Source organism: Prionailurus viverrinus, chromosome B2 (genome assembly GCF_022837055.1).
Source record: "Prionailurus viverrinus isolate Anna chromosome B2, UM_Priviv_1.0, whole genome shotgun sequence".
Taxonomy (NCBI): Eukaryota; Metazoa; Chordata; class Mammalia; order Carnivora; family Felidae; genus Prionailurus; species Prionailurus viverrinus.
Genome location: NC_062565.1, coordinates 46,759,479 through 47,912,911, shown reverse-complemented (window position 1 = coordinate 47,912,911; position 1,153,433 = coordinate 46,759,479). Strand labels below are relative to the sequence as shown.

Sequence of the window (1,153,433 nt, the reverse complement as noted above, 5' to 3'; positions counted from 1 at the left end):
ATCAGAGTGGAGTTGGCCCAGTTGGTCTGGCCTCAGTGTAACAGCTCTGCTTTTCACTAGATGGTGCTGCTATCCTACTGGGGTGGATTGTTGTGGTGCTCATAGGTGTGTATGTGCATGTGCAGGAGCGGTGAAAATGGTGCCACCCAGCTACCCGGTCTGTTCTCCTGGATCAGCAATCATGCACCCATCCTCTGTCTTCAGCTTTCGTCCACTCCCCGCTTTTTCACTCTTCATGACCAGGCCCCAAGCAGTACTTCTCTCCCAAGTTTTATCTCAGATGCGGCCATTTTCCCTGGCCCCTTACCTCTGAAGGACTGTGGCTTTGACGTGTTCCACACCTCTATGGGAGGGTCTCACCAAGCTATGGACAAATGAGCAATGGCTGAATGCTGGCTGCACCCAGGAACGCTTGCTGGACCCTGCTGCTGCCAGAGCCCTGAGACTGTGGCCAGTTGCCAGCCTGTCCCAGAAAAAGTTCGTGAGACAGTGTAGCAGCAGCGTTTCAGGGATTATGGAAAATCACAACACACATCTGTTACCAGCCTTCACCCTTAATGACCTTGTTCCAGCACCAGCGAATGTGGCCGCCTTCCAGGGTCTGCTGGGACCAGGTGGCTTCAACAGTCTCTACCAAATGTCCTTCCAGCAGTGGAACCACTCTTCCCCATGTGGCCTGGGAACCTTCCAGACCCCACTCTACTCCTGGGGATTCACCTTTCCCACCAGAGCACCACCAGGTATCCAGCTGCAAAGTTGCAGCCTTTGTGCTCCCCTTGTTTACAGTCTTAATGGAATTTAGATCCTCTCCTTTCTTTTTCTCCTTTCTCCCTTTTTAGTTTAGTCCCTGCGGCTGTTTCCTATTTTCCACTTTCTCTCCAGCTGCTTTTGGGGAGGGGTGATTTCCCCATATTCTACCCCCCTCCCCAGTCTCCATCCTCTCTCCGCCTGCAAAAGCAGTTCCCTACCCTCAGCAGCATCTCGCTACCCAAATTCACCTCTCTGTGCCACGTACCTGCTGAATTCTGTGGTTCGGGTTGTGCAGATTGTTGTGTTAATCCTCCAATCAGTGTGTAGGATGGTTTAGTGTTGGTCTGGCTCCATAATTATTTTATATAATAGTGTAGATCAGGAAAATTGAGATACTTTTCTTCAAAATTGACCTACAAATGTTTGAAGAGTGAGAAATTGCTCCAGCCCACCCAATTCACATGTTGTTATATTGAATATGTAACTTTGGCATATTGTGTATGTACACCTCAAACAAAATAATGTCCTATGCACTTCGAAAAACAGACTTTTTTCAATTTTTTAAATTTAAATTTCAGTTTTTATTTTCAGATGATAATTAGAAGTTAAAGCAGAAGTGGTGAGCCCACCACACTTCAGTTTTGAAGAATTTGTCTCCAGGAGGAGAAGATATCTGTTGTGAAACTTAGGATGTCTGAATAATCTGACCTGTAGATAAAAACATAAGTTATGCTTTCCCCGAATTTTAATCATTTTCGCTGTTTACTTCTTTAGGAAGGATGAAATGGAATTTTGTTTAGCATTCTAAAATAAAATGTATATAGGTATATATGCATTTACATATACATACTTACATATAAACATATATAGATACATACAGGCCTATATAGATAACACAGACATTATTATAATATACATATACAGACAGCCATTATTATATATAATATGTAAGCCAAATGCAACCAAAATACTCTTTTCCTTTTTCATTGCAATTTATGCTTTTTTCTTGTTTGTATTCTTTGTCCAGGATTCTGCATGTTTATTGATTTGTTGGAATTGTTTATATACTCTGTATATTGACTCTTTGAAAAATCTCTTTGTTTCTGTGATTGTTTTGTTTTGTCTTGCTTTTTAAAATTTTGTTTAGAGTATCGTTTAGTGTGTGAATGTTTCTGATTATAACGTAATCAAATTTAGCCCTTTTTTCTTCATGGTTTGTGCTTTGGTGCCTTGGCTAAGAAATAATTTTCTAACATGGAGTCATAACGTTCTTTTCCATTTTGTTCTAAATATTTTGCAGTTTTGATTGTTTACACTTAAGTGTTTAATTCCTGTGATCTTTATCTCTGGGGAATCCAGTTTTATTTGGACTTATTCCATGTACACAACCAATTTTCCTAGTAACATTCTTTGAATAGTACACGTTGTCTATTGATTTGCCATACAACCCACATCATACACCAGTTCACATAACTTCAGGGCTGTAGGCTGCTACCATTTAAATTCTGTTCCATAATGACAACTTAGGTTTTGGTGCTTATCTATGGTTTAATTTTGTAATTGAACTCAAATAACCAGAAGTTACATTACAAGAAGTATGTGAAGTGTTTACCATAGAGCACAGTAATATGCATTGAGTACTTATTTCTTATCTATATTTCTAACTATAACATTTTCCTTTTGTACAAAATAGATTTTTTCCCTTTTTTACAATACCCTCCAAATTGCTTAAAATTGCTTTAGTGTTTGTTGTTGTTGTTGTTGGAATTGCCCCCTTTTTTTTGATGAGAAATTATATTCTTTATTATTAGGATATATAACAAATTATATACAAATAAATATGAACTATAGATTCTCACATAATACTTTTTTCTCAACCTATCTTGGACTAAGATAGTTTTACCGTATTAAAATCTTTTTTAGTGCGTTTTTAATACATCTTCTGTAGAACTTTATGAAAGTTCTTGGTATGTTATATGCCATTTAGAGATTCATAACGCTTTTATCTTTACTGTGATGATATAACTGTAACATAGAGCTCTTTTCCTCATTTAATACTTTTTAGGCTGAATTATACTCGGTCAGATATCAAGTTGCTATCCCTGCTTTCTTTTTTGTTTTTCCTGTTACTCTTGTTTCCATTCTTTGATTTTTGTGTCAGAAAACATGTTTTCAGGTGGTACTTTTGCATAGGATATAAAGTTTAATTTTGCTGTCAGTGTATCTGAAATTGTATTTTTAGGTAGGTGAGTTATGCCTATAAACATTTAGCAATTAGACATTCACTATGTCATCCACATTTAAAAATTTTTGTCTTTCAGTATTAGAAAAACTTGTTATTTTGGTTCTAATGTTTACCTTTATGTGAATATCTCTGCCTCCATTTTCCTTAGGAATATATGGGGCCTTTTATGAACAAATAGAATATCACGTGGTAGCTTTTCCTTCTCTTTCTTTCTCTGTCTTCCACCATTTCCATCATTTAATTTTGGTCAATCATATTATCTTTCTTAATGTTTATATTCTTATTCTTTTTTTTTCTTTTTTTCCAATATATGAAGTTTATTGTCAAATTGGTTTCCATACAACACCCGGTGCTCATCCCAAAAGGTGCCCTCCTCAATACCCATCACCCACCCTCCCTTCCCTCCCACCCCCCATCAACCCTCAGATTGTTTTCAGTTTTTAAGAGTCTCTTATGCTTTGGCTCTCTTCCACTCTACCCTCTTTTTTTTTTCCTTCCCCTCCCCCATGGGTTCCTGTTAAGTTTCTCAGGATCCACATATGGTATCTGTCTTTCTCTGTATGGCTTATTTCACTTAGCACAACACTCTCCAGTTCCATCCATGTTGCTACAAAGGGCCATATTTCATTCTTTCTCATTGCCACGTAGTACTCCATTGTGTATATAAACCACAATTTCTTTATCCATTCATCAGTTGATGGACATTTAAGCTCTTTCCATAATTTGGCTATTGTTGAGAGTGCTGCTATAAACATTGGGGTACAAGTGCCCCTATGCATCAGTACTCCTGTATCCCTTGGGTAAATTCCTAGCAGTGCTGTTGCTGGGTCATAGGGTAGGTCTATTTTTAATTTTTTGAGGAACCTCCACACTGTTTTCCAGAGTGGCTGCACCAATTTGCATTCCCACCAACAGTGCAAGAGGGTTCCCGTTTCTCCACATCCTCTCCAGCATCTATAGTCTCCTGATTTGTTCATTTTGGCCACTTTGACTGGCGTGAGGTGATATCTGAGTGTGGTTTTGATTTGTATTTCCCTGATGAGGAGCGATGCTGAACATCTTTTCATGTGCTTGTTGGCCATCCAGATGTCTTCTTTAGAGAAGTGTCTATTCATGTTTTCTGCCCATTTCTTCACTGGGTTATTTGTTTTTCGGGTGTGGAGTTTGGTGAGCTCTTTATAGATTTTGGATACTAGCCCTTTGTCCGATATGTCATTTGCAACTATCTTTTCCCATTCCGTTGGTTGCCTTTTAGTTTTGTTGGTTGTTTCCTTTGCTGTGCAGAAGCTTTTTATCTTCATAAGGTCCCAGTAGTTCATTTTTGCTTTTAATTCCCTTGCCTTTGGGGATGTGTCAAGTAAGAAATTGCTACAGCTGAGGTCAGAGAGGTCTTTTCCTGCTTTTTCCTCTAGGGTTTTGATGGTTTCCTGTCTCACATTCAGGTCCTTTATCCATTTTGAGTTTATTTTTGTGAATGGTGTGAGAAAGTGGTCTAGTTTCAATCTTCTGCATGTTGCTGTCCAGTTCTCCCAGCACCGTTTGTTAAAGAGACTGTCTTTTTTCCATTGGATATTCTTTCCCGCTTTGTCAAAGATGAGTTGGCCATATGTTTGTGGGTCTAGTTCTGGAGTTTCTATTCTATTCCATTGGTCTATGTGTCTGTTTTTGTGCCATGGAATTGCCCCTTTACTGGAGTGTCTAGTTGTCTTTCTAACTCCATGGTGAACAATATTTGAAATTTAATTAGACTTTTAGGGTTCTCATAATAACATTGACACTTGCTGCTAGCTGTGTGACTTTGAACACATTCTTCAAGAAACCTGTTTTCTCATTGTTGAATTGGAATAAAACGTGTTGCATAGATTTGATGTGATGAGAAAATGAGTAAATAATTATAAATAATTTATAACGGGGCATGGAAAATTTTGATGACTACATTTTAGCTTTTCTAAAATTTGTGTTTTTATCTTACTTCCCGTATCTTCCAACTTCCTGCACATTCTACCTACTGATAGATTTTGTGAATCCTTGTCTCTGAAATTGCCTGACTTCTTAAAGTGTGTAGCACCTTGAGTTATCCTTGAATTCTGACCTGCTCAGTTTTTGTGGGGAGGGGGTGTTGATGAGTAGAGAGTGTGTATATAGCCCTCCCCTCATTTTTTAGCACATTTTTTGTTATATTTTCAAGCTCTTCATATATACATTTATATATAATAATAGTTGTTATTATAATATCCTTTTTTTGTCAGAGTTTTTATTTCTTTTGGCTTCTGTTCTCCTGCCCATCCTGAGACTTTCTTTCTTTATTTTGAGGGGGTGGAGTCACATGTTTCCAGACTCCATCTCATCTTCTTTCTTCTTTTACTCTCTTATTTTCCTGGAATATGTTTTCCAGTAATGTCTTTTGTTTGTTTGTTTGTTTTGAGAGACAGAGAGAGCTTGCATAAGTTGGGGAGAGAGAGAATTTTAAGCAGTCTCCATGCTCAGCGTGAATCCCACGTGGAGCTCTATCCCACGCCCATTATTAGATCATGACCTGAACAGAAATCAAGAGTCATATGCTTAACTGACTGAGCCACCCAGGTGCCCCTCAAGTAATGTCTTAAGAACAGATGCATAGGGAGGCAAAATAGCTGAGGCTGTCTGGGTCCACAAATGTCTTTTTTCCTTCTTTCTCCCTTGAGAAATAGTTGTATCAGTCGGGACAGATTAACTCATTCTGTCGTAACATGCAACACCAATCAGTGTCCTAAAACAACATGCTCTTGCTGATTTATTCTTACTGATGCTACATGTCTGTCATGGCTGTGTTTGCTGTTGTCACTCAGGACAAGACTGCTGGAGTTGTCACAATCACAAGCTTGGCCAGTTGCTAAACCCAAAGGAAAAAAAAGGAGGTCATTTGATGTCTTCATGAGAAATTAAGTGTGTGGTTCTAACTCCTTTCTTTTCTGTCAATGACACACTGGCCTGAGCTGGTTACATCCTCCACCTCACTAAAGGGAAGACAGAAAGTGAAATTCTAATATGTCCATAGAAAGTGGAAAGTCTGAAATATCTCTTGATTGGCATTAATGGATTTCACCATAAATTGCTTCATTTTCTTTCGCTATTTCTATGAGTTAAGTAGTAGGCTTTTTGGATTGAGTCTCTATGTATTTCTCTGTTTATATATTTGTTTAAGTTATACACTTATAAATAAACTTCTTACTGGGCTCCTGAACATCTAATAGTTATTTTACATATCCAAAACAAAACTCATGATTTCCACCAGCAAAAATTTCTCTTAACATCATTGGTATCAATTTTACTTCATTACTTAATTTGCAAAATAAGGATTACTCATTGTTATTGTCTCCCTTTTCTTGACATCCCACAACTGATCCAAGTAATCTCTATATTTAAAATGCCTTTATCATTTATCCAATTACATCATACTAATCTCCTTACTAACCCCCTAGTACTAGTTACCATCATTTTCATCAATATTACTGTAATAGCCACATAATTGGTTTTAATACTTCAGCTATTGCATATCTACTGTCAACTCTATATACACAGGCTTCTTTTTTTTTTAATGTTTACTCACTTATCTTGAGAGAGAGAGAGAGAGAGAGAGCACAAGTTGGGGAGAGGCAGAGAGAATGAGAGAGAGAGAATCCCAGGCAGGCTCCTTGCTGTCAGCACAGAGCCTGACTTGGGACTTGATCTCATGAACTGTGAGATCATGACCTGAACCAAGGGTCTGACACCCAACCAACTGAGCCACCAGGGAACCTTATCTTTAAATAGAAACCAAGCCATGGGTCTTCTATGTTCAGGATGCTCCAGTGGTTTCCCATCACACTAGTAAGAAAGTACAAAGTCCTTCCAGTAGTTTAAAGGGCCCTTTCCTTCCTCTCTGTCATCCTCTCCTATCATTCTCTCCTTAGTTCACTGTGTTCTAGACTTTCTTGTTGGGTTAGCCATATATCACATTTATTCTCTTCTTGGGAGTTTGAATGTGATTACGGATTGAAAACCATTTTCCCCAGACTTCACATGCCTTATTACTTTCCTTTATTCTGCTTTATATATATATTAGTTCACAGAAAGACCTTCTTTGACTAAACTTTCCAATTGTTCTCTGCCCTTTACCTATGTGCTTTGGTTTCCTTCACAGAACTTATTACTTCTTGACATCATATTATACATGAATCATCTGTTTCTCTGTTTGCAAATTGAATTTTAAGGTCTGTGTGGACATTGTTATGGTTTGTGTAGTTCTCTGCATTATCCATACCAGCACAAAGTACGTACCCAGTAAATATTGAATAAATAGATGAATGCATAAATGAATGAAATATGGGTGATTCCTTTAACTGTATTTCAACCTTCAATTAGAAATTTTTTTAAATTTGTTTTTAAAAATATCTCCTGGCTTTTCTTTGTGAGCTGATTGTGAATTTAACATGGCACAGTGTTGTACATTTATTAATGAAATATATTTCTAATCATCTTTTAGGATGATAATTGAGATTATTTTAACATTACAATTGGGATTACTTTTGTTCAGAATCAGTTTTTTTTTAATTACTTGTTTTTCTTCAAAATGTGACAATTTTTCTTGAATATCTGATAACTCTTAATTGTTCATTTAATTGTTCACCCATTATTTCCTCTATTCAAGACCCCTATTAAGTTGGGTAGAATTTTCCTGGGATGGCAAGAAAGACCAAAGCAAGAAATAAAGTCAGAATATTTCCACATACCTTGGAGTTCAAAACAATCTTAAACACTATCACAATCCTAAATAGCTATAAGTTTGATCTTATCCCTATCCTTTAGTTTCCAGTAATGACTTTCAGGTAAAAGAGGTGAGGTGGCATATTCTCACTTACTATATTATGACGACCATATTGAGAGGTATAACTGTATACCAAAGGCGTTACCAGGTGTGCAGGTACATTGTAGTAGTTGTTGTTCTTGTTAGTTGATTGGCCTCTTGATTTTTTTAAATTAAGAATTATTGAGGTAGACATATACATAATGAAATGTACCCATTTAAAATGCATACTTTTTAGTTTTGACCAATGTATACACCTATGTAAGTACCACCACAATCAATATTTGATTGTACAATGAATAAGATATTTCCATCACTATCAAAAGTTCCCTCATACCTCCTTGCAGTTAGTCCCTGACTTCTGGTCCCAGGTTATCAGAGTTCTGCTTTCTACCAGTGATTCATTTTTTCCTATTCAAAAGTTCAATATAAATGGAATTATACAGTACATAGATTTTTTGTCTGACTTCTTTTCCTCAGCGTAATGTTTTTGAAATTCATCCAAGTGGTTGAGTACATCAGCAGTTCATTGCTTTTTATTGCTGAGCAGGATTCCATTATAAGGATGTATCATAATTTGTTAATCCATTTCCTTACTGATGAATATTTTACATATGTCCAGTCTAGGGCTATTATGAAAAAAGACGTTATACACGTTTGTGAGCAAGTCTTTGTGCCAAGACATATTTTTATTTCAGGGTGAACATATATAAGTGAAATTGTTAGATTATATGGTCACTGTATGTTTACCTTTGTAAGAAACTTTTCAAAAGCTATTATACCATTCCCTATTTTTTTTTTATGAAATTTATTGACAAATTGGTTTCCATACAACACCCAGTGCTCATCCCAAAAGGTGTTGGCTTATTTCACTTAGCACAACACTCTCCAGTTCCATCCACATTGCTACAAAAGGCCATATTTCATTTTTTCTCATTGCTACGTAGAATTCCATTGTGTATATAAACCACAATTTCTTTATCCATTCATCAGTTGATGGACATTTAGGCTCTTTCCATAATTTGGCTATTGTTGAGAGTGCTGCTATGAACATTGGGGTACAAGTGCCCCTATGCATCAGTACTCCTGTATCCCTTGGATAAATTCCTAACAGTGCTATTGCTGGGTCATAGGGTAGGTCTATTTTTAATTTTCTGAGGAACCTCCACACTGCTTTCCAGAGTGGCTGCACCAATTTGCATTCCCACCAACAGTGCAAGAAGGTTCCCGTTTCTCCACATCCTCTCCAGCATCTATAGTCTCCTGATTTGTTCATTTTGGCCACTCTGACTGGCGTGAGGTGATACCTGAGTGTGGTTTTGATTTGTATTTCCCTGATAAGGAGCGACGCTGAACATCTTTTCATGTGCCTGTTGGCCATCCGGATGTCTTCTTTAGAGAAGTGTCTATTCATGTTTTCTGCCCATTTCTTCACTGGGTTATTTGTTTTTCGGGTGTGGAGTTTGGTGAGCTCTTTATAGATTTTGGATACTAGCCCTTTGTCTGATACGTCATTTGCAACTATCTTTTCCCATTCCGTTGGTTGCCTTTTAGTTTTGTTGGTTGTTTCCTTTGCTGTGCAGAAGCTTTTTATCTTCATAAGGTCCCAGTAATTCACTTTTGCTTTTAATTCCCTTGCCTTTGGGGATGTGTCGAGTAAGAGATTGCTACGGCTCAGGTCAGAGAGGTCTTTTCCTGCTTTCTCCTCTAAGGTTTTGATGGTTTCCTGTCTCACATTTAGGTCCTTTATCCATTTTGAGTTTATTTTTGTGAATGGTGTGAGAAAGTGGTCTAGTGTCAACCTTCTGCATGTTGCTGTCCAGTTCTCCCAGCACCGTTTGTTAAAGAGGCTGTCTTTTTTCCATTGGATGTTCTTTCCTGCTTTGTCAAAGATGAGTTGGCCATACGTTTGTGGGTCTAGTTCTGGGGTTTCTATTCTATTCCATTGGTCTATGTGTCTGTTTTTGTGCCATACCATTCCCTATTTTTATGAGACATCCTGTTGCTACACATCTTCATAAATACTTGATAATGTCCATTCTCTTTAGTTTTTTTTAAAATTTTTGTTATGTTTATTTTTTTGAGAGAGAGAGACAAAACATGTGCAGGGGAGGGGCAGAGAGAGACACACACACACAGAATCTGAAGCAGGCTCCAGGCTCTGAGTTGTCAGCACAGAGCCTGACACAGGGCTCGAACTCACGGACCATGAGATCATAATCTGAGCTGAAGTCTGATGTTTACCTGACCGAGCCACCCAGGTACCCTATCTCTTTATTTTTTTTTTTAATTTAATATAATATATTGTCAAGTTGGCTAACATACAGAGTATACAGAGTGCTCTTAGCTTTGGGAGTAGATTCCCATGATTCATCACTTACAATGCACTTACAGTGCTCATCCCAATAATTACCCTCCTCAATGCCCATCACCCATTTTTCCCATCGCCCCCCCACCCCCCGCCGCCTTGGCTGTGTCATGATACTTCACTGTGGTTTAATTTGCTTATGCCTGATTGCTAGTGATGTTGACCATCAATTCACATACTTATTTGTCATTTCTACATCATTTCTGTGAAATACCTGTTTGTTCAAATATTTTGACCATTTAAAATAAATTGGGTTATTCATCTTATTTTTGAATATAGGAATTCTTTATTCTGAATACCAGTATTTTGACTGATACACATATTGATAATATTTCTCCCATTCTCTGGTTTGTTCATTTTCTTAATGGTGTCTTTGAAGTACAGAAGATTTTAATTCTAATGAAGTGAAATATGTTATTTTTTACATTATGGTTTGTGCTTTGTAAGATGTGTTGTATATAAGATAACTCCACTCAATACAATTTTATGAATATTTCCCCCTGTATTTTATTCTAAAAGTTTCGTATTTTTAGCTTTAACCTGTAGCTCTAGGATTGATTTTGAATTAGTTTTTGTGTATGGTGTGAGATAAAATCAAGATTATTATTTTTTCCCAAACAGACAGTCTGATTTTCTAGCTTCATTTGTTAGAAAAGATTTTCTCTTCATTATATACATTGGCATGTGTGTTGAAAACAATTGACTTTTATGTATGAGTTTATTTCTGGACTCTACTGTCTTTTCTGCACTATATATATATATATATATATATATATATATATATATATGTCTATCAAGACGCCAATCAAGTAAGGCTTCAAGTAAGGCTTGAAATTTGACAGTGAAAATTCTAATTTTGTTCTTGTTTTTCAAAATGGTTTTGGATATTCTAAGTCTTTTGTATTTTTCTAAGTAATTTTATAACCCCTTTAACAATTTCTATGAGAGTATACTAGGTGTTTTGATAGGGATTGTATTGAAACTCTAGATCAACTTGAAGAATTGCATTCTTAATAACATTTCTAGACTATGAACATGTATTTTCTATATATTTACGTCTTAATTTTTTCTTTCAACAATCTTTTCTAATTGTTAGTCTAGAAGTTTTGCGGACTTTGTTTTTGTAAATTCATTCCTAAGTATTTTAAGCTTTTGACATTATTGGAAGTATTTTTATTTAATTTTACAATTATGTATTTCTAATATAATACAAGTATAATTGATTTTTATATATTGGCCTTGCATCATGTGCTTGTTGCTAAATTCACTCATTAAACCAAGTAGATTTTTGGAGAGTCCTTAGAATTTTATACAATCTGCCAAAAATGACATTTTAATCCTTCTTTCCAATATATATGCCTTTTATTTATTTTCATTTCTTATTGTGCTGTCTAGGGACTCCAATAAAATATTTAATATGAGTGGCAAGAAGGGATATCTTTGCCTTTGTTTTCCAGTCTTGGTGTGGGATATCATATTGATTTTCACCATTTGGCCAATCTTTAAGTCTTTTGTAAATACTGTTTAACAGATTAAGGATGTCCCTTCACAATACTAGTATACTGAGAGTTTCAACAGTTGATGTTAAATCTTATCAAATTATTATTCTGTATCTATTGAGATCATTATAGGGTTTTGTTATTTTAGTTAACATATTAATTATTTTTTGTAATTTTAATATGACCTTGCACTCCTGTCATGAAGAGTCATGGCTATGTGTATAACTTTTTGTCTATATTGCTGGATTAGATTTGCCAATACTAAGGATGGTTGCATATATTGCATATATTCTTTAATAGCTATGTGTTTTCTCCTTGTGTTGGTTTTTGTTACATGTGTCTTTCAAGAAATATTTCCATTTTATTGACATTGATGAATATAGTCTTGTATTTAATTATTTAATACATTTTTCATTGGAAAATAAACCACAGATTAAGGAAGATACAGATCAGATAAAAATATGATCTGATGAATTATTCTAAGGTAAACACCCTATAAAATCATCAGATAAAGTAATAGAACCTTATAATCTACCCCAGAAGACCAGTTCCTATGCCCCATAGTATTTACTGTGAAATTTTAAAAGAAGCGTTATCATCCAAATTTGCCTCCCCATTCACTATAATCTTGCTCATTTCTTTTTAAATTTGATGTCTTTTAATTATCTTTTCATTCTAGGTTTCCTATCCAGCCCTTTATTTAATTTGCTCTTTGTCCTTTAGTGTTTTCCCACAATCTGGATTTTGCTGATTATGCACCCATTGTACAGTTTAACTTGTTTGCTTGCTTTTGCATTTTAAATAAAGTGGCTATGGGTTCTAGAAACTGGATCACGCTCAGCTTCATGGTTTTTGGTACAACTATTGATGGTATTTGGCAAAAAATGTAGGAGTGACATGGGGTCTGGTTTTCTATCCTTTTATGATGTTAGCAACCATTGATGCCTAATGCCTCTATCTATTCATTAGGGATTAAAAATGATGATATTCTAATTCTGTTATTTATTTTTCCTTCATTAGTGGGAATATTTTACAAAGTCTTATCCTCAGCTACTATGTGATTAGTTATATGTTAGACTATGTTATAGTTAAGATAGGAAAGGGAAAATTGGCACTTGATTATTTCTCATTTTCTAGACATCAAGAGAACAAACTGGTTCCTTATTATCCTCCAGAAGTGACTGATTTTTAAAATATTAATATGATCATGGATATAATGGATCCTAATCCATTGTAATTTTTATCATATTGCCAATAAGCTCAAAATTCCCCATATTTGGTGGGAGCCTTTTTAAGTTGATCCCTGAGTTCTCTAAGAGTCACCCAAAGTGTCCTTACCATCTGCTAGAATAAAATGTTCCAAGCTTAATATATACATTTGTTTCTCACCCCAGAAATCAACCTTTTCTCCAAGAAGCTCTTTTTAGTTCATGTTGATACTTCCAATCCAAGTTTTTTTTCAACTTCTTCCCTACTGCATCCCCCCTCCTTTTTCTTCCCCTACTGCATCTTCTTTCTTCCACCCTAAACTCTTGGTTCTCAAAGATATTTTGCGAAATGATATTTTACTGAAATAATAATTCAGAAGTTTTTAACGTGTAGGAAATAATTTTAACATGACATTCGACATTTTTCCACAATATTTATTATTTTTCTGATTTTTTTCATGCTGTGTTTAACAGGGCTTATATTATTTCATTGGATTTATCTTTAATTTTTTTAAGTGTTAAATATTGCCTATACTGTATATATCAGCATATTATTACTCATGTTTTAAGCTGGAGTTCTTGGAAATGTAGGAAATCTACCTGAATCTCAGTTGATCATGATCTGAGCCGAAGCTGCATGCTTCACCAAAGAAGCCACCCAGGTGTCCCTGTCACTTTCTCTTAAATTCTGTTTATCATGTATCTTTTTTTTCATTCATTTTGAATTTAATTTTTTTCACTATTTCCCTTTATGTGTTACATTTATTAGCTGTTGCATTTATTAGCTCATGTGTTCTTTATGGTTTATTCTTAATTACTGAGATAACTCTCTTTGGCTCTTATTCTTACATTAGTTCCATGCTCTCATTTTTAAAACTTTCTAATCCAACTCATGCCATTTTTTAATAATTATTATTATTTGCTTCGTCTCTTTTAGGTTGTTTTGAAATAGCATTTGTCCTCTTGTAAGCAAGTCTTTCTGGTGTGATTTTGTTTCCTATGGGACTGTTCTGCTTCTATCTCTTCTTTTATTTAAAAATAAATATGCATGGAATTTGATCTTAATCAGTTCCTGTTGCTTATTTTTAGATAACATTAATTTTAAACATTTTTTAAATATTAGTTTTTAAAATGAGGCAGGGGGAGGAAAACTTTTCCACCTTCACAGGACTCCATCTCCATTGTTTATTTTCTGGCTCTGTTCCCTTCCACCACTTTGATCTTGGCCATCCCCTTCCTTCTCTCTCATTCGTTTTGATTCCACTTCCAAAAGTTCCTCCTCACTGTAAGACTCTGTTCTAGAAGAACCCTGGTTAGTGAGCTTGAAGAGCTCAGAGGGTTAGACCTTTCCAGTCCCTTTTGTTCTCACAAAGGACAGTTTGCACTCACCCTCTGTAGGAGAGAGCAAATCCTACTTAGTTCCAGCTGTTGTTCTCTAGTTGACTAAGCGACCTTTCAATCAATACCTGCGGACTATTTTGTGGTTCTCTTATCTTCAGGTCGTGAATTGTTGCCCCATTACTTCCTTCTTCACGTACAGAGATGCTATATTATGTGGCTGATGGTAGTTTAACTTCACCATTTTAATTTTATTTTAAATATTGTCCTTTTGTGTTTTGGCCTTTTATATCTGCTATGTCAGGTTTCTGTGTGTATTTGGTGAGAATGAAAGACTATGCTGCCACACTACTATCTTCCTGAATCTCTTTAAAAAAATAAGTTCTATCCCCTCTGATTTTATCCCTCTTCTATTTTCAGGCCGCTTAAAAATCTTCCTCTGATATGCTATAGGATGGAGCTAGTTACATTGTGTGTCCTTCATGCTTTTGCACATTGCTTACCTCATTACAAAATCATCAATGTGAGGAATGTCTGCATACTGGGTGACCAGGAAGATATTGATACAGTTAGTAGAACTGAAATTCAGGTAGATTTCCTACATTTCCAAGGAGTCCAGCTTAAAGTTCTTTTTTGGTCCCAAGGTAAACACTCTCTGATCTTGCCAATTTCATCCACTGTGTCTTCTAAATTCACTAACCCAACACATTTTAGACCAACCAAATAAACATAATTATTTGTTTCTTTCAATTCAGTGTTCTTTTCCTCCTCATCAGTTTTATGGGATGTTTGGAAGGTATACAGAGACAATAAATGTGACTGCACAAACCACCATCGTGCCATCTTGCATTGAAAGCCACTGGTTTGTTTTTTGTATTATGTAAACATATTTTCAGTCATACATGTAAAACATGAGTAATAATATGCTGATATTTTACTGAAGTAATAATTCAGAGTTTTTTAAAGTGTAGCAAATAATTTTAACATAGCATTTTACATTTTTCCACAAAATTTATTATTTATCTGATTTTTTTCATGCTGTGTTTAACAGGGCTCATATTATTTCATTGGGTTTATCTTTAATTTTTTTAATGTTAAATATTGCCTATGCTATATATATTGGTCTTAGTATCTGGAAAAAGGTACATCTTATATATAGTGTGCTTTTCATAGAAAACACTGTGTTAAGGATGCATTTTTTTGAAATGAAAAACGAGGTACGTATTTTTATTAGCAAATATGGCAGATTAGGGAATTGGAAGAATATCATGTAGGCAACAAATAAGTAGAAACACGTTGTGAAATCTCTCTCCCACTTCACATCTTCCCTATTGTCTTTGACTCCAGTTCCTTTTTGTTCTTCTGTGTCTCCGTGACTTTGCCTTCGCATTCCCATTCCCATTTCCATTTATACCCTCATCTGCAAATACTGATGGAAAGTTCCGGTGTCCCTGCTGTTGTGACTGACACCACCCTGAATCTCTGTCGCATACCTGGAAGTTTGGCAGTGTGAGGGTCATTGGTAGGAGGTTTTTGTCTAAGTGGAACAATCATATTTTGAGTTGCATGGTGTGTGAGTCCCAATTAAATGTAGATATTGGATAGTTGCTCTACAGCACAAAAACAAGTGTGGTGTTGTGTAAGCATCTGTTTCTCTTATTGTTCCCATGCTACAAAATACATTTGTTTCTCCAAAGTGGATTAGCCAGTCTAGACATCCTATAAAATGTCAATGCAAGTATGGATCTTTCGCACACTGGTCTCAGGAGATGAGAGCTTGTCTGCAATGCTGTTCTTTCACAGTCAGATCAATACAGTCACATTTTTTTTCTTTTTCTTATTTATTTATTTATTTATTCTTTTTTTTTTTTTGCACTTCACCAACAGAAAATATCAGAACACCGAATTTCTTTTTGTTTCCTAAGCAGGAAGTAACATATGACCAGAACTCAACGGGAAAAAAGTGAGCTGATAAATAAATACCCAGAACTTGGGAAGAAAGTTATTTTTTTTATTACCCACTAAGCCACGATAAGGGTTATTATCATGAGATAATCATTCCTCTGGAGCAATACAAGACAGGGGACACAGCTGACTGCTATCATGCCCATGGGATGTGATTAGCTCATGATAACAGCATCCCCTGGACTCATTGCTATTATGAAATGTCTATTTCCCCCCCATTTTCTATATATAAATAAATGATTTTGGCGGACAGATTCAATTCCCACAAACTGCAAGTTTGCATTAAAATGCTTCAGCTGTGAGATTCACAGATATTAATCTACCCTTTTGGAATGTTGAACAGTCAATCAGAATCCTTCTTCGTCTCAAGCTGTTTTATGATATTATTACAATGTATTTTGCGACGGAATGGCGGGTAAAGCAAGTTTCAGAGAAATAGGCTTGTTTGGGCTCGATTTAGTTGCTTGAGGGAAACCTCTACATAAAATGACTCTGCCTGCTCACTAAGGCATCCTAACTTTCTCATTATTTTTTTTTTCCTGCCTGACTCAATTTCTGTGCTGCGTTTTAGAAGTCTGAAGTTTATTCCTCTAACTAGATTAATAAAAGCAGATTTCTCATTTCATATTTCAGAATTGACAAGGGAAAATACTGCCCTGGTAGTAGAGTGAAATCAGAAAATACTAGTTCTGAATTTTGAATTTTAAAATTATAAGAAAAAAGATTGATTTGGGATTTAGGAATGAATAGGAAGCCTTTGGTTTACTAATAGAGCAATAGGTATGTTTTATTATTTAAGTGAAGTTTGTAAAAATTATATAGTAAGCTAATACAAATTAAAAAGTCAATGTCACCCATTAAGCTAAAGAATTTTGAAGAATAATATTACTGGAGTGGAACCATCTACATGGTTCACACATATGAAAAGTAGAAACACAAATAAAATTATAGAATCGTAAAACAAAATTTTCTCTCTATTTTTTAGAAAAGGGTTTGCGGGGCGCCTGGGTGGTGCAGTCGGTTAAGCGTCCGACTTCAGCCAGGTCACGATCTCACGGTCCGTGAGTTCGAGCCCCGCGTCGGGCTCTGGGCTGATGGCTCAGAGCCTGGAGCCTGTTTCCGATTCTGTGTCTCCCTCTCTCTCTGCCCCTCCCCCGTTCATGCTCTGTCTCTCTCTGTCCCAAAAATAAAAATAAACGTTGAAAAAAATATATATATATAAAAAAAAAGAAAAAGGTTTGCAACACACGTGTCAATAATATTAGGCAGAATTATTTGGTATAAATGACATAAGTATATAATCTAAGCAAAAAGTAAGAGAGAAAAAGTAACACCTTCCTTTTATCTAAATATATTTTATTACTTGGGGCAGACAGTCTCTTTTGCATTCAGTGCCTTCATTGTTGTGACTTGTTGAGACCAAGCAGGGAGTCATCATTTAATTAGTAGTATCTTTAATTAAGAATTACAAAATCTTCTGCTTATCCCCCTTCTTTCTACCAATGTTGACTTTGTGGTGTTAATGGCCCAAGAAACTTGCTTCATACTTTATTAATCCAGAAGAAGAAAGTAGTCATGCACTAACTTATACAGAGGACCTGATGATAAATAAAATCAATGATGTTTCTAAGAACACTAAAAAAAAAGAACATCTGATGAAAATGCAAATTTGGTTATCAACTTTGGAATTATAAGGTAGATAGAAATGAATAGTGTTATTCTATGATTTTAAACTATAAGTGTTATTGATTTTAAGGAGTTTTTAGGAGTTATTAGGTAGTATCCAAGTTATACTTGGATTTCTCCTTTTATTAAAAAGTCTTGGAATGAAATTCTGATGTATGTCATTCTGAAAAAGGGATTCCCCATTGCGATGGTCAGTTTTATGTGTGAGCTTGAATAAACTATAGCATCCAGTTATTCAAACAGTGTTGCAGTAAAGGTATTGTAAATGTGATTAACTTTTATAATCAGTTGACTTTATATAGAGATTATCCTTGATAATTTGAGTCAGCCTGACCCAATCAGTTGAAAGGCTTTAAGAACAGAACTGAGATTTCCCTAAGGAAAAGAAATTCTGCCTGTGGACTACAGTGTCTGCCCATAAACAAGAGGCTCCAGCTCCCCCTTCTTGACAGCATGCCCTATGAATTTTGAACTTGCCTAACTTGTCCCACAATGATGTAGGCCAATTTCTTGCAAAAAAAAAATCTCTGTACATATACAGATATATAATACTGGTTCTGTTTGCTGGTGGAACCCTGGCTGATACACTTGTAAAAATGGAGCTCATGGATCTTATCTAGTACAGCATATACTCTCTGTTTTGACTGATGTCATAAAACAGCATGAGGAAGGAATGAATCTGGTTCCGGATTAGAAAATAAAGGTATAAGATAAACCCAAATTTAAATAGAAGTTAAAATTGTAAGTGAGTATCATACAAAGATGATTTTATCAGAAATCTAATACCAGAATGCATTTTTATTAGAAAAAAACTAGAAGAACAAAAATCCTCTATACATATATGTGGAACTATTAAGAACTTTTCAAACTAAACACATCTACATAGCACTGTGTTTCATTTCTGTGTATTAGGTAGTGAACTAGACTCTGTGGACATATCTGTTTTCAAGGAATTCAGAAAAAATAGACATAAAATATATCATTTTTAAATGGTGTGATAGCCACTACACTAAGTGTATTAATGAAATTTAGTTTTGCACAAGGGTCAGATTAATTAACTTTCTATGAGTGATAAGAAAGAGCACAAGACTGAAGATGTCACTGATAGTTTGGTAAAAAGGAGAAAATTAAGCTGGGACATGAAATATAAAAAGTGGAGAGGACTGAAGGTATTCTTTAACAAAAGGAATAGTTATAATGTTTAATGAATGAACAGTATAGTATGTTACAGAAATTATACAGAGTTGGCATTACTGTAATATGGTGGCAAAGAAGATTGTAGCCAGATAGCTGGATTGTCAAAGCCTTGCTTGATAGGCTGGAGCTTGTGTTTTTATTTTGTAGTCAACAAGGAGCTGTGAAAAGCTTAGAGCTGGAGATCAGTTAAAACTTTCAACATCTGACTGAAAAAAACAGGTTGTCCTGGAGGAATCTGAGACAGAAGCTGGGAAAATAATTTGAGTACCATTGAGAAATCCTGGGGAAAATCACAAGGGTTTGCAGTAGTAATAGAAGTGAAGAGGAGAGGAAGCAATCTAGTTACATGTAAGATGTGGGATGGATCAGGCTTGCTGACAGATTGAAATGGTAGATGAAGAAGCAAAAGAATCAAATCTTAAATTTCTGGGTAGAGTAATTGGACATATCATGTGGGTATTTACCAGAAGGATCTTAAGGGAAGGAGCGGGTTCTAAGGGAAAATGGTGGATGATAACTAAAGCACCAAAAAGCCTAGATTAAGCAGTAAAGGAATGTCAGGCACAGTCTTCCAAGTAATCTATGAAATAAGAAATATTGGCTCTCCTACTTTACAGATATGGAGAATTTCAACTGAGATTTCAAAGGATAAGGTACTTTGTAAGAGATCACACAGCTGGTAACTAGGAGCTAGGATGTGAATTTGAGGTGACTAAGTTGGATAGATAAATCTAGAAGAAACGTTCATCAATAGGGACATAAGTGTAGCCTCTTGTAGTTGAAGCTATCCTAGTTAATGAGATGTAGGATCTAAATTATTACCAATGACCAAGTCACTTTTTAATTGGTGAGCCCTTTTAAAACTGAAAATATTAGAACCAAACATTGTTTAGGTCTTTGTGGAACTTCAAAAATACTTCAAAAAAATGTTATAATTTAAGGAGCACATTAAGTCCAGGGTTTATATAGTTTTGTCTATTAATCTTTTTTACAGTATCATTTGGGCTCTGGGTACTCCATTTCACCACAAGAGAGAGCTGTCTCCCCACGCCACCGATCAATGTTCAGGACACCAGTTAGATGCCCTACAATTCAACCCAATTCTAACACCGTCTACCCTAATATAGCATCAGAGTCCATGGGTAAATGCTTGGTTCTTCAAGACCACCCTCCATTCCAGAAGCCAGTTGCAGGCTGGGTCTGTGCTTCTGACTGACTAGTTCTAAATCAGAGTTTCCAAAGAACCCCCTCTTTGGCTTTGATAAAGTTGCAACAGAGGCTCGCAGAACTCACGAAGGCTGTTTACTTACTGAATTACTGGTTTATTATAAAAGAATATAAGTAGGGAACAGCCAGATGGAAAAGATACACAGGGCAAGATATGGGGAAGGGAGTGGAGCTTCCATCCTCCTCCCCAAGTCTGCCACTCTCCCAGCACCTCTACGTGTTCTAGAACCCAGAAACTCTCCAAACCCTGTGAAGGCTTTATTACACAGGCATGATTGATTAAATTACTGGCCAGTGGCAATTGAATTCAATCTTTACTCTCAACTCCCTCCCCAGAGATGGAGTGGGATTGAAATCCCCAACCCTCCAAACATACTGGCTTGGCTCCCATCCTTAGGTGCCTTTAGAAGTATTACCTCATTGACCTAACAAAAGATACCTTTGTTTCTGTCATCACTCAGGAAATTCCAAGAATTTCAGGAGCTCTGTGCCAGAAATGGGAACAAAGGCCAAATATATATATTTAAAAAAAATTTTTTTTAACCTTTATTTATTTTTGAGACAGAGAGAGAGCATGAATGGGGGAGGGTCAGAGAGAGGGAGACACAGAATCTGAAACAGGCTCCAGGCTCTGAGCCATCAGCACAGAGCCCAACGCGGGGCTCAAACTCACGGACCGTGAGATCATGACCTGAAGTCGGACGCTTAACTGACTGAGCCACCCAGGTGCCCCATATATATTTCCTTTATAAATTACAAGATCACAAGAGCCTTGACTCAGTGTGGTTGTGTAGCATTGAGTGGGGTGTTACAAAGGATGTTTGAATAATACAGTTTCATTTTTCAATGATGTATTTGTTAAATTGCTAGATGATTATTCAATGATAATTTTGGTTACTCAGTTTTCTTTTCCACCTTTCTTTTTCATCTTTGAAGCTATATTGGGAGTTGTGCAAAATGATTTTTGTGCCTTATGATCAAAGATCATAGAGACCACATCAAAACAGTGAGGTGAAAAGGCTGGTTAAAATAGTTGGGCAATAGAAGAGATGTTAAATGCCATCTCCTTACCCTATAAAATAGGAATTGGCTTCTTCTTTTGTTTTTCTTTTGAAGACTTGGATTGGAGGAGATTTCAGAGCATGTGAAGGTTTGTGAAAGGAAAGGAATATATGGAAATCTAGGTTCCATGTAAAGTGTTTGATAATATACAACAGGAGCCGAAAGCATACTATAATCATAGTTCTAGAATAAATTCTAGAGATCCTTCAGTCCTACTCCCTGACTTGAGTAATGTCAGATACTAACAAATGAAGAGTTAATAGGCACAGAGTCTGTTTTTAAAAATCTGTAAGGGAAATTATTGAACAATGTTTTCATGTTGTCTTGCGTGTGCTTTGACTGTAAATTTTTACAGGTTGTCTAAAATGTTCTGATGGTGTGTGTGTCAGGGGTAGAACCAAATGTGAGCATGAACACATCAGTATTTATGCCTAGATGGACAAATATAACATGGTAATTACGGCAAAACTGTCCAATAGTATGTGTGGGCTTTGAAAGTCAATAACATGTAGACAAAGCTGATAAACAGAAAACATTCATCCACGATGCAGCCACATAGCAGACAGCTGAGAACTAGAAAAGGTAAATACTTCATCAGCTACCTTCTTTTTTTGTAATTAAATTTTCTGTGTTGTTAAATTAGTCCTTCCCCTTCCAGAGCTGCTAATGAAAAATTGAACTAGACAGATCAAATGTTACATCTAACAGTATGTTGAAACTGTCTTCTAATGACAAGAACAAGCACTTATTTTCAACAAGCAAGCACTAATTCAACATAAAAATATTTCTGCTTCCCATCTTAAATTCTGATCATCAATATTAGAAAGTTGAGGTTAGAAAATGACCCTGGAAAATCTGAATGAGTTTGAATTGGATGTTTTTATTTTTCCTGTGTAGATATGGCAATCACCCTGAAAATGTATCAGTGTAATTATCCTGAGAAAAGAATAGGATGAATATAATAAGAATTTATTACTATGCTAAAAATAAATTTATCATGCACTCCTTTTACTTTTGATCTCTTTTCCTCCTTATTTCACAGAATGTGCCCAAGCAAATTTTTACCTTGCACTATCTCTATAAAATAAAAAATCCCCATTAGTAAGATTGAGAAACAATGCATTTTGTCGCAGTCTTCTCACTTTTGGAGATTCAGAATGCATATTAGCATATTTAAAAACTAAGTCATTCTATAAAAAGAAAAATGGATTAATTTCATTTAATTCAGGGTTTCCTAAACTTAGCTGAGTACAGAATACCATACCCATCTTCCTTTACTACCAACAGCAACCTCATCATCACAATTAATACCAGCAAATTGATATTTCTAAAAATCTCTTTGGCAAAATCTAGTGTTAGACTTGATTGCAGGTGAAATTAGAGTAGGGGGTCAGCATTCTTTCTCTTTGAAGGGCCAGAGAGTAAATATTTTAGGATTTGTCAACCATGCATGGTCAGTGTTGCATATTCTTCTTTATCTTTTTATAATACTTTAAAAAAGTAAAATATATTTTAGGCTTGAAGATCATACAAAAGAAGGAAACTAATCATGTTTGGCCCGTGAGCCATTGTTTCCTGACCCGTGAATTAGAGGATACAAATTTTTCTAAAAGATGACTAAGTAGTTCAGTTAATAAAGAATCAAAACACATGTGAGCAGGTGACAAATGGAATCTTAACCCAATGGTCATAAATATTGACGCATGGAATAGTAGGCATAAACACCAAATGCTTTTATTTCATCATTGTGGGATTAATAACTAAGTGTAGATATACACTGAAATAAAAATTATGAAAAGTACGTTGATTAGAGGTATCTGAATTTCAAACATAAATTTTTAAGAAGACTTTATTTGTATGTCCTATAATTCTTAAGCCCTTTATAGTATTTTCTCTCCTCTTTGAGTGAAGACAAAGGTATATACAAGTTCTTCCCATTCTTATGGTTAATATATAAGGAAATTATGAGTTAATATGCAATTTGGTATAACTTCTTAGAGCAAATTAGGAACAAAGAAAGTTTTTCTTTCTAAGTCCAAGTTCATAATTCCTAATTGTGAGTGGAACAACATTTAAGAAAAATAAATATTAAGTATGTTTAAAGGGAAAACTGAGGGATGTCTGGGTATCTCAGTCAGGTAAGTGTCCAACTCTTGATTCAGCTCAGGTCTTGATCTCAGGATTATGAGTTCAAACCCTGCATTGGGCTCCACACTGGACATGGAGCCTACATAAAATAAATAAATAAATAAATAAAGGCACAATTGAGCGCTGAGAAAACTGTGTACTAAAGGATGCCCATTTTTATGCATTTGTTAATTCACAAAGCAAGTTTTTAAATGTACTATATTTAAATTTTTTGATATATTTATAATAATAAAGTTTGTAGAAAAATCTAAACTTCCAATTATTAGAGACTTTCACGACTAAAATTAAGCTGTAAATTATTTTTTACATGGAATGTATATATGATAAAAGATAAGTAGAAAAAAATTATAGAAAAGGTTTTATACCCTATGTAGATATGTATTTATACATATACGTGTATGTATAAATATATATATGAACTATATATATACATATGTATGTAGTTGATGTATTCCTATGCCAATTATATGAAAAGATTTGAAAGGAAATGCAAAAGTGGTTAACTTTAGCTTGTGGTATCATTTTTTAAATAAATTCTCTATTTTTCACATATTTTATACAACATATATACTTATTCCTTTTATAAAAGCAGTACATGCTAGTGCTTTTAGATTGCTTGTTTTTAAGATCTATTCTCTCAAAGAGCCTATGTGCATTATATTTTGCATCCAGAGGGTCCCCAAAATAGACTGGATGTAAAGAAGAAATTGCAATCCATTATTTGAAAACTGTATTGCAAAATATCCAGGTGAAATGAAGCATTTCCAGCAATACTGAGTAGTGAGTTGCTCTTTCATTCTTCAGATGATGGTGTGGCCCTGTGCATTTCATGTGTGTTGAGATCATGAAGTTGGCAGAGTGAGGTGTTAAACAGGCCCTCGTTTTATGACTACAGTAATTCATACCTCCCTGGGCTTGGGCAGATGGGGATGCCTTTGTTAATTTAACCAAATATCTCTATTAAATTAATTCTTCCTCCTTTTGTGGCTCAAGCAGATAGCTTCATTGAGCTACCCGTGATGCAGCCTGGATCCCCATCCTCCAGCACACTGAGAGATGTCAGCCAGTTAGGCATGGATAAGCCTGTGGAAGATGCTCTACCATTCTTTCTGATGTCCTTGCTTTAGGACTGGCAGTGACTGGCCTGAATTTCATCTGCCATCTGACTGCCTGATTACCTTCAGCTTCTTCCTGTTAAGTATAGCTTACTTCGAAATGAAGGTGTTCAACATCGCTGTTAAACAGAAAAGAGTTTTTGTTTTGTTTTGGGTTGTTTTTTTTAAACCACACAGTTTATTTTTCTTCCGAGGGTTTAAAACTCAGCAATCCTGTGGAGCAGAATGTGGCCCTCTGTGGATAGCTCAGGTTTTTATGCCTGAAGGACTCCCCGACTCTACACCTGTCTTGACAGATTGGGGCCCTGGAACAATATCGCTTAGTCACACACTAACCAGCAGGGGGAAAGTCTGTGCCTTTTATTAAAGCCTACCTACTGGCTTAGTATTTGGAATTCAGTTCTACCTATAAATCAACATCAGAGCATACAACCCAGCGTGTTCAAGAGCTTTGTTTAAACATCAAAGGAAGAACACAGACAAGCACTATGATAGAAATATAACTAATCACTTGCAAATACATCTTTCCTGTCAGTAGGAGCTTAACCTTTCTGTTTAATGTGACTGGGAAAAAGTACACTTATTTTCATTCTATCTGTTTTCTTTAAAGGGATATAGGATTTTGCTATATAAAAAGATTATATTTGTTCTTAATGTAACAGAGCGTAAGCATTTCAGAAGTGTTCAGTTGAAGGGAGCAAGAAACTTAATTCTGTGGAAATGTAAAGCTGTTTTCCAACTAATGAAGGACAAATTACTCTCACGAATCTATCCCTGCTAGGAAACACTTGTGATCAAGTGGCATTAGGAAAAAAAAGTAAAACAATAAAAAAAACAAGATACATTTTAAAAATGGGGAGGAATAGATCTTTGTTTGTTTGTTGACTGGCAGTGAATGCAATTTGATGCTTTGTGGTACATTGATTGGGATCAATTTACTTCATCCTCTGCTCCTGGCTTTATCCGTTCATGAGGGGCCTAGGAAGGATTTATGTGAGGTGCTCAGAAAATCCTAGAATCTATAAACCATTCCTTTAATTTGAATGCTACAGATTACGGATGAAAGTTTGGTCACCTGCGTGGATCAGTAGGATTACAGACATCAAAGTAAGTAAAAATAAAAAAAGACAAGCAGAGAAACAACAAACAAAAAGAACTCCATCATTGAAACTTGAAGACAGTGTCGAGAGGGTTGGAAGGTTTGGCTGGAGATACAGCATTCCAGAATGGAAGAGCTTTGCTCCAGTGCTGTCATTGTTTCTAAATCTGGGATAAATCAGGGAGGCACAATGTCTCAGAGTCAGCATCTCCAAAAGGGGAATCTTGTATTCCTTGGCATTTGATATACATGTACAGTCTTGGTAATCTTGATTTTCAAATGCTTTTGTGTAATACAAATGTTTTCAGGGAGGTTGAAGCAGTGAGAGCTTTCTGTGATTTACTGGCATTTTTGTTTGTAAAGTTCTTATATATGTATGCGTATAGGTGTGGCTCTGTTTGTATAGATGAGAGACTGCCTATCCGAGGGATAGGCATTTAGGACTGATGTTAAATTCACAGTGATGTGAAAAGAGCAGAAATGTTGAGTTTCACTCAAAGCTAAGAAAGAATCCTGGACCCATAGCTATATGTTGTAAAAACTTGGGAAATATTAATACTTACTTTAGGGTTGTTATGAAAATTAAACAGACTCTCAAATAGAGTTCAACTGCATTTTTAATCAGTTGGCCTATAAATGGCCTATAAATCATAGCCATTATTAATAGTACTAGCATTATCATCATTATTGAAGAACAACATAAGGTTGATGCTTTTATTGCCATATATCTGGATGATGAAAAAGAAAATTACCAGATAGTAAGGGGCAGAACCATTTTCTTTTTTCTGATATTGAAAGGCAGAGTTTTAAGAAGCATAGTCACTGGTCAGACAAGTTTAATCTTCCACCTATGCCTGAGGTCTGGAACCACCCTTCCACTGTGCTGTAGTTTCAAACAGACCAACTATAATAAATAGAGCATGGAGATGGTCTCTCCTCACTCCCTCCCTCCACCCCCATGTTATTATACCTTAGAAAATGTACTCCGTGTGGAGACTTGGCCACTATATGTGGGTGAATTCACATATATCAAGGTTAATAGCCACTTTCCACTGTCAAATGCTAATCCATATTGCCAATGAATCTTCATTAGAATAAAATGTAGCTGTTGTGCCCATTTAAGTAAAGCATTTCCAACAGCATCACAGAATTATCGTACTATTAAAATGCTAATGCACAGTGTTTTGAGAGATTGTAAGATCCTTGAGGGCAAGAATTTGTTCTATCCTTAGGTTATGTACTGCACAGGGGAGAGTGGAACACTTAATGATTTTGTTCTTAACAGCAAGCTAATTCTTTTTGTTCCAAGAAAAATTTAAAAGTTGAAAATAACTTCCCGAGGCATCCTTCTCAGAAGGAGAAAATGGATTGGCAATTTCCAGAAATCAGGTCTGTAGGATCTTAAGACCATTAGAAAGTTCTGTGACATTTAGTTCAGAGTTTCTCAAGAAAATGGAAAATGGACAAGTCTCAGAGAGATGTGTGTCTGGAGAGGAAGGGAGGCAAGTCCCTTGCTAAATTCTCTTATCCACGACAAACTTCTTCTCGCTTAATTTCCTGAGAACTCCTTCTCTTTCCATGTCTCCTCCTTTTAGATTTGGGTCCACTACTTTAGTACCCAGGCTTATTTCACGCGTAGGTATAGGTATAGAATAGATAGATTAAAGACATTGCTCACGAGTAACAGTAGAGTGTTTAGGATGGGCAGTGGTGGATATACTATAATCAAATGTGCATTCGTAATAGCTATTCTAATGGACTAGGTATTGGCTCAGTACAGGTAAGGGCCAGGGTAGGGTAGATGATTGAGGGTTCAGATAGAGTTTGAGAAAAACAGGTGAACCTTATCAAGTACTAAAAAATAATAATAATAACAATAACTAAGATTCCTTCATTTCCACTCAATATATAACAAGATGAAAAAAAAGCACTAAATGAGATATTCTGATTCAGACGCTAAGAAGAAACTATGTTTCCCTGGGTATTTTTCTTCTGCTCAGATTCTGTTTGTTAAACGTTTGTATATTTAAAATACGTGTTAAAATATTTTGTAAAAAAGATGTCCTAGTCGATCTATTAACGGCCTTTGAGTGTGCACAGAAAATGCCTTTTTTTAAACCTCATTTTCCTCAGTAGATATTTCTTTCACCATTGGCTTTGTGTGCAATAGTGCTAAGCTCCTGTGGTGACTCAATCATTTCGTACAACACACAGACCACATGTTACCTACCAGATCAGGAGCTCCTTTTGGGTGTCACTGTGTTACAGGAATAAGTTGAAGCAATGTGGTAGTGAACCAGAATGCTCAAATCACACTTACACATAGAGTCTAGTCTTCCGCCTCCTGAAAGATTTGTTACATTTGAGTAATAGATGTTGGGAAGCCTTCTTCTTCTCCCTCTTTCTTAAGTCCCACAATGTGCTCATCCCGATATGGGCCATGTTGCTGTTTCAGGCCTATGTTACCTTGGCAAAAGCTAAATTACTTAAAAGAAACAGACTAAAAGGCTGCCCTGATGCCTGCTTCGCCCAAGCAGAAGAATCTACAAATAAATTCACTCACATGTGGTAATGGATCCTATATAATATACTTTTTTTTTAGAATTGTTTAATGTTTTTATTCATTTTTGAGAGAGACAGAGACAGAGACAGAGAGAAAGTGCAAGCCGGAGAAAGGCAGAGAGAGAGGGAGACACAGAATCTGAAGCAAGCTCCAGGCTCTGAGCTGTCAGCACAGAGCCTGATGCAGGGCTCAAACTCATGAACTGTGTGATATCATGACCTGAGCCAAAGTTGAACACTTAATCGACTGAGACACCCAGGCGCCCTAGATCCTGTATAATATTCTTAAGCCAGTGCCCGTTGCTGTCCTGGGAGGGAGATAAGTCATGGGAAATTATCTTTAAGAATCTTATGCTAGTGGGGTTTGCATGTGTGGGTTCTTCCACACACAGCGGTTCACAGTGGCACTGTCAGTGTCTCCTCAGCCGGTAGTCAGGAAGTGGGAACTCTATGAGGGATTTCTCACCCTCTCAAAAATGCACACTGAACTCTGGTGGAGGTTGAAATAGTTCTTTTGTAAGTGGATGCTACCTGATTTCCACTTTTCTCTTTTTGTTCATTCTCTACATTCTACCTCTGTTAGCCTATCTTCAAGTTTCCAGTATCTGATGCCTCCAATCCTCTCCCCTTATAGAACTCCAGACATCCTAATATGAGAAAGCAGTCCTGGCCCTTGGCCTGTCCTCCAGTGTTGTAAAACTTCGTGCCTTGGAAAGCTAATGGTAGTTCTCCTTTATTCATGTTTTTCTGGCCTTGAAATGTGGGTAAGAGATTCTTGTCCTAAGAATGACAGCAAGAATTATTCTAGTTCAATTGACCAAATGTGAAGATCATAGCCAGTTTCCTCCTAAGCTGCCCATAAGCCAGCGCACCTGTACAGAGTGAATATTATTTTTTACTGGGACAATATAGTCTAATATTATTTGAAGGACATATTTTGTTTTTTATATTTTGTAAATCATTAATCTGAATTTATTGTACTAAGGAGATATGAGCTGTTCTAAAACCTATTTTACCATGATAGGTATCATGTTACCAGCAACCAGCTCTGCCTGAGTCATCTGAGGCAGATGATTCCATGCCTAAGTATATCTTTGTGTTTTCCAGATCTGCCCTGTAATGTAAGCAGGGACATTCATGTACATACAAACTCCTCTTCAAGTTGGCTTATGCGAAAGTGCAGCAGAAGCCATTTGAGAGGTGTGAGAAAGACCCTCCATAATCATGTGTGTAACTCCTGCCATATACCCTCTTTCCTGTACTATGTCACTGAGGTAATGTGTGACTTGAGTCACCATCAGCTGAAGCCCTCGGGAACTATTTCCCAGTTGGCTAGACTGTGGAAAAAAAAGTGTTTGATAGTCACATATGGGACCTTGAAGCACCAGTGCAAGCTTTTCCTCCTGACCAATGATAAGCATGGAACTATTGAAGATTGCTGAGACTTCCCTTTAGCATCTGTTCTTGCTGGGCTCCTTGAATTGAATATTTAGGACTTTTTTTTTCCCCAAGGCATTGCTGCCTTGCCTAGACACCCTTTCTTAGGTCCCAGCTGTTGTAAGTTTCTTGATCTCTTATTCTAGCAAGTCTATGTGTTAATCATCAGGATTCCAAGGAACTAGGGTACATGACAAAGATTTCTATTGAACAGTAATAGATATTTGAGGTTACATAATCAGTGAACTATTCATTACTTTGAAGTTTCATCGTTTCTTAACTATTTCCTATAGTAATTGTTATATGAGGTTTCCACAGAATGTTGACTTCCATAAGGAACAACTTGTTTTTATTTTTAAAGTTTATTTATTTATTTTGACAGAGAGAGAGAGAGAGAGAGAGAGAGAGAGAGAATGCCTGTCTGCCTGGGGCGGGGGGTGGGCAGAGAGAGAGGGAGAGAGAGAGAATCCCAAGCAGGCTTCGTTCTGTCAGTGCAGAGCCTCACCTGGGACTCAATCCTACCAACTGTTAGATCATGACCTGAGTAGAAATCAAGAGCTGGATGCTTAACTAACTGAGCAACCCAGGTACTCCAAGAATTATTTGAACTTAATCATCTACACAGCCCACAAAACTGGTCTATTAATAGTTTAACCCAGGGCTAGCTACTCTAGATCACACTGATATACAACTCACAGAAATCAGAAAGAATCTCTAACCTTTTCTCTTTAAGGAGTTAGGAAGTTTATTCCATTTTATCTGGAGGACAAATCAATCCAATTAAAGAATGGGAAGTAGAAAAAAAGGTGTCATATTGTTTAAATATAGGAGGCATTCCTTCTTTCTCTACCTACTGGGGACATGAGCCAATGGAAAGTAGAGTCTGAATGTCACTGTGTGTTAGTTGTAACTCTACCATTTAATCGGTTCTGTTACTCCAGTTAAACCACACTATTTCATGGTGCCTAGTTTTCTCCTTTGGAGTGAGGATGGCAGAAGTCTACATTTAATGATAAGCAGAAAATTGTGAAATTTTTACAAAAGTTGCATGTGCTTTTGAACTAGATCTCTGGTTCCTGAAGTCTGAGGTTCTTACCAGGATTAAAAAATAAATCCAACTTTTTGGAGAAGAATCATATCTGTTTTATAGAATATTAAATTTCAAAAGTGAAGTACATGAGCTATGTTAGCAGCAGGTGATGCATGTCTATTGTCATAGGTCTGCAAGTGGCTCGTTAGGCAGAATACTTGCTGGAGGTGAGTAGATTGAAGAGCTAAAGTTGAACACACATGTGGATAACAAACCTGCTCAAGCCATCCTTTTCTTAGTTGACCCTTATAAGTTTGGTTCTTTTTAGATTATTGCTTATGTAACTAGTCCATCCCTATTCCAACAGCAATTTTAACTGATAGCTAATTTAATAATATATTAATCTTTCCTATTTAAAAACTTGTTAGCAAATAGTATATAGTTGATACCAATATTTGGTAATATAGTCCTCACAGCCTAAATATTAAAATTGTTTCATGAGACACTGTCATGAAACCATTTTGTTCACCACAGTTGAGAATTTTCATCTGTCATTTGGACAGACCCATCCTGAAAAGTACATCTCTCAGGGCACCTGGGTGGCTCATTTGGTGAGCGTATGACTCTTGATTTCGGCTCAGGCCATGATCTCATGGTTCAAGAGAATGAGCATCACGTCGGGCTCTGCACTGACAGCATGGAGCCTGCTTGGGATTCTCTCTTTCTCTGTGTCCCTCCCCAACTCATGCTGTCTCTGTCTCAAAATAAATAAATAAAATTTAAAAAAAGGCTTAAAAAAAGTATCTCTCTCAAGATGTTTTATCTAGGAGATGTAAAAGGGCCTGTGAGTTTTTCAAGGGCTAATGAAAGTATCAAAGACATAGGAATATAGCTCTGTTTCCCAAATATAAATAGAAATTGCAAAATTATAATTAATTATATTAAGTGGTTTCCAAATGTAGTATTATACCAACTAGTCAACTACAACTCAACTCATACCATTATACATACATACACATGTGTTTATCCATTGTGGAAAGTAAGTACATTTTAATATCTGATGTGGACCTCTATTAGTAAGAGGGTTTAGGGAAAAGGAAGATCTTAGAATGTTCCTATCTATAAAATCTCATTTATTGAGGGGAGAAGATCTTGTTTAATGAGAAGAGGTCACATCTGTTTAGCTTTTCTACCTTCTAATGCTGTTCAATAAAGAACTATTTTAAATTTTAAAGTTTTCTTTATTGATTCGACTTTACCTTTTCATCACCAGAGCAAGCCCAGCCTGGCACAGAACCCCATCCCATCAGTAGTAGATGCTCCTGCTGTCTAATTACGTTGCGGACATTCAAGTTTGCAGACTGTCACATCTTGAAGCATATTCCTTGTCTTCTTCCATTTCTTTTTTAAAAAAGTATTAAACAAAATGCATCTCCTCCTAGTGGCAGCACAAGGGAAATCACACACTCATGGTATTCTACTACTGTGACAGAATGTCATTTCAATTGCCTTATTAACCATATGAAAAAATATATCACAACAGTGAGAAAACTTCTCAGTTATCTATATCTTCCCCCTTAGGCTATTGTCATGAGCCACTGGCATACTAAGGAGAGTGTACTAATTCAGTTGTCAGCTGCCTCACCTATTAAAAAAGGGGGAAAATACCAGCAACAAAATTGAAACCCATAATAAGGGTGCTGAAGAGGTCTGCATAGCTCGGTCCACTTGTAGTCCTGAATTAAACCCTCCTCATAAATGTGCCATTTGAACTGTCAACGAGCATGCTGCTGTCACCCACATCTGGCTCGGTAATGAAGCATTGAGAGTGTTGTGAAAGCAGCTTCCCCTGGCTGCATTTGGGGAACATGAGTCTGGACACTCATGCTTGAAGTTTTCAAGTAGTGTGTAAATATCATTTACCTCATGTTCTTTTTATAAGAATGAGGAACTCATGAGAAAAGTATGAAAGTGTACAGGTCTGGAATTCAGATCAGGGATCTTAGGAAAGCCAAAAAACAACAGATTTTATGAGACCTGAATCAGCATGACAAGTAGAAAATTTAAATTTGGTAGGTTTTGACCAGATTTCTGGAGATGTACTGAATTTGTAAAAAGTGATTTCTGAAAGCCCTTGCTGTATCACTCTAGGAATACTCTAAGTTCATTAGATAATGTCCACTCTAAGTATACATTGGCTTTATAAATCACTGACTGTGGAGGAAGAGGTATGACAGCTGATGTCCTAAGTATACATCAGATCTACTTTTTCACAAACTATTAAAGCCACACTCTGTATATAATACAAATGACTCTTAAGCCTTAGTGATACATATTGGAGCAATATTTTATATGATAAAACACAAGGCTTCTAAAAGAAGAACGTTCTATAATTCATAGTACTGCTTTAACTCACACAATGACAACGAGGTTGAGTATGAATCAATATGGCTTATCTTTTTCAAAAGAGTAAAATATTTCCTAGAGTGAGTGTTTCTCATGTGCAGTCATATACCTGGTTGGTAAGTATCAGCAGATAATTTGAACCCAGGACTAACTCAAGAATCCTTTGGCTTACCTCTGTACCACATTGGAGAGAAAGTCAGCATAAGAAGTTTTGACCTTGAATCCATGTAAAGAATCAGAGACTGACAAATGCATTTATTACATATATAACTTAAAATCTATTATATATTATTAAATTACTCATATTAATTATAGGATATTGGGAATAAAATCTTTACTTTTAGGAATTTTCCATTGCAACTGTATATATTATCAATGATATGTATTTGTTACCATTTATTTATTTTTTAATTTAACAGAGATTCTTAAATGCTGCTAACCAAGAAAACATGCCAAAGCTCTTTAAAAACTTCTATAAGATCTCTAAAACTCATTTTATGTTTTCTTCTTTTCTTTTCTTTTCCCTTTCTTTCTTTCTTTCAGAGAAAGCAATGGGCACATGCAAATGCAGGAGAGGGGCAGAAGGAGAAAGAGAGAGAATCCCAAGCCAGCTCCACACTCAGTGCAGAGCCCAATGTGGGGCTTTATCCCACAGCCCCAGGATCATGACCTGCGCTGAAATCAAGAGTCACACACCCAACCAACTGAGCCACTCAGGTATCCCTAAAATTCATTTTCTTAATAAATATGGGGAAAATATCATTGAGTGATTCAAAAGTATGCACTGGAGAACACAAAATGTACAATATTTCATCCTGCAGAGTTTCCTGTGGAGAGTTTTACCTTTGAGTTTGTCTCTAGGGCTTTGGCCTTTGCCACAAGCCATGCCACTACTTCATAAGGTATTCTGTGTCTGTCCCATTGCTGTTTTACATGGTCTCTCTGTTCTTAAGTTTAAGAAGGAAAAACAAAAGGATGTGATTGGTCCAGGTTGTCAGAAGTCAAGGTAAGGGACCCTGGAAAGCCTACAGACTGAGTGTCCTTGGGTCAAATACACATCTCTCATCCAGTCAACTGTAACAAGGGGAAGGGCTTATGGATGGGCAGATTCCTTCAAAATGGGGTATGGGTTGACTAGAACATGAAACACTATGAAGGGTTTTATCAGCCATGAAAAGAATCTTCATATTAATTCTTTGGTGGAAATGAGACACTGAACCCTTTATCATGTCAGCATATCACAATTATATCTTAGGAATACTCACTACAGAGCAAGTCCTGGCATACAGTCCTCATGGAGAAAATTATTTTTGCCAGAATCTTATCTCTAGGGATATCAGTAGATAAAATAATTTTTCAGTAGATATGAGAATTTGAAATGTGGAACAGTTAAACCATGCTGTTTGGGGTCCTATAGACCTAGATTTGACTACTTTACCTGCTACTAGGATGGGTGATTTTCCTAAGTGCTCAATACCTCAGTTTTCTCATCCTTAAAATTGCAAAACATAGCCTTTCATAAGGTTTTTGTGAGGATTTATAAAAATATTTAAAGTAATGCTTGTGAAGTACTTATTACTTTTCAGAAAGGCCTTAGAAAATAGAGTTTATGGGGCATTCTAATTCTTCTACCTTCAGAAAAATAATAATTATAATAATTATTATAAATTTCAATCATATAATTGATTTCAACTTTAAATATTCATGATAATTCTTTAAGGAATCAAGATTAGATACTGTTTAATTCCACATTTGCCATTATTTACTGATCTAGAGCAAGTTCTCTCTGAGTCTTAGTTTCTTTGTCTATAAAGTAGTGATAAAAGAGATTATCTTTAAAAAAGATTTTTTAAGTTTATTTATTTATTTTGAGAGAGACAGAGAGAATACAGAGAGAGAGAGGGAGAATCCCAAGCAGGTTCCATGTGGTCAATGCGCAGAGCCTGACATGGGGCTTGAACCCATGAAACTGTGAGATCATGACCTCAGCCAAAATCAAGAGTCAGGTGTTTAACCAACTGAGCCACCTAGACACACCTAAAAGAGATTATCTTTAAAGAATATTGTGAAAGTAAAGATAAAGTATGGGAAACATCTAATATTCTAATAAGCACAAAGCACTTAAGAAGACCCTCCCAGCACATAGGCTAGTTAATCTTGGGTCTCTCTGGAAAAGTTTCTTAATTCCATCTCCCAGATCCATTACCAGTCCTTTATTCTGCATTCTATTCTTGCTCTCCCAGAAAGTTCATAATGGCTTTCTCTGGAGCTCTGGATAAAGGGAGAAGGTGTGAATGTGTGTGTGTATGTGTGTGTGTGTGTGTGTGTGTGTGTGTGTGAGAGAGAGAGAGAGAGAGAGAGAGAGAGTAAGAGGTGATCAGTTCTCACAGATGATTCAGTCTCCTGAGTGGATAGCCTCAGTATCACTGCTTGCCACCTTGGGGCTTGTAACAAGAATCATTGCTTGACTTCCCTTTCAGGCAGAGGAAGGGGCATGCTCTTGTCAAGATCTTGCACTCTCTTATGCTTTATCTAGAGTTTAATGTGCTGAGGTTTGGACACGTTAATAATTAAGGTATTGAGATGATTAAAAAAAGGAATATAATTCATATGGAAAGAGCAAACTTGGAGCTTGTTGGTGAGGTAGGGGGTTATTAGGTTAAGAAAGTAAGAAAAGAGATAGTGATTTTAGATATGGGGCTTTAGAAGAAGTGGCTTCTGTTGCAATAGGGTTTTATGTCCTCACCCTGTGGACATGTTGCCACTTCACATTCTGTAGTTTAATAGCTCAGGTTATAGGATCATGTCTCATTGGTACTTCTGTTTGCTCAGTTTTGGATGCTTTACCCAGCGCTGGAACAACTGTTTTGTTTCCACTCCTTAGGTACACTTTCATTTCAGATCTACTGTCTGACATGATGCTCTACTCCTACATTCCATTCATTTTGGGAAATGTTATAGTTTCCATGGCCTCCAGCCACCTTCCTACTCATAGGAAGACTATGAGTCTTCCTCATAGTGAAGGCTTCCTACACATAGTCTTACGCAGCTGATCCTGAAACTTCCTGATCCTATATTCCCATATTGTGTCTGTGATACATAGTTGCCTAAGAAATCAATACTAGTATTATCTAACCCATCATATTATCATTTGAATTGGTAGCCAGTCTAAGCCAAAGCTTCTCAAGGTGTGATCCATTGACTGACCAGCAGCGTTAGCATCCCCTAAGAAAGTTGAATCAGAAACTTGGGGTGGGACACAGCAACCTGTATTTTAATAGGATCTCTAGGTGATTCTGATACACCCTACAACTGGATTTTAATTGGTTTAGGTTATGTATTAAGAGGCAGTCACTCTGTAGCATGAGTTGAAAGATCTATCTGCTGGCTTTGACGCCTTCCTTTTTAGAACTCACTCATTTTAGTTCTTTTTGCTCTGCTAAAGGCTTGCTTTTGCCTGGCAAAATTCAGTCATCTTTGGAAAGAATAATAGATTAAGCTGACAATAATTTATAATTTTGTATGAATTTGTTTATATTATCTTTTTCTCACAACAGCTTTGATAGTAGCTAATTTGAAAAACATCACTTAGACAGTGGATAATTTAAAACAGCCATGCCTTTCTTTCCCCCAATAATTCTATACATTTCTCAATGCTCATCAAGATAAGTGAACTCTGCAGTCACATGTCTTTTTGTTTCAATGTGATTTGTCCTATCATTGGCTTTTGAAGCTCAATATCTTAAAATTTAGAAACATAACTCATGGAATATTGCATTATAATAACTTTAAATTTATTTGAATTTACTTATATTGATTTTTATGTGAAGACACCATGTAATTGTACTTACTAAAGTCTCCACTACACAGAAGCACTAGTTACAGTTTAGGAAAACAGAAACCACTGATATTATTTCTGAGAGATTTTATCAGATCAAAATAACCAAAAGATACAACTAACTTTCACTAAAGTTGTGTTGATATTTGAGCTCCTCCATTTAGGTTGCCTGACAGTCCATATCGTGGAAATGTTTTGGAGGAAAGCATATAGGAAGACCAAGTATTGGGTAGGTATTAACATAAATCTTTCAGAAATTAAACCAAGAGTTCTACTTGCTAAGGTATCAGAAGGCAGAAGGCTGGAGTGTAAGTAATCAGCTCTGCCAACTGGGCGATGATGGTCTTGATAGCAACAGTTAGTTCTCTGGACCTTAGACCTAAAATAAAGAGTTGGACTAGATGATCTCAAAATGCTTTTCTATGTCAAATAATTCTATGCGTAAGTATCATTTAATCTTAGAACAAGTTGAAAATAACTTATGTAGAGGAAATCTAAGCCTCCACACAGTTAGATAACTTTCCCAAGGTAATATATTTAGAAAATAGCACAACTGGGATTCACACCAGGTGTTTGATCACAGAGATAGCCCGTTTAACTGATTTGTGACTTAAGCTTGCGTTTTTCTTTTCATATTTGAATAAGCGTATTGTTGACTGTACAAAAATTTTTGTGTAACACTAGCCACATTTTGTGGGCCTGGCTTGACAAGCTGAGAGGATTCCACAACTTATAAAATTATTTTACCATTTGTTTATCAGGAACACTTGAATAAACAAACAGGATGCATGTCTGGTGGATCCCAGATAGTAGTGTAGGTTTATAATGGTGCCTCCCATGACCCTAGTGCCCTCACTGACGAATACTGAAACTGACTTCTGCCATGGGTGAGTTACTGTCAGTGCCGCCTTCCTTCATGCTATAAGTTTCTACCTCTAGAAACTTAATATGGCTTCCATTTATTTAGCCTTTCATACAATGGTCTATGCTTTACTCCTCTGCTTCAAAACTCTGCTCAGATTCAGCTTCAGGCATGACTCTCATGTCATCATTCAAGTTAACAGAAATGATTTGCAGTTATTGTTCCTTATATTGTATACTGCTTTTTATTTTTTATTTTTAAGTATTTACATAAGTTTATTTATTTATTTACTTAAGCAATCACATGCTCCTCTGACTGAGCCAGCTAGGTGCCCCTTATATTTTACATGTACACATAATCAAGGATTTATTTTTTTAGTGTCCTATCTATCTATCTATCTATCTATATTTCTCTTGCTATCTTTAAAAATGTCTTGTTGAATAACTCTTTAGATAATTTGCTAAGGCATGAACTCACCAATATTGGAGAATGATTCATTTTACCAACCCTCTGTAAAGCCCAGTTGAGTTTTCCTTCCAAAGCTTAAAAGTATTATACATCAGCTGTTGAATTTTGTGTCTGGAATCTGGACTTTAAATAAAGCAATCAGCCTTTTTTTTTTTTTTTTTTTTTTAGCAATCAGCCTTTTAAGCTAAGACTTTACGTGACTGTTTGGGGAAGAAGAAGCATTAGAACATGATTTTTTCTTATTTAATTACCTTTGGTATTTTTATTTTCTCATTTTTCTGTATAATTTTCCAACATGGGCTCTTGACCCAGTGGCTTTTTGCATGACTGATAAATTTTTGCATAAGTAGCCTGTATCAGTTACTTGGTTCTCCTACCAATGACCTAGAAGTAGAAGGAAGCTGCTTTGGGATACACACACATTTGTACACACACGTTTATGTATACACACACACACACACACAATGCCTCCATTTGTCTCCTTTCATCTAGTGAAGTGGATTATGGCTTCTTACAGAACATTACAAGGCACTAAAACTTAAAGGCCACATTTCCTTTTGATTGAATGACTGCTTTAAGCCTAGCCTGCATAGAATCCAAGAACTTATTTTTCTGATATGCACAGATAAGGCCTAAGACTTCTTCTCACATTAATGAAAGTAGAGAGAACTTGGGAAATGGATGGTAACTTCCTAATTGGAAAATTTGACCTAAAAATAAAAGTCATTCATATTTCCTTTCTCCTAATGTCTCTGTTGTGTAACTCCATTTTGAGGGGGGAGAACTTTCAAACTTTGTTTTTCTTCCAACACACAACTTAATACAATGAGATGATTCCATCAGAAAGAAATAAAAAACATTACTATTGCTCTTTAGAAATGGGAGTAATCTTAGGACAAAGTGATAGAAATCTGTCTGGTTTTCAACAGTATGCTAAGTTTTACAAATTTATAAATATTATATTCTTATCATTATATTAAAAGGAAATTATATAGACATGTCTTTGAGTTACATGTGTATATCATAGTTGGTTTTCTCCCTGAGCTGGACTGGATGAAATTAGGATACAGCTGACACGGGTGGGTAGGTACAAAGTTGGGAAGAATGACATGAAATTTGCCAGTTCATCAGTCAGCCCTTTTTTAATTTCTGAGAGTGAGGAAATTTTAGGAGAAAAGTCAGTTGCCTGTTGTCTGCTGGAATACAACTCTAGCGACATTTTCCATAACTTTTTATTCAGTGTGTAATGATAATGAGACCCATGTAGAAAAGTGCTTCCTTATTAGTACCAGTTCCCTGTGCTCTACTCTATGTTATTGACTGTGCACCCAACTCTGCCTGGGAACCTCTGTTCACACAGCTAGTAAGTGGTACAACCAAGTTTTAAGTCTGGAATCAGAGCTCATATTCTTTGTCACTGGTTAATTCCCATCAGGGTTAAGTGATTCGCACAGATTGTACAGCTAAGGGCAGAGAAAGATAAAGCCAATCAATAGGGTGACTATATTTTACATTTTGGGCAAATCTCAATTTAAATTATTGTCCTTGAAAAATTATTAATACTCTCCCTTTCCACTCTCAAAATTGAGCCAGTTTCAACACAATTGTATTTTAATTTGGCATAACAATTTAAATTACAAATCTACTTCGCCCATACTTTTTTTGAAACCAAATTTGTTTGATCCAATGAAGTTTATTTAGTTAGCTAGTTATGTTTTTTTTTTCTGTGCTCAGCCCATGTCCAAAAGAATTTAACCTACAGATTAGTGAACCTCCTTCTATGGCACTGCACTCATGTTAAAACAAACAAAAAAGCTATTTCCCATATAAAAGATAAAGAACGGACCCTAGCATAGAAGACAGTAATGCACTCTTTGAAAGTGCATGGTCAAATTATAAATAGTTTGGGGCTAGATAAAACAGGGGAGAGGCAGACACATTTTTAGACATGTCACAACATTTACAGTGATTTTAGGTGAAAAGAGCAGTAAATTCCAATAGACTGAGAAAATTTGCAGCACAGCCTGCCTAGGGAAAAAAAAATCTGTCTTCCACCAAGATCTTGAAAACTTCTGTTGTAAAAGACATCTTGAAATGTGAAGATGCTGTATATTTTCTTCAGAGTCCTGCATGGGCCTGTTGTTACTTTAAGATTTTCAAAGAAGTGATTAATACTTGGGTGGATCCCAGATGGTAAGTAGTTCGGGACCTTCAATAACTCTAGTGCCCTCACTGATGAATACTGAAACTGACTTCTGCCATGGGTAAGTTACTGTCAGTGCTGCCTTCCTTCATGCTCTCCTCTAGAAGTTTCTACCTCTAGAATATGTCTGCCATTTTATTTAACTTTTCATAAAATGGTTTATGCTTTAATACTCTCCTTCAAAACCCTGCTCAGATTCAGCTTCAGGGATGGCTCTCATGTCTTTGTATGATTCTGGAGAAATTTCAATGTAGTGGTGCCAGAGATAGATACAGAAAACAGGACTGGCCAGAGACACAAAGAACCAAAGGTTTAATTTACTGGGATTCTTCTCCACTATTTCATAGCTCCAGTACATGTGTGTGTGTGTGTGTGTGTGTGTGTGTGTGTGTGTGTACGTTCAGGCACTCAAGTACACACCTGAAATCTACACAGATGTATACACCCATGCACACCAAACACACATTCACATACACAGAGCTTTTTAGCTACCATATCCACGAGGGATGCCTGCACCAGCACTATTGAAGGTGATTTTCATCTATTACTGGAAGTTTTGTGTTTTCCAGCTCACCCTTCTTTAATCTTAGGGCCTAACATGGCAACAGAACTATGATGATGGAAAGAAAGAATTTGTTTTCTATATTTTCTATTTACTTTACTGGCTGACACTAATGTGTTCCTAGTGAGTTGGAAGTTTGATGAATGCTTGTCTGCATCTTTGGAGGGGCCTGGAATGGCCAGAGTTCCTGAAGAAGTTGTCCCCTCCTTGAGCTGCCCTGTTCATAAAGCCCTGCTCACAAAACAACATTATACTCTCTATGTGCTATCACTTAAGGAAAGTTGGGAAGCTCTTCTTGGACTAACACTTTAGTAACCCTAATGATGGTGATTTCAAAGGCACAGTGTTTGGTGAAGAAATCTAGGACTCTTGGAATCTTAAATTCATTCAAACTGGCTCTGTACAGCAGTAGTCTTCTCTAGGCATCCTGGAATATTCTTTCCCCACTCCCAGGTACTTGTGCACAGAGTTGACCCTCTACCCTTAAAACCATACTCAAACATGGCAAGCATTTTAGGATTTTAGATTTTTACCTATTAATAAAGTAATAGCAATTTGTTATTTTATATTTTATTTATTTACTTTTTTATAGATTTTATCACAGTTTACAAAAAAATATCATGTATTTACTCATTTAAGTACTTCCAAGGAGACTTTCCTGAAATCCTCTCAGAAAATTTGTCATGCATTATATTTTCTAATAAAACAGGGAACTGCATTTAAAGCACGGCCAGGGAAGACAGATTATATGACCTGGAAGAATGTGTTGTTTTCTACAATCATGGAGTCAGATCACACCAATCATATTTGGACCTTTTCCCAATGCAAAGCAATATGATCACTCAACCTATGAAGTCACAGAGTTGGCCCTCGAAAAATAAATATTAATTGAATAAATTCACGTTGGGTACTTCAATAAGATAAGAAAGCAAAAGTGTGTCCTTTCTTCTTAGCAACTTTCTTGTTCATGGAATAAAGAGAATTTGCTCAGTGGATTTTGTGCAAGATGTTCTCTGCTGCCTGGTGCAAACTGGAGCAGGGAGAGAATTCAGGAGGAAAATAATAGGGTCTTGACTTGGATTTAATTTTTTTCACCTCTTCCCAGAGAGAACATCATCCCAGGAGGAAAAAGGAATAATCAGACCAAGTGCTTTGAACATACCAACAGCTTAATGAATGTAAAACTAATAGATTCTCAGCTATGGGAGAGAGCATCAGAGGTCATCTGTTTTTATCCCTGCTTCCCTGCAGGACTGTACTGAAACTTATTCCTAAAAGCCAGGATAGATGCTAAATTCTCAGCCAAAAATGTGGAATGAGCACTACAGAATTGCTACACCCAGATTCCTGTTAAACTCATTTTTATTCTTGTGCTAAAACCTCAAATTAATAACAGAAAAAGATAAGACCAATTGACTACATTTAAACATGGAGATTTTATTTTCTTGAACATGAACAAAATAGAAATATGCTTTCTGAGTAGACCCAGTGTTTGTTTGTTTCAAGAACACTTATCATCTTTGATATAAAAGACTTTCATAGCCTCCAACAGTAACAGTTACCAGGGTTTCATATGTGCAATAATAATTCTGTATGTTTTAATTAAATTCTCCTGATCCATTTTGAACACATTTCCTTTCCTTCATGTGGAGTGATCATTTTCTACATCATTTATTCTTTTCCATGAGAATTTCTACCCAATATCCTCTTTTATGCTATAAAATTATAACTTCTTACGGTTTAATTTTGTATCTATCAAGTCACAGGATTATTCTCAATTGCATTTGTAGTTTTTAACAATCTATGTTTGAAATGAAAACTTTTCTTGTATGTCAAAGAAGAGTATCAGGTGGGTCCGTAATTCAAAATAAATCTTCCTTTGGTACTAGCACCTTGACCACAAGACTCCCGATTAATCTTTGTCCTGTTGGAGATGAGGAAACTAAGGTTTATGGAGGTAAAGGTCATGCATGACATTAACCATGGAGACACAAACAGAAGATTTATTTCTGAATTCCACCACTGTTTATCTCACGGAGTAGCACTGCCTTTAAATTCTCCATGCATCATTGTGCCTTTTTAATTTTAACAATGTGTATTTATTATCTCATCAAAATTAAATTAAATTAAACAAACCTCAATATTTAGCTCTAAGATGTCAAAATCAAAATAAGTTTCAAAAGTCGTAGCAACAGTGCACAACAATGAAATACTTGGCTCTCTTTACGTTACAAGCGAATGTCATCCTGAATGTTTCTTTCCTCTCGGTGACATAGGACATTTATATAATTTCTGCAGCATTACAATAGAATTACTCCTCCGAGAAATCCCATACTGTGAGAATGTATTGGAGTAATTGAGCTGGCAGATGGCCTTAATATACGAAATATATTGATACAACAACCACTTACTTTCCTGACCGATGAAGCTGATATAAGAAGGAGCAGAACAGAGGATAAATGAGGGGAAAACATTCAGCCTGCTTGGACCCATGCTGTGAGAGTTGGTGTCAAAATAATACAACCTACTTCATTCACTTTGATTAATTTTTTCCTCTGGTGGCATTATTTGAGTCTCATCGCATTGTTCAAGACTTTATTCCACTAGGTTTAGTTATTTTCCATCCTTGTCGATGTGAAGTAGCAAGACCCACATGTTCATTCTCACTGTGAGCAAAGCACCTGCAAGCCTGGTTTTCACAAGTCTGTAGGTCCATAGTTTCTCATCCATCTGCAAGCCCCATCTCACCAGATCTGTCTCACTTGGCTTACTGCCTGCAAGTCCGTCACGCAGTGCCTGACACATGTGGGTGTTTAATGAATAGATGTTAAGTGAACCAATGCCACGTGTATTCATAAGGTTCACCAACTGTGAACCAATGCCACCTACTAGAGTGACTCCTCATGTACGACCTTTGTAAATATGAGTTACTGTCTCACTTAAGCAGGTCAGTGGAATATCTTATTGTCTTCTAGAAATTGTCCTTTGTTTATAAAGGCCAGGCCTTCTCCAAAGCCAGGATGCCACATATCTATAACCTGCTTAACCTTAGTTAACTGATCTCTTTTGGAGAAATTGTTACTTTCAGCAAACACTTCTGGAAAGGAGTGAAATGAGAGCAAAGTGTAGGTTTCAAAGAGCGAAGTATTCGGACTTAAATTGCAGCTTGCAGACTACTTAGCTGTGTGACCACAGGGAAGTTATTTAACCCCTCTAAAGCTCAGTTCCCTCCTTTGTAGTAAGAACTGGCTTTCAGACTATATTAAGCATGGCGTAAGTTCTAGGAGGCAGCATAGTGCCGGAAGCTTAGGAGGCCTCACTCAAAGGCAACTATTATTGTTCCTAAAATTCACATGGCACACGGTAGTGTAAATCTGCTTATCTAGGGAAAAGTATTAAAACTTTTATAATAACTCTCTTTTATTTACATTGAAAGTGTATGAAAATAAATCCCTGCTAGGCTGAACTACAGGATGAAACATTCAGTTTAAGTACACAAATCAGAAGAACAGACGTTAACAGTCAGGGTTACAATATAAAATGCAAGGTTGAAGTCTCCTTAATGCTTCTCCTAATTCTCTGGGGGGGGGGGCAGTTTAGGATTATTTAGCAAGTCCTGAAGATTGATAGATTAAGAAGTTTTGGGACTTTAGAGGAACAGTGTAAGCAGCCCCAATAGATACCAATCTGTCTGGCTTCTCCTTGGCCCCTTCACACAGTCTCAGGATATCAGCCATTGAAGGCCACAAATTATAGTGATGCCAGACAAGATTTGAAGAGAAGCGATTCCTGTTGCAAATGCTGGAAAGAAATTTTAAAACAGTTGTTCCACTATGATTTGATTGACAGAGATTTGGTTTTTATTGGTTTTGTTTTGGTTTTGTTTTCAATCTCAATTATTTGTTCATCCTTAACAAAGATTACTTGGCACCTTACACATGAAGATGTCAAAATCAATGCTGGGAATAAAATGAAAACATTACCATCATGCAGTTTATAGCATAATGAGTCAGAAAGGAGATTTATAATCAAGATTGTTTAATAAGATACGATGGGTGCATTAGGTTAATAAATACATGTCATATTCTCTTTAATTTGGCGCATATGTTTTACAGGGGAGAGGATTTTAATGTGGTCAAAATGTAGCCTTTGCTCTTTGTATAGAGCAGTAAGCCAATTAGAGTGACATATTGTGACTTGGATTTGCAATTCACAATATACCTGTTTACAACTCTGCTCTTTTACGTTTTTTTCTGAGATTGTAATGAATTTTCTAAATTCCTTTCATATTGATAAATTGTTTTCTCCCAGGATCAGTGGAGAGGTCCACGCAGAAGTACATTGGAGATTTTTAAATGATTTTCCAAGTAGGAGAAAATGAAAGGTGGAAAAGCTTTTACACACTGAGAAATCCTGAGTGGATCATTTGTAGCGGTGGTGGTAATAATAGTTGCAATAACTAATGTTTACAGAGCTCTTTCTATTCCATTGATTACAGCAATATGTGTAAATGGATGTCCTCTTAATTCTCCTATGAGTTCAGGCTTACTAATTTCATTTCTACTTTGCTAGTGGAGTGATTGATGTTTAGACAGATTAGGTAATTTTTCCACAGCCCTGTAGTTGGTGGAGGCGGCCATCAGACTATAGACCTAAAGCTCTTGAATCTCTGACTTTGCCTCACAATGAGGATCCACAGGGCCTCTCCCTTGGCATGAGGTAGCCTCTTACCCTCCCAGTGTGGATCAGACAGCTTCAGTCAGCAGGGAAGTTGGACCACTTTTGTGGCACCAGGACTGTTAATAACAACAAAAATGCAAGACCCCCATCAGTGCCTCTCCTCCAACTAAGATTTAACAATGTGTCAGGGTTTTTGTATTACATGAATTTTCTTCTTTTTAAATTTTTTTAAATGTTTATCTTTATTTTTTGAGACAGAAAGAGATAGAGCATGAGCAGGGGAGAGGCAGAGAGAGAAGGAGACACAGAATTGGAAGCAAGCTCCAGGCTCTGAGCTGTCAGCACAGAGCCCGATCTGGGGCTCGAACTCATCAACTGCGAGATCATGACCTGAGCCGAAGTCAGATGCTCAACTGACTGAGCCACCCAGGCGCCCCTGATTTTTCTTTTTTCTTTTTTTTTAGAGTGTATTTATTTATTTTTGAGGAAGAGAGGGAGAGAGGGAGGAAGAGAGGGAGAGGCAGAGAGAGAAAGGGAGAGAGAGAATCCCAAGCTGGCTCAACAGTGTCACCTCAAAGCCTGACAGGGGCTCAAACTCACAAACCATGAGATCACGACCTGAGCCAAAATCAAGAGTCGAACTCAACCAACTACCCACCCAGGTGCCCTAAATTTTCTAATTTGATTTTCACATCAACTCAATATCATTACCCTCATTTTTAGAAGAGAAAAATCCAGTGTTAGAGGTTCAATAACAGGCCCATGTACCAGGGTTCAGATACGGGAACATTTGCTCAGGACCTGTGTTCTCATTCACTGAACTAAACTGCAGCCTTCAACAGACAGTTGAAAACTATTGTCTCCAAATAACAGCTCGGTTTCCCCACTCACAAAACTGAACTCAGAATAAGCAGAGAGAAGCTCATCCTCACTTTGCTATTTGGTAAGCCTACTGCAGTGTCCTGTTGGCCTAGAAGAACTGTGTTCTATCTCCCATTCTCTTTCTTGTAACTTTACTTGAAAATTTGGAATCTCCTTTTAGAATTAAGTAACTTTCCTTCCACTGATAACTTTTCTCCTTTTCCATCTATCCCCATGTTCTTGTGTACACACAGACAACATATGAACTGATGTTTTTGCTATCCGGTTGTTTATTCCTTTTTATTTTCACTGCATATTTAAAATTAGTTTCTAGAATTTTCTCTTCTATTACTAAAAACAAAACAAAACAAATTGATCTGTGATATTTAGGTATCCAGGAAAACTTTAGGCAATATTTTCTGGAAGGGAATTTTAAATACTATTTTGGTATTTCTACATTAAAGCAATAGAGATGTTTAAACAAAGAAAATATAGTATTTATTCATAATAGTTATTTCTTCTGTATGGAAATATCTTTTAAATTCTAGAATTCAGAGAACACTTCATTAAAAAGTTATCATGGTTCACACATCTTAGTGAATAGCAGATGTTGACAATGAATTTTAATCTTTTTTATGTTTATTGCAGATACATTTAATCACACTGGAAAAGTGAAAATAATCCATAGCGAGGTCTAAAATGAGAATTTTAAAAGAAGATTCTTCTAGATAGTGAAGAAAAGGGAGTGAATGTAGCAGTTTTTCATTGTGACAATAGTGCCACCTAATGTTTGATCTAAGGCCCTAAAATAAACTAAAAATTGAATTTAAATGTTGGCCCTGAATCCTAACTCTCTGTTCATACACAAGATAAAAATTTGACAATTTAAATGTGAGTAAAGTCAAATAAATTAATTTTTTGTTTAAATATGAAAAATACATCATTCTAATTCTTCTAATCATTGCAGTATGGAAAAAATAGTAGTTTTCTACTTACCATAACAAAGAACAACAGGTTTATTTATCCCAAATAGAAGCTCAAAACTGCATCTCTATTATGATTATTTATTAAAAGTAAAATTTAAGTCAATTTATCTGTAGTAAAATTATATCATTATTAATAGCAATGTAAGGGATGATATCTCTTAGTGAAACATACGAGTGTAATTTTGTATTTTATTTTTAAAATGCTTTTTTGTATGGTTATCAAGATGCATTTTCACAGAAGAGATGTTAATAAATATCCAATAATGGCAGGTAATTATTTATAGTAACTTTTCTGGGTGCTGGTTCAGGCATTTAAGATGACTAGAATTATTTTTTCCTTTAGTGGGTTAAACTCACCAAAGTTCTTATTCTTACTAATATGTCAGAGTAGCACAAATATAAACATCAGGCTAACCATTATTCAAATTGTCAAAAGTCTAGAGCAATAGGATTGAAATAAATCCTATTATTTGATTAAATAAACCTGTAAATCTATCCTATGCTTTTTTTTTTGATATTTCTAAAATAATTTTAAAATAGACTGTTATAAAAACATATTTAAGTGGTCCCAATTAGGTACTTATGCAAACATTTAAAGTTCATTAATACAGTTGTTACATAGGTTTGGCTACTTTACTTTGGAAAGGATCTGAAACTCACATTCAAATGATTTAGGATTTTGGTTTCTGAACACTCCTAATGATCTACTAATATTAACTAAGTTCTCCCTTCCTCATTATTTATCGAGCCAGCTCTATACCTTCCCATGAGCAAGAGCAGGGCATTATCTGTCTGCCCTTCTTTGTTAGTTCCCTACTTCCTTGAGGATGAATTTCCCTGAGATGGGAGGAAAAGAAGGTCGTGACGAATTCTAGGCTCTTTTTCCTTTTCTTTGCACATAGTCCATGTTCAACAGTGTTTGCTTGCATCCCATTCCTTGATTAACTAAATGTAACCTTATTTAGCAGAGATTTCATCTTCCAAGTTTTCTGGGTAATGAATTGGATATCATTTCATCTTGACCCCAACACTTCACAACCTTGTTTCTTTTTTACATAATTTGATGTCAGTTTTATGCTTGGTTTAGGACCAGAGAAACTGGTACGTAGAGCATATTCACTAGGGAGTTTGTGGCAGATTCTGTTAATTAATTAACCCAATATATTAACAACCTCGTTAATGACCACACCCTTCCAGGGGCCAATGAAAAGTGTGGAGAAGCATACCAGGTGTCAGGAATGCCTTTTAGAAAGCTTTGCCTTTAAGGGGTGCTTGGGTGGCTCAGTCGGCTGGGCTTCTGACTTTGGCTCAGGTCATGATCTCATGGTCTGTGAGGTTGGGCTCTGTGCTGACAGCTCAGAGCCTGGAGCCTGCTTCTGATTCTGTGTCTCCCTCTCTCTCTGCCCCTCCCCCGCTCATGCTCTGTCTCTGTCGAAAATAAATAATAAAAAAGGGAAGCTTTGGCTTCTTTTTAAAAAGGACAGAATTACTGGCTTCACCCTTCCCTTTTTGTCTTTCTTCTTCCCTTGAACGTGCACTTGATGCCCATAGCTTTAGTAGCCATTTTATATCTGTTACAGAAAGATCAAGATTTTTTTTTTTTTAATGCTGGCCTTGTTATCGCTGAGTTAGTGAGTTAACTCCAACTTCCACCATTTTCAGACTTTTTCTTAAATGGAGCAAAAAAATATGTAAACGACTATTCTCTGCATTTTGTAATACTTGTAGCCAAAAGCCGTCCTGAATGGTCTAGAAATAGAAGTGCAGATTACAGTAATTGAGCCTATAAGCACAGTGCCCTGCATAAGTGCCAGGAATGAAATCACTGACTGGTCAATGGTGTAAAGAACTGACATCAAGAAAGACACAAGATCGCCAAGAATTGATCAGTTAATCAACATTTGAATGACAGTTTCATAGTGGACCATGATTAATACTATAAGGCACAACTGATATAGGATAGAGTCCCTGCATAAAAGAACCCCAAATCATATGAAAAAATAAATGACTAACATTATAAAATATCTGCAGTGTGTCAAATAGATGGACAATTAGAGACATGCTTGTAAATATGGACGTTACTAGCTGTATAGAAACTAGATAGAGAAATTACATTCTAGGTGGAGGAGAAAGTATGTGAGAAAGACCAGCTGACCCTACAAGGTGTGGTTTGTACTGGTTGTCAAGGAGTTATCATGGGGCTAGGCTCATGCAAAAGCCTCAGGCTCTCAGTCTTACGCTCACTTGGTTCTAGGCAAGTGATTTGATTCCTTTTATTGAGGGAGATGATGAGCAATAGAAAGAGTGAAATGAATCATTAGAGGAAAAGATGACATTGGTAAATTGGGCAAACGACGTCTAAACCCTTTGGGTCAAAACACAAGAAATTCTTCAAGACTGAAGACTTCAGAAAATAAAACCAAACTCGTAGATTCAGAGGACAGAATGGTAGTTGCCAGAGGCAGGTGGTTGAAGGATTGGGGAAATGGGTGAAGTGCGTCAAAAGGTACAAACTTCTGGTTCTAAAATAAAAAAGTCTTGGGGGTGTAATATACACATGGTGACTGTAGTCAACAATACTGCATTGTCTATTTGAAAGTTGCCAGGAGAGTAGATATTAAAAATTCTCACCACAAGGAAAAAATTATACCTAAGCATGGAGCCTAGACTTATGGTGGGAACCATTTCATAATATATAACAGTATCAAATCATGGTGGTGTACATTTGAAATAACAAATATAATGTTACATGTCAATTATGCCTCCATAAAAGAGGGATTTCAAAAAATATAGTCAATACTAGTTTGAAGGCAGGTGTGAAATTGTGTAATTGATTCCATAAGCTGAAATCCTCACTCTGGCCAAACAGTAATCATTGGGCATGGACGACTAGGACAATCAAGCACTCGTAAGTGAAAACTGATTGTAGAGGGTACCATGTTGTCCAGGTCTGTCTGTGAGTGAATAGATGAACATGCACTTCAGCTCAGCAACATTTGGATTAACCCTGATATTTGGAGATTTTTGTTTAAACTGCTAAGTATTTGAATTTCTATATTTATTCATTCTTTTATTTTTTCGACCAATATTTATCGAGTGATTATTCTGTGCCAGGAGCAGTAGAGGCAGTGGGAATACCAGAAGCTTTTATTCTTCCTTTACTATTTGACATTGAGATACACAGAACTGCTGGATTATAAATAATGTTTTAGATACACTAATGTTTACGATGCAATGCATAATCAGAAGTGTATCGTACATCATTAGCTAAGGAGGTTATTTTAATGCTTGCAAAAGGCAGAGAGAAACACTTCCTGCAATTTGTAGTCAATAACTTAAGTTACCCCAGAAAGAGGTAAAAAAATCATTTCTCCTCATATTTTCTTATGTACATAAAGGTCCCATTAATTATAATTCTTATCCACATGGGATTTTATTTTCAATGTTTTTTATTTTTATTTTTTTAAGAGGAAGAGAGAGAATGCAAACAAGGGAAGGGCAGAGAGAGAGGGAGACACAGAATCTGAAGCAGGCTCCAGGCTCTGAGCTGTCAGCACAGAGCCCAACCTGGGACTCAAACCCACAAACTGTGAGATCATGACCTGAGCCAAAGTCAGACGTTCAACTGACTCAACTCTTTGGAGTAAGAGAGATGATAAACAAAGCAAATAACTAAGGTAGATGGTATTTTATATACTGGTAAATGTTATGGAGAAAAATAAATCCTGGAAGTGGGTAGGGAGTGTACAAAGGTTTGCAATTTTCAGGAGTAGTTGGTGTAGGCCTCACTTAACAGGTGTATTTGAGGAAATACCCGGAGAACACCTGGAGAGCAGACACCTAAGAAGAGAGCTCACTTGATGTCAAAATCACATGGGACATTGAAGAGTCTGAAGCAGAGGAGAAATCTGATAAAAGTGGTATTCTGGATGCTGATTTGAAAACCGACTGAAGCAGGGCAAGGGAAGATGCAGGGAGACCAGTGAGAAGGTTCTTACAATATTCCTGGAGAGAGATGATGGCGTCTTGGAGCATGGTCACAGGAGAGAAGGTGGTGATAGGTGGTAGGCTTCTAGATACATTGAGAACACACAGCCAGTGGGATACACAGCCAGTAGCATATACTAATGGACTGGTTTATGTAAGATGTGAGAGAAATGATTCTAAGCATTTGGTATAAGCAACTGGAAGGATGGAGTTCCCACTGCCATTAACTGAGATGTGGAAGACTGCATAGAATGAGGTTAAGGAAGGGGATCCGGAGCTCACTGTGGGCATATTACGTTTAAGATGCTTATTATCAGTGACGCGCCTGCGTGGCTCAGTTGGTTAAGTGTCCAACTTCAGCTCAGGTCATGATCTCACAGTTCGTGGGTTCATGCCCCACAATAGGCTCCACACTGATAGTATGGAGCCTGCTTGGGATTCTCTCTCTCTCTCCCTCTCTCTGTCCCTCCCTCACTCACATTTTCTCTCTCTCAAAAATAAATTAATGAACTTAAAAAAAATGCTTGTTATCAGTCTCAATGGAGATGTCAAGTACCACCCTGTACATAGAAGTCAGAGTGCAGGGAGAGATTAAAGGTGTTTTTATAAATTTAAGAATATATAAATAATATCTAAAGTCACTAGACAACAAGAAATCACCAAGGTTAGTAAGTGAGGATAGAGAAAAGGGCCAAGGACTGTGCCCCGCCACACTCCACAGTTAAGAGATCAGGGACATAGGAAGGACTAACAAAGGCACGTAGGGCTCCTAGAAAAGGCTAAGCTGCTCCATACTACCAGTCTGGCCAAGGCAGAAGGACAACCACATTGTTTATTTGACAAAAAAATCACATTTTATGGCAAGTGAAAGTGTCTCCCATAGTCAATTTCCAGCCTGATAATGTTTTTGTTCTGTTCAATGAAAGAAATAGTAGAATATTTGCTGCAACTTGGCCAAAAAAAAATGATTTTAACCTGTGATGAACCAAAATCATTAAAAAAAAAAAATCTCCAGTTGACAGGATATTGGTTTTCAGATCATGGGAATTAAATCTGATTCACATCGAAAGTGTTCTCTTGAAACATTTGGATTATATTAAGAGAGGCAAATCAATCAGGGTTTGACTTTTACTAAGTTTTGTTTTTGTTTTTCAGAAGAATGCTGCAGTATAACAACCATGCACAGAGCATCTTACTTATTAGGCTGATTAGGAAAATGAACACAGTACACCATTTTATGATGATTTCCTGAGAGCATGAGCTATATGCTCTAGCTTGCCTCCTTGCCACATAAACACTTAGAAAAATAGCTATTTTCGCTCATGGATCTTGTTGCTTATGAACAAGTAAAATATTGTTTTGTGCTCTGGCTGTCATTAAATGGTTGACAGATTTGGGAATGGGATGTAACAAGATGTCCATAGTTATCCAAGGCAAGTTCTTTCTCTTGTACAAAATCCACCAGTCATCCTGTGGATACTTATCAAACTGTGTACCTGGTAAAACAAACTGGTGAGTAAATGGCACAAGCCCCCAACTTGTATAATTGGACCAGATTTGCTACACGCATTTTAAAAAGCCAGGTCACTTTATAAAACATGGCACCAATTTTTTTTCTCCACACATAGGAAAAAAAAAGAAAAAAATATTCTCGAAAACTATTTCTTCTAACCTCTGGAAAGCTTACCCTGATTCAGGGAGGTAACCTACTAAAGTATTAAGAACAACTTACTACTTTCTCTATCACATGTCATTTCAAGTAGGAGCCGAAAATGACAAAATGAAATTCCACGTGGAGAAAAAGCAAACTTGCACATTTGCCATGTAGACAGTTGAGAAGAAAAATCAAATGCAGAAAGTGATATTGTCAAAGAACTTTGTAACAGGACGGTGGACAGTTTATGAAATGACATTGCAATCAGTTAGACGTGGTATTGAGTCTGAAAAGACCAGTGTTATTTGGAAATGCAGATAGAGAGCCATCAGGCTATGGAGCAGGAAGATGGTAGCTTCCCCCTGTAATGGAGAAATTCCACTTTCAGAATCCCGTTTGCGCATAGACATCTCATTTTCAAAACAGCGGAGACAAATTAGGAAGCAGTCAGGAGACATATAATACCATGATTAAAAGACTGATGAGCAGGGATCCTGGAATAGTCAAGCAATTAAGCCTGAATGTAAAAATCTGACTAAGCAACAGCACAGTACGTGTGTAACTGCTACAAATGCAGAAACAGCTGAAGAAAGATTTTTATTGGAAATGGGACAATATTAGAAGATCAATTTCTTTTTCTTCCAAGTGGCGGTGCTACTGTGCAATTGTCTCTCCAGAGAAATGGAACGTGTGGCATTTGATTCAACTGAGGATTATCCTGACCAGGAAGCCAGCTCTTGCCACAGCGCCAGAAAAAAAAGACCATTATTAGTTCTGAGATCATCAAAATTTTGGGGAGATGGGTAGTAGTGTGCAGCACAAACTGGAAGCTAAAAGCGTGAAAATAATTAATAGCAATAAATAATAATAATACAGTCCTATGTATGCACCAAGTAGAGTTTTAAATACTTTATATAATATTAACTTATTTAATCCTTATACATTTTTAGGTGCCACACTTAATATCATCCTTTTCGTGTAGATGAGGAAACTGAGGCACAGTGAGTTATAGGTGTTGAAGGTGGGTTTAGGCAAATGTGCTGCTTCTGCAGCCAGAGTACTTTACCTCTAAGCTATGAAGCTGCTCCATAAACCTACATTCTTCTCATTTGAAGGACTTAATCCCCTCTTCCTTTGCTCCATACAGTTAAGTCATTGCCCTGAAGTTCTTGGAGGACTATTATATTCCTTTTCCATAGCGTAAATCCCACAAAAGACAGAACTGGCAGGTGCAACATCGGGACATGACTCAGATTCACAAGGAGCCTCCCCTTGTGAGGCTGCAACTAACTTAAGTCAGCTAGGCATGCATTCGTTTTAAATCATTAAGAGTAAAGCTTATAAGTTAGTTGTATATAAATTAATTATGCAGAAAGATTAGTGTGGTTAAAACTTTAATGTCAGGCGCACCTTGATGGCTCAGTTGGTTAAGCATCCAATTCTTGGTTTTGGTTCAGGTCATGATCTCATGCTTCATGGGTTTGAGCCCCACATTGGGCTCTGTGCTGGAAGTGCACAGCCTGCTTGGGATTCTCTCTCTCTCTCCCTCTCTTTACCCCTCCCCCACAGGCACTGTCTCTGTCTCTCCCAAAACAAATAAATAAACTTAAAAAAATTTAATGTCAAAACTAATTGTGATTCCTTACTGTTCTACATTTTGGGCAAATTACTCAATTTCTCATCTATAATTTGAGGGTGGTGATGCTTATCTGGCTAGATGACTGTAAAGGTTTCAGTATAAATTAAAATAACTTATTATTATGCCCAACACGTAGTAGGTTCCCTAGCAATATATCTATTAGTATTCAGTAGGATAAGCTTAAACTTATGCAAGCATAAAGGAACCAGAGCTCTTTGATTAGCCAAAGAGTCCTCAACATAGCAGGCAGGGAGCTGTGATTTAGTAACCAGAGACCAAGCCTGTATAGAGTCTGCAGTGGGAAGAGTGCAGAAAGATCGGTAGATATTGAAGGTCTGAAATTGGAATAGGGTCAGGAACACGGCTAGGGTTGTGCCCAGAATGCTGAATTAGGGCCAAGTTGTTGTTGTTGTTGTTGTTGTTATTGTTTTGTGTTTTGTTTTTGGCTAGCAAGCATATACTTTCAATATGGCAACTCTTAGGTTGTCTAAACAGTACTACTCTTGAACTATCACACTCTTTTTTTTAATTTTTAAAATGTTTATTTATTTTTGAGAGAAGGAGATACAGACAGACTGTGAGTAAGGGAGGAGCAGAGAGAGAGAGGGAGACACAGAATCCAAAGCAAGATTCAGGCTTTGAGCTGTCAACACAGAGCCCGACACGGGGCTTGAATTCACAAACTGTGAGATCATGACCTGAGCTGAAGTTGGACACTCAACCGACTGAGCCACCCAGGCGCCCCTATTGCACTCTTAAAGGATTTTGTTTCATCGATAGTTGTTTCCCTTATTTAGATGGGGCCCACATTCCATTATCTTCATCTTAGGGTTCTTGGTATAGCATACAGTCAAAACACAGGACATAGACTGCTGCAGACCAAGGTTTTAATACTTACTACATTATATAGTTGAGGAGGTTATTGAACCATTGTGTGGCAAAAAACAAGACTCAAAATAGCTGCCTCAAAAAGGTGCTGAGAAGACTAAACAAAATAATGTAGAGAGCTACATGTGACTTTAGAAGAACAAACACATTTAAAGTTCTTTAATTCCTCCCTGGATTATTATTGCACTACCAAAAGGGGTGTGGGCTTTAAAGAAAAAGGAGAGCGCTGAGAAATATTTTAAACTTAAAAATCCTAAAAACATAAACATGAAGTGGTTATTTTAGTTTATCTCAAGACCATTTGTGTATTTTAATTGAGAACCCTTTCTTCCATCTCTTGGTGGTCTCTCTTTGTCTACTCCTCCTAAACTGCTTTTATGCACTCCTAATGGAGGGAGGAAAGATCTAGGTCCCCCTGCTATCTTTTAAGTTTGTTCAGGTCTCCAAAGAAGTATCGTATTCAGAACTGATCCCTCAAATGTTTAGAGGTGGGGCTTACCCTAACTCATTCTTGTCTACCCAGTGATACAGATAAAATCCTCTTTTCTCCTTTTCTTGCATCATGAATTTCTCTTTACTTTATTATTTCCAGCAGTAATTTTTCCTTTCTTAAAAAGACACATGACTCTTTTGATCTAATATTCTCTACCACCTGTTTATTTCTCCTCTACCCTTTACAGGGAAACATCTGCAAAAAATTTATCTTCGATTTCTCTCTTCAATTCCCTCCAGCCAGACTTTGTTCCCCCCCAAACTCTGCTGACATTGGTCTTATCAAGGTCACCAATGACCTCCATGTAGTGAAATTCAATGACCAATTTTAAAGCTTATCTTACCAGATGCAGCAACAGCACTTGACAAAAATAATCATTCCTCATCCCTGAAATACTCTTTTCAGTGGGCACTTTCTTCTCCTAATTTTTCTTCAAACTCATGGAACACTGCTTCTCATCTTAGTTCTTTATTGTACCACCTTTTAAGTATTCAATTGCATTTGGCTTACTCTTTGGCCTTCTATTCTCTATCTGTACTAATCTGTTGGTTATTTCATCCAGTTTCGTGACTTTAAATACTATCAATATGTTTATGACTCAGTTTATATCTTCACCCTAGAACTCATTCCTGAAGAACAGTTTCATGGGTGTAACTGTCTCTTGATAGTTCTTCCTCATGGCCTAATATGCATCTCAAACTAACAAGTTAGGAATGAATTACTGATCTTCTCTTCATCGCCAACAATTTCTCTCCCAGTTTTCCCTTCAGCAAATGGAATTTTTTTTTTCGAGTTGTTCAAGCCAAACACATTGAAGCCTATTTTTTCTCTTTTCTTTCCATTAAATCTCATATTTTAATCCATCATTAAATCCTGCCATCTCTACCTTCAACATATATGCATTCATTCACTTATTAGGATTTAATCACTCACTATCATGTTTACCTCAGTCAAGCCACCAACATTTCTTACCTATGTTACTATACTATCCATTTCTTACCTAAGTTTCTAAGTTACTATTTTGTCTTTCTGTTGTTGTCTTTACTCCCTTTAGCCAATTCCCAGCACTGTCGCTAGAATGATCCCTTAAATGGTGAGTGAAATCAAGCCTTTCTTCTCTCAGTATCCTCTACTGGCTCCCTGTTTAACTCAGTAAAAGCAAAAGTTCACATTAGCCTTCAAAGCTCTCCCTACCTCTCATCATTTACTCTCCCTCTCTTATTCTACTCTATCCCCAGTGAGCAATGTGAAATTTCAGCCGTACTTGTATCTCAGTGCCTTGGCTAATGCTGCTATTCTCACTACCTGAAACATTCTTCCATCAGATATCTGCAATGTACATTTTTTTAGGTCATTCAGAAGTGTTATCTTTTATCCAGCTTTACAAGAATACTCTTCCTAAAATTGTTCCTAAACCTTCCTTCCCTCCATCCCTGCCAGCTTCCCTCCCTCTATTTCTTCCTTTCCTCCTTAATATGGAAGTTATTGAATCATGTTTTATGTCAAGAGAAGGGTACAGTTGATTGGGGAAATTGGATTGAATCTTGAAGAGGTTCAAGGGCATGCGACCCAAAGCACAGGTAGTGAGCTGAGGCCTAAGAGAGGATTGTTACCCATCACAGGGAAAAAAGGGATAGGAGGCATAGGATCAAGCATGTTAGGCTAATGACTTCTGTCTATGCTATGAAATGATAGTATTTATCAGGTTACCTCACGTTCAGAGTTGCTACGGTGATTTTTCAAGCTCAATCATGGTAAAGACTTTCCTCACGTTCAGAGTTGCTACGGTGATTTTTCAAGCTCAATCATGGTAAAGAGAAATCTGGAAAAGGGATGGAGAAAAAAGGAAAGGGGTAGATAGACCTATTTTGTTCTGACCAGAAATTGGATGATGGAATTTAAATGATTAAAATGAAAATCAGATGACCTCCTTCCTTCCTTGTCATCCAGCTCTTCTACACACACACTGCTTATCATTTGACAAAGTTTTATCATGCCTAGGTAAGGTGTAAATATTTTAAATCCAGTAAAGAGGAAAAAGTACTCCATTGCAGTGGATATAAAACTCTTGAGACTAACCTGCAGTAGAAAAGGATGTTTTCTTAATGCAATTGTGTGTAGGTTTGGGTTTCCCTGTTTTTGTTTGTTTGTTTGTTTGTTTGTTTTTTATCATGTGAAGCTTGCCCCACTGTTACCTGATGCTTTACAAGTGGGTTTTCTTTCAGATCCATCTCACTGGCTCCTACAGGAATAATAGTCCAGACCACATTCATCCATCATAGAACAAAACTAACAATTCTTACTATATTGGCTACCTTGCCTTTATTACCCCAGATAATGCGCAGTGGATAATAATTGCAACAAGGACTATTTGCTTCTGTGTGTATTTCATACCATGCCAGGCACTTTATAGACTTTTATTGTTTCTTACCCTTTTAACAACCTTAGGAGATGCCTGTTATGATTCTCACTTTACAGAAAAATTAATTAAGGCTTAACAGATTGTTGAAGAATGAGGAAGAGATGGAAGAGGAAGAAGAAGAGGAGCAGAAGAGAAAGAAGTCAGGAAGAAGTGACTTCCTGGAGACCACCCAGCTGGGATTCCAACTCAGGTTTTAACAGCTTTAGCTCTGAAGCCTCTGCTCTTTGTAGAAGTACATGCATAATGAAAACAGGAAGAATCCTCTAGCTTGGGACTGCTGGACAATGCTGTGAGTTTCTCACTTTCAGTAGGGGGCTAAGGGGAAGAAACTTCTGAAAAGGACGCTGAAGGGGCAGCCACGCATAGAGCAACCTCTTTTATAGCAACTCACTCTGGATCCCCCACTTGCTATAAAGAAGTCATTCACATCAACATGGTTTTCAAAACAAGCTATTGACTTAATGTCATGTTGTCTAAAATCATTGCCTTGACTTCTGTCATCAGAGCCCACATAAAGGATATTTCTTAGTTCATGCTTGGAACCAGAATTCTTTTAAGGTGGTTTAGATTTGAATCGCTCAGTATTTGAAAAACTTGTCTCCTAGAGCCTTTCCTTAAATATAATATAGTCACAAACATCTGCTTTTGTTTTTTTGATTTTCTTTCTCTCTGTAAAAACTAAAGAAAACATTCTTTAGATCTAGGAATAGTTGTCCTTTTAGAGAAAAAGACATAGAAATTTGACACTTTGTGGATTAAGGTTGAAAGCATTGTAAAATAGCTTAAAAATAGACAGTCTCTTTTTTCTCTGAGAAACACCTGCATGTCAACAGAATTTTTCATTTGGTTTTTGTATGTGGTAAAGTTCAGAGCTACACCCATTCAAAAATACTGAAAATGATTTTAACCAAATTTCAAAGATCACTCACCAACTAGTGAATAAAATGTAACTCTCATCTCTGCACATACACATTCTCCTTCTATTTATTGTACTAATGCAACAAATATTTACTTAACACCTGCTGTGAGCTATTCATAGATGACATACATACATATACACATGGATATAGAAATGAGTTAAGTACTACCAGTGTACAGCATTTCAAAGTCTAGTGGAGAAGGCCAACAACCAAGGTCAATCTCAGGCTGCCTGGGGCACAGAGGATTGACACCTAGTCTTGCCTAGTCTTGTGAAGAACGGAAAGCTGAGGGTAAGAAAGAATTAAGAACAACTTCCCTAGGTAGTGAAGGTCAGAGCTAAGTTTTAAATGATGAAGGATTTAGCCAGGCATTTGAGGGTAAAAAAGTCTTCCAAATAAAGATAACATCAAATTTAAAAGCATAACTTAAGGTAAGGAGGATGGACTCTGGAACTAGACTCCCTCGGTTTGAATTTTTTATTTGTTAGCTGTGTGACTTTGGGTAAGTTCTATACCATTCTGGACCCATTTTTTTTTTCAACCATAAAATAGGGATAATAATGATACCTACTGTAAATGGTTATTGTGAGAATAAAATACTATGTGTAAAGGACTTAGAGCAGTGCCCAGCATGTATTAAGCACCATATGATTATTTACTTATGTGATATGAGTGTGAGTGGTCCATTAGGTGCATTCGGATTACTGTAAACAGCTGTGTATGACCTGGAGGAGTGTATTGTGAGGTTGGCTGGAATTAATCCAATCTAGAAAGAGATGAAAAGTCAGAGATTTGCATTTGTTTGTTATTTTAGAGTTTTACCTTTTTTCTTCCAATCTTTATAAAATTGATCAAATGAAAAAAGGTATTACAGGCCAAAAATATGCAATTTTTTCCCTCGGAAAGCTCCATGACTTATTTCCAGGAGAGACGCCATTATTTAAAGAAAACACTGGTTCGCTGACATCCTGTGTTGTCATGCTATATTTCAAGGGCTACACACATAATTTAGGAGATAAAAGGGTATCTTTCTAGTTGAAAATAGTTTCTACGCAGGAATACAAAGTTCACGTTGTGTGTTTGCTCTTTCTGTAAAGCCTAATAATTCTGCCTCAAGTGTTGCTTCCTGACGTGAGCTGAGAACCGGATAATCCAAGGGAAACATATGTTTGGAGAATTATCATGGTCTCTTCTTATTCCTTTTTAGCCCAATCTAAAATGACGCATTCTTCCCAACTTTTTCACATTAGACCAATTTTGTTAAAGGAAGTGTTCCCAAATGGTGTGCCGATTGTCATTGCTGCATTCACTGCCCTGCCAGTCCATCCCATTATTCCTTCCAGTCAATGTGCTTTTCTAAAGTAGAGGGTCCATCTGGAGGGGCAGATGAGGATTCTGGGATTCAGTAGAACTAGCAGAACTACACTGACATTTTCAATAAGCCTTATTCTCCTTTTATGACTGAGGACTGAAGTTCAAGTTTTGCCTTAGGAATGAAAACAAGGATAATGAAATGAAACGTATTTTCCTGAACTTAAAATTGAACACATCCCAAAGAAGACTACTTAGTCTCTTATAATGGCAAGTAGGCAAAATTTTCCCTTCTGCCATTAGTAAATCAAAACAGAGAGTTAAGATTTTATAAAATTTCTAAGTGAAACTTAATTTTTCTCAGCTAGTTCATAGTGTACTTCCTACATAAGCATGAGAGACCAAAATATGGCTCATTTGTGCTAGAATCCATATGTGGCATGATATAAAGATGATGTACAAAGAACCTAGCAGGTTTGAATCCAAAATTTGGCTCCATACTTATTCGCTATGTTACTGGATAAATTATGTAATTTCTCTAAGTATTGTTTCTTCATCTGTGAAATTGAGCTAAAAGTACTTGCCTTTTAGAGTTGTTAGAATTATGTATAAAGACATGTGAAAGTAACGAGCATATTATCTGATATCTATCACATATTCAAGTGCTGTTATTTAGTCTGCAACTAAGTATTATATTGATGAGGATGAAGTAGACATAATAAAACCATTATTAGTTCCCATCTTTCTCTCATATAGGAATATATCACTCTAATAAATGGATCGTTCATATCTTGAAAAGTTAATGTAGTATGCTACAACTACTACAGTTACTAATGTTATAATGAAATAATGATAAGTATATTATTTACCAGTTATAGTTCTTTTGCCTTCTAGGTGCATAAAAAGTTTGCAATTTTTGCTACTCTTGTGGTTTAATGGGACGGAGTGTCTTGTTTCTGGCCAGTGAGTTGTGAACAAGGGTGATTTGCTTTTTTTCTGGGATGAGGTATATAAATGTTAACTTAAGACCCTTCAAAGCTCTCTTCCTTCTGGTGCATCAACCACCAATTTTCAAGATGGTGGCTGCTCTATTCAAGATGGTAGCCAGGGTCCATGAACAACTCTGATGAGTAGAGTTTCTCTGCCAGTAGAACTATAGCATGAGTGAGAAATAACCTGTTTTATTACAATGCTTAAAGTATTGGGGATGATTGTGACATAGTTTAATATAGCCTATCCCAACTGATGAAATTATAACAATAATAACATTTATGGAATGTTTCTTAAGTGTCAGACACTTTATTGATGCTTCTTTTTTTTTTAATTTTTTTTTCAACGTTTATTTATTTTTGGGACAGAGAGAGAGACAGAGCATGAACGGGGGAGGGGCAGAGAGAGAGGGAGACACAGAATCAGAAACAGGCTCCAGGCTCTGAGCCATCAGCCCAGAGCCCGACGCGGGGCTCGAACTCACGGGCCGCAAGATCGTGACCTGGCTGAAGTCGGACGCTTAACCGACTGCGCCACCCAGGCGCCCCTTTATTGATGCTTCTAATCCCCTCAATAATCCTATGATGTTTGTTGATTATTGTCATCATTCCACTTAAAAATTTTTTTTTAAATGTTTATTTTTAAGAGAGAGACAAAGCGCGAGCAAGGGAGGGGCAGAGAAAGAGGGAGACCCGTGAAAAGGAAGCAGACTCCAGGCTTTGAGCTGTCAGCACAGAGCCCAACACGGGGCTTGAATCCACAAACTATGAGATCATGACCTGAGCCCAAGTCTGTCACTTAACCGACTGAGTCACCTAGGCAGACCATCATCATTTTACTTTTATAGGTGAGGAAACAGATACAGACAGAAACTAAGTAGCTTGATGAAAATTTATAGGTGGCAGAGCTAGGATTTGAACTCAGATATTTCAGTTCTGGAATCTGTGCTCTGAACCACTGAGCTTTATATCCTCTTGTCAACTTCCGGAGATGATTTACTTACAATAATAGCATGGTTTGACGAAGAGCTTAATAAATGTCCGTATTCCCATTTCTGGTAAGATTTGACTTCAAGGCCAGTGCACTTTGTACTTTATTAAGAGGAAAAGAGCCAAGAGCTTCTAAGGAAATGAATTGCTTTTTCAAAGCCAAGAATTATAGATGTCAATTTAAATTTCCATAGTTTTGTGAATTCCATAAATTAAAAAGGGCATTTTCTACCTGAAGATTTTACAAGTTTGGTTATGCATGTGATTCTCCAGCCCCTTTGAAAGATGTAGTTACCCCATTTGACACTATCTTTCTCACTGATTGTGTAATTCCTGAGTTTCATTGTATTTTCTTATAAACCAGTTTGACTGATGTTCTGCAGCTCTATTTTTTTACCTAGTCTCTGCTTTCTGCTATTGGTGGTGGGCTCCTCTTTGTTTTCTGTTGTTGAGGGCAGGGAGGGGCCTCTCCCCTGTGCTGATGTCCTTAGGAGGCCACTCTGAGTTTCCCTTCCCCACAGCCTCAGGCTGGCTCTCGCATAATAATAGACAGTGCTGGTAGCCGCCACAGGACCTGGGGAAAAACATTCCAATTCTCCTGTCAACTGTGTCTGAATTTCTTTTTTAAAACAGAAATCTCTGACAGATCTCACCATGGACCTCTGATTAGCTAGATGACATGTAGATAAGATTTCAGGACCTACTACAGGGAACGGAATCCCGGGGTCTGTCACCAGTCTACTTTTCCTGCTGCAACTTCTTCATTTGGATGTGTCAAGAGGGCAAATCTCTAACAAAGGAACTCCAGCGAGAGCAACTGCAAAGCCCACCACAAGGCAGAAGACACGGTCGGAAATAGATGTGATAATGACAACAGCAGAGGTAAAGCTGCAGCCTGAAAGCCCGCACTGCCCACCAAGACATCATAGAATCAGTACTCCAGATAGCGATGGGGAGGGGAGGGGAAATCCCTCCTCCCTCAAACCCCCACTGGCTCTCTGGTCCAGATACTTGTTTCCAGATTAGTGAAAACATTTTCTGATTTTCCACAGAGAGCCGGGCATTTTCACAGTCACTTTCCACATACCTTTTAAATGTACCAGTCATGACGTTATTGCTTATATATTATTTAAATCTTTCCAGATGTCATTAGACGTTCCTGCTTATTACCACCTGAGAGATGAGAGAAATAAAGCATAAGCATTATTTTCTTCTTCTATTGCTTGCTGAGGTTGAAACTCACATTTAAGTATTTCAGATGAGCAGAAGCCTCCGTATACAAAAAGAAAGCAGTTTTTCTCTTCGTCTATTGCTTGCTGAGGTCAAGACTCACATAGAAGTATTTCAGATGAGCTGAAGCCTATGTCCAGCTTTCTTACTAGACATTCCCTTCAAGGGTTTCCTTCATGCCTCCCTGCCCACTTTTGCTTCTCTCATCGTAACAGAAAGTTATTACGCAAGATTGTGATAAACTGGCTGTTTTATACCTTTGCAAAGGACAGATGAAAAGGAGATAGATTTTAATTATAACTAAATTTAGATGAGGTGGAAGGAAATCAGGATGAATTTCCTATTTATATGAAATGAGAATGAGCTAACAGGGGAGATTATAAAGGTTACTTGACTTGGTTTCATAGAATTGAAGACTTTGAAGATTGCAAAATCTTCTAGTCAAGTGTCCTATTTGTCCAGATAAGGAAACTGAGGTCAGACAGTTTAAATAGCTGGGTAATTAACTACCAAAGAGTGGAATAACACGTGAACTTTGTAGTCAGGATGTCCTGGTTCAAAAATGGGCTTATGCTACTAATTTAAGCTAACATCCCGAGCTGCTTTTTTCATCTAAAAAGTCTTCACAATAGTATTTACCTCCCAGAGTTTTCCAGAGAATTGAATACCATTGGTTATGAAAAACCTCTAAAAATAGTGATTTCACTAGATACTTAATAGAGTCCCTCTATCAAATTCAGATTATGTTTTTATGATGCAACATTGCCTCTTTTTCTTGTAGAACAGAAACTCCTGTCCTCTGGGCAGTGACCTCTTTTGACTCAAAGATGACATTCTTTTTAATCAAGGAATCAAGTTTTCATTGCAAAAATTAGCCCAGATTGTCCTGAGCATGAACATACTCTTACTGTAGACTCTTGTTGAGATGTAAGAAATCCATTGACAGACTTCATTCCAAACTTAAGGCTCCTTTTTATCCTTTTAACTTCAGTCCATTAACAAGGGAGGAAGAAGTAAGAACAAGAAATTAATGTCCCTTCCATTTCCCCACTGATGTCTAGTGAGAAGGGCAGAAGCAGGTTTTTTAGGAGCTGAATCTTCAATAACAACTTTGGAGCCTGTTTTAAGAGGAAGAATATAAAATTAGAAATACAATATTAAATATCAAAACTATGTAGAATAAGAAAAAAAGGCAAAAAATTATTCATATCAATCGCTCCTTCCATTCACAGTGCAGCTCTACCCATAGGTCCTGTCCCCATGCTTTAATAAAAACATATTTTTGCATGGGGCGGGGTGTGGGGGGAAGCTGACTAATACAACAAATACAAAAATACTGACAAATTCAATTTGTATGATTTTCTTCAAAAAATGTATGTGTTTATAATTAATTGCATGTTTTACATTTCTGAGAATATTCCTGTTGTTTTGACCAGGCTCCAGTGAGAACCAATGTGTCTAGAATGTGCACCTCCTTCAGTACCTGTATACTTCCAGTACTCATTGCTATAAGACATCTTCACATAGTGATCTGACCTTGGGCCTTGCCCCTTCGTACCAGCATGATGAATCAGGAGAGCAGACTATTCTTGGAACCATTCCTCCACCAGAACAGTAAGCAATAACTTACCTAGAAATTGAAGAGAATACAAGCCAGTAAATATCCCCTCTAACAACCTACTATATTCTCAGCTTAGTTTCAGTGTGGCTGAATTGCAAAAATGGCTCTACACAGTGCCATCAGATATGAGAGGACATATGATCAACAGGAAAGAGACAAATAAAGACTCCATGTGGTCAAAATGTCTTAGTTTTGCAAACTTTACAAACACTTGTAGGTACATTTCTAGGGACCCTCTTAGAGCCTTCGGAGGGGCTTATACAAGTGGATCCCCTAAAGCTAAAACTTAATTAGCTTCCTGATATTTTGCAGGAGTAGAAAGGAAGAAGAGATGAGTGAAAGAAAAGTAGGGAGATGAAGGAAGAAGAAAAGATATTGTTTTGAGATAATTTCTGTGTACATCTGTCTTAAAAAGGAGATAGGTAAGTGGTATTTCATAATCTTCCTACAGTACCATATTCCCACATTGATAAATGAATATATTTAGAATTTAAGCACAATGTTGTTTTTTAAATTTATTTTCATTTATTTATTTAATATGAAATTGATTGTCAAATTGGTTTCCATACAACTCCCAGTGCTCATGCCAACAGGTGCCCTCCTCAATGCCCATCACCCACTTTCCCCCCTCCCCCCCATCAACCCTCAGTTTATTCTCAGTTTTTAAGAGTCTCTTATCATTTGCCTCCTTACCTGTCTGTAACTTTTTTTTTTCCCTTTCCCCTCCTCCATGGTCTTCTGTTAACTTTCTCAGGATCCACTTTAAGAGCGAAAACATATGGTATCTGCCTTTGTATGACTTATTTCACTTAGCATAACACTCTCCAGTTCCATCCACGTTGCTACAAAAGGCCATACTTCATTCTTTCTCATTGTCAAGTAGTATTCCACTGTATATATAAACCATAACTTCTTTATCCATTCATCAGTTCATGGACATTTGGGCTCTTTCCATAATTTGGCTATTGTTGAAAGTGCTGCTATAAACATTGGGGTACAAGTGCCCCTATGCATCAGCACTCCTGTATCCCTTAGGTAAATTTCTAGCAGATGCACAATGTTTTTGTAAAAAAAATACTGGAAATTATTTATTTAAATAAGATATTTTCCTATAAAAGTAATTACCAAGGCATAATATATTTTTACTCTAACAGTGATACCTGAACAATGGTACCATTCAAATATTTTTTTTTTGGGGGGGGGCAGGCATCTCAATAGTTCTTTTTTTTTTTTTTTATGAAATTTATTGACAAATTGGTTTCCACAAAAATAAACTCAAAATGGATAAAGGACCTATATGTGAGACAGGAAACCATCAAAACCTTAGAGGAGAAAGCAGGAAAAGATCTCTCTGACTGACCTCAGCCGTAGCAATCTCTTACTCGACACGTCCCCAAAGGCAAGGGAATTAAAAGCAAAAGTGAATTACTGGGACCTTATGAAGATAAAAAGCTTCTGCACAGCAAAGGAAACAACCAACAAAACTAAAAGGCAACCAACGGAATGGGAAAAGCCATTCAAATATTTTCAAAACTCCTTTGAAATTGTTTCCAATTATATAGTGAACTACACAAAAAATTAGGGTTGTTACTTTATTACACCCTATTTTTTAGCCTCAAAATGTTTAACAAACCTTTATTTAAACCCCTTTAATACATAACACTTTTTTTATATGAAATTTATTGACAAATTGGTTTCCATACAACACCCAGTGCTCATCCCAAAAGATGCCCTCCTCAATACCCATCACCCACCCTCTCCTCCCTCCCACCCCCCATCAACCCTCATTTTGTTCTCAGTTTTTAACAGTCTCTTATGCTTTGGCTCTCTCCCACTCTAACCTCTTTTTTTTTTTTTCCTTCCCCTCCCCCCTGGGTTCCTGTTAAGTTTCTCAGGATCCACATAAGAGTGAAACCATATGGTATCTGTCTTTCTCTGTATGGCTTATTTCACTTAGCATCACACTCTCCAGTTCCATCCACGTTGCTACAAAAGTCCATATTTCATTTTTTCTCATTGCCACGTAGAATTCCATTGTGTATATAAACCACAATTTCTTTATCCATTCATCAGTTGATGGACATTTAGGCTCTTTCCATAATTTGGCTATTGTTGAGAGTGCTGCTATAGATGCTGGAGAGGATGTGGAGAAACGGGAACTCTCTTGCACTGTTGGTGGGAATGCAAATTGGTGCAGCCGCTCTGGAAAGCAGTGTGGAGGTTCCTCAGAAAATTAAAAATAGACCTACCCTATGACCCAGCAATAGCACTGCTAGGAATTTATCCAAGGGATACAGGAGTACTGATGCATAGGGCCACTTGTACCCCAATGTTCATAACAGCACTCTCTACATAACACTTTTTAAAAGTCTTTTTATTATCAAATATACAGCTAATAAATCTGTAAATATTACATATTATAAAAATATAGTATAAAAATAACATATATAAAATATCATATATATATATATATATATATATATATCATCTATTTAAAGATGAACCCTCTTTTAACCAGCATTTGGATTGAGCAATAATAATTTTCCAGCCACCCATAAGACCCTCTCTGCCCCCAATCATAATTACAATCTATGCCTTTCTCCCTAAATTAAACTACTTCTTGGGGCACCTGGATGGCTCAGTTGGTTAGACTAGGCATCCAACTATAGCTTAGGTCATGATCTCATAGTTGGTGGGTTCGAGCCCTGTGTTGGACTCTGTGCTGACAGCTCAGAGCCTGGAGCCTGCTTCAGATTCTGTCTCTCTCTGCCCCTTCCCTGCTCACACTCTGTCTCTGTCTCTCAAAAATAAATTAAAATGTTAAAAAAAATTTTTTTAAATAAGCTACTTCTTAACTTTAAAAATTTCACTATCTTTACCTCCTTATATATTTATTATTCAAAATATGCATATTTTGATACTTTCTCTGGACACTATGATTTAGTTTTGCCGATTTTTGAAACTTGATATATTTTTTAGCATTCTTGAAGCTACTGATTATCCCTCCCTCCCTTCATTTTGTTTATAATTTATCTGTTGTAGAACCCAGGATATTTGATCTGTAGAGTTTCCCATAACCTGCATTTTGCCAATTGCCTATACTTGAGGTGCAAACAGTATATCCTCTGTCGTCTGTATTTTCTGCAGATTGGATTCCAGAGTTTTGATCAGATTCAGGCTCAATCCCTTTGGCAAGACCATTCATGTAGTGTGTTCTTTTATCAGAAAGGATACGTTACCTGATTTTCTCTCTTTGTGATGTTTGCAAATATTGATGTTCATGACCTACATCTATTAATCACTGAGGTTGTGAAATGTTGTTATTTTGATTCTGCCATTTCTTTTCCTGTGGTTTTCATGTATTAGTTTAACCTCATTAATAAAGAAATACTACCCTTGATTTATTAATTGATTACCCAATGGTATAATTCCTATTGAAAAGAGAGGATAAATACTTGATTCCTTAACTGGATTTACCAATTCTCTAGAAAATGAATTTGTTTCCGTATGAACTCCTGCAAGTGACCATTTTTAAAAATAGTATCATTATGAATTTATGGACTTAAACATATTGTATAGATTGCAATCCATTGCAGTGATTGTTCTCATTGAAGTTCAAATTTTCCCATATTTGGCCAGTAGAAGCCTCTTCAAATTGGATGTTGAGTTCTTCTGATGTGACCTTACACTCTTTGAAGATTCTTTGCTATCTAGTATGATAGTTTTTTCTAGGTGCTACTCATATATTTCTCACATCAAATCTGGAATCAGCTATATAACCATGAGCCCATGTTTCTTTTAGCGGGAAATGGTACCTTGATGCTCAGAGTTCCCTGCAGTTGGGTTGACTATTATTTCTAGACCTTTTCAATAGAAAGAAGCTGGACATGTTTAAAGATAAAATATATCATATTTTCATATTGATACTTTCAGTTCAAATTCAAAATTTCTTTTATTTTGTACCAAAAAATCCTGGTTTTTGGCAGCATCTGGGTGGCTCAGTCAGTTAATTGCCCAACTGTTGATTTTGACTTGGGTCATGATCCCATGATCCATAAGAACAAGCCTCATGTAGACTCTATGCTGATGTTGTGCAACCTGTTTGGGATTCTCTCTCCTTCTCTTTTTGCCCCTCCCCCACTTGCACATGTACATGTGCTCTCTCCCTTTCTCAAAGTAAACAAAGTTAAAAAAAAAAAAGAATCCTGGTTTTCAAGGACATAGGATAAGAATATCACATAATTATCTATTTCCTTTATTTCACATTATATATGCTGCAACATATTAATAACAATAGTAATATTATCATCTAATACAACTACTGAAAATAGTCATGTGTGTGTTATTGTATATGCCCTCCTCATTTTTCCCATGTTTATACTTATACCATGTCTTTATTATCAGAGAATATGGCTACTACATAATATTTTCCTTCATTTTTAAATCCTCATTGAGTCTCAGTTTTGTAAGATACGTATTGAATGTTCACCCCTAGTCCTTATATCAGTATCTATTTCTGTTGGTTTTCTAAAGCTTGTTCTCTAATACAGACTTAGGAACATGGATATAATTGTCTGAGTCCTTACATATTAATAGTTTGTGACTTTTATGCTTCAAAGTCAGATTTGTTGGATATAAATTTCTTTGTGCATTTTCTTTCCTAAAATGTATTACTCTGTTTTCTTCTGACATAAAGCACGGGCGTCCAAAACTTTGATAATCTAGGTTTTCTTTCTTTATTAGTTGTTTTACATTTTATCAAGCAGCCAAAGAATTTTTTGCTTTCTTTAAAATTCAATAATTTTATCAGAATAGGTCTTGGTGTTGATCATCCTGGCATGACATTTTGGAGAATGTAGTGTTCTCCTTCCTTCTTTTCTTTTCTTTCTTTCTTTCTTTCTTTCTTTCTTTCTTTCTTTCTTTCTTTCTTTCTCTTCTGAAACATTTCTTAGACTGTATGTCCTAATACTGGCTCTGTTATTTGCTTTGGTGTTCTTCTTAACACATTCTCATTACTCGTATGTTGGATGTTATTTGTCTATGTTCAATATGGATCCCTCCCCTTTTTTTCAAAAATGTTTTCTTTGTTCATTTCTTTATGATTTAGGAAAATTTTCTCTTTTTTATCTTATATTTTCTTAAGTCATTATTGGTTATATTTAGTCATTCTTGTGATTCTTCTTAGTCTTTTTAAATGATTTTTTTTTTAATTTATAGTTTTTCCTAAGTTTGGTCACCTCATTATTGAATGTTTCTAACTCTGATTTATTTCGTCATTTTATGTATGTATGGGTATGGACTTTTTATGCACTCTTATTGTTTATAGAAAAGCTATCCTGCTTTTTATCAGTATTTTTTATGTCTTGAAATAGTTAAGTAAGCAATTAAATCAAATACTTTTTTGTTGCTCACACTTTTTTTTCTTTTCTTTTTTTTTTTTTTTAATTAGGAGAAGCTGGGCTTCAGGAAAACTTTTCTAACCTTACAGAGCTCTCTTTTCTTTTGTTTTAATGTAATTAAAAAAAAAAAAATATATATATATATGGCCAAAGGCTTTTTGAGGTATTCTGACACTGTTTCTTCCTCCCCACCCCTCCCTCCACCTCTTATCCAGACCTTCCCATTCCTTAAGCTTTATTAATCCAGCCAGTTTCTATGACGCTCAGTAGTTGCTCTTCCACGCAGGACTCTGACATGGATGTTTCAGTTTTAGAACTCATAGGGGCCATTCCACTCCAGCCACCTTTTGATCTTCTTTCCATAGGCTCCAAGCATTCACCCACTATTGGAGAAGGCAAAACCTCTACCAGTTTCAGATAATATTATTTTTTTTATTTATTTTGATAGTGAGCATGAGTCGGGGAGGGACAGAGAGAGAGAGGGAGAGAAAGAATATCAAACAGGCTCCCTGTTGTCAGTGCAGAGCCTGACGCAGGGCTTGGCCTTGGGAACCTGTGAGATCATGACCTGCACTGTAACCAAGAGTTGGTTGCTTCACCGACTGAGCCACCCAGGTGCCCCAGATGCTATTCTTATAGTGGTCCACCATACTATTTAGCAAATATCTATTGTCCATTTTGAGAGTCTCTTTACTTAATATTATCAGAAACCTATTCCTTCCCTCTGCTTCTTTCAGCACAGGTATTGATATAGATCTTGTAGCCGTTGGTGGTTTCTCTCTATGTTCTTATATTTTGGGGTTTCTTGTATTTTATCCTTGCTACCTTTGGTTTCCTTATAAATATTGTCTTGTGCTTTTGATTTTGCTAACTAGTTCTCTGTTTTTATGTGGTGATCAGTGGAGTTAAAACAATTGTTTTTGCTACCTGCTACCATTTTCTGGAACCTATAATACTTAATTTTTTTTTTGTAAATGCTTTTTGCTTGATATCATACTTAAAATATTGAAAAGTAACTGGAACATCAGTAGCATTTTTTATTATAAATTGCCTAAATAAGACCTTTGAAGGAGACAAACATCATTTGAATCCCCAAGTTCTGATGGATATATTTTAATAATGAGGAAACATTTCATTTTCCACAGATTTTTTAAATTTTATTTGTTTATTTATTTTGAGAGAGGGAGAAAGTCAGGGGAGAGGCAGAGAGAGAGAGAGAGAGAGAGAGAGAGAGAGAGATTGAGAATCCCAAGCAGGTTCTGTGCTGTCGGCGCTCAAACCCATGAACTATGAGATCATGACCTGAGCCAAAATCAAAAGCGGATGCTCAACTGCCTGAGCCATCCAGGCGCTACCATTTTAATAGTCTTATATGCCGACCATGTTGGTTATAATTAGGGTTGTATATTAAACAAATCCTGAGATGGAGCCATTGTTTATACCGTAGTCTCTGTGAATGAAACCCTTGGAGACAATTTGAAGAATTGTGACTTTCACATAGATTATGATATGTATGTTTTTCCCTGGACTTGTAAACTACTTCATCTCTGCTTAAATGAAGAAAGAACAATAAAAAGACTATAGCAATTTTTTAAGCAGAGAACTCCCAATATTTTGCCTACATGATCAAACTTGATTCTTAATAATACTATTTTGAGAATATATATATATATATATATATATATATATATGGCTTTTTAAAAATTGCTTTATTTATATGTAGTATGTGAGAGAGTATCCTTGGATTTCTATAGATGCAACTAACTGTGACAGACTTACTCTTGGGGATTCTGTCCCTTTGCTGATACCCTGGGAATCTGAGAGGAAATAATCTCTTACTTTGAAGTATACTCACAGACAATGCTGTGATCAGTGGGCTTGTGGTAATTGCATGAGTGAATTACTTTGGCCTCTTGAAAGATGACACTTTTATTAGGTTATGGTGTTAAAAACAAGCCCCAATATCAACTACCACAAATACACAGACAAAATTATCGATCTCTCTTCTGGCTGTGTTCATGAGTTCATATTTAACTTAAGATTTGCCTATGAAACTGTTTTCCTGACAAGGAGTCATTTATTGCCGTGGCATCTTTTCACTTGATTATTAAGATTCCTTTTTGCCGTTCTCCCTTGAGCTTTAATTACAGCATTGCAGCATGTTCAAAACATGCTGCCAGATTTCTTACTTGTACAGGAGACAGAACACATATTTCACATCCCCTGCACGTCCTTTATCCCTCTTATTGATTTCCTAGGCAATTCTGTATTGATTTTATCTTCATATTTCAATGCCTTCTTGGTCTTTTTCCTTCTTATTTTTCTGAGCTCTTAGAACTCTGGATTTCTCCTTGTTCAGTCAGGTCATCCAATTAGGATTCATGTGTGATCCTCTTTTGCCACTCTGAGGACTCTCTGTGATCCAGGCTGTAACCCAAATATTCTTATCAGAATGACTTTTATCTCATACCCAAACTGTCTGACTAAGCTCTGGTACCCTCACTCCTGTTTGTCTAAAAGTGTGAAAAGAAATTGTAGCAAGATCCTTCCTGCCCCGAAGTATCACTCTGGCCTCCTGAGTTCAAACCACTTCCTGCCATCTGTGTTACTTCTTGGCTTGCCATTGGTGCCATGGCTTTGTCCTTGGAGGTTTTTTGTTTTTGTTGTTTTCCCCCAACGAAGCACCTGCAGTCATGCTAGCAACCAGGAAAAGATACAAGGCTTCTTATTACTCTCAGTTCTTATAAAGCATTATTGTAGCTTAAGAGTTGTGATTAGCCTAACCCCTCAAGGTGGAATGAATAAGACAGCTGTGGAATGAGTAAGACAGATACCATGATAGTTTTTATCAGGGGAGGCCAGTGCCTAATTTGTGTACTGGAGTGGATAAAACACTTTGAAATAAAGGAGAACAGCAAATACCACCTGTTTTGCAGTGTATGGCCTTCTTTTGAGAGAATTTTACAAGCGGCCTTACTCTAGAAATTCTATCACCAAATGCTGTAATTCACGGTTCATAGACACTTGCAATTGGGGGAGAAAATTAAATATGCCCTAGTCTTTAATGCCAATATATATGGCATCATACTCTGAAATACTTTGCTTCTCTCATTGTTTACAGATTTTTTATTACACTCTGAAATCCACAAAGGCAAATAAATGAAACTGAGATTAATTCTTCCTTTAATTACAATTTTTTTCAGGTCTTATTTAAATTTACCACATTTGTGCTCTACCTATCTGCCTACAGATATTTAGTTCTGTGTGAGCCCTATGTGCAGAGATATCAAGTTCATTACTGTGACTACAATAGCATTGAGATTGGCAATAGCAAGTGATTTTAATCAATGAAATGCTATACTCGTCTATTTACTTGTTACAATTTACCAATATCCACATAATGTTGTTTTTCCCCAGTATTAGCTGGTAAAGATAGGAAGATCATTATGTAACTCCCCAATTATATTCTAGGCAATGTTCTTTGATTTTAAAGAATAGAAAACTAAAACATTAGGTCTATTAGTTCAATTAACTAGGATGAGTTTCTATAACTGAAATAGTTATTGAATAAATGGAACTCATTGGATGCAATTGGAATACAGCCTTACCTTTTCCCCTGTTCAAATCCATTCTGTGAGTTGAAGTCTTCCCCTTCTCTATCAGTGTATAATATATTCTATCAGTGCCTTACCCAGATTTCCTAACCTGTCACCTTCCCTTGGCAGGTCACCACCAATGAGTGAAGGTGAGACTGACCCCATGAGGCAGTTTGTACTTCAGATCTTCTCTGTAGGACAAAATTAATACTGAAATTAATCTCCAGCTGAGTTCACTCTCTTGCTTACCTTTCTCTTTCTCTCCTACCCTGCTGACTTCAGTCTGAGAGAACTCATTCCAAAATATCACTTAGACAAGAATGCCACTTTAGAATCTGCTTTTAGGGAACCTGACCAAAGACATTCCAGATAAAATTTTGTGCAGAGCCCATAGCTTATTTATTCCCTTGTAGAAAAAGAGATGCTCGGTTAACTATTCTTCCTAAGAATAGTTTCATTTCGGTAACTAAAAAGTTTAGTCCTGACTAAAAGCCAAAACTTTGAACTTCTCCTTTCATCCATCTTGGGCCTGGAGGCCACTTTGGGGGTGGATGGGTTTTCTGCCTTCTCTCCTTTACTCTGTGTGCTTGTGCTTCTCCGTCCCTGCCGGGTAGTTGTCGACCCTTGTTAGGCCTTCTGATGCCTCCAGGCTTAAAGCCTGGTAGAGAGAAGAGATAGGGACAGGAAAAGTCTTAGCTGATTAGGATTTCATTTCTCATTGCTTCTTTTGGACTATTGTGGGTGTTTAGAATTGATTTCGGTATCTATCTCTTGTATCCTTTTGCATCCTTAAGAACTTTTTGACAACTGGTAAGGATTCCCTCAGCTACCTGCTTATAATTCCGCCTTTAAGCCCTGGACATTGACACCACTCAGCCTCTTTCTCTTGGGGTTCCAACACCACATCAGGCAGATTCTTGGGATGGATCTCTCTTCAAATGACTCTACACCTAAACCTAAGTATTATACCTCAGCACAGTTTACACAGTGGGCCCTAGCAGCCTTGAGTAGGAAACCAACTATCTGCCATTTGAGCCTTCTTTATTGACCAACTAGAAGGCAGCTCCACTTGCTGCCTTTCATCTTTAGCATTTTTAGATTAACTCTGACACCAATTGGCTGTGTTTATCAGACTCCAGTAGGACACAGATCCAGCTTTTCTGGTAAGGTCCTTAAAGGCTCATTTCACTAGACTTGAGCTAAGGAGGAGGCACATCCTATCCCCACTCCATTTAGAGAGAACTTTCATTACACTGATAATTGTCTCAAAATATGTTCTCTTCAACTTTAACACACCCAAGGTGTGTGAGGTGCTAAGCACTGGGGGAAAAAAAAGGTTTTGAATCCCTCTCTAAAAGTCCAGTGTTTTTCCCTTAGCTCTGGATTGTGGAACTGATTTGCACCTATTGTCCTTAGGTCCCATAAAAACTACCAAAAGCAATCCCATTTATATATAATTTGCAAAGGATAATTTGTAATATAACTAATATCTATGATCAAAGAGCAAGCAAAGTTTAGCTAGCACTAAAGAGACTGGAAGTGGGGACTCTGGAATTTGGGAACTGATATATCTCGATCCCTTTTACTCTCTCTGTATTGTGTCATATTTCTTCTTGTCTTCTTATGACTACTTCTTATTCCCATATTTAATTTTTAATTTATGCCCTCCATGATTTCAGCTTGAATGTGGCATTTTCTTAACATCACCTCTACTCAAATCCTTCCATTAAATCACTTTTCATCTTTTTCAGGTCTTTCCGTTTGAATTGCTGAGAATCTGATTGGTCAATGAAAATTCAATGGAATGGTTTGATAGTGTCATCTATTCCCTGATTTAGTCACCTGTTTCTAGCTACTTCTGGGGAAATGAAGGCAATATGGCTATATAAAAATGACTCCTGAAGGATGCCCCTTTTGTAAGGACTGTAGATGTAGACAATCATCATAGACAGAAAACATATCCATACATATATCTTAAAACCTATCTACAAGTGTCATTTCCAAACTTTTCCTACCTTCTAAGTTTGGGCTTTACCACTCTGTATAGTTTCCTCAGGCTGTGTCATAAATCTGTTTCTTCACTTATGATATTTACTCTGACTATAAACTCTATGAACTTACTTTAGTCCTTTGACTAAGTCTGAGTCATTCTTCATGAGACCAAACGTCATCTCTCTCACAAAATCTGTCCCAAACCTTCATAAATGGCTCTCACTCTGAGTTCTTAAAGTACCTTAAAGATGCCCCTATCTTTTTTTTTATTTTTAATGTTTATTTATTTAGTTTGAGAGGGAGAGGGAGAGAGAGAGAGAGACTGAGAGGAGAGCACGTGCCAGTGGGGGAGGAGCGGGGGAGGAGAAGAGAGAGAGAGAGAGAGAGAGAGAGAGAGAGAGAGAGAGAGAGAATCCTAGGCAGGATCTACCTTCAGCATGGGCTTGATCCCACAGTCATGATATCATGTCCTGGGCTGAAATCAAGAGTCAGCCGCTTAAACAACTGAACCACCCACGCATCCCAACGATCCTATCTTATCAACATCCAGTACTGCTGTTATTTCGATTTTACGTATTTAAAAAGTTGCTTTTCACAATAGACTCTCTGTGGACGTTTTTCTCGTTGGAGCTTCAAACTCTAAGAGTGAGTGAAGAGAACGAGAAATAGAGGCAGTGTTATTTTACATCGTGAATTCAGAGAAGGCATCTCTGGGAGTGGATAAGTAAAGGAAAAAAAAAAACAAACACTGCAAGAGGTGAGCTAGGAGCATATCTGGAGAAAAAGTATTCCAGGCCAAAAGAAAGGCTAGTACAAAGACTTTGAAACAAGAACAGCAAGAAGACCTGCATGGTCAGAATGGAGCTATGCTATACCAGCAAAGCATCATGAGCTCACGTTAGCTCTTTTAGCAACTGCATCACAACATGCTCTCAAAGAAAGCTCCCTTTAGGCTGGAGATGGTTGTACTCTGGTGCTCATTTAGAAGATGCACTCACATTTTTCATATGAACTCATATTTCTTCTGGGCATTCTGAAAGTTTGTATTTATCAATACATGCGTCTTTTGTTATTGGGTGCAATTTTTTGTCATAAAGTACAATAATATAGTTTATAAAATATCTTGCTTCATTTTTTAGAGCTCCTTGACTTTTCATTAAAGCCAATTTTGAAAGAGAGTCCACACAGTAGCAGAATTACAAAGATCTAGGAAAAATCATGGGTTTGAGCATTAAGTACTTTGATTCCTAAGTTAAAATTTTGTTGAGTTTCTGGTTTTGTATTTTACTATTTACCAATTTATTGTCTTGCCTCATAAGCATTTTGAAGAAAAGTATGAATATTAAAAAGGATTATGTTATATAAATATCATTCTACCAGCAGCCTACTCAATCTACTTCAGTAGATCTCAAATAAGAGTCAACATATCCCTGAGGTCCAATGGATAGGTCCTAGGAAGTACAGGTAATTTATTTAAATTTCCATATTTTGTGGTGTTTTCTGAATGATCATCTCAAAAACTTTTGTGTAAGCATATTTTGGGCAGGTCAACTGCACCTTCATAATTTGCTACTGCCAAGTAATTTCAGTGTCTATATGTACATTTGTGTTTATTATCATAAAAGGGAAAAGAATACTTTTTCAATGACCTCTAACTAATGAGAAAGGACAGGATAGAATGAGCTTAATAAACAAGCAATACATTTATGACAAGTTGAGGGTGCAATGATGTACAAAATAAGAACCGTTTTTGTTAAGTAAAATAGAGAAAGTGGTGACAGAATTACATCATCCTACAGAGTTTGGGGTATGATCTTGCACAATAGCTGAGCAGGCAATAATTTATTTACAGGCAATGACTTCTTCAGACATGTTTTTTATTTTTAAATTCATTTGCTTTTAACATCTAAATTTCTTTGACTTTTAGAGTCATACCATAATGAATTAATTCCAGTTTTAGGCTTATAGTATTTAATGGATAAAATGGTTTGTATTAAAATTGGAAAGCTCTGAGAATTAGTTATTTTAAAAGTGGGTAAGGTTTTATTCAAGTTTGATAAATACTGCATAGTGTGATATACTCATTATGTGGAAATGAAGTGATTTGTAGCAAAAAAAAAAAGAGAGAAGGAGATATAAAGGTATTTTAGACATTCTGAACAAAAGTGACACTTTATGAAAATAAATTCAGAGTCTCCCATGTTGTTATAGAAGTTAACACTGCAGAGTCACCTGAAAGTAATTTCAAACAACACCAACAATGATGAGGCAAATTGATCACTCCGAGACATCACATATTTGGGGCGAATGCTCACACTTTCAAATTAAAGCATTGTGGAAAGTGAATGAACTATTCTATGTTTCTTGTAGTCCATGCTTTTAATAGGTTGTTTACTCACTTAGAAAAGTTAAGCATATTTAATAATTTTATTTTTTAAAGGTTCAAAATTACAGTTTGGTTCTTAGTAGTAAAGAAGAAAAATAGAAAACTTTTTGATAGAATTCTATCAATGTAAGTATTCTTTAATGTTCCTATCTTTCAGACTCCAATTTGAAGGCAGATGAGAAAAAGGGAGGGACAAAAAAAAATGAGGGAGCTTGAATAGAACAGAAAGAAGACTTTGTGATACTAACAATACCTCCCAGCTTTCACTTTTCCTGAAGTTGAAGTATTTATTTAATGGTCTAACTTTCCCTACAATCTCTGGGAAACTTTAATCTCTTATGGAAGAGTGGTTAAGAGTCAATGGCTGTTGAGCCCAAACAATGGCTACCATGCTGCTCTGAATAAGGCAGTTTAGAGGATCTGTCCAGAAATACGGCGGCATTTATCTGCTCTGACCCAGAACTCTGGTAGTGAAAAGAAGCCAAAGCAATGTGTGAGGATGCATGTATCTGGGGAGCGAATGTCAAGTTATTTTAGAAAGAATTCCCCAAGGTTAATTTGAATTTTCATGGTATGTTATTATCCTTTCCAGTAATTGCTGATAGTTAAGTTATTGAACACTGAGGCCATGCGTGGATGACAGTTGAAATCTTAGTAGTGAAAAAAACTATCCAGAAACTAACTAGATTTTGAGAGAGAAAAAAGGAGAACTAGAAACAAACTAGAAAGAGTTAAACTATATGATAAAAAATATGGAATAAAACACAAGATAGGAACATACACACAAAAAATTGAGGGACATGAAGAAATATGAATTCATAGGTACAATCTAAGAGAAATAAAGTAAAGTGATTTAGATAACTAGATTGTATGTGAATGAAAATCATTGTTTTTTTGACATGAGCTGCAATATCATCAAGAAGTCAGAGCAAGCATGTATTTACAACTGAAGCTTCTTTAAATTAGCCATCAAATAGATCATTATTAAATAGATATTATGGTTTTAAATATTAAAGAATTTTCTAGATGTTTACATAACACATTATCAAGTCCCCAGTGAGCTCCAAAATTGCAATCTAAGTTCTAGTATGCATAACTAGAATTTTGATCCATCATTTTTCTTCATGATCACTGTACCATTTATTGCCATTTAGAATTTATTTTTTGGCTCATACACAGATTTTTAAATTTAAGTGCAATTTTCCATAAGAGGATTTAATCTATATTCCCAGGTGTACTTAGTAGACATTCCCAGCATTTAAGAATTTTATTTCAGCATATCTGCAAAAGCAAAACACAGATGGAGTATAAATCCCCCAAACCATTCCCTCCCATCAAAGCTTATTGTAATGTCTTTGGCATTTCAAGGACAAGGCACAATAAAGCAAGTGATTAAGTAGGTAAATCTTTATTTAGTTCTATTATCCTCTTCCTCTTCTTTCCTGGAATGTACTCTTTATTTTTTATTCCAATTCGAGTAATAATCACATTTTAATTCTTCATCTTCCACTAAACAGCCTGGGTGCCCTACCCTCAGTTGTGCTGACTGGCTTTCACCCTGCATTGATTAAGAGTTCCCAGAGATAACAGTGTGTGAGGGCGCATGAATAATCTCCTTCCTTCTCAAGTCAATTCTTGTGCATCTCTGCAGTCTGGCAATAACACCCACAACTTGGGTAGTGAGGGGCTAGCTGTGAACTCTGAAATAGCATATGTATGACCTTCTGTTGAAAAAATAAAAATAGAAAAATTAATATTAATATAATAATTTTTTTTCCCAAGGAAAACAAAATACTGAAACATTTTGCATTCCTGCTCCGACTCTTCCTTGGTGATGGAGTACTATGCTTAACAGTCAAACTGGTCAATTACTAGCAAATTTAGAACCTAAATCTAATAAAAGTAAAAACATTATCATTGTTAAAAAAAAAAAAAAAAAAGGTGTTTTGATCCTAACCAACAGAGCTGGCTGTAGTTAAACCTTCATCTCTATAAATCCTTGGTCACAGTTTAGGTTAGTCACCATCACTGTAATTGAACCAGTCCCCATACTGGTCTGTCTTCTGCTTTTTTTTTTTTTTTTTTTTTTTTAAACTTTCTAGCTTTGCTACATGTTGCTCTTAGAGTTATCCTACTTCGCAAATCCAATCACGTCATAGTGAGGCTCATAGATGACTTCCCATTACCTACAGAAGAAAGTGGATACTTACTAGCCTCACCAGAAAGTGTCTCCTTTCTTGTTTCCAGCCTGATTTTCCAAGATTATTTCCCAACATACTCATCCTTCTACAAGCCTCCCACCCGATCTTGCACTTGCAGCCTTCACTCTATGCTCTAGGTACACATGATAATTTGCCACCATCATTCTTACCTATCCAGGCTCATGCTGTTTCTCTTACCTTAAGTGATCTCTTTCCTATCTCAGTCAGTGTAAATGTGTAGTCACTTGACAAGGCCTAACACAGATGAAGCCTCTTCTTAATTTCTCAGGGAAATCAATGAACTTTATTTCTTAGAATATTATACTGTGTGTATCAAGTATTGTATTAAGGTTATTTCTGTCTTTTTTCAATAGATTTTGAGATCCCAAGAGGGAAAGACTGTATTGTATTCTCTTATTTCTCTCCCTTAATTTGGTTTATGAACAGGATTGGTGTCCATTTTCCCCCTATCTATTAGCTTGTACCTATACAGATTATTTTTCTTGTAAATAATAAGATATATTATTTATTGTGTATTGATGACATGATGGTTAACACAATTAAATAATGTCGATATCCATACACAAAGGTATACAACACTACTCCTTCTTTAATCATAGGTTTTCTCTAGAAACGCTCACATTAAATTTAGAAACTATTGTTATGCTAATAATTGAATTATTATTTTTAATATTAGGAAGTCAGGCACAGTAGAAAGAGTACAAGCTTTGAAATCAGAAAGGTCTCAGTTCAAATTTTATTTTGCCATGTACTAGATACTACACCAAAGGAAAGTTACTTAACTTCTTCAAAGTCACATATGCAAATGAGAATTAAAATATTTACTTTCAGGGCACCTGGGTGGCTCAGTCAGTTAAGCAACCGACTCTTGATTTCTCCTCAGGTCATGATCTCACAGACTGTGAGTTCGAGCCCCACATTGGGTTCTGCGCTGACAGTGCAGAGCCTGCTTGGGATTCTTTCTCTACCTCTCTCTCTGCCCCTTCCCTACTCTCTCCCTCCCTCAATGAATACATAAATAAACTAAAAAATATAGTGAACAAATATTTACCTTTCAAGGATGTTTTGAACAATTGGATAGATAAAATTGAGTTGAACGATAAGAAATTTCCAATATTTTACTGTCTTTATGTACAGACACAGAGTAGTTTTGCTGTGGAAAACAGTATATATGGTTCTCTGTGGGATAGAAGACCAGTCAATGGTCAGACTTACCTAGATGATATATTATGATGTAGTTACTATAATATTACAGTGCTTATGATGTGATATGATGCCTAGGACAAGCATTGCTCTGCCCATCATTTCTCATCCAGTCTTGTTATAATCAAGGCACATACTTTAACTTGGCTTAGGTTTGCACAAGAAATACAATAAAACTACCTGGCCCAGTCACAACTTGAGCACACGGAAGTAACCAATTGAGCAGTTAACTGGATAGGTATGAGAACTAAGGCTGCAAAGCATGAAATTCAGTCACTATTATTGAGCCTCTACTGTGAGTTGGTATTTTTGGTGCAGGAATAAAAAGATAAGTGAGATGCAGTTCCTGCCTTTAAAATGCTTACAGTTAGCTGTTACAGTGCATAGACGGTGATATGCTTGAAAAGAGATTTAAGAAAAAGACCATCAGAATGCAGGGAGAAAGGGGAAGATTTGTTTTTTTACTTTGTTTGTTTGTTTGTTTTTTACTGTTGGGATCTACATACCAATTTAGTCTTTTGGAAAGCTATGTTTTTTTCTGTATATGTCTTAATATTGTGGATTTTTAAATTCACACCATTTTTTAAATTAAACCATTCATTTTAATGGGATTCTGAACAGTTTATGAGCATGGCATAACAAAGAATCATTGCTGATTTCTTCTTCCCACAGGATCTCTGCCCCTTCAGTGCTTACTTTTCTCTCCTTTCTCGCTCAGTAATAATATATACTATATATGCAATTAATATACAGTATATTCACATATATGAATATGAATATTCATATATTCATGTATATGAATAAACTGCCATACTACATTCCAAATCAGGTAAGATGGGCAGATCTTAAGTAACATGTTGGCTTCTGGAAAGTACTCCAAACCCAGTAAGTAAAGGAGGCCAAATATTTAACCACTGTGTTGTGACTGGTGGTTTGCAAGGTCCTTTGGATGTTTACGGAATTAGAAAAGTGTATGAGGTGCTGAAAAGCAATTCCACATAAATAACATTATTACTTAATGACATGGTTTTTAACATTTAGTGTTTAACCCTACACAACATTATTTCTTGATAACATAGTTTAAAAGATGTTCAAGGTCAATTGTTATTTTACTTGTAAAAATTGCTTATAAACATGGAACAAAAAATCCAGTTTTCTATAAGATTAGAAAGATGTATTCCACAGATATCATTGAAGGTGCATTTCTATAAACCATCTGGAAAAAAACCCCGGGAAAATAACTTTAACATTCACATCTTCAGTTATTTTTACCTAAGTTTTTCTTTCCTTTACTTTTTACTTAGTATAAAATGCACTGAAGAGAAAATTGATTATTTTCGAACTGTGTCTCAAATCATTATTTGCATAGCTCTACCTGAGAGGCAGACCTACAATAGTTATGTGCTATCAAAATATTCTGTTTTAAATCTGCCAAAGTTTATCTATAATCATTCAATTACAAATACAGATACACTGAAGAAAAACGTTTTTTAAGAAACTTGTCTATATTCTTCTCTTTGCTATTTATGTTCAAATTCCAGCCACTCAAATTGCAAATGAGTTTCATATAAGCACAATGTTAACAATGAGCTCCATGAAGTTTTCCTACATTTTCAAGGCACAACCCTACAAGTCTTATGGAGGCATCTTTTTGTTTTGATGACAACACACTTTATCTTTTATTTACAAATATATCTCTTTCTCCTACAGTGATACAATAGGTCTCCTAGGATTTTCGGTGCTCACTTCACTTTAATAAATATTTCTCTTCAGATTTCTCCTTAAACAGAAATTCTCTCAATACAGAGTTTAGACACAAAAGAAGTTTTCCACAGTGAGGGGACTTGTTATTTTGAAATCTGTCTATAATACATTGTTACTCAATTTTCAATTCTAATTATTTTTCAAAAGAGACAGAACTTCTCCTAGAGCTTGAGAAAATATGGTGCATTAATATTGTGTCATAAGTAAGAGAATCAAAAAGTGAAATAAATATCAGTAGAAAGTATGAATGGCTGAGGTAAGCTGAGGACATGGGAGAAAATCCCCAGCCAAACTCTGAGCATGAGTGTCCAACCAAATAAGCAAATGTTTCAAAGCTTTTCTTATTTGAATACCTATTTTATTGGGGCACTTTATATTTTAGCATTTCCCTCTTTACAATAGCAAATTAGAAGGGAGCACAAATGTTGAATCATGAACGTGAATTTTGATTCGATAAAGGCTTCCACTGTTGAGGGGAAATGTTTCTTTAAAAAAATTATAAAATCTCTTCAAGAAGATTTCTGTTTCTCTTGGTACTTGGTGTCTACAGGTAAAATCTTTAAGCTTCTAAATAAAAACCAACATGCATTTATTCCTCTCTGATTTGGGATGTAGGTGATGGCACTGTCACTCCTGCCCTGAACTTCTATTTAAACTTTCTAAGTATGTGTAAGTAGAATACTTTTTAGAATGCTTATAAGTATCAGACGCTTATCTTATTGTAACAAGACTACATAAAACAAAAGCAGAGATAATGCCAGCCCAGGCAAAAAAGCAAAATAAGGAAAGATTAATACACATGATAAGACATCCTTAATCATACTTCCTGTATGGATTTTTGACATCAAATGGAGGGGGAGTGATAAACATGAAACTTTGCACCCTATTTGGTTTCAAGTGACTAAAGGAATTTGGACCCACGATTGGTTCCCTATCCACTTTCAGTTTATACATCTATTCCCCACAGTAAGAAAATACGCTTTGCAATTTTGGTTTTGGTTAATGCTCCTTACTAAAATTCAGTTTATAGTGAAATAATTGCCTTCCCTTATTATTTCAAAATGCCAAATGAATCTGAGGTATCATTATGATTTGAAGGAAAATTCTCTTATTTTAAACTACAGATGGAGACATGTCACTCTAATAGCAAATGGTTTGCTTCTGAAAAAGCATAACTGTGTGTATGAATGTGTATGTCTGTGTCTGTATATATACAACATACACATCACAGCGTGCAACGCACAAGAAACATTCATTAAGGTTCCAAATTGGGTAATATGAAGAGTTAATTCCCATTGGTTAGAAGCTATAGAATATCCCGGCCAAACTGGAAGCTTGAGCCTAACAGTTTATTTTATTTTTTTTATCTCCAAATAGCTGAAGTAGCAGACACACAAGCATATATTAGACCTTGAACAAGGATAATAGGCAAATATATGTGTGTAGAAGCTAAAGACGGAGAGGAAGTTTAGGGTTTATGCTTTTAGTTGCTTAAAACCAAACAATGTACATTTCAAAGTTCCAAAGGCATATTTGCACAGACATTCTAATTATTAGTTCACTTTATCTCTGCTGGCTCAACGTGGCTCTCAGCTTTTTAATCACTTCTCTACTGGCACAGCTAATGTGCCTACAAGTTGTCTAGAATTTTAATATTGCTATATTTAGTGACACAAGTTGTGATTAAATTGTGAAAACTTGTTTAATGCAAACCCTGATTGAAAAGAATACATGCTTATTTAAGGAAAATGTACAACTTTGCAAAATTTATATAGCGCTATATATAGTTCCACATTTAACAGCTTTACCAACCTGCAAAAAAGTTGGTTCTTGTAGAAAACTGCCAGGCTATGTAGTCTGAAATCTGGAGTCGTAATACCAGAGAGCTGTCAGTCAGCCATCCATCCATCTAATTGGCTTCTTACCATCTTTCCATCATGTTTTTTTTATAACTGGTCGCCTCTGGCTAAAATGCAAATCATGAGGAAGAGCCGTCTAGAAAAAGCTGCTGCTTTCTTAATTATCTGTCAGAGTATGGACCAGTGGACCCAGGGCCGCACTGTAGAGTTATGCTAAGCAGCAAGGCATCATGGGAATTGGAGTGACAGCTCATTTTCCTCCTGTGTTTTCTGTGTTCGAATGACAATGCAGAAATATGGGTTTTCCCACACTTTCTCTGAACACCTGGGCTATTGCTCAGGGGAGCACAAAGCCAAAACTGTCACATTTCCAGACATGGTCTTATTGCTGTCACTATGACAGGATTGTTGACAAATGCCAGCAGTCATCTCGGCATCTTGGGAAATGTCTGCCATGATTGTGTCAACAGCCTGACAGAAATTGTTAATGTTTAAACTTCTTCCACTGACAGAATCCTGTCTTGCTGACAATATTTGTCATATGAAACTCAATCTTTGTCAAACTTGCTTAAAAATTAACACTTTCTCAATTTCTTTTTTTTCTAGTTTACTGCCTAGCAGTGCAAAATTTTAGCAATAAGATTTCAACAGGGTAATATAACACAGTAATTTAGGTCCACATTCCATCCAAATTCTCCAACCCATTACTAACTTATGACCACCTTGTCCTTTTGACCTTTGATACCAGAATAATTAGGCTATTATATACATATGGGGGTATGGGGAGGTGTGGGTGGGTACGTGGTTTTGTATGTGTGCATGTATACCTTGGGAATCAAACTCGTGAATTATTCAGGATGTACCAGCTACTATTTCTCAGTATAAAATGTGGAAAATCAATTAAATCTTACAGATTTTTTAACACGAATATCAGTTGCACATTTGTAGATGCGCATTAACTAATTTCTTAACTTGAAATTTTAAAAATGTTATTTTATTATTTTAAACTTTGACTTAAAGGAAATAAATCTGACAGGTTAAACAATATCTTTTGCAGTAACTCAGCAAGAAGTTGTTTCTGTTTTTAGTTTATTTTTTTAAACATGATTTTGTCAAATCTGGATACAAGGAATAGATTGAATTTCTTAATTCTAATAAATACGTTGGGAAATATTTATGTATGAAAGATATTGGTTTCTAAAAGGACATGCTTTTTAAAATCCACAGGTGGCTGATTTTTAAAGATATTTTTGATGAGACACAATGCTCAGATTAATAGAAGGCAGTTAAATCATATGTGGCTGTGCTAGAAGTACCCAGTCATCCACAGGATGCTACATTGCTTAGACACGGTGCAGAAAAGAGCAGTTGGTTAGCTGAATACAGTGTCCATCTGTCCCTGACAGAGCAATCCTTGTCAAACTAAGAGTGACAACTTGTTAATAATGACATAACTATTATTAGTTGTATTATTATTAGATAGCATGTCATAACACAGAAATATGGTATACACTTACACCAGTAGGGACATATTAAAATAATTTATTATTAGAATAGCAATATCCTAGGGGCGCCTGGGTGGCGCAGTCGGTTGAGCGTCCGACTTCAGCCAGGTCACGATCTCGCGGTCCGGGAGTTCGAGCCCCGCGTCAGGCTCTGGGCTGATGGCTCAGAGCCTGGAGCCTGTTTCCGATTCTGTGTCTCCCTCTCTCTCTGCCCCTCCCCCCCGTTCATGCTCTGTCTCTCTCTGTCCCAAAAATAAATAAACGTTGAAAAAAAAATTTAAAAAAAAAAAAAAAAAAAAGAATAGCAATATCCTAGAAAAATAGAATGTGCTTAGAAGCACTATTTACCTGCCAAATATGATTTCTAGTAACTCTATAGACAGAGAATGGCCCAGGTACTACCTGATTGGCTGAAATTAGTAGACTTCTTAAGTTGCTTTTTCGTTTTAATACTTTTTTGCTAACAGAGCTTTCTATGCATATTTTTAATGAATAAACTTTATTTGTAGAGAAGTTTTAGGTTCATAAAAAAATTGATCAGAAAGTACAGAGTGTTCTTATGAACCCTCTGTCCACACCAAAGCACAGCCTCCCCCACTATCAATATCCCACACCAGAGTGGTGCGTTTGTTACAGCTGATGAACCTACACTGATACAATATTATTATATTATTTTTCCATATCTTTTTAATCCAAATATCAGCACAAATATCCCCAATATATAATGTGATGCCTTAGACCAGGAATTGGCAAACTTGTGAGGCGATAAAACAAATAGTAAATATTTTAAGTTTTTGTCTAGATCAAAACTATTCAACCTTGTTATTTCAAAAGCGGTTAGTGATACACTCTAAAATATGGGCATGGCACTATTCCAATAAAATTTTATGTAGAAAGGCAAGTAGTTGGCTGGATTTGACCTAGCAGTTCTAGATCGCTGACCATTGGCTCAGTAATTAAATAGACACCGATTTCAAATTCTAGTTCTACTGTACCCTAGGGGTGTGATAGTAAACAAATTTTCACTGTATCATTTTATTATCTCAATTATTCCTCAGAATAACTCTTTAAGAATGTATCAATCTCCTGATATTGCAGGTAAGGGTTGGTAGCTCAAAGAGGTCAAATCATGCCCCCAGAGTTTTCAAGTAATGAGAAACAGATCTGGAATGAGTCTGTTGAATTCCTAGCTCTCTGCTTTTCTAAATTATGATATATTGTCTGTAATTCTCAATTACTTCTGAGAAACATTCTAGGTCATGTTTGGGGATTTAGGGCTCAATGAGAGAAAAAAAAAAGATATGGTTGGGGTGGAAGTATCAATGATTTAGAGGAAAATGTGCTTCTTTACCATCGGAATTGCTTCCTGGGATGACAACACAGGGTTCTCTGCCTTCACTTCCACCTACATTGATCACCTTTTGCAACTGGCCTGGGAAATCAGGGACAGGTTACCAAAAGAGAGGAGGAAATATGGCTCCTAAATAACTGGTAAATATGTAACAGTGATAAATATGTAACTGGTAAATATGCCTCCTAAATAACTGGTAAATATGAAAACAGTGAGTTTTCTAACTCAACAACTCAACAGCATCTATGATAGTTAATTTTATATGTCAGTGTCACTAGACGGCGAGGTGTCCAGATACCCGCTTATGCATTATGTCTTGGTGTCTGTGAGAGTATCTCTGGATGAGATTAACATTCACATCAGTAGACTGAGTAAAGCAGATTGCCCTCACCAATATGAGTGGGCCTCATCTAACCTGTTAAGGGCCTGAATAAGACAAAATGGAGGAAAGGAGAATCTGCTCTCTTTCTGCCTGATTGTGTTTGAGCTGGGACATAGGTCATCTGCACTTGGACTAGAACTCACAATATCAGCCTTCCTGGTTCTCAGGCCTTTGAATGTGGACTGGAACTATACCACGAGCTCTCCTTGGTCTCTAGCTTGCAGATGGTACACTGTGGTACTTCTCAGCCTCCATAATCACATGAGCCAATTCCTTACAGCAAATCTCTTTATATATATAAACATATATAAAATCTCCTATTGGTTCTGTTTCTCTTGAGAAACCTAACACAATAGTATCAGAACTTCTATTCTTAGGGGCGCCTGGGTGGCTCAGTCAGTTGAGCGTCCGACTTCAGCTCAGGTCACGATCTCGCGGTCCGTGAGTTCGAGTCCCATGTCGGGCTCTGGGCTGATGGCTCAGAGCCTGGAGCCTGCTTCCGATTCTGTGTCTCCCTCTCTCTCTGCCCCTCCCCCATTCATACTCTGTCTCTCTCTGTCCCAAAAATAAATAAACGTTAAAAAAAAATTTAAAAAAAAAAGAGCTTCTATCCTTAGTAAATCATGACTAAAGATTCCTCCAGGCTGGGCCAAGTGGACTGACTTAATCTCCAGGGACTGTACACCCAGAATCCTTCTCTGGCTCAGTTGGAAAGTGCAGGATCATTTCCTTTTGAGCACAGACTCAGCCAGACTCTGCAAGAAGTGTTGTATCAAGAACCTACAGCAAAGGGATATATCTGCAGAAGTGGAGGGAGCATCCCCAGATAATGCCCTGCTATTCTACCTTGTTCCTCTTTGACAATTCAATATAATGAAAAACAATTCAAATCCATAAGTGTGATCAGAGCTTCTCCTTTGTTTTAGGTTAAGTGGCATAGAGGACTCAAAGAAACATAAACCCTTGTTGCTGACTACTTAGAGACCATGAAAACACTTTTGAAACAACCTAGGAATAATATGATACAGTGTTTAAAAATCAAGTAAGGAAACATTTTGTTTAGCTTTAGATAGGCATGTTTTTACTATTTATGAAATACCATGGATTCTCTAGATACAGTTATGAGCTAGGTGATGTGGAGAGAAATAATTCTCTCAATCTTTCTCTCCAACTCAAACTTCCCTGGAGCTCAGAAGGCCTTTTAATAGATTTGAGGTTATTTTTGTTGTTGTTGCTGTTGTTGTTATTTTTTTTCATGTTTTATTAATTTATTTTTAGAAAGAGAGAGTGCAAGGGGGGGGCGGGGGGGAGAACGCAAGAATCCTAAGCAAGCTCTGTGCTATCAGCACAGGGCCCCATGTGGGCTGGATCCCATGAATGGTAAGATCCTGACATGAGTTGAAATGAAGAATCAGATGCTTAACTGGACTGAGCCATCCAGGTGCCTGGAGCTAAGTTTTGAAGACCTCTCATTAGCACCTGGGAGGAGTTACCAGTTGAATTGTATCCTTCAAAAAAGATATATTCAAATCCTAATCCCTAGTACCTCAGAATGTGACCTATTTGGACGTAGTGTCATTGCCGTTACAATAGTTAAGACGAGGTCATCTTGGAGTAAAGTGGACCCTTAAACCAATATGACTGGTGTCCTTCCTTACAAGATAAGACACAGGGAAAGCAGCCACATAACAATGGAAGCAAAGAAGGGAAGCAATGCCTCTGAAAACCAAGCAATGCCTCTGAAAACCAAAACTGAAGGAGGTCTAAGGATTGTTGGCAAAAACCAGAAGCTAGAGGAGGCAAGGAAAGATTCTTCCCTTTGCATTTCAGAGGAACCATGATCCCACCAACACTTTGACTTCAGCCTTTTAGCTTCAAGAACTGTAAGATAATAATCTACAAGCTACACTTTTTTTAGTACTTTGTTATGGCAGCCCTAGGAAACTAATAAGGAGGCAGTAAAGTATAGGCATAATAGGCCTAATTTTAAAGCTCCATAAATCTGGATTAAAATCTCAACTCCATCATGTACTGTCATAAGGTTTATTTCCTCATCTGCGTAATCAAAATTCCTCCCAGTAAGAACCATTCTCATACTTACCACGGGAGGATACTACCCACACATAGACAATGCTAATATGTTTACCATACATCCTAAAGTCTTAACTAGCTTAGGCTGGCAGCCAAGGCTACTGTGAGAATTTAAATGAATCCAGCACCCTTCAGAGTGTGCCCATGAGTATCCAAAAAGTCGCAGTGGCCAAAGTGAAGGTGACGAGCACTTTTCCAACTTGCCCATGATTTCCCAAGATAATGAGATATGAAGTTTTTCTGTCTAGAAAACTTTCCTTTTAAGACTGAAAGTTTGGAGTCATTTATATTGTGAATAAGTTGTTTTCCAAATGCAAATCAAGGACATATTTGTGAACTGTAAGTGAACCTAGGGAAACCATGGGACTGAATACCTAAAATTAGGACTAGTAGGTACTTTTGGAGCGCAAGGCACTGCATAAACGAACTTGTGAGCTGGTCTTCATTGGATCACGAAGACACTCAGATTTGTTATCTGTATAGCCTGTAAGTGCCGAAACACTGAAAGAGCCCACTTTGTACAGGCTGGGAAGGCTTTTATTCCAAGGTGATCAATGAGGTTATGTTTCCATAGACTAGCTGCAGAAAAGGCAGAATAATTGTCATGTTCACATCTTCTTTGGTCAATGTGTTTTATCTCTCTTCCACTTTTCAGTTTCTATATAATGCATTAACTAGCAAACCACTTATTTTCAAAATGTGCCTTAATAGTCATCATTTTAATATGTCCACCTGAAGCATAGGCCTATAATAGTTCTGTAGGGATAATGAAAAAACACCTTTTTTATAACAACCTCTGAAAGGAAGATGTTCTGTAAACACAGAATACTGTTTCATGTAGGCAAAGCCAAATTGTGAGGGAAATGGCAGAAATGAGGCCAGGACTGTCCTATGCAAAGTAGACCCTGAACCTTCTCCCAGACCTCCTAGAAAACTCACTTGAATCTATAAAGTAATCTGACATTAGTGCAAAGCAAAGAGGAGAAAAAAATCTGCTTCTTCGGTAAGGACAAAAAGAGGACAGAAAACAAAATTATGTGTAAAGGCTCTGCAAAAGCCAAAATTGGATTTAGGTTCCACCTAAAGTAATGGGCACTGATAGATGCTTTTATGGGCTGTAATTATTTTATAATTAAAAGTATTGCTGAATGCAGGATAACTGTGTGATGCAGCGTTTGGAAAAAAGAATGGAAGGACTGAGTTAATAAGGCGACAAGTGAAGGTTAATAAATTATTATTCCAGTTTTTAGATAATTGGCATCATTTGGGAGTAGGGAAAAAAAGAATGAACCTGGAGAGAGATGAACCAGTGTAGCAGAACACTTTAACAAATGATCCATTTAATACCAATTATCATGCTATTTTGCCATTTCTCCTAGGTTTTGTTAAATATCTTGATATCCTTTGGGAGAATGTGTCATAAAATGACAAAATGAGATTAATTATAATAAATTCCAAACAAAACACTTTTGAAGCCAAGCCTTGCATACTAGGGCTTATTTTAAATAAAATTAACAATTTGTGGTGTAGGTTAGACAGACTTTGGAAAAGCATCACATTTCTGCAGAAGTCCTAGTTCTCTTTTGCTCTTCTGATGTATACTTGACTGAGAATTTAGATGCTTACTTATTTTTAGTATGCAACCTTCCTTATTCCATAAAGGATTTGATTTGGCTTTTTAGAATGCTATTTGTAGGTAATCCCTTTAACCAAGGGTAGTGAAAACATGAACTGTGCTTCTAATATTTTGCTAGTAGCCACCTCTATATTTAAATGCATTATGAAAATCCTACGTCTTGATTTATCTCCCTCCTCATCCCAAACAGGAGCATTTAAACAGTTTAAAATGCAGGGCATCATTGTTGAATCTTTCCTTTCTATTCCTTTTACTTTCAACTAAATTAAGCTAAATTTTCAAGTGAATTGGACCTTAACTTTCTATCCTATAGAGAAGGCCAACTAAAAAGTTTGTGACATGTTTTTATCTGCATACAGGAGGCTGTGGGGATGAAGCATAGGCCAACAATCTTTCTCTACTTCATTTCAAGTAAGAGTGAAGTAAGCAAATATTGTGTTAGCATGACATTGGAAGTTATGAGTAGTTGGCTTAGCCCTCGAATACAACTCCTGCTTGTAAGACTTGGAGGAGATGTTTTTCCCTACTCCCAAATGATGCCAAAGGAAGCCAAAAATCCCATCAACTGCAGAGGTTTGTAAAAATGTATTGCTTTCATTGCCTACACCTGCTCTATTCTGAAGTCTTATAGAATCGAGGTGTCTGCTGAGATTAAGGAGGAAGTTGTTATTCCAGGTAACTGTTCTTGGGGCTCTGGACTTTATGGAGAAAGAGAGCCCTTGTCAATCCCTGTATATACTTCTCTACCCCACTCATTGTATAAATATCCCGGAGCCAGCCTTTTCATTAGAATGTGAAGTTATGTTAATTTTTACTTCATTAGATGAGCTCAACCTCCCCAAGGCTCTGAGTGACTCCATTCACAGGAAAGTGTATTATCAGAAGGTGGGAAGGGCTGGAACTGTGCAGAGTCTGACATATAATAGATATTTAGCAAGTATACTGGAATTATGGAGAAAACGACAGACCCAAAAAGGAAATCTTCAAATCTATTACAATGGATCGCTAGAGAAGTTTCCCTGTTCCATTCAGATGTTTTCTGTCTTAATGTTCATCAGGGAGCTTTTGTTGTTGGTGGCAATGATTTGTTGGAACTGATTTCCTTTCATGAAATGAATGGCTATGGTCTGAATGTCTGTGCCCATCAAAATCAATACATTGAAATCCTAATGCCCAATGTGATATTAGAAGTGGGAACTTGGAAATAGCTTAGGTCGTGAGGATGCAGGCCTCATGAATGGGATTCATGTTCTTATAAAAAAGACCCAGGGAGTTCCCTAGGATACAGTGGGAAATTTGTGAATCTAAAGAGAGTCCTCTTCACCTGACCATTCTGGCCAAGTTCTCATCTTGGACATCTTGCCTCCAAAACTGAGAAATAAATTTCTGTTATTTATAAGCTACCCAGTCTGTGGTACTTTGTCAGAACATCCTGAATGGACTAAGGCAATGATCACAAGTGCCAATGTTTGAGTGCTTTCTCTTTGTCAGGATGATGCTGATGAGGATGGTAATGACAAGGATGACAGAGGCTGGGACAGATTGAAGATTGCATAAATAACTGAGATAATGCATTATATACCATAGATGTGCTAGCCATTCAAGCTGTTAGAAGCATGATCTCTAAGAAGAGAACAATTTGGATGGAAAATGGATGCCCGCCACCCCATCTAGTACAATGTCAATTAACTACTAACTAAATTATAGTGGGATTTTTCCCTTCTTAGGAAAAGAGAGGTAAATCAGAAATCTTCACTGTTTTCTTCAAACATTCAGAATCCCTCCCTTTCAAGCTCTCTATATTGCCATGTCTCAATAACTTCCCAGTGATAGTAGAGAACTATTTATTTCATCACTATAGAGTCCTCCCAATCTAGAAATTTTACAAAGAAAACATGGTTGACTTACGAGTTCCAAGAAGAAATGAAAGCTAATAAAAAGAACAAAGAGAAAAGACAATTAAAACGATGCATGTAGGTAGCTAAGGGTAATGTCCCTTTAAAAGAATGCTTTTCAATTAAGTTTATCAAAACTAGCTTCTCCACTCTGACATGAAGGTTTTGGTATAACTCATGTCAGTCTGGCCACTCTATTACAGGAATGACTTTCAAATGTGTAGCAGATGGTAATCCAAATTGACTGGAAGCTTTTGAAGATATATGTTATGATTAAGCAGACATAGGCCACACAATTCAGAAATTAAGGAATGCCAGGGGTTCTTGAAGAAGAATCTGATGGTAATCTGGAGTGTTAAGATCAGGTGGCAGCATAAGCCAGTTCCAGAACAACGCATGGAATGTGACGGGACGTGTGGTGGGGTGATAGAAGTTGTCACCAAAGCCATATATGAATGGCACTTCCTGACTTCTCATGTTAACCCTGTGACATATTAACATAAATCTAAAATATTGTAACATCTGAGTGTATACTCATGACAGCTCCCAAGTATTCACATACAGGAAGGGCATTTGCAGCTTCTGAGTGTGTGTGTGTGTGCAGTGGGAAGGAGAATGCATGAACTGTACCCACACTCCATCTGGCTACCAAAATGTCCTCATTGTGATCAGGATGTGAATTAATGACAGGCATCAATCACTCAGTTCTTGCAGGGCTTTGACAACAATGGTCTGTTGGTAGTTTTTGTACGTAATTATTATTCCTACAATGAATGTCCTGCAGCATTTGGAAAAAGAAACAGGGTAAGACACTAGGAAATGAAAAGTTTTGGCAATATGCTCCCATGCTATTATTTGAAATGTCAGAACTTTCTCAGTTCTAATCCCTCCATTAGTTCATTCATTTCTTTTCTCCTCTCAATCTCATAGTTAGATTGCTATGAAAAGGTGGCTAGGATCCAACCTCAGGCCTAATGCATAAACATTAGAATAATAATCGCCGACGTTTATTGGAGATGTACTAAGGGTCAAGCACTGGTCTAAGTGCTTTGCAGTTGCTAATTCAGTTGATCTTCACACTAAGCCTATGAATTAAGTACCAATTTATTTATTCCCATTTTACAGATAAGGAAACCAAGGCACAAAGTGGCCTGCGACCAGGTAGCTGCTGGATTCAACTGGATTTAATTTCATTTAACTGCAGAGCTGGATTTAACCAGGTCAGAATGTGTCCTAGACTGAAGTCTTTTGACTGCTATGTTTTCCTGGAACTCCTTCACTATATTTTATCAGCCTGCACTTGCACAGCAGAATCCCTGAAATCGATATTCTTTAGTGTTGTGCCAGGATTTATTGAACTCACAAAAGAGTAACAAAGACACGTGCAGAATTGTGTTTGAGAATAAAGGGGGAACGTGCACAATGGTGTAAAGGCACATGCTAAACTAGGCCTGCTCCCAAATCATCCCCTGCTACTGTGAACACGTCAACAAATCATTTCTCTTGTCTAAACTCCAGTTGTTTTTCAGCTATAAAGTAAAGGAATTGAGTAGATCATTTCTGTGGTCACCAATAACTCTAATATTCATATAAACATAGTATTTTAAAGCAGTGTTCATTATAATATTCTTAATCATTATCTAGGCCATGGCTCTATGGATTTCCTCAGAGATGCCATCTGGAACACTTTATGTAAAGGTATCATCCCCTTCCTTTCAATTTCTACATCAGAACCCTCTTGTTTTCATCATACTGGTCTTTGCTGATGGCAGATAGGTGATTATTTCTTTGTTTTATCATCTCACCCAACAGATTGCATGGTCCAAGAAGGTGAAGACTTGGACTGTTTTATTTACCAATTTAGACTTAATATCAAACGCAGAACTTTGCATATGCTTGCTTGACCGCATTTATTTAGTTATGCCATGGAAGGAATTGTGCTATCTTACTGCTTTTTTTATTTTAAATTTTTTATTTTTTAAAGTTTATTTATTTATTTTTAGAGACAGAAAGGGAGAGAGGGAGAGAGAAAATCCCAAGCAGGTTCCACTCTGACAGTGGAGAGCCCAGTGTGGGGCTCAATCCCAGGAACTGTGAAATCATGACTTGAGCCGAAATCAAGTCAGACGCTTAACCAACTGAACTATCCAGGGGCCCGTACTGGGTTTTTTGTTTTTGTTTTTGTTTTCTTTTTAGATGATAAAATTACCAGTCTGTTGTTATTGAAAACCATATCACTTATAAAGAATTGTTACACTTACTAGCTTCATAATAGCTATAGCAAAAGCTAAGCTATTCTTTAAACCTCAAAATTTTCTGCTGTTATATTTTTGAAATATGTGTGAATAGCTTCATACACAAATTTTTCTTCTCTTTGTTTTTGTTTTTGTTTGTTTTTTGTTTTTTTTTTTTCACTCTTTGATACCATTTTCGACTTCTATGACTTTACTGTTCTCTGTGTGGTATATTGCAGAAAAAAAAAAATTACCTTCACAATACTTTGAAGCTCTTCCAAAAGACAAAACCTTGTTTCTTCACTCCTTGAATTTAAGGAGGCTTTAATATTTGTTTTAATCAACAGAAATTAGCAGTAGTGAGATTGTGCCAGTTCTAAACCTAAATTATAAGAGGCTTTGTGACTTCCTTTCTTGGGTTGAAAAAAATGCCACCATGTGAGTAACTATGCTTGCCTACTGGATGATGAAAGACATGTGGCCCAGTCATGCTCATTGCCCCAGCTCATGGCCAGCCAACCACTACATATGTGAGCGAGGACTTCTGGGACTAGCCAGCCCTAGAAAATGTACCAGCTGCCTCTAACCACAAGAACTAACCCAGTCAAGATCAGATAAATTTGTCCAGACCTGTAGGACTGCCCAGCAGAATTGTGAGCTAAATGAGGAATGGTTATTTTCAGTCGCTTGTGTTTTGGAGTAGTTTGTTATGCAGCAAAAACTCACAGAGAAATTCTAGTACAATGCTATTCTGAAAGTTTGCTATCATATTCTGGTCATTTATCACTATCAAAAAGGGGCAAGACCCTACACAATCTTTAATGCTTGAAACTATGTTCTGTAGATTTTCTTTTCTTTGTCAATATCAGAGTTGATGTGAGATTAGTAGGCTGTCTCCAGAACCCGAATCCTTTCCACACTTTCAAATTACATTTTTAATATGTAACGTAATCCAGCTTTTTATAATTATATATCTTATAAAATAAAAATATTTTTTAATAGTTTTTGAAAAAATTCTTTATAATTAAGTTTGATTTTTAAGCGGATTGTTTTTGTGGAATCCTTTTTATATGATTGCAATTGTTTGTTTGCTTGTATTTTCTTTCTTCCGGGCTCTTGTTTCTATTTAGTATACTTGAGGGGACATGAAAAATGACATCTAGGTAACTGAATTATTACTTTATTTGGCATCAGATTCTCTGCACCCAGATTTTGTCAGACTGTTTCCGTTTATATCATTTCACTTCAACCTTCCATGGAGAAAAGTATAGCACAAACTTAATGTTGTTCACCCTTTGGACAAAAAGCCTTACTGACTGGTTTTCTTCTAGCTTACAAGGAATACTTTACAAAGCATTAACTTTAAGACACTAGGAGATAAAAGAGGGAGATGAACAGGCTTAGAGAAACAATAACCAAAATAAATGAAAATGAATGAAAAAATGAATGAATTAATTAATTAATAGTTGTTCAGGTTAGTTCATATTAATTCTGATGTCTTCTCCAGTGCCTGACACTTCTTCTACAGTGGGCATTCGTGCTAAGATGTACCAGTAATGCAATCTGCATTACATAACATTTTAAATGCAGGTCTCAGCAGGCTCCTAGCTTTTCAGATTCTCTGACAGATACTTAGGTTGACATTAGAGTGCCTGATAAACTCAAGAAAGTGACAGGAGCTCTATTAATATCTGGATACAGAATTCATAAGGGAACACAGTAGGTCAGGAAGAGATTTCTGAAGGAAGAAATTTTGTCCAAGAATAGACTCAATCAGAATGATTTGGTCAGAACTGAAGAAACAGTTTGAAAGAAGAACTGAAAAGGTTGGATAGGAAAGACTAGCACAGACATTTTTGAGAAGTTGACTGAAGAAGTAATAAATGAAAATAAATAAACAGATTTTATTTGTAAGTCTTAAGAGAAGAATGTCATTAGGGCAGTAGGGAGAGGGAGATGGATGGAGCCCAGAGAAAATGAGATCATGGGTGATCAGCAACATACAGAGAAGTGAATAATTGTTGGCTGAATATGATTTGGCCAGAGCTGTGTTTAGAACCTGAATGTGTTTCACTTACTGCTAATGATATACAATATTTATTTATTTTTCCTCTCAATTTGCACGTGTTTGTTTGCAATCATCATAGTGGATAATTCCTTTATATAATAAGGCTGTCGTGGCATAAGGTAATAAATATAATTGAATATGGAAAATATAAACTGCTAAAGGAATTTTGCTATAATCATGGCAAAAGTAAGTGTGTATACGGGGACTCTGACCCTAAAAATTCAAGAGCCAGGGCAGATAGCATCCACATAAATGAGGGGGAAAGAAACAAATAATGCAGTGAGACCCCCCCCCCCCCCCCCACGGTGACAAGTCTGTCCAAGTGATCCATTGCCACATTCCTGAGTAGTATTCTGTGCTCTCAGTGAAGGAGGCCCTGCCAGCATGATGGGGGATGTGTTCGTTTACTGAATGTTACATTTTTATGTTGCTGGATTCTTCTCTCTAAGAATGGTCTTCTCTCAAACTGTCCATCATAAACAGACACTAGAGAGATGGATCCTTTTTAAAAAAGAATTAAAATCTGTTTATTGCTCTAGGCATCTTTTACTTTATTGTTTTGCCTCTCTCTTTTGGTGGTTCATATTTACTGGTTTCTCAGTCAAGTCTGTGACTAAAAATGATGAAGCTGGAAAAAAAACCAGGAATCCTGCTAAGTCTGCAGATCGTGTTTTTGATGCTATACTTGATGACAACTTTTTTATTCCAAACTCCTGGGAATGGAGATGCACTTAATGGGACTTGGTGATAACCATGGTATTCATTAGTGTCTTTGACATTGCTCTGAAGTTTATTGTAGGTATTATTTCTATTTTAAGGAAGAGCATATCAGTCACTGACAGACTTAGTGAAGGCCACACAATAGATTAGTTGAGATGAGTGATCCACTCTAATATCAACATTGTGTCTAGGCTCTAGGTTGTTAGATGAGAAGTCTACATTCTCTTGGAGTTCATTAGTAGGCAGTAAAGTGGTGATATTGCAGATTTTAGGCTGTAAGGCCCCTACTTTCTTAAAGCTATCTCCCCAAGTCCAGAGATTCCATACATCCAAAATTAATTCATTGTTGATCTTGAAGTTTAATGGTGAGCTTTATGGAATAACCAATGATAATCTAAAAATTGAATACAGGTGTAATCATATCTGGATGCACAAGCAATTTAAATATACATATATAATATCAGGTATATCAAGTAGAAAAACTATCATTGTGCTCTTGAGATGGCACAGAACAGCATATACATACCGCTTTTGGTAATCTTCATGCCTTTTACTATTACTCTGTTTTTTGGCAAGTTTTATATATGCATCAGATCGCTTATCCTTTCCATCACTTTCCATTATTCCTATAATATATGCTTCCAATCAACCAATACCCTCATAGGTGGTTTTTGCCTTCAAAATATATACAGACTATTTTAGATTCCACATATAAGTAAGGTCATACAATATTTGTTTTTCTGTGCATGACTTTGTAGAACCAGAGAATAGAATAGTAGTTGCCAGGGGCCGAGGGGCAAGAAAAAGGGGAGATGTTGGTCAAAGGGTAGAAACTTTTGGTTATAAGATGAATAAGTTTTGGGGATCTAAAATACAGCATGACAATTATTATTAATAATACTGTATTTATATTTGAAGTTAGCTACGAGAGTAACTGTTAAGTGTTCTCAGCACATATACACAACACAAAGGTAACTCTGTAAGGTGATGCATGTATTAACTTGACTGTGGCAATCTTTCCACAAGGTATACATATATTAAATCATCATATATACACCTTTTAAAAAATCACATCGTACAACCTAAATATATACACATTTTACCAAACATTCCTCAAAAAACCAGGAGATTTTTTAAAAATCCAAAATAGATTAGAAATTCCTTTCTTAAAAGAAAGCTTCAACATTTTTCACCTCTTTGTAGTCTTATTATATATCCCCCTTGTGCTCTGTACATCTATGACTTCTACAAATTCTTCATCTAGTTTCTACTAATGGTTTCTACAAATTCTACAACTTAAATATATACACATTTTATCAAACATGCCTCAAAAAAGCAGGAGAAGATTTTTTAAAAATCCAAAATAGATCTAGAATTTCCTTTCTTGAAAGAAAACTTCAACATTTTCCACTTTTCTGTAGTCTATCCCCCTTGTGCTCTGTGCATGTATGGTTTCTAAAATTTATCTATTTGCATGTGTTATATCTGTTTCATGCATGACAGACTAGCAACGTTGCACAGTAAGTGTTTCATGCCTTTTCTGTGCTCCTTTCCAATATGTCCCTTCCTTCTCTGTCCCCTCTCATTTCTTCTAGGTTTCTCAAAGTAGTAAGGAAACTATTCAATTCAGAAGATCTTATTAAAAGTGCTTTTTAAAGGTCCATCATGTGTTCAAATAAATCACAAACACTTCAAGATCGATTAATCTCATTCATTGCTTCCACATGTTTGTGACATTACAGAATTATTATTTCATTATTTAACTACATTCCCTGTTAAACACAAAGGAAAACAATTCTTATATATTGCTGTATCCCCCAAAACAGCACATTCTGAGACCACAGTTTGAGCTTACCATATTGAGCTTAGCATTGCTGAATGAATGAATGACCAAATCAAAGTGGAATAAAAGGTGTGTTTTTCCTGGTGCACTTAACATACAGTTGTAGTAACACCTTAATTTTTTTTTGAAAAATTTTTAATGTTTATTTATTTTTGAGAGAGAAAGAGACACAGAGCATGAGCAGGGCAGGGGCAGAGAGAGAGAGAGAGAGAGAGGGAGTCACAGAATCTGAAGGAGGCTTTGAGCTGTCAGCACAGAGCCCAATGCAGGGCTTGAACTCAAGAACCGTGAGATCATGACCTGAGCTGAAGTCGGTCGCTTAACTGACTGAACTACCCAGGAACCCCAAGTAACACCTTAATTTACTTCTTAATAAAGTTTTTCTTTGAGACTTTCATCCACAAATTAAAGACATTTTGACCATTTTAGGGTTAGAATCTTTTGTTTTATTATTTGTTTTGGTTTTTTACACAACATACACCAAAGAAACCTTGGGGTTTAGACTAGGCAAAAGGTTGTGAACAGTGACACCTAATGGGATTGATCAACCATGTTGAATTCCAATTATTTCAGGAAATTTGTTGTTGAAAGTAAGGAATCCTTTGATTACAAAAAGAAGACCTGTATTCATCTCTACCTCTCTACCCCCTAAAATATGGTGTCTGTACAACCAGGGGTGTTTTTTTTTTAAATTTTTAAATGTTTATTCATTTTTGAGAGACAGAGAGAAACAGAGCATGAGGGGGGTGGGGAGGGTCAGAGAAGGAGGAAGACACAGAATCTGAAACAGACTCCAGGCTCTGAGCTGTGAGCACAGAGCCCAATCCGGGGCTCAAACTCACAGACCTCCAATCATGACCTGAGCTGAAGTCAGATGCTTAACCAACTGAGCCACCCAGAAGCCCCTGTGCAACCAAGTTTTGATAACTAAATAAATGCATGATAGATACATGTATAAAATACAAATGAGAAATTAAAGTTTCTGAATGATAGGAATTCTTACAGATATTGCTTATCCAGAAGTTATCTTTTTCTTGTTTTTGTTGTTGCTTGTTTCACATAGAAATATAGAGATGGTCTAAAACCTCTTGCTCCTATATATGGAAAATATGCATTTTAATAAATATAATTTTTCCTTTTAAATCTAGGGGAATTTAAATCCTCCTTTTGCTACATTTTAAAAAGAGTCAAAAGACAGTATGCATGTATCTTACTGAGTATTTTTTTAAGTTTATTTCTTTGTTTTGAGAGAGACAGCACATGGGAGGGTCAGAGAAAGAGAGAGAGAGAGAGAGAGAGAGAGAGAGAATCCCAAGCAGGTTCCACACTATCAGCACAGAGCCTGATGTGGGGCTTGAACCCACAAACCGTGAGATCATGACCCAAGCTGAAACTGAGTCGGACGCTTAACCGACTGAGCCACCCAGGTGCCTCTCTTACTGAATACTTTTGAAGGGACTTTCACATTTAAAAGCAAAGTATAGAATACCATAATTCCACCATTTCATTTCCTCAGCTGATGTGTGCAGACCCCTTAAGAATCAACAGAGCCGCGGTCTGTTGTCCAGGGCTCAACAACAACAAAAAAAGAGGTTAGAGTGGGAGAGAGCCAAAGCATAAGAGACTCTTAGAAACTGAGAACAAACTGAGGGTTGATGGGGGGTGAGAGGGAGAGGAGGGTAGGTGATGGGCATTGAAGAGGGCATCTTTTGGGGTGAGCACTGGGTGTTGTATGGAAACCAATTTGACAATAAATTTCATATACATATATATATATATATATATATGTATATAAAAGAATCAACAGAGCTGGTGCAGGCATGACTCCATACCACAAAGGTGTTCAGAGGTTAACATATAGTCCTTTTCCATGAGACTATTATTGAAACCCTAAGAAACATGAGACTCCAATGGGCTGATGTGTAACCTAGTACTTCACTGTGGTTTTTAACTGTCATGAATAGCTTCAAACATAGTTTTAAAAACGTATTTTTATATGTTAATGCTTAATATCAGGTACCTTGCATATAAAGCTGTGTTAAAATTGGATTTTATAATCATATGCAATTGAAAAGTCCACAAATGTATTAAAGCCCTAAATTAAAAGATTACCCTCTAGGTGTTAGTAGGAAGTGTCTTAGACAAGGGAATGTAACCATTATTTTAGTTTGTATTTTCATTGCCAAAGTGGATAGACTAGGCTAATAGCAACCTTCACAGAAGGTTACCCCAGCTTATTGTTATTTAACTTTTCACGATTTCATTTGCAGACTCTAGATAGGTGTGGAATGAACCGATGGGTGGTGCATGTCCACCACAAATTGATCCCCCATATGTGAGCTAATAATTACTTTGTAGTTCTGAGGGTTTGAAACTGAGATGATGACATTTATGGTATTTGTTAGGGATGGAAAAGAGTGACAGAAAGTAGAAACGTGGTGGATGGACGAAGAGTGATGGAAAGGATCCTAAATATAAAAGTTACTAACTCATAGTGCTTCCTAGGTCAGGTGGAATCATTAATCTGCTGTTGTGAAGCAAAAGCTTTTTGGTAATTTCTGGAGCCATTCATTGTGTATGCATTCTAGTGTCTATACCTGCTGTAAACTGACCGTGTGTAGGCGATACAGTACATTTTACCTTGGAGCAAATTTCAACCGTTATGTTGGTAGGAGTTGTACCACAGACAATACAAAATTTTCTTCTGATACTGACCTCAAAATATGGGGGAGAGGTATTTTCAGTTCTCGAGTGGTTTGATTAAACTAAGGTAAAGTTTATTTCCCCTCAAGGCTTTTATAACTTATTGTATACCCTCACATTTGTCTTTCATTATCTTTCCTTCACATTCTGGCCTAACCAGTCATTCCTACTTTAATACAAAATTCCTTTATCTCTTTTTTAATATTAAAACTCAATTTTCCTTCCTTTTTGCTTTTCAGGCAGTTAATTTTTTTTTTCTCTGAGGTATCTAGTGTTCTACTGTAGTGGGATAGATACAGATATAGATATCTATAAACATAATAAAGTTGTATTATTGTCCATCCACAATTACATCCTTCTAGGGAGATGGGAGGAAGGATAGCAAATTCGTGGGTGCTAATGTCTCTCTTGGAGTAAAATCATTGGATAGATTTTTCATCATTATCCTTTTTAATTTTGCCAATGTGGGATATTAGTTCTCTTAATGGTCCTTTTACTTGCAGTATCTATACATTTTCTTATCTCTGGACTCCTAAACTGTAGAGATCAGATGCCCTTTTGGTTGCTTTATTTAAAGGGCCATCAATTGTCTCAATTTTTGGCCAATTTATGTTCCAAGGCTATTTGGAAATGTCTAACCACACATTGAATATTTGCTAAATTGGCAGTTTCACATTTAAATTTTTTTTCTAGTTAAATGAGCTTGAACACATTTACAAAAATGAAGCATGGCATTCTCCTTCTTTCAGCTGTTGAGTCTACCTCAGAACCCTATCTGAATTTTTCATGTAGTATATGTTTCATATTAATGTACGTTACACTTTGAAACTGTATTTAATCTTAAAGAAAGGCTTTTGAAATTGCCTTATGTAGTCTACTTTCTATTTTCTATTATTATTTTTCATAGCTGTGCTATTTAAAATTTCTCTTTTCTACTCTATTGCTTTTAGATATTTCCCCCCATCAACAGGCTAATGATTAATTGAGCTATTTGGTACAGATCTATATTCCAGGATAATAAGTATTTCACAAAATCCCAAATACCATAGCATTTTTTGGTTTATCTTCCTAAAGTTTGGCACTTTAATCATAGCCCTTACTTGTTTCTAAACAAGTATTTTAGTTTAATTTTTATAAGTTTGACTTTTTTTCTAATTGTTTTACAATGTAACTTTTTTGAGAAAATACTGAAAAAACAGCAGTTCATTTAGAAGATCAGGTAGAAAGCTGAATGGAAAGAGAGAAATACAAGTAGGGTAGATTTTATGATTACAAAATCTTTTAGAGAGACTACCTCACAGAGTTACACTTTGTTTTGATTTCTTAACATAGCTATTAAAGAAAGTAACTTTGTTGTTTTGTCTCTTAATTTTCTCAAACTGCTCTCAAACATGCTTATTTATTGATTTGGGCATGTCAGAAATTTCACTTAATGGCCATTTTTATACTAAATCAAAGCTTTTTTTTTTTTTTTTTTTTTTTTTTTTTTTGCTGTTTTTCAAGGAAAGTGCAATAGTTTAGAAAACAGTGCAACTTTATGTAAGAAGTGGAAGTGTTTCCAGGAAGAGTTTGAGAGTTTGACATAAATTCATGACAAACAAATAATGAGAGACTATTAGGCACAGAGTATGTGCTTATGAGCAGCACCTTGAACTTGCCAGCCAAACAAAAGTCTAGGAACAATCAGTGTTTTCTTAAGTTTGTGAGAACTTTAAAAAAAAAAGTTTTTAATTTTAAATACCTAACAAAATCTATATATGTTGACTTAATTTCAAATACCTAACAAACCTATATATGTTGACTGAAAGTGGCATACAGAATATCTACGGCAACACTATTTATAATAGGCATACATTGGAAACAACTCAATTTTTTTCAACAGTAAAATGGGCAAATAAATGATGGCATATTCATACATCTGAGCATGGACATGAACAATCTATTGCTAAACATATCTATATGGCTGAATCTCACAAACATGATGTTGGCTGAAAGATGCTGGACTTCCAAGATTATAAATTGTCAGATATTTCTGGTATAAAATTCAAAATCCACAAAATGAATCTGTGGGAATTGTAGTCAAATAATGGTTACCTTTTATTTAAAATTTTTTTACTGTTATTCATTTTTTGAGAGAGAGAGACAGAGAGAGAGAGAAAGTGGGGGAGGAGCAGAGAGAGAGAGAGAGAGGGAGGGTGAGAAACTGAAGCAAGCTCCAGGCTCTGTGCTGTCAGCCCAGAGCCTGATGCAGGGCTCAAACCCATGAACTGTGAGATCATGACCTGAGCGGAAGTCAGATGCTTAACTGACTGAGCCACCCAGGAGCCCCTTTTCTAAAGGGTGCTAGTTCAATGGATGCACTCATCATGGGGTACACTTTGGATTTTTGAACTTGTCTGTGTTTAATGCTTCAAAAAAGTTAACAACAACAAAGCTTACATATTCAATTTGAGTAAATTGGTTGTGAAATGAGATAGCTCTTTCAAATACTTCCCACATGAATATCTTCTTTTGAGCTTTGTACCTTTTATATTTTATTGTATTTAAAGACAAGCTCATCTTATATTTCTCAAGAGACAATTGTCTTAAAGTAAATTTGTGTTAATACTGTTATAAATAGATAGGTCTGAATGCCTTCCTTCCAGAAATTCTCCCTCACTTCTTTCTCTCCCTCTCTTTCTCTCTTTCTATCCCTGTCCCCCACCCCCTGACAAACAACAGACTGATTACAACATTGCAACATTATTAATATTCAAATTTTAAAAAAGGAAAATAAAATGATTTCCTTAATGGCCCTTATTAATTTTAGTCATTAAATACATATCATGAAATACTTGATACATCATTTCTGAGGAATTAAAATTTGTAACCAATTTTAGAATAATATTTTTGCAGATACAACAAAATAATTTTAATGTCAGGACAAGATATCCTTCCTTAACTCTCAGGTAAAGCCTGGAGGGGGAAAGGTGAGCACTATGTTAAAAATATGGTAGGAGGAGGGGAAGCAGGGGAAGGATGAAGGCGGGTTTAGAATTGACAGAACCTTCTGTGCTTCCAAAATTATTCTAATGCCATTCAATTTTAATTCAGGGTGAAGATTCGGGTCAGTTACTCAGTAATCCAATCTGGCTCTCCCTTCTAGGCTACTATTATTAACTCCTTTATTCAGATGTTATTCAAATGAGCTTCTCTATTAAAAAAAGCAAACTGATGCAGGCAAAACATATTGTTAGTAAATCTTCCCCAGTTTGGCAACACATTAATGATAGATCTGGCATTCTCAGTGTCAAAAACTCTATCGGCATCTGTTACAACAGAATCAAGATAAAGCGAGCTAAATGAAAACAAATGGAGACAGGGAGGGGAAAGTGCTAGAAAATATTTGAAATGTTCTACAGATTCTTTGTCCCTAAAGACTCTCTCACTTTTCATCAAATTAATCGAGAACTTGGTACCATATCATGTAGGTAAGTTCCCCGCTGAAATACAAATGGGTAAACATGTAGTGGTTTGGAAAACTTGGGGGCAGACGGGTGCTGTCAATATTAAGCATCAGAAAAGTGTCTTTAATGGACTCCTATTTCTTTTGTGACTATCTTGACTCCATTTACATTTCTTCCACCAGGCGCGTGTACCTAGATGTCAAGTGCAGTGTCGAACTCAGTACCTGACCCAAGCATTAAACAGAACTATACTTTTACTTCTTCCTACAAAAGTTCATCTTCCCTGTATCCCATTCTAGAAAAATCTCACTCTATAAACTATTGCACTTATCAGACAATATGACCTGACTAAAGTAATTCCTCATTAACAACTCATCCCACTAACGTAATTAGTAATCATGTAGATTAATGGTAATGAACGTGGACTCTGAAGCTAGTGTTCAAATACAGCCACTAACTGTGAGAACTTGAGCAAATTTCTTGACCTCTCTTTCCTCAGTTTTCTCATTTGTAATATGAATGATAAAACACCCATCTAAAGGGCTTTTAAGGGGCTGAATGAATTAAAATATGCAAATTATCTGTCATGGTGTCTAGCACATCGTAAGCACTATTTGATTATTAACTGATTATTGTTACATTATATGTTTTATTTATTTATTTATTTATTTATTGGGAGAGAGAGAGAGAGAGAGAGAGAGAGAGAGACAGGATGAGTGGGGGAGGGATAGAAAGAGGAGAGAGAAAATCCTAAGCACAGTTGTGAGTTGTCAGCACAGAGCCTGATGTGGGGCTCGAACTCCCAAAATGTGAGATCATGAGCTGAGACAAACGACGTTCGAATGCTTAACCAACTGAGCCACTCAGGCACCCCCTGATTCTTATTCATTAACATCCCAAGGGAATTTGCTTTTACGTGGGAAATCTTGGAGATACCAACAATCTAAATCAAAGAAAGGCTTTCTAGGGGCGCCTGGGTGGCGCAGTCGGTTAAACGTCCGACTTCAGCCAGGTCATGATCTCGCGGTCCGTGAGTTCGAGCCCCGCGTCAGGCTCTGGGCTGATGGCTCAGAGCCTGGAGTCTGTTTCCGATTCTGTGTCTCCCTCTCTCTCTGCCCCTCCCCCGTTCATGCTCTGTCTCTCTCTGTCCCAAAAATAAATAAACGTTGAAAAAAAAAAAAAAAAAAAAAAAAAAAGAAAGGCTTTCTAATTGGAAAAATACCAGGCAGCTTATGAAGCACATAGAAAAAAAATGTGGAGAAATATTTTAAGAACGTTCAAAATATGACCTCCCCCTAATGTATGACAAATGTTGGGTTACAGGGAACTGAGGCCCAGAGAGATTAAATTACCTAAGGACACAGAGTTAGTAAAAGGTGGTGATAGAAGTTATGGTGGTAGAGACACAAGATGCAGCACGGGGATCTGGAACACAGAGCTTCTAATTAGAGGGCACAGCCCAAAGAGCTTCAACTAGCCAAACATCTCTATTCTCAGGTTCTCAAATCTACATGTCTTTCTAGATGTCTTCAGCCTCTGGGTAATATATTCACGTGCCTCCAAGACACCTCTGTTTCTGGATCCCAGTGAAAAATCACATAACCTCTGACCAAAATCATCCTCTGTCTTGAATGTCCTACCCTGGTACCCACTCAGTTTTCCAAGCCAAAATATTGGCAACACTAGAATTCTTCTCTCTCCACCTGTATTTTTCTTTAACCCCAGATTTACTACCTTAATTCAGAGGACTATTTTCTTTCACTGAAATGACAGCATTCACATAACTAATGTGCTCAATATCATCCCCATGACCCATTCTTACAAGGTGGTCATTATTATCTCTGGGAAGTGCGAACGATCATGCTAATTACACTCGAAATTCTTCCACGTCCCTCAGTTGCCCATGAGTTCAAGTTCAAATTTCAAAACATAGCTCCCAGGTTTCTGCATGATTTTGTGTAACCTAACTCCCAGCATCCACTCACTTGCATTTCCTGATGCAGCCACACTGAGGTACCTGAAGCTGTCCCAAGAACATATTGCAATCGCTCAGCTCCGTGAATTCACATATGCTGTTCATTCTGCCTGGGATACTTCTTCCATCAGGTGGTGTTCCTCTATATTTAAGGTCTACATAAACAGGTAATTTGAGAAGATATTCCACCTTTTATATAGAATTTGATCATATGTATGTATGTATTCATATATGTTACACCTGACAGTTCACACTCTTTGACTATTTTCAATATTAAATTCAAATTAAAACTTCAAACAACCATATAGAATCACAGAATTATAGTAAGTCAAGTTCTTTTCCTTCATCTCTATAATTACTGTGCTAATGTTGTTTATTTCAAATCTGTTGTTTGTACAGAGGAATATTTTGTGCCACTCAGGCTGGAGACAGTGACTATGTTTGAAATGAACACAGATGATACTCAAGTGTTATTAAATTACTCTTGAAATGAAAACATGGAGCTGAGTTGGAATGTGTTGAGGGCTGGTTGTATAACTGGGATTTCTCCAAATTAATTTTCATGTAGAAATAAAGTGTCTATTAGATTTTTTAACTGACTGATATCTGTAGTAATTGTTTAGAAGGAAGACCAACAAAGAGTTTGGGGGTAATGGCATTTTATCACTGACAGTGTTTAGAATTATTAATGCATGGTGATGATAACAAAAAGATTGACTTTTGTTCATTATTTTGATGCAACCCTTTATTGTCTGCACCTATTATAGACCATTCCCACTGCCATGTACTTGACACTCTTATTTCTATTCCCATCTAATATCTATCTCTCTTCCTGCTTGATATCTTTGCCTAACTAACTTTTAGCTCATTTCTACTACAAGTAACACCTACTCATCCTTTATATCACTACCACTTATGATATTTTTCCCTAGGCTAGATTCCTTGAATTATACCTGAATTAAATGCCTGATATTATAAACTACCAATGTCCAGCATATGCTATATTTACGTTACAGATCATCTTGCTCCTCTTTTTAAGTAAACTCTATCCCCAATGTCAGGCTTGAACTCACTACCCTGATATTAAGAGTCCCATGCTCTACTGACTGAGCCAGCCAGGCATACCCCCATCTTGCTCCTTTTTATTGGACAACTTGCTGGTGTAAATTTTTCATTGCACTATAAGATATGTGAAGGCAGGGACTACACACTGTTTCAGGAATAGTCCGTTCTTAAATAGTTCTTAAGTAAATGAATTTCTTTTCTACTCTTCTGTCAAAAAAGTAGCCCAAATCCTAACAAGTGTGTACTGATTTGCTAGTTTTACTCCAACATAACATCAGGATTTACCTTTTAAATTCTGTGTTTCAAAAAAGGCTACCAAAGTCATGTTATGCCCACCTTTTGTGACTGGGTCATCCAACATGAGGTTGGATCATCATGAGTAAATACTAATCAACATCATGTGTCTGTGCCTGAGGCTCAGCCAAGTATACTGCAGAAGGAAAATGGGGTTGGAAGGAGGGGGTCCCTGCTAACAAAAACCTTTTGATTGTGTTTCCTATTCAATCAGTAACATGTTACCTCCTTTCATCAACTGTTGAAAATTTTTTGTCCCTAAAAGCTTCAAGTAAATCCCTTTTCCTTCAGAAAATATCTCCAGACTTCCTCTCAACACTTATTTTCCCTCTTGAGTACCCTCAAAGTATGATTTGCCCACTTTTTATAAAAGTTCTTATCATATTTTATTAGAATATTTAGGTTTTTTTTTTTAAGTTCATTTATTTATTTTGAGAGAGAAAAAAAAAGCATGAGTGGAGGATGGGCAGAGAGAGGGAAAGAGAATCCCAAGGAGGCTCCCCACTGTCAGCACAGAGCCCAATGTGGGGCTCGAACTCACAAACAATGAGATCATGACCTGAGGTGAAATCAAGAGTCAGACACTTAACTGACTCAGCCACCCAGGCATCCTATTGAAACTTTAGATTTTTTTTTTCAGTGTCTTCCATTGAACCATAATCCCTTTAACAACATGCATGTATTTTTAATTTATGCTTGAATTCTAGTCTTCAAATATAGCAACTACCCATTACGTATATTGAATATATGCCTGTTTAATTTCAAATAGAAGAATTGAGGACCATCCACCTATAATGTTAATTGAAGTGAACCACAGAGGTGACCCCTTCGGAGTGGTCCTTCATCACCATCAGACTTCTCTCTCTCTCATCAAGGCACATCCTTGGAATAGTTTTCTCAAGGCAACACCTCTCTCAATAACTCTACTTTTGTTTGTATAATCTTCTTCCTCCATGCATCCCTATTTCATGCAGGTAACTAGGTAGAACTTGATATATGAGAGCATGAGTACTAGGGAGATGATCCTTGCCAGGTGAGAGACAAGCAACTTCCCAAAATACATTTACCATTTTCTAGATAATATCTCTATATATTGTGCCCCCTCCCTGCCTGTATGACCCATGTTCTTGACTCAGGGAAGACAATATGTTTCCAGTTCTCTAGCATATCCTATAGAATGACAGCCTCCCTAAATTATAGTCTCTCTTATTTTTCTTTCTAACACAACAGTCTCATATAGAGTTCACTTTGAAGTTTTGACCTCAGAATTTACTCCTTGGATAAATAGATCACTAGAAAAAGTTCACATTTCTTCAGAAATTTATGGAAAATTGTTCTCCTTCCTCGCAAGCCATAAAATACTCCTTTTTAGAAAATTTAGCATACCTTGGAGTTAAATTTCATATGAGATTTTTTTCTGCTCTCTGAGTGTGAGAAGGCCCAGAAAGTTGAAATCCCATTGAGAAATAGACAAATGGTTGGTTTTCTGTACATTTGGGAGGTTATAAGTTATCTGGGTTTACATTGTCCATCCCCCAGCAAAGAAAATACATAGTTTCTCACTGATTGGCTGTCATGGATAGCTTTCTATGTCTGCTAAGGACACATCCTAATGGGGTGGGCTTCTTAGACATTTCATTATCCAATACGCAAACTCTAAGAAAGCTCAGATAGACAACATTTATCATTTTAGTTAAGCATGAGAATCCAAGATGGTGTGAAAAACAGTTATAACCATAATGCTTAACATCTATTGCGCATTCCAATTACTACCCTATTGTACATACTTTAGGAACATTCCTCCCATGATGTAAATTGGGAAGTTGAGGCACAGAACTTTTCGAAGTTCATTAGAACTTCGAATGACAGAATGACAGAAATCAGCGAATGACAGAAATCAGATTGAAACCCATATAACTGTACTCCAGCACTTACCTTCTATGCCTCTACTGCTAAAGTGCCCAACATTTCTACCAGTTGGATGTAAATTTCTAAATAGGAAAGACCATATCTTTGCTTCTGTATCTTCATGCAGTGATCAGGCCAGGATATTATTATTCTTAGTTACATTTTTATATATTGAGTGTGAGAATTAATTACAAGTGTGTTGAAGGTAAAAGCGGCCACATATGCTATATGTTACATGGTGCCAGTAGCACTCAACTTTGTTTTTTAAACGTTAGGTTTATTTAAGCTTATTGAAACAAAGTATTTACAGAAGATACTCTTCAGTAATGACAATTTTGGAAAGAACATTGTGTTCAAAATGGGACAGCAGAAAGAGCAACCTAATGATAGCTAACATTTTTCTATTAGTATGAGCCAAGATTGTCATGGATTATTTTATGTAATTATTATAATAACCTTCAAATTGCAGTTGCTACAATTATCCCTAATTTTGTAGGTGGGAAGCAGGAGCTCTGAGTTACTAGGTATCTTGCTAGTTAACAAAGCTGGCAAGTAGTAGAGCCAAGCTGGAATGTAGGCAGTCTGTTGTCATAGCTTGTGTTTTGTTTTGTTTTGTTTTGTTTTCATTAATTGCCATAATACAACACTGAGAAATGGCCTCTCTCTTTTATATTGAATAATTTGGATTTATAAATTCCTCATATCCATGGTATATACCACATAAACTGTACAAAATATGCTTTCTTGTCTCTGTCTCATAGAGACAGGATTCTGGCCTTGGTACTTCATGTGCATATTCTCTGTTGATCACTAGAGGGCAACCGTCATGTGTTTAGGGTGAATTGATTCCAACTAGAAATGCTGACTCTGCAAAATAGGCAACCACTTTTAGTTTTGAAAGGCAAACGTAAAACCAATTTAATTATCCATGAGTTCAACAAATATTTTTATGTGCCACCTTGGTGACAAAGACAGAGGCACTCTACTCTAGGAGTTTACAACACATTTGAAGAGATCTTTGTAGGTATAATAAATCTAAACAAGGAGTGTGGACAGTTAAGATTTCTAAGAAGAAGGTATTATGAGCCAAAGAAATACTATTGCATGATTATAGAGTGTTTTTAAAATTTCAATCTTTGTGTCTACTTACTTGATTCTCACACTCTTCTTTGGGAAGTGTAATTATCTCTACCTCACAGGTGAGAGACCTGATACTTGGAGAAGTGACTTTCCCAGTCATTGGTGCTCTTTAGCATTGGTGAGATGTTCACTTGCTTCTTCAAACCTCCTTTCAAACCATTGTTCTTCTTACCCTCACAGAAACTTAATGTACAACTGGTATAAATTGACCATTTTCATCACCTTGGTGTTTTAGGTAATTGTTCTTTTCTTCACTCTTTCCATCTGTCGAGATATACTTGGTGTATTTTTATTGTTGTTTGCAGAGTTAAAGTCTAAGATGGCTGAATAGATCAACATGTGTGTATGTGTTTTTAAATTTCATTAAAAAAACCTCAGTTCTATGCCTCAGACCTTGTTTGCCAAGTTTCAACAAGGAGAGAATTTTTATGGTCAAATTATAAAACCCTGAAAATAGGACTTTATAATGGAAATGCTGATACAACCGTAACTATAGTATTGCAATTGCATCACTATAAGAAAATTGGTTTAGATAATATACCCTTCTGGAATGAATGCCATTCTAAATGATTGTGCATCTCCATAAATCTAAGCTAACTCAGTAATTCAAAATTACTAAGATTTAAGTTTAGTACCAATAAGCAATAAACTTATGGCTACTGCTATAATAACTGTTGGTCGCTACACCCTTATTTCACAGCAGGTGGTCTGCTCCATGCTGGTTGCAGACTGAATGAAAGCAGACAACATTTTGAAACTAATTCCTGAAGTTGATGGAAGACTCCAGAGCCATTTCAACTGGTGAAATAGTGTTGTGTTTTGTGCATTTTTTTTTGTTTTAAATTAAATGCTCTGAGACACTTGACCTTTCTGGCAAATGAAGGGCAAACACTGCTTTACTCTCATTTCATGTCACAATTATAAGTCTCTAGATATTTAAAATTGTCTTGAGCAGATTGTTTTTGGTTCATAAGCCATTATTTCCCTATTAAAAAGGAAAAATAACTTCTTTGTCATTGAATGGATTTCTTTAAGTCAATAAAGCTGGAAAAAAAAGGACTTTATTTAATCCATCCATGTTTCACTCTGGAGAAGCGTCAAGACATCTTGGTCCCTTATTCCTATCTTCTTCATTTAAACATCACATACTTCATTTAAAATATATGTTCAGGTATAACAACTTAAAATGTCCACTTTTAAATGATGAGGTAGACATCTGGAAACTTCCTTTCCTATTTCATGAACATGGGAAATAAGACATAGTTCCACGCAATCATTGATGGGATTCAGCCCTACTGGTTTTAGAATCTTTTGTTTCTTTCTTTCTTTCTTTCTTTCTTTCTTAATATTGATGAAGCGTTGTTCTGAGTTATTATACAATTTATTAAGAAATCTCTGTTAGTAGCAATTTGGGTGACAGAGTTTGGCCTAGCTTTGTATAATCTGAAGCTCAAAGATCTACTGTTTTCTTTCTTTCTTCTTCTTTTTTAATACTTCTTTACCTGGAACAGAACCTTACACAGAATAGTCACTTAATAAATCCTTTTATCTTTTCCCTACTTTGAAGTAAATGGTGTACACTTAAAGGAAAAAGTGGCATTAAGGATAAAAGAGAGAGAGGAGGTGATTACTGAAGTCAAAATCTGATGGCAGTGATTGAAACTAATAAAGAACATAGGTTAAAACACTAAATGAAGAATAATACTGAATATGAAATCAAAAGAAATGATTTAAGCCCTATGGATTCCCATGAAACAATAACTACAGTGTGAAATAGTTTTGCAGAAACCTCAGTTGAAAATTATGTTCTATTTAGCTAAGATTTTTCACTGCAAATACAAACTATTATATGTATTAATCATTTAATATTTTAATATAAAAATATCATAAATTACATAGTGCCTATATTCTTGGACAGGAAAGCATATTTTTATTTTTTTAATTTGTTGTCAGTTCTTTAAATACAATAATCATAGTGGGTTCTAACATGTGGAACCTTATAGACTTTTGGACTACATATAATTACAAAACATTTTTTAGAAAGTTTCCAAACTGCTGAGTTTTGACAGTTCATTGACTTGCTTATTTATTGTCTTATGAGGTCACACATTTACTCACATTACACTGATATGTACAAAAAGAATATATTTTCTTTATATTTTGCATAATAAACCTTATGAGTACCATTCTCCTGGATGACTGGGCACTCCATTCCCTACCAATCCATTTTGGTAACTCAGCCCCTGACAATAATTTAGAATGCACCTCTAAGGAGATGCTTAGTCTTCCAAAGTAGCACTCATTTCTGCTGCCCAACTCCAAGACTGCATCTGAGTATATGGAGGAGAAAGGAGGTTCATGTGACCATACAATAGCAAAAGGATGGTGTTAGGATTCACAGTTCTATCTTCTGGTCTCCTTAGTTACGTCCCGTGCCCACCTGCTCTATTTGCCCTCCTGGATTTTGCATCTTAATTTTACTACTGTTGAACTGGTGGTTTATTCTTTTCCAACTCATTTGGGACCCAGCGGTCCTCCCCACTTAATAGGACCAACCTTGGTTCTCACTGCCGTTGTAGACCCTCTGATATACAACTGTAATTCCCACCTAATTTCAGGCTCTGGCAGTCCTTGAATCCAAGATCAGTTTGCTCCAAGTGAACCTTTTCTGGCAACATCACAGTCATATCTTGGCTCACATTTGTGGGTTCTTCTCCACGTTCCCAAGTGCATATGGAAAATCCAGTCTCATTCCAGCTGAGATTGGCATGGCAGCTGAGATGCTTGGAGAAAGTTGTATCAGTTTCTTCTTGGCCTAAGTAGCAAATTTGGACAGTTTTTTGTTTTGTTTTCTTTTGCTCTGTTAATGGTTGCCCCCAAGTTGGTACAAAAATAGCCTTAGTGGAGTATCTTCCTTAAACATTGAAGTGGGGATAAAACCATCCCATTGACCCATCTTGCCCATGTTCTCTCTGCCCATGTTGGAAGCTCTGAAGGGAAGTTTGTGCTACAAGCAGCTCTCTCCTAAGTGCTCTTCTTTTGTTCAACTTCCTTCCACATTTTTCTGAAACTAGAATTTGCTTGTCTCTTTTTTTCTTCCCTGGATGAGATACTTCTTTATATTATATTCTCCTTCTTCCTTAGGTGAAAGATGAGTGTACCCATTCCCAGGTGTTGTAATGACAAATGACTGCAAATAAGGAGACTAGGACTTCCTGTTAAAGGAAAAGAATAAAAGGTACTTCCTTTCCTTCTTTATTGTCAGGCTGTCACCTGTAACTTCTTGCAGGATCTAAGTGCCTAGTTCTGTAATTTCACTGGCACATACAGATATGATCATAGTACTTGTTGCCTATCGAAATTCTTTTATACCCATTGGTAAATGGGCACTGTTCTAGTTCTTCACTGTTACCCAGGCTACTATCCTGGGACATCTAGACTTTCCCAGGACTTCGTAATAAAGGAGTAATGCCTAGAATATCAGGGGAACTTCAGAACTCTGCTCCAACATCATGGCTGACATTATTTCTGACTAATCATTGCCTTTGCTGTTCATGCCATATATACAAGGTGAATATCACCCTTGCGTGTTCTTATGTGCAGTTATTCCACTGCTTACGACGTACTGTGAGTGTAAGTGCCAAACAATCAATACAACCTACAAGCTCACTAGAATCCACTTGTCCCACAATGATCTGGTTAAATTCAGTATGAACACTACTTCCATGGTCTGGTGAGACTGAGAACCCTTCTCATGATATGTGAGGTTTCTATGATTGGCATCTCATGCTTCCCCTTGCCTTGGTACTCCCTCTTCTGCATGTCTGCATTTAACGGAGCCTTAAAATGAACTCCTTTCTCTAGATACTCCAAAATCCACTTGCATTTAAATATTGTTTAGGTGTTGCAAATTTAGTAAAGATTTGGAGTCATAGGGAAGATTCACACTGTGGCATGCACAGCCTGCTACCCAGTAGTCTGGCTCTTTATACCTCAGCTCCCCGGAACAACAAATTCTTTCTGCTTTCATAGACACCTCTATTCATATTTGTGCTTAACGAATCACTTTCTAGGGACACCTGGGTGGCTAGGTCAGTTAAACGTCTGACTTTGGCTCAGGTCATGATCTCACTGTTCCTGAGTTTGAGCCCTGCATCGGGCTGTGATGACAGCCCGGAGCCTGGAGCCTGCTTCAGATTCTGTGTCTCCCTCGTTCTGTGCCCCACCCCCACTTGTACTGTGTCTCTCTCTGTCTCTCAAAAATGAATAAGTGCTAAAAAAAATTTAAAAAGGAATCACTTTCTACCCAAATATACATTTCAAAGAACATACTCAATTAAGCAGGGTGTTTGTTCTAGCGAGTTCTTACACTGACTGTTAATATAATTTATACATATTATTATACAAATGTGTTAGAATCGTATACAAGTCATGTATAATAGGTTTCTATAATTTACTATATTTTTGGATGTAGCTGAATTAATTTATTTTAATTAATAAATCATTTTGAATACTCCACAATTTCTTCATTCCCCTCCAATGATACTCTACTATAAATGATATTATTTTAATTATTCTTATACTTGTCTCCTGAAAGTTAACTTCTATTTTCATATACCATATCCAGAAGTTTAGAGAAAAGGCTTCACAGGACTAGAAAATCCTGCTTTAGATGGAGGCTTTGTTGGAATGAGATTTTCAGCTGTCTCCTTTTGGAAGGGAAGGGAATATGTTCTGCATGTGGGACAAAGATTTACATGATTATTTGGTGACTAGGAAAATCAATTTGTGCTTCAGACTGGCTAGCTATTTTAAAACTCACTTTTTCAGGGTGCCTGTGTGGCTCAGTGGGTTGGGCATCTGACTTTGGCTCAGGTCATGATCTCACTGTTTGTGAGTTAGAGTCCTGCATCGGGCTCTGTGCTGACAGTGCAGATTCTGCTTCAGGTTCTGTGTTTCCCTCTCTGTCCCTCCCCTGCTCACACTTTGTCTCTCTCTCTCTCTCCCAAGAATGGATAAACATTAAAAAAATTTAAAAAAACCTCAAAACTCATTTTCTCTTCCTTCTGAGACCATAACTTGACTCCATTTTCCAGCCTATCTTAGAGTTTAGTGGGTACTTGACTGAGGTCTGGTAAAAGGAAGTAATATGTACCATTGTTAGAACTGGTCCATAAAATACTCCCATATGAGGTTCACTTTTTCTCTTTTTTTAAAAATGTTTATTTACTTTGAGAGAGAGAGAACAAGAGAAGGGCAGAGAGAGAGGGAGAGAGTGAATCCCAAGCAGGCTTTACCCTGTCAGAGTAGAGCCCTATGCAGGGCTTGATCCCATGAAGCATGAGATCATGACCTGAGCCAAACTCAACAGTTGATGCTTAACTGACTGAACCACCCAGGCACCTAGATTCCCTTTCTCTTCTTCTTTCCTCAGTCACCTTAAAACCCACATATTAAAGGTACCAGAATCCTGAAATGGAAGAGGACCTGAATCCCTGAATGAGTGCTTGAAAGAGAGACTCCTACAGATCAATGCTACCCATTTTGACATTGGGCAAGAAATAAACTTTTGTGTTTAAGGCATTATATTTTTGGGTTGTTTTGCTTTTGCATTTCACATTTTCTAAATAACATACCTTCTTTCACTCTAAGGTTCCCACTCTTATTTTTTTATGTTTTTGTTTTAATTCCATTTAGTTAATATACATTGTTATATTACTTTTAGGTATACAATATAGTGGTTCAACAATTCCATACATCACCCAGTGCTCATTACAAGGGCACTCCTTAATCCCCATCACCTATCTTACCCCCCACCCCTGGGTAACCATCAGTTTTCTCTCTGTAGTTAAGAGTTTGTCTCTTCATTTCTTTATCTCTTCTTCCTTTCACTCATTTGTTTGTTTCATAAATTCCACACATGAGTAAAATCATATGGTATTTGCCTTTCTCTGACTTATTTTGCTTAGCATTATAGTCCCTCCATGCCATCCATGTCATTGCCAATGGCAAGATTTCATTCTTTTTTATAGCTGAATAATATTCCATTGCTCTTTATCCATTCTTTATCCATTCATCAATTGATGACATCTGTTCTTCATCCATTCATCAATTGATGGACACTTGGGCTGCTTCCATATGCTGGCTATTTTTTTTAAATAATGCTACAATAAACAGAGGGATGCATGTATCTCCTTGAATTAGTACTTTTGTATTCTTTGGGTAAATGTCAAGTAGTACAATTGCTGGATAATAGGATAGTTCTGTTTTTAACTTTTTGAGAAATAAGATTCCCACTCTTTAAAATGTACATAGCAAAAACCATTCTGCAAGGTTGTTATGAGAAACGTACCAAGTGAAAAGTGTCTAGTATAATATTCAGTATAGTGATGCTTGATAAATGCTTGTCCTTTTTATTTTAAGAAGTTTTTGAACATGGAAGAGGCATTAGACTTCTCCCTAGCTAATTCCTCCACTTTCAAGGACAACATTGAGATGTATAAAGGATTATTACGTATTTTCTTAAACATTTTTGTGTTCTGAGGTTCAGAGCTTTCCAGTAGGATTCTGAACATAAAATTGTGGTGTAACTAAAAGGAAAATAGAATTTTCACCAAGACTTTCATCATCCTCCTGAAAGCAGTCTATTAAGTAAGCAAAGAAGAGGCATTGTTTGATAAACATCTTTCTTACAAGTATGGAGTGGCCACTTCCTAACCTTGAACATAGTTAAGAAAAAGAGAAAAGAAAGTGATCATGCTATGACTTTTTCTACTTCCCCTTGAACGTTCTGGGAACTTTACACTGGTGTATAGTGTAAATAAGTGCTTTGCTTTGTGGCCATGAGAGTAGAGGAGTTGCAGCAATGGCTGAAGGAACAGGGGATTCAGATAAACATTAGCTACTTACAAGAAAAATTTTAGCCCTGCTCCATATCTTATTTGCAGCCAAATACTTTTCACTCCTAGCATAAATATAATGGAATCCTTAAGTCAGGAAATGTTTAATGACCAAAAATTTCAGTTCAGTTCTCAAATTTTAGGTTCCTTTTTGCCTTTGTTTCATGATTGCTTTGATTTCTTCACTTTTTTGTCTCACACAATGATAACTTTCATTATTTCTACAATGTGATAAATTCTATCACTAATCTAGTGACTACCACTGCTTAGAATATCACTGGAGCATAGATTTGGATCAAAGCGACAGCAGTTTTAATGGACAATTTACTCAGAAATGGCCATGTGGTTGAGTTGAAATGTTACAGGCTGTTCAGTAAGAACTTTCCATATTTAATTGATTTTGTTATCTGTACTTGATGTTACAGAGTGTTCTCCGGTCTTTAGTCTTAAAGATTTCACCTTATACTCAGCATGAGCATATTTCCAGTTCAGAGATCACAGGAAAGCATTTTCACTTCCAAGATCACCTAAATTATACCTTGTTCTGCTACATCAATTCTGGGCAATGTTTCCTTCACCTTGAACTTATTTCTCACTTGATTACTTTTCCTGTCACTTACCTCACTGTTGCAAAACTTCCTTTTCTTTTCTTCAAATAATGCAATATCTGTTCTAGCCTTTATCCAAGCAGAGTTCTTTCTGCTCCATGTGAAGATTCTGTAACATTATATAAAAGTCATGACTATCTTCTTATTTGAAATTTTTTTCTTGCAAATGCTTAATATACACATCATACTCTTTATAATCTTCTTCCTTGAAAACATTCTCATCTGCATCAAAATCTCAGAATCTGGATCATATTTATTTTTTTCCACTTTTTTCTACCATTGACATAAGAGGCTACCAAAACTTGGCTACCATCTATTCCTTAAGAAGATAATTGAAAAAGACATTCTTGGGTTATAAATCTAAAAACAGACTGGGATATTATTTACATATCAAAGAAGCAGAGAAAGAATTTCTAATTGCAAATTTCCCAAAGCAAGTGATTTAGGAAAACAGGGGTTAGGAGAAAATGTCAGGAAGAAACCTGTCTAAAATTTAGCCATATTGATCAAGAATCTGTGAAGATGGAATTGGTCTCTCAGTTTGGTAGGCCAAAGGTAAATCTGATATGTTCTTTTTTGTCTCTTGGGTAATCTAAATAATGTCCTCAGAGAAGTGTCTGGTGAATTACTGGAATAGAAAGGACGCTTGAAAGATAGTTTCTTCTCAGCAGCCCAGTAATACTCATTTATGAAATGTTCACTATGAACATTTTGCAATTATGCTAAATTCATAAATTTCTTTGGTAAAAACAGATTTCAAAAAGGAAATAGAGTAGATTTGTGAAAAAGATTTGGATGGGCCCCAAAAGGCCTGTATTCTCAAAGTTTTTGAAATGGGTTTTCTATGGAAGCCAAGATTGTTGTAAAATCAAGATCATATACATGATTTCATTTTAAAAAAATCTATAATTTGCAAAGTTTGACAATTGCCCAAAAGTTTCAATTTTGTATCTTACAGATGAGGAAAGAGATGAAAAGAAATAATGATTGACCAAAGTCTGGTGGTTATGGTTACATATTTTGGATAAAACATACCAAGGTAAGAATTCTAGATCTTTGGCTTACTATTTGATTTTGGTCAAGTTATTTACCTTCTCTTAATCTGTAAAATGTAGAAAATAGTATCTATCTTATAAGGTTTTTGTGTATACTGGAGGAGATAACATCTGTAAAGCACAACTCTGACTCATAAACTTTCAAGAAATAGTAATGATTATGAAGGTTTTGGCAATAATCACCATTTATGTGACACAACCTAAATTAGAGATTATGCTTGCCATCTTGATGGGCACAAAGTCTAAGTATTGCAGAGTTAAAAATCATAAGCTCAAATATATTTCCAGGGCTAGGCTCATAAGCACAATAAGATTACAAAACAATTTCCATGTTTTTCATGGATTTAAGAGTAGTTTATAAAACCTAGTAAATCAGCATTAACATTTTTTTTTGCCATTTTTCCCCTTTCCAACTTGGTAAATGTAGGTTCAAAAACAGATATTCTAATTGGCTGCAGCCTTTGAGTAAAGGAATAATCATATTTGATATCTCTTTGGAAAGGAATAGGAGAAAAAAAATCAATGAAATGATCTTCTCTATTCATCTTATCCATAGTTTAGGAGTTCTGATACCAAAAGGATGTTGTCATTGATTTGCTCATGGGTTTGGTGACTCACATTAACAATAATTCTTATTCATAACAAAATTAAATTCTCTATGTTGTTTACTGTAGGCTTTAAGCAGACCCAGATACACAAATTTTACTTAGAAACAGGCTGAAATGTCATCTTTATGGGAATTGATGTGAACATTCTACATCGTTTATTTCTCAGCAAGAAAATGTGTCATGATCAAATTTCAAGTACTAAATTTAAGTTCTTGAAGTGTTTATTCCTATATTATATGGGAAAAAATTGATTGAAGAGGGAATCAATCCTTGAGTAAACATCTTCACCTCAGTGGTTATCAGTGAATCTGTCTAGAATATTTAGACATCCTGAAGTTATTTACTGAATTATCCTGTATTACAGTTCTATGACACTGTGATTAATAATTGTGTTGCTTCTGGAAGGTAGCTTATGCTCACCACTATGCCACCAGTGTAATAATTGTCTTGCTTCTGAATAGCAAACATGAGTAAAGATTATTGAGACACTTATGGCTGATTCCCACATTCCAGGCACTCTTGAAGTGTTGTGAAAGAAGTAATTGATCTCTGCTTTCAGTACCAGTATCTGAGGACTGGAGATAAATCTTTATATAATAGCCTGTAGAAATTTTACAGAGTAGATTAGAAGTTATTTTGATTATAAAAAGTTACAGTCATAGAATTTGGTTTAAAAAATGAAATGCCTATTATTTGTCATAAGATCTATTTTAGGAATGGTTATAAAAATAATCCAAAGTTGGCTAGATAGACTTACAAAATCATTGGTGAGTCTCTACCCTTAATAAGTTATAAAGAATATATGTTACAATACATCACCTAACCTCTTTGGTTTTTAGAGTCTTCATCTATAATATTAAGTGTTTTTTTTACAATGCTTCAAACTCTAAATTATGATTCGGATGTCTCTGAACATTAAGATTCAACATTCTGATATTAAGATTATAAAGTACATATTCAAGGACTAATTAAATTGTTGTAGTATAATTTTAAAATTTGAGGTCTTAAGAATTTATATGTACATCCTTTGTAACTGTAAAATTTGTAAAACTCCCTTTTTTCTTTATTTCTCAATAATTACACCAGGCAGTATAGAATTTTTTACTGGACTCATTTACAATACTGAAATGGAGTAGGGATCATGAATTTTATATATAAAATATAATATAAGCACTAATATTATAGGATTCGTTGTTAGTATAATCATTATCATCAGGCAACGTTTATTCAGAATTCACTAATGAAGATCTCTGTACCTTGACTGAGAAAACATTTGGTTATATTCTTTAACATTCTGCATTAACCATATTTTTGACTTAGTATTAATCTTCTTCTCCTTCACATTATTGCCAATAAACTATTTCAGATTTGTAGGATACTTGAGCCAACTCTACTATTTGGGAATTGGAGACAGAGCATTTCTACTAAGAGTCTGTAAATTTTACTTGTCATTACTGTTTTCAAAACATGAGATTGTTTTTGAATGCAAATATATTATCCCAAAGTATATTTTTAGTTTGAGTTTTCTTTCCTAAGGAAATATCAAATCCTATGTCTCAAATGTGCTAAAATTAGATATGTTATTCCTTAAGGACAGTATTTTTAAGTAAATGTCTTTGCAATGACAAGGGCTGCATAAATTCATTACTATAATATCAAATTAGAAAATGGGGTGACACAGTTCCAGTAACTCAATGATATATGAGTCTACATACAATCAATTTATATACAATCTGTATTTAAGAATTAATGATCTGGATATAAAAAATGTATTTAATATGTAGGTAAGGATTAATATTCTGAATATAGCAAAATATATTTCATATGTAGATTAAGATTAATAGTCTGAATATAGAAAGAAGTGTATTTAATATGTAGGCAAGAATTAATAGTGTGTAGGTAGAAAAACATGTTTGAGGCTGGATAGAATCTTATAAATCTTCTATGTCAGGCTCTTCATCTTGTACATGAAATAGAAAACACAAGTTAAGTAAAGTGATGTCCTTAAAACCACATAATTTACTATGTTAGAACTGAAACTAGATCCTCATCTGACCTTTTCTTTACTGCTTTGTCTGGGACAAATACACATACACACACATACACAAAAGCCTATTGGAATTGTAAAACTTCAGAATAAAGTAAATCAAAAGTTAACTATTCCTACTTTGACTGGTAGGTGAATTATATATCCTGCATTCTATTCAAACACCATTCGATTTTCGCTGATAATTTATTACTAACTTACTTCTGACTGTGTAACAGGAGAATAATATTCTCTTTATTTTTTTTTAGAAATCTCAGTACTCAATGTTTAGTCATTAAGTTTCTTTCTAGCTATAAAAATATCCAAAAAAGATATTATTGACCATCATATCTATAATAATGATAAATTAACTAACATGTATTAAATACTCTTTTAAACATTTTCTGTATATTAGCTCACTATTTCTTCACTAGACATTTGTCTATTTGTAAACAAATCATTCATGCATTTATTTATTTATTCAACATACTCTCAAAGAAATGGGTACTGTAGGCTATTTATTTATTTATTATTTTTTACATTTTTTACATTATTTTTACATTTACATGTACATTTACATTTTTACATTTTTACATTATTTTTTACATTATTTTATTTGTTTTGAGAGACAAGAGAGTGTGAGTGAGTGAGGGGCAGAGAGAGAGAGAGAGACAAACAGAATCCAAAGGAGGTTCCAGGCTCCAAGCACAGAGCTTGACACGGGGCTCAAACCCACGAACCGGGAGATCATGACCTCATCTGACTGAAGTCAGACCTTTACTGACTGAGCCACCCAGGCACCCCTAGACTTTTTATTTTTAAGCGAAGAACAAAGAGATATTAATGAAAGATGAAGACAAAGTGTTATTTTTACAAGCACCTTTTCCTATACTTTCAAATAAAAGAATTTCCTTCACAGTGGACTCACACTAAACTTTTAGAAAACTGTTGCCATTCTGTTGACAAGAAAATTCTTGACCACAAAATATAGATTGAAGTATAAAAAGTAAAATTAAGAGATATATATTTCTTCTAAAATGTTTCCTCATGTGTAATATAGCAAAAATACACAAAGACTGAAATTATTAAGATGTCTTGTGCGTTGTAATATATTAGTAGTTCATTTTTGTTCAGTTGGATCAAAGGTAAATATATTAAGCATGTATTTTATTTTATTTTATTTTATTTTATTTTATTTTATTTTTTAATATATGAAATTTATTGTCAAATTGGTTTCCATACAACACCCAGTGCTCATCCCAAAAGATGCCCTCTTCAATACCCATCATCCACCCTCTCCTACCTTCCACCCCCCATCAACCCTCAGTTTGTTCTCAGTTTTTAAGAGTCTCTTATGCTTTGGCTCTCTCCCACTCTAACCTCTTTTTTTTTCCTTCCCCTCCCCCATGGGTTTCTGTTAAGTTTCTCAGGATCCACATAAGAGTGAAAACATATGGTATCTGTTTTTCTCTGTATGGCTTATTTCACTTAGCATCACACTCTCCAGTTCCATCCACGTTGCTACAAAGGGCCATATTTCATTCTTTCTCATTGCCACGTAGTATTCCATTGTGTATATAAACCACAATTTCTTTTTTTTCAATATATGAAGTTTATTGTCAAATTGGTTTCCATACAACACCCAGTGCTCATCCCAAAAGGTGCTCTCCTCAATATCCATCACCCACCTTCCCCTCCCTCCCACTGCCCATCACAATTTCTTTATCCATTCATCAGTTGATGAACATTTAGGCTCTTTCCATAATTTGGCTATTGTTGAGAGTGCTGCTATAAACATTGGGGTACAAGTGCCCCTATGCATCGGTACTCCTGTATTAAGCACGTATTTTATGCTTACCTTTCTGTCTCCTCACTTCTCTGGTTATATAGTAAGGAATGTCCTGTGCAATGTGTAATTTTGAATCTCTTTCCTAAGTCAAATATCAGTTTATGATGAAGTCATGTTTTGTTTTCTAACCATAATATTTTTTCTAGAAGAACAATTTCTTGGTTATTATTTTTATGGTTGTTTATCTCAGTACATTCAGTGCTACTATGACTAGGAATGAAGTACTGGTTTACTCCTACCCCTTCACATTTTGGATGGCAAGATACCTTGCTACCAGTCAACATTTTTATGGCCCTGATATATCTCTTGTGTAGTCTAAGAATACACATGTATTGAAAGCATTGTCAGGATATTTTTGATAACTGAGGATGGGGTAAAGATGATAGCTTGAAAGAATAAAATAAAAGGGAGTGAGAAAAACCTAAATTTCTGGAAGACTTAGTTTGTGAAGAATTTTTCCATGTTCTGGCCCCCTTATCTGAATTAAGGTTAGGATATCATTTAGAGGGATTCTCTCTCAGATTGCATTGCTGTAAATTACATATGAATTGTTCAGAGTAAATAACATGGGAGAACAAAGGAGGTTACAATAATTTTTATGATAGCTCTCAAACAAGGTTGTCAAAGGATTTGATTGAGCAAGTTCCATAATGGCAGGACCTAGGTTCTGGCCACTATAGTTTCACAAATCCTGATCAGTGTTTGGCATATAGTAGAATACATACAGCAAAAAATAAAATTTTCCAAGATGGTAGTATAGCGTTTTTTTCCATTGGCATGTTGCTTTCTGGTGGTTCTTGGCCTATTTTATTTTGGAAGTGTGCTTTCCATAGCTGGATTTTTTTTTAAGTTTATTTATTTATTTTGAGAGAGAGATAAAATGTGTGTGATAGTGGGGGAGGGGCAGAGAGACAGAATCCCAAGAAGACTCCATGCTCTCAGTGTGGAGCCCCACAATGTGGGGCTCAATCTCAGCAACCGTGAGATCATGACGTGAGCCAATATCAAGAGTTGGGGGCTTAACCTACTGAGCCACCCAGGTGCTCCAGTCATAGCTGGATTTTAATCCCAGCCTTTCTTTTCTTATTTTAGCCAAAAGCAAAGAGTACCATTATTGTGGCTTGGACTTGTGGAAGGTATGCAAGAGAAAACTATGGACAATTTAATAATCACTGGGGCAAAGAATAAATTAGAATTGTTTACTGTAAAACCAAAACTCAGGCTGTATATTAGCTGAGGTGAATTTAAGAAATTAAGATGATGCAGAGCTATGAGTGATTAGATAGATAGATAGATATAGATATAGATATATAGACAGACTTATGCACCCAGAATTCAGTATCTTTCTTAAAGCTTTCTTAAAACTTCCACTAAAGACTACTACTCTGTTCATGAATTTTTATAATTAACAAAGGAAAACAAAATGGAATATACATGCTTGAGCCATTCAGGAATAGCAGTCATTCATACATAAACATCAAATGTCTGCAGTTTAGTTCTCCTTTCAAGACAGAAGACAGGCAGAATTAATTACATGGAAGGTATTGCAGAAAAAATTTTCTATTTGATATGGAATCAGCTATAGGAAGTCGTATTGCCCATAGGTGAATCAAAATATGGAAAAAAGTCTAATTCTGAAAGGCAAGTCTCACTAGAATCTCTCTGCTAAATTAATTCATAAAACAGTTTAGATCTACTTGACCTGGGTCTCTAGACAGAGATGTTCACATATTCTTATGACTGGGACAGTGCTGAAGTAGGAGAATTGACTAGTATATGGAGATTGAATAGAAAAGAAAAACCACTACCTGTTTGGAGTTTTATTTTATTTATAATTTGTTAAACCCAAATGTGAGACAGGGAGCATAAATTGGGAGTAAGAAGTGAAACAAAGTGGGAAAGAAGGACACTTGATATAATTAGTTTTTCCCTAAGAGTCAGGAACTTTGAACAACTTCTTCACAGTACTTTAATTCTTAGGATATTTCTATTTGAGGAGATGAGTTAAAAGAGGGAGGAATGACCTTTGCCCTGTAGCTCACGCTTCCCCAGTCTGTCCTCACCACCACTCTGAGCATCCGTAGTATTCTTCCCCAAACTCTCTTACCGAAGTATCGGTTCCTTAGAGTTCCCAACCAAAAATTCCAGTTTGATAATGTTTAGAAGTTAATTTGAAACATGTTTTATTCAAAATGCTTAGAAATAGCGGTAAAATAATACAATTAAGGCAAAGCATGTGAATTCACCAGTATTCTTGAGTAAGGGATGAGGGGGTTGAAGAATGTACATATTAGTTAACCACCGAAAGAGAGTTGAAATATTCTCTGATTTGCCATATTAACAGAATACATTATTCCCACAGGAAAGTTCGTCATCAGAAACTCCTAGCTATTTTTTCAAATGACACTTAGAAACATTTATGTGGTAGACAATGCTGAGCAATTGAACAGTATTTATTTTAGACAACTTATAATGTATTTTTTCAAAATTCAAGTCTTGCAAATAAAAAGCAAAAGTGGAACTCTCATTTTATTGTTATTGTTTTCATTTAAAAATTTTTTAGAGTTTATTTTAAAGTAATCTCTACACCCACAATGGGGCTTGAACCTACAACCCAATGTTCCAGAGTCTCATGTTGTACTGACTGAGCCATCCAGGAGTCCCAAAAGTGCAACTCTTAGAAGTCAATTAGAATACGTTGGCTGAACATCTATGAAATAGTAGGATTAAACTAGTCCCACCTAGATAAGAAGATGAATGTAATTTCTAGAAGAAATGGTGATCACTGATAAAAAACATGATACCTGTGCTGTGAAGAAGGAAATAATTGAAATTGGCCAATGGAATAAGGGTTGGAAGGGCATTCATGCTGAAGAAACTATATGGAAAAACTTAACCCATGAATAGACATCTGAAACAGAAGTAAACCTTCAAATGAGATACTTTAACTGTAATGACCATTTTTTGGTGAGCTCCCCAATAGAACATTTACACTTAGATTAGTAGAGATGGGAGAATAATCCACTTGCAGCTGACTGGCTAATTAAGTACTTTATGGATTCAAGTAACTATTAAGCTTAAGGGGTTACCTTGTCAAGGCTAAGAACTAGAAAAAGAGATCTCAGAAGGAAGGAATCAGAAGAAAGGGAGTGGATCTGAAATCAAACAGAGAAGCAGAGAAGAAAAGATTTGCTGATTCCCATTTTAGAGAGAATTGAGAGAAAATAGTAGTGTTGGCCTGGCAAATAGATTGCATATGCAGTATATATCTAAGTTTGTATATGCCTACATGAGAAAAATATATTTCAATTTTAAGAGATATCCAATGAGAGTGTAGCAAAATTTTTGGTATGGGACAAAGAGTACATTTCTAACAATCTATTAAAGTAATTAAATGTTTGGGATTGTTAGGATTTTTTAATAAACTAAGTTATAAGGTCACTTCTTCTGTACAGGTAAGCTTTCCATTCTTTCTTTTCTTTCCTTCTAATCTACTCATTTTCTCCAAAAAGGAGTCTCTCACTACTTACTCCTTAGGATTACCCTCCTTAAAATACTGGTAAAGCAGCTTGCTTTAAATACTAGAACTTACATCGCTTTCCTTTTAGAAGTTTTACCAATTATTACAGTAGATAATCAGAGAAAATAATAACATATGTGAAAGTTACCAATATTTTACAATACTGTGCATTTCACATCATTTGTTTAGAGACAGTAAATATCTGATATTTCCTTAGCAACTCTCTGCCTGGAATGTTTGATATACCTCACCATTCAGTTATAACACTCTTTTCCCACTGAACATAGAATTGGCCTTGGAAATCTTTTTAGCTCAGCAGTGTAGATGACCCCTGCCAATTGAATTGACAAAATATACACCTTTTGTACACTTTTACTATCCAAGATGGTGGGTTTCTTTTTTAAGTTTATTTATTTATTTTAAGAAAGAGCGAGCGAGAGAGAGAGAGAGGGAGAGAGAGAGAGGGAGAGAGAGGGGCAAGGGATGAGAGAGTGATAGAGGCAGAATCCTAAGAAGGCTATGCAATGTCAGGTCAGAGCCTGAGGCAGGACTTGAACTCATGAATTGTGATATCATAACCTGAGCTGAAGTCGAGAGTTGGACACTTAACAGACGGAGCCACCCAGGTGCCCCAGTGTGGTTTTTGATAAACATACATGTTGTAGAGTAGCAATAATAATTTGCTTCTCCAAAATTTAAAGAGTGAAATTAGGAAATGAAGAGAAATTGAAACAAGGTAAAATACTTTCTTCAGGTGACTCACACACGACTTAGGTTTCCTTATTAGATCCACAAAACCCCTAATCCAGAAACATTATATGTGATCTTCTATGTTGAACTTTGTGGTATTGGAAGGAAAAACTACACTTAGAACATACATAAAATTGTTTTCATACAACTTTTATGACATTTTACTTATTGATTTGTCATATATTTCTGTGAATGTCTTTTAAAAAATAATTTGAGTTTCTCAAGACAGTGACCAGGTCTTATTATCTGTTTCCTAAATATCTGGAATGACGACAAGGTGATCACAGAAGGGTGATCAATGAATCCAAGCATTCTTAAGCTATCAAGTTGTCTATGATTTAAAATTCTTTATATCTGTAAAACAAAAACAATTTAAATGATATGTACTCTCATTTTTCAGATAAGTGTTGAAAAGAATAGTTTAGTTCTACTTCATGAGGTAGATTATGTAGAATGTGTTTAACGTGTTGGGCATCCAGAGTGAAAGACTGAGACAGTACTCAAAAAAGGGAGTGGTTTCCATATTCTCCATGAGATTAGAAGTGAGTCAAAAATTATCCTGAGTGAGTCAGCAATAATATTTTCATTTTTCTGTTTTTTTCTTCATATTTAACAAATGAGATATCCAAAATAAATTTCTAATTGGCTTCAGTCTTTGGAGGTAACAATATTGCATTTTTGTCCTAACTTTGGAAAGGAATAGAATAGAGAAAATCAGTGAGAGACCTTTCTCTCTGCTCTTTTTCTGGGGTTTATTCATAGGTATTTTGATAACAGAGAAGGTACCCAATAATTTATTTTTAATAAAACTTGAAATTTAGTTGTAGTATCTCAACTAATTATAATTCTCATCCACAATAATCAAATCTATCTTTTTCACAGTTATATTACAGTAACTAGAGCATTAATAGACACATTGATAAGTATTTGATTAATTTCTGTTGAATTCATCTTATGTTGAGACAGTTATAAATGGTCTTCCTCTATGTCAGATGATGGCAAAATTCTCAATTATGTGGTTACCAGCAAGTATTTAACTTTCTAAGTCCTTAATTTTAAATTCATATTTTGAGAGTGAAGAAATTGGGTATGGAAGGAAACACTTCTTGAATAATGTCTATTACTTTGTTCAGGAAGCTTTGCTAAGATTCTAAATATCTATGCATGTTTTGATAGTAAACACCTTTACCGCTATAGAATAAGTATGGCTAATGTTCACTGGGACTCTTTTATACCCATATTCTGAGTGCCTTATTTGGGTGTAATAAGAGAGAATCAGTGGACTGTTGCTCCTAATGTTTGCTTATGGGATCTGAGGAAAAACTTTCAGCTGCTCTTCTCCAATATCTGCTGTAATAAACCATGGAAAACATATGGATGACCTCAGAAATAACTCCAAGCTACACAGAAAGAAATAGAAATGCACTTTGACTTTTTAACATAGGATATGCATTTTTTATTTGAAACTTACTTGAGAGTACACACCTTTCTTAAAGGTACAACTAAGCTAGATAAGGTAATTTTCAAACAAGTCAGTTAATTGTCATTATTTATGTTAAAATTTATTTTAAATAAAAATGTTATGGATTATGAAATCACCTGACAACTCTGGATCTCAGTACTTTTATGTATAGAATTAAATATTCTCAATGGTAATATCAGTCCAAAATTCTGTTTTGGATTTTCATTTGCACTGAGATTCTTGTATTGGGAACACTAAAATGATAAATGTGGTTATATGAAACACATATTCTTGCAATATCTCATGAATAACAGAAGGTTATTTTCAAACTTGGTCACTTAGCAACTTATACCCATAATCTAGAAACTGTTAAAGTTTCTTAGAGACACTGGCCTCAGGAGAAATCAGTAGATAGCATTTTGTGTGTGTGTGGTAATGCACCAGCTTTTTCTATCCACTATCCCTTTGAACATTCAACCAAGCACAGAAATGTTCTTACTCTTAATAAGCCTCAGTAACCAAGACTGTGCAGAAGGATTCTTTATTCCTTATTTCAGCAATACCTGAGTTAAGACAGAAGATCTGTGAACTGTGTTCTCCTAAGAAATCATTTACAATGGAGATCCTTCTTTCTTTCTCTATTTTGTCCTTTGGTATCTTCAGTATACCAGGTAACATAAATGTTATTGCCACAGGGGTTGGCGCTAAGTGGAGTGGGGGGTTGGTGTCAGGATTTTTAAAGTAAATATCATTAACATTATATAATAATTATATTAATACTATCAGCAAAATCATATTATATTTATTTACAGCCCCAGATGGAGAAAATATTTGAATAATTTTTCAAAAACAATTGCCTAGTAAAGGTTATGATTCACTCTGATTACATGAAATTATATATATATTACATACATTATATATATTTATACATATATGTACTACATATCATATATATATATATACATATATGTCTATATAAGCCATTGGAAAAAAATAGCACTACCATGATTTAATCAATCCTCAAAATGTGTTGTTTTTTAATATTCAAATTCTACTAAATTTAATATACGAGTAGATTTGAAAAAAAATTTGAGAATAGAATGAATGTATGGTTGGAAATTATTCATTTCACATTGATAGTATTGATAGCAGAAGGTAAGTGAGGTTACATCGCTTGCTGAAAGTCCAAAGACTAGCTGTGCATCTGCCCTCTTCCATTTAAATTCTTCTTTATTTTGCTAATTTCCTGGGTCACCAAGATATCTGTCATTATTGAGATAAGTGGAGATCACCATAAAGTAAACCTATAGTATTCCCTTCTCTTACTGCTACTCTGCTCTGACACTCAAACAGAAATAATTTTTTAACTGACAATTTCTCACCAAAAGAGAGCTAAACTTCAGTTGATAGCGTAACTCAAGGAATTGGAGTTAATTTAAATAGGAATAATTTTTTCCTTCATCATCTTTGTAAAAATTTATTAGAACATGGTCATTAAAATTCTTTCTATTCCTAGAAATTTTCTGAGATATTCTTTAGAATTACATCAATTTAAATTTGCACTGATGCTTTTTTCTTAATAGTAATGATTTTAATAGCTAGCATCTGTTCTGCCTTTTGCCCTTATTAATTTATTGCTCCTTGCAATAATCATGTGAGATAATGATTAAGTCATTCATTGACTTATTCAATCAATTTTAAAGAAGTATATTCTACAAGCTTATCATCTTTAAAAACCTCTTATAGTATGCAGAACCATGAAATAAAGAGAAATACATTATTGTTCTAATTTTGGAAAATACTCTTTTTGTATGCTTTTAAAGTATTTTTTTTTCTTTTGCAGTGGGCTGTGACCAACCTGTTACCCCTTCTATGCCATTATCAATGATCATATGTACTAAAAGGTTTGAAAAACTATACTCAGAGATACATAATTCTTCCACAATATCTGAAAAGGCAGAATACAGTACAAAGGAAAACAAAGCAGGTAAAATAAAACAAGTAGAATTATAACTTGCACAATTTAATCACTATCTATCAAAAGAAATGGAGGAAATATCTTAAGTATGTTCTCTGTCCTACTCCCCATTTTCCTAGCTCTTCTTGTCTTTAAACTTCTAGTTTTATGAAAGTTGAATTTTATGGTCAGAATGCGAAAGAAGTCTCATTTTAAAGTCACGGGGTCTTATTTTTTATGTAACTCTTTCTAGACAGATGTTCTTATATTTCCAAGAGGAAACATTCTCCAATCATTGCTTCCAGCATCCTAAATATTTTAAAACATGTTGTCGATGCCACTATGCTTGAGTCAGATTGTTGTCTTAATTTCCCTCTATGTGACAGCTGGCAAAATTTCTTTTTATCAGTCACCACTGTTCATTGCCCATAAGGCTGGTATCTTTGGATACACAAAATATATTGTTAGATAGAAAGAGTAATTAAGATATTCTTATTAATTTCAAGGATGGTGTAATTAAGATAACTTGAAAAGGCAATTGAACATGAGAAGTCCAGACTAAGTGTTAGGGATTTATTTAAAAAAGGAATTCTTCTCTATTTTAGTCTTTATCTCAATTATGATTTAGAATATCACTTGGCAAAGTGTCTTCTCAAGTTAGAATGTTATAAACATTGTAGAATGTTGTAGAATGTTATCACACCATGAGAATGATACAAATAAATTTCTATGGGAAGGCAAAGAAGGGGAGTTATCTTTGTAATGGTGTTCAGACGAAGACCTAGTGATGAAGTCATTGGTCAAATTATTTTATACATGGGCCACGTGTTTTGTCTTCTTGTTATGTTTCATTTTGTTTTTGGACACTATGTCATTGCTGAAGCCTGTCACGGTAGGCCTATACCACATATATGTATACATCTATATTTGGAGTAGGTGCTCAGTTAACATTTATTTAATTAATAAATGGATAGAGGGAGAGAAGAAAATCAAGAAATATTTAGAGAGCAGAAAGAGAAAAAAAGGAAGACAAGGATATTTGGAAAACAAGCAAAAAGGACAGAAGTATGTAAGAAATTGCTGATTTGCCTGACCAAATTTGAGGATTCTTCTCCAAAGATGAAGTGACATTAGCTAAGTCAGACTGTACTCAGATTTGTGATATAATATTTAAACTGTATAGAAAAATAACTTGTTCTTTTGTTATTCTATTTGTTGTTACATTTGGTTGTATCCCACTTCACTTCTATTATCTTATAAAGAAAGTAGACGTATCCTTCATTGCAGTTATGTGTATTCAGTAACAGCTGCTGTTTTGAGACACTAAAAAAATAAATAGCACGCCTTTGGCTATCAGATATTGTTAACAATGTGTATAAGGGGAAAAGTCTACATTTATTTAAATGTAAAACAATAAAAAAAATCACACTTATTCACTATGACTGGACATGCATAGGTTTAAATTTTCCCTTGGTTTATAATCTGCAGTTCTGGAGTGCTTACTCCTCAAAGTCAAAATTACCTTGGTTGTCATATAAATTGATTTACCTACACATCTCTATCTCTAAGTGTCTATTTTCACTTCTCTATATATCTATCAATATTTCTCTACCTATACCTGCATTTATATGAACTTAGACAATTACATTATTTTTTAACATGAAAATAATTTAATTTAGATTCATTACAGAGTTACACTAATATACAGAGATAATGTACATTATCTCTGGTCATCTTCATCTCAAACTTAGACTTTAAGACTCACAACCTTCTAAGGTTCTTCTCTCTTAGCTGTAGCACCACTTGATTAACACCTCATGTAAAAAGTTCCCTCAGTTCTTATATATATCAGCTGGGCCAAGCCATAGAATGGAATATTAAAATTACAACATTTAAAACTGGCAAAGTGCTTGTATCTGAAATTTATAAAGAATTCTGATAAATCAAAAGAAAAAGAAAATCCAGTGGAAATATGGGAAAAAAAGACTTAGGTAATTTGTAAAAGTGGATATACAAACCTACTTAAAGTGCTTATTATCCTCATTAGCAATCAGGAAAATGCAAATTTAAACCATGATATTACACCACCACACATTCAAATAATGTTTAAAATTTTTATAGTTAGATAATGCAAAGTATGGTAATGCAAATGCAACAGCAAGAATTTTCATACACTACTGAGCAGAGTGAAACTGATAGGCCCCTTTTGGAAAATGATTTTTAATAAGCTATTATAGATGAAGACATGTGTATTCTATGATCTAGGATTTCCATTGTGAATAATCTACCCAACAGAAGACTGTTGCATGTGCTCCAAGAAAGAATACAGGAATATTAATAGCAAATAATTGATAATTAATGGCAAATAACCTATATGGTCATCAAAATTATAATAGATGAATAAAGAGAATACCATATGGGTAGTATTTCTACTTTATTTAAAATATACATAATATATAAAACACCTATAAAATATTTTACTGGAAAAAAATGGACGAAGGTTTGCTTAATTTTATAATTAAAAGGTCTCTGGGATGAAAGCATGTCTATAAACATCAGTGACAATGACTCACCGATTCTGGCTGATCTTCTAAAATATGTCCAGTAGGGCCTAATTATATTTATCCAGGATGATAGATATGTATTTCTTTGGTAAGGTATTTCATGATCACTATGAAACCTTTAAATGTTAAGAAGGAATTTATTATAATGAGCTAAAACCTGATTCCTTGTTAATCTACACCATTTACTTATAGTTTTGTTTTGGGAGATACAGGGAATAAATGTAAACCTTCACCTGCATTCCAGAACTTCTATAAGTAACAGAGACATTGGATCCTTATCTCATTCCTCATGATTTTTTAAGTTACAAAGTCAAAGCAAATACAGTGCAAAGTGAAAGAGTGAAAAATTTTAAACTTTCTATAGCTTCAGAAACTATAGTAGGGGAGAAAATGAAAAGTAGTACTGAAAAGTTAAGAGACTTGCTGAAATCTTAACTATGTTCATCTCTTTTGTTTATTTATTTTCTGTTCATTATGTTAATCTTCCAAATTGTCTGTTTTTAGGTGAACATCTCCTGGGAGTGAAGGTGGGGTGTAGATCAAAGAATAGTTGGGATATTTAATAAAATTTAAAAAAAACCAGTATATTTTAGTACTTTAGAACCATTGAAGTCAAGTTTCAATGAACAATGAAGTCTTGAGGAGGAAAATTCACAGAACAGAATTAAACATGAATAATTAATGAGACAGAAGATGGAGATTGGCCCACTCATATTCAGTGAGGATAAGCAAGAGAGATAGAAGGTATTAATACATTTCAGGTTCTCCAGATATCCCCTATTGAGTCACTACTTGATCAATTGAAATGTGTAGGGGTGGGACATCTAGTTTAGGAATTGGACACTGGCTGATGTCCTTGGTTTTCTCTGTTATATATAGGGACAAAGATTTCAATGAAAAAACAGGTGAATCCCTCTCCTTTTTCTTCCCTCTGTGGTCAGTGCTTATTTGTGTATCTTCTTTTAAATGTTGACATTTCTTACGTTAATTTTTAACTCCATCCATTTTTGCCTTCTTTCAGCTAGAATTAAAGAGCACTATGATGTTTTTGATCCATGGAAAGCCTGTATAAAGCTTAATGGTCAATGTAAAAATCAATGTGGTGAAAATGAATTTAAGATGTCGTACTGTGCAAGACCTGAAACTCTTTGCTGCTTGAAAAACTGCGACCCTGTCGAGTAATTGAAGAGACTCATTCACAAAAAACACCAACAAAGGGCGCCTGGGTGGCTCAGTCATTGAGCATCAGACTTCAGCTCAGGTCATGATTTCATGGTTGGTTTGTGGGTTCAAGCCCCTCATTGGGCTCTGTGCTGACAGCTCAGCACACTCTTCCCCCACTCACACCTTGTCTCCCTCTGTCTCTCAAAAAATGAATAAAACATTTAAAAAAAAGGCCAACACTAAATCTTCTTATTACTTCATTATCTCTATTACTTCATTCACGGCCTAGTATTTCTGTCCATACATGTCTATAATGAATAAAAAACTAAATAAAATATATTTCAGTCTGGATCATTCATGAACCTTGTGTCTGCTTGGATAAAAGAGAAGAATACAGAGTGGGACTTTTAATTCAGGAATAGAAATAGTAGAGAAGAAAAGTCCATGGTGGGACTACTGTGTTAAATGAGATTTCGGGGGGCAATTCTATATTGAGTGTGGCAAGCATGTTGTAAATGATTGGTGATGTATATAAAGCATTCTTTGAGGAGAGTCAAGAGTGGGGAAAGAGTTGAAAAGATGGAAGGTATGTGTTATCCCTGAATTAGTGAAAATGGTTGTAAAGGATTTGAGTTATTATGGAGTCCTTGTAACTTCTTATATTAATTGTACTTTTCTGTTTATTGACAGATTTCTTATAATAAAAATACCTCAAGTGCTTAACCAGTCCTTTGAGAAGAATACCCCAAAGGGTAGGATAGAGGGGAATGACTTTAAGGAGAAAGTGTAAGATAAGTCCTTGTACCCTGCAGCAGTAATAATCATAAACATAATCATAATCACAGCTATAGTTACTATGTTGTAGTGTTATGGTTACCATTAACTTCTATTTGTTTTGTCTTGTGTTTTTAATATATTCCTTATATCATCAGATGATTTTTATTCTATTCTTATCATGACAGTTATTGGAGTCTTTGTGTGCTTGCTTGTATCTACAAAATAATGGGAAAATGCTTTAATAGAATTATATATATACGATATATATATACATATAATTCTATATATATCATATATGATTAATCATATATATGCACACAATTATGTATATAATTATATATATTTGTGTACACACATATATATAATTTCTATCACACCCAGGGGTTATATGACAAGTATATGTGAATGGGGGCTAAAGGATGGCCTGGCAAGGAATGGGTTAACAGCTGATCATATTGCATTATCTAGCCTGAAATTTTGCTCTTATTCAAACATCTTGAGACATCTACTCTAAAAATAGGTCATGCTCTGCAGAGCCTGCCATGTGCTGACTACTATTCAAAGAATGTTCTTTAGGCTGTGACCTTGGCTGATAGGCTTATTTTATTATGTAACTTGCAACATGTAGACTAACATCACATTAAGGAAAAGGAACTAATCTCTTAACTTTACAGGGTATTTAAGCTACAGCACCATATACGTGGTGTCTCTTTTATGCTGCTATGATGCATACGCATATCATCAGCTTTGGGCTAAACTTACAGCAAAACATATCATGTGTACAGTGGCTGGGGACATTGAAAAATGAATCTGGGTGTGAATCAGTAATGCATGGCATTGTTTGTATGTATACTCCTGTGCTCGCTGATCTGTTTCACACTGGAGTTAAATAAGCCTTCTTGGATCTTATGAGTTTGATGTATGATTCAAATCTTGAATCCCACTTCAGTGGCCCCACAGTATATCAAAATACAATTTGTGTTTCTATTCTAACATATATGGACATTATGAATAAAGCTGCTAAAATTTGTATTTACATATGCATTCATTATTCAGGGGTATCCTAAGAGGTAGGATTGTTTTAACTGAAGTTATTCATATGTTTATCTTTTACTGATGATTGACACAATACTTTTACAAAGTATTTATACTAAAATTATATTCCAGAAGTATTGTATGAAAATTCTAGTTGGTCCCCATTTTTCCAATTTTAGCCATTCTTCTGTATATGTAAGTGCATAGCACTTGGTTGGTTTTCCTTTACTTATTTCTCTCAAATGATGATAAACTTTTTCACATACTCATTAGCCATTAGATATGCTATTTTGTGGATCTTTGGATCTTGGACCCATGTTTTTATTGACTGTATCTCCTTTCCTACTAATTGGTAAGAGTTATTCAACACTAGTTCATGATAAAATGCCATATAGTTGGAATCATATAGTATGTAGGCTTTTCAAATTGGCTTCTTTCATTTAGTAATATGAATTTTAGATTCCTTCTTGTCTTTTCATCACTTGACAGTTTCTTTTTATCTCTGAATAATATTTCATTTGTCTTAATGAACCACAGTTTATGTATTAATTCATTTCCTGAAGGACATTTTGGTTGCTTCCAAGTTTTTGCAGTTATGAATAAGCCTACATAAGCAGGTTTTTCTGTGGACATAAGTTTTCAACTCCTTTGTGTAAATACCAAGGGGCACAATTGCTGGATTATATGATAAGAGTATGTTAACTTTTGTAAGAAACTGCCAAACTGTCTTGAAAGTGGCTGAAATAGCCAAATTATGGAAGCAGTCCAAGTGTCCATCAATTGATGAATGGGTAAAGAAGATATTACTCAGCAGTAAAATAGAATGAAATCTTGCCGTTTGCAACAACATGGATGAAGCTAGAGAGTATTATGTTAAGTGAAATAAGTCAGTCAGAGAAAGGCAAATACTATATTATTTCACTCATATGGGGGAAGGAAGAGAGAGCGAGAAAGAAACCAAGAAACAGACTCTTAACCATAAAGAACAAACTGGTGGTTACTAGAGAGGAGGGGGTGGGAGGATGGGTTAAATAGGTGATGGGGATTAAGGAATGCACTTGTGATGAGCACTGGGTATTGTATGGAAGTGTTGAATCATTATATTGTACATGTGAAACTAATATTATACTATACGTTAACTAACCGGAATTTAAATAAACACTTACCAAAAAAGTGGCTGTACTATTTTACATTACCACCACCAATGAATGAGAGTTCTTACTGATCCACATCCTCATCAATATTTGGTGTTGTCAGTTTTCAGATGTGGGCCATTCTAATAAGTGTGGAATGATATCTCACTTTACTGGACATTTCCCTGAAGACATGAAGTGTAGAACATCTTTTTGTATGCTCATTTGCCATATGTATGTCTTTGATGAAGTGTTTGTTAAGGTCTTTGGCCCATTATTTAATCAGGTTGTTTGCTTATTGTTGAGTTTCAGGAGTTCTTTGTATATTTTGAATAATAGTCCTTTATTAAATGTGTCTTTTGCAAATATATTCTCCCAGTCTATAGTTTGTCTTTTACTCACTTGATGTTATCCTTCACAGTGTAGAATTTTTTTTTTAATTTTAATGAAGTCTAGCTTATTAATTATTTACTTCATGGACCATGCCTTTGGTGTTATATCTAACTAGTCATCACTATGCTCAAGATCATCTAGGTTTTTTTCTTATGTTATCTTCTAGGATGTTTTATAGTTCTGTGCTTTGCATTTAGTTCTATTGTCCATTTTGAGTTAATTTTGTAAAGGTGTCTATTTTTTCGTTGTTTTTGTTTTGTTTTGCACATGGATGTCCACTTGTTCCAGCACCATTTGTTGAAAAGACTGTCTTTGCTTTATGGTATTGCCTTTGTTCTTGTGTCGGAGATGGATTGACTATATTTATGTGCATCTATCAATGGGTTCTCTATGCTGTGCCACTGATTTATTCGTCCACTTTTTCACTAATACCCCACTGTCTTATTTACTATAATTTTAGAGTAAGACATAACTCACATTATGTCATTCCTCCAACTTTGTTCTTCAATATTGTGCTGGCTATTCTGGATTTTTTGCCTTTACATATAAACTTGAGAATCAGTTTGTGGATCTCCACAAAATAACTTCCTGGGATTTTGATGGGGGTGAAATTAAATCTATAGAACAAGTTGGGAAGATATTGCTTTCCTATGAACATGGAATTTCTATTTATTTAGTTCTTTGATTTATTCATCAGAGTTTTGTAGTTTCCCAATACAGATCTTTCACATATTTTGTTAGAATTGTACATAAGTATTTCATGTTTGGAGTGCTAATGTAAATGATATTCTGTTTTTAATTTCAAATTCCACTTATTAATTGTTGATATATAGGAAAGTGACTTTTCTATGTTAATCTTATATTTTGCTACTTGCTGTACTTGATTATTAGTTCAGGAAGGTTTTTTTAAAAGTTTTTAATGTTTATTTTTGAGAGAGAGAGAGAGACAGAGAGAGAGAAAATAAGTTGGGGAGGGGGATAGAGGATCCAAAGTGGGCTCTGTGCTGACAGCAGAGTGCCTGATGCAGGGCTTGAACTCACGAACCATGAGGTCATGACCTGGGCCAAAGTCGGATGTTTAACCAAGTGAGTCACACAGCACCCCCAGAAAGGTATGTTTTTTTCTTTAAGATTTTCTACATAGACTATTGTGTCATTTGCAAACAAAGTTTATTTCTTCCTTCCCAATCTGCCTTTTATTTCCTTTTCTTGTCATTTGCATCAGCTACAATTTCCAGTATGGTGTTGAAAAGGAGTGGTAAAGAGATATCCTTGCCTTCTGGTTGATCTTAGTAGGAAAGCTTTGAGTTTGTTACCATTAAGTATTATGGTAGCTACAGGATTTTGTAGATACTTTTTATCAGGTTGAGAAATCTTCCCTCTATTTGTAGTTTACTGAGAGTTTTTACCATAAATGGATGTTGGATTTTGTCAAATGCTTTTTTTTTGTTTTTGCCTATGCTGATGTGATCAAATGATTTTTTTCTTTTTGGTTTGTTGATGTGATGTGTCATATTAATTGAGTTTTGAATGATGAGCCAGGCTTGCACATATGGGATAAATCCCACTTGGTAATGGTGTGTAATATTTTATATAGTGTTGGATTTGATTCGCAGATATGTTCTTGAGGATTTTTACATATATGTTCATGAGAAATATTGACGTGTAGTTTTCCTTTCTTGTAATATCTTTGTCTGGTTTGGGTGTTCAGGGAATATTTTTTAAGCTGATAATATTTTGCTATGTTAAAACCTACATCAATCATCATATTTTCAGTAGAATACTGAATACTTTCATCCAAGCTAGAAAAATTTTAAGAATGTCACTTTAACAACACTTTATTTATTTATTTTAGATTTTTTATCATTTTTTATTTATGCATTTTAATATAATTAATTGTCAAGTTGGCTGACATACAGAGTATACAGTGTGCCTTGGCTTCAGGAGTAGATTCCCATGATTCATCACTTACATACAACACCCAGTGCTCATCCCAACAAGTGCCCTTTCTCAATGCTCATCACCCATTTTCCCCTCTACCCTGCTGCCTCCCATCATCCTTCAGTTTATTCCCTGTATTTAAGAATCTTTTATGGTTTGGCTCCCTCTCAGTTTGTAACTATTCTTTTTTGTCCTTCCCTTGCCGCATGGTCTTCTGTTAAATTTCTCAAATTCCACATATGAGTGAGAACTTATGATATCTGTCTTTCTCTGACTGACTTATTTCACTTAGCATAGTACACCCTCCAGTTCCATCCACACTTTTGCAAATGGCAAGATTTCATTCTTTCTCATTGCCAAATAGTATTCCATTGTATATATAAACCACATCATCTTCATCCATTCGTCAGTTGATGGACATTTGGGCTTTTCCCATAATTTGGCTATTGTTGATAGCACTGCTATAAACATTGAGGTACATGTGACCCTATGAATCAGCACTCCTGTATGCTTTGGATAAATTCCTAGTGTTGGTATTCCTGGGTTGTAGGGTAATTCTTTTTTTAATTTTTTAAGGAACATCCACAATGTTTTCCAGAGTGGTTGCACCAGTTTGCATTCCCACCAACAGTTCAAGAGGGTTCCCCTTTCTCCACATCTTTGCCAACATCTGTTGTTTCCTGAGTTGTCAATTTTAGCCACTCTGACCAGTGTGAGTTGGTATCTGAATGTGGTTTTGACTTGTATTTCCCTGACAATGAGCAATGTTGAGCACCTTTTCATGTGTCTGTTAACCATCTGGATGTCTTCTTTGGGCAAGTGTCTATTCATGTATTCTGCCCATTTCTTCACTGGATTATTTGTTTTATCAGGTGTTGGGTTTGCTAAGTTCTTTATGGATTTTGGATACTAGCCCTTTATCCGATATGTCATTTGCAAAAATCTTCCCCCATTCTGTTGGTTACCTTTTAGTTTTGTTGATTGTTTCCTTTGCTGTGCAGAAGCTTTTTATCTTGATGAGGTCCCAATAGTCCATTTTTCCTTTTATTTCCCTTACCTTTGGAGATGTGTCAAGTAAGAAGTTGCTGCAGCCAAGGTCAAAGAGGTTGTTGCGCTTTTTCTCCTCTAGGATTTTGATGGTTTCATGTCTCACCTTTAGGTTTTTCATCCATTTTGAGTTTAATTTTTGTGTATGTTATAAGGAGGTGGTCCAGTTTCATTCTCCTGCATGTTGCTGTCCAGTTCTCCTAGCACCATTTGCTGAAGAGACTCTTTTTTCCAATGGATACTCTTCCCTGCTTTGTCAAAGATTAGTTTCCATACATCTGTGGGTCCATTTCTGGGTTCTCTATTCTGTTCTATTGGTCTATGTGTCTATTTTTGTGCCAATACCATACCCTCTTGATGATTCTGGCTTTGTAGCAAAGGGTAAAGTCTGGGATTGTGATGCTTCCAGCTTCGGTTTTCTTTTGCAACATTAGTTTGGCTATTCAAGGTTTTTATGGTTCCATACAAATTTCAGGATTGTTTATTCTATATCAGAGAAGAATGTCGCTGCTATTTTGATCGGGATTGCATTGAATGTGCACATGGCACATTGATGTATCAACATTTTAACAATATTTCTTCTTCCAATCCACGACCATGGAATATTTCTTCCATTTTTTTGTGTCTTCTTCAATTACTTTCATCAGTTTTCTATAGTTTTCAGCATGCAGATCCTTTACCTCTTTGATTAGGTTTATTCCTACGTATTTTATGGTTCTTGGTGCAATTGTAAATGGGATTGATCCCTTGATACCTCTTTCTGTTGCTTCATTATTGGTGTATAGAAATGCAAATGATTTCTGTACTTTGATTTTATATCCCGCAATTTGCTGAATTCCTGTATCAGTTCTAGCAGGTTTTTGGTGAAGTCTTTTGGGGTTTCCATGTAGAGTATCAGGTCATCTGCAAAAAGTGAGAATTTGACTTCTTCTTTGCCAATTTGAATGCCTTTTTTTTCATTTTGTTGTCTGATGAGGCTAGGATTTCCAACACAATGTTAAACAAAAGTGGTGAGAGTGGACATCCCTGTTGTGTTCCTGATCTCAGGGAGAAAGCTCTGTTTTTCCCTATTGAGGATGATACTAGTTGTGGGCCTTTCATATATGGTTTTTATGATGTTATGTTCCTTCTATCCCAACTTTCTTGAGGGTTTTTATTAAGAAAGAATGCTATATTTTGTCAAATGTTTTTTTCTGCCTCTATTAAAAGCATCATATGGTTCTTATCCTTTCTTCTATTAATGTGATGTATCACATTGATTGATTTGTGAATATTGAACCAGCCCTGCAGCCCAGGAATGAATCCCACTTGACCGTGGTGAATAATTCTTTTAATATACTGTTGAATTCTATTTGCTAGCATCTTGTTGAGAATTTTTGCATCCATGTTCATCGGGGATATTGGCCTGTAGTTCTCCTTTATAGTGGGGTCTTTGTCTGGTTTGGGAATCAAGGTAATTCTAACTTCATAAAAATGAGTCCAGAAGCTTCCTTTCCATTTGCATTTTTTGGAACAGCTTGAGAAAAATGGGTATTAACTCTGCTTTAAATGTCTGATAGAATTCCCCTGGGGAGCTATTTGACCCAGGACTGTTATTTGTTGGGACATTTTTGATAACTGATTCAATTTCTTCACTGGTTATGGGTCTCTTCAAATTTTCTATTTCTTCCTGTTTGAGTTTTGGTAGTGTGTGGGTATCTAGGAATTTTTCCATTTCTTCCAGATTGTCCAGTTTGTCGGCATATATATTTTTCATAGTATTCTCTAATAATTGTTTATATTTCTGTAATGTTGGTTGTGTTCTCTCTTTCATTTGTGATTTTATCTATTTGGATTCTCTTTTCTTTTTGAGAAGTCTGGCGAGGGGTTTATCAATTTTGTTTATTCTTTCAAAGTCAGCTCTTAGATTCATTGATCTGGTCCACTACTTTTTCTATATTGTTTATTCTGCTGTAATCTTTATTATTTCTTTTCTTCTGCTGGCTTTGGGTTTCTTTGCTGCTCTGCTTCTAGTTTCTTTAGGTGTGAGGTTAGGTTCTATATTTGGGATTTTTCTGGCTTCTTCAGATAGGCCTGGATTGCAATGTATTTTCCTCTTAGAACTACCTTTACTGAATTCCACAGGGTTTGGACTGTCGTGTTTTCATTTTCATTTGCTTCCATATAATTTTTAAATTTCTTCTTTAATTTCCTGATTGACCCATTCTTTGTTTAGTAGGGTGTTCTTTAACCTCCATGCATTTGGAGCCCTTCCAATTTTTTTCTTGTGGTTTATTTCAAGTTTCACAGTGTTGTGATCAGAAAACATGCATGGTATAATCTCAATCCTTTTATATTTGTTGACGGCTGTTTTGTGTCCCAGTATGTGATCTATTTTGGAGAATGTTCCATGTGAACTCATGAAGAATGTGTATTCTGTTGCTTTTGATGAAAAGTTCTGAATACATCCTTCAAGTCCCTCTGGTCCAGTGTATCATTCAAGGCCATTGTTTCTTTATTGGTTTTCTGCCTAGATGATTTGTCCATTGTTGTAAGTGGAGTATTAAAGTCACCTACAATTACAATATTATCAATAAGTTTGCATATGTTTGTGATTAATTGATTTATATATTTAAGTGTATCACGTTGGGGCATAAACATTTACAACTGTTAGCTCTTCTTGATGGATAGACCCCTTAGTTATGATATAATGCCCCTCTGCATCTCTTGTTACAGTATGTAAAGTCTAGTGTGTCTGACATAAGTATGGCTACTCCAGTTTCTTTTGACTTTCAGTAGCATGATAGATGGTTCTCTGTCCCTTCACCTTCAATATGCAGGTGTCTTCAGGTCTAAAATGTGTCTCTTGTAGACAGCATATAGATGGATCTTGTTGTGTTTTTTTTCCCCATTCTGATACCCTATGTCTTTTGATTGGGACATTTAGTCCATTTACATTCAGAGTCATCATTGAAAGATATGGATTTAGTGTCATTGTGTTATTTGTAGGTTTCACATTTGTGATGGCATCTCTGGTCCTTTGTAGTTTTTGCAACATTCCACTCACAGAATCTCCCTTAGGATCTCCTGCAAGGCTGGTTTAGTGGTTGGGAATTCCTTTAGTTTTTGTTTGGGAAAGCCTTTCTCGCTCCTTCTGTTCTGAATGACAGCCTTGCTGGATAAAGGATTCTTGGCTGCATATTTTTCCTATTCCACACATTGAATATATCCTGCCACTCACTTCTGGCCTGCCAAGTGTCAGTGGACAGGTCTGCTATTAGTCCTATGTGTCTAGCCTTGTAGGTTAAGGCCCATTTGTCCCTAGCTTCTTTCAGAATTTTCTCTTTATCTTTGTATTTTTCCAGTTTCACTATGATATATCATGGTGACGACCTGTTCTATTGATTCTGAAGGGAGTTTCCTGTGCCTCCTGGACTTAGATGTTTGCTTCCTTCCCTAGATTAGGAAAGTTCTCAGCTACAATTTGTTCAAATAAAACTTTTGCCCCTTTCTCTCTCTTCTTCTTCTGGAATTTCTATGATACAGATATTATTATGTTTCATTGAATCCCTTAGTTCTATAATTCTCTCCTCATGGTCTAGTATTTTCTTATCTCTCTTTTTCTTGGCTTCATCATTTTCCATAGTTTTATCTTCCATTTCACTTACTCTTCCCTCTGCTTCCTCCATCCTTGTCATTGCATCTAATTCATTTTGCATCTCATTTACAACATTTCTTAATTCATCATGACTATTTTTTAGGTGCTTGATTTCTGCAGCAATAGATTCTCTGCTGTCTTCTATGCTTTTTTCAAGCCCAGTTATTAGTCTTATGACTATTTTTCTAAAATCTTATTCTGATATGTTGTTTATATCTATTTTAAGCATTTCTATGGCTGTTATTTCTTCCTGGAATTTCTTTTGACAATTCTTCTGTTTCATCATATTGTCTAATTTTCTGCCTTTTATATGTTTTACTAGCTTGTTATGTGTCCTGTACCTACAAGTACTACTATATTAAAAAGAGGTCATACACTATCCAGAGCCTGACATGTCATGCAGTGTTTTTGGAGTGTATTGTGTGCTCTCTGTTGATGTGCCACTGGTTGCTTTATCTCAATACTTGTAGTAGTGGTTAGGACTTTCCACCAGGTATGCTTTGATTTGTTCATTGAAATAACCCCGTGGCCCACCAAACTGTCTCTGTGGGCCCCTGCAAATGTTTCTGTCACTCTGTAGCCCAGATTCCTGGAATTCCAAGTTCTCTGACCTCAATACTGGTGTTTGAGGGATGAGGGAATTTTGGGCTCCCCTACTTCACCATTTGACCCCTCCCTTTTATTTTTAGATTTTTAAAAATTGTTTATTTATTTATTTTTGAAAGACAGAGCACTTACAAGTGGGGGGAGGGGCAGAGAGATTGGAAGAAACAGAATCCAAAAGAGAGAAACTGAAGCAGGCTTCAGGGTCTGAGCTTTCATCACAGAGCCCAATATGGGGCTCAAACTCACAGGCCGAGAGATCATGACCTGAGCTGAAGTCAGATGCTCAACCAACTGAGCCACCCAGGTTGCCCGTAACAACACTTTTGTACGTTATACTGGATCACTTCACCAGTGCTATAAGCTAAGAAGAAGGACAAATACATTAGGAGTGAAGACAAGGAAATAAGCCTGTTATTATCCACACACAACATGATCATATATCTAGAAAATTCAGAAATATCTGCAAACTACTAGAATTGGTAGGTCAGTTTAGCAGGATCACTAAACAAAGTCAGTAAAAAAAAAGTAAATTATATTTCTGTATACCAGAAACACTCTAAAAATAAAATTAAAAAAATATATATATAATATTTAGAGTGCCATTAAATATATAGAAATAACTCTAATGAAAAATGCATCTCATAAATAATAAAAGCTTATTGTAGAAATAGTATATGTAGAAATCTAACACATATATGGACAGAAATTTAAAGGATAAATGAAATAATTATATAACCTGTTCATCTATTGGGAGAATTGTATTGTAAATATTTTTTGTTTTCTTCAAATTAATCTACAGACTCAAAAAAATTACTGTTAAAATTCTAAAAAAACTTTTGCCTACCCCATAAATTGACAATTCTACAATGTGTATGGAAATGCAAAGAACCAAGAAAAGACGAGGTAATCTTGGAAAGAACTAAGTTGGAGACTTATTCTATCAAATGCTAATAAGACTCAAAATATAACAATAAGTAATTAAAAGTATATGAATTGGTGCAAGGACTTACTATTAGAGCTAAATAGAAGTGTAGAAGTAGGTCCACATATTTAGAGTCACTATTTTTAACATAGGTAAGACTGCAGAAAAGTAAGGAAAATTATTTTTTTCAATAAATAATATTTGAATATCACATGGGAAAAACTATCTTGATCCCTAATTCACAACACAAATTCATGAATGTAGTTTCAGGTGAATTACTTATATAAAGTTAATGATAAAATAATAATCACATAATATCTTCATGACCTGGGGTAGCAAATATATTATAAATAACTCTCAAAAATTACTAATAAAAATTAATAAATTGCCCCCTTTCAGTTTAGGAACTTCTAGTCACTGAAATATATTTAGGAAGGGAAAATGCAACCCATACAGTGAGAAAGGATTTTAACATCCATTTACCCAAAAGGAATCATCTGAAATATATAGAAAAAACTCATATACATAAATTTTTTATAATACACAAAACCCAATTTTCAATGGATAAAAACTTGCACGCATAACTCAGAAAGAGGATATTCTGTTGTTCATTAAATTTATAAAAATGTGCTCAACTTCATTAGTGAAGTGCAAATTAACTCCACAACACAATATTTTCACTCTGCACTCCAAAGACTAAATTGGAAAAGATGAGATATAATCAAATATATCCCATATAGTGGGGAGGATGTGAAGCTCTTTGAAATCCTTAAATATTGCCGGATAAAGTATAAATTGTTTCTCCTCTACTTCTAAGGTTATTACTTTATATTTTATACATATATATACATATATATACATATATACACACATACGTATATATACGTATATATACGTATGTGTGTGTATATATATGTATATACATATATATACACATATATGTATATATATATATACACACACATACGTATATATACGTATATATACGTATGTGTATATATATATATATATATATAAAGTTCATCAAAAGTCATGAGCTATAATTCTCATAATGACATTTTTCATAAAATTTTCTTATTAGAACTATGCAAATTGCCAATGGGATCAAAAACTACAATGTGCTATTCACATAATGGAAGACTATACAAAAATGAGAATGAATGGTAAACTTCTATACACATTGTATGGAGGAATTTCACAAACATCATCTTGAGCAAAAGTGAAACCAGAAAAAGTACATGCAAGAACATAACTCCATTCAAAAGTAAAATTATCGTCATCATCATTACCACCACCATGAAAGGCTAGTCTTTGGATTATGTCACTACTCTGTTTGGCTTCTCAATTCTCTATCACCAGTATAACAAATTATGTATTTTAAATTCCCAGATGGAATATTTGGAATAGTTTTGTTTCCTGATTGGAAATAGATAAATTAAACTAAAAATAACTTTAAATAAAAATTTTAAAGTAAATTAAGTAACACTAAATACATGAAATGAAAAAATTTAAAGCTTTCTTGCTTTTAATATCCACACGCATACATATGTTAATGCATACACAAGATATTTTTGTTAGACTTTATATTTCATGAAAATTTACATTTGGAAAATTCTTCCATCAGATTAGTTATGCTTTCTCTAATGAAATATAAATACATATCATGCACTTTCCTAAGAGAAAAGCCTCAGAGAATGTGGGATAATAATGAAAAGAGTCTTAGAAGTATTTTGGCACAATATCCTCCCTCTACAAATAAGGAATCTTAGGAACAGAAAGGTTAAAGAACCCATATCCAACAATAAGTGAAGGATATTAAGATCATAACCTAATACACTTTCTTTACTACCTGCTGTTTCGTGGAATATAAGAGCTGAAAGGGAACATCAACTCCTAAGAACCATAGTTGTCAGAGACAAAGTTGTCTATAGTGACACATTTTTTAAAGCATGGGTAATGCATCCTCAGTTTATTACAAGTTACTTAGTCCTAGAAGTCAGACAAATGAATCTGGAAAGATCTTTGCATTACAATGATCATAATGACCATAACTTCAGGGAAATATGCAATTCCCTAATAAAGAATTCTTAATATGGGATGTTTCTTCTTCTATTAATAATCCTTTAAGTGTGAGTACATGTAGCTTTTATATTTTATTTCATTGTGGATTGTCAGTTGAGGAACCAGGGGTAAATACTAAACTTGTTCTAATAATTCCATGATGCCTCTAGGAATGCTTCCTCTATTCATAATCTCCCCCTGCCACAGATATTACAATAACACTACCATATTCTCCTTATAAGTTTTCCCATTAATTTGGACCTTAGTTGCTCAGATAAAACCAAGACACTATGGTCACACTGTCCAGCTTTCATTGTTGGGCAGTATTGTATATTTGCAAGGTAGATGACTGTGCCTCAGATTTCCAGATTTCCAGCTACTTACTAGCTACTTATTAAGCAATACAGTTATACTCTATGCTTTGTGTGAGAATTAAATCTGACAAGAGCCCCGCATTCATTGTCTTTATAAATAATAATGAATAATGAATAACATTAAATATTAATTAATGTTAATCAATTGGCATTAACTAGTAAACATTAAGTTAACATAACAAAATGACAAAAATTAATAAATAGTAAACATTGACATTAAAAATAAATAATAAAATCATATCAATACTTAATTAGTATTAATAAATTAATATTAATATTTTTGGTGGTGGTGGTAGAGGTACTACTAGTATAAGATGGTTTAGACTTGAAGTCATTAATACATATGATGCCTTCCATGTAGTTGAATGGCAGAATAATGATTAACTACTTGAGTTAAACTAATAAAATAATAAACAAATTTATAATTCTTAGAGCTGATATATTTTTAAAAATTTTTTTTAAATGTTTATCTCTGAGAGAGAGACAGAGACAGAGCTTGAGCGGGGAAGGGGCAGAGAGAGAGGGAGACATAGAATCTAAAACAGGTTCCAGGCTCTGAGCTGTCAGCACAGACCCCTAACTTGGGGCTTGAACTCGGGACTGGGATATAATGATCTGAATTGAAGTCAGACACTTAACTTACTGAGCCACCCAGGTGCCCCTTGGAGCTGATGTTTCTAATTGTATGAGTCAAGTTGGGATAAGTATGGAAAAAGATATTTGGCCACCTCTATAATTCTTCCTTCCATCGCACAGTTGTTACCTTTTACAATTCTAAGTAATGAAGATATAATAAGACAGAATTATAACACACGTGGGATAATTCCCAATAACACACATGGGAAGTGCCTGGCACTGGACAGGGCAGACGGACGGTTTAGAAAGGGAACTAAGGAAGGCCCCGTTTATTAAATGCAAAGCACAGGAGAAAGAAACGAGTGACTTATTTTGGTGTTACCCTACAGTGAAAAGGAAGCATGAATATGAACACACACACCCTGCACAGAGTGGAGAACTACCAGCTCTGCGTGTGTAGATAATCAGCGTATACATGACCCTCTTATGGTTGTCACATTTTTTTACTTATTTGTCAATGAGGAAAAAAGTGAGTTTATTTCAGTGCAGTATGCTGTTGCTTTTCTAGACCAGAGAGGAAAACGTCAGTCTCTAACTTTGGGAAACTCGTATTTCAGTGTAGGAAGCAAACATGAAAATTATGAATATGATATAGATTGCTATTACGTTTTTTTAAACATTTATTACTTATTTAGGTATTATGTGTGTATGTATGTATGTATGTTTCACACATGTGAACATGAGTGTGAGAGGAGCAGAGAGAGTGGGAGAGAGAGAATCCCAAGCAGTCTCCATCCTAAGAGCCTGATGCGGGCCCCACAAGGTGCTGCTCCATGTCACAAATCATGAGCTCGTGAACTGAGCCAAAATCAAGAGTCAGATGCTTAACTGACCAAGCCACCCAGGTGCCCCCATGTAGAGTACTATTGTATATGGTGATAAAAAAATTAGACTAACCCAGTGGTTTGAAGATTTTACCTATTTGTGTCAAATTTATTTTAAAAAATATAGAACTTAAGCAAAAGTTGTAGACTGGTTTACTAATGAATATCTGTATCCCTTTCATCTAGATTCATCTAACCAATTGTTAATATGTTGCTATTTTGGGGTGTGTGTGTGTGTATGTGTGTGTGTGGTATTCTCTTCCTCTGTCTTACAATTATTTGAAGGTAAATTTCAGCTATCATTACAATTTATGAAATATTTTGGCATGTATCCCCTACATACAATGAATGATATTTTCCTTTATGCCACAGCGTCATTACTATACACAGGAAAGTAACATTAATAAACATTATCTAAAATAGTCTATAATCAAAGTATACTAATTTTTAATAATGTCTTTTATATCTATAAGGCTACTGCTCTTTGAAAAATGGGAGAAAATACAAAGAGAAATATAATAGTTGTCGTCTGTAAACATTTCCCCAAACTAAGCACAGTTTTCTGAACTTCTGAAACACAAATCTAAGATTGGAAGTGAGTACTAGACTTTGGAACTGTGGAGAGAAAGCTCACGGCTGCTAGCTTCAAGGCAAAGGAAGTGATAGAGAACTTTGGTGAAGTCCTGTTGTTCTCCTTATGCCTGAACTCAGTTAAATCCACGGGGGAGGACAGAATCATGTCCTCTGGCTCTGCTTGATTTGGCTAGAGGTAACAGATGATAAATTAGATTTCTTTTCTGTCACAAGCCAGCTGGGTCCTTTAAAAGAAAATAAAAGTTATCTCTGAAGTTTTATCTCTTTTTTTATATCTATCCTTTTTTTCAGGTGATTTTACTTCTATGAACTTGCTATTTTCTTCTGAAAGTCTGCACAACAATTTTATTGAGGTAAGAAGAAATACAGACTCTTTTTAAAATATTTTTAATGTTTATTTAATATTGAGAAAGAGAGATAGAGTGCAAGGTGGGGAGGAGCAGAGAGAGGGAGACACAGAATCTGAAGCAGGCTCCAGGCTCTGGGCTGTCAGCACAAAGCCCGAGTCAATGATCAAACTCAAGAACCATGAGATCATGCCTGAGCTTGTCAGATGACCAACCGACTGAGCCATCTAGGTGTCCCATAAGAAGTAATAAAGACTTTTAATAGGGAAAGTGCAAAAATAATTTGGAATACAAATAAATAGAATTCATTTATTGATCTAAAGTTTTTGTTTCCCATTTAACCAGCTAATAGACCGTACTTATTTTTTTTACGATTTTATTATCTGAGATGGTGAAAAAAAATTTTTGATAGGTCCAGAAGGACTGGAAGCCATATTGCTAATGAATAGACCATTTGTTTTCTTCTGTAAGTAGTAAAGAGAATTGAGTCTATGTGGAACCAAACACAGAAGGGAAACAAACAAACAACAACAACAAAAAAAACCCCAGTAGAAGGAGGATAAAAAGGGTGAGAAAAAACACTCTTCACACTATTTATATTTGACATGATAAAATATTTTTAAATCTATTATAGTTTACTTAATTAACTTTATGCTGCTTAAATTTGAATGAGATATTTTTGCATTGCTTTTTCTTAAAATGTAGATTCCATAGGATTTGATCAAGAGTCGCATTTCAGTTAAGAGTTCTAGTTCTTGTGTTAGACACACAAGGACTGATATCCAAATGCTGGTATCTTTACAGGTCACTTAAACTTTGAGACTTTTATTTTTGTAATTTCTAAAAAATTCTCCATGAATTATGAGGATTAATTGAAATAATATCAAAACTTGTTATTATTATTATTATTATTGCCTGATAGACTTTTAACACTTCTTAAAACTGTAGATAGTTTGCTTCTAAATATCATTGGCTGGAACCTCAACAGGTGCAGACCTACTACATATGTGCACTCAAACACATAGGTATTTAATTTCATCATAGTCACACCTAAAAGAGAAGTACAGTTAAGAGGTGTCTTTTAGTCATTCATTTCTTTAAAATTTTTTTTAACATTTATTTATTTATTTTTTTAAATTTTTTTTTCAACGTTTATTTATTTTTGGGACAGAGAGAGACAGAGCACGAACGGGGGGAGGGGCAGAGAGAGAGGGAGACACAGAATCGGAAACAGGCTCCAGGCTCTGAGCCATCAGCCCAGAGCCCGACGCGGGGCTCGAACTCACGGACTGCAAGATCGTGACCTGGCTGAAGTCGGACGCTTAACCAACTGCGCCACCCAGGCGCCCCAGACATTTATTTATTTTTGAGAGACAGAGAGAGACAAAGCATGAGTGGGAGAGGGGCAGAGAGAGAGAGGGAGACACAGAATCTGAAGCAGACTCCAGGCTCTGAGCTGTCAGCACAGAGCCCTATGCGGGGCTCAAACTCACAAGCTGTGAGATGATGACCTGACCTGAAGTTGGGCACTTAACCGACTGAGCCACCCAGGCTTCCCTCAAAGTCATTCATTTCTTAAGTGGCACAATTCAAATGTGCAATGACCTAACACAGATTCTGAAATCTTTTTTTTTTTTTCATTTTGGAAGCATAACATATCAAGATTTGTGATGTGAAATATTTTATTCCCATAAATGATTATGTTTTGAAAAACAGTATTTCAAACTCATGACCTAACTATCCAACTTAGTAAGTTAGAAAGGATCACAGGATAAATCAAGGAAAATAAAATGAAAGAAATAATGAAGATATGAACAGAAACCAATTAAATAAATAGACAAATGCAGTGGAGAGAGGATCAAGAAAGGCAAATAATGTTTTTTTCATAAACCACATTAATAAAATGTATAAGCTCCTAATAATCCTAATCAAGAGAAAAAATATGCCTAAATATTATCCAATATTCTTTGACTCTGTGATTTTCCCATTATACTTAGCAAGAAGGGTAACATTCACTGAGAGACATTTAGCTAAGGTTAATCTTTAATCCCAACTTCTGGATTCTGTTTAGGGTGTTATAAGAAGAAATTAATGAGAAATAATAACTAATGAGGATCAGCTTCTGATTATTTAAGACTTTTTGTTCTGGGGCACCTGACTAGCTCAGTTGGTAAAGCCTACAACTCTTGATCTTGGGGTTGTGAGTTCGAGCCCCACGTTGGGTATAGAGATCACCTAAAAATAAAATCTTAAAAAAGAAGAATTTTTGTTCTACACATGAAATTTGGGATGGGGATGGGGATGCCAAATTCATTTATTGAAAGGAATGGTACAAGGAAATACAAGAGGATGATTTGGGAAAACTTACAAAAAAGAAAAGTTCAGGCAAACAAGTATGTGCTGCCTTGGCAAGATAACACAGTGGCTGTGGGCAAGGCAGCTAAGACTGAACCTTGTTTTCACTATCTCCCCGTGTACGCCTGTCAAAGAGCTTGTCATGTCAGATTCTGCGGCCCCATCTTGTGCAAGTCGGTTACATGGCTACCTAATTACATGATGGGTTTCACCTGTCCTTTCATCTAATCTCAAGGAAGTGGGATCAGTTTTTTCACTGGCCTGTTTTTACAGTTTCATTAGCAACTAATTCACATATTTTTCCAAGGATCATGCATACTCCATCACATTCAGCTCATTTGTTCTTTCTTCATTTTCTGAAGGTTTCTTGAAATCCTGAAGTAAGATTCAGCCATCTCACGGCTCTGGATCATTAGCCCTTTCTTAGTGTGTTCTCTTTCTTCATAATATTGGTTGAGTCACATTATTATAGTCAAAGTAGTAAGACATGGACAGGTAGTTGGGAGGCAGGTAGAACTCCAGGTTAATCTAACAGTTGATGGTGGCCTACATATTCTGCTGTTAGTCGTGCTGTTCATTCATTGTTTTTTTTGTGTGTGCGCCAAATATGGAAAATGTGGACTGGATCAGAAATACCTCTGAGAAAACACAGCAAAAAATTAGAGCCTAGTACTGGACTTAATGAATAAGATTTTTTGTGCCATGATATTAATAATTCTGCTTAGGAGGTATACATAAATGGGTTAGGATGACTTTTTTTAAATTTTTTTTTTTAACGTTTATTTGTTTTTGAGACAGAGGGAGACACAGCATGAATGGGGGAGGGTCAGAGAGAGGGAGACACAGAATCCGAAACAGGCTCCAGGCTCTGAGCTGTCAGTACAGAGCCCGACGCAGGGCTCGAACTCACGGACCGCGAGATCATGACCTGAGCCGAAGTCGGCCGCCCAACCGACTGAGCCACCCAGGCGCCCCATGGATGACTTTTAAAATGTTAGCAAATCTCCAGTCTTATTATCATATACATTTAAAATCGATATACATACAATGAACTGTGACAATTCACTTACTGTGTCCATCTCTGCAATAAAAAAGCTCTGTGGTAAATTCTAGCTCTAAGGTACTAGGTGTCATAATATTAAGAATTTTGAATATTTTGATTTTAGAATGAGAAATGTCTTTGAAGCGTGTGTAAAATATTGATGGGATCACTAAGGTATCACTTTTATCTTGATGTTTTAGTAAGTTAAATCCACTACTAGTGGAATGATAATACCCTTTAGAGTCTTCCCTAAAAAGGAGCATTTTAAGATTAGTACAGATAGATAATATTTTGTATGAAAATAAAATAGACTTTTCCTCACTATAAGCTGTTAGCATATCATGTGACTCTGTTCGACAAAGAATGCAAATGGTCTCAAAACGGATAAGCCTTAGTAGTCAGGTCTACTTTTTGGGAATGCCTACAAATGAAAAGGTTGTTTCCTTATTTCATCAATACCTCTGTTTCTCTCTCTTTCTCTGTGTGTTTTATTCTATGTAATAACTATAGTCATTCATTTCCACAATAAATGTGGAGAGTCACGATAGAGGAGAGAAAGGAAAAACTGAAAATACAGCAATGAAAATAATGTAGAGCTTATAGTTAACCAATACATGATGGTTAGCTTGACATTAATGACATTATTTTTCTTTTTTTTACAGTATCTTAATGGCTACATTTTTTTTCTTGTAGCATTTTGGAGGTAGGAAATTACCTAGGAAAAATTTTATGATGTATTTCTGACTAGACAGATGCCTTTAAATTTTCTTTGTAAGCAAATTTCCTAGCAGGCATTTTCACGGTCTTTCTTCCTGTTCTGAGGTTTATATGGTTGTGTATGAGGGGAATTCCATATGAAGGTAAAATGTATATGTGCCATAGGAGTGATTTAAATAAAATACTATGATGGGTGAAGAGGGCCAAAAGATACAAAGTTCCAATTATAAAATGAATGTCCTGAGAATGTAATGTACAACACTATGATTATAATTAATAATACTGTATTACATATTTGTCAAGTGCTGAGAGAGTAGATCTTAAAAGTAGTCATCACAAGGAAAACTTTTTGTTAACTATGCATGGTAACTAGACTTATTTTAGTGATCATTTCGCAGTATACATAGATATCAAATAATTATGCTGTACACCTTAAACTAGTATCATATTATGTGTCATTATACCTTCACAACAACAACAACAAGAGGGTAAGAGGCAGAAGGACATCTGGATCCACTATAACTATCCTGAGAAGACAAGGTGGGGAGTCTTCCAGGAAAGGGGATAATATATATTAAAGATGGTTTGTATTATGAGGACGTTTTTGGAAAGGCTTTCCAACCCTTACAGTACTCCCATGGAAGAAGGAGGAATGTTTGCTTTAGCTCAGCAAGAGTGAATCTCTGAATGGGTCGCCTGGGTGGCTCAGTCGGTTAAGCGACCAACTCTTGATTTCATCTCAGGTCATGATCTCACAGTTCATGGGATCGAGCCCTGCTTCAGACTCCATGCTGACAGCAAGGAGCCTGCTTGGGATTCTCTCTTTCTCTCTCTCTTTCTACCACTCCCCTTCTCCCATTCTCTCTCTCTCTCTCTCTCTCTCTCTCAATAAATAAAAACTCCAAAAAGAAAAAAAAAAGGGTGAGTATCTGAAGCAAATCTAGTTTGACATGCTGGGACTAATGTCAGGTGGATGTGACCCTACATGCAAATTAAGAATGGCTGGATGAAGGCATATTCCCTGTGGACACTGATACCATCTACTGTACTAGCTTGCTGTGGGCTGAATGTCTGTGTCCCCCCCAAATCCACATGTTGAAACCTAATCCCCAATGCGATGGTATTTGGAGGTAGGGTCTTTGGGTGGTGATTAGGTCAAACAAGGGAACCACTTATGATGGGAAATGTGCCCTTATAAAAGGGGCCCAGCAGAGGTCCCTCTGTGCTTCTGCCATGTGAGCACACAGCCGGATGATGGCCATCTATGACATTGGAGGCAAACCCTTTCCACACACCAAGTCCGCCAGCATCTTGATTTTGTACTTCCCAACCTCTAGAACTGTGAGAAATAAATTTTTGTTGCTTATAAACAATAAACAAACACATACTATTGCTGTCAAAGGAGGGAATAATCACTTTTTTTAATAATCACTTTTTATAAAGTATTCAAGGAAGACATCAGCTATGTCTGCTGCAATCTACTATGCGAAAGACAGATGCAGCATAGACAACATGAAAACAAATGGGTGTGGCTGTGCTCCAAAAACACTTTATTTATGAAAACAGTCAATAGGCAAATTTTGCCTGAAAGCCATTTCCTGACCCCTGATCTAAATCCTCATGGCTCAGGATGCTTCACATGCCATGGCTGGATTACAAATTTCACCTATTCCTATTTTCTAGTTGCCAGAACTAGAAAAAAAAACTGTAGCAATATGGCTATGGATGTGAGTTGCAAAAGACTTAATGATCAGGGTAAAATTATCTTTAATGAACAGGAAAATATTTCTTACCACACTGGATCTGTGACATTTTTTATGATATTATGTAAGTATACTATAACAAACAATGGCTGACAGAATGAAACAAAGAGGTGTATGAAGTTAGAACAGGATCATTCCTAGCATCATTCAAAGGTGAGAACATCTGCTCTTGTATCTTTGTAATGAATAAAGTAATAAAATTTAATATTAAAGCTCAAGCAATGCCGAAAGAAGTGTTTGTCAGAAGGGACATGGTGAATTTTCATTGCAGTCCTCCTTCGATGATGTCATACACGCAAAGAGTTGATGCTACAGTAGTGTAGTTCCAAGAACCAATTTCATCTGCCATGGAGTTAGTGGCTATAAGTAGATCATGGTGAACCCCAGGCAGGCCAAAAATTTGGAGGAAGTATTACTTAAAAACAGTCTTTCAGTAGACCTACCCTCTCACGGTCTCTTCAGAAAACTTTGAAGTTAACAAATGAAAGATTCTAGATTCAAGTGATTTCAGATCCTTTACATTGCAAAAGCAGATGCCCCCGTTACTGATCCAGAACAAATGCAAGGAAATTGAAGAGTATGGAATGTGCAGAACGCTTGTTGTATTGCCTTGCTCCATTGTAATTGTGAATAGATATGTGTGGCAACAATCTATTGAAAAAGCCATTATCATCAAGGGCTCAAACTCATAAGGAACAAGGGTGAGATCACATCTCCAGAAAAGCCACAAAACCTGCTGATGTGATAGCTAAGGGTGAAGGGTATCAGAACGGACCGTAGAGGAGGGAATGAATGAGCACCAGTTGAGACCCAGAGATCAATAATAGTATAAATCCGTAAATATCTTCTATGTTTGCCTTTAAGAGGAAGGATCCAAAGGGATCATGGAGGAGGTGCTCCTCAAACCTAGGTAAAGAAATAAGTTTACATGACATAAATAGCCATGAAATGTGACTGTGATTTATCAAGGGCCCCAGCCGCTAGGCTTTGAGATAAACCTCTGCATTTGTGCTGAGGCAATACTCTTCAGAGGCTGCTCCCAGCCAATGATTGGTTGTAACAAGGTTACTAGAGTAGACACTTTCCTAAGACACACAAGATTCCTCAGATTGCTGATTCTTTGGGCGTAGTCCTCTATGGTTTTGCCACTCCTTTTGTAGTTTGCACTGGAGCCTAAGGATGCATCCAACCAAATTTTTTTTTTTTATCTACGTCACTCAGGATCAGCCTTGCATCCCAGTCTAATGATGTAACCTTTCCTGACTCCCTTCTTTTCCTCGTACTGGTATTTCGTCTACTAAAATCTTAGCACATTTAATTCTGTAGAGGCACATATTTCTTGCACACATGGACTAGCTCTCCACTAGTTTAGGTAAATACTTTAAAAGTTTTATCCTCTTGTCATATGCTGTATTGTAAAATATTTAAGAAATATTTATAATACATATTATCACATACATACAAATGAGAGGCATGTATAAACAGCAATAATTTCTGACAAGTCACACTTCATTGTGTCCTCATAACAGTAAATGCAAATTAATCACATATATTAATGTATCTTACTCAGAGTGGCTATGGCAATACTTAGCATTTCAGTGCAAAGGCTTTGTGGAACTGAAAAAACTAAGCCAAACTACCTACTTTTGGATCAAAATGTATAATCACATAATCACATATGATCCAAATCCAACCAAGAAAAATACATAAACATGAGTTTATTATCCTAATACACAATAAGAAAAGTATTGTCACAACACATGAAAGTTATAACCAATATTTCAACATAAACTTAAAACATTTTAAGAAGGTGATTAAAATTTTAATTTAAAAAGAATAAATAAACATATCAAGCCATTTTTCTTGAATTAGCGCTCTGAGTTTTTCCTAGCCTTTTGTTAATTTTCACAGTTCTGAAAAAGTTAACTCTGACAGTTTTCGGGAGCTTTTTCATTGCTTTTCCTGAGGGGCAGGTTCTCAGAGGTTCTCATCCCACCACTTCGGTTGATGTCATCCTCCACATTAATATTTAAACTCTGGTTTTTCTTCTTAGATGCCATCAGCTTATAACAAATTCCATCTTGGCAAATGGTAATACTCCATAACCATTTGTTGACTAAATGTTGCATGGTGATACATTGAAGTGGTCTTTTTCCTATCAGCTGAGGGTGAATTTTCAGGGGTTTTCTTTTCTTTTCTTTTTTTTCTTTTCCAAAAAGAAAGCATAGCTAAGTCAAGTTCCTTACATTTGATTTGTACTTTATCATTTGAAATATTTTTGGGTAAAGGATAACGAATGTCAGGCAAGTAAGTTAATCTCTTTTGATTTCACCTTTGTCACCTGTAACACAAGAGGATTTGATTATCCCTAAGCAGTCCCCACATTCTTTACTCATCTGTGACATAGATCCTATGACCCTGGGATTCATTTTTCTGATGTTTAATAGAATGAATGAATCTGGTTTCTCTGAGTAACACGTGGCCCCTTCCAGCAGTCTTAGCGTTCCGTGATCTTGTTAGAAATGCAATTGTTAGGCTCCATTCTAGACCTACTAAATCAGAAATGCTGGAGGTGGGGCCCAGCAATTTGTTTTTAACAAGCCCTCTAGGGGATTGTGATGTAGCTAATGTTTAAGAACCATTGTCCTAGAAAATCCCTTGACTCTGGTAGGAGAGGATCAATTAGTGTTCTGTGTTTACAGCATCAGATTCTGGGTATTGTGTAAAACTTCCAGCTTTTCCTCCTGTATATGAAATAATAGATGAGGGCAATATGCAGATTGGATCAGAATATACTTCTAGTTCCATCACAGAATTAAAGACATTAGACATTAGAATTGTAAAATCAAATGATTTATTATAAAACATTCATAAATCGTACTTTAAAACCCGTTATATAGAGTATTCCCCATACTTAGTGAACCCAGAATTTCTTGATCATGTCACATTTAAAAAATTACACATTATATATATAAGTGATGAATCACTAAATTCTACATCTGAAACCAATTTTACCATATATGTTAACTAACTAGAATTTAAATAAAAACTCAAAATAAAAAAATAATTACACATTATATGAATAAAAATAAATCATTTAATCTCCCTGGTTCTCATCTGCAAACAAAAGTGATTTCAATGGAAGCTTATAGGTATAAAATCCTATAGTTTTGACATTCAGTAATTTAATACTAAAAATACTAGAATATTTATCATCATATATAACATATAATAGAGGAATGTATTACTATAACATTTCCACTCTGATGTTTTTAGCAATCCAAACACATTTCCTTTACAAGTCTCTTAAAGTTATGTTTTCATGAGAGTCTGTTTAAGGTAACACAAGCAGGTTTTACTTTTATGAGAAAAATTTAGTAATAATTCTTGTGACCATGTCCTTTGAACATGGCACAATTCAACCAAGCATACAAATGTTCTTGCTATTGATAAGCCTCAGTAGTTAAAACCACTTCCCTGGAGAATCTATAAATAAAAGCATTCTCTGTTTTCTTATTTGGAAACACTTGACTTGAAAAAGATCTGTTGACATATTTTTTTTTTTCCTAAGAAACTCCACCATGAAGATTCATCTCTTTTTCTTTATTCTGCTCTTTTGGGTCACGATTTTACCAGGTAACATGTAAATATTTATGGGCTTATTTATGCTAATTAATTTGCAGAAGCACAAGTTGTTGCTTATTAAAAATATGGTAACAACATAGGGTTTAAAATTTTTTATCCTAAATGCAATGTGGTACTCTGGACTGAACCTGAGAATAGGAAAAAAAAAAAAAGACAATCGTGGGGAAATTAGTAATATGTGAATAAAATTTGCAGTTTAGTTGATAGTATTATACCAATGCTCATTTCTTAGTTTTGATAATGTAGCATGGTTGAGTGAGATGTTTACCATAATGGGAATTTCACCTCTATTATCCTTGCAACTCTTCTGTAAATCTAAATTGATTTCAAAATAAAAAGTTTTAAAAGATTAAGTCAATACCTTAGTCTTATCAGCTTCATTCTGAAACAATTTGTTACTGAAACAATTCTTACTGGAAAAATTGTTCATTAGCATAATCAACTGGTATGGGATAGATGATTCAGTGCTAGACAAAGATCAATTTACCTTTTCCTCCTTTTTAATCTACGCCAGTATACTACTTCCGATTATCAGAAGCCTTTCTTACTATTCTGTTCTTGTCATACAGGCAAATCATGTCTGTTGTTAGCTTTTCTTTATATATTTCTGGTCTCTGCCCTCTGTCTTTGAGTGCTACAGATCACATGAATGTTGAATGTAATACAAATACACGAGCTATATTTTTCATGAGATTTTTTTTCCACCCTCAAAGTCTACTTCCTTACATCAGGTATGTAACAAGATTCTCTCCTCCTGAGTTAACGTGTAAGTATGAATTTTACAGAAATAGAATAATACATTTTGGGAAAGAAGAGATCATTGAGTCTCAAACTTTCTATTTAAATACCTTAAGACGTAGCTCAAGTCTACCTAACTGGCATTAAAATTAGGCTCAAAGTCACTCACTCTTAGGAAAAATATCCCTTTCTTGGTACCTGGCTGATTTCTTAAGGCCCAACAGAAATCATAACAGAGGCCTAAGAGAATAAATTAACTTATTCTTTCATTGTGAATACTATAAAGTCCATCATGACAATCTAAAAATGTATATACTTAATAAACTGATACATTATCATTTAGAGGTTGCAAGTAGATAAAATTCTAAATAGGGGTCAAGCATCAATGAAGTAACAAAGAAATACAGTTAATTGTTCATTTAACTAAGAGAATAACTTCCTTTATTTCCATTCAAAACTTATTAGAAAATGATCTCTGGATTTTCTTTGCCAGCACTAGAAAGGGCGAAAAAGAAATTCTATGCAGATTCATATAGCTTTTAACATGTGATAAATCTTTTTCTTCTTTTAATTTCAAAATAGCTAGCATGATTAGACTGCGATGTCAAGCATTTTTATGTCTTAGGAACTTATTTTTTCTTCCTAACAGCTATATCAGGTGCTCCTACCAATGATTAAAGTCATTTGTGCATTTATCAACAAACTGAAAAGTCATGTGTCCTGTAGACTTAAAGATTCAAAACCAGTTGGGGAGGGGCGCCTGGGTGGCTCAGTTAGTTGTCTTCATCTCCTTATTTTGGCTCAGGTCATGATCTCATGGTCTTGAGCTCAAGCCCCACATCCAGCTCTGTGCTGGGCATGGAGCCTGCTTAAGATTCTCTCTTCCTCTCCCCCTGCCCCTCCCCTACTTGTGTGTACGCACATGTGCACGTGCACATTCTCATTCTTTCTCTCTCCCTCTCTCTCTCTTTCTCAAAGAAAAAAAAAGAGAAAAAAAAACACCAGTTGGGGATACAGTGGGGAAACAGTAGCATAGATTACACCATCAGTGCATCACTGTTATTAACTTTTTGCATATTTTTCTTATATTTTCAAAGTAAAGTCATTGACCTTGTTAATCACACATGTACCAAACTTTTAGAAAACTACCCTTACCAGCAACAACAACAAAAAATTCAAAGTAAAAGAAATATGTCAGGATACATATTTTTCCATACAAATTTAAGGAAGTATGATAGAAAATCTAGACATGTAGAAAATAATAAAACAATAACAATGCTGTCTTTCAACTTATAGCTCACCAACATGTGGGGGTTGAATTAAACTACACGAACTGAATTGTCATATGTGTGACTCTTTTAGAGTTCTTCGGTTGTTCTTATATCTCACCTGCAAAGTGTAAAAATCCTTACTCAAAATTGAGACAGAAAATTTTCATTCTTTTCTCACTCTGACTGTTATAGATGAAGAGATGTCCAGATAAAAGCCATTGTCTATGCAGGGAAATGTCTGTTGAAGTCATTTAGCTTTCCTCTTCATTTATAGAGGTTATAAATGCACCAAATGTCTAGAAATAAAGTATTGTTTCACTCCCAGGTATTGTTTGACTTTACCTGACAAACTGAAAAAAAATATGTTATTGCCAATAATCACTTTTCTTTAAATCTGACATATACTTTGAATGGGATAGTATTGCTTTGTGCGGCAAGAATTGTCATGCTTCCCCTCCCCCCCATTTCCAAGGAAGTTAATGGTAGCCTAAAGGATAAAACAGCAGGTGAGTGAAAATAAAAAGAAATTATGGGTTGAAAAATATTTAGGAAATGCCTTGTCCATTTCTAGCTTATATATTAAATAAAACTTTATATACTATTTAATGAAACTCCCTAGCATGTTAACATGTTAATAGATGCAGTATGAATGATACATACAAAATGCTTTGTGAGAGTCCTGAAAAAAGAGCTTACTTTCCTGAAAGTGATCCACAGACACATCAGAGAGAAGACAGTATGCAAACAATGTATCTGAGGGTGGAGACAGTTATGTTTGGCTTATCACAGCATCACAAGACAGTAATTTTAATCACTGAAAACAGCGTTTTCAATTAGAGGCAACTTTGCCCCCAAGGAGACATTAGGCAATGTCTGGAGACGTTTTCGGTTGTCACAACAGGTATTATTGGCATCTAGTGGGCAGAGGCCAAGGATGCTGCTAAACATTCTTCAGTGAACAGTATAGCATCCCACAGCAAAGAATTGTCCAACTCAAAAGGACAATAGTGTTTAGGGGGAGAAAGCCTGCACTAGGGATTGGCTTAGCGTTTAACAAGGGGTGTACCTAATAGTTGAATGAGTGACTGGAGGCTTGCAAAGGTGAATGTCAGTGACCCAAACACACAGGCCTGGGGAATACTTATATTTTGAGCTGAACGTGACAAGAAAGGAGACAATATTTTTAGAAAGGTGAAATAAGACAAAGAATGAATAAGAGAAGGGGTGAGGTCAGTTTAAGGTGGAATATTGATCAACACCATCAAGTGTGACAGTCCTCTTGTCGAATACAATTCAGGTTTCTGTCACTGGCAAATCATACATGGGTTTGATAATAGTAACTTCTCAGAAACTATAGAATAAATAACGACATTTAGAAGTTAGCATTCAATCTGTGCAATGGAACTATTCTACTGTAAATTGTGTCATATTCTGCATTGCATCAGTTATAGTGAGAAGAGAGCTAATTTTAATAAAATAGCTAGATTTTATATCAGCTCTGTATACCAACAATATAGAATATGTAGCTCTGAGTCCATATATTCACCGAGAAGTATCACTACTTACCACCAACTGTTGGAAATGCAGACAGCATGTCTAGGTAGAAAGGCCTGGCCTTTAAGGGGACTGATTGGAACACTAGACCTAATTATGGTTGAAACTAGTGGCAAACTTTATTTGTTTTCATACCACGAGTTTACAAAAATATTTGAATCTGGCCTTCAGTCAGCCATCTGCAATATTCAGAATTCTCCCACACCAGTTCCCTTTAATCTCACCACATGAGTAAAATGACATGTCTACGAAAAATGCACCAAAACATACGGTTTATGAAAACAAATGGGCCAGCACATATAGTGAAATATAAACTTAAAATATATTTGGCTTGTAAAGAATCTTACAACCTATCAGACCAATATCTCCCAATTCCCCAAGTACCCCCAACTATTTTAACTATAAACTTTAAGTGAAAATCAATTTCTAAATGATACGACAAAACATGTAGTTCAGAGCACTGGTAATATTAAAAATCATGTCATGGCTAACAATGGCCTTACCTCTAGTCATTCCCATTTTTTAAATCAGTGCTGTCATCAGACACGTGTCTAAGTTAAATAATTTCTTTGGGGATGTAAATCCCAAGAGACCCGGGGGAATTGTAGGAATTCGGACGAATTGCTTAAGATTACCTGTCTCTCAAGATTTTAGAAAAGTAAAATAAATCTACAATAGAAGTCACTTGCAGAACTCAAAAAACACAACGTTGTGTCGAAATAATATTTTTGAAAGCAGAAAAGGGGGAATTCAAAGGCAATTGGATAACTGTAGAGGCCAAACCTGAAAGAAGATAAATAATGAGCACTTCTTGGGCTGTTGATTTGGGGAACTATCCTTGAGTTACTTACTGTCCATTCACTTGTAAGGAAGCAAGCTGGCACACCAACTTAGGTCCAAGGCACTTTCTAATTTTCAGGATTTACTTGCATCAAGGGACAGTACATGAGCTTAAACTTTCTTCAGTAAGATTTTCCCTGTCATAAATTAGAAGGGGGACATTTTCTTTTGACCTACACAATAATCTTCTACTTCTTGGACCTTCTCCTTTTAAAATATGGGTGTGTCATAGCTAAGTTACTAATTTCAGTCATTCTTTCCTTCTTACAGCCAGAAAGAAATATCCCCACTATGGTAGCTTGGATTTGAGGAGAGAGTGCAGAAAGGGTAATGGCCGATGTAAACTTGAGTGCCAGGAAAATGAAATTAGGATTGCTTACTGCATGCGACCTGCAACCCATTGCTGCTTGCAGAAGTAAAGCTGACAGAAGACAAGAAAGAGATACACGCTCCAAGAAGAGAGGACCAGTGTTACTAAGTCTTCCCAGAGTATACTTCAAGGCTTGTGTATCTCAAAGAATTAAATAAAATTTAACATTGAGCCACTCCCAAGTGGTTCTATGTCACACATGTACCTGGTGCATTTACACCGCATTTTCTCTTGATCTCTTGGTACCAGAAGTAAGCAGAATTTATTTTATGGGAATTCCCCAAGAACTATCAAAAATTCCAAGTGCTTTGTGTGGGTTGACATAAGTAATGTTGTGAGAAACCCTAGGTCAGAGAAATGGGAGAAACATATTCCTGAAATGGAAGCCTCCAATGGAAATGTGCTGCATTTTCATCATTAAACACTGCTCTATAGATTATCCCATGAACGGATACAAATCCACAGGGCTTGTGAGACTAGGAATTGAGAATGCAGATCCTGCTCATCAGAGAAAGAGCTGAAGTAAGAGAAGGATCAGTATAAGGACAGAAAAGCAGAGGAAATCATAATCAGCTCCAATTTCTGTCCTTACGTATTTAGTGGAGAAAAATGTGTATCAGGAAATAAAAGAGGGAATAAAAATGGAAGGGAAGAATTCCTTGAAGAAGAGCCTATATGTAATTAAGTATTTTGACAAAGAAAGGCAGAAACTATGGCTAACTACTCATTTGGGCTCCGCAGTCCTCAGATAATTGTGTCTGAGGAGACACAAAGCAAAAGAAAGGAGAAGAGTGATCTGCAGTCCTGAGCTTTACTCTGTCGGAGTTCCTCTTGCTACTTCCTCTCAAGGGCCACATTATCTCTCCCACAACACTCGCACCAGTACGTCTGTATCAGACGGTTGCTATTAGAAAATGCACATTCCACTTCTTTTATGAATTTAGGGCTGCAACTTAGTTATTGGTATTAATTCAGAACTATTTTTAAAAACACCATCGATAGCATAACACAGTAATAAAACAGAAGCTTCCCTTCACCAAAAATAAAGCTGAATATATTTTTGTAATTTAACTAAGTAAAATGAAATTTATTGAGTGGATATATGTAAGCCAGACTTGGACGCAGAAGGAGATGAGAAGTTAAAGAATTACAGGCTCATTCTATCTGGATATTTTCCTCCTTCCTTCCTTCCTTCCTTCCTCCCTCCCTCCCTCCCTCCTTTCTTTCTTCTTTCTTTTTTTCTTTCTTTCTTTCTTTTTTTCTTTCTTTCTTTCTTTCTTTCTTTCTTGTTGAAGTATAGTTGACATACAGTATTATATTAGTTTCAGGTGTACAATATAGTGATTTGATAATTCTATATATTACAAAATGCTTGCCACGAATATAGTCACCATCTGTCACCTCTACTGGTTTTTTTTTTATTAATGCTTATTTATGTATTTTTAGAGAGAGAGAGAGGGAGAGCACAAGTGGAGAGGCGCAGAAGGGAAGGAGAGGGAGAATCCCAAGCAGGCTCCACACTGCCAGCACTGAGGCCAATGTGAGGCTCAGTCTCATGAACTGGGAGATCTTGACCTGAGCGGAATGCTTAACCGACCAAGCCACTCAGGAGCCCCTATTGATGTTTTTATTATGGCATCGCATTACATCTTCTAAATGCAGATTTAAGATGCATTATCTATTATGGTAACATAAACAGAGAAATAATTTTTCTCTATTTAGATAAAGTTTTTGGATTTACTTCCATCATAAGGGACTGTTTACTTTTTCATGTTTTATTTTAATAAAAATATGATTTCCTATTATGAAGCAATTACTAAGCATATGTTGGAGTCTCACATGCATTATCTTTCACATATTTTAATAACTTGAAATACACTTTGACTTCTCAAGTGTGTTCCTTTGTAGTATAAATATCTTCAAAGGTATTTTTACAGTATTTATTTGAACAGTGTTTTTCAACCTGAGAACTATTGTTATTTTGATCCAGACAATTCTTTGTTGTCCAGATCTCCTCTTCATTGTATCTTTAGCAATAAGATGTTTCTTAGTATCCCTAGCCTTTACCCACCAGATACCAATAGCTCCCCTTCCCCTAATTGTGACAAAAATGTCTACCTACATTGTCAATATCCCTTCTGGAGGCAAAATCACTCCAGATTAGAAGAACCATCTTATCATTACATACTCATTCTCACAGAAATTTCAAAATTAAAAGTGGAAACAACAACCAAAATCAGTACTGTTTCCAGGTAGCACATTTTCTGTGTCTTATGGAAACTATTTGAAATTTTCATGTTATTACATATGCACTAGAGATGATATGTTAGTGGCCCGGAAAAAACATAGCCCAACTTTTGAATAATGAATATATGTTGAGAAGATTAGTAAAATTAAATTCTTAAAATGAAAGCTCAAGTTACATCTTACCTAACCAGATACAATCATTATATTAAGATCTGTAATGTAGAATCGAGAAGCTTAGTATACTATTAATATGGAACAAATAAGAATTGAGTTTTTATTGGCCATCAAGAAGTGGCAGGCGATAAGAGGTTTCCTGGAAGACACCCAAGATATCTCCGCATATGAACTAGTCTATACTGGTAGACCCTCTATCCTTCAGTGCTTGACAAAGAAAAACAAAACCATCTATATTTCTGAGCTGGTCTTTCCTGCGGTCCAGTGTACATTCAAGCCACCAGACTCTTTTCAGCCCAAGGAACGAATGTGACAAACTTGAAGGAGAAATGTAAACCTATGGGCATCAATTAGGAAATTAATATTTTTACCTACAGAAATCTTTTAACTGTTTGTTGTGCATGATATTGACTAAACATTGTAGAAGCCCTTTTGACAAAGTTCTGCATCCAACTCCCTTAAAAAGAAAGATATGTCACTAATTATTCATGCTGACCTCAGAGTTTGTTAACAACAACAACAACAAAAAATAAAGAATAAAAGGTAAATATTTACACATGGGAAGATTTCTGGAAACTTTCTTGCTCATGCATTTTAATTTTCATTGGGTTAATTGACAATACAGATAGATAATCTTAAATTAAACTGCAGTTGACCTTTGAACAACAGGGGTTTGGAGTACATGGATCCACTTCTATGTGGATTTTTTTAGATAAATACAATATAGTATTACAAAAGTATTTTCTCTTTTTCATAATTTTTTCAATAGCATTTTCTCTAGCTTACTTTATTGTAAGAATGCACCGTATAAAACATATAACCTACATAATATATATTAATTGGCTATTTATATTCTCCATAAGGCTTCTAGTCAACCGTAGGCTATACATAGTTAAATTTTGGGGGAGTCAGAAGTTATATGTGGATTTCCAACTTAGGCGGGCGACAGAAGGTCAATGTTTCTAAGTATTGAGTTGTTTGTGGATCAACTGTGGTTAGATCTAGAACTGGAAGTTTTACATTTTTCTGTCCTTTGGTCCAGAGTGTATTTCCCTTCACTTTTAGTTTTCTTTGAGTCTGGATTAGCAGTGGCCCTGATGAAGGAGGCACCAACAGGTGTTGGGTATTTTTGTTGTAGTCATAGCTCAATACACACCTGAATCAGTTAAAAGCATTCTGTTGGAATGAGGTCTATCACTCTGAAATCCCAGCACAGGATTAGAGAGGAAGATACCATGCATTCATACCCACCCCATTTCAGGATTTATTTCACCTTCATATCCTTGGGCAAGAATGAAATGCAATTCCAAATAGTAATTTATTTATTCAGACACTTGACTAATAATGGCTTGCTTCTTCCCAGGTATGATATTATGGGTTTTGGATTTGAAGATAAAATAAAATTACAGCTCTTGCCTTCTTAAAAAAAAGTTTATTCATTTATTTTGAGAGAGAGAGAGAGAGAGAGAGGGAGAGAGAGAGAGAGAGAGAGAGAGAGAGAGAGAATGGGTGGAGAAAGGGCAGAGAGTGAGGGAGAGAGAGGATCCCAAGCAGGCTTTGTGCTGTCAGCACAGAGCCTGACATGGGGCTTAATCCCAGGAACTATAAGATCATGATTTGAGTGGAAATCAAGAGCCAAATGTTTAACTGACTAGGCCACCAAGGCACCCGTACAGCTCCTGTTTTTAAGAAACTAATAGTTACCAATAACAAACTGAGTTTTAAGTAATTATTCAAACTGATGGAGTTCAAAATGAGTAAGACATGGGATGTGCCCCCAAGAAAAGCAATGTCAATTCATAACACTGACAATACATTAGACACTGCATTCCATGCCCCCCTCTCTCATTTATTTACCAATTCAATGAATATTCTTTGAGAACCTACTATGTATAGCCATAATGTAATATGATTAGGACACATCAACAAACAAAACAGGCACTATTTCCTATCTTTGTGGAGCTCATATTCCAGAAGTGGAGACAAATACAAGCAGCAAACATAATAAATAAGCATTTTATGCTAGAAGATGATAAATCAGAGTTCAGGGACCCCAAAAAATGAAATTTGAAATAGGATTTTTCAGGAGGCTTTATTGAGAAGGTGACATTTAAGTAAAACAAAAAATGACAGAGGCCAAGAAGCATCATGGGGGCACCCACGAGTTTTGGGGGAATGCTAATGAAGGTGGCTGGAGAAAAGCGGGTTGGGAGGAGAGTCCTGGATGAGCTCGTCAGGGAGGAAGTGTGTTGGATGATTACCCAGAGTTTTTTAGGAACTAGAAAGGATACTGTCTTCTAAATTATGAGAGAAATCTAGTGGGCTTTCACCTGAGGAAAAACATGATTTAAATTTTATTTAAAAAAAACCTCTCTGAAACACTTTCGTGAGTTAGGAGATATTAACATAATATAAGTAATACACTATGGTAGCTCACTTCAGGGTGCTAACAATAAAAAACAATGAGTAATGGTAGGGTTCTGGGCAGTTAAAGTCACATTTTATGAGAGATTTTTGCCTTTAAGCTACTTTCTTTTCTTTGCTTTTAAAAAAAAATGTCTACTTATTTATTTTGAGAGAGAGAGAGAGTGGGAGTGGGGAAGAGGCAGAGAGAGAGAGACAGAGAGAGAGAGAGAATCTCAAGCAAGATCCTTGCTATCAGTGCCAAGCCTCATGTGGGCTTGATCTCACAAACCATGGAGCTGAAATCAAGAGTCACTCAACTGACTGGGCTACCCAGTCAGCTACTTTCTAATCTGCTTTATTCCTATCTTCACCAAACTTTTTGAAAACCAGCCTCAACTCATAATCTCCTTTTATCACCTTTTATATACTCTTTTTCCCCAATACATTCACCCATGTCAATTAACTGAAAATCTTCTTGCTAATGTTATCGATGTTTTCCTAAAAGCAAACCCAAAGTCGTATTTTAATTCTTTGTCTTGTGGACTTCTGCCTACTGCTGGAGTTGTTCACTGTTCTGACAATGTTTGACAATTATTTGGCGGTCTCATTTTTTTTATATAAATCCCTTTTTTAAAAAAGTTTAATTATTTATTTTGAGAGAGAGAGAGAGAGAGAGCGAGCAGGAGAAAGAAAGAGAGAGAATCCCAAGCAGGCACCAGAGCCTGACTCAGGGCTTGAATTCACGAACTGTGAGATCATGACCTGAGCCGAAATGAAGAGTTGGACGCTGAATCAACTGAGCCACCCAGGTGCTTCTTGATGGTCTCTTAAATTCAGGGGCCTCTACTGCTGTGTCCCTGAATCCCTTTTCTTCTTATTTTATATGTTTCCCTGAGATTATCTTGTTCAGTGCAATGACTTCTGCTATCAACAAATATTTTTCTTGAATCTCCTTCCCAAATCAAAAGGTTTTTTTATTTATAGTTATGGAACTTATCTGACTGGCCTCCAATTTTTTTTTTAATCCCAGTATGTCCAAAACAGAGCTCGTCTTACTCACAAAGGCTAAAGTCTGTCCTCCTCTTTTTATTTTCTGCTTCATTGATTGTTATTATCAAATGCACAGGATTAAGGGCTAACACTCTCGTTACTGCTCTACTTCCTGGTATTCTTGCCCCAAATCCAAAAGTTACTTCGTTGGGCTGCTTCAAATTCACAAATATCTCCCCCTTTATTTGAAACCCCATGAACTTAATTATCATTCTCATTATTTCTTATTTAGAATATTCTAACAATGTTCACCCGGCCTCTCTGCTACAAAATTTTCTCCAATCCCTTCCTTAAAGGGAAGATGGTGCTTAACATTTCCATAGAGAATATGGAATTCATGAGAATTCTGCTCATCAGAATATTCAACTCATCAGCTGTGGAGGTCTTGCCACCTGTGCCCAGTTTTTCCTTCCCTGCGTTTTCTGAAGTCCATGTCCATATCACTCCAGTCATGCTAAAAGTCACACCATTCTACGTATATCTCACAACATCCACGTTTAGAATACATATATTCTAAGTGCTTCCCCTAATTCCTCAAAAATATGCTATTGGCTTCTCAAGGTGCAACTAAAAGTCACATCTTCCGTGAAATGATTGAACATACACTTGTTTGGAGTCCAACATAACTAACTTTGAAGCCTCTCCCACCCCTTTTACTCCCCGTGAAACTCTGTGCAAAGTTCTTTACTTCAATTGTTCTTATGGGTGAAATGAGAATGATCATACCTATTCCAAGGTGAGTAGAGCATTAAATCAGATAATGCACACAACTTATTTAGTAAAGAGCCTAAAATTTAACGAACGCTTAACAAAGCATAGGTTTTCCTAATGGCTGTGGTGGTAGTAATAGTAAACTATACTTTTGCAGTTTACAGCTTTTAATTTTATGCTTGGAGAAGATTTTTATTAATTCCTTAGGATTGTCTTTACAAGTGATATTGTACCATTTTTATGTCATCATTTCCCAACGAACACTGGTTTACTTTTGGGGGCAAGGAGCTTAATTATTGTATTCATTTTTTTTTTCAACTTTTTTTTTTTTTTTTTTTTTTTGGGACAGAGAGAGACAGAGCATGAACGGGGGAGGGGCAGAGAGAGAGGGAGACACAGAATCGGAAGCAGGCTCCAGGCTCTGAGCCATCAGCCCAGAGCCCGACGCGGGGCTGGAACTCACAGACCGCGAGATCGTGACCTGGCTGAAGTCGGACGCTTAACCGACTGCGCCACCCAGGCGCCCCATATTGTATTCATTTTTTGCATTTGCATCTAGCACGGGGCCGAGTGCGAATAGCTGCCTACTTAAAGGTGTGTGGTATGAATCACGAGAGAAGGTATTTTCTTCATTTAATAGCAAAAGTAAAGAAAATCAGTGAATTAATAAAGGTTTCCTCTGAAACCTGACACAAACTTATAAGCAACTCATAGCAATGACAATAAAACTTATTATACTACTTGTGGGGCTAAAGAATATGTCTATGTCTGTTATCTCATTTGCCACACAACCTTCTGAAGTAGACATTAAATACATTTTACAGTTGAAGAAATTAGTACAAGGGTTAGGGCATTTGCTCAGTTGACATAGGAAATAACGGATGGAGAGATTGTGATAAAGTCCAGAGAGTCTTTCAGTATAGAACACCAATTAAATATCTATATCTGATATCATACTATTCACTCAATCATTTTGTCAGTTATTTACACACTTATTGAGTATGTATGTTTCAATCATTTTACTACATACTGTAATAAATCGGTGAACAAGGTACACAGTGGACCTGACCTAACATAGATTGAAGACTAGAGGTTTTGGGAGCCTGCGTGGCTCAGTCGGTTAAGCATCTTGACTCTTGGTTTCAGCTCAGGTCATAATCTCACAGTTCATGAGCTGGAGCCCCTCATCCGGCTCCCTGCTGGTAGCATGGAGCCTTATTGGGATTCTCTCTCCCTCTCACTCTGCCCCTCCCTCCCTCTCTCTCTCTCTCAAAGTAAATAAATAAAAAGTAAAAAATTAAAAATTAAAAAAAAAAGGACTGTGTTTACACTATACCAGGGGCATGTATGTTAATAACACTGTTTCATCTAGGGTCACTTTAAAATGTAAATCCAAATGGAAAATAAAAACAAGTATGAGAATAAGCTGATTTTTGAAAGTTTATTCATCTTTTAACATTATAAGAGTAGTTTACATATTTTATCTCATTATATTTTTTAAAATTCTATTTAAAAACACCTCAATTTTATGAGGAAATCAAGATCCAGTGGACAAAATCCTTTGCCCAATCTATCACAGCTAATAAATACAGCATATAGGATTGAAATGTACTATCTGATTCTGAAAGAGCATACTGTTTCAAACATATTTTAGAAACTTCTGACTATGGCCTTGCTCCTACCTTGATTTTAACTTGGACCCAGTAAGAGTAGACATCATCCAAAATACCTCTTCCTACTTCTTTTTTTTTTTTAATTTTGTTTATTTATTTTTGAGGAGAGAGGGAGACAGAGCATGAGCAGGGAAGGGGCAGAGTGAGAGGGAATTTGAAACACAGGATTTGAAACAGGCTCCAGGCTCTGGCTGTCAGCAAAGAGCCCAATGCGGGGTTTGAACTCACCAGCCTTTGAGCCGTGAGATCATGACCTGAGCCACCCAGGTGCCTCCTTATTTCTTTTTTTTTCTCTCTTTTTTTTAATGTTTTCCCTTCCTACTTTCTTTCTTTCTTTCTTTCTTTCTTTTTTTTTTTTTTTTTTACAGTTACAGCATCACATCCTCAAACACCAATGTCCAGAGGTCTGTGTCTCATTTTTTTTAATATGAAATTCATTGTCAAATTGGTGAAATAAGTCATACAGAGAAGGACAGACTCCATATGTTTTCACTCCTATGTGGATCCTGAGAAACTTAGCAGAAGACCATGGGGGAGGAGAAGGAAAAAAAATGGTTAGAGAGGGAGGGAGCCAAAACATAAGATACTCCCCTTCCTACTTTCAACTCAGCCTTGCTATTTGCATCATGAAGTAAACAGAGAAGTCATCTGCAGAGAAGTTATTTGCTAGGAGATGGGGAGATATATGACAGATATTTCACCCAGGAGGAAGAACACCCACCCCGCCCCAGAGCATGGGAAAAATAACATTAACAAACTGTGGGGAGGCCATTGAGCTTTTAACCACTGGTTCCCAACAGAGATTTCTCTATCCATGTGTATGCAGGATTTGTTATGGGGCTGGGGTCCACAATAGACGTACACCATATTTGTAGCACTCCACTCTTGCCCAGATTATCAGAAACCTGTCCAAAATATATAGCCCTTATCCATCCTCCAACTAGTGTTTACATATGTCTCTTATCAGGAAAATTAGTCATCATAGACTCATTTCTCCAGTGATATTAAAATGTGCAGAGATATTTATAGATAAAAGAGATGCTATGCATCCTTCCTCCGAACAGTTATTCATTTTTATTTTTATGTGGTTATCAATGAGTTTAAGTCACCTCACATAGCTATGCACTCATGGATAATATTTGTATGGCACTGTACAGTTTATAACATATTACATATCCAATTTTCACAACAACACGATGAGGTTGTGTTATTTTCTTTTATAATGTTCACCTCACAGAGCTGTGACTCTAAAATGACATATTATTTGCAAATAAGTAAGAAGTATGGAAGCAATTTTGTGATGCAAACCTTTTATTTCCAAATCATGCACTTCTATAGGTGTTTTCATGATTTAAAACATTTATATTCTTTAAAATAATAAGAAAGTAAAAACAACAGTAGTATATTTTCATGTTACTAGTGATCACTATAAATCCATATTTCTCTTTTCTGAATTTAACATATCTTAAAAGTCAACATGGATGTTGTGGGTTGACAAGATATTAGGGTCTCAGGAATGTTGATTAGCTTAAAAAGTACCTATCCCAGCAAAAGTTTAAAAAAAAAGTAAAATGCAACCATGCATATGTACTTCTCTACTTTTAGTTATATCAAATATGGGTCTGAAGGAACTTTAGATTTCACCAAAATTTACCGGTGACCAGGGGTTCTGTCATCATAAATTAGCTTCCCATTCCCAAAGGAAATACATATATTCACATGTCAAAACCTTCCTGACAATCTCTTGCACTTTACACGTAACTTCCTTTCCTTTTCTACTAACTTTACTGACAACAATAAAGTTAGTCCATTTGAAGTATTTTCTACATTCGCTATATTTGAGCTTTCTGACTAATTCCCAACCAAATGCTTAGAGAACACTAGGTCCTCAAACACCTGCCCAATGGAAATGAAACACCATTCTGCATTTCATTTTTGTTTTATGCAGACAATTAGGTTCTATGAGTTAACATTATATAATGTTAATCTAAATTCTATTCAGTTTATTCTCTAAATTTTAATAAAATTATTTTGCTTTGTTTTTCCTGACACACACGTGGAAAATTTAATATTCAAAATATATTTGCAATAGCCATGTTTATTATATTCCATCATGCAGATAGGTGGAAAGACTTATCCAAGATAAGTAAATACTATGATAAAATTGGGGGGGGGGCAGAAATAAGCCTGACACACAAGTCTCTTTTTTCTAAAGGCATTAGTTGCAGTACAATAGAATCATTAAGAAAAATAAAATCTTAAGTAACTAAAATATTTGCTTCCATTTACTATAGTTTAATGTGTGAACCCAAAGCTGTGAGTTTGGAATCTCAGGATATCCTTCTTTGCATTGTCTTAGATGACACAGCAAACTAGAAGATTACCATGAGGATTCTCTTTTTACTAAATACTAAATGTATATCAAAACTGTGTTTCTGTGTGCACATCTAATATGGTGTTGTTTCCTCAATAAATTATCAGTAAGTATCTCCATGTCTACTGTATTACAATTATCAGGATATACTGGGTAGGAGATAACAAAGAATCAGAAGAAGTCATAACTGTCACATGTGGTTGACATATTGGCCACAAGAATAAAAATATCATGACACATATTTAAGAAAAATACATATAATTAAGTACTTAGTTATGTTATTCATTCATTATTACTATAGACTGGTGAAAGGGATATATTCATTTGCTCTAATATAACGAAAGAAGATTTCAATTAAGAGTAAGATCTGGAATGGAGAAGAAAGCATTGAACAAATGATACTGTGAAGAGGCAGTCAGAGTAAGCTTAAAAAATTGAAAAAAAAACATGAAAATAAAAACGATAGGGTTTTAAAGAACTACAAACCTCATCTTAATGAAAGCATGAGAGAGCAAATCTGGTGTTAATAAAATAAGAAAAAAAATAGGAAGGTGAGTACTGATATGGGCTGAAATATAAGGACAGTAAGATGTTTGTAGCTCAGTCTCTTTCTGCAACAACTGCCAAATTGTGCTATAACACTACCTGCCATACCAGACTCTCCATCTCCCACATGCATGATCTCATGACCAAAACAGATTTTTTGTCTTCCCTAGGTAACAAGACTCCCAAGTGAAAAATGAGGTTGATGACTTTAGATGTCTTTCTTGATTGCAGCCAGAAGTAACTTTGAGTCAATGTATAGATTTGAAAGATGCAAAAAATTGAAAGGAATATGTAAAACATTTTGTAATGATGATGAGTATGATTACAGATACTGCATTAAATGGAGAAATCAGTGCTGCATATGAACTCTGGAAAACAGAAGTACTATTGAGCATCGAAGTCTGGAACAGAGATTCATCTTACCGACGCGAGAGTGGGTAGAAAGAAAACGTTTGCAACGTTTAATAGAAGTATTCCCTTTTAAATCCTCAGTACCACTGTTTACATAAATAAAAATAATTTAGTTTGTATTCTATTTATTTCCCACTGTCTTTGAATTTCAGATGGATGAATGTATTAATTAAACAGAGGATCAGACTCTAATTGTGCTTATAATCCCATTATGGACATGTTGCCAACCAGATATTCATGCTACTTATCTGAGTTGCTCTGTTTCCTTTCTAAATATATGTATAGGACTTTATTGCCAGTTTTACTATGAAAATCATGGTTATCTTCATAGATGCTTTCTTCCACACCAAAAATCTCCGTATGTAGTTTTAAATCTTTCTTAAAAGCAAATGCATGTTTTCTCTCTTTCAAATGTGAACCCTTCCAATCTTGGCTTACTTACTGATTTTTCATATGCATTTAACCAATTCCTATGAAGTGACAATTTGAGATGACACACTTTAGTAGTAGTTCCCTCAGGAAAACAAAACAAAACAAAACAAAACAAAACAAAACAAAACAGTTCCTTCAGTAGGGCAATGAAATACTATTCATGGCACTGAAGAGGGATAAATATCAAGGTTTTTGAGAACAGCTTCCCTCTTATCCATGCAATCATTTAATCAAATGAAATCCCACAAGGAAGCTCAGTAATAACAATTCTTGTTCCAACAATTTAGGACTATGTTTGGCCAGCTCAGTCAGGTGCTCCTAAAGAATATGTCAGATTGAAGGAATCTTTAATTTTGTTGGAGAAGGAACTGGAATGCCATAAGCAATGTAGAGCTGCAGGGCAGCTCAGTAAGTTGATGAATGAACCTGACCAACTGCTCAGAACACCTATCTCCAAGGTCCAACATGAAATCTAGCAGGATTAGTTTTATCTAAAAGGGTGATGTTAGAGAAGTTTAGGTATCAGAAAATTTCACTTTTCAAAAGCAGAGCCCATGACTTTGCAGCTGATACACACATGGGATAACTTGGGGAGTATCAGGGTGAGCCTAGGAAAGATAAAGACATTGAAAGGAACGACTGTGTGGTAGCAAAGATGAGGGCTCCTCTGGCCACCCTGAAGATCATATTATTTGCCCTAGAGATCCTCACTGAGGAGAGGGCAGCTTTTGTATTTCCAGAAATTGTGCTGCTGTGTGGCATTTAGTGAGAAGGTGGCATTTAGTGTAACAGGAGGTTATTATTGTAACATACACCTTTGTGCTTACAACTGTTTAGGCTACTCTACCCTGACATATTTAAGTTATAATGTATACATATATTCATACATAGTGATACATATTATGACTTTATTTAATCAAGACACAATGGATGTCTGGACTGTTATGTCTAGAAAAATACTATTGTTTTTGTGAAAGTACAGTCTTCTTTCTGACTACTAGCTCTTTGAAGATAACACTAAGAATTGAACTTTTCCCATACTTAGTAAGCCCTGAGAGGTGAGAACTTTCTGTCCCTTCATTTTAACAACATATGATATGAAAAGGAATGTTTTTTATCTTATTTTTTTTATTTTAGAGAGAGAGAGAGCACATGAGTGGGGGAGAGTGGCAGAGGAAGAGAGAGAGAATCTTAAGCAGGCTCCACTCAGCGTGAAGCCTGACATGGCACTCGATCTCATGACCCTGGGATCATGACTTTGTGTGGCAATCAAGAGTGGGATGCTCAACTGACTGAGCCTCCTAAGCAACCTAAGAGGGAAAGTATTTTAATTCTTTTCTGCTAAGAAATTTTCTATGATGCAATGTTTTTTTCTCTTTTTTTTAATAACATTGTTCCATAAGGTCAGAATTCCATGAGGTAATGTAGAAATGTTTATATGAATATTTATACTGCTGAATTGTAGAAATAATTACTTTTTATCTTGAATTATAATACTCTAGACATCAAAGGATCATTAGATTAATACCATAACTATCACTCAGCAACATTTATTTATATTCTACTCTTGCTGGACACTACCTAGTTGGAGAAAATTTTAGATATAATTTTTAGCACCATATACTTCTCCATGGTGATAGCTTACAGATAGAAAAAATTCAATTTACCTGCTCTTTTTCCTTATTATTGCTTTATTATCGGTAGACTAATTTGTACTAATCGGACATTTTCTTCAGCATACTTCAGAAATATCATGTCCACTAGTGACCTGAGTATTATTTGTACTACCCTTCTAAATGTAAGTGAAACTGATTTTGGGAGTACTGAATGTGATACTTTGTAGGAGAGCTACTTCTTAGTAACATTTTTTAATCTAAGAGATATACCTCCAAATTGGTTGTGTTACCAGATATGCCTCTCCTGAATTGTTTAAGTACTGTACATAAATAAAAGTGTTTAAGTAATTTTTACTTGAATTTTTTATTGTGATTCATGATTTATACTTCTTAATATGTGCTCTAATATACCACCACTTCCTTGAAAATTCTCTGGTATACGTTCAAGAAATAGCTGTTAAATGAGTATTTCCGGAGATGCACTGATTTTTCTGTCAAATGATCCTGAATTCTGTCTTTTTTTTTTTTACCAGTAACAATATGTAACTGATTCAAGTTCCTTAGGTAAGTTTTCTCATCACGTTGAATCTCATTTTTCCTAACCTGTAGTGGGGAGGGTTTCCTCTCTAAGCATCCTCTTATGTTCACCTATTTATGACTCTGTGATTTGTTTTTAATGTTATCCTTAATTGTGTCCATAGTTTTGTCTTGTTCAGATTTGTGATTCCATTTAAAAAATAACATCTAAGGAAACAACTACACTTTTTTTCTAAATTATGTAGTTCAGGATAGAAAACCTAGAAATGGACACACAACTATATGGCCAACTACTCTCTGACCAAGCAGGAAAGAATATCCGTTGGATATTCAACAAATAGTGATGGGAAAGCTGGACACTGACATGCAGAAGAATGAAACTGGACCACTTTCTTACATTTTTATACACAAAAATATATTCAAAATGGATGAAATACCTAAAAGTGAGACAGGAAACTATCAAAATCCTAGAGGAACAGTGGCAGTAACCTCCTTGACCTTGGTCATAGTGACTTCTTACTAGACACTTTATCAGAGGCAAGGGAAACAAAAGCAAACATGAATTATTGAGACCTCATCAGGATAAAAGCTTCTGCACAGCAAAGGAAACAACCAATAAAACTAAAAGGCAACTGACAGAATGGGAGAAAATATTTGCAAATGACATGTCTGATAAAGGGTTAGGTTCCAAAATCTATAAAGAACTTATGAAACTCAACACCGCACCCCCCCAAAAAAATACAAATAATCTAGTTAAGAAATGGGCAGAAGACATGAATAAACATTTTTCCAAAGAAGGCATCCAGATGTCTCACAGACACATGTAAAGATGCTCAACATCACTCATCCTCAGGGAAATGCAAATCAAAACCATGATGAGATATCACGTCACACTTGTCAGAATGGCTAAAATTAACAACAGAGGAAACAACAGGTATTGGTGAGGATGCAGAGAAAGAAGAGCCCTCTTGCACTTTTGGTGGAAATGCAAACTGGTGCAACTACTCTGGAAAACAGTATGGAGATTCCTCAAAAAGTTAAAACCAGAACTACCCTATGATCCAGCAACTACACTAGTAGGTGTTGATCCAAAGGATACAAAAATACTGATTTGAAGTGACACATGCACCCTGATATTTATAGTAGTGTTAACAATAGTCAAATTATGGGAAGATCCCAAATGTCTATTGACTGGTGAATGGATAAACTGTGGTACATATACACAATGGAATATTACCTAGCCATCAAAAAGAATGAAATCTTGACATTTGCAACAACATGAATGGAGCTTAAGTGTATTATGCTGAGTGCAATAAGCCAGTCAGAGAAAGACAAATACCATTTGTGGAATTTAAGAAATGAAACAGATAAACAGAGGGCAAAAAAAAGAGAGAGAGAGAGAGAGAGGCAAACCATCAAACAGACAACTATAGGGAAAAAAACTGAGGGTTGCTGGAGGGAGGTGGGTGAGGGATGGGTTAATTGGGTGATGGGCATTAAGGAGGGCACTTGTGATAAACACTGGGTGTTATATGTAAGTGATGAATCACTAAATTCTACACCAGAAACTAGTGTGACACTATGTGTTAACTAACTAGAATTTAAGTAAAAACTTGAAACTGAAATGAATAAACAAATATAAATTATATAGTTCAGGGATTTGGGAGTCTAATCTAAATCTAAGCTAATCTAAAAAGAGTAGCTATGTAATGAAAAGGAGGGATTCAGTGCTCTAAAGGATGCAGCACCAACAACTGTGTGTCATATATACATACATATATATATATACACACACATATAAGAATGGTATAGGGTGCTAAAAAAACACATGCTTTGATCCTCTACCCTCACACACACATACACAGATGTAAATACACAAGCCTGCCTAGATTCAGGTCACATTTTGGCAACTATGAATTTTTTTTAATGTTGTAAAAGAAAACCAATATCTCTTTCTTCCTGATAGCAATTCAGTGGGCATGACTCTCAAAAACTCTACATTTTCATTTCCTCTAGTTGCTGATTTTTCCAAATAATGGCCTAGAGAGACTGCACGGTGATCAAAAGTCCTTCACTGCCACAGAAGGCAAAGCATTTTAGTAACTCTCTACCTTTGGCTGCCAGGCTGGGGCTGGTGTCATGCAGGGTGCTTTCACAGAGATCTCCAAAACCAACCATTATACCTTGCACAGTTTCACCATGGTTCTCTTTGAACTTCTGCTTTACCGCAAAGTATTTCTTCACTGCCATAATGTATATCAGCCTTAGGATACTCACTGGCAATTTGAGCCTAAATTATTTATTACGAGATGCCAATGTTGTAACATATAATAAGAAATTATATTCTTGGGCATATTAATCATTTTTCTTGGCCTGACAAGTTCCCATTTACATGGGAAGCCAAGCTGTAAGGAATGTTCCTTTGATAAGAAAAGTCCAAAGTTAGACCCCTTTTCTTATCTTTTTCGGGAATGTTTCATGTAAAGGTCCTGGCTTTTAAATAGATCGCCTTTCCACATTCATGCTTGAGACTTCACATCATTGGGCAAAATAATACTTCGAATATTAAAAAAGAAAAAAAACCCTCAGAGATTTCTGGTTCTAGTAACAGGGCAGACAGAGAGGGAATTCAGAACCCTTACTGAATAGCCAGAAGTTTTAGACAAAGTGCAATTTTAAAATTGTTACTACTTGTGTTCATCAGAGTGAACTAACTCGATATACCAGACAAAAGAGGAAACCAAAAGCTAGAGTGACAAAGGCCAGAGGTGAGGCAGCCCAATGTAGGGTGGAGGCAGGGAAAGTCCAAGGAACCCAGCAAAGGTCTTGCTTTTTCTACAACTAGGTTGTGAGAGACATGGTCACAGTTCTATGCAAGGCAGAGAATTGGAAAAAAAAACACTGTTTATGATAGTGGCATGAAATGTTATATTTGTCACACTGAGGATGTGTAGGAAATGAAGAATGTATAGACACCCCATTTGGGGAACTTGAAAACTGAGTCATTAAGCTGGTCAGGAGAAGAAGAGCCTAGACTTTAGCCGGAGCAGCAGTGGTAGCAATAGAAGCAGTGGGGAGAGGTGATCCCCTGATCTGAGAAGATGACAGGTACAAAATCACTGAAATAGCAATGACTATCAGGGCCATGAACACACAGCAGAGTAGTAAGTCAACTCACAACGTGGTAAAGATTGATGAGCCACTTCAAAGGAGAACATAATTGGACATCAAACAGAATGCAAAAGCCACAGAAGGACCCTATGGAGGACAGAGGAAACCTGTGGGCTGATGTCCCAAAGTAGAATGTCTATGACTCAGAGACAGGTTATCCAACAAATATCACCCACGTAGTTCCAATTTCCACAAGTAACTACGCTAGCTGGGAAGATAGTTTAAAAAACAAGGACAATTAAGTTTTTTCAATGAAAACTGGAGATTCAGAGATCAAACACTTAAAACCACTACCCAGCAGACTGCCAGGGAATCAATAACAAACTTAACATCCTTGAAAACCACTAAGCTTTGGATGACACAATGAAGGTTCTCTTTAGTTTTTCTGAAGTATGTTGGGGGAGTTTTCCAGCTGTCGTCCTCCTTGGTAAGCCACAGATTTGATAATCTTCTAAGATTCAGTAAACCAAACTGTGAGCCACATGGATGAACTATAAATATGGATACGTCTCTTTTCCCAAACTCTAGAGAGCTTCACATATATATATATATATATATATATATATATATATATATAATCTCATTGTTTCTTGCTTTAAGAAACCACACCTACCATGGGAATTTATTTCTAACATTTTCTTCTTTTTGGCACACATTTCTGCTAAAAATAACAACCAAAAAAAGGGCGTTCTTGAAGTTCTATCCAGGTAACTATATATGAACCAAGTAATAGGGCTGATAAAGAATCCAGGATTAATTCAGAAGGACAGGGCTAAATTTCTGACTGAGAACATTAGGATTGAAAGAGTTGGGAGCTAGCTCTAAGATTATTGTCAAACAGTAATCCTTTAACTTTTAATATCTTTAACCTTCACCTGATATAGAAACTTAAATTTAAATCACTATTTTATTTTCATGGGTAATATCTCTTCTCCACTACCAACTCTTGTTAAAGGTTTTCCTTTGCATATTATAAGAAAAAAATCTGAAGAAATCTGTACCCTTCTCCAATTGATTTTTTTTTCCCCACTCTGAACTGCTACTCACCTCACTGACTGGAGGGAGAGAGTAACTGGAGAATTTCATTTTCCTAAAAACTGTGTAACCAAAGCTCATGTTATATTTCTGCACCTGTTTCAACTTCCACTACAATAAAACATACATTGATGATGGATGAAACAACAATTGTCATTGCACCAGTGTACCTCTCTGCTCTCCCATTATCACTGCACCCTGCGGAGCTCTCTTCACAGGACACCTGTGTGAGAGAGGACCTGAAGCACAACCCTGCTGAGTGAGTGCCTGCTTAGACATGTGCACAAGGGCCTCCTTACTCAGGGTGCTCCACAGACCAAGGGCATTTATAGCATGAGAGAGCTTGTAAGTAATGGAACATCTCTGCCCTGTCCCATATCTGCTGACATAGAATCTACTTTCCCATGAGAACCCAGGGTATTCACATGCACATTTGAGTTCAAGAGACACAATCCTAACAGCACGCTAGAATTGCATCCACCTACCAGTCAAGCTCTATGTTATTCCGCCCCTCTCTCTTCCTCCTTTTTCTTCTCCCTCCCTTTCCTCTGAAGCATTTATTCTCATCTCTCAACTAACCTGCACCTCCATGGTGGAATCTTTGTTTTTTTGGTTTGTTTTTTTTTTCCAGCGTGTTAGATGGCAACATTGTTAGAGGATATCCATGTCCCCTCAACTGCACAGGTATCATGAGATAAAAGGAACACTTTCTGCTCTAAACTCCCACATGGCTCTGTATAACATGTTGTCAGATTGTTCCTTAAGGAAGCACAGGGAGTTCAACCCAAGGCAACCAGAAGCGAGGAGGAGAGGACAGACACTTACCAATGATCAGTGATCTGGCAAGAGGTTAAAATGCCAGGCACAGGCTCTCCTTATCTGTGGCCAGATCTTAGAGGTAGGAATTTCGGCAGGTTCCCAGAGAGGATAACTGAGTAAAATCGTGGGAGGAGTAAAGTACAGGGAGAACAATGGAGAGGCAGCTGATGAGACACTTCATCTGAGCCACCATCTTTTCCCTCACAGACCACTGAAGTAGTCTCCAAACTTACTTCCCTCCCTACCCTCGCTCCTGCTCCCTTCCAAACAGTTCTATGAGCCAAAGTGAACTCATAAATTCTTAAATGGCTTCCATCAAACATATAATAAAATCCACCACTTCACCGCCTAAAAAAGCCAGATGAGACGGATCGCCTCCCACTCCCTGACCTCCCCTGCTACTGGTCACGCCATCCCTCACCAAGCACTAGGTCATCGGCCTGCATTTTCTTCCTCACCCACCTTATGCTGTCAGGAACATCTAACTTCATGTCTCTGCAAGGGACCCCCTTTGTAGGCCACCCTCTCTTCAGGGCAGTAGAATTCATCGTTGATCATTTATTACAGTGTCTCTCTTGATAGTCTCTCTCCCTCCTAACACTCTTAAATTTGAGAAGAGCAATCCAATCTGAAAATTAAGTCCCTGGTTATGGCTGTGACCAGGCTTATCTTGCCTAGTGATTTATCTGTGTCTTGAGTTGTACCAATGAATAGTAAAAACTCAGTAATTTTTTTTAATATACCTTATTGTCAAATTGGCTAACATACAGGGTTTAAAGTGTGTTTGGTTTTTGGAGTAGATTCCCATGGCTCATCACTTACATACAATACCCATCCCAACAAGTGCCCTCCTCAATGCCCAGTGTTCATCCCAACAAGGGCCCTTCTCAATGCCCATCACCCATTTTCCCCTCTCCCTTGCCCTTTCTCCCCATCAACCCTCAGTTTATCCTCTGTATTTAAGAGTCTCTTACAGTTTGCCTCCCTCCCTCTCTGTTTGTAACTATTTTCCCCCTTTCCTTCCCCCACTGTCTTCTGTTAAGTTTCTCCAGATCCACATATGAGTGAAAACATATGATATCTGTCCTTCTCTAACTTATTTCACTCAGCATAATACCTTCCAGTTCCATCCACATTGCTGGAAATGGCATGATTTCATTCTTTCTCATTGCCAAGTAGTATTCCATTGTACATATAAACTACATGTTTATCCATTCATCAGTTGACGGACATTTAGGCTCTTTCCATAATTTGGCTATTGTTGAAAGTGTTGCTATAAACCTTGGGGTACACGTGCCCCTATGCATCAACATTCTTGTATCCCTTGGATAAATTCCTAGTAGTGCTATTGCTGGGTCATAGGGTAGTTCTATTTTTAATTTTTTGAGGAACCTTCACACTATTTTCCAGAGTGGCTGCACCAGTTTGCAGTCCCACCAACAGTGCGAGAGGGTTCCCATTTCCTCACACCCTTGCCAGCATCTGTAGTTTCCTGAGTTGTTAATTTTAGCCACTCTGACCAGTGTGAAGTGGTTTTGATTTGTATTTCCCTGATTATGAGAACTCTGTAACTTCTAAAGTTATTAATAAGTATCTTCTTTGTCAGGTTTGTGCATTATGTCATTTAACATGCAGTAGAAGTCAATAAGTTTGACTTATACTTGATATTAAAACACCATCTTATAGATAAGGAAACTGGATCTCAAAAAAGATCACTTAATAAAAGCATGCTTGAAGTTCAACTCCAGGTTTTGCTAATGTCAGAGAATAGGATCGTTCTACTCTGAAGATCAGTCAGTCTAGTCGAGGGGTCCTGATGAAGGTGATTTGTCAGGGGTATGAATGACCAGAAGTAGAGAACTGTATACCAGAGAAATACTTTATAAATCTTGTTTCTTAATTTCTGAGAGTCTGTGGACCACTTTTCAAGGGATGTGAGCATATGGATGACAGCTTTCTATATTCTTCAGTTTGGTTTCAGCTCCTAAAATGCATTCTTACTGTGTGACCTCATATTAGTTTGCTGGAGCACAGTAAAACATAGAGGGTCAGAGAGAAAAGGGAAGAGGCATTAATTTAGGTCAGATCAAGTACTCATATTTGTCATTTATCCTCACATCACCTATACAGGTGACTATTTTTATTTCCAATACCCCTAATAAAGTTAGACTCAGAATGGAAACACCCCTTTGCACAAGGGCCGCATGGCCAGAAAGTAGTAAAGTGTCATCCACACTGAGGTCTGTCCATAGTATTACACAGCCTCAATAGAGGGTTTGGACATGCCCACTGAAGGGTCTTCATGTTTTCCTGGGCCTGGTGGGGAGAGAACCATGCTTCATTCTGCATTCCAGGAAGGACATAAATAGAGCGAAGGCCATGATGAGACTGATTGTACAAAGGGAAGAGATGATATAGATGAGTTTACTGTGACAAGAGGTGAGTGTGACTAAATCAGGGGTTTGATCAGGGGCACCTAGGTGGCTCAGTCGGTTAAGCGTCCAACTCTTAGTTTTGGCTCAGGTCAGGATTTCACGTTTTCAAGCCCCACATTAGGCTCTGCACTGGCAGCACAGAGCTGCTTGATATTTTCTCTCTCCCTTGTTCTCTGCCCTTCCCCCAGTTGCACTAAACTTAAAAAAAAATTAAGAAATAATAAATCGGTAGCATCAGACCTGCCTAAGCATAGGAAAGGTTTGAGGGGATTCATTTAAAAGTGCAAATTTCTGAACCACACCCCTGAATAACAGAATGAGACTATTCAGGGGTGGTGCCTAAGAATGTGTGTTTTTTTGTTTTGTTTTGTTTTGTTTTGTTTTGTTCTTTGTTTTGTTTTAAATAAGGAGGCCTCGGGGCGCCTGGGTGGCTCTGTCGGTTAAGTGTCCGACTTCAGCTCAGGTCATGATCTCACGGTCCGTGAGTTCGAGCCCTGCAACGGGCTTTGTGCGGACAGCTCAGAGCCTGGAGCCTGCTTCCCGGATTCTGTGTCTCCCTCTCTCTCTGACCCTCCCCTGTTCATGCTATGTCTCTCTCTGTCTCAAAAATAAATAAACTTTAAACAAAAATTTAAAAGAAAATAAATAAGGAGGCCTTTCTAAATATATATTATTTATTTATTTAATGTTTTATTTATTTAATTTTGACAGAGAGAGAGAGATGGGTAAGAGACAGAAAGAGAGGGGGACAGAGGATTGGAAGCAGGCTCTGTGCTGACAGCAGCGAGACTGATGTGGGTCTCACGAACTATGAGATCATGACTTGAGCCAAAGTTGGATGCTTAACCAACTGAGCCACCCAGGTGCCCCTTTTCTTTCTTTTCTTTTATTATTCCAATGATTCTAAAAATTATGATGTTCAGAGAACCACTGATTCAGCTAATTCTTCTGCTTTTCCTGGTCATGAATTCACCATTTATTTTTAGTCAGTCAGTCAATTACCATTTACTAAAGGTTAATAGCTTTAGTTCCATGCTATAAACGGAGACATAAAGAAATTAAAGAAACTCAGTATTGCCTTTTCAGAGATTTGTTCATTCTCAAATTCATTGATTCTAGTGTAGCAGGTAAGAAGACCTTGGGTTCAAGAATCAGACTGCTTTAAAGTCTAATGTCACCAATGGTTAGTTACTAGCACTGTAAAGTCCCTGTTACAGGGACTTTAACAGGATACTAAATGAATGCCTCTAAGCCTCGTTTGCCTCATTGTGCAATGATGATAACACAACTACTTCATAAGGTTGTTGTTGTGTTTAACTGAGATAATAAATGTAAAACGTTCAGGCATTATATTTAGCAAGTGTTCAACACATATTCACTATTACTTATTGGGCATCTATTGAGAAAGAAACCTTTTGTTACATGTAAATCATAAAATAGAAAGTGGAGTTGTAAAGGATACCCTTTGCGTATAGTCTACCAATTTTTCCAGAAACTCTCTCTTGGCTCTCTTTTATACAAGCTGTATGTGGAAGGGTAAATCACAATTAATTTTTAAAGCTTAGGAAGACAGAACATTAGTTTATTTTCCCCTCATCATCTTCCATACCCACAAAAAGGGAAAGAAATGGATAAAAACTCTGTGAGTTGGTCTCTCATCTCTTAGGATTAGAAACTGAACTGTGAGGGTGCCTGGATGGCTCAGTCAGCTAAACATCCAACTTCGGCTCAGGTCATGATCTCACAGTTGGTGGGTTCGAGCCCTGCATCGGACTCTGGGCTGACAGCTCAGAGCCTGGAGCCTGCTTCAGATTCTGTGTCTCTCTCTCTCTCTGCCCCTCCCCTGCTCATACACTCTCTCTGTCTCTCAAAAATAAGCATTAAAAACAATTTTTTAAAAGAAACTGAACTGTGTATTCTGACATTCACTTTCTCAGAAGTGCCATTTTCTAATTTTTTTTAGTTAGATAAATGATAAACATTGCAATTGCTACTATAATTGTATCTCAATCTCCATTCAGCAAGTACATATTAAATGACTCTTCTAGGGGCACCTGGGTGGCTCAGTCGGTTAAGCGTCCGACTTCAGCTCAGGTCACGATCTCGCGGTCCGGGAGTTCGAGCCCTGCGTCGGGCTCTGGGCTGATGGCTCAGAGCCTGGAGCCTGCTTCCGATTCTGTGTCTCCCTCTCTCTCTGCCCCTCCCCCGTTCATGCTCTGTCTCAAAAATAAATAAAACGTTAAAAAAATTTTTTAAAAAATAAATGACTCTTCTATCCTAAACTTCACTGTATAGCTGTCAAAATCCCTACCCTCATGAAATTTACATTCCAGTGGGAAGTAGCAGTTAATAATAATAAGAGCAGTAATAGTAATAATACTCATACCATACTATAGGAGTAAATAATAAAAAAAGCCATTAATGAACCAAGCTAATTTCAAATAAAGGCAAATGAGGAACACCAAAAAAAAATTGGAATAAAGTAAAGGTCACTATTATTAGATTAGACACCAAAAAAGCTTTCAGAATCTCTGATAAGATGACATGAGCAGCAGAGACAAGAATAAGACAAATCAACTGTGATTCTGGGTAAAAGGGTGAAGGACTTGAAAGATGTGATGGAAATGCTTGATAATGAGTCCTGAATATCACATATCAATACATAAAATACACAAGCAAATGCACACACACACACACACACACACACACACACACACATCAAAAATCCTTCTGAAGAAAGAATATTACAGTTGAGTGAGTTTAAAGTAACATGTATTCAGTGAGGAGATAAGTCTTCATCTGAGTAAAATTAGAATTGACACAGAGAAGTGGATCATATGCAAAACATGTGAAATGAATATTAATGACTCTTGAATTTATAACCCATTACTTAAAATTCACTCAGATGTAAGAAGATGAGGCAAATAATAACATGTATCACAGTAGATAATCAATACTCTATTTTCAAAATTAAAATGTAAAACTTTGATCACTACACTAATTTCCTTATAGCAGGATTCTTGCACAGAGAGTCATGACACTGAGGCTTTTCTTTCCAGGAAGCAACTTTATTCCTGCTGGCACTGCTCAGTTGGGTTCGTACCCAAAGAACAGAGCTGAATGCCACGTGGTGTAGTTTTTTATATGTATTTTCTACTTCTTTGTCTCTCATATATGGTAACACACACAAACATGTAGTCTGATTAAGTGGTCTCATGTTATAAGTTCATGAAGGATGTTGTCATGTATGTGCATAGCCAGGGTATCTTGAGGTTTTTTTTTCTTTTTTTCTTTCTTTTTTTTCCCCCTGGGGTGGGGACCCTACCATATCCTTAGTGTGAGATAGCTCACTGATATATAATACCAGAAAGTAATAAGCACATTCTGACAGTTACAGAATGCCATTGGTCTATAATCATTAAATTCAGTGATGGTCTAATAAACACATATTAAGAGGAGGCATCACTAACAATAAGAAATATATTTTCATTAAGCAAGTATTGCTTAAACACCTTAAGCATTGTTTAAGCAATGGTTACTGGATACAGTTTCAGGTTAATATTTCTAAATCATATATATGGTCATTTTTTTTGAAAGATGATTCTTGAGTAATGGGGTAGTACAAAAAAATGTTTGGTGAACTATAAATTTGTTCTCCAGATCAAGACAGAGCATACAAGCCAACAGATACTGGATAACATTATCTCATGAGACCATATATTCTAATAGTTATCTTTAAGGTTGACTTAAAATTTAAAGTTTAAGGCTCTTAACAATAGAGAACAAACTGATGGTTACCAGAGGAGGGGGGGATGGCTATATAGGCAATGGCGATTAAGGAGTGCACTGGTTGTGATGAACACCAGGTGATATATGCAAGTAATGAATCACTACATTGTACACCTGAAACTATTATTACACTGTATGTTAACTAACTGGAATTTGAATAAAAACGTAAAAATGAATAAATAAATAAAATTTATACCACTGCCTTTCACAGCCATTTATGGCTTACTACAGAACAATAGCTGCAAGTTGCACCAGAGTTCTGCATGAGAACTTGTTTTTGACTCATCCTCGGTGAGAATTCATAACAGGCCATGGTCTCCTCTACTCCTTAAAATGTCAAGGGAGACTCAGATTTGGTTGGAAAGATAGTTGCTGGGATGAAAGGAAAGATCAGTTTCTGCTATTCTCCAACGTCTCTCTAGATTCTCCTAAAAATAATCTCCCATGAGTGTTTTCTCTACAAAGTTCCTGCATAATAATAATGGTTTAGAGTGTGGGCTCTAAAAGTAGACCATTTTCAATTTCATTCTGACAGCTTTACTAGTTAGTGGTTGACTTTGGATAAGTTCCTTAAGTCTCTATGTGCCAGTTTCCTTGTATCTGAAAATGGGGCTAAAGATTATTCCTACTTTCTAGGGTTTTCATGAGATTTAAACACACTCTACTTATAAATTACACAGAAAAGTGCCTTGCACATAATAAGCATTTAATAGATGTTTTCAACGTGCAGCAGGATCAGACAGGACAGAGAGGCTAAGCTTCTGGGACTCATGGCTTCTCAATGTATGAACCATCAGTAATTAATACAGGTGGCATAAGAGCTTTTTATAGTGGAAAGATGTAGAAAATGTAGCAGAAGATCCACCCACTGACATCTAAGCAATCTTTTGGTTTTTAGTAATTTAATTCTCCTTGTCCTCATCTGTAAAGAGGTCTTATGATTCTTACCAATTTGAAAATTTCCAAAAGTGCCAATCAATCTGCCCACTGGTGTATAAAATTAAGCTTTGAAGCCATCAGTGAAATGAAATATAGAATTTTGGGGGTTGGTGGCAAAATAATTCATGGTGTCTGGTAGTGAAGAACCAAGAATGGAAATGGCATCATAGTTTTACAATGAAAGAGACCTTAGTGCTGTTGTAGGCTCTTATTTCCTGGAACTTTGTGAAAGCTAAGCCTCAGTGCCAGAGCAACAAATCAAGGCTTTATGCAGAGTGGTAGAAAGTGCCAAGTTTTTATTGCAAACTCCTGTAGGAAAATAGCATTTCATTTTTATTTTCTCTTGACCTGCTCTCTTCTTAACATCATACACTTTTCTAGCATTCTCAACACATAGGCCTTGGCCTGGAAATGCTCCCTTGGTGAGCGCATATCAACATCAAATCCCTAAAGCCTAGCCACATGCTTTTCACCAAGAACCTACAACTTCAAGGGTCCTGATCTGTGGCTTTGAAACATATAGTTATTAGCTTTAATCATCTAACCTTGTAAAAAAAAAAAAGTAAAGACATTTTCTCATCTAAGAATCCAAAATTCTTACTTAAGAGAAAGTATGTTGGAGTTACTCATCTTACCGTTTGGTTCATGTACCTCAGGTCAATTCTCTCCCCCTTAAAAAAAATAAAATAAAATAAAAATAATAAAATAAAAAAATCATAACCCGTCTGTTATCTTCTCTTTTTCTTAATCACTACTTGCAATCCCATTTTTGTCTTTTTCTCCATACTTTGTTTCTGTCTTTCTCCCTAAAAACAATTTTTTTCATTAGTAGAAATCTAGAATCTGGATCTGTCTCAAATAAAGACCTACAACATTTATTTTAAGCAATAAATCAATATGTTCTCTCCTATGCATCTAGTTTGGTTCTACTTCTTTTACTTCCTTGCTAGAATTGAGACAAGAATTATTCAGATTCTTGTCTTTGTTTTGTGTGATTCACATGTCATTAGGTACAATGGCACATTTCAACAAAGAGAGAAAAGAAGACTATCCAATCTATAAGAGTTTGGCTGATGTCCAGCCTGATAGGAGTGGCTTAGACGGATGGAATGGACACAGCTATAATGTATGAGCTAGGTCATCTTCTTATTCATGCCATCACTATGCTAATGTGTTTTCATATTTCATTATTTTTTTATTCTATTTTTCACATCTGTTAGTTCGTTCTGCTTATATACAATAGGCCCTAGTAAATCTCCAGCAGTTTAAAGTGTCGTTTTTTGAGAAAGAAATCTTGCCATTTGCAACTACATGGATGGAACTGGAGGGTTTTAGACTAAGTGAAATTAGTCAGAGAAAGACAAATATCATATGACTTCACTCATATGATTACTTTAATATGCAAAACAGATGAACATAAGGGAAGGGAAGCAAAAATAATACAAAAACGGAGGGGGGACAAAATATGAGACTCTTAAATATGTAGAACAGTGTTGCTGGAGGAGTTATGGGAGGGGGGATGGGCTATGGGTAAGGGGCATTAAGGAATCTACTCCTGAAATCATTGTTACACTATTGTTGTACTAACTTGGATGTAAATTAAAAAAATAAATGAATTATTAAAAAATAGAAAAACACTCACTAATTGAAGATAAATAAATAAATAAATAAATAAATAAATAAGGTGTCTTTTTTGGTGTGTTTAGTAAGAAGATATTAAGAAAATAGATTTTCCATGATGTGTCCATAAATATATAAGCACCTTTTGATAAGAAATGAAGCAGAGAATTAACAAACTAGATTACTTTTAAAACCCAGATTATAGACTATCCTTATAATTTGTTTTTCCCCAATGACAGAGAGAGTTAGAACATAAATCATTAAATTGTAAGGATATATCTTTTTGGATTTTCACATCCAGCCAAAGTATTTATATGTATATGTAAATTATCTTATAAAGCGCATATTTAATTCTTACCTTAAACCTCTAAATATAACTGGTTTTACCAATCCAGGCTTCAAAGAGAGAATCTTGAGGTTCAGTTAGTGAATATTGGTCTCACATCTATAGCTAGTAAACAGAAGAGCCAGGAGCCAGGATTATTTCTGCCTCTAAATCCAGGGCTCTTTGAACTTTTAGCACACTGCTTTCCCTTGTGAATGATGAAGCCCTATGAATAAGTTACTACATGTAAGGAATTATTATTCTTATAGAATCACTATGGTAATTTTTAATGTAATAGTGCTAAAACTATGTTATAGAAATATTTTCTTTTTATAGAAAAATTGCATCCCAGAAACTGTCTGGTGTAGGTCATGTATACAGAGAATAACTTCACATGGTAAACACCCTTTTACTTACTCAGTTATGAGAGTGGAAAAAGTGAGAGCATAGACTCTGGCATCACATTAGCTTGGAGTCGACCTCTGCTTTACCAGCCACTGCGTGTCTGATTTGAAGCACTTACATAACCCCTTTGTGCCTTAACTGGAAAACAAGAAGTTCCTATGTCATAGAATTTGTCATGAAGATTAAGCTACTTACTTAACCTATATAAAATGCTAGAACACTGTATGCCCGGCACATAATAGACACTCAAAAAAGCATGTGACTGAAAATATAGGTAAAGTTGATTATATGCTTTCAAATAAAAAATTTAGGGGCACCTCGGTGACTCAGTCAGTTAAGTAGCCAACTCTTGATTTCAGCTCAGGTCATGATCTCACGGTTGTGAGATCGAGCTCCATGTCAGGTTTTGCACTGACAGCACAAAGCCTGCTTGGGATTTTCTCCCTTCCTGTCTCTCTGCCCCTCCCCTGCTCTCTCTGTCTCTCTCAAACTAAAAAAAAAAAAAAAAAAAAATTAAAAAAAATTAAAATGACTTTCCCCCTACTATTTCTTGTATAACTGAAAATGAGTTCACATTTGGCTCATTGAGGTCATAACAGATCTAAGTCCACTATTCTGTTTGTTGCTATTACACAATACATGAATATGTGCTCAATCTTGAAAGGCAGCATTAATCAGAATGGTAATCACCCTGAGAAGGCTATAAAAACAAGATTTCATCTATCTTTTATCAAAGAATAGCACAACCTCCAGACATTTTGACGTCTGCCTCAACTTCACCGAAGTAACAATATCAACAATGAAGATACTTTGTATTTTCCTGACCTTTGTCTTCACTGTGTCTTGTGGTCCATCAGGTAATATTTGCTAATAGGGAAAAGGAGGGAAGAACAAAATGCTTTTTTATAAATGCTTTACTCTGGCAAGAAAAGAAAAAAAAAGCAAGTAAATTGTTAGGAGATTCCACATGAACTTAAAATGCAATTGACTCTCTTTTGCATGAAAGAAGAAATGAGTGGAACTGACAGTTGAGAGGATAAAGGCAAAAAAAAAAAGAAAGAAAGAAAAGAAAAGAAAAAGAAAAAAAAAAAGAAAAAAGAAAAATTCCCAAGATGTAGAATTAAGAATTAAATCTGTTTGTTATTTTGTTTGATGAGACTATGACTTCTTACACACTTCCTACTGCCTTCTCTTTTTAAATGTAATTTAATGAACTAATACTATAGCTGTTGTCAAAATTAAGCTTTCTACAACTGGTCCAGTAACTTGTGGGGGAGAAGGGATGTTGGAGGTGGATGGCTATTTAGAACACAAAACAGGTAGATTATTTTTTCGACATCCTTTTCACTTTCCTCTTGAGGAAGCATGTGCAGATTAGATATTTAATGATATTCTATTTTTTAAAAGCTAGGCAAAAGAAATATTGTTGGATAAATATTCATATTGTAAAAATGTGTAGAGGATAAAATCTATCTTTTTAATACAGTTGCCTGGACATGATTTTAGAAACCAGATGGTTTCATTCTATACTTGAAACAGCTTTATTTATCTATCCAGTTATCTATGCAAGGGGAGTAAATTTGTATTTATGATCATATATACTTTTTCCTAGTTTCACAGAAAAAAACAAAAGAAGATGTAGACAGAAAAAGAGAATGTTACCTTGTCCGTGGTGCCTGCAAGACTTCATGCAATAGTTGGGAATACATATATAATTACTGCAATACTGAGCCCTGCTGTGTTGTACGGGACTACCAAAAGCCAGTCACTAAACACATCACTACTAGTTCATACAGAGTAAATGATAAGTCCACTATACCACACAAAATTAAATTGTAACACCACTATTAATAAAAATGAACTTTCTTACTTTTTTGAATCTATTTTCACGTGAGTGTCTTTTGGCCTTCTGGATTACACAACTATATCATGGCAGCTGGTAAGTTCAATGTTAGGTTAGTACAAGAGGAATAAAGAGGGGTAGCCTGTTTTTTAAAACTGGCTGAAGTTCTTCTCTACCCACATGACAAATGCCTTGCATCTTTCATACTTCTATTTATCTCTGGCGTGTTTATTTACCCTGTGCAGTAGCCTAGTTATTTCCCATGATCTTTTAGGTGTCAGTCATCAGTCATGATTTATGCTACTTTTTCATAATTTCAGCAAAAATGTGCTTGAGTCTCTACACAAAGTCATAAATGCCTTAACACATAAAAAGACAGTATTAGTAGTATAATTATGAGTAAGAACAATCAAACAAAACTCAATAGGGAGTAAAATGTGATGACAATAAAAGGAAGTTAAAAACATTGTTAAAGCATTTTTTTCTTACTATAAAGTGTTAAAAAAAAGTTTGGAAGAATAAAAAAAATCTCTGAAGAAAACAAAGAAAAACCATTTCTAATTCTAGAGCTAACCTTGTATCATAATTAATTCTGAACATAGGCAGCCATTTCAAGGTCTTCTCTTCTGGTTCTTAAGAATTTTCTCCAACTACTTCATCTTATAATTCAGTATTTAATACTTCTATCCTGTCCCCATCTTCAGTGAACTCATTGTATTTCTGGTTTTCCACTTTCCACACTAATTCTACCATAATATTGAATTAATGTTGACATGACTTTCTTATGAATTGTAAAGATTTCCATAAACAAATACTTGATGTGTAAAATTTAAAGTCTCCACTGAGTGTATTTTTTACCTATAGCTACAGCACATACCTGGAAAAACATAAAAATTTAGGTGAGAATTCTGATTTAAAGAAAATGAAAGAAGTCCAATGAACTTGGGGATTAAGACAAGAGGATAATTCCGAGTTTTCTTACTTGGAGAAACTGCTGAACAATGTGATCATTCATTAGGAAACAGAGCTAAAGACATAGATTTGGAAAGGAACATTTATGACATGTTGAGCTTAGACTTTTTGGCCATATACAGGTGTGAAGTTTGGGAAAGAAAAATGTGCTTCAAATATGATTTCAGGAGCCATTAACTGAAGCAATGAGATAAAATCACCCAAAAGACGATTACAGATTGATAAGAAGCAGAAAAAAAAGCCAAAATCCTAAAGAATAGCATTTAAAGGAACTGCATAAAATCCAATAAACATTAAATTGGATTGGATGGAGTTGGATTCCATAAGAGAGTATGAAGGAGAAGCTAGCCAAAGAGAACTCACTCCCAGCCTTCATATCTTCCCAGATGAGGTCTCAGATAGAGAAGAAAAGAGGTCACACATACCTACTATGCTCTGTGTTAACTTTTGATCCACAGAATCAATGAACATAATAAAATGGTTTCTGTTTTAAACCATAAAGTTTCAGGGTAGCACAGTAATACTAACTGAAGTGTGTATAACTTCTAAACTATAAAAGTTTTTAAAAAAGAAAAAAGAAAAAACACATAATGAAGCATAGGCAAGATTTCTGAAATTATGGGATAGAAAGATTCAGAATTCTTTCCCTTCATAAAGCAGCAAAACAGTGGCAAGAAATCAATTTTTCGAGAGCTATCCAAATTAACCACAGATTTGCAAAAATCCAAGGAGCATTTATTTAAAAAAACAAAAACCAAACCAAAACAAAACGAAACAAAAACCAACACAGGGGCACCTGGGTGGCTCAGTTGGCTAAGCAGCCAACTTCGGCTCAGGTCATGACCTTGCAGTTCTTGGGTTCGAGCCCCGTGTTGGGCTCTGTGCTGACAGCTCAGAGCCTGGAGCCTGCTTCAGATTCTGTGTCTCCTTCTCTCTCTACTCTTCCCCTGCTCATGCTCTGTAACTTTCTGTCTCTTAAACATAAATAAACGTTAAAAAACTTAAAAAGAAACCAAACTAAAACAAAACAAAATAAAACATTCTGAATCTCAATAAAAACAGCTAACTTTGTGGCAGTTAAACTGTCCCATTCATTACTTTCCAACTCTCCTCAGCTCCACAAGTAGCCTTGACAATCTGCAGCCTTCTAATCAACATAGCTGTGAATATATAGAGTATCTACAACTCAATAATAAAAACACTCTAATCCAATTATAAAATGGACAGTGGAGTTGAATAGACATTTCTCCAAAGTATATCCAAAGAGGATATACAAATGTTCAACAGGCATATGGAAAGGTGTTTAACCTTAATAGCCATCAAGGAAATGGAAATCAGCACCACAATGAGCTACCACTTCCCACCCGTTAAAAGAGGTATAATGAACATAAAACACATAAACAAATGTTGGGTATGATATGAAGAAATTGGAACTCTCATACACTGCTAGTGCGGATGTAAATTGGCACAAACACTTGGGAAAATATTCCGCCAGTTCCTGAAACAGTTAAGGCTGGAGTTTACATTTGATTCTGCAATCCTACTCTCAGACATATATGCAAAAGTAATTAAAAATATAATGCAAAAACTTGCACACAAATGTTCATGGCAGCATTATTCATAACAGTCAAAAGGTGAAAACAACCCAAATATTTATAAACTGATAGATAAACTTGTGTAGAAAACCCATACAATGGAATATTATTTTGGCAAAAAATGGAATGAAGTATGAAGTCATGCTACAACATGGTAAAGGTCAGAAGACCTTTCTTGAGAAATATACAACATTCTTTCAGTAACAGTAGAGTATGCAAGACAGAAATTTGGATCTACAAAAAGGAATAAACTGACCATGGAATTTGTACATTTGTGGGTAAATGTAAAATATTCTTTCCCTCAGTATTTAATCTCTATTAAAGATAATTTACTGCTTAAAAGAAAAGTAATAATATATTGTGCAGTTGATGGCATTGCACAAAGAATGAGAATAGCCCACATTATGAATTATGGGCAAGAGAAAATATTAGTATAGAATTGTAAGACTTACATTATAATGAAAGTTAGAGAGCTATATTATAAACCCTGAAGAACAAAAATATATGTAACCAACAGGGTAGATAATATGTAATCATAAAAAATATACAGATAAAGAAAGGGAAAGGGAACAAAGGCAGGGAGAAAAAAATAGAAAACAAAAAAACAAGGTGGCAGTTTTTTGTTTGTTTGCCTTAAAGTTTATTTCTGAGAGGGAAGAGAAGGGAAGAGAGAGAAGGGGAGAAATAGAATCCCTGGCAGTCTCTGTGCTTACAGTAGGGTTGTTTGAGCAGGGTTCATACTCATGAAATGTGAGATCATGACCTGAACTGAAATCAAGAGCTGGACACTCAAGTGACTGAGCCACCCAGGTGCCCCAACAATGTGGCAATTTTAAACACATATTATAATTTCAATAAGTGTGCACATTAAATGTAAATGTGACAATTAAAAGACAGAGAATATAAGACAGGATATTACATTTATTTTTTTCTGCATAACAAATTACTGCAAGAGGTAAAACCTTAAAACCTTTATTATCTCATAGACTCTATGAGTAGGATTCCAGAAACAGCTTAGCATGGTGCTGTTGTCCCAAGATCTTTGTTGAGATTGCACTGAAGCAGATAACTGTAGCTATAGACATCTCAGTACTTCAAGGGGGTCAAAGGATCTGCTTCTAAGCTCACTCATGTGGCTGTTGCCAGGCTTAATTCTTTTTTTTTTAATAATTTTGTTTAATGTTTATTTATTTTTGAGAGAGAGAGACAGAGACAGAGAAAGAGAGAGAGAGTGTGAGTGGGGAAAGTCACAGAGACAGGGAGACAGAATCTGAAGCATGCTCCAGGCTCCAAGATGTTAGCCCAGAGCCTGATGTGGAACTCGAACCATGAGATCATGACCTGAGCCAGAGGTCGGATGCTTAACCAACTGTTCCACCCAGGTGTCCCAGGTTTCATTCTTGAGAGCTATTGAACATAGAGTTTCAGTTTTTCACAAGTTATTAAATAGAGTCATGGATTCGAACCTCATCATCTGGGCCATTCCATAAGGATTATCCCAACATAGCACCCTGCTTCCCCTGTACAAGTGATGAGAGAGAGAGAGAGAGAGAGAGAGAGAAAAATGGAGGGAACGAGAGACAGAGACACTGACATACACAAAGAGATATAGACAAAAAGAGAGCCCAAGATTATAACCAGAGTATTTTTAATGGTTATATTAAAAAATAAGAAATGTTTTAAACCAATGAGTTAAGCTTCCATTTTAAGGATTTAGGAAAATAAAAAAACAATTTTTAAAAAAGAAAGGCAAATTAAAAACAATTTTATAAACTACATACCTCAATAAAACCCTTATTTTTACTCAGCAAAAGGAAGGAAATAATAAAATAAGATCAGTAATTATTTAAATATAAAATGGAAAACCAGTAGGAGAATATGAATAAAAACAAAAGCTAGTTTTTTAAAAAGATAAAAATTGATTTTTAGAAATCTCTAGCCACATCGATAAAAAAAAAGGGACAGAGAAAATGCACAAATGACCAATATCAAGAATGAAGAGGAGAAATCACAGAAGATGTAAAAGATATTAACATAAGAGTAAGAGACTCTAATAAACAACACTATACCAGTATTTTGGTAACTGTTATGGAAAGGAATAATTCCTCAAATGATGTAAACCACCAAGATTCACTTAAGAAAAATTTGCAACTTGAATAATTCTATATCCATTTTTAAAAATGTATATTTACAAAACTTCCCACATACAAAATATCAGATATATATGGCTTCACTGCTGAATTCTTCTAAACATTTAATAATGAAAGTATATACATTATATACTCATTATAAACAAATCATTTTGTATGATAGTATAAGGGAGAACATTTCCCAAATGATGTTAGGAAACCAGCATCACCCATATCAAAACTTGAAGAAAAAAAAAAGAAAGAAATTTCAAGGAAACTACAAATATTCTAAACATAATATTATCAAATAAAATGTAAATTTAGTTTTACGCTAAAAAATAAGTTAGCATAATCCTGTATATTGCAAGAGTAAAAAACAAAATCATTATTTCAAAGGATTCAAACAAATACTTAGAATAAATGTCATAACCATTTATGATAAAAAGTCTTGGCAACCAGAAATAGAAGAGAACATTCCCAACTTGAAAAAGACATCTATGAAACACCTACAGCTATCATCATTCTTATGGTCAAAGATGGGATTGAATGCATTTCCTCTAAAATCAAGGACAAGGTAAAAATAATCACTTTCACCACCTGAATTCCAAGTTGTAAGAGAATCTTAGAAAGTACAACAGGAAAAATAAACAAAGGCATGTAGATTATAAATAAAAACAAACAAACTTATTTTCACTTGACATGAGTCTATATAGTAAATGTCTATACAGTAAATCTAAGGAATCTAAAAATGAAGGTAAACTAATAAGTAATACCTTTGATACAGAAAAATATAAAAATTACATTGCTGTAAACTAGAAATACATACTTGACCTAAAGACACCTGCAGATTGAAAGTAAGGAGATGGAGAACCATTTATCATGCTAATGGATGTCAAAAGAAAGCTGGAGTAGCCATATTTATGTCTACATTTTAAAACAAAGACTGTAACAAATGAGGAAGAAGGGCATTATACCATAATTAAGGAATCAATCCACCAAGAAGATCTAATCACTGTAAATATTTATTCCTTCAATTTGGAGCACCGAAATATATAAATCAATTACTCACAAACATAAAGAAACTCATTAATAAAAATACCATAATAGTAGGGGACTTTAACACCCCACTTATAACAATGGGACAGATCATCTAAACAGAAAATCAACAAGGAAACAAAGGCTTTAAATAACACACTGGACAGGATGAACTTAACAGATATATTCAGAATACTTCATCTTCAAGCAGAAGAATACACATTCTTCTCAAGTGCACATGAAACAATCTCCAGAATAGATCACACACTGGGTCACAAGTCAGCCCTAAACAAGTACAAAAAGATTGATATCATACCATGCATATTTTCAGACCACAACACTATGAAACTTGAAACAAACCACAAGAAAAGTTTGGAAGGACCATATGTATTTGGAGATTAAAGAACATCCTACTAAAAAATGAATGGGTTTTGAACTTGCTTGCACCGTGCAAACACCCAACGCTCTGCTTCTGTGGATCCATCCCTCCAACAGGTCTGCCTCCCTCCCACAGGGGATCACTGATAGCAAAGAGAGCTAAGCCTACCCGTCCTGCCCCTGTGCACCTTGCGGATCCACTAATACACAAATGGCCAGATCCCATCAAAGCAGCACCACAAGCCTGGCAGTGTGCAAGCAGCTCAGACAGGGGCCACACCACTCCACAGTGAGTCCTGCTCCTGGGAGAGGGGAAGATAAGGTACAAACCAGTCTGACTGTGGCCCCAGTGGTGGGCTGGGGGCAGACATCAGGTCTGACTGCAGCCTCGCCCACCAACACAAGTTACTCCGGACAGCACAGGGGAAGTGCCCTGCAGTTTGGAGCCACCACAGGGACTACCCAAGATGATGAAATAGAAGAATTCTCCTCAAAAGGAACTCCAGGCAGTAGTGACAGCTAACGAATTGATCAAAAACGATTTAAGCAACATAATGGAACAAGAATTTAGAATAATAGTCATAAAATTAATCGCTGGGCTTGAAAAAAGCATAGAGGACCTTAGAGAATCTATTGCTACAGAGATCAAGGGACCAAGAAATAGTCATGAGGAGCTAAAAAAAATGCTATAAATGAGGTGCAAAATAAAATGGAGGCAGCCATAGCACAGATTGAAGAGGCAGAGGAGAGAATAGGTGAATTAGAAGATAAAATTATGGAAAAAGAGGAAGCTGAGAAAAAGAGAGATAAAAAAGTCCAGGAGTATGAGGGGAGAATTAGAGAACTAAGTGATGCAATCAAACGGAACAATATCCATATCATAGGAATTCCAGAAGAAGAGAGAGAAAGGGGCTGAAGCTGTACTTGAACAAATCATAGCTGAGAACTTCCCTGATCTGTGGAAGGAAAAAGGCATTGAAATCCAAGAGGCACAGAGAACTCCCTTCAGACGTAACATGAATCTGTTTTCTGTGCGACGTAACACAGTGAAACTGGCAAAATACAAGGATAAAGAGAAAATCCTGAAAGCAGATAGGGATAAACATGCTCTAACATATAAAGGGAGACTGATAAGACTCATGACGGATTGTCTACTGAAACTTGGCAGGCCAGAAAGGAATGGCAGGAAATTCTCAATGTGATGAACAGAAAAAATATGCAGCCGAGAATCCTTTATCCAGCAAGTCTGTCATTCAGAATAGGAGAGATAAAGGTCTTCCCAAACAAACAAAAACTGAAGGAATTCATCACCACTAAACCAGCTCTACAAGAGATCCTAAGGGGAATTCTGTGAGTGAAATGTTGCAAGGACAAAAAGTACCAGAGACATCACTATAAGCATGAAACCTACAGACATCACAATGACTCTAAAATCATATCTTTCAATAATAACACTGAATGTAAATGGACTAAATGCTCCAACCAACAGACATAGGGTATCAGAATGGATACAAAAACAAGACCCATCTATTTGCTGTCTACGAGAGACTCGTTTTAGACCTGAGGATACTTTCAGATTGAAAGTGAGGAGATGGAAAGCTATCTATCATGCTACTGGAGTAGCCATACTTATATCAGACAAACTAGACTTTAAATTAAAGGCTATAACAAGAGATGAAGAAGGGCATTATATAATAATTACAGGGTTTATCCATCAGGAAGTGATAACAATTATAAATGTCTATGCAGCAAATACGGAAGCTCCCAAATATACAAAACAATTAAGCACAAACATAAACAACCTTATTGATAAGAATGTGATAATTGCAGGGGACTTTAATACCCCACTTACAACAATGGATAGATCATCTACACACAGGATCAATAAAGAAACAAGGGTCCTGAATGATACATTGGATCAGATGGACTTGACAGATATATTTAGAACTCTGCATCCCAAAGCAACAGAATATACTTTCTTCTCAAGTGCATATGGAACATTCTCCAAGATAGATCACATACTGGGTCACAAATAGCCCTGCATAAGTATAAAAGAATTTAGATCATACCATACACACTTTCAGACAACAATGCCATGAAACTTGAAATCAACCACAGAAAAAAGTCTGGAAAACCCTCCAAAAGCATGGAGATTAAAGAACACCCTACTAAAGAATGAATGGATCAACCAGGCAATTAGGGAAGAAATTAAAAAATATATGGAAACAAATGAAAATGAAAATGAAAATATAACAATCCAAATGCTTTGAGATGCAGCAAAGGCAGTCCTGAGGAAAATACATTGCAATCAATGAAACAAGAAACAAGAAACAAGAAAAATCCCAAATACAAAATCTAACAGCATACCTAAAGGAAATAGAAGCAGAACAGCAAAGACACCCCAAACCCAGCAGAAGAAGAGATATAATAAAGATCAGAGCAGAAATAAACAACATAGAATCTAAAAAAACAAAAAACAAAAAACAAACTGTAGAGCAGATCAATGAAATCAAGAGTTAGTTTTTTGAAAAAATAAACAAAATTGATAAACCTCTAGCCAGGCTTCTCAAAAAGAAAAGGGAGAGGGCCCAAATAGATAAAATCATGAATGAAAACAGGGTTATTACAACCAATCCCTCAGAAATACAAGCAATTATCAGGGAATACTATGAAAAATTATATGCCAACAAACTGGACAACCTGGAAGAAATGGGCAAATTCCTAAGCACCCACACAGTTCCAAAGCTCAAACAGGAAGAAATAGAAAACTTGAACAGACCCATAACGAGCAAAGAAATTGAATCAGTTATCAAAAATCTTCCAACAAATGAGTCCAGGACCAGATGGCTTCCCTAGGAAATTCTACCGGACATTTAAAGCAGAGATAATACCTATCCATCTCAAGCTGTTCCAAAAAATAGAAGGGAAGGAAAACTTCCAGACTCATTCTATGAAGCCAGCATTACTTTGATTCCCAAATCTGAGAGAGATCCAGCAAAAAAAAAAAAAAAAAAAAAGAGAACTACAGGCCAATATCCCTGATGAATATGGATGCAAAAATTCTCTACAAGATACTAGCAAGTCGAATTCAACACCATATAAAAAGAATTATTCACCATGATCAAGTGGGATTCATTCCTGGGCTGCAGGGCTGGTTCAACATTCGCAAATCAATCAATGTGACACATCACACTAAGAAAAGAAAAGAAAAGAACCATATGATCCTGTCAATTGATGCAGAAAGAGCATTTGACAAAATTCAGCATTCTTTCTTAATAAAAACCCTCGAGAAAGTCGGGATAGAAGGAATACACTTAAACATCATAAAAGCCATTTATGAAAAGCTCACAGCTAATATCATCCTCAATGGGGAAAAATTGAGAGCTTTCCCCCTGAGATTAGGAACACCACAGGGATGTCCACTCTCACTGCTATTGTTTAACATAGTGTTGGAAGTTCTAGCATCATCAATCAGACAACAAAAGGAAATCAAAGGCATCAAAATTGGCAAAGATGAAGTCAAGCTTTCACTTTTTGCAGATGACATATTATACATGGAAAACCTGATAGCCTCCACCAAAAGTCTGCTAGAACTGATACATGAATTCAGCAAAGTCGCAGGATACAAAATTAATGTACAGAAATTAGTTGCATTCTTATATACAAACAATGAAGCAACAGAAAGACAAATAAAGAAACTGATCCCATTCACAACTGCGCCAAGAATCATAAAATACCTAGGAATAAACCTAACCAAAGATGTAAAAGATCTGAATGCTGAAAACTATAGAAAGCTTATGAAGGAAATTGAAGAAGATATAAAGAAATGGAAAAACATTCCATGCTCATGGATTGGAAGAATAAATATTGTCAAAATGTCAATACTACCCACAGCTATCTACACATTCAATGCAATCCCAATCAAAATTGCACCAGCATTTTTCTCGAAGCTAGAACAAGCGATCCTAAAATTTGTATGGAATCACAAAAGACCCCAAATAGCCAAAGTAATGTTGAAAAAGAAAACCAAAGCGGAAGGCAATACAATCCCAGACTTTTGCCTCTTCTACAAAGCTGTAATCATCAAGACAACATGGTATTGGCACAAAAACAGACACATAGACCAATAGAGTAGAATAGAGACTCCAGAATTGGACCCACAAAAGTATGTCCAACTAATCTTTGACAAAGCAGGGAAGAACACCCAATGGAAAAAAGACAGTGTCTTTAACAAATGGTGCTGGGAGACCTGGGCAGCAACATGCAGAAGAATGAAACTAGACCACTTTCTTACACCACTCACAAAAATAAACTCAAAATTGATAAAGGACCTGAATGTGAGACAGGAAACCATTAAAACCCTAGAGGAGAAAGCAAGAAAAACCTCTCTGACCTCACCCACAACAATTTCTTACCTGACACATCTCCAAAGGCAAGGGAATTAAAAGCAAAAATGAACTATTGGGACATCATGAAGATAAAAAGCTTCTGCACTGCAAAGGAAACAATCAACAAAACTAAAAGGCAACCGATGGAATGGGAAAAGATATTTGCAAACGACATATCGAAGGGCTAGTATCCAAAATCTATAAAGAACTCACCAAACTCCACACCTGAAAAACAAATAATCTAGTGAAGAAATGGGCAGAAAACATGAATAGACACTTCTCTAAAGAAGACATCCAGATAGATGGCCAGCCAACAGACACATGAAAAGATGCTCAATGTCACTCTTCATCAGGGAAATACGAATCAAAACTACACTGAAATACCACCTCACACCAGTCAGAGTGGCTAAAATGAACAAATCAGGAGACTATAGTTGCTGGAGAGGATGTGGAGAAATGGGAACCCTCTTGCACTGTTGGTGGGAATGCAAACTGGCACAGAACTCTGGAAAACAGTGTGGAGGTTCCTCAAAAACTGAAAAATATATCTACCCTATGACCCAGTAATAGCACTGCTAGGAATTTACCCAAGGGATACAGGAGTGCTTATGCATAGGGGCACTTGTACCCCAACATTTATAGCAGCACTTTCAACAATAGCCAAATTGGGAAGAGCCAAATGTCCATCAACTGATGAATGGATAAAGAAATTGTGGTTTATATACACAATGGAATACTACTTGGCAATGAGAAAGAATGAAATATGGCCTTTTGTAGTAACCTGGATGGTACTGGAGCGTGTTATGCTAGGTGAAATAAATCTTACAGAGAAAGACAGATACCACATGTTTTCACTCTTATGTAGATCCTGAGAAACTTAATAGAAGACCATGGGGGAGGGGAAGGAAAAAAAAGTTAGAGAGGGAGAGAGCCAAACCATAAGAGACTCTTGAAAACTGAGAATAAACTGAGGGTTGATGGGGGGGGGGGCTGGGAAGGAGGGGTGAGTGGGTGATGGGTATTGAGGAGGGCACCTGTTGGTATGAGCACTGGGTGTTGTATGGAAACCAATTTGACAATAAATTTCATATTAAAAAAAAAAGAATGAATTGGTTAACCAAGATTTTAAAGAGGAAATTAAAAAGTACATGGAAACCAATGAAAATGAAAACACGACAGTCCAAAATCTTTGGGATGCAGCAAAGTGATCATAAGAGGGAAGTATATGGCAATCCAAGCCTTCCTAAAGAAGGAAGAAAGGTCTCAAATACACAAGCTAGGCTTACATCCAAAGGAGCTTGAAATTGAACAGAAAATAAAGTCCCAAAACAACTAAAAAAGGGAAATAATAAACATTAGAGCAGAAATCAATGATAGCAAAAAAGAAAAAAAAGAATGGATCAATGAAACAAGGACAAGGAGCAGGTTCTTTGAAAGAATTAACAAAACTGATAGCCCCTAACCAGAATAATCAAAAAGAGAAAGGAAAGGACCCAAATAAATAAAATCATGAAGGAAATAGTAGAAATCACAACCAACACCACAGAAATACAAAACAATAATAAGAGAATATTATGAACAATTATATGCCAAAAAATTGGGCAATCTGGAAGAAATGGACAAATTCCTAGAAACACATAAACTACCAAAACTGAAACAAGAAGAAATAGAAAATTTGAACAGATCCATAACCAGTAAAGAAATGGAATCAGTAATCAAAATTCTCCCAGCCAACAAGAGTCTAGGGCTAGCTGGCTTCCTAGGGGAATTCTACCAAACATGGAAGAGTTAATATCCGTTCTTTTTAAGCTGTTCCAAAAAAAATAGAAATGGAAGGAAAACTTCCATACTCATTCTATGAGGCCAGCATTACTAGACAAAGAACCCACTAAAAAGGAGAATTACAGACCAGTTTCCCTGATGAACATGGATGCAAAAATCATCAACAAGATAATAGCAAATTGAATCCAAAAATACATTAAATGAATTATTCACCACTATCAAATGGGATGTATTCCTGGGCTGCAGGGGTGGTTCAATATCCGCAAATCAATCAATGTGATACATCACATTAATAAAAGAAAGGATAAGAACCATATGACCCTCTCAATAGAAGCAGGAAAAGCATTTGACAAAATACAGCATCCTTTCTTGATAAAAACACTCAAGAAAGTAAGGATAGAAGGAGTATACCTCAACATCATAAAGGTCATATACAAAAGACTCAACAGCTAATATCACCCTCAATGGGGAAAAACTGACAGCTTGCCTCCTAAATTCCTAACCAAAGAGGTAAAATATCTGTATGCTGAAAACTATAGAAAGCTTATGAATGAAATTGAAGAAGATACAAAGAAATGGAAAAACATTCCATGCTCACAAATTGAAAGAATAAATATTGTTAAAATGTTGACACTTCCCAAAGCAATCTGCACATTCAGTGTAATTCCTATCAAATAACACCAGCATTCTTCACATAGCCAAACAAACAATTCCAACATTTGTATGGAACCACAAAAGACCCTGAATAGCCAAAGTAAGGTTGAAAAAGAAAACCACAACTGGAGGCATCACAATCCCAGACTTTAACCTGCATTACAAAGCCATAATCATTAAGACAGTGTGGTATTGGCACAAAAACAGACACATAGACCAATGGAACAGAATAGAGAACCGAGAAATGGACTGAAAAATGTATGGCCAACTAATCTTTGACAAAGCAGGAAAGAATATCCAATGGAAAAAGACAGTCTTTTTCAGCAAATGGTGTTAGGAAAACTGGACAGCAACACACAGAAGAATGAACCTGGGCTACTTTCTTACACCATATACAAAAATAAACTCAAAATTGATGAAAGACCTAAATGTAAGAAAAGAAACCATCAAAATCCTAGAAGAGAAAACAGGCAACAACCTGTTTGACCTTGGCCACGGCAACTTCCTACTAGACATGTCTCTTGAGCCAAGGGACATAAAAGCAAAAATGAACTATTGGGACCTTATCAAGATAAAAAAAACTTCTGCACTGTAAAGGAAACAATCAACAAAGCTAAAAGGCAACTGACGGAATGGGAGAAGATATTTCCAACTTACGTATCAGATAAAGGGTTAGTATCGAAAATCTATAAAGAACTTATCAAACTCAACACCCAAAAAACAAATGATCTAGTGAAGAAATGGGCAAAAGACATGCATAGACACATTTACAAAGAAGACATCCAGATGGCTAACAGACACACGAAAAGATGCTCAATATCACTCATCATCAGGAAAATACAAATCAAAACCTTAATGAACTACCACCTCACACTTGTCAGAACGGCTAAAAATAACTCAGAAAAGAACAGATATTGGCAAGGATGCAGAAAAAGATGAACATTTTTGCACTGTTGGTGGGAATTCAAACTGGTACGGCCACTCTGGAAAACAGTACGGAGGTTACTCAGAAAATAAACAATAGAGCTAATCTATGACCCAGCAATTATACTACTAGGTATTTATCCAAAGATTACAAAAATGCTGATTTGAAGGGGAATCTTGCACCCCAATGTTTACAGCAGCACTATCAACAGTAGCCAAAATATGGGAAGAGGCCAAATGTCCATTAACTGATGAATGGATAAAGAAGATGTGAGATAAATATAATGGAATATTACTAGGCAATCAAAAAGAATGGAATCTTGCCATTTGCAACAATGTGGATGGAACTAGAATGTATTATGCTAAGTGAACTAAGTCTGTTGGAGAAAGACAACTATATGATTTCCCTCAGGTGGAATTTAAGAAACATAATGGATGAACATAGGGGAAAAGAGGGAAAATTAAGACAAAAACATAGAGAAAAGCAAACCATAAGTGACTATTAACTATAGAGAACAAACTGAGGTTTGCTGGAAGGATGTGGGTGGGAGATAGGCTACATGAGTGATGGTCATTAAAGAGGGCACTTGTTGGGATGAACACTGGGTATCATACGTAAGTGATTAATACAAAATTCTTCTCCTGAAACCATTATTACACTATATATTAATTAACTTGGATTTGAATAATAAAAAAAAACTAACCCAAATATTTTAAGAAAAAAAAGAAAGGATTCAAAAATACTACATATGAAAGTATTCAAAACAAAGAGAGAATATATGCATTACTTCCCTATACACTGACAAATACATTGCTGAGAGGAATTGAAGAAGTAAACAATGAAAGGTGGGAATGCAAACTGGTGCAGCCACTCTGAAAAACAGTATGGAGTTTCTTCAAAAAGTTACAAATAGAACTACCCTACAAGCCAGCAATTATACTACTAGGTATTTAACCAAAGCATACAAAAATATAGATTCTAAAGGATACATGCACCCTGATGTTTATAACCACATTATCAACAATAGCCAATCTGTCCATCAACTGTTGAATGGATAAAGATGTGGAATGTGCATGTGTGTGTATATATGTATATATGTGTGGAATGGAATATTGGAATGGAATATTAGCCAGTCATCAGAAAGAATGAAATCTTGTCATTTGCAATGATTTGAATGGAGCTAGAGTGTATTATGCTAAATGAAATAGGTCAGTCAGAGTAGACAAATACCATATGATTTTACTCATATGTGGAATTTAAGAAACAGTACAGATGAACCTTAGGGTTTGGGAAAAGAAGAAGAGAGGGAGGCAAACCATAAGTGACTCTTGACTATAGAGAACAAACTGAGGATTGCTGGAGGGAGGTTGGTGGGGGGATGGGCTAAATGGGTGATGGGTATTAATGAGGGAATTTTTTATGATGAGCCCTGGGTGTTATATGTAAGTGATGAATCACTAAATTCTACTCCTGAAACTGATATTATATTAGTTAACTAACTAGTTAAATGTTTAAATGAAAACTTTAGAAAAAAGAGAGAAGTAAATAATGAAGAGATACATATTGATCAAGCATTGGAAATGTTAAAATGCCAAATCTCATCATGTGGGACTACAGATTCAATAAAATCCCAACCAAAATACCAGCTGGCTTTTAAAATAGGTATTGACAATCTTACTTAAAAATTTGTGTGAAAATTTACCAGACCAAAAATAACCAGGAATTGAAGATTGAGAACTAAGTTGTAGAGATGACACTACTTGATTTCAAGTTTTACTATAAAGATTCAAAAAGAGAATTTGGTATTGACATAGAGGAGAGAATGAATCAGAATGAATCAGAAAGTAAAATGTTGAAACAAACTCAATGTATGTAATCAACTGATTTTTTACAAAGATGCCAAAGAAATTCATCTGGATTATATCTACTCTAATAAAAAGATTCCTAAATATTGGAGATTCAGTGTCAAACAAGAGAAATACAGTTCTTCCCTAATGGAGTTTTTAGTTTTGTTTAAATAAAACCACGACCAATAAAGAAATCATGTGGAGAAATCTAAGATTTTTAGTATAGGAATTTGTGTCCCAGTAAAAAGGAACTCCCCCCCCCCCCAAGACATTGAGAGTTCTAAGCCCTTCTGCTCACTTTAAAGGAAGCTTTCCAATCTACATCCACAAGGTATCGCATTTCTTCATCCTAGAACTGGTTTTACAACAATATGTAAAAGCTATGGCATGAGTAACTAAGATAACAACACCAAACAGACCTCTAGATACTGAGAAAATAGTTAAATGAAAAAAGAATAACACAAATAAAAAACTCTTTTAAATATATTTGGAGAGGGATTCAAAAAGACCTTACATCAACAAAACAAAAACAGCTTCTATGGCAAAAGAACAGAGAAACAGATAAGGGCACTTACATCTTAAATATGATTGCTAAAAAAAATAGTAACACCAAAGAGTGAAAGATATTTAAATCATAAAATGGCAACATAAGTAGACATGAAAATAAGATAGTAAAGACAAAACTAGAGAGGGATATTTCAGCATTTGACCAAAAGAAATCCCCTAAAGCGAGAAAATAAATATACAAATAAGGAGAGAAAGTGTTCATCAGAGGAAAAAAATATAAAAAGAGAAGAGAACAATTCCTAGATTTGAAGATACAGGCTCACTGGTTCTAGATCTAACTCATAAAAAAACAAGTTCACACCAGGAAATGTGTGACTATAAAATTTGGGTTACAAATTATAAAGAGAATGTCTTAAAAAGTGTCGTGAAAGAACAAAAAAAATCAAACCATTTAAAAGGAGCTAACCTAATTTTGGATTTCTCATCAGGAAGACTGTATAATAGAAGTGGCTAATGACTTCACATGATTTTGAACATAGATTTTACATCCAAATAATCAGATATGAGGGCAGAATAGAAATATTTCCTTGCATGGAAATTCCTGCATTTCCTATCTTTTTTTTTTTAAAGAACATTCCTGGATGGAGAGAAAAAACAAAAGAAGAATACAGGAGATACAAATAACAGTAGATTCAGTGTAGCTAAACAGGTTCAGAAACTCTTAGAACAAAGGCACAGGAAGAGCCTTTCATACTGGGATAAACTTGAGGATGAGGACTGACCATTATTTATATTTTTTATTCACATCTAAAAGAAAACTACAGGAAAAAAAATTTTTCCAAAGTGTCAGAACCAAAAGTTAAACAATGAAAACTATAATACTTGAAAACATTTGAGAAAAAAAATGAGAGAGATAATAATAAAAGAAAACAAGAAGACAAATAGTAAAATAATGGTAATAATTCACTTAATTTTGAAACCAACATTTGTCTTTGGTTAGCACAGTGTTGCCACATCAGGTGCATTAAAAAGGCAATAAAATCCATACTGCTTATTGTAACACAGTATTTCAATATAAAGCTTAAGTGCCTCCATTCAGAATGCAAACATTATCCCAGACAAAGGTAAAAGGCAATGTATAACAACAGGTGAATGAGATGTGCAAAGTAGGGAGGAAGGTTGGAGGAAATGGCAAGGGAACTAATATCATTTTTTTAAATAGAGAAAGTTGAATGTTGTGGCTAACGTTGGTGGGAAAAAAGTGTTTAAATATTTGAAGATAAACTAAAGAACTTTCAAAAATTAATATAACTTTCAAATATTTGAGGAACAGAACAGCACAGGAGTGTAAGTGATCTGAATCCACATTTTTCTTGGGGGAAACCAAAAGATACATTCTGTAGTTGGCAGGCAAGGACAAAGTATTAAGCTGGGTCCTAATTCTTATGTTAATAAGAAGATCTAAAATAAGGAGATTGAATAGGAAATTATTTCTATTCATTACAAGATCTTTTTTTTTTCAATCCTTATTGTGTACCTATATTACTATGATAAAAAAACTTAAAATGAATGGAGACTAATTGCGCTTTTCTAGGAAAAAGCAGAGCTCCCTAAATATTCAAGTTGCATCTGAAAAGAATATAGTGAAAATTAATGACAAAAGTGAGGCCTCCTATCTGTTATTTGGTAAATTAATAGTTTAGGGAAATCAATGGGATAACTGAATATAAGTCAGAATTTGGGATATATGGACATATTGATGATATTGTATACCGAATTAGAGACTAGAATGTATTTTGAAAAGTAAACAGGAGTTTAACCAACATGGTAATGTTCAGTTGTTTTACATCTAAAATGGTAGGTATTTCCCTTAAACCCACTCCATGCATGTCCTTTATGTTGATGTTTAACTGATCACCATCGATACAAGGATGTCATGTGTACAGGCTGCTTCCACATAGAGATTCCTCTCTAAAGATCAATGATCTCAAGTATTCTCAATTTGGGTAATTCTACCCACAGCCCTAGTCAATGGTGCAAAGACAAGTACACCAAATTAAAACAATTTCCGGATAAAGAGTCTTTCTTCCGTTAGAAAACTATAAATAGTAAATGTCTTTTGGCTTTTTGGAAAGCTAGTCTCTAGATTTTGTTACCAAATCTTTCAGCAACTTCTTTCTGCAGAATGAAGATCTTTTACTATTTCCTCCATTTTCTGTGTTATGTGACCTTCATTCTACCAGGTAAAATAGATGTTTGTTTATATGTAACATAGAGCTTACAGCTAAAAATAGAAACACCAGATTATGAAGTAGAAAATGCAGTTTCTTAACAATCTTGTCAATTCAAGAAGTCTCTTGATTATGTTGAATTTCAGTTTACTCATATAGAATAGTGTTATACTAATGTACTCAACTCAATTTGAAAATTAATATGTAGATAAAATGAAATGATTCAGGTAGATCCTTTGGCCTTGATTTCTTTTAGATATTTACATTATTTTTTTAAATATAATTTTAAAAATTTATTTGCAAACTTCAGAAGTGAAGGCTTCATAATAAATTGGACCCAGGGAGGATGAATGATTGAGAATAACAGAATATATCTCTTGTGATATTAATAACAGAATCTACAACTTGATCCAGGCTACAGTCTCAGAATATTCTGGGCAATGAAGCACAGCAGGAATAAAATGTCAAATAAAGGCATAGTACTGCAAAAAAAAAATCCTTGTTGAGTTAGTTAATGCATTAGTAAAGCAATTAAGCAATGGCTTTATTTTTTTAAATGTTTATTTATTTATTTTGAGGGAGAGAGAGAGAGAGACAGCAAGCATGAGTGGGAAAGGGACCGAAAGAGAAGGAGAGAGATAATATCCCAAGCAGCTTTGCACCGTCAGTGCAGAGCCTGACACAGGACTTTAACTCACCAATCATGAGATCCTGACCTGAACTGAAAACAAGAGTCAGCTGCTTAACTGACTGAGCTACCCAGGCACTCCAGCATTGGCTTTATGGATCAATTAAAAATAATTAAAATACGTAGTGCAATAAAGTGCTTCATGGTGATTATATGATTTTCTTGAGAGGTGTATCCTCTGTGGTAATCCAGGCTCTCTAACAACGAAGATGTAAATTGATATGCAGAAGTATTCGTATTTGGACCTAGAAAGTTGGAACTTCAAAAGGTAGAACACGTAACAGAAAGAGAATTTAATTCAAACTTAGAAGATTTATTTTATTTGAAATTTTATTTATTTATTTTGAGAGAGAGAGAGATCTGGGAAGGGGCAGAGACAGGAGAGGGGGAGAAAGAATCCCAAGCAGGCTCCACACTGTCAGCACAGAGCCCGATGAGGGGCTTGAACCCACCAACCAAGGGATCATGACCTGAGCCCAAATCAAGAGTCAGACGCTTAACTGACTGAGCCATCCCGGCACCCCAAACTTAGAAGATTTAGATTTTATTACTAGCTTCCTACTTAATAGCTTGTGAACCTTGCCACTCAGAGAATTTAAGTGATTTACCAAAGTTTTTAACAATAAAACAGAAAATGTAAGCAGAATCAATAACAACCACATTTTTTTAAGAATAAAATGTCTGCTGTAAAATGTACTTGTTAATTGTATGTACCTCAAAAGACTGCAATTAGGATTTAGTGCAATAATGTACCAGTAACTAGTCCTACAAACTAAAAATTAGTCTATCAATTTGGGTACTATTATAATTATTATGGTTGTTACTATTATACTTATTATTAGTAATGAAAGGGGACTGAGGAAGTAAGGACCTCAAATATGATTAGGGAGGATGTTGAGGTGCATGGGGCTAGCATGTCAAGCAATAACCACGTAACAATGAGTGGCTAGTAATCTGAGCACAATGCTGGACACTAAGGAAACAGAAATAAAAGAAAGACTCAGTAATTCTCTAGGCATACTTAAAAATATTGTTGATTAAACTCAGATAAGTCAATAAATTGCTTGATTTAGAAGATTTATATAAGTATGCTTTAAATAGCAAGAATGGTGGGATTATGGCCTAGCAATTGTAGAGGTTTGGGAAAATGTCCTGAATTCTCTGATGAAGAGGTTTGAAATTAGGGATAAGACTCTTGTATTTAGACTCTGGAAGATGAGAGAAAGAAAGGGCAGATAATTAAATACGAGTGTCTAGAATGTGCCAAACCCCATTTCATAACTTCTCATGTAGATATCTAATCTGACCTTCCAGATAACGTTATCAGATACCTCTTATTGCCTCTTTTTAAGAAGAGGAAAATTACATCAGAGGTTTTCAAGGTCACACTTATTATACTATATGTGGTGAGTAGAATATAAATACTGGAGTGCAAGATCCTAGCATATTTGTTCCTTATATTTCATCAGGTTTTCTATAGAAGGCACTGAGGTTAATGTAAAAGCTGAATAGATTATTTGGTGAAAAGCAGTGAGGCCACATGGGAAGATAGCTGGACTTTAGATGTAAAGGGTTCGGATGTACAGGATCTATACCATCAAACTCAACATTTGCTGAGCTTTGCAGAAAGCTTTAAATAATGCAATGAAGACTCTTGGTCTAGGAATATGACCACAAACTTTCCTTTACTTTTTGATCATTCAAACAGATACTAAATTATAACGTCTACTGAAACGGACAGAATGCTATATATTTGGCCCTTGCTAGACTAAAAAATAGGAAAAGTAATACAAGGTATCAGAGCGAGTGGCTTTGAAAGAGTTCATAGAGTAATAGTACCAATTGCACAATGGTGTGGTTTGGCTATTGGCAAAACCTTCAAGTCTCTAAAGAAGCTATAAAAACTGTTCAATCTAAGTGGATACTTTGTGAAGATGTAAGATGAGTGTTTGATCCAAGCAGAGTGATACCATGCTGGAAAGTGAATTACAGAAAATTGATAGAGAACAATGCTGATGATGGTTAAAACAGAATGAACAGTATTTTAAGCAGTGTTTTAGTACAAGAGTAATATAATCCACAGAGATAGTGAAAACAGCGTACTATAGTGATTTATAGAGTGAGTTTGCCATCAAATAGATCAGAGTTTATATTAAGGACCTGAGGCTCCTTTGTGATTGTGGAGAAGCTTTAATTCTTTTAACTGTACAATGGATGGTAAGATAATTAATTTTGTAAGGCTTTGCAAAGATTCAGAGATAATGTAAGAAAAATATTTACCACTTTGAATATCATATTGCAGTATTTCGAGAAATGGGAAAAAAAGAAGTAAAAAACAAAAAAGGGGGAGAGGAAATAGTTGAGGAGAAGAAATACAAGATGGTTTCCCTGTAGAGCCAGTTGTTAAGATGTGTCAAAATGGATCTTGAATGGCAGAAACATGGTGGCCTTGGAAACTTTATGACATATTGCATGGTGAATGGGAAGCTGAGTCTAAAATAGTGGAGGAGAGACATTCACCTGTGTTGAAATGTTTATGAGAAGACAGTATCCGTCCCAGTGCTCTTAGAGTTTATTACAATTATTATTTTTTTTTATTTTAAAAAAGTATTTATTTTTGAGAGAGAGACAGAGAGACAGAATGTAAGCAAGGGAGGGGGAGAGAGAGGGGGAGACACAGAATCTGAAGCAGGCTCCAGGCTCTTAGCTGACAGCACAGAGCCTGGCTTGGGGCTCAAACTCACGTGAAACTGCAAGATCATGACCTGAGCTGAAGTCAGATGCTTAACCAACTGAGCCACCCAGTTGCCCCTAGAGTTTATTAAATTTAAAATCAAGTTGATTTGGTTACTTGAGAATTATGATAAAATGTTGGAAGAAAAGTGGAGCTCGTTAAAATAAATAACCTTCTTCAATTGGCTAGGATTTCACAGATAACTAAATATCTTCCCCACTAATCCAGAAAGATGATGTATGACAAATCCCATGTTAATGCTTCCTTTGTGGCAATGATTAGTTTAATTAATTAATTTACCTTAGTTAAGGTAATTTGCAAATTAGTCATAATTCCTTTCTATATTTTTACCCACCTGACTTAAAGAATTATACTTTCTTGAATAAGCCAAGGAACAAATCAAACACAAATATTAATACATTAGAACATTTATGACTTTCATATGAGGGTACTATTAACTGATATGAAGTCTCTTCAATAGTAGAGATCCAGGCACTAACCATAAGAAAAGATTTAAGTAACTCTTGCCAAACTAACAATATTTGAGGAATACAAAAGAAAACAAGGATTTAATTCTAAGACCTGAATACAGGTGGGTAAGAGATGGGGAACAGAAAGTGATATAAAATACCCACTTACTTAACTTTGAGTTAAGACATCAAAGTCCAGGGAATTGACAAATAATTCAACATAAAGAGGCTAAAATTATTTTATTTAAATTTGTCTAAGGTAAAATTTTTCCTACATTCAGGTGAAGTCTGGAAACCCATTTGTTAAACATATGTACAGTATATTAACAAGTATTTATTACTAATGATTCTTTGTATGTGTACACATATTCATCTTAACAGAATTCCATTTTGTCATTCTGTAGTCAACCTCCAATTTTCACATCTTCAGGTTCCTCTATAATCATAAAATAATTAAGGGTCCTAGAGGCAGCCAAGTCTACCATGAGTATCTAGTTTGAGACAATATCCGGTATGTCAGTTTCCAACTTTTTATTTTAATGTTTATTTATTTTTGACAGAGAGAGAGAGAGACAGAGCACAAGTTGGGGAGGGGCAGAGAGAGGGAGACACAGAATCTGAAGCAGGCTCCAGGCTCTGAGCTGTCAGCACAGAGCCCGATGCAGGGCTAGAACTCACAGATAGCAAGATCATGACCTAAGCCAAAGTCAGACATTCAACTGACTGAGCCACCCAGGAGCCCCAGTTTCCAACTTTTTTTGTAGAGGCCATGGATTAAATATTTAAAATGTTGAAAGCTGGGTTAAGCATGTATTAGTTTTGCAGCAAACGTCGGCAATTTATTTGGTCACTGAAAGCCTGAGGTTGTTTGTTTGTTTGTTTGTTTTTTATTTGAGAGAGAGAGAGAGCAGGGTAAGAGGGGCATGTTCTGGAGCCAGACAGGGTCTCGATCTCATGACCCTGGGATCATGACTTGAGCCTAAATCAAGAGTTGGACGCTCAACCAACTGAGCCATCCAGGTGACCCAAAAGCCTCAGGTTTCGTATCTGAACAGCATCTACCTCAAAGTTTTAGAGTAATTAAATGAGATTACATGTAAAACATATTTAAAAAAATACCTGACACATAGTAGGTTTCAATGAATGAAAACTATTTGTTTTATTATTAGTTTTTGAACCTAAACATATCATATTCCCTTTCAACTCTAGGATGAGAATCATACTACTTTGTCTGCCTGTTTCATGTCCTTTTTATACTGCTTCTGTTCATTTGAATAACCCTTACTAATTTTTTAAGGTCTACTTTTTCATATCACTTTTTTATGATACAACAACCATGACAAAAGCAAACACTTAACCTGTTCACACATTGGACCCAATATATTTCTCTATTATGGTACTTAATTAACCTCTCTCTCTCTCTCTCTTCCTCTCTCTCTCTCTCTCTCTCTCTCTCTTTTCATGCCTGTGTATTTATCTCTTTGCCTCAGTGTTTTGCTTTACCTCCAGAAAGAGCACACTGCCTGGTCTAAAAGTTGTAGTTAACAATGATTTAGCTTCAACTATAGTCTTTTGTTCACCATTAATTAATAACAGTTCTTAATCTGTGAGAAACTATTATGTTCCAAGCACTGTTGTAAACTTTGTTTACATGTTAACTCATCATGTTTCACAAAGACTCTGTGAATGAGGTACCATTGTCTCTATTTTAGAGATGATGCAACTAAGGCTCTTAGAACTTACCCAAAGTTACACAACTAACAAATACCAGCATTCAAATTCAAGCTTAAAGTCCATGGCAACCAGCTCATCTTCACTCCGCAGTTAGAAAGAACTATCCATATGCACCATACAAAGATTTTGAAAAATAAGAATAGTGGTTTGTTTGCTCGACCTGTTGTTACAACACACTATAAAATCATAGTCTGTTTCACATAGCAACTTGATGTTAAAGCACACTATAAAATTATAACAATTTTTTCATATAACCTCTCCTATGTACTGAGGGAGATAGATGGACAAAAAGAAAAAATACCATAAAACAATTGGTTAAAGGCATTACAGAGTAAACTGGTCAATTAAAAGTTACAGTGAAGAGATTGTGTTGAGATCAACCTCTGAAACAGCTCTTCTCCCTAGAAGCATCTATCTATTCTTAAAAAGGCAAGAAAGAAGTTGAAGAGCAGAAATCTGATAGCCTTGTGCTACCTTTGGGGCAAAAATTATAATTCAGTCTGTGAAGGAGGGAGAATTATGGAAATACTGGTATGTTTTGGCTGAGGAACCCAAAAAACTACAAGCTAGGTCTAAGTTAACAGGACGTTAGTCCAACTGTCCAGTCATCCCAGGAACGAATGCCCAGTTTTACATTATCTTAAGTTCCATAAATGGTTTAAGATTACCCAGGAAGGTTGGCTGGTAGCCCTGGAACAATACTAAATGGAACAATAAGTCATTTCTGGAGAAAGATAATATCATTCTAGACCTCAAGCTATTTTCTTGATTATTCATTAAAAATGTATGTGACAGGGTCGCCTGGGTGGCTCAGTTGGTTAAACAGCCAGCTCTTGATTTTGGCTCAGGTCATGATTTCACAGTTCGTGGGTTCGATCTCCATGTCCAACTCTATGCTGACAGGGCAGAGCCTGCTTGGGATTCTCTCTCTCCCTCTCTCTCTGACCTCGCTGCTTGCTCTCTCTCTCTCTCTCTCTCAAAATAAATAAATTTAAAAACAATGTATGTAACAAAATTAATCAGGAAAAAGTGAAAACAGGACTATCCTATCAAAAATCAGTTCTGATGCTTCATCAGCACAAGAGAACAGATGAACAAGGGATCCAGATGATGAAGTTACCAGACCCAGACTTTAAAATAACTGTGTTTTTGTTTAAATAAATAAAAACAAAGTAAAAACTTGGCATAGAAGTGAACACTATAACAAAGAATAAAAATAAAATTCCCGAACTGAGAAATATATAAAGCAAAATGAAATATGTAATGAATGTGTCGAATAGTAGTTTATGCATAATTGGTGAGATATTTAATGATGATGAAAGATGAACCAGAAGAAAATATCCTGAATGAAACAAGAGGTTGAAAATAAGGGGGAAAAAGTGAGGGAGGGAGGGAAAGATGAAGGAAAGTAGGAAGGAAGGCAGGGAGAAAATAAAGAAGGAAGGTTGGAAGGAAGAAAGAAAAAGCATAGTTAACTGCAAAAACAAAAACAAAACCCTAAAACAATAAAGTAAAGCAAAATTTGAAGAAAACAACAGATCACTTTCAAAGAATCGTATGTTAAATTGGAAGCTGACTTCTCAAAAAAGACAACAGGGAAAGAAGTCAAAAGACAATGCAGTGAAATCTTCAGAGTCCTGAAAGAAAATAACTGCAATCTAGAATTCTGTATCAAATGAAAATACTGTTCAGGAGTGAAGGTAACATAAGGTTATTTTCAGTCCAATAAAAACAGATTTCAAAATCAGAACTCGTATATTAAGGGAATTCTTAAAAGCACTATTTGGCCAGAAAGAATGATTTTCTGCATGGAACTTAGAAACACAGAAAAACAAATTTTTTTATAAGACTTTGATAATTTGAAACTTCTAGCATAAAAAGTAAAATAATAATAAAAGATAATATAACTACACATAGTAAATGAGAAGATGGGATTATAAAAAGTAACCAATAAATACAAAAGAAGACAGAAAACATAGCAGAATATATTTTACCCATTATATTGCTATTATAAATATTAATGTGCAGTTAAAAAACAAAAGTGAATCTTTTGAATATAGTGAATATAGTTTTGAATATAGTGAATAGTTTACATGAGAAATATCTAATATATGAAAAAATAGAAATTATAAAAATCTAGGGGCACCTGGGTGGCTCAGTGACTAAGGTCCGACTCTCCATTTTGGCTCAGGTCATGATTTCACAGTTTTGTGAGTTCGAGCCCTGTGTCGAGCTCTGTGCTGGCAGTGCAGAACCTGCTTGCGATTCTCTTTCTCTCCCTTTCTCTTTGACCCTCCCCTGCTCACACTGTCTCTGTCTCCAAAAAAAAAATAAATAAACTTAAAATGATAAAATCTAAAGGATAGGAAAAGATGTAAAAACCCAACAAAAGCATGGTGAAGTAGCTATATTAATATTATATGAAGTAGACAGTAAGAAAAAAGTGCATTCCTAGAGACATTCATGGTAATAAAAGATTCAATTCAACAGGATAATATTGCAACCATAAATTTAATGCAACAAATGACTTTGGCTTGAAATATGTAAGAAAAAAGATAGAAATATAAAAAAAACAGAGAACATTAGAACAATGGGTGATAATAACACACTTTCGTCAGTTACATGAACAAAGGGAAAAATGGGGTCGCCTGGGTGGCTCAGTCTGTTAAGTGTCCAGCTTCAGCTCAGGTCATGATCTCATGGTTCGTGGGTTCCAGCCCTACATCAGGCTCTGTGCTGACAGCTCAGAGCTTGAAGCCTGCTTGGGACTCTGTGTCTCCCTCTCTCTCTCTCCCCCCCCCCCCCCCCCCGCTCATGCTCTGTCTCTCTATGTCTTCAAAAAATGAATGGACATTAAAAAAATTTTTTTAAGAGAAAAGCAACAATATAAATGTAAGAATAAAGAAGATATAAACATGAAGACTAACAAAACTTGACCTAATTCAAATAACAAATATCAATGAGTACTAGAGATATTTTATCTAATGGTAATAAAAATGAGATAACACAAAGCTCATGGAATAAAGCAACAGTAGTGTTTACAGGAAATTTATACCATTATATTCATGTATCTAAAAAGAATTAATTTTAAAAATGTAAATGAAATTTAATTCAAGAAGTTAGAAATAGAAAATCAAATTAAATCCAAAGTTATAAAGATATAATAAGACATCAGCAGACACTAGACACAATCATAAAAGCTAACTTTTGTTTTCGGAAAGACTAGTAAAATTAATAAAGCTTTAAAAATGAATAAGTCATAGGCCTTTACAGCAAGGTGACCGTAGTTAATTATAGTATTGTATATTTGAAAGTTGCTAAGAAAAAAAAGAAAGTTGCTAAGAGAGTAGAACTTAAAAATTCTCTTAAAAAGAAATCAATAAAGCTTTACCAAAACTGAAAGAAAGAGAGGAGGCAAAAATGAACTTTATCAGAGATATTAATGCATTGCTACAGGTAGCAAAATTATATTGTAATGATATTATGGACAACTCTGTGATAATGCATTCAAAAATTTATTTGTAATGGCTAATTTCTGAAGAATACAACAAAATTAATCTGACCAAAAAAAGAAAAAGAAAATATAAATACTTCTAAACTCATTAATGGAATAGAGCCCATAATAATTAAACTTCCTACAAAGAAAATATTTGATACAGATGGCTTCACTGTTGAATTCTACCAAACTTTAAAAAGGAAATGTAACTGATTATACATGAACTATTTCAGAGAATATAAAATGAAGGGATTCTTCTAACTCATTTTGTGAGATACACATTACCTGGTGTAAAACTGATAAGGACATCCTGAGAAAGAAAATTAAAGGCCAAATTCACTCATGAATATGGACACAGAAATCTTTAAAAAAATAACTAGAATCAAAACCCAGCAATATCAGAAAAGTTGCTTGAAATTCATGGATTGCAAGATTAGTGTAGAATTCTAAAATCAATGTCACCACATGAACAGATTACAGGAGAAAATATATGATCAGGTCAATAAATACAGATAATTATACAAAATAATATACAAAAACCACTACATTATAATAAATTTGAAACAACTAATTACATAAAACATAGATGAATCTCTAAAACAAATCTTCAGTAAAGGAATTCAGACATGAAGATGTATATACTGTGCCATTGCATTCACATAAATTTTAAAATCGGCAAACTTAGAAAAAATATTATGTCAAGATAATGGTTTATTTTGAAAATGAAAGAGTAGAATGGAATATGATTGAGAGGGAGCACAAAGTGATGACACCAATGTTCTACTTTCTGATCTGGATGATGTTTACACAAGGGCTTAATTTTCAATAGCACTCTTCATTGAGTATTTGTGTTTGGGCACTGTTCTGCAAGTTTTATTTTACTTTTTTCTTAATTTATATATAAAGAAATAAAATATAATAAATCACATTTTTTCTATATATATCTTGATTAGCTATTTGTTTTTGTTCCAAATATCCACATATGCTTACCAAATAGAATAAATAGTTCAAAATAGGCCTAGAGTTTGTGAGAATTTAGAGTACAGCATCACTAAGAATATCATGAAATCATCTCAAGGCATGAAGAGAATATTTCAAAAAACAATAGGGGATAATTATTAATGATTTAGGAGAAATGAAGTTAACTACATTTCTGATAATTATTATTGATTTAAAGAGAAAATACTATAATAAATAAAATAGAAAAATGAAAAGATTTCATGCAAGAATATCTTACAGTGAAGGTGGAATACTACATTAACTGCTCTGTATATTTCTGTATGTTTAATTGTAAGAGTCTTACATTTTAGGGGTGCCTGGGTGGCGCAGTCGGTTAAGCGTCCGACTTCAGCCAGGTCACGATCTCACGGTCCCTGAGTTCGAGCCCCGCGTCAAGTTCTGGGCTGCTGTTCTCAGAGCCTGGAGCCTGTTTCCGATTCTGTGTCTCCCTCTCTCTCTGCCCCTCCCCCGTTCATGCTCTGTCTCTCTCTTTCCCAAAAATAAATAAACGTTGAAAAAAAAATTAAAAAAAAAACCATTAAGAGTCTTACATTTTAAAAAATGAGCATGCATTGTCTTATAATAAAACTGTTGTTATCTAAAAACACAATTAACAAAATAAACACAACTATAGAAAAAAATTGTTTTGCAAATAATGGGTAAAAATTATTACCCTTAAAATATGAAGAGCTCTTGGTAATTCTTCAAAAAGACAAAACAATTCTTAATGAGTGTATGACTAATAACAGAGAATAAAGTTATGAAGCAAAAATTGATAGAACTAATAAGTGATTATAGTAAGATCATAGGATACAAGGTTAACATATAAAGTCAATTGCTTTCCTATACACAACAATGAGCAAGTGGAATTTGAAATTAAAAACAATACCATTTATTAACACCCCCCAAAATGAAATACTTAGGTATAAGTCTAATAAAATATGTAATGATCTATATGAGGAAAATTATAAAACGATAATAAATGGAATCAAAGAATTAGATGAATAAAGGAAAAAAATCATGTTTATGGATAGGAAGACTCAGCATTTTCAAGACATCAGTTCTTTCCAACTTGAAAGTTTCCAACTTCCCAGTGTAGGTTCATCCTTGCTAAAAAATGTACCCTTCTGGTGAACAATGTTGATAATGGGGAAGATTATGCATATATGGGGGCAGGGACACATAGGAAATCTCTGTACCTTCCTCTCAATTTTGTTATAAATCTAAAACTGCTCTAAAAAATAGTCTTTAAATTTTTTTTAAAAAGAACTCATATGAATTCTTTTTAAAAAAATTATATAACAACATAACAAGAAAAGTATATGAACAATTAAAAAATAAAAAGTGTTCAAAACAAATACCAGTAGCATAAAAACTAAAATTGCAGTGGATACCATTTTATTTGGGGGAAAAATTTACATATATTGTTGGTGTGGATCTAACTCTTCCACAGTTATCTTAAATATGTGTCATGTGAATATTAAAATATGTACTAAAATTTTGCTTCTTATCATAATCCTAAAATATTAAAAATTTAAATATGACCTAATTGAAAAAAATTGGATGAATTGTCATATATTTCCAGGGAATATTATGTTGTTCTAAAAATTTTAAATCTTGTTGAGAAGAATAATATATAACATAAAAATGTAATACAGATTAATTTAAAACATATTTAAGTATTATATATATATATATGGGAATGTATAATATTTTAGTGTTTTCTTATTTTTTGACATTTTCCTAAGTTTGTTGCAATGTACACATAGTACCTCTTTGTAATCAGAAATAATATGTTCTTAAATAAGAGATCAGTAATTTCAGTTACTCTTCTTTTACTGTAGCCACATGTACCTTGGTGGATCCTAATCGGTGCTCACAAAATTTTGGTTACTGTAGAAGACGCTGCTTTAAATATGAAAAGCAAATTGATATATGTCTCTCACCAAGTAAAATTTGCTGCATTGAGAGATTGTTTGAAGAAGACTAATCTTGAAGATGTACCTGTGACCAAAGAAGTTCATACACCAGTGCAGAGAGGTATAGGAATATAATTAGAATTTCTGTAATAAATAAACACATAAGCCAATATTGATATCTTCCTCTCTAGATGTTAATTACATATTCTGTGGAATGAGGTAGGACCTTTCTTATTTTCTCTAAGCTAGAGGTTTATGATAGAGATATATCTGGTGTTAATTTTCTAACATATGGATACAAGTTTTATACAACCACTTTTGATCTGTCACGAGTCACCTAAACTTATACAATTGAGCATTTCCCAACTTAACCATGACCTTAGTAGAAATGTGATTCATGAAAATTAATACCCATAGACTTATCAATTGTCTAAACGTCATCATCATGTTATTGACATTGAGGAACAGAAAACCTAAGCACAAAATGAATGCTTAAGCCACAGTAGACTACGGTGATACTCATTGGCCATTCCTTTCTTCTCTTCAAGTTCTGCTCATTCACAAAGGCATATTCATTGAAAACTATGTAATACTAATACTATTTAACTGCGTTCCAATACAATGTGAACTTTGGCTAGAATCTAGACTTATAAAACCTTAACTGGGCATTTTTGTACTTAGTCCTGAATGGGGTGGGAAAATGCATAAAATCTGTTATTTCATCCACAATGTAATTACTAGACGGCACAAATAGTCTCTGTAATGATAAAAGTTGGGGATAAAAACATGTCAACCCTTTATCAATATTCTACCAAGTTCCCAAACATATTTAGGGGACAACTAGGTAATATAGTGTCTTAAAATGCCTCTTAAAGCATGAATCAACTATCTCTAAAAAGGCAACTAAAATAAAGACAAAGAAATATCCAAATGATTGAGCACGTGGAAGTCTTTGAAAACCATTGCTAGAGCAATCACAGGATAGTGGAAGAGGCAAAAACCTGGTTCAAGAGAGAATGAGAGGATGGAAATTTAAGAGAAAATATAGAAAATTATTTTAAAGAGTTTGGAAATAAATTGAACAAAGGAAAAGAACTGGTAGCTAGAGACCAAAATGGGGTCAGGAGTTGTTTTTTTTTTCTCAATATTTATAATTGGAAAAAAAATTTTCAACAATACAAAAGACTCTAGTGGAGATCAACAAAATGAAGAGACAATGTATAGAATGAGAGAAAACATTTGCAAACCATTTGCAGGGGTTAATATGCAAAATGTTTAAGAAATTATACAGCTCAATTTCAAAAAGCAACTTGATTTAAAAATGGGCAGAAACACTGAATAGATCGTCTCTCAAAGAAGGCATGCAAATGGCCAACAGATACATGAGAACTTGCTCAACATCATTCATCTTCAGGGAAATTCAAATAAAAACCACAATGAGAAATCTATCACCTTACACCCTTTGAAGTGGCTAGTATTAAAAAGGCAAGTGACAACAAGTCCTGCAAAGGGGAAAAGAGAGCCCTGTGCACTGCTAATGGGTATGGAAATTGGTATAGATACCATGAAAAACAATGTAGAGGTTCCCCAAGAAATTAAAAGTAGAACTACCATATGACCCAGCAATTCCACTTCTGGGTCTATATCCACTTCTGGGTCTATATCCAAAGTGAATAAAAATAGGATCTCAAAGAGGTATCTGCACTCCCATGTTCATTGCAACATTATTCACAATAGCTAAGATATAGAAACAACTTATGTATTTATCTATGAATAAAAGGATAAAGAAGATGGATAAAGACTGTGTGTGTGTGTGTCAGACCTTTGCTGGGGGCTGAGGATCCTGTGTGATTCTTATACCATAGCAGGGAGTGAAGGCATTGAACACTAACATGTAGCAGAAGCAGGAAAGCTAGGGACTGAGAAACTGGAGAAGGAAGTTGGTGAATCATGGGGTTCCTATCTGAGTAGGAGATAGAATGGGGACAAAGATAGTCTTTGGGACAAAAGGAGGCCTGAAAGATGAAGAGAAGTGAGCCCAATGTTGTGGCTGCACAAGAGAAAGTGTCAAGGAGAGGGAAAGGCACATTCAGTGCCACAGAGTTGAGGAAGTACACAAGAACCTGAAAATTACAGCAAATCTGGAATAAGAAAAGCAACTGGAAGTGGCTTGAGGCTAGACTGGGAGGACTTGAGGACCGCGAGAAAGAAGCTAGGTGTTCTCTAAAGGGCAATAGGAAACCACGGAGGGCTGATCATGCCATATATATACATGTATATATATGTGTATATATATGTATATATACAATGCAATATTATTCAGCCATGAGGAAGAAGGAAATCTGGACATTTGCAACAACACGGATGGATCTTGAGGGCATTGTGCTAAGTGAGAGAAGTCAGAGAAAGACAAATAATGTATCATCTCACTTGTATGTAGAATCTAAAAAATCCAAACTAATAGAAACAGAATCGTGGTTGTCAGGGGCTAGGAGGTGGGAGAAATGGGAGATGTTTGTCAAAATGTACAAACTTCCAGTCATAAGATGAATAAATTCTGGGTTCCAGTGTACAGTATGGTGACTACAGTTAACAATACTGTATTATATACTTGCAAGTTGCTAAAACAGTAGTAGATACTGAATGGTCTCACCACCAAAAAAAATAAATAAATAAGACAAACAGTAACTATAGATGGATAGAGGTCTAACCTAATCACTTCACAATATATATGTGTATCAAATCATCACATTTTATACCTTCGCTTGTACACTATAATTTTTCAAACATATCTCAGTAAATCTGGGAAAAGAAATATCAAGTTGATGTGAGATGGAAGCAATACTGGCTGAATATGTTCCTGCTACTATTAAGCCTAGATATCTAGATGGCCGGTTCTATGCTTTCACACCTTTTATTTTTCTTTTGATGTTTACTTATTATTTTGAGAGAGAGACAGACAGAGTGTGAGCGGGGGAGGGGCAGAGAGAGGGAGACAGAATCTGAAGCAGGCTCCAGGCTCCAAGCTGCCAGCTTGCTTGGGGCTTGAATCTACAAACCGCAAGATCATGACCTGGGCGGAAGACAGATGTCTAACCGACTGAAACACTCAGGCACCCCTATGCTTTCACATCTTTTATCTTCTTGGTGTCTTGTCAATTCTTCCATGTGCAAAAGAAGGTTTCTTCCATGGTCCCATATCACTGTTTTACCTGTATAGTCTATATAAAAGCTGTACAGTAGAAATATGATATGAGCCACATACACAAGCCATATATGTAGCTAAATTTTCTGGTGATTACATTGGAAAAAAACTAGTGAAATTACTTTTATCCCAATGTATCTAAAATATCTTTAAATTTTTTTAGCGTTTATTTATTTTTGAGATAGAGAGAGACAGAGCATGATTGGGGGAGGGGCAGAGAGAGAGAGAGGGAAACACAGAATCCAAAGCAGCTCCAGGGTCTGAGCTGCCAGCACAGAAACCAATGCGGGGCTCAAACTCATCAACTGCAAGATCATGACCTGAGCCGAAGTCGGAGGCTTAACCGATTGAGCCACCCAGGCGCCCCTAAAATATCTTTAAAGATATAATCAATATAGGGCTCCTGGGTGGCTCAGACAGTTGAGTGTCTGACTCTTCATTTCGGCTTAGGTCATAATGCCAAGGTAGTGGAATCAAGCCCCACGCATGGAGCCTACTTAAGACTCTCTCTCCCTCAGCCGCTCTCTCCCACTTGTGCATTCTCTCTATCCATCTGTGTAAAATAAGCAAACAAACAAATAAAAATAAATAAAAAGATAATAAATATTAAAAATAATGAAATATTTTATGTTCTTTTTTTGTATTAAGAACTCAAAATCCAGTGTGCGTTTTTACACTGATCGCACATTTAAGTTGGAACTAATTACATTTTAAATTCTCCCTGGCCTCATTGTGGGAAGTGGCTACTCTATGGGCAGTGTAGTTCTCAATCTCCTCCCTTGCTGATTTCTACTGAACTTGCTAGGTTGCTTTTTTCATTCATTCACTCAACAAAATTGTTGGACACTAATTGTGTTTTAGAGTGACAGCTCCTTTTGATTTTTCTCAATGGAGTCTTCATAGTGGTGTAACAGAAGGAAGACACAAATGGCTTTGAAAGTGTAGAGATTTCAATTTGCCACTCAAGAGCTGTGCTAAATTGGATAAGCTATTTGGTTTCCAAGGACTTCAGCTTTGTTAGCTGTAAAAATATGAAAAACCATATTCTCTGCCGAGTTCTGTAGAAAGGGGAATTATAAATGTACTACATTCTAAGTTTGTTAAAAAGTCCTCTGCAGATGCTCTGACATGTAACATTGCTCAAAAGTACGAGTCTCCCCTCTGTACTTTTAAACATGAATTTGTATTCACTGTTCAGAACCCCACATAAAAATCCTTCCAGTTTTACATCTGATTTATCTTAGATTGGAAAATTCCTTTATAGCTGAAACCTACAATTCCTTGTCCCACATTCTCTACCAGTATAACCACATTCCTTTAACATCATGTATCGTAGCTGTTACTCTTGATATGATTTTTCAAAGTATTTAGAAAAAAAATTTGTTATATTCAGTTGTATTTTATATGTCATTATTTTCATATTATATGTGATTCATTTGAGATTTCCTAAATCTTTGTGACTTAAAGATCTCCTTTTTGGTTTGTGTGAATTATTTCTTCATATAGTTTGACAGGACATTTTCCTCCATCATTGTTGTAATTTTCCTTCATCATCCAGCACTCTATCCATAGATGTTCTCCAGGATTTAGTTTTGGGTTCTCTGTGCTTTCTTTAGTTCGGTTCATAACCCCCCACCCCCAATCCTACTTCCTCTAATGCTCTCCACGATCTTTTTGTAGCTTCCTTTGGAAAATTTCTACTTGAAAATTCTGCTTTCAATCCAAACTCAAAATATCTTAAAGAATTTTGAGAATATAGGAGAATGAGCAGGAGTCTTTTAGTATTTATCTAATGCCATGCAATCACCCCAAACTTAGTGGCTTAAAAACAAATAATTATCAATTATATCATGTGGATCAGCAGAATCAATCTGCCTGTCAAGAACTTTTGCTTAACCAGAACCTCACATGGGGGACCTAGGATGACTTTTAGGTCTGAAACCCAGAGCTCCCTAAGACATCTGTTCAATACTAGACATTGTGGGGGAACCTGGAGAGTCAAGAGACTGCCTAAAGAAAGAAACAGAACCAGAGCACTCAGGTCCAGCCAGGGTGTAGTGGCCCTCATTCAGATGGCTCTGCCAGCTTTGAATGGTCAGGGGACACAGAGAAATTCTAGGAAGCTACTCCAAAGTACAGACATAGTGAGGCAGTATGCCCTGTATAGCAGGGTCCAGGGAAAGGTCTTTCCTTGATGGAGTATCAGTGGGATACTACATGCTAATGCAATGAAATGTGATAGAAAAAAACTTGTTATCTGTTATGTTTATACCTATCTTCACCATATTTGGTATCACCATTAAATACATTTTCTTATTCTTTCTTTACATTCAGTACAATCACTACTTACTTGCAGGGGAGGATCTGAGATCTTAAGAAAAGCAAGGAGCATCTTTTTGAAACCTGCTTTCCCCTCTCACCCCACATCACTTTTAAACTGCCTAGAAAGACTGGAAACACAAAGTAGTCAAGAGGTAGTCTAAATATCCCCTGGTGCATGTGGTGGACATGTTATGGATACAGAGATATTCATAGAAATTTATAAAAGGCTTCAATTTATCTTGATATGCCCAAGTTCACAAACTACTGGAGATATTACAAATAATTCTCTTTCTACAGACATTCATTTCCTTGTAATGACTTCATAGTTCATCATGGCATGAAACTGTCATGAGTTTATTTTTAATAATTTCCCTAGTTATGCTCAATTATTCCAATTTCTCATTGTTACATTGGACACCTGTGCACATACAATTTCATGCACAATTTTATGCACACTATAAGCAGAAGGAATGGGAAGTTTTGGAATTCATGGGCCAAAGTGTATGTGAATTTTTAATATTTATACACAGCCAGGCTTACCTACCTGTTTTTCCACAATGGGCCCACAACTCATGATTGCTCTTTAAAAAACAACAAAAACAAAAAAGCAGTATGCAATGGTCTACAAATATTCATAATTGTCTTCATTTATATCTTCTTAAATCCTAAGGAGTTAACTTTTTTGGAAATGTTTATCACATTTATATTCTTCTCCTGTGACTTCCTTTTTCATAACCATATCTCAGTTTTCTTTAAATTTTTTTAATGTTTATTTATTTTTGAGAGAGAGAGAGAGAAAGCGTGAGCAGGGGAGGGGCAGAGAGAGAGGGAGACACAGAATCCAAAGCAGGCTCCAGACTCTGAACTGGCACACAGCCCGACATGGGGTTCGAACTCACAAACCGTAGGATCATGACCTGAGCCGAAGTCAGATGCTTAACTGACTGAGCCACCCAGGTGCCCCCCCAATCTCTTAGTTTTCTTTAGTGCTATTCATATTTTTAAAATAATTTTGCAGCTGTTATTTATGTCCATATTTATATCAACCCTTTGGCTATAATATGTGGCAAATATTTTGTCAAAATTTGCTTGTTTTTCATTCATAAAGAAATCATACATTTGTATATGGCTTGATTTTATTAGAGTTTGTGTAGCTAAGTTTTTTCTTGCTTAGAAAGGCCTTCTCTGCAACCAGATTATAAAATGTTTCTATATATATTTTGATATATTTTAAATACATTTATAGGTATATACATACATGTACACACAGAAACAGATATATTTCACATTTGATTATTTTTGCTTTAAGTAAAATAAAGTAAATAAATAATAAGTAAAATAATTGCACTAGAAGTATATAATTTATTTTTTTTCTAATAGTTTGCTAATACCATTTGTGAATATGCCATATTTTCTACATTGATTTGAGATGCTATATTTACTAAACTTTTGAATATATATATGGGCCTATTGATCAATTCGCCTATATTTTTAAGAAACACCATCTTATTTTTATTGCTGTAACTTTATAGTATAAAGTACATCATTCTTTATGCTCCTTTTTAGGTTACTTTATCTTTATAAGATCCCCTTGATCTTATCTGTTCTACTATCAGAAATCAATGCTACAACTCTGATATCACACAGAGTCTCACTTCCCCGGGTTCTTAAAAAATTTCTTCTTTTGAAGAACAAAGAGACTTTGTTATTGCAGTTTTATTCAGCACATTTGATGGACTAGTAATTAAATTATTAGATGAGCACAATGTTTTACATTATGAATACCAGCTTAAGTGATATGTGATCTGATTGCTTAAGATAGTCAATGATCTCTACAGATTTATTCTAGAAATTATAAAATTATTTATTGGAAACCATATTAGCAGGATTATCTATCTTGATGACTTCATCATAATAACATCACATATAGTTTTCTAGTATTTTACATTTACAAGCATTTTTTATCAATGTCTTATGTCATAAGCAATGAAATATATCAGAGCAAAAGAACATTCCTCCTGGGAAGATTTCAAGAAAATTTTGTCACACACATCTTTCATTAAACAGTGTATAAAGTGGTCAAGAGATGGGACTCTGGTATTCAACATCCTCAGTTCAATTCTCCTCTCTACCATTTATTAACTGTACTTAACTGGGAAAATTACATGATCTCCTTATGTCTGAGTTTCCACATCTATCAGTTGGAAATATTTTAACCTACATCCTCATAGAATGCTATAAGGATTTAACGAGTTGATGTGTACAAAGTGTTCAAAACAGAGTACATGGTAAATAATCACAAATGTTAGTCCTTATTATTCAGTGAAAATGGATGTGAAGCCCAGATAGGTGAATTGATCAAAATGTTTCTTAGGAAGTCAGCTGCATATAGAAAAGAACTAAGTTATTCTAACTTCTAGACAAGTACACTTTCCAGATGCAAAAGAGGCTAGGGTCCAGGAAAGGAGACTGAAATAGGGGGAGCTATCGAAAAAGGCAGGGCTTTTAACTTTCAAGCCAGTTTCTCGTTTTTTCTGTTTCTGTAATCCCTAGAGCAACGTGGGTAGCCTTCTTAATAACTAATACGCTGAGAATGAGGAATATGTCCTAAAAACACGAGGCTTGAACGAGCACCAAAACTTTAATAGCATTCTTTGGACTAAAAGTCACATAAGATCTGAAACTATCCACTTTCATTTTGAATAATTATTAAGGCTTTGAATCTACCCTAATAGTAAGGATAGTTCAGAGGACCTGGTTTCATTTTTGCAAATTTGTTGCAAACAGAGACTGGTCTTGGGAATTCAACAGTTTCCTATATCCTATATAATAGCCACTGAATAATCTTGCAGAGTTCCAAGTTCTTTGGTTCAGCAATTAAGCATAAGAAGGTTTATTACATTTTTTATCGTTTATACAGAAACTTCCTTACCCTTTAAGAGTAGATAAATCAAATGCCTTAAATTAGGCATTTTGTTATCACTCCTCTTTAATGGTTCATTGTAACCACATTTCCAATAATCCTATTGCTTCCAGATTTTATAAAAAAAGAACGCTCAAAGCAAAGTAAAGCAAATTTTGGCTTGTATCTTTTGCTAAACATCTCCTTTATATAACCATAACTATAATATCTTCTTAGAGACATCATCCAAATAATGTATTCTCATTAAAATGACTTACTATTTATTAGTGGCGTCATTATATGGCACCTTGCATATTTACACACATTATTTGGCTGTGTGTGTGTGTGTGTGTGTGTGTGTGTGTGTATGTATTCACTATCAAATTCTCTTATAGTTATTGTGTCTCCAAGACCTACATATCATATCATATACAGCAAAGGTTTGTTTTAGTAATGATGAAAAGGGTTTTAATAATGACCATAGACCTCAGGGGAAAAGGGTAAAGTAATAAATTGGTAATTTAGTAAATTTAGTAAAGTAGTAATTTACTTTACATAGCTTTTTAAGAAACAGAAACAGAAAAGCAAAGAGTAAATTCTCATACTTATTCTTTTCAGTTCTCTTGTAGGAAATTCCTGGTGTAGGAATTTCTTAGATAACTAGTTATTAGATAGATAACTAGTTATTCAAAAGTCATAATAATCCGCTGCGAATGTCATAAGCCCTTTACATTCCCAAGCTAAAAGCAAAGCAATGTCCAGCACTTTTGTCCCAGGCACCACTAAACAAGAGTGTTAACTTTTGATGAACAGAAATGAGTAGATTCATATCTCTACAGGGAAAGAAATATAAAAAGATACACTCTCTAGCCGCCTCTTACTGAAAGACTCCAGAGCTATTGATTTGAATGATTCTCTTCAGTCATGAAGATTCCTGTCCTCTTGATTTTATTTTTCCTTCTGGCCCTATTGCCACTAGGTAAAAGAGAAGTGTTAATTGAAGGGGTGAAATATCTTTCTGGAGAGGGAAGTCTTGGTTGATGTCAACTAGAGATAAAGAAGTGACTGCTAAGAGAGTGGTGTGTGATGGTCCTGGGAGTGAATCACAAAGAAAGGACTTGTGATCTTACTAAAAAGTAAGGCTCCTGGTGAGTCATATTATTGTGGGAGACAGTTTAAGGACTTGATCAAATGCTTTGTTCTCAGTGTGAGCTGGCTGTCCAGAAAGCCAAGTTAGATAGGATATTAAATTATAATCATCTGGATCCTTGAGAAATAATGGGATGCTGTGTATAGTATAGTAACAACAGGTTTTCCGCTAACTTACACCAAGTTGCATGGTTTATTTGAGAATTCTCATTTTAAAACATTTTTTGTTTTTAAATGACTTGGAGTCAAAAACAATTTAATGGCTCTATTACCACAGGTCCAATTAGATAACAACTAATATTAATCAGGTGATGAAATGAACATAGCCTTTGGAGTTATTGATACCTGGGGTCAGATTTGGTTTCTGCCACCAAAATGGTTACATGAATCTATCAGTTTGTTTAAACCCCTTCAGCCTCAGTTTCTGCATCTGTGAATTAAGTATAGCAATTAAGCTTCCTCATAGCATTATCATCAGAATTAATAATATATAAATATGCAAAGTACCTAATGTAGACTATGGTATATATTATGTTTTTCTTACATATTATAATTACTTTTACATTGTATTGAAACATCTTAGAAGGAAAGTAGGCTCTTGGTGTCTCATTTTGGGAGAAGAAATTTTTCTCTGACAAGTATTGTAAAAGACAATGGAGGCAACATTTACCCTGTTGGATTTCATGTGTTTAGGTTATGTACCCTCATTTGTAAACCATTGCCCTCATCACCCAGGTTAGATTAGCAGCCAAACGGATGTGTCTTGATATAGATCACTGAAAGAGTTTCTTTGTCACATTTCAGACTACTCAAGATAGGAAAGTTATTTAACAATATAAAAACACACATCCCTTAAAAAATAATTCCACTCAAAAACAAAACAAACCTCTAGAAACTTCTGATTTAGGAGTGGCCTAGACCTTCAATAGATTACTATTTGAACTCCAACTCCATCCCACAGAACACAGATGAAACCAAGTGTTCTAGCAATAAGTCAGTCTAGCTTGGAGGAAATTTAAAAACTCAAATACCTAAGTATTTTGGATAAAAGATTGAAATCATTTGAATTCTCTTATAATTAAAATAAATTTTCTCAGATAAAAATCATGAGGATTATTATTGTATCACAACTTCCTAAACTCAGGACTTAAAACAAGGTTTTAATTTTACTAACACCAAACTAAGATTTTCTTAAAATAGAGAAGACTAGTATATAGGGTGACCGACCACATTTGGATAATAAAATATTACCTCCAGTTATGTTATCTTCATTTACATGTGTCCCACATGTCACTTGCTTTTGAAAAAAAATGTGAAAACCTTCATGACATTTTCAGTATCTTCAGAAACCAAAGAGACTTGCATGTGTGCATGGTTTCATCAAAAAGTTGAAACATTTGCAATTCGTTCTTGTACATAAATATGAATTTTAGATGATGCAATAGCTATTATCTAGTGAGAAGCTATTTGTTGTTTTTGTTACTAGTGGGGAAATGCTAATTTATAATTCCCACTTAAATAATGCCATTCTTTTTCTCATACTGATGCTTGACAGCTGTCATATTCTGTTATTTGTAAATTCCAATTAAGTCGACATACATGTTTCACACCCCTCATATAGTACAGTGTAATTTGAGGATTCATTTTTAAACTGGTGAGATAATGTCTTTTCCCTCTGGCATCAAAGGCAATAAATAACATCTCTCTAGACAATACAAATAAGAAGACATCATTAATTTATACGGTGGAACAGTGATATCACATGGACGCAAATATGGGGAAAAAAATCGATATAATATGGTTTCAACTTTTTCCCCAAAAGCATAATTACCCAAAGTAACAGAGGAAAGTTAATATAACTTCACTGATATCAGAGGGCATAAATATATTGGGTTATCACTACCACCAAGTCTATCATAGTTGGGTCCTATATATGATAGGATTTTAGGGAAAGATGAAGAATAGTGTTCACATACCTTCTCTGCTGATGGCAGATAATTCACCATTATATTTAATGCTTTTACTTTGAGAATTTCCTTCGCTTAGGGACCCATTTTAAAATACAAACATTTCTTGAAAAGGTGAAATATTGTTTTCTGACCATGATTTCAATAGGTTCATTAGTTGGGATATGTTGCGATAGTGCTGGCCTGAGTACTTTATAGAGAAGGGGACTCTGAGTAAAGGAAACATGAGGAGACGCTGGCCAATTTCACACCCTTCACTGCATGTCTAAGGCTGGTTGGAATATGGCACCACTAGTGCTCTCAGCACCCCCTAACTAACCTCAGATCTTTGTGTGTGTTTTCAAAGAATCCTTATCTCAACGTCTTCATTCTCCCCATAAAAAAGAGTCCTAAATATAAAAGCAAAATAGCAATTTAAACATGAGTTGATGAAGCCAAGAATACAGTGTATGTTAACTAACGTGAGTTTAAATAAATAATAATAATTAAAAAAGATACCACACGCATGACATGCGTGCTGGGAAGCATTTGGTAGCTGGATGGGGGTAAACAATAACAACAACAACAACAACAACAACAACAACAACATGAGTTGGTGTTCCCACTGTTTAATCCTAAAGTCAAAAATAATTTACGTGCTTATTTCATTTGAATCAGAGGGGAAAAAAAACAAAAAACAAGTAGGTGGGTAGATAGCCACAGGGATATATGATGTTTGTTCCAAAGCTGTTCTGGATCCAACAATATCTATTTAGAATTCTTATGGAAAACTAAGCTTTAGCCACCAGTGGATCAAGTCAAAAGTTTGGAGCGAGAACTGAATGAAGCAGAATCCACAAAACTGTCATCACCAGAAAAATAGTAAAATAAATGACTCCTTAAATGCCTACTCCAGGGTGAAAACTTAGCATATGCAGACGCTTTAATGATTTTCATGTCAACAATTGATTTATACCAAGTTTGGGTCCCTAAAACATATACAATGACTCAATGGTTTATGTGCCTTTTTCTTCCCCCTTTTAACAGTGAAATGTCCCATGAAAGACACCTATAGTTGCTTTGTCAAGAGAGGCAAATCTAGACAAGAATGCCACGATTTTGAAAAACCAGTTGGTTTCTGCAGAAAACTAAATGCCAAATGTTGTATGTAGAAGTCTGAAATAAAAATCAGCATTCCTGAAAATAAAGCACAGTGGGTGTAAGGATTAGTAATAAATGAAACTGAATTACTAACCACTCTTGTACAGTATGTGTTGCTTTCTTGGTCACATGGCATCATCTGAAGAACTAGTTTTTCTCCTGAAAATCTGACAATAGCGGGAGATATAGGTGTATAGGGTGGTTCTATAGAAATGGGTCATCATTTGTTTTTTTTTAATTTTTCTTGCATTTATTTATTTTTAAGAAACAGAGAGACAGTGCACAAGTGGGGGAAGGGGTGAGAGAGAGAGAGAGAGAGAGAGAGAGAGAGAGAGAATCCAAAGCCAATTCTAGGCTCTGAGCTGTCAGCACAGAGCCCAACAGAGGGCTCGAACCCACCAACTGTGAGATCATGACCTGAGCCAAAGTCAGACACTTAACTGACTGAGCCACCCAGGCGCCCCAAAACAGGTGATCATTTTGGATATCAATTCTCTATTAATTGGTGGAAGAATGCTAAATAACAAAAATAATATTTTCAGGAATCTTCAATTCAAAGACATCCAAGCTGATAGGAACAATTCTACAAATGAGAGAGGAGTTGGAAGAGATCAAAGAAATGGAATAAATAGGACCTCCATCAGGTCATGGATTAAGGGACCTGATTCACTGCAAGCAAAGAGTCCTAGCATCAGCTCAAGCCTTCAATTAAGCCTTTGTTTTCTTAATATGGGATAGGGTTTTATTAATTCCATGGGATGGAAAATGCTTAGAAAGTATAGACACAGGGAAAGGTGATGAAAGACTGTTGAAATGATCCAGGTGTAAGAGAAATAAAGACTTGCTCTAACAGGGGTAGTAGATCAGGCTTGAGACACTCTAGCAAATGTTTAATTTCCAAATTATAGTACAGATATCAAATAAAACAAATACTAATAAGATTGCAAGAGAAACTCTCATGGTGTATTATTAGACTATGTTTGTACTTTTCAGTGTTAACTTAGAAGTACATAAATAAGAATACATCCTCTTTATATTGTGAAAGAAAAAGAGCTTATTGTTCTGCTTCTTTTTGTCTCTTCTAGTTTACCAGGGTACAGCCACAGAATATTTGCTTTTTGTGTGGACTTGGCCAATTTGAGAGCTAACATGATATAAGACAAGTGCTAAAATCTTACTTGAAACCTTGCACAAGTTCTCCATCACCTTTTCTCACAGGAAGAAGGTTCAGACCCCTTAACCAGCCAGGGTATGAACAGACTGAAGTATCTAATGAAGGTATGAATATTATTGTCTTATCCTGGCATATCTTCTCTGTATAAAAAGTGCAACCATGTCTGGAAATAAACATACTTATGAAAAGTAAAAAAAAAAATAGCTTGATAATAAAAGCACAGTTTCTTCTGGTATTCTTCTGATCTTAATTTATTCTCAGTATTTTACTTTATTTTATTTTTTAACTTTAGACATAGAGAAAGGGAGAGCATGAGTGGGGGACAAGGGAAGAGAGAGAGGGAGAGAAAGAGTCCCAAGCAGGCCTCATGTCCAGCATGGAGTCTGACGCAGGGCTCCATCCCAATACTCTGGGATCATGACCTGAGCCAAAATCAAGGGTAGGACACACTGAATTGACTGAGCCACCCAGGTATCCCCATTCTCAGCATTTTAATGAATAAAATTACACAATGAGTGAAACTGCTGTCCCTGTATATATCTGCTAATGACTTAAACATTGAATGAGGAAATAATACTTTCATTTTGTTTCCAAAATGGTGGAAAATAGTGGTTAATAAGCAAGAGGTTCCTCTAAGATTAAGAAATTTAGGTCAGGGGGGAAGGTGGGAGAAGAGTGTATCATAATGATGAGGTCTTTTTTTTTAAGTTTATTTATTTTAAGAGAGAGAAAGAGAAGACGAAGAAGGAGGAGGAGGGGGAGAAGGAGAAGGAGAGAGTGAGCAGTGGAGGGGCAGAGAGAAAGGGGGAGAGAGAATCCCAAGCAGGTTCTGTGCTGTCAGCATGGAGCCCAATGCAGGACTTGATCCCACACACTGTCAGATCATGACCTGAGCCAAAATTAACAGTCAGGCACTTAATTGACTGAGCTACACAGGCACCCTGAAGTCTTCATGTTTTGAAGTTAGATTGCCTGAGTTTTGAGTTCCAGTTTCACTATGTTTTTAGCTATATTATTTGAACAAAAATCATTACCAACTCTCTCAGCCCCAATGTCCTTATCTATAAAATAATAATAGCATCCACTGAATTAAGTTTGACGTGAGGGTTAAATGAGATAATCCAAGTAAAACTCAAAATTATAATGCTTAAAAATAATGGTAATCATTGCAACCTTAATAATTTCAACAATACTATAATTGTTTAATGCTCCAAACTTGCCCTTGCATAAATGGTGTATATGTGCACAGAGATCACATTGTAGCCATCAGAAACCTATCCACATGTAAAAACATAAAAGAGAGAAATGTGGGTGGGTTTGAGAAGTCTCAAGAAACAATTCCTAAGGCAAGAAGACAGCACTGGGACAATTCCACATTTCAGTTTCTGTTTCATTTCTCATCTATGACCTGGGTAAGGGAGGAAGCTTGGGCTAGTACACACTGTTCATATGACCCAGAAGCATGAGACAACCTGACATGGTGATACAAATTCTATGGGTTCTACAGCCAGACCAGGATAACTTAGTGATAAAACTCAAAGGCACACAAAGAATGAAGAAAGATCAGTAAGCCTAAAAGATGAACTACTACACTAGCTATATTTATATTTTCAAATTTTTAAAGTCAAAATGTTTTTGCAAACCGAAGCCTTTAGATAAATATGATAATAATTATAAAGATCATTGAAAGTTTCAAAAATAAGTCTCTTCTTATTTCATATCATTTTATTCCCAAATATAATTAAATTCTTTAGGCCTGATGTGTCACAACAGAAAATACTTCTAAGGTTCCTAGAAGTACATGCTCAGTCCCCTTTTTCCAAATAATCTCTGGAGCAGTCATACTTACAACCACTATTTCAACCACCTGAAATGATTCCCAAATTTATATTTCTAACTCTCATTTTTTTTCTTTAGCTCAAGGCACACATATGCCTATTGGATATCTCTTAGGGAAATTCTATAGATTCCTTAAACTCAACTCTATCAAAATAATTACCTCTTCTCTCTTTCCTTGTCTCCCATCAACTGACTTCTCCTATATTATTTATGATCATTTGTTAACTAAAGGACAGGGCTACTTCTTTACCTTCTCCCTTTGTAAGTACATTTATTCTAGGTCATTAATATTTTGGGAAAATGAGCTTTTAATTCTTGCCCACATAGGCTTGGGCAAGCCCTTACTGTTAGCTTTGCCTGCCCAAAGTTCATGACTTGTTTACTGGGATGTTTGCCTTTCAGGTAGTTCCTACTCAAGTTACAGAAAGGCTCAATAGGAATCAAATCAGTCACTGTGTGCTAGGCACCAGGGGTATAATGATGAATGTAAGGAATAATACAGTTTCATGAGATCTCTAATCATTAAATATGTATTTATTAGTGCAAAACTCTAGGTTCTAAACTTGCCTTGAAGTAAGGGATTATGGGAAGCCTCTATTAAGAAAATGGAATTTAAACTAGGATCTAAGGGGGCACCAGGGTGGCTCAGTCAGTTAAGGATCCAACTTGGGCTCAAGTCATGATCTCATGGTTCATGAGTTTGAGCCACACGTTGGGCTCTGTGCAGACAGCTCAGAGCCTGCTTTTGATTCTGTGTCTCCCCCTTTCTCTGCCCTTCCCCATTCATACTCTGTCTCTCTATCCCTCAAAAAAAAAAAACATTGGGGCACCTGGGTGGCTCAGTCGGTTGAGCATCCGACTTCGGCTCAGGTCATGATCTCACAGTTCGTGGGTTTGGGCCCTGCATCAGGCTCTCTGCTGACTGCTTGCTCAGAGCCTGGAACTGCTTCAAATTCTGTGTCTCCTTCTCTCTCTGACCCTCCCCCGCTCATGCTTTGTCTCACTCTGTTTCTCAAAAAAAAAAATGTAAAAATAAATAAAGAAATACATAAACATTAAAAAATAATTAAAAAAATAAGCATCTGAGACATGAGGAAAAGATAGGGAGGTTGGAGAGGGTAATTGTGGATGTTTCTGGTAAATGTAGCAGGTAAATGTGTAAAGGCAGAAAAGAATGAAGACATAAGTAACAGAGAAACTCAATATGGTTGGAAGGGAAAAGAAGAGTAGTAGAAGAAGTAGCTGAAGGTGGAAGTTTGGGTGAGCCAAACTCATGAATGGTCATGCTAAGTGTATAGGACTTTTTTTTTTTAATTTTTTTAATGTTAACTTATTTTTGAGAGAGAGACAGAGCATGAGCAGGGGAAGGGAAGAGAGAGATGGAGACACAGAATCCAAGTCAGGCTCCAGGCTCCAAGCTATCAGCACAGAGCCAGATGCAGGTCTCGAACTCAAATACCGCAGATCATGACCTGAGCTGAAGTCAGGGGCTTAACCAACTGAGCCACCCAGGCAACCCTAAGTGTATGGGACTTTAAATTAAAAAAATGGAAAGCCAAACAAAAGGGAACTCTGTAACTACTGTATGGAGAATGGAAGATCAAGGATGTGAAACTTCTAGATAAATCAAAAGGCCGTTATAGCAATACCAATGACAAATGATGCTAACTCAGAGAAGATTCTTTCAATGGAGATGAGAACTGAATGAAGTTTGCTGCACATGGATGGCAGAATCTATAGGAGCTGAGGATTGATGTTATGTGTACATTAACAGCCAGTGGTCCAGAAGTAGTCACAGGAAGTATAATAATCTCTCCTACTCTCTACCAGATGAAAGCCTAGCTTGCTCATATCAGGTTTTTAGTGTTGCTCAGCAATCTATTCAGGATTCTAGAAAGCCATGAAGGTATCCGATTGAAAGTTGACTGTCAAACTCAACTCTGTGTGGAAAGTTTATTTAAAGTGACCTTATGGTAAGGTCATGAACACCAATCTTAACCCCAGTCCCAAGAAATAATTTCTAATTTCAGCCTCAGCCTTCTACCCTCACACAATTCCTGCCAGAACTGTTGTTGGTTAGGGTTGGGCCTTCTTTTTGCTCTTTCTTTTTCTTTTTTTAATGTTTATTTTTATTTTGAGAGACAGAGAGAATGCTTGCATGTGAGTGCTATGAGCAGGCGAGCAGTGGAGAGGAAGAGAGAAAGGGAGAGAGAGAATCCCAAGCAGGCTCCATGCAGTGTGGAGCCTGATGTGGGACTTGATCTCCCCACTGCAAGATCAAGTTCACAACCTGAACTGATATCAATAATCAGACTGAATTTAAGAGCCTCTTACAGTTTGCCTCCCTCTCTCTCTGTAACTACTTTTTCCCCTTTTCTTCCCCCATGGTCTTCTGTTAAGTTTCTCAAAATCCACATATGAACACTGGGTGTTGTATGTAAGTGATGAACCACAGGAATCTGCCCCAAAAACCAAGAGCACACTTTACACACTGTATGTTAGCCGATTTGACAATAAATTGTATTTTAAAAAATAAATAAACAAAAATAAAGACCATCAATGTCTAAAAAAAAAAAGATTCAGTCTGAGCCACCAAGCACCCCCTTTTTTGCTGTTTCTAAAATCACCTTATGTAATAAGCCTTGGTAAGTAATAATCAACCCTCATCTATTTCCTAAAATTAAAGTTAAATTATAGTTTTCACATTCTGGAATTTTAGCACAATATTCCTTCCCTTCATGAAAACTTTGGAATCAGACAGACCCTGGATTTATCATACTTTTTAGTTTTTAAGTTTGGACCATAGAGGTCTGTATGCTCTAACTGCCAAGGTGAATTGTCTTAAGCCCCCTTTCTTTTAGTGTCATTTGGCCAATGGTACAGAATTTAACATCTGTCATCCCTGATTAGCTATATTGTAATAGCCTGTTATTTGCTTCTTTTAGCTTGAATAGTTTCCTGCAAAAATATAATCACTTCACAACTTTACCATGCTAACCTTAGGAAAGAAAATTTCTAAAGCCATTCTCATTCTTCAGCATGTAATTATTTCTCACTTCTATAGAACACTTATCCCTGTCAGTTATTCTTCCTAATCTTATTGCCAACCCCTGCCTCTAGTGACATTCATAACTCCAAGACTGAGACTGCTGAGTTATACTTTTAAAACTATCCTTCCTTGGCACAAAAACAGACACATAGACCAATGGAATAGAATAGAAACCCCAGAACTAGACCCACAAACGTATGGCCAACTCATCTTTGACAAAGCAGGAAAGAACATCCAATGGAAAAAAGACAGCCTCTTTCACAAATGGTGCTGGGAGAACTGGACAGCAACATGCAGAAGGTTGAAACTAGACCACTTTCTCACACCATTCACAAAAATAAACTCAAAATGGATAAAGGACCTAAATGTGAGACAGGAAACCATCAAAACCTTAGAGGAGAAAGCAGGAAAAGACCTCTCTGACCTCAGCCGTAGCAATCTCTTACTCGACACATCCCCAAAGGCAAGGGAATTAAAAGCAAAAGTGAATTACTGGGACCTTATGAAGATAAAAAGCTTCTGCACAGCAAAGGAAACAACCAACAAAACTAAAAGGCAACCAACGGAATGGGAAAAGATATTCGCAAATGACATATCGGACAAAGGGCTAGTATCCAAAATCTATAAAGAGCTCACCAAACTCCACACCCGAAAAACAAATAACCCAGTGAAGAAATGGGCAGAAAACATGAATAGACACTTCTCTAAAGAAGACATCCGGATGGCCAACAGGCACATGAAAAGATGTTCAGCGTCGCTCCTTATCAGGGAAATACAAATCAAAACCACACTCAGGTATCACCTCACGCCAGTCAGAGTGGCCAAAATGAACAAATCAGGAGACTATAGATGCTGGCGAGGATGTGGAGAAATGGGAACCCTCTTGCACTGTTGGTGGGAATGCAAACTGGTACAGCCGCTCTGGAAAGCAGTGTGGAGGTTCCTCAGAAAATGAAAAATAGACCTACCCTATGACCCAGCAATAGCACTGCTAGGAATTTACCCAAGGGATACAGGAGTACTGATGCATAGGGCCACTTGTACACCAATGTTCATAGCAGCACTCTCAACAATAGCCAAATTATGGAAAGAGCCTAAATGTCCATCAACTGATGAATGGATAAAGAAATTGTGGTTTATATACACAATGGAATATTACGTGGCAATGAGAAAAAATGAAATATGGCCTTTTGTAGCAACGTGGATGGAACTGGAGAGTGTGATGCTAAGTGAAATAAGCCATACAGAGAAAGACAGATACCATATGGTTTCACTCTTATGTGGATCCTGAGAAACTTAACGGGAACCCATGGGGGAGGGGAAGGAAAAAAAAAAAAGAGGTTAGAATGGGAGACAACCAAAGCATAAGAGACTGTTAAAAACTGAGAACAAACTGAGGGTTGATGGGGGGTGGGAGGGAGGAGAGGGTGGGTGATGGGTATTGAGGAGGGCACCTTTTGGGATGAGCACTGGGTGTTGTATGGAAACCAATTTGTCAATAAATTTCATAAAAAAAAAAAATAGAAAAGAGAAAAAAAATTAAATTAAAAAAACATTTAAAAAAAAGAAAAAAATAAAAAAATAAATAAAACTATCCTTCTTTGTTTTCAGTCTGTAAAATTCCTCATTCTTCAAAACCCATGATGATTATTATGTGCTTCATGAAGTTTTTCCTACTTCTGCATCTTTGGGTTACAAGGTCCAAAACAGATAATAAAATACTTTTAAATCAGTTTTTCCCCCTGGATTAAATAATGCTTATGTTATGGTCTCTATAGTTACAACATGGAAAAATACTTCAAATATGTCTTGCATCCAAAAATTAAAACTTTCTGATTGGGGCATCAAAAATAGTACACCCACATAAGAAATTTTTAAACAGAGGTGCCTGTTAAGCTCAGGCGTCTAAGCAACCAGCTTTGGCTTGGGTCATGATACCATGGGTTGTGAGTTTGAGCCCTGCATCAGGCTCTCTGCTGTTAGCACAGAGCCCACTTCAGATCCTCTGTCCCCTTTTTTCTGCCCCTTGCCCCCACACACATGCATGCAAACACATGCATACTCTCTTTCTCAAAAAAAAAAAAAAGAAATCTTTAAACAAAAGGATTTAATGATTAAAAATTTGTTACATTTTATTGTATCATATACCTGGAACTAATATAATGGTATATGTTAATTACACTTCAATAAAAAATTAAAAAATAATTAAAAATAAAAATGAATAATAAAATACCATGTTCCTAAGCTAAAAAAAATCTTTATGTTTATGGGATCCTTGGCAAATCTTGAGTAACTAGGACTCTGTTATACAAAACTTTAGTAAAACCATATATGTATATATTTATTTTGAAGCAGAGTTATATACTGCTTCCTATGTCCCACCTTAGAAACATGTTCATACATTGTTTTTGACCAGGAATAAAAATTATTTTCAGAGTAATTTCTTTACATGTCTAACTCTGGTACATACTACAAGCTCCTTTGGAATAGAGATCATGTCTAAATAATTTTACTATTCCTCCATATTTTGCTGTTAAGTGGCTGTTAAATAAATTAATAAAACCACTGCAATGTTCATCATAAGACTGTAATCTGAACAAAAAAAAGCATTGTATATACCTGTAACTTTGCTTTATAAATCTCTTTGGTTAGTATACTCCTGATAAGTATGTTAGGCTGTATATTTATATCAAACTTTGAAAAATTGTCTCTGCAAGAGTCTAGTACAGACATGTTTGAGATATATCATCTTTCCCATATTTGGTTTAGGGAAAAGGTTTGTAGGAAAAAGGGTGACACCTCTAGAACATATCTTTTATTCAACTAACAAATTTTATCCATTTTGATAGAAAAGGAGCCATTTTTAATCTATCATTTTAGAATCTCATCTAAAGCCATTCCATGGCTTGACTTTAAGTTCTCAGTCCACCAACATAGGTTAAAAAAAAAAAGTTATAGTTACCAGCTTTCCCATATCCCACCATCACTTATAAACTATAGCTAAGTCCACAGTCGTTGGAATTTCCTCTCTAGACAAGAATTGAGAAAAATCATGATGACTCAATCAAAACATTATTATTTTGCCTCATTATAACGTGGTGTTGTTTGTATTCCAAGAATTGCATCCTCTATACTTCTTTTCCAATCTTTCACTTACTTTTACTTATAAGTGAGGTATGGATTCAATAAAAACAATTAGAGGGGCACCTGGGTAGTTCAGTTGGTTAAGCATCTGACTTCAGCTCATGGTTCGTGAGTTCGAGCCCCACGCTGGGCTCTGTGCTGACAGCGAGGAGCCTGGAGCCTGCCTCAGATTCTCTGTTTCCCTCTTTCTCTGTCCCTCCCTTGCTCATTCCCTCTCTCTCTCTCTCTCTCTCTCTTTCTCTCTCTTTTTCTCTTTCAAAAATAAATAAACAGTAAAAAAATTTAAAACAAAAAACAATTAGAACTTTATTATATCATAGATATGTTTGTGGACATATGACCATTAATTCCTGAATATCACTGGCTCACACCTCTCACTGGCTTTACAAAAAAACTTTAGTACTCACTTCCAAGGCTCCACAGGAGTCTTGGAATGATACAAGACTTACCCATGAAACCAGTACTCTCCTATTCTTCTAAGTCAATCTGTCACTGTTCCTCTTTACATCTTTGTTTCCCATGCTCTCCAAAGATGCTGACCATCAATCATGTCCATCCCCTGCTAGAGGCTTCCTTGAGCCCTCAGGGAACTGAGCCTGCTATCTCTCCTGTGGGGAAGTAATCTGAATCTCTCCCTCTCTCATTCATTTGTACCTTCTCCCCTACACCCTTTCTTGTATGTTGGTCTGAAGTAGTGCTGATTTAGTCCCCAGGTAGCATAGTTGAACATTAGTCTTGAATCAATATATTTTCACAGCAACTTGACCGACTTTTCTCATAGGGTCTTAAAAACAGTCCATCATGCTGACTGGCAAATTAAAGTCACCAAGCCATTCCTTCCTAGTAATATAACAGTAGTCTTACTTAAACCTAAACACAAAGTTGTGTATAAAATTTATCCTAAGAGATATGCCCTCAAGAATATAGTCTACTAGTCCTTCAATTGGCCAAAGTCAAACTTGAAAATTTACCTAGTTGGGACATCCTTCTTTAATACTTCTTAGGAAATAGAGTGGCATATCTATTGTTTAAGAAGGCCTTTTTCCATCTATTCAAGTACCCCTTGAATTTTATCAACTCTGTGCACCCAGGGTTAAAAATCTTTAGGTGATATACACTACTCACCAGAGACTCTCAAAGGATCAACCAATATTCCAAAGAATCTGAGAAGTCCAGGGGCAATGCAGAAGTGCACAGGCTGGTGTTAAATTCAAGCTGTCCAAAGTAGTGGCAAGGAGAAGTGGGGAAATTCATTGAAGGTAATACCAGCCTCAATTTGTGGAATAACTTGAGGCCATCAACAGTGAAACAATTAATAAGTTATGTACACACAATAGAATCCTATACAGCAATGAGAATGATCTTCAAGTACATACAACAATACTGTTTACTATTTACATTGTCTCTTTTGATATGTTTAATGATAAATCTCACAATAATGTTGCATGAAAGAAGTTTGATACAAAGGAATTCATGATATATAAAAAATGTTGATCATATCATCAATAATAAATACTTTAATCATTATCATTAATTAAAATGAATATCTACATCATTAGATCATTGGGTTAAGTAATTAGCATAATATATGCTATACCAGTTATGCAAATTACAAAAGCAGTCAAAGCTGATCTATGTTGTTAGAAATCAGAATAATGGTTATCCCTGGGTCATGGGTAATAATGACTGCCAAAGATATGAGTGGTGCTGATAATTTCTGTTTCTGGTAGTGGTTATACAGGTGTGTTCTATTTGTGAAAACTTAACTATACATTTACTATATATCTACTTTTTATGTATATACTATACTTCAAAAATGTTTTTGAAAGATATAAAATTATACTGAATAAAATGGAAAAGTCCCCTTTCATGAAACATATCTTAAACTCACTCTTCTTTCAAACCAAATTGATACAACATTTTTGCACATCCTTCCAGGCCTTTTTTATATGTATACATATATAAATATGCCTATACCTATATTAAATATACACATATCCATGTGATATGCACATGAGAGTTTGTGCTAGGCTTACAAAAGACAAATGTGCATATCTTTTTTCAATTTTGCAGTCAACAGATTCATGTTGATAGCTTGAAATTGGCCATGGTGGAGTACTTACACCACAGAAAACTAGCAAATGCTACCAACCAGAACTTTTTTTTTTTCTGAAAGCTGGATGATTATTTCTAAATTTGTGTTCTTACCAAGCATGTTGCATCAAAAATAAATCACATACAGATTGAATATATTGCTCCAATGTCTCTTGTTATTCAAAGTTGCCAGAGAAAAGCCAGGTTCAAGCAATCCTTGACATCTGTAGAAAATTCTTTTGCTCACTCTCTCTCTGACATTAAAATTTTCTCTGTATTCTTGGAGCTTGGGAATTTTACCACTATCTGTCTAGGTGATATCAAAATTCTTGTAGAATAATCTCAGGGGTAAGTGCCCTAGTAAGTATTTCTTTAAATTGGACTTCCTAGTGCCCAGAAATTACAACAGGTGACAGCCTACATTAGTTAATTTCTATATCCAGCTTTTCTCCTGAAGGCAAATATATTATAAAAATCTTGAACATCCCTGGGAGAAGAGGCCTTATTTGCCTGGGAGGACTAAAATTATAGAATTGCCAACTTTGAGAAGCGTGAGTATTGCCATAAAAGCAGCAAAGTAGAACAGATTTTAGTCACAGAAACATGGGTTAATATTGTGGCACCCCCACTTATTAACTGTGTATTTAACTTTTACTGAATAATATACTTTCTTTGAGCCTCAGTTTCCTCAATTTAAAAATGCAGAAAAAGTGTGTTCATGCATTTTTGCTTTGTTATTGAGGATTACATAGCATAAATATAAAGAAACAGTGCTTAGCACATAATAAGTACTAAAAATGTTTGCTTCTTCATTAATTTATTCCTTCTTTAATACCCAAAACATTGTCCTACTTTCCACTGAGGCTATAGGTCAAACTGTTCTTCCTTTATTCTGCATAGTCCTACTCACAACTGTTTGGAACTGGGGATATGGGCTACTCTATTGTACAGGAGCACTTTACTCTGCTATTAACATGCCCCTATCAACTAATTGCTCTGTTATCTTAAAAAGGTTAGACCCTGTTTTTGGTATCTCAGCTTCCTCATTTCTCAAATGAGTGGGTTGACTGGATAACCTCTACTATTTTCCAGACCTAAACTTACATGACATTATAAATGAAATTGCCCATCACTCTACGTAAACGCAAAAAGTAAGAGTAGAGGTATGTATGCGGAGAGGTTTTAAGTGAAGTAGGAAGCCTGTTTTCAAAACAAAGTAGGATAGGGGCACTTGAGTGGCTCAGTTGGTTGAGCATCTGACTTCGGCTCAGGTCATGATCTCACAGCTTGTGAGTTCGAGCCCCGTGTCAGGCTCTGTGCTGACAGCTCAGAGCCTGGAGCCTGCTTCGGATTCTGTGTCTCTCTCTCTCTCTGCCCCTAACCCATTTGCATTCTGTCTCTGTCTCTCTCAAAAATAAACATTAAAAAAAGTTTTAAAAACAAAGTAGGATAATCACAAACAAAACAACAGAATGGTTGGACGCAGTGTGGTGGAGATTAGTGTTGAGTGGGGGCAGTTCTGAATGGCCAGAGTAAGAATAATTTAATGAGAGAATATAAGGGTAGATGTGACAATGAGTTTGAACCATAATATAATAACTAGTGGTGAATGAACAAACACATATGATATGCTAAGAGCTATGTACATATCTCACTTAGTCCTCACTATGAATTTGGTTCTATTATTATCTTCCACAAATATGGAAACTAAAACTTAAAGTAATAACTTGACTAAGATAAAACAGTTAATAGATGACAATTCTCGGTTTAAAATCGTTGTTCAGTGTTAAGTTAGGATGTTTGGAGCGTAGAGAAAAGGGGGAAAAGCCAAAAAAGAAAGAGGAATAAGGTAAACCCTTTGAGTTAAGAAACTGCATCTGTAAAGCTCTGTATACTCGAAATACCCAGTAAAATGTGCTCTAGCTCAGGCACTCCAGAAATAGTTGTTAGTTAGCTGTTTTTAACAACACGTACACGCGTGCGTGCACATGCGCGCATGCGCACACACACACACACACACACACACACACAAGCTCAGAAAGAAGAGCCAAATAATGTTTAAATTTATTCATAACTCATGACTCTAATACTAACCACAGAATTCATTCCAGAGATCCAAGTGTTCCAGTATGCTTAGTTCAATGACTGTACAAAATGCATCTTTCATGTTCTTTGGGCTTTGAATAGACTACTCAGGCACAAACTGTTCTTTGTGTGGGGTAATAGTCCGGTTTCACGATCATTAATTTTCCAAACGGTATGTAAGATTAAAAGATAAACAATATCATCCTGTGTTTTTAGTCCATCTTCTATCTGATGCTTGAATTCTTTCTAGCATGTTCCCACCAAGTAGTTACCCAACTTGTTTTTGAATAACCTCAAGACACTACATTTCCAACTTCCCAGAGTAACTGATTCTACTTTTTGATCGCTGACCTAAAAGATCAAAAAACCATCTTCTCCATGATCAGCCTAAATCGCCTTCCCTGTAACATTCATACAAATTTGTACACTTTGAGATCATTTTTAACAAATTTAGTCATCTTCTCATGTCCATCTTTCAAATATCTGAAGATATCTTGATAGTCTCCTTTTGGATTTTGGATTTTTTTGTGAAACATCCCCTTTTTTCTCATATAATGTGGTTTCACATCCTCATACCATTCAGACACTGCTATTTAGAAACTGCTCCAGGATATCTATTGTATACCATTTTCTTTCCTAGAATCAAATGCAAGATTCTAGATAGTGTTTGACTAGTGATTAAACACCTCCCCTGTTTGGAATTAAAAACCTTGAGCAATGCAGGTATTAGGAGCCCTTCCACCCCATGCCCACACCCACACTATGGAACATCTGCATATAATTTTTGACTTCCCTGAAACTTAAACTACTAATAGCCCACTGTTGACTGGAAGCCTCATTGACAACATAACCAGTTGAGTAACACATATTTTTATGTTATATGTATTATATGCTGCATTCTTACAATAAAGTAAGCTGGAGAAAAGAAAATGTTACTAAGAAAATCATAAAGAGAGAATACATTTGTATTACTCTACTGTATTTATCAAGAAAAATCCACATATAAGTGCACCTGCCCACATCAACCCCGTGTTGTTCAAGGGCGGCTATATTTGTATCTATTAATGCAGTCTAACATAATTATTACAATCAAAAACATGTCTCTATAGAGGGATAGCAGACTACTCTTTTACTAGGTTAACACAGCTATCATTTTCTTTCTAATTTTTCTTCTGGACATCACTTAACATACAGAGCACAAAGCTAAAGCAAATGTACCTTTTCTCAAAACTACATGCATCTCAGAAATAAATGTTGCTCATCTATATTTTGTGGATGATTTCCCTAAAATTGCATGTGTATAATATAATATTCATATTACATATAACACATTTGTTATATATGTTTCATTCATAAACACTGTGTGATTACAACATTACAGTGAATGAAGTATATTTTCAAACTTTCCATGTTTTCTAATGTCTCGTTGTTCCGCCTGTTCAGTAAAGCATGTTAATTCAGATCCTTGCCACCTACAATTAACTGGTAGTTGCAACATTATAAAAAGTTCAAAGTGCTTCTGCTCTGCTGCCTGCTTTGGCCAAGGTTATATTACTGAGATATCTTTCTTCTACCAATTTGAGCTTCCTGCCTTTATTACTCCCAACGTTTCCATCTTCCTTTCTGGCTTGTTGATAGTTATCAATATTGCACAAGACAGAGAGAAGTAAAGCTGCCATGGAGCAGAGGGGCTTTGTATATATAGCTGATTTACTTCGGGGAAGACTGGAGGGCAATTCACTTCCCTTGGGTTGGACTTGGTAAAGAACTGGAATGAGCATGTTTGGGAGAGTCATCCCCAATCTATATCAGAGGCTTAACTATGCTTATACATCATGTGTACTATAGTAGACATGTGATCATACATTTTTCAATGATTTTAAAACAGCCTTTCTTTACTTTCTACCTTTTGAATGTCTATGCCAGAATAATTTAGGATACAACCTTTGTAGAAATTACCTTTATCTTGTTCCTTGTGTGTTGTTTGCCATGCTTAACAGTATTATATTTGCCTAGCTCTCTGAATAAGCAAACTTTGTCATGGCTTCAAGGTCACACTGAAATTTAATCAAATTGAAGTATAATTGCAGAAAAAATGAAACAGCATCTGGTATAAGGAATCACAGAAAAGATAAAAGGGAGAACTAGAAAAGTTCAAAAGCTGATTATATGGTCTCGTCCATTTATAAAAGAAAAGGTGACAAAATGCTTAGGGCTCACCTAAGGTAATTTTCTGTGATTTCTCAACTCTTCTACAGAAAATGGAAATGAAACAGAAAAGAAAGGAAAAATAAACTTGACTAAGTCAGGACTTAGGCTTTAAAGAATTTTCTCTCATAACCTTCTGGATAACCAATGGCATGGGGCAGGCCACTTGGCCACTCTGGTTTTCAGTCTTTCCATCTGTGAAATAGTTAAATTGAGTGATCTTGGACAGTTCTTCCAATTCAAAAGTGTGTAATTTTAAGAAGCCAGTTCAGAGCATAATTCTGGAACAACTCTGACTTACGACATTTTAATCTCTGAAGATACTGAGATGTGTATTTCTATGGATCCCTGGCTTGTGTTAGCTCTAGATACTAGTTCATATGCTGGAAGTGACTTTGTCTCTAGAAAACTACTATAAAGGAATGCTTCTTAGAGAAGAAATAATATTAAAATTAAATTGAATTTGCCCTTGCCTTTGGCTTCTTTCCTGTCTTAATTATAGCCATGAGAAGCAGACAAATGAAGGAAGAAGGTTCACAGAGATCTGGGTTTCAACAGTGTTTTGAAGCATCCTGGATATCTGTGTATTCTGTAGAATATTGGCACAGATTTCAGGGGCAGTATGCCATTCTTGTAACCTCATCTGTCCTGGAAAAGTGACTGTATTGCAGATCGTTTTGCTGGCCACCAAGCTGCCAATAGTACCCAAATGTACTCTGGGGAAGTCATTATTATAAACATTTCTTAGAGCTCAAATAAATCTTGTCTAAGTATATTAAGAAGGCACGAGCACTAGCCAAGTGTATCATGGCCATTGTTATACAACAGCAAAAGTATGTAGTGGGATTGCCTTCCATACCATCACGAGTGTATTAATGAATTCTTAGCTCTAAAATTGGTAAATAAACAAGTTACCATAAGAGGTAACATTATTTCTTTGCTTTAGATTCTATACTTGCTTTAGTTAATTTGCCAAAACCTTATATTTATGTCATCTTCATATTTTGCTTGAATGTCTTATAGTTAGAATAGGTATATCTATACACTATACTTCTGGTCTCTCTGATAATGAATATCCATTCTTCTTGCCAAGATTTATTGGTTTTAAGTATTATTCTATCCCAAAATATACTTCACATATCTAGGAAATGTGCCAGAAATAGATGACTAAAATTTAAATGAAAACATTGAGATCAGGCTTAATAAAAGTCTTATTATTTCACTTATGAGTCAAACCTAATTATGGGGGTTTAGATTTATTTTTTGCAAGCACTGTTAGTATTTATACATGTAAAAATAGGGTCTTTTTAAGTAATAACTACTTATTCTCCTAAACAATCAAAATTTTCCAAAATAAACAATAAAGGATTTCACTCACAGATTTATTAAGTTAAAATTATATTGCCTACTCCAGTGGAGTAGTGTTAGGTCATAGACGAATATTCACCTTATCTTTCAAGCGCTTTCTCTGTACTAGCCTCTCAAAAGAAGGCTGATTTCTACATTTGATACTTTAACTGAGATCAACTTCACATCCATATCTGAATTTTCTACTTGAAAATTATTCTTCATTTAACTAATGAATATTGAACTAATTGAGTACTGACCAGGTTCAAAATGCTAAAGTGAAATAAAGATGAAATAAAACACAGAGTGTGTTCTGCTAAAAGTTTCCAAAAAATAAAGCAGAAAAATAAATCAAATATTGATTTTAAAAACAGATAAATGATTTATGGAAAAATGCTACATTTTCCAAAAACAAAACAAACAAACAAACAAAAAACAAAAACAAAAAACCTCCAAAAGACCTGGAAGAATAGCAATAAGTCAAGTGCACTATAATATCCTATTTTTCTTTAGTATCATTATTACAGTTTCCTGTCTCCCAAACCTATATCCAGAAGGTAAGGAGGAGATGTAACATGTTACCCAAGCATATAAGGGACACAGAAATAAGTTTAGAATGACAGTAATACAAAGTAAGTGTGTTATAGGACAGTAAAAATAGGCAGGGGGCAGACTTTGGGAATAATTGGAAAATTTAAAGTATGAGAGTAAAATTCCCTAAATATAATTAAGAAAGACAATTCAGGAGATAAAAAAAAGAAAATAAGTTAACATTAACTCAGGGATCGAATAATATCACCACAGGTACAATGTAAACTATAGAGATTAGAATTTGCAGTAAGTCAACAATATTATGTAAGGTGTTATGAGAAATTTTCCTTGGATTGGAAAATAGGCATTTATGCTGCTCTTCACAGCTTAGACTAGACATAGTTAAACGATGATAAAGAGATTCCATGGAGGGGTGCTGGGTGGCTCAGTCAGTTAAGCATCGGACTTCAGCTCAGGTCATGATCTCGTGGTTGGTGGGTTTGAGCCCCTATTGGACTCTGCTGACAGTTCAGAGCCTGGAGCCTACTTCAGACTCTGTGTCTCCCTCTCTCTGCCTCTCTCCCACTCACACTCTCTCTCTCTCTCAAAATACTATCAAATTTGTTTTTAAAAAAATTAATAAAAAATTCCATGGGATATAGAGTCCATGTGTCTTATCTTATAAATTCAGTTGTATCTATACAGTTGTTTATATATTGTATCTATACAATATAAGACATGCGATAATTGGGAAAAGTAAGAGAGGTCTTCTGGATAGCTTATGGACTTCTGGGTTCATACTTGATATCACAGACACAATGTTACAATGGTATGTTGAATTTATGATAGTTGATTAAGGTTAACGCTCATGATTTGCTCATATTTCTGTGTGCATGTTATACTTGGATAAACTTTTTCTAAAAAAAGAAAATTGAATCATCAGTTTCTTGTCCAGAACCCTCCTTAAAGCTCTCTCTCTTTACATTCAAAGTAAAACCCTACTCCTTAAACTCTTGCCCTATTATTATGACTTCATACCCTACAACTCTCCCCCCTTGTTACCTCATTTCTAGCCATGCTGGCTACTTGCTAATTTCTGAACAAGTCAAACATAATTTGTATTAGTGATTTTTTTTAAATTGTTCCTCTGTATAGAAAGTTTATTTTCAGATGACAGGTGAACACCCCAAATCTTTGCTGATATTTCAGCTTCTCAGTTAGACCTACTTTGACCAGCCTATTTAATATTGCAATCTGTTTCCCACAGCACTCCTAATACCTTTCAATCTTCAAACATAGTATATAATTTACTATTTACTGTATTTATTATTTATTTTATGACTCCTTCCCCTAAAGTAGACACTCCTTGAGAGTAGGGATATTTATCTGTTCTGTTTATTAATATTCTCAAATAAATAGTTTTAATGAATTAAAGTAGAAGAATTTAATGTCTTAAAATTTAAACGATGTGGAAAAAGGTAGGGCACAAAAGCAATCTCAAGAAATCTTAATGAATTACCCACCTTAACTCCCCCTAGATTAATGTAAAAAATAGCTAAATTCTATGAAAGCTTCAAGCAAATATTTTATGCAAACTTTAGAAAGGAGTAAGAGAGCAAAATTTTGTAGAGGTTCAGATGCTAGGTAGCTATGAAAACAATTATCCAGTAAATTCAGAAATGTAAGGATAATGTAACATTAGAAAGTCTATTACTGTAATTTACACCAACAAAACTAAGGAGCATAATCATTCTATTTATTGTCTTCCTAAATGCACACTTGATCACTACAACCACTCCCTTCTTCAATCTTTTTTTGTATAACTTTGGTAGATTGATCTTTGGAAAATTCCAAGTATTGTTTAGTTTCATCTTTCTGAACTAGCATAACATTGCATAATCCCAATTCTTTATTTTTTTAAACAGTTATTTATGTAGAGATAGAGCATGCATATGGAGTAGGGGTGGAGAGTGAGAACGAGAGCAAGAGAGAGAGAGAGAGAGAGAGAGAGAGAATTCCAAGCAGGCTCCGTGCTGTCAACTCAGAGCTGGACACATGGCACAATCCCACAAAACATGAGATCATGACCTGAGCTAAAATCAAGTGTCAGAAGCTTATCTGACTGAACCACACAGGTGCCTCTATTTCTCCTTTTTAGTCTTCACTGACTATGTTCCATGGCCCCTTAACCTCTTCTAAGGATGTTTGTGATCTTCAGAATGTAATGTGTTTAGCATCTCGTTATTTCTCTTTGTTCACATCTTCAACTAGGAACTAGTAACCATTTTCCTTAAGTTCCAGGTCTATTGTCCCTGGGATGTTATGAAGAAAAATACATCCTGACTTAGGATCAGACTAGATAAAAGAGTTGAAAGAAAAGAAAGGATCAAAGTTAGCTCCATGTTTCCCAGCATGGGAGATTGAATAAGTGATGAGACTAAGTACAGCCCTGTGGAAGATCTGAAGGAGAACCTTCTTTGGAAGGAATGTGATGATATCATCTTTAGATAAATTATTCAAATTATAGATTAGAAATGTGAGATAGTTGAGTCTTTGTGTAGTTTTGTAACTGGATATGTGTATCAGGCAAGAAGTTACGGATATGAATAAAATCTGGAAGTCATCTATAATGAGGTAATAAATATATGAAAAAAAGCCATTAGAAATAGAAACTATAGATATTTAGTATTAAGAAGACAAACCATTTTTCTTGAAGCTGGATTTTCCTAGATATATATGTCTTACTCAAGAGGTTAGGAAATACAACTGCTGAAGTCACAGAGTGACAGAGTTAGGAACTGTACAATTAAAATCACATATTTGTGAAAGTTTTGAGTGTGATGAATAGTGTGTGTGTTGTTTTAAGTTATTGTTTTAAAAATAGGAGATGCTGCATTAGGAAAACAGGTAATTACTCTAATCTTTGTGATTGGAAAAATAGAAAACTGAGAATATAATTCGTATCAATTCTCTTCGTTTCTCTCAATTCAATCTTGCTTTTTGTCTTTGGCCTAAACATAATCTAATTTTTTGTCTTTTTGTCTTTGGCCTAAACATAATCTAAATTTTTTTCTTTCTAATATCCACTCTGTTCAGAGGAGAATAAAAAGATCTAAGAATGAATGAATAGCTCACTGATTCTTCCAGCTCACTTTAGTATATTTAGAAATTTATAGACATTTTAACAACGTAAATCACCTGGATTCCTTCCACCTTGAGACCAACTAGTTTATTGCATTTTATTATGTTCCATTGGGCAATGTTCTATACCCTGAAATATTGTTCTAAAGCATTATGCTTAATGACAGAATGAGAAAAATAAATAACACAACGTCATATATATACATATATAGAGAGAATGACATGATGAACTCATCAGTTATGCCATAAACAGTTCAGAGGGACACTCAGAAGGAGGACCAAGGAAAGGAGTCAGTAAAGGGGAAAAAAGACTAGAAGAATGCAGTCATGGATACCAATGCAGTTAATTTTCGAAGAAGCACTACGCATATGAGCAGCAGTTCTGACAGGGAGTTTCAAGAAGAATTAAATGCATTACATTTTTTAAAGATGCCATTAAGATGATAGCTGAGGAGAGAACTTTGAATTTATAGAAAAGGAGTAATTGGCCTTTTGCAAGTAAGAATTAAACCATTGTATTTCAGGATAAAGTGGTATGTCATTCTTTCAGATTAAGTAACTGAGGTCTGAACATATTAAATGATTTATTCAAGTCATACAGTGGGTGGAATAATTGAGACTAGAAATCAGAGCTAACACTAAGTCAAAGATTCCTGTCTTTTCATTTCACTTTCTAAACAGAACAACCAGGTCTCACAATGCATTAAAAAGAATTTTTTTCTATCTGTTAATTTATTGATAAAAACTTCATATACATGGAAATCAAATCACTTTTTGAAATTTCTTTGATATATTAAATACAAAGAAGGAATTATTTTCAAGATGAAATATAGGAATAGATTAGAAAAAAACTTTTTTTTTTACCATAACATTTCTGGATATTACTTTTACTATTGCTTTTACAATAAAATCTCATAAATTTTAAGCTATGTTATTAAAAAAGAACCTGTACATTACAAGAACAAACAACAGGTTTTTCTAATTCTTCATATTTAAAAAATTGATAAATCTCAACCCTATAATTTTCTCCTTCTTTTAAGTCACTTGAGTTTCAGATAAAGAGATTTTACTGAAATTATTTTTATTATTTTAAAAAGATTAAAATCAACACTTTTTCTATAATGCACATAATAAGTCATTTAGGAGATATCTCCTTTTTTATTGTATATATTTTAATAAAAAAGAAAATTGGACTCAAAAAATTAGCAAAGGAGAAATAATTTTGTTTTCTTTCTGATGACAAAAGATTGTCTTTTATGTCCAAAACAGCAACAGATTAAACAGCCTACAGAACTGAATGGACAATCACCTGAAGTCCATTCTGAAAGGTTAGAGCCTAGAGGCATAGGCTGATATTACAAACAAGACTCCAGCTGTGGAGCATTTTGAATGAGAAACTCCTCTTGCCTCTCAGCTGCTACAGGCCTGGCAGAGATGTAGCCAGAGCTCCGTCTGGTGTCATAGGGAAGGCTCACAGCAGCAGCATCGCTGTCCCCTAATCTAGCAGTCTAGGAACCTGTGACTCATATATAAGTGATAACTGGTCTTCAGATCCTGATGACAGTATCTTTACATGTATGCGTATACACGCATGCTCACACACCCTTACACACTTTCTCACTATAGTCAAAAAGACTGCAGCTAAAAATGTATTCAGTGACATGTAAAAATTACAAGAAAAAATATTCTTATTTTTTTATTCCCCTCCCCTCGGTTGAAAACACATTTTTAAATAGAAAAAGCCCTATATGATTCTTATTACAACTTGCTTCAAAATAGCCATATGTCGGGGCGCCTGGGTGGCTCAGTCGTTGAGCGTCCGACTTCGGCTCGGGTCATGATCTCACGGTCTGTGAGTTCGAGCCCCGCGTCAGGCTCTGTGCCGACAGCTCAGAGCCTGGAGCCTGTTTCCGATTCTGTGTCTCCCTCTCTCTCTGCCCCTCCCCCGTTCATGCTCTGTCTCTCTCTGTCTCAAAAAAATAAATAAACGTTAAAAAAATAGTCATATTTCATAGAATGGGGCAAGGGTCCACCCATGTTTGGGCAAATAAGTTTGGTTTTCACCATATCATCTATATTTTGTGATTAAATATAACTTGTAGGCATCATGTCAAACAATATTATATCTGCACTTACAATAGTCCTAGATTGCCCCTTTCAACAAAGGGAAGATACACATTTTTCTATCCCAATTCATTGCCAGTGCAAGCCTGTTACCACTGATGATCAATTTCAACTGCTTGCTTACCATTACTTTCAACTCCTTTGCCCAACCCACCCTGAAAAACTCTAACCTTGGATTGATACAACCCCTGTCGTTTATACCGTGTTGCTCTGTGCTGCCAGAGCACATGCATGATCCCTGATTATCCTCTAGTCAGCATTTAAGTCTCCTATGTTCAGCAACTTTCCTTACAACCCAAAAGGAGACCTCCATACCTTCTGTACTTGTCAGGGCCTCATACTCCTCCCACCACCACTGACGCATCTACCACTTGTAAAGGAAACAAATACAAAGTCAACCAAGCAAGAGCTATCCTAACTATCCTGATCTATCTCTGCCCTCTCAGTACTACCTCCCTACTGTCTCAGACCGTAAAGGGCTTCACCTGTCTCAGCTTAATCTGCTACCTCTAAGAAAAGTCCATGTCCTGGTTTTTCTGTGACACCTCAATCGTTTTCTATTTCTCTCTATTTTGACTTCTTTCCTTCATCCTGTGAACCCATGTAAATTACTCCCATTTTTAAGAAATCTCTCCCTTAATCCTATGTTTTCATTTAAATCCTCTCTTTCTCATATGAATAGAGCATCCTTAAATTTTACCCACATGAGGAATGCATTTCCTTAACTTTCACTTAATTCCTTTCCTGGTACTGCTGTCACTTGGTTCTCTTCCTGGCACTGATTTTGTTGACTCCTTTCCTGAATTTTCTTCCTCTACATATTACTAAAAATTGATGGTTTATAAATCCTTAGTAGGATTTATAGACATAGATCCTTAATAGACAATATAAACGTTCAGTGTCGTGCAGGATATTGTTAAGTAGACTTACTTCTTTATCTCATGGGACCAGTTTTTGAACAGCGATACTAACTATGTCTCAGGAGTGTGCCTCACAGAAAAGAAAGAGGAATTAATTTATTCATCGATCAAAATTTTTGTCTGTAATGTGTCCACTCTCCCACATTTCTGGGTAACACGTTCCTGGGCATTAAGAAGAGTCTGTGGCATTCTATGTCTCTTGTCAGAGAATTTTCTGGGACAGGACATAAAGGGTTGAACTAAAAAAAAAAATCTAGATGTGGGAAAGTGGCACTTTGTTCTTAGTACATATCATGGTGGTAATTAAATGATGTTGTAGTAATGTATTTAACTCCCTCATTAGCTAAGCATTTCTATATACTCTGTGCTTAATTCAGCTCTTTTAACATAGAAGTATCTAAGTACATATTTACTGAGTGAATGAATGAGGTAAATGAAGTAGCATTTGGTATGTATTTAAAAAACTGGTTTGAAAATCTGACAGACATGATTCTGAGTTCTTCCAGCAGTCATATTGTGTGATCTTGGTAAGTTATTGCACTGTTAAGTTTCTCTTTTCTCATAAATATTATGTAGAGAAGACAAAAAGATGACACTCAGACTGCTTTGAGTTTTAAAGGAGACAATGTATGCAAATCTTCTTTTCTGGGATCTGTATAATTGTTTTTAATCCTAATTTGTGTTTTAATTTGTATGATTATGTTGGGCTCGATTTTAATTTTTATTATTATCCAAGAGTAGATGTATGTGTTCCACAAAGATCAAATAGTACTTTAAAGTTTCATTTTTATTTACTTATTTATTTTGAGAGAGTGAGAGAAAGAATCCCAAGCAGGTTCTGTGCTATCAGCTATGCTGTGCTGATAGCACAGAGCCCAACAAAGGGCTCAATCCCACGAACTGTGAGATCATGACCTGAGCCAAAGTCAAGAGTCGTCCACTTAACCAACGGAGCCACCCAAGCACCCGGATCAAATAGTACTTTAGACTTAAAAAGGATAGCAACCCCTGCTCCACCATTCCCCACTTCCGAATTCCATTCCTTAGTACCTTTTCACTATCTAATCTATTTTTGCCTCCCTATTTCTATATAACATGTTTATACTACCACTTCTGATTCAGTTTCAGAGGTTATTTATTAACTTTCTATATTGGATGGGAACTTAGCACTCAAAACATCATTTCACTATCCATAACTTCTATCTCTTCTTATCCTCTCAGAAAGATTACATTATTTTTAAAATTCCTCTCTCCAACATTTACATTAACATGGTTCAATAACATTATCGGATACTGAATAGCATATTGTGATTAATAATATACTGAGAAAAAAACACTGCGATTACATATGCATTCTTTGGGTTTAATTTAGAATATTAACCATTGATATTTGTTTACAAATGTCTTATTTCTCTATTATGAAATCTCAGAGAGAACTACAAAAGTTCCTTCAGTGTATTCTAGCATATGAAATGAGGTGCCAGTCCAATTTCATTTTTTGAAACATCTCTTTTAGATGGTCTATTCTAATTCTCCTCTCCTGATAAACCTAGGAATCCTAGGATTCCTATGTCTTCTTCCTTCCTTTTCTTGTTTATGTATTATTTTTTTTTAATGGTTGATTTTGCTCTCCATTAGCTTCTTGAAAGAGTGAGTGGTAAATAGATGTTTTTTAATTACATGCTGGTAAATGTCCTTTATTTTAGTATCACCCTTGATTTATGGCTTGGATGGGTATAGAATTTTTTACTACGAAACTATTTTCAATCTTTTCTAATATTCTCTCAAGTTCTAAATATTCTAGTCCCTTGTGATTTTATGTACATGGAAAGGGCTAAGAATTTCAGTGCATGAGAATATTGAGCATGTAATTCTTCTGTTCTTAAAAGCCAAACCTAATTGAGTCTTGAGGACTTTTAAAAACTGAAACCAATGGAAAATATGCCATTTAAGATGAATGCCATTTAGTACATTATGTGACTTCACATACTACACATTTTTCAGTTTGTATTTTGGAAAAGAAATTAACCTTACAGAAAACTGCCAGAAGGTTACAATAAGTTCCCAGATGTCCTCCCCTAGATGCACTAATCCTAAACTCTTTGCCACATATGCTTTTCCTCTCTTTCACTTTCTTTTAATAGATATACAATGTATACAGATGTATGTACTTTATTTATTTATTGAATGGATCAGTTGAGAGTAAGTTGCACACCTAAAGATTTTTCACCTCTAATATATCAGCATATATCCTTCTGGAACAAAGACATTATCTTACATAGTCACAGTATGCCTATAAAATTAAATAAATTTAAAATTGATGTGATACTATTGTCAAATATAAAATCCATATTCACGTTTTACCAAATTGCCTCGATAATATCATTACAGCAATGTACCCCAACAAGAACCCACTACAAGACACGCATTGTGTTAGTTCCATATCTCCTTTGTCTCCTTTAATCTGACACCATTCCTAAGCCACTCTCTACCTTTCCTGACATAAATCTTTTTAAAGAATACTTCAAAATCATTTAGGAAGGATGTTATAGTGTATTCCTCAATTTCTGCTGTTCTTTCCTGATGAACATCTAATGTTTGATTCTTTAATTTTTGACAAGAATCCTGCATAAAGTGTCCCTCTTGAAACACCTTGTCAAGAGGCACTTAAATGTCAGTTTTCCCCATTACTGATGTTAACTTCAATCACTTGGTTAAGATGACATCCTCCAGAGTTATCCAGGATAAAGGAACTTTAAAAACAATACCTTCCTTTAGAAACTCAGGATAAATGAGGAAGAGCAACAGGTATAATTCAGATTGTCAGGAACCTAACTTTCAAGATAGTATTTCTTGATTGATTATGAATTCTCATACCAAATATTAAAAACTCATGCTTGGCGTGGAAATAAGATAAGGGAAACTCATTACAGTAAATCTAACGGTATATGTGCCAAACTGCTTAATGTAGAGATTTCTTAAAGAAGTGTGCTCCTTGTGTTGTTAAAAGTTATGTTACAGCTTGTGTAGGCAAAAGGCTTTCATATCAGTATGGTGTCTCCTATTTGTTGCTTAAAAAGCAGGTATGACTTTTTCCTCCATAGCCCTGAGTGACAGACTGTGACTGACAGCTACTCTTAAAAGATGAGCACATATTTCTTTCTTAAGAGTCTCTTTTCAAGGAACTGCCACATAATTTTAATACAATTTAATCAGAAAAGGGCTATCTGGGTTGACTTCATTATACATTCACACATTCAATCATACCAACATCACTTTTCAAATACCATCTCTTACAAATGGATGCTGTTAACTTTCTCAACAGTAAAGGCACGGCATGTGATTTCCACCCATCAGTAGAGACTTAATAAATCACCCAACATATTACAGTTTCACGCCAAGTTAGCACCTTCATCAGGGAATGAAATTAGCAGAGCAAATCCTGGCTAATTGTGAAAGATGCTAATTACCCGCTCACCCTGTAAAATAAGGCATGAGTGATGTGTGGCGAGCCCTGCACAAAGTCATGAACACTTGGAAATGCAACACTTAAATAAAGCCTAAAACTGCTTATGCAGAGAAAAATGGAGACCAGACAGAGAGTAAAAATATACACCCACTGAAGGAAAAAAGAATTTGCAGGGACTTTTAAGATCTCATTTTAGAACTGTAGCAAGACTAGTGGGGACGTGGAGGACTCCAGGGATGCATTATGGAGCCTTTGTTTCCAGGTCCAATGCAAATCCCCCCTCGATCGTTACTGGCACGAGTCCTCACTGGTTAATAACCGTTCACAGCTGGGCTACGGGATAGCTGTGAAAGAAGTGACCTTGGTTCAGCCGCTCCTGGGTGGGGAGGGTCCACCTTACAGACTTGCAAGTGATTAGCTCCCCTGCTGGTGGTCTCTGCAGAGAAGATAGTGGCTGAACAGGCACAGGATGTGAATCCTGAGCAGGCGTTTCAGCGGCTCCCAGCTTCTGCTTGGCTGAGATGAGCTGGTGGAGGTGAGGGGGGAGGTTTAGCCTTGTCATTGTCCATGGGGTACCACATCTCTGGATGGGAAACGCTTTCCCCCAAAGTTGTCATTTTGTTACCTTTCACCAACACAAGGCTCACATTAAGAAGGGAAACATGTCTTTCTGAATAATACTGTGTGTAGGTGTGTGACTTAAAAAAAAAGTGTTACAACATGTACCACCTTTTTCTACTTTCTGGCTCCTCTGAAGATCTGAGCAAGCACTTCAGTACTCCCAAACCCAAATAAACAAAACCAATACTCCTATTTTTCAGTTGTCTGTTAGGCTCCCACACACTCAATTTGCTTATGAAAGACAATTCTCACTTTACATTTAATTACAGTGTTCCTGACTAATGACGTGTGCAAACCACTAAAGCAATTATACAATTTACAGTTGCAAAGGTAACCCACAGAAGGTGATAGGATTGTGGTTAATTTGTGTAATGATGCAAAAGTGATAAATTATTAAATCCCCAAAGAGGCAATATGGAAATTCCCCAAAGTTGAGGTTTGTGACACAATTTCAAACAGCATTATGAGAAAAAAAAAAAGAGAGAGAAAAAAGAAAGAGAAAAGAAAAAGAACAAATTCAATACCCAACTACCAAATCATCTTTTAACAGAAAAAAAATTAATAATAAAAATCTATTTATATCATCACTGATAACACTTCTATATAATTTATTTGGCTACAGAAAAATCATAAAGTAGAAATTTTCTTCCATTTAAAGTTTTCTTTATACTAACCATAAATAACAATGAACTCATGATAAGATAAAGGAAACCACTCACTGCGTCCCGTAGCTACTGTTCCCAGAATGATATACATCTTCTGATACATTTAAGTTCAAGTGCTTTAATACAAATTTCAAGCCTGACTATCTTCTCCCCAGCACAGAAAGAACATCATAAAGATGCTCTAGATAAAAAGTATTCTACATAAGAGATAATCCTATCCATTACTTTGTGTTAAAAATAGTAATTTGAGCCACTTAAGAATATAGTAAAGAATATGACTTATTCTGTTTCATCTGTTTTTCTTTGTCAACAACCTGTTCCCTTAAAAATAAAAAAATAAAGACTTAAAATAATTCCTTTCATAAAGAGTTACTGCCTCAACATTCAAAATATGCCCTACACAAACTCTATATTCCAGAAAAACTGAAACTTCTCTCTAAAATGTCCTGAGTTTTACAAACTGTGTTATATTATTAATGTTTTCACTGCTTTAGGAACACCCTCTCCCCAAATTTTCCACTTGTTGCAATTCTGCTATTCCTTTAAACCTACATCATGAAACAGATTCTGATTCTCCTCCGTTTCAACCACTCCTCAGTAAGACCATTTTGACTTGCTCTGAAACTCCAAGAGAATTTACTTTTAGATTTGAAATCAGATTTGAGTTGTTTCTATTTGTGTCTTCACTTCCTTCTAACAATTCTTTTCTCCTCCCAGAGAAAGAGAGAGAGAGAGAGAGAGAGAGAGAGAGTGGGGGAGGGGCAGAGAGAGAGATAATCTTAAGCAGGCACCACTCTCAGAGTGGAGCCCAACATGGTTCTTGTTCCCAAGACCCTGGGATCATGACCTAAGCTGAAATCAAGATTCAGATGCTCAACCAACCGAGCCACCCAAGTGCCCCAAATAATTCTTAATTTAGAAGCTTAAACCCTGTCAAGACTAACCACAATACCTCATAAAGAGTGGGTACTTTAAAGTTGTAGAACAATCATATCCCTATGTTCTAACTGCAAAGAATGATTCAGCTATTCTTACAGGTGCTATTATGTACCTGTATATAGAAAGAAACCAAGTACGTTAGAATTTAGAGATTAAGGTCATAGAATCATGGATTTCAGGATGAGAAGGTTGTTTCTATTACAGTGACATCATTTTGTAAATGGAAAATGAGGATCAAAGAAAATTGAAAGATTACACAGAAGGTAAATGGCAAGCCCAGGGCTTGAACCTTGAGTCTTTATGTTTAATTCAGAAACATTTCAACCACTCTCAAATAAAAAAAAATTTATATACTACTTTAAAAAGTGACAGGTCCTGGAGACAGAACATATGAACAGAGGTCGATGGTTATGCAATTCTGATTTTCAATGGGTGTGTTCCTGACAAAGTGCTATGCACCCACACACATTCACACACAGACTCAGGCAGACTTGACACACTTCCTGCACAGATGTGTCAATACCGCCAGACCTTAGTATGAAAGACAGGTTTCTATCTTAATGAAGTGGGAGGGATTGCCAGTTCCTGATTATAGTTTAAATGGGAATTTGCATTTTTTTCTATACAAACTCTAAGAAACTTGCTAATTACATTTTTCCCCCAATCCCTATTTGCTAAGGTCAGCGTAAAGTTTAATCTGTCATTCTTCATTTGTTATTCAATATCCTCCTGGAATGAATCTCTTCTCTTTAGGGTCTGTTGCATCTACATGAGATACAGGATACGGCCAGTTCCTCAGCCAGGTTTGTCTAAAGATAAGCAACAGTAAAGACAAGTTTTCAGACACTTTAATAAACCATTTCTTCCCTTCTTTCACTCTGCTATGCTTTAGTCATTTACATACTAAATTCATTGATGAGCTCTAGAAAAATAATAATTTTTGAGGCTATTACAGTGTATCATAAAAACTGATAACATCTGGACTCTCAGTGCTTCAAACAGCATCTCCATCACCTAAAGATATAGAAGGAGAAATATATATCTTTCCACCCCTAATATGCCCAGAAATACAGAAACAAGGAATGTTCATAAGCTCACTTTTCCGTTATGTTAGAAGAATCAATTATCTCAACAATCTAAGTCTTGAGCATCTAAATAGGCTAAGATTCTGAATCAGGCAATGCTCATGCTGTAGGTAAATGGACACCTTTTGAGCAGCAGTGTTATAGGACTTGAGACCAGTGATTATATATGACAACAGTGTATGTGAGCCTTCCTCCAGAATCAGCATATCTTCCTTGTATGCCTTCATGTGCCTTTTAGTGTACTCGCCTGACACTTGTCAGCACATTATACTTATTTCTTCTTTTATTTTGAATGTTCCTCTTTTTAAAAAAATGTTTATTCATTTGTTTTGAAAGGGGGGGGGGATAGAGAGAGAGGGAGAGAGAGAATCCCAAGGAGGTCTGCCCACTTAGCCCAGAGCCTGACACGGGGCTTGATCTCGTGAACCTTGAGATCATGACCTGAGCTGAAATCAAGAGTCAGACACTTAACAAACTGAGCCACCTAGGCACCTGTCTTTTATTCTTTTACGGATACTTAGATACTATAGGGAAGTAATTAATTTAGCTGTGTAGAGTTGAACATGATGATTATTTGTCTTGATATTATCTTTATTCATGTACTAAAAAAGACCTCTAAAGCTAAAGTCAAATATTTTCAAATTGAAAAAATAATCAAATGATTGAAAATGGTTTTCACTGGGATCTGCTCTATATAAAATCTTTTGCCTCGTTGGAAGCCAGCCATTCTTCTAGTTCTAAATTTTATACCACTGTGAGGAGTCTAGCTTCTTGATATCAGAATCTACTATCTAACACTTCTCATACAGGTGTGTGTTTTTTTCTTAATTCCTTGATGTATATATGTTTGGGTGGGAATTTAATTGCTAACTGCTTCAATGATAGTTGGCCTTTTGAGTCCTAATGTCGTATTTACACATCACGTCTATTGAAAAAGTCAATCTCAGTGTCCAACTATATTTTAACAATTCAATGTTTCATAGAAAATAAATACATGAACCAAAAATATTCACTTAGTAGTAAAATATATTATTAAATAAATTAATTTGTATTGGTAACTGTATATCATCATCAGAACACTTTAGTTATATGTATAATATATATGAATTAGACATACAAAAATATATATAGCAAATATTTGAGCATTTACATGTGTCAGAAACTATCCTAAACACTTTTATTTTTTGAGAGCGAGAGAGAAAGAGAGAGACAGAGAGAGACAGAGTGTGAATGGGGGACAGGCAGAGAAAGGAAGAAGATCCATAATCTGAAGCAGGCACCAGGCTCTGAGCTGTCACCACAAAGCCCTATGTGGGGCTTGAACTCATGAACTGCGAGATCATGACTTGAACTGAAGTTGGACGCTTAACCAACTGAACCACCCAGGTGCCCCTGTCTTAAACTTTCTATATGCATTTTCTTGCCAAGTTTCACAGCCATCTATGAGATAGGCAATTATAACCCAGTTTACAGATAAGAAAACTGGAGAGAGGTTAAAGATCTTGCCAGTAATCAACCAGGTAATACCGTGGGTGAAGCCAGGATTAGAAACCTAAGAGCCTAATTCCAAATCCCACATTCTACATACCATAATATATCTCCAATCCCTTGGTTGTTACTTGACAAGCTCAGGTGAATGTCAAATACATTTTGCTATCAGATATAGATCCTAAGGTTTCCAGAATATGTTCAAACCTGCATTATTAGAAATCAAGTCCTGACTAAAACAAATAAAGATTTTTAAAGACCCAATGGGACACAGAGACAGGACATAAGAATGTGTATAAATAATACAAGACTGGATTGTTTATGTACCCAGTGAATAAATATTTAGATAATATTACAGAGAATTGTCTGAAGAAAATTGTCAGCAGTTTTACTTAAATTCTTTCTGTCAGAAATGAATGTGTTGGAACTTTGGACAGGCAGTCCAAACAACATGTGGGTGGCAGGGGGCAAGGTGAGGGTATTGAGAAGCATAAATCCCAAGAGTAAAATAATCAGTCATGAGCACTTATAGTGTGTTTCCATGAAGAAAATCTGCTGGTCAAGCTGGACTGTATAATTTTTAACAATGAAGATATTTGCTCTCTGTTCTTCAAAATACTTCCAGAACACAGTAAGTTTTCAATAAATCATTATTAGTGTGTGATTAACTTCATTAGAATGGCAAAGGATTAAAAATATTCCCTCCAGACAATTTTTTATTTTAAAAATTATTTTTTAATTTAACAGTTTTAATACTCCTTACAATAATTAAAAAAAAAAGAAAAGAAAACAAACTGTACTGTGGGTGTGCTATATTGCAGTTACTACTCAGTATGCCAAATACTCCCCTCGGCAACCCAGAGGGCTGGTACATTCATGGATTCATACTTCCACAGGTGATAGATAGAGCTGCTATTTTGTGTGTGTGTGTGTGTGTGTGTGTGTGTGTGTGTGTATACACACACACACACACATATCTTCCTGGGACATATTATCAGGCCACACAGTTACTATAACATCACAGAAATTGCTTTGATGCTAAAAAAAAAACATTTCCAGAACCTTATTAATTTCATGATTTGTGTTCCTTGTAATAGATTTTGTTAACACATAAGCAAACAAATGATATTTAATCTCCAATCTTAATAAGGAAAACAAATTGTAATACATACCCTCATAATGCTATACAAACTATATCATAACAAATAAAGAATATCAATGACATCCAGAAATAATTTTTATAATTGATTGATTACTGATCATCTTCGTGATGAATCCCTGCCTGCCTTGACAGAATATTGTCAATTCTAATAGAGTGGGTCAGATTTGTTGGTGACATAATTATCCTTTACTTATATGCTTGGGATTTTTTTCTCTTTCAATGCCTATAAACACTGAATACTTGCATAAATTCCAAAGTTATCTGACCTTATATTTTCACTAGGTATCTATGGAAATAATTTATGGCAGAATTGGATATATAATGTGGGTAACTAAGTAGAAAGGTGAATTTCTCCTCTAATCCCCATTAATTGCATTTGCTATCAGAAAGAAATTTAGCTGCAGAAGATACAGCATTGTATCTACCATGCTTTTTTAGCCTGCCTCTGATCCTTCTGTGTCTCACACAAACTAAGAATGTTTTGTATTTGGTTCCTAGAAGATACTGAAAGCCTGTTTCAAATAGACCTACTTGTGATTTCTTGTTCTGACAAGGACCAGAACAACAGCAGTGGTGTCCTTCCCATCATCAGTATCACTGTCAGGGAAAGAAGAGTGCCAGCACCGAGCAGTCTGCTCAGGCCTCTCTTGGCATCAGCAACCGTGGTGCTGACAGCTTCTTGGCTCACTGAACACTTCCAACATACCATGCAATCCAGACCCCGAGGGCCTAAATGGGCTGCACTTAACATTTTTCTTCTTATTTAGCATTAAGTAGAGTCATGTATGCATAAAATGATTTAACAAATGTTCTGTAACCATTTAAGCTATCGCAATAAATACATTCTTTAATGAAAAATGGTCCTCCAATGGTTCTCTTTCAACTGACTTTTTTTTCCTAGAAATATTTTCTAGATGGAATAGTAGTGGCCCAGTTAGCATGGAGGACCCTGCAGGTAATAATGGACAGAGTTAGGCAGAAGGTTAAGAATAATGGCTATTTCAAGTAGATAACTGTTGGGATCTTAGGTATTAGAAAAACCAAATACATGGCCACTTTACTTGACTTTGAAATAAATGCCTGAGATATATGCCGCTCTTTTCTCCTCCTAGCTCTGGTCTTCACAAAGCAGCTCATACCAATGCAGGCTTTCAAAGCACTGATATATTTAAGAGCTGTTAGTCTGGATTGGAGGGAGTTGCTTCACAGACTCAGGAAATCTTGACATCTAATATTATTGCTTTATAATAATATAGACTTGCAGATTCTTGCAGACTTGCAAATTCAAGTCTTTACTGGGTGTGATTCGAAACAAGGGTTGTTTAGTGCATAATAATACTGTGAAGTCCCAGGGTCTTTCATAACAAGATCAGTTCCAGCCATTAAATTTTGGATGAGCTGAAGATTCCTTATACAAGTAAGGGATAATGCATTTGAGTGACTATATTTTTCTTGTTTTTGAGATTACTAATGTGTTCTTTTTCAAATTCCCAACAGTTCTTGATACATATCCAACTGTTTTTGTTTCATAGCCTTCTGTTTATTTTTAGAATGTTAGTCATATTTTTTGAGAAGCTTATTTAGTTTTATTTTAATTCTTTTTTAGATTACTCTTTTATTTATGTTACCTCAGGAGTAATCTCTCATTGGGATCTTTTCCATTAAATTAATTTTTCTTATGACAACCATATTTTGGGAAGAAATTTCTTGGCTGGCTGGTTGTTTTCTCTCCACACTTACTCCTCCATGTTTGTTTGCTCTGCACTTGTTTTCCCAGGACCCCAGAGTTCTCATATGAAAACCAGCTTTTATATTTCTGATTGTGTGTTGTTGTCTTCTGGAAATACAACCAATCCATTTCCAGGGTTAGTATGTCATTTGGCCCACTTTTTGATTGAGGGATCATAACAGCCCTTCCTTGACACTCCAGAAATATTGCTTGTCATAGGCTACCCATCCTAACCAGAGTCAAAGCTATTTCCAGCCTCCATTTGCAAACTCCTGCTCTGTTCCTTCACAGTGGGTGGAAGATTGTTCGAGTTGCTTCTTGTGGGAGTTGAACACAAAGATGCTGCAAATTATTTATGATGTCCTGTAAGCCTGCCTCTTTGAGTTGCTATTTTTTTCATTACATTTCTGCCACTCAAATAAAGTTAATCTGCTTTTGTGCACAAGTAGGTCTTTTAAAATATTTCATCTTTATGTGTGTTTTTAGTATGGGGATTCAGTGCATACTATCTCTAACATGTTTATCAGAAGACCTCCCAAAGGCATTTTTAAAATATATTTTTGAGGTGCCTAGGTGGCTCAGTTGGGTAAGCGTCCTACTCCTGATTTCAGCTCAGGTCCTGAGCTTGTGGTGGTTCATGAATTCAAGCCCCACAAATCAAGGCTGCTTGGGATTCTCTCTCTGACTCTCTCTCTCTGTCTCTCCCATACTCTCACTCTCTTACTCTCTCAAAATAAATAAACTCTCTCTCTCTCTCTCTCATATATATATATATAAAACCTTTATATTATATATATATTTATATATATTATATATATATTATATATTTATATATTATATATAATATATATTATATATATATTATATATATTTATATATTATATATATATTATATATATATAAAACCTTTTATATATATATATATAAAACCTTAGACACTTTTAAAATAAATTAAGTCTGCAACAAAATCCAAATATGAGAAGAAATACAGAATATATTAAGTCTCAAATAAAAGCAGGATACTTATTTGAGCATGAGGTTCTAGATGCAAGTGCGGAGAGACCTAGGAGATCATTTTTAAGATTGATATATACAGTATTTCACAGTTTTAATATATTTAGCCCATGGATACAAAATTTAAAATGTCAAAACATACCTATTGGGATCTATCAATCTATCAATTGATAAATCAATAGATGATTTAAGAGATTCTGAGACTTGAGTATGTAATCCTGGCATGTATAAGTCTTCAACAAAAGGCATGCTCAGATGCTATCAATAAAGTACCATTGACTTTATCTTGTAAAATATCTTACTCTATAAAATATCTTACTCCCTTAAATATCTTTAAGTATCATCAATTAGTATTAGTATTAGTATTTGACACAAAAGGTTGTTTTAAAAATCTAGTATCACATTAAATCACTTTATTGCTTCAGTAAAAAAAAGCTTAAACTGGTAATATGAATATTCAGAATAAGCATAACATAAATCAAATTTCTTACTGATTAAACAATTTAAAATTCCAGAAGTCAGGGGCGCTTGTGTGGCTCAGTCAGTTAAGCATCTGACTTTGCCTCAGGTTATGATCTCTTGGTCCATGAGTTCAAGCCCTGCGTTGGGCTCTATGCTGACAGCTCAGAGCCTGGAGCCTGCTTCAGATTCTGTGTCTCCCTCTCTCTTTGCCCCTCCCTTGCTCTCTCTCTCTCTCTCTCTCTCTCTCTCTCAAAAACAAATAAACATTAAAAAAAATTTAATTGCAGAAGTCAAATGAGGAAATATATATGCTCTTCGGAAATAGGTAGGATAAGGGGCATCTGGATGGCTCAGTCGGTTTAGCATCCAACTTTTGATTCAGGCTCAGATCATGGTCTCACAGTTTTGTGGGTTCAAGTCCTGTGTGGGGCTCTATAGTGACAGCATTGAGTCTGCTTGGGATTCTCTCTCTCTCCCTCTCTCTCTCTGCCCCTCCCCTGCTCATGTTATCTCTGTCTCTCTCAAAATAAATAAATAAACTTAAAAAAAAAACAGGTAGAATGAAGTTTTCTTCCATTGGAAATAATTGATTTCTTATAAGAATTTACATACTAATCTTATCAATCAATGCTGGCAATACTAACTCGTCAATTTTCATTGTGCCCATACTTAAAATTTTTTATGCTAGTTTTCCAATGAAAATATGGCAATATGTTAAAGTAATAAATTTGAACCATCCATTTACTCAGCCAATATATTTGGGGGCATCTACCCTATAAAGCACATAGCTAAGTTCTATGTGGAACACAAAATAAGTCACACTTTTTACGATAGTAATCACCTATTCTTTTTATTTACACAGAATCTTCTTCTTTGAGGGATACTCTATCCCTAGAGAACCTGAACCTGGTATATCAACTTTCAATGAGTAGCACTCTATCAAGATTTATTAAATTAAATAATGAAGATTAATTCTTATAGTATGATCTAAATGGGATGACAAATGTAAAGAACAAAGAATTTAAAAATGTAAGGAAAAAATAGATAGCTTTAGTAAACAAGAAAGCCATGAAAATAATTACATTATATCTGATATTTAAAAAATAATTTTCTGAGGTGTCTAAGTGGCTCAGTCGGCTGAGCATCCAACTCTTGATTTTGGCTCAGGTCATGATTCCCCACATTGTGCTCAGTGCTGAGTGTAGAGCCTGCTTGAGATTCTCTCTCTCTCTCTCTGTCTCTCTCTCTCTCTCTCTCCTTCTGTCTCTCTCCTCTACTCATGCTCTCTCTCTCTCCCTCTAAAATAAAATTTAAAAAAATTAAAAATAACAATAACAATTTTCTTACTCATAATGAACATAAGAAACAGGTTGTTTATGTATATGTGTGTGTACATATATATATATACACATGCGTGCATATATATACATAGTGATAAGACATTGTCTAACATTCGGTAAATTCTTGTGGAATTTAACTGACTACGATTCTGCAGTATTCCATTGTTGGGACTCTCAGCATTTTATTTTAGTACAATCAACCACCGGGTCCTCACTTCTCCCGTTTTCTCTCTCTTTAAATATCTGTGCTCTATCCTTAATAACATCTTTGAAATAGGTATACAACTTAAAGATATACACTTTTAAAAAAAATTTGATCACGTAGTATCCTCCATCACTCCACATTTGTGTAAGGCAGTGTCCTCCCAAGATTGACACTAATAAAGATTTTTTTCCCCAAGTAAGCTCTAAGCTCAATGTGGGGCTTGAACTCACAAATCCGAGATCAAGAGTAGCTTACTATACCAACTGAGCCAGCCAGGCTCCCCATGACAGGGATTTTTTTTTGTCAATATTTCTCCTAGTTGCTCCAAATTGTATCTTTTTCATTATAAGTTTATTTGAAAATGAAACACATTTTTGTAAAGGGGGTTGGTTGAGACTTCTAGCCATGTCTTTCTTAGAGGTTTGTTCTTTTCTTTAAAATACCAAGGTTTACACATCTACATTTAGTTTAACCTCCTTGCTTTCATTATCCCAAACTTTACATATCAGTAAGGCTGGTTTCCACCCTAAGCTGAAAGGTGAGGGTGGATGGTTAGAATTAAAAGAGACCATTGAGTTGCTCAAAGCATTTTATTGGCTACTGAAGGCTATACTACTTTGTGGAGATGTTTTAAGGGAGTGGGGAGGACTGAGACTGAATTCATTCCCAATGAATTGCAAGCATATATCTTTTTATAAACATTTATCTTTCTCAAGAAGCACTCCTAAATACTTTGTATCTCCAAACTGCTATTAATTCATTACCCTGCCATTTCTTTCCCTTTTAGTTGCTATGCTGAAGGAAGAGTTAAAATCACATTCAAATGTGTCACTGGGGTAACCAAATTTCAATAACTGTTTTGGGAAATAATGTGATCTGATGAACACACTAATAGTAAAACCCAAATAAAAAATAATGGAGGCGTTATGTGAAATTTGATGCACAAAATGATGTGCAAAGTTGATGCTCCCATAGTCAATTTGGGCACTGTGAATAACCAATGTCACTACTTAGAGATTAAATATTTTAGGTATTAAGGTGCTTAATAAACTTTCTTTAAAATTAGAGAATAAATCTCATTAGGTGAAAGAAATTCAACATTTTCCAATGAATGAAATTAATCATGCATTTCCAATATTACATGTTTTGAATTCTGTGTCAATCCTTATTTTATTAACTGAAAATCTAGCTCTTTGACTTTAATCAAAATATTGGTATCTAGACTAAAAAACCTAATATTGAGAAAAATGTCCATAAGATAAGACCGATGTCATGCCCCAGAAAGATGCTGGATTAGCATCCTACCTCAAGAATCTCTAGCTATATGTCTTTGGGTAAGTACATATAGGGGTGTTGTTAGAGTTAGAGACAAAAAGACTAGCTGAGCATTTGGCAGTAAAGATACAAAATGATAGACTATATCAAATTCATTATCATTATCTGAAAAATTACTCTAACAATATATGCTATTTCGTTATCCTTTCATTCAAAGTTCAGACACTGAGATACTTTGAATATATATTTTGCTCACAAAACATTTTGCAAAGCTCTTACATGTCCAAGACTAAAGAGTAAACCCTTTACATTGTAGGGTCTTAAATATAAAATATATATATAATATAAAATATAAATATAAAAAATATAAATATATAAAAATATAAAAATATAAAATAGTGGGTCTTCATCTTACCACCTAAGTTCAGACATGGTAAACATACTTTTTGAGTTACCTATAATGAAGAATAAAAAACACATTAGAAAGTTGGTAACTAAGGAAATCCTTCTGAATAGATACGGAAAGTTTATTTGATTACAACAAGAACAGATGTCACATAATTTTTTCTTAGGGCTTTCCTAAAAATAAATCTGCAATGTCATTTTTGGACTGTCTACTCATTAAATATGAGTAGATTAGTTTTAATTCTTTTACTTTATTAAAAATCAAGTATCTATAGCAAATTAATGGATGTTTTTACATGGTGAATTGAATCCATTTTGCTAAGGTAGAAAAATCTCATATTTTAGGAAAATAATTTTAGAATGAGTTCCCCTAAAATAATTGAGCTTCTTATAACCATGCCTATATGTCTGTAAGTGGAAAATAAGTAGAAACAAATTCTAAGTTAACTCATTATGATAATGGCACAGATCCACTAGATGTAAAGGGACCAAATACAATTAAAAGTTTAAGATTCTTCTGTTTAGAATAAACTTCACCTTCATCAAGTCAGATGGTTCCTCTTTGTCTATACATCCTCTGTATTTATTCCTTTGGTTATTTATCTTTAGGATTAGATATATTCATTGGCCTAAGAAGCCTTGATTCCTTATGGGTTAGTGAGGAAAAGAAATTTTAGGGGAATATTTTAGCCTAAGTCAAGGTTAACATGCCTTGGCTTCTATTACTCAAAGGACTGGCAAGTCTAGTTGGGAATATGACCTGCCACTGTGTCATCATCACCTCACATCTGCTAGATGCTGACAATAACCCATTCTGGGGCTAATATCCTGACAAACAGCACTCTCTCATGATTTATTTTTGGCATATCTGCAAGTATTCATGAACACTGCCAGAAAAATAAGTTATTCCTATAGGAATTCCTAGAATGAAAATTAATTATTTCCTTAGTTATGGTTATCATGTACTGATAGAAAGTTATGAAGCAAGAAAATTTGTGGGCAAAATAAGCTCTTAGTGAAATTCATTATATGTTTGTAAAATGTTAACCATAGTTTTATAACATGCTCTTGAAATCATAAGAGCTCAGAATTATAAGCAAGAGGCAAGGAAAACATTCTCATGAATGATTGTGTGTTATGTAGAGTGTTTATAATTGATGTTATAAATAAAAAGTGACTCTGATATTCTTCATTTAGACCCTGCATGAGAAAAGGGGGGGAAGGTCTGCTGGCATTTTGCTAATTATGAGTCATGATATGACTAAAACCTGGTTTGTAGAGATTAAGGAGGCAGACATATCTCCCATCTAACTTGACTGGTTCAATAGCTCATGTTTTAAAACCAGGAATATAAAATCTCACTATGTTATGTGAAAAACAGAGTAATTTAAAATTATCTATAAAAATAAAGATATATAAATTCTTTAAAACATCTGTGATTGGAAGACAATTTAGAAAGTGAGAATACCTAAAAAAACTGAAATACATTATAAGCGATGGAATTATACAGTTTAAAGTGTCAGAAGATTAGGTCAAAATTTTCACTTCCATTTAAATACTCCTTGCAGGGGCGCCTGGGTGGCGCAGTCGGTTAAGCGTCCGACTTCAGCCAGGTCACGATCTCGCGGTCCGTGAGTTCGAGCCCCGCGTCGGGCTCTGGGCTGATGGCTCAGAGCCTGGAGCCTGTTTCCGTTTCTGTGTCTCCCTCTCTCTCTGCCCCTCCCCCGTTCATGCTCTGTCTCTCTCTGTCCCAAAAATAAATAAACGTTTAAAAAAAAAAAAATTAAAAAAAAAATAAATAAATACTCCTTGCAATTGTATGACTGTTGAGGCAGAATTAAGATGTGTATCATGACAATCCTTTCTTGAAATCAAAACATGATTTTTTTGGCTGCATTTCATTGACAGTGGTGCTCACCAAATGGTCCATCTACTTCCCATACTTCTCAGCCTTTGTACCTCTCCTGCCATTAAACTGTGAGCAAAGGTGAAATGAATTACTTCTTTTTTTCTTAAGTTTATTTATTTATTTTGAGAGAGAGTGAGAGAGTATGGGGGGGTGGTGCAGAGAGATAGGGAGAGAGAGAATTTCACACAGGCTCTGTGCTGACAGCTATCCCGGGGGGTCAAACTCTCCAACTGTGAGATCATATACTGAGCAGAAAGCCACCGAGGTGCCCCTGAGTTACTTCCTACCCTAAGAATATAAACATACTGGTAAACAGTGCTCCAACTGTTTCTTCCAAAGCCACAGTGATTCAAGAGTTAACACGTTGCAGATGATAAGCCTAAATTATTGCCTTAGTCATTTATGTGCATGTGTGTTTCATTTAATACTCTCAGGTATAACACAATGGATAGTGTTATATCCATTTCATAAATTAGAAAATTGAGGAATAAAATCTGTTGCCACTGCCATGATGGGCATACTGATTAAGAATATCATCTCTTGACAGAGAAATGTTCAAGTCTTTTCTTAGCCACTTACTTCTTACATGATCTTAGCTAGGCTATTTAATATCTTAGATTCTCAATTCCTTCATCTGAAAAATGGAAATAATTATAGTATTTCCTTGTAGAATTACAAGGAGAATCCAGTGACATTATATGTTAAATTCTTAACATGTTGTAAGCACTTAATAATGGAGAAGTATTTTACTTATATCGTCACAAATCCACAAGCTGTTTGACAACTTTTAATATTTAACTTTTTTTAATGCTTAGGTCAGGACATAGACAAAATCAATTTTTAGATGGGGTATTTTCATATCACAGAGAATCAGATACAATCAAGTTCGCAAGCATGGCACAAAGATATCAATTCCTTACATGAATAGCATTCTTTCTTTGGTTCTTTTCTTTTCTTTCTTTTCTTTCTTTCTTTCTTTCTTTCTTTCATTTTTTTTAATGTGGACAATACACTTTACTACTCTTGTCCTAGGAATGAAACATTGCAGAATTATAAGTTCTGGGTCTCTCAGTAAATTCTTTTAAAAATATTTGGTTTTGGGGCGCCTGGGTGGCGCAGTCGGTTAAGCGTCTGACTTCAGCCAGGTCACGATCTCGCGGTCCGTGAGTTCGAGCCCCGCGTCAGGCTCTGGGCTGATGGCTCAGAGCCTGGAGCCTGCTTCCGATTCTGTGTCTCCCTCTCTCTCTGCCCCTCCCCCGTTCATGCTCTGTCTCTCTCTGTCCCAAAAATAAATAAACGTTGAAAAAAAATAAAAAAAAATATTTGGTTTTTATCCTTTCGTCAATTTTAAAAGAAGTACATTTTGAGGTAGGAAGATGGACACGTGAGAGGAGATCCATTGTCAAGATCCCTCTGTTAGTATTTCAGGGAGTCTTTGAACAATATTTATACCTAAGAACACATGGAATGAATGATAAAGGTGATCTTTCTAAAATGATTATCTATAGCTGCCAATTGCCTAAGTCTTTCAATGTTTTTCATTTACTCAATAATAAGATTCAAACTTTTTAGTATATGATTATTTTGATCTGTCCTCTGTTGATTTTTCAGGCCCATCCCCATCTTGTGTATAGTGAGAGTTTAACTAAACTATATTCAGTTTCTCAAATGACCAAAAGCACTTATCTCCCCAGTCCTTACACTTGGGGAGCTGATGAAAACATCCCTACTGCAGAGCTGGGGATGATTCTTTTCCAGAATGAAAATATGACCCCATTAAGAACACAGTCATTTTCAGTCACAAGCGAAGAAGTTGTTTGGAAGGTAAACCTTCTGATTTTCCAGAAAGAGAGGCCCAAAGGAGACAAGCTGACCTGAGAAATGGAGAAAGGGAAGGAGAAAACGCATTGGAGTTCCTGGATCTAGCCATACACTGTGTCAAAACGATCCTATCTTCTTCCAATATGCAGATGACAAATATATTTCTTGAATTTGCAGCTATACTATGTTTCACACAGATTTTTGTTGTTTTTAATTTTCCCTCAAATATCCTTAAAATGGAGACCCTAAACTTGGTAAGAAGAAAAAACCCTGGAGAAGCTTGCTATTGACCGATTTATACCTTCACTCCTAGAATTTCTAATGTAAATGCTTCAGGAAAGAACACAGGAATTTGCATTTTTAAGCCAATATCCTGTGTGTCTCTTATACATCTGAGTGTTTTCATACCTCAAGGAAAACTAGCTTTAAGAATTAAGAAATTATATGTCTTGGTAGTTCTTGAAAAACATCAACAGTGATGCCTAGTGCATGCAGATATTAGGTCTTCTCATCCCTGCAAGGAGACATGCAATGAATAAATGTTGCATTACTTACTCAGCTTACTGAAAATATGAAATCAATGACTATTCTTATAGAGGTATCTCCTCTGATCGATGATCATTAGTGGTCTTTACCTAACACTCTATACCAATGCACACTAACAAATGATCATTGAAATGAATGACTTCATATTGTGCTAGGTGCAGGACAGCTGTTGCAGAATCTTCGAATGTGAACTTGGACTTCTCGCTGCTGATAGCTGCCGTGGCCCGTGTCATTGCACCATCTGCTCTGCTCTCACGCACCAGCAGCTGCCGTTCTTGCTTTGGCACCATCTGCCTGGCTATCTCGGCGTCCCATCTGTACCACTCCTTGGCACTGCTAAAATTACAACACATTTCCCCTCTACTCCTAAATAGAGGGATTCCTGAGTCATTTCTCCTTTTAGATTCAGGGAAGCCCTTTGTGGAACATGTCGAGGGCTCACATTAAAAACCCCTTTCTTCTCACACTTCAAAATTTCATACTAGTAATGACTTTTTTTTTTAATTTTGGGGGAACTCAGTCTGGTTTGCCACCGCAGAAATGCGGAGCTTCACAAATGCAATTATAACAATACTTGAATGACGATGCCTGTCCTTAAAATCATCATCATCATCATTATCATATAAAATAATTTTAAAAACTCAAAATATTTTACTGTGTATAAAAGAAGAGAACAAACTCTTAGGGACATTTGCAATTTATAGTTATAAACAAATATGGTGACTGTATGCTTATTACATATTTGCTCAACAAACAAATATGCCTATAAATATTGTACTACTCCTATCAGTGGAAAATATGATATTTTTAGAACATGAATTTATAACCCAGTCTGGAAAGCATAAATGTATGTAAATGACTGATATATAAGAAATATAATTGATTAAAATCTTTATTTAGAAGAGCTAACCCCCTCCGGCTCTTCTTCAGTGCCCCTCTTTATCTCTAGAGGCAGATGACCCCCACCTGCTCAAAATGGGAGTTTTATACATGGAGAAATTGAACAAAAAAAATCTTTGGATTTACGGATGCAGAATGAAGCACAGAGCAAGGATAAATTATAAAAAATAAATAAAAAGAAGGCATGTTACATGGTAATCTCTATGTGGTAAATCAGAATTCTAATTCTAATCTTCCTCCCTGCTCCTAGAATGCCAGCAGCCAATTCTGTCCCTTACTTTTTAAATTAAAAGATTATTTTTTCCCTTGGGGTATGTGTGTGTGGGGGGGGCTCCACATTGTGATGTTTAAGGTGTTTAAATATTTTTTAAAGAGAAAATCATTGTTCTTACACAAACGTAATTATGTCAAATCAAAAACCAATCTGGACTTAGTAAGGAAAGATTTTTATTCAAAAAGATTATTATAAGGGAGAAAATGAGACTTTTGCAATAGGGGGAGAGACCAGAACTAAGTCAATTCAATTACACTGAAGCAGAGGGCTGTAGGATTTTTAAGGGCTGGAGTGAACTAGAAGAAAAGTACTGGACAAGATTGGGGGGATGTCATAAACCAACTCTGTTTGCTAATTAGTTTTTTTTTTCAAAGTAAAAATAAACTTCTCACATCTTTATGACAGAAAGTAGTTTTATAACTTGGAGCAAGGCACCCCACCACAATTAAGCTCCTATCTCTCACAGAAATAGGGAGATAGGGGTGTTATCTCTTTGAAATGATTAAAAATAATTCTGGTAAGAAAAGGAATCTTTGTTATCTAGGCACATTATATAGAAGGTAAAGAATAATCTTTCCTAATGGAGAGGAAGGCATTAACCAATAAAACAAAAGAGGAAGCCCGTTGGAACTGAGCAAACTTTGTAAAAGCAATTATCTATATTATTGCTTCTACTCAGATTCAGGTGTGATTGAATAGTTTTGCCTTTCTTTGTATGTTAATTGCTCTATATGCTTTCATATTTTAGAAAAAACTGAAGCTTTAAGGTAAAAGTATTCTATTTCTCCTTGAAAAAAAGAACGTATACACATGTCACTGTTGTTCCTCATATAAACTTCATGAACAATACTATTTATAACTTCTAATCAAAATATCCTAACTTCTACCGTACAGAGAAAAACATGGAAGGTAGGTAAATGAGAATTGTCACACGAAAACATGTTAAGAGATTAACTGAATACATGTAACTGTCAATGTTGAATTTTGTCTGAGCACCATCTTCCTGGAAAACAACAATACAAGAACCACCCCTCCCCACTCTGTGTGTTCTGAGAGGAGGCTAATCACAAAGGACCATCTTGCTTTCACATATTTAGACATAAGACACTTTTCCCCCTTGCTCACAACTCTCATAATACTTATGACTCCTTTGTTTACTTGCCTCTGTAAAACCACAGACTCATCCTTTTCTTTGAGATTTTCCTCATCCTTCTCTCCCTATTGCAATAGAGTGAATAAAATTAACTCTTTAATTTATCTGTGCATTTGCCTGTCACATAGTCATGTACATCCCTTTTATAATAATTTGTTCATGATTTTGGGGGGTAGGAAGACATTTCCTACTCACACAACGAAAATCAATGTTCTTCTTGATTATAGACACACAGACTCAAGTGTATAAATACACATATAGAGCTTACAGCTGCAATTCTGTAACTTCAACCTCGGGTCACAAGTAAACAAACAAAAACTCTCACATTCCTTCACTAGAAAGCATGAAATTATTCATTTATCTGAGCTTGCAAATAGACATATAAATGAAAATGACTAACAAACTGGAGTCTCCATCATGTCCCACCTAGTGGAGACCAGATTTCTATCCTCCATCAACCAAGAACACCAGACAATAAAACTGAATTTTCAATTATTGTTACCACTCACCAATGGGGAATAATTTACTGGTTGTGCATGAATCAGAAACAAAAAAAAAACAAAAACAAAAACAAAAACATCAGAAGAGGGGAGGGAGAAAGCAAAAGTAAAAAGAGAGTCAGAAGCATTAAAATTTCTTTGCAGTTTGGAATTCACTTTGGAAAACAAGAGAAGCCATACCTGGACTTAAGCATCCCATGAGATACCCTTCTCCATCAACACGGTTTACCTGACCCTGACAGGTAAACCCCTGGGTATCTAAAAGATAAGCCACTCTGATGTGTGATTACTCTATGGTCAAGTTTACCAGTGGCTAAGCCCCGCCCTTACATACTGGCTTCCAGTTAGCGTCTGAAGGGTTTCATTCTCCAATATGAGCTGACAGCCGTAGATCAGCAAATATTTTGAGCATAAAAATAAAAGGTACCAACGCCAACAAACAGGGAAAGTAATTATAAAGTAAAAAGAGCCAATTCAGTTTACAGTTTTAAAAAAAATGGTGAAAAATGACTACATGTTATGTAAACATGCTCCTTGTGTTATCTCATCCACCCTTACCAGAAGCAGCTTTGAAATGATTTACTCAACAAACGCAAAGGCAGAGATTTCCAAATGAGGTTTACGAGGTTACAGAGGCAAATGCAAAAAAGAGGTAGGCAGGTCCAAATTTTGAGGGAAGTGATTTTTTAACTAAGAATATAAAATGTTTCATAAAAGCTATGAAGAATCACTGGGGGATCCTGTATAGGATATGATAACGCATAAAGCAGGTTCACAAGTATTGACATTATTGAAGCATAACACATTGTATGTTTGCTTTGTGATTTTCTGATGCTTATCCTGAGCTTAAAATAAGTCACTTATTTTAAATAATGCTTAAAATAAGTCACAATTTGCCTGTAAGTATTTTTTGTAAAAGTTAGAGCCCATCATTTTTGTTTGTTTGTTTTTTTACTTTGAAAACACTCAAGTCATTTTTAACATGGTTTTCCAGCGATGAAGAAATTAGGTAACTAAAAAAAAAAAACCAAAGAAATGTAAAACAGTTATTTTCTTTTCTAAGTATATAAATATAGTGGCTTTAATATAAAATCACATGTTAGAAGGAAGGGCCCATTTGTAAGGGTACTGAATTTTTCTCATGGGAAAATAGGACAGTGTCTGTATATTAGTGCTTTAAAAACTCCTGAGAGAGAGACAGAAACTCAAGACTCTTTCTAGAGAAGTCTTCCAACTGTTCAACTATAATTATTTCTTCTAAGAAAACCAGGCGGAATTCAGGATGGCTTGGTCCAATGGGAATCTAAAACACAACCTCTCTTAATGTACATATAGAAAATATATGTGCTAACCAATTTGGAAAAAAAGCAAAGTCCTGGTTGTAGGATTTCTCAAATTGTTATTATTTTTTTTTCAAAATGGATTCAATTATGCAAGGTTGAGTATCTCAGGATGCTGCTTACATCATTGATCCCTTTGAGGACCAGTCAGGGTGGTTTATGGTCCATTGGAAAGGTAGAGGCACCTGCTTCTTTAGCAGGAATTAAGAGATGAGATGCCATACTTGCCATCTGAAGAATTCTTTAAAGTTGGAATATTTGGGTAACGTGAACCAAGGCTGCCCCTTAATGTTCCATTTCTGAAAGTCACACTTTAAGTTAAAAGTTCTGTTCTGCTGTCTCTCTCTGTCTCAAAAATAAATAAACGTTAAAATAAATAAATAAATAAATAAAAGGGGCGCCTGGGTGGCTCAGTCAGGTTAAGCGGCCGACTTCGGCTCAGGTCATGATCTCGCGGTCCGTGAGTTCAAACCCCGCATCGGGCTCTGTGCTGACAGCTCAGAGCCTGGAGCCTGTTTCAGATTCTGTGTCTCCCTCTCTCTGACCCTCCCCCGTTCATGCTCTGTCTCTCTCTATCTCAAAAATAAATAAACGTTAAAAAAAAATAAATAAAAAGTTCTGTTCTGAAAATCTCCATATATCAACAGATCATAGTATCATGGTATCTTTTTTAAAAAGAAGAGGGGGAAAAAACAGTTCTTCATAGGAGGGGGGTTTTGCTGTTGTCTTTTTGGTATCTTAAATGTCAATGATCACGAAGACTTCTGGCTTCCCTTCATTATAGACTTGCATCGCCAAGTAGGTTATTGCTTTGATTTCAGTGCCCTGAGGCTATGTGAACAATGAAAATTCTTCTCACCCAATTGACTGTAATCTGAAATTTCTTTGATCGTATGAAGTGCCTTCACTTCCCAGGGTATGAAGAATTCATCAGCACCTAAAGCCACTCATCCAAAAAGTGAATCAGAAGAGACTGTAAGTCATCTCCTTGGTTTTCTCTTTCTAGAGTTTGGACAGGCTCCACAGCCCCAGTATCTGTTATGTAACCAAACATGGCTATTGCACATTGCTCAAATGCTTCCTCCACAGTATCTCTGAATGCATGTAATGGGACATCTGCTGTAGGATCCATATACTTGTACTTCCCAAAGACTGGAAGATACTTGGCCTTGATTGTCTTCTATTCTTCCGTCAAATTATAATCTCGAATATCTTCCTCTTCCTGTACCATAATTGCAGCATTGTACACTCTCTTTAGCCCACTATTTTCATCTAGATTCTGGATTTTGAAGATCTAGGTAGTACTGATACTTGTGCTATGTAACCCATATGGAATAGCCTGTCCATTTGTCAGGCTTGGTGAAGGCTGAGGGAAGAGGGGTATCTGGGGAAGTACAGGGAGTAATAAATAATTCTGTAAAGGTCAAACAGCAAGAAGTGAACTAGAAAGGGCTCAGATCAGGGCAGAACTAGAAAGGGCAGAAAAACTGGAAGAATGTTTTTCTTACATTTATATTAAAAATTAAAATTCACTAGTCTTTGAAGTTTATCATTTACGGTTTGAATTTTTCTGGCAGAACACAAAGAAAAAATTCAATACTTCTGAGTGTTTCCCATTTTCTGAAATGAATTGGGTTTATTAAAAAAATAATTTATAGCACTGAGCAGTACTATTTTCCTTAAGAAACAATATATTTTTTTTAGCTCTTATATTATTTGGAGTTGCCAGGTTTATTTTTCAATAACTGCTAAAAATAATAAGATGATCTGTGATTAGTAGTAAAATGTGTACATTAGTTTCTGGTTTGCTAAAGCTCTATCATTGACTAGAAGTTTGTCCCCTCATTCGCTTATTTTTTTCCTAACAGCACAACTTTGGGACTGTGGAGAAATGCTAAAAATTCAACATGGCATATTGTTCAAGTAGAAAATTTGTGGAGCATATATTCCAACTTGTTTATTTTAAAAATAAGAAAACAAAAGTCTATCTTGGCTAATTCAGAGAAAAGTCATAAATAGGTATCTGCTTTGGCTATTGATCTAACAGTCTTTATGTTAGTGGCTCACATGAATGGTTTGGTTCAGAGAAATGAAACTATTTAGAGAAATGAAGTCTGGAGATCAAGTGAGTTGCCAAATTTACATTTTGTCAACTGTGTCTACTAAGCTTTAAAAACAACTTTAAATCTTCCATCTACTATTACTATAATTTCATTACAGATAAAAATGTTAACACCAACAGCACACGTCAGCCATGTTAGAAAAAAGAACACTCTTTTATATATAACATAACTTATTTCTGTGAAGGCCTCAATACATTGTCCTTACTTGTTTCTCATTTTGCTGTTGAGTAGTGTAAATTTCGCACTGAAATATCACAAGTCCGAGCACACACATTTAGGAATCATTTTAAGTGGAGTATTACCTGCATAGAGAAAACAGCTTAGCTAGAGTACATAGAAGTTTCAAGTTCATTGCTTTAGGATGCTCTCAAAATTTCATGGTAATCTACTTCCAGTTCATATACCTCAACATGGATTATCACCCTGTCTTATCGACCTCTTGTGTCACATTCTTCTTTTTGTTCTCATTACTGTATCTATTTCCCGAAGCCATGAAGTCATTGTAATGCAGTCTCCATTCTCAGAGGGCAATTGTTTTGTTCATAACTATGTCTTCATCATTTTCTACAGAATTGGCATTCACACCTGGCACAGAATTAGCATTCAATCAATGTCCATTAAATGAATGAGTGCATCATGTTGGAAGACACCAAATCCTGTTTATGTAATAAATACACCTGTGTCATGTTTACTTATTCATGGTATTTAATCATCATTTGAAACTAAACTTTCCTGTATTTTTCTTCATACCTTTCTTCTTTCAGGTTGTATGACCTCTAATGGATACTAGATTTATAGTAATGATGATGATAAAAATAACTAGTATTTGGTGTTTGAAACTGATCAAGATGCTTCAGACGCATTAGAATAATGTAATCACTAGAGAAACCCAGAGAGGTGGGTATTATGATTACCTGTGTATAGAAATGAGGAAATTAGAGCAAAGGGATGTTAAGTGGCAATTATCCTAGTGAGAAGCAGCCACAGGAATCAAACCCGGGCATCCTCACTCCAGTTTACTTCTCAGCCATTCTATCCTACAGGCTTTCACACCTGTATTTGCTTCTGGTAACCCTTTAATTTCAGATTGAGCTATTGCCTTTAACTCTTCTTCTTCCCAAACTTTTGTTTTTTGGCAGAATTAGGCTCTTCCCCACCTGATTCTTAACACAGCCTTACTGATTTCTGTCACTCACCTGGTAAACTTTGCAATATTCTTCACCAACTCAACTGATAAACATTTGCTTCATGTCCCATTTTAGTTCCCATTCCACGTTAACAAGAGATACATTTGGTATACAGTTTGAGGTACAGTAAAAGAATGGATGTTGTGTATGTTTTAGGCAGAGATGATTTTGTTGTTGGGAACCCAAACTAAAGTATACACAAACTACCTTAAGCGCACACTGGGAATTGATTTGAAGGAGAAAATAATTCTCTTTATAACCCAAGGACAGGAAATATGGCTGGGTATCACAAGGAACTAAAGCTGAGAAATTAAAACACACATATTTGTATAATTGTTTATATATCAAGAACCTTTCCAGAACTTCATTTCAGGTTGAGTTGGCCAAGGTCAGGGGTGTTTATTCCCTCATCTCCCTCTAAGAAAGGTTTTCATGAGTTGTCTGTGTTCCTATACCCAAGGCCACAGCTTCCTATTAAGATAGCCCTTTCCCCATGGCTCTCTTTCTCACTTTCCAGCTTCCTATAACTCCACTTTCCCCTCATGAATTCAGGCTAGATGTGATAAATTTACTTACTATTACTGGTTATTGCATTGTTCATAGTGGTCTCTTTACCCCTCCCCCCCCCACCTCCAGAAATTCTCTTTATTAAACTCTTTTCAAATTACCCTACTTGAGAATGCCTTGTTTCCTGTTGGTCCCCTGACTGATACAAATTAATGATATCTAAATCTCTATAGTAATCTTTTAGAACGATTCAGATGATTTTGGCACTTTGCATTGCTTAGGAATTTTGGGAAGGGGTTATGAGTGCATTTTATATGTCCTTCCTCTGCCATTTATGTTTTAGGCAAAATGTTTAAACACTTTGACTTCTGAGAAAGAAGGGACAGACTTTTATACCTCCAGCTTCCTCCTAATATCTTCCTGAAAACTGGAGGGAAATTACAAACCTTTAAGCTGGAGATAGAAAAACTGGATATAGAGTTAAAAAGGGGATGGGATTAGGGGTTTATAACAGTTACCTCCAAGATGGCTCCAACAATCCTTGCCTCCTGTTTTGTTTTGTTTTGAGATTTATAAAAGATATTTATACACACACACACACACACACACACACCCATACAGACACACACACACACACACACACACACACACACATATTTATGAAGAATTGACTCACACATGATTATGGAAGCTGAGAAGTCTCATAATCTGCCATCTGCAGGCCAGAAATTTGAGAAAGCTGGTGGTGTAATTCCAGTCTAAGTCTATAGACCTAAGGACCAGGAGTCCTGGTCATAAAAGTCCCAGTTTGAGGGCAGGAGAAGACTCATGTCCCAGCTCACCAGTCGCTTGCCTCCTGTTATTTATCTTCTTGTGTGATCTCCTTAACTGAATTAGGGCTAGTTTCTGAGACCAGTAGAATACTATAGTGTATGACTTCCAAATCTATGTCACACAAGTTATGGCAGCCTTTCCCTATAATTCTGAATCCCTTGTTAGAAGTAAATAGCTGCAGTATTTTAAGGACTTTCAAGCATCCCCAGTGGAGAGGCCAATCAGGAGAACAAATAAAGGTTCCCACCAACAAACAAAACCAACTTGTAAGTCTATGAATGAGTCAACTTGGAAGCAGTTAAGTCATCAGAGACATAAATGCCTGCAGCCTGCAGATAATTGCATCTGACTACAATTAATGAGGAACTCTAAACTAAAATTGCTCAGTTAATCTGTTCCCAAATTCCTAACCCCCAGAAATTGTGAGAGGTAGTATGTATTGTTTTAAGTCACTTACCTTTGGGATAATTCATCACAAAAAGCAAAGAACTAAAATAAAGCTGAATAGAACAATGTATACTGACTTTCATTCCAGCTTATGGAAGTCAGGAGGACGGAATATGTGACCCCAAAACGTGCCACTTTGTCATGTGGTTTTGAACTGAAGGCAATTAAGACCCATTAGGCTCAGGAAAACCTTTTCTCTCTCTTAACTGCCTAAAAGAATTTAGATAGGCGATCTATAGCAGGAAGAGAACTATTACCTTAGATAAATTTTTTTATCAGAAAGAGTTATTTGCATGGGCAGGGCAAACATCTGTTTACCAAACATTTGCTTTTGTCATCTTCCTGTGAATTGTCTTCTTTCCCTTTGAAGCCCCAGACTCCTACTCCCTTGTCCAAGGAGCTCAGGAAGGAATATAAAACCTCAATTGCCTATGAGTCTCATATTTTTATGGGGCTCCAGTACATATGAAATTTGTTTTGTTCTTGTTAATATGTCTTATATCAATGTAATTATTAGACCAGCCAAAGATGCTAGAAGGGAAAAAGGGAAAAGTCTTCCACCCCTACAGGAGCTATAAATTATAGAACAAGAAGGGGAAAATTTCAAAGGGCTGTGACATCCAGGAGGTTTATTAGAATAAAATTCAAAAAATTAATTTGACTTTATTCTGTGTGACAAATATTTGGATTTCACAGTGTCTAGAAAATTTTAAATGGGTGGGCCCACGTTTCCAGGCAAGTCTAGAGTCGTTGAGTCCTTGCAACATAAAAGACTGAAGCATAAATACAATTTTCCTGAGTGATGCGAACAAGTGATTTGCCTCAAATGGGTCTTTAGTAGGTAAGAGTTCAACCATGGGGGAAGAGAAGAGAGAGGAGATCGGGGCCAATAGAAAATGGGAGTGAAGTCTTTGAATTGGAATTGTGTGTGTGTGTGTGTGTGTGTGTGTGTGTGTGTGTGTATGTGTGTGTAGTGCAGTCAAAAAAGGCATACATGGAAGATATTATGAGGTTGACTCTTGCCCTCAGGTGTTACATCCATAATGTGTGTATCTGTTCTTGTGCAAGCACCATTTTCAAGTCATGTTTAACACATAGATCCTTGTTTCTTACTTTTCTGCAGTTATATGTTGTTTTTTTAAGAAAATAATTGATTTTTTATAGTTTTTTTAAATGCATATATTTGAATCAACATTATGTGCTTACAAACACATTAGTCTTCATCTATCTCTTGAGGGTTTTCTGGGATAGTTCCAATTAAAAATATTCCATCATGTTGTTATATCATATGTTAGACCAATGTGTCTTGATTTTTTGTTTTAGAAAAAAAGTCACTGCAGATCATTTCTTACTATGCTGAGAAGCTTAAACAGAAAAAGAACAATGTATGAAAATAGGAGAGATGTGAGCAGAAGCAGCCAACTGGCATCCATGTTTGGGGCTCACATGCAAATCAAGTTATTCTTTGCTTTCCAACACTTCCCAAATTCCTTTAAAACCATATTTGAAGCTGGATAGCAACTCTATATGAAGACATCAGTGATATAAATACGGACAGCATTGTGTTGGGTAGAGCAATGCCAGGAATTGACAGGACCAGCAGATAAAACCAAAGCAATTAAGTTTCCATAAACACTTGACTTGGATTGAATCAACAGTCTTCTTTATAAATAACAGTGTAGGAAGACATAAATGACAAATCATACATTCCCAATATATAAACCATGCTGGTTTGATGAAGAAGCAGAATTCTTTTCCAGCTTTCTTTTTACAATGTGGGAGAAAAAAAAAGTGGCTCAGTAATTTGTGAGTTTTACTTCTGAAATCATCCAAAATTTTCTGTCTGCAAAATATTAAAAGATTTATAGATGAGCTCTGGTGTGCTTCCAGCTTAATACAATCTCCCATTGACAACAACAAAAGTATTTGTATGGCTACAGTGAGCGATTTTTGAATGGTTAGTCCTCCTTCCCTACAGACTGTTTCCCAGGGATTCATTATGAACTCTTTGGCAAGACTGGAAAATTTAGTCTCAAAGAGCCTCCAATCTCTGTTATTTTTATTTCATATTCCTTTGCCTCGGCACATAATACAAAATAACTCATGACTATACACTTTTTATCTTACTTTGTCCCCTGAAATATTCCACAAACCTTTCTCAGGAAAGATCTGAGGAAAACTTTATTATTAAGTAATAATGTCTTCTTTCTTCCAGGGAACAAAGCAAATTCCACAGTGGGGGAGGTGGGGGGAAGAAAAAAGAAAAAGATCCTATAATAGGAAAAGATAGGATAAAATTGGCAGAGAGGGAAAGTTAGGACCTGAGGTCCCTGGGAGGAAAAAGATATATTTTGAAACAATTATGGGAATGTCTGACCACAGCAAACTACCCCCCCCCCCCACCAAGGCCTAAGGTCCCTCTTAAGAATGTAACAGACACCACCTACTCCCCCTCAGGTTTCTCTCAGGAATTAACAAAAGACCTGACTAAAAGTAAGTAGACCATAAAATCTATGACTCACAAGGAAAGGCATGGCCATAGACAACCCCTCATACAATGGAAACGAGCCAATCAGGAATGGACAACCCAGCAAGAGTTGTCCAGCCATGAAGGGTAGAACCTGAGAATAAACAAGGGGGAAGGGAAAGAGGAGCTGACAAGAACCTTATAAAACAAAGACCCTTGCCTATAGTCCTTGGGCATTCACTTTCAAATATCTCTCTTGCTAAAGAGAACTTTCATATTATTCTTCTTTTCTGATCTTATACTCTAATAAAATTTTACCAGCTGCTCATTTTGTGTCTACTTCTCCATTCTTCAAAGCACGAGACAACGAATCCCAAGTATTGTGGTAAAAAAAAATCCCGCAACAATACCAGTATGTGATGTAGATAGAGATTTCAATAAAAATGGCCACACACTCATATTTTCAGAATTTTCAGATAACAAATTTTCAGAATAATATTTCAGAATAATTTTCAGAATAATAAAACAAATTTTCAGAATAATAAAACATCTGATTACACTAGTTTCATAGTGGTTTTTCTCCTCTCAAAGATTATTTCTGTCTGTGCCATCCTTCTTTGCTGTTAAAATCCTATTTATTCATCATCATCTAGCTAAGATAAAATCTGGAGTACTTAATATTTTACTATTTAGTATGTCGCATAATAAAATTTAGAACATCCAGACTTTTCAGTTAGTTGTTGCTACGTAACTTCTGGGCAAATTTCTAATAGAATGTTCCCATATTGCATGTGGATTTCCTGTTGGACAAGAAGATCCTGAGGAAAGCGGACTATTTATCTTTTCATTCCCAGAATGTCAAAGTGCCAGGCATTTATAGTGTAGCTGCCATAAATGCACTGAATATACTATTTGCAGGGACTAGACTGCAGACTTCATGAGATTGTGTGGTTTATGTTTGGTTATTCTATGTATCCTCAGTGTCTAAAAGAGGACATGATTCCTAGTAATGCCTCAATAAATATTTATTGAGTGATTGCATGTATGAATGTAATAAAGCTGATAAATTTCTTCCCTTATCTGGGCCATGGGGCTTCTTTCCATTTAAGTATCTGATTGTGGCTTTGTTATCTGATTGTGGCTCCACTGAATTATGCAGCTAATCTTTGCAACTCCTTCAACACGAGGAAGTTTAAGATGGGTGAGGTCCATTGATGACGTTGTCTGGATTCTAAACTAGAAATGCCTCCACAATCATGATTTGCAATCTTCACGGTCTTTAACTTGTTCTGATTATTATACACTCACCCTTTGTCTGCTGTAAATTCTCGGATCTCTTGTAAGCATTTTCTTTGCACTGACTTCCTCATAGAGCAAATCTTCCCTGCAGAGTATTGTTTAAAGCAAGGGCACACCATGTAGCCAAATATCCAGTTCTCATCAGGACACTGAATTTTACAAACTGTACAAACTTGGGTAAGTTATATAATGTCTTTAAGTGTCAGTTTACTTATTTGAAAAGTGAGGTTAATGACAAATGAGTACCTAATTGGATTGTCATGATGTTAAATAAGAGATTATATGCAGTCTTATCTTAACACTATCCGTTATAATCCAGAAGGAAATGCTTATTATTTCCATGCTTTTAATAAGGGGATTAATATACTTAGACATACCATACCAATATAAGGTAATATTACTAATTCAGATCATTCTCATAAACTTCTTGTGGCAGTGCACAAAGACACTATTTTTCATGGAGGGCCAATTACCATCTAGTTACATAGATCTTAAAGAATGAAGGTAGATATCTCGTATTTCAGAAACTATATGACACTGTTGCGAAAATAACCAGGCAGTCATATTCAAAAGGCAGTGGCCTCTGTCTCTTTTGTAATTGAAGGTAGGCTAGTTTCAAATTTTACCAAGGGGAGTAACCAGGCATTTCATGGGTTGCCATAACTCAGGTAAGTATATACCTGAATCTGTTTGTGTTTTCCATTATATGACTTGAATTACTTTGGTTCATATCTATACTTGTACCTATGGTTCTTTGTCTTAATTACTACAGCATTATAATAAATCTTGATATCTGATAGTATAAGTCTTCCAGCTTTGGGATGTTTTCATCAGTGTTGAATCAAGTTTATACAAGAAAATAGCTTAATGACTCATGATTTGGGGATGATTGAAATTTCTTAAATAGGATCTCTCTTTTCCTCTCTCTCTTTTTTTCACTCACACATGCATAGACACACATTAACCATAAAGAGAAAAAATAAACGACATATTTAAATTAAGACCTTTTGTTTAACAAAAGATACCATTAATACTTCAAAAAATAATCCACAGACTAAGAGAAGATATTAGCAACACATACATTTGACAATTACTTCATATATAGGCTGCTTTTAGTCAAACAGGCTTGAGCAATGGAATGTAGAAAGGGCCATAGTGACCAACTGGCTGAATACAAACAGGTCCATCAGGTGACCCATTTCAAAATATCCGTAGGCCCTAACTAACCAATGGGCTACTTACATCTAGGCACAAATAGCAATAAAGGGAAGATTCCATTAGTTTCCCTACTTCCTCATCTTCCCCTTTATTTTTTTTATTTTTTATTTATTTTTTAATTTATTTTATTTTATTTTTTGAGATAGAGACAGAGCACTAGTGGGGGAGGATCAGAGAGAAAGGGATACACAGAATCCGAAGCAGGATCCAGGCTCCGAGCTGTCTGCACAAAGCCTGAGTGGGGGCTCGAATTTAGACTGTGAGATCAGGACCTGAATCAAAGTCTCAGGCTCAACCGTTGGAGTCACCCAGGCACACCACTCATCTTCCCCCTTTAAAAATAGTCCCCTCCCACTATCTCCTTGAAAACAGTCTCTTCTCCACTGTCCTGCCTGCTGCTTCTTTGTGGTGTGTTCCATAAACTATCTCCTTTGTTCTGCCTTGAGTGAATTCTTTAACCTCCAACGCCATTGGCTTCCACCCGCACATCACCCCACATCTGGGGTCCCCATCTAATTAAGAGATACCCCATTTAAACACCATGTTCTTGTTTATATCAAGAACATAGAATTCCTACAAATCAATAATAATAATAATAATAATCATGACAGCCAACCTAATTATAACAGCAGGCAAAAGCTTTGACAGAGACTTTATGAAAGACGGTATCAAAGTGCCTGATAAACATACAAAAATGTGTTCAATATCATTAGCAATTAGACAAATACAAATTTAAAACTGTGATAAATACTACTACAAAACATAATAGATCATTTAAAAAAAAAACTGAGACTACCAAGTATGAGTGAGGATGTAAAGTTGATGGAAGTATAAAAGTATTAACTTCTAGAACTCCTTTGGAAAATTCTTTGATAGTACGTACTAAAAGAAAACATATGTATACCATATAACCCAATAATTTCATTCTTGGGTATATATCTGCCTCCCAAAAAGTGAATACTAATATGCACCAAAAGACCCATGGACAAAATGTTTATATAAGTTTTATTCATAATAGATTTAAACTGAAAATACATGAAACGTTCATTAATAATAGAATGGATAAATAAATTATATTGTCTGCATACAGTACAATACTACACAGCTATTAACAAAAATAAGCTTTGCATGCAACATGAATCAGTCTCATAGACCTATTAAGGGGAAGAGGTTAAATACTAAAAATATATATTCTACCTATATGAATTTTCAAACTAATAAAATTAACCCACAGCTCTGGGAATCAGAACGTTTTTTACTCTTGGGACTTACTGACTGAAAGGGGGAATAAAGGATGCTCTAGATCCAATAATGCTAGAACTACTATACTTATTGATTTGGGTTGTGGTTACACAGGTATGTACATATTTACAAATTTATCAGTCTGTATACTTAAAATTTATGTACTTTACAAAATGTAATTTTTACCTTAGTAATTTTTTTTAATTGACAAATTCACAGAGGCAAAGAAAAAAAGATTGATGATATGTTCCTTTACAGAGCTTATTCTCCCTACGTCTTGGGTTCAGGAAAGGAAGGGCTTCTTTGTGTAAATGCTTTCTGGGAAAGGCAGGGTCTAGCCAAGTTAATATGTGAGAATATATTCCCAAGGGCTTGCTAGAGGGCAGTAATCAATTCTCAGCCTTTTCCTTCTACTAAATATTAACTTGCAAATATCCACATTCTGCTCATTTTCTGCTAGGAAAACTTAAATATAAGAAAAATAATTTAAATAATCAGTATATCAATTTTCTGGTGTTATTATCTAAAAATATTTTAAGAGTTTTGGCTTAAAATTATCTATTGCATATAAAATAATTGTGTTAAGTAGGTTTTGATACTGAAATCAGTGAGGTAATATTTCTGCAGCTTCCATAATAGTTCTGTTCAGAAAAGGTGCACTTCCTTGGGTATGTGTAACTATAATTCCTTGGTTAATATGACCTACTTGGTCCTGAGGTTTGCAGCTATCCAGGCAATGGGGAATCACTTAGACCATTCTGGAGTTTAGCACTGATCCAGGCCTAGCCATCAATCTGACCTAATTCTCTAGTGAATATGCCTCAGTCTGGGTCCCCAGACCCTCTCACCCTGGACTCACTTATTTCTCCACCCCTACAACCGCTACTCGACCTTTGAGTCATGCTCTCCAATTCTAACCTCTATGTCTTCACCTTTGTGTGGGATAACTTTTGCAGGATTCCCTGTTTGCCCAAATCTCTGCCTATTGTCTGCTGTTTCCAACCCTTTAGACTGACCCTTGAACTCTATCTCTGAGGTCTAACCCAGGCCCCAAAATCTGTACTTCATAATAATTCTTGGCTAACAGATATAGTTTCATAATTACCTGGATTCAATCCTTATTAAAAAATGCTTAATATATTACCAATGTCTGATTATTAACCTTTACCTTCATGTTTTGATTCAGTTGCTCCAAGTGCATATTTGACTCTTCAATAAACAAAGGTATCCTCCTTTTTTCCTTGTAGCCTCTGTTCTCTGAAGAATTGAGTGTGCACATTTTACCTATTCATAAATCTCAAGCCAAAACTTGGAGTCCAGGATCTGAGGGTTCTATTTTAGCATTACTCTCCAGTTTAGTTGTCCTTAACTTTGAGTTTGCCCTTAATTTGCCCTTAACTATGCCAAGTAAACTTAGTCAGACAAAAAAGGACAAATACCACATTATTTCACTTTTAGGTCAAATCTAAAAAACAAACCCTAGAGTCATAGACACAGAGAACAGATAAGTGGTTTCCAGGAGGAAGGTGGTGAGGGGCAGGTTGGGAGGGTGAAATGAGTGAAAGGATTAATAAGTACAAATTTCCAGCTATAAAATAAATAATTCCTAGGGAATAAAGCATAGAGAATATACTTAATAATATTGTGTTAACTTGGTAAGATGACAGATGGTAACTAGACTTATTGTAGTGATCATTTTACAATGTATACAACTGTCAAATCACTATGTTGTACACTTGAAACCAATAAAATATTATATGTCAATTATACCTCAATAAGTAAATAAAAGATTTTCAACACAGAGCCACCAAGGAGCTGTAGCTAGTTGTTAATAAATTATACGCTAATGAAAAAAAACCAAAGCTCTTTGAAGGAGCCAAAAATGCTAAAATAACGAAAATCCCCATTGACACTAATTGTCCCGTGATCACTCTCAGGAGTCACAATAGTTATCTTGTGATTGCTTTCAATTCTTGCATGGGTTACAAATCCTGGCTTTAAATCATCACTACACAATATTGTATCAAATTCCTTATGCATCTTATATCATAGAACAATGATTTCTTCACCCATTTATGACAGAAGAAATATATTATATCTGTATGTAAAATATCCAGGTTGTATTTATACATTTACAATAATATGGGTAATGCTGTATGTTTTCAAAGGCCTTTTATCAGAATTAATTAGAAGCCATTTACAAAATATGATATGCTTTTAAACTTGGATTATGAAGCCCATTAAGCAGACTGCAGCATTCTGAAAAAAAAAAAAAGTAATTAAACTCTAAAGAACTGGTTGTGTTACATAGCCGTGATACGCCATCTGTATCTCTGGCATATTGGACTTCATTCTAAACAAAAGGAAGTTGATTTTAACAGAACTTGTGTATTTGCCAGCATCATAGATAATAGGAGAGCCTAGGATAAAATGCTAGTATTTTAACTCCAGGATCAGTATGAGTTTATTGTATCTCAGTATAGTGAATTGACAGATTATGCACGTGTGTGTGTGTGTGTGTGTGTGTGTGTGTGTGTGTATGTGTGTGTCTGCATGGGCATGTGTGTCTGAATTAGCCAATTTTTCACCTGTACAAAAATTAATTCATTTATTAAATATTTATTAAACACTATTATATATCAGGTACACTTAGAAATAAAATTAGATTTATGTCATCTTAAAAAAAATTCCAAAGATTTCAATTGATTTCAATTTTGAAGCACAAATCCAATGGTTACTCATGAAAAAAAACCCTAAAAATGGCTTGGTGCTTATGTTAAAATATACATAAGTAATAATAATAATAATAATAATAATAATAATAATAAACATATAAATTGAAATTCTGGGAAAAATAGGATACAATATTTTATACAAATTATTTGTTTACGAGGAAATCTAAGTACTAAATTTGTATATAAGGAAAAAAATACTTGAAAGACTAAATGTAAATGGCCTCAAAACAAACAAGTTGTTTGACTGGTGTGAATCAGATATTTTTTTTTAATTTCTTAAACCTTTTATAACAGTGTTTTTGTGGTATAATTAAGGTACGTCTTAGTGTGTACTCAAGAAAACATCATAGCAATTAAGATAATGAGCATACACACCACCACCCCAAAATTCTCCTCAGAAAATGCAACAACAGAAGTTATAGACAGCTTCATAATGGGGACCAACTGGAATAATAACACCTCAGTGTGGTGGGTACAAATATTAATGCATAAAATGTATATATATTAATGTATACATATATTAATGTATATATATCAACTTATTATACTGCAGAAACTCTTTTTATTTTATTTTTTCTTCAGTTAACTCAGGGGGAATATGTTTTACTGGATTTTTTAAAGATTATGTAAAAGATTATTTACAGAATTCCCCTCATATCATGTTTGGCAGTGGGTGGGGGAAGATTGAAAGCAATGGCCAATCATTATCATGTGTATAATTCTGCACAAATCATTTAACCTGTTCTTTGAAAGTTTTGTTTAAAATGAGAACTGTTAGCCTTTTCTGCTTTCAACCCAGCAGGACTGATTCAGAAATAAGTTTGGCAGATTATTAAAAGAAGGTGTTAACCAAATTTAATAACGTACATTTGCTAAATTTAATAACCTAGAGTCAACTACCTTATCAAACAGAAATAAAGGAAAGAGTATATTAGCTCTGATTTTCCTGATCATTCTCAGCAGAGTGATCATATACACAGAATATTTGTAAGTCATGCATATAAATTACCAGTATTATGATCACATCTCTTCTCTGTGGGTAATAGACAATTCAAATATAATCCTGTTGTGTTTTTATATCATTTCCCTGTTGCTACTGTAACAAATTATTATAAACTTAGTGTCTCGAGACAATGCAAATTTATTATCTTACAGTTCTAGATGTCAAAAGTCCAAATGGGTCTCACTGGACAGGCTAAATCAAGACTCAAGGAGGAAGCACCAGGGGAGAATCCATTTCCTTGCCTTTTCTTACTTCCAGAGAATGCCCACATTCTTTAGCTCATGGTCTCTTCTTTCTTCAAAGTTAGCAATGGGTGGGTCCAGTCTTTCTCATGATCCATCACTGACATTGATTCCCTCTTCCACATTTAGTACCCTTATGAGCTCACACGGATAGTCCAGGATAATCTCCTTACTTTAAAGTCAGCTGATTAGCAGTTTGGATTCCATCTGCTACCTTAATTCTCTTTTGTCATGTAATGTAACCTATTCAAAGGTTCAGGGGATTAAGACATGAAATCTACCATGCTTCAAATCACAGTTCTGTTCTCCTCTGTTGGTTCCACTGACTAACATATTCAATTTTGTTCTGATCCTACAGGACTCTTTTTGCAGAAAATGCAAATGTACTGCAGAAGTGGTTTGAAAAAAGCTTTATTATAACTCATTATTCTAGGAGTTGACAATAACCTAAATTTATGTTTTCTTTTCAGGGATGACAATGAAACACTTATTGTATTTGGCTGCCACTGCTGGTTTCCTGACTATTTTGAGTGTAAGAGTATGTGAGGATTATATGTTTCATAATTACTTTCCAGGAAAGGATAAGAGCTCCTCCTGTAGAACTCATTTCATTATAGACATTGTTGTGTGGATGCTATGCCCTTTACTCACCTCTGTCTCACCATAGACTCTAGCATGCAAGTACCACTCTTAATTTCATATTGCAGGGAAAAGAACCAAAGCATAGGAAGGTAAAGTCATGTGGCCAATGTCAGAATACTGTCAAGTGGCAGAGCTTGAAAGTAAACCTAACCAGTTTAGCTCCATGGGCTCATGCCAATTTCATTTACAGCCCCTCTGGATGATTAAAAAAGCTGAGAATGTAGAGCATATAGCCAATCCATGCATTTTCTATGACTAAATGGGAAAAAAATTGTTTGGATTTTGTTTAACCCAGAAAAAATAAGTATTTCCATATCCCAATTGAACTATTTGATTTGTGACTATAACAAGCATTAAATATATCAAAATTAAATATAAAATGAAAGGTGTGAACAGCAAGAAGAGAAGTGTGAGGAACTGTAAGCAATGGAGTCAATATATGAGGTCTGCATCCTACTACTTATTAAAGGCAATAACTTCAATATTACAAAATAAAAACAAAACATTCAATGGTATAAGGTATAGGGCCTTAGGATTTTATGATCACCCAATAATATGTATCTCTATATAGCCTCAATGATATTTCAAAAATTACATTTTTTAACATATCCAAAATATTTTTATGATGAGCACACATATGAGTGATTTCTATGATTTCATGGGCTAGCTCAGAGAAGTCAAGATTGGAAGGCATCTAATTTTATAAATGAAAAAAATCTATATACATCAGACTATTGGGGTGCTGATTTGGGTCTTATTATTCACACCTCTTCCACTAAGAGAAACCAGGTAGACCTCTTGTCTAATACTCAATAATGCTCTAGTAAGTTGGAAGTAGAGTCTTAAAGAAGAGTTCTCCTTCCTTCTCTTTGATTATCTTCCCATTTTACTTCCACAGTATGAAGGGGGGATATTCACATTTCAAAGTAAGGAAAACCTAAACATAGCCTCCATCAGAGAGAAAGAAGAAAGGCAGCAAGAACGCTACCTTTGCCTTTAAAGCATAGTCTGGGTTGGTTTAGTCTAGGTCACTAGGTCATTTAGCTCACGTTCTAGGAGACTGCCTGGCTCAGGCTGCCATGTGAAAGAAGGAATCAGTATCAAAGTTAAAAGCCCAGATCAAAAAGCAGGTAAGTAGAACCCTTTCCCGTCAAGGCAACCAGAGCCTAGTCCATTTACTGACCAACAATACAAAGGAAAAATATGAAAGGGTTGAAGGCATTGATAAAACAACATGTATACATTCTATAGAAAGATAATTATTGGAATATTTGCATGTAATTTTACAGAAAATTTGCTCAGAAAACTAAGGCAAAATTAAAAAATTAAGAATTTTTAAAAGTTTATTTATTTATATTGACAGAAAGAGAGAGAGAGCAGGGAAGGGACACAGAGAGAGGGAGAGACAGAATCCCAAGCAAGTTCCATTCAGAGAGTGAGGAGCCTGACTTGGGGCTCAAACTCACAAACTGTGAGATCATGACCTGAGTCAAAATCAAGACTAGGATGCTTAATGGACTGAGCAACCCAGGTGTTCCAAGGCTTAAGAATTTTAAATGAAAAAAAAAACCATAAAACAAATTAAGCCCCAAACACAAATTCATTACATAAAATTTAAACATTAAGCCTAGTTGAAGTAAAAAACAAACTGTTCCTCTTTGTCCAATGAAAATAAACAGTATGATATATTCCCTTTTTAGACTCCAAGTAGAGACCAAATAGACTACCAGGCTTGAATCTTATTTTAAACTCCCCTTCAATGTTAGAGTTTACTGAGATAGTAGGCATCTACTTGGACAAAAATCACTTTTTACTGAGATATAGTTTTCTGTGAGAATCTAGTAGATGTTACACAAAAAGATCTTTGTAGGAAAAGATCTTTGTAGGAAAAGTACAGGAAATCGTGATCAGGTAATAAGGAGATCTGATCTTGTCTGAGGTAATTAGAGACTTCTCTTGGAATGAGGTGGTGGTAGACCTGAGATCTGAAGGGTTCATTGTCATCACCTAGTAGAGCAAGCCAAAAGAGGATACTAACAAAGTGACAGGCTTGGACTAATACTCTGAGGCAGAACAGAAACTGGCACATTACAATAATTAAAAGAAAATCACTGAGACAAAAGCAGATAAAAGTAGGGGAGCATGTCTTAAGTAGAGGCTGAGAAGTCAGCAAGATCTTCATAGACCTTATAAAAGATTTAGTTTTTCTTTCTAAGAAATTGTTGAAAGACTTAACAGGAAAGAGACCCATTGTGTCAGTGTTGTGAAATATTTACTCTGGTAGATTCCTGCAGAATGGATTGTGGAAGACTGGATAGAGGGGTTGGAAGGAGAGTGTAGGGGGGGTTGGTATGTATTTGAAGGCTGGGAGGCCAGTAGGAGGTCAGGCTATAGCCATAGTCAGTCCAGGTGAGGAAAGAGAAATCTGAGAGGTAGGAGAAAAAATGAAGAGAATGTGTTGTCCCTTACATGGAGAGAAAGACTATTTCTATACTGAGAGCTTAGTCAGAGGAGTTAGCAGCCAATAGATCGAGTAGAATGAAGACATTACAAGAATATTGAACTTACAAATTAAGCTTGTTGTGACCTTAATAGGAGCTGTTTCAAAACAAAATATCTCAACTTCAGAACTACTGGCATTTTGTATGGAATAATTTTTTGTCAGGGGAGTCTGTCCTGAAACTTTCAGGATGTTTAGCAAAATCACTGACTTGTATCGACAAAATGGCAGAGTAGTCGCCCCAACCCAGTCATTGACAACCAGAAATTTCTCCAGACATTGTTTAATTCCAGGGAAAGGAAGAGGGGCTTGAGACGGGGTATATTACTCCTACTATAGAACTTTTGTTTTACTGGAATAAGTGGGGGAAGGGTGAATGCAGACTATATTACTGGAGGGGGGGAAATTACAGACAGCCAGTATGGGCAACATTTTCAGAAATTGTGATAGGGAAGGAAAGTAGAAAGTACAGTGATTGAGTGGGGAAGTGGAATAAATGCTAAGTTTTGTTTGTTTAAGTTACCAGCAACATGATTATGAGTAAATGCCAGTGGGAAGGACCAAGACAAAAGAATGGTAGAAGATATACTGGAAAGATAATGAGTAATGTAAAATTTGGGAAAATGTGGAAGAGAATGGGGTAAATAACACTGGGGACAAAGCTTTTGAAAGAATGACTTTTTTTTTCATTTTTTGAGGAACTGTTATACTATTTTCCATAATGGCTCTACCATTTTACATTTCCACCAACAGTGTATCAGGATTCCATTTTCTCCACATCCTTGCAACATTTGAAATCTTGTTTTTTAACAATAGTGCACCTAATAGCTGAGGTGATATCTTATTGTGGTTTTCACCTTTATTTCCCTGATGATCAATGAGGTTAAGTACATTTTCATATACCCTGTTGACCATTTATATGTCTTTTTTGGAAAAATGTCTGTTTAGGTCCTTTGTGTATTTTTTTAATCAGGTTATTTGGTTTTTTTGTGTGTGTGTGGTTTTTTTTGTTTTGTTTTGTTTTGTTTTTTTGCTATTGGGTTATATGAGTTTTTATATATTTTGGATATTAACCCCTTATCAGGTATATAGCTTAAAATATTTTCTCCCATTCATTAAATTGTCTTTTCATTTTGTTGATTGTTAAGGAAACAATTCTTGCTGTGCAGAAGCTTTTTAGTTTGATATAATCCCACTTGTTTATTTTTACTTTTATTGTCTCTGCTTGCCAAGACAAATGTCAAGGAACTTTATACTTATGTTCTCTTCTAGGAGTTTTCTGATTTAAGGTCTTACATTTAAGTCTTTAATCCATTTTGAGTTGGTTTTTATCTATGGTATAAGGATCTAATTTCATTCTTTTGCATGTGGATATCCAGTTTTAAATTTGCCAGGAGGGTAAGTCTTAAGTTACATGTTTTTACAATATACACAAAATAATAACAATAGTTATAATAAAGGGGGCAGGAAGAATCTTTGAGAGGTGATTGTTATGTATGGTCTTTTGTTTTTTTGTTTGTTTGTTTGTTTATGGTCTTGATGGTTTCACAAGTGTATACTTGCCCAAACTCCTTGAATTGTATACATTAAACGTGTATAGCTTTCACATGTCAATTATACCTCAATAAAATAGTTTAAAAACAACAACAACAGCAAACAACAACACCAACAACAAAGTATGACCTGTTCAGTAGTACCACAAAAGGTAAGGGGGAAAGAATGAGAACAGATATAGGCAGATTTGTAGACTGGCCAAGAGAACCTAAAACAGCTATCATCAGATATTGTCTCTTTACTGAGGAAACTAGCACATATCACAATCTGCTGAGAGAAGTAAATGTTACTGAGGTAGAGTGCACAAGTTCTACAATAACATTGTGGAAAAAGACAAAGTGAGTTAACGAGGTAAATTAATAGAATTGATGAGAAAAATTAACGAGCAATTTGAGATTAGAAATCCTGATTTGGGATGACACCAATATCTGTCATTTTGTGGGATATTTTTCTGGCAATGCTCATCTGACTCCATGCAGGCAAAGAAATTTTTGGTCCCATCCAAAGTGGGGGTGTTGCTAAATAATGATGGGCAGGGAAAAGATTCGATATTTTAGCAAGAGAGTTGTTGAAATAAGAGTACATGAATAGAAAAGAAAGAAAATTCAAGAGTGGGGACATGGAGAAAATGATGAGCTAGAAGGCTAGAATATGTTGAAAAGAGTGATTGACCTTGGCAACTTGGAAGAGCAGGAACTGATGAGGCAGGGAAAAATTTGCCCAGGGGATTTGGGAGGTATGGCACTTGGCAGTGATTATGAGATATAGACTGTGATCATCATGGTGGAGACTAAAGACACTTGGAGGAACCATCTAAGAGAGGGAGGATTCAAGGGGCCTGAGATATCAGGTGGCTGGAGTCATCCATGTGAATGCGGCAGTCCTTGAGTTTACTGAAGAAATGGGTGGACAGGATGAATTTGTTTCAGGAGACCCAATTTCTGTGAATGAGAGGAAGTAATAGGGAAACTGTCATAGGAGAGTAAACGGTCAGTGATGAGAGGGTAGAGCAATATGTCATGAGTTTCAGTGGAGCAGAGTTCAGAGGAGCAAGGGAAGTTATGTCTTGGAAATGGTAAAGGGATTCTGGTGGGTTCCCCACCTTTCTGTAGTCTAGACTAGAGCTACCTGGAGTATAAAGGAAAATAGCATCACATGAATGTGTTTTTGAAAATGATGTTCACAGGGGACAGTCTCTAGAGGGGTCCTCCGGATTTCATATTTTTGCCTTTCCCCCATACCATTTTATGTTGGCATAAAGTAAATGACAATAACTACTCTATTTGAATAAGTAATGGTGTTGGATCTCATCCATTCAGAAACTCTGCTGATAGCCCTGTGGTAGCTGAGGAATAAATAGATACTACTCAAATTATACTACCTAGATTTTGCCACTTTTTTTAGTAAAAGGCATGAGTAAATGTGATACATAACATACACACGAATGAAGCTGCTTTTTATAGCAATTAATGCTAACCTAAAATATTTTTTTAATTTTTAAAACATGTTTATTCATTTATTTTGAGAGAGACAGTGTGTGAGTGGGGTAGTAGCAGAGAGAGAGGGAGAGAGAGGATCCCAAACAGGCTCCATGTGGTCAGCACAGAGCCAGACGTAGTCCTCGATTCCACAAACTGTGAGAGGATCATGACCCGAGCTTCAATCAAGAGCCAGATGCTTAATGGACTAAGCCACCCAGGTTCCCCAAATGCTAACACAAAATATTAAGGTCATTTAGTTTTCTTGTTAGTTGAAGGATAAAAGGTAAACAGCTTAAAAGAACAGTCAGGAATTCTAGATTGTAGCTGATTTGCATTCTACTTTATATGTACACATACAGATGTAAACATTAATGCTTTTTTCATTTGCATTAGATAAAAATATAGACTCTGAATTGGAGATAGTAGGGGCTTTGTATTCAATAATGAAACTCTTAGATTAGACACATCCTTAAGATTGTATTCAAGTGCAAGTGGTTTATTTGGGAAACAAGGAAAACACTTACAGTAAATGGGGTGGGGAAGGAGCCAAGGAAGGGAATCAAGATATCTTCCACTGTGATTCATATTGCCTGATAAAAAGTGCTTTAACATGGCCCAAAGTACCAATGATAAACTGGGGGGAAAAAAGAATCACAGAGCATTCAGTGCATTATGCTATAGACTTATAAAATGTCAGATGACATTCAGAAACCCACAGAAATAGCACAGGAGAAATGGAAATTAATCTCCTGAGCTATCGTAAATTTTAAAATGCTGTAGATCGTGATTTATTCAATATAAACCACAAATTCATACTGCTATAGGTCTGCCAGTGATATATAAGACGAATTGCACATGGAAGAAGCGACACTAATTAATAGCTTTCTGGTAACAGGCAAAACCAGCTCCAGTTCCATACAACACACTCCTCACTGAATTGGCAACTGTCCAAGAAGAAATCGTTACTGTACATAACAACCTCAGGAGAGGGGTAATTCCATCAGCCAGCAACATGCTGAAGATGGTAAGATTAATTAAATAGCAGCGACGATGATGTCAGTAGTAGTAATAGTGTTAACTGAGCTTTTACTTAACTTCTATTCACTTTCAATCTACTAAAAGTTTGGTCTTCCCAAAGAAAACTTTGACCTAGCAGCAAAAGAAACAGAGGCATGGAGAAGGTATGTAACTTTCCCCAAACCAGTGATTTTTTGTTTGGTTGGTTTTAAAGTTTATTTATTTATTTTGAGAGAGAGAGAGAGAGCGTGTGTGAGCAGAGCAGGGCAGAGAGAGAAGGGAGATAGAATCCCAATCAGGCTCCACACTGCCAGCATGGAGTGTGGGGCTCGAACTCACAAACCATGAGATCATGATCTGAGCCAAGATTGAGAGCCAGATGCTTAACCAACTGAGCTACCTGGATGCCCTCTCCCAAAATCACAGTTATTAAATGACAGAGCAACAATTCCAACTCAGACAGTCTAACTCCATTCATAATATACCCTGGGACAGTGCTTTATAAACTTGAGCGTGCTAAGAATTACTTGAACAACTTGGTAAAGCACAGATTCCTGGGCCCCACTGTCTGAGATCCCGATTTGGGGAAGTCTGGGGTAGAGACCACTACAAGCTCCCAGCTGAAGCTCATGCTGCCAGCTGGCATTGTCAGCATAGTGAGCTTTAAGTGAGAGAGGCATTTCATAACTGTCTTCACTGGGGAGCAGCCCAGAGGCTAGACACTCACCTGAGAAGCAAGATGCCCAGATTCTAAGTCAGGGGGTGCTGCCAGATAAACAAATATTGACAAATCTATTTCCCAGTTCCCTTGCACCTTAAAAGATAAGACAAATGGTCTTTCCACTATAAACCTGCTGTGTGAGCAGATTAAGTGCTATAAAACAAACAAATTCAGGGCAGTCTCAGATGTACCAGGTGATTAGGCTTGTATTCATTATCTCCCAGAAGTATCCCTCAGGTTTCTGGGCAACTTTATCCCAATTCCTTTAACCCTGGATGGACCAAAGGTACAAGAGTTAGAAATAGTGCAGGCTCTGGAGGGTGATTCTAAAGGACAGCTTTCTCATGAAAATGAAAAAGGGTGGAAAGTAAGTGAATAAAAAAATTATTTTGAAATTTATCTCTTGGTCATCTTAGAATCAAAAGTGTTATTCAAACAAAACAATAAAAATCAGTAGCTATCATAGTCAGTCTTGCATTGTGAGTGATGTAGCTGAAATATATATTGTGCTGACTGTTGACAGGCACTCTTTTAGAACCTTATTACATTAACTCATTTATTTATTTATTTACTTACTTACTTACTTATTTATTTATTTTAAGTTTATTTATTTTGTGAGAGAGAGGGAGAGAGAGAATCCCAGGCAGGCTCCACCTGTCAGCACTGAGCCCCACATGGGGCTCAATCTCACAAACCATGAGATCACGACCTGAGCCAAAAGCAAGAGTCAGACACTTAGCCACCATGCACCCCTACATTAATTCATTTAAATCAATAATTCTGTGATGTAGATTATATTATCATCTCCATTTTGCAGATGATGGATCTGAACCTCAGAGAAATTAGCTAACATCCAAAGTAATAAGTACTGGATAAGTCAGGATTCAGATGCAAATGGTCCAACTCCAGGCACCTGCTCTTAACTATTTGCCTCCCTTAGGACAAACAGGGTTCAAACTTCTTGGTTTCCAGGAAAGCAAACACAGTTAGGAGGTACTAAAGAAAAATTTTAGAGTAAATGGAAAATATAACTTCTGATTTCAGAAACTTTTTTTATTATGAATTAAAGGTAACTACAAAGGAAATAGAGCACAATGTAAGAATAAATATATTCCAGTGTTGAAGTGTAAAGGTATGAAAGATCAAGACAATAAATTAAGTGCACCAGTAAAACTGAATCATATTTTATTTTATTTTTTTAAAGTTTACTTATTTACTTTGAGAGAAGAGAGAGAGAGATGGGGAGGGGCAGACAGAGAAAGAGAATCCCAAGCAGACTCCATACTGCCAGCACAGAGCCCAATGCAGCACTTGAACTCATGAGATTCGAGGTCATGACCTGAGCCAAAATCTAGAATTGGACACTTAATGGACTGAGCCACCCAGTTGCCCCAAACTGAATCATATTTTAAAGGAAATATGGGAGTTGAATTGTTCCCATAAACAATACATAGGACATGGAAAGAAAGGAATTGATAGAGTTACAGCAGGGCTGAAGAGCTGGTCATAACTGCCAGGCAGAGGTTTTCCAAAAAGAAAAGTTTTCATACATAAGGTTAGAGGCTGATTAAATGGAATCAGGTATTAAGGACAGAATTCATAGCTTTGGTGCAATAACCATAAATACACACTTGTGATTTTAATCATGGATACATCACCCAAAAAAGAGTATCTTTTTTTTTCAAGTTTATTTATTTTGAGAAAGAGAGACAAAGAGAGAGAGAGCATGAATAGGAGAGAGGCAGAGGGAGAGGAAGAGAGAGAATTCCAAGCAGGTTCCGTGCTGTCAGCCTGACAAATGGCTTGAACCCATGAACTGTGAGATCATAACCTCAGCCAAAATCCAGAATCAGATACTTGACCAACTGAGCCACCCATGAGTCCCCCCTCCAAAAGGAATATCTTACCACCATTAATCAGAGGTAATATTCTAGAGAGATTCTGCAAAGAGGTCTGAACCACAGATAGTATGTAATGAATGTTTCAGATAGTTATACAAGATAAGCATACTCAGACGGAGATTAGCACACAGGATGTTTATTGGAGAACAATCTCCAGAATGACACCTACCTGTAGAGGTAGAGAGAGAAGCAGCATTGGGCATATAGAAAAGCTGAGTTGTGACATTGTCATGGCAGAGGTTTCAGCTAATTTTTCAGGAAGCTGTACAGCTAGGATGGCCCTTCTGAATTGTCCTAAATTGGAGGGAGGTGGCCTGTCATTTACAATTCCCACATCTACCAGTTGTTGGGTACAAACTACCTCCAGGAAGTGATTTTGCTCCTGGATGAGGACAATTTTTAGAAAGGACAGACAAGAGAGCTGTGAGTGGGCGGGACTCCTTGCAAGGAAATAAGTGCTTCTGTTTAGAAAGCAACCTGCTAGTGCATCACAACATGCACAACAAGCAACTAGTTGTAAATTATCCGGATGATTTCTAGTCCTAATCACTTGGTAGCCTGGTCATAGTAAGCAAGATTACTAGTGCATGCAATGATGATATTCCCACTGCCAGGAGATCCTGGGACTTAATGGGATGTGTTGTGTCATCTCTACTCCCTCAGTTAAAATGTATCCACCAGTAAAATACAACTTTTGTTGCGTGAAACAATCAAAGCCTACAGTTAGGTGTCATACAAAACTTATTCTGAAGAGTAAGTGAATGACCTATGTCTCAGTCTATATTACAAAACAAGGCCTACAACTTTTCTTGATAATGTGTTGCATGAAGATATTGATACAGTCTTTTAAGTGGATGTACACCCTGTGAGGATTAAAGAGTATTAGGGAGAATTTTGCCACAGAGTCCCGTAACTGGTGATATAGACTTCCTGCCTTTCAACTTACTTGGAGATACACCTGACAAAATTCTTCAACTCAGCACAGTTGACACACATTAAGAGTTAAGAACATACACTCTGAAGGTATAATAAGCTGGATCCTACTTTTTTTGGTTCCTTATTGGTTGTGTCATCCTGAGAAATTATGCAACATCTCTGTGCCTCATTTTCCCCATTTGCAAATGGGGATAATAATAGTACTTCTCTTGTGGAGATTCTGTGAGCCAAAAGAAGGGAATATACATACAGAATTGGTAACAGATCCTGGCATGTAGTATTAGCTACTATTTTTTATTATCATTTGTCATTTTAGATGGAGATGTGTGACACTGTACATAGCCATCATTTATTTACCGAGCACACAGTATAAGATTTGTCATATCATAATTGTATTGCATGAATTATTACATTAAAACTTTAGAACAAGCTATTAGGCATTGAGGGTCACATTTTATAGAGGAAGAAACATATTCAACGAGATTAAATAATGTTTCAGAGATAAAACTACTATCAAATAACAGAATGGAGGGGCGCCTGGGTGGCTCAGTCAGTTATTTGTCCAACTTCAGCTCAGGTTATGATTTCACAGTTCATGGGTTCGAGCCCCATTTCAGGTTCTGAGCTGTCAGCATAGGGCCTGCTTCAGATTCTGTGTCTCCCTCTCTCTCCCTGACCCTCCCCTTCTTGCATTCTCTGTCTCTCTCAAAAATAAATAAACTTAAAAAAAAAACAGAATGGAATTCTAACCCTGATCTGTTTTACAGAAAGCATTTACTTAAACTCTTTCATACTTCTGAGAGAGAAATGCTACATCTGAGCATTACTACCAAATTTTGATTTTGTAAATTCAAGGGCTAAAGTAGTAAGTTGAAAGTTTCGTCTTCCTCTTCTAACCAGAACATTTAATAATATTATTTAAATTGTTAGCTTATACAATTGAAGATATTGCTAACCTTGACTTTTTAGAAACAATAAACTAAAATATTATCATGGAAATACCAATAAGACCAAGCACTTCTACTTTACTCTTCCACTGTAGGACTGGAGTGAGGAAGCTGCACAAAATGCCAGAATGTTGTCAACACAGTGTGAATTAAGAGAGAGCAGCGCACCTAGGAGGCGAATTACAAGTAGGTATATGTCTACATGACTCACCTTGGTACTCAGAAGTCTTCGGTGATTGTTAAATAACCTGGCAAGGGTAAGTTAAGTCTTTTGGTATATTATATGGGCCCCATAAATGGCAGTAGATTGTGGCCCACTACACTTTTATTATTATCAATTTTTAAACTTGGATATTTCAGAATTTCAAATTCCAGATTCTGATCATCAGAAACAAGAATCAAAACTCTTAACATTATAGAATAGTTGAGTAATACAGTGATAACTGGATGGAGAGCTGGATAGCTGGAAGTTGTCTATTCTATGTAGTTATTTCAGCTACACACAACAATGCATTAGGGATATCTTTGGCTTTGAAATACTAATACAGATGATAGGTGAGTTATATTCAAGTCTACTGGGCTGTACATGTGAACAAATTTAGGTGCTCAAAAATGAGTCCATCTCAGGACATAAATGTTAGGTGGATCATTGCTTGTTTCCAGAAAAGCCATTAATACTTCCTACACAAGTAGACATTATTAACATTTTTGAGATACTTGCTTGTTACAAAATATTTCAAAGATACTAATGAAACTTCCATATTTACAGGTTATTGGGCATCTTTGCCCAATATTGTTGACCTGTGAATTAGCAATATGAGTCTCAGAGAAAGGTAGATAATTCCTGAATACCATGTTTGGTCAAGAACCCACATCACCAGTGGATGGCTAAATGAGCAAATGTTTGTTTCAGGGTCCTTGCATAATGAATACCTGTGGGTAGCTGTTTGCAAGTCACAGGCCCTGTTACAACACACAGGCTGCTTGGATTGGTTTCACCCTTCTCCATCAGCTTGGAGACTGAAATGTCGAGCTGATTTCCAAGCTTGCACATCATCTCCTACTGTCGACTTCTCACCAAACCTAAGTACCACAAATTCACTCATCAGTGGGAAAGATGATTGCCAGCAGAGATACAGCTGAGTCAGCTTTCTTTTTATAAGACATTGCTTAGATGATAAGAGAAACATTCGTAAAATGGAAGTGAGGAAAGTGTTCTTATATTTTCAGGTTTCATAGAGTATGACACAGACTGTTTTCTCCCTTTCAGATACTTTTTGTGGAGAAAATATGCATTTGACATCTTATGCTATCTCATGGTCAAATGTAATTGAAATCTGGTACAACGAATCTAAATATTTCAAGTATGGGGAATGGACGTCAATGGATAATGGCATAACAATTGAGCATTATACTCAGGTAACCTGCATACTTGCAAATATACACATTGTTTAAATGACTATAAGCATGTGTGGAATATAGGTGACTGAGAAAATCATTCTACCTTTTCCTGCAAACTTACACTTGACCCACTGAGTTCCTGCTATCATTTGGAACACAAGGAAGTGTGATTCCCTCAATAGCTGGCTTGGAGAAGCTGCTTAACTGCTTAGTCTCCGTTTTTATAAATTTGATTTTCTGGAAATTAACAAAATCATAAAACATCACTTATATATTACATTTTTGATATTTGTAAAGAATGAAAATAACAGTACCTTATAATACAGAGAATCCTCTTCTTTCTAGTTTATTTTTATTGTAAAAAATTATATGTATATAATATTATTTATATACACATATATTATGTATACATACATATATGACACATAATAATTATCTATATACGCATATATAATATATGTATATATTTTATAAAATTTGTTATTTTAGTTACTTTTAAATTATGCAGCATTAATGTTCAGTAGCATTAACTGTATTCAAATTCTTATGCAGCAATCACCACTATATATCTTCAGAACTTTTCATCTTCCCAAACTAAAGCTCTGCACCTGTTAAACAACAACTTCCCATTTTCTCTGTGTCCAGCCTTTGGCAATCACCTTTCTACTTTCTGTATCTATGGATTTGATTATTCTAGGTACCTCATATAACTAGAATCATAAAAATTTTGTCCTTTTGTGTCTGCCTTATTTCACTTAGCATTATATTCTCATTTGACATCCATCCATGTTGTAGCATGTGTCAAAATTTTATTCCTTTTTAAGGCTGAATAATATTCCATCATATCTGTTTACCACTGGTTGTTTATCCATTCATCCACTGATGGGTATTTAAGTTGTTTCCAATTTTGGCTGTCGAGTATAAGACTAGTATGAACATTGGAGTTCAAATATTTGTTCATATCCTGCTTTCAACTCTTTTGAGTATGCACCCCTAAGTGGAGTTTCTGGATCATATGGAAATTCTATGTATAATTAATTATTTGAGGAACTGGCATATTGTCTTCCACAATAACTGCATTATTTCACATTCCCAGCAGCAATGAAGTTTCTGGTTTTTCAGATCCACACACTGTATTGGTCTGCTTGGGCTGTCATTACAAATATCACAGGCTGGATGGATTAAACAACAGAAATTATTTTCTCATAATTCTGGAGGCTGGAAGTCTGTGAATTTCTGCAGCATAGTTTGTGAGAGCTCTCTTCCTGTCCTCTTTTCACTATATCCTTGCATGGAGTTTCCTTTCCTTTTCTCTGTTAATGCTTGCAGAGAGAGTGGCGGAGTGGAGAGAGAGAAAGAGAGAAATAAAGAGAGAGTACAAGAACCAGAGCTAGCACTCTAGTGCCTCTAGTGCCTTTTCTTGTAAGGACACAAATCCTATCAGATCATGGTCCCACACTTATGACTTGTAAATTAATTCCTTAGAGATTCCATCTCTAATTAGAGCTGCTGGGTTAAATCAGGTTGTTTGGTTTCTTGTTGTTGAGTTATAAGAGTTCTTTACATATTCTAGGTATCTATCTTTTATCAGGTATAGGATTTGCAAATATTAATTCCTATTACATGGACTGCCTTTTCACTCTGATAATAGTATGCTATAATGAACAAAGATTTTTAATTTTGGTAAAGTCCAATTTATCTACTTTTTCCTTTTCTGTCTGTGCTCTTGGTGTCACATTCAAGAAATCACTGCAAAATTCAATATCATGAAGGTTTTTCTTTGTGTTTCCTTCAAAGAGTTTTTTATGATATTAACTCTTACACTTAGGTATTTGATCCATTTTGAGTTAGTTTTTTATATGGTATAAGGTACTCTCCATTTGCTTGTGTGTGGATATCTAGTTTTTTCCCACTTTTTTGTCCCCCTTGAATGGTCTTGGCACCCTTCTTGAAAATCATTAGAACATACATGTGAAGATCTATATGTGGAATCTCTATTTCAGTTCATAGGTTTATCTGTCTATTGTTATGCCAGTGCCACTGTTTGTAGTAAGGTTTGATATTGGCAAATACAAGACTTCCAGCTTTGTTCTGCTTTTCAAGACTATCTGCCTATTTAAAATCATAGACTTAATCACTTATAGATAACAATGCAGAAATTCTAAGTAAAAGATTAGCAAGTAGAATTCTTATTTTAAGATTGATACCCTTGTACAAAAAGGGTGTGTGCTAGGAATCCAAGAATGTTATAACATTAGACTATGTATTCATATAATTTACCTTATCAACAGAGGATAAAAATAAAATGGTCACCCCGAGAGCTAAAAAATCTGACAAATTTGTGACATCAATTCCTGCCTTCTATTTCTTTCAGATAAAGGTAGACTAGACCCACTATTTACATCATAAGACCTTTAGTTTCATCATACTCAGATAATAATATTTCCTCTTCCAAACACTTAAAAATTTTATTGTTCAATTCCCACTACACACCTATGATGTAGAAAATGGTATTATTATATCCCACTTTAAAAACAAAAAATTTCAAGATATAAATCGAATTGGTAAATACCATACAACCAGAAAGTGGTAGAGATAGAATTTGAACTTGAGTCATTTTGCTTCAAAGGCCAATTCATAACTCTACACTATGCCTTTTCCCTGGTGATTAAGTAAATTTCCTCCTATGCTTTGATTTTTTTAAATCTTTATTTATTTTTGAGAGAGGGAGAGAGAGACAGAGCAGGAGCAGGAGAGGGGCAGAGAGAGAGAGACACACACCCACACAGAATCTGAAGCAGGCTCCAGGCTCTGAGCTGTCAGCACAGGGCTCGACGCGGGGCTCAAACCCACGAACTGTGAGATCATGACCTGAGCTGAAGTCAGACGCTCAACCGACTGAGCCACCAGACACCCCTGATTTTTTACATAACCGCTAAGCAGTCTTCATCATGTTATCTGATTGTCCACATAGATTTGATAAGGGAATGAGCCAGGATTAGGGATGGCCACTAAGTGTGCATATGCATGTTTGTTGTCCAGACACATGGAAATCTTGCTATTTCTATGAATTCCTAATAAGTCATGCTCAAAGAATACTGGAAGCAGACATGTTTATTTTAAGCCATGGGTAACAATATTCATATTTTAATCATTCAGCAAAACATCAAATTATTAATTAAAAACATCTCTCTGTCTTTACAGGTAGTTTGGGCCACTTCTTACCTCATTGGGTGTGGAATCTCATCATGCCCCAAAAGAATGTCAACTCAGTATCTCTATGTTTGTCACTATTGTCATGAGTATGTATTATACAGCTTTGTTTCACATAGCTGTTAGAAATATATCCTCCTTACATAATCCAGTTTCTCAAACATTACAAAAGAAAACACAAATAAATATTTCACTTCAGTTAAGCAGAACTTTAGGGATAAAATGTCATTTAGCCAATACCTAAAATATCACACATGTATTTTTATTTATATCATATTCATTTTAAAGTTTATTTATTTATTTTGAGTGAGAGAGAGAATGTGCACAAGTTGGGGAGGGACCAAAGTCGTGGGAGAGAGAGAGAATCCCAAAAAGCCTGCACTGTCAGGCAGAGACTGATGGGGGGGTTCAAACTCACGAACTATAAGATCATGACCTAAGCTGAAATCAAGAGTCAGATGCTTAACCGACTGAGTCACCCAGATGCCCCTATATCATATTTTTTAAATGAATTTATATCTCATTAGTAGAATGTCCAAAATCAAAGCTATTACCAGTAGCCTTGTTATGTGTTATTGATTAGCATAAGCAAAGAAACAATATTTACTTAAGCAATTCAAGAGTATATTTAGAATGCAAGGGCAGAAATATAGTGGAATATCAAGAGTAAACAAACAAAAATTGAAGTGCTCTCATGGTTAGCTTTTTAGTCTCTCAGTGTATGTCTTTTCTTTAGAAATTAAATTTCCATGTTATCATGGTATGAGTACAATTCCCACAAGAGATAATATGATTGCTTCAGTGAAGAGTAAGTGGACTCCTTTGCCCTATCAACTGTGGTTATAGAGTAAAATCAGTTTCAGACAATGATTGCAGAATCCCATAAGGGCACACTGTATGGCTCCAGTGGTAATTATGAAAAATTAGAGACTGTTCAGAACAGGATATATTCCCCCAATAGTTTACCACAAATATCTGTTTACATGATGTTTAACTGTTATCCCTCATTTTTGTTGCAAAATAAAAGATGTTCAATATAAATCAGTAAAAACTATTTATCTGGTAATATGCTACCATATTCATACTTCAAATGAGGTCTCCAATATCAGTATAGATTCAATAGATATATAATAGCTCTATATGAGTTATTTTGTGGTCTTATCATTTCTTGATTTCAGTAGTTAATATTTGTTATGATTTTATCTATGTAATTAGTTTTGAAGGCAGTAAGATCTCTTTGCATCTACAACACATAAATTGTACTAAATCTTTGCTGGGGCTGGTGGTCTCTAGTGAATTTCTGACAATACACAAAAGTAAAACATACAGAGATGTGGTAGGATAATTTTCTATGGCAAAGATTAGCCCAACTGTCTGACAAAAATCCCTTCTTAAATTAAGTAATAATTTTCTTTTATAAAGTGAAATTTAGGGGTGCTTAGAGGCATGAGACTCTTGATCTCAAGGTCATGAGTTCAAGTACCACATTGGGAATAAAGCTTAGTTAAAAAAAAAAGTAGGAGGAAATAAAGTGAAATTCTAACAATTCAGATATCAAAGGGGGAAATTATCAAATAGAATGCTGAGCATTTATTTTATTTTCCAAGCATATTAAGAATTGGCTATCATCCACATTGTTTTGTTTTTTCTTGTTTTTTTTTTTTTAGATGTCTCCAGGTAAGACTGTCTTCTCTGAATTTCATATTAGCTTAGAACTAGAGACTCTCTCTACTCTCTCTCCCCCAACTCTGTCACTTTAGATTTAGCCATACTGAGGGACTTTCATCTTTTACAATGCTCCCTGTGTTTCTACACAAGCAGCAACATGTATCAAGTTTTTCATGACATCGTGCAAGATGAAGTTAGAACATCTCCAATTAAACTCAAAATTTTCTTAACATCCTCTTTTACATGACTATTCACCAAGTCCTTATGAGTATAAATAAAGAAAAATGGCCTATTATAAGTGATTCTAAAGCTCTCCTGCTTGGTAAGATTTGACTGTTCATAGGCCCCAATCCTGTTAGAACTTGACTGTCCAAATAGGTGTAAATTGTCTGAAAACATTCTTGGGACCCCACAGTTACCTGTTATACATTCAAAAAGATAAATTTTCATCATAGTAAATCTAGAAATTTTAAACCAATCTTAAATCCTATAATCATTATCTAGAAGTGGTTTTCAAAAACTGTTTTCAAAGTTTATTATAAAAAGTAAGTAAACTTTTATATGCATTGTTCAAACATCAATTTAATTACATCAATTTTTTCTTTATTCTGTTTTTAAGGGGCAATGATCTTGCCAAAAGGAATGAACCTTATAATGTGGGAACTCCATGTGAAGACTGTCCAAATGACTGTGAAAATAAACTTTGTAGTAAGTTTTACATTCAGTTTGCTTAATGTAGACTGTTGACCCAGGAGCCATGTGTCCTTAAAATTAAGCATTTGACAATATTGCACTTTTCTATAACTTTTATCTGAACCATCTCACAGGAAAGATCAATATTCCCAAAGATCACTCTCCCAGAGTGACCAAGAACATGACTGATTAACTCTATTGGAATGGAAATTAGAATGTCTAGGCCTAAACTCAAGTTCCCACCCTAAAGTTAATGACCCTAATAGGGGAAACCTGGATAAGATGTAAATAGAAGTATAAATTTTTCTGTGCTCTATAAAAAAGTTTCTGGGTTCTCTCATTTCAGCCTTGGAATTAGACATACTCTTTCAGGATACCAGCACTCTCAGCTTTCTTGCTACTCCATAACTCCCCTACCTGCCTGACCACTTATTAGGGCAGGTAATTTCTTACTGAGTGATCTTTATTCTTCTATGTTCCTACTGACACATCAGAACATATTAGACGATAGTCACACTGTCCCCTTACAATACTTCCTTTTCTTTCTTTTTTTTTTAATTTTTAATGTTTATTTATTTATTTTTTTTAGAAAGAGAGAGAGAGATGGAGCATGAACAGGGAGAGGGGCAGAGACAGGGAGACACAGAATCTGAAGCAGCCTCCAGGCTCTAGCTGTCACCTCAGAGCCCAATGCAGGGCTCAAACTTGTGAACCACGAGATCATGACCTGAGCCGAAGTTGGCCACTTAACCAACTGAGCTACCCAGGTGTTCCTACGTCCTTTTAATTCTTAAATAAACCTTACCTACAACGTGGTATTCACTAAATGGCATCCAATTAGATAGCAAAAGCTCCTTTAGATGGCAAAGTTCCTTTTTCTAGAGCCTTCTGAAAACAATTCCTTAATCCCTTAGAATAATGTTGATAAGAAAATTTTCAATAAGTTCATAGAGAAATAACTAACCCAGAAAAAAAAAATCTTTTAACTTCAGACTTGGAAAGCCAGAAGACTTATTTTCCTACACCTGACCAAGTCATTCTGTTTACTTTCATTAATTTTTTTAAAGTTAATTTATTTATTTTGAGAGAAAGAGAGTGTGTGTGAGCAGGGGAGGGACAGAGAGAAGGTGAGAGAGAGAATCCCAATCAGGCTCTGCACTGTCAGTACAGAGCCTGACATAGGGCTAACACTCATAAACCATGAGATCATGACCTGAGCAGAAACCAAGAGTCAGACGCTTAACCAACTGAGCCACATAGGTGCCCTATTTACTTTTAAAGTAAGGAAAATGGATTCTTTTTATCTTTCTCAAATTCTCTCTCTCTCGATAGATGATAGATAGATAGATAGATAGATAGATAGATAGATAGATATTCTCTTTCTCGTTTTCCTTTATTTTTTCTTCCTTTTGTCTCACTTTCAACTTCACTTTTTACACCACATTTCTGGAAAGAAATGTTGTTTGAGAAAGAAAATATCTACTAATTATCTATGTTTGGTGAATGGGGTACATTTTCTTAATCCAAAATATAAAAGCAATGTCTATAGTGGAAAAAAAATGTCAGAGAAGTAAAATGACAGTAGGAAAGAGAAAGTATTACTTAAGAAGGTTAAATCTATGACATAGAAGATGCATATCTTAAACCCCTTGATCACCTACAGATGCATGAGAAGATATGAAGTATTGAAGAAAGATAGATATCTAAAATTGGGCCACCCTGGAATGAAAACAAGCCTAAAAATATAAAGACCTGGATATGTAGGTATAATCAACTTAGTGTAATTCAAACAAATTTTATAAAAGCAAAATTCATGCTTATAAAATAGGGAAGTTATATAAATTAATATAGTGTATATAACAGTAGTAAAAGCAGTTAGTTCTAAGAGGGAAATTCATAACAATAAATACCTCTATTAACAACAGCTAAAAAAGAGCCCAAAACAACTTTACTGTATTCCTCAATTACAGAAAGAACAAACTAAGCTCAAAGTTAGCAGAAGGAAGAAAATAACAAAAATTAGAGTAGTAATAAATAAAATAGAGACTAAAAAGTCAATGGAAAAGATCAATGAAAGAGCTGTTTTGTTAAAGATAACCCAGAAAAATCTTTAGCTTTAGTCACACAGAAGAAGAAGAAGAAGAAGAAGAAAAAGAAGAAGAAGAAGAAGAAGAAGGAGGAAGGGGAGGAGGGGGAGGAGGAGGAAGGAAAAGAAGAAAATAGAGGACTCAAATAATTAAAAATAGAAATTAAAGAAGAGACATTATAACTGAGACATTATAAATTAAAGAAGAGACATTATAAATTAGAGACATTATAAAGAAGAGACATATACCACACAAACCAAAAAGAACATAAGAATGCTATGCACAACTGTATGGCAACAAATTAAACAACTAATTTGAAGAAATGGATAAATTTCCAGAAACATACAACTTACAAAGACTAAATTATGAATAAATAAACATGACCCCACCAAGACGGAATGACAGAATAATTATATTCTGTGAATATAATTATGTTCTATGAATAAGTAGAAACTGTGAACAAAGTACTAGGAAGAAGATTGAATCAATAATAAAAAACCTCCCAACTTAGAAAAGCTAGAGACCAGATGTCTTTACCAGTGAATTCTACCAAACATTTAAATAACTAATACCAATACTTCTAAAACTCTTCCAAACTCATTTTATGAGGCTACCATTACCATGATACTAATATCAGGAGAGAACACTGCAATACAACAAAAAAAAATTACAGTCCAATATATCTGATGAACATAGATGCAAAAAGAGCAACAAACTTTAGCAAAACAATTGCAACAATACACTGAAAATATCATACACCACAATCAAGTGGAGTTTATTTTATGGATACAAGAATGGCTCACCATCCATAAATCAGACAATGTGATATACCACACCAAAAAATGAAAAATAAAAATCATATAGCCATCTCAATAGATGCAAAAAAAGCATTTGACAAAATTTGAAATTCTTTCATGATAAAAACTCTCAAACTGGGTATACAGGGAACTTACCTCGACATTATAAAGGCCAGATATGACAAGCCCACAAAAAGTATTATATTCAGTGGTGAAAAGTTTTTCCTCTAAGACCATGAATAAGAGAAGAATGAATACTCTTACCACTTTAACTCAACATAGTACTGGAGGTCCTAATCAGAGTAATTTGGCAAGAAAAGAAATACAAATAATTAAAATCAGAAAGCAGAAGTTAAACAGTCTCTATTTGATGACATGACAGTATGTATAGAAAACCAGAAAGACTCCACCAGAAAACTGTTGAAATTAATAAGTGAATTCATTAAAATTGCAGAATACAAAATCAATATACAAAAATCCATTATTTTAAGTACACTACCAACAAACTATCAGAAAAAGAAATTTAAAAAAACAATTGCATCAAAAAGAAAAAAACACCTAAGAATAAATTTAATCACGGAGATGAAAGATCTATATATCAAAAATTTTAAGACATTGATGAAATATACTGAAAAAGGTACAAATAAATAGAAATATATTCCATGTTCATGGATTAGAAGAATTAATATATTTTTTAAATTTCCATACGACCCAAAGCTACCTATAGATTCAGTGCAATTCTTATCAAAATCCCAATGGTATTTTTTAAGTTTATTTATTTATTTTGAGAGAGAGAGAGAATGAGGGAGAAAGAGAGAGAGAGAGCATGCATAAGGGTGGGGCAGAGAGAGAGGGAGAGAGAGAGAATCCCAGGCAGGGTCCTCAACACTGTCAGCACAGAGCTGAATGTGGGGCTCACACCCACGAACTGTGAGATCATGACCTGAACCAAAATGTGTTGCTTAACTGACTGAGCCACCCGGGTGCCCCTTCAATGGTATTTTTCATAGAATTAGAACAAATAATCCTAAAACTTATATGAAACCACAAAAGATTCCAACTAGCCAAAGCAATCTTGAGACAAAAGAATAAAGCTATTGGTATCAAACTCCCTGGTTTCAAACTATATTACAAAGCTACATATAGTAATCGAAACAGCATGGTATTAGTATAAAAACTGACACATAGATCAATGCAACAGAATGGAGAGCCCAGGAATAATCCAACTCATACATGGTTGATTAATTTACAACAAAGAAGCCAAATACATGCAAAGGGAACAGACAGTCTCTTCAATAAATGGTGTTGGGAAAACTAGGCAGTCATAGGCAAAAGAATGGAACAGGACCCATATATTACACTGAACACAAAAATCAACTCAAAATGGATTAAAGATTTGAACATTAAAACTGAAACCATAAAATTCCTAGAAGAAAACATGGGGGCAAACTCCTCAACATCAATCTTGGTGATGATTGTTCAGATTTGACACTGAAAGTGAAAATAACAAAAGCAAAAATAAACAAGTGGGACTGCATCAAACTAAAAAGCTTCTGCAAAACAAGGAAATGCATTAACAAAATGAAAAGATGACCTATTGAATGGGGGAAAAACTTGCAAATCATGTGTCTGATAGGAAGTTAATCTCCAAAATATATAAAGAAATTAGAAAGCTAAATTAAAAAATCCAATTAAAACATTGGCAGAGGAACTAAATTGACATTTTTCCAAAGATGTCCATATGGCCAACAGGTACATGAAAAAGTATTTAACATCACATCATTTCCCCAGGGAAATGTAGGGATATAATGCATACCTGTTAGAATGGCTCTCATAAAAAAGACAAGAGATAATAAATGTTGGCAAGGGTGTGGCAAATAACAAACCGTTCTGTGAAGTTAAACGGAATGTAAATGGGTGTAGTCACTATGGCAAATGGTATGGAGGCTCCTCAAAATATTAAAAGGTATAATTAACATATGATCTAGCAATTCTACTTCTGGATATTTATCTAAAAGAAACCAAAAACATTAACTCAAGAAGATATTTACACCTCTATGTTCTTTGAAGCATTACCTATAATAGCTAAGGCATGGAAACAACCTAAGTGTCCATTGACAGATGAATGGATAGAGAAAATATGGTGTGTGTGTGTATATACATATGTGTGTGTGTGTATATATGTGTACATATATACAGATATATGTATATATGTGTACATATGTATATATGTATGTGTGTGTATGTATATATATATATTCTCTGTATATAGTATAGTATATACTATGTATAGTATACTGTGTATCTGTGTGTGTGTGTGTGTATGTGTGTGTGTATACACTATGTATACTGTTCAGCTATAAAACAGATGGAAGTCTTATCATTTACAACAACAGGGATGGATCTTGAAGGCATATTCTAAGTGAATAAGTCAGATATAGAAAGACAAATACCATATGATCTCACTTACATGTGGAATCTAAAAAACCAAACACACAGATACAGAGAAAAGATTGGTGATTTCCAGAGGCCTTGGACATGCAGGGTGTGGATAATTTCATTTATGTGTTTGAGAATTTTATCTGTTTCTTCAGTGACGGTGAATGTTTGAGATAATACGGTGTAAACATGCTTTGTCCTTCCAGCTAACCCCTGCCTCTACTATGATGAATACAATAACTGTAAGACACAAAAACGTAGTTTTGGATGCAGCCGCCAGTGGGTTCAACAGTTCTGCAAAGCTAGTTGTCTGTGTGACACGGAGATAAAATAATATATTTGCAAGTATAATGTGCTGTTAGAAAATGTCTGCTGGATTACACCTTCTACCTTACTTTGCTTCTGTAGCTTTTGCTGAGTTTCATTTGCTTTTAATTACATGTGAGACCCTAATTTTTACTGAGCACATACAGGCATCAGTAGATTTACATCAATGCCACCCACTCCTGTCCTGATCCAACACTGGTTTAAAGTTCCTTACTACAGAAGTGAAGCGTCCAGCCCAACACCTGCCCCACGTTTAAATCATGTGACCTGTAGTTCTCAGGTTGACAAAATTCAACTCATGGTATAACTGGCCCCTTGACAATAACTTTGTCTTTTTGCTATTAACTCCTTCCCCTGCTACCTCCTCGATGTTTGTCTTTCCTGCCCAACTAACATGCACTGTAATTCTTTATATCTTAACTTTACTTCTATTTTAAATTGATGATTAAAATAATTCACAAAGCAATCAAAGAGTCCAGTCTTATTACTTACAAGACAAATTGCTTAATTGGAAGTGATTTAAATGTTTTATTGTTTGATATCTACATTTGTAAAACAGGGGTGGAATTGTTTTCCTTAATTTAACAAAATACATATTCAGCACTGATTATATACAATATAATACATCTATAGAGGATATTGTCTCCCTTATTTCAAATGCACACATAAATATTAGTGAATCTCAACACTAAAGAAACCTGCTAAAGTGTATGACTACACAGAGATCCCAGCACCTGGTGTTTTGTTTTCAGTTTCAGTTTGTTCTTTTTTCCCCCCATAGATATGATCTTTCTTTCTACAAGTTTATATAAAAGAAAATTCTCTAGGTTTTCATCATTGGTCATATCATGTGTAAGAAAGAGGCAGTAGAAACCAAGTTACTTTGAGGATGAGAATTGTTTGTGTGACCCCCCAATGAACTTCATATGCTAAATATCTATAAGGAAATGTGACACGAATTATAATGCAACTTTTTGAATACTTCCCAACATCACTCCCATGACCAGAGCTTATCAGGAGTGTTTGTGCACACAGCAACACACTTACACATGGAAAGAAATCTCAGGGTAACTTCAGAGTCACTCTCATGATTGGACTCAAAAGCTGGAACACACTGTTCCATTAAAACTGCATGTGTGTGTGTGTATGTGTGTGTATACGCACACACACGTGTGCACATGTAATACTGAGGCATGTCCACAAGATCTGTGAAGCAAAGCTAGTAAAGAGCAGTATTGAGGACAAGTCTGATTAGGTTGTTGGATTCACAGTGGAGAGCAAATGGGCACAAAAGTTGATCTGATTACAGGGAAACCTAAAGAAAAGCCAGACTAATGACTTTTATTTGATGCCATGAGCAAAGACAACACAGCCCTGATTCTCAATTATAAGAGCTCTACGATAAAAATTGGGTTCTATGCAGTTTTGTATGGAGACGTGTATAATAGAACAGTCCAAGATGTGCAGACTGACAACTGGTCCAAATTAGGGGTCACTGTGAATTTTCAAAATGTTCTCAAGGGTTAAGCAGTTTGGACAGCATTTTCATAATCATGTTTTCTCTAATAGGAAAGGGCATCATTGTTCCTTCACTGGTGAGAGCCCAGAGATCCCTGGACAGTTTAGGGATCATATATCCTGAACCATTGAATAATAGTGGGGATGTGGTATGTCTCATATTCTTAGATCAGCCTGTAACTCTCTCCAATTTCCCAGTATATTAAGGAATATTTATAATATGCTGGGAGTACTTAACAAAGAATTAACAAAGATGATAAAGACTATGACAATGGGGGCACCTGGGTGGCTCAGTCGGTTAAGTGCTGACTCTTGATTTTGGCTCAGGTTATGATCTCATGGTTCATGAGTTGGAGCTCCGCATGGGGCTCTGTGCTGACAGCACGGAGCCTGCTTGGATTCTGTCTCTCCCTCTCTCTGCCCCTCCCTGCCTCTCTCTCTCTCTCTCTCTCTCAAAAATAAATAGACAAACTTTAAAAAAAAGACTGTGACAATGATTTTTCTAAATTTTCAAAAAAATATCACTTAAGTTACTTTTATTTTCTATTAAAATTTATAGTTAACTATATTAGATAGTTCAGCACAGAAGCTAGATAAAAAGTCAGCAATCAAAAAAGATGTTCCAATACATAAGCAATTTCTCCACCTATGTTTTTTCTTACTAATTTATACTTTACCTACATTTGTATCTCATTGACTTTGCAATCTTTCCTTTTGAGTTTTTCATCTCAACTATTTTTTTAATTTCCAATATTTCCAAATGGTTATGATTCATAAACATTTGATCATTTACATTTTCATTGTGTATTTTTCTATAATGACATTTGTGTTTATTTCAAATGTGTATTGACTTTTTAATAATTCAGCTTCCTTTGGCAAATGCTCTGTTGTTATCTTTCTCTCACAACATCAGAAGATAACTTTGATATACTGAAAATTTCCCCATATTTGTTAGTTTGGGTAGTTAAGTCTGCAAAGATCAGATAGGGCTTTGTCTTCCATTTTTTCATGGTGTGTTTGGCAGAGTTGGAAAAAGACATTAGTTCTGAGAGGCTTTATTTTACTGTCAATGGTCATCTGCTCCTTACCCTTTATCCCCCCAAATGCACACTTCCCATCCTCAAGATAACATCACTGCAGCTGTATTTTGCAACTTCTGTTCCTGGCTGCAACCCTTTTAATTAAAAAGGACTAGAGGCTGCCAGAACTAAGTATATTTGTGGTTCTAGGTTCTTGGCTCTCCACTCTACCTGCCCCCAGCAGTGTCTTAACACTGAACATTACTCTGTAATTGGCAAAGGGTGAGTAACACATATTTAGAATCTATCTCTAGGACACTCATCATTAGGGAACAAGTTTCTTCTTCCAACTTAAATTTTGCAATTTCCTTTCATTTGGCACCTTGCTGACTATTCTAATCTAAATTCCAGGCATACTGAGTACTTATTTCATCAAATTTCACACCCCTTCCAGCTGCTACCCCAATTAAGCCCTTCCTTTCTCAGTCACTGGCTTGACCTTATCAGGGCATGAGGGAGAGAGAAACAATGTGACTATCCTATACAGCAGCCCATCTCCTCTTCTTGGTCTTTCAACTTCTAGAACTGAGGCCATGTCTTCGTGCCCCCTCAGAAAACAAAAGGATGCAAACATCCTACGGTCCATAAACATTGCATCCATTTTAAAACTGAAAAAAAAAGGACTCTCAAAATTCCTGTGTCTTTTCTGTCATCTCCATGGCTAGATGAGGGACAGAGAATAAGCATGTACTGTTTAGGTCTCTAATTTGTAAGAAACTTGGTGTCACCCAGCCATTTTTTGTAGTATATATATTCTTCAGAGATGTTTCTGATAAGGCTGTTAGAATGAGTTCTCCTTGTCCCCTTCATAATCTGTCTAAAAATTCTCCTTGGTCCTACATAATGCTGTATACATAAAGAAACATATTCTCATTCTTTGTCTTTCCTTTAGCTAGACCTTATCTAGACTACAACTTTCTCATTTTTATTTCTCCCTTGTGGCAATGTTATACTCAACATATTATAATGGGTGAATCCACATTTTATATCACAGTGCAAAAATTATTCAATTGGATGTAATTATTTTTAGGGATCCTGGACTCAATGCTGATGTGGGGTGGGAGGGGTGGGTCCCTCACATACAACACCAAGCAATTCTCAGACTCCATGGTGTTTGACAATTCAACTCAATTCTGATACTATCTACTTGAAGTTAGCATCAGATTCCCTATGTTAAGGGTTCAGTTCTGCAAGACTGTCTCTTTACCTCCAACATCAGATGTCAGAGGCAAGCCCTTGTCTGTTTCTTTTTTCTTTAAGTTTGTTTGTTTGTTTGTTTTGAGAGAGAGAGTGAGAAAGAGAGAAAGAGAATGTGAGCAGGGGAGTGGCAGAAAATCCCAAGCAGCCTCTGTGCTGTCAACACAAAGCCTGACATGGGGCTCAAACCCACAACCCACCAGATCAAGAGCTGAGCCAAAATCAAGAGTCAGACACTTAGCCAACCTAGCCACTCAGGTGCCCCTCTTACGCACGTTTCTGATTTACAAACTACAGATTGGAGATTCCAGTGACCTTCTCCTTACCTTTGATTAATTTGCTAGAGCAGCTCATAGAACTCAGGGAAACAATGTTTCAACAGGCAGATGAAGACATACATAAGGCAAGGTGCCTGACAAAGAAGTTCCTGTTATGGAGTTTGCAGCCTGGGCTCAATGACACTCAAAAATGTCCTGGTTTCCTAAGCCTGGAAGTACTCCAAAAGAGAAAGATTAAAAAGCTTTCCCTTTTGAGTTTTTATGGAGGCTTCATTACAATGTCATGATTGTGGCCATTGGCTTATTCAACCTTCAGTCCTGGTCCCTTCCCTGGAGGTCAGGGCTGGGGGGAGGGTGGGAGGGGTGGGGCGGGCTGCTTTCCAAAGGTCAACATGACAAAAGACACCCTTATCACCCTCAACACTTTTAATATTCCAAGGTTTTTGGGAACTGTGCACCAGAAACAGGGCTGAAGACCAAATATATATTTCTTATAATCTTTATAATAGATTAATACATTCCTTATAATAAATTTTAAATTTTCTTATAATAAAAGATAAACAAATAGTCATTTAATTAGAAAGCATGCTCTACACTATGCAGGCCTTCAGAAGGTAAAGGATATATCTATGATAGTGATGGAAAGGTGTTTTATGAAAACTCAGTGACAGATTGCCTTAGTGACATTTTCCTGTTTCCTATTAGAAGTTGTAAACTTTTCAGTAATAAAAATTTATGTAAGAAGAGAAGATTCCTGGGTGTGTATATTAGAAGGCATTTACACAGGCATGCTTAATTTGATTTCAAGTTGTTTCTTTTTAAGTTTATTTATTTTTTAAAGTAATCTCTACCCCCAACGCGGGGCTCAAACTCCTCACCCCAAGATCAAGAGTTTCAGACTCTACATACTAAGCCAGCCAGGTGCCCCGATTTCAAGTTTTGGTTAAACAATTTGTTACCTTATCTTATAATAATAAAACCAAATTAAAGCTACATTTTGAAAAAACTTAGTGTTCGAAGTATCAGAAAAGTAACTCTTGGGGAGCCTGGGTGGCTCTGTTGGTTAAGCATCCAACTCTTGATTTCGGCTCAGACCATGATCTCCTGGTGCGTAGGTTTAAACCCTGAGTCAGGCTCTTGCACTGATAGTGTGGATGGAACCTGCTTGGGATCCTCCCTCTTCCTCTCTTTCTGCCCCTTCCCCACTTAAGTATGCCCTCTCTCTCTCTCTCTCTCTCTCTCTCTCTCTAACAAAAATAAATAAATAAACCTAAAAATGATAAATAACTGTTACTGTTTGTGGGTTTTTTTAATTTTTAAAAATGTTTATTTATTTTTGAGAGAGAGAGAGAGAAAGAGAAGAGGAAGATACAGAATCTGAAGCAGGCTCCAGGCTCTGAGTCGTCAGCCCAAAACCAGACTCAGGGCTCGAACTCACAGACAAGATCATGACCTTAGCTGAAGTCAGACGTTTAACCAACTGAGCCACCCAGGTGCCCCTGTTACTGTTTATTTGAACTCTATAGATTCTAATCACTATTTTGTTAACATTTTAAGGAAGGAATCACTTTTGAAATATTTCATTGCAACAAAAAATTTTAGACCATATTTTTCTGGCTGTTCATGTTTTTTTGCAGCTTCACTCTGGATCTTTAGGCGACTATGAAATGCAAATGTAATCTCAGCAGCACACCATTTCTCTCATAGGGTTAGGTTGAGCTGGAGATGATTTGTCTTGTTTATTTTTAAATGATTATTATTTGCCTCAATTTAATAAAATTAAAATTCCCATCCAAGTCCTCACATCATGGATTTGTCTTATTCCATGCCTACGTGAGTGAATAACTCATTATAGAGTTTAGTAGGAAATCAGTATTAAAGACCTTAAAAGAATAAATATTTGTGGTTCAGATGGTTTAGTCATTTTATTTTGTCTCTCTATCTGATATCCTTTGTAGTCACTAACAAAACAACAACAATATGTGAAACATAAAAATGTAAAAAAATAAGATATCTTACTCTTTATGTAAGAGTACTATGTTAGAGAAAAAGGTAAATAGGTGAGGGAATCAACAAAATGCTAGGAAGGTACAGCATATACTTTAAAAAGTGTGAATTAAACATCCAGCCACAACTGTTATATCTGATATGTAGCTTTATAAATCTAGTTCTGCTTTAAATAAGTTTTTAAAAATTACACAACTGATTTTTCCTTTAAATTTTTTTATAGTGTTTATTTATTTTTGAGAGAGAAAGAAAGAGACAGAGCATGAGCTGGGGAGCGGCAGAGAGAGAGAGGGAGACACAGAATCCAAAGCAGGCTCCAGGCTTTGAGCTGTCAGTTCAGAGCCCGATGCAGGGCTCGAACCCACAAACTGCGAGATCATGACCTGAGCCAAAGGCAGATGCTTAACTGACTGAGCGACCCCGGTGCCCCTCCTTTTAATAATAAGAACTCATGAAATTTTTTTGCAATGCAAACATTGTAGCTGTGTCTAGTGTCAAAACAGAGTTTACTGTATCATTAAATATTAATATTTAATGAGAGCTTGGTCTACTTTTCATAATTCAGGTGACTAAATTGGGCATTTTGACAATTATAGGCATATGGGTTAATGGTCATCTCAGTACCCAGAATCTCTTCATAGCATAGTGAAACATATATTTCATATTAATTGTCAACAGAAATGTAATTGATACAATAATGCCATGAATTTTCAATCAGTTATTAATAGAACAAATAATAGATTATTTTAATTTCTTGTGTCATATATAAAAGTTGATTTTTCAAACATCACTTTCTGTATTAATAATCTGTATTGATATCTCTCCCTTTGTGTTCAATCACCACTACAGGAAAATAGACTTAGACTACTGCGCAAACAAAATACTATGAAGGTAGATCTTCATTGTAAATACATAAGCCAAAGAAAATACCAGCTGAGTGGCTGAATCCTTGTCTTCCATTACCTCCCTTTCTTTTGATTATTGTAGAAATTCAGCTGATGCTTGAAATCTTTCCAAAAGGAAAAAATATCCATTCAGTGTGGATGAAAATAGAATGAACCTTAGTAAACATATATAAACCACTTCCTGTTTCTGAGGTTAACAGTAATGGGCACCAATTATATACCTCTCATCAATTTCTCTTTAAATCACATATACATATTTTTAAACTGGGATCAGGTATACCTACAGACTATTATGTACTTGTATGTGCAAACACTACTATTTTTAAATTTTTAAAAGCAATCTCAACTAATGCCTTGATATGCAGTGGTTTTTTTTCACATTATTTCTTATAGTTCCATTCTTCACCATTTAAATATTTAATACATTTAGCAAAAAACCCACACAAAACCTTATTACTCAAATAACAAACATTGATTAAGTGGCTATTTTACATTTTTATTGGAAAATTTTTGTTTTATAAAGCAAGGGGAGGGGCATGTGGGTGGCTCAGTCAGTTAAGTGACCAACTCTTGATGTCAGCTAAGTCACGATCTCACAGTCAGGAGGTCTGGCTCTGCACCAGGGCCTGGAGCCTGCTTGAGATTCTCTCTCTCCCTCTCTTTGCCCCTCCCCTGCTCTCTCTCTCTCTCTCTCTCTCTCTCTCAAAATAAATAAACTTTAAAATAAAATAAAGCAAGGGGAAACAAAAGGACCCCACAAATATAGTTAGAAAATTCATCACCTCTCTCTCAAAAATTGATACAACATAAAGACAAATAATCAGAATTGATATGCAGGACTTAATATGATCAACTACTAAACTCATTTGGCATTTATTGAACATCTAACCAAATCAGCAGAAAACATGAAGCCACTTTGATATGCATGAACTTAAGAAGACTGAACTACATTTCCCATGATGATCATTCCTATGAATTTCTGGTCATTTGGGGTCACCAAGGAGATTCTTGTGGCAGATTTCTAGGTGGAAATGAAGCAGAAACCATTTTGTAGCTCTTGGATGTTGTTGATAATCTGCTGAATCAATTTGTTAGAAGTAGCAGGTCAATAGCAACCGCTCCATCTTCTGTTGGATCTTCCTTCAACTTCTACGGTATCTGGGGTGGGTAGGCATAATTAACTCCAAGATGAAGGGCCTCACTTCTGCCAGGTGTCTGTCACCCACCCTCCATCCTGGTGGGTTTTCAGATCATGAAGTTGACTCCAGTCTGATCTCTCTCTCTTTCTCTCTCTCTCTCTCTCTCTCACATCTGTCCTTCCCAACTGCCTTTCCAGTGGCCTTAATCTCCAGCAGGAGATGTGAAGAATAAACCTTACATACTACTTAGTCAGCTCACACATTTGTGTAAGATCAAATTTCTATAACAAATCCATGTGGTGTTCTTTGAATAAACTCTCTCAGGCACAATACACTTTTTTAGTACACACAGGTATTTATCAAGATAGAAGATATTCTGGTCCTATAAGAGAGGTCAATATTTTAAAAGTACTTCAAAGCATACAAAGTGCATTGATCTCTGTCTATAATAGAAAAGTATTATAAATCAGTTACAGATATATCTGGAATATGCTCAAAATTTTGAATACTAAGTAATACACATTTAAATAGATCATGAGCTGAGAATAAATCTAATAGAAAATTAGGAAGCATTTTTTTTTTTTTTTTTTTTTTTTTTGGGACAGAGAGAGACAGAGCATGAACAGGGGAGGGGCAGAGAGAGAGGGAGACACAGAATCGGAAACAGGCTCCAGGCTCTGAGCCATCAGCCCAGAGCCCGATGCGGGGCTCGAACTCACGGACCGCAAGATCGTGACCCAGCTGAAGCCGGACGCTTAACCGACTGCGCCACCCAGGCGCCCCTAGGAAGCATTTTTAATACAATTTAAAAAAAAAACATAAAATTCAAAATTGTGTGAGAGGAATTTAAAGGAGTGTTGAGAGAAAATTTAAATTGCTAAATAACTATGTTAGAGAAGTAAGTTCTTATTATAATTCTGGGTAATCAAGACAGTATAGCAGTTGGACTAAGATACTCAGTGGAAGAGAATAGAATCCTAAAACAGATGCAGGCATAAATTACCAATTTATTTTAAAAGCTGAATATTCAGTGGAGAAAGGAACACTGGGTATTAATAGGCATAAATTTTGAATTTTGCTCCATATATTTAAAATTATACAATTAATTCAACATGGATTCTTGACCAAAGTGTAATGTGTAAAACTGTAAAGTGTATAGAAAAAAAAAACAAGCAAAATATGTGACAATAATAAGGTAAATTTCTTAGAATCGATGCCAAACATATGATTCATAAATGAAAAAGTTGATAATTTGACCTCTTTCAAAACTAGAATTCTTGATTTTGGAAAGGCACAGTTAAGCCACAAAGCACCATTAAAAGATGAGTAGAAATTTGGTTCAAAATTACATATGTGAGGGGCGCCTGGGTGGCGCAGTCGGTTAAGCGTCCGACTTCAACCAGGTCACGATCTCGCGGTCCGTGAGTTCGAGCCCCGCGTCAGGCTCTGGGCTGATGGCTCAGAGCCTGGAGCCTGTTTCCGATTCTGTGTCTCCCTCTCTCTCTGCCCCTCCCCCGTTCATGCTCTGTCTCTCTCTGTCCCAAAAATAAATAAATGTTGAAAAAAAAAATTAAAAAAAAAATTACATATGTGAAACTGGAATTGTATCCATTTTATATAAAAAGTCTGATAACAATCTGAAGACAAAAGCAATTATGATCTTCAAAGTTTTGAACAGACAATTCACAGAAGAGGATATATAATTGGTAAAAAAACAAAAAAACAAAAAAACAAAAAAAACAAACAAAAAAAAAACAAACAGGAAAAGATGTTCTACATCATTCACCAGTAGGGAAATCCAAATTATTATCACAATGAGATACAACTACACATCCATTAGGATGACAAAAATGAACAAGAGCAAGTGTCAGTGAAAATGTGGACCAACTCAATTCATGTTTTACTATGTGAATGTTTAATGGCACAACTACTATCAAAAACAGTTTGGCAGCTGACCATTCCACTGTTATGTATTTAACCAAGAGAAATGAAATCACAGCCCATGCAAAGATGCACACCAATGTCCATAACAATTTTTTTTCTTTTTTCTTTTTTTTAAAGATTTTTTAAACGTTTATTTGATTTTTGAGAGACAGAGAGACAGAGCATGAGCAGGGGAGGGGCAGTCACAGAATCCGAAGCAGGCTCCAGGCTCTGAGCTGTCAGCACAGAGCCTGACGCAGGGCTCGAACCCATAAGCAGTGAGATCATGACCTGGGCCGAAGTTGGACTTTTAACCGACTGAGACACCCAGGCGCCCCACAAATTTTTTTTCTATTAGCCCCAAACTAGAAACTCTTCGACTGTCTATCAAGAAGTGAAGAGGAGCAAGCAAGTGTTCTGGAGGTGTGACTTTCTTTCCATTCAATTGGAGAAAGACTTGAGAAATTACTAGGTTCACAGTACTGTCATTTAAAAGCACAAATAAGGAGAATACATCAGCCTGTGAAAAACCATTATAGAGCTACTGTTTGTGATTAAAATTAGAGATACAATAGAGATGTAGCTATGGCCAGGATATCCATGTGTCTCCCCAAGATTACAACATAGAAAGTGAGTAACACAGTAATATTATCCATATTCAGAATGCTGACTAGAATAAAAATTGACCTATTTACCACTGTAAAATTATGAGATGTAATATAGAAGAGTGGCTTAAATAATTTCTTATTAGAATATCGACAGAAGCAAGAAATGAATATGAAGAGATTTGAAAGCAAAATGCAGTTTTATTAAATTCATGTAGGACTAATTTTCGTAAGTATGTAGACATTTTACAATAAAAAATAATACTCAGAATTCTCTCCCTTCAGGTGTGACTATATGAAATTGAAATGCATGGAAAGAATATATAATCTATAATTATTATATTTCTTAATATCTTTCAATTTTGCTATTTTTTAAATACAGATCTCATCAATTATAAATAAAGATTTTCTGGGTGGCTCAGTCAGGTAAGCAACCAACTCTTGGTTTCGGCTTAGGTCATGATCTCACAGTTGGTGAGATCAGGCCCTATGATTCTCTCTCTCCCTCTCTTCTCTTCCCCTCCCATGCTTGTGCTCTCTCTCAAAAATAAACATACAGGGGCGCCTGGGTGGCGCAGTCGGTTAAGCGTGGGACTTCAGCCAGGTCATGATCTCGCGGTCCGTGAGTTCGAGCCCCGCATCAGGCTCTGGGCTGATGGCTCAGAGCCTGGAGCCTGTTTCCGATTCTGTGTCTCCCTCTCTCTCTGCCCCTCCCCCGATCATGCTCTGTCTCTCTCTGTCCCAAAAAAAATAAATAAACGTTGAAAAATAAACATACATACATACATACATGCATAAATAAATGTTTTCCTACAGTTGAATCACTCAGGAGTAGGTCCAAAGGAAAACAATACTGCTCTGATCAAAAATTTACTCCACTGAAATTTTTATGGAGATGTAGGGAAAAAAGATCATGATACATTTTCTAGTGTCTGCTCTCAAGTCCTTGAGCAGGATATCTAGAACTATGTAAACAATGCTCAGTAATGTTATCTAATTCTCTATGCATATTCTTATCCTTAAACAATGTTTTCTAACGTATTTGTGACAGAAGAAAAAATTATATATTTATTTATAACTCTCAGATCACCACATTTTGTCAAAAATACAGAAAATATATGTTCTCCAAGGAATTCTTTCTGAAATAATTAGAACCCATTTATAAAATAAGGTATACTTTGAGTTACCTGTGGATACTGAGGTCTGTTACAGAAATTGCAAATTCGGAAGAATAACAGTAGCTGTCTTTAGTGAGTTAAATGTGACTTCTACTCTTCTGACATTGAATCTGTCATCAAAAAAAATTCTCATTAACATACCCACAAATTTCAATTTGGGGATGAAAATGAGGAAACCACTGCAAAAGGGTAAAGCAGATTCTTTCATTTCGTGAAGAAAAAAAAAGTTGAAGAACAATTTTTCAGACTGACTCTTGCAGTGTTTTCAGGGGGGAAATATTTTTAATAGAGATCTTTCTCAATGTACTGTGAGGTTATGTTCTGATAATCCTACGTTAAGTTGAAAATAATGTGAGTTGATAACACGCTTAATACACCTACCGAACATCACAGCTTAGTCTAGCCAGCCTAGGCTACATTAGTTACATTAGTCTACAGTTGGGCAAAATCATCTAACACAAGTCCTGTTTTTATAATAAATGCTGTGTTGACTATTTCCTGTAACTTACTGAATACTGCACTGAAAGTGAAAAACAGAATGCTTGGGTACAAAACAGTAGTAAATGTATCATTTGTTTAAACCTTGTGATCCTGTGGCTGACTGGGAACTGTGGCTGCCCAGCATCAAGAGAGAGGGTCACAGGCAATATCGTGAACCCCAGAAAGGTCAAAATTCAGAACTGAAAGTGTGGTAGGGTCCCTTCCCTAAGGAAAGGAAAAAAAAAAAACCTTCAAGGCAACCTGGTTATGCATAAGTACCTGACAACATCCATCAAGAGACCACTTAATCTGACTGCCTGTTTGTGGGTTACCATATATGGGAGACAAAGAAGTAAAAAATGTATAAAAAACCACACCACCACGTGGCATTGGGGGCTCAGTTCTTCGGGGAGGAAGCCAACTGAGTTGTGCTGGCATGAATAAAGATGCTTCCTGGAAAAAAAAGCCTTGGTGTCATGACTCTCTGTGAGAGAATCCTACTACAAAAGTACAGTTTCTACTGAATGCATTTCAGTTTTGTGCCATTTTAAAGTCAAAAACTTGTAAGCTGAGCCATTGTAAATTGGGGACTATCTGTAGTTTTCCTTTAAATTTTTCCTGCCCTCCGGTGGAAATGATGAACAGAAACATTATGTGAACACAAGAAGTCAAAATAGTCTTTTCTAATTAGGTTGAAAGCAAATATTTCCTAACTCCTTTCCAAATTTCTCTTCCATTCGTTTTGCTTGGCTCCAGTCTCATCTAACAGCAGCTTATGTAATCATATTGACAGAAATGTGGTTTCCCCATATGCACCTATTCACCGTGGCAGAGCCAAAGCCTTTTCACTCAAGAATTACCCATGTGCAGGTAAGGAGAACTCATGGATTTTAATCTCACAGAGACCCTAGAATGGCATATGGCAGTGCTTATATGGGCCACATCATTATCTGCTGGTTGGAAATTTCTGTATTGAGAGAATGTTAGGAGATGGAACAAAAGGAACTAACTGACCTTGGTGGGGGGGGGATCTGGGAGGCAAAAGATGCTCTGAGTCGGGGGTGAGTTCTGATGACATCAATCACATAAGGGGCTCTTTGCAAGGGCTAGGAGTTGTCTGACCCTGGCAATTCCTTCACCTTAACCAAGTGTCTTCAGCTTCAGAGTCATTGTTCCCTGGAAACAGAAAAGGTTATATAAAGCATATTTATATATTTTCTATGTTAAAAATGAACTTTGTTCTTCCTCTTTCAGTGCTTGGTTTTGTTTAGTTTTTGATTTGTGAGCATTAGTTTCTGAAAGAAAAGAGTGTACCGATTAATAACAATAAAACAAGCAGAAATAATTTCAATTGCTTTTAAAATTTTTTTACTTGGTAAATGATAGTCATTAAGTTTCATTTTGTGCTCTAGTACTATAACAGACATATAAGTATGTAATTAATTAATTTTGAGCCATTTTGTGCTTTATTCTAAACATGAGAAAGTGGAATTCTAGAAAATTTGTTATTTATCAGTATCACAAATAATAAGAGAACTTAAGTTCAGACCTCCAGTTTTTAAATATTTGGTATTTTTTTTAATTTTTAAAAATGTTTTATTTTTTTATTTTTTTTTTATTACATTTATTTATTTTTGAGACAGAGAGAGACAGAGCATGAATGGGGGAGGGTCAGAGAGAGGGAGACACAGAATCTGAAACAGGCTCCAGGCTCTGAGCTGTCAGCACAGAGCCCAACGCGGGGCTTGAACTCAAGGACCACGAGATCATGACCTGAGCCGAAGTCAGCCGCTTAACCAACTGAGCCACCCAGGCGGCCCTAAAAATGTTTTATTTTTGAGGCAGACAGACACACACAGACACTGTGAGTGGGCAAGGGACAGAGAGAGAGGGAGACACAGAATCTGAAGTGGAATCTGAGCCGACAACTCAGAGCTCAATGTGGGGCTTGAACTCATGAACGGAGAGATCATAGACCAGCGCCGAAGTTGGGCGCTTAGCTGACTGAGCCACCCAGGCATCCCATACTTGCAGTTTTTAAATCTACTAAGGATAAGTATTATTTGTATTATATCACACTGCATTGAGTTAATAGGTTATTTGAGTTATTAGCTTCATTGAATTATCATATATTATATAAATACATACTCATATATATCATATATATTCACTTTGTCTTCTGCATCATAAATGAATAATAATAAGGGAAATGCCAGTCGTTTGAAAAAAACATGATAAAACATTCTATATACATTATATTTTCATTGCATAAATAAACTATTGAGCATATACATAACAAAAATAGACTTGAAGGATATGAATTAACTGTCAACATCAATTGTGTTGGATGCTGAAAATACCAGTTGTCATTAGTGACATTTTACACTTTTTATTAACACCTTTTTCTTAGTTTGTACTTACATATAATAAACTTCACAAATTAAAAAGAACTTTTGAAGAGTTTTGATATATGTGTGTATCAGAAAAACATCATAACCATCAAGATAATCAACATGCTTATCACCTTAAATGTTTTCTTTGTCTTTTGTTTAATCAATTTCTCCCCTTCTGCCATGCCTGAAAAATCACAGATCTGCTTTCTGTCACTGTACATTTATCAACATTTTCTGGATTTATGTAAATGGAATTATATGTGCTTTTATTTATCCTACTTTTTTACTTAAAAAATCAGAATTTATTTCTTGTTGCATACATCAGTAGTTTGATTTTATCATTCCTGACTAGCATTCCATGTACAGATATACTATAGATTTGTTTTTCTTTTTATTCATTCATATATCTATGGATATTTGATCTCTGGCCAGTTTTTGAATATTAAAAGTGATGCTACTGTGAATATTGATGCACAAGAGTTGGGGTTGATCCATGCTTTTATTTCTCATGTGTAAATACAAAGTATGGACGTGTGGAACATATGGTAAGAATAATTTTAACTTGTAATACATTGCCAAATTTAAGAGATTGTACCATTTAAATTCCCATGAACAATAGATGAGAATTCCAGTTGCTCCTTACCCTCACCAGCACTTGATATTGTCAGTCTTTTCAATCATAGCCATTCTAGTGTTTGTGGAGCAGTTTCTCCATGTGCTTTTAACTTGCAAGTTTATGATGTCTAATTATGTTAAACATGTCCCATTTGCTTACTGGCTATTCTACATCTTCTTTGGTGAAATATGTGGTTCAAACATTGTTTGATTTTGTTTGTTTTTGCTTAGCTTCTTACTGTTGACTTTTTAAGAGTTTGTTGCATATTCTAGAAATTAGTATTTGTTTTATGTAATATAACCTCTTTATATTGTTTGCAATAGTTTCTTTTGGTCTATGACTTAAGCTTTTACATTTTTACACTCTTTTAACATTTATTTATTTTTGAGAGAGAGAGACAGAGAGACAGAGAGACAGAATCTGAAGCAGGCTCCAGACTCAGAGCTGTCAGCACAGAGCCCAAAGTGGGGCTTGAACTCACTGACCATGAGATCATGACCTGAGCTGTAGTCGGACACTTAAGCAACTGAGCCACCCAGGTGCTCCAACAATTTTACATTTTTAACAGTGATATTAGAAAACATTTTTACTTTTCACTAAGTCTACTATATTAGATTTTATTTCATAGTTTTCTTCGTATCTTATATTTAGATGTATGATGGTTTTCAAGTTAATTTTCATATGTTTTGTGACATAAGGGATGAGAATGATTTTTTGAAATATGGCTGTATCCAATTGTTTCAACCTCAATTGTTGATAATATTATCCTTGCCCCACTGAATTGCTTTAATACCTGTTTTGAAAATCAATTGACCAAATGTGTGTTCATCTATCACTGTACTCTTTATTCTGATTCATTGTTCTATATGACTATTTTTATTCCAATAGCACAATTTCTTGCTTATACAGCTTTATAGTAAGTCTTGTAATCAGGTAGTATAAGTTCCCCAGCATTGTTCTTTATGTCAAAATTGTCTTGGCCTTATTCAGTGCTTGGGATTTTAATATAAATTTTATTTTTTTTCTGCTTTTAATTTTTTATTATGAATTATTGACAACAAAAAAATAAACAATGTATCAGAAATACACATTCACCCATCACTAATTCTATCAAATCATACCATGTGGTTAATTCTTTAATTTTAAAAATACTCAATTACTGCAATTGTTGAAGTTTTTTCTTCTATAATCCTACAATCCTAAATTTTTTTTGTTTTTTTATTGAAAAATCAAAAGTTTACTCATTTCCCCAAAAAAACACCAATGCTCAGTCAAAAATAGAACTGCTGAATTGCCTCGTGTACTAGAGCCCGTGTTATCATTCTCTTGATTTGTCTGTGTAATTGAGTAAAGTTACATTTTTCTGATTCAGAATTTAGAACTAAAATAATCCTGTGGGCATACAAAAGGGAAGATTCATGAACCAGATGTGTTAATACTACAGCATATCTTACAAAGGAACATACTTCTTGCAGTATATCATGTGAAGAATTGAATCATGCCAACAAAAAATTATCACTTTAGCTCTTAGGTACTCTAATTTGAAAATATAACTTCTTGAAAATATAATCTTTCTTTGAAGATTTTAATGACACCACAGAAAGTGTAAAACAAATTGTTGATATCTGTCGAACATTGCTTTTGCTCCATTCTCTCTTTGCTTCTTTTGTGGGACTCCAACCCAGATTATGCCAGACTCTTTAACCATGTTCAACATTTCTTTTTTTTTTTTTTTTTTTTTTTTCAACGTTTATTTATTTTTGGGACAGAGAGAGACAGAGCATGAACGGGGGAGGGGCAGAGAGAGAGGGAGACACAGAATCGGAAACAGGCTCCAGGCTCCAAGCCATCAGCCCAGAGCCTGACGCGGGGCTCGAACTCACGGACCGCGAGATCGTGACCTGGCTGAAGTCGGACGCTTAACCGACTGTGCCACCCAGGCGCCCCCATGTTCAACATTTCTAACATGTTTTTTATGTTACATTTTTTCAGCATTAGTTTTTAAATTTTAAATTTTAATTTGTGTGTTTTTTTCCTTTTTAAAAAAAATTTTTCATGATTTATATTTGTCTAGAAAACTATTCTTTTTTTTTTAATTTTATTTGTTTTAATTTATATCCAAATTAGCATATAGTGCAACAATGATTTCAGGAGTCAATTCCTTAATGCCCCTTACCCATTTAGCTCATCCCCCTCCCAACAACCTCTCCAGTAACCTTCCATTTGTTCTCCATATTTAAGAGTGTCTTATGGGGGCGCCTGGGTGGCGCAGTCGGTTAAGTGTCCGACTTCAGCCAGGTCACGATCTCGCGGTCCGTGAGTTCGAGCCCCGCATCGGGCTCTGGGCTGATGGCTCAGAGCCTGGAGCCTGTTTCCGATTCTGTGTCTCCCTCTCTCTCTGCCCCTCCCCCATTCATGCTCTATCTCTCTCTGTCCCAAAAATAAATAAACGTTGAAAAAAAAAATTAAAAAAAAAAAAAGAGTGTCTTATGTTTTGTTCCCCTCCCTGTTTTTATATTATTTTTGTTTCCCTTCCCTTATGTTCATCTGTTTTGTTTCCTAAAGTCCTCATATAAATGAAGTCATATGACGTTTGTCTTTTTCTGACTAATTTCGCTTAGCATAATACCCTCCAGTTCCATCCATGTAGTTGCAAATGGCAAGATTTCATTCTTTTTGATTGTCGAGTAATACTCCCTTGTATATATATACCACATCTTCTTTATCCATTCATCCATCGATGGATATTTGGGCTCTTTCCATACTTTGGCTATTGTTCATAGTGCTGCTATGAACATTGGGGTGCATATGTCCCTTAGAAACAACACACCTGTATCCCTTGGATAAATACCTAGTAGTACAACTGCTGGGTCATAGGGTAGTTCTAGTTTTAATTTTTTGAGGAAACTCCATACTGTTTTCCAGAGTGGCTGCACCAGCTTGCATTCCCACCAGCAGTGCAAAAGATAAGATTTTTCTCCGCATCCTCGCCAACATCTGTTGTTGCCTGAGTTGTTGATGTTAGCCATTCTGACAGTGTAAGGTGGTATCTCAGTTTGGTTTTTTTTTTTTAATTTTTTTTTTCAACATTTATTTATTTTTGGGACAGAGAGAGACAGAGCATGAACGGGGGAGGGGCAGAGAGAGAGGGAGACACAGAATCGGAAGCAGGCTCCAGGCTCTGAGCCATCAGCCCAGAGCCTGACGCGGGGCTCGAACTCACGGACCGCGAGATCGTGACCTGGCTGAAGTCGGACGCTTAACCGACTGTGCCACCCAGGCGCCCCTCAGTTTGGTTTTGATTTGTATCTCCCTGATGATGAGTGATGTTGAGCATTTTTTCATATGTCGGTTGGCCATCTGGATGTCTTCTTTGGAGAAGTGTCTATTCATGTCTTTAGCCCATTTCTTCACTGGATTATTTGTTTTTTGGGTGTTGAGTTTGATAAGTTTTTATAGATTTTGGATACTAACCCTTTATCTGATATGTCGTTTGCAAATATCTTCTCCCATTCTGTCAGTTGCCTTTTAGTTTTGCTGATTGTTTCCTTCGCTGCCCAGAAACTTTTTATTTTGATGAGGTCCCAATAGTTCATTTTTGCTTTTGTTTCCCTTGCCTCCTGAGACGTGTTGAGTAAGAAGTTGCTGCGGCCAAGATCAAAGAGGTTTTTGCCTGTTTTCTCCACGTGGATTATGATGGCTTCCTGTCTTACATTTAGGTCTTTCATCCATTTTGAGTTTATTTTTATGTATGGTGTAAGGAAGTGGTCTAGGTTCATTTTCCTGCATGTTGCTGTCCAGTTTTCCCAACACCATTTGCTGAAGGGACTGTCTTTATTCCTTTGGATATTCTTTCCTGCTTTGTCAAAGATTAGTTGGCTATACCTTTGTGGGTCCATTTCTGGGATTTTAATTTTAATATAAACTTTAGAATCAGATTGTCAAATTCTGTAAAAGGAAAAACCTGCTGGATTTTGAGATTTTAATTGGCATTGCATTGAAAATATATTATATATACATTTCAATTTGTATAAATAACTTCTTAAAAATTTTTTACCATCCATGATATCTCCCCTTTATTTAGATTTCCTTATTATCTTAGTAATGTTTTATTGTTACCGCTATTGTTAGAAGGGGGCCATGAGCCAAGAAATATAAACAGCCTGTAAGAGGTTAGAATGGGAGAGAGCCAAAGCATAAGAGACTGTTAAAAACTGAGAACAAACTGAGGGTTGATGGGGGGTGGGAGGGAGGAGAGGGTGGGTGATGGGTATTGAGGAGGGCACCTTTTGGGATGAGCACTGGGTGTTGTATGGAAACCAATTTGTCAATAAATTTCAGAAAAAAAAAAAAATAAAAAAATAAATAAATAAATAAATAAATAAATAAATAAATAAATAAAAAAAATAAACAGCCTGTAGACCAAAAAGACAAAGAATGGATGCTCTCCTAGACTCTGCAAAAAGAATTCTGCTCTGCCAAAACATTTATTTTAGACCCTTAAATCTCTTTTTGAACTTCTGACTTCTAGACCATAATTTGATAAACATTAAAAAAAATTTTTAGACTACTGATTTTGTCATAAATTGTTATAGCAGCATTAGGAAAGCAATGCATATGATGAATTTCATTGATTAATTTTTGTATATTGACAAAAAATTGTATTTTGAGGTTGCACAACAGTATATCATGATATTTTAACCATTATGTATTATGGTATTTGGCATGCTTAAATTATGTTAAAAATATTAATCTATAATTCTGAGAGGTATTGAACTACAGATTTTTTTTTTTAATGAAAACTCTTTGGGAGTGTTTTGTATCAGAACAATTTTGACCTCCTAGAATACGTACCAAAGTCTGTCTTCAGTTATCAGGAAGCTTATATAAAACTAATATCACTGCTTTGGGATCCCAGGTGGCTCAGATGGTTAAGCATCCAACTCTTGATTTCAGCTCAGGTCATGATCTGAGCTGGTGGCTTTGAGCCCTGCGTCGGGCTCTGTACTGACGGTATAGAATCTGCTTGACATTCTCTCTCTCTCTCTCTCTCTCTCTCTCTCTGTCTGCCCCTCCCTTGCTTGCGCTGCTTGCTGTCTCTCTCTCTCTCTCCTGCTCTCTCTCTCTTGGGATATATAAAAATTTTAAAAACATAAATAAATAAATAAATAAATAAATAAATAAATAAATAAATTACACTTCTTCATTAAATGCTAGATTAAATTTAGCATAACTAGTAAAGTCATCTAAGCAGAAGTTCTTACTTGGAATGTTTAAAATTCAAATAAAGTGTTTTTATGGGGTGCCTGGGTGGCTCTGTGATTTAAGCATCTGACTTTGGCTCAGGTCATGATCTCACAGTTCGTGGTTTTGAGCCCTGTGTCGGGCTCAGTGCTGACAGCTTGGAGCCTTGAACTGGCTTCTGTGTGTGTGTCTCTCTCTCTGCCCCTCACCCACTCTAGCTCTGTCTCTCTCAAACATAAATAAAAATTTAAAAATATGTAAAAATAAAGTATTTTTAATATGTTTATGTCTCTTTATTATTTATTCTTGAATGAAATTTAGAAATTAAGTATTTCCAAGAAATGTGTTTGGCTTATCTAGTGATCAAATTTATTGCATACATTTGTTTATATTGTTCTCTGTGTCTTGATATTAAGTGTGTTATGTGTCCCTTTTTAATCTATTTGACAAATTCTTGCCCAGGACTAGCTTTTGTCATTGATTTTTTTCTATTGTTTTTTTAAAAGTTTCTTTTTTTTTTCATTTATTCTGCTCTATTATTCCTTTCCATCTATATGATTGGAATTTAATTTGAGGTTTTGCTTATTGGTTTGCTTATTTGTTTCTTAAAGTGAAAGTAAAGGTCATTTTGATTTGATCTTTTTTCTAAATAGTTAATCAGATACTGTCGATATCTACTTGTATACTTATTTAGTGACATCCACAAATTTTGATATCTCATTTTTTTCCCTTTTAACTCATAATATTTTTTAACTTCCCTCTGATAATTTCTGTAAAATAATTATTGGACTTTTCTGCTCACCACTCAGGATTATTTTTGAAAATAAGCAATTTGTCATATTGTAGAATGGATGTGCTAGCCAATTTTATGACATATTTTCATTAATATGTTAGAAATTCCAACTGTGTCCATTTAAAAAAGGATACAGATTTTCTCTGGTGTAACTGTACTTATTAGAGATTGTAGAATATCTCTACTTCACAAAGAAAAATAAATAGGATCTACAAGATATATTTTAGTTGCCTATGTTTGGCCTTCTTTCCTATGGACTTAGGTGGTCACCTAAGTGGTCATCATATTTTATCCTTCATTTCAGATAATATGATAAATATTCTGTATCCTGGACACTAGGAAAGCTGATTTAAGGAGTCAACTTTATAAAGAAAATTTATAAAGAAATGCATATACTGTGAAAGGGACTTGAAGAAATCAAATATTCATTTCACTTACATAGAGGAGTATTTCAACTATAGACCAGGAACCTTGAATGGACTTAAGTAGGAATTATCCTTCAGGATTCCATTATGATTCCTACCATACTTTTCATGTTTAATTTTTTAAATAGGAAGTTTTTTAAAAAAATGATGTCAATTAAATTCTTAACTAGATGATTAAAGAGAAAATTAGAAATAATAAATGATTTTTTTTCAGGTGAAAAATGCTATTAAAAAAGCATTTCCCTGGGGCACCCGGGTGGCGCAGTCGGTTAAGCGTCCGACTTCAGCCAGGTCACAATCTCCCGGTCCGTGAGTTCGAGCCCCGCATCAGGCTCTGGGCTGATGGCTCAGAGCCTGGAGCCTGTTTCCAATTCTGTGTCTCCCTCTCTCTCTCTGCCCCTCCCCCGTTCATGCTCTGTCTCTCTCTGTCCAAAAAAAAATAAATAAACGGTGAAAAAAAAAAAAAAAGCATTTCCCTAAATACCACTATTATTTTAAAGAATCTGCTGAATATTTTCAAAATATGTTTTTAAAATCCAGGCTTTTTATATTTGCTTCATTATTATTTATTAAAATATTTCACAACTTTTCCTATTTCCTATTGATATATAATATGCATAGAGTCACATTAGACATAATAATTGTAACTCGTTTAGAAAATCCAAGTGAAGTTCTATGAGAAGAGTTGGTGCATAAGGTGATGAGCAATTTCAAAGTGTAACATTTTGCCAAAGTCACAAAAGGGACACATCATATACATTAAAATATTGGTTTAATTGATACATTCATCTGCTGGCATTGAGATGCTGTTCATATGACTAGAAAAATCTTAATTTTGTCATACTTTTAAATAATATAAGAAAGAATGAGCTGCCTCTCAAAAGTATCTCCCGGAGGGATCCTCTGGGTGGCTCAGTCGATTAAGTGTCCAACTTCAGCTCCTGTCATGAACTCATGGTTAGTGGGTTTGAGCCCCACATGGGGCTCTATGCTGACAGCTCAGAGCTTGGAGCCTGCTTGGGATTCTGTGCCTCCCTCTCTCTCTGTCCCTCACCTGCTTGTGCTCTGTCTCTTTGTCTCTCAAAAAAAATAAACATAAAAAAAGTATCTCCCATAGTTATCAAATGCTTTAAATTATGTCCTTTGTCCCAAAAACTGCATATTAAAGCTTTCTCTTGCCCTACAGATCTCCTTTGTGGAAAATACAAATACCCATCAAAATAGTTCAGAAAAGGCTATATGACAAAACATTGATCACAAAATTGAGAATAACTCTAAAATTATTAATTTTCTTTCAGGGTGGCAATAAAATTTTTCTTGTTTTCGCCTGCTGTTGTCTTCCTGCCTGCCTGATGATAAGAATATGTGCAGATCTTACGTTCCATTATTAGTTTCAAGGTAAAAATAAGAGTTAACACTTAAATAGACCTTATTATGCTACAAATACTGTTTGGCATGAGACACACTATTCACCAATTCTCATAAGTGTTCTATCAGCCAACTTCTACTCCTTGTCTTATTCTGCAGTTGAAGGAACCAAGGCAGAGACAGGCTAAGTCATGTATCCAAGGTCACACAACTTTAACAGTCTGGCTCTACAGGCCCATGTCTATTTAATAGAGCTCCTCTGTCTAACACCAAAGTGCTAAGAAACTCAGAAGCTACTTCATTACCAACTGGTCCATGAATTTTCCATGACTAAATGGACAAAAATACATCACTTTTTTCTTCTCTGAGAGGATTAGTATTTATCAGGTAAAAACGGTAGGCTCAAACTCACAAACCATGAGATCATGACCTGAGCTGAAATCAAGAGTTGGATGCTTAACTGACTGAGCCACCCAGGTGCGCCTACAAAACATATTTTTAAGAGAAGCTTCAGTCAGTAGTTTTAATAGAGAAGTGACTGGTATTTATACTTTCAAATGCCAAATAAAAAAGAATAAATTAAAAAGCCGTCAATTCTCTGGATGAAAGAAAATCCACCATGTGTTAGGTTATTGGATAGATTTTGAAGATTTCATCATTCAACTCTTCCCAAAACAGGTGGCTGGTAGAGCTCTCAGCCAATCCCCCAAATCTTACAGTAATTGGAACAGAACCCCTTGATGGTGTTTCTTCCTTCAGAAGAAACAGAAGCCCAGAGGAGGTAAATAACTTCCCCCCAAATTATACAGTAAGTAAAGGACAGAGCATTCATCCCAACTCAGACAGGCTAGCTTCATTTTTTTTAAGTTTATTTATCTATTTTGAGACAGAGAGAGAGAGAGAGAATGCACACATGTATGCAAGCAGGAGAGGTGCAGAGAGAGAGGGAGAGAGAATCCCAATCAGGCTCCATGCTATTAGTGCACAGCCCAACACAGGGCAGCATCTCATGAATGATGAGATCATGACCTGAGATGAAATCAAGAGCCAGATGTTCAACCATGTAAGCCACCCAAGTGCCCCTAGACTAGCTTCAATCTTGACGTACTCTAGAACAGTGCTTCTCAAACTTGAGTGTGCTTTAAAATCACCTGAAGAACTTTGTAAGTCACAGATTCCTGGGCCCCACTCTCTGAGGTCCTGATTCAAGAGATCTGGGATGGAGACCATGCCAGTGTCCCAGCTGATTATAATGCTGCCCGTCAGTATCATCAGTGTAACAAACTTTAAGTTGTAGAGGCACTTCATAGCTGTCTTCATTGGGCAGGTAAATATTGGCAAATCTATATTCCAGTTTCTTTGTATCCCATACAATGGGAGAGAAACTGTCTTTTCACTCTACACCTGCTATGTAAGTGGAATAGATGATATAAAACAAAAACAAACTTAAGGAAGTGCATGTGGTTGATTAGCCTAGCATTTATTATCTCCTCAAAGTATCACTTAGGTTTTTGGGATCCTAAGGCTGCTTCCTTAACCCTAGATTGTCATAGACCAAGAAGATTAGAAATAGTGCAGACTCTAGATGGTGACTCTGAGGGACTGTTTCCTCCCACAAACGACAAAGGGGAGAAAGCAAGTGAATAGAAAAATACTTCACAATTTATTCCTTGGTCATCTTAAAAGCCAATGTGTTATTTAAACCAACAAACAAAATAAAACCCAATAGCGATCACAAGCATTTTTGCATCGTGAGTGTTGTTGCTGACATGCATCTGGTGCTTACTAAGAACCTTATTACAGTCACTCATTTAATTCCTTCAATAATCCTGTAGGGTAGATAATATATTATCTCTGTTTTACAGATTATAAATCTGAACCTCAGAGAAATTTGGTAGTTTATTCAGTCGTTAAGTATTGGAACCCAGACTCCAGCGTAAGTGGGCCAGCTCCAGGGATCCTGCTCTTAACTACTCACTTCTCTTAGGGCAAAAGGGTTTAAACTGTGGGGCTTTCAGATGAATGAATTAGTGTGCTAGGAGGTGCCATACAGTAAAAGAATAAAAGGACGGTATAGTTCAGAAACCTTAACATTGGGGATTAAAGACAAATGCAAAGAAAACATTAGGAAATAATAAAGGAATGAATTTATTTAAGTGGTAAGGTGCAAAGGTAGGAAAGATCAATAAGATGATAGATTAAGTGCACAGTAAAACTGAGTAGCATTGTAAAGGGAAAAAGAGACCTGAGTTCTTCTAGGAATAATGCATGGGCATGGATATAAAGAAGCTGATAGAATTAGCAGCGGATAATTAAAGGAACAGGAGTAGAAATGAAAAGGCAAGCATAACTGCCAGGCAGAGGTTATAAAAAAAAAAGGAAAAAGATCAATACATAGAGTTAGGAGGTGATAAAACAGAACCATCCATTAAGACCAGATTTCATGGTTTACTACAACCATAAATACTCAGTTGTGGGGCGCCTGGGTGGCGCAGTCGGTTAAGCGTCCGACTTCAGCCAGGTCACGATCTCACGGTCCGTGAGTTCGAGCCCCGCGTCAGGCTCTGGGCTGATGGCTCAGAGCCTGGAGCCTGCTTCCGATTCTGTGTCTCCCTCTCTCTCTGCCCCTCCCCCGTTCATGCTCTGTCTCTCTCTGTCCCAAAAATAAATAAAAACGTTGAAAAAAAAATTAAAAAAAAATAAATACTCAATTGTGATTTTAAATATGGTTGTATCACAAAAAGGAGTTTCATACTAACATTAATAGAAGTAATATCAACAGATCTTTTTTAAAGATATGTGAACTGCAAACTATATAATGCATATTATAGGTAATTTGTCCAATAAGATAATCAGACTCTGATAGAGATTAGCATGCATGATATTTATTGGTGGAAGCTCTCCAGTTTTACAACTTCTTGTGGAGCTAGTGAGAGAAGCAAGATTGGGCACGTGAGGAAGATGACTTAGGATGGAGTCAGAGACTTAACAACCCCCACAGGAAGACACACAAAAATATATATAGCTTGCCATTTATAGTTCCCACTTCTACCTGTCTTGAATGTGGATTTCTCAAAGGAAGGGATTACTGTCATGGATAAGGGCAGTTTTAAGAGCGGGCAGACAGTATAGCTGTCTGTGAATACGGCTTCCGTTGGCCAGGGGAATAAGTCTTTCAGCGCAGAGCGGGACCCACCTGGGTAATGTGTCACTCCATGCATGGATGCAGTCACCTTTGAGCTAGCCGGATAAGTTCCAACAAATAATCTACCAAATAAATAAATGCCAAATAAGTGATACCCTGATCATAACGGGCAAGATTTCTTTACTAGTGAGTGAATGAGTATTATTATTGCCAGGAGATCCCATCCCTGGATGGGGTGTGTTCTCGCATCTCTACTTTTCGGTTACATATAACCAAGACAGAAAAACGTCCTTTGTGTGAAACAACTAAAAGCTGCAAAGCCATGATATTGTTCTGCGCCAGGCTATGGAGTTATTAATTCATCTCATGACTTAGAATATTCAGTAACATGAAGGGTAATCCTGGAAATGAGCACAAGATGGCAGCATACACATACGATAGCTACACTTATTTGACACCAAGGAAAATAAGGAATCTCTGTTAGATGAATATCCTGAACTTATTCTAACGAATAGATGGATGACTGGCATGAAAGGTTATAGTAAAAACAACCTGCACACTTTATTGGGAGTATGTTTCAGTCCTTCAAGGGGACATACTCAAAGAGGGGATGAGAGTGTTAGATTATTTGTCCCACATCATCTGATAGAGAAGTTCTACCTTTCATCTTACCTATAGAATAGCTGTTGCTGACACCTACCTGATAACATCTGTGCCTAAGTTTTCTTGTTGGTAGATGGGGATAATAATATCAATACCTCCCTCGCAGAGCTGCTGTGAGGGTAAAGTAAGAGAAAATATATACTGAATCTATAACCGATCCTGGTATGTCATATTAGCTATTAATTTTTATTCTGTGCAATTTTCCAATGAGATGTCTGACACTATACTTGCTTCTAATCTAAGCTGTCATTTACTAACTGCATGTGGCAGAAGGTTTAGCATGTCACAATTGTATTGCATGTAGTACCTCATTAAGTATTTGGAAAATTTGGGGGTGTGAAAATGGGTCACATTTACAGATGCAGAAACTGAGATACAAAGAGACTGAATATTAATGTGTCTGGGGTAAAATTGCTAATAAATGACTACAATGGATTGCTAACCCTCATCTGATTCACTGGAAGCATCTCCTTTGAATCTTTACTGCATCTGAAAGAAAAGCTACATCTGTATGTTACTACCAAATTCCCAAATTTTGATTTTGTGACAATCGCTGATACATGAAATTGAAATGTTGTTCTTCTTCTTCCAGTCAGAATATTTAAGAATCGTGTCATTATTTAAAAGTTTAGCCTGCACAACTGAGCATCCTTTTTGAGTTTGCATTACACCACTTCACTTGTGTCAAAGACCTACATTACTACCCATTTTCACTAAAAGAAATCCAGAGGATTTTCCCTTTACCGAAAAAAAAGACAAAAAGAGAAAATAACATTCAGCATTCATTTTGCATTAACCCTTTATGAGGCAGCTTACACCCCAAGTGGTGAGAGTGGCACCTCCACGCTCCTTCCTGGGAATCACATTCAACAGTTCAGCACCAAGCTGCCATAGCTCTGAATGTTGTCTATGAGCATCTGGGCTTTATCTCCATTTATTTTGTGCATCGGTTAGCAAGATGCACCCTACAGTATCAGAAAATCCTAGGAGAGGTTATTTTTTAGGTCTGGGGATGCTCAATTTTTTTTTCCATATAAATTAATGGTAATGCTTCCTCCCTTTATACCAGTTTGCCTTACAAAAAGTTTCATAGTAACTCTACTTTCAGGTATCAGAAGAAACCTATATTGCTGGCATTGAATTTTTAGGGAAAAAAACTGGAATCTTATGGAAATTTTAATAAGACTGTGTACTTGGTTTTTAATCTTCTACTGTAGAGTGGAGTGCAAATGCACAAAATTCCAGAATGTTGTCTAAGCAGTGTGAACTAAGAACAACACAAAGGAGTGGCAAGCTATAAGTAGGTAGGTGTATGGCGTTTGAGCCAAGTCTTGCTCAAAAATCACCAGCAATTAAGTCACCTGCCAATGATGAAGTCAGCCATCCAGTATTTGCCTTTGCACCCATTCATGACTATGAATGTGACCTAATACACTGTTTCATTGTTTTTTCTTAATTTGGGTATTTAAATCTTATAGATCTTGATCAACACAAAAGAATCTAAAAGAAATGTCTAAAAATGACAGAACGCTTTGAGTAATGCAATGATGACAAGATTGATGACAGATAGATAGTAAATTACCACTCTGTATAGTTTTCTCAGCTGCCCATGATATCACCGTGGGGATTTCTTTTGCTTTGGGAAATGTGTGATATGCAACCATATTAAGCTGCCCATGAGAAAAATTTTCAGGGCTGTAAAATGAGCCCATCTCATGGCAATGTGAAGACTATAAAAGTAGGTATTTACTGCTTAGTTCCAGAAAATCCATTAGCATTTTCTATGTAAGCACTCTTTAATAACTTTTTCAAGAATATTTTATTATAATACAAAATTTACTGATGTAAATTTCACATGTATATGTTATTGGGCACCTTACCCCAATATTGCTGAAGATCAGTTTCCAATAGCCAAATAGAAAACTAAATTGTTTTAGTCACTCACCACAAAAGAATTTTTTAATACTGTATACTTGAGCATACGTCACATGTCAAGTGTTTATTTAAAAATTTTCAAACTTACTATGGTATACAGCACATAGATGGCTTTCCCACTCGCTCATTTACCCACCTTATAAATACACAGCAGAAAAAAATGAGCTCTTACAAAACTTTAGAAAGTAGCATTGTGTGCAGAAGCCAGAAGACTGATGTCTTTATAAGCATCAGGTTGTTAAAACTTCCCATTGGGTAACAATAATAACACATAGCATTATAAAAATTTCACTACTCTAGAATTTCAGCAGAAGCATGATATTCCAAACCTTCTCAGAGCAAAAATGCCTGGAGTCTGGATGAAAATGGAATAAACCTTAATAAACGTATTGAATCCACTTCCTGCTTCTGTGGTTAACAGAAATGGGCACTGCTGAGGGACTTTTCACCAATCTGTATTTTAAAACCATACAAGTGGATATTTAGCTATGTAAATATCCATGTAAGTGACATTAAGTGTATCTACAGAAAATTACATACCTGAATATACAAGCACTACTATAAATTATACGATAACTAAAAGCATATCTGTTGCCTTGATACGTAGTGTTTTATTTTTTTTACACTGTTCTTGGCAGTTCCATCCTTCACTATTTAATATTTGACACATTTACTGAAAAAATAGGTTTTTGACCTATTAGTATTCCTTTCTGAAAGAACAGAATGTACAAATTAATAATAGTAATAATGATAATAATAATAAAATAGAAATAATTTCAGTTGCTTTAAAAAAATATTTGGTAAATGATAGTCATTAAGTTACTTTTTGTCCTTTAGTACTGAAACAGACATAGAAGTATGAAATGAATTAATTTTGAACATTTTGTTCTGTATTCCAAGGATGAGGAAGTTGATTTTTAAAAAATGTATGACTTATCAGTGTCACAGATAATAAGAAAACTCAAGTCAAACCTCTAGCATTTTAAATCCAGGATTAGTGTTATTTTTATTATATCACAACTGCATTGAGTAACATTTATAAATATGTATATGTTTATACACATGTTCATATCTATATGTATTTATACATTTCTAAATATGTATAACACTGTCTAATTTGTTTTATCTCATAGTTGGTGTGCTTTATGTCTAATATTTAGATCTATGATGAATTTCAAGTTAATTTTCATATGCTTTGTGAAATAAGAGATGAGACTGATTTTTTGGTATATGGCTAAGTAACTGTTTTGGCTTCATTTGTTGCAAAGGTTACTTTCCTCCACTGAATTGCCTTGACACCGTTTTGAAAATCAATTGCCCACATATGTGTTCATTTATTAATGGACTCTGTACTTTGATTCATTGATCTACATGACTATTTTTATTCCAGTAGCACTCTTTCTTATTTATATAGCTTTATAATACATCTTAAAGTCGGGTTGTGTAAGTCCTCTAACTTTATCCTTTTATGTCAAAATTATCTTGGTCTTACCCATCCTTTGATTTTCAATATAAATTTCAAAATCAGGTTACCGATTTCTAAAAAAGAAGTACTCTCCTAACTGGGATTATTGTTGGTGTTGCAAAGAAAATCTGTATATACTGGTGCAGTATTGAGTTTTACCATCCATGATATCTCATCTTTATCTAGGTCTACCTCAATATCTCATAGCAACATCTTATGTACAGGTCTTGATTATCTTTTGTTAAATTTATTAATAAGAATGTCATATTTTTATACTATAATACTTAGATTATACAATTTCAATTTCTGATGAGTTGGGGCCAGTACATAGAAATATAAATGTTTGCATATTGATATATATTTGTAACCTGTCTAAAATCACTTATTAATTCTAGTTGCTTTTGTATATTGGTTTTGTAGGATTTTCTGTATAGATGACCATTTTATCTGCCAATAGATGTTTAACATTTACCTTTTCTATGTCTATGCCTTCCCTCCAGTTTTACTGAGATTTAATTGGCATATAACATTGTATGCCTTTAAGGTATATAACATAATTATTTGATATGTGTGTGTTATATATATTTTTTCTTTTCAAATTTTTATTTTAAATCCTAGTTCATTAACATACAGTGTAATATTAGTTTGTTATAGAATTTAGTGATTAATCACTTATATATAATCACCCAGTGCTCATCACAAGCGCCCTCCTTAATATCCATCACCCATTTAACTTATCTTCCCCACCTCCCCTCCAGCAACCCTCAGTTTGTTCTCTAGCTAAGAGTCTGTTTCTTGGTTTGCCTCTATTTTTTTCGCTTCTCTTTGTTCATTTGTTTTGTTTCTAAAATTACACATATTGGTGAAAACATGTTATATACATATTATGTATGTATATATATAATAAATATGTGCATATAATATACATATATACCTATGCATAATATATATTATATGTATAATATACATATTATATGTATATGTATATATGTATAATATACACATTATATGTATAAATACACATATAACAAATATGTATATACTTATACAATATGTTTTTATATGTATACATATGTATTCATACATACATATATGTATTCATATGTAGACAGATATACTATATATAATATATATATTTACTACATAAATTTAGTTAACAACCATCACCTCACATAGTTACAAAGAACCAATCATTTATTTATTTATTTAAAAAAATTTTTTTTTTCAACGTTTATTTATTTTTGGGACAGAGAGAGACAGAGCATGAACGGGGGAGGGACAGAGAGAGAGGGAGACACAGAATTGGAAACAGGCTCCAGGCTCTGAGCCATCAGCCCAGAGCCTGACGCAGGGCTCAAACTCCCTGACCGCGAGACCGTGACCTGGCTGAAGTCGGACGCTTAACCGACTACGCCACCCAGGCGCCCCGAACCAATCATTTATTTAAAAGCACTATTCACAGATTGTCCAGTACATTATGCTTTGGACTAGTGTAATGCCAGGCTGATTCAGAAATTCTCAAAACTAGTACTATAGAAATGAATACTAATATACTGAGAAATCATTAAGAAATACTCCAAATTACTATTTATTAATTTTAAATGATCAATTCAAATTGCCTATAGGTATCCAAATTCTATATTTAATGTGATAAATTCTGTCTGAAAAAAGACTAATTAGCAATATTCCTGTAACAGGAAAAATTGCTAGAAACCTGTATAATACCAACTCACCAATTGTTCAAGCAGAAATTGTTACCCTATGTAACATTGTCAAGAAAGAAATAATTCCATCAGCCAGCAACATGCTGAAGAAAAGATTAACTAAACATCAACAGTGATGCCATAAATATAGTAATATTTTAACTGATTCTTTTTAAGTTTTAAGCACTTTTAATATATGTGGGAAAAAGAACACCACAATGACCACAGGCACATATTTGTTCAGGCTCCAAGGTCTCTGAGAAAACTCGAGATCAGAAGGTCAAAAATAACCTGAAAGGACTTGAGTGAATTGTCCTTGGGAAATGTGGTCTGTTCTTTAGTATGCAGGTAAAGATGTTTTGCTTAAAGGAAGCCAGATGTGTGTGTGTGTGTGTGTGTGTGTGTGTGTGTGTACAGCACAGTGCATTCACTCCCTTCTTTGTCTTTGCTTCTATCGTAAAGATTCTTATCTGAACATAGGTATCTTCAAGACTGCTCTCCTATGCAGGGTACATATGATAGCTGAATCAGATGTACATTGTTGACATGCTTTGCTAAGCTTCTGTTGTTAACCATTGCTGATTTGTTTTTCCTGAAAACGTATATAAGAAGATGTACAATAAACCTCGGTACCTCGGGCTGTTGGCTCTGGGTGTCCTGTGCCTCACTATACTGTCATCTCTTGTTCTCAGTTCCTTTGGCACCCCAGGTCCATGGCCCATTGAGGTAGACAAATATACAAAAAGTTTGCTTTCCATAAATAAGGCTATAATACAGCAGAAGAAATGGAGACACAGAGGTAGTAAACAACATCCCCACAATCATACAGTTATTAAATGACAGAGCGATAATTCCAACTCAGACAGTCTAACTCCATTCATAATATACCCTGGGACAGTGCTTTATAAATTTGAGCATGCTAAGAATTACTTGAACAACTTGGTAAAGCACAGATTCCTGGGCCCCACTGTCTGAGATCCTGATTTGGGGAAGTCTGGGGTAGAGACTACTACAAGCTCCCAGCTGAAGCTCATGGTGCCAGCCAGCATTGTCAGCATAGTGAGCTTTAAGTGAGAGAGGCGTTTCATAACTGTCTTCACTGGGGAGCAGCCCAGAGGCTAGACACTCACCTGAGAAGCAAGATGTCCAGATTCGAAGTCAGGGGGTGCTGCCAGATAAACAAATATTAACAAATCTATTTCCCAGTTCCCTTGCACCTTAAAAGATAAGACAAATGGTCTTTCCACTATAAACCTGCTGTGTGAGCAGATTAAGTGCTATAAAACAAACAAATTCAGGGCAGTCTCAGATGTAGCAGGTGATTAGCCTTGTATTCATTATCTCCCAGAGGTATCCCTCAGGTTTTTAGGCAATCTTATCCTGGTTCCTTTAACCCTGGATGGGCCTAAAGTACAAGGATTAGAAACCATATAGGCTCTGGAGGTGATTATAAAAGACACTTTCTCATGCAAATGACAAGAGGAGGAAGCAGGTGAATGGAAAAATTATTTTGAAATTTATCTCTTGGTCATCTTAGTCTAAAAATTACTGGAACAAAACATTTAAAATCACTAGCTATCATAGGCATCATTGTATTGCAAGTATTGTAGCTAACACACATATGGTGCTTACTACTGACACTCTTCTAGAACCTTATTCCGTTAACTCATTTAATTTCTTCAATAATATTATAGGGTAGATAATATATTTATTTTACAGATTATAAATCTGAACCTCAGAGAATTTAGGTAGTTTATCTGAAATTACAAATCCTGGCACCCAGATACAAATGCAAATGGACCAATTCCCAGCACCTGCTCTTAACTATTTACCTCCTTTAAGACAAATAGGTGCCAAACTCCTTGGTTTCCTGATGAGCAAATGTGAGTAGGAGGAGCTTAACAAGTAAAAGAATGAATGGACAGCATAGCTTCTGATTTTAAAAATCTGAATATTGGGCAATCAAGACAAACAAAGAAAATATTAGAAAATAATAAAGAAATGAATTAATTTAAATGCTAAACTGCAAAGGAATGAGATGGATGAGATGATTCCTCGTGTACTAGTAAAATAGAGAAACATTTCAAAGGGAATATGGAAGCTGAGCTGTCCCCATAAACAAGGCATAGGACGAGGATATGAAGTGATAGAATTACCAGCAGCAAATTTAAGGAACAAGAATAAGATTGAAGAGAAAACACAACTGCCAAGCAGAGATTTTCAAAAGAAGAAAAAAAAATGTCAATACATAGGATTAGGAAACATGAACATAGAACCACCTGGGAAAGCCAGATTTCATGGCTTACTGCAGTAACAATGAATACTTATTTGTAATTTTAATCATGGATGAACCATAAAAAAAGGAGTATCATACCAACATTAATAAGAGGTGATGTCCTAGAGAGCTCCTTCCAAGATGTCTGAACTACAAATACAGATAATGAGTGTTACTATTAGTTTGCCTGATATAATAAGCTAAATTTGACATAGAGATTAGCATGTAGGATGTTTACGGAGGCAAGATCTCCAGATTTACACCTTCCTGTGGAGGTAGGGGGGAAAAAAGCAAGAAATTTATCTTGCCACACAGAGAAGTTGAAATACGATATAGTCGCAACAGAGTCTAAATAATCTCGGGGGAAGCAGTAAAACTCTCTCTACATATAGCTTATTTTATTTATATATACCACATATAGTTTATTTACATATATAATTTATAATATATAATACATATATAGTCTAACTTTACACATATATATTTTTATATGTGTATCTTTATATATATATATATATATATATACACTCTCTCTATATATATATATACATATATATATGTGTGTGTGTGTGTATATATATATACACACACACACACACATACACTCTAACTTTACACATCAAGGAAATAGAGAAGAACAAACTAAGCCCAAAGTTTTCAAAAGGAAGAAAATAATAAAGATTAGGACAGAAGTAAGTGAAATAGCAAGCAAGAAATTAAGAGAAAATATTAATAAAACTAAGAGTTGTTCCTTTGAAAAGTGACAAACCTTTACTTAGACTAATGAGAAAAACAAAGGGCCCAATCAGCAAAATTATAAATGAAAGACGATACCACAGAAATGCCACTGATACCACAGAAATAAAAAATAATGTTAAAAGACTATTGTGAAGAGCTAAATGCCAACAAACTGGACAATCCAGAAGAAATGATAAATTCTTAGAAACATACTACTTATCAAGACTGAATCAGGAAGAAATAGAAAATCTGAATAGACTAATTAGTAGTAAGAAAATTGCATTGGTAAGCAAAATCGTCCAAAAGAGAAAAGCCCCAGGGCAAGATGGATTAGCTGGTGAATTTCACTAAATATTTAAAGAAGAATTAATACTAATCCTTCTCAAATTCTGCCAAAAACAAAAACAAACAGAAAAAAAAGAGGAAGAAACACTCCCAAATTCATTTTAGCAGGCCAACATTACCCTAATCCCAAAGCCAGATGAGGACACTACAAGAAAAGAAACTGCAAGTCAATATCCCTGGTGGATATAGATGCAAAAATGTTCAATGTAATACTAGCAAACCCAATTTAGCAACACATTCAAAGTATCATACATGTGATCAAGTGAGATTCATCCCTGTGATGCAAGAATGATTCAACATATGCAAATTAATAAATATGATACATCATATTAATGGAAAAAGATAAAATATCATATTTCAATAGATGCAGAAAAAGTATTTGACAAAATTCAACATTCTTTCATGATAAAATTCTCAACAAATTAGGTAGAGAAAGAACATACCTCAACAAAATAAAGGTGGTATATGACAAGCCCATAACTAACATCTTAGTCACTGATGAGGTTGGCAGATTTTCTTTACTCTAAGATCAGAAACATCATGAAAAATTATATGCCAACAAACTGGGCAATTTGGAAGAAATGGATAAATTCCTAGAAACTTATAAACTACCAAAACTGAAACAGGAAGAAATAGAATATTTGTAAAGACTCATAACCAGCAAATAAATGGAATCAGTAATCAAAAATCTCCCAACAAACAAAAGTTCTGGGCCAGATGACTTTCCAGGGGAATTCTACCAGACATTTAAAGAAGATTTAATAACTATTTTTTTCGAACTGTTCAAAAAAAAAAAATAGAAATGGAAGAAAGACTTCCAAATTCATTCTACAATGCCAGCATTACCTTGATTCCAAAACCATAGATCCCACAAAAAAGGAGAATTACAGGGAAATATCCCTGGTAAATGGATGCAAAAATTCTCAACAAGATACTAGCCAATCAAATCCAACAGTACATTAAAAGTATTATTCTATTCCTTGTCTATGGGAGTGGTTCTACATCTGCAAATCAATCAGCATGATACAACCCACTGATAAAAGTAAGGATAAGAACCATATGATCCTCTCAATAGATGCAGAAAATGCATTTAGCAAAGCATAGCATCCATTCTTGATAAAAACCCACAACAAAGTAGGGAGAGAGGGAAAATACCTCAATATCATAAAGGCCATATATGAAAGACCCATGGCTAATACCATCCTCAATGGGAAAAACTGAGAGCTCTTCCTCTATGATCAGGAACAAGACAGCAATGTCCACTCTCACCATTACCATTTCACATAGTATTATTGGAAGTCCCAGCCTCAACAATCAGACATCAAAAAGAAATAAAAGGCATCCAAATTGGCAAGGAAGAAATCAAACTTTCACTATTTGCAGACGACATGATACTCTATGTAGAAAACCCAAAAGACTCCACCCAAAAATTGCTAGAACTAATACAATTCAGCAAAGTTGCAGGATATAAAATCAACACGCAGAAATCTGTTGCATTTCTATACACCAATAATGAAGTGGCAGAAAGAGAAATCAAGAAATCGATCCCATTTACATTGCACCAAAACCCATAAAATTCCTAGAAATAAACCTAACCAAAGAGGTAAAAGTTCTGTATTCTGAAAACTATAGAACACTTGTGAAATAAATTGAAGAGGACAGAAGGAAATGAAAAAAACCTTCCATGCTCATGGAATGGAAGAGCAAACATTGTTAAGAGTCTGTGGTCATGGGGCGCCTGGGTGGCGCAGTCAGTTAAGCGTCCGACTTCAGCCAGGTCACGATCTCGCGGTCCGGGAGTTCGAGCCCGCATCAGGTTCTGGGCTGATGGCTCGGAGCCTGGAGCCTGTTTCCGATTCTGTGTCTCCCTCTCTCTCTGCCCCTCCCCCATTCATGCTCTGTCTCTCTCTGTCCCAAAAATAAATAAAAACGTTGAAGAAAAAAAAAATTAAAAAGAAAGAGTCTGTGGTCATGAATAAGGGCAATTTTTAGAGAAAACAGACAGTAGAGCCATCTGTGGTCAGGACTTCCAGCTCATAGAGGAGTAAGTATTTCAGTGCATTAAAGGGACAATGCATTGCAGGATGCATGGATGCAATCATCCCTGAGTTAGCCAGTTAAATTTCAGACCTAAGCACTTGAAAACCTGGTCGTAACAGGCAAGATTTCTTTGCCAGTGAGTGCTTTACTTATTATCATTGCCAGGAGATCCCATACCTAGATTGGGTGTTTCCTGTCAACTATAGTTATTTTAGTTATATAATTTTTATATAAATATGTAACTTTGATATGAAATCATTAAAGCTGCAAAATCATGTTGTTGTTTTTTCTCTGTGCCAGGCTATTAATTCATCTCTGGTGTAGAAAATTCCTCACGTGAGGGATAATTCTAGAAAATGACCACAAGATGGCAGCATATACATATGATAGTTAAACTTTAGCTGCCAAGGAAAATCAAACTCAGACTGATATCCTAAAACCATTCTAAAGAGTAGATAAATTATTCCATAAAAGTGTAACTTACAGTAAACAAACAAAAAACTTCCAACGTTGTTGGCAATATGTTGCAGTCCTTGGAGGAGATATACACAATGAGGGAGGGATGGGAGTGCTGGGGACATTATTTGTCCCACACCTTCTGATAGAGAGGTTTTACCCTCATATCACTTGTAGAATAGCTCCTGCTGACACCCAACTTATCCGTGCTTCAGTTTCCTCATTTGCAATTAGGGACAATAATACTACTGCCTCCCTTGTAGAGAAGCTGTGAGGATAAAGTGAGGGAAAATATATACTGAATCTATAACAGATCCTGCTATTTTGTATAAGCTATTAATATTTATTATTCATAATTTGCAATTGAGCTACCTGACACTATACTTGCTTCTGATCTAAGCTGTCATTTATTAATTGTGCATGTAGTAAAAGATTTAGCATATCACATTTGTATTGCATGGCGTTTTCATTAAATCTTTGGACCAAACTTTGGGTGTGAATAATGGAACACATTTATAGATGCAGAAACTGAGATGCAAAGGGATTAAATAACATGTCTGAGGTAAAACTGCTAATAAATGACTAGGATGGATTTCTAAGCCTGCTCTGACTTATTGGAATCATTTCCGTCAACTCTTTACTATATCTGAACATGATTACCAAAATTTCATTTTGCGATGCATTGGATGATACGTTAAATTGAAATATTTGTCTTCCTCTTCCTACCAAAATATTTAAGAGTAATTTCATTATTTAAATTTAAATTTTTAGTTTACATGGCTCTAAGAATGGGACACGGAGCAGAAACAACATAAAATGCAATACCTGCATGTGTAGATGTAGTCAGTCTAATGCTTGTGAAATAAAATTCACGAAAAAACATTCCTACTATAAAAATAGGGGAAAGTATATAAGTTAAAATTAAAGGATAAAATAAAGAGATAAAACACCTTAGAAAGTAAAGAAAAATATGTTACTTATAAAGGGGGGAAAATTTGACATATTTTCCCAGAATATTACATAGCAGAAGATATTGGAAAAATGATGGTTAACTGATTTAGAAAAAGTGATGTTTGTGTGTTCCTGTCCATGGGAAAGAGCCAGGATAGGAAAACTATTGCAGGGGTGCCTGGGTGGCTCAGTCAATTAAGTGTCCAACTTCGGCTCAGGTCATGATCTCACGCTTCATGAGTTCTTGCCCAATGTTGGGCTCTGTGCTGACAGCTCAGAGCCTGGAGCCTACTTAGGATTCAGCATCTCCCTCTCTGCCTCTCCCCTGATCGCACTCTCTCTCTGTCTCTCTCTCAAAGATAAACATTAAAATAAGTTATAAAAAGAAAAGAAAAAACTGCAATGTTAAAGACATACCGCAGTATATTATTAGTGCCAGACAAGCATAACCGTCTTTTCTTTGACAGTCAGAAACCCACAGGTTAGAATGAGAAAGATTTTACAAGCATATGGTCTACCAACTTAAAATGCATTGAAGGCTTAGGGAATACTCAGGGTTTTGATGTGGAGACAGTGAGTGCTAGAAATATTTGCTCATATTTTAACATTTTAAGATAAATCAATACTTATTTTTATATTTCTTTACTCATTTCATTTCAATATTTGGATACAAGGAGATTTTTTTAATATTTCTTTACTCTTATTTTTATATTTCTTTACTCATTTCAATATTTGGATACAAGGAGATTATGGGCATTACAAAAGTAAGACACATCTCTCTCCCATCCTGTGACATACATAAAACACAGTCAATGAATAGACTACCCATTGGTTGTATTGGATCTATCCATTGATTATATTCGGTTTACCCATTATTGGTTTATCCATATAATGATCTTTTGAGTAATTGTCAAGTGAGTCATCAGGCATAATAGTGTCAGAAGAACATTTATCTTCATCCCTGGGATGCTATAAGTAGGATGGTACTTTGGACCTGACATATTTAATAACTGGAACTCATTATAAATTTTATAAATTTAGAATTTGTTCTTAGAAATTAAGTGCATGTATGATAGGAAATCTTAACTCACCTCTGTACTATCAGGTGCTGTGATTGGTCTTAGCTAACTAACCAAGTTAGCATTTGGTTATGGAAAGTTGCAGCCCAGTTTCATACTGGATGAAAATTGCAGGTGTTGTAAGAGAAAATTCCTACACTATATGATCATTTGCAAATCAAGCTCTTCTCTTCTTTCCAATTGTTTTCAGAAAATTCTGAAACACTGAAGCTGAATGTCAGCTTTAATGATACAGTATAAATATGGACATAGTCTGTTGGAAAAAATTATCTCAAAAATGACAAGATGCCACACACATGCACACACACACACACACATACATGCACACACACACGTCTTCCTTACAATCAAAACCAAGGCTATATTTTTAGCAAACAATATCTAATTATGTTTTTTATGCAGATATTGATGTTACCACATGTGAATAATTTTGATATTTTTAAAAAATTTTTAAAACATGGACATTGTTATCCACTTGGTAATTATTAATTATATAATAATGTTAGTCTCTCAGGTTTCATCCTCCTAATAGGTGACATTTATTTGTGGGAAATAGGGGTGCCTGGGTGGCTCAGTTGGTTAACTGTCTAACTCTTGGTTTTGGCTCAGGCCATGATCTCACAGTCATGAGGTCTAGCTCTGAGTCAGGCTTAAGATTAAGGTTCTCCCTTTACTTCTGCCCCATCCCCACATGCCTAAGCTCTCTCTCTCTCTCTCTCTCTCTCTCTCTTTCAAAAAAAAATTTTTTAATTAAATACATAAATACAATAAAATATTTGTGGGAAATAACCTTTCTTACATAAAACACTCTATAGGGTTAATAGAAACTCCTACATCCCCAGCCTCATTTTGTCCTGAATTCTTTCCTAAAAAATATTTTTTATATTAAAATATTTTCAAAAATACTTTAGATAACATAGGATCTATATCTTCCCCTGAGGGTAAACCAATTTGTCAGAAACAATTTCTATATCAACTGTTTTATTTTCCCACTAATATTTGATACAAATTCTGTTATAAACCAAGTGTCTAAATACACAGTGTTTGTCCCTGAATTTTCTTTTCTGCTGTCTTGGTTTATTTATACCACCCTGTAACTTTTTCTCAATAATGGCTTAATATTTGTCTTAATATCTGATAGAGTAAGTGGCCCTTCTTTTATCTTCTTTTAAAAAATTATCTATTAATGAACTCTTCTGCTTAGTAGTTGAAGTACCATTAGAAAAATAACTGCTACTATGAATTTGAACTCTGGCTTCTAATTACTTTGTTAAAATTTTAATTTAAGGGATCACCTTTGAATCACCTACAAATCAAGAAGTTTTGGAAAACAATTTTCTTTTCCTTTAATTTTTTAATGCTTTTTTTAAATTTAAAAAATTATTTTAATTTTTCAAATTTATTTTTGAGAGAGAGACAAAGTACAAGCAGGGCAGGAGCAGAGAGAGAGGGAGAAACAGAATCTGAAGCAGACTCCAGGCTCTGAGCTGTCAACACAGACCCAGACACAGGGCTAGAACCCATGAGCCGTGAGATCATGACCTGAGCTGAAGTTGGATGCTTAACCAACTGAGCCACCTAGGCTGCCCTGTAACACAATTTTCTTTATTTCAGGAAATGAAACTACATGTTGTACAAGAATTTAGTGTGCAAAGATCTTACAGAAAAATAAAATATTTGTGATCTGGGTGGTTTAGTCATTTCATTTTGTCCCTATATTTATCTGAGGTCCTTTGCATTTATTAAGAAAACAAATTTGGTGCTCAGACACCAGATTTAAAACCTGAAAAAAATAGATATCATCAGTGTAACACTACAAACCATGTGGGGCATTTTCCCGGTCTCTACTTCGCTTTGGGAGGTCATGATCAAGTCATCTGTACTGACAGTGGGGAAATGTGTCCTTGTGGTTAGATGTCTAACAGGTGAGTCACTCACAATCCTCAGGTCAGCTCTGCCACTTTTGACATGTGCTCTTGGGAAAATTGTTTATCCTCTATAAATCCCAGCCATCTCATCTGTAATAGGTGACTGTGAACAGATTGCAGCAGTTTCAATGTGAGAATTAAATGAGATCACATATGTTAAACTGCTGTCAGGATGCCTAGAACATCAAAACTGCTCAATAAATCATGGTTGTGGCTATAACATGTCTTAGAAAAAGAACACAGAAAGAAAAGAACACAGAAGAACTCCACATTTGACAAACAAAAATTAAACAATACTAAATTGTCTTACTATTTAGTATTTTGTTCTAATATTTATGTAAGAGTAGTATGTTACTGAAAAACATAGACAAACATAAAATTTTAGATAGATAAAACAGGTACTTTAAAATGCTTGCATTGTTCATCTATCCACGGTGTTACTGTAGGATTCTACAATAACTTGTTAAAAACTAGTTCCACTTAAATAATCAGGAAAGAGGATTATACCACTATTTTTTTTACCTTTATTAACAATGAGAAAAGCTCACGGAAAATTTTTTTTACAATGCCAACTTAGTAGCTCATGGCTATTTTCCTAATAGAGTTTATGGCTTTGTAAAAGAGAAATGTTAATATTTAATAAGAGATTGATTCATTATGTTCATAAAACAAATGATTAAATTGGCTTATAGGCATACAGACTATTGGGCAACTTAGCGCCCAGACTCTGTGGAGTGCACATTCCTTATCAGTTTTCAACAGAAATGTGAATTGAAGCTAAAATGCACTAAATTTTTAACCACTTACTAATAGGACAGATTATAGATTATTTCCATTTCTTATGTTGTATTTCAAAGTTGATTTTTAGGCTACTTTTAAAAGTTACCCCTCTGTGATACAAATACACCCTATTTTTCAGTAAAAAGAGATATTTATTAAAATAGAATATATTCTGGTTCTTATAAGACATTTCAATGTTTCAAAATGAATTCACAGCACACAACACCCAACCTTTGACTGCAATGGAAATAAATTATAAATCAATTACAGAAATTTATCTGGAACATTCTCAATTGTTTTCTGACACTAAATAACTCACAAATAAATAGCTCACAAAGCCCGAGACAATAATGGAAAATTAAGAAACTCCTGGAACTAAATGAAACTAAAACCAAATATCCAGTAATTTGGTTAAAAATTAAAGCAGTGCTTACAGGGAAGTTCATATTACTAAATGCCTATGTTAGAAAAGAAGGAAGTTCTTATTTTATAATTCTAGGTAACCAAGACAATATGGTATTTTCATCAAGATGAACAGAGCCTAGAACAAACATAGACATAAGTGACCAAGTTATTTTCAACAAAGTCGAAAAACATTCTGTTGGAAAAGAAAAGCCCCTTCAACAAATGTGTTGCAACAGTCTGGTATCCATATGCGTAAAAACTGAACATTGATCTATACGCTGAAATTTATGCAGAAATTAACTCAAAATGGATCCTTGACATAAATGTAACATCTAAAACATCTGGAAGAAACAAAGACATGTGTGAGTTGGTAGGCAGTTTTCTTAGAATCAATGAAAAATAAAGTTCATAAGTGAAAAAAATGATAATTTGGCCTTTTTCAAAATTAGAAACGTGTAATTGATACACTGTTAAGCAACAAAAACAGCATTCAGGGGCTCCAGGGTGGCTCAATCAGTTGAACCTCTTGACTCTTGATCTCGGCTCAGGTCATGATTTCCCCATTTGTGAGACTGAACCCCATGACGGGCTCTACTCTGACAACTCAGAGGCTTCCTGGGATTCTCTCTCTCCCTCTCTTTCTGCCTCTCTCTCAAAATAAATTAATAATAATAATAAACACAATTCTTCAAAATTGCATATGTGATACTGAAATTGTTTCCAAGTTTACATAAAAATTCTGACAACAAAAAGACCTATATGTATGTATATATATACATACATATATATAAATTTGCAAGGTTTTGAACACATGCTTCACTGCAGAAGATACAGACAGGAAATAAACACATGAAAAGATGTTCAACATCATTTATTGTTAGAGAATTCCAAATTAAATGATGAAATAGAACTAAAACCATTAGAACAAAAATTAAGAAGACTAAGTAAAAGAAGGTATAGCAGTTGGAACTTGAACACACTGTTGGTGGAAATGTTAACTGGTACAGCCATATTTGAAAAGAGTTGGCAGCTCCTTAGAAGTAAAAAAATTTACAACTATCAGTCTTGTCCATTCCATTCCTAAGGATTTAACCAAGAAAAAAGAAATCGTATATCCATACAAAGATTTGTACATGAACGTTCATAACAACTTTTTCTTTGATAGTAAAAAAACCAGAAACTATTATAAATACATCAATAAGTGAATAAGAGCCATCCAATGTTCTAGGTAATAAATAATTAGGAGTAAGTTTTCCCTCGGATCAACTGAACAAGGATTTGAAATATTACTAGGTACACATAGCTGTGATTTGGAAGCATGGGTAAGAATACATCAGCTTGCCAAAAAGTAGCTATAGTGTCCCTGTTTGTGATTAAAATTGGAGGTACAATAGAAACGTTGCTGAGACCAAGATTTCCTGGATTAAGGCGTAGAAAGTGAGTGGCGGAAAAGTAAGCATGACAGTGTGTATTCAGAACAATGATTAGAATAAAAATTAACCTACTTAGACCACTGCAAAGTTGTGAGATACCCACCCAAACAGAATGACTTAAATAAATTGTCATTAGAATATTAGCAGAAGCTGGAGTTGAACCTACATAAGCATTATATAGTCATGTTATCTAATTCTCTATGCACACTCATCCTAAAACAATAGCTTTTTAAACAATTGCAAAAAAAATTATATGTGTATGTAAAACTTGCAGATCTCTAGATTCTTCCCAATAATAGAGAAAATACTATATGTCCTCAAAGGAATTCCTTCTGAAATAATTAGAGCTCATTTTTAAGATGTACTTTAAATATATACCTGTGGATTCTTAAATCGCTAGGCAGATTAAACTTTCTAAAAAATAACGCCAATAGCTAACTCTCTATGGAGAGTTGGTGGTGTCTTCCAGCGCTTATGGTCCTATAGTCTAGCTATATTCCATAAAATTCCATATTAACTTACCCACAGATTTCCAATCTGGGAATGTAGTTACACATTGGTATCCTATATAAGAACAGACACAATATACTATCATCTCTATAAAATGATTTTTCCTTTCCCTACATACTCAAATAATTAGAGAGTAATTTCTGGTTGAAACAATATTGTTATCCTTTGGAGCTACTCCTCGAAGTTTTAGTTCTATCAAAAGCTTTTATTTATAATTGATGAGATAAATATTTAAAAATAAGAAAATTGAAAGGTGTCGGGAAATGTAGTTGTGGATATTCTCATATGTTTTATACTCACAAAGTGAACCAATAGAACTCTGACTATCAATTTATTTATTGTTAAATCTCTACAAATCCATGAAACTTAGTTCTGCATGAATTAATAGAATGTGTTTTCCTTCCTTATCAAATCTCTTTGTACTCATTTCTTGCTTAACTTCTGTGCTCTGTCTTCTCTCTGCAATCCCTTGGTATAGAATGTGCTCAGTTCAGGCTTTTCAATTACTCAGATTCATATTTCCTGAGGCAAGGCAGAAATTCATGTGGACTAGATTACTAAAGACTTATACTGCCTGCCCTAGAGAAGCAACTCAGACCTAAGCTGGCCACTGCTGATGTCTGATGCAGTAAGGACAAGAGATGAATACATTTTCCTGGGTTTCCAAAGCTGCATTAATATCCTTGGTGTGGAAAGTTCAAATAAGAGTTGAGGTATTTTTGTGATGAGAGACACAAGACACAATGCAGAGGAAGGCAGGCATGATTGTCGGGTGGACCCCCCCCCCCGGATTTGATTTCCACATATTTTGGGTCCCTCTGAACTGGAATTCCTGGCCACTGTACTGTAAGGACCTGAGATGCAGGAGGGGGTTGGATTTGGAGTCAATAGGTGAGTAAGGGGCTACCCAACTGTAGACCTGGGAGACAATGTGGAGCTCAGAGCAGTGAATTAGCAATGTGGCCCTCTTTGTCCCAGGGGAAAGGCTGATCACTCTTGAATACCGTGCTCCATCAAAACCCATGCCATGAATGAATGGTTAATTGAACAAATGTTTATTTTAAGGTCTTTGCTTTATGAACACCTCTATGTGGTTCCTTTCAAGTCATACCCATAGGCTTCTCTGATTTGCATTCACCCTTCTCCATCAGCTTGAAGTGACAGAGACTCAAATGTTAGTTCATTTGATTTCAGAGTTTGCTCATCATCTGCTACTGTCAATTTCTCACCAAATCTGAGCACCACAAGTTCACTCACCAGTAAGACAATACTGCCAACAGAGATACTGCTGAATCTGCCTCCTTTCATAGGGTGTTTTTTGTATGATCAGTGATGCATTTTTTTAAAGAAAATTTTAATGTTTATTTTTGAGAGAAAGAGAGAGGGTGCACACATGTCCGAGGCTGGGGAGGCCAGAGAAAGAGGGAGACAGAGGATCCAAAGTGGGCTCTGGGCTAACAGCAGAGAGCCCAATGTGGGGCTCAAACTCATGAACCCAAAGGTCATGACCCGAGCCAAAATCAGACACTTAACCCACTGAGCCACCCAGGCACCCTAGTGATGCATTTTAAAAAGTAAAAACAAGGGGTACCTGGGTGGTTCAGTTGGTTAAGCATCTGGCTCTTGACTTCAGCACAGGTCAGGATTCATGGTTCATGGGTTTGAACTCCACATTGGGCTGTGTGCTAACAGTGTGGAGCCTGCTTGGGATTCTCTCCCTCCTTCCCTGTCTCCCCTTCACCTGCTCATGTGCTCTCTCTCTCTCTCTCTCTCTCTCTCTCTCAATAAATAAACTTTTAAAAATAAATAAATAAAAAGTAAAAGCAAGAAAATATCTTGGAACATTATGTACAAATAATTATTATAAATGGGTAACCTGTGTGCTAGAAAATATACACTTTATTTAAGGGATACAAGTATGTGTGACAAAAAGATAGGAACAATAAAAAATCATTCTACAATCCTATTGCACATGTACACTTGGCCCACTGAGTTCTTCTGATAATTTGGAACCCAGGTAAAAGTAATTCCCTCAACATATAGCTTAGAGAAGATAGTTAACCTCTTCAGTTCCTCTCCTTACACATTTGATTTTATAGGAAGTCACAAAACCATAAAGTATCAATCTCATTTGTAAATTGCATTTGTGATATTTCTAATAATAAAAAACAATAGCCTCTACTACTTTTGTAGCACAGAGATCCCCTAAAATATACCACATTTACCTTTTTTTTTAATTCTGTGGCATTAGTGCTGAGAAGCATCACATACATTCACATAATTGTGAATTAAGTGATGTCTCTTTTTTGTTGTTGTTGAAGCCACAGTTGTGCAACACCACCATTCATCTCCAGAAATTCTTAGTCTTCCAAACTCAAACCATACCCATGAAACCATCACTCCTCATTTCCCTCTGCCCCCAGCTCCACATTCTACTTTCTGTATTTACTAGTTTGACTATGTTAAGTACCTCCTATAAATGGAAGCACACAATATTTGTCCTTTTTCAACTTGCTTATTTCACATAGTAAATATCCCCCAATCTGTGTTAATGCATGTTATAGCATGTGTCAGAATATCATTCCTTTTTAAGGCAAAATTCTCTCCCATTGTATGCATAGACCACATTTTGTTGATCCACTGATCTGTCAACAGCCATTTGGCTTATTTTTACCTTTCAGCTATTGCAAATTATGTTCCTAGGAACACAGGTGAGCAAATATCTCTTTGAGTTTCTGCTTCCAATACTGTTATACACAAAATGAAAGTATTGGATTATTAGTAATTTTATTTTCAATATCTGAAGAAACCACCATACTGTTTTTCACAGCAGCTATATAGTTTTACATTCCTACCAAAAGTTCACAAGCATTCCAATTCCAGCACTTCCTCACCAACACCTGTATATTCTGTTTTGTTTTGTTTTGTTTTGTTTTGTTTTGTTTTATAGTAACTTGCTAATGGGTATGAGTTGGCATCATATTATGGTTTTGATCTGTAGTATTGAACACCTTTCATGGGCTTATTGTCCGTTTGTGTGTATTCCCTGGAATAATATCTATTCAAATCCTTAGCCCATTTTTAAAAATTTATTTTTAATTCCAGTATAATTAATGTGCAATGTTATGTTAGTTTCATGTGCAAAATATAGTGATTCAACAATTCTATAAATTACTCAGTGCTCATCAAGATAAGTGTACTTTTAATCCCCTTCACCTATTTCATCCATCCCCTCACCCCCCTCTCCTCTGTTTATCATCTGTTTTCTGTAGAAGAGTCTGTTTTTTGGTTTATCTCTTTTTTCTTGTTGTTCATTTGTTTTTCTTCTTAAATTCCACATATGAGTGAAATCATATGGTATTTGACTTTCTCTGACTTATTAATTTCATTTACTTTGGACCACTTTTTAATAAGATTGTTTTTTTCCCCTTAATTATACTTGTGTTGCAGGAATTCTGTGTTTTGGATACTATCCCCTTCTCAGGTATATGTTTTGCACATAGTTTTCCCCATTCCGTGGGTAGCATTTTCACTCTGCTTACTGTGTCCTTTACTACACAGAAAATTTTAACTTGATGTCATCCAATTGCCCATGCTTTCAGTCTCATGTTCAAGAATCATTACCAAATCTAATGTCATAAAGTGTTTCCCTGTTTTCTTCTAAGAGTTTTACAGTTTTATTACTTACATTTAGGTTTTTAATCCATTTTGAGTTAATTTTTTTAAATGATTATTTTTGAGAGAATGGGAGAGTATGAGCGAGGGAGATGCAGAGAGAGAGGAAGAGAGAGAATCCCAAGCAGGCTCCACACTGTCAGCGCAGAGACAAACAAGGGGCTCAATCTCACCAAACGTGAGATTATGACCTGAGCTGAAATCAAGAGTTGGACGCTTAACCGACTGAGTCACCCATGTGAGTGGTGACTCACAACACTCACATGAGTCACCCATGTGAGTGAGTGCCCCTTGAGTTCAATTTTTATATGGTATAAAGTCAGGGTACAACTTCATTCTTTGTCATTTGGATATTCAGTTTCCCCAGCACCATTTGTTGAAAGCACTGTTTTCCCCATTAAATGGCTTGGGACTCTTTCTGAATATTATTTGACAGTATATGTAAGGGTTTATTTCTGGGCTCTCTATCCTTTCCACTGGTCCACATGCTTGTCATTATGCCAACACTACATGGCATTTATTATGGTATGTCCATTGATTTTTACAAAACAGCCAAGCAGACCTCTTTGTTACCTGATTTTCCACACAGGTTTGACAAGAAAAAGGGAAGGAGTCAGGGTTGATGATAGCCACTCATGTTTCTTAGGGAAAACTCATAAATAAACTTTCTGGTTTCAATAAGAATGAGTCAGGGAAGGTTGACACATGATTCTGATCATCCCTGAATATGTTAGGTAATATGATTGAGAAATTAGTCTCATGCACAGCCATGCACAGCCTCTGTACACAATATCAATATTCAAGTTCCCTTTGAACATTGGCCTCTTCATTACAAAGTAATCAATGCCACTTCTTTTTTTACCTATAGTTTCCCTCTACTCATCACTCATATCCCATAAAAAATGCATGTTGGGATTTTTAAAATAGATAAATCCAAAAGCCAACTTATTTCCAAAGAAAAATAAAAGGACAATAAATAAAAAAAATGGCAATAATCAAGTCACCTTCCTCTGCCAATATTATTTCCTCTGCCTGGTTGCCATCATTTCCAGCTGTGAGTGTGCATAAACAAGTTTAACTAACAATTGTTGGTGAGGATGTGTTGAAATTGGAGCCCTTGAGCCCTGTTGTTGGGAACGTATAATGATGCAGTCACTGTGATAGGCAATATGCCAATTCCTCAAAACATTAAACATAGAACTAGCATATGATTCAGTAAGTCCACTGTCAGGTATTATTCCCAAAAGAATTGAAAACAGAGACTAGACTAGAGATTCACACAATCAAGTTCATAATAGCATCATTTATGATAGCAAAAAGGTGGAAGCAACCCAAGTGTCCATCAATGGATGAATGGATAAGCAAAAGGTGATGTGTACATACAATGGAATATAATTCCACCTTAAAAAGGAAGGAAATTCTGAGCCTTGCTACAACACGGATTAACCTTGAAGACATGCTAAATGATATAAGCCAGTCATATAGGGACAAATACTGTAAGGTTCCACTTAGATGAGTGACCTGGAGAAGTCAAGTTCAACAGACAGAGAGTAGCATGGTGGTTTCCAAGGGCTGGGAAAGAGTGGGATATGGAGAACCATTGTTTAAGGGATAGAGTCTCAATGTGAGAAGATGAAAAAAAATCCTAAAGATGAATGATGGAGGTTACACAACAATGTAAATATACGTAATGCCATTAAACTTCACACTTAAAAATGATTTAAAAAATGGTAAATTTTCTGTTATGTATATTTTTTCACAACAAAGAAAGGAAAAGAAAAAATCTTAATCTAGCTTCTGTCTTCATACAGCAAATTGTGAAGAAATCTTCCCCATTTTTTTTTTTTTGGTTAGAACATCCATTTACTAAATTAACACTGTTCTCAACATAGAAACAACACTTCAGAAAGTTTGTTTTTACAAGTATTTTTTAAATGTTTATTTATTTTTGAGAGAGACAGAGACAGAGTGTGAGCAGAGCAGGGGCGGAGAGAAAGGTAGACAAAATCTGGAGCAGGCTCCAAGCTCTGAGCAAGCTGTCAGCACAAAGCCTGACGCGGGGCTTGAACTCAAAACCGCGAGAACATGACCTGAGCCAAAGTTGGATGCTTAACCAACTGAGCCACCTAGGGGCCCCTGTTTTTACGAATATTTTAAACATTGTATTGCAAACATTACACAATGGTGGATACATCCATTCACTGAAATAACACTATTCTAATGGAGGGGAACATGCAGTACTTATAGTCTTTCCTTCAGCGTTATTGAGGTGTAATTGACATATAGCATTGTGTAAGTGCAAAGTGTACAACATAATGCTTCAATACATGTATATATTGCAAAAATGATTGATACAATATAAGAAGCCTATTTTAAGGTTAGAATTGTAACTTTTCTTTTGATAACTGACTTCATTTAACCCATTACATGTATTCAATACAGATTTAATTAACTCATGTAAATCAGATATACTTACCTACTGTTAAGTCTATCTTGGGGCGCCTGGGTGGTGCAGTCGGTTAAGCATCCGACTTCAGCCAGGTCACGATCTCGCGGTTAGTGAGTTCGAGCCCCGCGTCAGGCTCTGGGCTGATGGCTCAGAGCCTGGAGCCTGTTTCCGATTCTGTGTCTCCCTCTCTCTCTGCCCCTCCCCCATTCATGCTCTGTCTCTCTCTGTCTCAAAAATAAATAAACGTTGAAAAAAAATTAAAAAAAATAAAATAAAATAAAAAGTCTATCTTTAGACCAGTCTTTTTCTATCTTTAAGACCAGTCTATTTTCTCAGTGACCGTGGCTTTTTTGAGACAATGTTGTATAACCACGCTAATTTCTTTCAGTTAGCTCCTGTTCCCTAGCTAATGAAGTCATCAGCTGTCATGAAAAAATACAAGGTCATGAATGAGGTCACATCGTGGTAGAACAAGTCTGCAAATCCACTTGCTATTTTACTGAGATAAAATAACTCATTGTTCACGTACTATATTGTGGAGATAGAGAGATGTTTATTGGATCATATCTTTTACCTTATTTTTCCCCAGTAGCACTTACTGAATTTTGTTTAATTGGTACCTGAAATCCTAATTGATAGTAATCAACAGGGCCTCAGTTTATTAACATCAATGTCATCTACTCCTCTCTTGATACAGCCTGAGCTAACACTGTTGCAACCTTTATTAATGCTAGAGCTAAAGATGGAGTTCAACATAACCTCATCAAATCATGTGAGTTATAGCTGTTAAGGTTGACCTGATTCAATGGATGGCATAACTGAAAACTTTTTAGTCACTTTTCATTTACTTCTCCTCACTTTTTCATTTACTTCTTTTTCAAATCAATCACTGAAGCGATCTACAAAACAGAGTCTCATTACTTAATAATTAAGGCAAATATTACTTAATTGAAAGTGGTTTACATGTATCATATATTCATTGTAACTTCCATAAACATATGAAAAGCAGGAATAAACAACATCGCACGTCCTTAATTTACAAATATTTGTTCAGCAGTGACTACAAAATATAATGCATATAGATGGGAGGTCATCCATTCATGTCAAAGGAATCACAGAAGATATATTAACAATATGACCTAGTATTAAAAATAAATAAGTTCCAAAAGGTACACTAGAAATATAGGACTAGTGCCAGAGCAGCGTAAAATGGATTCTGTTTAGAGACTTGGTGAGAGTACAAGTAGACTACAGGATATTAGGGATGTGACTGGTTCAGGAATGTGCAGCTAATTCACAGCCATTTGGTAAAAAAATATATACATATATTTGTATAGAATCCCACATTTCTATCAAATTTGTATTCATTTTATAAAAATGTGAATGGCATGGTAAATAAATAAAAAGTTCTTTTCACCCTCATCAAAAATTACAATTGACATTTTGTTGATTTTCTCAAAAATATTTGTGTCATGAGTACAGTTGGGATATAACAGAAGAACGGGGTGCTTATGTGCAAGGAAGTGCCTAAGATAGTAATGAAATACTGTATTAGGTATAAAAGATAAGTAATATGCAGCCCCAAGGGGTGCCTGGGTGGCTCTGTTGGCTGAACGTCTGACTTCGGCTAAGGTCATGATCTCCCAGTTGGTGAGTTCGAGCCCTGCATCAGGCTCTGTGCTGACAGCTCAGAGCCTGGAGCCTAGTTTGGATTCTATATCTCCCTCTCTCTCTCTGCCCCTTCCACGCTCATGCTCTGTTTCTCTCTGTCTCTCAATGATAAGTAAACGTTAAAAAAATAAATAAAAATAATAATATGTAGTCCAGGATATTCAGAGGGGAACAATGTCTAATGCTCATGAAGGGCAAGAGACAAATACAATTTGACCTACCACTCAAGGGAGAACTAACAAGTTAGTAGAAAGTCAGGGAATCTCGTGTCCTGGGGGTGCAGCAGAGAGGGTGCTAGAAGACTTCAGGGACCACACACATCCAGTCAGTCAGGGCCATAAATGGATATCAATGCATGTGAGTAGGAGGCTTCGAGGCTGAAGAAAACAAAAGTCAGAACACCTAGTCGCAGGAGTACTGCCAGCTCATAAGACAGTGGAGTGTTTGGTTTGGATAAAGGGATGTAATCTAAGACAAGACTATAAACAAGATAGAAAGGAAGGTCTCATCCAAGGAGAGCCAGACACAATGCTGGTCTATATTTCTCAACAGTAGCTCAACAGAGACTCTCCTTGGCCTAAGTAACAAATAAGAGGGCCAAAATCTTCACAAAGGCTGAGGCTCCACATGCTCTTTGTGGATGGTAAATTGCCCTACAGCCCACACCCTAACCTGAGGCCCCAGTCTCTTGAATCAACACCATCTATTACCAAGAACTTTCCTTAATGGAAAATTCTGCCCCAGAAAAGGAAAACAAAAATGACACAGCCAAACAAAACTCAAAACTAAAAGAGATAATCACAAATTTTAATGCTTCCTATTTCCCCTATGCTTCTCCTGTCCTGTTTCTGAGAATAAGGTCTATCTTGTTATTTTTTTTTTATTATTTAAAAAAAAATTTTTTTAACATTTATTTATTTTTGAGACAGAGAGAGAACATGAACAGGGGAGGGTCAGAGAAAGAGGGAGACACAGAATCTGAACCAGGCTCCAGGCTCTGAGCTGTGAGCACAGAGCCCGACTCGAACCCACAGACCACGAGAACATGACCTGAGACGAAGTTGGACTCTTAACCGAATGAGCCACCCGGGCACCCCAGTCTATCCTGTTATTTAAACTGATTCATCATTGCAGAACATAAAAAAATAATCCCTCACCCAAAAATGTAAACAAATACCACCCAAATTATAAACTTACCCTAAATAAAAGTCAACATCAACTTAAACATCCTACTGTAATATTGTACTACCCTAGGGTATTATAATCTCTTATGACCTATTTACAAAACGTCCTAATTCTGGGTGTTCTGGAAGTATTACACTCATTGTTATTCTCTTCTTGTGGTAGTACAAAGTCTTGAAACACAACAAACTGACCTGCTTTTCTACACGACCACTGATTAATAATTGTCATAAAAGGACTACAACCAAAATTCTCATCCTTTGATTCTCAGATCAGATCATATAAACCTTTTTCCCTCATATCCATACAAATGAATCTAAAACTGGAAACACAAAAAGATTGAAAGTCATAAAAAATAAGACAGAAAAAAGAAACATAAAAAGGAATCTTTGAGTGGAACCACACAAGTACTCCAGACTTTGCTAAAGACAAAAAAAATTCACTTTGGTTTACAAAAGATTCAAGAATTTTCTAAAACATTCAAGCAATAATATGGCAACGCGAAAGAATGAAATTCTGCCATTTGCAACAATGTGGATGGAACTGGAGGGTATTATGCTAAGTGAAATAAGTCAGTCAGAGAAAGACAGACATCATATGTTTTCACTCATATGTGGAACTTGAGAAACTTAACAGAAGATCATGGGGAAAGGGAAGGAGAAAAAGTATTTTCAAACAGAGAGGGAGACAAAAACCATAAGAGACTCTTAAATACAAGAACAAACTGAGGACTGATGGGAGGGGTGTGGGGGAGAGGTGATGGGCATTGAGGAGGGCACTTGTTGGGATGAGCACTGGGTGTTGTAAGGGATGAATCATGGGAATCCACCCCTGAAACCAAGAGCACCTGTATACACTGTATGTTAGCTAAGTTTACAATAAATTATATTTAAAAATAAAAAACAAAAATAAATAAAACCAAAATTTTCACACAAAAAAGAAAATCTTTAGAATATAATTTTTATTTTTAGAAGTTTGTAGTTCACGTCTATGACCATACCATCCTGAACGCATCTGATCTTGTCTGATCTTGGAAGCTAAGCAGAGTCAGGCCTGGTTAGTACTTGGATGGGAGAAATTTGTAGTTCACTAGCAATTTTTAAAAGGAGATTGATTGCTTTATAAAAATAAGTATAATATTACTGAGAGATTAGTCTATTCTGATAATAAAATAATTTGCATTTGCTTATATTAATATAGATAATCTATCACCTCAGCACCCAGAACTCTGTACACACCATAGTTCAATATAGATTTCACATACATCATCAACAGGAAAGTCAAATGAAACTAAACTGAACATGACTTCTTAAATGACTTGTTAATGGACTAAACGATAGATTATATCTTGCGACTTCAAAGTTTTTTTAACATCTCCAAAATTTAATAACCTATATTGAGATCTTCTCCCCACAGGGTTCTTGTTTCTCTAGGAAGATACACTCAGTCAGGCAGTCTTTCATAGACTTCCTGGATTTCTGAGTAGATGGTGTTTTCCAGGGTCTGGGTGGGAGGGTAATGAGGTGGTATTAGTCAAGGGGTACAAAATTTCAGTATACAAAATGAATGAGTCCTAGGATCTACTATACACCATAGAGTTTATAGTTAATATTGTGTTGTATACTTAAAAGTGTGCTAAGAGGATAGATCTTATGTTAAGTGTTCTTATCTCTCACACATGAAATAATAAATACAGAGAGCAGTAAGAAACTTTGGAGCTGATGGATATGCTTATGGCATAGATTATGGTGACAGTTACACAGATATATACTTATCTCTAAATTCATCAGGTTGTATACGTCAAATATGTACAGCTATTTGTATGTCAATCATACCTCCATTAAGTGGTTTTTTAAAAAATAAAAAAAAACTATAAAAAAAAAGACTTGCTGGAGAGGCAGTTAAGGGCTATCTGCACAAATAAAATCTAAAACACCTGGGCAAGAGAAATAGCAAAATATAGAATTGTGTGCACATATGTAAACATAGGTGAAAATTAATTTCAATAAAACAGAAATTTCAGGTTGACCTACATGTGGGGTGATATGGATAAGCATGGTGAAAGCATCAGGGGGGTTTCCCCATATAGGTCTCCTTCACATGCTGGCTAGACTTTTCTCCCATACCAACAACTATTAAGCATGACCCTCACCCCTAAAAAATGCATACTTCCTGGTATGCACTGTCAACCTCTTCTACCACTAATATTATAATGAGAGATCAAGTTTTCAATGTATTGGCTGATCAAGATTGGTCACTTAGGAGTGAATGGTAGTGTTGTCATATCTAATAGATCTAATAGAAGATGTCATCAATTTTATAATACATATTTATTATATGGCCAACAAAAGGAAAAACAATACTGCTGAATGTCTTCAATTCCAGGAGCATCCTGATTTCAGAGAAATTAAATTGTAAGAAAAGCATAATGTATTTAATATGCCTGATATCACTTCAAGTGTTCAAAATATTTCTGGAAGACCATGTCAAAACAATATAATTAAGATACGTGTAAGTAAAAAGATAAAAGTAAAAAAACCTGATTTAATTATGCTGAGATTAAATGATCCCTTAAGTCACGTGTATATTTTTTTTCCTTTGAGTTTCTATTTAAACTAAAGAAGTTTAGCAAGGAAGCCCAATGTAAGATCAACCTATTCCCATAAACAGTGTCTTTTTATAGAGGCAATAAATACGAATAATATAGAAATCAATTTATCATTTATAGCAATAAAAACTCTAAAAACTGTGACCATTATCATTAATCATCATGGGATTACAAATTGAAACGACAATGAGATATCACCTTACACCTGTAAGAATGGCTAAAATCAAAAAGACAAGAAACAACAAGTGTTGGAAAGTATATAGAAAAAAAGGAACCCCTGCAGTGTCAGTGGGAATATAAATTGGTGCAACCACTGTGGAAAACAGTGTGAAGTTTCCTCAAAAAATTGAAAATAGAAATACCATACAATCTAGTAATTCCACAACTGCATATTTACCCAAAGGAAACAAAAACACTAATTTGAAAACATATATGTACCTCTATGTTTATTGCAGCATTATTTACATAGCCAAGATTCAGAAGCAACCTAAGTGTCTATGGATAGATGAATGTTTAAAGAAGATGTGGTACATACATACAACGAAATATTACTCAGCCATAAAAAAGATGAGATCTTGCCATTTATGACAATATGGATGGACCTAGAATGTGTTTTGTTAAGTGAAGAAAGACAGAGATAGATAAATATCACATGATTTCACCTATATGTAGAATTTAAAAAACAAAACAAGTAAACAAACAGATGAAAAGCAGAAATAGAGCCATAAATACAGTGAACAAACTGATGGTTGCCAGAGGGGTTGGGATGGGGAATGAGTAAAATAGATGAAGAGACCTGGGAGGCACAGGCTTCCAGTTATGGAATGAATAAGTCATGGGATTGAAAAGTACAGCATAGAGAATATATATAGTGACTGGTATTGTAGACAGAGGGTAGCTACACCTGTGGTCAGCATAGCATAATGTATACAGTTGTCAAATCACTATGTGATATACCTAAAACTAATATAATATTGTGTATCTTCTATCTTTCAATAAAATTTTTTTCAATAAAAAATAAATTAAAAAAATAAACTACAAACAAACTGTTATAAAAGCTCCCTTGCCCAATACCTAGCCTACAGCTTCCATAAGATTACTGGTAAGGAACACACACAATTTTTTTCAATTAGAAAGATATAACACTGTGATCATTACTTATTTAGAAAATGAGTTTTACTAAGATTTTAAGTCATACTTAGCTTCCCAGATTCATTGCTTTGTTTTAGACTTAAATTGCTCCCTGGCAGAATAAACTTTCCCAGAGCTGTTTTTTTCTCTTTTTTAAAAAAATAGCCACACTGAGATTAACATTCTGATATTTTTTTAATGACTTGAAATACCTTTAACTCTTCTATTTACATTATATGTTAGCTAGAAATAAAAGTTTTTGTAAAAAATCATTTTTTTGTTTATTTTGATAAATGGGATCTCAATAAGAATCTTTTCCCTTGTATTTCATCATCTTTTACCATTCTAGAAACTTAAAAAAATATTTTCTTGGTGTGAATTCAGCATATTAAAATTAAATTTTAATTAAATTTTAAATATTAAAATTCAGTATATTATTTCTAGGATGTTTGTTTCCAGTGTTGGCTATTCTGCATATCATGTTATGTCTTCTTTTAACCTGAGATCTTATGTCCTTATTCTATCATAGGATTTTTTTCCAAATGTTTTATCACCTTCATACATTTTCTCTCCCTTTATGACTTCTCTGTGATGGATACTGTCACTACTGTTAATTTTCCACACCCCTTGGCTTTGTCCTCACTCCTCTTCTTCTTCTTCTTCTTTTCTAGTGCATTATGTCAGTATTCTTCTACAAATGATCTGATCACTAATTCATTCTTTAGTTATATGTATTTCTATTTTATTAAACAGCCCATCCCCTTGAGTTTTGTATTTCAATTTTTTTTGTCTAATATGTTCCAGTGGTAATGCTTCCTACCTGCTTCATCATCCTTCATATTTCCACTCTTTTTATTTCCCTAAGGTTAGTTTCTCATTTATTTTAATCTTGTGTTGAATTCCCATTCGTTTGCCTCCGTAGATACATTGTACTATTTGTTGCCTTTCTCTCATAATGTGGAAACTTCTCAGATATATTGAAAATTTCCCCTTATAAATGCTTTTGCTGCCTTGGTTACTAATGTCTGTGGGGTGAGCCAAATCTCAGGCACTAAGTTCACTTGTGTGTGTGTGTGTGTGTGTGTGTGTGTGTGTGTGTGTTGAAACTGGAAGAAAATATCAATTAAGAGAGTCTCCTATACTGCAGTGGATGATTCCCTGTTCCTTGTTCCTATTTATACCACGGATGTTATCTATACTCTAGGAAATATTATAGTTCATATACTTCAATACATTCTTCTTTCCCAGATTATCAGTTGAGAGATAGAAACTGCCACACCTAAACATAATTGTCCTTGGCTCCACACTTCACCTTGACAAACATTGGCCTTACATTACTCTACAACTGACACACTTAAAAATGTGGGGGGAGGAGAGATATTTAAAAGTAACCTTTAAGGTACTGGTTTCATGCTTCTTGTGCACATTTATTTTTTTTCTTTTTTGTCTTTGTCTTTCTTTCTTTCTTTCTTTCTTTCTTTCTTTCTTTCTTTTTCTTTTTTGCTTGAACCTTTATTTTGCTGAGCTGTGAAACCAAAATTTCAAGACTGTCCAGCACTTATCCTATTAGATAGAATTCACAAGATGTACTCCTTCCAACTACTATTCCAATTAAGTCCATCCTGATTGTACTCACTGGTTTGATGTCAACAGGACACAAGGGAAAGGCGAATAGTGCAACAAAAATCCTCTGCAGAAGCCTAGTCTCTCTCTCTCTCTCTGGGCTTTGGAATTCCAGAAGGCTAATTCTTCTCCACCACCTCTCCCCAAGAAAAGCAGGAATTCAAAAATCTTCAACTCTTATAGGACTCCTGTACGTTTTATAGTTGCTAAAGGAAATCTATCTAATCACTACTGGCATCCCAAGACCAGGAAGGGACACAGAATGAAAATCAACTGCACACATTTCCATCTTGTACAGAGATTAGTGATGTGTGGTCACATTTTGAATGTATATATTCTTCAAAACTATTTCTATTATGATAGGATTTCAAAATCAATTCTCCTTGTCCCCTGAAGTATTCTAATAACTCCCAATTTCTCTAATTCGTGCTGGAGATACAAAAACACATTCTCATTATTTGTCTCTCCTTTGGCTAGAGCTTATGCAGACTACCGTAGTCTCCTTCCTCACCTGTATCTCTTCTCTATGTCAGTATCTTCAACATGTTATAATGGATGAAGCCCCAAGAAATATTACAAGGCAAACATTTTTATTACATTAAAAATCAATCAACTAGATGTAATTTTTTTAATTGCTAAATATGTTTTATATTATGCAAATCACTACAGATTCATCACAACTATGATAAATCAGTAGTCTTAAGAGATAAAAAGCTTTGATGAAAATTCAGTAGATGATTGCTCAAGAAATACCACATGTTTTCATTTTATATTAAAAATTTTGAGACAGCCAGACCAACACTAAACCTTCCTGCACACTTAGAAAGCTGATCTGAGGATTAACACAACAGTCTGCACAACCTGAACCACAGAATTCAGCAGGTACACATTGCTGAGAAGTGAACTGAGGGAGACAGAAGCCACGGAGGGCAGGGAGCCGCTTTTGTGTGTGGAGTTAGGATGGAAACGTGGAAGGGGGTGGGGGGAGAATATGGGAAAAGCTTCCGCCCGAAAGCAGCTAGAGAGAAAGTGGAAGAGTGGAAATAGCTGCAGGGACTGAACTAAAAAGGAGAAAGGAGAGGGTTTAAATTCCATTAAGACTGTAAACAGGGGAGTGCAGAGTCTGAAACTCCGCAACACAATACCTGGTGGTGCTCTGGTGGGAAGGACGAATCCCCAGGAGCAGAGTGGAGTCCAGGGTTCTTCAGGCCACATGGGGAGAGGCGGTCGCCTGCTGGGAGGACACCTGGTAGAGGCTGTGTGGGTCCCCCAAAGGCAAGGCTCCAGTGGACCCGAGAGAACAACCACATTTGCTGGTGCTGGAACAAGGTCATTAAGGGTGAAGCCTGGTGCTAGACGTGTGTTGTGATTTTTTCATAATCCCTGAAACGCTGCTGCTACACTATCTCGTGAACTTTTTCTGGAGCGGGCTGGCACCTGGCTGCAGTCTCTGGGTACCGGTAGCAGCAAGGTCCTGCAAACATTCCTGAGTGCCTCCGGCACCCGGCCATTGTTCTTTGAGACCCTCCTGCAGAGGGGCAGAATGGGTCGAAGCCACAGTCCCTCAGAAGTAAGGGGTCAGGAAAAACAGCTGCATCTGAGACAAAACTCAGGAGGGAGGTGCTGCCTGGGGCTTGGTCACAGACTGTGCAAAAACGGGAAGTGGACGGAAGCTGAAGACAAAGGATGGATGTGCAATTGCTGACTGGGAAGAACAGAGTTCCAAAAATGGAGAACTGGGCGAGAGCTGGGCGACTCCATGGAGCGCTCCAATGGCGAGCTGGGCGACTCCATTGTCACAGCTCCCCCGCATGCGCATACACACCTACAAGCACCACAATCGTCCACCCCAGTAAGCTAAGCAGCGCCACCTAGTGGAGAATGGAGTTATTACACTAAGCCATGCCGAACTGGGCCAACCTCGCACTTCAGGAACACAAGTCTTTCCCCCTGCTTAGTTTATGGACTATAAAATTCTTCATAGTTTGACTTCTAGGGGAAAATGAAGTAATTTCAGTCATATTTCAGTCTGTTCACCAGTCCATCTATTCAATTTTCTTTCTGTTTTTTCCCCATTTTTCTTGTCTCTCCTTTTATTTTTCTGAATACAAAAAGAGAAGAAATTCATTTTTATTTTTAATTATTATTAAAATATTTTTGTTTAATTTTTTTCTACCTTTTTTCTATTTTTTTCTATTTTTTTCTATTTTTACTGTTGTAAAAGTTTTTTCTAATTTTTTTCTATTCTTACTGTTGTGTAAATTTTTTCAATTCTATTTTACTTCCATCATTTCATTTTAGTCTACTTCAGTGTATTCATTTTTTTCAAATTTTCAATCGATTTCCTTGTTTTTAATTTCCCCTTTTTCTCTAATCTATTAAGCCATTTTCAACACCCAGATCAAAACACACAGGATCTAGCATCATTTATTCTATTTTTTGCATATGTGTGTGTTTCTAATTTTTTAATTTATAATTTTTTTAATTTTAATAGTTTTTAATTTTCATTTTTTTACCACATTAATTCCTTTTCTCCCTTCAAAATGATGAAATGAAGGAATTCACCCCAAATAGAAGAGCAGGAAGAAAAGACAGCCAGGGACTTAACCAACACAGATACTAGCAAGATGTCTGAACCAGAATTTAGAATGACAATAATAAGAATACTAGCTGAAGTCAAAAATAGATTAGAATCCCTTTCTGTGGAGATAAAAGAAGTAAAAGCTAGTCAGGATGAAATAAAAAATGCTGTGATTGAACTGCAATTTCAAATGAAGGTCACAGAGGCAAGGATGGATGAGGCAGAACACAGAATCAGTGATATAAAGGACAAATTTATGCAGAAAAATGAAGCAGAAAAAAAGAGGGAGATGAAGGCAAAAGAGCACAATTTAAGAATTAGAGAAATCAGTGACTCATTAAAAAGGAACATCAGAATCTTAGGGGTCCCAGAAGAGGAAGAGAGAGAAATTGGGGTAGAAGTGTTATGTGAGCAAATCATAGTGGAAAACTTTCCTAACCCAGGGAAAGACACAGACATCAAAATCTATGAAGCACAGAGGACTCCCATTTGATTCAACAAAAACCAGCCATCAACAAGGCATATCATAGTCAAATTCACAAAATACTCAGGCAAGGAGAGAATCATGAAAGCAGCAAGGGAAAAACAGTCCCTAACCTACCAGGGAAGACAGATCAGGTTTGCAGCAGATCTACCCATGGAAACTTGGCAGGCCGGAAAAGAATGGCAGGATACATTCACTGTACTGAATCAGAAAAATATACAGCCAAGAATTCTTTATCCAGCAAAGCTGTCCTTCAAAATAGGAGGAGAGATAAAAAGTTTCCCAGACAAATAAAAACTAAAGGAGTTTGTGACCACTAAAAAAGTTTCCCAGACAAATAAAAACTAAAGGAGTTTGTGACCACTAAAATAGACCTGCAAGAAATTTTAAGGGGGACTCTCTGAGGGGAGAAAAAATGAAAATGCACACACACACACACACACACACACACACACACAAAGAAAAAAAGACCAAAAGCAACAAAGACTAGAAAGGACCAGAGAACACCACCAGAAACTCCAACTCTACAAGCAACATAATGGCAATAAATTCATATCTTTCAGTACTCACTCTAAACATCAATGGACTCAATGCTCCAATAAAAAGACATAGGGTAATAGAATGGATAAGAAAACAAGAACCATCTATATGCTGTTTACAAGAGACCCACTTTAGACCTAAAGACACCTTCAGATTGGAAGTAAGGGGATGGAGAACCAGCTATCATGCTAATGATCAACAAAAGAAAGCCAGAGTAGCCATACTTATATCAGACAATCTAGACTTTAAAATAAAGACTGTATCAAGAGATGAAGAAGGACCTTAAACCATAATTAAGGGGTCTATCCACCAAGAAGACCTAAAAATTGTAACCATTTATGTGCCAAATGTGAGATCACCCAAATATGTAAATCAATTAATCACGAATATAAAGAAACTCATTGATAGTAATACCATAATAGTAGGGGACTGCAACACCCCACTCACAGCAATGGACAGATCATCTAATAAAAAAAATCAACAAGGAAACAATGGCTTTGAATGGCACACTGGACCAGATGGACTTAACAGATATATTCAGAACATTTCATCCTAAAGAGCAGAATATAAATTCCTCTCCAGTGCACATGGAACATTCTCCAGAACACCACATACTGGAACACAAATCAGCCCTCAGCAAGTACAAAAAGATCAAGATCATACTGTGCATATTTTCAGACCACAACACTATGAAACTCGAAATCAACCACAAGAAAAAATTTGGAAAGGTAACACATACTTGGAGACTAAAGAACATCCCACTAAAGAATGAATGAGCTAACCAAGAAGTTAAAGAGGAAATTAAAAAGTTCATGGAAGCCAATTAAAATGATAACACGACAACCCAAAACCTCTGGAATGCATGAAATGTCATCATAAGAGGAAAGTATATAGCAATCCAGGCCTTTCTAAAGAAGGAAGAAAGACCTCAAATACACAAACTAACCTTATGCCTTAAAGAACTGGAAAAAGAACAGCAAATAACACCCAAAACCAGTAGAAGACAGGAAATAATAAAGATTAGAGCAGAAATTAATGCTATTAAAACCAAACAAACAGACAAACAAACAAGCAACAACAACAAAAAAAAAAAAACCAGGAGAACAGATTAATGAAACCAGATGCTGGTTCTTTGAAATAATTAACAAAATTGATAAACCAGTAGCCAGTTTGATCAAAAAGAAAAGGAAAGTACCCAAGTAAATAAAATCAAGAATGAAAGAGAGATCACAACCAACACAGCAGAAATAACAATAATAAGAAGAAGAATATTATGAACAATTATACACCAATAAAATGGGCAATCTGGAAGAAATGGACAAATTCCTAGAAACATACACACTACCAAAACTGAAACAGAAAGAAACAGAAAATTTGAACAGACCCATAACCAGTAAGGAAATCGAATTAGTAATCAAAAATCTCCCCCCCACAAGAAAACAAAACAAAACAAAACAAAACAAAACAGGAGTCCAAGGCCAGATGACTTTCCTGAGGAATTCTACCAAACACTTAATGAAGAGTTAACGCCTATTCTCTTGAAGGTTTCCCAAAAATAGAAATGGAAGGAAAACTTCCATACTCTTTCTATGAAGCCATCATTAACTTGATTCCAAAACCAGACAGAGATCCCACTAAAAAGGAGAACTATAGACCAATTTCCTTGATGAACATGGATGCAAAAATCCTCAACAAGATATTAGCTAACCAGATCCAACAATACCTTTAAAAATTATTCACCACAACCAAGTCGGATTTATACCTGGGATGCAGGGCTGGTTCAATATCTGCAAAACAATCAATGTGATTCATCACATCAATGAAAGAAAGGACAAGAACCATATGATCCTCTCAATAGATGCAGAGAAAGCATTTGACAAAATACAGCATCCTTTCTTGATAAAAGCCCTCAAGAAAGTAGGGATGGAAGGACCATACCTCGAGATTATAAAAGCCATATATGAAAGACCAAACGCTAATATCATCCTCAATGGGGAAAAACTGAGAGCTTTCCCCCTAAGGTCAGGAACAAGACAGGGATGTCCACTCTCACCACTGTTATTCAACATAGTATTGGAAGTCTTAGCCTCTGCAATCAGACAACACAAAGAAATAAAAGGCATCCAAATCGGCCAGGAGGAGGTCAAACTTTGACTCTTTGCAGATGACATGATACTCTACATGGAAAACCCAAAATATTCCACCAAAAAACTGCTAGAACTGATTCATGAATTCAGCAAAGTTGCAGGATATAATATCAATGCACAGAAATCGGTTGCATTCTTATACACCAACAATGAAGCAACAGGAGAAATCAAGGAATCAATCCCATTTACAATTGCACCAAAAGCATAAAATACCTAGGAATAAATCTAACCAAAGATGTGAAAAAACTACACTGAAAATTATAGAAAGCTTATGAAAGCAATTGAAGAAGACACAAAGAAATGGAAAAAGATTCCATACTCCTGGGTAGGAAGAACAAATATCATTACAATGTCAATACTACCCAAAGCAATCTACATATTTAATTCAATCCCTATCAAAATGACACCAGCATTCTTCACAGAGCTAGGACAAATAATCCTAAAATTTGCATGGAACCCAAAAAGACCTCAAATAGCCAAAGCAATCTTGAAAAAGAAAAACAAAGCAGCAGGCATCACAATCCCAGACTTCAAGCTATTCTACAAAGCTGTAATCATCAAGACAGTGTGGTACTGGCACAAAAACAGACACTCAGATCAATGGAACAGAATAGAGAACCCAGAAATGGACCCACAAATATATGGCCAACTAATCTTTGACAAAGTAGGAAAGAATATCCAATTGGAATAAAGACAGTCTGTTCAGCAAATGCTGCTGGGAAACTGGACAGTGACATGCAGAAGAATGAACCTCAACCACTTTCTTATACCACACACAAAAATAAACTCAAAATGGATGAAGGACCTAAATGTAAGACAAGAAGCCATCAAAATCCTCAAGGAAAAGCAGGAAAAAACCTTTTTGATCTTGGTTGCAGCAAATTCTTACTCAACACATCTCCAGAAGCAAGGGAAACAAAATCAAAAATGAACTATTGGGACCTCATCAAAATTAAAAGCTTTTGCACAGTGAAAGAAACAATCAACAAAACTAAAAGGCAATGGATAGAATGGGAGAAGATATTTTCAAACAACATATCAGATATCCAAAATCTATAAAGAACTTATCAAACTCAACACCCAAAAAAACAAATAATCCAATGAAATGGGAAAAAGACATGAGTAGACATTTCTCAAAAGAAGACATCCAGATGGCCAATGGACACATGAAAAAATGCTCAACATCACAACTCAGGCAACAACAGATGTTGGTGAGGATGCAGAGAAAGAAGATCTCTTTTGCATTGTTGGTGGGAATTCAAGCTGGTGCAGCCACTCTGGAAAACAGTCTGGAGGTTACTCAAAACATTAAAAATAAAACTACCTTACGACCCAGCAATTGCACTACTAGGTATTTATCCAAGGGTTACAGGTATGCTGTTTTGAAGGGACACGTGCATCCCAATATTTATAGCAGCACTATCAACAGTAACCAAAGTATGTAAAGAGCCCAAATATCCATCGATGGATGAATGGATAAAGAAGATGTGGTGTATATATATACAATGAAGTATTACTTGGCAATCAAAAAAATGAAATCTTTCCATTTGCAACTACGTGGATGCTAAGCAAAATTAGTCAGTCAGAGAAAGACAAACATTATATGATTTCACTCATATGAGGACTTTAAGACACAGAACAGATGAACATAAGGGAAAGGAAGCAAAAATAATATCAAAACATGGAGGGGGACAAAACAGAAGAAACAAATATGGAGAACAAACAGAGGGTTACTGGAGGGGTTGTGGGAGGGCGGATGGGCTAAATGGGTAAGGGGCATTAAGGAATCTACTCCTGAAATCACTGTTGCACTATATGCTAACTAATTTGGTTGTAAATTAAAAAAATAAAAATAAATTTTAAAATTTCGAGCTTTGCACTAATAAAATTTATCTAATAAGTTGAATCTTCTGAATGTGTGTATTTTAAGGCAAAGAAGCAGGTAGTTTGAAATTTGTTTTGGTTATGATGAAATAACTCATTATTTTATTTTAGAATAAAAAATATGCTTAAAGCTAATTATTTTAAGTTTTTGAAATAGCTTTAGAAAAACAACTCCTATGTTATTAATAAGTTAAAAATAACTTGTTATTGTGAATTTAAACTCTCTAGCTTTTAATGTATTTTATTAAAATTTTAATTGAGGTGTTCCTTTGTGCAACATTTTTTAAAAATATAAGTTTCAGAATACAATTTTCTTGTTACATAGGATAACAGCATCTACAGTTTGGACTGTTCAGGGAAAATGAAACAAAATCTAAGTAACACATCAATCCTTTTTTAGAATTATTTTAAACTGGTGATGATTTATCTTATTTATTTAGTATTTACAATGTCTTTATTTATAATGTCTTATTAATCTCATTGTAATTAAAGTTGCTATCTTAGCCCTCACATCAAGAATTTGTCTTATTAAGTGCTTTCCTCTATTGATGATTAAAACAAAAACAAAAACAGAGATCTGTAGGAATTCAGTGTGTGTGAGTTCTAAAAAAATTATCTGTTTGATATTTGGACAACTTGGCCATTTAATTTGGGGCATATTTGTGTGTGTCCTTTGTATGTTCTATTAAAAAAATTAGATTATAAAAACAAAATGCGAAATAGTAAACTTTACCTAATATTTATGTAATAGAATTATGTTAGAAGATAGATGAATAGATGGAGGAACAATAGGATAATATACAAAACAGTAAGAATATCCTTTAAAATCTATGTATTGGCTAATCTGTGCATGATGTAACCATGTGAATTACTTCAAACTAATTCTGCACTCTATACAAAGCTACATTGCATTGCACAGCCCCTACTTAACCTTTTAGAGTGATCCTAAGTGCTCTTGGACCTTTTTTAGAGTGCAAAAATAATGGTTTGCTGCTAGTATCAAAAGGAAATTTACTAATTCATAAATGTTTTTAAAATATTATTTAAAGGGGGATTGCTTTCTTTTTAATTCATAAAAATTAGTGACTAAAGTAATTTGCATGACTAGGTTATTGGTCAGGTCAGCACCAAAAACTCTGCATAACATAGTGGAATAGATAGATAGATAGATAAATAGATAGATAGATAAAGGTAGATATATAGATATATAGATATATTTTTTAATGTTTATTTATTTATTTTGAGAGATAGAGAGATGGAGGGGGAGAGACAGAATAAGAGGGAGAAAGAATCCCAAGGAGGCTCGATGCTGCCAGCACAGAGCCTGACACGGGGCTCCCTCTCAAGCAAGAACCATGGGATCATGACCTGAGCCGAAATCATGAGTCGAATGCTTAACCAACCGAATCACCCAGGTACCCCTATATATTATATATTATGTATTATATATTATATATTATATATTGTATAGTGTATATCATATATTATATATATGAATATTACATATATATTATATATTTATATAAATCATATTTATATATTTGTATAATATATAAATATTACATGTATATTATATATCATATATATATATATATCTTTAAGATACTCACCCTCATTTAAACTTAGGAATAAGCAAATTAACACCAAACAGATATTACACATCAATAACCTGGCAAAAATTAGACATAGTATCAAATGTAGGTGAAAGTCTGAAATGCTAGAAACACATATTTTGCTGCTATGAAAATTCTTATACTTTAATAGATCATTCAAAATTGTTTTTTTGCAGCAATTTTATTCTCTTTTCATATAGCAGCATAAACTGGTACAATCATTTTAGAAAACAGTTTACCATTATTCTACTAAAGTTGAAGATTGGCATACCCTAAAACCCAGCCATTTCATTCATAGGTATGTACCTTAGACTAAAGGACCTAGAGAAATTCATGGACATATACATAATGTTCTTAGCAAGAGTATTAATAATAGCATCAAATTGTAAATAATCCAAACATCCATTAGCAGTAGAGTGAATACATAATTAGTGGTATGTTCACAAAATAGCATCCTATACTGTAATTGCATGAATATAAAGAAAAAGCAACACATAAAAATTATATACACCATAACTTAATTTATATGAATTTCCAAAACAGGCAAAACTAAACTGTATCATTTAAATATGCATAAATAGCTGAGAAAACTAAAGAAAACCAAGGAGAGGATTGTTATGAAAGTAAATTTTATGATTACTTCTGAGTGAAGAGGATAGGTTATGACTGGGAAGGGGTACAAGGGAAGGCTTGTGAGGGTCCAGAAATGAACTTTCTTCAATTGAGTTTGGTTGAACAGTTGTTAAATTTACATCTGCTTGTTAAACTGTGCATGTTTTATATATTTATATTTATCTCAATAATCACACCCACCACATTCCACACTACACACACACACACACACACACACACACGCAGCATATGTTGATCTTGCCATAAAAATTTTAGCTGTTATCTTTGAATAATAATTCCTTTCCCCCATTTTTACACTTTACAAAATTTCATTGAAAAGCAAGTATTACTTTTAATAATGGGAGTAAATATCTTCTCCCAATAACATAATGAACCCTGCAGAAAAATTCTGGCATCTTATGTTTAGTGAATTTCTTTTGTGCAACACAGTATACTATACTCTTCACACACCCTAACTCATTTAAGATTAAAAACAACCCTACAATGTAGTTATTAACAGTCTCTTTACAGAGGCAGGTGTCAATGTGCACATAATTATTAATGTGAGAGCTAATCTTCCCAAGTCTGACTGGAACTTTCCCCACCATTCTATACAAATTCCAATAACGGAGAAAGTTTGTTAACTATCCATCTATTCACCTTCCCCTTATGATATTTTGTAAAATTTTCATCTGATATTTAATTCATTCATTTATTCAACAAATATTTACTTAGTACCTATTACATTCCAGTACAAGATATATGAAGGGGCAGGGAGGGGGAAGGAGCAGGGAATTTTGTTTTTAAAAGATACACAAGGGCACCTGGGTGGCTCAGTCAGTGAAGCATCCGACTTAGGCTCAGGTCATGATCTTGTGGTCTGTGAGTGCAAGCCCCCTGTCAGGATCTGTGATGACAGCTCAGAGCCTGGAGCTTGTTTCAGATTCTGTGTCTCCCTCTCTCTCTGCCCCTCCCCCGCTTGTGATCTGTCTCTCTTGCTCTCAAAAATAAATAAAACATAAAAAAATGAATGAAAATAAAAAATTTAAAAAGATACACAAAAATGAAAAGAAATGGTAAAGTCTAAGCTTACGTTTTAGTGGGGGAGACAGACAAATAATTTCAGATACTAATCAGTCCCATGAAGAAAAAGAAACAATTGGACAGTGATTGGGGATAGTAGAAACATTTGGGCTGAGTTTTGAATGCTAAATAAGCCATGCAAACTAATGGAAGGGGTTCCAGACAGTGGCAGTTATAAACATCAAAGCCCTGAAAGGGGAATGAGCCTTCGTACATTCAATGAATAGAAGTAGAAGTAGAAGGCTATTCTATCTGTAGTACAGTGAGCAAAGAGGACAGAAGGTATATCTTGCAGAGCCAGGTCAGTCCAAGAAAAGAATTTAGAGGGGCGCCTGGGTGGCGCAGTCGGTTAAGCGTCCGACTTCAGCCAGGTCACGATCTCGCGGTCCGGGAGTTCGAGCCCCGCGTCAGGCTCTGGGCTGATGGCTCAGAACCTGGAGCCTGTTTCCGATTCTGTGTCTCCCTCTCTCTCTGCCCCTCCCCCGTTCATGCTCTGTCTCTCTCTGTCCCAAAAATAAATAAAAACGTTGAAAAAAAAATTTAAAAAAAAAAGGATTTAGAGTTCATTTTCGATACAATGGGAAGTTACTGGAGGTTTTTAAGCAAGGGAATGTCACAGTACAGTTTATCTTAAAAACAAACAAACAAACAAACAAACCCGTAGGACCTATGTCAAGAAACGACTTTGGGGGAGAGAGGGTTGAGTTGAGAAACAGCAAAAGTAGAGGTGGGAAGACATTAGTTTTTAGTAAGAAATCTAGGGAGGAGATGAAGAAGCTTAAACTAGAGTGGTAGCAATCAAAATGGAGAGAAGGGTTCAGCTTCCTGGTATTTTCTGCGGATGGATAAGATCAACTGAGTGTATATTTCTTCATTAAACAACTCTTCATTGCATGCTGTAATACATCAGGCCCCATTCTAAGTGCTGGGGACATAGAACTGAACAGGATAGGTAGGATCCCTGAACTCAAGGAGCTTATCTATTACACATTGCAATGGGGGAAACAGACTTTACTAGGTAAATAAAAATATCTTATAATGTCAGCTAATAAGTGTTATGAAAAATAAAGGCAAGAGTGATAGAAGTGGGGTAACATTTTAGATAAATCAAGGAAAGACTTTACATAGCATGTGACACTTAAGCAAAGACTTCAAGTGAAGCACAAGCCACACAAATTTTGGGAGTAAAGGACTCTAGGGGATGGAACAGAAAAAAAAAAAAAAGAACTTGAGGTGGGAATGTCAAAGAGGATTCTTGGGGTTTTGGCTCAAGGAACTGGAGAACTGAATGTAAAATTTACTGGGATGGAAGAAACTAGGGAGGAACAGGTTGGAGGACAGGGACCAAAAGTTAGTTTTTGAGAATTTATTGACTCAATTCTTAGGAGCCTGTATTGGTACAAATTTATTTCTCCTATGGGTATACTGCAGTAATACAATTTACCAGTATACACTAAGTGATAAACTCTAACCATAAAATTTCGTATGTTCTTAGCTTCAGACCAAGATGATTAATTTTATAAATTACAAAGAAAAAGGAATACAGGCCTCAACCTAATACATTAAAAAAATAAATTTTATCAGAAGAACAAAGTCTTAGTAAATCTGATAGCAAACGAACTAGGAATCAGATCCTTTTCTATCATGGTTTCTTACTTCTCCCTCTTTTATTCCCTACCACCTAGAAGCTTGGTCACCAGTAAGTCCACAGAGTTAGCTATTCATTTTTGAAATAGAATTTATTTGTGTAATAAAGAATTAAAATATGGCTGTGAATGTAGAAAATAATATAGAATAAAATTTAAAATGTGCAATAGTAATTTTAGAGTAAAGGTAGTTAAGCACAGTTAAGCACTAGAGTTTTATGCTCAACTTCTACTTAAAAGATCAATCGGTATTTTATATATTATTAACTATAATGGAAAAAATGTACTTACTTGCAATTTTAATTAGCAGTTATAATTCAAAACAGTTTTATTTATATACTGTGTCAGGCCCTTGCAAAAACAAGTACAAATCTTAAAGATACATTTTTTGAAGTTGGCTTCACATAATAGACTGATATATCTACTTTCAAAAAGTCATAAAAATTGCTTTTCTTACTAATCTACCCATATAATTAAATCAACATGGAGGAAACATGTATTTTCTGTATGAAACCAAAATGATGGTTGATATTTTTTTCATTACATTTTTCATTACATCGGTATAAAAGCTGGCAAGCTCATGTATTCCCCAGAGCTTGGTTTCTATCACATGGGTCTTCAGATACCATACACAAAATGAAGAAACATCTAATGAATTCTATCCATCCCTCTCCAAAAGCTTTACTTACAATGAAGATATAGGTATTGTTTATATGAAGAACATACAAAAAGAATTGGAAAATGTTTGGCTAGAAGGAAGACAACTCTTCAGAGACTACTGTTTGCAGTTTGCAGAACAAGATAATTTTCTCTAGGAAGAATAATGTCAATACAGCAGCACTATATTCACCAGAAATCCAATGGATCTCTCATGTGGCAGGAAACCAGGCCTTCTGGCTGCTCACAACATCATTCAGCTTCCCTTTACTCTTCAGGAAGTGTCTCTTAAATGCTAATCCATCACCCTTAGAAAGCTGAAAGTCAACCAAGAACTTCTCAACCATTTGTACCAAATTCACATTGAAAATCAGTTTATTGTTTCTCCTATCAGTTGATACAGTAACCTGACTCATACAACTCTTTTTCTACTGATAGTCTAACTTCTCACAAATTTCTTTCAGGTATTGATAAGTTTTGGCTACATCCAGTTTGGTAAAAAATCATGTCTTTCTTTTAACCAAGTGATTCCAAGGGGTCTGGGGGGATCCTGGGGTGCCAAGTAACTATTTAGAAGCATATGATCAGAACATGTGGATGGGGAAAAACTGATCTCTTGTACCAGTTTATCAATATTATGAAGGGCCAGTGTCCCATAAGAAAAGACCTGTCCATGATTCTTGCTGGGAGCTAGAGTACTTCATATTTTCTTCACTAGAAGCACTGCTTACCACAGAGAAGCTCAAACTGGATTGAATGTGTTTAGAAAATCCACTAGGAGACTTATGTACACCATCTGAAATGACTCAGGGCCTTTTTACCCATTTCTTGAGTGGTTTGTTGTACCATCTACCATTTTTGATGTCTGGGGTAGTAATTCTTACTGATGGATTCTCAACTAGGACTTTATGCAGCCAAGCTGGATAAACAGAATCAATTTTTTCCAAGAGTTGAGGTATGTATTTTTCTTTCTTTCCAATCAGACTATTCCTGACAACCATCACTGGGCTGGTCCCATGGCAACATTGCCGTAAGTACTATTCCATAGGACGAAACATCAATGAGTTCTGCATGAAATCCTTTTCTCTTTAGAAGTTCTGGAGCAATGTAAGGTAAACACATCTTGTTCAATAAACACTCATGATCATTGTGCCAAAACACTGTTGCCAAGCCAAAGTCAGAGATTTTGAGGTAATCCCTTTCATCCAAAAGGATATTTTCTGGCTTAATATCCCTGTGAGTTATCCCAATACCATGCAAATAAACCACCCTGCCATGATTTCATGGAAGAACCTCTGAGCATCTTCTTCAGGCATGCCGATGTCTGGCTCTATGCTGTCAAAAAGTTATCCACCACTACAGTACTCCAATAATAGATACTGAATGTTGCCTTCTCTCCTGTGACAGTAGAATTTCACTACACTCTCATAATTTAACATGCTTTTGATACAGATCGTTTTCTTAACATTTTCTAGACAGTCTATGACATGCTTCATGTCTACAATCCTGACTGCAACTACTCCTTTAATTCTTCTCTTCACAGCAAGTTGAACTTCTCCATAGACACCTTCTCCCAAGTCTGCACCAAGCCCCAGTATTCCACAAAGGGCACTTCCATTACTTCATGGTGGACCATACAGGCCATTCTTTGCCCGCCACCACAAGAATTCCAAATCTGGAATGTATATTCTAAGGTCAACAGAAAGGTAAAGTTAAGCTAAACTCCTCCACATTTTTCAAAAGTTTCTACTAGAGATATTAATGGATTATACCCATAATATGCATCAATTTTTATAGGATTTGTTTAATATCTCCAAAAGTTAATAATCGGTAATGAGATCTCTTCGCCCTAGAGTTCAATCAGCACTATGGGGAAAAGCAGTCATGCTAGCAGCAATTTAAAGACTTGCTAGAAAAATAGAGGATATTTGCATAAGGAAAACCAAGAAAACCTGCCCAAGAAAAGCAGGAAGATGTAAATGTTTGTAAACACACATGAAAACTGGATTTTGTTAAGAAGACATTTCAGATTGACCTATAAGTGGGGTGATATATGCCATCAGGATTTTTAATTTTGGGAGAAAATATCCTCAGGGCTTGATCTCATTACATGAAGGAAAACAGGAGAGACAAAAAGCCCTTGTGATTTAGCTCAATGCAACATACACCACAAGTTGTCCTTACAGAAAGATGCCAATACAGAACAGCATATTTCATCTTTTGGTCTTCAATACCTAAGAGTTACAACTAATATCTATTACTACTCTGAACAATCAGAACCTATTTATCACTTTAATGACTGACGTTTATCAGTTATTTTATTGATCCAGGCAGCCTTTCACAGTAGGAGTTATTCCTGTTACACAGATGACTCATGCAAGAATTGACCCTTTCATGTAATTTTCCAAATGAATGCATACCAACAAATTCAGGTCGCATAATTATAAAAAATTTCCAAAAATAAATCCTGCACTGGTGAAGTGGTTTTGACAGAGAAGGTCATGTTTCATTATGGAGGGAAGTTTAGAAAGTAAATTTGGGAATGGGACAAAGAAATACTGTGTGAGAATGAAGGAACAAAAGTGACAGGCATCCCCTGTGAGTCTCCTACACACTCTGGCTAGACTTTTCTCCTGTAAAAACAACTATTAACTTTGTCTCTAAAAATACAAACTCCTTGCTACGCACTGTTAACATCTTCCACAAATAAAACATGGAAAATTCAAGTGTTTCAAAGTGTAGGTTAATGAAGCATGATAATCTTGGAATGGATATCAATGGCTCGCTAAACCTCATCTAAGACGGACTGTTTTATAAGTCACTAAAAAGAAAACAAAACAAAAAGAAAACAACCATGAAATGCTATCAATGCCAGAACCATACTGGTTTAGAAATAGTTAAATGCTAAAAAAATAAAATGTGTCCAAATATTAAATACAAAGAACTCTGTACTTTCTGACTCAAAATTTCCATTTATTTATATCAGCTATTTATATTTATAATATTTTATTTTCCTTAAAAGCAAATCAACCTAAGACAATGATAGTTCAGTCTTCACCCTGCACTGCTTCCCTCTCTTTCAACCACTCCAGAAATAGGAGTCAAGCTTTCTGTTCCATACTTTTCCAGTGCAATTTTTCTTTGAGTTCCAGTTGTAAATTCATTAGGCCTAAGTAAATAGACTGGATCCGCTTCTTGCTTCTGAAACTTACATTTAAAGAGCACCAACTATATATCTTTCTCATAAAAAGACAAACAACTATATTCAACTATGCAAGTCTTCCATATTTGCCCTTGGGATTTAAGTGTAGTTCTAGAAAATTACATAGCTGCACATACAAGTACTACTGTAAATTCTAAAATGTATTCCAAGCAATTTCAACTTAATTTTTTTTTGACAATACTCTTTTTATGGTCTTGTTCTTCACCATGCAAATATAAATATTTAATGACTTCAGGAGAATTACTAGTAACCAAAATAAACAACATTAAGAAGTTGTTTTGTTTTTTGAATTTTGTAATTTTTCAAATAAACAATAAAATTGAAGAATTTCACAGAAAATGCCTGTATACACACCACCTAGATTTTATCATTGATATTTTACTACATGTTTTATCATGTATCCATCCACTTAGCCATCCTTCTACCCATGCATTACTCCAAGTTACTTTTGATGAATTTCAAAGTATTTTGCAGATTTTTGAGGATTTTTACAAACATATATGTGTAACTCAAACAATTATTAACATATAGAAATGTATTATCATTCCAGAAATTTCCTCATGTCTCCACTAAGTCCCCCTACTTCTACCCCAGAAGTAGTCACTCTTCTAATTTTTTGTTCATTATAATTTTTCTCTTTTATTTCATATAAATGAAATCATGCAATATGCACTCATTTACAGAAGAATTCTTTTAACACCACAATGCTTTTTGAGTTAAAGTCATATTATTGTATTAATGGAGTTTATAAATATTATTTCTCTAAGTAGCATTCCAACTTATGACTATACCTGGAATATTTCACATTTTTTGGCTACTATGAACAAAGCTGCTATGAACATTCCCATACACCCCTTTTTGTCATCATATATTTTCAGTTATCTTGGATAAATATCTAAAATTATAACTGATGGGTCACAGGATTGATGTAGGATTTTTATAAATATCTGCAGATCTTCTTTCAAAATGGTTGTATTCCACTAAGAATGTGAGAATCACTTTCTCCACAATCTCACCAATGTTTGATGCTAATAATTTTTTTGATTTTACCATTATTGTATGTAATAGTTTCTTATTGTGGTTTTAATTTTCATTTTCTTGATGGTTATTGAAATTAAGCACTTTCTCATGTCCTGACCAGATACATATATTACACACACACATACACGCACGCGCGCACACACACACACACACACACACACATCTTATTTGGGAAATGTCTGTTCAAATTTTTGCCTGTTTTTAAAGTTGGGATGTTTGTCTTTTATTTTTAAATTTTAAATGTATTTTATGTATCTTGGATAACACTGTCATTAGATTCATGTTTTATGAGTGTGTTTCTCCCAGTGTATGCTTGCCTATTCATTTTCTTGATGGTGAGTTTGATTTAGAATGTTTCTATTTTTTCCAAATTTTTTATGGCAAAATACATATAATGTAAAATTTACCATCTGAATAATTTTTAAGTGTACAGTTCAAATGATATTAAAATACATCCATCATTGTTGTATGCCCTCCACCACCATCCATCTCCAGAACTCTTTTGTCTTGTAAAACTGAAACTCTGTACTCAGTAAACAATAACTCTCCATGCCTCCCTTCTTTCAGTCTTTGGCAACCACCATTCTACCCTCTGTCTTTCTGATTCTGACTACACTAAGCACCTCATATGAGTGAAACTATAAAATATTTGTCTTTTTATGACTCACTTTTTCACTTGGCAGAAAGTCCTCAAGTTTCATCCATGTTGTAGCTTGTGCAAGAATTTCCTTCCTTTTTATTCCATTATATGTATATAACACATTTTATTAATCCACTTATCTGTCAATGGACATTTAGGTTGCTTCTATATTTTATTTTTTTTTAATTTTTTTTAACGTTTATTCATTTTTGAGACAGAGAGAGACAGAGCATGAACGGGGGAGGGGCAGAGAGAGAGGGAGACACAGAATCAGAAGCAGGCTCCAGGCTCCTAGCCATCAGCCCAGAGCCCAGACGCAGGGCTTGAACTCACGGACCACAAGATCGTGACCTGAGTCGAAGTCAGATGCTTAACCGACTGAGCCACCCAGACACCCCTATATTTTAGCTATTGTGAATAATGCTACTATGAAAATAGATGTACAAATATCTCTTTGAGATGCCACTTTCAATTATCTTGGATAAGTACCCAGAAGAGGAATTACTAGATCATATAGTAATTATATGTTTAATTTTTAGAGGAACCATCATACTATTTTCCACAGCAGGTGTGTCTTTTATATTCCCACCAACAGTGTGTAAAACTTCCACTGACTCTACATTGTTGCCAACACTTCTCCTTCCCAGCCTCTCTCTCTCTTTCTTTCCTCCCTCTGTCCCTTCCTTTCTCCCTCCATCCCCTTCTCTTCTTTTCTCCCTTCCTTCCTTCCTTCCTTCCTTCCTTCCTTCCTCCCTCCTTCCCTCTCTTTCTTTTTCTTTCTTTCTTTCTTTCTTTCTTTCTTTCTTTCTTTCTTTTCTCTTTTCTTTTCTTTTTTCTTTTCTCCATGAGGAGTAGCCCTCTTCATGGGCTCAGGTGCTATCTCACTTTAGTTTTGACTTAATTTTCCTAATGATTAATGATATTGAGCACCTTTTTAGGTGCTTATTAACAAAGTGGCTATTTAAGTCATTTGACTATTTTTATAAAGTTGTTTTTCTGTTGTTGAGTTTTATGAGTTCTATGTATATTCTGGATACTTACCTCTTATTGGATACACAATTTGCGAATACTGTCTATTTTGTGGGTTGCCTCTTTACTATGTTACTGTGTGATGGTGTTTTTTGATGCAAAACTCCTTTAATTTTCATGAAGTCTACTTTATTTTTTTTCTTTTGTTGCCTATGACTTCAGTGTCCTATCCAAGGAATTATTGCCAATGTAATATCATGATGCTTTGCCCTATTTTTTTCCTGTTTTATGGTTTAAAATTTTACATTTAAATCTTTGACTCATTTTGAGATATTTTTTGTATATGGTATTAGATAAGTGTATAACTTGATTCTCCTACAGGTGAATATTCAATTTTCCCAGTACCATTTGTTGAAAAGTCTGTATTTTCCACATTTAATGGTCTTGATACTCTTGTTTAAAAATGACTTGACCATATATGTGAGGATTTATTTCTGGGCTCTTTATTCTAGTACATTGGCCAGTCTTTATTCTAGTCCATTGGCCAGTATGTGTGTTTTTATGCCAATTCCACAGTGTTTAGGCAACTATAGCTTTGTAGTAAATTTGAAAGGAAGTCCAATTCCTGCAGCATCATTCTTTTCCAAAATTGTTCTGGTTGTCTGGGGTCTCTTTCAATCCCATATGAATTTAAGGATAGTTTTTTCCTATTTTTACAAAAATATCATTGAGAACGTGATAGGGATTGCTTTGAATAAAATGTAGATAACTTTGGGTAGCATTGACATTTTAATGATACTAAGATTTGTAATCTAAGAACATATGATATGTTTCCATTTACATTATTTATGTTTCTTAAAATTTTTTTAATGTTTATTCATTTTTGAGAGAGAGAGAGAGAGTTAGCAGGGGAGGGACAGAGAGAGAGAGGGAGACACAGAATCTTAAGCAGGCTCCAGGCTCCGAGCTGTCAGCACAGAGCCCAATGCGGGGCTCAAACCCATGAACCGTGAGATCATGACCTGAGCCGAAGTCAGACGCCCAACTGACTAAGCCACCCAGGTGCCCCTATTTATGTCTTTTTAAATTTCTTTCAGTGATGTTTTTTAAAGGTTTATCTATTTTTGAGAGAGAGAGAGCATGAAAGTGGGGAAGGGCAGAGAGAGAGGGGGACAGAAGATCTGAAGTGGGCTCTGTGCTGACAGCAGCAAGTCTGATTCAGGACTTGAACTCAAGAACCATGAGATCATGACCTGAGCCAAAGTCAGACACTCAAATGACTGAGCCACCTAGGTGCCCCTGATAGTTTTTATTGTACAAGTCTTTTACCTCCTTGGTTAATTCTCAAGTATTTCATTCTTGCTATTATAAATGCTGTTGTTTTGCAATTTCTTTTTCAGATTGTTTATTATTAATGTATGAAAGTGCAACAGATTTTTAAGTGTTGACTCTGTATCCTGCTACTTTTTCTGAATTCATTTGTTCGTTCTAATAGATTTTTTGGTGGAGTAGTGTTTTCTACATACAAAATGACACCATCTGGGGGCACCTGGGTGGCTCAGTCAGTTGAGCATCTGGCTTTGACTCAGATCATGATCTCATGGCTCATGAGTTCAAGCCCCACGTCGGGCTCTGTGCTGACACCTCAGAGCCTGGAACCTGCTTCAGATTCTGTGTCTCCCTCTCTCTCTCTGCCCTCCCCCAACTCCCCCCCCCCTCAAAATACAAACATTTAAAAAAATCTGTAAACAGCGAGCATTATTCTTTGTCCTTTCCTATTTAGATAACTTTTATTTCTTTTTATTGCCTAAATTCTCTAGCTGGAACTTCCAGTGCTATAATAATCTTTGCCTTATTACTGATAATAGAGAGATGTTCCTGAGAAAAGAGAAAATATTCCTGATAATAGAGAGATGTTCTTGATAATAGAGAGATGTTCCTGATAATAGAGAAAAAGCAATCAGTCTTTCATTATGGAGTATGATGTTTGCCATGGATGTTTCACATATTGCTTTTATTATGTCAGGTAGTTCTCCTTCTATTCCTAGTTTGTTGACTGTTTTTATCATGAAAAGGTGATGTATTTTGTCAAATGTTTTTTCTGCATCAACTGAGATGATGTGTTTTCTTTTCCTTGATTCTGCTAATGTGGTGTATTACATTGATTAATATTCATATATTGAAGCATTCTTGCATTCCAGGAATAAATCCCACTTGGCCATGCTGTGTAGTTCTTTTAATATGCTGCTTAATTCTGTTTGCTAGTAGTTGGTTGAGGAGTCTTGCTTCAATGTTCATAAGAGATGTTGATCATCAGGGTTTTTTTTGTTGTTTTTTTCTTAAGTTGCCTATGTCTGGTTTTGATATCAGAGTAATTCTGACACCACAGAATGAGCTAGGATGTTCTTCCTCCTCTTCATTTTTCTTAAAAACTTAAAGAAGAATTGGTGTTTAGTTGCTTGTAAATGTTTGATAGAATTCATCTGTGAAGCCATCAGGTCTAGGGCTTTTCTTTGTAAAGAAATTTTTGATTATTGATTCTAGCAACTTACTAGTTATAAATCTATTCAGATCTTTTATTTCTTCATGATTCTGTCTTGGCAGCATATGTGTTTCTAGGAATTTGTCCATTTAACATAGCATATCTGATTTGTTGATAGGAAATTATTTATAGTACTTCCTTATAATCATTGTTCTTTCTGTAAAATCAATAGTAATGTCTACTTTCATTTCTGATTTTAGTAATTTGGATTTTTTTTCTTAGTCCATTTTTTTTAAGTTTATTCATTTATTTTGGGGGGAAAGGGAAGAGAAAGAGGGAGAGAGAGAATCCCAAGCAGGCTGCACACTGTCAGCACAATGCCTGACATAGGGCTTGAGCCCATGAACTGTGAGATCATGACCTGAGCCGAAATCAAGTCAGACACTTAACTGACTAGCCACCCAAATGCTCCCCCAGTTTTTATCAATTTTTTTTTATTGTTTTTCTATTCTCAACTTCATTTACCTCTGTCCTAATCTTTATTATTTCTTTTCTTCTGCAACATATGAGTTTGTTTTTTTTCTAGTTTCTTAAGTTGTAATCTTAGGTTGTTAATTTGAAATCTTATTATTTAACTTAAGCATTATAGCAAGAAAGTTCCACTTTAGAATTGCATTTTTTGTGTGTTCCATACATTTAATTATATTGTTTTTATTTTCATTCTTCTCTAAGCAATTTCTAATTTCTCTGTGATTTCTTCTTTTTTTAACTGGTTGTTCAAAAGTGTGTTAATGTCCACAAATTTATGAGTTTCCCAGTTTTTCTTTTGTTATTGATTTCTAACTCCATCTAGTTATGACCACAGAAGAACTTTATATATACTTTTTAAATCTATTCAGACTTAATTTGTGGCTTAATATGTGGTCTATCCTGGAAAATGTCCTACTGCACTTGAGAAGAATGTGTACATTCTTGTTGAGTAGGATGTTCTATGTATGTCTTTTAGATATAATTGGTTTATTGGATTGTTTTCTCTTTCCTTACTTATCTTCTATCTGGTTGTTCTATTCATTATTAAGAATGGGTTATTGAAATCTCTAGCTGTTGCTGGGGAACTGTCTATGTCTCCCTTTAATGATACCAGTTTTAGCTTCCTATATTTTGATGGTCTGTTCAATGTGCAATTGCTGATAATTTTTAGATCTTCTTGCTGTATTAAGCCTTTTTAAAAAGTTTTTTAATTTATTTTGACAGAGAAAGAGAGGGCACATGTATTCACATGCATGTGAATGGGAGAGGGGCAAAGAGAGAGAGTGAGAATCCCAAGCAGGCTCTGTGCTGTCAGCTTGGAGCCCAATGCATGCAGGGCTTGAACTCATGAACCATGAGATCATGACCTGAGCCAAAACTAAGAGTTGGAGCTTAACTGACTGAGCCACCCAGGTGCCCCTGTATTAAGCCCCTTTTATTAATATATATTGTCTTTCTTTGTTGTTTTAATCCTTTTGCATTTAAAGTCATTTTTTCCCCTAATTTTAGTATAGCTACTCCTGTTCTTTTTTGGTTACTATTTGCACGGAATATCTTTTTCCATCCTTCCACTTTCGATCAATTTTGCCTTTGGATCTAAGCTGAGTCTTTTGTAGACTGCACACAGTTGGATCATATTTAAAATTTTTTAATGTTTATCCATTTTTGAAAGAGGACAGACAAAAGTGTGAGCAATGCGGGACAGAGAGAGAGGGAGACGCAGAAACCAAAGTAGGCTCCAGGTTCCAAGCTGTCAGCACAGGGACCGAAGTGGGGCTCAAACTCATAAACTGCGGGATCATGATCTGAGCCAAAGTCAGTCAGTCACTTAATCAACTGAGCTACCCAGGTGCCTTTGGATCATATTTTTAAATTCATTCTGCCAATCTCTGTCTTTTAATTAGAGAGTTAAACCCATTTCAAGTTAAGTAAGTACTGATAAGGAGGGACTACTTCTGTCATTTGGCTGTTTTCTATATGCCTTATAACTTGTTTGCCCCTTATTTCCTGCATTACTGATTGTTTTTTTTTTCTTTTGTCTTTATTTAACTTTTGTAGTGAAATTTGGTTTTCATTTACTTTTGTGTATATTCTATAACTATTTTTGTTGGTAGTTAGCAACTGAAGTTATAACAGTCTAATTTAAAATTTATACCAGCGTAACATCAATAACATACAAAAACATTGCCATTTTATAGCTCTGTCTCTACTACTTTCAGTTATCACAAAACATAAACTATTAACTTTTTAAAGTGCACTAGTATCTTATATGATATAGAAAACAAAGTGTATAGAGTTATAAACCATAGTTACAGTAACAGTAGCTATGAGTTTAGTTATGGAACTTAATATAAGGCATTTGTCTTGGATTATCCATGCAAGCCCAACTTAATCAATGAGTTCTAGCCCACTGAATTTTTTTCTGGCTAAAAGTAGAAGAGACATGCAACATAAGTGAAAATCAGAGATTCCAAGAGTAAGAAAGAGAAACAAATTTATCAATGGAAGATTACATTTGTGTATGGTTCTTTTTGTCTTCAGCTTTATCAGTTAGAAACCTTTCTTCCAAAGTTACTTAAATGATCTTTTTTATCCCCAACATTCTTAATGGTATTTGTCATATATTGTAATAGTTTGGCTTATTTGTCAGTCTGCATTCCAACCTGAGATTTCTCAACATCCTGGTCCATTTTATTTTATTTACATTCACTAAAGTTCAGTCTCTATAATATATAATTCTATGGATTTTGACTTGTACTCAATACTGTAGTACTATATAGAAAAGTTTTATCATACTAAAAATCTCAACTAATAATAGTTGACCTCCTCCATCTTCCTTTAAGGCCTGACAACTACTGATATGCTTTCTATCCCTTTGTTTCATCTTTTTTCAAATGTCATGTGAGTGGAATTTTACGAGTTCTACATACTTTTATGTCTGGCTTCTTTAGTTAGTAAAATACATTCAACTTGTATTCAGGATTTTGTGTAAGTAAATAGCATATTCCTTTTATTTGAGAATATTACATTGCATGGATATATCTACAGTTTTATAAATGTCACCAATTGAAAAGCACTCAGTTTTTGGCAATTATGAATGAATGAATGAAGCAAGAAAAGTCACTATCAACTGCAGTGTTTAACTGTTACCTTCTTTGTCTCATGGGATTATCCTAAAGAAGCCACCAAGCATTCTCTCACAGTTGTTTGAGAACAGAATAAGCAAAGTAATAAAAACAAATCATTCCCGCTTACCCTAGAATATACCTAAAGCCAATGGCTAACAACAAGCTAGACTGTTAACGGAAATATGTATCAAGGAAAAACAGAAGCATAATATGTTGTCTTGAATAAATAAGGATTTATAGACCCATCATTTCAACCCATCTCTTTATTTGGTACTGCAGTTTTTATATCTCAATATAATTAAGAGTTGACATGGTCGAGGGTTTTTTCGTTGTTGTTTTGTTTTGTTTTTAAAAGTAAGAGCAAGAGTCAAAAAAGAGATATGGAAAAAGAACCTGCAAGAGCCTTAGCAGGACTATTCTTATTCCAAGGTTTCTTCACTTCCCCAGCTCTCACTGCAAGCCGGCTACCAGTCACTACTCGGGGTTGGTGTTCAGCACTGGCAGTTTGACGCTTTACCGCAACACATTCCAAATCAAGATTGACAGGACCGTTAACCAATTGCAGAGCCAAGTTTCCCTTTCCCTAGTTCAATCACGCCTGCCCTGTGGGGGACTTAGTGATGAAAAGGAAGGGGCGGGCCAAGAGGAAAGCCGTTGGAAAGCATCACCCATCCAGCCTCCCGAGAGCAGTACAGTGGTTTTTCAGCATTGGGATCCAGGTGTCAGTTTCTGTCTTTGTATTATCAAGATGTCTCTTTCTAAGAAGTTAACTTTGGACAAACTGGATGTTAAAGGGAAGCGAGTCATCATGAGAGTAGACTTCAATGTTCCCATGAAGAAGAACCAGATTACAAACAACCAGAGAATCAAAGCTTCCATCCCAAGCATCAAGTACTGCCTAGATAATGGAGCCAGGTCAGTAGTTCTTATGAGTCATTTAGGTCGACCTGATGGTGTTCCCATGCCTGATAAATACTCCTTAGAGCCAGTTGCTGCTGAGCTCAAATCCTTGTTGGGCAAGGATGTTCTGTTTCTAAAGGACTGTGTGGGCCCAGAAGTGGAGAAAGCCTGTGCCAACCCGGCTGCTGGTTCAGTCATCCTACTAGAGAACCTGCGCTTTCATGTGGAGGAAGAAGGAAAAGGCCAAGATCCTTCTGGAAATAAGCTTATAGCTGAACCAGGTAAAATAGAAGCCTTTCGAGCATCACTCTCCAAACTGGGGGATGTATATGTCAATGATGCTTTTGGCACTGCTCACCGGGCCCACAGTTCGATGGTGGGAGTGAATCTTCCCCAGAAGGCATCTGGATTCCTGATGAAAAAGGAGCTAGAGTACTTTGCCAGAGCCTTAGAAAACCCAGAGAGACCCTTTCTGGCTATACTTGGTGGAGCCAAAGTGGCAGACAAAATCCAACTGATCAAAAATATGCTGGACAAGGTCAATGAGATGATAATAGGTGGTGGAATGGCTTATACCTTCCTTAAGGTACTCAACAATATGGAGATTGGTGCATCCCTCTTTGATGAAGAGGGGGCCAAGATTGTCAAAGATATCATGGCTAAAGCTAGTAAGAATGGTGTGAACATTACCTTTCCTACTGACTTTGTCACTGCTGACAAGTTTGAGGAGAATGCTAAGGTTGGCCAAGCCACTGTAAAATCAGGCATACCTGTTGGCTGGATGGGTTTGGACTGTGGTCCTGAGACCAACAAGAAGTATGCTCAAGTTGTGGCCCACGCTAAGGTAATTGTGTGGAATGGACCTGTAGGGGTATTTGAATGGGATGCCTTTGCTAATGGAACAAAAGCCCTCATGGATGAAATTGTGAAGGCCACTTCCAGGGGCTGTATCACCATTATAGGAGGTGGAGACACTGCTACTTGCTGTGCCAAATGGAACACTGAAGATAAAATGAGCCACGTGAGCACTGGAGGAGGTGCTAGTCTGGAACTTCTGGAAGGTAAAATCCTTCCTGGCGTGGAAGCCCTCAGCAACCTATAGTTGACGATATTCCTGTCTACTATTTCCTGTCCATAGGCTTTAATTCAACTTAGTTCTTTACATTTCAACTTGACTTTTGTTGGCTAGCCCCAGATCAAGACCTATGCAATGACTAAGAGATTGGCTATCAGGAACTCTTAACATTAGTACAGCAATGCAACCCAGTTTGGCCATGCATTTGCCTGCTCTCTTCAAGATCTCATTTGAACTTTACCATTGTGATACACAGGAAGGACATAGTCTTGCATTGCATATTAAAGTGAGTTGAATAAACTTACTCTCTCTCTCTCTCTCTCTTTTTTAATTTTACTACATCTTTGTTACTGTGTCACTACTTGAAACATGGAAAACAAGAGAAAACCCAAACTGTTGAAGGTTGGGGTAGAAGCTAACAAACTTTTAAACAATAAAAGAAAAATAAATCAAGAAAAATAATTGTGTTTAAGAATTCATGGGTAACAAAGCTCAGCTAAAAGGAAGTTTCTTAATAAATAAGAAAGAAGAGAAATAAAAGATATTTATTGAATTCAAGAAGTTAAAAAAGGGAAAGAAATGAAACCCAAGAAAGGAATTATGTCTGTATGTGTGGATGCACTATAGTACATATATATGTCTGTGTACTCTCATATGGGATCTACAAATTCAATCCACATTTTAAATAATTGCTTAATATGTAAAGCAGAATTGTTTTAATAAATATGTAATATATATAATTGCTAAATCTTAAAACTAGATTTTTGAGATAAATATATTTATAGTCATGAGAAAAATAAGAATATAAAAAGTCTTCCCTGTTAGAAAATAGAATAAGAAAATACTCAGAAATGTAGAAGAAATTAAAATACTTACTGGAAAATATTTTGCCTAACTCTATATACAAAGAGCTGTCACAAGGCAATACTGTTAAGTTTAGAGTAAAAATGCAGAGTAACTTATCCCAGTTGTAATAGCCTACGGCCCATAGCACCAGGTCAATTCTATAAATTAACTTAATTAAAATAAGCTAAAATTAATTAAATAATTAAACTTTTAATGTTAATATGCCCAAAACTTCAGCATATTCCTGAGGACAATATACATAATGCCATGATAATCCCAGAGAAAATATAGGAGTTAAGATACAGATTTAAAAACAAGTAAAACAAAAACCCAAAATTATAGCAGTTGAAATAAGGTTATACCATATTATTTTCTTTCAAAAAAGTCCAGGGCAAAAAGGTGGACTCTTCTCCATGAGGTCATCTAGGGAACCAATCTAGTGAAACAAATCTCTTACTCTCAATAAGTAAGTTACATTTCTGTGTGTGAGGTGTCAGTCTGCATTTTTACTGCTTGATCTCCAGTCCAAAGGAGAAGTTAGTGAAAGGCAATGTGTTTCTTTTACACACGTGTCCCCCAAAATTCAGGAATTTTTCTTTTATTGGCCATTTTGTGTTCTGCTGGGGTCTATTTTGCAAGAGAGGCCTGGGAATATATTCTCTGTAGCTGGATACCTTGTACTCAACTAAAGATCAACAGATTCTATTACTAAAAGGAAGTGGAGAGGCAATAAATACCAAGGGAAAAGTAAAGGCTCCTGACGGACTTTCACTCTGGCCACCCCAGTATCCATGTATGAGTATCCATGTATCCTTCTTCCTACATAAAGAAAATATCCTTTCTCCAAGAAATATAATAAAATGTCCAGTTACTGCATCCCACTCAAAACTGAGTATCTCTGGGTGATACACAATCTTTTCGATATCCTGTGGGGAGCCCAACAGTCTGATGAACAGAAAAGTGCAGTCATTTATTTCTCTCTCACCTCCAGCACTCATACACACGCAATATACAATGGTGGCGAAGAAATAAGAAAGTGCAATTAAAAACCCTCACCTAAAAAACTCATTGGTTCATTACGATTGGGAAATAAATAGTGCTGGCTCAGAATTTCAAAAGCTCCCACGGCCTGGCAGTAAAAGAACTTCTGTGGTCAGACTGGTTTGCTTCTCTGGGAGGAAGTTTCTTATCCATTGTCCCTTTTTTGGCCCCAAGTTTGATCACCTGGGAAATTTTCCTTGTTTCCTAATCTTCCATGCCATCTTCTAAAGCTGATGTTGGAGAGTTGGGCCACATTAGTCCACCACATGGTTCTCGTAGCTTCCTCTTTGATGCTGTGGTTTTAAGAAATCAAGGATTTCTTCATATCACACAGTTGAAAACCTTTGAAGGCCAGGTTAGTGACTTTTCAACTTAAGAATCAAGATCTCTGTGTGAAAGAAGCTCACCCAAAAATATCTTCTAGTTATGTTTCTTATTCTCCTGACTCTTGCTTTTAATTAATTGGTTGCTTTGCTGGGCTCACTTCCTTTTTCTTCATTTTAAGATTAGTTAACTTGTGGCCCTGCAAAAAAGTAGGCAGTGGGAAGGCAACACCTATCACCTGATATTTGCCTGTGGCCTCCTCATTATTTTTGGCTGAAAACTCCAAATGGGAGACCTTTGAGTAAAACTGACAGTCTTTCTTGTGTTGTTTGTGGGAGTGAGACTGTTAGCTTTTCCAACTCTGAGAGAACTTACTTTCCTGGTGTATTAGCCAATTTGGGTTGCAGGCAACAAAGAAATTGTCCAATATTTCCTGGATATGCTCATTTTGGGGGTTGCAGTATTTTGCTTAAGACAGCATGTAATAACCAAATGTACTGATATTCTGCCTCTTTCTAAACACTTTCTCTGTAGCTTTAAGCTCTACAGGAACATGTTGTGCCTACTACAGTTTTACCAAATGCCACAGCAGAAACATGATCAGCACCTCCCAGCCTTCCATGCCATTTTACTCTCTTCCTTCCACCTGACCTCTACGTGAATATTATGTTGTATGAGGTTTTTTTTAAGGCAGCACCCCACCTAAAGGTAACAATTTCTACATTAGTCTCTGCACTAGTGATTCTCACCCAGAGACAATTTTTCCTTGTAGAGGATATTAGCCAAAGAATGGAAACATTTTTATTAGTCACAACTGGGATGAGAAGAGGAACTATAGGCATCTTGTTGCTGTGGCCAAGGATGCTACTAAACAACCTACAATACAAACACAGCCTTCACAAAAAAGAACAATCTAGCCCAAAATGTCAACACAGAGATTTCTTTCTTTCTCATGTGACATTCCCCAGGGTGATTATGGGTAAGTAGGCACTTCTTGAGCTGATCCAAAGATTCAGGCTAGGAAAATGGCTCTGTTAACACCTGCACCTGGCTTTCATCTCTAGGAGCAGAAAGATCAATTCAATTGTTGACATTTTCCAGCCAACAGGATAGAGAAAGAGGAATCCAGAGTAAGCACCATGTCTTTGAGAAAGAGAACAAGAAGTTCTTTTGGCCTGAACTTAGCAATGTGATCATATCTAGCTCACAGGGAATAAGGGCAGTGCATTCTTTGACTGAGTGATCATGGGCTCAGTTGAAAGTATTACTAAAAAAAAGAATTAAAGGTGAATTTAAAACAACATCAAATGGAAAGACTTATTAAAACTTTAGAAGACACTGAAAGATCTTAAAGATCATGTTTCTGTACATTTAGAGAATAAGCATACTTCATGGAAAAAAATTATGAGGGAAGTAAAATGAGTTAAGAAGGCACTATGAGACTGAAAATAAGCTGGCAAAAGGTAAAGGAGGTGACAAATTTAAGTATTGCTAATACAAAATATTAAATGGTGTTAGAACTTTTACATAAAAGAATTAAAACTGCAAGGGAAAGAATCAGTGCCTTGAATTAGAAGATTGGGGGGAATAAAACAGAATTCAAGCAGACCTAGAAAGTAAGAAATATTTGTGTGTGTGTGTGTGAATATATATACACATACTTACATACCACATACATACATGTATGACATGTATATTTATGAATAATATATAGTATATAGTTGTAATTGAAATTTTATTTATTTCATTTTATTTTTATCTTTTTTTATTTTTTTAAGCTTTTATTCAAATTCCAGATAGTTAACATACAGCGTAATATTAGTTTCAGGTGTACAATATAGTGATTCAACATTTCTGTACATCACTGTTGCTCATCACAAAAAGTGCACTCCTTAATCCCCATCACTTCTTTAACCCAATTTTATACTTACATTTAATAATTATATACATTAAAAATAGTTTTTTACTTTTTAAAACCAATTTTTAAAAATTATTTTTAATGTTTATTTATTTTTTAGAGACAGAGTGTGAGTTAGGAGAGGCAGAGAGAGAGAGGGAGACACAGAATCTGAAACAGGCTCCAGGCTCTGAGCTGTCAGCACAGATCCCAATGCAGGGCTCAAACTCAGGAACCGGGAGATCATGACCTGAGCTGAAGCCAGATGCTCAACTGACTGAGCCACCAATTTTAAAAAGAAACTGAAAATTAAGGTATTAACCACAGGATGGTGGGACTGCTCTGGGTTTTGGGTTCAAACCAAAAGTGTGGGACTTACTTGTTTCCTCCAAGGTTGCAATTTGAATTACTTAACACATGCACTTGGAAGTTACCATTTACTTATTTTCTGTGCATTTTTTTTTTGAGAGAAAAAAGTGCAAGCAGAAAAGAGAAAGGGGGAGAGAGAGAGAGACAGAGAGAGGCAGAGAGAGAGAGAAAAAAAAAATCTTAAGCAGGCTCCACACTCAGTCAGGAGCCCAATGCAGGGCTTGATCCCATGACTGTGACATCATGACCTGAGCCAAAATCAACAGTCAGACACTCAACTGACTGAGCCACCCACGTGTCCCATTTTCTGCGCATTTTTTATTTAAAAATACTGTATTGAAATAGCTTATTTCAAGCAATGTTAGTTAATAAAGCTGTGAAGAAACTTTGTTTTAAAAATTAGGTGCTATATTTCATGGCTTTATGCTTCCATTAACTTTGCTTTTAAGTATTTCATATTTTAGTTGGTTATTAGACATCTCCTAGTGATCGTAGCAAAGCTTGGGTTTCCTAATTCAATGCATGTTAATAATAAGCCAAGAAAGGTGGGGATGTCTGATAAAAATTAAGAGTGAAATATTTGGAAAATGACAAATTAGAAAAGCATTTGAGTTTATATATAAAAGAAAATATTTTAGTTGGTTTATCCTTCCCTTAGAGACTCCAAGATTCCTTTCCTTACTTCGTGGCCTGACAGTAAACAGTGCAACTGTGGGCCTACCTTCTTTGTTTCTTCTCCCTTGAGTGTTGTTTCATAGATTTTGCCTGTTTTTCACTCGTTCAGATGAGATGGTGTATCTACTCCCTGCTATTCCACCTTAATCGGAAGTGAAAGCTGAATCATTTATTTTCAGAGTTTTACACTAATAATCTTTTAAAGATCCAGCTTTTAAATTTGTCATCCTTTCTTTTCTAATTTTGGTAATATTTTTTTTTTTCTTGGTCAGAGTCACTTGCTTTCTTGGGAGGGCATATTTTTTAGAGCACTTTTAGGTTCATAGGAAATTGGAACAGGAAGTACAGAGTGTCCATGTTCCCCTGTCTCCATACACATATACAACCCCCATTATCAATGTTTAGCAACTGCCTGGTACATTTGTTGCAATCAATGAACCTATATTGGCACATTATCTTTTCCAAACTTTATATTTTACATTAGGGTTCATTGTTGGTGTTGTACATTCCAAGGTTTTTGAAAAATGTGTTATGATATGTATCCATCATTATAGTATATCATACTGAATAGTTTCACTGCCCTAAAAATTCTCTGTGCTCTGACTATTCATCCTTCTGTGACCTTAACTTCTGGAACAGTTGACCTTTTTACTATCTCCGTAGGGTTTTTTTTTTAATTTTTAATTTTTTTTAATTTGAGAGAGAGCATGGGCACGAGCAGGGGAGAGGGGTAGAGGGAGAGAGAGAGAGAATCCCAAGAAGTCTCCACACTCAGTGTGGAGCCCAACACAGAGTTCAATCCCACGACCTGGGGATCATGACCTGAGCTGAAATCAAGAGTCCAATACTCAACCTAATGAACCACCCAGATGCCCCCTCTATCTCCATAGTTTTGCCTTTTCCAGAAGGTCATACAGGTAGAATCATGATGTGTTGGCTTCTTTCACTTATGGTATGCATTTAAGTTTCCTCCATATCTTTTCATGGCTTGATAGCTCCTTTCTCTTTAGGATGCATCACAGTTTATTTCTCCATTACCTGCTGAAGCACATCCTAATTGCATCTCAGTTTTGGTAATTATGAACAAAACTGTTATAAGCATCTATGTGCAGATTTTTGTGTGGAAAGACAGACAGGATGTACTGCGTAAAAGGAACTGTGGTAAATAGACCTTCAGTAATACACTGGTAAGGTGTGGGCATAAAGGAATTATTTTATAGTCCTATGATTCAGTGTCAGTCTTTTAGCAACTGTTGTTTTGTTTTCACCCCCTTTGGTGGTACAGGGAAGGTAGAGGGGGCTGGAGTTGGTATGCAACTTACCCTATGTGGAAGGCTAGAACAAGATAAGTTGGGTATTTTCCTTTCCCCAAGTCCGCTAGGCTCTGAAAAATCCCCAGCAAATTACACTCTGGTAAAACAGTTTCTCTTGAAGGCAGGTTTTGTTAAGTAGATCAGAATGCTCTGTCTTATTTTGAAATGGCTAGTTTCTTCCCACCTCAGAAGCCTGAGGGGATTTTTCTCTGATCTTTACTGTGAGGACTTGACAGACTTTCTGCAGTTAAAACACAAAAGTGGGTGTGGGGGACCAAGTAGCTAGGGGCTGAGATGAAGTCTTCATCTCTCAGGCTTATCTACACTGAGCTTCTGTCAACTCCTCAGTTACAGTCCTAATTTACCTATCATGGTGCTGGTTTCTGTGGAGTTCTTTGCTAGTGGATTTCCTCTCTGGTAAATTGTGATTATCTGTATCTATGTGTCTGTCTTCTCTGCAGTTTTGGAGGCAGCAGTTGGTCCTGTGGCTTAACAGCTTTGACAGATCTAAGAGCTTATTTTTCAGATCATTCAGCTTTACTTATATTAGTACACACTGATGACTTTGTAAGGTTCTTCCATGTTGGACAGCAAACTGAAGATTTGGTTTTGTTTTTATTTTTGTTTCAGGCTCAAACATGTTCTTGATTTCTTAACATATTTTATAGATATTATGTTACGGAATCCATTATAATTAGGGCAATGAAATAATAGGTTTTAAGTTGGCTGAAATGATCCATTCTTCAAGCAAAACTCATCCACTAAAAATTTCTTGTATGGGATTGTTTTAGTCAGCAGATAGCTATCCCTCAGTCCAACATATAACTTAGCTTTGGAACCTTTTTTATTTCTACAATGCAAGGCTGGCTTTGCATGTTAAATTTGATATATCACAGGTATTTTCCTTAATGGCAAGGGCTATGAGTTTTCTCATGTGGAAATAAATCACTATATGTCCAAATGTTCATACTGAATATTTAATTAAAACCATAGGCCATTTTTTTTTTTAGTAGGAATCTAAACCACTCAGCTTGTTTTCATTTTCGTTTTGCTTCTTGGTTGCTGTTGTTCTTGGTTTGTTTGTTTTGTTCGTTTTTAGTTTTGATAAACTAATTCATTATTTTGTCTTAGAATAACAAAAGTATGCTTAAATAAAACTGAAAAAGAGACCAAAAGGAAAGTATGTAAAAAGTATGGGTACAACAGGGTTACCAGAGTATTGGCAAACAACTGTGATAGACTTTCACCAATTTTTCTCAAGCAGTTTGAATTTATGACAGTAGTTTTCAAGTGTTCTTCTGGGTTTTTACAAAAGCAGATTGGGGCACAGCGTGAGAAACAGTGGATTTGGCCACTGCTTACAAAATCAATTACATAAAAGCCTAGCGTCACAGTTATGTTTGCAAAGCTAAATAGAACAGCAATCTAAACCCTTTCTTTGGCCTCTTATATTATAGTCAATAAGATTTCCCAAAGGCTATAGTGTAATTTTAAATCACTACATGGAGGGGTACCTGAGTGGCTCAGTCAGTTAAATGTCCAACTTTGGCTCAGGTCATGATCTCGTGCTTCATGAGATCGAAGCCCCCCCACACACACGCTCCCCTCCCTGCCTCTCCTCCCCCCCCCCAGGTCTGGATCAGTGCTGACAGCTCAGAGCCTGCAGCCTGCTTCAGATCCTGTGTCTCCCTCTTTCTCTGCCCCTCCCCCACTCATGCTCTGTCCCTGTCTCTCAAATGTAAATAAACATTTAAAAAATTTAAATCACTACATGGACACACTTTTTTTAATGTTTATTTTTGAGAGACAGAGAGAGCCTGAGTGGAGAAGGAGCAGAGAGAGAGGCAGATACAGAATCCAAAGCAGGCTCCAGGCACAGAGCCTGACGTGGGGCTTGAACCTAGGAACCCTGAGATCATGACTTGAGCTAAAGTCCAACACTCTACTGACTGAGCCACCCAGGCACCCCTACATGGATACACTTGGGAAAAAAAAAATTTTAATTTTAATTTCCACTGTTTCCTTCAAAGGTCATACATGAAGTTCTGATGAGTTGTGTGGGGCCATGGGCAGCTTCAGGAGTGCTTAGATAATCGCATATGTGACTCAGATGGAATGAGAGGCTGAGCCACATTATGGAAGCCGTCTGTCATGCAAGAGGAAATCAAGCCTGAATTCAAGGGACAAAAACAAACACATTGTCTATTAGGAGTAGATGTCACTGGTCTCATTATTTATATGAATACATTACATGTGGAATAACAAATTAAAAGAAAGACAGTTTTTCTCCTAAAGATTGAAACTGTGCACATTAAATGTGTCCTATAAATAATAATCTTGTTCTGAAGGTAGGTTAATTTACTCACACATTCAATCAGTACCAGTTCTTAATGTTATAACAAGATAGTCAATTCCTCTAATATTTCACAGACCTATGAATGAAAGAAAAAAATAAGCAAATGCTTTTATTTCATTATGATAAGTACTACGTAACATAGATGAAGTGTATTGTTTGAGTTGACAAATAATGTGCTGATGACTTGTGACCCTATTCTTTATCGGATAATGTGGGCAATAGGTTTCCAAAAGACCTTATTCAATTTTAATAGAATCACACTTTGCTACTTCATTGTTCTCCATGTGAATTTTCTAATAAAGAAAAACTTCTATCACTGAGGTACTTCTCATACCTTTCATACTATATACACCATACACATTTAACATATTTGGTTTGCCAAAAGTTATAGGTGCATGCTCCACACAAACCCTTTACTCTTGCAGTTTCTGCTCTGAATCTCCAGATTTTTTTTCAATGCAGATAAACTGAGCTTTCAACCCAGAAGGAAACCTGAAGCCGGGCTCAATGTCACAGATGTATGACCTGTGCAGTCAGCCACACAGGGCTCCAGTCTCAGAAGAACTCCATTTTTGCTTTAATGTTCTACCATTTTGTAATTTTTTTAAACCTTATTTACTTATGTTGAGAGAGAGAGAGAGAGAGAGAGAGAGAGAGAGAGAGAGAGAGAATCCCATCAGGCTCTGCACTGGCAGCACAGAGAATGACTTCGGGCTCAAAGTCACAAACCTGAGCCAAAATCAACACTGGAAACTTAACCTACTGAGCCACCCAGGGACCCTGACCATCTGTAATTCCTAATACTTTTGGACATGGAGCCTAACATTTTCATTTTGTACTGAACCCACTGTCCCTCAAAAATCAGGTAGCCAAGCATGCTGAAGATGGCTCTGAGCCCAGAGTTAAGGAGATTAAGAAGCTGAGTCTTCAATGTCTCTCTCTGGATGCTTTCAGGTTTCTCTAATTCTTCAGAATCATACAGAGGCCTTCCTGAAGATGGATTGTAGATTCAAACCTCACAGAATGCTTCAGAAGACACAATCTCCCACCCCGCCAAAACAGATCTTATTTCAAAACAAATCTCTACCCAAATATGACCTCTGAATATGTGTGTGTTTAAATGATGAAGAAAAAAAAAAGATCAGTTTTGGCTTCCATATTGGCTCCACCCCTGCTCTAAAATGTGCTCATGTTGTTCTTAGTTATCTTTACCAATAAAAGAAGAAAAAAGCAATTAAAAAGAACATGATGCCCTTCAACGTTCCCACGATGGGTTACTATAAAATCTCATGACAATTCTTTATTTTTCATGTATTTTACAGATCTGTCCAGAGGTCAGCAGAACAGGTGGTTGATTTAGAATATTTCTGACAGGGGAGGAGCCAAGGTGGAGGAACAGCATGGAAGTTTTTTGTGTGTCTTGTGTCCATGAAATACAGCCAGACCAATACTGAACCATCCTGCCTAGAAAACTGATCTGAGGATTAAGACAACAATCTGCACAACCTGAACCACAGAACTCAGCAGGTACGCAGCATGGAGAGGTGAACGGGGGGAGAGAGAAACGGTGGGGGGGGGGGCAGGAAGCCACTTTTGCATGCGGAGAGAGGACAGAGATGGGGTGGAGGGGAGAGTATGGGAAAAACACCCCCTAAAGCAGCTGGAGAGAAAGTGGAAAAGTGGAAACAGCCTCAGGGACTGAACTAAAAAGGGAGAAAGGAGAAAGGAGAGGGTTTAGATTCCATTAAGACTGTAAACAGGGGGACTACAGAGTCTGAAACTATGCAGCACAATTCCTGGCGGTGCTCTGGTGGGAAGGGCGAATCCCAGCAGCAGAGTGCAGTCTGGGGTTCTTCAGGCCAAATGGGGAGAGGCGGTTCCCCTGCTGGGAGGACACCTGGTAGAGGCCGTGTGGGTCCCCTAAAGGCAAGGCCCCAGTGGACCCAGGAGAACAACCACATTCACTGGTGCTGGAACAAGGTTGTTAAGGGTGAAACCTGGTGCCAGACGTCTAGTGATTTTCCATAATCTCTGAAACACTGCTGCTACACTATCTCGCGAACTTTTTCTGGAGTGGGCTGGCACCCGGCTGCAGTCTCTGGGCACCGGTAACAGCACGGTCCTGCAAACATTCCTGAGTGCGGCCGGCACCCAGCCATTGTTCCGTGAGACCCTCCTGCAGAGGGGCAGAATGGGTCAAAGCCACGGTCCCTCAGAAGTAAGGGGTCAGGAAAAACAGCCGCATCTGAGACAAAACTCAGGAGGGAGGTGCTGCTTGGGGCTTGGTCACAGACTGTGTAAAAGTGGGAAGTGGACGGAAGCTGAAGACACAGGATGGGTGTGCGATTGCTGATCAGGGAGAACAGAGTTCTGATACTAGAGACTGGGGAGCTGGGTAATGCCATTATCACCATTCCCGCGCATGTGCATACACACAAGTGCCACAACAATCCACTCCAGAAAGCTGAGCAGCGCCATCTAGTGGAGAACGGAGCCATTACACTAAGCCCCACCCAACTGGGCCAACCTTGCTCTTCAGGAACAGAAGTCTCTCTGCCTGCTTAGTTTATGAACTATAAAACGCTTCATAGTTTGACCTATAGGGGAAAATGAAGTATTTCAGTCATATTTCAGTCTGTTTGCCAGTACATCTATTCAATTTTCTTTCTTTCTTCTTTTTTCTTTTTTCTCTTTTTCATTTTTGTTCTTTTTCTTGAATACAAAAAGAGAAAAAAATCATTTTTATTTCCAATTTTTATTAAAAATATTTTTATTTAATTTTTTCTACTGTATTTTTTTACTTTTGTGTAAATTTTTTCAAAATCTATTTTACTTCCATCATTTCATTTTAGTCAACTTCAGTGTATTTATTTTTTTCAAATTTTCAAATGATTTCCTTTTTTTTCCTTGCCCCTTTTTTATCTAATGTATCAAGTCCCTTTCAACACCCAGACCAAAACACATGTAGGATCCAGCATCATTTATTCGATTTTGTGTGTGTGTATGTGTTTGTTTTTAATTTTTTAATTTTAATATATTTTTAAGTTTAATTTTTTACCTCATTAATTCCTTTTCTCCCTTAAAAATGATGAAACTAAGTAATTCACCCCAAAAGAAAGAGCAGGAAGAAATGACAGCCAGGGACTTAAAAAAACAGAGATACAAACAAGATGTCTGAACAAGAATTTAGAATCACTATAATAAGAATATTAGCTGGAGTCAAAAATAGATTAAAATTCCTTTCTGCAAAGATAAAAGAAATAAAAGCTAGTCAGGATGAAATAAAAAGTGCTGTAACTGAGCTGCAACTTTGAATGGCTGCCATAGCGGCAAGGATGAATGAGGCAAAATACAGAATCAACGATATATAGGACAAACTTCTGGAGAACAATGAAGCAGAAAAAAAGAGGGAGATGAAGGCAAAAGAGCACAATTTAAGAATTAGAGAAATCAGTGACTCATTAAAAAGGAACATCAGAATCTTAGGGGTCCCAGAAGAGGAAGAGAGAGAAATAGGGGTAGAAGGGTTATGTGAGCAAATCACAGGGGAAAGCTTTCCTAACCTGGGGAAAGGCACAAACATCAAAATCCAGAAAGAACAAAGGACTCCCATTAGATTCAACAAAAACCAACCATCAACAAAGCATATATCATAGTCAAATTCACAAAATACTCAGACAGGGAGAGAATCATGAAAGCAGCAAGGGAAAAACAGTCCCTAACCTACCAGGGAAGACAGATCAGGTTTGCAGCACACCTATCCACAGAAACTTGGCAGGCCAGAAAGGAGTGGCAGGATATATTCAGTGTGCTGAATCAGAAAAATATGCAGCCAAGAACTCTTTATCCAGCAAGGCTGTCACAGAAGGACAGATAAACAGTTTCCCAGACAAACAAAAACTAGAGGAGTTTGTGACCACTAAACCAGACCTGCAAAAAAAAGTTCACAGACCAGGCTCCTTTAGGTTAACAATTTTTTTAACATGGCCTAACATAAGTGTGAGCAAGGAACCTGTGTGCAGGGTTTTTAATATATAATTACCTGAAACTAATGTAAAATTGAGTATCAATTATACTTCAGAAAAGTGTATATATATATTTTTTACAATTTGATAGTATTAACACGTGAGTGTAAATATTCAAGAAATTATAAAACTTTATCTCCACATTGTTCTTTTAATCAAAGATATAAATATAGAACTTTCCACTTTCTCTGTGTTGAAATCATGTCAAACATCCAATCGAGGCACCAATGAATGAGAGCCCACAAAGCTCTTCCACCGAAAAGTGGTAAAAATGGACAAGGGACAAATTCATTGCAAATCAATAATTCACAGCAGGCTTTTAAAAATAAGTGTTCTGTATTTAATTCTAAGATTACTATGTAGATGAGTAGATACAAGTAGGAGGTTTGCTGTATTGTTTTCACCTAGACTTCAATATTTTTTACCAAAATGTTCATCGTTCTTAGAGGACTCACCTGAAACAGCATTGGCAATAGCAAAGAGGATAGAAGAAGGATAGAAGTCACCAAAGTAGGTTTCAAAATTGCTATCTTTCCCATTGCCTCCATTCCACAATATCTCAGAATTCAGGACACTACAACTCAGCCTAAATATCTGCTTCTAACCCCATGGCACACTGTTAACTGAATATGCATATTGCAAGGACAGATGTAAACAGTAACCCAGGGTTTTGATGCCTTAATTAAAGAAGGATTTCCCTGTTACCTAGAATTCAGATTGCCCTTTTACTGAGTCCTTAGAGGTTCTACATCTTGAGGCAACTCACCATTCAAGATGTGCAAGGGATGCTTTGCTTTTGTAAGGGGAAGCACACAATGGTAAATAGAAAATCAGCACAAAGGTTCAGTCAGCATAAAATTAGCAAGAAACTATAGACACATTTCTCAGTAAAATTGTTTTTATGAAAGAGTCCACACATGGCTTTGAAGGATTCCCATAAAACCACCTGGGCCTACATTTCTCTCTAAACTGTTCTTGTAGCCCTGTTACATTTACTGCAGTTGGGAAAACACCATTGTAAATGGTCCAAACTGATCTATGTCTATTTCTCACATGTGATTATATCCACATAGGTATCAATGAATGTTAACAAACCACTTGCTGAGCTTTAAGGATTTAGATGCATAAATGATTATGGAACAGCAGAGAAAAAACTATTTAGCAAACACAGTAGTCTTAGACTTAGTGTTTAGTGAGGAGACTGACAATCCGTAGAATAGTTCCAAGTGGAACTAACTAAAGAGAACATTGTGCTCCTCAAATTATGCTTATAATAAAGCAAAGGATGGGAGAAAGTGCTGTGAGTAGAACTACTGTGAGTAGAACTAGCCTAAAAGCCTAAATCAGAGAAAAAGCATGAGCCTTCTTAGAGGAAAGGCAAAGGTCTCCTGACAAATTAGAATTATTCCCTAAAAACTGACATACACTGTTGCTTCTTAATTTTTTTGGAGTGCTAAAATACCCAAAGTAAATAACTAGCTGTTCCCTAGGAATGTGTCCTGTGGTTTTGAGAACTTTATGATGATTGAGATTTCCTAGAAATCTCACTAGGACTCACTAGAACACTAGAACTAATACAGGCTTAATTACAGGGTTAAGAGGACTAAGAATTTCAAAGCTGAAGGTGAGACTTAGCAGAAAATCTTGCCAACAAGACAGAAAAAAAAAATGAAAGGATGTGATCTAGAGGTTTTATTTTGCAGAAGATATTACGAACAAAAATCCATGCTTACACATTATCCCACTCAGGGAGAGAGGTCAAACTGAGAAGGTGAATCAAACTTCATTAAATATAATGAGATACTACAGACAGAACAAAGATGTCAGTGGGAACAACATAACAAATACCTGGGAAACCTGAATGATATGACTAACAAGGAAAATAGAGCATTTACTTCTATTGTGTCAATATTTGAGTTGTGAACATCCTGGAGGCACCAGGTGGTGTTCCGAAGCTATTCTTGCAGTAGCTTATAATAATATAAGCAATTGCTTCTTAGTTTATATTCTAAACTCTTGATACATGCATATTCATTATACTACATTGACAGTATGTATAAAGTCAGTATTCATTATGCTATAATGACAGTATGTATAATGACATATGTTTAAAGTCATTAATGTTGGTTTTATTTCATTTCATCTCTTAGGTATAGAGATAGCCTGTTTTTCAGCAGCATGATCTTAGTGGAACTAACTGAAAAAACACTGTGTTCCATTCTGCATCAACCACACTGTGTAAATACTGGTACAATGAATGATTCTTTTATAGCACCACAGTATTGCATCTGAAAACAAGGTTTATGTGAAACTAAAAATACCGTTTATACTTCCTTTCCTTCTTTCTGTATTATTTGCATTATATAACCAACGCTGCAATGCACTAGATAGTTTAATGTTAATTCCATAATTTGAACCAATATTTCTGTCTGTAGAAATGTAGCTTACTTAAAGTTATAGGTGTTTGTACCTTTCTTGTTTCTATCGAGACAGAAACAAGATAATCTAGAAAAAAAATGCCAGTAGTTACTTACAAGACATATCAAACTTGGAAAGTCCTAAAATACCTGAAAAATTCATCCAGAGTCACTAAACACATGAGAAATGCCAGAAGAAGATATAAAAGTGTATTTTTTGCAAGAATATGACAAACTATCATATGTTGTCAATAATTAATGATTATGATTCAAAGACTCACAATGCTTCCAGGCAGAAGGACATTCTCAACAAAAAAAAATGAGACTAGGAAATATTTTCCTTATATAGAGAATCAAATCAGGCAATTATTTGTCTAGATCTTTATAAAGAGCCTTTGATTTCATTTATTTCCTCACAGAATTTTCAATAATTAGAAATTACACTTACCTAAAAGCAGAATAATTCATATCATGAAGAAAATCACATCCTGAAGGCAAAAATATCTTAATTTTTCTTTTGTGTTCTACCACTGGTTCTTAAGATACTTTCATTTGGATAAAAGTAAATCATGCAAATAACACCTTTTTTCTGATTTCAAAAATAATGTATATTTTTTAAATGTGTAATGAGTACTGTATACTAATGACATGCTACTAATTAAACAGGTTTTTTTAACTTTTTTTAATGTTTATTTATTTTTGAGAAAGAGAGAGACTGAGGGTGGGGAGGGGCAGAGAAAGGGAGACTTAGAATCCAAAGCAGGCTCTAGGCTCTGAGCTATCAGCGCAAATCTCGACACAAGGCTCGAACTCATGAGCCATGAGATCATGACCTGAGCTGAAGTCGGACATTTAATCGACTGAGCCACCCAGGTGCCCCATTAATTAAACAGTTTTAAGGAAAGCTCAGGGTTTACAAGCAAAATATGAAATGATTTAGTAGACTAACTGTGAATTAGGCATTCCTCGACTAAATGTCTGATTCTACTACCAACACAGGACCAAACTGAACAAGAAAACTGGGAGATATTTATATCTTTGCCCCACACTACTTCTATTTTAAAATGATTAGCTCCTGTCAACTTTTTAATACAACACAGGCAGTCTTGCCAGAGTCAGAGGTCATACTCCATCTTATTTGGATACCATCTTGAGCAATGTGTCGCGCAAATTCTCTCTAGCCTCCTGAATTACTATTTTTTTAAAGTGTCCTGTAGTCCCCAACATCTCTTCAAGAATACGGTGTCCAAGATTATTTTTTAAAGTTTATTTATTTTATTTATTTATTTTGAGAGAAAGAGAGAGCGCATGAGCAGAGGAAGAAGAGAGAGAGGGAGAGAGTGTATCCCAAGTAGGCTCCACGCTTAGTGCAGAGCTCAGGCAGGGCTCAATCTCAGGACCCTGAGATCACCACCTGAGCCAATATCAAGAGTTGGATACTTAACCAAATGAGCCACCCAAGCACCACATAAACACTAGAGACAGAGTGTGCCTGGGTATGTGCTGGGATTTCAAGATAAGAGAAAAAATTATTGTGATTCTTTATCAATTCCATTGGACTTGGGTTGGACTGCACCCCAAAGCAGAGAATTGGTACTGGGGCCCACACAGGTACTAGTCTGTCTTGAGTACTCTTCATAAATGACACTGCAGACTCTATTCCATTCTAGACCCTGAAAGGAGCCTTAGAACTTTTGCTTCAAAGCCCAGTAGCCCCCTGACATTCATATCATAGCACAGAGTTATTTTAACAGCATATTAATAAATAATGCTGAATTCACTTATAAAAGAAATTCTTACTTTTTTAATTTCTTCAGTTTCCCAGCTTTTTGTCTTGCCATGTAATTCCAAATTCATTAAGGTTATTTACCTCTTTCTTTGATCAGTACAGATATATCTGGTTCCTAATTATCCTAAGCCTATTTTTTCTGGTTTCCATCTATACATCTGTTCTTTCATTTCCTGTGCTTCTTGTACAGAATGGCTTATGACGTTCTTATTCTTTTAACTACAAATGTATTCATTAAAAGAGGCTGAGATCATCTGACAATTTCATGAACTCTTCTGGCATAGTCTGGCACCAAAATTTTTGTATTGAAATGTATGTAATTTATTATGAATGACTTTAATTTTATTTTCTTATTACATTATGCATGGGCATTATTAATAACAACCTTTCAAAAAATTGTGTGTAGACATGATTTATGTTTGATCCTATTCTTAGACATGGGCTGGCAGGGTTCCTGCCCCATGGATGTGTCAAATTGGGCCTCAAAGGTGCTCATGTGCTTTGGAGTAACATCCTTGAAAATATCTAAGTATCCCAGAAGTATGGGCCCCACTCCCTGTTACTCCATGTAGACTGCTCCCCAACCCTAATCCCCATACATGGGATCTAGATGCCCCCAAAAGCAACACAATTGAACCTATAGGGTGCCTCAGGCTCCCTGGCAAGTCTTTAGTTCCAGGTGGGCTGTCTGGTAAGTAGATTGCTCTCTTTGGTTAGTGGAGTATTTTTTTTTACAGGATCAAATGGTATTGGGCCAATAGAATGGTATTTATATGCTAACTTTAGGTATGATAAATGGTTAATGAAGAAAAGGGTCCCACAAAAAGAATTTTCTCAGGGCTTCACATACACTAGAGGAAGCTCTGGATATATTATTCCCTAAGTTTTTTTAGAACAGTAAAATAGATGTTAAAAAACATTGCGATAAAAGGGAAGCTCTGGGAACACAGGGTATACATTTCTAGTTATAAATAAGTAATGGAGATGTAATGTACAACAAAGAAACAAACAAACAAAAAGAGAGCATTGAGTCCAATAGGGCTAAGAACCAATGTATCATACTATACGTTACTGAAATTTCCATAGGAAGGCTTTCCTTCTTATTTCTGCAACAGGGAAGGCCAGAGCATGAGGAAGTTTCTAAGTGTAAAGTCTCTAAGGAGAATATAATCACTGCTTTTTGCTTCATACTGGGAATTCTAGCAATTACCTTGCAAATAGAGCCAAGTCATAGAAATGGGCCAAGAGTTCTCTCTACTGGGTACAGCACTGATGTCTTCCAGTACACTCTATTCTCCTGGTTGGGAACCTTTTTATTCCAAATGTAATTGCAAATTAGTGAAATCCATGAGGCAGATATACTTTGAAGCAATGTGAAGAGAGAAAACCAAACATAATTGTAGTAAAACAAATTAGGAAGAGTTACAAAACCCATACTGCATCAAATAGTTCCAAGTGCAGAAAACTTCTTGACTGTGTTCACTGTAAAAGGACAGGAAGAACTGTGTGTTTGTTCATGCTAAGGGGACTGGGTTATAACTCACATGATGGTTAATGTCCTTTCACTGAAATATTATGGTTTTACTTAAGTTCTGATATATTTCAGTAAGAACCTTATTCTTTTGTAACTTAGAGTTGCAAAACAAACCCAGAATCAGTTAGATAAATCCATTCCAGTAATTCCTGTTTAGGACTGACTGGAAACTCAGAAGAAAGGTGCCAAGGATAGAGGCACCTGGGGGGCTTGATCACTTAAGCGTCTGACTCTTGATTTTGGCTCAGGTCATGATCTCGCCTTTCGTGAGTTTGAGCCCCACATTGGGCTCTGCACTAAAGATGTGGAGTCTGTGTGGGATTCTCTCTCTCCCTCTCTCTCTGCCCCTGCTCAGTCTCTCTCTCTCTCTCAAAATAAATAAATAAACTTAAAAAAAAAAGTGCCAAAGATCAAGTCACATTCACCCAAAGGTCTAAAGATGAAAAATAATTGAATATTAAAAATAATTATGGGGTGCCTGGGTGGCTCAGTCGGTTGAGCGTCCGGCTTCAGCTCAGGTCATGATCTCACGGTCTGTGGGTTCGAGCCCCGCGTCGGGCTCTGTGCTGACAGCTCAGAGCCTGGAGCCTACTTCGGATTCTATGTCCCCCCTCTCTCTCTGCCCTCACCCACTCATAGTCTGTCTCTCTCTGTCTCAGAAATATATATATATTCTCAGAAATATATATATATATATATATATATATATATATATATATATACACATAATTAAAGAAGACCCCTCCTTTCATGCAATCAATGATGGAAGTCCTGAAAAATTAACTACAGATAAAATAGTCACATATTTTGTGCTTTTAGTGTTTTCTCCAGAGGAAAAAAAGTGTTTACTAAACATGTAAAATTATGCTAATAACAAAGATGACAGTAACCACATCGGCAGCTTTCATGCCTTAAGCAATGTTCTGAAAAAGCTTTACATATATAAACTAATTGAATTCTCACAACCATTCATGAAATGTATACATAATTAACCCCGGTTTTACAAAGAAAACTAAAGCATAGAGTTAGCACTTGGTGATTCAACCAAGTAGAGGCAATGCCAGAGCTGCACAAAGGGCTGAACACAAGGTTTTCTGCTGTAGGAAAGGTATTTGAATATCTGTGGAAGTGTTTAACTTGTGATAATTGCCATTCACCTAATGTTGCTGATATTTCACCTACAAATCTCACAGTTTAAGTCAGGGGACTCCAACATGTCATGGAAGACAGATCATTAAATTTGGAGATGAGAATATAGTTTCATTTCCAGCTTTTCCTACTGATTACTCTATGATCTTGAGATTTTATTTAACTTTTCCAAGTACCATTCTTTCGAAATGGAGAGAACAACACTTCTCCATCACAGCTGTTCAGAAATTCAAATGATGTATGTGAGGTGCTTTGTGAGCTTCAAAGTGCTACACAAATGTGGAAAATCAATATCTATTTCTGGCCTTCTCATCTCATTCATACATTTCTGCTACTTTCAGCGTCTTTTCATTTTCTCAGATATGTCATTTATAATATCAGATTTGTCCAGTCACTTATCTAACTAATTTGTATTGAGCCTGTATGTGCAGAACACTCTAGGGGAATCAGGAAAGGCCTTTTTAAAAAACTAATATTTGGGCTAACATCTGAAAGATGAGAAAGCTAGTCATGAATCTATGAGGGTATAGGTTCAGGCTAGAGCCACCCAGGCAAAGATTCCAGAAGGCGTAAGGTTTCTAGAGTGGAAATGAGCTTTCATCCAGAAGTGTTGGCAGGGCCATGTGGCTGGAGCATCATCAGGGAGAGGGAATGTGATTTCCATGGGAAGCACAATGTATTAGTAGAAGAGAACCCTTCTGAGTTTGGGGTTAATGGAGGAAAAGTCTAAAAGCAAAACAAAGCAAAACAGATTAGGCAATGAAATGAAAAGGAGCACTGGGTGAATTAAAAGTTGGCTCAGAACTAATCTTGAGAACCATGCATATGAAAGTAGTGTCCTACTCAAATGTTTTCCTAGGCTGAGGGTGGAGATGGAGGCAGTTATCCCTGAAGCAGTAAAATCACATGGATAAAGAATCACGAAGTGATGGAAACCCAACTCAAGACAAAGGGAAATTTAGAAAACTGGAGAACAGCATGTGGTAATTATATCTAAAATCTTGTCCAGCAGGCAGAAGAGAATTTCCCCTACCCCTTGTAAGATGGAAATTTGCCTAGGACAGTATCACTTGAGTAAATAGTGTAATCTGACACCACACAAAGGGAGTAGCACTAATTATTCATATGAATAAACCTGTAATTATAAATTGTTTCCTATTCCAAGACAGGGATCCCAAGGTCGTAAAAACTTTTGTTTGTGCTTAGGATTAAAATGAAATGAACCTAGGTCATTACAATCTTGTGTAACTTGATAGAAATAATAAAATTTTAGCTAGAATTTAGCCTAATCAAGGCTGGATTGCTTTCATTCTGTGAGTATTCGGGAGATAACCAACAACCTGAAAAAGGTAGAAATAATAATACAGGCAGCTGCAATTAATCTATAAGCCTCATATTAAAGGCAGATGAGGCAGGGGCACCTGGGTGGCTCAGTCGGTAAAGTGTCTGACTCTGGTCATGATCTTACAGTTATGAGATGGAGCTCCTCCTCCCACCCCAGATAGGGCTCCACACTAGGGGTGGAGCCTGCTTGAGATTCTCTCTCTCCCTCTTCCTCTGTTCTTTCCCCCTTGCACTCGCTCTCTCTCAAAAAATAAAATAAAATAACATTTTAAAAAGTTAAAAAAAAGGCAGATAAGGTGTTTTCCTGAATGAGAGGCAAGAAATACGGTTTCACATGCAGTCATAAGAATTGGAGTCTATGGAGTCATAGATGATCTTTGAACACCATTGCATTATTGAAAGTAAAATAAAAAGGTCGCATGCCAAAGAGCAAGGAACTGGTGCCAGGTGTAGCAAACCCACATAAATCACTAAATGGATTTCTTTATTCCTTGGACCTTAATTTAGGGGGTGATTAACATTGGACAAAGAGACACTTGCTTAGGGAACAATGAACCAGCAGGCCCAAGCAGCCACTAGTTGACCTTTGAGAGCATATAATGAGCTCAGGGAAAGTACATGCACAGAAAGATTAGTTAATGCCTAACACGGATTTGCATCCTTCTGGAACACAGATGATGACATTGTATGCAGTTGGAAACAAGCCCCAGAGAAGAACAAACTTCCAATTGTTACAAACGCAAGTCTATTGTGAGGAGAGAAAGCTTTAGATTTACTGGTTCCAGTAGTGTGGCTCTTAACTCCTCAAACTGTCTTTCAATGTGTTGGGAGAATTCTCTTCCTTCTCTATTATTCATTTACTAACCAAGTGTTACCATTCTCCACTCACCTATGCCCTCATTTCTCTTCCTGTGCCTTTGCTTTTTTTTTTTTTTTTTGCCTTATTGGGAATGTGAATCACCCTCATCTATCTCCAAGCCACCGTGTCCCTTACTCCTTCAAAGTTGAGCTCCAAATGTATCGCGTTCATGAACACCTGACCGACTAATCTTAACTTTAAAAAATGTATGTATCCCTTCAAATGAGCACTTTATCCTTATTCTTTATTTGTTACATGTCAATATATGTTGACATATACTCCATGCAGGAAAAGTGCTAAGAACTGGTGATAAATATATACAAAAATCCAAGGGTCAAGAATATTACTGTTTAGAAGGGAAATGAACATGTACATAAAAGGCCACATTTAAAAATTACTGAGTTATTGTACAAGAGGTATGTACAAAATAAAATATGAGCATAAGAAACATATTCAAATATACCTTCAGGACCTAAGGAAAACCATCATGAAAAAAATATGATGAATCATGGGAATCTACCCCCAAAACCAAGAACACACTGTTTACACTGTGTGTTAGTTAACTTGACAATAAATTATATTTAAATATATATGTGTATATATATTAATCTTATTTTATTTATTATTTTTTTAGAAGGAGTACAGGAGTGAGTGACGGTCAGAAAGAAAGGGAGAGAGAGAATCCCATGAGGGACAAAGAGAGAGAGAGAGAGAGAAAGAATCCCAAACAGGGATCCATTAGCTCACCCAATGTGGGGCTCAAACTCATGAACCATGAGACCATGACCTGAGCCAAAGTCAGATGCATAACAGTCTGAGCCACCCAGGCACCCTAATAATATATATTAAGTTGAAATACAAACAATAAGTGAGATTTCAGGACGAAGGAAAGTAAGGAAAGCAGATGCACAAGTGTGAAGACATGGGAGGAGATGTGGTTTTTCAGATCAGTAAAGCAGAAGGAGAGACCATGGAGCACATGGTATGGAGGAGCCAAATCATGAAGAACTGCACACTATGGAAAGGAAATTATTCTAAGTGGAACACACAAATGCTTACCTATTAGAGCTCTTTCAAGAAATAGCAGGGGAGCTGGGTCCTGGAGGACACTGCCATGCTAGCCCTAGCCTTGTTTGTCACCAGATTGCGGGAATGTCCCTGTGGGCTGTGAAGGCAGAGGCTGAGGTGGTTCTGCAGCAAGGCAAGAAGCACTTGAGAGGGTAAGAGCAGTGGCAGTTTGATACCTGGTGTTTTTTTTAATTTTTTAAAATGTTTATTTATTTTTGAGAGAGAAAGACCATAAGTGAGAAAGGAGCAGAGAGAGCGAGGGAGACACAATATCCGAAGCAGGCTCCAGGCTCTGAGCTCTCAGCAGAGAGTCCAAAGTGGGGCTCGAACTGGGGATAGGTGAGATTACCACCTGAGCCAAAGTTGGATGCTCAACTGACTGAGCCACCCAGGTGCTACTGCTACCTGGTATTTTTAGGCACTGGTTTGCTCTGGCTAAATAACTATTCTTTTTACCACTGTGTATTTCCTTGTTCAAATCAATATTATTATGGTATGTATTTTATTGCTTATTCTGTTTATTATTATAGTTTAAATCATATAGAAACATTAACAAACTTCAAGCATGATAATACAATGATAATTTATGCATCATTACTCTGGCATCAGCTGGGGAGAAATAATGGAACAACAAAAACATGGAGAACAAGAGCAGTTAAAATCTAGACGATAAATGATGAGGGCTCCATCTAGAACAATGGTGCTGCAAATGTAACAGATGAGTTGGTAGAAGCAATAATTTGAACTGATACTCTGCTGTTCTAATTGGATATGAGTAGGGATAATATGGAGACGACAGTCTAGGATACATTTCAAGACTTTTAGTCTGTCCTGGATTTTATATTCAAAACATGTGCCTTAGTATTCAGCTCTTCCTAGAACAATACTTCTTGGTCTAAGAAGTCCCTGATATACATAGACTAGCCTTAACAATAATTTTAAATAGTGTCCTCTTTCAACTTCAGAGGATCATAAATTAGGTGGTCATTTTAGCCAGCTTTAGAAAACTTTTCAAGTGACCCCACACATGTATGGCTATTAGAAGAGTTTCCCAAATGTAAGAATCACCTAGGAAGCCTATCAAAATGCTGAAATCTGAGCTCCACTTTCAGTAATTCTGATTCTGTATGTTCAGGATGAAATAAAGCAAGACAAAACATAAAACAATACAGAAATCTATAAGCTTTCTTTTTAATCAAGTACCTTTGTTAATTTTGATTATATCATTAGGGATACTATATGAACATGTCCAAATGAATTGTCTACTATCTCTTCTCTTTCTCTCCACAGAAGACAGAACAAATTATACATACAATAGGTGCTCACTAAATCATATATTGCTTCTTTCTTAAAGTTTACTTATTTACTTTGAAAGAGAGAAAGAGAGAGCATGCACACGTGGGGTAGGGGTAGAAAGAGAGAGTGAGAGAGAGAGAATCCCAAGCAGGTTCCAGGCTGTCAGCCCGGAGCCAACATGGGGCTTGACCCCATGAAACAGAGCTCCACCTCACAAACTGTGAGATCATGACCTTGGCCCAAATCAAGAGCTGGACACTTTCCCAACTAAGCCACCCAGGTGTCCCTCATATATTGCTTTTATTGCTCAAGTATATGTGTGTATATTGAGCAAAATAACCTAGAATTGAATAAATAGCCCTGAGTGTCCCTAGTGAAAACTACTATGACCTTACCAACCATATAATGCCACATAGAAAACCTCAAGAACATTGTAATCATTCTCTTCTTATAGCTTGAGAAGATAAATAAGGACAATAGAAAGAATGACAAGATGGGGTGGGGGAAGCTCTAAGAGATGAAGAGATTTAATGGAGAACTTGGGAACTGTAGGCAATTCTACATGCATTTTTTTTTTGACTTGCAGAAATTGGCTAGAAAACAAAATTCTCCTTGGGGAAATATTTGAAGTTATTTTTATGTAATTGTTATAGAAATCCACATGGCTATGATTGTTCATTATTCTGGATGAATAAGCACTACCTGTGCTGACTAAATGGACTGGGACCAGTGGAAATAACACAAGGTGTCTGGTCACCTGAGAACATTCTGAATATGACCACTCTTCCCCAGGAGATGTAATGAAGTGGTATGCATCAGAGTCAAAGGAGCCAGACAGGGAAAAAGCAGAACATAGACTGTCAGCGACTGAAATCACAGAAGAGCCTCTATTGGCACTGATGCAGTCTCAGAGTTTTAAATAAAGTTTGAGAGGCTCCTGAGAGCTATTACTTATTGCAGTCTAAAGCTCTCTATCCTAACTTAGCATTCCACTTAGAATGACTTGGATTTAACTGCATCTGATAAGGCTAAGTAGAGGATAAATGTGGAGCCTTTCAGGCAGAAGTAGCTGAAAGGCCAAACACTGTCATGTTAGGATTCCACCCATTTTAATATAAATAAAAAGGAGGTCGGCGGCAAGATGGCGGCTTAGGAGGACGCTGGGCTCACCGCACGTCCTGCTGATCACTTAGATTCCATCTACATCTGCCTAAATAACCCAGAAAACCGCCAGAGGATTAGCAGAACGGAGTCGCCGGAGCCAAACGCAGACGAGAGGCCCACGGAAGAGGGTAGGAAGGGCGGCGAGGCGGTGCGCGCTCCACGGACTGGTGGGAGGGAGCCGGGGCGGAGGGGCGGCTCGCCGGCCAAGCACAGCCACCGAATCTGGCTTGCAAAAGCGGAGGGGCCTGACGGACTGTGTTCCCACAACAAGCGCGACTTAGCGTCTGGGAGGTCATAAGTTAACAGCTCTGCTCGGAAAGCGGGAAGGCTGGAGGACAAAGGGAGGGAGAGCTGCTGAGCCCCCTGACAACAGAGCTCAGTTTGGTGGGGAACAAAGGCGCTCGCCAGCGCCATCTCCCCCGCCCATCCCCCAGCTGAAATCCCAAAGGGAACTGGTTCCTGCCAGGGAACTTGCTCGCTCCGCGCAAACCCCCAACTCTGCGCTTCTGCGGAGCCAAACCTCCGGCAGCGGATCTGACTCCCTCCCGCTGCCACAGGACCCCTCCTGAAGTGGATCACCTAAGGAGAAGCGATCTAAGCCTGCCCCTCCTGCCCCCGAGCACCTTGCCTACCCACCCCAGCTAATACGCCAGATCCCCAGCATCACAAGCCTGGCACGGTGCAAGTAGCCCAGACGAGCCACACCACCCCACAGTGAATCCCGCCCCTAGGAGAGGGGAAGAGAAGGCACACACCAGTCTGACTGTGGCCCCAGCGGTGGGCTGGGGGCAGACATCAGGTCTGACTGCGGCCCCGCCCACCAACTCCAGTTATACACCACAGCACAGGGGAAGTGCCCTGCAGGTCCTCACCACGCCAGGGACTATCCAAAATGACCAAGCGGAAGAATTCCCCTCAGAAGAATCTCCAGGAAATAACAACAGCTAATGAGCTGATCAAAAAGGACTTAAATAACATAACAGAAAGTGAATTTAGAATAATAGTCATAAAATTAATCGCTGGGCTTGAAAACAGTATACAGGACAGCAGAGAATCTCTTGCTACAGAGATCAAGGGACTAAGGAACAGTCACGAGGAGCTGAAAAACGCTTTAAACGAAATGCATAACAAAATGGAAACCACTACAGCTCGGCTTGAAGAGGCAGAGGAGAGAATAGGTGAACTAGAAGATAAAGTTATGGAAAAAGAGGAAGCTGAGAAAAAGAGAGATAAAAAAATCCAGGAGTATGAGGGGAAAATTAGAGAATTAAGTGATACACTAAAAAGAAATAATATACGCATAATTGGTATCCCAGAGGAGGAAGAGAGAGGGAAAGGTGCTGAAGGGGTACTTGAAGAAATAATAGCTGAGAACTTCCCTGAACTGGGGAAGGAAAAAGGCATTGAAATCCAAGAGGCACAGAGAACTCCCTTCAGACGTAACTTGAATCGATCTTCTGCACGACATATCATAGTGAAACTGGCAAAATACAAGGATAAAGAGAAAATTCTGAAAGCAGCAAGGGGTAAACGTGCCCTCACATATAAAGGGAGACCTATAAGACTCATGACTGATCTCTCTTTTGAAACTTGGCAGGCCAGAAAGAATTGGCACGAGATTTTCAGGGTGCTAGACAGAAAAAATATGCAGCCGAGAATCCTTTATCCAGCAAGTCTGTCATTTAGAATAGAAGGAGAGATAAAGGTCTTCCCAAACAAACAAAAACTGAAGGAATTTGTCACCACTAAACCAGCCCTACAAGAGATCCTAAGGGGGACCCTGTGAGACAAAGTCCCAGAGACATCACTATAAGCATAAAACATACAGACATCACAATGACTCTAAACCCGTATCTTTCTATAATAACACTGAATGTAAATGGATTAAATGCGCCAACCAAAAGACATAGGGTATCAGAATGGATAAAAAAACAAGACCCATCTATTTGCTGTCTACAAGAGACTCATTTTAGACCTGAGGACACCTTTAGATTGAGAGTGAGGGGATGGAGAACTATTTATCATGCGACTGGAAGCCAAAAGAAAGCTGGAGTAGCCATACTTATATCAGACAAACTAGACTTTAAATTAAAGGCTGTAACAAGAGATGAAGAAGGACATTATATAATAGTTACAGGGTCTATCCATCAGGAAGAGCTAACAATTATAAATGTCTATGCACCGAATACCGGAGCCCCCAAATATATAAAACAATTACTCATAAACATAAGCAACCTTATTGATAAGAATGTGGTAATTGCAGGGGACTTTAATACACCACTTACAGAAATGGATAGATCATCTAGACACACGGTCAATAAAGAAACAAGGGCCCTGAATGAGACATTGGATCAGATGGACTTGACAGATATATTTAGAACTCTGCATCCCAAAGCAACAGAATATACTTTCTTCTCGAGTGCACATGGAACATTCTCCAAGATAGATCATATACTGGGTCACAAAACAGCCCTTCATAAGTTTACAAGAATTGAAATTATACCATGCTTACTTTCAGACCACAATGCTATGAAGCTTGAAATCAACCACAGAAAAAAGTCTGGAAAACCTCCAAAAGCATGGAGGTTAAAGAACACCCTACTAACGAATGAGTGGGTCAACCAGGCAATTAGAGAAGAAATTAAAAAATATATGGAAACAAACGAAAATGAAAATACAACAATCCAAACGCTTTGGGACGCAGCAGAGGCAGTCCTGAGAGGAAAATACATTGCAATCCAGGCCTATCTCAAGAAACAAGAAAAATCCCAAATACAAAATCTAACAGCACACCTAAAGGAACTAGAAGCAGAACAGCAAAGGCAGCCTAAGCCCAGCAGAAGAAGAGAAATAATAAAGATCAGGGCAGAAATAAACAATATAGAAACTAAAAAAACTGTAGAGCAGATCAGCGAAACCAAGAGTTGGTTTTTTGAAAAAATAAACAAAATTGACAAACCTCTAGCCAGGCTTCTCAAAAAGAAAAGGGAGATGACCCAAATAGATAAAATCATGAATGAAAATGGAATTATTACAACCAATCCCTCAGAGATACAAACAATTATCAGGGAATACTATGAAAAATTATATGCCAACAAACTGGACAACCTGGAAGAAATGGACAAATTCCTGAACAACCACACTCTTCCAAAACTCAATCAGGAGGAAATAGAAAGCTTGAACAGACCCATAACCAGCGAAGAAATTGAATCGGTTATCAAAAATCTCCCAACAAATAAGAGTCCAGGACCAGATGGCTTCCCAGGGGAGTTCTACCAGACGTTTAAAGCAGAGATAATACCTATCCTTCTCAAGCTATTCCAAGAAATAGAAAGGGAAGGAAAACTTCCAGACTCATTCTATGAAGCCAGTATTACTTTGATTCCTAAACCAGACAGAGACCCAGTAAAAAAAGAGAACTACAGGCCAATATCCCTGATGAATATGGATGCAAAAATTCTCAATAAGGTACTAGCAAATCGAATTCAACGGCATATAAAAAGAATTATTCACCATGATCAAGTGGGATTCATTCCTGGGATGCAGGGCTGGTTCAACATTCGCAAATCAATCAACGTGATACATCACATTAACAAAAAAAAAGAGAAGAACCATATGATCCTGTCAATCGATGCAGAAAAGGCCTTCGACAAAATCCAGCACCCTTTCTTAATAAAAACCCTTGAGAAAGTCGGGATAGAAGGAACATACTTAAAGATCATAAAAGCCATTTATGAAAAGCCCACAGCTAACATCATCCTCAACGGGGAAAAACTGAGAGCTTTTTCCCTGAGATCAGGAACACGACAAGGATGCCCACTCTCACCGCTGCTGTTTAACATAGTGCTGGAAGTTCTAGCATCAGCAATCAGACAACAAAAGGAAATCAAAGGCATCAAAATTGGCAAAGATGAAGTCAAGCTTTCGCTTTTTGCAGATGACATGATATTATACATGGAAAATCCGATAGACTCCACCAAAAGTCTGCTAGAACTGATACAGGAATTCAGCAAAGTTGCAGGATACAAAATCAATGTACAGAAATCAGTTGCATTCTTATACACTAACAATGAAGCAACAGAAAGACAAATAAAGAAACTGATCCCATTCACAATTGCACCAAGAAGCATAAAATACCTAGGAATAAATCTAACCAAAGATGTAAAGGATCTGTATGCTGAAAATTATAGAAAGCTTATGAAGGAAATTGAAGAAGATTTAAAGAAATGGAAAGACATTCCCTGCTCATGGATTGGAAAAATAAATATTGTCAAAATGTCAATACTACCCAAAGCTATCTACACATTCAATGCAATCCCAATCAAAATTGCACCAGCATTCTTCTCAAAACTAGAACAAGCAATCCTAAAATTCATATGGAACCACAAAAGGCCCCGAATAGCCAAAGGAATTTTGAAGAAGAAGACCAAAGCAGGAGGCATCACAATCCCAGACTTTAGCCTCTACTACAAAGCTGTCATCATCAAGACAGCATGGTATTGGCACCAAAACAGACACATAGACCAATGGAATAGAATAGAAACCCCAGAACTAGACCCACAAACGTATGGCCAACTCATCTTTGACAAAGCAGGAAAGAACATCCAATGGAAAAAAGACAGCCTCTTTCACAAATGGTGCTGGGAGAACTGGACAGCAACATGCAGAAGGTTGAAACTAGACCACTTTCTCACACCATTCACAAAAATAAACTCAAAATGGATAAAGGACCTAAATGTGAGACAGGAAACCATCAAAACCTTAGAGGAGAAAGCAGGAAAAGACCTCTCTGACCTCAGCCGTAGCAATCTCTTACTTGACACATCCCCAAAGGCAAGGGAATTAAAAGCAAAAGTGAATTACTGGGACCTTATGAAGATAAAAAGCTTCTGCACAGCCAAGGAAACAACCAACAAAACTAAAAGGCAACCAACGGAATGGGAAAAGATATTCGCAAATGACATATCGGACAAAGGGCTAGTATCCAAAATCTATAAAGAGCTCACCAAACTCCACACCCGAAAAACAAATAACCCAGTGAAGAAATGGGCAGAAAACATGAATAGACACTTCTCTAAAGAAGACATCCGGATGGCCAACAGACACATGAAAAGATGTTCAGCGTCGCTCCTTATCAGGGAAATACAAATCAAAACCACACTCAGGTATCACCTCACGCCAGTCAGAGTGGCCAAAATGAGCAAATCAGGAGACTATAGATGCTGGAGAGGATGTGGAGAAACGGGAACCCTCTTGCACTGTTGGTGGGATTGCAAATTGGTGCAGCCGCTCTGGAAAGCAGTGTGGAGGTTCCTCAGAAAATTAAAAATAGACCTACCCTATGACCCAGCAATAGCACTGCTAGGAATTTATCCAAGGGATACAGGAGCACTGATGCATAGGGCCACTTGTACCCCAATGTTCATAGCAGCACTCTCAACAATAGCCAAATTATGGAAAGAGCCTAAATGTCCATCAACTGATGAATGGATAAAGAAATTGTGGTTTATATACACAATGGAATATTACGTGGCAATGAGAAAAAATGAAATATGGCCTTTCGTAGCAACGTGGATGGAACTGGAGAGTGTGATGCTAAGTGAAATAAGCCATACAGAGAAAGACAGATACCATATGGTTTCACTCTTATGTGGATCCTGAGAAACTTCACAGGAACCCATGGGGGAGGGGAAGGAAAAAAAAAAAAAAAAAGAGGTTAGAATGGGAGAGAGCCAAAGCATAAGAGACTTAAAAACTGAGAACAAACTGAGGGTTGATGGGGGGTGGGAGGGAGGAGAGGGTGGGTGATGGGTATTGAGGAGGGCACCTTTTGGGATGAGCACTGGGTGTTGTATGGAAACCAATTTGTCAATAAATTTCATAAAAAAAAAATAAATAAAAAAAAATTAAAAAAATATATATATAAATAAAAAGACTCACCTGCAGACAAAAGATCACTCCCCCCCATAGGGTTTGCCATTCTACTTTTAGAGAAAAAATTAATTATCTGCAATTTTTATTCCTATGGAATCGTTTCTTACTAGGTAACACTGCTCAGTGGCACCTATCTTTTCTGATTTGAAATCATAATTTTATCAAATACCTACTTTCACACATCTTTTTTCTTAGTGTGATAACCTGTGAAATGAGGAATACTATTCATGGGGAAGTGACTTAACCAGTCAAAATCAAGAAATAAGCATGGATTTAAATCCAAAAATTTGATTCAGTCATCCCTCAATACATCTTTGACATCCATGCTCCACTAGTCTGTCCCCAATAGGATGACGGACAGTTGTGCTCTTTCTTAAGGGAATTTCAAACAAAAGGAATGTCAAGCATCAATAAGTTAATATATTAGATACACAGAAGCCCATTTAGTTTTTCTGAGCACTTCTGAAATCTCACTATCCAAAAAGTTTACTATGAAATTAGGACAATCACAAAAGTCTTTATAAATTATTTGATTACTATGACCTATGAATATTTATTAAATATGACTTCATTCATATGAAGAATTTAAGAGATAAAACAGATGAACATAAGGGAAGGGAAACAAAAATAATATAAAAACAGGGAGGGGGACAAAACAGAAGAGACTCATAAATATGGAGAACAAACTGAGGGTTATGGGAGGGGTTGTGGGAGGGGGGGATGGACTAAATGGGTAAGGGGCATTAAGGAATATACTCTTGAAATCATTGTTTCACTATATGCCAACTAATTTGGATGTAAATTTTAAAAAATAAAAAATAAAATTAAAAAAAACTTTACTGCATTTGTTATCACATATCAGGTATCATCTTAAAAGTTTTATGTTCACTATACAATTTTTAGTCATCAAAGCAAACCTATTAGATGAAGATATACATTTTACAGAAGAGAAAAGCTGAGGCTTGGAGAAGATTTCCTAAACCTGACAGTTTGCAAAGATTATGCTTTCAGCCAGTAAGCTATAGGCAGTTGGTAACTGGGAAGTGAAAGTCATAGAAAGCTGGGCCATGAGAGATCTGCTTCAAGGCAGAGATCCTATTCATCTTTGCAGTAACTAGTTAGTTTTGAGTGATTAGCACAGAAATGACAACAGGCAGCAAGCATACAGTTGTTACTATGTCTAAGATAAGAGGAGAGCTGGTCAGGGAAGGAGGGACTTATTTGACATTGCTGTTTTATTTATTTTATGTTATAGCCAATCTGGTTAGAGTATACTAGGTAAACCCAAGAAGAGAACACTAATTTTAAGAATAAATGTGGGGTACCCGGTTACTCAGTGGGTTGAGCATCTGACTCCTGATTTTGGCTCAGGTGATAATCTCATGGTCTGTGAGATCAAGGCCCATGTCTGGTTCTGTACTGACTATGTGGAGCCTGCTTGGGATTCTTGCTCTCTCTCTCTCTGCCCCTCCCTTGCTTGGGCTCTCTTTCTCAAAATAAATACATAAATCTTAAAAAATTTTAATGAAAAAGAGAAGTAAGAAATGCAACATTCTCTAAACAATATGCAGTGTTTAATAGCAATGGTCACTGAGATACTCAATTACAAGTTCCACTAAAAGTGTTGGAATGCACAAACCAAAAATATGGTGGTCCCAACCCCTGACCCTCTCCTTTTCTTGCCACATGAGTTATTTTATTTAAAAACTCAAAGAAAAAAAAACAGTTGGAATGGAGTTAAAATATAGACATAGGAGCAAATGACTTGCCCTTTTAACATAAAGTTTGGATATGCAAATGAGAAAAAGATGAAAGATACTCACTGATAAAGTTGGGAGGGATGCATCCTAAAGGGCCAACAATGACAATGGTGGATGTAAATACAGAAAAAGACAAACTAATCATGGCAGGTGAGGGAACAAGCGTGGTTGCAAACAACCATTTTAGAAGATTACGGTCAATTTGTCAATCCAATATGTTTATGGTATTTTGTGACCCAAAGTCACAATATGTTTTTACATTTGTTTAACTTAATAATAGGGATGCTAATATTTGACAAGAAAAAACCTTATATATCATGGGGCATTTATGATTATGTAGTCATAACAATGAATATAAAGTTGGAGGACATCTATTTAAGTGTTAATTATGAGTCAAAAATATTTTTCCTTTTTGTGCCATTTTCTATACAATTACTATGGTAATTTCTCACATAACTACCTATACCTTGGTAAATCAAACCACCTTTCAAAAAATTCAAATACAATCCCACAGCTTAAAGTATTAAGGACAGGTTCTCCAGACACAGAGGGAAAAAAAACACATAAAATGGGAGGAAACTAACACTTTAGAAATTCTTACACATGTAATCTCATTTTATCACAATCAAATAAAATAATAATACTATTCCCATTTTGCAATGGGAAAACTTACTGATAGTGAAAACTTACAGGCAGAAAAACAATGTCTCAATATACATTGGCATAGAAATGTAACCTGTCCATCAGATCATAAATCTCAAGCTCTTAACAATATTCTATACCATTAAGTAGAGAGGAGAATGGGCTCTGGGTGCTTCTGGATATGGTGTTGCCCATGAAACACATTCTCCCATAGAAAATGGTTGCACAGAGGACGATTCCAAGGTGACTTTGTCCAAGTGGCTGATTCAGCTTATTGAGAACTCTCATCTCACATACACATAAAATAAAATACATTTAAGGGATTAACTGGACACACGGCAGCTGAGTGTTTAACAGGGTTTTTTTTTTAACTTTACAGTACAATCTACCTTGATTTCTAAGCTCTTTTTTATAAAAAAAAGTTTAGAGTAATATCTAATTATTTGACTTATTAATTAATTGCAATTAAATATTATATCTGTTGAGCAGGCACTATTCAGTTCTAGTATATGTTTACCACATAACTCATAAAGCCAGTACAGACATGAAAGTGAACAGAAAATATTGAATTACCACATTGTGCAATCTACATGCTAACATGAGCACCCAGAAATTCCTTCCAGTGCTATATATGTGATTTATTAGTTTATACTCCCTCATTTATAAAAATTCAGCATTTGGAATCATTACATTTTGGAGGTAGAGAGAACCTGAAATTATTAGTCTAACTCTCTTCATTTTTGAGATATGGAAATAAGCCTGGGACAATTAAATAAAGCCTTCCACAGATGAACATAATCAAATGATGATAATTTAGTATGTAATGTAGATCACTGTTATAATGAATTTTATACAACCAGAAAATAAAAGTTAATACCATAAGAACTTGGAACTTAAAAATACTAATGAGTTATGGGGTCTTTTGTCATTATGTTATATGCTATGTACTTCCATTTATAAATATCACTATTGAATATTTTAACTCTCTATAGTTCACAAAACTAAGCTTAGCTTTACTATTACATAAGTAATCTTGAAAAGCCTCAAGTTGCAAACAGAATAATTTGGTTAAGATTTATCCAAGTATTGGGCACCTGGGTGGCTCAGCCAGTTAAGCATCTGACTCTTGTTTTGGCTCAGGTCATGATCTCTTGTTTCATGGGATGGATCGAGCCCCGTGTCAGACTCTGTGCTGACAGCAAGAATCCAGCCTGGGATTCTCTCTCTCCCTCTCTTGCTGCCCACTCTCTCTCTCAAAAATAAATAACCATTTAAAAAAATGAATTGTGAAAGTATTGACTGTCAAACATGTGGATAAATTATAACAGCAAAATAGCTCCAAAGAATAAATATACAATCGCTAAATCTGAAATAGCAATTTTATTTTGATATCCACATGCACAATTTGAACAATCTTGAGAAGACATCTTGTACACAGGAAGTGTGTCTTTTCTGTCACCAGGAGGATTCCACGGGCAGGAGGCTACTCTGGGTTTAACAGTGGGAACAGATGTGCCGGCTGGGATGATTGACTCCCCATTTTTTGTGTGCCTTTCCCCTTCCCCCTCCAGGCGGGTCAGTCAGGTGTGAACCTGGGCCCTCTTACCTGGCCCAACTATGGCCAGGAGCAATGTGAGCAAAGAATTTTTCAATCCATCATCCAGGGAAATGAGAGAATGCCACCCTCTACAGGGCCCTCCTGTCATCAGTCAGGATCCCAGTGGAGTCCATGAGTCACAGGGAGTTGCCCATTGAAACCACTGTGGGAAGGGGACCTAACAGAGAAGTGTAGACAGAACTCAGAGACAGGTGGCTGTTACAAAAGAAAGCCGTCCCTGGGCCCACATGCCCTGCCATGTGACCTTGGATAAGTCCCATAACTCTGTGTGCCTTGTTTCTCATCTGCAAAATGGGGTAACAGGAGCGCTCACCTTATGTGGTTGTGAAGAGGGCTTAATGAGTCATTCCACACACAAATTTGACTATCGCCAAAATTCTAGCTACATTTTAAACATGAAGAGGACAGTTTCAAAAGTTTGGATTTTAAATGTTTCTAGAGAAGAAAAGGGCAATCCTGTGAATTATACAAAAGTATAACCCTCCCCAAACTAACAGAGCCAAGTGGACAGATTCTCTACTTGGATCTTCCATTAAGAAAGGATCCACTTTTGGAGAAAGGGAGATTGTGAAAAGATTTAGATGATAGATTCCCAAGGCACAGGTCACAATGTACCAAGCCTGGAAGAGAAGGAAACATGGTCAATGACATGCTTTTACCATGTGTCACCCTGAACCAATCTCTTGTTTTAACATTCCAGTAACTCTTGACCTTGTTTTCCCTGAATTTAAAGGCCTACAACTTATTCTAGTATTGAGGTTATAACAAGCAACAAAGTGTAGCAAACATCAGAGCTGACAGTTTATCTCAAATTACTTTGTCAGTCTTGACAGTGAACAAGACTGGACCCAAATAGCAAATGTCTCCATTTGTCCAGTGAGCTGCACATAATACCTGAAACCACCACCTCCCCATCAGGAATGTAGCAGAAAAGGAGAATTTTCTCAAAACCATATGCCTGGATGGGGCTGCACCACTGGGCAGGTATGGCCTGGACACTGAGGAACACTGGTATACACACCTGATCCCAAAGCCCTGCCTTAGCTTTGGCCATCTGAGCCAGAGTACAGGATCTGAGCCATTGCTTGAGATACATTGGCTGGGGTGCGTGGGTGGCTCAGTCAGCTAAGCATCTGACTCTTGGTTTTCAGCTCAGGTCATGATCTCACGATTTGTAAGTTCGAGCCCCACGTTGGGCTCAGTGCTGACAGCCTGGAGCCTGCTTGGGATTCTCCGTCTCCCTATCCCCCGCTCGATCAAAATAAATAAGCTTAAAAAAATTAAAATAAAAAAGATACACTGTCTGATATTCCTTCTGGGTGGGCCCCTCACATCACCACGTACTTTGTCAGGACTTCTAATATTATTTGCTAAGAAGAAATCCAGAACTGGAAAATCAGGAAATCGAGAACGAGGTTTAAAAAATGTTTTGGAGCCAAACCCTCCTGAGGACATGCAGAGAAATGGTGACACCCGCACAACATCTACATACAACACACAGTTACAACTAAACTCATTTTTTAAAAGCAGTAAGTTTATCCAATTAGAATTAGAATGCATTTCATTATCCATGTTAAAGGACTAAAACTTTTCAGACAAAGGAGATAAAATCTTTCTGCCTTAAAATTTTTCAAGTCAGAAAACTACAATACATGTGACAAATTGGTTTAATGTTGACCTAGCTTCATGTTCCAGGGCCAGGCCTGACGGGCATAAATTCGCTTTAGAAGACAGTAAAATGAAGCTGTGTGAGGCACCCCCTCAATCCCTTCCTGCATTCCCTAAATCAAGTTTTCTAGGTCATTCTTTCCATTAGAGAATAGACCAAGTTCTGATATATATCCAATAAACAAATTAAACACTCTAAAATAATTACAGTAAATCCAATATTAACTTTAGATATCCTGTACAAATCAAGTCCTGCCAATAAACTAAAGAATGACCTCCTGGCCCTTCCACTGAACAATGTTAGGTTTACTTGCAGAAATGCATGCATAAGAACATGTATCTACATTCAGTTTATGTAAGCATTTCCCACAGTACTGGACACATCACAGCTCCCAGTAAGCAAATGTGTCAGCTTATGGACTCATCCAGCATCCTGGGAAATATCTGGAAGAAAGGCATTTGCTTTTGCAAATGTTTTTGCATTTCCCAGCTCCATAGAAGAAAAAGCTGTGCATAAGCTCTTCAACCTGCCTACCTCTGGACATATGGAAACACTAAATAACCACCACCCAAGGTCTACAGAGAATTCACTTCTAGGAACTAAACAGGCACTGAGAATAAATGCACACCAAAGGAGACATCTAAGGACATCACCTGAGCTGAAGAAAAGCCATTCAAAAAAAAAAAAAAAAAGCCATGTGGAGAATGACAAGATATTGCCAAAACTTCTGTTAAACAATCAGCAGTGAAATTTGAAACTATTGGTATGACAAATCCTGTTTCAGACCTGTTGACTTAGATTCACTTGCGCAACCGTAATTGGCCCAAAACAGGAAATAAGTGTAATGTATATATACTGCTCTAACCTCTTTTTCTCCACCTTCCTTCTTCCTACAGATAAAGCAGATGTTTCAGCCAGCTCTGAGAATCAGCAGTAAGTAATGTATTTATTTTAAGGTGAACATTTTATGATGCAAATACATTGATGCTTTTTCAGTGGCAAATCATATATTGTAAAAGAATCTATGATTTTTCAAAACTTAATCACTTTTATTGAGAGTAATGGGCTTAATTTTTATACTCTTTCTTAAGCTGAGAAAATACTATGTAGCTCTATTATTCCAAAAGCACTTTTAGCAAATTTAATATTTAAATTAAATTTTACTTTTCATTCTAAAATAGGTAATATAATTTCCATGTTTATGACTTTTGGAAACAATTATACCAGAACTTCCTTTCAAGGAAAAATGAATAAAGAGATATGTGTCACATACTTCCATATTAATAATTTCACTCATATTCACATCTATAGCTATGTCATTGATACAGACTATATTAAAGTAAGGATCAGAAGCTATTGCTAATAATTTTAAATCTATCAAAACAAAATTATAGCACTGACATAGAGATAAAAAAAATATCCTGAATGATTATCAGCATAACATACAATTTCTCTCGTGAAATTCCCTCAAATCAAAAAGAAAACAAAAGACTTATAAGTTTTCTGATCAAAAGTTAATCTACATAAGCAAATATAGTATCTGCTGTGTATATTTTATATAAGAAAGCAGTTTCAACAAAGAACTTTTTCTGGCAAATAAGAAATGGTACCTAATCACAACATTCAAGGAGTTATTTACCCTGCAGAGCTAAGATTTTATTTGCAAAAATATTTTATTAATGTTCTCCTCTATGGCTAAACTGCCATCCAGGGAGTTTAGGAAGGATTTATACTGTTTCCAGAGAAGATCCGGTGTTGCGTCTTTTGTCAATTAAAACCAAAATCTACACCTGCTTCTGTGTGACTCACCTTCTGGAGGAGCATCAAAGGAAATTAAACCGATGACAAGTTGCAAATGCAGGAACTACTCTATAATGATGCGTCGTGAGGTCATTTGGAACCCCTGAATAGAGCTCAGACTTGTAAGAGGAAGAGGCAAATTAGGAGGAAGGGTGTCAGACCTCTAAAGTAATGTCTAAATCAGATAGTGCTAATAATTCCAGTGATGCTGTTTAGTAAATTCAAGTAAGGGAAAGGAAAAAATGTGGAAGAGAAAAAAAAACTTGCTTTTGGGAACTGTCAAGGTGGCTACTGTTATTTAGGTATCTTTGCATATTTCCTAGATGATGATGTCTAGAAGTTTGGCAAACTTTGAACAGTATCATAGGCTGCTTTCTGTAGTGCAGACAAGTGGCTGAGATAAAGAAAGTGACCAGAATGAAGATTAAATGTGACATCTAAAGTTCAAAAAGATTGCATCAAATACTTTCCTGTGCTGTGAATGGTATGCAGATGTGTCTGTACCCACAAAGCACACATTATACATATGTGTGTTGATGCTTTTAATGACATTTTTTTCTGGTCTAAATGTTTGAAACGTTTTCATCCCCTCCTTTCAGGAGCTAGGGCTTTGAGGCCAAACTGTCTGCACTTACCCTCCGGTTCTTTTGCATGCAAGCATATGGCATTTCATTATTAAATCTCTGATCCTGGGACTGAAGATCTGTAAACTAGGGTATTGAGTCATGTAATCTACTATCTAGAGTGTTAGGAGTTTTAACGGGCCCATAAAGAGTGACACAGTGCTTCACACAAAACACAGGTCACCATATAATGGCATGATCATATAGTTCACTTAAGGCAAAGGGATATGGTCTTGAAAACATGCATGTAAAACATTTCATCTATTTATAAATTTAATCCCTCTGTATTTACTTTCATAGGTAATGATTAATAAGGATCTGGTTTTTTTGCTTCTTTAAAATTTTCCCCATATAGCAAGGTAATTTCCCCAAAGTCACATGCTAGATAATCTGTTCTTCCTCTAATGCTTTTCTATGCTACTTTGTTTTGTCTGTCTCTTAAATTTTCTATTCACTTTCATTGGCCCATTTTTCTCTTCCTAATACAACATCCAAATTTTGTCAAAACAAGTTTGGAGCCTATTTTAATAACTAATATGAAAAGATTACCAAATTAATTCTTCTTATTAAAAAGTATATTCAGTTATTCATAGGCCAATTAGAATTTTTACTAGGATTACAAAGAATTTTCATATTAATTTAATTAGGATATTAACTTTATTACATTAACACATACCATAATAGAATGAAAATCTCTTAACTTATGCATATCTTCTTTTGTGTCCTTTACTAGAGTTTAAAAGTAGTCTCCAAACATTTTTTTTTCTAATTCTTGGTTATATGGTAAATAAGCTTTATATTTTTTGTACTATTTTTTTTAAGTTTATTTATTTATTTTGAGGTGAGAGAGAACACGAGCAGGGGAGGGGCAGATAGAGAGTGAGAGAGAGAATTCCAAGCCAGCTCCACACTGTCAGTGAAGAGCCCCATGTGGGACTCGATCTCATGAACTGTGAGGCCATGACCTAAATCAAAGCTGGACACTTAACAGACTGAGCCACCCAGGAGCCCCTATTTTTCGTGCTATGAGTTGTATGTTTCTTTTTAATCTTATTTTCTAGTTGAGTGTTGCTAGTTTATGGCAATGGTATTTTTTATAGGTTGACTATTACATCTTACAAACTTTTCATTATGGTGCATTCTCCAGATAATTGGCCATACCATTTAAAAATAATACTAATATTACCTCTTCCTTTCAAGACTTACAAACATGTACTTTTTTTCTTATGACTTTGATAAGGACCTCTCTAATATGATGTTGAACAATACCAATGACATTAGTCATTCTTTTTTGGTTGTTGTTGGTCTCAATATTAAATGAATGCACCTAGAGTTTCTCCAATAACTACAATATTTGCTAGAGATAGTTAGCAATATTTCCATTACCAAATTAATAATCTCTCGTCTTATTTGTTCTTATTTTTAACTATAACTAGGGGTTGAATTTAATAACATATTTTGCCACATGATTTTTATTTAGTCCATGAATGTGATGAATTTGACCAATATATTTTCTAATTTTGAATTATTCTTTTTATAATTTTGAATTATTCTTACAGTCCTGATATAAAACTTACTTGATCATGGATTTCTTTGAAATTTGTTTTTATTTGAGTATAGTTGATACACAATGTTATATTAGTCTCAGATGTACAACTTAATGATTTGACAAGATTATATATTATGTTTACCTCAAGTATAAGCTACCATGTGTCCCATTACATCACTCTTACGGTATCACTGACTATATTCCTTATGCTTTGCTTTTTATTCCCATGACTTACTCATTCTGTAACAAGAGACCTGTATTTCCCTCTTCCCTTCACCCATTTTGCCCCCTCTGCATCCCTTCCCTTTGGCAACCATCAGTTTGTTCTCTATATTTATAGTTCTGATTTTGCTGTTTGTTTCTTCTTCTTCATCTTCTTCTTTTAAATTCCATTTATGAGTAGACTGTCTCCCTCAGTCTGACTTATTTCACTTAGTATAGTACTGTCTAGATGCATCCATGTTGTCTCAAATGGCACCAGATTTTCTCACTATATCGTTTCTTCCATCATTCCTCCAGAGTTCATGTCAGGGTGATAATACGAAGCCTGCTTATTTTTACAGCCTAACTAGAATAGAAGCCTAAATGCTTACTTTATTCATTCATTCATTCATACATACATACATACATAATTTTATTTTATTTAAAAAAAATTTTTTAATTGTCTTGAGAGAGAGAGAGTGCATGTGTGAATGGGGGAGGGACAGAGAAAGAAGGAGACAGAATCCCAATGCAGGGCTCCAACTCACAAACCGTGAGACTGTGACCTGAGTTGAAGTCAGACACTTAATCTACTGAGCCATCCAATTGACCCTATACATAATTTTAGGGAGAAATAGAATGCCAGTGGGGGAGAGGTGCATAGAAAGAGAGGGCTAGAGAGAGAGAGAGAGAGAGAGAGAGAGAGAGAGAGAGAGAATCCTAAGCAGGCTCCAGGCTCCATGCTCAGCAAGAAGCCTGATACAGGGCTCAATCCCACATGACCTGAGCCAAAATCAAGAGTCAGACGCTCAATCTACTGAGCCACGCAGGCACCCTGAAAAGCTTGCTTGTTAAATCAACCCTTTTATGAATTCTTTTCTTAGGAACTAAACAAATTCTCCCTAGTGTCTAATTTGAAAATCCTTATTTCCATAAAATGGACTTTTAAGGCAAGGTATGGCTATATAATTTTTGTAAGTTTATGTTTTTCATTAATTAGTAAGCAGTGATATCATGTCATTAGAGAAAACAACTTGTTTTTTTCAAGTGAGTATTTCAAACTTAGGGGTGCTCCTAACACCAATGTAAAGAAGAAGCTATATGCTATAATTTAATTGTGTATATAAATTTATGCTTTAAAAAGACACAATTTGCTCCGCTGCATATAGTTAGCAGTAAATCATCAACACTTGGATTTGTAAATCTTTGAATCCCTTTGACTTTTCCCTAGTCACACTCTTGAGAAATTACTGATCTCTTGAAAAGGAAAATTATGAATGGCAGAAGAAAACTGTATAAGAAGAGAGACTTGGTGACTTGCATGTAGCAAAATAACTCTTTTGAGGGCAACGATTTAGAAAGAATCTAAAGTTTGTTCCCAAGGAAATAGTCGAGGAGATATATCATGACGCACATTTAAAAATTCTCTATATGCAAGTGAATAACAAGAAGACTCTATTACTTCCCTAAATTTTTTAAAAATCTTTGCTTACTTTTGAGAGAAAGAGAGAGACAGAGTGTGAGCGGGGGAGAGGCAGGGAGACAGGGAGACACAGATTCTTGAAGCAGGTTCCAGGTTTTAAACTGATAGCATAGAGCCCAAAGCATGGCTGAAACTCACAGATAGTGAAATCATGACCTGAGCCAAAGTCAGAGGCTTAACTGACTGAGCCACCTAGGCAGCCCTCCTAATTCTTTCTAATGTTTTCTGTATGACTCTACCAAATGGAAATGCAAATAAAATGTATCCTATCTGCACGTGCTATTTAGGGAGGCCCCTGGGGGCAAGAGGTGAGGTGGAGCTAAATGCATTGGTCTTACAATATATCTGAATATCTGAATACAAAACATCTGAAATATTTATTTCCAGAGCCTTGCTCTATGCTAGATTCTTCCCTTTCCTTCTCCAAAAGTCCCAAAATGGGTCTAGGCAAAAGACAATAAAACTTTACCTTTCACTTTTGCACACATGGGAAAGTCCAACCAGCTCACACTGCGGGCATTAGAATTATGGGCTCCCCTAACAACATGCTAAGACAGGGCTGGCAAGAATCCTGTCCTTTTTCCTTGACCATGCTCAACAATATCTAGCATGCTATCATGGATAGAATGTGGAATAACTGATTGCCATTGACTTGAAAAAAAAAGGGAGGGTCTGTTTTCCTCTTTTGCTTTCAAATTTTCTAGGAGGCCCACCTGAGGCCATGACAAAGGGATGTTCATGGCCCAAGGACATTAGTGTAAGAGTGAGTCCCCTGGAGACTTTGTAAGTTTCTGCAGCTCCCTCTCTGACCAAATACAGAGTGAACCATCTTTTGCCATAGCTACTCACAATGTAGATATGGGGGGGGAAGTCAAATGTAAAGAAATTGAGAGAAAATAGAATATTAATATAAATCAGAAAAACTGAATAAAATACAAATTGACTGGGTGGGCTTTAAATGTTCCCATCCAGAGACAAGATCGGTGTTTTTGGAGTTAGCCTGTGAGTTTCTTTGGAAAGAAGAACTTAGAAATGTTCACATTCTTGAAGGATATGGTTAAAATTCAGGTTAAGAATTAACATGACCAAAGACATAAAGGGCATATGATCAAAGGACAATGAGGTATAAACAAGGAACCCCTCATAAGGAGAGTTATGAGAAAAAGATTATCTAATGAATAATATACCTACCAGGTTGGATTCCCCAGGTAATGGTAACAAAATCTGAGACACAGGAGGTCAAAAAATACATTTGGGATCAATTCCCTATGAAGGGAGGGAAGGGAAGCAAGATTGCTCCAAGATAGAGGTCAAACTGTGGTGTAGTCTAATCGGAGGCTTCAGCCAATCAATTGAAGTGCCAACAAGCTGAGAGATTTCTGCTGGGTACACCTCCACCTGAGGGCACAGGCATCCTTTACTCTAACATTACTTATCTCCCTATTAACAAGAACCATATGAAGTGATCCTATGTCACTATAGTCCAACTTGAAAAAAATTTTCAGTTTCATATAACTAGTTACAACAGGATTAATGACAATAAACCCCAGACTTCTTAACATCTATAGTGCACCCTTTCCATTATCACAATACCAGGTGCCAACTTTAGGTGTTCAGGTTTGTTCAATAGGGACCAGGTATCTCTGAGAAATGAACAATGTTTTTTTGGACACTAAGTTTATGTATTTGCTTTATACAGAATTTAAGTTAATTTTTCTTTCCATAATCTTTCTTTTCTGTCTTCAAATTTTCATTTTATTCTCCTACCTCTTCCTCTGTTCCACCTAATAATTACAGTATAAACAAAATCAACTTTTTCTTACTTCTGTAAGTGATATTTTAATGGGATAGAAGAGTTTACATTTCCAAAAATCTGTAGGAACACCTGCATAATTTGTACCCCTCATAGAACTCTCTTGCAGGAATATGCTGCTAATTTTGTGATTTTCATTCTAATTCTCTCCCTTCCTGTTCTAATTATTTAAAAAATATTATTAAATAAATACTTCATTAAATAAAAAAATACTTCATTAAAATGCCAACAAACTTCTCCACTATTTTAACAAAGTTACATATCTAAAGCTTATCATAATGAGGCATATTTTCAACATGAGATGCATATCCTAAGAAAATTGATAGATGCATATCCTAAGAAAATTACTTGAGCTCTTTAAGTTTTAGGAGTTTTATTTCATATTTGAGGGACAATAGTAGAGGATTAACTTGTTAATATTGTGTATTTTTTTTTCTAATCTTTTCAAATGTGTTTAGTAATCTACCAGCTATTTAACAGCCAGGAAAAGCTTTATAGTAATGTGCGAATATTTTTTGTCAAGGCAGAAGATTCATTAAATGCTTTCATTCTTATCAGGAACCCCAGGCCTCCAAAAAGTATAATACAGTTTAGTGGGAAATAGATATTAAGGCTAAAAGAAATCTTGGGTTCTGTCCCAGCTACACTCCAACTGGCAATGGTGCTGTTGGGAGGTCACTTACACTTCTGTGCCTCTGTTCTCTTACATGATTGTCATAATGCCTAAACTGTTAGCTACACCAGGTTGCAAAAGAAAAACAACTAATAGGCTTGACAAAGTCAGACACAGTTTCCAAAGAGCTAATAATCTTCTTCTTTTTCTAACTACAGTAATTACAGTAACACAGACTTATTATAGAAAATGCAAAAAAGAATGTCTCACCACGTGAAGATAAACTAATTCTCTTGTATTTCTGTTTGTCATTTGTTCTTTGATAATTATTTTGTGGGAGAAGGGGATGAGATCCTATTTCTGTTACTTCAGGAGAGTAATAATGTAAACATTCCCAAATCTCCCTAATATCAAGATTGTCAATATGACCATGCAATAAAATTTCTTCTCTTACCTTAAAACTACTCCAAAATACCTGTGACATGCTTTTTGTCATAGGTCCATGAGCAAAGCAAGGCTCATTGAGATATGGATGCTGGATGGGAGTCAGAGGTAACCAGATCTCTCAGTGTCTTGCTCACACATGGGCACCTGAATGCAAATCTGTAGCTCCAGAAGATTTCAAATTACCATATTTTATAGACCTTCAAACTCACTCAGAAATAACCTAACCCTCAAATACCAAATATGGGAATGTGTGTGAGACTTCTTGGGCTGCCATAACAAAATACCACAGACTGGGTGGCTTCAGAAATTTGTTTTCTCACAGTTATGGAGGTTCAAAGTCTGAGACCAAGGTGACAGTATAGTCAATTTCTGGTGAGACTTCTCTTCTTGACTTGCAGACAGCCACCTTCTCACTATGTTCTCACATAGAATCTTCTTGTATGTGTGAAGATGAGAGAGAGGAAGGGGGGGTGGGGAGAGGACTCTGGTATCTCTCCCTATATGTACGCTAACCTCATTGGATCAGGGTTCATTCTTATCACCTCATTTAATCTTAACTACTTTCTTAGAAACCCAAATACAAATATAGCCACAATGGCTTCCACATATGAATTTTGGGAGGGCACAAACATTCATCCATAACAGAAGCTAAGAATTTCCCATATACCATTTTTTAACTTTGAAGCATAAGCATTGTTTTTGTTATAACACCATCAGAGACATAACTGTTATGTCTAATATACTCCAACAAGAGAATGTATTCTAATTTATTTGGACATTTTATCTCCCTGCTATTGAGCATCTAGTAAATTGTAAGGTTTTTATCCTTATAAATATTAATGTAATAAAAATGTATGCCTAAAGTTTTTCCAGTATACATTATTATTTCTTCAGGATTCCAAGAAGTTAAATTAGTGAGGCAAAGGATGTGAACCTATTAAGGGCATCAGTACAGATTGTAATTTAATCTTAAAAGTGAGAAATCTACCTTCTGTTTTTAGATACGGAAGGAGAATGTTGCCTTTTTTAGAATTTGAGTCATTGTAATAGTGAAAGGTTTGAATGGGAATGAGTGAGGACACTGGCTACATTGGTGTAGTTGAAAGTATTAAAGAAAAGCACTTCCTTCTCAGTGGATTTACCTAGGGTTCTAGTAATGTCAAATACATGAGCCAGATTCATGGCAGGAAAGAAATGGCACATGATAATTAGTAATTTGAAGAGATCTTAATGAGGGTATATTTATGAAGGATTAAGAAGGATTTAAGGAAACCAGCAAGGACTATTCCAGTGGCATCCCAGTATTGCTAACAGTTGGGAGCTAATACTTCTCCTCAGTAGGCAATGTGAAAAAGCCATTCCTAGAATCCGAAGGGAAGAGCTACATAGACAAGACAGTGGAACTAGGGTAAAAGAGGTAGTATGTAGATGCACTTCATATTTATAGGTGTACTTCAAAGGCTTCAACCGAGTACCTCCTTTTGTTCTTTACATCCTATGAAGGGTTGCTTCTGGGTGAATCCATTATCATTCTATTGGCATCTTGTAACAAATCTTCTCTTGTTATATTATTAATGAACGTGGAATAACTGAGATCATTACATTGTTTTGTTTTGTTTTGTTTTGTTTTCCTATATTCCTCTGAAGTTCATGCACTAAACATTCTAATGCAGGTCTTTGTTCCCTTTGTGGTTTTGTTTTTTTTTTCTTTTTTTCCTCCCCCAGCCATGGCCTTATTCCTGGAGTTGCTGTTCCTGGCTCTTGTGTTGCTTCCATTCTTTCCTGCAAATGGACAGGTACGGTCAAGGTTAAAAATATTTTCAGAACGATTGAAGCAACTCTGAGGAATAGCAAGCTATTAGATCAGTTTGCAAAACTGAAAAGTACTACAGTGTCTGGTACATCACAAAGTACTCATCCGTTGCTCGAGTACTTAACACAGTTAATTTTAAGGCTGTGATGACGAGCTGTAGCCTCTAGCCACGTGAGGGTATTGAACACTAGAAATACAGGTGATCGGGACTGAGATCTGCATAAACACATGGAGAATTCAATACTTAGTAAAAAAAAAAAAGTCAAAGTATTTCATTAATAATTTTAAAATTGATTGCATGATGAAAGCATAATATTTTGAATCTGTTAAATAAATATGTTATTTGATCTGTTTATTTTTTTCCTTTTCAAAGTGGCCACCCAGAAATTAAAATTACGTTTGATACAGGGCACCTGGGTGGGTCAGTCAGTTAAGTGGTTGACTGCGTTTCAGCTCAGGTCATGATCTCATAGTCATGAAATCAAGCCCTGCATCGGGCTCCATCATGGGCGTGAAGCCACTTAAGACTCTCTCTTTCTCTCTCCCTCTGGCCCTCTCCCTCTCTCTTTCTCTCTCTCTCTTAAAAAAATTTTTTGGGTGTGCCTGGGTGGCTCAACCAGTTAAGCATCCAACTCTTGGTTTCAGCTCAGGTCATGATCTCACCACAGTTCATGAGTTCAAGCCCTGCGTTGGTCTCTGAGCTGACAGAGCAGAGCCTGCTTGGGATTTTTTCTCTCCCTCTCTCTCTGCCCCTCCTCTGCTCACTCTCTCTCTCAACATAAACAAACAAACAAAATTTTTTGTATAAGTTTGATACTGTAATTATATTTCTATTGACAGCAATGATCCACAGGTTTAAAAGCTCTCCAAATATCTTTTTTGATTTCCTTTTATTTAATTCATTACAATGTGATTTTCACAGAAAATTAACAATATATTTATATATTATATAATCTCAGATTAGCAAAACTTCTTCACATACTTCATCGCATTTATTTTCATAGTTACTGTATGATAATAATTATACCTATTTTTAAATTTAAAAAAAGAAACTTTACTAGTGATATTAAGTATTTGGATTTTTTTTTCATGGTCTTACAATTAGTACGTAAAGAATAAGATGCTCTAATTATTCCTTTAAATTTTTTTTCATCTTCCTTTTTTTTAATATAATTTATTGTCAAATGTTTATTTATTTAAGAGAGAGAAAGACAGAGTATGAGCAGCCGAGAGGCAGAGAGAGGGAGACACAGAATCTGAAGAAGGCTCCAGGCTCTGAGCTGTCAGCACAGAGCCCAATGCAGGCTCGAGCCTACAAACCGCGAGATCATGACCTGAGCCAAAGTCAGATGTTCAACTGACTGAGCCACCCAGGCACCCCTAAGCTGCTCTAATTATTTCTAATACACTGCTGCCCTTTAAGAATCCTAAGAACAGGATGAATCATTCTCTTAAGTACTTAGCGCATAGGTGCTTATACAATGTGTCTATCTTCTGATCAGAAAAAGTCTGTCACTGCTGTCTGTTTGTGCATTCTTTGTTAACTCTGAGCATACGAGAACAGCTAGGGATCCTCAGATCAAAGAGTTCAGACACTAGGTCAAAACTCACATGGCATTCAGAAATACAGTCATTATATTACCACAATTAATTTTCAGTCTGAAGATAATTTGCTCATCACCTCGGTCTTCAGTCAAAAAGTTTGCTTTCTCCCCAGTCTCTTTCTTAAAGATTTTTTCATGGTCCTTACTGCTCCTCTGTTATCTCTCTGGCCCATCTCCTGGTCTTCATTTTTGAAATTATTTAAAGGAGAGATATTTTGCTCTTTTGTACCACTAACCGTTAGCTAATCAGATTCTCTACATACTTTCTGCCCCTTCTCAAGAATGCTAGAAAACACTAATCATCCTTTATAACCCCAATCCAGACCATCTTTTACAAAGTTTTCCTAGCCTCAATCAAGAATTCACCCTTTGTTTTTTTGTATATCTAGTAGAATCCACCTATCATTTTAGTTACAATGTAACTGAAATATATGGAATTATTTTATTAGTTATGTCATATAGTCTATCAAAATAAACTTTTTAAGGATCAATAGATAGATACCATGTTAGATCTATTTTATGTTCAACACTCTTCATATTTCCTGTTACCTAATAAAAGCTCTCTTGAAACTCATTTAAAAACAACAACGACAAAGACACGTCTTCAGTAGGATTTATATCTATACAAAGCAATATAGGATATGAAGGAGGAAATAATGACTTCTTTCGCAGGGGCCAAATTTTTATGTATTTTGAAATGAAATTCTCTTAAGCAGGTTTTTGAGGGTCAATAGGAAATATCCAAGGATGTTATTTTATGCTTTAGTGTAAAGCAGAGGTTGGTCACTGTTAATATTTCACATGTGCATCCTTTCTAGCTTAGGAGTTAGTAGCTGCGAATGTGCCACATCTGTGGGTACAATGGCATTCACTATTGGTTCCTGCCTTAGGAACATACAAGCAAGCAGGGGAAATGGATGCATAAATAAATAGTGGCGATAAACATGGCTAAACCTAAACTTACATTATTTGGAGGGCTTTGAGGGAACTCATTATTGGGGTAGGAGAGAATAACTTACCCCAGTGTGTCAGGTAAAATCAACAAAGGGCCCTGTCTGTTTAGACTTTGACTTCAAACTCTTGCTCATATTCATACAACAAAACACTCATGTATTAATTTAAGTCATCAATTATCTTAACCTGTGGGAACAACTCACCTACCCTAGGCTAGACACAACCCTACACACACATACACACGTACAATGATAAAATATACCAAAAATCTCAGCAGCTGATATAATACTTTATTCTGTTACTAAAAAGGAACAGAATCAGCAATGGCCCATTAAGTAGATGACTTTGCTCCCTTTAAATGGCCTTGGAAATTTTTTGATGTTGCAAAATTATCTTTTGGGTGGCCCCATGAAATCAGATCATAATAAAGTAGATCATAATACATATCATAACAGGAAGAATGATTTTACTAGAGTATTTTTAAGTACTTTAAATTTTTTTTAACTTTAAAATTTTAAACTTTAAAAAATTTTTAAGTTCATTTATTTTGAGAGAGAGAGAGAGAGACCAGGTGCAAGAGCTTAAGCAGGGGAGGGGTGGAAAGGGAGAGAGAAAGAAAATCTTAAGAAGGCTCTGCGTTGTCATTGCTGAGCCCAAAGATGTAGGGCTTGAAACCACAAACTATGAGATCATGAGCTGAGCTGAAATCAACAGTTGGTGGCTTAACCAACTGAGCCACCTAGTCGCCCCTTACTAGAATATTAATAAACTTTGAATCTGAACATTCTTTCTCCAAATACATTCTAAATACATTATTTCTCTAAATACAGGACATGTCAGGTCAAAATTTCCTTAAAGTCTAGGATGAATCTTGAGCTCCACTCTCATCCCACCTGCTGCAGCCTGATCAAATGTGAATCAAGGTGTCTTAATGTTTCCATTGTGTACCTTTATGGTTATAAAATATTATCACTCATATGGATAGAAGCAGCACATGAAGAGTTCCTTGAAACTAGAAATTGACATCTGTGGCCTCAGAGAATATTCTAATTTGTCATGCTCCGAACTCCATTACCATTCTCAAGGCTTTAAACTGCTTTTTCTTATTTGTCACAGTTTTGGCTCTGGTTCATTGGCAATGCTTAGTAACTACTGTTGGCTTGAACTGAATGCTTCTAAAGTGATCATTGTTCCCTGGAATTAATATTTACTCTTAAATGCAATTTTTTAAAAGTAAAATACAGCAAAATGTTTAACAAGCAAATTCATCTTAGGAAATATGAAATCGCCACATACAGGAAAGGGAGGAGGCCACTGGGCTGGGGCGCCGGTCAGGGAGACTAAGGACAGAATCAACTACATAAGAAATGGAGGAGGGTAGGCACCGAGGAGAGAACCAGAGGCCAAGAGAATGGGGGCTGTGGACCTAGTTAGGGAGAAGGCAGGGCACTGGGGGTTGGACAAAAAAAATCAAAATAGTTTGGCTATGTGGGGTGCCTAGAGTGTCCAACTTTGGTTTAAGTCATGATCTCACAGTTGGTGGGTTCAAGCCCAGTGTAGGGTTCTGTGCTGACAGCTTGGAGCCTGGATCCTGCTTCAGATTCTGTGTCTCCCTCTCTCTCTGCCCCTCCCTGCTCATGCTCTCTCTCTCTCTCTCTCAAAAATAAATAAACATTAAAAAAAAAGTTTATCAAAATAGTTTGGCCATAAATCATAAACACACTCTGTTTCTACAGTGGGGAAAGGGAGAAAGAGTAAAAGGGAGGAGAGGCTGTTATGAGGAGGGGCTATGGGGGTCCTACCGCCCTGCTGTGAACCCCCTCCCCATCCTAACCCCTTCCCTCTATGTCTGTGAATGCATGTGTCTGTGTGGGCCTGTGTGCAGACTTCCCTATTCCCCTCCCCACCCACACCTCACCCCCACCCTAATTGCTGCCACTTAAGTTGCTGCTAGCTGTCATTCAGCTTCACTCCTCTGCCCAACTTCTTCAGAGGGGGAAAGGGGAGGAGTGGGGGGGGAGCAGCCCCCAGACAGCCCTGCCGCCACCCTCCCCCTCCACTTCTACCAGAAGTCCTGGGGAGGGGGGGAGGTGGTAGGAGTCGGGGTCACAGTATTTTGTGACAACCACTCTGTTGGCAAACTTGCGACCCTTCAGGCCCTGCATGGCTTTCTGGCAGTCAAACAGGGAGGTGAACTCCAGGAAAATCCTTCCGCAGCTGGGCACCTCAAAGCTGTCCAAAGGCTGAGGGACCAAATTTAACAAATGTTAAAATGGTAACCATAATTTTATTTCTCTTTAGGATCCATCCTTTGCTGCTTTGTCAACTACTCGAACACAAGTCCAAAAAGAGATTGTAGATAAACACAATGAACTAAGGAGATCAGTCTCTCCACCTGCCAGCAACATGCTAAAGATGGTAAGAGGCAGTGATAAAGGCTAGTGATGTGAAAAGTCACGACAAGAGCAGGGAGCTGGTAACTGACATCTCTTAAGTACCTTGTGCTTACATAATTTTGCTTCTATTTTGCTATTTCATTTGAGCTGTGTTATGGACAGGACAGAAATTAATTTTCCTTTATATGGTTAAATAATTTGTCAAGGGCTATTAGGTTGGGAAGGCAAAATTAGAAGCCAAATCTTCAGACATCAAATGTGAAGCCATTACACTTTTTTGTTCACTGTCTTCCCTAGTCTAAAATAAAGGAGTCCCCTTTCCTTCAAAATCAGTGCCATTAAGAGTAAATAACAGTCCACTTTCCAAGGCATAATCCATAAAAGTTAGATCTCTCCCATTTGAATGCAATGGGCTGTAAGTGGAATTGGGAATAATCTGGGCCAGTTATTACTATTGAAGTATAATTTAAATACTTCAATATATTTGATGAGTATTTAGAGTAGCACTATTACTAAAAATCCTAAGTGTGTTTCCTCTCCTATCATAAATTGTCAGTGTTATTGTATCAGGTATTTCTCTCACTAGACACATCATTTATGAACTTCTTTTCACATGGAAATTGGCACTGGGGCCCATAAACACACACACACACACACACACACACAACTAACAAAAAGATCCTTCATACCAAAGACAATTACATAATATATCTATAGAAGCTTTTAAAATAGTGCAAATCAGTCTACCAATCAGACTATAAAGCATATGCTCTATTGGAGTTGAATCTTTAAGTGCATTTTTTTTCTTGTGACATTTAGGAATGGAGCAGAGAAGCAGCAGCAAATGCCCAAAAATGGGCAAACAAGTGCACTTTAAAACACAGCAATGCAGAAGACCGAAAAACCAGTACGTAAATGAGCAAATATCTGTTAAATAAGTGAACAAATAAAACAATATTAGAAAAATCAAATACAATGGGACATTCAGGGATGCTGAAAAAAGACTTAGTGAATAAATGTTGCTCTTTTTAAAATCAAAGTATCTGTATAGGGAGGGATCATTATAGATACCATTTTGGGCTTGTTGATTGCATTATGCCAAGAATTTCTGAAGCAATACTTCATTTATCACTCTGAACCAGCTCATGAATAAACAGGTCATGAATCATCATTTCTCCAATTTTAGAAATTATAAGATAAGGACAGGGGAGGAATGACTTCCCCAAGACACAATCTGAAGTATCCTTACTGGAGAGTTTCATGCTTTGGGCAGGCTTATTGATCTCTGATCCACTGCCCTTTTTTGTGATATTGTGTAGCTGTTTGGTGTTTTGATATCTCCTCATTTTGTATTCATAAAATATACTGGATTATGTTGAATTTTTCCTGAATTTTGCTGTAAACATACCTAAACTTTTTAAATCATGATTAATATTTTGTGTATGTTGATTCAGTTTTTAGTTTTTGATAGTCAAGTACTTTATATAGACTGTGTACCTGTAATGCATAGAATAATGTCATATGCAAAAATATATATAACTTTCAAGAATTAGAAAAACTATTGGAGAAAACTTCAGTGCATAAACTGTTCATAAAATATTCATTTACATTATTAAGCATGACAGGCAAACCCAGTTGGAAAGTACTGAATAATTACTTGTAACTTCAGTAGAACTACTGTTATTTATATTGCTGATGCCAAAATTATAATGAAATTAGGTAACTACATTCAGTAGAAGCTTAAAACAAATGGTAGTAACATCAAGTTCTGTTAGATTCTTAGTTTCTTTCCTTCCATATTAAAGAAAATTCCCAAGAATATTTTATACTCTCTTTAAGCAGCATGTAAACATTATATTTTAATCCACCAAAATGTAAATATTAAGTGAGGCCTGAAATGATAGGAAAATGTTTCTGGGCTTCAAGGCATTTCATTCTTTTTCTAAATTAATTTTATTACAGCAACAGTGCTTAAGAACACTTAAGCACATGAGACCTACATTCTTGACAAATTTTTAAGTGTACTATACAATGCTGTTGACTTCAGGTACAATGTTGTACAGCAGATAGCTAGAATTTATTCACTTTGCTTACCTGAAATTTATTGATTAGTAAGTTCCCATTTCTCTTTTCCCTCATCCCCAGCCACTACCATTGCACTCTTTGATTCTATGAATTTGACTCTTTTAGATACTTCATATAAATGTATTCATGCTTGTAGTTGTCTATCTGTGACTGCATATTTCACTTAGCATAATGTCCTCAAGGTTCACCCATGTTATCACATGTTGCAAAACGTCTTCCTTTTTTAAAGATGAATGATATTCCATTGTATGTATATATCTCATCTTGTCATCCATTCCTTTGTCCATGGACATTTAGATTGTTTCCAAATATTGGCTATTGTAAATAGTGTTGCAATGAACATGAGTGTGCTAAAATCTCTTCAAGATCCTGATTTCAATTCTTTAATACTCAAGAAGTGGTGTTGCTGGATCATTTTGTAGTTCTACATTCAATTTTTTGAGGAACCTTCATATTGTTTTCCACAGCAACCACACTATTTTTCATTCTCACCAGCAGTGTTCATGATTCCACTTTCTCTACATCCCTACCATTACTTGCTGTCTTTTGTTTTTTTGATAATAGACATCCTGACAGAGATGTAAGGTGATATCTCATGATTTTGATTTACATTTTTGTGATGATTAGTAATGTTGAACACCTTTTCACATACATGTTAGTCATCTGTATGCCTTCTTTGGAGAAAAGTCTGTTCATGTCTTGTGCTCAAAAAAATGGGCAGAAAACATGAAGAGACACTTTTCCAAAGAAGACATACAGATGGCCAACAGACACATGAAAAGATGCTCAACATCACTCATCATCAGAGAAATGCAAGACATCACTTCACACCCATCAGAATAGCTAAAATAAAAAACACAAGAAACAACAAGTGTTGGAGAGGATGTGGGAAAAAGTAAACCCTGTGCACTGTTGGGAATGCAAAGTAGTGCAGCCACTGTGGAAAACAGTATGAAAGTTCTTTGAAAGTTAAAAATAAAACTACTTTGTAATCCAGTAATTGCACTATTGGCTGTTTACCTAAAAACTACAAAACCGCTAATTCAAAGGGATACATACATCCCTATGTTTATAGCAGCATTATTTACAATAGTCAAATTATGAAAGCAGCCCGTGTCCATTGATAGATGAATGTGCAAAGAAAAGAAAAAAAAATATATATATATATATATAATTCAGCCATAAAAAAGGTTTGCCATTTGCAACAACATGGATGGGGCTAAAGAGTATAATGCTAAGCAAAATCAGTCCCAAAGAGACAAATACTATATGATTTCACTCATATGTGGAATTTAAGAAACAAAACAAACAAGTAAAAAGAGAAAAGGAAAAAAGAGAGAGAGAGACAAACTAAGAAAACGATTCTTAACTATAGAGAAAAAACTAATGGTTACCGTGGGGTGGAGATGGGGAATGGGTGAAACAGGGGATAGGGATTAAGGAGGGCACTTGTCTTGATGAGCACAGGGTTATGTATGGACTTGTTGAATCAGTATATTGTGTGCCTGAAACTAATATAACACTATATGTTAACTATATTGGAAAAATAAATTAATTAATTAAAATAAAATAAAATAAATAAAATGCTAAATGAAAAATGATAAAAAAATATACAGAAAACAAAACAAAACAAAAACAAATCTTCTGCCCATTTTTAAATTGGGTTAATTTTTGCTATTGGGTTATATGAGTTCTTTATATACTTTGAAAGTTAACTCCTTATCAGTTATATGCTATGCAAATGTTTTCACTGTTTCCACAGGTTGCTTTTTCACTTTGTTGATTGTTTATTTTATTTTGCAGAGCTTTTTCGTTTTGTGCAGTTCTACTTATTTATTTTAGCTTTTGTTGCTTATATTTTTAGTGTCACATTCAGGAATTCATTGCTAAGATCAATGTCAAAGAGCTTTTTCCCTATATTTTCTTCTAGGAGTTTTACTATTTCAGGTCATATGTTTAAGTCTTTAATCCATTTTGAGGTCATTTTTGTGTGTGGTGTAATTTAGGTGTCCAAAGTTACTCTTCTCCATGTGGCTGTCCAATTTTCTCATCATCACTTCTTGAAGAGAGTGGGGTTTTTTGCCCATTGAGAAGAATTAATATTGTTAAAATATCTATGTTACCCAAAGTCATTTATATACCTGTTGGCTGGTTGTACATATTCCTTGGAGAAATGTCTGCTCAAGTTGACTGTGTTCACAAAAGATCTTTAGTCAGTTCCTCAGGCAGCCCCCATAAAAGATGGAGATTTAGTCATCCCATCCAATTCTTGCTTTCTCATGGAAAGGCTAGGAGCTAGGGTTTTTTATCTGCTCACTCTGTGCTGAACCAAGAGAGTCTATGGCTACTGCCAGCCCAAACCTCTATCTGTTCTCATTTGCCCCAAGGAACTAGATTATGCTAGGTCTAGTTCGCATTCTCAGAGACACAAGTCAGAAGCCAGGCTTTGGGGCAGCCTCTGGAAAGTTTGTGGCATTGGATACCCAGACCAACTCTTCCCCCACCCCTACCCCCCAAGGAGAACCAGGTAGCTGTGGTATTTGTTCGCTTGCTCTTTTCTGAGCTGAAGAGAGGAGCCATGGCATCTACCAATACAAAACACCATCTGTGTTCTCCCTCCAGGGGGGCAACACTGTGCCAAAGCCATCAGAGCTCCAAGACTGGCAAGAGAGATGTTAGCTTTTTGGGAAGCCCTTGGGAAATAGCATTGGACACACCAATCAACTCTTTGCTTCCTCAGGAAAAAGAAGCTGAGAACTAAGATTTTTCATTTGCTTGCTCTGTGCTAAGCCATTGGGAGGAGATGTGATATCTACCAGTCCCAACCACCATCTCCATTTTCCCCCAGATGGCTAGCCTGTGTCTGACAATCAGAGCTCCAAGACTAGCAAGACAGAAGCCAACCATCTGGGAGTTTTCCTTAAGGAAAGGTTGGGGGGCTGGACAAATGAACCAACTCTTTCCTTCCCCTGGGAGAAGCTGAGAGATACAGGATCTCTTCCTGATCATATGGCAGAAACTGTGCTGAGGATAGGCATTCTAGCAAGAAGGTGTCCTAATTTCCCTACAGGCTTCAGTTTGTCTGGGTTCATATTCTCCCAGGGTATAGAAGCCTTGCAATTAGTTTTGGATTTCTCACAAGGGCAATTTGTTTGGGAATTGTTGCTGAATCAGTGTGTTTGTCGGGGGAAGGAGAATCCAGGGCTTCCTACTCCACCATCTTGCTGATGTGACCCTCTGCAAGGCTCTTCTTACCTACTTCTCTGAGGAAGATTTGGTCTGATGACATTCTGATTTATTGATTAAGGGAGGATCCAAAAACTTTGAAAACTGCCATCTCCCCTGATGTCAGTTGCCTCTTAATTGGGACTCTTAAAGACTGCCTGTAGAACATTTTTTCCAAGTTCACACAAAAATCATACCATAAACATTTACTCAGGGTCCAATATATGAAAAATATCTGGCGAAAGTAGGCATGAAGAAGAAAAAAAAGAATAAAAGTTGGTCACTACCCTTTGCATGCTTACAATACAAAGCTGAGACTACAGGAAACATTACACATGTGAAGAATTTTGCATGGAAAAGAATGCATCTCTGACACCCCAAAAGGAGAAGGGTTTTTAAAGCATAAGATCTTCTCAACCTATTCAAAATTTTGCATGTTCGGGTCAGCCTCAATGTGGTAGACAGATTTGTCTTCCATTCAGCTTAATAGTTGGTAAGGACAGAAGCTGTTTTATTACATGTTAAGAGTTGGCAAGCATAGGCACTGTTTGAAAGGCAACATCTTTGTGTTCGTTTAGTTAATTTCTTTTGCCATGGCATGCTTTATTGCTTCATTGTGATCTGGTTCTCCTTAGGTACAAGCTGTGGTGAGAATCTCTATATGTCATCTCACCCTAAGTCATGGTCAGCCCCAATCCAAAACTGGTATGATGAGAAGGACAATTTTATCTATGGTAAGGGAGAAAAGACTGCTGGTGCAGTTGTTGGACATTATACCCAGGTAAGGAAAACAAATTAAAATACTTCTGCCACAAATGTTCTAATATAGAAAGCTTCTCCAAATTATGACCAACCCGTGTTCAATTTGTGTGAGAATGTGAGTAGACCTAGTAGCCTTGGTGTTGGCCAGTACTTCATCTAAAGCTGTCATTTATTCCTTGGCTGGCAGAACTCTTCATAGGGAAGTACACCCTGTATTTTCCCAACATTATAGATGCATAAAGTGAGGAATGTATATGAAAATTCAGTATTTTAAAATGTGTGATTTGCTTCAATAATTGAACTAATTATTTCCACAAGGCAATACCATAATGGTAACTTTTTTTTTTCAGTTTTACAATTGGTACTATTTGTTTTTCAATATTTTCCCTCTTTCATGTACTCTCCTATGTTCCCTTCCGGATTTGTAGGTTGTCTGGTACTCCTCTTACCACGTTGGATGTGGAGTGGCCTATTGTCCCAATCAAGATATTCTGAAATATTACTATGTTTGCCAATATTGTCCTGCGTAAGTATACGCTTTAGAGCTGAATGCCAATAATCCCATCTGCAATTTAATATTTTGAAATTTTTGTATATTGAACAAACTACAATACAAAGAATATTTCAATAAAAAGAAGGAATTGTGTCTTTGGAAATGCCTTTTAAGTTGAGATACATTCAATTTATCAGAGAAGACACCAGGTTTTCAGTTCCAAGTGTAAAATCTGAAACTCTATTTCCCCCAATTACAGAGTGACATCTTTTCTCTCAGTGACCTTTCCCTTGGGCTCACAGCTAATCAATGAGCATGGGTAGTGTGCATTTCTGTGGATTTGATGTCATCGGTTCTCACTAACTTCATACTCTAGGAAGGTGGCAGCTTGATGGTTAAGCAAGGGATGGACTGGGAAACTGGGAATGGCTGATTGTGATTTCAGCTCTTTCTGCTAAAATGTTCCCACCCCTGCTTATCTAAAATGCTACCTATGCTATTACCATCACAGATGATTCATTCATTGGCTCTCAAAGGTTTTTCCAAGAGATCTTTAATGTATTTCAGAGTCCAGGAGAGAAGAACATCCTTAACCCTTGTTTTTCAGAAGTTTGCACAAAATCTCCATAATGAACCATCCTTTAAGGTCCTGACTTGCAGCAGGAAATGTGTTCTTTCATCAAAGATTATGTTTGAACTTACCCAGAATAAATTCTGTGGATATACTGAAGATCTAATCTCAACATATCTGTTAACCTTAATTTCTTTAAATGTTTGAAATTCCTTGCCATCGGGGACAGGGGGACCCCTAAAACCAAGCTATCTTCAGGCTTTATTTTGAGACTGTCGATAACCCAAGTATATGGATCTCCCGTTTGAGAAGTATGACTTCCAATGCCATCTTCCTGCAAGGACCTATGAGGGTTTAGTAGAAAGAATTGAAAAGTTCCTAGGAGAATGCATCTAAAGTCACTGTCTGGCTCTAAGAAAGGAGGATCTGACGCCAGGTATCTGAAATGAGAGTTGGAGTGAATAATGAGGGAAAGCAGGGGTGAGAGAACTTCCAGAACATATTTGTGTCTATTTAACATTTTTCCAGGGGCTCACACACACTAGGGTATATTCTTTGCAGGGGCTGAGATTTAGATGCATGGCCTTGTGTTGTTGGCCTACTTAGAGCAATCGAGATTTTGACTGTCTTGTATTTTCAGATAATAACGGCCAATCGAATAATATTCACCAACGAGGGGTAGACTAGTCACTGTAAGACCAATATACCTTAGCGATTAGTGTTAATAAAACCATTTTTCTAACATTCCCTCTTTTTTAAGTATTAAAATCTTACACACAAAACCTCTAGACATTCAAAAATCTTCCTGTCACCCCTACTCCCAAATACAACACACCAAAAACCACTTGAAAATCATCACCCCCATCTAGAGGCCAAAAGCATCCTGGGCTTTACCTTCTCTAGTTCATATTTAAAAATTATCATATTTTCTTTTTTAAATGTAACATTACATGTAACTTTAAGCATTTTCCCTATGGCAACCCTTTCTTTCCCAGGAACTTGCTGTCTCTCTAAGAAATATGTTTTATCACCAGCCAGCACCTTGGGGTACATTGCTTTAGCAATTGACCACATCTTCTGGGTGAGAAAGAATGTTGCCATGTTGAAATATACTCCAAAAATTTTAGACCCCATTTATCCCATTTCAGTGTCTCAGGCTGGGAGATTATGGTCAAGGAAGTAAGTGAATGTGTGAGTTATTTTCTTACTTTACATTGGTATCTGAGTACATTTTGGGAATTTTAGTTTTTCAGTTATTTGACATGATTAAAAACACTGAATAAATACTCAGGTATTTGTGGTGATAGGTGCCACCCTGGTAGCATAAACTAAACTGAAAAATGAAAAATGTTTGACACTTTGTATTTCAAATTTCAGTGGTAATCATCTTAACAAGATAAATACACCCTACCTAGAAGGAAAGCCTTGTGCCAGCTGCCCTTATGACTGTGACAATGGACTATGCAGTAAGTTCGAAGTCATTAACTTGCTAGTACATCTAATAAAATGGACTGACATTTTTTTTAATAATTAGGAAATTTCAGGCATCTGAATGGCTCTGTCAGTTAAGCATCTGACTCTTGATTTTGGCTCAGGTCATGATCCCAGGTCAAGCCTCATGCCAGGCTGACAGCGTGGATCCTGCTCAGGTTTCTCTCTCTCTCTCTCTCTTTCTCTTTCTCTCTCTGTCTCTCCATCAAAATAAATAAATAAACATGAAAAAAAGAATTAGAAAATCTTCTTATTGTAAACCAACTTAAGCAATTCCCTCATGCAAAAGACAAAAAATATTCAACAGAGGGTGTTTAATCAAAAAATGTACACAAGCCAGTATCTATATTTATTTGTAACTAAAACCCTGTAACCATATATAACCTAAAGAAATATCTACCATCAATGTATATTTGTGCTTATGTTGGACTCATTACCTATTGGCATATATAAAAATGTTTCTGTGAAAATATTCATTGTAATTGAATGTTTTTCCTGTCAAAATTAATGTAATTGTAGCAAAATTTCATTATTGCATTTTAAAAAGAGAAAATATGTACAAACATAAAGGTATGAGATCACAGATATGGTTCAGTCCAGACACCAAGCATTTCTTATACACCAATGAGTTCATTATACTAAATTCATTTTTCCCATAGTACAGTTAGAATCAAGTTTAATTTAATAACCATTTGCACTTGTGTTGTTAGTAATTTTTATATACTTTTAAAATGTCAATCAAATCCTTGTATAGCAATATTAACTCACAGAAGTCTAAAAAACATTTTAGCAAAAAGGACTACATTTAGTGTCTTTTTCTCATTTTCAGTGTTGTTATGAATATAAATACTAAGAGTTGGTATTTTTGTTTGGTTGGGATATGTCATTAAATTATTATGAATAGTATAATGGACCCATTATCTGAGATTTTTACCTTTCAGATGCATTCACCAGACTAAACTGTAGCATTCTCAGTATACTAAACTGTATACATTCTCAATTGTATAGCTCCAATTCAGAATATTGATGATATCAAAGCTATACATCAATTAAATAAAATACTTACACGTCTGATGAATACTATTTGTTAATGGGTTTGGAATTTATCCTGTTAGTAATGAGCAACCAATTGAAAGATTTTTAAACAGAAGAGTGATGAAGTCAGAATTGTGTTTTATCAAGATCTGGCAGTAGTATGGAGAAACAAGTGGATTCAAGCCAGCTTGGAGACTGTTGAAAACATGGGTTCAAAAGCCAAATGGATGTTTTTACTGCATTAGGACAAAATGAATGAAGAGAAATGGACAGTAATGAATGACAGGAAAGAAGTAGAATGGCTACTGTTTGTTACTTGCATTTGTTGAGTGCTGATAAAAAGTAGAGAGCCATGAGTTCATATTGATTCCCAGTATCTGGTTTGAATTATTTAGTAGTTAAGTTTCATTTCTCTGATACTGGGGGTGTTGAGTTGGGAGTTGGGGAGGGACTCCAAAGGAATGCCAAGTTTGCAGGTAAAGTGATGAATTTAGTTTGAGAGTTAATTGAGTTTGTGGCCACTGAGGGACTTCAAAGTGGAAATGTCAGATAATTGTAGTAAAATTCCCTCCCATTTTTATATCCACATCTTCTCATAATCGTTTATTATTCTTGAAAGAAAAACTAGTGGCTCTAGCATCTAGATGGAGCAACAGTGTCTAATATAACTTTTTGCAATGATGGAAATGTTCAATCTTTGCACTGTCCTGTAAAGTAGCCACTAGTCAGATTGGTCATGGAGCACTGGGAATGTAACATGTGTCACTGATAACCTGAAAATGTATTTTCTTAATTTTATTTAATTTTAATTAATTTAAGTTTAAATTTAAACAACCTCATGGCTAAAGGCTACAATTTTGGACAGTGCAATTTTAGAGACTCATTTACTTTTATTTTACTTTGTTTTCTGAGGAAGAAAAGTAGGTCAATTCATCTTAGAAACATTTCAAAAAGCTCAAATTTTAAAAGAAGTGGTGGATTAATGTGTCCCTTGACATCATAGTGTAACGATGCCAACTTGTTTTTTCAATTGTGTTCTCCCCACTTGCATTGAATGTATTGTTTGTGTTGCTGCTATAGAGGAAAATTATAATGAACTAATTTCTTTGTTTTTATTTCAGCCAATGTTTGCAAGTATGAAGATAAGTATCAAAACTGTAATGATTTGAAGAAAACACTAACCTGTGACCATAGTCTTCCCAAGGACAATTGCAAGGCTTCCTGCTATTGTAAAGATAAAATTTATTAAATACCCAATACAGACTGAGGGGGGCTGAGTGGAGAAGGGCCACACTATCTACTTAGATGTGACATTAGCAAAGATATTGTCAGCATGTTGGCTACAAACTTGATTCCAAGTAATAAGGAGTCTTTTTCTCTTGGATCTACTTTTTATTTTACAGAAATTTCTTTCATCAAAGGATTAAAAAGTTACATAATCTATGATTATATTATCTGTTGCTCATGTAAAAATTATGAGCGATAAGGAAATTCTGAGAAGCTATTACAGACAAGAGGAGACTAAGAAAACATGAAAACTAAATGGAACGTGGTCTCTCAGATCAGATTCTGGAACACAAAAAGGTCATTAATGGAAAAAGTGGTGAAATCTGAATAGGGTCTGAATTGTTTTTGATAGTAATGTCTCTTTCTTATTCTTGACAAATGTCCTAGGGTTATACAAGATGATAACATGAGGGGAAACTGAAACTGGGTGAAGAGTATATAGGAATTCTCTGCACTATCTTAGCAAAATGTCTATAAATCTAAAAATACTCCAAAATAAAAAGTGCATTAAAAAAAAAACACTTTTCGTGGCTCCATAATGCTTGGAAAATTCTCCTCTTGATTATCTGGTTATTCTTTCTCAGATACCCCTCCCCCAGTGTCTCTACTCCATTGCTAAATGTTTGATTTTATTTTTTCATGGACCTTCCAGATAATACCAATGATTGGACTGTCAAATTAGACTCATATCCTTATCCAGTGTCAAGATTCACTATTTCAAGGACAGGAATAGTCATGGGGTAAAGGGAAATTAGGGAGAGGTTCAAGATGATCAATGCAGTTCCTGAATGTTATTTAAGTTTTTTTAACACTTATTTATTTTTGAGAGAAATAGAGAATGAGCAGGAAAGAGGTAGGGAAGGAGGAAGACACAGAAGCCAAAGCAGGCTGCAAGCTCTGAGCTGTTAGCACAAAGCCCAACTCAGGGATCGAACTCAAGAACCATGAGATCGTGACCTGAGCCAAAGTCTGATGCTCAACTGACTGAGCCACTCAGGCGCCCCTTGAATGCTATATTTGCAGCACATTCCTTAATATCTACAGTGAAAGTCTTCTTAGTCTACTTTCAAAATCTTTCCATTGACTTCTTAAGTACTTAGGATAACACTCTTAAACTGATCTGCAAGAAGTTGAATGTTTTTTTATACTTTCCCTTTTAACCTCACTTCATTCCTCTCTCCTTTATTTCTTATGCTCTAAGTACAATGATCTTATCAAATTCTTTCAAGCTCCGCAGGATTTTCCATACCTAAGGGCATTTTTATTTGCTATAATCTGCCTGAAAGAGTCATCCTTCTAGTATTTGCTAGAATAACTCCTTCACATTAAATGCCACCTTACCCAAGAGATTCCTTTGAGTATTTAATCTGAAGAACTCCTCCCATTTTCTCTCATAGCTCCTTGTATTTCTTTTACAATAATCATTGCAATGTATAATAATTCATTCCTGTATTCAATAAATATTTATTGAAAAATGTCTCTGGTATTTACTTAGGTACTTTGAAATAGGGTGATTAACAAGAGAGACCAAGTTCCAAACTTCATGGAGTTCAGACTTTCATACAGGAAAGAGGAAGGAAATTATTTGCAAATAAATACTTAAGATATTGGAGGTGGTAAGTGCTATCAACTAAAATGGGCAACAGAATAGAGAATAAAGAGGACAGACTAAGAAAATGTTAATAGGAGAGTCAGGTACATCCTTTCTGAGGATGGATTAGAATCATAACAGAAGTGAGAGAACAATGGATAAGATAATTTGATTGAAACAAAAACAGAATAGTGAGTATAAAGTTGTTAAGGTAGGAATAAAGTTAGCATATTTGAGGAAAGGCAAGAAGACTAGAATGACTGAAGTGGAATGAGCAAGATAAAAGATCATTTTGAAAGCAGGTCAGAGAATTGGGCAGAAACTTAGTCCCATGGTATGCCCTAGGGCACATAAAGAATTAGGATATTGTTGTAAGTGAGATAGCAAGCCATAAGAGTATACTGAAGAAGAGAGTGAGATGATGAGGTACAGACTGTAAGAGAATAAGAGTGGGAGCAAAAACCCAGTTAAGATACTATTGACTAGAAGAGAGATTAAGTTAAACTGCACTAGATTATAGATATACCATGTATACAGTGCATATTGTGCAATTTCAGGATTATTTTTGTTTATGTCATGACAGAAAACAGGAGAACTATTTCCCAACTCAGGCTAGCATTACCTTATGCCAAAGGCAGACAAAGATATCACAAAAGAATAGAAAACTACATACTATTATTTCTCATGAACATAGATACAACATTTAAAAAGGATTATACACCATGAGAAAGTGAAGTTATTGAAGGAATAAAGTGTTATTTAAACATTCATAAATCAATTAATGTCATTTACCATTTTAAAATAAAGGTATCATATATTTAGATATGCAAAAAAGCATAAAAAGATGCAAAAAAATACACTTGACAAAATTCAACACATTTAATGAAAACAATTTTCAGAAAACTGGGAATAGAAGGTATCTTCCTCATCTTAATAAGAAATATTTTAGGGGCGCCTGGGTGGCGCAGTAGGTTAAGCGTCCGACTTCAGCCAGGTCACGATCTCGCGGTCCATGAGTTTGAGCCCCGCGTCGGGCTCTGGGCTGATGGCTCAGAGCCTGGAGCCTGTTTCCGATTCTGTGTCTCCCTCTCTCTCTGCCCCTCCCCCGTTCATGCTCTGTCTCTCTCTGTCCCAAAAATAAAATAAAAAAAAAACGTTGAAAAAAAGAAATATTTTACAAAATCCTCCAGCTAGCCTTATATGTAGTAGTGAACGACTGAATTATTTCTTTATATTATAGGTGAAAACAATATTAAAGTATTTTTTAATCTGGAATCCCCTAACAGTAATAAAGCAAAGCTATCAGTTTGCACCACTTTGTTCACATTGTAAGTGAACTGCCAATGCAGTAAAATAAAGATGAAGAAAATAAAAGCATACAGAGTGGAAAAGGGCACTGGGTAGGTGTCCAGAGACCTAGGTTCCAATCTTGCTCTCCCTGGACTACCTACATGTAACCTTGGGGGAAGATGGCAGAGTAGAAGGACCCTAAGCTCACCTTGTCCCACAGATACAACTAGATAACATTCACATCAGTGTAAATAACCCAGAAAATGATCCAGAGACTGCAGAACAAACCTCACAACTAAAAGTAGGGGGGATGCCACACCAAAACAAGTTAAGAAGGGTGAAGACACGGTTTGGGAGTGAAATGGACCATGGCCATCCACAGTGGGGAGAGAACCAGTGGCATGAAGAAAGGCAAAAAACAGACTTTCATACTGCGGAGCCCACAAACAGTGAAGACAAATTCCTGTAACATTTGCCTTTGAAAGGGGGCTGAATTTTGTGAATTCTTACAGCCAGGATCAAGACTTAAAGCATACAGTTTTAAAAATCAGTGGGCTCTGTCTCTAGGAGAGCCCAGAGGGCAAGAGGAAGGTGAATCCTTGCCCTGAAAGAGCACAACAAACAGCCCATTCAGATACAGCACAGAACCAGCAGTTTAAAAAACGCTGGTGGCAGATGGGAGGGAGACTGATTTGTTCATCTCAGAGTGCAGCCTGGAGAGAGATAAATCATGGGAAGACCCCTTTAGGAACAAAGGACCTGGCAAGTGCCATTTCCTTCTCCTGCCCCCCAGCATAAACAATGGCCACCTGTGGGAAATAAGCACCAACACTCTTACCTAACTTGCTTGCACCAAGCTTGCCCACCCCCTGTATCAGTGGATCCACCCTTCCCAGTCATGCTTGTCTCATTCCTAGCATTGTGTGCCCCCTTCCCCTCCCAGAAGACCACCACAAACTCTGTCAACACCACATCTCCCAACCCTTGTGTTTTGTTGGACCTCAGTTCCTGCAGCAGTGAGGGCAAGTATCATTTCCATGGATGCAGAAAAGGCATTTGACAAAGTACAACATCCATTCATTATAAAAAGCCTCTCCTAAGTAGGTCTAGAGGGAATATACCTCAACATAATAAAGGCCTTCGGGAAAAACTCAGAGATTTTCCCCTTAGGTCAGGAACAAGACAAGGATGTCCATTCTCAATCCTTTTATTCAACATAGTAATGCAAGTCCTAGCCAAAGAAATTAGACAACATAAAGAAATGAAAGGCATCCAAATTGGTAAGGAAGAATTAAAACTCTCACTATTTGTACATGACAGAATACAATATATTTAAAAAAAAAAAGACTCCACCAGAAAACTACTAGAACTGATAGGTCAATTCAAGAAATTCGCTGGATACAAAACCAATGCAAAAATCTGTTGCATTCCTATACACTAATAATGAAGCACCAGAAAATGAAATTAAGAAAACAACCTCATTTATAGTTGCACCAAAAACAATAAAATATTTAGGAATAACGTAAACTAAAAACATAAAAGATCTGTACTCTGAAAACCATAAAACACTGATGAAAGAAATTCAAGAAGACATCAATAAATGGAAAGACATTCCATGCTCATGGGTTCGAAGAACAAATATTATTAAAATGTCTATATTACCCAAAGCAATCCACAGATTTCGTGCAAGCCCTATCAAAATACCAACAGCATTTTTCACAGAGCTAGAACAATGCCCCTAAAATTTGTATGGAACCACAAAAGACCTCAAATAATGAAGCAATCTTGAAAAAGAAAAGCAAAACTGGAGGTATCACAATTTCAGACTTCAAGTTACATTACAAAACTGTAGTAATTAAAACAGTATGGTACTGGCATAAAAATAGACACATTGATCAACAGACTAGAACAGAAAACCCAGCAATAAACCCACAACTGATGGTCAATTAATCTTCAACAAAGGAGGAATGAATACACAATGGGAAAAAGACAGTCTCTTCAACAACAGTTATTGGGAAAACTGGACAGTCACATGAAAAAGTATGAAACTGGACCACTTTCTTTCACCATACACAAAATTATAAAGTCAGAACGGATTAAAGACCCAAATGTGACACCTGAAACCGTAAAAATACTACAAGAGAGCACAGGAGCTCTGACATCAGCTATAGGGACACTTTTCTAGATCTGTCTCCTGAGGCAAAGGAAGTAAAAGCAAAAATAAACTATTGGGACTACATCAAAACAAAAAGCTTCTGAACAATGAAGGAAACAGCAACTAAAAGGCAGCATACAGAATGGGAGAAGACATTTGCAAATGACACATCTGATAAAGGGCTAGTATCCAAAATGTATAAAGAATTGATTATAACTCAACACACCAAAAACAAATAATCCAATTAAAAATGGACAGAAGACATGAACAGACATTTCTCCAAAGAAGACATACCAATGGTCAACAGACACGTGAAAAGATGTTCAACATCACTCATCATCAAGGAAATGCAAATAAAAACTACAGTGAGATATCACTTCACAACTGTCAGAATGGCTAAAATAGAAAACAAAAGAAACAACAAGTGTTGAAGAGGTTTTTTGGGAAAAAAAAAAAAAGGAACCCTTGTGCACTGTTTGTGGGAATGCAAACCCGTGCAGCCATTGTGGAAGACAGTATGGAGGTTTCCAAAAAATTAAAATTATAATTACCATATGACCCAGTAATTTCATTACTGGGTGTTTACCCATAGCATATGAAAACACTAATTAGAAAATATATACGCACCCCTATATTTTTGCACCATTATTTACAATAGCCAAACTATGGAAGCAGCCCAAGTTTCCACTAATAGATGAATGGATAAAGAAGTGATAAACACACACACAAACACACACACACACACACACACACACACACACACCAGAATATTATTCAGCCATAAATAGAATGAAATCTTGTCATTTGCAGCAACAGGGATAGAGCTAGAGAGCTTAATGCTAAGCAAAATAAGTCAGTCAGAGAGAGACAAATAACATACGGTTTCATTCATGTGTGGAATTTAATGAAACAAATGAGCAAAGGGGAAAAAAAGAGAGACAAACCAAGAAATAGACTCTTCAGTATGGAGAACAAACTGATGGTTAGCTGAGGAAAGGTGGGTGTGAAGAATGGGTGAAATAGGTGATTGGGATTAAAGAGTTCACTGACCAAGATGAAAAAATAAATTAAGTGAATAATAATTTTAAAAAAACGAAGAGAAAGGAAAGGTAGAAACTGTCCTTATTTGCAAATTAAAATTATTTTTGTAGAAAACCAAAGGAATCTATAAAATAGCTGTAAGAACTAATAAGCAAGTTTAGCAAGGTCATTTGTTTACAGGGTGGAGGGGGAGGAGAGTATATTACATGTAAAGGAATAAGGTAAGAATTACAGTGGATTTCTCTGCAAAGTTCATGTAAGATGCTACCCCCAGCTCTCAGGCACTTTCAACACTGCTCCTTTGAGCTCAGCACACTGTTAACTTTTGATTTTACTTGAATATTTAGAAGCACTTGTACTATTCCTTTCAATAGTGGAGTTGTACTTTCAAGTGCCTCAAAACCTACAAGGTTTCTTCTGTTCTGAATTTGCCCTCCATACCAAATTCATCATCAACACTGCTCTTTTAATCTCTTCACATCCCAACCATTTGTTCTATTTCTACTGCTCTAAAATTAATATGGGAAAATGTCACCATCTTCTTATTTTTTCTGTCACCAATTTTTCCACTCTGTGAATCACCCCGCACAACGTTATTAGGTACCTTTTTAAAAAAGTTTTTATTTAAATTCCTAATTTACTAAATGTACTAAATTCCTAAATTCCTAAATTTATTTAGTTAACACACAGTGTAATATTAGCTTCATGTGTATAATATAATGATTCAACACTCCCATACATTCATTATACAGTGCTCATCACAAGAAGTGCACTCCTTCATCCCCATCACCTCTTTAACCCAGCCCCCACCTACCTCCCCTTTGGTAACCATCAGTCTATTCCCTGTAGTTGAGAGTCCATTTCTTTGTTTGCCTCTCTTTTTTTTCCCCCTGTGCTCATTTGTGTTTTTTTTCTTAAATTCAATATATGAGTGAAATCATATAGTATTTTTTCCTCTGATTTATTTTGCTTAGCATAATACTCTCTAGCTCCATTCATGTCATTGCAAATGGCAACATTTCTTTCCTTTTTTGTGGTTGAGTAATATTCCATTCTGAAGCTTTTATAAAATAATATTTGATCATAAAATTTCCCAACACTCAATGAAAGTACATCCCACGTTATATAAAGAAGCAAATCTTGTTAGACTTCTACACAAAGTTATGCCAACATTTTCACCAGCCTATCATTCTGACTTATATACACCTTATGATACATTGATTTGTCTGTTTCTGCCCTTCCAAACAAGTGTTCTAAACTTTTTTTTCTAATCCAGCCATGCACATTTTTCAAAGAAGTTCAAGTGTCACTCCACCATCTAATTTTTATCCAGATTGTATCAGCTCAGAATTCCTAATTATTGTAGATATTTCCTATTCCAGCTACTTAGAATTAAACCGGACTACCTGGTAATGTTCATGTGTATGTATTTTTCCTACAGTACTATATGTCTTAGAGGAAAGTGTGCCTTTTTCTCTGAATTCCCTAGGAATCTAGGCCAAGTCAATATATTTATTTTCTCAACAAATATTTATAAATTATTACTCAGGTAACTGGTATCATGCTAGTCTTGACATATAGCAATAATCTATAGAGATACAGTCCATTTTTCAAATACATATTTACTCACAATATCTATCACTACCACACTCAAGTTGCTCTCATTTTGACATCATCAATGGGAACAGGTAATAATTATAGGTATGCTGTCTCCCAGAATGAAAAATAGGATATTCACAGTAAATTATAGACTGTTATAGGATAACAATGAATTGTGTTGTACTAATAAAAAAAACAAATGGACTAAGCAATTATATTTATAAATAAATGAGTAGCAACTATGTGGATATAAGTAATTGAAATGTTAAATTAATAATCTAAGCAAGACACAATGAAAACATGAATATAACAGTAAGAAAGATAGATCCGGGGCTGGATTTTGTAAACATTCAGAAGGGCAAACTGTCAGGAGTTAACTTTGATTGAACGTAACCACAAGAGTAAATCAGGCTAGGATGACTTCTAAATTCTGAAGTTTTTAGTTAGTGGTACTTGAACTAAAAGAACAGTACAAGAGAGTTAAAATAACGTCTGTGCATTGGGCACTTGGAATTTTAACACTGCCAGGGGAAAATGACACCCAGCACTATGAGACATGGCAGTTTGCTATAGTCTCAAAGGTTGGAATGAGAAATTTCAAGCCTCTTCCCAGGGGGTACAGAAAACTAACGTGTGATGCACATCGATCCTTGGTTTATCATCTTTTGACCAAATGTATTCTTGGTGTGATGAATTCATTCATTCCTTTAAATCTTGAAAACAACTAAGCATTGAAGAAAATGCATCTATTACTCATCTGCTATCTGTGAAGACAGACATAAATACATCTTCAACCAAGGCCAGATATGCTTGCTGCACTTGAAGCCACCGGTCTTGGATCAGGAATTCTGGGCATTTTCCTAAGACCTGTTCCTGTTACTCTTGTTGAATTTCTTCACTACAAATCATTTTGGAAGGGAAGAAGGGAAGGAACACTAAGTTTGTTTAACTAAACTAAGTTTGAACACTAGGTTTGTTTATAAGCAAACCTGCAAAAGGTCCTCTTTATGTAACCCTGAATACACTATTGTACCAGACTGGTATTGCACTGAAAACTTAAGGTATCTATGGCCTTTACCAATCTGCTCTTTAAATGCTGACCTGTGTTAATTCAGGAACTCTTGTATGAAAAGGAGCGCCTCCTTTTTCAGTCACCCCTTGCATTTTGAATCTTGATATTATTTCCATCTTCTTCCTAGGGTTCAATTGTGGGAGCAGACATTTCCCTTCCTCAAGGGAAGGTGTGCAAGATTTTTTCCGCGCACCATTGGAGGGGAGGCGGTTGTAGGAATTCAGTAAGCTGACGACTGCGCTGAGGGCACAAAGCCCATGACGTAGCTCCTCGCTCACACCTGCTTGGATGAGTATCTTACTCTCGCTGTCCAAGCAGCGAGCAGCAGCCTCTCTCTGGCTCCGTCCACCCTGCAGGAAGATCTGGGCTCTGGAGCCAGGGTAAGACTTGCAGCAGTCTGGGAAAGGCAATGATCAGGGCCCGGGAGGTAGGGTGAAGACGAGAGAGAAAGATCTGTGGGGTGAGGAGTCTTCTGGTCCTCCGCGCCTCTTCTGGGACTCTGGTGGGCACATCGGCTGATCAGTGCAGATGCACGCAGTTTCGGTTTTGTTGCATATCTCTGATCCACCGAAGACTTTCAACATGCCTCTTGATGTTTATCCAGTTGGAACTCTTTACCTGTCTTAAAAGATGAATCATTCCATTTACATGAAATGCTCTGATTCATAGCTGAAGCCTGAAGTCATTTGTCAATCAGGCCTTTCATGAGGTCAAATTAAGAACTTCAGTTTTTTATTTCTGTTTTGAATGCACTGTTATTAGGAACTATATATTGCAGGCAATTAGAATGATGGCTGTTGACTCTTCTGGACTACATGTCATCTACTGGCTTCCAGGAAAAGACATGAAGACATGTAGGTGTGACCCCAAATCCATGTAGTAAAAGGTTACTCTGCGGGTGACTACTTATAGAAATTATCTTCCAAAGAGTGTATAAGGATTTGGGAATCTGGAAAATATACCGAGATATTCCAAGGAAGTCAGTCAGTCAGTAGTTAATTGAACTTGTTTAAGAAGCCCACTTCTTTGCTACTGTTTGAAGGAAATACCAAGATATCAAAATATAATCTGATCTCAGAAGGATTCTTGATGGGTAAGATCAAATAAATTAAAATTACTAATATTAGTAATACTAAACACAGTTAAACTTTAGGTTTGTGACAGAGATGATTAATACTACTTATTTATGCTTTCCATCTTTATTTTAAATATTGTCTTTTTTCCCCTATTCTAGGATTATGAAACTGAACATCATGCTCTTCCTACAGACACCGTAGAACCATGGCATCCCAGTCTTAAAACACCTGCAAGAAAGGGGACAGTACTTTTCCATTAGTAAGTAGCAAGGGGGAAAATGGCAGCCAACTTTTCAGCTCTGTATGAATGTGGATTTTGCCATTGCTTTCATTGATGCAACAAAGATGATTATAGGTTGGGTAAGTGACGGGGAGGGAACAGGAGAGTGGTAGGGAGGAATATGTGGCATCATAGTCTGTTGAGTTATGGAATTGTGGATCATCTAATATAATCCCATTGAATGATTGAGCTATATAAAATTACCCAGCTAATGTGTATATCTATCAATGAGCTGATGAGGATGCAACAGTCCAGATGTTAGAACATTTTTTTTTAAAGTTACAAGATTCCTAGTAGACCTGGGCCTTGAACATTTGAATCTCCGATGAGATTATGCTGATTTTTTTTCCTATGATACCCAGATGTAAAAACAGATCTTATGACACTTCTAAAATTAGAAATTGAGTCAAACAACATGCATTTATGGAAAGATCTTACAATCTCAGCAAACTATCACACATTGTAAAGGATCATCATAAAAATATTAATAATTTCCATTTACTGAATATTATATTGCAGACACTATGTTAGGTGCTTTATGTATGTTGTGCCACACCCTTTGCAAAGCAAAGCTGTTGATGTGATAGTCCCCATTTTACAGCAGAGAACCTTGACTCTCAGGATTTCTGAGAACTGATGGTTTCTAAAGACTATGTTTAATAAGCCATAGAAAGTTGCTAATTGGGAATTAAAAGCTGAGCCACAGAAGTTCATCTGTAAGGTAGGACCCTGGTTATCTTCACAATGATTAACCAGTCATCAGTGGTTATTATAAAAATACTAGGTCAAAAAAGCAGCATCTAGAAGAGGGGGCGGGGCTGGTTAGGGAAGGAAGGCATGCTGTATTAACTTGTGTTAAAAGCTGTATGGAAACTAAATAATATCAAGAGCAATGCCAGACAACTAGCAATGAAATTTGAATATATGGGTGTGAAAAATTCTGTTTCAGAAATCTATTCATTTAGGTTTACTTGCACAACCAGAATTTGCTAAAATATAAATAGATGTAACATGTATTGTGCTCTAAGGTCCTCTCCACCTCCCTTCTTTCTACAGATAAAGCAAATACTTCATCCTGCTCTGAGAACCAACAGTAAGTGATAACTCATTTATTTTAATGTGAACATTTATGTGTCAGTCATCTTTGTTTTTCCAGTGGTAAAAATAATATATTTAATATGTTTATCTATGATTTTCAAAATATTATGGATAAATTTTTATTAAGAGAATCAAGTTAATTTTACTCTTTACTCATTTTATCAAGTTGAAACTCAAATTAATTCTTTACACTGCAGCTTAAAATAGATAATAGAATTTTCGTGTTTGACTTCGAAACAATTATTCTGGAACCATCTTAACTAGAAGAAATGTAAATATGGCAAATTGCATATATTTTATACTTCCATATTGATAATTTTTGCTATGAACGTGCATTGTTATGTATTAATACAGGTATTGTTAAAATAGGGATGAGTGCCTCCAGTGTGCTACAAAATGATTGCTTTTCTCAGGTGAAAACAATGTTCCTGTCAATGTGCATTGGCTTTGACCTTACTTGGTTGAAGGTTAATTTCTGAAGTTACTTAAGAACTTACCATTGGCATAGATAAATTAGCCTAATCTTCAATTTCTTCATCTGTAAAATATAGTCATACTCAACAAGGTATGATAGTGAAATTAGACATCAAGTTTTGCATTGCACTGTCAATAAATGTTCATTCCTCTCCTTTTTGTGAGCACATTATTGAGGATAAAGGGAATGCAGGGAACAGGTATCAGTTGTCTACTATTTACCCATCAATAAGTCCTGAGAAGTACCACAGATAAATTGTTCAGAGTTTTCTTTCTCTTCAAGAATTTGGGAGTACCAATCTCACATGAAGAACACCAATCAATGTAGCATTCCCTTAGTTTACAAAGTTAGTAATTTATATGACTAACTGCCAGAAGATGAGTGCTTATTTAAGCTTAGTGGGTTTGTTGCTTTGCCTAAAGGACCAAGAATTTTTCTTGACATACTGAGAAAGGACAACATGGGCCACCCAATGTTGAATGCCTTTTAAAAAGTTAGTGAATATATTAAACAACTTTTATACCAAATCATGAGTTCAGCAAATTTGGACAGGCTAGATTTTCAATATATTATTTGTATTTTATTTTTTTATACAGGGAAATTTGAGATATAGACAAGTATAAGGAATAAAATCAAAATAATTTCTAATCTCTCTGCTGGGGAAATAACCATTAATAAATTGTACATTTATTTCTGTATAATAATAATCTTGAAATCTTGATTAAAGTCATATGTCAATAAAAGAACAAACAGTTCTGGTTTTTATAGAACACCAAGAGATGGTGCACATTGAAAATAAACTTTCCCCAAAGATTGGGATTATTAATCAATACAGTATCAATTAACTCTGAAGAAATCTGGTTTTCCATATTTTTAATGGATTTTAATGGAGCAATAGAGCTGAGCAGAAACATGGTGATATATTCCTAACCTTTATAGGTATACTTCAAGAGTGTCAGACAAGTGTTTCAATTTATTTTTTATTGTCCCTATCAGTGACAAAGTTGATTCCACTATGATTTTGCTTGCACCAGATGAAATCTTGTTACATTTCTTATGAATTTGGGAATTACAGTTCCATTAAAATAGCCAAGATCATTACATTGTTTTTTTCCTCATAGTCAGAGGTCTATGTACTACATATTTTAATGCAGAACTTTGCTCTCTTTGATTTACTTTCCAGCAATGGCTGTATTTCCGATAGTGTTGTTTCTGGCTGCTGTGCTGCTTCCATCTTTACCCACAGAAGCAAAGGTAAAGTTAAATTGTAAAATCTTTTTAAAGCTATCCAGGTATCTTTCGGGATGGCTAGGTCCTTTGAGAGTAGAAGGGGCAAGAGTGGACATCACAAAGTACTGATTGGTAGCTCAGATCCCTTAACACAATTATCTAGATGACATTCTAAGGCTGAGCTCTCCAATACAGCAGCCACTAGTCATATGTGGCTAATGAACACAATGTGGCTTGTCCAAAACAAGATATACTGTAAGTATAAAATACACACTAGATTTTAAAGATGTAGTACTGAAAAAGAAGGAGGAGGAGGAGGAGGGGGAGAAAATATATTCAATAACTAACTTAGATATTCAATACTCGATGGAATTATATTTTAGATAATTAAATAATGTATTATGTCTAAGGGCTGTTGTAAGAAATAAATGCAAGCTATGTGGCTTAGAACAACAGAAATTTATTCTGTCACAGTTCTGGAGACCAGAAGCTTAAAATTTAGATGTCGGCAGGGCCACACTCCCTCTGGAGGATCGAGAAGGAAATCTGTTGTCTGTTTTTCTTTTAGCTTCAGGTGGCTTCCACCAGTCACTAGGATTACTAGGCTTGTGGCTATATCACTTACTCTCTACCTTCCCTTCTCCTTTCTGTGTCTCTTATAAGGGTACTTGTCATTCGATTTAGACCCTACTTGAATAATAATAATCTTGAATAATCCAGGATGATTTAATATTGAGATCCTAAACTTAATTATATCTACAAAGACTCTTATCTAGATAAGGTCACATGGACAGAATCTGGGGATTAGGACGTAGACATACAATTTTTGTAGACTTCTAGTCAACTCATTACAAATAAAATTTATTATTTAAAATAATGTGAATACATTAAAAAACCATACACCACAATAAAGTAGCATTTATTTCCAGGATGCAAGTGTGGTTCAATATTTGCAAAACAATCAATGTGAATCATCATGTGATTAAGAGAAAGGATTAAAAATATACAATAATTTCAATAATTCTAAAAAAATACTTGACGAAGTACAACATCCTTTCATGATAAAAAACCTTTGGAAAGTAGGTCTGGAGAGAACACAAGATAATAAAGGCCTTATGTGAAAACTCACAGCAACATCATACTCAATGGTGAAAAAATGAGAGCTTTTCCCCTTAGGTCAGGAATAAGATAAGAATGCCCTCTATCACTTTTTATTCCACATAGTAGTGCAAGTCCTCACCACAGAAATTAGACAACATAAAGAAATGAAAGCCATCCAAACTGGTAAGGAAGAAGTAAAACTCTCACTATTTGCACATGACAGAATACTATATATAGAAAACCTGAAAGACTCCACCAAAAAACTGCTAGAACTGATAGGTCAATTCAGGAAAGTCACAAGATACAAAATCAATATACAGAAATCTGTTGCATTCCTATACATTAATAATGAAGCATCAGAACGTGAAATTGAAAAAACAATCTCATTTACAGTTGCACCAAAAACAATAAAATATTTAGGAATAAACTTAGCCAAAGACATGAAAGACCCATACGCTGAAAACTATAAAATGCTGATGAAAGAAATTCAAGAGGACACTAACAAATGGAAAGACATTCCATGCTCATGGGTTCGAAGAACAAATATTATTAAAATGTCTATATTACCCAAAGCAATCCACAGATTTCGTGCAAGCCCTATCAAAATACCAACAGCATTTTTCACAGAGCTAGAACAATGCCCCTAAAATTTGTATGGAACCACAAAAGACCTCAAATAATGAAGCAATCTTGAAAAAGAAAAGTAAAACTGGAGGTATCACAATTTCAGACTTTAAGTTACATTACAAAGCTGTAGTAATTAAAACAGTATGGTACTGGCATAACAATAGACACATTGATCAACAGAATAGAACAGAAAACCCAGCAATAAGCCCACAACTGATGGTCAATTAATTTTCAACAAAGGAGGAATGAATATACAATGGGAAAAAGATAGTCTCTTCAACAACTGTTGTTGGGAAAACTGGACAGTCACATGAAAAAGTATCAAACTGGACCACTTTCTTTCACCATACACAAAATTATAAACTCAAAATAGATTAAGGACCCAAATGTGACACCTGAAACCATAAAAATACTACAAGAGAGCACAGGAGGTAATGCCTCTGACATCAGCTGTAGGGACACTTTTCTAGATCTGTCTCCTGAGGCAAAGAAAGTAAAAGCAAAAATAAACTATTGGGACTACATCAAAACAAAAAGCTTCTGAACAGTGAAGGAATCAACACAACTAAAAGGCAGCCTAGAGAATGGGAGAAGACATTTGCAAATGACATATCTGATAAAGGGTTAGTATCCAAAATATATAAAGAACTGATACAACTCAACATACCAAAAACAAATAATCCAGGGGCGCCTGGGTTACTCAGTTGGTTAAGCATCTGACTTCAGCTCAGGTCCTGATCTCACTGTCTTTGAGTTTGAGTCCTGTCTCCGGTTCTGTGCTGACAGCTCAGAGCCTGGCGTCTGCTTCAGATTCTGTGTCTCCCTCACTGCCCCTCCCCAACTCACACTCTGTGTCTCTCACACTCAAAAATGAATAAACGTTTAAAAAAAATTTTTTAATAATAATCCAATGAAAATGGACAGAAGAGGAGTGCTTGGGTGGTGCAGTCAGTTAAGTGTCCAACTTCGGCTCAGGGCATGATCTCTCAGTTCCTGGGTTCAAGCCTTGCATCAGGCTCTGTGGTGACAGCTCAAAGCCTGAAGCCTGCTTCTGATCCGCATCTCCTTCTCTCTCTGCCCCTCCCTCATTCATACACAGTTTCTCTCTGTCTCAAAAAATAAACATTAAAAAAATGTTTTTAAATGGACAGAAGACATGAACAGACATGTCTATAAAAAAGACATACCAATGGTCAACAGACACATGAGAAGATGTTCAACATCACTCATCATCAGAGAAATGCAATTCAAGGCTGCAATGAGATACCACTTGACACCAGTCAGAATGGCTAAAATAAAAAAACACAAGAAACAAGTGTTGTAGAGGTTTTTGAGAAAAAGGAACCCTTGTGTACTGTTGGTGTGAATGCAAACTGGTGCAGACACTGTGGAAAACAGTATGGAGGTTTCCAAAAAATTAGAATTACCATGTGACTTTACCGTAATTTCACTACTGGATATTTACCCATAGAATATGAAAACACTAATTAGAAAATATATATGCACCCCTGCATATATCATTATTTACAATAGTCAAACTATGAAAGCAGCCCAAGTGTCCACTGATAAATGAATGGATAAAGAAGATGTGGCATATATATATATATATATATATATATATATATGCGTGTGTGTGTGTGTGTGTATATATATATATATATATATATATATATATATATTCAGCCATAAAGAAAAGAATTAAATTTTACCATTTGCAGTAACAGGGATAGATCTAGGGAGTATAATGCTAAGTGAAATAAGTCAGTCAGAAAAAGACAAATACCATATGATTGTACTCACGTGGAATTTAAGAAACAAAACAAATGAACAAAGGAAAAAAGAGTGAGCAAGCAAGAGAGAGAGAGAGAGAAACCAAGAAACAGACTCGTAACCATACAGAACAGATGGTTACCAAAGGGGAGATGGGTGAGGAAATGAGGAAAATAGGTGATGGGGATTAAAGAGTACACTTATTGGGGCAGTTGGGTGGTTTAATCAGTTAAGCATCTGACACTTGATTTCAGCTCAGGTCATGATCCCAGTGTTTGAGATAAAGCTCCCCTTTGGGCTCAATGCTGACAATGCAAAACTTGCTTCGAATTCTCTCTCTCCCTCTCTCTCCCCTCCCCCTGTTTGCATGTTCTAAATAAATAAATAAATAAATAAACAAACACTTAAAGAGTACATTTATCATGGTGAATAAGATGTAAAAATATATATAAAAGAAATTAATATTACCTGCTTCTTATTTTACTTTTTTTAAATGTGACCACCAAAAAGTTAAAATTACATATTATGCTTGAATTGTTTTTCTAATGGACCCATGGTCTATGATTTAAAAAGTAAATGATAGTCTTCTCCCCACAAGATCTTTTCTTATTTACTTTTTAAAATTCATATCAGTGTGATCTCAAAAAGAAATTAACAATACCATAACCCTAAATTAACACAACTTCATGTATCACCATGTTTAATTTTCATCATTACTGTATGGTAAAAATATACCAATTTTTTACATTAAAAAAAATGTACAACCTCTTGGGGCACCTGGGTGGCTCAGTCGGTTGAGCGTCCAACTTCGGCTCAGGTCATGATCTCATGGTCTGTGAGTTCAAGCCCCACATTGGGCACTGTGCTGTCAGTTCAGAGCCTGGAGTCTGCTTTGGATTCTGTGTCTCCCTCTTTCTCTGCCCCTCCCCACTCGTGCTCTGTCTCTCTCTATCAAAAAATGAATAAACGTTAAAAAAAGTGTTTTAAAATGTACAACCTCTAAAGGTCTTAGTGTTTGTTTTGCTTTGTTATTCATGCTCATAGACTTGGTATGTGAGAGCCCTACTCTTGAACTCAACTCTTACAATTAGAATAAGCTACTTTGAAGATGTGGTGTATATATACAATGGAGTATTACTCAGCAATCAAAAAGAATGAAATCTTGCCATTTGCAACTACGTGGATAGAACTAGAGGGTATTATGCTAAACAAAATTAGTCATAGAAAGACAAATATCATATGACCTCACTCATATGAGGACTTTAAGACACAGAACAGATGAACACAAGGGAAGGGAAGCAAAAATAATATAAAAACAAGGAGGGAGACAAAACATAAGAGATTTAAATATGGAGAACAAACAGAGGGTTACTGGAGGGGTTATGGGAGGGGGGATAGGCTAAATGGGTAAGGGGAATTAAGGAATCTACCCCTGAAATTATTGTTGCACTATATGCTAACTAACTTGGATGTAAATTTAAAAAATAAGATATAATGAGCTACTTTGCTTAAATAATCCCAAGAACAAAATCCATCATCCTTTTCAATGATTAGAGGGTATGTGTCCATATAAAGTGTCTATCTCTTGATCAGAAAATCTCTGAATGTGAGAAGCTCTGGTCGTTGCTGTTTCCCCACCTTTCTTTAACCCTTCTCTTATAAGAGGACATCCAAGGACCACAGAATGCTAGGACTAGAACTCATCAGACCAGAGAATCCTGACGCTGGGTCAAAACTCATTTGGCGTTCCGTAATACAGATTTTAAGATTCCTTTAAACTCCAAGATGAACCTTGAGCTCCACCCTTATCCTATCTGCTGCAGCCTGATCGAATATGAATGAATGTGTCTTAATGTTCCTATTGTGTGCCTTTGTGGTTATAAAATATTATCACTTATATGTCTATAAAAAGCATAGAGAAGGTGAAGAAAACCATATGGGGCAGAAGGTATGTAAAGAATCTTATTAGCAAACATTTAGTGATTCAAAAGAGCAAAATATATCTCTCTTTTAAATAATTTTGTAAATGAAGACCAGGAAATGACCAGAGATATAACAAAGGATTGGGAAGGACCATTAAAGGAGAAAAAGCACATTAAGAGTTCCTTGAAACTAGAAATTGGCGTCTGTGGCCTCAGAGGAGATTTTAAGTTATCATGCCATGAATTTTGTTCTCATTCTTGAAGCTTCAAGTTACTTCTTTTCTATTTGTCATAGCTTTGGCTCAGGTCCATTGGCAATTCTTAACAACTACTATGAGCCTGAACTGAATGCTCTTTAAAGTGATCTTTGTTCCTTTAAATTAACTTAGCCCCCACCATACGCAATTTTAACAAATGTTAAAAAGATAACCTTAATTTTATTTCTCTTTAGGATCCATCCTTTACTGCATTGTTAACCACTCAAACTCAAATACAAAAAGAGATTGTAAATAAACATAATGAATTAAGGAAATCCGTTTCTCCACCTGCCAGCAACATGCTGAAGATGGTAAGAAGCAGTGATAAAGCCTACTGGTATCAATCAGTGGTGGTAAGAGCAGGGAGCTGGTACTGGCATTTCTTAAGAACCTTGTGACTTACAAAGTTTTATGTCTGTTTTGCCATTTAATTTGAACTGCACTATGAGCAAAATAGAAATTAATTTTCCTTTGTAATGGTTAAATGATTTGTCAACGTTATAGGGCTTATTAAGTTGGGAAGGGCAAAAATTAGAAGCCAAATCTTCAGACCTCAAATGTGAAGCCATTTTGTTCACTATCCACTTTAGTCTAAGATAATGGAGTCCCCTTTCCCTCATATATTTTATTTTTTGTAAGTAATCTCTATGCCCATGTGGGGCTCAAACTCAGGACTCCAAGATCAAGAGTCATATGCTCTACCAACTGAGCCAGCCAGGCACTCCCTAGGAGTCCCCTTTCCTTCAAAATCAGTGCCATTTAGGGTAGATAACAACCGCTTTCCAGGGAATAGTCCAAAAAATCTAGATATCTCCCATTTGAATGTAATGGGCTATGGCTGAAATTGGGAACAATCTAGGCCTATTCATTACTAAGGAAATATAATTCAAGACTTCACATGTTGGGTATTTAGAGTAGCCCCATTACTAAAAATCCTATGTGTGGTTCCTGTACAATCATAAATTGCCAGATATTATTTTATTAGATATTTCTCTCAGTAGACACTTCATTTATGAACTTCTTTTCATGTAGAAATTGGCACTGGAGCAGATACACACACACACACACACACACACACACACACACACACACACACCCCTAACAAACAGATCTTCTGATACCACTGACAATTAGATAATATACCTAGAGAAGTTTAAAGTAGTGCAAATCAACCGACCAAGTATGTTATAAAGCATATGCTTCTTTGGAGTTGAATCTCTAAGTATATTTTTTTCTTGTGACATTTAGGAATGGAACAGAGAAACAGCAGCAAATGCCCAAAAATGGGCAAACAAGTGCACTTTAGAACACAGCAATGCAGAAGACCGAAAAACCAGTATGTAAATGAGCAAATATCTGTTAAATAAGTGAACAAATAAAATAATATTGCAAAATATTATGGAACATCAAATAGAATGGAACATTCTGGGCCCTTGTAAGAAGATCTAGTAAATAAATGTTGCTTATACTGCTCTTCTTAAAATCAAAGTATCTGTATAGGGAGACATCCTTATAAGTACCATTTTGTGCTTTTGATTTTTTACATTATGCAAATAATTTCTGAAAGAACACTTCATTTGTTCCTCTCAACCAGCTCATGAGTCAACAGTCAACAGTCATCATTTCTCTAACTTTAAAGATTAGGGACATGGGAGAAATGACCTAAGAGCACATTCTGAAGTTGTATAGCCAGGCTTATTGATTTCTAATCCACTGCCCTTTTTGTGATATTGTGTGTTTGGCATTTTGATATCTCTTCTTTTATATTTATAAAATATACTAAATTGTTATTTTTTTTCCCTGAATTTTACTCTGAAAATACTTAAAGCTTTTAAAATCATGATGAATACTTTGCATATATTGATTAAGTTGTCAAGTTTTGCTAACTACTTAGTATGGACTGTGGGCTTATTTGCATAGATAATATATTATACTCAAAAACTATACAATATCTTATCAAGGGTTATAAAAACTATGAAAGAAAAATACTTTTATGCATAAATCTTACATAAAATAAGTATTTACATTATCAAACATAATACATTTAGGCAACTCAGTTTGAAAGTAATGAATTTTTACCTGTATTTTCATTATAATTATCACTTATATTGTTGATGCTAATCTGTTAAAAATTATGAAGAGAATGATGGTTTTCAGTAGAAGATGAAAACAAATGGTCTTAATGATGCAAATCTACATGGTTAGAGTCTTAGTTTATTTTTTCCTTATTGAAGGTGATAGCCAAGAATATCTTATACTCGCTTTAAGCAGTATGTCTACATACTTTCATACATGAAATATAAGGTCTACCTTATATTTCAAGCTACCAAAATGTAAATATTATTTGAGATCTTGAAAAGATAGAGAAGGGGCACCTGGGTGGCTCAGTCGGTTAAGCATCCGACTTCGGCTCAGGTCATGATCTCACAGTTAGTGAGTTCGACCCCCGCGTCGGGCTCTGTGATGACACCTCAGAGCCTGGAGCCTGCTTCGGATTCTGTGTCTCATTCTCTCTCTGCCCCTCCCCCACTTGTGCTCTGTCTCTCTCTGTCTCTCAAAAATAAGTAAAAATGTAAAAAAAAATGTAAAAAAAAGAAAAGATAGAGAAAATTTCTGGGCAGCAAGACACTTCTTTCTCTCTTTTAATTTTATAATGGTAAGAATACTTAACATGAGACCTACACCTTTAACAAATAGTTAAATGTACTATACAATATTGTTGTCTAGGTAAAATGTTGCATAGAAGAATTTATTCATCTGAAATTATTCATCTTATCTGAAATTTATGCCCATTGATTGGTGACTTCTCATTTCTCCTTTCCCCCATCCCTGGCTACCACCATTCTACTCTTTGATTCTATGAATTTGACTATTTTAGGTACTTCTTGTAAATGGAATCATGTAGTAGTTGTCTGTCTATGACTGGCTCATTTCAGTTAACATTTTCAAGATTCATATATATTGTCTCACCCAAATGTAGAATTTCCTTCCTTTGTAAGGATGAGTGACATCCATTGTATGTATATGTGTCTTTTTGTTCATCCATTCATCTGTCCATGGATTTTAGGTTGTTTCCACATGGTGGCTATTGTGAATGGTGCTGCAATGAACATGAAAATGCTAATATCTCTTTAAGAACCTGATTCCAGTTATTTTGGATAAGTACTCAGAAGTGGTATTACTGGATCATTTGGTAATTCTAGTTTTAATTTTTTGAAGAATGCCTGTACTTTTTTCCATAGCACCTATACCATTTTTATTTCCACCAAAAGTGTACACCATTCCAATTTCTCCACATTCGTCACTCATTGCCCTTTCTCCACCCATCATAAACATCCTTACCGATATAAGGTGATATCTCATTATTTTGATTTGCATTTCCCTGATGATTAGCAACATTGAGCCCCTTTTCATATACCTATTGGTCATTTGTATATCTTTGGAGAATGTCTATTCAAATTGTGGTCAGAAAAGATCCATAGTCAGTTCTTCAGGCAGGCCCCTGAAAACAAAGGATCTTTGGGCATTCCAGCCAACTCTTTCCCTATCCAGGAAGAGGCTAGAAGCTTGCGATTTTTATCTCCTCACTCTATGCTGAACAAGGAGGGAAGCTATGGCAAATCTTTATTCTCATGAGCCCCACATCTTGTTATGTGAGGTCTGTTAACATTCTCAGAGAGGCAAGTCAGAAGTCAGTCCTTTGAGCAGCATCTGGAAAATTTGTGGCCCTGGATGCCCAGACCAACTCTTTCCCACCTTTGGGAGAAACAGGCTCTGTTTCTGAGAAAGGGAGAGGAGGGAGCCATGGCATCTACCAATCCAAACCACCATCTCTATTGTCCCCAGGGGGCAAGACTGTGACTGTGCCAAACCTGTCAGAGCTCCAAGAATACCAAGCCATATGTGAGTTCTTTGGGCAGCCTTGGAGAAATTCAGGCATTAGACACACCAGTCAAGACTTTGTTTCCCAAGGAGGAAACTGAGAACTATAATTTTTCATATGTTTGCTCTGTGCTGAGCCAGGGAGAGGAGATATGGTATCTACCAGCCCCAGACACTATCTCCATTCTCCTCCAGGTGGCTAGCCTGTGCCTGACTACCAGAGCTCCAAGACTAACAAGACAGAAGCCACCCATCTGGGAAGTTTTCTTTGGGAAAGGTTGGGTGGCTGGACACATAAACCAATTCTTTCCTTCCCCTGGGAGAAGCTGGGAGACATGGGATTTCTTCCTGATCATATGGCAGGCACTGTGCTGAGGGTAGGTATTCTAGCAAGAGGGTGCCCCAATTTCCCTTCAGGTTTCAGTGAGTCTGGGCTCATATTTTTCCAGAGTATAGAAGCCTTTCCGTTAGTTTTGGAATTCTCACAAGGGCAATTTGTTTGGGAATTGTTGCTGAATCAGTGTGTTTGTTAGGGGAAGGAGAATCCAGGCTTCCTATCCTGCCATCTTGCTGATGTCACCCTGCAAGGTTTTTCTTACCAAATCTTCTGAGGAAGATTTGGCCTTATGACATTCTGATTCATTGATTAAGGGAGGATCCAAAAACTTTCAAAACTTCCATTCCCCCCTGATGTCAGTTGCCTCTTAACTGGTGCTCTTAAAATCACTTCTAGATCTTTTTATCCAAGTTCACACAAAATCATAATCATAATCATAATCATTTACTCAGAGTCCAGTATATGAAAAATATCTGGTGAGGGTGAACAAGAAGAGGAAAAGAATAAAAGTTGGTCACTGCTTTTTGGAAATTTACAATACAAAGCTGAGAGCATAGAAGATATTACACATGTGAATTTAGCATGAAAAAGAATGCATTTTTGGCAATCCAGAGGATTTTTAAAGCATATGGTCTTCTCAACCTACTCAAAGTTGTACATGTTGAGGCCAGCCTTAGCATGCTAGACAGATCTGTCTTCTATTCAACTTTATAGCTGATAAGGACAGAAGTCCTTTTATTATGTATTAACAGTTAGCAAGTATAGGCACTATGTTTGAAAGGCAACATCCTTGTGTTCATATAGTTGGTTGCTTTTGCCATTGCATACTTTATTGCTTCCTCATGAATGATGTTTCTCTTTAGGTACAAAATGTGGTGAGAATCTCTATATGTCAAGTGACCCTGCTTCCTGGTCAAATGCAATCCAAAACTGGTATGAGGAACGCAATAATTTTGTCTATGGTGTAGGACCTAAGAGTTCCAGTTCAGTTGTTGGACATTACACCCAGGTAAGAGAAACAAATGAAAACACTTTTGCCACAAATGCTCTAATATAGAAAGCATCTTTAAATTATGACCAAGCCCTGGGGCTCCAGGTGGCTCAGTCAGTTAAGTGTCTGACTCTTGATTTCGGTTCAGGTTCATGAGATCGAGCCCCATGTAAGGCTCTGAGCTGACAGCGTGGAGACTGCTTGGGATTCTCTCTCTTCCCTCTGTCTACCCCTTCCCCACTTGTGTGTGTTCTCTCTCTCTCTCTCTCTCTCTCTCTCTCTCTCTCTCTCTTTCAAAATAATTAAATAAATTTTAAATTATGACCAAGTCCAATATTTAATTTGGGTAAGAGCCTGACTAGATAGAATAGCCCTAGCATCAGCTGGCACTTCATCTAGAGCTGTCTTTCTTCCCCATAGTTTGCAAAACTCTTGGTAAGAAAGCATACTCCATGCTTTTTCTAAATTAGGATTGGATAAAATAGTGAATGCATGTTAAAATTTAATATTTTAAAATTTGTGACTTTGTTTAAATAATTGAACTAAATATTTCAATTTTAGTTCAATAATTGAACTAAATAGTTCAAAAAATTGAACTAAATAGTTCAAAAAATTGAACTAAATATAAGGTACTTGGCTATAAACTATAATAGTACCATGTTTTCAGTTTTACATTTGTTATTATTATTTTTTCAATATTTTCTATCTTCTTTAATGTACTCTCCCATATTCCTTTTTGGATTTGTAGCTTGTCTGGTACTCCTCTTTCCACGTTGGATGTGGAATTGCCTATTGTCCCAATCAAGAAAGTTTAAAATACTACTATGTTTGCCAATATTGTCCTGCGTAAGTATATACTTTAGAGTTTAACACAACAATCCTATGTGCAGTTTAATATTTTGAAATTCTTACGGAATAAACAAACTGGGATATAAAACACATTTCAGTAAAGGGAAGGAAGGAATTTTTTTTTCATTTTTTAAAATTCATGCATAGTTGATCCACAATGTCATATTAGTTTTAGGTATATAACATAGTGACAAGTCTATACCTTATGCCGTGCTCACAAGTGTAGCTACCATCAGTCACCATGCTATTACATGCTATTACAATACAATTGACTACAGTCCCTATGCTGTACCTTCTATCCCCATCACTTATTTATTCCATAACTGGAAGTTCATACCTCCCACTCCTCTTTACCCATTTTACCCATCCCCCACCCCCTTATACCTATAGTCTGTTTCTGCTTTTTGCTTATTTGCCTGATTTGTTTTTTAGAATCCACATAGAAGTGAATCATGTGCTATCTGTCTTTCTCTGTCTAACTTATTTCACTTAGCATAATACCCTCTAGGCCTATCCAAAAGGGATAAATCTTTAGAAATGCCTTTTAAGTCGTGATACATTCAATTATCAGAGAAGAGACCACATTCTAAATTCCAAGTGTAAAATCTGAAACTCTCTTTCCTTAATGTGACATCTTTTCTCTCACTGACCTTTCCCTTAGGCTCACAGCTATAATGAGGGAAAGCGTGGGTAGTGTGCATTTCTGTAGATTTGATGTCATTAGTTCTCACTAACTTCATACTCTAGGAAGGTGGCAGCCTGATGGTTAAGCAATGGATGGTAGTGGACTGGGAAACTGGGAATGGCTGATTGTGATTTCAGCTCCTTCTGCTAAAATGTTCCCACCCCTGCTTATCTAAAATGCTGCCTATGTTATTACCATCACAGATGACTCATTCATTGGCTCTCAAAGTGTTTTCAAGATATCTTTAATGTATTTCAGAGTCCAGGAGAGAAGAACATCCTTAATCTTTGTTTTTCAGAAGTTTGCACAAAATCTCCATAATGAACCATTCTTTAAGGTCCTGACTTGCAGCAGGAAATGTGTTCTTTCATCAAAGATTATGTTTGAACTTACCCAGAATAAATTCTGTGGATATACTGAAGATCTAATCTCAGCATATCTGTTAGCCTTAATTTCTTTAAATGTTTGAAATCCCTTGCCACCAGGGACAGGAGACCCCTAAAACCAAGCTTCCTTCAGGTTTTATTTTGAGACTGTCGATAACCCAAGTATATGGATCTCCCGTTTGAGAAGTATGACTTCCAATGCCATCTTCCTGCAAGCACCTATGAGGGTTTAGTAGAAAGAATTGAAAAGTTCTTAGGAGAATGCATCCAAATTCACTGTCTGGCTATAAGAGAGGAGGGTCTGACGCCAGGTATCTGAAGTGAGAGTTGGAGTGAATAATGAGGGAAAGCAGGGGTGAGAGCACTTTCGGAACACGTTTGTGTCTAGTTCACATTTTTCCAGGGGCTCACACACATTCAGATATATCCTGTGTAGGGCCTGAGATTCAAATGCATGGCCTTGTGTCTTTGTCCCACTTGACACTATTGATATTTGGACTCCCTTGTATTTCAAATGAATTAAATGGCCAATAGGTAATGATCACAAGCAAGTTATAAGTTAGTCACTACAATGTGATTACACTCTGGATATTCATGCTTCTCAAAACTTTTTTTTAATTAACGTTCCCTTCCTAGTAAACATAAAAATCTTTCACATACTGCCTCTAGAAATTCACAAACCTTCTTTTCCTTCCCTGTCTGACAAGCACACACACCACTAACTACTTAAATATTACTACTCTCATTCTAAAAGTAAAATGTATATATATGTGTGTCTGTCTGTGTGTGTGTGTGTGTGTGTGTGTGTGTATATATGAAATTTGGTATTTTATTATGTTTCAAATAAAAATGATATTGTAATATTAAATATTCTTTTCCAAACTATAATCCCTATGTCCCAGACGCTCTTTTGTCTCTCTTGGGGGGTATGCTCTATTCCCTAGCACTCACATTGGGTGTACTGTCTTAACAAATTTGACCATGTCTAGTGGGAGATGAAAAGTGTTGCCACATTGAAATATACTCTAAAAACTTTACACTCCCATTAATGTGATTTAGTTGCTCAGATTGAAAAATTATAGTCAAGGACATGGGTCAATATGTGAAGTATTTTCTTAATTTGAATGTTACCTGAATTACTCACTGGGAATTATATTTTTTCAGTTTTGTTAACATACCTAAAAGCATTTAATAGTCATGCATATTTGGTAATTTATACTGCTTTGGGGGAGTATAAACTGTAAAGTGAAGTTATTTGACATTATGTATTTTAAATTCCAGCGGTAACAATGTGAGTAAAAAGAATACCCCTTACCAGCAAGGAACACCTTGTGCCAGTTGCCCTGGTAACTGTGAGGATGGACTATGCAGTAAGTTTGAAGTGATTACCTTGCTATTATAAGAAACAGTTGATGTTTTATTTTATTTTTATGGGTTAAGAAATCTCCTAAAGGAACCAATTTAAATAGTATCCTTATGCAAAAGACAAATACGTTACTTAACAGACTGTGTTTATGTAAATATTTTACACAGTTTATTTAGTAACCTACACATTACTTGCAGTGAAAATATTACCACATGTAAGATAATGAAAGATCTACCATCAATGTGTTTTTGTGACTATGCAAAGCTCATTAATATTAACTATACATATTTCTGGTAAATAGTTCATTTCCTCAAAGTTAGTATCTTTATACCAAAAGTCTTATTTTGAAATGTAAATCTATGGGTGTAAAATCACATTATAGCTCAATCTAGACAGGCAAATGAAATATTATATTTTTGTGTGCTAATGAGTTCATCATGCTGATTTCCTCTTTTTTCTGTAGTATAATTGAAATCACAGTGTTTAACTTAATAATTACTCTCCCTGTGTTTTGATAGTAGTTCACTGCATATTTTTAATGGCAAAATCAAATCTGCATGTAGCACTGACTCATAGACCCACAAAAATATTGTTGCAACAGGAGAGAATTTAAAAATATATATATATGATTTCTAAAGTTGTAATGAAGTAAAAATAGCTGTTAGTTCTTTATAGTTGGGATGCTTGGATTAAAATTATTATGAATAAGAGTTGAATAAATATCATTTGTTGAGATTTTTACCTTTCAAGTACACTCACCTTTAGTTAGCATTCTTACTGACTGAATTATATAGGTATAATTCATAATATTGATTGTATTAAAGCTATAAATCAACTAATGAAGAAAAAAGGGTTACATATTAACAACTCTTCTGAATGCTATTTGCTAAGAAGCATGGAATTTATCCTGTTATCAATAAGCACTCAACTGAAAGGTTTTAAACAGAAGAGTGACAGGGCCAGAACCATGTTTTATAAAGAGCTTCCTAACAATAGAATGTAGAAACAATTGGATGGAAGCCAGCTAGAAAATTGTTGAAAACTATGGGTTAAAAAAAAAAAAGATGTCTTTACTGCATTACTGACAAGATGAATGAGATAATTGGACAGGGTTGGAAAACAAGGAATAGAATAGGCAGGGTTTGTTACCTGTCCTGGTTGAATGCTGGTCTGAAGTAGGAAAGATGAAATTCTGACTGATCCAGTCTCGGCCTAAATTACTGAGTAGTCAGAGAGCCATTTCTCTGAGATTGTGGGAGGGGTACAAGGAGACCATACCCAAGAATTGTCAACCTTGTGAGCAGTATGATGAGTAGCTTGAAATTTGTTGAGTTTGGGGAGGATCCAAGAAATACCAGAAGGAAAGAGTGCATATTATCATTGTTTTGCATCTTTATCTTCCCATAGATATCTGTTTCTCCAGAAAGAAAGCTTTGGAGTCTGAAACAGTGCTATTGAAGAGTATGAAATGAAGGAAATATTCTCTATCAGCATATGTCTTACAAGTAGCCATTAGTCACATATGACCTTTGAACACTTGAAATGTGGCTAGTAAGATTAAGGGACTAACTTTTTTACTTTAGTTTAGAATAATTTAAATTTCAATAGCTACATGTGACTAGTAGCCCCTATATTAGACTGCAGGTGTAGAGAGATTTATTTATATTCATTTTACTCTTTTGGCTAAGGGAGAAAAATAGGCCAATTCATTTAGAAACATGACCAAATTCAAAATAAAAAAGTGTTAGATTGATCAGTGAGCTTGACTAAGGCACCTGATATGTCCCTTAAGAAAGGAAAAGCCCATCATTGTGTAAGTGATGTTGACTTGTTTTGTCCAGTCTCCTACCCATCTCATGCACTTTGTGTGGATTGTTTTGCTGCTACTAAGGAATATGATAATGAAGTAAATAATTTGTTTTTGTCACAGCCAATAGTTGCGAGTATGAAGATCTCCTTAGTAACTGTGATTCCTTGAAGACAACAGCCGGCTGTGGACATGAATTGCTTCAGGAAAAATGCAAGGCTACTTGCCTGTGTGAAAACAAAATTTACTGAGATGCCCAGTGTGCATTGCAAGACTAAGTGAAGAGGGCTGCATCATTTAGTTAATACATATCGCAGGGGATTTTAGGCATGTTAGTTACAAATATGGTTCCACACAGTAATGCATTTTTTTCTCCTGGATCTTTATAGAAATCTCTTTCATACAGTGATTTACAAAAGCAGCATAGTCTATGATGACAACTTCGGACTTTGATAGCAATTTGGTACTTTAAACTTAATGAATTGAATCAAGTTGAGAATTTTTGAAAGTTGTATAATCATAGACTTTTGGTCACTGAAAGGGATCAGAATGGAGAAGTACGTTTCTTGAAACATCATGCAAAAAAAAAAACAAAACTATAACATCACTGTCATTCCTACTACATGAATTTTTACTTGAATAAAGTTTAAATTCAAAGATTGACATGTACCTTTGTCTTATGGCCTCCTCTTTAAACAAAAGTAATCACGTTTTAGAATAAAAAAATGATTCTTGCACAATATTTTTGAGTATTCATAGTTCACCCCAGCTAGACTCAGCCCAGATAAATGATTATACAGTGCAAAATTTCCAAAATATTTGCCTATAAAATTTTAACAAAAGTGGAAATCAGCTCTGTTCTTACTTATTCTTTGATATTTTGATATTCTTACAGGTTTAGTTGATAAGTTAAAAGAAAACATTATCTGAGAACATATACAAAGATAGCTTTCCAAGAAAAAAATATTTCAGAGAGATTTATCATTTATAAGTTTGCATACATTATCATTTAATATTGATGACAAAAACATGGTGAAGTAGACCCATTTTATAGGTGAGAAAATATACACAAGAAATCTAAAAACGGTTAAGGAGGCTGAGGTGCCTGGGTGGCTCAGTTGGTTAAGGCTCTGACTCTTGGTTTTGGCTCAGGTCATGATCTCACAGTTTGTGGTTCAAGCCCCATATCAGGCTCTGCACTGCTAGAGTGGAGCTTCTTAGGATTCTCTCTCTCCCTCCTGCTCTCTTTCTCTCTCTCAAAATAAATAAGTAAACTTTAAAAGAAAGAGTAAGCATTTTATGAAACCTAGTATCCAATCCTGATGAAACTCTCAGGAAAACAAGAAGGGAAGTTTCTCAGCTTGATAAAGAAAAGCTATAAACAAATGTATAGCTAACACTGTATTTAATGGTGAAAGACTGAATTTTTCCCCCTAAGTTCAGAAAATAGGCAAAGATGTCACTCTCATCACTAAGCATTATACTAGTTCTGGACAGTGAATCAGATAAGCCAAAAAAAAACATCTAATTAGAAATGAAGGAGTAAAACTGTCTTATGGATAGAAGCAATGACACACATAATCACCAACTGGGAAATATACCTACATACACAGTTGACCTTTGAAACACAGGGGTTGGGGGACTGATACTCTACACAGTCGAAAATCTGTGTATAACTCTTTTTTTTTCAATTTTTTTTAACGTTTATTTATTTTTGAGACAGAGAGAGACAGAGCATGAACGGGGGGGAGGGTCAGAGAGAGAGGGAGACACAGAATCTGAAACAGGCTCCAGGCTCTGAGCTGTCAGCACAGAGCCTGACGCGGGGCTTGAACTCACGGACTGCGAGATCATGACCTGAGCCGAAGTCGGACGCTTAACCGACTGAGCCACCCAGGCGCCCCAGAAAATCTGTGTATAACTCTTGACTCTCCAAAAACTTAACTACTGATAGCTTACTGTTGAACAGAAGCCTTACTGAGAACATAAATAGCTGATTAACACATTTTTGGTATGTTATATGTATTGTACACTGTGTTCTTACAATAGAGTAAGCTAGAAAAAATATTATTAAAATAATTTCTCTACAGTACTTTACTCTGCAGTACCCTAAATGTATTTATCCAAAAAAATCCATGTATAAATGGACTCATACAGTTCAAACCTATGTTGTTCAAGGGTCAGCTGTATGGGGACAGTGGATTTTTGGCAGTGGTAGAGAGGAAACTCAATGGAGAAAGAAGAGTCTTATCAATAAGTGGTGGTGGGAAAATTGACATCCATATGTTTAAAAAAATGAGTTTGATCCATACTTTGCACTGTATACAAAAATTTATCATAGACCCAAATAAAGAAATTAGAAAATGTTTAGAAGATGTAAGAGAAAATATTTGTGACTTCTGGTTAGGTAAATATTTCTTATATACAAAGTCATCTATAAAAGTAAAAACTGATAAATTGGGCTTCATCAAAATGAAAAAATTATTTTCTTCAAAAACACTCATAAGAGAATAAAAGGACCAGTCATAGGCCATGAGAAATTGTTTACAAATCATCCATCTGAGAAAGGACTTGTATCAGGAATATATGATGACTCTCAAAACTCAGTACTTATGAACACAGGCAACCCAATAAAAATGGGCCAAAGATGTGAACAAACACTTCATCAAAAAACATGTACAGATAGCAAATAAGAATATGAAAAGATGGTCAACATCACCACTCGTTAAAAAATGCAAATTAAAACCACTATGAGAGACCACTACCCAAGTATCAGACCGAATAAAATGAAAAACACTCACTATACAAAGTGCTGGTGAAGTTGTAGGGGACCTGGATCCTTCAAATACTCCTCCTGGGGATATAAAATGGTGCAATTACTTTAGAAAATATGTATTCAGGTTCTTAAAAAGCTATATACCTACCATACGCTCTAGCCTTTCCATTTCTATGTGCCCATGAGAAAAGAAAACATAGATCTCTTCAAGACCTGTCCTTGAGCATCCATAGCAGGTTTACTTGTAATAGCAAAAAGTTAGAAACAATCCAAATGCCCACTAACATGTAAATGGATTAACCAACAACTCGGATGAGTCTCAAAGTAGTCTGAGTGAAAGAAGACATAGAAGTGTACATACTGTGTGATTCTATTTATATGAAACTAGAAAATGCAAACTATAGTGACAAAGCAGATCAGACTTAAAGTTCCTCTTTTATAAAATGACTATAATAATTCTATGTTTCTCATAAGGATATTTGGTAAAAATTTAATGATATAGGTAAGCATTTAAAATGTCATAGTGTTGGGGAGTGTGGGGGGCTCGGTTGGCTAAGTGTCTGACTTAGGTTCAGGTCATGAGCTCATGAGTTCAAGCCCTGATCAGGCTCTGTGGTGACAGCTCAGAGCCTGGAACTTGCTTTCAGATTCTGTCTCCCTCTCTCTCTGCCCCTCCCCCACTCATTCTCTCTTTTTCTTTCTCTCTCATAAATAAACATTAAAAAACATTTTTTAAATAAAATGTCATAGTGTTGGGGTGCCTGGGTGGCTCAGTCAGTTAAGCATCTGACTCTTGGTCTCGGCTCAGGTCATGATCTCATGAGTTTGTGAGATCAAGCCCCATGTTGGGCTCTGGGCTGAGAGCATGAAGCTTGCTTATGATTCTCTCTCTCTCTCTCTCTCTCTCTCTCTCTCTCTGCTACTCCCCTGTTTTCTCTCTCTCTCTCTCTCTCTCTCTCTCTCTCTCAAAATAAATAAAATTAATTAATTAATTAAAATTTTTAAAAAATGTCATAGAATTGGTTGCAGGGTGATGTCAGCAAATGGCAGCATAGGAATTTCTAGCACTTATCCCCCACCCAAAAACATCATTCACAAAAATACCTTCACAAGAGCCAGGGATTCTAGGTGAGGGATACAGCAATTGGGTGAAGCACAGAAACAAGAAAAGATTCACACTCACCTGATCCTTCACCTACCCCAGACCTAAGCAACCCAGTGTGGAATATGGGGAAGTAGAGTGCAGTGAGCACCTGACTTCACCACAGACCTCAGAGCTGGCCTACCTCAGCACCAGACAACTTCCTGCAGCCCTCAGAGGCTCCCTGCAGACTTGCAAATCCAGCCCCCAGCTCACCCCAGTGCTACTGGCTCTAGAGGCCCCAGGTAGATCTCTAATCTACCTTCAGGCAGCTTACTTGGGTCCAAGATCCCAGTGGGCCCTCATGAACCTTGTCTGCTCATCTACCCTGGATTATGTTGGCTTCCACAGCTCCAGGCAGCTCCTGTGGCCCCAGAATCCTGACAGGCTCCTTCAACCTTAAGCAGCTCCCATGTCACCAAACTTCCAGGGTGATCCCATGAATTTAGCCTCCCAGCTTATCCAAGCAGCAGCTTCTCCTGAGGTTGGAGCACCACCCTTGGTACCAGGTTCCCTGTCAGCCTGGCCAACCCAGGCTTCAGGCCTTGTCTTCAGGAAGTTCACATTCTAGTGGGACCTTGCCTCTCTTGTTTTTTTCACAGCTGTATTTCCAGCACTCACCAGAGTGTTTCACACATAGGCCCTCAACAACTGTTTGTACCATAAATAAATTATATCAGTGAATAGGCCAACAAGTCAATCATATATTGTACACTACAAGTGTCATAAAGAATACAAGCAGGAGCATGTAACAAAAAGAGAGAGAGAGAGAAGAGGAGACCTATTTAAATATCATTCTGGGGAGCCTGGGTGGCTCAGCTGGTTAAGCGTCTGACTCGACTTCAGCTCAAGTCATGATCTCATGATTTGGTTCATGTGTTTAAGCCTTGTGTGGGATTCTCTCTCTTGGGATTCTCTTGGGATTCTCTCTCTGTATCTCTCTCTCCATCTTTCCCCTGCTGTCTCTCTCCTTCTCTCTCTCTCTCTCAAAATAAATAAACTTAAAAATAAATAAATAGATAAATAAATAAATAATAAAAATTATCATTTTGTCTTTGGACTCTTAAGAAGCAGTACTAGGCTTCATAACTTCCTATGCAGGATGCGTATACTCCATGCAGACTCTAGCTACCTATATTGTCATCCTACCAGATACTAAAACTGAGATAATTGAGAATGAGGGTGAAAGATGAGCGTTAAATTTTAAGTTTACTTATGAATTTTGTGGAAATTAATGGACTATGTAGGCATATAATGAGAATATTGGAAGTACGAAAATGGATTAAATATGCAAAATATATAAATATATGAAATATTTAATCTGATTTAGTACAGTTATTTAAATGAAAAATTTCCCAAAGGCATAAAACTGAACTCACTGAGTATAATTAAAAAACAAAACAAAAATATTACACTGATGGTTTGGGGATGGGGATGGGGGGATGGGTGAAATAGGTGATGGTGATTAAGGAGTGCACTTGTGATTAGCACTAGGTGTTACATGGTAGTGTTGAATCATGCTACTGCATACCTGAAACTAATATAACACTCTATGTTAACTAACTAGAATTAACATAAAATTTTTAAAAATAATTAAAAAAATTAAACTGTTTTAAGGAACCAATGGCTTTAAATGACACTGGACTGGATGGACTTAACAGATATATTCAGAAAATTTCATTCTAAAGCAGAATACACATTCTCCTCAAGTGCACCTGGAACATTATCCAGAATAGATCACATATGGGGACACAAATCAGCTCTCAACACGGAGAAAAATATCAAGATCATACCGTGCATATTTTCAGAGCATGACACTATGAAACTCGAAATCAACCACAAGAAAAAATTTGGAAAGACATTAAATATTTGGAGAATAAAGAACATCCTACTAAAATAACGAATGGGTTAACCAAGAAGTTAAAGAGGAAATTAAAAAGTACATGGAAGCCAATGAAAGTGACAACACCACAACCCAAAGCCTCTGGGATACAGCAAAGGTGGTCATAAGAGGAAAGTATATAGCAATCCAGGCCTTCCTAAAGAAGGAAGAAAGGTCTCAGATACACAACCTAATGTTACACCTAAGAGAGCTGGAAAAAGAACAGCAAATAAAACCCCAAAACAGAAGAAGGCAGGAAATAATAAATATTAAAGCCGAAATCAATGTTATAAAAAAAAAGCAACATTTGAACAGATCAATGAAACCAGGAACTGGTTCTTTGAAAGATTAACAAAATTGATAACCCCCTAGCCAGTCCGATCAAAAAGAAAAAGAAAAGGACCCAAATAAATAAAATCAAGAATGAAAGAGGAGAGATCACAACCAACACTGCAGAAATACAAGCAATAATAAGACATTATGAGCAATTAGAGGGAAAAAAAGGACAATATGGAAAAAATGGACATATTTTTAGAAACATATAAACTACCAAAACCAAAACAGGAAGAAATAGAAAATTTGAACAGACCCATACCGGTAAAGAAATTGAACTAGTAATCAAAAACCTCCCAAAAATATAAGAGTCTAGGGCCAGATGGCTTTCCAGGGGAATTCTACCAAACATTAAAGAGGAGTTAATACCTCTTCTTTTGAAGCTGTTCCAAAAAAATAGAAATGGAAGGAAAACTTCCAAACTCATTCTATGAGACCGACATTACTTTGATTCCAAAACTCTACAAAGACCCCACTAAAAAGGAGAACTACAGACCAATTTCCCTGATGAACATGGATACAAAAATTCTCAACAAGATAATACCCAACCGGATCCAGCAATACGTTAAAAGAATTATTCACCACGATCAAATGGGATTTATACCCGGGATGCAAGGCTGGTTTAATATCTGTAAATCAATCAATGTGATACATCACATTAATAAAAGGACCAGAACCACATGATCCTCTCAACAGATGCAGAGAAAGCATTTGACAAAATACTTTTTTTTTTCTTGGTGAAAAAAAAAACTCAAGAAAGTAGGGATATAAAAATCATAAGATCATAAAAGATCATAAAAGCCATATATGAAAGACCCACTGGTAATATCATCCTCAACGGGGAAAAACTGAGAGCTTTCCCCCTAAGGTCAGGAACATGACAGGGATGTCCACTCTCTCCAAGTTATTCAACATAATATTGGAAGTCCTAGCCTCGGCAATCAGACAACACAAAGGAATAAAAGACATCCAAATTGGGAAGGAGGAGGTCAAACTTTCACTCCTCACATACAACATGATACTCTATATGGAAAACCCAAAATATTCCACCAAAAAAAAAACCTGCTAGAACTGACCCAGGAATTCAGCAACTTAGCAGGATATAATATCAATGCACAGAAATTGATTGCATTTCTATACACCAACAGTGAAGCAACAGAAAGAAAAATCAAGGAATCGATCCCAGTTACAATTGCACCAAAAACCATAAAATACCTAGGAATAAACCTAACAGAATTGAGAAATCTATACACTGAAAACTATAGACTGCTTATGAAAGAAATTGAAGAAGACACAAAAAAATGGAAAAAGATTCCTTGTTTATGGATTGGAAGAAGACATATTGTTAAAATGTTGATACTAATCAAAGCAATGCACATATTTAATACAATCCCTATAGAGATAACACCAGCATTCTTCACAGAGTTAGAACAAAGAATCCTAAAATTTGTATGGAACTAGAAAGACCCCAAATAGCCAAAGCAAACCTGAAAAAGAAAACCAAAGCTGGAGGCATCACAATCTCAGACTTCAAGATGTATTATAAAGCTGTAATCATCAAGAATAGAAAACCCTGAAATGGACCCACAAATGTATGGCCAAGTAATCTTTGACAAAGCAGGAAAGAATATCCAATGGAATAAAGACAGTCTCTTTAACAAATGGTGTTGGGAAAACTGGACAGCGATGTACAGAAGAATGAACCTGGAGCACTTTCTTACACCATACACAAAAATAAACTCAAAATGTATGAAAGACCTAAATGTAAGACAGGAAGCCATTAAAATCCTCGAGGAGAAAGCAGGCCTCTGATCTTGGCTGCGGCAACTTCTTACTCAACACGTCTCTGGAGGCAAGGGAACAAAAGCAAAAATGAACTACTGGGACATCATTGAAAAAAAAAAAAAGTTTATGCACAGCAAAGGAAACAATCAGCAAAACTAAAAGGCAACTGACAGAATGGAAGAAGATATTTGCAAACGACATATGAGATAAAGGGTTAATATCCAAAATCTATAAAGAACTTACCAAACTCAACACCCAAAAAACAAATAATCCAGTGAAGAAATGGGCAAAAGACATGAATAGACACTTCTCCAAAGAAGACATCCAGATGTCCAGCCAACACATGAAAAGATGCTCAATGTCACTCATCATCAGGGAAACACAAATCAAAACTACAATGAGATACCACCTCACACCTGTCAGAATGGCTAACATTAACAACTCAGGCAACAACAGATGTTGGTGAGGATGTGAAGAAAGGGAAACTCTTATGCACTGTTGGTGGGAATGAAAAATGGTGCAGCCAGTCTGGAAAACAGTATGGAGGTTCCTCAAAAAATTAAAAATAGAACTACCTATGACCCAGTAATTGCACTACTAGGTATTTACCCAAATGATGCAGGTGTGTTGTTTCAAAAGGACACATGCACCCCAATGTTTATAGCAGCACTGTCGACGATAACCAAAGTATGGAAAGAACCCAAATGTCCATCAACTGATGAATGGATAAAGAAGATATGGTATATATATACAATGGAGTATCACTAGGCAATCAAAAAGAAGGAAATCTTGCCATTTGCAACTACGTGGATGGAACTAGAGAGTATTATGCTAAGCAAAATTAGAGAAAGACAAATATCATATGACTTCACTCTATGTGGAATTTAAGATACAAAACAGATGAACATTAGAGAAGGGAAGCAAAATTAATATAAAGACAAGAATAGGACAACATATAAGAGACTCTTAAATATAGAGAACAAACTAAGGATTGCTGGAAGGGTTGTGGGCGGGAGGATGGGCAAAATGGGCAAGGGGCATTGAAGAAGATACTTGTTGGGATGAGCACTGGGTGTTATACATAGGGGATGAATCACTGAAATCATTATTGCACTATATGCTAACTAACTTGGATGTAAATAAAACACACACACACACACACACACACACGTAAAACATACTGGTGATGGGGGCATACTGGTGATACAGGTGGCTCAGTCAGTTAAATACCTGGCTCTTGATTTCGGGTCAGATCATAATCTCACGGTTCATGGGACTGAGCCCTGTGTTAGGCTGTGTGCTGTCAGCTTGAGATTCTCTCTCTCCCTCTCTCTCTCTGCCCCTCCCCCACTAGTTCTCTCTCTCTCTCTCTCTCTCTCTCTCTCTCTCAAAAATAAACATTTATTTTTTTATTTAAAAAAATTTTTTTTAATGTTTATTTATTTTTGAGACAGAGACAGAGCATGAACAGGGGAGGGGCAGAGAGAGAGGGAGACACAGAATCTGAAATGGGCTCCAGGCTCTGAGCTGTCAGCACAGAGCCCGACGCTGGGCTCAAACTCACGGACCGTGAGATCATGACCTGAGCCGAAGTCGGACGCTTAACTGACTGAGCCACCCAGGCGACCCAAAAATAAACATTTAAAAAAAGAGAGAGAGAGATAGCAGTAATGCTTAATAAGTTCTATATTTCTTTTGTTTCCCCTTAGAGTACCAAAGTTAATTAGAAAATATACTACATTCCAAGTGCTATGCTGAATTTTTATATGCATTTTTTGCATTTTATCCTCACAAAAGTCCTTTGTCTACATTTCACAGAAAAGTAAACAGGGATAGGATGGTTAAGTACCTTTTCCAGATATAAACAGCCAGCCAAGGTCAGACCGTGAACTCCACCTGAATATAATAGCCTGATGAAAGCCTAATGCTTTTAAGTATTGCACAATGCTGTTTCCTGATCTACTAAAATTAATTTACACTGGGTGTTAAAATGTATTTACTTGAAAAGAAAATTGTTCTTTATATAAAGTTCTTAGACTGCTTGTTCTATACGCATAAATGTTTTTTTTGACAATGTGACATTTAAGACTTGTAGTTACATAATATTCAGGCATAGAATACCTTCTATAACTTCATAAAATTACATAGTGACTCAATCCTACTGACTTGCATTTCTATTCATTTAAGTACCTGTTCTGTAATTATGAAAAAGGTGACAAGAGATAGACTAGACCTGGAAGCATACTGATAGATGAGGGCATGAGGGAGTACCCTGGAGTGCTGCTTACATAGCTAAATACACATGAAAAAGTTAAATTGGTTATATATCCTTAATATACTGTGCACCATATTGTATATAAGTTGTGCCTTAATTTAAACAGACACAGATGGGGTGCCTGAGTGGCTTAGTCAGTTAAGCGCCAGACTTTGGCTTAGGTCCTGATCTCACCATTTGTGAGTTTGAGCCCCGCATCAGGCTCTGCTGTCAACACAGAGCCTGCTTAGGATCTTCTGTCCCCCTCTCTCTCTGCCCCTCCCCAGTTCACATGTGCTTGTGTCCACTCTCTCTCTCTCTTTCAAAAATAAATAAATATTTTAAAAAATTAAAAAATAAACAGTTTCAGAAAAGAAGGAGAGGGGAGGGGAGGGGAGGGGAAGGGAGGAGAGGAGAAGAAAGGAAAGGAAAGGAAAGGAAAGGAAAGGAAAGGAAAGGAAAGGAAAGGAAAGGAGAAATTGTGATATGACAAGGAGGCACAGGAGGGGAGGTTTGGGTAGAAAATCAGGTGTTGAGTTTGAGGCAAATTACAGGTGGAGGTATCAAGTGACAATCGATTACATGAATCTGGGATTCAGTCTAGAATGGAAATAAAAATTTGGGAATCATCACAGAATAGATGATACTTAAAGTCATGACGCAAAGTCCATCAACTGATGAATGGATAAAGAAAATGTATTATACACACACACACACACACACACACACACACACACACACAATGGAATACCATTCAGCAATCTGCAGCACCATGGATGGAACTAGAGGGTATTATACAAAGCAAAATAAGTCAGAGAAGACAGATACCCTATGATTTCACTTCATATGTGGAATTTGAGAAACTCAACAGATGAACATAGGGGGAGGGAAGGAAAAATAAAATAAAAACAGAGACGGAGGCAAACCATAACAGACTCTTAAATACAGAGAACAAACAGGTTTGACAGATGGAGCTGGGTGGGGGGATGGGCTCAATGGGTGATGGGCATTAAGGAGGACACTTGTTGGAATGAGCACTGGGTGTTGTATGAAGAGATGAATCACTGAGTTCTACTCCTGAAGCCAAGACAACACCACTTTAAGTAAGTTGAATTTAAATTAAAAAAAGAAAATATGTGTTTCAAAAACTAGAAAATATTTATATTTCAAATTAAAACTAATAGAATTAAAAAAATAAAGTCATGATGCAACATTAGATTCCTAGGGAGTGAGTGAAGTAATATGCGAAATCCCAGAATATGCTGAAGCGTGTGAAAATAAGATGTAAAGGTCCACCAAAAGTGTCAAAAACAGAATAATTAGAAAGGATTAAAGAACATAATACAGAGTATAGTGTAAATGAATGCCACAAAGACAGATTACTAATTCCTATTTTATTATTTCTTTTATCAAGGGATGAATCTTTAAACTCTATAGCTCAGTATGCAATTATCTGAAGGAAAGAAAAGAACAATTTAATCTGTGAGGAGAGAGTAACAAATCATCTAATGCTTGGGGGATATTGAAAAGTTTTTCCAAGTAATCATAGTATCACTATAAGTTAGCCTTGAAAAACGCTGAAGAAGAACAATATAAGGTGACTGACATGACAAGTGCAAGGGACAGACAAAAAAAACTTGAAAGCTTGAGACTAACCTGCTGGAAATTCTTATTATTTAAATTTTTTTTCTTTTATATTTTAGCATCTTGAACCATGGTTTCACATATAAAGTAGAGTAATAAACAAACTTGCCTCTAAAAAATGTTTTACAAAACTCAATGTTTCTCTTTTTGATAGTTTATGCATATAAATCAAGATTGATCTCATTTTATAAAACTATGTGTGTGTGCTTACTGTTCATCTAAATGTTCAGTAGAATTTCATTAAATTCTTACTAAAGCATGGGGACTCTTTGCAAATACTATTATGGATATTTGGAAATGGTTGAAAATGCTAATTAGAGGGAAAATATCAAAGTCTAGTTCTCTCTACTTGTTTAGCACAAGATTCTGACCTTGACTGGGTGCTACTAATCAATGTTTCCAGTAACTTCTGTGCAATCAGGCAATTAGGCTGTGCATTGGGTCAGAAATGACCAATCTCTGAGAAATTTATGAATATAATTTTATTTCTTAGTTAAACCAAGTGAACTTAGTTAAACCAAAATAAAACAATTTCAGTTGAAATGTTTGGGAAGTCCCAAAACTCCAGTGAGGGTAACCTAGATTTACTCTCTTAAGATAAGATTGGAATGTAATTATAATTTATTAAATTGCAACTTAATAAGGAAAGACTATATAATTAAACAGGGTAGGTCACTGTAAGGCAGTGGCCCTTAATTAGTCATTCCCGCAACCAGGAGCATCAACTTCACCCGGAAATTGTGAACTGTATTTTGTGAGACTGTCGTAGATATTTCAAGAAGGAGGTATTGCCAAAGAAATCCTTAATGCATTTCCTGTTCTATGCAAAAGAACACTACCTTTATCAAAAATAAAGGAAAGAGTAGTTGACATCTCCACCTCTTTGGTAAACATGGAACATCACTTCTATTTCTGTGAAGAGGAAGGAATAAGAGCCAACTTCCCTTTGAGACATAATAAATACAAGGAAGAAACTTATTTAAAGGAATCATGAAAGTTTAGTTGATTCTGAAGTTCTTCCACTCTCTTTAATACCATGTTTATTATTTAAAATTGTAAGTTGATATATTGGTTGTTTGGTGCATGTACAATTGGAGGAAAAAGTAAAAGTATCTAGATGTTTCGTGTAAAGAAACATACTACAGTATATTTGATGGAATAAGAACATTGAAAGTAAAAAGCAACCATAGGCATTGATATATATCAAGTTATAGTTATAATGTCGTACCTACTGGGTATCCAGCACCATTGTTATATGTCTGGCAAGCAAGTGCTAGTCTTTCATTCAAATATATATATATATATATATATATATATATATATATATAAATTATATTTATATTGAGGATTTACCATTTCACATGTGCTGATTAGTTGCATTGGGAAATCCTGACATCATGGAAAGTATAGATCTCCTTCATCACCTTAAAATAATGCAGGTAGATTTTATATTATTTTCTAAATATAAAGAACTCCATTACTGTAGGTCATTTGATTCAACTTTTTTGTTGGCAACTTGGAGTTATGAGTCAAGGTGCTGACTTGCCAAATTCAGGTTGAACTACAGCTTGCAAGGATAAAGAATAAGCTGAAAGTCAAGAAGAAAGTGAGCAATGAGGTGAAGCCAACTCACTCTACAACAAAGAAAGAAAGAGGAAGGAAAGGGAATGGAGAAAAAAGAAAGAAAGGAAGGAAGGAAGGGAAAGGAAGGGGAAAAAAGAAGGAAGGAAGGGAAAGGAGAGAAGGAAAGAAGAAAATAATAGAAAGCAAAAAGACTTTGATTCTGGTATACTCTTGGGTCACTGAATCAGGGTAAGCAGGAGGTAGCTGAGAAACTAAATTAATTTAAATCTTCTTTGGTGGAATACTGAAGGTGTTAACCCATTCTTCCTACTATGAAGCCATGTGGAGAAATGAGAAGCTAAGAATCTCCAGAGAATCATGACCCGCGCCTGCTCCCATTGTCTGAACTCACACATCATACAATTACTTAACTCTCTGAGCTGCAGTTTTTCTAAGTGTCAATAATTTTTTTGCCCAATTACCTCAGTCTTGTGATATCACAACATAACATTTCTGAACATTTCATGACAGTAAAAAAAAATGTTATGCAAACATTGGGTATCATTATCATTCTGCTCAGACTACATGAGGAGCATTATTTTCTAATGTATAATTCTGAATATGAGCCTTCAGTAAAAGATGACTTAGAGGAAAAGTCCCTGAAAATGATGACTTATAAACTCTTGAAACAACAAGATAAAAAATTGAGGTTCTGAGGATATGATACTATCCTTAAATATCATTAAACCCCATTCCCTGGGCTATTAATTTTTGGTGTGCTAACTTATCAAATCCAATTCACCATATACACTGCTACCAAACCATACTTCCTAGAGCATACTTATGGTTTTAACTTCTGCTTAAAAATCTTCCAACAGATGCTCTTTCCTATAAATTAGAGCATTTGGTTGAAAGGTTATGACCTTCTAAATTGGCTATAAACTCTATTCCCAACCATGTTCATTTCCCATAGTAGGATAATATAACTATTTGCAAGTCCCTAGAAGATTCCATGGTAAGAATAAGTAGAGTTCCCTCTTGCTGTAGTATCCCAAGGCTATTCCAACTCATCTATGATAGGAAGGATGTGATGTTTGATTTTCCTCTTTAAGGCACCAATATCACCAATATATGGAACATAACTTGCATTTACTGCATACCTGCTAAATCCAATATATGTACCTGATAGTCTATAAATTTCAATTCTTATTCATTAGAGTGTATGATCTCAAAATATTTACTTTTAGGCATATCCCTAATTAACTGCATAGATGTATTAGTATTCTTTCATTGAAAAATAAGAAAACTCAATCCAAAATGACATAAACTGTACAGGGCATTTTCTCAAGTGTATGACTAAAAATAAAAACCAAATGTGGGCACACTGCTGGAGCCAAAGTTTTCAATGTCCTTAAGTCACCAGATTCATTTCTCTGCAGTCCTCTCAATTCTGTTCCCCTCCCTGTTTTAGCTTTATCTGCAGGTTATGTTGCAATCCTATTAAAAATCAATCTGTAGTTTTAAACATGGAACTAAAAGCAAGATACTTGTCTCCTCAGTGAATGGCTTTTTACACAGCAACAGGGAATGAATAAAGAAGTGAGATTTAATTGTCACCTCCCAGTTTCCTTAAGCCAAATTTCAAGGAATAAGAATGTCTGTAACTCAAGGAGGGGTAATGAGATGCAGCTTCTTACCACTGCAGGCAGGGCACAGGACTGATGGCAGACAACCATGTAGGTTGGTGAGTGAGAAGCTGGAGCTTCTCTGTCTAGTCAAGGGACAAAAAGAAATTTCACTAGTGGAATGTAACAGCATGTGGCAGGCATGGGACTGGGTGTTCTCTCTGCTACCTCAAACTTCCCAGGAATGATAGTCACGAGGCCATGGGGACCAAGGAACAATGGGGCAATATCAACTAATTACTAATTACATATAGTCACAGCTCTTATAAAGAATGGCTTGGCATTAGCAAAGTAGGCTGTCCATGAACATATGGCCCATCCATTCTTCTAAATTATTTTTAAGAATCACATCACATTTTAAACAACATCTGGTTATCAGTTACAATTGCCAAATTATAATGAGTATGTCAGCCTCTATTCCATTTAAAACCTAGAAATTTCAAATAATGGGGGGCAGGGGGAGATGCATTGGTTGATCAAAGGAAAGGTGTTTCCTACTGAAGCTATACATAATAAGCAAACCAAGAGTCATAAGAAATTTTCTGTTTTTTTTATTTACTTTGCTTTGGACTCCTCATCATTTCATTCACTCAACAAATACTTATTTAGTATTTACTATATGCCAGGCAATGTTATCTGTGCTCAAAATTTATAAAAACATACAAAACTCCTTACCCTTATGTTCTAGAAGAGGGAGACAGGTAATTATGAGTATAAATTAGAAAAATATATATTAGGATTCATAGTAATAGGCTCAGACTTGAGGAAGCAAGGTGGAAACTACTGGAAAATGGGATCAGAGGAGTAAATAGTGGGAAGCAAATCATGTAGGGCCTCCTGGCCTATTGGTAAGCCTCCTTGCTTATTTTCAGAGTGACATGGGAGATGCTGGAAGAGAGATTCTGGAGAAGCTGCCAAAGGGTTTCAACAGAAGAATGGCATAGTTCAATCAATGTTTTAACAAAATTTTTCTACTGCCGTGAGGTTGGACTAGATGTGGACAGTTAGGAAGCTGTAGTAAATATTAAGGACAAGAGATGAAGATGGGTTCTGGGCAATGATGAGGAAGTGTATGATTCTGGATATACTTTGAATGGAAGGTTATCAAAATTTGCTGATGGATCTGATGTGGGAGTAAGAGAGAGAGAGAAAAATCAAGAGTATGAGGTTTGGAACTGAACAATAAGAATTAGGGAATTGTTATTTCACGGGAGGGAGAAGATTCAGGATGATCATATTTCAGTGGAAAGATCAGGAGTCCAATTTTGGATAAGTTGTGCATGCCTTTAGGTAACCAAGTAGAGATGTTGAGTAGGTAGTTGGGAATTTGAATAAGGAGTTCAGGGAAGAGCTCCAGAGTGGGGTATAAAAGTGGGAATCCTCAGCATATAAAAATATATATTTAAAGACATTAGATTTGATGAGATCATGGAGGGAGTGTAAATAGGAAAGAGAAAATGTCTGAAGATAGCCCTAGGATACTAAAACATTAACAGTTCTGAGAGAAAAAGAAATGAAGAGTGGCCTCTGAGGTATGAATTAATTGCACCTCACTAGAAGCCACATGAAAAATAGAATGGTTGAAGGATGAGAGATAAACTGCCAATACATCAAACAAGAGAGAGGACCAACAATTGAGTCATTGATGCCCTTTAAAAAGGCAGTTTTCATGGAGTCCTAGGGGAAAAATTTTGATTAGAGGCAGCTCAACAAAGAACTGAAGAGTGTGATTATAACAGTGGCAACCATAATCATAGATATTCCAACTAAATATCCAGATAACACATCCAAATGAGGGAAAAGTAAGTAATATCTTTACACTGGCATGTAAACATTTATCCTGAGGTTCATATGAATTGAGCTAGCTTAGGTCATATGCTTTTTTCAATCACTGTGGAATAAAGTGGCTTGAGTAGTGTTCTGAATGAGTTTAGTTGAAGCTCTATGTAGCCCCCTCCCTTGTCAGGAACCAGGTGTGAGGTCATATTTATTGGAACCACAAGAGTCCGCCAGTACATATGAGTACTGATGGGAAGAAGGAAAGCAAACATGATGTTAGAAGGTCATCAAAATTCGTTCACCAAACTGATGTCCTTCATAAATCTTAGTCATAACAATACAAGTATAACACAAAACTGGATGGGGATACCTACACCAAAGTGTTTGCTGATGCTTGCATTAAGCACACATCAAAGAAAATGTGTTTTCTTGAGTTCAATCAAATAAAATATATGAACAGAATTAAATTTTTAGCATGAAATATTTTGGACATAAGTATATACAGATGGTTATCAAACTAAAATTGTTCAATTGTTTCTGAATATAAATATTACACCTGTAGAATAACTCTTATAACACTTATTTCTACTAAAAACTAAAGACTGCCCATTAAAAAATTCATAACCTGGAACATGAAAATATACTTTTATTTCATTACCCATATCTTATTAAATGTTCTATATGAAATTTTTTTTAATTTTTTTCAACGTTTATTTATTTTTTTGGGACAGAGAGAGACAGAGCATGAACGGGGGAGGGGCAGAGAGAGAGGGAGACACAGAATCGGAAACAGGCTCCAGGCTCTGAGCCATCAGCCCAGAGCCTGACGCGGGGCTCGAACCCACGGACCGCGAGATCGTGACCTGGCCAAAGTCGGACGCTTAACCGACTGCGCCACCCAGGTGCCCCATGAATTATTTTTCTTTAAAATGCCTGATGAATAGATTGAGTTATAATCCTAGTAAGTAGGTAATTTGGTTAAGTGTATTGATTTCACTTAGTAATGTGTCTCTAGAATATCAAGTCCTCTACCTTTTATATTTATTTAAATTTTAGTTAACATACAGAGCGATATTGGTTTCAGGAGTAGAATTCAGTGATTCATCATTTACATACAACACCCAGTGCTCATCACAAGTGCTCTCCTCAATTCCCATCACCCATCTAGCTCATCTCCCACCCACCTTCCTCCATCAGCCCTCAGTTTGTTCTCTTTCATTATTTTTTAAATTAAAAAAGTCATGAATACAAACTACTTTCTGAACTTATTTTCTTCTGTCTCTTTACTGCATAAACACAAAATTTTCCCAAGTCACTAAGAAAACATGAATATTGCTGTTAGTTTATTTTGCAGAACAAATGAAATCTGTTTGCCTTAATCTTTCCTGTGTCATCCAGGACATTCTGGACTATGAATGAAAAGGAAGAAGACAAAAAGATAGAAGCAGAGGAGGCAAAGAAAAGAGGAGGAAAAGAAGAAGAGGAAGCAGAGGACAAGAAGCAGCAGCCCAGATTAATTTGTATAATCATTATATAAGTAGATGCCTTTCCCATGTTGTCACTGCAAATCCTACCACAGCAATACCTATTTTTATTAAACTTAGCTAAAAAACACAAACAGTGGGCATTTATTACCTTTTTTACCTGAATAAATAAGGCAGTGCATAATAGTCACTAAATGCTTGACCAGACTTCTCAAAAGGGGAGCAAAACCACTGGAAAACTACTCTGTATTGGACACTTTCTTATGTATTTTCTTATTTTAGCCTCACAATCAAACTGGGAAGCAAGCATCTTTTGGTAATCAGAAAAGTAGAAATTAGACAGTTTTAGTACCATGCCTGACTTTGTGTACCTTTTAAGTTGGAACTGGAATTTGATTCCAGTGTCTTTGTTTCAACTCCTTTAATTATTTTTTTTTCCATTAGACGCTTCTCAAATGAGAAGGAAACCATTAGGGCAGGCAATATTTTTCTCTACTCCATGTCTGATTATGACAAGACGTAGCTAGAATAAACAATGCAAAATGCCTGATTTGTGTTTATTTTTAAAAGCAAAAGTTTTCTTCTTATTACAAATTTCTTTTGTACACTGATGCAATCTGATCTAATTTGGTTTCCTAATCCTTACACTGTTTTGCCCAAAGAGGCAACTGAGATAACTCTAAAGCAGCTTGTATTAACTTTCTTAGCTGATAAATTCATATGTATAGTGATATTAATAAATCAGATACTCACTGCATAAATTGCTTACATCTGAATTTCATGGTCTCAAAGGGAATTTTTTTTGTCAAATTTCTCTTTCTCTCTCTCTTTTAAATTTTAGAATGAGTTCTAACATTCAATGAGACTATAGCTTTTTAAAAAATCCATCAAATGGGTAATGTTAACCTAGAGGGAGAAAACAAGTATCGTGGGTCAGGTTTCCTAGAAGGGAAGCCAAAGGGAGGAATTCTGATTCAGGTGATTTGTTGGGGAATGCTCTCAGGAGGAGAGTAAGGAAAACAGGATAGGGGAGAGATAAGCAAGAAATAGGCTTTTACTGGAGACTAACTTCATTCTGACCATACTACAAGCACACTCTAGGCATACATTGCATGTCAAAATTAATCCCATCTTGAAACAAGGGAACTGGCCTTTTTATAGAGGTATCTAGCTCTTAAGTTCCCCTAAATGTTAGAAAGTGCATAACATCCTAGGGCAAGGGCAAGGGCTGTGTTGAAAAGAGGGCTGCTGAGCCATTAACCATGCAGACATAAACCAACATTCAGGACAGCTGAGAGACGTGTGCACCAGCTGGTGAAGAGACTCTGGGCACCATCAGTGTCCATGACTTAAATGGTGCCTTAACAAAGGAGGCTCTTTTCAACCGATACTGGCACAAAAGGAAATAAAGGATATCCCATTGTTTCTGCCCCATTTTATTAGTGATAGTAACTGAGGACACAGCAACAATGACACTTTCATTATTTCTTTGAGTGCTTGTTTTTAATGAGATGGGGGCAATTCATACCACAAGGAATTGCACACATAGATTATCTGGAGCCAGTGTAGAATGACATGGGATTCTCAGTTCACAGGTGGAAGACCATCTTTGCCTGGGGGAAAGAGGAGGTAGGGAAACTTGCCACAAAAACATTCAGATTGGCACTGCTCATACTTCACAGCTGCAGAAAGCAAACTGGAATCTCACTTCCTCTTGTTCTGGGGTAGCAAATCCCTCAGAGGGAATTAATAATCAATAATTCAAAATCAAAATAAACCTATAGATTATCAAAAGCATTTCTCTAACTTGGTAAGAAAATAATAAATATTAGGATAAACTGCAATGATTTATCTTATAACTAAGGAAAATTATAAATGGCATTATTTGCAAGAGCATTTGTAAAAGACCAGGTAAATCCTCAAATTCACCTGAGCCATTTATGCAGGTTAACACATGATATTCCTGGAATTTCTTAGATGTATCTTCTTTTACATGCCTTGATAGAAATGCCCCAGGTTATTGAATAGAAACCGTAACTTGAAAGACAAGTAGAATATCTGATAATTGAAAGATCATTTCAATCTGATAATTAAGTCACCCCAATTCAGGAAGCTATTATTATTTCACCCTAGTCTGATCATACCTGAAGATCTGAGCCAACAAGAAATTAAGAGACACTGAGAGAAAAATACTTATAAAATTCCATCAACATGGAAAAAAGGAAGACAAGAAATGAAAGCAGAATGAAAAGTTAGCATGCTACTGAAGTAACATGAGTGAGTAATAAAGTGTGCACTTTATAAAAGGCCTTCAACAAATGCTGTGTTGGAAATATTTATGTGCTAACAAATCAGTTCATTAATTCCAGTGGGAAGATAATTTATGCAAGAGGTTTATAACACATTTATAACACATATGGACACATAAACACAAGATATAAACAAGACCTAGTCTTTGTTTCACTACAAAGATATTTGTACAAAGATATTAAAGACCAAATTTCCAAAATATTTCTTTTATTAAACAAAACTAATTGCAAGATAGCATTATAATTTAGGGATCCATTAGTTATTATCCATTTTCCAGTTAAAACGTGGTCAGTTTTGTCCAAAGATACCAAAAAAAAAACAGATGAAGCCCAGAGTGCCTACCTGTATTATTCTCAAAAGTTGGGGGCTCTACTGACTGAACCAAAAGGATTCCTACTTTCTGGTTGCTTAGCCTTAATAGCCAGCTTTCTTTAATTGTGTGTTCAAGAAAACTAATTCAGATATGTCAAAAGAACCCCATTTGGGCCATCTGAGATTCAAGTTACCCTTAGGTATATTTTCTCACTGAAGTAAGCCCTTACAAGAACGGGCTCCCTATGTTTTGTACAGGTAGCCTGCGGGAGTTTTCTGTGGGTGGTTGTTAGTTTTCCTGGAGCTGCTCAGCTTTCAAAGTAGGATTCCCTATTTCTTTTAGTTTCAGCTTTGGAATAAGTTTGAATAAAATCTACCGATGGTAAGTGTAGTAGATCAAGAGGGTGCTGTTTGTGAAGGTCACTTCTAAAGGCCTGCGGAACATTCTCTTATGTGTCTGGGTTTGTCCCAGTGAGGTCTAAGACAGGGGGCTCAGAGCAGACGTCTCCTTAACGATAGTAAAGGCCCCTTGCCTTTAGCAGATGAAGTGTTATTTCTATGGTGTTGCTCTGATCTGAAAGGTTTGTGTGTTTGTCCTCTGTGAAAATGTGTTTGCTTCACTCTTGTTTCCTCTTGTTTCCCCAATCTAATCTTTTATGTCTACCCTGGTTCTTAGAATTCACCCAGGGGCTTTTAGAAACCTCTCTTTTGTTCCCAGAAGGGGGCGCTATAGCTCAAGTTGGTGGTTTGTCCTTTGTCCACCAACTATGGCCTGTTTTCTCTTTGGGCTCACTTTACTGGGCTCCTTCTCCCAAGCTCACTCAGGAGCAGGCACAAGGACTCAGCAACGAATGGGGACTAGATAATAGGTGTAGAACTCAGCGCATTGAGGGTGCACTTGGATCTGCTAGGGAGATCTCCAGGGTGTCACTCCAAGACATTCATGGTTCTGCTGACCACAATCTCTTTAACACCATTTGAAATTCTTATCTGTGTCTTGCTGACTGTCCTCCCTATGCCCTCCACCCCAACCCCACACCCCACACCCGACCCGGGCTAGAGCTCCCAACTCCCTACTCCAGGTGTTGGTGGGGAGAAATCGGTTTCTCCAGCCACATCCTGTTTATCTGGGGTAGTGGACTGTCGGGCACCACTTCGTTTTTCCCCTGCGGAAGAGATAGCCTTTGCTGGATAAATCGTCCCCCACACAGTGTTTCCTTGAGGGGCCAAATTCCTATTCCCCCCCTCTCCCTCCACCCTCCAGTCGTGTGCTGGAGTCTCCTAGAGGAGGAAGGCTGGACTTCTGTAGGTTCTCTCTTGGGCCTGAATGCCTGTCCCAGCATAAAAGCCCAGCAGCAGGACGGATCCAGGCAGTTTTGCTGGCTCCTCTGGTTCCACAGCCTTTCCAGAGGTTTGTCTGTGTTTTACCAGCAGCACTGGTAGGTGAAATTCCTCAGTGGACTCTTGGAGTCATTACTAGGTTCTAAAATACCACAAAGTCGCTTGTATTCAGGTATGGATGCCTTCTCCGTTTTTTTTATTTATTTATTTATTTTTATTTTTATTTTAAAAAAAATTTTTAACGTTTATTTATTTTTGAGACAGAGAGAGACAGAGCATAAGGAGGGTCAGAGAGAGAGGGAGACACAGAATCTGAAACAGGATCCAGGCTCTGAGCGGTCAGCACAGAGCCCGACTCAGGTCTAGTACTCACCGACCGCGAGATCATGACCTGAGCCAAAGTCGGATGCTTAACTGTCTGAGCCACCCAGGCGCTCCTTCCCCGTTTTTTTAAAAGGAAGATAAAAAGGGGCGCCTGGGTGGCTCAGGTCATTATCGCAAGATTTGTGGGATGGAGATCAGCTTGTGCTAACAGCGTGGAGCCTGCTGTGGATTCTCTGTCTCCCTCTCCCTCAAAAATAAGTAAAAAATTTTAAAAATAATTAATTAAATTTTAAAAATTTAGAGAAATACAGGAGATAAAAAGAGAATGTCTTACACTGCCCTACTGCTATCACTCCCACATATTCTTCTCTATATTCTTCATAGTATCTTGCTTAGTCTAGTGTTGCTAACAAATTGTTTAAAAATTAGTGAAATGGAATAATAATCACTAGGTGCCTACAATATTGCAAGCACTGGATTTTTTTAATGAATGAACTTACTTAATGATAATGAACTTATTTAATAATAACCCCAACATCTCATGATTATTAATATTATTCCATTTTTCAGATGAGGAAATGGAGGCACAAAAAGGATATATCACTTGCTCAAGTTTTCTCAGCTAGTGAATGGTAAAGGGGGTATGAACAAGGGTGACTGCCTCCAGAGACCACCCCCTAAAATGTGGCTGCCTTCCTAATCTAGATCAATACAATATTGGAGGCAAATTATTTTTTAATGAAAGCATGAGAAATTAACAGTTTTCAGAAAAAAATGTATTACATAAATTTTTACATAAAGCTCATCTTTTCCCTTTTGATTTATATGGGAGATCTTTTCTTTCACTAAGTTATGATAATACATTTCTAGAAAATTATTGGAACATTTTGTTTCAATATGGTGGCATTTTGGTAATAAAAATAAAGTAAAAATTAATTTTCTATGTTCATTAAATCTCATATTAGAAGGTATGATCAAATTAATAATGGAACATAATGTGGGATTTTATAACATGTATTATATAAATCTTAGACTATATAAAGTCAATTTACTAAAAGCTGAGTGATCAGTTTGTGGTTCCATGGAATGCTATTAAGAAAAAAAAATACATAAATCTCTCCTTTAGCTAAATAGTGTTACGCTATCGAGCAAGACCATTGCAGTAAAGCATAACCCTTCCTAACCCATTATTACGAACACTGTTAAACCTAGTTATAAGAAAACAGTAATTATTAACAAAGTTCCTCTTTAAAATTAAATAATGGTACTGTAGTACTGAAGCAGATGATAAGATCTTTTAGGATGTTTGTTTGTTTGTTTGTTTGTTTCCAAATACATTACTACCACCTTGCACAACTCAGAGTAACCAAACAGGAAAAAGAAGCACTTGGTGTTTTCTCTCTCTCTCTCTCTCTCTCTCTCTCTCTATGTATGTATGTATGTATATATATGTATATGTATATATATGTATATGTATATGTATATATATATACATATGTATACACACACACACACACACACACACACATATACTGCTGTGCCAAAGATCAAAATATGTTCATTCCCTTTTGGACATAAAACATATTATTTTTCCCATCTGCTTATCTCAGGTAAAACATTTGCTGAATTTTTTAATAAAAAGAGCTATTCCTTTTACTAAAAGGAAAACCTTTAGTAACCTTTAATTTTATTCTCAACTTTACTACTAGTAGATGGGAGTATAAATTATTAGGATTTTTAAAATTTTCTCAGCATTGCTTTAGTCCAATATGTCTGCCAAATAACTCAAAAGATAGATCATGCATGGAATAGTGTGTTTAGGGGCACCTGGGTAGCTCAGTCAGTTGGTTGAAACCCACTCTTGGTTTCAGCTCAGGTCATGATCTCATGGTTCATGAGTTCAAGACCCGTGTTGGGCTCCACACTGCTGGTGCAGAAGAAGTCTGCTTGAGAGTCTCTGTTTCCCTCTCTCTCTGTTCCTCCCCTTCCCTCTCTCTCTCTCAAAATAAATGAATAAAAAGTTTTTTAAAAAAAGAATAGTTGTTTATATTGGCATAACACTTTTTAATAGGAGTTATAGATAAATTGGAATGCATTCAGAACAAAGCTACTAGGGTAATAAGAATATTCAAAACTACAAAACTACATTGTATGTAAATTGATTGAAGGTGGTTGGCTATCCAACTTTTCAGACAGGAACCCTAACAGGATAATGATAGCCAACTTTACTTGTTAATGGTCACGAAAAATAATTTAAAAAAAATTTAATGGGGGAAAAAAAAAGGTGTTCAAGAGAACAAACTGAGGGTGGATGGGGGAATGAGGGAGAGGGGAAAATGAGTGATGGACACTGAGAAGGGCACTTGTTGGGATGAGCACCGGGTGTTGTCTGTAAGCAATGAACCATGGGAATCTACCCCCAAAAACCAAGAGCACACTTTATGTTAGCCAATTTGACAGTAAATTATATTTTTAAAAAAAGAACTGGTTTTTAAAATAAAACAGAGATTATTATAAAAGTGCCACTTGGCAACTCTTTAGTAACATAATAATAACAGGAGAGAATTATCTGAAATAAAAGTGTAATGAAATGATAATCCATCACTCTGTAGAAGTATTCACTGTTACTACCTTGATGAATAGACTTGCAGACCCATGACTTGCTTTTTTCAGTGGCACATTAAAGATTATTATGACCAAAAGAAGTTTTTAAAAACAAGTGATTGTTTTTAATCCATGTAGAATAAAATTTTATAATTTCTTTTGATTTGAATGTTGTTGATATCCAGGGTCGCATTATTTGCAGGTGTACAACATGGTGAGTCTACTTCTCTGTACATTATGCTGTGCTCACCACAAACAGCATCTGTCACTGTTCAAGGCTATTATAATATCATTGACTATACTCCCTATGTCGTGCCCTTGATTTCCATGACTTACTCATTCCATAAGTGGAAGCTTGTATCTCCCACGCCTCTTCCCTCAGTTTTCGCATCCCTCCCACCCCCCTCCCCCACCACATTTCCCTCTGGCAACCAGCAGTTTGTTCCCTGTATTTATAGGTCTGGTTCTGCTTTTTGCGAAAAACGTTTTAAGTTTTTTACTGTTTATTTATTTTTGAGAGACAGAGACAGAGAACGAGCAGGGGAGGGGCAGACAAAGAGGAAGACACAGAATCTGAAGCAGGCTCCAGGCTCCAAGCTGTCAGCACAGAGCTGACACGGGGTTTGAGCCCAAGAACTGCGATATCGTGACCTGAGCCAAAATCTGATGCTTAACCAACTGAGCTACCCAGGCACCCTGAAAAACAATGTTTTAAACTAGCTTCTTTACAGTTAGAGTTGCTCATCAGTGATATGAATTATTACACGTTAAAGTTTTACTTTTCCTATGGAGAATGGGCTCAGTGGTCCATGAGGTACAAGTGCAAACATTGGCTCTGTTACTAAGTAGTTTTGTGGCCTTCAGTTCACCAATGACTTAACCCAGAGCTCCTTTTTCCTTATCTATAAAGAGGCAGTAGCAATACATTTCTTGCAGGGATTTTCTAAAGAGTAAATATGATAGGCTATGTTAAGTACCTAGCCTACTTCATAGGACATAATAGATTCTCAATGAAAGCAAATTTATTCAATAAAAATTAAGAAATACTCTGTGAGATGCCAGTCCCCAAAATTCTTAGGAACCTTACTACAAACCTGTCTTCTGCTTGCATACCTTTGGTGAACTGTAAAGACAGTGGAACACCATCTCCTTTTTCTATGTATGTTTAAATCCTACCAATCTACCTTGAAATTGTCTTTGTGGTTCCAATCTTCAGAAATCTCTCTCTCCTTTTTCTGAGCTTCCGTGACTCTTGTTGTGTATTCCATTCACATGGCATAACCTGTATTCCTTAGTGTTGTCACTGGTTCTGTCCCTTGAATATTCCATTGCCAGTGGAAATATTGGGAAAGTCATGAAGACTCCACATAAAAGAGGCAAGCCATGTGAAGACTTCCCCCATCATTGTGATAATGGGCTTTGCAATAATTAATATCCATCCTGCATCTTTATGTGGTTATGTCTACCTCACAGAGGATGACAGCCTCAGAATCTGCCCTGATATATGTATTTCCCCCTTCTGCTTCTGAGTCCTTTTTCCTACTTCAGGCATTTTGACGTTGGCAGTGATAACAGAACTCAAAATGAAATGGTAAGTTCAGCTGTCATTTGAGACTGGTGGTGACTAAAATAAGGTAGGCACTGAGGTAGTCGGGCGGAGCAAAGTTAAGCCAAAGTAGAGATGAAGTTTTCCTTTAAGTACTTCTTTTCTATTAGCTCCTTTTTCTCAGGGAGGGGAAAGGCAAATGTATAGAAACGGACTATACAGTCTCAGATAGGGTCAGGCTTCAGAAAAGCCAAGGAATGTATGAAAGAGAAACTGGGTGGTGTTCCCCACCAATGTGGCCACCTCTCCCATCACACACACACATACACACACACACACACACACACACACACACTCACTCACAAACACACTCTACCAACTACATCACTTGATTCTTGCCTCATAGCTGCATTTCATGGGAAGCAGGCACCTGAAAAGAACTTTGAAAAGAAACTTTGGGCTATTTTAAGCACCTATGTTGTAAGTTCCAGCTCTCTTCTATTAAGCCTTAGACACTACATTCACACATAAATATACACACCAGAGTGTCTGCTAGCATAAGATACTATTCCTTTGTATGGTTTGTTGAATGGAGTGTGAGCTAGATTTGGGTACCCTGTTTGCTATGTTTGCCCCTGTGTACAATCCCCTCTGAACACACACTCACACACTACATACTGGGCTAAATAAGTAGCATCTGACATATATTGGGAACCAAGCTTAGTTCTGTTACTGTGAACCTTACTGGAACAGCATAGGGGGATTTATTTTATTTCATAAAGATGTGTGGGTTGTGTGAACTCTGTATCTGCTCTGTCAGTATGCCTATTAAGTGGTTTAGGACTATCACCTTGGGGCTCCTGGGTGGCTTAGTTGATTAAGTGTCTCACTTAGTTTCAGCTCAGGTCATGATGTCATGGTTCATGGGAATGAGCCCTATGTTGGGCTCTGTGCTGTATGGAGCCTGTTTGGGATTCTGTCTCTCTCTCTCTGCCTTTTGTCTCTGCTTGCACGTGCACTCTCACTCAAAAGAAATAAAACATTTAAAAAATTCTAAAACAAAAAAGGCTATTACTTCTTACGTAGGTAGTGAGCTTTGAATAACAGAATATGTAAAAAAATAAATGGGCTTTTCCTAAGACAACATAGTTTTGGATAACTAATATTTTAATTCAAGGAGCAGCATTTTATTTGCCTTTTATTTCATTTTAGCCAATCCCTGCATGCATGCGGGTAAGTATGCAAATTGTGCCCATTTCATCAGAAAACATGGACGTGGTACAGAAGATATGGAGAAAGCCGCATGGCTTCCTGCAAATGCCCTTCAGAAATAAAATAAAACAGCCTTTAATGGTAATGTTTCACCTTTAAAAGTGGTACAAATGACTCCACTGAAAAACAAAGTGACTGTAAAAATTTCGTTGTCTTCTTTTAGATGATCTCACAAGTTTTGAAAAACTCTTCAATTGAGTACACATTCTTTCATCAACTGACTTTGATAAATCTGAATAAAGGAAATCAGGCAATAAAAATAGTAAATTCAGTAACTGTGGATAATTGATTCCCTAACACTATGTATTCACTTTGTTATTTGTGGCTCTTAGATTGTCTCCAATTTTTCACAATTTCAAGCATAGCTATAGTAAATATTTTCACACATGTCCTTGTAAACATGCACCAGCATTCTCTGGGACTATAATTGCTGGGTGAAAGATAATTTGCATTTTCAACTTTACTGGAAATTGCCTAATTACTCTTCCAACTAGCAGAACCAGTTTACCACATTCCCAGCAACAGAGAATAGGATTTCCAGTTTCTCTATATCCTTAAAACACTGGGTTTAATTGCATTTTTAAAAATTTACAAATGATACTCTGTTATAGTTTAAATTTTTATTCCTTTAATTATTAGTAAGGTTGCAAATATTTCCATATGTTCCTTGGCCATTTGGCAATTTCTCCTTAGTATACTGCCTACTGTAATTGTCTATTTATGGTAATGGGGGAGGGCATGATTTTTCTTATTATAGGATTTCCTTATATATTCTCTATAGTAAGTTATGTGCTTTGAAAATACCTTCTCCTTGTTTGTGGCTTACTTTTTCAATGTTTAAATGATGTATTTTGATACAAATAATTTAAATTTTGATACATTCCAATGTGTTGATTTTTTTTTTGCTTTTTTCCTTTTGTGTTACATAAATGCTTTTTCCACTGATTTTATAAGATACCTATTTTCTTTCAAAAATGTTAAAAGTTTAACTTTTCATAAAAGTAGTTATTAGTAGTTTTTTTCACATTTCATGATGATGGCACTGGTGTATTTTTTTGTTTTTTTTGTTTTGTTTTGTTTTGTTTTCAATCACTGAGCAGCCATTCGATGGAGTTTCTTAATCTTAAATTCAACCCTTTAATTCTGGGAAGTTTTAAAAATTAATTTTTTGAAAATTTTCTCTCAATTTTCTGTTCTTTGCTTTTAAAAATATTCAGACTTTGGGCCCCTTGATTGTTTATCTTATTTGCTTTACTTTTTCTTTTATTTGCATTTTCTTTGTTGCCAATGTTGTTTCACTTCCTGCTTTCTTCAACTTTATCTTCTAAAGCGCCTATTGAGTGTTTGAAGATTCTACTCTTTTATTTTTTTTTTAATTTTTAAAATCTTTTTTGTTCTCTCAATATTCTTCTTAATATCTTGTTTTTCCCACCAACCTTACTAAGGTAAAATTGAGACATGAAAATTATATATATAAAGGGTGTACAAATTGGGTTAAGCATCTGACTTCAGCTCAGGTCATGATCTCATGGTTCATGGGTTCTAGTCCGTGTTGGGATCTGTGCTGACAGGTCAGAGCCTGGAGGCTCCTTGAGATTTTGTGTGTGTGCCTCTGTCTCTGCCCCTCAACCCCCACCCTCCCCCCCCCTCCCGCCAACTCTCAAAAATACATAACATTAAAAAAATAAAAGGTGTACAAATTGATGTTTTGATATTCTATACACTGTAAAATAATTGCAATAATCATGCTAATTAACATATTCATCTCACATAGTTACTATTTGTATGTGGTGGGGGGGGCGGTGAGAACACTTAAGATCTACTCTCTTAGAGGTGCCTGGGTAACTCAGTTCCTTAAGCATCTGACGTTGTTTCTGCTTAGGTTTCATGAGTTCAAGCCCCCACATCAGACTCCCCACTGACAGTGCAGAGCCTGCTTGGGATTATCTCTCTCACCCTCTTTCTCTACTCCTCCCTTGCTTATGTTGTCTTTATCTCTCTCAAAATAAAGAAATAAACTTAAAAAATAAAAGAGCTACTCTCTTAGTAAATTTCAGGTATACAATATAGTATTGTTAACTGTATTCACAATGCTGTATATTAGATATATTATGCTATTCATCTTGCATAACTGAAACTTTGTACCCCTTGGCCAACATCTACTCATTTTCCCTTCCCTTCAGCCTCTCACAACCACCATTCTACTGTGCTTCTGTGAGTTTGACTATTTTACAAGTCACATATCAGGGAGATCATGCGATATTTATCTTTCTGTATCTGGCTTATTTCACTGTGAGTAATACCCTTGAAGTTTGCCCATGTTGTCAGAATTTCCTTTTTTAAGACTGAATAATATTCCATTGAGTGTGTGTGTGTGTGTGTGTGTGTGTGTGTGTGTGTGTTTTAATGTTTATTTATTTTTGAGAGAGAGACAGACAGACAGACAGAGAGAGAGAGAGAGAGAGAGACCATGAGTGGGGGAAGGGCAGTGAGAGAGGGAGACAAAGAATCTAAAGCAGACTCTAGGCTCTGAGCTGTCAGCACAGAGCCCGACACAGGGCTTAAACTCACAAACTATGGGATCATGACCTGAGCTGAAGTCGGGTGCTTAGCTGACTGAACCAACCAGGCACCCCTGTGTGTGTGTGTGTGTGTGTGTGTGTGTGTGTGTGTTTATCCATTCATCTGTGGATGGAGATTTAGTAGCCTGTTCTTGTTTCATTATATCTTCTCTCATCTCTCAAAGAATAATAATAAGTTTTATCTTTTTTCTGATCTTTATATTGCCCTTATTACCTCTGAGTTTCTTTTCCATACAAATTTTTAAATTTAAATTTTATTTTAATTCCAATTAATTAGCATACAGTGTTATATTAATTTCAGGTGTACAATATAGTCATTCAACACTTCCATACCTCACTCTGTGATTATGATAAGTATACTCCTTAATCCCCATCACATATTTAACCCATCCCCCATCCCCTCCCCTCTAGCAACCATCAGATTGTTCTCTATAATTAAGAGCCTGTTTCTTGCTTTGTCTCTCTCCCTTATTTTATCCCTTTGCTTGTTTGTTTTGTTTCTTAAATCCCACATATGAATGAAATCATGTTATTTGTCTTTGGCTGACTTACTATTGTTTTAAAAAAAAAAAGTTTATTTATTTTGAGATAGAAAGAGAGAGAAAGAGCACAGGGGAGGAGCAGAGAGAGGGAGAGAGAATCCCAAGTAGCTTCTGCACTGTCAGTTTGACCTTATGAACTATGAGATCTTGTCTTGAGCTGATAGCAAGAGTCAGATGCGCAACTGACTAAGCCCCCCAGGCGCCCCTCCACCTCATTTATTTCACTTAACATTATACTCTCTAGTGGCATACATATTGCAAATGGCAAGATTTCATTTTTTTACAGCTGAATAGTAGTCTATTGTATATACATATCACATCTCCTTTATCCATTCATCAACCAATGTACACTTTGACCTCAAATGGTATTAGAAGATTTCATCCAATCCCCGGTGACTCTGTGAATTCACATGTAAAAATAGGACACTAAAATATGGACCAGAATTTTTGTATAGGCAGGACTTCTTGACAGGAGAGCATCATATTGGGGTAATTTTGCAAGAAGTCAGCTATGTAATTAGAACACTGTTATCCGTTAATTTATATTGATATATTCTTTTTTGCTGCTCAATTTATGGAGAAAGAAATCTTTCAGATCTCTGAGCGTGAAGCACAAGCCACACTCCAGAATTTCAGAGCCTGACTAGAGGAAGGTAGACAAACATTTGGGCATCCATTTAGTCCTTGTGTGTTTTGTACGGCATTTCTCCTTCAGCTATGCTTGGTCTCCCTGAAGCATGAATACTTCTTGGTTTAACCAGTCTGAAAAGTAAAGCTTTGATCTTCTATTAGAGGGAGGAAAAGGTAGTTACCTGGGTGATTAGAAAGGAAGGGGGGATTCCTCTAAATAGAAGACTTTCAACCAATTCTCATTTTTCTATTCCTATCTATACTTGCAATTTCAGAAGTACTTGATGTTACCATTTCCTGAGACTTTCTGGAGCTCTACATCATGAATCAGCTCTTTGGAGTTTCTACACTATTAGTGGTCAATTTTTTTCTGTTCTTCTAAATCATTTGCCTCTTACCCAATGAATGTCCAGATTCCAAAATTTTGATGCTCTCTCCCTTTTATATTGTTACCCAAATATTTGTGGGTTTTGGGAATGGAGTGGAAATAAAAACCTGTATTCAATCCACCACACTAACTCTTCACTCCTTCTTACCAGTAACAATAATCATAGTCCAAATAAATATTGTGTGTATTATTTCTGTATCTACTTTGGAAACATTTTTGAACCATAATACATTTATGTCGTCAGTTGCAGATATTAGAAAATTATAATCAAAATATTCAAAATCTAATAATACATTCTGTTATGTTAACCAAATATCCCCAATAAAATATAGTAAAAGAAAAAACTAAAGCAACATTATTAGTAGTTTATCATTAGGAATAAGGATGGCAATAATAGACAACTGTAAATAACTCAAGACATTTTTGCTAATATACCTATAACTATCTCTCCCTAATATTATAGGAATTACTAATTAAAATGTGGGCATGTGCACTGTAGGAATTTGGCAATATTTACAAGCATTTCATGGCAGCCAATCTTTATAACAGAATATTGAAAGTTCTTTCAGCTTAATTTTAGCTTATGATGTAAATTTTATTAACTCTTAAAAACTTGCTTTACATTGTAGTACCAAGGGAACTTTCACCATACCAAAAAAAAAAAAAAAAAAAAAAGCTCTGTGTAATTATTTGCCATTTATCTTTTATTAATTAAGGAGTGAATCAGACCAAAAGATGGACCTTTGAAATATAACATGGGCAATTTATTCTAATTTGATAATTATTGTCCTGGATATAGCTCCTCAACTAGGAATAGAAAATATGGTATTTAGGTCTTGTTCATCCAACTTCTTTGACACCAACCAATTTTACCATTACAGACATTATAGACACATCATCATTCAGAGGCCCTGACTAGTTGAATCTTTATTGGATCTTTCTAATATGGTAAAGCCTAGGTCAAAAATAAAATTCATTTTGAAATTTAACTAGGAATAGCTTTCTCTAGAGAGCCGAAAGTACAAATACATGGGCTGAATGAGAGTAGCCAAGAGCAATTGCAAGCATCATCTGAATATTGTAATCCCCTGGCTGCTTATAACCTAGGACAATGATATGAGTGAGTTATCCAGACTAACTAGATGGCTGCTGGTTTGAATCAAAAAGTTATTTTGTTCTTCAATCTTGGCTGCACATTGAAATCACCTGGGACTTTTTGAAACTACTGATAATTGACCTCATCTCAGGACAATTAGATTAGAATTTCCAAGGATGGAATTAGGGAGAACAATAATAAGTATAATAAGAGTAACAAAAGTTATAGTAATAGTAATTATTAACACTTATTAAGCACTTATTATGTGGAGGCACTATGGCAAAGTCTTTTTACAAATTACTAATTTAAACAAAAAAACAACCCTATAAGCAGGTATTGCTATGAACCCATTTTATTTTTATTTATTTTTTTTTTGAATTTGTTTTTACATTTATTTATTTTTGAGAAACAGAGTGAAACAAAGCGTGAGCAGGGGAGGGGCAGGGAGAGAGGGAGACACAGAATTGGAAGCAGGCTCCAGGCTCTGAGCCGTCAGCACAGAGCCCAACGCAGGGCTCGAACCCACGAACTGTGAGATCATGACCCAAGCTGAAAGACGCTCAACCGACTGAGCCACCCAGGCGCCCCACTATGAACCCATTTTAAACATGAGGAAACAGGCCAGTAATTTTCACAAGCTAGGTTTAACTAACTCCAGAGCCCATGATCTTAAATACTACAAAAGCCTGCCTCTATTAGCAAGATTAGCAATATTAGTATTGTGAAGATCTCAGAAGCTGGCATATCAACAAGTAAGCTTGGCAATATCACTTGTATATAGAGGGAAGAAAGATTTAAATCAAGAGTGTTGGAGAGGAAAATTTTTTCTTTACCCTTCAAGATTCTTTTAGCCGGTCTAAGAATTAAATTAATGTGAAAGACACATTAACAGGAGAAAAAAAATTTAATTACACCCACACAGAGGCCTGATAAAATTGAGCCCTACAGAAATGACCAAGTCATGCAGCTGTTATACATTTTAGACAAAGAAACATACATCTGTGAAGAATTAACAGAAAAGAAGAAAACTTATGTCTGAGAGCTTCCATTGGTAAGAAATTCTAAACAGAATCTGGGTTGGAGTAGTAAGTTAGCAAAAGTAATGAGGTTTGTGTATGCAGCACTATTGGTCCTGAATTCCCTATGTCTGGAGATGTCTCTTTATCTCCTGGTACAAAGAAGGTACCCTTCACATAAGAGATGTATTTTCTGTCTTTCGGGAAGATAATGAGGAATTTGAGGGCTTCTTGCACTGGCCGTTTCTTAAGTAACTTTAATTAAAAATAATCAATATGCCATTGTGGCATATTTTAGGGCAGCCTACCCAGGCCCCCACAAGGGTCACATAGAAATGAAGAAAAGATAATACTCCTCATTGAACTTCTAACTGCATCCAATTAAGGAGTAACTCCCTCTTTTTCTAGTAGTTTTATGGCAGGAAAGAAATGTATCTTTTTTTTCTTCAATATAAACTTTTGAAAATTATTATATAGTAAAATCCTTTTCCCTCAGCCTTTTTTCTTTTAATCAGAATCTTTATACAAACATATATATATGCACATGCATGCATATATACATGTCATGATTATTCAGTCAATGCAAATACTGACTACTCATTTGAAAAGAAAATATATATAAATTCCTACCTCATCCCACCCCAGTGTAATCAAATTCCAGATGGTCAAAAGAATTAAACTAAATTGAAATCATAAATTTATTGAAAGAAAACATGAAAGAATATTTTAATAATATTGATACAGAGAAAATCCTCCAATTATGTAATAAAACCCAGAAATACAAAGGAATGGAATGATACATTCAATAACACAAACATTAATCACATAACTCAGTAATGAAAAAAATGATGTGAAAAAAAGACAAGGGATGCCTAATAAAATTATGTGACCACCAAAGGGATAATTTCTACAATATGCCTAGACTTGATGCAGAACAACATAATCAAGAAAATCCAAAAAGAAATTGCCTTCATCAGGTAATAACAAAATAAATATAATCACTAATATGTAAAAAGGCCCAGCTTTACACTTACTTGCAGATATAGAGAATGAAAAGTTATCATTTTTCATGTGTTATATTCATGAGGATTTAAAGTTTAATAGCATCCAAAGTCAATGAAAAAAAATCCCTCTTAATAGAACATAAATTAATGCAAATTTGAGGAGAGTAGTTTGGTGATTTTTTAAATGCACAAAATTGCATAAATACAACTTCACTTTGGAGAAATTTTTCAATAGATATATTCATTTATGTGTGTGAAATGTTTGTACAAAATGGTATAATTGCAGTATTGTGTAAAATGGCTTAAAATTTTTTTGAAAACAACCTACATGCTTAAATCTATGTAGAATGAACTGGTTAGGGCACCTGGGTGGCTCAGTGGGTTAAGCTTCCAACTTCAGCTCAAGTCATGATCTCACAGCCCATGGGTTCGAGCCCCACATTGGGCTCTATCCAGATGGCTCAGAGCCTGCTTCGGATTCTGTGTCTCCCTCTCTCTCTGCCCCTCCTCCTCTCACACTCTGTCTCTGTCTCTGTCTGTCTCTCTCTCTGAATAAACATTAAAAATTTTAAATAATAAAAAAAAGAATAAACTGGTTAAAGACCATTATGGTCCATCTACAGCAGGAGCTGAAAAACTTTTTGTAAAGGTCAAGATAGTAAGTATTTTAGGCTTGTGGACCACATTCAACCTCTGTCACATATTTTTTTCTTTAATACAGTATTTGCATAAACTTCGAATCTAGAGAATGGAATATTAGAGCCAGTAAAAATTATTCATGTGTGAAAACAGAAAATTCATGTGAAATATTGTTTGGTGAAACCAAAAAGAACAAAACATCTTTTCTTTATCTAATGGTCTTCTTTCTTATTATACTGAAAAATATTGGACCCAGCTTTGTGTCAGCCTTCACTACAATAGTGAAAATGATTGTGGTTGGATGCCATAAAACTGAAAGATATTCAAGCTTTGCAAATAAAGGGCCTGCAATGGCAAAGAAAACCATAGCAAACTTTCATTCTTCAGCTTTGACATTCCTTCTTGAGATGTCTAAATTTGAATGAGATCTATACATAATCCTTGTGTTTCTAGGTCACAGATTGAAGTAAGACTAAAGTGACTGATGGCCCGTATGAAACCTTTGTGCAAGTAAGAAAGCGGTGCCATTTTTCAAGACACTTTACTTCCATCATAAGATGCAGATTTTTTTTTTTTTTTAATCTGTGGCAGCCTTCAGTAAGTCAAATTTAGAATGACAGGGCTGCATGTAGCATTTGACTTTAAGTCATCAGGCAGAATCACAAGAAAGGTAACCTCTTTCCTTTCCTGTGGGGGTGATTTGTGTGCGTTTCTTGGAAGTCACTAAAGGACTTCAATCTCAATCTCCTTTCCATCCCAGATTTGACCATGACACTCCCACTCATTTGCTTATAGCCAGTGAAGGTAGCTCTTGGTTCCTAGAAAGCCAAAATATGCTTGATCTTACATCTATTATCCAGCAAAGGGAAATTTTTGTAATAGAACGAATGTGAGGATCAAAAAAGAATCCACAGGAAATGTGGCATTTTATCATTAAAGGTTATTAAGCTACATTTTGCCAAACCAACATGACAGCTTTGAATCAGGCTTATTGTGATTTTTCTATTGATTAAATATTGGTAAGTGAATGAAATTAAGAAATGTCTACAGTACAAAATAATTTATAATTGACATCCAATTTCCTTAATTCAAGACATTTATTCCCTTCATATTCATGAAGGTCTGGTATCTGTAAGATTACTGATCACTTCCTTTCTTCTTAAACGTTTGTTACCCCCTTTGCCCTTCAGGCCACCAATCTCTCCTGCTTTTCCTTGTTTATCTCAATTCTCTACTTCAGTTTTATCCTATATATACATTTCCCTACCATTCTATTTTTGCATCTCTTCTCAAAATATATATTGTCCCAGGGCTGTCTTTACCATCTGCATAACCTCAACTAATTGCTTTACGACTCCAAGTTTGTATCCCTCCCTGAAATGCAAGTTTATAACGCTTACTGGACAGTTCCATCTAGATGTTGCATAAGCATCTCTGATTCAAGCCCAATTTCTCCCCTGATCAATACTCCTCTTCATCTGTATTGCTTATCTCAGTGGTTAGCAGTAAGCAAATGAAAATCTTATGTTTACCCTGGTGACCTCTCTCTCATTGCCACTCACCTTCCATATTCGGTTATGCCCATGTTCTGTTGAATGTCCTTATTGTCTTTTTCCATGCCCTTAGTTCCATCCCCAATGACAAATAGTTCAAGCATTCATATTTTCTAATCTAGACTATGAAAATATTAAATAACCACAACCTTTCTTATTTCTCCCCATAATTCTGCTAAAGTGATTTTTCCAAGACATACAACTTATTATATTATTTCTCTGATAAAGCCATTAAAACCTCCTTAAAGGATGCCTGGGAGGCTCAGTCAGTGAAGTATCTGACTTTGGCTCAGGTCATGAGTTTGGCTCTCATTCATGAGTTCGAGCCCCGCATTGGGCTCTGTGCTGACAGCTCAGAGCCTGCAGCCTGCTTCAGATTCTGTGTCTCCGTCTCTTTCTGCCTCTCTCTCTCTCTCTCTCTCTCTCTCTCTCTCTCTCTCAAAAAACTCCTTAAAATGATACAAATATCTGTGATCTGGTCCCTGACTGTCTTCCTAGAATGATATCTCCCATCAGTTTGTGCCAAATCACTGTTATGTGTACACATGCAAATGCAACATTATGATGCTCTTTGTTAAACCACGTGATGATTTTAGTTTCCAAGAACATTATTTTAATCTCTATGCCATTTATATTGTTTATTTTCTGTCTCTTTTACTCACACAAAACTCCCTCCACAAAAGTGAACTCACTTATGAATATTAAATCTTAAATAAAATACCACCAAATTAAAGCAAGGAATGTGTTAAACAGTAACAACAATGAAAAAGGAGGCATTGATACCAAGAGGAAAATAAAGATGGCTTATTATTTTAAAAACAATTAACATCATATAATAGGTCAAAAGAAAAATACAGGTGTAATTCTAAAAGACATATGATAAGATTTAACATTCTTTATTAGCAAATAAATTAGCAAATATATTACTGTTACCTACATATTTCATTACTATTTCACCTACTAACCTGTAACTTAAAAAAGGCAAATATTTTTCATTATCTCTGTGTTTATCTAGTAGATAGCTGTCACTTAATATTTCTGAGATAGCCAATAAGTACATGAGAAGACACCCAACATCATTAATCATCAGGGGAATTCAAATCAAAATCACAATGAGATAGAACCTCACATCTATTAGAATCTATCACCAAAAAGAAAATAAATAACAAGTGTTTTCAAGGATGTGAAAAAAAGGCAACCGTCATGCACTGTTGTTGAGAATGTAAATCGGTGCAGCCATTATGGCAAACAGTATGGAGGTTCCTCAAAAATTAAAAATAGATATACCACCTCTGGGTGTTTATCCAAAGAAAATGAAAACACTAATGAAAAGATATATGCATCCTTATGTTTATTATAGCATTATTTGCAATAGCCAAGGTATTTAAACAACCTAAATGTCCATTGATGAATGAATGGATAAAGAAAATTTGGTAAATATACACAATGGAATAGTATTTAGCCATTAATAAGAAGGAAATCTCACTATTTGCAACAACATGAATGGACTTTGAGGGTATTACACCAAGTGAAATAAGTCAGACAAAAATTACAAATACCATGTTATCTTATTTATATGTAGAATCTAAATTTTTTTTTTTTAATGAACCACAGGTTGGTGGTTGCCTAAGGCAGGGCTAGGGGAGGACACAACTAACTGGTGAAAGGGGTGAAAGGTGCAATTTTTTAGTTGTAAAATGAATAAGTCATGAGGATATAATGCACAGCATAGTTACTATAGCTGATAATACTGTATTGCTTATTTGAAATCAGCTAAGACAGTGGACCTTGAAAGTTTTTACCACAAGAAAAAAAAATGTGTCACTATGTATGGTGACAAACTTACTGTGGTAATCATTTTGCAGCATACAATTATCAAATCACTACATTGTACACCTGAAACAAACAATGGTGTCAGTTACACAATCAATCAATCAACCAATCAATAGTATTTCTGGTGAATAAATACCTAACAAAATGTTAATTGAATTTATGATTCAATTTATTAGAAACAAATATAATTTTAACAAGGCTTGTCACATACTTTTCATATTACACACTAAAATACATTCTAGAGAAAGAATTTAAATGTCATAATTAAAAAACAATAAATGTACACACGATGAATATGTGCCATTAAAATGGGGAAGATGTTAGGGTGCTTGGGTGGCTCAGTCAGTTAAGCATCTAACTCTTGATTTCAGCTCAGGTCATGATTTCATGAGTTTGAACCCTGCATCGGGCTCTGTGCTGACAGTGCAGAGCATGCTTGGGATTCTATCTCTACCTCTATCTCTGCCCCTATCCTACTTGCTCTCTCTCTCAAAATAAATAAATAAACCTAAAAATTTTTTTTTAGTCGGGAAGATGTTTATAAACATAAAGGTAATGGAAGAAGTCATAAAAGAGAGGAATATTATATTTGACCATGTGAAAGCTCAAGATATAATTACTAAAAAAAAAAAAACAAAACAAACAAGAACACAAAAGGAAAAACAAAAAATAAAAAGTATGTAAAACTAAGAAAAAATATTTTCTCTGCAAATACTAAAAAGGTTACATACCTTGCATATATAAATCATTCAAACAAATAATAAAAGCTGGACAAATACTCAAAGATAACAATAGAAAATTCACAAAAGAAGTATTTTAAGACAATAAAATGTGAAAAGTTCAACTGCAATGATCATTGGTTTAATTAATATTTGTTGAAAACCGGCATGTTCCAGACCCGTGATGACAACATTATGTCAGTATTCCACTGCTGTGAAACTGGCATTAAGCAGACCAACAAAAACCTATGTAGTATTCCAAGCGACAATAAGAAACAGAAAGCATTGACTTTTGAAGAGGGAGGGATGGATTGTTATCCAACATGGTGTAAACAGGGTAGACATCCCGAATAAGGTGTGTGCCTGTTATCAATTTCTTGCCTCTCAGCTCTAAGTCCATCATCCTTTGCTCTCCACTGTGCTACTCTACCTCATCCCAATCTGTTCCTTCCTTGGGTGCTCTGCCTCAGACTGAAAACTAGACAGATATTGCTTGTTCTATTACTATTATTTCACATTTATATAGCGTGATATCCTTTATTTATCTCTCATTCTTAAAGCAAATGACAAATCTACTTTTCAAGGATGGAATCTTGCTGTTACTGAGAATATCTTCAATGTTATACTTCAACTCCAAAAACAGAAATGTTCCATACAATAGCAGCAAATACTGTGGTTTTTAAGGTGATTGCACTAATGCAGGTGCACTCATTTACTTATGCTTGCCATAAAATGAAATTACTGCCTGTGACATCTCGTGATTCAAAAAGTTGGAGACTCAAGCCATTTACATGACTTCTGGTGATAACTCTTTTAAGGCTGTCCAAAAGCAAATTAACTGATATATGATGCTATTTACTGAAAGAGAAAAAGAAAAGCAAGGAGAAAAAGAAAAGCAAGAAGAAAAAGAAACATTCTTCACTGTCTTTCATTCATTGCATCAATTATGTACACAAAGCAGCATCTTTATCATTTGGTCTCTCCAGACAAAATACATTTTCTCTCTGTAGTTCATTCCGACCACTTCAAATGTTGCTATCATCAACATCTCTTGCTTCTCTCTATATCTCACATATCTGCTTCTGAATGGGGCAAATCATCAGGCAAAGAAGCCAACCAACTGTGTCATCTCAATGACTCATTGTAGATGCTTTTGAAACATCTTAACTATTTCAAGGCATTAGCATTTCTTCACCTTCCTTGTAATTCTCAGGTCTCTCTCAAGGTCCTATGCATTAGTACAAAAAGCAGCTTAAGATCTTCTAGCTTTCTCTTCTCATTTTATATTCCCAGGACTCCATATCAAAATATCTAAGAGGTCTGGGGCACCTGGGTGACTTAGTTAAGTGTCCTTCTCTTGATCTCAGCTCAGGTCTTGATCTCAGGATTGGTCCTGATTTCCAAGCCTCATGTTGGGCTCTGTGCTGGGCATGAAGCCTACTTAAAAATTACATAAATAAATAAATAAATAAATAAATAAATAAATAAATAAAGTCTATGAAGTCTAAGAAATTAATAAGGATAGACATATTGAATTTTCTCAGCTTATTCTTGTGACCAAACTGTATAGGATGAAGCTGTTTATTGTCCTAACTTTCTGCACAGCAGATGATAAGATCATCACATTGGAACTGGTTGCTTAACATCTTCCAACTATTTTTTTATTGTAAGTATAGGCCTGACGCTTAGGCCTTCCTGAATATTTTCATCTGTACACTCCTTGATGTACTGCCTCAGAGGGAGTGGAGGGGCACTCACTGGCTCTGGTTCACCCATTGTGGAACAGCCTAAACCCCAGCTCTCTGTTTACACTGGTAGGGGCCTTGGCCTCCCTGCCAACATCTGACTCTGGCCTCCTCCTCCAAAAAGAAGCGACTGGTGCTTTTTAAAAATTAAAAAAATTAAAAAATTAAAAATTAAAATTAAAAAAATCCTTTCTTTTACTCACATTCCACTGGTGCTTTTTAAAAATTCCTTTATTTTACTCACATTCCACCTCTAGTCTACAGTAAATCATGTTGGCTTTCCCTGCAAAATCATTCTCAGTTTAATCCATTTTCTTCCATTTCCACTGCTATAAACCTACAAGAAGCCATTATCATCTCACGGCCTGTCACTGAAATAAACCTCTACCTGGTCTCTGCTTTCATCCTTGTCCTCCACTTCCTGATTCATTCTTTATATGGCAGTTGATGAGGGAGTATCCCCCATCCCAACCCTGCCATGGAATATGTGTGATATTCCTCGGACACTCCTGGCTACCCAAGAACAAAGAAAAGGGGTTTAGTTGCTTGCCAGGGTGATGTGGGAAACTTAGGCAAATGAAAAATTAATTCCCTTAGTGCTGATAACCCATTGACAAGTCCTTGAAACCAGCAGAGTGACCTCTCTCTAAAAGCCCAGTTGCCTCAATGAGGACACTTTGCTAGGGGCAAAAGAGAATCTTAGCTTAACATTATCCCAACCTCGAGGATCCTGTAAGTCTACTTCCTTTATCTCAACTACCCCAAGATACAGGCTGGCAATCATACTCCAAGCTTATGGCCCCCTGATATACATCTGAAGGGTCTCATGACTGAGGTTTTATTAAATGGTAATAAACGGCATTTCCCTACCAACAGCTAGCCCCTCAAGGTCCTAGAAACCTTGCTTCTAAAATACCTTAAAGACTTACTCTATCTCTGACCCCCTCCCAATCTGGGGGTTTATAATGAGTTACCTGTCATGACCCCAGTGCAGCTCTTCCTGCCCATGGGTCCTGACCCCGTGCTTTAATGAAAGCACCTTTTTGCACCAAAGACATATTTAAGAATTCTTTCTTGGCTGTCGGCTCCAGACCACCCCACCAGCACCCCAAAACTTCATCTGCAGTTATACCTCAAATTAGTTAATATCATGCTATTCCACTTTCAACAGTCTCTCTTATTTTATAGAATAAATCAAGCCTTTCTTCTTTCCTTCATCTACCATGCTTTCTTCTTCAAACTTAGGTCTGAGCATAATGACCAAACCCAGAATAAAAATATTTTATTGCAACTTAAATCAGTTAGGCATTTTATTCAAATTATAGCAGCATTTTTTTTCATGGAATTCTAAATATCCGAACAATAAAGCTTCATGAGATCAAGAATGAGAGGTAAATTTGAAAAGGCTTGTTAAAAGTGTCAGCCATTAAATTTCTGAATAATCACATTTTATAGTAATCAAATTATTAACTTGGAATTATTTCAATAATTGCAAAGAATTTCAATAATTATTTGAACTTTAAGAAGATACAGTATGTATCAGGGCAGGTAGTGCTGGGAATAGGAAAGTGATATGTGCTCAAGAGTAGACAGTGCATTGTTCCAAAATATCACTTTCTCAGTGTATATTTGCCTTCTTTTTGGCCTTTCCCCTTTTTCTCTTTAGTTCTTTTCCTCATATATTTTTCCTTTTCTTTGTTACTTAATGACAGGATTGTGACAATAGAGTCTCAAGCTTTTGTCACTAAATTTAGTCACTCCTCCAATAGTTAAGGCTTCCTTACTCTGTGCCAAGCACTGCCTGGGAGCAGGGCCCACGTGGTTTATAAGCAGTCTTTTGAATGATGTCAGGCACATACGGACCACCATATTCATCAATTCATTCATGAATTAATTTGATCAGTAATAATTGCTGATTATAGAAGTCTCTTTAAACTTAAAAAATAATTGCTAATTCTGCATTAGTAATTATTATTATTTTTTATTTTAAAGAGATTTCTGTCTACATGAAAGTAGCTTAATAAATCTTGTTGCTATGACCAAGCATCATCTCTTACTGGTTTTTAGTTTACCTGCAGAACTGGAAGTTTCAGATGAAAGTAAGGAATAGCAATTTATGATCACGGGGAATGGGGAACCACCAGGTAGGAGGTTTATAGTCTTAGGGTCAGGGGGCACCACGGGTATACATAGAAAAATGAATGGTGAAAATACAACAATCCAAACGCTTTGGGACGCAGCAAAGGCAGTCCTGAGAGGAAAATACATTGCAATCCAGGCCTATCTCAAGAAACAAGAAAAATCCCAAATACAAAATCTAACAGCACACCTAAAGGAACTAGAAGCAGAACAGCAAAGGCAGCCTAAACCCAGCAGAAGAAAAGAAATAATAAATATCAGAGCAGAAATAAACAATATAGAATCTAAAAAAACTGTAGAGCAGATCAACGAAACCAAGAGTTGGTTTTTTGAAAAAATAAACAAAATTGACAAACCTCTAGCCAGGCTTCTCAAAAAGAAAAGGGAGATGACCCAAACAGATAAAATCATGAATGAAAATGGAATTATTACAACCAGTCCCTCAGAGATACAAGCAATTATCAGGGAATACTATGAAAAAATATATGCCAACAAACTGGACAACCTGGAAGAAATGGACAAATTCCTAAACACCCACACACTTCCAAAACTCAAACAGGAAGAAATAGAAAAGTTGAACAGACCCATAAGCAGTGAAGAAAATGAATCAGTTATCAAATATCTCCCAACAAATAAAAGTCCAGGACCAGATGGCTTCCCAGGGGAACTCTACCACACATTTAAAGCAGAGATAATACCCATCTTTCTCAAGCTGTTCCAAAAAATAGAAAGGGAAGGAAAACTTCCAGACTCATTCTATGAAGCCAGCATTACTTTGATTCCTAAACCAAATAGAGACCCAGCAAAAAAAGAAAACTACAGGCCAATATCCCTGATGAATATGGATGCAAAAATTCTCAATAAGATACTAGCAAATTTAATTCAACAGCCTATAAAAAGAATTATTCACCATGATCAAGTGGGATTCATTCCTGGGATGCAGGGCTGGTTCAACATTCACAAATCAATCAATGTGATACATCGCATTAATAAAAGAAAAGTAAAAACCATATGATCCTGTCAATCGATGCATAAAAAGCATTTGACAAAATTCAGCATCCTTCCTTAATAAAAACCCTCGAGAAAGTCAGGATAGAAGGAACATACTTAAACATCATAAAAGCCATTTATTAAAAGCCCACAGCTAATATAATCCTCAATGGGGGAAAACTGAGAGTTTCCCCCCCGCCCCGCCCCGAGATCAGGAACACGACAGGGATGTCCACTCTCATTGCTGTTGTTTAACATAGTGTTGGAAGTGCTAGATCAGACAACAAAAGGAAATCAAAGGCATCAAAATTGGCAAAGATGAGTCAAGCTTTCATTTTTTTGCAGATGACATGATATTATACATGGAAAACCCGACAGACTCCACCAAAAGTCTGCTAGAACTGATACATGAATTCAGCAAAGTCGCAGGATACAAAATGAACGTACAGAAATCAGTTGCATTCTTATATACTAATAATGAAGCAGCAGAAAGACAAATAAAAACACTGATCCCATTCACAATTGCACCAAGAAGCATAAAATACCTAGGAATAAACCTAACCAAAGGTGTAAAAGATCTGTATGCTAAAAACTATAGAAAGTTTATGAAGGAAATTGAAGAAGATATAAAGAAATGGAAAAACATTCCATGCTCATGGATTGGAAGAATAAATATTGTTAAAATGTCAATACTACCCAAAGCAATCTACACATTCAATGCAATCCCAATCAAAATTGCACCAGCATTCTTCTTGATGCTAGAACAAGCAATCCTAAAATTTGTATGGAACCACAAAAGACCCTGAATAGCCAAAGTAATATTAAAGAAGAAAACCAAAGTGGGAGGCATCACAATCCCAGACTTTAGCCTCTACTACAAAGCTGTCATCATCAAGACAGCATGGTATTGGCACCAAAACAGACACATAGACCAATGGAATAGAATAGAAACCCCAGAACTAGACCCACAAACGTATGGCCAACTCATCTTTGACAAAGCAGGAAAGAACATCCAATGGAAAAAAGACAGCCTCTTTAACAAATGGTGCTGGGAGAACTGGACAGCAACATGCAGAAGGTTGAAACTAGACCACTTTCTCACACCATTCACAAAAATAAACTCAAAATGGATAAAGGACCTAAATGTGAGACAGGAAACCATCAAAACCTTAGAGGAGAAAGCAGGAAAAGACCTCTCTGACCTCAGCCGTAGCAATCTCTTACTCGACACATCCCCAAAGGTAAGGGAATTAAAAGCAAAAGTGAATTACTGGGACCTTATGAAGATAAAAAGCTTCTGCACAGCAAAGGAAACAACCAACAAAACTAAAAGGCAACCAACGGAATGGGAAAAGATATTTGCAAATGACATATCGGACAAAGGGCTAGTATCCAAAATCTATAAAGAGCTCACCAAACTCCACACCCGAAAAACAAATAACCCAGTGAAGAAATGGGCAGAAAACATGAATAGACACTTCTCTAAAGAAGACATCTGGATGGCCAACAGGCACATGAAAAGATGTTCAGCGTCGCTTCTTATCAGGGAAATACAAATCAAAACCACACTCAGGTATCACCTCACGCCAGTCAGAGTGGCCAAAATGAACAAATCAGGAGGATGTGGAGAAACGGGAACCCTCTTGCACTGTTGGTGAGAATGCAAATTGGTGCAGCCGCTCTGGAAAGCAGTGTGGAGGTTCCTCAGAAAATTAAAAATAGACCTACCCTATGACCCAGCAACAGCACTGCTAGGAATTTACCCAAGCGATACAGGAGTACTGATGCATAGGGGCACTTGTACCCCAATGTTCATAGCAGCACTCTCAACAATAGCCAAATTATGGAAAGAGCCTAAATGTCCATCAACTGATGAATGGATAAAGAAATTGTGGTTTATATACACAATGGAATATTACGTGGCAATGAGAAAAAATGAAATATGGCCTTTTGTAGCAACGTGGATGGAACTGGAGAGTGTGATGCTAAGTGAAATAAGCCATACAGAGAAAGACAGATACCATATGGTTTCACTCTTATGTGGATCCTGAGAAACTCAACAGGAACCCATGGGGGAGGGGAAGGAAAAAAAAAAAAAAAAGAGGTTAGAATGGGAGAGAGCCAAAGCATAAGAGACTGTTAAAAACTGAGAACAAACTGAGGGTTGATGGGGGGTGGGAGGGAGGAGAGGGTGGGTGATGGGTATTGAGGAGGGCACCTTTTGGGATGAGCACTGGGTGTTGTATGGAAACCAATTTGTCAATAAATTTCATAAAAAATAAATAAATAAATAAAGCTGACAGTTTATTCACCTAAAAAAAAAAAAATGAATGGCATGCAATTGTTGGGTTAATGCCAATAGGAGAGGCAAAAGAGTGTCAGCTCTCACTCATCCTAGTCCTCCACCTCTCCTTTATTCCCCCAACTATCTATCTTTATCTCGACCTCTATGCAATTCTATGTCTCTCATTTTTCTCTTCCGTCAGCCCAAGGCAAAGCTTGGAATTATTGTCAACTCACCTAGATATCTTCTTGTTTAACATTTATTGTATTGCTTTTTTTTTTTTTAATTTTTAACCTTTATTTATTATTGAGAGACAGAGAGACACAGAGCATGAGCAGGGGAGGGGTAGAGAGAAGGCAAGACACAGAATCTGAGGTAGGCTCCAGGCTCTGAGCTGTCAGCACAGAGCCCCACGCGGGGCTCAAACTCACAAACTGTGCGATCATGACCTGAGCTGAAGGCAGTCGCCTAACCCACTGAGCCACCCAGGTGCCCCTATTTTATTGCTTTTTAACTTCAGGCAATTAACCAAAGAACAATTTACAAAAAAATATAAAGACTATAGAAACAATAGGGCAAATTCCTACTGTCACAATTTTTTTTTCATTCTCTTCTAGGTTTTTTGCACTCGATTTCCCTTTCCTTTCTATAATGTGAATTCTCTCCCTGCAACTTTCTTGTCAAAGCATTACACAAGTGTAAAAATAAACAAATTGTTTAAAGATTACAAGTCTCAACTCCAGATGTACAATTTGGCATCCAGACTGAGGTAAATTCAACCCTGGGAAGCAATCATGTTTTAAACTTCTTTGTATCTCATGTTAGGGAGTTAGGAGTTTATAATCTTTTCTAGAAGGAACCTCAAAAGAAGATGGAGGTCAGGGGTCTCCCAGCTTTGTATAGAACCAAATTATCTTAGCAATATGGAACATAGTGGGGTGCCCGGGTGGCTTAGTAGGTTAAGCATCTGACTCTTGATTTCAGCTCAGGTCATGGGGACTGGGACTCTCAGATCATGGGATTGGGATTTTCTCTCTCTCCTTCTCTCTCTGCCCCTCTCCCACTCCCTCCCTCTCTCTCTCTCTCTCTCTCTCTTTCTCTCTCTCAAAATAAATAAATAAACATTTTTAAAAAGAATAAGGAATATAGGTATGTCACTTAACTCCTCAGTTTTTTCATACTTAAATAAATAGGGTTTGGACTTCATAATTAATATAATAGTCACAGGTTGGGGAAGAAAATTATTCTTATTCCCTCAGCGTTCTTCTAGCTAGTCTGAGAATTGACATGAGACAGATTAACAGCAATAAAGAACAAAATTTAATTATATGTACACAGAGGCCTAATAATGGAATTAAGACCTAAAGAAATGGCCAAGGCATGCAGTTTTGATATATTTTAGACCAAGAAACAATAAATCTGTGAGAAATTGACAGAGCAAAGGTAACTTATGTTGGGAGCTTGGATTGGCAAAAAATCTAAATAGCATTTGAGCTGCAGTAGTAAATTAGTACAAGTACTTGGTTTATCAATACGGGCTTCTCAACTCTGAATTCTCTATCTACGTGATAAGGATGTCTCTTTATCTCTGGTACTGGAATAGTTCCTTTGACATGGAGATTTATCTTCTGCTTTCTGGAGACAAAGGGGCTGTCAGAGTGTTCTTTCTTCTTGTACTGGCTGTTTCTTCAGTATCTTTTAATTCAGAATAATCAATATGCCAAGTGATGCCCTTGGGGGCTGCTCGCCTGTGGCCACTACATACATGATGCTCTCATCATCTACTAAGATGAAAACTGACTCCACGCAGCATTGCCCAGATCAGCCTTAAAAGCAACAGTCAACCCTGGACAACATTATGAAAAGGGAGATATTTATATGTAGTGTTTTGTTTTGTTTTTTAACCAGTACTCTCTGTATCATTTCAGCTGTGTATAAATCTTTCCCTCTAATATCTGACATTTAGGGGTTTTGTATTACAAGGGATAAAACATGAAACCACTTTACAATATAACCTAATATCCTCTATAAAGAAGCCAACAATATTCACTTACACTAACAGTTTTGGTACTATGTTTCCTCTACATTTTACATTTATTTGCATTTTATTTCTTCCTTATCTCCTTTTCTATGTCACTAGACATTAATTGAACCGATGCTATAAGACAGACAGTATGGTATGTGCTGTGAACACGAGGATAAATGAAATGGTTTCTGCCCTAATACTGCTTGTATCCTTTAAGAAAGACAGGGTTGTTATCAGTTAATGATAATAAAATGTGAAGGAAAAACAGAGTTGGGGGTGTGTTTAGAAACATAGAGGGTGGGGGTTACTAACTATCTAGGAATCCTGGAGAGGTTTCACAAAGAACACCACATTTAATACTGAAGGGTATGAGAGACACTGTTTACCAGTCAAAGAAAGATTGTGTTCTAAGGAGTTAAGGAAGCATTGCCATCAGGGATAAATAAAATAGACTTTGATGAGTTTAAAACAAAGTTTTTCTTTAATTTTTTTTTAACGTTTATTTATTTTTGAGACAGAGAGAGACAGAGCATAAACGGGGGAGGGGCAGAGAGAGAGGGAGACACAGAATCGGAAGCAGGCTCCAGGCTCTGAGCCATCAGCCCAGAGCGCGACGCAGGGCTCGAACTCACGGACCGTGAGATCCTGACCTGAGCTGAAGTCAGACGCTTAACCGACTGAGCCACCCGGGCACTCCTAAAACGAAGTTTTTTAAAAAAAAAATTTTTTTTTTCAACGTTTATTTTATTTTTGGGACAGAGAGAGACAGAGCATGAACGGGGGAGGGGCAGAGAGAGAGGGAGACACAGAATCCGAAACAGGCTCCAGGCTCTGAGCCATCAGCCCAGAGCCTGACGCGGGGCTCGAACTCACGGACCGCGAGATCCTGACCTGGCTGAAGTCGGACGCTTAACCGACTGCGCCACCCAGGCGCCCCTAAAACAAAGTTTTTAATACTTGCTGCCAAAGGGACTGCCTGCTGGTCTCCCAACATTATAGGGCCAAATATAAGTTGGATGTATATATCCTTGGTTGAAGAAATCTTAAAAATTTGAAGGTAGAAATTACTATGAGAAATTTGAGGAGTAATCAATCGCTTGGGGCAGTGATTAGGCAGACTAATTAAGGAAAGGACTGATAAAAAAGGCCAGAGTCACTAGGCTCAACCCCTCCCTGGGGACTCAAACTATTTGCACAAGAATAGGTAAAATGGTCGGGGGGTGGAGAAAATACGTTTCCAGGATTCCTTGACCACAGAAGTCCCAGGAACTGTGGTCTCAAAGCCCATTGGGGAAGCCCTGACTAGAACTATAATTAGACTGATTGGTTGATAAGATTATGAAAATAAGAATGTTTAAGCAAGTTTTATATAAGGAAACTGTGTCTCCTTTGCGTGCATGTATTAAGGGAATGGATATTCTGTCATACTGGGGAACAATCCCCTGACCTAGTATGGTAAAACCAAAACTTGTTGAAGTCCTAAAGGAAGACACATTTAGGAATGTAAGGTTTGATGGAATTAAGGTAAATGTTTACAGAAGAATTGACAAGTTTGAACTGGCTTTATGTGAAGTGGTTGTATATCTTCTACCTTATTATATTATGGAGATGGAGACTGTATCTGACTGGAGAATATTTCCCCCATCTAGTAATATAAAACAGAAGACATGTAAATTAGCCCTTCAAATGATGTTTATTGGACATGCTAAATGAAAATGAGTAAGATTACCCAAGCCCACACAGTGTGGAATAATACCTGGAACAAGGGTAGATACAAATTCTCTGTGTGATAGCTTTATATGGAACCTCGACATTAATTTAGAACAAATGCCCATGAGCACCTTCCAGGGATGGCCACTGGGCTTTGAATTAGAGAATTTCCACTTGAGTGGCATTTACTACCTTGCTATCAGGCATTAATGGAAGCTACCCCAATGACTGAAAACGAAAGCAATTTTGAAATCTGAAATAGCCATGTCTAGGATGATGTTGGAGAAACGCTCTAATGGGGATGGCAGTACCCAGAAAAGTTCCATAATAATATGGAAATAGTTTATACGTAATCTTGCTGTGAGGAGAATGCAAGAGAGATACTCGTGGGCAGGAAGCTTCTTTTCTCCAGGATGGACTCTGGAACTGTGTGAGAGGAACTTCTGGATTCTTTTGTTGCTTAGGCAATATCTATAAGAGCTCTGGACTGACTGACCAAGAGCTTCTTTGTTTGTGGCTGGCAGTTCCCAAGTGAATGAACAACAACATCTTGTTTGTAAATCCACCACTCTGATTGAAGAAGGTAAGAAAGGTCAGCTTGGTGTGCTGTTTTCCTAGTGGTGATAGAAGAACTGAACACTGGGAAAAGACCATATGTTTGGGTTTTTACTGACTCATGGGCAGTGGTCAGTGGGATGGCCATATGGCTGGGCAGAGGGGCAATGGAAACCTGGCCTATTAAAGGGATGACCTTATGGAGCATGGCTCTATGGAAATTAGTGGAGTGTGTTAAAGCAGGACATGTGGATGCCCATTAGAAGAACTACTTTCTAGGTTTGGAAAGTGACTGGAATTGACAGCAGATATACAACATGCTCCCCCGAGGCAGCAATGTGGGTCCTTGAAATAAGTGGATATGGGGGTATGGCAGTAGTACAGAAATGGGCTAAATCTAATTAGAGTCCTCTTGCTTCCCTGAGACACCACATGGCAATAAGAACTGTTCTGTCTGCTAACAAGAGAGGCAGAGACTGCAGATGGCTATGTGGCAGATTCCCTTGTGGGAAGGCCCTGATCATAGCTGGCAAATCAGACTGCTATTGGTAGCCTTGAGGGCTACAAATGGATTTTGACAGGAATAGAGACTGGCTCAGCGTTGGGCTTTGCTGACCCAGTGGACAGAAAGAACCAAACAAAAGATATCACACCAGATGTAATGGCCAACTGTCATTTCCTTAGACCAAAGACCACACGTTACAGTCCATGAAATCCAACAATAGACAGAGAGCTATCCTCCACAGAGTGGTAGTTAGAGAATTGGAGTGAGCAATTAAAACACTGCTTGTCTAAAATAAGAGATACCAACAAAGTGCTGGTTTACACACCTTCACAAGTTGTGCGCTCACTAAAAAGTACCCCACCGGATTTGATTTTTTTCTGGTAGATCTGGGGAGGTACGGGTGGGGAAGGATGCTAGTATGACAATGCAAATCTTTCCAAAGCTGGGAGGACTCCAGTATAACAATCATAGTTTTTAAATCTTCTTCCCCACATCACCTCAACATTTTCCCCCACTACCTCATGTATTGGTCACAGGACCAGGGTTGCAACCACAAATGTTGGAAACAGGGATGATTCATTCATAAGAAAGAAATGAGTATGTGGGTTATGTAATGAGGGAAATTCATTATTACATTAACACCTTGGAAGAGGTTCAGAGCAAGAGATGATATTTTCCTTTAACTCGATGATACCAGACACCTGAAAGGGTAAGCCATATTATGACTGAGACCACTTTTGCTTTTGGAACCTGACAAGGTGGAATGAAAGCCTGCAAACCTGAGTGGTCTTGCCCTAGGCATTTCCATAAGATATGATGATGAACTGGAATAGTGATTAATGACTGAATGAGATTCTAGTAATATGCCAGTATCTTTTGGGTTTTATGACTGTTTTTGCTCTAAGGGATCTTTTCTCAAAGACTAGGAGGTGGACTGTGGTATTCTGATTTATAATAAGAAATATGTATTTGATATTCAACCTCTCCCTGGCACAGGTCTGCTCAAACCCTTGGAATTTCCGAAGGGATGAGAGAAATACATGTATCTTGTTGTGTTAATGAGGTGACTTTGGGACTACACCTAAGGATAGGGGCTGCTGCTAATGGAGTTATGTGATTAAAAGGTTGGAACTTTCAGTCTCACACCCAACCTCCAGGAAGGGAGAAGGGTTAGTGAATGGCCATTGCTTTTATCAACCATCCCTATGTAACAAAGCCTCCACGAAACCCCAAAAAGACAGGGTTCAGAGAGCTTCTCAGTTGATGAGCTTGTGGCACTCTCAGAGAGCATGGAAACTCCCTGTCCTTCCCTCATACCTTGCCCTATGCAGCTCTTACATATGACTGTTCCTGAGTTATATCCTTCTATAATAAACCGGCGATCTGATGAATAAAATGTTTCCCTGAATTCTGTGAGCTGTTGTAGCAAATAAATTGAATCTGTGGAGGGAGTCCTTGGAACATTCAATCTACAACTGGTGGTCAGAGAAAGGTGCTAACATGGGCTTGCATTCAGCATTTGAAGTGAAAGGTAATCTTGTGTCACTGAGTCCATAATCTGTGGAATCTGATGCAATCTCCTGTAGATAGGGTCAGAATGGAGTTGAATTGTAGGACACCCAGCTAGTGTTCAAGGATTGCTTATTGGTGTGAAAACCCCACCACCATATTGGAATTGGGTGCAGAACACTTAAACTGCTTAGATGTTGGTCACTTCATTAGATTTTCCCTGAAATATTTCCCCACCCCAACCCTGCCAATCTCTCTCTCTCTCTCTCTCTCTCTCTCTCTCTGTCTGTCTCTCTCTGTCTCTGTGTCTCTCTCTCTCTCTCTCTCTCTCTCTCTCTCTGTCACACACACACACACACACACACACACACACACACACACACACTTGCACACAAACACATCTCTCATTCTTTTAACCCTTACTTACTTGCTATTACTATTATTGCTAAATTATATAATAAAATGTTTTGTTTGTTAATTGTCTTTCCCACCAAAAGTACCATGAGGAGATCATCTCTGTTTTAGTTCACATTACATCCTGAGCACCTTGGCTTATGAGCAGTTTTTGAAAGAATGAATGAGGGAAAGAATGGATGAATAAATTTATTGCATTCAAATCTCCTTCCATGACTTTCTAAAGATCATGGAAAAAGTAGGTTTATATTTGCACAAAACTAATAAAAACAGTTCTCCATTTTGCCTTTAAATTACCTTTATATATGTTCAATAATAAGCCCCAGCTTTAGTAAATATGCACTGAAATACAGGATTTGTACATATACTCCTGTGATAAGATAACTGAAATACAAATGCACAGAAAAGTAGAAGTCTCACTAGCTTTTTTATTATGCATCTTCTCAACCAATAGATCCTAAAGCTACCAGATTATACATAGTTTGGGGAGTATTTTTAATACTAAGGACAGATCCTCACACAAAATGGTGGCAAACAACTAATGATTAATATTTTTAGACACCATATAATGAAGTCATATGAATAAACCATAGGTAGTTAAATTATTGTTCAACTTAGTCACCCTTCCACATGGTTTTTGTCTTTTTATTTTAACCTAAATATAGCTGAAAATGCTAGACTGACCAATTTTTGGTTCAGTTGTTTGTTTCTAACCAAAATAGTCATTGCATCCATATGTGAATGAATGAATGAATAAAAATGGATCCCAGTTTCCATTATGTATTGATACATCAATCCAAAATTAATCCTAGATCTCCAAAGCAGTCTCTTATGTGTTTTGTCAGGACCACTAAAAATGTGTGGAGTAGATAAAATAAAAACTAACGTCTACTAACAAACTACTTTGCACCAATCGCTATAATAGACCACTCTTATTTTATCTGTACAATGTAAGTATCAACTTATTAATGATAAATTGAAGCTCAGAAAATTATCTAACTTGCTTAAGTTGTTCAAAAGTTGTTATTTTAAAAGAGTTCTAATTCCAGAGGTCTTTCCTCTTTATAAGGTTATCATGATTTGTCAGAAGGGAAAATAGTGCACAAACTAGAGAAATGACTTATCCTGAATGACAAGAAGGGTCAGTAATAAAATGAACAGACATTTACTTTTCCCCATTGAGTTTAATTCTTTATCCATATGTGTACAAAAATTTCATACTTAGCTATCTTATATAGGACATAAACTTTGAATAGTTTTTCTAATAGCATTCCCCTATAAATGCAATGACCCACATTTATAAGATGGTTGGGGTTACGTATTCATCCTATGTCACAGGAAAAGTCAAAGGTAACTAGAACTTATAGAATTTAGTTTCATCTTTATATTCTAAAACTGAGAGCTAAGTAGCCCCCTAACAAAGCACATTCTCTCACCATCCTCAGATTCTAGGAAAGAGGAAAGTTAGTATTTGTAGAGCAAGGGAATTTTAATTGAGCATTTTTTTTTTTTAAGGATGGTCCAGCAAGGGACAGAATGGTTGGCTTTACTTGAATATTACTAAAGAGTGTCCCTGGTAATACTAAGCATTACCAAATCAATCTGCCATCATGGTTATAGCCAAAGATAAAAAATACAAAAGTCATCTGAGATGGAAGAGATCAGAAAAAGATCAATTTTTCCTCAATCCCAAAATGTGCAGAGGCATACCTCTCTAATTACCTCACAAGGGACTCAGAACCATTAACCATCTTCCCTTCCAAACACTGCCCCCTCACTCCCTATTCTGCCCTCACCAAACAGGTAGGAACAAAGGGAAAAGACAAGACGTAAGCACAACCTTTGTTCCTATGGCATTATCATTGTAAACAGTATGAGAAGAGAAGATTCTCAACTATGCTTTAAAAAACTTAACAAGTATTTTGAAAAGAATTCAATGTCACTGTAATGCTGTTTTTATTTTACATGCAGTTTCAAATTAGGAATCTCTTCTGCTAAATATAGTTTCATAAGTGGAAAATGATCAGTTCTTACTAACTTTCCAGAGGATCCAAAGGAATTTTATACTGAAATAAAGATAACATGAATAACATCTCTATAGATGATTAGAGCTAATATTGGAATCATAACAAGGAAAATATTAGTCAAATGTTTCATCAAATTTATTGTTTAAATAATTCTAGTGGTAATACATGGAGGTTTAGGGAGGAATATAAATGTTATTTTCTTCAAAAAGAATAAAAATTATTTCCTTCAAATTGTATACTGAATTTATTTTGCTATTTCATTTTTTTCTAGGAAGATTATTTAAAAGACTATTTTTATTTTTATTTTTATTTAATATTTGTTTGCTTATTTATTTATTTATATTTGGGAGAGAGAGAGAGCACATGAGTTGGGGAGAGCAGCAGATGGACAGTGAAAGAGAGAGAGAGAGGGAGAGAGAGAGTCCCAAGCAGGCTCCACGTTCAGTATAGAACCTGAAGTGGGGCTCCATCCACCACCCTGGGATCATGACATGAGCTAAAATCAAGAGTCAGATGCTCAACCAACTGAACCACCCAGGCACTGCAAAGATATATTTATTTTTAAAGGATAAGATTAAGGTCATTAAATATTCAAAATTATAAATAGCTAAGATACTTTTTTTTTAAGTATTCTTTTTTTTTTTTTTTTATTTTGAGAGTGAGAGAGACACTAAGATACTTCTTTGTGGTACACATCAAAATCAAATTTTTAAAAAAATTTTTAATGTTTATTTGAGAGATAGAGAGACAGAGCACGAGTGAGGGAGGGTTTGAGAGACAGGGAGACACAGAATCCCAAGCAAGCCCCAGGCTCTGAGCTGTCAGCACAGAGCCCAATGTGGCTTGAACTCATAAACCATGAGATCATGACCTGAGCCAAAGTCAGATGCTTAACCAACTGAGCCACCCAGGCGCCCTTCAAAATCAAAATTCTTATAGTAAAACACGATTCTGTCAACTAAGCAAATAACCTTGGGAGAAAAACAAAAGCATTAAAAAAAAATAGGCAACATCATAAAACCTTCACAAAGAAGCTGACATATTTTAGAGTTAGTTATAATTTTCTGTTATATTATTTGTGGTAACAAATATACTTTCATGGGTCATGTAGAGTTTTAACAACGAAATTAAAAGATGTTCTTTAAAAACAACTAGATTTCATAAATGTTTTCACATTTGGGACAGTATAATCTGAACACTGAAGGTTTTGATACCACATGGTATAATTTCACATACCATGTTGTGAAATGCACAACACAGTAATTTTATTAAAAATATCTGACTTGTAGAAGTGATGATCCACTCCACTTCAAAATCCCAATATTACAATGCCCCCCAAAACATAGTTATTCTGTTGAGTTCAATTTTTTGTTATACAAACTGTGCTTTTATTTAAAGAGAATTGCAGGGGGAAAAAAATGAAAGCAGAAAGAAAAAGAACATGGGAAAGGAAGAAAAAAAATAGCCAGAACTAAACATTTCTTTTATTGAAATGAAAACATTTTTTAAATGAGTTGCCATGATGATGTGTCACAGATGAACAGTGAACCATGAAACCATCCCAACAGGATCTTAAAATATTCACATTTAAAATGGTGGTACCAGAAATTTTTTTGTTTTTAATTAGGAAAGCCAACCTAGATGCAAAATTCATATTGCAAAATTCTTTTTAATTTTTGATTTCCCTATCCCCTGCACTGCTGGCACTGATGGTTTTTCCTAAGGTGAGACAGTGGTTTGTTGAAAGATTTTGTTTGCTCTGGAAAAAATCTAAACTGAAAGAGCTGAGTGAGAGCAGCAGAGGCTCCCTTGGCATTACCTTGGGTTATAAAGTGAAGGAGACATTAATGCAAGCCCTGAAAGGTGCTGGAAGCAGAGTAGTCATTAATAAAAATTATGTCCAGAAAGTGACAGAAGGTGCTTTATTTTCCAGCCTGAGACAGGAGAATAGTTAAAAGGAAGAGGTGGTGAATTAATTATTTGCAAATGCTAGATGCTATATGTCATGTTAAGTATTTTAACGTTATGTTTGTGATCTCAAGATATCTCATAACCTTCATTAATGTTGAAGTCATAGTGAGAAAATAACTTTTTTATTATTTTTTATGTTTATTGATTTATTCTTGAGAGAGAGAGAGCATGAACAGGGGAGGGGTAGACAGAGAGGGAGAGAGAGAGAGAGAGAGAGAGAGAGAGAGAACAGGGGAGGGGCAGAAAGAGAATCCCAAGCAGGCCCCGTGTTGTCAGTGCAGAGCCCAACGGGGTACTCAAACTCAGGAACTGTGAGATCTTGACATGAGCTGAAGTCAGATGCTTAACTGACTGAGCCACCCAGGCACCCCAGAGGAAATAACTTTTTTAAATTGTGGCAAAATATACATAACATAAAACTTACCACTTTAGTCATTTTTAGGTATACAATTCGGCAGCATTAAATTACATTCACATTGTTGTACAATCAGCACCAGCATCCAGTTCCACAACTTTTTTCAGTTTTTTTTCAAGCTGAAACTTTATAACCATTAAACAATAACTCTCTATTCCTCCTTCTCCCGGCTTTTCCAACCATCATTCTATTTTTTTGTCTTTTATGTATTTGACCACTCAATGTACCTCCTATAAATGGAATCATACAACATCTGTCCTTTTGTGTCTGGCTTATTTCACTCAGCATGTTGTCCTCAAGGTTCATCCATGTTGCAGCATCTATCAGAATTTCATTCTTTTTTAATTTTTTTTTTTCAACGTTTATTTATTTTTGGGACAGAGAGAGACAGAGCATGAACGGGTGAGGGGCAGAGAGAGAGGGAGACACAGAATCGGAAACAGGCTCCAGGCTCTGAGCCATCAGCCCAGAGCCCGACGCGGGGCTCGAACTCACGGACCGCGAGATCGTGACCTGGCTGAAGTCGGACGCTTAACCGACTGCGCCACCCAGGCGCCCCTCATTCTTTTTTAAGGTTATAGTCATTTTGTTTATCCATTCATCCATGAGTGGATATTTGGTTGCTTCTTCTCCCTTCTGGTATTGTGAATAATGCTGCCATGAACATTAATACACAAATATTTGTTCTAGTCTCTGCTTTCAGTTATTTTGGGTTTATACCCAGAAGTAGAATTGATGGATTGTATGATAACAATATATTTATCCTCTTAATTTTCAACTTAAATTGGAGGTAACTGTAGATTTTCCTTGGTTGAGAAAAGATCAGCTCATGAATATCCATTCACTAGTCATAAGTCTCACAAATGTACTTTTAAAATATCAATGAATAGTACAGACAAGACTTCTTTATATGCCAGGTCTGTGCTCACTGTCTGATTTTTACCGGACAGAAATTATTAGGAGCATTTCATTTTTCCACATCACTCTCCTATTTTTTCCCAAATACTTGACTCTCTATTTATTTATTTATTTATTTATTTATTTATAATTTTTGAGATAGAGTGCAAGCAGGGAGGGGCAGAGAGAGAGGGAGAAAGAGAATTCCAGAGCCTGATGTGGGCTCGAATCCACAAACTGTGTGAGATCATGACCTGAGCTGTAATCAAGAGCTGGATGCTTAACCAACTGAGCCACCAAGGCACCCCTTGACTCCTCTTTAATAGCAGCTACAATCCAAAAGAAAATGCTCAAAAAAAAAAAAAAAACCTTTCCATTGTGATGATATTCCATTTACCTACCTAACAGTACAGAAGATGATATAGATCTATTTTTCTGAGACAATACCATCTATCATTCCATTAATGATGATTCAGTTACATTGTAACTGAAGGGGTCTGTCATCAACATACTCATGAACCAATAATGTCTGCAGTTCTCTGTCTAAATATTAAATAATAGCTCCACATGTTTACCTATTTGTATAATAGGTGAATTTTGTTACAGGATTGGAAATTAGATAATGAGTCGGTATACTTCAAGGCACAGAATTTTTCCAAAGTTACAAGTGTCCCGAAGCTAGGTAAGGTACATCAAGGTTTTTAAATATCTTTTATTTGTCTTCAAGATTTAAGTTCTAAGGTCTTTTATCTATTCCATTAATGAGAAATAAAAATTCCTTTTGAGCTAGTTTTCAAAGATTTTAACTGTCTTTTATATCCCTTCTGATCTCTATGACCCAACAATATATTAAAATAATGTTTTTAGTTTCCTTATTAGTGTAAAAATAATGCATAGTAGTTTTAGAAAATTTGGAAAATAGAAAAGTGTAAAGAATCACATTGATAAATTATACACAATTTTAGAGTGCAGAAAAGCTCTCAACGAGCAATAAACCTCCAAAGGGAAAACTCATCTTTATGGGTGAAAAGTTGTTAAAAGGCACAGTGTTTTGGATTAATTGAATGCACTTGAGTCTCTTTGTTTATAGTATATATTTGTAAAGTTCTCATTTCTTCCTGCTGCCTGCCTTTATCCACTGGTGCCCTGATAAAAAGTAGTCATTATAAGCCACGATATTCATTTTTTAATGTTTATTGATTGATTTTGAGAGAAAGAGGGAAAACATGAGTGGGGAAGGGGCAGAGAGAGAGAGAGAGAGAGAGAGAATTCCAAGCAGGCTCTATGCTCAGTGCAAGCCTGATACAGGGGCTTGATCTCATGACTATGAGATCATGACCTGAACCAAAATCAAGAGTCCGTCGCTTAATCGACTGAGCCACCCACGCACTCCTATACACCACAATATTCTTTAAAAACTATCTTTATCATGTATATTCAACATCAAGAAATACATTGCTTAAAATGTCTTTTATTAAAATGGTTGGCTAGTTCATGATGGGCAGTGGCCATAAACTAGAGGCAAGTATCAGAACACCTTCAGTGCAATGACATTCTGTTGGTAAATGGCATCATCTCCATACTAGCAGCATTTACAGATTCACTAATGTGAGAAAGAATCAAATTACAACAGAGCCAAGAATCAAGAAGTCATGGAAAGTTAAGAGTGTCAGACCAAAGTGTCCTAATAAATGGGTCAAGTAGTTAAAGATTAAGTGAGCTAATCTTTAAATCTGGGAACTAAGATAAAAAATAAAATCATATAAGGATATTTAACCTGAGGCTTCCATTTAGTAGATGTAAAATTGGATTTGAATTGGATCAGAGAGAAATACTCTTAGGGTAATGGTATTACATCAGCCAGAAGTCACTGTAAATAGAGAGACTGCCCTAGCCAAAAGCACAATCCAATGCCAGTTTGACAGGGAGTTCCCACAGAAACTCAAACATGAACAGAAATTGCCAAGTTATTACACCCAGACAGAACCAGCTGATTATGCTTTTCTCACATGCAAAATGGTTGAGAAATAAATACTGAATGCAAAAACTCTTTAAAATGTTGATAAGTAGCCACTTAATCTCTTGTTTAGCTTAAAGTGACTTTTTTCCCCCGAGACGTGTGTGTTTATAGATATGCAATCTCATGATTCTGACTGGTAAAAATGTCCTAAATCCACTGACAGGTCCAAAAACCCATCGCAGTTTGGTCAGGGGATCCTAATGTGAATGTGTATTTCCTACACACATTCTTAAATTTATTAAGGAGGAGCAAAATCACATGCTCTAGCTTTTCTTTCAATATGTAAGAAGGCTTCAGTGAATGTTTTGAGTGAATAGTGAGATTAAAGAACAGTACAGAGAAGATATGGAACCATCAAGGTGTTTAGTTGCAAACTACAGAAACTAAATTTTTTCTAAGGAGAAAATGGATTCATTGCAAGAGTACCAAGCAGCTCACAAAATTAACTAATGGCTGGAGACTTAAAGGTCAGGAAACAAGCCCCATCAAAGCAGTTGATTCACAGGCAGAGGACACCTTGGGAACATCCTAGTTATTCTGGTTAGAAAACCACCATTATTGCTGTTCACAAATAGCCTCCAGGGTGTCCCTTCCCATACATTTTGCATAACTGTCCCCAAATTCTCTAAATTCCAGATATGAGGATCCAATTGATGATTCCCAGGCTTAAACTGACAAAGGGGGGTTGGCGAGAATTTGAAATATCCATCCCAACTTGCGTTTCCACAGTGAGAACCAAGGTCTTTAAAAATTCCCTCAAAATAGTCTTGGATGTTCATGGCCAAAAATGACAATAAGAGAAATAGTTATATTTATGTGTCCATATTATGTCCCAGACTTTGTTTTGAGTCTTTCATATGCACTACATTTTGAATCCTCATTATAGCTTTTTTATGTCTCTGTGAAGTAATTATTATCTGCATTTGTTAGAAAACAAAACTGATCATAGAATTTGACTTACCCAAGTTCATATACCGAGTACACATTGTACCTGGGATAAGAAGCCAGGCAGGCTGGATTCAAGGTCTGCATACTAAGAACTAATCTATATTACTACATGCCCCAAAATGCTTTCAAACATCTCCTTTCCCAGCTGGTTGTAATGCCTAAAGTTTCAAAGCATAGTTTTTAACCTTTGGGCTGTAATCTTCTAATAAGAATTTTTAGTGATCCTTTATTAATATATCAAAACATATGGTTCATCTATACTATGAAATATTTCTTAACATCTCAAGAAATAAAGAGGGGGCAGCTGGGTGGTTCAGTTGATTGATCAACTTTGACTCAGGTTCATGAGTTTGAGCCCTATATCGGGCTCATTGCTGTCAGCATAGATCCTACTTTGGATCCTCTGTCACCCTCTCTTTCTTCCCCTCCCCTTCTTGTTCTCTCTCTCTCTCTCTCAAAAATAAATACTTAAAAAAAAAAATAAAGGAGAATACCGTCAGTGGTATTATAATAGTGTTGTATGGTGACAGATGAGAGTTATACTGGTGGTGAACACCACATAACATACAGAGTTGTTGAATCACTAGGTTGTATACCTGAAATGAATGTACTATTGTGTGCCAATTATGCTTCAATTAAAAATAAATTAAAAAATAAAGAGGTAAAACTCATACTTCAAGACATATGGTTTTTTGTTTTCTTTTGTTTTTATGGTTAAATTTTTAATCAAAGAGTATTGGGGTGTTTGGGTGACTCAGTCAGTTGAGCATCCAATGCTTGATTTCAGCTCAAGTCATGATCATAGGGTCGTGGCATTGAGCCCTGTGTGGAGCTGCATGCTGAACATGGAAACTGCTTAAGATTCTCTCTCTCCCCCTCTGCCCCTCTATCCTGCTCTCACTCTCTCTCTCTCTCTCTCTCAAATTAAAGAAAAAAGTATTATATTGTGATGGTGATATTAAGAAAATAAGACTTATGTATATAAAAACATATTTATATGTAAATATAAAAACATTTATATATATAAAGGAGGCCAGAAAGATGAACATGAAACTATTGATATGGGAATGGGGGTGAACGGGTAGATGTTCATTTTTACTTTATGTAGTTCCATGCAGTATGAATTATTTTCAAAAGGGCAAATTTGTTTATAGCTTTTATAATTTAAAAACTAAAATATATAATATAAATATATAATATAAATGTACATACATATATACATATACAATAGTTCATATTTCTATGAAGGGAAGCACTTTTTCTAGGATGTGATAATACATGAGAGACTAGGTAGAAGAGACCCAAGATTGGTTGGTGAGTCAAAGAAAAAGAACAACAGTTTCAGAGTCAGACAGACTTGCATTTTAATTTGGGTCCTGGAATTTTCTAAATGGTATTAGACTTCAGAAGTCATTTTGTTTTTTGGTTTTTCTATTTGTACAATGATAATAAGAAACAAACCTACCTTGCTGGAATGTTTTAAGGATTATAATTAGCATGTGTAAAGAGCCTGGCAGGTATCAGGTGTCAGTAGATGTTAAAAAGGCCACCAAACACTTACTCTAAAGACGCATTAGTGCCTGAAGCTCAGCAAGCTGAGACACGTTGATAAAATGTGGTGGGGAGAGAGACCAAGTTCTGGAAGGGAAAAAAAAAAAAAAGAAAGAAAAAGGCCTGTTGTATTTTTGGGGAAGATCTTCGGTTTCAACTTTATCTTTGAAAAACAGCTTGCTCAAGGCCATGCCTGGTTTCTATGACTTCCCTTTCATTTAAGCTGTATACTCCCTTGGGCCCAACGGCCAGCATACTAATAGGGTGATCTCTCTGGAACCCAGATGCAAATTTCTGTCCCCTGCCTTCCTCCTCTATCTCCTCCTTCTCTTTTGTTCTTTATATTAATTTTGTACAGTGGGATAGCAGCTACCACACTCATTTTATTAATGAATTTAGGGAAACATGTTTGGGATCTAATCCTTTCTTGGCAAGACTGTGGAGAATGAATATATTTAAACATTAAAACTCTTCTCTACCTTAACCAAGTAACGGTGGTTAACATCATCAGTAATAAAACATATCAATATCATGTACTCTCTGATATAATAGGATGAGAAGAGCATTTCCTCTCTGTAGTAGTTAACCCTAAAGTCCATAACCCCAATCTAATCATGAGCAAACATCAGAAAAACCCAAGTTGAAGAGCATCCTACAAAAGAGCTGACCAGTGCTCCTCAAAACCATCAAGGTCAAGCAAGACAAGGAGCAACTGAGAAACTGTCACAGATTGCAGGAGACCGAGAAGCCATGACGACTAAATGCAACATGGATCCTGGATCAAACCCTGGAACAGAAACAGGACAGGACACTAGTGATAATGTCTGGAGTTTAGTTAATATTTTACCAGTGGTCATTTCCTGGTTGTAGTCAGTATACTATGATTATGTTAAATATTAACATTAGAAGAAGCAGGATGAAAGGTAATAAGGAACTCTCTGTTATCTTTGCAAGTCTTTTGTAAACATAAAATCATTCAATATAAATGATTTAAAAATCTTTTCTGATTCCTAATGTTGATAGGATATCACCATTTTGATGACTTTATTATTTAAATAGTATCTTCATTTTTACAATTTATTGTACTTTGATACAGATGTTTCAAATTTTTCTAAGAAAAAAAACCCTGCCCCATACATTTGTCACCTTGATAGCTCTTTAATAACCTAGATTTCTCATCTCTTTATGATTTATAAAGTGCCTTCATATATGCTCTCTCACCTAGTCTTTACAACAGCTGCTTAAGATGGATGAGAATTCCCACTGCCACATTAAGGACGAAAAAAAAAAAATAGTGACAGAGACAGTTTAAGAGATCCATTTTTTTGGTATATGAGTTAGTGACAAAGCCTTGTCAAGAACCTGGATCAGGGCAATTCAATGACACTTAAAAAATTACCTGATAAGCAAAGAATCTTAATAGACATTACTTCAGGTAGTAATTACAAATGGCCAAAAAGACATGAAAATATGTTCAACATTGTTCATCCTGAGGAAAATGCAAAACAAAACCACAATGACATACCGCTTCCTACCTGCTAGATCAAAAAGTCAGATAACAGCAAATGTTGGTGAGGATGTAGAGAAATCAGAACCCTCATACACTGCTGGTAGAAATATCAAATGGGTACAGCCACTTTGGAAAACAGTCTTGAAGTTCCTCAAACTAATCATGGAATTATCATGTGACCTAGAAATGCCACCCCTCAAAGTATACCCCAAAAGAAATGAAAACATGTTTACACCAAAAACTAGTACATGACTGTTCATAGCAGCATTACTCAGAATAGCCATAAGTTGGAAACAATCAAAATCTCTGTCGGTGGAAAAACAGATAAACAAAATATGGGATAGCCATACAATGGAATATGAATTGGTCATGGGAAGGAATGAAGTACTGAAATATGCTGTAGCATAAGTGAACCTTGAAAATATTGTGCTAAGAAAAGAAGCCAGTCACAAAAGTCTTCACACTATGATTCCACTCATATGAAAGTCCAGAATAGGGAAATCAATAGAGACAGAAAGTAGATTGGTGGTTGCTTGGAGCTGGAAACAGAGTGTGGAGATAAAAGAGTGACTGCTAAAAGTGTATGGGATTCTTTTTGAGGTGATAAATTGTTCTAAAATTGACTGTGGTGATGGTTGTTTGGTGAATATACTAAAAACTATTAAATTATACACTTTTCTGGGGGAGGGGGAGAGCACACACACACATGAGAGTGAGCAGGAGAGAGGGAGGGGGCAGAGAGAGAGGGAGAGAGAGAGAACCCCAAGCGGGCTCCACAATCAGCCAGGAGACTGATTCAGGACTGCATCCCACCACACTGGGATCATGACCTGAGCCGAAACCAACAGTCAGACATTTAACCAACTGAGCCACCTAGGCACCCCAAGTTGTACACTTTAAATCAGTGAATTGTGTGGAATATGAATTATATCACAATGAAGCTGTTTAAATAAATTAAAATTTTAAAAAAGGTCAGGCCAGACATAAAAAAATGAATAAAATGGCTGTCTTCTCTTACGAGGTTCAAATCTAGTAGAGGAGAGGAAAGATAATAGCAAATACTCATGTTAAAGCTGTTGCCCTGGGGGCGCCTGGGTGGCGCAGTCGGTTAAGCTTCCGACTTCAGCCAGGTCACGATCTCGCGGTCCGTGAGTTCGAGCCCCACGTCGGGCTCTGGGCTGATGGCTCAGAGCCTGGAGCCTGCTTCCGATTCTGTGTCTCCCTCTCTCTCTGCCCCTCCCCCGTTCATGCTCTGTCTCTCTCTGTCCCAAAAAATAAATAAACGTTGAAAAAAAAAAAAAAAAGCTGTTGCCCTGGACCTAATTCTTAAACCAGGATTTTTTTTTTCCCCCCACATAATATAAGTCATCCAGTTAGGTAGGTCAGGCACTTTTCAAACCAGGGAAGCACTTTACATACTACATGTAAGATCATTTCTTCAGTCTAACACCAGACCAAGAGAACAGTAAAAGGAGACACTAGTCATGCACTTAATGAAAAGCTTATCTCAACAATAATCTTGGAACTTTTACATCTGCATCCCACCTTTGCTATAGGCAAGATCTCTCACTCTGAACATTCGGGAAATGTGAATAGCAAGGAGTGACCCACTCAAAAGGGGGATGTGTTTATAGAATGTCAATGATGGCTCAACACTTTTACGTGATAACAATCAGATTTGAAGATTCTTTGTGCCTGACCATACGTTGATGATGAGATTTGTCCATTTAATATGTGGGGGGAGAGGGGAGGAGTAATTCATGTTAGTGATCCTCAATCTTTCCAGAGAAAAACTACATTAAGTAAACATGTAAACAAATTTAAAAATATGTAATATGGACTGTAAATGTATATACAGCATTCCCCAAAGAATAGAGATGTAGCTTCCATATCTTTTGACTTGGAAAGTACATAAGACCCATTTTTTTCTCAGTCTATGAAGTTTGAAGTTCATGTTGATTTTAATATTCTACAAGAAAGCCACTACATCTTAAGGACAAAGTTTGGGGGCATCTACTGAATAACTATATGCAAATACAAAACATTCTCTGTCATCTAAATCTATCCTGGTTGGGAAAAAGAGTGCTCCAAGTAAGAACTTTGATATCTATCTTAATTTGATAGCACTTTCTAAATTGAAATAAATTGTAGAATAAAATACAATAAGCAAAAAACAGAGCTAAAATAAAAAATCCTTTCTTTGATATTTCAGATGTTTCTTTGATATTTTCAGTACCTTGAGACCAGTGTGAACATAAATTATCTTACATAAAAAAACCAAAATGGAATAGCTGAAAGAAGGGAAATTTAGGATATTTCTCAAACCTTTATTTGGCCTTCTCTGCCTTCTACCTGCTGTGTAACATTGAGCAAGTTGCATAAACTCTATGGGCCTCAAATTTATCATTTCTATAGAGTTTTCTTCTAACCTGGCAAAATTTCATTTACTGTCTTTGCTAGTGATCATCACTTCATAGACTCTCTGGCTATTATATATTATGCAAAGCTGGTCATATGAGGGGGTATGGAATCAAATTGTCTAAGAAGTACATGGTCTCCTAGGAAGATTTTGACTAATATTCCTCTATTTCCTGGGATTCAGAGTTAAGGAGATTTATTGTTATAAACGAAGGTGTCTGTGAGAATTACCAGGAACAAGAAATGATAAGGAGACTCGTGGGGCACCTTGGTGGCTCAGTCAGTTAAGCATCCTCTCGATTTCGTTTCAGGTCATGATCTCACAGTTTGTGAGTTCAAGCCTCGAGTTGGGCTCCTCACTGACAGCTTGGAGACTGTTTGGGATTCTCTCTCTCTCTCTCTCTCTCTCTCTCTCTCTCTCTCTCTTTCTCTCTCTCTCTCTCCTCCCCTGCTTGTACAAGCTCCTTCTCTCCCTCAAAATAAATAAACAAACTTAAAAAAAAAAAAAAGGAAATGATAAGGAGACTCATAAGGTAAAATTACATTGAAGAAAAGGGGAAGTAAGATCTAAGTTAGAACAGACATTTTTAACCTGGGGCCTCAGGAATAGAATTCATGTTCATACATTTGAATAGGGAAAAATGCATTTAACTGATTTTAGTATTTCCATTGTAAATATACAATGTGGTTTTATGATTTTGTGACCAATAGAAATCACAGATAATTTTCTCTCATATTATACTTTTTCTAAATATCTTAAAATGAGTAACAATTAATAACACTCATTACTCTTATTTTTAAATTATATTAGTTAGTAGAAATGCCACTGAATCTGGTTCCTTTGTGCATTATAAAGAAGTGTATACATCAGACTTTTGGATTTTATTATATTTTGATTACATATTTATTATATTTTATTATATTTTGATCAACAAATTTCAGTGTAACTAGTTTCCTTAGTAATTCTATGTATTTTATTTTGTACCTTTAAGAAATATTTTGAGAAGAGATCCAGAGGCTTCAGCAAGCTGTTCAAAGTGTCTATAGCACTAAGACATGTTACGAACCCCTGGCTTAAAAGCCTAAGCTCTTGGACAGCTACTTTGGGTATGCTGGGGCTCACTCCTCTGGTCCTATAACCCAACTCAGTGGTAGTGTTCTAGGAAATAATACTGAACACAGTCATGCAGGCTATGAGAAACCCATAGAGGAGAGCACAGGGCCCCCCAACAATAGCCTTAAAAAGGTGGAAAGAGCCTTTATGGGAATGAGAAGAACTTTTTCTTTATTAGATACCATGTGGTAGCAAAAAATGTTCCAATCTGCACTTGGGAAGAGAAGCTGAACTGACCGTCCCATTAGATGAAAAAAAGCCCATGGTCTCTTTTGGGAAATAAAACATTAGAGAAGCACCACAAGGCAGTCACTGGACTTCATATCAGTGTGGCAGTTGGGTGCCTGAGTAACAATTTAAATATTTTAACTCAGTGGAGAAAGTTATATTTGTGAAATAGAGAAATATATCCAATTGTGGTGGGACCCAATGCAGTGAATAAATAGGCACCTGAGTCAAGAATACAGAAAATGCTGAAAACCTTTTAGCACTTTTGTCTTCCAATGTCCCCCTGTTGTGGATCCACATAAACGGAGAGAGAGACAATTTAAGAGCAGTAGTGGTCCTGTTTCAGTCAGTTTTTGCTAACAAAAATAAGAAAACTCAAATGAAAGTTCTTAATAATAACTGTTATCCCATTTTACATGTATTCAGGAATTAAGATAAAGAAATTATGTCACTTTTCTAAAGCCGCACAGCAAGTTAAGGATCAACCTAGGATGAGGACAGGGCTTACCCATTAAAGAGAGTACTCTCCAGTCATTTACACTAATCCTAATCTCCAGCCTGTTCTCTTTGTGGTTAAACCCTGTCAGGAGAGACTTTTCTAAAAGCTGTTATGACATTTAAGGTCACACTACTTTGGGCCTTGTTTCCATATACGCCTGATCTTTGGTCTTTCCATGTGTCATGGTTTGAGCTCGACCCTCAGTTTTGCTCAAGCCGCAGAGATCCTGATGATGAGCTCTTACTGACTAGAATAATAAGAGCAAATAGCAATAGTGTAGTTTAACTGTTGGGAATTCTATATATCCATAAATGCAGTTTGTTAGGGTAAGGTTGTCCCTATCTCCCTCCCTCACACCACCTGGACTGCCTTCTGAGCTTTCTTCCTTCTTCAAAATTTCTTCTAATTTAATTAACTCAACTGATATTTATGGATTGTCCACTGTGTGCTTGGCACAGTATTGACTCTGGAAAACAAATAATGGGCTAAGGAGACAATAGCTTTTGTCCTCAGGGAGCAACAGGGCCGTGGGGGAGATAGCCATTTTTAAAATGTAATAAAAAAAAACAAACACTACAGAAACATAGCACACACAACCCACTATAAGAAGTGCCATGAAAGAGAAGATCACAATTTAATGAGATCTACTGGTGAGAACCTGGGCTCAAATGGGAGATTGAGGAAAGCTTTGTTGAGAAAGTAACTTTTTATCTGAGAACTGAAGGCTGATAAGTGTGAGGTATGGGGAAAAAATATGTGAAAAGGATGTTCCATTTAGAGCAGTTTGGGCAAAGAGCTCAAAGAAAAAAATAACTATTTTCCCAGATTGTATGTGATTCAGCTTATTTCAGTGCAAAGGTTCAGAAGACGGGCAACCGTTCTGAACTCCTCAATGGCCAATACTCCAATATAGCTACTATATTATCATTTTTAAATAGTTTAAAGCCACATTGCTTTATGGTATTGTTTAGCTCTTCTCACAATTTATACTTTGTTACTTGTTTTTTTACAACCTGGTGTATAGTTTATCAACATAAAGACTTTGCATTAATGATTTGCTTGAGTTCTCATGAATGTTCTTTGGGCCTCTCGAAAACCAGAAATCAAAGTGTGGAATAGACACATGTATTCCCATAGCTAAGTATGTGAACCCACTCCTGCTGTACCAGCCTATAAGGAGCAATGGACATGGCCACTTCCCAAATCTCTGGATCCTAGATTTATAAAATGTCAAAATCACTTAGTCCTAATATCTCATGTTCTCTTGTAGACAAACAGAGCAGAAAAACAAAAACAAAACAAAAAATAAACTTGCTGCTTTCTTTTGTAAACATTTGTTGTGACATACAATTTGGCCTAGCAGTCATTTTGCACTTATATTCTGAATAGAATCTTTTGACAATGGGACTCACCAAAGGAATTTTATTTTACTGCTAGCCCTAAGTTCTCAAAGTTCTCGATACTGCTACAAGAACAATTTCAGGATAGAGTCAAGAACTATCATGGTATTTTTTAATTGCTTGGCATCTTATGCTAATCCTTCTATCTGTATTATTAATAAAGCCTATTTTTTTTAATTTTTAAAAATTTTATTCATTTTTGAGAGACAGAGAGAGACAGAGCATGAGCGGGGGAGGGGCAGAGAGAGGGAAACACAGAATCTGAAACAGGCTCCAGGCTCTGAGCTGTCATCACAGAGCCCGACGCGGGGCTCAAATTCACAAACTGCGAGATCCTGACCTGAGCCAAAGTCCGGCGCTCAACCAACTGAGCCACCCACGTGCCCCAAGCCTATTTGTTTTTTAATGTCTTCATCAATATCGTTTTATGTGCTAGTGTTCTTAGCCCAAGACCAAATAAATTGCTGCCTTATGTATGTTCCCTAATACTTTTATAACCACTATTATATTACCTATATGTTTTTATACAATCATTTGCTTATATTTCTGGAAGTTAATAGACCCATTCTATATTCTTTTAGTTCTATGTCTCCTACAGAGCCTAGCTCAGTGCCTGCCATACAATAAGCACTGAAGAAGTAAATAAGATTCTAGACACTTCTGTGCAATAGATCATTTCCTTCACCTGGCTTCTTCCAATCTACATTGTATGTTATTCAAAATAGCATTCAGAATAATCTGATTACAGAGCATAATTCTCCCCAAGAAGTGGGGGTGTTTTCATCAGTCTTGCCCATTTTTTTTCTTGCAACGTCATTGGAGTGAGTTGAACAGGCAGCCTGATTCCACACAGAGAGCAGTCTTATCAACCTCCCACAGCCTGTGAAGCCCTCAGTGTGCCTCTGTCCTTTTCCACAAACATGAAGCTCAAATTCCCTGTGGTGGCCATCGTCTTGGAGGTTGACATGATTATTTTATTTGGATACTTTGTCGAGTATGAAACGGAGCAGATGAATCTCCAGCAACCCAACACCACCAACTCAACAAAAGTGGACAGATTTCTTGAGTTACATTCTCGTGAGTAGGCAATCTGCTTCTTATTATACATTTTGGGGTTTTTAGAATGTGAACCCATTTGGGGGACTTAGAATGTGAACTCTGAATTCTGTAACCACGTGAGTGCCACATTGGAACACCCTATAGAACTTATGATACTTATGAGTGCTGAGGGTATTATTATAAGTTTGTGCTGAGGTATCTGGTCCATGGCAATGGTCTCTGTAGTTAATGTGTTTGGACAGAATCTGAGACTATTAAAATATCAGCACAAGAAGGCAAAAATTAAAATAATTGGTCAATCTTTTGTGTTAACTATATCTGCTAAATGACATTAATTTCCCCTTAAATTGATCCCTAGTTTTGTAAGGTATAAAAATATCACCCACCACCCCACAAAACAACAACACAACAACAGAGTCAAAAGTAATTTTCAAGGAGAGAGTAGAAACAAAGTGAAGTATTGAGAAGGGAACATGGATTTCATGTGGGGGCCCTAAGGTATAAGAAGTGGTATTATCAATGGTATAGGAAGTAAATGGATGTACTCTGGGTTTTATAATGCTCTAAAAGGAAAGTAATTTGTTCCTTAGCAATGGGAAGAAAGTGTGAGCACCTAAAATATTTTAAAAGCAGAATCCTTCCTCCGGAATGGTAGCTGATGAAAAGAAGGTATATAGTTTCAAGTTTGACAGGGAAGGCTATGAAATAGTTAATATAACATTAATAACTACTGTTAACTGACTGCCTATTATGAGCCAGGCATATTCATTACATCATTAACCAGGCAGGGAGGTGATAATATATCCCTATTATATACATTGTATTTTTTTAATAAGGCACACATAAATTTTTTATTAATTTATTAATGATTAAATTTATTAATTTATTAAATGTTTAAAATAGTAGCAATGCTTATTAAAGTTCTATAGCATATATCTAAGCTTTTTAAAGACCATATGACATTCATTCCCTCATTGCTACATTTTTTGAGGAAGTTTATATAACAGGGAGTATTCTCATGCAGACATCATGACCTACCACTGCTAAATGACTCAGCCATATTACCGCCGGATAAAATATTTTGTGGAATAGCCCTAAAAGCTACATGATTATGGTTATACATACATATTTTTTTGTTCTACATTTTCTACATTTTTCCCTACATTTCAAATTGACTCACACAAAACTTAGGTGACAGCGTAAGTCATTAGAGAGAAGATTATTTAACATTCACTTATTAAGAAGTGTTCAAGTCAGACCCTTGGGGGTACCTGCCTCGTACTGTGTGAATTGCACCAAGTGGGGGGATTCCAGTATGGGGAAGGCTCTGCTTCTGCATGAGGAACTCAACGTGTGTTACAACAGTTCTCAGATGCAGTGTGGCAAAAGTTATGAGTTTTTCACAAATAGGTGAAGCAGAATATTAATTTATATTTTAAGTAAAGTCAATTAGATATGAGTTGATTCATCGCTTGCATCCTGCCATGCTTTTCTGCATAGTGGGGCAATACATGGTGTCACACAGCCCATCCCAAGGCACAGCCACGGAAGTCTGTGGCACATCTGAATATCATGTTTCATGTCCTGAATGACTCCATAGACACTCATTTGAGAAACAAGCTTCACTCTATGATTTTTTGGCCTTCATGGCTCCTGGCAAAGTATTGGTCACACTGCTGAAGCAAATAATTTGACAAGGAGTGAACTTCTACTGTGACTGCTAATCCTTGTTAACATATAGACAGAGCAGAGAAAAGGAGAGTTTAAGGAGAAGGCCCTTTGAGGCCTGTCAACATTTTATTAGAGATTCTGCAGACACACATCTTTAATATCTATGGGACATTAAAGCCATGTCCATGATCGTTTTGTACTCTGTTACATTAAAATCCATTGGTCTCTCTTGCACTTTTTTTTTTGTAATTTTTTTGTTTTTGTTTTGAGAGACAGAGACAGAGCATGAGTGGGGGAGGGGCAGAGAGAGGGAGACACAGAATCTGAAGAAGGCTCCACGCTCTGAGCTGTCAGCACAGAGCCCGAAGAGGGGCTTAAACTCACGAACTCTGAGATCATGACCTGAACTGAAGTCAGACGCTGAACCTTAACCGACTGAGCCCCCCAGGTGCCCCTCTCTTGCACTTTCAGTAGAGCTTTTACCAAGGTGAGATCTTGTTATAGTGTGCATCAATCATTTGAAAAATACTCATTCACAGTTATGCAAATATTCCAAACCTGGACATATTTCATCATATAATAACAGAAGAGGATACTTGTTAATATCACCAACAGTCTCACCAGAAAACCCTTGAGAACTATCAGGAAGCTGATAAGCTCATAGTGGCAGACACAAACTCTGAAATTCTAAATTTTTTTTAAGTCAAAATGTATTCCTGGCAACAAATACTGTCGATTCTTTTCACTGAAAGGACAGCCTCCCCTCATTCATTTTTTAGACGATGTCAATACCTGTCTGAAAAACCATAGTTTATGTCAGTCTTTATTTCAAGTAAAAATAGAGTTCCATAAAAAAAAAATTGCTCATTCAGTTGGTACTCAAACAATAACAAAAGTGCCATTTTTCTGAGATGACCACATGTCTCAGCAGTGCTTTATGTACAATTGCATTTCAGCACACTCTCATACAGAATAGGAAAAGGACACGTAGAAGGAGTTCAGTAGTCAAATTAATAATTTTTGCTGCTTCATAAAAGAATTCCTAATTAAAACCTGCATTTTTGGGGTGCCTGCGTGGCTCAGTCAGTTGAGCATCTGATTCTTGATTTCACCTCAGGTCATGATGCCAGGGTCGGGGTCAAGTCCTCCACCCACCCCCCCCCCCACCCCTGTCAGGCTCCACTGAGTGTATGGCCTGCTTAGGATTCTGTCCCTCTCTTTCCCTCTCCCTCTCTCCCCCTCTTCCCTGCTCCCCTACTTGCACACACTCTCTAGAAAGAAAGAAAGAAAAAGAAAGAAAGAAAGAAAGAAAGAAAGAAAGAAAGAAAGAAAGCTACTTTTTTTCCTGCAAGTGAGTGGTCATTAAGAATACCATGAGGTGGGTGATGGGTATTGAGGAGGGCACCTTTTGGGGTGAGCACTGGGTGTTGTATGGAAACCAATTTGACAATAAGTTTCATATATTGAAAAAAAAAAAAAGAATACCATGAGAAGGGGTGCCTGGGTAGCTCAGTCAGTTAGAGTCTGACTTCAGCTCAGGTCATGATCTCAGAGCTCATGAGTTCAAGCCCCACATCAGGCTCTGTGCTGACAGCTCAGAGCCTGGAGGCTGCTTCAGATTCTGTGTCTCCCTCTCTCTCTGTCCCACTCATGCTCTGTCTCTCTTTGTCTATCAGAAACAAATAAACATCAAAATTTTTTTAAAAAAATAAAAAAGAATCCCACGACAACCAGCACACTTTGATGCCACTGCTTTCACCCAGGCTAAAGTGCCTATAGTTTTACGTATATTTATTTCACCTTCTCTGGAAATATTAGCACACACACACACAAAAAAGCAAATTACACTGTAGAATTATCATGAAAATAGTTTTCACCTCTCAGATTCCCTAAAAGTGTCTCCAAAACCCCCAGATGTCTGCAGATCACGCTTTGGGAACCACTGAAGATATAGGTAAACTGACAAAGGATGTATGCAGCACTAGACATTATTTTATGAATTTCCATACCAGTAATGGATTAAGTACAATGATTTATTTTTAAAAATCTACATTTAAGAATGTGTTTCTATATTTATTCAGATACTATTCAGTTCATTTATTGCCAAAAGATTCAGCAAATCTAGATATGTTATAGGCAAAGAGTAACTAATTTGTGCAGTGCAAATGATTCCTAAAGAATTGCTTGCTGTTACTCTAAGTGTTACCTGGAATTGTTACTATTCCTGAATTAACATACTGTCTGTAGTTTGTAACCTAACAGTAAGATATCAGCCTCCAGTAGAACCCTGTGGGTTGCCTTTTATTGAATAGTTTTTGTGTACTGGAAAGGACTGGAAGCGATGGGCACAAATAAAACCCAAACCCTAGAAGTTAAATACCATTCCCCACTCAGAGGCGCACTGGAGAAATTGTTGGTTCAAGGTCAGGGTGAAGAAAGACAAGGTAAGCCAAGGGTGTAACAGCTAATGGGAGGATGCCAAAAGAACACAGGATCCTGTTTGAAGCAGCACCAACTAGACAAGTTGGGGATAAATAGAGAGTTAAAAATAATAATCAGATGGTAATAGTAACTCATTGAAATAAAGATAAAGGAGCAAATGAACCCATAGAAATATTCCCCAAAGCAGGTAAGGGGAGAAAGAGGAAACTCTTCCTCACAAAAGAATGCCACCTAATTAATACAAAAGGAATAATAGATATAGAAAATTATAATTTTAAAATTAAAAATGTAATAATTGATTCCAGCAAGACTCTTCAAGGAATGCAAGAACCACTACGTAAAGTTACTGGAGAACACACATTTGAAAGAATTGCCCCACAGACTACTTATCCTTTACAGGGCATAAGGTACATTTATGGTGAAGAGATCTGGCAGAACAGTCTTAACCACGTGGTCAAATTTACCATCACCAATAATAGGACAAAATTTATGTGCCACCAGGTGTGGTACAATGGGAAGTACACAGCACTATCTGTAGAATATTCTTCCCAGAATATTTAGTCTGATTCTAATTATGGCGAAACAGTCAAACAAATCCAAATTGTGGGACATTCTATGTAAAAGACAGAACAACACCACCAATAAAAAGCATGTGGGAGAACCGATCAAAAAAAGAAAAATAAAGACACATGACAAACAAACAAACAAAAAAAATGAATGACAGTTGAATGGATAATGAGTTAAAAATCCTATAAAAGAACAATTTGGGTACAGTTGGGGAAATTTGAATATAGATACTGTATTAGATAATATTATTGTATTCATGTCATATTTCTTGGATGTGAGGATGGTGTTATGGTTATTTAGGAAACTCATGCTAAAGAGGTTGGGGCAAAATGTCATCCTACTTTCAAATGGCTTAGGAAAATATATATATATATATATATATATATATATATATATATATATGATGAGAGAGAAAGAGAGAACAAATATAGAAAATAGGAACAACTGATAAATCTAGGTGAATAGTACATAGATGTCCATTGTACTATTTTTCTAAATATTTGAAATATGTGAAATTAAAATATTTGGGAGGTGGGGAGTAAAGATGCCACCCTAAGGATACTTTCTTCTCAGAAAAGATGAGTTCAGAATATAATCCCAGTGGTTCCAAGGACTGGAACTCTAGAAGAGCAAAAAAGTTACATGCCTGGCAAACACCATGCCAGCCCTTAACTGTTAAAAAAACAAAACAAAACAAGAAAGCCACCAGTTCTAATTGACCAGCTGAACAATTTTCACCACTTGATCGAGAAAAACAATTTTTCTGAATAAGGTCCTGATGGTCCCAGTCAGACAAATTCTCAATGGTCCTTACCAGTGATCCATTTATTCCTGCTTATCTGAGGCATTTCCTGAAAAGGTACAGGTGCCAGACTTTCTGCTGGGGTCTGTTAGCCACATCATGATTACTGCCTTCACACTTGGATTCACTTTCTCTTGAAAGAGTGCCTTATTGGCAGTGCTTGCTCAATACTCTATTTGAATAAATGGCATGCGAGCACATAGAATCACAAAACAAACACATAAGCAAAGAAAATAAAATAAGGGAGGTATGCGCCATGTTATAGCTGTGACCAGTAACACTGTGCAGACGATCTGGTTCTTGAAGGGTGTATAGAAGTTTGTCATGTAAAGAAGTGTTGGGTTTGGGATGGAGAGGACATTCGAGGCAACAGCCATATGTAGGAAATAGAAGGAAAGAAGGGGTCTGATTCATTCATTTGGTGCTAGTGGTGGTAGAAAGTGAGTTGGAATCATCGGTTGTATTTTAAACATGTTGAGTTATCAGAGCTTGCAAGATATCCTAACACAAGATAAAGGTGGATGTAAAACAGAACAAAAATATCAGACATTGTCACATTTACTGGGGAGACAAAAATCACACTCTACTGAGAATATGTGATTCAGACAAGTCTTGGCAATTCTTAAAACCTGTTGGAAGACTTTACAAAAGTTCAATCTCCTTTTCTTCTACAGAGAATACTTTATTCCTTTGATGGCCTTCTTACAACATAGAACTAATCTCATGGCCCTCCCTCCAGTCCCCACCCACAAAATCTTAGAGCAGGATAAAAGGTAATACATAATCCTAATTGTTTATAGCTCTTTCTTATCCATACTTTTTATACAGAATCATGATGTCAAGAGTTTTCACAACTTTGTGAGCTCTCTATAGCAACTTAAATAATACATGAGGTTCTTAAGCCCCCTTGTGGCGAAAAGCAAGAATAAGCTTTGAGGGGAAAAAAAAACCATCTGAGCACACAGTTAATATATATGGTCACTTAATACTTCAAAAACCAAACAGGTTCATGTTAGTTGACCATTGCCCATCAACATGTCTTGTAAAGCCCCAATCCCAAAGTTGTCTGGGTATATATGAGATGAGGGTGGTCAGCCAAAACACTGGCATAGGTGAAATAGTCATCAATCTGCCTTATCCAACTAGGACTGCACAGCATTCTTCTCTCTGGTGCAGGCTACCCCAGGAAAAGGCTGTGACCTTGACAAGAATATTTTCCAGAGAGAATTGAGAGCTTAAGACTCTCATGTAGCAGGACTCCCTACATCCAGGGAAATGGAAAAATAAGTTATCCATGTCTAAAGGAGGTATCTGGGCAGCGTATCACAGCATCTCCTACAGCAGACAAACCTGAGTGCCATCGTCTCCCAACCTCAAACACACTGTCTCCTGAGCCTAATGGTAGGACAGAGGTAGAAAGAGCCAAAGGGTAGTAACATGTCTCTGAGAGCCTGGGAGGCCAACACTCTGCCTTCATTATTTTCCTGTTAATCCCTACAGTGCTCAATGCATAGAGGAATTGGTGGAGTCAGGCCTGGATTCAAATTTTAAGCCCACCCTTCAGACGAATTAATTGGATTCTAACATCAGTTTCCTCTGAGATATATTTTTTAGGAATGTCCTCTCTCATGCCTATTTTCACTTAAACCCCTGGCCACAATGATTAATGTTTTCTTTTTGTCTCTCTGTTTTTATATGTTTTCTTTTTGTTTTCTTTAAATGTTTTCTTTTTGTCTCTCTGTTTTTATATTTGTGCCCAATTTGACCTCAGTTTGCTTTGTGTATCTATTAGGTTGAACCACAAGAAATTGCCAATACTTTAATCATTTTCATTGATAATTTTAATGCAAAAATTTCCATTTCATGGGATTCAACCAAATGCATGTCTCGCTAATGAAGCTATCCCTTTCTTGAGGGAAAAGCCTATGTTTCCACTATCTCATATTTGATCATATGTTTTATTTGTTTTTGATCCTATGTTTTATTTATATAGTGCTCTACTGCACACTCCTTCCCACACAGGTTATCTCACAGAGTTCTCTGTGAAACAGGGCCTTTTCAGTATTGCAGATGAAAATACTGAAGCTCAGAGAGAGTAAGTGACTTGCCCAAGGTCACACAATCATGTAATAGAACTGGGGGACCTTAGCTTACATTTCCAAACGCTAAGTAAAGTATTTGCTCCTCGAGAGGATACAGCATTTTTTTTTTTTTTTTGCTTTGGCTTAGAAAGTGCTAACAAAGACATTATCATACTGGACTTCAACAATAATCTGGTACTATTATACAGATTTGATCATTGGAGACTGAAGCTCATTCATTTAGTCATTATTGCCTCTTATCTTATAGGCAGATTTTTATGCCAAATCCTGGAGAGCAAAAGATGAATATGTTCTAATCCCTTCAGTCAAGAAACTCAAAATCTGGTACAGGATATAAACACCTCATCAAGGAACTCTTACAGGGTGATGCATGCCAAATATATGCTAACACAGTGTGGCAAATGTTAAAGTTGAAGTATGTACAGAATGCTGTGTGGAAGAGGAAATATTAGTTTTCCCTGGGAGTACTAGGAAGGTCTGCAAGAGGGGGTGATGTTTGCATTGTTCTGTGCAAAGTTTCCCTCAGGTAGAAAGGAATGGAAAACTCTTCAGGGAGAGGATGAAAGGCACACGGGTATGAGAGCACATAGTATTCCAAGAAAAACTTGAATAGTTACCCAAGGTTTCATGATTGATAAGGAGCCAAGCTGGCACTGAGACCCAGCCTTTGGCTGCCCAGTTAATGCTGTCTCTTTGCAGTGTTTTACGTAAAGGATATAAAATTTAATAAATGGGGTATTTCATGATGTAACATTTTCTTATTTCTCCCTTAATGCAGAATTTTTTTCCGATACTTTTTTTTTTTTTTTTGCAGTGTTCCAAGATGTACATGTTATGATATTTGTTGGGTTTGGCTTCCTCATGATCTTCCTGAAAAATTATGGCTTCAGTAGTGTGGGCATCAATCTACTCATTGCTGCTTTGGGCCTCCAATGGGGCACTTTTATGTGGGGGATCGTGCACAACCATGGACAGAAAATTCACATTGGAATCAAAAAGTGAGCATCCCTTATTTTTCAACCATTGTGTTTTCAGAGCAATTGTTTCTCTGCTTAGTCTCTTGTCAGTAAGCCTCTGAACCAGCTGGCACATTGTCCCCCTTAGACAAGAGAAGAATATTGGGATCCTAGGGTGCGAATCAACACCTTGCTGTACTGAGCAGGGTCATACATTCGTGTCTATATCTTCTCCAGTTTGACTTTAAAGATAAGATAAATCCCCTTTCATAAAAACATTATCCCTTCCATCTCAGCTACAGGGGGCAAAAATCCTCCATTAGCTACTTTTCTATATTTACAATTTGAAAGGTAAACACTGTAGAAAGTAATTCATGTATCAGATTAACAAAAATAAAGGAAAACCTCAGTGAGATCAAGAACAGGTAGGTCAAAATAAAGGAAACATTGTAGCAGCTAGAGAGCATGGAAGATGGAAAGTGAAGTGTGTGAAAGGGTGCCTGGAGGAGTGCCTGATGGGAAGCAGTAGGGGAGCAGGGCTTGCACTCTGGATAAAATGGTGCTATAGTAAATCCCAACTCTCAGTTTTATGTTGGGTGTGCCTTATTCTTCAATGTATTCTTTCCTTTTTTTCCCTTAGCATGATAAATGGAGACCTCAGTACAGCCACAGTCTTGATTTCTTTTGGAGCTGTCCTGGGAAAAATAAGTCCAACCCAAATGCTGGCCATGACAATACTAGAAATTGCTGCCTTTGTTGGCAATGAATACCTGGTTGGTGAGATATTTAAGGTAAGGATTAGAGGATTTATACTTACTAGCTTTGGACATCAGTTCTGGTTACACCTAATGAATGTCCACTCTACATAGGGACAAACATCAGTGAGCATGATAGCACAGCAAGTATAATTACACCCATCACTTATTCAAGTGCCTATCATAAACCAGGAGTCTCATCAACATTGCCTCATTTCACTCTCACCGCCACACTATAACCTGGGTATTATTAGTTGTTACAAATTACAACTAATCATCACAGATACTGAAAAACTGTCCCAAATATGGATTTAAACCCAGATTTTTCTAACTCCACAACTCTATTTATTACATTATATTTCCTATCAATGATCAATTCCTATTTATATTTCAACTACTAGGTGACCTTGCCCTTCCTAAGACTTTTGTTAACGCCTAAATTTTTCCCCTACCTTTAAAAGCTCATTGATTCCCCCTAAGAACAGTCAGTAGAATACTTCTGGGCACTCTCCAGTACTGAACATTTAATTGAACAGCAAATAATTTTTTAAATTTTTATTTAAATTCCAGTTAGGGTGGCTCAGTTGGTTGAGCGTCTGACTCTTGATTTTGACTCAGGTCATGGAATCAGGCCCTGTGTCAGGCGTATGGAACCTGTTTAGGATTCTCTGTCTCTTTTCCTCCCTCTGCTCCCTCCCCTGCTCGTGCTCTCTCTCTCTCTCCCTAAAATAAAAACAACAACAACAACAAAAACCACAAAACAAAACAAAACAAAACAAAACAAAACTCCAGTTGTTTAACATATAGTATAATTTTAGTTCCAGGTATACAATATAGTGATTCAACACTTCTGTACAACACCTGGTGCTCATCAGCAAATGCTCTTCTTAATCCCCATCAGTTATTTAACCCATCCCCCCCCCATCCAACTCCCCTCTCAACAGAAAATATTTTTGACAACTTTCCAGGTGTCATGTGATTGTGATGACAGACAAAACAGTGAAGATCCCTGTCTTTTTTTTTTTCAACGTTTATTTATTTTTGGGACAGAGAGAGACAGAGCATGAACGGGGGAGGGGCAGAGAGAGAGGGAGACACAGAATCGGAAACAGGCTCCAGGCTCTGAGCTATCAGCCCAGAGCCTGACTCGGGGCTCAAACTCACGGACCACGAGATCGTGACCTGGCTGAAGTCGGACGCTTAACCGACTGTGCCACCCAGGCGCCCCAAAGATCCCTGTCTTTATAGGGTTTACAGTCCAGTGAGAGAGACAGACATCAAATAGAAAATCATGCATGACCCACTCACCTATAGGCACATGCATACACATACACACACAGACACACACACACACACACACACACACACACATATACACAAATATTATTATAAATTGCAATACATGCTATGAAAAATAAGTAGAGGGGGCTATGAGACAGCATAACTGGAAGACCTAATTTAGTGGAATCAAGGAAGACCTCTCTGAGGAAGTGACAGTTAAACTGGACCTGAAAGGTACATAGGAGTTTATCAACTATGAAAGTCTTACATAAATTAATAAATGTGTATCATTTTCCTACCTTAATTGTACTTAATAAGTATAATAAGAGCTAAGCAGCAGGTTTGGCACTCTAAACTTTCCCTCTAGGAACATGAGAATGTAGAAAATTTGGTCAAATTCATACAGTGTCCTCAAGAGGGAACTAAATAGATTGCTTCAAGTGAATCTTGGACCTTATCTGGCTTTCATGTCATCATATAACAGAGTGAAAACATATGGGGAAGACTCAGGCTTTTTAAAGCTTCAAGTCTTTGAATTGCAATGAAATGAGCTTTAACTATAATGTCAAATGAATGCAAAAACCTGTTTGTTTGGTTTTTTTTGAAACAAGTGCAGTGCATAGTTACTTCACTAAGAATTCCCTAACCTGGAGAAGTAACCTAAAATGAATGGAGTGTCCACAAAGACCTACCACTTTACAAACATGGTCTCACTAAGTCTCACCATAGCTATATTAGCTGGGTAATATTTCCCACTTTACAGAAGCAGAGATCCAGAGAAATATGGTAATTTGTCTAAAGTCACATCGCAAGGAAGTACCTGACCTAGGATTGAAAGTCAGTTCTGCGTGTCTCCAAAGCCTGTATTTTTTAAAATTTCATTGTCCTGTTTTATCCTCCTTTCATTGACTTATATTTTCTTCTAATTTTTTTAAAATTATTGTTTAACCAATGAAGCAGTCCTTTCATTGACTCTCCTCCCGAAGTGAGACTCAATCTCACCTCTAATAACGTGCATGTTTTGGTCCTCAGGCCTCTGACATCGGAGCATCAATGACCATCCATGCTTTTGGGGCATACTTTGGCTTGGCGGTAGCAGGCATCCTGTATCAACCAAGCTTGAGAAAGGGGCACGAGATGGAGAAGTCTGCGTACCACTCAGATCTGTTTGCCATGATTGGTGAGTAGAGGTGGACTCGCCTGATTCAGTTCCCAAGGCAAACTGCCTCCCTGCGACTGTCTTCCATTTCCAGAATTAATATCCCTTTTTGTGGTTTCCGCAGGAACTCTTTTCCTGTGGATGTTTTGGCCCAGCTTTAATTCAGTCATCGCTGAAACTGGAGAGAAACAGTACATGGCCATCGTAAATACATACTTCTCTCTTGTCGCCTGTGTGCTCACAGCCTATGCATTTTCCAGCCTTGTTGAAAAGAGAGGCAGGCTTGATATGGTAAGGGCAGATTAACCACCATGGAAGTTTCGCTAAGTGATGTTGACGATTGCTCGGATGCGCAGGTCATGTCTGCATCGCTGCTGGGCCGCCGCAGGAAATCACAACACGGGAAACCTTGCAGAATATTTTGAAAAGAACACGCATTTGTTTCTTCATCAAATTTGTGTTGTGGCAAATCAAAAAAACTGTCCTCAAGGAACTGACAATCTATTAGGGAATATAGTCATGCAAAAATCAAAGATTTGAGACATATTTCTTTAGTGATAGAGTTGACTGTCTCCAAGGTCTTAGAAAATTTTCCTTAGAAACAGGACTTGCCAAAAGTAGAAAAAGAGAATGAGGGAGGAGGAGGTTGCAAGTTGATTCTGTTTTCCTAAGCTGCAAATGTCCCTCTCAAAGGAACAACAACTAATGACAAGGTAGGATCCTGAGTAGGACCCTGGAAAAGGAAAAGGACACTAATGGGAATATTGGTGACATTCAAATAAGACTTTTAATAGTACTCTATCAATGCTAATTTCCTGGTTTCATGATTATGTAAGATGTTAACATTAGGGGAAACTGGGTGAGGGATATATGGAAAATGCAGTACTTTTGCAACTATTACATGAGTCTAAAATTACTTCAAAACAAAACATTTTTTAAGATCCTCCCAAGTTGGTCTCTTGAGTTTTTGACCTATGACCTAGAGAAATGTCAGTTAAGGAGTAATCTGCACATCAGCGGCTCTTCTTTTCCAGTCTCAGGGAAGAAAAGGATATGTAATTTCTTCAGGCATAGCTAAGGACATGGATTTCAATGCTGTACAAATTGTTTAATGAAAGAAAATTAAAAACAAAAGAAAAAAAAACCACACACGCACAGCTCAGTCCTGCTCTTTTAAAACACTGATGAACTTTCCTCCTTAGGCAGATCAGTGAGAAGATAATCTTTCTGATGAATTCTGGTAAAAGGAAATTGGTCACTCTTTCCACCATATTTAAAGGTTCTCAGCACGGTGACACGTGTGAAAGCTGTTGTCTTTCATGTACAATGTGCACATTTTGGTGTCTCTATATTCCTTGAGTGTTGGAATATCATGGACTCCGCAAAGCACACAGCAACCACAGACCTCTTTTGGTTCATGATAACCACAGAGGCATCCCCCAAACTGAATAAATAGATATAACACTGCTAGAATAATTGCACTACACTCCCAAGCCTCCCACTACAACCTCTTTTGTTTTTCAAGTCCCTCCCCAAACTTGTCTCACTAACCAGATCACTCAAGCACTACCAAGGAACCCCAGCAAGAAAGGTATCAAACAGCTGCTTGGAAGAAAGGCCTTCTGTAATTACAAAGAACCCTATTTTTAGAAAAGAATCCATAGCCCTTTGAACTGAAGAATGTGCCATGGAGTCCATCCAACCCTGGATACATTCCTTCATTCCTTCTGAAGTCTCCTTCGTTCAGCTCACTCCATTCGTGTTTCTGTGCTCCATGCAGGTTCACATTCAGAACGCAACCCTTGCTGGAGGAGTTGCTGTGGGCACCTGTGCGGACATGAAGATCCACCCGTATGGTTCTATGATCATTGGGAGCATTGCAGGAATTGTCTCTGTGTTTGGGTTCAAGTTCCTGACTGTAAGTATGACAAGTGCTCTTAGTCAGACTTTGATCTGCACCATCATCTTCTGACATCCCACCAATAGAGAAAAGCTGGGAAAATTCCTTTCATCAGCATCTCTCCTTATTTCAGGGTCATTTCCCTTCCTGTCAGAAGTACCACTCACATTTCCGTGTACAATGGTTTCTGCTGTCCTCTGACTTCTTCTGTGTAGCAGGAAAGAATTTGATATCAATTATTTATAAATTAGTGTGAATTGAATGTTAAGTACTTGTGTTACTTTCCTCAGGGCAGTTCCATTCAAGTTTTTGTTGTTGATGATGTTTGTTTGTTTTTGCATAATGAAGGACTCTGTGTCCTTTGAAGGGGATTTTGGATATCAGTAGGTAAGAAGGAGGAAGAGTTGAAATCACTCACTTCAAATCCATCTACTAAAAACTGACATGAGTAGTTTTGCCACCAATGTATTCAGACTCTTTGACTTAAGTGGGATTTAGATATGGATGGCAAACTGGGCTATAGTAACATTTTCCTGCCTTGTCACTGCCTTCAGTTATAAAACTCTGTATGTCTAACAAAATAACAAAACTTCCTCTTTTTACAATTTTAGCCATTTTTTACCACTAAACTGAGGATCCATGATACATGTGGTGTTCATAACCTGCATGGCTTACCTGGTGTGGTAGGAGGCCTCGCAAGCATTGTGGCGATAGCCTTGGGAGCATCTAAGACGTGAGTTAAAGAATGGGTTTTCCTGCACCCTGAGGTTGATGATTTTTTTTTTTTTTTGCTTTTGGTTTTGGTTTTGGTTATCTGTTTATTTTGAGAGAGAGAGTGAGCAGGGGGAGGGCAGAGAGAGAGACAGACAGAGGGAGAGAGAGAATCCCAAGCAGACTCTGTGCTGTCAGTGCAGAGCCTGACTTGGGACTTGATTTCACGAACCATGAGATCATGACCTGAGCCAAAATCAAGAGTCAGACACTTAACTGACTGAGCCACCCAGGTTTTCCAGGTCTGATGTTTTATCTCACTCTTGGAGGAATCTGGTAATGAGACAGCTTTTACTTTACCAATCCAGTCCACAGTTCGTAAGTATTGTCCATACTGAAGCAAAAGAGACACAATTGAGAGAATAGAATTGTAAGGGAAGATGGTCTTAACTTAATGTTATTAACATTGGTTGGTTGGTTGGTTGGTTGTTTTTACTTAACAGTGTTATTTTAAATTGTTCTACCATAGGCAAGTGTCTTCTAGCAAATTTGGCAATTTGATAATCACATAATACAGTAGGCTTGCTCTTTTAGTTGCTCTCACCAAAATGAAGGAGGGGGCATCTGTGATGAGCTGAGCTGCCATTTCATATAATCAACACATAGAAGAATGAATTCACATAATGTAGAAAGCAGTTGGATCTGGAGAATCAGGAAGACTGGCACATGGCTCAGGCTTTGCTATCGACTAATTATGGGGCCTTACAACTCACTCAGCCTCTGTGGTTCTCAATTTCCTCTTCTATAAAATGAGAGAATCATAGTATTTAGTCACTAAGATCTCTTCAACTCTAAACAGACCTAGATTCTTCCCAAAAGGGGCATAGGGTTTAAATGGCTGGAGGAAGAACAATTATCAGTCAAATCCAAGACAGTAAAAGTGATGTCATAAGCCATCAGTTGTCACTTTTAGGCAACAAGATTGGAACAGTTTGATATGAATGTTATCGATGCAAAACAGGTAGGAAGATCACACAGTCCAGATCACTCAGAGATTAAGTAAGGAAGAATCAAAATGCTTGATTTTTAAAGCCAATTGAAAGCATGAAGATAAGGTGAATATGTTTGAAAATGTATCAAAGTGACTCCTGACTAGAGCTGAATAATTTGAAAAGAAAAATTTCTTTAATTTTAACAGATTAAAATTCAACTCTGTTGAGACCAGTAATGACAAATATTTGAAAAATTAGTTTAATCACATTTACTACTCAACAGAAATTTGCTTCTACTTTCATGTGTATAGTTGACCCCTTTCCTCTGTTTGTTTTCTTTTTTTGCCCCTTTTGAAAATTTGGAGAACGACCCCAGAATTATCCATATTTTTTTGCAGCTCTCTCCAGGACCTAACATCTGTGGAGACTAAATGCAAACATATTTTAATGCAAATCAAACACGATAAACACATGAGTCCATGAGCTCAACTCCTAAATGCTCTAGTGTATAAACACTGCAAACACTCTTAAGATGTCGCTCATGATTAGACATAAAGGAATTCTTGAGCATCATGCTTGTACCAGTTCCATGGATGTAATAAAACAAGACTATCTGGCTCTCACAGGCTGGGTCTTGCTGGGTGGCCAAATTTGGGGAAGGTTCCATGGTTGAGAGTCTAGTGCTTCGGTATTCAGGTTTGGCAACCACTTCTCAATGTACTCAGGGGGATTTGGTGGTGGGGGGAGAGGGGAAAGCGGAGGGGTTGGATGATGAGCCTTGGAAGGTCTATTCACGTGGGTGAAATCCACATACATCTTTCCTGGGTGAAATTCACATACATCTCACACACCAGACAAAATATTTTGGCCAAGACCCAAGACTATTTACTCAGATGTTTCTATTCAGAATATTAAAATGCAAATCAGGTTTCTTGGTAAGCATTGAATAAGAAGTAAGTATTCTTAATGTTTATTTACTTTTGAGAGAAAGAGAGAGAGAGAGAGAGAGAGAGAGAGAGACCAAGCATGAGTGAGGTAAGGGCAGAGAGAGAGGGAGACACAGAATCTGAAGCAGGCTCCAGGGTCCATGCTGTCAGCACAGAGCCTGATGTGGGGCTCGAACTCACGAACTGTGAGATTACGACCTGAGCTGAAGTTGGATGCTTAGCCAACTGAGCCACCCAGGTGTCCCAGAAGTAAGTATTCTTAAGGGACATCTGCGAACATTATGGCAGCCTAATTCTAATAATGCTCTTACTGCTTATTTTCCAAGCGCATGTAATCTTGGAAATCTTTTCATCAAAAAATACTTTTTAATACCTTGGAAAAGATTTTGGCAAGTTCTGATAAAATTAACAGGCAGTTTACAAAAGAAAAACATCAAATGAATAAATATTTATTAAATATTCAACCTCACTAGTAATCAAAGAAATGCAAATTAACACAAGTTACTAATTTTTCAGTTACCAAATTGAAAGATTAAATGAATGATGATACTGAATGGTGGCTAAAGTAGAATAATGGGGATTTTAATTATGCATTTTTCTATTTGGAAAAGCCCTTAAGAAGTATATAAATTTTTACTAATAATTTCATTTTACTAATAATTTCATTTCTAATTATTTTAGGGAAATTATTGGACAAATTCATAAGCATTTCATGAGAGGATGTGTTCTCATGGCATTTTTAAAAATATGAAACATTGGAAACAACCCAAGTATCTAAACTATAGAGCGATAATTACAGTACATTTTTACAGTGTAGTACTTGGTAGCAATTGAAATTATGATCCAGGTCTACATTTACTGACATCAAAGGGCACTGAAGATTTAATGGCAAAATCAGTTTTATTTTTTTTTAAGTTTATTTATTTATTTTGAGAGAGAGAGAGCATTCACACACACATGTGAGCAGGGAAGGGGCAGAGTGAGAGGGAGAGAAGAATCCCAAGCAGGCTCACTGCTGTCAGAAGGGAGCCCAATATGGGGCTTGATTCCATGAATTGTGAAATCATGACCTGAGCTGAAATCCAGAGTTGGATACTTAATAGACTGAGCAACCCAAGTGTCCTGGGAAAATCAATATTACAACATGATTGCATTTTGTAAAAATATATGTTTATATTTTACATTTTTATTGTGACTAAGATTTGAGGGAAATTAAATTTTTTTCTTCATTTTCTGGATTAATGGTTTCTCATGTTTTTACAACGGTCTCATATTTTTACATTTTTTTATATAGTAGAAAAAATTTAAACACTTCAAATGAAGAGAAAAAACGAAATTAATGGTTTCTCATGTTTTCACAATGGTCTCATATTTTTACATTTTTTTTTACATAGTAGAAAAAATTTAAACACTTCAAATGAAGAGAAAAAACGAAATCTGAGTTTAGTGCCTTCTGTCCTTTGGATGATGATGAAACACCAAGATACTCTCATTTTCCAAATGTTTACTTTCCCATAAACACTCATTCAGTCCTTCAACAGCTATTTATGAATTGCCTGCTAAGAGTGAGGTACTGTGCTAAAAGGATATTCACACTCCTTGTCCTTTTGTCACTCATATAACAACCTTATGCACTTCAATAGCTTTTTATTACATTCTTCCATTCCCAAAAATTATGAGGTATTTTTTTTACTAATTTTATTTTAAGGTAACTACATCTAAGATGACTTACAGAGGTTTTTTTTTTACTGTATTCAATGAGTTGTCTCTATGATATATGCTAAAATTAACTTTTCTGATTTTATTGATTTTTTTCAAACTTTTCTTTTTTAGTTTATTTATTTTGAGGGAGGGAGGGAGGGAGAAAGAGAGAAAGAGAAGGGGAAGCACAGAGATAGAAGGAAAGAGAGAATCCTAAGCAGGCTCCTTGATGTCAGCACTGAGCCCAATGAGGGATTCCAACTCACCAACCATGAGATCATTACCTGAGCTGAAACCAAGAGTTAGATCTTAACCCACTGAGCCACCCAGGAGCCCCTGATTATTGATTTTTTAAATTTAATTACAATTGTTTCTTTTGGGATGGGTGGGGAAAGATGGAAACTCATGTTGTACATTATTCCATCCTCAGTGCCTAAAAGAGAATGTGGCACAGAGTGAGTACTCAATAAATATTTGTTGAATGAATTGGATTGAGGATCAAAACCTGGTACTATATTTTTAGAAAATATTAAACTCTTTCTAAGTTAGATCTTTTCATCCCTCCTAAAGGGAAAGGTAATTTTTCTTATGTGCTTATAAGGACTTTTTAACATTGCTCAAGAATTTCAAAGAAAATGAAAATAGGAAATAAAAAAAAAATTGTAACAAACATTTGTTTGCTGGTGTAATGCTGCCCTCTGGCCTGAAGATGGCTAGCATCCATTCCCTCAGAAAATGAGATTTGCTAGTTGGTAGCCTGGAAAAACAACATTCTTCTTTTCTTTTGTCTTCCTAGGTCTACCATGGCCATGCAGGCAGCTGCTCTAGGTTCTTCCATCGGAACGGCAGTTGTTGGAGGGCTAATCACAGGTTAAGATGAAAAGAAAACACTCCCATGTACCTCATTCTATCCGCATAATAGATAATAAACATATCGAGTGGTAAATTTGAAAATGTTCTAAACTCTGACAGTAAAGTAATCGTGAATCATATAAGCTCAAGGGCATGATTGTATAACTAGAAATATATATATATATATATATATATATATATATATATATACATTTAAGATTTTGTTTTTTTCAATAATCTTTACACCCAGCCTGGGGCTCAAACTCAATCCTGAGACTCAGAGTCTCTACTGACAGGTAGAGCCAGGCAGGTGCCCCTTATCTCACTATTTTTATTACCTATGCAAATAGGTTTTCCTCTTCAGCATCATAATGTGACTTTTTTTCTCCCTCTTCTCACAGGTTTAATTCTCAAGTTCATTGTCCGTGGACAACCATCTGAGAGGAACTTCTTTGATGATTCTGTTTATTGGGAGGTACTGAACAGTGTTCTTTTTTTTTTTTTTTTTAATTTAAACTTGAGGTAGTTAACACACAGTACAATATTGGTTTCAGAAGCAGAATTCAGTGATTCATCACTTACATACAACACCCAGTGCTCATCACAAGTGCTCTCCTTACTGCCTATCACCCATCTAGCCCATTTCCCACCCACCTTCCTGCAAAACCCTTAGTTTGTTCTTTATCCTTAAGAGTCTTTTATGGTTTGTTTCCTTTTCTTCTCTTCCCCTCTCCCTAACTGCCCTCACCTTCCCATAGTTCCATGCTGCATCAATGGATAGGGCATGTGACCCTTGATCAAGGGGTTGTGAGTCCAAGCTCCACATTGGGCAGAGGTCTCATTTACCAAACAAAGAAGTCAACCAGATTTAATATAACTTAAAAAAAAATGCATGTTGTTTCTTCATTATTTAATTGTGGAAACTGTTTTTAAGAAATCAAGAATTTACCCTCTTAGGAAGACTTACACACACAAGTTTTTATTCCTAAATGTGATGATCCAATGATTGGATAACTGAAGTTTGTTTGTTTTTTTAAATTTTTTTTTACTGTTTATTTATTTTTGAGACAGAGAGAGACAGAGCATGAACGGGGGGAGGGTCAGAGAGACAGGGAGACACAGAATCTGAAACAGGCTCCAGGCTCTGAGCTGTCAGCACAGAGCCCGACACAGGGCTCGAACTCACTGACTGTGAGATCATGACCTGAGCCGAAGTCAGACCCCTAACAGACTGAGCCACCCAGGCGCCCCTGGATAATTGAAGTTTATCCCAACTGTTTAATGAAAACTATGGTGGGGTTTACATTTCTTACTTTTTTCTTTACAAAAGTTGATATTTTGAATAAGATACCAGGAAGATGTGTTTTGGTTTCCACTATTGGTTAAATTGCCTGAAAATCTTTAATAGTAGGATTTTTGAGACTCCCAAAATGCTGCTCTTAGGAAGAATCAACCAAATTTAGATTTTCCTTCTTGATTTCTTCCTCATGGAATTCAGGAATCAAATCTAGGAAAGCTATCTTGCTCCCTGCTACAGTGTTCTAATTAAGGATGTAAGTGATGACTATATTAGTGAACGTTTTGTTCAACAGAAGCCTAAATGTCTGTCTGGCATCCTTTTGATAAAATTGGATAAACTGCCTATTTATAGAGAGAAGTTGAGACAATGTGTCCAGGCACATAAAATCAGAAGTTATGGTCTTTTCCGAAGCAGAAAGGACATGAAGAAAAGACAGAACATAGTTGGCCAATATCCTTTGCTCCTCTGAGAGCAGTAAAAAGCTCCTCATAAAAATAATACGAATCCTAAACAGTGGCATTAGATTCTATACCATATATAAGAGTGGTCAAAAGCAGGTAGAATATGGAAGGTCAAAGAATCTCATGAGAGGTTTTATGAATAACAAAACATCAGCCCCCTTCTATCCTCCAGTGTCTACTGATTACTCCATTCACATTTCCCCCAAATTATTTCCTGCAAAGCTGAAGAGTGATAGATATTTTGATGTCTTCAGTGGGACTTTCAGGGATAACAGGTTTGGGGAAAAGAATGCAGCCAGGGTGAGTGGGATAAATGTTTTTGTTCTTTTATTTTTCCCCAATGCAAACAATTTTTATCCCCAATTCTTTGTAAGCTTGGATAATAATTACAGAATATACCTCTGTTTCAGTACTAACCTCTGAGAGCCCAAAGTGAAAGAAATTAGTGCCCTAACCTTGTTTTCTTTAAATGTCCTCAAGGTCAGCAAACAAGACAATCATCAGCACATGTGACAAACACAACCATCCGGAACCTAAAGACCAAACACCTCCTGTGCCCCAGCTTCCTTTTCCATTATCTAGAATCGTGTTTAAATTTTTTAAAAGGCAGCATCCAACGAGAACATTGAACAGAATGGATAGGTCCTGAGCCCCAAATGTCCACTGTAAAAATTCTTCACACAGATTGGTGCTATCTCTTGATACTCAATGATTGTTTAGTTGGAAGGATGTGGCTTATGAAACAGATGTTCAAATGGATTCTCTTTAGGACTCCCAGACTACTTCTGCCAGTGGGTTGGTATAGGGTGAAATTCCATGTATACTCTTGTATATATTTTTTTCCAATAGAGGTAAATTTACAAAGAAATCAACACACTCTGATTATGTAAGATTCTTAATATGCATACTATGTCTTCAATCCCAAAATTGTAAAACTGAAGCCAATAATATAACATATAATAAATCTATATAAGAAATATGAAAGAAAAGTATGGTGTAAAGCAAGAATATAATTGTTTTGGTGGTGCTTTTTGATTTAAAAATAGTCTAGTTAGTAATGTTATGTCTTTGCTTGAATTCTTGTCCTAAATTCCTTTTGCATGTTTACTATTTGCAACAAGAGCTCAAATGCTATCTGACCAAAGTCTATTTTGTATAAAATTCCAGTAAATTAAATGTTATTTTATTATAAATTAAAACATTGTCTTTGGCTCTCCTTTCTTTGGTGTTTGGAATTCATTTTAGTAACAAGCACACACACACACGCACACACACTCTCCTCATATTTAATCCATATTCAATTCAAATAAATTATTACTATATATTTACTATAAAATAATCAAGTTAATGTCTCACATTATAGGGTAGTTTTTAAAGAACTAAGTTTTAGAAAAGGTAACTTACATAGTCATCTAAAACCATTTTTCTTTATAGGCTTTTTAAGATTTTCCTTTTATTTCTGGAGTCCTGGAATCTTCTCAAAATGTGTCTTAGTATCAGGGAGGAAATAAGCCCCTGGCATAATTAACAAAACCTCAGTTACTAGGTACTAGAACTTAAAACTTACAAGTAACAGTGAATTAATTAATATTTTATTCCACGGGACAAATAGTATAGTTTATTTATAGATCCTAAATATTTTAGGTGACTTTTTCAAAATGTACATCCAAGTCTCTTTCACATGGGTTTTTGAAGTGTGCTTACGATATAAAGTCCCCTATCTCCACTCTTGCTGATCATCACAAGGAATCATCTTCACTACCCAATGTCCAGAGACCCCCTCATTTCCTGCTGATCATAAGGCAAAACTCAGAGGGGAGGAGCCAAGATGGCGGAACAGCATGGACGTTTTTTGTGTGTCTTGAGTCCATGAAATACAGCCAGACCAACACTAAACCATCCTGCACACCTAGAAAACTGATGTGAGGATTAACACAACAATCTGCACAACCTGAACCACAGAATTCAGCAGGTACACGGCGCTGAGAGGCGAACTGGGGGAGAGAGAAGCTGCCGAGGGCAGGGAGCCACTTTTGCATGCGGGGGTGGGGGGGGGGGTGGAGAGGCGGAGAATACGGGAAAATCACCCCCCCCCCCCCCCGCAAAAGCAGCTGGAGAGAAAGTAGAAAAGTGGAAACAGTCTCAGGGACTGAACTAAAAAGGGAAAAAGGAGAAAGGAGAGAGTTTAAATTCCATTAAGACTGTAAACAGGGGGAGTGCAGAGTCTGAAACTCCGCAGCACAATACCTGGTGGTGCTCTGGTGGGAAGGGCGAATCCCAGCAGCAGAGTGCAGTCGGGGGTCTTCAGGCCAAATGGGGAGAGGCGGTTCCCCTGCTGGGAGGACACCTGGTAGAGGCTTTGTGGGTCCCCGAAAGGCAAGGCCCCGGTGGACCCAGGAGAACAACCACATTCACTGGTGCTGGAACAAAGTCGTTAAGGGTGAAACCTGGTGCCAGATATGTGTTGAGATTTTCCATAATCCCTGAAACACTGCTGCTACACTATCTCGCAAACTTTTTCTGGACCCGGCTGAAACCCGGTTGCAGTCTCTGGGCACCGGTAGCAGCACGGTCCTGCAAACATTCCTGAGTGCGGCCGGCACCCAGCCATTGCTCCGTGAGACCCTCCTGCAGAGGGGCAGAATGGGTCAAAGCCGCAGTCCCTCAGAAGTAAGGAGCCGGGAAAAATAGCCGCATCTGAGACAAAACTCGGGAGGGAGGTGCTGCCTGGGGCTTGGTCACAGAATGTGTAAAAGCGGGAAGTGGACAGAAGCCGAAGACAAAGGACGGGTGCATGATTGCTGATCCAGGGGACAAAGTTCCCATACTAGACAACGGGTAGCTGGGTAACACCATTGTCTTACTCCCGCACATGCGCGTATGCACACACAAGCACCACAACCATCCACCCCAGTAAGCTAAGCAGCGCCATCTAGTGGAGAACGGAGCCATTACACTAGCCCAACTAGGCCAACCTTGCTCTTCAGGAACACAAGTCTCTCCACCTGCTTAGTTTATGGACTATAAAGTGCTTCATAGTTTTACTCCCAGGGGAAAATGAAGTAATTTCAGTTGTATTTCAGTCTGTTGGCTGGTCTGTCTATTCACTTGTCTTTTTTTTCTTTTTTATCTTTTTCATTTTGTTTCTTTTCATGAATGCAGAAAGAGAAAAAATTCATTTTTATTTTCAATTTTTATTAAAAATATTTTTCTTTAATTTTTTTCTACTATATTTTTTACTGTTGTGAAAACTTTTTCAAATTCTATTTTACTTCCATCATTTCATTTTAGTCTACTTCAGTGCATTCATTTTTTTCAAATATGAAACGATTTCCTTTTTTTTTCTTGCCCCTTTTTTCTCTAATCTATCAAGCCCCTTTCAACACCCAGACCAAAACACACCTAGGATCTAGCATCATTTATTCGATTTTGTGTGTGTGTGTGTGTTTGTTTCTAATTTATTTATAATTTTTTTATTTTAATATTTTTTAATTTTAATTTTTTTACCGCATTAATTCCTTTTCTCCCTTCAAAATGACAAAATGAAGGAATTCACCCCAAATAGAAGAGTAGGAAGAAACGACATCCAGGGATTTAACCAACACAGATACTATAAAGATGTCTGAAGCAGAATTTAGAATGACAATAATAAGAATACTAGCTGAAGTCGAAAATAGATTAGAATCCATTTCTGTGGAGATAAAAGTAGTAAAAGCTAGTCAGGATGAAATAAAAAATGCTGTGACTGAGCTGCAATTTCAAATGGAGGTCACGGAGGCAAGGATGGATGAGGCAGAACACAGAATCGGTGATACAGAGGACAAACTTGTGGAGAATAATGAAGCAGAAAAAAAGAGGGAGATTAAGGCAAAAGAGCACTATTTAAGAATTAGAGAAATCAGTGACTCATTTAAAAGGAACAACATCAGAACCATAGGAGTCCCAGAAGAGGAAGAGAGAGAAATAGGGGTAGAAGTGTTATGTGAGCAAATCATAGCAGAAAACTTTCCTAACCCAGGGGAAGACACAGACATCAAAATCCAGGAAGCACAGAGGACTCCCATTAGATTCAACAAAAACCAACCACCAACAAGGCATGTCATAGTCAAATTCACAAAATACCGAGGCAAGGAGAGAATCTGAAAGCAGCAAGGGAAAAAAAGTCCCTAACCTACAAGGGAAGACAGATCAGGTTTGCAGCACACCTATCCACAGAAACTTGGCAGGCCAGAAAGGAGTGGCAGGATATATTCAGTGTGCTGAATCAGAAAAATATGCAGCCAAGAGTTCTTTATCCAGCAAGGCTGTCATTCAAAATAGACAGAGAGATGAACAGTTTCCCGGACAAACAAAAACTAAAGGAGTTTGTGACCGCTAAACCAGCCCTGCAAGAAATTTTAAGGGGGACTCTCTGAGGGGAGAAAAGATGAAAACACATGTGCGTGCACACACACACAACACACAAATAAAAAAAAAAAGCAACAAAGACTAGAAAGGACCAGAGAATACCACCAGAAACTCCAACTCTACAAGCAACATAATGGCAATAAATTAATATCTTTCAGTACTCACTCTAAATGTCAATGGACTAAATGCTCCAATCAAAAGACATAGGGTAACAGAATGCATAAGAAAACAAGATGCATCTATATGCTGTTTACAAGAGACTCACTTTAGACCTAAAGACACCTTCAGATTGAAAGTAAGGGGATGGAGAACCAATAAAAGAAAGCCAGAGTAGCCATACTTATATCAGACAATCAGGACTTTAAAATAAAGACTGTATCAAGAGATGCAGAAAGGCATTATATCATAATTAAGGGGTCTATCCACCAATAATACCTAATTGTAAACATTTATGCCCAAATGTGGAAGCACTCAAATATATAAATCAATTAATCACAAACATAAAGAAACTCATTGATAGTAATACCTTAATAGTAGGGGACTGCAACACCCCACTCACAGCAATGGACAGATCATCTAATCAAAAAATCAACAAGGAAAAACAAGGAAACAATGACTTTGAATGACACTGGACCAGATGGACTTAACAGATATATTCAGAACATTTCATCCTAAACCAGCAGAATATACATCCTTCTCCAGTGCACATGGAACGTTCTCCAGAAAACACCACATACTGGGACACAAATCAGCCCTCAACAAGTACATAATGATAGAGATCATACTGTGAATATTTTCAGACCACAATGCTATGAAACTCGAAATCAACTACAAGAAAAAAATTTTTAAAGTAACAAATACTTGGAGACTAAAGAGCATCCCACTAAAGAATAAATGGGCTAAATAAGAAGTTAAAGATGAAATTAAAAAGTTCATGGAAGCCAATTAAAACCATAACACCACAACCCAAAACCTCTGGGATGCAGCAAAGGCATCCATAAGAGGAAAGTATATAGCAAGCCAGGCCTTCCTAAAGAAGGAAGAAAGATCTCAGATATACAACCTAACCTTACACCTTAAGGAGCTGGAAAAAGAACAGCCAATGAAACCCATAACCAGCAGAAGACAGGAAATAATAAAGATTAGAGCAGAGATTAATGCTATTGAAACCAAAAGAACAGTAGAACAGATCAATGAAACCAGAAGCTAGTCCTTTGAAAGAATTAACAAAATTGATAAACCACTAGCCAGTTTGATCAAGAAGAAAAAGGAAAGGACCCAAATAAATAAAATCAAGAATGAAAGAGGAGAGATCACAACCAACACAACAGAAATAAAAACAATAATAAGAGAATATTATGAGCAATTATATGCCAATAGAATGGGTATCTGGAAGAAATGGACAAATTTCTAGAAGCATATACACTACTAAAACTGAAACAGGAAGATAAAGAAAATTTGAACAGACCCATAACCAGTAAGGAAATTGAATTAGTAATCAAAAATCTCCTAAAAAATAAGAGTCCAAGGCCAGATGGCTTTCCAGGGGAATTCTACCAAACATTTAAGGAAGAGTTAACACCTATTCTCTCGAAGCTGTTCCAAAAAATAGAAATGGAAGGAAAACTTCCAAACTCTTACTAGGAAGCCAGCATTACCTTGATTCCAAAACCAGACAGAGACCCCACTAAAAAGGAGAACTATAGACTAATTTCCCTGATGAACATGGATGCAAAAATCCTCAACAAGATACTAGCCTACCAGATCCAACAATACATTAAAAGAATTATTCACCACGACCAAGTGGAATTTATACCTGGGATGCAGGGCTGGTTCAATACCCACAAAACAATCAATGTGATTCACCACATCAATAAAAGAAAGGACAAGAACTGTATGATCCTCTCAATAGATGCAGAGAAAGCATTTGACAAAATACAGCATCATTTCTTGATAAAAAAAAACCCTCAAGAAAATAGGGTTAGAAGAATTATACCTCAAGATCATAAAAGCCATATATGAAAGACCCAACACTAATATCATCCTCAATGGGGAAAAACTGAGAGCTATCCCCCTAAGGTCAGGAACAAGACAGGGATGTCCACTCTTGCCATTGTTATTCAGCATAGTATTGGAAGTCTTAGCCTCTGCAATCAGACAACACAAAGAAATAAAAGGCATCCAAATCGGCCAGGAAGAGGTCAAACTTTTACTCTTCACAGATGATGTGAAACTCTATATGGAAAATCCAAAAGATTCCACCAAAAAACTGCTAGAACTGATTCATGAATTCAGCAAAGTTGCAGGATATAATATCAATGCACAGAAATCGGTTGCATTCCTATACACCAATAATGAAGCAACAAAAGGAGAAATCAAGGAATCAATCCCATTTACAATTGCACCAAAAACCATAAAATACCTAGGAATAAATCTAACCAAAGAGGTGAAAAATATATATTAAAAACTATAGAAAGCTTATGAAGAAATTGAAGAAGACACAAAAAAAAAATGGAAAAAGATTCCATACTCCTGGATAGAAAGAACAAATATTGTTAAAATGTCAATACTACCCCAAGAAATCTACATATTCAATGCAATCCCTATCAAAGTAACACCAGCATTCTTCACAGAGCTAGAACAAATAATCCTAAAATTTGTATGGAACCAGAAAAGACCCTGAATAGCCGAAGCAATCTTGAAAAAGAAAACCAAAGCAGGAGGCATCACAATCCCGGACTTCAAGCTATACTACAAAGCTGTAATCATCAAGACAGTATAGTACTGGCACAATAACAGACACTCAGATCAATGGAACAGAATAGAGAACCCAGAAATGGACCCACAAACGTATGGCCAACTCATCTTTGACAAAGAAGGAAAGAATATCCAATGGAATAAAGGCAGTCTCTTCAGAAAGTGGTGCTGAGAAAACTGGACAGCGACATGCAGAAGAATGAACCTGGACCACTCTCTTACACCATACACAAAAATAAACTCAAAATGGATGAAAGACCTCAATGTAAGACAAGAAGCCATCAAAATCCTTGAGGAGAAAGCAGTCAAAAACCTCTTTGATCTTGGCTGCAGCAACTTCTTACTCAACACGTCTCTGGAGGCAAGGGAAACAAAAGCAAAAATGAACTACTGGGACCTCACCAAAATAAAAAGCTTCTGCACAGTGAAGGAAACAATCAGCAAAACTAAAAGGCAACCAACAGAATGGGAGAAGATATTTGCAAATGACGTATCAGATAAAGGGTTAGTATACAAAATCTATAAAGAAATTATCAAACTCAACACCCAAAAAAAACAAATAATCCAGTGAATAAATGGGCAAAAGACATGCATAGACACTTCTCCAAAGAAGATATCCAGATGGCCAATGGACACATGAAAAAATCCTCAACATAACTCATCATCAGGGAAATACAAATCAAAACCACAATGAGATACCACCTCACACCTGTCAGAATGACTAACATTAACATCTCAGGCAACAACAGAGGTTGGTGAGGATGTGGAGAAAGAGGATCTCTTTTGCATTGCTGGTGGGAATGCAAGCTGGTGCAGCCACTATGGAAAACGGTCTGGAGGTTCCTCAAAAAATTGAAAATAGAATTACCCTATGACCCAGAAATTGCACTACTAGGTATTTATCCAAGGGATACAGGTATGTTGTTTCAAAGGGACACATGCACCCCAATGTTTACAGCAGCACTATCAACAATAGCCGAAGTATGGAAAGAGCCCAGATGTCCATTGATGGATGAATGGATAATGAAGATGTGTGATATATGTGTATACACACACACACACACACACACACACACACACACTATGGAGTATTACTCAGCAATCATAAAGAAAGAAATCTTGTCATTTACAACTACATGGATTGAACTAAAGGGTATTATGCTAAGCGAAATTAGTCAGAGAAAGACAAACATCATATGACTTCACTCATGTGAGGACTTTAATACACAGAACAGATGAACATAAGGGAAGGGAAGCAAAAATAATATAAAAACAGGGAGTGGGACAAAACATAAGAGACTCTTAACAATGGAGAACAAACAGAGGGTTACTGGAGGGGTTGTGGGAGGGGGGATGGGCTAAATGGGTAAGGGGCAATAAGGAAACTACTCCTGAAATCATTGTTGCACTGTATTGCTAACTTATTTGGATGTACATTAAAGAAATAAAATTAATAAAAAAAAATAAGGCAAAACTCAGAGGGTCTTGAGTATACACAAGTATTTTTTTAAGTCTATAATTTTTATGTGCTTAGAAACAGGGTTATGATGGCCACCAGCCCTTAGCTTATGAGCACTTTCTCCTTGCCTTTCTTCAATGATCTTCTTACAACCGGTAGTTTTATTTTAAAATTCTGAGTTCATGGCCTTTTTTTCACAGTAGAATATGTCCTTTTTTATCCATCTTGCCTAGAATTTGGTGAAGCATTTTAATTTGAAGATTTGAGTCTTCTGCTCAGATAAACTTCCTTCTACTACTTAATGTCTTCCTCTTCTCCATCTGTTCTTTTTTTTTTTTTTTTTTTTGTCTAGCACTCCTGTTATTCACACAGAAAGTCCACTGGATGGGGTGCCTGGGTGGGTCAGTTGGTTAAGCATCTGACTGTTGATTTCAGCTCAGGTCATGATCTCATGGTTCAGTGAGATCAAGGCCTGTATTAAGCCCTGCATCGGGCTTCGTACTGACAGCACACAGCCTGCTTAAGAGTCTCTCTCTCCCTCTCTCTCTGCCCCTCCCGTCCTCAAAAGTAAATATTTTTTTTTAAAGTCTATTGGGTCTGTTATCCAAATATATTATCTTGCCCATTTTTATATCATTGGTTTTAACAGAGATTCTGTGCTCTTTCCATTTGTCTGCTGGTTTGTTTGTTTGCAAATCATCATCCATTTTTATAGATGCGGCAAAGGTGTGTGTGTGTGTGTGTGTGGGTGTGTGTGTGTGTGTGTGTGTATGTGCATGCTATGCTTAAATATCCTTAATTGTTCTTACAATTTTGTTTATTGGGAAATGGGGTGCATTTTTGTTCAAGATCAAGTTCAAAGTCTAACTTAGCTCTGTCAATATTTAAATAACATTTTTATACCATTTTGTATCTCTCCCAGAAAAACACTTCAGATATCAAATAATACTATTTATATTAATTGGCTGATTTGTACTAATTGGCTGATTTTTAAGCTCTACCTAGCTGATTGGTTTTAGGAAGTTTTTGTTATTCTTTGTTCTTATCTAAGTCTGAAAGACTGGTCTATAATTTTTAACTGCAATTTCAGGCAGTTTGGGGAAAGCAGAGATATTTTCAGGCTTCCCAAGCCCTTGTTTCCACAGTCTTTAATTGTTTATTGCATAAGATAGGAGAGCTCTGCTGACCTAAGAGAGGACTTCTACAATAGCTTTGTTTTGTTAGAAGCCTCTTATTTTGTGTATCTCTTGATTCTCTTCATTCTATGTTCTGACACCCCTTTGGTTCGCTGTTGATTTTGTTTGTCTATTCCCTGGGGGGTGAAGTTTCAGTTGCTGAGGTACCTTGGGTAGCAACAATCTTGAAAATGAAGGGGAAAACAGCAATCTGGCAAAAATACATCAGAGATTTGCCAGATGGTGAACAGATACTCCCCCTGATTAGAGCCTGAACAAAGCTTCTTTTTTCCTCAGTCTTTTCAGCAGTCAATGCTTGATGTTCTAGACCAGTGTCAGAAGGAACTCAATGCATCTGCTTAGCATTCCTGCACCTCATGGGGGACCAGCGAGACCCACTGTCATCTCAGGAATGCTCAGTCAGGAAGATAAATTCCCTGGGAATTCACAAGTCTCTGCAAACCAGTAGTTCTCAAATCCTTACCCCTTGGGTCTCTGCCAACTGCCTCCAAACTTTCATCCAACACAAAGGAGGGAGATTCTCTATCAGCTTTTTTTTCTCCAAGGTCTTACATCATCCAGTTAAACAGCAGACCTGGTTACTACTCAGCTCAGGACAAGTCCTATAGTTTGGTTAGAGATGTAGGATAAAAGGTGCCTGGCTGGCTGGCTCAGTTGGCAGAGCATTTGACTCTTGATCTCAGGGTCATGAGTTCAAACCTCATGTTAGGCAAGGAGCCTACATTAAAAAAAAAGAGTGGCCCCTGGGTGGCGCTGACTTTGGCTCAGGTCATGATCTCACGGCTCATGAGTTCAAGCCCCATGTTGGGCTCTGTGCTGACATCTCAGCACCTGGAGACTGCTTTGGATTCTGTCTCCCTCACTCTCTGACCTTCCACTGCTCATGCTCTGTCGCTCTGTCTCTCTGTCTCTCTGTGTCTCTGTCTCTCTCAAATATAAATAAACATTTAAAAAGTTTTTAATTTAAAAAAAAAGATGTATGATGAAATCAGGAGGGACACACTCAAGCAACCATCTTCCCACTTAAATAAGGTATAAAGGTGTGATTCCATGTACTTGACAATTTGGTAATGTTACATTTGTCTTTTGAAGATAAAAAGTAAACTCTTAAGAGCTGATACTTCTCATTTTGTTCTTTATAACCCTCATATCTTGAGAAAGCGCATGTTTAAGTGATGTTTGTTCAGTGGATAAATGAATAAATAATTGAATAAATGAACAAATGAGTAAAATCAGTCTCAAAAAAGCAAGGGAATTTTTATTATTTATCCTGTTACTCATTTATTCAATAATAATTTGTGGAGCAATTGTTATGCACCAGATCTATAAATCTGTAAATACAAAGTCATATAAGACAAAGTCCTTGACCTCAAGGGGAAAAAATATCTATCTATTGCCTATCTGTCTATCTATCTATCTATCCATCCATCCATCTATATCAACCAGGAATATAGCTAGTGGATCAGTGATAGACTAAAGTGTGAAGAGAGCTAGAATGGTAGCATACACAGAGTGTCATAAATAAGAGAGAGGAACCTAAATAAAATTCAAGGAAAACTTGCCAGAAAAAAAATGCATTAAAAAAGCATACAATTAGGCAAAGAGTGATTTAAGACTCAACTCTATTGAAATAAAGCCAACACTCTTTCCCCTGGAGAGTACTTTGTTTATGAAATGAAAGATTAGAAGTCTGCTCAATCAATTCTTCTTCTTTTTGAAGATAGAAGTTATTTGTGTGTGTGTGGGGGGGGGTGTTTACATGTATGTGAGTTGGTGGGATAGGTCAGCTGGAGAGAGTAGCAAATGAGGGGAGTTCACAAACTCACGAACTGTCAGATCTCTCTAACCTGTACCTTATTTCCTAAATCACCCACCTCTATCTTGTCTACTCCTAAACCTATGTTCTGTCCATTTGGGGGTCACAGAATCCAGTCTTTTCTAAATAATAACCTTAGCTCTTATCGTGGTCTTATTTCAATGTGTATTCACCAGAAATCTCTCAGAATAATATCTACCCCAGTGTTGTCCAACCAAAATGAGAGCAGCTATGGGAGCCTCCAACCAGTACATCTTGTCCTTGTTAACCAGACATTGACACTTCCTGTAGGAGACCTCATTTGACAATAAGTACTGATCTTCCAGGCCCACTTTTGGACAAAGTCCTTTTTGGGGGAGTGCCCATGGGTAATCCAGGTCTTGAATTTAATTCGTACTTAGTCTTTCACTATTTCAGTATCTTTGGAAAAGTATTTTAGTTTTCTGCATCTCTTTACTCACCTACTAAAAGATATAATACCAACTCTGTGGAGTTATTTTGAGGATGACATTTTGAGGTGACATTTTGACACTTAGGGGCACTTAAGAAAAATTAGAAGAAAGTTAAATCTTCTTAATATTCTTTAAAATTGTTAAGGAATTTACATTAACAGGGGCTTTTCCATAAATTATCCAATTTTGCTTTTGCAATGGCCCTCTGGGTTAGGTATTATCACTGAGGAAGCTGAAATTTTGGCCAAGGGAGCTGAGGTTCAAACATAGATCTTGTAACTTCAAATACTGATTTTTTACAAACAACTCCAAATGCTTCCTCTGAAAATTAAGTCATAAAAGCACAGAGAAATGAATGTTTCATGGTGGAATTTCAAGCATTAGTAAAAAGATTGTGGGAGAGATTTTGGCACCACATCGCCAGCAGCTTACCCCAGCATTGAGTGAATTCCATCAGACGTAGGGAAGAGGGTCTTAGACATGAGCATTCTGCCACAGCTGCCTGAATCATGAAGACTGTGGGAATATTTTAACCTCCAGCATCTAGAATTTGTATATAATCCTCATAAGAACCCATTTATAGCAATAAAAAAAAATCAGAATTTATTATCCTTCAAATTTTGTCCATTTCCTGATTTCCATATATGCATTAGATTAAATGATGTATGATGTGGAAGACACTTTTCTGGTCACGAGGGAAATCAGTACTTACCTTGAAAAGGAGCCATTCTTGCATTCTCTTTTCTATACATGGTATAATTTCAAGAACCAGAGCAATATTGGTCAGTAAAAATAAATAAAACCCAAACAAATGCCTGATCTGTTCCCCTGGTCAAGTTTACATATCTCTGCTCCAAAGCATTGAACTAGGCTGAGACTTGCATCTTGCTTAATTGATTTTTTATGAAAACCCATTGAGTGCCTGCAGGTCATAATCTCACTGTTCGTGAGTTTGAGCCCCGAGTTGGACCAGAGCTGACAGAGTGGAGCCTGCTTGGGATTCTTTCTCTCCATCTCTCTCTGCTTCTTCCCTGTGCTCTCTCTCTCTCTCTCTCTCTCTCTCTCTCTCTCTAAATAAAAAAATAAAGAAAGAAAAAATAATGTAAATTACACACACACACACACACACACACACACACACACACGGGAGCACCTGGCATGATATCCAGCACTCAGGCAGTTAGTTCTGGAGACAAAAGTTTCAAGTCCCATCTTATTTCTGTCTTTCAGTAATTAAAGCTCCCATCTACTCCAAAGAGTTTGTTTGGATATGAAAGTCAATACGTTTTTAAAAAAAAATTTATTCTTGGGGCACCTGGGTTGCTCAGTTGGTTAAGTATCTCACTTTAGCTCAGGTCATGATCTCACAGCTGGTGGGTCCGAGCTCCATGTTGGGCTCTTTGCTGACAATTCAGAGCCTGGAGCCTGCTTAGGATTCTGTGTCTCTGCCTTGCTCTGCCTTGCTCTGCCCCTCCCTGGTGCTCTCTCTCTCTCAAAAATAAATAAACATTTAAAAAATTAAAAATTAAAAAAAAAGATTTATTCTAAAAAGCCTAGCTGATATTTTTGTCAATTTTTCATCAACATAACTCTGAATGTTCGCTTTCTGCACATTTTATTTTATTATCCTCCTGAAATGAAATCTATTAAAGTAGGACCAAATGTCCTCAGAAAATATTTGGATATTTTGCTCTCTACCTCCTTGAAATAAAGAGACTTCTGTAAGTTTTTGAAATATTTTTATTTTGAAACAATCTGAAGCTTTCAGAAAAAGAAGTACAGTACAAAAAACTGTCTTTTCTGGAACCATCTAAGTTTCTGACTTCGTTGTCCCTGTATAGTTCCTATAAACAAATATTCTCTAAACCAAACCACAACCATCAAAACTAGGGAAATAGCTTTGCTAAATTATGACCATTGTCAGCTTGAGCTCCTGTACCAAAATACACCAGGCAGCTTAAACAACAGAAGTTTATTTTCTCACAGTTCTGGAAGCAGGAAAGTCCAAGATCGAAGTGTCAGCCTATCTGGTTCCTGGTGAACATTCTCTTCCTGTATTATAGATGTCTGCCTTCTCTCTGTGTCCTCACATGGCTTTTCCTAGGTGTGGGGAGAGAGAGAGAGAGAGAGAGAGAGAGAGAGAGAGAGATCCCTTTCTCTTCTTTTAGGGTCACCATTCCTATCAGATTAGGACCCTGACTTTTGACCTCATGTAACCTTAACCATCTGCTAAAAGCCCTATCTCCAAATACAGTCACATTGGGGGTTAGGGCTTCAACATATAAATTTGGTGTCAGGGTTCGGGGGATACACATAGCAACTATCAAATCCTGAACCCTCCCCATTCAAGTTTCACCAAATGTCCTAATGATATCCTTTGTAGCAAAAGAATGCAGCTCAGAATCACATTTTGCATTTACTTGTTATTTCTGTCTAATCCCTCTATCTGTAAGAGTTCCTCAGTCTGACTTTCATGACCTTACCGCTTTTGAAAATTATAGGCCATTTTTTTTGTAGAATGCCCCCAATTCGGGTCTGCCTGAGGTTTCCTAATGGCTAGATTCAAGTTATACAACTTTTACAGCAGTATTACAAAAGTGAACTTACATACACTCATTTCATCCCATCAGGTAGAACTTGTTTTTGAGCTTGCTCTATTGCCAATGATCATTTGATCACTGATGAAGGTGGTACCTCTTTCTCCATTTTAAAGTTTCTTGTTCTTACTTCTGTCATTAATATTGTTTTGTAGGAAAACAATGTGATATGCCCCATTCCTCCTCAGTCTTTTAATTTTTATTTATTTATGTCAATAGAGACTCATGAATTCTTATTTTATTCAACTGTTTACATTATAGTTATTACTTGTTGTAATGGTAAAATTGTCCCAGATTTGGCAGGTGGAAGACTACTCAGGCTGGTTCCTATGTCCTTCTGATGTGGTGCTTATCTTGTACTTGTCTGGTTCCAGCTCTTCAACCAGTCTTTTCTCCAAATCCTGGTTCCTTTTAGTGGTACAGAGAGTCCCCAGCTTATGATGGTTTGACTTATGATTTTTCAATTTTATTTTATTTATTAAAAAAATTTTTTTACATTTATTTATTTTTGATAGGCAGAGAGAGACAGATCACAAGTCGGGGAGGGGCATAGAGAGAAGGAGACACAGAATCCGAAGCAGGCTCCGGGCTCTGAGCTGATAGCACAGAGCCCGACATGGGGTTCAAACTCACAAACCGCGAGATCACGACCTAAGCCGAAGCCAGGCGCTCAACCAACTGAGCCACCCAGGCGCCCCTGATTTTTCAATTTTAAATGGTGTGAAAACAATACACAGTCAGTAGAAACCATACTTTGACTTTGGAAATATGATCTTTCTGGAGCTAGTGATACACAGTCTGATCACCTCTCCTCATGCTGGGTAGCTACAGCACAGCTCCCAGTCAGGTGTGGGATCCTGACGGTGAACAACCAGTTATAACCACTCTCCAATTCTGTCCCCATGCAACTATTCTGTTTTTCACTTTCGATACAGAATTCCACAAGTTACAATGAGATATCGAACATTCTATTATAAAATAGGTTTTGTGTTAGATGATTGTGCCCAACGATAAGGCTACTGTATTTTGAGGACATTTTTGTTTGTTTTGGACAGAGAAAAAGCGTAAGGGAGAAAGGGGCAGAGAGAAGAGAGAGAGAGAAGTGGGGCTCACCTGGGCCTTGTGTTTTTACCTGAAGTGGGGCTGGAGCTCACCAGAAGCGGGGCTCATGCCCACCTGAAGTGGGGCTCATGCTCACCTTGATGTGGGACTCAAACTCACCAATTGTGAGATCACAACCTGAGCCAAAGTCAGATGCTTAACAACTGAGCCACCCAGGTGCTCTTGAGCACATTTAAGGCAGGTTAGGCTAAACTGTGATGTTCAGTAGGTTAAGTGTATTAAGTGCCTTTTTTACCCACAATATTTTCAATTTACAGTGGGTTTATTGGAATGTGATCCCAGTGTAACTGAGGAAGATTTGTAGATTCTGAGATCTGAGAACTAAGTGTGCTCTTTGGTATTGGGGTGTTGCCTCTCCAATGTTCTCTCAGTGGTTGGAGATAGAGAATATCTATGTAAGCGTGTGTATGAATGTGTGCATTTGCACTATAAATGTTTCAATATGTATCTGTATCTATATGCAATAAGTTCTGCTTTAACATTTGTTTCATAATGTGATTTTGTTCCAGTACAACTGAAATATTAAGGAACAATTTGAGCATAGCATAAATTTTGTTTGTTTAGACATGATTTCCTTTGCAGGAAATACAAAATGAACACAGAAAACGGCACCCAGTTGAACCAACTGGGTTGTCCATAAAACACATGCATGTTCACACACACACACACACACACACACACACACACACCCCTAACATCTACCATCTGCTTCAACTTACTTCATGTGCTACAGGCCATACTGGTTGCATCTGGTGTTACAACTTTCTGTCTGATTTCAAATGATTCTCCTTTCACTGCTTCACAATAACTCAGAAGCTGTAATCTTTTTCACACCCACTTCCACAAGCAAATTTCTGGTCCTTTTTAAGGACCACATATTCAGTATAGTGTTTCTGTATTTCTTAGCCATTTAACATGTGCAACTGTGCTATCATTTTTACTATGTTCCAGTCTCTTTTTTTTTTTTGAGAGAGAGAGAGTGAGAACGAGAGAGAGAGAGAGAGCACAAGCATGGGAGGGGAAGAGAGAAAGGTGAGAAAGAATCCCAAGCAGGCTCCCACTGTCAGCCAGAGCCCAACATGGGGCTCTATCCCATGATCAGAAAGATCATGACCTGAGCCGAGATCAACAGTTGGACACTTAACCGACTGAGTCAACCAGGTGCCCCTCCAATCTATTTTTTTTAAATATATCACTGATGAAGTATTTGCTCCAACCTTATTGTCCCATAAACTCTGTCTTTTTGTTGTCTGATTTTGTATGACATGAAAATTTTTAGGTATATGCATGTCATACTATAGCAGGATTGACTCTATTCAAGACTGTAAATTCACACAAACATCTCCCATTCCAATCCAACACTCCAGTTTATTCTAACTTTCTTGTCTTCTATTTTGGGAGCCCCTTTCTCTATCAGTGACAAACCTCGTGCCTCTTATCCTTAATATGGGTATTTAATTAATCAGGCCCCAGTACGTAACCAATCTCCCCTCACTAACATTGCCTCACTAACTGTGCAGATGGCCTTATACCCACACTTCATCATCAGGGTTCTCCTTGCATAGATGCCAACTCACCCTTCGTTAGGTTATGACAACCCGCCCTAGACCACTTGTCCATGTGGACAAAATCACTCTCTTCACTTTTCTTGGCTCTTATTCTTCCCCATGAGCAGCCCTCTTACATGGACACCTTTCTTATGTTGTACAGGCTCTCCAGCAATATGTGTTTGTCTGAACTGTTGAGTCACTCTCACAACCAGGTCTGGACATCTACCTTGTTCAGTCCCACCTATAGCTATAGAACTGAATTGTCCATTAAAAGAAGAAATGGAAAGGGGAAGAGGAAGAAAAAGAGTTGAGATTTTTGTCAAAATAAAAAAAAAAAAATAGTGACCTATCACCCTGCAATAATGTCTTCTGGACTTGCATTATAGAATTAGCGCTATTCCATTTTATTAAAGCCTTTTAATCTTACAGAAGGATCCAGGTATTATATCTGTATCAAGCCAGGACAAATTACTGTCATTCTTCTCCCAAAGTTCTAAAATGGAGCAAAATGGAGGAGGAAGTGATTGCAAAATATCACTGTATAATCTGCTGCTTCAATACGTGGTGGATGTTTAGTTTGCTATGCATTAAGGACGTTTTATTTTATCCTTGATTCCAAATGTGAAGTGACTTTTTAGTTCAGAGTGAGTTTTACATGCCCATGATGATGACATGGAACACAGTCTTACAGAGAAAATGTAGAAAATGTTCCAGTTGTAGGGCCAAATGTTGTCTGTAGAGAAAATGCCCAGACCACACAGCAGTGAGCTGTACTATGGTGCTATTGCTTCCAACCTCCACCAAGAAAACGTGTAACCAGCACTCAGTCAATAACAGGGAAGTAAAAATATATATAAATGAATTGATGGAAAGCTCTCCACTTATTCTTTGAATAAATTCATGGAGAAAATTAAAAATATCAGGGCAAGGTATCTTAAAACAACATACAATTATGTGTAAGATGAGACACTTAGGAGCGAGCCACAGAAGTATCTCTAGGATCTGATCTAAGAAGAATCTAGTCCAGCTCAAAACTATTCTGTTAGAAGCACTTTTTAATAATTATAATCACTTCTTTATTAAGCAACAAATGAGAATTTACATCGGATCTCACAATACACCCTTTTGAGTTTATTGGCCATAAGTATGTAAATTATAAATGTTTTACATTATGATTTGTAGATTCAGTCATTCTCAGCAAGTCTTTTAGATATCTTCAAAATGTCCTGAGTAGATCCTTTTCAGATATCATTATATCACACATAATGTTCAGCTAAAACTGCATGTCTCTGGAGTGGGCAAAATCAGGTGCAATGGCCTTCTCATTGTTCTTAATCAATATACAGAAGTTCTCTTTATTGACATTTATTGTACTCAACTCATGGAATTAAGCAAGCTGTCTAGTCTATTACAGTAATCATATTATTCAAATAATTATATGTTACCAGCTTACTTTATAATTGTTTGAATGATCCAATTTTAGCAATTTACCAATATGAAGCCTTTCTAAAACAACCCAGTTCAACATTCACTCATGTTTAAGTGTACTTAAAGTGAGTGGTAATTTCTATGTTGAATTTATTAAAAGGTACAAAGTTTGAGAGTCCTCAAGAATACCCTCAGATTCAATAATTTGTTAAAAAGACTCACAGAATTTCAGAAAAAGCACTTATGCTCACAGTTGCTGTTTATTACAGCAAAAGGATACAGATTGCAATCAGGCTAGAAAAGAATCATATAGAACAGGTCCAGAAAAATTCCAGACATAAGCTTCCAGTTGCCCTCTCCCAGTGGAGACAACTGAACAGAATGGCAATATGAAGTTCTGCCAACCAGGAAGATATCCAAGCCTTCGTCTCCAGAGTTTTTATTTGGGCTTAGTCACATAGACATGATTTGCCACCCATATGGCTGACCTTATTCTCTACCTTTCCAGAGACTGAGCTGTTACCACATGGCCCAAGGCCACACTGTTAGTTAGCATAGACTGCTTAGGTGGCCCAAAGTCCCTAGGTAAACAAATCAAGCAGGACATTCCAAGAGCTTAGAGGTTACCTCCCAGAAGCTGAGAGCAAAGGCCAGATCTTCAGCAATTATATGTTATCAATTTACTTAATACTTCTTTGAATGATGCAATTTTAGTAATTTGTTTATAGGGAAGCTTTCTGAAATTCGTTGCTCATATTATGCACTTATTCATATAAATGTAATCAGTGACAGTGTTAATTTCTATGTTGGATATATTAGGAAGACTATAAAAACAAGTTGTTAAAACAACAACAGAACAAATTGCTTTTGCATTAGGCATAACTAAGACCATAGAGAGTGGCAAGCAAACAACACAAAAATCTAGAAAGACTCTTATTTAGATTCCTTGTCAAGTTCCTTTATGTTAAAGAGCCTGAAGCTGAACATCTTAGACTGTGAATTTTTTGGTTAGTTTATGCCAGGAAATAGATAGGAAGTTTTAATCTGCAGACCCCCCAAAAAGCTCTTGGCCTTACCACAAAAGGTTGGGAAATAAATGTATATGTGTGGATCTTTATTGACTAATTGCTTTTTCTGGTTTCAAAGTTTTTCGATAACATGCCAAACATTAGATAACAGGGATTTGATAGTGTGGAATTTAATCTGAGCCCTGTGCTCCTGTAAAAAGCAAATGTTAAAGGATCCTTACCCTTTTATGTTCCAGAAAACAAGAGCTTACTGAAAACAAAACAAAACAAAACAAAGCAAAAACTACCATCCTCGTAAGACTAGATAAGACTCACAAAGTCCCCTTGTTTACCTATGACAAAACCAGACACAGACCCTCCAAATTCTTTTTTTTTTTTTTGGCCTCATTAAATTATAACCTGAACTACTTACCCACTGATCAATCAGAACAAAATGCTTGTTAGCCAAACTTGGTTAAACTTCTCTTTTACCTGCAGGTTCCTGAACATTGGTCTGCCTCCAGCTTGAGCCAGCATGCCAACCCTCCTGAGAACAGGCTGGCCTCAGAATATTCTGTGAGCTACTATCCCACCATGCCCTCCTCTCATTCCACATGAAAATATTTTCTTTCTCTCCTTCCTTTATTTCTTTCAAACTTTCTTTCTTATTTTTCTTCCTTTTCCTCTTTTATTCATTAAGAGGAATCTCTTCTGAGTCACTTCCCAGTTGTCAGCAAAATGCTGCCTCTCCCTGACCCCATCTCACCCTTTCACACTCTGGGAGTCTCTGGGAGACTCTTCTTGAGGAAGCACCCTTAGGCCTAGCCCAACTCTGAGGCACTGAAACAATGTTTTTGGTATGCTTATGCCTTATCCATTCCCAAATCATTTAAAGTGGTAAATAATACTATTTAGATTGACAGATTTGATTAAAAACCTTAAGCTCTACTCAGACAGCCTATTTCTGAAAGTTTTTGTATTTTGGTTCACATTTTAAACTGAAAGAGTCATTTATTGACTGTAATTACAGGCAGTTTTGTGAAAATGTATCTGTTTTTAGGCTTCACCAGCATTTGTTTCCACCAAAAACATTTAAGCTGTTTATTGTACATCTTGAGATGTTTTCCCTAGACAGGGGAGGATATGATACTGTATTTTAATTTATTTTTTTATTTTTTTTTACATTTATTTATTTTCGAGAGACAGAGAGAGACAGAATCTGAAGCAGGCTCCGGTTCCGAGCTGTCAGCACAGAGCCCGATGTGGAGCTCGAACTCACTAACTGTGAGATCATGACCTAAGCCGAAGTCGGATGCTCAACCGACTGAGCTACCCAGGTGCCCCTGATACTGTACTTTATACTAATCCTTAGATGTAAGGATTTTATCAGAACTAAACAAATACATTCAAGGGCCCTAATTCATTAATCAGGTGGCCATCTTCATGAATAACTGGTTACATTTTTCTATATTTACAGATTGTTGGATAGCCCAAACTCCAATTTTAGTTGATCTCCAAGAAATAATCTTGGAGACATTTGATATTCTGGTGTCCAAAAAATGGTCCACAGAAGTGACTTCCTAAGTGAAATAGTAAGAGAATCATGCTTACAGTTTTGAATGTAGTGAGAGAGGTGGGTGTGTGAATTAATAATAGTACATTTTATAAAGAATCAACCATTTACATAATAACTTTTCATCTATGACTCACCAGAATGGAACAAATTTTGGGGGGTGAAATTGCTCTTATCTTTTAAGTAGGAATTCTGGTAATCTAATGCCCTTTGAATATAGAAAGCATGCCCAATCATTAACAAAGGTAGATAACTGGTCAATAAATCAGATTGTTTTCATATATTTATTTTAATTTTGATAAATCCTCTAGATGAATCAGAGAGTTTAAGTAGCTTGCCACAGAAGACAAAATTAAAAGCAGGATCTGAAATCAAATTTACATCTGCTTGGTGCCAAGGGCCATGCTTGTTTTTTCTCAGTATGCCGTATGTTATGCATCAAGGGCTGTATAATGTGTTCTGACCCTCCTTAGGCCCAGAAATTAAATACCATAGTATAATATTGGGGTACATGGTAAACTCTCAGTAATAATAATAATAAACAATGATATTTCAAGTTATCAAAAGTATCTTCCTTGAGGGATGACCCTCCATTCCCCATCAATTTAAAAGCATGGTAATAACCTATACACTCTTTCTCCTAAAATAAGGGCTTTGGAATCGGGAAAACTTGAATTCTCTCACTTACCAACTATGTGACCTTGGGCTAATCACTTAAATTCTTAAAGCTTCAGTTTCCTCATTTGTAATATTGGAATAATATTAACATCACTGGGATCTATTATTATATACTGTATTGCCTATCACTGTATCAAAATGTGAAAAAATCAGCTACAAGTTATTTTAATTCCAGACACACCCACTTTGATCTGATTGGACTGTCTCTCTTTGTCTCTCCCTCTACTCTTTGTTTTAGAAAAAGAGCCTATTTGACAGTAAAACTGTTAAGTGTGGATGCCATTGAAAAAATGGCTCTGAAACTAATGGTCACTTTCCATGCCCTTTGTTTTGTGCCTGTAGCTGCCCCTTTTAGACTATTCAAAAGTTCAAGACTTGGTTCAAGAAAGTTTTCATTACTGCCTGCCCAGACAGGACTATTTGGAATTGTGTTCCAGGCATCCAAAGCCACACCAAGCAGAGGAGTCAAGTAACTGTGTACAAAACACTTAGTATCATGGCATTAAGCCATCTGGCATAAAGAGTATTGTGAAGCAGCAGCCGTAAGTCCTGATTGCAGCTCTGTTAGGAAAAAGCTGCATGACCCTGACTCAATCTGAACCCTCTGGGTCTCAATTTACTTATTTACAAAATGACAGAATTTGGTACATATAGTCGCTCAGTTCCCCAAATTCTAAGTTACTAGGAATGACTCTCCAAAAATAAAATGTTCAGAAGATTTTTCAATCATTTATTTGCTTATTTATTTATTTATTTATTTTTATTTAAGTTTATTTATTTTGAGAAAGAGAACCTGCATGTGAGCAGGGGAGGGGCAGAGAGAGAGAGAGAGAGAGAGAGAGAATCCCAAGCAGGCTCCATCCTGTCAGCACTGAGCCCAACACAGGACTCCATCCCAGAAACCATGAGATCATGACCTGAGCCAAAACCAAGAGTCAGACATTTAACTGATTGAGCCACCAGTTGCCCTATTCACAAATTTAAATTTTTTTAGTTCCAGGCACTGTTCTAAACATTGTCGATTCCACCGTAGGGGAGGGGGATAAAAATAGAGTCCTCACTTTCAAGAAATTTAAATTCCTTGAAGACAATGAATGATAAACTAAAAAGTAAATATAGAATACGATGGCAACTTGTAGGACACTTGAGGAAATATTGTTATCAAGAAGGCAATATATAAAAAATTGTTCAGTTTAATCTATTAAACTAGTTCCTTACTCACAGTCATTCCAACACAAAAAGGAAAGAGAAATATTTCTTTCTTGAGCAAATCCACTAGAATGGGCTATATCCCAGATGCATGGTTAAAAGTCAATAGCACATGAGGCACCTGGGTGGCTCAGACAGTTGAGCATCCAACTCTTGATTTTGGCTCAGATCATGATGCTCAGATCATTTGGCTCAGGTCATGAGATTGAGCCCTGCATTGGGCTGTGTGCTAAGTGTGGAGCCTGCTTAAGATTCTCTCTCCCCCTCTCTCTAGCTCCCTCTGCCTCTCTCACATGCTCACATGCTCTCTCTCTTTAAAATTAAAAAAAAAAAAATGAAAGTGAGAAAAAATGAGGAATGCCAGCCAGGCAGTGAATTTTAAGTGTATGTTAGGAGCTGTATATCTGTTCATTTTTAACTCAGCACAATTGAACAATTTATGTATTTCTCTTGGTTTAAAAAGATTAAACTAAGGCCCGAAGAGGTGAGTCACTTACTCGGATCTGTACACAGCATTCAAGTTAAAAACCAATTCTCTTTTCATGGCACTGAGACTCCAGTGAAACTTTTTTAGGAGAGTGAAAGAATAAGAACTTAGCATTGTATAAGCACTTTGAAATTCTTGGCATGACACTTATTTGAACAACCACACAGAGATAATGGGGTAACTTAGCAAACAATACAATTCTTTTTCTTGTGAAAGTGTAGATTTCACACTGAGGATTAAACATGTTGTATTTCCCTGAAATTTCAAGAATAATCATTGGTTTACATGAGGAGAAAATCCCTCTCCCAGGCTTTATTGGATAAAACGGATTGACCCGAGAAGTGAAAAGAGAGAAGCGGGAAGGGGCTCAAGTAAAGCAAGCACACCATGTAGGACTAAATTCATTTTAATTATAAAATAGATGGTTGACTATAAGACAGGGCAAATATTATAAGCAATGCCTTCATGTTTTTGATCTGCATTGGAAGTTGCTGATTCTGCCTGGTTGCAATCACAAAGATTTCTATGATTTTGATAATTACCGCTACTTAAAGATAATGAGTCAGTTTGACTCTTCGGTCATACTTCCAATTCTGAGTGTGATTCTTATTTTTATTTTAAATATGAAAATCTTCATGACTAAAGCTTCCAAGCAACATTTTCCTCCAGGACCTGGACCTTTGCCATTTATTGGAAATCTATATATTCTCAATCTGAAGAGGCCATATCAAACCATGCTGGAGGTGAAAAATAAATGTTCATTTCATACCTATTTATAATTTTCTACATCATTCTTACCCTGATAGGTTTATTAGCATGCACATATTTATAACTGGCTCATATATGTGTAATGGAGTAATTAGGATTCAAAGTTAGTCAAGCTACTTTAAATTTAATTTTTAGTTTGTTTTAAATTTGGATATATAAAAATATCCAATATCCAAATATCCAATAGAATAATATTTCTATTATTTCTAATAGTATTTTATCCTGAAATATTTATGATCTGTGTCCTTTATTGCAACCACTTTGACCTACATTTTTCATACTCTATATACATATTCCATATCCTACATATTTCATTATAAAGGAACTGAATCATGATCATAGTCTTACTCTACAAAATTTTAATTTTTATTCAAAACAGAGTGTACAAAAGACACAATCAAGAGTATGGTCTCAACAGTTGAGACCCAGAACTATCTGTCATTAGCTGTGTGGATTTATATAAGAATTTAGTCTCTATTTCTTTGTCTGTAAAATTACAGAGCTAGACCAAGTATTGGATCATATTTCTCTAATTTCCACTTCAAAGATTTTACAGTTCTTGATTGTGGAATAAGATAGATAGGTAGATAGATAGACAGATAGATAGATAGATGATAATAGATAGTAGAAAGGGAGGATGAAGGGATGGAGGGAGGGAGAAAAGAGAGAAGGTAGGAAGAAAGGAAGGAAGGAAGGAGATATAATATTCGTAGTTTTCATTAGTCCATAAATTCCAATTTTTAAGTTCTAAAGGGCAGATGATTGAAATTGAGTTTTGCTATATTATGTAAATTCTAAGTTTGAAAACCAAACTGGGAGATACAATGAAGAGAAAATCATTGCTTTGCCTCCATGTGCAACATCATCATCATCATCATCATCATCATCATCATATCATCTTTTATTTGTATTGTACTTTGTATTTTACAAAGGACTGCAAGGATATCACTTATTCCTTATAACCACCCTCAGAGGAAAGTAGGGATGATATTTTTATCTCAATTTTACAGATATGTGACTCAGAGCAACTGACATATTATTAACTAAAACAATAGGACTTGTTTTTCTGATCTTTTGATGTTATTTTATGGCCCTTTCTCTGATACTCAAAGGTCACATGACAGGTTAATTTCCCAGAAGAATGAGATCTTCTTTCTTTTCTTTTTTTCATGTTTATTTACTTTTGAGAGAGGGACAGAGAGAAAGGGAGACACAGAATCCGAAGCAGGCTCCAGGCTCTGAGCTGCCAGCACAGAGCCCAACGCAGGGCTCAACCCACCAACCATGAGATCATGACCTGAGCTGAAGTTGGATGCTTAACCAACTGAGCCACCCAGGCATCCCAAGATCTTCTTTAAATAAATCCTTCATCTAATTCCATATCCCCAACTCCATTTGTTTCTTAACATTCCTATTTTTGCTTATGTATTAACCAACCTCGTCCCTTTACTATTTATACCTTCATTTTTTCACACTTTGACCTCTGTACTATTGTTCTGTGTTAATTTCATCTATGAAATGTCTTTTCCACATTTCTCCCTAGCCTATGTCTACATTTTTTTCTTAAAATTTACCTTTCTAATTTTTGTTCTTTGCTTGAAACATACCATATCCACTTTATCCACTTTATATATAGTGGTTCACACCTGAGGAACTCTGTCCTCCCAGCCTCAAATTCCTATTTTAATTTTTATTTTCCTATAATAATAATTTTAACTATATCATCTTCCTAAATTATTGAACCCTTCTGAAATTCCTGTTACAATCCTAATGTTATTTTTTAAATCCAGGTGGTTTTTTTTTTTTGTAGACATCATCTGTCACCAAACAACATTATTACAATATTATAGACTATATCCCCTATGCTGTACTTTTCATCTCTGTGATTTATTTATGACTAGAAGTTTGTATCTCTTAATCCCCTTTATCTATTTCATCCATCCCCCAGCTACTTCCCTTCTGGTAATACAATTTTGTTCTCTATATTTAAGAGTCTGTTTCTTGGTTTGCCTCTCTCTCTCTCTCTCTCTCTCTCTCTCTCTCTCTCTCTCTCTCTTTCTCTCTCTCTCTCTTTCTCCCCTTTACTCATTTGTTTTGTTTCTTAAATCCCAGATATAAGTGAAATCATGTGGTATTTGTTTTTCTTTAATTTATTTCACTTAACATAATAACATCTAGGTCCTTCCATGTTATTGCAAATGGCAAGATCTCATTCTTTTTTATGGCTGATTAATATTCCATTGTATAGATATACCACATCTTCCTTATCCTTTGTCTATTGATGGACACTTGGGTTGCTGCCATTTCTTGGCCATTGTAAATAATGCTGCAATAAATATAGGGGTGCATATACCTTTAAATTAGTGTTTCATTTTCTCTGGGTAAATACCCAAATCATAATATATTTCTATTTTTAATTTTTTGAGGAACTGACTTACTGTTTTCCATAGTGACTGCAGCAGTTTACATTCCCACAAACAGTGCACAAAAGTTGCAATTCTAATGTTATTTTCCAAAGTCAAGTTTCCTTAAAAAGCTAGTATTAGAAGCCCTCATCTCATTCTTTGCTTAAACCTCCTTTGGGTTAAGACCACAAGTTCTGTAGCCAACAATCCTGAATGTATATCCTCGAGCATGGGGCCTGCTTGAGATTCTCTGTCTTCCTCTCTCTGCCACTCCCTGCTCTCAAAAATAGATAATCATTTTCTTAAAAAGAATGTAAACAGGGGTGCCTGGGTGGCACAGTCGGTTGAGCGTCCGACTTCAGCCAGGTCACGATCTCGTGGTCCATGAGTTCGAGCCCCGTGTCAGGCTCTGGGCTGATGGCTCGGAGCCTGGAGCCTGTTTCCGATTCTGTGTCTCCCTCTCTCTCTGCCCCTCCCCGGTTCATGCTCTGTCTCTCTCTGTCCCAAAAATAAAATAAAAATGTTGAAAAAAAAATTAAAAAAAAAAAAGAATGTAAACAATAACACTAGTGTTATAAATATACTGAACCATATTTTCACCTAGATAAAGTTGTTGTATCTTGCTCACATGTGCCTTGGCTAAATGCCTTGATGAAATCCAAATATTGTACTTGTATGTCATTCCACTAATTTAATAACCCTTTAGGAGTGCTTGAGTGGCTCAGTCAGTTAAGCGTCCAACTTTCGCTCAGGTTGTAATATCACCATTCGTACATTCCAGCCCTGCATCGGGCTCTGTGCTAAAAGCTCAGAGACTGGAGCCTGCTTCAGATTATGTGTTTCCCTCTCTCTCTTCCCCTCCCCCACTCACTTTCTGTCTCTCTTTCTCTCAAAAATAAACATTTAAAACATTTTTAAAATAACCCTTTAAATCATTAGATTAACTTTTTTAATGGTACTTTAATAACTCTAAAAATGGGAATGGTTTCATCTTTAATTATTTTTAGTAGACTAATATTGGCATCTAGTAAATACTACTAAGCTATTTTAATGTTACAACAACTTTTTGAAAAGGCATTTCTCACACTATTGTTCTCCAAAATCTTGTTCTTTGAGACATTAGTAGATGTTCTATGCAAAAAAAGCAGTGTCAGTGAAGTGAATTTAAGAAATGCTCATATTACAGGCCTCTCTTTTGGTTCATGGTGTGCCTATTAGGATATCAAAGCCTCTGAGAAAAACACCAAAAACCTGTTTAATTTTATTTAATTCAGTTTTCACACTTACTAATCCTTGGAACATTTTTTTCTTGGAATTCCCACTAACATCTCTTAAAATCAACATTGAGTAACAACAGTTCATTCAAGATCCCTGATCTTCAGCTTCCAGGGTCTACCTTCTTTTATTCCTTCTAGAAATTTGGGACACTTTTTGTCTCTGGCTTGTGTCAATCTTTTAATCAAATTCTGGACATTTTTAAAGGTCCATTCAAGTGTCACTTCTTCTTAGAAGGCATGATCACCAATAATTTTGTTCCTCTATAAAATCTTTTCTTGACAGTTTGTCGCGATCAGCCCAGAACTGGTTTAATACTGTGTATGTGTTTTCCTACTCTGATTAATGAATTCCCTTGTAGGCAAAACAGTAATGAATGCTTCTGTTGTTAATGGCATTGTGTCAGTGTTGCTTGGAAAATGGTTTGATTAACAAGGCACTCAATTCCTGAGACTTAACCTTGATTGATGAAAATGTGAAGCTCTTTGGAGGTCCTAGGATTGTGGTAACCGTATCTTCCCTCTTCAACTTCATGTCTTCTTAGATACACTAGATTGTTCAAGAGACCATGAAACAGTATTTGTTAGAGAATTGCCATTTCAAAAATGTACACTTTATAGAACATTCTGAGTACAGAGATGTCACAAGCCTGCTTGGTTAACACATTTGATAATTCTCCAATCACACATTACTGTGTCAAATATCTTACTTATAATGCACAGATTGTGAATCACACCAATAAATAGTTCAGTATATGACTTCAATACATTTTTACAATTTTGGCCATTCATGTTTTACCTATACCACTACTTATACATGGACTATGGGATAAGCCATGAATGAATAAGGAACACTCAGTAGAATTCACTTACAAGAGTGAATTTAAACAAAGGGGAACTATCAAGTACTAAACAAAGTACTAACTAAAACTTTAATATTTACTCTGAGCCATGTAAGTTCACAATAATGCTACAATCCAATTTGTTATACTTGTGAGAGATGAAGTTGCTGTCTTCTAGAATGTAAGGAAAAGAGCCTTGTCAAATAGTTCCCATTTCCAATAGCACAACTGACAACTGTTAATATTATTTCACTTTGTAATAATTTAGGTTCTGTTACTATAAGTACGTATTTACTCTAAGTACTGATTCAGGGGAACACTGGATCAGGCAACTATATGTATTTTAGGGATGCCTTTTATCTTCGGTATTTATTAGGTCATTTGGGTGGTTAGGGGCCCTATAGAGAATTTGATGAAATATATGATAGAGCTTCTCTCAAGCACATGAATGTACTAACAAACCCACCAAATTTAGCAAACAGTGAAGTCCTCCCTAAAGTTTTTAAGGATTACGGAATATTAGAATTACATGTTACTGCTCTATGGGACAGTAAGCCTATTATAAATTACAAAAACAATTATTCTGATCCTGCAAAAAAACAGTGGTAAAGTGAGTGTGCTATGCACAACTAGAATAGTTTGACCTGGAATCACCTAGGAGTTTGCAAGAAAACCTTTGGATTTATAGCTCTGACCATAAAGCCCATATTGTTTTCATGTCTCATCTAACCTCTAAGTAGATGTATGACCACCAGCATTATATACAAAATACTCTGGGTACACAAACTTACTATAAACCATACCAATATTCATCATAAGTTACTTAATTCCAATGAGGAATTTGCATTGTCCAATTCAGTCTGCCAGTTAGTTGAGATAAACTTGAAGTCTAAATGAGGTGCTATTTCTATAATGCTTTCAGAAATGATGGGGCCTTCCCATTATTGCAAGTATTATATATGTATATTTATCTTACTTTGTTGTTTTTTATTCTTTCAGCTTTTCAGTGTGTTTCCACTTTTGGGGTTTCTCCTGAAAAGTCATAAGACAGTACTCAGGAACTGAGATGAATTATTTGCTTTTATAATGATTATAAAAGTGTTATTTCCTAGATTGTCAGCATAAATTTGACAAAAATGACCCAAGAAGTTTCACTGATGGCTCTTTGGTCAGACAGCAGGAGATCATGGTGTTTTGCTCAGGGGTTACCTAGGCCTATTGTGTATTATTTGGTTTAATTAATAGCATCTGGAGGAAAAATATTTCTTTCCAAGAAGAAGGATAGCTGGACTCAATTAAGTTAACCATGGTAGATTTGTACACTCCAAGACATGCTATTTAGTACATTCTGCATTCTCAAATATTTTCCATTGCTTTTTGCATCACTCAAAAAAAAAAAGGACATATACAAGATCCCAAATGTTAGCTTTTAGAATTAGTATAGTATTCCTTTTATTGCAATCTTGAAAATGTGTTTCAGTTGATTAACACAAGAAAGAGTATTTAATGCAGTTTTTTTAAAAAAAGAAAGTGTTGGGCATATTCTAATCACTCAAGTAAAAACTAATTTCCAAGTGGCAAACAGCCTCTCCCATTGTTAGAACTATTTATCATTATTAAATTGGGGACATCGGGGACAGGCTTTATTCAAACACTCTGCACAGCACCCTCATAATAAAAAAATTCCACTGTATCGAGGAAAGAATGCAATTCAATGCATTCCTTTTTTAAGTTCATGTTAGGTTATTCACTATGATCATCCAGTATAAAATTATTTCATCACTAATGATTCCTTTTGCCTTTCAGGAGAAAAGACACATCCATTGCCCATTTCAGTGATGAAAATTTGGCGGCACTTGTTAGTAATCCGTTTGTGGCTAGTACAGAGACCACGGCCTCCACGCTGCACTGGGAGCTTCTGCTCATGATGCGATATACTGAGGTCCAGAGTAAGTCTCCTAAGATTCAGAGCATTGCCTGAAGGAAGGACTCAGAAATCTCTTGGACTGGAAAAGGCAGAATTCTATGGCCACACTGGATACCTTTAATTTATGTCCTTGAGGACAGTGTATACCTTTAGTTTCTTTTTGAAGTAAGAAATTAGATTTCACTTCCTAAGCTTCCTGAGACGGTCTGCAGGTGTCACTCCAGGCCGGTCCCCAGAGGAACCTCGGGAATAGAGCCCTCGAGTGGAAGCAGTGCAGAGAAAAGATGAGTCAGGTAGAACTCGAAGAGCACCTGGGTTTGATTTTCACAAGGAAAGAAACGTGAGAAGATGGTTCCAATATCCCCTCCCACGCCAGACTCAAATCACTCTGCGTTTTATCCAGAAAAGGTCTGTGATGAGATCACCAAGCTTGTAGGGTCAGCCCAGCCTCGAATTGCACATCGAACTCAAATGCCATACACAGAGGTGATCGTTCAGAAGTGCAGAGATTTGCTAATACCCTGTCCACAAGCTTACCTCATGCAACCACCACAAATGTTCTATTTAAAAATTACTACAGTCCCGAGGTAAGGGTTTAAGAAGGGGAAATGAGGGGAGAGGGAAAGGATGTCAAATGCTCAAAATCACAGAAGCACTGAAATGAACTGTCAAAGACAATCTTGGCCTACCTTTCTTCCTTCCCACCCTCCTTTCCCTTTTTCCTCTCTCCCTCCCTCCCTCCCGTCCAACAAAAGGTAACTGAGTGTGTCAGTGTGTAAGTACACAGAATAGGGGGTAATTACTCTGTGCAACTTTATAAGGTATAGTTATTTTTATGTGGTAACTGAAGAAATCGGGGATCAGAAGGCTTAAGCGAGGTGGGTGGGTAAAAAGGGCCAGATCCCAGGAAAGGCGTGCCTCCACTTAGAGCACTGTTTTCACCTCACAGGGCCCCTCCAGCGTCACTTCCCCCCTCACACAGAAACACCCCCCAGACCCTCTGCTTCCCAATCTTACTACTTCCAGATGCATTCTTGTGCTTTCCACTGGCAACCTGAAGAAGTACGCACAGATCTTTGCTAAAAGTACACTGAAGGCAGGGATTGGCATAGGGTCATGGTATGCCCATGGCACTAATTCTTTTCCTTAAAACTAAATCTGCTTGCTGCTTCTGGGCCCATCCCTGCATGAATCCACGGGGGCCACAATGGCTGACATGAGAAAACAAATATAACCAACGTCAAAAAGGAGAAAAAGAGACCACCAAGGAAGCTATAATAATGGCAGGATTTCAGGGTGTCTAACACTCCTACCCATACTACTGGCTGTTAGTCCCTTGGTTTCACTGAGCCCCAGTGGAAATAATTTAGCATAGTTGTTACGAGGAGGAAAAAAATCCACAATGTCCAGGTACATGTAACTATAAATAAAAAACAAAGCAAGAATGTTTTAAAACAAAACACTTTATTTTTAAAAAGTTTTTTAATGTTTATTTATTTTTGAGAGAGAGGGAGAGCATGATCAGGAGAGGTGGAGAGGGAGAGGGAGAGGAAGAGGGAGAGGGAGAGGGAGAGGGAGAGGGAGAGGGAGAGGGAGAGGGAGAGGGAGAGAGACAGAGAGAGAGAGAATCCAAAGAGGGCTCTGAGCTGACAGCAGAGAGCCTGATGTGGGGCTGGAACTCACAAACTGTGAGATTATGACCTGAGCCAAAGTAGGATGCTTAACCAACTGAGCCACCCAGGCACCCCCAAATAAAACACTTTAAAGCAGTTGTTTGCTTTTTGTGACTCAAAAACTATACAGATTCATGTGATAAAACAGCTAACCACAATGATAGTATTCCAAAACTTTCTTAAAGAGGAGGCTATGATTAAGGTGAAGCAGTAAACATTGTCCTTAATTTAGGGACAGGCTTTTCCCCTTATTCTTGTTTTATTTTTAGTTTTCAGAATACCCTTTCCTGTATCACAATTAAACTTCGTTTCTTTGATGGCCCTATGTTGTTTCATAGCCTGTGGCAAGATGTGGAAGGGGGTAGCTGACTTTTAAGAGTTTGTTTTGAGGGGCCTGTTAAGTTTGTTCACTATCACAGTCCCTCGGGGTAATAGAGCAAAACTTCACTGAGCCTCAAACCTGCCAGGAACTGCACCCAGTTTTAAGGCTCACAGTCATCACATGAGGACTATTTAACTCCCTTCCTATAAATTTAGAAACTGGGACATATCAAAAGTTAAATAACATGCCGTTATCACATAGCAAACACAGGACTACATAAGAATTTGTTTCCAGTTCTGAGTCCAAGACTCGTGTCTTGGAGGTACAGAACAAAAACTTGGTTGAGTAAATGAATGTTCCACGCTCCATCTTAAACTCCGCCCACTGCCCCTCCACTTTCCCTCCTCTCCTATCCTTCTAGAACACACTGTTTCTGAAAAATTGCCAGCCGAGACCTTCACGCATCTTTAAAGAGCCACCATTTTAGGAAGGTATTTAATCTCTGTCATTAATAACCCTTCTCTTTCTAGGGCACTGAGGTCATCACTTTGCTGACCTCTGTACTTTGTGATCAAACACAGTGGGAAAAACCCAACACATTTAATCCTGAGCATTTCCTCAGTTCTACTGGAAAGTTTATCAAGAAAGAAGCTTTCATGCACTTCTCAGTGGGTAAGGTCTCCTACTTTGAAACAGGTGGTTTAAAAAAATGTGGAGAGATTCTGCCTTGTCTGAGGATTGTGCTTAGGTTCTGCATTTTTTTTTCCATGTGGCACTAAACATAAGAAAAACGGGAAAGTGGAAAGAGACTTTCCTCCCCAGGCTTTAAATTGGCTGTTAAGACATTAGGCATTGGAATAGTATTTTCTTAAGGAATCCTTGAAGATTCCATGCGGCTGAGGCTAGCATAGAGCCTTGGGAATCTCATGAGAAAGTGTAGCAAGGTGACAATGTGCAACTCACTTCACTCCAACCAGAAAAGCTTTGCTTCAGTATGTGTAAATACCTATGTCTCTCTTAGGATTTCTTGAGTAGGAGAGGGAGGGAGGGGGCTTAGGAAAGGGAAGAGAGAAGAGCTTTCCACAAGAGTACATTTTGGAATCCAAGGAACTAAATGACTTTACTCTATAATTGTCTGGATCCCTAAGAACCTGAAATGAATTCTTCATTCCTGGACAAGAATCTTAGAAAAACTATAAACCATAAGCAGTTTGTCACCGTGTGCCTTTCTACTTAAACAACAGCTTAGCATTCACTCCAGATACCCATTCAGTGATAGGTAAACAGCAGTCACCCAAAGGATAGACTTTCCTTACCTACTGATGACTCAGGGATACAGAGAGAGATAGAGTACAATGCATGCTCCAATTTTTTACACACACACACACACACACACACACACACAGGATGATATACAAGAAAATGTAGTAATGACTCCTGATTTAAATAAAAACATAATATCACATTTGGAAACAGAGTAAACAGAAATGAAAAATAATCTACGTGTTATTCACAGTGTTGTGAGCCCAATTTTTCTTAACGCTTCCCTGCATTATATTTTGGGGGGAAACAAAAGCCATGGAAACAAACAATAATCTCTGGAGGGTTCTTCAGCTACGTACTTCTAATTCTGAACCCTCATTTTATAAGTGGAGAGATGGAGCAATTAGTTTCTCAAACATAAAGGTTTTTTTCCTAGTCTCCTTTATCAGACCTTGGATTTACTGATGTTTATGTTTAGAGAGAAGAAACTGATGTTCAAGTTTAAACAGAAGTTTTACTCCCCTTAAAACCCCCTTTTCTCCATAAACAACAATTACTTTTACACTGACCAACACTGTCTCCAGGTCCTCTGTGGTTTCTCACACACCTGGACCTGGAAGCTTCTTTGGACTATGAGACAAACAGTAATAGTCCAGAATTTGGCAGAGAGGCCCATCTTCAAACAATTTTGCCTCAGGAATTCTAAACATCTCCAGATATACTGTGTGTGTGTGTGTGTGTGTGTGTGTGTGTGTGTGTGTGTGTGTGTTTTCCTGCTTTAGGACAATCTAGTATGGATACTCTTTTTTTATCCTAGACAAACAAATGGAAATATCTGTAGAGTATAATAATCACAAAACTATCACAATAAGAAAACATATCATAAAACCAGTTTTGAGTGCTAAGTCCTCATGTTCCTTTAAGTTGTGGTGAAGTCACTCTTCCCCAGTTCTTTTCTTATCACTTCTTCCTTACTTTATTGAGATAGAGATGTTGCTCTCTGGAGGCCTCATTTGATCTTTGATCACCATCACTCTTAACTAATTTTGCATACAGCATTTCTTTTTAAGATAAACAAGATCATTTGCTATGTTTTCATCGATCTATCCTTAAAAGCAAACGAAAATGATACATACTTTGTCTTGTTGGGCAGCTAGACTCTTAACCTTGAAACTGAATAAGCCTAAATATAGGGTAGATAATTCACACCCTAAGTTGCATTACATACCCATTTAGATGACACAACTCAATCATACTTTTCATTGTGGGCAGGTGCGAAAATCTGATCCCAAAAGCTAGATTAGGTGTTCCTTCCATGGGCTCCCTCAACACCCTATCATAGCTTGTGACACTGTATTAGATTTACCTGTTTCCTTGTTAGGCTCACCTACTGGGCAGGAAGCCTCTTGGGAACAATAGTCTCACAGCCAAGTTTAATTAAATACCTGTATCTTGTTGACATTGCACATGCATTGGTGGATTGAACTGTAAGCTTTTATTCAATAAACATTTTTAGACAGAAGTAGTGTGTATGGCCTTTCACCCCTAAAAATCCTGCCTTGCTACTAGGCACAGTGAAAAAAATACCCCCCACCACCCCATTTGTGGAGTTAATCTGTTTCCTGGAAGTCCTATATAAACCAAAGTACTACTTTACCCTGTGTTGTAAATTATCTACATTGAAATATTTCTCTGAACTTCGAAGTCTTTTGTGACTCAGTATACTTATGAGTTATTTTCCAAATTAAATAAATAAACAACAACAAAAGAAATCTACCTGGCACGTGCGTGGCTCAGTAGGTTAAGCGTCCGACCAGCTCAGGTCATGATCTCACGGTTCATGAGTTCGAGCCCCACGCCGGGCTCTGTGCTGACAGCTCAGAGCCTGGAGCCTGCTTCAGATTCTGTGTCTCCCTCTCTCTCTGTCCCTTCCCCTGCTTATACTCTGTCTCTCTCTCTCAAAAATAAATAAATATTTTTTTAAAAAAAGAGAAATCTAGCTGGACTGTCTACCAACATTTTACTGGCAGGAAAGCAAAGCATCAGGCTTAGGATTTATAGACTCTGGAAGCAGGAACGAAAAGACTTGGTTGGGCCTTCTGAAGGACTAGAAGCAAAAACTTGTAATAATGCTACATCTCAATCAAATATGTCATCTTTTTTCTATAATATAACCACAAACTCATAAAATTTGAGCCAGAAAAAAAGGCACCATTCTCAACACAATACATCTTAATTTATATAAATATTAAGTCTCCTGGTTTTTTTTTCTTTAATAAAAAACTTACCCAGAAGACTTCCTTCTTCAATTTTAACTGACTCCACTTTTCAGATAACTTGACATTTTCCCAAATAAGTCATGTTCCAAAAGCAACCAAGTCTCTGTTCTTAAAATGCTTCAGCATGACCTACTGTCTACTTATCCTTTGGCCTCAGGCCTTATATTCCCTAACTCATGCTCTATGTTCTGGTCAAAGTTTTTTCAGCCCTGAAATATATCAAAACCCCTTCCACATCTCACCCCATCTTTTCCTGGCTGACTTCTCACCCTTTGCATAGGAGCTGAGATACAAAGCTCTCACACAAAGGAGTCGTCCTCCCTGGCCTTTCAAATCACATTGGGTACCTTTATTATCTGTTCTCATGACACACTTGGCTTTACCTGCTGTAGCATTTTTCACATTGAAATGTTAATGTTTATTTAGCTGCCCGTCTCCCTCTTGGGAGCTCATAAGGTAGGTAGCATATGTAGTTAATTTTGTATTTCCAGGGCTTAGGCAGAGTCCATGAGGCTCAGAAGAGGTTAAGCAACTAATTCACACATTCTAAAGTAGAAGAAATCACACATGGACAGCTTTTGTCTTTGTCCAGATTGTTTCAGATTTTTGTGCTCATATATCTTATAACCTTCCACCATGTCCATCTCTCCAGGTGTCCGGATGTGCGTTGGTGAGTCACTGGCCAAGATGGAGCTTTTCCTGTTCTTCACCAGCCTCATGCAGAAGTTCGCCGTCCATCCATCCCCTAAGGTCTCCCATCTAGACCTGGACCTAACCCCGGACATTGGCTTTACCACTCAACTCATGCCTCACAAGATATATGTTCTGCTCTGAGCCTAGGCTCTTCAATACAAGACGCAGCCCTAGTTCTTGATGTACCAGCTTCCCTTTTCTGCATTTTGCCAGCCATGATATTCTGCCAAGCACTTCAGCTTTATTTAAATCATCAGCCACATTATCACAGAAGGTTCTGAGTTCCTGTGCTAATCAATGTAGTGGAAACCACCTTACTGCCATTCTCTAAGACAGAACATTGGCACCTAGAACCTTCACTTCCTGCTCTAAGGTCTTTCAAGTCAAATCTGTCCTTTTCTTCCAGGGCATAGGACACATCTAAGTATCACCAATCAACCGTTTTAATTGGTTTGCGCAGGAAAACAACATAATGCTTTGTTCTAGAATGCCCAAGAACACCTTCAAAATTGCAAGGAAGAAAATTAAACTTAAAAATTTTTTTTTTAATATTTATTTATTTTTGAGAGAGACAGAGCATGAGCAGTGCACGGGCAGAGAGAGAGGGAGACACAAAATCTGAAGCAGGCTCTAGGCTCTGAGCTGTCAGGCACAGAGCCTGACGCAGGGCTTGAATTCACAAGCTGTGAGATCATGGCCTGAGCCGAAGTCAGACATTTAACCAACTGAGCCACCCAGGGGCCCTAAGAAAATTCAACTTTTGAGTGAGGAGCACACTAACCATAAGACATTGGCTTCATTCTGTGAATAACCAAAAAGGGAGGATTAACAGCAGATAATTGCTTACGAGTACTGCCAGCTTGCTGAGCTCAGAAAGCGAATTCTCCTGCTCTGACATAACTGGAACTTGCAGACCCCACTCCCCTGTGTTCAGTGCTCTGAAGTCCCAGTGAAGGCACATGCAAGCAACACGGCTGCAGAATAACAAAATCATCGTCAGTTCCCGAGACACAAAAAGCATCTTCAGTTTTTATGAAGTCAAATGTATGTCCCCATCATCAACATAAATGGTTCTCCCCTGCTCTTACCTGATCCCTGTCAGAGAAAAACTGGCACTGGATAAAGTTATGCCATGAAGCAAGACTTTAAGGCTACTGCAATAGAGAAAAGATGCCAGAACTTAGTCTGAACTCAACTCTGCTGAAACAAGGCGGGGAAGAGTTTTGAAGTGTCCTGGTGAGCTAGTAGAAGAGCACAGGTGATGTTTAGTGTGGAGGCTGATCAACGGCATGTGTCCCCTATTCTGACTTACTTTATAACTTGCACATTTTTTCTCTAGGATTAGGCCATGAGTGTTTGCTAACTAACAGCATCCGATGAAGCCAGGCTTCTACCCTCCCAGGGGGACTGGAGACAGGGGTGCTGTCTTCCTTGATAACTGCATTTCAAAGAGATGGGTTCCAGGTCCTTGAGAAAGACATCCTTGGGTTGTAAATGTGGCAGGAGGTTCTTTTTTTTTTTTTAATAATTACAACTCAAAGAGAGCAGAGAAAGAATTGATAAGTGAAAGTTTTCTAAAGTAAATGCCCTAAGAAAATGGAAGGCAGGAACTAAAGTCAGGAAAAAGCTGGTCTAAAGCTTAGTCAAACTGAGAGGAATGTTACGTCCTTATTGGTCATCCCCCAAGCAGCACTGTACACAGAGTCCTTCTAGAAAGAGAATATTCAGGTTCCCCGACTTTGTTGAACTAAATAAAGCCATCAATGCCAAAAGAAATAGGACCTGTTAATTTTAACTTATTGTTTGAACACATTCAAGAAGTAGCAGCATTTTCTGAGTTACACTTAGTACCTAACTGGTGTGCAATAATAGATGTTAAATCTCCATCCAAAGTCAAAATTAATTTGTGGACTGCTTTCACTCATAGAGGGGAAAAGACACAATTTTGATTAGAGATCAGGAAATATGAGCTTTAATTCCAACCCTTTAGTCCCCCATGTTTGTGACTTTATGACCACATGTTGGCAGTGGCATACTTAGTGAATCTGGCACCAAAAAGAAGTTAATTTTTAAAACCAGCATGAGTTGGGAGAACTGGACAGCAACATGCAGAAGAATGAAACTAGACCACTTTCTTACACCATTCACAAAAATAAACTAAAAAATGGATAAAGGACCTGAATGTGAGACAGGAAACCATCAAAACCCTAGAGGAGAAAGCAGGAGAAAACCTCTCTGACCTCAGCTGCAGAAATTTCTTACTTGACACTTCTCCAAAGGCAAGGGAATTAAAAGCAAAAACAAACTATTAGGACCTCATCAAGATAAAAAGCTTCTGCACTGCAAAGGAAACAATCAACAAAACTAAAAGGCAACCAACGGGATGGGAAAAGATATCTGCAAATGACAAATCAGACAAAGGGCTAGTATCCAAAATCTATAAAGAACTCACCAAACTCCACATCTGAAAAACAAATAATCCAGTGAAGAAATGGGCAGAAGACATGAATAGACTTTTCTCTAAAGAAGACCTCCAGATGGCCAACAGGCACATGAAAAGATGCTCACCGTCACTCCTCATCAGGGAAATACAAATCAAAATTACCCTGAGATATCACCTCATGCCAGTCAGAGTGGCCAAAATGAACAAATCAGGAGACTATAGATGCTGGAGAGGATGTGGAGAAATGGGAACCCTCTTGCACTGTTGGTGGGAATGCAAACTGGTGCAGCCACTCTTGAAACAGTGTGGAGGTTCCTCAAAAAATTAAAAATACACCTACCCTATGACCCAGCAATAGCACCGCAGGGAATTGAACCAAGGGATATAGGAGTGCTGATGCATAGGGGCACTTGTACCCCAATGTTTACAGCAGCACTTTCAACAATAGCCAAATTATGGAAAGAGCCTAAATGTCCATCAACTGATAGATGGATGAAGAAGTTGTGGTTTATGTATACAATGGAATACTACTTGGCAGTGAGAAAGAATGAAATATGGCCTTTTGTAGCAACGAGGATGGAACTGGAGAGTGTTATGCTAAGTGAAATAAGTCATACAGAGAAAGACACCATATGTTTTTACTCATATGTGGATCCTGAGAAACTTAACAGAAGACCATGGGGGAGGGGAAGGGGAAAAAAAAAAAGTTACCCAGAAGGAAGGAGGCAAACCATAAGAGACTCTTAAAAACTGAGAATAAACTGGGGCGCCTGGGTGGCTCAGTCGGTTGCGTGACTGACTTCGGGTCAGGTCATGATCTCACAGTTTGTGGGTTCAAGCTCTGCGTTGGGCTCTGTGCTGACAGCTAGGAGCCTGGAGCCTGCTTCAGATTCTGTGTCTCCCTCTCTCTCTGCCCCTTCCCCACTCATGTTCTGTCTCTCTCTGTCTCAGAAATAAACATTAAAAAATTAAAAAAAAAAACCTGAAAATAAACTGAGGGTTGATGAGGGGTGGGAGGGAGGGGAAAGTGGGTGATGGGCATTGAGGAGGGCACCTTGTTGGGATGAGCACTGGGTATTGTATGGAAACCAATTTGACAATAAATTTCATATTAAAAAAATAAACAAATAAAAAAGTTAAAAAAAAACAGCATGAGAAAAGAATGTTCAGCAATAGTCATAAAGTAAAACAAAGAACTTTGATCCTTTGGTTAGTCTAATATTTTGTGTAAATAATTGTCAAGTAACTAATAAGTAAACTTTAATAAAATTGAAGTATCTGCAAAAGAAACAGAACTACTAAATAACACCACTCATGCAATGTTTTATTTTCTTGATTCCTTCTTTAGTTTTAAAATAATGAATAAAAAATAAATTTAATGTTAAATACATTATCCGAGTCCAGTAAAATAGTTTGTGTATGAACTAAATTTGCAGTTATCAAACAAAAACTATTATATTTTACTGTTTTCTTATTTTAAATTTTACACATAATATCACATGAAGTGTCAGAACTGAAGTAACTCACGTTCATTTTCTTAATCACTATAATTGCTCTGTCAATGTTTATACTGAATCTTGAGATGCAGGAATATATAAGAGTTGGAGACAAAACGTGCACTCCTAGTGAGTTGAAAGTATTCAGAACCCTTAGGAATTTACTCTCAAAATGAATACATGTAGTTGATTCCACATGCATGTGTGAGAGAGATATTAGGGGGACAACACTGAAGAGTTCTTTAAATGATCTTCCTCACAAAAAAAAGAAAACTTTTAATGTGTTCATTTCAAGCTTACACTTGTATTATTCAAATTCAAGCAGTAATCAGGAATTTTTTAGAAGTTAGATCAACAATAGAATTTTTTTAGAGAGGGGTATTCTATCACTAAACACTTGGTGATGATAAAAAGCAGATAGACTTTTAGTTCAGGTTTATCCCTGTTTTAACAGCTCTAAAGATGACACACAGCTTTTGTTTTGCTCCTCAGGCCAAGTCCTTAGCATGTCATTAATTACACGTCACACAATCTCCTTTCTTCCACTCAAACATGTTTTTAAGTTCACTTATTTATTTTGAGAGTGAGAGAGAGAGCAGGGGAGGGCAGAGAGAGGATCCCACCAGGCTCCACACTGTCAGCAGAGCCCAATGTGGGGCTCAAACTCACAAACTGTGATATCATGACCTGAGCTGATATCAAGATTTGTACGTTTAACCAACTGAGCCATCCAGGTGCCCCCTTCCATTCCAACATTTTGATTATAGAATTATTTCACTTATACATTTGCACATTTTCCCACTCAGTTATGTTGGGATGGAAAGACTGCATAACCTAGTGTAATACTGTATGCTAATTATACTACAATTAAAAAAAAAAAAAAAAGAAAGAAAGAAAAGAAGGACTGCAGAGCCTGAACCATATAACCTCAGGGATCTGCATTAATACTGAGGCTGGCTTGGAAAGTCCACAGGTACTCTCATGGCTTCTCTGAGACACGGAGACCAGCTGTCAGAGAACCAATCTTTACAGAAATTGTGTACAGAAGCCCTTGCTGAGAGCTGTCTTGGTTTCGTAAAAAGTATCTGGTGTCCATTATACTCCCCACCCTTCTCCCAAGTAAGCTGAATTTGGGAATTCAATTATATCCACTTTTCCAAAAAGCTAGTAAACTTTCGAAACAACTTCAAAGTCGTAAGATATTTTTTTTTTTTTTTGAAGTTGGACGTGTGCCTAAGGATAATAGAGTGGGTATAGAATCAGCTTTAAGATTCAGGGTTTTGGGCCTCGGGCAGGTTGTCTAACAAACCAGGCTTAAGATCAGGTTTATGCACCCAGCAATCTCAGTGACCACTGGGAAATCCACATGCCCAGGTAGACTTTACACAGCCCTTACCTCAGTAAGGAGGCACTAATCCATTATACAGCATTTTGGGTCCCAACAGTCAGGGCTGAACTATGCCAAAGCATATTTCACCCCCATAAAGAAACTACTTGCAATGCTGTACTCTGGATGTTTCTAAGAAATAAATATAATGTGATTATCTCCAAAAAAGAATTCTGTGACTGGACCTTCCAGAATTCTGTGACTAGGTCTTCTGGTGTCTAATTCTGTCTTCAAGATTGTCCTAAAATTAATGAGAGACTGAATATAAAAGTGGACAATGACCAGGCCATGTATGATAATATATGAAAAAAGACTGAAAAGCATCTTAGTAAAAGCCACTGGTTTGGTTTTGATATGATTTCTTGTGTTGTATGTGTTCTCTTCTGTTATAAAAGACTGAAGCCTGGGTTAGGATAAAAAGTGAACTAAACGGTAATAATAACACAGATAATAGTGATATCATTATAATAGCTAATATTAAGCATTATTGTTGTTCCAAGTATTTTTAACTTACTCCTGGGGGAAAAAAAACAAACCTTATGATGTTGATATTATTTATCTGGTTGTAGAACTATGACCACAATTTGTAAAGCAAATAGCTTGGGAACCACAGCCTCAGCAGCAATCAGCCCAGAAAGATCAGAACTTGGTCAGTGACTGCCAGCTTCCCTTTTTTTTTTTTTTTTTTTTGGTACCCTTCTAGCGCAGGATACACCAGAGAAAGCCCCAAGCCAAACATACAAGAAGTCTCTCTAAAAATAATTTTTTAATGTTTACTTATTTATTTTGAAAGAGAGAGAGAATAAGCAGGGGAGGAGTAGAGAGAGAAGAGAAAAAATTCCAAGGGGCTCCAGGCTCAGAGTGGGGGCCAGACTCAGAGCTCGTTCTCACAACTGTGAATCACAACCTGAGCAGATATCGAGGGTCAGTGGCCAACTGAGCCATCCAGGCGTCCCAAAGAAGTTTTTTTAGATAGCCCACCTCCAGCTTCTCTATGTTAATAGTTTCCAGTCAGAGCATATATGAAGCCTTCCTTTTTTCACTACTGTCAAAGAAAAATTGTACCAGACAGAATGGAACAGGCAAGGAAGAATTTATTTAACACTTATAAATAACTTTAAGAATTTATTGCAATAGGAGAGAGAAGATGAACTGAATTAAACTCAACTCCTTTGAAATAAAAGGTGAGAGAGTTTTTAAGCACTGGGGTAGGTTAGTGGAAAAGTACTGGGGGGGCACTGAGAGGAGGGTGGTCAATTCAGTTAGGCCCTCTTGTTTGCTAATTGATACTTATTAAGGTAGGCTCTTACCTTCTCCCAGACACTGGAAGTTAGGAGCCCTATCTTTTTTTTTATTACATTTCCAAGAGATGGCTCCCAGATCCTTGAGAAAGATGTTCCCCAGATGTAAAAACAGACACGAAGTTGAGATTTTACATGCCAAAGAGGCAAAGAAAGAATTGACAATTTCAAGTTTTCTAAAGAAAATGCTCCAAGGAAAGGGAGGTCAAAAGCTTACACTCAGAAAGCAAGCTGTCTGGTTTAGTCAAGCTGGGGGTAACATTAAGGTCATCGTGGTTACTGTAAAGCATTCCCACTGCCCTGCCTGCCTTTGCTTCCCTGCCCAGTGCCAAGTGAGGCGGGCTAATTCCTTTCCTACACCGAACTCTAAATAAAGAACCTCTGCCTGTCCAGTTTTGCAAAGGCTGCAGTCTCCCCAAAAGTATTCATTCTATCTTAACACTTTGAAATCTGAGTTTGAATTTAAAGTTAATTCCAAGCCTCAAAGCAAGCAAGTCTAACGTTTTGTTGGTCACTATTGGCAGAACAGTGCCTAAGAACGGATTATAACTTCTTACTCTTTCCAAAGTAAACAGTACTGTGTCAGCTCTTATCTTCATCTGGAGAAGTTACTAAGATTTGCCCTCCTTAATTAAAGAGCAAAGTACCCACTAGAGTTCTAAACAAATCAGGGTGTTCAAGAGTCAAGGCCTTTGTTTTCTTATCTGAATCACTGATTTGTGGATTCAAATTCAGGCTCCACCTTCCTCCCCAACCCCTTGCAATTCATTAACAGGAGACCTGACTCAGCCTGTAGAAGTGTTGAAATTGTGTTTTCCTTAATGACTTCCTGCCCTTCCTCCCTTAAGGGGTTTTTTAAGTACTGTCTCACATTCTTAGGTAATAAAAGAACCGCATTTCTGAACTCTAATAATCAATGTTTCATTATGAAAACCTCTAGACTAATGACTCTTTAAAAAAAACCACAGATTTTTAGAGATCTCCTTGCCAATTCACGAATCAATATATACCTCACTCTTTTGCAATCTCTAAATGCCTCTGTAATTCTACAAAGTGTTATCTCCATGGCATTGTTAACAATTGTTAATGGGGAATAGAGAAAATGAAAACGTTTTGGTTTTTGTGACAAAGTAGGACACAGAACTACATACAGCATATACATCAGTACTTCTCAAACTTTAATGTGAGCCACCCAGTGGTCTTGTGGGAATACAAATTGTGATTAAATATCTATACTGGGGCCCGAGATTCTCCAAGTCTAAAAAAAAATATTCTTAGAGATGCCCATGCTTCTGGTTCACCCCGAATAGTATCACTATGTCTTAGTTTATGTAATTGAAAATACTCAGATTTTATAATTGCCTATGCCAAGAAAAGTATAGGTCTATAGGTATGGATATACACATAAAAAATAAAGTAAATAAGACTGGAAATGTATCAGATATGAACAGATTTGGGGTCATGGGTGAATTTTTGTTTCCTTTTACTCCAGTTTTCTTTTTCCTTGCAAGCTATTTCCTCAAACTTTTCTGCAATGAATATAACTTCTTTTAACAGGAAGATTTGTCTTTTCTCCTTTTTATAAGCAAAAAGGCACATAAAGTATTGGTGATAAGCAACAAGAATAAGAACAGCAAGTCAAATGTAATGCATCTCAAAGTTGGTGAAGGATGTAGACAAAGGTTTTAAGAGAGGACAACACTTGCCTAATGGGGACAAAGGTTTTAAGACAGGCCAACACTTGCCTGATGGAACTTATGTGATATTTGCCTTATGGTCACTTGAGTGGCCACGGGGCTTCTGGAAGTCCTTGCTATGATTCATCCACCTGAGACAATTATAGATGATCATATTTTCCAGCAAGGTGGTGGTAAGACCAAACAGCCAACACCCAGCCATTCGCAGAGATTTCTTAGTATTGAGAATGCTCAAATTTCACTTTGGATTCACTCCCAGGACACTGTGAATGGGAAAAGACTCCTCAGTCTCCTCACTCAAAAGGGTTCTGTTTGGATATTGAAAACCTGTGCAGCTAATTCAACAGTGCTTCAACTTACTACTTCGTATCAGGGAGACCTCGGTTTAATCAGGAAATCTGTAAGCGCATTGTAGGCAGTCAACAAGAAGGCTGGCAAGTGCTTTAAAAATAACCTTTATTTTAGGGGTAGCTGGGTGGCTCAGTTGGTTAAGCGGCTGACTTCGGCTCAGGTCATGATCTCACAGTTCACAAGTTCAAGTTCCGCACTGGGATCTGTGATGATAGCTCAGAGCCTGGAGCCTGCTTCCCGTCTGTCTCCCTCACTCACTGCCCCTCCCCTGCTCACACTCTGCCTCTGTTTCTAAAAAAAATAAAAATAATTTTTACTTGAGATAAATTAACCTAAACATACTTGGACTAAAAGAGTTAAGCTGACTTGAATAAATACATTTGTGTCAGAAAGGAGGTAAGATGAAAATGGGTATCTATTCTGCTTCTCTGGGACAATAGGGCATCAGATTTAAAACTCTAAGGGGAAACTAACCTGACACCTAAAGAAAGCATTCAAAACTCCTACCAAGGGGAACTAAGCACACTTGAAACCTCTTCAAAGACTCTGTCAAGCATGATGCACCTTAGGCCTTTGAATCAAGATGTGGAGGTCATTTCTAAGAAATTTAAGGTTGTACCTGAGATAAGTTTAAGCAAAAACCAGAGATAAGTTTTTTCTTTCAGGAATGCCTAAGAGTCAATAAAAATCACTGGTTTGGATCACAGGATTCCTGGTGTTGTATGCCTTCAGCTGTTTTTCTTATTAAATAAAAGAATGCTTGGGATGAAAGTGAACTAAACAATCACAACACTAATAATAACAGCTAACTCAGCATTTTTACTGTACCAAGCATTATTCTAAGGTTTCTTCATTTAACTTAATCCCAGGAAAAAACACTTTATTATGAGGTTGATGCTATTTATTATTCGTACTTAATAAATAAGGACACAGAGGCACATAGAGATTAAGCACTTGTCCAAAGTCACAGTAAGAAATGGGACAGTTTTGAACCCAAAAGCTGAACTTCAGAGTTTGCCTCCATACAGAAGGCAACAAAATGACATTTTGGTCAATGTTGAGGAGGCTTTCCTTGCTGACTATAAATTCAATGTTCAGTCATCTGGGGCATATAATGACTCACAACCAAATTCATTAAATTAATTTTCAGTCCTGAAAACTGTCTACCAAAGAAATTTAACCTCACATAGGGGCCAGACAAGTTTGTTGGAGTAAAGGATAATTCACTTTACAGGGCTTATATTACCCTTTCTATCTACCAAGCAGCTTTGAACCGAGATGAGGTCAGGTGCTGAATTCTTCTCTCCAGTGTGGGTCTCATGGTCCTAACAACTGCCAGTGGTGATCCTCCAGCCAAAAGACCTTGTAGGACTCTGGGGCATCAAAGTGATTCTAGCACCTTCCATAAACATGAGTCAGAAAACCCAGGATGCTCTGTCATGTTTTGACTCCCTACAAGTAAGTCCCTCTGAAGGCCATTCTCAAACCTTTAGAAGGGAGATTGTATTCTTACCTACTTAGTAAGCGTACGCAATTACTAGCTGTGTGACCTACCCAAGCCACGTGGTCTCTATACCTAGGTTAGGTCATCTGTAAAACAGGGATGTATCTTACCTATCTTGTCTGCCAGGAGGCAAGAGGATCAGATGATATCTGAGGACATTTCAAGCTCTAAATTGAAAATAAAGGGCAAAGAGGGAGGAATGAGGTAGGGGGCACTGTTCAACAGTTGACTCCTCAAAAGCCAGGAGTCCCATTTGTTTTGTTTATTCTTGAAGTAACCAAAGACTCCTTCAGCACAGCTGAAGTCCAGCAGTACATCTTTGCTTCTCACTGATCTCACCAGGCCACACTACTAAAGAGTTCATGACAACAGTATTTAATAAAAAAAGAGGAACAAATAAAATGAGTTATTTCAATAGCACCAGAAAAAATTTCTTTCTTTTCCAACACATCAAGAGAGACGTATTTTCAATCCAGTCTTGCATACAAATGTTATTAATAAGGAGCTAAGGACATGAGTAAGATACACAAATCATGTAAAGCAAACTATACATTATCTATCTTGAGATCCGATTTATCTACCGTATTTAAAACTTTAAAATAAATAACAACCAGATAAAAAGTATTTTTACTAGACTAAATACTTTGGAGTATAAAGCCCATTTAAATGGCATCTCACCTTCAAAGCTGGGTCTTCTGTTCTCCCTCTTCTTTTCCTAGTTTTGTTTTTTTTCCCTAACACTTGATGAAATAAAAAAGAAAAATGTGCACATCAGAAGTAAAAACAAAATATTTTGTTTACTTGCTACTTTAATTTTCCCATTTCTTTTTACTTTCTTTTTCAGCTTTAAAAGAAGCCGCTCTCCTCATCTACTCCCATCCCCTTTAGAGAGCAGACCTCAAACTGCACTTCTGATTTTAGTTATTAGATCACGGAGGCAGCAAAGAGATCAATTGAGATGTATTGCAAAATGAGACTTAACAAAAGCATTTTCTTATTTCAAAAGGCTCACATTTTACCAATCTGAAAATACCTTTCCTGCCCCTCTTCTCAATGACTTAGGTCCCCAGCCCGTCACAGTATTTAATACACAAAGGAGGTATTATGTTGCTCACTGTTCTTCATTCTGTATGGAGTGACATCCGCCTCCCAGAAGCGCTGCCTCAGTCTTTTAAAAAGTCCTCCCGTTGGATAACTACCGGCTGGCGTTCCCAGGAGAGAATTTTTCTTTTAAGGATTATTGCTCAACCACCTGCTCGCAACATTCCTCAGGCTCTCCTTTCCTGTTTCATATCCTCGGGCAATCAAGTCCTCGGGGACCGCGAAGTGACCTCTCCGTAGCGTGGACGCGGGGTGCCTCCCCCCAAGGGGAGAGAGCCCGGGGTTCTCGGGGGGCCTGGAGCCCCACAGCCGGCTTCATTCCCTGTTGGTGCGAAACGTGATCGCGGTCATGGAGTGCTCCTCCGTGCGCCTGGTCATGCAGCCCTGCGTCCAGGCGGTCCACAGGACTTCCTCTGTTACCTGATAGTCCACGATCCGCACGAGCACGGACTTGGGCGGGGCTGCGGGGTCCTGCGGCGGGGCTCCGAACGGAGCGTCTACACGGCTGCCAGAAATTCCCTTTTTTCCCGCAAAGAGGGAAGGGCAGTTGGGTTCCCGGTCGTCTCCGGCCGCCTGGAAGAAGTCCTCCTCACCGGCCGCTTCTTCCCGCGCAGGGTCCCCTGGAGTCCCCAACCATCTTTCTGGGTGCAGAAGAAAGAGCACTTTCTCTCTGACCCAGGGCTCACAGTCCAGGTTCTCCGCCACCGGGCGGTTCTCGGGAGCGCCGCCCCGGCTTCCGCTCGCCCCCGCAGTCGCCGCGGGATTCCGGGAGCCAGGAGCCAGGGGAGCCCCGCGCCCCACGTCTCGCGGAAAGGACCCGGCGCGCCCCAGGCTGCGGGGAGCATCCGCGAGATTCTCAGGCCCGCGGGGCCCCGGAGCCCCGGGGCCCCCCAGCCCGATGGGAGGCTCATTCATCCGTCGGCCCTTTCAGCGGTTCACGCGGCAAACTCCCGCTGAGCTGGGGAAAGCGCGGGCCGCGCGGGCGCTGGGTGTGGTCCCAGGGCCGCCCGCCTCGCCTCGCCCCGCCCCCGCCCACGGCCAGCTGGGTGCAGACCCCGCCTCCTGCCGCTCGGCGCGTCCACCTGGGGCCGCCTAGCTTGACCTCCCCGCAGGCGCTTCTCTTTCTTCTTCTTACCCTCGGCCCTAGCCGTGCTGCTTTTTTCGTACTTCTCTACCCCTTCTTACATCCCAGTTGTATTCTGGTTCCCACCTTCTGCTTTTCTACAGGGCAGAGGCGCAAAAGACACCCTCGCACAGCGCCCCCCCTGAAGTGCCCGCGACGGGGTGCCCTCTTCTTTCCAACGACACGCCTCCAGGTGAAGGAATAGGGAAGGTTGTTTTGGTTTTGCTTTAATTATCTGAGTTAACCAAATGCTGTGAAAACGGTTTCGTGTCCACTCCAAATCCATCCCCATCATGCTGCCAACATTATTGAATGTGGATCTAGGGATCAGGCTAGAAAAGTTGAAGCCTTTGAGAACGCCGCTTCTGGTGAGGTTGTTCTTTTGGGATGCCAGGATCTGCAGGACAATGGTCGCTTCTATCTTCATTTTGGCTATAATCGATGCTTATCCTGCGAAGGGGGTTAGTGCTTTGCATGGAACAAAAACAAAACAAAAACATCACTAAATGAACGTCTTCAGGATTTAAAATTTGGTGTTTGCGTCATTTTTGTATTTTTTATTTTTGTAGAACAAAAATCAAGGTGTCTTTTTTTTTAAGTTTATTTGTTTTGAGAGAGAGAGAGAGTATAAATGGGGAGGAGTAGAGAGAGCAAGACAGGGAATCTGCATTGTCTGTGCAGAGCAGGATACAGGCTCGAACTCACAAACCGTGAGATCATGACCTGAGCTGAAATCAAGAGCCTGAGGTTTAGCCAACCAAGCCACCCAGGCTCTCCTCATCATTTTTTAAATCTATACCTTCACTCCTCCACTCCCTTTCTCTTTTACCCCAGCGGTTAAAAAACAGTATGTGTCTGAAGTTCTGAAGGAAAAAAAAAAAGTGTGTATTTCTGGGTAGACTTTTGGAATCTTCTCATTGGCCACCTGCTGACACCCTCATCCTTGACTAGGGTTAATGGGGGAAACTAGCTCATGGAGAAAGGGGAGGTCAGTTTGTGATTGCCAGTCCATCCTTAGTAACAGGTGCTTGTTTTATTAGAAAGTGTTCGCTGTTTTCCTGTCTACTTAAGTAAAAATGACTGGGATGGTGGAAATTTCTACCCATATCTGAAGGACCAAGTGGTGTGCTTAAAGAGATATTTTGGAAAGAGAGGACCTTCTGCTGTTTATGAAGTCGTTCATATGTATATGAGTGTTGGAGGAGTGAGAAAACCTGGGTCAGATCTGGCTGAAAAGATGCCTGACCTTGGACTGGTTACTGCTAAATGACAAAGTTTTTAAATGTTTTAGACAAGAATTGTTCTAAGCACTCTATATATTTAAATTCATTTATTCTTCACGATAGACTAAGCAAGTAGTACTATAACTCTAGTCTCCTTGAGAACTTTGAAGAACAAGGTTAAATTTTTGTCCAAGGTCAAGCACCAATAAACAGTGGAGCCAGGATTCTAGCATGTTTTAATGCTTCCTCCTATTTCCAGTTACTCCTGTTTTAAACCTCCAACTTCATGTTCTTTTCTGTTCATTTACTTAACCACTAATTACTGAGTGTGTGGGAAATGTCAGCCAATATTCTAGGTGATGGGGACATCTGGGGGAACAAGCCAAATTGCTTGTCCTCTTGAAGCTTTCATTCTTCAAACCCTATGTCCAAAAGTAGGATATAATACCTTAACTTTAATGTACATGAAAATCTCATGATGATTAATGTCTTACCCTACTCTCAGCAATTCTGTTCTTATAGAGTTGGATAGCACTCAGAATATGGATTTTGAGCAAGCCCACCAGTAAATCTGATGCTAGTAGTCCATGGACAGCATTAGGAGAAACATTACCAAAAATTGATATAGATAAGCTCTAGGCCTTTTTTGCTGCTTTCAAGTGGCAATAACACTGAATTTCCCTTCCCTGCAGGAAATTGAGAGAATTTCAATGAAAGTGTCTGTATTCTTTTTTTCTTTTTCTTTGTAGTTTATTTTTATTTGTTTTGAAAGAGAGAGAGAGAGAGAGAGAGAGCAAGAACTTGGGGTGGGGGGGACAGAGAGAGAGAGGGAGAGGGAGAGTATCCCAAGCAGGCTCTGCACTGCCAGTTCAGATTCCTCCCCGCCCCGTTGATGTAGGATGTAGGTAGGGCTCCATCTCACGTCCTTGAGATCATAACCTGAGCCAAAATCAAGAGTCAGAAGTTCAATAGATTGAGCCAGCCAGGTGTCCCGGTGTCGGTATTCTGAGGGAAGTGTAATGGAAACCACAAGTTTTATGACTTTTTATTTTATTTTATTTTATTTTTTGCCTTTGGAGATTGGGTGAGGGATTAGAATGGGAATGTGAAAGGGAGAAAACTTAATTGCTGAGAACTGAGGCAGATTCACCCAACATGTGGCACCTGAATTTCTAGATGTCAAGAAATATGTATTAATGCATAAAAGAATATTCACAGGAAATGCAGAATAAATTAAACTTCAAGGAGATAAAGTCTAAAAAGAATATAAATCAGAGAAATAGGTAGTGTGCCTCCAGAGTAGTGGTGTCTGCTCTGTTTTAATATCTCATAGTGCCTAAAAGACTGATAAGGGGTGCTAAAGTGAACCCATTTACTTCCTCTCTGAAGTGCCTACAACACTTGCAAATATACAGCCATGGAGGGGTAGTAAAACAATTTATACCCTGGGGTCTGAAAAGTGGTGGCATACTCTATACCGTGGTAAGGTCAAAAGAAGCCTGCCATTACTAACCCAATCTCCCAGGCACCAGCCCCTCTCATTTTGCCTGTTAGATTCAGAAGTTATTTTCAATACTAATGATATAGTATCACTCTCAGTTATTGTACTACTTCTGCTGTTAGGAGGTTTACCCTCCACTTGCAGGCTTAACCCCTAATGTGTCTGTCTCAAGAAATAGGGTCTTTAGGATGTAATTAAGGTTAAGTGAAGTCATAAGGGTGGGGTCTAATAGGACTTAAGAAGAAAGATCTGCCCACCTCCCCACCTTCCCTGTGAGGACACAGCAAGACAGTGGCCATCAGCAAGTCAGGAAGAGAGCTCTGGCCAGAACCTGACGGTGCTGGCACTCCAGTCTTGGACTTTCAGCCTCCAGGACTGTGAGAAAATACATTTCTATAGTTAAGCCACTCAGTCTATGGTATTTTGTTAAGGTAATATAAATTGACTAGTATATCTACTTCAAATGATTTAAGGAAAATAGGCATTATTGTAAGGATACCGTTGTGTTTTTTTTATATGAAATTTATTGTCAAACTGGTTTCCATACAACACCTAGTACTCATCCCAACAGGTGCCCTCCTCAATACACACACCCACCCTCTCCTCCCTACCACCCCCATCAACCCTTAGTTTGTTCTCAGTTTTTAAGAGTCTTTTATGTTTTGGCTCCCTCCCTCTCTAACCTTTTTTTTTTTTTTCCTTTCCCTCCCCCATGGTTTTCTGTTAAGTTTCTCAGGATCCATATAAGAGTGAAAACATATGGTATCTGTCTTTCTCTGTATGACTTATTTCACTTAGCATAACACTCTCCAGTTCCATCCAGGTTGCTGCAAAGGGCCATATTTCATTCTTTCTCATTGCCACGTAGCACTCCATTGTGTATATAAACCACAATTTCTTTATCCATTCATCAGTTGATGGACATTTAGGCTCTTTCCATAATTTGGTTATTGTTGGAAGTGCGGCTATAAACATTGGGGTACATGTGCCACTATGCATCAGCACCCCTGTATCCTTTGGGTAAATTCCTAGCAGTGCTATTGCTGGGTCATAGGGTAGTTCTATTTTTAATTTTTTGAGGAACCTCTACACTATTTCCAGAGTGGCTGCACCAGTTTGCATTCCCACCAATAGTGCAAGAGGGTTCCCGTTTTTCCACATCCTTGCCAGCAAGGGATACTGTTGTTAAGAAGAGCTCACAGATTTGTTGGGAAAGCGGGAATACCAGACTTTAAAATGGGTAGGGATCCAAGCTGTTGTGGAGGGATAGGAAGTTGGTACTGTAGGAACAGTTTCCATTACTGGGTTGAATGTACAGCTCTGTCACTTGGCCTTGTGGCATTCACTCAGGAGTCAAAATCTCACTCAAAAGTAGCCAACTAGGTGAGTTTATGCAAAGTACTTACCCCTTGACAATACAGGACAGTAAAAGGAAGGATATAATCAAAGAAGCCTTTGGGCACCACCTCACCTTCTACAATGGAAAAGCAAACAGCTGGTCTTACCACCTACCCAAACTGCGCAGTTGGGAGAGGTAACACTCCAATAGAGACGTCAGTGTGTTCTTAAGAAGAGGTAAAAGAGTGCCTGGGTGGCTCAGTTGGTTAAGTGTCTGACTTTGGCTCAGGTCACGATCTCATAGGTCTGTGAGTTTGAGCCCTGCGTCAGGCTCTGTGCTGATGGTGTGGAGTCTGCTTCAGATTCTCTCTCTCTCTCTCTCTCTCTCTCTCTCTCTCTCTCTCTCTGCCCCACACTCCCTCCCTTTCTCTCTCTCAAATATAAATAAGTAAACATTTTTTAAAAAGAAGGGGTAAAAAAATTGCACTAATGTGTACCATACTATTATGAACAAAATTTGGATATGAGAGTGACAAATAGGGCGCTCTGGATAAGGGAACATTATGAGCAATGGTGCAATGGTATATACGGAGGCATATGTAGAGAATAGTTTTATTCTTGGCAGTTTTCTTCTCACAAGTCTAAAATACTCTCTGTGACTTTATTCTCATGGCTTCAACTGCAGCCTGGCTGCTAATGATTCTCAAACTTATATCTTTTTTATAGACCATGACCCACTTCCAAACTTGTGGTAGAGTGAATTATTGTCTCAAATTATTTACTTCCTCTTCCTGAAAGAGGATTGTTATTTCCTGGCTTGTTTACCTTATGACTTGCAGTGCTTCCTCTATGGGGGTATACTTCCCTACCCCACTGATGTTGGCTTTGGCCATGTGACTTTTTTCAGCTTATAGGATGTAAACTCCTGTGACATCAGATGCGTCTGAGCAAAAACTTGAAGAGTCACTGTAAGGTTGGCTCTAGGCATGCCCCAGATGAGGGCTGCTGTCTCCACCATCGTCAGAGAATGAAGACAACAAATAGGACAGAGCTGCAGCTAATACATATTCTCAGTAAGAAACAAACTTTTGTTGTTAAAAAAAAACTGCAAATGTGGGGTTTCTTACCACAGTGTAATCTGGTGAAATATATTTCTCTTCAGTTTTCTATTGGACTCATCTTCTGAATGTTCCATGATTCCAAAGTACCTAAAATTAGACTCCTCATGTATTCTCTTAAATCTGCCCACTTTTTCTGTGTTCCTTGTTTCAAAGATCAGTAAGACTGGCAATTCTGTTATCTTCCTTTTCGCTCAGAAGCTAACCCTGCCTCACATATCTAATATTAAACCAAGTTTTGCAGAATCCACGTTTTTTTTCCTTTCTGACTCTTCCTCTCCAATTCCCCAAGCTACAAAAATAAAGTCAGACTCTTATGCATGGCATAAAAGAGCTTCATAATCCTACCTATCACTGTACACAGTTGAGTGAATTAAAAAAGAAGGAACAAACATGCTGCTTAAATGAACACAAAGCACAGGTTTGAGAACAATGTGAGGTTGGTTATTCTAATTAAGTAAAATCCAGCCTGGATCTTGAAAACTATCAGCCTTTTAAAAGAGACTTCTATCATATTTTGTTTGAAAACTGAGATTCTCATGACCCAGAGAACTTAGACTATGCAGACATCACCACTGGACTGAGTCAGCAGACTTTGGTGGGTCATGTTATCTTTGTCGAGTCTCCCAGTGTCTCCAATCCTATGTTCTCATCTGAAGATATGAATAATGTCTGTCTCACTTGTTTCCCACGGCTGTTGTAGAGATCAAATGAAAGGATTCCTCTGATAACATTTTGAAAATTATGAAGCCTGAAAAATATATTTTTAAAAATTTAATTCCAGCATAGTTAACATACAATGTTGTATTAGCTTCAGGTGTACAATATAGTGATTCAACAATGCTGCACATTACTCAGTGCACATCAAGATAAGTGAACTCTTTAATCCTCATCACCTATTTCCAGTGTCCCCTCCCCCCCCTCTGGTAACCATCAGTTTGTTCTCTATAGTTAAGAGTCTGTTTTTTGGTTTATCTTTTTTTTTCTTTGTTTGTTGTGTTTCTTAAATTCTGCATATGAGTGAAATCATATGGTATTTGTCTTTCCCTGACTTATTTCACTATGCATTATACTCTCTAGATCCATCCATGTTGTTGCAAATGAGATTTCATTCTTTTTATGGCTGAGTGATATTCCACCATCTATACATACAACATCTTCTTCATCCATTCATCTATGGATGGACACTTGAGCTGCTTCCGTAGCGTGGCTATTATAAATAATGTGACAATAAACACAGGGGTGCATGTATATTTTTAAATTAGTGTTTTCATATTCTTTGGGTAAATACCCAGTAGTGGAATTACTGAATCATATGTTAATTCTATTTTTAATTTTTTGAGGAATCTCTATACTGTCTTTCACAGTGGCTGCACCAGTTTGCATTCCCACCAACAGTGCATGAGGGTTCCTTTTTCTCCACATCCTTGCCAACACCTGTTACCTCTTGTGTTGTTGATTTTAGCCATTCAGACAGGTATGAGGTGATATCTGATTGTGGTTTTGATTTGAATTTCCCTGATGATGATTGATATTGAGCATCTTTTCATGTGCCTTTTGGCCATCTGCATGTCTTCTTTGGAGAAATGTCTGTTCGTGTCTCCTTCCCATTTTGCAGTTGGGTTATTTGTTTTTTTCTGGTACTGAGTTCTATAATTTCTTTATATATTTTGGATACTGAACCTTTATCAGGACATGTCATTTGCAAATACCTCCCCCCATTCAGCAGGTTGTCCTTTAGTTTTGTTGATTGTTTCCTATGCTGTGCAGAAGCCTTTTTATTTTGATATAGTCCCAATAGTTTATTTTTACTTTTGATTCCCTTGCCTCAAGAGACATATCTAGAAAAATGTTGCTATGACCAATGTCAGAGAAATTATTGCCTGTGTTCTCTTCTAGGATTTTATCGTTTCAGATCTCATGTTTAGGCCTGCAAAATATTCTTTTTTTTTTTATTTTTTTTTAACGTTTATTTATTTTTGAGGCAGAGAGAGACAGAGCATGAACAGGGGAGGGGCAGAGAGAGAGGGAGACACAGAATCTGAAACAGGCTCCAGGCTCTGAGCTGTCAGCACAGAGCCTGACGCGGGGCTCGAACTCACGGAGCGTGAGATCATGACCTGAGCCGAAGTTGGACGCTTAACCGACCAAGCCACCCAGGCGCCCCTAGGCCTGCAAAATATTCTTAAATTAGTTTTTTAAAGTTCAGTTTTGTTCTTTAGTACTGGGTACCTAAAGCAAAGTTTTTAATGAGGTCCTCAGAGAAAGATGCAAAAGTCAAGGGCTAGAGGTAGGAAATGAGAACCAGGCTCATCGTCCTGGGATAGAGGAGCAAATGTTGGTAGTGATGAATTAGTGGGGGGAAAGAGGAAGAGTGGGAAGGTGGCAATTCTGTGGATATCAAACAGCTTAGCCCAGTGGTCTGAGGCAAATTTTTAAAAGAAATCTTTGTCTTAAATTTTGAGTGACCAATATTTGTGTTCCTGGGAGAAGAAAAAAGAGCCTTAAGTTTACCTAATTTGTAGCTTAGAGACTAACTCGCTATATATATGTGTGTGTATATATACATATATATATATATATGTATATATACACATATATATATATGTGTGTGTGTGTGTATATATAAATATATATATTTTAATTTTATATTGTATATATATACTTAAATGAAATATTTATGCATGTTCCTTTTTCACTCCATAGAGAGCTGGTGACCCCTAAATGCTATTGGCCAGGTACTTTGAGATTTGAAGTTAAAAGACAAAGCATGCTAGGTTTGCCAGTTATCTGCAGGGGCTGACTCATGTAGCTCTGAGTAGTAGCTGCTTAGAAGAGATATAAATATTGCAATTCACTGTCAGCTGCCTGCATCATCCACAGTTTTAAAGTATATTCATCATCATTCTGTCCTGTCAGAGATCAAGATATAAGACTGAGCCCTCTCATTGAGTATGAGTAAACAACTTATTAAACAGGAAATTGAATCATTAGTGGTTGAGTCAGCATCTGATGATGATAATAAAGAACTCATGTTCTTTACCTTATATCCATCTTGAGCATAAACAAATTTGACCTGTTCAGCAGCAACACGTGGTGTTACTCCAGAGATAATTTAATCTTTGACTCAACAGGGGTGAATTAATGTTTATGAATTATTTCAAATAAAATAATCACTTTGATTAGTAAAGGTTATGATCTTAACACCTAATCTTGATTAGGTTATAATAAAAACTTTTAAGGGGGCAAGGCAATTTTTCTTCCCATTATGTGTAAGTCATGTATGTGCTATCTGGTTAGGGATATAACAGCTGTGGAAATCCTCAATATTGTGCATCCAGAAAGCCTGCATTCCCCATTTATATAACTGTTATAATGGTGCTACGTTATATCAACAAAGCAATAAGTGGGTAGAAAACACTGAGTCTCTTGCTTAAGCAAGTTTGCAAACAAGTTGACCTGGAATGTTCATGAACTCAAAGAAACTGTTAGTAATAATCTCTCTTTTTCTTAAACATACTTCATAATTCACCTCTCAAGGGCAAGGATTGGCTTGGGCAAAATGGTATATGTAGTAGGTTGAGTTGGTCATTGGTAATCCCAACACCTCCCTCCACTCCCTGCTTTTCCTCAGCTCTTATATTAAGGACAATCTTACGTTTTTATTTTCAATGCCATGAATTCATTAAGAAAGGTATGGAATTTCATCCTCCTTCAGTTTAATACTCCTGATAGCATCCTTTCCTCTGACCTTGCTTTGTGGCTCTTTTACCTTTTCTGTGCCCTTTCTCCTCCTTTGTTTGTTTGTTGTCTTTTATGCAAGTAAATTCCTTCCTTTCTAATGTGATAAAGTGCAGAATCAAAGAGTTTGAATGCTGGAGTTAACACCCTGGATTTAGTTCCTACCGCTGCTGTGTGTAGCAGAGGGACTTTAGGCAGCATACTTACCCTTTCTTTGCCTTCCTTTACCTACCTGAAAAGTGGGGTAAGATTAGCACCAATCCCATAGAGTTGTTGGGATTGAGTTAGCATGCAAAGTCCCTAGAATAGTGACTACCACATAGTAAATGCCATGTCCTCTAGAATGAATGCAGGTTGGATTTTCCTTTATTTTGTTCACCGCAATGTAACTATCACTGCTATCTCCCCAATACCTAGAACAGTGCCTGACACCATTGTTGAATGAACCAGTTTTTTCTATCACATTACTTCCACATATTTTGCCTCTCAGGATCCCATCATCTACTGCTGACCTAAATTGTCACCTATCCCTGGGTTTAAGGATTTTGAGTAGAGTAAAACATGGCAAATTTGAAATTATAATTAGTAGTCATGGAATTACCAATGAGAAGACTGTCAATGTAATACTCTGTATGAAAATATTATATTTAAATTTGTGGTGACTTGTGTTTCCCGTTTGTGCAGTTTGAGCTGCCTATAAATCTGCCACTTATTACCAGTAGCTTTGATACTATAACAAAAATAGTTGAAAGAATAGTATAATAAACAGCTGCCATACCCTTCACCTGGATTCACTGACAACATTTTATCATATTTGATCTCTTTCTTTCTGAGCTAGATTTTTTTTTTTTTAAATCCCAGGTTGCTACATTGTTTAAAAGGCAAAAGTACGCAAATGGGATATATTCAAAAAAGTCTTATCCTCATCCCTGTCTCCATTGTTTTTAGGTCATTTAAGAAAAGTTAGTTTCTGATTATTTTTCCTGTGTTTCTGTTTGCAAAATAAGTAGAGATCTATGTTGACATATACTACTTTTCTCATTCTCCTGCATGTATAGTGTAAATTTTAAATAGTTTCTCCTAGTTTGGCATTTCTATTTTGACTATTTATCAAACTTAATTTATTTTTCTTTTATTACCTCTGATTTTGGAGTTTCTGAGTTTTGGAAGGTTTTTCTCATGTCCAGGTCATAAAGAAACTAAACCATGTTTTCTTTTCTTTTTTTAAATTTTATTTATTTACTTTAATGTTTGTTTATTTATTTTGAGAGAGAGGAAGAGACAGAGAGAGAGAGAGAGAGAGAGAGAGAGAGAGAGAGTAGGAGTGTCTGCCTGCGAGCAGGGGAGGGGCAGAGAGAGAGAGGGAGAGAGAGAATCCCAAGCAGTCTCTGTACTGTCAGCATGGAACCCAACTCGGGGTTCGATCCCACAAACCACAAGATGATGACCAGAGTTGGACACTGAACTGACTGAGCCATACAAGAGCCCCACCATTGAAAATGGCTTAGGATATGGCCATATTTACAGTTTTGAAAGAGCACTCTACTCTGGAAAGAGCACTTTCCTTTTTAAAAGTTTATTTATTTATTTCAGATCAGTTTGGAGTTTATTTTGGTATAAGGTGTGAGGTATGAATCCAGTTGTATTTTACTTTTATTCAAATTGCTATCCAGTTGTCTCCTTAAATGAATTGCCATTTATTTAAAATTTCATCTTTACTTCAGTGATTTGAAATGTAATTTTTGACATTATTTTAAACTTTCCTAGGTACTTGTTATTTCTGGAACTTTTTTTTTCTATCTCATTATTCTGCATAATCACTTACCATTACTATACTATAAATTATATAATCTTCATAGTATGTTTTATAATGGTGGGGTTAATCTCTCATTTTACCTTATATTTTCAGAATTTGTATTGCTATTCTTATGTATTTATTTTCCACATAAGCCCTATAATAAACTTTTCTAGCCCCAAGAAACTGCTGAAAGCAAATGGAGCAAAATGCAGCAAAAATTCTAATGAAACAACTAGCAACAATTCAAGTGTTGGCTCTTTGTGCAATAATCTGGAACTAAAACCTGACATCTAGTGTTCACTGAAATAACTTCATGGTACTAACCAAACATCTGATAGTCTTATACTATAAGCAATGCTTTTTAAAACCTAGAACAGGGGCGCCTGGGTGGCTCAGTCGGTTAAGCGTCTGACTTTGGCTCAGGTCACGATCTCGTGGTATGTGGGTTCGAGCCCCGCGACGGGCTCTGTGCTGACTGCTCAGAGCCTGGAGCCTGTTTCAGATTCTGTGTCTCCCTCTCTCTCTGACCCTCCCCCATTCACGCTCTGTCTCTCTCTTTCTCAAAAATAAATAAACGTTAAAAAAAAAAATTAAAATAAATAAATAAATAAATAAAACCTAGAACATATTTTGCCTTGGAAAAATGTAGATGTTAGTGAAAGAGAAAGCTTAACGTAAACTAGAAAGAGGAATACTGAGACATTATTCTCTCTTTATAATTTTTTAATATCACAAGGGCAGGAATAAGAGAAGTGGAAAGGGGCACCTGGGTGGCTTAGTTGGTTACGTGTCCAACTCTTGATCTTGGCTCAAGTCCTATCTCACGGTTCCTGGGATGCAGCCCCTGTATCGGGCTCTGTGCTGGCAGCACGGAGCCTGCTTGGGATTCTCTCTCTGTCCCCCTCTCTCTGCCCCTCCTCTGCTTGTGCTCTCTCTCTCTCTCTTTCTCTCAAAATAAATTAAAAAAAATTTTTTTTTTAAAGAGGAAGTGAAAAAAAATGCACTTAAGAAAAAAAAATTCTCTTGAGAAGTGAACAAAATAGAAACAAGTCTGATAACATACATGATTCCAGCACTGCTGAAGTAAGAGGGGGTGAAGAAAAGAGGAGAGACTGAGAGTGGTTACTTTCCCTCTTTACTTTCATTTTTCGGTGTAGTAAGAGCCACAATGAGAAAAGCAAGAGGGTATAAGTGATTGTTTTTTTTTTTTAAGTTTTTTATTTATTTTGAGAGAGAGAGAGCGGGGAGGGGCAGAGAGAGAGAGAGAGAGAGGGAGAGGGAGAGAGAATCCCAAGCAGTCTCCACGCTGTCAGTGCAGAACCCCATGTGGGATGCGAACTCACGAACGGTAAGATCATGACCTGAGCCTAAACAAAGAATCAGATGCTTAACCAACTGAGTCACCCAGGCACCGCCAGTGATTGGGTTTTATAGTTGGAGCAAAGGTTTCTAAGAGAGATTGAGAAACATGGGCTATTACAAACTTGGGAAAATGGAACTATGCTGTTAATTCTAGCTGCACTAAGAGAACAGTGTCCCCACTGAAATAATTTTAATGCAAACATGCCAGCCTGAAAGGAAGAAATCATTTCTACAGTTGGTGCTACATTCTTCCATCGTACGTTCAGTTTTATTTTTCTCCCTGTCCCTAGTGTGTACTGAGGGTAGAGAACAGATACAAAACTTCAGGTTTTGTCACAGACAACTTAAGGACATTTAATTCATAGTTACTTCATATTCTTTCTCAAAAGTCAAATCACCCAACAAAAACTAGTGATTAAAAATGCAAAACGAAGAGAATCAAAATTTGTAATATTAAATAAGATTCTGCTTTAGAGGATGTATAAGTGTCACCCCAAATTGTACTTCCTTATGTTGTTCCGAAAATTTGAGCAGATTAAATTCTCAATCGTCCTTCTGTATTTTCCCCTAGTTGTTCTTAGGCAGGGTGAATATTCATTCTTGCAAAACTACACAGACCCTTGCAAAACAGGACAAGTACCTGTCTCAGGAGAGCTGAGCATGTTACCCATATTGACTCCTTTCACCATGTGTAACCATGGGCACACCATGAAGTACTTGCTACCATTCACCAGACTCCTCTTTTCCCAGTAAAAGCCTTTATGCTGCTTTCAGAACTATTTTCCTATGATTTCGTCTCTTCACAGTTGAATTTTAAATAGATGATACAGACTTTTCTGTGATTGCTTTGCATTGCTTTGCATTTGGTGTTATCATGTACATCTTTTCCATATCAAGCAGTTTTCTGGTGTTCTGTAGAGTTTCACTGAATGGCTGCCCTGTATTTAATCAGTGAGTTACTTAAAATATTTAGTTTACTTTTTAATCTTAATGAACAATGTATAATGAAATCCTTTTATTAAATCTTTGTAGACTTGCTGTTATACCAGTAAGATACATTATTATGATTTTTTTAATGTGGACTCATTTTTGAGAAAGAGAGAGAGGGAGAGGGAGAGGGAGAGGGAGTGAGCAAGGGAGGGAAAGAGAGAGAGAAGGACAGAAAATCCGAAGCCAGCTCTGTGCTGACAGTAGAGAGCCAGATACGGGGCTCAAACTCATGAACCGTGAGATCATGACCTGAGCCGAAGTTGGACTTTTAACCAACTGAGCCACCCCGGTCCCCCAGTAAGATATTTTTAGAAGTGGAATTCTTGGGTGAAGGGAATATGTGTCCCCCTGCCCCCCGAATTGCAGGTCTGTTTTCTGTTAGTAGGTGTTTCAGATGGCAGTGTAACATACATACAGAAGAGTGCATAAATTATAATTCTAGAGCTCAGTGAGCTTCCCAGAGTGAACATACTTTCATGACCTACCTGGGTCAAGAATCAGCACATTACCAGAAATAGAAGCCACTTCCATCCTCTTCTTGCTGCCATCCTGAAGGGTAACTGCTTCCTAATTTCTAAGGCTATAGATTTATTTTGCCTGGTTTTGAACTTGATACAAACAGAATCATACCGCATGTCTTCTTGTTTCTGGCTTCTTTTTTGTACATGTATTTAAAATATTTGATAGGGCAATGTAAACTTTTCATTCCTTACATATTCTTGTCCTCTCAGCATAATTTGACACCATTGACCATCCCTGTTTTGATATTTTTCTCCTTTCTGTTTGGTGACAGTCACCTCCTGGCTTTCCTCCTGCCTTTGCTACTCTCTTTCCCATTCCAGAACCTTCCCCTTCACTCAACCTTAAATTGTTGATGTCCTCAAGGCCCCTTCCTAGGCATGCTCAGCCAAATACATGGCTTCGGTTACCATCTATGTTTCTACCACTCGTAAATTTAAACCTCTGTTACAATTTCCCTGAGACACAACTTGAACCTATCACTTAGTAGGTTTTAAAACTCAACATCCCCAAACTGAACAAACAATCCCTTCTGCTCCCAGTTGCTTCATATCTGGTGCTGTTTCAGTATTTCTTCCCTCAGTGAAAAACACCACCAGCCACGGGTTTCACAACATAGACACCTACCATAGACACCGTAGACACCAAGGAGGCATTCTTGACTTGTCTGTCTCAGTATATCCTGTGGCCATGAAATCCTGACACCTTTTCCTCCTAAATACCTGTGGTAATGGTTCGCTTCTCACCAACATCATTACCTGCATTCAAAGCCAAACTAAACTTGGATCACCTCTTGCCTAGACTATTGCAATACCCTCCCGATTGATTTACAAACAGATGAATAGTCTGCTTAAAACTCTTCAACACTTTGTATGTCATACTGAAGTTTCTTAAGTCAGCATTAAGGACCCAGTCCCTTCCTACTTCTTGAGTCTCTCTCTTCTTGCCGTTCTCTCCTTACTCCAGATATTTCTCCACACATTCCTTAAAAGAGCTAGAAACAGGGTTGAAAGTTGAACTATTATATCCAACATGGTTATCTGGAAAATAAAATTAAAAATATATATATATAAACTTGCAGTGAAAATTGATGGAAAAAAATCTCTTTCAAAATACGGAGCCCATTTTGGGGCGGGGGTGGTGGTGAAAAATTCAGAAAGCAATTAGATAAAAGAGTAATCGCCCCCAAAGAGTTTCAAGCTGTTTGGGGCCAATTAGCATAATGAGTAACAGTACAGGCTTCAGAATATGACAAAATCTGGATCTGATCATGATGTGGCCACTTAAAACCTACATAACATTTGCTGAGTCCTAACACCTCTGAGCCAGAATTCTCAAAATAATTCCTATCCTTCACAAAGATTAAGTTATATATATCTACATTTGGCACAACTATCAGTACACCATTAAATTTTAAATAAACTGTAGGCAATTATTATTAAGAATAAAGTAAGGCTATAATATTATTGCCATATACCAGATAGGAATAACCCTTGTTTAATCAATGCTGAACATAATAAGCATCCCTGGGGCAGAACCTAGACCATATTCCCCCAAGGGCTTTATGGACTCTGATTCCTTGGTGCACTTCCCTTGGGACCAAGAATAAGTTTCCAGGTAACCAGTCACTCAGGATGGCTGAGTAAAAATAAGCATATATTTACTCCCAAGGAGTCTTGTTTTTTTATTAAAATGATTCTTTCAGTTTGTTTACTTCTCTCAGAATAAACACTTAAAATTGAATCTCCCTTTATCTTTGTAGTTGGGATTCTATGACCTCTGTTGGGATAAGAAAATAATATTTTCTGTATGGCTAAATCAACTTTATACAGACTAGGCAAATCCAACTATTGTGTTTCTGCCTGCTTTTATTGCAAATGGGAGAACACAGCTTGTGATGCTTACCTCTTCCTTTGCAGTCCTTGAAAGATTTATGTATATATATATATGTATACATATATATATATACACATTCATACATACACACATACACACACAAGTAATTGGAAACCAAATTAAAAAAAATAATGATAAAAGACTAATAAAAGTATTTATTTAAGCATTTAAATTTCCTTTACGAAAAAGATACATGATTTAGTGAAAAAAAATAGATTGAAATCAAAATAAGAGCATTCTGGTTTGACATCTAACACTAATTATATTATCTTGAAGATGTAATTTATTTTCCCCATCCTTAAATTTTTCATATTCAATGCAAGTTTATCATCTTATCAAAATTCTGAGTTTATACATATGCATATATAAATATGAAAGGAATGTATATATAGATGTATCTGTGAAAATGTTTATATGCGCATCTGCGTTCACACCCACAGACATCCTCTGTTTCTAGTATTTAAAATGCCCACCTCTTCATTCCTCAATCCAAGACAACTGAGCAGTGGGAACTTTTTAGAAACGCAAATTCTCAGGCCCTACCCCAGAGGTACTGAATCAGGCATTGTGGGGGAGACACTCCAGCATCTGTGTCGCAACCTGCCTTCCAGGTGATTCTGAAGTGCACTACAATGTGAGAACCACTGCATTCGAACATTCCCAGGGAAGAACCATAGGCTGGAGTTGTAAGCAGAAATGGAGAACCAGTAATTAAAGGGGGAAATGCAGGATATTCTACAGACAACTTGGGTGAGAAGTGGTAGGAACGGTTTAGGGAGACACAGCAGAGGCAGGCACAGGGGAGTGTTCTTTATGGTAGTAGGGAATTGGTATGGCTGTAAAAATACACTGCAGAAGCCGGAGGGGCAAGAATAAAGCTGTAGCCACATGCTCACATGTTAAATCACTGTTCTCATGCAGTCATTTCTGCAATTGTGCTAAGAATTGCTGGATTTAGAACCTTTTTCCTGCAGTGGATCCCAGAGGAAGATAATGATCCTGTTCTCAGCCATAGCTGTCTCTGACCCCTAGTTATTTACTGTAGAAACCTGAGACAGGAAGATTTAAGGCTTCTCAGGCTGATCCTGTGTATCTTTTCCAGAATGTTTTCAATAACCCAAGATTCTTCTGATTCCAGGTTGAATTTCCCCCTCATTGGCAGCTTGGGAGTATCTGTGTTCAGGGAAAGGAAGAAAACACCTGGAGTTTCAATGGGCTACAGGTAAATTTGACCAGAGAAAGTTGCAGGGGTGAGAATAAGCCTATGAAAACGACAAGGCAAGAACTCAGCATGGACACTCTTCAGGAGGCTTATGGATGCCATGTTGTCATCCAGGACATTACCCAGAGAGGGGAACCCCTGGCTTTGTAACTTCCTGGCCAGTGTGAAGGCCACCAGCTGGCAATAACCTTTTCTGCGATGCTCTGGCAAGGTATAGCCATGGCACATGGTGGAAAACTGATCTGTGAGAGACCAAGAGACTGGGTTTCCCTTGTCATCACGGACACATACACTGGGGAAGCAAGAGATGAGGTTCATGATGTACCGGAGACACTGTTCATTGCCACCCCGCGACCAAGTCCTGTTGAGAAGATCAGCATCAGCAACACTCAGGCAAGTCAGTTGTGGGGAAGAACCCATTCTAGAAGAAAACAACATGAGAAGGAACGTGAACTTGGGATCATATGAATACAAACAGCTGCTTCACTTTCTCCACTGATTCAAACTGGGAAACCATTCCAGAGATCGTCCTTAACAAATACCAAAATATTTTCAATGCATTAGAATCTGTCACTTCCCACTTATGAACATCATTTAGCGTTTCATTTCTGATAGGGCAAAATACTCATATCAAATTTAAGTCTTTCCTTTCAAATTTATGCCTATTTCTTATTGTCTTCAGTGTAGATTAGGGCAAGTATTTCATTTTTCTGTAAAACAATTCTGACTTGTTCTTAATTTTTCTTTAATGTTTATTTATTTATTTTGAGAAAGAGACAGATAGAGTGAGAGTAGGGACAGGTGGAGAGAGAGAGGGAAACACAGAATCAGAATCAGGCTCCAGGCCCTGAGCTATCAGCATAGAGCTTGACATGGGACTTGAATCCACGAACCGTAAGATCATGACCTGAGCTAAAGTTGGATGCCTGACCAACTGAGACACCCAGGCACCCCAGCCAACTTGTTCTTATAAAGTCCTAAGTCTGTTGACACCCTTCTGAAACCTGAACAACTCCAGATTCTTGAGCCCCAATCTTTTTCTTGGTTAAAAAAATAAAGTAGTAGTATAAAACTTACATCTTTCTGCATACATGGCCAGAAGAGAAATACAAATTGCTGAACATTCTAGGAATATATAGATGCTCAAGAAATGCTAGTTTTTCTTACCTTCCCCTGAAAGGTCTGGAAAAATGTCTAAAAGTTCATGGTATTGAGATAAAAAGATAGGAATTGGTACAATTACTAAGGACTGAGATGGGATTACTTAGTTAAGCCTATGGGGCTGGTTTTGCCTCAGAATTTGTTTTCATTCTTGAAGTTATCAATGTCATAAGACCATCCTGTATGTTCATTAAGAGACTGCTAATGCCAAAGTACAAGTTTGTGTTTTCTTTTCATTAGTGGCTCTGCAGTGTTAGCTCACATTTTAGGCATACTACGGGCTCTGGAACTGGGCCAACTCTCTAACCACTAAGCTTGGGTAAAAAATAAATAAATACAAGCAATAACTGGCTTAATAGAATTCTTAATTTAATTTTTGAAGATGCACTTTATTTTTTTTTTTTAAGTTTATTTATTTTGTGAGAGAGAGCAAGGCAGGGGCAGAGAGAGAGAGAGAGAAAAAAAAAAAAAAATCCCAAGCAGGCACCACACTGTTAGCACAGAGCTTGAACTCAGGGCTCGATCCCATGAATCGTGAGATCATGACCTGAGCCGAAATCAAGAGTTGGTAGCTCAACCAACTGAGCCAGCCAGATGCCCGGAAAAACAAAGGCTGAGAAGCCTAAGGCAGAGATGTCACTGTAAATAAAAACATTGCTAAGACCAGTGTTTTAGGAATAGTTGTCTTAGTAGTTACATATATGACCTTGTATCTGAAGGGCAGGGTATCCAAATTAAGAGTATATGAAGTTTGATAATGACTTAGGCGCTAAAGACAGTATCTTCCTAATGCAGAAGGGAGCAATTGATTTAAATTTAAATTTAATTAAATTTAATTTAATTTTAGAGACAGCGAGCATGAGCCCGTGAGCATCTGTGCACGAACACCAGGTGAAGGTGGTGAGGGAAGGGTAGAGGGAGACGGAGAGAGAGAATCTTAAGCAGGCTTCATGCCCAGCATAGCACAGAGCCAGATGTGGGGTTTGATCTTACAACTGTGAGATCATAACCTTAGCTAAAATCAAGAGTTGGACACTTAACCGACTGGGCCACCCAACTGCCTCAGAAGGAAAGCGATTTAAATCAAAATCCGATTTTAAAAGGCCTGACTGGGGATGGAAAAAATTTTTAAATAACACTTCAGGGATATGACAGTAAACAGACTGGGAAACTCTAAAACTCTAAAGGAAAAATAGCCTTGTTTCTTCAGTAAAAAGTAATGTAAGACATAAAAAAAGATGAACGGGGAACCCATATATCAAAAAAAAAAAAAACTAAAGAGAGATTAATCAATTGCAATATATGAGCTTTATTTAGGTGCTTATTCAAAACAAACTGCTAAAAGTATTATGATAGTTTGGGAAATGTAACTACTGACTGGTTTAAGGAAATACTGACAAAATTTTAAGATATTGTAGAGCAAAGGGCTGGTGCAGCAGACCTAAGGCTCTATCTTTAGAAAAGCCTGCTTGTGGGGCGCCTGGGTGGCTCAGTCAGCTGAGGGTCTGACTCTTCATTTTGGTTCAGGTCATGATCTCATGGTTTGTGAGATTGAGCCCCATGTTGGGTTCAAGACTGACAGTGCAGAGCCTGCTGGGGATTCCCTCTCTCTCTCTCTCTCTCTGTCCCTGTCCCGTTCATGTTCTCTCAGTCTCTCTCTCAAAATTAATAAATAAACATTAAAAAAAAAAAAGAAGAAGAAGAAAAAGAAAAGCCTGCTTGCCAGGTTGGCCCTTGGCTGGTATCTGGCAATTTGGATTTCTGCCGGTGTCCTGCCATTCCCAGACCTGATAGGAGTTGAAACTCACTGTGCCTGTTTGTAACAGTCAGTGTGATTTATGATGAAAACCTGCCTTCCTTCTGGAAGTCTAAAAAATTGGTATGTGCTAGACAGAGGGTGCCTCCAATAAAAATCCTGTATATGTTGTGACAACTTATTGCTGAGGAAATCAAGTGTGTTTTGTGTGACTCCATTGGGGAGGATTCTGGAAAGCTTGTCCCTGGTTTCCTTTGGACTTTGCCAATGCACCTTTTTCTTTGTTGATTTTGCTTTGGAGTGTATGTATGCTGAGTCCTATGGGTCCTTCTAGCCAATTAGTGAGCCTGTGGGTGGTCCTGGGGACCCCTGACACAGAAGTGATATTAGTATAGTGTGTGTGTGTGTGTGTGTGTGTGTGTGTTTAAAAATAATCCTTATCTTTTGGAGACATATATTAAAATACTTAAGAATTAATGGGCAAATCTCTGAGATATAATCTCTTCAGAATAACTAGCAGATGGGGTATGGATGAAACAAGATTAGCCATATATTTTCTTTTTTTAATTTTTTTTCAACGTTTATTTATTTTTGGGACAGAGAGAGACAGAGCATGAACGGGGGAGGGGCAGAGAGAGAGGGAGACACAGAATCGGAAACAGGCTCCAGGCTCTGAGCCATCAGCCCAGAGCCTGACGCGGGGCTCGAACTCACGGACCGCGAGATCGTGACCTGGCTGAAGTCGGACGCTTAACCGACTGCGCCACCCAGGCGCCCCTAGATTAGCCATATATTGATGGGAGGTTCATTATAGTAGTCTGTCAGCCTTTGTATGTGCTTGGAAATTTTCATAACTGAAAAAAGTAAAATAAAAGTAAAGTCCAGTTGCTTTATGTGATTTAAAGTGCTCATTCTTCTTTAGGTTTTGTCTTGTTTTGCTCAAAAATTCCCTCACTATACTCCATAGAAGAAAAAGTAACATTCACTGAGGTGGATACTTTTCAATATATCATGTTTCATTTCTTTACATAGTACATGTAAGGAAGATATTATAGGTTAATTTTCAAAAAGAAGAAATTGATTGAGGCTCAGAAAGATGAAGCAGAAAGGAAAGTAACTAGCAAATGGCACAACAAGGGCTTCCCAGTGAGAAAGACAGAATATAGATACAAAGTAACAAATCTTTTGAAGACTGAATTCTGGAGACAGAATCAGGAATTATTTCCTGGCTCTGCAATTTACTCCTGTGTGTTACTTAAACTCTGTTCAAAAAGGGAATTCCACAGTTAAAGGAATCTAGACATAATATACATAAAACATTTAGTGCCTGGCATATAAGAGCTCCACACAAGTCAGTTATTTACCCTCATCCTTGAAACATGAAAAAAAAAACAATAAGCACTTTTGGCTCAGACAACAGAAGCTAGTTAGAATTATCTGCAGGAGGAGCATACAGGAATAATTTTTCTGTGTATACTGTGAAAATACAGGACTCCTGAGTCTGTTTATCACTAGGCACAAAGACTGCGGTTTGATTTTGCAAAACATTATGAGCAGTCAAGCACAGCAGAAACAATTAAACACACACAGATCCACAGGTGCATACACACAGAGACAAATCTAGACCCCGTGGCTCTAATCCAAGGTACCCAAATGTTCCTTAAAAATACCATGTATTCTAGGTACTACTATTTGTACTCCTATATAGTAAGTCCCATCCCACATGTAGAAACTTAGTTTACATACAGGGAACTGGTGTTCGGCAGAGTTGGAGGAGGAGAAAATCGAATGGCCTTGAAGGAGGTTAGCTTTACATCTAACTGCTTTGAGTTGGCAACATCTTTGGAAACATCATATAATTCACTCTGCAGCCCTGTACATGGTAAGAAATAATGAAAAATGTGGGTATTTTATTTGAAAACACAAAAAGGAAATTTGTTGCAGTATTTTTATACTAATTATCATCAACACCACCAGTTTGCCACCTTGCATTATCCTAACCACTATATACTTACATATGAATTATTACAGTTACTCCTTGCCTGATTTTCAAACATTGTGTGGGATTTTCAAATCCCCATCATATTGTTCATCGCGATCATGGTCTCCCATTAATATTTCTGATGAGAATATCCCTTAGGAATTTGGAATTGCTTGTGGGATTTTCTTGATTTTTCTGACTTTCCAGACTGATCTTACACTCTTTAAGGTAAGAGAAATTTTATAACTATGAAATTCTACAATCTAATATACAGCTAGAAGTATAAAAGAGCTCAAATTGATTTGGCATGACATTCTGACTTAAAGACTCTTCCAGCCTCTTGTCCTAGATTCCTGTTACAGAAATATCAAGGTATAGGGGCGCCTGGGTAGTTCAGTCAGTTGAGTGTCTGACTTTTGATTTCAACTCAGGTCATGATCTCACAGTTGGGGAGAGGGAGGCACATGTTGGGCTTTGCACTGACAGTGTGGAGCCTGCTTGGGATTCCCCCCCTCCCTTTCTCTCTGCTCCTCCCCCACTCATGCTAGCTCTCTTTCTCTCTCTCTCAAAATAAATAAATAAACTTAAAAAAATATATCCTCAATAACAAATCCCCTCCCCCAAAAGGAGTATCAAGGTATAAACTATATTCCTAAGGTATAAACGTAGGAGTATCAAGGTATAAACTTACTTGTATCCTACACATTTATCACAGCTATACTATATTATCTATAAATCTTTATTCAGTACTTGTCATATGTAAAGCCCTATGCTGGGCACTGTGTCACAGTGAGACAAGAATGGTACTGTCTCTGTTCATCAATGATGAAGCTCATTGCATGGAATGTTAGCTTCTATTTACTGAGAACTGACTTGCTCTCCTTTTCCAAAATCCTATTGGCTCTCTCCTTTCCAGTCTGGGTCTTCATTAGTTGGATCCCCTCTAAATTGACTTTCCCACTTCCATCCATATCTAATGGCTTTTTCCCTCCTTCCAGTAAGTCACTTCTTGAAGAATACATAAATGCAGGAATGGAAAGCCATATTGAACACAGTCTGGTATCAGAGCCTTGGCTTCTCCCTCAGGGAGTTAAGTCTAAGAAAAGATAAGCAGGTCTTCAAGTTAATGCTATTAAAAATTATAGATGCTGTGGCTAGAATCCCATAGAATAGCCCCGAATTACATCTAAGTAATTCAAAAGACTATGAGGAAAAAAACCAGCTGTGCTAACCAAGGGTATGGTAGTTCAAACAGAATTTCTTTTTCCTAAATTAGACTGAACTAATTCTTTATGAAATTTAGACTAACATTTCTTTGAAAAACCTTTTTAAATTATAAGATGCAACAGAGAAAACTATATAACAAACGCTTAGCTTAATGATTATTTTAAGTACTACTAATGCCACAAAGAAATTTACTTACCCCCTTCTATTTAATACTCTCCCAATCACAATTCCCTCACTCTCCTCTAATAATAACCATTATCATTTTTATGACAATCACATCCTTTTAAGTTTTACTATGCAAATGTGAGTCCTTAAACACTCTTAGATTTTGTCCACTTTTTGTCTGGTAAATAATTTACAGATTTTCTTTCAATGTCTAGCTCCCCTACACCCACCTTTAAAAATTCTTTCAATTTATTTGTAAAGAATCCAGTTTGCTGGGTAGAATATCCATAGTTTGGATTCTGCTGATTATCCTTCCATGGTATTGTTGACCATATCCTTCTGTCCATTGTATAGACTACCATTTTAACAAATGATTTTCTCCTTTCCCACAGAAGGAACTTTCACTAATCGTCCTGCCTTCATCCATCCTACCTCCTTCGAAAGGCAGGAGTTGTTCATTGGATAAGACAGAACTCAGGCCATTTAACCACAGTTGATTGGAGTATAGTAACAGTGGGCAGGCTTCTGAAACTTTTAGCTCATGTCAACAAGCTCTCTCATGTGCATGCAGCTAGTAGTGAACAAAAGGGCCTGGTCTGTCTGTCTGCTATATACTTCTTTATTCCTGGCCTTTGCAAGGCCAAGACAAGGAATGTGGCGCTTCCTAGTAGGTTAGTGGGTTAACCATCATTTAATATTGTTTATGGGTGGCTCTTAGATTAAAAATGACAATGGCATTCCTGGGCAGAGTGTGCTGTTGCTCTGAACACCCATCACTAAGGTAGCTATGCTGCCTAATGCTTAATCTATCCAGGCAGCCCAACAGTGGCTCTGTGGCATAAGATAAAAGATTGACCATTTCTATGGCAGTAGATAGGCTTCTGAAGTTGTTCATGATTTGGGGATGTTATGGAAGCAGCACTTTTTTAGATGCTCTGATTAAAAATAGATAAAGATACTGATGACTCCTCAGAAGCTATTCAATATTCTAAAGAGAGGGGCACCTGGGTGGCTCAGTTGGTTAAGTGTCTGACTTCAGCTCAGGTCATGATCTCACAGTTGATTCAAGCCCTGCGTTGGGCTCTGTGCTGACAGCTCAGAACCTGGAGCCTGCTTCAGATTCTGTGTCTCCCTCTGTCTCTGCCCATCCCTTGCTCATGCTGTATCTCTCTCAAAAATAAATAAACATTAAAAAAAAATCAATATTCTAAAGAGATTATAGTTCTTACCATAGAAACCTACAGCCAAGAGGCCACATCAGAAGCTAAAGGTGATGCCTGCACTGATTACATACTAAATGAGGGGCTTTTACCACTCCAGTTATTTTAGGTACTATTAACTTACATCTGTCCCCATCAAACTTCAGGAAAGATGGTTGTGTCAATTTAAATGACCATAACTGACTCATGATTAACAGCTCAGCCTTCTGGAAAAAAATACTGGCAAAAAAAAAAACACAAAAAACATACATCCTTCTGGATGTTCTCTTCGTAATGATGGGTTCAGGTGATTTGAGGGTAGTAGGCCTATAGCACCATAATGTATACAGTTACTGCCATGATTTTTCACACCAAGGAAGAGATACTCATTTTCACATTAAAGTAATAATGATGAGAAAATTCTCCTAGGTTGGCTAAGTGAGTGGTAGAACCATGTTTCACTTCTAACCAGCATAATTGGGGTAAGTCTGTAAAGCTGGGAGACAGTTTAGAACTTCCACTATAAGGTCATTTTGAGCATTTCCAAATGGATTTCACAAAACGCCCCAAGTCTTTAGGTTATGAATATGCATTAGTCATTGCTTGTAGGTTGAAGGGAGTAGTTAAGATGGCAGAGTAGTAGGGAGGCCCTGGGCTTGCCTTGTCCCTCAAACACAGCTAGATCAACATCAAACCATTGTGGACACCTAGGAAATCATTGTTTGCAGGTAGATAGAAACTTTTCCTGTGAGAGGGCTTCAGCTATTTGTTGATGAAAAAAAATTACCAGACTTTAAATTTCTAACATGGGGGAACCTGCCTTCCTGTCACATGATCAAGAAACTCATTTTCAATGGAATAGTTAGAAATAGTAACTTTGTTGACTGTATCACCCACCAGTCAGTATGAAAAGTTGAAAAAATGATATACTGAAGCTGAAATTGTCCATCTACACTATTAGAAACTCTTTTTTAAAAATGTTTATTTATTTTTTAGAGAGAGAGTGAGCAGGGAAGGGACAGAGAGAGAATCCCAAGCAGGCTCCATGCTGTTAGCACAGAGCCCGACACAGGGCCTGAACTCATGAACGTTGAGGTGACGCCCTCAGCCAAAACCAAGATTTGGGTGCTTATCTGACTGAGCCACCCAGGTGCCCCCTTCACACTGTTGGAAACTCTGAATGTATTTTTGTCTTGGCTAAAAGTTCTTCCACTAGCATTGATAACCATGCAGTTGTCTCCTCAGAGCTCAAATATACTCTTATTTTAATCATGTCAGGATAACCTATGCAGATCAGTTAACTATCTCTTTCTAGAATCATTTGCTTCAGAAAGAAGAGAAGACCTACCTATTGGCTTATACTTAAGTTAGAGTCATTTAAAAAGATGGTGACAGGAAATGATTAAGGGTAATAAATAAAAATATGCTGATATTCATTGATATCCATATTACAGTAACATTGAGGGAAAAAAAAAGTCACCTAAAAGCAGCCTCATTTAAATGGCCTCCACATACCCCAATGCCAAGCCTCATTAGGAGTAAAACATGAGTTTTGTTTTTTTTTTTACAAAACTGTAGTACATAAATTGTAACTATATAAAATGTATATATGTATATATATATGAATTTGTGTACTTAATATAGGTCATATCTATCTAACATACATGACAAAAATGAGAACAAAAAAGACTGCTTAGACTCACACCTATCTCACCTTGTATTTGAAAAACTTGATTCCAGTTGATAACATCATGTTCTTCCAACAGCCATCGGTAAGCCCTGATATCCTTGTAGAACACAGCATAGGCATTAGTATAATGGTCCAGGTTATCCATCTCAGCCTAGGATGGAAGACATAATCATAAAAACATAAATATATCCTCTAGGTAACCCAAATCCTAGATAGATTAGATACCATTAGCTGCATATGTCTAGATAATTCCCATTACCAGAGTTAGCCATCTATAAACAATGGCTAGATGGGAATGTGGCTAATATACTGTAGAAAGGGAAGAAACAGAAATTTTGGAACTTTTGCTTGATAATTCTTCTGGTATTTGGGAAGTGTTAAGATATTTCACATTTTTCTGGGATATTGCTTATTTACAAAAATGAAATGCATATAATTTAATGGAGCCGCCTACAAGAATCAAATGGAACTCTCAGAACTTTCCTAGGTGGTCAGAGCAGCACACCTTTGATCATGTGAGCTTCTCTTTGGCTTTGAGGCAGAACAGGGCAGATGTCATCCTTTTCAACCTTCTTAGATATTTATCCACATGACCCAGAGTCATCGGTCACAAGGAATCATCTAACCAGTGGAAAAACTAGTATGCACAAGTATGTATGCTTCATGCTTCTAGAGATTATGAAACACTAAAGAAGCACTTAACACATTTAGAGTAGTGGTTTTCTATGTCTGATACTCCAAAGCCAGTAAAATTAGAAACTAATGGTGACATGTGTAGCGTGTTAAGCTAACATACATGGCTATGATAGTTATAATATCCCCTTTACCTAATCTTTTCTTTCTAGTTGATGTCAACTCGTATATGTTTTGGCGTTTCAAACCTGTACCTCTTTCTGTCGCCGGGTGATAACAGCTTTGAAGTCTGGCCATGAATCCACTACCACTTCCTTTTGAAAGGGATTCCCACGATTTATGTTCATCACAGCTCCATAAACCTGAGCCAGAGAACCCAGAGAGAGAAGCCAATCACATTACTAACTATTCCAGTTACATGTTACAATTTTCACTTCTTCTGCTGTATAACTGAGGCCATGAGAAGGGAAATTATAAACATGTACACATACATATATATACAACACGCACAGATACAAACTTTTCTCTTGTTATTTCATCACTGTACATGAAAACTAATAGTCTGTGAAAGCCTATGAAAACACTCCCCAAACTTAGGTTTTTATCATACAGCAGTGAGAAGTACCAAAACAATGGGGAATCGATGGGTGCTTGGCCATAGGCCATAATAAATACTTACAGAATGCATCAGAATCTGATGTATGGATTTAGGGATTATATATCTTTTAAAAGTTCCACAGATAATTTTGGTTCTCAGGTACTTTTGCTGCTTATTATACTCTCTGAAAATAACCTGTTAAATGCAATGACTCCTTCAACCCTGAATTACAATTAAACATCACTGAGGGTAACCCCCTCTCCAAATAAAAGACCCCTGCATTCAGATTTGATGGAGCAAGCCTCTATAAGTATTCCCGGAGGGTCATAACTATGTCTCATTCATTATTATATCCATGGAGTCTGATACAATGGATCAATTACTTGTTGACTAAACAGTACTGAATATTCGAATTCCCTTCTGCGGCCTTTCATATTTAGTCTCCACTAAGAATCAAAAATGCCTGCCCTACAAAACAACTTCCATATGTTATGTGTGTTTACAGAGAAGAGAAAGTTGTGGAGACTGAGGAGAGTGAGCTATAGGCTAGTGCTCCTAGCAGTATCTTCATAACAGATAAAAACTGGAAATAATTGGAGTGTCCGCCAACAGTGGAAAAAATGAATAAATGTTGGCACATTTATACTTTGGATTACAAAAAAAGAAACTTAATGTTGAGCAAAAGAAGGTAGAAACCAAAAGATACTTACTTTGATCCAATTTACATTATATTCAAAAACAGACAAAACCAAATTATGGCTTTAGAAGTCAAGATAGCAGTTACTCTTGGGGAAAAGGGAAAGGCAGTGTTTGGAAAAGAGCTTTGCAGGGTAAGGAGAAGTCGTGCCTGAAGTAATGTTCTTTCTTGACTGGAGTGCAGGTTATATAGATATTTGTTCTATGGAAATTCATTGAGCTACATAATTATGTACACTTTCTAGTATGTGTTATACTTCAGTGAAAACCAATTTAAATTCTAAGGGCATTGGAACCTACATTTTACCTCTTTCATCACATCTTTATTCAAATCACTCACCTCAATGACAACAACATTATTCAACTGTCCTCTGTCTTACCCAGCCTGGGACCTCACTCAAGTCTTCTCATAGACCATCTCTTTCCAAATTTAGTCTGGCTAATACTAATGTGCAACATGGATCACAGTGAAAATCTGAGAAGTAAAGCCACCTGGAAGGCTCATGCTTGTTTCATTAATCATTAAATTCTGGGGCTGCTGATCCTACATATATATAGGCATAAGCTTATTAAAATGTCTATTCCCATGAAGAAACCAAACATCTTTATTAAAAAACGGAACTTAGATGTGCTTGGAATGCTTAGAAGAATAGAAGGGAAAAAACCTTTCCAATATTCAGATTGTGAAAGAAAAAAGGCAACCAACATGACTTGTTTGTAAGAGATTTGCAACCAACTGCAAGATTTCGCATTGGTTGAAAACTAAGAAACAAACTCTTCTAACAGCTGTTTATTTAAAGGGTGAGTGTTGAGAGGAGAGGGAAGTAGCTAGGGGAAGTAAGGATGCTGGAGGAATGAACAGTTGGAGTTTGTGGAGAAAATTTGGAGGAATATTTAATCACTGAAATACTATGATGAAGTAGGTGGGGGGATGGGTAAAATAGGTGATGGCACCAGGCCAATAAGGATGGCATTTGTGATGAGCACCAGGTTTTGTATGGAAGTGTGGAATCACTAAATTGTACACCTGAAACTAATATTACACTGTATATTCACTAACTGGAATGTAAACAAAAGCTTAACAAAAAGAAAAAAAAATGAGATTATAGAATACAGAGCCATGGCCTCCAAAAAATGGAGGAAGTGTGTACAATAAGACTATTTTTTATCTTTTTTATTCTCTAAAGGCCACAGTGTAACTGAAGGAGTATTCTGAAAGTATGGTCACAGAACCCAAGTCAGGCATTACATAACAATGAAATAATTGAAGTAAGATAAAGAGTGTCAAAGAAAAAGAGACTTTAGTGTATAGAAAACGAGTAATTGAGAGTGCCAAGCTAAGCAGCTATGAAAGAGAAGATTATACAAGGAAGACGTTGATTTGTGCCTACATGCTTCATTTCTTTAAGTCTTACTTCAACGTTTATTTATTTTTTGGGGGGACAGAGAGAAACAGAGCATGAACGGGGGAGGGGCAGAGAGAGGGAGACACAGAATCAGAAACAGGCTCCAGGCTCTGAGCCATCAGCCCAGAGCCTGACGCGGGGCTCGAACTCACGGACCGCGAGATCGTGACCTGGCTGAAGTCGGACGCTTAACCGACTGCGCCACCCAGGCGCCCCCTTTAAGTCTTACTTCAAATGGTGTTATGAGAGGCAAACATTAAAAACAAACAAACAAACAAATAAACACCACACAGTTTAGGATCTGGTAACTTGGATTTAAATCTGAACTCTAGCACTTAGATATAGGGAAGGCATTTAGTAACATCATCTGTAAAATCATAATGTAAACACTTGCCTATTCAGAGTATTAATATTCTAGAGGGATTAATAAGTTTTTATAAAGCTCAAATGAGATAGTGTGAAAGATATTTTGAAAATGATTATATACCATTCAGACCAACTCAACTAATCCAAATTCAGAGGTCTTTAAAAAATAAGATTTGAAAAGGTGGGTATTAAGAAGCAATTATTTTATAATGCTGCCAGTGACCAACCAACAAGAGTTTATTGAGTAACTATTTTGGGCAGAGCCCCATGGCAAGCACTGTATGAACGAGGAGTCCAAAAAAAAAAAAAAAAAAGACAACATCTGCACTTGGGCATCTGGTAGCTAAGTCGCTGTGGGAGAAGCAGTAGATATGAAATCAAAGGAACTAAGAACCGAGATTTAACTTGATTCTTTACTTGCTTTAACCTTTTTTGGACTCCAACTTAATTCATTTTAAAAATGGATTAATAGACATCTTACAAAGCTGGTGGAAGGATAAAATAAATTGAAACTGTCTGTATGCTAAAGTACTGTCAAAATATAATATTTATAATGTAGGGGCCCATTATTTGTCTTGATGATCATAACATCTTAGATGACCCTGTGAAGGTCACCAAAACTTTTTTAGTTCTCTCCAATGAAAGAGTTGGCCAAACATTTATTCACTTTTGTGTCTGCATTCAGAATGGGAAATTTTGAGTCAGATTGTCCATTTGGTACTCTTTTAGTCATAAGATTTCAAATTATCCCTCAGATTTTCTCTACCATGCACAGTTTAAGCATGATTGGTAGGGCAAGATGACTAAATTTAATCAACCCAGTACGGTGCTCCAGATCACTTTTGTTAAAAGTCTAGTGTAAATAAGGATTATCCAGCATGTGTGCTAAAAATACAGCTCCCTAGTCTCCATCCTTAGAAATCCTGATTCATTATATCTCTTCTGGGTTATTAGCATGCCATTCATATTTGCAGTTAAATGCTCTACCATTGAACTATAACCCCCGCCACTCACATTTGAAAACCACTATTGTAGGGCTATCTCCTTGGTCAAGAAACTCAGCCCTCACAGACGATTTCTTTGCATTCTGCATTTTTTTCTCCAAGTGCTTAAAATATTTTTAATTTCACATTTATTTGTAATCTTTGATTAATGTCATCTTCCACAGTAGCTCTGAGTTATCAGCAGGCCCTCATGGACTTTGAGAAGACTTCAACAGATAGAGGCTTAATGACCAATAAAGCCACTGAAAAGAAACTTCACAAATAAAGATCTTGAAGTAATCGGAAAAACTTTATAATGACCCCTGAACCTCAGCTTCATCGTGAACCTAGATTATGTTCTTATGAGCAATACCACTTAATCCATACCCTTCTGCCATTAAAACGAAAGTTCAGTTCAAAACTCGAGTTTGCTTTAGAAATAATCTAGTCCAGTACCCCCTGAATTTTCCTAGACATCATCTAAAGTGGCTGTCAAGAATATAATTACCTGGGCCGTATCTACAATACACGGAATCAGTCTCTGGCAGGAGGGGACTGGGAAACAGTATATTTAATAAGGGCTCTAAAAAAGTCTTGACATCAGAAAAATTTGGGAAACAGTTACAAGTCTGACATTATTTCACAGATAAATAAAATAAAGAAATAAAATCAAACTCTTAAATGTGTCATACCTTGAGTGACTCAGGAAAGTGACTCTTCAGCATTTTTTCCAGTATCAGTAATTTGGTAGAACAGTTTAGCACCGACATCTTCTCCAGGGCACTAGCAATTATTCCACACCTAATTAAAAACTTGAAAGTATAGTTTTAATTTTTGCTTATTAACATCTGAAGCTCCTGAGGAATATCCTTGAAATCCTCTTTTCACCGGGTGTAGTTCGGAATGCTGTGGCTCCCTTTGAAGAGGGAAGGAAACGATGGCAGTGGAATGGGTTCCCACTCAGGGAACACGTGGGAATAGAGAATGTTAATGACCTAATCCTGGAAAGAGGTGAGTATCTACAGTGGGTTAAGTCTTGCTATTATACACATTCTGTGTACACTCAACTCTTCCTTTAAGACACCATAGCAGTTGTGATTTCACATTTGTTTGTGTTTTAATTAAGTCTGTCTCAAGTAGACTGTGAAGGAAGGCAGTGTAGGGGCACCTGGGTGGCTCAATTGGTTGAGAGTCCAACTTCGGCTCAGGTCATGGTCTCATGGGTCATGAGTTGGGAGCACAGAGCCTCCTGTGTCTCCCTCTCTCTCTCTTTCCCCCTTCCTAGCTTGCTCTGTCTCTATCAAAAATAAATACACATTAAAAAAAAAAAAAGGAAGGAAGGGTTCATGTCTGCTTTGTGCTCCATTGTACCCCCATCACCTACAGGGCCTGGCATATAGTAAAGGGCATTCTAGGTAGTTGCTGAAAGAATGATAGGAAGCTCAGAGTAAGAGTCTTAGGGTTAAGTAGGGAAACTTCTTTTTACAATGTGGGGCAAAGACCAGAGAAAGGCTTGAGTGGGTCAAGTGTCAGGTGGTTATGAGGAACAGCTTGCATAGAATCATCTAGATTGAAGATGAAGAATCACATGTGAGCAAAGGCTGAGGCTCATTTTATTATTGTTATTTTTATTTTAGAAAATGTTTTAATGTTTATTTTTGAGAGAGGGAGAGAGAGTGACTGAGCAAGCACAAGTGGGGGAAGGGCAGAGAGAGAAGGAGACACAGAATCAGAAGCAGGCTCCAGGCTCTGAGCTGTCAGCACAGAGCCTGAGGCGGGGCTCGAACCCACCAACTGTGAGATAGAGACCTGAGCCGAAGTCAGACACTTAACCGACTGAACCACCCAGGTGCCCCAGTGAGGCTCATTTTAGTGAGATAAAATTAAGGAATGAAAAAAGGGTCTTAATATAATGTATGTAATCCAACCATTCATATACAATTATATTTTCTAGATTTGGGGGCTCCATATCACCTGATTTTTGCGTTCAAGAAAACTTTTTTTTCTCAACATCCCAATCAGGTCTTGACTGAATTAAAAAATATACATATTTTCTGTTTTTCTATATTCAATGTAGTAGAGTTTATCCACTTACTCTTAGCAGTCAGGCACTGGGATGGCAAAGATAATTCAGCTAGACAGGAGAACCTGGTGCTTCTGGGTTGTGGTGGACTGTTCCTGCACAACACATTTCCAGATAGAGAAAGCTACTACTTGATTTCCTTATGTGGCAGCTCTGTGTGACTATAAGATACTCAGAGTTTGATTATGATTTACTTAAAATCCACCATAAAACTCTACATATAGTTTATGTGAGTCTGAACTAGAATCATATTTCTTGTGATCAGACCCCGTGGGCTCCAGTTGGCTGAGTGGCACACCTGAGGTATTTGTATTCTCTGTGGGAGTCAGAAGAGATACTGAGGGCCAGTACCAGAAAATCAGGCTTCTGGACCATAGTCTAGTATCATAGCCTGGGCCAATATTAGAAGCTTTGCAGAAATAGAGTTTCCAGAGCTCAGGTTGAGCAAAAGAAGAAGTTGAGCCATCCTCTCTTCACCCTTGTATCTGCTTGACTTTTCATTCACTCATGCTATCTCTGAGTAAAATTTTAACTTCTTAATAGATCCTCAAGTTAAATATATCACTTTACTGTAATGCAATATTTTTTGAGAAAAGGTGAAATAACATATTTCATAGAGAAACTGATCATGTATCTCTCATTACATTTGATGTCTAGAGATGTTTTTGTGTCCTGATACATAGCAAAGTAGCTAGTGCAAAGAGTAGGAATTCCAAGTATTTGTTGATGATTTGCTGATTTATTGTCTGGTTTATTCCCCAAACCATCTAAAACCACTTACACACATAATTAAAATACATGAATAAAAATTAACTTTAAATGAACATTCAGGCAAGGGGGAAATAGAGGTACAAAAGTAATATGGGGTCAAGAGTGAGGCCAGTAGGCAAAGCATATGGAGTACAGTTCTCCATATAGAGTTGATCCTCTTTATTTGTGGATTCCATATTTATGAGTTTATCTACTTGCTAAAATTTATCTGTAAACCCCCAAATCAATATTGACAGTGCTTTCACAGTCATTTTTGGTTATGCCCAGAATAGTGAAAAATTTGAATTTCCAATGCCCACATTGTCAGCTGAAGTTGCAGAAACTGACTTTCTGTTCCAACTCTCATACTCTAAACATGTCCTTTATGTGATCTCTTTGTTCCACATTCTTTTGCAGGTTGTGCTTTTTGTTTTGGGAGTTCACTGTTTAAAATGGCCCCAAGCAGAGTACAGTAAGACCTTGGTTTGTGAGCATAATTCATTCTGGATACATGATTGTAATCCAAAGCACTTGTATATCAAAGTGAATTTCCCCATAAGAAAGAATAGAAACTCAGATGATTCATTCCACAACCCCAAAATATTCATACAAAAATGATTAAAATACTGTAATATAATACAAAACAATAAAGAAGATACAAAATATAAAGAAAAATAAATACATTAACATCCACTTACTTTGCAAACCTTTGTGGCTGGTGTGAAGGAGATAAGAGAGTGGAGGGTTATTGTGTACGACAACTTTCACTATCACTAACAGATGTTGACTACAATACAGTATTAATAAACTTGTCATATACTGTATTTAATGTAACTGGCAATAAGGCAGCAGAGGAAAGGGTCTATATCTGCAGGCAGCCTGACCTAGAATGAAGCAAAGAATTCATAAGCTTCTTATATGGAAAAGTAAAGGACTGTCCATAGGGGCTTTGAAGTAACAAAAAGTATACTAGTACCAGTTGGGGGCACCTTCCAATGTTCTGAAAAATCACTGATTTCTGCCAAACACCATGGCCAGAGACCAAGCATCCAAGCCATGGGAGACGATCACACAACCCCACAGTGAGCGAGAGAGAGAAGAACCATTGGCTCAGTGGTGATCATGTGACATTCAGGATCCTGTACTACTTGTGTTGCAAGACATCACTTGTTTATCAAATTAAAATTTATTACAAATGTTTGCTTGTCTTGTGGAATGCTCACAGTTACTCACAATCCAAGTTACTCACAATCCAAGGTTCTACTGTACTTAGGTGCTGTCTGTGTTCCTAAGTGCAAAAAGACTGTGATGTGTCTTACCAAGAAAATACATGCTTTACATATGCTTTCTTCAGGCATGAATTCTAATGTTTTTGACTGTGAATTCAATGGTAATAAATCAACAATACATATTAATGTCTTTAAACAGAAATACATAAAAACCACGTTATGTGTTGATCTGCTGATGAAAATATTGTGACCAGAGGCTTTCAGGAAACCTAATCTTTTATTTTCCCTGGAAGCGATGGTTCAGAACTCACTAAGACAGTGTTCCCTGTGTTTATTAAACATAGCTACCACAAATAATGAGAATCAAGTGTACTCACAGTAGGTGATTTGTACTGTAATCTTTCGAGCAGCTAACACAAGAGAAACAAATGTGAGTAGTTACGTGATTCAGTTTGTCCATAAAATTATCTATATGCTCTTTACCATAGCATTTGCTTGACTTTTCACTTGTAATATCTCGAAATTAATTTCTCTAAGTTCTACATTATCAAAACCCTCCTTGATCCGGCTTCAATCTACCTTTCTAGGCTAAGAAACTCTTTCAATCCACAAATTTTGCAGGGTGACAAATACTGGTGATATTAAAATCAGAGAGACATTTCTCCTTTGGGTGCACACAGAGAGGGCACTATATTTGTTAATGAAGAAAGAGATTTTTTTAAAGCACTTGTGATCCAATGATAGTAATTATTTTTCAGATGATAGGTTTTTTGTTTAGAGATTCCTCTCTTATCTGTTTCTGTAGTAGTGCCCCTATCAGTGCAAGTAATTTAATATTTTGCAATGCTTGTTTTCCACATATCAAAATTTACAACAGTAAAACAAAAAAAAAAAAACACCAAAAAACAAAAACATCTTTTCCTGTAAACTTGATTATGATTTATTCCTCCTATATAATGCTGAATTTCACCTTCCCCCTCTATTTCTCCCATTTCTTCTTTCAATTATAATTAATGATTTGGAAACTTATAATTTTAACGAACAGATGCTTACCTGCTATGGAGAGTTCAGTTTGCTTCAGGGTAGTGGTTTCTTTTCCGTAATTGGTGAGTTTATTCTTCAAGCCTACTTCCCTAATTAGTCCTTAGTGGAAAAAGGAGGTAGTGGAAAAAAAGTGTCCACACCTGTAGAAGGGGAGGAGCTTATGGTGTCAGGTGAAAATCATCACACATACAGCATGAGTATTTTTACTCCGTCTCTTTTTTCTATCAAATTTAGACTTACAGTGTAGAAACCAGTGGATACTTATCTTGATTTAGAGATGGACATTTTCTAGACACAAAATCTATCTGTTAAGATCCTGTGAAACAGAATAAAAAGGAATGGGACCCAGGTGAAGGGGGTACAGTACGTAAATGACAGAGAGGCACTGACCCCTTATATCTTTTTATCCGTTTTGAAGAAAATGATTTTGCTTTCCTAAACTTCCAAGGCTGACAAAGGGGTAGTGTCTAAAAAGCATATTTGTGGAATTGAGAGTACTTTTGGAAATTTTGATACTTTTACCCTATTCTTTTAAATGAAAAGTCAGAGTTTACTCCCTTCTCTCAAATGGCTGCAATTTCAAGCGCCATATAAAACTTACACGGGCATGTCTTCCCACAGCACAATTCCTGAGCTTTGGGATAATAAATAGTACGAATGTCTCAGTGGTATATGAAGAATGTTTCAATCTGAATGTGGTCACATGGGAAGATACTGGTTACCAACTTATGTCTTATAAAGTCAAGATTAAATGAGGGGAAAATCAGGGCATTTTTTACTTAAAGATGCTTATTTAAGTAACACAATGGTTAGCTGGTACTTGAAAATGACTGGAGAAGTTGTATTAGATGACAATTACTGGATGTCAAAATCAGACTGTTTTTGATCTGGCTATATTGATAACTTTTTTTCTTTTAAGATATTGACTGATGGCAATATATCTGTTCATGGCTGTAAGGATACTATATAAGTCTAATCTCTTCTAAATATTATCTGAGGAAAATCAATTTAAAAAAAGGAACAGATACTGTTATTTGTCTAACGGAAACTGTTTTAGATGTGATGTACAATGTCAGGAAAAAAAAAACCTTAAAAAGGATCAAGTGATTTATAGCCTCTGAGAGACATATAAATGTCTTCCCAGATTTAGACCTCATCCTGTTCTCAAGTGTATCTGAAATAGAAACTTCTATTCTTTTTTCAAAGAAAAAATAAAATAAAATAAAAAACTAAGCAGAATAGGTGTTTTTTGTTTTTGTTTTTGTTTTTTGCCATAAGTAAAAATATCCACAGCATATTACCTTTCCAGGAAAACTACATTGGTTGAAGGTAATTAAATTTGAAATGTGTCCATCAAGCTAAAGTGAATTGTTAACCTGAGACTAAAAGGAAAAAGAAGGGAGGAGGAAGCTTGCTTACTAACATAAGATAAATTTAAAGAGATTTTCTTCTGCAAACCCACATTCATACATATTATCATTATAACACATAGTATCATTATACCTAGGAAAATAGAGGGATTTTTACGTTGTTGTAAACAGGATGTGCTCATCAGCCTCAGGAGCCTCTTCTATTTGTAGCTTATCAGAAAATCCCTAAGTCAAAATTACTATTTTTCACTTCTTAGTTCTGTCACTTACTATTTGAGCAAGAGTATTTGAGGCAGGTATTTAGCCTCCCTGAGCCCCAGATTTTTCATTGCAGGATGGGGTAATAGTTGCCATTATAGGGTTTAATCCCTAGTGTTACTAGGATTAAACATTGGTATAAATGCACGTATACATCCAATTGGTTTAGAAGAGTGCCTGGCACACAGGACACATCAATAAACGCCATTTTTGTCATTGCTATTATCGTTATATAGCCCTATTTCCCCATTTGAAAAACCTACCTTAATTTTAAGGTCTTCTTTAGGGCTGGAAATGGGATGAAATTGACGAAGGCACATTTACTTCTATTAAAAAATGAAATTGTTGGCCGGGTCGCAGCAGCTCGGGAGGCGGCAGGAGCGACAGCGGCCAGGCAGCCCAGCTTCGCGAAGGCTCTGGGCGTGCGGCGGCCCACAGGCACCTGCACGCACGGGCCGCGCCACCAGGATGCCCAGGAGGAAGGTCAATTCCCCCGAGGGGGCGGGGAAGGAGGAGCCCAAGAGGAGGTCGGCACGGTTGTCAGTTGCAAAACCTAGGGCTGCAAGAGTCGAAGCCAAAAAAGGCGGCGGGAAAGGATAAATCTTGAGACAAAAAAGTGCAAAGAGGAAAAGGGGAGCAAAGGGAAAACAGGTTAAAGTGGCTCAGCAAGAAACAAAATGACTTACCTGCAGAAAACGGAGAAACTAAAAATGAGAGTCCAGCCTCTGATGAGGGAGGAGAGAAAAAAGCCAAGTCTGATTATCAGATCCCATGTCTTATCAGTGGCCACTGTCTCCCTTCCTGTACAGATCACAGGAATACTTTTATCAACTATTTTGTAAATCCAAGTTTTTTAGTAGCTCTAGAAACATTTTAAGAAGGAGGGAATCCCAACTTAGCCCATTTTTTAAGTGTAAATGCTTTTTTTTTTTTTTTTTTTTTTTTTTTAGCAGTGAAGTCATTTGCTGGTTGTTTATTTTTTGGTACAACCAGGAAATAGTGGGATATTGAATATGGGAGGCTCTGATTGTCTTGTGTTTCAGCTTAACATTCCATAGATGGGGTAGTTTTTATATACCTTAAAAACAAGCATCCTAAATGGCAATTTGGAGTCAGTCATGCATTTAATATGTCTTGAACATTTTAAATTATACTTCTATTACCATGATGTTTTTGGTAGAATTGTTTCCTAAAGAAAACCACGCCTTGATCTTGGCTCTCCCTGTCAGACTTTTGTGAATTCTGTAACATTCTTGGTCACGGTAGTCCAGTTTCCTAGTAACTTTGTTAATGTGCTGTGCAAGATTAAAAATTTGAGTATGTAGTATATCAAATTGTGAATTAATGGGACCTAATGTAACAGCATATTAATATTTGAAGATATTGGTACTTGATATACTGTTAAGGAAAGTTTGGCTCCAAATTTTAAGCTGGAGGGTCACTGGCATAACTTAGAAAAGAATCACAAGTACATGATTTTTTAGATTTTCAGTACATACATTGAGAAGTGTATACAAGTTGAATTGTCGGTACTGATCCTCAGAACAACCAATAAAAACTGAATTATGAAAGAAAAAAATGAAATTGTCTGTAGTAGTTTTATTGAATTTTGAAAATGTCATCTCTTCATCTTCCTCTTTGTCCAATTTTAGCAGCTATCAACCCATCTTTGGATATAGTTGCTACACAATTTCATGGCCTGCATAACAGCAGGTCACTTTAATGAGAGCAAACATCTAAGCCAAGATAAAGTGGTTGTATGTTGGTCTACTAGCAATGAAATACATTCAATGGCAGCAACTCTTAGGAAAAGCTGGTTAGAATACAAAAATGGCTCAAGTTACTTTGTACATGATGAAGCCCAAATGGGAAATCTGAACTTCTCTCTGCTCGTTTTCCTTCTTTCCTCTCCCTTCCTCAAAGTTGAGTATTTCTTGACAATGAGTGAAACATCAGAGGATTTAGAAGACTTTTGTTTGAAAACTAAGCCAACCTGAACGATTCACATACTAATTTTCACAGGTGCACCTGCATTTATCTTTTGGTTGAGAATGCCAGGAAATTCTATCCAACCAAATAAAGAAAGTAAATCCTATAATTTTAGGTTCCAGTGCAGGTGAGTCATATTTAAACAAAACTTGTTTGTTAAACATATGCCCAACTGAAAGTTGAGGAAAATAGAAGGGCTCCTATAAGATAGGAATTTTAAATGACAGTGCACTAAGTTCTGCCACATATCTGTATAGGCTACCCATTCACCTTCCAAATCATAGTTTACCTTGCTTCTTTTATGCTATATATGAACACTATCTGCCATTCCAAAATATATATGTTTTAGCCTTGAAAGTTTGTGGCAGGTGGCACTCTCCACTTGTGGAGAGGAAGTGTTCCATAGCTGTCATGGTCTGTGCATATGAAAACTTAGGTGAGTGAGGATACTCCATAGGACAGTCATCTGAATTATTGGGACCCCACACAGTTAAATTTTACTTTTATTTGGGTCTGTGATTAACTCTTGAATTCGTCACAAAGGGTATACCAAAATTTAGTCTTCGAAGAAAATATTGTGTATGTTTTCGATTGCCTGCCACGTGCCAGAAGATACTGTAGACCTCTCAAAATTAGATCACATACTTTTCAAAGCTGTAAGAGGGTAATATGACCGGTTCATGCATGGTGAAGAACTGGTTACTCAGTAAAAATGGTAAATAAAAATTCCAGCAGACATGCAATAACCTTGAATGGATGCTCTGAGAGAAATAGCAGACATTTAATTAACTCGTCTTTCCCATCAAAAGCTATTATAAACATCATGATTAATGAGAAAGATCTGTAAGTTGGGGCTCTGTTTGTCACTCTAAAAACAAAAGTTCCAAGTTTCCAAGTGAGGGGCTTTACAGATTTTGTATTACCTTGTACTTTTAGTTCCTTTGCCTGGCACTTAGCAGGCAGTCCCAAGTATAGCAAAATGTTTTCTTTAAATGCTGCACCGCAGGTTTCCTTTCTTGAAGACTTCCTCTAAGATCTATTAATGTTCTCCTTGACCATTATTTCCTAAAAGGATATTGCTTTTGACTCTTTCATTAAAGCTCCCTAGGGTTCCACATGACAGTGTGGTCTCCCTTACTGCAATGAGCTTTAGTTGGAACTTGTTTAACTAAGGTTGTGTTTCTGCCTGGAGGGTATAAACACAATTATGGGACCTTCTACCTTAACTGACAAGATCGTCTAGGCTAGAAAGAAAATTAATGAGAAATTGCAGTTGTTTTTAAAAAAATTTTTACTGTTTATTTATTTTCGACAAAGAGAAAAAAACAGAGCATGAGTGGGAAAGGGTCAGAGAGAGAGGGAGACACAGAATGTGAAGCAGGCTCCAGGCTCTGAACTGTCAGCACAGAGCCCGATGTGGGGGCTCAAAGTCATGAGCTGTGAGATTATGACCTGAGCCAAAGTCGGACACTGAAACAACTGAGCCATCCAGGTGCCCCAAGAAATTACATTTATTTGTTATTTTATTTTACAAATAAATAAAAGCAAATCAGACAATATACTGTAGTATACAGAAAAGACTTTTAATATATTCAAATGATAATTTACTCATATTATATATATATATATATACACATATACTTATTACTACAATGAGAAAAGGTTTATAGAAAGGGGTTTTTGTTTGATTTTTCTTTTAAGGGATAAATGTGCTTAGGTTTCTTTTAGATAAAGTATGCTTTGATGATAGTGGAAAATATTCAACATCTAGTCAATAACCAACCAAAGAAATATGGTCATGCTACCTCCAAAGGCAAAGACACCTGGCAAATCTTAATTATGCCACAAAAATCCAGGGGGTTATGTAAAAGAATTAAGGCATTTGGGGATTTCTCAAGTTCCAGATAACCACACAGAAAATGCAAGTCATGAGCTAAAGGATAATAATGCTAGCAAACAATTATGTTTCTATGTACCAGCTACCACACACACTTTATATATGACAGTACCACATTTCCACTGCACTAGCCAATAAATGAGTTCAATTCAGTCACTGTAAATCATTAGATTGTGACTGTTCCTTGTTTCGTGGCTTCAGGCAAATAACCAGAGATACAGCAACAGAAATGTGAGTTCCCAGTTTTGGCAACTACTCAAAACAGTTTTTAGGACATTAGATGCTAACAGATCTATAAGGCTAATTTTAAGTGTGTATTGGTAATACATCCTGAAGAAGACTCACCCTCTGCAATATCATCACAAGTAACAGTTTTATAAATTCATAGACATTAAATTAATATGGAATAGTCTAAAAAAAAAAAAAAAACCTCATTAAGAGGCACCCAGTCTCTTATAGGCTTCTTCAATGAAAGTTAACATATTCTTCATCTGGGGTGAATTATGGAGAACATCCAAGTCCTTCAGAAGAGCATTATGGTTTGGAATTAACGTCAGAATTTCTTTCTGTGGGTATAACAGAATTAGTTTAAAATTAAAAAAAAAAAATTGAGATATAATTGACATAGAACATTAATTTCAGGTATACAACACAATGATGTAGTATTTGTATATTCTGCAAAACGATCACCACAATGAGTCTAGTTAACAATTATCACCATACATAGCTACAAATTCTTCCTGTGATGTGAACTTCTAAGATTTACTCTCTTAGGAACTTTCAAATATACAGTACAGTATTATTGACTAGTTACTGTGTTCTACATTATATCCTCACATTGATTTCATAACTGGAAGTTTATACTTTTTGACCATATTCACCCATATAATTAGTTTTTAACCTTTTATTATAAGAAATGTCAAATGTATGTTAGAGAAAATGGTACAAAGCCTCATATATCCATCATCCAAACTTCAGTACTCATCAACTTATTTCTGCTCTTTCAAATTTGTATTATTCTGTTTTCCCTCTGCCCATTTCCTCTCCTTTCACCCTAAATGGATTATATATAAGCCTATTTTAAATTGTTATTTTCTAAAGTTTATTTATTTTGAGAGAGAGAGAGGGAATGAGCATGAGTGGGGAGGGCAGAGAAAGAGGGAGAGAAAGAGTCCCAAGCAGACTCCGCACTGACAGGGGGCTTGATCTCACAAATCATGAGATCATGACCCGAGCTGAAATCAAGAATTGGATGCTTAACCGGTGACTGAGTCACCCAGGTGCCCTATTATAAACATTTACACTATAATACCTACTGGGAACCTGTGAAGGCAGATACCAGCGTATAGTCGGCTACAAATAACACAGCACTATTTTATGAAGAGTTATAGGCCATTTTTAGAAGCACAAACTCAACTACTGGAATTTACTTCCAGAAATCTATCCTACACTTATGACCACACAAATATGTAAAGATGTATGTATAAGGGTGTACTGAGCAAATAATTGCAAATAGTCTTCATTTTAGTAATTCACAAATTATGGAATGGTATATTCATATAATGGGATGTTATAAAGCTATTGACAAGAATGAGACAGATCTACAAGATGCTCACAAAGAAATATGTTCAAACCATTTTGTCAAATGAGAAAAATAATGTTTACTAAAAACTTATGTATTTCATTTGTTTAAAAAAAAGAAAAGGATATTATGGTTTTATATATGCAATTCATAACTGGTGATATAGTTGATATGGTAAATTGGCATTTACCTGAAGTGTGGGAGCTTTGAGACTCTTCTGAGAAAGTTCTGGAAGACAGAGTACCCCACTATCTATCTGAAACATCTAAAGTTGAAAAAGAAAGCTACAGATTATTTCAAAAGGCTGATTTCTCTCTTCTTACATTCAAAAGTTGTCTTGGTGGAAAGTAAGCATTAAAACTTTTATCCACACTCTAGCAATACATTATTAAGCAATTACCTGTTTTACTTTCTCTTCCTCTTCTTCCACCTCACTTGTCAGAATTTGAATTTTGTTCTTTAGGCTGTGAATATTCCCAGTCATTGACTCTATGGTCTCTAGTATTTTATCTATTTCCTCCTGAGTCCGAAATAAAAAGTTAATATTTTAAACTGAATATATTATTAATTGAAACCCAAATAGGTATTAATATACATATACATATTTTTAAAAAATATCTCATACAGTGAAACACTTTTGGAAGAAACCGGTATATTTCTTTTTTTTTCTTTCAAAAAGTAGACTTCCTAGAAACTAATTTACCAATACAATAATGCATTGTAAGGAAACTTAATTTCCCTGGAGCAAGGAGATCTATATACCCCATGTACAAGAGTATTTCCTCAAAAACTAGGCAAAACTGCTACAATCAGAGATCCTGAAAGATCCGTGCAAATGTGGCAGAGCCCCAGGACTGATGGCCTAAAAATCTATGCTTTGCCTGTTCATCTCTATCCCCACCACACAAACCTGGCAATCACTCATCTTTCTATTCTCCAGTTTTCCCACTTCTGGAGCACTGTCATGTTATATAGTTGCAATAATACAGTATGTGTAGCCTTTTCAGTTTGGTTTCCTTTATAATATGCATTTAAGGTTCCTCCATGTCTCATTAGGGCTTAATAGCTCATTTCTTTTTAGTGGTGAATAATATTGTCTGATGTGCCACAGTTTATTTATCCATTTGCCTACTGAAGGACATCTCGGACTTTTCCAACTTTTGGCAATTATGAATAAAAGCTACCACAAACACCCATATGCAATATACCAAGGAGCGTGATTGCTGGATTGTGTGGTAAGAGTATGTTTCATTTTGTTTAAGACGCTGCCAAACCGTATTCCCAAGTGCTGTACCATTCAGCATTCCCACCAGCTAGAGTTCTGTTGCTCCACATCCTTGTCTGCATTTATTGTTTTCCATGTTCTAGATTCTGGTCATTATAATAAGTGCATATGAAGTCTCTTTTCATCTCTTGTTTTCCACTCCAATTTGTTTGGTTACTTCCAGTTTACTTGTACTAGAAACTAGAGAGTTTGGTCTAGCATTTGCTGATCAAGTTTCACCTGTTCCCCAGCCCTGAATTTCCTGTGACTTGGCTTTTGGATTTTGAAGAGTGCTGTCCAATACCACTATATGTAAGGTGCATGTATTCCCTTCCTGCCATAACAAACACAAACTTGGTGGCTTAAAACAGAAATTTATTCTCTCACAGTTCGTGAAGGCAGATGTCCAAAGCAAGGTGTTGGCAGGGCAGATTCCAGATCCCTCTGGAATATCTAAGGGAGAATCCTCTCTTGGTTCTTCTGGCTTCTATGGCTACAGCACTCCAATTTCTGCATTTTTTTTTTTTTTCCACACAGACTTTTCCTCCATGTCTCCGCATAAGGCCACTTTTGTCTTTTTACTAGACAACTGTCTTTGGATTGAGGGCCCACCCAAGATAAACCAGGATGATCTCGAGATCCTTAATTATATCTGGGAAGACTCTTTCCAAATAAGGTCACATTCGCAGGTTCCAGGGTTAGGACTTGGGCATCTTATTTTGGGGGCCACCATATGACCCAACCCAGAGGGAATGAATAACAGCACTGAATGCAGAAAACAGTATTAATAGGACTACAAATTTCCATTGTAATTAAAAAATTATTTTGTTGCATTGCTTTGGTTATCTTCTTTGGGTATTCCTACCCTACCTATGCCATTTCTTCTTTGCTGAGCTCTTACATTTGTCACTTTTTCTCAATACCTTTAAAAATTTCCATGTTTCTTTTTGATTCTTAAAATTTTCTCTTTATTTTGTTTCTTGTAAGTATTATCTGTTGTGTTTAATTCTCCTTCTAATTTAGTCTGTACACCTGAAAGGTTTCTTTCTTTTACTTTTAATTCTTCCCTGAATTCTGTAGCTGCAGTTTTTGGTATCTCTAATCCTGATTAATGATTTTTTCCATACCCTCTATAGTTTTTCTGAATTTCTTTGTTTGCTTGACAATTAGGTTAGTGTTCATCTGTTTTGTGAACACATGTTTTTGGTATGCTTTTGTTACCTGTGGATTATTTTTTGTCCTTATTTGTATATTTTCTTATGTTAACTTTGGTTGTGAAATTCTATGGTTCTGTTCTTATCTTAATCCACAGAGATTAAAACACTAAGGCCCAGCAGATCTTTTACCACCTTCTCAGAGTCACTCCAAGACTTTGCTGACTGCCTTTTCCCTAGTATCATCACGGAGTGAGAGAGCTCAATGAACACACTGTTGTTGCATGAATACAACTTGTTACTCATTAGCTGATACAGGTTTTGGAAAGTCACCATCAAGAATAACTCTAGGCTACAGTGGGGCAAAACAGCGGTTCTAAGACACACAGCGAGCGGAAAACTGATGGATACAGACAAAACCTACAAACTCCTAGTTCAAAGGCTCTATTATATCAATGAAGAACTCTTATACCCAAAATGCCAACAGTGCTTCCATTGAGTAACTGAATATTAAGCAAGCAAAACCAAGACTGTTGTAATGTTGTGATATAAAAAATACGTATTTGGTCTTCATCCCTGGTTTCTGGCACAGAGCCTCTAAAATCCTTGTAATCTGCTGAGTGATTGGGGTGACAGCAGCATCTTTTCTATTCATAATAAGCCCCTTTCAACCTTACCTGAGTTTATGCTAATAATGAATGATTTAGAGAGGACAGAGTCTGGTTGCCAGAGCAACCCACCATGTCAGTACAGGGTTGGAACTTTTAGCCCCACTCCTCGATCTCCTGAGAAGGGGAAAGGGGCTGGAGATTCAGTTATGCTCACGTGATGAAGCTTCCATAAAAACTATAAACAATGGGTTCAGAGAGCTTCTAGGTTAGCGAACACGTTGGGGTGCTGGGAGGGCAACACCCTTCCCCTATATCCTGCCCTATGTATCTCTTCCACTTAGCTGTTCTTGAATGTATCCTTTATAATGAACGGGTAATAGTAAGTAAAGTGACTTCCTGAATTCTGTAAGCTGTTCTAGCAAATTACTGAAAGTGAGGAGAGGGTCATGGCAATCCCTGATTTGTACTTGGTTGGTCAGAAGTACAGGAGTGGATGGCAACTGTCATCTGAAGTGGGGGGCAGTCTTGTGAGACTGAGCCCTTAACCTGTGGGGTCTGTACTAATTTCAGGTAGTGTCAGAATTGAATGAAATTGTAGGACACCTGGTTGGTGTCTGCAGAGAACTGGAAAAGTGCTTCGTGGGAAACCCACACATTTGGTGTCAGGGGTGCTGAGTACAGAGAAAACAGTTTTTTCCATTTAACTCTATTTACCCTTTTGGCATATGGAGGTCCAGTTTTTGCTGTAAAACAGAAATGCTTCCAAGTATTATAAAAATCACAGTATCATTTACGATGTTTGATCACTTTCAAGTGGTTTATGCAAATATTAAATGTTAAGATAACATTTGCCATCATTTACTTTAAAATCACCTTAAAAAAAAAAGTCAAACTCACAAAAAAGAGTAACAAAGTGGTTACCAGGGCCTGGGGGATGGAGGAAATGGGGAGAGGTTAGGAAAGGGTACAAATTTTCAGCTATAAGATGAATGAGGTGTGACGACCTAGGGTGAAACAAGGTGATTATAACTGACAACACTGTACTGTACACTTAAAATTTGCTGAGAGAACTTAAATGTTCTTACCACACACAAAATAAAAAAATCATGTGAGGTGATGATGTGTGAATTTACCAGATGAGGGAATGCTTTCACAAAGTGTACATATATCAAGTCACTACAATGTACGCTTCAAATATCTTAAGATTATAGGCCAATAAAGCTGAAATAAAAAAAATAACCTGTATTAATGTCATCCAGGTGCTCATTACATGGTGGAACTATATCAGTAGTTAAAATATACTCTTAAAAAGTAGTAACAGTGGGATAAAAACTTGGCTATCATCTCACAACATGAAGGAAGTGGAGTTTCTATTTAAAACGTATATAATTCATTAATTTATAATATATGTAAATTATATACATTTCATTAATTTATAATATATGTAAATTTGTTGCTCAGAATCAAATCCATCCAATGTTGATTGTATGGAAAAACCAGAATAAAATGTGAATTCTGAATTATTAGAAATCCTTGGGCATACACATTCCTTGCATAAACTACCACCCAAACTGTATTTTCTGAATTGCTAACAAAGACCTATGTGCCATTACCCACAAACTGCTCTGAAGTGGCTAAGGGATATAACGTCTAACTATTTAATAAACCCCCTAAGTTTGCTTTTCTTAAATATTCAAATATCGACTAATTAATAAAAGTCTGAAGTTAATCACGATACCCAATGTTATCTCCCATTACCTTCTACAAGAAAATGATCAAGAATCAGAATTTGAAGTTGGGCTAAGGTCTACATCATAACTTGAAGCAGTATGTGCTTTTAGTTTTAGCTAAAAGTATTGGATGTCTCTTTTTTCACATTTGTAAAATGAGATCACATGGCATAGACCTCTTTAAGTCATTTTTAGAATTAAGGGATATAACTATAAGTGCCTAGAGTAGTGCCTAGAACATAGAGAGCCCTCATTACATGTTAGCTATAATGATAATAAACAACAATAATAATGATGACCATGCTCTTCTTGTCAATAAGTACCATATACAGAATGGAAAAACTAATATAATGTTTTGAAATTCTATAGCATTTAGTGATGACCTCCTGTAATTTGATAATCCAAAATAGTAGTCCAGTTAAAGTCAGATAAAAAAATAGAATTGCTAATCATTAATATATTAGAAGTACTTTTAACTTTAGAGGCCCAAAGTTTAGGCAAAGTTTTTGCTTTGACTAATAATAATAATAATGATAATAATAATAATAATAATTTAATGAATTACTTGTTCTAATATCAGTATTCATTACTCAGAGAATATCATGATAATTCAAAAAAATTTCTTGTTTTCTTCCCCTTTCTCCTAACTCTCTAATTACGGACTCCCTGTTCAAATATCATACCTGCAATAATGCCAGACCTTCTTCATTAGCTCTGTGCTCTGCCCTTTCCATTTTCAGTAGACTTGACACATTAGTTAAATCTTTCAGCTTTTTGGGAGGGACTTTAAGATTTTCACACAGTTGTAGCAATCTTAGGGATAAAATAAAAACATAATTATATTTACTTTTTTAGTACCATTATTTTTGTTTTTTGTTCTGTTTGAAGTACTGTTGCCATCTCTTCTCTGACCTCATATTCCCAAGGGCTATAATATTCTTTTATTAACAGTGGCTAACATTAGCAGTGAGTCACCCATAAAAAGCCATGACACATCATCTTTAAACCTTTCAATTTATTAAGATTTATCTCAAATCATAGGGCACTTAAGCTGCTTCATGAAAGGAAAAAATTCTATTTTATATATTTAACAATTAATTGTATTATATACATTTATTTATACAATTTAATTTTTATACAATTTCATTTATACATATTTTAAAGTAAAACTTTCCTTGTATCTTCTGAAAGTGTTTCCTGGACTATTATAGCACATAATTCTATTGGTTATTGTGATTGTTGGATAAAAGATGGAACACTACTCTGTAAGTCATAATTATGACCCTGGATGCTATATTTCAGTTGTCTCAGACAATGTGACCAATGAAAAAGAACTTCTATATCAGTTACTCTAACAATGGCTTTGAAGATAAGTGAGTGCCATAGAGTTTAAGGCAAATAAAACATGAAGATTAAAGTGCTTTGTTCAGAGGCGCCTGGGTGGTTCAATTGGTTAAGTGTCTGACTTTGGCTCAGGTCATGATCTTGTGTTTCATGAGTTCGAGCCCAGTGTTACACTCTGTGCTGACAGCTCAGAGCCTGGAGCCTGCTCTGGATTCTGTGTCTCCTTCTCTCTGACCCTCTCCCGCTCTGTCTCTCAAAAATAAATAAACATTCAAAAAATAGAGTGCTTTGTCAAAAGTACTATCATCATAAATACTATTCAATATTAAAGTTAAGAAATCCTTTCTAAATATATAAAGGAAAAAAATTAAAGAACAAATTAAAAACAAAAAGATAAAAAAACAAATTAAAAACAGAAAAAAATTAACAAAACAAGGGTAAGAAAGCCTCCTTCAAACCAGGTTGATTAGATCACCAATAGAAACTAACCTATTACTACCCTCACTTGTAGCAGGGAGCAATACAGCTTTCCTAGATTTGATTCTTGAATTCGAGAAGAAATCAAGGAGGAAAATCTAAATTTGGTTGCTTTTACCTAGCAGCAGCATTTTGGCATTCTCCAAAACCCTACAACTTAAGATTTGTAGGGTTTTAACAAGAGTGGAAACCAAAACTCATCTTCTAAAAAATACCAGATAAGAACGGTAAACTGTTACCTTCGAATTGCTCAACAAGAAGGGAGTTAAAATTGACAAAATATTTTTTCAAATCCCAATACAAAACAATGAACTGTAGAAGTAGGCATTTTGTGATTTTCAGACTCTTTTCTTAATAAATTCTCTTAACTTCAGAATTGCATGCAGCAGCAGTTTAGAATATACATTTCCAAATTGCTCATCTTCTTAAAACAATAGAAGCAACAACAACGAAAACCCAGTATGAAAGAAAAACTTTATATCCCACAAATGTCTGTTCTGATAACATAGGAACAGATCAGATTTTTACTAATTATGTTCTAACAATTTTCTATTGCATAACTATATTACCTTTTCTTTAGATAGTTAAGATGATACTGAACTTGTTCATGTTCTCTAATATTGTTACTCAAAATTGTTCTGGAAAAGAAAAAAGATATTGAATAAGTAGTAGTTTGAAATACAACTAATACAATGTTTACTTTTTTCTCTCTGATTTCTTTCATGTGTCTCTTACTAGCCAGGAAGAATCAATCACTTTTTATTTTATGTTAAATACATTTTAAGCAGAGATAGAATCAAAATTCTTTTCATTACATTTTATTATTGTAATTAATTTAGATGAGTTCAGTTTCTTGATGGCAGAATCCATCTTTACATCCCCTTTAGCATGATGGTAGCTTATGTATAGTGCCAATTCAACTCAACTTCTTCCTAAATATCCCTAGTGAGGGAACAACTTTAAAGTTTACAAATAGCAAGTTATGCCACATAGGCTTTGTTTTTCTTTCTTTGATGGAATGATAAGCTTCTGAAATTAATAAAGACTTCTTGCTTAAGGCTAATAGCATCACAAGACATTACGTGTATCTTCTTCTGAAAGAGAAAAATACCCTACCACCATAAAACAAATAATGACAGTTAAAAGGATACAGTTTGTAGGAAACATGTGAGTACAAATCAGGAGTGAAAAAATTTCATACTTACATTATTACTGATTCCATCATAGCTTGTAAATGCTCTCTGCTCCTCTTTGAAAGAGGCTGCCAGGTTTTTCTCTTGTTGAATGCTACCTTTACCCGTTTTAGATTAGTATGCTCTGTTTGTCCTGTTACTGGTGAGAGAAGAGACTCTGGTCAATCTCAAAGTTTTATGTTTTTACTTAGGAAGAGTTTCAAGTATAAATTTACTTTAAAAAGCTAATAGAATTACAAGAACCAAAATATAAAACTGCAGGAATCGTTTAACTTCTTTTTTATTGCACAGCCATAATATGTCAAGTGTCAAATATGAATATGCTGTCTATTATTATGTTAGCTAAAAATATTAGTAGCTGACATTGCAGATACAAACCCAAGACAATTCTAAATGAAGAACCACGCTACACTTATTAGGATTCAATATAAAAGTCTGGTTCCCAGAAATGATATAAATTAAAGAGCTTCATTGAGAAGACTAGAAAGCTATTTCTACCAAATGCTGAATGGCAACTGGAACAAAATATTCAGGGTCTCCTAGGTTGTTGATGTTGTTCTACTTATAAGGGATAAACAAAGGAGATATGCTACTGGCTCCTCTGAAGATTAGTTCTGGAGAGAAGGGAGATAAAATAATTATAATTAGAAGTATGCAAAGCATTACAAAAGAAAAAGTTCTATGTACTATGTGCACTACAGTAATATAAAACCAGAGGACCTAGCTTGGTCTTGGTGAGAAGATGGAGGGAATTCTTCAAAGAAGTGATGCTTAAGTAAAGATGACTGCTCCAAACTAATTTACTCCAAACAAAATTGGACAGTAGCTCCAAACTAATCTATACAATAGTGGTAGGACAGAAGCATATCTGTTTTAAAGAGAAATCAGTAGAGAAATCATGTGTCTCCATGTCACAAATCAGTAATAATTCAGACTATGGGACACTGGTTTTTTCTAGTTCCTATCAATTTAGAATCCTACACAATATTTTGCTAGAGGTGGTAAGTAAAATTTCAGTTGAAGAAAATAACTGACTAACAAGTACTACTTTTTCTTGCAAAAATGAGAATGCAGCTGTTTATCACTATCTTTTCCAGAACTCATAAACAAGATGCTGAGAATTTTTTCATGAATACAGATAGTATTGAGACCGACAGACAAGTTAAATAAGCTAGAGAAAATAAATACCTTCAGAAGGCAGATGCTTTGGATTTTTATTTTTTGCTGTGTTTCTAACCTAAAGGAAAAAACACATGCACACATAATTAAGCATCAGGTAAAAAGATAGCGTTTTTGATATATATTTGTCATGTATGTCGAAGAGTATCCATATATCTTCCGACAAGAAGGAAAAAAGTAGATTGCCACTTCTGCAGAACAAGAGTGTGTATTTATCACAGGCAGCAGATATACTAAAGCAATTCCTGGACAATGGTGATAATGTGCAGAATTCCATACAATGCCAAAGAATGTTTTAAAGAAATTGTGAGTCATTTTGTCTGTGAAATAGTGTTATATACTTCACCTACAAAAAAACATAGGGAAAAACACATTTAAAAAATTATTTTATAATAAAAATTTTGGAAGAGAGGGGCACAATGATGGTAGACAGAAGCTAATTTCTCCCAAAGTAATTTTTCTCTATGATAATAAATATATCTTCTCCTAACTCACAGATTTTCCTTTTAACATAGAATCTCTATACACTTTATTCCTAGTCTTCACATTTAAACCTTAGCAATGCCCCATTACCCCTTCCTGAAAATAATTCTCTGATCAATATCTTTGGAAATTGAAATACATAATTTTCATCTGAGAACTTTTACAAATCATATTGCAACAGCTCCCACATAATATGAATTACTACAATTTGTAGTAAAACTGCCTTTTAGTCTTCACATATTTCTTCACATAGAACAGATGATATTTTCAATCACAAAGTTCTAAATGATAAACTCAGTATTTTCATTACCTTTCTCTCTGGTAACTCCACTTCTTCATCATCAGTTTTTCGTTTTGGGTTTTTTTTTAACTGTTGAGGTCTTTTCTTGGAAGCCCCTGGTTTGTTAGACATCTTGATTAAACAGAACAATCGTAACAAAAAGTCTGGAAAGATAAAAGGACACAGAAAAGCTTAAGCCTGCATAACAAATTTTGTTAAAAAGAGCTACCTATACATGTTCCAAATTTGCTTTAAAAAAATCGCAATGAAAGTTTTGGGACAGTATTGTTTTTAGAACATTTAAACATATTTCAAAACAAACATCAGTTATTATTATTTTTTTTTAAATTTTTTTTTCAACGTTTATTTATTTTTGGGACAGAGAGAGACAGAGCATGAATGGGGGAGGGGCAGAGAGAGAGGGAGACACAGAATTGGAAACAGGCTCCAGGCTCTGAGCCATCAGCCCAGAGCCTGACGCGGGGCTCGAACTCACGGACCGCAAGATCGTGACCTGGCTGAAGTCGGACGCTTAACCGACTGCGCCACCCAGGCGCCCCAAACATCAGTTATTATTAAAGTAAGTGTGTCTAATTCAACTTCATTCTTAAAAATATCTTCCATTTTTATGGCTTTACAAAATTATGTGAAAATGCTTTTGCATTTATTACTTTATACTTCCTCAATACAGTAACATTATCTCCATGTTTAGATCCAAGAAAATGGAAATATAAGGTATTAAATTGTCTTACTCTAGTCACAGATATTCTCCATTCTCCTTATGAAAGGAGATAATCTTTAGGATTATATTATGAATCTATGTTGTGGAAATTCAGGTGGAAAATTCACTCATAAGGATTTAAGCTCTAACTCTGCCTGGGCTACTTGCATTTTAAAAAAGCACAGAAGTATATTGATTACCCTGTCCTCCCACAAATTACAAACAGGCACAGAAGTGGATGAAGATGTCAATGGCAACATTTAGAATGACTCCTTTTCCCTATCTACTAACTAGTAAGTCACCAAACTTTTCACTGTTAAAAGGAACAGAGGAATAGGATGTTTATTCTTGTATTAGACCATAAGGAGTAGGTAGCTTAGAAGTTAGGTACAGTATACATGGAGGGGTGTGTTAATGTGTTTGCAGACATGGCTGGGAGATATTGCAGGTTCTGTTCTAGACCACTGCAATAAAGTGAGTCAAATGAAATTTTTGGTTTCATTTGCATGTAAAAGTTATGTTTACATTATACTGTAGTCTAGTAAGTGTGCAATAACATTATGTCTAAAAAAACAACCAATGTACATACCTTAATTAAAACATACTTTATGGCTGAAAAATGCTAACCATCATCTGAACATTCAGCAAGTCAATCACTGATCACCATAACAAATATCATAATAGTGGAAAAGTTTGAAATATTCCAAGAATTCCCAAAATGTAACAGAGACAGGAAGTGAGCAAATGTTGTTGGAAAAATGGAGTCAAAAGACTTGCTGATGCAGGATTGCCACAAACCTTCAATCTGTAAAGAACACAGTATCTGTGAAGTATGATAAAATGAGGTATACATATATGTGTGTGTATACATTACATATATATGTTTTCTAGGCATATACAGTTAGATATGTATCAGTCACCATTTAAAATTTTAGAGTTTAAATATATACGGAGATTGAGAGATAATAAAGGAGGTACTTCGGATAAATCTATTTCTTCAAATTTTAAAAGGTGAAGTTTCAAGATTTTTTCAGTAAGATTAACACAAATAGTGAGACATAATTAACTGAACAATCACGAACTACACTTAAGGACTACTTGTAAGATCGTTGACAAAAAGCCGTGGAAGTTAAAATACACTTTACCCTGCTCTTGAACAATGTGGTGCTTTACACCTAGTCTCTCGTGTTATACTCCTGAGACGCCCGATTTTCTCAACTTGTCATCCGTGCCCTTATACTTCCCCTACTTAAAAAAGCCAAACCACATGAGAGTTTCACTTGTGGACCTCTCCTGGAAGGCTGCCATATATACAGCAGTACACGTTGTTCACTGAAGAGTATCTGGGCGAGGGAGCAAGAGAGGGCTGAAATTTAGTACTCACTTCATCCGATAGATTAAAAATGGTGCAAATTCCTCTCACTCCAATTATCGAGAGATGGAGTCTATGTTCCCTTATCTTAAATCCTGGCATTCAACTGTTTGAACAGTAGCATACGGTGGAAATGATTCTGTACCAGTTTCCTGGCCTAAACACAGAAAGAATCGCAGCTTCAACTTCGTCATGTTTAGGATATTTGGACTAGGAACCCAGCTACCATGCTATAAGGAAGGCTAACGTGGAGAAGAACTGAAGCCCAGGCAAAATCCCCAGCTGAACTCCCAACAAGCAGCCAGCACCAACTTGCCAGCCTGGCATGTACCTGAGCCAATCAATATGCCGCAGCTGATCCTGTATGGAAAAGATATGAGTCAGTCCTACCAAGTTGTTTCTGATCCCAAATTCTGGAACAAAATAAATTATTTTCTCAAGTTAAAAAAAAAAAAAAATCCTTCCCCAATACCTAGCATACAACACCCAAACTCTTTACCATGCCATTTACAGTCCTGAACAATCTAGCCCTGCCTAGCTCCATATTTTTCTCCCACTACTCCTTGTAAGACTCTCTCTCTCTCTAGTACATTTGAGGATTTCCTGAACACACTTTGAGTATGCATGCACTATGCCCTCTACCTGAGCTGCTCACTTGCCTCCGTCCACCCTCCCAGAGCATGAACCACCTGTTCTCCATGCCTCCTAACCACACCACTCCACTCTAAAAGTCTGTGGGCTCTTATGGTCTCTAACTTTCAGCTCGCACTTATGTATAGTTTGGTTCTGTTTATCGATTTTTCTTGATATTCTTTATTCAAGAACATATAATTTACTGCTACTCCAAATTTAACTCACAAACTGTGACAGTCCTTTTAAATATAGAAACTGACAGTATCCCTTTAAAAACTTTTATTGCAATTTGGCAACAATTTTATGTATACTGAACTTGATTATAAAATAATTCGCTGTTTTTTCTTTTTAAATGTCATTTTCCCAGTAATTTATTAAAAACAAACAAACAAACAAACAAACACCACTTTCTTTTTTAGAGACGTTTTAGGTTCACAGCAAAATTAAGCAGCAAGTTTATAGAGTACCCATATACCCTCTGTAACCAGTAACCACTCACTACCCCCAGCCTCTTCCACTACCAACATCCCACACCTGAGTGGTACATTTGCTACAATTCACGAACTTCCACTGATATATCAGATCACCCAAAGTTTACGCTAGCGTTCATTCTTGGTGTTATATACTCTATGGGTTTGACTAGTAATTAATTTTGGGTTGTACTGTACAAAAGAATCAGTTGTGACAGATTAAAAGTAAATAAATAAATAAATAAAAGTTGGTCTTTGACTACTGGCAAGAGGAGATGCACCATTTTCATCGATACCTATTTGAGGCACTAAACCATAGCGCAAAAAGTTTCTCAACCTCTGCACTATCAACATTTTGGATGGGGTAATTCTTTGTTGTGGGGGATGCATTGTTAAGATGTTTAGCAGCAGTTATGGTCTCTAGCTGCAAGCACCCTCTCTTTGCAGCCCCTCAAGTTGTGACAACTAAAACTGTCCCCTGGTGGGAATGGACATCAGATTGAGAACCACTGCCAAGAGCAAGTCAGGGATAAGGATAAATGGCCTAGTTCCCAATCTTGACTCTGCCATTTAACTAGCTGTACAATTCTAGGCAAGTAAAGTTGTTCAATTTCCCCACTGGTAAAATGGGTTAAGGTTAAAAAGCACCAACATTAAAGGTTTTTGTGAAGCCAAAATTTTGTACAGAATACGTAAAATGCGTAGAATATAGTAAGAATTCAATAAAGAACTGTCATAATTTTCTATCACTTTTGGGCTAATTGTAAAGGAACTAGAATAGAAATTTTAATATAAATGTAAAAGGAATAGAAATTTTGCCGTTTTAGATCCACAGGAAACCACAGCCTAGCAGTAGTGGGTAGAGACAGATATGAAAACAATTGCTATATAAAATTACATACCATGTGAAAAAGCTAGAAAAGACAAGTGAATGACTCGAATTGATGTGTGTGGGGGTGGGGGAAGAATGCTACATGCTATGCAGAAAAAAAAAAAAGCAACATGTGAATTACATTTTGAAATATTTAGCCAGAAGGACCAAGAATGAAGTATTTGAGAGAAAACAGCAAAAGCCTGATGGCAGAACAGTTTAAAAGAAACTGGTCTGTTCAGGGACAGGGAAAATTCAGCGGTATTTTAATGTGTATGGGAGTAATGGACAGAAATAAGACTGAGTAATGGGACAGAAATAAGACTGGAACGGTGGTTTGCGGCCAGACACTATACTGCAGTAAAGAATTTACCCTCACTCTGTAGGAAACAGGGAGGCCTCCTACGCTGTCCTGTTTTCCTTATCGGTTTCCTGAAATTCGTGGAAACCAACTCTCTCAGCCTAGGGCTCTATATAGGCACACAGGGCGAGCGCCAAGTCTGGCAAACAGAAAAATACTGTTTACCTCCTGACAAATGCCTCGGGATAGCAACTCTGCCGACCGAAGTTACCTTAGTACCCAAAGATACTAATCTCTAGAGCTGCACTTCGTCCCAAGATGGGCCGCAGGATATTATGGAAAACGAACGAGGAGGCGGATGAATTGGGGAAAGGAGGAACTGAGGAGCCAGGCGTGGCTTCACTCCGGCCTCGCAAGTCAAACAGTTCAATCCTTGGCCCCAAAAGTGATTTCCCTCTCACTGGAAAATCATCTCACGCTCCCGAAATACAAGCCGCGGAGACTGCCATAATCGCACTGGCCACAAAACTCATTCCGCAAGCTGGACGCACCCGCCGATAAAAAGCGTTCATTACTCACCAAAGGTGCCTATTGAATGCTCCAGGAGGCCAAACTCTGAGCAATTGGCGCCAAAACCGTTGAAAGTCAACAAGGCCCGGAAGTGGGCGGGTAGAAACCGGAAACCCGGGAGTAGAGAGGCGAGCATTCTAGCCCCCCCACTAACGTCATCAGAGGCGCGCCCACGGGAGCGCGACGAGATTGGCTGCAGGGAGGGCGGTGTCCGCCTACACCCCCTGACTCCTCCAGCTGACTTTGGCGCAAGCTCCGTGAGGGGCTCAGCTGTGTGGATCTCTGACTTCTAGGGCTGGGTCTTCCGAAGCCCAGCCGCCGTCTCTCACAGCCGAGGTCTGAGACAGGCAGGCCGTGAGTAAGACTGTGTATTTAGGGATGTCACCTTTCACTGCCCTCCATTCTTCTGACTCCTCTCTCCCCATTTATCCTTGTCCTCTGAGCCTGTCCTTTTTCTCCTCCCGACTTCCTTATTTACCTTCCCACTGTGACGGCATCCCGCTCTCCCCTATCTTCTTGGGTTTAAAGTCTCGACCGACTTCTCTTCAGCGTGATCAGTGGGAATTCGGAGGTACTTCTGGAAAGAAGGTGTTAGTTCGCCTCGGGGACCATGTCGCCATCTTCCCCCGGGTACCCCGAAACCCCGAGATGCCGCTCGGCAGAGGGCGCTTGCAAGATTGCAGAGGGGTGCGCGGGCGCCACAGCTGTCTCTCTTCTAGGCTGCAGCTCTTGTTACTGTGAGGTTGTTTGTAAAAGGTGGAGGACTGAAAATGACTTTGTCTATACTTGTGGAGTGAAGGGTAAGAGGAGAAATAGGAAAGAGAGGTCTAAATTAACATAAAATTATAATTTACTAACTTGTTCTGTTTTATCTTGAAAGAGCAATCTTTGAGACGCTGGAAACCTTGGATAGTGTGTGTATGTGTGTAAAGTTTTAAATCACTTGATGATTTTTCTTCCATCATTTTCTAATATTTAATGATACACTTATGCTAATATTAAATACAATTTGCATGCTGTGTCTTGTCATCTCCAACCCAAATTGTTTGAACATTGATTGAAGGTGGTTAGCCTTTCCTAAAGTATTAATGTGGAACCACATATTAACAGAACTTGAGAGTTATTTGATTCAGAACGGTAGGTATTTTACCCATATTTTGGGAGGGTCTGTAGGGATGGGCTTCATGATTACTCTTTAACATATTGTAATCATCGTAACTTATATTTGTTTTACATGTTTTTTCTTTGGATCCTCGAAGCCTCTTTATGGCGAGAAAAGGTCAGAAGTCCTGTTGCCATCAGTAGTAGTTGTGATGTCTGTTTCCAGCCTTTGATTTTCTGGAATTTGCCATGTGATTTTCTGGAAGTCACTAAATAGAGGGCTCTTTCCTATCATTTGTCCAGGTTTGGGGAGCCAGTATTTTATGCAAATGAGTGTGATATATTCTGTCTACAATCTCATATCAGGCAGTTTTCAAATTACCTTTTATGTCATTGCTGTAATGTTTCAGTTATAAATTATTTCTCTCACCTATTTTTAAGCTAGTACATGTAGTTTATGCTTGCATTATGCTTGCAAGAAGATGGATGACAAGGACCCCATGGATATAATAGAGTAAAAATCATAGTAGCTTTAAAAGAATAAAGGGCATTGTTTTGTTGTATTTCTTTTTACATTTTGTTCTGTGTACTTTGTACCCAGTTGAACATACTGCATTTACAATGTTTTATCCTGATTCTTTCACTTAATACTTTTTTTTAAAGATTTTTTTTGACGTTTATTTATTTTTGGGAGACAGAACGTGAGTGGGGGAGGAGCAGAGAGGGAGGGAGACACAGAATCCAAAGCAGGCTCCATCCAGACTCTGAGCTGTCAGCACAGAACCCCATGCAGGGCTCGAACTCATGAACCGTGAGATCATGACCTGAGCCAAGTCAGACGCTTAACCAACTGAGCCATCCAGGCACCCCTCACTTAATACTTTTTGAGCCTGTCTCCTTTTTAAAGAAACTGCATAACATATTTTAAATTTGACTTAGGTATGATAGTATATTACATATATATAAGTGCATATAATTGTACAATTTGATGAATTTCCACAAACCGAATACATCCATATAATCAGCATTCAGATCAAGACCATCGCCCCAAAACACCTCTTTTGTTCGCTTTCTGTACTAGCTGCCATAAGTAACCACTCTTCTGACTTCTGACATTAAAAATTGGTTTTGTCTATTTTCTAAATATATTTTAATAGCTATGTAAAATTCTATCACTTGTATATACTATTATTCACTTATTCCTACATTGTTAGACATTGAAGATGTTTCTAAATTTTCTTTATTACAAATAAAACTATAGGAAACATGCATTTTTATATGGTAACTTTCCTAGGAGTGTTGTTCCTCAGTGGAATGGCATAATCAGTCCTGACACTTTTTGTGCATATTGCCAATTTGCTTTCCAAAGTAATTAAAGCAGTTTATATTCCCACCAGTGGTTTCTCTTTTGTTTCACAACCTTCTAACAAATGTTGAGTATTCTTATTTTTCTTTAAGTTTCATTAAATTGATAGGTAAGAGATGGTATAGAAAATAGAGTTTTAAGTTCACTTTACTTGTTGCTTTATACATTATAGAGCATGGTGAATATATTAATAAAATTTGCATCCCCAAACCTTTTAAAATACTAGGCTCTATATGTTGAAGCTGTATGACTCTAGCAAGTATTTACGTAATTCAGATGAACAGTGGAATTTTGATCCAATTTCTTTATGCATTTATTTCTCTGGATCTTAATTTCTATGTGTAAAATGGTGAAATCAGACTTAGTCACTTAGTGTAAGACTGTGCTAGTTATTAGGAATATACGGCTCTAATGTTGGGTCAGTTAATAAATTAGCAGAGAAATATGTATATATGTGTATAATTTTATACACCTTAATATATTTTATATAAAAGTTAAAAACAGTATTTTAATATGTTGTAGTGTGGGAGATGACAGATGTCTAAAGAGAGAAACAGTGCTGTGGTATGGAATACTGAAGAGGTCATTTAGCCCAGCATGTGAGTTCAGGGAAAACCTTTGAATATATTATTTAAATGCTAGGACTTTGAAACCTAGTGCTGCCTAGGTTTAAATGCTAGCTCTTCTGTGTCTCAGTTTTCTCATCTGTAAAATGGGAATAACATTAGTACCTATCTTGGTGGTGTTGTGAGGATGAAAATTGCTACTCTGTGTAAAGCCCTTGTAGCAGTGCCTGGCATGTAGAAAGCCCTGCGTATTGGAGATGATGCCTTAGCCAGATTAGCCAGAGAAGAACATTCTAGGTAGATGGAAGAGCAAGAGCAAATCATGGAACTTTGATACATGCAGGGAGCTATAGGTTATCCAGTATTTCTGGAACAGTGATGAGTCTGAGAAGTAAGCAGTGATCAGGTCATAGAGACCTTGAATGCCTATTTCTCTTGTTCTCCATTATTATCTCCAGCACCCAACACAATGAGTGTCATAAAGTAGATGTGAAAAATGTTTTCAATGAAAAATCAAGAGGCTGTATGTTATCCTCTAAATAATGCAGAACCTTTGAAAAATCCTAAGTGAAGTGTGACATGACCATATTTGCATTGGTGTCAGTGTGTAGAATGGATTAGAGACCCTAAGACTGGCCAGTAAAACCAGCTAACAAAGTATTGAGTTAGAAGACTAGAACAATGATAGTAATTGTGGAGAAGAAGATCCAACGTTACGAATTATCAGGTATAGGAAGCAGGAAAGAAGAGATGAAATCATACTAAAATGCCTTTTTTCCCCTTCTCACCAATAGTTCCCATTTGGCTTTTGTAAACACATATATACTGTACTTCTTTTTCTAGGCCAGTTCGTGTTCCTTTTAGGTGTTTTCCATGCTCCATCATGTTGAGGGCTAAGACTTGGCTTCTTTTGCTTTCACCTCATCACCTGAAGCAGCTCAAAGAGTCATCAGGATCCAGGCTTATATGGCGGAGACTTCTGCACCAGCAACAACCCCTTCATCCAGAATGGGCTGCCCTGGCCAAAAAGCAGTTGAAAGGCAAAAACCCGGAAGACCTGATATGGCATACTCCAGAAGGGATCTCCATAAAACCCTTATATTCTAGCAGGGATACCAATGACTTACCTGAAGAACTTCCAGGAGTGAAGCCATTCACACGTGGACCATATCCCACCATGTACACCTTTAGGCCCTGGACCATCCGCCAGTATGCTGGTTTTAGTACTGTGGAAGAAAGCAATAAGTTCTATAAAGACAATATTAAGGGTGAGATTTTTATGCAAAACATTATATTTATGATCAACCATACATTTCCTGTTCCTGGCTTCTTTTGAAGGGAGACTGGTTGATCTCTGTAAAAATGATAGTCACTTTATAATTTTGTAGTTAAGACTATACTCTGAGAAATATGAATGTTTTTCAACTTCCGTGGTCAAAAAAATGAGTGATCCAGAATAGGGTGCTAAATTCTTGAATGCCAATAACAGTTACATACATGTTACATAAAAAGGAATTAGTTAAACTCATATGACATGAGAGACATTGGCTTTTTCTTTGAGAAGCTTTTTTAAAATTAAAGTTTATTTCTTTTTATTTTAAATTTATTTTTATTTTTTTAGAAATAGAGAATGTGTGTGAGCAAGGGAGGGGCAGAGAAAGGGGAAGAGAGAATCCCAAGCAGGCTTCACGCTCACTGCTAGTGCAGAGCCCAATGCGGGGCTTGAACTCACAAACCATGAGAATGTGACCTGAGCCCAAATCAACAGTCAAATGCCCAATGAACTGAACCACCCAGGCATCCCTCTTTGAGTTTTTACTTAACGTTGTTAGGATAGGAATTAAAGAGGAAATGGTTTAAATGGTTTAATGGTTTAAATGGTTTAAACAAATGGTAATGTACAAATATATTTAGTGCAATCTGGCACTTAGGTCTCTAAAAATCATATTAACTACTATTTCTTTCTGATCTATATTAAAATTATATTGTTTGCTAAATTTGAGGATCTGTACATTTATATTGCAGATGGAGGATCTCATATTTAAATTATTTTTATTTTTTTGCATGGTGTTCATAATTTTGTTTTCCAGAATATTTGAACAGCCAAGACATCTTGTTATGACCATATTAAACACAAGAATAAAAATAAGTGAGCATACAAATACCAAGTTATGTTAACTATTTGTGAACAGCCAGATCTTTTCATGAATCTTAAAAAGTATTTTTACTGAGGGGCGCCTGGGTGACTCAGTTGGTTAAGCATCCAACTCTGATTTTGGCTCACGTCATGATCTCAGATTGTTGAGGTTGAGCCCTGAATCTGGCTCTGTGGTCACAGCTCAGAGTCTGTTTGGGATTCTCTCTCTCTGCCCTTACCCTGCTCATGTGCACATGTGCTCTCTCTCTAAAAACAAATAAACTTAAAAAAATATTTTTTTACCTAAAATTGTTAAGATAAGGGCAAAATAGGTAAAGGGGATTAAGACATACAAAGTTGAAGTTATTAAAAAAAACAAGGTTAAAAAAATCCTCAAATAGACATAAGATAGTGAGGTGTTTTGTTCTTTTTGTTCTGGAACCCAGTTTGTACATTTTGCCATATGGGAAAACAGTTTAGGAGATGAAGTGTCTTTATTTAAATTTGTTTTGACATGTATAAGCATAAAAATAATGTTTGTTATAAAAGTATCCTATGATGAGCTGAATCGACACCGTTAGGAGTGTTAACATAAATCAGTTTACTTTGATGCCAGACTCTTTAATTCTACGTTGTTTTTCCTTTGTGTGTTTAGCTGGTCAGCAGGGATTATCAGTTGCCTTTGATCTGGCGACACATCGTGGATATGATTCAGATAATCCTCGAGTTCGTGGTGATGTTGGAATGGCTGGTGTTGCTATTGATACTGTGGAAGATACCAAAATTCTTTTTGATGGAATTCCTTTAGAAAAAATGTCAGTTTCCATGACCATGAATGGAGCAGTTATTCCAGTTCTTGCGACTTTTATAGTAACTGGAGAAGAACAAGGTGTACCTAAAGAGAAACTCACTGGTACAATCCAAAATGATATACTAAAGGAGTTTATGGTCAGAAATACTTATATTTTTCCTCCAGAACCATCCATGAAAATTATTGCTGACATCTTCCAATATACAGCAAAGGTATTTTCTGCTTCTTGTGGGTTTTTCTTTCCTTCTTTAGATGCAGGAATTTTTATAAAATATCATAACCTAATTTGAATTTGATAAGTGAGTCTGAATAATAGTATAAAGTCAGAGTGTGGGTTTTATGTTTACGTGTGTTGCTAGTTTGTATTTTTTTGCTTTCAATGTACTCATAGTGTGTTGTTACCTATAGGAATCTTGGCATTAGACATTTACTGTATTCTACTTATTTTTAAGTTTGTATCCTCTGATAATTGTCAGAATCAGGGAGGGCTCATAATTTATACTTTGTTTCTTGCCAGAGTTCAGATTCAGTTTTGAAGTGCACACTTGTGTCTGACAGTTGGAGATCAAAATATCAGCTGTATTTCTATTAGAAACTAGATTAGAAGATGTCATTTATATCTGCATCCACAATGTGGTCCTGATATTTCACTCCTGTATTAGGTTTATCTTCCCCAATGAGAGTGGTGGAAAAAGAAGGTTCTTACAGTGTTCCTATCTTAGCAACAATCCCTCCACTGGGAAACATAAAACTTCATTTTCCTCCGAGTAACTAATATGTATTTTCCCTCATCATTTACACTCTGCTTCTTGCTGACAATGCTCTCCGTTTCTTTACCTACCTTAAAGTTAGACTGTATTATTTCATGGCAAAAGGCCAGTCTCTCCTCTACCATGAAACCTTTTTTAAAAAAATCTCTTTTATTTCTTGTAATTGCTATTACCTCAGAACTCTTGCAAGCATTGCCTACTCTTCTCATTTGATATTCAGCTTTTACACTTTGCAATTTTATGTCTTTTCATATATCTTATTTGTCCCTGTGAACTATATTGTATAGAATTGTATATTTTTATCGCCCTTTTCAATTTCAAGACCCTATGTGCAGGATTACATTTATTTTTTATTTTTATTTTTTCAGTTTTCCCAAAACTTTTTATTTTGAATACTTTACAGAAAAGTTAGAAGAATGGTTTTGTGTGTGTGTTTTTTATGTATTTATTATTTATTTAATATAATTTATTGTCAAGTTAGCTAACAAACAGTGTATACAGTGTGCTCTTGGTTTCGGGGGTAGATTCCCATGATTCATCGCTTACATATAACACCCAGTGCTCATCCCAACAAATGGCATCCTCAGTGTCCATCACATTTGCCCCTCCCCTCCTCCCCCCATCAACCCTCAGTTTGTTCTCTGTATTTAAGAGTCTCTTATGGGTTCACCTCCCTCTCTATTTGAAACTATTGTTTCCCCTTCCCTTCCTCTATGGTCTGTTGTTTCTCAAGTTCTACATATGAGTGAAAACATACGGTATCTGTCTTTCTCTGACTGACTTATATGACAAACACACGTACAAAGATAGCAGTAGCTTTAACTAAACAGGAGTCGATTCTCTTTCATATGAAAGAAGTTGGAAAGTAGGTTATCAAGAGCTTGGTTGTAGGGTTGCTCCACAGTCATTAGGGCTCCTTTTACCTTGTGCTGCCTTACGGTTGAGGAAGTAGGTGGGCTGGATGTGTTTGGCATGGGGAGGGGGGCAGCTCCTCTGATTTAAGGTGAATTTCCAGAAGGAACAAATGAAAGTTCCACTATCTCAATGGACACACACAGTAGTGAGAGGAGATTGGAAGTACAGTTCTTGTACATCGGCACTCTGCATTTACGGTTCAGGTATTACGGGAAGAGAGGGGAGAATTGAATAGTTGGTAGCAGGTTGCTTAGTTTGTGCTATTATGTACTTGGGCATTTCCCCTTTTGGAACGTCCTAATGTCATCTGCAAGTTCAAAATTGCTTTATATAATCCTTCACGTAAGTGTAAAAGTTCTGGTTTCACATACTGGTCAAATAATGTTACATTGAAGTACTTTGTAAACTGTAAACTTTTCTATTTTTAAAAAATTTTAATTGTAGAAAAATATACAATGTAAAATTTACCATCTTCACTCTTTTGAAGTGTACAGTTCAGTGGCATTAAGTATATTCACACTGTTGTGCAACCATCACCACCATCCATTTCCAAAACTCTTTTCGTCTCGCAAACCTGAAACTCTGTGCCTGTTAAATAATAACTCCCTATCCTCCTCTCCCTCCAGCTCCTGGAAACTGTCGTTCCACTTTCTATCTCTGTGAATTTGACTACTCTAGGTACCTCATATAAGTGGAATGATAAAGTATTTGTCTTTTTGTGACTGGCTTAGTTCACTTAGCATAATGTCTTCAAGACTCATCCATGTTGTACCATGTATCAGAATTAACCTCCTTTTTAAGGCTGAATAATATTCCAATATTCCAATATTCCAATATTTCTATTATTTTTAAAGAAATTCTGCTACTAAAATCCTCTTTGTAGAGAGGCACCTGCTTCTTTCGTTGCTTCTTATTTATAAGCAATAAATGCACTCAAATTGTCTCTCAATTCCATGTAATTCAGTCCCCTTACTGTTTTTGCAATGGAACATTTTTCAAGACCTTTTGGTTAATTATAAGTATTAAAAAATGTAAATTACAGATAGTCCATAGCATACATTAGCAACAGCAAGTAACATTTTTTGAATGCTTCCTGCGTACTGGAATAATACTAAGTGGTTTAGGTGAGTCATTTCATTTAATCCTATAGCAACTCCATGAGGAAGTACCTCTATTTTATATTTTAAGAAACCAGGGAATAACTAGGTTGAGAAACTTGCCTGTAGCCTTATGACTAGTTAACTGACACTAGCCATCAACTAGACTTTGAGTACTTTGACTCTAGAGCCCATGTTCTTAACTACCGTACTCAGTTTCTGTGATTTAGCTTTTATTATTTTATTTGGCCAATTCTTGGGAAGGAGGATAATTTTGGGGCTTGTCAGTATATTTGTGCTATGTACCCTCTCTAATATATTTTAGGGGAATGGTAGAAATGCCATCTTTTTAGTGATTTGGCAAGAAAGAACCTGTCTGGGATATGCTTAGCATTAAATATCACAGTAAATCCAATTGAAGTCTTTGATTTCTAATCCATGTATCTTAATCCTGTTTTATTTCAGTATGTAGTCATTTTCAGTGACTTCAAAAAGAACTTCAAACAAGAAAATTGATAACTAGTAAAACTTAAATGTATTTATCCTTAGAAGATTAGCCCAAAGTTATGAGATCTTAGGATCTCTTAAGAGGTCACAGTCCTTGGTTTGGAATTAAAGATGTTTAATCAGTTTTCGGACTAAAGGTTCATTCCTACTTTTAGCTAATTAATTTCAGAGTTTAAACTTTGACTCTAAAGAATGGTTAGTGCAGATTCTTTTTCACCAGAAAAATAAAACAGGTGCATTTTACAATGGTTCATTGAATCACCACTTAAATTGAGGAGTGAATTAAATATAACAAAGTAAGCATTAAATATTTTCAGTTAATGTTAAAGACTACTTAGTGTATCTGAGTTGAACATCATTTAGAAAATAATAGTCTTTTAGAAAATGAGTTTAATAGAGAACCTTTAAAATTTTTTATTCACTGTTATATTTTTTATTATTTTATGTAGCACATGCCAAAATTTAATTCAATTTCAATTAGTGGATACCATATGCAGGAAGCAGGGGCTGATGCCATTCTGGAACTGGCCTATACTATAGCAGATGGGTTGGAATACTGTAGAACTGGACTCCAAGCTGGTCTGACAATTGATGAATTTGCACCAAGGTGAGTAAATTGACCTCAGAGATTGTTTCAGTGTTAGGAAAATTTTTAGGACCAATTTATGAATGTATAGTAAATATATTGATAAAATGAATTTGTGTATATAAATGTCATACTAGATTCTCTTATGTTTTATTGGAGTAATAATAAGAGAATAAGCCAATACTGCTTACAATTAAAAATTAGAATTAAATTTTACTCTACTTCTTGGTAAACGAGAGGAATCTTGTTTTTCAGTTGCTCACAGAACACAATTAACTGGCGTATTTTGACAATTAAACTGTAAACATATAAATGATATTGACTTTTATTCTTTATTTTTCCATTTTAAAGAGAAGTCATCTATTACATTTTTTTCTGTTGCACTTGTAATTTAAGTGTTTTGGAATTCACAGTGCTATTAAACATTTCTGTTTTAAAACAGCTTATTAATAAATTTATATAAAAATATACTTGATTGAAGTTTAAGAATTGTTTAAATTTGGTGATTAAAAATTGGACATATGAGTAACTGCTAAGTTTTGCTCTGGGCCAAGCACAAACTTACGTGCTGGGAATAAAATTTGTAAAAACATGACTTTTGCCCTCAGTGAGTTCATAGACTCTATATCAGAGGTTGTTGCATACATATTATGACAGCAGTTCTCAAAGTGTGGTCTAAGGACCCCTCAGGGTAACTAACCCTTCCTGGGATCTTTCAGGTCAAATTGTTTTCATGATTGTATTAAATCTTTATGTGCCTTTACCACTTTCATTATTTCAAGAGTGTACATTGTTTTCCAGAAGCTACACGATATGTGATGTTGCAATAGATTGAATGTAGAAGCAGATACTTATTCTAACTGTCTTCCCTTAAGCCACAGATTAGATTTGCAAAAATGTAAAATAGTGACTTTTTTATTACAGTTTTTTTATTTTAGCAAAGTACTTGCTTTTCATAAAAATGTTACTTTTGTTAAAATGTATGTTTACTGTTTCTAAATGAATTAATATATACAATATTGATAGATATTATCCAAATAAAAATTCTTTGGGATCTTTAGTATTTTTAAGAGTGAAAAAGTATCCTGAGAAACATATTTGAGGACTGCAATGTTAACAATTTCTTCCAAGGGCATATCAAAAAATTTTACTAGTTTTTAGCTTAATTAAGGCTCACCTTGTTTTATTTGAAGAAACACAGCCTTTCTGCCTTTAGGCATGGGCAAGTAAACTAAATGTGTAAATCAGTGACAGAATATAAGATAAAAAGGAGTAGTGGGTTTGGGGGCAATTGGAGAAATACATTCCTAGACCAAATATACTATAATTCTTTCAAAACAAAACAAAACAAAACAAAACAAAACAAAACAGGAAAACTTTCTTGCTATCCAAAACCACAAGTTTGTGGTTTTATTCCCTTCATGGGTTACCCCTGACTTACATATTGGGTATTCTTGAAGTATTTATTTTTGGATAGTGATTCATTCTATATTTAAAGACACAAGAGGAACTTCTTCTCTATAGAAGACCAACTGTGAAGTGAATAATTTCTACCTGAAGCAGATGACTACAGCTATTTCTTCTGTGTGCCTAAAACTGTACTTTTATCTGTTAGGTTTAAAGTTACTTATGTATATATGCTTATGCTTTGATTTTAATTCAGATTAAGTTGTTTGAAATTAAAATGTGGATGCTGTTTTGTTTAGTGTGTGGTACAATTAGTTTTATTTTCCATTTTAGATTGTTAAGTATAATCAAATAATGGACTTAACATTACTATTTTAGGTTGTCTTTCTTCTGGGGAATTGGGATGAACTTTTATATGGAAATAGCAAAAATGAGAGCTGGGAGAAGACTCTGGGCTCACTTAATAGAGAAAATGTTTCAGCCTAAAAACTCTAAATCTCTTCTTCTAAGGGCGCATTGTCAGACATCAGGATGGTCACTTACTGAGCAGGTATGTGTATAATTTAAAGTGTAGAATTTTAGTAAAATAATATATTGTCTTACAAGCAAGATAGCATAGTCAGGAAGTAGGTTTAAAAAGCTATCTGTTAATATTTGAAAATTATAATTATTCTAAAGCATAATGCACATTGATAGTTTTTACGCATGTGTTATAATAAATGAAGTTGGCTCCCTCTAGTGGTTAATAATATAAAATCATTTAAACGTTAGCTTGTATGCAGTGCTGTTTTACCTTTTTAAAAGTAAAGAAAAAATATGATGAGGAAGAAGTAAAAACCACAACTTAGTTAATATCGCCTTAAATAATTTTAAGAGTTTAAATTATTTTTTTAATATTTATTCATTCAGAAAGAGAGAAAGAGAGCATGCAAACGAGGAAGGGTCAGACAGAGAGGGAGAGATAGCATCCCAAGCAGGCTCCCCACTGACAGCACAGAACCCAATGTGGGGCTTAATCTCACGAACTGTGAAATCATTACCTGAGCCGAAATCAAGAGTTGGATGTTCAACCGACTGAGCCATCCAGGCACCCCAAGAGTTAAAATTCTTAACATAAAATCACCTAATTAAAAATTTGTGCATCTATATTATTTATTTTAGTTTATTTTAGTTTAAATAAATATGCATGCAAACATACCATTTAAATGTTATTTTCATTTGCATAATTTAATTTCATTCTATTAAAAAACTGATCTTTTTTCATGCATTTTCTTTACATATAAAATTATTTTGATATATTAAAAATAATTCATAACTTTAAAGCTACATTTCTTTTATACACCTAAAAGTAAATAAAAACTAATATATCTATTAAATATTGCTTCAGGTCCTTATAAATGGAGAAGTAGAGATTTCAGGATTGGAAGGAATTTTAATAATCATTTTTGTCTTAACCTTCTCATTTTTACAGCTAAGGCAGCTAAAGTTCAGAAAGGTCCAATGCCTTGCCCCAGGAACAGAATGAATCCAGATTTCTTATCTAGATTCATTGTTCATCTGTTTATTAATCACTTATTAACAAATCATTTATTGAGTGCCTATTAAGTCTGGCTTGTTTACTAATTCATCTTAATTTGTTGGATATTCTGAAGCCTAATGTAGGCATTGGCAAAGTAAGTACACAGTAGCCACTGCTTAATCATAGCATCCTTTATCAGTTGTCCCCTTGTTTTGACTTTTTGCTTTTCTCTGAATGTTTTAGGACCCTTATAATAACATCATTCGTACTACAGTAGAAGCAATGGCGGCAGTGTTTGGAGGGACTCAGTCTTTGCACACAAATTCTTTTGACGAAGCCTTGGGTTTGCCAACTGTGAAAAGTGCCCGAATTGCCAGGAATACACAAATCATTATTCAAGAAGAATCTGGGATTCCCAAAGTGGCTGATCCTTGGGGAGGTTCCTATATGATGGAATCTCTCACGAATGATGTTTATGACGCTGCCTTGAAGGTCAGTTTCTCCTCTTTGAAATTTTGGTTTTAAGATTTACAGATTTATAAAGGTTATTAGGTATTTTGATATGTAAATCAAATCATAGATTTATATCAAGATGTATAAAATGTTCGAGAGAAAAAGAGAATTTTAGGTTTGACCTTCTAGTATACAAAACTGAAACATAATTTAAAAATATAATTGTGTTTGTATTAAAGTATTTTATTCAAAGAGTTAAAAAGAGTATTAGTATTAAAAGGCTGTAACATAAAAAAGCAGTCCTTTGTCTTCTACTTGCTTTTTTTCCTGCTTCTTTGAATCAAATACATCTTTTTTGTTTGTTTTTATCTCCATATTTAAAAATTATACATATACACTAGTTCTAATTCCATCAATTTTAGTCATTACCTATTGCTTTGTAGTATGGTAGTTTAGTATTTTAGCTGATTCTTACCTCTTCTTTCTTTTGTCTCATAATACTACCAATATAATTACATCTCAATAGTATACATCCTTCTGAAGTCCTCCAGTGCTGTCATTTGATTTAGACTAGTTTCTCTCTAGACCTGCTGACCATTGCAGTCCTTTGACTAACCTTTGTCATTATCCTGGGAATTCTTTTCACCTCTGCTATGTTGAATCTGTATCCTGAATGCTGTGTCTATCTCTGTTGATTTATCCCTTGTTATTTTGAATGATACCTCATAGGAACCTCTCAGAAGTTGTACATAGGGGATGAATTATATGAAACTTTGGATGTTTGAAAATGTCTTTATTCTACTCTGGTATTTGGTTGATAGTCTGTGTTTGAAATTATTTTCATTTGAGAGTTTGTAAACATTGATCTGCTTTTTATTCTAGCTTCTAATATTTCTGTTTAGAAGTCTGATGCTATTTCTACTCTCAGGCCTTTCTTTCTAACTGTTTTAGGATCTCTATTTTTGAGTTGGGGGACATTGATGTGTATATTTTTCCTATATTGGACTAGACCTTTGGTGAGCATTTTTTATCTGGCCTATTTTTCATGTTCTCATAACTCTGGAAAATTGTCTTGTGTTATTTTTTTTGATAGTTTTGTCCCTGCCATTTTTTCTGTCATTCTCTTTCTAGAACTCTGAATTATTGGATAAGGACCTCCTGGAATGATACTCTGATGTTCTTATCTGTTCTATAACTCATCTTTGAGATTCTGTTTTGTTTTCTTAGGGAGTCGTCAACTTTAAATTTCTACTCACTTTAAAATTCATATATCATATTTTTAATTTCCAAAAGCTCATTTTGTTTTCTATGTTTTGTGTGTTATGTTACTTGTTTCATTAATACAGAATATAATCTTTTTTTCTGAGGATATTATATTTTTTGAAGTTTTCTTCTCTATCCTGTATTGTCTCTTTTCTCTGTGTGCCTTTTGTCTTTAATCTTATTATTCAGAATACAGGTTTTTATATCAAGATATCTTACCCTTGCCTCTCTATGTACTTGGTGTTTGATAGCCCATTGCTTTTCTACAGAGATAAACTTTGGTCTGTTTTTTGCAGATGTAAGCTTTGGTTGTCCTGACAGAATGGGAGAGGGATAGTTCTAAATTCTCAAGTAGTCTTCCTCTTTTTAGCTTCCTATCTTAGCTTTGGCTTCAACACAAATTCTTATTTCTTGAATTCTTCTGGAAAAAAACCAAGTTTTACTTTGTTCCTTTCTGCTGTGTCATATACCATTCCACCATTCATTTTCCCACCACCTCATGTATAAATAAGGCTGTGATTGAAGGTTTAGATGTATGCTGGTGTCAGTAGCAGTAGAGTTATGTTATTATTGTGCTGATCAAATAAAAAATGAAGTTGCATTTTGAAATACATTCCTTAAAGAGTATTTATTTATGTATCCATGAAAACTTAAGTAACTAAAAATAAAGACTATTGATGTTATCTTTAGTTTTCTCCTAAGACTTGAGTGACAGGTTTTGTGCTTCCAGAATATACATCTTAGTTTTTCTGTTGTCTTTTGAAGTAACTTTAAATATATAATTTCTGGGGCGCCTGGGTGGCGCAGTCGGTTGGGCGTCCGACTTCAGCCAGGTCACGATCTCGCGGTCCAGGAGTTCGAGCCCCGCATCAGGCTCTGGGCTGATGGCTCGGAGCCTGGAGCCTGTTTCCGATTCTGTGTCTCCCTCTCTCTCTGCCCCTCCCCCGTTCATGCTCTGTCTCTCTCTGTCCCAAAAAAAAATAAATAAACGTTGAAAAAAAAATATAATTTCTATCTTTTTTGAAATATAACGGACATATAACATTGTATTAATTTAAGATATAAAACATGATGGTTTGATATATGCATGAATTGTAAAGTGATTACCAGAGTAAGTTTAGTCACTTTCCATACCACACAGTTATACAATTTCTTTTTTTTTGTGATAAGAACTTTTAACATCTACTGTCTTAGCAACTTTCAAATATACAGTACAATATTGTTAACTCTATGGAACTTTTTTCCTCTTTAAAAAAAAAAATAATGTTTATTTTATTTTTGAGAGAGAGAGAAATAGAGACAGCACAAGCAGAGGAGAGGCAGAGAAAGAGGGAGACACAGAAGTGAAAGCAGGCTCCAGACTATGAGCTGTCAGCCCAGAGCCCGAGGTGGGGCTCAAACTCATGATTTGCGAGATCATGACCTGAGCCGAGGTCAGACACTTAACCAACTGAGCTACTCAGGCACCCCATTTTTCCTTTTTTTTAAAAAAAAAAATTTATTTTATTCATTTAAGTTATGTCTACACCCAACATGGAGCTCAAACTCACCCCAAGATCAAGAGTTGCATGCTCCCCCTGACTGAGCCAGCCAGGCACTCCTAACTATAGAAAAGCTCTTGATGTTAACTTAATTCTTTTCTTATGAAACATTAAACTTACCACTAGAATAGTTTAGGATTTTAGTAATATTGGTAATTATGTAACGTAACAAATTTGTATAGTTTATAAAAATATCATTATATTCTTTTCCAGTTTTATTAATCTATTTTTCTTAATAGCTTATTCATGAAATTGAAGAGATGGGTGGAATGGCCAAAGCTGTAGCAGAAGGAATACCTAAACTTCGAATTGAAGAATGTGCTGCCCGAAGGCAAGCAAGAATAGATTCTGGTAAGATAAAATGAAAATGTTTATATGTGAAATCCAGTACTGTATTTAAAAAGAAATATTAATTTCTGTTTAAAGATAACATACATAGTTAATAAAACAAAAATAATAGAAAAATGAAACTTAGATGTTTCTTTATCTATCTATCTATCTATCTATCTATCATCTGTCTGTCTTCCTGTTTGTATTTTTGCATGCATGTATGCATATGGGCAAGCATATGTACAGAGTATGTGTTGAGGTATGCCTGTGTGTGTGTGTGTGTGTGTGTGTGTGTGTGTATATAAGTGGGTATCTCCAGCGTTTTGAAGATGGTATTATTAGTCATTGTGCTCTGCATTGGAGTATTTATTCATTCAGTCAGTGAACACTTTTTTTTTTAGTATTTACCATTTGGGGCACTGTATTATGTCTGGGATACAACTGTGAACAGGAAAGACATGATCTCTTCACCCTTAGAGTTTACATTTTAGTAACAAAGAGACAGAAAATGGGCAAGTGAACACATAAAAAATAATTATAGATTGTGATGAGTTCTGAAAAGGAAATAAGGAGAAGAGTTGGGTGGCAGGATGTCTTTAAATGGTAATAATCTGGTAGTTTGAGGCAAAATATATTCTTATTATGTTAAGGAAATATCTTTATAATTCTGGTTTATTACTTACAGATTTTAAAAGTACTTTTTGTTAAAAGCTATTGGCTGTAAGAGAATACAAGAATATATTGAAAACATTATTGGATGTTAATTCTCTCACTTATAAGTCTTTATTTGCTGCTATTATTTTAATTTTGTAGTTGTAGAAGAGGATTTGTCAGAAACTCTGAGAAAGTATATAGTTTGAGAGAATAATAAAAATCCTCCCTTAAAGAGATCTGATATATACCAGTTCTTTCCCCTCTCACCCCCATTTTGTTGTGATTTGCTGATCTATATTGAAGTTTCATTAAGATTTAAGAATACTATTTAAAAATATTAAGCTTATAAGCAAAGTATATGATGATCAGAGCATTACTATTAGGGAAGTATTTATGAATAGAATCTACATATTATTTTCCTCTGGGAAATTGATAGGTTCTGAAGTGATTGTTGGAGTAAATAAGTACCAATTGGAAAAAGAAGAATCTGTGGATGTTCTGGCGATTGATAATACATCAGTGCGTAACAAGCAGATTGAAAAGCTCAAGAAGGTAATGATAGCTATCATATTTTGAGTGCTTTCTGGGCATTGTGTAGACCCTTAAATTGTCCTGTTTAATCCTTACAACAACCACATGAGGTAGGATTTCCCAACATTTTAAAGTTAAGGAAACTGAAGATAAGGGAGATTGAGAAACTTGCCCAGAATAAATAATTGAACAGCTAAGACTCAAATTCATTTTAAACCAAGACAGCTGCCTCTGTGAAACTTATATGTTATTATCAAAAATCTCACTGTAATAACACCTCACATAAATTACAGATTAAAACAAAGGCTTAAATGATTATATAACTCACTCAAAACTAAAAATTAAGTTCAGAGTATATGAACCCAGGGCTTCTCACTGATTTGTTTCCATTAGCCCATGGTTCCTGATACCACTATGAAAGAATCGTTTGCTTTCTGTTTTTTTCTTTTTTTAAATTCAAATATATTTTAATAGTACTTTAGTAAGATACCATTTGTAAATGAGATATATTTATTTTAATTGAAACTAGATTATTATCTTAGCTTTATTGCCAATTTCTCACTGAGCTGAATCAAAATATATGAAATACTAAAATAGATAAAACATTCTTATAGTTATAATCTATATATTTATTTTGTATGAAGCTACTGTGGTCTTTTAATCTCTGGCTTTTATAATTACTGTTATTTCCAAAGCAAGAAATTGAATTTTTTTTCTTAGATTTTATTTAAATTCAAGTTAGTTAACATATAGTGTAGTATTCATTTCAGGAGTAGAATTTAGTGATTCATCACTTACATACAACACCCAGTGCTCATCCTAACAAGTGCCCTCCTTAATGCCCATCACCCATTTAGCCCATCCCCCACCCACCTCCCCTCCAGCAACCCTCAGTTTGTTCTCTATAGTTAAGAATCTCTTATGCTGTGCCTCCCCCTCTGTTTTTTATCTTACTTTATTTTTCCTTCCCTTCCTCTGTGTTCATCTGTTTTATTTCTTAAATTCCACATATGAGTAAAGTCATGTGGTATCTTTCTCTAATTTATTTTGCTTAGCATCATATACTCCAGTTCCATCCATGTTGTCACAAATGGCAAGATTTCATTCTGTTTGATGACTGAATAATATTCCATTGTGTGTGTGTGTGTGTGTGTGTGTGTGTGTGTGTGTGTGTGTAAATATGTACATCTTCTTTATCCATTCATCAGTCGATGGACATTTGAGCTCTTTCCATAATTTGGCTATTACTGATAGTGCTGCTATAAACATTGGAGTGCATGTGTCCCTTTGAATCAGCATTTTTGTATCCTTTGGATAAATACCTAGTAGTGCAATTGCTGGGTCATAGGGTAGTTCTATTTTTAACTTTTTGAGGAACCTCCATACTGTTTTCCAGAGTGGCTGCACCAGTTTGCATTCCTACCAATAGCGTAAGAGGGTTCCCTTTTCTTGGCATCCTCGCCATCATCTGCTGTTTCACAAGTTGTTAATTTTAGTTATTCTGACAGGTGTGATGTGGTATCTCATTGTGGTTTTTGATTTGTATTTCCCTGATGTTCAGTGATACTGAGCATGTTTTCATGTGTCTGTTAGCCATTTGTATGTCTTCTTTGGAGAAATGTCTGTTCATGTCTTCTCATTTCCTAACTCAATTACTTATTTTTTGGGTATTGAGTTTAATAAGTTCTTTATAGATTTTGGATACTAGCCCTTTATCCAATATGTCATTTGCAAATATCTTCTCCCATTCCGTAGGTTGCCTTTTAGTTTTGTTGATTGTTTCCTTCACTGTGCAGAAAGTTTTTTATCTTGATGAGGTCCCAATAGTTCATTTTTGCTTTTGTTTCCCTTGCCTCCGGAGACATGTCTTATAAAAGTTGCTGTGGCCATGATAAAGGTTGCTGCCTGTGTCCCTCTAGGATTTTGATGGCTTCCTGTCTCACATTTAGGTCTTTTATCCATTTTGAATTTATTTTTGTGTATGGTACAAGAAAGGGGTCCACAAGAAACTTGAAGTTCTTTAGTTATCATTAATGCTTTTTCTGTGTTTACTTTCTCTGTGATAGTTTAAGATACGACATTTTTCTCTCTTCTGTTTAGATGTTCTTTAAGAATCATGGGCACATTGGTGACTCAGTCGGTTGAGCATCTGACTCTTGATTTCAGCTCAGGTCATGATCCTAGGATTGTGGGATTGAACCCTGCATCGGGCTCCACACTGAGCGTGGAACTTCTTAAGATTGAAAATCTCTCTCTCTCTCTCTCTCTCTCTCTCTCTCAATCTCTCTCTCTCTCTCTCTCTTTCTCTCCCTCTCTCTCTCCCTCTGCCTTTCTCCCCCACTCCAGTGTGCTCTCTCTCTAAAAAAAAAAAAAAAAGAAAAGAATATAAGAGTTTGTTCAGTTAGACTGCATGCACCACTATCATTTTCCATTTTTCTATTACAGTTAATGGCATTATTTCCATTTTCACCCTCCAGCAGAAGATAACTCCTCTCTCACATTTTTATCACTTTTTTAAAAGGTCCTCCTTAGGATATATCATTTTATTTTGAGTCATCACAAAAGTCTCAACATATATTATATTTGGAAAAGCCCTTTTCTCCCCTCTTATACTTTACACTTTTATTAACTCTGCACCCTTACAGCTTGAGGCGTTCCATTTACCACAAATGGTGTTAAACTTTATTTCAGGCAAGAGAGAAATTCGGTAATGTTAATGGAGTTGGGTTTTTCCTTGCCTTTAGTGTAAGATTTTTGATCCATTTCTGCTTATAGATATTATATGATTTTAGTAGCATCTTGAGTAGTATCATATTTAGACTCTTTTATAGGTGGTGCAAACTTGTAAAAAATTGGATTTTAGGTAACTTTGTTTAGGCAGATTGTTGGCGGAGCAGAGTAGAGCTAGGATCTGAGGGGAAAAGGTTTTGACTGTGCTTTTCATGGTCTTTCTGTCTCCGCTGCAGTATTTCTCATCATCTCTGTCTCTTTCTTTCTCTTTGAGAAGAAGAAAAACAATATACATATGTATTATTACCAATATATTGTTAGTTAGCTAGGGAAAACAATGTATAACAAATATTCTCTATGTTGTAATCTGTTATTATTTTTTCTTCCTTGTCACTATTATTCTTTAGTGTGCCTTCCATATAAAAGACCTACTTGTTTTTGATGTCTTGTTACATTAGTAAAGCCTAAGTAGCATGTACTGACTACTTTGGAGAGGCTTCAGTGTTACTTATCATTGCCCTGTGTATTTCTGATTTATCAGGGCTATGCAGAATTCAGTATTGTTTTAAATGTTTATTGAATGAGTAAGTGAACAAATTGAATGAATATCAGACCTAGGATACATATTATTCTCTCCTTTTTTTTTTCTTTTGTTTTTGTGGTTAAGATTATGGAACAATTTCCATATGACGTATATCAGTGTCTAATCTCCTGATCTCTGTTTTGTTCTTTTTTTCATGTAAATTGACCCTTTTCTTGACCTTTTCCATAAGGTCAAATCCAGCAGGGATGAAACCTTGGCTGAACGATGTCTTGCTGCATTGACTGCATGTGCTGCCAGTGGAGACGGGAATATTTTGGCTCTTGCAGTGGATGCAGCTCGTGCAAGGTGATGATATTTAAGTTCGGAGATTTCCAAATACCAGAAGTTGACCAGTTTAGGGGTGCCAGGGTGGATCACTTGGTTAAGCATCTGACTTGATTTAAGCTCAGGTCATGATCTCAGGGTAGTGGGATTGAGCCCCTCGTGTGTGGAGCCTGTTTAAGATTCTCTCTCTCTCTCTCTCTCTCTCTCTCTCTGTCTCTCTCTCTCTGTCTTTGCCTCTGCCCCCCTCTCAGTCTCTCTCTCTTTCTCTGTCTGTTTTTCTGAAATAAAAAAAATTTTTTAAAGTTTACCAGTTGAGATTTTCAAAGTGTACTTAAATAAAAGTTTGCTTCTATAAACCTTGTGAGCCTAAAAGAAAATATTGGAAGTGCAAATGAAGTTAATTTTTGTTTTTCTTAAATATCTGTGCACTTGCGACATTCATATGTTTTTTTAAACATGTAAACATTACGAGGCTTTAATCCTTCTAAATAAAATTTAAAAAATGAAACATTAATACTTAAAAAATACCAAGCACACATTTGTCAGATTTTGAGAAAGTCCATCTTACTAGTAACTAGCTAAATAGATCTAAACATTTCTACAGATAGATGAACAAAACAGAGCAGAAGTGATTGATTTTTGTCAAATTCAGTTACTGGCAAAATAAGGTAGTGAGAACTGTTCAGGTGTGTGTGCTCATTTCTCATCTCCAGAGTAAAGCTGAGGTCAGTCATCTCAGCAGTTAGATGGTAACGAATTATAAGTGAACTCACATATGTTCTTCATCAAGGGCATCATGAAACTTCTCTGAGCAGGAGACATGGGTAAGCCCTCTCCTTTCCTTCATGGGATGAAAGGTAGTGGGCTCACCACCCCCAGGAACTCGAGTGCCACGATGTGGTGCAGGATGCAGTGCAGCTGGTAGGCCAGCTAGCCCAACAGCAGGGCCACCGAAGACATTTTATTCATTTACAATACTTGGATGGCACCAGGGTTTGAGCAGATAGAGCATTCATTATTCATGATACTCCAGGGTCCAGTTGTGTCCCGCCGGCCTATTCTGGAAGCATGTGGAGCTATTAAAGGTGTATTAAAAATCAAACAGACTTTGATTTAGAGTTCATTAATGCATAAGTACTTAATTTTCTGTTTAGTGACCAGTTACTGAAGCTTTCTAACAAAGTTTGGGAAAGGGTTAAAAGTATTCATAGATGATAAAGGATGAACCAGCCTTTCAAGAATTTCAGCAAGTGATAACAGAAAAACCCACTGAAGCCCTTCAGAGGCAGCTAAGCCTCCTTCACCACCTCCTGCAGGTTGGGTAGAGTGTATTAATCCTGTGTATTTCCCCTGGCTCAGGACATTTCAAGCTGTTGTAGTGAATCCATGTCACTCATTTGCAGGTTGAGAAGTTTGATGCATTTTCGAGCATAGACATTTTTATTTTTGACAGTACACAAAACTACTCTTTGTCCAGAGGTAGGCAAGGCTTCCAAAGCTATTCATAGATACCTTTGAATGGATACCCCAAAATAAAGGTCAGTCAGTACTTTGCCTCATAGGACATGCAGAAAAGCAAGTGAACCACAAAAAATTTTCTCTCCATACATGATGTCATTGGTGAATTATTTTTGCTTTTGTTATTTATGAACTTTTTTTTTTTAGCGTGTTGTTTTAAGTACTTAAGAGGTAGGATAACTAGTATGTGGGTTGGGTTTTTGTTTTTATTTTTGTTTTTCAGTTTTAACTTCTTAAATAAGGTGATTTCTGTGCTTAAAATCCTCCAGAGGTTTCTCATGCTTTTAAATTAAAACCTAATCTTACGATGGCCTGCAGGATTGTGTGAGATGTGACTCTGGCCTCTCTCTCTGACCCAACCTTATTCTGCTTCCTTCATTATGCTGTGTCCCCAGTGTCCTTCTTTCTATTTTTAAAACATAGAACATGTTTTGGTTTTTTGTTTTGTTTTCTTTTTTTACCTCTGAGAACCTTTGCACTTAGTATTTTCTTTTTCAAACACTTTTCCATTCTCCTTTATGTTCCCTTCAGTTTCTCCTTTTCATTATTTAGATCTTAGTTCAAAAGCTTTATCTTCATTATCTTCAGAATAGCTTTTCCAGACACCAGATTTCACCTTTTTAGTGTGTTCATAGTACTTATTATCATATGAAATCCATATTAATTGAGTTCATATGTATTGTCTGTATCCTCTGACTAGATGGTAAGCTCTGTGAGAGCAGGTTTCTTTTCCCCCTCCCCCAGTCTTGTTTGTCACCATATGTCTGGCACTTACCATGCTTGCCCTATATTAGACAGTCAATAAATGTTGAATGAATTAATAAACAAATGAATGGAATATGCTAAAAGACTTTTTATCAAAAAGTATCAATGGGAATCTTGCTCTTTGCCCTGTAGTATTTAAAAAAAAATTTTTTTTAATGTTTATTTTTAAGAGAGAGAGAGAGAGAGAGAGAGAGAGAGAGAGTGGGGGAAGGGCAGAGAGAGAGGGAGACACAAAATCCGTAGCAGGCTCCAGGCTCTGAGCTGTCAGCACAGATCCTGATGCAGGGCCTGAACCCACAAACTGTGGGATCATGACCTGAGCCAAAGTTGGATGCTTAACCAGCTGAACCACCCAGCCCTCCCCAAACCCCCCACCCCCTGCCCTAGTTGTATTGTTAATTGGTGAATTATTCAGTAATCTTTACATGCTTGTCTATTTATAGTTTTTAAGTCAGCCATTTTTTGTTTCAAAAATGTTAAATTCCCTACTGTCCTAATGTTAATGCTTTGCTAGAGGGAAAAACAACCTTAGGTTGACAATGGCTAGGCCCCCTGTGATTCTTCTTTAGCATATGAAAATCCCTTTGGAAACTTCCCCCTTGACTTTACCTCCCCAACTCCCAAGTATATAATCAGTCTCTCCTTACTATCCCAGGACAGCTCTTCCTGCCCATGGGTCCTGTCCCCATGCTTTAATAAAATCACCTTTTTGTACCAAAAAAAAAAAAAAGAGAGGGAGAAAGATTACTATGTATAGAGGCATCCAGAATCATTTTTCATAAGTAATCTGAGGAAAGAAGCTTTCATCAGTGCAGTAGAAAACATTTTTATTTAAGTAAAATAAATCAGTGAGAGAAAGACATATACCATAGTTTTTGATAGCCTACTTTTTAGGTAATAAATTGTGTCCTATTATATTGAATATTAAAGTAAATATTTTTTATCTCAAATAATGATGTTAACAGGACCTCTATTTTATTATTTTAATATTTTAGATGTACAGTTGGAGAAATCACAGATGCTATGAAAAAGGTATTTGGTGAACATAAAGCTAATGATCGTATGGTCAGTGGAGCCTATCGGCAGGAATTTGGAGAAAGTAAAGAGATATCATTTGCTATCCAGAGGTAATAAATGAGATTTCTTAAACCAGAATGCCATCTTTTCTGTGAACATAATCCCAATGAATCAGTTGCGGGCTTAATTTTCTCACATACCATTTGGAAAACATTTGAATGGACTTTCCCGTTAGTCTGTAGGTTTACTAAAATAATATTTTCAATTTTCACTATAGTTCCCTTTAAGAGTTTCTAATTAAAATAAATGTTTGTTCAACTAGCGTTGATACTGCTTCATATCCCCCAGATACTTAAATTTCAGTCTCCTTATTATAGTATACTTACATTCTTAAGTTTATTCGAATTGTTTAATTTTCAAATAGTTATAAAATAATTTTCACGTTTGAAAATAAATAATTTGGTAACCATCTATGCGTAAATTAAAATCAGTCTCACTGAATGGACAATAAATAGTATTGTCAAGCATGATTAGGAACTATAAATTAATACAAATTGATAATGCTTTCCATGTGTAAATGTAGCTTCCTGATTATTGTTTTTCTCAACTTTTATAACAAATTTTCCACTTTTTATGTCACTACTTATAGATGGGATAAATACCAAAACATCCAAGGTGAAAGTCATCAAAATGGATTTTTTTTTCTTTTAACAAAAGCAAATGTATTTTTTCATCTGGGCTGTAAATTTATTGGTTTAAGTTAGAAGGTATTTTGATTATATGTCATTAGAAATCACCACATTGCAGTCAGCTTGAAGAGGTTCACACTTGTGATGGGTAGGTGAAATATGGACAGCTCAAAGCAGCCAGTGAGTTACATTTGTATGAATGACTCTGAAAGGCACTTTTAAGCTTCTTTTTAAATATTTATGCATATTATACGCTGGAGACTGGTTTAAGAAGGAAAAAATTGTCATTTTCTCATCTTCACTGTGATGTTCTCAAGTATTATGGGCTTACAGGCTGGGCCATCTTTCAGACTTTCCTCTGTGAGGGAAGGTGGTAAGCATATACAGGCTTTAATGGAATTCTCAATGTAAAATAGAGATATTCATAAAATGTGAGTAATGAATGTAAAAAGGTATTTTTACATAAACTTGAAAGATTTACTGTGAATACATTATAGATTTTATATCTTACTTTTGGACAATTAACATATAACTGTTGTATTTTATTTTATTTTATTATTTTTTTAATAACTATTATATTTTAAAATGTTCTTAGGGTTCATAAATTCATGGAACGTGAAGGTCGCAGACCTCGTCTTCTTGTGGCAAAAATGGGACAAGATGGACATGACAGAGGAGCAAAAGTTATTGCTACAGGATTTGCCGATCTTGGTTTTGATGTGGACATAGGTCCTCTTTTTCAGGTACTTAAAATGTTGGGATAACTTCAAAAAGAATGTAGTAAATCACTTATATTTAGAAAAAAATAGTAAAAAAGATGATAAACCATGATGATGTTTTTCAAGGTGTAAAAGAAGAAAATGAATTCCACAAATTCCTTAATTTATTTTTGAATGCATATAATCCAGTTAATTATGACAGAAATAAGAAAGAAATAGAATTTGTGTTAATGTACTTGTTTCTCATACTTTGTAAAAATCAGTGTCAGTAACTAAACTGTTATTAGGTTTCTAAAACTGAAGATTACTTTCAAAGATCTTATTGTACTATTTATTGATATTTGTCTGATAATTTGTGGAAAAGGTAGCCCACATCAGATTGATGAAAAATGTTTTAAAAGGGAAATCAACCATCAGAGTGAGAGCTTGATTCATAGGTAGGTTTTCTTTTTAGTTACTCTCTAGTAGTATTTTATTTAGTCACAGAATCTTTGACCCAACAGGATAATAATTTGTTAGAAGTAAATGAAGCTGAAATTCTCTATAGAATGATACAACTTTAATCTTCTCTACAAAATATCTTTGGTTGAGTACATTGTAATAACTTCCATAGTAAAAGTTTTATCCACTACATACTTATTGACCATCTACCAGATGCTAGGTTCTGAGTTGAATAAGATACGATGATTTTTGTCTTCAGGGAGGTTACAGGCTTCTAACAGAGAAAGATTTACTTATCAGTAAACACAGCAGAGTAATAATTACTGTAATTAACATTTGGACAAGGAACTTACCCAAGTATCCTAGGAACTTATGTTTGAGCTGTGCCTTTGGAAGCATAGAGAGCAAGGCAGGGAAAGGCATGCTAGGAAAAGCGTTGGCTTGAGCAGAGGTGCAAAGGTACAGAACCGTGAGAAAGCATGATACCTTCAGGTAACTGTAGGGCGTTCAGTAACATTAGAATACAGTGCTTGGGGTGGTGTGTAGATTACAATTGTATGCCATTCTACGGAGTTTGAACATTATCCCAAAGGTGTCTAGGTAGAGTGACAATCAAATTTATACTTTAGAAAGCTCACTTTCCAGGAAAATCACTTTCTTAAGCAGATTGAGAGGAGCTTCCTAGATGCAAGGAGTCCACTTAAGATGTTCAGTAATGAGTGAGAAGCAATGCAGACCTTACCCACAGGCAGTGTCAGGGTCTTAGCAGAAGTTGGCCAGGATCGTGAAGAAAATTTAATAAAGGTGTTATTTATGGGGAATGGAGGTAGGCTTAAGAGAATCAGCTTATGGAACTTTCAGATGAAGACAGCCATGTAAATTGGATATACATGTCTGGAGCATAGAAGAGAGGCCTCTATTATAAATAAGATTTTGAGACTTCTCAGTATGTAAATAGTACTTGAAACCATGAGAACTCATTTAACTTCTCATGAAGAGTGTGGGTAGCAATATGAAAACTTGAACAAATAAAAGGAAAAAGAGAAGGAGGCAGCAAAGGAGGAAAAGGAAATGGAGTGAGTAGTGGGATGAACACTAAGGAGGAAGGAGAATTTCAAGGAAAAGGAGGTACTATTATTCCATGCTGTGGATGAGTCAGCTAAGATGAAGACTAAAAAATTGATTACATTTTTACAAGTAAAGAAATAACCTTCCTGAAGAGGCGCGCCCTTTGTAGAATCTCCCATAAGAGTTTTCCCTTTTGAATTTTTAAATAATACTCTAGAGTGTCTAGAAGAAATTCAGTTAGCCTGAACTTATGGAGATATGTCCTTGAACTGTGTTCGTAGGTAAGTTTATAAATACATTTAAGGTAGGTTTTGTTAAGCATCTCAAATATATTTTAAATTAAGTAAATACATATATTGAGATTGCTTTCATTCTTCCTTTAAGTTGACTACTTTCTCATTCTAGTTTTTTATTTATATGCTACTTCCCTTTTACTTCAGCTTTTTGTTTGTTTTAAATATTGACCAAATATAATACATTTCCAATATTTAAAAATTAGCTTTTGGGAAATATATATATATATATATATATATATATATATATAATGAAAGTAATTAAAAATGATGGTCATTAATTGGCATTTAAAAGAACTTTTCAAAGAGCTAAAAGTTTATTTCCCTATTGCATGCCATCTATAAAAATATAATTTGCCTTTTAGTACCACAAATTTGTTAATATAATACTATATCATTTAAAAAAAAGAAAAACTTATCTGTGGATGAAGGTAGAATCCTGTAGTTCTGTGTCTGATTTCATTAAAATTAGATTTAAAGTTGGGTCGCCTGGGTGGCTCAGTCGGTTAAGCGTCTGACTTCAGCTCAGGTCGTGATCTCGCGGTCCGTGAGTTCGAGCCCCGCGTCGGGCTCTGTGCTGACGGCTCAGAGCCTGGAGCCTGTTTCAGATTTTGTGTCTCCCTCTCTCTGACCCTCCCCCGTTCATGCTCTGTCTCTCTCTGTCTCAAAAATAAATAAACGTTAAAAAAAAAAATTAGATTTAAAGTTTTAAAATGTTCACTATTTATTGACATAAAATACAGTTTAGTGTATCTAAGCATAAAGCATGGAAACGAATTAAGTGTAATTTTAATCTAATACGTTTTGGTAACATGGATGATATGAATGATCAATCATGTGTAAGTCAATTAGGTTTCTTACTTTTAACAACTCAATATCAACAATATGCACATTTTCTCAATGGTTTTAATTTCATAGGCTATATTTCTCACAGACTAGGTTTTACCAATCTGCTGTGTGATTTTCTTAGAGATACTCTTGAATATGGCTTCATTACCAAGAATGTAGAATCTTTTGTTTTCACACTGAAATTATGAGGCTTAAAATATTGCCAAACTAAGAAAATTCTCAGATTTTTGGTAATTTTTTTGAGCTTATTGTGCAAGTGGTTTCTGAGATAGCCTTCTCCTTCCCCAATTTCTCAGTTTACAGTATATTTACAATGAGAAACTTGTATGTGTCTTTTATATGAAGTGATTTATTTTTTTATTTTTAATTTTTTTAAAATTTTTTTTCAACATTTATTTATTTTTGGGACAGAGAGAGACAGAGCATGAACGGGGGTGGGGCAGAGAGAGAGGGAGACACAGAATCAGAAACAGGCTCCAGGCTCTGAGCCATCAGCCCAGAGCCTGACGCGGGGCTCGAACTCACAGACCGCGAGATCGTGACCTGGCTGAAGTCGGACGCTTAACCGACTGCGCCACCCAGGCGCCCCTATATGAAGTGATTTAAATGCATGTAAATTATCAAGAGCAAATGTTACAGACTCATTGCAGGGAATGAATATGGTCCTGGGTAACTCAATTCATAATTGAATACATGAAAATATTCTTTATGACTGTGTATGCCACACTGGTTAAATCCAGTTAATGCGTGAAAAGCAGCCTTCTTGACACCATCTCTTTTCTTGCTTATGCATTTGCCTGGGTATTATAGCTCCTTAACTAGTTTCTAGCGTTCTTAGGTTATTTCGATTCATATGTTGCTGTCAGTTCAGTGTCTCCGTGGGAGACGGAGGTCCTGGAGCTTCTTAGTGTGCCATCTTGCTAACATACCTGTTTCCCATTCTACTTTAAAACCTGAGATTCACTTTTCACATTGAATCGTATGTTTGGTCTTTTACCTCTTCATAGATACTATCACATGTTGTCTTGTACTGCATCACCACTCAATAAATGTTGATAATGAAGACAACAGATGTATTTTTCAAAAATTGTAATGAATAGATAATGTATTTCGCCTATATTCTTTGTCTTAAAAGTTTTGGGGGGAACTATATTTTGATGTAACAAATCTAATTGATAATTCTAGGGCTAGAAGCGATACAGCCCTGCTGTTTATTGCATCAATTGGATGAGTTGGTATTTATGATTTGAGAATGGTGAAATATGAGGTTATACTCACTTCAAGACTTTTAATGAGGAAAACCTTGGAATGCTAATTTACTAGGTAACAGTTTTAAAATACTTTTTGGAATAACTTGATGATTTGTCTCTTTACTTTCTAATTGTTTAGACTCCCCGAGAAGTGGCCCAGCAGGCTGTGGATGCAGATGTGCATGCCGTGGGTGTCAGCACGCTCGCTGCTGGTCATAAAACCCTAGTTCCTGAGCTCATCAGAGAACTTAACTCCCTTGGACGGCCAGATATTCTTGTCATGTGTGGAGGGGTGATACCACCACAGGTATTTTTCATCGCCTGTATTTTTCTAGTGCTATGATGGGAATCCTGAGTAATATTAGTTTATATGTAGTTCCAATTTACTGTATACTTTTGCTAAAGATAAAATTGTTGTAGATTTTGATCTAAATTATTTCCTGGTGATTTTACTAAGTAAATTGTAGTAAGAGTCCAAAAGTGCCCAATGTATTTTCTGTTCAAACTATCTTGTAATTCATTATGTATAATTTAACTTAACAGTATGCAGAGCTTCTCTTTATGAGAGAATTACCTCTTTGCAAACTAGTAACCTAGATAGAGATGTACTTCCTTCATATTTGGTATAGAATGATGGAAAAGGAATAGGATAAAAGTAATAAAATTTCACAGCTAGAATAGAGAAGAATGGTAAACACACAGTGCATATATCAACTCCTAGCCACAGATAGAGTGAGCACTCTTTGTCCTGGTAATGAAGTGAGTCCTTTAGTTAACCAGTCAGCAGCACTTGCTTCTGTTGTCTTAGAGTAGCTACCTTGTTCATTTTTTTCATGTTTCTATACATACATACTGCCTTAACTCAGAGCTGTATCATTTACATGGTCTTATAAAACCTCTTTTTCATTAAAGCTAATTTGATTGGGGTATAGTTTTCTTAGAGCCAAAAATATCCTAATTCAGAAATAAATAGAATCAGCCTGTTCTGAAAATTATTGGCTGATTGGGGAAGAGGTGGATTCTTGAACAAAAATGTGGATCCTATTAGAAAAGGAGAAATGAATGCTAGGTAACAATCAATGATGCCAATTAATTTATTAATGGGGTAGGGGGATACTTTCCACATATTACCTTATCTATCAGTTAAAATAATTAGTTAAGATCTAAATTTGGTCTGTTTCCAATCCAGTTTTTCATTATGTCAAGTTTTCTTTTTTTATTGAGAACAGAAAACATACAGAGGTAGAAGATATATGTGATTGCTCTAAGTAAATAATTGATAGATGCTACAAAGACAGTAGCAGAAATTCTTGGTGAAATATGATCTTATGTCGAGGTCTACTATTTTTTTTTCCTCCATACCACTCAGAATATACAATAGTTACTTATATACTACTTATGAAATCAGAAAATATATGTATGAAGTTGTGACACTGATAATAACATAGGACTAGCAAGCAAGCTATGTTATTTATTCTTTCTAACAACACTATACTAAAGTGATATAGTCAACACAAAACTTTGTTAATTGCCTATTATTTTCACAAATATAGTTGACTATTTGGGAATATAAAGGACTTTTATTCTTTATTGTCTGTGTATGGAAACTTATATCTGTATTGCAGTTTTAGAGTCTATAATATCTAAGCTCTTAGACATGATATTAAAACTTAAGAACCAAAATAGTTAAGCTGCACAAAATATTGAAATTGAAATATGAGTTGAGAAAAAACAGAAACCTGTTATCTAAGTGAGCTGACATTTTCAAGAAATATATTTCACACAAGTTGTGTTAACCCTCTGGATATTTGAATTACTCAGAACATTTGTAGGTATTTTACACACTTTTTTTTCCCTATGAGTTTAAAGACTAAAGATTATTTTCTGTAATGACATACTTGTGTGTTAATATGAGTATCCTTTATAATATAATTGTAGCAATCAACATTTACACATTTTTTTCACTATTTTCAGTAAATATATAAAGTAATGTACTTACTCAGTTGAAAGTCATTTAGATTTTAAATTAGGAAGCACTAATATATAGTAGCTAATCAAGCCGACTTAGCCACTGCCACTGTGGAGCTCACCATTTCTGCAGCCTGATTAAATAAATATGGTCTGTCCTCACCAGTATGTGTTACTATAGTCTGGATTTTCTAACCTTCTTAAAAGCAGTGGCTTCCAAGTATTTTCAGCAAGGTTAGCAGCCTCGTGATGCCTACTTCTTTCATGAAGGAGGCAATACGATACTCCCGGCCAGTTCAGTGGAGGATGTTTTAAAATACCAACTTTTTATTTTTTTTAAATGTTTATTCATTTTTGAGAGAGAGAGACAGAGACAGAGACAGAGCGTGAGCAAGGGGAGGGACAGAGAGAGAGGGAGATAGAATCCAAAGCGGGCTTGAGGCTCTGAGATGTTAGCACAGGGCCCAACACGGCGCTCAAACCCACAAACCATAAGATCATGACCTGAGCCGAAGTCCAACACTTAACTGACTGAACTACCCAGATGCCCCTAAAATAACAACTTTTTATTTGAAAATAATTCCAAACTAATAGATAATAAAAATAGTACAAAGGACACCTGTATACCCTTTACTCAGATCTACTTGTTTCTTACATTTTATCCCCTCACTAAAGTATATTTTATAAGGCTGTGTTAAGGCTTAGGTAAGTCAAGAAGCCTTTCTCCATTTGCAATATTTCACGGTCCTCTTCCAGGTGAGCTCACCTTCCAAGTCCACAAGTCAGGTGAGAGAATAAATGGTTCATAGCATTACTAGGAAAGATAGAATGAAATAACTTATCCATTTGGCCGTCCCCAATTTGGAGATCATTGTTATTGTTTCGTCAAGTTTTTTTATGAAATCTTAAATCTATAGCACCTGCCCAAGAATAATGATGTGTTTGAGGTATCTTTAATGTGTCAAATGTTGAGGTTATAAGAATGATTAGAAATGTTCTCTGCCCTTAGAAGTTCAGACTTAGAAGAAGAAAAGTTAAATAAGATGTGTTAAGTATCATTGAAGAATTATAATATTGTAAGAGTATTACAAGGAAATAAAAGAAACAGCAAAAAAGTCATTGGGGATAATTAGCATGACCATTTAATTTATCATCTAAATGTGACCACTTTTGAGAACAAATATGGGTGCTATTAAAAAGGGTGCTGTAAAAACAGTCTAATTAAAAAATGAGCAGAGGATCTAAATAGACATTTTCCAAAGAAGACATACAGGTAGCCAGCCAGGTACATGAAAAGATGCATCAGGGAAATGCAAATCAAAACTACAATGAGTTATCACCTCATACCTGTTAGAATGGCTATTCTTCTTTCTAGAAGGAAAGAAATAACAAATGTTGGTAAGATGTGGGAAAAGGATACCTTTGTGAGTTGTTGGTGTGGATCAAAACTGATGCAGCCATTGTGGAAATCAGTACAGAGATTCTTTAAATTAAAAATAGAACTGCCATGGGATCCACCAATTCTACTTCTGGGTATTTATCCAAAGAATATGAAAACACTAGCTTGGGGCACCTGGCTGTCTCAGTCGGATAAGCATCGGACTTCAACTCAGGTCATGATCTCTCAGTTTGTGAGTTCGAGCCCCATGTCAGGCTCTGTGCTGACAGCTCAGAGCCTGGAGTCTGCTTCGGATTCTGTGTCTCCCTCTCTCTCTGCCCCTCCCCCAACTCGTTCTCTCTCTCTCTCTCTCTCTCTCTCTCTCTCTCTCACAAAAATAAATAAACATTAAAAAAATTAAAAAAAAAAGAAAGAAAACACCCAAAGAGATATATGTACCCTCTGTTTTTCCTGCATTATTTACAATAGCCAAGATATGGAAACAACTTAAGTGTCCATCCACAGATGAATGGATAAAGAAGTGGTATATACACACCATGGAATATTATTTGGCCATAAAAAAAGAATGAGATCTTGTCACTTGTGAAAACATGGGTGGAACTAGAGGGCATTATGCTAAGTGAGATAAGTTAGACAAAGATAAATACCATATGATCTCATTTATATGCAAATCTTTAAAAAATGCAAAAACCGAAGCTCTTACATACAAAGAACAGATTGGTGGTTACCAGAGGCAAGGGGAAAGGGGATGGGCAAAGTGAGTGGAGGTAGTCAACAGCTACACATTTCTAGTTATGAAAATAAATAAGTGATAGGGATGTAACATACACCGTGATGACTATAGTTAATAATGCTGTAGGGCATGTTTGAAACTTACTAAGAGTAAATCTTAAAAGTTCTCAACACACATACACATGCACAGTTTTGTAGCTATGTGTGGTGATGGATGTTAACTGGACTTACTGTGCTGATCGTTTTTCAGTATATACACAAATACTGAATCATTATGTGGTACACCTAGAGCTAATACATTAAATGTCAATTACACCTCAATAGAAAAAGGACTCCTAAAAACAAAGAGGGTACTGCAACAATAAGCACAAACCAGAATGTCCTAGGATATGTGATCACCCTTGTGGATAAGGATCAGGGATTTAGAGGATATCCTAAAACTCAATATTATAGCTACAGATACTCCAACTTTTAAACAGACTACAGCCTGGAGCAGTGTTTGTGTCCTGGGAATCTTTTCACTCAAACTGTTTAAAATAAAGTAACAAATAGCAACAGCAACATGGGAGAATTTGTTTTTAAATGAGCTAATCTTTGTTTACAGAAAATCTGATTTCTTCACAAAGCCAAATTCAAAGCAGCATCATTCACCCAAAGAAAACAAAAAGACTAATTAGAAAAGATATATGCACTGCTATGTTTATTGAAGTATTATTTGCAGTAGCTAAGATATGGAAGCAGTGGGGTGTGAAGGGTTTCATTTTCAAAAGAAATCATTATGACACCTAAATATTTTTATATACAAATATATGGCTGTAGTCTCACTGAAAAAGATTCAAATTGTATTGAATATGTGTGCGTGTATGTATGTGTATGTTAAAAACATGGAATATTACACAGCCATAAAAAGGATGAGATTGTGCCATTTATGACAACATAGATGGACTTAGAGGGTGTTATGCTAAGTGGAATAAGTCAGACTGAGAAGGGCAAATACCATATGATTTCACTTATATATGAAATCTAAAAAAAATATGTGAGTGAATAAAAAGCAGAATGAGACCTATAAATACAGAGAACAAACTGGTGGTTGCCAGAGGGGAGGGAGTAGGGGTTGGGTTAAATGGGTGAAAGGAATGGGAAATGCAGGTTTCCAGTTATGGAATGAATAAGTCAAGGTAATGAAAGACACAGACAGCATAAGGAATATAGTCAATAATATGATAATAGTGATAGGACAGATGATAGCTACATTTGTGGTGAGCATAGCATAGTGTATAAACATGAATCACCACTTTTTTACACCTGAAACTAATATAACATTGTGTGTCAACTATACTCAAAAAAAAAAAAAAAAAATTAACAAAATAAAACACTCCCCAAAAGAAGAGTATCACCATTCACGAGTTGCAGACAAAATACCTTAGAGGAAATAAATAGCCTTATAAGCTCAAACCTATAATGTGATACTGAATTGAACACAAATAATGACAAGTAGTAAAAATTTAGGTGAGAAAAATTATACGGCTTAGGGCTCAGAAGTTCTCAATGAGTGGGCCATACAACTTCCTACCACATACCACACACTGGGGTATTTGGAAAAGGGGCAGAGTATGCTTTGTTCTTTTAATGACTTCGAGTACAAAGGGTGCTGGCAGCTATTATTAGCAATCCCAGTGAAGGAAGAATTTTTCAACCCCGGAAGCCATTAGTGTACCAGTTGAGACAGTTGGGGGCATCAGGGACAAAGAAAGGGCAGCATTTATTGCCCTTTTGTTTCATTTCCTTGAAATTAAATATTGTCTCTTTTTATTAATTAAACAAATTCTTTCAACAGGATTATGAATTTCTGTTTGAAGTTGGAGTTTCCAGTGTATTTGGTCCTGGGACTCGAATTCCAAAGGCTGCCGTTCAAGTGCTTGGTGATATTGAGAAGTGTTTGGAAAAGAAGCAGAAATCTGTGTAACATCCTCTTTTTGAGTTAGCTTTTTTTCTAGAATAGTCTTTCAATGATGGTCAAAGAGTAAAACTGTGTCTTCAATTTAATTCAACCCCTGATACGTACTTTCTTAAAACTACATTAAAATACCTGACTTAAGAATTTTGTGATGTTATAAGCGTGTATGTACAGTTTCACTTTAAAAATTAAATATACTTAAAAACTCTATAATACATGCTCAGTACTTCATCAGAAACTCTAGACAGTGGTATTATTTCAGAAAGTCATGATATTTATTTGAAGTATTTCTTTTTTTTTTTTTTTTAAAGATTTTTTTTTCAATGTTTATTTATTTTTGGGACAGAGAGAGACAGAGCATGAACGGGGGAGGGGCAGAGAGAGAGGGAGACACAGAATCGGAAACAGGCTCCAGGCTCCGAGCCATCAGCCCAGAGCCTGACGCGGGGCTCGAACTCACTGGACCGCGAGATCGTGACCTGGCTGAAGTCGGACGCTTAACCGACTGCGCCACCCAGGCGCCCCTGAAGTATTTCTTACAAAACTATTTTCCTATTTAAAAAAAATTAAACTTTACCCTCCCCCAAGTTTCTGATTAGTCTCATTCTTCAGTTTAGCATTATATTGACTTGAGCATGATAAAATTGATATATGAATAAAATAATTACACCTATCTTGGAAAAAATAAGGAAGCATATTTATGTAGAGAAACATATTGTGGTTGTGTCCTCAACCAAACTCTACCAGAATTATTTCAATAAGAATATTAAGTTAGACCCAAAAGTTGGAACAGGGGAGAAATGGCAGAATATTGCTTCAAATCTGACTTTACTTTCTTCTTGGGCGTGAACATGTGACTCTGTTATTGCTGGGCTTGGCTCAAGACCAGGAGAATGGATGCTTATAAATATTTCCTAAGATGAATGTGCTTAGGTTGTTAATATATGACTTTCTCCAGCATGATGTTGTAAGCTGGGAGTATAAAAGCTAATGGTACAGTCCAAGGCTTAAGACTTGATAACCAAGGGAGTGTATGGTGTAAAGCACAGCCTAAGGGCAAGAGAAGCTGATATGAAGTGTCCCAAATCAGTTAGTGAGGCAGGAAATAAAAGGGGTGAATTCCTCCCTCCTCTGCCTTTTACCTGTTTTCTTTTTCTTTCTTTCTTTCTTTCTTTCTTTCTTTCTTTCTTTCTTTTTTTTTTAGAGAAAGAGGGAGAGAGAGAGAGAGAGAGAGAAGTGGCACTCACCCAAAGCAGGGTGTTTTACCTGAAGCAGAGCTCTTGCTTTACCTGATGTAGGACTTGAACTCCCAAGTTCAAGTGTCCCAAGTTCAAGACACCCAAGTCTTGTGTTTTACCTGAAGCAGAGGTCTTGCTCACCTGATGTAGGACTTGAACTCCCAAATCACAAGATCTTGACCTGAGCTACCCAGGTGCCCCTTTTGTTCTATTCGGGTCCGCAACAGATTGGAAGATGCTCGCACACATTAGGGAGGGCAACCTACTTTATTAAATCCACTGATTCAAATGCTAATCTCATCCAGAACCACCCTAACAGACACTCCCAGAAATAATATGTAATCAGGGCACCCCATGGCCAGTCAAATTGATTACCTGTTGTAAGTACCTATTACCTAAAATTATCACGGAGCCCTTGTACATTGCTGGTGGGAGTGTACAATGTTGTCGCTACTGGAGAAAATGATACAATTCCTCAAAAACACTGAACAGTTACCAAACAGTCCAGCAATTCCACTGCTAGGTATATATGCAAAAGAACTGAAAGTGAGGTCTTGAATAGATACTTGTGTACCCATGTTCATAGCAGCTTTATTCACAATAGCCCAGAGGTGGAAGCAACCCAAGTGTCCTTGAGAGAGAAGTGGATAACAAAATGTAGTGTATACTTAGAATACTAGTCAGCCTTAAGAAAGAAGGAAATCCTGACACATGCCACAACATAGAAAAAGCTTGAAGACATTATGCTAAATGAAATCAGCCAGTCACAAAAGACAAATGATTTTGTTTATATGAGATTTCTAGAATAGTCAAACTCACACAGGCAGAAAGTAGAATGGTGGTTTCTAGGGCCTGGGGAGAGGGAATGGGGCATTAGGGAATTGAAAGGTTATAGAGTTTTAGTTGGGGAAGATGAAAAGTTCTAGAGATGGATGGTGGCAGTGGTTGTACAGCAATGTGAGTGAACTTAAAGCCACAGTACATTTAAAAATGGTGAAGAAGGTAAATTTTATGTATATTCTACCACAATAAAAGTATTTAGGACAGTCTTTCCATATGCTACATATTTTATAAATGGTATTAATATTGTTATTGTAGTATTACTATTGTTAAAAAGAATGGTAAGGCATGAAGCTGGGAAGGTAGGCAGAAGCCAGATTGTGTACAGAGGCAAGTTAAGGGATTTGAACTTTATCTTGAAGACACAGAATCCTATAAGGGTTTTTACTAAGGAACTAATCTGACGAGGTTTGTGTTTAGCACAACAGCTGTGTGGAAGATGCCTTTTAATGGGGACAAGACTGGAGTTGAGAGAAGACTGTTAGAATAATGTAATAGAGATATTCTTGGTATCTAAACTTATCTGCTCAGGTGCTGCTCGGAGACGACAAACATGGAGAGGATAAGATCTTATTTTGGAAGACTGAATTGACAGAATCTGTCTTCTATCTTAAAAAAAAAAAAGGTTCTTGATCCTTGGGTATTCACTGTGTGGAATCTGCTGTATCCCCTCACCTATTATGGTGGTTCTTTTGTGGACCATTTTTGATGTGCAGTGATTTCGAGACTGGATTTACTGACATAACGTCAAAATCGGGAAAAGGAAAAATGATGGGATTTGTTTTCCAGTGATCTTTTTGTCAATACTAGAGTTTTTCTGGCTTTGGAAGCATGATAGAATGATGTCTTTAGGGTACATCAAAATCCTTTCCCTGCTAGTTCCTGGAAATGTCATTGTTATATAAATATTCTCAAATATAGGAAGTGGAGGAGATGTTTGAAGAGGCATCCCTTCTGAACAAAACCTGCCTGGAGGTAGAAGAGTTAAAGTAACAAAACCAAAGAAAACAGGATGAATTCTTCCTCTGATTTCCATTTCAGGGAACAGGGACTCATATAACAGAGAGGAGAGGTGAGGGGGCTGTTAAACAGCTCTATCTACCCACAGACAAGATTATGCCATGTGTCACCGCCACCCCTCACTGGCATCTTCAAATTCCCACCTGCTTCATACTACTCGAAAACTTTTTCTTAACACAAAAGGGATCTAATAAAACTACTTATGTTAAGACATAAATGTCTGCTACTGTAGAATATGTTTATTTTACCCGGTATATTTTTAATTTAAATGGGAAAAAACTTATCAAAGTGATGACTAAAAACACTTGTGACTATCTAGTAGACACTCAGTAAAAATGATGATGGAAACAACTAACATTATTTCCACCAATAGACAAGTCCTGACTCCTTTCCAAAGAATTATGAACCATCCATTAGACAAATATTTGTGCCTAACTGTGAAAAATTCAGTAATCAAAAATCTTTTCAAAGAAAAATCGTTTTGGTTTTCCTCAATAAACATAATGCTATTGTTTTCTGTTTCTTAGATCCTCTTTTTATTTTTTTCTGCTGTACCTGTAGGTGTCTCCCTAAGTTCAGGATTATTCTGTTTCCCTGAAAAAAACATTCTTGAACTAATGCCCCATCCTAGAGACCCATAGGCTCTGCGAACACTGTCAGGAAAAGCACATCTCTTTAATAATCTGCTTAGATGCACCTAATGTCATCCTTTTTTTTTTTTTTTAATTTTTTTTTCAACGTTAATTTATTTTTGGGACAGAGAGAGACAGAGCATGAACGGGGGAGGGGCAGAGAGAGAGGGAGACACAGAATCGGAAACTGGCTCCAGGCTCTGAGCCATCAGCCCAGAGCCTGACGCGGGGCTCGAACTCCCGGACTGCGAGATCGTGACCTGGCTGAAGTCGGACGCTTAACCGACTGCGCCACCCAGGCGCCCCAATGTCATCCTTTTTGATTGTGGTTTGTGGTCAGTACAACTACGTGTTGATAATTGTTCATGAACTGTGCTGCATTTGTGCTAAAATGATGAGTTCATTAGCAGTGAAGCTAGAATGTGACCTTGGATATGAGATTATTACTGAATTCTACTTAGTAAATCCGTCTCTAATTCACATTAACTCATTTTAAGTCTCTAATTATTCACGGCCTATTTCCTCCCTCTGCATTCAAACCCCTTGTTATACTGACCTCCTTTACCACTTAACATGAGATCAGGGCATGATATTAAGAGTATCTACACACAACACAAAACCCAAGTTACCCTGAAGCCCTTAAAAAAGAGCAATGCAGAATTTAGTAACTTCTTTCAGGGTTATCTGAAATAACAATACCCTCTAATAATACCCTTTTGGTTCTGAGATCATTGGCAAAATATAATTAAGGTAAATGTCATGAATTTATGTAATATACACTTTTATTGGTTGATTACCATTTGTTAAATTCCAATATGCTATTACTTTTGGAAAATAAAAACATAGATTTCATTGTGTTTTAGCTAAGCTGCACATAGCCAGTAAGCATTACATATGTGCATAACAAAAAGACATCTTTGTTGTTATTTCCTTCTGTGAACAAAAAGCTTAGCCTAGAGCTTGCTTAGGAGGGTATAAGAGAAGAGTAACAGTAATGACATTCTTAGGCTTTCTGGATTGTCTTTACTTGACTTTAAATAGTCTGTCCTATTGCCTATTTAGTTTTGTCATTTTATTAGACCATATGGTCATCAGAGCAATTTAGTGACAATTTTCTGTCAGAATAAATGGTTATCTAGACAATAAGTTTAAAAGGACACTAGGCAGATGACTCTCTTTGCCTCTAAAGTGTTCTTTGGTTTAAGGCATCAAAGACCTCTAAAAATATGTTTTTAAATTGTAAATACATCTGCTAAAAGCCTAATATTAAATTAAACATTTACACTCAATTCTAAAAGACTAAGAGGCCATTGCTAATCGTGCACAGGTTGCACACTGTCAAACTCCAGGGGGAGCCATTTACTTTGCAGTCTTGCACTGTCCTAGTCCTGCATGTATTCTGCTGCAATTTTCTGTCTTAAAAGAGGGATGATGAGAGAGCCCATGTCAAATGTTTGTTTTAAAGATTAAATGAGATAATGCACGAAACCTGCTTTGAACTGTGCGGCACACAGTAAAAGACTAATAAATGTTTTCCATAGTAATTATTATTGTTATACTTTACGCTAGCCTCACTTCTAGCCCTTGGAAATAAACATAATATATGCATTTGACATGATTCTTATTCTCAGGGAGCTAGTAGCCAATTTGCAGCAGATGAGCTCATGAGGAAACTATGACTACAGTGTTGTAAAGGAGGTATCCATGTAGTGCCATGAGAACACAAAAGGAGTTGCTAATTTTCTCCTGTGGGGGAAATGAAAGCTTCAAAGAGGAGACAACATCTGGACCCTAAAACAATGAGAGAGATTAAGTGGCCAGAAGTGTGAGTACGTAAAACAGGTATGTGGAAACAGCTTATTCAGGGAAATGGGGGCAGTGAATGTAGTCGAAGCATGCAATTCATGATAAGGTTGAAATATAGGGTATGGATTTTATCACTTATTAACATCTTACTGTGAGATTTTTTAAAAATTGTAGTTTTAAAAACTATAAGAATTTTTCCTCTCATATCCTTTTTATAACTAAGGGCTTTGTGATAGATAATAGCTTTTTTAAAATGACAGTGAGATAGGAGGCAAAGGAGATATTTTGCATTTCCCTTTTTGCCTAGGATTTGCCAAGGTGTCTGTGATTAGGGAGATATTTCTTGTTTTGGAATCTGTAATTATTTCTTACTAAAAATGCGGTTATAGCTAAGAATACACCTCTCAGTTTCAGACAATTTTGTAAACCTCACACTCAAACCCAGGGTCATTGTATTAAATATGTGTCACAAAGGAATCTGCCATCACTGGCAAATCATTCCGTAGTTTGGGAGAGAAAACAAAACTTTTCAGGTATGTGCTGTACATATATACCTATCTTGTCAGCACCATTTAAATAAAATGGCTCAGAGAGATGGTGCCTGCAATAGCCCTGAAAATTAAGACAAGCTGTGTTTGTTGCCTGCCTTTTTAGGCGAGAGAAGTTAATCACTTCTTATTTTGGCTTGCCCAAACAATAAGACAGGTCTCATTTTCAAAACCCAGGCTTTTTGACTAGAATATTTATTTTGATTATGAAGCAAAGATTCAGGACTAAAAAGGATTTTTTTTCTTTTTTTTGGTCCAGGATTCAAAGTATCCTTTTTGTCCTACAAAATGCCAGAAAACATTTGAGATAATTCTAGACTTATATTTGCTAAGAACTCTGCTAAGGCTTCTTTAAGGGTTCTTTAAGTGAATTTGTGGGTATGACTCACTCCTCACTGGAGTAAAAACTTTTCAGTGAGATCTCTTTCCTGAGGATGTGACTAATTGGAATTACCATGGTTTACTTGATAAAAAAAATGACCTTTTACTCATTCAAAATTTCTGACTCTCATCAAGTTGCTATTCAGTTGGACAGTAAATTTGTAGACCAAGAGAAGAAATAAATACTATGATTCCAAAGATGCTGTCCCCAAATACACTTCCCTGCATGCTTAGTTATGCTGGAAATTACTTTAACAGGAGACTGCATCTCTAATTCCAGTAGAATTGAGAGTAAACTGCAAATATCTTGGAAAAGGTATTGACAATCCATATCTGATCTTGTTACACACATCATTTTGATCTGTATGAGATTATAAAAGAGCTAAAGGAGAAAACAGGGTATTTGTGTCAGTACTAGAATGGGCGTAGGGGCAGAGAAAAAGAGAAGATTCAGGCATACTTTGCAATGGATTTTCCTGCATAATGGGAAGTTGGCAGCCAAGCCTTTTTTTGTTTTGTTTTGTTTTGTTTTGTTTTGTTTTGTTTTGTTTTGTTTTTTAAGTCACCTGTGCACAGCTTATGCTCTCATGCACCCTACTACTCTCCCACCCTTATCCCCAGTGAAAATATGGCTTTACTGAGGCCAAATTTAGTTGAAGAACCAGGAGAGTCCAACACGTGTATGATAGAACACTTCCTAAAGAGATAGCAATAACAGAACTCTGCGCTCTGTAGGGAACCAAGAGTGGAAAGCAAATAGTGTGCTAAGGAATGCTGCCTGCACCCTTTTCTCTGTATGGGTACATTTCCTCTGTCAAATTATTTTCATTAAACAATTTGAGTATTTTTTTTTTAATTTTTTTTTTCAACGTTTATTTATTTTTGGGACAGAAAGAGACAGAGCATGAACGGGGGAGGGGCAGAGAGAGAGGGAGACACAGAATCGGAAACAGGCTCCAGGCTCTGAGCCATCAGCCCAGAGCCCGACGCGGGGCTCGAACTCACAGACCGCGAGATCGTGACCTGGCTGAAGTCGGACGCTTAACCGACTGCGCCACCCAGGCGCCCCAACAATTTGAGTATTTTTAACAGATGCATATGTGTGTGTTTGAGTGTGTGTCCTCACACACACTCATGCACAATCAGGGCTAAAAGAAAAAAAATTTCACTTTGGGTGTCTGCCGAAGGTCCCACTAAATGATAGCGAAGATGAGCCAGTGTTGTGGAACTAACCGAATTGTGGGTGTTGATGGGTATAATGACTTCTAAGATTCTTATTCCGATATGAAAATACATTTTCCTTTTCTGTTCTCTGTCCCATCAATCAAGCTTCCTCTGTAGGCTTTTATAGTTATGCACCCAGGATGTGGTCTCTTGGCTCAATCTCAGTGTCTCATGTTGAGGTGTGGAAAGAGCATAGACTTGGGCATTAGACTTACCCAGTCTGTTTCAGCCTCTTACCACATGTTGGATTCTGGGCAAGTTATCTATTTACTACTGAGCCTCAGTTTAAGAAATACTTTAATATCCTCCTTGAGTTTTTTTATATGAATGTGTATCTCAGAAAGAGTAAACACCGAAGAATGTTGGTTTTATTTCCCTGGGATAGACAGAAAACAAATGTGCAGGTTATCCAATATGACAATGGACAAATTTTTCATTCAGTTAAGACTGGAAGGAAAAATATCAAATTTTCTATTTTACTTTAACTACTACAGATATCAGAGGACACTAGTACATAAGGTATGATATTTAGTTTGTTTCTAAGGTGTGGATTTGTGATATCTAGAAATCTACAGCAGCATATCCAAAGTAAGTTCTATAAATGGATTTGATTTGAGTCACCTTGTCAGTTTAGAAACAATATCATAAATATAAATGACAAAGTCCCAAGGAAAGGCAACAGACATGCCACTTTGCTAGCTTTCACAAAACCTAATTTTCCATGCAATCTCTAGTGCATTAAAAAAATGAAATGTAACATCACTGTTGAAGGCAATCTCCAGATGGCCTTTTATTAGCTACTGAGGAGGCCGCTTCTATTCTCCATCAACTGTACACACTGCAGTGACAATTTTCACCTTTACATGCAATAAGCTATCATCGTTGCATGAGACACTAAATGACACTTGGAGGACTGGTCCCTAAAATATATTTTGAAATGCCAGGTGCAGGGCATAGTTCATATGATCACAAATCTGGATTTTCTCTACTTACTTGAAGGTCAGACAATGTTGGTTTGCAGTCTCAGGAGCTTTGGTAAAATATGAAAATGGCCCTATATTCGGAGGGCAGGGAGAGACCGAAGAAGGGGCAGACCACTTCAGACTGGTAAGTGGTAGTTTTAATCAACAAGGGAGCTTACATATGAGACTTGTCTTGGGTGGCTGCAAGATGAGTAGATCTTCACACCTCCCTGCCAGAATCTTAAAAGTTTATATAGAGGTCTTAACTGGGTTCGGTCATGAATTTAGTCCAGATGGTCTCAACAATATCTTAATCTCTCAAGGCTGTGCCCTTGAAATGGCTCCGGCTATGGGAAAGGCAGACAAACATCCATTCCAAGGACAGGGGAGGGGTGAGGAGCCTCAGATTGGCCAGGTCCAGCTCTCAAGTCATCTGGCAGTCATGTCCTTTCCATGACCTCTCCCAGCAGACAATGTCAGCGAGTGATTTTTTGTTCACTTGTGGTATTTTTTTAAAATTATTTCTGCTTTTGACCTCTCTTATGAGAGTTCCATTGAATGGGATATACCTCATAAGAATTTTAAATTGGAAAAAAGAAATTATTGAGACTTTATTCAACTAAGCATATCCCAACTGTTTAAAACTAGAAGTTCCTTTCTAACAGTAGGTCATGTTAATTTCATTAAGAATACTGAGCATACGGGAAACTCCTAGCTTCACTTTACATTAGCTTACAGAAAATCTTTGTCTATTTTCTATGAGCTTCTCTGTCATTTTCCAGTGCTTTTCTATGTTTCTAGTTGCGTTACTTCTATAAGGATCTGCTTACAGCAAATTCATTCAGGTTTTCCTAGTGATAACAGATATAAGGGGGAAAAAAACCTATAAAGATGAAGAAGAGTTAGGGCTTAATACATATATTTTAGGTGAAACTGTGGATGGAGCCTAGATCCTGACATTATTGATTTACATGGTTATTAAGGATATGAGAGCCAGGTTATGATAAGCCCTTGATCTAAATGGGAGGGATTAAAGATAATCCAGAACAACACACATAATGAAATGGAGGCCAAGGACTCTTCTAACTGGGTCATTCAGTCCTCCAAGGAGCCTACATGAGACCATGAGATGTGGGTCTCTCAACTCATGCTCTCTGAGGCATTAAGAACATGGCATACTGACCAATATCTATGCTGATTGGTTGGTATTCGCATCAAATGCTCTGGTAACCAAAAATCATTCTGTAATAAGAGAATAAACTCTCATTCACAATGAACTTCGTGTGGAGGGAGAAGACAGCTGAATAAAAGGCTATGGCACCCTGTGAAAAGGAAGCCCTCAATCAAAAGAAAAGATGTGGAGGAGACTGAGAGGAAGAACTGAAGCATAGGTGAACAAGCGGTATTTGTTCTTGTTCTGGCCACTTTACATTTAACAATGACAATCGCTCTGAGAAGAACATGTTATGATCCTCAATTACAGATGAGAAATGGTGCCCAGGATGCTTAAATGGCTTTTCAGTCAAGTGGTGGAATCAAGCATTGAAACGAGTGACAACACCAAAGACTGCTCCATTTCCACAGACAGTTGCTTTGTTCTCCATGTTACTCCCATCCTCCTCCCTGCAGAACCATTCAGGACTCAGCCAGGCTATTTAAGCTGGCACCAGAGACACTTTTCTTTTAGCTACCTTTGCTGTATTGATTCAGTTGAGATTTGTCTCTCATTAGCCTCTAATATATACTGTCCTCACCTACTGTGCTCTCTTGTACCCTGCTCTAGGTGACCTTGTACCAAAAGCCTTTTATCCAAAAGTAAAAATTATACTCCATTTAGAGGCAAAAACAAAAACAAAAACATTTGTCACTGATTCAATTGCCAAAATGGAACTGGGTCTTGTCCATCAGGAATTAGGGGAAGGTGGGTGTTGGTTAGCAACCTTGGGAGTTCCCAGACTTATCTTAGGTGGCTGCAAGACCAGTAGATTTCTATTACCTGCCATTAAAATCTTAAGAGTTTATATAGAATCCTCAGTGGGGTTCTGCCATGTACATAATCCAGATGGTCTCAATAACACATTACTTTCTCAAGGTTTTGTCCTTGAAGTGATTCCTAGTAAGGGAACAACATGTGAAACATACATTCTGAGGACAAAAGAGGGGGTGAGGAGCCTCCAATTGCCCAGGCCCAGTTTATGGGTCAACTGGTGGTCATGTCTTCTCAATGTCCTCCCAACAAGGGTATAGTCTAGAAGACCCAAGCAACTGACTAAAACACAGTGGAGAAGGCTCAGGACACTCTGAACATCCTTGGAAAAAAAGAAAAGTCTATGTCTTCATTCAGGGAGCTGTGATTGGGTACTCCAAGTTTGGATGGAGCCATGAAGCTGAAATGCATAAGCACAGCTCTCTTGAATTCAACTTTACCAAAGTATATGACATTTACTCTTAGTCGATCCTTCCCATTTCCTAACAGATAACAAAACTGACACTTAGAAAGGTAAAGTAACTTCCTGAAAGCCTCCCAGTCCCATTGTGGTGAAATAATGATTAGTCCCTCAGCTGCATGAGACCCTCAGCTGGCAGTGTAGCACCGGGCAAATTGTTGCTAGTGTTTGCTTGCCAGTGGGACAAGAATTCACCTCACTGCCTTCTGTTCATCCTAGGAAATTCTCCCTTGCTCCCCTTCCATTCTCTCCCTAATCTTCCAGTTTAGGCTCTCCCATCTGAGTTCAGACAAGCCAGACTCCTGGATGTGACCCTCTGGGTCAGTCTTGCTATGCCACTACTTACGGACAGACACAACCTTTCTTTCAGGTTACGCAGTAGACAGATGATTGCACACTATGAAATGGAAGTGTGTAGAGAGAAATGTGAAAATACTACTTCATTCCAGTCTCTGGATGTATTCACTATGAAATGTTACATGTGTATCATTTATATATGTTTTTATATTATATAAGTGGGACAATTCTATATTATGGTTTTGTGAATTGCTTTTTATAACAATGTATTATGTTTTATCTCAGTGTGTATGGATCTACCTCATTCTTGTTAATTCTCCATGGCATTTCAAAACTGTACGTATGGAACAACTCTTCTATGAATGAACATTTAGGTTGTTTCAATATGAGCACCAATCTTAATGTTAATTTCAAACTGAGTTCCAGGATTGAAATTGTTGGTTCAATGCTTTTCAGCATCAATATTTATTCTTCTATTAAATAATAGAAGTCTCCTCTCAGTGCTTTAAATATGAAAAGAAAAGCTGTAATTGTATGCCAGAGTGATCATTTATCTTGATCATAGAAGAGAGGGTGAGGTGGCCTTGCCTCAGGTGAGCAGTGGCCAGGTCATATCCATGGAACTTTCCTCAGATGGCTTTATCTGTGACCACCTCTCCTAAGACAGGTAGGGTCTGACCTTTGAAGTACAAGAGATACTTCACTTATGGAGGCCTGAAAAACCAGGGCAAGACAAGTATGATTATTCTTTAATATTACCTTGAGTTGGAAGCAAAAAGGGATTGTTTTGGAAACACACTTTGGTCGAATATTTGTCTTTTGGAGTTCTGCAACTTGTATTCTCTGCTTTATAGGAAGAGTCAATAAAACAACAAGACTGACAAAAAGAAGGGAGTCTAGAATTTATTTGGTCCAGAATTTCCCAAAACATCAAGATGATTTATTCCTGATATTTTGAGCTTGTGCTAGGGATTTTATTTCATAAGAGAGACCAAAACTCTATAGTCAGAGGCATTATTTAGGCAGTAAATACAAGGGAAGAGTCTCACTATCTAGGTGGATTGACAGAATCCTGTAGGGAAAAATTGACTGTAGTCTAGCAGAGTCCAACTCCTCAGCATCAGCTCCCAGGGACCTCAGAGTTAGGTATATTTAAATGCCCACTCTTATTAGGCTGCCTCTTTTCTATATTTTGTTCCATGGAATTGCCCCACCCCATCAGCCAGAGGGCTTGACTATATGCCTGGATCACTTAATTTCAAGAACATTAACTGATGTTTATGGTGGCACGCATAAAATGACATTCTCCATCCTCTCTCATGCATCAGTTTCTACCTGTCTAGTCTACCTGTTCTCTTAGGCTGCCTTTTCTATTCTTCCATATGCTCTAGTTCTTATTATTATTTCAGTGGTAATAATGTTGCCTCTACCTGTAATACATGTTCTCCTGATCGCTATCCTTTCTTCAATGTTAAGCAAAGATGCTGCCTCCTCTCTGGGACCTGCCTATATTCTTTCATCTTTCCCCAATTATTCATGAAATATTGTGATTCGTTTGCTGTTAGGGCATTTGCTAATTGGTATTATATTAGACTCTGCTGTTAATAGCATAGAAACTAAATCTAATTCACACTGATTTTCTCCACAGTCTAAAATTTGCACAGAGAGTAGGTGCTCAGTAAATACTGTGGAATTAAACTTCTCAGCTAATCTTGTGCTTGTGATCCCTGTCTTAGAACTTTACCCATTCATTGTGTGCTAATATTTCTTGTTTCCTTATTTCCTCTTCTCCTAGACCATGAGCTAATCTTTGGTAGTGATCTGACTATGAAGTGCCTGGTTTCCCTGACTCAGTCTCTGGGTCTTAATATCTCCATTCCAGTTCTAATTAATGTCCACGGTTTCTAAGTTTGTATGCTACTACATTTGCAAAGTTGAAGGAGGTTTAATTTGTGTTCTATGACTAGTCTTTCTGCATACTCAGATTCACATTCCTCATTAAAAATATGGGAAGAGTAATTTAATTTACCTTGCAAGATAATGTGAAGATTAAGAGAGGTAATTTATTTGAAAGAACTTTGTGAACAGCCAGTCATCATACAAAATGATGTTGTTAGTGTTATTAGTAGTAGTCAGTTGTAAGCTCTTTGAGAGTAAAATTATCTTACACTGTTGTATGGCAGATTATGTTGACTGCTCATCCACCAGCTTTCTATAAGCTCCTTTGTGTTTCCTTGCCAGCAGAATCCTCATCCTGCCGTAGAGGTTGAAAATGCCTAGGCAGCTAGGACTTTGACAGTGGCCCCAATTTTGGCCAATCAGACCTGAGCGGAAGTCAGCTCTGTGGTTTCTGGGAAATATTTAAATCCCTGATTTAAAAGAAAAAAAAAAAGACGGAAGATAAAATCCCTTGCTGCCTTGCCTTGCGGTGGTTGCTGGGAGCTATTAAGGCTATTTTACCATGGCAAAAGGAGAAAAGCCAAAAATGAGAGCCAGTAATTTAAGGGTGGCAGGGGTAGAAAGTTGTCAGGAACAGGTGTCTCTGATCCTATTGTTGAGCAACTACACAGACTTTAGAAGTGCCTTACCTCCAGGACTTCCGCAGTGGGGTAGAAGAACTATTCTTATCAATTAAAGCAGTTTTAACTGAGCATTCTGTTCTTGCTCCCCATGCATTCTAATTAATATATACTTCTATTGTATCCTTCACGGCGTCAAGACCAAGTTCAGGTTCTTAAATACTCTCTCTTTGATTGTAATTATATTTATCTTCATTGCATGTTTTTGTGAAATAAGTCTTGGACTCCTTGCAAAGGCAAACAAATTGCACCCTAGGAAAACAAAGACAGATTGTTCAGATTATCTGACCATGTTATTAGCAGGACTCCACAAGCGGAAGGCCTGAAATAAACTAGACTTAAATTGAAAGCAGACATGCTGGAGGCAAGATACAAAGATTCAATGAAAATGAAAGCTGTGATCAAGGGCAGTGCTACCAACTGTGGCTCTGCAAACTGGCCATGCAAAGCTTCACAGCCTTTTGCTCAAAGAGCCCGCACCTTGCTTCATTGTGTTGATTGCTCGGTTCTTCTCTACTTCTTTCTTCCCCTCTTCTCATTCCTGGGGCCAGTGTATTAATTTATGCAGTTTAATGAGCTCTCTAATAATTTAACTTAAGAAAGACTGAAACACAAATATTCTCAGAAACACTCCAAATTGTGTATATACTTTCTAAGGAAACTGTCCTTAGAAATATCCAAGGTTGTTAATGAAAACCTGTGTTGCCTAAAATAATCCATCTAGAATTGTTTATCAGGCCACAATAATAATATAAATGGCATCAAATCCATTTTACCAGTTGGATGACCTTCTTTGTTAAAGCTTGCTTTCTAATTCTATCCTAGCCAGCGATTAACTCTCAGCATGAAGAGGAAATATTGCTTGAATGACTGACAGATGCCCTTATCAAGTGATTGTACTGGTCTGGCAAAAGAGCCGGCTGGTCATTAGTAGCTACAACAGTTTTATGACCCGTGAAATTGTGTAGTTGTATAGTGATTGTCCATAAGAACTGACCAAAATGAAGATTCTGTTTTTAACCACAGCTGGAGACCTCTGGAGCCTATTTTCAGATATTAGGACAGAGTCCCTTCCATTGAAATTTCCTATAAGTGACAGATGGAATTACAGTGGTCCAAGGGCCCAGGCTTCCTTCTCTCATAATTGGTATTGCTGCCACATTTAGTTGTTTTATTGTCTAACATGGAGACTCACAATTATCGAATTGAATCTTACTGTTCAGTTAGGCAGAGGGAGGACACAGGTGTGAGCAGAAAGGTGTAAAACCAGGAAATCGAGAGTACTTGGATTTGGATACTAGAAAGACTGACATCAAGGAGATTTAGGATTATTGGCAGTGGGTCCCCAGTAGTGATATCCTCTCAGGCACCTCTGATCATTTCAGCTCATCTCTGACAGTGAAGAGAATAGGCTGACTGCTGCCTCAGTATTAAGCGTGCCAGGGTTGGAAGGATTGCAATAGCAGAAATGGCCAGGAGAGGTCAGCATTCAGGAAGACTTGGGAGGACTCAGCAATTTCGGAAAGCTGTGGCAGCCACAAGCAATTCAAAAGTGATAGGCATCTTTGACACAGAAAGAAAAGGTGTGGTTTCCTCTCACGGACTTGATCGTGAGATAATTATTTGGTAAGTACAGCATAGTAGGATTGCTGTGGACCAAGTCTTTTCCTTCATGGTCCAAGACTAGTTATTTGTTTCCTTTATAATTGACTATTTCCTGCTGCCTCTATTTCTCCTGGAAATGTATACTGTTTTCCTTATCTTTCTGTTATTAACGGCTAGCATGTTACAAAGTATTTGTGAAGGTCTTCTGGCACACACATACACACACATAGTATAAGACAAACACACATAAGCACATATCTGTTTGCACAAAGCACAATTCGCTTTGTTTCTGGCAGTGTTTATTCTAAAATTTCCAAATAATATCACATTAGTTTGTAATGCATTAAATACTTTTGGAAAACATAACTGTTCATGACTGCTGCCTATTCCATTAACGAGTTATAAGTAATTCACATAGCTACTCCTCTATCTTTGAGCTTTTAATAGTGTTTAGTGTGGGATCCACCTGACCTCAGTGGCGTCCTCGTTAGGAGAGTCCAGCTAACATGCTTTCTGTGTTTTGAGCACAGAAAATCAAAGTAGAAATTACCTGGGATATGTGCTTAGCAGACCTAGATTTTCATCTGTACTACAGACTCTCTTAGACAACCGTGTGACCTCTTTTTTTTTTACTTTTTTTTACATTTATTTAAAAAAATTTTTTTAACATTTACTTATTTTTGAGACAGAGAGAGACAGCATGAACGGGGAAGGGTCAGAGAGAGGGAGACACAGAATCTGAAACAGGCTCCAGGCTCTGAGCTGTCGCCCGTCGTGGGGCTCGAACTCACGGACCGCGAGATCATGACCTGAGGTGAAGTCGGCGGCTTAACCAACTGAGCCACCCAGGTGCCCCTTTTTACGTTTATTTTTGAGAGACAGAGAGAGACAGAGCACTAGTCGGGGAGGGATAGAGAAAGAGGGAGACACAGAATCCGAAGCAGGCTCCAGGCTCCGAGCTGTCAGCACAGAGCCCGACGCGGGGCTTGAACTCACAAACCATGAGACCATGACCTGAGCTGAAGTCAGACAACTGACTGAGCCACACAGGTCCCCCCCCCCGCCCCCCCCTCCCCGTGTAACCTCTTTGAACTAGTTTTTACACAGATAAAAAAAGATTAATAATATATATGGTTTATAAGGTTATTATTATTAACTTGTAAGATTATAAGGTTATTATAAAATGAACTAAATCTTGGGAGAGCAATGGAACTAAAAAGTGCTAAAAAATACATTCTAAGAATTACAAGGACTTTTTCCTCTCCTAAGCAAAATCATTAGAAGAGGACAAAAACCAAGCAGCGATAATACCCATACTAGCCAGGGTTCCTGGTCACAAAAAAAAAGAAAAAAAGAAAAAAAAATAGAAACCAGCTCTAACTGAATAAAATGTATTGAAAGGACAGTACATAAATCTCTGAATTTAAGGGAGGGCTGATGAAACAGACTCAGAAAATATGCCCAAATTTGGAAACACGTCACAACCAACATTTTATTCTGTAAACAGGAGCAATTCCTTGCTCCATTGCCATGAGACACTAGTCATGAGGACATCAGTCCCTATTGTCACCAGCATCATCACGCTTAGGTACTCTGCTATTCCTTGACTCTCAACTTCACCTCATCTGCTCTAATTCATTCTTTAATTTTTTTTTCAACGTTTATTTATTTTTGGGACAGAGAGAGACAGAGCATGAACGGGCGAGGGGCAGAGAGAGAGAGGGAGACACAGAATCAGAAACAGGCTCCAGGCTCTGAGCCATCAGCCCAGAGCCCGACGCGGGGCTCCAACTCACGGACCGCGAGATCGTGACCTGGCTGAAGTCGGACGCTTAACCGACTGCGCCACCCAGGCGCCCCTCTAATTCATTCTTTAATTAATGTTTTTGTAGTTTTTATAGTGTATGTTTGTACCTCTTCTGTTAAATGTACTCTTAGGTATTTTATTTTTATGATACTATTTTAAATGAATTGTTTCCTTAACTTAATTTTCAGATTGTTTATTGTTAGTAGAAGAAACACACTTGGTTCTTGTATATTGATCTTGTTTGTACTTTGCAGAGTTACTGAATGCATTTATTATTTCATTTCTACTTTTAGTGGATTTCTTAGGATTTTTATATGCAAGATCATGTTATCTGGAAATGGGGATCGTTTTACTTGTTCCTTTCCAATCTGGTTGTCTTTTTGTTCTGTTTTTCTTTTGTTTTGGTGTTTTTCATTTTCTTGCCTAGTTATCCTGGCTAGAACCCCCAGTATGATGTTAAATAGAAGTGGCAAGAGTGAGTATATTTATCTGGTTCCTATTCTTTGGGAAAAGCACTATGTCTTTCACCATTAAGTATGATAATAGCTTAGTTTTTCCATAGATGCCATTTATCAACTCAAGAAAATTTCCTGCTATTCCTAGTTTGGTGAGTGTTTTTTTTTTTTTTAATCATAAAAAGGTACTGGACTTGTGAAATGTTTAATTTGTTTTTGTTTTCTTGTTTTGCTCTTCCTCGATCTGTTGAGATGCTCATGTGACATTCTCCTTTACTGATTTTGGTGTATTACATTGGTTTTCACGTGTCAAACTATTTGCTAATGGTGTAAAATTCCTTTTATATGTTGTGGATTCTATTTGCTAGTATTTTATCGAGGTCTTGATTTTCTATGAAATATTTTGTATTACTCTTTCAAGGTTCAGAGGCACGAGTTCTGAATTGGATGTCTGCTGGCTGATGCTATTCCTGACACTCATGCCCTAGCGGCCAGAGAGCTGGGAAAGATAAGGGTCTTTTTGTTTTTGGTAGTAAGAGATAGGGCCCACCTCTACTTTGAGATTGCCCTCAAACAGGAAAAATTTTTTCCATACTAGCCATCCAAAAAATGATAAATGTCCATGACAGCATTCCATACAAACATCCACATTTTGGAAGTTACTGTGTTATATGTTAATTTTCATATTCATAAGCCTATAGTATAATGCCATGAAAGGGGCAGGATTTTTTTCAAAGGGTGAATTGTGCTGCATTTTCACTTTGAGGTGCAGCCTCTTTGCTGCCTCTGGGCTAACAGTATAGGCATGGGGAGAGGCTTACTACCTAAATTACAGATCCAATCATAGCGTGATGGGAGGGGGGTGATTTTTGATGGAACAAATAAATTTAAAGTGCTAAATAGCCTCTCTGTCTACTTTTCTTCTTACTGCTATTGCTGCTGCTGGGTGAAGATGGTAACAAGCTATCTCAGGAAGGTCAGAGGTCCCCGTTTGTCCCCACTCAGTTCTGTGCTTCTGTATAATTCCTCTTTACACTATCCTTCCATTCTTGGCACACATACCTGAGTGTACTGGCAGAGCCAAGTGTGAGACCCCCACCAGCCCCGACATGGGATTTGGAAGATGAGTCAGAGAGAGGTAAGTGCCAAACCTGGGTCCCTCTATCTCACCCAGTGAAAAATCACCAATCAATGTGTTCCGTGTCTGCTTGTGAATTGATTATCCGAAGCCCATGATTTAACACAGAACTGCCTTCCCACAGCACTAAGGAGAGAGCAAGACATTGCATATTGTGCTGAGCAGAATTTCCTTTTGAGTTTTGGTCACAGAACCACCAGCTCTCTGAGAAGACATCTCCTCCGCTACCCTTCAGTTTACACTCTACTGAGGGCAAGGCATCGCTGATGATTGAACGCATGTGTCCCTTGATTACAGGCTGATGTTGCATACCATTCAGCCTCTCTCCCAGGGTGCTATTCAGAGTGAATGAGCTCATCCTCTGATTATAGAGGCATGCAAGATAAACATGCTCTTACATTTTAAATTAAGTCCTGCATTTCTTCTTGGAAATTAATTTAAAACGATCAGATACGTGTTTATTTGATATAAGAAATGCTTCTGAATCTTGCTGGAGTGACATCAGATGCGGATTTCATCATCATGATGGAACAGGGAACAGGGTCATGACTCAACCAGGAAGCTGCTAGTGACAGCTAAGAGATGATGATCAGGACAGTTAACCTCTGGGGACAGATGGTGGGATTTATGGGCATCATCACATTCTGAAATGAAAGTGGGAGATTGTGGAAACCCTTTTATGGTCATTTACAGTTTTTGCAAACAGTCAAGTTCATGTTCGGGCCAATAGGAGGAGCCTGTCCATGGACTGGGATTTGAAAAAAGTGAAAAATGGCTTCTGAACTCTGTGAAGCCCCTTTAGCTCTTTATTAATGATTCTAATACCACCATGAACAGCCATTTTTGTGCGTTTCAGGCATAGCTCTTCAGTAATGCTCTTTTAATGTTAAAATATTCCTGGGAAAACAAACATGTGAAACCAGAGTCAGCTTTTCTCCATTTAACTTGAAACATTTTTTTTCCCCCTCATTTATTTAACATATCATTATTTGGCACCTACCACATAATAATTTCTTGGTAGTGTGTATATTTGAGATAGAGAATACATAGACAAAGTTTAGAACTTTTCCTCTTTAGAGCTTAAAGTCTAGTTAAGAAAATAAAACATGCAAAAATAACTTTAATATAAGGCACACAGTGACATATACCTTGAACAAAGTGAAGGAAGATTTCAGAAAAGAGAAAAAATTGCTTCTTTTTTTGTTTTTGTTTTTTTTTTTACCTTGAAACTATCTATTGTTTGAAAGGATACCATTTGTACTCACTGAGGGATTGAATATGGAATACTTTCCTCTCTTTTTGTATATCCTGATGTGACAACAAGAATGTAAATAGTAACAAAACTTGTAAAATACTTTAAAAAATCAAGTACGTTAGTTCTAGCTTTATTTTTTTTTAATTTATTTGTTTGGTGTGAATTTTTATTTTATTTATTTATTTTTATTTTTTTGTGGTACAGCTATCTTCTTTTTTATTTTTTTTCTTTTCCAAATTTTTATTTATATTCTAGTTAGTTAACATATAGCGTAATGTTGTCTTCAGGAATAGAATTTAGTGATTCATCACTCACATGTAACACCTAGTGCTCAACACAAGTACACAGCATCCATTTAGCCCATTCCCCACTCACCTCCTTCTATCAACCCTGTTTGTTCTCTATCATTAAGAGTCTTTTATGGTTTGTTTCCCTCTCTCTTTTTCCCCCCTTCCTATATGTTAATCTGTTTTGTTTCTTGAACTCCACATATGAGTGAACTCATGTGCTATTCTTTATTCTTATATCCATTTATCAATTTAAAACCTTTATACAATAAATATTTTCTGAGCCATACTATGTGCAAGTCACTGTCCTAGGCACATGTGAAAAAATATGGAGCTGCAATCCAGGTGGGGGACAGAAATTCAATATATAGTTCCATCATTGCACACATAGCTACATTGTGTGTGTTAGCTACAGATAAAGAAAACAAAGTGTTATACATAGGAGTAATGAGGTGGTCTTAGTTAGCCTGGGATGGTGAGAAAGGCCTTTCTGTTGAAGTGACATATAAGTGAAGATCCAATATTAAGGAGGAGGGAACCAGGGAGGGAACAATACTTCCTAAAAGTTAAAGTTGAGGAGAAAACAAAAATAAACAAAGCTTCCTCAAAACATTGGAAACTTGAAAGTTGGCCACTGGGGTATAGGAATTGAAGAGATTAGGGCAAGCATGGGGAAGCAATTACTGGTGGGGTGGGCAGTATACATGGAATATTGTGGAAAGTGAATTAAAAAAGAAAAAAGGAAGAACTTCTCCCTTCACAACACTGAGGTAAAATCACTGAGTAACCGTGAACCTAAAAATGGAAATTATGTTCCTATGAGGATATCATGAGGGCTTAATTAATGTGGGTAAAGTACCTAATAAGTGTCTTGGAGTATAGTAGCTCCTCAATAAATCTTAGCTCTCTTTCTGCCTCTTTTCCCTTTACCTCATTTCCTTGCTCTCATTTTTCTTTCTGGATAAAAGTGGAAGCACAGTTGGATGGTTTAGCAGGCGTTGGATGTTGTTGGGCACCTAGAGTTAGAAAGATATACAAAAATGGGAGCAGGAGTCATTGAAGGCCAGATGATCATCCTACTGTGGCCTCAGGAAGCAGTATGTGCAGTGGGTAAGAGCATGGGCTTTGGAGTGTGGGCTTCACTCTGGTTCCCATGAGCCATGGGATTATGATCGACTAAGCCCCATGTGCAAATTAAGATGAATATCTATGTCAATATGGTTGCTATGAGGACAAATATAACAAGTATCCAGCACAGTACTCAGCACATGGTATTGTAGCTATTTAGAACTTTGTTGGGACTCAATCGTCCTTAATTGATGATGCCCCGCTTCTTCTTGTATGTGGACTGCACATGCCCTTCCTTCATGGATCCTTCTCCATGGGCATCAGGAGACTAACATCCTGGTCTTATGGCTTCTAAGGTGCAGTCGTCCCAGCAATTAAATTTGGGTGAAGAAAGAGAAAGGAGAAGGAACAATCAGGTAGAGAAAGAAGGTGACTTCAGAAGAACTGCTTAACACCCTTGTTTCAAAATTACAGGTGTTTTAATTAAATATATCTTTTATATAAATTTTGTATTTTAAAACACTTAAAGATTTAGAGAAAAATTGAGATGATAGTACAGAGGGTTACTTTTATTATCTCTATTATTAACACCTTACATTATTACGGTTCATTTATTGCAATGTATGAACCAATATTGATAACTATTAGCTAATATTCATATTTTATGCATATTTCTGTAGCTTTTACTGAATGCCTTTTTACAAAATTTTCTGGGATCCCCCCCATGATGCCACATTCCATTCTTAGGCATGTCTCCTTAGGTTCCTTGAGACTGTGATAGCTTCCCGACTTTCCTTGTTTTTGATGAGCTTGTCAGTCTTGAGGGCTATTGTTCAGATATTTTGAAGAATGTCCTTCAATTGGGATTTGTCTGATATTTTTATCATGATTAAACTGGGGTTATATGCTTTTGGGAGGATACTGCAGTAGTAAAGTATCATTTTTATTACATCATATCAAGGGTATGTACTATCAACATGATTTATCACTGTTGTTGAGGACAGAAAGTACTCATTTGAAGGGACTGCAAGGAAATCACCTTTCACTGAGTGACCATCGAGGTCTGTTTTATTTATTACTTATTTATTACCTGTTTAATGTTCACACTTTAAGAATTATGTTTTAATCATCCTTTTTTGTAGTTGAGGAAACTGACACTGAGAGAAGTTGAACAGCATGTACAGTATAGACTTAGTATTCAGAAGACTCAGGTATGTCTGATGCTAAAGTCTACTTTCTTTCTACAATACCAGTTTGTCTTCCTTGTAATTGGGCACAACCGCCATTGCTGGTTGGACTTGACATTTATCTGACTAAAATTAAAGGAGTTGTGTGATATGCCTTTTGATAAATTGAGTAGGAAATATGTGGCTTCTTTGATATTGGATTCAGGTGCGTATTTTACCTGGAGGCACTTGTTGTTAATTTAAAGTTACACTTCATACTAATTTAGTCTCAAGTGAGATCTCCTTTATGAATTGAAGCTGCTGGGTACTAATGAAATGTGAACAGGCAGAGGTGAGCAAATATGTTTAGCTATCATGTGCTGCTCCCATAAATAGATGAACTTCCATAGATTTGATGTAGAATTTTGATGAGCAGTTGATGAAATATTCAGAGGAAAATAACCCTGTAATTTGCTCATGCCAATTTGTTCCTTTGGGTGAGGGATTTTCATGGTGCCAGGAGAGAGATTGAAAAGATTGACCATGAGTCACTATTTAAATGTTCTCGGTGCAGTGACCTGTCTCCCAGCTGCTATTAGTTTAATCAGTGAGGCACTGATGTCCAGGAAACACAATATAAATGAGTTTCTGAATCTCATTTCTTTCTAGGCTGGATACACATGCCTTTAACACAATTTAAAGTGTTGGTTACACAACGAAAAGATATCTCTACTAGTTACAAACTTTACATAAACATTTAATAGAGATAGTCTAGAATAGTGTTGATATCAGGGGTATAGGAACTTAAGTGACCTCAGAATGAGTCATACAGATAGAAGTATCAAGAAAAACAATAAGGGGGACAAGATGCACATCTCAATTTTTTAACTGGAATTGCAGAAAATAATGGTAGCTGGGCTGAAGCTAGGGTTCCACTAGATGAAGGGCTGAGGAGTTTGATGTGTGCAATTATGACTAGGACAGTTGGGATTCTATAACAAATTCTGTCTGGAATTTGTCTACAAGTTATTTTCCCCTTACTTCTTGGTAATAATATCCCAGATTTCTTTTGGAGAACAACTTCTGCCCTCAGTGCTGGTCTTCACACTTGTATTTTCAAGAGTAGGTTCTGACTGGTTTGAACAAATGAAGATCGCCCTCTCCATACTCACACTAATTGGTTATGGATGAGTAAGTGATGTAAAAGGATCCAGTTAGAGTACACCTCAGGAATTTTTTGAAATGATAATGAGATTCTTCTGGTATTAAGAGTAGAAGCTTATGGGGCGCCTGGGTGGCGCAGTCGGTTAAGCGTCCGACTTCAGCCAGGTCACGATCTCGCGGTCCGTGAGTTCAAGCCCCACGTCGGGCTCTGGGCTGATGGCTCAGAGCCTGGAGCCTGTTTCCGATTCTGTGCCTCCCTCTCTCTCTGCCCCTCCCCCATTCATGCTCTGTCTCTCTCTGTCCCCCAAAAAATAAATAAACGTTGAAAAAAAAATTAAAAAAAAAAAAGAGTAGAAGCTTAGAAGTGCTACAGCCACAAGGGAGAGTGGCAGGAGTTGTCTGGGGCCATGAGCTAGATAGAACCCTAGAATGGAGCCAAATCTGAAGAAGAGAACATGTGGTAGATTCTGGAAATGTCTTTTGAATTCTAGATCAAGCTGGCAGTACCTGATGTCAGATGTCAGACATGAGCAGATTAACCACCTTTTTTGTTTGTTTGTTTAAGGTTGCCACATACATTTATTTGTTTGTTTGTTATTTACACCTAAAAGGTTTGTAAGTCTCCCTCTGAAATGGCACTGGCCCCCAACTCAGCCATAGCCAAGGGGGAATTATGGTGAAAATTAAGAAAAAAATCACCATAAAAGTCACCATGAGTGAAAAGAACGCCTGGCCTGTGTGCACATGCTGCTGTAAGGATTGGTGAGACTCTGCTAGAACACTCTACTCCTTATGCATGTTCTGTGCACCATCCCCCCCCCACCCATGGGGGAAGAAAAGGAAAACCTGTTTACTAAGGGCTCCTCCAGTTCTGCTGTGAAGTTCCCTCTGGCTTCCCACCAGAGACTGAGAGAAAATGGGGGCAAGAGAAGAAACCAGAGAGGTAGACTGGAGTCAATAGAAATTGTTGCTATGGAGGTGTCCAGGTCCTGAGAAGAAATGCAAGCAATCAGTGCAGCAACAGCAGAGGGACTGCAGTCCTGGTCCTATGAGGAAACAAACAGGGGAATCTTGGAAGGAAGTTGCCATAACAGGGGCATGAGTGTCTTCCGGGTTATAAATGTAAGCATCCCTGAGGTGACTGAAACTATTTTGGAAGTGAAAACCCTAACAAGGGAAAGAATATACATTTGTCAGCAGGGTGTATCAGTACTCATCAGCGATAGAGCCTGGGATAGTGTATTTGGGGACATAATCACTCAGGTTTACCCAACATGCTCTGTGGTTGATCATTTTCCTACTTCAGAGCATTCAGTCTCTGGAGAAGAAAGACAGTGCATCCTCAGTATTGAAAATGTCAGTGTCAATCAATGCCAGGAATGCTCTTTGGAGATTTTAAATTTGTAAGTCTATCAAGGGGTTGAATATTTATTTGAACCCTCTGTGTGTCATTAGTCTTCAAGTTAGGAACTTGAGTTTTATATTTGGCTCTGCCTTTAATTACCTAGTTATTCAGGCTTCCTGGGTCCTTCTTTGTCACTAACTAGTTAGAGATATTTGGATAATTTTTTAAGCTTCCTTGGTTTATATTTCTGCAAAATGTGACTAATAAATATATCACAGAGTTGCTGTGAGGATTGGATGTAGTAATTTATGTAAATCCTTTAGGAGAGTGCCTGGCTCACAGAAAAAAGATCTCAAATGAGTCTGTATATCTCCCCAAAGTTATGATTTTGGAGTGGGAAGGAGCTATGTGATATTACTTATTACTAGACTTCTTAGGAGTAAGGAATCCAAAATCTAATAATTACCCTCCCTAATGACCTCCCAAGGATGAACCCAATGCCATTCAAAGTGAGATGTAGTTGGATATCTTCCTAAGAAGGATGTAACAGTTAGTATTCATAGCAATGGGGTCAAGACAGAGCAATGAGAGGTTGGGACATCTGTGGAAAGAGTGTTTGAAAATAAAAATGGCCTATTTTATCATATGTGATTTAGATCCCTTTGTATTCTGTGCATCCTTTATGGTAAATTTGGTGCTATCCTTATCTTGTAACTGAGTGAAGGTATGAGGCATCTGTAGGGATAAAATGTTCGTGGGGGATGTAATCTTTTTTTTTTTTTTTTTAAAGCCAGGGAATGAGAGAAACATGATATATCGAACTGCTAGTTTGACAAACTTTGGATTTTAATAATACTACTACCCTTTCAGCCCTATTTTTAATTGGATGTCACTCATCAAAGTTTTCTGACAATGAGAAAAATATTCATATCTAAACACAAAATGAATGAGATACAAACAAGTAGCAAAATCTTCAATTAACAAAAGACATTAGAAAGAGTGCTCCTTTTACAAGACTCACCACATGAAGTGTTTTTTCATCTCAAGCAATTAAAAAATATTACAACTTGAGAGTAATAGTCAATTTTCAGAAAATCAATGCCAATTAAATAAGAACAGGGTTCTTTCTAGGCTAAGTATCTTTGAGGAGGGAAAACATGACATTACCCTTTGTCACAGATTTACTGTCAGCATATCAGGCCATAATACAGGATATGACTGCATAGGTGTTTTGAGCATCTGTAAAGAGCCAGTGATGAGGAACATATACTTGTATAGAATTGGTGAGTATGTTTCCCTAGAGAAGGTGCATATTCAGACCCTTCAGATGAGGGAATGGTTGTGTTATTGTTAAGAGAATGATCTTCCAGATGCTCTTTAAAACTACTAACAAAATTTTCTTGTGCCAGCCTAATATTTTGTTGTATAAAGAGTAAACAGTACAAATAAACCAAAGTTGTCTTGGTATCAGGTTAATCCTTTTATTTATGTCACCCCTTAATTAAGAAATTGAGCCACCTGGGTGGCTCAGTCGGTAGAGTGTTGGACTCTTGACTTCGGCTCAGGTCAAGATCTCACAGTTCGTGAGTTCGAGCCCTGCATTGGGCTCTGCACTGGTGGTGCAGAGCCTGCTTGGGATTCTCTCTCTCTCTCTCTCTCTCTCTCTCTCTCTCTTTCAGCCCCTCCCCCACTTGCTCTCTCTCTCTCCCTCTCTGTCTCTCTCTCTCAAAATAAATAAAAATAAACTAAAAGAAAAAGGAATTGAGGCTTAAATTCTCGTTTCCCCATTGATGATATAAACATGTGGCTCATTTGCCCCATTTCTGAGGGTTTGTTCCTTCAACTCTTCTACCTTTTAAGATCTCTTCTCACATCTCCCCTGGGACATTATCTCTGTAGACACCTCTTTTCCGTATCTTCAACTTTTCCTTCTCTTCTGGCCTGTTTAGCTTGGCCTCCATGCACACCCTTGCTGAAGGATCCTTTCTCTACCCTTCTTACACAAACTTTTCTAGATCTTATTCATTCTCTGAAACAAGTTCTTCATCACCCCTGGTCTGCTTCATAACCCATGACACTGCCTCTGCTCTTACTGCTCACAGGAACTGCTCTTCTTGAAGGCATTACTGATTTCCTGATTAGAATTCTATTGGACATTCTTCTATAATTGCCTCCCTTGGATTGCCCTGTTTCATTTTCTACTGTGAATCTCTTTTGACTTTGCAAAATAATGTTTTACTTTTTTAAAGTCATAACAACATAGTTTTCAGTTTCTTTTGGTACTTCACTGACTTTTCCTTCCTGCCTCTTTGTGGTTTCTTCTTTTTGCATTAAAATTTTTGTTTTTCTATTTCCTAAAGTGTCCCACACAACCCACAGCTCTTAGTCTAAATATACATTGTCCATGTGATCACCAAAGGAATCCATTTAAAATTTGAGTTTTATGATACCACTTGATTGCTTTAAATTCTTCAGTAATTCCCCAAAGATAAACTCCATGAGCAAATATTCTCATCTGTGGTTTGTCCCCTGCCTAACTCTATAGTTCCATAGTTCTTTATTTTCTGCTTTATAATTTACAATCTGGTATTTTAAACCTACTCATCTTTCCCCACTGTATTTTATCACTATTTTGCTTATGTTAATTTTACCCCTTCTGCCTGGCTTGCCCTTCCCTACTCTACTTCACTCTACTCCACACATTTGCCTGGTTAGCACCCACACAGCTTGGTATCAGCTCAAGTAGATATTCAGGAAGACCTCCCATTACCCCAGTGGCTAAGTTAGGAGTCACACCCTAGTGCACATTTAACACATGTGCATGGCTTCATCAGTATACCTACCTCAAAAATTGTATAATTGTCTACTTTTAAGTCTGTATTCAGTATAGATGGTAGGTTCTTTGTGAGCATTTTTATTTACCCTGAGCCCACCAGACTGGCTGGAATATCAGTTTAGTTAATCCCTTAATACTCTCTCCCAAAAAGACTTCTTAGGAGAAAATTGCCTTTCTTTGTTTCATTCTGGCAGAACTTTTTGAACTTGATAACTGTTCAATTCTGCCAGATGTATTTATTTTGTGCTACTTGTAAAGATTAAAGGCTTTGAGGATCTAGATAAGAAATAAGCGATTAGGTGAAAAATAAAATACATGAAAATATATACTGTTTTCTATGGATTCATGCTATGAGAACAGAATACAAGACATTTGTTTTACTCTGGAATGTCAAAAGTTACTAACAGGACATTTCTATTCATTAAATATTATAGATAGTACTTTTAATATTTGTGCCCCTAGGACTTATGATGTAGGAAAAAGGATCAAGTTGTTGTTGTTGTTGTTTTTTTAAGTTTATTTATTTTGAGAGAGAGAGCATGCGCATGTGCACCCACACCTGGCAGGGTCAAAGGGACAGGGAGAGAGAATCCCAAGCACACTCCATACCCAGCGTGGAGTCCGAAAGGGTGTTCTATCTCACAAACTGAGAGACCGTGACCTGAGCCAAAACCAAGACTTGGAAACCTAACCACCTGAGTCACCTAAGTGCCCTCAAAAGATCAAATTTATTTTTTGAATTAAACAGTTTTCTTTAGCCATGAGCTTGAGAAACAAAGAAAAAATAACCTGGATTCTCCCATTTTTCATCCCAATCTTCATGCCTTTGGACTTACGTCAAAGGCAGAGCAAACTTAGGTCTGTGCACTTAGAAAATAGGTAGCTCTAAATTGCAATATTTGTTAGGGCTCTTTAACTGATATCCACATTCTTGAGTTACTTGGTAAATGATTTCATCAAACTTATTCTACATATAAGTGCCAGAGAGGAAATCAACTACTTCATCCACACTTTAGGATAACCTGAGCCTGTCCTACTTTCTTAGCATATCCCAGCATTCACCTCTGCATATATCCTCTTTAATTAAAGATATCATAAAAGTTAAGCATAAGGAAGGCCCCAGAAATACTGCTAATGGTATAACTTTTAATTATTTAGCAAACTTCATGAAACGTGTGGGACTACATTGACATCCATGATTTTTTTGTGAATGCATTGCAACAAAGGGCCTCTCTCTTGTGATTCATTAGGTCTTTCACTGCTGCTGAATCTCCTCTGATAATATTTCATTTGTGTACCACTGGGATGCATTGCTGCCAAATGAAAGAGGATAGCAAAGGAAAGAAACAAGTTTCTGTCCTAAAAATCACCTGGGGCCTTCATTAAAACAACAGGAGACTGGCCCTAATAAAATATTATAGGAGAACCAAGTTGGAAAGGCCCTGATATCGCCTGAAAGCATCCTCCCTTCAGGATAGCGTTCTCTGCTACAACTGTCGAGTGCCAGTAATTCAGTTCCCACATGAATATATCCACCAGGGAGACATTCTTGCTCGCAATGCGCTTATTTTCTCTACTTGGTAAAAATGATTCTTTATTAGGAATTTTATTTTGTATTCTATTTGTTTGCTTTCCATTATAACTTTAAATTTTTCCTAGGTCTTCCTGGCTTGCCCCTCTTCCTTCTTGTCTTCCATTTAACAGGCATCAAATTTTAATACCAACGTTAATTTGGGGTCAGACAGATACGCACCTGAATCTTGGCCCTAGCACTCCTTAACTGGAGGACATTCACTATGCTACTTAATATCTCTAAGCTTCAATTTCTCATATGTAAAATTGGGGATCATTAATGATTACACACTAATTACAATAATTAAGTTTGCTAAGTACCTACATGTTAATTATAGCTCTCCTTGGTTTTTGAACTTGGATATCCACAGGTATAAGATACCCTGTCCCTGACCTCAAGTTTCTCAGAGTTTACTGAAGAAGAGAGACAAGCGTTGATTCGTATGTTTGTTACTGGAACTATATATATAGTAAAGCCCTTATGGACATGTGATGGTTCACAGACTGTAATTATCTGAACAAAACTTTAAAATTTTTAAAAGTTCTGCCTATATTTACATATCATAAATTTTAGAAATTAAAATATTCAAAAGAGAGAAAAGAAAATCATATTCTACTCTAAGCACTGTTGACATTTTGTGGTATTTATTTTCAGATATTTTCCTTTTGTGTGTTTTATTTACATAGATGTATCTATATCCATATATTACACGTTTATACATAAAGGGCTCACATTAAACGTTGCATTTTGTGACTTTATTTTTTCCCTCAGTAGTGGACTATGATTTTCTTTCCAGAGCCACAGTTTTTAAACACCCTTTTCTTTTAGCCAAAATGCTACATTTTGGATATTTCATCCCCCTACTTCAGTGTTTCTGTTTTCTTTTTCAAGGCATCCCAGAGGGAATCTAGTATTCTCTCTATAGAGGTAATCCTTGCCAGGATTTGGCTGTGGGATATTGTGGTAGTGGCATCGAGTTTGGTTCCCCAAGCTCTAAATGTCACTTTTAACATCTGCTTTGTTGCCGGACCCTTGCCAGAAAAAAAATTAAATATAGGATAAGGCTGTTCTTCATTCCTCAAGGCCCCACTGCTTTTAGTACTGCCTCACTTAAAACAGAGCACAGTGAAAAAAAAAATGTAGCTTCTTTAATCTATAGTTTTAAAAATCTTAGTAACTGACCCCACTAAACATTTTTTCTAAATTCAGACAGAAACAAGGATGAAATTTTCTTTTTCATAGTTGACACAAAAAAGGTTTTTACAGAGAAAATTAATTACATAACCATGCCTAGAAAGGGGTAATTTAGATTCTTGAAAATTATTTTTATATTTTTTGAGACATTATTTAGATACAAATATCATTTATATAGTACATGTATTTTGAACACCTCAACTTCCCACCTGATGTTTTCTACTTTCAGTGAAGTCCCATTTCCTATTCCCATTTAGAGTGGGCTGGAGAAAGGGATGTGTCGTTCTGTGCAAAGATCTCGGGTGGAGCTGCATGTTCCTAGTGCAGCTTGAAACTAGATGCTTCAAGGGAGTTCTTCTCTTGTAGGTCCAGAGGGAGTCGGCAGGGACAAAGGATTAGGGTTCTCTTTTCCATTCTTGCTGTTCACCTTAAGTTCTGCTAAACACGAAAGTAGGAAACACCCTAGCAAGATCTCAGATGTTAGATGTACTGAAAAGATTAAGGCTGTTGTTCAATGGGTATAAAGTTTAAGCTATGCAAGGTGAATAAATTCTAGAGATCTGAAATACAATATAGTGCCTGCAGTTAAGAGTGGGTAGACTTGTTAAGTGGGTAGATCTCATGTTAAGTAGTCTTAACACAATAAGAAAAAGAGAGTGAAGGGAGAGAGAGAAAACAAGGAATGAAGGTGAAAAGGAAGGGAAGGAAGGACGGAAGGAAGGAAGGAAGGAAGGGAGAAGGGAGGGATGGGGAGGGAGGGACAGAAGGAGAGGGAGGAAGAGAGGGAAAGGAAGGAAGGAAGGAAGGAAGGAACAAAGGAAGGAATGAAGGAGGGAGGGAGGGAGGAGAAAAGGAGGGAGGGAGGGAGGGAGGAAAAGACTTGGGGAAAGTATGATTTAAAGGTAAGGGAAGATGATTCCCCTTCCTGGCTTTGATTAACACTAAATAGTATTTAGTATTTCAAACACTAAATTTGGATAGCTTACTTTCTAATTCTTCACTTTTCCAATTATTTACAGAGGTGTTCAAGTAATTGACAAGCTGTTGCTTCAAATTCTTTCCCTTCTTAAGTGACATTATCATCACATCACTTTTACCTTTATAGTCAAATGTCAATATTCTTTCTCTCTCTCTAGTGGTGGGAGATGGAAGAGGATCTTCCTGTCTATTTCTATCTCTCCTCCTTTGGTATTCTTTTTGACTTGCCATTATCTTATTGATGAAGGATTTTTCTAGGTCTATCTGTGTTTAGATTAGGAGCTTTGTTGAAAGCCAGGATTTGATCCTTTGATTACTTTTTGTTTCTCTGACTGTGCTTTACACAGAAGGAGTTCAATATATTTTGGTTGAAAATACTGACTAGTAGACCAAAGTTTTCAATGTCAAAGAGAATATTCTATTGTATAGTACATAATTCAAAAGGTCTTTGAAGACCAGAAATAGCAAACAAGGAAAGTCACAGAAGACTCTTTGATTCCCTTACAGAAGTCAGAGCCACATTAGATATTCCCAACTGTCAGAGAAACATCTGGGATTCTGTGTAATACTTTTTTTCCATACCATTAACTGTAGAACACATTTGGACTATCTTTATCATAAATGAAGGTAGCAAATAGACAAGATCAAATATGTAAGGCCTTTACCACGCCCCACCACCATCCCCTGCAAATCCACGAACTTTACTTACAGACAAAGGCATGTTACTATTTGCCAAAAGAAGAATGCAAATAAAAAATAAAAGACTGGGAGTTGCGGCAAGATGGCGGCTTAGGAGGACGCTGGGCTCACCGCACGTCCTGCTGATCACTTAGATTCCATCTACACCTGCCTAAATAACCCAGAAAACCACCAGAGGATTAGCAGAACAGAGTCGCCGGAGCCAAACGCAGACAAGAGGCCCACGGAAGAGGGTAGGAAGGGCAGCGAGGCGGTGCGCGCTCCACGGACTGGCGGGAGGGAGCCGGGGCGGAGGGGCGGCTCGCCGGCCAAGCAGAGCCCCCGAGTCGGGCTTGCAAAAGCGGAGGGGCCGGGCGGACTGTGTTCCGACAGCAAGCGCGACTTAGCGTCTGGGAGGTCAGAAATTAACAGCTCTGCTCGGAAAGCGGGAAGGCTGGAGGACAAAGGGAGGGAGAGCTGCTGAGCCCCCTGACAACAGAGCTCAGTTTGGTGGGGAACAAAGGCGCTTGCCAGCGCCATTTCCCCCGCCCATCCCCCAGCCGAAATCCCAAAGGGAACCGGTTCCTGCCAGGGAACTTGCTCGCTCCGCGCAAACACCCAACTCTGCGCCTCTGCGGAGCCAAACCTCCGGCAGCGGATCTGACTCCCTCCCGCTGCCACAGGGCCCCTCCTGAAGTGGATCACCTAAGGAGAAGCGATCTAAGCCTGCCCCTCCTGCCCCCGAGCACCTTGCCTACCCACCCCAGCTAATACGCCAGATCCCCAGCATCACAAGCCTGGCAGGGTGCAAGTAGCCCAGACGAGCCACACCACCCCACAGTGAATCCTGCCCCTAGGAGAGGGGAAGAGAAGGCACACACCAGTCTGACTGTGGCCCCAGCGGTGGGCTGGGGGCAGACATCAGGTCTGACTGCGGCCCCGCCCACCAACTCCAGGTATACACCACAGCACAGGGGAAGTGCCCTGCAGGTCCTCACCACGCCAGGGACTATCCAAAATGACCAAGCGGAAGAACTCCCCTCAGAAGAATCTCCAGGAAATAACAACAGCTAATGAGCTGATCAAAAAGGATTTAAATAATATAACAGAAAGTGAATTTAGAATAATAGTCATAAAATTAATCGCTGGGCTTGAAAACAGTATACAGGACAGCAGAGAATCTCTTGCTACAGAGATCAAGGGACTAAGGAACAGTCACGAGGAGCTGAAAAACGCTTTAAACGAAATGCATAACAAAATGGAAACCACCACAGCTCGGCTTGAAGAGGCAGAGGAGAGAATAGGTGAACTAGAAGATAAAGTTATGGAAAAAGAGGAAGCTGAGAAAAAGAGAGATAAAAAAATCCAGGAGTATGAGGGGAAAATTAGAGAATTAAGTGATACACTAAAAAGAAATAATATACGCATAATTGGTATCCCAGAGGAGGAAGAGAGAGGGAAAGGTGCTGAAGGGGTGCTTGAAGAAATCATAGCTGAGAACTTCCCTGAACTGGGGAAGGAAAAAGGCATTGAAATCCAAGAGGCACAGAGAACTCCCTTCAGACGTAACTTGAATCGATCTTCTGCACGACATATCATAGTGAAACTGGCAAAATACAAGGATAAAGAGAAAATTCTGAAAGCAGCAAGGGGTAAACGTGCCCTCACATATAAAGGGAGACCTATAAGACTCGTGACAGATCTCTCTTTTGAAACTTGGCAGGCCAGAAAGAATTGGCACGAGATTTTCAGGGTGCTAGACAGAAAAAATATGCAGCCAAGAATCCTTTATCCAGCAAGTCTGTCATTTAGAATAGAAGGAGAGATAAAGGTCTTCCCAAACAAACAAAAACTGAAGGAATTTGTCACCACTAAACCAGCCCTACAAGAGATCCTAAGGGGGACCCTGTGAGACAAAGTCCCAGAGACATCACTATAAGCATAAAACATACAGACATCACAATGACTCTAAACCCGTATCTTTCTATAATAACACTGAATGTAAATGGATTAAATGCGCCAACCAAAAGACATAGGGTATCAGAATGGATAAAAAACAAGACCCATCTATTTGCTGTCTACAAGAGACTCATTTTAGACCTGAGGACACCTTTAGATTGAGAGTGAGGGGATGGAGAACTATTTATCATGCGACTGGAAGCCAAAAGAAAGCTGGAGTAGCCATACTTATATCAGACAAACTAGACTTTAAATTAAAGGCTGTAACAAGAGATGAAGAAGGACATTATATAATAGTTAGAGGGTCTATCCATCAGGAAGAGCTAACAATTATAAATGTCTATGCACCGAATACCAGAGCCCCCAAATATATAAAACAATTACTCATAAACATAAGCAACCTTATGGATAAGAATGTGGTAATTGCAGGGGACTTTAATACACCACTTACAGAAATGGATAGATCAACTAGACACACGGTCAATAAAGAAACAAGGGCCCTGAATGAGACATTGGATGAGATGGACTTGACAGATATATTTAGAACTCTGCATCCCAAAGCAACAGAATATACTTTCTTCTCGAGTGCACATGGAACATTCTCCAAGATAGATCATATACTGGGTCACAAAACAGCCCTTCATAAGTTTACAAGAATTGAAATTATACCATGCTTACTTTCAGACCACAATGCCATGAAGCTTGAAATCAACCACAGGAAAAAGTCTGGAAAACCTCCAAAAGCATGGAGGTTAAAGAACACCCTACTAACGAATGAGTGGGTCAACCAGGCAATTAGAGAAGAAATTAAAAAAAATATATGGAAACAAACGAAAATGAAAATACAACAATCCAAACGCTTTGGGACGCAGCAAAGGCAGTCCTGAGAGGAAAATACATTGCAATCCAGGCCTATCTCAAGAAACAAGAAAAATCCCAAATACAAAATCTAACAGCACACCTAAAGGAACTAGAAGCAGAACAGCAAAGGCAGCCTAAGCCCAGCAGAAGAAGAGAAATAATAAAGATCAGAGCAGAAATAAACAATATAGAAACTAAAAAAACTGTAGAGCAGATCAACGAAACCAAGAGTTGGTTTTTTGAAAAAATAAACAAAATTGACAAACCTCTAGCCAGGCTTCTCAAAAAGAAAAGGGAGATGACCCAAATAGATAAAATCATGAATGAAAATGGAACTATTACAACCAATCCATCAGAGATACAAACAATTATCAGGGAATACTATGAAAACTTATATGCCAACAAATTGGACAACCTGGAAGAAATGGACGAATTCCTGAACACCCACACGCTTCCAAAACTCAATCAGGAGGAAATAGAAAGCTTGAACAGACCCATAACCAGCGAAGAAATTGAATCGGTTATCAAAAATCTCCCAACAAATAAGAGTCCAGGACCAGATGGCTTCCCAGGGGAGTTCTACCAGACGTTTAAAGCAGAGATAATACCTATCCTTCTCAAGCTATTCCAAGAAATAGAAAGGGAAGGAAAACTTCCAGACTCATTCTATGAAGCCAGTATTACTTTGATTCCTAAACCAGACAGAGACCCAGTAAAAAAAGAGAACTACAGGCCAATATCCCTGATGAATATGGATGCAAAAATTCTCAATAAGATACTAGCAAATCGAATTCAACGGCATATAAAAAGAATTATTCACCATGATCAAGTGGGATTCATTCCTGGGATGCAGGGCTGGTTCAACATTCGCAAATCAATCAACGTGATACATCACATTAACAAAAAAAGAGAGAAGAACCATATGATCCTGTCAATCGATGCAGAAAAGGCCTTCGACAAAATCCAGCACCCTTTCTTAATAAAAACCCTTGAGAAAGTCGGGATAGAAGGAACATACTTAAAGATCATAAAAGCCATTTATGAAAAGCCCACAGCTAACATCATCCTCAACGGGGAAAAACTGAAAGCTTTTTCCCTGAGATCAGGAACACGACAAGGATGCCCACTCTCACCGCTGCTGTTTAACATAGTGCTGGAAGTTCTAGCATCAGCAATCAGACAACAAAAGGAAATCAAAGGCATCAAAATTGGCAAAGATGAAGTCAAGCTTTCGCTTTTTGCCGATGACATGATATTATACATGGAAAATCCGATAGACTCCACCAAAAGTCTGCTAGAACTGATACAGGAATTCAGCAAAGTTGCAGGCTACAAAATCAATGTACAGAAATCAGTTGCATTCTTATACACTAACAATGAAGCAACAGAAAGACAAATAAAGAAACTGATCCCATTCACAATTGCACCAAGAAGCATAAAATACCTAGGAATAAATCTAACCAAAGATGTAAAGGATCTGTATCCTGAAAACTATAGAAAGCTTCTGAAGGAAATTGAAGAAGATTTAAAGAAATGGAAAGACATTCCCTGCTCATGGATTGGAAAAATAAATATTGTCAAAATGTCAATACTACCCAAAGCTATCTACACATTCAATGCAATCCCAATCAAAATTGCACCAGCATTCTTCTCGAAACTAGAACAAGCAATCCTAAAATTCATATGGAACCACAAAAGGCCCCGAATAGCCAAAGGAATTTTGAAGAAGAAGACCAAAGCAGGAGGCATCACAATCCCAGACTTTAGCCTCTACTACAAAGCTGTCATCATCAAGACAGCATGGTATTGGCACCAAAACAGACACATAGACCAATGGAATAGAATAGAAACCCCAGAACTAGACCCACAAACGTATGGCCAACTCATCTTTGACAAAGCAGGAAAGAACATCCAATGGAAAAAAGACAGCCTCTTTAACAAATGGTGCTGGGAGAACTGGACAGCAACATGCAGAAGGTTGAAACTAGACCACTTTCTCACACCATTCACAAAAATAAACTCAAAATGGATAAAGGACCTAAATGTGAGACAGGAAACCATCAAAACCTTAGAGGAGAAAGCAGGAAAAGACCTCTCTGACCTCAGCCGTAGCAATCTCTTACTCGACACATCCCCAAAGGCAAGGGAATTAAAAGCAAAAGTGAATTACTGGGACCTTATGAAGATAAAAAGCTTCTGCACAGCCAAGGAAACAACCAACAAAACTAAAAGGCAACCAACGGAATGGGAAAAGATATTCGCAAATGACATATCGGACAAAGGGCTAGTATCCAAAATCTATAAAGAGCTCACCAAACTCCACACCCGAAAAACAAATAACCCAGTGAAGAAATGGGCAGAAAACATGAATAGACACTTCTCTAAAGAAGACATCCGGATGGCTAACAGACACATGAACAGATGTTCAGCGTCGCTCCTTATCAGGGAAATACAAATCAAAACCACACTCAGGTATCACCTCACGCCAGTCAGAGTGGCCAAAATGAACAAATCAGGAGACTATAGATGCTGGAGAGGATGTGGAGAAACGGGAACCCTCTTGCACTGTTGGTGGGAATGCAAATTGGTGCAGCCGCTCTGGAAAGCAGTGTGGAGGTTCCTCAGAAAATTAAAAATAGACCTACCCTATGACCCAGCAATAGCACTGCTAGGAATTTATCCAAGGGATACAGGAGCACTGATGCATAGGGCCACTTGTACCCCAATGTTCATAGCAGCACTCTCAACAATAGCCAAATTATGGAAAGAGCCTAAATGTCCATCAACTGATGAATGGATAAAGAAATTGTGGTTTATATACACAATGGAATATTACATGGCAATGAGAAAAAATGAAATATGGCCTTTTGTAGCAACGTGGATGGAACTGGAGAGTGTGATGCTAAGTGAAATAAGCCATACAGAGAAAGACAGATACCATATGGTCTCACTCTTATGTGGATCCTGAGAAACTTAACAGGAACCCATGGGGGAGGGGAAGGAAAAAAAAAAAAAAAAAGAGGTTAGAAAGGGAGAGAGCCAAAGCATAAGAGACTGTTAAAAACTGAGAACAAACTGAGGGTTGATGGGGGGTGGGAGGGAGGAGAGGGTGGGTGATGGGTATTGAGGAGGGCACCTTTTGGGATGAGCACTGGGTGTTGTATGGAAACCAATTTGTCAATAAATTTCAGAAAAAAAAAAAATAGAAAAAAAATAAAAGACTAAGGATATTGGCTCTTAAAAAATAAACTTCATAATCTTTTCCTAGTTTGGGCTAAATATTCAATAAATGTGTGTTAAGATATACTCTACATCCAAAAAGCAAATCATGGTCCTGCAGTGTTCCCCTCCCTCTTTGGCTAAGCTACTGCCCCCAAATCAGAAAGAGTCTCAAAGTCCCATATTTCATTCATTAGTCTAAATGAAATGTTTTCCCACGTGTGTTAGTTTGCTAGGGCTGCTGTAACAAAGTACTGCAGACTGGGTGACTTAAACAGTGGAAATTAACTTTCTTGCAGTTCTGGACAGAAGTCTAAGATCAAGGTGCCATCAAAATTGGTTTCTTCTGAGGCCTCTCACCTTGCCTTGTAGTTGACTGTCATCTTCCTGTGTGTTCATATGGTCTTCCCTCTGTATAAGTTCTAATATTTTTTTAATAAATATATTAGATTACAGTTTACATTAATAATCTCATTCAACTTAATTACCTCTTTAAAGACCTTATTCAATTACAGTCAAATTCTGAGGTACTAGGGATTAGCACTTCAACATATGAATTTAGCCACACACAATTTAGCCCATAATACCATGTCTGATGATTCATATATATAATAGCAAATGGTGTCTGGACTTTGGTAATAATGGTTGTTATTTATATGATCTATTTCCAAAAAAATAAGTAAATAATCTTCTTTTTCTTCATAAAAGTACCTCTGTATAAAGCAAATTTTAAAAATCCTGAATGAATTTTGAATAATCAAAAGTCTTTTTTCACACCCATTGAGGCAAAGTTAGTATTTTTATTTTTTATTCTGTTAATATGCCGAGTTACATGGGTTGATTTTCAAATGTTAAAACAATACTTTTTTGGTATTAATCCTAGTAGATCATGATTTAAATATTACTAGCATTTACTGTTACTATTTTGTTATGAGGGATATTGCTGTCCATTTTGTTTTCTTGTAATATTCATTTCGGGTTTGGGGATCAGGATTATTCTGGTTTTACAAAATGAGTTTGGAAGTATTTTTTCTCCTTTCTCTGTAAGCACTTGTTTAGAGTTAAATTATTTTTTCCCCCTAAATGTTTGATAGAATTCACTGGTGAAGTATCTGGACTAGAAGTATTTTTGAGGGAAGGCATTTATTTACATATTCAATTTCTTTAACTGATATAGGACTGTGGACATTTTTCTATTTCTTCCTATATAAATTTAGTTAATTTCCGTTTTTTAAAAAAATTTTTTTTTCAACGTTTTTTATTTATTTTTGGGACAGAGAGAGACAGAGCATGAACGGGGGAGGGGCAGAGAGAGAGGGAGACACAGAATCGGAAACAGGCTCCAGGCTCTGAGCCATCAGCCCAGAGCCCGACGTGGGGCTCGAACTCACGGACCGCGAGATCGTGACCTGGCTGAAGTCGGACGCTTAACCGACTGCGCCACCCAGGCGCCCCAGTTAATTTTGGTTTTTAATGAATAGGCATTACAGGTTTTTTGGTAAATATGGAATATTGTTTTAATACTAATTCTGTGTTATTTTTTTAACTGCTCTAGTCTAAATGTAGTAGTGTTTCCTCTTTAATTTGTAACATTGTTAGATTGTTCTTTCCCTCTTTTTCTCTACATATTAAGCCAGAGGGGCTATAAATTTTATCTTCTCAAAAACCAAAATTCCATTATTTTTCTCTATTATTTGTCTGTTTTCTTTCTTTCATTTTTAAAAATTATTTTCACTCTTCAAGTTAGTTTGTGTTTGTCTTGCTCTTTTTTTCCCTACTCATAAAATAAAAGGCAATATGGCTGGTTTCAAATTATATTTATTTTCTAATATTAGTTTTCTTCTAAGCACTGCTTTAGCTGCATCTCACAAAGCTTTATATGCTGTGTTTTCAGTATCACTTATTTTGAATTAATTTTAAAATTTCCATTGTGATATTTTTGAACCATTTGCAGTGATTTAGAATTATACTGCTTACTATTTTTATTATTAATATCAAATTTACATTTAGATTAGAAAATATTATGTACTGAATTTAATTCTTTGAAATTCACTGAGTTTTTAATTTTTTTCTGTTTTATTTAAGTTTTTGAGAGTGCAAGTGGTGGAGGGACAGAGAGAGAGGGACAGAGGATCTGAAGCGGGCTCTGTACAGACAGCAGCAAGCCAGATGTGGGGCTTGAACTCACAAACCATGAGATCATGACCTGAGCTGAAGTTGGATGCTCAACCAGCTGAGCCACCTAGGGATCCCTGGAATTCACTGATTTTTTTTTCCAAAAAGCCTAATTTATACTCATTTGGTGAATGTATCATCAATTTTTGAGAAGATTGTACACTATGCAGTTATTAGATAGAGAGTTCTATAAATGTCAACTAGGATACTTTGGTCAATTTGCCCTTTAATATTCTATGTTTTGTATTTGCTTGTTCTATAAATTACTAAGGCTGGAATATTAAAAGTGCTAACTGCAATTGTGTATTATTTGTTTTCTCCTTAGTTTTATAATTATTACTTTATGTTTTTAAACCTGTGTTATTAGGCGCATACCTGATTTAGGATTGTTAGGTATTGCTAATGAATTGACCTTTTATTATTATGAAATATCCCTCTTTGTATTTGATAATATTCTTTCTCTTGAAATCTACATAGTCTGATATGATAGACATTATAACATTTTTATGTTTGATATTTATATTCTACAACTTTCTATTTTTTAATATTTTATCTCTCTCTTTAGGCTTAAAGTATATAGCTTTTTTTTTTTTAATTGAAATTCAGTTAGTTAACATACAGTGTAATCTTGGCTTCAGGAATAGGACCCAGTGATCCATCTCTTATATGAAATCCAGTGCTCTTCCCAAAAAGTGCCCTCCTAAATGCCCATCAGCCATTTAGCCTATCCTCCCACCTACCTCCTCTACAACAGCCCTCAGTTTGTTGTCTGTATTTAAGAGTCTCTTATGGTTTGCCTCCCTCTTTGTTTTTATCTTATTTTTGCTTCCCTTCCCCTATTTTATCTGTTGTGTTTCTCAAATTCCACATATAATGCATTCATATGATATCTGTCTTTATCTGACTGACTTGTTTAGCTTAGCTTAATACCCTTTAGTTCCACCCACCTTTTTGCAAATGGCAAGATTTCATTCTTTTTCATCACTGAGTAGCATTCCATTGTGTGTGTGGGGGTGTATATATATATACACACACATCACATCTTCTTTATGTATTCATCAGTCAATGGACATTTGGGATCTTTCCATAATTTGGCTATTATTGATAGTACTGCTATAAATATTGAGGTGCATGTACCCCTTCAAATCAGCATATTTGTATCTTTGTATAAATACCTAAGAGTGCACTTGCTGGGTCGTAGGGTGGTTCTATTTTTAATTTTTTGAGGAGCCTCCATACTGTTTTCCAGAGTGACTTCACTAGTTTGCATTCCTACCAACAATGCAAAAGTGTTCTCCTTTCTCCAAATCCTCACCAACATCTGTTGTTTCCTGAATTGTTAATTTTAGCCATTCTTACAGGTGTGGGGGGGTATCTAATTGTGGTTTTGAAATGTATTTCCCTGATGATGAGTGATGTTGAGCATTTTTTCATGTGTCTGTTAGCCATCTGGAAGTCTTCTTTAGAAAAGTGTCTATTCATGTCTTTTGCCCATTTCTTCCCTGGATTATTTGTTTTCTGGGTGTTGAGTTTGATAATAAGAATAGATAAGTTCTTTATAGATTTTGGATACTAACCCTTTATTCAATATGTCATTTGCAAATATCTTCTCCCATTCCATTGGTTGCATTTAGTTTTGTTAACTGTTTCCTTCACTGTGCATAAGCTTTTTTTTGAGAAAGTCCCAATAGTTCATTTTTGCTCCAGAGACATGTCAAGTAACAAGTTGCTGTGGCTAAGGTCAAAGAGGTTGCTGCCTGTTTGCTCCTATAGGATTTTTCTCCTGATGGTTTTTTATCTTACATTTAGGTCTTTCACCCATTTTGAATTTATGTTTGTGTATGGTGTAAAAAAGTGGTCCGCATTCTTCTGCATGTCGCTGTCCGGTTTTCCCAGCACCACTTGTTGAAGTCTGTCTTTTTTGCATTGGATACTCCTTCCTGCTTAGTTGGCCATATATTTGGGCCATATATTTGAGCCCATTTCTGGGCACTCTATTCTATTCCATTGATCTATGTGTCTGTTTATGTGCCAATACCATAGTGTCTTGATGTCTACAGCTTTGTAATACAGCTTCAAGTCTGATATTGTGATGACAGCTTTGGTTTTATTTTTTAACATTACTTTGGATATTCAGGGTCTTTTGTGGTTGCATATAAACTTTAAGATTGTTTTTTCTAGCTCTGTGAACAATGCTGGTGTTATTTTGATAGGGATTGCATTAAATATGTAGATTGTTTTGGGTAGTATCGACATTTCAATAATATTTGTTCTTCCATTCCATGAGCAGGGAATGTTTTTCCATTTCTTCATTTCTTCTTCAATTTCCTTCATAAGCTTTCTATAGTTTTCAGTGTACAAATCTTTTACCTTTTTGTTAGGTTTATTCCTAAGTATTTTTTGGTTTTTGCTGCAATTGTAAATGGGACCTATTGTTTGATATCTCTTTCTGTTGCTTCATTATTGGTGTATAGAAAGGCAACCAATTTCTGTACAAGTGATAGTATATCCTGAAACTTTGCTGAATTCATGTATCAGCTCTAGAAGTTTTTTGGTGGAGTCTTTTGGGTTTTCCACATAGAGCATCATGTCATCTTCAAAGAGTGAAAGTTTGACTTCTTTCTTGCCAATTTGGATGCCTTTTATTTCTTTGTGTTGTCTGATTGCTGAAGCTAAGACTTCCAGTTCAACATAGATTGAACAACAGTGGTGAGAGTGGACATCCCTGTTGTGTTCCTGACCTTAGGGAGAAAACTCTCAGTTTATCCCCATTAAGGATGATTTAGCTGTGGACCATTTATAAACGGCTTTTATGATGTTAAGGTATGTTCCTTCTGTCCCTACTTTCTTGAGAGTTTTTTTTTTTTTCAAGAAAGGATGCTTGAATACAGAGAATAAACTGAGGGTTGCTGGAGGGGTGTTGGATGGTGGGGTGGGTTAAATGAGTGATGGCCAGTAAGGAGGGCACTTGTTGGGATGAGCACTGGGTGATATATGTAAGTGATGAATCACTAAATTCTATTCCTGAAATCATTGTTACACTATATATTGACTAACTTGAATTTAAATAAAAAAATAAAAAGACCAAGAAAAAAAAAAGGATGCTATATTTTGTCAAATGCTTTTTCTGTGTGTATTGAAAGGGTCATATGTTTCTTATCCTTTCTTTTGTTAATGTGGTGTATCACATTGATTGATTTGCAAATATTGAACCAGCCCTGCAACCCAGAAATAAATCCCACTTGATCATGGTGAATACTTCTTTTGATGTACTGTTGAGTTTGATTTGCTAGTAACTTGTTGAGAATTTTTGCATCCAGGTTCATCAGGGATTAGTTTGTAATTCTCCTTTTTAGTGGGGTCTTTGGTTTTGGAATCAGAGTATTGTTGGCTTCATAGAATGAGTTTGGAAGCTTTTCTCCTATTTGTATTTTTTGGAACAGTTTGAGAAGAATAAGTATTAACTCTTCTATAAATGTTTTCTAGAATTCCCCTGGGAAGCTATCTGGCCCAGGACTCTTATTTTATGGGAGATTTTTGATAACTGATTTAATTTTTTTGCTGGTTATGGGCCTGTCCAAATTTTCTATTTCTTCCTGTTTGAGTTTGGTAGTGTGTGAGTGTCTAGAATTTGAATTTGTTCATTTCTTCTAGATTGTCCAGTTTGTTGGCATATAATTTTTCATAGTTTTCTCTTATAATTATTTGTATTTCTTTGGTGTTGATTGTGATTTCTCCTTCTTCATTCATGATTTTTTTTTTTTTTTTGGTGCGGGGGTCTTCTCTCTTTTCTTTTTGTGAACTCTGGCTAGACGTTTATCAGTTTTGACTATTCTTTCAAAAAACCAGTTTAGTTTCATTGAATCTGTTCTACTGTTTTTTTTAAAAAATGTATTCTGTATTGTTTATTTCTGTTCTAATCTTTATTTATCTTCTTCTTCTGGCTTTGAGATTTACTTGCTGCTCCTTTTCTAGCTCCTGTAGATGTAAGGTTAAGTATGTATTTGGGATCTTTCCTGCTTCTTGATATAGGCCTGAACTGCAATGTATTTTCCTCTGAAGACTGCCTTTGCTGCATCTCAAAGGGTGTGGACTATCATGTTTTCATTTTCCCATGCTTACATGTATTTTTAAATTTCTTGTTTAATTTCCTAATTATCCCATTCATTTGTTAGTGAGGTGTTCTTTAAATTCCATGTATTTGAGAGCTTTCCAAGTTTTTTCTTGTGGTTGATTTAAAGTTTCATAAAGTTGTGATCTGAAAATATACATGGTATGGTCTCAGTCTCTTTGTACCTGTTGGGGGCTGATTTGTAATATGTGATCTCTTCTGGAGAATGTTCCACGTATGCTCAAGAATGCTTTAGGATGAAATGTTCTGAATATATCAGTTACATCCATCTGGTCCAGTGTGTCATTCAAAGTCTTTGTATCCTTGTTGATTTTGTGCTTGGATGACCTATTCATTGTTGTATGTGGAGTATTAAAGTCTCCTACAATAATGGTATTATTATCAATGAGTTTGCCTGTGTTTGCAATTAATTGATTTATGTATTTGGTACTCCAAGTTGGGGTCATAAATATTTATAATTGTTAGCTCTTCTTGATGGATAGACCCTTTAATTACGATAAAATGCCCTTCTCCATCTCTTGCTGCAGTCTTTGTTTTGAAATCTAGTTTGTCTAAGTATGGCTATGCGGGCTTTCTTTTGATGTCCATTAACATGATAAATGGTTCTCCATCCCTTTTATTTCATCTGCAGGCGTCCTTAGGTATAAAATAAGTCTTTTATAAACAGCATATAGATGGGTCTTGTTTTCTTATCCATTCTGATGACCTATATCTTTTGATTGGGCATTTTGTCCATTTACATTCAGAGTGATTATTGCTAGATATTTAGTGCCACTGTGTTTGTAGATTTCATGTTTCTGGTGATGTTCTCTGGCCCTTTGTGGCCTTTGCTACTTTCCACTTACAGAGTCCCCCGTAGAATTTCTTGCAGGACTGGTGTAGTCATGAACTCCTTTAGTTTTTGTTTGTGTGGGAGAATCTTCATCTCTCCTTCTATTCTGAATGACAGCATCACTGGATAAAGGATTCTTGGCTACATATTTTTCTTATCCAGTACATAGAATATTTCCTGCCACTCACTTCTGACCTGCCAAGTTTCAGTGGACAGATCTTCTACTAACCTTGTGTGTCTGTCATTGTAAGTTAAGGACCTTTTGTCTCTAGCTGCTTTCAGAATTCTCCCTTTATCATTGTATATTTCAAGTTTCACTATGATATGTCCTGGTGTTTACCTGTTTTTGTTGATATTGAAGAGAGTTCTCTGTGCTTCTTGGACTTGGATGCTTGTTTCCTTCCCCTGATTAGGAAGTTCTCAGTTATAATCTGTTCAAATAAACCTTCTTCCCCCTTTTCTTGCTTTCTTCTGGAAATCCTATGGCACGGATATTGTTTTGTTTCTGAAATCACTTAGTTCTCTAATTCTCTTTTCATGATCTAGTAATTTCCTTCCCTCTTTTTTTTTGGCTTCATTATTTTCCATAATTTTATCTTCTATTTCTCCTATTCTCTCCTCTGCTTCTTCAGTTCTCCCTGTCACTGTATCTAGTTTATTTTGCATCTCAGCTATAACTTTTCAAAATTCATCCTGACTAGTTCTTAGGTCTTTGATCTCTGCAACAAGGATTTCTCTGATGTCTTCTATGCTTTTTCTAAGCCCAGCTATTAGTCTTATGACTGTTGTTCTAAATTCTTCTTCAGATATATTGTTTATATCTATCTATTTTGAGTCAGTCCCTGGCTGCTATTTCTTCTTAACCTTTCTTAACCTTTCTTTTAGGACAAGAATTCCTCCATCTTGTCATTTTGGCTAAGCTTCTGTCTTTTGCACATATTTTAAAAATTTTTTGACAATTTAACGTTTATTTATTTTTGAGACAGACAGACATAGCGTGAGTGGGGGAGGGTCAGAGAGGGAGAGAGGGAGACACAGAATCTGTGGCTGGCTCCAGGCTCTGAGCTGTCAGCACAGAGCCTGACACGGGGCTTGAACTCACGAACTATAAGATCATGACCTGAGCTGAAGTCGGATGCTTGACTGAGCCACCCAGGTGCCCCTATCTTTTGCATATTTTAAAAGTGTGTTATGTGTCCTATACCTGAGAGTCCCACAATAGTAAAGAGGGGTTATACACTATCCAGGGAACTCCAGGAAGTACTTCTGGTGTATGTTGCATGCACTCTGCTATCATGTTTGGGCTGCTCTATCTCACTGGTCAGTCCTTGGCAGAATACCTCCTTTCTTGCAGTGGTGGAGTGTTTGGACCTTTAACTAATTGTGCTTTGATTTGTTTGTTGAAGTAAACCTGGGGAAAAAAGGTGTGTGTGTGTGTGTTGGGGAAGGGGGTGAGGGGAAAGTTCTGATCCCATAAAAAGAGAAAAAGGAAAGAGGAGAAAAGAAAACCAAACAGAAGATTAAAACAACTGTAAGGCTGATCCCAAGGAAAGGGAAAGGAGAAGAAAGAAGAAAAAAGCAGAAGAAGAGATAAAAGAAGGAAAAAGAATAGAATAAAAAAGCCTGATCAAAAAACAATACATAAATATATATACATACATATATATACATATATATATGTATGTGTATATATACATATATATATGTATGTGTGTGTGTGTATATATATATATATATATATATATATATATATATAAAAGATGTGACAAAAAAAAAACAAATCAGAAATTATGAGCCTGATTCCAATAGAAAAAAAGAAGAGGGCAGAAACAAACAACAACAACAACAACAACAACAACAACAAGTTGTCTGTTGGTGTCTGGAGGTGGTAGCTGTGCTGGTCTGGAGGAGAGACTGGCTGCCTTCCATCAGACTCAGTCTTGCGCCAGTAAATAAGCAGTTGTGAGGCACGGAGGGGCAGGATTTGGTGTAAACGTGCCCTGCTTCTGCTGGGGGCCACTGTACTGTTCTCTAAAGTCCCACTGTCTTGTTGGGGAGAAAATAGTGTCACCTCAATCTCTCTTCCCCGGACTGGGGATCTCGACCCATGCTCTTCAGGCAGCCCTCACAGAATAGCGAGGGCAGTCAGTTTGCTCCCAGTCACAATTCTTCTGTGCCTTCCTCTTGGTGCTCAGCTGGGATTCAAAACCCCATGTCTTAAAGGATCTGGCACCATCTGCTCCCCTCTTCCACAGTAGAGCCTCTCCACCCTGCTGATGAAAGGCCTTTGACTGGCACCTGCAGGGTCTTTTGTCCTTGGGGAGGCAATAGCCCTCTTTCCAAAATACTCCAGGAAAGGGACTACTTTCTTCCAGTGTGCCCTGGAGATCACTACACTACCTATGCACGCGAGACCAACTCTCTCCTCCCCAGGAGCACACACGAGGTTCCACTCTGGAAAAAGTTGCACATTTCCAAAACCTGGGAGTGTCAGCTCCAAAGGCTGTTTGCAAAAAAGAACTGGGACACTCGGTACTTCTCCTTCCTCTGTCTCCCTACAACAACTGTGGAGGTCCTTTTGTTGCACTGCAGTTCTATTTCCTGGGTGTTCCAAGCCATCTGACCCCAATACAGCTGTGTTTGAGGGACAAGAAAATCTAGGTCCCCCTACTTCTCCGCCATCTTAACTCCTCCCAAAGTTATTTCAAATACATATCTTTTTAAAAAAAATCTTTAAGAAATATCCAAACCCAACATGGGGCTCAAACTTATAACCCCCAAGATGAAGTCACATGTTCTACTGACTAAGCAAACCAGGTGCCCCTAAAGTACATATCTTTCAAATTACTTATGTGATTAGTTTTTAAGTTTAGAATTTTGCTATTTGTTTTCTCTTTTTTACTCCCTTATTCTGGATTATCGTTAACTTTTTACTCCCTGTTTTTTCTATGTTGGCTTTTTAACTATAATTCCTTGTTTGTTTTCTGTTTTATGGCTATGCTAGGGATTGAAATATGCATATGGTTTATGACAGTTTATGTTACATTCCCACAAGCAAAGAATGAGCATTCCTGTTACTCCATTGGAGAAGCAATTACATTGATCTTCTGACAGCATTTTGGCTAGCACTAATTAATTTCCCTCTTAGTGTGTTTTCAGTGTTGATCTATGGTGTATTTTTACTTTTCTGTCAAATAAACTTTTGCCTTTCTTTAACTTTAAATCCATTTTTTATTCATTGTCATCATTAGATAATTTTTTTAATTGTTATTTTAGAGAAAGAGAGAGTATGAGTGGGGGAGAGGGGCAGAGTGAGTGAGAGAGAGAGACAGAGAAAATCCCAAGTAGGTCCATGCATGGAGCCTAACACAGGGCTCAATACCACAACCCTGGGATCATGACCTGAACTGAAATCAAGAGTCAGATGCTCAACTGACTGAGCCACCCAGACATTCCAGGTACTTTTATTTGGGTTTTTGTTTACTACACACCTAGTAAATTGCCTAATCCAGTATCTTGGTAGGTTTCCTTTACATACTAAAGATTGTTAGAAAGTTGAACAGGAAAATTCCAATATATTTTAAACTTCCAATATATTTCTTAGTTTGTGAAAATAATTTCTAATTAATTATGTCTGGATTGCAAACTCTTCTGATTGCAAATTATTTAAGTCAATTCTTTTTTTTTTAATTTTTATTTATTTTTGAGAGAGAGAGAGAGAGTGCAAGCAGGGGAGGAACAGAGAGAGAGGGAGACACAGAATCTGAAGCAGGCTCCAGGCTCTGAGCTGTCAGCACAGAGACCGACGCAGGCTCGAAGTCACAAACCATGAGATCATGACCTGAGCCGAAGTCAGATGCAAACCAACTTATCCACCCAGGTGCCCCAAGAGTGTCAATTCTATAACCCTAGAGTCCAGCACAATGCTGGGAACTTTGGAATGGCTCAAAAAAAGGTGTTGGTAAAAAAAGGATTATTGCCTGGAAAAATATTACCAGCATTGCCATCTTGTACTATATCATCACACACATTAAGAGCCAAATGAGAGAGTTGGGATTGAGATATTAAAGTTAAATATTAGGAATTGATATCACGGTCTTAGCTAGGGAGTATGTTCAAGTGGAAGGAGAATATTGGACAAAAATTAAGGACAGTAATCACAAACATAATTCAAGAAGATAGTTGGGGCTAGAGTCAAAAGGCAAGGCAGTCAGATTCATATTTCTCTAGCCTTTATCATTAATCCCAGCCAAATATAAATCTATCCTTGATCACCATTGGCACTGAATATTGATATCAAATTTGCTTCATTGCACTAATTTGCGGTATCCTATATTTCAATAACAATTTCTCTTTGTTTCAAATGCATCAGTCATCACATTTCTCAGGGTTTGGAAGTGAGGAGACTATCTCATTCTTGCTAGCCTCTGAAGAGTTGGTTTAATGCTTAAACATAGGAGTCCCTCATCATGTGCTTATTTTATGCGATTGAATATCAAACTAGAATCAGAGGTGAAAAATCATGACACAATTCAGATATGAAAGTATTTTTCAAATTATGATGAGATTAGGAAGTATGAGATGCCATCATTTTCAGTTTGGCAACCTGTAAAGGAAAAGATTACTATTGGCAAATAATTTACCTAACAAGTAATAGAAAATAAATATTTGCCATTTAACTAACATGTTTTTAACAAATTAAAGGGAACAGCATAACTTATAGCATTGGGCAAAAAATAATTTTGTGAAAACAAGTCTCTTGGGATACATCCTCTTTAATAAGGAGAATTATTCAGTATTCCAAGTATAGGGGTGAGTTCCACTTGGGAGGCCGGTGTGAATAAGAGGAGGGATTATGCCTCCAAAGAAGCAAGTGATCTTGCTTGAAATTCATTTATTGACCTGCCCTGAGTGGCATGAGATGTAGTCATTATAAAATGGCCCCAGATTTTTTGCGATTAAACATAAAAATTACAAAGAATTTAACTATTACCTAATGACACAACCATCTTAAAACCTCAGATACAACCAAGGCCAGGAAAACAGTGATAAAAAGTCAATTTTAAAATAGATAAATAAAATCTTGAAATAAACAGCAGTAAAAAGAATGAAATTGGGAAAATAAAAGCAGAAATGTGCTGAGCAAAACACCTTTTGGATTGAGGATAGCTATTAGTGGAAAAATCCAACAAGATGAGAAAATTAATGAGACTCACAAGAGCTGGAACACATGGTTTTAAAAGCTGAGGAAAAGAGAAGCCTTTATTTTCTTCGTAGGTAGCTGATTGTGATCTTAAGAGGAAACACTGCATTGAAACCACATCTGCCTGAACGATTTTCTCTGAAGGGGCTGAAAGCTCAACAGATGAGTATTAATAAATAAACTGAATGATTGAATTAAGGCCAAGTCCCTGTACACAGAGATAATCCTAAATATCTGTAAGTGTTACTTTATCAAGGCTCATGAAATTGCAAACTAGTTAAAATTGTTAGCGTATTTTTCTATCCTTTTTTCCAAAATCTGATTTTCCTCTTACCCATTTTATATGGCTTTTAAAAAATCAGACTTATTTATTTTTATTTTTTTAATTTATTATTTATTTTTTTCTTAATTAAAAAAAATTTAGCGTTTATTCATTTTTGAAAGGCAGAGAGAGACAGAGGGTGAATGTGCGAGGGGCAGAGAGAAAGGGAGACACAGAATCTGAAACAGGCTCCAGGCTCTGAGCTGTCAGCACAGAGCCTGAAAGGGGTCTCAAACTCACTGACCGCGAGATCATGACCTGAGCCAAAGTCAGCCGCTTAACTGACTGAGCCACCCAATTTATTATTTATTCTTGAGAGAGAGAGTGAGAGAGAGTGAGAAAGAGCGTCTGAGTGGGGGAGGTACAGAGAGAGAGGGAGAGAGAGAGAATCCCAAGCAGGCTCCGCACTGTCATCATGGAGCCCCATGTGGGGCTCAAACCCACAAACCATGAGATCATGACCTGAGCTGAAATCAAGAGTTGGATGCTTAACTGACTAAACCACCCAGGCACACCCAAAATCAGACTGTTTAAACAAAAATCTAAGGTTTCAGATAATGGCAGTTAAATAATAAATTCACTCGTGATTTATTCATTTGACAAATATTTTTCGTGTATCTATTGTTCCTAGTGTTACATATATATAATGGTGGGCAACATAGATACAGTCCCTGACCTCACAGGTTAGATGAAGAGATGAATGTAAAACACATCGTTTCCCAAACCAACATATAATTATAAACCATGATAAGAACTATGGAGACTTTTTTTTTTTTTTTTTTTTTTAAAAAGGACTATGAAGGAATGATTTCAGACAGAGGTAAAGATAGTATGAGATGAGAAGATGTTACAGTATTGGTTGTTAATGAAAAGCATTGCATTCCTTCAAGGATTTTCTTTATGTGAACAGAGGACCCGTCCACCCACATAGGGTTTATTATTATGATAATACAGTGGTCTATGAGATTTTTCTAATTCTCAATGATTCATACAAGTTAGAATTATATACATTAAAATTTGTTTAAATCCCTCTCTCACTTTCTCCTTGGTATTATCAAATTTGTATGAATTCATACACAAATTTTATACAGGCGTGTACATATTTTTTACTTTTATTTTTTATAAAATGGGCTCATACTATACACATTCAACTGCAACTTGCTTTTTTTACTTAACACTATGCCTTGAGAGCTTTCCTTTCCGGTACATAGAGTACACATACAATTTATTATATGTATGCATGATATTCATATATATCTGGTATATGTGATATATAGATATAAATAATGACTATATCATAATTTCTATAACTATTCTCCTATAAATGCACATCTAGATTGTTTCCAAGATTTTGCTACTTTGAGCAATGCAGCCAAGCACATTTTTGTACATAAAGTTATATCTGTGTATTTCTTTAGAAAACAATTCCTTAGATTTAAAGTTATAGAGTCAAAGGTACACATTTTTAAAATTTGAGAGCTTTTATAACCAAACTTCATTCCTCTCCAAAAAAAGTTTTCTCACTAAAAGCTACAAAGGTCGCCGTTTTTTTCCCACATGTTTGTCAAAACTAGATATCATTAATCTGTAAAGTTTTGATGGAGAGTTCTTGACACGTTTTCTCTTCTACACAAAGTCAATTGCTTTTAGAGTATAGTAAGTAGCATCATTATTTGTATCAGGATAAAATACCGAGGGGTAGTTATTGTGTCAAAGTGGAGAAGGCCTGGCTTGCATGAAGGCATTGAAATTCAAATCAAACACTGGGACAGCCAAATAAAACAGGTTTGAGTTGGAGTCCACCAGCTTGAATTTGCTAATATAAAGGGAATCTAGTGGAAAGATCTTTGGCCCCAGTATTCTTGTCCTCCAAATCATTCTAATTGATTGTCTACTCAATGCCACATATACAGAAACTGGGCCTGGTCTCTGAATAGGCTTTTAGACTGACATATATGAAGATTCCTCATTAAAGATTGAGATGGTAGAATTTCCCTTTCTGACACTTTAAGATGTGGATATTTTCATGCTCCTGAGGACCAGCCATCCATGCATGAAAGTCAGTCAATATAATAGAAGACACATAGAATATATTTAAAGGGATTTCTTGTGATTTTAATAGGTTTCATGCACAAAAATGAAGAAAATATTTCAAAAACACTATATGCTCTGTACAGATATAACATATTAGCTAAAAACAGGAAACAATTACCTTACAGTAAAATTCTATGAAACTGATACAGTTTAAAAAAAAAATTTTTTTTAACGTTTATTTATTTTTGAGACAGAGAGAGACAGAGCATGAACAGGGGAGGGGCAGAGAGAGAGGGTGACACAGAATCTGAAACAGGCTCCAGACTGAGCTGTCAGCACAGAGCCTGACACGGGGCTCGAACTCCTTGATCGCGAGATCGTGACCTGAGCCGAAGTCGGCCGCTTAACCGACTGAGCCACCCAGGCGCCCCTGAAACTGATACATTTTTAAGAAATATTTATTTTTGGGGCGCCTGGGTGGCGCAGTCGGTTAAGCGTCCGACTTCAGCCAGGTCACGATTTCGCGGTCCGGGAGTTCGAGCCCCGCGTCGGGCTCTGGGCTGATGGCCCGGAGCCTGGAGCCTGTTTCCGATTCTGTGTCTCCCTCTCTCTCTGCCCCTCCCCCGTTCATGCTCTGTCTCTCTCTGTCTCAAAAATAAATAAACGTTGAGAAATATTTATTTTTGAGAGAGACAGACAGACCTTGAGTGGGGGAGGGGCAGAGAAAGCCAGGGAGACACGGAATCTGAAACAGGCTCCAGGCTCAGAGCTGTCAACACAGAGCCTGACGCGCGGCTCAAACTTGGGAACAGTGAGATTATGACCTAGGCTGAAGTCGGATGCTTAACCAACTGAGCCACCCAGGCGCCCCTGAAACCGATACATTTTTAAAGGAGAATTCTAATCCTTTTTGTTTCACATAAATGTAATTTAGTAAGTTTCAAATGATTGTTTTTCGTAATGGACTGATTGAAGTCATAACATTGAAAAGTAGAACAGTGTTTGTAGATGAATCAGAATGAAAATATTTTCAACACACAAATGTTTTCTCAGCCTGGAAGATTTTGTCTCTTTTCCCAAACCTAATCTGAACTGTATAGTTGACATATGTTGATGTATCTGAAGGCCATGAATATAGAGAACAGCTGGGCAACTTACTAATCTCAGTGAACATTTTTTTTCTGGTTTGTACCCCAGTGCTTTTCATGTCAATGAGCCTTGAAATTTTCCTTAGCTAGAGAAATCAAGGATAAAATTTAATTTTCTCCAACTCAGCATATATCTACTTTAATGAGCTCTCCAGGTCTCTCTTAGACTTAAGGCATTCCAGGTTTGCCTAGATAACTGCATGATAACAAGAATTTTTACAGAATGTCTCTTATGATTGAAATGCATTTCAGCCCCAGGTGAAGAATTTGTGAAGTCAGCAAAACCGAATGGGAAAGTGACATGATAGGGGTGGTGTGAACTTCAGAGTTAGTAGGTCTGTTTCAAATTCATGCCAGTCATTTCTCTGTGATTGCTAGGCGATTAATTCCCACTGGTTTGTCATGTGCATTTGATGAGATTGAGTGTGTAGGGCACCTAACAGGGGGCCAACGCATGAGTCTCAGTAAATGTTATTAGTGTGCTGTGAGTGGTTGTTCTGTCTGTCTCTGCAGTTGCCCTTCCCTCTTTTTTTTTTATTTCCTAAGTAGCTTTTTGAAAGTACGGACTTCTTAGAGAGAAATGGTCTTCTGTCAAAGATCTATGAAGAGTGTATTCAAAGTAACTTCATCCCCCTGCTTGCCATCCAACATCACCTCGTTTGACCAAACTCCTTTGACTCTTCCTATTGGCTGATACCAATCATCCCTACCATCAGCTCCTGCAAGTTTGGAGTAACTCCCAACCTTTCTCTCTCCTCTGTATTTCCCCCAACTAATTAAAAAGCAGCTTCTGAAATGATACATAGTCAAGTGATTATGCCTCTATTGAACTGGAGATTATGTGTTTGCCAGACAATATCGGCATAGGAGTATTCCAGTGTAAAATGGAAATGATGTCATGGGATTGGATCTGAGCAAAGCGAGTAGGCAGAAGAGTAGAAACGGGTGATTCAGACTCACACTGTACCATTTCCCCTTGCTCTATAGCTTCTCCATCTACCTATAGCTGTGGAAAACTAAGGTCTAGCTTTTATAGTTTCTGCATAATCTGTTAGCATGGTTGGTCCTGAAAGTAGTGAAAAAAATCCTTCCAATGAGTAGCACTTTGGGTTGTGCCTTCGGTTATTTACTCCAAGTAGGAAGACAGCTTGAGATATAAATCCATAGTGATTCAAGGAGAGGAACTTACAGGTTGGGCAAATGGTCAAGGACGTGGAGAAAACAAGGGTACAAAATTGACATTGAGGATTTTGGGGGTGAGGGGTATATAGTATGGGTACTGAGTATGATGAGATTTATATTTCATATAAAAGTTTCCCAGAAGTCTTCAACTGATGAGAAGGATTTTGGAGGTACACTATCCAGATCCTCCTTCGGGTCAAGACACCCCTTCCCCCAACTATTGGGAGTGTTAGCTGTTGATAGATCATAACTGCTTCCTTCTCTCAGAATTACCTGAGTTGAAGCGAACTGACTGATGCAAGAATAGTTTCCGTCTCCAGTGCAGACCACATCCAGTTACTAGTAGATGTAGTAGTAAAACCTAACCCTTCACCCCAATTTAGGAAAATTTTAAAGGTTCCTCAATACATAGCTCTTTGTAGAATTGGCTGAAGCCTCTGTTTAAACTGTAGTTTCTTCAGATTTATCAAATTAAAGTTTCCACAGATAAAATAATTCAAATATTTCCTAAGAGGTTTATTATTTTGCTTGCATTAATTATTTCATATCACGTTAACAACCATGAATATTTGACAATTTGACTGACTATAGATATATGGGTTTTATAATTTGAATACGGCTGATCTAATGGTGCAAAAGAGATGTGTCTACCTGTACATTTGTTTATGAATTGCAACATAGGTTGTGAGCATCAATTTTGCCAAATTGGCAAAATAAACAAAGGAAGTTAGCTTAAAGGAGATTGTTGCAAATGCATGAAGAATTGTTGATTCCAGTCTGGCTGAGAAAAACAGATCATAACAGATCCACCTGACTATTTGGAAAGTAGAGCTACTTCCCCTTTGGCTGTCAACACCTGTGATCAACATTCCCAGGATTTCTGAGAAGTGCCTGTATTATTACCATTAGGATAGCCAGTCAGAGGTGCTGAGATCCAGATGGTTGTCATGTATGTATGGAGAAAGACTAATATAATTAGTTTAAGGCGTATTTTATGAAAAAGGTTGGAAGGAATAGAAGTCATGACCACTTAACATACTTCATTGGGGTGTCTCTTCATTTCTTTGGCAGTATAGCCAATGCACCTTGGGCATCCTCTGGGAGGCATTTTCATTTTACGTTAACGGATTCTAATTTATTTATTGGATAATTGATTCTATAACATTCTGCACAAAAATCAGAGGAAAATATCATTGTAGAAGCTCATGATTTTCTTATGTATGACATTATGTTCCCCCAATATGACTTAAGACCCAGGATAAATGTCCACGTGAATAGCTGTCCTCATTCAAGAGGTTTGTTATAATTTTTTGGTAGTGATACTAAGGATGATTATCAGTTAGGGATTACATTTGGTATGAGGTAGTCTCAGTGTGCCTATAGCCTTATGTCCCATCATTCTTGGTGTGTGGCTATCAGACTTATGGTTTTATGATAACTGCTTCAGATGCAGACCATATTCTAGGCACAAAGAAGGAAGGAACAAGAAAGAGTAGGAGAATTGTTTCTTTAAGTAATACGAAGCATTTCTAGACACCCCTAGCAGAATATGGCTTATCTGTCATTGACCAGAAATGTGTCACAAAGCTATCATTGCTGCAAAGGAGGCTGAGCAAGTCTGATTTGTTTTTTTTATTTTTTTTAAGTTTATTTATTTTGAGAGAGAGAGAGAGAGAGAGCAAGCACAGTCAGTGGAGAGGCAGAGAGAGAGGGAGAGAGGGAATCCCAAGCAGGCTCCACGTTCTGCACAGAGTCACACATGGGGTTCAATCCCTCAACCACTAGATCATGGCCTGAGCTGATATCAAGAGTGGATGCTCAACTGACTGGGCCACCCTAGCACCCCTGAAAAATGCTAATTTTAGTTACCAAATTGCCAGTATCTACAATTGTAAGAATGAAGGAGAGAATGGATATTAGGTAGGCAAACGGTGGTTCTAACAAAATGGGTTTCCACTCTTATTTTACCTTTATTCCGCAAACTATGCCCACCATTGCTAGATTTTTTTTTATCTGCATCATTGTCTACCTAAACACTAAAGGGTTAATGATATATTTCTCTAGAGTAATTCTTTGCTTATAAAATAGAATTAGAGTATGCATAAAAATCTCTCTGGATACTCATTTTTATGAGAAGAGCCGTTTTCAGCGAAGAGGTTGCCAAATTATCTTTGTAATAGTTCTGCCAAATATGTAATAATATTTCACTACTAAGAAAATTACTATATTAAGCATGATCCTTGATTAATTAACTTTGAAAGGTCACCTTTTGATCAATGCCATGTAAATGATTTTATTCTTAGACCAGAGAAATCATCTTTACCATATATGATTATATGTCAGTTTTAAAAAATAGAATGAAATGTATTTTTTTTCTTGCATCTGAGAATATTCAGGTTGGTTTCAGCAATTTTAATAGCCCTGTAGATCAGTTACAAAAATTATATTGCTAGTTTCATTAGCAATAGAATGACTTTTTTTAATGACTAATTCCTTGCTGAATTTCCCTGGCATGCTCTTCCTAAAGAGGAAAGCTACAAAGGACAACCTTCCCAGGTTGCTAAATTTCATTAAAAAAGAGTCCTCTGGGAAGGAGACAACTTGAAAAGAAATTCAATATTTGTTTACTGTCATCATCAACTTCTACTGTCATATGGAAATGTAAAAAAAAGTCAAATGGATGCTCATGGCATTTTCAAATCCAAAGATGAGATTGTAATTGATTTCTTATTTATCAAAGGGAAAAGAAATCTAGGGGCAAAATGTTGTAGCGACTGAAATAATATAATTTTAAAATTGTTTTGTTATTATTAATCAAGTAGAAAATCTCTGGATGTGTCTTGACAGACATATTAGCATAAGATTACAATGTTGATAGTTTTTTTTTAAGAAAGTCATTAGAATTGTTGTTTTGCTGTTGTTAAATAAAGTGGTATTTGAAAGTACAGAGGAATAGTAGATGTAAGAAATGCAGGAGATAAAGGGGGAAAAAGACAGAGGAAAAAAGACATCTTAGGTGAATTTTGATTTACTCTGTGTTTAAGAAGCAATTTAAATTCACACAGCTTTCTATTTTCTCACAGCTATTTGTTGACATTGACCAGCAGCGTATTTAACTGAGGAGAAAGACTGATATTTTGGGACAGACACTGGAAACATTTTTAAAAAGGAATAGCTTGGAAAACCCTAGGACATTTAGAATTAACCCAGTGAATTAAATAAAATGAGCCACTTAGTTACGCTCTCCCTGAACATCCATTTAATGTATAGTGTGCTCCAATAGATCTTTTAGTTGAGAGCATCAAAATAACTTGTCAATCAAGACTTTTTGCTGGAGGTAAAGTCTTCACTGTCAAAAGTAAGTAATTGAAATAGTTCTCGATATAATTCACACACACACACACACACACACACACACACACACGGTAGCAGATCCTGGCCAAATTTCTGGTCTCCTATAGTAGGTCCCTGTGACTTTGCAGTAGGCATGATCTCTCTCATGTCCTCAGTCTGCCAAGGCTGGAAGTTCTGGGCATCAATGCCCCTAGAAGCAGCCTTCATCAATGGTGTTGGGAGTCCAAGGAAAAATTCCCTCAGCTTCCTTGCACGTGATAATTCAGTTTACACATTCTCCCAGAGTTTCCCCAAGATAATCAAGGCCAAGCTATCAAGAGCAGTAACTGGTTCATTAGTACACCCTTTATTCCTTCCCTTCTTGATTTCATTTGCCTTCTCCTATGCTGGTGCTTCTGAAGATAACATCACAAATAAACTACCTACTATTAAATTCTTGCTGCAGGGTCTGCATGTGGCAAAACTGCTCTTAAGATATAGCATGCCTGGGGAGCCTGGGTGGCGCAGTCGGTTAAGCGTCCGACTTCAGCCAGGTCACGATCTCGCGGTCCGGGAGTTCGAGCCCCGCGTCAGGCTCTGGGCTGATGGCTCAGAGCCTGGAGCCTGTTTCCGATTCTGTGTCTCCCTCTCTCTCTGCCCCTCCCCTGTTCATGCTCTGTCTCTCTCTGTCCCAAAAATAAATAAACGTTGAAAAAAAAAGATATAGCATGCCATTTAATCTTAATTACTTGGCTTTTACAGAAAAGAATATTGTGAGTTTTTAAACTTCTTTCTGACTGCTATGATTTATTTTTGCTGAAATTATCCAGTTAATTAATTCTTCATTTTGGTTTTAGAGCCCCAGCTTTTATGTGCAATATTTGTTTATATTTATTTTCTACAAATAAGTGATAAAATAAATTGAGAGCTTGGGTAAATGCCTAGGAAGAAGTAAAAATGAAAAATCTCCACAATTTTTTTCTATTTACTATTTTGTCTAATCTCATAATTTGTCTAGCAATATCTATGAAAAAGTAAAATGTCACTATGAAATAAATTGATGTGATTAGATTCATTTAAGACATATAAGCATTCCCACTTAATGGTTTATCACTCATTTTTCTGCCATGTAAACCAGTTAATCAGAATAAGAACTGCCCTGCCCAAATTACATATTGTGTAAAGTTTGTGTTCAGTGCTTTTCTCATGCTTTTCTTTCCTAAATTTACACCCCAAATTCTTTTTTGGGAGTCCCATTATGCCACAGCTTCATATCTTCTTCTGCCTGCTAGCTATCCAAAAATCCCCACCGAAGAATCTCTTCCTAGCAGACTTCATAAATATTCACTGAATAAATGATTGTGGGAGTAGCTTCCTGATCTTTGATCACAGCAAGATTGTGAAATCTTGAAGTAGAAGTTGTGTCCGAGACAGCCTGATGGTGGCAGAGTAGAAGTCTACTCATTAGCCAGTTCAGCATTATTTTCCTGAAAGTCATTTCTAAAAGTGTACCACAGAGAATTCCTCTAACCCTCACAATAATTTTGTAAACATCTAATTCCCTATATAAAACGCCATGCTGTTTAAAATACCCAGAGTGCTTTCTGTTACAGTGAACCAATATAGTACCTGATACTCAAGGACTTAAAAGCAACAGACCTCAAATAATAGAAATAGAAATTTGTTGTTTGACCCAGTTAGATTTGAAGGCGGTCAGGAGTAGGTTATCATTAGAGGACGACATATTCATTCATGACATCAATCATTAAAAATTTAAAGACAGACCAAGTAGTGATTGCCACAGCATGTTATGATAAGTATAAAATCTCCAAGGACTATGGAGTGAAGCAATTTCTTCAAACTCTGCTAGAGAGAAAACAATAGAATCAGGGCTTTCAATTCCACACTCAAGGCAGTAGTATCAAAGAACCAGAGAAAATAGAACCACTAAAAAATATCTTTCATCAGAGCTGCAGGGTTTAGGTAGATAATTATCAGGTACAGAATCTGATGTTGTCATTTCCTAAATAAACATAGATTAATTTTGCAGTCTCAAAATATCTTTTGTGGAACTTAAAATTTATTAGGAGGGAACATTGAGATATGGAAAGAGGTATTTTGGAGGATTCAGATACACCTGAGTACTTCAAACTCCAAAATTTCACAGAACCTTCCATATCAGTAGAAGCTGTTCTTCATCTGTTGGAGGATCATGAGGTTTATTATCTGGCAAGTGGATGCCAATTGACATTTCTAGTCTTTGTCAACTGCTTATTGACTTCTCCTGTAACTAGAGTCTTAATGCCCATTGGTTTGCAAACTCCCTCCCCCCCCCCCCCCCGCCCCCCGCACACCCCTTAAACAGAGGGCAAAGGAGAGACTGAAGAAAGCGGTAAGCCACTCCAGATTGGTAGATGGCAGTTTTAATAAGCAAGGAACTTAACAAACATGGCTTGTCTTGGTAGCCACAAGATGAGTAAATCTCCACACCTGCCTGCCAGAATCTTAAAACTTTATAAAGAGGTCTTAATAGGGCTCGGTCATGTATAACATCCAGATGATCTCAGCACCACATTGCTTTCTCCAGTCTGTGTCCTTGAAAATAGCTCCAGCTGTGGGAACAGTAGGCAGAGCATATATTCCAAGGACCAAGGGAAGGGTTGACAGGAGCTTCCAATTTCCTGGGTCCAGCTTGAGGGCTAATGGGCAATCATGTCCTCTTGATGACCTCCAACCATCCCTATAGTGAACAGGGTCAATTGTAGATTCAGACCCCAGAGTAAAGGTTTACACACAGAAAGATTTTTAAAGCTTTTAAAATCTTGGGGATTTGTGTTGCAATAGATGCTAAGAGGAAAATATGATTTTAAGTAAGGGCTGGATTTATTCATCTGAGGGTCTTAAAAGAGACTGCCCTAGTTTGAGCAGCTGAGAGAAGTTTGGTTTGTTAACTAAAACTAGACTAAAGGGAAGCCTCAATTTAATGAAGCCTGAGATGCCAGAAATTACTAATATAATGTAGAGGAAGGAATCCAAATGTTTAGGAAGGGAAGGCTCAGAAGACTTTTTCTTTACCAAAACATCAAGAACTACATTGATAAGGAGGACACCATCTTGCCTGAAGAGTTCTGTTGTGGTTGTCTTGGACCTGGGAAGAGGAAAAAAGGTAGGAGATGCTGCCAATAAAAAAAAAAAGTTGCCTGATTTAAAGAACCCTTCATTTCTACTGACTAGGTGGGTATAGTTATCCAGATAGGGCATAATCTGAGGAATCAGAATGGCTTGAATTTTACTGACTTCTGCAGTATTGAGGACTGAAAAAGAGGGACCGTGCACAAAATTCCTCTCTTGGTCTGTTTAAAAAGTTTATTTATTTTTATTTATTCTTTTAATTAGTTAATTAACTAACTAATTTATTTACTGAGGGAGATAGAATCCCAAGCAGGTTCCACGCTGTCCGTACAGGGCCCTACGTGGGGCTCAAACTCATGAGCCACAGATCATGATCTGAGCCGAAATCAATAGTTGGATGCTTAACTGACTGAGCCACCTGGGCACCCTTCTTGGTCTGTTTAAAAAAAAAAAAAGCTAACTTGAATTATGGTCTCTCCTCAAACTAAAATGAGAGCCAGTTCACTCCTTCCACTGTTTAATGGGAGAGTGGCCAGGTACATTTGGGGAGGGCCCATTATATATACGTATTTCAAATTTTCCTTTTGTATTCTCACAGACCTGTAGCCATTTACTAAAGCAGTATTGGACTTGATAAGGTGATATACTCAGACCTTTACAGATTTTTAAAAATATTTTTCTCCAAAGTAACAGATTCAGAATTCTATTGAGTACTACCAGTCAGAGCAGGGAAATTAAGGCAGTCAAGTAAATGGAGTTTTGACCCAAATCCATACCTTATGGTGGGCCTAGTGTCTGGGAAAACTTTCTGTGGCTATTTTATCAGTTTCTGATTTAATAATAGGAATGAGTATATTCAGCAACTTACAGAATCACCTCACTAACTAGTGAAGGCACTTATGGTAAAGAGGTGATGTGGGAGGTCTAGAAATTTCCCACTATTACCAAAATATTAAAACAAAGTCACTAGCTGATCCCTGGGGGAATTAAGTTAGTGACACCATCATAGTCTTAAAAGATGGATATAAGGATGAGGATCTTTTTATATACCTATTTACATTGACAACTGTTAACTTGGACTTTACAGAAGACAGATCCTGTAGGAGAGTGGATCATCAAGGGGCGAATGCAATTGCGGATGCTAGCTAGTCCACATGTTATGTGTTTAGTGAGGCAAATCAGTATAACCAGTGGTGGCTATGTGACTTGATCTGGTGGAAACATTTAAAAAAAAATCTAAGTGAATAAGCAGTTTGCTTTCACCTTATTGACATAGAAGTATGTCTTCATTTTGCCTTAAAGTTAGAACAACTTTCCAGCTCTCTGCTATATGATTAATTATATTGATGATATTGTATTGATCGTTCCCTGATGAGGAGGATATAGCAAGATGAATTGATGAAATAAAAATGTAAATGTTTATTTATTTTTGAGAGAGAGAGAGAGGTGTGGAGGGGAGGCAGAGAGAGAGAGAGAGAGAGAGAGAGAGAGAGAGAGAGAGAAAAGGAGGCACAGAATCCAAAGCAGGCTCCAGGCTCTGAGCTGTCAGTGTGGGCTCAAACCCACAAACCGTGAGATCATGACCTGGGCCAAAGTCAGATGCTTAACTGACTGAGCCACCCAGGTGCCTCAATGAAATGTGAGTAAACTCTATGTAGGCTATGTTTGGTATGGTTAATTTTATAATTTGTTCTAAGATTTGGCAATGTTTCTTTATAAAGGACCAGATAGTAAAATATTTTAGGCTCTTTAGGATGAGACCAAATCAAGAGTATTAGATACGTACTTATAAAATAAGAGAGAAGATAGACTTCCATATTATCTCAATTGGTCAAATTAAAATATAATAATAATTAAGTACACTTTTTTTGGGAATTTATTTATTAATAAAATTTTTAAAATATTGTAGTATAGTTGACATACAATATTAATTTCAGGTATACAGCATAGAGATTTGACAGTTGTATCCATTATGTAATATTCATTATGGTAAATGTAATTACCATCTGTCACCATACAACGTTATTGACTATATTCCCTATGATGTACTTTTCATCTCCATGACTTATTTATTTTATAACTGGAAGTTTGTACCTCTTAGTCTCCTTCATCTGTTTTGCTCATCCCCACATGCCTCTCCCTCTGGTGACCAGTAGTTTGTTCTCTGTATTTATGGGTCTGTTTCAGGTTATGTTTTTTATTTGTTTTATTTTTCAGATTCCACATATAAGTGAAATCATATAGCATTTGTCTTTCTCTGACTTATTTCACTTAGCATAATACCTTCTAGGTCCATCCATGTTGTTGCAAATATCAAGATCTCATTCTTTCTTTATGACTGAACAATATTCCTTTTTCTATATATACAGTATCTTCTTTATCCAATTGATGGACACTTATGTTGCTTCCATATCCTGGCTATTGCAAATACTGGTGCAATAAACGTAGGGGTGCATATATGTTTTTGAATTAGTGTTTTCGTCTTCTTTGGATAAATACTCAGTAGTTTTTACACTGTAGTAGTATTTATACTGTATCATATAGTGTTTCTATTTTTAATTTTTAAAGAAACTTCCATACTGTTTTCCACACTGGTCTTATCAATTTCCATTGTGCATCAATAGTGCACAAGCCTTGTCTTTTCTCCACATCCTTGACAACATTTGTAATTTCTTCTCTTTTTTATTCTAGCCATTATGGCAGGTATAAGGTGACATCTATTGTGGTTTTGATTTGCTCAACTGTACTGTGATTTTATAAGATAAACTAACCATAACTTTGTATGGAGATGGATATCTTACTTTTTGTTTTAAATTTTGACAGCATAGGAAGTGTCTAAAACAACTTGACACTATATGTGATTCCAAAATATTAGCTGTCATTATAATAATTTTATCATAGCATAAGTTTTGCATATAAATATTGCTGGCCTTGTAATTTTAGGTTGAATTCATGAAGAAAAAGATCAGCAAAAAATTAGCAAAAGCGAATTTCCAAATCTATCAGTGTTCAATAATAATGGTTGAGGGTAGTTCCCATTTAGGAAAAAGATTAATCTTGGCCTGAATTTAAAAAAAAATTGCAATAAACTTTAGGCCATCAAATTACTGTATTGGGTGCAGGTTAGGATATTCAGCTTGTATTTCTGATAAAAATTTATAGAACTGATGACCGTTAGGTTCACGAAAGTGAGTAAAGTTTACTGTTGACCTATTGGTTCAGTAACATCACTAATCCAGATGTTTTCTGCAAAGTACTTGCTGATAAGTAATACAATGAATAATTATAGATTTTAAACACTGAATTTTTACAGGCTTTGTACATTTGTCCAACTAAACACTTTTGTTTTTGGCTCCAAACATATTTTTACTACCACCAATTGCAACACATCTTAGCAGATTCCATTTCAGTTTGTCCTAAGTTAGTGTTTTCTCAACTTCTTTTAAAATATTCTCTTTGGCTGTTGTTCCACTCTGTTTATTCACAGAAGCTATTATTTTTCAGCTACTTCAAACTCAGCACTGACATCTTAAACAACTGAGTAGTATTGGCAACATGTCTCCCTTTTAAGAAATTGACTATTTGATTCTTCTAACGTCTTTCACTCTTTGAACTACTGTTCTTACCAAAAGGCTAATAGTCACAAAGAAGTTTATTTTCTCTTGACACATTTCTTCTGCTGCAATCAATATTGTGTAACTAATTAGCTTGATTGTTTCAACACATATTGTTCTTTTAGCACAGCTACAGTGCCATTGCATAATAAATACAATTCTTGATGATCTGAAGCACTGCACACTTGATCTGTGCTTTAAAAGTGCAAACCCAACTTTTGTTTTGTTTTTACAGGAAGAATATGCAGTGGTGATTACAAAATAAAAGTTCCAACATGGTGATATATGACATATAAAAAGCTTCCAAGTTATAACTATATTATTGTGATTTGTGCACTGAACTGCAGTGAAAAGTTACACAAGTACCCCATATACTCTCTGTTGCATCCACTCAGCTCTGCTGTTATAGTACAAAGGGAGCCATAGATAATGCAAGTGAGCATGGCTGTGCTTCAATAAAAATTTGTTTGTGGACATTGAAGTTTGAATTTAATGTAATTTTTATCTTGTAACTTTTGTCATGAATGCAAAATTATACCCTAAATACATGGACAAGGGTGCCTGGGTGTCTCAGTCCCTTAAGTATCTGACTTTGGCTCAGGTCATGATCTTGCAGTTTGTGAGTTTGAGCCCTGCCTCCGGTTCTGTGCTGACAGCTCAGAGCCTGGAGGCTGCTTCAGATTCTGTGTCTCCCTCTCTCTCTCTCTCTGCCCCTCCCCTGCTCGCACTCTGTCTCTCTGTCTCTGTCTCTGTCTTTCTCTCCCAAAAATAAATAAACATTAAAAAATTAAAAAAAAATACATGAAGGTATTCAAGTTAAGTAATGAAAACCCAGAGCACAATCATCAGTTGGTTTAAAAGAATCATAGAGCGTGTAACTGTATATTAAAGGATGTTGAATCTAACTCAGTTAACTTATTAAAAAGTAAATTGAGACTCTGAAATGTTAAGTTACTCATACAGGTCCTGCAGTTAATGACAGTAGTGGCTAGAAACCTTGATTTCAAATTTCCTATGTAAACCATTTCCCTAGGTACAACATGAACTTTATAAATACATTTAATGAATACTCATTTTTATTTGCGTTAAAGTATTTTTTTACTTTTTAAGCTAAAATATAAGCATAAAAGTGTTCAAAATATAATGAATACATTATTAGTAATAATAATAATAAGGCAAACACCAACGTACTTATTAAGCTTAAAAAAGGCACATGATGATATCCATAAACCTGAATTTTTAAACATTAATGCCTTTAATGTTTCATAATTTTCTATGATACTTGCTGTAACTACTTTTTTCTTTTTAAACATAGATTCCCTTTCTCAAGTTAAGGAAGTTCCCTTAGTTTCCTAGTTCTTTTCTCTAGGTTCTCTAGTACTTTTCTGCCTTCTGGCCTAGAGCTAGGGGTTTATTTATCCTTCTCTGTTGCCTCTTCTGGTCACTGTGCCTATGTCTGGGGCCAAGTATTATAGGGAAGGCAGAGAAAGGAGAAAAGCAAGGAGGCTTGCCTTCTCTATCATCTTAGGACCATCATCACTCCTTCTAAAGGAGAGAAAAGTTCCCATTCTTCACATTTTAGGCACCCATGCATGGGCCCTGGCTGTTGCCAATGGCACTCTTGTTTATCCCAATGCAAGGTTTATACCCAGCTTAGGGGCTGGGACATGAGTGAACAGAGAATGGGAGAGTTCCCCCTCCCCAACTTTCTCTGAGTATTAGGAGACTCTTTTCCCATTCTTCAAGACAGAACTTGAGGGTTTCTTGAACTATCTGTTTCTCCTGTGTGCCTGTCCTTTGGTGTGTTGGGCTGCCTTGCATCAAGGTTGGATGATACCTTAGGACAAAAAGGAGAAACCATCATCAATTTTGTGGTATTTCAAATTCTGGTCTTCTTTTCCAGTCCACCTGCTAATTATTTATTCTTCAGACACCATGCATTCTGTCCAAGCACTCAGTGGGGAAGATGAGATACAGTGTGCCTACTCTTCCTTATCCAGAATTAGAACCTACAGGCTAAACTCATTTTTCCAGCTCTCCCCAGAATGAAGGTCTAGACAGGCAATTACATTTACCTTCTCCTTCCATGGGTCAATTTTTAGCCAGCAGACCTTGTGGAAGTTTTTCCCTTCAGGGATCTTTCTTTCTTTTTTTTCGCCTCTATTTTATTTTTTAAAATTTACATCCAAAGACAAAATCATATGACTTCACTTATGAGGACTTTAAGGGATCTTTCTTTTATGTGGAGGAATTCACTATGATCTTTTGCCCTGCTTTGTCTCTAGGCTTTGTCTCTTGCCTCTGTACTTAAACACAAGGAAAATGGTTGCTTCAATGCTCTTGTTGGGTTGAAACCTTCTTGGGAGCTTCCTGAGTGTAATCTAAATCTTATTCCCATATGTGGAGGGTAGGGAGAGACTAAAGAAATAGGCAGGCCGTTTCAGATTGGTAGGTGGCAGGTTTAATAAACAAGGGAACTTATGAGGCTAATCTTGGATGGCAGCAAGATGAGTAGACCTCAGCACCTGCCTACCAGAATGTTAAAAGTTTATACAGAGGTCTTAACTGGACTCAGTCACATACACCAGCCAAATTATCTCAACACATTACTGTGTTAAGGCTATGTCCTTGGGACAGCTTCTAAGAGTGGGTAAGAGAAGCAGAATGCACATTCCCAAACAAGGGAGGGGATGAGGAGCCTCTGATTGTCCAAGATCCAGCTCACAGGTCAACAAGGAGTGACATCTTCTTGATGACTTCCCCTAACACTCCACTCCTCCTGACCAGCTCTTATAATTTCACACACACCCCTGTTCCACAATGTGCCCTGAGCAGTCAGTAGGGGGTTTCACTGGCATGGAGGTAGCTCCTTTGGTGGCTTTTTGGCTGCCTTGGAGGCAGATGCCACAGTAAGAATACATACAAGAGAAAACAGATTAAGACAATGGTTCCCAAAGTCAGTGACAATTTTTTTCAACCAAGAGCCCCATTATTCAAACCAGTGATTTACTAAGCCCTCTAGGCTGGTGGTAAATTCATTCAAGGCATTAAACTGTGTCCTTATGTGATCTAATGAAAATAATCATTAGCAGGTTTATCAGGTATGAATAGAAAACATTCTGTTTGGATAATCGCATAGGTGCCTTTTTGAGAGGCAGTAATAATGTTCAAGACATCCTATTTTGGAGGATTGCTTTCCTCATTAGAGACATTAGTGTTCAGTAAGGGCAGGCTGTGTTGGCTATTGTTTAAAGCCTGCTTTGTGAATTTAGTAAGGGCTTCTATGTGTGCTATGATGTTCTTTAGGCCAACGGAGGGAACAAATATGGTGGCCAAATGATCATACCAGTGGAAAACAGAACATGCCCTCCTGGCCTTGGGGAGAGGGAGGTTGGCAGTTATGGGAACTTGACCTAGTTATGCATACGATACATATCATCTGGAAGAGACAGCCCCAACTGGCATAAGGAGATGAACTGGTGGTGGGCTATGCCAGACAGGGACCCCCACCTTCTCCCCTCTTTCAGGGGTATGTGTTCTATTCCAGGCATAGTGTGTTTCAACAAGTCCAGCTTGCAGGAGGACAGTGGGATCCCAGGGGAGATTGAGTAGTTACCCCTCACCTGGGGGGGGGGTGATGTAACTCACCCACTCCCATGGAACATCCCATTGCAAATTCCAGTAGATAATTCCCTTCTCAAGCCTGATGGCTTGTGTTCTCAGCAGCATAGCACATTGATTCATAGTGAGAGTTGGGGGCAAAGCACATTAGAGTATTGGGTGCCTTGGCAAGGTTTCCTGGTCTGGCATTTAGGGCAACAAGCCCTACTGGATGGTCATTCAACTGTATTAAAACAATGCATAGTACTTTAATCCACTTGGCCAAGGTGGTTTTACCTGTTCATAAATTAATCTGAGGCTTTAATATTCTGTTTTTCCTTTCTATCAATGCTGCTATTTGCAGGTTATAGATGACATGGAGCCTCCATTCAATGTCATGTTCTTTTGCCCAGTATTACAGACCATGGCCTTTGAAATGTGACCTCTATTTACTGTCTAGTTAGTGAGGGCACATGCCACTCAACTTCTCCAATTCCATAATGCCGGCAGCCTGGTTTGCACATTGGCAGAATAAATCTTGGGTTAAGCCAAAAATGGTGTCCATATAAAACAAGGCATATTTAGAACAGTCACTTAGAGTCAGTTTGATGTTCCCTAACTGGTTGGAAACTCCAGTAGACTGCTCTAGACTCCTTTTGCAGTTTCCTTGGGTATGGTTTAGAACATGTAAGACCTACTGTTGCATTAACCAAGTCATTATATTTCAAGGACAATCCACATCCTTGGCAATTTGTCATCCCACCTGGGATAAACAGTGGCTGTTTTTTCTATGCACCCACTCTATTGTGTTTATTGAAGGGTCAATTGTTAGATTTATACCTAAGCGAGGGCATCAGCTTCCTGACTGAGGGGTGTCAGTGCTTTATGAGTTTGGATGTGGCAAATAGTGGAGACTGCTTCAGACTCTTGTGGGTAGACCCAAAAATCTTTGACCCCACATATCCTGACCCCACAAGGGCTTCATTCATGTTCATTCATGTTCATATACCCTTCCCATTATTCAAGCCATAGGCTTAATCTCTTTAGAATGGCCTGTCAGTGCAAAAATTTAACTGCTCATAAGTGATTATGAGCAATCTGAATTTGGCCCACTGGCTGCTGTGGTTTACTCCTTCCTGAGAGGCTCTACCTGGAGGAGTGCTGTATATACTGCTGGAAGCTGTTTCTCCATGAGGGTATATGGAGTCTCTTTCTTCTTCCAGAGTTATCTCTTTTTGTTGTCTTTGCCACAGTGCCTGACCCATACCTTCCAGAGTCACAGGCACATCTAACTCAAATGGTAGCCTGCTTGGAAGATGCTCAGAATTTTAGTCTGATTCACTAGTATTTTTGCCTTCCCAAGATGCCTCACTACTCTGATCCCCAATTCTACATATGCCCTTTCTTTACCAGGAGACATAATGGACAGAGGCACATGCCAAGTCCTCCCCAAACCCTATATCCCTACAAAGGCTTGCGCTTCTTTTAGACTATTAGATGTTGAATAATCTTCTCTGTTATCAATCACAGCTTTGGGGGCAATATGTGTCTTACTCAACCAAATGACTCCCCAAACCTTTCGGTGGTGCCTGTGCCTTGCATTTTCTGTGGGTTCAGCACCTATCCTCTTCCCATGCAGATGTTCCAGCAAAGCCTGCAGAATGTCCTGCAGCAGGGGCAAGTCACATGTTAACAGTATATTATCAGTGTTATGAACCCATTTTACTGATGTGGAGAAGAACAGAGACAGAGCTTGGGCTACCATCCCACAACGTAGTGGGGCTGTGCAGGTAACCTTGGGGAAGCACGTGGAAGGTCCATTGTTGACCCTTCCATGTGAAAGCAAATTGCTCTTTTGACTCAGTAGCCAGGGGTATAGTGAAAAAAGCATTTGATAAGTCCAGCACAGCATGGTACACTCCTAGGATTGTGGCTAAGGTATCTAAGATGGTGACAATATTGGGCACAGCTGTATAAATGGAGGCAGTGTTTTCTTCAACTTTTGGTAGTCCATCATTATTTGCCATATGCCATCTGGCTTTTTTTGCTGGTTATACTGAAAGCATTATGGCCAGGGAGTATAATACCCACTTGGTGGAGTTCTTGGATAGTTTCCCTTATCTCCTTGTATTCCCCAAGAAATTTATGTTTTTGACAGTTACCACTTTTTTTTAAGTTTATTTATTTATTTTGAGAGAAAGAGAGCATAGGGGTGGAGAAGAGAGAAAGAGTGAGAGAGAATGGGGCTTGATCTCAAGAACTATGAGACCATGATCTGAGCCAAAATCAAGAGTCAGAGGCTTAAACAGCTGAGCAACCCAGGCACCTGAGACTTACCAATTTTCAAGGGGTGGCAGGCTTATCAATTCCCAGTTGGTGTTTCCACTCAGCACTATTTGATTACTCTAACCCAGAGGAGGAATTTTCTGATAGAGGCTTGCAGAGTTTGACTTTATAGAATATCAGTGTCCAACATGTTCTCTGGTGTTGGAGAGATAAAAACTTCATATTCTTGGAGGCAGAATGCCCAATTTGCCGTGTCAAAAAGACCTTCCTGTCTGTAACTTCTTGCCCACCGTTATCATCAATGGTGCCTCTGTTGAAGAAGATGGGCCATCAGGGATGGTAGGACCAAACGGGGCAGGTCTGAACTGTTGTTCAGGTTTTGTCTTTCCACACGTTGACCAACACAGGCTTAGGTTGTCAATCTATCTGTTTAGATGTGGTTCTCACAGCAATGAAGTCAAATTACCTTTACTTCCAGGTTACATTTACTGGGCACTTTATAGCCTTTTGGGATACCATTTTTGCTCTCCAAGTTCCTCTCTCAGGTCTTTCCGACAGCCTGTCCCTGCCCCTGGGATTTGTCAGTTTCTCCCATATAATCAATGACTTGCCCAACACATAAATATCTTGTGTCACCTCTGGGCTCAGCATGGATCTCAGCGTCCCATACCCAGAGTGAGGGCACACTGGAATATCTTGCTTTCATTTCTGCAGTGAATGTGGCCTGATCAGGAACTTTAAAGACAGGGGCATAGATTCTGTCTCAATTCCAATTCCCTAATAATTTGTCTTTACTTTTCTGTAGATTTTAAGGGTTCCACGTGTTGAGAAAGTTCTTTCTCACTGAAAGCTAGAATGTTTCAGTATATAAGAGAATGAGTACTTGAACTGATCCCCTATCCCTGAGCAACATGCAGGTACTACTCTGCCTCTTGCCCTTGCTCAGTGAGGGAAATGGCATCACCCCCTGTGTCCCATGGCCACATTAATCTGGATGCTTTTTCTGGCCTTCTGTTAGAGCTTGGCAGTTACATCAATAAGCTCAGTGGGAGTATATTCTCTCATCATTTACATTTTCTGAGCTAGAGACTACCCCACTGGCTAAGGTTGTTATTGTCGTGCTTTGTTTTTTGCTTTTCTTAGTATTTTATTATTATTATTATTATTTTTTACTTGAGTATAGTTGGACACATAATGTTATATTAGTTTCAGGTGTACAACTCAGTGATTTGACAAGTTTATACATTATTTTATGTTTAACACAAGTGTAGGTAGCTATCATCTCGCCCCTTACGTTGCTATTACAATATCATTGACTGTATTCCTCATGCTGTGACTTTTATTTCTGTGACTTATTTATTCCATAACTGGAAGCCTGTATTTCCCTCATCCCTTCACCCATTTTTCCCAACCCCCCACCTCTCCCCTCTGACAGCCATCAGTTTGTTCTCTGTATTTATAGATCTGATTCTACTTTATGTTTGTGTGTTCATTTTTTTAGATTCCTGTTATGAGTGGAATCATAAAATACTTGTCTTTCTCAGTCTGAGTTATTTCACTTAGAATAATACCCTCTAGGTCTATCCATGTTGTCTCAAATGGCACCATATTACCCTTATCCTGTGTAATATTGCATTATATGTACAACATATATATATATTATATGTATATATATAGTATTATATATATAACATTTTCTTTATCTATTTGTCTATGATGGACACTTAGGTCACTTCCATGTCTTAGTGTAAATAATGCTGTAATAAACATAGTGGTGCATTTATCTTTTTGAATTAGTGTTTTTGTTTTCTTTGGGTAAATATTAGTAGTGGAATTATTGGATCATATAGTATTACTATTTTTATACTGCCTGTAATCTCTTCTAGGATTTTTATGGTATCAGGTCTCACAATTAGGTCTTTAATTGATTTTCAGTTTATTTTTGCATGTGATGGTAGAGAGTGATCCTATTTCATTCCTTCACAAGTAGCTGTCTGATTTTCTCAGCAACATTTATTGAAACGACTGTCTTCCCTGTTGTATATTCTTTCCTCCTTTGCCAAAGATTATTGACCACATAATTGTGTGTTTATTTCTAGTGTCTCTATTCTATTATATTGATTTACATTTCTATTTTTGTGCCAGTATTGTGCTGTTTCAATTATGCAGCTTTGCAGCACATCTTGAAATGTAGGATTGTGATATCTCCAGCTTTGTTTTCCTTTCTCAAGATTGCTTTGGCTATTGAGGGTATATTGTGATTCCATATAAATTTTAGTATTATTTGTTCTAGTTTTGTAAAAACTGCTGTTGGTATTTTGATAGGGATTACATTGAATATGTAGATTACTTTGAATAGTATGGATACTTTAACAATATTAAGTCTTCCAATCCATAAGCCTATATATGTATGTATATTTATAGTCTATCTATTTATTTTGAGAGAGAGAGAGAGAGAGAGAGAGAGAGAGAGAGAGAGAGAGAGAAAGTGGGGGAAGGACAGAGAGAAGGAGAGACAAAATCCCAACCAGGCTCCAAGCCATCAGTGCAGAGCCCGATGTGGGACTTGAACCCATGAACCATGGGATCATGACCGTGAGCCGAGATCAAGAGTCTGACACTTAACTGACTGAACCACCCAGGTGTCCCCATGAGCATGGAATATATTTCTATTAGTTTGTGTTATCTTCAATCTCTTTCATCAGTGTTTTATAGTTTTCAAAGTATAGATCTTTCTCCTCTTTGATCAAATTTATTCCTAGGTATTCTATTCTTTTTGGTGCAATTATACATGGTGTTGTTTTGTTTTTTAATTTCTCTTTCAGCTACTTTGTTATTAACGTATAAAAATGCTACAAATTTCTGTGTATTAATTTTGTATCCTGCCACTTTACTGACTTTGTTTATTACTTCTAGTAGTTTTTCTTTTAAAGTTATTTATTTTGAGAGAGAGAGAGAGAGAGAGAGAGATCAGGAGAGGGGCAGAGAGAGTGGGGGGAGAGAGAATCCTAATCAGGCTCTGCACTTTCAGCACAGAGTCCAATGTGGGGCTTGATTTAATGAACCATGAAATCATGACCTGAGCCAAGATCAAGAGTCAGATGCTTCACCAGCTGAGACATCCAGGTGCCCCTACTTCTAGTAGTTTTTGATGGAGTCTTTAAGATTTTCTATATATAGTATCATGGCATTTGCAAATAGTGATAGTTTTAACTTCTTTACCAATGTGGATGCATCTTATTTCTTTTTCTTGTCTGATTGTCTACAACTTCCAATGCTATATTGAATAAAGGTAGCAAGAGTAGACATCTTGTCTTATTCCTGATATTAAAGGGAAAGTTCAGTTTTTCACCAATGTGTATGATGTTAGTTGTGGATTTTTCATATATGACCTTTATTATGTTGAGTTATGTACCTTAACCCCACTTTGTTGAGGATTTTTATCATAAATGGATATTGCATCTTGCCAAATTCTTTTTATGAATCTACTGAGATGATCATATAATTTTTATCCTTTTTGTTGTTGTTGATGTGGTGTATGATGTGGACTGATTTGTGAATATTAAACTATCCTTGCATCCTTGGAATAAATACCACGTGACCATTGTGAATGATCTTTTTAATATATTGTTCTATGTGGTTTGCTAATATTTTGTTGAGAATTTTTGCATTTATGTGCATCAGGGATATTGGCATGGAGTGTTTTGTTTTGTTTGGTGTCTTTGTCTTGTTTTGATATCAGGGTAATGCTGACCTCACAGAATGTATTTGGAAGCTTTCCTTCCTCTTCTATGTTCTGGAATAGCTTGAGGAGAATAGGTACTAACTTTTTAAATGTCTGGGAGAATTCCTCTGTGAATCCATTTGGTAAGTACTTTTTAAAAAATATTTAATCACAACTGTATCTTTTTTTAATGTTTATTTATTTATCGAGAGAGAGAGAGAGAGAGAGAGAGAGAGAGAGAGAGAGAGAGAGGGCTTGTGTGTGATGGGCAGAGAGAGAGAGGAAGAGAGAGAATTCAAAGGAGGCTCCATGCTGTCATCAGGAAGCCTTACACGGGGCTTGATCTCATGAACTGTGAGATCATGACCTGAGCTGAAATCAACAGTTGGACACTTAACTGAGTGAACCACACAGGTGCCCCCATCTGGTAAGGACTTTTATTTTTTGATTACCAATTCAATTCCATTACTTGTATTGGTCTGTTCAGATTTTCTATTTCTTCCTTGGTTCAGTTTTGGAAGGTTTCATGTATCCAGGAATTTTTCTATTTCTTCTAGGTTGTCCATTTAGTTGGCATATAATTTTTGATAACATTCTCATAAATCTTTGTATTTTTGTAGTTTCCACTTTTACTTCTCTCTCATTTCTGACTTTACTTATTTGGGTCCTTTCTCTTTTTTCCTTGATGAGTCTGGTTAAGGGTTTGTCAATTTTTTAAAAATCTTTTAAAAAAAGATTTTTTTAATGAAAGAGAGAATGAATCAATGAAATGAAGAGCTTGTTTTTAAAAAAAATATTTTTGGGGCGCCTCGGTGGCGCAGTCGGTTAAGCGTCCGACTTCAGCCAGGTCACGATCTCGCGGTCCGTGAGTTCGAGCCCCGCGTCGGGCTCTGGGCTGATGGCTCAGAGCCTGGAGCCTGTTTCCGATTCTGTGTCTCCCTCTCTCTCTGCCCCTCCCCCGTTCATGCTCTGTCTCTTTCTGTCCCAAAAATAAATAAACGTTGAAAAAAAATTAAAAAAAATATATTTTTTTCTTTAAAATAAAGCTCTTCATTTTATTGATTCATTCTCTATCTCTGTCTTTAGTTTTTATGTCATTTATGTCTGCTCTGATCTTTATTATTTCCTTTCTTCTACTCTTCTTGGGCTTTCTTTTGATTGTTCCTGTAGGTGTAAGGTTAGATTGTTTACTTGGGCTTTTACTTGTTCTTGAGGTAACCATATATTGCTGTATCTCTTTTTGAACTGCTTTTGCTATGTCCCAAAGATTTTGGACAATTGTGTTTTAATTTTCACTTGTCTCCATGTATCTATTTATTTCTTCTTTGATTTCTTTGTTGACCCTTTGGTTCTTTAGTACCATGTTGTTTAGTCTCCATGTTTTGTGTTTTTTTCCATTTTTTTCCTTGTGATGTTATTTCTAGTTTCATACCATTGTGATTGGAAAGATGCATGGTATGATTTTAATTTTCTTAAATTTACTGAAGCTTGTTTTATGGTCTACTATGTGATCTATTCTGGACAATGTTCCATGTGCACTTGAAACGAATGTGTATTCTGTTGTTTTTGAGTGGGATGTTCTGTATATATCTGTTATGTCCATCTGGTCTAATATGTCATTGAAAGATAGGTTTACTTATTGATTTTCAATATGGATGATCTATCTACTGTTGTAAGTGGGGGTATTAAAGTCCCTTACTATTATTACCATAATTTTCTCTCTTTATGTCTGCTAAATTTGCTCTATGTATTAAGGTGTTCCAGTGTTGGGTGCATAGATATTTCCAATTATTATATTCTCTTATTGGATTGATCCTTTTATTGTTATGTGATGTCCTTCTTTGTCTCTTGTTTCAATTTTGTTTTAAAATCTATTTTGTCTGATATAAGTATGGCTACTTCAGTATTTTTTTTTTGCCTCCATTTGCATGGTGAATATTTTCCCATCCCTTCACTATCCATCTGTGTGTGTCTTATGTCTGAGGTGAGTCTCTTGTAGGCAACTTATAGATGGATCTTACTTTTCTGTCCTTTCTGCCACCCTATGTCATTTGATTGGAATATTTAGGCCATTTACATTTTTAATTTATTTTTGTTTCCTTTTTTTAAATTTAAACTTTAGTTAAAATACAGTGCAAATTGGTTTCAGGAGGGGAATTCAGTGATTCATCACTTACATACAATACCCAGTGCTCAACACAATTGCACTCCTTAATATCCATCACCCATCTAATCCATCTCCCACCCACCTCCCTCCATCAACCCATAGTTTGTTCTCTATCACTAAGAGTCTCTTGTGGTTTGTTTCCTTCTCTTCTATTTTTTCCTCCTTTCCATATGTTCATTTCCTTTTTTGTTAAATTCTACATATGAGTGAAATCATATGGTATTTGTCTTTCTCTGATTGACTTAGTTTTCCTAGCATAATGCATTTTAGCTCCATCCATGTCATTGGAAATGGTAAGATTTTATTCTTTGCGATGGCTGAGTAATATATCATGTCTTTATCAATTCATCAGTTGATGGACATTTGGGCTGTCTCCATAGTTTGGCTATTGTTGATAATCCTGCTATAAACATTAGGATACCCTTTGAATCTGTATTTTTGTATCCTTTGAGTAAATATGTAATAATGCAATTGATGGATCATAGGATAGTTCTACTTTTAATTTTTGGAGGACCTCCACATTGTTCTCCAGAGTGGCTGCACCAGTTTGCATTCCCACCAACAGTGGGAGAGGGTTCTTCTTTCTCTGCATCCTTGCCAACACCTGTTGTTTCTTGTGTTTTTAATTTTAGCCATTCTGAAATGTGTGAGGTGGTATCTCCTTGTGGTTTTGAAATGTATTTCCCTGATGATGAGTGATATTGAGCATCTGTTCATGTGTCTGTTAGCCATTGGGTTGTATTCTTTAGAAATGTGTCTATTCATGTTTCTGCCCATTTCTTAACTGCGTTATTTGCTCTTTGGTATTGTTTGATGAGTTCTTTACATTTTGGATACTAAGCCTTTATCAGATATGTTGTTTTTAAAATATCTTCTCCCATTCTATAAGCTGCCTTTTACTTTTGTTGATTGTTTCCTTTGCTGTGCAGAAGCTTTTTATCTTGATAAAATCCAATAGTTCATTTTTGCTTTTGTTTCACTTGCCTTTGGTGATGTGTCTAATAAAAAGATGCTCCAGTTGAGGTTAAAGAGGTTACTGTGTTCTCCTCTAGGGTTTTGATGGGTTCCTGTCTCACATTTAGACCTTTCATCTATTTTGAATTTATTTTTGTGTATGGTGTAAGCAAGTGGTCCAGTTTCTTTCTTCTGCATGTTGCCATCCTGTTTTCCCAACACCATTTGTTGAAAAGACTTTCTTTTTTTCAGTTTGATATTCTTTCCTGCTTTGTTGAAGATGAGTTGATCACATAGTTGTGGGTCCATTTCTGGGTTTTCTATTCTGTTCCATTGATCTATGTATCTGTTTTCATGCCTGTACCATCATATCTTTATGACTGCAGCTTTTTATTATAGCTTGATTTTAGAATTGTGATGCCTCCAGTTTTATTTTTCTTTTTCAGGATTGCTTTGGCTGTTTGGGGTTTTTGTGGTTCCATATAAATTTTAGAATTATTTAGTCTGGCTCTGTGAAAAATGCTGGTGTTATTTTGATAGGGATTGCATTAAATGCATAGATTGCTTTGAGTAGTATAGACATTTTAGCCCAATCTATGAGCATGGGATGCTTTTCCATTTCTTTGTGTCCTCTTCAATTTATTTCAAGTGTTCTATAGTTTTCAGAGTATAGATCCAACTCTTTAGGTCCTTTATTGTTTCTGGTGCAATTGCAAGTGGGATTTATGCCTTGATTTATTTTCCTGCTTCTTCATTATTGGTGTATAGAATGCAATGTATTTCTACACATTGATTTTATATCCTGCAATTTTGCTGAATTCGTGTATTCATTCCAACAATTTTTAGTGGAGTCTTTTAGGTTTTCCATATGGAGTATCATGTCATCTGGAAATAGTGAAAGTTTGACTTCTTCCTTGTTAATCTGGATGCCTTTTATTTCTTTGTCACAGACCCTAGGTTTGCTGAGGTCACAAGTCTCCTGTGATAACCATACCTGCCAGTTATGGCATCCAGACCAGCCTGTTATGGTGCCCAGACTCTGCTCCAGTCTGTGCTTTTAAGGTGGAGTGGGAATATTAACTGTGTCATTTTCCAGTCCCTCTGACCTGGAGAGTATTCTTGCAGCTCTGGCAGAGTTCTGCCACTTGGCAGAGTTCTAGTGTTGTCTTTTTTATATGCTAGTTGTTCTCTTAAACTGTGGCTTTTTTTCTATACCCAAGGACAGAAGAATTTGTTCCTGGTCCCTTGGTAGTATCCCTCCCCATTGCCATTTGCAGCATAGGGGGTTGGGGTTCCTTTTATTACTGTGTCTTCAGAACTCCTGCTGTTGTCTTGCCATTCTCTCTATTTTTTTTGTTGTTCAGCAATTGTTCAGTCAGCCCTCAGTGCTTCTTCAGGAGGGATTTTATTATTAATAGTTGTAATTTGGTACATTCCAGGGAGTGGGTGAGTTCAGGGTATTCCTACATCACCATCTTGGACCAGAACTCACTGTGCTGTGCTTTTGCTCTCCTTTGCATTAGGGATTGGATGTCAGAGTGTTTTGTCCATTTCCTGGACAGTCACCACAACAGCCTCCTCTTTGTTCTCCTCAATTTTCCAAGGATTCTTTTAGTCATAGTGCACTATGCACAGTTTTGCAAAGAAGCACATAGCTGCAGCTAGCATTTCTGAGGTGCCCCCTTACTCATGGAGTGGTCCATAAACATAGAGAATATGGGCCATCCCTCTCCACACAGAGGTTACTGGCTAAATGGACTTTCCCTAAAGATGACCCTAAGACCCTAAGACCCATTTCTTTTAGTCTCCTGGCTGCCTCACCGGCTGTTTGCTTACAACATCCTGGGGAGCTTCCCAGGTGCAATCTGAAACCAGCCCTCATGAAGAAAGCTGGTACATACTGAAGAAAAAGCAGGGCAGTCAGACTGGTAGGTGGTAGGTTTTATAAGCAAGGGAACTTACACACAAGCCTTGCCTTGGGTGGCCACAAGATAAGTAGATCTTGACACTGCCCACCAATACCTTAACAGTTTTTACAGAGGCTGCAACTGGATTTAGTCATGTGTACCCATGGTGGTAACACCACAACATTATTTCAAGTCTGTGTCCTCAGAGCAGCTTCTGGGTACTGGGAGGCAAATAAAATACACATTCCAATGATAGGCGCAGGGGTGAGAAGCCACAGATTACCAGTGTCCAGCTCATGGGTCAACCAGTGTCATGTCCTCTTGATGACTAGCCTCTAACAGTTTATCATAGCTCTCTGGATTCAACTTTTACCTTGCTGTTTCTCACCTGAGGATATTCCTTATTTTAAGGTAAACTCAGCCATGCATTGAGAAAAGGTAGACTGTTTTTAATGTTTTATATAGTTTTATACATGTTCTCCATTTGGAGATTTGTTTTTAGCACTGATATCATACTTGCTTGCTATAGAAGTTTTGATTAATTAAAAAAATAAAATTGGTGGTTTTTGATGTGACATAGATATGATTCTAGGGAATTTCTCTAGAATGTTAACCTCCAGTTGTAGTACCTTAGTAAATTAAAGACTCATCAGCTCTATCTCTATATCTAATATTTCTGTCTCTTTTTACTTCTCTGTCATATTTTTCCAGGAAATTTTGTAAACACTTAAGACAAAGCAAAGTCAAACTGACTTGACTTCAGGTATTCATTTTGTTACATGGATACACTCCCCACTAGATTAGAATTCATTCCCAGTGCTTGGATAGTGCCTGATTCTAAGCACTTAAGGAATATACTTAATGTAAAGTAAATATCAATGACTATGGTTAATATAAGCTTTCTGAAATTTGTCACACCCATCCCTAAATATATTTAAGAAGTAACACCTTTTATGAAAATAGCTTTCTTTTCCTATACCCTATATCCTCATATTCTCTTCTTGCATTGACTTTCAGAATCTTCTCTCTGCTCCTACAAGACAAAACCAATAAATAAATAAATAAATAAATAAATAAATAAATAAATAAATAAAGTATTAGGATAAAGTGTTTCTTCTCCTAGGGATATTTGTATTTTACCATGCTTAAAGCCTCGAGTTATGTACCTATGATAAACAAATTTCAGGAATTGGAGAGGATTTGGAGAGAAAATTCACCCTAAAATTCAGTGTATGATTGTGGCATAATACAAAAAGAATGGCTTCCAGATTTTTATATCTTGGATTGATTTTTTGTAGGATTTTAGATGGAAAAGGTGGTTATTTCCTATTATGCCTGGAGGTTAGCAGTACATTTCAGTTCCCTAATAAAAGCCAGTGATGTTCAGTGAGATTTACAACAAGAGTATTTCAGGAATGGTGAAATACATAAAGACAGCATATTTTAGCACAACTCCATCATAGCAGTATGACTCCCTATGGCAAAATTTCTTTCAAAGGCTTATGAGCCTGATAAATTCTTCAGTAAGAGGATTCTACCGGACAGGGGATGAGGTATATCTAGAAGGCCCAAAGGGGCAAGTGCTGAATAAGATGTAATTTTAGGATTTTAAATTAGGTTTAACAAAGCCTATAGGGAAATTGAGTCCAGTATTCTGTGAACACAGCAAACTTAATGTTTGTGGCCTTAAAAATATCTGTGTAGAGATTAGTCTCTCCTCAGTGTAGAAGTCATTGCAACACTGGAGAGAGGAATTGAAGTTTATGGATGTGTTGCAGTCCAATAGGTAGTTTAGAGTTATTGCAGTAACACCTCTAGCTTATGTACTCCATGTGGAAGACTTGGAATCCCCTGATACATTTGGCTTCCTAAGTAACATGTCTGATCCTGATGAATGCCAGCTCTTGCTATACTTGCAGAGTAAATAAAACCATCTGAGTTGTTGAAAGTGAATGTCAACAGCACCTCTGCTGTGTGAATCAGAGATATATGTCAGAGCAAAGAAAAAATATGAATATAGAACAAATGAGTGTCCTTACATCTAAAATAAGGATCAGGCCTAGGCTGGATGTGTCACATAGTCATCGACCCAATTTTGTTTGGTCTGGGGATGCAGCCAGCCTTGGGCTCCCATGAATCTTTGCTGTGCATTTTAGAATGAAAGTCCATGGGTTACCATGAAACAACACTTTCAGATTGTGAGTATAGTGGCTCATTGGTTTGTTTGGCTTCCCTTAAGCTGTAGTAATAAACATGCACTGAGCCAGTGAATGTTGGAAAATCCCCTCTAGGCTTCCTCATTAGTCAAACCAGAGATTTAAGTATTGAACAAAGCAGATGAGCTTCATATGATTCAATTGTCCATTACATGCATTTTTCCCCTGAATCAAGCAACCTTTACAAACTTCTCTCCCATAGGCCCCTACTAAAACAAGATACTTAGAGAATGGCTCACTTGTTATCTCTCCTAGTAGATGTAGGGAGTTCAGACTGATTTCTACCATTACTGTTTCTGCATTCCACCTTGCATTTTAACTACTGGTGTTTCTAACGATGCTCAATTAATATGCTACTACAGTAGCATGACCAGAGCTTCATAAAATGGTGTCTGGTATCTCCTTAGTGCCCAAGTCTCATGTTTAAAAATTAAAACACAGTTATCACCTGTGGGATGTCAGTTAAGTGTCTGACTTGATCGCAATTCAGATTTTAATCTCAGAACTGTGAGTTCAAACCCCGCATTGGGCTCTGTGCTGGGTGCGAAGCCTGCTTAAAACACACACACACACACACACACACACACACACACACACACACAGTTATCACCTGACATCTGCTGTTAACAAATATTCCTTTTCTGTCATTCCTACTCTCAAGCTAGAGGTTCACAAAGGAAGGGTTATAGACTCAAAGTTTACACTCACTTGACAAAGGCTATGCCTTCAAAATTTGACACCTAAAATGCTTCCCTCTCTCACACCTACTCTCTAGCTAGAGGTTCATAGGCAGGGCTTATGCACCCCCAAATTACCCTTAATTGCTCTTCTTCCTGTATTTAATCTAAAAAGAAACACACCCAATGTTTTGCAGACAGGTGTGGCAGACAGACCTTAAGGTGACCCTGCATTACCACTGCTTTCTAGTATGCATGTCCTTTTATAATCTGTGGGCAGGAAGTGAGACTTGCTGCTAATCCATAAAATATGGCAAAAATGGAGGAATGCTATCCCTTGATTCAATTATGTTCTGTGACAAAGGTGCAGAACATGCATTGTGATTAAGGTCCTAAATCAGGGACTTTGAAATAATCAGCAGGGAGATTATCAGGTAAAATCAAGTGAAAGCCCTTGAAAAAAGACTGGGACTTCTCTGAGTAACAATCTCTCCTCTGCTCTTGAAGAAGCATGCAGCTAAGATGTGAAGTGCCAGGGCCATATGGAGGGGAACTGAAAGTTGCCCTCCAGGAGCTCAGGGCCTCAGTATTATAATCATAAGGAACTGAATTCTGCCAACAACTTCATGTGCTTGGAAGAGGACCCCTCACCTCAATGAAAATAAGGCTCTGGCTGACACCTTGATTGCGGCTGATGAGACCTTCAGCAGAAGACACATAGTTAAGCCATTCCCCAGGTCCCGGCTCACAGAAACTATGAGATAATAAATGTATGTTTTAAGCTGCTTATTTTGTGGTAATGTGTTATATGTCCTGACAAACAAAGAAAAAACCTAATACAGATGTAATTTTAGGATTTTATTTGATTGTAGATCTATACCCAAATGAGAGGTGAGCACACACTTGATGCTCACATAAAACCTGTAAAGGAGGACTCCTTTCTTAACATTTGCACCTGTGATGGAGAATTAGTGGCCTGACTGGCTCAAATGATAAATCTGCCATTTACTAGCCAAATGAATTCGAGTAAGTTCTTTAACTTTTAAAAATTTGCTCCTGCATTATAAAATGAGGATAATAATAGTAACAATGATTTTGTAGTATGGTTTTGGGGTAAAGTAATGTATGCAAAGTGCCTAACCCATAGACGATGCACAACAAACTACTGTCCACCAAACTGTTCTTTGCACTTGCAATGCTCTGCTCTCTTTTGTGTATATATTAAAAAAATTTTTTTTTCAACGTTTATTTATTTTTGGGACAGAGAGAGACAGAGCATGAATGGGGGAGGGGCAGAGAGAGAGGGAGACACAGAATCAGAAACAGGCTCCAGGCTCTGAACCATCAGCCCAGAGACTGACGCGGGGCTTGAACTCCCGGACTGTGAGATCGTGACCTGGCTGAAGTCGGACGCTTAACCGACTGCGCCACCCAGGCGCCCCTATATTTAAATCTCACATCTACTTTTAGACTCAGCTCTCATTGTTTTTGGTTACATTTTGCGGGTCCATGGGCTGGAGTGGAAGCTTCTGGAAGATAGGAACATGTATTCTTCTTGTATTACTAGCATAGAGTGCAATGCTTGGCACCACTCAGATCCTCCTGTAACACTGTAGCTCAGATGGGTCTCCTCCCTTGAACTCAAATGTGTTTGTTTCTATGCCATTTATTTGGCAATTAAGGACTACCTTTCCTACTTTTAAAATGTTAATTCTACTTTTGATATTTGATTGTCACATGCAGGTCTCAGCCCACAAACAGATTGTAAACCCCTTTAGTGTGGCAATCAAACATGTTATTTCTTTATATCCTATACTTTGCTTATAACCCTGAAAACACACATAGCACATGTTAAAAGAATACAAAATTGAGGGACTTGGATGGGAATATTAAAAACAGAACATGGACCTTAATTAAATGTTTATGGGTTAAAATAATTGGAGCTTTTACTTAGGGCCCAAATACTTCGAAGTTCTGATATTTGCTATTATTAAGTAGAGTTATTATTGCTCCACTTTTTTTTTTTGTACACTGAAATATGGTTTTATTTTACTGTCATGAATCAGACCATTGATAGTATTATAAGGTGTGAAATCTGGCCTGGGGATTGTGATGAAAAATTAGTGTTGGAGAACTTGTTAAATTTGATTTTTAATTAGAACTCATCTTATTTGCATTTTATTGCAGATTAATTTTGAACTATTTTAGGATTTAAATAAATGAGAACATTCTTGAAATCAAGAAACCAATGTAACCATAAGAAATAGCTATTTCTTAATATGAAATGAGAAACAAAACATTAATTTTATCTGAGAAGTCACTCTGTTAGCTAAAAAAAAATTGACAAAAGGCATTTTATGTTAAAGCTAAGAAAAAGAACATATGTTAATTAAAAAAAATTTTTTTTTTCAACGTTTATTTATTTTTGGGACAGAGAGAGACAGAGCATGAACGGGGGAGGGGCAGAGAGAGAGGGAGACGCAGAATCGGAAACAGGCTCCAGGCTCTGAGCCATCAGCCCAGAGCCCGACCCGGGGCTCGAACCCACGGACTGTGAGATCGTGACCTGAACTGAAGTCAGAGGCTTAACCGACTGCGCCACCCAGGCGCCCCGAACATATGTTAATTTAACTATTGATAAAGAAAGTTTGTAGCTTAGTTTTACTAGCTGAAGAGAAGGATCAGAAATCTGGAAATTGAAGGTAAGATTTATCTTCATGATTTATCTCCAATTATTGCCCAATCTATTTTTATGTTTTCTAACTATTATAACATTTAGAATTCTCTACATAGTATATTACTTATTCATAAGTTTTGTTAGAGAGCTATTAAGATTTAATTGTTTTCTCTTTGCTAATTTTATATGATAATTTCCTTTCATAGCTATGTTACTTGTCTAAATCTGTTTCTTTTGACTTATCAACTGTCCGCCTTGTTTTCATTTCCCTTCTCCTTTACCACTGTCATAATCTATATGAACTACATTTCTTTCTTTTCCTCCACTTTATGCACTGCATTTCTATAAAAATTCTACAGCCTAAATATAACATATCTGTTTTATCACAATCAGTAGATTGAAGGTATAAAACATCCCATTTCCCAGTTTTACATCATGCAGATTGTCCAGTTGCTTTTTTCAGCAGCAGTGCCATGACTAAAGGTGCCTTTAAATACACACACACACACACACACACACACACACACACACACACAGAAACATGCACCAAGCTAACAAAACTAACAAAAGTTAGCAGATAAAAACACACTATGGGATTGAATACAGTTAAGTAATTACATGATGTGAAAAATAATGTTCGTCCCTGTACTATCTCAGTGAAGTTCTTTATAACACATAGCTTTATATTTTTTTTCTTAGATTTAACTCTGTAAACATTAATGTCCATAAAAAGGGATAAAAACTAAAGTATAATAGCAGCAATGATTTTATCCAGAATTATTAGGGAGTGAATGTATGCTTTTCTCCTCCTTGTTCTATAGTAATTTCATACGTAATGATTATTCCATTCAACCCATTTCAATATGATAATGCCCTTTTTGGAGGCCATTTTAATTTTTCTTCCTCTGAAGAAGTCCATTTTCTCTGCTAAAATGGATATTGGGTATCTTAAAGTTTTTTTTTTTTTAACATTTATTTATTTTTGAGACAGAGAGAGACAGAGCATGAACGGGGGAGGGTCAGAGAGAGAGGGAGACACAGAATCCGAAACAGGCTCCAGGCTCTGAGCGGTCAGCACAGAGCCCCACGCGGGGCTCAAACTCACAGACCGCGAGATCATTACCTGAGCTGAAGTCGGACGCTCAACCGACTGAGCCACCCAGGCGCCCCGGTAACATTTTTAGAGAAAACAAAGCCCATATCCATTCAGCATATTGGTACATTTTAAAATAAATCGTTTTCCTACAGCAGAGTACAGACTGACTCTCTTTACATTATAGGAAAGTCAGTTTCAACTTCTTCAATATGACCATATAAGTATCCTAAATCTACATTTGATTCTAAAAACCTACAAATGTATTTAAAATTTACTAAATGATTTGGATCTTATAACATTCTTGGATTGCTTATAGTTTTAGATCGATTTTGCAGACATAAACCTTGGGCGTAGACAGCATGACCATGCACAGAAATTGGCAAAAGGGGGACTCCAGAATAGGAGTTCATATCACTCCATCATGTCTTGCTACATTTTTTTTTTAACATTTATTTAATTTTTTTTTTGAGAGAGAGAGAGAGAGTGCGAGTGGGGGAGGGGCAGAGATAGAGGGAGACACAGAATCTGAAGCAGGCTCCAGGCTCAGAGCTGTCAGCACAGAGGGGTTCTAACTCACCAACTCAGACATCGTGACCTGAGCCTAAATCAGATGCTTAACGGACTGAGCCACCCAGGCACCCCTATACATCTTAATAATGATTTGTGACTATTTGTGAGTTTTTAGTTTCTCAGTTTTCCTTATATTTTCCTTTTTTTTTCTCTTTCACGATTCATGTAGGTAAGAAATTCTAAACTCCCGTGTTTAACTTCATAAGAAACTGCCAACTGTTTTTTCAAAGTGGATGTTCCATTCTTATTACTCCTACCAGCCATGTCTGAGAGTTCCAGTTACCCTTCATTTTTGCCAGAACTTGGTATTATGTATTATTCTTCTGTTTAATTTTAGGCATTCTAATATATGTATAGCAGTATCTCATTTTGATTTTAATTTCCATTTCGTTAAACATCTTTTTATGTGCTTATTGACATTCAATATATCTTCCTTTTTGAAATGACTTTTTGCTATTGCTCATTTAAAAAAATGGATTTTTTTCTTGAGTTTTGAAAGTTCTTTATGTTTTCTGGATACAAGTGCTTTGTCAGATAAATGATCTGCATGTATTTCTGTACGAACTATAGTTTGTCTTTTCCTGCTCTTGACAGGATTTTTCATAGAACAAAAGGTTTTTATTTTTTTACTAACTTGGACTTAGCAATTTTTCTTTTGTGGATTGTGAATTTTTATACTTAAGAATACCTTGCTTAAACAAAGGTCATAAGAAATTTTTATATTTTTTTTTCTAAAAGTTCTATTTTTCTCTCTCAAAATTAAATAAACTTTGAAAAAAAATTTTAAAAAAATGGGTGCCTGGGTGGCTCAGTCAGTTGAGTGTCTGACTTTGGCTCAGAGCATGGCCTCACCATTCATGAGTTTGAGCCCCGCCTCGGGTTCTGTGCTGACAGCTTGGAGCCTGGAGCCTGCTTTGGATTCTGTGTCTCTCTCTTTTTCTGCCCCTCCCCCACTCAGGCTCTGTCTGTCTCTCTCTCAAAATTAAATAAACTTGGAAAAAAAATTTTAAGAATTAAAAAAATAAAAGTTCTGTATTTCTATATTTTATACTTAAGCCTATGATTAAAGTTAATTTTTGTACTAGTTTAATTTTGTACTAAATTTTTACTAGTTAACTAGTTAAAGTTAATTTTGTACTGGTAAGCATTTGCCTACCAGGTATAAGCTGAGGTCTTTTTCTTTTTTCTTTTTATGCTTAAGGATGTCCATTGTTTCCATATCATTTGTTGAAAAGATTATCCTTTCTCTATTGAATTGCTTTTGTAACTCTGTCAGAAGTAAAATTATATGGTCTATTTCTGGACTGTCCATTTGGTTCCATTTGCTTATGTCTGCCTTTCCACAATACCACACTGTCTCAATCCTGCAGCTATATAGTACGTATTGAAATCAGGTAGGATAAGTCTTCCAACTGCATTCTTCTCTAAAAGAATTGTTTTGGCTTTCTAGTTCCTTTGTTTGTCCATATTTTAGAATCAGCTTAGAGATATTTTGTAGAATCCTATTAGGGTATTGATTGAGATTATATTGAACTATAGAGCAACTTGGCAATACTTAACATCATAAGAATATTGATATTTCCAATCAACGAATATTATATCTTTATTTATTTAGATCTACTTTGATTTCTTTCTTTAGTGTTTTATAATTTTTCAGCATAGAGAACCTTCAAATATATTGTTAGATTTTTACCTACTTACGTTTTGAGTGCTTTTATAAATAGCTTTTGGAGGATCTTCTTTTAAGATCACTTATAGTTCTTCACAACATGGGCCTCTCCATTGGGCTCTTCATGACATGAAATCTTGCTTCCTCCAGAGCAAATGATCCAGGCTATAGAAGAACTTAGATGGAAGCCATAATATCTTCTATAACCTAATATCAGAAGTGGCATATCATCACTTTTTCCATATGCTATTGATCATACAGAACAACAATGGGACAATGTGGACAGGGCTTATACAAAGATATGGATATAAGGAGGCGGGCATTATTTGGGTCCATCTTGGAGGAGGTTATTGTGTAGGTGTTGGATTAAGATGATTAGTTTTTAAGTTTCCATTTATTAGTTATATATATGTTTTTTTGTATGTATGCCCTTAAAGAGGTCATTTTTACCTCTTTCCTTCCTTCTCAGCCATGAATTCTAGCTATGTACTTTCTAAAGCATTTGCCTACCAGTCTTTGCCAACCCTTCTTTGACTCTTTTGTCCTTGGCCTAATAACAGCTACATTATGGCAACAGTGACAGCATCTGAGTAGGGAACAGGGCAACCAACACTTAGAAACATAAGGCATTTGAAACCTAAAATGAGTTATGAGGGAAAACTGCATACATTTCCAAGTAGTAGTCATGAATCTTCAATAAGGCCTTTGTCCTATAGCTGAGTTTCAGCCTCAGATATTTGTAAGTTATCCAGGTGTATAAATTTTGTTCATTAACTCAAGTGTTACTCATTGCACATGTTTTTCTGAGTTTAGATTTCTTTTGAAAATAGTCCTCATATTTACTAAAGGGCAGAACATGCTAGTTATAAGTGGCAATTAATAGTTAATGAAGTTAAAACAAGAAAAAGATTGTATTTAAATTTTTCATTGTGTTTTATTATCTTTTGTGCATGATTGAGTGCATTTTCTGGCAAATTTTGATATAAATATCTGCTCAGGCTGTTATTTTTCCCAAGGAAGCAATTCTCAAAGCCTCCTTCAGTGAGGCCCAAGAGATTTTATTTAATGGACAAATGGAGGAGCCATTGAGCTCTTAATTATAATCACTTAGTTTCTTGAAAATTTGAGATAATAAACTTTGAGGTGGTTTTTTATGGGTAATAATAGCAAGTGGGCAGAAATTACAGGATATTCTATGCCTTGTTGATATTCTCTTGTTAATTGTATTTATCACTCTGAAGTCTTATTGTTACAACATATGTATGAACTAAATTGACTCAATTAATTTGTACATCTTTTAGGAACTGCATTTATTAAGCAAAACAATGCCAAGATTCTCTGGTACAATTAAATGGCTGTGCTTAGGAGATAACAGCATTCCTTTAATTATAATTATTCCTGAAGCTTAAAAGTGTTGTATATATGGGACAACTGTTCTCCCTCTCTATACTATCTTTATGTGGACAAAGATTAGTCTGGTTAAGAAGTAAAATAATGAAAATGCTACTTGGTTTTTGTTTATGATCATTTTATGCCAATTTTGATGCTGAAATAACCAAGGAAATTTAAATGTAAAATTAAGTTTGGTGCCATCAAGTGTAGTGAATATTGAAAAAAAGGAAATAATAAAATATGTAGAAAATAAACCCTGGGTTCTTGGACTATTTCTCTTAAGAAATTTGTAATCTAGGGGTGCCTGGTGGTTCAGTTGGTTAAGCATCCAACTCTTGATTTCGGCTCAGATCATGATTTCACAGTTCATGGGTTCGAGTCCAGTGTTGGGCTCTGTGCTGATGGTGCAGAGCCTGCTTGGGATTCTTTCTCTCCCCTTCTCTCTCTGCCCCTTCCCTGCTTGCATTCTCTCTCTCTCTCTCTCTCTCTCTCTCTCTCTCTCTCTCTTTCTCTCTCTCTCTCTCTCTCAAAATAAATAAACTTAAACAAAATTTGTAATCCAGCATTGGCATTTTATCTATGCATATGTCTATTTTCTCCAGTAGATTTTGAACCCTCTGAGCACGGACTGAGCTCTGTTTATATTTTATCTACCATACTGTATACAATATATAGACCATATTAAGTGACTTATAAAATAATGATGAATTTGTTATGATCCTGGGTCAAGATACACTGAGAAAAATTGCCTATAAGTAGTAAATAATTAAAATCTATAGTATTAATATTAGAAGGGTGAAGAATTGAATCCAACTAAGGGTTGTAAAAATGTGTTTCAGATACAGGGCTCTTCCATTCAGCCTCAGGAGAAAAAAAAGATGTGGTCACAATTAGAACTATGTTTCTATCTATAGGAGGTAGCTGAGTGTGTTTGGAAAGTGGATAGCACCAGGTCAGTGTCTTGCTAGCTTCTTCTAAGCCCCAAATAGAGTTGTCCTAGTAATATTAAACATGTCTAGCCCTTTATATTGGGAAGAAGTCATCTAGGCCCTCCTGGTGTGCATGAAGGATTAGTAAAACCAAATATGTTTGGTAAGGTTTCAATAACTTTTTTCCAAAATGGCTGAGATACTCTCAACTCTCAAAGCTATACCATACAGGTTGATTGGCATTTCATAAGGTAAAACTAAGAATTCATGTTTACTAATCATGCATTTTAAAATCCAGATTTAATATATGGTGCTGAGAATGACAAAGTAAGAGTAGGAACTCCACAAGAGGTATGAAATGCAACGTAGTAAGATGAAAATCACACAGATTTTGGATTAAGGTTACTAGCATCAAGTCCTAGGTTTTTAATTTACTGGTTGTATGAACTTAGGAGAGGTCATTTTTACCCCTTTGCTCCTTAATATCTTCATTTGCATAATGGAGATTTTATTGGTTGCTATGAAGAACTAGGAATATGGCTTTTGAGTATTTGAAATGTCAACAAATGTTAATTATAGGAGGAGAAAAGGACCTTTCTGGAGGAGGAAAGGATATGATCTGTGAAGAAGAATCCTTGATCCCTCTGGTGGTAGGAAGATGGAGAGAGAAAGACAGATATACAGAGAGACAGAGATGTCACAGAATTAAATTTTAAAATGTTTCATAGTAATTCAATGGGCTAAAGTGAAATTGTCTTTATTATCTAAGAAAGATTAGTTAGGCTCATTTCTCCAAGGAGGAAGAGAAGTAATATGTTGTATAATAAACTGGTGAATTTGATTTTTATTATAAATTAAACATGTACAGGGGCACCTGGGTGGCTCAGTTGGTTACGCATCTGAATTCAGCTCAGGTCATAATCTCACAGTTCATGGGTTTGAGCCCCATGTCATGCTCTGTGCTGACAGCTCGGAGCCTGGATTCTGCTACGGATTTCGTGTCTCCCTCTCTCTCTGCCCCTCCCCCGCTCTCTCTCTCAAAAAGCAAATAAACATTAAAAAAATGTACCATTTCCACCTATCTGATTTAATTTTATTTTTTTTTTTAAGTTTTAACATTATTCGCTCTATTACCAATTTCATTTTTCCTTCTTTTCTTCCCATCACTTAACTTGTCTCCAGTACTTTGGGCCTATGGACTGGTGTAGCTGGTTATGGATATGCAATCTCTGTCATAAGCAGTCTGGGAAGTTCCTACTAACTTTCAGCTCTCTGATTCTTTCCTTTGCTGTGTCCAATCTACTGATGAGTGAATCAAGGCATTCTTCATTTCTGTTAGTGTCTTTGATTTCTAGCATTCCCTTCTGTCCTTTCATAAAGTTTCTATCTCTCTGCTCTATTATTCAGCTGTTCTTGGGTGTTGTTTACTTTTTCCATGAGAGACCTAACATATGAGTCATAGTGATTATAAAGTCCCTATCCGATAATTCCCTAACATATCTCATATTTGAGTTTGATTTTGATGTTTGTTTTTTGTTTGTTTGTTTGCTTGTTTTTCAGACTGTGCTTTTTCTTGCCTTTCGGTATGCTTCCAACACCTCTCTTCCATTCCCTGCTGCCAGGGCATAGCCCCCCAGGAGCTCCAACTGATAATCTGTAAGTGCCCATTTCCCTAGGAGGTTTTATCTTAGTACCATGAGATTGTGGAAAATGCCATTCTGCTTTTCAGAGTTTTTCCTGTTTGAACTCATTTCTTTAAACCCTTGTTTTGCATAGCTGAGTAATTCAGCAACTTTCTTGAGAAGGCTGCCACATGTTAAGATCTCTCAATTCTACAGTTACGTCATTCTGACTTCACAAGATCATCAACATTTTATTGGTTTTTATGTCCCTTAGAGGCAGTCCAGTTCCCAAGGAAAGTCTGAGTTTTCAGATGCTAGCCCATTTTCAGAACTGGAAATTACTCACAGGGAAAAGGTGGTTGTCCATTTGATAGTTGCTCTGAGGTTCTTATTTTTTGTAATGTTAGTTCCTCTGTTCCTCATCACTTTTGCAGATCCATGGTGCCTTGAAACTGATGACTTCTTTAAGTTCTATCTGGAATTTTTAGTTGTCCTTGGCAGGAGTGCTGGTTTGCTACAAACTACTCGATCTCACTTTGAAATGGAAATTCTCCAAATCATACTATTATTATTTTTTAAGTCTATTTAATTATTTTTTTGGGGGGAGAGAGTGCAGGAGGGGCAGAGAGAGAGGGAGAGAGAGAGAGAGAATCCAAAGCAGGCTTCATACTGTCAGTGCAGAGCCCCATGTAAGGCTCAAACTCTCGAACCTTGAGACCATGACCTGAGCCAAAATCAAGAATTGTGTGCTAAACCAGCTGAGCCACCCAGGTGCCTTTCCAAATAATATTATTTAAACTGACACCCTTATAAAAATTGTTCTCAATATTATCTATTCTGCAGCAATAACACTGTGGATGTGGAATAAAATTAATATATAGTGTAATAAATTTCTTTAGGTTGAATAAAACAGATTTTGATCAAATTGAAACATTTATCTCTTTAAATAAAAATTATTTATGGATAGTGATGTCATAGAGTTTTCTAAATGATCGTTATCCATAATTTTCTAATTTTATAAATGCAAGTTTTGAGATCTACAGTAATGCATTTTGTTCATTCACTTATTTTTCTACTAATGATTGGGACTGATTATCTGCTGAAAGCAGCACCAGTTGCTGAGATTAGAAATAAAATACCTGCCCTTGAGTGAAAACTTTAACTGTGGTAGGGATATAAACAATAAATAAGCAATTCTGGAATCATGTACTTATAAAATATAAGTAAGTATGGACTCTATATGAACATATTAGAAGTAGTAACTAATTAGGGAATTCTGAGAGAGATTCACAGAGTATTTTAACTGAGTCTTTAAAAGTAAGAATTTATTTTGAAAAGGGCATGTGGATGGCATGTGAAGGGTAACAAATATGAAACAGCAAATATTTTAGTTTAGAGTGTGAAATGGGTTGTTGGTGGTATGTCACAGTGATAAGAAAGTAGAAAGTCAAGGTTTATGCTGTTAAGGGCCTTATACACCTTGTGTAGGAATTTGAACTTCATTGTGCTGGAAGGGGAGTGCTATTAAAGTGCTCATGCAGGTGAAGTTTGACTAGAGTCAGGGTGACCAAACTGAGGTTCAGTGACCTGTATATCATTTCACAGGAAGTAGCGTTAAAATCTTGATTGAAATCCAATGTTCTTGTCCTTATGATAGGCTGACTGTTCACAACGAGTGTAATAAAATATAATAACATCAACAATATTTATTATACATTTACTATGTGTTAGTGCTTTATTTTTTTTCCTAGTTAATCATCACAAGGCTATGTAATAGAGAAGAGTTCTGCCCAGAATGACTTGCTGATTATAAGTCGAAAATGATGCCTTTGAGAGAGATATTGTGATTTATTCTTTGCCCCAACTCTTGTAGATCTGGGAACTGGAGTTTCTTTTTGGAAACTAGAAGAGTGAGTAAAAAAAAAATGGTACCTGTATCACTTCAAGAACTGAGAGACCATTTTGTGAACTTTCAGATAAATCCATTATATTATCAAGACAGCTCAGCTAGAATAAAGTACATGGCAAGGGGGAGAATGGCATATGGCAAGGTAAAGACATTGAAGAGATAACATGAATACCTTGGGTAAGTTACTACATAGACCAAAAGTGTGTCAATGCCAGTTCCACCATACTAGAACCATCACAGAGAAACAGGGCTCAGGGTACAGGGATGTAGGTAGAGGATGTCACTCTATGTCGCAAAGTGAAAGATTTTAGTGTTCAACCAGATTAGATTAATCAGCTTGATATGCTGCCAGGAGTAGGGGGGGCTTTTGCAGCAGCATGAAATGAAGAAAACCTTGCTTCTATTAATTTGTCTAGTGGGTGTCCAAAATCTCAAAGTAATTTTAATAAGATCCATACATACAGTTTGGGTTGTATTCTCCAAGGTTGCAGGAGAAATTAGAAAGACATAAAACAGTCGAGTTGGGTTAGATGAGAGGATTATAAATTATACTCAGAAAATAGGAAGCAGCATGAGAGCATTAGTTAAATGCTATGAATATGACTTTCTTTAGTTGAGTCTCTATTTCATTTATTATTTAAAAAAAGTTTCCTTTGAAATCTCAGGATAAAAATCACTTAGAAGTAAAAATCAATTTTTTTTTTTTAAACAGAGTCGATGATTAAGGTTGAGGGTATAGCAAAGTCTTTTGTTACAAATAGTCTGGTATGTAAGATGATAACCTCTGGAGTATATTTATCTTCCATGGTTTTAACAGAGTAATCATTTCAGCAAAGACTTGAACTCTAAAGCACTAGAATTTGTTTTGATCATATACTGCATTACTGTAAAATGCCCAGGCAGTAAAAGCAAACCCATTCTGTCTTCCTGGAATATTAAATTGACAGAATTTTGAGTTTTGGTAGAATGCTCATTCGTTTGATGTTACATTCTCAGATGTGTGACTCTCATGCACACACATTATGGATAGTGCCCAGTAATATATAAAAAAGTCTTTCTCCTTAGAGGAAAGGATGATGTCTCTAAATGCTCCCAGTCTTTCTCTAAGTTTCTCCTGTTTTTCTGGGAGCAGAGGTCAGTGCATTGGACTAACCTAATTCTGGTCTTTCAACATTTTCCTACTGACGGGTTATGATCAGAGTCAACCTGCCTGTGTCTCCAAAAACAGCTCTGATTATCCTCACCTCCCAAAGGAACAGAAACTAATCACTCCAGGAATCATTCCAGGGTAGTAAGGATTGTATGCAATTGTTTTATTAGGATTCTATTGATAGGGCTACTATCTACCTAGTGAACAAGGCTTTGAGGTGCTGCCTTGTTAGAACACTGGATGGCTAAGATAAATTAGCCCAGAAAAATTGTCCCTAACACATAACTTTATGGACAGACTAAATACTTGTCCCATTAATAGTCAAAAGGAGATAAGACAATGGGGAGAGTAAGATTAGAGAAAGAATGAGGGAAGAAGCAGAGGGAGACAGAGGGGAAGTTTAAATCAGGTTGATTTATGGGAGGGATGGATTTCAATCCACAGATGATAAGGGTCCTGACAGCAGACTAGAGATAAATTATCTCTAAAAAAGAAATGACACTGAAGATTTCCTGAGAAAGAGAAATGAACAACCTAAAGAATAAAAAATTGAGGGAGTTGCCTAGAAGAAATAAAACCCCACAGAAAATAGCTTTGGTGTCCACAGTTGCTATGCAAACATACTCATCTTTCAGAGATAAAATGAGAGTACTGTAAACATCAGGAGACTATTTTACTATTTTATCTTTCAGTTAAACAGACTTCAAATAAAAGAGGTTAAGAAACACTATGCTATTGAAGCTTGTATGAAAAGTCAAAAGAATATCAATCACGGTATGCAGCTGAGTACTTGCGTATTCAGGAATGGATGATAATTTCTGAATTATTTATGCTTCTCTGTTAGTAAAACCCCTGCCTTTCAACACACATTATCTTTGTATTTTTGAAGATTGGCTGCCAGCCTCAGTTTATTAGGGGGTTACATGATTGCATTTGCATTTGTCTGAGAATTAAGTTTGGAATTTACAGGTGATGGATCATTCAGGCCTCCAACAGAAAACAGATGGTACACTCAATTACCTAAAAATAATTTAATACAAAGCTTTGTACAAAGGTGTATTCCGAGTGATGGGAATCTACAATGGTTCATAAGGCAGCCAGACACTACCAGGAGCAGAGTCTGTTAGAATTCTAAGGCAGGAAGCAGTTAGAGCTACAACCCCAGTGCCAGAATTAAGCTGGAGGTGTGATGGGATTGGGGTCAGTAAATATTCCAACCCCACTTCTTCCTTTTCCCACTTTGATCTTTCAGAGACTCCCAGACATTAAACGCAACAGGAAGTCAGAGGCAAGAAAGCCATTGTAATGTAGTCTGTAGAGGTTTAAGCCTCTGAAATAGAGCATGTAGGAAGGTGATTCATTTGGTACATAAGAAAATTAATTAAGTTTGGGAAATAATTTCCTTGATGCACCTACAGAAATCCAGATGGATGTTTTTAGTTGGAGCTGAAGAAAAAATAGTTAAACCTAGGGAAATAGATTTAGAAGTAATCAGATATTGGGGCGCTTGGGTGGCTCAGTCGATTAAGTATCCAACTTTGGCTCAGGTCATGATCTCACGGTCTGTGAGTTCTAGCCTCAGGTTGGGCTCTGTGTTGACAGCTTGGATTCTGAGTCTCCCTCTCTCTCTGCCCCTGCCCTGCTTGCACTCTGTCTCTCTCTGTCAAAAAAAAAAAAAAAAAAAAAAAAAGAAGTAATCAAATATTTGCCCTTACATTTAGTCTCATACTCAGGATTCTGTCTAAAACTTTCTTTCTTTTTTTCTTTCTATCTCTCTATAAATTGGATGAGTCTATTCACTTCCATGGCTTTCATTTGCATTATTATATGTTATTATGTGGTCATTTTATGTTTGCTTGATATAAATGTATATTCTATTATATTTGGGCGTGATGCTTATATGTTTAATAGCAACATATTCATATCAATTGCTTCAAGGTTTTCTAATTTTTGCAGTTCAATTCTTTGATATTATTTCTTTTTTTTTAAATGATGACTGTATCAATTGCTGATACGTATTTTAAAAATCCTCCAATGGATTGTAAATTGCTAATTTATTCTTATGAGGTTTTTTTCCTATTTTTCCTTTATACGTTTAGAAGTTATGTTACAGGGGCATAGACCTTTAGATTATTATATCATCATGTTGAATTAAACCTTTTTTTCATTGTGGAAACTTCATAATGTTTAACTTTTTTTTTCTTTTATTTTAAAGTTCCCTTTGTTTGGTCCTAATATATTTTCTTTCAATCAGATTTGTCTGATCTCATTTTCTATATTTTCAGTGTCAAATTTTTTCTTTCTTTATATTTTAGGTATGTTTTAGGTATGTTTCTTATAATCTATATATTATTGGGGTTTTTAGAAACTTGCTCTGGTTATCTTTTTCTATTAACTATAGAGTTTTAGCCCATTTATTTTCATCAGGTTACTGATGTATTTCGATTTCTTACAACTATTGTACTTCTATTTGACCCACCCATCTGCCCTCCTCCCTTTCTCCCTTTTCCCTCCCTTCCTCCTTCCCTTCCCTTCCCTTCCCTTTCCTTCCTTCCTTCCTTCCTTCCTTCCTTCCTTCCTTCCTTCATCTGTTCTATTTTTTTCTTCTCTGTTTCCATTCTTTTAATAGTTTCTATGAATTTAACATGCACACTCAACTTTACAAAGTATAAACATTAATCAGTGTATTTACCTTCATCCCCAACAATAAAAGTATAGGACAATTTAATTACAATTACCCCAGTGCCAATGAATATACCACTCTTATCTTTCAATTCTGCATCTTTAGCATCATGAGCTGGACACTGTAGCAGACAGACCCTGGAATGGTCCCTGATTTGGTATCTATGCCTTTGTATAATCCCCTCCCCTTGAGTGTGGGTGGGACCAGTGTCCCGCTTTTAGTCAATAGAATATGACAAAGATAATGAGATGTCACTTCCGTGACTACTTTATGACTCATAGAAACTGTGTGATAATAAATGTATGTTGTTTGAAGACCATGTTTGTAGTACTTTGTTACACAGTCATATAAAATGAATATAGATACTAAACATTGCTTTAATTTTATTTATCGGTGTCTACTGATGAGCCCATCAAAGTTGTTCTTCATTTTACTTACAATGTTATTTTTATTTGTAGCATTTCACTTTGATTTCTTCCTAAAATTTTCATTTCTCTGCTTTTCATTATCTCTACATTACCTGTCTATTCTTGCATGCTGTCCACGTGTCTATTGGAGTCCTTAGCACATTAATCATAGTTATTTTATATTCGGGTTTGATAGTTCAGAGTCTCTGCCATATCTGAGTCAGGCTCTGATGCTTGATTTGTCTGTTCATACTGTATTTTTGCCTTTTATCATGCCTTAAAAAGGTTTTTTGTTGAAAACTGTATATGGTATATCAGGTATAGGGAATTGAGGTAAATAGGCCTTTAGTGTAAGGTTTTATGTTCATCTGGCTAGCAGTGAGGCTGTGCTTACTGTTTGCTCTAGCTGTAGATATCAGAGGCTAAAATTTCCTCTAGTGTCTTTCTTTTTATATCTCCCATTTTCTTTGGGTTTCTCTACAGGTTTAAAAAAAATGGGTCTGAGCCTTGTACTTCTTTTCGCTGTAATTCTCTGTTATATATATATATATATATATATATATATATATATATATATGAGCTTGAATGATACAATGATGAGAAGGTGTGTGGAGAAAGGAAGTGTTATATAATCCCATAATTAGGTCTCAGTTTTGTGGTGGGCCTGGGCTTCTGGACTGTGACCTTCACAAGAGCTTCTTAGATTACTTTTTTTCCCTCTCAGTTGAGACCAGAGGACTAGATCAACATGGGGTTGGGCATTTCTCTTCCTCCTGGTTGGTTAGTTAGGCTCTAATGAAATTCTAGTTCAGCTAGGCTCTGGTAAAATAGTCTCCCTTTGAGAGCAGGCCTTTGTTAAGGCATGAAGACAGATTGTTCTTTGATCATTACCCTGAGAATGTGGTGGGGCCACTAGAGGTAAAACTCAGAAAAGTGTGGGCTCCCTAAGGTTGGGAGCTCAGGAGCTTTTAAGTTCATCCACACTCTCCCTCCAGCAATTAGTCAGTGATCCTTAAAGTGTTCCTACCGATTGCTGGCTCCAAGAGAAGTTTCTGTTCCCTTTTCCTGATAAACTGGGATTCTCTTTCTGCCTGTGCTGTAGCAGTTTGCCCTGTGACCTTGATTCTCCGATGGATCTAAGGACGGTTGACTTTCAGTCTGTTCAGATTTTTGCTGGTTGTGAGGCAAGAGTGGCAACTTCCGATCTTTATACATATCGAACCAGAAATGAGAAGCTTCAGTTTTTTTGCTCAACATTCATTCTGGAATTTGAGAGTGCAGATTGTATCACTTTCCTCCAGTCTGCAGAATGTCATTGTCCTTTTAGCTTGCCAAAGCCTTTTTTTCTCTCCACAAAGTTTTACTTCATCCTAATTCTTAAAGAATACTTTTGCTGGATATAGAATTATAGATCAGATTTTAAAAATTTATCCGACTTGTAATTTTTTAAATATTTATTTATTTTTGAGAGAGAGAGAGAGAGAGAGAGAGAGAGAGAGAGAGAGAATGAGTAGGGGAAGGGCTGAGAGAGAGACTGAGTCTGAAGCAGGCTCCAGGCTGAGCTGTCAGCACAGAGCCTGTCTCAGGGTCTCGAACTCACCAATCATGAGATCATGATAGGAGCCAAAGTTGGATGCTTAGCCGACTGAGCCACCCAGGCACCCCTATCTGACTTGCAATTTAATAGTTTCAAAAATCTGTGCTTTAATTGCCAGCTACTATCTGGTCAGATTCTGCGTCTCCACATTTTGCTATTGTTACCTTCTAATACTCCCATTTCACATATATTGGAACATTTTATGTTATTTCCCTGTTTCATAGCTTCTCATATATGCCCCTTGCCTTTTTCTGTGCCTCATGTTTGATCACCTCATAGGTCTAACTTCCTATTTGTTAATACCTTTCCATTTTTTCTCCCAACTGGAATTTATCCATTGTGTTTTCAAGTTCAGTATTAATTTTTAGTAATTATATTTGTTTCTTTTTGAATATGTTTGGTAATTTTTATAGTTTGTATTTCTCACTTATATTTATAGTTCTCTCTTTTGTTTCTTTAAATATATTTGACACATTTATTTTATGTTTGGGTGGTAATGTGACTATCTGAAAATTTGCAGATCTAATTCTGTTGTCTGTTATTTTCAGAAGTTCTTTTTCATGATATCCTGCTTCCTTATGTTTTATGATTTTTTAAAAATTTTTGGATCCTTAGAATTTTATCGGGATAATTTTTGAAGCTTTTTTGAAGATGAATTCCTTTAGAGGACATTGATTCTTTTTGGTATGTGCCTATAGGTACTTCAATTCAGCATCCCTTCAGATGAACAAAAATTATGGCTTTTGGTGGGGGTGTGTGTGTGTGGAGGGCTTGAGGGAGCAAAGCAGCACTACCATTCTGAGCTACTTTATGATAAATTCTGACTGAGGTTCATAGGACTACACAAGTAGTATAAATAATTTTTGGCCACAAATATGCATAGGCTCAAGGGAGAACCTATCTCTTACTACTCAATGCTGGCAAAATTTAAACATAATTTGGGACACCTGGGTGGCTCAGTAGGTTAAGCAGCTGGCTCTTGGTTCCGGCTCAGGTCATGATCTCATGTTGTGAGTTTGAGCACAATGTCGGGTTTCACGCTGACAGTGAGAAGCCTCCTTGGAAAATCTCTCCATCTCTCCCTCTTTCTCTGCTCCTCCCCCACCTCAAAATAAATAAATAAACTTAAAAAAAATAAAAAAAATAGCAACTTAATTTATGGATTTCCAATTGGGTCTCACCATATTGGACACACACAGGTTTTATATATGGTTTTCTGTGTCATATGTGACTATCAAAAGAGAAGCTTCAGCTTGCTTGTTTTCTAACCCTCTGGACTCCATATTCATTATTTGCACTTTTAGTTAGTTTCATGAGGAAGGTGTTCAAAGTATCTCAACTTCTCAGAATACAGTTCTCTCAATTTTTTGTATTAAAAAAATTTTTTTATGTTTATTTAGTTTTTGAGAGAGACAGACAGAGCCCAATGGCTGAGGGGCAGAGGGAGAGGGAGACACAGAATCAGAAGCAGGATCCAGACTCTGAGCTGTCAGCACAGAGCCCAACGTGATTCTCAAACCCACGGACTGCGAGATCATGACCTGAGCCGAAGTTGGATGCTCAACCGACTGAGCCACCCAGGTGCCCCTAGTTCTCTCAATTTTTTAACAGTCGTTTTGTAAAAGGAGTACTTTCTAAAGTCACAGACCTACTTTCTAAAATGAGAAAAATGTTTTAAAGCAGACTTCCATTTTTGTAAATTGTCAGTCTGATGGCACAGAAAAGAGAAATTTTCAATAAGAATATTAATGAACATTCTTTACAAAACATTTCTTTTTCCTGCTCTCTCTCTCTTTTCCTCATGGAAAAGAATCTAAAGAAACAAAGGCCGAAAGAGCAGCAAAATCAGTTAGGAGACTACTGCACTTATCCAGGCAGAGGTGTCAGAGGCATGGGCCAGAGTAGGAATGGTTGGCTGGAAGAAATGTTGCAAACAGGATATATTTTTAAAATAGAGCCAACAAGATTTTCTGTGTATTAGATTCACTAGGTGTGAAAAAGAGAAGATTCAGGGGTGACTCCAAGATTATATGTAAGAGAAAAAGAACATGTTTGTTATACAACAAAGCTGCAGGTAATCCTATGACCCTCCTACTAAACTGGCTCTAACCCTTTTTTTTTTTTTAAGATTTTATTTTTAAGTAATCTCTACTCCCCAGGTGGGGCTTAAACTCACAACTCCAAGATCAAGATTTGGCACTCTCCTCTGAGTAAGCCAGCCAGATGCTCCAAAAGTGACTCTAAATCTTTTAACTTGAAGAGCAAATATATTCATATTTGTTCACAACCATAATAATTTTCAGAGATACAGGGAAATTTTCTTCAAAAGTTCTTTGAAGGGGCCCCTGGCTGACTCAGTTGGTTAAGCATCCAGCTTCGGCTCAGGTCATGATCTCCTGGTTCGTGAGTTCCAGCCCCATGTTGGGCTCTGTGCTGACAGACTGGAGGCCTGGAGCCTGTTCAGATTCTGTGTCTCCCTTTCTGCCCCTCCCCTGCTTGCGCATACACCCTCTCTCTCTTTCAAAAATAAATAAACATTAAAAAAAAAAAAGAAATTTGTTAGGGTAAAGGGTCTGCTTTCTGCTTCAAGTTCCCTTTTCCTGAACCTGGGACTAAGTAGAAAGTTAAAAGAAAATATCCTGGTACTGTTACATTTTCACATTGTAAGTCCAGTAAAATTCTCACCCACAGGTTTCTCTGTTCTGTGATCTGCTTCCTTTAGCTTTTGCCATTTGAAGTGCTATTTATCCTCTTACTGGTTTAAACCACATCATTGTAATGCTTTACAGTCTATTTTACAGTGAACCCATCTCCTTGTACAAAATGTTTTCTCTCCCACTTTTGACCAAGACAGACAGACTTTTAAATACAGCTACATTTTGGGGCGCCTGGGTGGCGCAGTCGGTTAAGCGTCCAACTTCAGCCAGGTCACGATCTCGCGGTCCGTGAGTTCGAGCCCCGCGTCGGGCTCTGGGCTGATGGCTCAGAGCCTGGAGCCTGTTTCTGATTCTGTGTCTCCCTCTCTCTCTGCCCCTCCCCCGTTCATGCTCTGTCTCTCTCTGTCCCAAAAATAAATAAACGTTGAAAAAAAAAATTAAAAAAAAATAAATACAGCTACATTTATTAGAAAAAGCTTTGCTGAGCACTCACTATATGCATTGAGCTTGATGGGGTTAAAAAACAATATCTGACTTCAGAATGAGGGGAATTATTTCATATAAAAATTGTAAGTATAGGAAAATGCAAAAATTGGCACAGAGAAATCAACTGTGGTTAATACTAATGGTTAAATTTTATAAAAAGCAGTTGCTATGCATTAGTCACTATTCCAATTTAATCCTCAGGACCCTCTGAGATAAATTAATTATTATATTTATTTAACATTATAAAGGAACTCAGGAAGAGAAAGGTTAAATTCACGATTTTATAGATGAGAGTTTCTAGAGCCAGAATGTAATCCCAGGGATTCTGTTCCCATGTCTGTGTTTTCCACTGCATTTCTGCCTCTGAAAGATAGGAAAAATGGGAACTATGATTTATCAAAAAGGAATGAGTCACAACAGACCTTGGAATATTTAGTCATACCTGTCTGTTGAAGTTGGGGTTTGAGGCCTCACTATGAGATGAATAATTCTAAATGATTGTTTTCCTAAAATCTGATGTCTTAGACACTTTCTGACAAGAAAATGGTTATAATGATATCTTAAGGTTTTAAAGTCTGTAGTTCTATGATCTTTCCCTTTGAAGTAGGAAGCAATTTTCCCTTTGTCATTCACATGCCAGAGACATAATGGTTTTTTTTTCTTCCTAGAATATCTCATGCATCTGCATAACCACAGGATTCTCTGACAGTATTAAATATTCCTTTCTGCAGCATATGAAATGCAGTAAAGTTTACTCTTCACATTTTTAGCCAAACAAAAATAAAGGATACCAAGGCATAGAGAGTTATACATTCTAGATGGTGATGGCTAATTAATGGCTCTCCCTGTTCTAATTCTACAATGCACAACAAAGACATCAATTGTATATTACACATGTTTTATCTTAATTGTTCCTCAGAGGGTTTTAATAAAAATTGGAGCCTATCTTAAAACAATCAGTTTGCTCTCTGAAAGCTCTTTGTTGAGGATAATAAATTAATAGCACCTGGTATGCCGGCTTTTCAGCAAACACAGGAAATGGTAGCCTTTAATTTTTTCCAATTTAATTTATTTTTGTACTGCAGAAATAAAAAGGCTTGGTTAATGATTGTGCTTATAAGTTTATAATATATTTGATTCCATCCAATGTTAAAGGAAGAACACTTAATCTCTCATCAACATTGTTATGATAGCTTTGTTTCTATTTCCTGAAACTTTTCTGCCAAGATTTCATCATGTGTACACAATATTTTAATCTCCTATTTCATATGCAGTTGGAAGAGAAAACATTTGGATAGAAGAGAAAAGTAAGCCTAAACTGTCACCAAACTTACAAACTACCTCCATCTGTAATCATCTTTTCTTATTATTAGGTGGGAGGAAGAATCCCTCTTCTTAACCATGGCTAACTCCCCTTCCTCTGCTCTGGATCCCAAACAGTAGCAGACCTTCAATAAATTAAGTTGGATGCATGTATGTATGTAGTATGTATAAATGCAACCTTTATTGTCCTTGAAAAAGGAAGCTTATTTGGGACTGTGTAATTTTAGCCAAGACCCCACATACCAAGAACCACACAACAGATGTCAAAAATTCTCACATTCAAAGCAAGGTGCAAAACTACTTAAACTTATTTACCAAGGAAGTGGCTTAAGAGCAAGGTTGGAAGTTTCTGTGGGAGAATACAAAACAGTGTGGTTAAAGAGATCCGAGCATTAAGGCAGCCCTGGAGCCATTTTAAAGAAGCTTTGTACAGGAGGGCTGCCTTGGGGGGCAGTGAGGTCCTCATGCAGTGTCTGTGCAGAAATGAGCCACCAAGAATCCGGGGCTGAAGTAGGCACTATAAATGTTCACTTGGAGAATGAGCCAACTCTTTTGTTTATTTGCAGTGAGAGGGCACCAGCCATAGAATGGAAGATATTTCTGAAAGGGTCTCACAGACTGATAGGAGAAATTATACAGGAGTCTAAGCTCAGCCTTTTAGTTAACACCCCGTAACATGTCTAGCAATCATTTCCCATTATGAAATAATTTCTTTATATGTGGGAGATGGTTAACTACTATGGTTGCTGTTGATGCAATGTTTGAAAATTATCTATACTTTCCTGATGTAGTGATTCACTTTTTCAAGCACTTTTTTTTTTTTAATAAAGGCACATTTTTTTTCCTGTAAGGATTCTGTAGGAATTGTATACTATCTTAATGTAAATGAAAGTTAGTAGTTCTGTAGATCTGGTCATAAATTGATATTTAATATGGATACTATTTATAAATCTTTAACACTTGATATTAAAATGTATAAGCCTAAATGACATTTAAGTTTAGAGTAAGAATTTAAAAATTTGTTTTAAATGTTTATTTGCTTTTGAGAGAGAGACAGAGTGTGAGCAGGGGACGGGCAGAGAGAGGGGGAGACACAGAATTCAAAGCAGGCTCCAGGGTCTGAGCTGTTAGCACAGAGCCCGACCCAGGGCTGGTACTCATGAACCATGAGATCATGACCTGAGCCTGAGCCGAAGTCTGGTGCTTAATGGACTGAGCCACCCAGGCGCCCCTAGAGTAGGAATTTTATCATTGGGCTTTTCTCATTGAAATACAACAAGTACTATGTGGAATCATATAATTTGTTCAGTTGCCCCTCAATAGTCTATGATTTAGATCCCTTCAAAATTCATCTGCTAGAATTCCTACCAAAATTAGTAATCCAAGGATCATCTATCTGAAGAGATAACTTAATGATATCATACTTAGTTTCTAATCTAATTTAGCTTTCTTAGAGACAGAGAAAATAAGAATCAAGTAGTTATCTGTACAATTACTAGGTCAGCACTCATTTCTGTGTCACTGTGATATCAAAATTGACAAAAACTGAGCATTTCAAGTGACTATTATACTCATAAAATGAAACATAGTGTTTAAAATTCTGCTTTTTAATAATTATATAAAAATGATGATATCAAAGATAAACAATATCAGGAAGGGAATGGTGAGATTTCTACTCTCCCTTCTTTGACATATTGTCAGTTTATAATCCATTATTATTATGCATAGAGTGCATTAAAAATACATTCACTGTTGAATATTCAGGCTTTTGTTTTTACAGATGACACTGGGTCTCAAAATAGCTCAGTAGTTGTTACTGTGCAAATAAGCCAAAAGATATTATTACTTTTAATCTGACAGAATTTGCAATACAGCATTAATCTCTTGCAGTTAAAAAAAAAACACCAGACTTGAAGAACTGCAATGTATGCAAAAAAAAAAAAATAGATAAGGAGAAGAAATCATTGAAATTTTATTTCAAGGGCATGACGTTTAAAGGACCTGTAAATTGCTCTACTTTATTTTACTTTATTTCACATCTGAGCCTATTTACATCTTGAGACTTGGTGACTTTGCTCACGCACTGCCACATTTAAATCTCACACTAATCCTGCAAGGTAGAAACTGTTATTAACCGTATGTACCAAGGAGGAAGTTGTAGCTCAAGAGAGGTTAAATAACGTGTACAACGTTGCACAACCACAAATTGACTAAAATGGAGCAAATTCAGGCTTGTCTTCTGCAGAATCCTTGTTTTACCCACTGGATTTAATGGAAAAACAATATATGAATACCACAGATTCATACTGGACCACAGATTTTCAATCAATACATGTAGTTCTTTCCTTCTTGCCCCAGGCGCCGATCTTAAGCATTTTCTAAGTTCATAATCAATATCCAACAGAAAATTTTTGATATATTTTTCAATATGATGGTGAATAGGACACATATATATGGACTGATACTTACATTCTCTGCTTTTCACTCTCTTCTCCGTTCTGCTTTGGAAATAGGTCCCCCAAATTAACCTCATCGTGCGCATGTAAATAGTAATAAAACAGGGCCACCTGGGTGGCTCGGTCGGTTAAGCATCCGACTTCCGCTCAGGTCATGATATCACAGTCTGTGAGTTCAAGCCCCGTGTTGGGCTCTGTGCTGACAGCTCAGAGCCTGGAGCCTGCTTCGGATTCTGTGTCTCCCTCTCTCTCTGCCCCTCCCCTGCTCATGCTCTGTCTGTCTCAAAAATAAAATAAAAAAATTAAAAAAAATAGTAATAAAACATAATTTATTTCTTAATTCCCGGGAAAGTCATCTCCAAGGAAGGCAATTTCTAATTCTGTTACAACAGTGGTTCTCAATCAAGGGTGATTTTGCACACACTTCTCCCTCAGAAGACATTTGGCATTATCTGAAGAGATTTTTGGTTGTGAAAATTGGGGGTGTAGGTGTGCTATTGGTATCTGGTGGGCAGAGGACAGAAAGGTGCTAAATCTTCTATATGGCACAGGGCAATCTCCAATAACAGAGATATATCCTGCCCAAAATGTCAACAGTGCCTACGTTGAGAGCCCTGTATAGGGAAATGAATGCAGAACAAACAGAGTCTCAGTCTCTAGACTAGTCACACAATACATTTTCTGTTCATCAAAAACACCTTGGCCATAAATATAATATTGTGTCACTCTCTTAGAACTTCCACTCATTAAAGAAAATGTTTTAGAATGGCTTATGTCAACGATGCGTGTGTGCACATGTATAATTTTATTCAGTATCATTATTAAAATATAAGTAGAAACCCTGTTATGAATAATTAGGCCAGGTCTAGGCTTTCTAGAGTCAGGGCAGATGGGGAAGCAAATGTTGCCCTTTCCCATGGCAATCTTAATGCAAATCTTTATGGGGGCACATTTTACTTATGTATTCTTTTTATGTTCACATTATCCCTGTGAAAGTTTGACAGAAGTGATAAAACTGAGACACGGAAACACGATTACATTCGATCCAGCAGCTGTTGCTACACAAGGGCAGAAATAAACTTTGTGACTTCCATTGTGTTTTCCACCCCCTTACTCTGAGATAGATACAGACTTTGTACGCGCATTGTATCTTATATATCAGAGTTGACAGCTCTATAATTTTGAACTTGAAGAAAAGAATGAAAAGCATCCATAAAGTAAGCACACTTTAGAACTTAGAAAAACCCAAACCAACAAATTATAATTTTGTATTTAATGTATCACTGTTGCAGCAACACCACCACCCCTTCTATCACCCGACAACACCCCAAACAACCTGGAAACAAAGTGAATACCCATTAAATAGTGAATAGAATAAAATAAAGAGATATGTGTGTTGATATATTTGGAGAGTTTTAAAGTGAGTGGCATGCGGTATTCGCTGGTGTGAACTCAGACCCTCCCCTTCATTCTACGTTCCAGAATAAGCAGGGTGGCCATGGCCATCTGGCCTGCATATTCTTAGATAAAGCTTTATTTGAAGCATCACTAACATATTGAAGTATCAACAATAGATATTACAGTGAATAAGCCTATGATGGGACAAATGGACTTTCTTTCTCCACTTCATGTGATATTCCTTGAAATCCTCATTTATTGAATCTTAATCATGTCATGGTAGCAGTATTGAGAAGGTTTATATTGGAGGACTGGCCTGGAAAAGAGACCCAATAAATTAGCCTGATTTTTTATCTAAGCTAATGCCTGCTGCTAGTTTGGTCAAAAACTGTCTATGAACCCTTATACAGTCTAGTCCAATTAGCCAGGTCCCTACAGGACAATTAAGTTGCATGAAAAACAAAACAAAACAAAACAAAAAACAAAACAAGAATAATTTCTGCATATCTGGCTTAAAATATTGCATGTAAGGCAATAGTATTTATTGAGAAGGATAGATTAGTTGTTGGTGATGGAGGATAGTTCTCTTTTTAAGCTGGAAATAGGAAGTTTTATAAAGATTATAACATAGTGAAACATTTATGCTAGAGAGAATAATTTAGGGTTCATTGATGTGTAGTTAGAACTTAAAATCAGAGAAATAGATAAGCTTCCTTGGATGGGTAATATATAGAGAGAAGAGAAAGAGACCCGGGACAGCTTTGGACACATCCCAATACTAATATGTCAAGCAGAGGGAAGGGAAGGGTAGAAAAGGAGTCAAAATAGGTAGCATGAAAACTGGCAGAGATGGTCATAAATCTGCCATAAAAAGAGTATTTTTCCGTCATGTTCATTCGCTACCTATTTTGAAGAATTGAGAGGGAAGCTGAATGTGATATGAAAAGAATGACTTTTTTTTTGTATTTTTTGTTTGTTTTTCTTTAAGGTAGTAAGTATTATGCAGTGATGGAGAAGGATGCACTAGCGACACAGAAATTGGTATGGTAGACTATAAGAAGGAAATTGATAGAAGCTCCCTGCCAGAGGAATAGAATTCTAATCAGAGAAGATGTGTGAGCCTTTCCAGCGGGGTGGGGGGAGCAGGCACTGCACTGATCTCTTTGGTGTGGAAGCAGAACTGTTACAGATGAAAAGACAGACAGATGGGGCTCCTAGGTGTGTGATTACTAGCTGTGGTGCTTCTCTTTTTCTAATGAAAAGAAAGACAAAGCCATCCGCTGGGGCAGGGGAGGGGGAAATGTGTGGCCGACTTGTCAACAGAAGAGTTTGAAATGGTCTTTTTGGACAGTGGAAAATCAAGCATACCAGGAAAATGTGCAGGGTTGCTAGGCAATGTTGTGATCTTTAGTGATCCGTGGACATTGCTGAGTGGAAGAACATTTCGTAGGTGGTGATGACATCATGGAATCAGGGACCCTACTCTATGTTTCCTAAGAGAGATGAATAGATCCAAGTAAATATCTATGGCTGTACTTCTTTCCTCACTTGCCCTTCTGCTCTGCATTTTAACTGAATCTGTGTTTGCACTTCAGTGTTTGCCTATTTTTGGATCTGAATCTACCATACATTTTCTACATTTAGGATTTATTGTAAGAAATCTGTTACATTATGGGATGTGAATAAAGATCAAGGGTATATCTGATGATATGGTTAGATAGATACAAAGACCCCTAGAAGAAATATACCAGGCCCATCATGAGATACTATTTCAGCTATCTATTGAAAGAAGAAATCTGTGAGATAACAAAACTCGGAGTTCATTGCAATAATCTAAACACCACAAACAAAGCAAAATAATTTTTTAAAAAGTCACCAACATTAAACAAATAAACTCTACATGTCAGATTTTGACTCTTAATTATTTTACAGAATTCTCTATGAAAGATTTAAAAGAGAATCATAAAAAAAGTTCTAGGAGCTTTTGATTTTGTCTCCTATTATATATATAAATGCTTTTTTTTTTCTTAGAGAACAAATCTGTTTAAAGGAATCTCTAGGGGAGGGTCTTGGGAAAGTTGGGAATTCCTTTATTTGGAGATCTTGGATTTTTCCTATTGTCCGTAACAGAAGTAAATGTGCCAAATTCTCACTGCAGCTTTGTCTTCAAGATTTATAAAATTAAAAACTCTGCAAAAAGTATCCTATTCCTCCAACTCTAATCAAGCATATCTGAGACATCACTGCTTCAACTCGTCACAAAATAAGCTAATTTTATTGTTGCTGTTTTTTTCTCACTCTGTGACTTGTTACTATTTGTGTTTAGACTTTCTATATTGCTTGTGAAAAACTCAATCTCTGTAAAAACATGAAACTTGTCTGAGGAAGAGAATAACAATTCAGGAAAGAGGCATTACCACTAAACACTACATTAATATATAATATAATATAACATAGCCATATATAACAATATATTATATAATATGTAAATATATTTATAATATATAATGTATATTAAACAATATGTAATTATTTAATATATATTATAATATGTAAAATATATCCAATAATTAGATAATATTATATGTAAACTATATCCGATAATTATATAAGTATAAATCTCCATTAAAATTTCTCTTCTAGCTCCCGGTGTTTCCGGAAATGAAGTCCCTCTCTGTGTCTTCTCAGTTGTTTCATTAAAAAAAAAAATTTAATGTTTATTCAGTTTTGAAAGACAGAGAGACAGCACAAGCAGGGTGAGGCAGAGAGATAGGGGGACACAGAATCTGAAGCAGACTCCAGGTTCTGAGCTGTCAGCACAGAGCCCAATGCAGGGCTCAAACTCACAAACCCTGAGAACTCACAAACCTGAGCGGAAGTTGGACACTTAACCGACTGAACCACCCAGGCGCTCCTAAATTGTTTCATTTTATAAGGATGATTTTAGGAATATAGGAGGCCAGCAAACTTTTTTGTAAAATACACATTTGCCCTGCTTTCTGCATGGGCTGCAACTCTATTGATAATCTATCTTTATATCTAAGTCTTCTCCACATATTTCTATGGACTCTGTTTTGCCCTAAAAATAGGACAGTACACAAATTCTTTTTTAGGGATAACGAAAGAAATAAGTAAGGTGAATAGCTATATCATCTACCTTTCCTGGTTCATAGCACCTAAATCCATGGCCCAATTTTCACCCATATGCTGACGACCATCTAGGAAAAATGTGCTAGGCTTTTGGCTAAATAGTACCTTTAAGAATCTGGGGAATTTCATAAGTCACTTGTGATGGGAGTCAGAAACACATTTCCCACTTCCTTAGCAGCTAGGGCATAAATGTGTACAGCCTAGCGGATAGCCATTAAACATAGTCGTGTGAGACTTAGCTTCAGAAATAAGTGTGAAGGGGCACCTGGTGGCTCAGTGGGTTAGGCATCTGACTTCAGCTCAGGTCATGATCTCGCGGTTTGTCAGTTCAAGCCCTGCATTGGTTTCTGTGCTGACAGCTTAGAGCCTGGCGCCTGTTTCAGATTCTGTGTCTACCTCTCTTTCTGCCCCTCCCTCACTTGTGCTCTCTCTCTCTCTCTCTCCAAAAATAAATAAATATTAAAAAAATAGAAAAAAAGAAAGGAAATGAGTGTGAAGAGGCAGATGCCTTGGAATCCGTTCTTGTTGGACTGGCTTCAGAACCATTCGGAGGCAACCTAAATTATGTTAGTATATAGTGACCAACATCAATGGTGCAAGTCATTGTGTTTTGAAATTTAAAATAACTTCAGCACCTCTGGGGAGAAACAATGCTCTCAAAGAGCAAGTAGCTTTTGTGTTTGTAAAATATAAAAACAGAAGGCATGATGTCGATGTAGCCAAAACCAAAGTCACTCCAAGGTTAGTTCATATAATTAAAAAAAAAATACCAGGAGAGTAGTGTCTAAAGTCATTAGGGGGTGAAATGGTGTAAGAGACTAGTTGCGTCAGGGGCAAATATTAAAAAATACAAATGAGAATTTATGAACCATACTGTGATTGTCGTGTCAAGGATAGGAGTCTCAGCAATTTGGCAGATATCAGATCCACGAGTAATTGTTGTCACCATTATTATTATCATTCACATCCAATAAGAAGTAAATTGGAGTGTTAAGTATTTCAAGTCAAGCATGGGCTTTGGCACAAGACATATGTTAAAAGAAATAGTGTGCAAAATACTTAGTACAGTGCTTGTCACAGATTGGACATTAATAAATGTGATTTTCCTATATGCTAGCAAATATGATTTTATGCTTTGAACATTCTATATGTTAAAAAGACTGAAACTGGTGGACCATGAAATAGCTGTGAGAACTAGAAGAACAAATTGAGAGATTTAAGATAGACTTAAGATTTAAGTACAGCATCTTGGCTAACAAAATTTTTGAAAGGAAAAGATTAGGGTTATTTTGTGATCTTGATTTTTTTTATATGAAACTTTCTCTAGATTTAAACATTGGAATTTCACATACTTGGAATTTGAGAGAAAAGAAATGAGCAAAGGGAATAAAAAGAGATAGAGAGAGGCAAACCAAGAAACAGACCCTTAACCATAGAGAACAAACTGATGGTTACCAGAGGGGAGGTGGGTGGGAAGATGGGTGAAGTAGGTGATGGGGACTAAGGAGGGCACTTGTGACCATGAGCATCTGGTGATGTATGCAAGTGTTGAATCACTATATTGTACACCTGAAACTAATATTACACTGTCTGTTAACCAACTGGAATTCATATACAAACTTAAGGAAAAATACACATGCAAATAAAAATTGGAAAAAAAAAGAAAAAAAAACATATTGGGGTTTCAGCTGCTTATAATGGCAGAGTAGCTTGGTACTTTCTACTTTTCCTAGAGATAACAATTATAAAACCCAACTATTTCTGGGCACTGGAGAGCAATAAGAAGCTAACAAAAACTGTATAATTTATCCTTGAAAGAGTAATTGGAATGTGAAAGTTTTGTGACTTTGTGAACCTCTGCCTGAGAGAACACCCTGATTCACAAATAAACTTGAAATTCAGAAAATCACAAGTGTATAAGCTTGAGGTGTCAAAAGATAGAGTTAAGAGCTAGAGAACTAAGAAGTTTAAATAAAATATTCTGAAAGGGAGAAGATCAGAGGGAAGCTGAGTCCCCAAATCTGCCCAAATAATTAGCTAACTCTTAAATTACACACAATTCAAAATGAAAAAAAATTATATTATTATACATAGACACCAAGGGGCCCATGAAAAAGTAGCATCAAGAAACTAAACAAACAAACAAACAAACAAACAAACAAAAAACTAAGCAGAAATGTCAACTGTTGCCCACTATAAAGAAGAAAAGCTTTAGAGTTTTAGTTTATCTGGGTTAAATGTACCAGAATCAAAATCACTATTCAGAGACTATAGAGTAGTCTTCTTGATTCATCCAAAAGTTATAGACATATGAAAAAAGAGAAAAAAATATGAGCCATATCTAAGAATGAAGCAGTCAATAAAGGCCAACCCTGAGATAACTAAGATGTTACAGTTATTTAAATCGGGCATATAAATAAGTTCAAGGTTTATAGGAAAACTTCCTTAATGAATGAACAGATGGGTAGAAGTCAGCAAATAAGTAAAAATTATAATAGTGACCCAAATGAAAATTCTAGAACTACAAAGTACAATAGATTTAATGAAAAATTCACTGAATGGGTTTAATAATCAGCTGGAGCTAGCAGAAGAGAGAGTCAGTGAACTTGAATCCAACCTGAAATATTAGTAAAACCTGAAAAAAATGAACAGAGACAAAAAACCTGTAAGACATTAACAAGCAATCTAAAATAGATATTTTTAAACGTTTATATTTGAATTCCAGTTAGTTAACATACAGTATAATATTCATTTCAGGTGTACAGTATAGTGATTCAATAATTCCATATGTTACCTAGTGTTCATCATGACAATTACACTCCTTAATCCCCACTACCTTTCACCCATCCCCTACCCACTTCCTCTCTGGTAACCATCAGTTTGTTCTTTATAGTTAAGAATCTGTTTCTTTGTTTGCCTCTTTTTCTCTCTATGCTCATTTGTTTTGTTTCTTAAATTCCACAGATGAGTGAAATCATGTGATATTTGTCTTACTTACTTCATTTAAGAAACGGTCCAGTTTCATTCTTCTACATGTTGCTGTCCAGTTTTCCCAACACCATTTGTCGAAGAGACTGTTTTTCTTCCATTGGATATTCTTTCCAGCTTTGTTGAAGATTAGTTGATCATATAGTTGTGGGTTCATTTCTGGGTAATCTATTTTGTTCCATTGATCTATGTGTCTATTTTTGTGCCAGTATCATACTCTTTTGACCACTACAGCTTTGTAGCGTAGTTTGAAGTCTGGAATTGTGATGCCTCCAGCTTTTCTTTTCTTTTTCAGGATTACTTTGGATATTCAGGGTTTTTTTGTGGCTCCATACAAATTTTAAGATTGTTTGTTATAGCTCTGTGAAAAATGCTGGTGGTATTTTTATAGGGATTGCATTAAATGCATAGGTTGCTTTGGGTAGTATAGACATTTTAACCATATTTATTCTTCTAATCCATGAGCATGGAATGTTTTTCTATTTATTTTTGTCCTCTTCAATTTCTTTCATAAGTGTTCTATACTTTACAGCATACAGATATTTTCCTTCTTTGATTAGGGTTATTACTAGGTTTCTTATTGTTTTTGGTGTGGTTGCAGATGGGATAGATTCCTTGATTTCTTTTACTGCTCCTTAATTACTGGTGTATAGAAAAGCAACCAATTTCTGTCATTGATTTTATATTCTGCAACTTTGCTGTGTTCATGTATTAATTGTAGCAATTTTTTTGGTGGAATCTTTTGGGTTTTCCACATAGAGTATCATGTCATATGCAAAAAGTGAAAGTTTGATTTCTTCCTTGCCGATTTTGGTCCCTTTTATTTCTTTTTGTTGTGTGATTGCTGAGGCTAGGACTTTCAGTAGTATGTTGAACAATAGTGGTTAAGAGTGGACATCTTTGTTGTTTTCCTGACCTTAGGGAGAAAGCTCTCAGTTTTCCCCCACTGATGTTTTTAGTGGGTCTTTCATATATGGCCTTTACGATGTTGAGGTATGTCCCTTCTATCTCTACTTTCTTGAGGGTTTTCATCAAGAGGATGATGTGTTTTGCCAAATGCTTTCTGCATTTATTGAGAGGATCATGTGGTTCTTATCCTTTCTTTTATTAATGTGGGGTATCACATTGATTGATTTGCGAATATTGAACTAGGCCTGCAACCCAGCAATAATTCCTACTTGATCATGGTGAATAATTCTTTTAATGTACTGTTGTTCAATTTGCTAGTATTTTGTTGAGAATTTTTGCATCCATGTTTATCAGGGATGTTGGCCTGTAATTCTCCTTTTCAATGGTTGGTTTTTTTTTTTGTCTGTTTTTAAAATTGAGGTAATTCTGGCTTCATAGAATGAGTTTGAAAGTTTTCCCTCCATTTCTATTTTTTGAAACAGTTTGGGAATAAGTATTAATTCTTCTTTAAATGTCTGGTAGAACTCCCATGGGGAGCCATCTGGTCCTGGACTTTTGTTTTTGGGATATTTTTGATTATTGATTCAATTTCTTTGTTGATTATGGGTCTGGTTAACTTTTCTATTTCTTTCTGTTTCTGTTTTGGTAGTTTGTATGTTTCTAGGAATTTGTTCATTTCATACAGATTGTCCAGTTTGTTGTCATCTAATTTTTCATAATATTCTCTCATAATTGTATTACTATGGTGTTGGTTGTGATTTCTCCTCTTTCATTCATGATTTTATTTATTTGGGTCCTTTCTCATTTCTTTTTGATAAGTCTGGGTAGGGGTTTATCAGTTTTGGGTCTTAGTTTTGTTCAAGATGTTCTACTGTTGGTTTTTTTTCTTGTTGTTGTTATTGTTTGTATATTATTTATTTCTACTTGTCTTTATAATTTCCCTTCTTCAGCTAGCTTTAGGTTTTATTTGTTGTTTCCTTTCTAGCTCCTTTGGGTGTAAGGGTAGGTTTTGAATTTTAGACTCTTCTTGCTTCTTGATGTAGACCTGTATTGCAATATACTTTCCTCTTAAGACTGCCTTTAGTGCAGTTTTGGACTGTCATGTTTTCATTTTTATTTGCCTCCATGTATTTTTAATTTCTTCTTTAATTTATTGATTAATCCATTCATTCCTTAGTAGGATTTTCTTTAACCCTCATGTATTTGTGGTCTTTCCAAATTTTTTCTTCTGATTTCCCTCAAGTATCATAGTGTTGTGTTCTGAAGTTATGCATGGTATGATCTCAGTCTTTTTTTACTTGTTGAGAACTGAGTTGTGACCCAGGATGTGATCTATTCTGGAGAATATTTCATGTGCACTTGAAAAGAATGTGTATTCTTCTGCCTTAGGGTGAAATGTTCAGAATATATCTGTTAAGTCCATTTGGTCTAGTGTTTCATCCAAAGCCATGGTTTCCTTGTTGATTTTCTGCTTAGATGAGCTGTCCATTGTAAGTGGAGTGTTAAATCCCCTACTATTTTTGTTTTCTTATCAATGAGTTTCTTTACACATGTTAGTAATTCATTTATATATTTGGGTGCTGACAATATGGGGACATAAATATTTATAATTGGTAGATCTTCTTGATGGATAGACCCCTTAAGTATGTTAATATGCCCTTTTTCATCTCTTGTTACAGTCTTTGTTTTAAAATATAGGTTGTCTGGTAGAAGTATAGCTACTGTAGCTCTTTTGACGTCCATTAGCATGATAGATAGTTCTCTATCCCTTCACTTTCAATCTGCAGGTACCTTTAGGTCTAAAATGAGTGTCTTGTAGGCAGCATATAGATAGGTCTTTTTTTTTTTTAATTCATTCTGATACTTTTGATTAGAGCATTTAGCCCATTTATATTTAGAGTGATTACTGATAGATATGAATTTAGTGTCTTTGTGTTACCTGTAAAGTTAGTATTCCTGGTGATGTTCTCTGTTCCTTCCTAGTCTTTTTTTTTGCTTTTTCTAGTGTTTTTTCTCACCACCCCCCCCCCCCCAGTCCCCTTTAATATTTCTTGCTGGGCTTGTTTAGTGGTCACAAACTCTTTTATTTTTTGTTCATCTGGGCAACTCTTTATCTCTCCTTCTATTCTGAGTGGCAGCCTTGTTGGATAAAGTATTCTTGGCTGCATCTTTTTCCTGTTTGGCATGCTGAATATATCATGCCACTCCCTTCTGGCCTGCCAAATTTCTGTGAATAGATCTGCTGTGAACCTGATCTGTCTTCCCTTGTAGCTTATGGACTTTTTTTCTTTGCTGCTTTCAGGATTCTTTCCTTGTATGTATATCTTGTTATTTGACTATGAAGTATCTTGGTGATGTCTGGTGTTTTTTGAATTTGGAGTTCTCTGTGCTTCTTGGATTTTGATGTCTGTTTCCTTCCCCAGGCTAGTGAAACTTTCTGCTATAATTTGCTCAAATAAACCTTCTACCTCTTTTTGTCTTTCTTCATCTTCTGGGACTACTATGGTATGAATGTTATTACATTCTAAGGAATTGTTGAGTTCCCTAAATCTATATTCATGGTCCAATACCTTTGTTTCCCTCTTCTTTTTGCATAATTGTTTTCCATAATTTGTTATTCTGTATCACTGAAATCCTTCTTCTGTTTCATTCATCCTCGTTGTCCTGACATCCATTTGGATTTGCATGTCAGTTATAGCATTTTAAATTTTGGCCTGACTCGTTTTTAGCTCTTTTAGCTCTTTTATCTCTTATCTTTTATCTTTTTAGCTCTTATCTCTAGTGTTGTTTATGCTTTTTTTTTTCTAATGCAGCCGGTATCCTTATAAGTGTTGTTTTAAACTATAGTTCAGACACATTATTTATATCTGTATTGATTAAATTCCTGGCTTTCCTTTCTTCCTGTTCTTTCTTTTTGGGTGAATCCCTCCATCTTGTCATATTGTCAAGGTAAAAAAAACCCACAAAACAAACAAAGGAAGCTATATCCTACTTCCCCTACAAATAAAGCATTGCAGCACTCTATGGTCAGTAGACTTGGTGCATGTGAGTGTTTTGTGCTAGTCTTCTGGGAGTGAGGCCTGCTGTGCTGATTGTCAGGTGGACTTGCCCTATTGGAGATGTACCTGCAGGGCACAGAAGAGTGGGGTTTGGTGTAAGCTGCTCTGGCCTCCACTTGGTGGCACTGTTTTGCTCACTGAAGTTCGTTGTGCTGATGGGTGGGGTGAAAATGCATCATTCTGCTCTGTTATCCCCAGAGCAGAGAGCTCCGCTTGCCCCTCTTCAAGAAGCCCCCACAGAAGAGGAAACAACCACCTGTCTTATGTCCCCTGCTTTCACCAGATCCCTGCCTTCACCTTCCTATGTCTGAGCTGTCAGCCTGCCTGGAATATAGCACCATTGTGTTTTATCTCAAGCACTTGGCTGGGTTTCAAAACTCCCAATTTTAGAGATCATGTGGCATGGACCTAAGCTGATCCTGTAGGAGAAGGTCTTGCTGCACTCTGGCCAGTGCAGGCTTGTCCCAGAAATTGAATGCACAATTGTGCAGTGGTTCAGAATTTATAGTAGAGTGCAGCAGAAAGCTGTCACCAGGGCTTATTGCCCTCAGTCAGTATCCCTGTTCCTATGTTAGTGAACAGAGCAGCTCAGTGGTGCCTGCCAGGTCTTTTGCTCCTGAACAGGCTGTGTCCCTTCTCCCATATGCACTCCAAGCAGGGGAACTCTGCTCCTGTGGAAACCAAGGGATCTGTAGTCTACACTTCCCACTCCTGTGTTCCCATCCTCCACCCCCACTGGAGGACTGGTAGGCCTACCAGGTGTGACCCTGATGATGGCATGGACCTTTGAAACTTCAGATTTGGTGCTCTGCTGGCTATCAAAACTTGCCATATTCAGACCCTCTCTTTTTCCCAATGTTTTTGGGGAAGAGTTTTTCTTCTGAAATTCCCCACACATGCACTTTTACTCTTTCTCTTTTTTTCTCTCCACTCCTCTCTCCATTATCAGGGCTCCCTCCCCATTGCAGCACCATCAACTCTTCTTCCCCTCACATCAACTCTCCGCTGCTCCTACCTTCCATGATGTGGTGGTGTAGCAGGATTCTTGCATAGAGAGTCATGACACCGAGGTTTGTCTTTCCAGGAAACAACTGTATTCCTGTTGGCACCATTCAGTTGGGTTCTTACCCAAAGAACTGAGCCCCGAATGCCACGTGACGTAGTTTTTTTTTATATTATATTTTTTACTTCTTTGTCTCCCATATATGGTAACACACAAACATGCAGTCTGATTAAGTGGTCTCGTGTTACAAGGTCACAGGGATGTTGTCAAGTACTTGAATAGCAAAGTTGCCTTAAGGTTTTTTTTTTTTCTTTCCTTAGGGAGGGGACCCTACCACAGTGTTTTTTTCATCTCTATTTGTTTTTTCCTTAAGTTTATTTATTTATTTTTTGAGAGAGAGTGAGCATAAATGAGGGAGGAGCAGAGAGAGAGAGGGAAACACAGAATCTGAAGCAGGCTCCAGGCTCCGAGCTGTCAGCAGAGACTGATGCAGGGCTCAAACTCATGAATAGCAACATCATTACCTGAGGTAAAGTTGGATACTTAACAGCCTAAGCCACCCAGGTGCCCCTAACCTCTATTTGTGCATTTTTGCTCTTTCAGTCCTCAGATCCATTTCTTGGGTGTTCAGAATGATTTGATATTTATCTAGCTGTGTTTGAGGGACGAAGCAGCCCTAAGGTCTCCCTACTCCTCTGCCATCTTAACTCCCACCAAAAGGCATATGAATGTTTAAAGCAAAAGGCTTTAACATTGCATTATAGGGTCTGTAATATGTATACTTGCATATAAAAGGAAAACATAAAGGATGGAAAATAATAAGTAAGCTACATTATTTCAGATTTTCAATATTTACATATAACAATACAATGTTAACATTAACTGAATTATAATAGTTTAGAAATGCATATCTTAATTCCCAGAACAAGCACTAATAAAATAAGATGAATTGCTAAAAACCAAAGATGAATCAAAACAGAATACAAGGGACCATTTGATTATTCTGAAAGAAGGGAAGAATGGAGGAACACAGATGAAAAGTTAGACAAAGGGAAATAGAAAGCAAAATGGAATTACTAAATCCAACCATATAGGTAATTACATTAAATATAATTGGAATAAAACTCTAAGTATAAGGTAGGGATTAATAGGCTGAATAGAAAATCAATATTCAAGTATACGTTCTGGAAAGAGACACACATAAATTTAAGGAAACAATATGCTACAATAAAAAGATGGAAAATTTTATACTAAAACATTACCATAATAATCACTACTATGTTACAATCAGACCAAATGGACAATCATTGTTAGAACTACATAAATCACTATTTACTATTTATTATTCATAAATCACTTAACAATAGTAGAGATTTCCTAACTCAATTATCTTGGCAACAGATAGATAAAATAGAAAAATAGAAATATTTATATATGAAATATATATATATATAACTTTAACGTTTACATCATATATTTCATATGTATGCATTTCATAGATATATTATTTTACATGCATTTATGTTATTCTACTCACATTGTACAATTGTTAAACAACCTACAAAAAGTACAAAAGCCTAGTCCATTTTCCAATACCAGGTGAGAGCTAAGTTGCAAAAAAGGAACAGTACCATAAGTTACAAGGAAAGTTTGGGTGTCCTGTACAAGTTATACTGTTCCTATCTATGCAGGCTCCTTAGATCAATGTGTCTTTTCTTTTGAGGACAGGAACAACAAGACTTTGAACAGGTCTGACATTGGAATGCTTCTACTTGATAAGCCTTAAAACTCTTTTGGCATTTGCAACACAGTTGTTTGAAATTAACCTTATTAGTTCCAGAAACGCACCACACATAAGCACTCTCCCACCTGGTCTTACAATCTTTGCAGTGAAAATAGCCATATTTTGGTTCCAAAAACTGGAAGTTGGGTTTTCTGAGCAAATCTGTTCTGCTGACTTCCCGTCTGCTTGCTCTTCCGTTCCTGCGCGCTTGAGGCATCTTCCTCCCCCCAGCTCATACTGGCAAAGCTACTCCCTTTTGCACTCTTCAGAACTTGGAGTTGGTGGTTTCTGGTGCTGCTGGCTGTCCTCTGCAGGACCCCAAAGTACCTTCCTCTCCTGGTCTTCCCCCTCCTTCTGCAGCTGGATAAAGCTCCTATAACCTATCCCTGGTGAATAGACTCCCCAGGCCAGCAGGGGTACCTTGTGGCTTGTGCTGCCCCAGAGGGAGAGCAGTGTGAGAACCCAGCGATACAGACTTGTCCATCCGCAGGCTCACCTGCACGCCCACCTCCCTGGTGTTAGCCTTGCAAAGCCTCAGGCTCAGGCTGGCATTCATCTGGGTGAGAATGGAATTAAGCTCCGATTTCTTTGAAGGTTCCATACAATAGTCAGAGACATTTGCAGGCACAAGGAAACAAGTCCTGGCCAGGAAAGTGGGGGGACCAGTGTCTTGCCTCCAGTCAGGCTGAAATATATATAGGCAATAAATATATATAAATGTATATATATTTATATATACATGTATAAATATTCATAAATATATATACATATATATGCAATGCATATATGAAATATATGTAAGTTATATATTGTATATATATTGCATATATACATTACATATATATATTTCATGTTTACATTTCGTATATATATTTCTTATATATGTATTATATATATAGTATATATATATAAGTAATGTATATGCATCTGTATGGTTTATATTTCATATATATAATGTATATATACTTTGTAATATATACATTGCATATATATTGCTTATTTTTATATATTTCATATATATATTTGGTATATATGTATTATATATATTTCATATATATTGTATATCATAATATATTATATATTATATATATCATAATATGTTACAATGTATAACATATATATCATTGTATGTTTCGTATACCTATTTTTGTATATATATTGTATATATATAGTGTATATATATATATACACGCAATATATGTGTTACTTATTTATAAATATATATTGCATATGTATATTTCATATAAATAGCATATATATCCAATATATATACACAATTTATATATATAGCATATATATTGCTTATTTATATACATATTTCATATAGATATTTTTCATATGACATATTTTTCATAAATATATTTTTTATGCATATAGCATATAAATATGAAATATGTATATAAATAATATATATTGCATATATATATTGCTTATTTATCTATATTTCACATAGATATAATATGCAATATATATATAAGCAATATATGTGCATATCTATATACATTACTTATTTATATATGAAATACACATATATTTCATATATATTGCATATGTATATATTGCATATATATATGAGATATATATATATGCCATATATGCATTGCTTATTTATATATATGGCATATATGTATTGCATATATATGTATTTCATGTATATATAGTTCATATATATAGTTCATATGTATATATTTTGTATACACTATATACAGACATATATATGAAATATATAATGAACTATATATATTAACTATATATGAAATACATATATGATATATATATGAAATTTATGTATGAAATATATGTATGAAAAATATATGTATTACATATATGTATATGAAGTAATATAATTGAAATATATATATATGAAATATATGTATTTGTAATATATATATGAAATTTATATGAACTATATATATGAAATATGTAATGTAAACATTAAAGATATTTAGCAAATATGAGGAATCATTTTTCAATATAGACTGACATTGAATATTACCTAATATGTTTATATAAAGTTTATTTTTTCTGATACAAACATAAGATTCTAGTTTTCATTAATTAAAATATTTTTTCTTTATTTTCCAGCTTTCAGTATATATGTGTTTGAGGTGTATTTCATAAATATATATGGCTGAGTTAATTTTTAAAACCCGAGTTGAGAACTTCTAGAATGACATCAGCATATGGCTGATTCATCACTCATATCCCACACTCAACTATAACAATTTGTCATCTATCCATCTAGTGGAGAAACTCTTGCACATTGTTGGAAGAAAAAAATGTGAGTTTGGATGCATTAGAGAGGGTAAGAGGAACATTTGACTTTACTTGCATCACCTCTTCCACCATGTGGCACAGCCTAGTGCAAAGAGTTCTTGGCTTCTGATTTCTCCTATGGGGGGAAGTAAGAGCATATGAATGGGTGCCTGTTTCCTTATCTGTGCATTGTGCTGCCAAAGAGCCCATTTGTTTCTTGCTTCATTCAGAATACTGCATCATGAGTTGCATGACTTGGGGAGGTGGGTGGAAAGAGGCAGCAGAACAGCCAATGAGACTCTCAGAGGGCTTTAAAGGGATGCAGATTCTACTAGTAACACAACAGACTCCATCAAGAATCCTACTCATGAGCTTTCAGGGACACAGTTGATAATTGTATTAGATGTTAATGGACTAATCATGCTAATTAAGTTCAGAAATTGTTAGAATGGATAAAAATTGAAACAAAATCCAACTATTTGCTATCTAAAAGAAATGTTCTTTAAATATAATGATAGGTTGAAAGTAAATAGACAAAAATATATACAATGCAAAGTAAAAATATGAAGGTTTGCTCTCAGATAATATCAGATGAAATAGATTTCAAAATTGCATGCATTATCAGAAATAACAAGGGACACTTCATAAATGATATAGGAGTTAATTCAATAGGAAGACACTGTAACCAGAAAGATTTGTGCCCAATGACAAAGCTTCAGGATTTATTTACGTCTTCTTTTATTTCTGTATTATTCAATATGAGTTTTTATTAAAAAAAAAAAAACAGCCAACTACAATGTCTAGATTCTGCAAACCCTTCCTAGAACTCTCAACTTTTCTTGGTTAGGAGGTGGCAACACACTCCTCTGTCTGTGCCTTGATTGATGGCTTGCCAGAGTTGCCATCTTCCCTTTACAAAATTGATATTTGTGTTTCAGCTGGGTGTTTTCACCTTCCTCACGTCTTCTGTTGCTGTAGTTCTTGTCACTATGCTCTGGCTGTCTTTTGGGACTGGCCATATATTAGATTATGTTTCCTGGTTCCCAAACTAGCCCATATCCTTATCCTTTTACATTGTCTTATGCTTAGAAAATCATAATTCTCATGCTTTTTTCAGTCATTTTATCTACACTCAATGTATATTCGTAGCCCATACCATATTACGTGCCATGAAGGTAATCCCTTCTATTGACTGAAATATAAAATAACTGCATCCAGTAATAAAATATACATGTGTCACATACTGTATGACTAATCTGCAAATAATATAAATATGTAGCACTCATTGCCCTGAATAAGTTAATCAATAAATCAACAATATTTATTTTACTGCCATTATGTATGTATAATCATGGTATGAACTATCATGTATTCAACACAGTACTGCCAGTATTGGACATTAGGCTCATAAGATTTATAATCCACTGGGGGAGAGAAAATGATTAATCATGGTAAAATTAGATAGCAATGAAGTAGATCACTACTGTCCAAAACTACACTAAGGCCTCAAAAAAAAAAAAAAACCAATTAATGTGAATGGAGTTGTTAAATTATTTCATAGAAATATTATGAATGAAATGTGGGAGTGAGGATCCTTCCATATATGTATACCTGGAGTATAACACCTATAACTTGGACATTAGGATCCTAATGTCCTAATGGAATGAAATGTGGGAGTGAGGATCCTTCCATATATGTATACCTGGAGTATAACACCTATAACTTGACTATGTTAGCTATAGAATGCTTTTGTTTAGGAAAGTACTTCCTTTAGCCAAATTGCTCTTTGACTGCTTTTTTTCCTCAGCCAGGAGAAGCTGGAAGAATTATCAGATTGCCTTATTATAAAGGCAGCTGTGTTATGTTTGGGAAAACAATGAAATCAGTAGAGTTGAATTTATAGCCTTTGTTCTTTCACTTTATACTTGCATAGCCTGGACCTTTCTGAGACTTAGCTTCCTTATCTTTTAAGGACACAATAATACGTTCTTTCTAAGCCATAAAGCACTTTTAAAGTATGAGCTGTGATCTTCATTAGCTATCTGACTCAAATATTTTCAATTACATGTAAAGCTAAAAATTGTGGACTGTGTTTCTAGGTCCTAAATTCTACAATAATCTTGAGATGTGAAGCCAAATATTAAATGAAGGAAGACATAATGAATTTTTAACTTAGTGTTATTTCAAACCAATATAAAGTTTTCTCATTTCTTTTTGTGTTTAAAAACACATCTCTTTAAGAGAATATTCAAAAGTATAGTATAAAGAATGCTGAGTAAATTTATTTTGAACGATAATGAATGACATCTCAAGCTAATTGTGGTGTTTGGAATAATATAATTATTGCAGATTTTATATAGAACAAAATCAATACAAGAAAGAAAGAATGACATTTTCCTAATATGCAGCTATGTTGGATTGATAAAATTAATCCAATTAATTCATAATTATATTTGTGTTCTCCAGCATGTAAATAATACTAAATTGATGTTTCATAAAACTAGCCATTGAAGAACTTACAAGTTGATTTTCACATAAAAATTACCAAGATTGATGAGGGCAAGATGGAAAAACTAATGGCAAAAAGTGACATAAAACATGACTATTATTTTACAGTTAAACAATGTTATGCCATGAAATGGAAAAGACCATTACCAGCTGGTTGTTAATACCCTAAGAATGCTTTTGTGCAATAATTAAAATGCAAAAGCTAGTCATTCCCATTTTATTGGGTAGGGGAAGCCATAATGTAGATTTTTATAGGAACATTCAGAGTTACTGCTGTTATCCATAACTCTTCTGTCTTTTAAAAATGTAGCCAACAAATGTACATTGTTTTCAGTTGTGCTGATTTATGACATAATCACAGCAATTATAGCAGGGCAAGTCCTATTTGAGAAGTCGGTCAAGCCCTTTTAGCCTGATGCTGTTGAATTACAGCTTTCAAATGTACCCTTGAGTCTTTAAAGTGTCTCTCATCAAACCTTGAATGAAACCAATTTTATAAACATAGCAGAAATTAGGGGTGCTACTACATTTTAAGCTGTCACTTTAGAAGTTTGTGCATCAATTCCAACACATCTATCATTGTTCAAGATTATTTTGTGACTTTAAGAATTATTGCAATGGACTATTTTACATATTCTCAAGGGCAGAAAATCTATTCTATGTGGAGGATCATAATATCTAAAAATAGATGTAATTGTTTTGGAGGCAAGACAGAAGAATGAATATATGAATATATATGTATATGTTTCTATATATTTGTCTATATATCCCTCTATCATTTATCTATTATCCATCTATCTATTATCTATCTATCTATCTATCTATCTATCTATCTATCTATCATCTATTTATCTATCACCTATCTATCCTATCTGGGTAATAGTGAAAAAATCCCAACTTTTAAAATAAAATAACTAATATTCTCAGTGGCACATGATCTACTTTTGTGGCAAAATTATGTCCAGAAAAAGTATTTGTGAGGCATTTTTTAAAGAATTATTACTGAAATAGTTCCCAAAGAAGATACTTTTCTGAAATACGAAGCATAATTTGATATGTAATTTATAGCATGCTTATGATTAAAAGATGTCTCACTCTTTTGTAATTGCATTTTAACTAAAAAGAGCTTTACTTGATTGTAAAAATGATTTGCTTTTTGTATATTTTTAACCTTTTATTTTGAGATAATTTTGGATATACACAAAGAGAGAACTGAAAGAGAACTGAAAAGTTGCAGAAATAGAACTGAAAATTCTTGCACAAAAATTAAGTTTCTTTAACTCAAGTACAAGGATCAAAATAAAAATTAACATTTATGCAATACTATTAACTAATCTATAGACCCTGTTTAATTTTCAGTTGTCCAAATTGTCCAATCCAGGATCCCATATTGCATTTAGTTATCACGTCAGTCTTTTTTGTGTGTTTCATGATCCTACGTTTGGGGAGAAATGGCCAAATGTTTTGTAGAATGTCTCCCAATTTGGATTTGTCCGATGTTTCTTGGTGATTAAATTCAGATTATGCATTTTTTGTAAGAGTGCCAGAAAAGTAATACCATGTCTTTCTCAGTATATCATAGTAGGAGGCACGTAATGTTTATAGATGTTATTAAGGGAAATGCTAGACAACCTGGTTCAGGTGGTACCTAAAAAGTTTCTCCATTGTAATGCTATTATTTTCTCTCTTTGTAAATAATAATTATCTTGTGGGAAGATACTGTTAAATTATGCTAATATCCTGTTTCTTATTAAGCTTTTGCCTACTAATTTTAGCATTCATGGATGAATCTTGCTGTGACAATTTTTACTGTGATGTTGCCAAATAGTGACTTTTATTTCCATCATCCCTTCTACATTTATTAATTGGAATTTTGCTAGAAGGAAGAACAGCCCATTTTCCCCTTTATTTCTTCAATGGTATATTTATATTGGCATTGACTCCTGGATATTTTATTCTATGATTCATAGTTCATTATTATTATTTATTTTTGCTCAAATTATCCCAGATTTGGTCATGGGAATTCCTTCAAATTTATTCCTTTCTATATCTCCAATAATTTGTTTTAAGCATTCGCATACTTTCAGGCAACATGAAGTATTCCCTTCTAATCTAGTACTTTTCCTGAAATCAGCCATTTTCTCAGACTCCTTTCATTTTTATTGAAGAATGGTGTTCAGAAAACAAAATATGGGCACTAGTTATGCTCATTGCTACTGTAGTGTTACTGTTCTAGGTCTTCTTAGTGGGTACACATGGACATCTATACCAATATCTATATTGATTTCTATGTATTTTTCTATGTGTTTGTTAAGAATTGTTAGTACATACTGATTCATCTGGTTAAGTCCAACACCCAAGGGTTCATTCTAGCCTTCCTCAATTCATATTTATAATTCCTTTCTCCTACAATAAGAAAACTGCATCTCATTATTCACATTCATTTGAAGGTGAATAATCCTAATTTCATAATAACAAAAATCCTAATTTTCTAATTACTAATTATACTCTTGTGAGTATAGAGTAGAATATTTGTATGTAGTTCATTTTGTCTTAGCCTGTTAGCTTAGTCAAATAATGCAAATAATGTTTTGCTGAGTTAACAGATTAGTTCTTTTCTTCCCCACACAGTTTTGTGTGGTTTTGTTAGGCATTTGTAATACAGTAAGTTTGCTTTATTACTGCTTGTACCTCATTTTGTGCTTTCCCACATTCTGGATAATTTTAATTATCCAAATGTGTGTATATTATGTATATATCAAACTTTACCATGGCACTAAAAGTCAGAATTATACCCAGAGGCAACCTCAGAGCCATTCTTTCTACCCCATTTTAGTTGCACTGATTTTTCTACCATATTACCACCTATATTCTGTAAGTTCGCTAATTATATTAATTTCTGACTTATCTTTATGCCTTTTATCTGTTTTCTTATCTTTTTTCCTTCTACAATCTTCTTTGTACTTGTCTATTTCTTTCTGGAGTCTCCAGGGCTGTCAGTTTGCCTATTTCAGCTGGATACCAGCTGGAGCAATCAATCCACAGTCAAAAATAAAGGTTTAAGTTAACATTGCCCCAAGGATGACATCATTTTTAGCAAAAATGAAGAAATTTGCATTTATATGACAACATCATGAGAATAACCTGTTAAAATGCAAAAACATATTATCTACAGCAGGACAAAGAATGAGCAGAAACAAATGGTGAAAATTAAGACATATTGTGTGTTCACAGAGACTGCACTATGATATTTAGCCTCTCTGCCCTTTTTCTAACTCTCTCTTTTTTGGAACATTCACCACTGCTTGAAATTGTCAACTAAACATTAATTTAGATCTGAAATCTTGAAAGACTTTTAAAACAAAATATTTCAAAGATATGATTAAAATTGCTTGTTATTAATTTTTCATAATTTAATTTTTAATAGACAATTTTTAGGGCAGTTTTGGATTTGCAACAAAATTGAGAGGCAGGCACAGAGATTTCCCATATATATCCACGGCCCTATGCATGCATCATCTCCCATATTATCAAAATCACTCATCAAAATGGTGGTTATTTGTTTCTTTCTCTAAACTAAAGATGAACATATTGAAACATAATTGCCCAAAGCCCATAGGTTTACCTTAGGGTTCATTCTTGGTGTTGTACATTCGCTGCCTTTGGACAACAGTATAATGATTTATACCCATCATTATAATACTATACAGAGTATTTTCACTGCCTTAACAATCCTCTTTGCCCTGCCTATTTATCCCTGCCCCCCCTTCCTACCACACCCCTGGAAATCACTGATCTTTTTTACTGTTTTCAGTTTTTCTCTTTCAAGAATTTTATATAATTTGGACCATACAAGATGTAGTCTTTTCAGATTGACTTCTTTCACCTAGTAATATGCAGTTAAGTTTCGTCCATGTCTTTTCAGGGCTTGATAGCTCATTTCTTAGCACTGAATAATATTCCATTATCTGGATACACCATAGTTTATCTATTTGCCTACTTATAAGGACATCTTTTTTTTTCTCCAAGTTTTGGCAATTACAAATAAAGCTGCTGTGTATAACCATGTATGGGTTTTTGTGTAGATGGATTGTCAAATGTTTTGAGTAAATAACAAGAAGCACAATTGAAGGGTAATATGATAAGATTATGTTTAGTTTTGTAAGAAACTGCCAAACTGTCTTCCAAAGTGTCTGCGACATTTTGCATTCCCACTAGCAAAGAATGACAGTTCCTGTTCCTCCACATCCTCACCTGCATTTGGTGTTGCCAGTGTTCTGGATTTTGGCTATTCTAATAGGTGTGTAGTGGTATTTTATTATTGTTTTAATTTGACTTTCATTGATGATATATGATGTTGTGTATCTTTTTAAATGCTTTTTTCCATCTGTATATCTTTTTGGGTGAGATGTCTGTTAAGATCTTTGGCCCATTTTGTAATTGGGTTGCATGTTTTCTTATTGTTGAGTTTGAGAGTTCTTTGTATATTTTGGATGACAAGACTTTATCAGGTGTGTCTTTTGGAACATTTTCTCCTACTCTATGGCTTGTCTTCTAGTTCTCCTGGTATTGTCTTTCACAGAGAAGTTTTTAATTTTAATAAAGTCTAGCTTATCAATTATTTCTTTCGTGGATCATATTTTTAGGTGTTTTACTTAAAAACTCCAAGGTCATCTAGGTTTTCTCGTATGTTATCTGCCAGGATTTTTATAGTTTTGCATTTTAACTTTAGCTCTCCAGTTCATTTTGAGTTTCTTTATATGAAGAGTATAAGGTCTGTGCCTAGATTCATTTTTTTGCATGTGGATGTCCAGTTGTTCCAGTATCATTTTTTGAAAAGATGATCTTTGCTGCAGTGTATTGCCTTTGCTCCTTTGTCAAGATCAGTTGGTTATATTTATGGTGGTCTATTTCTGGGCTTTATATTCTTTACCATTGATCTATTTGTCTATTCTTTCACTAATACCACATTCTCTTGATTAATGTAGCTTTATATTAAGTCGTGAATACAGGTAGTGGCAGTCCTCTGTCCTTCTCCTTTAGTATTGCGTTGGCCATCTGAGTCTTTTGCTTATCCAATATAATCTTTAGAGTCAGTTTGTCTATATCCATCAGCTAATTGCTGGGACCTGGGATTTCACAGAATTTATAGATCAAGTTAGGAAAAACTGACATCTTGACAATATTGAGTCTTCCTTATCCATGCATGTAGAATATTTCTCCATTTATTTAAAAAAAATTTTTAGGGGCGCCTGGGTGGCGCAGTCGGTTAAGTGTCCGACTTCAGCCAGGTCACGATCTCGCGGTCTGTGAGTTCGAGCCCCGCATCAGGCTCTGGGCTGATGGCTCAGAGCCTGGAGCCTGTTTCCGATTCTGTGTCTCCCTCTCTCTCTGCCCCTCCCCCATTCATGCTCTGTCTCTCTCTGTCCCCCAAAAAATAAATAAACGTTGAAAAAAAAATTAAAAAAAATTTTTTTAATGTTTATTTTTGAGAGAGAGAAAGAGAGCATGAGAAGGGGAGGGGCAGAGAGAGAGATGGAGACACAGAATCTGAAGCAGGCTCCAGGCTCTGCGGTGTCAGCACAGAACTCAACATGGAGCTCAAACTGATGAGCCATGAGATCATGACCTGAGCCGAAGTCGGACACTCAACAAACTGAGCCACCCAGGCGCACCTCCATTTATTTTATTCTTTGATTTCATTCATTGAGTTTTGTAGTTTTTCCTCTGATAGGACTTATACATATTTTGTTAGATTTATAACTAAGTATTTCATTTTTGAGGTGCTAATGTAAATGACATTGTGTTTTTAATTGCAGGTTCCACTTGTTTCTTATTGGTCTATAGGAAAGCAATATAGTTGGTTTTTTTTTTTTTATTCTTTAATGTCCATGGGATCAGATAAGCCCTTTTTTCTTTCTTTTTTTAAAAAAAATTATTTATTTATTTATTTTAAAATTTACATCCAAATTAGTTAGCATATAGTGCAACAATGATTTCAGAGTAGATTCCTTAATGCCCCTTACCCATTTAGCCCATCCCCCCCTCACAAAAACCTCTGTTTGTTTTCCATATTTAAGAGTCTCTTATGTTTTGCCCCGCTGTTTTTATATTATTTTTGCTTCCCTTCCCTTGTGTTCATCTGTTCTGTATCTTAAAGTCCTCATATGAGTGAAGTCATATGATATTTGTCTTTCTCTGACTGACTAACTTCGCTTAGCATAATACCCTCCAGTTCCACCCACGTAGTTGCAAATGGCAAAATTTCCTTCTTTTTGATTGCCGAATAATACTCATTATATATATATACCACATCTTTATCCATTCATCCATCGATGGACATTTGGGCTCTTTCCATACTTTGGCTATTGTTGATAGTGCTGCTGTAAACATTGGGGTGCATGTGTCCCTTTGAAACGGCATACCTATATCCCTTGGATAAATACATAGTAGTGTAATTGCTGGGTCATAGGGTAGTTCTATTTTTAATTTTTTGAGAAACCTCCATACTGTTTTCCAGAGCGGCTGCACCAGCTTGCATTCCCACCAGCAATGCAAGATATATCTTCTTTCTCCACATCCTCGCCAACATCTGTTGTTGCCTGAGTTGTTAATGTTTGCCATTCTGATAGGTGTGAGGTGGTATCTCATTGTGGTTTTGATTTGTATTTCCCTGATGATGAGTGATGTCGAGCATTTTTTCATGTGTCGGTTGGCCATCTGGATACCTTCTTTGGAGAAGTGTCTATATATGTCTTTTGCCCATTTCTTCACTGGATTAGTTTTTTGTGGGTGTGTTGAGTTTGAGAAGTTCTTTATAGATTTTGGATACTAACCCTTTATCTGATGTGTTGTTTTCAAACATCTTATTCCATTCTGTCAGTTGACTTTTAGTTTTACTGACTGTTTCCTTTGCTGTGCAGAAGCTTTTTATTTTGATGAGGTCCCAGTAGTTCATTTTTGTTTTTGTTTCCCTTGCCTCTGGAGACATATTGAGTAAGAAGTTGCTGCGGCCAAGATCAAAGAGGTTTTTACCTGCTTTCTCCTCGAGGATTTTGATGGCTTCCTGTCTTACATTTAGGTCTTTTATCCATTTTGAGTTTACTTTTGTGTGTGGTGTAAGAAAGTGGTCTAGGTTCATTCTTCTGCATGTCGCTGTCCAGTTTTCCCAGCACCACTTGCTGAAGAGACTGTCTTTATTCCATTGGATATTTTTTCCTGCTTTTTCAAAGATTAATTGGGTCCATTTCTGGGTCCTCTATTCAGTTCCATTGATCTGAGTGTCTGTTTTTGTGCCAAGAAAAGCAATATACTTTTGTGCAATAACCTTGTATCCTGCAATTTTGCTGTAATGCTTCTTAGTTTCATGAGTTCTTTTGTCAATTCTTTCAGATTTGCTATATAGAAAATTACGTCATCTGTGAACAAAGACAATTTTATATATTCTTCCTCAATCTGTATATATATTATTTTCTTCCTTGAATTATTGCTTAAGAAAGGACTTCCAGTTTGATGTTGAAAAAGGCAGGTAAGAGGGACAGCCTTACCTTTTACCTGATCTTAGCAGGAAAGCTTTCAATTTCTCATCGTTAAGTATAAGGTTAGCTGTAGATTTTCTCTGCATAGTCTTTATCAAGTTGAGAAAAGTACCCGTTAGTCCTAGCTTACTAAGAGTTTCTTTGTGAATAAGTGTTGGATTTTGTCAAATGCATTTTCTGCGTCTATTGATACAATCGTGATTTTTTTCTTTTTTTATCTTGCTGACATAATGGAATTTAGTTCTATTAGTTTTTGTTTTATGTAATTTGATGCTGTATTGTTAGATACATACATATTAAGAATTGTTATGTCTTCTTCCAGAATTTGCTCTTTGATTATGTAAATATCTCCCTTATCCCTGATAATTTCTTTACTTTGAAGTCGTCTGTGTCTGAAATTCATATATCTACTCCTGCTTTATTTTGATTAGTGTTAGCATGGTATATTTTCTTCATCCATTTACTTTTAATGTATATGTGTCTTTATATTCAGAATGGTTTTCTCATAGACATATATGGCTGGTGGTGTTTTCTGATGCAGTCTGACAATCTGTCTTTTAATTAGTGCATTTAGACAATTGACATTCAAAGAGATTATTGATATGGTTGGATTAATATCTACCATATTCGTTACTGTTTTCTGTTACCTTTGTTCTTTTTGTTGCTCTTGTTATTTTTGCCTGTTTTTGTCTTCTGCTCTTTTTCTTCCTCTTGTGACTTTAATTGAGCATTTTATACAATTTCATTTCTTTTTTTTAGCATATCATGTTATACTTTTTAAAAATCTTTTTTATTGATTGCTCTTCATAATTCAAATTTATTTCTCATTTCCATAGAAGAGATCAGACTGCTTAGAAGACTCCCTCTGGAACATGTTTATGAAAAGAAAAAATAAATTCTATTATAATGGAGAACTCTTTTAGTATGCCACTTCTATGAAGAATCATTTTTGTGGGAATGAGATGATTAAATATAGAAGAAAAAGGATTGATTTAAATTCAAGGAATAGGAAACTTAATAGGCATGGGCTAAAAAAATAGGTGGATTTTAAATAGGAAGACGAAGTTATCAGTAGTGAACTGTCAATGGGCTTCTGCTGGGTTAGAATTAATGATATAATGACTTTCTATGAATAAATAACCTCATCCATGAGGCAAATAAGCACTAAAACTTCAATTTTAGAGGCTATAACTGGTTTGAAATGAAAATATCTACTTCCCTATATCAATTCCTTCATAGTCTTTTTCTTTTACTTTAACTTCCAGAGTTAGTGGATCATTGATTACCTACTGAAGTAAAATAATTATCATTGTTAATGTGGACAAATTCAAGATTCATAGTAAAGACATAGCTCTATAAACTTAAAAAATCCAAGAAATATAACCTCCTATAGAAATCAAAAGAATTATTTTTACAGCACATAGCATCAGTCCTTATCAGACACACTGAAATATATTCCACCAAAGTACAGATATGTGTATATAACAAAGTACAGATATGTGTATATAACATATCTATGTATGTATGTATGTATGTATCTATCTATCTATCTATCTATCATCTATCTATCTATCATCTATCTTGTATTTAAAGTGATTACATGTTGTATATATGTTGTATAGGTATTATATATTATTGTGTGATTTGTTTATTATTCTTAGGTTAAGGAGTGGAAAGCATCTGTGTTTCTTTCTCATCCTGCAGATTATATAAGTACTGAACAAGAAGTTGAATCAGATAGCTATATGTTCAGTGTTACTTTAGTCACTGCCTACAATCAGTTCCAATCACTTGTGTTGAAATCATATTTCTAAAGTATCATTGTCTGTTTTGCAAGGGTTTGATGGAAATATTTAGCTGAGTACCAAGTTATCAAAGGGCCAACATCTAATTTTGTTTCAATATTAAATATACATTCTTGGGGGCATCTGGGTGGCTCAGTTGGTTAAGGGTTGGACTTAGCCTCAGGTCATGATTTTGCAGTTTGTGGGTTCAAGCCCCACACAGGGCTCTGTGCTGACAGCTCAGAGCCTGGAGCCTGCTCAGATTCTGTGTCTCTCTCTGCTCCTCCCCAACTTGTGCTTTGTCTTTCTTTCTCTCTCTCCCCCAAAATGTATGAACATTAAATTTTTTTGTTTAAAAAAAGTATACCTTCTTGCTGCTTGTTCTCTATTTAAATGTTGTTTGTTTTGTCTCTCTTGTCTTTTAAAAAACTTGTAAAATATTTATTAGTGTTTCTTTTTATTTTTTATTGTTTTTTTAGCTATGCCTCTGTGTTTTTTTTTGTAGTGGTTAAACTATAGATAACAATATGTAGACTTAATTTATGACAGACTAACTTAATTACCATTATATCATTTCATTAACTACATAAGAATCTCAAAATCCTATAATTCCGATCATTGCCCCAAATACCTTTATTCTATTGGAATATAATTTACTTACAATATATATTAATATTTCTTATAATGCAGGTCTGCTGCTAATTTCTTGTAGTTCACGTCTGAGCTTTCGTTTGTTTGAAAGTGACTATTTCACAGTTATTTGTGAAAGACAGTTTTAGTGGACATAGAATTATAGGTTGCAGGGTTTTGTTTTGTTTTTCCCCCACTTTCCAGAGCTGTCAATTAGCTTCTTATGTCAATTATGTGTGATGAGAAATAGACATCTAATTTTTTTTCTCATAAATATAATATGCCTGGTTTTCCTGGTTACGTTTAAGGTTTCCAATTTTATTTTATTTTCAGCAGCTTAACTATGATTATGCCTCACTCTCATTATCTTTGTATTCATCCTGCTTGATTCTTGAACACATGGTTGATGACTGTCATGAATTTTGTAAAAACTTGCAGCCATTATCTCCTGTGGCCATTTCTTCTTTCTCTCTGGATTCTGATTACTAGATATTGATAATTTCAAACAGGGGTCTGATTCAGTGATCCTTTTTTCGTCTATGGGCATTCTACCATAAAGTCTATCCAATAAATTCTTAATTTCAAATATTATATATTTCTCAGTTCTACAATTTCCATTTGGCTCCTTGTTAGAGTTTATATTTATTTTTATAAATACTCCCACTTCTTCTGCATTTTGTCTTTTTCTAAATCTTTTAACATACAAAAGATTTTAAAGTCCTTATCTGCTGTTTTGGACACTTGGGTCATTTGTTTGTCTGCTTCCCTTGATGGTTTTAGTCCTGAAGATAGGGAACATATTTTACTTCATATATTTTGTATTTTTTTAGATTTTATGCCAAATATTGTAGATAAGGTATCATTAGAGATAGAAATGCATATTGCTTTTTTCCAGAAAGTACTCACTGTTTTAAATGTCAGATATCCCAGGATAAAGGGTGATCTCTTTGAGCAAATTGGGATTGAACTGTGTTGGACTTGGGTTACACCCTTACTTAGTTTGGCTCACCTCTAACATTAAAAGTCTTTAGGATGAGATTGGGACCCTTCTCCCAGCAATGCTTTGGATCCTTAGCATTGTAGGGAAAAAAAATTTGTCTGTTTTTGAGTCCAGTTCTGTTTCCCATGATCCTGACCTCTCAAAAAAAAAAAAAAAATCCTATGGGGGGCAGGGATTGTTGATTGAGGAGAATAAGCCTTGTGTTTAGGGCTTCTTCAACTTTAATTATTATGTCAATCCACACTGTTTTTAAGTTTTTATTTAAATTCCAATTATTTAATACAGTGTAATATTAGTTTCAGGTACAAAATATAGTATTTCAACACTTACATACGACACCCGGTGCTCATCACAAGTGCCCTTTTTAATCCCCATCACCTATTTCTCCCTGGTAACCATCAGTTTGTTCTCTAGAGTTAAGAGTCTATTTTTGGTTTGCTTTTCTCTTTCTTTTTTTCCCCTGTGATCATTTGTTTCTTAAATTCCACATATAAGTGAAATCATATGGTATTTGTCTCTCTCTGACTGGCTTATTTTACTTAGCATACTAGTCTCTAGCTCTATCACATTAAAAAAAAATCAGCTCATTTTTCTGTGTTCCAGTAAAGTCTTCTAACCTTCTTAAATGCTAATATCCAGACAAGGAATTAACTCCAGAAACAAAAGTTCATCTCTTCTCTGCTTACCATTCTCATCAATGACTTTAATAAAAATCACGTTTTAAAAAGATTTCATGATGTTTCTGGTTTTTATGGTAAGAGCAATGCTATTTGGCAACTTTCTGTATTCTAACTGGAATTGAAACACTTATTTCTTTAATCTGAAGTTTGAATCACTGCTTTTGTTGCATTACTTCTGTACTTGGGGAAGTGGTATGGTCAGCAGTGAAGTCTTATTAACAGTGAACCATGGGGGGCACCTGGGTGGCTCCGTCGGCTGAGCGTCCAACTTTGGCTCAGGTCATGATCTCACGGTCTGTGAGTTCGAGCCCCGCATCTGGCTCTGTGCTGTCAGTTCAGAGCCTGGAGCCTTCTTCAGATTCTGTGTCACCCTCTCTCTCTGCCCCTCCCCTGCTCATGCTCTGTCTCTCTCTCTGTCAAAAATAAACATTAAAAAAATTAAAAAAAAAAAAACAGTGAACCATGGCAGAACAACGTACGGGGAAACATTTGGAAAAAAAAAATACTGCTGTAGAGGCATTATATTAGGCAAGATAGTGGTTGTAATTTGTTAAATTGTCCTTAAGTCTAGCCACATTAAACATTAATAAAGCAGGTAGACCTTGTTTCATTCTTTGCATTATAAACTCTAGCTGTTTGGATTCTTGTCTGCGCTTCATAGCACTGTCAGTAAGGGCAAAACTATTACAAATAAATACCATTGCTGGTATGGATGAATAATTAGGGCACAGTGAGAATGTGAGAACTTTACAAGCAACATTTATTTTAGAGTCTTGGTAAAATGATGGCAGATGAGATTAGACAATTATTTAGTAAATACTCATTGACTGGTGACTACATCCAAGACACCATGGCAGGGATGATAACCAGGAAATACATTAAAATTTGTATACCAGTGTGTACTTGGAAGCCAGATACAAACTAGGAACTCCTGCCGTTGGAGACATATATGGGACAGAATCTTAAAGGTGACCTTGTTTCTCTTTTTGCTCTTTGAAGTTTACCTCCTTCCCCTTTTTCTTTAAGGAATACATAAGAAAATGGAAATGTCATCAAAAATAGATCAGACCATTTCTGTTCTATTTGTGAAGCACTTATTTCTAAAAAGATCATTTGTTATGGGTGTATTAAAGGACAATTGAGAATATGTCATTAGAAATTCTTGACTCTCGTGTTTGATCCTGTATTCTCTAAATTAGGGGAAGATGCAAGGATGAGCTAACAAAGGTCAATAGAAAAAAAAAGTAAGTGACTTGAGGAAGTGTCTTGAAAAATAGAAAATATCCATGTACATTTAGGAAACTTTAAAGTCAACGCTTTTTGAATGCTATAAGTGAAAAGCTAACTATTTTAGTACATTTTGACCCTACTCATCAGATATGCAGATTGATGTGACTTTTAAGAGTGAGCAATTAGTATCCTCAAATAGGACATTAGAGTAATTCTTTCACAAAAAAGCATAATACATCTTGCTTTAAAGCTGCAATTATAACATACTACTTATTATTTCAAGTGTCAGATATAAGTATATAAGTATTTCAACAGACATCTATTTTTTTTTTACCAAGTATGTCCCAGATACTGTTTGAGATGCTAGAGATATAATAACAACAAGATGGGTGACCAAATATTTCCTCACCAAAATGAGACCCTTGAAAATGGCCCTAAATAATTATACTTGAATAATAAATGTAAACTGTGACTATGATCACCTAAAGGTACTTAAAAAAAAGGCACAGTCTCTCTAAAGCTTATTGGCATAAAAGAAGAAATAAAGTAGTGGATGTTTACAATACTATGTAATAACTGTTAAATTAAAGACTTGTGGGTGGGGTGTAAGAGCAGGAAGCTGATTGTGGTGGTTAGCCTGTAGGTTGACCCTCTCTCCCAATAATCCTGTATCTTGGTGTTTATGCCCCTGTGGAGTCCCATTTTCTCATTGAATTATTGCTGGCCATGGGTCACAAAGTGTACTTCCTAAAAGGACTTGTAGCATTCTGCTTGGTCCCTTGAAATAGCTGTTCTTAGGGCTCTGAGCAGCCATGGAGGGAGTTAAACCACTCTAAGTGGCAGAATAGAAAGAGCATGTAGAGAGACCCCATGGAGAGGCCATGAGACCACATGATCAGAGAGATTCCCAGGAAGCACCAAGTTGTTCTAGCCCCCCGCCATTTGCAGTCAGCCTGGCCATATTACAGGCAGCGTAGACAAATCCTCCTCAACTGAGTTCCACCAAATCAAAGATTTGTGAGATTAAAAAAAAAGATTTGCTTCTGATTTAAGCAGCTAAGTTTGGAATAATTTGTTATAAAGCATAGATAACTGGAACAGAATTTGGGATGCTGCCATAAAGTGGAATGCTGCTCTAACCCAAAACTAACATGCGTGGCATTGGTTTGGGGACCAGTGACAGAAAAATCTGGAAAAGCCACAAGGTGATGATTAGAGAAAGCTAGAAGGGAGTTGAGAAGGTTGGTGAAAATTTGAAGGACAGTGAGAAAACTATTATTTTAGGCTGGAGAAAATTTGCATTCTGGCAAAACAGTGAAACTGTTGCCTGCAGTACCATGGGAAATAGAAAATATTATCTAATGATCTCAGGCTCTTGCTGAAGAGCTTTCCAGATAGGATGCTAAAAGTGCCAACTGTCTAGGAGAGAATATGAGATGAGCCAGATGGATTAAAAAAGAAATATTTAGTTTTCAAATAGAACCTAGAGGAAATAGAGAAGTCCCAGAACAGTTTTTTTTTTTTCAAACAGCAAATGTTCTCAAAAAGAAATGGCCTCAGGGCAGAGATCAAAATATGAAGTATACCTATAATATTTTTTGCTAGGTCCTCAGAAATGTGTAAGTTTGCACCTCCAGGTAAATAATAGAGCCACTAATTGTATTTAGGACATGCCTTATTGTGCTTCTGAAGAATGTTAGGGGCATTTCCTCACAATGGCCACACATACAGCCTAGATATAGAAGAACATGTCTTAGAAAGAAATGGGGATGTGATTTTTGCCTAATGGTATGAATGACAATTTGATACATAAGAGGCCTACAATGTTTTCGAAAGAATCCTATTACGTTGGGCTTTGGGTTTTTTAATTTCCAGTGATTAATAACTGGAATAGCAATCTGAACAGGAACCCTTTCCTTCTGCCTTCAATGCCAAGCACCTTGCCTCTCGTGAGCCCAGGAGTTAGAGGGAACGTCTGGCTTCTATTTTTTAGATGGGTTTCCTTTTCTCTGGTGAACAGCTCCTGTGTGCTGAAAAATTGATTGGAGACAGATACAAAGTCTAAAGGCACAGACCAGCAAGTTTAATCATAGGAAGTTCTTGTGATTTGGATCTATGTAGTGGGGGAGAAAGGGAAGGGAAGCTGTTTGATAATGACCTAGACATGAGTGTCCATTGCCCTGAGGCACAAATAGCTAGTGAGAAACTGAGCAAGTGGGATGAGTCTTTCCTGACAAGTCTGAGGAGTGTGGGACACTTAAAAGCAGACAGGCTGCAGGTAGAGTAATAGTGCACAAAATTAGACAGTGTATTGTCTTTCTCCACTGCAGGATTCTTTTTATTAATGATATCCCAGCTATCAGATATAAACCCAACTGGCACACAGAGAAAACAATCACCCATCAAAACTGATTCATCTTTCAAAAAGAGAAATGATTGGAATATAAGAACAGTTAAATAAAATCTGTCCTAGGAAGGAGGAATGAAAGTAAAAAGAAAAATAAGATCACACAAGAAGAACCAAGTATAATGTAAAATAAGAGAGTTTGGGGTTCCAAAATCATGATTTTTAAAATATAACATTCAGCAAATCATAGGAGATAACCACTTGTGAGAAGTTCATGTGCAACAAAGAACTCCTAACAGAGCATTGAAAGAGAAAGGGAAAGAAATCATAAATAAAAAGATAAAGTACTTGAGAGATCACTTTAGGAGACTCAATATGAGTAAAATAAGTGATCCAGATTGAAAAGCCAAAAAAGGAAAAAGAATAAAGGAGGGACAATAATTAAACAATTAGAGGGAAAGAAACTTCCCTAACTGCAAAAAGATCTGAGTGTAAAATTAAAGTTTTACCAATTTCCATTCTGGACGATAAAAAATAATATGTGAATCTGAACATAGCCTGACACATGAATTGTACATCTGAGCATGAATTCCTATAATGAAGAGAAAATTCATACATTTCAAGATAAAAAAATTACAAACTTTTGTGTAGAGAAAAATATCTGATGGTACTGCACATCTTATTTGCACTGCCAGAACCTAAAATACTGGAACAAACCAGCAGATTGCTGAAACAAAAGGACAGAAGTCCTTGACTTGGGAAAAATATCATTCACCCATTCTAGAAGAAAGACAAACATTAAAGCTGTGCAAGGAATCTGAGACTGTATTATTTGCATTTTCCATGTACAGAGAACACCTGTGAAATGACTACATAAATAAATGAATAAATAGAGGTAGCAAAGTAGGGGGAGATAAAGAAAAAGTAAATCTTGGGAAATGAGCCTGGTGACATAAGTAATTTGCAGATAATAATAAACTTACCTGGGGTCTGTAATATGAATGCCAATTAAGATCTGTTTAAATACATGAGAAAATTTCTAGTAAGTACTAAATTGCCTCAGAAAGACTTGGGAATGTGAGGGATGTGGGTGGGAAGTAAAAGTGTTCCAGAAGTCTTAGCTGGGACTGGGGCAAAGGAAGAGAGAAAGTGGAATAAAATATTCTAAAAATATAATCCTATTGGGAAAAAAAACAAGACTGGGGAGAATCTGTACCTTTGTGGAGAAAACAGTGATTCTAAATATGGAAAACAGTAGGTATCTTGTTTATAAAATATTAAAGCCATCAGTTTCTGATTAGAAAGTTATATAAGTGAAATAGCAAATAATAAAAATGGAAAGAATACATCACATATGGGTATTATTACAACCAATGTGAAAAAGGGGTTTTTATATTGGGTTAAAAAAAAAAGCACTAATCTAAGCTGTTCAAACAAAGCGCGCGTGCACACACACACTGAAAACAAAGTGCCTTTAGTTTTAAATGTTAAAACTAACAGGATGGATAAGAGGATACCCAGTCCAGATAAAGAACAAAAAAGCAGGAATGATGGTATAAATAACCATAAATGATAGAATTTAAGTTTAAGGATATTAAATGAGATAAAAATTATTGTGCAAGGATAAGAGGTAAAACTGAAAAAAAATTAGTGGTGTTTATGTTAGGTCATTAGATGTGATTTCATTTAGCACATACATACTTACTGAAGTTAAACCTTTATTTTCTTCAGTTTTGCCTTTTATCATGTTTCTGAAAGCAGAAGATGGATGTCTCAGCTCGAACAAAGAGGGAGTAAATTCACTCTTCCTTTGCCTTGTTTTTCTATTCTTACCCTCAGTGGATTGGACAAAGCCTACACAACCCGGAGAGGGCCACCTGCTTTATTCCATTCACTGATGCAAATGCTTATCTCTCTGGAAACACCTTCACAGACACTATAGGGATAATGTTTTATCAGTATTCTGAGCATCACTTAGCCCAGTCAAGTTGACACATAAGATCAACCATCACAATCATGTTTATTTGGTTCTAAGACTTATTGTAAAATGCATTACTATTTTAATTACAGCTTCCTGGATGAAGGGGAGAAAACCGCATTACATGCACACATTTTAAATGCATCAATGTGTGGAAAATCTGTCTTAAAACTGGGTAATACAGAAATCCCAAGGGTGCCATGATGGCTCGGTCGGTTAAGCTCCCGACTTTGGTTGGTCATGATCTTGGGGTTTGGGAGTTTGAGGCCCACATTGGGCTCCTCAGCTGTCAGCATGGAGCCTGCTTCAGATCCTCTGTACCCTTCTCTCTCTGCCCCTCCCCTGCTTTTTCTCTCTCTAAAAAATAAAATAAACATTAAAAAAAAACAAATCCCATAAGCCTTCACATAAAATGAATTAATGCAATGACTTTGAGGATAGGCTGAAAGGTGGAGCCACAAAGATTTATTTGGTAATAGAATATTTAAATCTTGGTACTCAAGTCTTCAAATGTTGAGAATAAAGGTGAAAGGTTGTAAACAGTTGTTTCCAAAGTTTCTAACAGAAGCACCTGTGCAAATGGTACTTTTACTAACCAAGTTGTAAGATACATGAAGAGAGGTGATGTGAAAGGAAGGAAGTTCAGTATGGGCCACTTTCAATTTGAGGTGCTTGAATAAGTTCTGAGTAGGTATATCCAACTGTATATATAAAAAAATTTATCTAGAGTGCAGGATAGAATTTTTGCTTTTGACAAAATTTTGTAAGTGCATATGCAATATTAATACTATGCTACAATTGATGGATAGTGAATTAGTGGCTTTTCTTTTATTCAAATTAGTATTATGCAGGAATATTTTATTTTATTTATTTATTTTTTTTCATATATGAAATTTATTGTCAGATTGGTTTCCATACAACACCCAGTGCTCATCCCAAAAGGTGCCCTCCTCAATACCCATCACCCACCCTCTCCTCCCTCCCACCCCCCATCAACCCTCAGTTTGTTCTCAGTTTTTAACAGTCTCTTATGCTTTGGCTCTCTCCCACTCTAACCTCTTTTTTTTTTTTTTTCTTTTTTCCTCCCCCTCCCCCATGGGTTTCTGTTAAGTTTCTCAGGATCCACATAAGAGTGAAACCATATGGTATCTGTCTTTCTCTGTATGGCTTATTTCACTTAGCATCACACTCTCCAGTTCCATCCACGTTGCTACAAAAGGCCATATTTCATTTTTTCTCATTGCCACGTAGTACTCCATTGTGTATATAAACCACAATTTCTTTATCCATTCATCAGTTGATGGACATTTAGGCTCTTTCCATAATTTGGCTATTGTTGAGAGTGCTGCTATGAACATTGGGGCACAAGTGCCCCTATGCATCAGTACTCCTGTATCGCTTGGGTAAATTCCTAGCTGTGCTGTTGCTGGGTCATAGGGTAGGTCTATTTTTAATTTTCTGAGGAACCTCCACACTGCTTTCCAGAGCGGCTGCACCAATTTGCATTCCCACCAACAGTGCAAGAGGGTTCCCGTTTCTCCACATCCTCGCCAGCATCTATAGTCTCCTGATTTGTTCATTTTGGCCACTCTGACTGGCGTGAGGTGATACCTGAGTGTGGTTTTGATTTGTATTTCCCTGATAAGGAGCGACGCTGAACATCTTTTCATGTGTCTGTTGGCCATCCGGATGTCTTCTTTAGAGAAGTGTCTATTCATGTTTTCTGCCCATTTCTTCACTGGGTTGTTTGTTTTTCGGGTGTGGAGTTTGGTGAGCTCTTTATAGATTTTGGATACTAGCCCTTTGTCCGATATGTCATTTGCAAATATCTTTTCCCATTCCGTTGGTTGCCTTTTAGTTTTGTTGGTTGTTTCCTTTGCTGTGCAGAAGCTTTTTATCTTCATAAGGTCCCAGTAATTCACTTTTGCGTTTAATTCCCTTGCCTTTGGGGATGTGTCGAGTAAGAGATTGCTACGGCTGAGGTCAGAGAGGTCTTTTCCTGCTTTCTCCTCTAAGGTTTTGATGGTTTCCTGTCTCACATTCAGGTCCTTTATCGATTTTGAGTTTATTTTTGTGACTGGTGTGAGAAAGTGGTCTAGTTTCAACCTTCTGCATGTTGCTGTCCAGTTCTCCCAGCACCATTTGTTAAAGAGACTGTCTTTTTTCCATTGGATGTTCTTTCCTGCTTTGTCAAAGATGAGTTGGCCATACGTTTGTGGGTCTAGTTCTGGGGTTTCTATTCTATTCCATTGGTCTATGTGTCTGTTTTTGTGCCAATGCCATGCTGTCTTGATGATGACAGCTTTGTAGTAGAGGCTAAAGTCTGGGATTGTGATGCCTCTATGCAGGAATATTTTATAAATACAGACCACAATTCATTGATTCTAAGATGGTGATATTTGAGGGGAGCCTGGGTGGCTCAGTGGGTTAAGCGTCCGATTTCAGCTCAGGTCATGATCTCACGGTTCGTGAGTTTGAGTCCCATGTCAGGCTCTGTGCTGTCTTTCTCTGTTTCTCAAAAATGAATAAATTAAAAAAAATTAAGATGATGATGATATTCGAACATTTCTAAAATCAGGATATATCTAACAGTTACCATCAGCCAAATGCTGTTGTAGCAAGGTTATCAGTCAGTGCATACACACATTTAGTCAATTTGTATTCGTGTTGTCATCACTGAAGTGAAAAAATTGGATTTTGTATACGAGTTATTGAGTTTGACATTTAAAATGTTTTTAAAAAATCATTCTATGATTTCTTATTAAATCACAAAGTTGTGTACCCTGAAAAACGTGGAAATAGAGCAGGAGTATGTAAAGTTTTCACTATTTGACAATGCTTTACACATTAATAGTACCTACCTATTAAGTACCTACTTAAGTTGAAAATATTTTATGTTGTTGAAATATCGTCTATCATTTTTCCAATTAATACAGAAAAATCCAGACATCATTTTCATTAACATGTCAGATAAAACTTAAATTGGAAATTTTAAGTTCAATCTTATCAAAAGAGCTCATCATTCTATATGTTGAAAAAAACCAGTCATTCTTGATTGCATTGTTACTATAAAGACTCTAAGAAAAAACTTTATTTTTCTCTTTTTTTTTAAGTTTTAATGATTAATTTTGAGAGAGAGAGAGAGAGAGAGAGCATGAGTGGGGAAGGGGCAGAGAGAGAAGGAGACACAGAATCTGAAGGAGGCTCCTCTCTAGGCTCTGAGCTGTAAGTACAGAGCCCAATGGGGGGCTCAAACCCGTGAACTGTGAGATTATGACCTGAGCCAAAGTGGGATGCTTAACCAACTTAGCCACCTGGGAACCCCTTTAGGAACTTTTAACATATAAGGCAGTAGAGTATGTTTGTTCAGGAAGTATATTATTTGTTTCAGTGCAGAGAGTAACCAGTACAATGTCTGAGCCTTATATTCAAGTCATATGCTTCATGTAGATAGTCTGGGGCATCAAAGCACAACAAAACATATCCAAGCCAAATTCCATATTGTAAATTCTGCATGTGGATAAAAGAATAGAAAAAAATAATCATGTACAAAATGTCAAAAATGGTCTTTTTCTTCTCTAATTTTCATAAGAATTCTACAGTTATTTTGGTAAGGCTCTATGCTATGTCCTCTTTAGTCAATTGTAAAATAAATACCTTTGTTTTACCATTGACTATAGTGAAAAAGAAAGGCAACACACATTTTTTTAAACTGCTAATGAGGGAAAAAAAAAAACATTTGACTCAGAATCACAGCTTTCAGAGCTGGAAGAAACCTTGTAAGTCAAGGAGCCCAATTCTCACTATTCACAGATGATTAAATCAACATCCAGGTATTGTTTTGCCTGAAGGCCCAGAGCCATTTAGCGGCAAAGCTAAGATTAGAGTCTGATGCTTTCACGATCCTCATTCTAGACACTCCGTTAGAACTTTTGCAATGAGCATCCATCCACAAGAGTCAACACTATTGCTTCTGTGTGTCATGAAGGGCAAAGAAGATACTTTTCATCCCATAAATTGACATATAACCCTTGTTTCTGATTGTAATATATGTGTCTGGAATGCTTGGAAATTTTAGAGACCAAAAGTTCCACAAGGAAGCCTTATACCATGTTACATACATAAATGCATTCTTTATTAGATATTAATGAAAATACTAATGATAACTTTTATATCATTAATTTTAAAAGATGATAATGTCTGCAGTAGAAATTATTAATTAATTATTAATCAAAATCAAAAGTATAAATCAAGGATGTCATTAAGGATACAAAATAAAGATTATTTAGCACCCTCACTGGCAGTGATTACACAGTATATCATATGTGTTTCTGTTTCTTGAAATGCTGAACTAATTCTTTGTGGCATCCATCCTTTGTGATTTTACTCTCTTGTAATTTCTTTGGCTAGGAATCAATATATAATATCAGAAGGATGTCTGCTAAGCTCCGAGGAAATTGAGACTTTGACAAGCAGAAACTTGAAAGAGAAAGGGCACTCTAGTAAAAACTCATTTCACTAACAAAACGAAACCGTCAATTTGTTTTAATACCAGAAAAATTTTCAGGGTCAGAAGCCAGCAAAGCAAAAACATTTAATGACTGGGTGCATAAAGAAAAACTATTTATAAATAGCATGTGATGGCAAGGAAATTACTTCTTTTTGGAAAACAAAATGGTGATTTCATCATAAGTGTGTTTCTAATATGTTTACTTCACTGATAGATTTCAAGTATATGTCATGAAAATCCATACTATGAAAACCTATAGAATGAGGGCTACTCTCATTTCTTTTTAATTAGTTTACCTAAAAGCAATTCTTACCTATATCATGGGTTTTATAACTGTTGGTTATAAAATGTGGTATTCTGACTTTGATTTCTGAATTAGAAGTTCTCCAAACATTGACAATTTGGTTTCTGTACTAAATAATTAAATGTGTGAATAAGCTGAGGTTAAATTATTTTCTATATTCAGCTTACCGAAAAAAACCTCAAAAAAGGAATTCAGCTCAGCCTCTCCTGGCCATTGGAAGGTGTTCAAATGATGTCAAGTAGAGGTCTGAAACGGAGCCTCAAGGAAGTAACAAGGAGGCATTCTAAACAGGTCATTGCCAGCTACTTTCTCAAGTTACAAGATGTGCTACACGTTTGCCCCATATCTTTTTTTCCTTGGACAGTTACCATCAAAGTATGTCTTTATCAATCATCATTTTCTCTTTTCAACAAAATGCTTGTTTGAATGGACCAGGTAAGGCTTAATAAATGCAACCTAAAGAAAAACTTGAACCTACATTCTCTCACCCCTCTCCGCACTCAGCCAGTCTCCCCCTACCCTGCCACACCTTTGTAACTATACGAGTACTTTGCAATTAAGTACCATTTGTAATTCTTTTGTATTCTTTTAAAAAAATTATCACCGAAGCATAGTTGACATACAATGTTATATTAGTTTCAGGTGTACAACAAAGTGATTGGACATTCATATTCATTACTTGGTGCCACCATGATAAGTGTAGTTACCATTTGTCATTCTACAAAGTTATTATGATATTATTAATTTTATTCCCTATCCGGCACTTCTCATCTCTGTGACATTTATTTTATAACTGAAAGTTTGTACCTCTTAATCCTCTTCAGCCATTTCATCCACTCCCCCGCCATTTTGCATTCTTAAAAATAATTAAGAGACAACCTTAGTAAAAAGTTGCTATGGGCAAGGCACTTAATTTTGTGTCCTTTCTTCTCTCCACCTGTCCTTCAGTGTCACTTAATGTTTGACTGGTACCCCAGAAAGAGGACTCTAAAATAATTATATACAACAGTGAGAGAATGATGTCAGAATTGAAAGTCATAGTAACAAAGAATTATGGGACTGGGAAAGAGAAAGAGTAATGGATCAATAAGTCTGTAGATAGAAGTAGAGCTTGGGAGGGGAAGAAATGAGGGTTGAATTACAGGAAGATGGGACTAAGATGTGGTAATAAATGGGGAAGATAAATTTGACACACTTGGAAATCTTAGCAGTACATAAATTCCTTCCTGGAAAAGTCCTGAAAAATGTATCCAAGATAGAAATCCTCTCTGGCACTTTGACAGAGTCTAGTGAATGGGTCTCCTCTATGGTTAATTTGGCCTGAAGTAAGAGATGCATCTCTTTAGCGTCAAAGTGCTTTTAAGGAAATTGCGTGCTAAATCCTCCTTGGAGAGTCTTAACCACGGGTGCCACCCATTTCCATTAGGTTACTTTTGACACTATTGCTCTTATTAAACTCCATATCCAGAAGGGATTGCCTGCTTCTGCAGAGGTTACTTGTAATCATTGGGAGTAAGCCTGCTGGCTAAGAAATCATTCTTACGTTATTGTTCTTGTTGCATGTATCCTAAGTGGATGGCTTTCACACTGTTTTGAGACTTGCAGAAAACAAAAGATACACTTTACATCCTAACTCAGTGTACACACACATGCAGGTAACACACACATATTCATATGTGTATATATTTAATTTTTAAAAATAACAATAGGGGTGCCTGGGTGGCTCAGTGGGTTGAGGTTCCAACTTTGTCTCAGGTCATGATCTCATGGTCTGTGGGTTCGAGCTCTGTGCTGACAGCTCAGAACCTGAAGCTGCTTCAGATTCTGTGTCTCCCTCACTTTCTGCCTCTCCCCGGATCGTTCTCTCTCTCTCTCTCTCTCTCTCTCTCTCTCTCTCTCAGAATGTAAATAAACATTAAATTTTTTAAAATAAAAAATAAAATAACAATACTTACTCTGCAACACACCTTGATATTTTCTTTTCTATTTCATTAAAAATATTCTAAATTGACTTCAATATCCACTAATGTATAGAAGGATGCTTGCAATTTGAAACACTGACTGAATTTATTTTTAAAATAAATTTGTGATTTTTCTTTGAAGCTCTTACTGTGTTTGATCCAGGAGTTTTGGGTGCAAGTACAAATAATTTTCCATGGGTACTGGAACAAAGAGTGAAATACACACACAGTGAAAGTCATTTCAGGCCAACAAGTAGTGAATCAAACATGTTATTTAACACATATTTGGGGGTTCTATTCTGAGCCAGGTACTGCTAGGAGCTCAGAATACCACAACAAATAAGAGGTGGAAGATTTCTGCTTTTAGAGAACTTAATCTTTTAGAGAAAAAGATAATTTAATAAGCAAGCAAACAGTGTCTGATGAGTCTAATAATAATTAGAGGAAGTCTATTCTCTTATATGCAGAAAGCATAAAGGCTTCATTTAGTTTAGAGAAGGGGAGAGTCCTGCAGAAAGAAAGTCTTGAAAAATAAGTAAGACCTGTACAGTATGTTGGAGCCCTTAAGAAAAGAGGGATGAGTGGGGAGGATTAGGAAAACGTTTTAATAACAGAGAATGATGTATTATAATGCCTGGGGGTGAGATTCTGATTTCAAAGACTGATCGGAAGTGGTAAAGTATATGACTTAAAAACTCTCCACGGTTCATACAGAGTACAGACAGATGGCCCCATCTAGGCCAGGAGTCCACAGATAGATGTGGCGAAAACAGCCTGAACTATAAGCAAAAAGCCAAGAGAATAAAATGTTACAGAGCCAAGATTGGAAAATGTCAGCAAAGAAGGGAAGGAATAAAAGGAGTAGATGAGATAAAAAGTTAAACATAATAAGGACTAAAAGGGAGCCAATGAAATTAAGTGTATGCAGGTCTTTTCTAAGATTAGAAAGTACAGATCAAGTGTGGTAGTAAGAGTGAAAGCCAGGGGATGAAAAGTTGAAAGGAGACGGAATGAAGGTAGGGGAATAGTAGTATTAGTCTGGATAACTTAGTCATTTTGTTGTGACAGAAATGTGAGATAGAAGCTATTCGTGGAAGATGTTAGGGAAAATCAAAGTAAGATTTTTTAAAAAGATAATATGGAAAATTTCAATTATATACAAAAGTACATAAATATCGAACTCCCATGTAATCATCACTCAGCTTAAACAATATCATTTTCTGATATTGCTTCAATTATACTTAAACCAATTGCTCCTTCATCTGCATTATTTTTTTTTTTTTTTTTTTTTTTTTTTTTTTTTTTTTTTTTTTTTTTTTTTTTTTTTTTTTTAAAACACCATGAGGGTATTCTCTTGCATTTTTATTTTATTTTATTTTTCAACGTTTATTTTATTTATTTTTGGGACAGAGAGAGAGACAGAGCATGAACGGGGGAGGGGCAGAGAGAGAGGGAGACACAGAATCGGAAACAGGCTCCAGGCTCCGAGCCATCCGCCCAGAGCCCGACGCGGGGCTCGAACTCACAGACCGCGAGATCATGACCTGGCTGAAGTCGGCCGCGCAACCGACTGCGCCACCCAAGCGCCCCTGCATTATTTTTTTTAAGTTTATTTATTTTGAGAGACAGAGTGGGTGTGAATGGGGGTGGGGCAGGCTCCACACTGTCAGCACAGAGGCTGAAATCAAGAGTTGATGCTAAGTGAAATAAGCCATACAGAGAAAGACAGATACCATATGGTTTCACTCTTATGTGGATCCTGAGAAACTTAACAGGAACCCATGGGGGAGGGGAAGGAAAAAAAAAAAAGAGGTTAGAATGGGAGAGAGCCAAAGCATAAGAGACTGTTAAAAACTGAGAACAAACTGAGGGTTGATGGGGGGTGGGAGGGAGGAGAGGGTGGGTGATGGGTATTGAGGAGGGCACCTTTTGGGATGAGCACTGGGTGTTGTATGGAAACCAATTTGTCAATAAATTTCATTAAAAAAAAAAAGAGTTGAACTAACTGAGCCACCCAGGTGCCCTTTGTCTGAATTATCTTTTTAATTTTTTTTAAGTTTATTTATTTATTTATTTATTTTGAGAGAGAGAGAGAGAGAGAGCAAGCACAAGTGGGGGAGGGGCAGAGAGGAGAGAGAGTCCCAAGCAGGCTCTACGCCATCATTGCAGATCCTGATGCGGGGCTCAAACTCACACACTGTGAGATCATGACCTGAACCTAGATCAGGAGTCAGACATTTAACCAACTGCACCACCAAGGCACCCCTCATCTGCAGTATTTTTAAGCAAATCCTAAACACTGTGTAATTTCATTAACATGTAATGTAGTCTATGTCCCTCAAAAGTTATCTGCTGTTTAATCACAATATGATTGTACTACCTAAAAATTGGTAGTAATTACTTAGTATTGCTAAATATCCAGTCAGTGTTCAAATTGCTTCAATTATTCTGTAATTCATTTTACCATTTATTTGTTTAATTTTGGATTGAAATAGAGCCTTTACATTGTCATTGATTATTGTGAGATAATACAAACTATAAGTTTGTCCTGTCTCTGTTTCCTAGCACAGGGCTCCTAAAGCCCGTATAATTTCCTAAGTGATAAGGAAATACTAGGATCACCTTTTGTTCTGTTGAGGTGACTGGGTGAGCTCCTGAATGGCTCCTGGATGAGGGTTTGTCACCAGAAAGACCAAACCATGATTAGAAGCTTGGAATTTTCAGTCTACCCTTCCATCCTCCAGAGAGGGGAAAGGGGCTCAAAATGATGTTAATACTTGATCATGGTTATGTGAGGAAGCTTCCATAAAATGCCAATAATAGAGGATTCAGGAAGCTTCTAGGTAGTGAACAAGTAGAAGTATGGAGATTCCCAATGCTACACTGGTGGTATTTACTGTGTGTTGTTTAGAATCACAAAATGGTCTTTTATTTTACAATGAAGCTGCATTTTAACAAGCAGAGAAGCTCAGAAGGAAATGCAGAGGTATAAATAAAGGAGAGGTATACTCACTGGAACTGAGGAATATACAGATTAATTTTTCTTATTATTTTGGCTCTAAATGGAAATTTTTTATGTCAAATATATACAGCCGGATTTTCATAAATTTCTCCAAAAAACAACTTGAGAAAACTGTTCTTTTACTTTTGTCTGAACACAGACAATCTATTGCCATACACATAGTGCATGTGAACATAAGTGTTTACGGAGACTGCGGGACTATGAATTGTGTGCAAAGGGCTCGTGTCACGTGTCTGCATGCACAATTTTCAGTACCCTACCCTAGTGCCTGGTAACACAGAGTACAATTTTATAGTTTTATTCAGTGGACTTAAAGTCAAGAAGCCATCCCAAGAATTATTTACAATTCAGTAACTGAATGATTATCTCTGATCACGATACATCGTAGAGCTATTCTTACATCATGAATGTTGATACTGTGCATCTGGGTGGTAACCTGGTAACTTTTATAAATATGAGGTTTAAATCGGCATATATGAAAGTAACCAAAGCCTGAAGCATGTGGTGACAGAGGGGTTTCTACCACAGATGATTTGTAGTTTCATAATGGGACACAGGAGAACAAGGAACTGAGAGAAGCCATGGAAACTCTCCGCCCCTTCCCACATATCTTATCCTGTGAATCTCTTCATTTGGCTGTTTTCATCTGTATCCTCTGTCATATTATTTAATAAACTGGTAAATTTAGGTGTTTCCCTGAGTTCTATGAGTCACTCTCACAAATTAATGAAAGCCAAGAAGGGAGCCCCTGAAACCTCCAATGTATAGCTAGTTGGTCAGAAGCACAGGATAACCTGGGCTTGCGACTGGTGTCTCAAGTGGTAGCTGCGGGGAGAGGCATGGAGGCAGTCTTGTGGGACTATCCCTTAACCTGTGGAGTTTGACACCACCTCCAGACAGTGTCAGGATTGAGATAAATTGTAGGACATCCAGCTGGTGTAGTGGAGAATTGTTGGTGTGAAGGAACTTCCCATACACACAGTGGAGCTAAGTCCCGGAATCACCCTTTAATAATGTCTTTTGTCTGACGTATTTATTTACGTATGTATGTATTTATTTGCTATTAAAGCATAATTGACAAGCAACGTTACATTAGTTTCAGGTGTACCACATAGTGACTTGACAAGTCATTACGCTATGCTCAGTGCAAGTGTAGTTACCACGCAGTGTTATTATAGTCCAATTGACTATTTGCCTATGCTGTACCTTTTATCCCCATGACTTATTTATTCCATAACTAGAAGACTGTGTCTCCCACTCTCCTCCACCAATTTTGTCCATTCATCCACCTGCCCTCCCTCGGGCAACCATTAGTGTGTTCTGTTTATAGGTTTATTTATTTATTTATTTTTTGGTTTCACATATAAGTGAAATCGTATGGTATTTATCTTTTTCTTTCTGACTATTTCACTTGGTATAATACCCTCTAGGTCTATCTATGTTGTCACAGATTGCAAGATCTCATCCTTCTTATGGCTGAGTAATATTCCACTGTGTGTGTATGTGTGTGTGCGCCACATCTTCTTTGGCCATTTAGTCTATCCATGGGCACTTAGACTGCTTCCATATATTGGCTATTGTAAATAATGCCGCAATAAACATAGGGGTGTATATGTCATTTTGAATTAGTGTTTTTGTTTTCTTGGAATAAATACCCAGTAGAGGAATTACTGGATCATATGGTATTTCTATTTTTAATTTTGGGGGGAAGCTCCATACTGTTTTCCATGGTGGTTGCACCAATTTGCATTCCCACCAACAGGGTTCTTTTTTCTCCACACCTTCACCAACACTTTTTATTTGTCTTTTTGTTCTAGCTATTCTGACAGGTGTTAGGTGATATCTCATTGTGGTTTTGATTTGCATTTCCCAGATGATTAGTGATGTTGAGTATCTTTTCATGTGTCTGTTGGCCATCTGAATGTCTTCTTTAGAGAGATGTCTATTCAGTGCCTCTGCCCATTTTTTAATCAGTTTATTTTTATTTTATTTTATTTTTTGGTGTTGAGTTATATAAGTTCTTTATATACTTTTGATGTTAACCATTTATCAGATATATCATTTTCAAATATCTTCTCCCATTCAGCAGGTTGTGTTTTTGTTTTGTTGATGGTTTCCTTCATGCTCTAAAAGCTTTTTATTTTCGTGTAGTCCCAGTAGTTTAGTTTAGTTTTTGTTTCCCTTGACCCAGAAGACATATGTAGGAAAATGGTGCTTTATGCCCATTGTCAAAGAAACCACTGGCTATCTTTTCTTCTAGGGTGTGTGTGTTTGTGTGTGTGTGTGTGTGTGTGTGTGTGTACAGTGTAGGAAAGTTTTCCAGTTCCACTTTTTGCATGTAGCTGTCCAGTTTTCTGAGGACACTTTGAAAAGACCGTTGCGGCCACTCTGGAAAACAGTATGGAAGTTCCTCAAAAAATTAAAAATAAGAGTACCCCACTATTCAGCAATTGTACTACCAGGTATTTACCCAAGGATACAAAAATACTCATTTAAAAGGATACATGCACCCCAATGTTTATAGCAGTATTATCTACAATATCCAAATTATGGAAATAGCTGACTAATGAATAGATAAGAAAGATGTGGTTATATATACTATAGAATTTTATTCAGCCATCAAAAGGAATAAGATCTTGCCATTTGCAATGACATGGATGGAGCTACAGAGTATTATCCTAAGCAAAACAAGTCAGTCAGAGAAAAACAAATACCATATTATTTCATTCATATGGGGGAATTTAAGAAAATATAACAAATGAGCAAAGGGGAAACAAAAAAAGAGAGAGAGACAGGCAAACCAAGAAACAGACTCTTAACTAAAGTGAAGAAACTGATGTTTACCAGGAGGGAGGTGAGCAAGGGGAGGGGTGAAATAGGTGATGGGGATGAAGGAGTACACTTGTGATGAGTACCAGGTGGTATATGGAAGTGTTGAATCACTTATTGCACACCTGGAATTAATATTACCCTTTATGTTAACTAACTGGAATTTAAATAAAAAATTAAGAAAATAAAAAGTAAAAATATCTACATCTTAAAAAAGAGACTGCCTTTTCCTATAGTATATTCTTGCCTCTTTTGTTGTAGATTAAGTGATCATACAAATGTGGGTTTATACCTGGGCTTTCTATTTTGTTTCATTTATTTCTGTGTTAATTTGTGTGACAGTACCATACTGTTTTGATTACTATAGGTTTATAGTATATCTTGAATATGGGATTGTGATACCTCCAGTTTTGTTCTTCTTTCTAACGATGTCTTTGGCTATTCATGGTCTTTTGTGGTTCCATACAAATTCAAGTATTATTTGTTCCAGCTATGAGAAAAATGCTGGTGGCATTTTGATAGAGAGTGCATTGAATCTGTAGATTGCTTTGGGTAGTATGAACATTTTAACAATTATCAGTGACTCTAGTCCATGAATATAGAATACCTTTCCATTTGTTTGTGTTGTCTTCAATTAATTTCATCAATGTGTTAGAGTTTTCAGAGTACATGCCTTTCACCTCCTTGTTAATTTTATTCCTAGTTATTCTATTCTTTTTGGTGACTTATAAATGGAATTGGTTTCTTAATTTCTCTTTCTGTTACTTTGTTATTAGTGTATAGAAATGCAACTGATTTCTGGGTACTAATTTTGTATCCTGCAACCTTACTGAATTTATTTATCAGTTCTAATAGTTCTTGGGTGGAGTATTTAGGATTTTCTTTGTTTTTTAAAATTTTTTTAATGTTTTTTTTTTTTTTTGAGGGGGAGACAGTGTGTGAGTGGGGGAGGGGCAGAGAGAGAGGGAGACACAGAATCCAAAGCTGGCTCCAGGCTCTGAGCTGTCAGCACAGAGCCTGATGCAGGACTCGTACTCACAAAACAAGAGATCATGACCTGAGCCGAAGTCTCACGCTTAACCAACTGAGCCACCTAGGCACCCCACTAGTTGCCCTTTTAAATCACAGGGTTTTTTTCTCTCCCTTAGGACAGATGAATCTGCTCATAGTCCCTTAGTACTATCCCTCCCCACTGCAGTTCACAGGATCAGAGGTGAGGATTCTTTTCATTATCATGTCTTTGTCTTGCTCGTCATTCTCTATGTGGTCTCTTTTTAAAAATTTTTTATTGTTTTTTTTTTTTTTTTAATTTTGGAGAGAGAGAGAGCAAGCACAAGCAGGGGAGAGGGGCAATGGGAGAGAGATTCCAAAGCAGGCTCCACCCTCAGCGCAGAGCCCGATGTGGGGCTTGATCCCACAACCCTGGGAAATCAAGAGTCAGACGCTTAACCCACTGAATCACCCAGGCACCCCTCTACGTGGTCTCTTTATCTTTTGTTATACAGAAGCTATTAAGTCAGCCCTCAGTTCTTCTTCAGGAGGAATTGCTGTATAAATAGGTGTGGATTTGGTGTGTCTGTGGAGGAGGTGAGGTCTTCTTCCATTGCCATCATGGACCAGAACCAGGCCAGGGTCTATACTTTGGCCAGCCCTGCAGACCCACCACCAATGGGCAGGAGACTTCCAATTTGAAAGAGGATGTGTCCTCCTTTGGAGCACAGAGAGGAATCCTCCCATATCTCTTTTAAACTATAGGCTTCTTCTCCCGCACCCCTTCTTCTTATTGATTTTTTTGAGCAAATGGACCATTTGTCCTGCAGAATGTTTCATGGTTTGGATGTTGCTAGTTGCTGAACTGTGCTATGTAATATGTTTTCTATGCTCCACATTTTCTTTAAATTGGTACTTAGAACTGGAGTCTTGATCCTCTTGTAGTTCAATTATTTTTTGAAGACTGCTTCACATGTTGCAGTTTGTTCTTTCATCTGGAGGCACAAAATGTCCCGTTGTGTTTTTTATTGTGAAATCAGCAGCCTTTGAGAACCTTTGCCTGGGTCTATTAATTTATTAAGAGTTGCAAAATGTGATATTACCTTGTCATTCATTAGCTGGAATAAGTCTGTAAATGAGACTTTTCCTCATTAACTATTTGGTTACTCTGAGGTATAATTTGTATGAACAGTGATTAGTTTCGTTTATTGACCAGTTTCAAAATTCTGAGTTAATTATCTGACATCCTTCAAAGAATACCTGGGCATTTTTAAATTTTTTCAAAAATGGTTATTATGAATGCAAGAATTTTAAATGGCTTCACAAGTTTCCACCCACCATGGCTATTATTCTCACTGATGCTTAAACTATACCACGTTTGGACCCTGCAAACCTCTTAAAATTGGTGAGTCATTTTGACAAGTCCTCAGTAGTTTTTGATAATTTTCTTCTCTTCAGATATGTAAAATGTGACAGACTCATTTGCTACATTTTCTAACCCAGACTTGGATTAAAAAAAAAAAAAAGATTTAGGGCACTCAGTCTGTTGAGCATCCTACTTCCGCTCAGGTCATGATCTCATGGTTCATGGGTTTGAGCTCCACATCCGGCTCTGCTATCAGCACAACTCAGAACACTCTTCACATCCTCTGCGCCTCCCCACCTCCCCAACCCCTCTGGTGCTTTCTCAAAAATAAACATTAAAAAAAATGATATATAGGTAAGGCCTAATTAAAAAAACAACAAACAGCCTAAAGAGGGGTAAGTTGAAGATGCCAAAGGACAAGGAGGGACGATGCATAGAAGGCATTTTCCAAGAAGGAGGGGTGTGCGTGGAATCCCAGAGTTTGGGGCGAAGTCTTAGCTGTACAGGGAGGAAAGGAGGAAGGCATGGAAATGGGTTTAAGTTTATATGCACAGAAATAGGAAGTTGAGGAGTTTCAGTCCACGAATTAGTATTTTCTCTCTGAAGTGGGTGGGAAAACCACCTGTTAAATATGAGGGAAAAGGAGGGTAGAATTTGTTGAGCAGAAAAGGAGGAAACTAGTCCATCTTAATCCTCATTTTCCTAAAATCCTAGAAGAATTGAAGGTCCTGCACTCCCTAATGATTTCAGTTGTCATTTTTGTTTCACGATTCTCTGCTTTTCTTTTCTTTTTTCTTATCTTTTTTAATTAATTAATTAATTAATTAATTTGAGGTGTAGGAAAAAATCATGGTTTCCATTATTAATTTACACACACTTTAACATAGGCTTATAATTTTAATAAATAGAACAAATGTTGTATCTATAAAACAACAAATACTCCTTGATGATTTCAGTTGTCATTTTTGTTTCATGATTCTCTTCTTTTCTTTTTTCTTATCTTTTTTTCTTTTCTTTCTTTTTTTTTAGGAAAAGGATTTAGGATTTAGGATTTTTAGGAAAAAAATAATGGTTTCCATTATTAATTTACACACACTTTGACATAGACTTATAATTTTAATAAATAGAACAAATGTATCTATAAAACAATAAATATCTTGATAAAGTTTGAAAAATTTGGTCATCATCTGGCTGTCTTATCAACGTGATGATGTCTATATAAGCACTTGAAAACACTTCTGATGTTTGGATTTCTCAGATTTGTTCCAGATGTTTCATATTTGTAGACATAACCATGCCATATACAGAATATACAATAGCAACAGGCCATTTATTGTAATATGGTAAATTAAAAAAAAAACACTATCTTGCTAGTGAGGTAATGTATGTAGAAGATTCTTGCTTCCACATTGTTTTGACTTTTCTATTTTAGGTTTGTGTATATTTTAATTACATTAAATATTTTTTACAAAACTCTTTTCTTTTCTTAATGTCTTCTATATTTGCCTAGAACTGCATATGACATTATAGGCATGGTCACAACCCTTATTCTATATCATGTTACTATTTTAATTTTTTAACATAAATGTATTCATATATATGTGCATTTAAATAAATATAATTTTACATGAATGCACACTTAGCAGCAGATCATATCTGCTGTTATATAGTTATTATTAGTGGTATTTTTCTCTTTCTTTTTTACTTGCTTAAGTTCTCTATCTTCTCCCATGCTTCACCTAAATCACTCTTCAACCCTGTAACATATGTTTACACCAGAATTTCTTCTTACATATTTTCTTCACGTTTATGTAATTGTATATAAGCATATATATGTGCACACATACAAAAGTCTATCTATGCAGAAATATGTTATTATTGTCCCAAATGGGATGATCATGTATGTTTTTTTCTGCACATTTTTTTTCACTCAGAAAGTTATGAAAATGCTTTAAGTCAATTGGTAAAATTTAAATTTTTTATAGTGGGCTACATAGTATTCTAAAACATAAATATAACATAAGTTAGCCAACCCTGTTTCTATTGATTGATATTAAACTTTTCCCCCAGTTTTTGGCATTATAAATAATATTGCAATTAATAATCTTTAGTTATATCCTTACATAGTAATGCTTTTATTTTTATTAGGTTCCTAGGAGTGCCATTTCTAAGGTCAAGTGTGTATTTCAGATTTTAAAAGATGCTGCCAGATTGGTTTCTGAAAAGGATATAAAACTTGACATTTCCACCACTGGGAAAAGAATATCCTTTTGCTGGGCTTCTCACCATAGGACATATATCTCTCTCTTTTTAGAAAATGTTTGCAATTCTAATAAATAAGAAGCGATATTTTCTTATTAATCTAATTTGCATTTTACTTATGACTGAGGAGGTTGAAGATTCTTTTATGTTATTTTTCTCTTTCAATTTACTCCTATGAATTATGCCAACAATATCTTTGCCCATTTACTCATTTGCACTTTATATCTCTCTTGTGTATTTGTAAGGACTATTTGTGTTGAGTATGTGTGTTGGGTGCATGTGTTTGTATATGTGTCTGTGTTTGCCAGCTATATCACAGTCATTTTCTGAATGTTCTGTTTATTAACTCTGTTTGTGGGGGTTTTTTTGGTAACTAAAATTATATTATTAAATAAGTTTTTTTATTCTGTTATGTATAATTTTCCAGTCTTGTATAAGAATGTCTCCCCTGGTCCTGATAGATGTATATTCTTCTTAACTTTTTTTACAAATTTTATCTTATTTAAATTTAAATTCAGTTATTTAATGTACCTGAAGTTTACTTTCTTTTTTTTTTAATGTTTATTTTTGAGAGAGAGAGACAGAGTGTGAGCTGGTGAGGGGCAGAGAGAGAAGGAGACACAGAAGCCAAAGCAGGCTCCAGGCTCCGAGCTGTCAGCACAGAATGCAGGGCTCAAACTCACGGGCTGCGAGATCGTGACCTGAGATGAAGTCGGATACTCAACTGACTGAGCCACCCGGGTGCCCTTACTTTCTTTTTTAAATGTGTCAGATTCTGTGGGTTGGCTTATTCTCTAACAATGCCACAAATCCTGTTTCCTGGCATTTCTCTGTTATCAAGGATAGAAGCTAATATTTGATATCTCAGGCTCCTTTACAGTTTGGGGGCCATATGACTTTGGCTGGACTATTGACAAAAGTCCCTGGAGAAGGCATCCTTTCTGAGTAAAATCCAAAGCCTGTCAAAAATCAAACAAAAACCCCCCATGAAACCTCTTTTCCCTATGTCCTTTTACCCTTCTTTCTTGGCTATAATTTGGATATTATGCCTTCAGTGAAATAGGTTAAAATTAGAGTAATAATTGTGTCTACTTTATGTGGAACTTATGAGGGGGCAAATAAGAGTGCATGTATAAGCATATAGCACAATGTCTACAAAGCGTTAACATTGAATAAATGTTGGCCATCATCATCAGACCCAGACATACTTGTCTCAGTGATGTAGAAACAGGTCCCATAGAAGTTACCAAGAAGTTTTCTTATTAACAGTGAAACTGCAGATTTTACCTTCCTTCTTTTGAAAGCAGTATAAAATTCCCTATATTCCCTGATTCTTGCTTGTCCATGAAAAAAAGTAAGAGGAAAAACAGAGAGCACTTTTGTTCTAATGTCTTCTCCTTCAGCTAACAGTAGCTCTCAGTAGGGTGAATAGCAGTATAAAGGACTAATCTAAGGTATAGGAAATGATTCATAAGCTGTGCCTTTTCTTCTTTTCTATCCCAGGCTGTTGAAAGCTTATAAAGTGGATTAAATAATACATAGTGTATGTAGAAGCAAAAAAAATTATAAAAATTGTTATTATTCAATGGCATGATTCCTAATTAGTCACAGCTCTCTTCTAGAAAGCCTGTACAAAGTGCTATGTTCTTTGAAGCTTTCTTGGAGGCATTGTGTGCGTGACTTATGCTTAAGAAAACATAAAGCATGAGGCAGAGACTTAGCATATCTTGCTCAACAACACGGAATTATTAAGATTCAAATAACCGTTCCATTAATCAGCACTGCCACTAATGAGTAGTTAATACTTTAATAATCGTTATGTCTGTTTGATATTCCTTGTGGAGGATGTTGTCTAGGATGTTTCTTTAATCATTTACCTTTCCTTGACATAAATACCTTAATGATGCATAGAATGTCTTTAAAATTTCAAAGGCTTAGGAAAGGAATTTATAACAGAACACACTTAAAAAGCAGCACATATTTTTATTATTCTCCCCACTATTCCACAAAAATGATTACTCTTTCCAGTTTGTAGGAGTCTGCTTTGGATTGATACATTCCTAGATTTTAATTTATCCTAAGAATAAATTTATTCTAGGAATGAGATTCCTTATGTCCATTGTTGTAGGAAAAAGGATTGTAAATTATATTGTGGAAATTGGAACAGGGTCAGGAATGCAGAAAAAAAGGTTGCAAATAATTTGAGACATTTTAAAACTTTCTATTATGCTTATACTGATAACATAAAATACAAAATAAAGTAATTTGGCTATTTTTTTTCGCCTTAGAAGTCAGTATTAGAGAAGTTCTTTTTTTCACTGCCTTTTTTTTTTTTTTTTTTTTTTTTTTTTTTTTTTTTCTGAAATTTATTGACAAATTGGTTTCCATACAACACCCAGTGCTCATCCCAAAAGGTGCCCTCCTCAATACCCATCACCCACCCTCTCCTCCCTCCCACCCCCCATCAACCCTCAGTTTGTTCTCAGTTTTTAACAGTCTCTTATGCTTTGGCTCTCTCCCTTTCTAACCTCTCTTTTTTTTTTTTTTTCCCTTCCCCTCCCCCATGGGTTCCTGTTAAGTTTCTCAGGATCCACATAAGAGTGAGACCATATGGTATCTGTCTTTCTCTGTATGGCTTATTTCACTTAGCATCACACTCTCCAGTTCCATCCACGTTGCTACAAAAGGCCATATTTCATTTTTTCTCATTGCCATGTAATATTCCATTGTGTATATAAACCACAATTTCTTTATCCATTCATCAGTTGATGGACATTTAGGCTCTTTCCATAATTTGGCTATTGTTGAGAGTGCTGCTATGAACATTGGGGTACAAGTGGCCCTATGCATCAGTGCTCCTGTATCCCTTGGATAAATTCCTAGCAGTGCTATTGCTGGGTCATAGGGTAGGTCTATTTTTAATTTTCTGAGGAACCTCCACACTGCTTTCCAGAGCGGCTGCACCAATTTGCATTCCCACCAACAGTGCAAGAGGGTTCCCGTTTCTCCACATCCTCTCCAGCATCTATAGTCTCCTGATTTGTTCATTTTGGCCACTCTGACTGGCGTGAGGTGATACCTGAGTGTGGTTTTGATTTGTATTTCCCTGATAAGGAGTGACGCTGAACATCTTTTCATGTGTCTGTTGGCCATCCGGATGTCTTCTTTAGAGAAGTGTCTATTCATGTTTTCTGCCCATTTCTTCACTGGGTTATTTGTTTTTTGGGTGTGGAGTTTGGTGAGCTCTTTATAGATTTTGGATACTAGCCCTTTGTCCGATATGTCATTTGCAAATATCTTTTCCCATTCCGTTGGTTGCCTTTTAGTTTTGTTGGTTGTTTCCTTTGCTGTGCAGAAGCTTTTTATCTTCATAAGGTCCCAGTAATTCACTTTTGCTTTTAATTCCCTTGCCTTTGGGGATGTGTCGAGTAAGAGATTGCTACGGCTGAGGTCAGAGAGGTCTTTTCCTGCTTTCTCCTCTAAGGTTTTGATGGTTTCCTGTCTCACATTTAGGTCCTTTATCCATTTTGAGTTTATTTTTGTGAATGGTGTGAGAAAGTGGTCTAGTTTCAACCTTCTGCATGTTGCTGTCCAGTTCTCCCAGCACCATTTGTTAAAGAGGCTGTCTTTTTTCCATTGGATGTTCTTTCCTGCTTTGTCAAAAATGAGTTGGCCATACGTTTGTGGGTCTAGTTCTGGGGTTTCTATTCTATTCCATTGGTCTATGTGTCTGTTTTGGTGCCAATACCATGCTGTCTTGATGATGACAGCTTTGTAGTAGAGGCTAAAGTCTGGGATTGTGATGCCTCCTGCTTTGGTCTTCTTCTTCAAAATTCCTTTGGCTATTCGGGGCCTTTTGTGGTTCCATATGAATTTTAGGATTGCTTGTTCTAGTTTCGAGAAGAATGCTGGTGCAATTTTGATTGGGATTGCATTGAATGTGTAGATAGCTTTGGGTAGTATTGACATTTTGACAATATTTATTTTTCCAATCCATGAGCAGGGAATGTCTTTCCATTTCTTTAAATCTTCTTCAATTTCCTTCAGAAGCTTTCTATAGTTTTCAGCATACAGATCCTTTACATCTTTGGTTAGATTTATTCCTAGGTATTTTATGCTTCTTGGTGCAATTGTGAATGGGATCAGTTTCTTTATTTGTCTTTCTGTTGCTTCATTGTTAGTGTATAAGAATGCAACTGATTTCTGTACATTGATTTTGTAGCCTGCAACTTTGCTGAATTCCTGTATCAGTTCTAGCAGACTTTTGGTGGAGTCTATCGGATTTTCCATGTATAATATCATGTCATCTGCAAAAAGCGAAAGCTTGACTTCATCTTTGCCAATTTTGATGCCTTTGATTTCCTTTTGTTGTCTGATTGCTGATGCTAGAACTTCCAGCACTATGTTAAACAGCAGCGGTGAGAGTGGGCATCCTTGTCGTGTTCCTGATCTCAGGGAGAAAGCTTTCAGTTTTTCCCCGTTGAGGATGATGTTAGCTGTGGGCTTTTCATAAATGGCTTTTATGATCTTTAAGTATGTTCCTTCTATCCCGACTTTCTCAAGGGTTTTTATTAAGAAAGGGTGCTGGATTTTGTCGAAGGCCTTTTCTGCATCGATTGACAGGATCATATGGTTCTTCTCTCTTTTTTTGTTAATGTGATGTATCACGTTGATTGATTTGCGAATGTTGAACCAGCCCTGCATCCCAGGAATGAATCCCACTTGATCATGGTGAATAATTCTTTTTATATGCCGTTGAATTCGATTTGCTAGTATCTTATTGAGAATTTTTGCATCCATATTCATCAGGGATATTGGCCTGTAGTTCTCTTTTTTTACTGGGTCTCTGTCTGGTTTAGGAATCAAAGTAATACTGGCTTCATAGAATGAGTCTGGAAGTTTTCCTTCCCTTTCTATTTCTTGGAATAGCTTGAGAAGGATAGGTATTATCTCTGCTTTAAACGTCTGGTAGAACTCCCCTGGGAAGCCATCTGGTCCTGGACTCTTATTTGTTGGGAGATTTTTGATAACCGATTCAATTTCTTCGCTGGTTATGGGTCTGTTCAAGCTTTCTATTTCCTCCTGATTGAGTTTTGGAAGCGTGTGGGTGTTCAGGAATTCGTCCATTTCTTCCAGGTTGTCCAATTTGTTGGCATATAAGTTTTCATAGTATTCCCTGATAATTGTTTGTATCTCTGAGGGATTGGTTGTAATCATTCCATTTTCATTCATGATTTTATCTATTTGGGTCATCTCCCTTTTCTTTTTGAGAAGCCTGGCTAGAGGTTTGTCAATTTTGTTTATTTTTTCAAAAAACCAACTCTTGGTTTCGTTGATCTGCTCTACAGTTTTTTTAGTTTCTATATTGTTTATTTCTGCTCTGATCTTTATTATTTCTCTTCTTCTGCTGGGCTTAGGCTGCCTTTGCTGTTCTGCTTCTAGTTCCTTTAGGTGTGCTGTTAGATTTTGTATTTGGGATTTTTCTTGTTTCTTGAGATAGGCCTGGATTGCAATGTATTTTCCTCTCAGGACTGCCTTTGCTGCGTCCCAAAGCGTTTGGATTGTTGTATTTTCATTTTCGTTTGTTTCCATATATTTTTTAATTTCTTCTCTAATTGCCTGGTTGACCCACTCATTCGTTAGTAAGGTGTTCTTTAACCTCCATGCTTTTGGAGGTTTTCCAGACTTTTTCCTGTGGTTGATTTCAAGCTTCATGGCATTGTGGTCTGAAAGTAAGCATGGTATAATTTCAATTCTTGTAAACTTATGAAGGGCTGTTTTGTGACCCAGTATGTGATCTATCTTGGAGAATGTTCCATGTGCACTCGAGAAGAAAGTATATTCTGTTGCTTTGGGATGCAGAGTTCTAAATATATCTGTCAAGTCCATCTCATCCAATGTCTCATTCAGGGCCCTTGTTTCTTTATTGACCGTGTGTCTAGTTGATCTATCCATTTCTGTAAGTGGTGTGTTAAAGTCCCCTGCAATTACCACATTCTTATCAATAAGGTTGCTTATGTTTATGAGTAATTGTTTTATATATTTGGGGGCTCCGGTATTCGGTGCATAGACATTGATAATTGTTAGCTCTTCCTGATGGATAGACCCTGTAACTATTATATAATGTCCTTCTTCATCTCTTGTTACAGCCTTTAATTTAAAGTCTAGTTTGTCTGATATAAGTATGGCTACTCCAGCTTTCTTTTGGCTTCCAGTCGCATGATAAATAGTTCTCCATCCCCTCACTCTCAATCTAAAGGTGTCCTCAGGTCTAAAATGAGTCTCTTGTAGACAGCAAATAGATGGGTCTTGTTTTTTTATCCATTCTGATACCCTATGTCTTTTGGTTGGCGCATTTAATCCATTTACATTCAGTGTTATTATAGAAAGATACGGGTTTAGAGTCATTGTGATGTCTGTATGTTTTATGCTTATAGTGATGTCTCTGGGACTTTGTCTCACAGGGTCCCCCTTAGGATCTCTTGTAGGGCTGGTTTAGTGGTGACAAATTCCTTCAGTTTTTGTTTGTTTGGGAAGACCTTTATCTCTCCTTCTATTCTAAATGACAGACTTGCTGGATAAAGGATTCTTGGCTGCATATTTTTTCTGTCTAGCACCCTGAAAATCTCTTGCCAATTCTTTCTGGCCTGCCAAGTTTCAAAAGAGAGATCAGTCACGAGTCTTATAGGTCTCCCTTTATATGTGAGGGCACGTTTACCCCTTGCTGCTTTCAGAATTTTCTCTTTATCCTTGTATTTTGCCAGTTTCACTATAATATGTCGTGCAGAAGATCGATTCAAGTTACGTCTGAAGGGAGTTCTCTGTGCCTCTTGGATTTCAATGCCTTTTTCCTTCCCCAGTTCAGGGAAGTTCTCAGCTATGATTTCTTCAAGTACCCCTTCAGCACCTTTCCCTCTCTCTTCCTCCTCTGGGATACCAATTATGCGTATATTATTTCTTTTTAGTGTATCACTTAATTCTCTAATTTTCCCCTCATACTCCTGGATTTTTTTATCTCTCTTTTTCTCAGCTTCCTCTTTTTCCATAACTTTATCTTCTAGTTCACCTATTCTCTCCTCTGCCTCTTCAAGCCGAGCTGTGGTGGTTTCCATTTTGTTATGCATTTCGTTTAAAGCGTTTTTCAGCTCCTCGTGACTGTTCCTTAGTCCCTTGATCTCTGTAGCAAGAGATTCTCTGCTGTCCTGTATACTGTTTTCAAGCCCAGCGATTAATTTTATGACTATTATTCTAAATTCACTTTCTGTTATATTATTTAAATCCTTTTTGATCAGCTCATTAGCTGTTGTTATTTCCTGGAGATTCTTCTGAGGGGAGTTCTTCCGCTTGGTCATTTTGGATAGTCCCTGGCGTGGTGAGGACCTGCAGGGCACTTCCCCTGTGCTGTGGTGTATACCTGGAGTTGGTGGGCGGGGCCGCAGTCAGACCTGATGTCTGCCCCCAGCCCACCGCTGGGGCCACAGTCAGACTGGTGTGTGCCTTCTCTTCCCCTCTCCTAGGGGCGGGATTCACTGTGGGGTGGTGTGGCTCGTCTGGGCTACTTGCACCCTGCCAGGCTTGTGATGCTGGGGATCTGGCGTATTAGGTGGGGTGGGTAGGCAAGGTGCACGGGGGCAGGAGGGGCAGGCTTAGATCGCTTCTCCTTAGGTGATCCGCTTCAGGAGGGGCCCTGTGGCAGCGGGAGGGAGTCAGATCCGCTGCCGGAGGTTTGGCTCCGCAGAAGCGCAGAGTTGGGTGTTTGCGCGGAGCGAGCAAGTTCCCTGGCAGGAACCGGTTCCCTTTGGGATTTCGGCTGGGGGATGGGCGGGGGAAATGGCGCTGGCGAGCGCCTTTGTTCCTCACCAAACTGAGCTCTGTTGTCAGGGGGCTCAGCAGCTCTCCCTCCCTTTGTCCTCCAGCCTTCCCGCTTTCCGAGCAGAGCTGTTAATTTCTGACCTCCCAGACGCTAAGTCGCGCTTGCTGTCGGAACACAGTCCGCCCGGCCCCTCCGCTTTTGCAAGCCCGACTCGGGGGCTCTGCTTGGCCGGCGAGCCGCCCCTCCGCCCCGGCTCCCTCCCGCCAGTCCGTGGAGCGCGCACCGCCTCGCCGCCCTTCCTACCCTCTTCCGTGGGCCTCTCGTCTGCGTTTGGCTCCGGCGACTCTGTTCTGCTAATCCTCTGGCGGTTTTCTGGGTTATTTAGGCAGGTGTAGATGGAATCTAAGTGATCAGCAGGACGTGCGGTGAGCCCAGCGTCCTCCTAAGCCGCCATCTTGCCGCAACCTCCTTTCACTGCCTTTTTTTTAAGGATAACAATTTTTAGTAGTTTACAAAGAGGTAGATTAATTAATATTCCAATTATAATCAATAAATGAATAGCTGTTTATGCAAACTAATTTTTACTTATAGATTGATAAAATGTAATATTTACTTAAGGTAAATTTAAGTACCTCAAAACAACTATCTTTTCTAAAAATTGTTTTTTAACATTTATTTATTTTTTGAGAGACAGAGAGCATGAGCGGGAGAGGGACAGAGAGAGAGGGAGTCACAGATTCTGAAGCAGGCTTCAGACTCTGAGTTGTAAACACAGAGCCTGATGCGGGACTTGAACTCAAGAACAGGAGATCATGTCCTGAGCTGAAGTCGGATGCTCAACTGAGCCATCCAAGCACCCTAAAACAACTATCCTTTTTAGTCTCGAAGAGATTCATTAAGAAAAATGACATTTTTTTCATAAAAAATAATCAGTGAAGTCCGCAGTACTTTTTGAAATTATCTAATCAGCTATTGCAAATGATCCTGAGTTCAGAAATGCTAGATTAATAGCATTGTTACAGGTAATTAACTTGAAAGTTCTACACATTCTGTTAAGTCGCAGTTAATAGTACCTAACTCTGTAATGGTTAAACAGCAAATAACAAGTAAACATAATGTGTAAGGTTCTATTATTCTATGACAAAACAGAATAGATGGAACAGAAATAAACAAGTTACTGTTTGAGGCAATTGCAATAAGGGTATCCAAGGTGAGTTAATCATTGTTACAAATGGGCCAAGAATCAAGGCTGAATTTGCTAAATGTCCTTTAAATGGTCAACTCCTCCATGAAATATATTCTTTTTTTTTTCTTCCAGTTTTATTGAGAAATAATTGACATACAATACTGTATAAGTTTAAGGTATATAGCACGATGGTTTGATTTACATATATTGTGAAATGATTACCACAATAGTTTCGGCTAACACTTATTTTCTCATACAGATACAATAAAAAGAAAAGAAAGAAAAAAAATGGAAAAAAGTTTTCTCCTTTTGATGAGAACTCTTAGGATTTACACTCTCTCTCTTTTTTTTAAGTTTATTTTGAGAAAGAGAGAGGGAGAGAGAGAGAGAGAGAGAGAGAGGCAGAGAGGCAGAATCCCAAACAGGCTCTGTGCTGTCAGCACAGAGCCCAACTCAGGGCTCAAACCCACAAACCATGAGATCATGACCTGAGCTGAAATCAAGAGTCAGATGCTTAACTGATTGAACCATCCAGGTGCCCCAAGGTTTATTCTCTTAGGAACTTTCCTGTATATCATACAGTGGTGTTAGCTGTAGTCATCATGTGGTACAGTACATCTAAAGTGTTTGTAGATCTCATGACTGGGAGTTTGTATCTTTTTTTTTTTAATTTTTTTTTTAACGTTTATTTATTTTTGGGACAGAGAGAGACAGAGCATGAACGGGGGAGGGGCAGAGAGAGAGGGAGACACAGAATCGGAAACAGGCTCCAGGCTCTGAGCCATCAGCCCAGAGCCTGATGCGGGGCTCGAACTCACGGACCGCGAGATCGTGACCTGGCTGAAGTCGGATGCTTAACCGACTGCGCCACCCAGGCGCCCCATGGGAGTCTGTATCTTTGAACCACCTGCCTCCAACTGCCCCTCCCCAGACCCTCCATCTCTGGCAACCACAAGTCTGATCTCTTTTTCCATGAGTTTGTTTGTTTGCTTCTTCTTCTTTTTTTTTTTCTTTTTTTATTTTTGGATTCTACATATAAATGAAATCACACAGTTTGTCTTTGTCTGACTCATTTCACTTAGCATAATGCCTTTAAGTTGATCCATGTTGTCACAAACAGTAATATTTCCTATTATTTTGTGACTGAATTGTATTCCATTGTATATATATATACCACACTTCTTTATCCATTCATCCATCTATGGACACTTGAGTTGTTTACATGTCTTGGCTATTGTAAATAATTGTGCTATGCATATGGAGCCACAGATATCTTCCTGAATTGGTGTTGTCGTTTTCTTTGGATATATTCCCAGAAACGGAACTGTTGGATCATATGGTAGATCTTTTTTAAATTTTTTGAGGATCCTCTATACTGTTTCCCATGGTGGCTGTATCAATTTACAGTTCTACCAACAATGTATGAGGTTTCCTTTTTTCTACATTCACACATAACACTATTTGTTATTTCCTGTCTTTTTGATGATGGCCATTTTACAGATGAGAGGTTATATCTCACTGTGGTTTTAATTTGCAGTTCCCTCATGACAAATGATGTTGAGCATCTTTTCATGTACTTCTTTGCCTTTCATATATCTTCTTTGGAGAAATATCTTCAGGTTTTTTGCCCATTTTTCAAATTGGAGTATTTGTTTCTTTGTTATTGAGTCATGTGAGTTGTTTATATTGTTTTGATGTTAATCCATTACCAGATATATGGTTTGCAAATATTTTTTTTCCTATTCAATAGGTTGTCTTTATGCTTTGTTGATTGTTTCTTTTGCTGTGAAGATTTTTAGTTCAATATGGTCCCATTTGTTTATTTATTTAATTTTTTTTTTAGTGTTTATTTTTGAGAGAGAGAGAGACAGAGACAGAGAGAGAGAGAGAGAGAGTGTGAGCTGGGGAGGGGCAGAGAGAGAGGGAGACACAGAATCTCAGTAGGCTCCAGGCTCTCAGCTGTCAACAGAGAGCCTGACACAGGGTTTGAACCCACGAACTGTGCGATCATGACCTGAGCCAAAATCATATGCTTAACCGACTGAGCCACCCAGGCACCCCTGGTCTCATTGATTTTTATTTTGTTGCTTGTACTTTAGGGGTCATATCTAAAAAGCAATTACCATGCTTTATTCTTATGTTTTCTTCTAGTTATGGTTTCTTGTCTTATATTTTAATCCATTTGGAGTTAACTTTATAATCCATTTGGAGTACATTTTAATCCATTTGGAATTAATTTTTTTGAGTGGAGTAAGATATGGGTCCGTTTCATTCTTCTACATGTGATCCAATTATGCCAGCACCATTTATTGAAGTGACCTTCCTCCATTAAATATTTGTGTATCCCTTGTCAGATATTGGTTAACTGTATATGCTTAGATTTATTTCTGGGCTCTCAATCCTGTTCATTGATACATTTATCTGTTTTTATGCCAGTACCATACTGTTTTTCTGACTATGGCCTTATGGTATACCTTGGAATAAAGAAGTGTGATGCCTCCTACTTTGTTCTTCTTTCTCAGGATTTGTTTGATTTTTCAGGGTCTTTTGTGGATCCATATAAATTGTAGAAGTGTTTTAAATCTGTAAAAAATATAACTGGAATCCTTATAGGAATTTTATTAAATCTGTAGATGGCTGTTATATTATTATTTTAAAAACAGCAATTCTTCTAATCCAGGAACATAGGATACCTTCTTTGATTTACTTGTGTCTTCTTTGATTTCTTTCATCAATGTCTCCTTAGATTTATTTCTAAGTATTTTATTGTTTTTTATACTCTTGTTAATGGGATCAATTTCATTATTTCTTTTAGAAAATTTCTTGTTAGTGTATAGAAATGCTACTGATTTTGTATGTTAATTTTTTATCCTGCAACTTTGCTGACTTTATTGATTAGATATACAGTTTTTTGGTTGAGTCTTCAGGATTTTCTATATATAAAATTATGTCATTTGCAAATAGAGACAATTTTATTTCTTCCTTTACAATTCTGATATCTTTTATTTATTTTTCTTGCCTGATTGCTTTGGCTGGGACTTCTACTACTACTACTTCTTCTACTACAACTACTATATTGAACACACATAATGAGAATGGAGATCCCTATCTTGTTCCTGATCTTATATGAAAAGCTTTCAACCTTTCACCATTGAGTATGATGTTAATTGTGGGTTTTCCGTATATGGCATCTATTATGTTGAGGTATATTTATTCTATGCCTAATTTCTTAAATTTTTTTTTAAAACTGTGAACAGATGTTGAATTTAGCCAAATGTTTTTTTTTTCTATATTTATTGTGATGATTAAATGATTTTCTTCTCTCATTCTATTAATGTAATATATTACATTGATTGATTTGCAAATGTTGAACCATTCTTGCATCCCAGGGATAAATTCCACCTGATCATGATGAATAATTTTTTAATGTTCTGTTGAATTCAATTTGTTAGTATTTTGTTGAGAATTTTTACATCTATATTCATCAGGATATTGGTCTATAGTTTTTTGTTTGTTTGTTTTTTGTTTTTATTTTTGTTTTTGGTAGTGTCCATTTCTGGTTTGGGTATCAGGATAATATTGACTTCCTAAAATGAGTTTGGTAGCATTCCTTCCTCTTCATTTTTTGGTAAGACTTTGAGAAAGATTGGTGTTAATTCTTCCTTACATTTTTGGTAAAATTCACCTGTGAAGCCATCTGGCCCTGAGCTTTCCTTCTTTGGGAGATTTTTAAAAAATGTTTTTATTTATTTCTGAGAGAGAAAGACAGAACATGAGTAGGGGAGGGGCAGAGAGAGAGGGAGACACAGAATCCGAAGCAGGCTCCAGGCTCTGAGCTGTCAGCACAGAGCTGGACGCAGGGTTCAAACTAACAGACTGCAAGATCATGACCTGAGCTGAAGTCGGATGCCTAACTGACTGAGTCACCCAGGCGCCCCTGGGAGATTTTTTATTACTGATTCAATCTTTTTACTAGTAAGTGGTCTATTGAGATTTTCTATTTCTTCCTGATTCAGTTTTAGTAAATTGTTTGTTTTTAAGATTAAAAAGAATTTTTTTTCCAGGTTGTTCAGTTTGTTGGCATAAAATTGTTCATAGGTCTCTAACAATCCTTTGAATTTTTGTGTTACTAGTTCTAATATCAACTTTTTCATTTATAATTTTGTTGATTTGGGTTCTTTATCTTGTTTCCTTGAGTATTCTAATGAATATTTGTCACTTATTTTTTCAAAGAACCAAATCATAGTTTGGTTCATCTTTTCTATTGTTTTTCTGTATTTCCTTTCTCCTGCTAACTTTGGGCTCAATTTGTTCTCTCTGTGTCTTTTTTTTTCCTCCTAGTTCCTTAAGGTGTAGACTTAGGTTGTTTATTTGAGATCTTGATTTTTATGTAGGTGTTTATCACTATGAACTCCCATCTTAGAACTGATTTTGCTGCATCCTACAAGTTCTGGTATGTTGTGTTTCCATTTTCATTAAAAACTTTCCAGAAATTTACCCCCAAATTTAATTTCTTCTTTGATCCATTAATTGTTTAGAAGAGTGTTGTTTCATTTCCATGTGTTTCATTTCATGAATTTTCCAACTTTCCTCTTGTTTTAATAGTTTCATGTCATTGTGGTTAGAAAAGATATTTGATATGATTTAAATCTTCTTGAATTTGCTAAGGCTTGTTTTGTGGCCTAAGGCATAGTTTATCCTAAAAAAAATTGTTGCATATATGCTTGAGAAGAATATGTATTCTGCTGTTGTTGGATAGGATGTTCTATATATGTCTGTTAGGTCCCTTTGGTCTAAAGTGTTGTTCAAAACCACTGTTTCATTATTGATTCTCTGTCTGCATGATCTATCTGTTATTGAGAATGAGTAAAGACCTCAACTGTTATTTTATTACTGTTTATTTCTCCTTTTAGCGCTATTAATTTTTGATTTATATATTTAGGTGCCTCAATGTTGAGGACATAAATATTTACAATTGTTATATCTTCTTTATGTATTGACCCAGTTATTATTATATGGTGACCTTTGTATCCTTTTACCATTTTTTATTTAAAGTCTATTTTGTCCGATGTAAGTATAGCTACTCCTGCTTCTTTTGGTTACCATTTGCTTAAAATATCTTTTTTCATTCCTTAGCTCTCAGCCTATGTGTATCTTTAAGGACTAACTAAATCTCTTGTAGGCAGCATATTATTGGATCTTGGCGTTTTGTTTTGTTTTTTTTCTTTAATCCATTCAGCTATTCTCTTTCAACTGAATAATTTAATACTTTTATTTTTAAAGTACTTACTGATAGGTTAAGGACTTATTGCTATATTATTAATTGTTTTCTGGCTGTTTTGTAGATCCATTGTTCATTGTTTCTTACCCTGCTGTCTTTTTTTGTGTGTTGATGTTTTTTCGCATTAGCATGCTTTGACTTCTTTATCATGTTATTTTGTGTAATAACTACAGGATTTTCCCCTTGTGTTTACCATGAGGCTTACACAAAATGTCTTAAATTTATAATATCTTATTTAAACTGATAACAACTTAAGTTCAATAGAATTCATAAAATTTGCACTTGTATTTCTTCTCACTCATATTCTATGTTATTACTATTAAAATTTACATGACTTAAAAAAGATTGTGGGGGCACCTGGGTGGCTCACTTAGTTAAGCATCTGCCTTTGGCTCAGGTCATGATCTCATGATTCATGAGTTTGAGGCCCACATTGGGTTCTCAGCTCTCCTCACAGAGTTGCTTCAGATCCTCCTCTGTTGCCCTCTGTCTTTGCCCCTCCCCTGCTTGCACACACTTTCTCTCTCTCTAAAATAAATAAATTAAAAAACTTAAAAAAATATTGTGTACCTAATAACATATTATTATACTTTTGGTGTCATATTTACCTGATTTTCATAATCCTTACATTTGTACCTGCATATTTGAATAATTGGGCTCCTGTTCCAGACTTTACAGATTTCCTTTGGCAGAGATAGCTTTTCACCAGTCATCTATTAGTTTCTGCGTGTGTCTACTGGTAATGTCCTTGGGTAGGTGGGGCCTGCCATTATGGTCCGATTTTGGGTGAGGCAACTGTTCAAGCTCTGAGGGTAGGGGATGAGAGAGTGTGGCACTGGCTGAAATAGTTGGATGGGACTGCTAGCTTGGCTCCCTACTCAAGGAGGCTGAAGGATGGGCTTCACAGTTGCCTGGATTCTCTGGTCAGGTTTGCTACGTGGTTGGGATTAGGTACTATATTCAGTAGTAGATGGGGCTGTGACTTAGTATCCCTGCCCTGGCAGGGCAGCTGGATGGGACCCAGAACCTATACCGTTTGTTGTTTGAGGACCCAAATCAGAATGGTAAATTACCTGGTCAGGTGAGGCCACTAGTTTTGCTCCATAGAAGGAGGAAGCCATGGGCTATGCTCTCTGTTCATGTGCTACTTTACTTAGGGTTGTTGAAAGGGCTTCTCACATGCTCTGGTTAGGTTTCCTGGTTGAGCAGGCTGAAGGCTGTATTCAACAATGAGTGGGACTATGAATTAAATTCCCTACTTTGGTTCGGCAGAAGCAGCTTTAGAGCTGGTAAAGCTCTTTGTTGTCTTAACTCAAGCTGACTTGCCCTCCAAGTTCCCTCACCAAACAGGGCCATGGGCTTTGCTCTGGAAGTGGTTAGCTCTATCCCCTCTTAGCTCACGTATCAGCAGCTCAGCTTCCAGGTGTTTTTACCAGCTCTTCTAGTCAGATGGGGCCAGAACACACTCTCCACAGTGGTTGAGGCTATTATCTTAGCTCTTTTGCCTGTGCAGGGGGAGGAAAGTCACTTCTGGCTACTCTCATATTCCCAAGCAGTGTCTCCAGTTAGGAGGAGTTGGAAGCTACCCTCAGCCTTTGCTATACATCATCCCTGGCCTGTGCATAGCATGGGAACACTCTGTACCTGATTCTGGCTTTGCTCTGCAGGTGATCAGTCTTTCTTGCCCACCTCTTGGCTCAAGTGCCCCTGGGCCTCACAACTTCCAAGATTTGTCTCTAACCCCTCTGGTCAGATGTGGCCAGAAGATACTCTACAGAACAGGTGGGGCTGTGATTCAGTTCCTTGCTCAGGCATGAAAACCCAGGCTCTATTGCCAGAAAAACTCCTTATTTGAGGATTTGTATCAGGCAGATCTGTACCCACCTGTGTTCCTTGGTCAATGTGTGCTCCTAACTTTGTTTTGCAGATGAGCAAAGCTGATGGTTGGTATTACTACCCGAGTATTGCTGGTATGAAGTCAGTCTTCAAGCCCTTTCCCCTTCTCCATCACAGTCAGATTCCCTGTGGCTGAGCCCCACAGATTCCCCTGAAATTTCAAAGGTGTGGGATCAGAGTATGGGTTCTTGCAAAGCAATACAAAATGCTGGTGGTGGTGGGGATTCTGGTTGTCCACTCAGGGTTTTCTTTTCCCACTGGAGGAACCAAAGGCTCAGTGGAGACCTCTCCACGTGGTACTCTGCTGGCTGGGGAGAGGGGCAATGAGGTCAATTTGTAGCCACTTCTCTTACCCTTCTAATGGTGTTTTCTTCTCTGTGGTACAGGGATACTTCAGCCTCACCCCTATATTCTAGGATTCTCTCAGGGTGGTTTGTTCTTGAGTAGCTGTTAGTTGTTCTTGTGAGGGAGAGTTAGGTCAGAAACAACCCATGCCACTATCTTGGTGACATCACTCTTGGTCTCAGTATAAACTAATTTTTCCTATTTTGTTCTTTCACAGCACTGTCTATACCTCTATTTATCACTTGATTAATTTGGCTTTTGTTGTTAATTATTTACATGTCTAGTCTGCACTAGCCTATAAATATCTTGGGGGTAGAGGCAATGTCTTATTTCACTTTGCATGCTATAACCCGCCAATAAGAAACACTATGTGTTGTATTTGGCATATTAAAAGAAACTAATAAAATCAAGTAAGTAAGCAAATAGATAACATTTTAACTGTGAGGTTTTACTCTAGTTCATCAAATAAAAAAATAAAAGAGGAAATCATCTCAAGAAAGCATTTTTACCCTATCTTCTAATTAAGAGAAAATAATTATTTAATTAATTTTATCAGTATTTTCCATCAATATTCCTCTTTAATTTCTTGGTTAACGCATTAATTCTTTAAAAAAAATTAACAATTATTTAATGTTGAGAGATAGACAGAGCACGAGCAGGGGAGGGGCAGAAAGAGAGGGAGACACAGAATCCGAAGCAGGCTCCAGGCTTTGAGCTGTCAGCACAGAGCCCCATCTGGAGCTTGAATCCATGATCCATGAGATCATGAGCTAAGCTGGAGTCAGATGCTTAACAGACTGAGCCACCCAGGTGCCCTCCCATTCATTCTTTGCTAGCATGCTCTTTACTCTCTCCAAGTATTCATTGTCTTTGCCATTTTTTTTCTTGTGGTTGATTTTGAGTTTCATGGTGTTGTGGTCTGAAAATATGTATGGTATGATCTTGAGCTTTTTGTACTTGTTGAAGGCTGATTTGTGCCCTAGTATATGATCTGTTCTGGAGAATGTTCCATGTGCACTTGGGAAGAATGTGTATTCTGCTACTTTAGGATGAAATGTTCTAAATATATCCGTTAGGTCCATCCAGTCCAGTGTGTCATTCAGAGTCATTGTTTCCTTGTTGATCTTCTGTTTAGATGATCTGTTCAGTGTTGTAAGTGGGGTGTTGAAATCGTCTACTATTATGTTATTATCAATGAGTTTTTTTATGTTTGTGATTAATTGATTCATATATTTGGGTGTTTCATGTTGGGGACATAAATATTTCCAATTGTTAGATCTTCCTGGTGGATAGATCTCTTAATTATGATATTATGCCCTTCTTCATCTCTTGTTCCAGTCTTTATTTTAAATCTAGTTTGTCTAATATGAGTATAGCAACTCCAGCTTTCTTTTGCCATCCATTAGCATGATAGATGATTCTCCATCCCTTTACTTTCAATCTGCATGTGTCTTTAGGTCTAAAATGGGTCTCTGGTAAGCAGCATATAGATGGGTATGTTTTCTTTTGCATTCTGATACCCTGCGTCTTTTGATTGGAGTGTTTAGTACATTGACATTTACAGTGAATACTAAAAGATATGAATTTAGCACCATTGTGTTGCCTGTTGAGCTGGTGTTTCTGGTGATGTTCTCTGGTCCTTTCTAGTTTTTGTTGCTTTTGGTCTTTTTTGTTTCATTTTGTCTTTTCTCCACTCAAAGGGTCTCCCTTAGAATTTCTTCTAGGGCTGGTTTAGTGGTCATGAACTCCTTTAGTTTTTGTCTAGGAAACTCTTCACCTCTCCTTCTATTTTCTTTTTTTTTTTTTAATTTTTTTTTTCAACGTTTATTTATTTTTGGGACAGAGAGAGACAGAGCATGAACGGGGGAGGGGCAGAGAGAGAGGGAGACACAGAATCGGAAGCAGGCTCCAGGCTCTGAGCCATCAGCCCAGAGCTGACGCGGGGCTCAAACTCACGGACCGCGAGATCGTGACCTGGCTGAAGTCAGACGCTTAACGGACTGCGCCACCCAGGCGCCCCTCTCCTTCTATTTTCAATGACAGGCTTGCTGGATAAAGAATTTTTGGCTGTATATTTTTCTGATTCAGCACGTTGAATATATGCTGCCACTGCTTTCTGGCCTGCCAAGTTTCTATGGATAGATCTGCTGAGAACCTCTTCTGTGTTCCTTATAGGTTAAGGGCCTTTTTTCCTTTGCTACTTTCATAATTCTTGCCTGTGTATTTTGTGAATTGACTATGATATGCCTTGCTGATGGCCACTTTTTGTTGGATCTGATTGGAGTTATCTATGATTCTTGGATTTTGATGTCTGTGTCCTTCCCCAGAAAGTTTTCTCTTATAATTTGCTCATATAGACCCTCTGCCCTTTTTCTTTCTCTTCATCTCCTGGGACTTTTATGATTCGCATGTTATTCCTTTTTAATAAGTCACTGAGTTCTCTAAGTCTTGTATCATGCTCTTTTGCATTTGTTTCCCTCTTTTTTTCTGCTTCATTATTCCCCATAATTTTGTCTTCTACATTGCTGATTCACTGCCTTGCTGTCATGGCATCCATTCGAGATTGCATCTCAGTTACATTTTTAATCTCATCCTGACTAGATTTTACTTCTTTTTTTTTTTTTTTCTGCACAAAGAGATTCTATGCTTTTTTCAATTCTGGCAAGTATTCTTATTATCATGGTTCTAAAGTTTAGTTCAGACCTCTTGCTTATATCTGTGTTGATTAAGCCCTGGCTGTCATTTCTTCCTATTCAATTTTTAAAAAAAGCAAAAATCAAATAAAGGAAGCTGGATCCTAGTTGTGTTTTGGTCTGCTTGTTGAAAGAAGCTTGATGGAATGGAGAAAAAAGGGAAAGAAAATAAAGAAAAAAGGTTAAAAAATTAAAAAATATATAATAAAATAGAATAGAATAGAATAAAGAAAGTGAAGTCGAATAAAAACATTTTAAAAGTAAAGTAAAAAATAATGAAAAAATAAAATATTAAAAAAAGAAAATAAAAATAAAATTTTCTCTTTCTTTATGTAAGAAAAAGAAAAGAAAGACAAACAAAAAGAATAGATGAACCAGCAAACAGAAAGAAAGCTGGATGAAGTTATAACCACTTTCACCTAGAACTCAAACTAGGAAGCACTCTATAGTCTGTCTACTAAGCAGGTGGAGGGACTCCTGTTAGTCTTCTAGGGGATGTGCTTGGAGGGTGCAGTTGGGTGGGGCATGATGTAATGGCTCCATTGTCCACCTTGTGGCACTGCTTAGGTTACAGGGGTGGATCAATGTGGTACACCTGAGCGTGTGGGGAAGAGGTGGTAATGGCTTCACCCAGTTCCCTAATCTCTGGCACAGGTATTTTGTGCTCTGACCAACTCGCGATCAAGCACCCCTCCTTTGTCTCAGGCCTCCATCCACTCCCCGCCTCTACCCTGTCGGTGTCCAAGCCATCGGCCTGCCTGGCAGCACCTCCCTCCAGAGTTTTACCTCAGATGGGGCTGTGTTTCAAAACCTCAAGCTTCGGAGACCCATATAGCTCAGACCCATGCTGACTCTCTGGAGGAGAGTCTCGCTGAACTTGCCCTGGAAAACGTTCATGTGACCATGCAGTGGCAGAGCTTCAGAGATCATGGCGAATCACAACACACAGCCAAGGCCAGGTTTTACCACATTCTGGCGTCTTGGTCCCAATATCAGCAACCGAGGCTGGTCTCTGGGATCTGCTGGGACTTTTGCCTGTTGGGAGGCCATATGGGCTCTACCAAATGTTCTCCAAGCAGGGGAACCACTGCCAAACAAGGGAACCGCTTCTTCCATGTGGCACACGGACCCCTCAGACCCTGCTGCCTGCTTCTGGGGATTCACTCTGCTTCCTCACCGGCACCAGGCACTTGAGCTCCAAAACTTCAGACTCTGCAATCCACTGTTTGTATTAATCCTGCTGGTGTTGAAGGATACCTTTCTTCCTGTCAGTGTTTTTGAGAAACAGATTTCTTGTTCATTTCCCTGCGAGTGTTTTCATTCTTTCTCCCTCTGTCTTTCCAGCTACTTTTGGGGGAATGTTTCTCCTGCACTCTCCCAATGCACTGCACTCTCCCCCTTTCTTTGTCCTCTCCACAAAACCAGGTTCCTACCCTCCACAGCTTCTCTCTCCTCCAGTTCACCCCTCCACACTGTGTCCCTGCTGAGTTCTGTGGCTCAAGTTATGCAGATCGTTGTATTCATCCTCATAGCAATCTCCTAGGTGTGAAAAATGTTTTGGTGCTGATCTAGCTGCGTTTCAGGGATGAGACAAGCTGAGGGTCTCCATGCTGCTCCGCCATCTTAACTCCTCTTTTCCCCCAATATTCATCATTTTCAGTTGTATCTCATGTGCACTGGAAAGGCTGGGTCCTTTTCCCAAGTGTCAGTAGTGACGGATATGCAATTAAGCAATAAAGAGGAATTATCAAAAAATAAGTGAGATACTCACACAAAAGTTCAAACTACCTAATTTGAATTCTTGTGCAACGAAGCTTATTGAGAAACAATATTTTCAGGACTTTCTATAAGCAAGATACTGGTGGTAGACACAGAGTATAAGAAGGTGTCAAGGATTTCACCCCTTTTCTCAAGAAGCAGACATATACAGGAAAGGGAGATTTGTATATATAAATAGGCCAATGATATGGTATAGTAAAGGTTGTAATCGCAAACCTCAAGCTGTTGATGAATTGAAGAAAGACTGAAGTACACTCATTAATCATACACATTTGTTAAAATCTTTAAAAAGTTTGATGAATTCCTACAGGAATATAGAGAAAGCAGGGGTGAAACATGCCTGAGCAAAGCGGGTTTCAGTGAAAAGAAGAAATTTGAGTTAAGGTTTAAAGGGTGATAGGATTTTATCAAGTCAGAAGGGTAGAATTTCAGGCAGAAGAAATTGTATCAACAATGGTGCTGCAACACGGATATATCAAGAACAGTAAATAGAGATCTGGAGCAACTGGTAATGAGCTAGAGCTGTAAATGACTTCAGAGAAGATGTGTACAATGATATGGAAAGGATTATAAAAATATAATTCTGATGCACAGGGTTGGATATACTGGTGTTGAAGGACACAGGAAGCAGGGACAAGTGTTAGGTGCCATTGTCCTAGAGAGAAATTATGGGGAGTAGAATAGACTAGGAGCAGGGAAAATAGAAGAAAGATGAAATGAGAAACTCTAAGAGGATAAAAATATTTTCAGTGTTAGCGGCAAATAATTATGATAATTTAGACAGCTATAGGAAGCATAGGAGAGGGAAACATTTTTAGAGAGTGGTGATAAAAATTTTCAGTTCGGTGGAAGTTGACTTTGAAATGACTGAAAAATTTGAGGAAGTGACTGAAAACATTTATCTACATGGACCTGGGCCTTTGAAGAGGTTTCAGGATTGGAGACAGATTTGCAGGCTCCTGCTGGAATTGAATTGCTGATGGTGAATAAGGCCACAAAGGGTGAGAGGGGGAGTCTGAAGAGAAAGGAAGGAAAGACCTTATTTATGGCCTATAGACATTATGCCAGGCTCTTCATCTACATTATTTAAACAGGGTTGAGTTTAGAATCCTAGAGAAAATTAGTATTTACTGGGTGAAATGAATGCAAACAAAGGAGAAACACACAGGGGAGAAGAGTCTTTCTAAAGCTACAGTAAGACAAATTTTCAAAAGGAAAAGTATCAGCTGCAACAGTAGAATGAAGACTGTGTATTTATCATTTAGGGGGGTCATAAACACTTTTCGTTTTTACGTGAAAACATAAACTATCTCCTTTTACATCACTGTTGTTTCTCTAGTCAGTCTGGAACCACGAAATAATCCTTAGTCTTAAACAGCCCACGCAGAATTGGAAAAGAACAGTTAGTTGATTGCTGCATCCTGTGTCAGCTGATTACCTCCTCCTCTATGCAGATCAGCTGCCGGGACTCCAATTGCTCACAGTAGCATCTGTTGCCCCTGATTCTGCCCCAAGCAATAGCAGAGGAGGAGTCAAAACATGCTGTGGAGAAGGTAAAGGGATGTGGAGACTGTAGGGGAGGCACAATTTTACCCCGCCCTTCTTAGGGTGTTTCAGCTGGGCCCAGGAATTCACAGACATAAGACAGATTAACAGGAGAAAAGCTTACAAATGTATGTAAATTTTACCTGACACAGGTGCCCTCACAAGGAAATGAGGACCCAAAGGAGTAGGGACACCTTTGTTATACTACGTTTAACAAAGAGAGACAATTGTGAAAAGGTGACTAAAATAAATGGGGAGGCCAAAGGAAGATACGAATTGTTTTAACAAAATCTGTACAGAATTCCCTCAGCTTTGACTCACCATCAAAGAATGTTCCCATCCTCTCGGTACGGAGAGGGTGTCTTTCACATGGGACTTTTTAATCTCCTGCTTTTAGGAAGAAGAGGGAAATTAGAACAGCCTTTTTGTATCTGCTGAGTTTTAAGTGCCTTTAGCTCAAAATAATCCTTATTCCAAAGTGGCATATTTTGGGGTGGCATAGTCTCCCATCCTTCAAGCCCATTTCTTATCTAAAGTCGAATCACTGCCTGTTAGATAAATACAAATAAAACAGCGGACCTGAAAATCAGAGGGGTTTTCCTCATGCTCTTCTGTGAGATTCATTACAGTTTGTGTGCAGTTAAAAATGAGAGTTGGTGGTCAAGGTATACTTAGTTTTTTTATTTAGAGGAATATATTTTAGAGGCGCCTCAGTGGCTCCGTCGGTTAAGCATCTGACTTCAGCCCAGGCCATGATCTCACGGTTCAGGCTCTGTGCTGCTGACAGCCCAGAACCTGGAGCGTGCTTCAGATTCTGTGTCTCTCCTCTCTGTCCTTTCCCCCTCTCACTCTTTCTGTCTCTCTCTCAAAAATAAACAAATAGTAAAAAAGTTTTAAATAATATATTTGAGATACTTTAAAAGGTAATTGTTGGGCTGCCATGTTATAGGTCCTTTCTGTTGAGATGAGGGGGTAGGAGGTGAAGGAGCACGTAGAGAATCTCCTCCTTGCTCCAAGGAGTAGAGTCTAGGATGGAGGGTTGCAAATCCCATCACATTCCTTTCCCAAGAAACAAACCAGAGATAAACAAAAACAAACACATAAACAAAAAAACTAACAAACTCGTGAAGGTTTATGAGCCTGAGCTTAACCAGGAAATTGGGTTTATTATCTTTTGTAAAAAGTCTTTGCTCTCCTTTAGAGCCACATGTTTTATTTCAGCCTTTCCTGAGTCGATTCTATGCACTATGCCTAATTATGCTTGCCTTAACAACTATCCTTCTGACTCCCAGGGGCCAGCCTCTTCTAATGTTTCTTGGAAAAAGTAAAAGTCATGGGCCTTGTTAAAGAAATTGTATTTTTCTTTCCTGCTAAGAGTATTTATAAGTAGGTGCATTGCTCTGCTCTGAATTATCTTGGTCTCCCAATAGGGTGAAAGTAGACATTAATTATGTTTTCCCTTTTTCGCCATCAAGTTATTTGCTCTTATTGCTCATAACAATATTTCAGCACACTTTAATTTAGAATGCTAGGGTTCTTAATCCCCAAAAGTAACAATTTTCTGCAGGAAAATAAAAAGAGTAAAGTGATCAGTCTCCCTATCTTGAAATACAAGAAAAATATAACTGTCATTGCCTAGATAAGAGAGCCTGAGGCAATGATAAAAGTAATAATGCAGCAACGTCAAAGGTGAAACCCAGCCCAGTGCAGCATAGGTGAGGAAAAATGAGTGAGGCAATGAAAGAGGGGAAGCCACAGGAATGCATGGCCACACCGGCTACCACTTCATGGCCCCCTGCACAGAGACATAGCAGCTTCTTAGCAAGAGCATTGCTGGACACAGGGCTTCTCTGGAGGATGACAAGGAGAAATCTTATCAGTGACAAAGACTATGACTTTGGGTGTCTATTGGATGGAGGAAGGAGAAAGAACTTAGTTGCCTCACTAACTTTTTTGCTTCCCATAAGTCGAAGTTTAACCATAGTGGCAGGGAACTCCCGTATATTCTGTGATGCATCATTTGGCTATTTTTGTAGACACTCAGACTATCAAGTCCTTTCTTATGATGGGGAGTTGCATCAGAGTTGGAACTGGTTGGCTCCAGGAGGACTGAGAGGATCACAACATACTCTATTCAACATGGCAGCATCAGTGGTGAGCCAGTGTCAGGGAGGCTGCCATCACTGAGCGGGTCTGAGGAAGTATGTAAGATTTGTGTTTCATAAAATAGCCTGGATCTTTAAAAATAACAACTAAGTGGGGCTGCTGGATGGCTCAATAGGTTGAGTGACTGATACTTGATTTTCGCTCAGGTCATGATCCCAGGGTTGTGGGACTGATGTGGAGCCTGCTTGAGATTCTCTCTCTCTCTCTCTCTCTCTCTCTCTCTCTCTCTCTCTCTCTCTCTCCCCCCCCCCCCCCCGCCTCTCTCTGCTCACATGCTCTTTCTAAAACATACATACTTACAAGTAAGCAATAGAGAAATGAGTGAGAGATTTATCAGGAATTCTGTCAAATGTAGGTGAATGCAAAAAACATGATGATCTTAAGCTGACTTTAAAAAACAGGCATCTTCTCTTATAATCAGACTCTCAAGATTTAGTTTTACACTCTTCAAGGTTTTGTGCAACGTGACACTTTGCGGTGTTATTTAGATTCTTTTTTTCCTACATTGGCATTCATGTCGCAGACTCTGCAATGAACAGGGTGAAGAATTTTGTGCTTCAAGTGATGTACTGACCACACACTGGGTGAAAAATGACAGCAACACAAGGAGATCCAGTAGAGCTTTCATAACTCAGTTGCAGAGTTTTTGGGAAGTAGTCCGTATGATTAATGCTTTTGTATTTTTTCATATTCAAACTAACAATCAGCTTAATTTAGACCCTTGAGATTCTATGATATATTCATTGAAGCCAGATTTAAAATTGCTATCTTGCTGCAGGAAAGAAAATGTCCTTTAAGTGCAAGGCGCTCTCATAATTCAAGGACTTACTCTTTCAGCTATTCTGTATGAACTAAGTTCAGCTGTGGAAGGAAGGAAGCGAGAACTCCTGCTCACAAAGTAAGATTCCCCCTCCCCACTCTGCCCTTTTACCGTTAAAAATGTTTCAGCAAAATTAACAGATTTGTAAGGAACTTTAATTTACAAACAGTATGAAAGCAGAAAATCATTTTTCCTCTTAACTTTATACCACCGGGATATTCTGGGGCAGGGAAGTAGACTCCTCTACTAATTCCCTGCTAATTAGAAAGAGCAGATTCAGTTCTCCTTCTTGCCCTAATTCGTCCACTGAAGAGACATAGCAAAATGGCACGAAGGGCACTCCAAATAAATCATCTCCCCAATGGACACAAATTAATAGTAAATTTACTTATGGGTTGGTTTGCCTAACAAAGTTAATTTTGGTCTCACCTTTGATTAGAAAAAAAAAAGAAAACAACTTTTTACTACTTGTGTGCTTTCTAAATTCCGGTTCTAAGTATTCTTTTCCAAGTGTTTTAAAATAATTTTAATGACTTCCCAACAAGTCTAAGAGGTAAGTACTATTACCACCCTTATCATGTGGAGCAGAAAACAGAATCACAGTAACCTGCCCAGGGTCACAGGTAGCAAATAACATGGCAAAGCTGGGATTTGAACAGTTGGGGCTAGCCAGTTTCCTCTTGGCTAAAAATGATCGCTTTCGCACTTCTAGAACTTTAAATAATATGTGCACATGCGTGTGTATATGTGATATGAATATGAATGTATCTGACTTCTTGTTTGTCTTGTTGCTCAATAGCAAATACGGGACCTATTTTCTAAATGGGTCTAATTTTTTTCTGCTTTATCAGAGATTAAATGTAAATCAGGAAAGGCATCTGAGATACCCTGAAATTATCCTTTCCTAACTCTCACAAGCTTTATATCAAATGCATTAAGGAATCTACCTTCTTGTCCTTCATAAATGTGCTCAGGTTTATGAAACATGAAAAGTGACAGATTGTTTATTAAGTCATTTAATCACTAACACATCGCCTCTCTCAAATAGTGAGATATGACTACAGCTGTTAGGAAAGTTAATAAGCTTGTAACTAAGTGATTGAGAAGAGCTGTAATACATCTGTAACTGTCTCATAATGCAAGGTAAATAAGCTAGAATTTATCTTCTAGCTGCCAGGAGACAGAAAGCTTCTCTTCCAGTTCCTCCAGATTTATTTCATGTACATTTTGCTGTCCTTTGCCAGAAAATATAAATTTAGGGGGTGAGGCGGTTGAAGGCTTCAGAAGACTTTACTCTTGGATTCTGCCCCCAGAACTACTCCAAGCATGTTAAAAGTTAGCACTTCCAATTTAAGAGGAAGATGTGCACAAATTCACAATAATTTCATCTTTGTCTCTTTCCATCAGACATTCAGAGTCTTTTTCAATGCACATCTACGTTTTAGATGAGTGTGAGGGCATCTCGCATCCAACTTTTGATCGTTGGACTTAAACAGTTATAGTCTCACATTACTTACTTTATTTGGCTCAGGTCTAAACTCCTTTTTAAAATTTTCATACTTTTTTTTCTGGATCCTTTTTCTTACCTCCAACCTCCTGCTGAGTGTTCAGTCTCTCTTGTCTCTGCAATTTGTACAGTGAACGCTTCTAGGAGTTGCCTAGACTCATGCATAGCTGTGCGATGAGCTTACTCACTCCCAATTAGATTAACTAACTGTTAATCTAATTAACTAACACTCCGTATTAGATTAACAATACTGCAGGACTGCAGTTCAACTGGGCAATATCAGAATGAAGCTGATTGTTTTCTTTCACATTTTTGTCACAAGGGTAACTATTGATCTCACTACCACTTAGGGGATTGCAAATGTATAACAGTCCTAGCATGGCCATTCATGGCAATGATACCTTTTCCAGAAATCGCATTTGTAAATTCTGGTTCAGAATAAGGAGTTCAGCTACATTATATGACTATAATACAGAAAAAGTAAGTCACTCTACCAACTTTTATTGAGCAGTTGCTTCATGCCAGGTGCTGTGCTGGTTCTGAACTGCTAGTACTTGGAGAATTACAAATTATTGATTTTGTGTGAGATCGTTAGTCCTTAAAGGAGTTCCCCAGAATCTTAGAATTGATCCCTTAGCAAGTAGGAGTGCTGGCCTTGGCTTAGCCATATTTCTGAAATCTTAACCATCCAAAGGGCTTTTGAATTTTTATGTTTGCTTTGATATTTAATGTAGTTAACTTAAAGTATATATTAAGTTATTCTTCTAAATATTTAATACCCTTATATAGTTAAAAAACTAATGTCTTATAAAGATAAATCTCTTGGGGCGCCTGGGTGGCGCAGTCGGTTAAGCGTCCGACTTCAGCCAGGTCACGATCTCGCGGTCCGTGAGTTTGAGCCCCGCGTCAGGCTCTGGGCTGATGGCTCGGAGCCTGGAGCCTGTTTCCGATTCTGTGTCTCCCTCTCTCTCTGCCCCTCCCCCGTTCATGCTCTGTCTCTCTCTGTCCCAAAAATAAATAAAAAAACGTTGAGAAAAAGATAAATCTCTTAAGAATTTAAACATTGCAAACTTACGTAGTCAAATTCTTCTAACTTAACTAGTTAGAATTAAGTTAATTGCAAACTTCACTAGTCTAAATTGAGTAGCATTGGGTCCCACATGCCTACTTCTCCTAAGTGCCTTTAGCAACATAAACTCAGATAAAACAAACAAAAATCATGACAATAGTCACAAAATTTGTTTTCCTACATATGCTTAATTTTACAAAATACTAATACTAAATTCAATTGATTCCTCATACTGTGTAAATTTATTTTGTGCCAACTTCGAGTAACAGAATCATTTATATTTGTGATCTCAAAAGAAATCGATTCAAAAGAAAAAAGAACACTGCTTTGCATTAGTCAAGGTTGCAGTATCCGGACTGGGTCACTGAGTGCTGTATTGGCCTCCTAGTCGTCGTAACAGTTCACTGGTTATGTCGATGGGATTATTTGATCCATGCTTTGTAACTTGGAACTATTGCCACCTTCTTCATTCCTGCTTATCCATCTAACTACTCTTAGTCCCAATGTATTTCATCTGAGTTTTCTATGGCTGCATATGTCTTACTGGAATTTTATTAGTGATTTGAAAAATTGTGTAGATAACATGAGAAGGTGCAAGTAGTTTTTATTTTTGTTTTCTTAGAGGAACTTCTCACTTAAAACAAATATATGTGTGTGTGTGTGTGTGTGTGTGTGTATTTAATAATTGTAATTTTACATGGAATTGTAAGAAATAATAGGCACTTTACCCAGCTTCCTGCAATGGTAATATCTTGCAAAGTTATACTCGAACATCACAACCAGGATATTACATTGATACAGTTAAGATACAGAACATTTCCATCATAAGGATCTCTCAGGTTGCCCTTTTATAAACATATCTACTTCCCTCTTGCTCCCACCCCGTTCTTTAACCCTGTCAACAACTAATCTGTTCTCTATTTCTATAATTTTATCATATCAAAAATGTTAATGGGTGAAGATGCTCAAAAGGTATAAGCTTCCAGTTAGAAGATAAATAAATCTTGGGGATGTAATGTCCTACATGGTGGCTATAGTTAACGATACTGTAGTGCACACTTTAAAGTGGCTAAGAGAATACATCTTACGTGTTCCCACCACAAAAAACAAATGGTAATTCTATGAGGTGATGGAGATGTTAATTAATGCTATTATGTTAATCATTTCTCAATATATTGAGTATATCAAATCAACCTATTGTACACTTTGAACTTACACAATGTATCTTAATAAAGTTGGAAAAAAGACATTTTTGCAAAAGAATAGTGTTCATATTTATAACATTTATTCATAATAACAAATCACTCTTCAATATATATTTGAATAAAAAGAGAATTTTCATTACCAATTTAGTGAGATAAAATGCATAACAAAAAACCCATCGGAAAAGACAATCGTCTGTAATATTTCCTCCTTTATTTAAAGTGTTACTGTATTTAAAATTATAGGGACTGAATACTCAAGGTCAAATGAATGTCTGCAAAGAAGTGGCTTTTCAAACAATGCTGAATTGTCTTATCTTTATTATGATTAAGACAAAGAGTATGATGGTTGCCATCAAGCAAACAGAACTCACCATTCCACATTTTCTGATAGTTAAGCAAAAGATCTATTACCTGCCTGAATGTCCTGAACGATGAATGGAATGGAATGATCACTGAACTGACATCAGAACAGCTAGGCTCTGTCAATAACAATAACAAGCCATAAGTATGACCTTGGACAAATCACTTTACTAATGTGTTCATTGGTGGGAAAACTGGATCAGATGACCTCTAAATACCTGCCAATTCAAGCAGAGTTTGTGGTTAATTTTTTTTACATTATTATTGCTATTTTTTAAAAAAATGTTAATTTATCACTCATCCAAATGCAGAAAAGTAAATTGCTAAATTAATTTAGTTTAGGGGCACCTGGGTGTCTCAGTGGGTTAAACATCCAACTTGTGTTTAGGTCATGATCTCCTGGTTCTGGGGTTCAAGCCCCATGTTGCGCTCTGTGTTGACAGCTCAGAGCCCGGAGCTGCTTTGGATTCTGTGTCTCCCTCTCTCTCTGCCCCTCCCCTGCTTGCACTCTGTCAAAAATAAACAAACATTAAAAAAAATTTTTTTTAAATTTAATTTAGTTTAAAAAAATCAATGTGAAAAGATATAAAGAAAGAGTGCTGTCCGTAGACAGCAGAACAATTATTTAAAGTGGATATCTAGATGTGAGGACCTCCAGGGTCTTATCTGATACATTCCAGTGAAAAATGAGCAATCATAGGATTTACCCAGTATATAGTTCACCCTTGAACAACACATATTTGAGCATGGGTCCACTTATATGCAGACTTTTTCCCCAATAAATATACTGGAAAACTTTTTGGAGATTTGTGACAACTTGAAAAAAAAAAAACCTTGCAGAGGAGATGCATAGCCTAGAAATAGTGAAAAAATTAAGAAAACAATTAGGTATTCTTACAAGAATACACCATTACATACAAAATATGTGTTAACTGACTGTTTATATTATTGGTAAGACTTCTGGTCAACAGTAGGCTACCTGTAGTTGAGTCCGAGGAGTCAAAAAGTTATGGCACCACTAACTCCCGTGTTTTTCAAGGGCCAACCATACTGATGAGGTTCAGGGCAGATGGCCCTAAAATGTGCCACTTTGACATGTGGATTACTTTGAGCTGAAGTCAACCAAGGCCCAAAAGACTCAGGAAGAACTTTTACCTCCCTACTTCAAGGCCTAAAAAGATTTAAGTAGAAGGCTTGGTCCAGGAAGAAACTATCACTAGAGATAATTACAAAGTTTATAGGCTAGGTGTTGTAAACCAGGGCTCCACAAGGCCAAGAGATCTAATTCTTTTGTATGTCCCACTGTCTTTCCATGGTATGGTAAACATTTGCTTACCAAACATTTGCTTTTCCCATCATCCTATGAATTTTCTTCCCCCTCTTTGAAGTCTCAGACCTCTACCTCAGGATGATGGCATATAAGCCTCAATTGCTTGACTGTCTATGGGACCCAGAGTGTTATGGGGCCCTCATATGTCTGTAATTAAATTTGTTTTTCTCTTAAAAAGATTTTTTTAATGTTTATTTTTGAAAGAAAGAGAGAGAGAGAGTGCAAGCAGGGAGGGGCAGAGAGAGAGGGAGACACAGAATCTGAAGCAGGCTACAGGCTCCAAGCTGTCAGCACAGAGCCCGATGCAGGGCACAAACTCATAAACTGTGAGATCGTGACCTGATCCAAAGTCAGATGCTTAACAACTGAGCTGCCCAGGCGCCCCTGTTTTTCTCTTTTAATTTGTTTTAGGTCAATTTAAACTACAGACTTTTTTTAAGGTCAATTTAAACTATAGCCAAAGAATCCAGAAATGTAGAGTAAAATTTTTTCCTCTGCTACGATACTAATAGATAGCCATACATTTCTTCTGGAATGTGAGTTATCCTGGTGACCAGGGCAAGTTGATCTTTACATCTTCCCTGTTTGGTATACTGTCAGGTTCATAATAAGCACTCAGTAAATTTATCCTGACAAATGAAATAGTACAAGAGGTAGTTGAGCTGTTCGTGGAATTACACATTGTGAGTACTAAAAAAGACCTCATCCATCATGCAGCTATTTATTTATGTTATCTAAAATTCTCAACGTTGGCTGCTAAATAGCAAAAGCTGAAGAGATTTTTAAAAATAGTGATGCCTACAATCCATACCCACATTTTCTGATATTATTGATTTGGAGTGGGTCCTAGCATAGTATTTTGTAAAAGCTTTCCAGGTGATTCAGCTAGGGAGGAAAAATGAGATCTTGCCTATTTTCGTCACTTTTCCAAGAGCCAGTCACAGAGATTTGAGGTAATCAGTATGTGCATGCCCATGTCAGCACAGCGGGAACCTGTTCTCCTGACAAGTGAAGCAGAGTCTTCACATAACCGTGGGTGGTTTCCAGAGGAGCTGCTTTTGCCCACAAAAGGTGATTGACCTACACGAAAACAGAATAAACCATTAAAAGTTGATTCGAACACTTTTTTTAATTGTAGAAAAGGAGTATGAATTCCTTTTAAGCATTTGAATGATTTATACCTGTCACTCATTCCATTGTGGGTTATTTTTTATCCAAAGCAAGATTTCCTGACGGTAATTAACGTAGTAGGTAATATAGACAGAAAATTTTCAGTTTGACTCCGACCTCCACAATTACTGTTTGTACTTGGCCATATTGCTCAAGTCCTTTAAAGTTAAATTTCCTCACCCTTAAAAGGGAAATAATAACATTTCTTCCACAGAGTTATTCTAAGGGTTTAATGAGATCATATATTTTAGAGAAACCTAGATGCAATCCTTAATAAAGAGAAAGCATTCTCTAAGCGGTACTTTTATTGTCTTTTTATGCTGTTCCTTGAACCAAAAAAAGAGAAGTTATTTGAAGAGATTTTTGTTAAAATTCAGATGTTGATGTCAATACATAGTTTTTTGTTTTTGTTTTTGTTTTTCCAATATTCAACCTACCTCTGTTACTTCCCTGTTTGTTTAATCATGGCAGGAAAGTAAATCCCTGAAATTTCCCTTGATGAGGAAATAAAAATCAGTTTCTTTGTATCTACTGAGAAAGCTCTGAATTTAGTAAGGGTAAATGTTGAGCCAACATTGAAGCTTTTTTTTTTTTTTCCACCCAAAGAAATCCAACCTACACAGCTCTCAGCAAACTTCCCCAGACCTAAGAGAGGGTCTGGTGCTCCCAGCAATGGCTATTTTCACACTCACCACCACTGGGTTGCTGCTTCTGTCCCACTTAATGTCATGGGGAAGGAAACAATGGCATCAAGCTAGCATGTCACCCGTGGAGCCAGGTCTGCAACAGTGTACTGTTGCCACCTCCATCACCAAATAGTCCTATGAACACCACACCTTCGCACTGCCTGTAGCCACCCAGGCAAAGGAGAACAACTCCTTGTGGAGGCAATGCTCTAGGTCCCAGAGGAATGGGTGAGCGGAGTGAGAGGTGAGGTTCCCCTACTTACCTCAAAGCAGGATATTATGCAAAAAGGCCCTTGCCTTCCTCTAGCCTCATTAAACAAACAAAAATTGGAACAAAATTTTGAAAGAATTTAAGAGGTGAGTTAGTGATAAACCACTTTTCCTACAGAAATTAAAAAAAAAAAGAGGAGAACAATATGAAAGGGGAGGAATTACATGAAAATGTATATATAAATTCCCAACCAACTTTAAGGATAAATAAAGATAAAAAATGAGGCTTAATTCTTCCTGCTAAGAATAAAGGAAGAGATGTTCCTTCTCTCTTTTCTTAGAATATTTTCTTTTGTAAATTTGTAATTGTAAAATTTTGCTCTGTCCCTTTGAGTTATATGTACATCTTTTTTTTTTGAAAAATATTTTTAGTGTTTCTTTATTTTTGAGACAGAGAGAGACAGAATGCAAATGGGGTAGGAGCAGAGAAAGAGGGAGACACAGAATCTGAAGCAGGTTTCAGGCTCTGAGCTGCCAGCACTGAGCCCAATGTGGAGCTTGAACCCATGAACCTTGAGATCATGACCTGAGCCAAAGTTGGATGCTTACCCAACTGAGCCACCCAGGTGCCCCATTGTACATCTTTGTTTTTAAAATGTTGCAAGTTTTACAACTCAGGAATGTGTTGTTCAGGGAGCTGAGTGTCATCTCTTTAAAATATAGGCATCTAGGGAGAGCGCTCTCTCCCTTGTCTGTGAAAGGGTAGGATTCTAACTTTTCAGGCATCTTGCTCTACCCTTTGCACTCAATAGTCCTGTCTCACTGACCCAGAGCCAATGGTATTTTTAACAACATAGCTTTGGACACGGTGTCTTAGTACTTACATTATAGACTCACCTCAGCTTATACTTGTGGTCAACTAAATTTTTTAAGCAATTTTTTTTCCACAAGAATTTTGCCAAACCAGACATTATCCATTCTGAATTAAGAAAACTGATTTCCTTTTTGCAGCCATGTGAAAACTTATTTAACTCCCTGAAATTGGGCTTATTATTCCAGTATATTGAGTGTTTTGAGGTTTTATTTTATTCCCTAATGGGTTGGTCATTCCTCCTGCCTCTGTGCCACTTGGTGTTTATGTAGTGAGCATAACTTATTATATATATGTGTGTGTATACACACACACACACACACACATATATATGTAATTTTTTGTGTGTGTCTGAGAGAGAGAGAGAGAGAGAGAGAGAGAGAGAGAGAGAGTGAATGTGAGCAACGGAGGGGGATAAGGAGAGGGAAAAAGAGAATCTTAAGCAGGCTCCATTCCCAGTGTGGAACCTCACTCGGGGCTCGATCTCACAACCATGAGATCATGACCTGAGCCAAAATCAAGATTTGGACACTTAACCGACTGAGCTACACAGGCGCCTCTATACTCACTATACTTGGATAAGGATATTGAACAAGATCAGAAACAACATTTTTTAGCCTGTTACATGAAGTCTTCTGCTAGGTAGAGACACTTTTTCTTAAATATATATATCTTGGGGAACAGTGGTACCACCAGCTGTAAACCTAATTCACTATATTATTTTTCAGATGATACTCAACTTCTACTCTTCAAAAGTTAAGAAACCTGTCCTTTTCTAACATTTTTTTAAGAGAAGACCCTACTGCCTATTTTTTTCCTGTACCAATAGGAAGCAGATAAGCTAGAACTAATTTACTCTTGGTGAAATCTTATTATTACTTAATGATTATTATCTTTTGCGTTTTTAGCTGTCTGTTTTAAAATGCATTGTAGAATATTTCATGAAAAGAAGTCACGCTTATCTGTCTAACTACATTTATCCCCCCCCCCCCCCCATGAAAACGGGAATATTTAATACCTTAAACTTCTACTTACACTATTTGTTATTCTTCGGAGACTCTGAATGTCTGCCAATGGTTGGTTGGTATCTGCAAGTTATTTTAGTATCTTGAGGGACTGGATGTTTAGCTTCACGTCTCAGGATTTTTGTCTGTTGTATTCTCTATTCACCACCTCCCACCCCCTGGCTGGCGTCTAGGACAGAGCTTGGCACCAAGTAGGTGCTCAGATGATATGGGAATTTAAACAGTGAAAAGATGGTGGACTTTGGCATCATGTAGATCCAGGTTCAGACTTGAATTCTTGTCAGTTACCAACACAGTGGATTTTTTTTTAAGTGGTTTAAACCTTTGTTTCTGTTTATACAGGCACCTATTACGCTATTAAGATGTTGTTCCTGCTCTCTGGCATTGTATGTTATTGGGGATTGTAGTAGATAGGGGGAAGCATTGCTCAGATCCCTCTTCAGGGAAGACCTCCCTGCCCAGCGATTAGGAACATGAGAGCCTCAGCTGTTAACATCTGGTCTGCTTTAGCTTCCAGGCCATGGTTACACTCTTCTTGGGGCAGCCTCTGGCTAATGATGAGCAAGAAGGTGGTGAGAGGGCCATTACTCTCAATGCACGACTTCTCTAACAAGCTATCTTTGCTTCAGAGCTCTGGCTGGGCTGAAGGGGGACTTTGTCTAGTGTGCATTACAGTCTGATGGCTCTTCCAGCCAGGAAATTTCTTTCTTCATTTCTGCCCTTGAGTAACTCATACTCTTTAAGCTCTCAGATCAAGCACCACAGCTTTAGGACAATCTTCCTGATTAGGCCTGATTTCCCTATTAAAAACTCCCATAGCACTTTATCTTAGATGAACCTAATTTTTTCAACTATTTGATTCATATGTGTTTCCAACATTAGCCTGAAAGTGCCATTGTATTTATTTTTGCTTGCTATTGTATTGCTTTGGCCTGGAACAATGGGTGATAGTTATTAAAATAATCAATAAACATTTGGGGAATGGAGGAAGTAGTATGTAGATATTATAAGGAGTTTGACCTTCATACACCAACTAGTCATTTAAGTTTTGGTGTTTAGAATGAAATATTTCAACATATTTAGGACTATAGCTTTGACGGTAATGCAAAAGATTGTACAGAGGGTTGAGGTCATGAAGATAAAGAATTTAGAGAGAACATTAATAAGAATGAAGGAAAGGTAGAAACATAAGAAATTGGAGAGGAAGATACATTGGAGCTTAGTGAGTGTTGAATGTGAGAGGCTAACAAAGTGTTTTATTACTAGAAAAATGATAAATTAGTCAAGTTACTGTGAGTGAAGATTTCTCCTTGATGAGCTTTAACCACCTACTGGGTTTTTATTTACCCTGGTACCCTCTGTTGTGCTGAAAATAGCCAGAGAACCAGGGCAATTTAACACTTGTCCTTTTGCTCAAGGCTACATCTAGTAACTTAATTATTTCTTCCGTGCAGGGTAGAAATAGTTCAATTTATTTGCTTAGTGATTTTAATGAAAAACAGGTCATCTTAAGGAGATCTTATTCTACTCTTGTAAAAGTTAAGAACAGAGCAGGCAGTAAGTTATCTGTTATACTCTACACTGATTTACTTGTATTTTCAACATGGAACTTATTTCTTTGAAGAAATACACAATGCTTAACCTCTTGAAAAAAGAGTAATCATTATAAGGTATTCCTGGGACTAATTACTGCTTTATGCACTAAAAGGTCAGCTCACACTTGCTGCCCATGGGCTTGCCTTTTTCCCCCACTCTAAACTTGATAAATTCTCCTTTCCATAAGAGCATAGAGAAAGGAAAGTGTACTGTGACCTCGTTAAGAGAAAAAGCCATGTTTTATTTTTCTTTGTAGCCATAAGTACCTGAAAAGTATTAGTAAGTGTTCAAAGAAGGCAGGAAGGAAATAAGATCCAGCATAAAAAAAAATTATATAAGGAAATGTAAAAAAGATACCATGAATGGAAAAGAAGAAGAAAATAAATGAGATGAAATGCTCTGGATGAAATGTTTGTTTAAAGAGAAATTGTAAAAGAGAAAAGGGAAGAATGGAATGACAGGAGGGAAGGAAGAAAGTGGAGTCGAGAAAGATGAGTGAGGAAGAGGCAGGAAGCCTGGGTCATTTTTAAGTATTTGTTTGAGTGACCCTGACATTGAAACCTACTGGGCTTCTATATTACCAATAGTCATCTCTAGGGGCACCAAGTGCAATTAGCAGCTAATATAGTAATTGATATCTACTTATGCTACTTAAAAATATAAACATTGCTAAGCTATGGGTACTGACTAGCTCTCTACCCCTTATCTGCAGAGGATACACTCCAAGACCCCCCAGTGAATGTCGGAAAACATGGGTATTACTGATGCCAGAAGGCTAGGTCCGATGACCCAGATGGGGTATCGCAGGACCAGTCAAGAAGGTCCTTGGCTTCATGCAGAGTAGAAATCAAAATGAGACAGCAGAAAGTGAGAGCAGGGTTTACTGAAGATATAGTGAAAGCAAGTACAGATGGAGCATCCGGGAGATGCAGAAAGAAAATGGAGGATGAGTCTTTTCTTCGCTTGGGGTTTGGGGTTTTTATTGACAATTGTGGTCAAAGTAAAGGACATAACTAAGAAAATTTTAGGCATGATTTACCTAGACATGTGCCATATAAATTAGCAAAAAGCAGAAACTCCACTAAGGCTCTTAAAAAAATTATTTAAATTCTACTCACCATATAGTGTAACATCGGTTCAGGTGTAGAATTTAGTGATTCATCACTTACATAAAATACCCAGTGCTCATCATAACAAGTACCCTTTTTAACACCTATCACCAATTTAGCCCAACCCATCCACCTCCCTTGTAGCAACCCTCAGTTTGTTCTCTATAGGTAAGAGGACTCCCTCTCTTTTTTCCACTAAGGCTCTTAAATAGGGACTTCCCTATTTTTTTTGCCACCCTCTCTTTTTTCTACTAAGGCTCTTAAATAGGGACTTTAATAAGATACTTCCCTCAGTTATAAATTAAAGGATACAAAGAAACGGAGGTAAAAATAGTGACAGAAAAAGTGTTTGCTAAAACTGAGACAGAGAAAGAACAACACTGAAAAATGGGAATATCCATTTTGTTAATTTTGAATAGAAGGTGGTTTGGGCACTGAGTAAGCACCTTTTTTATCCCCTGCCTTTTCAAACATTTGTGTAATTTACCAAATATGAAATCAGGAAGACACTGAAAAAGTGATGCAGATTTACCACTGCTTTGCTAGAGAAACCAATGAAACAGCATTATTATATATCATCATGGTTTCTTATCATAGAGGGCCAAATAAAAATGAGAAATGTATATTTTCCAATTAAATATCATCTTCTCTAATGGCTATTTTATATTTCACAGGCAGAATTGCGATAGATAAAAAAGTGGAAATTCTTATAAATTAGTTGTTTATCAACTGGCTAAAGTATTTTTGGAGAGCAGTGACAACTGGTTTTGTTCTGAATGCGTCTATAAAATAGCTTAGGAAAGAGAACTGAAGAAACACAATAGGACCCAATTGTTTTGTTGTTGTGTTTATAGCTTTTTATTATTTTAAAATTCTGTTTTCTACGTCTTCAAAGTTTAATTTACATACAATAAAACTCACCTGTCTTAGTTGTCCAGTTCAGTGAGTTTGAGGAATGTAAACAGCTATGAAACCATACTATCAAGACACCCAACATTTCCATCAACCTAAAAGTTTCCATTCTGGGGTCAAGACTTTTGAGAGAAGATTATGATTTTATATTTGCTAGGTAAGCAAACATTTGAAGAAGTGGTTTCACGAAAATGCTTTTCAGAGCCCAAGGTACTTTTTATACAAAATTCCTAAATATTTTAGCCAAACCGAGTGCAAGGTGGATCTGAGTCTGTAGTGTCAGCAGCACTTTAGAGACACATATAGACTAAATGAATGTCAACAGTGTCACCACTCTGTTGGTATAAAATAAGATCCAGTCCCTGTAAAAGCAAATACTAAACGTTACAGTAAATTGTACACACTATGAGGTAGTATCATCCTTGCATTCCAAAGGATCAAACGTGTCAAAACAAAATTGCCCTGGACATAGTTCAGCAGTTAAGGAAGACTTTACTCAATTTGAGCTCAACGCTACAGAAACAAATAGCAAGGTTGGAGAGTTTCAGAGCTGGGGGAGGAGGTGCCACAGGACATCTGCATTTGCTGATTGGCCTTACTGAAAGGGAAAGTAAACTTTCTCTTATCTTCATGACAGAGGTAGGTTTTTTTTTTTTAAGATTTTATTTTTTTTTAATGTAATCTCTACACCCACCATGGGGCTCGAACTCACAACCCCAAGATCAAGAGTTGCATGCTTCACCAACTGAGACAGCCAGGTGCCTCTGACAGAAAGTAGTTTTAAAACTTGGAGCAAGGCATCCAAAGAGGTTAGGTCCTTACCCGCCCACACACCACACTGGAGTAAAAGGGGGCTATTTTTCTTGATTGGCAATATTTCAAAGGGATAGTTCTCAGGTCCTTGAGAAAGACAGTCCTGGGACATAAAATAACTAAGGTTTTTGAAACATCTCAAGGGGGCAGAGAAAGAATATAAAATTATGAGTTTTCTAAAGTAAATGTTCTAAAAAAAGAGAGAGAGAGACCTAGAATCTGGGAGAAGTCTGAAGTTTAATCAGGTTAAGAAGAATGTTAAGTCCCTCTTGGTCAAACCTGACCTTGGAGTTCTTTAAGAGTTCACCTCCCTTTCTGTTCTTGATTTGCCTTCAGCTGAAGCACATTCTAACAATCAAGAGTGCCTCTCACGTCTCTATACCTAAGAGAACCAGCAATGGGAAAAGGGAATTATTTTCTTCCTTAGTCCAATGTTTACCTTATTTTCTGCCTCATAATTAAACTTTTCTGAGAATGACTGACAGCAAAAATACTTTTACTTTCTCTGAGAAATCCAAAGCTGGTCATCCATCCCTGTGAGTTCCCAATGACCCAGACAGAATAATCACTGTGATGCCATTCACAAATCTAGGCTCCTCAGCCTTAGATGACAGCATTGCAATCAGAATCTTCAGACTCAAGCCAAGGAAATGCCTTTTTACATACTTCTTTCAGTATCTGTAGTCCCCATCTCCAGTGAGTAATTATTTTGGATAAGATTCATAGAACCTATCAAGAACAAGAAAAAATTGTAGGCAATTGGAAATTATCAAAACAAATCTGCAATGCATTGATTCTGTCAAAGCTCTTCAATTCATAGTATTAAGTTCATTTTGGAGCATCTATATTTGGGTTTCTCCACCGTATATGAAGGTTTCCCCAAAATAATGAAGAAGTACTTGTGTTACTAAAAGGGCCCTCTCAGAACAGAAGTGTCTTTCCCAAAGGCAAATTTTAGTTTTCTCCCTTGGTAGGCAAGAACTGCTTGAAGTCCCCTAAATGTTAGTTCTTTTCCAGCCTAATAAAAACTTTGCTATCCTATCTATACCAAGCACCCTGCTGCAATTAGGTTATGATAATTGACCAGCATCTGCCCTCTTTCCATATCCCTTCAGGTAATTCAGTGTGATGATTGCCTACAGCTGTTAAGATTGAATTTGGAATGTATTCTGTATCTAGGAGCATTCTAGTAATTCCCATTAGCATTTAAAATTAATGTTTTCAGGCTGTTAGGAAAATAGACAACTCTAAATAATGAAGGATTTATATTTCCCCTGATATATAGAAAGAGTTATATTCTCTGGATGGGGCTATATATCTCCTCTCCAGGTTAATTATTATTTGTGTGCATTGACCAAGAGAAAAAATATATCAGGGAGCTGTGTTTTTCGCCCTCCCTAACTTCAGAAACAAATTTAGAAAATGAATAGAAGAAAAGAAGCTATAATCTTTGAACTTCTAAAGCAAGTAGTATCCTAATAGGATACATGCCTCAATTTGTCAAAATTCTAAGGGAGAATATGTTCATTTCAATTACAGGAAGCTAATATCAGATGTAGTCTATGACTGGACATTCAACTTGGTAACTCAGAACAAATGAAAGAGATTATTTTAATTTTAAACAAAATCTTATTGAAAATCTGAAGTTGATAACAATAATCCCCAAAGCCAAGTAACCATGAAATAGGCTATTTCATACAGGATATAGTTGAGTAAACTAGAGAGCAGTGTCATCTGCAGGAACATCTATGGTTTAAATGGTGCTATTTTCTAAGTGTAATGAGTAGGGAAATTCCTTCCATTTGCAGAGTACTGTCAGAGCTCAGTACTGAATCAGGTAACAACTTTTTTAAAGAGGTAACAGTGGGACTGGAGAAGGTATTGAAGCAGGGGAACCAAAAGTGCATAGGCCATGTGGGAGTAAAAAACTAAGTGTTCTTGGCCATCAAATTGGAAGACTGATGTGGTTCAGTGCCATGAGTGAAACAAGAAAGTGGTGCGAAATAATGATAAAGAGGTGGGCTGCAGAGGCCAGAACCTTCTGAGACCCAGGTGTAGACACAGACCCAGTCCTGATTAAAGGTCAGTGTTAGAGCCTCACCAGGTGAGCACTATTACCATAATCTCCCTTTATCCCCAGCTTCCGTTTCTCTTTCCATGGTTTCCCAGGGTCAACAGCTCTCTAGAAGTACAGGATCCTCCTGTTGCATGGTCAGAGGGCCAATAGCAGCCCTACACTCCATTATAGCACCCACCTCATTCACCTCATCACGTGGGCATTTTATCTTCCCACAGCATCACAAGAAAGGTGAGTATAGTCCAATAAGATTTTGACAGGAGGAGAGAGAGAGAGAGAGAGAAAGACCCCATTCACATAACTTCTAGTACGGCCTATCGTTATACTTATTCTATTTTATTATTGTTGTTAATCTCTTACTGTGCCTAATGTATGAATTAAATTTTATACTAAGTATGTAAGTATAGGAAAAAACATAATATATATAGTGTTCAGTAGTCTCCATGTTTTTAAGCACCCACTGGGGGGGGGTCTAGGAAGGTATCCTGCACAGATAAATTTGGGGGTGGGGGAAACTGTTGTATGAGGGAGCAACTTGGGAAGTTTATACTCTACAGTCAGCTGGCAAGATGTCAAGAATAGCTGAATATATGTGTGTTAGTAGCATTTTTGTGAGAAACATTTGAAACTTTCAGAAAACGGGCAGAAAAAACAGCTCGTGGTGGATTCTTAAGTTAGGGGTAACCTCTAGAAGAAAAAAAAATCACGTGTAACTGTTAAGCTATTAGAACGGATTTGAATCCATGAAATGGAAGTTAGGAAAGCGCAGAAGGAGGAAGGGGAGAAAAAGACTAAATGATGGTAAATAAAATTAAGTTACATAGAAGAGCTAAATCTTTATGTGATGTTAGTAAACACGGTTGAATACAGACATCTAGAAATTCTCCTCTCCATAGAAGCACAAAAACATCTTGCAAAAATGATCATAGATTCGACTTTATCGGGACTTCAGAAGTCTGCCAAAGGCTTACTGCAGTCCAGGGAGCATTTATTGAAGAATAATGATTGAATCAGGATAGAAAGAGGGAGCACGGTGGTGGTTTCAGTAGCTTAGTTCCATCCTTAGTTCCAGTGTTTTCAGTAGCCTCAAAAACAAATAGCCAACATCTGTGGTGACAACTAGCAGCCTGGAAGCCACTGGAAGGAGCAGAACCAAAGCAAGGCAGCTTGCTCAATGCCTCATTCTCAGAGTTATCGTTATTTGACCTCCCCATTGGGTCCCTGGAAGACCCCGTTCGCAGTGCTGTGTTTGGACTCAGAACTCACTCGTGTGAAATGCCTTTTCCTCCAGAGGTAGGAAAAATGGATGATGGGGGAGAGGGGGTAAGTGTTTATAAGAAAAGAGAAAGTTATGTGGTTTTACCCCACCCTGCTGGGACCACAGTTGCCGTGAGCCAGGAGCTCTCCTCTTTCTGCGGGGCCCTGGTTGCTGCCGCTGTCACTGATGCCTCTGCTGCCAAAGCTGCTTGGGCGCCGGGGCACCAGATCGTGGGGGAAAGAACAAATGAAAGAGTCCTCCTCGCTCTCTGAGGGTCAGGGGATCCCTTTCCTGCTCCTTAAGCCAGAACTGCAGTGCTGCTCTCCTTCGATCCTGATGCCCACGTTAGGTTTTAGCCTGTGTGGAGTGGAAGCCTCAGGATTCTGGAGGAAAGATAAATAAAAATGGCAAGCATGCCACTGGTCCCGGGGTTCTGTACTTAGAAATCTGCTCTTCTTCACCGACTCACCTACCAGAATTTACACTGTTCAGTCTTCACATAGCTGTTCCCGACTTTCTCCCCAGATTTCAGAGCAGCATTCAGCCGGAGAGGCAGGAGCAACGTGTGTTTCCTCCTCACTCAGAACCAGGCCCCGATCTATTTTTTCCTTCTTTCTCTTTCTGGGCAATTTCAATTATGCAATCTGGTCATCTTTGGCATAATTTTTTAAATAATTTTTTAAGGTTTGCTTATTTATTTTGAGAGAGAAAGAGCGCACATGAGCAGGGGAGGGGCAGAGAGAGGGAAAGAGAAGATCCCAAGGAGGCTCTGTGCTGTCAGCTAAGAGCCCAGCGTGGGGCTTGAACTCAGGAATCATGGGAGCTTGATCTGAGCAGAAACCAAGAGTCAGGCGCTTAAGCAGCTGAGCCACTCAGGCGCCCCTGGCATAATCTGTTTATGTGTGCATTCTGATACAAGACAGACAAAATGGAAAGGAGGAAAGGGAAGAGGACTGGAGGGAGGGTAAAGTTAAGAATAGGAAGGAAGGGGGCGCCTGGGTGGCGCAGTCGGTTAAGTGTCCGACTTCAGCCAGGTCACGATCTCGGGGTCCGTGAGTTCGAGTCCCGCGTCGGGCTCTGGGCTGATGGCTCGGAGCCTGGAGCCTGTTTCCGATTCTGTGTCTCCCTCTCTCTCTGCCCCTCCCCCGTTCATGCTCTGTCTCTCTCTGTCCCAAAAATAAATAAAAACGTTGAAAAAAAATTAAAAAAAAAAAAAGAATAGGAAGGAAGGAGGGCTCTCCTACAGCTTTTCTAAAACGTTTGGTCTCGAGAAACATGATCCTGTTTATATGACAGGTGAAGGGAAGTTCTCGTACAATAATGGACACTTAAGGGCAGAGAAGAATTGGGTCATAAGCTTAAAACTGTGTTTTGTCTTTTTTTCTTGTCAGGTTGTTACTTAAAGAACTGTGTGTTTTATTTGGAGATGTCCAATGATAGATGTGACATCTCAAGTGTCAAGTCCACTACAGAGATGAAACAGTTGGAGGCTGCCTATCACACACTGCTAAATGATATCAGTGTTTTCTGATACTTAAGTTGTCTGGAAGTAAAGGATGTTTCCTGGCCGTTCCAGAGGAATATCTGTCCTCACTCGATTTTACACAAGTCAGGGATTATTTAGCAAATCTATGGATTGGTTATCCAAAGGTTTGCGGGCGTCTGAATTCTATTCATATTAATGTTTGTTGGAAATGAAAAGGTATATTTTTCTCAGAAATTGGGCTTGTTGTTTATAATTCTTTCTGGCTTTTATGTTTGGAAGATCAGCATTTAGAAAGGGACCAGGATTCTGTTTTCCTCTTTTATACATTCATTTGGTTTGATGTAGCTAGAATTAATACTGTGAATACAATCTAGAGACCTAGAGGAGTGCTAGATGATGTACTCATTTAAGTGTTATTTCCATTTTGACTGCAGACAAAAGGGGTAAATGTGTTGAAACAAATATATCGAAGTACACTGAAGTAAAGGATCATTCCATACTCACTGTAAGTGTAGGGATACCCACAGTCAAGCTTTCAGTGTTGTTCCCCTAATCATTTAGTTTTTGAGGGAATTCTGGAAAGAAATTTTTCTGAGCCAGCATGGGAACTGTAAGCTCTGTTGATGCTCTCTGCCTTATGGTTTAGGCCAAGGTTTGGCCTAGAGAAGGACCAATATTGAATATTGAGTATTGTGTGTGAATGAGATTACTTGGCCAACCAAGCTCTCTCTGAATCATTTGGAGTCCTCAGGAGAGGATTCTTCAGAAATGACTAAAAGAGCCACATTATTAGTACTTTTATAAGATTGGAGTCATCTATCCAACATGGCTCTCTCAGCTACTTTTATAAATAGAGGTTGATGATATTTGCTCTTCCTCAAAAAAGTAAATAAATGAAGATGCAGAAGGGAGGACTGGCAGGACTTGTTTTGAACCACAGAGAGAAAAGGATTCTGAGAATAATGTAGGTGTGCTAACTTGTTGGTCAGGTTTCCACAAAGCTAACATCTGGATCAGAACAAGTAAAATGGTAGATGCCATGGGCCAACCAGGAGGCTGGTGATCACCTGGGGACAGCCTGTGGAGGCTTCCTGAACATTCCAGAGGAATGCTAGCTCTGTAAAAGTTCTCAAAGCTGGCTCCTGAAACAGCAGAATCTCATTTTATCGTTGTTACCATGACACTTCCGTATCAGCAAACTGGTTCCAGATGAAAACCATGAGTTACTTATGTATTTCTTTTTCTTTTACCTGAAAGAATAGGGTTTAGAATCTATAAAAATGGTATCACTCAAGAGCACAAGTAAAATTTTTGTTGACTATAACGCTACCGCTACTTCTTATGCCCCTTTACAATTGGAGACTTGCATCAGCAAGAGGGAACAATTATGATGACAACAATAATAATAAAGTCAAAAGCCAGAGAAGCATTGAAAATGAGAGGTGACAACATAGTTTCATGTGCTACACATCATTATAAGGAGATAGAGCTTTGATTCCTATTTTTGTTCTCACTGATCTGATGATCTTAGCAATACCTTTAAAAATGTTGGCATCATCTTATTGGCTCTAAAGCTATTCATGATCAGCCATGAATAAGACTGGGCTTTTTTTTTTTCTGGAAAAGAATATTTTTTAAATGCTCTCGGAGGTGTTTTAGATGTAAACATTTAGATATTATTTGAATACATTTAGATATAAACATTACTTTTTCCTCCCTGAAATTTTATTAATATTCACTTCATGAACCTTTATAACTTTGTTATTAAGAAAAGCAATGTTAAATTGATTTTCAGGATAGCTGCCTTCTTAACCCAAATTTCATGGAAGGGGATTCTAGCCATTATGTAAGTCAGTGATTTTCAGTGTGGGAAGATGGGTGTCAGAATCATACAGATGGTCCTATTTCTGGACAAAAGACAATGGACAAACAGGGCATCCCTGTTCAAGTAAATTGGTTGATCACACACCAAAAAAGTTTTCAGGAAACTAATAATTAAAATATTTCAGATAATGTTTCTCTGATATTGGTGCTGATTCTGCCTGGAATGTGGGCACATCCCCAGATGCAAGGGTAGACCGCATCTAAGACCACATTGTACCCACGAAGCAAGACTGTTTAACAATGGGTGTTTCTTCACTAAGGCTTATACAATATGTATGGCTCTAAGTATTCTGAGATATTTGGATAGAAACACTGTCAACTTAAAAGCAAAAAGCCCCACTGAACTGCTCAGAGTTGTGATTCCCAAATAAGCACAGTATTGGAAGAGATAAGCAATGGGAATGACTTTGTGCAAATGAATCCATCAACGTGTTGGATTAAATGCTCCAATGCCAAGAAGGTGAGCTCTGTGAGAGCACAGGCCATAGCCACTTGTGTGGCTCCTTCAGTCAACCATTATCTCACTGAATTATTGAAGACACATTAAAGCCCAATAGTACACTAAGCATAGATATTGTGCTGAGAAGGTTAACGTGATACCTCTGCGTAGTATGGTGTTGACAACCAGGAAAATTTTCCTACTTTTTACTAAACAATTCTTTCTTTATGTTCCTTCGTTCTACAAACATTCATTTATTTATTGATGATGTTTCTTCATTCTACATTCATTCTACAACATTCATTTATTGATGGATGATGTTTCATTAGCAGTAACTGTGTATCTGTTGATGCAAAATGAACAAATCTTTTAGGAATGTCTTCAAAAAAAAAGGAAGAGAGTTTTATTTGAGCCCAGGTGAGGACAGCTGCCCCAGATACACAATCTTCACAAAGAAGGAGTGTCCTGGAGAGGGAAGGCTTAATACAGGGTTATACGTTTTCAGTTACATCAAGAGTTACAAATCATCATGAGGAAGGGTATTCCAGAAAATTATAAGCTTTATCTTATGCTTTTAGTGTGTGCAAGGTTGCAGGCTTTGGAGGTATGGGAATGGAACTTAAGGAGGTTTTTACTCCTCAACTTTACTTTGAAATATTTTTTGTAAGTTATTTGCTAATGAAGCAGATGTACAATGTGTGCTCGGGGCAGAAATAGAGGCCATGCTTTGAAGTTTGGTAAAGTCATTCTGACCTTGGTAAAAGTTTAAGCATAGCTTCTCTAGGAGTCAGGAGCACGGCCCATAAAAGTTGAAAATTTCTGGGGCATCGGGATAGCTCAGTTGGTTAAGTGTCTGACTCTTGATTTCGGACGCTTGATTTCGGTTCAGGTCATGATCTTCACAGTTTGTGAGTTTGAGCCCCACATTGCGCTCTGTGCTGACAGCTTTGGACTCTCTCTCTCTCTCTCTCTCTCTCTCCCTCCCCCCATGCATGCTCTCTCTCTTAAAATAAATAAATAAACATTTTTGAAAAGTTGAAACTTTCCCTTATATCTTACCTTTACCTTTCGAAGTCATATTTAAACGTAGTTCTGCATTGGTTGTTTTGGATTTTTTTGTGTTTTAGTGTTTACTTATTTTTGAGCTAAAGAGAGTGAGAGAGCACAAGTGGGGAAAGGGCAGAGAGAGAGGGAGTCACAGAATCCAAAGCAGGTTCCAGGCTCCAAGCTGTCAGCATAGAGCCCGATCGGTGCCTCCAACTCATGGACCGTGAGATCATGACTTGAGCCAAAGTTGGATGCTTCACCAACTGAACCACCCAGGCACCCCTGTTTGGCTCTTTATAAATAGACTTCCTGATCTTTACTCATTACCAAGAACACTTTTATAATGTGTGGTCAAGGGCTTAGCATCATTTTCAATCACTGCCTTTCTTCAGAGCTTCTTATATTATATCCTGTCTCATTTACCATTTTGTTTTTGTTTTAAATAACAGCATATCTTTTTTGCCCAATCTTCCTTTAAAGCTACTTTGTAACAAGAATCCTTAATTGAGTTTGCAGACATTGTCTATAAAATCTAACCCACCGGCATTAGGATTTTGTCTCTATGATAAGCTATCTTCCGTTGGTAGATTGCATTTGCATTTTTATGTCCTTTTTACATTCTTTTATTGTCAGAATTAGTGCTGGATCTATCTTCCTGTATATTTATTTTATCTTCCATAACATCAAGAACAGCTGTTATTTACTTTAAAAAAAATGAATAATTTGAGTAATTTCATCTTTTTTTTTTTTTCCCTGACCTTCATTAGTGACGTTTGCTTTCATACTGCCTGGTGGGTTTGTGTCTGTTTGGTGGTGGTGTATTGTCTAAATAAGTGTACATTAAATCTCATTTATTTTGCTGGGAAAACATGGCCTTAACGTCCTTAGCTTGTAGTCAGATTATATTCTGTTTTTCTCTTTTGGTATTGTCTTCACAGTTCCTCATGTACTTTGAACTGCTATTTCTACTTACCATTGAAATGGTTGGTGAATCACTGAGGAGAGGAGTGAATCATATTGGTCAATTTTCTAGAGCCTCATTGCTTTTTATAGATAAATCTTACAATCTGAGCAACTCTAAATCCTAATTAATTTACATTGTCAGGGGTAGAACTCCTGCCATCATGGAAAACCTTGGAATATCACCACTAATAATGGGATAGAATTATCTTTTCTTTTTTTTTTTTTTTATGTCAGAGAAGAAAGACAACTTTAAGCCAATTCTGGTAAACCCCCTGAATTTAAATGGTATGAAATTAAATGAATATGTGAAACATATCATTTCCTGGGTAAAAGGACTCCTACTTTTCCATAGATGCTTAAAGATATCCTTGATCACCACAAACTAAAGAACTATTCCAGTTCAACCTACTAATGTTTTGGGTAAGAAAACTACCCATTAATTGTAGTTACTGAGTTAGGTGCTTCTGGGCCTGTTTTATTAAGTTTTAGTTTCTCTAATGTTTGTTTATTTTTGTGAGAGAGAGAGAGAGAGAGCAAGAAAGAGAGTGAGCAAGCAGGGGAGGGGGAGAGAGAGAGAGAGAGAGAGAGAGACAGACAGAATTCAAAGCAGGCTCCAGGCTCTGAGCTGTCAGCACAGAGCCTGATGGGAGGCTTGAACTCACCAGCCTTGAGATCATGACCATGACCTGAACTGAAGTCAGACACTTAACCAACTGAGCCATCCAGGTGCCCCATGTTTTAGTTTCTTCGAAAGAGTTACTCTAAGAAGGAAAAAGTTTCTTTTTACATCTCTTGTGGTTCTCTTAAATATATGGTCTACAAATACATGACTGCTTGTGTTTAGGGCATCTAACCTCTCCAGCCAGGGCCAGCTTCTGGGAACCTCTGGGGCTTGTGGGGTTGATAAGATTACTTTACTGGCTTTCCAGGATAAAATAAGCCTGATAAGAAGAGATTCTTGGGTCTCACGCACATCCCCCACTGGTAACCATCACTAGGGAAGGACTAGATATCAAATTCTACTCTTTTCCCAGGGCTTGCTGGGTTTTTTTACTGTTTATGTTTATTGTTTTTGATTGATTGTTGTAGGCTATCTCTGTCCCTACAATCTGGCTAAGGTATAAACTTACAGTCTTTTCTAAGCCTTCCCCTGGGTATCTGTTGTCACTCTTACTTCCCCAGTATATGCAGGTTTTTGTTGTTGTTGTTGTTGTTGTTGTTGTTGTTCTTTGTTTTTTAATCTCCTCATCTTTGAAGTCTGGTTCCCAAAAGGGAAAAATAAAAGGAGTAAAAAAGGGGGTGCTGGCCCTTTAAATCACTTGTATGTCTCTCAGCCAGATAGTAAGGGATTTGTAATAAGTGGGTCAGGTGCAACAACTTTGCTATCAGAAGTAGCAATAAACACTAGAGCACAGATCCTGGATATTTGGAGGATAGGGTCATTTTGCCCACCTTGGCTCCCACAAACTTCATAGAGTTTGCTCCATGATCAAGTGCACAGCTGCCTGCTAGGGACTAGAGTGGGCGGGTAGTAGCTGCTACTATGGGAGAAGCTGAAATTGACCAAAACTAATTAGCAATTTACTGTCCAAGCCTTCCCCTGAAAGTTGTGAAATGGTTACATCAGACATATTCTGCCAGTGCAATTGTTGTCTATGTGGGAAAGCAGATTCTGGGTGCTTACTGCTATGGTCTCTTCTACAAATCCCAACATTGTAACATTTTAAGACCATCTGGGGTCTCTGTAAAGAATGGTTTGGAAACACCTGGGGTGTTGATGCCAGAACGGAGGCAGGAATCTATGAGAAAACTCTTGCAAAAGTCTAAGTGGAAGTTACTGAAAGTTTGGACTTAGCAGTAACAGGAATGTTAAATGAATATGAGGCATTAAATAGACCACATAAAACATTTTTTAAAATGTTTATTTTTGAGAGAAAGAGAGCATGTATGCGTAAGGGGGAGAGGGGCAGACAGAGAGACACAGAAAGTGAGGCAGGCTCCAGGCTCTGAGCTGTCATCGCAGAGGCCAACACGGGGCTTGGACCCACGGACTATGAGATCATGACCTGAGCTGAAGTGAGACACTCAACCAACTGGGCCACCCCCGGCACCTCAACCACAGAAAACATTTAATTAAGCAAGGTTTGGAAGGAAAGAGATAAAAGAGATTAAATATAATACCAAAGAAATGAAAGGAACATGTTTATTCACTGGACAGAAATGAAGCCTTTTGGAGTAGGAAAGACAAGTTTTATTTAGAAATAAAGGCACTTAGTTGGAGATGAGAATTAGGATCCTGGCCAAAGTTATTGATGTCTATTGGGTAAGTCATTCTAACTAGAGGGGATAATTGATGGCAGGGAGGAGCAGGGCCCTTGCACCCTCTGGTGGCAACAATTATGCCATTAAGTTCATATTTTAAATATAGCCTCAGAAACTTACCAGAACCCCAGGAAGGGACTCAAAAAAAAAAGGGCTATTGTTCAAATATTAGTTTTTCCTGAGTTTTTCTCTACTTTGACCTATGTACTAAAATCAGTACAATTTATAGAGTACCTTTTAATTTCTAAGAATATATTATAATGGACAATACAACACAAAGTTCCGTCATCCTAAATGTTTATGCATTGATAGGGAAGCCTCATCATTCTCAGTCTCAGAATGGACATTTAGGGGTTAGCAGTGTAGGTATCATGTACTAATCTTGATATTGAAACAGAAGGGATAGGAAAGTTGCTAACAATACACAGGGCGGGTGTTTAGAAAAGGTAGATGCAAATTGATCATCTGCATATGAATTTGGAAAATACTCAAGATTTTGAAAACTTTGAATTCGAGAAGGTAATTCAAATGATTATCTTGGGGTGTTGGTATAAGTAATTTACCAAAACCTCAATAAAAAAAGTAAAAATGAAAGTTTAAGTGTTCCTAAACTGAAACTATCTAGTGTTTGCTAGCATTATTTCCCTCCCACGTTTTCCCTGACAACTACTTAAATGCTTCCTTTCCCCCACTGACCTGTGGAAATAGCTTTCTCAGCGAAGTTGCCATTTTACACAAATAATATGGTCTTGCTTCAGAGATTCCATAGATTAAAACAGCTGCTCATCTTTTATTACTCTGTGAAGTGAAGCTGAGCCCTGGAACTATTAGAATATCCCTCTGGTTTCTCAGTATGCCAGTGTGATCAGTGGTGGGTGACTGGCCTCAGCATTTGGCTGCCCAGCAGGATTCCCTGAACTTGGAGGCATTTTCACAAATCTCACTTAGCCCGCAGAAAGCCTTTCCTTGCTCATCCAGGTGAGGCAGTGATGAGAAGACCTCCAAGGGAGGCAGGAAAGCACTGAAATGAGAAGAAAGGAAATTTATATCTGCTCTTATCCATCTATGTGACACTGCACATACCTTTTAACCCTGTGGATCTCATTGGTTGCTTTACAACTCTAAAATTTGAAGTTGGTTTGGACAGAGAAATAGTCCAGCATTCCTATAAATTTATTTTCTCTGTGGACATGACAGGGAGAAATATGAATTTTATTTTATTTAACTTATTTTTTTTTAATTTGTTTTTCAACGTTTATTTATTTTGGGGACAGAGAGAGACAGAGCATGAACGGGGGAGGGGCAGAGAGACAGGGAGACACAGAATTGGAAGCAGGCTCCAGGCTCTGAGCCATCAGCCCAGACCCTGACGCGGGGCTCGAACTCATGGACCGCGAGATCGTGACCTGAGCTGAAGTCGGATGCTTAACCGACTGCGCCACCCAGGCGCCCCTGAATTTTATTTTTAAAAATTTTATTGTACAATAAAATATAGATAAAATGACTCAGAACTAATTTATAGCTTAATTATTTTTAAATAAGATCTCTCATAACCACCACCCAAGTCAAGAAATTTACTTTTACCAGCCTCCCGGATTCCTCTTCATGCCCCCATCTTAATCATACCATTTCTTTTTTGCTTAAACTTTTTTAACGTTTATTTATTTTTCAGACAGAGAGAGACAGAGTGTGAGTGGGGAAGAGGCAGAGAGAGGGAGACAGAATCTGAAGCAGGCTCCAGGCTCTGAGCTGTCAGCACAGAGCCCAATGTGGGGCTCAACTCACAAACCTTGAGATCATGCCCTTGGCCGAAGTCGGAGGCCCAACCAACTGAACCACCCAGGCGCCCCACCATTCTTTTTATCCTCCTAAAATAATTCCAGGTTTCCCCCACTGTCTGAAAGTAAAGTGTTCCTATGGAAACTTTCCCAAGCTGAATGGCATAAAGCCTATACTATGCTGACCTGTATGCCAATCAATTTCATTTGTTTCTTTAAAGTTTTATCACACAAATGTCTCTTCCTGGATACTATGATTTTTCCCATTTTTGTATTTGATATGTCTTTTAAGTCTCATTAATGTGTAGGTTTCCCATCCATCTCTTTTCTTTGTCTTATAATTTATCTGTTGAAAACAGGGCTTTTGGACCTGTGGAGTTTCCAATAGCCTATATATTTTTTTATTATAACTCATTGTGTCATTTACCATGTTTCTTTTGTGGAAGGGAAATAATAATTTTATCTGTACCCTTCTAAGGTTCTTGGATGAGATACTCTTGTAATAAAAATACAGATTAACAGGAGAAAAACAAACATAAATTTAATGACATATATACTTACTGTATACATGGGAGAGACCCAGGAAAACCAACTAACTCTTCCAAAATGGCCAAACCACCACCTTAAATAACATCTCCAGTTAAAGGCAAAAGAAGATGTTGGGGAGGGGGGAGCCAGTTATGGGAGTTTTCAGGTAAAGCATAGTAAAGGAGGATTTGGTTGTTATAAAGATTTGGTTGTTGCCTTCTTCACAGATAAATTTCTAGGGATTGAGTCATCCCCTTCTTGGTACAGGAAAAGAGACACCTTTTACGAAAGGAGATTCCCTTATAAATGTAAATGTCACTTAGGAAAGGGCAACCTCTTGGTTTTCAGTGCTGTTTCTTCGTCTGTTTCTTGAAAATAATCAGCCTAAAATAATCCTTATGCCACTGAGGCACACTTGGAGGTGGCCCACTCTGCTCCTCCTTACTCTGTTTACTATATTTCCCACAATTTGGCAATGGCAGTTTGCTTGCAACCTTTGGGTTCCTTGGTTTGTAGGCATATCACCCCAGTCTCTGCTCCATTCTTCACATGGGATGCTCGCTCTGTGGGTCTCTTTCTGTGTCCAGAGTTCCTCTTTTTATAAAGACACAGTCATATTGGATTAGGATCTACCTTAATGAACTCATGTTAACTTGGTCATCTGCAAAGATCCTGTTTCAAAGTAAGTCCACGTTCACAAATACTGGGAGTGGGGGGTAGGAATTCAACATATTTGGGGAAAACACAATTCAACCCTTAACATTAGATAAATACTTGACCTTGTGAATCTCAAAGCTTATTGTGATAGTTTCAAAGTTATTTTTCAGAGACTAGCCAAAATTTGGGAGGGTGGGGCACACTGTATTTTATAGCTGCTGTATGTGCACTAACAACTCCCAGCAGTAAAGAAACTGATAATCTAGAGAGAAAATCAGTTTGGGGTAATTTGACAAATGTCTGTCTTCCTTATTTCCTAACCAGATAACCCTTCATAGATAATGATCTTGAAATATCTTAAACTAATCAAAATCAAGGCGGGTCAGAATGTTAATAGGATTTCTCTAGGATAAACTCAGGTATACTAAAATCTTCAGATAGAAATAACAGCATGAACATTATTTCTATGACTACCGGTTTTAACTAAGAGTATAGTATGTACATATTAGCATCCTAGAAGTAACTGCAGTTAAATGTGTGCTCTTAAATTTTTTGAGAAATGAATGGCCTGAGCATCTTGATGATTAAAATTCATGTGGACATCTTTTCAATCAGGAGCGATCCTCTTTCAATTCTAGTCATATTTCCTTGTTTAAGAAATACTTGTCATCTTCCCACCCCTCTAAATCAGGGTAGAAAAAGTATCCTTTTGTCACATGACTCACTCTTTAATCATTCTGAGATTTCTCTTATATCTTATTTTTTTGTATTTTTAAGTTATATAATAAATCCATAACATTTTCCCATTTCAGAGGTTGTTATACAGATACTGAATTCCTTTCCCTTCCTCTGTCCAACATCCTCTGCCAGAAATGTTTAAGTCCTACTGGAACTGTTGCCAGGCAAATATAGACATCTGGAAAAAGAGCCTTCCAATCTCAATACTGAGAATTGTCTCAGGCCTTCTAAAAATATTTCTCCCATTTATGTACAAATTTGAACACACTTCATGAGGAACAGAAATTATTATATTCATTTTTGAATTGCTTATTTTTTATTGGAGTATAATTGACATATAACATATTAGTTACAGGTGTACAATATAATTATTCAATATTTGATATATGCAAAGCAATCACAACAATAAGTGTAGTTAACATTCATCACTACACATAGTTACAAAATCTTTTTTCTTGTGATGTGTTTTTCTTTTAAGGTCTACTCTCTTAGCAACTTTCAAATATGTAATATAGTATTATTAACTGTAGTCACCATGCTATGCAACTAGAAGTTTGTACCTTTTGATTTTCTTAACCCATTTTGTCTATACCATGGCCCCAGAAATAATTGTTTTTTGATCAGCTGTATTGTCTTAAAGATCAAAAATCTAGGATACTGTGCTTATTTTCAGGTTCTCAATCTTAGTTATCTAGGAAAATCCATTGTGTTTGAGTTGTAAGAGCAAAAGTAATTCCTAATTATTTTCCTAAACTGTTCCTCTATAAACGTATGTCTAGTGAAAATTTATCTTTTCCTGATTTTAATGTTAAAAAATATTTGCATTGTGCAATGATGTCAAAATGAAAATATTATTACTCTTGTGGAAATTTACTCGTGACTAGACCATTTTAGTTTTCATGCAAATATTTCTGTTCCCCTTCCCCAAAAATACCTCAATATTTAGAGTCATACTGAAACTGAAAGATGCATAAAAGTCATCTGCCACAATAATTCTCCACCTGGAAATGTTCTTTCATTGTGCAGCCAGAATCCCTTCCCAACTCCTATCCATTCATTTAGACCTTTGACCACCACGTTTTTCACAAGGAGTAAGAGTGCAAAAGCAAGACTATAAGAAAACAAGCTTATTTTTATTGGATCTATGTTCTGCATGTTCATAGGAGTTTCAGGAAAAATATGGTATTGGAACCTAAGTTATTAATGGGTTTTTTTTTGTCAGTATAACCCAATCCTGCGCTAGTGAAATGAGCATTTATTGATCATATAGATGAGAAGACATCTGTAAATATGACCTTATCATAAACCTTCTTATGAGATTATTAGAAAGCATCCCCTAAGGTCTTTAAAAGTGTTTTATTCATCATGTTTATATTGTAAAATTAACAAAATCAGAAAGCACTTTTGGGTTCTTTTTCCCTGAATGCTAAGTGACAGGAAGAAATGTCCATGTCACATCCCTGTGACCTAACCGATTTCTTATTTTTCCTTCTGACCAAAAGAACACTGATGATGTTTTACAATTATACAGTGCTGCATTCCCTTTTAAAATTGCCTTCACATTTTTTTTTTCTTCATCTTGCTCTTGACTATAACTCTGAAAAGAGCTGTGGTACAACCACAAAGTAATGTCCAGAACTCCCCACCTTGGTCCTAAAGGGTGGAGGGGACTCCATCACAGAAGAGAAAGGGAGGGCACAGTGAACTGACCAGTCAAAATTGGAGCGTAAATTTGCATTGGAGCCTAGAAGCAAAAGTATGGCACTTGTTGATACGCCTATTGTCTTGTGATACTTCAGCCTTGTTTATACTTAAGCATAGTTAGAGCAGAGGTGTACTGTTGATATTTTGTTTGACGTTTAAAAATTTTTCTGTACTCTGTAGTCAATAAATATAAGCCAAATAATATTTGACCTGAAGTAATTAAATAGTAATGTCCTTAGTTATTGTTAGGAATTCAAGGGGAAAAAATAAAGCAACAGAAATTCTGTTTTCTTAATCATAGTGACTAAAGATTTTCAGGAGATTTTTAGGGGAAGAATAGGAGGTTGGTGTCAGAATCCACTGTTTATCCTCTGATATAAGTGTATATAATTTGATGCATTCTGGGGCATTTTCTATTTGGAAATTTGAGCTAAATCCCCAAAGTTCCAAAGTTGAGGACCTTATGTCCCCATTCTAAAATGAGGTTTTAGATACATCAGTGAATGATGTGCAAAAATAGAGCATAGTTGGGCCAACTGCTGCTAATTCCATCAAAACTATATAAGAGAAATTAGAAATGTAAAAATAGAGGTGCCTGGGTGGCTCAGTCGGTTGAGTGTCCGACTTTGGCTCAGGTATGATCTCACAGCTCAGTGAGTTTGAGCCCTGCGTTGGACTGTGGACTGACAGCTCAGAGCTTGGAGCCTGTTTCAGATTCTGTGTCTCCCTCTCCTTCTGACCCTCCCCCGCTCATGCTCTGTCTCTCTCTGTCTCAAAAAAAAAAAAATAAGTAAATAAACTTTAAAACGAAAAAAAAAAAGAAATGTAAAAATAATATATTTCAAAGAGAAGGAAGAAATTATTGCTTTAGAAAGTTGAAAGCTAATTAAGCAATACTAAAAGGGAGAGAACTACTGTAAACTTAATCTATTCATAACTCAATTGGAATTTTGCCTTTTTAATTAAATGTCCTATTGAGTTGTTAACTTTTCTATAAATTTAGAAGTTATTTATATATTAAGGACAATCATTATTTTCTGTGGTAAGATTGAATTTCACAGATTGTCATTTACTTTAACTTGTGATTTTATCTAATGTTTTATTCTCAATTTTTTTGAGTATAGTTAACACACAATGCTACATTAGTTTCAAGTATACAACTTAGTGATTTGACAAGTTTATACCTTATGCTATGTTCACCACAAGTGTAGATACCATCTGTTCCATTAAATCACTATTATAGTGTCACTGACTGTATTTCTTATGCTCTGCTTTTTATTCCCGTGACTTACTTATTCCATAACTGGAGGGCTGTATTTCCCTCTTCCTTTTACCCATTTTGCCCAACCTTCTACTGCCCCAGCCTCTGGCAACCATCAGTTTGTTCTCTGTATTCTTAGTTATGATTCAGCTTATTGTTTGTTTACTCATTTTTTTTTGATTCCACATATGAATAGAATCATATGGCATTTGTCTTTCTCAGTCTGACTTATCTCACTTAGCCTAATACCCTCTAGGTCCATCCATCTTGTCTTAAATGCATAATCTCATCCCTTTTTCTGGCTGTGTAGTATTCTATCATATATATATATATATATATATATATATATGTATATATGTATATATATATATACATATATGTATATATATATACATATATGTATATATGTATATATATACATATATGTATATATGTATATATATATACATATATGTATATAACAACCTTCTTATCCATTCATCTATTGAAGGACACTTAGGTTGCTTCCATATTTTGGCTATTGTAAATAATGCTGCAATATATATATATGTTATCTATGTATCTACCTATCTATATATCATATACATATGTGATCTATCTATATATATAGGCGATCTTATATCATATACCATATATATGTGTGATAAATATATATATGTGATAAATATATGTCACAACTTGTCCATTCATGTGTTGAAGGACACTTAGGTTGCTTCCATGTCTTGGCTATTATAAATAATGCTGCAATAAACTTAGGGGTGCATGTATCTTTTTGAGTTAGTGTTTTCAGTTTCCCAGGGTAAATACCTAATAGTGGAATTATTAGATTATATGGTATTTCTATTTTCAATTTTTGAGGAGCCTCCATGATTTTTTTCCATTATGGCTGTATCAATTTAAATTCTCACCAACAGTATATGAAGTTTCCTTTTTCTCCACGTTTATTGTTTCTTGTTTTCTTGATTTTAGCCATTCTGACAGGTGTGAGGTGATATCTCATTGTGGTTTTGACTTGCATTTCCCTAATGATTAGTGAGGTTGAGTATCTTTTCATGTGTCTGTTGCCCATCTATATGTCTTCTTTGGAAAAATGTCTATTCAAGTCTTCTGCCCATTATTTTTAATGGATTGCTTGCTTGCTTGTTTGTTTTGTGCTGAGTTGTAAAAGTTCTTTATATATTTTGTATATCAGCCCCTTATTGGATATATTGTTTGTAAATACCTTCTCCCATTCAGGAGGTTGTCTTTTAGTTTTGCTATTTTTTTCCTTTGTTGTGTAGAAACTTTTTATTTTAATGTAGTCCCAGTAGTGTTGTTGTTGTTGTTGTTGGTGGTGGTGGTGGTTTGTTTGTTTGTTTGTTTGTTTTTTGTTTTTTTTCTTTGTTTGTCTTGCCTTTGGAGATATATCTAGAATAATTTTGCTATGGCAGATGTCAGACAAAGACTGTATTCTCATCTAGGATTTTTATGGTTTCAGCATTCTCACACTTTTAATCCATTTTAATCCATTTTGAATTTATTTTTGTTGGTGGTGTTAGAAAGTGATCTTTCACATGTAGCTACCTAGTTTTCCCAACACCATTTATTGAAAAGACCATCTTTTCTCCGTTGTATATTCTTACCTCTTTTATCATAGATTAAATAACCATGTAAGTGTGAGTTTGTTTCTGGAGCATCTATTCTGTTTCACTGATCTGTCTATTTTTGTGCTAAGTGTTATACTGTTTGGATTACTGCAAACTTAGAGTATATCTTGAAGTCTAGGATTGTGATACTTCCAGCTTTGTTCCTCTTTCTCAGCAGTGCTTTGGATATTTGCGGTTTTTGCTGATTCCATAAAAATTTTAGTATTATTTGTTCTAGTCTTGTGAAAAATACTGTTGGTATTTTGATGGGGATTGTATTGAATCTGTAGAATCCTTTGGGTAATATGGACATTTTGAAATACTAATTCTTCAAAAGCATGAGAATGAAATATCTTTCCCCATATTCCATATAGTCATCTTCAATCTCTTTTATCAGTGTTATAGTTTTCAGAGGAAAGGTCTTTTATTTCTTTGGTTGAGTTTATTCCTAGGTATTGTATTCTTTTTTGATGCAATTGTGAACTGTGAATTGTGTTTTTTAAATTTCTCTATGTGTGACCTCATTGTTAGTGTATAAAAATGCTATCAATTTCTAAGTATTAATTTTGTATCCTACCTCTTTAATGAATTTATTACTTCTAGTAGTTTTTTTCTATGTATAGTATCATGTCATCTGTAAATGATGACAATTTAACTTGTTCTTTACCAATATGGATGCCTCTTACTTTGTTTTCTGATTGCTGTGGCTAGGACTTCCTCTCACCTAGTGGTGAGAGTGGACATCCTTGTCTTATTCCCGACCTTACAGGGAAAGCTCTCAATTTTGCACCATTGAGGATGATGATAGTAGTGAGATTTTCATATATGATCTTTATTATGTTGAGGTATATTTCCTCTAATTATGTTGAGCTATATCCCCATTTTGTTGACAGTTTTTGTCATGAATGGATGTTGAATTTTGTCAAATGCTTTTTTTCTACCTCTGTTGAGATAATAGTATGGTTTTAATCCTTCATTGGTTGATGTGGTGTATGATGTTGATTGATTTGCAAATATTGAACCATTCTTGCATCCTGGGAATAAATCTCACCTGATCATGGTGTGATCTTTTTAATGTATCTTTGTATGTGGTTTGCTAATATTTTGTTGAAGAATTTGCATGTATATCATCAGGGGTATTGTCCTGTAGTTTTATTTTTTTCATGGTATCTTTGTCTGGTTTTGGTATCAGAATAACATTGGCCTTATAAAATGTATTTGGAAGCTTTCCTTCCTCTTCTATGTTTTTTAAATGGTTTAGGGAGAATAGGTATTAACTCTTCTTTAAATGTCTGGTAAAATTCACTTGTAAATCCATCTGGTCCAGATCTTTTGTTTTTTGGTAGCTTTTAGATTACAGATTCAATTTTGTTACTTGTAATTGGTCTGTTTTGTATTTTCTATTTCTTTTTGGTTCAGCTTTGGAAGGCTGTATGTTTCTAGGAATTTATGCATTTATTCTAGATGGTCCATTTTTTTTTGTTTTTTGTTTTTGTTTTTTGCTTTGGCATATCACTTTTCATAGTATTCTATAACTGTTGGTATTTCTGTGGTATCAGTTGTTACTTCTCTCTTGTTTCTGATTTTATTTATTTGGGTCTTTCTCTCTCTCTCTCTCTTTTTTTTTTTTTTTTGATGGGTCTAACTAAGGGTATGTTAATTTAGTTTATTTTATCAAAGAACCAGCTCTTGGTTTCATGGTTTAATTGATTTTCTTTAGTTTTTCCGTTTCTACATCTTTTTTTTTTTCTCTTCTCTGACCTTTATCTTTTTACTTTCTTCCACTCACCTTGGGCTTTGTTTATTCTTCTTTTCCTAATTCCTCTAGGTGTAAAGTTAGATTGTTTGAGTTTTTTTCTTATTTCTTGAGGTAAACCTGTATTGCTATATACTTCCTTCTTTGATTACTTTTTGGTGTCCCACACATTTTGGACCATTGTGTTTTCATTTTCATTTGTCTCATGTATTTTTTTCTTTGCTTCATTGAGCTGTAGGTTATTTAGTATCATGTTTATTCTCCACTTTTTTTTCTGTTTTTGTTTTTTCTTTTGATTTATTTCTTGTTTCATACCATTGTGGTCAGGAAAGATGTATTATTTTGATATTCTTAAATGTATTGAGGATTGTTTTATGCCCTAATAATATGTGATCTGTTCTGGGAATGTTTTATGTACACTTGAAAAGAAGGTGTACTCTATTATTTTTCGATGTAATGTTCTCTATATATCTGTTATGCCTATCTGGCTCAATGTGTCATTCAAAGATATTGTTTCCTTATCGATTTTCTGTCTGGATGATCTATCTGTTGATGTAAGTGGAGTGTTAAGTCACCTACTCTTATTGTATTACTGACACTTTCTCTCTTTATGTATGTTAATATTTTCTTTATATATGTAGGTGTTCCATTGCTGGGTATAGAGATATTTCAATTGTTATATACTCTGTTGGATTGATCCTTTTACCATTATGTATTGTCCTTGTTTGTCTCTTCTTACAGTCTTTGTTTTAAAGTCTATTTTGTCTCACATAATTATAGCTACCCAAGTTGTTGTTATTGTTGTTTTTAGCTTCCATTTGCATAGTGAATGTTTTTCCATCTCTTCACTTTCCATCTCTATATTGTAGGCAACATATAGTTGGGTCTTGTGTTTTTATTCATTCTTCTACTCTGTGTCTTTTGATTGGAGCATTTAGGGTATTTACATTTAAAGTAATTATTGATAGTATTGCCATTTTTAAAATTTGTTTCTTGTTTTGTAGTTATTTTTTGTTCCTTTCTTCCCTTTCTTTCTTTGTGATCAATGTGTATTTATACTGTTGTATGGTTGGCTTTCTTTCTGTTTATTTTTTCTATAGCTATCATAGATTTTGTGTTTGTGGTTGCATTGAGTTTCATATATAACATCCTAAGTAAATAGCAGTACATATTAATGTGATGGTCATTTAAGTTCAAATACATTCTGAGACAAAACAAAATGAAAGAATAAAAATAATTAAAACCACAAAAAAGAAAAAAATCTTTCTTTTTTATCCTCTACTTCCCTTACAACTCCCTTCTCCACATTTTATGTATATGTTGTCATGTTTTACATCTTCTTATTCATATTTTTCTTATGTCTAATTATGGCCATTTCTTTTCTACTTAAAGAAGGCCCTTTAAATTTCTTGTAGGGTTTTGTGGTGATATATTTTTTTTAATCTTTTGTTTGTTGGGAAAACTCTTTATCACTCCTTCAAAATTTTTTTTTCAATATATGAAGTTTATTGTCAAATTGGTTTCCATACAACACCCAGTGCTCATCCCAAAAGGTGCCCTCCTCAATACCCATCACCCACCCTCCCCTCCCTCCCACCCCCCAACAACCCTCAGTTTGTTCTCAGTTTTTAACAGTCTCTTATGCTTTGGCTCTCTTCCTCTTTTTTTTTCCTTCCCCTCCCCCATGGGTTTCTGTTAAGTTTCTCAGGATCCACATAAGAGTATCTGTCTTTCTCTGTATGGCTTATATCACTTAGCATCACACTCTCGAGTTCCATCCACGTTGCTACAAAGGGCCATATTTCATTATTTCTCATTGCCACATAGTACTTCATTGTGTATATGAACCACAATTTTTTTATCCATTCATCAGTTGATGGACATTTAGGCTCTTTCCATAATTTGGCTATTGTTGAGAGTGCTGCTATAAACATTGGGGTACAAGTGCCCCTATGCATCAGTACTCCTGTATCCCTTGGGTAAATTCCTAGCAGTGCTATTGCTGGGTCATAGGGTAGGTCTATTTTTCATTTTCTGAGGAACCTCCACACTGTTTTCCAGAGTGGCTGCACTAATTTGCATTCCCACCAACAGTGCAAGAGGGTTCCCGGTTCTCCACATCCTCGCCAGCATCTATAGTCTCCTGATTTGTTCATTTTGGCCACTCTGACTGGCGTGAGATGATATCTGAGTGTGGTTTTGATTTGTATTTCCCTGATGAGGAGCGACGTTGAGCATCTTTTCATGTGCCTGTTGGCCATCCGGATGTCTTCTTTAGAGAAGTGTCTATTCATGTTTTCTGCCCATTTCTTCACTGGGTTGTTTGTTTTTCGGGTGTGGAGTTTGGTGAGCTCTTTATAGATTTTGGATACTAGCCCTTTGTCCGATATGTCATTTGCGAAGATCTTTTCCCATTCCGTTGGTTGCCTTTTAGTTTTGTTGGTTGTTTCCTTTGCTGTGCGGAAGCTTTTTATCTTCATAAGGTCCCAGTAGTTCATTTTTGCTTTTAATTCCCTTGCCTTTGGGGATGTGTCGAGTAAGAGATTGCTATGGCTGAAGTCAGAGAGGTCTTTTCCTGCTTTCTCCTCTAAGGTTTTGATGGTTTCCTGTCTCACATTTAGGTCCTTTATCCATTTTGAGTTTATTTTTGTGACTGGTGTAAGAAAGTGGTCTAGTTTCAACCTTCTGCATGTTGCTGTCCAGTTCTCCCAGCACCATTTGTTAAAGAGACTGTCTTTTTTCCATTGGATGTTCTTTCCTGCTTTGTCAAAGATGAGTTGGCCATACTTTTGTGGGTCTAGTTCTGGGGTTTCTATTCTATTCCATTGGTCTATGTGTCTGTTTTTGTGCCAATGCCATGCTGTCTTGATGATGACAGCTTTGTGGTAGAGGCTAAAGTCTGGGATTGTGATGCCTCCTGCTTTGGTCTTCTTCTTCAAAATTCCTTTGGCTATTCGGGGCCTTTTGTGGTTCCATATGAATTTTAGGATTGCTTGTTCTAGTTTCGAGAAGAATGCTGGTGCAATTTTGATTGGGATTGCATTGAATGTGTAGATAGCTTTGGGTTCACTCCTTCAAATTTGAATAGCCGTGCCAGGTAGGGTATTCTTGATTGTAGGTTTTTTTCCTTTCAGCACTTTGAATATATCATGCTATTCCCTTCTTATTTGCAAATTTTCTGCTGAAAAATCAGCTGACAGCCTTGTAAACTTTCTTATATAGGTACCTTTTTGTTTTGCTCTTATTGCTTTTAAGATTCTGTATTTTAACATTATAACAGTGTAATTCTAATGTGCCATGCTGTGAGCCTCCTTGAGTTCATCTGGTTTGGACCTATTTGCTTCTTGGACTTGGATGTCTCTTTCCCTTCCCAGGTTATGAAGTTTTCAGGTATTATTTCTTCAAATAAGTTTTCTATACCTTTATCTCTCTCTTCTTCTGGGACCTCTATAATGCAAATGTTTGTTTACTTGATACTCTTCAAGAGATCTCTTAATCTATCATCATCTTGAAAATTTTCTCTGTTTGCTGTTCAGCTTGTGTACTTTCCATCACCATGACTTCCAGATCACTGATATGTTCTTTATCTTCTAATTTGTTGATTCCCTCTAGTATGTTTATTTCAGTTGTTGCATTCTTCCATTCTGACAAGTTCTTTTTAATATTTTCTAACTTTTTATTGAGGGTCTCACTGAATTTTCCCAGTCTTTCCCCAGTCCAGTGAATATCTTTATGAACATTAGTTTAAATTCTTTATCAGCCATATTGCTTATTTGTTTCATTTTTTTTGTGTGTGTGTGAGGCTTTTTTTCTTGTCCTTTCTTTTGGAGCATATTTCTTTGTTTTCTCATTTTGCTTGACTTTTTCTTTTTGTTTTTATGGGTTAAGCAAAATGGCTTCTTCTAAAGTTAAAGGAGTAATCTTGTGTTTGGTATCCCCTATGCAGGCTGTGTATGCTTTGTGACTTTTGGTGGCTAGCTGCAGATGTGGCTGTGTATACTAGTTACTCTTTTAAACCATGGCTTTTAATATAAAGAATAATAAATTTAAAAAGGAAGAAAGAAAATAATAAAAGAAAAGAAAAAAGGAAAAGTAAAAAAGAAAAAAATGAAAAAAAAACAAAAAGAAAAAGGCAAGACAAAATTTAAAAATAAAAAAATAATTAAATAACAACAACAACAACAACAACAATAACAACACAAAACCACAGCTTATTTTCTGTTACCAGCACCACAGGATGGCTGGATGGGCTTATGGACCCTGTGCTGTGAGTTCATAAGTTCCTTGTGAGCCCAATCCAGCTCAGGTCTTGGGCTTTTAAGGTGGAGGGAGAGAGAATATTCCCATGTTCTCTAGGCCATTTTAAACTTTGGCTGCTACGCTCTTTTAAACTTTGGCTTATTTTTCTGTGCCCCAATGCAGCTGGGGCTGGTGTGGGCTTATGGACCTGAGCTCTCTGAAGTCACAAGCTCACTGAAAAGGTGGGATCCACCATTATGGTGTCTGGGCCCCATTCTATTCTAGGCTTTTAAGGTATTGTTCTCCAAGTCCCTCTGACCTAGAGAGCTTTTTTGCAGCTCTTCGTCCACTTGGGAGCATTTTAGTGTTGTCTCTTTTATATGCTAGTTGGTCTTTTAAGCCATAGCTTTTTTTCTTGTGCTCAAGGACAGAGGGATCTGTTTCCAGGTCCACAGTACCATTCTTCCCACTGCCATTCACAGCATAGGTGGTGGGGGTTCTCTTTATTACCCTGTCTATGTATTTCTTGCTGTTTTCTCTATCCTTTCTTGTTTAGTAGCTGTTCAGTCAGCCTTTAGTTCTTCTTCAGGAGGAATTGTTCTATTGGGTGTAGGTTTGGTCTGTTCAATACAGCAAGTTGCCATCTTGAAGCAGAACCCCCTTCTTGAAGTGATTTTAGCATGACTTTTCTTTTTCTTTTTTTAATGACATTTGAGATATAAATTGCATACATAAATATTACTTTTTGAAGTGCATAATTCATGGCTTTCTTTAGTAATTCATAGGGTTTAAAAACCATCACAAGTATTGATTTTTTAAAACATTTTCATCATCTCCTAAAGAAACATATAGTGGTTAGAAGTTACTCTTACTTTTCATTTCCCTTCTCCTTCATCACTGGCAACCATTTATCAGTTTCCTTTCTCTATGAATGTGTCTATTCTGAGCATTTCATGTAAATGGAATCATATACAGTCGTTTGTGACTAGCTTTCTTCACTTAGCATAATGCTTTCAAGATTCATCCATGATGTGGCATGTATATTAGTATTTCATTATTGCCAAAGGATATTCCATGTATGGATATGCCACATTTCATTTATTTTTCAGTTGATGGACATTTAAGTTATTTCCACTTTTTGGTAATTGTAAATAATGTGGCAATGAACATTATTATGCAAGTTTAAGTATAGACATATTTTTATTTCTCTTGACTATATATACCAAGGGGTGGAATCAGCAGGTAAATTGTTAGCTTTATATTTAATATTTTGAAAAATTACTGAAATGTTTTCCAGTGTAGTTGCACTGTTTTACATATCAACCACCAATTTATAAGTGTTCCAACTTCTACACATTCTCCCCAAGATGTTTTATTATCTCTTTTTATGATTTTTGCTATTCTAGTGGGTGTAAAGTAGTATCACACTGTGGTTTTGATTTGCATTTCCCTAAAGGCTAATGCTATTTTTAAACATCTTCTCATGTGCTTATTGACCACTTCTCTATCTTCTTTGGAGAGATGCCTGTTTGAATCATTCGCCCATTATTTCCTTGAGTTGTATTTTGATTACTGAGTTGTGGGAATTTTTTATATTCTGGATAATAGAGCCTTAGACACATAATTTGCAAGTACTTCAATTCTATGAGTTGTCTTTTACTTTCTCGATGGGTGCTTAGAGCATAAAAGGTTTTAGTTTTGATAAAGTCCAATATATATGTGTGTGTGTGTGTGTGTGTGTGTGTGTGTGTGTGTGTATACACTTGTGCTTCTAGTGTTATAGGTAATAACACCTTGCTTAATCCAAGGTCATGGAGGTTTACTTCTTGGTTTACTTTCTTCTCCGTCTCCTCCTTCGTCTCCTCCTTCGTCTCCTCCTTCGTCTCCTCCTTCGTCTCCTCCTTCGTCTCCTCCTTCGTCTCCTCCTTCGTCTCCTCCTTCGTCTCCTCCTTCGTCTCCTCCTTCGTCTTAGTCATCTTCGTCGTCGTGTTCTTTTAAATTTAAGTTACTTAACATACAGTGTAGTCTTGGCTTTAGGAGTAGAACCCATTGATTCATTTCTTACATTTGACACCCAGTGCTCAATCCCAAAAAGTGCCCTCTTTAATGTCCATCACCCATTTAACCCATCCCTCGACCCACCACCTGACTCTCCTCTAGTAACCCTCAGTTCTCTGTATTTAAGAATCTCTTATGGTTAAGTCAGTTAGAGAAAGACAGATATCATATGACTTCACTCATATGTGGAATTTGAGAAACACAATGGATGAACATATGGTAAGGGAAGGAAAAATAATATAAAAACTGAGAGAGAGGTAAACCATAAGAGACTTTACATTTTCTTCTTAGGGTTTTATGGCTTTAACTCATACATTTAGGTACAAGATCAATTTTGAGTTAATTTTATGAGATAGGGATCTAAATTCATTCTTTTGCATATGTATGTCTAATGATCTTACCTGCAACTGGCAAGATTTCATTTTTGATTGTCAAGTAATATTCCATTGTGTGTGTGTGTGTGTGTGTGTGTGTGTGTGTGTGTATACACACACTACATCTTCTTTATCCATTTGTCAGTCAATGGACATTTGGCCTCTTTCCATAATTTGGCTATTGTTGATAGTGCTGTTATAAACATTCGGACACAAGTGCCCCTTTGAATCAGCATTTTTGTACCTTTTGGATAAACACAATTGTAAGGTAGCTTTATTTAAAAATTTTTAAGGAACATCCATACTGTTTCCCAGATGGCTGCACCAGTTTGCATTCCTACTAACAGTGTAAAAGTGTTGCCCTTACTTTGCATCCTTGCCAACATCTGTTGTTTCCTGAGTTGCTAATTTTACCCTGACAGGTGTGGGGTGGTATCTCACAATGGTTTTGATTTGAATTTCCCTGAGGATGAGTGATATTGAGCATCTTTTCATGTTTCTGTTGGCAATCTGGATATCTTTGTTGGAAAAATGTCTGTTCATGTCTTTTGCCCATTTCTTCACTGGATTATTTATTTATTTTTTTGGGTGTTGAGTTTGACAAGAACTTTATGTTTTTGATTTTAGCCATTTTGACAGATGTGAGGTAATACCTCATGGTAGTTTTGATTTCCATTTCTCTTTAGGTGACGATGAACATCTTGTGTGTCTGTTGGCCATTGGTATGTCTTCTGTGGAGAAATGTCTGTTCATGTCTTCTGCCTATTTTTAAATTGGATTATTCGTTTTTGGATCTTGAGTTTCATAACTTCTTTATATATCTTGCAGACCAACCTTTTATTGGCTATGTCATTTTCAAATATCTCTCCTCTCCCCTAGGTTGCCTTTTAGTGTTATTGCTTCTCTTGCTGTGCAGAAGCTTTATTTTTTTGTAGTCCCAATAGTTTATTTTTGCTTTTATTTCCCTTGCCTCATGAGAAATAACTAGAAAAATGTTGGTTTGGCTAATGTCAAAGAAATTGCTGCCTAAATTATCTTCTAGAATTTTTATTGTTTCAGGTCTCACATTTAGGTCTTTAATCCATTTTGAATTTATTTTTGCATATGGTATAAGAAACTGGTCCAATTTAATTCTTTTGCATTTAGCTGTCCAGTTTTCCCAACACCATTTGTTGAAGACACTGTCTTTTTCCCATTGCATATTCTTTCCTGCTTTGTCAAAGATTAATTGACCATATGATTGTGGGTTCCTCTCTGGGTTTTCTATTTGTTCTGTTGACCTATGTGTCTGTTTTTGTGCCAATACCATACAGTTTTGATTACTATAGCTTTGTAATAAAAAGTCCAGAATTGTGATGCATCCAGCTTTTCTTTTCTTTTCCTTTCCTTTCCAAGGTTGCTTTGGCAATCCAGAGCCTTTTGTGATTCCATACAAATAATAGAGTTGCTTGTTCTATTTCTTTGAAAAATGCTCTTGGTATTTAATGCTTTAGATTGCATTAAAACTGTAGGTTTGTTTGGGTAGTATAGACATTTTAACAATATTTGTTCCAATTCATGAGCATGAAATGTCTTTCCATTTCTTTGTGTTGTCTTCATTTTTTTTTTAATCAGCGTTTTATAGTTTTCAGAGAACAAGTCTTTCACCTTTGACTACATTTATTCCTAGGTATCTTATTGTTTATTGTTTATTGTAAGGGGGATTATTTTCTTAAGCTCTCTTTATGCTGCTTTATTATTGGTGTATAGATATGCAACAGATTTCTGTACATTGGTTTTGTATCCTGCAACTTTACTGAATTTGATCAGTTATGTCAATTTTTTTGGTGGAGTCTTTTAGGTTTTCTATATATGGTATCATGTCGTCTGAAAATAGTGAAAGTTTTAGTTCCTCCTTACCAATTTGGAGACTTTTTTTTGTTGTTATCTCATTTCTAGATTTCCAGTATTATGTTGAATAAAAGTAGTGAGAGTGAACATTCTTACCTTATTCCTGACATTAGGGGAAAAACTGTTTTTTCCCCATTATGGATGATGTTATCTGTGAGTTTTTTATATGTGGGCTTTATTATGTTGAATTATATACTCTCTAACCCTATTTGTTAATGATTTTGTCATCAATGGATGTTGTACTTTCTCAAATGCTTTTTCTGCATCTATTGAAATAATAGTATGGTTCTTATCCTTTGTTTTATTGATGTTATGTGTCATGTTGATTAATTTGTGAATAGTGAACCACCCTTTCAACCCAGGAATAAATCCCACTTGATTATGTGAATCATTTTTTAACGTATTGTTGTATTTTGTTTGCTAACATTTTCTTGAAGATTTTTGCATCTGTGTCCATAAGGCATATTGGCCTATAGTTGTCTTTTTTAGTGGTGTCTTTATCTGGCTTTTGTAGCAGGGTAATGCTGGTTTTGTAGAATGAGCTTGGGAGTTTTCCTTTTTCTATTTTTAGGAATAGTTTGAGGAGAATAGGTATCAATTCATCTTTAAATGTTTAGTAGAATTTACCAGTGAAGCCATATTGTACTTGACTTTTGTTTGTTGAGAGTTATTTGATTTGTTTACTGATTCAATTTCCTTGCTGATAATTGATCTGTTCAAATTTACTATTCTTATTTTAGTTTTGGTAGTTTATGTTTCTAGGAATTTATCCATCTCTTCTAAGTTGTCCAATTTGTGGACATAGTTTTTCTTAATATTCCCTTATAATTTTATTTCTGTGGTGTTGTTTTTTCTCCTCTCTCATTTGTAATTTTATTTGAGTTCTTTCTGGTTTTTGGGTTTTTTTATATGTCTGGCTAGATTTATCAATTTTATTAATTTTTTCAAAGAACCAGTTAATGTTTTAATTCATATGTTATATTGTGTTTTTGGTTTCTATATCACTTATTTCTGCTCTAATATTTAGTATTTCTCTGTCTCTGTCTCTTTCTCTGTCTCTGTCTCTCTCTCTCTACTGGCTTTAGTATTCATTTGTTGTTCTTTTTCTAGATCCTTAAGTGTAAGTTTAGATTATTTATTTGAAAATTTTCTTCCTTCTTAAAGCAGGCCTACATTGCTATGAACTTCCCTTTTAGAACTCCCTTGTCTGCATCCCAAGAGTTTTGAACCATTGTGTTTTCATTTTCATTTGCTTCTGTGTGCTTTTTATCTTTTTTTATTTCCTGGTCAACCCATTCAATGTTTAGTAGCATATTAATTAATTCCATGTGTTTGTGGTCTCTCCAGATTTTTTCTTGTGGTTGACTTCTAGTTTCATAGAATTGTGGTCAGAAAAGATGCATGTTATGATCTTGATCTTCTTAAATTTGTTGAGGCTGTTTTTTTTGCCTAATGTGTGATCTGTTCCGAAGAATATCCCATGTGGACTTGAAAACGATGTATATTCTGCTGTTTTAAAAGGGAATGTTCTGAATATATCTGTTAAATCCTCTGTTCTAGTGTATAATTCAAAGCTATTGCTTACTTGTAAAATCTATTTAGATGATCTGTCTATTGATATAGGTATAGCATTAAAGTCACCTACTATTAATATATTACTATCAATTACATTATGTTTATTACTAGTTGCTTTATGTATTTGAGTGCTATCATGTTGGGTGCATAAATATTTACAATCATTATATCTTCTTGTTGGATTGTCTCCTTTATTATTATATAATGTCTTTTTTGTCTCTTGTTACACTGTTTTCAAGTCTGTTTTGTCCAATGTAAGTATTGTTACTCCAAGTTTTTTTTGACATCCATTTTCATGGTAGATGTTTTGTTGTCCCCTCACTTTCAATCTGCAGTTGTCTTTAGGTCTAAAATGAGTCTCTTGTAGGCAGCATATAGACAGATCTTGTTTTTTTTAATCTTTTCTTATCACCTTGTGTCTTTTGATTGGATCATTTAGTCCATTTACTTCAAAGTAATTATTGATAGATATGTATTTATTGTCATTTTATTATTTGTTTTGTGACTGTTTCTGAATATTTTTCCTGATCCTTCCTTTCTTTCATGGTTTGCTGGTTTTCTTTAGTGATATGTTTGGATTTCCTTCTCTTTATTCTTGCATATTTATTAGTGTCTTTTTATATATGGTCACCATTAGATTTGCATATAACCTCTTCTGCATATAATAGAAGTTGATGATCATTTAAGTTTGAACTCATTCTTACTTTTATCCTTCTTATGTTTTAGGTAAATGTTTTATTTTACATTCTTTTATTTTCTTAGTTCCTTGACTGATTTTTTTAATAGAAATATTAATTTTTATTTCTTTTGCTTTTACTGCCTTCATACTGTCACTTTTAGTCTTTTCTTTCCATGTAAAGAGTCCATTTTACTATGTCTTGCAGGGCTGGTTTAGTGGTCATGAACTCCTTTAGTTTTGCTTACCCAGTAAACTATCTCTCCTTCTATTGTGAGTGATAACTTTGCTGGATAGAATATTCTTGGCTGCAGATTTTTCCCATTCAGCACTTTGAATGTATCATGCCACTCCCCTCTAGCTTGCAACGTTTTTGCTGAAAAAATCCCTCCTAGCCTTATGGGTTTTCCCTTGTAAGTAGCTGTCTTCTTTTGTCTTCCTGCTTTAATTTTTTAATACTATGTTATGCCATTTTAATTACAATGTTTCTTGCTGTGTATCTGCTTTTGTTGATTTTGATGGGAGTTCTCTGTGCCTTCCTTGATATGGGTATCTCTGTTTCCCAATTTAGGGAATTTTCAGCTATTATTTCTTTAAATATATTTTTTTGCCTCTTTTTCTCTTTCTTCTTCCGAGACTCCTACAATATGAATGTTCTTATGTTGAATGGAGTAACTGAGTTCCCTAAGGTTATTCTCTTTTTGCATAATTCTTTTCTCTTGTTCAGCTTGATTACATTTCTGTCTTTTAGGTCACTAATTCATTCCTCTGCTTCTTCTATCCTGCTGTTCATTCTATTAAGCATGTTTCCCATTTTGTATATTATACTGTTTATCTCTGCTCTTATTCCTTATCTCTGTGTTAAGGGTCTCATTCATGTCTTCCATTCTTTTCTCAAGTCTAGTGAGTATCTTTATGATTTAAATTCCCTATCAGGCATGTTGTTTATATTTGTTTCATTTAGGTCTCTGTCCATGGCCTTTTCCTGTTCTTTCATTAGGGATAAATTTCTGTATCTTCCAATTTTGTCTGTGTCTCTGTTCCTGTTTGTGTGTGTGTGTGTGTGTGTGTGTGTGTGTGTGTGTGTGACAAGTCATCTGCCTCTCCTATTCCTGAAGGTAATGGTCTTATGAAGAAGAGGTCCTATAGTGCCCTGCCATATGGTATCCCCCTATTTCCCAGGTGCTGGCGCTTCCATCCGTTTCTCCAATGTGCTGCTTGTGCTCTGCTGTTTTGTCTTGGCCATTTATCTTTCAGGCCATTAATATGAAGAGGCTCTCGTTGCCTATTGTGGGCAGTGTTTGGTCCCTGACCTAAAAGTGGCTTGTTTTAATTAGGTGTGCTCTGGTCTGTTTGTGAAATGAGACCGTCACCACTGCTGCTGGAACCAAGAGTCTGCAAAAATCCTGTGTCAGCAGATGCAGTGTGAACAGGAATTTGGGTCAGTTTTCTGGGGGAGGGAGCCTCTCATGCTGGTACTGAGGCACTTGTGACTCAGAGGGGCAGTTCCCCCAGAGGCTGAGGGGGCAGGGTTTAGTGTAAGCAAGTTAGTCAGTGCTACACTAGTTGCCACAAATGGCCCTATGCTTTTTCTGAGGAGTGGGAGAGAGAAATGATGCCAGTCTGTTCCTGGAAAAGTCTCTCTGTGAATGTTACCTCTCTGTAATGCACTCTGAGATGAGCAAATTATCTTCCCACTGTGTGCCCCAGGTGTTCTTCAGATCACTTTTTCTGTGCTGTGTGTCCACGGGATCTTTTTCTGCCTTCTCTCCAAGAGCAGCATGATGCCCTCAGGACTCTGTCTCAGCCAAGCCTAGTGACCTTGAAAACGACATGCTTTAAGCCCTGCTAGTTGCCAGAATTCATCAAATCTGGCACCTCTCACTTATAAGCCAATTACTATGGGAATTCATTTTCTGCATGCACTCCCCTGTGTGTTAATCTGTCTCTTACCCTTCTCCCAACCAACACTCCTTTCTTCCCACTGCAATGGCCATAATCCATTTCTCTCCCAAGACATGTCTCTATACTTCCTACCTTTTTTGATGTGCCTTTTTTCTACCTTTAGTTGTGCAATTTGTTCTGCCAGTTTTAGGTCATTTTCTGGGTATTTAGGTTGATTTGATAGTTATCTAGTTATATTTGTGGGACAACGTGAGCCTAGGGTCCTTCTACTCTGACACCGTTTTTTAACTATTCCACTGAAAATTTTTAAATTGACTTGCTATTTGTATAACATGTGCCCCTTCTAAGCTGTATTAAAACTTACATTAGTGCTTGAAAATGGTACAATCAGGAGGCAACAGTTTAATTTTACAAATATAGAGCTTGAGTTGTTTGTGGGTTAGATGTGTCCAATGGGAATGGGCCTTTGAGCACCCTGAGACACACTATAGGGCTGTAGGGTATGTAGTGGGACTGCTGAATTATCAAGAGTTATATTCTTGATTTTAATAATTTGAATCTTCTGTTTTCCTTTGATCAATTTAGTTAAGAGTTTGCACACTTCCTTGAACTTCCTAAAATTTCTGTTTTTTTAATTTTGTTTTTATTTTTATTTTTTAAATGTTTGTTAATTTTGAGAGACACAGAGAGAAATCAGTAAACTGATTCAAAAGATCCTGCAATCTTTTGCAACGAGGATTCTTTGAGGCACACAACACAAAAGGTGATTTGAGTGACTATGTCCTTGGTTTGTTAAAAAGATGACAAATAATTAGTATATTCTAAATGGATAGAACTAAATTCATCACATCATTGAATGCCTTGGGGCTTTAAGATTTAATTTGCTCAATAAATATCAATTCCAACTGAATAAACTGATTTTCCCTCTATTTTGTTATTTGCATTTTTATTGAAGTATAATTAACATACAATGTTATATTCATTTCAGGTTATAATACAATCCTTCAACATTTCTGTACATTACTCCATGCTCATTACAATAAGTGTACTCTTAATCCTTTTTATCCATTTCACCCATCTCCCCACCCACCTCCCCTTTGGCAACTACCAATTTGTTCTCTGTATTTAAGAGTCTGTTGTTTGTTTGTTTGTTTGTTTCTTTCTTTTTTTTCCTATGTGTTAAACTCTGTGTATGAGGGAAATCATATAGTATTTGTATTTCTCTGTCTGACTTATTTTACTTAGCATAATACATTGTAGGTCCATATATGTGGTTGCAAATGTCAATATTTCATTCTTATTTATGGCTTAGTAATATTCCTGTGTGTGTGTGTGTGTGTGTGTGTGTGTGTGTGTGTGTACACACAACCAGACACTTAAATACAGAAAACAAATTGGTGGTTGCCAAATGGGAGGTAGCTAGGGGGATGGGTGAAATGGATAAAGAGAATTAAAAGTACACTTACTGTATTGAGCACTGAGTATCATATGGAAATGTGAAGCATTGTATTGTACACCTGAAATGAATATAATATGGTATATATATGTATATACATACACATATACACATATATAAGTGTACATATGTACCACACCTTCTTTATCCATTCTTCTATCAATGGACACTTGGATTGCTTCCCTATCTTGGCTATTGTAAATAATGCTACTATAAACATAGCAGTGCATGTATCCCTTTGAATTAGTGTTGTTGTTTTCTTTGGGTAAATACTCAGTAGTGGAATTACTGAACCATGTGGTAATTCTATTTTTAATTTTTTGAGGAACCACCATACTGTTTTTCACAGTGACTGTACTAGCTTGCCTTCCCACCAACAGTGCATGAAAGTTTCTTTTTCTCTGCATTCTCACCAACACTTTTGATTTCTTACCTTACCTTTTTGATTCCAGCCATTTTGACAGGTATAAGGTGACATTTCATTATGGTTTTGATTTACATTTCCCTGATGATTAGTGAAGAGCATCTGTTTGGTCTCTTATATGTATTCTTTGGAAAAAATATCTTTTCAGGTCTTCTGCCCATTTTTAAATTGGATGAGTAGTAGTAGTAGTATTAAGTTGTATACTTTTTAAAAATATATGTATATTAGTTATTAACTCCTTATTGGGTAGATCATTTGCAAATATATTTTTTCCACTCAGTAGGTTACCTTTTTTTTTTTGTATTAATGGTTTCCTTTGCTGTGCAAAAACTTTTTATTTTGGTATAGTCCTAATAGTTTATTTTACTTTTGTTTCCCTTGCCTGAGGAGACATATCTAGACAAATAATTCTATGGTTGATGTCAGTGAAATTGTTGCTTATATTTTCTTCTAGGAGTTTTATGGTTTAAAGTCCACATTGAGGTCTTAAATTCATTTTTAACTTATTTTATGGTTTAATAAGGTAGTCCAGTTTTATTCTTTTGCATTTAACAGTCTTCTTTTCCCAGCACCATTTATCAAAGAGACTGTGGCCCATTGTATATGGTTGTCTCCTTTGTTGTAAGTTAATTGGCTGTACAAATACGCATTTATTTCTGGACTTTCTATTCTGTTCCATTGATATATATTTGTGCCAGCACCATACTGTTTTTATTACTATAGCTTTGTAGTACATCTTAAAATCTGGTATTATCATATCTCAATTTGTTCTTCCTTCTCAGGATTGTTTTGGCTAGCCAGGATATTTTGTGGTTCCATACAAAGTTTTCATATTATTTGTTCCTGTTCTGTGAAAAATGTTGTTGGTATTCTGTTAAAGAGTGCATTAATTGGGGGAGGCGCCTGGGTGGTTCAGTCATTAAGCGTCGGGCCTCACCTCAGGTCATGATATCACAGCTAGTGAGTTCGAGCCCCTCATTGAGCTCTGTGCTCAGAGCCTGGAGCCTGCTTCCCGTTCTGTGTCTCCCTCTCTCTGCCCCTCCCCCACTCATGCTCTGTCTCTTACTCTCGAAAATAATGTTAAAAAAATTTTTAAAAACTGCATTAATTGGTAGATTGCTTTGGGTAGTATGCTGTTTAAAAAATATTTGTTGTTCCAATCCATAAGCATGGAATATATTTCCATTTATTCATGTTTTCTTCAATTTTTTTCATCATTGTTTTATAGTTTTCAAAGTACAGATCTTTTACCTTCTTGTTAGCTTTATTCTCAGGTATTTTATTCTTTTTGGTTCAATTGTCAGTGGGATTGTTTCCTTGACTTATCTTTCTGTTACTTCACTATTAGTGTATAAAATGCAACCTATTTCTGCATACCAAACTCATTTTTTAAACTAACTTTCCAGGTTCGTTAGTTTACATTTTTTTCCCTCCATCAGGCAGTGTCACATGATATGTAAAGTCTCAAATTTGGCTATTGAATATCAAATCAGGCCACATTACTTACTAACTGGGTGACCTTTACAAATTAACTTATCTGCCCCTCAGTTTCCTCTTCTGAGAAACATAGGTAGTCATAACACTTAACTCCTAGGGCTGTTGTGTAGAAGAAACAAATAGGTGATTAGAAAAGTTCCTAGCAGATGGTAAGAAAAGAAGTTGCTGCTATTGCTGTTGTTAGCATTCCCCTCCCTGCCCCTTCCTTCTCCTCCTCCTTTATCTTCTTCCTCTCTCCTTCTCCCCACTTTCCTCCTTTTCTTCTTTTTCTTTCCTTCTTTCTTTCTTTCTTTCTTTCTTTATTTGAAATTTTTGTTTTCCAATTTAAAAGTTTTATTTTTTTTTTATGAAATTTATTGACAAATTGGTTTCCATACAACACCCAGTGCTCATCCCAAAAGGTGCCCTCCTCAATACCCATCACCCACCCTCTCCTCCCTCCCACCCCCCATCAATCCTCAGTTTGTTCTCAGTTTTTAACAGTCTCTTATGCTTTGGCTCTCTCCCATTCTAACCTCTTTTTTTTTTTCCTTCCCCTCCCCCATGGGTTCCTGTTAAGTTTCTCAGGATCCACATAAGAGTGAAAACATATGGTATCTGTCTTTCTCTGTATGGCTTATTTCACTTAGCATCACACTCTCCAGTTCCATCCACGTTGCTACAAAAGGCCATATTTCATTTTTTCTCATTGCCACGTAATATTCCATTGTGTATATAAACCACAATTTCTTTATCCATTCATCAGTTGATGGACATTTAGGCTCTTTCCATAATTTGGCTATTGTTGAGAGTGCTGCTATGAACATTGGGGTACAAGTGGCCCTATTCATCAGTGCTCCTGTATCCCTTGGATAAATTCCTAGCAGTGCTATTGCTGGGTCATAGGGTAGGTCTATTTTTAATTTTCTGAGGAACCTCCACACTGCTTTCCAGAGCGGCTGCACCAATTTGCATTCCCACCAACAGTGCAAGAGGGTTCCCGTTTCTCCACATCCTCGCCAGCATCTATAGTCTCCTGATTTGTTCATTTTGGCCACTCTCACTGGCGTGAGGTGATACCTGAGTGTGGTTTTGATTTGTATTTCCCTGATAAGGAGCGACGCTGAACATCTTTTCATGTGCCTGTTGGCCATCCGGATGTCTTCTTTAGAGAAGTGTCTATTCATGTTTTCTGCCCATTTCTTCACTGGGTTGTTTGTTTTTCGGGTGTGGAGTTTGGTGAGCTCTTTATAGATTTTGGATACTAGCCCTTTGTCCGATATGTCATTTGCGAATATCTTTTCCCATTCCGTTGGTTGCCTTTTAGTTTTGTTGGTTGTTTCCTTTGCTGTGCAGAAGCTTTTTATCTTCATAAGGTCCCAGTAATTCATTTTTGCTTTTAATTCCCTTACCTTTGGGGATGTGTCGAGTAAGAGATTGCTACGGCTGAGGTCAGAGAGGTCTTTTCCTGCTTTCTCCTCTAAGGTTTTGATGGTTTCCTGTCTCACATTCAGGTCCTTTATCCATTTTGAGTTTATTTTTGTGACTGGTGTGAGAAAGTGTTCTAGTTTCAACCTTCTGCATGTTGCTGTCCAGTTCTCCCAGCACTATTGGTTAAAGAGGCTGTCTTTTTTCCATTGATGTTCTTTCCTGCTTTGTCAAAGATGAGTTGGCCATACGTTTGTGGGTCTAGTTCTGGGGTTTCTATTCTATTCCACTGGTCTGTGTGTCTGTTTTTGTGCCAATACCATGCTGTCTTGATGATGACAGCTTTGTAGTAGAGGCTAAAGTCTGGGATTGTGATGCCTCCTGCTTTGGTCTTCTTCTTCAAAATTCCTTTGGCTATTCGGGGCCTTTTGTGGTTCCATATGAATTTTAGGATTGCTTGTTCTAGTTTCGAGAAGAATGCTGGTGCAATTTTGATTGGGATTGCATTGAATGTGTAGATAGCTTTGGGTAGTATTGACATTTTGACAATATTTATTTTTCCAATCCATGAGCAGGGAATGTCTTTCCATTTCTTTAAATCTTCTTCAATTTCCTTCATAAGCTTTCTATAGTTTTCAGCATACAGATCTTTGACATCTTTGGTTAGATTTATTCCTAGGTATTTTATGCTTCTTGGTGCAATTGTGAATGGGATCAGTTTCTTTATTTGTCTTTATGTTGCTTCATTGTTAGTGTATAAGAATGCAACTGATTTCTGTACATTGATTTTGTATCCTGCAACTTTGCTGAATTCATGTGTCAGTTCTAGCAGACTTTTGGTGGAGTCTATCGGATTTTCCATGTATAATATCATGTCATCTGCAAAAAGTAAAAGCTTGACTTCATCTTTGCCAATTTTGATGCCTTTGATTTCCTTTTGTTGTCTGATTGCTGATGCTAGAACTTCCAGCACTATGTTAAACAGCAGCGGTGAGAGTGGGCATCCTTGTCGTGTTCCTGATCTCAGGGAAAAAGCTCTCAGTTTTTCCCCGTTGAGGATGATGTTAGCTGTGGGCTTTTCATAAATGGCTTTTATGATCTTTAAGCATGTTCCTTCTATCCCAACTTTCTCAAGGGTTTTTATTAAGAAAGGGTGCTGGATTTTGTCAAATGCCTTTTCTGCATCGATTGACAGGATCATATGGTTCTTCTCTTTTTTTTTTTGTTAATGTGATGTATCACGTTGATTGATTTGCGAATGTTGAACCAGCCCTGCATCCCAGGAATGAATCCCACTTGATCATGGTGAATAATTCTTTTTATATGCCGTTGAATTCGATTTGCTAGTATCTTATTGAGAATTTTTGCATCCATATTCATCAGGGATATTGGCCTGTAGTTCTCTTTTTTTACTGGGTCTCTGTCTGGTTTAGGAATCAAAGTAATACTGGCTTCATAGAATTAGTCTGGAAGTTTTCCTTCCCTTTCTATTTCTTAGAATAGCTTGAGAAGGATAGGTATTATCTCTGCTTTAAACGTCTGGTAGAACTCCCCTGGGAAGCCATCTGGTCCTGGACTCTTATTTGTTGGGAGATTTTTGATAACCGATTCAATTTCTTCGCTGGTTATGGGTCTGTTCAAGCTTTCTATTTCCTCCTGATTGAGTTTTGGAAGAGTGTGGTTGTTCAGGAATTTGTCCATTTCTTCCAGGTTGTCCAGTTTGTTGGCATATAATTTTTCATAGTATTCCCTGATAATTGTTTGTATCTCTGAGGGATTGGTTGTAATAATTCCATTTTCATTCATGATTTTATCTATTTGGGTCATCTCCCTTTTCTTTTTGAGAAGCCTGGCTAGAGGTTTGTCAATTTTGTTTATTTTTTCAAAAAACCAACTCTTGGTTTCGTTGATCTGCTCTACAGTTTTTTTAGTTTCTATATTGTTTATTTCTGCCCTGATCTTTATTATTTCTCTTCTTCTGCTGGGCTTAGGCTGCCTTTGCTGTTCTGCTTCTAGTTCCTTTAGGTGTGCTGTTAGATTTTGTATTTGGGATTTTTCTTGTTTCTTGAGATAGGCCTGGATTGCAATGTATTTTCCTCTCAGGACTGCCTTTGCTGCGTCCCAAAGCGTTTGGATTGTTGTATTTTCATTTTCGTTTGTTTCCATATATTTTTTAATTTCTTCTCTAATTGCCTGGTTGACCCACTCATTCATTAGTAGGGTGTTCTTTAACCTCCATGCTTTTGGAGGTTTTCCAGACTTTTCTCTGTGGTTGATTTCAAGCTTCATAGCATTGTGGTCTGAAAGTATGCATGGTATGATTTCAATTCTGGTAAACTTATGAAGGGCTGTTTTGTGACCCAGTATATGATCTATCTTGGAGAATGTTCCATGTGCACTCGAGAAGAAAGTATATTCTGTTGCTTTGGGATGCAGAGTTCTAAATATATCTGTCAAGTCCATCTGATCCAATGTCTCATTCAGGGCCCTTGTTTCTTTATTGACCGTGTGTCTAGATGATCTATCCATTTCTGTAAGTGGGGTGTTAAAGTCCCCTGCAATTACCACATTCTTATCAATAAGGTTGCTTATGTTTATGAGTAATTGTTTTATATATTTGGGGGCTCCGGTATTCGGCGCATAGACATTGATAATTGTTAGCTCTTCCTGATGGATAGACCCTCTAACTATTATATAATGTCCTTCTTCATCTCTTGTTACAGCCTTTAATTTAAAGTCTAGTTTGTCTGATATAAGTATGGCTACTCCAGCTTTCTTTTGGCTTCCAGTCGCATGATAAATAGTTCTCCATCCCCTCACTCTCAATCTAAAGGTGTCCTCAGGTCTAAAATGAGTCTCTTGTAGACAGCAAATAGATGGGTCTTGTTTTTCTATCCATTCTGATACCCTATGTCTTTTGGTTGGCGCATTTAATCCATTTACATTCAGTGTTATTATAGAAAGATACGGGTTTAGCGTCATTGTGATGTCTGTACGTTTTATGCTTGTAGTGATGTCTCTGGGACTTTGTCTCACAGGGTCCCCCTTAGGATCTCTTGTAGGGCTGGTTTAGTGGTGACAAATTCCTTCAGTTTTTGTTTGTTTGGGAAGACCTTAATCTCTCCTTCTATTCTAAATGACAGACTTGCTGGATAAAGGATTCTCGGCTGCATATTTTTTCTGTCTAGCACCCTGAAAATCTCGTGCCAATTCTTTCTGGCCTGCCAAGTTTCAAAAGAGAGATCAGTCACGAGTCTTATAGGTCTCCCTTCATATGTGGGGGCACGTTTACCCCTTGCTGCTTTCAGAATTTTCTCTTTATCCTTGTATTTTGCCACTTTCACTATGATATGTCATGCAGAAGATCGATTCAAGTTACGTCTCAAGTGAGTTCTCTGTGCCTCTTGGATTTCAATGCCTTTTTCCTTCCCCAGTTCAGGGAAGTTCTCAGCTATTATTTCTTCAAGTACCCCTTCAGCACCTTTCCCTCTCTCTTCCTCCTCTGGGATACCAATTATGCGTATATTATTTCTTTTTAGTGTATCACTTAGTTCTCTAATTTTCCCCTCATACTCCTGGATTTTTTTCTCTCTCTTTTTCTCAGCTTCCTCTTTTTCCATAACTTTATCTTCTAGTTCACCTATTCTCTCCTCTGCCTCTTCAAGCCGAGCTGTGGTGGTTTCCATTTTGTTATGCATTTCGTTTAAAGCGTTTTTCAGCTCCTCGTGACTGTTCCTTAGTCCCTTGATCTCTGTAGCAAGAGATTCTCTGCTGTCCTGTATACTGTTTTCAAGCCCAGTGATTAATTTTATGACTATTATTCTAAATTCACTTTCTGTTATGTTATTTAAGTCCTTTTTGATCAGCTCATTAGCTGTTGTTATTTCCTGGAGATTCTTCTGAGGGGAATTCTTCCGCTTGGTCATTTTGGATAGTCCCTGGAGTGGTGAGCACCTGCAGGGCACTTCCCCTGTGCTGTGGTGTATAACTGGAGTTGGTGGGCGGGGTCGCAGTCAGACCTGATGTCTGCCCCCAGCCCACCGCTGGGGCCACAGTCAGACTGGTGTATGCCTTCTCTTCCCCTCTCCTAGGGGCGGGATTCACTGTGGGGTGGTGTGGCTCGTCTGGGCTACTTGCACCCTGCCAGGCTTGTGATGCTGGGGATCTGGCGTATTAGCTGGGGTGGGTAGGCAAGGTGCACGGGGGCAGGAGGGGCAGGCTTAGATCACTTCTCCTTAGGTGATCCACTTCAGGAGGGGCCCTGTGGCAGCGGGAGGGAGTCAAATCCGCTGCCGGAGGTTTGGCTCCGCAGAAGCGCAGAGTTGGGTGTTTGCGCGGAGCGAGCAAGTTCCCTGGCAGGAACTGGTTCTCTTTGGGATTTTGGCTGGGGGATGGGCGGGGGAGATGGCGCTGGCGAGCGCCTTTGTTCCCCACCAAACTGAGCTCTGTTGTCAGGGGGCTCAGCAGCTCTCCCTCCCTTTGTCCTCCTGCCTTCCCGCTTTCTGAGCAGAGCTGTTAACTTATGACCTCCCAGACGCTAAGTCGCGCTTGTTGTGGGAACACAGTCCGCCCGGCCCCTCTGCTTTTGCCAGCCAGACTGGGGCCTCTGCTTGGCCGGCGAGCCGCCCCTCCCCCCGGCTCCCTCCCGCCAGTCCGTGGAGCGCGCACCGCCTCGCCGCCCTTCCTACCCTCCTCTGTGGGCCTCTCGTCTGCGTTTGGCTCCGGGGACTCCGTTCTGCTAATCCTCTGGCGGTTTTCTGGGTTATTTAGGCAGGTGTAGATGGAATCTAAGTGATCAGCAGGACGTGCGGAGAGCCCAGCGTCCTCCTAAGCCGCCATCTTGCCGCCTCCCCCTTTTCTTTTTTTTCTTCTTAAATATGTACTATTTTATTTTGAATATAGACAATTTTGGTTAATAAAAGTATGTATCTTTACACTGAATTTTTAGCTTTATTTGGTAATATATAGTATGTATAATATATAATATATATATAAATTATTCTTTCTCATGTAATTTAACAGTTATTAAAGTTCCAGTTAAAGCTTCAAGCACCCAGTTAGATAGAATTGAAGAGTCTTAAAGAATCCCTGTGGCCTTGATTTAATATATAGAAATGAGTATTCCATATTTGTTTGCACTATATAATCATTCATTAGAGAAGGGAGAAGGGTCACAGTATTTTGGGTTGGACTGTAGGAACTTTGGGTTTATATTCTATAAATACTTATGAATCCTGAATCTCTCAAGACCTAGCATAAGTGGTAGACATTGGCATACAGAGCGGAGAGTCTATTTCTAACTAGCTTTTGACCCTAAAAATAAATCAGAATTTATTTGCAGCATTGAGAATTAATATTTAAATTGGTAGTATTAAAAAAAATTAAGCTTACACCCAGTATTGCCCTCCCAATAATTACACTAATAAATAATTAAAATATTATTTTTTGCAACATGCCTTATAATGTGAAAATAGAAACAATGTAAAGGCTTAATAAAAGAAACTATTTCACTTATATTTTGGAAGAAAGTAGCAATAAGGATAAGTATTGAATAAAAGAATAAATGCACATCAACTAAAGCAATTTTCTTCTATGGTGTGGATCAGAAACACAAATTTCATTAGTTTCAAAATAAAATTGAGCTAGAAATTCCCATGTGAAGTTTGTGGGATGTTTTTATCTGCGATCCTCCCTTATTGCAATATCTGAATCATAGCTCAATTCCTGTCTATAGGATAAAATACTTACCTAAAGAAATCCCTTCTATACATTATCCAGCAGGCACATGCTGAGACACCTGAGGACACAGCATAAATGGAAGTTTTGGAAATCTTACACTTCTGGTCTTAATCCACTCAGTGAAACTTGGTGTTATACCCCATTCCTGGTGAATATCACACATCAGTGACCTACTTCCTCTAACACTCAGAGGAATACAGACTTGGGAGAGGATATTAGAGCTAACTGAATTTATTCTTTTACTAATAAAATATTCCTTGAATGTATCCAGAGAGGGCACTTAAATCTGGTTATTCAAATTTGTCGTGCTAGATTATTTCAGAATTCCTTTTTCTAATTTGTTTTAACAACTCATAACCCAGTCAGTAAGTTATCATGTATTCCTAACCTAGCTCTTACTGATGTAAAAGTCATTTGTGTTCTATTAATAAATTTAGGAGTACATTTGTATTACATTCATTAGGAGAATATTAGGATGTTTAAATATCCTGTTCCAGTTACTCTTGCTGCATAACAAAGCAACCAAAAATTAGCAGTTTAAGACAGCTGTTTTTGTCAGGCTCACAGATTCTGAGGCAAGAAGAATCAAACAGAGCAAACCAAAGTTTGCCCATTCCTGCTCTACAGTGATGAGGATCTCCATTTGGGAGACCTGAAGGTGGGGCTTATTCAGCAGCTAGATTATAAGATGATCTGAAGGCTCACTCACATGTCTGGCAAGGATAGGATGACTCAAAGGATAGTAATGCTGACCAGGACACTCACACAAGTGTATGTGGCTTCCTCACAGTATGGTAGCCTCTGGAGAGCCCATGGGGGTTATGATTCCAAGATAAAGTGGACAAAGAAGAGGCCACTTTCCTTTTAGGACCTAGTTTCATAAATCACATTATCATTTCCACCTTACTCAAGGTAGCTACAAGACTGCTCCGATTCAAGAAGATAGGGCCCTACTTCCCCATTTTGATAGGGCTGGGTCAAAGTCACATTGTAAAGAAACATATGAGATGGAAATGTTGTGGGTTTTTTTGGAAAAGACCATCTGCTACACATCTTAAGAGTGTGAAATAGATTGCAGAGATACACAAGTGCACTTACTTTTTTCTTTATTTCGAATTATATTTTTTCATAAAGAACTACAGGAATATACAATCAAGTATGGTCTTCTAAAACATATTAATATTCCCCTTATCTTCTAGTTCTACAAAACCTCCCAAAAATGGAGTGAATTAAAGCAAATTTCTATGAAGCCCAGATATATAAAATGTGGAAGTTCATTCTACTTTACCTAAATTCCAATTACTATGCAATTTAAAACATTGGGGGTAAAATTAACATAATCATACCCAATAGTAATATCCAACTAACAAAGACTTTCATATTTGTCATTTCAGATTGATGACAGCCCTCAGAATTAAATATTATCATTAGTATTTTACCAATAATGAATTACCAATAAAGAATAGCCATTTAAAAAGAATTGCCATTTTACTGATAAAGAAGATTTTAGAGATGTTGTGTGAGTTCTTACATGGGAAAGCCAAATTTTATTTCCCAGCTACTCATATCTCGGTTCCAGAAAAAAACATTTTCTACGTTGAATTTCATTTGCTAAATTTTCTTCTTAGTTTACAGGGCTTCTGTTGGCCATTTATATTTTTCTAATACTCTGCAGTAGTGTTACACTTTATAATAGAATTTATTGACAGAAATCTCTGATTATATCATCAGAGTAAAAAAAAAATGGGAAAATACCGCCTGTTCATTACTTGCAGTGTATCCAGCACTGATCAAAATGTCTTTACATATATTATTGCAGGCCTCAAAACTATGTCAGAAAATAGGGATTATTATGTTATTTTTATGGACGAGGAAACTGAAACTAAGTGTCAAGGACTTTGGGGTAGAATATTAGAGTTTCTGTCTCAATGGTCCAAATTTGATCTTTTTAGCATGGCATATTCAGGTGAGTCCAAATCATGTAAACATTATCCTAGAAATAGAATTTAAAAGAATTTTCACCTAAGGAATTCAGAATGTTAAAATTAAACTACAAATTTACTGGATAATTTATAATTATCTTTACATAAAAAAATGGAAAGACTGATTAATGATTGACATCTCTTGAGATTTTTATTTTTGAATAAATTTTTAAAATCTCTCTGGATATTATTTTTTTCCTATATAAGCTGACAGGATATTCTGTAATCAACTTACTACTTTGCAAATTCTTGTTAAGCCTTTGGTTTTTGTGGCTGAGTTCATAGACAACCTTACTATGAAGACAGCTCTTATTCTGGATATTTGTTAGAATATTTTCTTATGTTTTTTTTCTTTTTCTTTCTTTTTTTTTTTTTTCATTTAGCTTTTGAATGCCATGCCCCAAATACCTTACCTGGGTCATATAATAGAGGTTTAGGGAATAAACATGAAGATGTAAGTGATTTGTCTTTTGGGCCTGTTGTAAAAGCCACGTCTCTAGGCAATTTCCAAAATGTGACAAGACCCTGCCTTGTTGAGGCTAGGCAATTGGCATTTGCTTATGGTATTGCTTTGAGACTCATCCCCTTCTTAGAAATTGTCCCCTGTGACTGATGAGGACTGTTCAGGCTCCTCTGTGGATGCCAGGGAATGGTCTGACATTCCCTGTAACAAGGCTTCTCTGTGCTCTGAGCTATGCATTGACTGATCTGGTAACATGTTTGCAAAAATTGCTCAACAGTTAAAAACAAAAGCACTCTAAAATCAATGGTTTGAGTAAAAGAATTAGAGAAAGACAATATCTGAATTCTGAATTTAGTTCTTAAGTTGATGGAATTTATGTACTTCTTATTTTTTAAAATAGAAAAAATGTAACCATGGATAAATTGTGGATTAATGAAAATTCCCAAAGGGGGAAAATAATAGAGGTTTTTTTCTATGGTGAGACCTTCTCTTAAATAAAAAAATAATATAATAATATATATACACATATATACATATATATGTGTGTGTGTGTATATATATATAGAAAATTGTTCCTGGGTATAAAATAGTCAATGGTTAAAATAATATAGTATGGAAACTTCTCAGTACCTGCTGCTTTGTTAAATTTTCAAACAAGTTTTAGTTTCTAAGCTTGCCATTGTTAATCAGAGGAGTTACTTTCTCTCAAAGGGAGCAGTGACATTGATAAAAATATTTTTACCTTCGCTATCTTTTGTGACTTTACTACTTATTAAATCACTAAAATGATTCACATGCATATTCTTATCTTAGTCTCAACAACTTGAGGGGGCACGTTATTACCTATTTTACATAGGGAAAAACAGTATCGATGGCTTGTGCAATAAGATACTGTATTGACCAGGAGACATACTTTTTACTCTAGCTTCATTGTTTTTCCAATATCCACATCATGATAGCCATCTGTTTATGGAGGGTCTTACGTAAAAAAGTTTTACTTCACATTTCATTACCACAGCGTGTCCCTTCTCAACATTGTTCTGCAGACTTCCGCCTAACAGTATTTAATATTGATCTAACGCATGAGTAAACATCTTCCCATCGTGCATTTAAACCCATGATATTTCATTCCTGGTTCTGCTTACTAATCCTATAATCCCAGAAGATACAGTTGAATCTGGACTTCTAGTAAATGGGAGAAATCTCAAATTGGATCAAGAAGCCTGCAGAACATTCTAGACATAGGAGGTCTTTCAAATTTAAGTAGAAACAAAATCAAATTTTAGAATATTCCTCGGTGCATCATGCCCTTAACACAATGTTTGGGGTGAGGTCTGATCAGGATGGAGTAGGCTAAAAGTAATACTATCTTATTCTGGTTATAATATGGGAATAGTTTTTCTTTCAGGAATTTTTTGGTCTTTTCTTTTTTTTTTTTTTTTTTAATTTTTTTTTCAAAGTTTATTCATTTTTGGGACAGACAGAGACAGAGCATGAACGGGGGAGGGGCAGAGAGAGAGGGAGACACAGAATCGGAAACAGGCTCCAGGCTCTGAGCCATCAGCCCAGAGCCTGATGCGGGGCTCGAACTCACGGACCGCAAGATCGTGACCTGGCTGAAGTCGGACGCTTAACCGACTGCGCCACCCAGGCGCCCCTTTTTTGGTCTTTTCTAAAGTTATTTTTCCTTTATGATAGAAGAAAGCAAAGCCTGAGACAAAGAACATATCAGTCAGCAGGCACCAGATATGAGTGGATAATTTAATATAAAACCCATCAGAAGCTAAGGCTGACACCCTGAAGGTTCCTACCTCACTGAGAATTGGCTCAAGACCCACTGTGCTGCCAGGCCTAAGGGTTGTGTGGTGTGAATGGACATCAGATGGTGCAGCTACCACAGCCTGAAGCACCCATGGTTTGTATTTATCTCAAGGATTCCTAATCGCTCCTCAGAAGTTAGCCAGCTTGGATATTTCTTTATTAGGATCTATAGTGTAGCTCAGTGGTCTCTAAAAATGAGCTACACAGGTTCGTATTTATAGAAGTTCCAGGAAAATTGCGTTTATTGGGGGTCTTACATTAAAATTTTTTTAATGTTTGTTTATTTTTGAAGGAGACAGAGTGCCCGAAGGGGAGGGGCAGAGAGAGAGGGAGACACAGAATGTGAAGCAGACTCCAGGCTCCGAGCTGTCAGCACACAGCACGATGCAGGGCTCAAACTCACATACTGTGAGATCATGACCTGAGCCGAAGTTGGATGCTCAACCAACTGAGCCACCCAAGTGCCCTTGGGGGTCTTACATTTAAATGCTCTTAACTCACATTTTATTACCTTAGAAACACCCCTTCTTAGTATCATTCCTAGTCATTCCTGGAAATTAAGACTTTATGTTTTAAACATGAATTACTAGTATTTTAAAAAATGTATCATACTTAAATAGGTTCAGGTGACAACGTTAAAGAACTAGACTCTTGCTTCTAGGACTGTCTCTGTTGTGGGTTCAAGAGCCACTTCAGGATATCAGAAAAGACAAAACAGAACAACAAACCACGTTTGTATTCTATAGATTCTCACTGTCCTTTTCTTCATAAACAGTATTCCTGTCTCCGATTTGGTGATAGTTCTCCACTTCTTCCTCATTCCTGCTTCCCCTCAACAATGGCAAATATTTAAAAGCTGGATGTCCTTATGTCCATCTAAAACCCAGGATCATGAATTGATGATTGCTTTGACAGTAATAAGCCTGGAAGAAGGGACTTGAAATACTAGCATTGAATATTCACACCAAGAGCTTATGTCTATTTATACATTGTATCCTAAGTAACCAAAAAAGGGTACCTGAAGTGAGATAAATATATGGGGATGGTGAACCAAACTTCTACTTGGGTATCATAAGACAAGTTTATGTTTCCAAATAAGTGAAAACAGTGAGGTTGACAAAATTAGCCACATATTCATATTTTAATATTAAAATAAATCATTTCTTTCAGCAAAGCTTATTCAGCATGTTCAGACATGCTTTTCCAATTACTTAATTGCTTTAGTCTCATTACAAACAGGCTCTGATGAAGCGACATGTTTAATACTTTTTAAAACCTCGTTAGACATTTCATAAATTAAGAACAGCTTCTGAAAGGATAAGGCAATTTAATCAGTAGTGTGAATTTTTTTTTAAATCTTAAAAAAAAGAAGAATTAAAAAAGATGTCAACATTATTAACAGCATATGAGCTATCAATACTAGATCTTGAGCCCTGGGCTGGCATCTCCCTTCTAATTCCAATATTCTAAGATAACTTCTTTAGTTAGACAAGTTCATAGAATGAAAATTAATGGCATAAAAGAAAAATCATGTTTATATAGAATAACAATATTAATTGGACTTATTGATTTAACAAAAAGTCATAACTATCACAAAATGTATATTAAAATTTTCCTGGAATGCAAGTGAATATAGCTAATTTCAAGGAGTCCATTAAATGTTCACTCAGTTAAAACAAATTATCAAGCACATAGCCTTTTTCATATGATAGTAAAGGTTTCCTGTTGCAATCTCATCAATTCCTTATGGATTAAGTTCCACTTTATCAAATTCCATTATATGACTCACTTTTATGTAGCTATTCTAATCTTCAGCTTCTACCCTGTACCCTAACCAAATATGTAGTACAGAAAGGATTCCAGTGCTCTGGACACATTATTAAAATCCCTTAAACTAATTATACATTATTATGCAATTTTTAATTTTAAACAAATATCTCAGGGTATGACATTTAATACTGTGACAAGGTCACTAGGATGGTGTAAATTCACCCTAGGCCCTTGGGAGCCTGGAAAAAGTGATAAGCCATTGTGAATGAATTGCCTTGTAGATGGTGGAGGAAAGATTAAAAAGCACCAGAGAGTGGGCATTCTGAAATGGATATATTATATGAAGCAAAGAGACCCATCAGAACATTATGTTCAAGAATAAGGTCCAGGGTCCAAACCACCTACCAAGGATATTAGTAATATACTGGTGACAGAGGCATTACCATTACCAAAATGCTCACATTTCTATGTGAGCCAAACCACAAATGACTTGTTTTTGTATTAATTCTGGTGAAATAGTTCTCACTAAGGGAAAAAAAAAGTCAGTGATAGATACGACAATAAAATTTCCCATTCACATAATGTCCAATCAATGGATAGGGTAGGGTTTGGGGAAACTCTAGTTCACACCATTATTAGGGACACAAACTGATTCAGGGCATCTTTCCCACTTGCCCTTTGAGGTTGGTCACCTGGGTCATTAGCATCCACCAGTAGGAGAGGAAGAGAGACAATATGGAGGAACATCTAGGTGTTGTATAGGCCGATGTGGAAATAATACACATCACTTCAGCTCATATTCCAGTGGACAGATCTCATTCCAGGTACCTCCTTCTCTAAGAGTCAGAAATGTGGTCTAGTGCTGTGCCTGGGAGAGAATGGAAATTATTTTGTGATTAACTGACCAGTTTCTTCCTCAGCCCACCTTTTTGGTATCCAACTTATTTTCTCCCCAGACAAAGAACATTCATTTTTTTTCTGAAAGATTATCTTCAATTTCCCATGTAGTCTGTGATTCTGTATTGAGGGTCAACATCTGATGAATGTGAAGTTCTTTTTCTCTAACCTGGAGGTGTTTCTTCATGGGCCTGTATGCTACAATTGATAAAGAAAATAGCCTGTCCACCCCATCAAATCAATATCTGAGGTTGATCAATATCTGAGATATCACGTCCGTATCTGAAGGTGAAGAAGCCCTTCCTGTAGGCTACACAGTTTTCTCAACTATGTCTTCTCAGGCTACTTTGGAACACATTAATGAATATAAGAATTTTTCAAGGCTCCAACAATCATAAACTTTATTTAGTTCACATGCATGGTTTCTCTATTGATAAAATTGCCTGAAATACTAATTTGGCTTTTGATTTATTTCTTTCCTGATGGCTACATGTGCCAAATGCATAATCAAAGCTCATCTCTGTATAGATTTCTCAAATCTCATTTCTTTCTTTCTTTCATCTCTGTCATGCCTTCTTCTTCCACGAGTTACCATAGCCAAAATAACTTTCCATCAACAGGTGGAAAGGCCATATTCTTGAGTTTTACTACAGAACTGAGTCTTCATGGATTTTTATCACTCATAATATTGCTCAGTCTTATTGATTACTGCCTGGAGTCTTCAAGAAGTCAGCTTTATTAACTCTCAAGGCCTTGCTTTTTATCAATGGGTACCAACTCCTTTGTAAATGAATATTTTCATTATCGGAAAACTTTCAAGATTACAATCTGTCATACCCTTTAAAAAGCAGAGAATGAAATAAAAGTCTTAAATACACTTGATTAATAAAGCCCCTATTCTTTTATGGACTTAAGTTTAATTGATCTACTGGCATTGCTGGGAATAGAGTGCCCTTAGATCAATCTGCAATGGCTTCAGTGTGAAGTGCATATCATAAAGTGACTAATAACTAAGACAAATTACATCTTGTGCTTTCCTGGGCCAGGTTTTTCCTCCTCTGTTATTCAGCAGTCTTGAAATCCTATCTCTTTTAGATGGCAGTCTTATTGTAATCTCAATTGACAACGTGACTAGAAAGAATCTCATCATTCAGGCAACCCACTCATTCATTAATGACAACCCAGGAAAAGTATGACAAAGGAGTTTTTAATAGTTAGAATTCAGAAGATTTTTTTAAAAATATGGCATATGCATAAGAAAGGTATAGGTATGTTAGCTATCAGAGACATTCTGTAAATGTCATTTATAGAAGAAATGCCTATTTATGTCATTTTGATTTTGTGACCATGTTCTTAGTTTCATTAAGCATATTTTGTGGTTTATGAATAGTTGCTAACTTAAAATAAATTACAATTCACTTGGTATGGGGGAATTTCAGGAAATTTTAGAGAAAACATAATGGGATTTACCAGACTAGAATAGAAACCCTCCACCCGTTATCAGTTTTCCATTCATCTGAGATGAGTTTGCATTTTTCTTTCTTATTTCAGTCTATTACATCTTAGTTTTTGAAATGGGATCTGTCCTTTGATTTAATCCTTCATTATTTTTACAGTCAAATGTATCCTATGTTCTCCAAAATAAAATTTCAAAATCAGCTTTACTCTAAGGACTATATAACAAATGCTTTTAAAAATTCTAAATTTACTTTTATGTAAACATTGTAAAAAGACAACTAGTCAGTATTTACTAGAGAAAGACAACTAGTGAGAAGTTGAGATCATGAAGGGTCATCTTACCACACTGACTCATTTATTCATTCTTTTTCATTCACTCCTCCAAATTTTGGAGCCCTTATAATTGTAACATATTGTGGCTTTTATGTTCTGAATGTTTAGAAACATGTTTCTAGGATATTTGAATTATGAAGCAGAGAAAAATCCTGTTGTTTCAATTGAGAACAAATGAGTGTTTAACATACACCATCAGCTGTAATTAACTTTTAAAAAACTCCCAGTTAACAAATTTCCTTAGCAATTTAACTGCTATTTAAATTCAATTCATTTTATTTGATGTAAGGATGTTTAAAAACCATCGGCCAAAAATTAATGGGCAATAACAATCCTGTTAACTTTTGAGAAATTATAGTCATTTATAAATAAGTTTGCTTTGACAGAGCCATTTTGTGAATTATGTGAGGAGAAGTTAATATTTCCTATCTTGTATATTTGTTTTTGCATCTTTTTTTCTGTAATTTTTATGCCACACATGACTTCTACTGACCCCCAAACTAATTCTTGATTTCCAAATACAAATTAGAGACATAGGCATTCCAGTTTTAGCTAGAGCTCACTTTGAAGGAGACAAATCTAAAGATGTCAAGAAAAAAGGAACAGAAGGCATACTCTATACATTCCCGATATTTAATTATCTGTTATACATTCTTCTCCTTTGGTTCCATTATCATCATCATGATTAATATATTTATTTAATATTTGTAAGTATCTTCTAACTGATATTCTCATGTATATTCTCATTTAAATAAAATTTTTGAGGGGCACCTGGGTGGCTTATTCTGTTAGGCATCTGACTCTTGGTTTCGGCTCAGGTCATGATCTCACAACTCTTGAGTTCAAGCCTCTGTGCTGACAGCACAGAGCCTGCTTGGGATTCTCTTTCTTCCTCTCTGTTCCTCCCCTTGCTCTCTCTCAAAATAAATAAATAGACTTTTAAGAAAAGTAAAAAATAAAACTTTTGAGGCAGCCACATACATATTTTGTAGATGAGACAAATGAGCCTTAAAGAAGGTGGGTAACTTGTCTAAGATTCTAAAATTAGTAAGAAAGAGAAGCAGGCTTCATTTCCAAAGATAGCCTTTGGCTTACTAAATGATACTAGGGAAATAAAGAGATCTTTCTTCAGAACAGCTAAAACAAATAAAAGGTACAATTAGTATTCAAAAAAGAAAAATCTCAATCTCAACTCGAGATCCAGTCAGGTGGAAAGTGCTGGACTTAACAAACAGGCAAGCTCTTCTTTCCTGACTTTGTGGGGCCTTTGGTTCTGTGACCCAGCTTCATGGAGGTGGAGGGCAGGGAGAAAACATCCACGACAGAGTGAATACAGTGGTTCTTGAAAAATTTACGACAAGCAGATCCACTTCCAGTATGACAGGTGCTTACCAGATACATATCCAATAAATGTTTTAGACGTATAACTGACAGCACTGAAATGAAACAGGAAGAAATAATTCTAGCTTGTAAGTACTATGTAGTGTTGGCCACCAAACCTGCTTGGGCCTTTTTTCCTCTCTTTCTTGTAAAATTAAATTCAATGATATATTTGAACTACTTTCTTCTGCAGTTTTTACACAAATCTGAAACAAAAAATTATGTTAAATTACCACTATAAATTATAAAACACAATAAAAATATCAGGCATGACTTCATATTGTCCAATGATGATACATAATATTGTACTAGTACATGGGTAATTAGCAATTAATAATAGTAATAATAATCGTTAGCAATCTCCATGTTGGGAAACTTGAGTTTTATCAGTAGTTGTGTTGCTTTGTACAATTGGCCAAATTTTCTAGTGGAGTTTTCTTTTTCTGTTAAATGAGATGGAACAATCTGAGTCTAGTTAGGCCTAGGAGATTAAGGTTTAAAAATAAATAGGTCTTTAATGTAATACATTTTTCTAAAGTTTCTGATAAACTTTAGACTTTACTCTTGGTAAATCTGCCCCTAAAACTTATCGTTTTCATGCCTTTCCCTAGAGAGAATTTGGTTTAAAGGAAAAAAAAAGGGGGGGGGGAAGAGACAGAATTTTATAGTCCTTAAATATGCAAAGGTAGAGTTAATTAGAATGTTCAAAAGTTTTATATCTAAAGGAAGGGAACTCATTGAGAACAACATTTTCTCCCCATAGGCTTTAAAGTAGAGGAATTAAATCAGGCTTCTGTGAGATTACTGCTAATATGTTCATACATTTAACATTCATTTCCAACAGGCAGGTCTAGTGTTGATTAAATACAGAAATCTGTCAGAAACTGGTGGTTTATGAGACTCTAGGTATCTTTCCCAAGGAAGATTAGGCCACGGTCTTTATAGTAAAACAAACAAACAAACAAACAAAAAATCAACCAACCAAGCAAAGTTTTCAAATAACTGTCAGAAGAAATGTTTTCAGTACTACCAATCCATTCAGCCCTATAACCATTTTTAGATCTTCTCTTTTCCCTTTTTTATGAATTCCACTGGTATTAAAACAAAACAAAACTATGTTTGTTGGGTAGTTGCTCTTACCTGATTTACATAGTTTTCCCGCAGGGAAACTGGGAAGGAAGCAATGCATTCATATTACATTCAACATTTTTTTTTTTAAATTTCTGCGTCTACATCAGCATTCCCAAGCCTCTTTTATAAGTTTATCATTCAGAGTCTTGGTCTGCAGAAGAAAGAATGTGGGCCAAAGATACAAATATAATGTTTCTTGAAATTGTTGTCAGGTCAGAATGGAAGATTTTAAAAGTCTTCTCGTCTCTTCAACCTGGCTCATACCCACCATGGTTAAGTGCATAGTCCTTTATCTCAACTATTTCACTAAACTGTAAATACTGAAGTGTCAGATGCCAGATTGATCATTTGGTAGAACCAAAGCCATGTAATTATTAGATGAGTGACACTGAATTAGTCAGTAAGTCCTTCACATAATCTTCACAGTTATGTGACCTGAAGTTCATTTAAAACAGTAAATCTCTGAATTCTGGCTTACACTCTGCGTGTTTACAAAACTGATCTGACTCTTGGAGGTAAAATACGTCCATGCTTCTTGTGGTTTTAATAAACTGAGTCCTTCCTGCCTCTGACCAAATCCACAAGCTTAGAGCTATTTCACTGAGTGGAGGGGTGAGGTTTCTTTCAGCCTACTTTCTGCTTCTTAGGGGGATCATTCAAATGCATTGCTCTTTTGGATTCATCTTGTTTGACACAATATAGCAGTATAAATGTATAATGATGGCATGTTTGAAGATATATCATTGATGCATAGCTCACCTACTTAGGGAAACAGACATGAAGCTTAAGAGGATTCATCTCATTAGGAAGAAGAAGAAATATCTGTAAAATTTCTATGAAAGTAGCAATTACTATTGTAAGAGGTTTGCATATTATTTACCCTTATATATACATCTGGGCTGGGGATTCCTGTCAACAATGAGAATGTAGGTATTTTGGTGAACAGCAAAGGATATGAGCATGTCAATGCTAAACAAAGCACAAGGGGGAAAAAAAAGATTCTTACATTATACCTAGCAATCCACAGAATGGCCCATATAGACTATCATCTTATCCAGAAAAATGAAGACTTTCACTTAGTGTCCCCTAGAACCCAAGGTCAAATCAAAGACCTAATGTTCTACAGAAAAAAAAAAAGATAGCTTCCAAGATGCACATGTGTATATATACATATATCTGAGTAATAGTACCACATCTTATCTCAGTGTCAGAAAAAACTCAAAGGCCTGCACTTCCCTTGTTAAATTTATCTAAGTCTTTGACTCTTTCTTGAATCATTTTACGATGATTTATTTACTCTTATTTACTTCACCTCTTCCTTTATAAATGAACCCTAGTTTTTTCTGAAAGATGCCTCACTATTCATTGCCACTCTGGATAGGGAAAGGCTATGTTTCAATTGTATTATTGACTAAACTCATTATATTTCCAACTCTAACCATGAGGAATAATAACACTAGTAACAGAATAGCAGGTTGCAATCCTCGCTGGGTTATTTTTCTATTGCAGGGATTTAACTCTCAGTTCTTTGCCATCTCTGAGAATAATCAGTGACTTATCACTCAGTTCTTGTGTGCAAGTGTCTTGTAATTAGGAATGGCTTAAAGAAAGGTGATATTAAACATTCCATATATATGAATGGAATTCCTAATGGGGAAATTAAGCTGATGGCTTTCAGCACTTTGTTTCATATGTAATAGCTATATTGATGTAGAGGGAATTTGGAATTCCATTTTATAATGAAATAACCATGCCTGACAAATGAAAGGGAATGTTTAACTTTTTAAATAACGAGATAGTATTGCTTCTTTTTTTCTTTAAATTTTTAATGTTTATTTATTTTTGAGAGAGAGAGACAGAGTGTGAGCAGGGAAGGGGCAGAGGGAGAGGGAGACACAGAATCTGAAGCCGGTTCCAGGCTCTGAGCTGTCAGCACAGAGCCCGACGTGGGGTTTGAACCCACAAACTGAGATCATGACCTGAGCCAAAGTTGGATACTTAACTGACTGAGCCACCCAGGCACAACCCCCCTTTTTTAAAAAAAAAATTTAGTATTGCTTCTTGATAAGAATGTAAAAACTTGTTGAAGTTACCATGGTATGAAATTAGAATGGTAAAGAAAACTGTTTTATATATCCATGTACTTCAAATACATGTTCCCATATTAATTCTTTATTCAATCTTTCTACAGATATTAGCTCATTGGAAATAATTATGAACTAGACTTTTTAACACCCACTCTGTCCATTGTGGAGCTTATGGTCCAAGAGAGAGAGAATACAGAAAATAGAATTCAACACAATCTCTTAATAAAACATTGTGTGGGTTATGTTAAGAAAGTATAGGGTATTATGAATGTAAATATGAGTCAGCAGCCAGGGAGCAAAGGATCAGAATAAATGCAAGAGCAGACTGGTATATATGTGATAGTTGTGGTCTAAAGAGTGTTCTGAAATTTTTTTTTTCTTCAGAAGACCAGATGATAAACATTTTTAACTTTGCAGGCTACATGGTCTCAGTGAAATAAAATGCAGTAAAGTTTCAGTGAATAATCTCATGATCTATTTGTTCTTCTCTATTTACTAAAAGTTATTCTTTTCTTTTATTCCCCTGTTCCTTAGGCCAGGATTGGCAAAACATGGCCTATGGGCCCAATCTCACCCACTGCTTGTTTGTATACAATCTGAGAGCTAAGAATAGATTTTACATTTCTAAATGGTTGAAAAGAATCAAAGTAAGAATAATGACACATGGAAATTATATGAAATTCAAAATTCAGTGTTCATAAATAAAGTTTATTAGTGCACACACACTCAATCCCTCACATATTTCTTATTCTATAGCTGTTTTCATACTACAAAGGCAAGGGTTAGTAATTGCATCTAACACAAATATTCTGAAAGGGAAAGAATGTAAGTTAGATATTATCTAATAGATAATAATAAATTTTAGACCCCTTTTACAGCTAAATAAATGGGATTTTCTAAAATCCCAGAAGTGATGATAGTTTTAACTTATTTTATTGACCACTAAATACTCATTGGGTTGTGCAAAAAATTTGTCTATGATGATCAATGTGTTGAGAATTTTACCTTAGTCTATGTATTTTTCTAGCTTTGGGGCCTGCCAAAGAAAAGCAATGTGAACTTAATCCTCAAAGAACTATTAACACAGTAGAGAATGTTGACATATAGATAATAAAATAAAAGGATAGTGTTAAACTTTGCATATTTCAAAAAAATATTTATTGAACAGTTTTTATGTGTTTTTTTTTAATGTTTATTTTTGAGAGAGAGAGAGACTGAGCAGGAGAAGGGGAGGGGTAGAGAGAGAAGAAGACACAGAATGGGAAGCAGACTCCAGGCTCTGAGTTGTCAGCATAGAGCCAGATGCAGGGCTCCAACTCAGACTGTGAGATCATGATCTGAGCTGAAGTCGGAGACTCAACCGACTGAGCCACACGGGCGCCTTGATGTGCTATGTTCTATTTAAGTATTGAGGAAATAGTTTTGCAGGCACACATGGTCCTAGCTGTCCCAGATTTTACATTCTAATGGTGTACAATGTAATAAATAAACACAGGAATAAGTAAAATAATTCGTGTGAATTATAAGTATTATGAAGAAAATACAATGATAATAGGATACAGAATGGCATTATACTAGTTTGAGTAGTCAAGAAAGTTTTCTCTTCCTTTGTGGCACTGAAACTGATGAGCAGGGCCCACCTGCAAATCTAGGAGAGAGGCCACTAACTTTGGAGGAATAGACTGATGGCATAAAATAAGAGAGAGAGGAAGGTCAGAGATATATGAGAGATAGATCGGAAAAATAGGCAGAGTCTGAGTCGTCTAGGAGGTTCTAGCTTATGGTAAGAAGTTTTTATTTTATATTATATATAATGGTTACATTTGAGATAGTTATTTTTGGAATCGTTATATTTAATTCTGAAAATCCTACTTTCATGCTGATTAGCCTATTAAACCTCTTTCCTCTTTTTTTATAATCACCCTTATTCACTTTTATAACTCCCCTTTTAAAAACTTCCACTCCAAGAGGAACTGCACATAAATATCCTTAGCATACCTTCTTTACTTCCTCTGACCCTTAATATAGAGATAATAAATATCTCTTATTGAAGACAGTCTTTCTTCTGAGTAATGTCTCGTTTTCATAATTTATTTCCTTTGACAACTTTTATTAGATCTATCTTATTATGAAAGCATGCCTATGGAGACTTCTTATAAGCCTCTTCTCTTCAAAAGTTTTATCACTTGGTAACTCTGGGTCCAGCAATTGCTTTTCATGTCCCTTGAAGCAGTAGTTCTTAATAATTAACATGCATCAGAATCATCAGGAGAGCTTGTTAAAATACAAATTTCTGGGCCCCACTCTCAAGATTTTGACTCAGTGCTATCCATTGGTTTGCATTTCTAACAAATTCCTAGTTGATGGTGGGCTTGGGACCATGCTTTATGTTGCATTGGCTTATTCAAACTTTCCTTGTTCAGAAGATTTTTGATCTTAATTATCTAGACATTCCTATATGCTTATGAATTTTTGTGAAATTCATATTATGGCTTATTTATATAGAAAAAACTTGTGAAATGGAAAGTTAAGGACATACGGTTCTTTGTTATTATTGAAGTTATGCAATTGTATGGCCGTGATGAAAGCAAATGCTACCATAACACAAAATCATGAGCAGGGTATGCATTTTTTCTGTGCTTAAACACCCCCTCTGGGTTTAACACTAGCTCTTGGACTCTTGTGGCTACCCTATAAAGGGGTACAGAGACTCCTTCAGTTAGTGGTTGGTATGTTGATACTAATGATATCACATACACCAAGAACATTTGGAAAGAAGTTTATCATTCACACAAGTATCTTCTAGGGAAAGAAGGACCTGCACAAGCTGGTCCAAGACGACTTTAAGAAAAGGAGTGGTACATTGGTTTTGTCTTGAATTGTGGCTACGAGGTGGTATCTGTGTGGGGGTTTCCACAAATGAGGATAGCTTCCCTTGGCAGAGAGAGAGGGAGAAAGTAGGGGAGGAGGATTTCTTACTGATTTGCCCAGGAATGGGGCAAAAAGGGATGGATGGGGGTGAGAGGGAGGGAGCTTGAGACCTGTCAGTAGTCAAATACCAAAAGTGAAGTCAAACTCTTTATTATGTAGACTTACTGGGTTGAAGTACTTGTTAGGCAGCCTCTGATTTTTCATGCATATTTTAAACATTTGTAATACAACATAAATCAGTTAACTTGCTGGTAAAATTTTCCATTGTTTAAAAAATACAGAATCCATATGATGAAATCCATAAAGTGTTGTTGGAATACTTTAACCATGGAAAAACACATTGATGAGTGAGTATCTGGAAGAGTTAAATGATTTAAGAGTTTGAACAAAAAAGAAAAGTAAAAAAAAATGATGACTTAAAATATATTTTGAGTGAGATGATTTTGTATAAGCACTTTAGAAAATGGTTAGGCAGTTTCTTATAAAGTTAAACATGTATCTAGAATATGTCTTCAAAATTTAATTCTATGACTGTACAAAGAGTTGTTCATAAATGTTTATATGAGCTTTATTCATAATAGCAAAAAATTGAAAACCTACCAAATGTCCATTACCAGGTGAATGATAAGCAGAAATTGTGCTAGAGGCATATGATAGAATATTACATATCAATAAAAAGGAAGAAATTTCTTTTGTATGCCTCAATGTGGATGATTCTCAAAAACATTATGCTGTCTAGAAAAAGGCAGGCACAAAAATGTCTATGGCATATGATTCTGTTTATATGAAATTCTAGAAGAGATAAAAATAACTTACAGGCTTATAGAAATCAGTAGTTGCCCATGGCAGAGGAGTGGATTGGGGAAATAAATACAGATGAGCAGAGAGAATTTTTTGGTGGCAACTTCTATATCTTGATTGCGGTGGTAGTTACATGAGTTTATGTATTTGTCAAGATTCAGTGAATTGTATACTTAAAACAGATGTGTGTATGTAGATTATACTTCACGGGGGTTCATTAAAACAAAGAGACAATGATTTAAAAATCAAAAGTTTAAAAGAAAATGATTACAACATTAAATATTGAAGACGTGAAGTTGCTGGACACAGGAGATGGGTGGGAATAGAGAATGTGGGAGGGGACTTCCAGATTTAGGGCTTGTGTACCTGGAGGAATGGAGGTACCTTTCTCTGGGGTGGGGGTACAGAAAGGGGATTCAGTTTGAAAGTCTGACTTTCCTTATACATCCAAGCAAACATATTATGTATTTCCGTACACCTTTAAAAGTAAAGTGACGGGGCGCCTGGGTGGCTCAGTCGGTTAAGCGGCCTACTTCGGCTCAGGTCATGATCTCGCGGTCCGTGAGTTCGAGCCCCGCGTCGGGCTCTGTGCTGACAGCTCAGAGCCTGGAGCCTGTTTCAGATTCTGTGTCTCCCTCTCTCTGCCCCTCCCCTGTTCATGCTCTGTCTCTCCCTGTCTCAAAAATAAATAAAAACGTTAAAAAAAATTAAAATAAATAAATAAAAAAAAAAAAGTAAAGTGACTTTGATTTTGACATGCATCATTATTTTATGTGCCCCTTAAAAGGAATAATAACATTGATTTCAACATTCATCCAGATTTTAGAGGTGTTAAAATCTGAAAAATGTATCTTAGAATTGACGATACAGTGTAGATATTGAAGTTTGGTATTAAAAGAGTAACTTTTAGATTCATTAATGTATATTTGGCAAATGAAAATAGAACTGAGAGCAATAAAAGGAAAAAAAAAAGCTCTTGTTTCCTGCTTACAACATTTTGGGCACCAAATGTGTAGGGGTTTTACCCACACCAACCAATTTTGCAACTATCTGGACACCAACTGATGTCCTACATTTCTTTTGTTTTGTTTTTAAGATTTTTAAAAAAATGTTTATTTATTTTGAGAGACAGAGACAGAGAGAGAGAGAGTGAGAGAGAATCCCAAGCAGACTCCGCACTGTCAGCCCAGAACCCAACATGGGGCTCGATCTCACGAACAGCTAGATCATGACCTGAGCCGAAATCAAGAGTCAAATGCTTAACCAACTGAGTCACTCAGGTGGTCCTGGATGCCCTACATTTCAATCATGACACTATCTAGAGTTAGTGCAAACCTCACAGACAAGAGCTCAGTCCCACAAGACTGCTGTCTGCTTTAGACTCCTGTTGCAAGTCCTAACCTGTTATCTTTACTTCTGGCCAATCAGCTGTAAATCAAGAGTTCCCACAATTTACTTCTCAGGTTTGATAACTTGCCATAATGGCTCATAGGAGCTCAGAGAAATACTTATTTACCTTCACTGGTTTATTACAAAGGATATAATCAAAGATACAGATGAAGAGGTATGTAGGGTAAGGTCTGGAAGTATCTTAAGTGTAGGAGCTTCTGTACCTATGCTATTGGGGTACACTACTTTCCTGGCATGTTGATGTGTTCACTCCCTGGGAAGCTCTCTGAAACCCATAGCTTAGGGATTTTATATGGAGACTTTATCACATAGGCATGATCAATAATTAACTGAATCTTTAGGCCCTCTCCTCTCCCTGGAGTATAAGGGATGTATCTGAAAGTTCCCAACCTCTAATCATACTTAGTCTTTCTGGTCACCTGGCCCCATCCAGGAGCCCACCAAGAGCAACCTCATTAAAACAAAAGTTGCTTCTGTCATCTGGGAAACACCAAGGAATTTTGGAGCTCTGTGGAAGATGTTTCCATCACCCCATCACTCTGGAGAGTAAAAGGGTTTTAGCAGCTTTGTGCCAGAAACTGGGGACGAAACCAAATATATTTTTCTTATCATGTCACAGGCAGAGACTTGAGGATGTCCCCTCCCCTCATTTAATGGCTCAGGAGACCAGAAGACCCAGAAAAGCCTAGAGTCGTTGCTGGGGTGAAATGTACACTGTCTCTATGAGAGGCTCAGAACCTTTCATGAAGCACTATAATTGAGATATTTTCTTTGGATCATATGGGATCTGAGGGAAATTTACTTTCATGCCAGAATTAAGGCACTCAATCTGAAATTCAGGAGCAGCAGGCTTGGTCAGTAGAGCATGTGATTCTTGATCTCAGGGTCCTGAGTTCAAGCCCCACATCAGGCATAGAGCTCATTAAAAAACAAAACAAAACAAAACACAAAACCTCACCCCCCAAAAAAACAATAACAACAACAAATAAATTGAGGAAAAAAAACAAATGTTGGGAGAAGAGTTGATATTCACTGTCCCATTTTATAAAAAAGCTTCATCAATGAGCATTTAGGATTGTTTCTCTTATTGATTCAACCAGGTGGTCACCTTTCTCACCATTGTGATTTCTCTTGCACAGTTGCCTTTGAAGTTCCTATTAACACACATTCTGTGCCTCACAACTCTCCCTACAAGGGATGGAGGAATGCCCAGCCTCCAATGATTCCCCATGGTTACTACAGACTTTCTCTCAACCCTCTATTTTTTGCTTATGGTTGCAGCTAATTAGACTTTAAAGTCACTTCTTCATGTTACTTTGGTTGAGGAAAGTGGGAAAGTAATATAATCAGGTTCAATTCCCAGTCATTTTAAATGGTTGCTGCCAGTGAGCAGGAGGGTAGTATTCTCATTTCATTGTCGATAGCTCTAGTTTGGAAATCCACAAGAGGTGGAAAACCTATGCAAGCAAAACAGAAAGAAAACGGAGGCTGAAATTAGGCCTGATGATCAGCAAGCATATTCACATACTTAGGTAACGCTGAGCTCAGGCTGCTGGGAGATTGCACCATGGGGAGATTTTCCCAGGAGGCCGGGCTTGCTCAGTGGCACTGTGGTTATTAGCAGATATTCACTCAAAACCCCTACATTATGCATAGGTTTCAGGGCAAAACTGTTGTTCAGGGAGGAGCTGACATCTAAGTAGAGACCAGATAAGCTCACGGTAAGTCAACTCAGAAAGGGTACTGCCTTTGAGAGACTGTCCCAGGGTTCAATAACAATCCAAGTGAAATAATATTTTGAAGGTTAAAAAAAAAAGTTTAGACTCTTATTAAGACCACCGGCAATTTACTGCCCATAAGAAACAAAGTGTGGCAGTTGCCCTTGCTGTGAGAGCAGCAGCAGAAGCCTCAGGCGAGGATCCCTCAGGTCCCCTCCTTCCCCTTTGATCTTATCCCTATGGAGGAGTAGCATGGATACTTAAATCACATTGAAGTCAAATGGCACAGGAAGACCCAAGGGCTGCACTTTTCCCCATCTAGGGCCCTGTGTCCTTTCTCAGCTTCCATGCAAAAGAAGGTGGGAATGGATCTCCAAGTCAAAGGAAGTAGGCCAGCCACTGTGATAGATGCTGATTTCAGACATTTGAAAGGTGGAGTAACAGGAAATCCAATTGGATCCAGTCAATAGGTGTGAGGGTAGAACCAGGGCCTGCAGAACTTGTAGGAACAGAATTGGACAGGGGTTAAAATCTATAGGTCATATACTTCTTCTTGAATATAAATTTGATTATTTTTATAAAAACTGGGAAACTTTGACTATTCTTCTTCATAGATAAATTGAAATATATCTTCTTTGTGTGATATAATCCACTAAGCATGTTTAAAGAACTAAGAGAGAAAGAGACTAAATCTGACCTGGTTTGCATCCTCACTTGACCTCTTATTAGCTTCAGTGTCTTTTGCAAATTACTTACTTGAGCCTTACTCACTTAACCTGAAAATGGAGATAAGAACAGTTTTTTTCCTCCTACATTTTGGAGAAGATTTTATTTTACTTAACCTAATTAATTAATTAATTTTCCTTTAATAAATTGAACCATGTGAAACTTTCATGCAGTATCACCATTGAGTTTTTTTTAATGTTTATTTATTTTTGAGAGAGAGAGAGAGAGAGAGAGAAACAGAGCATGAGAGGGGGAGACGCAGGGAGAGAGGGAGACACAGAGTCCAAAGCAGGCTCCAGGCTTGGAACTGTCAGCACATAGCTGAACGCAGGGCTAGAACTCACAAACCAGGTAATCATGACCTGAGCCAAAGTTGGACGCTTAACCAGTTGAGCTACCCAGGTGCCCCTCATCCACTGAGTTTCAATTTATTACCTTTTCACTTCTAGAAATTATATTACTTTACTTTTGAAATTTGCTCTTTTTTTAATGTTTATTTTCGAGAGAGAGAGAGAGAGAGAAACAGTGAGAGCTGGGGGTGGGCAGAGAGAGAGAGAGAGAGAGAGAGAGAGAATCCAAAGCAGGTTCCAGGATCCAAGCTGTCAGCACAGAGCCTGACACAGGGCATGAACTTAAGAGCCGTGAGGGCATGACCTGAGCCAAATCCGGATGCTTAACCTACTGAGCCACCCAGGCACCCCATGAAAGTTGTTCTCATTACAGACCTTTCTTCCTTTACCATAATTTCAAGATCTTATTTTCTTTATTTTTTATTATTATTAATTTTTATTTATTACTACTTTTTCAGTGTCTTATTTTCTTTAAACATGGCATACACGTAATAGTCTTTATCTGATAAACCCAAGACCTGCCATCTTTGTGCATGTGGTTCTATTTCACAGACTCTTTCATAGCAGCTTAATTTCTTATGTATTAACCATTGAATAGCCCTTCTCTGTTAAGTTTATATTTTTGCATAACAAATTACTACAAACTTAGTGACTTAAAATTACATACATGTAGTAACACATATTGTTTTCCCTTAGGGGTGGTCTTCTTCCAAGCCCATTCCAACTGCTGGCAGAATTCAGTTCCTTGTGGTTATAGGACTGATATTCCTGTCTCTTTGCTGACTATCAGAGGGCCTGATCTCAGTTCCTTGTGGTTACCCACAGTGTCTTGGCATGTGGTGCCATTAAGCAGTTCAGAAAATGGATATTTGTTTTCTTCCAGGTCAATGTACATCTTGCTGATTTCCTCATGTTTGTTTGACCAATTGGAAATAATACCTTGCTTAAATTTTTTTTTGTAATGTTTATTTATTTTTGAGAGAGAGATGGACAGAGTGCCAGAAGGGGAGGGACAGGGAGAGAGGGAGACACAAAATCTGAAGCAGGCGTCAGGACCTGAGCTGTCAGCACAAAGACTGATATAGGGCTTGAACCCATGAACCATGAGATCATGGCCTAAGCCAAAGTCAGATGCTTAAATGACTGAGTCACACAGGTGCCCCTGATACCTTGCTTTTTAAGAGCTCCTATAGTTAGGTAAGGCCAACCCATATCTTAAGGTCAACTGATTTGGAACCTTAATTACATTTGAAAAATCTCTTCACAGCAGCACCTAGATTAGTATTTAACTGAATGACTGGAAGAAGACATATGTACTCCAGGGTCTGGGAATATTGAATTCCAACTTGGAATCCTCCTGTCATACTTTAAATTCATCAAGGATCTTCAGTAAAATTTATCATAAATCAAGTTTTAATGTTTGTCTATACTGTCTTGTGCTTTGCGTTGGCATGTTAATTTATCACTGTGCTAATACCACATACTGAATTTTTATAACAAATACTATCCAGTGGAACAAGTTCTGCTGTCTGAAATCTTGATTTCATAAAAAAACAACAAAGAGCTAAAAAAGAAGAAAGAAGGGAAGGAAGAAAGAAAAAAAATAGTTAAGAACAGAGTAGTGTAACATCAATGTAATCTTGGTGGATATCTGAGCAGTCAGCTAGAAATTTTTTATTTCTCCTGATTGAGGTTAGAGTCAGTCCAAGTCTGTAGGAAAAGAAATAGTTGCTACCACGATGAAGGTGAATTGAGGGGAACAGAATTGGATAGGACCTAATTAAGAAGAATGTGGCTTTGCAATCGCCTTATACTTAAGCTTATAGGTTCAGAGCTCAGACGTAAGCTGGCAGAAAAAGTAGGAATATTAAAATGCTTGGAAAACTTAAAGAGGTGGGAAAGAAAAAAACTAAGTAAATTTGAAAATGGTATTTTAACTGGTTACTTTAAGGCTAAAGACAAAATGATCTATATGAAAGTAATATAATCTAGTTAATAAATTTCTTTTTCATAGGGGTATGGGTTATAAATTCTGAAACTGCTTTATGTATAAAGTTATGCAAATAAGTAAATATATTGCAGACAATGATAGAGTTTCATTGATGATGAATGATAATGAATGTAAGATGTTAGAGAAAAGAATTGCAAATAAGGAAAAGGAGGAGACCAAATGATCCATGTAGTATTGAATTAGAATCAGATATATTAATATGAACTCATGGTCATACACACACACAAACACACATATATATGTATATATATACACACACATACATATATACATACATAGACACATATATATACACACATATCACACATATGTAGATAAATATAGATGTTTATGTGTATGCATGTGCTATTATACAAAGATATACTTTCTAGCTTTGTCTACTGTGAAAGTCTAGTAACAATAATATCCTAGTAGCACAACTAGTACTTCAATTTTTGTTTGGAAACACTATTCGCCAATTAAAGGAATCAACTCTCCTTGGAGAAATAGTTGAGTCTTGTGTCAGAGCAGAGAAAACACAAGATAAGCTTGGGATGTATTGTGGTTTCAGAAAGTAAGAGGTGTTCCAAAAGCATGAGAACAGGTCAAAAGGATTAGCCTACAAGAGATCCTAATGTGTAGAGATACAACTATTTGGTCAAGAAAGCAATGATAATGCTGGAGTATAGCCCAGAGAACGAATTTAATATTCATGAGTCAAAACTGATATAGCAAATAAGTGAAGAAATTAATGGGGAAGAGAAACAACTTTATAGGAAATTTTTAGTTAGTAACATGAGAGAAAATATAAAAAATAAAAAACTGTAGATAAACACCACAGTAATTGTTGCAGACATTTTCCAGTGGATGTTAAATTAGTGGTGAACATTTGAAAAGAAACAGGATATGTATGACATAGTCTCAAATTATCTCCCCCAAGAGATTTTATTACTTACAAAAGGAAAAATAGTAACTTTTAGTGGAGAAACCATCCTAACTGAGTGATCTGGTTAACATTAGGAGTAATAAGATATTGACATTATATATATCCTAATATAATACACAGAGAAGGGAATATTGCTTCTGTATTATTCTTATAAAAATGGATTACCTCAATCTAATTATGATAAAACCTTTACAAACCCAAATTCAGAAACAATCTACAAAATAACCAATCAGTGATTTTTCAATAAGTCAAGGCTATGAGAGACCAGGAAAACTGTCATGATTTGAAGGAGACTAAGCAGGTATGATAATTCAATACATTGTACAATCCTGAATTGGTCCTGAAACAGAAAAAGGATGTTGCCTCAAATCCTATTGAGGTCTGTAGTTCAGTTAATAACACTGTGTCATTGTTAGTTTCCTACTCCTGAAAATTGTAGTATGATTTTGTGATTTTGTAAGATGATGTTAACATTAGGGTGGGCTCAGAACATACAGGAATTCTCTGTATTACTTTTGCAATTTTATTTCTATTACTAACACTATTCAAAAATAAAATAAAGGACAATACAGATGCTTAGAAATGGTGGTGAAAGATTCTAATCCCTAGCCCTCAAAAGGCTAATTATAGAATAGATCAGAGAAATAGGGATCAGAGAAAGTAATTAAATCCCATGGAACACCAAAAACAATGGATAACTCTGTCATAATAATGTTAAATAATGTTAAATAAATGCACAAATGAATGGATGGTGAGAGGACTTTTAAAATGGCTTAGGACAAGATAAATTATCCGGGAATACTATGGTATATTCAGTGGTTTTTGAGCAAAATTAAGGGAGAAGTCATGATATGTCACCACAATAGTGGCTCAAGAAGTGCTTGATAAATGCATGAACACTTTTGGGGAATTCTTTTATTATATAAAACAGGTAAAAGTAGAAAGATTCATGCTTAATGTGGGCATTAAGCAGAAACACAGAGTTAGAAATAAAAACATCATCTTTGCTTTCCCTTTAGCCTGAGGCACCTCTATTTAATATTTCATATCTAAGAGAAACTAATCAATAATCATCTGGAGTCAACAGACAATGACCAAAGATCACTGAGCTATTAGTGATGATTTGTATTAGTAGGTATTAATTAAATGCTGAATGAAAACTAATCTACAGAGATCTAAACTGGGTTTACTTCTAAGTTATGCATATGACATCCCTGGTCAATTTTGTATTCCTGAGATGTTGCTGGCACTAATTCTTTAGAAGGTCCTCATCTAAAACGGAAAATGTCTTGTTTTTAAAGAATGTACAGAAAGTATTAATATTTCTCTGCCTAGATATCCCATAATTGGACAAAACATAACCAAAGTGTAGTAAGCCATTAATAAAATCTTGATCTAGCCAAGTAAGGCTTCAGGGTACACATTTGAAGTTGTCAATTTTCCCTTATCATACATGATCTACTGGTTAGAATGATATTAAATACTAATTACTATATGGGTTTGAAATATTTTTCCTCCTTCTCTATCACCGATGTCATGGTTATAGCTTCCCATTAAAAACAAAATAAAAAACTTAAAATCATAAATGTTTTAAGGTTTTAGATTCAATTATACAGGCTGAAGTACTATTTTGTATATACCATTTGTGTTCTACCTAACTCTATCAATGTAATTCAATGTAATTTACACTGTCTTTAGGACACTTCAATGTTGAGGCACTTAATTTTCCTAATACCAGCTACACAAAGATAGTGACTCAGACTGAAATAGCTTGATTGCTCTGTGATTTTGTATGCATTTCAAATGAAGTTTTTGTCTGGCAAATAACACAGATGTTTCAAGTTGTCCTTTAAGGCAGGTTTTTTTTTTTTTTTTGTCCCTTTCTTGCCTTGTTCGCAATAACCATGTAACATCATCTCTTCAGCATTTTCTTTCTCTTCCTTTCTTTTTTAAATGAACTCAGATTACAGGAATTCTGAGAATGGAAGAAAACAAATCGTCATTTATATATGGAACATAAACTATAGCTATTAATTAATGTGTCTAGGAATTTATTTAATAAAGCCATTTATCCAACATTATGAGGTTTATTCAGTATTCTTGATTCAAAACATGAATTTCCATAATATGAACATATTTGCGTTCTAAGTTCTTGCTAACTTGTTTGAAATTATTTTTCAATATTTTAATATGCTAATTTTAACTTGTACCCTAGGAATGGTTAATTAACCCATGATGTTCTCTAATTTAGAATACAAAATCTGGGGTAGTGTGCTAGATGCTGTTCAAAGTTCAAAGATTCAGAAGTGGCTCTTAACCAAAATTTCCAATCATGATTATCTCTTTTAGGACCAGTAGGTTCATGAATTAGCATAATGGATGAAGAAGTAGTTTTGTTGGCTGAAAAATATTGTACACATAACCTCAATCCTAATAAATAAGGTGTCAGAATCTAGGGGATTCTATATAGTAGCTTATATAGGTTGGAATGGTTCCCTAGGCTTAGGATTCTGACTGGTCCTCTATTCAGCATCCTACAGAGGATTCTTACATGACTGAGTTCTGACGTAAAAGCATTGCTACTTTAGCCTGTATTATATCTTTCATGCAAGGGGCCTATCGCCATGCCTGGAAGGAGAGGTTATTAACATTGCAGTGAATTTGCAGAACAGGTTGTAAGACTATTATACTGTTTAAATTAAAACCCTGTATTCACATGACAATTTGTGACTTTTTCCACTTGTCATAGGTGAATGTCATATTAGAACATCTACATATCTCTTATTACTGGAGGTGATAAATATTTTGATGGGAACTTAATAATATGAAAAACCAAGTTCAATTTTATCAGTTTGCAACATCAAAAGCCCTATCTTGAAATACAGAGAATGCAAATAGGTATGTTATATAAAACACATCGTTTAGTATAAAACATAAATTCAAAAGTAAAGGGAAGCCAATATTTTTAATTATTTGAGATTGTTTAAATACCATCATGTACATCTGGTGCCTTTTCCAATTTGAATGTATCCATCGTAAACATGAAAATATATCAAGCTCAGGATGCAGCTAAAGAAAACAAGTTCTGGGTACCGTGGAGGAGCAATGACATCCATAACAGTTTTCTGCCTTCAGTTATATGTTAAAAAGTTAATATTTTCTAGAACAAGAAGGAATACTTATTTTTCTAAGAAAGAGAGATTTTTAAAAATCCTTTCAAAATTCTTTGCTGTCTCTGTACTTGTGCCACTATACCAGAGAGAGAATAACTGTATATTCCATTCCAGGCACCTGATATCAAGAGAGGAAGATATTCTAACCACATTGCAAATCTCCAGTGACTATGACTTTCCTCTGAGAAAATTGCTTAGTTTTTAGGAGTGAAGTGGTTACTTAAAGCTTCTCTTCTATTCCTCTGCCTACCCTACACGCTTTTAACCATAATTTAACCTCTACCTACTAATAATCTAAATACCTGGAAGATTCCCTTAAGGCATTCATTTTGAGAAATGGGGGAAATACTTGGACAAGAATATTTCCTACAAATTGACAGGGGACAAGTTTTCTTAAAAAGGTAAAAATGCCGAAGTATTATAAAAATAGCCCAAATAATCTATCCCATCATAATGGGAATAGCCATATACTTGTGTTATGGAACTAGACAACTGTAATTGAACAAGAGTATAAATGAGTGACTGTTTTTCTCCCGTGCCAGGAATATTTTTGGAGGTATGAATTCTATCAGTAACTTTTCCACTAAGATGGGGCATTTCAAATTTCCCGTTACTACATTTTATTTATTTATTTATTTATTTATTTATTTATTTATTTATTAATTAATTTTTAATTTTTTAAAGTTTACATCCAAATTAGTTAGCATATAGTGAAATAATGATTTCAGGAGTAGATTCCTTAGTGCCCCTTACCCATTTAGCCCATCCCCCCCACAACCCCTCCAGTAACCCTCAGTTTGTTCTCCATATTTATGAGTCTCTTCTGTTTTGTCCCCTTCCCTGTTTTTATAGTATTTTTGTTTCCCTTCCTTTATGTTCATATGTTTTTTCTCTTAAAGTCCTCACATGAGTGAAGTCATATGATTTTTGTCTTTCTCTGACTGACTGATTTCACTTAGCATAATACCCTCCAGTTCCATCCACGTAGTTGCAAATGGCAATATTTCATTCTTTTTGATTGATGAGTAATACTCCATTGTGTGTGTATGTGTGTGTGTGTGTGTGTGTGTGTGTGTGTGTATCATATCTTTATCCATTCATCAATCGGTGGATATTTGGGCTGTTTCCATACTTTGGCTATTGTTGATAGTGCTGCTATAAACACGGGGGTGCATGTGTCCCTTCAAAACAGCACACCTGTATTCCGTGGATAAATGCCTAGTAGTGCAATTGCTGGGTCGTAGGGTAGTTCTATTTTTAGTTTTTTGAGGAACCTCCATACAGTTTTTCAGAGTGGCTGCACCAGCTTGCATTTCCACCAACAATGCAAAAGAGATCCTCTTTCTCTGCATCCTCGCCAACATCTGTTGTTGCCTGAGTTGTTAATGTTAGCCATTCTGACAGGTGTAAGGTGGTATCTCATTGTTTTTAAGATCCATAACGGATGGTAATTATTACATCAACTGTCTCTATCCAGCCCATGTTGATTTTGCCAGCAATTTCAGGATAGATTGGGGGTAGGAGGGTGACTCTAAATGACAAGGCTCGAGTGTGTGTATGTGTGTGTTTGCATTTGAGAAATGAGGACAGTTGTTTTTGCAATGAACATTTAACATATGTGATTTTTTTATTCCAATATAAAATGATGTTTTAGCTACGTTTACAAATAGAAGCTTTTTTACAGTTATATTGCATTTTAGCAGAAGCTTGCTTTCATGTTAACTCTCGACTTAATATAAAATATATGGTTGATTCATAAAGGGTATTAATAATGTACCTAGCTCATATTGCTTTACCCCTAAGAGTGGCTGTTATAGGTATTGACAGATGTCTCCCTATCTTTCCTCATTAGAAAAATTGTAACAGTTTATCTTATCTTTAGACTAGGTACATCTAGTGCTTGCTTCGGCAGCACATATACTAGACTAGGTACATCTATCTCACTTCATTTTGCCCCCCTTTTTTTCCCCTGGAAATTATTAAATAGAAATTTATTATTTATTTATTTATTTATTTATTATTTATTTATTATTATTAAATAGAAATTTCCCTGGAAATTATTAAATAGAAAGCCATTCCTACTGTATAAATAAGTTTTATAAATAGATAAGTAGAGAATATCAAGCTGGATGTTGAGAGCATAGAGCTCTACATTCATTCTCTTCTCTCTGATGAATATTGAAATAAGAATCATTTCTTATATAAATTACAACATAATAGATGAATAGTCTGTTAAGAGAGTATATTTTATATGCATAAATACACTATGTTATCTGCATCATATAGAAATCATCTATGACTTATTACTATATCTTACTTTTAAATGCATTTTGTAGGACGTACACACTGTAATCCCATCTGATTTAGTCAGAAGTACCATGCGTATAAGCTCATCCATTCAGAATTGTTATATGGTGTTGTGAAATGCCCTATGATTTGCTGCCAGTCCTTGAAATGTATCAAGAATATAGATGCTATAGCTCTTGAACATGTAAATGAATAAAAGATGCTACAATCTGAGATAAAACATTTATTTTCTTTACCTCTAGATTATTAAATAATATATCTGCTCAAATGAAATTCACTTGAGCAATAGCATCATAAATTATATAATACTGGCCACGTACATGATAATTACTCGTATCGATCATATAAGTCTTATGGATTTTGAGAGGCCCAGAGCTAACATTTAGAAGAATTAAGCATCCACCTGACACAGATGGCAAAAGGCCATTGTTAAAAGTCTAGTTAATGATATTGAAATACCCTTCAAGTCTTCCTTGAGTCAAAGAGGTTTTAAGAAGGAAATCACTTTTAGAATCATGGTCCAATTTGGTGGTTGAATAATATGTATAGTAAATTAGGGCAGCTGAGCCAAAGTTTACATTTAAAATCATGAAAAATTTGAAAACTTTTGCTTTAGTTATGAAATAAAGAGAATAGGAATCTATGGAGAGTCATTCATTTCTTCGGTATGTTGTTCCTCACTAAGTTGGGACGTACAAACAGGTTTTCACTTTTTCTCATGCAGAGAAAAGCTGAGTTAACATAAAGAGTTAGATTGTTCAATCAGACTCAGAGATCTTATCCAGTATTAGACTTTACTAATAACTTAAATCATTTAAATAACCAAAAACATAGGCAATGGAAGGCATTTAGGCTTATCAAATCATCAGCCTGTAAACCTTAAATATGTAGAATTTTTATCAGCCTCAAAAAGCTGGAAAATTGTATGCAAAGTATACATGTGGAAATTGTGTTATATGTAATACATGGATACATTTTAATATATTTGGTATGATGTAGAATGATGTATCAAAAAAAGATTTGCCTTGGGGTGCCTGGGTGGCGCAGTCGGTTGAGCGTCCGACTTCAGCCAGGTCACGATCTCGCGGTCCGTGAGTTCGAGCCCTGCGTCAGGCTCTGGGCTGATGGCTCAGAGCCTGGAGCCTGTTTCCGATTCTGTGTCTCCCTCTCTCGCTGCCCCTCCCCCATTCATGCTCTGTCTCTCTCTGTCCCAAAAATAAATAAACATTGAAAAAAAATTTTTTAAAAAAGATTTGCCTTAATAGCATGATGGCCAGGGAAATATTGTCTTGATTATGTGTCATATTGCAATCTTTCTGTTAAGTCTTATAAATTCCCCCTTTCTTTTTAGGAAGAAAAAAAGCCAATAACTAATCTTTGAGACTAAGACTGCTAAATATTTGTCTTACTAAAAAATTACCTTTTTCATATAACTTCTAGTAAAGGAGATGTTAATGATGGCCATGAACTAATGTAGAAATTAGTACACGTGCCTCACAAAAAGTTTAACTCACAATCTCAGAAGTTTGCCTACCACAGCTTTCTGCTTTTGGAAGAGCCTACCAGTGTAATTCAGAAAGTAATTAAATCAGAAAAAGTAATCTTGTAGTTAATGTAGTCACAGATACCGCTTTGATAATTAAACTGCAGGGGGATTAAAATTGGGGATTTTCCCATTATAGTTTTATAGAATGCAAAATAAGATATGTTGCATCTAATTTTAAAACTACTCATGAGAAAGATGATTTCATTGGTCCAAGAAAAAATTAATTCTCTTATGTGGGCAATGATCAAAAATAAGTATATGAGGGTGTTTAGTACCACATCATACTTGTCATTATACTTACATTGGCTATGTGATTACATAGCACTTTTTTAGAATAATTGTTAGGTAAATATTTTGACACACCTTTCATTGAAAAATTGCTATTGTCTTGAAAATGGGTCTCTGAAAAGAATGTGTATTCAGTAACCCCATTTCTGAATGCAAAGCCATGACCTCTTTAGAAATGTATCATTAACTTTTGTGCATCAACAAAATTAATCAAAATGGCATATGTATTTTAGGGAAGGAATATAGGGAAACATAGATATAATAGAAATAGAAAATCATCTTGGTAGATTCTGCTAGTAGATCTTGTACTATTCATTCTATCTTGCTTATGAAAAGAACCATTTTTACTCAGAATTTATGACAAAACAGGTTAAAAACAAACATTACTTTTCCCAGTTACCCTATCCAAACAAAGTAAAGATTCCAGTGCTGGGATTCCTTCTGTGATAGAGGGTCCTCTAGGATCTCCTTAATCTGTCCTCCTTCCTCCAGCAATACAGACAGGAGCTAATGATGAGCAAGTACTTTGTGACTATGAGATTATCATGGGGATGGCAGCGCTATGCTAAGGGTGGCAGAACAGAAAGACAAAAGGAGTGTAGGACATTGAGGACATTGGGAAGCTACTCATTAGTGCTGGTCATTCTTTGGATTTCACATTATCATATAAAAAGAAATCCTTATTTGGTCAAGATATTGTAAATAAATTCCAATTAATACCGTGGATCACTGGTGCTATCTGATAAACCCATCAAATACAAAAATATAACAAACTAGAATGACTCATCTTTGAGATGTTGTGGATTCTGAATACATTGGTTATAAATAACTCTGAATATGTTATTTGTATATAAACAGAAATGTTGTCTATGCATTAAAGAACAGCTCCTCCAACAAATGCTAAAAGTTCTAGAAATGCACATATATGGGTGTATTCAAATTACTGCAAAAACATAGTAACAAATACATGGGAGTTAACTATAAATATTCGTCTTTGAAGAGCTCTACTTCATATATGGTCATATATGCCTGACTATTTTTTATTTTTTATTTTATTTTTTTTAATTTTTTTTCAACATTTTTATTTATTTTTGGGACAGAGAGAGACAGAACATGAGCGGGGGAGGGGCAGAGAGAGAGGGAGACACAGAATCGGAAACAGGCTCCAGGCTCCGAGCCATCAGCCCAGAGCCTGACGCGGGGCTCGAACTCACGGACCGCGAGATCGTGACCTGGCTGAAGTCGGACGCTTAACCGACTGTGCCACCCAGGCGCCCCTATTTTTAATTTTTTTAATATATGAAATTTATTGTCAAATTGGTTTCCATACAACACGCAGTGCTCATCCCAAAAGATGCCCTCTTCAATACCCATCACCCACCCTCCCCTCCCTCCCTCCCACCCCCCATCAGCCTTCAGTTTGTTCTATCTTTGTTTTACAGATAGTATAGATCTCAACCACTGTTTTAGGAAGTCTGATTTATGATAAGGTAGTTGGCAAACCCTCCCTATGTGCAGAGCTCCAGCATCTAAAATGGGGTTTTTCAGTGCTCTCCATGTTTGGAGGCATGTGGTGCTACAGGATAAATTTTCCAGTGAATAAATTGTTGTATGATGTTACATAAAATGTCACTGCCTCCTGGAGATGCCTGAGGCATATTTGCAACAGAATCAAAAAGGTGAAGGGGCATTTTGATAAGGATTTTTACATGATTCATGACTGACTTCTTTTCCATCCTTTTCCTCAAAAACAGCATCTTCAGGTAATTCTTTTCATGTACCTAAGGCACACCTAAGCCACCATCTGGATCTCAGCTGCTCTGAGAATCTGTTCTGTCATTAACGATGTAAATGCTTGAGTAGTCATGTTCAGAGAATGTTGGCCGTATGCAATGGCAGTTCAGGGCAGGATGCCAGACAGACCAAATAATCAAATGAGTTTTTTGTAGTTTCCATATATCAGACAGTTGGAAATGAACTGGTTTTACTTGTACGTGCAAAAATTCTCTTTAGTGTTATTTAAACGCACCTTTGTTAAATGGTGGAAAGTTTGCCAATGAAGTCTACGTTTGAGTGAATAAACCAAACACTAGATTGACATTTATAGAAAGGCATAGTTATATTCGAGCCACTGAAGCAACTTTATCAAAATTACAATTAATAGATTCATCTAAAATCATCGGTACCTAGGATGGTAGTAGCAGTCATGCAATTCCAAATTTAATTGATGTATGTAGTAAGTGGTGCATGAAAACAATAAGCTTCTTAGAGGATATTTGGGAGACGTTCAATCTCTGGGGGCTTTGCAGTAGCAAAAACGTTACTTTAACATTTTATCATCCACTGCCAGGTGCTTACCTTAAATGCCATCCATATACTTCCTTCTAAGGGATTTCCCAGGGTTTGTCTCTGGTAGCAATATGTCCAGTCAAATAATTAGTTCCATCAGATGCTCTTACGATACCGGGGGTAGGTCATCCAATTCTTTTTTTTTTTTTTTTTTTAATTTTTTTAACGTTTATTTATTTTTGAGACAGAGAGAGACAGATCATGAATGGGGGAGGGTCAGAGAGAGGGAGACACAGAATCTGAAACAGGCTCCAGGCTCTGAGCTGTCAGCACAGAGCCCGACGCGGGACTCAAACTCACGGACAGCGAGATCATGACCTGAGCCGAAGTTAGCAGCTCAACCAACTGAGCCACCCAGGTGCCCCAATCCAATTCTTTCAATTCTTGCCAAATGAGATATAGGTGGACAGATATAAAGGAAATCTTTCTGACTCAGGGCCTGCTACTCCCTTTTTTCCTTCTACATGCTTTTTCCTTTGTGGATAAGTGGCTCTGGTTGGAAGGAACATCTTCTTACTGTAAGGATAGAAGCATGAAGAGAACATGATAAGTATTTGAAGTATAAAAAAGAACATTGTTGCGGTGCCTGTGTGGCTCAGTCGCTTGAGCGTCTGACTCAATTTCTGCTCAGGTCATGCCAGGGTTGTGGGATCAAGCCTTGCATTTGGCTCTGTGCTGAGTGTGGTGCCTGCTTAAGATTATCTCTCTTTTTCCTTCTGCCCCTCTCCTGCGCGCGCTCTCTCTCTCTCTCTTCTTTCTCTTTTCTGACAACAGCACTGAATAGATGTGCAAGATATTTACTTCTGATTAGTGAGAAGAAAGAAAACTTATTGTATTTATTTAAGCTCTTGAAATTTATTTCCATACTTGCCATTGAACATACTATCTGATAGCACTATATTGTAACTGTTAATATTTCATCATTGTATACTTGAGGGCAATATCTTATATTATTCATATTCAGATGTCCAGTACTCAGTGCTTTGCGGGTCGCACTGTAAATAGATAAATAGAAACGGATTGTTGAATGAGTAACCAAACAGATTTTTTGTATAACTTGGGAGCTGAAATCCTCAATACACGGGTATGTTTATCTTCATAGAAAATAAATCTAGATCCAAAAGTTTCTATCCTCACTCAACTAAGGAATTTAAGCAATTAGGACCATTTTTTTCTTTAGGTCAATTCTCTATAAACCTATTAAAATATTTTGAAATCTGATTGACAATGAGGATTGGGAAAACCTTGGTTCATATTCAGGAGCAATTTTTTGTTAATAAGAAGACACAAAATAAACAATCCCATTGTTCTGTTATTGCTAGAATTTTCAATAATTTTATGTCATCATTTCTTGCTTGGTCTAGGTAAATTAATATCTGGGTGTATATCTGGGGTCAATGTGTTACTTCATTAGTATAACACACACACACTCTCTCTTTCTCTTTCTTTCTTTCCTTCACCCTCTCCCTCTTCCTCCCTGTTTTCCTGGCACAATGACTATGAAGGTGCCCTCTCTCAACTTTCAAATGGACTTCAGTTTGTAGCAATGATCAATACAATTGTTATGTTTCTGACAATATTACTGATTGAATCAGCACAAAGTTAGAAAGACAAACTGTGTCTTCCAAACCCACAACACAAGGAATACAATCAATGTATTTAACATATTTAAAGAGGTGATATGTTAACATGAATGTCAGAAAATAAAACTAATGGAGTGCATACAACACTTTCTAATAAAAGTTATCTAGTCTGGAGGGATGTGAGCAATTCTATCAATACTATAAGATCCTATCTGATTCTTATTGGTATTGATACCCCTAATACTTCAAATCTAAACTGCCTTTGATTGTACAACTAAGAAATAAACTTTTATACTCATTGACACAGTATTTTAGGTGTATTTAGACCTAGGGTTTTTTTTTTATCATCTATCACTATTAAATTATATAAAAATATAGATGAAATAAATTTGTTTACAATTTTCTAAAACTTATTCCCATTTAGAATTCAATTCTTCTGAATCACTTTTTAAATAAGAGCCTTTGGTTTTTATACTTGTTTTTTAATCATCTAAAGTGTTTCACTATTGTCTCCTGAGTATAATCTTGAAAATTTTAGTCTGGTATTTCTTAAGGGGCTGCCCTAATATTTTCACTGGGTTCTCTTCTAGTTTACTAACATCCATCCTATAAGTTTTGCTGCTTTTGCTTTTTTTGGTCATATCACAATTTGTCAGAGAGTGAAAATTACACAATGACTGTCACTTTGCAAGCAACAATGATAAGACAACAGAAGTTGTAAGATACTTAAGTAAACTGCAATATAGTGCTGAAGAAACTTTCAAAATTCAGAATAAAACAGACAAGATGGAAAATACTAAATAGATAGCCAGAGACATAAAAGATAAAATGAAATAGAATAAAATATTGTATTTATAATCACAGCATTAAAGACAAAAATAATAGGGAAGGAGAATTGTGTATAAAATGAAATAGAATAATATATTGTATTTATAATCACAGCATTAAAAGACAAAAATGGTAGAGAAGGAGAATTGTGTATTTAGCTAATTATTTTTTATGATAATGTAAACATATCCATCAGTCACCTGATGAATGGACAAAAAAGACATGGTGTGTGTGTATATGTATATGTGTATGTATATATATATATATATATACATATATATATATATATATATATATACACACACACACACACACACATATACATACACACACATACAGTGGAATATTACTCATCCATAAAAATGAATGAAATATTTCCATTTCTAATGACATGGATAGAGTTAGTATTATGCTAAGTGAAATAAGTCAGAGAAAGACAAATACTATGAATGTAAGAAACAAAGTAGATGAGCATAGGGGAAAACACAGAGAGGCAAACCAGAAAACAGACTTTCAACTATAGAGATCAAACTGAGGGTTACTGGAGGGGAGGTGGGCCGGTGGGGATGGGTTAAATAAGTGATGGAGATTAAGGAGGGCATTTGCTGTGATGAATGCTGGGTGTTGTATGTAACTGATGAATTGCTAAAGTCTACACCCGATGCTGATAATACACTGTATACTAACTAACTGGAACTTAAATAAAAAATTGACAAAGAAACAAAAAGGTATAATGTAAAAATAAAGATGTTTATAATACAAACTGAGAGAATTATCTTCAAAAAAGAAAATTCTAATCTTGAAGTACTTTCAAGAAAAAGGAAAAAAAATCCCCAACTCAGGGCCTAGGTTACAATATATGGTGAGTAAAGAAATTGGTAAATATTTGAGCTAAATTTAATCTAACACTGTCTACATAAAACCATGATTATCAATAATGTGTATGTTAAATGTTAAGGATAAGGCTAAGATGTATATGTAAATATGTTACATTTGCATGGTAAGAGTTTGTCTTAAACATTAAAAGAAAGAGAATTCAAAACAATTGCAATACAAAAAAGAAAAACCAAGAAAGAATTATAAACAAAAATGTTTAAAAATGCAGGATATGTGAGACAGTACAATAATAAGATGGTAGAAACAGTCCAGATATAGCAATAGTAAAAATAAATATATGTAAACTCACCAGGTAGAAGATATTTTCCAACTGGATTTTTAACACTAATCATCACCATCACCAACAAAATAACTTGGGATAATATGTAATGACACCCTGGAGTAAATGGAAGAGGAAATTTATAGCCATGTCACTGACCAAATATCACACATCACTTGTGTGCTCTGAGGAACCAATGGGGTCAAAAGTCTCAGCACAGCAGTGACCCATCCATATTACCCTGGGAAGCTTTGGTGTGCTCACCTGACTGGTTGGAGATCATCCAACAGCCATGGAAGAAAACAGGAATTCATTGTATGTGGCATCACTGTTTGATTTTAACACTATTTAAAAAACCTATTTTAGGGGTGCCTGGGTGGCTCAGTTAGTTTGACTTCTGACTTCAGCTCAGGTCATGATCTCATGTTTTGTGAGTTCACGTCCCATGTTGGGCTCTATGCTGACAGCTCAGAGCGTGGAGCCTGCCTCAAAAATCTATGTATCCCTCTCTCTCTGCCCCTCTCCGTTTGCATTCTCTCTCTCTCTCTCTCTCTCAAAAATAAATAAACATTAAATTTTTAAAAAAATATTTTAAAGCATTTCATAGGGCCTTACAGTTGGAAGGTTTGTTGCCATCATCTCTTCCTCTAATTTTAAAAATGAAGAAATTGAGAACCTATGTCCAGCTAGATAATTTTCTTTCCTACTTTCAATGAACTCATAAAAGGTGTGCAGATAATGAATCAAAAATCAAGCACATTCTTTTGTTATCAGACTCAAATCCAAAAAGAAATATAAGGGTGATAGAGTATATTTTCCCTAAATTATTATGCAAAAGAATGGTTTTATCTAATTTCAGAAGGGGGTGAGGAAAGGAAGGGGAACGCATACCTAGCTACTTAGAATAATAGAATAATCTCTGAATTATGCCTAGGTGAGGGAAGATGAGGAAGGTAATTAATGAATTCTTTCTTCAAGCTAATGGTATTTACTAAGAAAGAATATGGTGGTATTGTGTTTGATGCAATCAACACAACAAGCCAGTGAGGTAAGTTTGGTTGTTACCATTCCAAAGATTGGGAAACTGAGGCTCAGCTAGGTTAGGTTGATTGTTCATTATTTAGCCACTTATACATTATTTATTTAATACATGCTGAGGATGTAATTCCAACAACAGTTTTCTGACTCAAAGCTGGTGCTGACACCCCAGATGGCACTCCTGTCCAACTCTGCTTACTTTATAACTTTGGGGTTTACTTGACTCCAGTTCTAAGAAAATGCTGTTAGTCTACAGTGCTTGTTAATAGCTAAATTTGGACAGTCTTAATTTTGTGAGATGTGGAAACGTCCTGACATAGAAGATATGCATTTAGGGAATAAAAGCGTATCAGAAAAGGGTCTTTCAGGAAGGATGACACACTCAAATGGAGTATCTAATTATAAAGGTTTTAGTAGACTTAAACATTTTTTTTAAAGGGATGAAGAAGCCCCTCTGATATAGCAGAGGAGGAGTTAACACCTCCATGACCAACTAGGTAAAGGGACCATATTCCAGAGAGAATTCTATAAGAAAATCATCTAACGGGAGTTCTGACTTTTGATAAGGGAGTATAACCACTATCAACCCATGTCCTACTAAGAGAGGAGCTTGAGGAATTAATACTCTGACCCTACTCTTCTCTTCACCTTTGACTTCTGCCCAGAAGCCTCTCAATGGCTGAAGCTAAAATGAATCAGAAGGCAAAGCAGCAGACTATAATGTAGTCCATACTTATCAGCTTCTTGAGTAGAGACCAAGATGGACACATATTAGATGCAACAAGAATCTAAACATTAGCCGAAGGTCAGAAAGAGTTTTCATTGTAATTCATAATTAGGCCAGGTTTCTTCATCAGGCTCACAACTGTGCTCTTCCCTGTCACTACTTTCTACCCTTAGTGGGTTTAGAAAGGACTGAGGAGAAATTTTTCAGTCCAGGAGAATATTTCTGCAGGAAGAATGTTTTCTTTTAAATGATCTGTAAATTTAGGACAAAACTCAAATTTATGAATTTATTCCACTCATAAGGCAAACATTAATGCTTAATTTACATAATGAAATATCTGCAAAGTTTAAATCTTTACTACCTAATATTTTTTTTTTCTTTTCTGAGGAAAATAATTAAAAATTAGAAGAGATTGGAGAAGAGGCTGGGGTCTAGTTTATTTGAAGAAGAAAAATGTCTTTTCCTTTCTAAGGTACTGAAACAAACATATTATGCATGAAAATAGAAACCATATGATACTTTTTGTCCGATATTTTCTTTTCTGTTATCCTGACCCTGACTGATATCATGATGAAATAACTTACACCTTTAGTAAGTGAATTATTTTCTATGTCTCTTTACGTCTCTTTAGAATCAAAGTATAATTGAGGGAGGGGGAAGAAAATAGAAACTGGACTCAAGAACTTCACCTTCCTTTAAAATTAAAACTTAGGGTTCTCAGGCTAGGTTAAATTTTGTCTGACCAGCCTGGTGATTTTACAAAGTTTGAATCTAAATTCCCTGAGACATCCTACGCATTCTTTAGTTTGTCACAGACTTTACTACTTCTTATTTTCTTGTGTCTTGGATTGAACATTTTTTCAAATTTGCCGCTATAAGAATTCTACAAAACATTGAAGGAAGAGTTAATACCTATTCTTCTCAAACTGTTCCAAAAATATAAACGGAAGGAAAACATCCATACTTATTCTGGGGCCAGCATCACCTTGATTCCAAAACCAGAAAAAAGGCATCACTAAAAAGGAAAATTACAGGCCAGTATCCCTGATGAACATGGACGCAAAAATTCTCAACGAAATACTAGCAGATCCTATCCAACGGTACATTAAAAGATTAATTCACCACAATCAAGTGGGATTTATTCATGAGTTACAAGGGTAATTTGATATTCACAAATAAATAAAAATGTGGTATGCCACTTGAATAAAGGAAATGACAAGAATATTTTCCTGTCAATAGATGCAGATAAAGCATTTGACAAAGTACAGCATCCATTCTTGATAAAAACCCTCAACAAAGTAGGCTTTCTGTGTGAAAAACCTGAAAGACTCCACCCCAAAACTGCTAGAACTGATACATGAATTCAGCAAAGTCACAGGATAAAAAAAAAATCAATGTACAGAAATCAGTTGAAGCAGCAGAAAGAGAAATCAAGGAATCGATACCATTTACATTTGCACCAAAAACCAAGATACCTAGGAATAAACTTAACCAAAGAGGTAAAAGATATTTATGCTGAAAACTATAGAACATTTATGTAAGAGATTGAAGAGGACACAAAGAAATGGAAGCATTCCATGCTCACTAATTGGAACAGCAAATACGGTTAAAATGTCTACACCACCCAAAGCAATCCACACATTCAGTGCAATCCATACCAAAATAACACCAGCATTTTTCAAAAAGCTAGAACAAGCAATCCTAAAATTTATATGGAACAACAAAAGACACAGAATAGTCAAAGCAGTCTTGAGGAAAAAGCTGGAAGCATCACAATTCTGGACTTCAAGCTATATTACAAAGCTGTAGTCATCAAGACAGTATGGTGCTGGCACAAACACAGTCCCATAGATCAATGGAACAGAATACAAAACGCAGAAATGGTCTCACAACTATATGATCTTCAACAAAGAATGAGAGAATAACCAATGGAAGAAAGACAGTCTCTTCAACAAATGGTGTTGGGAAAACTTGACAGCAACATGCAGAAGAGTGGAATTGAACCACTTTCTTACACCAAACACAAAAATAAATTCAAAATGGATGAAAGACCTAAATGTGATTTAGGAAACCATCAAAATCCTAGAAGAGAACACAGGCAGCAGCCTCTTTAACCTCAGCTGTAGCAACTTCTTACTAGATGTGTCTCTGGAGGCAAGGGAAACAAAAGTAGACATGAACTATTGGGATTTCAAGATAAAAACTTCTGCACAACAAAGGAAACAGTCAACAAAACTTGAAGACAACCTTTGGAATGGGGAAATACATTTTAAAATGACATATCTTATAAAAGGTTACTATCCAAAATCTATAAAGAACTTATCAAACTCAACACCCCAAAAATACATAATCCATTTAAGAAGTGGGAAGAGGACATGAATAGACACTTTTCCAAACAAGACATGTAGATGCCTAAAAGTCCCATGAAAAGATGTTCAACATCACTCAGCATCAGGGAAATACAAATCAAAACCACAATGAGATACCACTTCACATATGTCAGATAGGCTAAAATTAACAACACAAGAAACGAGTGTTGGCAAGGATGTGGATAAAGGGGAACACTTTTACACTATTGATGGGAATGCAAACAGGTATAGCTACTCTGGAAAACAGTATTGAGTTTCCTCAAAAAACTAAAAGTAGAAATACCCTATGACCCAGCAATTGCCCCACCAGGTATTTACCCAAAAGTTACAAAAATACTTATTTGAAGGGGTATGTGCACCCTGATGTTTATAGCAACTATCAACAATAGACAAATTATGCAAAGATCCCAAATGTCCATTGACTTATGAATGGATAAAAATGATGTGGCATATATACACAATGGAATATTAGCCATAAAAAAGAATGAAATCTTTGCATTTGCAAGGACATGGATGGAGCTAGAGTGTATTATGCTAAGTGAAATAAGTCAGAGAAAGACAAATACCATATGACTTCACTCATATGTGGAATTTAAGAAACAGATGAACAGAGGGGAAGGAAAAAAGAAGAGGGAGGCACACTATAAGAGACTCTTAAGTATAAAATACAAACTGAGGGTTTCTGGAGGGAAGATGGGTGATGGGTGATGGGCATTAGGGAGGGTACTTGTGATGAACACTGGGTGTGGCATGGAAGTGATGAAATACTAAATTCTCCTGAAACTAATATGCTGTACGTTAACTATTTGATGTTTTCAAACAAAGCATTTTTATGTTTTATTTGAAACATAAAAATAAAAACAAATTTGCCCTATAAGTTTTGAGTCTATACTTTGTGCCATAAACATACTTCTCATTTTAAGGGTTCTGTGATAAAATTTTAAAAGATTTCTAATAGTACTAAATCTACTAAGGAGAAGTAGACAAATATCTCGTAGGTCCTACCTCTTACAACCAAGTAACCATGGAGATCACACATTAACAAGTATTGGATGATTTGAAAAGGTAGAAAGTCAGACAGTTCAGGACCTTAAGACTTGAAGCCTGAGACGGTAGTAAGTTCACTGGTTTTCTTATTGCTCCCATATAACCTAGACAAGTCAGTGTAGAACCTCCAGCTTGAAATTGCCAATAGACACTAGAAAAAAAGTCTCAAAGACCCCAAGAAAAACCTGTACCCTCAGTCAAAGAATCAGGAGAATAATGGCCCCAAACCAAAAAGTCTTTTTGGCAATATCCACCCATTCCAGCCAAACACAGTGCAGTGGAAAAATTGCACCCCACCCATCATAGTTTCAACATGCCTGAGTAGGAACTTTAACTTCTATCTTATCCTTCTTCCCCACAAGAACATATGCATATGCCTTTACTAATTTATTCATTTATCTCTCTGATGAAGGTTTTTCAGTTAATATAAGTTTTACATTAAAAAAATCATTTAGGCCACTTGGAGTTACCGTATCTTATGTATTTTTACTCCCTAGGAGGAAAGAACAGTGAAGAACCACTTCAAACTATAGTTATGGGTCTCAATCTAGTCTAATATCTTATTTACTAAACCCTAATTCAATTTAATTCCGAAAGTTGTCGTCTTTCCTCAGCGCAAACTCTTCTGACTTGTTCTTTCAGTTTCCTCTCTGTAACTGCTATTTATTTCAAGATTTTACTTTGTCTTTTATGTACTTTACTTTTAATCCTTTTAATTATGTTTTTCTAGATTTGAGTATGGTTTTGTGCATGATTTGACAGAGTTTAGCTCTTACAGCTAACTTATTATTCTTTATTTTTGTTTGATTTACCATTTCAGGAAAATAGTATAATTTGTCCTAATATTAATTTGCATACCAATTAAAATACACCAGTAGAACACTGGCAGGTATGGACACTTGAGTCTCTGAGGGTAGAATACTATGCTTAACTCCCACTACTCCCAAGTGAATGTCACCAATTCCCAGGGGACAGCTCTCCTACCAAGGAAGAAACAGCTGGAGGACCCTTGCTACTCAACATTGGCCAGTGTCCCTATGTTTTGATTTACATTGCTCCTTTTAATATGCATTAGGTCCATTTGAGGGTCCTCTATTTTTTTCCTTTTTAAATGCTTTATAAGAAAAATTATTACCTACTGACAATATTTTCTTGAAAAAACCAGTTACTGATTGTTGATGATAATATCAAGCATTTGAGGATTACTTTGTGAATATTTTTCCATATGGCTTTTTCTCAGTTTACAATCTGATTCTGGATGGAACTGGAAGGTATTATCCTGAGTGAAATAAGTCAGTCAGAGAAAGACAGATACCATATGTTTTCATTCATAGGTGGATCTTGAGAAATTTAACAGAAGAACATGGGGGAGGGGAAGGGGAAAAAAGTTACAGAGAAGGGGGGAAGGCAAACCATAAGAGACTCTTGGATACTGAGAACAAACTAAGGGTTGATGGGGGTTGAGGGAGAGAGGAAAGTGGGTGATGGGCATGGAGGAGGGCATTTGTTGGGATGAGCACTGGGTGTTGTATGTAAACCAATTTATTAATAAATTATATTAAAAAATACATGTACTGAGAGAGTATATGGTCCAAGGATTGTTTGAAGTGTTTATGGGTCAGGAAACCCTAAAAATCATGATCTTTGGCTGCTAGATTCACTGGAAGAGAAGGTTAGCCCATATAAATTAGAGAATGATACATGATTATAGTTATTAAGGTTACAAAACTAATATATTTGAGAGATAATATGAGTGATCCTGATATAGAGGGCACTTGTGATGAGCAGTAGCTCTTGTCTGTAAGTGATGAATCACTAAATCTTACTTGTGAAACTAAAATTATACTGTATGTTAACTAACTGGAATTTAAATAAAAACTTTTGGAAGAAAACAAAGTGGAAAAATTGCATTAGTCCATAGAAAGGAGGCTGATTTTCTTTCTTGGATGGCATTAGTGGAAGAGACATGATGGAAGAAATAGAAGCTGGCATCCACATATACTAATTCTGACCCTAACTGTACTTTTTTGAGGTTTTACAACAGCTTTGAGTTTCTAACTCAGAGGCTTGGACTTTAGGCTTTTACATTTAGGCTTGGACTATGCTATCTGTTCCTAATTCTTAGTCCTAGGCTCCAAGGTACCTCTTTGTGCTTAATTATCTTGAAGGTATTTCCTACAATTCCAAAGGGTGATGGATCTTTCCACATAATGTACTTCATTCATTCATTTGACACACATTAATTGACCACTTAGAAAATGTTAGACATTGTGATACACAATTGGGGATATAATGAGGCCTTCGGGTAAGTCACAATCTAGCAGAGAAATTTATAATCTAATTCTCTCAACATTTTAATTCTGGCCTCCTTAATTATTAGAAAAGGAATATTCTCACCATCTTTTCTGACATTTTCTCCTGTATGAAAGAAGCTACCACCCTACTTCTATGAGGACACCTTAGCAAAATTTGCTGCCAAAAGGCTTATCAAGAGGTTTTCAGCAACTGTTAGCTTAGTGTATGCATATTAAATCAAACCTCAAATAAAATAATCTGATATGGAGATTAAGGAAAAGCCAATATGTGGAGGCCATGGAAAATTGACTATGTTTATTTATAAGGGGATGGTCATGGGCCAGAAATACACTGGAAAGAAAATTAACAAGAGACTGTCACGAAATTCAGAAGTTTGGTACTGTCTTTTGAAAAACAAAATGTGCAATTACAGTTTTGGATGATAAAATACGTTAGGATAAATTAGCGCTGATTTTAAATGTTTTACTTTTGGGTTGCCTTGGTGGCTCAGTAGGCTAAGCACCCGACTTTGGCTCAGGCCATGATCTCGCAGTTTGTGGGTTCGAGTTCCCCATCTAGCTCTGTGCTGATAGCTCAGAGCCTGGAGCCTGTTTCAGATTCTGTGTCTCCTTCTCTGTCTGCCCCTCCCCCAATCACGCTCTAACTCCATCTCTCTTTCTCAAAAAATGAATAAACATTAAAAAAAAATAAATGCTTTACTTTTAACATTACACTTCAAATAACTAAAATATTTTATTGAGTATTTGCAGGTACAGAAAAATTCAAATGAATTTTAGATGAAAATACTGTTACATTTTTAATTTTTTGAAGTATGTTAAAATCCAGGCTATAGGCCAAATACTCAGCTAAGGTTGAAGAATTATTATTAGTGGTATGAAACATAAAAGGATAAGTTATATTTTTCTCAAGTTTTTTGTTTCAGTGCTAGTTTGTGAACTGTGCAAAAGAAGATTTTTGGGGATCAAAAACAGTTTTTAGGACTGTTTGTAACTGCTAGCAACACTACTAACAATTGACCTCCAGACATCTCTGTACAGGAGTTCAGGTAGTGATGACCAGGGGACAATGGAATACAGCCCTCTCTATGTCCCTGGAAAGAAAGCTGTTCTGTGGAACACAATGACCCTGAATTCACTCACCATGAGTTTCCAGTCTGTTAATTTGCTGTACGGAAAATGCTTCTGAGTTAGATTAATGGATATTTTTATATCAGGAATTTGGAACAGATGGCCATGCTGTGAAACTGCTTACACTCAGCCCTACAGACACAGGTTAGACTTGTTGAAACAACCAGGCTCATCAAGGTGTGAGGAAAGTTATACATAATTCAACTGTTTACAGACCAAAGAGCTTCAGTTCCAAAGCAAATTTGTAATTTCCCAACCATTGATATGTTATATAAAATTATATGCAATATGTCAGGTAGTATAATATCCATTATGGTACATTAAATGGGGTCAGAAGAAGTAATACTTCTGGAAAACACTGGTTTCGACAAAGTTTAACAGACTGTTTCATTGCAGGACTACTCAGAACATTTGTTCTCATGATTGGCTCTGTGTCTCATAGGAAGAAGCACATCACCAGTCTTTCTCAACAATTGGTAAGCTCAGAACGCTTTTATTTATTTATTTTTTTCAAATGTTTATTTAAGTTCACTCAGAGTGCTTTTGATACATATAATTGATCTTTCACAAATAATCATTTGGAAAACATTGATTCAGATTAATAAAGAACATATTTTCTTTATGTATCGGATTAATACTAAATAGCAATTAATTGTGAGATTAAGTGTGAGATATAGACTGATCTTATAAATTAACACATTTCTTCTTTTGAAGATAAATGGGGAGGCAGGTAAATTCACTTATGAAATATCACAATTAACATATTTTGTGTACATGCCTTCATAGAGTAGGTATTAGCAAATAGAATCTTGAAAAAATGTTGTAGCACTAATAATATAAAAAATAATGTTTTGCAATTTTCAATTAAGTATAACTGTTGAAATAAGTTATTACCATCTATTAAAATCACAATATATACAGCTAGCTTTCTTTTTATATGTTGACTAAGTTGTCTCATTTAATTGTATTAGTGTCTTCTTTTTTAAGTGCTAAGGTATGAAAACAAGAAAGGAAAAATAATTTATTATATCTAACAGTGATTTCCAGGTTTCTTGAAATATTATAAATGTATAACTTAGCACAAGCAAGAAATATACATGTTTCCTTCCCAATGACTGACACAACAATCTATGCCATACACATTAGAAAAGAAAGACTCATGAAAAGATGATCAACATCACTAATCATCAAGAAAATGCAAATTAAAACCATCATGAGATATCACTTTACACCTGTCAGAATGACTAAGATCAAAAACACAAGAAATAACAAGTGTTGGTGAGGATGTGGAGAAAAAAGGAGCCGTTTTTGGTGGAATGCAAGTTGGTACAGCCACTGTGGAAAAACAGTATGGAGATTTCTCAGAAAATTAAACATAGAACTATCCTACCATCCAAGAATCACAGTACTGGGCATTTAATTCCCAAAATACAAAAACATTAATTCAAAGAGATATACATACCCTTATGTTTGCTCCAGCATTATTTATAATACCCAAGATAAGGAAGCAACCCAAGCATCCATTAATATATGAATGGATAAAGCTGTGATGTATACACATACATGCATGCACTGGAATATTAGGCATAAAAAATAATGAAATATTGCCATTTGCAGCAACATGGATGGACCTAATGCATAATGTTCCATAACTTTACTCATATGTGGAATTTAAGAAACGAATGAACAAGTAAAGAGACAAAAAAACCAGACTCCTGAATACAGAGAACAAACTGGTGGTTGCCAGAGGGGGGAGTGGGGGAAATGGGTAAAACAGATAAAAGAGATTAAGATTACATTTATCTTGATGAACACTGAGAAATGTTGAATCATCAAATTGTACACATAAAACTAATATAACACTGTATGTTAATTATAATTGAATACAAAATTATTAACTAAATGGAAATACATGCATCATTGAGTAAGTGTAGGCTTTCCTTTGTCAGCTACATATACAATCAGTGTGTTATGTAAAATCACCGCTATTAAGTAACATACAAAATTAAATTCGACAGATGTTAATTACTGAATATGAGAGATGGGATGATTATGGGTAATTATTACCATGAATTTCAACTTTTATAGAATAAGCATATATTTGTGCTCTTCATCATAATTTTAATTACTCTAAATTTTAATTACTTTAATTTTTTACTATACCTACATTTCAATTTGGTGAGATAAAAGATAATGTGTCAAAAAAGATTAAATGCTAATAGTGGCTCATGGTTTCATTCATTTATTCAACAAATATTTCCTGAGCATATATTGTGTGCCAGGTAAATTCTGGACACAGACCTTGCCCTCCTAATGCCAGTAAGGTGAGAGAGACAGAGTCAATCAAACAACTATGCAAATTAATTATTGTGAGTAAGCTAGATGGAGAGGTTCTTGATTCTGTGACAAATCCTAATAGTGGATTTTAACCCAGCTGCAGAGGTTAAGGAATGCTTCCAGAAGGAGTGTGATATCAACTGAGATCTTTTGGAAAAGTAGAATTTTTCTAAAAGAGGCAAAAAAGTTCTAGGCAAACATAATAGCATGTACAAACACAAAATTCTAGACAGTTACACAAAGACTACAAGAGATGAAAAACTGTTGAAGTGGACCAGTTACTATGGAAAGATGGAATTGAAGGAGTATGGTGCTGAGAGGGAGCCATACAACAAAAATTGTCGTGTATGTCATTGGGAAGGCAAAGGTGTGCTTCTGCCTGAGACTCACTCCTTGCCTTCCTAGGGCTAGTTCAGTGGTTCAGGTTATGCTAGCTTGGAGTTTGGAAGTGGTGATGGAGATGACAAGTAAACGGATTCAAGAGACAAGAGGTAAAACTGACAAGACAGATTTGATGAATCTGACATGGAAGCAAGGATAGAATAAAATCACTTGACTATTCTATTTTGGAGGCTGGTGGAACTAGATTAATGGCTTGGCTGTTTATTGTGATAGCAAAAGAGAGGATGGTGAGGTTGTGAATAATCAATTGTGGGTCTTCTTTGGAACACATGAATGGAGGTGTCTTTGAGGTGTACAGGAGAAAACATCAATCTGGGTTTGGAGCTGAAATGGGGGCTGTAAGGGAAAAACACCTATTATAGGACCTATGCGTAGAGAAATATTTAGTGTTATGGGTGTGGATGAGAATGTACGGGGAGGATACCCTGGGAAGAGAAGAGCACCTAGGATTCAGCCTTGAGTAACTTGTAGTTAACACTGGAGAAAATAAGGAAGAATCTGAAGCAAAGAGAGAAAAGGAACAAATAGTGAAGTAGAAGGAAAATCATGAGAGCATCACCTTATAGAAGTTAAGGGGGATAAAAGGGCCTTTCAAAAAATAAGTGATCACCAGTGTTGAATGCCGTTAAGAAATGCTTTAGGATAAGGACTGACAAAGTTTCTTTAAAATTCCTATACCTGTCAAGCAAATTGGGACTAAAAGTAAAAGGCTAGGAAGAGTTTTTGACACAAATACTCTGAAGGAAATTGGACTTTAAGTTAATATTTAGCATGTAATAAAAAAGGTTTCTCCCATTCTGCTGATAGGATCATGGCAAAACTAAAATCTAATGTTTTCAGAATTATTCTAGCTAGATATTTATTTTACAAGGTGTTTCAGTGATATTTTGTAATTTACTGTTCAATATCTGCTATAAATATATTTTTAAGGAAACAAATAAGAGCATTTCTACTCCTAATGACTTTGATCAAACTTCAGGCTCAAGTCACTGCCATATGTGGACAGTATAAGTCAATAGAAGCTTCTGTTCTGGATTGGCAAATGCTGAATAGTCAAATGGAAATATCTAAAATGGAGACAAATGTTAACAGGGATAAAGTATGGCTAAACATGGACAAGATTCATTTTGTAGCCAGCTGTAAGAGAAAAATCTTGCAGAACATCTCAGGTGTGAAATTTGAGGTAACTTAGATTCTCAGTCTTCTGAAGAGAAGTTGAAGAGGCTTCAGAAATTTTTCTTTTTAAGACATTTCTGACTCTCAAACCTACCTAAATGGTACTACTATAAAATATTCCCTTAGATGGCCAGTTTTGGTTAGGAGGTCACCTAACCCCTGAAATAGAATATTTTTAAGAATTGTAATATACTTATATATTTATATTTGTAGATTTTTTTGCATAAATGAGGGAATTGGGAAAGGAGTCAAACACCCAGATCAAGATTCAAATAAGCCTTTTAAGTCAAAAACCTGATAATCTGGAACAATCCTTTATCAGCCAGATGATAGCAAATAACCGAATTCCAAAACAGAGTGGATAGAAATGGAGGAAGCAGGATCCCTCAGTAGGTGCCATGCTCACATAATTAATGAAAAATTGTATTTGACAATGCAAATAATAGAATTTGAATGTAAACATTGTGGTCAGGAAGAGTATTTTTTTTATATATGAAGTTTATTGTCAAATTGGTTTCCATACAACATCCAGTGCTCATCCCAAAAGGTGCCCTCCTCAATACCCATCACCCACCCTCTGCTCCCTCCCACCCCCCATCAACCCTCAGTTTGTTCTCAGTTTTTAAGAGTCTCTTATGCTTTGGCTCAGGAAGAGTATTTTGTAGGCAGCTTTATAAAATTAGTAGGAGATAAAAGAATATGGAAGAGGACAGAACAATAGTGTTTGGAATATAATTTTGGTTAGTCAGGACTCATCTTTTAATACTAGCAAGACTCTTTCCTGACCGTAACTCTAACATTATACAAGCCTATCCAGTTTCTCTCTAAATCGTAAGTGAACATGTAAAATAAGCACCAGCTGAATCAAACCTAGAAGGTATGATGGTAAGAGGTCAGCTACGTTCTTGATTATGGGAAACAACAAACAGGAAAGTGAAAGTTCTGTAAAGACAGTAAAGTATATGGTATTTGTCTAGTAAGGCTTATCTAAACTTGTGAAGCTTTATACAAGTGGAAGTCCTTACTAGTGTTCTTAACTAGTTAATCGACACAAACATAGTATACTATAGCTGACTTATAGTTTTATGCAATTCAGATGTACCCTCGTTTTTTTTTAAGAATGATTGACATACAATATTGTGTGAATCTTAAGTGTACAATTAGTTGTACTCTCCATTTAGGAGGAATTTTGCCATCAGAAAGAATGAGTAAAGTTGGCAATACAGTTATATGTGTTTCTCTAGTATTTCTTCTTAATAAGTATCTTTCTCAACATGAAACAGCTCTACTTTCCTGAATGTATCATAGACAAATTAAGGCAGGAATAGTTCCAGGGCAGCTGATTAATCGAGGAAGAGGCAGAATGAAGGCCAAACTTTACAATGGCTCTCTCTCTATATTTGCTTTCAGTGGTTTCTGATTCAGAGTGGGCTGCAGAAATGTACGATTGCTTAACTCTATGAGGTCTTCACAGAGGTACCATTTTCCTGGTATCTCTGATCCCAGAAAGCTTAAGTATGGCTTCTCATGCAGGTCCTGTGCATGGGTTAGTAGAGCGGACCTCAAACAGGGAGTATTTGCCTATAAATATAAATATAAATATCTGAGCATGTTTTGTCACAATTTGAGAGGTTTCTACTGGAACTTAATTAAACTAATACAAGAAAATTTTAAGACATTATTAAATATATTATAATTTAATATATCCAATATCTTGTTCAGTTGAAATTATTTTTTCTCTTAATGGAGAAGTTAAGGCTCAAAGAATGTAAGCGACTTGTTTCAGCACGACGCGCCTGTGTGTGTATGGAAGTGAGGGAGGAGTTGAAGTCTGAACTCAGATTTTTTTTTTTAATTTTTTTTTTCAACGTTTATTTATTTTTTTTGGGGGACAGAGAGAGACAGAGCATGAACAGGGGAGGGGCAGAGAGAGAGGGAGACACAGAATCGGAAACAGGCTCCAGGCTCTGAGCCATCAGCCCAGAGCCCGACGCGGGGCTCGAACTCACGGACCGCGAGATCGTGACCTGGCTGAAGTCGGACGCTTAACCGACTGCGCCACGCAGGCGCCCCTGAACTCAGATTTTTAAGTCCTTGGTTCATGTTAAAAAGTGGCATCAAGTAGAAACCTGATTTTATAAAATTACATGACAGATAATACTTAGAATATTAGTTTTGTATAAATGAAATATGTAAAGAATCTAAAACTATTTTCTTTATAAGGGAATAAAACTGGCCTTTTATAGTCCTGTTTGCGTTGGTGACTTTCCCTCTAAACCCTTTTTATTCACAGACTTTAAAAGCTTAAACAAATCGGAGTATCTCTGTCTGCATTATTTCAGATTTAGTAGGAGAAGATTAGTGGAATTTTTTCCCGTACCGAAGGAGATCACATTATCTTTTTTCGCCCATGTTTAAGTGCTGCAGTGGAAAAGACAAAGAAAGGAAAAGAAAAAGAAAAAAAAAAAGAGCATTTGCCCTTCATTTTACTCTTCTGGCAGGGACACAGCAGCAGAGCAGATGTCAAGAGTCATATTCAGCATTTTAGGAAGAAAATTTGTCAGTCAGCGGCTAACTGTGGAGAGCAGTGGCAGGGCTTGAAATCTGGCAAAGGCAGTGCTTGGAAATCTACAGTGAATTTGCCCCAACAGACACAAATCAGGAGGTGGGAGGTTGGTTACAGGGCAAAAAGGTGGTAGATCTGTCCCAACTGGTCCTAGCCACACCGTCACATGACTACCAATGAGTTTAACATAAGTGTGACATTTACCTCAAAAGTAGTTCCCCTGTTAAGTGGGAAAAGCAGATCACAGGACATTATAGTCACTTTGTGAATTCATTTTTTATAATTATACATGTATACCTACAGGCATATTTATTCCCAGAGAGAAGGCAGTATATTTCCAGAGAAGGGTAAAGATGAAAACGGTAATCATGGTGTCTGAGAAGAGGGGTGGAAATACAGTGGGTATGATTTCCATTTCCATTTTTTGCCTGTGAGTTGTTTCTGAGTTTTTTTACAGTCAACATTTATTATGTACACGTGGGATATTTTACATTACTGTGCAAGTTACTGATGAGCCATGTTATAAAGAGGACACACACCCTGATCCGACATTTGTGTCACGAGAGTCCCAGAAAAGAGAAAGTGAGGCCAAAAATGTACCCAAAGAAATAATAGCTAAAACTCTCCAAATTTGGCAAAATATATAAACTTAGAGACTCAGGGTGCTGAGTGAACCCAAACAGGAGAAATTCATACAAATTCAGACCAAACCATATCATTGCCAAACTTCTGACTAATGGCAAAGAAAAAAATCTTGAAATCAGTGAGAGAGAAATGGTATCTTGCTTACATATGGGGAAAGCAATATGAATGACAAAAGATTTCTCATCAGAAACCATGGAGTCCAGAAGAAAGCATCACAACATCTTTCAATTGCTGAAAGAGAACTGTCAACCTGGAGTTCTACGTCCAGTGAAAATATCCTTCTGGAATGAATGGAAAATGAGCATATTCCCAGAAGAAAAAGAAAAGCTAAGAAAATTTGTCAACAGACTACCTTAAAAAGAATGAGTGAGGGGCGCCTGGGTGGCGCAGTCGGTTAAGCATCCGACTTCAGCCAGGTCACGATCTCGCAGTCCAGGAGTTCGAGCCCCGCGTCAGGCTCTGGGCTGATGGCTCAGAGACTGGAGCCAGTTTCCGATTCTGTGTCTCCCTCTCTCTCTGCCCCTCCCCCGTTCATGCTCTGTCTCTCTCTGTCCCAAAAATAAATAAACGTTGAAAAAAAAATTAAAAAAAAAAAAAGAATGAGTGAGGGAATTTCCTTAAACAAAAAGAAAATTATGAAAGCAGGAATCTTGGAATGGTCAAAAGTGAGGAAAATAATGTAAAGAATAAAAAATATGGATAAACATAATACATTTTACTTTTCTTTTTGAGTTTTCTAAAGATTTTATCACGGTAAGATGTGGTCATTTATTGTAGGTTGGGAAAATATTTAAGACAATGATATGGTAATGGGTAATGAGATCTAAAGGAAGGTGAGTTCAGCATTGTCACTATCTACATAAAGATATACAAATATAAATTGTATTTTTGGGGCACCTGGGTGGCTCACTCAGTTACACATCCAACTTCAGCTCAAGTCATGGTCTCATGGCTCGTGGGTTTGAGCCCTGCCTTGGGCTCTTTGCTGTCAGTGTGGAGCCTCCTTCAGATCCTCTGTCCCCCTCTCTTTGCCCCTCCCCCACTAGGGCTCTCTTTCTTTCTCTCTCTCAAATATAAATAAACATTTAAAAAATATTGCATTTTTGTATATGAGTAATGAACATGTAGAGAGAAATTAAAAATATGTCATTTACAAGCATTCAAAAGAATGAAATAGTTTAGTTGTTTTTTAAACAAATTTATGAAAATGTTAATCACAGACCAAACCATTCATTAAAATGTAGCTACAATTCAATAGTTAGTGTGCACACAGTTACGTGTGAACAATCACCACAGTCAGTGTTAGAACATGTTTATCACCTCACGAAGCAATTCCATACCCTTCAGTTACCAACCTCTTTTCCTTGCATCCTCAGCTCCCACCCCATCCCTAAACAACCACTAATTTATTATCTGTCCTTGTAGATTTCCCTGTTCTGGATTTTCATATGCAGGGAATCATATAATGTGTGGTCTTTTGTGACTGACTTCTTTTGTTTAGCATGACGTTTCATGCTAAAGGTTCATCCTTGTTACACGTATTAGTGTTTTTTCTTTTTAATGTTTGTTTATTTTTGAGAGACAGAGACAAACAAAGCATGAGTCGGGGAGGGGCAGAAAGAGACGGAGACACAGAATCTGAAACCGACACAGCTCTGAGCTGTCAGCACAGAGCCTGATGTGGGGCTCGAACCCATGAACCATGAGATCATAACCTGAGCTGAAGTCTGACGCTTAACTGACTGAGCCACCCAGGTGCCCCTGTTACATGTATTAGTACTTCACTTATTTTTATAACTAAATAAAATCCTACTATATGAATTTAGCACATTTGTTTATCCAGTCATCAGTTGATGATTATTTGGATTGTTTCCACATTAATATGGATAGTGCTGTTATAAACATTTTTGTAGAGGTTTTTGTGGGGACATGTTTTCATTTCTCTCAGGCATATACCTAGGAGCAGAATTGCTGGATTGGGTCTACTGATGAGTTCGCTGAAGGCACTCCTTAGCTTGGTCATTATTTCTTCTTTCATCTCTAATGTTTTCAATCAATTCTTTCCTCTAATTTATTTTAATTTCATGAATGCAACTCACATATTTTTGAAATTAACGTATTTTTTTTTTAATTTTTTTTTTCAACGTTTATTTATTTTTGGGACAGAGAGAGACAGAGCATGAACGGGGGAGGGGCAGAGAGAGAGGGAGTCACAGAATCGGAAACAGGCTCCAGGCTCTGAGCCATCAGCCCAGAGCCCGACGCGGGGCTCGAACTCACGGACCGCGAGATCGTGACCTGGCTGAAGTCGGACGCTTAACCGACTGCGCCACCCAGGCGCCCCGAAATTAACGTATTTTAATAGCGGTTTTATTTATGGTCATTCGACTTACTGTTATTCATGTTATAGTTACTTTACATTCTGTTTCATAGTTCCAGTATCTGTGTCACGTCTGAGTCTTCTTCTGTTGATTTCGTTGTCAGATAGCAGTACAATATTTTGTCTTTCTCTTTCTGTATGCCTGTTAATTTTTTATTGAAAATTGGGAATCTTGGCAATGCAAGCTGGTGCAACCACTCTGAAAAACAGTATGGAGGTTCCTCAAAAAACTAAAAATAGAACTACCCTACAACCCAGCAAATGCACTACTAGGTATTTATCCACAGGATACAGGTGTGCTGTTTCGAAGGGACACATGCACCCCCATGTTTATAGCAGCACTATCAACAATAGCCAAAGTATGGACACAGCCCAAATGTCCATCGATGGATGAATGGATAAAGAAGATGTGGTATATATATACAATGGAGTATTACTTGGCAGTCAAAAAGAATGAAATCTTGCCATTTGCAACTACGTGGATGGAACTGGAGGGTATGATGCTAAGTGAAATTAGTCAGTCAGAGAAAGACAAAAATCATATGACTTCACTCATATGAGGACCTTAAGAGACAAAAAGATGAACATAAGGGAAGGGAAACAAAAAGAATATAAAAACTGGGAGGGGGACAAAACATCAGAGACTCTTAAATATGGAGAACAAACAGAGGGTTAGTGGAGGGGTTGTGGGAAGGGGGATGGGCTAAATGGGTAAGGGGCACTAAGGAACCTGCTCCTGAAATCATTGTTGCACTATATGCTAATTTGGATGTAAATTTAAAAAAATAAAAAATATAATTAAAAAATTACAAATAGGAGTGCATAAGGAGACTTTGAAATAAAAAAAAAGAAACTTGGGAATCTTATGGGAGACAGAGCCTGAGTTAAATAAGCTTCATTTCTGGAAATGAACATACGTCTTTTTCTTCTACAACTTTAGGGTTTAAATTAATCTAGGCAGGAACTGAGCAGAATTTGAAGTTTCTGTGGATACAATCGGTATGGTACAGTTTTCAAATTCCTCTAACAATACGTTGTGTTCAGAGTTGGGCTAATTTGTCGGTGGGTATGTCTTACTATTTGCTCCAACCTCAGCTTTAGGTATTCCCTTTGCCTCAGACAGGTCCTAGTCTGATGCTTTTGCAGCTAACTTTCCTAGCAGAATTGCAGTGGCCATAACTGATGCATGTTTAGTCTGTGGTGAACCTGTGAGAGAGAAGTGTTCTCTGTTCTCACATCCCTGAGTCTTAGGCAGGCATGTGCCACTAAGCCTTGAGGGTGTGCCCTCAGCCTTCTATCCCTCTTTCAGCAGTACTTTTAGGCCACAGCATATTATTGCCCCTGCACCTGAAGACAAGATATCTTTCTCTCCCCTTCTCCCTATTGCAACAGGTCTTTGCCAGAAACCTAAGAGTGACAGGATTTGTTGCCCTTTCCTCCTCATATTAAAACGTTTGTTCTGGGCACCTGGGTGGCTCAGTTGGTTAAGCGTCCAACTTCAGCTCAGGTCATGATCTCATACTGTGAGTTCGAACCCTGCGTCAGGCTCTGTGCTGACAGCTCGGAGCCTGGAGCCTGCTTCAGATTCTGTGTCTCCCTCTCTCTCTGCCCCTCCCTTGCTCATGCTCTGTCTCTCTCTGTCTCAAAAATAAATTAAAATAAATTAAAAAATTAAAAACAAAAAAAACAAAAACAAAAAACCACGTTTGTTCTATAGGGAATGCATGTAAGAAAGGTCCACCCAGAGTTTCATTTCCATCCTTCAGCTGTTGATGTTCCTTTCTACCAGGACTATACAGTGGGCCCTTTCTCAGGCTCCTGGCAATCTTTTTTGGTGAGCATCCCTTGGAGTCCAAGGAACAAAAGTTTGCACCCTGTTGGTCTTCTCCATACTTTATCCATAGCCCTCGTTCAGCTTCTATGAATTCATGAGCTGTTCTATCTGAAATGCTCGTACTGGTGTTCAGATGTGTATGCTCCAAATGAGCGAGTGCCCAGCTTGTGTTCCATCTTTCCCAGCGGATATCTGTCTTTAGATTTGGGCTACTTGCTTGCCCTGAGACTTCACTTGCTGTTGGCTCAAAAAATGTGATGGACTAGCAGTTTGTTTGGACTTTTTTGTTGCTATAATAAGGATGCTTTTTCTTGCTTTCTACATTTCCAAGTAGAAGCGGGAAGTGTAAGAACACATTGTGATTTGTACACATATACACAGACACATATGTCTGATCTGTGTACCTATATCTCCCATGAAATGTGTTTATATATTTATCTCATGAAATATTATGTACATATAAATATTATGTATATAATGTGTTTCATTATAGCAACACAAGTAATACTTGTGTGTGTGTGTGTGAAGGGCCTCAGATAGTGAATATTTTAGGCTTTGTGGACCATAAGGTCCCAGCAACAATGACACAACCACAAAACTCTATTATAGTACAAAAAACAATTATAAAACTTTATGCAATAAAAGTTTATTCACAAAATAGAATATTGTTAAATTTGGCCCCTGGTCTATAGCCTGCCAACCCTGTTTTAGAGCCTAGCACAATACCCAAGTCTTTAGTACTGAGAAGAAAGAAGGCAAAATAAAATAGGACTTAAAAGTGGGCCAGAAGTACAGGTTTGGGGAAAGAATTAAAGGACAGAATCTGAAAAGCAGGATAAAACTGATGTAGTATCACTGAAAAACAAATTTTATTTATCTCTTAATAAGAATTAAGTATTAAATTATTGGAATTTAACTGCACATAAAGCTTCTTGCCTTAATTTTAACTGATTTATTTTTTTACTGCTGCAGGTGCAGGGAAGGGAGAGAGGAGGCAAGACTTAATGAGGAACTTGTCATAGGAATATTAAATTTGCCTACACACCTCTTGGGATATGACTGCCAATATTTGATAAACATGTCCTCGATATCTAAATTCAAATAGTTTAGTAAAGGTAGTTTAGCAAATCCAACCTTCTATGGGTTTTGAAACACTGGGATCCAATTACTGAAACATAGATCCCTGTATCATTAAGGAATCTTAGCAATAATCTTGTGTAACTTCACTCTTAGTAAGCTAAGTATAACTCCCAATGAAGTCTAAACGATAGCTAAGTTTTCCTGTCTACAGAAGATTTCTGAATAAAATGCAGAACTCCCAATTAAACCTGAATTTTAGGTAATGCAGCATGTTTATAATAGAAATATGTCCCAAACATTGCTCATACTTATACTTTACATACTTATACTTTAAAAAGGCATTTTTTTCTGAAATTCAAATTTAACTGATAATCTATAATTTTATTTGCTAAATCTTATAACCTTATGCCCAGAACTTTTCTTATAATTAATGTCACATCTTTAAACTATAGGTGTAAACACAATATATCCCTCAGTTGTTAACCACAGCTCCTAACTAACCATACTGATTTTTCTACACACTCTACCTCCTTCTTCACTCAAGCATACTTTTTGAAAAGAGAGCCAGATCACCTATGAGGAATCTTCTGGAGAAGTGACTGTTAAAATTTGTACCTCAGACTGTTTGAATTCTGAGGTTGAATCAACACCAGCAATCTGCACTTCAGAAAGCACCAAGAATAATTTTTATGCACAAAAAAAATTGAAGATGATTATGTTACAGAGATGCAACAGAGCCTTCAGAATACAATACATCATTATGAACCTCAGTCTCAAATGGTGATACATCTTTGGCAGTGTTAAGAGGAGGAAAGGCAAGGCCAGTGTAGCAGGTGCCTAGGCTGTCTGCAATTCACTTGTCACTTCAGCTGGAACTATTCAGAACTAGTTTCTCTGCCCTGACATCTGGAAGAGGGTTTCCAGCACCTCCAGCTGTGACTGCAAATGGATTGACCTTAGCTTGGCCGGCTGCTGTGGACAACCATTATACCCCTAATCAATTCCATGAGTCATAAAACCATTTTAGCCACTGAACAACCAGCCAGCTTTCCTGCCAGCGATGCATCCAACATCCTGCAATCATTTGAGAAGAGAATTCATCAGTCATTCAAGAAACATTGTGTCTTCTTGCTGAGAGCTAAATTGCTGGCTAGGATAGAATTGGAAAGCAATACTTCAGCACTCTTGATTGCTCACCTGGTAAAATTTATTTGATGCAATTTATATCATGATCACAGCCTGAAAAACAATTTCTGAAACCCTCATGATGAACTGATTTAAGGAACTTGGATTATAATGATAAAGTTGAGGCTATCTAAGGCCTCATCCCCAATAAAGCATTACTCATAAATCTGAGCATTCCTGAGCATATATTAGGTGAGTATTTCTAAATTTAAATCCACTGTGGGCCAGAAGTTCCTTACATTTGATAGTGTGGACTTTGCCAGTAAAAGATATCAGGATGGAAAAAATATACAACAGAGAAAGCCTGCATAGTAACTGCAGTCAGGACAGAGAACGTTCAGTATGAAGCTAAGAAACTTCGCTAGTCTGCAGAGCTCATATTGCAAAAATCCACTCTAAATGCAGTTTTAATCTTTATATCTGTTTTTTTTCCCTCACTTAGAGCCTGTCTTTTAATTTAAATGTTGTTTACTTCAAGTCTTGAGCCTGTAAAATTCCATTAAGCATGTTGGCATATAACCTGGATAATGTTTCTTTAGTGTCCTAAGATTTTATGTCTTTGCCTCACAAAATGAATAAGAATATTGGCTTCTTTAGCAGCAAATGAGTATAACATAAAGAGTAAAAATTGTAAACAATCTATGAAAACATTACGCATGTATTCTGCACCAGGTAAAGGAAATAGTTGAAGGAACATTAGTTAGGATGCTTTTCAAGCAAATCGCAAAATAGTGGCTTAAACAATAAGGAAGTTTATTTTCTCACTTGAGATTTGAAAGCAAGGCAGAATTAGAATTCTAATTGAATTAGAATTGCTATAGTGACTTATTCCAATCATCAAGGAGCCAGAGGGTTTTTTTGTTTTTGTTTTTTTTTCTTTCCAGTGTGGCAACATCAGCCGGCTGGTCTCTCTTATATCTCTTATATCAATTTATAAGGTGGTCAAAAAAACTCAGGAAATCTTATATTCATATAACCATGGCTACAGGCACGTACACACAAATGAAGTTGTTTTTCTTTGCTCATCTCCTCTCAGGGGAGAGAATCTTTTCCTCAACTCTCCCAAGGGCCTTTCTCCTTAGTTTCCTCATCCAGAATGACTGTATCACCCTCTGAACTGGAGGACAGGCCCCATTAACCAGAAGTAATTGCTGCACTGGGTGAGGGATTTAGGTAACTGTCAGGAAGGCAACAAACATATAACTACCAAACAGCAGAAGACTTTTTCTTAACTTCAAAGGCTTATAAGTTGCTTAGAGGTGTTAGACATATAATTTAATTTTTTATGAGAAGTTGTGCTAGTTGTTTTTTTTTTTTTAATGTTTATTTATTTTTGAGAAAGAGAGAGAGACAGTGAGACAGAGAGACAGAGTGACAGAGTGTGAGCAGGGGAGGGGCAGAGAGAAAGAGAGAGAGACACAGAATGCAAAGCAGGCTCCAGGCTCTGAGCTGCCAGCCCACAGCCAGACACAGGGCTTGAACTCATGAACCATGAGATCATGACCTGGGCTGGTCAGACACTTAACCGACTGAGCCACCCAGCACCCCTTATGTTTTTGTATGCCTATTTATATTTAAAAATTACCTCAATCATATTATTTCACCTAGCTGTCATACTAACCATGAAAAAATTTATATTACTGCAATTTTGCTCTGTAAATAAGAAAATTAAGTCACAGAATGAAAAAAAAATTAAGCTATTTTTACATATGTAAGATGTTTTTACATATGTCACAGTATAAAAATCTCAGTGCTAATGATTAGAGATAAATAATAATGCGTTTGGAGACAATACACTTTAAATCGGAATAAGAGGAAGCATTTGTTCCCTAATATCACCCCTACTGTAAAATAGCTAGTATTATAGATAGAAAAAACAAAGAAAGCAGGCCCCAGAGCATAGTGGAAATCAATAAAATGCTAAATTCTGTGGTATTTACTATTAGTGTATATAGTGGGTATATTTTTATTGAGGTATAACTGATATACAACATTATATTAGTTTCAGGTATACAACATAATGATTCAATATTTGTATATATTATGAAATGATCACCATAGTGACTCTAGTTACCATCTGTCATCATACATAATTATATATATATATCTATATCTATCTATCTTTCTGGTGATGAGGACTTTTAATGTCTACTCTCTTAGCAACTTTAAATATGCAATACAGTATTATTAACTTTAGTCACCATGCTGTATATTATATCCCCATGACTTAATTAGTTTATGACTGGAAGTTATAAAAGTCTAAATAAAAAGTTTGTACCTTTTGACCCCCTTCACACGCTTCTCCCACTCTCCTACCTCCTGCCCCTGGCAACCACCAATCTGTTTTCTGCATGTATGACTTTGGCTTTGCTGTTGTTGTTTTTAAATTCCACATATAAGTGAGATGCAGTGTCTGTCTTCCTCATCTTTATATTTTATGTGCTTTATTTTTAACTACTGTGTTAGAATTCTTGGATTCCAAGAATACAGGCTTCTTATTTTATATAACATTGTTTCCCTGTTTCTAAAACAGTCTATTGGTGCAAAATGCCTGAATGAACGGATGAGCAAATTAATGAATGTGTTAAACATTACAATTAGAAATGCCTATACATCAACTTTAGTTTTCTCATTACTAAGCACAGTGATGAGTACCTCATAAGCTCTTTAAATATTTGTTGAACAATTGGATTACTAATTCAATGAATGCAGACTAAAATAAATTAAAACACAGTGAAATATAATGCATTTAATAAATTCAAAAGTAACATGGAAGAAAAAGAACGTACGTTTTTCTGAATCTTCAGGGAAGAAAATACTTGAACACTGGATTAATTTGCACCATAACCAGAGCTCATTAAAGTGAAAACAACTTTCTCTCTAAAACATTAGGTGTGCCAATCTTCAGACCATTGTAAAATCTTAATTCTGAAAAAGAAATGTCAATGCCACCTTTCGATTTCTCCTCTTGGATATAATTTCCCAAACTTTAGAAAAATATAGTGCCTTGGACATTTATGAAAGTTTCTTTTAGACAAATTCCATTGAATAAAATAGACAAAAGGGTCAGCAGAAGGAAGTATGGCCTGTGGGCATATAGTTCCACATTCGGCTCTGGTCCTCTTGAGAGCCCATATGGCATCTCCATACTGGAAATTGAATGTTTTGCAAAGTCTCTATACATTCCATTTTGAGAGAGAACCTCTCCTATTGGGTGTATCCTTTGTTTACTACTCTCTGGCTTTAGAGCTACTTGAAGCTCTAAAAACAAGCCTAGAATAGCTTAACATATCATAAGTGGTATTTTATGAGTTTTTGGCTTAATATTGGAAGGTCCTTTTTTCCATAGTCTTTTTCATGTAGTTCTTGGTATAAGATAGCAAGTGACAGTTTTCAAATTTTGAGGACACCTATCAGTCATTTTTTATTGTTTCTGTTTTTAAACATGTTCCTTTTATTTTTGAGTTAAGGAATGTTAGATAAATAATATATATTTCCTTCAGTGGTTACTCAGGCAGCTGTGTAGGAAGAGTTCCTGTCCTGTGTTTCTATGTTTCTACTTTCCACGCAGTACAGACTCTTTCCATCTTAAGAAGGGTGGATAAGGAGAAGTCCACCTCTGGTCAGGATTCAGGGCTCACAGAGGGGTGAGTTGAACCAAGAATCTCTTTTGTGATAAGATGATTAAACATGATGGCATCAAATTACAGCTGTTCACTTTGCACTTGGGACCCTGAGAGATGAGTTCTTTAATCCCTAATGGAAATAAGAAGAAGCAAACAAGCATGATTTCTCAAGGTAGAAAACAAGCTGTAAAATGCTGCACAGTATATTTAGTTTCTGTTTCCTTCACTTACATCTTTTTGGCATGCACTGGCCCAGGCAGGTCATGTGGGATCATGTTCCAGGGACACCCTTGATAACTTCTCACCCCTTTGTCCCTCAAAATGAAGTAAGAAATGGGCCATGGCCAATGGCCATGTCTTATCTGCGAAGGCAGGATTTTTTAAGGCCATCTGGGGTTTAATGAAATAAATTTCTTTCTCCTGTTGCAAGAGAATTTATCATCATGGCTAAGATCATAAGCACCCAGAGCCACCAGTCCCTGTGTTTGAAAATGACTATGTCTGACAGTGTTGTTGCAGAGAATAAGATAATGTCAGCGACCAATTCCGGCATAGTTGGTCTGGTGAGGCAGGAATTGGGGAGATGCAGAGTGTGGGTGGGAAGAGAGCTCATTGTGACTAAAGAGCAATTTGAGTTTCTCATTTAATTCCTCTGAATTTTCTTTACTTTTCTCAGAATTCTTAGTAGACTACTAAACCACATCAAACTAAATATTAAGTTTAAAATAAGAAAATTAGTGAATACTAACAATAGTAATAACTGTGATTATACTTAACATTTAATTGTTCTAGTCTTTTGACTAGAAAGGAAAATTACCTCTCTAAATCCATGGGTGATGTATAGATTCCAAAAGATCTTATTCAGTGTTTCCAAATAGATCTGCTTGAGCTTCACATCAGCTCCCCCTGCCCCACTTCTCTTTAATATTCTGAAGCCCTATCCCACCCCAATAAGCAAAAGCTATCTCAATAATGAACCTCACTTTCCTAGGGAGGAAATGGATATATAGAGTAACTTGGGCTTTCTTCATTAAATTACGTTTATATCCTTGTAGTTTATCCTCCATTTTCCTAACTTGTCAATAAGCAATATCCTAATTTTCTTTAAACCATTGAATGAAATAATAAATGGTTAATCTTATCTTAGATGGAATATATATTTATTTGGAAGAAAAAAAGCTACCATTCTGAAAATAACAGTGACAATAATAAGAGTATGTACCAGTATAAAATATAGTGTGAGCAATGTGGTAAACAGGAAATAGCAAACCAATGGAGTGAGCTTTGGTTCCACCATGAATGGGAAAAGTAGTAAACATGTTGAGTATATTTTCTCATTTGTAAGTTGGAGAAATTATACTCAAGTTTCTAGTGTGATTGTAAAGATTAATTAATTATGATGTATCTTGCAAAGAAGCATGCACACTAAGGGAGCCACTAATCTATCCTTTTCTTCTTTGGCCTCTTATGCCTGCCTTTTGTCTAAAGCTTTGGGTCTTTTATTTAGTTTTCTCAACTTTCTATGTGAGCTTCCCACTTATTTCACCGTGGATATTTAAGATACACTCACCCTAATGCAAACATTCAAACAGACAATGGTCCTTCATCATTTAAAGGCTACCTGAGAAATACCCTCCTAATGAAATTTTCCTAAGATGAAATTTTAGGCATAAGCAATGATTAGAAATGTGTTTCTCTAGGTTCCCTATCATTGCCTGACACCCACATATTTAGAAAGAATCTGTATCTATTGTCTGCATTTCTCACCAAAAGAAGGCAGGACATATGATATCTCCAAAGTATATTTCAGGAAACAGTTCTCTGAGTGTCACCCGTCATCTCTTGTCAGATGACATTTCACTGCAGGGAAAGTTAAAAATTGCTCCTGTGTTGTGGAGACCTGATTGAGAATAGAAGTTTACCTGATACCTAGGAAAGTGTAAGAGTTTTGTAGGAACCAGGTTTACATGCATAACACACTACTTCCACCATATTCCACTGAAGAGAAATTATATATATGGCTGCAGGTTATTAAAAACAGATTGGGAGAGGCAGCTTAGATATGTACTCAGGAGGGAGAGGAAATGAGATTTTTGAATTTGTATCATTGTTTCTACTCCAAGCATGAGAAACCAGCTGTCAGAATGATATCTGTTAATGTTAAAATTATGTATTTCATTTCGAAGAAGGACAGGGGTCATTCCTTGTTTATCTCACTACCCACAACACCAAGCAAGTCTATCATGAATGATATTTGATAAATATTTTATAAATGAATTTGATAAATGAATTTGATAAATGAATTTAAGATACCCAGAAAAATCTTTGAATGATATTTTTGTTATACTACTATGATAAAGAGAGCCTTCTCAGTTTAATTCCAGACAGGTACTTTCATGTTTTTTCATGTTGCACAAGCAGTGTCGACACGTACAGGGTGGGAGAAAATAAGGGATGAGACTGCCTTTGGGTTTCCTTTTACTACCTTGGTGAATGGAGATACATCTTTTTTTTTTTTTTTTTTTTTTTTTTTTGGCATACCCCTTTCATTTTCAGTCTTCTGGTTGGCTCTGCACAAAATACATAAGTGGGTCTGAGAGACAGGTATTTGCCATTTGAAAATTTAAATTGCACAGGAAACTCTATGAAAGTGACAGGAATATGAAAACATGTCTTACCTTCAGTCAATTTAAGGGAACATTCCTGCACCTGCGTGTTCATTCCATAATTAGACCCCCTTTACTTAGGTGCAGCTGACATATCCTTGCTGGAAGTACATACAACCTGGTCCTTCCATGTTCTCTGTAGCTACGATAATATGCTTGTTGCACCAGGCAGTCAAATCCTACAACATATAATCAAAGTCACGACATTGGTGCTTTAAAATAAAACAATTAAACATCACAAGTTGTATTTTTTTCTCTTCTCTTCCTCAAAGAGATCAGCAAATATGTCAGGTGTATTGGTTTAATACTCTACAGATCACTTTCTGAGAGACCATCTCTTTAAAAAGGTTAAAGAGATGGAAGCAAATTTTAAATTATGTAGTCCAGTTTAAAGAAAAGAAAACAGATAAATTAACGATAAAAGAAAACGATAAATTAAGGAACTTGTTCTAGTTTACACCAAACTTTAGTTGGAAAGCCCAAAACTACAATCAGCTCTTGGAATTCTCAGACCTCTGAGCATTCTTCTGGCATACATATTGATCTATTGATTCACATTATTAAAAATGGCAGAGTTGTTTCCTCTCTGTTCATACAACCTCCATTTCCACCTAACATTTCACAAAAATTCCCATTAGAAATAGTTTAATTTTAGTTCAATATATTGCATGGCAGGGCTCTCAGCTGTAATGCATACAATTTATGTTATGCCGTCCATGTTGATGACTGCTTACATTTTTCTTGTTGACTGCCTGTATTTTATTACTTTGTCACTTTCCCAATGTATAACAGTCTTCTCTTTCCTCATTGTTTTCTGCTGGACTTCACTGTCATAAAGTCTCACTTTTGGCTATGTTCTGTTTGATCTATCTTCTGATGTCATATTGTGATTTTCCTGTATTTTCTCAGAGATTTAAAAAAGGTTATCATTGGGGCCTGGGCGACTCAGTCAGTTAAGCATCCCACTCTCTTTTTTTTTTTTCACTTAAAAAGTCAGTTATTTCATTTAGGTTTTGATACTGTACTTCTGGTACTTGGGTGCCAGAGGCCAAAAAAAGGTTACAGATCACCATGAATATTTTGAAGTTTAAAATGAGCTCAAACCTCCATATACTCACTCAACTTAGCATTTCTTTCCTTTCTTTCTTTCTTTCTTTCTTTCTTTCTTTCTTAACATATTATCAAATCGGCTGACACACAGTGTGTAAAGTGTGGTTTTTTGTTTTGGAGTAGATTCCCATGGTTCATCACTTACACACAACACCCAGTGCTCATCCCAACAAGTGCCCTCCTCAATGCCCATCACCCATTTTTCCCATCCTACTCTTGATTTTGGCTCAGGTCATGATCTCCTGGAGGTTCATGAGATTGAGCCCCACATCAGGCTCTGCGCTAACAGCATGGTGCCTGCTTGGAAATCTCTCTCCCTCTTTCTCTGCCTCTCCTCTGCACATGTGCACACTTTCTTTCTCAAAATAAATAAATAAAAACATTTTTAAAAAGGTTATCATGCAGACTTGTGACTGTAAGTTATATATGGATGAACATTTAATATTTTAGATATAACATAAATGCTCATATGTAATATTTAAATGTAATATAAATATATAATATGCATATATAAATACAAACATTTTTATTTTCATATTTCTTATAGTTTATGAACTCTTGATTAAAAATGCTTAGAGATGCAAATTATTTTTATAAGCAGCTTTATCCACCACATTAAATCCATATAGAATTGTGTACATGTAAGTTTATTTATAACTTTATTGAAGTACTGAGCTTAACTGTATGTGGACTAAGTATACATCCAAAAATTGTTATGATTTTTTTAACTATTCACTATACTTGTCTAAAGAACAATTATTTATTAACAGGTATGTATGATTTTATATAATAACTGGATATTTGACTACGCATTGACCTGAGGGGTCCTGTGAAAAAGTTCTACTTTTGTTGTTTCTAATTATAACAGCAAACTTTCAAGTGGTTAATATTTTTCAAATGAAGAAATTCAAATTCAGAAGGGTCACACTGTCAGTAAGTGAGTGAATCAGTATTTTAATCTGGGTTCAAAGTTTGGTATTTTTTCGAATATTCCAGAGGGAAATAAAAACGTTAGAAGGGGAAACAAATGATGAGTCCATCACATCATCAGTCATCCAAGACCTATAGACCCACCTTTTATCATCCACGTACATGATGATACACTCATCAGCATGAGTGTGGATAGCTAGTTGGAGTCCGTAAATCTCTAAGCTCACTATACCAGGCTACATGTAATATATATTACCTCCCCAACTTCTATCTGAATCCATCCCATTATGTCTTAAAATAGCAAACTCCTGCAACATTTGAAATGCCTTGCTTTACATAGGTTAAATTTCCACACTTATGGTGTGCAGCAAATTTCCAGTACTAGCAGATTTTATATTAGCAACTTCATTGGAAATCCCCAACCAAGCAATTTCTGCAGGGATAGCCTTCTGATCAACGTAGCCTGCTGGGTTGATGATCTCTGAAGAGCAATGTAATTCATTACTGCCCCTCCCATGGTATGCTGCTCGATTGGGGGAATTCTTATACCTTCTGTCTTATTCAGATATCTGCTGTGCAGAGGCACAGAGGCAGAGTACGGGATGCCACTGACAGTACCCATTTCAGGCAAAGTAAGCTTCCCTGCGGCTTTATTGAATAGGATATATAGCATTTGGCAACACTATAAACCTCTCATCCTTGAGTTGAAAATTAATTCACAAACATTAATTCTTTCAGAAGTGCTGCAATGTATATATTACAGGATGACAGAGTCACGGAATTTGCAAGAAGGAATTAAAAGATATTTAGTCAAACTCCTACTTTTGGAGATGAAGAAATGTGGGCCTAGAGAGATGAAGTGACTTGCTGAGTTAATGCCTCTTTTTATAGCTTGAACATATTAAATTAATGCTCCCACACCATAGAATATACATGTACTTAAGCTACAAAGTGCAACTTCTTAGCCTTGTGAAGAAAGTATATTCAATACTATAACAAGAAAAGATCAGGGTGAATTAGAGAGGAGGAGTAGGTTTGTAAAGTGACTTATCAAAGACAGGTACACCTTTAAGCATTTCAAAGTAGGCCAAGATTGCATAAAAATATAACTTATTTTCACTTGCTTCATTTTGAATTTTTGAAGATGGGAAAAGTGATGTAACAGCTTTAGAAAAATAGAATATAGAAAACTTACCTCCAATTTTATCTGAAATGCAAACACCACTTTCTTACTCTTAGCCTCTTTAGTCAGTCTCTGAATTTATACCAGTTTTCTGGCACTTTAGACTTTTTGAAAGAAGCAAAAGGGAAAAGAGAAGACAACATTTTAAGGGAAAAGTGGGATCTTGAGAATGACACATGATAATTTCCACCAGATCACAGCAACTTCAACATAGAATTGATTTTAAAGGTGTGCACATTTGACTCATCTGAGAAGCAGACATCAAGATGAATAGACATGTGCAAGAGATATACCATGAAAGATGAAAGAGAGGAGAGAGACGGAAGCAGGGTGATCCTGTAGACTGTGATGCAATCTGACACCAGTGAATGCAGAGCTGGAAGGGAGGAACATTCTCTAGGAGTCTCTTAGAGGGAATTTCGACAAAGCCAATGGGCCATTGCTGAGTCAAAGATACCCTTCAGAAGAGTGCTCTGTCCTGCAGGAATGGGTATGTACTAACATTCCTGTGGTACTCAGTCACTGTTTGGAAGTATCATGAAGGAAGTGTGGCATGATGAAACATTATGAAGGATCCAGAGAGATACAGCTCGGACTATCAGTCTACTTTGCTCTGTCCAGTAGGATATCGGAGTAGCAATTTTCATGGTCACTTTAGTCCATCTCATGTACCACACAGATAATTTCCACGAACATTCATGTCCAACCTGGTCCTACATGAGTCTTACTTCCCAAGGAGCAGCTTAGAAGAATGAAGTTAATGGGATGAACTATAATCCTTGTTACTATAGTTGGTCTTGTGGTCACAACTAGTACTCATCATCAGCATCTACATTCTTTTTTTTTTAATGTTTAGTTATTTTTGAGAGAGTGTATGGGGGGGGAGGGGCAGAGAGAGAGAATTTCAAACAGTCTCTGCACTGTCAATGTAGAGCCTGATGTGGGACTTGAACTCACAAAAGATGAGATCATGACCTGAGCTGAAGTCAAGAATTGGACACTCAGCTGACTGAGCCACCCGGGTGTCCCATAAGCCTCTACTTTCTAATCTAAATTTCTTATGTCTACTGCTATCACTTAGCTGGTGCTAGTGGATGCCAGATAATCTAAAGACATGTCTGAGATGTCTGAGTTATAATTCTAGCTTCCTCAAGATAAGGATGGTGCATAAATCTATTACCAGCTATAATGGGGCAAGGAAGTATCGCTATGCAACCAAGCGGATTACCTGAGGCCACTCCTCCTTCTAGACTCCTGTGTTTATTCTGTTAATGTATATATTGGATTATGAAGGATGGCATACCATCATGTCAGAATGTGTCCTCTGACCTGGAGTTTCAGTTGTGTTCTTTGAAACTCTAAATTCATAGTTGCAGCACGATGTGAGGCCAATGAATTCTGAGTAGTAGAGTATGTGATAATATCCATGAATCCCATGGTCATGAGTCCACTGCCACACCTGCTCTGATATGCAGTGGATCTCCTATTTCAATGTTCTTTCATTTTAAGGTCTGTGCTTGTGTATCAGACATTTTCTAAGCCCCCAGATAATGTTGCTACCAATTTCTATGGGCAGGAAAGCTAAAAACATGATCAGTAACCATCCTTGTGAAAAATAACCACTGGCCCTTTCAGAACATAAGAGGCCCCATATAATTGACTTGTTCTTCAAGTGGCCTGTGATTTGTCCTCTTGAGGAAAGGTGCCATGTCAGTGGCTCTGCATTGGTGTTTGTTGCTTACAGTTTCAGTATACAGAGGGAGCGGTAGCTAGTTCAGCCTTGATTGGATACGCTTCCAGGTCCATACATGTCTCTCATCTCTTCCACTAGGACCATTCTGCTCATGTGCATATTGTGCCAATTTCAGGGTGGCCAATAATGAAGACCGGCTAATGTCAACCCTAATTGATTGACTAATTGATTATTCACTTCCTCCTTTTGGGTGCATACTTTCTGGTGGGTGCTAAAGCGTAATACAAAAGTTTTTCGCACTTTGTGCTTACCCCTTTTGTACATCTTCATGCCACTAGATCTGACTTTCTCATATCTGGTCTCTAGTCATTTTCCTTTTAGGCACCTAACCAGAAGGCCAGGTCATTTGTCACTTCCCAGGAATATGTATATGTGTATGTATGTGTGTGCGTATGTGTGTGTGTGTGTGTGTGTGTGTGTGTGTGAGTGTATCAACTATCTATCTAATCTTTCATCTCCCCCTAGGCTACTTTGGTAAAAGATGAATGCCCAGGTGGACTGCTTCTAGATTTTCCCTTTGGAGATATTTATTTTTTACACTATTTCACAAGACAGCCTTAAATGTGGTTATTCTGTAGCCACCAACCACTTTCATCTTGCATCCCTGACACTGAGCTAACTCATTGCTAAACTAAGCTTGAGCTTTTTCCTCCACATGCAGCTGGTTATGCAGGAGCATCTTCCTTTCCAAATGGTCATACATGCAACCTGGGAAAGGTTTATTTGGTGTAGTCACTGGGGATGACATGGGAGTTTGGGTTACTTGCTTACGTAGGTTACTTGTATCCTTGGTTTCTGATAGGGTTTGATGACGGATATACCATTTATATCTCAAAATGTATTGCTTCTAGACCAGCAACTTTACAACTTCCAGTAGCTAATTTCTCACCTTCTAGAATGCATTACCTGCGGTGTACAAACTATCTGCTGCCCATTCTATATGATCAAATGATGTAATCAATGTAAGAGTTTAGTGTGCTATTTTGTTGGATCTTTAGGGAATCCAGATATTTTCAGACTATATTATGACAGAGTGAATGAATAGTAATGCAGCTCTGAGGTTAAACTGTAAATAAGTATTTGTCCATTACACATAAATACATATTGTTTCTGATCTTCTTTTCTCACTGAGATAGAAAACAACGTATTCAGCAAATCATTGACCTTGTACTATATAATCAATTCTAGCAACCATACCATGTTCACTGAAACAGCTGGGGTCAGGGTATCTAGTTGGTTGAGTTTATAGTAATCTACAGTCCCTCTCTAGGATCCATACAATTTCCAAAGGGTTAGACTGATGAATTTAAAAGAGATTTGGTAAAGACCACCACCATCCTTAGGTATTTAATGGAAGCACTAATTCTACCATTTCCCCTGTGATAAAACATTTTTCTGAATTACTATTTTGGTCTTGGAGAAGAAGAAGGTAATTGAGGATGTTCCCTTTTGGCTTTTTATTTCATACTCTTACTCCACAGGCTAGCAATCCAAGGGGTGGATTGCTCTAATTTCCAAGTATATAAACTTTAACTGTGAGATTCAAGAGTGGTGAAATGACCACTTGGTGGGTCTGTGAATGCAGTGGATACAATGGTATCCACATTTCAGTCAGGATACCCTGACTCCCTTTATTACCTGGCCCTTGCAAACTTCTTCCTATAGGAGAGCCATGATAATGCTTTCAATCTCTGGGTATCACTGTCAACTTAGATTCCATGTCATATTTTCTTCAATATATTTGGAAAATGTAAACAGCAGTAAGTTCTTTAATGGCACAATGAGGGAAATGGTACTTGCCACAGTATTACAGGGTTATCCTCTTAGGGACCTTTCACTTTGTTAGATGACAGGTTCTAGCTCTGAAAATTAGCTCAGGTCTGGGAACTAAGAAAGAAATTATGAATTTTTATTGAGGCAATATCTCTTTATCCTACTCATTCATTCTTGCCTTTTTCTGGCTGTAGATACTAAGCCATAGCTTTGTTGGCTCTCTATATTTTCCTCGTAGGGACACCATACACTATTAACCATCTCTGTAAAAACCCTGTGGGCCAAGATTTCTCAGGTGTCCCTCTGACCTTGATGGTTATTATGATAATTGTGTCTTCCTGGTTTCTGGCAGTTAAATGCTACCACCTGGTCTATATTGGTTCAGGGCTGCTCTATCTCCATGAATATTAATGAGCCCTGGCCTGGGACTTCTCTGTTATCATCAGCTTTGGCCTGCAGAGGTGAGCCACCACTGAACTTCTTAGTGGCATTGGTACTTTTCTCACCAATGCATTCCTGATAGCCCTGGAAAATGGTATTTCCTATGGGCTCCATGGATTATATTCTCATGGTGTCTTACAGTTTCATATAATATATCCATTCTATCATTCCCACTTCCTTAATCTATTTCTGTATCATCTTTCTGGAAATTCAGTCATTTTCCCTCAATTCAGGATAGGTCATTGATTTCTCCACACTTATAAGATCCTCTTATCACTGAGTTTACCTCATCCTGTGGATTCTTTGCCAGGGTGTTATAATCTATACTCCAATAAACTACCCCAGGTAAGGAATTCTTATTTATTCTGTGTTATATTCCAGCTCTCTTGAATAAACACCCTAAAATCCAATCCTAGATATAGTATTCTGACACTTACTGGAACATGCTAGCTGATTTCTGTTGCCCCATTTAGGATATAATCTTTTTTTCCCTCCCTTTTCAGGTGCATTATATCCTCAGCCTGATGATGCTAGGATTTAAACTTAGATTTCTTCATGACAGCCGGGAGAGGTGGTATAGCTTCCAAAAGGGATACCTATTTCATTGTGAGGAAGTACCATCCTCAATGCCCTCTAAAGTGGTAGTGATATGTCGTAGTACCAACTAGGGAAAGATGAGCTCTTTCTGCAAGCCCTTAAGTTTCATGGATACTGCAGGGCCAACATTCTCAGAGAATCTGTCCAGAAATCCCTATTCCTTCTTTCAAGATCTCAGTGCTTTGGATGGACTCTGATTTTAGTATAACAGGCTTGGATGATCATTTGAATATCCTTGGAGCTTTGCAATTCTATCAGGTCCTGAGTTTGCTCCTTATCTATGTATGTTCTTCCCCAGAAGCCAATAATAGCTTCTTTTAAGTCCCCCCAAAGGCCCATTTTCTCTCACAGAGTGCTTTTAATTGCTTGTTAATGTCCCTTAGTTTCTCATTATTCCTTTGTAGGTTGTCAATGTAAGTGTGCAATAACTAGTGAACTCTACTGACTTTGTGGAGTTCTCCACCACATACAAACAAGTTTGAAATGATTGAGTCATTAGAATGAGCTAATCATCATTAGTCATTAGATCATTAGTCATTAGAACGAGTAAGTCATCAGATTCTAATTACTAAACCATCAGGATGGGCATAATAGTGCCCATCCTGCTCAGTCATTGGCTCAGCTCCACTCATGGAAAGTGTGGCCTCTGTGTCAATATAGCAGTGGAGGATGCCAAACCTCTTGATTTCAGTTCTGATTTCATCTCAGGTCATGATCTCATGCTTCACGGGATCAAGCCCTGCAACAGGTTCTGTGCTGACACATAGAGGCTGCTTGGGATTCTCTCTCCCCTCCTTCTTTGCCCCTCCCTTCACTCACGCTTTCTCTCTCTCTCTCTCAAAATAGATAAATAACATTTAAAAGATATACATAGCAGTGGATTCTGAGATGTGGCACCTAGGAAGACAAGCCTACCAGGTCATCTGAGCATGACAGCCACAAAATGTCATCAAGTACGCCTTCCCCATATTATGGATGAGAACACTTAGATCAGAGGCTGAAAGACTTGCCTAATGTCAAAAATTCACATAGTACCAGATTGATATTTCTTGCTGCGAATATCCTACAAATTCACAAAACTGCATATCTGTTGTCTAATGGGTATTTACTACTTAGAAATCAAAAAGGTAAATGTTTATGTCTTAATTTGATATTGTTGCATCCTAACTTCTGCTCCTCTTGAAATTGTTATCTAGGATTTCCGGTCTATCCAGTAACCCAAGGGGACACTGAGACTGTTTCTGTTTCTTAAAGGAGAAATAGGAGCTCATCAGGTAGACAACATGGTAATATTTTTCTAGATAGAATAAACCCGAGCAAAAACCCAGAGACATAGAAACCTAGACTGTTTCTTGTCTGTGGTGGTGAGTAAACAAACTGACACACGATAAAATTGTATAGGGTTCAACACACACACACACACACACACACACACACACACACTCACACAAGTGCCATGAAATGGGATATTTGAATAACATCAGAAGATTGTATGGATGCAAATCCTTGTTATGTGATGTACTATAGTTTTGCCAGATGTTACCACCGGGGAAATTGGGTAAAGGATAGATGGGAATTCTCTGCATTATATCTTATAACTTCATGAGAACTATAGTTATCTTCAGATATTAACTTAAAAGTTGAACGGAAAAGCAAATATTTCCTATTTGAGGGAGGAAGATATGTTTGAATAAATTACAAAGTATAGTAAATGTGGTATTAGAAAACACAGTTCACATTTCTAAAAATCTTTCATATAAAACTAGTCAAGTCCTGAGGCAGGAAATAGAGGGTAAATTAGCTCTTAAAATTAGTTCCTTTTTTTAAGTTTATTTATTTATTTTGTGAGAAAGGGAGAGGGAGGAAAGGGCAGAGAGAGAGGCAGAAAGAGAATCACAAACCATGAGATCATGGCCTGAGCCAAGGTCAAGAGTCAGATGCTTAACCAACTAAGCCACGCAGGTGCCCCTTAAAATCAGTTTCTGAAAAAGAAAAATGTTACAGGGTAGAAAACAGATTCCATGACCAGCTGAGTTTGCGAGCTGACATTCTAAACATCAGATCCATTTAGATCAGAGAAGACAGGTGAAGAGTCAGGTACAAAATTTGTATCCTCTTGGTCATTTTGCCAGTCCAACCATACAAGATACTTTGGAAACCTAATCTATTCCTCATAATGGCATTTACAGATATCAGAGAAATCCCAGGACCTAACAAGCACTGAGGAAATTTTCAGACATTACCAAGATTCCACACAGAACCGAGAGCAATTGAAGAAAGAAATTCAAAATACTTACAGGAGTTCCAGAAGGCAACTAGAGAATATCTTGTGGCTGAACTGAAAAAAAAAAAAAAAAAAGTGAAATTGGTGCTGGATACATGGCTAGAGAAAAGTAAATAGGAACCTCTTGACTGTGAAATTAAGATAGCCTTGTCCAAATTTGCTAGTATGTATATCTTCTATCACTCAGTGCTTACTAAAAGTGAGCAAATTTAACAAAAAAAACCAGTTCCTATCTACGCTTTTAAAATTCTGGTCCTGTTTTCAGCTTGTTTGAATGGCTGAAAATTTTGAAATAAGAAATGCTACCAATTAAGATTTGTCTTAATTGTGGAGTTAATCCAAGTTCTATATCACAAAATATGAAGGCATTGACAATGCCTAACAGACACCATAAGGTGTCCTACGTTCTTAAAAACCTAAGGTACTGGGTACAAGTTTCTTTTAAGTAGAAATATTTTGTTCCTATCTACGCTTTTAAAATTCTGGTCCTGTTTTCAGCTTGTTTGAATGGCTGAAAATTTTGAAATAAGAAATGCTACCAATTAAGATTTGTCTTAATTGTGGAGTTAATCCAAGTTCTATATCACAAAATATGAAGGCATTGACAATGCTTAACAGACACCATAAGGTGTCCTACGTTCTTAAAAACCTAAGGTACTGGGTACAAGTTTCTTTTAAGTAGAAATATTTTGTTCCTTCTTTTAGTCATTTAGCTTACATCAAATAGCATTTTTATTTTTATTTTTTATCTTTAACTGTTGTGACAAGAGGCTTATTTACCTCTCATTTATTTGAGAGACAGCTTTCCTCTTGACAGTAATTAGGTAAGCATTGCTGACTCATTCCCAATCAAGACTTTAGTGCTCACTTAAGAGCATTCTTCAAACTGCAGAATCAGGATAACAAGTGCTTGAGTGCTTGAAAGAATATCTGCTACCAAGTCAACGGTGGAACCAGGACAGGTTTCAGGGACCTGTGACCTGTGTAGTCACACAGGCCCCTTACAACAAGGGCCCAACACTTGATTTAATGCTCTGCTCTTGCTGTTTTCAAATTCTTAGTGATTTTTTGAACAAGAAACCCAGCGTTTTTATTATGCACCTGCCAATTACGAGTCTGGTCCTGAATGGACCTGCAATCAGGGGAGGGGAGTAGCTACTCTCTCAAGAAGGGGAAGGGAGAAAGGAGCTTCCTTGATGCACATACCTGGAAACTCACTCCTAGAGGGTTTGGCACGGAAGTGACTTGAGGGCTGACATATCTTTCACTGCTGGGGATTCAGTGCGTGGGTCTCTGACAGGCCTTTTCATAACACATCTGGAACATTTTGTTTATCAAGAGACAGTTTACCCAGATTGGGGGGAAAAACAAAACAAAACAAAACAAAACAAAACAAAACAAAACAAAACAAAACAAAACAGGAAAGGGAATGTGGCAATCCAAACCTGAGTTCAGTGTTGTCAAGATAGAAAGTTGGGGGAAGCCACTTTCTCTTATGGTAATGGCTCATTCTATCGCCCATAATGGAATCACTAAAAATCTTGAAGAGTAAATTTGGTATTAGAAAACACTTCGCATTTCTAAAAATATTTCATACAAAACTAGTCAAGTCCTGAGGCAGGAAATAGAGGATAAATTATCTCTTAAAATCGGTTTCTTTTTTTAAGTTTATTTATTTGAGAGAGAGAGAGAGAGAGAGGGAGGGAGGGAGAGGGAGAGAAAGAGAATCAAGATTTTTAGTAATTCCATTATGGGTGATAGAATGAGCCAGAAACTCAAAAGTTAGCAAACTTGTCTGGACATATGTTTTTGTCCTTTAAATTGTAAATACTCATTGTGTTCTTAGATGTTAGAATTGCTTTGTTACTGTTGTGTTGAGCATTTTGTGTCTGTGTTCATAAGGGATGTTGGCTTGTAGCTTTCTTGTTTTATCTTCACCTGGTGTTTTGGTATCACCAAATGTTGGCCTCGTAAAATGAGTTGAGGACTGTTTTCTCCTATCCAGGCATGGACATTTTATTTTGGAAATTTTAAAATTGGTCCTTCAATTTCTTTACCTGTTATTTTTCTTTCAGAAGTTTCATTTCTTTTGAGTTAGTTCTAGTAATTACTCTCATTCTAGGAATTTTTCTAATTAATGTAAATTGTATGTGTATAGTACCTTCATAATTTTCTTAAAAACTTTTCAAAAGTTTATTTATTAATTTTGAGAGAGAAAGCACATGCAGTGGAAGGGCACAGAGAGGAGGAGAGAAAAATCCCAAGCAGGCTCCGTGTTCTCAGCACTGAGACACAGGGCTTGGACTCACGAAACATGAGATCATGGTCTGAGCTAAAATCAAGAGTCAGACACTTCACTGACTGAACTACCCAGGCATCCCTACCCCACTCTGCTCATATTTTTTTTAAGATATGAAAGATCAGTAGTAATATTTCCTTTTTCATTCTTAATTTTAATAATTTGAGTCTTCTCTATTTTCTTCTTGACAGTCTAGCTAAACATTTGCCAATCTTTGAAAGAACCAACCTTTGCTTTTGTTGATTTTCTCCATTGTTTTTCTGTTTTCTCATTCATTCATTTCCATTCTAATCTTTATTAATTTTTCCTTTGCTTACTTTTGGTTTAATTTGCCATTCCTTTGTTCATTTTCCTTAATGTAGAAGATTAAGTTATCTATTTTATGTTCTTTTTTTCTAAGATAGGCAATTAAGACTCTAAATTTCTCTACAGTACTGCTTTAGATTAATACTATAAATTTTGATATTTTTTAATTTTATTTTTCATTAAGTTAAAATATTCATTGTGATTTATTTTTTGAGCAATGGGCTATTTAGAAATGTGTTATTTATTTACCAAATATTTGTGACTTTTTTCAAATTTCGTTTTTGATTTCTATTTTAATTCCATTTTGGTCAAGAAATACATTTTGTATGAATCCAGTTCTTAACAACATATTGAGACTTTTCTATGGACGAGCCTATGACTTATTCTGGGAGTGTTCCATGCACACTTGTAATGAATTTTTTTTCTGGTGTTGCAGTAGAGTGTTCTATAGATGTAAGTTAAGTCAAGTTGACTGACAGTGTTATTTGTGTCTTCTTTATGCTTACTGATTTTCTGTCTAGCTATTCAGTCAGCTATTGGGAATGGGTTACTGAAGTCTCCAACTAATTTTGTTGTATTATCTCCTCTTTTCAATTCTGTTAGTTTTTGCTTCATATCCTGCATTTTTTGGGCTGTTTTCAGGAGTGTATGTGTTTGCAGTTGCTTTACTTCCTTATGAATTGGCTATCATTTTAATCATAACACACCCCTCTTTTTTTCTATTAACATTGTAAAAAACCAAGTAAATTCTGATTCATATTAGTAAAGTCACTATATTAGTCCTATGGTTAATGTTTGTATGAGGGATATTTATTCATTCTTTTACATTCAACCACTTCGTGTACCTGAATGTAAAGTGTAAGTAGTCCTGTAGCCATTAATGTTCGGTGTATTAAGAGTTTTCCACTGAATCATAATCAAGACAGTGTGTATATATATATGTATACATATATATGTGTATATATATATATATATATATATACATTTCTATTTTGCACATGTGCAAGCATATTATAAAGGGACCATACAGTAGAATATGTGTTAGATTTTTAAAATGAGAAAGAGGAGGGAAGGAAGATGGCGGCGTAGGAGGACTCTGGGCTCACCGCGCGTCCTGCTGATCACTTAGATTCCACCTACACCTGCCTAAATAACCCAGAAAACCGCGAGAGGATTAGCAGAACGGAGTCGCCGGAGCCAAGCGCAGACGAGAGGCCCACGGAAGAGGGTAGGAAGGGCGGCGAGGCGGTGCGTGCTCCACGGACTGGCGGGAGGGAGCCGGGGCGGAGGGGTGGCTGGCCGGCCAAGCAGAGCCCCCGAGTCTGGCTTGCAAAAGCGGAGGGGCCTGACAGACTGTGTTCTGACAGCAAGCGCGACTTAGCGTCTGGGAGGTCATAAGTTAACAGCTCTGCTCGGAAAGCGGGAAGGCTGGAAGACAAAGGGAGGGAGAGCTGCTGAGCCCCTGGACGACAGAGCTCAGTTTGGTGGGGAACAAAGGCGCTGGCCAGCGCCATCTCCCCTGCCCATCCCCCAGCCAAAATCCCAAAGGGAACTGGTTCCTGCCAGGGAAACTGCTCACTCCGCGCAAACACCCAACTCTGTGCTTCTGCGGAGCCAAACCTCCGGCAGCGGATCTGACTCCCTCCCACTGCCACAGGGCCCCTCCTGAAGTGGATCACCTAAGGAGAAGCGAGCTAAGCCCGCCCCTCCTGCCACCATGCACCTTGCCTACCCACCCCAGCCAATACGCCAGATCCCCAGCATCACAAGCCTGGCAGTGTGCAAGTAGCCCAGATGAGCCACACCACCCCACAGTGAATCCCGCCCCTAGGAGAGGGGAAGAGAAGGCACACACCAGTCTGACTGTGGCCCCAGCAGTGGGCTGGGAGCAGACATCAGGTCTGACTGCGGCCCTGCCCACCAACTCCAGTTATACACCACAGCACAGGGGAAGTGCCCTGCAGGTCCTCACCACGCCAGGGACTATCCAAAATGACCAAGCGGAAGAATTCCCCTCAGAAGAATCTCCAGGAAATAACAACAGCTAATGAGCTGATAAAAAAGGATTTAAATAATATAACAGAAAGTGAATTTAGAATAATAGTCATAAAATTAATCGCTGGGCTTGAAAACAGTATACAGGACAGCAGAGAATCTCTTGCTACAGAGATCAAGGGACTAAGGAACACAGTCACGAGGAGCTGAAAAACGCTTTAAATGAAATGCATAACAAAATGGAAACCACCACGGCTCGGATTGGAGAGGCAGAGGAGAGAATAGGTGAACTAGAAGATAAAGTTATGGAAAAAGAGGAAGCTGAGAAAAAGAGAGATAAAAAAATCCAGGAGTATGAGGGGAAAATTAGAGAACTAAGTGATACACTAAAAAGAAATAATATACGCATAATTGGTATCCCAGAGGAGGAAGAGAGAGGGAAAGGTGCTGAAGGGGTACTTGAAGAAATAATAGCTGAGAACTTCCCTGAACTGGGGAAGGAAAAAGGCATTGAAATCCAAGAGGCACAGAGAACTCCCTTCAGACGTAACTTGAATCGATCTTCTGCACGACATATCATAGTGAAACTGGCAAAATACAAGGATAAAGAGAAAATTCTGAAAGCAGCAAGGGGTAAACGTGCCCTCACATATAAAGGGAGACCTATAAGACTCGTGACAGATCTCTCTTTTGAAACTTGGCAGGCCAGAAAGAATTGGCACAGATTTTCAGGGTGCTAGACAGAAAAAATATGCAGCCAAGAATCCTTTATCCAGCAAGTCTGTCATTTAGAATAGAAGGAGAGATAAAGGTCTTCCCAAACAAACAAAAACTGAAGGAATTTGTCACCACTAAACCAGCCCTACAAGAGATCCTAAGGGGGACCCTGTGAGACAAAGTCCCAGAGACATCACTACAAGCATAAAACATACAGACATCACAATGACTCTAAACCCGTATCTTTCTATAATAACACTGAATGTAAATGGATTAAATGCGCCAACCAAAAGACATAGGGTATCAGAATGGATAAAAAAACAAGACCCATCTATTTGCTGTCTACAAGAGACCCATTTTAGACCTGAGGACACCTTTAGATTGAGAGTGAGGGGATGGAGAACTATTTATCATGCGACTGGAAGCCAAAAGAAAGCTGGAGTAGCCATACTTATATCAGACAAACTAGACTTTAAATTAAAGGCTGTAACAAGAGATGAAGAAGGACATTATATAATAGTTACAGGGTCTATCCATCAGGAAGAGCTAACAATTATAAATGTCTATGCGCCGAATACCGGAGCCCCCAAATATATAAAACAATTACTCATAAACATAAGCAACCTTATTGATAAGAATGTGGTAATTGCAGGGGACTTTAACACCCCACTTACAGAAATGGATAGATCATCTAGACACACGGTCAATAAAGACACAAGGGCCCTGAATGAGACATTGGATCAGATGGACTTGACAGATATATTTAGACTCTGCATCCCAAAGCAACAGAATATACTTTCTTCTCGAGTGCACATGGAACATTCTCCAAGATAGATCATATACTGGGTCACAAAACAGCCCTTCATAAGTTTACCAGAATTGAAATTATACCATGCATACTTTCAGACCACAATGCTATGAAGCTTGAAATCAACCACAGGAAAAAGTCTGGAAAACCTCCAAAAGCATGGGGGTTAAAGAATACCCTGTTAACGAATGAGTGGGTCAACCAGGCAATTAGAGAAGAAATTAAAAAATATATGGAAACAAACGAAAATGAAAATACAACAATCCAAACGCTTTGGGACGCAGCGAAGGCAGTCCTGAGAGGAAAATACATTGCAATCCAGGCCTATCTCAAGAAACAAGAAAAATCCCAAATACAAAATCTAACAGCACACCTAAAGTAACGAGAAGCAGAACAGCAAAGACAGCCTAAACCCAGCAGAAGAAGAGAAATAATAAAGATCAGAGCAGAAATAAACAACACAGAATCTAAAAAAACTGTAGAGCAGATCAACGAAACCAAGAGTTGGTTTTTTGAAAAAATAAACAAAATTGACAAACCTCTAGCCAGGCTTCTCAAAAAGAAAAGGGAGATGACCCAAATAGATAAAATCATGAATGAAAATGGAATTATTACAACCAATCCCTCAGAGATACAAACAATTATCAGGGAATACTATGAAAAATTATATGCCAACAAATTGGACAACCTGGAAGAAATGGACAAATTCTGAACACCCACACTCTTCCAAAACTCAATCAGGAGGAAATAGAAAGCTTGAACAGACCCATAACCAGCGAAGAAATTGAATCAGTTATCAAAAATCTCCCAACAAATAAGAGTCCAGGACCAGATGGCTTCCCAGGGGAGTTCTACCAGACGTTTAAAGCAGAGATCATACCTATCCTTCTCAAGCTATTCCAAGAAATAGAAAGGGAAGGAAAACTTCCAGACTCATTCTATGAAGCCAGTATTACTTTGATTCCTAAACCAGACAGAGACCCAGTAAAAAAAGAGAACTACAGGCCAATATCCCTGATGAATATGGATGCAAAAATTCTCAATAAGATACTAGCAAATCGAATTCAATGGCATATAAATAGAATTATTCACCATGACCAAGTGGGATTCATTCCTGGGATGCAGGGCTGGTTCAACATTCGCAAATCAATCAACGTGATACATCACATTAACAAAAAAGAAGAGAAGAACCATATGATCCTGTCAATCGATGCAGAAAAGGCATTTGACAAAATCCAGCACCCTTTCTTAATAAAAACCCTTGAGAAAGTCGGGATAGAAGGAACATACTTAAAGATCATAAAAGCCATTTATGAAAAGCCCACAGCTAACATCATCCTCAACGGGGAAAAACTGAGAGCTTTTTCCCTGAGATCAGGAACACGACAGGGATGCCCACTCTCACCGCTGTTGTTTAACATAGTGCTGGAAGTTCTAGCATCAGCAATCAGACAACAAAAGGAAATCAAAGGCATCAAAATTGGCAAAGATGAAGTCAAGCTTTCGCTTTTTGCAGATGACATGATATTATACATGGAAAATCCGATAGACTCCACCCAAAGTCTGCTAGAACTGATACATGAATTCAGCAAAGTTGCAGGATACAAAATCAATGTACAGAAATCAGTTGCATTCTTATACACTAACAATGAAGCACCAGAAAGACAAATAAAGAAACTGATCCCATTCACAATTGCACCAAGAAGCATAAAATACCTAGGAATAAATCTAACCAAAGATGTAAAGGATCTGTATGCTGAAAACTATAGAAAGCTTATGAAGGAAATTGAAGAAGATTTAAAGAAATGGAAAAACATTCTGTGCTCATGGATTGGAAGAATAAATATTGTCAAAATGTCAATACTACCCAAAGCTATCTACACATTCAATGCAATCCCAATCAAAATTGCACCAGCATTCTTCTCGAAACTAGAACAAGCAATCCTAAAATTCATATGGAACCACAAAAGGCCCCGAATAGCCAAAGGAATTTTGAAGAAGAAGACCAAAGCAGGAGGCATCACAATCCCAGACTTTAGCCTCTACTACAAAGCTGTCATCATCAAGACAGCATGGTATTGGCACAAAAATAGACACACAGACCAGTGGAATAGAATAGAAACCCCAGAACTAGACCCACAAACGTATGGCCAACTCATCTTTGACAAAGCAGGAAAGAACATCCAATGGAAAAAAGACAGCCTCTTTAACAAATGGTGCTGGGAGAACTGGACAGCAACATGCAGAAGGTTGAAACTAGACCACTTTCTCACACCATTCACAAAAATAAACTCAAAATGGATAAAGGACCTAAATGTGAGACAGGAAACCATCAAAACCTTAGAGGAGAAAGCAGGAAAAGACCTCTCTGACCTCAGCCGTAGCAATCTCTTACTCGACACATCCCCAAAGGCAAGGGAATTAAAAGCAAAAGTGAATTACTGGGACCTTATGAAGATAAAAAGCTTCTGCACAGCAAAGGAAACAACCAACGAAACTAAAAGGCAACCAACGGAATGGGAAAAGATATTTGCAAATGACATATCGGACAAAGGGCTAGTATCCAAAATCTATAAAGAGCTCACCAAACTCCACACCCGAAAAACAAATAACCCAGTGAAGAAATGGGCAGAAAACATGAATAGACACTTCTCTAAAGAAGACATCCGGATGGCCAACAGGCACATGAAAAGATGTTCAGCGTCGCTCCTTATCAGGGAAATACAAATCAAAACCACACTCAGGTATCACCTCACGCCAGTCAGAGTGGCCAAAATGAACAAATCAGGAGACTATAGATGCTGGAGAGGATGTGGAGAAACGGGAACCCTCTTGCACTGTTGGTGGGAATGCAAATTGGTGCAGCCGCTCTGGAAAGCAGTGTGGAGGTTCCTCAGAAAATTAAAAATAGACCTACCCTATGACCCAGCAATAGCACTGCTAGGAATTTATCCAAGGGATACAGGAGTACTGATGCATAGGGCCACTTGTACCCCAATGTTCATAGCAGCACTCTCAACAATAGCCAAATTATGGAAAGAGCCTAAATGTCCATCAACTGATGAATGGATAAAGAAATTGTGGTTTATATACACAATGGAGTACTACGTGGCAATGAGAAAAAATGAAATATGGCCTTTTGTAGCAACGTGGATGGAACTGGAGAGTGTGATGCTAAGTGAAATAAGCCATACAGAGAAAGACAGATACCATATGGTTTCACTCTTATGTGGATCCTGAGAAACTTAACAGGAACCCATGGGGGAGGGGAAGGAAAAAAAAAAAAGAGGTTAGAGTGGGAGAGAGCCAAAACATAAGAGACTATTAAAAACTGAGAACAAACTGAGGTTTGATGGGGGGTGGGAGGGAGGAGAGGGTGGGTGATGGGTATTGAGGAGGGCACCTTTTGGGATGAGCACTGGGTGTTGTATGGAAACCAATTTGACAATAAATTTCATATATAAAAAAAATGAGAAAGAGGAATGGTGTCCCTCTCATATAAAAACATAAAGGACAAAGGATTATGCACAAATGTCATTAAATACGTAAATATCTTGAGGGAAAAGTGATTTTAAAAATCTCTTTTGGGGGCGCCTGGGTGGCGCAGTCGGTTAAGTGTCCGACTTCAGCCAGGTCACGATCTCGCGGTCCGGGAGTTCGAGCCCCGCGTCGGGCTCTGGGCTGATGGCTCAGAGCCTGGAGCCTGTTTCCAATTCTGTGTTTCCCTCTCTCTCTGCCCCTCCCCCGTTCATGCTCTGTCTCTCTCTGTCCCAAAAATAAATAAACGTTGAAAAAAAAATTTAAAAAAAAAAAAAAATCTCTTTTGTATTCAAGCTCCTTTATCCAATCCATAGCATATTCTTAAGAGTGGTTCTACAAATGACTGTGCACTGGTCAGAAATTGAGGGAAATCTTAAAGATGTTCCAAGGAGTATCTTGTTCAATGCCTAATCAATTTAAACTTCCTATCCTTGATTTCATAGCAAATTCTCTCAAAGTTAGACAAATTACATTGCTCCCCAATGAAATTGAGGAATTAATAGTAAGATTTAACTGTTAATACAGTTAAATACCAATAGCACAAATAAAGCAAAACCTTTTTTTTAATACTCCACTAGTGTGTTTTATAGGTTTTTAATTTTTAAATACTTGGTTTTACTCCTGTATTATTTCATTTACTCAAACATCACATAGTTTTTAACTTGTATATGTATATACATACACTAGTATACAAGTTATACTGAGTATACTAAATATCCACTACACAGTGAGTCATGAAAACATATGAGGCACCTGCCTTTGTGGGATCTATAGCATAGAGGGTAAAGCAGACATAGAGTGATCATACAAATATATTTACAAAGTACTAAACATATTGAAAAGTTACACGTATTGTAAAATCCTATGAAGGACCCTGATTCAATATGGGACATCAATGAAGTCTATTTTAAGAAAAAGCCATGTGAGTTGAGAGCTGACAGCAGAACAGGAGTTTTGTAGGAAAAGAGGGTTTGAATAAAATATTCTAGGGAGATGGAAGAAAGGACAAGTGCCAAGGCATTGATTTGTGGGGGAAAACAATATTCTAACAGCTGAAAGAGGTTGTAGGGGCTTAACTAGAAATTGGACTGGGGAGAGAAATTGAGGAACAATAAGATTTTCAGTTTTAAAATATCATCCTGGTTTGCCTTGTATAGAATGGATTCAAAGGAGGCAGAAATCAAAGAGGTGAAAACTATTAGCTAACAATTAGAATAGTCCAAGCAAGGGAAGAAAGTAGGTGAAACTGAGGGAGGAGGAGTTAAGATAAAAAGACAGTTCTGAGAGATATTTAGAAGGTAATATTAATACCAAATAAAAGAGTATTGGTTATGATGGTGAGGAACTAGGAGTGATCAGGGTTAAATGCTAGATTTTTGACTTGCACAGTTCTGCAAATTCTAGTTTCAGTCGTTAAGAATGTAACCCTGGGGGTGCCTAGGTGGCTCAGCTAATTGAGCATCCGATTTTGACTCACGTCATGATCTCACAGTTCATGAGTTCAAGCCCTGCACGGGGCTCTGCACTGACTGTGGAACCTGCTTGGGATTCCATCTCCGTCTCTCTGTACTCCCCACCTGACCTACTCATGTGCTCTCTCTCAAAAATAAATAAACTTTTAAAAAATGTAACCCTGGATAAGAAATATTTTTGAGGGAAGGTAGTAAATTTAATTTTGGATATGCTGAATCAAGTGCCCTTTAAGGCATGTCAGTAATGTATGTTAGGAAAGTAATTTGATGAAAGAGTGTAGAATCAGAAGAAAACACATATAAATTTGAAAAAGTTACCTGCATTCATATTTTACTTTAAGACAATGGTATGAATTAGAGCAAAAAGATCCATAGAGGATTCTGAATCAGAAGAGGAAGTAGTTGGGGGAGATGTTTGACGAGCTTGAAATTTAAAGTTCAGGTATAGGATGGTGAACCCATCGAGATGACTAAGAATAGGCCACAAGGACACTGAAATTCTGTTAATTTTTTTTTCTAAATTAGAGGTACTTAACAGTGTTGAGTGAATTACTCAGGTTTTTTTTTTACTTTTAAATTTAATTTTATTTTTAAATTCACATCTGAATTAGCATATAGTGCAACAATGATTTCAGGAGAAGATTTCTTAATTCCCCTTACACATTTAGCCCACCCTCCCTCCCACACCCCCCCCCCCAGTAACCCTCTCTTTGTTCTCCATATTTATGAGTCTCTTATGTTTTGTCCCCCTCCCTGTTTTTATATTATTTTTGTTTCCCTTCTCTTATGTTCATCTGTTTTGTTTCTTAAAGTCCTGATATGAGTGAAGTCATATGATATTTGTCTTTCTCTAATTTCACTTAGCATAATACCCTCTAGTTCCATCCACGTAGTTGCAAATGGCAAGATTTCATTCTTTTTGATTGCTGAGTAATACTCCATTGTGTGTGTGTGTGTGTGTGTGTGTGTGTGTGTGTGTGTGTGTATACACCACATTTTCTTTATCCATTCATCCATCGATGGACATTTGGGCTCTCTTCATACTTTGGCTATTGTTGATAATGCTGCTATAAAGATTGGGGTGCATGTATCCTTTTGAGACAGCATACCTGTATCTCTTGGATAAATACCTAGTAGTGTAATTGCTGGGTCATAGAGTAGTTCTACTTTTAGTTTTTTGAGGAACCTCCATACTGTTTTCCAGAGTGGCTGTACCAGCTTGCATTGCCACAACAATGCAAAAGAGATTCTTTTTCTCCGCATCCTCGCCAACATCTGTTGTTGCCTGAGTTGTTAATGTTAGCCATTCTGACAGGTGTAAGGTATCCTTTCTTGATAAAAACCCTCAAGAAAGTAGGGATAGAAAGATCATACCTTGAGATCATAAAAGCCATATATGAATGAACCAACGCAATATCATCCTCAATGTGGAAAAACTGAGAGCTTTCCCCCTAAAGTCAGGAACAAGACAGGGATGTCCACTCTTGCCACTGTTATTCAACATAGTATTGGAAGTCTTAGCCTCTGCAATCAGACAACACGAAGAAATAAAAGGCATCCAAATCGGCCATGAAGAGGTCAAACGTTCACTCTTCACAGATAACATGATACTCTATATGGAAAACCCTAAAGATTCCAACAAAAAACTGCTAGAACTGATTCATGAATTCAGCAAAGTTGCAGGATATAAAATCAACGCACAGAAATTGGTTGCATTCCTATTCACCAACAGTGAAGCAACAGAAAGAGAAATCAAGGAATCGATCCCATTTACAATTGCACCAAAACCCATAAAATACCTAGGAATAAATCTAACCAAAGAGGTGAAAAATCTATACACCAAAAACTATACAAGCTTATAAAAGAAATTGAAGAAGACACACACAAAAAAATGGAAAAAGATTCCATGCTCCTGGATAGAAAGAACAAATATTGTTAAAATGTCAATACTACCAAATTACTCAGTTTTTTAATGCCTTTGTCTTGGGCCCATCTGAGTGGGACCCATTATTCCCTGACCCAGTAGTCTAGCGATGTTATGCTTTCTGTACTGATAGATGGATTATCCAGCCTCACATGCAATATTATTAATGGGATTTTGGGAATGTTTCCCCACACGCAAAAATAAAGGTTGCTTTTCTCCCAAATTTCAAGTTAGAACATCCGTCAACATGCAAAAACTCATAGGCACCATCTCCATTTAACCAGCAACTATTTACAGTTGATTCTTGAAAAATATGGGAGTTAGAGGCACTGAACCCCACACAGTCAAAATTTGCCTATGACTTTTGATCCCCCCCAAACCTAACTACTAATAGCCTACTGTTGAAGCCTTACTGATAACAGTCAGTTAACACATATTTTGCATAAGTATTATATATTGTATTCTTATAATAAAATAAGGTAAAATGTTATTAAGAAAATTATAAGGGACAGAAATACATTTACAGTATTTTGCAGTAAAAAATCTCCCTATAAGTGGGCTTGTAAAGTTCAAAGTTGATGTTGTTTGAGTCCAGTATGTTTATAACGTAGGTTGCAATGTGTTTATATGGCACTTTACTGAGATTAGGTTATAATCAAGTAGGGAAGCGAATTTAAACGATGGCTTCTGAAAGGGAGTAAGGCAGGCTCAAACACACACACACACACACACACACACACACACACACACGAATGCAGCCTTTTCTTTATAACTTCAGTGTCATCTTTCAGTTTTTTTATCCAGCATTACAGATGATTGACATAATTTTGAACTTTGGGCTTTTAAAACCTCATGCCACATCTCTCTTCATTTATAAGGCACTCATGGATTTGGTAATTATTCCTTTTTTAAAATTTTTTGTCCAAGTAATGGCATTGTTATTAAATAAACCTAAGTGGATTAAAAAGTAACTTATTAGGTATACTTACTAACCATTCCATTTATTATATATTTCTAAGCTTTTAAAACTTTTGCAGAAAATTATACTATTTTTTAATATCAAGTTAGTATAGTAAGTTCTAATGTGAATCTAATCTTTTTCAAGGGGCAGGGAGGGAGCAGATTCTTGATTGATCCTGTGAAATATAATGTATCTGCTCTCTCTACCTCAATTACTCTTAAATATATCCCTATTAACATAAAGTTTGTGATGGTAAGTGATTCATGAATAGATTTTTCTTCTAATTCTGAATAAATATCTTCATTTAGTTTTTCTATGTTATTAATATTCAAATGACAGTTGTAATAAAATGCTGTCTAGATGAAGGGCATTTCCTTACAAATAGATCAATATTGCAAAGCTCATATTATATCCTATCATCTGACTTTAGACTATGAAAAATAAATACTGTTTGCCATGATTTTTAGGACCACCTCTACATCTCACCTTGCCTCTGTTTTTTGTCTCCTAAACTCCCTTAAGGTTGACAATTTCTTATGTAACTGTCCTCTCAGAGACTTTTGTAAATATCATTGCGACACTTTTTCTAGACTGAGAAAAATGCCTTGGGTGGCTGCCTAGCCTGGTCTCATTAATATGCATCCGCATTGCCCTCCTGTGACAGACAGCAGAGAAAATACAGAGACAGGAGGGTGGGGAATTAAATTATGTGAATTTTCCTCTAGTGACAAGGTGATGAATCAAATAACTATACCGATCTCTGAATATCTATTTTTATTCCTCATTCCAGGAATTTCCCTACCAGGTAAGGCAAACAACCAAAAAAAATCTAGAAAATTCATTCACATTGAGATCAGTTGACAGTCTTTCACAGAGTATATATGAAATTTACCCTTGACTTCTGAAGAAGGGTATTTTTAGAGAAGAAAAGTGCCAAGGGCTTAAATACTTAAACATTATTTTTGTTCAACATTGAAAAAGAGAAATGAAAACTTTTACTGATCGTAAACTTTGGCTGTTACCCTTTGTTTTACCCTTACCCTATATATTTGTTTTCATTCTTTATCATTAGTTCTTCCTGTAAATGAATATAATGTGAAACTATTACTTTCCTTATAACTTACTTGTTTTTAGGATTTTTGGCTTTCATTTCATAGGGCTGTTGAGTTTGGGAAGAAAATTAGAAGAGTTATATGGATGGATTTGCCAGGGTAAATAGAAGAGTAGTAATAGAAGTGAGATGACTATATTTCATTTCTATTGTGGTTATATAGGACATATTCAGAAATTATGCTTGAATAATACTTTGTTGCTCCAAGCAATTGATTATAGAGTCATACTTGAGGAAAGATAGAAGAAGAGGAGGCTGATTCAAAGCACAGGGATTAGAGGGTCACTCACAAGAATCAGGTATTGTCTTTGTACCCATAGATTTCAATTTTTTTAATCCATCCATCCATCCATTCATTATCAACCTATCAATAATCTCTCTATCGCTTATATAATGGAATCCATTATTCAGAAGCTAAGGAATAACATTTAAAATAAATTAATGCAGAACTTCTCTTGTGTCAAGATAAAGCCTCAGGCTCCCTGAGTCCTAGCCTCACCTTTATACCCTGCCTCTCTGACATCCCTTCTTTTCAGAAAAGACCATGGAGATGTACACAATGCTCAGCATGAAGACTATTGCCCAGAGTTATTTCCGTAATATGGAAGCCCATTTTGACTTTTCCCGTATGTATTCAGAGTTAGATATCATAAAATTATGAAGGAGGCTGAGAGAATTGACTTTCTTTCCTTTCTGGTTACATCTCTTCTTTCCTGGCCACTTCTTTCTTTTCTTAATGCTTAGAAATTCTCTACAGCCTATAGTTGATAAGATCTGCCGTCTTCCACTCCTAGTATATATCATGCTGAAATTTGCCCATTCTTATTCATGCCGCATGCTTCAAATGAATGACTACTGTCTTAATTTGCTGTATAGAGGAAAGAAATCTTATTGTATGAAATAATTATTTCATTATTATTCATTATTCAAATGATTACTGTCTTGTTTTATTTTCTAGAACAGTTGCCTCTTAAAAATAGATGCAAGTCCTGAGTCTTCCCTTGTAAAATTTGCATGAGATTGCAAATTGTATTTTAGGTCACAGCATTGTTTCAGATATATTGAAAATCTGACTACATAGGTGTTTGCCAACTTTTTCTGCTAATATGTGCAGCTCCGATTCTACTTGGCCATGTATGCTAAGGGGGCCCAGTATAATGTTGGTGTACTACATATATTCAACAAATACTCATTGAATTTTATCAATAAACAGAGCTGGGAAATCTAGGATCCTGCAGCTCAGCTACAAAAAAGGGGGGGGGCTCTCAGAATTTGCAGGTGAGATGGGATAGGAGGAATGCATGAAATAGACATACATTAAGAGGGAAAAGGAGACAAGATCTGGAACTTGTTTACAGCACTACATTTCACTGGTATAGTACAATGTCATTACCTTAGAAATGGGTCTATGTGAATCTTACAGATTTGTGGAATTTTCTGTAAATCTTGTGGAAGTTACAGAACTTTTTTTATTTTATATATAAAATATGCAAGTTACAATGTGGGCAATGTATGGACATTTTTGGGACTTCATGATGCCTGTCAATCCAACTCAATGGATCTATAAACCATGTTAAAAGTCCCTATTGTATTGCAATCTGAAATAGGGCCTAGAGATGTGGTTACTGTGAAAAAAAAATTCTGATTATTTTCCAGATTAAGGAATGGACTTCTGTTCCTAAAGAAACCACAGTGGTCCTATGGAAAATAGGCTGTGATTTCTATAACTTAGCACCAATTAGAGTTGATGGCGATAATTTCTATGTATTGGCTGTGTGGTTGCAGTATACTGACAGATAATGCTGCTAAATTAGTTCTTTTTGATTTATATAGAAAATGCAAACTGATATTCACCTGACAGCTAACTTGCATAATGATGACCTAAGATTTTACACTTATATTAATGAGTATCAGCGATTCAAATAAGCTCTGGGAACTGACAAGATGCAACTTGAAAGCTGCAGCTTGTTAAGAAAAAAACAAAAAAAAACAATGCAGTGAAGTGATCCTCATTGTTCCTAATTCAACTCTCTCAAAAAGAGAAAGTTTACTCTATGAATGCTGTTGTCCAAGGGCAAAGAGTTCACCATGACCCAATTTTACTCAATATCTAGCCAGTCCTGCATGCTCAAGCAGCAGACAGCTACATTAAGCCATAGAGCTCTAGCCCAATCATAACTAATAGTTATACTGTTGCTAAAAATCCAAGCCCTACTCAAAAAGTTGAAGTTGGTTATATTTAGATATCTGAGCTACAAATTTGGAATTTCACTGAACCAGTTTCCAAAGAGGCAGCTCATCATATATGCACCTCATGTTTAAGATTTAATACTGATTTATTTGCAGAATATAGACAATTTATAGACAGGACCAAATAACCTCAGCAATCCCAGAAAAAAAAAAATTCTTGAGAGAACTTAAAGCAGTAAGTTCTATCTAGTTCAACACAGCAAGTATCTTCTTCTTACCTAAATTCCACTGGAAAGTACGGAAGGGTCTCTTCCCTGACCTCACTGCTAAAAGGTGTAATATAGACAGAATAGTAATGTACACTTTAAATTGTTAGATGAATGACAGTTTTGTCAACTATCATATATTTCATTTAAAAATTCAAATCATGCAGAGATGGCATTAAAAAACAAATAGATTATTAATGGTATATTTTGATATTCACTATGTGTATCCTGGAAGTCGACTTTTTTGACTGACTTATAAAATCTTTAATCTTTTTTCCTTCCCTATTAGTGCCCGCCCAATTGTTAAATACTAAGGGTAAATCTTTGTGTCTTTATGTAAAGTAGGCTGCAGTTATCATCATTTAAAGTAATATGATAGGAGTATAATTATTGAAATGGAAAAAAAATGTTCAATGTGTGTTACTAAATGACCAAAAAATGCATTTAAAACAATGTGTTTGTTATTTCCATCTATATAGAAAAACAAGATAAATCAAAACATAAAACCATCTACGCACACATAACACAAACGCACACACAAAACTCTGGAAGTAAATGCAACAAAAACATCGTTGGTTCACTTTGGATAGAAAGATTAAGGTTAACTTTTTCAAATTTCTTTTCTTTCTACACTTTTTTTTTTAAGAATTGCAAAATTACATCATAGTTCTTAACAAAAGGAAACATTCTTTTTCCCATCACCTTTACCATCATACCTACCCTATCTTCGACATCTCAAGTCTTCAAGTATATAGGACTAGGTAGCATTGTAATAGGAGCTTTTTGCATTTGAAAGACCTTGAAAACTGGAAAGCCTTGGAGGTTTATTTTATTTATTTATTTTTTATTTGAGATTGAGCGGGGTAGAGGGGCAGAGGCAGAGAATCCTAAGCAGGCTTCACACTCAACATGAAGCCTGACGTGGGGCTCAATCTCTGAACCCTGGGATCATTGACCTGAGCTGAAATCAAGAGTCAGATAGATGTTCAACCAACTGAGCCATCCAGGCGCCCCAAGGCTTGAAAGTTTAAGTTACATTTCCTCTCAGGATATACAACTCACACTGTGTAATTTTAAGTGCAGTTTTAAAAAGTATAATATATGCACATAAATAAAAGTATATACCATAAATAATAAATTACCACAAAGTGAATACTTCTGTATAACTACCATTCATTTCAGGAAATAGACCACTACAAGCATCTTGGAAGTCCTCTTTCTGAAATCCAGTTATAACGAACCCAAAAGATAATCACTGTCCTGACTTCTAGCACCATAGAATCATACATAAAGCAAAGAATACTAGATATGTTTCATGTCTGTGGCATCTTTAGCTCAATAATATGTTTATGAAATCCATATTATTGTGTGTAGTATGCTTTATTTATTCTCATTGCTTTACAATATCCTATTATATAAATATGTTTCACTTTCCTCATTATAATATTGATGAATAGTTTCTCCTTTTTTTAACTTCTTGTTTCTTTCTTAACAGACTCATCAATTTCACATATATGTATAGTTATATACATATGGGTATATATAAGGGTGAAATTATATTACCATACAGTGTGCATATGTTCAGATTTATTAAATACTCTCAAACATTTTTAGAAGTGATAACACAACATATACTAGTTGTAGTGTCTGAAAGTTTCTATTGCCCCATGTTCTCTCCAACACTTTGTGTTATTAATCTATTATTTTTATTAATTTTAGCCATTTGTCATGTCATTATTTTATTTTCTTAGTTAACTTACTATCTATAATTCTTTATTTTATTACTTTAGAAATTGCTTTATGGTTTATTGCTTTATGTGTTATAGCCATGTATCCTTAACTCGCCAGCCTACATTCCTGTGTTAGTATACCACTTCAGCCATGATAACCTCACACAGTAGACTTCCATTCTTCCACTCTTTACTTTTATGCATTTGCTGGCATATATTTTACTTTTATGCAAGTTATAAACTCCAAACTACATTGGTATTATTTTTGTTTAAAAGTCAATTATCTTTCAAAGAAATTTTAATAACAGAAAATATTCTCACACTTTTTACATAGTTACCATTTCTGGTACTTTTCATCCCATTGTGTAGATATGTATTTCCATCTAATGTAATTTTTCTGCCTGAAGGACTTCCTATTACATTTCTTGTAGTGTGGGTCAGCTAGTGACAGATTCTTTCATCTATTATATGTCTGAAGAAGTCCTTGTCTTACCTTTGTTTGAAAGATATTTTCACAGGGTATAGAATCCTATATTGTCAGCTATTTTATTTTTTTCCCACTGCTTTAATAATGTTCAATATTCTCCTCAATTGCATTGTTTTCAGTGAAAAATATGCCAAACATTTTTTTTACACCTCTGCAGGTCCATGTGTTTTTCCTTTGGATAATTTCTACTTTTACTGGTTTTGAGAAATTTGATTTTGATATGCCATAATTTTTGTCATATTTCTTATGTTTAAAACTTTTGGGGGGCTTTTAGATCTGAGGAGTTATAGTTTTTAATAAAATTTGGAAAATTTTTGGTTGTTTCCTCTTCAAATATTTTCTGTATTTTATCTTTGCTCTCCTCTCCTTTAAGGCCTCCGATTACATGTATGTTGCTATTTAACATTATTTCCCAATTCATTGATGCCCTATCCACTTTTTAAATATTTTATTTTCTAAATGTGTCTTTGTATAGTTTTCATGAATATTATCTTTAATTTGCTAATATTTTCCTCTGCAGTGTTTAATTTTCCATTAATCCCATCTAGTGTGTTTACATCTTAGACACTGTAATTTTTTTTAACAAATGAATTTTTTTAAGTTTATTTATTTTGAGAGAGACAGAGAGAGTATGAGCAGAGGGGGAGCAGAGAGAGAGAGAGAGAGAGAGAGAGAGAGAGAGAGAGGGAGAGAGAGAATCTTAAGCAAGCTCCGCACTGCCAGTGCAGAGCCTGACACCAGGCTAAACCCCACAAAACCCAAGATCATGACCTTAGCTGAAGTCAAGAGCTGGACACTCAACTGACTGAGCCACCCAGGCACTGTAGACAGTGTGATTTTTATCTCTAGGAGTTTCATATGTCTTTCATATCTATGATTAACTCTTTGCATGATAGGCAGTTATAGCTTTTAATTCTAGCATAATAATAACAACTTTTAATTCTAACTACTAATTCTAACATCTATGCCAGTTGAGGTTAATTTTTAGGAATTTATTTTGCTCTCCATGAAGTGTCATGTTTTATTTACACACCTGGTAATTTTTCAATGGAATGTAGACATTGTGAGTTTTATCTTTGTTGAGTGCTGTGTATATTTGTGTTCATGTAAGTATTCTTGAGCTTTGTTATGAACTACAGTTCTCCATAAATTTTATCTGTTTGGGTTTTGTTTTTATTAAGTGGCAAGAGAGAAGCTTTGCTCAATCTAAGCCTAATTATTCCCCACTTCTGAGACAACACTTTTCTACATACTCTAATATTTTGTGAATCTTGAGGTTTTCCAGTTTGGATGATGGGAATGGGGGCTATTGTTAGCCCTGCACAAGTACTGGGCTCTTTTATTTTCATTCAAAAAATTTAATGGAGGTGAAATTCCCCATAACAGAATTAACTATTATAAAGTATACAATTCAGGGGCATTTAGCATATTCACAATGTTGTGCAACCACCTCTATAAAACTGCAAAACATTTTTGTTACTTTACCAAAAAGTCTGAAAATACTCACCATTTCCCCATTCCTCAGACCCTGGTAAGCATCAATGCACTTGTCTCAATAGATTTACTATTCTTGATATTTCATATAAATGAGAATATGTGACATTTTGGGTCTAGCCTTGTTCATTTAACACAATGTTTTTGAGGTTTGTTCACACTGTAGCATGTATCATGCTACATCATCTACTTCCATCCTTTGTATGGCCAAATAATATTCCATTGTGCGTATATGCCACATTTTGTTTATCTGTTTATAAATTAAAGACATTGGGTTGTTTCCACCTTTTGGCTATTGTGAATAGTACTAACATGAAATATTTGTTTGAATATTAGCTTTCAGTTATTTAGGAAATAAATATAGGAGTAGAATTGCTAGGTCACATGATAATTATATACTTAACTTTTTGAGGAAAAGCTGAATTGTTTTCCATTGTATATTCCCACCATTGATGTATGAACGTTCTAATTTCTCTACACTCTCACCAACACTTAAAATTTTCTCTTTATTTTTTTTTTTATAGCTATTCTATTAGGTTGAAGTGGTACCACATCGTGGTTTTGATTTGTATTTCCCCAATTACTAATAATGTTGGAGAATCTTCTGATATTTTTGTTGGGCGCATGTATATCTTCTTTGGAAAAAATGTTTATTCAAGGTTCTTAGCCCATTTTATAATTTAATTGTTTATATTTTGTCATTGAGTTGGAAGTATTCTTTGTATATTCTGGAGAGTAGATGCTTTTCAGATATGTGATCTACTACAATCATAATATGGTTTATATTTTTTAAACATTTTTTAATGTTCGTTTTTGAGATAAAGAGAGACAGAATACGAGTGAGGGAGAGGCAGAGAAAGAGGGAGACACAGAATCCTAAGCAGGCTCCAGGCTATGAGCTGTCTTCACAGAGCCTGATGCAGGTCTCGAACTCCCGAACTGCAAGATCATCACCTGAGCTGAAGTTGGACGCTTAACTGACTGAGCCACCCAGATGCCCCTATGGTTTCTTGTTTTAAAATATTTGTTTTAACTAACTTGACAGCAAGTTTTCTCCCATAGCAGTTAACAAATTTTATTGTACGGAAATAAATAATTTAACCATTGCATACATAAAGACTATGTGACCAAAATGACCTGAGTCTTAAAGTTTTACAAATAAAGCAATGAAACTAATATCTTTAACAATGTATCAAATCAGTATCCAAGGAAAGTATGTCTGGACAGTTAAATAAATAACAGTTCTTGGACAAAAATGGACATAGTTGATCACCTGACGTGTTTGATAAATAAGCACAATGTAAAAATGGAAGAAACAGGGGTAAAGAAAAGTACAGAGTGGATTTGTCAGCACAGATAAAAGGTAAAATTGTTCTCTATGTTCCTAAAATCATGTCCACTTTCTTAAATTTATAATATTTTAACTTAGGGCACCTGGGTGGTTCAGTTGGTTGAGCGTCAGACTTTGGCTCAGGTCATGATCTCGCGGTTTGTGAGTTCAAGCCCCATATCAGGCTCACCGCTGTCAATGCACAGCCCACTTCAGATCCTCTGTTCTCCCCTGCTTGTGCTCTCCCTAAAATAAATAAAACATTAAAAAAACAAGAACATAATCTTTTAATTTAAACACTGGGGCATCTGCATATCTTCTGGAAAAATGTCTATTCATATCTTCTGCCCATTTCTTCACTGGATTAATTGTTTTTTTGGGTGTTGATTTTGGTAAGTTTTTTACAGATTTTGGATACTAACCCTTTATCCAGTATGTCATTTGCAATTATCTTTTCCCATTCTGTAGGTTGCCTTTAGGTTTGTTGATTGTTTCCTTTGCAGTGCAGAAGCTTTTTATCTTGACGAGGTCCCAATAGTTCATTTTTGCTTTTAATTCCCTTGCCTTTGGATGTGTGTTGAGCAAGAAATTGCTGTGGCTGAGGTCAAAGAGGTTGTTGCCTGCTTTCTCCTCTTGGGTTTTGATGGTTTCGTGTATCACATTTAGGTCTTTCATCCATGTTGAGTTTATTTTTGTGTATGGTGTAAGAAAGTGGTCTAGTTTCATTCTTCTGTATGATGCTGCCCAGTTCTCCCAGCATGATTTGCTAAAGAGACTGTCTCTTTTCCATTGGATACTCTTTTCTTCTTTGTCAAAGATTAGTTGGCCATACATTTGTGGGTCCAATTCTGGGTTCTCTATTACATTGGTCTATGGGTCTGTTTTTGTGCAGTACCATAGTATCTTGATGATTACAGCTTTGTAGTAGAGGCTAAAGTCTGGGATTGTGATGCCTCCCGCTTTGGTTTTCTTTTTCAATATTACTTTGGCTACTCAGGGTCTTTTGTGTTTGTTCTAGCTTTGAGAAGAATGTCATTGAGTGGGTTGAATGTAAGTGATGAACCATGGGAATCTACCCCCAAAACCAAGAAAACACTTCACTTTACACACTGTATGTTAGCCAATCTGACAATAAATTATATTTAAAAAAACAACACTGGGTTACCATAACATGCACAGTATCACCAACAGGGTTTCAGGCCTCAAATATTAGCAAGTTAGATAGAATTATTTTAGCACTATATTTCCTATCATAGTCAAGCATGTAAGTGCTTAAGCTTGGGGAAATATATCAAGCTATATAAAGAAGATTTTCAAGAAACGTTTAATCCTCTAATCATTTTTTCTTGAAGATGATTTTAAAGTCACCATGTAATGTTGTATTAGGAAGCTTGATGCTTTTCTTGGTCTTCACTACAGGGTTAAATTTCTCCCTTAGTATATTTTCAGAGTATTTTAAAAGATACATTGTCTTCCTATTTGGAACATTTTGACATACAATTACAAATTTTCTGTAGGTCACTTTGTCCTTCTTACTTCTGTCTTTAATTCTAGTGACAGGAGATAGCTATCCAGACCAGCCCCATAAACTATGATAATAGTACCCTGGGCATATCCTGTATCATATAATGTACAGCTCAAGCAAATCACTTATTGCTTTTATAGAATCAAGAAGAGAGAAAATACATTTCCATTACCCCATAAAATTGTCCAGACAATTTAATATTTTTTGGCAAGCCTAACACATACCGTAGGGTTGAGCTAGGAAGTATTAGCCAATAAAAAAATGAGTAACAGGAGATGGTTTTAAATTCATTGATATACTACTGCCTGTGGGACTTACCAAAAGTAAAGATTGGAGGATAAAAACGTGTTCGTTTGTGGCCTAAATAACAGATTATATCCTAACGCCTATATTTCTTTCTACCACTGTTATAAAAAATCCCCTAGGACTGCCATTTTATGAATAGACAGAAAAAGACAGGATAGAAATTTTTACTCAGTAGAAGAAATTCAGAATGATGAACCAATGTGCTTCATGGTTAAATGCTGTATTAACCTGGCTGGTGAGGTGACAGCATTATGTGTGAATGTAGACTGATTTTACAGTCACTTAAAGTATTGGTTTTAGTACTGGTTTTACTATCATTTAATTCTTACAACTTTGTAATCTTCATGTTATAACTGAGGAAATTGAAGCTACTAGTGATTTGATGATATATTCTTATGCTTAATTGGTGATTCTTACAATTAATTAGAACCAGAATTCTTGGTTGCACATGATTAAAATGCCTTATCAAATTCATGTCAGATAAATAAATGTTAACTGATCACCTACAAGATAGAGATCATTGTGCCAGGTTCTTAGGGGATAAATGAAGACAACAAGACTTGTATGATCTTAGATTTGTGAAATTCGAACCCATGATCCTTCCAGGTATTGTAGCTGTAGATCATATTCAAGTACCATGTCCTATTCTAACTCCTTGGACAAAAGGTTCAATATCTCTGAACTTAATTTCCTCATCTGGGAAATGAAGATGATACTATGCATATTTCAGAAGCCTTTTAAAGACCAGAGATAATGTTTATAAAAATGTACAAAAAAGGAGAGAGAGAGAAAGGGGGGGAGAGGGCGAGGAAGAGGGAGAAATTAACTATAGAGAATAAACTGACAGTTACCAGAGGGAAAGGGATTGGGAAGATGTTTAATAGGTGATGGAGATTAAGGAATGCACTTGTCGTGATGAGCACTGGGTGTTGTATGGAAGTGCTGAGTCACTAAATCGTACATCTGAAACTAATATAACACTCTGTGTTAACTATACAAAATTAGAATAAAATAAATAAAACACGTTCTAAAGCCTCATGGAAGAGGTTTTTAAGGATGCTAGCATTGTATATGAATTACTGCAGTGTTACTTCTTTTAAAGAGGTGTTTACAACACTGTTGAATGGAGTGACTATAGAGTCACATGAATAAAAGATGCTTCTAATAATTATACAATTTTAAACATTGGAACATGTTTCTGCAATAAAGAAATATTTTCACACACACACACACAAAAGTACCACACATAGGGCACCTGGATGGCTCAGTAGGTTAAGTGTCCAACTTTGGCTCAGGTCATGATCTCCCTCTCCCTCTCCTTCTCTCCCTCCCTCAAAAAATAGATAAACATTAAAAGAAGTACCACAAAATACGTGGCCAAGAGCAGCTCTTAAATATTTATTAATTTATATCATTATTGGTGAAATAAGAAAAAAAATTAGGACAAAGCCTGATAGAATTAAGGAAATGCCTTTTAAAATGTAATATACAACTTTTAGCATACAACCTTTATACTACATGTGCTTTCAATGGCTTTGAGAATCTCAAATTAGAAGGAAACACATTTTCTAATCTTACTACCTATTTCAACTTTCTTGTGTCCTTTTAGGAAAAGTTTCTCTCTCTCTCTCTCTCTCTCTCTCTCTCTCTCTCTCTCTCTAAGGTTTCTTCTGTGTCTCACATTATTCCCCACAAGTTGGTTGTAAAACAAACAAACAAAAACTTAAAATATTGTTTTATGCATCATAAAATCTACCAGTGTTCATGGTAAGGATTTATCAAATTACATAGTATATACATCTGATTTTTGTACTGTGATTGGCATCTAATTCAGTCATATTTTTACTCCTGTTTAGAAGGATTAAAAAAGAAAAAGGCTATGCTTTCACTACTGCCACTTTGCCTCCCAAATCATTGTTACATTTTATATTAGGACATTTTTTGTAATATAAAGACAATCTAAATACATTATTCATTTATTACTTTGCATAATTTTTAAAAATGCATATTTTTTTCCAAATTCTCATTGTACCGCTGCTGCTTTCTCCCCCTGTAAATAGCATGGAGGCAGCAGAGTGAGTGGCTGGTGGTTGGTCGAAGGAAGTGTGCATCTTCGTCTCATGGTGCCCACTGTCCCTCATGTTATAATATGTCTTTCTATTGTAGCTTGACTTTAGTTACATATATTGATTGATTCAAGGGCCATGACTAGCAGTTTTCCTGAATTATTAAAACTTGGAGCGAACATTATTGGAAGATTATTAACAAAGCGTATGGAAAATAGGTATGTAGATAAAAACATGACTTCTGTTTTTCAAACCAAACTCTTCTTGATAAAGTGCTAAATACAAATTAGAGAAGAGTAGTAAATGAAAAGGATGAACTAACATAATGAGCATCAATTTTTAGCTCAAGAATACAAATTACTATCTATGAAAATAATCTATTTCAACTCAAAATCTCTATCATTAATTACATTTCCAGAATTCTAAGAATCGTGCATAATATAGAATATTTTCACATTTGTAGAATCAATTAATCTTTCGAAAAGAATGCATTATTATAATCATTCCAATTAAAAATATTCAAGGATTCTGAAAACATATATGCCAACAAATGGGACAACCTAGAAGAAATGGGTAAATTCCTAGAATAATATAACCTACCAAAACTAAAGCAGGAAGAAATAGAAAATTTGAACAGACCAGTTACCTGCAAATAAATTGAATCAGTAATGAAAAAACTCCCAACAAACAAAAGTCCAGGACCAGATGGCATCAAAGGTGAATGTTAAACATTTAAACATTTAGAGAAGAATTAATACCTATTCTTCTCAAAGTATTCCAAATAAAGAAGGAAAACTTCAAATTCATTCTATTTTGATACCAAAACCAGATAAAGAAACCACGTGCATGCGCGCACACACACAGACACACACAAAACTACCAGCCAATATGTCTCATGAATATAGGAGCAAAATTTCTCAACAAAATATTAGCCAACTGAATACAATAATACATTAAAAAAATCTACACCCAGATCAAGTGGGATTTATTCTTGGGATGCAAGTGTGGTTCAATATTTGCAAAACAATCAATATGATACACCACATCAATAAGAGAAAGGGTAAGAACCATATGATCATTTAAGTAGATGCAGAAAAAGCATCTGACAAAGTACAACATCTATTTATGAAAAAAAAAACCCTCTGCAAAGTAGGTCGAGAGGGAACATACCTCACTCAACATAATAAAATGACTTATATGAAAAACCCAGAGCAAACATCATACTCAATGGGGAAAAACTGAAAGGTTTTTCCCTAAGTTTAGAAGCAAGGCAAGAATGCCTATTCTAACTACTTTTATTCAAGATAGTACTGAAAGTCCTAGCCATAGCAATTAGACAACAAAAAGAAATAAAAGACATCCAAAATGTTTAGGAAGCAGTAAAACTCTATTTTTAGATGACATGATACTATATATTGAAAACCCTAAAGACTCTACAAAATACTGCTATATCTGATACACAAATTCAATAAAATCACAGCATACAAAACCACGGCACACAAATCTGTTCCATTTCTATAAACTAATAATGAAACAGCAGAAAGTGAAATTAAGAAAACAATCCCATTTACAATTGTACCCAAAACAATAAAATATCTAGGGATAAAACTAACCAAAGAGGTGAAAAACCTGTACTCTGAAAACCATAAAACATTGATGAAAGAATCACCAGACGATGGAAAAAAAATGGAAAGACATTTCATGCTCATGGATTGCAAGAACAAATATTGTTAAAATGTCTATGCTACCCAAAGCAATCTATAAATTTAATACAATCTTTATCAAAATACCAACAGTATTCTTCACACAACTAGAACAAACATTCTAAAATTTGTGTGGAACCACAAAAGACCTTGAATAACCAAAGCAATCTTAAAATAGAAAAAAAAAACACTAGAAGTATATCACAATTCCAGATTTCAAAATTATATTACAAAGCAGCAGTAACTAAAACAGTATGACACTGGCATAAAAATAGACAAATATATCAATGGAATAGAATAGAAAATCCAGAAATAGACTCATAATTATATGGTCAGTTAATCTTCAACAAAGGAGGAATAAATATCCAGTGGGAAAAAAGACGGTGTCTTCAACAAATACCGTTGGGGAAACTGTACAGCAACATGCAAAAGAATGAAACTGGGCTACTTTCTTTAACTACATACAAAAAAAACTTCAAACCTCAAACATTAAAGACCTCAATGTGAGACCTAAAACTACAAAAATCCTTGAAGAGAACATAGGCAGTGATATCTCTGACATCAACCATAGCAACATTTTTCTAATCTGTCTCCTAAGGCAAGGGAAATAATAAAGCAAACATAAAGTATCGAGAATACATCAAAATAAAAGGTTTCTGCACAGGGAAGGAAACCATCAACAAAATTAAAAGGCAACCTACTGAATGGGAGAGGATATTTGCAAATGACATATCTGATAAAAATTTAGTATCCAGAACATATAAAGAATTGATACAACTCAACACCCAAAAATTAATCCAATTTAGAAAGGGGCAGAAGACATGAGCAGACATTTCTTCAAAGAAGACATCCAGATGTTCAACAGACATATGAAAATATGTTCACCCATGTAGCCCATCCCCCCACCCAACACCCTTCCAGCGACCCTCTGTATTTAGGAGTCTCTTGTGGTTTGTCTCCTTCACTGTATTTAGGAGCCCCTTATGCTTAGTCTCCTTCTCTGTTTTTATCTTGTTTCTCCTTCCCTTGTTTCTCCTTCCCTTGTTCATTTGTTTTGTTTCTTAAATTCCAAATATGAGTGAATCTTTTGATATTTGTCCTTTGCTGACTTATTTTGCTTAGCATAATGCATTCTAGTTCTGTCCACATTGTGGAAAATGGCAAGATTTCATTCTTTTTTGATAGCCAAGTAATATTCCATTACACACACACGTACACATATATATACACATATATGTATATGTACATATATACATATATGTATATACATATATGTATATATGTGTGTATATATATGTGTGTACGTGTGTGTGTGTGTGTGTATAATACACACACACACACACACACACAATATCTTCTTTATCCATTTGTCAGCTGATGGACATTTGGACTCTTTCCGTAATTTGGCTATTGTTGATAATGCTTCTATAAACATTGAGGTGCATGTTCCCCTTCAAATCAGCATTTTTGTATCCTTTGCATAAATAGTAGCATAATTACTGGGTCATAGGGTAGTTCTATTTTTAACTTTTTAAGGAACCTCCATACTGTTTTCCAGAGTGTCTGCACCAGTTTGAATTCCCACCATTAGTGCAAAAGGATTCCCCCTTTTCTGCATCCTTATCAACATCTGTTGTTTCCTGAGTTGTAATTTTTAGCCATTCTGACAGGTGTAAGGTCATATCTCATTGTGGTTTTGATTTGTATTTCCCTGATGAGGAGTGATGTTGAGCATCTTTTCATGTAACTCTTAGTCATCTGGTTGTTTTCTTTGAAGAAGTATCTGTTCATGTCTTTTGCCCTTTTCTTCACTGGATTATTTGTTTCTTGGGTGTTGAGTTTGATAGGTCCTTTATAGATTTTGGATACTATCCCTTTATCTGATATGTCATTTGCAAATATAATTCTATCAGTTGCCTTTTAGTTTTATTAATTGTTTCCTTCACTGTGCAGAAGCTTTTTATCTTGATGAGGTCCCTATAGTTCATTTTTGCTTTTATTTCCCCTGCCTTGGGAGACATATCCAGTAAGAAGTTGCTGGCGCTGAGGTCAAAGAGGTTGTAACCTGTTTTCTCCTCTAGGGTTTTGATGGTTTCCTGTCTCACATTTAGGTCTTTCATCCATTTTGAATGTATTTTTCAGACTCTTAACTACAGAGAACAAACTGATAGTTACCCAAGGGGAGGTGGGTGGAGGGATGGGTGAAATAGGTGATGGGGATTAGAGTACATTTATCATGATTAAAATAAAATAATCATAATCATTATAAAATGTTCAAGAATTTTTCATTGTCCCTCAAAAGATAAACTCTGTCTTGATTATTGACTTTCTTAACAATTTGGCTGTATTTTATTTTTAAATATTTTGTTCAGTTTTGTCTTTTCACAAATCTCCCACCTCATGGAAATGTGTCTCTTCACTGTTCTTTGAATATGCTATATTCATTATTTAAAATCTATGATCAGGGCAAACCCTTGCCAGAAACTCTTTCTCCATTTTTCTTTCTTTTTTTTTTCATTTCTACCCATGTAAACTTTCTTCTTTTATCCTTTGCTAGTTTTCTAAGTCCTTCATAATTTCTACTTCTTAGGAACTCCAGTCTCTCTTATTGCCACTTCATCCCCAGCATTTATAGCACTTCATTTTATTATAGTTATATATCTGGTAATAGTTACTTTTATTCTAGGCAAACATAAGAATAAATTATTTTCTTACTTAGATTAATCTTAAAATTTACCAAGTCATAAAAAATTTTCTTCATTCCTATAGCATAATAAGAAATATATATTTGGTATTTGCCTTAGTTCCTGACAAAGAGCTCCTAAAACCCTTATAATTTCCTGAGTGATAGGTTTGATATGAGCCTTTTGTGCTCATATTTTGTCTTGGTTTCTGGCTCCTGATAGAGCTCCTACATTCCCTATAAATTTCCTGGGTGATAGAAACATCTTTTGTTCTCAAATGGTGACTCTTGGTGGGTCCTAGGCTGGTCACCAGAAAGATCAAGACTTGATCAGAAGGCTAGAACTTTAAGCCCCACCAAATTCCCAATCTTAGGGAAGGGGAGACAGATTGGAGACTGAATTAAAAATCTATCATGCTATGTGATGAAATCTCACAAAGATCCTTAAACTACTGGGTTTGGGGATGGTTAATGCATCCACTTGCAGCGTGGGTGTCATGTCTCAACTCTGCACATAGACATTCCTGCACTGGGCATCCTTCTAAACTTCTCCCTATGTATCTCTTCCTCTAGCTGTTCATTTGTATCCTTTATAATATCTGATTAACATAACTAAAGTGTGTTCTGTGAGCCATTCTAGCAAGTTATACAACCTTAGGAGCTTGGAAACTCCTGATTTTTAGCCAGTCAGTTGGAACTACATTTGGCCCAGGACCTGTGATTGGCATCTTTAATGGTGATAGTCTTGTATGTAGTGCTGAGCTCCTTAACTTTGTGAGACCTGACTCTAACTCCAGGTAGATTGTGTCAGAATTGAATTGAATTGCTGAATTCCCAAGCTGGTGTCCAGAGAATCATGGAATTTGCTATTGGTGTTGGAAAACACCATAATCTAAAGAGTTTGTTGTTTACAATTCACTATGTGCCAGAAAATTGCATTATTGAAACATTTTAACACCTTTGTACTTTTCTTTTTTTCAACAACTTAAGATGTTTTTTAATAAAATTCTTCACATGTGTTTTTTGTTTTACTTTAATGTCATTGATTATTTTATTGATTTAATAATTTAAATGTAATTTATACATTATATATTTTATGCATATCTTAAATGTAACTTTCAGTCAATTTTGACAAATGCATATTAAGATTGAAACATTTTCATCACCCCGGCAGGTTTACTCATTCCTTCTGTTAATCTATTCTCTCATCCCAAAAGTAACTGCTGATGTGATATCTATTTTCAAAAATCATTTTTCCTGACTCTTAAATTTCTCATACATAGAGTCATGTACTTTTTGTGTCCAGCTTTTTTCACTCAGCATAAATTTCTTGAGTTTGACCCATGTTGTATTTTTTCATGCATCAGTAGTTTATTTCCATTAAATATTGAGTAGTATTCCGTTTTGTGAATATGACACAGTTTATTAGTTTTCCTGTCAATGGATCTCTGCATTGTTTCCAGTTTTTGTCTATAATGATTAAAGTTGCTATTTGACCATTTAAGAAACTGCTGAGCAGTTGGCCAATGAGGTTATATTTTACCCTCTCTCAGCAATGTGTGAAAGTTTTTATTGTTCCGCATCCTCTCTTATGTCTGATATTTTCAATCTTTTGAATTTTAGCCATTGAAAAGGGCATGTGGTGGTATCTTATTGTGATTTTAATTTACTTTTTCTTATGAACCACTGCTGTGGACATCTTTTCATATGCTCATTGACCATTTGAGTAAATGCTTGTGTATAGAATTTGTTTTAAATTTTTGCGTATATTGGGTCATATGTTTATTTATTATTGAGTTGAAATAGTTCTTTAAGTATTTTGAATACAAGACTTTTTTTTTTAAAGATCTAGATGTTTCTATCCCTGTCTCCTATTTGTGGCTTATCTATTCTTTCTCTTGATAGTGTTTTCAAATTATCAGAAGTATTTGATTCCAATGAAGTCTGTCATTAAATCAGACATGCTAGAGTGAGTAAAATCAAGGTACAAGGATGTGAAAACAGCAGCTGACTTTTTCTCTTTGACACCAAAAATGATGGACGTTTCCTCATGGAGCTAAGGGTAACTTCATGTGCCAAACCATGCTTGCAAGAATATAGAACACTAGATTACTGAAGTTCTTAAAGGGACAGTGTATTAGTTTTCTAGGGCTCCTCTAGCAAATCACCACAAATTAGGTCGCTTAAAACAACAGAAATACGTCCTCTCATAGTTCTGGAGGTCAGAGTTCAAAGTTAAGTTCCTGACAGGGCTATGCTATCTTGAAAGTTTTAGAGCAGAGTCTCTCCCCTACCTGTCTCTTTGCTGTGGTGTTGCTGTCAATCCTTGGCCTTTCTTGACTTGACAATCTCTGTCTCTGTCACTGTAGGGGGTTCTCCTTGTGTTTCTGTATTTTCACATGGCCATTTTATAAAGATATTGGCCATATTAAATTAGGGATCTACCTTACTCCATTATATCTACAATGTTCCTGTTTTCAGATATGGTTATATTCTGAGGTACTGGGGGTTAGAATTTCAACAAATATGTTTTGGAAGTCACGCAACTCAACCTACTACATACAAGGAATCCTTTCCTCAGTATGAGTTAGATTTTGGAGAAAAAGTTAGTTTGTTATTGTGGTAGTATAGATACATGTGGACCATTGTGTGTAGAGAATTAGCTTTCTAATGGAAAGGCAGGTTTCTAGATCATGGAAAGGCTCAGATGTTGTCCTAAGAAATATGGCTTTTCTTTCATAGGTTATGGGGAATCATGGAAGAGTTGTAAATATGAGAATAACAATATATTTTTTTAAACGCTTTCTTTTAGGGCACCTGGGTGGTTCAGTTGCTTAAACATCTGACTCCTGATTTCGCCTTGGGTCATGATCAGGGTTGGTGGGTTTGAGCCCCGTTTTGGGCTGACAGTGCGGAACCCACTTAGGATTGTCTGTCTCCTTTCTCTGCCACTGCCCCCCTCTCAAAAATAAATAAATAAACCTTAAAAAAAATAAAGGGCCAAATTTGGTTTGGGGGGAAGGTATTACTTCTTTTTTTTTTTTTAGTTTTTTTTATTACTTTGGGGGAGCGGCAGAGAGAAGGAGAGAGAGAATCCCAAGCAGGCTCCACACTGTCAGCATTGAGCCTGATATGGGGCTCAATCTCATGAACTGTGAGATCATTACCTGAGCCAAAATCCAAAGCTAGAAGCTTAACCGACTGAGCCACCCAGGCATCCCTATGCTTCATTATTCAAAGAAGTTTCACTCTTGATGGTACTATTTATTGACTGTTGACTTTATGTCAAACAATGTAACATAAAATTTATATATCTTATAAATGGTACTAACAGCAATACTTCAAAATAAATTTAATTATTCCTATCTTACAAATGACCAAACTGTGACTAAGGTTGATAAAATAACTTACTGTATGTCTGCCTTACTTCAAAGTCCATGCATTTTCCATTCTCTGAAAAAAAATAAGTGTAGTCTTATTCAAATATGAGGAAGTTTTCATCCATACCTGAGCATAGCCTTTAGCAGATAGGCAGAAAGTATCTTCCCAAATACCAGTTAAATGAATTAGTTTAACTTGTCAGCAGTTCACTTGGAATTGTTTTTCTTGTTGGTTCATTATGAAGCAATTACATCTTTGTCAAGTGAAGGAGATAAAGATGACAGTAGTGACTCCTAGGAATAGGTTTGCCCAAATTCCATCTTTGAGTTCTTATGCATCTAATATTGGGACTCTATTTTACATAATAAAAGTAAAATTCTTATACAGCAGTATCAAAATAATTTATTCTGTTGTATTTTAGCAAAGAGTAATTAAAATGTTACATTTCAAAGTGATCAAATATTGGGAAAATAAACTGATATCACTACAAAGCATTTGGCTGTTGTTTGGTCATGTCACATTAACATAGGTTTGATGAACACCTTGTTGATGTGAGTCCTGGGACTAGTTCCCATTTGGGCAAATCTTTCTTTTGTATCTATGTATGAAAGCTTTAGTTTGAAGAAAAACAGTGGTTTTAAATTGGACCGATTGTTTCTAGCAAATGGATTTTTCTTATTCAGGGCACATAAAAAATTGCTTGTGGAATAACAACATTACAAGAATGCCATTTCTCTTAGTGAATTGGAGCAAAACTGAACAAAACAGTAAAGCGGGGAGAAGAGAGGGAAGCTCCAATGTCAGGGTGATTCATGAAAGGGATGTTCTGTGTGTATCATACAGACATAACATACATAATATTTTTACTTCCCTAAAAATCCTTTGTACTTCACCTATTTGTCCTACATTCGCTTCACCTCCAACATTAACAACAACTTATCTTTTTATTGTCTCCATAGTTTTGCCTTTTTTGAATGTCAAATAACTGGAATCATATGGTATGTGGCCCTTTCAGATTGGTTTCTTTCACTTTGTGATATGTGTTTATGATTTCCCCATGTCTTCTTACGGCTTCATAGCTCATTTCTTTTTAACACTGAATAATCTTCTGCTTTTTTAGATTTAAAGGTTTATTTATCCACTTACCTAGTGAAGGACATCGTGGTTACTTCCAAGTTTTGGCAATTATGAATAAAAATGTAAGTATCAGTACTGCAGGTTTTGTGTAGACCTAAGTTTTTGGCTCCTGTGGGTAAATATTAAGGAGTGTGATTGGTGAATCATGTGGTATGTGTATGTTTAGTTTTATAAGAACCTTCCAAATGGTCTTTACAAGCATGCATATGGTTAACAGATTTCCATCAGCAAAGAATGAGAATTTTGGTTGCTCCACATTCTCCCCGTATTTGGTGTTGTCAGTGTTCTGGATTGTGGCTATTCTAATAGATATATTGTAGTGTATCACTGTTTTAATTAGAATTTCCCTGATGATATAGGATGTGGTGCATCTTTACAAACGCTTGTTTTCCATCTGTATATCTTCTTTGGGAAGGTTCGTATTAAGGTCTTTAGCCCATGTTTACATTGGGTTGTATGTTTCCTTCGTGTTTCATTTTAGGTGTTCTTTGTATGTTTTAGATAACACACTCTTATCAGATATGTCCTTTCTATGTTGATTGTGTGTTCTGCACCTTTCCTGAATTTATTCGGTCTAACAGTTTTTGATTGAATTATTAGGATTTTCTGTATCTAAAATCATGTCATCTGCAAACAGACAATTTTTCTTTTTCCTTTCTGGTTTAGCTACCTTTTATTTCTTTTTCTTGCCTAATTGTTCTGGCTAGGACTTCCAGTAAAAAGTTGAATAGGAGTGGTGAGAGTGGGCACCATTGTCTGGTTCCTGATTTTAAGGGAAAAGCTTTCAGCATTTGCCACTGGATATGATACTAGTTGTTGGTCTGTCATATGTGGCCTTTATTATGTTGAGGCATGTTTCTTCAGTACCAAATTTGTTGACCCCTTTTATCATGAAAGAAGGTTGTATTACAAATATTTTTCTGTTTTTTTCCCTCTATCTATTGAGATCATGATTTTTATCCTTTCTACTAATGTGGTGTATCGCATTTATTGTTTTGCATATGTTGAATCATACTTGCATTCCAGGCATAAATCCTATTTGGTTTTAGTGTATGATCTTTTTTTTTTTCTTTTAAAGTTTTTTTTTTTTGAGACATAGTGTGCCTGAGTGAGGGAGGGGCAGAGAGAGAGGGAGAGAGAGGGAGGGAGGGAAAGGGAGAGAGAGAGAATCCCAAACAAGCTCCACACTGTCAGTGTGGAGCCTGACATGGACTCAAATTCATGAACCGTGAGATAATAAACTGAGCCAAAGTCAAGAGTCTGATGCTTAACTGACTGAGCCACCCAGGCACCCCATGATCTTTTTCAATGTCCTGTTGAATTCAGTTTGCTAATATTTTGTTGTGAATTTTTGCATTCAGGGATACTGACCTATTTTCTTTTAAAGTCCTTATTTAGAGTTATTATCAGGATAATGCTGGCTTCATAAAATAAGTTTAAGTGTTTCTTTGTCTTCAGTTATTTGGAAGAGTTTGAGAAGGACTGGTGTGGGCCCAGGGGAAGGAATGAACGCTCAGGGGCCCACTGATCATCTGCCAGCAATGTGGTACATGGTTCTTGTCATAACTGGGCAACGGCTTGCCCCATATGACCATGCCATCTCTTACTGGCTGCCTGCCTGACCCCAGAATAGTCAGAGTGGGGAAAGATCTACCCAGAACAATGCGGAGAGACAAATGGCACTACCAAAGCGTTCTCTTGCTCTAAGTTTTCATTGGCCTTTGCCACACACACATCCTTCTATCTACATATTCTCCGTTCCTCGAGGGATTTATTACAGGGTTATATTAAGTTCTTAAATTCATCAGGGTTGGGTTCAGGTAGGCATCCAGTGTCCCATGTTAGTTTTCTTTCCTGAGATACAGCCACAATCCCAGAGCCTAGAAGAGTGCCCATTACATTTTTGTATTACCAAATGAATATGATCCTGCAAATAAACAGCTGGGATGATAGCAATAAAAAAACAGAAAAAAATGTTATGGGTAAGGAGTAAAAGAACCACAGGACAGCAGATTAATAGTCTCTGCTCAACTGAGATATTGGTGGGTATGTGGTATACTTGTCTGGTTCTTAGAAAGTTGATGGGATTATAATTTAAATGAAATTCAGAGTTTGGAATGTAAACTTGTTGTAACTTACCCCTTTGCACAACTGGCAGTCTATTCAGTTGTGTCTGTGTAGACTAAAGGAACCAGAATCTAAGCATTTAGTATTTGAATTCATTATGGGCCAGATGTTACATTTGTATTACAGTGCAGCAGTTTTAAAAGTTACATCTTTTACAGGGACTTCTCAATAAGAATATTCAAGTGCAGTTGCTTTTCTAACTGTTATCAACAGAGATCATTGTCTGACAAAGAATTATTTTTACTTCATATATTATTGTATTAATATAACACCCAGTACGCTAAAATGAAATTAACATATATACAGGGTTTCATTTTAATTCCATGAAGCAAATCAAAAGGGTTACAAACAGTCATTTTTGTTGGTATTTCCCAGTGTATTTTAGAAAAATAGGAGGAACCTACCAGCGGTCATTTTCTCTCTCTCTTTTTTTCTTTATTTTAGAGAGAGAGCACAAACAGGGGAGAGGGGTAGCAGGGTAGAGAGAGAGAGAGACTCTTAAGCAGGCTCTGCACTGTGAGCCAAGCCCAATACAGGGCTTGATTCCATGACCGTGAGATCATGACCTGAGCTGAAATCAAGAGTTAAACACTTAACTGACCGAGCCACCAAGGTGCTCCATCCAACAGTCAAGTTTTAAGGGGGAAGAAAGAAATACCAATTAATTTATCTATACGTATGTGGGAGTTTTGTTGAATTAAATAAGCATAACTGCTTACCAATGTGTCATTATCATTCCCTGCAGGACGTTCATGGTCTCTACCTTTATTTCTTGAGACAATATATGGAGAGAGATGAATATGGAATTTGGGGACAGTCAAAATATGTTCAAATCTCAGAGCCATTCCTACATGATACCCATTCTCTGAGTGACAATCCTTTGAGTGACAGTATCACAATGAACGTAAATTTAAGTTATCATTTAGTGCATCATTTATATTAGTGTATTAACCTCTTACATATGTTACTTCAAGGGTCCTACTGTTTGGATTCAGTATTCATTCAGTCAAAGATTATCTACATCCTAAAAGTCACCTTTTACTTACACATGCTCCGTAGAATAACTGCTACTTTTTTTTTTTAAAGCTATTTATGTTCAAGGGCAATTAAGTTCTTGTTGAGGTAGCTCACTTGGTATTGCAAAGTTCTTTAATAAATTCCTTAATGTGAAGTTAAAATATTGCTAACTGTAATATCTCCATTTCCATCCTAATTCTAGCCCACAGGCCAGACCGATGAATTCTACTTGTTTTTCCTATAAGAACATCCTTAAAATATTAAATTTCACGATCTAGTTTCACTACCTTGTATCTTGTTCTCTTGGACATGTATTTACCAACAGTGTTTTATTCCCCTTTCTTTAAGTTAAACACATTCACTCTCCAAACAGATGCTCAGAAAATGAAAGCTTAATTTCTTGTACTATTAACATTTTTGAATATATTCCAGATTGGCTTTGTCTCTTCTAGAGCATAGCAGCCAGAATTAAATTTGCTGCCACTTTTGTACATTCTATAGTGCAGCAGAAGGCAGTACAGGACACTTTATCAATGCTTAAAAAATATGGATTGATCGAGACTCTTAGATCTTTAATTAGAAGTATCTAGAGAATCCCTATGTTGGTGGTTTCATATGGAAAATATGACCAATTTTACAGAGAAAATAATTTGATATTTAGAAACCACATGTTTTAAAAGTGTTCCCTCCCACAACTTTAAGTAAATCTCCATGTTCTGTAAACTTAATATTTACCTTCCCTCTGTAGACTCCATCTCTGCTTTGTTATGAACTCTAGTATTTAAATGCAAACAATACAACTTTTCCAGGAACTGATTGTAGCATGATCTTCCAAAATCAGTTGTGCAGCAAAACGAGGCAGGAACAGAAATATCTGCCTCATATTTTTGTATAACTATGCACACCTAGATTACCCTGAACATTCACTGGTGTAAAAATTCTCAGAGGAATCACAGTCTTTGTAAATAGGATGCACCACTAAGTATTTCAAACCTGATCTGATGTTCAGTTTCAGCTCAGTTTCATATCCTATCAGAAATTGACAAAAACGTTTTGTTGCCTGTTTTTGCACTGTGTTGGGGAGAGAGGCCCACAAAGTAAATGGAATTTGCATTTGGGAAAGTTCCAGAATTTTAAAGACATAAAGTAAGGTGGAAACTCTGTAATTCTGTTGGGAGAAGGGGCGGGAGTATTCCAAATGTATAGTTGAGGAGGGGGTGAGGGAGTCATAATGAACAATCTTTACTGGAATCCACTTTTGCTCAGGAGAAGATATCTGCCAATGAAGTCTTTAATCTGAAAGCCTGGCATAATTAGAAATGTCAGCATCATAGATAAATTTTCCAGAAATCTATCCGTATCCATCATGCAGTAAAGTTAGCTGTTTTTATAAAATCTTTTTTTGCCACTTACTGGACGGAAAAGGATTCATGGTATAAAAACACTCATGGGAGAGCTGCTTAAATGAGCAGTTTTAAAGGTGAAAATGGCTCAATGCTATGAAAAATCAATGGGATTAAATTAGAAAACATGAAAAAATGCACTACAATTTAAAAATAGCCTCAGTAATAGGAGGTACTTTAGTTTCATAATTATGGAATAATAGCTTGAGTTTATATTGAGTGCTGTAGCACTTTAGACCTTTGTATAACCTTAGTCATGAGGAGGCATTTCATCAAAAAGAGGACTTTTGTAGGTTCTAACATTTTTTAAAAAGCAGTTTTCATTTTTTGTTTTTTACATTCTTTAGGTTTTTGTTTTTTATGACTTTTTTTTTTTGGTCCTTCAAACCCTTGTATCAAGGGCTGCCTTTCAATAGATCACAGTGAGGGAGCTGCTCTACTAAATATGAAACCCCTGCCCAGAAGCAGGTTGTCTTGGAATCGTTTATTACCAGGTTCCCTACCAATGTGTGCGACTTGGGCAGCCTCCTTTCCAGCCACACCCAGTAGAGGCTGGAGGGGCTTTCTGCACTGGCCTCATCTGGTGGGCCATTCATGCCATACAGGGCACTCAGGGAAGGCTGCTGGCTGGACAGTGGGGGGCTGGCTATGCCAGGCTAACCAAGATGCTGTGCCACTACTCTATGGTCCTGTCTGGGTGGGATTCTGATTTAGACACATTCAGTCATTACCCCACAGATGGTAGCTTTCCTCCATAGGCTCCTCAGCCAAGCACATACTCCAAATGTTTGGAGAGAAGAAAAACAAAAAACAAAAAACAAAAAAACAAAAATGCAGTTCTCATTTAAATGATTACTCAACTCTCAATTTGCGGGCATGACCAGATTTTCTTGTTGTTCTTAAACAGTTTGTGTATATCAAGAACCTATATTCCACACACATTGCTCAGCTCACCAGGCAGTTACAGACTTTGTCTCTCTTTAGTACCAGAGCTGGGTATAGAGGGGGGCTCCTAGCATAATTTTCTAAGAAGGGAGTTTGCTCCTTAATGGATTAAAGTACCATGTCTAAATCCTGAGGTTCATAGGAAAAGAATTATTAATGTGTAAAAAAAGACATAAATATTTGAAAGTGTTTTCTGTAGATTGAGTACATCCTTCCCTCTAGCACAACATGTAATCTAATCTAAAATTAAAAACAAACAAACGTGGTAGGGGCACGTGGGTGGCTTAGTCAGTTAAGACTTTGACTTTGGCTCAGGTCATGACCTCACAGTTCGTGAGTTCGAGCCCCGCATCAGGCCCTGTGCTGATAGCTCAGAGGCTGGAGCCTGCTTCAGATTTTGTGTCTCCCTCTCTCTCTGCCCCTCTCCCACTCATGCTTTCTCTCTGTCTCTCGAAAATAAATAAAAACGTTAAAAAAATTCAAACAAACAAACAAACAAAAAAACCCCAAACACAGTAAAACCTATATTAGGTAAATATTAAAACCCACAAATAAGACATTCGATCACATTTTATTTTTAATGCTTTTATACCAGTTAGAATGTCCCTTAGTTACACAGCTTTCTTTCTTTCATATAGTGTTTATATGAGCTTTTCTGAGAAATAGAAATAAAAATATTCTACTTGAATTATAGAAATCCTCCATTCTATTTAAATATTCCTCAAATATATTTAAAATTTTCAAATACTACTATATTTTGCCAAGGCTGGAAAACCTGAATTTATAGTTCCAAGACTAAAAATCAATTCATAAATGTTATAGTTAAACTTTGGTCCAGGTCAGTTGATTATTGTTTAATAAAAGCTCATAACAAAGTAATTGATTAATTCTATATAAAAGGAAAGATTTTAAAATAGTCACAGTTTACATTGAAATTCTCTGTAAAGGAGAAAGGACTCCTTAAAGTACTTTTGTCTGGTATTTTACCAACTCTTACTCCTGCATATGATAAAGATGCCTACTTTGAAAATTCTAAAAGTCCTCTAATGAATGTGGTCTTATTATAATGTGGCAATAAAAGTTCTACAATTATAGTTCTAGCACAAGATGAGAGCATGGAAGTCAGATTTGCACTAAATAGAAAAATCTAGAACAATGAACCCATCCCCCAAATCAGAAAAGCAGTAATATATTAAATAAGATCTCAGTACTTTTTAACACCGAACTTTAAAAAAAATTTTTTTTTAATGTTCATTTATTTTTGAGAGACAGAGCATAAGCAGGGAAGGGGCAGAGGGAGACACAGAATCCAAAACAGGCTCCAGGCTCTGAGTTGTCAGCACAGAGCCCAACGCGGGGCTCGAACTCATGAATTGAACCATGAGGTCATGACCTGAGCCAAAGTCAGACACCCAACCTACTAAGCCACCCAGGCACCCCTAACACCTAACTTCTTATGTTAAAACCCACTTACCTCGTAAATTCTTACTTGAATGTCACTTTCTCAAAGCTCAGTGAGTAACTCCACACATACATTTATAGTAAGCACTAAACATGAAGATCTGTGACTTTTTTCTTGTCTCTCCCTATGAGAGTCTCTCATTCCTGATCCATTCAGCATAATTTACAAATAAATCAGTCTACCTATTAAAACCAATAGCCTAAACCTTATAGAATATAATATTATCAAATAAAGTTAGATAAAACTTTAAAATAATCTGTTTCTGGGGTGCCTGAGTGGTGCAGTCAGTTAAGTGTCCGATCCTTGATTTTGGCTCAGGTCATGATCTTATGGTTCATGATATGGATCGATGCCCACATCGATGCTTGGGATTTTCTCTCTCCCTTTCTGTCTCATCCTGCTCATGCTGTCTGTCTCTCTCAATCTCTCTCTCTCTCCCAAAATAAATAAATAAACTTAAAAAAAGTATTTAAAAATAATCTTTTTCTGTTAATTGATAAGAAAAAAAAAAAAGATGGGGAATACAAGATGACCCAATAGCATTTATATAGACACAGGGCTAGAAACAAAAGACCTAATCTAATACATTTTCCTTTGTTCTTCAATGATCTATCTCATGCCTTTATGAAATGATAAATGAAATTTTGATGGATATTTTAAAAATAAAGAAGATATTTTAAAAAATGGAATAGATTATTTTGGCATAATGTAGACATTGGCTTATTTAGGACATAGTTCCTAATGTTAACTCCTATTTATATTTCCTTAATAATGTTAGTAGTTATATATAAATTCTAGGGACTGTTAGGGATCTTGCCAACAACTATAAGATAATACTTTAACTCAGACAATTTTTTTAAACACTTAAGTGAAAGGAAATACAAAATGGGAATTCATTTGGTATTCATTTGGAATTTCTCATATTTTAAATTGGGTTCTGCCTGAGTAGACTATGTTTTCCTTGAAGGCTGGTATAAGTCGTACCAGTGCTTAGATGGTGTTGTTCAAACAGTTGATGCCTCATATACATTGTTAAGGCTAAACTTAAGATGAACCCTTTGTGACCTTTGGGGTCATGTCCATATTTAATACGGAAGTGACATCTTCAGTGATGATAGCCTTAACTTCTCCCCTGGCTCTTGTCAAAATCTTCCTTCTTCAATAAAGACTAATGTAACTACCAGAGTTAAGACTAACCCTGGGGATTTTGCATTCTAATAAAGATCAAAGCCTCTAGCTAAGTTTATAAATTCTTGATTGTGAAAATTTGGGCATGAGCAAGAATTAAAGTAAGGGGGGAAACATAAAACTTTTATGTACCTGGCTGTCACCCAATACTGTAAAGATCATGACTCCAAGTTGTAAATATTTTGGAATTATTCGAGTTTTTAAATAAAAATTGCCTCTTGCTTTCACTGTACTGTATTAGCCCCCAAGAATATTTCAGCTGCCTGTGAAATGCCAGCAGTGGTTTGGGTGATGTGCAAGGAATGTATTTCAAAAATAATAAAGTAATTCAAGCTAGCGTTTTGTTCAGAATTACTAGTCTCAGTTGTGTTACTCCCTAGGGCAATAATTCAGAGGCTTTTGAACTTGATAAGGCCAATTTGAGCCAATTCCATTAGGTACTCTAACATGGCCTGAAGGGACACATCTTGTGTAAGATTTAATTTTCAGGTTATAAATTAATTTTAACCATGTTTATAAGATTCCCCTATCTAGAATATGTGGAACAGTTTAAAATTAATACTTTGGCATTTTTTTTAAGTTTGGAAAGTTAGGAAGAAATTAGATATGTGTGTGGGTGTATGCCTACATATACATAATAAAGAAAATTCTTTTTTTTATTTTAGAAATGGCTAGTGAGATGGGGCCCCTGGGTGGGTCAGTCGACACGTCTGACCGAGTTTCAGCTCAGGTCATAATCTCACGGTTTGTGAGTTCAAGTCCTGCCTGGGGCTCTGCACTGACAGTGTGGAGCCTGCTTGGGATTCTCTCTCTCTCCCTCTCTCTCTGGCCCTCCTGCTCTCTGTCTCTATCAAAATAAATAAATAATCTTTAAAAATAAAATAAATGATTTTTCTCTCTAGAGAGATAAATTAAAATTAAAGATTGAAAAGTGAGTTGTCAAGGCATTTACACATTTAAATTTCTATGTTCTTTTGGCCTATACTCTCTAAGATAAGCTAAGACTCCCTTTCTTTTTTTTTTTTTTTTTTTTTTTTTAATTTTTTTTTTCAATGTTTATTTATTTTTGGGACAGAGAGAGACAGAGCATGAACAGGGGAGGGGCAGAGAGAGAGGGAGACACAGAATCGGAAACAGGCTCCAGGCTCTGAGCCATCAGCCCAGAGCCCGACGCGGGGCTCGAACTCACGGACCGCGAGATCGTGACCTGGCTGAAGTCGGACGCTTAACCGATTGCGCCACCCAGGCGTCCCAAGACTCCCTTTCTTGGTGTAGCACCTGAACATAGTAATATATTATATAAGTTGTATAAACTGAACCTCCCCTTACCATACTGTGAGGGTGGTAAAATTTCTCTGAAGTTGCTGAGATTGAAAATCACCAGGCCTCTATGCTCTGAAAAGCAAAATTTATCAAAGATGTAACTGTTTGTAACAAAGTCTTTTGAGTATGAGTTTGTTTTCTCTGACCATCATCCTTGGTCATAGCCAAGTTTACTATGGAGAAGCAACTAGTCTTATTCACAGATGGATCTCTCCATTTGTGCACTGAAAAATTACTTCACTGTAGTTTTTTGGTACTGGCCATTCATGAACTTGATGAGAACAACTTCATCTTATTTATAATTTGACTTAGCTGAAGCTGAATTAATGAAAATTTGTTAAACTATTTCAGTCAGTGGATGGTGGGAAAATCTCCTCTTCAGTCTATCATTGGTCAATCTGGGAACTCAAGCACAACCCAAAATAGGAGTAGCACAAAATATTTACTTGCTCTTGCTCCGTACCTTCATTTTCTATTCTTTTTTCTTTTCTTTTCTTTTCTTTTCTTTTCTTTTCTTTTCTTTTCTTTTCTTCTTTTCCTTCCCTTTCCTTCCCTTTCCTTCCCTTTCCTTTCCTTTCCTTTCCTTTCCTTTCCTTTCCTCTCTTTCTTTCTTTCTTTCTTTCTTTCTTTCTTTCTTGTTGTGGTGGCTTTTTTATTTTTAAAAGATATTAAAGTATAATTGGCATACATTGTTAGTTTCAGATGTACAACATAGTGATTTGACATTTATATACATCGTGTGATGCTCCTCATGATAAGTGTAGTCACCATCTGTCACCATATAAAGTTACTATAGTATTATTGACTGTATCCCCTATGTTACACTTATTGTCTGACTTCTTTGTTTTATAACTAGAAGTTTATACCTCTTAGTCCTCTTTATTTTGCCCATTCTCACACCCACCCACCCCCCCCTCTGGCCAACACCAATTTGTTCTCTGTATTTTTGAGTCTGATTTTGTTTGTTCTTTAGATTCCACTTGTAAGTAAAATCATATGGTATTTGTCTTTTTATGCCTGGCTTATTTCACAAAGCATAATACCCTCTAGGTCTATCCATATTGTTACAAACAGGAAGATCTCATTCTTTTTTATGGCTGAGTAATACACCAGCTCTTCTTTATCCATCCATCAATGGACACTTGGATTGCTTCTATATCTTGGCCCATTATATGTAATGTTTCATTAAACATAGAGGTTGATGTATCTTTTCAAATTAGTGAGTGTTTTTCCCCTTTGGGTAAATATCCAGTAGTGTAATTACTGGATCATATGGTATTTCTATTTTAAAAAATTTTTTGACAAATCTTTATATGGTTTCCACATGGCTGTACCAATTTACATTCCCACCAATAGCATTTTTCTTCTATTTCAATTGGCATACATTCATTCAACAAATAAGTGTTTGCTGTGTTCTAGAAAATGGAGATACAGAAATAGACACTTACCTACCTTCTTGAATCTTTTTTGCTTTCCTTCATACCTATGCCAAAACAGGTTATCTTTAATCAGACTGCATTACCTAAACATTACCTTTGCTAGAAGATTAAGAGAGTTCAGGCCACTTCTTGCTGGACCTGGGATATAAATGATTCAGGTATCCTTTTAAGTTTGGGCTACATATGATGGTGTTTGAATTTTTGGTAGATTACACAATTTTTGTGGTAATTTTTTCAGTGTGGCTCCGAGATTTGTTCAATGCCTAAATCTCAAGAGTGGGTTTTATAGCATTTATGCCACAAGCACCACCTTTTCAATACTATTGCCTATTCCCTTCATCAACCCTAATCTCAGGATTGGATGTTTCTAAACACAAGGTCTACCAAAATTCAGCATACACATTAAACTGTATTTTTCATTGTCTATACAGAGATGTTAAAGGGGAATTTGTACAGAGTGGGGCCTTAATATTAGGGCTCTTAGACATATAAGAAATTGAATGCAATTTTTTTTAGCTCCCATAGAATTTATTTAGGAAGGATCCCCTCTTAATATAGCCATCTTTGAGAGGGGGAGCTTTGGTAACAAGAAAGCTTAAAGTTAAATTCTAGTCTTGTTATTTACTATTTAAATGGTCATGTTACTACCTTTTTGTAAAACTCACTCTCATTTTTGAAATCAGGATACAGATTACTTTGCCTTGATGTTATGAGAATTAATGGAGGTAACATAATAAGTGCTCAGGTGACATTCTTATCACTTAGCTGCTTTGCCATAAGAATAAAAGGTGAGTTGAGTGACGTGTAAATTTTATGTCATTAGAGCTGCTATGAACAAAACAGTGCTGTGGCTTTTTATAGAAGTATATTATGGAATCTATACTTCCATATATATGATACAGATTCAAAGCACTTTATATATTATTATACCTAGAGTCTACCTGAGATTCTTACAAAATATGTATATAAATATGTAATAACATTTTGTCTATTTGTATTGCTATCAGAGAAGATGAAAAGATAGGTTGAAGGATTCAATGCAATATAATTTATAAAGTACCTATTATGGAACCAGAATTATGCTAAACTTACAGATACAATGATGAATAAGACATTGTGCTGTCATGGAGCTCACAGTCTGGCAACAGATATTTTAGAAAATACTTATGATCTAATAACTAAAAGTAATTATCATTACTTTATGAACCATAAAGATACTGAATTGACTTTCTTAGGATTATTGGGAAAAGACAAAATGAAAAGTAGTAATTTCCATGCTTAATTATTTTAATATTCTTGATTCTGTATCTAAAAAGCATGTATCTAACAATGCTATAGGGACATAGGTGAAGGAGCGCAGGGGAGAGTAGCCAAGTGAAAAGAGTTTTGGAGTGAGCCAAATTTGGTTTCAAATCCTACTTCTTTCATTTAATCTTTTTATGAACACATACAAGTATCCTATGATCACTGGAATTCAACTTCTTTGATTACAGAATTAAGTAGGAAAATACACATGTCAAAAAGGTATTTGAGGCTTAGGGAAACACTAGCCAAATCTTAGGCAAACTTTCATTGTTATCAAGGAATGACTGAAATGGATAGTTCTGTGAGATAAGTAGACCTTAATGCAGTACCTGAAACATGGCACTTAACAGTGACATTACTTAATCCCATGTTCTCTTCTTTCCATAGCATTTATAACAAATCTCTATTTATCTCGTCCTTACCACTTTCAGTAGCTAATGCTAATTGTGTTTTCATAGGGATCTGATGTGTATTTTGCAAGATTATACATTCCTTAAGAAGCCAAATTGTGTTTTTTTTTAAATTTCATCTCGCAGCACTTAGAACCATGTTTGGTAGTAGGTAACATAAATTTTTAGCTTTTGACTCTGACTTTTAGCTTTTGACTCTGACCCTACTACCTCACTTTTTTTTTTTTTTTGCATTCAGTCTTGTTTTGCAAAATCCAGAAGGATGCTGTAACTGCAAAACCTCTAAGGGTTTCTGGGGCACCTCGGTGGCTCAGTCGGTTAAGTATCCAACTTCTGATTTCAGCTCAGGTCATGATTTCATGGGTCATGAGTTCAAGCCCCACATTGGGCTCTGTGCTGACAGTGTGAAGCCTGCTTAGGATTCTCTCTCTTCCTCTCTCTCTCTCTGCCCCTCCCCTATTCACTCTTTCTCAAAAAATAAGTAAATATACTAAATAAACCACTAAAGTGTGGTTTTGATTTGTATTTCCCTGATGATGAGTGATGTTGAGCATTTATTTTCATGTGTCTGTTAGCCCATCTGGATGTTTTGGTCTAATCATGTCTTCTGCCCTTTTGTTCACTGAATTGTTTTGGGGTGTTGAGTTGATAAGTTCTTTATAGATTTTGGATACTAACCCTTTACCTGATATGTCACTTGCAAATATCTTCTCCCATTCTGTTAGTTGCCTCTTAGTTTTGCTGATTGTTTCCTTTGCTGTGCAGAAGCTTTTTATCTTGATGAGTTCCCAGTAGTTCATTTTTGCTTTTGCTCCCTTGCTTCTAGAGACATATTAAGTAAGATGTGGCTGAGGTCAAAGAAGTTGTTGCCTGTTTTCTCCTCGAGGATTTTTATATCTTCCTGTCTTATATTTAGGTCTTTCATCCATTTTGAGTTTATTTTTGCATATGGTGTAAGAAAGTGGTCTAGGTTCATTCTTCTGCCTGTCACTGTCCAGTTTTCCCAGTACTATTTGCTGAAGAGACTCTTTTTTTTCCCCATTAGGTATTCTTTCCTGCTTTGTCAAAGATTAGTTGGCCATATGTTTGTGGGTCAATTTCTGGGTTCTCTATTCTGTTCCATTGATCTCTCTGTCTGATCTTGTGCCAGTACTATACTGTCTTGATGATTACAGCTTTGTAGTATAGTTTGAAGTTCGGGATTGTGATGCCTCCTGCTTTGGTTTTCTTTTTCAACATTACTTTGGCTATTTGGGGTATTTTCTGGTTCCACACTAATTTTAGGATTGTTTGTTTTAGCTCTTTAAAGAATGCTCGTATGGTTTTGATAGGGATTTCATTGAATATGTACATTGTTTTGGGTTGTATTGACATTTTAACAATATTTTTTCTTCCAGTCCATGAGTATGGAATATTTTTTCCATTCTTTTGTGTCTTCAATTTCTTTCATAAGCTTTCTATAATTTTCAGTGTATAGATTTTCACCTCCTTGGTGAGGTTGATTGCTAGGTATTTAATGCTTTCTGGTGCAGTTGTAAATGGGATCAATTTCTTGATTCCTCCTGCATCTTCATTATTGGTGTATGGAAATTGAACTGATTTCTGTACATTGATTTTGTGTCCCATGATTTTGCTGAATTTGTGGACCAGTTCTAGCAGTTTTTATTTGGTGGAGTCTTTTGGGTTTTCCACTAGAGTATCATGTCATCTCGAAGAGTGCAAGTTTGACTTCCTCCTTGCCAATTTGGATGTCTTTTATTTGTGTTGTCTGATTGCTGAGGCTAGGACTTCCAACACTATTTTGAGTAACAGTGGTGAGAGTGAACATCCTTGTTGTGTTCCTGACCTTAGCAGGAAAGCTCTGAGAGTTTTCCCATTGAGGATGATATTAGAGGTGGGTTTTTGTCTATGGCCTTTATGATCTTGAGGTATGATCCTTCTATCCCTTGAGAGATTTTTATCTTCAGGTTTTTTTATCAAGAAATGATGCTGTATTTTTTCAGATGCTTTTTCAGTATCTGTTGAGAGGATCTTGGGTTCTTATCCTTTCTTTTATTAATGTGATGTATCCGATTGTTTGATTTGTAGGTATTGAACCAGCCCAGCATCCCAGCAATAAATCCCACTTGATCATGGTGAATAATTCCTTTAATGTATCGTTGGACCTGTTTTGTTAGCATCCTGTTGAGAATTTTTGCATCCATGTTCATCAGGGAAATTGGTCTGTAGTTCCCCTTTTTTGGGGGGTCTTTGTCTGGTTTTAGAATCAAGGTAATGCTGGCTTGTAGAATTAGTGTGGAATTTTTTCCTTCCATCTCTATTTTTTTGAACACCTTAAAAAGAATAGTTGTTAACTCTTCTTTAAATGTTTGTTCGAATTCCTCTGGAAAACCATCCAGCCCTGGAATCTTGTTTGTTGGGAAATTTTTGATTACTGATTCAATTTCTTTACTGGTTATGGGTCTATTCAAATTTCCCATTTCTTTCTGTTTCATTTTGGTAGTTTATATGTTTCTAGGATTCTGTTCATTTCTTCCAGTTTGCCAATTTTTTGGCATATAATTGCTCACAATATTGTTTGTATTTCTACAATGTTTGTTGTGATTTCTCCTCATTCATTAGTGATTTTATTTATTTGGGTCCTTTGTTTTTTTCTTTTTGATCAATCTGGCTAGGTGTTTATCAATTCTGTTAATTCTTTCAAAAAACCAGATCCTGGTTTCATTGATTTGTTCTTCTGTTTTTTTATTTGTTTTGTTTTGTTTGTTTGTTTGCCTCAATATCATTGATTTCTGCTCTAATCTTTATTATTTCCCTTCTTCTGCTGTTTTTGGGCTTTATTTGCTGTTCTTTTACCAACCCCTTTAGGTGTAAGATTAGGTTGTATATTTGAGAGCTTTTTTCCTTCTTTATGAAGAGATGGATTGCTATATACATCCCTCTTATGACCGCTCTGGTTGCATCCCAGAGGTTTTGGGCTGTCATGTTTCATTTTCATTGGCTTCCATGTACTTTTTAATTTCCTCTTTAATTTTGTGGTGAACCCATTCATTCTTTAGTAGGATGTTCTTTAATTTACAAGTATTCACGGTCTTCCCAGTTTTTTTCTTGGTGGCTGATTTTGAGTTTCATTGCTTTATGGTCTGAAAATATGCAAAATATGATCCCGATCTTTTTGATCTTATTGAGGGCGCATTTGGGACCCAGGATGTGATCTATTCTGGAGAATGTTCCATGCGGCCTCGAGAAGAATGTGTATTCTACAGCTTTAGGATGAAATGTTCTGAATATATCTATTAGTCCATCCATCCAGCATGTCATTCAAAGCCATCGTTTCTTTGTTGATGTTATGCTTAGATGATCTGTCCATTGCTGTAATTGGGGTGTTGAATTCTCCTATTATGGTATTGATATCAATGAATTTTTTTTTATGTTTGTGATTAACTGTTTGTATATTTGGGTGTTTCACGTTGGGGGCATAAATATTTACAATTGTTTAATCTTCTTGGTGGATAGATCCCTTAATTATGATATAATGCCCTTCCTCATCTCTTGTTACAGTCTTTATTTTAAAATTTAATTTGTCTGATGTAAGTATGGCTACTCCAGCTTTTTTTTTTTTTTTGATCTCCATTAGCATGATAGATGATTCTCCATCCCCTTACTTTCAATATGCAGGTGACTTTGGGTCTAAAATGAGTCTCTTGTAAGCAGCATATAGATGGGTATTATTTTCTTATCCATTCTTACACCCATTTTCTTTTGATTGGAGCATTTAGTCCATTGACATTTAGAATGAGTACTGAAAAATATAAGTTTAGTGCCATTGTGTTGCCTGTTGCGTTGGTTTCTGGTGATGTTCTCTTGTCCTTTCTAGTCTTTGTTGCTTTTGGTCTTTTTTGTTTTGTTTTGTCTTTTCTCCCTCAAAGGGTCTCCCTTAAAATTTCACGTAGAGATGGCTTTCATGAACTCCTTTACTTTTTGTTTGGGAAACATTTTATCTCTCCTATTCTGAATGACAGCCTTGCTGGATAAAGAATTCTTGGCTGTATATTTTTCCAATTCAGCACATTGAATATATCCTGCCACTCCTTTCTGGCCTGCCACGTTCCTGTGGATAGGTCTGTTGTGAACCTGATCTGTCTTCCCTTATAGGTTAAGGGACTTTTTTTTTCCATTGCTCTGTTCAAAATCCTCTGTTATCTGTGTATTTTGTGAATTTGACTATGATATGCCTTAGTGATGGTCGGTTTTTGTTGAATCTAATCGGAGTTCTTTGTGCTTCTTTGATTTTGATATCTGTGTTCTTCCCCAGATCAGAAACGTTTTCCAGTATAATTTGCTAACATAAAACTTCTGCCCCTTTTTCTCTCTCTTCATCTTCTGGGACTCATATAATTTGGATGTTACTCGTTTTTAATAAATTACTGAGTTCTCTGAGTCTGTGTCATGCTCTTTTGCCTTTGTTTCATTCTTTTTTTCTTTTTCATTATTCTCAATAATTTGATTTTCTATATTGCTGGTTTGCTGCTCTGCTTCATCTATCCTTGCAGTCATGGCATCCATCCGAGTTTGCCTCTTAGTTCAGCATGTTTAATTTCATCCTGACTAGATTTTATTTCTTTTATCTCTGCAGAAAGGGATTCTTTGCTTTTTCAACCCCACCTCGTATTCTTTTTACTGTGGTTGTAATTTTTAGGCATCTCCCTTATACCTGTGTTGATTAAGCCACTGGCTGTCATTTCTTCCTCTTCTTTCTTTTGGGTAAATACCTTCATTTTGCTATTTTGCAGGAAGAAAAAAATTAATTAAATAAAAAATAAAAAATTTAAAAATTAAAAATAAAACAAAAAATATATATAAAGGAAGCTGGATCCTAGGTGTGTTTTGATCTGCTTGTTGAAGGAAGGTTGACAGAATAGAGAAAGAAGGAAAAGAAAAGAAAAAGGTAAAAAATTTTTAAAAATAAAAAAATATATATATAATAAAATAGAATAAAGTGAAATAAAGAAAATGAAATAGAATAAAAAATTAAAAACTGAAGTAAAAAAATTTAAAAAATGAAAACTAAATTTTCTTTCGGTATCCAAGAATGAAGAAGAAAAGAAATTTTTAAAAAAAGAAAAAAAGAAAAACAATTTAAGCAAAAATAGAAGAAAATGAACAAAATGAACTAGCAAACAGAATGAATTTACATCCAGTTTCCCCTAGAACTGAAACTATGAAGCCTTCTATAGCTGTACCCTAAGCAGGTGGAGTCACTTATGCTTGTCTTCTAGGGAATGTGCTTGGAAGACACAGTTGGGCGGGGTTTGGTGTAATGGCTCTGTTCTCCACTAGGCGGCCCTGCTTAGCTTACTGGGGTGAATCAGGGTGGTGCACATGAGAAGTGGAAATGGCTTCACCCAACTTTATAGTCTCTGGCACAGGAACTTCATGTTCTCACTGCCCCACAATCAATCACCCCTCCTTTGTCACAGGCTTCCATCTACTCCTTGCCTCTACCCTGTTCATGTCCAAGCCATCAGACTTCCAGGTGGTACCTGCCTCCAGAGTTTTATCTCAGATGGGGTTGTGTTTCAAAACTCCACACTTCAGAGACCCCTATGGCTTGGACCTACGCTGACTCTCTGGGGGCACTAAGCAACGGCTGGTGCTGACTTGCCCCAGAAAACGTTCTTGCAATCATGTAGTGGCAGAGGTTCAGAGATTATGGCAAACTACAATACACAGCAAGTGCCAGGTTTCCCTACATTCTGACATCTTTGTCCCAATACCAGTGTCTTTGTCCTGATACCACCAAAACGTGGCTGTTCTCTGGGATCTACTGGGACCTTTGCCCATAGGGAGGCCACAAGGCTTCTACCAAATGCACTCCAAGCAGGGGAACTGCTTCTCCCCATTTGGCACATGGACACTTCATATCCTGCTGCCTGCTCCTGGGGATTCACTCTGCTTCCTCACTAGAGCACCACCAAGCACTGAGCTCCAAAACTTCAGACTCTATGCTGCAATGTTTATAGCATCCTGGTGGTATTGAAAACCTCTCCTTTCTTTCTGCCAATAGTTTTGGGGAACAGATTACTTATTCAGTCCCCTACCATTGTTTTCACTCTTTCTGTCCAGCTACTTTTGGGAGCATGCTTTTCTTGCACTCTCCCAGTGCACTGCATTCTCCCTCTTTATCTTTCTCTGTTCTCTCTACAAAAACAGCTCCCTACCCTTCATGACTTTTCTCTCCCCCTGTTCACCATTCCACACCATTTAGCTGCTGAGTTCTGTGGCTAAAGTTATGCAGATCATTGTGTTTATTCTCATATCAATTTCCTAGGTGTTCAAAATGTTTGGTGCTGATATGGCTGCGTTTCAGGGAGGGGACAAGCTCAGGGTCTCCAATGTGCTCTACCATCTTAACCTCCTCCCCCCACCCTATGTCTTTGATTGGAGCATTTAGTCCATTTATATTCAAAGTGATTACTGATATGGATTTCTCATCATTTTATTATCTGTTGTTATTTCCTGAGATTTTCTCTGATTCCTTCTTGTGTTTCCTCTTTCATGGTTTGCTGATCTTCTTTGTTATTCTTTGCATATTTATTAGTGGTTTTTGATATATGGTTACCATTAGGTTTATATATAACCTGTTCTGCATATAACAGTCCATATTAAGTTGATGGTCGTTGAAGTTTGTACTCATACTTTACTCCTTTTATCCCCACATGTTAGGTATATGTTCTTTTATTTCATATCTCTTTTTTTTTCTGAGTTCCTTGACTAATTTTTTACAGAAATGATATTAATTTGTACTGCTTTTGTGTTTCCTACCTCTATACAGGGTCACTTTTAGTCTTTCCTTTTCATTCAGAGTGTTCTTCTTTCTTAGTGTCTCTTTCTTTTTCTTTTCTTTTCTTTTTCTTTTCTCAGAGAGAGAGCATGTGAGCAGAGGAGAGGGACAGAAAGAAAGACAAAGAGAGTCTTAAACAGGCTCCATGCTCAGTACGGAACCTGACACAGGGCTTGAGTCCAAGACCCTGGGATCATGACCTAAGTGGAAATCAAGAGTCACATGCTCAACTGATGGAACCACTCTGGTGTCCTACAGTGTACCTTTTAATATTTCTTGAAGAGCTGGTTTAATGGTCATTAATCCCTTAAACTTTTGATTGTCTGGAAAACTCTTGATTTTCCTTTTATTCTGAATGATAGCCTCGCTGGATATAATATTTTTGGCTGATGGTTTTTCCCATTCAGCACTTTTAATATATCATGCCCTCTTTTCTGGTTTAAAGTTTATGTTGAAAAATCTTCTGCTAGCTGAGGAGTTTTCCCTTTCAAGTTAATGACTTTTTTTTTTGTTTGTCTTTCTGCTTTCAATTTTTTTCTTTTTCGCTATAGTTGCAAATTTAATTATATCTTGGTGCACATCTACTTTTGTTGATGTTTGTTCATTCTCTATGTTCTCCTAGATCTGGATATCTGTTTCCTTCCCCAGATTAGAGAGGTTTTCAGCTATTATTTCTTCATATAAATTTTCTGCCTCCTTTTCTCTCTTTTCCTCTTTTAGGACTCCTATAATAAGAATGTTATTATTTTTTATGGAGTCATGGAGTGTATTCTTTTTTTGTATAATTCTTTTCTCTCTCTTTTGTTCAGCTTGATTACTTTCCATTACTCTTTTAGGTCACTAATTCATCCTCTGTTTCTTCCATCCTGCTCTTTCTTCCATCAAGTGTGTTTCTCATTTTGTTTATTATACACTTTTTCTCTGCTGTTACTCCTTATCTCTATGTTAAGGATCTCACATATCTTATCCACTTTTTTCTCAAGTCCACTGAGTATCCTTGTGATCAAATGCTTTAAGTTCCCTCTCAGTTATGTTATTAGATCTGTGGCCATGGCCTTTTCCTATTCTTTCATTTGGGATAGATTTCTTTGTCTTTTAATTTTATGTCTCTCTGTGTCTGTTTCTGTCTGGTAAGAAAGTCCCCTGTGTCTTCTGTCCTTAAAACTAGTGCTGTTTATGAAGAATAGGTCCTGGAGTGCCCTTCAGTGCCATGTTCATCAGAACCTGGTACTTCAGGAGAGTATCCTGTGTGTGTTGCTTGCACCCTACTGTTGTTTTGGTCCCTTTTCCTTTCACTGCAGTAATCTGAATGCACTCTCCCTTTTATAGGTTGCACTTAGTCTCTATATTTTTAGTGGGGCCCAGGCAGTCCAGTTCTGATGGGGTGTGCCGACTGGGGAACTTGAAAGCAGGGTGGCAGTGTTAGCAAAATTTGATATGGGCCACTAGTCCTATGCCAGATCTTATGAAAAGCTGTAGTGGATGAGGGTTGCATGCCAGTGTGGCTGGGAGCATGATGATGGGCACAGCATGCTACAATGGTTGGGTAAAGTAGGGTTAGATGGACAACAGTGGCTAGGGTTGTGTGGCTGGGCTCCATGCATGATGACATCTGGGGGTCCATGGCTGGGTGCAGTGCAGTGAATTGTGTGGGCTTTAGTGGCAGCTGTGCACCTGGCACCTGGGTAAGGCACATGTGTGGCTTTAACAAAATCTGCTCTGAGCCCAGGGCTAAAGCTAGAAGGCTTGGAATAAGCGAGCCCTCAGAAAAACTTGTGGGTATGGCGTAATGCTATTGGTTTCTGTAGCAAGTGTCTCCATAAGCCTACCTCCACAGATGTCTCTGTTTTTATGTTGGGGGTCAGGGAAGGAAAATGGCACCTGTCAATTCCCTCATTTTTGTAGAAGTCTCTCAACATGCTCTGAAATAAGCATTAACAGATCTGTCTCCCATTTTCTCCCAGCTTGTCTAAATTGTCATTTTTATGTTGCCTCTCCATGCAGACTACTGTTTCTTTAAGGGCTATCTCTAGTCTTTACAACTTGCCCAGTGTTGAATCTGTTGACTTTTAAACCTCCAAGTTCCAAGTCCCACTGTTTTTACAAACTCATGGAATTCAGCCCCTCTGGCTTTTAAAGCCAAACACTATGGGGAGTAGTCTTCCCTTGGTGAGCTCCCTGGTACAAGGGCCCATTTCTCTGCCTTCTCTGTGTGCAGCTCCCTCTACTTTACTGACCTTCCTAACCTTTCAGATGCAGCTTCTTCCCTATATTTAGTTTTAGAGTTTGTTCTGCCAGTCTTCAGATCACTCTGTGGTTTATTGACTTGGATATAGATGGTCTAGTTGAAAATATGGGGTGGGGTGAGTTCAGGGTCCTCCTACTCCATCATCTTCCCTAGCTCCAGACAAAATAGCTGAGAACCTTTGTTTTAAATTCAGTTGTCTCAGAATAGAAATGTTCTACAAATATCTGCCTTCAATTTTGTTAAACTGTAGAATTAAGTCTATTAAAAATTCTTTCTTTTTAAATTATCTTCTTAAATATTATTTATTTTCCAGAAGTAAAATCTTCTCTGGAAGGAATAAAATACAAAGAGAATTTTATGATAGCCAGGTGAAAATGTTCCTCTGAAAATTGAAAAACTACAATTAATAAAAGGAAGAGACAAGGAAACACACTTAGAGTTTCTGATCTGAAGTTTTGTGAACATTTAACATATATTATCACAATTAAACTTTGAACAATTTCACTGGTTACATTCTATTATTTCATTTCTTTTCCATTTGAGGAACATGAGAGTCTGAGATTTAAATAACTTACATGAATTTAGTTTCTAAAACAGTGCTAGAATCCTGTTTCCAATATTTTCTCTTAATTTCACTTGATCAAAGGTAATTCCAAGGGCAAGATACTGAAGGAGGAAGTAAAAGAACAATAGGAAAAATTAATCTATGTCATCATTTTGTTCTGTGTCTGGAATGTTCACAATGACGGGTCAGTGGGTTTCAGTAGCCTGTAGCAGATTTTTCAACATTTTAGGCATCTTAATTTAGGGAAAAATAAAGAGAAACACCTTTCTTTTTCTTTTTATTCTTACTTGGGTTCTGGTCTTTACTTCATGATTGTTTCCCATCAACATTTCTTCCAATAATGAGCAGAAGAAAAATTTTAAAAAATTATCTACACAAGTAAAGCAATAACCATATTGTGACATTCTAGTAACTATAGAAACCTCTGTTATTAAACTTAACATCTTCAAAGTATTTATAGTGAGGACTCCACTATATTTTCTGACTTCCCCCCCCCCCCACCCCTTCACGTCCAGGAAACAATTTTTCTTGCTATTTCAACACATTTAGTCTTTTAGCTTGGCTCCTCCTACCAATCCTGACCTAAAAGTTTCGTTCTTTAGGCTTTTAATCTCTTAAGTTTCCTATGACCACAATCTCCCAACTGTTCAATTATTTACATGATGATTGTTTTTAAAATCATAACTTTAGATTGAATCTATACTCTTAGTTTCAGAGCCTCCAATGCAAAATTAGTACATATAAATGTCTTGTTTCAGATAACTGAAGTATATTACTCTTTCAACAGCACCTCCTTGGTATTTAATTTTATTTTATTCACCTTATATTCTGAAAGTTGGAAACTTGGAATCATCTTCATTTCCTTTTCTTTTTTTCTTAATATTCTATGTACCAAATTGGACACAAATTCTGTTCATTTTGCCTCAAAACTGTCTTTAGAATCCTCATGTTTGTACTTCTGTTACTTGTTTAGTTGATTCCCTATGAATTAGCATCTGCCAATTAACAGCTTTATGTCAGGCATGAAGAAAAAGGATAGGCCAAACAAAATACAAGAGCAACAACAACATTAAAACCCAGGTATCCTCATCATACCAATATTATGTGAGGAGATGGAGGTTTAGAGTTGTAAAATGAATTAAAATGAACTATTAAGTGCTAAAGCCTGTGTGTCTCTCAGGATAGTATAGGTTATTCTGTAGTAATAAACACCAAAATCTCAAGATGAGAACATTGAAAATGAACGTCCCACCTTAGGAATTAGGAGAACTGGCAAATCATGCATTGTATGTTAAAGTTTTCCACCCAGAAAGAACTTGTGTATGCATTTCTTTGGTCAAAGCAATACACCTCAGTTTCTTAATTTAATGGGGACAAAGAGGTATACCTGGAAGGAGAACTAGAAATTTCAGTAAACAACACTAATGATTACCCAGCCAGTATTTGTATGTGCTACTGATTCTACAGTTCATAGTTTTTAAATATTATCATGTTACCTCCTTGTTGTTTAAAAACCCTCCACATACCTTACAAACTCAGTTCATTTTATATAGTCCTGCAGAAATGTTTCCTTTAAGAATTTAATGTCTGCATCCTTTCTCTTAGATCCTTATTTTTTCATAAATCTTTATGTTTAAAATATTACTTCCATTCTACCTTGCATATTGTAATTGGTTATTAGAATCTGACCCCAGCTGGTCCCTTGATTCTGATGTTACATTATTTATAACATATTTGAATGACAAGCCCTTTTCCTTTGAGATGTATTATAGATTGTCTGAGAACATGGACTATGGAACTGGATGGCTTGGTTCAAAATTGTGTTATGCCACTTGGTAATTCTGTGATTTGAGCAAGTTACCTAGGCTCTTTGTACTTCTAATTTCTAATTTTTAAAATTGGAATAATTAGTACTATCTTACAGAAAGGTTATGAGGATTAGATGAGTCAGTATACATAAGCACATAGAATGAATGTGCTGTACCTGGTACAGAGTAGCCACTAAATAGTTATTAAATTATATGCCATTTTATGCCTCGATATCATTGCACATATTACATATTACTCTTCTCCAGCAACCTCAAAAACTGTTACCCTTTAAAAGTCATTTATATATTGCCTCTTGTTTTAAAGAATTTTATAATAGCTAATGTTTTCTGTGAAGAAATCTATTACAATTGTCAATACTAAGTAATTCACATATCCATTGTTTAGTCTATAAATACTTTTAGGTTGTGTTGTCAGAACTGTGCATGGTATCATGGGAATTTAAATGGAGAAATATACTTGTTCTATGTTTGTTTTACAATTTATTTTGGTGGCTATAACAGCAAAATAATTACTAAACTTTGTAGTACCAGTTGCAAGTAAGAGTTCAGAGAAAAGGAAAGCAATATGGTCTACAGTGGATAGAATGGAGAAAGACACATCCTTCCTAATGGGTCGAGGGCCCTGAAGGCATGAGCCATGATTAATCTCATGATGTCTCACCACACTATCTTTTATCCTAGTTCCTAACATCTATATTGTGTGCCCAATAACTATTTCTTGAGTGAGTGAATAAATGAATTCTCAGATGACAGAGAAAGTGGAACATAAGTTGGCAATAAGTATTAGCATTTGTATATGATATTTACCTGCCATGGCATGGAATTAATTCAGAAAACCTTATTCCCTTATCCATCAGGATGAGGAGTATGTATTTAATATTCCTTAATGCTAAAACAAAAAAGAACATATATGGAAATGAGGGAAATGTACCATGTACACAAATGTTAATATAGTTATTAAAATTACATTTGAAGAGCATTTCAAAGTTGAGGTTACCAAATTTTGAGTTTACAAAATTAGGAAGGTGGGTTTGTGGGGTTTTTTGCTACTTTTTAAATCCACTTTATCCCTTCTTTGTAGTAAGTCATTTGAACATGTACTTAGGCAGTTAGCTCAAAGACCTAAACTCTGTATTGCTGTAGAGCTGTAAGGCAACATCTGGGCACTAGTCGTGCAAGAGGAGAGTATGGTGACAAGTCCTAGGAGTTTATTCTGATTTGGAAACATCTCTTACTTCTGGGTAGTTTTGTTTTGTTTTGTTTTTCCCTAGTAATTTGTATCCATTCACCATTTGCCTAAGTTGCCCTTCTCGAAAAGCTGAGAAATCTCTCTGTATCTCATTTATAGTTTTCTTCTACTCTTAATCTACTCTTAACATTTCTTTCTAAATGTTCTTGATCATTGAAGGGCTGTGCCTATTTTACTCTATCATTAAGATCTCCTGCCAGAAGTGAATTCTAGGCTCAGTTCACAGTAGACTATGGTGGACACACTTACCAAGTTTTCACAGAAAGAGGTGCTCCTCTTTGATTTTTGTTTCTCCTACCTCTTCTGAAGGCCTTCCAGCTTCGCATCTGCTCCTGCAATGTATCTCTGAGTCTCTGGAGGACTAAAAGCAGCAGACCAGTGTTCAAGTCTTCCCTCTTCTACCTATTAGCTTTGAGATCCTTAGAAGGTCTCTTATCCTATCTAAACCTTATTTTTCTCATCTTTAAAGTGAGAGAATATTGTTTATTTCACATGCTGCTTTGAGGATTATACTACAGGAGAGACTTTTTAAAAGAGCACCAATAATTCAGAAATTATAACCCTTCTCTGAATAATCAAGATTCAGCAAAATAGTATGATATATATTTTTTAATACATTCACAGTAGCTACAATAGGGGCATTTTTCTTTTCTATTTTTTATGTAAAACTTCCTTAATTAAATGAGGAAGTAGAAAATAGATCAACTTAGACAGTAATTAGAATCATAGAATCAATTATTATCAAGGTATTCTCAGAAAACTTATCTAATCATCTTTAAAAATATTCTTGTATTATTTAATCAGCAGGACATAAACATTTTTTATAGAGAAATCAGTTATTCTAGTCTGAGGCCAGATATTCTATCATCTGTGGATTAAGATCAATGGCTCCAGATAATCAACTTGACTACACATTCTTCCATGCCTCTTTGATTGGCTTTCCTCTTTCACTTCCTCTTCCTAGGCTTTTGTTTGTTTATGGGCGTTCATACAGATTTGTTCCCTTCGAGATTATCATGGCCTTACATTGAGACTGTTCCTCAAAGACTGGCCCCTGGAGCCTGGCTCTCTAAACACAAACTTTACAGTTTCACAAGTAGGACCTCATGAGAGTGCTGCAGAAGACCGTTTTTATATTTTATGGGTGGAAATAATCAAAACTTTCTTTTTGAGGGACAAATTAACTCAAACTGCAAACCCATTAAGAGGAAACTAAAAATGTGAAAGGTAACGTCTTGAAGAAGAAGAAGAAGAAGAAGCAGAAGCAGCAGCTGCCGCCACCACCACCGCCTGAAAAAAGCCTGGGGTTCTAAGAAGTAACCCCTACCTTCTTTCCTAGCTTATTTTCCTAACTATTAATATACATCCATACTGTGAGTGGAGCCAACCTGTGTACATGTGCATGGGTAATGTCAGACACATGAACATCTGTTAAACAATAATTTCGGGCAATTTATTTTGCTGAACATATCAAAGGTGTATTACAGACTTATGGTGCAATAGATTAAATCAATGATTTTCTTCTTGGTAGGGATCTTTTCAGGGACAAGATTTTGCAAGATAAACATTGCCTGAGTAGTTACTGCAAGAAAAAATGTCAATTAAAGATCTCTAGACTATTGACTGATAGAAGGGTGGGTGGGATAATTGGTTTCCCTGAACAAATTTTAATCTTAATGAAGTACACATTTTTCCCTTTACATTGAATAAGCATGGCCTAGATTTTTGTTTAAGTTTATTTATTTTGAGAGGGAGATTTTGAGAGCCAGAGAGAGTGTGTGAGTGGTGGAGGTATAGGGAGTGGGGGGAAGAGAAAATCCCAAGCACGATCTGCACTGTCAGTGTGGAGCCCAACCTGGGGCTCGAACTCACAAACCGAATGCACAAACCATGAGATCATGACCTTAGCTGATATCAAGAGTAGGTTGTTTAACCAACTGAGCCACCCAGGCACCCCAGCATGTCCTAGATTTATTAAACCCTTTACCTTGTGGGATGTTTTACTTAGAAAAATCTTAAGCACAGAACTCTTTTTTTTTTCCCCCAAGGGAAAGTAACATCTCAACTGCTTTGTGAGAAAAATGAAAAGAACCTCTTTGAATGCTACTGTTTTTTTAACTGGATACCCAGATTTCTAGTGTCCACTCCATACAAAAAAATACCAGTGCCCCCAAATAATCCTGGGCATGAAACTAATAGGAAATGATCAGTAGATGTAATTTACATTACAAAACTAGTTGTTTGGACAGCATGAGTGACAATTCTACCTAAATACAAAAATAATTCTGAACTACATGTGCCTAAAACAATGAAGCCTTGGCAATCCTAATCATAAATTGAATATAGATTATAGAAGTGAATAGATAAAACTGATTTCTAATTTTCAAATCAATTGTATGTCAGTGGGAGTACTGGAATAATTTCAAGCCATCTTTCATTATGTAACGTAAATTTCCTGGGCAATATCCTAAGTTCATTGATTTGCTTTGGAAACTACAAGTACTGCAAAGGTACATTCCAGCCCAAGCACTTTTCTACCCACACAAAATCTGAATGGGCAAAAGCCAAATGAATAAGGTTGTTATTATAATGGCGATCTTGATTGATGTCACAACTTTGCCAAGAAACTTCATACACTGCGTCATCATTTCTTTGATTTCTTTTTCTTTTCTTTTCTTTTCTTTTTTTTTGACATCAAAATACTTGGTGCCAATTTTATTTTTGTGAACGTGTGTATATACGACCGCCTATGTGGTTGGCATTTTAAAACTTTTAGTTTTACCTTTTGACCTCCTTTATTAATTTCTCCCACCCTCTACCCCCCCATCTTTGACAACTACATAAAATATATTAGATAATTTATACATTTCACCTGCCAAGAAAAGTATGTTAATTACATTAAGCAATGAGTTTCTATCCCAAATCAAATTTAGGACAAATTCTTACCCATAACCATAATTTATAATTTTTGTTTGTAAATTAAATATACCAGAAGTATTAAGAAAAAGTTTATTGCCTAGGGCTTTAATATTTGATAAAATATAAGGAAAAATGAACATTAATATTTTAACTTTAAAATGGTTAATATAGAGATATATGGAAGAAGTACAGACCAAAGAAAACAGCCTCACTGTATCTTATGTCTTTTGGAAAAATTGCTTTCCTGGATTTTTCTACAAATTCAATATTTGTTGGGTTGCAATAACCAAAGCTATAGTCCTCAATCTTAGTAAAAATGATTTCTACTCCTAAGGTGATTTTTCATTTTGAAATCACAAGCTATCTTGTGAGCAGTCAGCGAGAGAGGCTCCAAGGAGAAGGAGGCATATTTTATTTCATTTATCTAATGGACTATCATTGTTTACCTGGGCTCTGTTCATAAATCTAGTTAGCAATTTTACCTAAAACCCAAGTAACACATATTTTTCTAGGCCTCTGCATCCTGAGAAAATACAGTTGAGGAGGTAAAGGTGTAGATGAGATCAGTTTGGAGCTGTAAGTCCTCTCCAGGGAAACTGATACAACCCTAAGCCTTCTCCTCCCACTGCCCATGGACCTACTTTCCCAATTGCAAGTGGACATCAGTATTCTTCAGAGGGTCTGGGTGCTGATCTCTCCACCTTGCCACTTTGTGGCTTTAGATCAAGAAATGTTATCAACCATTTTGTTATCTTTATTCACTAAGTAAAAAGCTTCTCCAAGAATCCGCATCATGGCCCCTTTCTTTTGGTTACATGTGCTTTTTTACATGTTCTCAACTCATATCTTCACCATGCCAACAGAGTTTTGGGTTGCGGGCCAGAGAAAAAAGCTTCCTCTTTACCAGCTATTGGCCATGTTATTTGCTAGGTCACAAAGCACTTCTGCTTGTACACCAAGTCTCGTATTTTGGCATAACCTGACCTCACCTAGCTATGCACACATACATACACCCTCCCTTAATTTCCCCCTGGCCTTGGGGGCAAGAAGAATCTTGTCTTTTCTCCCCTTTTTATAAAACAAATGTGTCTGTGCATAAATGTAGGTAAAAACAGATCAAGTGTGTATATAACATGGATAAACCTTTTTTATACCACCACCATCTCTGTCCTGGTTCAACCAGCTTAAAATTTTACTGAACATTCATGTGTAAAGTCCCCTGAGTAATACTTTAATTTGCTGGGTTTTTTTTTCTTTTTTGGGAAAAATATCTAGTGGATGGATATAAAAAGTGCCAACACCTTTTCTGCCCTCTATACCCACATATATCCTCTGACTTCCCAGGTATGGGAAATTCTTGGGACAGGCAGTAAGGGACCAGGTGATCCAAAGAGCCTCCTGGTTTATAGAAGTTTCCAAAACCCCACATTCTACAGTTGTAGGTCACACTTCCTGATTTTTTGAAGTGTTTGAAGAAAGCCACTGTATGTAAAAGAATAAACATAGCAGAAATACATTTAAAATTCAGGTGCTATGTTGCCTTTTAGGGATTGCCAGGTGGGCTTCAGAAAATAAAGGTAAACACTTGATAAAATCTTGTCCAATGAATAAAGTAGGAAAATTCATGTATCTAAGTATCAAGACTGTATCATTATCATCATTTCCTGTGACATTTTAGGGAGAAATGGGTCCTTAAAAATGTAATGTCCTTGCTCAGAGAGCTGTAGAAAAGGTGTGGGTGTGCACGTTTGTTCTTTATAATGAAATAAGGAATGTCCTTGCTTAGAGAGTTGTAGAGTAGGTGTGGGTGTGCAGAATTGTTCTGTATAATAAAGTAAGGATGTGATTACAGTTTGAGAAGTGAGGAGAAAGGAGATGGGAGACTGAGAAATCTTGGAGGGTCTGCATGGGGTGTGGAACTGAACTAGGTTAATCCTATTGACAATCTTCTGGAGACTAGAGTTTGGGAGCCAAACATTTCTATTTAAAGAAGTTTTTTTGTGGTGCAATGTGATGTATACATCTTAGAAACCTCAATTATTTTCAATGAAACCTTAATAAATCACTGATGGATTATTTGAATGGATTATCTCTGGGCAATAGGAGTATGCACTGATTTCTGTTAGGCTTGTACAAAGTGGGAAAAGGAGTGCCCACTAGGGATACATTAATATGTAGAATATTAAGAGAAATTTACATTGTAGCTTTTATTTACCACATGCATTTGAACAATTACTAAACTACACCTTATGTTTCTAACCAAATCAAAGGTATGTTAGAAACATCTTAAAATTTATTTCTAAGCACAAGCCTACCTTGTTTTATGGCATTTCACTTTATTGTACTTCATAGATACTAGGTTTTTCAAATTTTAAAATTAAATTTTGTGTCAAACCCTGCACTGAGCAAGTCTATCAGCACCATTTTCCCAAATAGCATTGGCTCATTTCATGTCTCTGTGTCACATTCTTGTAATTCTCATAATATTCCATATATTTTTATTACATTTGTTATGGTGATCTGTGATGAGGGATCTTTGATGTTATGTTGTAATTGCAACAATTACAGATGCAATTGTTTTGGCCATGAATTGTGCCCATAGAAGATGGTGAACTTAATTGATAAATGTTGGGTGTGTTCTGGCTGCTTCACCAACTGGCCACTCCTCTGTCTGTCTCTCTCCTTCCTCAGACCTCCCTACTGCCCAAGACACAATGGTATTGAAATTAGGCCAATTAACAAACCTGCAGTGGCCTCTAAGTGTTCAAATGACACTGTTCATGGAAGAGGCACACATCTCTCACTTGAAATCAAAAGTTAGAAATGATCAACCATAGTAAGGAAGGCATAGTGAAAGCTTGCACCAAATCGCCATGTTGTGAATGCAAGTAGAAGTTCTTAAAGGAACTTAAATATGGTACTTAAGTGAACACTCAAATGATAAGTGAAACAGCCTTATTGCTGACATGGAGAAAGTTTTGGTGGACGAGATAGAAAATCAAACCAGCCACAACATCACCTTAAGCCAAAACACAATATAAAGCCTCCAACTTTCTTCAATTCTGTGAAAGTTGAGAGAGGTAAGAAGAAAAGTCTGAAGCCAGAAGAGGTCGTTAATTCATGAAGTTTAACGAAAGAAGCCATCTCCATTACATAGAAGTGTAAGGTACAGCAGCAAGTTATCCAAGTCTAGCTAAGACAATTAAAAGTGGCTACACTAAACATACTTTCAGTGTAGATAAAACAGCTTTATATTAGAAGAAGATGCTACCTAGGACTTTTCACAGAGAAGAGAAGTCAATGCCTGGCTTCAAACATTGAAAGGACAGGTTGATGCTCTTGCTATGGTCTCATTCAACTAGTGACCTTAAATTGAAGCCAATGCTTATTTAATATACTGAAAATCCTAGGGCCCTTAAGAATTATACCAAATCTACTTTACCTGTGCTCTCTCAATGGAAAAACAAAGCACATCTGCTTACAAGTGCTGATAACTAAGTGTTCTGGTGGAGATACACAATGAGATTAATATTTTCATGTCTGCTAACCACCATCCATTCTACACCTATGGATCAAGGAGTAGTTTCTGCTTTCACGTCTTACTATTTAAGAGCTACATTTTGTAAGGCTATAGATGCCACAGAGAGCGATTCCTCTGATCGTCTGATGGATCTAGGCAAAGTAAATTGAAAATCTTCTGGTAAGGACTCACCATTCTAGATGCCATTAAGAACATTTGTGATTCTTGAGAAGAGGTCAAAATATCAACACTGACAGGAGTTTGGAAGAAGTTGATTCCAACTTCATGGAAGACTTTGAGGGTTTCAAGACTTCAGTTAAGGAAATAACTTCATATGTGGTAGAAATAGCAAGAAAGCTAGAGTTAGAAGGGTAGCCTGAAGATGGGAGAAAATTGTTACAATCCAATGATCAAACTTGAACAGATAAGGAGTTGCTTCTCATGGATGTGCACAGAAAGTTATTTCTTGAAATAAAATATCCTGGTGAAGGTGCTGTGAAGATTGTTGAAATGACAACACAAGATTTAGAATATTACATACACTTGGTTGATAAAGCAGTGGCAGGGTTTGAGAGGATTGATTTCAATTTTGAAAGAAATTCTACTATGGGTAAAATGGTATAAAATAACATCTCATGCTACAGAGAAAAAATGTTCTTAAAAGAGTCAGTGAGTGTGACAACCTTCATTGTCTTATTTTAAGAAATTCCCACAGCTGCCCCGACCTTCAGCAACACCACTCTCGTGTGTCAGCAGCTAGCAATATCCAGGTATGACCTTCCACCAGCAAAAATATTGACTCATTGAAAGCTCAAATGATGGTTAGCATTTTTAAAGCAATAGAGTACTTTAAAATTAAGGTATGGACGTTATTTTAAGACCTAATGCTATTGCACATTTAATAGACTACAGTATAATGTAAACGAAACTTTTATATGCACTGGAAAACCAACCAATTCATTTGACTTGCTTCCTTCCAATATTTGCTTTGTTGCAGTCATCTAGAATAGAACCCATAATATCTCTGATATATGCCCTTTTTTTATCTTTTGAGCTAATTTGTTCATAAATTATTCATGGTACTAGCATTTACCAAAATATTTTTTTAAAAATGGTGTCCATTTTAACAAATTTGTAACAGAACTGGTTTTACTAGAAAATAATTATCGGTTAATGATATATTACTAATTATTTTCTGACAATTTTTTTCTTAAGAGAGACAGGATATATTCAGGAAAAAGGTCAATCGCATTAAAATTGTGAACAAAAATACACATATGCCTGAATATAGAATTTACAATGTAAATTATGTACATATGCCTTGAGAGTGCTGCCCAAGGTCACACAGTTCCTCAACCTCAGCCAGACTATACATGACTGGGGAAAATTGGGAAAGTTACCTTCTCTGGATACCTGCAGGCTGAATGTTGGCTGTGTTTCAGCCTCTATCCACTTTCCAGGCTTGGCATCTTTGTACATGACAAATATGGCTCCATTTTACTTGGCTGCCATAGGCTTTTGAGATCCCTGCTAGGCTCACTCTGCCAATCAAAGAGGTGAAGTCTGTTTATAACTAATTATCTTGGGCACATGCACAGAAGCCAAATTATTTTTGTGCTTTGATCTCTGAACAGGTGTCAATGTTTTTTAAATAATGACAACTTTACAGAACCCAAACTAATTTTGTAGTGAGCAGTCAGTGCCTCAATAAAAAGTGAGACTCATTCACGGTAAACACTAAGGTGTGTGAACTGGAGAATTACATCAAGAGTTAGAGGAATTTCCTGAAATAGCTTCTGGGCCAATGTGATTGGCCTAGCTATCAAAATCTTGCCTTCCCATAGAGGCTAAGTTATGTAAGCAAGAACTAATACTCTATTTCATCATCATCTCAACTCCCATGAAAATGAAAACATGGAGTTATTTTGTAAGATTTCTCCTTTTTGCTCTAAGTGGATACAAATTTACTTTCACAAATGTGATGTTTGTGTAAGCATTTTCTTTCAATAATCCAGTCTGAATTGGAATATAATACTTAATATAAATTTTCCTTATAACAGAAACTTTCCATTTTGAAGCAATCCCAAATGTTTCCCAAAGGTGTTATACTTTTAACTAACTTTGCAAGAGAATATTATCCAAGTAAATTGACATAATGAAAAGATTATAGATCTTGACATAAAAAAGAACTTGATTGTTTTTTAGGTGTGTGGGTGGGATTGTTTTGCATGCCTTAAGTTCTTTTTTTTCCTCTGAACTATTCTATTTTGTTCTCCATGAGATAGCTTCCTGTGGCCCACAGGCTTTTGCTTATTATGTCAACTTCAATGTAATAAAAATTCAAATATCACTAAACAGTATGTGTTTGATCAATCCTATAAATTCTCCAAGATTTAAACTGCCAGGGAATGAGTATTTAGGCTGTTGGATCAAAAGAAACCCCAAAAGACATGTCTTCCTCAATAAGGGGAATGAGAAGGCTGTAGAGAGAAAATAAACAAAAGCAGGAAATCTTAGCTTTATCTTCAGGGAAGAATTGTGATGAGTAGGAAGAAAGGGCCATTGAACAGTGTTGTGGGTCTTCTGGAGTGAAGCTAAAAGACCATGGTTTTTGCATCACTGAGTTAGGGTAGGTAGGTGGGTATGTGTATGCATATTATATATATATAATAGTTATATATAATAGTTATATATTACAATAGTTATATACTTATAATAGCTAACAGGATTACTGCACAGAATACATAAGATCTCATATGTATGTATGTATGTATATACAATTTTCCATCCAAGTGTATATAATATTATCAACTATTACTGTCAACTATAACTATTATCAACTAATATCATTATAGCAAAAAGGTTATAGTTTAGTGATAATAACATTACTTTTGAAGCCAGAATTTCAACACTGCTATCTCTTGGTCATGTAACCTTGAATAAGTCACCCTCCAATTGGCACATTCATTCATATCAATCCCTGGATTCAACTTTCTAGATACTGCTGTCAGAATCCTCTTTCCAAAGCACAAAATTTTATACTCCTAATAGAGTCAGTCACCTAGAACAACTATATGCAAAATTAAGTTCAATTTCTGTAATTGTGCACAAGACCCTATTCAGTGATCCCAGGTCACTATCTACAACTTTTTAACACACACTCTTAATGTTTGTAGTTTCAATTACTACAATGAATTCCCTGATACTCACCCTATATCCACTTCTCCCCTTTTCAAGCTAGTTTCTACATTAAATCAAAGTATTCTTTTTTAAAAACACAAATTATTTCCTTATTTAAATCTATCCACAGCCTTTTCATTATTGTTAGGATAAAAAAAAATTATGTTTCATGGCCTAGGACATCCTGAAATATTTGCCCCTGCTTTTTGCTGTTCTTTTTCTACTACCTCCTTTATCTTTTATTTAAGATACCACCTACGGACTACCATGTGCTAGTTCTTCACATTGTGGGGAATGAAACAATTAATAGCCCTGTTCTCATTGGACTTAAATTCTAAATAAGAGGGAGAGACAAAAGCAGAGAGTACAGCCACAATGGTAATGCAAGAGAGGAAAAGAAAGTTCTAAAGGAGAATAGGGAATGCTGACAGTGCTCAATTTTATCATTTTTTAACCATTTTTAATTTGAGTATAATTAACAAAAAGTGATGTTAGTTTTATGTGTACAATAAAATGATTCAACAATTCTATACACTTCTCAATTCTCATCAAGATAAGTTTACTCCTTTATTTCACCCATCCTACCACCCACCACCTTTCTGGTGACCATCTGTTTGTTCTTTGTATTTGTCTGATGTTTTGTTTGCTTGTTTGTTTGCCTCTTAAATTCTACATATGAATGAAATTATATGGTATTTATCTTTCCCTGACTGACTTATTTCACTTAGCATTATACCTTTCAGGCCCATCCATGTAGTCAAAAATGGCAAGATTTCACTCTTTTTTTTGTGGATGAGTAATATTGTGTGTGGCGTGTGTGTGTGCATGCGTGCACATATTCTTTATCCATTTATTTATTGATGGATACCTGGTTGCTTCCATATCGTGGCTGTTGTAAATCATGCTGCAGTTAACACAGAGGTGCATATATCTTTGTGAGTTGATATTGTCTTCTGCTTTATGTAAATGCCCAATAGTAGGAATACCGGATCATAGGGATCATTACTGGATCATATTTAAAAATATTGGAGGGAATCTCCATGCTGTTTTCTACAGTGGCTTTACTAATTTACATTCCTACCAGCAGTGCACAAGCATTCCTTTTCTCCACATCCTTGCTAACACTTGTTATTTCTTGTATTTTTTAGTTTAGATATTCTGACAGGTATAAGGTGATATCTCATTGTGCTTTTAATTTGCATTTCCCTCGTGATGAATTATGTTGAGAATCTTTCCATGTGTCTGTTGGCCATCTGCATGTCTTCTTTGGAAAAAGGTGTGTTCCTGTCTTCTCATTTTTAATTGGAGTGGGTTTTTTTGGTGTTGAATACGTTTTTTTACATATTTTGAATATTATCCCCTTATCAGATATATCATTTGCAAAAATCTTCTCCCATTCACTAGGTTGCCTTTTTATTTTGTTGATTGTTTCCTTTGCTGTACAGATAATACTTATTTTAGTGTAGTCCCAATAGTTTAATTTTGCTTTTGTTTCCCTTGCCAGAGGGTCATATCTAGAAAAATGCTTCTATAGCTGATATCAAAGAAATTACTATCTACATTTTCTTCTGGGAGTTTTATGGTTTCAGTTCTCACTTGTAGGTCTTTAATCTTTTTGAGTATATTTTTTTGTATGGTGTAAGAAAGTGACCCAGTTCATTATTTTGAATGTCATTGTCCAGTTTTCTGGACACCATTTGTTGAAGAGACTATCTTTTCTTAGAAAAGATTCTGTATTCTTGCCTCCTTTGTCATAGATTAGTTAAGCATAAAAGCTTAGGTTTATTTATGGATTCTCTATTCTGTTCCATTAATATATACATCTGATTGTGATGCCTCCAGGTTTGTTCTTTTTTTTTTTTTTTTTTCCCAAGATTGCTTTGGCTATATTGAGTCTTTTGTGGTTCCATATACATTATAGGATTAATGTTTTTAGTTCTGTGAGAAATGTTAGTATTTTGGTAGGGATTGCATTAAATCTCTAAGTTGTTTTGGGTAGTGTGGACATTTTAGCAACATTGGTTCTTCTGATCCAGGTACGTGGAATATCTTTCCATTTGTCTATGTCATTTTCAGTTACTTTTATCAATGTTTCATAGTTTTGGGTGTACAGATCTTTTACTTTTTTGGTTAAATTTATTCCTATGTTATTTTACATGCAGTTGTAAGTGAGATTATTTTCTTAATTTCTTTTTTGTTGTTGTTGCTTCATTATTAGTGTATAGAAATCAACAGATTTCTGTACATTAATTTTGTATCCTGTGACCTTACTGAATCCATTTGTCAGTTCTAATAGTTTTTTTTGAATGAAGTGTTTAGGGTTTTCTATACATAGTATGCTCTCATCTGCAAACAGAGAAAGTTTTAAGTGTTCTTTACCAATTTGGATGCTTCTTATTTCTTTTTCTTTGATTTCTGTGGCTAGGACTTCTAGTAATATGTTGAATAAAAGTGGTGAAATTGGACATCCTTGTCTTGCTCTTGATCTTAGAGGGAAAGTTTTCAGTTTTTAACCATTGAGTATAATCTATGGGGTTTCTTACATGGTCTTTATTATATAGAGCTGTGGTCCCTGTAACCCTACTTTGTTGAGATTTTTATCATAAATGGATATAGTTTTTCAAATGTTTTTTTTTTTGCATTTATTGAGAGCATCATACGGTTTTTATCCTTTCTCTTATTGATGTGGTGTATCACATTGATTGATTTGTGATATTTAACCACCCCTCCCAATCTGGGAGTACATCCCCCTTAATTGTGGTGAATGATTTTTTTTAATATATTGCTGATTTTGCTTGCTAATGTTTGTTGAGCATTTTTAAATATATATTCATCAGACATATTAGCCCTATAAAGTTTTTTTTTTAATATTTTTTGTAGTGTATTTATTGTTTTTGATATCAGGATAATGCTGTTCTCATAGAATGACTTTGGAATAGTTCAAGAAGAATAAATATTAACTCTTCTTTAAATGTTTAGTAGAATTCACCTGTGAAGACATCTGGTCTTAGAATTTTGTCTGATAGTTTTTTGATTACTAATTCAATTTCATGGCTAATAGTCTGTTCAAATTTTCTCTTTATTTCCTGGTTAAATTTTGCCAGGTTATATGTTTCTAGTAATTTGTCCATTTCTTCCCATTTGTCCATTTTGTTGGCATAATTTTTCATAGTATTCTCTTATAATCCTTTGTATTTCTGTGGTGTCAGTTTTTTTCGCTTTCGTTTTTAATTTTACTTTAATCCTCTGCTCTTTTTGGTGATCTGGCTAAAGGTTTATCAGTTTTGCTAATCTTTTAAAAGAACCACCTCTCAGTTTCACTGATCTGTTTTATTATGTTTTATGTCTCTATTCATTTGTTTCTGCTGTGATCTTTATTCTTTCTTTCTTTCTACTACCATTGGGTTTTGCTTGTTCTTTTTCTAATTCCTTACATGTAATGTTACATTGTTTGAGATTTTTCTTGCTTTTTGATGCAGGCCTATATTGCTATAAATTTGCCTCTTAGAACAACTGTTGCTGCATCTCAAAGATTTTGGACCATTGTGTTTCTATTTTTAACTGTCTCATGTATTTTTTATTTCCTCTTTATTTCTTGATTGATACATTGTTTAATTGTTTTGATGTTATTTTTGAGAGAGAGACAGACAGACAGAGCATGAGCATGGGAGGGGCAGAGAGAGGGAGAAACAGAATCTGAAGCAGACTCCAGGCTCTGAGCTGTCAGCACAGAGCCTGACACAGGGCTTGAACTCACACACTGAGAGATCATGTCCTGAGCTGAAGTCAGACACTCAACCAACTGACCCACCAGGCTCTCCCCACACATTAATTGTTTAGAAGCATATTCTTTACCTTCCAGGTATTTGTGTCCTTTCCAGATATTTTCTTGTAGTTGGTATCTAGTTTCATACTATTCTGGTAAGAAATCATGCATGACATGATTTCAGTCTTTGAACTTATTAGGACCTTTTTTATGGCCTAATGTGTGATCTATTCTGAAGAATGTTCCATGTGCACTTAAAGAATATGTATTTTGCTGGGTTTGGATGGAATATTCTGAATATGTCTGTTAGACCAATCTGGTCTAGTATGTCATTCGAAGCCACTGTTGTTTTTGTTGATTTTCTATCTGAATGATCTATTCATTGGTGTAAGTGGGATGTTAAAGATATTTTCTACTATTAATGTATTATTGTTAATTTCTTTTGTAATGCACGCTAATAGTTTCTAAAAGCACTAAATTTTTACTCACCCCTCCCATATTTTATATATATGAGGTTGTAATTTACATCCTTTTATTTTGTGAATCCTTTGACTGATTTTTATAGATATATTTGATTTTACTGCTTTTGCTTTAACTACCATACAGGTTATATAAGTGATTAATCTGTTACTTTTATTATGTTTGCATTTACTTGTGTTTTTTTTTTTCTTTCTTAATTTTCTCATTCCTGATACGGCTTTTTCTTTCCTCTCAAAGAATTCCCTTAAACTGGTTTCTGGTGAGCCTGGCTCAGTGGTAATGAACTCTTTCATTTTTTGTCTGGGAAACTCCTTATCTCTCTTTCTATTCTGAATGATAGGCTTTTTGGGCATAGTATTCTTGTATTCTTGGTTGCAAGTTTTTTTTTTTTTTTCTTTTTCTTTTTCCTTTCAGCACTGTTAATATATCATGCCACTCTCTTCTGGTCTGCAAAGTTTCTGCTAAAAAGTAAGCTGGTATCCTTATGGGGTTTCCCTTGTATGTAACTGTTTTTTTCTCTCTTGATGTTTTTAAATTTTTCTTTATCATTACTTTTGGCCATTTTAAATATGTGTCTTGATGTTAACCTCCTTGAGTTGATTTTGTTGAGGGCTCTTTGTACCTCCTGGACCTGGATGTCTCTTTCCTTCCCCAAATTGGAGAATTTTTCAGCTACTGTTCCTTCAAATAAATTTTCTGCTTCTTTTTCTCTCTCTTCTTCTCACATCCCTCTAGTGAGAATGTTATTATCCTTGATAATGTTTCAGAGTTCCCTTAACCTATTCTCATTTTTTCCTTTTTGCTCTTCAGCTTGGCTGCTTTGCAGTACTCTGTCTTCCAGTTCACTGATACATTCTTCTGCTATTTATTTCCTTTAGTGTATTTTTAATTTTTAGTTCTTGAGTTCTTCATCTCCAAATAACTTTTTTCTCTTTGTTGAATGTCTCACTGAGATGCTTCACTCTTCTCAAGTTCAATAAGTATCTTAATGACCATTACTTTGAATTCTTTGTCAGGCATATTGCTTATGCCCATCTCACATAGCTCTTTTGCTATAGTTTTATCTATTCATTCATTTGGAACATATTCTTCTGTGTCATCATTTTTTTAACTCTCTGTGTCTATTTGTGTTTATTTCTATGTATTAGGATAGTCAGTTATGTCTCTTGATTTTGAAAATAGTGACCTTATGAAGACAATGTCTCCTGGTGCTCTATAGTGCAATGTCCCTTGTTCACCAGAACCAGGCACATCAAAAATGTCTTTTATGTGGTGTGTGTGCCCTACTGTTGTAACAGAGTCTTGTTTGCCTTCAGTCAAGCTAGTGAAAATGGCCCACTTTACCTATTATGGGCTGGGTTTACTTCCTTTGCTATTAAGAGTTCCATCATGGGCGTGTAGTTGGGTGGTGTCAGCAGTCAGACCACATACCTGCACTCAGCCAGTTTGCTGAGGCTGTAGTTGCACCAAACTGCAGGATGCTCTTCCTGCCTTGTCCCCTGAGAGGCTTTCTATGGTGGGCAGTGCTGGAAGTCAGGCCAGATGCCTGCCATAACAGCAGATGCACTGATAGGCAGGGCATTCTCTCTGTACTGCCAGTTACAAGGTTTGGTCTTTGGGATTTGGGGTGTACTGATGTGTGTGCTTATCTTCCCCTTTCCTGAGGGCAGGAGTCACTTCAGTGCAGTTCCAGTTACTGCTATGGCTGCTTATAGGATGAGATGTGGCAGGAGCTGCTTTGGAGGGACTCCTGTTGAGAGTGGCAGGTTGGATGGGGTGGATTTGAAGGAGAATGTAGGAGCAGAGCACACAGTGTTAGAAAGGTAGGTGGAGAGTGTTCATGCTGTTTCCCACAGGTTCCCACCTGTCTGGGCCTAAGGGTGGGGAGAGAAATGGTGTTTTCCAGTTTTGTAAATTCTGGGAGAAGTTTCCTAAAGATCCCTGCCCCTTTATCACATGTTCTGGGATTACTTAATAAATCTCCTTTCTACAACTCTGGCTTTTTTTTTTTTAACTGCTGATTCTATGCTCCATCTTGGTGGGGTTGTTTATTATGTTGTCTCTTTAAGGGTGGGGACTCAGTCTTCTATTCCTCTCTGGCTTTCCCAGAGCTGAGCCCATTGGTTTTTGAAGTACCTGGACTTAAGCCCCACTGGTTATAAAAACCCATGAAGTTAAGCTGCATTAGTTTTCAAAGCCAAATGTTATGGGGACCGATCTTTATAGTATAGGTCCTTCATGTCTGGGGTGCCTGGTATGTCATCTGCTTCTCTCTCCACACTTATGGTGTCTCTCCCATTTGTAAGTTAGTCTTGCTGGGAGTTTGGTTCCCCACCATGTTTCCACCCCTGATGCCCTTTTGAATGTGTCCTCCTCTCTATGATTAACTGTGGAAAGTCTGTTCTGCTAGTCTTCAGGTTGTTTTCTGGCTTGGATGACTGATGTGGTTGTTGTTTAGGTGTGGCTGTGGGACAAGGTAAGCTTAGGATCCTCCTGCTTTCCCATCTTTCCAGGAACCCTCTAGAGGGTGTTCAATTTAAAATCATGTGGTCAAAGAAGACTGCACTGAGAAGGTCACGTTGGAGCCAAGATCTGAATGAGAAGCAGTAGGCCCCAAGAATATCTTGGGACAGAATATTTAGACAGAGGGAAAAACAAAGATCAAGTCCTGAGACACCTCCCGCTGTAATTTTGTTTAGCCTGTATCATTCCATTTCCAAATGTTCCAGGTATTCATATCACTTTCTTTTTCCTTAAATTTAACATCCATTCTCCATACTCATTTTTATCTAATGTCTCCTTTTTTCCCCTCAGGTCTCAAACACCACTTTTTTCAGAGATAAATAACTTTATGATTCCAGAGACCTGTTTAATCCCATCCCAATTTACTCACAATGTACTTTGTAATTTCCTTCACAATTTTTCTTGCCCTCTCAGTTGCCTGTTCATTGCTTCTCTGACTGGCTTGACTGTTGGAGGGTGAAGCCTGTCTCTCTCATTCAATAACCCCTCTCCACTTCCTTTCACAGTTCTGGGTACCTGTGGAAATTCAATATTTCTTGCATGAATAAATATATAGAAGACTAAAGGCCTCTGATTATAATCTTGCAATCTAAATAATGTGACCTGGGGCCAGAGGGAGAAAACCATATATATTTCCTGAGCCTCAGGGTACTCAGTTACAATTGGGGCAAGAATATGTTCTTGTTATGTTTTGAAAATAAAAATGAAAAAGAGAAGAAAGGAAAGATGAGAGGAGAGGGAGAAGAAAGAGAGAAAGGAGAATGAAGAAGCCATTATGAAAGCTTGAGAATTAAATACAACGTGCTATTGCTTGGAGTGTTGAAATGAATCAGCAGTTAATTAAACATTATTAATAGTCAAGGATTCATTAAGTGGAGGAAATGATTTACTTCAGATCAGCATCTGTTTGCTTTGGTCAAAGAGAGAAAACCTGAAATTACTAATCTCTGGAAAGAGGGAGAAAATCCTGCATATGATTTAGGATTTAGTACTATTTATAAATACACTAGTCAGTGGAAAGTTTCACAAGGAGATTCCCTGAAAAAAGTCAACAGGGAAACAATAGCTGCTGAAGGGCTCCCATACCTTGCATTTTATCTCTACAGTTTTCCAAAATGCATACACAATTAAATCCATGTTTTCCTTTATAATTTGCTTACAAAATAATTTTCCAGCTTAGTGAAACCTACAAATTTCAAGTATTATTATAAGTTTTACCAAGGAATTTAACTTAGGTTATTTTGTTTGACCATCAAAAAAATGTAGTAAATATTCTCATATCCTGTTACAAACTTGGGGACTGCATGCTAGCAGACAACAAAACTTGGATGTAAATCCAAGTTTCTTTCACTAAGGTTTAATGAACAAAATCCCTAGTCCAATACATCCTGCTTATCTCTGTATGTGGCAGTCTTCTCATCTCTGTTTCTGTGCTCCACCTCCTTTTCTTTCCACCTTTTCACTTATGCAAAGGAGCACTAGTGGCTGAGTAGAAGGTGAAAGGAAATATCATAATATAAAATAATCCTGCCTTCAAGAAGTTCATGTCTGCATAAAGGTGAGTGTTTTGGTGGATAGTAATCCAAAGAGATAAGAATTAGAGATTCTGCCCTCCTTGTCTAAAATATCTTAAACAGAACATAGAAAAGTCATTAAATTTGCATATCAGAGTGAAGCATCAATCCACTAAACCCAGAATTGCCAAACTTCAGATTTGGGAAAGCAAAGGTAGTTATTGGTGCTTTAGTTGTATGACAGTATGGTGTCTATCTTCCACTCAAATCCTTTCTTAACTCAGAGGGACAGGCAGAAATGGTGACCTGATATTTTCTAACAAGTTAGTCTTCTCATTTCCTTCCTACATTGAGGGATCTGCCTGCCTTTGCCTGATCCTGTAGATTTTTCACCATCTGGATATTTAAATGAGTAGAGTACTAACTCCAGGCTGAATTTTGAAGAGTATTTAAGAGACAATTGAGGTTTATCATTCCCCAGCAACACTCCCCCCATCTTTCTCTAATCCCAATTGTTCTGCCTTGCCCCTAGTTCTTTATGACTGGGAATGTGACAACATTGGCAGAGCAATAGACAGAGAGCAAGCTAAATTAATTATTTTGTAGAGACATACAAAGAAAAGAACTTTTAGTCTTTGTTTTTTCCCCCACAGATTTTGTTTTCTTTCATTTTTTTAAAAAAATTAATGTTTATTTATTTTTGAGAGAGAGAGAGACAGAGTGTGAGTGAAGGAGGGTCAGAGAGAGAGGGAGACACAGAATCCGAAGTGGGCTCCAGGCTCTGAGCTGTCAGCATAGAGCCGGACATAGGGCTCAAACCCACGAACCATGAGATCATGACCTGAGCCAAAGTCAGCCATTTAACTAATTGAGCCACCCAGGCACTCCTTGATCCTTTCTTTTAATTTGCAATTTGATAAAAAGTTCAGTTTTCTTGAAATTGGTTTTCATTTATATTTTTACCTGCATAATCCTCACAGACTCTGAAATGGAAGATCAATTTCACCCCAGTAAGTGAAAATGAAATGAATTAGAATTCTGTACTAAGGGAGTTGCAGCAGATTTCCTTATTAGAGAAATTAATGCACATCACTAAATAAGTGTGTGTGTTTGTGTGTGTGTGTACATACACATACATAGATATATATTTAGAAAAGATTTTTTTAAGTTTATTTATTTATTTTTTAGAGAGTGTGTGTGTGTGAGAGAGAGAGGTAGAGAATGAGGGAAAGACAAAGAGAATACCAAGCAGGCTCCATGCCATCAGTGCAGAGCCCAATGTATGGCTGAAACTCATAAACCATGAGATCATAACCTGAGCTGAAACGAAGAGTCATATGCATAACTGAGTGAGCCATCCAGGCACCCCTAGATATGTATTTGAATATTATACATATAATACAATGTATCACCTTGGCCAATTTTTAAGGGTATAGTTCAGTAGTCTTAAGTTGACATTTCTGTACAACCAATCTCCAGAATTCTTTTCAACTTATAAAAGTAAAACTATACCTATTATATTGCAATTCTTCATTATTCCTGTCACCTAGCCCTTGAAAATCTCCATTTTATGTTCTGTCTGAATTTGACTGATCTGTGTTGCTGTGCTTTTATTTTAAATGTCTTTTTATTGGGGGGGTTGCAGAGAGAGGGAGAGGGACACAGAATCCGAAGCAGGCTCCTATCTCTGAGCTGTCAGCGCAGAGCCCAATGTGGAACTTGAACTCACAAGCTGTGAGATCATGACCTGAGCCGAAGTCAGAGGCTTAACCAAATGAGCCACCGAGGCACCCCTATTCTGTGTTCTTCTTAAAGTGGAGTCATACAGTGCATGTTCTTTTATGTGTAGGTTATTCACTTAACATAATATCCTCAAGGTTCATCCGTGTTATGTCATGTGTCAGAATTTCTTTCTTTTTTAAGTCTGAGTGATGTTTCATTATATGTATATATATCTATAGCACATTTTGTTTATAAGTTCATCTGTCAATAGACACTTAGATAGCTGCCACATTTTGGCTATATACCAACATATTTCTTTTAAAAGCTCTGAGAAATTTTACATCAAATTAAGCTGTTTATTTCAGTATCCTATAAACATTCTTACTATGGAGTTAGATTTGTGTTTCAATAAATGTCAGTATTCATACTGATATGAAGATAACTTTATGCTTAAGTTAAATATAAATCTGTTGATTTGGTCATCAATAAACAGGCTAACATGAATATACCAAATAATTATTTTATCAGACTAAGGTGAGACTTGACCCTTTCAACTATAAAATAACATCACCTTGCCTCAGATTTGGTTATTAAATATTGTTACAGACAACTCTTATTGAAGGGAAAATTTTGAAACAAATAAGTAAATAGTTGTAAATAGACAATGTAGTGAGTGGGGGAATATGTGCATAAAATGGGCCATAAGGAAATGGGATTGAGACCAAAAAGGGGTTGGAACTTTGATAGAAGCAGGGATTTCAGTACAGATGCTGAAAGATTAATGAATTTGGTAGTAAATCTATAATGGGAACTCACAACAAATTGCTCCTATTTTTTCAGGGAAGTAGGAGGCAAACCACTTGAATAGAGAATTGTTAAAATAGGGCAAAAAGTAGTTGAAAGGATAGCAGTGACAGAAAATAGAGTGCTTGAAATTGAGATTTCAGTGGTGGTACAATTTTGGGAAATGGCAAAGCCAAAAGAATGACTGCAGCTTTGGGTGACTAACATAAGAGGAAGAAAGGACAATTATTTGAAAATGATGAGGTCAAAGCCAAGCTGTAGGAGGTATCATTTAGAATTTATCCCATCCACACATTCCAAAGAAGAAAGACAATAAACAGTATAGATGATTCGCTAGCTAGAAGCTGAATCCTTTATTTCTCTCTATCCCTTCCCCACCTTTTCCTACTGGTGGTTAGTACCTACATCTGGCCCCATCATCGCTTACCTACAATATTTTCTGTGTCTCAGCACAAATTTCATTTCCATGAGAAATTTTATGAAAACATATTTTCCTATTCTCAGCTATTAACACCCATTAAAGTGGGGCTGTCTCCCAGTTTACGAAAGAACATCTACAGTGAAAATACTAAACCCAGGCTAAATCTCCTTAGTTTTACTTTAATTGGGAAAAAAGGAGGGCCAGTATCTTAACAGGGTTTAAATGTCTTGAGCGCAGAGAAATAAGTAGAATATTACAATAAGTGTTTACAGGTAGGTACAAGAAAGCGTAAAGAAACGAGGGTTAAAGCAATGTGAAGTGCGAAAATAACGCTAAAAGTTAGGGGTAAGGATGACAAAGGCAGATTTCATCAACTTCTTTATTTTTTCATTTATCTTACTTTTGACTGGGAGTCTCTGAAATATTAAAGCACTTCCAAAGAACGTTTTTTTTTTTTAAATGGCCAGTCTTGGGGCTCCTGGGTGGCTCAGTCAGATGAGCGTCCGACTTTGGCTCAGGTCATGATCTCACAGTCTGTGAGTCCAAGCCCCTCATCGGGCTCTGTGCTGACAGCTTGGAGCTTGGAGCCTGCTTTGGATTCTGTGTCTCCCTCTCTCTCTGCCCCTCCCCGGCTCATGCTTTCTCTCTCTCTCTCTCTCTCTCTCTCTCTCTCTCTCTGTCAAAAATAAGTAAAACATTAAAAAATTTTTAAAAATGGCCAGTCTTTCCATATTGATTCTTTTTTTTTTTCTGAAGTCATTAAAACATTTTTTTTAAATCCAATGAATCTTATTTTTTGTTGTATTACATATGGGTGCTTTTTTCTAAAAATAATAAATATGCAACCTGGGAAAGTCTGGGAGGTTACAATTATATTCCTTTATTTTGGAGCCTTGGTTAGTTTTCATTTTCTATAAAAACATTCTTTCTGTTTTTCATAGTTTCGCAAAATAGTATGCTCTGCAAAAATACAGACCTTAGAGTTGTAGGTTTGCCATGAAAATATGCTTATTGGTAGGCTAGCCTTCAACTTCCTTAGCTCTAATCAAGAATGTCCAAAGCAATAGTGTGACAGCTAATGACAAGATGAGCTGCTTGTATTTGGAGTGTATTTTCTTATCTGTGAACTGAAAACTCTCCTGCCTTTTCTTGTGTTTTAGATTTTCAGTAGTCCTTGGAAAAATCCAATCTCAAGAATATTTCTGAGGAGCTACATAACAGACAGAAAAATATGTAGTCATTGTCATTGATGTACTACTCTTAAAGCCTATGGTATAAATCTCTGCTAGTATTTTCAACTTAGCTTTCAAAAAGGGAGGCAGTTTCCTTTGTGCATTCTCCTAGCCATTTTTTTTAGTATCGTTGACACATGAGGTTATATTAGTTTTAGGTTTACAACATAGTGATTCAACAACTCTATATGCGATGCTGTGCTCACCACAAGTGTAGTTACCATCTGTCACAAGGCAACACTATTACAATACCACTGACTGTATTCCCTAGGCATACCTTTTATTCTCAAGACTTATTCATTCCCCTTCACTAGTTTTTCCTATCCCTCCATTCTCCTCCCTTTTGGCAGCTGTCAGTTTGTTCTGTTTTTATAGGTCTGATTCTGTTTTTTTGTTTATTTATTCACTTGTTTTGTTTTTTAGATTCTGCATATAAGTGACATCATATGGCATTTGTGTTTTTATGTAAGACCCATTTCATTTAGCATAATATCCTCTAGATCTATCCATGTTGTTGCAATGGCACAGTCTCATCTTTTTTATGCCTGCGTAATATATATACATACATACATATCTATCTATCCACATCTTCTTTAGCTATTTACCCATAGACATTTGGATTGTTTACATATCTTGGCTATTGTAAATAATTCTGCAATAAGCATAAAAGTGCATATGTCTTTCGAATAAGTGAAGTAGCGTTTCTCCTTTACTTGGGTTAACACCCAGTAATGGAATAACTGAATATTAAGGTATTTCTAGTTATTTGAGTAAGCTTCATACTGTTATTTGTAGTGGCTGCACCAATTTATATTCCCGCTAACAGTACATAAAGGTTCTCTTTTCTCCACATCGTCCCCAATACTTATTTCTTGTTTTTTTCTTGTTTTTTTCTTTTGATACTAGCCCTTCTGACTATTGTGACGTGATATTTCACTGCAATTAAGATTTGATTTTCTGATGATTTGTGATATTGAGAATCTTTTCATGAGTCTTTTGGACATCTGTATGTCTTCTTTCAGAAAATGTCATTCAAAAATACAAAAATAGGGTTGCCTGGGTGGCTCAGTTGGTTGAGCATCCAACTTCAGCTCAGGTCATGAAGATCTCACAGCTTATGGATTCAAGCCCCGCATCAGGTTCTGTGTGATGGCTCAGAGCCTGGAGCCTGCCTCAAATTCTGTGTCTCCCTCTCTCTCTACCCTTCCCCCACTCATGCTCTGTCTTTCTCTGTCTCAAAAATAGATAAACATTAAAATTTTTTTTTTAAAAATGCAAAAATAAATACATTAATTTTATTTATTTTTTTGTTAGAATTTTAAAAATTCCAGTACAGGTAACATGCAGTGTTATATTAATTTCAGATGTACAATATAATGGTTCAACAACTGTATATATTACTTAGGGTTTATCAAGATAAATGTACTCTTAATTCCCTTCACCTTTTCCCCCATCCCACCACTGACCTCCCCTCTGGTAACCATCTGTTTTGTTTCCTGTAGTTAAGTCTGTTTTTTGGTTTGTTTCCCCCCCGCCCTTGTTTTGTTTGTTAAATTTCACATATGAGTGAAATTATATGGTTATTTGTCTTTCTCTGACTTACTCAGTTAGCTTGATACTCAGTAGATCCATCTATGTTATTAAAAATGGCAAGATTTTATTATTTTTATGGCAGAATAATAGTTGTGTGTGTATACACCAAATTGTGTATACACCACATTTTCTTTATTCATCTATTCATAGACACTTGGGCTTGTCTCTAAATTTTGGCTATTGTGAATAATGCTGCAGTAAACATATGGTTGCATATATCATTTTGAATTAGTATTTTCATATTCTTTGGGTAAATACCCAGTAGTGCAATTACTGGATCATATGACAGTTCTATTTTTAATTTTTGGAAGAGCCCTCATACTGTTTTCCAGAGTGGCTGCACCAGTTTGCATCCCCACCAAAAGGGCACAAGAGTTCCTTTTTCTCCACATCTTTGCCAACACTTGTTCTTTCTTGTGTTGTTGATTTTAGCCATTCTGACAGGTGTGAGATGACATCTCATTGTAGTTTTGACTTGTAGTTCCCTGATGATGAATGATGTGGAGTATCTTTTCATGTGTCTGTAGGCCATCTGGATGTCTTCTTAGAATAAATGTCTGTACATGTCTTCTGCCCATTTTTTAAGTGGATTATTTGATTTTTTTGGTGTTGAGTTGTGTAAGTTCTTTATATATTTTGGATGCTAACCCTTTACCACATAGGTCATTTGCAAATATCTTCTCCAATTCCATAGGTTATCTTTTAGTTTTGTTTATTGCTGTGAAAATGCTTTTCATTTTGACGTAGTCAACAATAGTTTATTTTTGCTTTTGTCTACCTTGAGTCAGAAGATTGTTGCTAGATAAATGTTGCTTTGGCTGGTATCAGAGTAAGTAATTCCTGTGGTCTTTTAGGAATTTTATGATTTCAGATCCCACATTTAGGTCTTTAATCGACTTTGAATTTATTTTTGTTTATGGTGTAAGAAAGTGGTCTAGTTTCATGCTTTTGCATGTAGACATCCAATTTTCCCAGCACGATTTGTTGAAGAGACTGTCTTTTTCCATTGCATACTCTTTCATCTTTTGTTGATGATTTAATTGAGCATATTATCATGGGTTTCATTTTCAGCTTTCTAGTCTTTTGTATTGATCTACGTGTCTGGTTTTGTGCCAGTACTATACTACAGGTTACTAAAGTTTTGTAGTATAACTTGAAATCTGGTATTGTGACACCTCCAGCTTTGTTTTACTTTTTCAAGATTGCTTTGGCTATTCTGGTCTTTTGTGTTTCTATACAAATTTTAGTGTTGCTATACTAGTTCTTTCAAAAATACCGTTAGTATTTTGATAGGGATTGCAGTAAATCTGTAGATTACTTTGGGCAGTATAGACATTTAACAATATTTGTTCTTCCAATCCATGAACATGGAATATCCTTCCATTTCTTTGTGTCGTCTTCAATTTTTTTTCATCAGTGTTTTATAGTTTTCCGAGGTCTTTTACCTCCTTGGTTAAGTTTGTTCCTGGATATCTTATTATTTTTGGTGCAGTTGCAAATGGGATTGCTTTCTTAATTTCTTTCTGCTGCTTCATTATTAGAGTATATAAATGCAATGGATTTCTGTACATTGATTTTGTATTCTGCAACATCACTGAATTCATTAAGAAGTTCTAATAATTCTTTGGTGGAGTCTTTAGCATTTTCTATATATAGTATCCTGTCATCTGGAAATAGCCACAGTTTTATAGCTTCCTTATCAGTTTGGATGAACTTTATTTCTTTTTGTTTTCTGATTGCTGTGGCTAGGACTTCCAGTACTGTGATGAATAAAAGTGGTGATAGTGGACATCCTTTTGTTTCTAACTATAGAGGAAAAGTTCTCAGTCTTTCACCATTCAGTTGATGTTAGCTGTGAGTTTTTTATATGTGATCTCTATTATGTTGAGGTATATTCCCTCTACATCTACTTTGTTAATTTTTTTTAAATCATGAATGGATTTTGGACTTTGTCAAATGCTTTTTCTGTATCTGTTGAGATGATCCACAGTTTTTATCCTTTCTCTTACTTTTTAATTAAAAAATAATTGAGTTTATTTATTTATTTTGAGAGGGAGACAGAGAGAGTGGTCATGGGAGGGTCAGAGAAAGAGAGAATCCAAGCAGACTTCATACTTTCAGTGTGGAGCCTGATGTGGAGCCCAAACTCATGAACTGTGAAATCATGACCTGAGCTGAAACCAAGAGTCAGAATCTCAGCTGAATGAGCCAGCTAGGTGCCCTTCCTTTTTCTTATTAGCATGATGTATCATGTTGATTGATTTGCAAATATTGAACCATCCTTGTGTCCTGGAATAAATCCCACTCGATTGTGGTGAATGAATTTTTTAATATATTGCTGTATTCAGTTTGCTAATATTTTGTTGAAAATTTTTGCATCTATGTTCACCAGAGAAAATAGGCCCTAGTTCTCTTTCTCTGTCTCTGTCTCTCTCTCTCTCTCTCTCTGTCTCTCTCTCTCTCTCTCTCTTTTTTTTTTTTTTCAATGTCTTTATCTTGTTTTGGTATCAGGGTAATGGTAGCCTCATAGAATGAATTTCAAAGTATTTCTTCCTCTTCTATTTTTTGGAATAGTTTGAGAAGAATAGATATTAACTCTTCTTTACATGTTTGGTAGCATTCACCTGTAAAGCCATCTGGTCCTGTACTTTTGTATGTTGTGAGTTTTTTGATTACCGATTCAATTTTATTGCTGGTGATCAGTCTGTTCAAATTTTCTGTGTCTTCCTGCTTCAGTTTGATAGGTTATGTTTCTAGAAATTTATCATTTCTTCTATGTTGTCGAATTTTTTGACTATAATTTTTCACAATATTCTCTTATAATCCTTTATATTTATGTGTTATCAGTTTTTATACCTTTTATTTCTGATTTTGAGTCCTTTCTCTCTCTCTCTCTCTCTCTTTCTGATGAGTCTGGTTATAGGTTTATCAATTTTGTTTATCTTTTTAAATAGCCATTGATCT

The 1,153,433-nt window shown here is 36.5% G+C and overlaps 13 protein-coding genes and 5 pseudogenes across 35 annotated transcripts; 11 read left to right on the top strand and 7 right to left on the bottom strand.

Moving 5' to 3' along the window:
• The first annotated feature begins 164,695 nt into the window (after positions 1–164,695).
• On the top strand, positions 164,696–169,581 carry LOC125165946 (beta-defensin 110-like). Its single transcript, XM_047859473.1, has 2 exons — positions 164,696–164,750; positions 169,433–169,581. The coding sequence occupies exons 1-2, from the start codon at positions 164,696–164,698 to the stop codon at positions 169,579–169,581; spliced, it is 204 nt and encodes a 67-aa protein (XP_047715429.1).
• An 11,344-nt stretch (positions 169,582–180,925) lies between these two features.
• On the top strand, positions 180,926–181,078 carry LOC125166443 (beta-defensin 110-like). The gene has a single exon (XM_047860361.1). The coding sequence runs from the start codon at positions 180,926–180,928 to the stop codon at positions 181,076–181,078; it is 153 nt and encodes a 50-aa protein (XP_047716317.1).
• A 17,968-nt stretch (positions 181,079–199,046) lies between these two features.
• Positions 199,047–200,086, top strand: DEFB113 (defensin beta 113). Its single transcript, XM_047860360.1, has 2 exons — positions 199,047–199,104; positions 199,860–200,086. The coding sequence occupies exons 1-2, from the start codon at positions 199,047–199,049 to the stop codon at positions 200,084–200,086; spliced, it is 285 nt and encodes a 94-aa protein (XP_047716316.1).
• Positions 200,087–200,176: 90 nt separating this feature from the next.
• DEFB114 (defensin beta 114) lies at positions 200,177–230,644 on the top strand. The gene is made up of 2 exons (XM_047860359.1): positions 200,177–200,186; positions 230,463–230,644. Exons 1-2 carry the CDS (start codon positions 200,177–200,179, stop codon positions 230,642–230,644), a joined length of 192 nt encoding a protein of 63 aa, XP_047716315.1.
• Positions 230,645–282,767: 52,123 nt separating this feature from the next.
• On the bottom strand, positions 282,768–651,135 carry CB2H6orf141 (chromosome B2 C6orf141 homolog). Of its 7 annotated transcripts, none has more exons than XM_047858867.1 (4): positions 650,187–651,135; positions 649,750–649,811; positions 649,182–649,238; positions 282,768–282,823 (listed from the first exon to the last, which is right to left on the bottom strand). In XM_047858867.1, the coding sequence occupies exon 1, from the start codon at positions 651,085–651,087 to the stop codon at positions 650,488–650,490; it is 600 nt and encodes a 199-aa protein (XP_047714823.1). In that variant the 5' UTR covers positions 651,088–651,135; the 3' UTR covers positions 282,768–282,823; positions 649,182–649,238; positions 649,750–649,811; positions 650,187–650,487. The 7 variants fall into 7 exon arrangements, with proteins under 7 accessions (XP_047714823.1, XP_047714820.1, XP_047714825.1 ...); XM_047858871.1 differs by lacking the exon at positions 282,768–282,823 and adding an exon at positions 647,821–647,858; XM_047858864.1 differs by having other exon boundaries at positions 649,750–651,135.
• On the bottom strand, positions 291,955–292,462 carry LOC125165685 (protein archease-like; annotated as a pseudogene).
• Positions 300,190–331,219, top strand: CRISP1 (cysteine rich secretory protein 1). Of its 2 annotated transcripts, none has more exons than XM_047858863.1 (8): positions 300,190–300,257; positions 306,991–307,052; positions 313,593–313,721; positions 318,315–318,405; positions 319,490–319,638; positions 322,825–322,922; positions 325,121–325,209; positions 330,724–331,219. In XM_047858863.1, exons 2-8 carry the CDS (start codon positions 306,993–306,995, stop codon positions 330,849–330,851), a joined length of 744 nt encoding a protein of 247 aa, XP_047714819.1. In that variant the 5' UTR covers positions 300,190–300,257; positions 306,991–306,992; the 3' UTR covers positions 330,852–331,219. The 2 variants fall into 2 exon arrangements, with proteins under 2 accessions (XP_047714819.1, XP_047714818.1); XM_047858862.1 differs by having other exon boundaries at positions 306,991–307,058.
• On the bottom strand, positions 403,642–405,047 carry LOC125165677 (serine/threonine-protein kinase Chk1-like; annotated as a pseudogene).
• On the top strand, positions 415,584–417,221 carry PGK2 (phosphoglycerate kinase 2). The gene has a single exon (XM_047858851.1). It carries the CDS (start codon positions 415,691–415,693, stop codon positions 416,942–416,944), a length of 1,254 nt encoding a protein of 417 aa, XP_047714807.1. The 5' UTR covers positions 415,584–415,690; the 3' UTR covers positions 416,945–417,221.
• LOC125165680 (cysteine-rich secretory protein 2-like) lies at positions 454,903–480,997 on the top strand. Of its 2 annotated transcripts, XM_047858856.1 has the most exons (8): positions 454,903–454,939; positions 464,261–464,331; positions 469,208–469,324; positions 470,122–470,209; positions 475,248–475,393; positions 475,803–475,900; positions 477,816–477,904; positions 480,086–480,997. In XM_047858856.1, the coding sequence occupies exons 1-8, from the start codon at positions 454,912–454,914 to the stop codon at positions 480,211–480,213; spliced, it is 765 nt and encodes a 254-aa protein (XP_047714812.1). In that variant the 5' UTR covers positions 454,903–454,911; the 3' UTR covers positions 480,214–480,997. The 2 variants fall into 2 exon arrangements, with proteins under 2 accessions (XP_047714812.1, XP_047714811.1); XM_047858855.1 differs by lacking the exon at positions 454,903–454,939 and having other exon boundaries at positions 463,507–464,331.
• Positions 489,292–509,801, top strand: CRISP2 (cysteine rich secretory protein 2). 5 transcript variants are annotated; one of them, XM_047858857.1, is made up of 11 exons: positions 489,292–489,379; positions 490,234–490,334; positions 491,412–491,448; positions 493,112–493,182; positions 499,030–499,146; positions 500,084–500,171; positions 502,682–502,738; positions 503,918–504,063; positions 504,794–504,891; positions 507,247–507,335; positions 509,262–509,801. In XM_047858857.1, exons 4-11 carry the CDS (start codon positions 493,114–493,116, stop codon positions 509,387–509,389), a joined length of 792 nt encoding a protein of 263 aa, XP_047714813.1. In that variant the 5' UTR covers positions 489,292–489,379; positions 490,234–490,334; positions 491,412–491,448; positions 493,112–493,113; the 3' UTR covers positions 509,390–509,801. The 5 variants fall into 5 exon arrangements, with proteins under 5 accessions (XP_047714813.1, XP_047714817.1, XP_047714816.1 ...); XM_047858860.1 differs by lacking the exon at positions 489,292–489,379 and adding an exon at positions 489,387–489,459; XM_047858859.1 differs by lacking the exon at positions 489,292–489,379 and adding an exon at positions 489,495–489,853.
• On the bottom strand, positions 550,094–550,951 carry LOC125166440 (mediator of RNA polymerase II transcription subunit 7-like; annotated as a pseudogene).
• On the top strand, positions 580,908–602,907 carry RHAG (Rh associated glycoprotein). 2 transcript variants are annotated; one of them, XM_047858853.1, is made up of 11 exons: positions 580,998–581,127; positions 587,266–587,364; positions 589,508–589,691; positions 590,290–590,440; positions 592,718–592,865; positions 592,969–593,135; positions 594,625–594,762; positions 595,356–595,477; positions 599,892–599,965; positions 600,349–600,422; positions 602,189–602,907. In XM_047858853.1, exons 3-11 carry the CDS (start codon positions 589,528–589,530, stop codon positions 602,219–602,221), a joined length of 1,071 nt encoding a protein of 356 aa, XP_047714809.1. In that variant the 5' UTR covers positions 580,998–581,127; positions 587,266–587,364; positions 589,508–589,527; the 3' UTR covers positions 602,222–602,907. The 2 variants fall into 2 exon arrangements, with proteins under 2 accessions (XP_047714808.1, XP_047714809.1); XM_047858852.1 differs by lacking the exon at positions 587,266–587,364 and having other exon boundaries at positions 580,908–581,127.
• Positions 651,136–667,323: 16,188 nt separating the features above from the next.
• Positions 667,324–688,993, bottom strand: GLYATL3 (glycine-N-acyltransferase like 3). 4 transcript variants are annotated; one of them, XM_047858947.1, is made up of 8 exons: positions 688,862–688,993; positions 686,980–687,110; positions 683,960–684,042; positions 682,557–682,676; positions 678,070–678,177; positions 677,207–677,333; positions 672,667–672,793; positions 667,324–668,424 (listed from the first exon to the last, which is right to left on the bottom strand). In XM_047858947.1, exons 4-8 carry the CDS (start codon positions 682,632–682,634, stop codon positions 667,998–668,000), a joined length of 867 nt encoding a protein of 288 aa, XP_047714903.1. In that variant the 5' UTR covers positions 682,635–682,676; positions 683,960–684,042; positions 686,980–687,110; positions 688,862–688,993; the 3' UTR covers positions 667,324–667,997. The 4 variants fall into 4 exon arrangements, with proteins under 4 accessions (XP_047714903.1, XP_047714905.1, XP_047714904.1 ...); XM_047858949.1 differs by having other exon boundaries at positions 686,980–687,069; positions 688,862–688,957; XM_047858948.1 differs by lacking the exon at positions 683,960–684,042.
• A 73-nt stretch (positions 688,994–689,066) lies between these two features.
• Positions 689,067–689,475, top strand: LOC125166439 (non-histone chromosomal protein HMG-14-like; annotated as a pseudogene).
• A 2,668-nt stretch (positions 689,476–692,143) lies between these two features.
• Positions 692,144–708,836, bottom strand: CENPQ (centromere protein Q). 5 transcript variants are annotated; one of them, XM_047858952.1, is made up of 11 exons: positions 708,729–708,813; positions 705,887–706,031; positions 705,092–705,307; positions 703,812–703,945; positions 703,028–703,076; positions 701,852–701,978; positions 701,216–701,284; positions 699,509–699,638; positions 694,467–694,586; positions 694,257–694,331; positions 692,144–693,050 (listed from the first exon to the last, which is right to left on the bottom strand). In XM_047858952.1, exons 4-11 carry the CDS (start codon positions 703,911–703,913, stop codon positions 692,919–692,921), a joined length of 804 nt encoding a protein of 267 aa, XP_047714908.1. In that variant the 5' UTR covers positions 703,914–703,945; positions 705,092–705,307; positions 705,887–706,031; positions 708,729–708,813; the 3' UTR covers positions 692,144–692,918. The 5 variants fall into 5 exon arrangements, with proteins under 5 accessions (XP_047714908.1, XP_047714907.1, XP_047714910.1 ...); XM_047858951.1 differs by lacking the exon at positions 705,887–706,031 and having other exon boundaries at positions 708,729–708,815; XM_047858954.1 differs by lacking the exons at positions 705,092–705,307; positions 705,887–706,031; positions 708,729–708,813 and adding an exon at positions 706,206–706,228.
• An 87-nt stretch (positions 708,837–708,923) lies between these two features.
• Positions 708,924–744,680, top strand: MMUT (methylmalonyl-CoA mutase). 3 transcript variants are annotated; one of them, XM_047858944.1, is made up of 13 exons: positions 708,924–709,073; positions 712,596–713,020; positions 714,545–714,912; positions 718,439–718,596; positions 720,361–720,532; positions 721,745–721,993; positions 724,998–725,109; positions 726,179–726,294; positions 729,777–729,892; positions 733,150–733,281; positions 734,456–734,603; positions 738,620–738,787; positions 744,417–744,680. In XM_047858944.1, the coding sequence occupies exons 2-13, from the start codon at positions 712,636–712,638 to the stop codon at positions 744,543–744,545; spliced, it is 2,253 nt and encodes a 750-aa protein (XP_047714900.1). In that variant the 5' UTR covers positions 708,924–709,073; positions 712,596–712,635; the 3' UTR covers positions 744,546–744,680. The 3 variants fall into 3 exon arrangements, with proteins under 3 accessions (XP_047714900.1, XP_047714901.1, XP_047714899.1); XM_047858945.1 differs by lacking the exon at positions 708,924–709,073 and adding an exon at positions 709,091–709,519; XM_047858943.1 differs by lacking the exon at positions 708,924–709,073 and adding an exon at positions 711,056–711,785.
• A 121,865-nt stretch (positions 744,681–866,545) lies between these two features.
• On the bottom strand, positions 866,546–921,245 carry LOC125166438 (ZAR1-like protein; annotated as a pseudogene).
• Between the last annotated feature and the right edge of the window lie 232,188 nt (positions 921,246–1,153,433).

Coding starts and splice junctions, on each gene's coding strand:
- CENPQ (XM_047858950.1), bottom strand. CDS start 703,913: ATGTCTAACAAACCAGGGGCTTCCAAGAAAAGACCTCAACAGTTAAAA. Junction 703,077..703,811: donor TGGAGTTACCAGAGAGAAAG/GTAATGAAAATA, acceptor TTTTTCCTTTAG/GTTAGAAACACAGCAAAAAA. Junction 694,587..699,508: donor AAGGTCTGGCATTATTGCAG/GTATGATATTTG, acceptor TTTCGGACTCAG/GAGGAAATAGATAAAATACT.
- CRISP1 (XM_047858862.1), top strand. CDS start 306,993: ATGACAATGAAACACTTATTGTATTTGGCTGCCACTGCTGGTTTCCTG. Junction 318,406..319,489: donor ACCTAGGAGGCGAATTACAA/GTAGGTATATGT, acceptor TCTCCCTTTCAG/ATACTTTTTGTGGAGAAAAT. Junction 322,923..325,120: donor GTTTGTCACTATTGTCATGA/GTATGTATTATA, acceptor TCTGTTTTTAAG/GGGCAATGATCTTGCCAAAA.
- LOC125165946 (XM_047859473.1), top strand. CDS start 164,696: ATGAAGATTCATCTCTTTTTCTTTATTCTGCTCTTTTGGGTCACGATT. Junction 164,751..169,432: donor TTGGGTCACGATTTTACCAG/GTAACATGTAAA, acceptor TCCTTCTTACAG/CCAGAAAGAAATATCCCCAC.
- GLYATL3 (XM_047858946.1), bottom strand. CDS start 688,918: ATGTGCCTTCGTCAATTTCATCCCATTTCCAGCCCTAAAGAAGACCTT. Junction 677,334..678,069: donor TCACCCGGCGACAGAAAGAG/GTACAGGTTTGA, acceptor CTTCCATCCTAG/GCTGAGATGGATAACCTGGA. Junction 668,425..672,666: donor CTGCCGAACACCAGTTCCCT/GTATGTAAACTA, acceptor GTTTTCTTCTAG/AATGGGTTCTTCCCCACAAC.
- LOC125165680 (XM_047858855.1), top strand. CDS start 464,203: ATGCAGGTCTTTGTTCCCTTTGTGGTTTTGTTTTTTTTTTCTTTTTTT. Junction 464,332..469,207: donor TCTTTCCTGCAAATGGACAG/GTACGGTCAAGG, acceptor ATTTCTCTTTAG/GATCCATCCTTTGCTGCTTT. Junction 470,210..475,247: donor TGCAGAAGACCGAAAAACCA/GTACGTAAATGA, acceptor GGTTCTCCTTAG/GTACAAGCTGTGGTGAGAAT.
- PGK2 (XM_047858851.1), top strand. CDS start 415,691: ATGTCTCTTTCTAAGAAGTTAACTTTGGACAAACTGGATGTTAAAGGG.
- CB2H6orf141 (XM_047858864.1), bottom strand. CDS start 651,087: ATGAATGAGCCTCCCATCGGGCTGGGGGGCCCCGGGGCTCCGGGGCCC.
- CRISP2 (XM_047858857.1), top strand. CDS start 493,114: ATGGCTGTATTTCCGATAGTGTTGTTTCTGGCTGCTGTGCTGCTTCCA. Junction 502,739..503,917: donor CCAAGAATACCAAGCCATAT/GTGAGTTCTTTG, acceptor GTTTCTCTTTAG/GTACAAAATGTGGTGAGAAT. Junction 507,336..509,261: donor CTGTGAGGATGGACTATGCA/GTAAGTTTGAAG, acceptor TTTTTGTCACAG/CCAATAGTTGCGAGTATGAA.
- RHAG (XM_047858852.1), top strand. CDS start 580,971: ATGAAGCTCAAATTCCCTGTGGTGGCCATCGTCTTGGAGGTTGACATG. Junction 594,763..595,355: donor TTGGGTTCAAGTTCCTGACT/GTAAGTATGACA, acceptor TTACAATTTTAG/CCATTTTTTACCACTAAACT. Junction 600,423..602,188: donor ATGATTCTGTTTATTGGGAG/GTACTGAACAGT, acceptor AATGTCCTCAAG/GTCAGCAAACAAGACAATCA.
- DEFB113 (XM_047860360.1), top strand. CDS start 199,047: ATGAAGATACTTTGTATTTTCCTGACCTTTGTCTTCACTGTGTCTTGT. Junction 199,105..199,859: donor TGTGTCTTGTGGTCCATCAG/GTAATATTTGCT, acceptor ACTTTTTCCTAG/TTTCACAGAAAAAAACAAAA.
- MMUT (XM_047858943.1), top strand. Junction 718,597..720,360: donor ATTGATGAATTTGCACCAAG/GTGAGTAAATTG, acceptor TTACTATTTTAG/GTTGTCTTTCTTCTGGGGAA. Junction 738,788..744,416: donor GAGGGGTGATACCACCACAG/GTATTTTTCATC, acceptor TTCTTTCAACAG/GATTATGAATTTCTGTTTGA.
- LOC125166443 (XM_047860361.1), top strand. CDS start 180,926: ATGTCTTTCTTGATTGCAGCCAGAAGTAACTTTGAGTCAATGTATAGA.